Source organism: Vulpes vulpes, chromosome 10 (assembly GCF_048418805.1).
Source record: "Vulpes vulpes isolate BD-2025 chromosome 10, VulVul3, whole genome shotgun sequence".
Taxonomy (NCBI): Eukaryota; Metazoa; Chordata; class Mammalia; order Carnivora; family Canidae; genus Vulpes; species Vulpes vulpes.
This window is the reverse complement of record NC_132789.1, coordinates 27,102,777-28,000,756: the sequence shown is the minus strand read 5'-3', so window position 1 is coordinate 28,000,756 and position 897,980 is coordinate 27,102,777. Positions and strand designations below refer to the sequence as shown.

At 45.6% G+C, this 897,980-nt stretch overlaps 5 protein-coding genes, 1 non-coding gene, 3 pseudogenes and 13 gene segments (V, D, J or C); 4 read left to right on the top strand and 18 right to left on the bottom strand.

The window, feature by feature from the left end:
- Positions 1–3,355: 3,355 nt before the first annotated feature.
- On the bottom strand, positions 3,356–65,337 carry LOC112907491 (sodium/glucose cotransporter 1-like; annotated as a pseudogene).
- LOC112907574 (U6 spliceosomal RNA) lies at positions 39,009–39,115 on the top strand. The gene has a single exon (XR_003232792.1). It is a non-coding gene; the product is annotated as a U6 spliceosomal RNA (small nuclear RNA).
- A 49,607-nt stretch (positions 65,338–114,944) lies between the features above and the next one.
- Positions 114,945–298,396, bottom strand: LOC112907490 (immunoglobulin lambda-1 light chain-like). The gene is made up of 4 exons (XM_072723330.1): positions 298,317–298,396; positions 297,870–298,164; positions 116,793–116,830; positions 114,945–115,402 (listed from the first exon to the last, which is right to left on the bottom strand). The coding sequence occupies exons 1-4, from the start codon at positions 298,360–298,362 to the stop codon at positions 115,083–115,085; spliced, it is 699 nt and encodes a 232-aa protein (XP_072579431.1). The 5' UTR covers positions 298,363–298,396; the 3' UTR covers positions 114,945–115,082.
- LOC112907471 (immunoglobulin lambda constant 7-like) lies at positions 118,206–120,133 on the bottom strand. The segment is given in 2 exon segments: positions 118,206–118,665; positions 120,073–120,133. Coding segments are annotated over 2 exon segments (381 nt in total).
- LOC140594311 (immunoglobulin lambda constant 7-like) lies at positions 122,480–124,407 on the bottom strand. The segment is given in 2 exon segments: positions 122,480–122,939; positions 124,347–124,407. Coding segments are annotated over 2 exon segments (381 nt in total).
- LOC140594310 (immunoglobulin lambda constant 7-like) lies at positions 126,754–128,681 on the bottom strand. The segment is given in 2 exon segments: positions 126,754–127,213; positions 128,621–128,681. Coding segments are annotated over 2 exon segments (381 nt in total).
- LOC140594309 (immunoglobulin lambda constant 7-like) lies at positions 131,028–132,955 on the bottom strand. The segment is given in 2 exon segments: positions 131,028–131,487; positions 132,895–132,955. Coding segments are annotated over 2 exon segments (381 nt in total).
- LOC140594308 (immunoglobulin lambda constant 7-like) lies at positions 135,302–137,229 on the bottom strand. The segment is given in 2 exon segments: positions 135,302–135,761; positions 137,169–137,229. Coding segments are annotated over 2 exon segments (381 nt in total).
- Positions 139,576–141,503, bottom strand: LOC140594307 (immunoglobulin lambda constant 7-like). The segment is given in 2 exon segments: positions 139,576–140,035; positions 141,443–141,503. Coding segments are annotated over 2 exon segments (381 nt in total).
- Positions 143,850–145,777, bottom strand: LOC140594306 (immunoglobulin lambda constant 7-like). The segment is given in 2 exon segments: positions 143,850–144,309; positions 145,717–145,777. Coding segments are annotated over 2 exon segments (381 nt in total).
- LOC140594305 (immunoglobulin lambda constant 7-like) lies at positions 148,124–150,051 on the bottom strand. The segment is given in 2 exon segments: positions 148,124–148,583; positions 149,991–150,051. Coding segments are annotated over 2 exon segments (381 nt in total).
- On the bottom strand, positions 152,398–154,325 carry LOC140594304 (immunoglobulin lambda constant 7-like). The segment is given in 2 exon segments: positions 152,398–152,857; positions 154,265–154,325. Coding segments are annotated over 2 exon segments (381 nt in total).
- LOC140594303 (immunoglobulin lambda constant 7-like) lies at positions 156,672–158,599 on the bottom strand. The segment is given in 2 exon segments: positions 156,672–157,131; positions 158,539–158,599. Coding segments are annotated over 2 exon segments (381 nt in total).
- On the bottom strand, positions 160,946–162,873 carry LOC140594302 (immunoglobulin lambda constant 7-like). The segment is given in 2 exon segments: positions 160,946–161,405; positions 162,813–162,873. Coding segments are annotated over 2 exon segments (381 nt in total).
- Positions 165,220–167,403, bottom strand: LOC112907489 (immunoglobulin lambda constant 1-like). The segment is given in 3 exon segments: positions 165,220–165,679; positions 167,123–167,229; positions 167,333–167,403. Coding segments are annotated over 3 exon segments (498 nt in total).
- LOC112907540 (immunoglobulin lambda-1 light chain-like) lies at positions 169,260–718,060 on the bottom strand. Its single transcript, XM_072723329.1, has 4 exons — positions 717,980–718,060; positions 717,567–717,870; positions 171,101–171,138; positions 169,260–169,719 (listed from the first exon to the last, which is right to left on the bottom strand). The coding sequence occupies exons 1-4, from the start codon at positions 718,035–718,037 to the stop codon at positions 169,400–169,402; spliced, it is 720 nt and encodes a 239-aa protein (XP_072579430.1). The 5' UTR covers positions 718,038–718,060; the 3' UTR covers positions 169,260–169,399.
- LOC112907482 (immunoglobulin lambda-1 light chain-like) lies at positions 180,491–880,176 on the bottom strand. Of its 7 annotated transcripts, none has more exons than XM_072723326.1 (4): positions 880,073–880,176; positions 879,671–879,974; positions 182,375–182,412; positions 180,491–180,949 (listed from the first exon to the last, which is right to left on the bottom strand). In XM_072723326.1, the coding sequence occupies exons 1-4, from the start codon at positions 880,116–880,118 to the stop codon at positions 180,630–180,632; spliced, it is 708 nt and encodes a 235-aa protein (XP_072579427.1). In that variant the 5' UTR covers positions 880,119–880,176; the 3' UTR covers positions 180,491–180,629. The 7 variants fall into 7 exon arrangements, with proteins under 7 accessions (XP_072579427.1, XP_072579424.1, XP_072579422.1 ...); XM_072723323.1 differs by lacking the exons at positions 879,671–879,974; positions 880,073–880,176 and adding exons at positions 819,673–819,979; positions 820,078–820,211; XM_072723321.1 differs by lacking the exons at positions 879,671–879,974; positions 880,073–880,176 and adding exons at positions 753,428–753,734; positions 753,826–753,973 and having other exon boundaries at positions 182,375–182,409.
- Positions 192,667–450,703, bottom strand: LOC112912349 (immunoglobulin lambda-1 light chain-like). The segment is given in 4 exon segments: positions 192,667–193,149; positions 194,424–194,461; positions 450,186–450,489; positions 450,606–450,703. Coding segments are annotated over 4 exon segments (708 nt in total).
- Positions 288,181–289,029, bottom strand: LOC112907469 (pre-mRNA-splicing factor SPF27 pseudogene; annotated as a pseudogene).
- PRAME (PRAME nuclear receptor transcriptional regulator) lies at positions 479,072–491,644 on the top strand. 7 transcript variants are annotated; one of them, XM_072725259.1, is made up of 6 exons: positions 479,948–480,223; positions 480,653–480,871; positions 486,947–487,010; positions 488,310–488,629; positions 489,028–489,636; positions 490,734–491,644. In XM_072725259.1, exons 3-6 carry the CDS (start codon positions 486,978–486,980, stop codon positions 491,308–491,310), a joined length of 1,539 nt encoding a protein of 512 aa, XP_072581360.1. In that variant the 5' UTR covers positions 479,948–480,223; positions 480,653–480,871; positions 486,947–486,977; the 3' UTR covers positions 491,311–491,644. The 7 variants fall into 7 exon arrangements, with proteins under 7 accessions (XP_072581359.1, XP_072581360.1, XP_072581362.1 ...); XM_072725261.1 differs by having other exon boundaries at positions 480,084–480,223; positions 480,781–480,871; XM_072725260.1 differs by having other exon boundaries at positions 480,084–480,223; positions 480,765–480,871.
- Positions 512,852–520,949, top strand: LOC112912351 (zinc finger protein 280A-like; annotated as a pseudogene).
- On the top strand, positions 520,823–544,825 carry ZNF280B (zinc finger protein 280B). 2 transcript variants are annotated; one of them, XM_025989064.2, is made up of 3 exons: positions 520,823–520,945; positions 521,763–521,823; positions 540,073–544,825. In XM_025989064.2, exon 3 carries the CDS (start codon positions 540,142–540,144, stop codon positions 541,771–541,773), a length of 1,632 nt encoding a protein of 543 aa, XP_025844849.2. In that variant the 5' UTR covers positions 520,823–520,945; positions 521,763–521,823; positions 540,073–540,141; the 3' UTR covers positions 541,774–544,825. The 2 variants fall into 2 exon arrangements, with proteins under 2 accessions (XP_025844849.2, XP_072579420.1); XM_072723319.1 differs by lacking the exon at positions 520,823–520,945 and having other exon boundaries at positions 521,022–521,823.
- Positions 880,177–897,980: the final 17,804 nt, after the last annotated feature.

Here is an 897,980-nt window from a genome sequence, read left to right as displayed (position 1 = left end):
TAGATGCAGAAAAAGCACTTAGTGAAATCCAATATCCATTTCTTAAAAAAATAAATCCAAAAAGTCCAAACTAGGAGTCCAAACTAGAGGGGAACATCTGCAAAAAGTCACAGATAACATCATTCTCTCTCTCTCTCTTTTTTATTGTTAACTCAATTTATTCAAAATTCCTACCACAATTTCTTCAATGTTTTTTTTGTAATACTAATTTTTTTTATTGGTGTTCAATTTGCCAACATACAGAATAACACCCAGCGCTCATCCTGTCAAGTGCCCCCCTCAGTGCCCATCACCCAGTCATCCCCACCCCCTGCCCTCCTCCCCTTCCACCACCCCTAGTTCGTTTCCTAGAGTTAGGAGTCTTCCATGTTCTGTTTCCCTTTCTGATATTTTCTACCCATTTCTTCTCCCTTCCCCTCTATTCCCTTTCACTATTATTTATATTCCCCAAATGAATGAGACCATATAATGTTTGTCCTTCTCCGATTGACTTATTTCACTCAGCATAATACCCTCCAGTTCCATCCACGTTGAAGTAAATGGTGGGTATTTGTCATTTCTACTGGCTGAGTAATATTTATTGTATACATAAACCACATCGTCTTTATCCATTCATCTTTCGATGGACACCGAGGCTCCTTCCACAGTTTGGCTATTGTGGACATTGCTGCTAGAAACATCGGGGTGCAGGTGTCCCAGTGTTTCATTGCATCTGGATCTTTGGGGTCAATCCCCAGCAGTGCAATTGCTGGGTCACAGGGAAGATCTATTTTTAACTCTTTGAGGAACCTCCATACAGTTTTCCAGAGTGGCTGCACCAGTTCACATTCCCACCAACAGTGCAAGAAGGTTCCCTTTTCTCCCCATCCTCTCCAACATTTGTGGTTTCCTGCCTTGTTAATTTTCCCCATTCTCACTGGTGTGAGGTGGTATCTCATTGTGGTTTTGATTTGAATTTCCCTGATGGCAAGTGATGCAGAGCATTTTCTCATGTGCTTGTTGGCCAGCTAACATCATTCTCAATGGTGATAGACTGGATGCATTCCCCCTAAGATCAGGAATAAGACAAGAATGTCTGCTCTCACTACTTCTATTCAACATTGTCCTGATGGTTCTAGCCAAAGCAATTAGGAAAGAAAAACAAAAGGCATCCAGATTAGAAAGAAAAAAGTAAACTATCTTTTTGCAGACAGTGTGATCTTATATATGGAAAATACCAAGGAATACACTTTAAAAGTATTAGAACTAGACACAAGTTTAGCAAAGGTGACAAAACTCCATTTACAATAGCATCGAAAAGAATAAAATACCTAGGAATAAATTTAACAAAAGAAGTAAAAATCTTGAGCACTGAAAACAAAACATTGTTGAAAGAAATTAAAGAAGACCTAAATAAATGGGAAGACACCACATGTTCATGGATCAGATTGTCATGTACAACAATTATTTGTGTACGATTGTCAAAATGGCAGTAGTATCTTCATGCCACTCAAACCCAACATGCCCCAAGTGGTGCTCAACTTTTCTCCAATGTCCACTCCTTTCCCAACACGGCCTATCTTTGGAATTGGCACACCCTTTGCCCACATGCTCAACCCAGAGAGTCACTCTGGCCTCTTTCTCCACAAGTCTAATCAGTCAAATTCTGTTATTTCTAATTGCTGGCTTCTCTTGATTCCATTCCCTTCTCTTTTCCTCTCTGATACCAACTTGCCTGGATTGCTCTAAACAGTCTCTTGGTGGGTGTTCCTGCTTCCCTTTCATCTTTCCAGCAGCAGCCAGCAAATGTGATCCTGTTCTTTCCTGCCGAAGCTCCCAGGAACTTAGGATCCCAAAGTATATAAGGCAAGTCTGGCCCCTGTTCACCTTGCTCTCCCCATCTCCCACTACTCTCCTATTCACAAGCCATGTCTTGGCTTCCTTAAAGATGCTTTGCACTCTTGCCTTGTGTATTTCTGCACATCGTCACTTCTGTTGTCCAGCTAATTGACCTTCTTCTTTGGTCATAGGAGGCTTTCCCTGTTTCAGACTAGGTGGGCCTCCCTGCTGTATACACAGTACGTGGTAGGGCAGCGTGTGGCCTTGGTGTTAGGCAGGGCTGTTCTGGGCCCTTTGCCTATTTTCAGTGTACTCAGTTTCCTTGCTGGGTCTGTCCTCTCCCCTGTGAAATGTGGTTAATTCTAGTCCTTCCACAAAGGGCGGTTCTGTGGCTTGAATGTGATAATGCACTTACCCTGGGCAGCAAAACAGCAGGCCACAATAAATGCTGACTGTCATGGCTAGAGTTTCACTGTCTGCTGCCTATGCTCTGTTCGCAGCTATTTCCTTGCTGGAGCTTGCACATAGTAGGCACTCAAAAATGTCAGCTGAAGGGATAAACTAGGGAGAAGAGACCGCATTTGTAAGTGCCTTCAGAATGTGATTTTTGTGATGCTGGGTGGGCCCCTGCCAAATCACTTCAACGCACCTGGAACTTTCTCTAAAGATACAAATGATTTATTTTTGAGAAGAAGGAAGTGGAAGGAACAGCTTAGGGAGTCCCTGCAGAAACACAGCCCAGGGTGGCCTATACTTGATAGCTAAGGGAGTCTAGCTCCGGGCCCAATGCCCAAAACATGCCTATCGCAGGTAGACTGGAAGGGACTAGGAAGAGCTCAGCAAGGAGGAAGTTTTCCTCTCCACCTGTCCTTCAAGGGTGCAGTTTGACTGTAGCCAGACAGTGCTGAATTGTTGGGAGGCTTGTTCCGCTGAGCAGAGACTGCCTCAGTTCCACCACTGGTCCAGGCAGGAGCCAAAGTCCCACCCATGGGCAGCCTTGGCTCCAGCTGGCCTGTGAGGTCATCGGCAGTGGGCACAGCACTTGTGGGTGGGAACCCTGCATGGGGATGGCGCTTACACTACATAGCATCTTTGCCAGCAGGGCATACCTTTAAAAAGGAGAACAAAGCAAATGGAGGTTGGATATAGAAAGGAAATGGTTACATGGAAGTAAACACAAGCAAAAATCCCAAATATATCTAGAAATAAAAAGCCAAAATTAAATTTAAAGTGAAAGTCAGTGTTTATGCAGTAGAGCCATTTGGAGAAAATGACTCATTTCGTAGAGGAACAGATGTTCTCATTTGCATAGTCTCTGGAGTCGCAAATGGACTTCACCCTGTCCCCTCAGCACGCATGCCCTGCAGCTGGTGGCACTTGATTTGTGACACTGAAGGAGTGTTTACATTAGTATAATCTCTGGCCCCATATCCAGGGGTCTCCTTGTAGGAAAGACTTTCTCCACTGGATGAGAAGGCAGTCTGGAAGAGGCTGCAGTTTGCCTGCCCTTCCCAGATGCCCGTGGGCCCCAGATGCCTTAGTAGTAGTAGATGTGCAACAGGACTATAGTCAATATCAAGAGGAACCCGCTGGCATTGGCAATTTCTCTCCAGAAGGGTATCTCTGACATGTCATCATACTCTGTCTCTTCCAACACGTCACCGCGCTGTGTCCCTTCAGATATGTCATGGCACTTTGTGCCTTCCAACAAGTGCTCTATCCTTTCAGATATGGCAGCACTTTCCATGCTCTCCTCGGCTACCTCTTTTGGGGCCAGTTTGGGGCCTGGCTGTGGCTCCAGTCCACAGAACACATCCCACACCTTCCAGAGGCAGCCCTCGGCCTCCTCCAATACATCTGGAATAGAAGGAACAGGCAAAAGTCAGGAGGACACAAGAAGGAGGACTTTCTATGGTGTCCCATCTTAGCGGGCAGTCCCACAGGAAGACCAAAAGACTGTCTCCAATATGAGGGTCAGTCCTCAGCCCCTGCTACGGAAGCCCTACCACCATCCTCAGAGACCTGGGAGAGTGGGATATGGGATGGGGGCTCAGGGAGTGCGGTGGTGGTGGGGTGGGAACTGCCTGGGGCCATGCTTGCCTTCTACTGGCAGAGCCTTCAGCTGGGTCCCGGTCCTGGAGCACCCACCCTTTTCTGTCTTAGGCACATGGCTGAACACAGCTAGACAGGTCTAGAGCAAGTGGCTGCTCCTCTAAATCTGCCTCCCCAGTCACTACTCTCCAGAAGCTGTAAGAAACCCCTGATTTCTGGAACCAGACACTGCTCTCCATGGCAAGCTCTCAGGGAATGTATCACTCTCACGGCCTGTCCCAAAGTAAGTCACTCTGGGCACTTGAATTACAGGAACGCTTCCGTTCAAATTAGCGAAAACGCCTTGTGAGGCTGAAACGTCGCTGAGTCTGTCAGGGTAGCTCCTGCGGGCTGCTGCGGGGCCTGCGGAGGCGCAGATCAGCACCACGGCTAGCGCCCGCACGCTGAAGCGGGTCCCTTGGCCGCGGCCGCCTGGTCCCAGAGCTGGCACCCGGCAGTGTTCGCTGTGACCTGTTCTCTCATTCTGTTGGGCAGCCTCCATGCCAGCTGTGACCTGAGGCTGAGGTGGCACCAGGGATGATGGAACCCGTCGGCCAGGGATAGAGAAACCTCTGTTACAAGGGGAGGGCGGCTGCAGCCAGAGGACTCCAAAGCCAGGGACCCATCTCTTGTCAGTGCTGAGAAGTCCTGAGTGTCACACTCTCCACACTCATGTTATATAGTCATGCAGCTGCCAGACCCCAAGAGGCTTCTGTCTGTAAAAAGCAACTGATCGTCTGACGACAGCCCACGGGGTGTGTGATGGGGAGTGGGAGAGCCATTGGCCACGAGCACACATTCTGGAGTCAGACTTGCCTGTATTCAAGTCCCAGCTCCACTACTGCCTGGTTATCTGTGAAGCCTGGGGCAAGTTACTTAACTGTTCAGTGCCTCAGTTTCCCCATCTCTAAATGGGGATAATAATTGTACTTATCACACAAAGGTATAATTTAAACACTGTCTGGAACATCCCACGTGGGCAGTAAATATTAGCCACTGTCATTATCATTGTTGTCATCCTCCTCCCACGACTGTGGAGGGAGAAGAGGAACTAGGAGGTGCACCAACAATAAGCCCCCGGGACACTGTTGGCCCCCAGTGAGCCTGTTCCCCCCATGCAGAGAAGAGAAATTTGCAGGGAGCCTTGCATCCACGAGCTATGTGAGGCAGCCTTACTCTGGAGAGTCTACTCCTCTGCTCCGCACCTGCCCAGGGCCTCCTCTACAGATGTCAGGAGGCAGCCTGAGGCCTCTCTGGGCTCTGAACTTCCTTAGCAGGAGTGGGGGGGGCAGATTGCTGCCTCCTCCCCTAAACTCACAGGCTTCCCAGGCACTGTCTGCCTGAGACTCAGGACTAATCTCATTAGGCTTTTATCCCTATTTGCGTCAGGGCCCCAAGACACTCAGGTCACCCTCCCCTGTGGCCCCAACACTCCCTTTGTGACCCATCTGCTGAAAACCTTCCTCTGGGCCTTCTGGAGCCCCTTCATGGAACATTGTCTCTTTGCTTGCTGAGACTCAAAGCTAACTGTCCTCAGACTTCTTTCCCCAGAGCCCTCTCCCCCTTTTCTCCCCCAGACTGCTCTTGAGGTACAGCATCATCTCTGTGAGGCTAATCCCGTGACTAGTCCTAAGGCCTCACTTTGCTGGGCGCATCATTGTTTGCCTTCCCTCCACCGGCTCCTCATCTCCTGCAGTGCCCTTTGCTTCATGCTTGTGCCCAACCCCCAGGCCCAACCCCTTGTCTCCTCGCCCTACCCTGCCCCTCCAAGGGTGGCTCACTGCATCTGCTGCTTCTCCTCAGCCCAGAAGACTCCACACAGAAGTCCAGAGACACCTCAACCTCAACACCCAGAGGGGCAGAAGAGCCTGGAAGAGCATTTCTGGGAGGGGTGACTGTGGAGCAGGGGTGCTAGGGTGACAGTGCAGGCAACACCCACCCAGAACACTCTAAACAGGACCCCCCTGCAGGTTTTGGGTCTTCCTTCTCACCTAGCTGTGCTCTGGGTGTGGGTCTCTTTCCTTGTATTTCTGCATTCAAATCTATCCTTTCGTCTTGGCTATCTCGTAAACTCTGTTGGAGTTTACGGTGGAGCTGGGGGGAGAGCAGGGGCACGTCGCCACCCAGGGCCCTGTCACAGACCGTAGCCAGCCACGGCTGGCAGCTAGACACCAGGGTCTCCAAGGACTGAGACAAGACCTGGTGGTTCAACCTCAACATGAGACGGAAGGAACAGAGGCGAGTGGGGAAAAGCATGGCACTTGGGAACCCTGGGTTTCTGTTCTGGCTCTGGTACCATGTGCTTCCATGGCTTTGGCACAGGGTGACACAACCTGCTTGGGCCTCAGGTGTATAGTAAGGGGTGGGAGGCAATGAGCTCTGGGCCCTGTCCAGTCCTGTGGGTCTAGGAACTGTGCCCTTCAGGGTGGGAGTAGCTGCCCATCGTCTCTGGTCTGCTGCTTCTGGTGGAGAAGGAGGTCCTCCTGGCTGTCAGAGTTGAGCACTAACCCAGCCCAGAAGAGGCTTTATCAGGTTTACCTGGCCTCCCAGCTAAGCTGAGTTGTTCAAACTCAACAAGGCATTTGCAGATGTTGTAGGGATTTCCTTTCCTTTCTGCTTTGTGATTTTGTTCTCATTCTGAAAACACACATGGAAACTTTGGGAAGTAACAAAATCCAGCCAATTGTTGTTGCTTGTTTTTTAAGGGTCCACTAGGTGAACATTTCCACCAAGCCTATCCTGGAACAGATTTTGATCTATTATACTAGCTTCATTATATTTGAATCCCAGGACCCCCACCTCCAACATATGGCAGGGAGGTGAGTGGGCTGGGCTTGCCCCTCCCCAGCCAGCCCACTCCGAGACCTGCCCCAGCCCCACCTCTCAGACTAAAATGTCAAAACTAACATTCTGTTGCGTTAATGACAGAGACTGGGTTTAGCCTTTAATTGCTTCCTGTGATGCCATATGTATTCGTTTGCCTTCCCAACGACACTATCAACCTCTGAGGAAGAGGTTGCTGGGTGCGCTGGAAGAGCCTGGCTTTGTGTGCCTGCTGTCCTGCTTCCCCGGGTAGGTGGTGAGCAGAGGGCCTGGTCCACTGACATTGATCCAGAAGCTTCATTTTCCTGTTTATCTCTCCCTCCCCTACTGGCAGCTGCTTTGTGTTCTCCAGAGCACCTGGCATACTGGGAGGCAGGTGGGAAACACTCAACAGGTACTTGGCTGCCTGAGAAGTGGGCACAACCAAAAAGTTGAGAGGAAGAGAACAGCTGACAATCTAAGCGATTAAGACCCTGAGTAACAGGAAATCAAGTTCACCACCCACTGCCAGTTTCTCAAGGTACTGGGATCAGGGAAGTCTCTCTGCTGTCACTGATGTAGTGGGTATGCACATCCCAGATGATCCTGACTGTGCTCCCCAGGTGCTCCATCCCTTTTCCAACTGGGCTCTGTGCACAGGAGAGGAATGAATCAAACAGAAACTGCGGAGCAGGAAGTGTAACCATAGGGAAAGCACAAAGTTGGGGCGGGGGAGGAGAGGGGAAACTGGAGGCAGCCTTCCACATTTATGGCTTTTACCCCGACCCCAGGAAAAATTACCAGACAGGCAAATAGTCTCACAAACCCATCTCCCCTTTAAACTTTGGAGGTGACGGGGCTTTCTGGCTTGGGCCAGGTCCCCTGTGAAGCCTGCTGGTCCTGCTGATGGAAGTGATGTAGTGGAGCCAGGTTGGGGCCCAGCCCTGCCACTTACCTAGTTTTGGTACCTTAGACAAGTGACTTAATTTCTCTGAGCTTAGACTCCCTATATTCCAACTGGGGTGACTGATACCTACCTCCTGGGATGTGGGAATGAGCCTGCAGGAGAAGACTGAGAGGCACCCAGCCCTGAGCTGGCCACAGGCAGCCACCTGTATTCCTGTCCCCTCCCCCTTCCTACTGGCTTAATTCCCTGAGGGTAGGTGGCAGCTGGGACTGCCCTGATTACATTAATTCATACCGAGGTTAGGGAACTTAACACTTCTAAGGAAAATTTGCATTTTAAAAGCCAGACTTCTCATTCTAAGTGGCTACCTAAATAGTGGATTGTTGAGAAGCTTTTCAGTTGAGTTTTGTTTTTGAGGCAGGGCCCTTTCTCCATTATTTGCCTATTTCTGCCCCCCCCCCCCCCCCCCCCGACTCCCAGCCCCCAGCCTTCCCACTTTCAAAAAGAATGCAGGAATTCAATAACTCTTCAAAACTAGTGGAACCAAGTTATTGCTCCTTGGGACGCTGGGACTGAAGGTTGACCCCAGAACAATCTCATGGCCACACTTACATGTTTATCTGGAATCAGGTCTGTGAATAAGGAGTCCCCAGGATGGTGAAAAAACTGATTATGAAGGGAATTACAGCAAAGTAGAGGTGGTGCACGCCGCAGATGATCAGGGGGCACTTGCTGTTTGCCTCACAGCTCCAAGGTCCGTAGGCAAACTCAGACAACATTTGAGAGAAGCCAATCAGAAGTCCTCTGGTCAGCCCCCAGAAGGCACCCTACCAAAGGAGGAGCCACAAGGGAGTCACTTGGAGGGAGATGGGTGGTGAGACAAACCTTCAGCCTCACCTCCCCACTAGTTGAGTTCTGAAGTTAAACTCATCACAACAAAGGTTTTAAATACCTTGTGGAAGGAAGCAGAATGTAAGCACCAGTGAGGAGGCCATACCTTCTTGGGTTGAAAAAACACCTAAGACACCTGCACTCTCTCTTAGGCCAATCAAAGAACTTAAGAAACATTGGAAACACTTTTAAGTAAGATAATGAATAGGCATCTCAAATGTCAAGTGTTCAAAAAGACCCCAGTCTTCCAACATGGGCTGTGGGTGATACCTCTATCCCCCTGGTTGCTCAGGTTGAAACCTCAGGAGTCATCCCTACTCCCTTTCTTTCCATCCTGTCCTTCTACCAACCCATCAGCAAATCCTGTTGGCTCTGCCTCCAAAATGTGTCCAGAATCCTATGGCTGCCACCCTAATCCTGAACCACCATCTTCTCTCACATAGGTGACCTTCTTCCCTGGCCTCCTGCTTGCCCACTATCCTCACAGAAGCCAGAGTGAGCTCTTCAAAGCATGTATTAGAAAAAGCCATGCCTCAGGCAGCCTGGATGGCTCAGTGATTTAGGGCTCCCTTCAGCCCAGGGCATGATCCTGGAGACCCGGGATCGAGTCCCACGTCAGGCTCCCTGCATGGAGCCTACTTCTCCCTCTGTCTGTGTCTCTGCCTCTCTCTCTCTCTCTCTCTCATGAATGAATAAGTAAATCTAAAAAAAATTTTTTTAAAAAAAGAAAATGCCATGCCTCTGCTTAAACTATCCAATGGCTTCTCGTGGCCTGCCATCAGAGTAAAATCTCAACCCTGCCCACGAATTGCCCTCACCTGGCTCTGCCAGTCTCCCCTTGGGTCATTCCACTTAAGCCCCTGTGCGCAACCTTCCTCCTGCATGTTGAACCTGCCTATTTGCTCTTGGCTCAGGCCTTTGCACTTGCCCTTCTCTCTGCTTGGGTGTCTCCCTAGATCTTGGTATTTCTGGCTCACCCTTCAGGGTTCAGATTCAAGGTCATTTTCTTAGAAGTCTATCCCTACCATCTTGGCTAAGGTCCTTGTATACCCCCTGCCCCCAGAGCCTGCCTTGATACCCTTCACAATCCTTTTTTTTTTTTTTTTCACAATCCTTTTTTTATCTTTTAAGTAATACTGCATCACTATCAGAAATCTTTATCTGCTTATTGGGTATCATCTGTCTCCTACCAGACTGTCTACTCTTTAGAGTAAGAACATCACCTTGTCTCTGGAGCTGTACTTGGAGCCTGACTTAGATGAGGATGGATGTCAGAGGAGACAGAAGATACAGTATGTGGGCAAATATCTTGGAGAAAGACCTGAAACCAAAAGACAGGTGGACAATCCACAGGAAGGAGATGTGCTGAATGGGAAGATCTAGAAACAGATGGGCAGCAGAAGCCACATGAGAATGCCATCTGAAACAGAGTGGGGGAGAGAGGGCCTAGAGAAACTCTCTAGGTCAAAGAGGGTACCTTCAATGTCCTTGTAACCTTGGACCAGGGGCAGAGAACCACTGACCAGATCCCCAGTTTTCCTTGGCAATAGGCCCTAATACCTCAATGTTGGTGTCATCAGTGGGAGGCAGATTCTTATCACAAGCCTGTTCCTCTTGCCCCTGCCACTTCTCAGCAGAGAGAAGCAGTTCTGGCATCTGCAGAAGCCAGTCACCTTCCCCCTACATTCTTGGTGTGCAATTGAGTCTTGGTGAGCTGAACAGAGCAGGGAGCACTAGATTGGTCTAGAGGACTGGATACCTGATATGGGCCCTTAGGAAGCACCAGCCAGGTGGAAGAGGAAAAGGATATTCCTGATAAAGTGAACAGTTTATGCAAGTGAAGGGAGGCCAGAGAAGGCATGTGGCAGTTAGGCAATCAGCACTGTAAACGGTTAGGAATGGCTGGAGCCCTGGGGCTGTGCATCAAGAGGGCAAGGGCCAAGAATTAGGCAGGGGCCAGATCACACAGCATCTCATACACTGTACTCAGGAACTTATCAGGCCCAACTACTCAGTGTTGTTAGGGGAAACAAATTAAGATATGATCCAAATAACAAATAAAAACCTTCTGGCAAACTATGCTTTCAAAGTCATGGATAAGGGCACCTTGGTGGCTCATTTGGTTAAGTGTCTGACTCTTGATTTTGACTCAGGTCTTGATATTAGGGTTGTGAGACAGTCTTGTGAAGGGCTCTGTACAGAGCATGGAGCCTGCTTAAGATTCTCTCTCCCTCTGCCCCCTCCCCCTCTGTCTCTCTAAAAAAGAAAGTCTTATGTATAAAATGATTGAATCATTAATTGGGATCTTTAGGCTTTTTAAAAAAAATTATTTATTTGAGAGAGGGCAAGAGAGAGAGAGCATGAACAGGGTGAGGGGTAGAGGGAGAAGCAGACTCCCCACTGAGCAGGGAACCAGACATAGGGCTCAAACTGGGGACTCTGGGATCATGCCTTGAGCCAAAGGCAGACACTTACCCGACTGAGCCACCCAAGTGCCCCTATTTTTTTTCAAGACGTTTATTTATTTATTTATTTATTTATTTATTTATTTATTTATTTAGACAGAAACAGAGAGAGCATGAGTGGGAGGAGGGACAGAGGGAGAAAAAAAAAACTCAGACTCCCCACTGAGCAGGAAGCCCAAATCAAGGCTCCATCCCAGGACCCTGAGATCATGACCCCAGCCAAAAGGAAATGCTTAACTGACTGAGCCACCCAGGCACCTCAGAATCTTCAGTTTTAAGAATGCTTGGTAGAGATGGTCTTCACTGAAGGAAAGGCAAAAGGAGCTTGTGACTGTACATCTCCCTGTGGGTATGAAATCTCTAAATATGACACATCCATGTACAGAGGCAACAGAATAATATTTTCTTACACTCTGATATGTGTGAGGGAGGAGCATGCACACTGCATCATCTATGGCATAGTTGAAAGTTGATTACATTGCAAAAGGAGGAAAACAAATCAGAGCTTGCCTTTTTCCTGCATGCATAAGGGAGCTCAGACCAAATCTGCCCAGGAAGAAATTATCTTTTGGAAAGCAAATGATACAATGGTGTGAATTCTTGAAGCACAAGAGATTCCTCTAAGGCAGGTCTTTCTTTCTTTCTTTTTTAAAAATATTTATTTATTTATTTATTTATTTATTTATTTATTTATTTATTCATGAGAGACACATGGAGAGAAATAGAGGAAGAGAAACAGGCAGAGGGAGAAGCAGGCTCCATGCAGGGAGCCTGACGTGGGACTCCATCCTGGGTCTCCAGGATCAAGCCCTGGGCTGAAGGCAGCACTAAACCACTGAGTCACCAGGGCTGCCCAAGGCAGGTCTTTCAAAGACAACTATGATATGTAGGCAAGCCCTCACACTGTGTCATGCAGTGCACATGCCAACACCTATGTACTTGTTCAGTGATTCTCTTGCAAAATATGACAAGCAGAAAGATGGCAGCAATGGGTGGGGTCAGGTAACTCATAACTGCATGCGTGTATTCAAACAGTCGTTCACTGTACTCTGTATAACAGGGACCCACATGATGGTGACAGCAAGTAATATTATAACAAAAACCTGTAAATTAAACCAATAGTCAAAGACAATTTGATGAGCTTTCCTCCCCCTGTCAATAAAAATATCTACAAGCCATAAACTATTAGCTCATTTATTCATTAGGTTAAATTCAAATGCCCATTCATAAGTTTGGGGCAGAGAAGAAAGCCACATATATGCAAATAAAAATTCTTTAACTTCTGGACAAATAAAACTGAGTGTCCATTTGCCTGTTACTAGATCATGGATAGATTTTCACATTTAGAGTGTTAATTTCTTCAGGGTAACACATTTTAAGATAGTTCAGACAGATTAGTAAGCACATGATTTTGAGAATTTCAACAAGTTCAGAAACTCATTTAAATTTTGCTGAAAATTTTATGAAACTGAGTTGAGGCTCCAAATGTTCATTGCTTTTTCTTTTCTTTTTTTTTTCATTGCTTTTTCTAAGTAAAAGTTTTAAAATGTGTTCATATATAAAATTACACTAAATCAAATATCATCCCAAAGATGAATAAATCTTAGCTCTTAGTCAACAAGGGCTTAAACATTATTATTCAGAGTGAATGACTCTAAGTTATAAAGGACTAATTCCTTGATAGTCAAAGAAGATACAAGATGTGAATACCCACCCAAGCAATGACAGGATAGTTTGCCTGGGACTAACCCTCCCACAGATAACAATGATAAATTGTGGGTTGAGAATGTTGGGGAGAAATTCTAGAAAGGAGGGAGCCACAGAGCAAGGAGATCCAATCTGTGTATAAACTTCCCTTATACCTTTGGCTGATCCCTGGACTATTCATGTGTGGGAGAATCTCCAAATAATCTACCAACAAGCACCTGCTGGAAAGTAGAAAAAGTTGAGCAAAGACTTCAGTGGCTGCCTACAGTGGGAAAGATAGAAATTGGGAGTTTGAATCTCATTGAATTAGAGGGCCTAACTTAGGCTTTTCCCTGAAACTTCTAAAGAGCCTGACTTAGAAGTAGAGACTAAATACCAAGACTAAGAATTTGCCATAAAACTAAGTGAGACAGAAACTGACCCACTCTAATAAAGTATAAAACCAGGACTCTACGAGTTTAAGGTGATCAACTGGTAATTTACCTGCATGCTTGTATACTTTAGGAGACCATGATCAGAATCTCTACAATGTATTATTCATAATATTCAGTATACAATAAAATTTACTAGGTACAGGAATAAGAAAATATGACCTTCAGTCAAGAAAAGAAAAGTAATCAATAGGAATGGATCCCACAATGTATCAGATATTAAGATCACCAGACAAGGAGTTCAAAGCAGCTATTATAGCTATGTTCAAGGACTTAAAGGAAATGAAGGTTGTGAGTGAATAGATGGGAAATCATGACAGAAAACTGGAAACTATAAAAACTTTAAAAAAGAACCAAAATAAAAATTTTAGAACTGAAATTCTAGTTCAGTATAAGACATGACAAATTCACTGGTTGGCCTTAATGAATTGGAAATGGTATAAGGGCCAATAATCCCAAAGGCAGACTGATAGAAATCTAAACTGAAGAACACAGGGAAAAATTTAAAACAAATTTTTATTTTTATTTATTTATATTTTAAAGATTTTATTTATTTATTCACGAGACACACACACACACACACAGAGAAAGAGAGAGAGAGAGAGAGAGAGAGAGAGGCAGAGACACAGGCAGAGGGAGAAGCAGGCTCCATGCAGAGAGCCTGATGTAAAACAAATTTTTAATAGAGTTCTCTAACTTTTATTTTATTAAGATTTTATTTATTTGAGGGAGAGAGTGTGCACATGAGTTGGGGAGACAGGCAGAGAGAGAGAATGTCAAGCAAACTCCACTCTGAGCACAGAGCCTGATATGGGGCTCAAGCCCATGATCCTGAGATCATGACCTGAGCTGAAACCAAGAGTTGGACACTTAACCAATTGAGCCTCTCAGGTGTTCCCAAATTTTAAAAATGTAAAGCAAATACACCTCAGTGATCTGTGAGACAATGTAGAAAGGACTAATCTGTGTGTAAATAAAGTCAAGAAGAGGAGAGATGGAGTGGAAAAATATACAAAGAAATAATGATAAAAAATTTCCCCTGATTTGGTGAAAGCCATTGATTTACAGATTTGGAAGTGCAACAAAACCAAATCAGAATAAACATAAGTACATGCACACATACCCTTAAGCACATCATAACAAAACTGGTGAAAACCAAAAATGAAGAGAAAATCTTGAAAGCCATAGGAAAAAAGACATTACATACCAAGAACAGCACTATGAGCTATGGCTGACTTCTTTCTTATAAGAAATAAGAAGACAGAAGAGAATGAAAGAGCATCTTTAAAGTGGTGGGAAAAAACACTGTCAACCCAGAATTTTATATCCAGCAAAAAATCCTTCAAAAAATAAAAACAAAATAAAAACATCTTCCAATAACCAAAAACTGAGAGAATCTGTCACCAGCAGGCCTGCATTATAAGACATGCTGAAGAAAATTCTTCAGAGTGAAGGGAAATAACACATATTGAAAACTCCATCCTAAAGGTTGGAATGATGAGCACCAAAAATATAAAACATATGGGTAAATATAAAATGCTGTATGTATATTTTTTATTTTAATTTATTTTAAAGGCAATTGCTTATAGCAAAAATTATATTGCTATCACTGTATTATGCACCAATGTATAAAATATATGGCAACCATAACACAAAAAATGGAAGGGGAAAAATGACATATACTGTTCTAAGATATTTACATTTTACATAAAATGATACAGTATTAGCTTTAAGTAGACTAAGATAGATTAATAATGCTGATTATAATGCCTAGAGAAACCAAAAGAAATTAAAATGGAATATTAAAAACTATTTCCAATCATATTAATGATAATATTAAACGCAGATGGACTTAATTTTCAAAAGGCAGAGATTGTCAGATTAGATTAAAAAAATTAAAATCCAACTACATGGGACTCACTTTAAATATATTTAAAGGTTAAAAGTAAAAGATGTTACAAACACTAAGCATTAAAAAGCCAGGATGGGCTATATTAATAACAAAGTGAGCCTCAAGACAAAGAATATCATTAGAGACAAAAAGGTACATTTCATAATGATGAAAGCATTAATTCCTCAGTAAACCATAACAAGCATAAATGTGCAAGCACCTAATATGAGAATTTCAATATATATGAAGCAAAAATACAGAAACAATTGCAGCAAAGGAGAAATAGACAACTACACAAGCATAACTGAAGAGTTTAATACCCCTTGCTCATTATAGAATATACTGAGTGTATGTATGTGTATGTGTGTGTGTATATATATAAAGCTATATATACAATATATAACAGAAATTCCAGACAAAAATTAAGAAATGTCAACAAATTTCAAAAGATTAAAATGTCATATAGAGTGTATTCTTAGATCACAATGGAAATAACTTAGAAATCAATAACAATAAAAAAGGAAAGTACCAAAAACTTGGAAATCCAACAGCAAAATTCTAAATAATCCATGAATAGAGTAAAAACATCACAAGCAAATTAGAAAATATTTTGAACTGAATGAAAATGAAAACACAATATATCAAAATTTGTAGGATGCTGCTAAGGCAGGCCTTTGAGGGAAATTTATAACTTTAAAAGGTAATCATAAAAAATAAGGCTTTAAGGCAATGATCTGAATTTCCACTTTAAGATGGAAAAAAAGAAGAGTAGAGTAAATTCAGAAGGAAAAGAAAAGATGAGAAAGAAAAACAGAAATAAATGGAGGAAAACAGACAAAAATCAAAAGAATAACAATTCAAAAAGTTGGTTTTTTGGAAAGATTATTAAAATTGACAACCCTCTAGGCAAGTTTGATCAAATAAAGATAACCCTCCACACACTAATTACTGATATCAAGAATTAGAGATGGATCATTATTGCAGATATTGAAAGGATAATGAAAGTATGGGAGATGAACAGAGCCATCATAGTGAAGATGCTTCTGGACATCCTGCTCATTAAGTATACCAGCAAAAACAAGCTAGGCAAATAACCTGCACCAAGATCAGGACTGAAATACACTAACGGGGTGATTTAGCTTGAGAAGTCTGATTACCAGATACAATCTGGCAAGATGGCTTCTCCCAAGAGCATGCCAAAAGATGCACGGATGACGGCAAAATCCTTAACGGTATTGACATTACAGAATATACAAGTCAAAAGTCATAAATCAGATGTTGGAGTTTGTATTCTGATGTGTGACCACAATTCTAGATGATGTAAAAATTTATTTAAGCCATGTTAAAAAAGGTACAGTTTTTTTTTTTAAGATTTTGTTTATTTATTCATGAGAGACACAGAGAGAGGCAGAGACACAGGCAGAGGGAGAAGCAGGCTCCATGCAGGGAGCCCGATGTGGGACTTGATCCCAGGACTCCAGGATCATGCCCTGGGCCGAAGGCAGGTGCTAAACCGCTGAGCCAGCCAGGTGTCCCCAGGGTTTATTTTGTTTTTTGTTTTGTATATTTTTGTATTGAAGTTCGATTTGCCAACATATAGCATATCATCCAGTGCTCATCCCATCAAGTGACCCCTCAATGCCCCCCTCAGGGCCCGTCACCCAGTCACCCCAACCCCCTGCCCACCTCTCCTTCCACTACCCCTTGTTTGTTTCCCAGAGTTAGGAGTCTCTCATGTTCTATCTCCCTCTCTGATATTTACCACTCATTTTCTCTCCATTACCTTATAATCCCTTTCACTAGTGTTTATCTTGCCCGTATGAATGAAACCATATAATGTTTGTCCTTCTCTGACTGACTTACTTCATTCAGCATAATACCTGCCAGGTCCATCCACGTTGAAGCAAAGGGTGGGTATTTGTCATTTCTAATGGCTGAAGAATATTCCATTGTATACATAGACCACATCTTCTTTATCCATTCATCTTTCGATGGACACCGAGGCTCCTTCCACAGTTTGGCTATTGTGGACATTGCTGCTATAAACATTGGGGTGCAAGTGTCCCAGCGTTTCGGGGCATCTGCATCTTTGGGGTAAATACCCAGCAGTGCAATTGCTGGGTCACAGGGCAGATTTATTTTTAACTCTTTGAGGAACCTCCACACAGTTTTCCAGAGTGGCTGCACCAGTTCACATTCCCACCAACAGTGCAAGAGGGTTCCTTTTTCTCCACATCCTCTCCAACATTTGTTGTTTCCTGTCTTGTTAATTTTCCCCATTCTCACTGCTGTGAGGTGGTATCTCATTGTGGTTTTGATTTGTAAGGAAAGGTACAGTTGATACAAATGACATGTGATTGGCAATCCAGTGTCATCCTGACCACTTATTATTATTATTTTTTAATTATTTATTTGACAGAGCACACATAATCAGGGGAAGTGGTAGACAGAGGCAGAGAAAGAGGGAGAAGGAGGCTTCCCGTTGAGCAGGGAGCCCAATATGGGGCTTAATCTCAGGAATCCGGCATCATGACCTGAGCTGAAGGCAGATGCTTAACCCACTGAGCCACTCAGGTGCCCCCCATTTTTTTCTTATAAAAGCTTTATTGTTTGGGGGACCTGGGTGGCTCAGTAGGTTAAGTGGCTGACTCTTGATTTTGGCTCAGGTTATGATCTCAGGGTCATGGGATTGAGCCCTGCATCTGGCTCCCTGTTTGGCAGGGAGTCTGCCTGAGATTTTTTTTTTCCTCTACCCCTCCTCCACTCACATGTGTTCTCTCTTTCTTAAATAAATAAATAAATACATCTCTTTTTAAAAAAGCTTTATTGTGGGATCCCTGGGTGGCGCAGCGGTTTGGCGCCTGCCTTTGACCCAGGGCGCGATCCTGGAGACCCGGGATCGAATCCCACGTCGGGCTCCCGGTGCATGAAGCCTGCTTCTCCCTCTGCCTGTGTCTCTGCCTCTCTCTCTCTCTCTCTCTCTGTGACTATCGTAAATAAATAAAAATTAAAAAAAAAAGCTTTATTGTTTTATCTTTCACAATCTGATATACAGCAGAAACAGATTTTGTGAGGTAAGAATCAACATTCTTCTTTCCATAAATAGCCAAATCACCCAGGACCATTTATTGAAAATCCTTCTCACTTTTCCTACTGTATTACACTGAAATCTTTGCCATAAATAATGTGACTGTATACCTGTGGGCCTTCTGTATTCTGTATTTTGTTTCATTGATTTGCCTATATTTGTGCCAAAAAACCATGCTGTCTAATTAGTGTCACTTTACAATAGATATTGGCATCTCTTAACTTAAATTCTCCAGCTTGGCTCATCTTGAAGAATTGCTTTGGCTTTTCTTTTTTGGTGAAGAGCACCAGAAAGAGTAAATATGTGGGAAATACGAATGTAGATTAGCTTTTGAAAACATTAATAAGAAAAAAACTCTCTGGGATTTATAACATATGGAAGCAAAGCATAGCAATAAGAATAGCAGAGAAAATGAGCAGAGGCTAAATGGAGCTTAAATATTTGCAGGTTCTAGAGTTATCTGGGATATGGTAAAAGATAAAACTTGTACCAGACTATGATATATCAAGGGTGAGAGTAATCTGATCTCTGAGCAGTAAAAAAATAGCTCAAGAATGTTTAACTGACAACTTGTTTAAAGGAAAATATGGAATAACTCCAGTTTTGTTGAGATATAATTGACATATCAGTCTTGATATGAGTCTTAAATTCACTTTTAACTCTTAACAGTTTGTCTGTAAAGTATTTTATGATAATTTTATTTCTATTCTCAGGCCATTTGTCTCCTTTTCTTACCTTTTGTGTAGCATAGCACCTCCAGCACAATGCTGAATAAAAGTGGTTATAGTGGACATATGTGTCTAGTTCCTAAACTCAGAGGAAAAGATTTTCAGATGTAAACATTAGGTATGATATGCGCTATAGGTTTTTCAATATATAAGAGCCAGTGTAGGGCAGCCCTGGTGGCTCCGCGGTTTAGCGTCACCTTCAGGCCAGAGGGGGATCCTTCAGGCCACGTTGGGCTCCCTGCATGAACACTGCTCCTCCCTTTGCTTGTGTCTCTGCCTCTCTCTCTCTCTCTCTCTCTCCGTGTGTGTGTGTGTCTCATGAATAAATAAATAAAATCTTTTATTTTTGTTATTTTTATTATTTTTAAGATTTTATTTATTTATTCATGAGAGACACACACACACGGAGAGAGAGAGAGAGAGAGAGAGAGAGAGGCAGAGACACAAGCAAAGGGAGGAGCAGGGTCCATGCAGGGAGCCTGATGTGGGACTCGATCCTGGGTCTCCAGGATCACGCCCTGGCCTGAAGGCGAGCACTAAACCTCTAAGCCACCCAGGGATTCCCCAATAAATAAAATCTTAAAAAAAAAAAAAAAAAGAACCAGTGTAAAGGAATTCTTTTAAATTTTCTAAGAATTTTTTTTTAAATAAAAGAGGTATTAAACATTCTAAATTATAAATTCATCTATTGTGATGAGTATATGATTTTCTCAAGTTTTTAGTTTGTGGTCAAGGACATTGATTGATTTTTGAATAAAAAAAAACAACTATTGCATTTCTGGAATAAACCACAGATAGTCAAGGTGTATTTTTCTTTTTCTATGTTGCTGGACCTGCTAATATTTTGTTAAAAATTTCTGCATCTGTATTTCTATTGCTATGATATGCATTTCACCACATTTTCTTTAAGCTTTCCTCAGTCTTATTATTTATTTATTTATTTATTTATTTATTTATTTATTTATTTAAAGATTTTATTTATTTATTCATCAGAGACACACAGAGAGAGGTGGAGACACAGGCAGAAGGAGAAGCAGACTCCATGCAGGGATCCTGATGTGGGACTTGATCTCAGAACTCCGGGATCACACCCCGAGCCAAAGGCAGATGCTCAACCACTGAGTCACCCAGGCATCCCCCTCAGTCTTATTTTAAAGATGTTTCTCTTCAATGAAATTTCAGGACATAAAATCAACATACAGTAGCATACAAAATCACTGGTGTTTCTATACCCTAAGAATAAGTTACCTGAAAAAGAAATAAAGGAAATAATCTCAATTACAATAGCATCAAAACCAATAAAATACTCAGGAATAAATTTAAGAAAGGAGGTGTGAAAGATTTCTACGCTGAAAACTGTAAGACATTGATGAGAGAAATTGAAGAAGACACTAATAAACAGAAAGATATTTTGTGTTCATGGACTAGACAAATTAATATTGTTAAAATGTCCATACTACCCAAAGCCATCGATAGATTCAATGCACTCCTTATCAAGATCCCAATAGCAAAAAATAAAAAAAAAAATCCCAATAGTGTTTTTTATAGACATAGAGAAAATAATCCTCAAATTTGCTTGGAATGACAAAAGATCCTGAATAGCCAAAGCAATTCTGAGAAAGAGGAACAAAGCTGGAGGTATCACACTTTAAAAAAAATGTATTTATTTTTTATTGGTGTTCAATTTGCCAACATATAGAATAACTCCCAGTGCTCATCCCATCAAGTGCCCCACTCAGTGCCCATCACCCAGTCACCCCCAACCCCCGCCCTCCTCCCTTTCTAACACCCCTAGTTCGTTTCCCAGAGTTAGGAGTCTCTCATGTTCTGTCTCCCTCTCTGATATTTCCCACTTATTTTTTCTCCTTTCCCCTTCTATTCCCTTTCACAATTATTCATATTCCCCAAATGAATGAGACCATATGTTTGTCCTTCTCCGATTGACTTATTTCACTCAGCATAATACCTTCCAGTTCCATCCACGTCGAAGCAAATGGTGGTATTTGTCGTTTCTAATGGCTGAGGAATATTCCATTGTATACATAAGCCACATCTTTACCCATTCATCTTTCGATGGACACTGAGGCTCCTTCCACAGTTTGGCTATTGTAGACATTGCTGCTAAAAACATCGGGGTGCAGGTGTCCCAGCGTTTCATTGCATCTGTATCTTTGGGTTAAATCCCCAGCAGGGTATCACACTTCTTGATTTCAAACTATCGCAAAGCTATAGTAATTAAAACAGTAGGCACTGGCATAAAAGCAGGTGCATAAAATAATAGAACAGAATTGAAAGCCCAGAAAAAAAACTATGCATATATGATCAACTAATATCAGACAAAGGAGTCAGCAATTCTCAATAAAGAAAAGACAATCTCTTCAAAAAACAGTTCTGGGAAAATAGGATATTCACATGTAAAAGAATGAAACTAGACTCCTCTGTTATACCACTCACAAAACTTAAAGACTCAAAATGGATTAAAGACTTAAAACAAGTCCTGAAACTTTAAAACTCTTAGAATAAAACACAGGGAATAAGCTCCTTGACATGGGTCTTGGCAATGGTTTTTTGGATATGACTCCAAAATCTCAAGCAACAAAAGCAAAAATAAACAAGAGGGACTATGTCAAGCTAAAAAGCTCTGTGCAACAAAAGAAACAACAAAATGAAAAGGCAACCACAGAATGGGGGAAAATATTTGCAAACCACACGTCTGATAAGGGGATAATATCCAAAATATATAAGGAATTCATATACAACTTAAAAGCAAAACAAAACAAAATGCCAAATAATCCAATTAAAAACTAGGCAAAAGACCTGAATAGACATTTTTCCAAAGAAGTTACTCAAATTGCCCATAGATATACGAAACAGTGCTCAACGTCACTAATAGTCAGGAAAATGCACATTAAAACCACAGTGAGCTATCATCTGATACTTGTTAAGGATAGCTATTACCAAAAAGGCAAGAGATAACAAATATTAAGTATTATGAGGATGTAGAGGAATGGGATCCCTTGTATACTGTTGATGGGAATGTAAATTTTTGCAGCCATTATGCAAAAACAGTATGGAAGTTCCTCAAAAAATTAAAAATAGAATTAGCATAATATAGTGATACCACATATGGGTATATACGTAAAGGAAAAAAATTACCGTTAGGAAAGTATATCTGTGCACCCAGGTTCATTGCACCATTACTTACAATAGCCAAGCCATGGAAACAATCTTAAGTGTCCACTGACGGATGTTTGGATAAAGAAGCTGATACGTATATACAGTGGATTATTATTCATCCCCCAAAAAGAAATAAATTCTGCCATTTGTGACAACATACAGGGACCCTGAGGGCATTATGCTAAGTGAAATCAGACAGAGGAAGACAAATACCATATGATTTCACTTACGTGTGGAATCTAAAATCACAAACTCCTAGAAATGGACAGCAGATTGGAGGCTGCCAGAGGTGAAGCATGTATGGAAGAGCTGGACAAAGGAGGTTAAACGGTAAAGCTTCCAGTTATAAGGAAAATAACTTCTGAGGATGTCATGTACAGCATGGTGATTGTAGTTAACACTGTATTGTGTATTTGAAACTTGCTAAGACGTTTAAAAAATTTTCATCACCAGAAAAAAAATTGTAACTATGTGTGGTGATGCATATTAACTAAACGTATTGTGGTGATCAATTCACAATATATGCATATACCAAAGTATTATGTTATACACTTTAAACTTAATCCAGTATATGTCAATTATATCTCAACAGAACTGGAGTTATTCCATATTTCCTTTAAGCAAGTTGTCAGTTAAACATTATTGAACTATTCTTTTACTGCTTAGTCTAGAGATCAGATTGCACTCACCCTTGATATGTCATAGTCTGGTACAAGTTTTATCTTTTACCATATCCCAAATAACTCTAGAACCTGCAAATATTTAAGCTCCATTTAGCCTCTGCTCATTTTCTCTGCTATTCTTGTTGCTATGCTTTGCTTCCATATGTTATAAATCCCAGAGAGTTTTTTTTCTTATTAATGTTTTCAACAGCTAATCTACATTTGTATTTCCCCACATATTTACTCTTTCTGGTGCTCCTCATTCTTCTCTGAAGTTCAGTTCTTTTATCTGGGTTATTTTCCTTTAGCTGGAAGAACTTCCTCTGGTGTTTCTTATGCTGAAAATCTAATGTAACAAATTCTCTCAACTTGTGTTTACCTGAAAATATATTACTTCACTTTCATTTTGGAGAATATTTTTGATGAGTATTGGATTCTAGGTTGGCAGGGTTTTCTCCCCCTAGCACTTGAAGATGTCAATCCATTGTCTTCTAGGTTTTAAAGTTTCTGTTGGAAATTCTATCAGTTTCTCTGATGCTCTCTTGAGAGTAATGTGATTTATTTTCCTCTGGCTGCTCTACAGATTTCCTCTTTATCTTCAATTTTTATCAGTTTCGCTACAATGTAGTCCAGTAGTTTCCTTTGTATTTATCCTACTCATAATTTGTGGAACTTCTTGAATCTCTGGCCAACTATCCTTCAGTCTTGGAAAATTCTTGGCCATTATCTTTTCAAAATTGCTTCTACCCAAATTGTTCTTCTCTTTCTGTGATTCCAATGACATATATATTATTCTTCTGATTGCACACCACGTATATCTTCTTTTTGTGTGTGTTTCAGTTCTGCTATTGTCACTCGATCCAGTGCCAATCCATTAATCATGTAACCTGCTATATCCAATCAGTTGTTAGCCCATCCATTGAGTTATTAATTTCAGATATTTATTTTTCAATTCTAGAAAAGCCTTTTTAACTTATATGAATTCTAATATTCTGGTGAAATTCTCAAGGTTTTCATCTGTTTTGTACACATTTGTATTTTCTTGTATATGTTAATCATGGTTATTTTAAAGTCCTAGATAGCTAACTTCACCTGTTGGTCTTATTATATATATTATTAGTATAAACATAGTGGTTAGTGAGGACATTCTTGCCTCTTCCATTTTAGTTCCTTCACTAGGTATAATGTTGTCTTTTAGGGTAAAATAGACATGTTTTATCACATTGAAATTTACCAAATACTTTCATCATTTAGAGAACAGATACACATAATTTTACTCTTCTGATCTATTAATATGGGGCATTATAATTCTAGATTTCCTAATATTGAACCATCTTGTATTTCTGGAAAAAAGTCCCAGTTGGTAATGAGATATCATTCTTTTAACATTCTTCTAATATATTGTTGGATCTGTGTCTAATATTTTATTTACAATTTTTGCATTGGTATTTAAAAGTAAGATTAGTCTTTAGTTCTAAATTTTTTATGCTATATTTGTTAGGTTTGGGTACATAAATTTCTTGAGTTCCATAAAATGAATTTAAGCCTTCCTTTTTTTTCTATGTCATAACAATTTAAATAAAACTAGTATCCTAGTATCTATTCCTTAAAATTTCTCAGAAAACTGGTTTTAGTTTTATTTTTTTATTTTTATTTTATTTTTAAAAACTGGTTTTAAACTATGGAATGCAGGACACCTGGGTGGCTTGGCGGCTGAACATCTGCTTTCACTCAGGGCGTGGTCCTGGGGTCCTGGGATTGAGTCTCACATCGGGCTCCCTGCATGGAGCCTGCTTCTCCCTCTGCCTGTGTCTCTGCCTCTCTCTCTGTGTCTCTCATGAATAAATAAATAAAATCTTAAAAAAAAAACCCTATGGAATGCTAATCACATTTAAAAGCAAAATCAAGTGCAGGGGCTAAAGATAAAATAAATGAACAACATGCAAGCTGATGTGAGATAAAAGAAATATGTTAGACATAATGTAGGTGAAGTTAAACGTGTGTGGTTTGTGGGCAGCCAATGTAAAATCCCATGGAATAAAGATGAGAACCATGTTTTATACGTATGCATCCCCTACCCTGTGCTTATCATGGTGCCATGTGGTATCATGGTTAACAGCATGGCCCTGACATGCACACATTCTTTTACTTATATTATGTGATCTCAGGTGGATTTCCTTCTCTGAGCCACTTCCCCCACATTGGTACAAATGAGAAAAAGAACAGTAAAACTTACCTTTACACTTGTCACCAGGACTAAATGAGACAATGAAATAATTATGTAAATTTCCATGCAAGGACTATTTTGGGGGATACATTAAACTATGCTAGATTTTTTTTTAAGTCATTGTGATTATAACTTTTTTTTTCCCAAATGGAAACATGTTTCTTTGTGGTTATAAAAACAATACATCTTCATCACAAAACTGCAGCAAAAAAGGTACAACTATACTGTATTTAAACAAGATAATTCTATATACAGTATGATAACCTAAATGTTTCATATAATCACTTCTGGTGGGCATTGTTTTCTTTGACAGCAGTAACTAGAGTGGTTAGAAGAGTCTTTCACCTTCCTGTTACCATGAGCTCCTTTCAGTGGCCATAGGCCGAATCTGGTTATAGATGTCCATTGTGAACAGGGCACTGGCACAGTTGAAAATAGAAGTCAGGGAAGACATAGTACGGACAGCATCAAGCCTCGTATGCCTGGAAGAGAAGGGATATTTCCAGGACCGCCAGCTCTCTGGCCATGCCAGGAGATGCCTTAGGCCTCCCAAGGCACTTTTCTGCATACCACATTTTCTCCTACAAAACATTCAAATTTTATTTGGAGTGGCATTCTGTCTAAGACAGATTAAAGCATTACATTTGTCTTCCTTTGTGATGAGACTTACTAGTTTCTTCCTGTATCTTTATGTCATAGGAGAGCTAACATCTTTTTTTTTTTTTTTTTAAGATTTTATTTATTTATTCATGAGAGACACAGAGAGAGGCAGAGACAAAGGCAGAGGGAGAAGCAGGCTCCATGCAGGGAGCCCGACGTAGGACCTGATCCTGGGACTCCAGGATCACGCTCTGGGCCAAAGGCAGGCACCAAACCGCTGAGCCACCCAGGCGCCCCGGAGATCTAACATCTCTTGAGTTACTTTGTACCAGTCTATTTCCTTGGGCATTGTTAGCCTATAGGATCCTCCTACAGCCCTGTGAGATGGACACCACTGCTGTCCCACTTGTACAGATAAGAAGTCAGAAGCTCAGAGAAGGCTTGGAATGGAGGCGAGGGATGTGATTCCTTGTGCCTCAGTGTCCTCGTCTGTCAAGTGGGCATAAAAGTACCTACCACACAGGACTGTTATTAAGTTAAATTAAGCAGATGGGTTAACATAATGCCTAACAGAGAGCAAGCACTCCTGAAGTGTGAACTATAAACATAACAGTCTAGTATTTTCACCTGAAAGACTGTCTTACTGCAGGGACTTTGTTCCACAGAGACATTTCTATGTATTGATGGGAGACCCTGAAAGTAACCGGAGCCTGAGCTGGAGGCCCACCTCAGCAAGACTCCTACTGTATTCAGTACACTATTTGGCCAGGCAAAGGCTGGTATCCTTGCATCTACTTCCCTTCAGGTGCCCTGCAGCCTACCCTCATTTGAAGCCCTGGGTGCTCTAGGTCAGACTCGGCTGCAGAACCTGGACAACTTCCTTCCTGAACTGTGGGAATGGTCAGGATTTCCCTTGGTCAGATTCCATCTCTCTTGGATTTTATGGAATTGTCTCAACTTTGATCTCCAAAGCTCCCATTGATCTTGAGCTAGTAGAGTACCATTAAAAAATGGTACTATTTTTTTGGCCTTTTTTCGGGGATTTGGGGAAATGGCTGAGGCGAAAGCCATCTCCCTCTTGGTGAACTGCCCACCTCCCTGGCCCTGCACTGGACATGAGCTCTTTGAGAGCAGGACTGGGTTTTGCTCATTTCCGCACTCTCATGGCTTAGGGCGATGCTGGCATAGAGTGGAGCCCTCCTGTGGAATGAATGAGCAAAGGCACCAGCTAAGCCATGGAAGCGAACAATGCAAATCATGGGCACAGGCTGTGCCTCTGAGAGGGTGTGTACTTCGTATAACTGTGTGAGAAATGAAGAGGAGAAATGAAATGAAGAGTGTGTGAGAAATGAAGAGAGAGGAGGCCTGGCTCCTTCCCTCAGGGCAAGCAAGGCTCCCTCTATCTCACTAATATACCCCTCCCCCCCCACCTCAACGGCCAACATTTCTACTCAGAAAGATGGGCTGCCTGGTAGATAAGCCACCTTATCTTTGCTACTAACCATCCACTTAAAGACTGAAGGCACAGCCTCCAATGGGGTCACAGATCGTGGGGTTTCTATGTCAGGTTTACCTCTGACTTCTGGGCAGCAGCTCAACACCAGCACTGGGTGGGCGATGGAGCTGCAGCCAGTTCTGATGCCACAAGAGTTCTTACATATTGAAGGTACATCACATGCCACTTTTATCTGTAAGAGAGATAACAGTCACACCAATGTGTCTGCCTCAGAGCTCTAAAATCTGAGTTGAGGTAAAGGGGAGCAAATTAGGTAACACTGTGTGGATGTTAGATTCTTGATCTACTGGTGACTGTTCTAATTCATGATCCTACACACTCCTCAGGAGCTTGGGGCTGGGAATTAGGCACCTAGGAGACAGATGAATCAGTGTTTCTATCATTTACTGCTTGACCTCCAAGCACATCAGTGTGACCTAGACAAGCCTTCCAGGGACCGCCACTAGGTGTCAGGAAAGCAGACAGATTATTCATCCCCACATACTAATGTGTGAGCAGCTCATAACCTTACTTGCTTTAGCCCTCATGGGGGTGTTATTTCAGAGCATTTGGGAAGAAATTCTGGACAAAGGGATGTAAAGGGAATGAATGTGATATGTCCTTCAGTAGCTACCATCTGAGAAAAAAAAACACAACAAATCAACTTAGATGACAAAGAAGCAGGATATTGCCCCAGTTTATCGGCAGAGCAAGCTATTTGATTGGGGACAGCTCTCCAGCTTAAGCACTGGTTACCAAACATCTTGAGACTAAAAACTTGGGGGGCAGCTGCATCCATTTATATCTTCCCACTCTCCTTGCCTCCTGCTTTGGGTAACAGAACCTCCATGACAGTCAGGGTAGTATAGGAAGGACCCAGGAGCCAGGCCTGGCTGTTCTGGAAATTCCTTTTCCTTGGCCACAATGACTGGTCCCTATCACTCAACTGAGTTCACTAAGACACATCTGGGATTTTTACTGGAACTATTGGGGAAGGAAACATTTTGTAGGAGTTGTTGAGCTGGTGGGCTAGAGGCCTGGTGCTGCTGGCAACCACTTTGCTACCAGATGGCTTGAGGGTAACACTAACTCCAAAGGAAGAGGAGCTAAAAAGGTACACATCATGTTCCATCAAGAACCCCAAATAATACAGTGGTATACATGGAAAACCAGATTTTGAGAATCACACCTTAGTAGTTGGCAGTGTCTGGCCCCTAGCTCTGGCCAGAGGAGAGACCCAGAATCCAGGGCCAAGAGCATTTGGGTTACTGGAAAGGCATACTCTTCCAGGAACACGGAGAGGTGCCAAGCTTCTATGATAAATGGCTTCCTGGCTTTATGCGCCTGGCATGTGCAAATGGATATGTGAGTCTGGCCACTTCTGAGAGCTAGAGACAAGGGGTTCCAGGTTCTTCTCACCCCAAGGGCTCTCTACCAGTATGCTCCATCAAATCTATTTACCCCTTGGTCAGAAGGCTGGAGAAAGTCTGGGTTCTTGAAGCCACTCTAGCTGGAGGGAGAGGCCATTCTGTACTCTTTCTTCCTCTCCCTTAGCTGCTTCCTCTCTAGAGTCCAAGATATATGTGATTCTGCTGGGTCTTCTTCCTCAGTGAGCAAGGTGATCATGCTGTGGAGTGGGATGGGATGGAGAGGCAAGTCTGCAAAGCCCAGGGCACTCTGGGGTCCTAGAGAGCACAGCGGCATATTTCCTAACCTATGAGGAGGCATCGCCTATGAGACCCCCAAACGCCACCTGCAGCCAAAGACCAAATCTGGGAATGCTGAAGCAAAGCCTTTCTCTCTGTTAAAGCTGGAGGGGAATTAGGATTAAAAAAAGAGGCATGTTGGGGCAGCCTGGGTGGCTCAGCAGTTTGGTGCCACCTTCAGCCCAGGGCGTGATCCTGGAGTTCCAGGATCAAGTCCCACGTCGGGCTCCCTGCATGGAACCTGCTTCTCCCTCTGCCTGTGTCTCTGCCTCTCTCTCTCTGTCTCTCTCTCTCTCTCTGTGTTTCTTATGAATGAATAAATAAATAAAATCTTTTTTTTTTAAAGAGGCACGTCTTGGGGCAGACCGAAAGGTGAATAAGGCTTAGAGATATCTCCTACACTTGTTACTTAGCAATAAAAACTGTTTTAGATTCTGCTTGGCCTTGTCAAAGTTCAGCAGCAGCAGACTCCCGTGGAAGCCACCTGCTTTGTTCCAGTGGCTGCACCTAGGAGAAAAAGTTCTCCATTTAGGTTCTTTTTTTTTTTTCCCATGTAGGTTCTATGAATAAACAAACCTGGTACCCTGAGAGACAGCACAGCTAGTAAAACTAGGTTGAAATAGGAATGAGATATGTCCACAGAGCTATCTATGGTAGCTCATTAAGGGAAACAGAGTTTTCTTTTTTTTAATAATAAATTTATTTTTTATTGGTGTTCAATTTGCCAACATACAGAATAACACCCAGTGCTCATCCTGTCAAGTGCCCCCCTCAGTGCCCGTCACCCAGTCACCCCCAACCCTGCCCTCCTCCCCTTCCACCACCCCTAGTTCGTTTCCCAGAGTTAGGAGTCTTTATGTTCTGTCTCCCTTTCTGATATTTCCCACACATTTCTTCTCCCTTCCCTTCTATTCCCTTTCACTATTATTTATATTCCTCAAATGAATGAGACCATATAATGTTTGTCCTTCTCCGATTGACTTATTTCCCTCAGCATAATACCCTCCAGTTCCATCCACATTGAAGCAAATAGTGGGTATTTGTCGTTTCTACTGGCTGAGTAATATTCCATTGTATACATAGACCACATCTTCTTTATCCATTCATCTTTCGATGGACACCAAGGCTCCTTCCACAGTTTGGCTATTGTGGACATTGCTGCTAGAAACAGCGGGGTGCAGGTGTCCTGGCGGAAACAGAGATTTCTAATAGCATTTAATGGAAAGAGCATGGGCCTGAGTCATACCCACTTTGGGGGTTTACATCAAGCTCCCCCTCTGACAATCCTCTTCTGTTCACGAGGGCTACAGGTCTGAGTGAGCAGGGACAACAGCTGTCAGGTCTCCAGCACAGCACCTGGCACACAGGCATGTGTGCCATGATTATGTCCACAACTCAAGGGGAGCAAATAAGCCTTCCCATGGATCATGTGTCCAAGCCCTGGTGGAGGCTGGGCTCTGGGTGTATAGAACCCTGGTTGGCTCTTCCTTAGCTGAGCTTTTCTCATGGGGTTTCTCTCTTGCCACGGACATCCTGCCAGACTTTTGTTTGGCTGCACCCTTAATCTGAACCCCTTAGCTCCCTAGAAAGCAATCTGGGGCATCTCAACACCCCCCAGTACTCTCCAGGTCTCTAAGAAAAGAGAAGGCGATCCGTGTGAACACATCAGCATTAAGGGTTTACTGGGGAACAAGACTTGGCTGATCATTCCTGGCATCACTATGCTGAACATGGGCAGCAGCTTCAGGTACCCGCAGAGGACACAGCCACCTTTCACGTGAGACATGTTCTTCCCTGCCAGGCATCGCTGAACAAAAATCTGCCGAGTTAACACAGATGGGTGAGGTGGGGGTGATGGTTCTATTGGAGTCTATCCAGCCTGGGTCATCTCAGCACAGCAGACAGGACAATTGTGACCCTGTTGTGGCAGCAGGATGTGCCCTCTGGTGGGTTTTCTGCTGAGCTGCTCGCCCCAATCATCCAGGCATCTCCAGGGCATCCAGGGCCAGAGGAAGTGCATGTGACCAATGAGCATGTTTTGCTCGGCGCACAGTTGCCTGAGGGGACAGGAATGGTGTGTGTGACCTTGGCCTCATTGTTAGCACTGCACGCCAATTATGGAGGCACAGTGCTTACAAGCTGTCCCCTGGCAAGGACAAGCCTCCCTCCTGGAGGCCACAGACTGCCCCTGCCAGGCAGAAGGAAGAGGGCCCTTGTGACATCAATTAAAGCAAAGGTGGGTTCCTGGCACCAAAAGAGTTTTCAGAACAGGGGCCAATTTCATTCATCTAAATTGAAATGAAATAGTAGAGAACTTTCAAATGCAAAATCTCCTAGGAGATGTTTCACAACCCATTTCATGGTGCTCCTGCCATAAGAAGCGGTGTGCACTCAAGCCGAACAGAGCAGTACAGCTGGCAGGTGGAGAAGCATTTAAGAAAGCAAACAAAGATATGGTCCAGTGCGTCACAACAATGCAGTTTTATGTATGTACTAAAAGTATGTTTCTGAAGAACATTTAGATAATGGGGAAAATGCTCACAGTGTGATGGTAACTAAGAGGCATACAGGATACAATAGCAGCATATATACTGTGAGTCTACACCAAGAAAAAAGTGCATAGGAATAAACCAGCACGGTAATAGTGATTCATGCTGGCATGGTAAAATTAACAGGCAGGACTATCATTTTCCTCTTTAGGTTTTCTTTCTTTTCCAAATGCATCATTTTAATAATAGGAGGAGGAATTCCAAAGCTGTCCTCCTCAAGCAACAGGTCCTGCTTCTTGAGAGATTAGCAACTGTCACCCAGTTGCTAACCTCTCAGTGTACATGGGCTCCTGCAGAGCAGGTGGGTGGGCAGCCACGCTGCATTTCCTGGCTTTTGGTTAGCCCTCTGCACAGAAGAGACAGTCTCTCAAGGGAGGGGATGAACGATGATGGCAAGGGCAGAAATTGGACTCTCATTCTGAGGGAAGGGTGATCATAAAAGCCACGTAGAAATCCCATGTAGAAAGCCCTAAGCATTTTTGTATGTTGTCATATATTACAAAGTGGGGCAAGGAGAGAATTATTGTTTCAAAATGGCAGGGGGCCAAAGTCAACGATTTTCCATCAGTTTGTTTGCCTCTTTTAATTAACAATTTTTCTTTAGTCAATTTCTTTACCAGTTAGTAGTTTTATATTCTACTTCTGTGGGTTTATTTTAAAGATTTATTTATTTATTTATGTGAGAGAGGGGAAGGGGAGGGGCAGAGAGAGAGGGAGAGGGAGAAAATCTCAAGCAGACTCCACACCGAGTATGGAGCCTGACCTGAGGCTCCATCTCACCACCCTGAGATTGTGACCTGAGCTGAAATCAAGAGTCAGATGATTAACCAACTGAGCCACCCAGGAGCCCCACTACTTCTATGCTTTTAATCATGGCCCTTCAATTTTTTTTAAAGATTTATTTATTTATTCATAACAGACACAGAGACAGGTAGATACACAGGCAGAGGGAGTAGCAGACTCCTTGCAGGGTGCCTGATGTGGAACTCGATCCCGGATCCTGGGATCATGCTCTGACCCAAAGGCAGAAGCCCAACTGCTGAGCCACCCAGGTGTCCCTCTAATATGTTCTATAGAACAAGTAAAATAGATTTCAGCTTCCTTCTTACACAGAAGAGAGAAATTGGTTCTTTCTTAGCCATAGTTTAGAAAGGGATGTGTCATGTGTCATCAGTGGTGACACTATCTAAATTTTTGAGATTGTTGTCATATGTGGGACAGACTCTTTACTGAGCTTCTGTCAGCATGTGATAATATCCATAATCTGGGCATTTTGGGTTTTCTTTGTGAACTGATTAAATTTTAGTACTCTGAAGTGAGGTCAGTCATTAACTAGTTTTTCAATATAAAGAGTTTTGTAAAGAGTTTTCCATTGTCTTGATTTCATGAGAAACCAGTGAGAAACTCTTTGTATTCTTCAAGATGTTTAAGATTTGCTTCTCTTTCTTTTTTTTTGGCCCTTCAAATTTTGACAAAGACACAACTTCAAGGCTAAAGTAAATCAGCATCCCCACCCTTCTGAATAATTTTGAGTCCATGGACAGATTTAACTCCAAACAGAGGTCCAATATTTTAGTTTTGTCCTGTTTTTCACTTCTTGTATTTGTAATTGCTATTCTTCAACCAATTTGCTCATGTATCTGTTAATATCTTTGCTAACTATTCCTTCTTGCTCATGAGTATTTCCTTTTTCTTTATGTACCTCTTTCAGTCCTTCTTTAGGGAAGGTTATGTCCTGATTTTGCCCTTGGTCATGAATAATACCTTAGCTGGGCATGTACTTTATTTTTTCATTTATTATTTTTTTTTCAAATTTAATTTTCCAACAAATAGTATAACGATCAGTGCTCATCTCCTCACGTGCTCTCCTTAATAGGCATGTACTTTAGAGGTGACATTATCCTCAATGACTCAAAATTTTACTCCTCTATCTTTGGATTACATTGTTGGAACTGAGAAGTCTGTTGTTGGTATAACTGTCTTCTTTTAGCAGGAAACAACAAATGTTGGAGAGGATGTGGAGAAAGGGGAACCCTCTTACACTGTTGGTGGGAATGTGAACTGGTGCAGCCACTCTGGAAAACTGTGTGGAGGTTCCTCAAAGAGTTAAAAATAGATCTGCCCTACAACCCAGCAATTGCACTGCTGGGGATTTAACCCAAAGATACAGTTGCAGTGAAACACTGGGACACCCGCACCCCGATGTTTATAGCAGCAATGTCCACAATAGCCAAACTGTGGAAGGAGCCTCGGTGTCCTTTGAAAGATGAATAGGTAAAGAAGATGTGGTTTATGTATACAATGGAATATTCCTCAGCCATTAGAAACGACAAATACCCACCATTTGCTTCGACATGGATGGAACTGGAGGGTATTATGCTGAGTGAAATAAGTCAATTGGAGAAGGACAAACATTATATGGTCTCATTCATTTGGGGAATATAAAAAATAGTGAAAGGGAATAAAGGGGAAAGGAGAAAAAATGAGTGGGAAATATCAGAAAGGGAGACAGAACATGAAGACTCCTAACTCTGGGAAACGAACAAGGGGTGGTTGAAAGGGAGGTGGGTGGGGGGTAGGGGTGACTGGGTGATGGGCACTGAAGGGGGCACTTGGTGAGATGAGCACTGGGTGTTATTCTATATGTTGGCAAATTGAACTCCAATAAAATAAAATAAGTATAAAAATAATAAAAAATAAAAATATGTTTAAAAAACCCCCCAAAACTGTCTTCTTTTATTGGTAGTCTTTCCTCTTAGGTGCCTTTCAAAGTCTTCTCCTTGTCTTTGATATTCTGAACTTTCATTATGGTTTCATTCTTTTTCTTTGTGTGGATTTGTAAGTTATTTCTGCTTGAGATTCACCATGATTCTAGAATCTGATGCTTCCTGTCTTTCAGCAATTGTAAGAATTCTCAGCCATTTTCTCTTAAAAGAGTGCTTCTCTCTCCTTTCCTTCTGGAACTCTAATGAAATATATTTTAATCCTGATTCTCTCTTCCATGTCACTTGGTTTCTCTTTCACATTTTCCAGTTTTGTGCTTTCAATTTCTTCAGTTCTCACTTTCATATCACTATTTTTTTTTCCTTCAGCTGTATTTAATCTGCTATTTTTTAAAGTTTTTTTTTTTTTTTTTTTTTTTTAAGTAACCTCTACACATGCAACGTAAGGTTCAAACTCACAACCCTGAGATCAGGAGTTGTATGCTCCTCCAACCAAGTCAGTCAGGTGCCCCTTTAATCTGCTATTTTAAGTTACTAAGTTTCACGTTTCAATGAGCATATTTTTCACTTTCAGAAGTTTGAGTTTTCAAATCTGATTATTTTTGATAGAATGGTGTTAAGGTTTTCAGTTCCATTTTTAGTTCTTTAAACACGCTTTATTTTTTGTATTTGGCATCTAATACCTTGATTTTCTGAAGTTTAGGGGGTACTAATTCTGCTGTTTCTTGCTCAAGGTGGTTTGATGCATCTATGCTTTTTCCATTTTGGCTAAGGGGCTCATGTTGAACAGGCATTTATGGGAATCCTGCAAGATCTAAGTCAAGGGTGCAACCCTCCAGGGAGAATCTGCCATTACTCCCGCGAGGTCAGTGTGTAGCAAATTTTGGATGAATGTATGTTCATTTCTTCCCACAAGTTTTCCCTGATCATACAGGGAATTAAGTTAAATTAAAATTTTAAATTAAAAACCTCAAATGTAGACTCCTAACTCTGGGAAACGAACTAGGGGTGGTGGAAGTGGAGGTGGGTGGGGGGTGAGGGTGACTGGGTGACAGGCACTGAGGTGGGCACTTGACGGGATGAGCACTGGGTGTTATTCTATATGTTGGCAAATTGAACACCAATAAAAATAAATTTATATAAAAAATAAATAAAAACCTTAAATGTACAGGGAAGCTGGTGTGCCCTTGTGAATTTTCAGGGGAGACATTTTTCCTCCTCCTGGGACTCCACTTGAGGCATTTTGTTTTACTGCTGTTTCTCTTTGCTGGTGGCCAGCTATTTTACTGGTCTATCTTTTCACTTTTTATAGCCTTCACTCTTCACTGCTCATGAATTCAAGGCCTTCCTCCTGTTCTTGCCTGGCCAGTTAAATCTAAGCCTTGGAAATCCCAGTTTAGTAAATGCTGTCAGGGGACCATTGGTGTCCAGTGTCCTTGTCGGTTTAACTCTCTTGAGTTCAGTTCTCTTTGTTTTTTTCAATCTCCGGAGACTTTCTTCCTTTCTTATGAGCTTTCCTATGAATATAAAAAGATGCTTGTTACATTTTACCCAGTATAACTAGAAAATTTTGTTTTTGAAGGTAGTTCAGGAAATTGTTTGCCTACTATCAGATGTGGCAGGCCAGGGAGAACTTTTAAAGCTGTAGAAGAAATTGAAAAGAAAAATATAGAAAGATTTTTCTTATCTTTTAGGTTAAGTAGCATCATTAAACATATAATAAATAGGTGGGCAAGAATACAAATTTTAAAAACCCAGAGCTACATTATAGAGAATACCCATATGTTGTACTCTGGATCTCATCTTGTTTCTTATCTGCCCACTCACTACATTTTAAAGACCTCTTAGTGCTGCTACATTTCATCTAGTCCATCGCTTCTATGACTGCATAGTATTCCATAGTATCACTGCTCCCCCTGCCATTTCATTTGCCCACTCTGGAGTCACAAGCACAGTCAACACTGTGATTGATGGTATAGTCCCTCATGAACTTGCATGAGGATATTTTAGGTAGCTTCTGAGGAACACCACTGCTAGCTCAGAGTACAATATACCTACTTTTATCAAATACTGCTGGATTATCCTCCAGAATGGATTTACACCAGTCTATATGTCCACCAGAAGTACACAAGAGTTCCATATCCACAGCCACATCCTCTCCAACACTTGGCATTATCAATCTTTAATTTTTGCCAGTATCCTTGTGGTTTGAAGTTGCACTTCCCTCAAAACTCTGGGTTATATGCTTATTTTATGCTTGTTTTAATTTCCTTTTTTATAAATTGCCTGTCATTATTTTTACCCACATTTCCACTGGAACTTCTTTTTCTTGTGGATTTGCTACTAGTCTCTTGTTTATGATAAACATTTCTAATAACCTCTCTCATCTGTCATCTGTCAACTTTGCCTATGGTACTTTAAAAAAATATTTTACTTATTATTCATGAAAGACACACACACACACAAAGAGGCAGATACATAGGTGGAGGGAGAAGCAGGCTCCCTGTGGGGAGCCCAGTGCAGGACTTGATCCCAGGACCCCAGGATCATGACCTGAGCTGAAGGCAGGCGCTCAACCACTGACCCACTCAGGCGTCCTTCCACATTTAAATCTTTAACCTCCCTGACCACCTTTATACTAAGTGTTCAGTAGGTGAAGTTTTGTTACTCCAAATAGTTGGTTTTCTGACAACATCAAAGAATATGTATCTTCCCCACTGACTTCTGAAGCCTTCTTGGATACATATTAAATTCCTACAAGTACAAGAATCTGTCTTGACCTCTTTATTCTGCTCCACTAGTCTGTGTGTCTATTCTTGGCTATTTCAAACTGTTTTCATTACTGCTACTTTGCAGATGTTTAAAATCTGGTTTGGCAAGTTCCCCCTCTTTGTTCTTCAGTTTCAAACTTGGGTTAGTGATTTGTGGCATTTTCTTCTTCTTTTTTTTTTTAAATCATGATATAACACATGAAAGTACACTATAGCACATTAAAAGCATTAAAAGCATATACTGTAACAATCATCCAAATTCAGATGGAACTTTGCAGGTACCCCAGAAACCTTTTTGTGGCTCTTTTTTTTTAAATAAAAATTGAGGTGAAATTCATGTAATATATAATTAACCATTTTAAACAATTCAGTAGCCTTTAGTGTATTCCCAATCTTATGCAATCATCACTTCTAATTTCAAAACTTTTTCATCACCCTGGAAAAATACTCATATCCATTAAGCTGCCCCCTTCCACTCCTCCTCTCCTAGCCCCTGGCAAGCACTAATTAGATTTCTGTCTCTATGGATTTGCCTACTGTGGACATGTCATATAAAAGGAATCATACACTAGGTGATCATTTGTGTCTGGCTTCTTCTACTTAGTATGTTTTTGAGATCCATCCAAGTTATAGCATATGTCAGCACTCCATTCCTTTTTATGGCTGAGTAATGTTTCAATGAATGGATATACATTCTGTTTATTTATTTATTCATTCATGAGTGAACATATTGGTTGTTTCCACCCTGTGGTAATTATAAATACTGCTGCCACATTGAATTTTTTTTATCTGAACCCCTTCCCTTGCTCCAGAAATGACTGCTTTCATGATTATTTTATTTCTTTCTTGCTTTTCTTTATATTTTTTTGCCAGTTACTGTGTATTCCTAAATGACATAAGTTAGCATTGCCTGTGGTTAACTTTTAAAATGTAATCATGCAGTTCCTAGCCTTATGTGTCTAGTTTCCTTAATTTGGCATCAAGATGGAAGATCATCCATATTATTGTGTATAGCTGTACTTCCTTTTTATTTTTTATTGCCTTTTTACCATATATTTCACAATTAATTTAATGATCTACCATCAATAGTGAGGTATATAATTTTTAGAATATGTTTAAGTCCTTAAAAATCCAATTGAAATACTGGTTGGTTACATTTAAGTTATAAGCTCAGTTGGGGAGAACTGACATATTTTTCATGCCCAAAAGGATTGTGTTTTATAGATAGTGATAGTTAAAAATAATAATAAAAAAGGAAATAGCTGATGTGTTATAGATGGGGCTGTGAGTTCCTTTTAACAGGTTTAACCTGTTAATTCCTTTTAAACAGAATTTCTTATCAAATTCTTTATGCAATAAATAAAGCCTAGAAAGGACACCTGATCACTGAGCGCAGACAGGCTGACTGTTGCCTGTGGTTGGAGAGACTGGACAAATACCCACCATTTGCTTCAACGTGGATGGAACTGGAGGGTATTATGCTGAGTGAAGTAAGTCAATCGGAGAAGGACAAACATTGTATGTTCTCATTCATTTGGGGAATATAAATAATAGTGAAAGGGAATAGAAGGGAAGGGAGAAGAAATGTGTGGGAAATATCAGAAAGGGAGACAGAACATAAAGACTCCTAACTCTGGGAAACGAACTAGGGGTGGTGGAAGGGGAGGAGGGCAGGGGGTGGGGGTGAATGGGTGACGGGCACTGAGGGGGGCACTTGACAGGATGAGCACTGGGTGTTATTCTGTATGTTGGTAAATTGAACACCAATAAAAATAAATTTATTATAAAAAAAAAGAAAGAAAGAAAAAAAAAGAGACTGGGAAAGTCTGGAATGTACTGAGAACCACCAGCTTCCAATGCTGTTGCTACAACTGCACTGTCTAGTTACCTGATCAGTACACCAGTAGTACAAGGAGAAGGTAAGGACGCCAAAGACATTCCAGGCCATGGGAAGTCTCCAGTGATGGGATATGGAAAGAAGATATGGAAAAAATCCAGGTGAGACAAAAAACATTCTGGCTTGGCAGTCCAATTTCCTTCATGGATTAGGTTTGGCTTACTGCCTGGGTATTTATACAGTAGCTCCTGGTATCCTCCCACTTCCTGAAAGGCTTAAAACATCATAAAATTTATCAGTACCTTAAACTACACAGTAATACATGTTTGAAGACCCAAGATTATGAAGTGAGGCCCAGTTTCATTGTCTGTACCTAGTATAAAAAGCACAATGGACTAAACAATAGTCAAGACGATATGTGCCTAAGAAAAGACATCATCTTGTGCTTGCTTTGGCAGTACATATACTAAAATTGGAATGATACAGAGAAGATTAGCACGGCCCCTGCACAAGGATGACATGCAAATTCATGAAACATTCCATATTTTTAAATTTAAAAAAATAAAGAAAATAAAATCTTTAAAAGAATAAAATAAAGATTTGATCCTTTCTATCAAAACAAACAAAAACAAAACAAAACAAAAACAAACAATGACAACAAAAAGAAAAGACATCATGTCTTCCGAAGAGAAACAAAAGTATAGTGGACATTGGTGGTTGTGTGTCCACACCCCTTCTCTCACTTCTAGAAGCAGAGTCCCTCTTCCCACTTGAATGCCATACTGTGTGGCTTAGGTGGGCCTCGTCAAACTGTCCACCAGCCCAATCTGGTGTGTGCCCTAGGCCTGGCCAATGCTCTCTGACCCATGGGAAGCAACTGGTGTGTCAGGAATGGATACGGGCTAATTGGAATCTGTCCCATACTTACATGAGCCAGGAAGGTACTTATTTGCTTATATTGGTTTCGAACTAAAGTGCTATCACAAGCTCTCTAAATAATCTTGATTAAAATAAAAGTTAATATTCACTTTCCTGCAATGCCAATAAAATATTTATAAAACGTCATACTTGAAAATTTCCTCATAGTCTATGACATTTATCTCTCAATATCCTAAGTGTTATACAATTTTAACATTAAATAAAAAGTAGTTTTTAAAAGATTTACCTATTTAGATAGAGAAAGAGAGAACGTGAGTGGGGGAGGATCAGAGGAAGAGAAAGAATCTCAAGCAGACTCCCTGCTGACCGTGGAGCCTGGCACAGGGTTTGATCCTAGGACTCTGAGATCATGACCTGAGCTAAAATCAGGAGTCAACCAACTGAGCCACCCAGGTGTCCCTAAAGAAAAATATTTTTTAAAAGGCACAAAACACCCATAATTCCAGTTACTTAACTTAAGCCCTTTTATTTTGGCATAGTAAATCATGTTCCTTTGATATAGACTTGATTTTTGAAATGCATTCAGAATCATTTGAAGTCAAAACTAGTCAATGAAAGAATACTGTCTGATTATAAAATGAATAAGACACCTCATGGCACTTCTACAAATGAATTTCATGTGGGTTAAAAAAAGGTAAAATACAAAAGTACAAAGTTAACAGAAAAAAAACCCAGAATATTTTTATGAACTTGAGTTAGGCAGCACATTCTTAGACAAGATACAAAAAAAGAAAAGGATACTTGATAAATTTGATCTAAAATTTATATGACTGAAATCAAGTTAAAAATTTGTCAGACTAAAAGATGAGATTTGTGTCATGTATAAAGAACTCCTATACAGCAACAGGCAAAGGAAACTACTCAGAAAAAATATGGTAGAGGATATGAATGGGTCATTCACAAAAGAGGAACTACAAATGGCCACCAAGTGTATGAAATTATATTCCACCTCACCAGTCTGTAAACTTCCAATTAAAACAAGAATGAGATACTTTATTTTTTACCTATTTGGCAAATTTTTAGAAAGTCTTAAAACATCAATTTTTGGCTGCAAATTTAGGGAACACATATTCTCACATATATTTCTGAGACTATAAGTTAATACACCTACTTTGGAGAAAAATTTGGGGTATTCCTCAACAAGCTGGGTTTATTCCAGGAATGCAAGATGGAGTTAACATTCAAAACCAAGTCAATATAATTCACTGTGTTAAAAGGATGAAGGAGAAAAATAATATACCTTTCTCAGTAGAAGTGGAAAACATACTTGCTACAATTCAAAACTTGTTCATGATAAACAATTGTAGCAAACTAGGAATAGAAGCGAACTTGTTAGTCTGGCAGAGTATCTACAAAAAATTGACAGCAAATAATTTATTTAATGGTGAAATATCCAAGGTTTCCCTGCTAAATCAGGAATGAGACAAGGATGCCTGTTATCTCTACTTCTATTCAACACTGTACCAGTGGCCCTGGCCAGTGTACTAAGTCAAGAAAAAGATACAAAAGGTAAAAATTTGGAAAGTGAGGAAACAAAAAGGTAACTTCTTGACCTGGATGCTTGTTACCAGAGTGTGTTCACTTGGTGATAGTTCATCTAGCTACACACTTTGACTTGTGCACTTTTCAATAAAGTTTATTACAAGTACACAACCAAAAAGACGTAGTAGATCTCTATTCACAGACATAGAAATTTGCCCAAGGTTTAGTACCATAAGTGGAAAAACAGGCCACACATTTTGTTTTGTTTCTATCTATATACCTATTTCATAGATTAAAAAAATGATTGTATATATGAAGAATATCTCTGGAAGGATATGCACGAAACTCTTAATAATGGTTGTCTTTGGGGAGTTCAACTGAGAAACTGAGGGCAATGAGTATTTTATGGCATTCATTTTTGTTTTGTTTACCTAAAAATCAAAAATCAAAAATTGCAATTGTATATACATGGGGGGGTCTCATGGTGACTAGTTACAACAACACTCATTTGGATGTACAAGTTCTTGTATATTTTGAAAAGAAAACCATTATTCCATGACTTTAACATAGTTTACTTACTGAAGGAGCATGAATGCTCCAATTTTAAAAATATCATTACTTTTCTCAGAAAATACCAGTCTGTTTGGGCTACTATCAAATACCATACCATAGATTGGGTGACTTATAAACTACAAATACTTACTTCCCACAGTTCTGGAGGCTAGGAAGTCTGAGATCAAGTGCTGGTTGAGTGGATGTCTAGTGAGGATCTCCTTAGCTCACAGGTGGCCATCTTCTCACTGTGTCCTCAAATGGTGGGAACGTGAAGGGGTTCTCTGGAATCTCTTTTATGAGTACTAATGCCATCCATGAGCACTCTGCCCTCAAGACCTAATCACTTCCCAAAGGTCCCACCTCCGGATACCATCAGAATTGGGGGTTAGGATTTCAACATGTGAATTTTTGGTGGGGGCAGACAAACATTCAGTCTAACAGTAAAGAATATATAATCATTTAGAGGTAGAGTTGCTAACATTAAATGGAATATTCCACCTGCTGCAAAAGTTTAATTGGATGTCATTTGCAACTATTGAGGTGAACTTGACAGGTTGAAAAAATGTTGATATTTAATACTAATAAACATTAAACACACTAATGGCTTAGTGTGTTTTATAGAGTTTTGTCACTCAAATTAGTCGTTGGTTCCCAGCTTATTAAAAAATTCCTTGACTCATGTCTGACATGTATTTTGTGTTCCAGTAATATAGCACTGAGTGCACTTGATGGCACACTAATGCTTACTAAATGGTGAGACTGAGGATTATGTGACTCTGATTGATTCTATAATTTCTCATTCAGTGGGGCTCAACAACATGCTCTATGGAGCCATAGTCCTTCAACTGTATTCACATATTATTTCAATAATTTTTCAATACCCGAGCCAACAATTGTTCCTTCTAGATTTATGTAAGACTAATCTCTGACCCGTGGAACAGTGCATAACACCAACCTCACTAAGGTTATTATCACTAAGGTCATTATCCTAGTGGAAGGAATCTTCCATTTTAAGTAAGTGTACTTGCCATTACAGGTGTTGTAATATGTTAGTTCACATATTGGGCTTTGGTGTTTAGAGACTCAGCTATGAGTTCTGCTCTTGGTGTGTCTCATGAGCAAGTTACTTAGCTGAATAACTCAGTTTCCTCATCTGTAAAATGGAGATAACCATTGCAGTTATGCATCATGGTGGCTATGGTGATTAAATGAAGCAAATATGGATAAATGGCTACCTGGTAGTACATGATACTTGATTCATATTAGCTACCATTTTCATTCTTACTACTTAATAGTAGTAAGCAACTATTATGTGCCTCAGGATACAATGGTTTTGGTTTTTGAGAAGTTTTGGAGCTGGGAGGTATGAGTTATTTATGTGATACAATCAATGAACAATCAGGGTATGTATCACAAAAATATTAAGTCATATGTAGTAGTGATGTGAGTCCACAGAAAAAAAGACATGTAAATGGAATAAATATAAAACCACACTTTTGGCAGAGGGTGGAAGTGCCTTCTGTTGACCTTGATGGGTGGATTTAACTGTGTGAATGAAAAGGAAAGGGGCTTCTAACTAGAGAGGAAGAGCACTGACAGAGGCATAGAGATGGGGATGAGAGTGGCAGGCCACTTGACACTGTCCCAAAGGACTAGAGTTTATCATTGCCACTCCTATTTCTTGACTCTTCTGTCTTTCAAAGTGAGCAGAATTTCCCCCTCAGCCTGTCCTCAACTTTTCAGGTGATTTGAGACAATGTTCTTGGGTTCTGAGGGCCTCAGTCTTTTCATTGGTGAGATGAAGGTCCTGAAGTGGCCCTAGGCAACAATCAGACTCAAAGATTCCATTCATGGTGTCCAGTCTGCCAAGATTGACTTACCAAAGCCCATTACCAAGATTGATCCCAGAACCATAACAATAGCATGTAAGATATCAGTGTAAACCACAGCTGCAAAACCACCTGAATAGAGAGGAGAAAGAGAAACAAAAACCACATTTGAGACTCTGTTGAAAGTCACTTCTGTATCCTTATTCTACATGCTTGTTTCCTCCAAGATTGCTCCATTCACACCTTTTGTACCTGTAAGTCAGTAGGTCTTACAATACAATGTTTAGTCTTTGTACATACGGTTTTCTCTCTTTAATATACCTCATGATCTTTTGCTGGATTCTTATCTTGCCCTTCTGTATCCCAATTTCCCTTTACTTCCCATTTTTTTGATGAATGAAAAGCTGGTAGTTTTCCTAAACAAAAAAGTACATCTTTAATCACAAAATCTCAGTTTGGAAGCAATGGTTAGCAGCATCTCTGGCTGTTATTTGCTCCATGCCAGTAGTTAGCCCAGTTGTGACAAATAAAAATGTCTCCAGACATTACCAAATGTCCCCTGAGAAGAAACCCCCACTCCCACTCCCTGGTGCATTGACAGTCACTGACTGAGTGCATTCCACTCCCCACTCTGTTTCTCCCCATTCAGACAGTGATGAACTGCCAGGGACACTCAACAGTGTCCAAGATTTGCACTGTGACTAGAAAAAACAAGTGACGAGAGCCCCTACTCTCAAAATCTAGGCAGAGCCTCTTGGACAGGACCGCTTACATAGATGATCCCATCTGATGGCTTGCCCAGGTTACCAGGTGACCAAGATGCCTGAAGCTGCTGCCTCTTCCTCATTCCTTTTCTGTTTCTATGCTATTAGCTAGCAGTCTGCAGTGTCAGGCCTTGGCCCACCCCAAACATGATCACTGCCATCCTCGCCAGTGTCCTTAGAAAGCCTTCCACTGGCCTGACCTGATTTCTAGAGGTAGGACACCACTTAGGCACCCTGCCACAATTATTTTCACTGTTCCACCCCTTTGGGCCTAGTAATGTGATCTATAGACTTAGGGAAAATGCAAAATCTGGAGACTCCTGCCTAAATGTCTACTAGCACTCCACTATGAGAAGAACTTTTGTGCCAATATAAATATATGTGTGATTACAGTAACCTCACCTGTGATGGTATAAATGCCAGTAATTGTCAGCAAGACTATGGTGGCCAGGTAGACATCTAACCCCAAAACCAGTCTCATGAACATGGCACCAGTACAGATCTCTACCTGAAATGAGTAAAAGGTGACAGGCTGCATTTGCATTTCCAGCTCATTCAACAGCAACATCGTAAAGACCCTAGAGCCATCTGCAGGAAGTGGTCTATAGTTAGCACATCTACTCTATCACTAATAGACATGGACTGAGGTCTACCCAAGTTCTGTTGGGCAAAAAGGTTTGTGCCCCATGAGTTCAGCAAGATTAGCACCTTCAGGGTTTGGGTTAATCCAATTAATTCAGTTCATAGAAACTTGGCCTCTTACTCCCTGGAAACCTGGAGCAGGGAGTGTGCTCAGAGAGAGCCATTTCTACAGTTCTGCCATTGGGAAAAAGGTAAAGGGGATAGCACATCAGGGGCTGGCAAGCTTTTTCTTTAAAAGACCAGATGGTAAATACTGTAGGCTTTGCAGGCCACATACTGTCTCTATTTTTCACAACCATTAAAGACTGTAAAAAACCAGTCTTAGTTCATGGACAATACAAAGGAGAACACTAGGCTGACTGGCCTGCAGGCCAGATTTGTTGATCCTTGGCTTAGGTGGTACTGACTTTAAAGCATGTGCACATCATTCAGCCAGCTGGTCTCTTATTCTGTTATTGTGGTCTCCAAAGCAGGGTTATAATGGCAGAGATCCTCCCAACATTCATCTATCCATTTATTCACCAGATGTTTACTGAGCACCAATATAGTAGATACTCAACAGAGTTTAAAAGACACAAGAGTTACTAAGACTCAGCTGTTGTCCTCAGGGACCTTATATTTAGTGACAGAGACTAAATAGGCAATTTCTATGCAGTGTGGTAAGTGACACTCATTTGGTCACTAAAAACAAAAACAAAACCCAAAACCATTTATGAAGTGCCTTAAGTGCTGATCATTTTCTCAGCACAGTGGGTAATGTAGTGAATAAGCCAGGCAAGGCCTTGGGCCTTGAGAAGCCTGCTCTGAAGTGGAGGAGACAGATAATAAGCAAGGAAATGGAAAAATTCCTTTCACATGGTAACAAATATTACAAAGAAAAATTTAAAACCCAGTAATAGAAGAGAGATTGACGGGCATACTCATCAAAGGCCTCTTCAAGGAGGTGATATTTGAAAAGCAAATAATGTTCTGGAAAGAACATTCCAGACACAGCATAAGGCAAGTGTCAAGGGCTTCAAGTGGGAACGAGCTCGTTAGGTTTGAGAAACAATAAGGCAGGCAGTGTGGTCAAAGCCTGCTGAGAACAAGGGAGGAGGCCATCCTTACAGATCATAATAAGGGGCTTAGGTTTTCTTGTAAGGATAGTAGAAAGCTCCTGGACTATTTTTTTTTCCTGGACTATTTTAATCAGAGGAGTGACATCGTCTAATGGCATGACACAGGTAAGCCCACGGTTCTCTAGAAATACAAAGGAGGGACCTGTAACCTAGGCTTGGGACACAAATAAGATGCCTCCACCCTTTTTCTTTTTTTTGGAAAGTATTATTGAGTTATTTTTTCTCTACTCTCGTTCAGACAGCAGAGGCCAGAAGTAACTTATGGGGCCTCAGAGTGAACTGCTGAGACCAATCTAGCACTGTCCCGCCTACTGAATTTTTGTTGTCTTTTGTTTTGTTTTCTGGGCTGGCTTTTACACAACTCACCAAGATCTTATTGAAGATATAGAGGAATAAGTATAGAATAGCAGGGAGGAGCTGGATCCGAAAGCCACCAAACCTCTTCTTCAAATATTCTGGCATCGTCATCACCTGCACAAGCAATAAGAGAAGTCCCCACCAGACAGAGTGCCAGAAGAGGCACACCTGCAAGGATGTGCCTTGCGCACAATATGCTGGTTGTCATAGAGACATAGCCGATGGCAGGAGTGGCCCAAGTATATAAGGTGCAGCAGGGTCACCCACTCTGGCTTTGCATTCCGTGGCACTTGTTAGTATGGGGGAAATAAGAAAGGAGAAGCAATAGTGCTGCCTTCAAGAAGCCTGGAACCCAGCTTCCTGTGTAATTTCCTGAATGTAGAAGGAAATGTGGCTAATTGAATCGGTCTAATGATGATAAATCACCTTAATGAAATAATCGCAGAGCAAAATCAAATGCCTTATCACATATTATAAATATAACAAGTGCTCAGGAGAGACAGAACTTGACTCAACAGCTCTCCGATCTGGTCTTCAGTACCCATGCTCTCGTGCACGTGTTGGCTGTCCCCAACAATCCTGTTCACTTTGACTTCCATTGTCTCAGGCTGTGGGCACCCTGCCACAGGGAGTGCGCCTCTGTTGATTAGATTCCTGGATCCTGGCTCATGGTAGGTGAACAAGTAAGAGCTAAATGTATACTGTCCCATCTTCTGTCCTGAGTATCCTCATGGACTCTTGTCCAGCTGCTCACATGTGTCTATTTTAAGTTCTACTTCAGATTCCATCTGTTTTATGAAAACTTATCTACAAATTTCATAGGGACCACGTGTCTTCTCCTAAACACCTGTGGCTTTAATATTTTCACCTTCTGTTAATCATATACTGCCACATATGGCTCTTTCTCAGTGACATTCTAAGCTCTTTTACACTTGCTAATAATTGAATTTGTTTGCTAGGGCTGCTGTCCCAGAGTGCAACAGACCAAGGGGCTTAAGCAATAGAAATGTTACCGAGTCACAGTTCTGGAGGCTGGAAGTTCAAAGTGTCAGCAGGCTTGGTTCCTTCTGGGACCTGTGAAGGAAGGATCCATCTCAGGCCACTGTCCTTGGCTTGCTGAAGGCTGTCATCTCCTTGTGTCTTCCTATCCTTTTGCCTCTATACATGTCTCTGTCCAAATTTTTTCTTCTTATAAGGTCCTACTGGATGAAGGCCTACCTTAATGACCTCCTTTTAACTTAATTACTTTTTAAAAGATCTTATCCCAAAATATAATCACAATCCAAGGTAATTTTCCTGGGCTATGGCTTCACCATTGCAGATGCTAGGCTGCATGACAAGCCTTTCACATTTTAAAATAAGATTTTATTTATTTATTTGAGAGAGGGTGAGAAAGCATGTGTGAGCACAAGCAGGGGAGTGGCAGGCAGAGGACAGATTCCTTGCTGGACAGGGAGCTTGATCCCAGAACTCAGAGCATGACCTGAGCTGAAGGTAGACGCTTAACTGACTGAGCCACCCAGGCATCCCACCTTTCACCTTTTTAATGCCTCTACAAATATTTAAAATTTTTAGTTTTTAAAACTTATTTTATTTAAATTCAATTAGTTAACTTATAGTGTATCATTAGTTTCAAAGGCAGAGGTCAGTAATTCATCAGTTGCATATAACACCCATGCTCATTACATCACATGCCCTCCCTAAAGTCCATCACCCAGTTACCTGATGCCCCCCACCCATCTCCCCTCTAGCAAACCTCAGTTTGATTCCCATGGTTAAGAGTCTCTCATGGTTTCTCTCTCTCTCTCTCTCTCTCTCTCTCTCTCTGATTTCATCTTATTTTATTCTTTGGTTCTCCTATGGTTCTGTTTGCTCCTTAAATTCCACGTATGAGTGAAACCACATAATTGTCTTTCTCTGATTGACTCATTTCACTCAGCATAATATCTTCCAGTTCCATCCATGTTGATGTAAACGGTAGGATTTCATCCTTTTTGATGACTGAGTAATAGTCCACTGTGGGTTGTGTATATATCTACATCTATATATCATATATATATATATGTATACCTCACACCGTCTTCATCCATTTATCTTTTTTTTTCATCCATTTATCTTTGATGGGTGTCTGGGCTCTTGCCATAGTTTGGCTATTGTGGACACTGCTGCTATAAACTTTGGGGTACAGGTACCCCTTCAGATCACAACATTTGTATTCTTTAATACCTAGTAGTGTAATTGCTGGGTTGTGGGGTAGCTCTATTCAGTGAAATTATCCTATTTTAAGTGTAAAGTTTGATGAGCTTGGGAAAAATGTATAGTTATATGTAATCACCACCATACTCGAAATATTAAGCATAGTTATATGTAATCACCACCATACTCGAAATATTAAGCATTCCTAACACATCCCCCCACAGAGCTCCTAAGGTCAAGGCCTCCACTCCCTCCTTGGTCTCAGACAACCAGTATTAGCTGTTCCCACAGATTTGATTTTTCTAGAATTTTAAATAAACAAAATCATATGCTATGTACTTTTTTTTAATGGCCTGCTTCCTTCACTGGCCTGATTTTCTTAAGACTCAGACACATGGTTCCAGGACTCTTTTTTAGTGCTGCTTGGTACCACATCATGTACCGTTTATCTACTCTTGGAGTGCAATTGAGATGATGTATTTCTAGATTTGGCTAGTAGGAACATGGCTGCTATGAAGCTTCATGTACAAATTTCTGTGTGGATGTATGTCCTCATTTCTCTGGGGCTTAGATAAAAATCTAGATCTAGGGAAATACTGGCTGGGCGGTCAGGTTTAATTTGTGAAGAGACTGCCAACCTGTCCTCTCTGACATGGCTATGCCATTCTGCATTCCCTTGAGAAATGCATGAGTCCCAGTTGCCCCACCCCCTATCCAGCTCTCGCTAGTATCAGTGCTTCTCCTCTTAGCCATTCTTATGGCTCTCAGTGGTATTTTATCTGGTGTAGCATTTTCCCAATGATCAATTGTAGTGAACATCTTTTCACATGATTATTTGCCACTTGTCTCTTCTCTCTGGTGAAACAGCTGTTCAAACTTGTTATTGAGTTTTGGGAGTTTTTTTTTTTAAACAAAATATACATTGTGGATATGTCTTTTATTGTAAATATATTCTAAATATTCCCCCCACCCAGTCTCTAGCTTGCCTTTTCATTTTCTTAAAAATATCTTTCATAGAGTTAAAGTTAAAAGTTTTATTTTGAAGTCCTATCAATTTCTTCCTCTGTGGATAATTTATGTTTTTTGTGTCCTAGTTGAAAAATCTTTCCCTCCTTCATCACCTTTTTTTGGCAACAATCAAAAATTAAGGTAAAATTGACATATAACCTTATATTAGTTTTAGGTGCACAAATGATTTGAAATTTATATACATTTCATCTACATTTTTGAAGAGTACTTTTGCTGGATATGGAATTCTTGGTTGACAGATTTTTCTTCCTTTCAGCATTTGAATATGTCATTCAAATGTTTTCTGGCCTCCATTGTATCTGATGAAATGTCATCCATTAACTGTATCATTCCTCCCCTGCATATAATGTATTTTCTTTTACGTCTTTCAAAATTTCTTATCTTCGCTTTTAGCAGTTTGAGTATGATGTAAACTTAAGTGTAGCTGTTTGTGTGTTTGTTGGTATTTGTTAAGCTTTTTACCTTGGTACATTAACATTTTCCATGAAACTTGGGGATATTTTCAGTTATTCTTCAAAAAAAAATTTTCTGCCTCTCTCTCTTCTTTCTGGGATACTAAGTACATGCATGTTGGACTGTTCGATATTGTATCATAGGTCTCTGAGGTTTTCTTCCTTTTTCTTCAAAAATTTTCCCTTCTGTTCTCCTAGTTAACTCCTATTACACTTATGTTCACTGACTCTCTTGTTTGCCATCTTGTCTGTGCTGTTGAGTTCCTCTTGTGAATTTTTCATTTTAGCTACTGTGCTTTTCAACTCCAGAATTTCCATTTGGTTATTTTCTATAGTTTCAGTTTCTCTGTTGAGAGACCCTCTTTGCTTATTCATTAGTATTACACTTTCTTTTACTTCTTTGAATATATTCATAGTTGTAGGTTTGAAGTCTTTTGTTTGTTAAATAAACATGTGGGCCTTGACAGAGTCTGTTTCTATTTATCACTTTTCATTTTGGAGTGTGGGTCACATGTATATTTCCATTTCTTTGTAAGTTTAATAATTCTTGGTTGCAGACTGGCCATCATTGATCTCATGATGCTGCATTCTAGAATCTGTTTTGTTCTGAGGATTGCTGTTTCTTGTTTTTGTAGGCAATTGACTTGCCTGGACTCAAACTGCAACATCTTTCATGTCACCCCACCTTCTGCCCTCACCCTTCAGTATGTAGCAGCTGATGTCTCTGGTTGTTTTCTTTACACTTTTAGCTGCTGCTTAGCCCAGTCTAGAGGTTTTCCCTGCGCTTGAGTGGTCTGGCAGTCAGTTAAGGTTTTGTGCAGAATTTATACTCAGATTTGAAGGTTAATCCTCTCTTTGGTATCCTTGTTTTTGGAGCTCCCACAGAAATTTCCTGTTATTTTGTCAGCCCTCTGTTCTCTCTTCTGTTATGAGTAAGCTTTCTGCTATCTACTGCCTACATTGTGTGGGCTGTGGAAGGTACTCAGTCCTAGGCACTATAAAGTCACAGATCTAACAGGTCTAGTTCTGTCTCCACAAACTACTTCCCTGTAGTTTCTGCCTTTTTTTGGTTCTCATGCATGCACGTATACATTGGTGGTCAGCCAGGGATTTGAGCTTTTTCTATCTTACTTTAAAATCTTTCTCAATCTTAAGGACATAAAAGATATCCTATACTTTCTTATGAAGTTTAAAATATTTTACCTTTCCTATTTAAGTCTTTAATCAACCTAAAATTATTTTTGTGTAGAACAGACATCCAATTTGATTTTTTTATATGATAATCAATAGACCCTCCTTTCCTCAGTGATCTGCAGTACTACTGATGTCGTAAATCAAGTATCCATATATATGAATGTTTCTGGGTTATTTTCCTCTTCCACTTGTCAATGTTTTTATCCCTGTGTCCATATCATACTGTCTTGATGACTATAGCTTTGTAGTAAGTCTTGATATTTGGCAAGGCAAATCCTTCTTATTTTTCTTTGATAGGAGTATCTTTGTTATTCTAATGATTTTGCTTTTTTACATATATTTCATTTCTTTTTCCAGTTTTATGGATCTATAATGGTATATAACACTAATTTTAGGGTGTACAACACAATTTGATACAAATATACTTGTGAAATGATTATCACGGTTAGGTTAGTTAATATCTCCATCACCTCATGTAATTACCTTTTTTTTAATACTGAGTACTTTCAAGATTTACTCTCTTAGCAGCTTTTAAGTATATAATACAGTATTGTCAATGACAGTCACCATGCTAATTTTAAAATCCATTTAGCCATTCTATGCCTTTTGGTTGGATAATTTAATTCATTTATATTTAAAGTAATTATTGACACATAAGGGCTTACTAATGCCATCTTAATTGTTTTCTGGTAGTTTTGTAATTCCCTTGTTACTTTCCTTCCTCTCTTGCTGTCTTCCTTTCTGAATTGATGATTTTCCTTAGCAGTATGCTTTCATTTCCCATTTATCTTTTGTATATCTACTGTAACTTTTTGCTTTTTGGTTACTATGGAGTTTACATAAAACTTCTCATATATATAACAGTCTATTTTAAGGTGATAGCTTTGATCACATACAAAAACTGTATCCTTTTACTCCCTCGCCCAGCATTTTACATTTTTGATGAAATAATTTACTTCTTTTTATATTTTTATCTATTAGCAAATAATTGTAGCTATAGTTATTTTTAATACTTTTGTCTTTTAACCTTTAAGCTGGATTTAAGTGACTAACATACCACCATTTTACCGTATTAGACTACTCTGAATCTGACTATATACTTGTCTTTATCAGGCCATTGTTTATTTTCATATGTTTTCATGTTACTAGTTAGCACCCTTCAATTTCAGCTTGAAGAACTCCTTTCAGCATTTCTTGTAAGACAGCTTTAGTGGTGTTAAACTCCTTCATCTATTGTTTGGGAAAGTCTTTATCTCTCCTTCATTTCTGAAGGACAACTTTATCATATAAGGTATACTTGATTGGTAGTTTTTTTTTTCTTTCATCACTTTGAACATATCCCACTCTCTCCTGACCTACAAGGACTCTGCTAAGAAATCTGCAGATAGCATTATGGGGGTTCCCTTGTATGTAAGGATTTTTCTCTTTTTTAATTTTTAATTTTAAAATTTTCTCTTCATGTTTAGACAATTTTATTATAATGTGTCTTGGAGAATATAGTTTTGGATTGAAATTGGGGGGGGGGCCTATGATCTTCATGTCCTTGGATATTCAAATCTTCCCCCCCTTCCCACACCGATTGTGGAAGTTCTCAGTCATTATTTCTTTAAATAAGATTTCTGTTCCTTTTGCCCTCACTTTTCCTTCTAGGAGCCCAATAATGTGTGGATTTTGCATCGTAATGGTATCTTACAGTCTTGTAGGCTTTCACAACTCTTTTTCATTAAATAATTTCCAATGACCTGTCTTCTCCTTCATAGATTCTTTGCTTGCTCCAGTCTGCTATTTATGCTCTGTATTACACTTTTCATTTCAGTCATTGTATTCTCCTATCCTGGAATTGATTTTCATGATTTCTAGCTCTGTGTTAAATTTCTCATTTCTTAAAAAAAAAAAAAAATTTCTCATTTCTTCATGTATTGTTTTCCTTATTTTATTGAATCATCTTTCTGAGTTTTCTTGTAGCTCACTAAGCTTCCTTCAACCATTTTGCATTATTTATCAAATAAATCTCAGATCTCCAATTCCTTGGAGTTGGTTATGAGAAAACTGTATTCCTCTGGTGGTGCCATGTTTTCTTGATTTTTCATGTTCCTCAAATTTTGTATTACTGTCTTTGTATTTGAGAAAGCAGTCATCTCCTCATCTTTATTGACTGGCTTTTGGAGAGAAATACCTTCTGTAAGCCTTGCCAGAAATTCTGAGGTTTTCTCAGAACATTTTTGTGGATATACCTGCTCCACACTTCCTGTTCCCTTTTTGGTGGGAATTTTTAAGATTATATATCTTCTCCTGATCCTGCAAGCCAGGCCAAGTTGTGACAGCCTCTCTTTTGCTAGCTTTTCCTAGGGCATTGCTGAATGCTCAAGGTTTTATGCTTTCTCCCAATTCCACAGAGTCAGTCTGGTTTTCTGTGAATGCTCACTAACTTTCTGCAGAAAAAAAGACTTGCTCTTTACACCATCTGGGGTGCACAAAAGGAGCTAGCCACAGATGTAGGTGTATGTGGGTGAGGTGTGTGGCATGTTGAAGTGCCCTTGGGCCAACTGGGGGGATCTGTAGGTGAGGAGACCCCAGTGGCTCACTGGCAGGCTTCCTGATAAGTTTGCAAAGTAGAATCTGTGTCCTTCTGATGCCATCTGAGAGCCCTGGTCACTGTTTTCTCAGCCATTCCCTATCTTCCCCCTCCCTCACCCTCAATGTACAGCATAACTCTCTATATTCTGGATGGAGTGAGAAAGAAGTGGGTTTTCTTGGCTGACTCCAGTGCAACTGGATAGCTGGGCATTTACTCCTATGCTCTCAATTTCCCCTGTGGGAGAAATCTCAGGCTGAGAACATCTCTCTTGGCAGTAAGCTATGCCACCTTGGGGGAAGGGTAACATAGGTACACTGAAATTGTTCCTCTCACTCTCTTCAATACATCCAATTTTGGATTTTCTTTTTCTCCAAGAATGTGCTAGAACTTCTCCAGTGGACTTCCACAAAAGCCCTCTTATCTATGGGTGATTGTCTAAATTGGTGTTCTTTGAGGGAAGATGGTAGAAAGCTCTTATTCCACCATGTTGATGTCAGTCCACATATCTTCACAGATATGCAGCCTAGATGGTCTCTGTGTCTCTCAGCTGGACACTGACACATCTTTGTCCCCTTATCTCTTACATACATTTTAGAATCAGTCAAGTTCCTAAAAAATCCTGTTTGGGTTTTGTTTGGAATTTCATTCCAAGCCCAGACCAATTTGAAAAGAAATAAGATTTTTAGGATATTGTCCTCTAGTCATTAACATATTTGTTCTTTTCATTTATTTGGGTCTTATTTTTAGATAAAGTTTTAAAACATTTTCTATAAAAGCTTTAAAAAGTGGACCTTGGAATGGAGAAAAAAATAAGTGGGAAATATCAGAAAAGGAGACAGAACATGAAAGATTCCTAACTCTGGGAAATGAACTAGGGGTAGTGGAAGGGGAGGTGGGCGGGGGGTGGGGGTGACTGGGTGACGGGCACTGAGGTGGGCACTTGACGGGATGAGCACTGGGTGTTATTCTGTATGTTGACAAATTGAACACCAATAAAAAATAAATTTATTAAAAAAAATAAAATAAAAAGTGGACCCTTGAATGAGGCCTGGAGTAAAACAGTGGGCAATTATTGGCATCTGTGTACGTAACATAGAATGATGTCATTTCAGGCATTTCTCAGGATTTAGGGAAGTCAGTACAAGGATCAAAAGATTGAGAAATTTAACTTGTCCTCCAGGATGTTTTTATGTACACATGCAATATTTGTAAGAAAAAATATTATAGAGATTACCTGATAATGGACACTCACCCCAGTCTTAATGTAAATAGGAGAAAATATCCAACCAAGAACACAGAGCAGAAATGGAACCTGAATCCAAAAAGAATTACATTAGGGTCCCATCTAAGGCCATGCTCTTAAATGAGATGCAATCTCAGTGACTATCTGTTTTAAGACTAACAAATATATCAATACTGGGGAACCTTACAAACAACAGCCCAAGTGCACACCTTTCAGTGAAACAAACTACTTACAGGCATTGGATCTTTGCTTATGAAAGAGTGCATTCTCAATTTTGAGGGGTTAACTGAGCCAGTTTTCAGAGAATTTATTTTTAATTTGTTTGCCTATTTCCAAATTGGGGTAAAGGTGGGTTATATATAAAAGATAGTTTAAAAAAGTCAGAAACCACTCAGAGAAATAAGGGAAAAGCTTTACCAAAATTTCATGGAAGTTATTGAAATTAAGTAATAAATTTGGCTCTGGCTTTCCTACAAAGAAGGGATAAGGTAAGCTGAATATATAAAGCCAATGCCAGTAAATTCTGAGAGGTATATTGTGGCAAAAATCAGGGCATCTTGTAGGTTTGAAGTTGACTCTGTTAGAAGTATCCTTTATTTTTGTAGAAAGACAAGACTCAGAAAGTAGGGAGCTTTCTGATTTATCCAGAAAAGTCAGCTGATTTATATAGAGTTAAATTAATAAGCCCAACACTTATAAATTCACTTATAATGAACTTACATAGTGAACAAATTCCATGTCCTATAGTAAATATATCCCACAGATTAAATAAATAATCCATTTCATAAGTTTTATAGTTGAAACCTGGTATTCTTAGGAGGTCAATTAGGAGTTTTGTTATAATTAGTTAAATATCTTGAAGAGCTCAGTTGATCCCATTCTCAATACATACTGCAAATATATACATATATATATATATATATATATATATATATATACACACGCATACGTGTACATATAGGCACATATGTGTATATATATATCTGTGTCTACACGAACACACATATAATTATATATATCTGTATGTATACCTAAGCACAAATGTCTATGTGAACGTATATTTAAATGTTAACATGATCTTTTCTCTTTTCCCTACCTGATTAGTCTCCTAAGAGTTCTTTGTTCACTGCATTTGTATGGCCCTTAAAATGTAAACATTCTCTGTTTCTTCATTAACTTCAATAACTAAGAACAATGAAAACTGACACCATCTTTTTGAGAAATCAGACTTGCTTCCTTTCTTCCATGACTTCTCCAGAAGTCTTCAGTATTGACTGGAGGTTGGAAGCAGTTTTTATGTGTGTGAGTTTTATTGGCACAATGGGTAGAGAGGGAGGTTGGTGGCTGTATGAGGTATTACTTACGTTCTACTCAAAGGCCGCAACTGCAATCCCTGACATTGCTCCTATTCCAGCCAGGCCCATAAAGTGGCCGCTGCCAATATTTGAGGCAAAAAGAGAGGCACCTATCTGAAAACCAAAAGGTGATCACCTATCAGAACTCTCAGACCAACTCCAAGAAATCATTTTCACAAATGTAAACTCAAACTGATTTTCACATTTTCTCAAAAAGGATTATTCCCTGGGCAGAATTCCCATTTGTGTTTCTTTTTTTGTATTTTTAAAAATATTTTATTTATTTATTCACGAGAGACACACAGAAAGAGACAGAGACACAGGCAGAGGGAGAAACAGGCTCCTCTCAGGGAGCCCGATGCAGGACTCAATCCCCAGACCCGGGATCACGACCTGAACAGAAGGAAGATGCTCAACCACTGAGCCACCCAGGAGTCCCCTCATTTGTGTTTCTGCTACTCAAACCCTAACCATAAGTTACAAGCTCAGTGAGGAGGGAGAAAGTCAAAAGAGCAGGATGGCCGTTCTTATGGAGCCACCCTTCACCTGCCCCACTGACTTCTTTGCCATTCCCTACTGCAGAAATATTAGCGGATGGTGATTTCACCATTGTTCCAAATAATTTAAAAATATCAACAATTTAACTGATTAGGTATAAGACATCGGTTAAAATACTAAGGTACATGTATATGCTGAAATAATGTAGAATGCAGAAAGAATAAAGGAGCTTAAAAAAAAAGAATAAAGGAGCTTTTCATTAAACAATGCGGTAGGCAGTATGTATAATCTCATTAAAATTTTATTTGTGCACCTTACACTTGTGCAGATATATGCATGGGAGTGATCCTGGCTATACACACACACACACACACACACACACACACACATACATATATATATATATGCATATATATGTATATATATATACACATACACATATAACAAAATATTTCTGGAATGATAGTTATAGAGATGGAATGAGGAGAAAATTTCAAGTTCTATACTTAGACTGTAACTTTTGGGTTTTTTACAATCAACATCTGTTACTTTCAGAAGAAAAAATCCTAGAGGTATTTAAATGAGCAAAATCCCTCCTAAACCAATAACAGCTTTTCAGTTGAGTAGAGATATCCACTCCATTCAAAACCAAAATCCAACTATTATGCTTTTGATATGAGATATATTTAAAACCAAATTATCAAGAGAGGCCGCAAATAACAAACCTCTTTAGGTAGAAACACCAGACACCCCAGCATTAACAATACCAATGTAAGAAAAAGTAGCATTCAAGACCAAAGGCATTAAACAAAGATTTTTTTTATAACTGTAAAAGGTAAAAATGCACTAATAAGACATAATAGAAAACATACTGACACCAAATACCTTAACAGTGACAACTGTAAGGCAATAAAAGTCTTAGAAGTGGCACATAGTAAGTACTCAAGTAATACTAGTCATTTCTATTATTAAGAATGTTCACTATATTTACCATAACAGTGAAAAGTTATATACAGTCTAAATTGCCCAACAATATGATGCATAAATGGTGGAATGTCCATATGATATAACACTATGTGATTGTATATAATGTAAAATAAATCCACCTATTTATGTTTATATAGATGTTGGAAGATACTAGCACATTATTAAATTAAAAGGTCGGTTTAAAAGGCATCATTCATTAATTCAATAACTACCAATAAATGTTGATTGCCAACTATGTCCAGGCACTTTTCTAGATATTAGGGATATATTAGTGAGTAAAATAGATGAAAATCCCTGCCTTCATGAAGCTAACATTGTTTTGGGGAAAAAAGAATAAACAAAATAAATTAGGAAATTATTTTAAGGATATTTATTTATTTATTTATTTATTTATTTAAAAGAGAGAGAGAGAGAGAGAGAGAGAGAAGGTTTGTCTGAGTGCAGGGAGGAGCAGAGGGAGAAGGGAGAGAGAGAAGTGAAAAGAATCTCAAGCAGATGCCCCACTAAGCCCAATGCAGGGCTCGATTCTAGGACCCTGAGATCATGATCTAAGCCAAGAATTGGACACTTAACCAACTGAAGTACCCAGGTGCTCCAAGGATTATTTTATAGCATAATAGACAGGGATAAGTACTATAGAGTTAAAAAAAAAAAAGTGGGAAAGTAGATAGGAAGTACTGGGAAATTGGGTGGTCAGAGTAGACTCTAAGAGAAGAACTGAGGAAGACCAGAAGAAGTAGAGGGGCAAGCCAAGGACATTCTGGGGAGAATGCTCCATCTGGATAGAGCAGCAGGGGCAAAGGCCCTGAGGCAGAAGCACGGCTGGGTTGTTCAAGGACACTGGATAGAGCTGGGGACAGGCATCCTGAGAGGCAAAGTCAGAGAAGTAACAAGATGCAGATTCTCTGTGCCCTAATACACACCATCATAAGAAGTGGAGCTTTCATTCTGGGTGACATGGGAGCCCCCCGAGGGCTCTAAGCAGAAAAGTGACATGATTTGGCTTGTGTTTTAATAGGCTCCCTTTAGCTGTTCTGCTGAGATTGGATATAGAAGAGCCAGGGTAGGGATCCCTGGATGGCACAGTGGTTTAGCACCTGCCTTTGGTCCAGGGCGTGATCCTGGAGTCCCGGGATCGGGTCCCACATAGGGCTCCCTGCATGGAGCCTGCTTCTCCCTCTGCCTGTGTCTCTGCCTCTCTCTCTCTCTCTGTGTCTATCATGAATAAATAAATAAAATCTTAAAAAAAAAAGAAGAGCCAAGGTAGAAAGAGGGAGCCCAAGAGGCTGTTATAATTAATCCAGGTGAGAGATAAGAACAGCCCAAACCTAGAGGGTTGATGGGAAGTGGTCAGATTTGAAATATATTCTTTAGATTGAGTCACAGGACCTCCTGATGGATAGGATGTTGGGTATAAGAGAGACTAAAGTGTCTAACAAGACTCCATGTTTGTTCAGCCAGAACGACTAGAAGGATGGGCTTGCTATTCAGGAGATAGGGAAGATGGTGGGAGGAGTAGATTTGGGGAGGAAGGTCCAGAGCTCCCTCTGGGGCTTGTTCACATTGAGATCCCTGATAGACCTCTCAAGTGCAGGTGTTGAATAGTGCCGGTGTCACAAGTGAGTCTGGGAGTTCACGGGAGAGAACTGAAATTTGTTAGCATGTAACTGGTATTCAATGCCATGAGCTAGGTGAGTTGCCACGTGTGTGAGTCTAATTGGAGAGAGGTGGCCAGGCGCAAGCCCTAGGGACCTCCAGCGTTAAGCAAGGGAGATGGAGGAGACCCAGTTAGGGAGACTGCCCATGAGCAGCTGGGGAGGCAACTGGAAAGGAGGGGAGCAAGGTGACAAAACAGGGAGGGAGGGAGGACTGAGCATTTCAGAAATTCACTACGGCCAAGCCAGCTGGCCACAAGAATAGGCCATGTACAAATAAAGAAAAAAGAAAAAAAAAAGGAAAGAAAGAAAAGAATAACTCATGTGGAAGGCCCTTGACAAGAGCAACTGGTATCCATCAGATATCTGCTAATTGAATAAAAATATTAACAAAATCAGAGTAGCAAAAATCATTCTTTTACTACAATTTCCTTTAATAATACTGTAATATATTTTGTTCATTAGGCAACAATCCAAACAATGAAAAGAGAAGTCACAGCAAAGAAATTAATAAATCATAACATACATAAACATTGGGGGGCTGTCTCCTGAAAACCATTACAAGTGTCAGTTACACAAAATAACATGGGAAGCAGGTTGCCATTTTTCTGGGTACGTAAAACATGACTACAAGGCCTAAGAGTCTCAGGCAAAAGACTGGGTATCTCACAGCCCAGGAAGAGATTGTGTTGTTAGAATCAGCCGTAGAAAAATAAACAAGGGAGAGGCACGTTGCAAATTATTTCTTTGCAGCATTCAATCTCTTTCTAAACCAGTTAAAAAAAAAAAAGAAAAGAAAAGAGAAAGAAAGAAAGAAAGAAAGAAAGAAAGAAAGAAAGAAAGAAAGAAAGAAAGGAAGATTCAAGTATAACTCAGAGAGTTAACATCAGGAAACCACTTTTCCCCAAATCTCCCAGCTAAGAGGCAAAGCCATTTCTGCTAGGTTGTTGGATCCACCAGAGTTAATAAGTGTACTTTCCTCATCCCTTTGAATAAAGGCGCTTTCTCCTCGTGAGACAAGACTTCTCTCTTTGAAGTGTTACCCCAGTGTGAAAGACCAATGTTTGCCATAAGACTGATTAATGTTTGAGGGCAAAGAATATTGGTGAATAGGGCCTGCTTCTTACACAATGCTCCAAATGTACCTTATACTCCTATGTAGGAAATACATGCACATTTTAACATAATAAGTTATAAAGCAGCCCTGGCTCAGTCTTGACTTGGGTCCTCAGACCTTGGGCCCTGCTGGTTACCTACATCCTCCTCCTCCTTGAGGCACCCCTACCCACTCCATCATGGTATAGTATAGGGTCATGCACAGCCAGCTGGTTCTCCTGCTGCGGGAGTTTTGAGGCACTTCTCTTGGATGAAATCATTCTGAATAAGAATACATTATTTAATACATGAAAGACAAAAAATGTTTCCAGCATCATGCTGTTCCACACTGCTAAGCCTTGGCATATTCTCTTCCCTCTGCCTGGAACACCCTTATACTCTACCTGCCAAACACCCATTCCACCTCCAAATCCTGCTTGAACAACCCTGTCTCTGTAAGACCTTTCCTGTCTTGCACCACCTTCACCTAGCAAGCCTGAGTTTACCTATCATCTGTACCTGGCCCGTGTACCTCCTGCCAGACTCACTGGACTGCATCATTAATGCTATAATTTGCTGGATACACATCTAAATCCCACTCTACCTTGGGTGCTTCCAGAGGGTAAAACTGTTTATTTCCAACCTGTATCCTGGAACCCTAGAACAATGCTTTGTACATATGAAACACCTAATAAATGGTTAGTGAATTAAACAGAGTTGAATGGAAACATGTCAGTAAGAAACTACTTCAGAGCTAGGCAAACTCGAACGGAATGACTTTGCAGATTTAGCAACTTCAAATTATTCTGGGTATAAGACTTCTACATTAAAGTAACAGACAAGTTAACATGTGGCCCCCCGAGTGGATTGCCACATGCAAGGCTTACTTACCGGCCACCATGCTAGGCTGTGGCCAGCCAGGAAGAAGTCTTCTACTGTCCCACGGCCGCTTGACAGGATAGCCTTAAAAACAAACAAACAAAGGAAAACAAGAAATAAACTGTTCCAAAGATACAGATCTCTCAAACCATCACCTTCACTTATGGGTAAATCTCTTTAGCAGAGATCCCTAAATCCATTCTCCCCTGCTTTCTTTTTAGGAGTAGAAGCCCCTACCTACTGAGTTACAATGAAGGCTCATGGCTGCCTGGCTGGAGACTACAGTTTCTTTCAGCTCTGATTGCAGGGACATTTCCATTTCTCTACACTCTTGGGAAAATAATGTTGCTTTAGTTTTTCCCCAACTAGTTAATCAGTGCCAGAGTCTCCAGCAGATTCTGGGAGATAAGTGAATGTATGGATCAGTCGGGAATGGCAAACCTGAACATGCGCCTAGCATCATCTTCCAGGACAGCAGTCAGTCTGCCGTTACTAAGGTGTCCTTCCAACACATCCAACTCCTATTTCCTCAGGCTCCCAGCTCTGATTCCCCAACCCCGAGGTGAATGAAAGACAATCCTGCAGATTGCCTAGATTGCCTGGGACCAGACGGACCTAAGGATGACAGCTGGTTGACAGAACTGTTTCTGTCATTTAAGGTATCTGCATTATAATGGGGCCCCTTCCCATCATAAAGCCCTAAGCCAAAGAAACAATTCTCCAGATCAGATTTAAATTAGGCTCACTTGATCTATTCACTAAATTTATCTAGGGGCTGCTATGTGCAGAGCTGAGCTTTTCTAAGGAAGGTATCAGCAGTAAAACTTTTAAAAGGAATTTACAAAATGTCCTCAGATGAATAAAAGCATCCTCTCTTTATGGAAAGAGAGGATCAGACAGTAAGAAGAGGAGATCCTGGAAAGAAGGTGGCTTAAGCGCCTGTCCCTGCCTCTTCCTTCCTCCCTGCTGTCTTTCTGGAATAATAACACAACCACAGCAGCCAGGTTGGTGGGGAAGAAGATACATCCAACACTTTCTCAAAGATCTCTGGGCTCAGACTGATAAAAGAGAAAACAAACCAAAAAAAGTGTAAGTTTTTCCCCCTTTACCATCCTGTAAGAGCCAAGGCACCAGTTCTCTGGGGGGCTCGGCAGACAGGAATTGATGAATGTTTTCAGAAAGGAGTCCCATCTGTGCGAATTGTGGGCAATTGGTTCAGTGAGAAAAGGGTGGTTTAATAACTGGAAAAAAATAAAGCTAGACTCATCCATCACATCATATATAAAAATAAATTTCAGATGTTCTAGAGATTTAAATATGAAAGAACTATAATGTATTAGAAGAAAATTTAGGATAATATTTGTATGACCTTGGAATGGGAGAAAACTTTCCTAACCAAAGCAGGAAATCTAGAAGATACAAAGGAAAAGAGGGATAGCTGACTTCTTCAAAGTTAACAAAAACTCAAATGACAGAAAGACACCATTAACAGTTCAGACCAGTGATTCTCAACCAGAGGTGATTTTTGCCCCATCCACCCAGGGGATGGAAACACTTTGGGTTGTGAATGGGTAAGGGTTGAGGGTACTTCCAAGCATCCTATAACACACAGGACAGATGACCACAATCTGGTTCCAAATATCAGTACATACTGGTCTGGACAAATGATAGCTTGGGGAAAACATGAGCAAGTCAAATGACAAAGAAGTTGATAAAAGCAAAGTCAAATAACCCAAATACAAAATGGCAAACTGGCAACTCACAGAAGAAGAAAATCCATGGACAATAAACTCATAAATAGATGCTCAACCTCATCAGGAGTCTAGGAAGTGCAAATCAAAGCTACAATGACAACCACTATTCATCCATCAGGCTGGCCACACACACACACACACACGCACACACACACGCATACATGCACAAGCAGTAACAACCAAGTCTTGGGGAAAAAAGCATGATCATATACTGCTTGTGAGAAAAGTAAAAGTAAATCTCAATAAGCTTTGGAGGTAGGCATTGAGTAATATCTACTAAAATTTCAAGTAAACATATACTTCTGACCCAGCAGTTCTAATTTTGGGAAGCCATGCTACACAGATTAAAAGCACCAACATATCAAAAACAACACTTGGCAACAATCAGTGTCAGTAGGGAAGAGTTGAATAGTAGGCAGCTAATGAAAACATAAGCTGAATTTCTATCTACTGACCTATAAGACTCTCTCCATATATAGTAAGTGGGGAAAAAGTGAGCTGCAGAGTAATGTGTATGATATGATCACATCTTCCATAAAGACCAGAGACAAAAACTCATTATGTATCAGCATGTTTGCATAAGCAATGAGAAAGGGGAGGAAGGATACACCACCCATGGCTACCTTATTCCTTATTTATGCATCTTTTACTTCTTACAATGAGCATGTAATATTTTCCTAATTAAAAATAATGATTTTCAAAAAGAACAAATGGAAAGATAATAATATAAAAAAGGAGAAAGATTGAAGTGTTCTAGATAGCTGGGCACATCTTATGGCTCCCAGATGAACAGAAAGTATAGCAGGTTTCTTTTGGAAATGACCAGATGGCTTACTAGTCCTCTGACCTTGGCCAGACATAGGCCCCAACAAAGCCTGGAAGAAAGCTGGGTGGGGGCTTCCTAATTCAATAAAAGCCCTAGGGGAAGGATCCCAAAGCAAGTACTCATTACTCAGAGCCCCTGTATCTATCGGCCACTTGGAAGGATGTTTCTCATAATTGAGGCCAATCTTTAAAAAATCTTCAGTTTGAATTATCTGGAAAAATACCCCCAAATCTCTCCCTTATGTATGGCATAAAGGCCCTATATTTTCTCTTCTGGTATAAAATTCTCTTAACAGGATGGAGACCATGTCTTCATTGCTCTGTCTGCTTACGAGCAGCATAATGACTTACTGTAAGCCTTCAAAAAGAGTGTCCAATGATCGCACTTTGAAAGGCCAGACTCTGCACAGTAAGATCCTGTTCATGAACTGGTGAAATGTCCCAAAGTAAAGGTCACATACATAGGCATGAAAGCTTCAGCTGGGTGGGGGCCACCCAGAACGAGAACTTTCCCCCTGGTTAGTGAATGGTGGCAGTCACAGCCACTCCTGCTTGGTGGAGCGGGCCAGGCAGAGGCTTCTGACCGTTAACAGCCTACCGGAGGGGTGATACCATGACACCGGCCAAAGCTTTTGTATCCATCTGGTCTTTCACTGGAACAGAGGCAGGCTCCTCCTAGGCAGGGAGGAGGGCCTGTCTCTGGGTAGTACGGTGAAAAGACATGAGTGCTTACATGCCAAGTTCTAGTGGGCGGGTGGCAGTAAAGGAGACATGGTCTCCAACCTCTTAAGAAGAGACAAAAAATACAAACTTTTCAGTCAAATTTGAAGGGAATGCTTAGAGCCCCAAGTTACATGTGACCTTTGGGATTTTGCTAATGAGGCAAAGGGGTTAATTAACCTCATGAGTCAGATTAGGCAGCTTCAGGTTTGAAACTGAACCCAATGGGCAGTCCAGGTGGCTCAGCGGTTTAGCACCGCCTTCAGCCCAGGGCCTGATCCTGGAGACCTGGGATCAAGTCCTGCGTCGGGCTCCCTGCATGGAGCCTGCTTCTCCCTCTGCCTGTGTCTCTGCCTCTCTCTCTTTCTCTCTCTCTGTGTCTCTCATGAATAAATAAATAAAATCTTTTTTTTTTTTTAAAAAAAAAACTGAACCCAATCATTCATTCCCTGGTTGTTACTGAACCTCTTTGAACCTTAGAGTCTTCAACTGTGAAACTGGAGAGAATGACATCATGTTATCCACAGCACGGTTGGGAGGATGTGATGGACTTAAAGCACTCAGGACAGACCTGGTGCTTACGGGCCTCATCAGCACTAGTTGTCATCATCACCACCATCATCATGATGATCCTAACAACGACTGCTTACCAAACACCGCTTAGGTTCCAAGCAGGTGCAGGGGGATGGGGGCCTGCTTGTTTATTTGGGGGAGGGTGGTGAGGAAACGTGGGGTTAGTCAAGGATGGCTCCATTACTGGGGACCTGCATTTATTATTTACTTTTGTCTGGAAGGCGGGGAGTAGCTAAGCAGAGGGAGGGTGGAGATGTCTCTGCCGAGGGCTGTGCCTAGGCGGGAGGCAGGGATGAGAGGGTCCTGGGTTGGGGCGGGACCTGAGGTGGGGGCCAGGTGACTGATCTTTCACAGGTGATGTGAGCATTTTAAAATCTGGGCCAAGCATTACTCTCCTTTATTGTCTCTGCAAACGGTGTTTTTCTGCTAAACTGTCTTTTTAGGGGGCACCTGGGTGGGTCAGTGGTTGAGTGGTTGAGCCTTCTGTTCAGGGCGTGATGCCAGGGTCCTGGGATGAGTCCTGCGTTAGGATCACTGCGGGGAGCCTGCTTCTCCCTCTGCCTGTGTCTCTGCCTCTTTCTCTATGTCTCTCAGAAATAAATAAATAAAATCTTAAAAAAAAAGTGTCTTTTTAGAAATTTTGGTTAATAATACTAGTAACTCCAAAAATGATGATAACAATAATAGTAGCTAGCATAATAGTACTTGCCGGGTACTAGACCTCCTTCTATGCACTTTGCACGTGTTAATCCATTTGATTCCCACAATAAGGAAATTGAATTTATGACCACGAGGAGGGGGAGGCTTGTACCTACCAGTAACCAGCCAGAATTCTATGATTGCAGCTTCTGGAACAGAATTATATATTCCTAGTTTAAGTTCAGTGCTATCCAAAAGAAATATACTATGAATCACAGATGGTATTTTATTTTTTCCAGCTTTATTGAGGTATGATTGACACAAATTGTATAGCTAATGTTTTGCATACTTGAAATTTGCTAACAGAGATCTCAAGGGTTCTTACCATACACACACACAAGATGGTAATGATGTGAGGTGATTAATATGTTCATTAGATCATGGTAATTATTTCAAATATAGAGATTTATCAAAATCACCTACACCTTAAATATATACGATTTTTGTCAATCATACCTCAATAAAGCTGGAAAAAAATAAAATACCGTCTGTGATTCATAGTATATTTCTTTTGGATAGCTTTGAACTTTTTTTTAAAGATTTTATTTATTCATAAAAGAGAGAGAGAGAGAGAGGCAGAGAGAGAAGCAGGCTCCATGGAAGAAGCCCGATGTGGGACTCGATCCCAGAACCCTGGGATCACGCCCTGAGCCAAAGGCAAACGCTCAACCACTGAGCCACCCAGGTGTCCCGAATAGCATTAAACTTAAGCTAGGACTATACACTAGGTCTCTAGAATTTATTCATCTTATAACTGAATGTTTGTACCCTTTGGTCAATATCTCCCCTTTCCCCTCAGGCCTGCCTAGGTTCTGGTAATCTGGTAATAAGCCATTCTATTCTACTTTCTGTTACTATGAATTTGACTTCTTCTTCTTCTTCTTTTTTTTTTATTTTTTATTTATGATAGTCACAGAGAGAGAGAGAGAGAGGCAGAGACACAGGCAGAGGGAGAAGCAGGCTCCATGCACCGGGAGCCCGACGTGGGATTCGATCCCGGGTTTCCAGGATCGCGCCCTGGGCCAAAGGCAGGCGCCAAACCGCTGCGCCACCCAGGGATCCCTTCTTCTTTTTTTTTTTAGATTTCAGATATAAATGAGATCATAACATGTCTTTCTGTACCTGGTTTATTTCACTTAGCATAATGTCCTTCATTTTTTTAATTATTATTTTTTATTATTTATTCATGAGAGATACAGAGAAGCAAAGACACAGGCAGAGGGAGAAGCAGGCTCCCTGTGGGGAGCCCAATGAGGGACTCGATCCCAGGACCCTGGGATCACTCCCCGAGCTGAAGGCAGACGCTCAACTACTGAGCCACTCAGGCATCCCAATGTCCTCCAGGTTTATCCATGTTGTTGTAAATGGCAGGGTTTCTTCTTTTGTAAGGTGGAATAATATTCCATTGTATACATATATACCATATTTTCTTTACCCATGCATCTCTTCATGGACACTTAGGTTGCTTCCATATCTTGGCTACTGCATAATGCTGCAATGAACATGGGAGTGCACATATCTCTTTGAGATACTGACTTTATTTCCTTTGGATATATACCCAGAAGTGGGATTGCTGGATCATGTAATAGTTCTATTTTTAATGTTTTGAAAAACCTCTATGCTGTTTTCCACAGAGGCTGTGCCAATTTACATTCTTACCAGTAGTGTTTTCTCTTTTCTCCACATCCTAGCTAATACTTATTATCTCCTGTATTTTTGATAATACCCATCCTATCAGGTTTGAAGCGATATCTCATCATGGTTTTGATTTATATTTCCTTGGTGATTAGTGATGTTGAGCATCTTTTCATGTGCCTGTTGGCCATTTGTATGTCTTCTTTGGAAAAAATCTCTGTTCAGGGCTTTTGCCCAATATTTAATTGAGTTATTTGTTTTTGTGATATTGAGTTGGATGAGTTCCTTATATCTTTTGGATATTAACCCCTTATCAGATATAGGAATATCTTTGGCAATATTGAGGGTTTAGTTCCAGACCACTCCAATAAAGTGAAAATTGCAATGAAGCAAATCCAGTGAACTCTTTGCTTTCCTAGTGCATATGAAAGTTATGTTTGCAGCATACTGTAGTCTTTTAAGTGTGCAATAGCATTACATCTAAAAAAATGCACATAACCTAATCAAAACTACTTTATTGTTAAATAATGCTAACCATCATCTGAGTTTTTAATGAGTCTTAATTACTAATCACACATCACCATAACAAATATAATAATAATGAAAAATTTGAAATATTGTGAAAATTGCCAAAATGTGGTATAGGTACAGGAAGTGTGCAAATACTGTTGGAAAAATGATGTTGATAGAATTGTTCAACTCAGATTTGCCACAAACCTTCAATTTGCAAAAAATGCAGTATCTATGATGAAGTGCAATAAAGTGGAGCACAAAAACGTGAGGTTTTCCTGTATATGATTTGCAAATATTTCCTACCATTCTGTAAGTTGCTTTTTCATTTTATTGTTTCCTTTGCTATTTATCCCAGATATAGTTTTAAATTTTCCAGTTGCCACATTAAAAACAGTAAAGGAAACAGGGGAAATTAACTTAAATAATACATTTTGCTTAAAGCATTATGTCCAAAATATTACCTATTTTTATATTACCATATAAAAATATAATCAATGTCGAAATTGTTGAAATATTATATGTTCTTTTTCCTACATTAAGTCTTCAACATCTGATATATATTTTACACTTACAGCACATCTCAGTTCACACACTAACTTTTCACCAGAAGTACTTGATCTGTATTTAGATTTAAAATTTACAGTTGAAAAAGTAGATTCACATACCAAGTTGTTCTAAACCTACTTAAAAGTTTTGCAGTAACTGAATTAAGTACCAAAGTTCATTTTGCTTTAAATTAATGACAAAACTGGCTTATCTTTTTAGAAGAATTTGACTTGGAAGCAAAAGGATATCATTTTCAAAATTATATCTGTCCAAGTTAAGTAAGTCACTAACTCTGTTGTCAACTCACTATTATTAATGTTGCATTCAAACAGGCATTAATATAGCTTGAAAAACATTTAAACTGATGGATAGCACAAAGCATTCTTCAATTTTTTTTATAGTTTTTGCTGCCAGTTACACACCACAGCCAGTTTACAATTAAAATCTTTGATATATTGAGTCATGTTAGGAGAATGCATAGGATCATTATTATTATTATTTTTAAAAGATTTGCTTATTTATTTTAGAGGGGAGAGGCAGACAGAGAGGGAAAGAGAGAACCTCAAGCAGACTCCCTGCTGAGCACAGAGCCTGACATGGGCCTCCACCTCATGAGAGCATGACCTGAGCCAAAGCCAAGAGTTGGATGCTTAACCAACTGAGCAACCCAGGAGCCCCAAGATCATTATTATTGATTTGTATCATAAAGTTCCAATGCAACATAAATTTTTTTTAATAAATTAATTTTTATTGGTGTTCAATTTACCAACATACAGAAAAACACCCAGTGCTCATCCCGTCAAGTGTCCCCCTCAGTGCCCGTCACCCATTCCCCCCCACCCCCCGCCCTCCTCCCCTTCCACCACCCCTAGTTCATTTCCCAGAGTTAGGAGTCTTTATGCAACATAAATTTTAATATTTGGCTAGCTAGGTTACAAATAAGCTTTTCCTGTCTTTGACTATTCAAATTTAGCTAACTCATATACTGTACATACTAATGAAAAGTACAGACTGCCGTTTTTTGGTCTTTGATTACTGAATATGGAATATAAACATTCCTTTTAAGAAAATCTTGAATTACAGTTGATATTACAGTAATTCTTGTAAAATTTCCAAGACTCAACCAATGAGCATTGACAAAAGCACATCATTAAATTTATTGCTTTCTTTTTCCTTCAACAGTTGTATAAAATGATTATTTATATTATTTGCACATATAAATTGGATGATTTTAACAACTGTATCATGGAGTGGAATAAAGCAATAAAATAAACATCCATCTCTTATTTAAAAATCCCATTAAATCTGGAGTTTTGACCTAACAGAGCTGGAGCACTGTCTATTATATTAACTTTTTTTTTTTTCATATTTAGCTGAAATTCTTCTTTGATAAATATAAAAAGTTAAAAATATCTATGTCTCAAGTTTGATCTTTTGGGTCATTAATTGGCAACATTTCTTATAGGTTTGATATCTTTTGAGACAAAATGTGTTCAAAATATTAATTGAGGGGTGACTTGGTGGCTTAGTTAGTTAAGTGTCTGACTCTTGATTTAAGCTCAGATCTTGATCTTGGAGTTGTGAGTTCAAACCCTGCATTGGACTCCACACTGGGCATGGATTCTACTTAAAAAACAAAACCAAACCCTAAAAACACAAACTATCAATTGAACAATGTTTCATATCACACGGATCAACTAAACCTAAGGAAAGGTACTCGCAAATTTAAAAAAATTATTTTTTAAAATTTTTTAAATTTTGAATCCATTCATTTTTGGCATTGTTAGAAAGGCCTTCTATGGGCAATTGTTTCAGGGCTTAATAGAAAAATCTTTCACTTTTTTTGTAAAATATATTTTAAAAACTTTTCTTCATAGTTTTCTAAAAAATTACCATAACTAAAGTAATAATTTCTTTGTCATCTTTCCATCTAAAATGTTTTTCTTTCTAAGGAAAGAATCTAAGCTGTTTTAAAGTTGGCAAAAAGTGAAAACTCAAATTTTGTTAAAAACAATTACAGTTTTTTTTGATATTTATTTCTGATTTCAGGTAACTAATTTTACAACTTTTTAAAAAGCATTTTTCAATGGTTAAACTTCAAAAAAATAAAATTCACTATGTAGTGATTGAAAATCCCTCTTATAGTGTTTACTCTATTTAAACTTTTTTACATACCCAACAAATAGCTCTTCCATAGCACGATGCATAAACATTAAGTCCTTTAGGTGAATCGATCCCTTTGTTGTTATGAAATGACCCCTTTTGTTCTCTGAAATCTATTTTTATGTTACTATAATCACTTCAACTTTCCTTTAAATAGTGTTAGTATGATTTATCTTTTTCTATCATTTTTCCTTTTAGGATACTTGTGTTTATATTTAAAGTGAATTTCTTGTAGCCAGCATATATTGGGTCCTGCTTTTTTATTTAACCAGATAATCTCTATTTTTAATTAGCATGTTTAGGTCATTTACATTTAATGTGCACATTGATGTGGTTGTGTTTAAATATACCGTCATGCTATTTGTTTTCTATTTTTTTTAATAAATTAATTTTTTATTGGTGTTCAATTTACCAACATACAGAATAACACCCAGTGCTCATCCCGTCATTGTTTTCTATTTATCTCATATGTTCTTTTTTCTCTTCTTCTTTGGATTAAATGGTGTGTGTGTGTGTGTATGTTCATGTTCATGCATGTTGGTTTATTGGCTAGAACTCTTAGATGTGTTATTTCAATGGTTGCTTTTGAGCTTATGATATACATCCTTAACTTTTTTTTTTAAGATTTTATTTATTCATTCATGAAGACACAGAGAGAGAGAGGCAGAGACACAGGCAGAGGGAGAAGCAGGCTCCATGCAGGGAGCCCAATGTGGGACTCGATGCTGGGTCTCCAGGATAACACCCTGGGCCAAAGGCAGCGCTAAACTGCTGAGCCACCGGGGCTGTCCTATACATCCTTAACTTAATCCACTTTACCTTCAAGTGATATTATTTCATTTCATATATGGTATAAGAACTTTACAGTAGTATGCTTCCATTTCTCCTCCCTAGTCTTTATGATACTGTCATATATTGTATTTTAGATTTATTATAAATTTTAAAGTTTAACTTCTATATCTTACTTCTTTTTAGTATAGTTTGTTTTCCTTGAAAGAGATTTAAATAATAAATTTAAAATCTTTATATTTACTCACATAGTTACTATTTCTGGCATTCTTCATTCTTTTGTGTAGATCCAGACTTCCAGCTTGTGTCTTCTGCTTGAGTGACTTCCTGTAAGATTTCTTGTGTGCAAGTCTGCTGATGATACATCTTTCAGCTTTTATACATCAGAAAAATCTTAACTTAGCCTTCTTTTTGAAAGACATTTTTACTAGGTGAATTCCTAGTAAAAGACACTTTCTTCTTTCAATACTTTTAAGATCTTGCCCACTGTTTTCTAGATTCATTAATTCTGATGAGACATTTGCTGTCATCCTTATCTTTGTTTCTCTATACATAATGTGTACTTTTGCTCTCACCACTTTTAAGATTTTCTCTTAAGTGAGTTGGTTTAAGAAATGTGATGATTATGCTGTTTCTTGATAGGGTTTTCTTCATGCTTTTTGTGATTACGTTTGTTGAATTTTTGCATGTGTTAGTATACAGTTCTCATCAAATTAAGAAAAATTTCTGCCTTTTTTTTGAAATGCCTCTCTTCTCCTCTTTCAGAGATGCCAAATATATGCACATTAGATCACTTGAACCTATTCCCCAGGTTACTGATGTTCTGTTTATTTATTTTTCAAGCTAAATTCAATTACAAATTTCAATTATTCTGCAATTTCTAATCTGTCATTAACCTTATCTAGTGTATTTTTCATCAGAGATGTTGTAGTTCTTAAAGACTAATTAAAAAAACCTTCTTGTATTTACCCAATATATTTGATCTTTCCTCAAGCTTCTTGCACATTTTGGAATGGCGTTATGACCACTACTGTAATGTCCTTGTCTATTCATTTATTTTCAATGTCAATTCTGCATCAGTTTGATTAGTTTTCTCCTTATTATAGAGAAATAAGGAGAAATGGATCATGTTTTTCTACTTCTTCCATGACTGGTCATTTGCAGTTGAATGCCAGACATTATGAATTTTATCTTGTTGGGTGCTAGGTATTTTTGTATTCCTACAAACATTCTTTTTTTTTTTAAGATTTTATTTATTTATTCATAGAGATACACAGAGAGAGGCAGAGGGAGAAGCAGGCTCCCCATGGGGAGCCCAATTCAGGACTTGATCCCATGACCCTGGGACCATGACCTGAGCTGAATGCAGATGCTCAACCACTGAGCCACCCAGGTGTCCCACTACTACTGTTTTGAACATTCATGTACATGTTTCTATGTGTACACATGATTTCCTTTCTCTTCAGTATATGCCTATGAGTGGGATTGTTGGATCATATGGTAACTCTATGTTTTCCATTTTGAGGGAATACCAGACTGTTTTACAATGTTGTTCCCACCAGTGGTATATGAAAGTTCTGATTACTCTATATCTTCACCAACACTTTTTGTTATTTGTCTTTTTGATTATAACCATCCTAATGTGTTTGAAGTAGTATCTTATAGTTTTAATCTAACATAAAAATGACTAATCATGCTGAACATACTTTCATTTGCTTATTGGTTATTTGTGTATCTTTCACAGAGAATGTCTATTTGGGTCCTTTGTACATTTTTAAAATTTTTATTTTTTAAAGGATTTTATTTATTTATTTATTCATGAGGGACAGAGAGAGAGAGAGAGAGAGAGAGAGAGAGAGAGGCATAGGAGGAGGGAGAAGCAGCCTCCATGTAGGGACCCTGATGTGGAACTCGATCCCAGAACTCCAGGATCATGCCCTGGGCCGAAGGCAGGCACTAAACCACTGATCCACCCAGGGATCCTCCTGTACTTTTTTTTTTTAGTTGGATGTCTTTTTATTTTTGAGTTGTAAGAGTTCTCTATATATACTGGACACAAATTTCTTGTCAAATGTATGATTTGTGAATATTTTTCCCATTCTGTGAGTTGTTTTTTCATTTTCTTGATGGTATCTTTTTTTTTTTTTTGATGGTATCTTTGAAGCACAACAGTTTTTAATTTTGATGAAGACCAATTTATGTATCATTTTCATTTGTTCATACTTTTGGTGCTATATCTAAGAAATCATTGCCTAATCCAAGATCATAAAGGTTTACCCATACGTTTTCTTTTAAGAGTGTTATAGTTTTAGCTCTTACATTTAGACTTTTGACATATTTTGAATTAATTTTTGTATATGGGGTAAGTTAAAGATCCAGTGTAATTCTTTTAAATGTGGATACAGTTTTCCTACCACCATTTATTGAGAAGACTATTCTTTCCCCATTGAATGGTCTTGACACCTCATCATGTATCAACTGACAATAGAAATATGGGTGTATTTCTAGACTTCTAATTCTGTTACACTGACCTATATATCTATCCCTCATTGTCTTGATTTGTTGCTTTGTAGTAAGTTTTAAAATAGGGAATTGTGAGTTCTTCAACCTTGGTTTTTTTTTTCAAGATTGTTTGACTATTTTGGATCCTTTGAGTTTTTCATATTATTTTTAGGAGCAGCTTTCTAATTTCTACAAAGAAGCCAGATGGGGGTTCTTATAAGGATTGAGCTGAATCTATAGACTTTCGGGAGCATTGTCATCTTATCAATATTAAGTCTTCTGATTCATGCACATAGGATATATCCCCATTTATTTGGATCCTCTTTAATTTTTTTCCAGAATGGTTAGTGGTTTTCAGAGTATAAATTTTCCACCACATTTGTTAAATATGTTCTTAAGTATATACTCTCTTTGATCTTACCATAAATAGAATTATTTTCTAACTTTCATTTTTGGATTGTTCCTTGCTAGTGTGCAGAAATACAATTTTATATTTCCAGTTTTATTGTGTATAATTGACAAACAAAAATTATATGTATTTGAAATGCCTTTGTGGGTCAGTTGGTTAAGTGTTCGACTCTTGGTTTCAGATCAGGTCATGATTTCAGGGTTGCAAGATCAAGTCCCAGATCTGTGTTGTGCCCAAGATTGCAAATCCAAGAAACCACCAAGGAGCCGACACCGATGCAAGTACATGAGGGTTTATTTACAAGCTTGAGCTTGGGTCCAAGTATACTCCATACAGCAGAGCAGAGACTTGGACCCTGAGATTAAGAAGCATAGTAGTGTTATAAGGGTCCGTGGCCAATGAGATTGTAACATACGTAGAAAGTTGCACAGTCATGTCTGTCCACAAGCAGGAATTACGATTCACCCTATAGTGACCATTTGAACTAGCCTATTATTCTGGTTAGAACTGGCGCGCAGGTTTGACCGCCAAAAGAGGGGTTTTCATTCCTTGGCAGTTAAAGGTCAGAGGTCCCGCATTCCAATGTGTGCTAGTTTCTGATAAGGGTGTGCTTAATAGCTAAACCAGGGTGAGGGAGTGCCTTAAACAATAGGCAGGTCATATGGGGGGTTTTACATGAGATGGTGGGTGTAGCATAAAATGGAGTTAGTCCTGCTCTGCTTGTCCAGGGGTAGGGGATTTTTGTTAGATTTCCTGGGTCCCACAATCTGTTTGAGATTCGTTTCCTCTTCCTCCCCCTTTGTACCTCCCCCAGCTTGTGCCCCTTGTCTAAAATAAATCAACAAATCAATAAATCTATCTTTATTTGTAGTCTTTTAAAAAATCTTTAATAGAATCTTCAAAAATCTTTTTAAAAATTGTACATATTTATAGTGTATAGTGTGATGTTTTGATACATGTAAGCATTGTGAAATGGCAACCACAATCAAGCCAATTAACATATCCATCCCCTCACATAGCTGTAATTTTTTTGTGTGTGGTGAGAACATTTAAGATGTTTTCTTAGCAAATCTTAAGTATATGATATAGTATACTACAGCTATCATGCTGTATATTAGATATACAGAATTTATTCATCCTGAATAACTGAATAACATCCAGAATTTATTCATCCTGAATAACTGAAACTTTGTACCATTTTGATGAATTTTGGAATATAGGTGGGGTCCTGAGCTGACGACCAAGGAAGAATTCTTGAGACATCTTTGGTGCAAAATTGTGGTTTTATTAAAACACAGCAACAGGACCCGTGGTCAGGAAGAGCTGCTGCCCTGGGCTGATTATATACCCAGGAATTGAGGGAGGTAAGCAAAAGGGAGATTCCAAAAGGATTTTCATATGCTAAGGAGTACCTACAAGATACTGGAGGCCTTGCCATTGTCAAGGTAAAGATTGCTTTTCCCTCTAGTGAGGCATTAACATTAAGATGATTGGAAGCTTCTTGAAGAATGTCACACATATCCCACCCCTGAGTGGGGGTCATTTGTGGGATACCAGCTGTGCTTTGTCCGCAGCTAGCCCTGTTCCCTCATCACTTTGACCAACATCTCACAACTAATTCTTTGTATATTGATCTTATATCTTGCAACTTTGCTGTACTTCTTGTTAGCTTTAGTATTGTTTTTTTGTGGATTCCTTAGGATTTTCTATATACAAAGTCATGTCATCTGTGAATAGAAGTAGTTTTTACTTCTTGTTTTTTCAGTCTAGATGCCTTTCCTTGCTTTTTCTTGCCTGATTGCTTTGGCTACAACCTCTTTCCCTGACCAAGCCCATCTGATAAACTTCACTCATTACAGCTGATTATTTTTTCATTTTCAACAATGCCCAGGGGGTATGCATTGCTTTACAGACTGATCCAATTAAATTTAGGCTCATTTGCCAGGATACTTTTTGAGGTCAGTGTTTGAGATTTGTTCTGACCCTAGGAGGGCTCTTCTTAGTTGTTTCTTCCCGATTTTCCCTGGTAAATTACAGTTTAGTTTATGTCTCTAATGAAGTTAACAGTATTCTCTTAATTGCATTTCGCCACAAGCTCCATTGTTGTGAGAGTGCCTTTAGGTTTGAGCTTCCTCATACTCAGTTGCAAATAAAGCCAGTTCACTTGGGAAGGGCTTCAGACATCTTTGTTTTGTCCTGCTTTCCCCCCTGGGTAAAATCTCTAAGCCATAGCTCTGAGCCTGGGGCAGGGTGAATGATGGCTTCTCTCTGAAGCTCTTCTTCTCTAAAGCTCTGCTTTAGGAACTGGGCACTCATCCAGGGGCCTTTGAATTCCTGGCTTGCTGCTCTCAGCATGGAATCTCCACGTTATGGGTAAGCTTCAGCAAGAGTGATGTGCATCCCAGTATTTTCAGTGTGCCATCTCCAAGGAAGAGCTTCTGTGTCACAATGAATGCTGAGCAGGAGAGAGGCCCAACCCCCTGCCACACTCACCTGGAATTTTACGTCTCACTATGAGGACATTTTATGTCTCACTATGAGGACATTTAAGACATGTACTTCCCTAGTTGGGTGTGTGTGTGGTGGGAAAAATACTGATGAACTGCCCTTCTCCGGGAAATACTATCACTTTAAGTGCCCTGTGTTACTTGGCTTCACTTGCTAGGAGTGGAGTTCCCATCACATTGGGTTGGGGAGGGGAAGAAGGGAACAGGTTATGATTGAAATGCCACAGATTCTCTGCTCTTTTAAATTTTTTTTTTTAATTTTTTATTTATTTATGATAGTCATATATATATAGAGAGAGGCAGAGACACAGGCGGAGGGAGAAGCAGGCTCCATGCACCGTGAGCCTGATGTGGGATTCGATCCCGGGTCTCCAGGATCGCGCCCTGGGCCAAAGGCAGGCGCCAAACCACTGCGCCACCCAGGGATCCCAGATTCTCTGCTCTTGCCACATTTTTTTTTTCTTGCCACATTTTATTTTTTTTTTATTTTTTTTTATTTTTTTAAAGATTTTATTTATTTATTCATGATAGTCAGAGAGAGAGAGGCAGAGACACAGGCAGAGGGAGAAGCAGGCTCCATGCACCGGGAGCCCGACGTGGGATTCGATCCCGGGTCGTCCAGGATCGCGCCCTGGGCCAAAGGCAGGCGCCAAACCGCTGCGCCACCCAGGGATCCCTTCTTGCCACATTTTAGTAGATTTTCTTGAATAAATATTTCATTAGCTGTATTCTTTCAGGTCTGTTTCCAGAGAATATATATATATATACACACACACACACACACATATATATAGTCTCTGGACTATATATATGTATATATACACAAACATATATGTATATGTACTTTAAATATTTTATATATAAAATGTATTATTTCTTTTTTTTAAGATTTTATTTATTTATTCATGAGAGACAGAGAGAGGCAGAGACACAGGCAGAGGGAGAAGCAGGCTCTATACAGGGAGCCCAACATGGGACTTGATCCCAGGGCCCCAGGATCAGGCCCTGGGCCGAAGGTGGCGCTCAACCGCTGAGCTACCCGGGCTGCCCTTAAAATGTGTATTATTTCTTAGAATTTAGGTGTATTTTAAGAATTAGCATGTATAATAAATATAAATTTACATATAAGCTTAACATTTTACCAGTTTTGCTGGGGAATGGATCTGGAGCTCTTCATATTGCCATTTCAAAAACTTTGAAACTTTCCTCTCACTTAATGGTTTTTGAAACTCTGGAAATGGATGCCCAGCTGGATGCTTACACAACTTCTATTGCACAAGAGACTTGAGGATGGATGCCCCAGTGAGTCAAACATCTCACCTTTCTAATTAAAATTTTTTTGCTGGTCACACATTAATTTGTAAAATAAAACTCTTATTATCTTGAATTTTAATTTTCCTACCTCTTTGGTGTAAAAGGGCACTCATAAGCTAGCTAGCTCCTAAGGGAGTCTTCTTTTAGGATTGGATTCCTTCTCTCCACCTGGCAAGGGACTGGGGCACATGGGGAAAAGGACTGCTCAGGGTGCCAGTCCTCTTCCAGCATTCACGCCACCCAGTGAGCAAGTTTTGTATGGACTACCTTGAGCCTGGATTAGATTTAGTGGTCTCTGGCACCCTCCAGTGACAAAACATATTAGTGCAGTGATTTCTAGTCATTTGATCATATTTAATTTGTAAAGTGATTTTTGACCTAGTGAGTGTGATCACCCAAAGGATCACTGAGGAAGCAAATTTGGAGTTTGTTGGCTGAAAGGCCAAAGTAAGCAGCCTATATGCATGTCCACAAGCTGCTGGCTGGCATTTCCCTTGGGTGTGGGTCAGGTTTGGTCTCACTATGAGGACATTTAAGACATGTACTTCCCTAGGTCTGCAGTCTAGTATTCCTGCCAGATCAGTGTCCAGAGTTACTCTATGGTTTTGGATTCAGGAAGCTAGCTCAGCAGATTTTTGCAGTAACTAGGAAGGATAATAATGGCAGTGTCACAGTTTTGTTGGCCAGCAGTGAAAAGACAAAGAAGAGATGCTGATCTGGGGCTTACTGTTTTACACCTCGCCCTTCAAAGGACGCAACACATCCATATCCCTCCTTTGTTGGGGTTCCTATGATTCTAGACCTTTTCTCCCCCATCCTACAGAGCAGCAGGGGATCACTGTATTGGTTGGAAGCCAGTGATTCCCATCCATTTGATTCCAACAGAGAAAGCATCCACTGGGATTGATAATCATTTTTGAAAACATGACACTGGGGGCCATCGTGTGGGAGGCTGTCCTTGAGGTCAGAAGTTCTACACTCTGAAGGGAAATGTTTAAATTTTTTTTATTATTATTTATTTATGATAGTCACAGAGAGAGAGAGAGAGAGAGAGAGAGGCAGAGACACAGGCAGAGGGAGAAGCAGGCTCCATGCACCGGGAGCCCGATGTGGGATTCGATTCCGGGTCTCCAGGATCGCGCCCTGGGCCAAAGGCAGGCACCGAACCGCTGCGCCACCCAGGGATCCCTGAAGGGAAATGTTTAAGGAGAGAGTAGCTGAACATCTAGTCTTGGGCTCATCACATGAAGCCTCTGGAAGGAGCAAGGGTAAAAGAAAATTGGTTTGCTTTTTTTGATATGCGACACAGCCTGTGTGTGCTCTGGGAAGCATGCCCAGCCCAGCGTCCTTAACTAGAGCTAGGCCTGAGGCATTTGCAAGAGTGTTTATATTTGGTCCCAAGCTGCCACAGCATCTAGGTCCACCAGAAATTTCTGATTTCTTTTATACACTCCTGGAAGGCTGCTCTAACTTAGCTTTCCTGGAATTAAATTTCATAAATCCTAGGAGATCTTGTACTTGACTTTGCTCATTGGAGAGGGGGAAAATACCCGCATCCATTCTTTGTCCCCCTGGCCCTGCAATGACCTTTCCAAAGAAAGCTGCCTATGTTCCTACTGGCTGATCTGTCCTGTCCGGTTTATCCCCAGTTTGGATTGGGCTGATCAGCAGTTGGGTTGTTTGGTCATCACATTTGCTTTTTGCTGTTCCCTGTGGCAGCTGGCTGTTTGCATTCTGCAGGACCCAGTGCCTGGAGGCCTCACCCTTTAGAACTCAGTAGACATGGAATGGAGTGGAGAGAGTGAGCCCAGGAATTCTGGGGAAATCCAGATGCAAAATATTGGACTGTATCCTGCAGGAAGGCAGTGTTCTCAAGAAGTCTTTGATCAAGATTACCCCCAAATGATGAGCCTTATCTCTTATGAAGTGGATTTCTCTTTTTAGTGAATGGTGATTGATTTCTACCTGTACCAGACAGGGTTATGTTTGAATTAATAGTTTTCCTCCCCATTTCCCTCCAGGGATCTGGAAAAAAGTGGACTTCTGCACTTAGCAGAAGCTTTCTAAAAGAATATACTATTGAAAAAAAAAAGAGTACACTTTTGAAGGGATTCAAATATAAACCTTTAGTGGTCAGCAATCTGTTGGGGTTTGGGGTGGCCAAAGGTTAAGTGTAATGGTTTTCCTATTCCAGATGCTACCTTCATTTTCCCACCTTTCCTACCACAGGTAGGGCTATAGGGCTTTAGGATCTGGGAGCCAAGGGTTACACATGAAATCAGGGAAGTCTTGGGCCAAAGAAAAAACCTTGGAGTATGGGGCCAAATTCCAGGTCCCTGGAGGGAAGACCCGTCATGAGCAAATGCTTCCAAGTATGCTAGCTGGGTTACTCTTGTTCTAGGGATGTTGTGGTGACTGCTTCGGGGTGATATGCTGTTCTGATAATCCTCCATCAGGGGTAGGTTGCTGATCTGCTGTGGTGACCTGCTGGCAGCCCTATAAAGTCGCTTCTTACTCCGACCCCTGGAGCCACTTCCACCCAACCGGGAGGAAGATCTGCAGGGGTCCCCAGCATGGTTCCTCCCAGGCATTGAGTCTTTTCTGGAGATGGTGGGCCCCAGGGCAGAACATGGCAAAGGGGGAAACCTTTGGGAGGTGGGGTGGGGATGGGGTTTCCTATTTCTTTCCCCACACTCTAGATCCTTCTCTATGTGGTTTGGGGTTTGCTTGGCTCTACCACCAGATGTCGCTGTCAGACTCGTACAGAAGCACAGAAGCTGACTTTTGCCAGCCCAGACTTGAGAGTGAAGGACCAGGCGTCTGCAGCCTTAGTTGGTGGTGTGTCAGAGACTGCTTGCACCAGCTCACGGGAATTATTGATTGCACATATTTCCTCAGTGATGCAACTTAGTAGCTCAGAATCTACCATGATGGGGGTATTTACACCATGGAAATTGCCAAATGCTGCAAATTAGGTCTCTCCCCAGCCCCTCGTCTACAAACACCCTCTGAGTTGGTTGTTCAACATTTACCAGCACAGTACCGGGTGTAGTGACAGCTTAGAGGCACGAACCGGCAAAAATGAGGCTTGGAGAGTTTATTAGTGGCACAACTGTTAAAGCACCCTACTGTGTGTGAAGCCCTGTGTTAGGTGTGCTTGGAGAAGCCAAGAGTGAATGAGTCCTTCACCCTTGCCTAGTCTGAAGAGGAAGACTCCACACGTTCTTGTGGTGGGGTCCTTAACCTGGCATCTGGCACACCAGTGGCATTTTGCCTGCATTATTTCAGAGCTGTAAGGGAGGGTTGTTGTAAGAGCACAGGGGGTAAAATCGAAAAAGCCTGGCAGTACCCTCTGTTGCAAAGACTTAGGGAAGTAGGATTTCCCTGCTGCTGGTGGAATCAGTGCAGCCACAAGAGGGGCGGTGAAACTGAAAAGTATGCATTCTTTTTTTACTCAGTGGCTCCACCTCTGGGTATATTTGGAACAGCATTATTTGCTAACTGCTGCATTATTTGTAGCAGTAAAAAGTTGGAAACCTAAATGCCTAGTATATACATATATATATATATATATATATATATATATATATATATATATGTTATATGCCATGTATACTAGTATTGTATATATACCTATGTATATATATGTGTGATAGTGGTATACATATGTGTGTATAGTGATATATATGTATATAGCGATATATATGTATATAGTGATATATATATATATATATATATTCATTCATTCTAGGTTATGCTCATTACAGGTTTTCTAGCCTCCAGTTATGCAACCTGGAGAATTATGCTTCATGTTGCTTTAGTTTGTGTGATAATAAATAAAGATCTTATGGGATGCCTGGGTGGCTCAGGGAATGCCTGGGTGGCTCATCAGTTGAGCGTCTGCCTTTGGCTCAGGGCATGATCCTGAAGTCCCAGCATCGAGTTCCACATCGGGCTCCCTGAATGAAGTCTGCTTCTCCCTCTGCCTGTATCTCTGCTTCTCTCTCTGTGTGTCTCTCATGAATAAATAAATAAAATCTTTTTTAAAAAAGATCTTATTATTTAACACCCCCCAAAGGTATATACATTTTTAAAAAAAGATTATATATATATATAGTGGTACATTAATATGATGGACTATTCAGCAATTAGGATGTATAAACTTGATGTGTTTATATTACTATCATGGGTAGATCTCAAGAACATAACTTTGAATGAAAAAATATGGCTAGTGACATGTACAGGGGCACCTGGGTGGCTCAGTTGGTTAGGTATCTGGCTCTTGGTTTTAGCTTGGGTCATGATTTCAGGGTCATGGGGTTGAGTCCCTCTGTGGGGCTAAGTGGGGAGCCTGCATCCCTTCACCCTCTCCCTCTGCCCCTCATCCTGCTCATGCACACACTCTTTCTGTGTCTCTAAGATAAATCTTTAAAAATATATACTGCATAAATCCATTCATTTAAATTCTAAAACTTGGAAATAAATTCAGATTTCTTATCACAGCTTAACATGACCTATTGTTATTTAAGTGTATAAGTTTATGATCTCTCTCCCTCTTTTAAATGTAAGGCAAGCATTTTGTTGTGTTCATTTCTGTGTCCACTTCTGTTTCCACACTGTTCGTGGAAAAGTAGAATTGCACATTCACTTTGGAAAACAGTTGGTTCGTTGCTTAAAAAGTTAAGCAACTGGGGCTTCTGAGTGGCTCATTTGGTTAATTGTTGAACTCTTGATTTTGTCTTAGGTCTGATCTCAGTGTTGTGAGATCAAGCCCTTGTGTCGAGCTATGTGCTGGGCATGGAGCCTGCTTGGGATTCTCTCTCTCCCTCTCCCTCTGCCCCTCCCCACCCTAAACAAAAGAGTTAAGCAACTAGCTACATCTACCATATTATCCAGTCATTCCACCCTTAGTGATATACCCAAGAGAAAAGACAACACATGTTTATACAAAGACTCATACACAAGTGTTTATTAGAACACTGCCTGGCAGTAGTAAATGATCATTAAATATTTGAATGAATGAATGAATATTTCAGGAGGGAAAAGATGTAGTCTGAGAGAGGAGGCTGTGTAATATCGGCTGGTCTCAGGCAATGCAAGCTGGAATCTTGCCAGAGGGCCTGGGCCAGGGCTCTGGAAGTGGCACACCTTGGCCAGAAAATTCGAGAGGCTGGAGCTGGTCATCAGGGCTGCTGAAGCGAAAATGGGCCATCTACCCATCCACCCAGTGACATTTGTACTCCATAAAAAGGAAGGAAATCTGGTAGATGAGTGAGGTGCCCTTTTGTTGCTACAGCCTTGAAACATCCCTCCAGCACCCTCTATTGGCAAACTTTAGCATTGCACCAGCTGACAAAAGAACTTTCTACCCAATTAAGACGCAGCTATTCTATAGTCTCTCTCCCAAATGAGGAGACATACACCTCCAAGAGACATTGTATCCATAGATAATTATATTAATTTCTCCTCAAAATCAATCACAGTTCCACTGAATATTCTGCTAACCTCCAACAACTTGTATATAAAATGATCATGAGAAACAGAAAAGAGAAAATGGCTAATGCAAATACATATAACAAGCAAAAAAAAAAAAAAAAGTGCAGTTTTTTTTCCATTGGTCATGAACAGGGTTGCCAGATAAGATTCAGGATGCCCAAATAATGAATAATTTTTAGTATAAGTATGCCCCAAATATTGCGCAGGATATACTTATGCTAAAACACATATATGTTGTTTACTTGAAATTCAAATGTAACCAGGCATGGACATTAATTGCTAAGTCTGGTGACCCTAGACATGAGGCCATAGTTGATATCTTTGATTATTCCTCCGCCCAATTCGATATTTTTCTTGTCTGTAGCTAGAACTTCAGCTGGTGACGGATCTTCACCTGGTGGTTTAGGGGGGAGATCTAAACCTTCATTCTTAAAGTCTCTGAGTACTAAGATGCTTAGTGCTTTGGGTTCTAGACAAAGCCCTCCCCGCCCCCACGGTGTAGCACCAACCTGATCTCTCCTTAGAAATCCAGGCCAATCTGTCCAACTAGTAGAGTAGCTCCTTTTTCTGCCTGTTGGATTTTAATTCAATGGAAGCATTGTAGTGTGCCTTGCTGGAAGCATTATCTTCTTGGGAGCTCAGTTTTCTAAAGCAGCAGAGCTAAAAGCTTCTGGGATAGAGAAAAACATTCTTTGAGTGTATTATTAGGATTAATTGTGGGAGAAGCGACTTTTACTTCTATCCCTTGATTCCCAGATTTGTGTATTCTGGCTCCAGGGAGAGGCTGAATCATATAAAGGTTTTTGATTCAAAGCATAAGCTGCATCCTATAAGACAGAAGCCCGTAGTTCATGGTGCTCTCTCTCAACTTGTGCCATAACTGAGTCTTTTGTAAGCCACTCCACTGGGCCTGAACTCACCACCCTGAGATCAAAATCGAATTGGACACCTAACCAACCACCCAAGAGCCACCCAGGAGCCCACAAGCCACTCTTATTTATTTATTATTTTATTTATTTATTTATTTATTTATTTATTTATTTATTTATTTATTATTTTTATTGGAGTTCGATTTTCCAACATATAACACCCAGTACTCATCCCGTCAATACCACTCCCTTTTAAACAGGCCAGCTGCTTCTTCTTTTTTTTTTTTTTTAAATTTATTTATTTATGATAGTCACAGAGAGAGAGAGAGAGAGAGGCAGAGACACAGGCAGAGGGAGAAGCAGGCTCCATGCACCGGGAGCCCGATGTGGGATTTGATCCCGGGTCTCCAGGATCACGCCCTGGGTCAAAGGCAGGCGCCAAACCGCTGCGCCACCCAGGGATCCCAGGCCAGCTGCTTCTGAGTGATGGAGTATGAGGTAAGACCAGTAATTCCATGCTGCCCTTCTTTTGCAGTGGAATAATTTCCTTGATTAGACATTGTTGTAAGGGAATGCCAGGATGGTATTTAAGGCATCCCAAGAGTCCAGGCATGGTGTTACTAGAAGAAGGATTACAGGCAGGGAAGGCAAATCCATATCCGGAATTTGTGCCCATTCCATGATGGAAGAAGTGCAATAGAATCCACCTGCCACCAGGTGGCTGGCTGGTTCCCCAGGCCAAGGTGCTGTCATGGGGGCTTCATGTTGGTCTCTGGTCTCAACAAATTAACCACTAGGTGGCAGCAGTAGCCAGGTCAGCCTTGATAGACCCTGTTGTGCTCTTGCCCAGCCTCCAAGCCTGTCACCAGGGCCCATTTGTTTATAAGCCCATTGGGCAAACACTGGGATGGCTGGGAATGAAGCTGACTGACATTGTGAAGTGTGTCATTTTGTCCACATGATTATTGAGCTCTCCTTTGCAGAGAGTGTTCACATGTCACTTGGTGATATGGGATGAGACTGGCTTCACAAGGTCCACTCTAAAAGGCCTATCTCCATACTGCTTCTCACTCGTTCCTTGTCATAATTTTCAAATAGTGACACTTGATCCTTCTGAGTCCCTGACTGTCTCAGTCCGCTTGGGTTGCTGTAACATAATACCATAGACTGGGTGGCTTAAACAACATACATTTATGTCTCACTGGAGGCTGGTAAGCCAGAGGTCAAGACTATGGCAGATTCAGTTCCTAGTGAGGATCTTCTTCTGGCTTGCAGACACCTGCCTTCACATTGTGTGCTCACAAGGGCCTTTCCTTGGTATGTGCCTGTATGTGTGGAGGGAAAGAAGAGAGAGCGAGAGCATGCAAGCCCTCTCTCCCTCTTCTTATAATTGTAACACAAGGGTCCCCTCATGACTTCACCAAAACCTAACTCCCAAAGACTATCATATTGGTGGTTAGGCCCTCAACATATGAATTTGGGAGTGGACACAAACATTTAGCCCATAACACAGACCATCAGCCAAACCACTGGTAACTCCTATGAATCACCATGGACCCATATTTCTTGCCATCTCTCAATCCAGGCCAAGACCTGAAATGTATCTCTCAGTCTTCTGTTCCTGGGAAAGCTGTCCTTCACTGCTGTCTTTCGGGGTCACCCCTGAGTGGGACTGTGGTGCTGCAGCTGTCCAATTCCAGTGGTACCAGCATATGGTGCAGACCCATAAAAAAACCAGGTTCAAGACCTTTTCCTTCCTTGGATGTGTTATATGCAGGGGTGAAGTCCTGCTCTGCTGGAGCTGTTTTGCATCATGAGGGAACCCCGTCAATGTGGGGGACAAGGACATAGAAGGGAGAATTCTAGAAGAATAGGGCCAGGATCTCTGGGTTCAGGCAGCCCTGAGCGTCCCGTGTCTGGATTCCCAATTATATGGGCTGATAATTCCTTCCTTGCTTGAGGCTACTTTTTGATGTGCTCCACAGGATCACTGAACAACACCACCTATAGTAGAGGTCCCCACACATGCTCTGGAAGCTTGGAGAGCTGCCCAGTAGTTATGCCTCAGCCTCAAATATAGCAGAGAAAAGGCCAAGAGGTTCGATCATACAAAGGCAACTAAAGTGTTGGAAATGTAAGGAGCCCAGACATTTACTCTTGTACAATGTAAATGCTTGGTACACATTTCCCAAATGAATGTTGCATGAAGAAAGTAATTTATTTTTTATTTTTTAAAAAATATTTTATTTATTCATGAGAGACACACAGAGAGAGGCAGAGACACAGGCAGAGGGAGCAGACTGCCTGCAAGGAGCCTGATGCAGAAATCGACCCCGGACCCCGGGATTGTGCCCCAAGCCAAAGGCAGAGGCTTAACTGCTGAGCCACCCAGGCATCCCTGAAGAAAGTCATTTAGAGGAGAACTTCCGTTTTCAGGCATGGTGGGCTAGGTGATAACTCGAAATAACTGGAAAAACTTGAGGAAGAAGATAGCAGATTGGAAGACTTAACTGACCTGACCTAAAGGATTTATTTATGGGACATGAATCCTAAATTACAGTATGTATATTCCCTCCAAGCAGAAAAGGGACATTGACAAAAACTGAGTCAATGGGTCTGGGTCAAAAAACAAGCCTAAATAAATTTTAAATGACTTAAATCATTCAGCATATGTTCTCTAAGCAAAATGCTAGAAATCAATGACAAGGAGATACTAGATATCCTTATATGTTTGGATGCCTTTTTTTTTGTTTGTTTGTTTGTTTTTTTTGTTTGGATGCCTTTTATTTCTTTTTCTTGTCTGATTGCTTTATCTAGGACTCCCTGTACTATATGCAATGAAAGTGGTTAGAATGGACATCCTTGTCTTGTTCCTGATTTTACGGGAAAAGCTCTCAGTTTTTCACCACTGAGTATGATGTTTAGATATCCTCTTATGTTCAGAAATAAATAAATATGCCCCTCATGGTTTAGAGAAGGACCCAAATTGGAAATAAGACCACATTTTGAACTGAACAATAATGAAATCCCTACATAAAGCCTTAAGGAATACAACTAATGTGGTACACAAGAGGAAGTGAATAACCTTAAAATGTATTTTGAAATTTGATAGAAAGTTAAGAAGGCTGAAAGTGAATGAGCCAAGCAAATACTCTGCAAAGCTAGAAAAGAACAAAATAATCTCAGGGAGGAATAGAATGAAGGCAGATACAAAGAGGAGAACAAATACTGAAGAAATGGATGATAAATATCCAGTGGGTATGATGAAACAAGAGAGTAGAGAATTGTTTGCTTTATGAAATGACTGAAATTAAAAATGACTTGGTGAGGGCAGCCCAGGTGGCCCAGCGGTTTAGCGCTGCCTGCAGCCCAGGGTGTGATCCTGAAGTCCCGGGATCGAGTTTCACGCCGGGCTCCCTGCATGGAGCCTGCCTCTCCCTCTGCCTGTGTCTCTGCCTCTCTCTCTCTCTGTGTGTCTCTCATGAATAAATAAACCAAATATTAAAAAAAAAAAGACTTGGTGAATTTCTTAAGAACTGCAGAAAGAAGGCAAAAATTACCCAAATCAAGAACAAAAAAGGGGACATTTTTTTTTCTGGACATGCATACCCAAAGTGGATGATGGCAGTCGATTATTACAGCATGATGACAATCATTTGACATGAAATAAGAACATTCCTAGAAAAATCTAACCCAACATGTATTTTTGACTCAAGGAGAGATAGAAAATCTCAGTTCTTCTAAAGGCATTGAATCAGTAGCCAAAAATTTTCCCACAAAGAAAATTGGCTCAGGGAGCTTCACTGGTGAGCAATCCTAACCTTACCCAGATTCTTCCAGAGAAGAAAACAATTATTATGCAGTATAAATATTGTCCCACTTTATTAAATGAACACAGTCTTGACTGTGAAACCCAACAAGGGCAGCAAATGAAGGATGACAGCTCTCTCTTATTCAGGAATATAAACTCAAACATCTTAAACTTGCAAATATTTTTATTAGCACACTGAAGTCCAGCTACAGTGCAGGACACTACATAAAGGACAAGTCTGGTTCATGCATTTCAAGAAGGCAAGATTGGTTTGACCCTAGAAAAATCTATGTAAATTTGCAACATTAAAAAGAAGCTACTGTATAATAGCATGCAGAAAAAAAAGTATTTTTCTTTTGAATAAAATCCAACAAATGACTTTAAAAGGCCCATTACACAAGGAATATAACAGAACTTTGTTTTAAGATCTACTTATTAATTTTAGAGAGAGAGATAATCAGTGTGAGCATGAGTGGGGGGAGGGGCAGAGGGAGAGAGAATCTCAAGCAGACTCCCCCTGAGCTGAGTGCGAGTCCCATGCGGGGCTTGATCTCATGACCCTGAGATCATGACCTGAACAGAAATCAGAGTTTGATGCTCAACTGACTGAGCCACCTAGGTGTCCTCAGAACCTTCTTGATCTATGAGAGAATCTTCAAAGAAAATTATGCCAGGCATCATGTTTCATAATGAAGTGTTTAAAAACATCCCTTTGTGACAAGACAAGGATGCAGATTATTTTCCCTGCTGTTGCACTCGTAGCTACCAGCAGAGGGAGTAAGCAAGGCAGAGAAATGAAATGTCTAAGAATTGAGAAAACGGTAACAAAATTGTTGTCATTCACAGATGGTATGTTTAAGTATGTAGCAAGTCCCACAGAATGTAAAGATAAATTGGTAGAACCTATTTAAAAAAGTGTAGCAAATTTACCAGATCCAATTTCAAATACAGAAATGTATTATATATCTATATATCAGCCAATGAATAGAAAATGACATTTAAGATAGATAAAATTTACAACTGCATTAAAAATATCAGTTAACTAGGGATTAATCTAAAGAGATGTCCAAGCCATTTGTATATGGGGAAAAGTCTACATACAACTTCATTCAAAATTATTAAAACCTATTACTGGAAGAAGGAGAGGATTTTTTTTTTTTTTTTGTCAGCTAGCCTCTGTCTTATTGGATTTATTTTTTAAAATTTTATTTTGTATTGGTGTTCAATTTGCCAACATATAGCATAACACCCAGTGCTCATCCCGTCAAGTGCCTCCCTCAGTGCCTGTCACCCAGTCATCCCCACCCCCCCGCCCACCTCCCTTTCCACCATCCCTTGTTCCTTTCCCAGAGTTAGGAGTCTCTCATGTTCTGTGTCCCTTTCTGATATTTCCCACTCATTTTTTCTCCTTTCTCCTTTATTCCTTTTCACTATTTTTTTATATTCCCCAAATGAATGAGATCCCACCTCACACCAGTGAGAATGGGCAACAATAACAAGGCAGGAAACCACAAATGCTGGAGAGGATGTGGAGAAAAGGGAACCCTCCTGCACTGTTGGGAATGTGAACTGGTGCAACCGCTGTGGAAAACTGTGTGGAGGTTCCTCAAAGAGTGAAAAATAGACCTGCCCTACGACCCAGCAATTGCACTGCTGGGGATTGACCCCAAAGATACAGATGCAGGGAAACACCGGCACACCTGCACCCAATGTTTCTAGCAGCAATGTCCACAATAGCCAAACTGTGGAAGGAGCCTCGGTGTCCATAGAAAGATGATGGATAAAGAAGATGTGGTTTATGTATACAATGGAATATTCCTCAGCCATTAGAAAAGACAAATACCCACCATTTGCTTCGACGTGGATGGAACTGGAGGGTATTATGCTGAGTGAAGTAAGTCAGTCTGAGAAGGACAAACATTATATGGTCTCATTCTTTCAGGGAACATAAAAAATAGTGAAAGGGATTATAGGGGAAGGTAGAGAAAATGAGTGGGAAATATCAGAGAGGGTGACAGCACATGAGAGACTCCTAACTCTGGGAAATGAACTAGGGGTGGTGGAAGGGGAGGAGGGTGGGGGTGGGGGTGAATGGGTGACGGGCACTGAGGGGGGCACTTGACGGGATGAGCACTGGGTGTGATGCTATATGTTGGCAAATGAACACCAATAAAAAGCGCGCGGACCCCAACCAGCGGAGCAGGGACCTGGAGCGCCCGGGTCGCCCCGAGCGGGCAGCATGGGCCCCCGGGCGGCGGCCTCCGCGGCTGTGGCCCGGCGGGACAGTGCGCACGGACGCCGCGTCCCCGCCGCCGCAGCAGGACAGGCGCCCCGCGCCCCTGCGGCTCCAGGCCTGGGGCGTGCGCACCGCGCGTGTGGGTGAGGAGGAGCCGGATCTGCCCCCGGGTCCGTGCACCCACCGGGAGGGCCAGGCCCCCTGTGGATTCGCACGGAGCCAGGATTCCGCGGTGGGATCCAGCCGTTATGCGCGCGTTCCAGCACCCACACCCTCCCAGCACCCCCAGAAGCTAGAAGGAGCAAGCCCTGTCCACGCGATGTTCGCGCGCGTCTGACAACTTGGAGCAAAGGGCAAGGTGCTCAGCAGGAGCGGCGAGGCCCCAGGGACGCACTGGCCCCTGGCCCGCCTCCTTGCCCTTCCTTGGTGGGGCCGCACTGGCCGCCTCGCTGCTCCTGCGACTTGTCAGGGTCATCCCTTCCCAGGGCCTTTGCACTTCCTGTGCTTCCTGCAGCGAGCGCCCTGCCCCAAGCACCCTCCAGGGCTGGTCCTCTCCCTTCCTTCAGGGGTGGCCTCTCCTGACCATCCATCTAAACCCACAGTTGTCACCCTCTCCCCCTTAACCCCTTCCTTCCCCGGAGGAACTCATCACACCACATATCACAGCATAACGTGTCTGTTCTGGCCTTGGTGACCCACTGGAACTTTGCCTCGGACTTGGCCTTTGAGGCCACAGTCCTGTCCCCAGGTCATAAAGCAATGCCAGGCTTTGGAGCAGATCAGCTTCTACCTGGGGAATGAATGGTGCTCGTTTTCTTTCCAGGAAGTAGGGAAAACACTGGACTTGGGGTTGTGGGTGGAAACAAGTGACCAGTTGTTTTTGTTCTCTTAGTGAAAGATGTGAGCTAGTTGACCATAGGTTAGCTTGTGTTGCTTCTGTGTGGCAGGTCTATGTCAGTGTTCTTGGTATTTTTATGTTTCCAGAAAGTGCAGCCCCCTCCCCTCCCAACTCCCTCCCAACTCCCTCCCAACTAGCACAGAGCAGACCATTCTCAGGGATCCTCTGGTCTGGAAATTCCTTTCCCCCAAGGGACCTTCTTCTCTCATGGGTGGCCATGGACCCTTTGTGTGAGGGAGTGGGGGTATGAAACCCTCAACTCCTCTGCCCCAGTCCCTCCCCTGGGGGAAGACCCTGCCTCTGGGCTCTAGCAGGACTCTGGGAACTGGAATGAACTGGAATCTGAACACCTAGGCCCTGTGGGAGGGGGCAAGAACACTGGCCTGGGAGTCAGGGGCCTGGCCTCCATGTTATCTGCTGTATAGCCTTGGACAAGTGACATCCCCCTCTGTGAAAGGACAGAATGGGGGATCCCTGGGTGGCTCAGCGGTTTAGTGCCTGCCTTTGGCCCAGGGAGTGATCCTGGAGTCTCGGGATCGAGTCCTGTGTCGGGTTCCCTGCATGGAGCCTGCTTCTCCCTCTGCTTGTGTCTCTGCCTCATTCTCTCTCTCTCTTTCTCTCTCTGTGTGTGTCTCTCATGAATAAATAAATAAAATCTTAAGAAAAAAAAAAAAAAGAAAGGACAGAATGATCTCCCCAGACTTGGGCATCTGGGATTTCTGATGAACATGCCTGTGGTTGTTCCTGGTTTGACTGACCTTTTAGAGAAGTGACCACAGCAGCCATTAGAGGGCGGCCTCAGTTCGAGCTTTGGTGCATATCAAGTGACTGAATGTGGAGCATGTGTGAGTGTGAGGGTGTGTGACGTGTGTGCATGTACGTATGCATGAGTGTGAGTGTGTACCAAGAACACTGACATAGACCTGCCACACAGAAGCAACACAAGCTAACCCGTGGTCAACAGTGTATGTGTTGCACTGTACAGAGATACTCAGAATATGTTGACCAGAAATGCACCCAGGACACCCCCCTTATGGCCCATGGAGGAATGTCAGGAGAGGTGGTGACATTTCTTGTGTGGGTGACGCCTCTGCCCTGTGCATGGTGACTGCCAGGCTGGGCTCCCAACCACTCGGCCATCTTGCTTCTGAGGTCAGCTCCTGACAGGCCTGAGCTCCTCTCTGCAGTGGCACCACCCTCCTTGGGCTGGGGGAATGCTGGGCAGTGGTGGTGGTGCTGGTGAGGTGCTTGCCTGTCAGAAGGGACCTGAGATGTGAGGTGTGAGGTGGTGTGGTTCCCTGAGGCCTGGAAGAAAGGTCTGGAGGAGGGGACTGCTCTTGCTCTCAGACACTGTTCACGGCACATAAGCCCCAGACCCTGTGGTGCCCCCCGTGTGCCATCTGCTCAAGGTGGGACAGAGACCCACTTACAGAAAGATCACATGTGGCTCCCTGTGGGCATTTCCCCTGAGACTGGATCCCGGCTGGCAGTATCCTGAGTGAGCTGCAGAGACTGGGCTGTGAGGTTCATTCCTGAGTGTGCTTCAGCTCCACCGGCCCAGAGGCAGGCAGGGAGGCACCGACTCTGCATGAAGGCCAGGCTGGGGCCTGAGGCTGGGAGGCCTGGAAGGGGGAAGGCTGACTTTGTGGACTTGACTGCAGACCTTGAGGGATCTTCAGCCCAGAGTAGTTAATGCTGAGCCTCAAGTACAGGTCACAGGGTTGGAGCCCAGTAGAAAGGGGGCCCCCTGAGGGCCAAGGGCATGTGACTGCCATGTGAAGGAGAGCCCTGGCCTTGAGGCTGGTAGCCGGGCTCACAGTGACCAGAGCAAGCCCTTTGCCCCCTGCAGGCCTCAGTTTCTCCTGTGAAAGCTGAGTGGGTGGAGCCCCATCTCTAAGGTCCCTGCTCCTGCCCAGTGACCTCCACCCCCTGCTCCTCTCTGGCTCCTGGGGCAGCCAGGACCCCTCATAGGCCTGGCACCCAGGCTCTGAGACCACCCCCTCACAGGGTGGGGGCTGCAGGCCCTGTTGTAGGAAGTGCTGGGGCCGGAGGTCCCCCCTCAACCTCCACACCAAGGGCAGCCGCCCCGGGGAGCCCAGATGGGTCTCTGGCCTCAGAAACTGATTGCCATGTGGTATCCGGGGCAGAGGGGGCCAAATCCCCTCCTCGGGCCCTGACTGTGGGGACCACCGTCAGGGCCTCTTGTGCCTTCCCGCAGCTGCACACATGTGGGTCCACAGCCCCCGATTCCAGCACTCACACCCTCCCAGCACCCCCAGAGCAGCCGGAGGCCGAGCTCACAGCCCTGAGCCTTCCCCTCCCACCTGGGGCCCGGTGCTGCCAAGGGGACACAGGTCGGCGCTGGGGTGAGGGGTCTGAGACCTCCTGAGGAGGGGCCGCCCGGGGTGGGTGCCCTCGGAGCTGGGGGGAGGCCTCAGAGCAGAGCCGAGGTCTGGGTGGGGCGGGTGGGGGTGCCCTAGGGTGCCCCTCTGTCCGCCCCAGGCCGCCCTTCCTCGGGAGCCAGGTGGGACTTCGGGGCCCTGAGGGGGGTGTGCTGCCTGCCAGAGGCCGGTCTGGGCCGGGCTTCCAGGGCCTCAGGCGGCCGCAGCCCGAGGGCCCCGTGGGACCCGCACAGGCTGGAGGCGGGGGCGGCCGCGTGTCCATGGAGCAGTGGCCTGCGGGCCCGGGCCGGCCGCGAGTGCCACTAACCGCGGGCCGGCCCTGGTGGCCGCGCTGTCCGGTGACAAAGCACCGCGCCCCATCACCACCACCTGTCATCGATCTGTCGTCTGCGTGAAAAGCAGCCGAGCCCGGAAGGTCACACGTCTGCTACGACCAGAACCATCTCCAGGCTGTGCTGGCAACGTCTTCATGCTTTTCTTCTGTTTTATTTTATTTTATTTTATTTTATTTTATTTTATTTTATTTTATTTTATTATTTTATTATTTATTTATTTATTTATACTTTTTTGTTTTATTTTATTTTATTAAAGATTTTATTAATTCATCTGAGAGACAGAGAGGACGAGCAGCGGGGAGGGCGGAGGGAGAGGAACCAGCAGCCTCCCTGGTGAGCAGGGAGCCCGACGGGGCCGATCCCAGGGCCCGGTCACGGCCTGAGCCTGAGCCGGAGGCAGACACTTAACGGCCTGAGCGGCCCACGGGCCCTCTTCTGTTTTATTGTAAAAGAATCTTTGAATCTCTTTTTGTAATGGGGGAAAGACTAAGCTGAGTCCATTTTGAAAGAGAACGGATCAGAACAGCGTGTTGCATGGTGACAGCCCCGGGGAGCCTCCCTCCGGCTCTGGCGGCGGCGGTGGCCAGCTCAGGGACACACCCGCCCAGTGTCGCCCAGGGCCTGGCTCCTCCGCACCAGCCCAGCTGGGGAGCTCCTTCCCGTCGGGTCCGCGGCCCGAGAGCAAAGGCGCCGTGTTGAGAGGCGACGCGGAGACCTCGTTGGTTCAAGGGCGCAGAGGCCATAAGCTACGGGAAGGGGTGAAGGGACAGTTGGCCCCGGGGGCCCCTGAGGGCCCGGTCACGTTCAGAGCCCGCGAGGCTAATTAATGGAAGGTCCGCATCATAGTGAGTTCACCATTTAAAATGTGTGATTGGGTCACCTAGTGCATTCACAATATTGTGCAACTATGCAACAACAACTGTTGTTGTTACTGTTTAGACTTACAGATGCACTTTATTTATTTTGTGGTTGTTTCAGTTTACAATTAAAATAAGATTAAAATAGAAGGTGATTCATCAAAATATTAGCAGTGGCTCTTCTGTCTGAAGTACAAGGGGTGATTTTTTTTCCTCTCTTGTTTGTTTTTCTGTACTTCTCATGTTGTTGACAGTGAGCAATTATTATTTTAAAACTGAAGACCAAGACCAACAAACTCTATTTTCAGAGGAACTCGGAAAACAAACAAGGTGATTCTTCCTTAGGCAGAGCTGACACCTGTGCCCTGGTTACTGTGTCTACATCCTGTTGCCTCCACCTGGGCCTGGAGTTCACTGCCCCCACCGCCCTGGAGGTGCCTGAATCTGTCTGCCAGGACTGCCCTGGAGTAGGAGAGAAACTCTTCCAGGCTCAGCAATCCCCCTCCTGGATGTTCTCTTCCACGTCATCTGGCTGACTCCACGTCACGCTCGTGTTTGATAAACTTGTTTTGTTTCCAACTCTGGTTTGGTTGGTTTTTGTTAATATGAGTTCATGAACTAGAACTGCAGGTCCCCCGGGGAGTGGGTTGAGTTGTTTTTCCACAAGCCACTACCTCTTTCTCCCTCAACTTTATGGTTCAAACCCTCTTACAACAACTTGGAGAGACAAAGTTAAAGAGAAACTTGTAATTCCCCTGCAATCTCACTGCTCCATCCAAATGGTGGCCTCTGCAGTTTCTATCCCTACTCCCCTGGACCTGGAAGCCTGTGCCTGATGCACACTGCTTCCAGGTGGGGGTGATACCATCTGAGGCCTGTGCTCTAAGGCAGGGTCCTGCTCCTGGCCAGGGAAGTTCTCACGGTGGACTGAATCCCTGGGTACTTTGCTGTTCCCACAAAGTGTTCTTGGGGGAGACTCTGATCTCAGTTTCTAAATGAGGGTTGTAGGTTGGATCAATATGGCTAATCCTCAATGAGTCATGTCCTCTTTCTGCACAGAGCCCCCCACAACCCACATTTATACAGATACATTTCAGAATTTTGTGAACTCCTGAGTTAGATGTCCTAGAACACCTCAGGCCTCCAGAGCATCTTATGATGGGGAGGGGGCAGTTGAGCCTCTTTTTTGTGACTCCAGACAGCAGGCCTCAGATCCATTATTTTACCCCTATCAGGGGTACTGTGCTGAACACTTTCCAGAATTATCCCCTGAATCCTCACACAACCCTGAGGGGTGGTGGTCACTATCATCACCTGCACACCACAGAGGAGGACACAAAAGACAGTCACCTGCCCAAGGTTATGCACTTGGTAAGTGGTGGAGTCAGGATTAGAACCCAGGTCTGTCCAGGCTCCAAGCTCACCTGGATCATGGCCTACAAGCTGCGATCCAACTCTGTGGGGGAGTCAGCTCAGATGACCCACAAGGACCTTCTGCAGCAATGGCACACCAGAAAAGCCCTCTAGAGTTCCTAAAGCACCTCCATGCCTGTCTATCCCTTCAGTTGGCTTCCCAGCAGCTGGGCTGGTGAGGTGGACAGGGCAGGTGCTGACCGACATCTTTGCTTCCTGTGAGGGGACAAGGCTTAGAGACATTGAGGTAATGACAGCCCCAAGGTCACACTCAAGTCAGCTTCAGCATCAGAACCCAAGTGTTGGGTTCAGTCATTGCTTTGCACAGAGCTGGAAGGTGTAAAGCGTCTGTGTTTCTCATGGTTGGGATCTACCCACCTGCCCAACTGTCTGTCCATCCAGTCACATGTCCAATTACTAACCTATTCATTAACTTATCACTTCACTTACTCATCTGCCCCTTCATCTGCAATCTATCCATCCATCCATGCACCCACTCATCAATCATTCATCCTGTACACACATCCATGTCTTCCTTCTTTCTTCCCTCCTTCACCTTGTGCATGGAGAGCCTTGTGGTTCCCAGGCACTGAGCTGGAGATAAGATGAACTATCTGCAGAGCTGGGAAGGAGCCTCATCTCTTAGGGGTAGCGTCTTTCACTTTGTCCACCGGGGTCCTGAAAGTGGTAGCTGAGGCAAGAGGCAGGTAGACTGGAGTGGTGGCTGTTGAATTCCTACTCTTTTGGGTACTAGGTCACAGTAGACTAGAAATTATGCTAAAAACTTGTATTTTTCTGGGGAGAAAGTGAGGAGTGAACAACCAAGGCACATCTGTCCTCATTGTTACAGAACAGATAGGTGGCAGTGACCTTAGTGAAAGGTTTTTTTTTTTTAAAGATTAATTTATTTATTTTAGAGAGAGAGCATGAGTGGGAGGGGAGGGGCAGAGGGAGAGGCAGAGGGAATTTCAAGCAGATTCTAAGCTGAGGGCACAGCCAGACACAGGCCTCGATCTCAGGACCCTGAGATCACAACCTGAGCTGAAACCAAGAGTCAGACACTTGACCGGCTGAGCCATCTAGGTGCTCCTTAAATGGAGAGTTTCTTTCAAGATTTTGTGAATGTAAGAAGAGAAATGGCCTATATACAAGTTACTCTGTTGCTAATATAAACAAGATCAGAATGAACCAACTATAGGTACTGTAGAGTGAGGCTCCAGTAACAATTTCTTTCTAATCTGTTTCTTTTGTTGTTGTTTTTAATTTATTTTTTTATTGGATTTCAATTTTTCTATTTATTTTATTTATTTATTTATATTTATTTATTTATTATTTTTTAATAAATTTATTTTTTATTGGTGTTCAATTTGCCAACATATAGCATAACACCCAGTGCTCATCCCATCAAGTGCCCCCCTCAGTGCCCATCACCCAGTCACCCCAAACCCCACCCACCTCCCTTTCCACCACCCTTTTTCGTTTCCCAGAGTTAGGTGTCTCTCATGTTCTGTCTCCCTCACTGATATGGTCACTCATTTTCTCTCCTTTCCCCTTTATTCCCTTTCACTGTTTTTTATATTCCCCAAATGAATGAGACCATATAATGTATTCTGAGTGAAGTAAGCTAATCTGTTTCTATGAACTATTGAAGCAGGCCTTCTGGGAAGGGATTTATGCACATTTTCTCGTGTGTTCCTCTTAATCGACAAAGGAGGTAGCAACTACTATGATCAATACCGACTATGATCAGAATATGGGGAGAGGGAGTCATTGCCAAGGTACATTGTCATCTGTGTGGCAGAGAAGTTTGTCAACCTAGCTCTTCCCACCTATGCATACCAAGCTCTGACCTGCCATAAAATTCTTCCTGTTTAAGGAACTGATGAAAACTCTCAAAGTCTATTCTGGTCTGCTACAGAGAGTGCTTCTTTCCTTCACATTTGCCAATTCTGGACTAATCTTGTCCCACGCTAATCTGCTTTATTTGTAGGAAACTTTTTATTACCATTTGCTGAAAATTGCTTAAACTTCTGGTTTGTGATTGCTCACTCTTCTATTTTCAACTGCCTTTAAAAGGGACTGCTTTCCTCTAATCTTCCTTGCCAAATGCCTGCTGCTAGTTTTTCACCACCTGGAATACTTTCCTTTATTCATGGTCCAGCAACTTCCCTTCTGCTGCCTGCCTCTGTGTGGAGCCAGAGCTAGGACAGAGTTTCATGGATGCGAACAGGATCTGTGATTCAGGGGTAAGAATCCATATCAGTATTGAAATGACCTCTTTCCATATACAATCTCCCCATTATACCAGAGCCCAGGAGGGACAGTTCTCTATTTCTTCATTGATGTCATGCCAAACCCTGGCCCTGGCCTGTCATGGGTGTAGCAGGCAAGCAGAAAATATTTGCTGGATGCGAAGTGATTGGAATAAATTTAAACTTGTTTTTCATAATTGCACGATAAATGGATGATCTTTGTAGAAAAATCAGAAAAGTCAAATATGCAAAATGGAATCCAACCTTACCTATAATTCCAGCCACAGGTAGCTCCAGCTCAGAGATACAGATATGGGTGTAATTATGGATTTAGAGCTAGAGACATGGGCTCATGTATGTCACATCTTGTCTTGTGACCTTTGGCATAACATCATGTTCAAGACTTCAGATGACAGTGATATATTCTAAGACATCATCTTTAGAGGATCATTGATTTTAATCAATTTATTGTTTTTGTTTTCTGATTATAAAAGTAACACATGTTCTTTGAGAACTCAGAAAATACAGAAAAGAATTAAGAGGAAAACAAAGCAAACATCTGCTCTCACAACCAGAGAGGACTCCTGTTGGGCTGTTGGTGTGTGTGCTTCCAAACTTTTCTCTGCATACAGCCATGTCCTTTTCACAAGGATGGGCTCAGATGAGACCTTCTTTTGTCATCTGCCTGTGTCTCATTGTCCACTGAGGAAGTGGCCCACAGCACTTATCCAAGGCTGTTTGGAGCTGTGAACATTAGGCTATCTGAATGTATGGCCATTTAGAAACCCACCACAGGGTGCACCGTTCTGGTGATGAATTTCTACCAGTAGGATTCTGGGGTCAAAGGGAAGTACTTTATTTATTTATTTTTTAATTTATTTTTTATTGGTGTTCAATTTGCCAACATATAGAATAACACCCAGTGCTCATCCCATCAAGTGCTCCCCTCAGTGCCCGTCACCCAGTCACCTCCACCCCCCGCCTACCTCCCCTTCCACCACCCCTAGTTCGTTAGGGAAGTACTTTAATAGGCCATGGACACAGGGGATGAATTTCCTCCAGAAAGGCTAGACTGTGTCTCCATGAGTCCCCTTGGAATCATGGGGTTTTGGGAAGTCAGGACGCTTATGCTTACCCACTGGTCCACTCATCTGTTCATTCTGCTCCTGGGAGGACCTGGGGCTGGGTTCCAGAGCCCAGGCCCTCCCTCCTGTGCTGATTCCATGGGGGACCCTGGTCATCCCTTTCCTGGGTGCCCTATTGGCAATGGAAGAATACCACTGGCTGGTTCTGAGATCCCTTGAGGCCTGGCCCTCTAGGATTCCAGGACTCAGGGCTGAGCTTGAGGAGGCAGCCAGGGGGCAGCACCCCGACCGACCCACTGGGCCGGCACAGAGGGGGATGGGTTGGGGAAGGGCTCTGCTACCCCCACCTGTGAGCTGCACAAACATCCGGTTACAGCCCTGAAACTGCCCCCGTCCTAGTCCCCAGGCACACCTGGCCCTGTTTGTCACACATCCCACGCCCTGCTGGTTGCAGTCTGGGTTTCTCTTCCCTTTACTTCTCTCTTTTGGTTACCCTGAGTTCTGGTTTCAGCCAACTCGGGGTTAACTTTAGCCTGGGGGTTCCCAGGGGCGGCCAGCTGCAGGCAGGGCCACCACTCTGACTCCTTTGCCTGAATCCCCTACCCCACCCAGCTCCCACCTCAGGCCTTGCTGCCCCTGCAGATCCAGGGCCTCCTTGAGCAATGCCTTCATCCAGGAATTCTAGTTTTCTTGTAGTTTCTGGCCCTCCGGACTCCTCATCCAGCTCTCCCTGAGCAAGTAGCAGGTTGGGGCCCAGAGAGGGGAAGGGAAATGCCCAGGGTCATACAGCATGTCAGATGTGGGCAAGAGCCCAGGAGATGACAGGAACAGCTGGGGGTTGCTGAGGGTCCCCATGAGTCAGGCACGTCACAGGCATCGTCCTGAATCCCCATACCTACCCTATCCGGGAGAGACTAGTTATCTCCCCCTTGTACAGAAGAGGAGAAGAGGAGACTGAGGCCACAGAGGGGATGTGAATCAGCCAGGGTCAAGGGCAGAGAGTGGGTGCGTGGGGGTGAGGACTCCTGCCCGCCTGATCCTGGGGTCAGGGCCCCCACCGCAGAGTGTCCCCGAGGCCCTTTGCTTGCTGGCCCTCCCTCCTCCGCCGTGGGGTAGAGGAACCATCCCTGGGGTCAGCCTGGCTCAGCCTGACGTCCCCTCTGGGAGCTACTTCCTGCGCCTCTGAAAGGGAGCCAGGGCCGCAGAATGGTAGAGGGAGGTCACTGCACGTGGGCACGGCTGGAGCCCCGCCGGGTGAGCGCGGGCGGCTCCGTCCTCTGCCGGCCTCAGTCTCTCCATCCGTCGGGCGGGAATCAGGAGATGCAGGAGCTGCTCCCACTCACTCTGCACATTAACCACGTTGAGTCTCAGTTTTCCGACCCGTGAAATGGGATGATGATCCCGGCTGTCAACCTCACAGCATCCCTGAGCGGCTCAGCTGAATACCACGTGTCCCCATGTTTTGTAAGTCCTCCAGGGACAATAGGCCACTCAGTAGGGTCTCGGGGATCAGTTGCCTTCTGGAACCAAAGATCTAGTCAGTGCTGAAGCCCTCAGGGCTCGGCCCTTGCCCCTCTGCTAGGCCCCAGGGCTCCGGACACTCCAGGCTGCTGGCTGGGCTCAGCGTGTGCGCTCATGCCCTTGCCTTGCCCCTGCCTGCAGCGTTGACGACCTGTCCACCCCAGGGAACTCAGGCCCTACCCTGGCCTGCCTCCCAGCATTCTCTGCACGTCCCCTCTCCTCTGCCTGGTGGTCACTATCTATGTCCGATTCTCCTTCCTCCACAGGGCAAGACCCAGCCCTTTCTGGGTGGTGAGCAGGATGGCGGGCCAGGCGGCATGGGAGACAGGAGTCTGAGGCCTTCAAGCTGGAGGGGTCCTGGGGCTTCAGTGGGGCTGGAAAGCACCAGCTCAGGGGTGCTACTGTCCCCCTCTGTGCCTCTGCTCATGCTGCCTCCCCCCCCCGCCCGGATGTCCTCCGTACCTCTGTCCTTCCAGGCCTGGGGGTCCAGTTCCCAGGCCCTATTTTGTGGTTCTCAAAGTTGCTACTGCCTCGAGACCACCCTTGTCTACTATGTAAGACCCCTACAATCCCCTACTCCTGCCTTCTCCACTAATGTTTGTTGGGGAGGAGGGTTTCATCTGCACTGTGAGCTCCAGGTTGGGCAGGGATGAGTGTCCACTGTCCTAGCTTCACTCCCAGAACCTGACCTGGGCCAGGCATGTTTGTGTCTGTTGTGGGGCAGGTTTGGGGGTGATGTGAGTGAACAGTGGTTGATGAGCTGACTGACCATGGCTAAGGTGAGGGCCACATTCCCCTGGGCTCATCAGCAGGGTCCCTTGCCCCAGGCCTGCTCACAGGATACTTCACATCTCATGTGTCATGTAACATGGTGTTGTCGCCAAGGCCAATAGGCCTGACTCCTGGCTTCCCTGGGCTGGGGGAGTTATTGGTGGTGCCCCTGCCAAGAATGAGCTGGTGGAAGGGATTTGCCATCTTTGGGGGTAACTGTGCTGGGTACTGGGTTCTCATCCCCCCACCTAGATCTGAGAGCCTTGAAATGCCCTGGGAGCCTTTCTGATTGGAGGATAGGTGGGGAGAGGAGAGAAGCGGAGGTCAGCCTGAAGGGTGGATCAGGAAGGTCTATAACGGGGGCTGGGATGGAGCTTGGAGAGTTTGGCTACCCATTGGGCAGGTGCCATCAGGGCTCACCATGCTGGCCTGTCACACCTTCGCCCTTGGCATCTAGACCGAGCACCCAGTACAGGGTCAGACTAGGAAGTGAATGGTACTTGAAGCTCCTTTTCCAAAGGTGAAGCAAGGACATTCTAGGTCTCACTTTGACCTTGGCTAGACCAGTCCTACCTTTCCTGGGATATAGGGTGCTGAGAGCCTCTCACAGGCCAGGCCCCCAGAAAGCCTCAGGAAGCCTTTGTGAATAGATGGGTGGATAGATGGTAAATGGATGGACAGATGAACAGATGGATATATGGACAGGTAGATGAGGGACTGAGTGATCTGATGCCCTCTTATTGAAGAAGGACTCCCTGAGGCCTCCTGAGGGACTGCTGTGCTTCCAGGCTACCCAGACCCTGGACTCCCAGGGCAGCGATTGTGAGGGTCACATTTTTACCCCCCATCTCTGTATCTGACCCAATCCCCAGAGTTTGAGGGCCAGGAGCAACAGGTCAGGTGTAACCCAGTGTCCCACATCTAGCCCTGGCCAGCCATGTTCACTGAGGGCACCTCTGAGCAACAAATGTCTGGCTGTCCCCCACGGTCGGCTGTAGCTCCCTGTGTGGCACTTAGGAAGTCCATGGGGTATCCCAAGGAGGGGGCAAGATCTACACGAACACAGTGTTCTGGAACAGAATACTGCTCCTCACCATTGATTGTGATCTCAAACCCTGCCCAACTCAGGCCTGGCCACAGGGGCTTGGGCAGCCTTGATGCTGGGATGCAGGCCCTTTCGCCAGATAGGCTTGTGGAATCTTCTGGAACTGGAACTCCTGCCCCCATTTGGGGAGGTAGAGGCACCTGCTACTAGGGCTGGGGCCAATCTGGGTTTCCCCAGCTATTTTGAGCAACAGGGACTCTTGGTTTCGCCAGGCCAGCTGTATTGGGGTGAGGGTGCCAGGCCTGCGGGGAGCCCAGCCGTGGGTCCGGGTGCTGGCCTGAGGCTGGCTGGGGTTGGAACAGCTCAACGATAACGACAACAACAATCAGCCATGGACACAAGCAAACACTCATTTTCCATCTGAGTGTCACTCCCTTCCCTCCGGGGGGGTGAAGTCTCACTGTTGTCACCAAGCTGTGCAGACGGGAACTGAGGCCCCCAGAAGCCAGCTCCAGCTACAGGGGACCTGGCCCCCGGTCAGGGCTCCTCCTGACCCCCTCCTCCAGCTGCTGGGGTGGGAGACCCCGGCCACATGTGGCCTGGCCCTTCACCCCACTTTATTTTCTCCAAGGCACGAACCCTGTCTCCCGCACCGCCCGGCTCACGGATCTGTTAGGCTCACTTCTGTCCCCCCAGACGGGAGCACTCCGAGCAGGGCTGCGCCTGCCCTGCCTCCCTGGGGTCCCCCACATAGTAGGTGCCCAGGAAAGGGAGGCCGGGCGGCAACTCGGCTCTGGGTCGTGTCCACACTGAGGCCTCCTCTGTGCTGCGCCTCGGGCCACACTGGCACTGAGTCTGCCTGGGGAGCCTGAGGCCGGGGCTCCCTGGCTGGGCCGGGGTCCCTCCTCCCCCGGCCTGCTCTGGCCTGTGCCCAGGCCGGCGCCCCTTCTCTCGGAGTCGGGCAAGGTCTGGGCCCCTCTCCACCCCCAGGGTGCTCAGGAGACCCCGACATGTCCCCACGAAGGATGGCACCTGGCGGGGACATACGGGTGGTCCAGGCTCCGGAGCAGCCGAGCTCGAGCCGGCGGATGCTCGGGGGACGCTCGGTGGCCGTCAGCCCTGACGTGAGATGTCCCTGGGCTGGACACTGAAGAGCAGGGGGACCTGGGGATGCATCAAGGGTGTTGATGTGGCCACAGGAAGAGGGTGTGACCACAGGGGGTGCCCCAGTGGGTCATGCTGACTGTCAGCCGCTCTGTCCCCAGAGTGGACCTGGGGGCGTCTGATGACCCCGGCTCTGTGACACTGGCCACCAAAGTCCCCTGGCCCTAGTCCCCGTCCCGGTTTCCCCAAGACATTGTCCCTGATACCTGCTGGATTCCCGGGTACAAGGGCTGCCAGAGGACCCGTCCCTTGCTGGTCCTGTCATCGGTGGGAAATAGAGGCAGGCAGGGTCACACCCGGGTCTCTCACAGCCTGGGCTGGGGGCAGCTCACACCCGGGGGCTCTGAGTGGGGCCCACAGAGACCAGGAACCCATAGTGACCATGGGGTGTGGCCCCTGCTGAGGTCCTCCTGGCCACCGCGGGTCCCATCGTGGTGCCCCTGTCCAGGTGCCACCACTCAGTGGTGCTGTGCCACAGGGTGTCCGGCCCAGCTGACCGCAGGGCCTTGGCCCCTCCCTGACCGTAACTCGTAAGGGGCATCATTCAGTCAGCAAGCGGTCATGAGCTCGGAGCTTCAAAGTTATCATCCTGGGGATCCCTGGGTGGCTCAGTGGTTCAGTGCCTGCCTTCGGCCCAGGGCGTGATCCTGGGGTCCCGGGATTGAGTCCCACATCAGGTTCCCCACATGGAGCCTGCTTCTCCCTCTGCCTGTGTCTCTGCCTCTCTCTCTTTCTCTCTCTCTGTGTCTCTTATGAATAAATAAATAAAATATTTAAAAAAACTTATACCCAAACTGGGACATTTCTGGGAGTGGAAGGGGTGCTATTAATAAGCAGACTGGGACACAGGCCTGAACTGGGAATGTCCAGGGATATCCAGGATACAGGTCCCACCACCCTGTTACCTGCCCTGGGCACAGGTGTTCTGTTCTTGCGGTGACCATTACTTGGGTTCCTGGCCAGATAGAATTAGGTCGACTGGAGCCCCAGGTGACCAACTGGCTTTTTAGAAAAGCTGGCCCTACCCCAGCTTCATTACCTTCGGTGACATCTGAGGCCACCTGCAATTCCTCAAGGTGTCTGAATGGGAGCAGACTTTCCCCCAGATCACCCTAAAGGGAGTGAGTCCTCCCGAAGGGGTCCTGTGTGAGCTGCCTCTGGGGACTTTGCACAGCAGTGTGTTTGGGAAAGACCTGGCCAGCGCCGTGGATGCTAGTTTGAGATGCTCTTGTGTGTACAGTCACAGCCACCTGGCCACCTGGCCCCTTTCGTCCCATAAGTCCTGTTTAGGAGACACACAGGAGGTTAGAATCATGATCACACAGGAAGATGCAGAATTTGACAGGGGCCCCAGAGGCCATGGAGAAGATTACTGTGTGGGAAGAGGGGAGGGAAGGGGAGCCCTCTCTGAGATGTGGACTGTCACTGTGCTACGTCACGTGTCACTAAGCCAGTGGTCATTCCCGTGAACAGCTGACTGTTTGAAGCCTCCGGAAGCTCTATTTTCTAGGTGCCTGGAAACCCAGGTTTGGATTTTTATGTTGGGAAATGAGTGTTTTTTGGTGAGTGTCTATATCCCCATAAGACACAGGCTGGGGCTGGACCCTATTCCCTCCACTCCTTGGCTCAGTGAATACTATGGGGTGAAGGAAGAGGGTGTCCCCCTGCCGAGGCTTGGCTGGGGCACTGTCTTGGTGCTTGTGCAGGCTCACGGGGGGGCTGGGCAGATGGGAGAGTCACTCAGCTCAGCTCAGTAGGAGCCCTGGGCTTCCCCCATACTCTGAGCAGTCACCTCTCCTCCCTTCCGTTCCCTCCCCCAGAACCCAGAGCTGACACCTCTCTTCCCCTCCCTGGCCTCCCTTGGGCTCCTATCTGAAACCTCTCCTCTTCTCCTTCCCCTCCCCCAGAGCCTAGAGCTGACACTTCTCTTCCCCTCCCTGCCCTTCCCCTGGCCTCCCCTTGGGCTCTGATCTGACATCTCTCCTCCCCTTCCTCCCCTCCCCCAGAGCCCAGAGCTGACATCTCACCTTCTCCTCCCTCCCTCACCCAAGGGCCCTGAGCTGCCCCCTCTCTTCCCCTCCCCCCAGGTCCCTCTGCCCTCCCCTGCCTGAAGCTATTCTGGGCTCTGGCTTTTGGGGTGAGAAGGAAGCCACAGCCTCCCTCCCCCATCTGACTCAGTTCTGTCCTTCTGTCCAGGCCTCCAGCCTGAAGGAGCCCCCCCCCCAAGGCAGGGGGCCGCCCTGGGTCCTACAGCTAGGACACCCCAGACCGGCCACTCTCCTCCATCCTACGGGGACCTGCCTGCCTCCAGCCCTCCCCACCGCCCGCGGCCCTCATGGTCAGTGACCTTCAGTGACACGAGCTCTGACAGCCCTAACGAGGACTCCAAGGCGGGCATCTGTTGATGTTTCTGTTGGTTCAACCTAAGTGATCAGAATCTGCTGCATCAGCTGCTCCCTGCGCTGGGAGCTGATGTGGAGGGCTCAAGGATGAGGGTGGGGGTCAGTGGCAGTCTCCACAGCTGTCTCCTTGCAGCCTAGAAGCTCTTCCAGGGCACACGGTCCTTGTCCCCTGCACCCGGCCCTGGCCCACAGTGGTGCTCAGCGAGAGACTGTTGAATGAAAGAGTGTGTGAATAAATGAATGACATATCATGTTGGGCTGAGCTGCTGCGGAAAGAGCCTGGGGAACAGATCAGCAGCAACCGGCTGTGTGACCCTGACAGTACCCCTACCCATCCCACCGCCGGAGCCTCAATTCTCTCATCTGTGGGATGGGTATACAGCACCTGCTCCTGCTTTGCTTTGTGGATTCAGAGAGCCCTCCCATGACTCCCCTCTTGCCTGCCCTCCTGCCTACCCTGAGTCAACATAGAACAAAGAACTCGGATCCTACAGAGACTTCAGGATGCCTCTGATTTCTGGTGGTTACGGGGGTCATTGTGTTCGGCTTCTTCTCCTGGGCTGACATAGGCATGGTATCCTCATGAGGGACAGTGGCCTCAGGTTGGGGATCCCTGAACACCAGCAGGACCCAGGCAGGCAAACTTCCTGTCTGCATGGTGGGGAGGGCGGGGGGAGGTGTGGGGACCTCCTTACCAGCTCTGGGAACCTCCGTTTCCTCATCCATAAGGTGTGTGTGGGGTATTAACGCCTGCCTGCTGGGGTGGTCTGGGAATCACACAGATAAAGCGTGTCAGACATCAGTGCTAAGCTTCCCTGAAAGCCACACTCAGCTAGGGGGTCACTGTCCATACGGCCGGTGGGATCACACTTCAGCAGAGCAGGGGACGATCCTGCCACTGGGCAGCAGCAATGGAGGGGCCCAGTAGTGTTAGCCTGGCACCCAGTCAAGCATCTGCAGGATGAAGAGAGGTGTGGCCCCCACCTCAGGGCGCCCCGCATCAGGCTGACTCGGGTTGGTGGAGCACACCACAGCCATCCAGAGTGAGGTCAGCAGCCTGGTTGGATTGTTGAGCCCAAGGCCAGGCTGGGAGATAGAGTTGGTAAAAAAAATAAGCCTTTTTAGATCCAGCTTGTCACTTACAAAGAGCCGAAGGGGCCAGCTCCCTGTGGCTCTGTGGCTCTGAACAGAGAAGGTGGAAGAGGATAGAAGAGTGGACTCTGGAGGAGGGAATCAGGGCCTGAGGAGCTCAAGACAGGGAGAACTATGTGCTGTGCTGAAGCATGCCCAGAGGTCGGTAGAGGGGAGGACAGTGAGGAGACCTTTGGGTCAGGGCACTTGAGGACCCCTGGTGCCCTGGCAAATGCAGGGAACAGGTGGGGTGACAGGAGACCACCTGGTTTGAGACCTGGATAAAGGGGGACATGGAGCCCAGGAGTAAGGGGTGTGAAAGGTAGGTAGTAACAGGACAGAAGGTGGCATCCAAGACGAGTTCTGGGAGTGGGAGAAAGAGTAGGTTTATGGCCAGAGGGGCAGGAGAAGGTGATTGGCAGGTGGATTGGCCTGGCTATGCCATCCTGGATTGTCAGAGCATGTATAGGGGAGGGGGTGCCTGGGGCTCCAGATGGTCTACTCTGGAGTGACCAAGTGCCTTGGAAGCCACTGGGGATGCCCAATAACTGTGGGAGGTCAGAGGTCAGAGGCCTCGATGGAGTACCTAGTGACCCAATGTTAGGAGGGCTTTCCCACACAATCTATTAGAGGATCACACACAAGATGCTCCATTATTTTCTTATTGGGAAGTAGAATCCTCAAGATAGGCCATCCCTGAGTCCAGGTATTTCATTACTTTGGGGTTACTTCTTTCCCCTGGGATCACATCTGTGGTCCTGTTATGGCCATGGGAGGGACAGTGGCTCCTCACATTGAGATGTTGAGGCCTGAAAGTTGATGCTGAGCCAGAGAAACTGCTCTCCGATAGAGATGGAGGGCAGAGGTACTGACGTATCTCTGATTGCTGGCCGTTACTGCTGTAGCGAGACCAGGCAGGGCCAGGGGAAGGGGACCGGAGTGGCATGCACCTGCAGTGGCCTTAGGGAAATGGGTGTCACTGACATTTCGTTGGAAGGGGGCAGTGGGAAAAATGTTGGGAGGTGGGTTCTGAAGGCAAAACAACCCACCCCCCTGCCCCAGGTACTGTACTTCCTCACAGGGTGCCTGTTCATCCTGGGGTCTGAAGGTTCCATTCCAGAAGTCTGGTTCTCTCTGCTGGATGTCCTTTTGCATCTTCCCTTGGAGCTTTGGGGACATCTCCGGGCAGCAGACATAATCCTGGAGGAAATGGGAGCTCCAAGATCCTTAGCAGGAAGGGCAGGGGTGGAGGTGGACTGGGGTGTGAGAGCGGTCAGGAAAAGCGTGGTGGGACACCTGGGTGGCTCAGAGGTTGAGCGTCTGCCTTTGGCTTAGGGTGTGATCCCGGGGTTTCTGGGATTGAGTCCCACGTCGGGCTCCCTGCATGGCGCCTGCTTCTCCCTCTGCCTGTGTCTGCCTCTCTCTCTCTGTGTCTTTCATGAATAAATAAATAAAATATTAAAAAAAAGAGAACAGAATGGAAAAGCAGCCCAGTGTCCTCACCTGTCAGGGTATGTGCTGTCTTGCCCTCCTACCTGGAGAATTCCACTTGAGTCAGTGGTACCATTGGATAGCCAGCCTTGGAGCAGCTACTGTGCTTGGCACTGGACCCCCTTCCCCTGGATCCATACCAAGAATTTTGTGTGTTTTTCCCTCAGGAAATCATTCTTCTGATTGAAGGTGACACAGAGAATCCCTGGATCCTGAGGAGGAGCATCTGGGACATGGGAATTGGGGATTGTGCTGGAGAAGTCAACTGCCAGGGCCTAACTCTCTTGGCGCTGGGGCAACCAAGAGTGAGCCCTGCTGTGACCCTCACCTTCCAGAACTGGGACTGATGTGAGGTCTTCAGGAAGAGGAGACCCTTTCTTGGCCCTGCCCCCAAGTGCTCTGACCCTGATTTTTGAGCCAGAGGAAGGTGAAGGGACCTGAGGAATCCAGACACTCTGAACTCAGGCTCTGTACCCCTGGATCTGTCATTGGCCCCTACAACTCTGTCCCCTTAGGCTGTGGGTCCTGAGAAAGGGACCTGAGTCCCAGGAGGGGGGAAGGGGTCAGGGACAGGGCCCTGAGTCCTCAGAGCCCTCCAGGGAGGAAGCTGGACAAATCAGGAGGGCCTGGCTGAGATGGGCAGGGTGCTGACAGAGACCTGGGACCTGGGGTCAGGAGCTGAGATCTGGGGTAGGTGGTGATTGGTGTCCAATTCATTCTCTGCTATGACCTTGGGCAGGTCACTCAGGGTCTCTGGGGCTTGTTGTGTCCATCCATAGGACAAGGATCACGAATATGATTTTCCTCCAAGTGTGGAAGACAGTGATAGGTAAGGCCTGGAGAGCATTTAACTGGGGACCACCTGGAAAGAAGGCCCCAAACCCACAGCTAAAATCAAAGTCCCTTTCCTGTGACCCCAAGAGGAAAAGGGGCTGAAGGAGGCCAGGAAGAAAAGGGGAGTGAGCCTGGGCTGAGGAGGCTCCAGGAGTGGTCTTGACTAGGCAGGATGCATGGAGGGAGAGGAACATAGGAGAAGGTTCCCAGACCCCCAGGGAATTGGGCAATGGAGTCGTGGTCAGCTGAATAAGGTCCCCAAAGTTGTCCGCGTCCTCATCCCTAGAACCTGTTCCTTTACCTGGCAACAAGCATTTTGCAGATGTGATAGAATTACATGTGCAGATGTGACATGAAGTGGGGAGATGATCCTGGGTCATGTGGGTAGCCCCAGGTAGAGTCTTTTCAAGGGAAGAGGGTGGCAAGGGTCACAGAGTGAGGGGATGTGGTGGAAACAGAGGTCAAAGAGAAAGGGAGAGACTTGAAGATGACACAAGCTTTGACAACAGGGAAGGGGGGATCACAAGCCCAGGAATGTGGGCATGGATTTTCCCCTGGAGTTCTCAGAAGGTTGCCCCGTGACACCTTGATTTCTGCCTTGGGGCCTATTTCAGACTTCTAGTCTCTAGGCCCTATAATAAGTGCGCATTGCTTTTAGATACTAAGTTTGCGGTGATTTGTGACAGCAGCCACAGGGAATGAACTCAAGGAGCCAAGGGAGAGACTTACCCAGGATACTCAGTGTGGCCATTACTGAGTGGTGACATGCCTGGGCCATTCCTCTCTAGTCCCCCAGAGTGCAGGGGAGGAGTGGGAGCCCAGGGGCCCAGCACAAAGGGCTGACGGTGTTGGGACTGGGTCCTCTCTCCCCACTCGAGTCAGAAAGCAGCCAGGATCCCAGATGCCCAGAGGCCCCTGGAGGCCCACAGTGCCACAGAGAAAGTTCCCAGATGGACCTTGGTGTTCTCAGTGATGTCCAGGATTGAATGGAGCTAATTCTGAATAAATAATGCCCCCCCCCCCGAAGATGGCAGGTGACTTTCTGAGTCACACACCTGAGACAGAACCCCATCTTTCTTTGGCAGAGCTGGGGCATGAGTCGGGGAGTGGCTCATAGGCCCGGAATACCCGAGGGGCCATCAGGTAGAGTGGGCATGCGCTCTGGGTGCAAGGAGCTGTGACTTGGCGCCAGGGGTCCATTCTGGATCAGAGGGCAGGAGCTTGTCTGCCTGGGCCACACTGGGCCAAATCGGGGGACTGTGACTATGTGACCAGCCATGGTGACCTGGTGGTAATGGAGACAGGAACAAGGGGGTTCCCCAGGGAGGAGCAGCGGTAGCAATCCTCATGGTCATTGCCATATCCTGAGGTTGCCAGGTAGTCATCTGTGTGCGTGTCAGAGCCCGAGTCCCATCAGTGGGGAGGCCTCTGGTAAAACACATCCCACCTTTTATTATGGTACAAGATACCTGGCCTCAGCATTGAGACACCAGGGTCCCTCCAGCAAAGGCTTTGTTTCTTCTCAGAGAAATTGTGAGGCGCCTATTTCCCTCCTTGCGCTGGTTCCTGGGGAGCTCAGAACTTATTTTGGCAAGTATCTGAGCCTCCTGACAGGGCTTTTGTGCGAGTTTCATTCCTGGCTTCCTCCCATTCCTCTTACATTTCTGAATCTGCCATGGGGTGAGGAATTGAAGTGGTTCCCAGATTTAAGAGCCCGTGAAGCCGAGCTGCTGGAATGTCCTGGGCCCCATGGGTGGTCCAGCCTGAGGGAACGACGGGGAGGGGGTAAAGATAGGCAGAAGCTGAGCTGGGCGGTGGGGGAGGAGGGCATCCAGGGGGCGAGGGCCAGGAGCAGAGGTGTCCAGGCCCGAGCAGGGCTTCCAGGCTGAGGGTAGAGAGGACACTGGGATGTAGAGGGTCTCCACAAGGTCAGGGAGGGAGGGCTTATCTGGAGGTCACCAGCCATGGGCAGCTCCAAGCAGAGAGAGAAGGAGGTGGGCTTGGTTCTGTGCTAGAGGAAGAATGGTAGAAGGAGAGGACAGAGGGACTGAGGTCCTAGTGACCAGACTTCCCATGTCCAGGCCAGTTTCCCGGGAGGCACCACCAGGGAGACTGTGAGCCTCTCTTCTTGGGCTACTTTCCTAGTGGGTGCCAAGGATCCCATACACCTCACCCTAGAATCCTGGAGAGGTTGCAAATTAAATATGAGACCCCCCAAAATTAGAGGGCATGATTTCTGATTGACAAAAGGACAGTTTATTGAGAGCTGATTTGGCACCGGGAGCAGGGCTGGGGATGTGGGCGTGGGGCCTGGCAGGAGCCCCCCAACACTGTCAGGAGCACCCTGATGCCTGGCTCAGGGGATCCCTGCACCCTCCCTTTGGCCTCGGGCCCTCCGCAGATTCACCTGTCCTGCTAACTCGCCATCCCATCCCTGAGCTCCCCGTTCCTGGCTGGCATCAGCCTCGAGATCCTAGAGCTCTGTGAAAAATCTGTCTGTCCTACAGCATCAATCTGTCTGAGATCTTTCCCTGGCAGCTCTCCTTAGTGTCTTCATATAGGGCTTCTGTCGGTCTGTTTTCAACATGGTTTCTGTTTTTCAGGCTCTTGTCCCTTCCAAGGAGACCCAGGATTCCACGGAGGAGCCTACACATTAGCCAGGAGGCCCTGGGGAACCATGGGCAGTGGGCCCCAAGACCGTTGGGGGTGGATGTGGTCTACACAAGAGTGGTAAATATAGGGAAGGTGCTGAGGGTGGGCTGTCCTGTCCTGCTGGCCTATCTTCTATTCTGGAACATTCTCTGGGCTATTCTGACTAAGAATGCAACTACACCATAAGGAAAAATGAGGATTCCTTCTACCCCAGAGGCCAGAGGAGATGGTCAACTGGAGGAAGAGCTCTGAGCCACAGGGAGGAGGGACAGGACAGGGTCACTGGAACTGGCCCATCCTGTCCACACCAGGTGCTTCAGAGCAGGAATAGGCTACAGGGGGTGAGATGACCAGACAAAAAGGTGAAGTTTCCAGAGAAATTCAGACTCCAACCACATTGAGGACAGAAAGGAGAGAAAAATGCCCCCAAATTTCACACTGGTCCCAAAAGAGAGAAAGGGGAAAACTCACCTAGGACAGTCACCTGGGTCCTTCTGCTGAACACATAACACAGTGACACAGCTTCGAACATAAACCCTCTGTCACCCCTGGCAGCACACCCCCTCCCCGCCAAACCCAGGTCCACCTGCAGCTGCTTGGGAGGCTCAAAGTCCAGCCTCCTCTTTGTGGGGGCTGGTCTGGCCCATGAGAGCTTGAGAGGGGGGCCCCCTCCCCACCATCCCTTTACTTCTTGGAGGGGTGAGCTTCCTCCCATCCCCAGACATGGAGGGTAGGAGGGATGTCTGAGTGACATATCCCATCTTAGGTAACTTCCTGGACGGAGCTCTGTCTGTGGCTCAGCTTGCTTGGCGAATGCTACCTGGAAGATGTGACAGTCTTGTTTCCAACACAGACACAGTGAGGCCTGTGCTTCCTGCAGAGTTGAGGGCCATGGAGGGTTCTGGATGCCACCACACAGCCTAGACACACGTGCAACATGACCATGTGTGCAATAGCAGGTGCGTGAGTGTGTACTAGTGTGTGGATTTGAGTTTATTGTGCCTGTGAGTGTGCATGCACGCATGTCCAGTCTGTCTGTGGGACCATGAGCCTACATCCACCATACTGAGCCAGCTCCTTGCACAGCAGTCCACCTGGTTCTCAGGGCCCATTTCCAACTTCTAAGAAGGTGAGTCAGTCCACAACCCACAGTTGTCCAGGGCACAATCCAGAATGTAATCTTGATATTGAACCCATGGCCCCAGTGACTACACAGGGGCATTTTGGTTTAGTGCTTGTGATGGGGTCAGCGATGGATTGGATTCTAAGGGGCTCCTGCCTTCCAGGCTTTGAATACAGCTGGGACCCCCATGACAGATGTGGGAGGAGGGGCCCCCAGTGGGGGTATGCGATTGAGTGAATAGGGTGCAGGGACTGTAGGTCTTGTACTGAGTGTGACAGAGTCCTGTGTGGGAGGGGCACAGGATAGTGTCACTGGGGAGGCAAGAGCAGGAATCCTCTAAGGAAGGAGGGATGCTCTAGGCTGTGGATGGGAATGCCCCTATGGAGTAGGAGGCAAGAGAAAACACAGCATTGAGTGGGGTCATAAAAGAAAAGAGAGTGGGACATCTCAGAGGCAGTTCATCCCTGATGGAGAGGCCCCAGGTCCAGGGAAGAGCTCAGACATTATCCAGGAGTCTACAGGGAACCCAAGTCAAGTGGGCTTCAGGATTGCTGGTGACTGATGAGGTCCATTAGAAGAGCAAGTAAAGAGACATTGGGGATGATGGTCTATTGTGTTTCTCCTGTACTGGAATATTCTGGCAATTATAGGTGAGAGTAAAACTAGCCCTCAAAAAAACATGAGGTTGCCTTCTGCAGACTCCTTTCCCACAATGCCCAAGGAATGATGTTAATCCCTAAAAACTGTTGAGTTCAGGACACAAAGTGTAAAATCCAAATAAGCAGAGACTGTGATTTCTGATTGAATAAAGGACACTTTATTGAGTGCTGCCGTGTGGGGAAAAGGGCTGGGATGACCCAGATGGGAGGCAAGATCCTCCTGGAGGTCCTGAGGCTCCGGGCCCCCTTCGGTGGGTGGGGGGCATCGGGAGCCTAAGAGCACTCTGCGGGGGCCACCTTCTTCTCCACGGTGCTCCCCTCGTGCGTGACCAGGCAGCTGAAGCTGCTGTGAGATTTCCACTTGTCAGGCGTCAGGCTCAGGTAGCTGCTGGCCGCGTACTTGCTGTTGCTCTGCTTGGAGGGCTTGGTGGTCTCCACGCCCTGGGTGATGGGGCTGCCGTCTGCCTTCCAGGCCACCGTCACGCCGCTGGGGTAGAAGTCGCTGATGAGGCACACCAGGGTGGCCTTGTTGGCGCCGAGCTCCTCAGAGGAGGGCGGGAAGAGTGTGACCGAGGGGGAGGCCTTGGGCTGACCTGTGGGGACGGAAGGCCAGCGGGTCAAGGCAGATGTTTGTTGTGTCAGCACCTACCTGAGTCCTGATGTGGGGCTACAGCTGTGTCCTGTCCATGTCTTGGGCCTCAGGCGGTCCTTGCTCTTTGAGGTCACGTCAGCTATGGTATTAGGATAACTCACCTTCCGTTGGGGGAGCATCCGAATGTCCAGTTTTGGAAGAGCTGAGCCCCACTGTCGTGTCCTCCCTCTCCATCATCACATGTCCTCATCCCTCACCTTTGTCCCCCATGGGTTCCCTTGTTAGTGGATTTATCAGCAGGACACTTCGTCTTTCCCTGTGGAATCTGTCTGTCCTATGGCATGTCCTGCCAGGTCCAAGTCTGGGGTCTGGTCATGTAGACCTCATCTGTCTGTCGTGGTGCTAGGCTCTCAACCCTTTCTGGGCAGGATTTTCTTGCCCATGTTCCCCCTGAATCTATCAATGCACCCCTGGCCACTTCCTGACAGAAACCCTCTGAGGCTGCCTGAGGGGGAGAGAGAGTCTGCCGCGGGATGCATTCCAGTACAGTCGGTGGAGGGTTAGTGGAAGAGGTGTATCTGGAGCAGGGGATTTTCTTAGGGGTCACCTTGCCCAGGACCCTATACTGGGGATCTGCCTGTCCAAGCACTGCAGTGTGCCTGGCAGAGGTAGGATCCATCCCTGTCCCTGTGGGTCACTTGTCACCAGATGCCCCAGCATCTGCTCAGGGGTCTGTCCTCCAGCATTTCTATGGGACTGGGGAACCCTTGGGACCTGAGTGGCCTAAGCCCTGCCCAGTCTGAGGAGATCCTGCCTGTCCTGGAGGAAGACGAGGGACCCCATCCTCTGAGGCCACATTATCATAGGAAATCCTCCCTTGGTCCTTGTTTCTTTTGCCTGAGTCCTCTTCCATCTCGTGCCAACCATGAGTCCTCACTAGACCCCACCTAGAACCCGGCAAGCACAGGACCCAAGTGTCACACATGTTTGGACAGTTGAGCTGTGCCAGCACCTTTTCCACAACCCATGGTCTTTGTGCCCCAGCCCAAGTCCCCCAGTCCCATGCTCCTTCATCCCTCATTTCCCATGTGTGGGTTTGGGGAGAACTCAGGTTACTGAACACCCTGGACACCAGGGAGAGGCCCCCAGAGAGTGCCCAGTAAGGGTCAGAGTGAGGGCGAACAGGAAGGGGTCTCTGGGACCATCCTGTCCTGCCCTGCCAGGAGTCTGAGAAGAGAGAACAGGGTGAAGGGGGTTTGGGAGTGACCCAACAGAGAAGGTTCTGGGCCCCAGAGAGGTTCAGACCCCAGCCACAGTCAGGAAAGATAGGAGAGGAAAATGTCCCAAAATATCACTCTGGTCCCCAAAGAGAGGGAAAGGGGGAGACTCACCAAGGACGGTCAGTTGGGTTCCTGAGCCGAACACGTAACACAGTGATACAGCCTTGAACACAAACCCTCTGTCACCCTTGCAGCCCCTCCCCTGCCCCAGGCCCATGTGCAGCTGGCTGCTTTGGAGGCTCAAAGTCCAGCCTCCTCTTCTTGGGGGCTGTTCTGGTGCATGGGCGCTTGGGTGCAGCCCCCTCCCCACCTGTCCTTTCATTTCCTTCAATGTTTGAGTGACATGTCCTATCCCAGGTAGCTTCCTGGTTGGAGCTCTGTCGATGACTCAGCTTGCCATAGACACTTGGAGAAAATGAGAGTCCTGTTTCCTTTTTTTTCTTTTTTTTTGGGAGTCCTGTTTCCAAGAGAGACATGATGGGGCCTGTGCCCCCTGCAGAGCTGAGGCTCATGGAGGGCTCTGGAATCTAGGATCAGTCCTAGACACAAGCTCATCATGGTCATGTATGCTAGAACAGGCATGAATGTGTACTAGTGTGCACACATGAGTTTATCGTGGTTGTGTGTGTCTAGTCTGTCTACGGGACACAGCACCAGGACTCGACATTCTGAGCTGGCTCCTAGCAGTGCAGTCTTCCTGTCTCTCAGAGTCCATTCTCAGCTTTCCAGGAAATGAGTGAGTTCACACATAAGTCCATGGCATGAATCAGAATAGGTCTTGACCTGGATTCGTGGGAGCACAGAAAACACATGAGCATTTTAGCTTTAGTGCTATTGATGGGGTCAGTTGTGTGCTTGACTCTGAGGGGTCTCTGTCATCCAGGGGCATGAATGCAACTGGATCCTCCATGACACATGTGGAAAGAGGGGCCCCCAGAGGCCCCCAGGCGGAAGCTGGAAGACCAGCTTCCAGGGACTGAGTGTCTTGTAGTGAGTGTGGCAGGAGAAGGGGAACAGGGCAAGGTTCTTAGGGAGACAGGGGTTTCGGGGCCCTGATAGAGTGACGATTCTTTAAGATGGGATGGTGGGAATTTCCAAATTGGATAGGAACCCAGAGAAGGCCTGGCCATGGGTGAGGGCATACAGGGAGGGAGAATGGCACATCAATGGAGGTGGGCTAGTCTTTATTGGAGAGGTCCCAGGTCTGGAGGGATTTGACACTCACCAAGAAGCCAGAGACCTCAAGGGCAGTGAATTCAGATAGGGCTAGGAGGGGATATGGCCTACAGGAGACCTACAAGTATAGGGAACGTAAGGTGTGGACGTTTGGAACCTGGATCGGGCTGTTTCCCTCTTCCCGGTATGGAATTTTGCTCTGCTAATAGAGACCAGAGGGATCTACCCCACAAAGACCTGTTGGAGGGGGGGGGTAGACTCCTCCCAATTGGACCAGCAACACTGTTCACCCTGAAGATGGTTGAGTTCAGGACACAAAGGGTTAAACCCAATGAGCAGAGAGCGCGATTTCTGATTGAACAAAGAACACTTTATTGAGTGCTGCCTGGGTGCGGGGAGAAGGGCGGGATGACCCAGATGGGAGGCAAGATCCTCCTGGAGGTCCTGAGGCTCCGGGCCCCCTTCGGTGGGTGGGGGGCATCGGGAGCCTAAGAGCACTCTGCGGGGGCCACCTTCTTCTCCACGGTGCTCCCCTCGTGCGTGACCAGGCAGCTGAAGCTGCTGTGAGATTTCCACTTGTCAGGCGTCAGGCTCAGGTAGCTGCTGGCCGCGTACTTGCTGTTGCTCTGCTTGGAGGGCTTGGTGGTCTCCACGCCCTGGGTGATGGGGCTGCCGTCTGCCTTCCAGGCCACCGTCACGCCGCTGGGGTAGAAGTCGCTGATGAGGCACACCAGGGTGGCCTTGTTGGCGCCGAGCTCCTCAGAGGAGGGCGGGAAGAGTGTGACCGAGGGGGAGGCCTTGGGCTGACCTGTGGGGACGGAAGGCCAGCGGGTCAAGGCAGATGTTTGTTGTGTCAGCACCTACCTGATTCCTGGTGTGGGGCTACAGCTGTGTCCTGTCCATGTCTTGGGCTTCAGGCGGCCCTTGCTCCTAGAGGTCAGGTGAGCCATGGGCAGGCTCACCCACCTTCTGCTGGAGAGAATCTGAGTGCCAGATTCTCTAGTTTCTGGGCCTCTGCATGGCCTCAGGGTCTCTCCACATCATATATCCTTCTAATCTACTCAGTCTACCCCCAGGACTAGATGTCAATGACCCCGAGACCCTGCTTTCTTTCTCACTCTTTGTGTGCTTGGACACAGGTCTCAGGTGACATCGCCCAGGTCACTTACCCAGGATTTCCTAGAGCTGGCATCTCTGGGTTTCAGGGCTCTGTTACCCATGTGAAGAGTCTGTTTCCTGCCTCCAGGCCACCTCATACCTCCACAGCAGCCTTGCCCACCTCCCTAGATACCCGCCTTCTAGGGTTGCTGAATGGGATGGGCTGTGAACTCTGGTTCTTGAATGCAGGGAGTCCAGTAGGGGAAGTTTCTCGTGTCAAGTGAATTTCCAGTTCTGAGGATGGGGCTGTGTCTGTTCTGAGGGTCTCCCGGTTTTCTGTGAAAACCTGGGGGTCTATCTCTCCTAGGATTTCCGGGTACCTAGCAGTACTATCTCTGTCACCTGTCCCTATCAGGGGCCTCGGGTCCAATATCTTCTCAGGGGCTCTCCAGATGTAGTGGGCTTTGAGGGGATGGACCTCTGCTGCCAGAGTTTCCTAGACCGGTCCTATTCTTGGTGTCTAAGTATCCCTACATGGTGGCTGGTCCCATCACCTTGGGCTCTATTCTCTCAAGTCCTTGCTTTATCCTTTACCCCTTGTCCTGCTTCCCCCTCCTTGTCTCCGAGTCCCCATATCAAGGCTCTCCTCATTGTGCCCATGCAGCCCTCTGCCCGGGACCCCCCTCCGCCAGAGACAGAGGCCAGCACCTGAGCAGCCCCCACAATCCTTCCATCACCTTATAGCCCTGCTGGCAGTCTGAGCATCCCTCTTCCTTATCCATCTCCCCTCATTTCCCCTCACATTCATGATTCTAATAGACCCTGACTGGGGAACCGACCACCCCCTAGTCCAGAGAAGAAGGTCCTGTGGGTAGAGGGCTGGACACACAGTGAGACCTGAGTGTACGTCAGGAAGGATTTTGGGGCTGGTCCCCTGCAGCTCCAGTACAACATCTGACAAGGTGGGAGCAGTGGAGGCACGAGGGGCAGACGAAGCGGACGAAAGGCATAGACCCCACAGACCTTTAGCCTCAGCCTTCATCAAGTTGGAAAGGAGAGAAGCATCACCTGAAATTGCAGAGTGGGTGCCAAGGAGGCGAGAAAGGGGTAGACTCACCGAGGACGGTCAGGTGGGTGCCTCCGCCGAACACAGCACACTGTGACACAGCCTCGAACATAAACCCTCTGTCAGCCCCTCCACCCCTGACCCAGGCCCACCTGCAGCTGCTCGGGAGGCCCAAAGGGCAGCCTCCTTGTCACGGGTGCTGGTTGGGCAGATGCGGGTGTGTGGTGAGGAGGTTGCCCCTGGAGACCAGGAATTTCATTTCCGTGGAGGGTTCAGATTCCATCCATCCTCAGTCCTGGGGAGGGGTTGCGGAGGATGTCTGGGTATGTCATCGAAATTCCCAGCTAGGTCCATCGTTAGGGAGGAGCTGTGTGTCTCCTCAGTGTGTGTCAGTATGTCATTGTGGAAGGGGTGAGCAGGCCTGTTTCACACAGGGATATGATGGAGCTGGGACCCCTTTGCAGACTTGGGACTGGTGGGGAGTGTCCTGAGTGCCACCACATCTACAGCACAGGAGTCTGACGGAGTTTGGGGTCAGGAATGGGAACTGGATGGGAGGAGAATCCTGTTTCTCCCAAGCAGATAGATCTCTCCACAGGGCCTAAGCTCCAGCACCCTTCCTTTGGCAGGATCTTGTGGAAGGTATAGTAGATGGTGAGTGTTTAGTCTCCATACTGAGTTGGAGGAGGGCAGGTGTCACCTGGAGGAGTGTAGGAATGTGGGCTGCTTGTCAGCCGGATAGACCTGCCAGGCCCCAGGTGCGTGGAGGGGCAGTCCCTGCTTCCAGAAATTTTGCCCTGAGCCCAAGTGTGAGAGTCTGACAGACACTTTAACCACCTCAGAATCCCACATCCCTCATGTACAGGAAGCATCATTTGCACACGGTGGCCCCACCAGGCAGGACACATACTGTACTCTTACAAGTGACCTTCATGTTGTGAGGATGTTAATGACACCCAGGTCTCTGCCTGCATCATGGCCTGGGGATGTCACCTAATGAGCTCACACAAGGTACATACAGGCCTGGTATCCTTTCTGTGACACAGTGGCCCGCCAGTCAGTAGTCCTGCTGTCCTCCCTGATCTGTCTGCTACTTCCTGTCCAGACTCACTCCCAGGAGCTCATCATGTCTCCTGGACCAGAATCACTCCCAGGAGCTCATCACTCCATCCTGGACCAGAATCTCCCTGGCCTCCTTATTTGTTACTGGATGGCTCTATGGGGGCTGCAGTGACTGGGTTTTCTTTGCTCATGTCCCACGCTGGGACTCTGTGTAGACCCATCCTCCAGGTCTTCCTGAACCTTCCTGAGGGATGCCTACCTTAGCAGTGTTTGGAAATGGACCAGTGTGCTTGTGATCATCATGTGTGTGCATATTGTTTGTATTCATTTGTACCTGTGTGCGTATGGTATGTATGTGTCTTACAGCTCAGATCTCACACGAGGTTCCTAGGTAGATGAGTCAGTTGAGAGACTTGTCAGCAGCTCATTCCCTGAATCTGATCCTGGATTTCTAACACAGAGGCCCAGGCAGGTCAAGCCAGCACAGGGGGTGGATCGTGGGTTGGCCTAATCTGAGGGGTCCTAGAAAGCATAGGTGGTATCTATCTCCCAGGGAACATCAATACTAGTGGGAAGCAAGAGACACTGGGAGGAGGTGCCACCAGTGGGAATGTGAGTGTGAGTTACCAGGGTCCAGGCAGAGGGTCTTGTAGTGAGTGTGACAGGGAAAGCCTGTGGGAGGGGCCACAAACAGTGTCCCTAGGGAATCTGGCAAGGAGGGTCCCCTAAGGAAGGGAGGATGTTCTAGGCTGTGAAGATGGGGAAGGTCCACATGGAGTAGGAATCTAGGGAAAAATGTTACTGAGAGGGGACCTTAATAGACATCTTAAGAGGAGGGCCACTTCCAGCTGTTGAAAGCCCAGGTCCAGGGAGGAGATCAGCACATATTCCAGAAGCTATGGGGACCTAAGGTCAATGAAGGCAGCTATGACTGGCCGGGCACATGGTCCACACAAAGAAAAGGATGCACCGACCTATTGTGGAGGAGAGTCTTTAATCTTGTTTTGCTATTGGTATATACTGTTCGGGAAAATTCTCCTGCAATTCTTGGCCAATTAGGGATCCCTGGGTGTCGTAGCGGTTTGGCGCCTGCCTTTGGCCCAGGGCGCGATCCTGGAGACCTGGGATCGAATCCCACGTCGGGCTCCGGTGCATGGAGCCTGCTTCTCCCTCTGCCTGTGTCTCTGCCTCTCTCTCTCTCTGTATGACTATCATAAATAAATTTAAAAAAATAAAAAAAAATAAAGAAACAAAATTCTTGGCCAATTAATCCCCCACAAACACATGAGAAGGCCTTCGGCTGGCGCCTTTGTACACAGTCAAAGGAATGATGTTCACCCTTAAAGATAGTTGAGATCAGACACAAAGGGTTAAGCCCAATGAGCAGAGAGCGCGATTTCTGATTGAACAAAGAACACTTTATTGAGTGCTGCCTGGGTGCGGGGAGAAGGGCGGGATGACCCAGATGGGAGGCAAGATCCTCCTGGAGGTCCTGAGGCTCCGGGCCCCCTTCGGTGGGTGGGGGGCATCGGGAGCCTAAGAGCACTCTGCGGGGGCCACCTTCTTCTCCACGGTGCTCCCCTCGTGCGTGACCAGGCAGCTGAAGCTGCTGTGAGATTTCCACTTGTCAGGCGTCAGGCTCAGGTAGCTGCTGGCCGCGTACTTGCTGTTGCTCTGCTTGGAGGGCTTGGTGGTCTCCACGCCCTGGGTGATGGGGCTGCCGTCTGCCTTCCAGGCCACCGTCACGCCGCTGGGGTAGAAGTCGCTGATGAGGCACACCAGGGTGGCCTTGTTGGCGCCGAGCTCCTCAGAGGAGGGCGGGAAGAGTGTGACCGAGGGGGAGGCCTTGGGCTGACCTGTGGGGACGGAAGGCCAGCGGGTCAAGGCAGATGTTTGTTGTGTCAGCACCTACCTGATTCCTGGTGTGGGGCTACAGCTGTGTCCTGTCCATGTCTTGGGCTTCAGGCGGCCCTTGCTCCTAGAGGTCAGGTGAGCCATGGGCAGGCTCACCCACCTTCTGCTGGAGAGAATCTGAGTGCCAGATTCTCTAGTTTCTGGGCCTCTGCATGGCCTCAGGGTCTCTCCACATCATATATCCTTCTAATCTACTCAGTCTACCCCCAGGACTAGATGTCAATGACCCCGAGACCCTGCTTTCTTTCTCACTCTTTGTGTGCTTGGACACAGGTCTCAGGTGACATCGCCCAGGTCACTTACCCAGGATTTCCTAGAGCTGGCATCTCTGGGTTTCAGGGCTCTGTTACCCATGTGAAGAGTCTGTTTCCTGCCTCCAGGCCACCTCATACCTCCACAGCAGCCTTGCCCACCTCCCTAGATACCCGCCTTCTAGGGTTGCTGAATGGGATGGGCTGTGAACTCTGGTTCTTGAATGCAGGGAGTCCAGTAGGGGAAGTTTCTCGTGTCAAGTGAATTTCCAGTTCTGAGGATGGGGCTGTGTCTGTTCTGAGGGTCTCCTGGTTTTCTGTGAAAACCTGGGGGTCTATCTCTCCTAGGATTTCCGGGTACCTAGCAGTACTATCTCTGTCACCTGTCCCTATCAGGGGCCTCGGGTCCAATATCTTCTCAGGGGCTCTCCAGATGTAGTGGGCTTTGAGGGGATGGACCTCTGCTGCCAGAGTTTCCTAGACCGGTCCTATTCTTGGTGTCTAAGTATCCCTACATGGTGGCTGGTCCCATCACCTTGGGCTCCATTCTCTCAAGTCCTTGCTTTATCCTTTACCCCTTGTCCTGCTTCCCCCTCCTTGTCTCCGAGTCCCCATATCAAGGCTCTCCTCATTGTGCCCATGCAGCCCTCTGCCCGGGACCCCCCTCCGCCAGAGACAGAGGCCAGCACCTGAGCAGCCCCCACAATCCTTCCATCACCTTATAGCCCTGCTGGCAGTCTGAGCATCCCTCTTCCTTATCCATCTCCCCTCATTTCCCCTCACATTCATGATTCTAATAGACCCTGACTGGGGAACCGACCACCCCCTAGTCCAGAGAAGAAGGTCCTGTGGGTAGAGGGCTGGACACACAGTGAGACCTGAGTGTACGTCAGGAAGGATTTTGGGGCTGGTCCCCTGCAGCTCCAGTACAACATCTGACAAGGTGGGAGCAGTGGAGGCACGAGGGGCAGACGAAGCGGACGAAAGGCATAGACCCCACAGACCTTTAGCCTCAGCCTTCATCAAGTTGGAAAGGAGAGAAGCATCACCTGAAATTGCAGAGTGGGTGCCAAGGAGGCGAGAAAGGGGTAGACTCACCGAGGACGGTCAGGTGGGTGCCTCCGCCGAACACAGCACACTGTGACACAGCCTCGAACATAAACCCTCTGTCAGCCCCTCCACCCCTGACCCAGGCCCACCTGCAGCTGCTCGGGAGGCCCAAAGGGCAGCCTCCTTGTCACGGGTGCTGGTTGGGCAGATGCGGGTGTGTGGTGAGGAGGTTGCCCCTGGAGACCAGGAATTTCATTTCCGTGGAGGGTTCAGATTCCATCCATCCTCAGTCCTGGGGAGGGGTTGCGGAGGATGTCTGGGTATGTCATCGAAATTCCCAGCTAGGTCCATCGTTAGGGAGGAGCTGTGTGTCTCCTCAGTGTGTGTCAGTATGTCATTGTGGAAGGGGTGAGCAGGCCTGTTTCACACAGGGATATGATGGAGCTGGGACCCCTTTGCAGACTTGGGACTGGTGGGGAGTGTCCTGAGTGCCACCACATCTACAGCACAGGAGTCTGACGGAGTTTGGGGTCAGGAATGGGAACTGGATGGGAGGAGAATCCTGTTTCTCCCAAGCAGATAGATCTCTCCACAGGGCCTAAGCTCCAGCACCCTTCCTTTGGCAGGATCTTGTGGAAGGTATAGTAGATGGTGAGTGTTTAGTCTCCATACTGAGTTGGAGGAGGGCAGGTGTCACCTGGAGGAGTGTAGGAATGTGGGCTGCTTGTCAGCCGGATAGACCTGCCAGGCCCCAGGTGCGTGGAGGGGCAGTCCCTGCTTCCAGAAATTTTGCCCTGAGCCCAAGTGTGAGAGTCTGACAGACACTTTAACCACCTCAGAATCCCACATCCCTCATGTACAGGAAGCATCATTTGCACACGGTGGCCCCACCAGGCAGGACACATACTGTACTCTTACAAGTGACCTTCATGTTGTGAGGATGTTAATGACACCCAGGTCTCTGCCTGCATCATGGCCTGGGGATGTCACCTAATGAGCTCACACAAGGTACATACAGGCCTGGTATCCTTTCTGTGACACAGTGGCCCGCCAGTCAGTAGTCCTGCTGTCCTCCCTGATCTGTCTGCTACTTCCTGTCCAGACTCACTCCCAGGAGCTCATCATGTCTCCTGGACCAGAATCACTCCCAGGAGCTCATCACTCCATCCTGGACCAGAATCTCCCTGGCCTCCTTATTTGTTACTGGATGGCTCTATGGGGGCTGCAGTGACTGGGTTTTCTTTGCTCATGTCCCACGCTGGGACTCTGTGTAGACCCATCCTCCAGGTCTTCCTGAACCTTCCTGAGGGATGCCTACCTTAGCAGTGTTTGGAAATGGACCAGTGTGCTTGTGATCATCATGTGTGTGCATATTGTTTGTATTCATTTGTACCTGTGTGCGTATGGTATGTATGTGTCTTACAGCTCAGATCTCACACGAGGTTCCTAGGTAGATGAGTCAGTTGAGAGACTTGTCAGCAGCTCATTCCCTGAATCTGATCCTGGATTTCTAACACAGAGGCCCAGGCAGGTCAAGCCAGCACAGGGGGTGGATCGTGGGTTGGCCTAATCTGAGGGGTCCTAGAAAGCATAGGTGGTATCTATCTCCCAGGGAACATCAATACTAGTGGGAAGCAAGAGACACTGGGAGGAGGTGCCACCAGTGGGAATGTGAGTGTGAGTTACCAGGGTCCAGGCAGAGGGTCTTGTAGTGAGTGTGACAGGGAAAGCCTGTGGGAGGGGCCACAAACAGTGTCCCTAGGGAATCTGGCAAGGAGGGTCCCCTAAGGAAGGGAGGATGTTCTAGGCTGTGAAGATGGGGAAGGTCCACATGGAGTAGGAATCTAGGGAAAAATGTTACTGAGAGGGGACCTTAATAGACATCTTAAGAGGAGGGCCACTTCCAGCTGTTGAAAGCCCAGGTCCAGGGAGGAGATCAGCACATATTCCAGAAGCTATGGGGACCTAAGGTCAATGAAGGCAGCTATGACTGGCCGGGCACATGGTCCACACAAAGAAAAGGATGCACCGACCTATTGTGGAGGAGAGTCTTTAATCTTGTTTTGCTATTGGTATATACTGTTCGGGAAAATTCTCCTGCAATTCTTGGCCAATTAGGGATCCCTGGGTGTCGTAGCGGTTTGGCGCCTGCCTTTGGCCCAGGGCGCGATCCTGGAGACCTGGGATCGAATCCCACGTCGGGCTCCGGTGCATGGAGCCTGCTTCTCCCTCTGCCTGTGTCTCTGCCTCTCTCTCTCTCTGTATGACTATCATAAATAAATTTAAAAAAATAAAAAAAAATAAAGAAACAAAATTCTTGGCCAATTAATCCCCCACAAACACATGAGAAGGCCTTCGGCTGGCGCCTTTGTACACAGTCAAAGGAATGATGTTCACCCTTAAAGATAGTTGAGATCAGACACAAAGGGTTAAGCCCAATGAGCAGAGAGCGCGATTTCTGATTGAACAAAGAACACTTTATTGAGTGCTGCCTGGGTGCGGGGAGAAGGGCGGGATGACCCAGATGGGAGGCAAGATCCTCCTGGAGGTCCTGAGGCTCCGGGCCCCCTTCGGTGGGTGGGGGGCATCGGGAGCCTAAGAGCACTCTGCGGGGGCCACCTTCTTCTCCACGGTGCTCCCCTCGTGCGTGACCAGGCAGCTGAAGCTGCTGTGAGATTTCCACTTGTCAGGCGTCAGGCTCAGGTAGCTGCTGGCCGCGTACTTGCTGTTGCTCTGCTTGGAGGGCTTGGTGGTCTCCACGCCCTGGGTGATGGGGCTGCCGTCTGCCTTCCAGGCCACCGTCACGCCGCTGGGGTAGAAGTCGCTGATGAGGCACACCAGGGTGGCCTTGTTGGCGCCGAGCTCCTCAGAGGAGGGCGGGAAGAGTGTGACCGAGGGGGAGGCCTTGGGCTGACCTGTGGGGACGGAAGGCCAGCGGGTCAAGGCAGATGTTTGTTGTGTCAGCACCTACCTGATTCCTGGTGTGGGGCTACAGCTGTGTCCTGTCCATGTCTTGGGCTTCAGGCGGCCCTTGCTCCTAGAGGTCAGGTGAGCCATGGGCAGGCTCACCCACCTTCTGCTGGAGAGAATCTGAGTGCCAGATTCTCTAGTTTCTGGGCCTCTGCATGGCCTCAGGGTCTCTCCACATCATATATCCTTCTAATCTACTCAGTCTACCCCCAGGACTAGATGTCAATGACCCCGAGACCCTGCTTTCTTTCTCACTCTTTGTGTGCTTGGACACAGGTCTCAGGTGACATCGCCCAGGTCACTTACCCAGGATTTCCTAGAGCTGGCATCTCTGGGTTTCAGGGCTCTGTTACCCATGTGAAGAGTCTGTTTCCTGCCTCCAGGCCACCTCATACCTCCACAGCAGCCTTGCCCACCTCCCTAGATACCCGCCTTCTAGGGTTGCTGAATGGGATGGGCTGTGAACTCTGGTTCTTGAATGCAGGGAGTCCAGTAGGGGAAGTTTCTCGTGTCAAGTGAATTTCCAGTTCTGAGGATGGGGCTGTGTCTGTTCTGAGGGTCTCCCGGTTTTCTGTGAAAACCTGGGGGTCTATCTCTCCTAGGATTTCCGGGTACCTAGCAGTACTATCTCTGTCACCTGTCCCTATCAGGGGCCTCGGGTCCAATATCTTCTCAGGGGCTCTCCAGATGTAGTGGGCTTTGAGGGGATGGACCTCTGCTGCCAGAGTTTCCTAGACCGGTCCTATTCTTGGTGTCTAAGTATCCCTACATGGTGGCTGGTCCCATCACCTTGGGCTCCATTCTCTCAAGTCCTTGCTTTATCCTTTACCCCTTGTCCTGCTTCCCCCTCCTTGTCTCCGAGTCCCCATATCAAGGCTCTCCTCATTGTGCCCATGCAGCCCTCTGCCCGGGACCCCCCTCCGCCAGAGACAGAGGCCAGCACCTGAGCAGCCCCCACAATCCTTCCATCACCTTATAGCCCTGCTGGCAGTCTGAGCATCCCTCTTCCTTATCCATCTCCCCTCGTTTCCCCTCACATTCATGATTCTAATAGACCCTGACTGGGGAACCGACCACCCCCTAGTCCAGAGAAGAAGGTCCTGTGGGTAGAGGGCTGGACACACAGTGAGACCTGAGTGTACGTCAGGAAGGATTTTGGGGCTGGTCCCCTGCAGCTCCAGTACAACATCTGACAAGGTGGGAGCAGTGGAGGCACGAGGGGCAGACGAAGCGGACGAAAGGCATAGACCCCACAGACCTTTAGCCTCAGCCTTCATCAAGTTGGAAAGGAGAGAAGCATCACCTGAAATTGCAGAGTGGGTGCCAAGGAGGCGAGAAAGGGGTAGACTCACCGAGGACGGTCAGGTGGGTGCCTCCGCCGAACACAGCACACTGTGACACAGCCTCGAACATAAACCCTCTGTCAGCCCCTCCACCCCTGACCCAGGCCCACCTGCAGCTGCTCGGGAGGCCCAAAGGGCAGCCTCCTTGTCACGGGTGCTGGTTGGGCAGATGCGGGTGTGTGGTGAGGAGGTTGCCCCTGGAGACCAGGAATTTCATTTCCGTGGAGGGTTCAGATTCCATCCATCCTCAGTCCTGGGGAGGGGTTGCGGAGGATGTCTGGGTATGTCATCGAAATTCCCAGCTAGGTCCATCGTTAGGGAGGAGCTGTGTGTCTCCTCAGTGTGTGTCAGTATGTCATTGTGGAAGGGGTGAGCAGGCCTGTTTCACACAGGGATATGATGGAGCTGGGACCCCTTTGCAGACTTGGGACTGGTGGGGAGTGTCCTGAGTGCCACCACATCTACAGCACAGGAGTCTGACGGAGTTTGGGGTCAGGAATGGGAACTGGATGGGAGGAGAATCCTGTTTCTCCCAAGCAGATAGATCTCTCCACAGGGCCTAAGCTCCAGCACCCTTCCTTTGGCAGGATCTTGTGGAAGGTATAGTAGATGGTGAGTGTTTAGTCTCCATACTGAGTTGGAGGAGGGCAGGTGTCACCTGGAGGAGTGTAGGAATGTGGGCTGCTTGTCAGCCGGATAGACCTGCCAGGCCCCAGGTGCGTGGAGGGGCAGTCCCTGCTTCCAGAAATTTTGCCCTGAGCCCAAGTGTGAGAGTCTGACAGACACTTTAACCACCTCAGAATCCCACATCCCTCATGTACAGGAAGCATCATTTGCACACGGTGGCCCCACCAGGCAGGACACATACTGTACTCTTACAAGTGACCTTCATGTTGTGAGGATGTTAATGACACCCAGGTCTCTGCCTGCATCATGGCCTGGGGATGTCACCTAATGAGCTCACACAAGGTACATACAGGCCTGGTATCCTTTCTGTGACACAGTGGCCCGCCAGTCAGTAGTCCTGCTGTCCTCCCTGATCTGTCTGCTACTTCCTGTCCAGACTCACTCCCAGGAGCTCATCATGTCTCCTGGACCAGAATCACTCCCAGGAGCTCATCACTCCATCCTGGACCAGAATCTCCCTGGCCTCCTTATTTGTTACTGGATGGCTCTATGGGGGCTGCAGTGACTGGGTTTTCTTTGCTCATGTCCCACGCTGGGACTCTGTGTAGACCCATCCTCCAGGTCTTCCTGAACCTTCCTGAGGGATGCCTACCTTAGCAGTGTTTGGAAATGGACCAGTGTGCTTGTGATCATCATGTGTGTGCATATTGTTTGTATTCATTTGTACCTGTGTGCGTATGGTATGTATGTGTCTTACAGCTCAGATCTCACACGAGGTTCCTAGGTAGATGAGTCAGTTGAGAGACTTGTCAGCAGCTCATTCCCTGAATCTGATCCTGGATTTCTAACACAGAGGCCCAGGCAGGTCAAGCCAGCACAGGGGGTGGATCGTGGGTTGGCCTAATCTGAGGGGTCCTAGAAAGCATAGGTGGTATCTATCTCCCAGGGAACATCAATACTAGTGGGAAGCAAGAGACACTGGGAGGAGGTGCCACCAGTGGGAATGTGAGTGTGAGTTACCAGGGTCCAGGCAGAGGGTCTTGTAGTGAGTGTGACAGGGAAAGCCTGTGGGAGGGGCCACAAACAGTGTCCCTAGGGAATCTGGCAAGGAGGGTCCCCTAAGGAAGGGAGGATGTTCTAGGCTGTGAAGATGGGGAAGGTCCACATGGAGTAGGAATCTAGGGAAAAATGTTACTGAGAGGGGACCTTAATAGACATCTTAAGAGGAGGGCCACTTCCAGCTGTTGAAAGCCCAGGTCCAGGGAGGAGATCAGCACATATTCCAGAAGCTATGGGGACCTAAGGTCAATGAAGGCAGCTATGACTGGCCGGGCACATGGTCCACACAAAGAAAAGGATGCACCGACCTATTGTGGAGGAGAGTCTTTAATCTTGTTTTGCTATTGGTATATACTGTTCGGGAAAATTCTCCTGCAATTCTTGGCCAATTAGGGATCCCTGGGTGGCGCAGCGGTTTGGCGCCTGCCTTTGGCCCAGGGCGCGATCCTGGAGACCTGGGATCGAATCCCACGTCGGGCTCCGGTGCATGGAGCCTGCTTCTCCCTCTGCCTGTGTCTCTGCCTCTCTCTCTCTCTGTATGACTATCATAAATAAATTTAAAAAAATAAAAAAAAATAAAGAAACAAAATTCTTGGCCAATTAATCCCCCACAAACACATGAGAAGGCCTTCGGCTGGCGCCTTTGTACACAGTCAAAGGAATGATGTTCACCCTTAAAGATAGTTGAGATCAGACACAAAGGGTTAAGCCCAATGAGCAGAGAGCGCGATTTCTGATTGAACAAAGAACACTTTATTGAGTGCTGCCTGGGTGCGGGGAGAAGGGCGGGATGACCCAGATGGGAGGCAAGATCCTCCTGGAGGTCCTGAGGCTCTGGGCCCCCTTCGGTGGGTGGGGGGCATCGGGAGCCTAAGAGCACTCTGCGGGGGCCACCTTCTTCTCCACGGTGCTCCCCTCGTGCGTGACCAGGCAGCTGAAGCTGCTGTGAGATTTCCACTTGTCAGGCGTCAGGCTCAGGTAGCTGCTGGCCGCGTACTTGCTGTTGCTCTGCTTGGAGGGCTTGGTGGTCTCCACGCCCTGGGTGATGGGGCTGCCGTCTGCCTTCCAGGCCACCGTCACGCCGCTGGGGTAGAAGTCGCTGATGAGGCACACCAGGGTGGCCTTGTTGGCGCCGAGCTCCTCAGAGGAGGGCGGGAAGAGTGTGACCGAGGGGGAGGCCTTGGGCTGACCTGTGGGGACGGAAGGCCAGCGGGTCAAGGCAGATGTTTGTTGTGTCAGCACCTACCTGATTCCTGGTGTGGGGCTACAGCTGTGTCCTGTCCATGTCTTGGGCTTCAGGCGGCCCTTGCTCCTAGAGGTCAGGTGAGCCATGGGCAGGCTCACCCACCTTCTGCTGGAGAGAATCTGAGTGCCAGATTCTCTAGTTTCTGGGCCTCTGCATGGCCTCAGGGTCTCTCCACATCATATATCCTTCTAATCTACTCAGTCTACCCCCAGGACTAGATGTCAATGACCCCGAGACCCTGCTTTCTTTCTCACTCTTTGTGTGCTTGGACACAGGTCTCAGGTGACATCGCCCAGGTCACTTACCCAGGATTTCCTAGAGCTGGCATCTCTGGGTTTCAGGGCTCTGTTACCCATGTGAAGAGTCTGTTTCCTGCCTCCAGGCCACCTCATACCTCCACAGCAGCCTTGCCCACCTCCCTAGATACCCGCCTTCTAGGGTTGCTGAATGGGATGGGCTGTGAACTCTGGTTCTTGAATGCAGGGAGTCCAGTAGGGGAAGTTTCTCGTGTCAAGTGAATTTCCAGTTCTGAGGATGGGGCTGTGTCTGTTCTGAGGGTCTCCCGGTTTTCTGTGAAAACCTGGGGGTCTATCTCTCCTAGGATTTCCGGGTACCTAGCAGTACTATCTCTGTCACCTGTCCCTATCAGGGGCCTCGGGTCCAATATCTTCTCAGGGGCTCTCCAGATGTAGTGGGCTTTGAGGGGATGGACCTCTGCTGCCAGAGTTTCCTAGACCGGTCCTATTCTTGGTGTCTAAGTATCCCTACATGGTGGCTGGTCCCATCACCTTGGGCTCCATTCTCTCAAGTCCTTGCTTTATCCTTTACCCCTTGTCCTGCTTCCCCCTCCTTGTCTCCGAGTCCCCATATCAAGGCTCTCCTCATTGTGCCCATGCAGCCCTCTGCCCGGGACCCCCCTCCGCCAGAGACAGAGGCCAGCACCTGAGCAGCCCCCACAATCCTTCCATCACCTTATAGCCCTGCTGGCAGTCTGAGCATCCCTCTTCCTTATCCATCTCCCCTCATTTCCCCTCACATTCATGATTCTAATAGACCCTGACTGGGGAACCGACCACCCCCTAGTCCAGAGAAGAAGGTCCTGTGGGTAGAGGGCTGGACACACAGTGAGACCTGAGTGTACGTCAGGAAGGATTTTGGGGCTGGTCCCCTGCAGCTCCAGTACAACATCTGACAAGGTGGGAGCAGTGGAGGCACGAGGGGCAGACGAAGCGGACGAAAGGCATAGACCCCACAGACCTTTAGCCTCAGCCTTCATCAAGTTGGAAAGGAGAGAAGCATCACCTGAAATTGCAGAGTGGGTGCCAAGGAGGCGAGAAAGGGGTAGACTCACCGAGGACGGTCAGGTGGGTGCCTCCGCCGAACACAGCACACTGTGACACAGCCTCGAACATAAACCCTCTGTCAGCCCCTCCACCCCTGACCCAGGCCCACCTGCAGCTGCTCGGGAGGCCCAAAGGGCAGCCTCCTTGTCACGGGTGCTGGTTGGGCAGATGCGGGTGTGTGGTGAGGAGGTTGCCCCTGGAGACCAGGAATTTCATTTCCGTGGAGGGTTCAGATTCCATCCATCCTCAGTCCTGGGGAGGGGTTGCGGAGGATGTCTGGGTATGTCATCGAAATTCCCAGCTAGGTCCATCGTTAGGGAGGAGCTGTGTGTCTCCTCAGTGTGTGTCAGTATGTCATTGTGGAAGGGGTGAGCAGGCCTGTTTCACACAGGGATATGATGGAGCTGGGACCCCTTTGCAGACTTGGGACTGGTGGGGAGTGTCCTGAGTGCCACCACATCTACAGCACAGGAGTCTGACGGAGTTTGGGGTCAGGAATGGGAACTGGATGGGAGGAGAATCCTGTTTCTCCCAAGCAGATAGATCTCTCCACAGGGCCTAAGCTCCAGCACCCTTCCTTTGGCAGGATCTTGTGGAAGGTATAGTAGATGGTGAGTGTTTAGTCTCCATACTGAGTTGGAGGAGGGCAGGTGTCACCTGGAGGAGTGTAGGAATGTGGGCTGCTTGTCAGCCGGATAGACCTGCCAGGCCCCAGGTGCGTGGAGGGGCAGTCCCTGCTTCCAGAAATTTTGCCCTGAGCCCAAGTGTGAGAGTCTGACAGACACTTTAACCACCTCAGAATCCCACATCCCTCATGTACAGGAAGCATCATTTGCACACGGTGGCCCCACCAGGCAGGACACATACTGTACTCTTACAAGTGACCTTCATGTTGTGAGGATGTTAATGACACCCAGGTCTCTGCCTGCATCATGGCCTGGGGATGTCACCTAATGAGCTCACACAAGGTACATACAGGCCTGGTATCCTTTCTGTGACACAGTGGCCCGCCAGTCAGTAGTCCTGCTGTCCTCCCTGATCTGTCTGCTACTTCCTGTCCAGACTCACTCCCAGGAGCTCATCATGTCTCCTGGACCAGAATCACTCCCAGGAGCTCATCACTCCATCCTGGACCAGAATCTCCCTGGCCTCCTTATTTGTTACTGGATGGCTCTATGGGGGCTGCAGTGACTGGGTTTTCTTTGCTCATGTCCCACGCTGGGACTCTGTGTAGACCCATCCTCCAGGTCTTCCTGAACCTTCCTGAGGGATGCCTACCTTAGCAGTGTTTGGAAATGGACCAGTGTGCTTGTGATCATCATGTGTGTGCATATTGTTTGTATTCATTTGTACCTGTGTGCGTATGGTATGTATGTGTCTTACAGCTCAGATCTCACACGAGGTTCCTAGGTAGATGAGTCAGTTGAGAGACTTGTCAGCAGCTCATTCCCTGAATCTGATCCTGGATTTCTAACACAGAGGCCCAGGCAGGTCAAGCCAGCACAGGGGGTGGATCGTGGGTTGGCCTAATCTGAGGGGTCCTAGAAAGCATAGGTGGTATCTATCTCCCAGGGAACATCAATACTAGTGGGAAGCAAGAGACACTGGGAGGAGGTGCCACCAGTGGGAATGTGAGTGTGAGTTACCAGGGTCCAGGCAGAGGGTCTTGTAGTGAGTGTGACAGGGAAAGCCTGTGGGAGGGGCCACAAACAGTGTCCCTAGGGAATCTGGCAAGGAGGGTCCCCTAAGGAAGGGAGGATGTTCTAGGCTGTGAAGATGGGGAAGGTCCACATGGAGTAGGAATCTAGGGAAAAATGTTACTGAGAGGGGACCTTAATAGACATCTTAAGAGGAGGGCTACTTCCAGCTGTTGAAAGCCCAGGTCCAGGGAGGAGATCAGCACATATTCCAGAAGCTATGGGGACCTAAGGTCAATGAAGGCAGCTATGACTGGCCGGGCACATGGTCCACACAAAGAAAAGGATGCACCGACCTATTGTGGAGGAGAGTCTTTAATCTTGTTTTGCTATTGGTATATACTGTTCGGGAAAATTCTCCTGCAATTCTTGGCCAATTAGGGATCCCTGGGTGGCGCAGCGGTTTGGCGCCTGCCTTTGGCCCAGGGCGCGATCCTGGAGACCTGGGATCGAATCCCACGTCGGGCTCCGGTGCATGGAGCCTGCTTCTCCCTCTGCCTGTGTCTCTGCCTCTCTCTCTCTCTGTATGACTATCATAAATAAATTTAAAAAAATAAAAAAAAATAAAGAAACAAAATTCTTGGCCAATTAATCCCCCACAAACACATGAGAAGGCCTTCGGCTGGCGCCTTTGTACACAGTCAAAGGAATGATGTTCACCCTTAAAGATAGTTGAGATCAGACACAAAGGGTTAAGCCCAATGAGCAGAGAGCGCGATTTCTGATTGAACAAAGAACACTTTATTGAGTGCTGCCTGGGTGCGGGGAGAAGGGCGGGATGACCCAGATGGGAGGCAAGATCCTCCTGGAGGTCCTGAGGCTCCGGGCCCCCTTCGGTGGGCGGGGGGCATCGGGAGCCTAAGAGCACTCTGCGGGGGCCACCTTCTTCTCCACGGTGCTCCCCTCGTGCGTGACCAGGCAGCTGAAGCTGCTGTGAGATTTCCACTTGTCAGGCGTCAGGCTCAGGTAGCTGCTGGCCGCGTACTTGCTGTTGCTCTGCTTGGAGGGCTTGGTGGTCTCCACGCCCTGGGTGATGGGGCTGCCGTCTGCCTTCCAGGCCACCGTCACGCCGCTGGGGTAGAAGTCGCTGATGAGGCACACCAGGGTGGCCTTGTTGGCGCCGAGCTCCTCAGAGGAGGGCGGGAAGAGTGTGACCGAGGGGGAGGCCTTGGGCTGACCTGTGGGGACGGAAGGCCAGCGGGTCAAGGCAGATGTTTGTTGTGTCAGCACCTACCTGATTCCTGGTGTGGGGCTACAGCTGTGTCCTGTCCATGTCTTGGGCTTCAGGCGGCCCTTGCTCCTAGAGGTCAGGTGAGCCATGGGCAGGCTCACCCACCTTCTGCTGGAGAGAATCTGAGTGCCAGATTCTCTAGTTTCTGGGCCTCTGCATGGCCTCAGGGTCTCTCCACATCATATATCCTTCTAATCTACTCAGTCTACCCCCAGGACTAGATGTCAATGACCCCGAGACCCTGCTTTCTTTCTCACTCTTTGTGTGCTTGGACACAGGTCTCAGGTGACATCGCCCAGGTCACTTACCCAGGATTTCCTAGAGCTGGCATCTCTGGGTTTCAGGGCTCTGTTACCCATGTGAAGAGTCTGTTTCCTGCCTCCAGGCCACCTCATACCTCCACAGCAGCCTTGCCCACCTCCCTAGATACCCGCCTTCTAGGGTTGCTGAATGGGATGGGCTGTGAACTCTGGTTCTTGAATGCAGGGAGTCCAGTAGGGGAAGTTTCTCGTGTCAAGTGAATTTCCAGTTCTGAGGATGGGGCTGTGTCTGTTCTGAGGGTCTCCCGGTTTTCTGTGAAAACCTGGGGGTCTATCTCTCCTAGGATTTCCGGGTACCTAGCAGTACTATCTCTGTCACCTGTCCCTATCAGGGGCCTCGGGTCCAATATCTTCTCAGGGGCTCTCCAGATGTAGTGGGCTTTGAGGGGATGGACCTCTGCTGCCAGAGTTTCCTAGACCGGTCCTATTCTTGGTGTCTAAGTATCCCTACATGGTGGCTGGTCCCATCACCTTGGGCTCCATTCTCTCAAGTCCTTGCTTTATCCTTTACCCCTTGTCCTGCTTCCCCCTCCTTGTCTCCGAGTCCCCATATCAAGGCTCTCCTCATTGTGCCCATGCAGCCCTCTGCCCGGGACCCCCCTCCGCCAGAGACAGAGGCCAGCACCTGAGCAGCCCCCACAATCCTTCCATCACCTTATAGCCCTGCTGGCAGTCTGAGCATCCCTCTTCCTTATCCATCTCCCCTCATTTCCCCTCACATTCATGATTCTAATAGACCCTGACTGGGGAACCGACCACCCCCTAGTCCAGAGAAGAAGGTCCTGTGGGTAGAGGGCTGGACACACAGTGAGACCTGAGTGTACGTCAGGAAGGATTTTGGGGCTGGTCCCCTGCAGCTCCAGTACAACATCTGACAAGGTGGGAGCAGTGGAGGCACGAGGGGCAGACGAAGCGGACGAAAGGCATAGACCCCACAGACCTTTAGCCTCAGCCTTCATCAAGTTGGAAAGGAGAGAAGCATCACCTGAAATTGCAGAGTGGGTGCCAAGGAGGCGAGAAAGGGGTAGACTCACCGAGGACGGTCAGGTGGGTGCCTCCGCCGAACACAGCACACTGTGACACAGCCTCGAACATAAACCCTCTGTCAGCCCCTCCACCCCTGACCCAGGCCCACCTGCAGCTGCTCGGGAGGCCCAAAGGGCAGCCTCCTTGTCACGGGTGCTGGTTGGGCAGATGCGGGTGTGTGGTGAGGAGGTTGCCCCTGGAGACCAGGAATTTCATTTCCGTGGAGGGTTCAGATTCCATCCATCCTCAGTCCTGGGGAGGGGTTGCGGAGGATGTCTGGGTATGTCATCGAAATTCCCAGCTAGGTCCATCGTTAGGGAGGAGCTGTGTGTCTCCTCAGTGTGTGTCAGTATGTCATTGTGGAAGGGGTGAGCAGGCCTGTTTCACACAGGGATATGATGGAGCTGGGACCCCTTTGCAGACTTGGGACTGGTGGGGAGTGTCCTGAGTGCCACCACATCTACAGCACAGGAGTCTGACGGAGTTTGGGGTCAGGAATGGGAACTGGATGGGAGGAGAATCCTGTTTCTCCCAAGCAGATAGATCTCTCCACAGGGCCTAAGCTCCAGCACCCTTCCTTTGGCAGGATCTTGTGGAAGGTATAGTAGATGGTGAGTGTTTAGTCTCCATACTGAGTTGGAGGAGGGCAGGTGTCACCTGGAGGAGTGTAGGAATGTGGGCTGCTTGTCAGCCGGATAGACCTGCCAGGCCCCAGGTGCGTGGAGGGGCAGTCCCTGCTTCCAGAAATTTTGCCCTGAGCCCAAGTGTGAGAGTCTGACAGACACTTTAACCACCTCAGAATCCCACATCCCTCATGTACAGGAAGCATCATTTGCACACGGTGGCCCCACCAGGCAGGACACATACTGTACTCTTACAAGTGACCTTCATGTTGTGAGGATGTTAATGACACCCAGGTCTCTGCCTGCATCATGGCCTGGGGATGTCACCTAATGAGCTCACACAAGGTACATACAGGCCTGGTATCCTTTCTGTGACACAGTGGCCCGCCAGTCAGTAGTCCTGCTGTCCTCCCTGATCTGTCTGCTACTTCCTGTCCAGACTCACTCCCAGGAGCTCATCATGTCTCCTGGACCAGAATCACTCCCAGGAGCTCATCACTCCATCCTGGACCAGAATCTCCCTGGCCTCCTTATTTGTTACTGGATGGCTCTATGGGGGCTGCAGTGACTGGGTTTTCTTTGCTCATGTCCCACGCTGGGACTCTGTGTAGACCCATCCTCCAGGTCTTCCTGAACCTTCCTGAGGGATGCCTACCTTAGCAGTGTTTGGAAATGGACCAGTGTGCTTGTGATCATCATGTGTGTGCATATTGTTTGTATTCATTTGTACCTGTGTGCGTATGGTATGTATGTGTCTTACAGCTCAGATCTCACACGAGGTTCCTAGGTAGATGAGTCAGTTGAGAGACTTGTCAGCAGCTCATTCCCTGAATCTGATCCTGGATTTCTAACACAGAGGCCCAGGCAGGTCAAGCCAGCACAGGGGGTGGATCGTGGGTTGGCCTAATCTGAGGGGTCCTAGAAAGCATAGGTGGTATCTATCTCCCAGGGAACATCAATACTAGTGGGAAGCAAGAGACACTGGGAGGAGGTGCCACCAGTGGGAATGTGAGTGTGAGTTACCAGGGTCCAGGCAGAGGGTCTTGTAGTGAGTGTGACAGGGAAAGCCTGTGGGAGGGGCCACAAACAGTGTCCCTAGGGAATCTGGCAAGGAGGGTCCCCTAAGGAAGGGAGGATGTTCTAGGCTGTGAAGATGGGGAAGGTCCACATGGAGTAGGAATCTAGGGAAAAATGTTACTGAGAGGGGACCTTAATAGACATCTTAAGAGGAGGGCCACTTCCAGCTGTTGAAAGCCCAGGTCCAGGGAGGAGATCAGCACATATTCCAGAAGCTATGGGGACCTAAGGTCAATGAAGGCAGCTATGACTGGCCGGGCACATGGTCCACACAAAGAAAAGGATGCACCGACCTATTGTGGAGGAGAGTCTTTAATCTTGTTTTGCTATTGGTATATACTGTTCGGGAAAATTCTCCTGCAATTCTTGGCCAATTAGGGATCCCTGGGTGGCGCAGCGGTTTGGCGCCTGCCTTTGGCCCAGGGCGCGATCCTGGAGACCTGGGATCGAATCCCACGTCGGGCTCCGGTGCATGGAGCCTGCTTCTCCCTCTGCCTGTGTCTCTGCCTCTCTCTCTCTCTGTATGACTATCATAAATAAATTTAAAAAAATAAAAAAAAATAAAGAAACAAAATTCTTGGCCAATTAATCCCCCACAAACACATGAGAAGGCCTTCGGCTGGCGCCTTTGTACACAGTCAAAGGAATGATGTTCACCCTTAAAGATAGTTGAGATCAGACACAAAGGGTTAAGCCCAATGAGCAGAGAGCGCGATTTCTGATTGAACAAAGAACACTTTATTGAGTGCTGCCTGGGTGCGGGGAGAAGGGCGGGATGACCCAGATGGGAGGCAAGATCCTCCTGGAGGTCCTGAGGCTCCGGGCCCCCTTCGGTGGGCGGGGGGCATCGGGAGCCTAAGAGCACTCTGCGGGGGCCACCTTCTTCTCCACGGTGCTCCCCTCGTGCGTGACCAGGCAGCTGAAGCTGCTGTGAGATTTCCACTTGTCAGGCGTCAGGCTCAGGTAGCTGCTGGCCGCGTACTTGCTGTTGCTCTGCTTGGAGGGCTTGGTGGTCTCCACGCCCTGGGTGATGGGGCTGCCGTCTGCCTTCCAGGCCACCGTCACGCCGCTGGGGTAGAAGTCGCTGATGAGGCACACCAGGGTGGCCTTGTTGGCGCCGAGCTCCTCAGAGGAGGGCGGGAAGAGTGTGACCGAGGGGGAGGCCTTGGGCTGACCTGTGGGGACGGAAGGCCAGCGGGTCAAGGCAGATGTTTGTTGTGTCAGCACCTACCTGATTCCTGGTGTGGGGCTACAGCTGTGTCCTGTCCATGTCTTGGGCTTCAGGCGGCCCTTGCTCCTAGAGGTCAGGTGAGCCATGGGCAGGCTCACCCACCTTCTGCTGGAGAGAATCTGAGTGCCAGATTCTCTAGTTTCTGGGCCTCTGCATGGCCTCAGGGTCTCTCCACATCATATATCCTTCTAATCTACTCAGTCTACCCCCAGGACTAGATGTCAATGACCCCGAGACCCTGCTTTCTTTCTCACTCTTTGTGTGCTTGGACACAGGTCTCAGGTGACATCGCCCAGGTCACTTACCCAGGATTTCCTAGAGCTGGCATCTCTGGGTTTCAGGGCTCTGTTACCCATGTGAAGAGTCTGTTTCCTGCCTCCAGGCCACCTCATACCTCCACAGCAGCCTTGCCCACCTCCCTAGATACCCGCCTTCTAGGGTTGCTGAATGGGATGGGCTGTGAACTCTGGTTCTTGAATGCAGGGAGTCCAGTAGGGGAAGTTTCTCGTGTCAAGTGAATTTCCAGTTCTGAGGATGGGGCTGTGTCTGTTCTGAGGGTCTCCCGGTTTTCTGTGAAAACCTGGGGGTCTATCTCTCCTAGGATTTCCGGGTACCTAGCAGTACTATCTCTGTCACCTGTCCCTATCAGGGGCCTCGGGTCCAATATCTTCTCAGGGGCTCTCCAGATGTAGTGGGCTTTGAGGGGATGGACCTCTGCTGCCAGAGTTTCCTAGACCGGTCCTATTCTTGGTGTCTAAGTATCCCTACATGGTGGCTGGTCCCATCACCTTGGGCTCCATTCTCTCAAGTCCTTGCTTTATCCTTTACCCCTTGTCCTGCTTCCCCCTCCTTGTCTCCGAGTCCCCATATCAAGGCTCTCCTCATTGTGCCCATGCAGCCCTCTGCCCGGGACCCCCCTCCGCCAGAGACAGAGGCCAGCACCTGAGCAGCCCCCACAATCCTTCCATCACCTTATAGCCCTGCTGGCAGTCTGAGCATCCCTCTTCCTTATCCATCTCCCCTCATTTCCCCTCACATTCATGATTCTAATAGACCCTGACTGGGGAACCGACCACCCCCTAGTCCAGAGAAGAAGGTCCTGTGGGTAGAGGGCTGGACACACAGTGAGACCTGAGTGTACGTCAGGAAGGATTTTGGGGCTGGTCCCCTGCAGCTCCAGTACAACATCTGACAAGGTGGGAGCAGTGGAGGCACGAGGGGCAGACGAAGCGGACGAAAGGCATAGACCCCACAGACCTTTAGCCTCAGCCTTCATCAAGTTGGAAAGGAGAGAAGCATCACCTGAAATTGCAGAGTGGGTGCCAAGGAGGCGAGAAAGGGGTAGACTCACCGAGGACGGTCAGGTGGGTGCCTCCGCCGAACACAGCACACTGTGACACAGCCTCGAACATAAACCCTCTGTCAGCCCCTCCACCCCTGACCCAGGCCCACCTGCAGCTGCTCGGGAGGCCCAAAGGGCAGCCTCCTTGTCACGGGTGCTGGTTGGGCAGATGCGGGTGTGTGGTGAGGAGGTTGCCCCTGGAGACCAGGAATTTCATTTCCGTGGAGGGTTCAGATTCCATCCATCCTCAGTCCTGGGGAGGGGTTGCGGAGGATGTCTGGGTATGTCATCGAAATTCCCAGCTAGGTCCATCGTTAGGGAGGAGCTGTGTGTCTCCTCAGTGTGTGTCAGTATGTCATTGTGGAAGGGGTGAGCAGGCCTGTTTCACACAGGGATATGATGGAGCTGGGACCCCTTTGCAGACTTGGGACTGGTGGGGAGTGTCCTGAGTGCCACCACATCTACAGCACAGGAGTCTGACGGAGTTTGGGGTCAGGAATGGGAACTGGATGGGAGGAGAATCCTGTTTCTCCCAAGCAGATAGATCTCTCCACAGGGCCTAAGCTCCAGCACCCTTCCTTTGGCAGGATCTTGTGGAAGGTATAGTAGATGGTGAGTGTTTAGTCTCCATACTGAGTTGGAGGAGGGCAGGTGTCACCTGGAGGAGTGTAGGAATGTGGGCTGCTTGTCAGCCGGATAGACCTGCCAGGCCCCAGGTGCGTGGAGGGGCAGTCCCTGCTTCCAGAAATTTTGCCCTGAGCCCAAGTGTGAGAGTCTGACAGACACTTTAACCACCTCAGAATCCCACATCCCTCATGTACAGGAAGCATCATTTGCACACGGTGGCCCCACCAGGCAGGACACATACTGTACTCTTACAAGTGACCTTCATGTTGTGAGGATGTTAATGACACCCAGGTCTCTGCCTGCATCATGGCCTGGGGATGTCACCTAATGAGCTCACACAAGGTACATACAGGCCTGGTATCCTTTCTGTGACACAGTGGCCCGCCAGTCAGTAGTCCTGCTGTCCTCCCTGATCTGTCTGCTACTTCCTGTCCAGACTCACTCCCAGGAGCTCATCATGTCTCCTGGACCAGAATCACTCCCAGGAGCTCATCACTCCATCCTGGACCAGAATCTCCCTGGCCTCCTTATTTGTTACTGGATGGCTCTATGGGGGCTGCAGTGACTGGGTTTTCTTTGCTCATGTCCCACGCTGGGACTCTGTGTAGACCCATCCTCCAGGTCTTCCTGAACCTTCCTGAGGGATGCCTACCTTAGCAGTGTTTGGAAATGGACCAGTGTGCTTGTGATCATCATGTGTGTGCATATTGTTTGTATTCATTTGTACCTGTGTGCGTATGGTATGTATGTGTCTTACAGCTCAGATCTCACACGAGGTTCCTAGGTAGATGAGTCAGTTGAGAGACTTGTCAGCAGCTCATTCCCTGAATCTGATCCTGGATTTCTAACACAGAGGCCCAGGCAGGTCAAGCCAGCACAGGGGGTGGATCGTGGGTTGGCCTAATCTGAGGGGTCCTAGAAAGCATAGGTGGTATCTATCTCCCAGGGAACATCAATACTAGTGGGAAGCAAGAGACACTGGGAGGAGGTGCCACCAGTGGGAATGTGAGTGTGAGTTACCAGGGTCCAGGCAGAGGGTCTTGTAGTGAGTGTGACAGGGAAAGCCTGTGGGAGGGGCCACAAACAGTGTCCCTAGGGAATCTGGCAAGGAGGGTCCCCTAAGGAAGGGAGGATGTTCTAGGCTGTGAAGATGGGGAAGGTCCACATGGAGTAGGAATCTAGGGAAAAATGTTACTGAGAGGGGACCTTAATAGACATCTTAAGAGGAGGGCCACTTCCAGCTGTTGAAAGCCCAGGTCCAGGGAGGAGATCAGCACATATTCCAGAAGCTATGGGGACCTAAGGTCAATGAAGGCAGCTATGACTGGCCGGGCACATGGTCCACACAAAGAAAAGGATGCACCGACCTATTGTGGAGGAGAGTCTTTAATCTTGTTTTGCTATTGGTATATACTGTTCGGGAAAATTCTCCTGCAATTCTTGGCCAATTAGGGATCCCTGGGTGGCGCAGCGGTTTGGCGCCTGCCTTTGGCCCAGGGCGCGATCCTGGAGACCTGGGATCGAATCCCACGTCGGGCTCCGGTGCATGGAGCCTGCTTCTCCCTCTGCCTGTGTCTCTGCCTCTCTCTCTCTCTGTATGACTATCATAAATAAATTTAAAAAAATAAAAAAAAATAAAGAAACAAAATTCTTGGCCAATTAATCCCCCACAAACACATGAGAAGGCCTTCGGCTGGCGCCTTTGTACACAGTCAAAGGAATGATGTTCACCCTTAAAGATAGTTGAGATCAGACACAAAGGGTTAAGCCCAATGAGCAGAGAGCGCGATTTCTGATTGAACAAAGAACACTTTATTGAGTGCTGCCTGGGTGCGGGGAGAAGGGCGGGATGACCCAGATGGGAGGCAAGATCCTCCTGGAGGTCCTGAGGCTCCGGGCCCCCTTCGGTGGGCGGGGGGCATCGGGAGCCTAAGAGCACTCTGCGGGGGCCACCTTCTTCTCCACGGTGCTCCCCTCGTGCGTGACCAGGCAGCTGAAGCTGCTGTGAGATTTCCACTTGTCAGGCGTCAGGCTCAGGTAGCTGCTGGCCGCGTACTTGCTGTTGCTCTGCTTGGAGGGCTTGGTGGTCTCCACGCCCTGGGTGATGGGGCTGCCGTCTGCCTTCCAGGCCACCGTCACGCCGCTGGGGTAGAAGTCGCTGATGAGGCACACCAGGGTGGCCTTGTTGGCGCCGAGCTCCTCAGAGGAGGGCGGGAAGAGTGTGACCGAGGGGGAGGCCTTGGGCTGACCTGTGGGGACGGAAGGCCAGCGGGTCAAGGCAGATGTTTGTTGTGTCAGCACCTACCTGATTCCTGGTGTGGGGCTACAGCTGTGTCCTGTCCATGTCTTGGGCTTCAGGCGGCCCTTGCTCCTAGAGGTCAGGTGAGCCATGGGCAGGCTCACCCACCTTCTGCTGGAGAGAATCTGAGTGCCAGATTCTCTAGTTTCTGGGCCTCTGCATGGCCTCAGGGTCTCTCCACATCATATATCCTTCTAATCTACTCAGTCTACCCCCAGGACTAGATGTCAATGACCCCGAGACCCTGCTTTCTTTCTCACTCTTTGTGTGCTTGGACACAGGTCTCAGGTGACATCGCCCAGGTCACTTACCCAGGATTTCCTAGAGCTGGCATCTCTGGGTTTCAGGGCTCTGTTACCCATGTGAAGAGTCTGTTTCCTGCCTCCAGGCCACCTCATACCTCCACAGCAGCCTTGCCCACCTCCCTAGATACCCGCCTTCTAGGGTTGCTGAATGGGATGGGCTGTGAACTCTGGTTCTTGAATGCAGGGAGTCCAGTAGGGGAAGTTTCTCGTGTCAAGTGAATTTCCAGTTCTGAGGATGGGGCTGTGTCTGTTCTGAGGGTCTCCCGGTTTTCTGTGAAAACCTGGGGGTCTATCTCTCCTAGGATTTCCGGGTACCTAGCAGTACTATCTCTGTCACCTGTCCCTATCAGGGGCCTCGGGTCCAATATCTTCTCAGGGGCTCTCCAGATGTAGTGGGCTTTGAGGGGATGGACCTCTGCTGCCAGAGTTTCCTAGACCGGTCCTATTCTTGGTGTCTAAGTATCCCTACATGGTGGCTGGTCCCATCACCTTGGGCTCCATTCTCTCAAGTCCTTGCTTTATCCTTTACCCCTTGTCCTGCTTCCCCCTCCTTGTCTCCGAGTCCCCATATCAAGGCTCTCCTCATTGTGCCCATGCAGCCCTCTGCCCGGGACCCCCCTCCGCCAGAGACAGAGGCCAGCACCTGAGCAGCCCCCACAATCCTTCCATCACCTTATAGCCCTGCTGGCAGTCTGAGCATCCCTCTTCCTTATCCATCTCCCCTCATTTCCCCTCACATTCATGATTCTAATAGACCCTGACTGGGGAACCGACCACCCCCTAGTCCAGAGAAGAAGGTCCTGTGGGTAGAGGGCTGGACACACAGTGAGACCTGAGTGTACGTCAGGAAGGATTTTGGGGCTGGTCCCCTGCAGCTCCAGTACAACATCTGACAAGGTGGGAGCAGTGGAGGCACGAGGGGCAGACGAAGCGGACGAAAGGCATAGACCCCACAGACCTTTAGCCTCAGCCTTCATCAAGTTGGAAAGGAGAGAAGCATCACCTGAAATTGCAGAGTGGGTGCCAAGGAGGCGAGAAAGGGGTAGACTCACCGAGGACGGTCAGGTGGGTGCCTCCGCCGAACACAGCACACTGTGACACAGCCTCGAACATAAACCCTCTGTCAGCCCCTCCACCCCTGACCCAGGCCCACCTGCAGCTGCTCGGGAGGCCCAAAGGGCAGCCTCCTTGTCACGGGTGCTGGTTGGGCAGATGCGGGTGTGTGGTGAGGAGGTTGCCCCTGGAGACCAGGAATTTCATTTCCGTGGAGGGTTCAGATTCCATCCATCCTCAGTCCTGGGGAGGGGTTGCGGAGGATGTCTGGGTATGTCATCGAAATTCCCAGCTAGGTCCATCGTTAGGGAGGAGCTGTGTGTCTCCTCAGTGTGTGTCAGTATGTCATTGTGGAAGGGGTGAGCAGGCCTGTTTCACACAGGGATATGATGGAGCTGGGACCCCTTTGCAGACTTGGGACTGGTGGGGAGTGTCCTGAGTGCCACCACATCTACAGCACAGGAGTCTGACGGAGTTTGGGGTCAGGAATGGGAACTGGATGGGAGGAGAATCCTGTTTCTCCCAAGCAGATAGATCTCTCCACAGGGCCTAAGCTCCAGCACCCTTCCTTTGGCAGGATCTTGTGGAAGGTATAGTAGATGGTGAGTGTTTAGTCTCCATACTGAGTTGGAGGAGGGCAGGTGTCACCTGGAGGAGTGTAGGAATGTGGGCTGCTTGTCAGCCGGATAGACCTGCCAGGCCCCAGGTGCGTGGAGGGGCAGTCCCTGCTTCCAGAAATTTTGCCCTGAGCCCAAGTGTGAGAGTCTGACAGACACTTTAACCACCTCAGAATCCCACATCCCTCATGTACAGGAAGCATCATTTGCACACGGTGGCCCCACCAGGCAGGACACATACTGTACTCTTACAAGTGACCTTCATGTTGTGAGGATGTTAATGACACCCAGGTCTCTGCCTGCATCATGGCCTGGGGATGTCACCTAATGAGCTCACACAAGGTACATACAGGCCTGGTATCCTTTCTGTGACACAGTGGCCCGCCAGTCAGTAGTCCTGCTGTCCTCCCTGATCTGTCTGCTACTTCCTGTCCAGACTCACTCCCAGGAGCTCATCATGTCTCCTGGACCAGAATCACTCCCAGGAGCTCATCACTCCATCCTGGACCAGAATCTCCCTGGCCTCCTTATTTGTTACTGGATGGCTCTATGGGGGCTGCAGTGACTGGGTTTTCTTTGCTCATGTCCCACGCTGGGACTCTGTGTAGACCCATCCTCCAGGTCTTCCTGAACCTTCCTGAGGGATGCCTACCTTAGCAGTGTTTGGAAATGGACCAGTGTGCTTGTGATCATCATGTGTGTGCATATTGTTTGTATTCATTTGTACCTGTGTGCGTATGGTATGTATGTGTCTTACAGCTCAGATCTCACACGAGGTTCCTAGGTAGATGAGTCAGTTGAGAGACTTGTCAGCAGCTCATTCCCTGAATCTGATCCTGGATTTCTAACACAGAGGCCCAGGCAGGTCAAGCCAGCACAGGGGGTGGATCGTGGGTTGGCCTAATCTGAGGGGTCCTAGAAAGCATAGGTGGTATCTATCTCCCAGGGAACATCAATACTAGTGGGAAGCAAGAGACACTGGGAGGAGGTGCCACCAGTGGGAATGTGAGTGTGAGTTACCAGGGTCCAGGCAGAGGGTCTTGTAGTGAGTGTGACAGGGAAAGCCTGTGGGAGGGGCCACAAACAGTGTCCCTAGGGAATCTGGCAAGGAGGGTCCCCTAAGGAAGGGAGGATGTTCTAGGCTGTGAAGATGGGGAAGGTCCACATGGAGTAGGAATCTAGGGAAAAATGTTACTGAGAGGGGACCTTAATAGACATCTTAAGAGGAGGGCCACTTCCAGCTGTTGAAAGCCCAGGTCCAGGGAGGAGATCAGCACATATTCCAGAAGCTATGGGGACCTAAGGTCAATGAAGGCAGCTATGACTGGCCGGGCACATGGTCCACACAAAGAAAAGGATGCACCGACCTATTGTGGAGGAGAGTCTTTAATCTTGTTTTGCTATTGGTATATACTGTTCGGGAAAATTCTCCTGCAATTCTTGGCCAATTAGGGATCCCTGGGTGTCGTAGCGGTTTGGCGCCTGCCTTTGGCCCAGGGCGCGATCCTGGAGACCTGGGATCGAATCCCACGTCGGGCTCCGGTGCATGGAGCCTGCTTCTCCCTCTGCCTGTGTCTCTGCCTCTCTCTCTCTCTGTATGACTATCATAAATAAATTTAAAAAAATAAAAAAAAATAAAGAAACAAAATTCTTGGCCAATTAATCCCCCACAAACACATGAGAAGGCCTTCGGCTGGCGCCTTTGTACACAGTCAAAGGAATGATGTTCACCCTTAAAGATAGTTGAGATCAGACACAAAGGGTTAAGCCCAATGAGCAGAGAGCGCGATTTCTGATTGAACAAAGAACACTTTATTGAGTGCTGCCTGGGTGCGGGGAGAAGGGCGGGATGACCCAGATGGGAGGCAAGATCCTCCTGGAGGTCCTGAGGCTCCGGGCCCCCTTCGGTGGGTGGGGGGCATCGGGAGCCTAAGAGCACTCTGCGGGGGCCACCTTCTTCTCCACGGTGCTCCCCTCGTGCGTGACCAGGCAGCTGAAGCTGCTGTGAGATTTCCACTTGTCAGGCGTCAGGCTCAGGTAGCTGCTGGCCGCGTACTTGCTGTTGCTCTGCTTGGAGGGCTTGGTGGTCTCCACGCCCTGGGTGATGGGGCTGCCGTCTGCCTTCCAGGCCACCGTCACGCCGCTGGGGTAGAAGTCGCTGATGAGGCACACCAGGGTGGCCTTGTTGGCGCCGAGCTCCTCAGAGGAGGGCGGGAAGAGTGTGACCGAGGGGGAGGCCTTGGGCTGACCTGTGGGGACGGAAGGCCAGCGGGTCAAGGCAGATGTTTGTTGTGTCAGCACCTACCTGATTCCTGGTGTGGGGCTACAGCTGTGTCCTGTCCATGTCTTGGGCTTCAGGCGGCCCTTGCTCCTAGAGGTCAGGTGAGCCATGGGCAGGCTCACCCACCTTCTGCTGGAGAGAATCTGAGTGCCAGATTCTCTAGTTTCTGGGCCTCTGCATGGCCTCAGGGTCTCTCCACATCATATATCCTTCTAATCTACTCAGTCTACCCCCAGGACTAGATGTCAATGACCCCGAGACCCTGCTTTCTTTCTCACTCTTTGTGTGCTTGGACACAGGTCTCAGGTGACATCGCCCAGGTCACTTACCCAGGATTTCCTAGAGCTGGCATCTCTGGGTTTCAGGGCTCTGTTACCCATGTGAAGAGTCTGTTTCCTGCCTCCAGGCCACCTCATACCTCCACAGCAGCCTTGCCCACCTCCCTAGATACCCGCCTTCTAGGGTTGCTGAATGGGATGGGCTGTGAACTCTGGTTCTTGAATGCAGGGAGTCCAGTAGGGGAAGTTTCTCGTGTCAAGTGAATTTCCAGTTCTGAGGATGGGGCTGTGTCTGTTCTGAGGGTCTCCCGGTTTTCTGTGAAAACCTGGGGGTCTATCTCTCCTAGGATTTCCGGGTACCTAGCAGTACTATCTCTGTCACCTGTCCCTATCAGGGGCCTCGGGTCCAATATCTTCTCAGGGGCTCTCCAGATGTAGTGGGCTTTGAGGGGATGGACCTCTGCTGCCAGAGTTTCCTAGACCGGTCCTATTCTTGGTGTCTAAGTATCCCTACATGGTGGCTGGTCCCATCACCTTGGGCTCCATTCTCTCAAGTCCTTGCTTTATCCTTTACCCCTTGTCCTGCTTCCCCCTCCTTGTCTCCGAGTCCCCATATCAAGGCTCTCCTCATTGTGCCCATGCAGCCCTCTGCCCGGGACCCCCCTCCGCCAGAGACAGAGGCCAGCACCTGAGCAGCCCCCACAATCCTTCCATCACCTTATAGCCCTGCTGGCAGTCTGAGCATCCCTCTTCCTTATCCATCTCCCCTCATTTCCCCTCACATTCATGATTCTAATAGACCCTGACTGGGGAACCGACCACCCCCTAGTCCAGAGAAGAAGGTCCTGTGGGTAGAGGGCTGGACACACAGTGAGACCTGAGTGTACGTCAGGAAGGATTTTGGGGCTGGTCCCCTGCAGCTCCAGTACAACATCTGACAAGGTGGGAGCAGTGGAGGCACGAGGGGCAGACGAAGCGGACGAAAGGCATAGACCCCACAGACCTTTAGCCTCAGCCTTCATCAAGTTGGAAAGGAGAGAAGCATCACCTGAAATTGCAGAGTGGGTGCCAAGGAGGCGAGAAAGGGGTAGACTCACCGAGGACGGTCAGGTGGGTGCCTCCGCCGAACACAGCACACTGTGACACAGCCTCGAACATAAACCCTCTGTCAGCCCCTCCACCCCTGACCCAGGCCCACCTGCAGCTGCTCGGGAGGCCCAAAGGGCAGCCTCCTTGTCACGGGTGCTGGTTGGGCAGATGCGGGTGTGTGGTGAGGAGGTTGCCCCTGGAGACCAGGAATTTCATTTCCGTGGAGGGTTCAGATTCCATCCATCCTCAGTCCTGGGGAGGGGTTGCGGAGGATGTCTGGGTATGTCATCGAAATTCCCAGCTAGGTCCATCGTTAGGGAGGAGCTGTGTGTCTCCTCAGTGTGTGTCAGTATGTCATTGTGGAAGGGGTGAGCAGGCCTGTTTCACACAGGGATATGATGGAGCTGGGACCCCTTTGCAGACTTGGGACTGGTGGGGAGTGTCCTGAGTGCCACCACATCTACAGCACAGGAGTCTGACGGAGTTTGGGGTCAGGAATGGGAACTGGATGGGAGGAGAATCCTGTTTCTCCCAAGCAGATAGATCTCTCCACAGGGCCTAAGCTCCAGCACCCTTCCTTTGGCAGGATCTTGTGGAAGGTATAGTAGATGGTGAGTGTTTAGTCTCCATACTGAGTTGGAGGAGGGCAGGTGTCACCTGGAGGAGTGTAGGAATGTGGGCTGCTTGTCAGCCGGATAGACCTGCCAGGCCCCAGGTGCGTGGAGGGGCAGTCCCTGCTTCCAGAAATTTTGCCCTGAGCCCAAGTGTGAGAGTCTGACAGACACTTTAACCACCTCAGAATCCCACATCCCTCATGTACAGGAAGCATCATTTGCACACGGTGGCCCCACCAGGCAGGACACATACTGTACTCTTACAAGTGACCTTCATGTTGTGAGGATGTTAATGACACCCAGGTCTCTGCCTGCATCATGGCCTGGGGATGTCACCTAATGAGCTCACACAAGGTACATACAGGCCTGGTATCCTTTCTGTGACACAGTGGCCCGCCAGTCAGTAGTCCTGCTGTCCTCCCTGATCTGTCTGCTACTTCCTGTCCAGACTCACTCCCAGGAGCTCATCATGTCTCCTGGACCAGAATCACTCCCAGGAGCTCATCACTCCATCCTGGACCAGAATCTCCCTGGCCTCCTTATTTGTTACTGGATGGCTCTATGGGGGCTGCAGTGACTGGGTTTTCTTTGCTCATGTCCCACGCTGGGACTCTGTGTAGACCCATCCTCCAGGTCTTCCTGAACCTTCCTGAGGGATGCCTACCTTAGCAGTGTTTGGAAATGGACCAGTGTGCTTGTGATCATCATGTGTGTGCATATTGTTTGTATTCATTTGTACCTGTGTGCGTATGGTATGTATGTGTCTTACAGCTCAGATCTCACACGAGGTTCCTAGGTAGATGAGTCAGTTGAGAGACTTGTCAGCAGCTCATTCCCTGAATCTGATCCTGGATTTCTAACACAGAGGCCCAGGCAGGTCAAGCCAGCACAGGGGGTGGATCGTGGGTTGGCCTAATCTGAGGGGTCCTAGAAAGCATAGGTGGTATCTATCTCCCAGGGAACATCAATACTAGTGGGAAGCAAGAGACACTGGGAGGAGGTGCCACCAGTGGGAATGTGAGTGTGAGTTACCAGGGTCCAGGCAGAGGGTCTTGTAGTGAGTGTGACAGGGAAAGCCTGTGGGAGGGGCCACAAACAGTGTCCCTAGGGAATCTGGCAAGGAGGGTCCCCTAAGGAAGGGAGGATGTTCTAGGCTGTGAAGATGGGGAAGGTCCACATGGAGTAGGAATCTAGGGAAAAATGTTACTGAGAGGGGACCTTAATAGACATCTTAAGAGGAGGGCTACTTCCAGCTGTTGAAAGCCCAGGTCCAGGGAGGAGATCAGCACATATTCCAGAAGCTATGGGGACCTAAGGTCAATGAAGGCAGCTATGACTGGCCGGGCACATGGTCCACACAAAGAAAAGGATGCACCGACCTATTGTGGAGGAGAGTCTTTAATCTTGTTTTGCTATTGGTATATACTGTTCGGGAAAATTCTCCTGCAATTCTTGGCCAATTAGGGATCCCTGGGTGGCGCAGCGGTTTGGCGCCTGCCTTTGGCCCAGGGCGCGATCCTGGAGACCTGGGATCGAATCCCACGTCGGGCTCCGGTGCATGGAGCCTGCTTCTCCCTCTGCCTGTGTCTCTGCCTCTCTCTCTCTCTGTATGACTATCATAAATAAATTTAAAAAAATAAAAAAAAATAAAGAAACAAAATTCTTGGCCAATTAATCCCCCACAAACACATGAGAAGGCCTTCGGCTGGCGCCTTTGTACACAGTCAAAGGAATGATGTTCACCCTTAAAGATAGTTGAGATCAGACACAAAGGGTTAAGCCCAATGAGCAGAGAGCGCGATTTCTGATTGAACAAAGAACACTTTATTGAGTGCTGCCTGGGTGCGGGGAGAAGGGCGGGATGACCCAGATGGGAGGCAAGATCCTCCTGGAGGTCCTGAGGCTCCGGGCCCCCTTCGGTGGGCGGGGGGCATCGGGAGCCTAAGAGCACTCTGCGGGGGCCACCTTCTTCTCCACGGTGCTCCCCTCGTGCGTGACCAGGCAGCTGAAGCTGCTGTGAGATTTCCACTTGTCAGGCGTCAGGCTCAGGTAGCTGCTGGCCGCGTACTTGCTGTTGCTCTGCTTGGAGGGCTTGGTGGTCTCCACGCCCTGGGTGATGGGGCTGCCGTCTGCCTTCCAGGCCACCGTCACGCCGCTGGGGTAGAAGTCGCTGATGAGGCACACCAGGGTGGCCTTGTTGGCGCCGAGCTCCTCAGAGGAGGGCGGGAAGAGTGTGACCGAGGGGGAGGCCTTGGGCTGACCTGTGGGGACGGAAGGCCAGCGGGTCAAGGCAGATGTTTGTTGTGTCAGCACCTACCTGATTCCTGGTGTGGGGCTACAGCTGTGTCCTGTCCATGTCTTGGGCTTCAGGCGGCCCTTGCTCCTAGAGGTCAGGTGAGCCATGGGCAGGCTCACCCACCTTCTGCTGGAGAGAATCTGAGTGCCAGATTCTCTAGTTTCTGGGCCTCTGCATGGCCTCAGGGTCTCTCCACATCATATATCCTTCTAATCTACTCAGTCTACCCCCAGGACTAGATGTCAATGACCCCGAGACCCTGCTTTCTTTCTCACTCTTTGTGTGCTTGGACACAGGTCTCAGGTGACATCGCCCAGGTCACTTACCCAGGATTTCCTAGAGCTGGCATCTCTGGGTTTCAGGGCTCTGTTACCCATGTGAAGAGTCTGTTTCCTGCCTCCAGGCCACCTCATACCTCCACAGCAGCCTTGCCCACCTCCCTAGATACCCGCCTTCTAGGGTTGCTGAATGGGATGGGCTGTGAACTCTGGTTCTTGAATGCAGGGAGTCCAGTAGGGGAAGTTTCTCGTGTCAAGTGAATTTCCAGTTCTGAGGATGGGGCTGTGTCTGTTCTGAGGGTCTCCCGGTTTTCTGTGAAAACCTGGGGGTCTATCTCTCCTAGGATTTCCGGGTACCTAGCAGTACTATCTCTGTCACCTGTCCCTATCAGGGGCCTCGGGTCCAATATCTTCTCAGGGGCTCTCCAGATGTAGTGGGCTTTGAGGGGATGGACCTCTGCTGCCAGAGTTTCCTAGACCGGTCCTATTCTTGGTGTCTAAGTATCCCTACATGGTGGCTGGTCCCATCACCTTGGGCTCCATTCTCTCAAGTCCTTGCTTTATCCTTTACCCCTTGTCCTGCTTCCCCCTCCTTGTCTCCGAGTCCCCATATCAAGGCTCTCCTCATTGTGCCCATGCAGCCCTCTGCCCGGGACCCCCCTCCGCCAGAGACAGAGGCCAGCACCTGAGCAGCCCCCACAATCCTTCCATCACCTTATAGCCCTGCTGGCAGTCTGAGCATCCCTCTTCCTTATCCATCTCCCCTCATTTCCCCTCACATTCATGATTCTAATAGACCCTGACTGGGGAACCGACCACCCCCTAGTCCAGAGAAGAAGGTCCTGTGGGTAGAGGGCTGGACACACAGTGAGACCTGAGTGTACGTCAGGAAGGATTTTGGGGCTGGTCCCCTGCAGCTCCAGTACAACATCTGACAAGGTGGGAGCAGTGGAGGCACGAGGGGCAGACGAAGCGGACGAAAGGCATAGACCCCACAGACCTTTAGCCTCAGCCTTCATCAAGTTGGAAAGGAGAGAAGCATCACCTGAAATTGCAGAGTGGGTGCCAAGGAGGCGAGAAAGGGGTAGACTCACCGAGGACGGTCAGGTGGGTGCCTCCGCCGAACACAGCACACTGTGACACAGCCTCGAACATAAACCCTCTGTCAGCCCCTCCACCCCTGACCCAGGCCCACCTGCAGCTGCTCGGGAGGCCCAAAGGGCAGCCTCCTTGTCACGGGTGCTGGTTGGGCAGATGCGGGTGTGTGGTGAGGAGGTTGCCCCTGGAGACCAGGAATTTCATTTCCGTGGAGGGTTCAGATTCCATCCATCCTCAGTCCTGGGGAGGGGTTGCGGAGGATGTCTGGGTATGTCATCGAAATTCCCAGCTAGGTCCATCGTTAGGGAGGAGCTGTGTGTCTCCTCAGTGTGTGTCAGTATGTCATTGTGGAAGGGGTGAGCAGGCCTGTTTCACACAGGGATATGATGGAGCTGGGACCCCTTTGCAGACTTGGGACTGGTGGGGAGTGTCCTGAGTGCCACCACATCTACAGCACAGGAGTCTGACGGAGTTTGGGGTCAGGAATGGGAACTGGATGGGAGGAGAATCCTGTTTCTCCCAAGCAGATAGATCTCTCCACAGGGCCTAAGCTCCAGCACCCTTCCTTTGGCAGGATCTTGTGGAAGGTATAGTAGATGGTGAGTGTTTAGTCTCCATACTGAGTTGGAGGAGGGCAGGTGTCACCTGGAGGAGTGTAGGAATGTGGGCTGCTTGTCAGCCGGATAGACCTGCCAGGCCCCAGGTGCGTGGAGGGGCAGTCCCTGCTTCCAGAAATTTTGCCCTGAGCCCAAGTGTGAGAGTCTGACAGACACTTTAACCACCTCAGAATCCCACATCCCTCATGTACAGGAAGCATCATTTGCACACGGTGGCCCCACCAGGCAGGACACATACTGTACTCTTACAAGTGACCTTCATGTTGTGAGGATGTTAATGACACCCAGGTCTCTGCCTGCATCATGGCCTGGGGATGTCACCTAATGAGCTCACACAAGGTACATACAGGCCTGGTATCCTTTCTGTGACACAGTGGCCCGCCAGTCAGTAGTCCTGCTGTCCTCCCTGATCTGTCTGCTACTTCCTGTCCAGACTCACTCCCAGGAGCTCATCATGTCTCCTGGACCAGAATCACTCCCAGGAGCTCATCACTCCATCCTGGACCAGAATCTCCCTGGCCTCCTTATTTGTTACTGGATGGCTCTATGGGGGCTGCAGTGACTGGGTTTTCTTTGCTCATGTCCCACGCTGGGACTCTGTGTAGACCCATCCTCCAGGTCTTCCTGAACCTTCCTGAGGGATGCCTACCTTAGCAGTGTTTGGAAATGGACCAGTGTGCTTGTGATCATCATGTGTGTGCATATTGTTTGTATTCATTTGTACCTGTGTGCGTATGGTATGTATGTGTCTTACAGCTCAGATCTCACACGAGGTTCCTAGGTAGATGAGTCAGTTGAGAGACTTGTCAGCAGCTCATTCCCTGAATCTGATCCTGGATTTCTAACACAGAGGCCCAGGCAGGTCAAGCCAGCACAGGGGGTGGATCGTGGGTTGGCCTAATCTGAGGGGTCCTAGAAAGCATAGGTGGTATCTATCTCCCAGGGAACATCAATACTAGTGGGAAGCAAGAGACACTGGGAGGAGGTGCCACCAGTGGGAATGTGAGTGTGAGTTACCAGGGTCCAGGCAGAGGGTCTTGTAGTGAGTGTGACAGGGAAAGCCTGTGGGAGGGGCCACAAACAGTGTCCCTAGGGAATCTGGCAAGGAGGGTCCCCTAAGGAAGGGAGGATGTTCTAGGCTGTGAAGATGGGGAAGGTCCACATGGAGTAGGAATCTAGGGAAAAATGTTACTGAGAGGGGACCTTAATAGACATCTTAAGAGGAGGGCTACTTCCAGCTGTTGAAAGCCCAGGTCCAGGGAGGAGATCAGCACATATTCCAGAAGCTATGGGGACCTAAGGTCAATGAAGGCAGCTATGACTGGCCGGGCACATGGTCCACACAAAGAAAAGGATGCACCGACCTATTGTGGAGGAGAGTCTTTAATCTTGTTTTGCTATTGGTATATACTGTTCGGGAAAATTCTCCTGCAATTCTTGGCCAATTAGGGATCCCTGGGTGGCGCAGCGGTTTGGCGCCTGCCTTTGGCCCAGGGCGCGATCCTGGAGACCTGGGATCGAATCCCACGTCGGGCTCCGGTGCATGGAGCCTGCTTCTCCCTCTGCCTGTGTCTCTGCCTCTCTCTCTCTCTGTATGACTATCATAAATAAATTTAAAAAAATAAAAAAAAATAAAGAAACAAAATTCTTGGCCAATTAATCCCCCACAAACACATGAGAAGGCCTTCGGCTGGCGCCTTTGTACACAGTCAAAGGAATGATGTTCACCCTTAAAGATAGTTGAGATCAGACACAAAGGGTTAAGCCCAATGAGCAGAGAGCGCGATTTCTGATTGAACAAAGAACACTTTATTGAGTGCTGCCTGGGTGCGGGGAGAAGGGCGGGATGACCCAGATGGGAGGCAAGATCCTCCTGGAGGTCCTGAGGCTCCGGGCCCCCTTCGGTGGGCGGGGGGCATCGGGAGCCTAAGAGCACTCTGCGGGGGCCACCTTCTTCTCCACGGTGCTCCCCTCGTGCGTGACCAGGCAGCTGAAGCTGCTGTGAGATTTCCACTTGTCAGGCGTCAGGCTCAGGTAGCTGCTGGCCGCGTACTTGCTGTTGCTCTGCTTGGAGGGCTTGGTGGTCTCCACGCCCTGGGTGATGGGGCTGCCGTCTGCCTTCCAGGCCACCGTCACGCCGCTGGGGTAGAAGTCGCTGATGAGGCACACCAGGGTGGCCTTGTTGGCGCCGAGCTCCTCAGAGGAGGGCGGGAAGAGTGTGACCGAGGGGGAGGCCTTGGGCTGACCTGTGGGGACGGAAGGCCAGCGGGTCAAGGCAGATGTTTGTTGTGTCAGCACCTACCTGATTCCTGGTGTGGGGCTACAGCTGTGTCCTGTCCATGTCTTGGGCTTCAGGCGGCCCTTGCTCCTAGAGGTCAGGTGAGCCATGGGCAGGCTCACCCACCTTCTGCTGGAGAGAATCTGAGTGCCAGATTCTCTAGTTTCTGGGCCTCTGCATGGCCTCAGGGTCTCTCCACATCATATATCCTTCTAATCTACTCAGTCTACCCCCAGGACTAGATGTCAATGACCCCGAGACCCTGCTTTCTTTCTCACTCTTTGTGTGCTTGGACACAGGTCTCAGGTGACATCGCCCAGGTCACTTACCCAGGATTTCCTAGAGCTGGCATCTCTGGGTTTCAGGGCTCTGTTACCCATGTGAAGAGTCTGTTTCCTGCCTCCAGGCCACCTCATACCTCCACAGCAGCCTTGCCCACCTCCCTAGATACCCGCCTTCTAGGGTTGCTGAATGGGATGGGCTGTGAACTCTGGTTCTTGAATGCAGGGAGTCCAGTAGGGGAAGTTTCTCGTGTCAAGTGAATTTCCAGTTCTGAGGATGGGGCTGTGTCTGTTCTGAGGGTCTCCCGGTTTTCTGTGAAAACCTGGGGGTCTATCTCTCCTAGGATTTCCGGGTACCTAGCAGTACTATCTCTGTCACCTGTCCCTATCAGGGGCCTCGGGTCCAATATCTTCTCAGGGGCTCTCCAGATGTAGTGGGCTTTGAGGGGATGGACCTCTGCTGCCAGAGTTTCCTAGACCGGTCCTATTCTTGGTGTCTAAGTATCCCTACATGGTGGCTGGTCCCATCACCTTGGGCTCCATTCTCTCAAGTCCTTGCTTTATCCTTTACCCCTTGTCCTGCTTCCCCCTCCTTGTCTCCGAGTCCCCATATCAAGGCTCTCCTCATTGTGCCCATGCAGCCCTCTGCCCGGGACCCCCCTCCGCCAGAGACAGAGGCCAGCACCTGAGCAGCCCCCACAATCCTTCCATCACCTTATAGCCCTGCTGGCAGTCTGAGCATCCCTCTTCCTTATCCATCTCCCCTCATTTCCCCTCACATTCATGATTCTAATAGACCCTGACTGGGGAACCGACCACCCCCTAGTCCAGAGAAGAAGGTCCTGTGGGTAGAGGGCTGGACACACAGTGAGACCTGAGTGTACGTCAGGAAGGATTTTGGGGCTGGTCCCCTGCAGCTCCAGTACAACATCTGACAAGGTGGGAGCAGTGGAGGCACGAGGGGCAGACGAAGCGGACGAAAGGCATAGACCCCACAGACCTTTAGCCTCAGCCTTCATCAAGTTGGAAAGGAGAGAAGCATCACCTGAAATTGCAGAGTGGGTGCCAAGGAGGCGAGAAAGGGGTAGACTCACCGAGGACGGTCAGGTGGGTGCCTCCGCCGAACACAGCACACTGTGACACAGCCTCGAACATAAACCCTCTGTCAGCCCCTCCACCCCTGACCCAGGCCCACCTGCAGCTGCTCGGGAGGCCCAAAGGGCAGCCTCCTTGTCACGGGTGCTGGTTGGGCAGATGCGGGTGTGTGGTGAGGAGGTTGCCCCTGGAGACCAGGAATTTCATTTCCGTGGAGGGTTCAGATTCCATCCATCCTCAGTCCTGGGGAGGGGTTGCGGAGGATGTCTGGGTATGTCATCGAAATTCCCAGCTAGGTCCATCGTTAGGGAGGAGCTGTGTGTCTCCTCAGTGTGTGTCAGTATGTCATTGTGGAAGGGGTGAGCAGGCCTGTTTCACACAGGGATATGATGGAGCTGGGACCCCTTTGCAGACTTGGGACTGGTGGGGAGTGTCCTGAGTGCCACCACATCTACAGCACAGGAGTCTGACGGAGTTTGGGGTCAGGAATGGGAACTGGATGGGAGGAGAATCCTGTTTCTCCCAAGCAGATAGATCTCTCCACAGGGCCTAAGCTCCAGCACCCTTCCTTTGGCAGGATCTTGTGGAAGGTATAGTAGATGGTGAGTGTTTAGTCTCCATACTGAGTTGGAGGAGGGCAGGTGTCACCTGGAGGAGTGTAGGAATGTGGGCTGCTTGTCAGCCGGATAGACCTGCCAGGCCCCAGGTGCGTGGAGGGGCAGTCCCTGCTTCCAGAAATTTTGCCCTGAGCCCAAGTGTGAGAGTCTGACAGACACTTTAACCACCTCAGAATCCCACATCCCTCATGTACAGGAAGCATCATTTGCACACGGTGGCCCCACCAGGCAGGACACATACTGTACTCTTACAAGTGACCTTCATGTTGTGAGGATGTTAATGACACCCAGGTCTCTGCCTGCATCATGGCCTGGGGATGTCACCTAATGAGCTCACACAAGGTACATACAGGCCTGGTATCCTTTCTGTGACACAGTGGCCCGCCAGTCAGTAGTCCTGCTGTCCTCCCTGATCTGTCTGCTACTTCCTGTCCAGACTCACTCCCAGGAGCTCATCATGTCTCCTGGACCAGAATCACTCCCAGGAGCTCATCACTCCATCCTGGACCAGAATCTCCCTGGCCTCCTTATTTGTTACTGGATGGCTCTATGGGGGCTGCAGTGACTGGGTTTTCTTTGCTCATGTCCCACGCTGGGACTCTGTGTAGACCCATCCTCCAGGTCTTCCTGAACCTTCCTGAGGGATGCCTACCTTAGCAGTGTTTGGAAATGGACCAGTGTGCTTGTGATCATCATGTGTGTGCATATTGTTTGTATTCATTTGTACCTGTGTGCGTATGGTATGTATGTGTCTTACAGCTCAGATCTCACACGAGGTTCCTAGGTAGATGAGTCAGTTGAGAGACTTGTCAGCAGCTCATTCCCTGAATCTGATCCTGGATTTCTAACACAGAGGCCCAGGCAGGTCAAGCCAGCACAGGGGGTGGATCGTGGGTTGGCCTAATCTGAGGGGTCCTAGAAAGCATAGGTGGTATCTATCTCCCAGGGAACATCAATACTAGTGGGAAGCAAGAGACACTGGGAGGAGGTGCCACCAGTGGGAATGTGAGTGTGAGTTACCAGGGTCCAGGCAGAGGGTCTTGTAGTGAGTGTGACAGGGAAAGCCTGTGGGAGGGGCCACAAACAGTGTCCCTAGGGAATCTGGCAAGGAGGGTCCCCTAAGGAAGGGAGGATGTTCTAGGCTGTGAAGATGGGGAAGGTCCACATGGAGTAGGAATCTAGGGAAAAATGTTACTGAGAGGGGACCTTAATAGACATCTTAAGAGGAGGGCTACTTCCAGCTGTTGAAAGCCCAGGTCCAGGGAGGAGATCAGCACATATTCCAGAAGCTATGGGGACCTAAGGTCAATGAAGGCAGCTATGACTGGCCGGGCACATGGTCCACACAAAGAAAAGGATGCACCGACCTATTGTGGAGGAGAGTCTTTAATCTTGTTTTGCTATTGGTATATACTGTTCGGGAAAATTCTCCTGCAATTCTTGGCCAATTAGGGATCCCTGGGTGGCGCAGCGGTTTGGCGCCTGCCTTTGGCCCAGGGCGCGATCCTGGAGACCTGGGATCGAATCCCACGTCGGGCTCCGGTGCATGGAGCCTGCTTCTCCCTCTGCCTGTGTCTCTGCCTCTCTCTCTCTCTGTATGACTATCATAAATAAATTTAAAAAAATAAAAAAAAATAAAGAAACAAAATTCTTGGCCAATTAATCCCCCACAAACACATGAGAAGGCCTTCGGCTGGCGCCTTTGTACACAGTCAAAGGAATGATGTTCACCCTTAAAGATAGTTGAGATCAGACACAAAGGGTTAAGCCCAATGAGCAGAGAGCGCGATTTCTGATTGAACAAAGAACACTTTATTGAGTGCTGCCTGGGTGCGGGGAGAAGGGCGGGATGACCCAGATGGGAGGCAAGATCCTCCTGGAGGTCCTGAGGCTCCGGGCCCCCTTCGGTGGGTGGGGGGCATCGGGAGCCTAAGAGCACTCTGCGGGGGCCACCTTCTTCTCCACGGTGCTCCCCTCGTGCGTGACCAGGCAGCTGAAGCTGCTGTGAGATTTCCACTTGTCAGGCGTCAGGCTCAGGTAGCTGCTGGCCGCGTACTTGCTGTTGCTCTGCTTGGAGGGCTTGGTGGTCTCCACGCCCTGGGTGATGGGGCTGCCGTCTGCCTTCCAGGCCACCGTCACGCCGCTGGGGTAGAAGTCGCTGATGAGGCACACCAGGGTGGCCTTGTTGGCGCCGAGCTCCTCAGAGGAGGGCGGGAAGAGTGTGACCGAGGGGGAGGCCTTGGGCTGACCTGTGGGGACGGAAGGCCAGCGGGTCAAGGCAGATGTTTGTTGTGTCAGCACCTACCTGATTCCTGGTGTGGGGCTACAGCTGTGTCCTGTCCATGTCTTGGGCTTCAGGCGGCCCTTGCTCCTAGAGGTCAGGTGAGCCATGGGCAGGCTCACCCACCTTCTGCTGGAGAGAATCTGAGTGCCAGATTCTCTAGTTTCTGGGCCTCTGCATGGCCTCAGGGTCTCTCCACATCATATATCCTTCTAATCTACTCAGTCTACCCCCAGGACTAGATGTCAATGACCCCGAGACCCTGCTTTCTTTCTCACTCTTTGTGTGCTTGGACACAGGTCTCAGGTGACATCGCCCAGGTCACTTACCCAGGATTTCCTAGAGCTGGCATCTCTGGGTTTCAGGGCTCTGTTACCCATGTGAAGAGTCTGTTTCCTGCCTCCAGGCCACCTCATACCTCCACAGCAGCCTTGCCCACCTCCCTAGATACCCGCCTTCTAGGGTTGCTGAATGGGATGGGCTGTGAACTCTGGTTCTTGAATGCAGGGAGTCCAGTAGGGGAAGTTTCTCGTGTCAAGTGAATTTCCAGTTCTGAGGATGGGGCTGTGTCTGTTCTGAGGGTCTCCCGGTTTTCTGTGAAAACCTGGGGGTCTATCTCTCCTAGGATTTCCGGGTACCTAGCAGTACTATCTCTGTCACCTGTCCCTATCAGGGGCCTCGGGTCCAATATCTTCTCAGGGGCTCTCCAGATGTAGTGGGCTTTGAGGGGATGGACCTCTGCTGCCAGAGTTTCCTAGACCGGTCCTATTCTTGGTGTCTAAGTATCCCTACATGGTGGCTGGTCCCATCACCTTGGGCTCCATTCTCTCAAGTCCTTGCTTTATCCTTTACCCCTTGTCCTGCTTCCCCCTCCTTGTCTCCGAGTCCCCATATCAAGGCTCTCCTCATTGTGCCCATGCAGCCCTCTGCCCGGGACCCCCCTCCGCCAGAGACAGAGGCCAGCACCTGAGCAGCCCCCACAATCCTTCCATCACCTTATAGCCCTGCTGGCAGTCTGAGCATCCCTCTTCCTTATCCATCTCCCCTCATTTCCCCTCACATTCATGATTCTAATAGACCCTGACTGGGGAACCGACCACCCCCTAGTCCAGAGAAGAAGGTCCTGTGGGTAGAGGGCTGGACACACAGTGAGACCTGAGTGTACGTCAGGAAGGATTTTGGGGCTGGTCCCCTGCAGCTCCAGTACAACATCTGACAAGGTGGGAGCAGTGGAGGCACGAGGGGCAGACGAAGCGGACGAAAGGCATAGACCCCACAGACCTTTAGCCTCAGCCTTCATCAAGTTGGAAAGGAGAGAAGCATCACCTGAAATTGCAGAGTGGGTGCCAAGGAGGCGAGAAAGGGGTAGACTCACCGAGGACGGTCAGGTGGGTGCCTCCGCCGAACACAGCACACTGTGACACAGCCTCGAACATAAACCCTCTGTCAGCCCCTCCACCCCTGACCCAGGCCCACCTGCAGCTGCTCGGGAGGCCCAAAGGGCAGCCTCCTTGTCACGGGTGCTGGTTGGGCAGATGCGGGTGTGTGGTGAGGAGGTTGCCCCTGGAGACCAGGAATTTCATTTCCGTGGAGGGTTCAGATTCCATCCATCCTCAGTCCTGGGGAGGGGTTGCGGAGGATGTCTGGGTATGTCATCGAAATTCCCAGCTAGGTCCATCGTTAGGGAGGAGCTGTGTGTCTCCTCAGTGTGTGTCAGTATGTCATTGTGGAAGGGGTGAGCAGGCCTGTTTCACACAGGGATATGATGGAGCTGGGACCCCTTTGCAGACTTGGGACTGGTGGGGAGTGTCCTGAGTGCCACCACATCTACAGCACAGGAGTCTGACGGAGTTTGGGGTCAGGAATGGGAACTGGATGGGAGGAGAATCCTGTTTCTCCCAAGCAGATAGATCTCTCCACAGGGCCTAAGCTCCAGCACCCTTCCTTTGGCAGGATCTTGTGGAAGGTATAGTAGATGGTGAGTGTTTAGTCTCCATACTGAGTTGGAGGAGGGCAGGTGTCACCTGGAGGAGTGTAGGAATGTGGGCTGCTTGTCAGCCGGATAGACCTGCCAGGCCCCAGGTGCGTGGAGGGGCAGTCCCTGCTTCCAGAAATTTTGCCCTGAGCCCAAGTGTGAGAGTCTGACAGACACTTTAACCACCTCAGAATCCCACATCCCTCATGTACAGGAAGCATCATTTGCACACGGTGGCCCCACCAGGCAGGACACATACTGTACTCTTACAAGTGACCTTCATGTTGTGAGGATGTTAATGACACCCAGGTCTCTGCCTGCATCATGGCCTGGGGATGTCACCTAATGAGCTCACACAAGGTACATACAGGCCTGGTATCCTTTCTGTGACACAGTGGCCCGCCAGTCAGTAGTCCTGCTGTCCTCCCTGATCTGTCTGCTACTTCCTGTCCAGACTCACTCCCAGGAGCTCATCATGTCTCCTGGACCAGAATCACTCCCAGGAGCTCATCACTCCATCCTGGACCAGAATCTCCCTGGCCTCCTTATTTGTTACTGGATGGCTCTATGGGGGCTGCAGTGACTGGGTTTTCTTTGCTCATGTCCCACGCTGGGACTCTGTGTAGACCCATCCTCCAGGTCTTCCTGAACCTTCCTGAGGGATGCCTACCTTAGCAGTGTTTGGAAATGGACCAGTGTGCTTGTGATCATCATGTGTGTGCATATTGTTTGTATTCATTTGTACCTGTGTGCGTATGGTATGTATGTGTCTTACAGCTCAGATCTCACACGAGGTTCCTAGGTAGATGAGTCAGTTGAGAGACTTGTCAGCAGCTCATTCCCTGAATCTGATCCTGGATTTCTAACACAGAGGCCCAGGCAGGTCAAGCCAGCACAGGGGGTGGATCGTGGGTTGGCCTAATCTGAGGGGTCCTAGAAAGCATAGGTGGTATCTATCTCCCAGGGAACATCAATACTAGTGGGAAGCAAGAGACACTGGGAGGAGGTGCCACCAGTGGGAATGTGAGTGTGAGTTACCAGGGTCCAGGCAGAGGGTCTTGTAGTGAGTGTGACAGGGAAAGCCTGTGGGAGGGGCCACAAACAGTGTCCCTAGGGAATCTGGCAAGGAGGGTCCCCTAAGGAAGGGAGGATGTTCTAGGCTGTGAAGATGGGGAAGGTCCACATGGAGTAGGAATCTAGGGAAAAATGTTACTGAGAGGGGACCTTAATAGACATCTTAAGAGGAGGGCTACTTCCAGCTGTTGAAAGCCCAGGTCCAGGGAGGAGATCAGCACATATTCCAGAAGCTATGGGGACCTAAGGTCAATGAAGGCAGCTATGACTGGCCGGGCACATGGTCCACACAAAGAAAAGGATGCACCGACCTATTGTGGAGGAGAGTCTTTAATCTTGTTTTGCTATTGGTATATACTGTTCGGGAAAATTCTCCTGCAATTCTTGGCCAATTAGGGATCCCTGGGTGGCGCAGCGGTTTGGCGCCTGCCTTTGGCCCAGGGCGCGATCCTGGAGACCTGGGATCGAATCCCACGTCGGGCTCCGGTGCATGGAGCCTGCTTCTCCCTCTGCCTGTGTCTCTGCCTCTCTCTCTCTCTGTATGACTATCATAAATAAATTTAAAAAAATAAAAAAAAATAAAGAAACAAAATTCTTGGCCAATTAATCCCCCACAAACACATGAGAAGGCCTTCGGCTGGCGCCTTTGTACACAGTCAAAGGAATGATGTTCACCCTTAAAGATAGTTGAGATCAGACACAAAGGGTTAAGCCCAATGAGCAGAGAGCGCGATTTCTGATTGAACAAAGAACACTTTATTGAGTGCTGCCTGGGTGCGGGGAGAAGGGCGGGATGACCCAGATGGGAGGCAAGATCCTCCTGGAGGTCCTGAGGCTCCGGGCCCCCTTCGGTGGGTGGGGGGCATCGGGAGCCTAAGAGCACTCTGCGGGGGCCACCTTCTTCTCCACGGTGCTCCCCTCGTGCGTGACCAGGCAGCTGAAGCTGCTGTGAGATTTCCACTTGTCAGGCGTCAGGCTCAGGTAGCTGCTGGCCGCGTACTTGCTGTTGCTCTGCTTGGAGGGCTTGGTGGTCTCCACGCCCTGGGTGATGGGGCTGCCGTCTGCCTTCCAGGCCACCGTCACGCCGCTGGGGTAGAAGTCGCTGATGAGGCACACCAGGGTGGCCTTGTTGGCGCCGAGCTCCTCAGAGGAGGGCGGGAAGAGTGTGACCGAGGGGGAGGCCTTGGGCTGACCTGTGGGGACGGAAGGCCAGCGGGTCAAGGCAGATGTTTGTTGTGTCAGCACCTACCTGATTCCTGGTGTGGGGCTACAGCTGTGTCATGTCCAGTGTCTCGGCCTCCAGTAGACCTCGTTGCCCCGAGGTCAGAGCAGCCATGGTTTGTTGCCTCACTTCTGTAGGGTGAGATTCTGAGTGCCAGATTCTCTTGCTTCGTCTCCAGTCCATGCATCTGGGTTTGGGGTCACATTTGTTTCTAATCCACCAGGTCCACTCCCCATTCTCGCGGATGACTGAGGTCCCTGTAAACTTTTTCCCTTTGAGTCTGTGTGTCCCTGGTATTTGTTCTCAATGTGACATCCCCCATGTGATTTATTTGTGATACCTTAGCGCTGGCATCTTTTGGTTACAGTGCTCTGTCACATGTAAATAGTAGGTCGCCTCTTTCCAGACTGACTGACAACTTCACAGTAACCTTGCCCACCTCCCTAAAGATACCTCCCGTGACTAGGTATGCTGAGGGCGTAAGGGCTGTTGTTCCCTGTTCCTGGATTCAATGGAGTCCAGCCGATGGAGGGACTTTGTGCTGGGTGAATTTTCAATCTGTGACTGGGGCTGTTTCTCATCTAGGGCTCTCCCTGGTCTGTGCAATTCTACTGGGAGGTCTCTCTGTCTTGTAATTTCTGAGTGCCTGGCAAGATTGTCCCTGTAAGTTGACCCTATCGTGGATCCGGGAGTTAAATATCTGCTCAAGGGGCTTTCCAGCTGAGGTGGGCTGTGAAAGGATGGACCTCTACTGCCCGAGGGTCTTGAGGCCCCCTTGTGTGTGTGAGGGTCCATTCTTAGTGTCTTTCTGTTCTGTCCCTAGGCAGTGGATGGTCTCAGCAACCTGGGATCCCTTCTCTGAAGTACTCACTTGATCCTTGGCTCCTTGTCCTGCTTCACCCTCCTGGTCTCCACGTCCACAGACAAATGCTCTCCTCACTCTGCTTAATGCAACTGTCTGCCTGGGACCACACCTCCTCCAGAGACAGAGGCCAGAGGCCAGTCCCTGAGAAGCCCCCACAATCCTTCCATCACCCTATGGTTCTGCTTACAGACTGAGAATCTCCCTTCCTATCATTCAGCAGTCATTTCTTTTCACGTTCTTGAAGTAAGAGACCCAGAGTGGGGAGTCAAATATCCCTGAGTCCAGATTACAGGTTTCCCTCATTCAGAGAGGTTCGATCCTTAGGGAGGCCTAATGTAGCTCAGGAAGTGTTCCAGGGGCTGCTCCCCTGAGTCTTCAAAGGGACCTCTGACAAGGTTGAACCAGGGGAGGCACAAGGGGCAGACAAAGGGGACCAAATGCACAGACCCACAGAGCTTCAGCGTCAGCCCTCTTCAGGATTCAAAGGAGCAAAGCATCACCAGAAATTGTAGAGTGGATGCCAAGGAGGAGAGAAAGGGGTAGACTCACCGAGGACGGTCAGGTGGGTGCCTCCGCCGAACACAACACACTGTGACACAGCCTCAAACACAAACCCTCTGTCAGTCCCTCCACCCTTGACCCAGGCCCACCTGCAGCTGCTCGGGAGGCCCAAAGGGCAGCCTCCTTGTCAAGGGTGCTGATTGGGTAGAAGGGGGGGTGATTGAGGGGACAGCCCCTGGGGAGCAGGAATTTCATTACCATGGAGATTTCATGTACCATCCATCCTGTAGTCCTAGGGAGGCGTTGTAGAAGATATCTGGGTATGACATCAATATTCCCAGCTAAGTCCATCATTAAGGAGGAGCTGTGTGTCTCCTCAGTGTGTGTCGGGATGTCTTTGCGGAAGCTGTGAGCAGGCCTGTTTCACACAGGGATATGATGGAGCTGGGACCCCTTTGCAGACTTGGGACTGGTGTGTAGTGTCCTTGTTGCCACCATATTTCAGCACAGAAGGCTATGTGGTCTGGTGTAGAGAATGAAAAGTGGATAGAAAGAGAATCATGTTTCCTTCAGCCCTTTGATTTCACTCTAGGGACCTGAGCTCCAGAATCCCTGTCTTGCCTACTTGTGTGGAAAGTATAGTGGATGGTGAGTGTTTTTACTCATCCTGAGCCCAGCAAACCAGGTGTCACCTCATAGGGTCATGTAGGCTGAATGTCAGCTGGATGGATGGTCCTGAGGAGCTTCATGTGGGTGGAGGGGAGTGATTGCTTCCAGGACATTCACGCAGAGCTCAAGTGTGGCATTCTGAGGGTCCTTTGAAGTGACTGAGATTCACCCATGTTCCCCAAACTGGAAACATCACTAGGGTGGCCCCACCACGCGGGACTCTTCATCAACTCTTACACTGGATCTTCAGATTGTGAACACGCTGGACACTCAGGGCCTCAGCCCAGGTCCTGGTTTAGGGACCTCACCTGGACAGCTCACACACAGGGGACACACGGGCTTGACATCCTTTTTCTGTGACACTATGGCATGCCCTGTCAGTACTCCTGCTGTTCTCCCTGATCTACCTGCTACTTCCTGTCCAGATCCATTCTCAGGAGTTCATCACATCTCCTGTCTTACTCCATCCTGGACCGGATTCTCCCTGGCCTCCTATTGTCACTGGCTGGCTCTATGGGGACTGCAGTGGCTGGGTTTTCTTTGCTCCAGTCCCACCTTGGGACTCTGTGTGGATCCATCCTCCGGGTCTTCCTGATTCTTCTTGAGAAATGCCCACTATGGCCAGTGTTTGGAATTCTACTGGTGCCTTTATGATTGTCCTGTGTGTGCATGTCTGTTTGTATTTTTCTGTACCTGTGTGTGAGTTGGTGTTATGGCTCAGACCCCACATTAGGTTCTAAGTAGATGATTCAGTTGAGAGACATGTCAGCAGCCCTATCTCAGAATCTGACCTTTGTTGTATGAGGTAGATGCTCTGGGTATGTCACCCCAGCAGCAGGTGTGGACTTATGGCTTTGCTTGGTCTTTGTGGGTTCTCAGGGCACATAGCTGGTGTCTGTCTCACAGAGAACAGGAATAGTAGTGGAATATAAGAGACCCTGGAATGAAGTTTCACCAGTGGGATTGAGATTGTGGGAGACCAGTGTCAAGGCATAGGATCTTGTAGTGAGTGTGATAGGAAACTTCTGTGGGAAGGGGCACAGTGTCCCTATGGGGTGAGGGTAGGGGGTACTCTAAGGATGGGGTGGATGTGTTCATGTTTGATTAGGAGGAAGGACAGCAGGGGTAGGAAACCAGGGAGAGCATGTCACTGAGAGGCAATCTAAAGAAAAGAGGGTGGACATTGAAGGAGTGGGACTAGTATTAGCTGTTGGGATCCCTGATCCAGGGGGAAGCTCATAACTTAACCAAGAAATCATGGGGCTCTAGGGTCAGTGAGGGAAGCTATGAAATGAATAGAAACTGTAGAGCCTTTGTGGAAGATTGTCTTCTATCTCGGATTTCCTTATGGTATTTCCTATTCTGAAATATTCTCTGCTGGTTCTGATGAGAATAAAACCAGCATCCCATGAAGACCCCTCTAGAGTCCTTACTTCAAAGTCAGGAATGATGTTGATTCTTAAAAATGGTTGAGTTGAGGTCACAAAGTGATAAACCCAAAGAAAAGAGAGCACAATTTCTGATTGAATAAAGAACATTTTATTGAGTGCTGCCTGGGTGCGGGGAGAAGGGCGGGATGACCCAGATGGGAGGCAAGATCCTCCTGGAGGTCCTGAGGCTCCGGGCCCCCTTCGGTGGGCGGGGGGCATCGGGAGCCTAAGAGCACTCTGCGGGGGCCACCTTCTTCTCCACGGTGCTCCCCTCATGCGTGACCAGGCAGCTGAAGCTGCTGTGAGATTTCCACTTGTCAGGCGTCAGGCTCAGGTAGCTGCTGGCCGCGTACTTGCTGTTGCTCTGCTTGGAGGGCTTGGTGGTCTCCACGCCCTGGGTGATGGGGCTGCCGTCTGCCTTCCAGGCCACCGTCACGCCGCTGGGGTAGAAGTCGCTGATGAGGCACACCAGGGTGGCCTTGTTGGCGCCGAGCTCCTCAGAGGAGGGCGGGAAGAGTGTGACCGAGGGGGAGGCCTTGGGCTGACCTGTGGGGATGGAAGGCCAGCGGGTCAAGGAAGATGTTTATTCCATCAGTTTTTACCTCAGTCTTGATGTGGGGGTACAGCTGTGTCTTTTCCATGGCTTGGGCCTCAAGTGGCCCTTGCTCCTAGAGGTCATGGGTAGGGTCACTCACTTTCTTTTGGGGGAGAATCTTAGTGCCAGATTCTCTAGTTTCTGGGCTTCTCCATGGCCTGAGGCTCTCCAGGTCACATATCCTTCTAACTCTCCCAGTCTTCCCCTGAGACCTGCAGTCCATGGCCCCGAGAACCTGGACATGGCCTCAATGTGACATGCCACTTACTTGGGATATTCTTGGGCTGGTCAAACCTGGCTACAGGGCTCTGTTACACATGTGAGAAGTAGATTTATGCCCCTAGGCCACCTCACACCTTCACAGCGGCTCTCCTACCAACCTATAGATAACCCTCTAGGGATGCTGAAGGGATAGGGGCTGTGAGTTCCTCTTCCTGGGTATCATGGAGTCCAGCAGATGGAGGTTCTTTGTGCTGGATGAATTTTCAATCTGGGCCTGGCTCTGCATCTGATCTGGGCAGTCTTGCTGTTCTGTGCAGTTCTACGGGGAAGTCCGTCTATGCTATAATTTCTGAGTGTCTGGCAAGCACTATCCCGGCAACCTGACACTACCACGGATCCAGGAGCTAAATATCTGCTCAGGGGGCTTTCCAGCTGAGATGGGCTGTGAAAGGATGGATCTCTGCTGGCTGAGTGCCCTGAGGCCCACTCGGGTGGGTGAGCATCTATCTAGGTTTCTAGTGTCTTGTGGAGGTGGATGGCCCCAGCACCCTCGGCTCCCTTCTCCTCTGAAGTCCTCACATCATCTTTGACCCCTTGTCCTTCTTCCCCCTCCTTGTCTCCAAGTCCCCATGCCAAGGCTCTCCTCACTGGGCTTCACACAGCCTTCTGCCTGAGAGCTTCACCAGAGATAGAGACCAGAGCCTGAGAAGCCCCCACAATCCTTCCCTCATCCTATAGCCCTGTAGGTAGCCCAGGCCTCACTCTCTCTCATCCTTTGTTCCTCATTCTCTTCAACTTTTGGGGCCCAGACACCCTGAGTGTGGAGAGGACCATCCCCAACTCCAGAGGAGAAGTTTCCCTAGTGGAGAGAGAGCTCGACACTCAGGGAGGACTGAGTGTAGATCAGGATGGGTTCTGGGTTTGGTCCCCCAAAGGTCCAAAGAGATATCTGAAAGGTGGAACCAGTGGAAGCATGAGAAGCAGACAAAGGGGACCAAAGGCACAGACCCAGAGACATTCAGCCTCATCCCGCATCAGGATTGAAAGGAGACAAACATTGCCAGAAATTGTAGTGTGGAGGCGAAAGAGGAGAGAAAGGAGGAGACTCACCGAGGACGGTCAGGTGGGTGCCTCCGCCGAACACACCACACTGTGACACAGCCTCGAACATAAACCCTCTGTCAGCCCCTCCACCCCTGACCCAGGCCCACCTGCAGCTGCTCGGGAGGCCCAAAGGGCAGCCTCCTTGTCACGGGTGCTGGTCAGGCAGATGGGTGATGTGTCAGGGGTTAGCCTCTGGAGACCAGGAATTTCAATTCCATGGAAGGTTCAGATTCCATCCATCCTCAGTCCTGGGAAGGGGTTGCAGAGGATGTCTGGGTATGTCATCGAAATTCCCAGCTAGGTCCATCGTTAGGGAGGAGCTGTGTGTCTCCTCAGTGTGTGGTGAGATGCTTATGTGAAAGGGGTGAACAGGCCTGTTTTACCCAGAGTTATTGGAACTGGGACCGCTTTGTAGACTTGGGACTGGTGGGGAGTGTCCTGGATGTCACCCCATCCTCAACATAGAAGAAGGCTTTGAGGGTTGAGGATCAGGAATGAAATATGGCTAGGAGGAATCCCATTTCTCCCAAAAAGATAGATCCCTACAGAAGGCCCTGAGCTCCCAAATCCCTGCCTTTGGATGGATCTTCTGGAAGGAAAAGTGGATGGTGAGTGTTGACTCCCCTTTCTGAGCTGTGTGAGGGCAGGTGTCACCCTGTAGGTGTGTGGGCTGAATATCAGCCTGATAGACCTGGCAGCCTGGCAGCAAGGGGGCAGTCACTACTTCTACCTCTTTTGCCAGGAGGTCAAGTGTGGGAGTCTGAGGGCCACTGGACTGACTGTTCACACAGGTCCCACAAACTGGAATCATGTCTAGCACAGGGTGTCCCAACCATGCAGGACACATAGTGTATCCCTGGAATGGATCTTCACTTAATTTCTACTACTGGACCTTCACCATATGAAGGCTCCTGACACCCAGAGCTTCTCCTGCATCCAAGCCTGATGTCGGCACCTGCTTTGCTCACACAGGAGACACACAGGCCTGGACTCCTCCTTTCTGTAACACAGTAGTACTCTGTGTTAGAGCTTTTGCTGAGCTCTCTGATCTGCCTGTTACTTCCAGGCCAGACTCACTACCAGGAGTTTGACATGTGTCTTGTCTTACTTCATCCTGGACCGGAATCTCCCTACACCTATTAGTCACTGGATGACTAAAGGGGACTTTGTTCATGTTCCACCCTGGGATTCTGTGTAGACCAATCCTGCAGCTCTTCATGTTCACCCCTGAGAGATCCCCACCATGGCAGTATTTGGAAATATAACAGTGCCTTTGTGATCATCATGTGTATGCATGTCTGTTTGTATGCATATACCTGTGTGTGTAAGTTGGTGTTATAGCTCAGGTGTCAGACTAGTCTCCTAGGTTGATGAATCAGTTGAGAGACATGTCAGCAGCACCATCTCAGATACAGACCCTTGATTTATAATGTAGGTGCCCAGGTATGTCACCCTAGCATCAGGTGTGGGCTAAGGGTTATGCTTGGCCCTTGATGGATCCTAGGGCACATAGATGGTGTTGGTCTCCAAGAGAAATGAATACTAGTGTGAAGAAAGAGACACTGGGATGAGGTTGAATCAGAGAGAGTGGTATTGTAGAGAACAGCATCCATGCAAAAGGTTTATAGTGAATGTGATAAGGAAATTCTGTGGGAGGCGGCACAGTGTCCCTCTGGAGCAAAGATAAGGTGTCCTCAGGGAAGGGGGAGGATACTTGACTGTGTGATTATGCGGAAGGGGATAAGGGTTGGATCCCAGGGAAAATATGTCACTGAGAGAGTGACTTAAGGAAAGGAGGCTGGGCATCTTTAGAGGGGGCCTGGTTTTTGTGGTTGAAAGCTCAGGTCCAGGAGAAGCTCAGAAATATTTCCAGGAGCAGTGGGGGCCCAGGTGAGTGAGGGTAGCTGTGATTGGCAGGGTAGGTGGTCCACATTAAAAGGAAACATAGAGCCTTGTGGTGGTGAGTTTTCTATCTAGGTTGTCCTTATGATAATTCTTATTATTGAATATTGTCTGCCAGTTCTGGTGAGAGTGAAACAACCAACACCTGAAGACCCTCCTCTAGAGTCCTTCCATCAAAGTCTAGAAATGAGGTTCGATGTAAAATGGTTGAGTTGAGGACACAAAATGATAAACCAAAAGAAAAGAGAGCATTATTTCTGATTGAACAAAGAACACTTTATTGAGTGTTGCCTGGGTTCAAGGGGAAAGGCTGGGATGACCCAGATGGGAGGCAAGATCCTCCTGGAGGTCCTGAGGCTCCGGGCCCCCTTCGGTGGGCGGGGGGCATCGGGAGCCTAAGAGCACTCTGCGGGGGCCACCTTCTTCTCCACGGTGCTCCCCTCGTGCGTGACCAGGCAGCTGAAGCTGCTGTGAGATTTCCACTTGTCAGGCGTCAGGCTCAGGTAGCTGCTGGCCGCGTACTTGCTGTTGCTCTGCTTGGAGGGCTTGGTGGTCTCCACGCCCTGGGTGATGGGGCTGCCGTCTGCCTTCCAGGCCACCGTCACGCCGCTGGGGTAGAAGTCGCTGATGAGGCACACCAGGGTGGCCTTGTTGGCGCCGAGCTCCTCAGAGGAGGGCGGGAAGAGAGTGACCGAGGGGGAGGCCTTGGGCTGACCTGTGGGAATGGAAGGCCAGCGGGTCAGGGCAGATGGTTGTTGTGTCAGCACCTACCTGAGTCCTGCTTGGGGCTTCAGCTGTGTCATGTCCACGGCCCAGGCCTCCTGTGGACCTCGTTCCCTGAGGTCATGGCAGCCATGGATAGATAGTTCCCTCACCTTCTGAGGTGAGAATGTGAGTACCAGATTCTCTAGTTTCGGGTCCCTTCCATGTCCTTAGGCTGTCTGCACGTCACGTACCCTTCGTGTCCACCCAGTGTACTCCCGGTACTGGTGGGGGTACAGCGCCCTGAGATCCCGTTTCCCTTCTGAACCGGAGTGTCCTTGGCCATTGGTCTCTATGTGACTACATCCGTGTCACTTACCTGTGATTTCCCTGAGCCTGGCTCTCTCAGTGACAGTGCTCTGTTCTTACCATGTGAACAGTAGGTTTCCTGTTCCCAGACTGTCTCAAACTTTCACAGCAGCCTTCCCCGCCTCCCTACCTATCCCCCACTAGAGCCCCTGAGGTTGTAAGGGCAATGAGTGCCTGGATTCCAGGAGGTGCAGGAGACGGAATGGATTTGTATGAATGAATTTTCATTATGCAGCTGGGATTGTGTTTGATCTGAGGTTGTCCTCTGACCCATGAAGTTATCCTGGTGCATCTGTCTGTCCTTGGATTTCGGAGTGCTGTGTAGGCAATGTCCCTGTTCTGCGTTTCTATCATCCCCCCTGGCCCAAATTTCTGCTCATTGGCTTTTAAGCCTCGGAGAGCTGTATAGGGATGGACCTCTGCTACCTGAGTGTCTCGAGGTCGCCTTGGGTGCGTGACGGTCCATTCTTGGTGTGTGTTCTCTCCCCCTAGGCGGTGGATGGTCCTACCGCACTGGGCTCCCATATCTGAAGTCCCCACCTTATTCTTGACCCTGAGCTGCACTTCGCCTTCCTTTTCTCTAAGTCCCCATGCCTAGTGTCTCCTCCCTGAGCTTCACACAGCCTCTGGCTGGGATCCCCGCCGCACGCAGATAGAGAGCAAGTGCCTCGGCAGGCCCCAGAATCCTCCCATAATCCCATGGCCCTGCTTACAGCTTGAGTATCCCTCTTCCTATCCTTCACCATCATTTCCCTCAGATTCTCCCCACCCAGAGTGGGGAGTCACAGATGCCCAAGTCCAGGGGAGAAGTTTCCCTCATGGGGAGAGAGCTCGACCCCCCAGGGAAGCCTGAGTGTAGCTCAGGGGCTGCTTCCCCGAGGCACCGAATGGACCTCTGACAAGGTGGGAGCAGTGGAGGAATATGGGGCAGAGCAAGGGGACCAAACGAACAGACCCACAGACCTTCAGCCTCAGCCCACATCAGGATTGAAAGGAGATAAACATTGCCAGAAATTGTAGTGTGGAGGCAAAAGAAGAGAGAAAAGGGGAGACTCACCGAGGACGGTCAGGTGGGTGCCTCCGCCAAACACAATACACTGTGACACAGCCTCGAGCACAAACCCTCTGTCAGCCCCTCCACCCCTGACCTAGGCCACCTGCAGCTGCTCGGGAGGCCCAAAGGGCAGCCTCCTTGTCACGGGTGCTGGTTGGGTTGAATGGGGGTGGGGTGTGAGGGGGTAGCCACTGGGGACCAGGAATTTCATTTCCATGGAGGATTCATGTTCCTTCCATCCTGAGTCCCAGGGAGAGGGTGCAGGGAATGTCTGGGTATGGCATCAATTTCCTAGCAAAATACATCTTTAGGTTCGTGCTGTGTGTCTCCTTGTGTGTGTCAGGATGTCATTGTGGAAGGGGTGATCAGGCTTGTTTCACTTGGAGATGTTGGAATGGGGGCCCCTTTGTAGACTTTGGACTGGTGGGGCATGTTCTGGATGCCCCCATATCCAAGCACAGAACGATGTGTGGTGTTTTGTCGAGAATGGAAAGCGTTTGGAAAGAGAATCATGTTTCCCTCAGCCCTTTCATTTCACTCTATGGTCCCGAACTCCAGAATCCCTGTCTTGTGTTTTAGTCTGGAAAGTACAGTGGATGGTGAATGTTTATTTGTCATCCTGAGCCTGGCGAATGAGGTTCATGCTGTAGAGGAGTGTGGGCTGAATGTCAGCTGGATGGTCCTGAGTGGTTCTACACCTGACCTTAGCCACAAGGCTGAAAAGCGATCCTGAATGGTTCATGTCGGTGGAGGGGAGTCATTGCTTCCAGAACATTCACGCAGAGCTCAATTTTGGCATCTGATGGCCCCGTGCACTGACTGAGATTAACACATGTCCCCAACCTGGAAGGGCCAGTAGCAATGGGTCACGGTACCACATTGGACACATAGTCAAGTCCTGCACTGGGTCTTCACATTGTGACCACATGGACGCTCAGGTTCTCATCTGGATCCTGGTTGTGGGACATCACCTGCAGAGCTCACACACATGGGACAGACAGCCTTGGCATCCTTTTTTCTTGAGGCAGTGCCATGCCCTGTCAGCACTCCTGCAGTCCTCCCTGATCTACCTGTTTTTAGTGGTCAGTTTCACGGTCAGGAGTTCATCATGTCTCCGGTCTCACTCCATCATGGATCAGAATCTCCCTGCCACCTCTTTGAGACTGGCTGGCTCTACGGGGACTGCTGTGACTGGGTATTTGCTCATGTGCCACCATGGGATTCTGAGAGTCCCATCCTCCAGCTTTTCCCAATCATTTCTGAGAGTCGCCCACCATTGGGGTAGTTGGAATTCTAACAGTGATTTGTAGTCACCATGTGTGCCCATGTAGGCTTGTAGTCATCTGTAACTGTGTGTGAGTTGGTGTTATAGCTCAGACCCCATGCAAGGCTACTACGTGGATGAACAGTGGAGAGACATGCCAGCAGCCCTCTCCCAGATACTGACCCCTGATTTTTAATGTAGGTGCTCCAGTTATGTCACCATAGCACAAGGTGTGGGCTCATGGGTTTGCTTGGCCTTTGAGGTGGCCAAGGTGCCTAGCTGTTATCTTTCTCCCAGAGAACATGAATATTAGTGGGAAGAAAGAGAAACTGGGATGAGGTTTCACCATTGGTAGTGGGATTGTGAGAGACCCGTGTCAAGGCAGAGGTCCTGTAGTCAGTGTGACAGGGACATTCTGTGTGAGGGGCACAGTGTCCGTTGTGTGTAGGTTAAGGAGGTAGGTTGACCGGGGTAGGAAACTATGGAAACCATGTCACTGAATGGCAGTCTTAAGGAACAGAGGGTGGAATTTTTTAGTGGGGGCTATTTTCAGCCTTGAGAACTTAGGTCCAGAGAGAAGGTCATCATTTAACCAAGAAACCATGAGTCCCTAAGGTCAGTGAGGGCAAGTATGCCTGGCAGGGCATGTGGTCCACAGGAATACAAGGCACAGAGATTTTGGGGACGATGATCTATGATCCAGTTCTCCTCATGGTATTTCCTATTCTGGAGTATTCCCTGCCAGGGCTGTCGAGAGTAAACCTAGCATCCCATGAGGACCCCTCCTTTAGAGTCCTTCCCTCAAAGTCCAGGACTGACGTTCCTCCCGAAAAATGGTTGAGCTGAGGACACAAAGTGATAAGCCCAAGGGAAAGAGAGCACGATTTCTGATTGAACATAGAGTACTTTATTGAATGCTGCCTGGGTTTAAGGGGAAAGGCTGGGATGCCCCAGATGGGAGGCAAGATGCTCCTGGAGGTCCTGAGGCTCTGGGCCCCCTTAGGTGGGTAGGGGGCATCGGGAGCCTAAGAGCACTCTGCGGGGGCCACCTTCTTCTCCACAGTGCTCCCTTCGTGCGTGACCAGGCAGCTGAAGCTGCTGTGAGATTTCCACTTGTCAGGCGTCAGGCTCAGGTAGCTGCTGGCCGCGTATTTGTTGTTGCTCTGCTTGGAGGGCTTGGTGGTCTCCACGCCCTGGGTGATGGGGCTGCCGTCTGCCTTCCAGGCCACCGTCACGCCGCTGGGGTAGAAGTCGCTGATGAGGCACACCAGGGTGGCCTTGTTGGCGCCGAGCTCCTCAGAGGAGGGCGGGAAGAGAGTGACCGAGGGGGAGGCCTTGGGCTGACCTGTGGGGACGGAAGGCCAGTGGGTCAAATGCAGATGGTTGTTGTGTCATCACCTACCTGAGTCCTGATGTGGTGGTACAGCTGTGTCATGTCCATGTTTTTGGCCTCAGGCGGCCCTTGCTCCTTGTGGTCACTTCACCTATGGCATTAGGATAACTCACCTTCCGTTGGGGAGCATCCGAATATACAATTTTGGAAGATCTGGGCCTCCCTGTCATGTCCTCCCTCTCCATCGTCACATGACCTCATCAGTCACCTTTGTACCCCAAGGGTTTCCTTGTTAGTGGATTTATCAGCAAGACACTTGGTCTTTCCCTGTGGAATCTGTCTGTCCTGTGCATGTCTTGCTAAGTCTAAGTCTGGGGTCTGTTCATGTAGACCTCATCTGTCTGTTGTGGTCCTAGTCTCTCAACCCTTTCTGGGTGTGCTTTTCTTGCCCACGTTACCCCTGAATCCATCAATGTACCCCTGGCCACTTCCTCACAGAGACCCTCTGAGGCTGCCTGAGGTGGAGAGAGAGTCTGCCGAGGGATGCATTCCAGTACAGTCGGTGGAGGGTTAGTGGAAGAGGTGTATCTGGAGCAGGGGCTTTTCTTAGGGGTCCCCTTGCCCAGGACCCTATACTGGGAATCAGCCTGTACAAGCACTGCAGTTTGCCTGGCAGAGGTAGGATCAATTCCTGTCTCTGTGGGTCACCCATCACCAGATGCCCCAGCATCTGCTCAGATGTCTGTCCTCCAGCATTTATGGGGTTGAGAAATTCTTGGGGCTTGAGTGGCTTGAGCCCCATCATGTCTGAGGATATCCTGCCTGTCTTGGAAGAGAAAGAGGGACCCTGTTCTCTGAAGCCACCTTGTCATAAGATATCCTTTTTCAGTCCTTGTGTTCATTGCTGAGTCCTCCTCACGTCTTGCACAGCCTAGTGTCCCTAGTAGTCTCTCACTAGACTTCACCTAGAACCCGGAGAGCACAGGACCGAAGTGTGACACACGCTTGGGAAGTTGAGATTTGCCAGCACCTTTTCCATGTCCCATGGCCTTGCTGCCTCAGCCCAAGTCCCCCAGTCCCGTGCTTCTTCAGTCCCTCATTCCCCATATATGGGATCCAGTAGACCTGAGTGGGCTCCCTACTACAGAGTCCGGGGAGACTCCCCTAGAAACCACTCAGGATCAGAGTGAGGGAGAACAGAAGGAGTCTCTGGGACCTTCCTGTCCTGTTCTGCCCTGACCAGGAGAGTCTGAGAAGAGAGAACAGGGTGAAGGGGGTTTGAGAGTGACCCAACAGAGAAGGTGCTGGGCCCCAGAGAGGTTCAGATCCCAGCCACACTCAGGATAGAAAGGAGAGGAAAATGTCCCAAAATATCACTCTGGTCCCCAAAGAGAGAGAAAGGGGGAGACTCACCGAGGACGGTCAGTTGGGTTCCTGAGCCAAACACGTAACACAGTGATACAGCCTTGAACACAAACCCTCTATCACCCCTGCAGCCCCTCCCCTGCCCCAGGCCCATGTGCAGCTGGCTGCTTTGGAGGCTCAAAATCCAGCCTCCTCTTCTTGGGGGCTGTTCTGGCCCATGGGTGCTTGGGTGCAGCCCCCTCCCCACCTGTCCTTTCATTTCCTTCAATGTTTGAGTGACATATCCTATCCCAGGTAGATTCCTGGTTGGAGCTCTGTCGATGACTCAGCTTGCCATAGACACCTGGAGAAAATGAGAGTCCTGTTTCCAACACACACACCCCCTGCAGAGCTGAGGCCCATGGAGGGTTCTGGAATCTCGGATCGGTCCTAGACACACATTCAACATGGCCATTGTACAATAGCAGGCATGTGTTTTACTAGTGTGTATGTACCTGAGCTTATCATGTGATTGTGGGTGTCCCACAGACAAAAGTGTGTCTGTGGGATACAGCTCCTTGAATGCCTCTTGAGATGGCTCCTAGCACAGCAGTCTTCCTGTCTCTCAATGTTCATTCTCAACTTTCTGGGAAATGAGTGAGTTCACACATTGGTCCATGGTCTGATCTCGAATGGGTCTTGGATTCCTGGATGCATGTAAAACACTTGGGCATTTTAGCTTTAGTGCTATCGATGGGGTCAGTTTTGCATTTAACTCTGAAGGGTCTTGTCTCCCAAGGGCATGAATACAGCTGAATCCTCCATGACACATGTGGGAGGAGAGGCCCCCAGTGGGAGTTTCAGTGTTAGTGACCAGCTTCCAGGGATTGAGTGTCCAGTAGTGAGTTTGCCAGGTGAAGGCCAACAGGGCAATGTTCCTGGGGAGGCAGGGGATTGGAAACCCCATGGAAAGAAGGATCTCTAGGTGGGATGATAGGAATTTCCATATGGGATAGGGAACCGGAGAAGTCCTGGTCTTGGGTGGGGGCATCCAGGGAAGTGGGAATGGAACGACCTAGAAGGTGGGCTAGTCTTTATTGATGAGGTACCTGGATTTGTGGGATTAGATACTAACCAGGAAGCATGGGACCTGAGGGGCAGTGAGTCCAATAAGGATAGGAGAGGATATAGCCTACAAAAGACCTGCAAGTATAGGGAAGGTAAGGTCTGGATGTTTGGACCTTGGATCAGGCTGTTTCTCTTCCCAGTATGGATTTTTATCTCTGCTAATATGGGTCAGAGGGATCTACCCCACAAAGACACATGGGCTTATCAGCAGGCTCCTCTCCATGGACATCATAAATTGTTCACCTCGAAATGGTGGAGTTCAGGACACTGATTATTAAACCCAATGAACAGAGAGCACGATTTCTGATTGAAGAAAGGACACTTTATTGAGTGTTGCCTGGGTGCGGGGAGAAGGGTGGGATGACCCAGATGGGAGGCAAGATCCTCCTGGAGGTCCTGAGGCTCCGAGCCACCTTAGGTGGGCGGGGGCATCGGGAACCTAAGAGCACTCTGCGGGGGCCACCTTCTTCTCCACGGTGCTCCCCTCGTGCGTGACCAGGCAGCTGAAGCTGCTGTGAGATTTCCACTTGTCAGGCGTCAGGCTCAGGTAGCTGCTGGCCGCGTATTTGTTGTTGCTCTGCTTGGAGGGCTTGGTGGTCTCCACGCCCTGGGTGATGGGGCTGCCGTCTGCCTTCCAGGCCACCGTCACGCCGCTGGGGTAGAAGTCGCTGATGAGGCACACCAGGGTGGCCTTGTTGGCGCCGAGCTCCTCAGAGGAGGGCGGGAAGAGAGTGACCGAGGGGGACGCCTTGGGCTGACCTGGGGGATGGAAGGACAGCGGGTCAAGGCTGATGGTTGTAGTGTCAGCACCTACCTGAGTCCTGCTTGGGGCTTCAGCTGTGTCATGTCCATGACCCAGGCCTCCCGTGGACCTTGTTCCCCAAGGTAAGGCTAGTCATAGTTAATTAGTTCCCTCACCTTCTGAGGTGAGAATGTGACTGCCAGATTCTCTAGTTTCGGGTCCCTTCCATGTCCTTAGGCTGTCTGCACTTCACGTATCCTTCGTGTCCACCCAGTGTGCTCCCGGTACTGGTGGGGGTACAGTGCCCTGAGATCCTGTTTCCCTTCTGAACCTGAGTGTCCTTGGCCATTGGTCTCCATGTGACTACATCCGTGTCACTTACCTGTGATTTCCTAGAGCCTGGCTCTCTCGGTGACCGGGCTCTGTTCTTACCATGTGAACAATAGGTTTCTGGTCCTCAGACTGTCTCACATCTTCACAGCAGTCTTCCCCGCCACCCTACCTATTCCTGCACTAGAGCCCTTGAGGTTGTAAGCACAATGAGGTCCTGGGCCTCGGTCCAGGAGGTACAGGAGACAGAATGGATTTGTATGAATGAATTTTCATTATGCAGCTGGGATTGTGTTTGATCTGAGGTTGTCCTCTGACCCATGAAGTTATCCTGGTGCATCTGTCTGTCCTTGGATTTCGGAGTGCTGTGTAGGCAATGTCCCTGTTCTGCATTTCTATCATCCCCCCTGGCCCAAATTTCTGCTCATTGGCTTTTAAGCCTCGGAGAGTTGTGTAGGGATGGGCCCCTGCTACCTGAGTGTCTTGAGGCTGCCTTGGGTGCGTGACAGTCCATTCTTGGTGTGTGTTCTCTCCCCCTAGGCGGTGGATGGTCCTACCGCACTGGGCTCCCATATCTGAAGTCCCCACCTTATTCTTGACCCTGAGCTGCACTTCGCCTTCCTTTTCTCTAAGTCCCCATGCCTAGTGTCTCCTCCCTGAGCTTCACACAGCCTCTGGCTGGGATCCCCGCCGCACGCAGATAGAGAGCAAGTGTCTCGGCAGGCCCCAGAATCCTCCCATAATCCCATGGCCCTGCTTACAGCTTGAGTATCCCTCTTCCTATCCTTCACCATCATTTCCCTCAGATTCTTGAAGTCAAAGATCCAGAGTGGGGAGTCACAGATGCCCAAGTCCAGGGGAGAAGTTTCCCTCATGGGGAGAGAGCTCGATCCCCCAGGGAAGCCTGAGTGTAGATCAGGGGCTGCTTCCCCGAGGCACCGAATGGACCTCTGACAAGGTGGGAGCAGTGGAGGAATGAGGGGCAGAGCAAGGGGACCAAACGAACAGACCCACAGACCTTCAGCCTCAGCCCGCATCAGGATTGAAAGGAGACAAACATTGCCATAAATTGTAGTGTGGAGGCAAAAGAAGAGAGAAAGGGGGAGACTCACCGAGGACGGTAAGATGGGTGCCTCCGCCGAACACACTACACTGTGACACAGCCTCGAGCACAAACCTTCTGTCAGCCCCTCCACCCCTGACCCAGGCCACCTGCAGCTGCTCGGGAGGCCCAAAGGGCAGCCTCCTTGTCACGGGTGCTGGTCAGGCTGAAGGGGAGCAGGGTGATGAGGGGGTAGCCACTGGGGACCAGGAATTTCATTTCCATGGTGGGTTCATGTTCCTTCCATCCCAAGTCCCAGGGAGAGGTTGCAGGGGATGTCTGGGTATGGCATCAGAATTCCTAGCAAAATTCATCTTTAGGGTCAAGCTGTGTGTATCTTGGTGTGTGTGTGGATGTCACTGTGGAAGGGGTGATCATGCTCGTTTCACCCGGAGATGTTGGAACGGTGGCCCCTTTGTGGACTTGGGACTGGTGGGGTGTGTTCTGGATGCCCCCATATCCAAGCACAGAAGGATGTGTGGTGTTTTGTCGAGAATGGAAAGCGTTTGGAAAGAGAATCATGTTTCCCTCAGCCCTTTCATTTCACTCTATGGTCCCGAGCTCCAGAATCCCTGTCTTGCCTAGTTGTCTGGAAAGAATAGTGGATGGTGAGTGTTTATTTCTCAACTGAGCCTGGCGAATGAGGTGTCCCGCTGTAGGAGTGTGTGGGCTGAATGTCAGCTGGATGGTCCTGAGCGGTTCTACACCTGATCTTAGCCAAGGGCCCGAGAAGCAATCCTGAGAGGTTTATGTGGGTGGAGGGGAGAGTCATTGCCTCCAGAACATTCACGCAGAGCTCAAATATCGCATCTGATGGCCCCTTGAACTGAGTGAGATTCACACTTGTCCCCGAAAGTGGAAGGATCACTAGTATTGTGTGGCCGCACCATATTGGACACATAGTCAGCTCCTGCACTGGGTCTTCACATTGTGAACTCATAGAAGCTCAGGTCTTCACCCGCATCCTGGATTGGGGACATCATCTGCAGGGCTTACACACATGGGACAGACAGCCTTGGCAGCCTTTTTTCTTGAGGCAGTGCCATGCCCTGTCAGCACTCCTGCAGTCCTCCCTGATCTACCTGTTTTTAGTGGTCAGTTTCACGGTCAGGAGTTCATCATGTCTCCGGTCTCACTCCATGGTGGATCAGAATCTCCCTGGCCACCTCTTTGAGACTGCCTGGCTCTATGGGGACTGCCGTGACTAGGTATTTGCTCATGTGCCACCATGGGATTCTGAGAGTCCCATCCTCCAGCTTTTCCCAATCATTTCTGAGAGTCGCCCACCATTGGGGTGGTTGGAATTCTAACAGTGATTTGTAGTCACCATGTGTGCCCATGTAGGCTTGTAGTCATCTGTAACTGTGTGTGAGTTGGTGTTATAGCTCAGACCCCATGCAAGGCTACTACGTGGATGAACAGTGGAGAGACATGCCAGCAGCCCTCTCCCAGATACTGACCCCTGATTTTTAATGTAGGTGCTCCAGTTATGTCACCATAGCACAAGGTGTGGGCTCATGGGTTTGCTTGGCCTTTGAGGCAGCCAAGGCGCCTAGTTCTTGTCTTTCTCCCAGAGAACACAAATATTAGTGGGAAGAAAGAGACACTGGGATGAGGTTTCACCATTGGTAGTGGGATTGTGAGAGACCCGTGTCAAGGCAGAGGTCCTGTAATCAGTGTGACAGGGACATTCTGTGTGAGGGGCACAGTGTCCGTTGTGTGTAGGTTAAGGAGGTAGGTTGACCGGGGTAGGAAACCATGGAAACCATGTCACTGAATGGCAGTCTTAAGGAACAGAGGGTGGAATTTTTTAATGGGGGCTATTTTCAGCCTTGAGAACCCAGGTCCAGAGAGAAGGTCATCAATTAACCAAGAAACCATGAGTCCCTAAGGTCAGTGAGGGCAAGTATGCCTGGCAGGGCATGTGGTCCACAGGAATACAAGGCACAGAGATTTTGGGGATGATCTATGATCCAGTTCTCCTCATGGTATTTCCTATTCTGGAGTATTTCCTGCCAGGGCTGTCGAGAGTAAACCTAGCATCCCACGAGGACCCCTCCTCTAGAGTCCTTCCCTCAAAGTCCAGGACTGACGTTCCTCCCGAAAAATGGTTGAGCTGAGGACACAAAGTGATAAACCCAAGGAAAAGAGAGCATTATTTCTGATTGAACATAGAGTACTTTATTGAATGCTGCCTGGGCTTAAGGGGAAAGGCTGGGATGAGCCAGATGGGAGGCAAGATCCTCCTGGAGGTCCTGAGGCTCTGGGCCCCCTTAGGTGGGCGGGAGGCATCGGGAACCTAAGAGCACTCTGTGGGGGCCACCTTCTTCTCCACGGTGCTCCCTTCGTGTGTGACCAGGCAGCTGAAGCTGCTGTGAGATTTCTACTTGTCAGGCGTCAGGCTCAGGTAGCTGCTGGCCGCGTGTTTGTTGTTGCTCTGCTTGGAGGGCTTGGTGGTCTCCACGCCCTGGGTGACGGGGCTGCCGTCTGCCTTCCAGGCCACTGTCATGCCGCTGGGGTAGAAGTCACTGATGAGGCACACCAGGGTGGCCTTGTTGGCGCTGAGCTCCTCAGAGGAGAGCGGGAAGAGTGTGACCGAGGGGGAGGCCTTGGGCTGACCTGTGGGGAGGGGGAGGGGAAGCAGTCAGAGTCTTAGCATCCACATGGGGTCCCTTGACCTCAGTCTTTGTGTGGGGTGCATGTTTGTGCTCAGGTTCCTGAGCATTCAGTTGAGGCCCCAGTCCCCATCCTGTGTCCGCAGGTCTATTCAGGGAGGGTGGGTGAATCAGTTCCTCAAACAACTCCCCACTTGTGCTTGGGACACTTGAGTTGGACACATTTGAGTTGGACACCTGCCACCACTCATGGTGAGACTCTCCTGGAACCTTTCCTCCCACACAGATCTCCAAGTCTCACTCCTGTTTCTGTTTCTTCTGACACTCTGACTGTATCTGCCTGGGGCTCCATGTCTGTCTGTTTGTCCCCCAGGTAATGATGTGAGCTCTCTGACCTCCTGCTGAATAATCTTGAGGACATTTCTGGACTGACACTGCTGTGCTCAGAGAGTTAAGATCTTTGCCCCAAGGGGTCTGTTTTCACCTGGATCTGTCTCTTCTGGGCTGTCTGTGATAGAGTGGAGCTTTGCTGATCATACAGAGTCTGTCTGCCTGTCCTAATGTCTCTATTATTCCAAAGTCTTTTGGTAGCCTCTCCCTCTGTATCCTCCAAATTGGTCGCATCACTAGAGTCTTCATGTCATAGATTCTGCCTTTGTTTGTGGCAAGAAGTATATCTCATAGAGACTCAGGAGTCACCCTTGTTTTCACATCCTGTCATTTCATGATACTGTCTCCAGTATTTTCTCTTCCCTGCAACGTTCTCCCTCTTGCACGTTTCCCTGAGTCCCCAGGACAGTTCAGGGCACCGCATTGAGCCCCAGGAGGCCCAGAGAAGGCTCTCCATACCTGTAACATCCTTGGCCCTGGATTCTGAGTCCCAGAGCTCTGGGGCCATGTACTAAACCTCTGACATGTCAGTCCTCACCCTTGGACCTAAGGGTGCTGGGTCTCTCTAAGGGTGCTACATGGTCATCCTCTCAATCCTCCCTGTTCCTTCTTCTCTTTTAAATGGGGGCCCCTTAGTGACTCCCAGACACAAGGGTAGTTCATCAGAATGCCAGACAGGAGAGGACAGAATAGAGCACATCTAGGACCCAGCATGACTCTGGCAGACAGAGAGATGAGTTTTTAGGTCTACACAACCATTCCCTGCCCCTCAGTTTGGAAATGAGGAGCTGCTCATGACCAAAGAAGGAAGCAGGGAAATCTGTATAGGGAGGAAGGAGTCAGGGTCCCAGAGGCTGGGATCCCACGTCAAAGCATGAACACAGCTGAGACAAGACAGGAAAAGAAAAAAAAGGAGAAAATTGCCCAAACCTCTGGGAGAACAAGAAAGTGGGGAGAAGATGAGACTCACCGAGGATGGTCAGCTGGGTCCCTCTGCCGAATACCATACACTATGTTACAGTTTCATACAAAACCCTCCCTGGGAGGCCCTGCCCCACCCTCTAGTCCCCCACCTGCAACTGTGATGGAGGAAGTGGGGCACTGCTCCAGCCTGGTGTCAGTAAAGCTTGAGGGGGGCACATGTCCTGTACCCCTAGCAGATGACAGGATCAATAACTCCACATGTTCAGCAACAGGGTTCTTGCAAGAAATTCTTCCAAAAGAGGTTGGAGCCTGATCTGCTGTTGGTACTACTATCTCCTGGGAATTGGAATGAGTTGATGGAGGACCGTTGTGTCACTGGGAATTAGCTTGCATAGAAATGAACAGGAAATCTCTTCTCTGCATGTTTGAACATTCCCCATTCCTTGATGAGACCATGAGGTGAGGCCATAGCATGTCCCCTCCCCATCCCAAACCCTCCCTTGCAGGGAAAAGCAAGTTGATCTGGGCTTATGGGTCACTGGAAACTTCCTATGTCCCCAATTACACTCCAGAGGGCTCAGCTTCCTATCCTGGGAATGTCCTAGTTGGGTTGCAGTAAGTAAAACCTTGGCTTGTGCTATAGGACATTGCAGCCTGTGTCCAGATGACCTTGGGAGCAGTCTCAGCCAATCTCCTATCTGGTGTCATGTTGGGGAGGGTCTGGTGTGTGACTGCTGCTCTGTTTCTTTCAAAGAACCTTCAATCCCACCTCCCACCAAATGGAACTGGCATCACTGACTCATTTCAGGTCTGAGGTGATTAGGTGCATGAGGAGCTAGGGTATGTTGTCAATCAGAAAGCAGGAGCTTAGAGATCTCCTTGGGCCATGTGCATGTACCCAGGAGCCAGCTGAAGAGGCTCCCACTGGACTGATGTCCATATGTGCAGTCACATCGTCATGATGCATAGAGGACAACCCTGGTGCAATCCCCCAAGTTGATGTCTTCCATCCCAGAGTTCAGCAGGTCACCACAGTGATGACTGAGCAGGACAGGATGCAGGGAGCAGCCCATCATTGCAGAAGTAGTGGGGGAACAACAGGGAACAGTTTACATTTCTTCTTTTCCCTCGATATGACATGCACCATGGGGAGAATTAAGAGCAGATGAAGGCATTGTCCTCGCGGGCCTGTACTGCCCTCACAGGAGAAGGAGACAGAGGGGAAATCCTGCCATGATGCACCCTTCCCCTCAGATTGGTGGAGTCACTGAACCTCTGAGCAGCTGATGCTACCTAAGAAGTTGTACTTGACTTGTGTCCTTTGATGTACAGTAGCCAAGTGTCCTAGGTGGTGGTTTTGCCAAGTCCCAGCTGGACCTCCTGAAGCCTCTGAAGCCAGAAGACCTTTGTAGGAACAGGAAGGAGATTGAAGTGTGCAGGGAGGTGGAGGCTACATATCCACACGGGAGAGACCTAAGACCAGCAGCTCAGCCCCCATGGCTACTTTCTTACAGGAAAAGTAGGGTGATTTTGGAGATTCTTATAGACCCAAGGGACCTGAAGACACATCCACCAATCACAGAGTCAAATCTTATTCCATATTAAAAAAAAAAGAAAAGTAAATATCACCAAACAACAATATCATCAATAATATAACTCCATGAATTTGCTTATGACAACTATGAGGCTTTTGATGGGAAATGGACTATTATTTTGCTATTAAGAAGTACATCTGCAAATCAATCAATTTGGTACATCACATTAATAAAGGAAAGAATGAGAACCATATGATCCTCTCAATTGATGCAGAAAAATATTTGACAAAATACAGCATCCTTTCTTGAAAAAAATCCATGTAGGAATAGAGGGAATACACCTCAATTCATAAAAGCCATATATGAAAGAGCCACAGCGAATATCATCCTGAATGATGAAAAACTCTAAGGTCAGGAACACAACAGGGATGTCCACTCTCACCACTATTTTCAGCATAGTATTGGAAGTCCTAGACTCAGCAATGAGACTACAAAAAGGAGTAAAAGCCATAAATCAGCAAAGAAGAAGTCAAACTTTCACTCTTCAAAGACAATATGATACTCTATGTAGCAAATCCAAAAGACTCCACCAAAAAAGTGCTAGAACTGACACAGGAATTCAACAAAGTTGCAGGATATAAAATCAATGCTCAGACGTCAGTTGCACATCTGTACACTAACGAAGCAGATGAAAGAGAAACCAAGGCACAGTCCCATTTACAATTGCACCAAAACTCCCAAAAGGTATCTAAGAATAAACTTAACCAAACAGGTAAAGGATATGTACTCTAAAAGCTATAGAACGCTTATGAAAGAAATTGAGGAAGACACAAAGAAATGGAGAAACATTTCATGCTCAAGGATTGGAATAATAAATCTTGTTAAAATGTCTATGCTACTCAAAGCAATCTACACATTCAACGCAATCCTTATCAAAATACCGGCATTTTTCACAGACCTGGGATAAACAATTCTCAAATTTATATGGAAGCAGAAAAGACCCTGAATAGCTAAAGTAATATTGAAAAGAAAACCAAAGCTCTTGGCATCATAATTCTGGACTTCAAGCTGTATTACAAAGCTGTGATCATCCAGATGGTGTGGTACCAGCACAAAAATAGACACATAGATCAATGGAACAGAATAGAGAATCTAGAAGTGGACCTTCAACTTTATGGTCAACTAATTTTCAACAAAGCAGGAAAGACTATCCACTGGAAAAAGGACAGACTCTTCAATACATGGTGCTGGGAAAATTGGACATCCACATGCAGAAGAATGAAGCTAGACCACTTTCTTACACCATGCATAAAAACAAACTCAAAATGGATCAAAGACCTACATATGAGACAGGAATCTATTAAAATCCTAGAGGAGAACACAAGGAGGTATTTCTTTGGCCTTGGCTGCAACAACTTACTAGACACGTCTCCAAAGGCAAGGGAAACAGAAGCAAAAATGAACTATTAGGACTTCATCAGGATAAAAAGCTTCTGCATAGCAAAGGAAACAAAGCAAAACTAAAAGGCAACTTATGGAATGGGAGAAGATATCTGCAGATGATATATCAGATAAAGGGCCAGTATCCAAAATCTATAAAGAACTTATCAAACTCAACATCCAAAAAACAAATAGTCCAGTCAAGAAACAGTCAGAAAACATGAACAGACATTTCTCCAAAGAAGATATACAAATGGCCAACAGACACATGAAGAAATGCTCAACATCACTCGGTATCAGGGAAATACAAATGAAAACTACAATGACATTCCATCCTCCACAGGTCAGAATGGCTAAAATTAACAACCTATGAAACAACGGATGTTGGCGAGGATTCAGAGAAAGGGAAACATTCTTGCATTGTTGGTGGGAATGTAAGCTGGTACAGCCACTCTGGAAAACAATATAGAGGTTCCTCAAAAAGTTAAAAATAGTACCACCCTAAGAACCAGCAATTGCCCTACTAAGTATTTATCCAAAGGATATGAAAATAGAGATTCAAAGGGCAAATGCACCCTAGTGTTGATAGCAGCAATGTCCTCAATAGCCAAAATATGGAAAGAGCCCAGATGTCCATGGACAGATGAATGAATAAAGAACATGTGGTATATATACACAATGGAATATCACTCAGCCATCAAAAAGAATGAAATCTTGCCATTTGGAATGATGTGGATCTATCTAGAGGGTGTTCTGCTAAGTGAAAGAAGTCAGTCAGAGAAAGACAAGTATCATATGATTTCACTCATATGTGAAATTTAAGAAACGAAACAGATGAACATACAAGAAAGGAGGAAAAATAAAATAGATAAAAATAGAGGGGATGCCTGGGTGGCTCAGTGGCTTAATGCCTGCCTTCAGTCCAGGTTGTGATCTTGGAGTCCTGGGATCAAGTCCCACATCAGGCTCCCTGCATGGAGCCTGCTTCTCCCTCTGCCTTCTCTCTCTGTGTCTCTCATGAATAAATAAATAAAATCTTTTAAAAAAGTCATTCATTTGGGGAATATAAAAAATAGTTAAAGGGAATAAAGGGGAAAGGAGAAAAAAATGAGTGGGAAATATCATAAAGGGAGACAGAACATGAAAGACTCCTAACTCTGGGAAACGAACTAGGGGTGGTGGAAGGGGAGGTGGGTGGAGGGTGGGGGTGACTGGATAACGGGCACTGAGGGGGGCACTTGATGGGATGAGCACTGGGTGTTATTCTATATGTTGGAAAATTGAACACCAATAAAAATAAATTTATAAAAAAAATAAAAAAAGATGAAAATAGAGAGGGAGGCAAACCATAAGACTCTTAACTATAAGAAACAAACTGAGGGATGCGGGAGGGGAAATGGGTAAGGGGATGGGGTAGCTGGGTAACGAGCTTTAGGAGGGCATTTGTTGTAATGAGCACTGGGTATTATATGCAACTGATGAATCACTAAATTCTACTCCTAATAATAATACACTATATGTTAACTAAATTGAGTTTAAATGAAAAATTAAAAAAATAAGTTATGGATGCTTGGATTTTGTTTTGGCTTAGACTTGAAAATGATGTAGTTATATTTCAGGTCCTATTTTTGCAGTTACAAATGAATTATATTCAGAATAAATGATATGATCTTTAATTTGTTTCAAAATGCTGCATAAGGGAGGAGTTATTCTGCTATGAATGAGTCACTAAGACGTTGGAAACTGTCGATAAGAACATAGGGGTTCTTCTTTGTCATCTGTCTCTTTGGTTTGTGTACTCAGTCTTTTTTTTCTAATGAAAACTTAAAACAATGAATAAAAGGGTTTGTCTAGGGGTGACAATAGCTCTGGGTAGGGTGGAAGGTGTTATTCTTCCCAGCAAGACTCTTGAGATGAGGGACACTTGTGTGGTCCCCTTGTCCCTTGGGGTCTTAGTTTCTGTCTGAGAAATGGACTCAGGAAGATGCTGATCCCTATATTTCTACCATTTTCTAGACAGATTTGGGGACTGGTGGTCAGGAAGAAGCTCAAGGGGGCCTCTGTACTCTGACTAGTGTAAGCCCAGAGTACCCTGCCCTTGGATGCTCTATGCCCCGGAGGTCTTGGCCCTCAGTGGGTCTGATGCAGGCAGCTCCATGTTGCCGAGGAGCTGGAGACTCATAGAGGGCATCTGTCACATCTCGAGATGGGAGGGCTGGCAGAGTGAGCAAGGCTTGCCCCTCTGAGAGGTTGACATGTGTGTCTCAGGCCCTGGAATGAGTGTGTCTGTGACCTGAAACCGCAGGTCACTCATGACAGAGCCATAGTCCTGGGGGGGGGCGTGGAGTCCCGAGGACCTGATGTCTGGGGTCACTGAGCCCACCAGGAAGCCTGACCCTGGCATGGGCTTCAGGATGATCTCACCTGCCTTAGCTCTACTTCTGAATTCAAATCGACTCTGTCTTTGGGACAATCACTGGATGGACTTCCAGAGGCTGGAACAGTGGCATCTCTCATTGACCAGTTCTCCTTTGCCCCTACGTCATGCAGGCTGACTCACCTGCTCCCCCCTTAATCCAATCTAAACTAATGTGTCAGGTGTCCAGACTTTCATGACTGAGGTTTCAGTGACTGCTGGGGTCACCCTGAGCCCACTGATCAATCACAAATCTTTTTTTTTTTTTTTAAAGGGGAAACAGTTTCTTTTTTAATTTTTTTTATTTATTTATGATAGTCACACACACACACACACACACACACACACACACAGAGAGAGAGAGAGAGAGAGAGAGAGGCAGAGACATAGGCAGAGGGAGAAGCAGGCTCCATGCACCGGGAGCCCGACGTGGGATTCGATCCCGGGTCTCCAGGATCGCGCCCTGGGCCAAAGGCAGGCGCCAAACCGCTGCGCCACCCAGGGATCCCTCAATCACAAATCTAAACATAGACCCAGGGATCCCTGGGTGGCGCAGTGGTTTAGCGCCTGCCTTTGGCCCAGTGTGCGATCCTGGAGACCCGGGATCGAATCCCACGTCGGGCTCCCGGTGCATGGAGCCTGCTTCTCCCTCTGCCTATGTCTCTGCCTCTCTCTCTCTCTCTGTGACTATCATAAATAAATAACAATAAAAAAAAAACAGGGACCCATTGTTCCTGGGACACTCCTTGTTTCTACTTGATGCCCTTGGGACCCAGTCCTTCTCACTTAGCTCTTCCACATTCCTCTGGGGCAAAGACTGTGACCCATGAGCTGGGCCACAGGACAGTTTGTACCTCCTGGTCAAGGCCCATCAAGCACACTGGGAGAATGGGTAAATTAGAGCTCAATTCCCAAGTATTCCTCCCTAATTCCTGAGGCTTTCCCCTAGAACACGACAAACTGAGAGTGCACATCAGACATGTCAGTGATAAATGATAAAGTCTTTATTGAGCACAAGTAGAAACAGGGAGGATGAGTGACCTGCCTGGTCTGAGCTGGTCCAGGGTGGATTTTCAGGGGCACAAGGTGAACTGGGGAAGGGGTGTTTGGGTGAGGAAAGCTCCATCTCAGGAATTCTCAGAGACCTAGGAGCACTCTGCGGGGGCCACCTTCTTCTCCACGGTGCTCCCCTCGTGCGTGACCAGGCAGCTGAAGCTGCTGTGAGATTTCCACTTGTCAGCCGTCAGGCTCAGGTAGCTGCTGGCCGCGTACTTGTTGTTGCTCTGCTTGGAGGGCTTGGTGGTCTCCACGCCCTGGGTGATGGTGCTGCCATCTGCCTTCCAAGCCACTTTCAGGCCACTGGGGTAGAAGTCGCTGATGAGGCACACCAGGGTGGCCTTGTTGGCGCCGAGCTCCTCAGAGGAGGGCGGGAAGAGTGTGACCGAGGGGGAGGCCTTGGGCTGACCTGTGGGTTGTAGGGCCAGTAGGTCATTGAATCCATTTCCACTTGTGGGAGACCCTGATGTTGGTGCATCAGGTGGGTGTGAGTCTCTGAGCACAGGCCATAACTCCCCTTCAGGGACTAGCCTGAGTTTGAGAAATTATTCCAAGAAGGTAGCTTGACATCTTCCTCCAACCTCTTCCCTTTCCCCCTGGGTAGCTGTCACACTGCACCCTGCCATCTCCTGTTCTGAGTCCTCCTGGGGCCCTGGCCTCCCACAATAATGTCTGACCCTTACTTGTTTGCCCTTCTCCTGGGACATTCTGTCTGTCCCTAAGTGGATACCATGAACTCTCAATCTTCCTGGAAATTCTTTGTGGTCTTTTGTGATCTGACATTTCTACTCAGCGGGCCTCTGGGTCTTTCCTCTGTGGAGATTGTATTTACCCAAATCTGTCTCTCTTGAAGTCTCTGTAATGGGTCAAGAACCTTACAGGATCACAGTCTATCTGACTCTTTTTCTCTGTCCCCTCACCTTGTCCATTGGTATTTCATCTAGCCAATAATCCAATCTGTAGACATTTTTTGCAATGGGATCTGGCTTTCTTTTCCCAATTGGTAGTCCCATAAGAGCCAGAAGTCCACCTTTCCACCCACCCTGTCATTGCAAAACCCTCTTCTGGGCTTCCTGACTGGGTCACCTTTTCCTCCCTTGTCTCCTGACTCTTGTAGCGTTGCATGGCTCCCAAACCTGCTAGGACTATGTGGTAGCCCAGGGGGCCTGGGTAATCCACTCCAACCCCACAACCTTCCTTGGATCCTATGTCCCATAGCTCTGGGGACCTTCTCTGAACCTCTGACCTGCGTGACCCCAGCCTTGGCCCTGAGGGTGCTGGGTCCCTCTAAAGGTACCACATGGTCACCCTGTCAGTTCCCTGCTCCATCTTCTCCAAGAGATGGGGCCCCTGTTGATCCCTAGAGACAAAGTAGTTTTGACAAGAGGCCAGACAAGAGAGGACAGAACAGAGCACATCTAGGACCCAACCTGTTCCTGCTAGACAGAAAAAGATGAGTTTTTAGGTCATCCCAACCATTCTCGGAGCCTCTCAGTTCAGAGGTGAGGGGTTACTGATGACCAAAAAAATAAGTAGAAAAATCTGTACAGGGAGGAAGGAGGTCAGGGTCCCAGAGGCTGAAAGCATAACTAAGGCTGAAACAAGATAGGAAAAGCAAAAATATTGCAGAAAATTGCCCAAACTCCCAGGAGAACAAGAAAGCAGAGAGAAGATGAGACTCACCGAGGACGGTCAGCTGGGTCCCTTCGCCGAACACCCAACACTGTGATTCAGGCTAATACAAAAACCCTCCCTGGAGGATCTGCCCCACCCTCTAGATGCCCAAGTGCAGCTGTGATGGAGGAAGTGGGGGCACTCTTCCACCCTGGTGTCATTACAGCATGGTAAGGGGCACATGTCCTATTCCCCCAGCAGATAACAAGATCAATGACTCCACATGTTTAGCAAAAGAATTCTTGGAAGCAATTCTTCCATGGAAGTTGGTATCTGTTCTGCTCTTTGTACTGCTACCTCTTGGGAATTGGAATGAGTTGGTGGAGGACCTTTGTGTCACTGGGAGTTAGCTTGCATGGAAATGGACAGGACATCCCTTCTCTGCATGTTTGAACAATCCCCATTACTTGATGAGACCATGAGGTGAGGCCATAGCATGTCCCCTCCCCATCCCAAACCCTCCTTTAGAGGGAAAAGCAGGTTGATCTGGGATTATGGGTCACTGGAAACTTCCTATGTCCCCAATCACACTCCAGAGGGCTCAGCTTCCTATCCTGGGAATGTCCTAGTTGGGTTGCAGTAAGTAAAACCTTGGCTTGTGCTATAGGACATTGCAGCCTGTGTCCAGATGACCTTGGGAGCAGCCTCAGCCAATCTCCTATCTGGTGTCATGTTGGGGAGGGTCTGGTGTGTGATTGCTGTTCTGCTTCTTTCTTTCTTTCTTTCTTTCTTTCTTTCTTTCTTTCTTAATAATAAATTTATTTTTTTATTGGTGTTCAATTTGCCAACATACAGAATAACACCCAGTGCTCATCCTGTCAAGTGCCCCCCTCAGTGCCCGTCACCCAGTCACCCCCACCCCCCGCCCTCCTCCCCTTCCACCACCCCTAGTTCGTTTCCCAGAGTTAGGTGTTCTGCTTATTTCAAAGAATTTTCAATCCCACCTCCCACCAAATGGAACTGGCATCACTGACTCATTTCAGGTCTGAGGTGATTAGGTGCATGAGGAGCTAGGGTATGTTGTCAATCAGAAAGCAGAAGCTTAGAGATCTCCTTGGGCCATGTGCATGTACCCAGGAGCCAGCTGAAGAGGCTCCCACTGGACTGATGTCCATATGTGCAGTCACATTGCCATGATGCATAGAGGACAACCCTGGTGCAATCCCCCAAGCTGATGCCTTCCATCCCAGAGTTCACCAGGTCACCACAGTGATGACTGAGAGGGAGCAGCCCATCATTGTAGAAGTAGTGGGAGAACAACAGGGAACAGTTTACATTTCTTCTTTTCCCTCGATATGACATGCACCATGAGGAGAATTAAGAGCAGATGAAGGCACTGTCCTCGTGGGCCTGTATTGCCCTCACAGGTGAATGAGACAGAGAGGAAATCCTGCCATGATGCACCCTTCCCCTCAGATTGGTGGAGTCACTGAACCTCTGAGCAGCTGATGCTACCTAAGAAGTTGTACTTGATTTGTGTCCTTTGATGCACAGTAGCCAAGTATCCTGGGTGGTGGTTTTGCCAAGTCCCAGCTGGACCTCCTGAAGCCTCTGAAGCCAGAAGCCCTTTGTAGGAACAGGAAGGAGATTGAAGTGTGCAGGGAGGTGGAGGCTGCAAATCCACATGGGAGTGACCTAAGACCAGCAGCTCAGCCCCCATAGCTACTTTCTTGCAGGAAAAGTAGGGTGATTTGTTCGATTCTTTTTTTAAGTTTTTATTTATTTATTGGGGAGAGAGAGAGAGAGAGAGAGAGAGAGAGAGAGAGAGAGGCAGACACAGGCAGAAGGAGAAGCCAGTTCCATGCAGAGAGCCCAACATGAGACTTGATCCTGGGTCCCCAGGATCAGGCCCTGGGCTGAAGGCGGCGCTAAACCACTGAGCCACCTGGGCTGCCCAGATTTTGGCGATTCTTACAGACCCAAGGGACCTGAAGATGCATCCATCAATCACAGGGTCAAATTTTATTCCATATTCAAAAAAGGAAAGTGAAATACCTGAAATAATATTTACAACATATTTACTTAACCAGAGGTTAATGTCCCAGGTATATGAAGAGTTTCTTTAGATCTATAAGAGAATGTAACCAACCGACTGGAAAATATGCTGAATGGCAAAATTATGACCAGTAAATTCGCAGTAGAATAAAAATCTGTCAGTAAAAATATGAAAGGGAAAAAAAGTTCACCAATGGTCAAATAAACAACTATACAACAAACATATGCTCATTAATACTCATCAGATGGGCCAAATAAAAAAGGATCAACAATATCACATTATTTGTAAGGATGTAAAGTAAGAGTACTATCATTCACTGTAGTAAATATAAGCTGTAACTGCCTTTCAGAAGGACATTCAGGACTACATAAATACATTTCAAAAGTACATTCTCTTTGATCCAGCAATTCCACTTTTAGCCATTTTTTGAAGTAGACACTAAAGTGCACTTTATACACACACACATAACACATGAATATATATGTGAGGATTTCTGTGACAGCATCACTTGTAATTTATATTTTTAAAAGGAAACAGCCTAAGTGCCCATTAATAAGGACATGTATGATACATACAGTCTGGTTCATCCGAACTTTGAAGTCTTACAAAGCCATTATAAGAACATGGAAGAAGAACTCAATGAAATCGAGACCAGAAAAACTCTGAAACAGATCAACAAAACCAGGAGTTGGTTCTTTGAAAGAATTAATAGGATAGATAAACCATTAGCCAGCCTTATTAAAAAGAAGAGAGAGAAGACTCAAATTAATAAAATCATGAATTAGAAAGGAGAGATCACTAACAACACCAAGGAAATACAAACGATTTTAAAAACATATTATGAGCAGCTATACACCAATAAATTAGGCAATCTAGAAGAAATGGACGCATTCCTAGAAAGCCACAAACTACTAAAACTGGAACAGGAAGAAATAGAAAACCTGAACAGGCCAATAACCAGGGAGGAAATTGAAGCAGTCATCAAAAACCTCCCAAGACACAAGAGTCCAGGGCCAGATGGCTTCCTAGGGGAATTCTATCAAATGTTTAAAGAAGAAACCATACCTATTCTACTAAAGCTGTTTGGAAAGATAGAAAGAGATGGAGTACTTCCAAATTCGTTCTATGAGGCCAGCATCACCTTAATTCCAAAACGAGACAAAGACCCCACCAAAAAGGAGAATTACAGACCAATATCCCTGATGAACATGGATGCAAAAATTCTCAACAAGATACTAGCCAATAGGATCCAACAGTACTTTAAGAAAATTATTCACCATGACCAAGTAGGATTTATCCCCGGGACACAAGGCTGGTTCAACACTCATAAAACAATCAATGTGATTCATCATATCAGCAAGAGAAAAACCAAGAAACATATGATCCTCTCAGTAGATGCAGAGAAAGCATTTGACAAAATACAGCATCCATTCCTGATCCAAACTCCTCAGAGTGTAGGGATAGAGGGAATATTCCTCAACATCTTAAAAGCCATCTACGAGAAGCCCACAGTAAATATCATTCTCAATGGGGAAGCACTGGGAGCCTTTCCCCTAAGATCAGGAACAAGACAGGGATGTCCACTCTCACCACTGCTATTCAATATAGTACTGGAAGTCCTCGCCTCAGCAATCGGACAACAAAAAGACATTAAAGGCATTCAAATTGGCAAAGAAGAAGTCAAACTCTCCCTCTTTGCCGATGACATGACACTCTACATAGAAAACCCAAAAGCCTCCACCCCAAGATTGCTAGAACTCATACAGCAATTTGGTAGCGTGGCAGGATACAAAATCAATGCCCAGAAATCAATGACATTTCTATACACTAACAATGAGACTGAAGAAAGAGAAATTAAGGAGTCAATCCCATTTACAATTGCACCCAAAAGCATAAGATACCTAGGAATAAACCTAACCAAGGAGGTAAAGGATCTGTACCCTGAAAACTATAGAACACTTCTGAAAGAAATTGAGGGAGACACAAAAAGATGGAAAAATATTCCATGCTCATGGATTGGCAGAAATAATATTGTGAAAATATCAATGTTACCCAGGGCAGTTTACACGTTTAATGCAATCCCTATCAAAATACCATGGACTTTGTTCAGAGAGTTAGAACAAATTATTTTAAGATTTGTGTGGGATCAGAAAAGACCCCGAATAGCCAGGGGAATTTTAAAAAAGAAAACCATAGCTGGGGGCATCACAATGCCAGATTTCAGGTTGTACTACAAAGCTGTGGTCATCAAGACAGTGTGGTACTGACACAAAAACAGACACATAGATCAATGGACAGAATAGAGAACCCAGAAGTGGACCCTGAACTTTATGGCCAACTAATATTCGATGAAGGAGGAAAGACTATCCATTGGAAGAAAGACAGTCTCTTCAATAAACGGTGCCGGGAAAATTGGACATCCACATGCAGAAGAATGAAACTGGACCACTCTCTTTCACCATACACAAAGATAAACTCAAAATGGATGAGAGATCTAAATGTGAGACAAGATTCCATCAAAATCATCGAAGAGAACACAGGCAACACCCTTTTTGAACTCAGCCACAGTAACTTCGTGCAAGATACATCCACGAAGGCAAAAGAAACAAAAGCAAAAATGAACTATTGGGACTTCATCAAGATAAGAAGCTTCCGTACAGCAAAGGATACAGTCAACAGAACTAAAAGACAACCTACAGAATGGGAGAAGAGATTTGCAAATGACATATCAGATAAAGGGCTAGTTTCCAAGATCTATAAAGAACTTATTAAGCTCAACACCAAAGAATCAAACAATCCCATCATGAAATGGGCAAAAGACATGAAGAGAAATCTCACAGAGGAAGACATGGACATGGCCAACATGCACATGAGAAAATGCTCTGCATCACTTGCCATCAGGGAAATACAAATCAAAACCACAATGAGATACCACCTCACACCAGGGAGAATGGGGAAAATTAACAAGGCAGGAAACCACAAATGTTGGAGAGGATGCAGAGAAAGGGGAACCCTCTTACACTGTTGGTGGGAATGTGAACTGGTGCAGCCACTCTGGAAAACTGTGTGGAGGTTCCTCAAAGAGTTAAAAATAGACCTGCCCTACGACCCAGCAATTGCACTGTTGGGGATTTACCCCAAAGATTCAGATGCAGTGAAACGCCGGGACAACTGCGCCTCGATGTTTCTAGCAGCAATGTCCACAATAGCCAAACTGTGGAAGGAGCCTAGGTGTCCATCAAAAGATGAATGGATAAAGAAGATGTGGTTTATGTATACAATGGAATATTCCTCAGCCATTAGAAACGACAAATACCCACCATTTGCTTCAACGTGGATGGAACTGGAGGGTATTAAGCTGAGTGAAGTAAGTCAATCGGAGAAGGACAAACAGTGTATGTTCTCATTCATTTGGGGAATATAAATAATAATGAAAGGGAATATCAGGGATGGGAGAAGAAATGTGTGGGAAATAATCAGAAAGGGAGACAGAACATAAAGACTTCTAACTTGGGAAATGAACTAGGGGTGGTGGAAGGGGAGGAGGGCAGGGGTGGGGGTGAATGGGTGATGGGCACTGACGGGGGCACTTGACAGGATGAGCACTGGGTGTTATTCTGTATGTTGGTAAATTGAACACCAATAAAAAATAAATTTTTTAAAAAAAGGAACATGGAAGATTCACAGAGATTGAGATAGAAAATATCAGTAACAGATTGTTTAAAAAGCAAGGACAATATGCAGAATATGACTCAATTTCTTAAAAAATTAATTACCCACACCAACTTGATATATGTGTGTTTCAGGAACATACCCATATTGTGGAAGGGTTGGAGGTATATAGACCAACCTGAGACAGTGGTCATCTCTGGAGATTGAGCTTTAGGATAAGATGTGTGGGGATGGTAAGCAGAAACACTGGATATTTTTCTTTAATATATTTCTGTGCTTAATCTTTTTTTCTTTACAAGTACGTGTCACTCTTATATTAAAAATTATTTTGGAAGATAAAAACCAAATATATCTTCCTGTAAACATTTTCAAAACTCTAGAAATTAGGAAGCAAAAATTTAAATTAGGTGCAATCCCATCAGCCAGAGACACACTATTGACATTTTTCTATATTTTCAGACAGAGTTTTGAAAAATGCACACACACTTTAAAAACCCAATTTCAGAAACAGAGTTTTGGAGGTTTTGTGTAAGATTCCTTATGATAGATGTACTGTATTTGGTCACATCCTTTCTGCTGGATATTTAGGTTATTTCCTGTTTTCTCCTACCATTACTAATGTTGAAAATTTACTACACTGTTGAAACTGTGTTGAACTAGCCATTCTTATTTGTAAGTCTTTGGTTATTTCTTTGAGTATTCCCTTCTACTCTCATCACCCCATGAATTCCTAGATGTGGAATTACACAACTTAAATAAATATACTTTAAAAATATATATACTTTTAAAAAATGATTTGCTGCATGTTTTTAAGATGGTTGTACATTCCAGACTTCTTTAGACAGTCCATGAGAATGCCATTCGTCTCTGGTCAAACTCTGGTACTTGCTAATTTTATAGGAGACCTTGGTATCTGGTTCTTCCTCCCCATCCCCAAGGCAAAAGCTTTGGGCCATTGTCTGTCCTTGGTCCTCTAATCTGGCCTCACACCAGTCTCCTATTTGAAAACGGTTTTTCAAATACAAATCTGACAGTCTGCTACTTAAGTCCCTGAACAGCTCCTCTGGACCCCAAGATCAAGGACATAGCACATAACACACAGCACGGTGCACAGCATAGCGTGGTACAAACACTCTCCCAGCAGCTCCCCAGGGATCTCCCTGAAGTGCCTGGGCTGCTCCTCTCAGCCCAGGCTGCTCCCAGGGACCCACCAGTCAGATCAGTTTGATCTGTCCCAGCCCCTCGACATCACCCCCTTGGTGCAGGCCAGCCCTTTTTGGGTCCCTAGACCTGGCCCCTGTAAATATTTGTGAATGAGTGGCAGAAAGGACATCCTTGAGAGAGTCTCAGCCAAGCCCTTGCTCCCATCTCTAACTGCCTTGCAGACCACCTCTAGTATTGCACCATTTTATTCCCACACAGGACATGCTGATGAGATCACAGCATTCAGTTCTCCGACTTCTTATAGTCTTGAGACTGTGCCTCTGTGCTGCGTGACCTTGGGGAGGTCAACCTACCTCTCTGGTAGGTTGCCTTGCAGACCACCTCTAGTATTGCACCATTTTATTCCCACACAGGACATGCTGATGAGATCACAGCATTCAATTCTCCGACTTCTTATAGTCTTGAGACTGCCTCTGTGCTGCGTGACCTTGGGGAGGTCAACCTACCTCTCTGGACCTCTATCTTACTCTGCAAGATGGGGATAACACCAGGATCTGACTTGCATGGCCACGGAGAGAAATGTTCTGCCCTTAAAACGATTAGTACCAGCTGGGCACATCTTGCTCCTGCCTCCGTGTTTCTGCCTTACCCAGAGGACAAGGGTGAGGCAAAGGTGGCACTAGTGCAAAATGTAAGAGATGCCAGAAATGCAATCATCAAGATAAATAATATTTTCATACAATACTCAAAGCTAAAAATCCTTGCAAAAAAATCCACGCAGGACAAATATCAACACGTTAAACATAGCCAGTGTCTGCCCAGGCCCCTTCTCTCTGGCTGATTCTTCCTTCACCCCCTACTTCCCTTCACCACTGCTCTCTTCTTGGATGCCCATTCCTGGCTCCCCACTCAGGGAACTCCATATATTCCCACCATTCTCTTAGCTCCTTACCTGTCTCATAGGCTTCGAAAGCTGGACATGCGCCTCCTTCCTGCTAGGGCTCTGCTCAGTGGTGCTGCGTTGGGGACAGGGGGCCATGGGCACCCACAGCCAGGCTCAGCTGCAATAGGGGTTCTGCTCTAACAGGGGCCTCACAGCCTACCAGGGCCTCATATGCTCTCAGGGTGGAAGCTCGGCTTGAACTTTCTGGAGAGGGCCCGGTGCCTTTGTTGGCAGTGGCTTCCCATTGTGCCTGGCCCAGATGGCCCTGTCCTCTGCCTGGGCCTTCTCTGGTCCCTGCACCCAGTGCCCAGCCCTCTCCAGAGCCCATGGCTGTTACTTCTGGGGAGCTCCTTCAGAATGACATCTGCCAACTGCCCTGCTGTGGTCAAGTCCTGGGCCCCACCTCCTTCCCCTGAAGCCTGACCATAGTCCCCGCCCCTGGGGCCCCGGGCTGGGCATACCTGACCTGCCTTATTTCCCTATTATTCCCCAAGGGTGTCCCAGATCTGTGGAGCGTCTCCCTGGGGCCTGAAGCGGCCGTCAGGAGCAGCTGAGTGCCCAGTGGGTCAGGAATCACCAAGACCCGATTCCTTGGGGTGGAGCTCCAAGAGGGGCTAGGGCTCCTCTTCTGCCCAATACCCCCAGGCTGGGTCCTTGCGTGCTCCACTTCCTTGGTGAGTTTGGTCAAGACTGGCTGGTTTCCCTGTGGTCATCTAAGCTTCTCAGCTGGGCAAGGGCCCTGCAGGGAGTGATTCTACATCCCTCACTCAAGCAGGCTCAAGAATGTTGAAACTTTCCATATCTAGGTGACTTCTGGGCCTTAGTTCCCTCATCTGTAAAATGGACACAGTTCTTCTGCAGCAGGGCTGTCATGAAGATGAATGAGATCATGTGAATGCTAAGAACCGGATATAGCAGGTGTTGAATGATTGCCCATTCTCTTTCTACCTTCCTCAGACTTTGGACTTTAGAACAACTGCTGGTGTGTCCTGGGGCTAGTGTGCCTGTTTTACGGGTGAGAAGACTAAGGTCCAGAGAAATGAATGCAGGGGCCAACGTTATTCTGGGAGTGGGCGTCAGGGTGTGTGAGAATCTAGGAGGGATGCAGCAGCCCTCTGTCCACCTGGAAGGCTCGTGCTTTGCTTACAAGAGAGCCAAGGTTTGGGTTCTTTAAGGCAGGGATGCAGGAGAGATGGGCTGCACAGGTGCTTTGGCTTGAGGTCTGTTGGAAAGGCCAGGAATATAATAAATAGGTAATGCAGTAAGACTGATGCAGACAATGGGGCCGGCTGCTGGCTGGGCTGAGATTGTCTTGCCCATTTGAGAATGAGAAAATTGATGTTCAAGTAGGCTCTATGCAGAAACCTGACCCTGGCGCAGCTCCAGAACATGCTTTGTTGATGACAACCCCACTCTCCAGGACTGGCAAAGTCACCGCTCAGTGCAGAACAGGTGGCAGGATCCCGCCTGTCAACCAGCACCTCCCCTCTTGCTTTTCACTTGTCTTTTTTGGTGCAAAGTCTTTCATACATCTGCTCAAGTGCAGGTCTGCAGTCACATAGGGCCTCTTGTTTCTGTGTCTAAAAGAAGTGTCCAAGGGCCTGCCAAAGTAACTTTCCTGGAAGGTCCATTTAAGAGCTGTCTGGCCCATGTTTTTTTTTTTTTTTTAAAGATTTTATTTATTTATTCATGAGAGACACGGGGGGGGGGAGAGAGAGAGAGAGAGAGAGACAGGAGAGAGAGGCAGAGACATAGGCAGAGGGAGAAGCAGGCTCCATGCGGTGAGCCTTACTTATGACTCGATCCTGGGTCTCCAGGATCAGGCCCTGGGCTGAAGGTGGCGCCAAACTGCTGAGCCACCCGGGCTGCCCCTGGCCCATGTTTTGAGTCAGGCACTCCTTAACTTCCCTGCTACATTTGGCAAAGATCATCCTTTCCATGGGATGAAGCCCATGCTTGCTTCTGACCTTGGGTTCCTGGTACCTTGGGGGCTGGAGCAGGGTGAGCCCCAGGGGTGTAGGCTGAAGCTGTTCCATCCCAGCACCCCTGTGTGAGTGTGACATGCACCTGCTATCTAGGGCCTAGAAGCTGTGGTTCTCTGGGGGATAGCCTCAGCTTTGGGAAGAAGGGGCTGTCCCTAAAGGCAGCATCTCAGCTGTACCCCCTTTCCTACCGCTGCACCTGCCACAGACTCTGGGCAGCCACTGCTGCAGACCACATCCTCTTGTGGTGGCTGCGGTCAGAAATCTGGGTCTGGCTTGTTTCCTGGGGACCCCAGAGGGATGAGCTGGGTCTTCCCAGTTGGTGTAGCTGCAGCTCCGGCCCACTCAGTCCTGCCCCTCACCCCTCCCTGGATTGAGATTTGCCAAGGGCAAATCTGGCTGGGCCAGGGGAGCCCCAGTGCAGCTGTCCTGGTAGGCACCCTGCTGAGGGGCCCCGTCTCCTCTGTGCCCTGCCCCAGCTCTTCTCTCATGGAGTGGAAGGGGTGCGTCCCTATCCAATCACCTCATCCCTGCTTCCCATGTCAGAGGGTGTCCCCAGCCTCCTGTTGGTCAGTCTCCTGCCCACTCTGTACTCCACAGACCATAGAGACTGCCTGCATCAGAATCTGCCCAGTTCCTTTCTCCCTTCCACCCTAAACTCAAGCTAGCTGGGCCTTTTCATCTCACTGTTGTGCCTGATGTGTGTGTGTGTGTGTGTGGTTTTGTGTGTGTGTGTGTGTGTGTGTGTGTGTGTCTGGGGATGTGACAAAGGTTCTGGAATCTCAGAACGTTCAGAGTCAAGGTCTGGCTCTGTAGCTTCTGAGTCCCCCTCTGAGGGCTTCCCATGAACCCTGAAGACCTCTGCCTCCCTGGTGATCCTGAGGGTGCAGCCTTCCCTCCCCAGCTCTCCTCCAGCAAATGGAAAGAGAATTATACTGCTTCTGTAGATGTCACAGACTCACTGCCCTGGTGGGAACCTTCTAGTTCCCTCAACTGATGAATAAACTGAAGCACACACAGAGAGAGAGTTTCTTTCCTAAAACACACAGCAATTTGGTTAAAGACTGTGTTCTGGGACTTACCAGTACCAGTCAGAGACCTGGGAGGATCAGTCTTTTTTTTTTTTTTTTTTTTTTTGGCTAATGAGGTGTGGCCAGTCTGGAACTGATGGGTGGGACCAGGGAGTGGGGGGTGCTTCAGAACATTTCAGTGACTTAACCTCTAATGTTCCCAATCCAACCGTCTGGAGTGCACCCCAAGAGGACAGTCCAATAGGGGGCAGCAAAGACCAGCAATAGAAGGAGGCTGAACCCCAGAAAGGGCTGGAGCTCAGGAAGGGTAGGCCGAAGGCCAGGGAAAGGTTCCAGCCAAGGGAGCAGGTGGGAGGATGCTGAGTCCGAATCTGATTCTGCACCTTCCTCGGTGTCCACCTCATCCCTGGAATCACTGCCTGGGGGGAGGCGAGTGAAGCGAGTCACTCCAGAGTAGGGTGGGATCCTGACCTGACTTACATTTTTGATGTTCTCATCATCACAGAATTTTTCTGCATTCATTGCGATTTCCAAAAATATTGCATTAGATATTATTTATCTTGATTACTGAGTTTTGGGGTCCTCCCTTATATTTTACATGCAATGACAGTGTCTTACTCTGCTCACACTGGTCGTGTGCCTGGAACTCCAAGAAACTGTGGAGCAGGTGGGAGTTAAACAGGGGAACGGAGTTCTGGTGGGCTTTGCCAACACCCTGAAGTTCCGGCCTCACCTCACCAGATGGGTTGATCTTTGCATAGTGAAGCCCTGTTTTCCAGGCCCTTTCCAAAGTCAGATTGATACCTGGGAGGGGAACACTACCATGGCAAGGAACTGCGTGGCAAGTGGTGGCTTGGTAGCAGCCACAGCTCCTCAACTGTTCCACCAGGAACAATCATCCTAGCAGGTTCTCATCTGGACAGCACATGTCCTTAGAGGGCGGTGCAGTCTCCTTTATTACAGTCACAGGAAGCGCTCCCTCCTGATGGCTACCAATACTAATGTGATTTATATTTGATTCAGACCTCAATATTCCCTCAATATCCTCACATTTATTTATAACTATATTATCTGTGGCATAACATCATAGCTATTGCATTGTATGTTGCAAACTACATATTAACAAATAGCTTAATGTCCTATTTTGTTTATAAAAAGTTATTATAAAATAGATGATCATCACCATGACCAAGTAGGATTTATCCCCAGGACACAAGGCTGGTTCAACACTCATAAAACAATCAATGTGATTCATCATATCAGCAAGAGAAAAACCAAGATCCATATGATCCTCTCATTAGATGCAGATAAAGCATTTGACAAAATACAGCATCCATTCCTGATCAAAACTCTTCAGAGTGTAGGGATAGAGGGAACATTCTTCAACATCTTAAAAGCCATCTACGAAAAGCCCACAGCAAATATCATTCTCAATGGGGAAGCACTGGGAGCTTCCTCTAACATCAGGAACAAGACAGGGATGTCCACTCTCACCACTGCTATTCAATATAGTACTGGAATACTCATACTACTCAGCAATCGGACAACAAAAAGACATTAAAGGCATTCAGATTGGCAAAGAAGAAGTCAAACTCTCCCTCTTCGCCAATGACATGATACTCTACATAGAAAACCCAAAAGCCTCCACCCCAAGATTGCTAGAACTCATACAGCAATTTGGCAGCATGGCAGGATACAAAATCAGTGCCCAGAAATCAGTGGCATTTCTATACACTAACAATGAGACTGAAGAAAGAGAAATTAAGGAGTCAATCCCATTTACAATTGCACTCAAAAGCATAAGATACCTAGGAATAAGCCTAACCAAAGAGGTAAAGGGTCTATACCCTAAAAACTATAGAACAGTTCTGAAAGAAATTGAGGAAGACACAAAGAGATGGAAAAATATTCCATGCTCATGGATTGGCAGAATTAATATTGTGAAAATGTCAATGTTACCCAGGGAAATTTACACCTTTAATGCAATCCCTATCAAAATACCATGGACTTTGTTCAGAGAGTTAGAACAAATTATTTTAAGATTTGTGTGGAATCAGAAAAGACCCCGAATAGCCAGGGGAATTTTAAAAAAGAAAACCGTATCTAGGGGCATCACAATGCCAGATTTCAGGTTGTACTACAAAGCTGTGGTCATCAAGACAGTGTGGTACTGGCACAAAAACAGATACATAGATCAATGGAACAGAATAGAGAACCCAGAAGTGGACCCTGAACTTTATGTTCAACTAATATTCGATAAAGGAGGAAAGACTATCCATTGGAAGAAAGACAGTCTCTTCAATAGATGGTGCTGGGAAAATTGGACACCCACATGCAGAAGAATGAAACTAGACCACTCTCTTTCACCATACACAAAGATAAACTCAAAATGGATGAAAGAGCTAAATGTGAGACAAGATTCCATGAAAATCCTAGAGGAGAACACAGGCAACACCCTTTTTGAACTCAGCCACAGTAACTTCGTGCAAGATACATCCACGAAGGCAAAAGAAACAAAAGCAAAGATGAACTATTGGGACTTCATCAAGATAAGAAGCTTTTGCACAGCAAAGGATACAGTCAACAGAACTAAAAGACAACATACAGAATGGGAGAAGATATTTGCAAATGACATATCAGATAAAGGGCTAGTTTCCAAGATCTATAAAGAACTTCTTAAACTCAACACCAAAGAAACAAATAATCCAATCATGAAATGGGCAAAAGACATGAACAGAAATCTCACGGAGGAAGACGTAGACATGGCCAACATGCACATGAGAAAATGCTCTGCATCACTTGCCATCAGGGAAATACAAATCAAAACCACAATGAGATACCACCTCATAGCAGTGAGAATGGGGAAAATTAACAAGGCAGGAAGCCACAAATGTTGGAGAGGATGCAGAGAAAAGGGAAGCCTCTTACACTGTTGGTGGGAATGTGAACTGGTACAGCCACTCTGGAAAACTGTGTGGAGGTTCCTCAAAGAGTTAAAAATAGACCTGCCCTACGACCCAGCAATTGCACTGTTGGGGATTTAACCCAAAGATCCAGATGCAATGAAACGCCGGGACACCTGCACCCCGATGTTTTTAGCAGCAATGTCCACAATAGCCAAACTGTGGAAGGAGCCTCGGTGTCCATCAAAAGATGAATGGATAAAGAAGATGTTTTTTATGTATACAATGGAATATTACTCAGCCAGTAGAAATGACAAATACCCACCATTTGCTTCGATGTGGATGGAACTGGAGGGTATTATGCTGAGTGAAATAAGTCAATCGGAGAAAGACAAACATTATATGTTCTCATTCATTTGGGGAATATAAATAATAATGAAAGGGAATATCAGCGATGGGAGAAGAAATGTGTGGGAAATATCAGAAAGGGAGACAGAACGTAAAGAGTCCTAACTGGGAAACGAACTAGGGGTGGTGGAAGGGGAGGAGGGCAGGGAGTGGGGGTGAATGGGTGACGGGCACTGAGGGGGGTACTTGATAGGATGAGCACTGGGTGTTATTCTGTATGTTGGCAAATTGAACACCAATAAAAAGAAATTTATTATAAAAATAAAATAGATGATCACATAAAATCGACATTATTTTATTGCTTGACCATGTCTCCAGACACATCCTCTAGTTTAAGTGAATTCATAATATTCCCCCAATTACCCACCCAGAGGTTTACTCGTGCTGACAAATAGATCCAGACAGATACTACCAGAAGCACATCAAATAGTATCGTTGACAGTGAGGACTGGCTTTATCAATTAGATTATATAGTGTGGCTTCTCCCTAGATTGAATGATTCAGATTGGCGGCCCGAAATTTTGGAGAAAAAAAATATACCTAAAGCACCTGAGAAGATGAAAGCATGTTTCTCAAAAAAAAAAAAAATACTGTATTTGCAAAGATGCATGATGATTACAGGCATTTTAATTTTTTCTCAATCTTTTAAACTCTGTCACACACAAAGTGTCTTTTAGTTAGTTCTGGTCAAGTTCCTTGGTCCATGTCCCTGATATGAAATTAGGAAAGTGGATGACAAATGGCTGGGAGACAGCTCTGTGCAGATGGCCCCCTCTCCCCTGGAAGCTGATTCTGGGATGGGGTCAGACTGCAGGAGGCTTACGGGGAGAGTGACTGGGACCAACTCATGTACAAGGGATGGATGGGAAGCAGGGTGGACAGAAGAAGGAATCAGCTATAGTGGAGCTTTGCTGCTGGGATGGCCCTTCTGAGCTTCTCCAGGTGGGCTGAGAGGCAGGGCCTTCAGACTCATAATGATCAACCTTTGTAGGCCCGCTGCCCAGGGCAGGACCATGACTTGGCTCCAGGTGGCTCTCTTCATCAAGGTTGCTGACAGATGAAGTCAGGGCTGTCTGTGGGCACCTTTCCCAGCAGATGGGGCAATAAGCCCTTCATTCCAGAAAGGGTCTGGTGGTGCATCAAACGGTCTACCAGTTCAAGTCCTCTTGAAGTCAGGTGGTTTCCCATTCTCTGCTTTCAGAAAAATTAAAAGAATATGAAATAGAGCTGCCAGTTGATAGGTCATTGAAAAAAATAATTTTTCACAATCAGCCACTAATGATTTTTGGCATATAGGTAGGAAGAAGCTATTGTGAGTGAAATTGTATCACAAATCTTCTGTTTATGGGGACAAAGTTTCTTCGAGTTGCATATAAAAATGGAAGCCAGAACAGAAGAGATGCAGGGCCCTGCTTCATTTTAGCAGGACATTATATTCATCTATGGATCCACGTATCAACTCTACTTAATGATTATCTACGTGAAGTTTAATGTTTATGTTGTTTTGATCACATATTGCTATGAATAATTATGATGCAAACCCAGTGTGGCGGAAAAGAATTTAACACTCAAGATTAGAGGCTATGAAAGTAAATTTTAGGGACACCAGGGTGGCTCAGTGGTTGAGCGTCTGCCTTTGGCTTAGGTCGTAATCCCAGGGTCCTGGGATCGAGTCCCGCATCTGGTTCCCAACAGAGCACCTGCTTCTCCCTCTGCCTGTGTTTTTGCCTCTCTCTCTCTGTGTCTTTCATGAATAAGTAAGTAAAATCTTGAGAAAAAAAGAAACTAAGTTTTAGAATGTAAATTTAATGTATATTTCTAGGACTGAGATGTACAGGAGGACAATGGATAAAAGATTTTGAGGCCTAAAATGGTATAAATGGATGGAAAATTTCTAAATGTTAGAGAAGAATTTTAAAAAAGAGTGGGCATCCAATCACAATGTTACTCACTTCCGTTCTATATATGTAAAGCGTGTCGTCAATGTTTGACACACCTCTGATGAAACTTTACATATCAACTTACAAAGCAGCAGGGAGTGTGAACCCAGATTCTCTTGGGGGTGGGTGGGCTGTGGTGTCGAGCGCCCAGCTGTGGACCCCGTCCTTCTCCCCTGAGGAGGTCCTTCTCAATGAATAAATGTCCAGGCTCTCTGTGCAGAGTGATCACATAAACTAACAGGCAGAAGGGCCTCCGCGAATTAGGGGCCAGCTAGGAGCTAACTCCAGGGATCACTCCTGGGAGAAGTGAGTGAGGAGCTAAGACCAGAGGGGGGACAATGTTCAGCTAGTAGGGGGACCTCTGGACCCACAAGGTGCTGACCACAGCCTCTGTGACTCATAACAGTACCCCCACCACCTGCCATTTCTCAGCAGGGTAAATGGAGGCCCTGAGAGGGCAACCTGCTAGAGTCTCCCAGCCCTGGAGGGCCGGGACCAGGACGAGAGAGGATGGCTGACCCACTGGCCTACAGTTGCTCAGATGGCTGGTGAGAGTGAGCGTCAGGCCGGGGTAGGAGGGTTGGGTCCCATTCCTCTATCTGCCTGTGTCTCTGTGAGTCACTGCCAGGTGCTCCAACTGCCATGGCTGGTGGCACAGTAATAGCCGCGTCCTCTCTGGGGGCCCACTAATGGTCAGGGTGGCTGTGTTCCCCGAGTCAGTGCCTGAGAATTGCTCAGAGAATCCTGAGGGCTGGGAGCAATCATCATCGATAAGCATCACGGGAGCCTGGCTTGGCTTCTGCTGGTACCAGTGAGCACTTTTTCTTCCAGAGTTGTCTCCCCCACAGGTGATCCTGGCCATCTGTCCCAGGGCCACTGACATAGACAGGGGTTGAGTTAGCTTGTTGGCAGCCATGGAACCTGCAAGAGAGGACATGAGAGGTGGGTTTCCAGCTGAGGGACTCTGCCTTCCTGGCCTGGCCTGAGCTCCAGGGATTCTCTTACTTAGCCCTCAAAATTGGCCCCTCCCATCAATCTCAGCCCAAGAGGCTCATGGGCCTGGATGGAGCCTTTGAGCCAATGTGAACCCCCGGGCCCTCTTCTCTGGGTAGGTGTAGCCCCTTAGAGCTCACACTGAGCCCGTGAGCACAGTGGAGTGTTTCACCCCTCCAGCCCCTCATCCTGTGGCAAGGTGAAGAGATCCTGTCCCCCACAGCAACAGGAGCTCAGAGTCAGGGTCAGGCTTGTCCAAAATCCCAATGAGCCCAGGTGCAACACCTATGTGGTGAGCCAGGAGGCTGAGAAGGAAGGGGTCCAGGCCATTGTGGAGGTGCCCTGATTCTACTCCCAAGGCCTGAGACTGGGCAAAGTTCCTCCCAGGCCTCTCTTATCTCCTTGCAGGACAGACCTGCTGGTCATGCAAATCAACCAGGGCTCAGGGGCTGCTGCTGAGGAACTTGTGGTTTCAGAGAAGAAACGGCTTAGCCTCAAGGGGCACAGAGAGGGGAGAAGTATCCCTCGTAGCTTTCACCCTCAGCTCAGGGGATCCTCCTTCTCCTGGTGGTCACATAGTCATTGTGGTAATGCTGAGATAGTCTTGGGCACCCAGGACTTTCCTCTGTTCCATTCTGGCTCAGATGGGGGGGTGGTTAATATAATCCAGGACTTCTAAGTGTCTCACCCAATGTTGTGTTGTGATAGAAGCCACATGCTGGTCCGCCCCTAGTTTAACCTTCAGAAACCTTTGTCTCCTCTGACACTCCCAGGCCCCAGGGTAGTCACCCTCCTCGTCCCCACTCCAGGGAAATCCTGAGCACTTAGGGGCAGCATCCTACTGCAGATCGCAGTTTGTGAACTGTGAACACCTGAATCTGAATAAAGTTCCTCCCTTGCCAGGTGCACATGTTAAAGGCCCATGGAGGTGCTGCAAGTACCTGCCCTTGGCCATGAGCTCCTGGTCAGGTTGGAGGCGTCATTTCTCAGTATCTCTGATGTGTGTTGGGGGAGGGACACATCATGTGCTCAAAAGATAAGATTTGAGTAAAAGAGAATGAAATTTGGTTGTGAATTATATGAATACCTCATGTGAAATTAAAATTATATTTTTAATTTCATTGCTAGCGAAAATGCATTAAGTGATAAAAATAGTTAATGTAATTTATGAGGTTGAGTAATGGTTCCTGAATAACTGCTGTATCCTTGGAATGGGAAAAGAAAAAGGAAAAGGAAAAGGAAAAGAAAAAGAAAAAGAAAAAGGAAAAGAAAAAGAAAAAGAAAAAGAAAAAGAAAAAGAAAAAGAAAAAGAAAAAGAAAAAATGTTTGGCATCAGCCCCCTAGAGAGGGAGGAAAGGAGAAAATTTTCCTTGTGGCTGGTTGGGAGGCTCTCAGAGCAAAGAGGGGGGGGTGGGAGGTGGGGGAGCTGGGGTGGGTGGGATATGTGTTCCCAGAGGTAGTGGGTTTTACGGACTTTCAAGAGGTTTGGCACCACTGGGGTGTGTGTAGGATATTGAAGTCCCAATACTGTGCCAGAGAAATGGGTAATTACTGCAAGATCTGGATCAGAATAGGAAGGAGCCAAAAGATTTTGTACATTAGTGTCAAACATGACACTCAAGAAGGAGGATGGATACCTTTTCCTTCAGATCTCAGGTCACGGTTTGCATGTTTGAAGCCATGATGCCAGGCCCGCTCCATCACCAGATGGTCAGCCAGGTGATCTCTGCTGCTCCTCTGGGCCATGGCAATCGCTGAAGGGCTCATGCCATGCCCTCTGGGATGCTGTATATGCTCAGTAGGTTATGCATTAGACCTATGTGGTTTTGCTTCTCCCTGGTCTAGGAATTGGAGTGGAAATGGGAGTGACAGACTCACTCTTATCCCCAGTAAGCCACCAACAAAATGTTCCCTTCTCATCCCTGGCATTCTGTGCTCTGCTTGACTGTGCCCCACTGCTGGTTAAGAGTGTGCCATGGCCCTTCCTGGCTCCTCCTTGCAGTGGGGCACTGGGAAAGTAGGGGACACTGGCTGCCATGATTCATGGCGACTATCAAGAGGGAATTGGTTTTCTACTACCCATCTGGGGTAAGCAGGTGTGTGTATGGATTCAGGAGATCCCTAATATACCTGGGACCGTGATTACAGTCATAAATTCACCACAAGCCAATTCGGCAGGTCTGATAATGGACAGATCTTCCAGAATGAAGGTTTGGTGATCCCAACTGGCAGGAATGATGACAAGCTCAGGTATCTGCTGACGGAAAGGGCATATGGAGTGGCCAGTGAAGAAGGTAATTACAGACACCACAGTGACCACAAGGTAGTAGCAGAAATGAGCCTGATGCAAGGAGCAAGTGTTTTTTCCTTTATGGTGACATGAATATGTTTGGATATATATTAATAATATGCTTTTGTTCTATTCTATCTCATTCCATTATTGTCAAACATCAGATGGGTTAACACAGTTAACTTTATGTCTCAATATAGAAGTCATATGATATCAAATCAGTTGGGTCAAAAATAACTATCACTACAGACCACAGTATATTTTGTATCCTCTTGTGGGGAAAGGCTGAGCATGTTTGTAATTTTTCACTGGATAAAATACATCATTTAGGTGGAAGCAAGGTTATCAATATTCTATTTAGTTAGGTTAGCCTGGATAGGGTGGATTTCATGTAGATGAGGGGTGGACCATGGGGGCTTATGAAGTGTCAATATTGACAGGCTGGCTGTATCCACAGAATTGTCCACAGAATTGTCCACATTTCTGGGTTGGGTGGGTTTAAAGAGAGAATCTTGTGCAAGATGTGGGGGGTAGATGTAAGGCATCACTCATTGTGCATCTCCTGTGGTTGTGCATCTTCAGGCCACTTTGTAGAAGGAGGCAACTGATTCAATGTCCCTCATTTGCCGTCAGGATGGATGTGACTCTCCAGCTGTCTGTCAGAACCCAGAGCACCTAGTGTGTCTGTTTCTTTTTTTTTTTAAATAATAAATTTATTTTTTTTATTGGTGTTCAATTTGCCAACATACAGAATAACACCCAGTGCTCGCTCACCCTGTCAAGTGCCCCCCTCAGTGCCCGTCACCCATTCATTGTTTAAAAATACAAAGAATGAACTGATCTGTTGCTGATTTTGACACACGTAACGGGGTTTGGGAGGGGCCAAACCAGAGTTTGTGTGTATACAGTGGCCTCCTCAGTTCTCTGAGAACTGTGTCAGAGATGCCAGCCATCCTGAATCAGGTTCCTGGAAGCAGACTCCGAGATGGAGAAGTGCATGTGTAGGAAATCTGAGAGGAGGGAGGGAGGCCAGACTGGGTTTTAGGAGCAGGGGTCCACAAAGAGTGAGCCATTGGATGAGGCCTCCTTCCTGCAGGGGCTCTAAAGCCGGGACCTTCCTGGACTTCTGACCCTGAGGCAGGGCCTTGGGATCTTGGACTCAGGCCATCATTTAATTGAACCTCTCTGAGAAGGGGCAGAAACCTCAGGAGACATTTTCTGAAACAAGAGCACTTCCCAGTGAGGAGCAGCCCTGTGACCTGCCAGGGTCTCCAGCAGTGGTGGACAGATGTGTGAGCTCAGAAGAGGGGTAACAACACAGTGAGTAATGTACTGGTCTGCTCAACTCAGAATCCCCAGCTGCCATGGTGGCAGGGCTTCTGGAGCTCAGCTGAGCTGGAAATTATGGGCTCGTGTCCTGGTCAGTGGGGTAAAGGAGCAGCCTATGACCACAATGTGGAAATGCAGGGATAAAGACGTCTTTACATGGATGGATGTTTCTTTCTGTTTGCCCTTCCACCTGGTTCCTCCATTTCCAAACATACTCAGACACAATTTTGGGAGCCCCAGTCAACCCTGATATACCCTCTGTAGGTGCTGCCTGAAGGGTCAGTGACTAGGGAGGTCTGGGGACTGGAGGGGAGGGTGACACAGACAGGGAAGGGGTTTTTGTCTCCCTTCTCCATCTGTCTGTCACTGTGAGGAGTACCACTACTGTCATAGGACTGACAGTAATAGCCAGCCTTGTCCTTGTCCTAGGCCCCGCTGTTGGTCAGGGTGGTCGTGTACCCCGAGCTGGAGCTGGAGGCAGAAAATCGCTCAGGGTTTCCTGTGTACTATAATAGATGACCAGCATGGGGGCCTGGCCTGGCTCCTGCTGGGACCATGAAACATTTATCTTCAATGCTGTTTCTTCCACAGGTGAGGCTGGCCTTCTGTCCCAGGTTCACCGACACCAAGGGTGGCTGTGTCAGTACATTGGAGGCCGTGAAACCTTACTGACAACATAACCAGTAGATCAACACAGATTTTGCATATGTATTTTATATTGTATTGTCTCAAAACAGTAAGTCAAGGAAAAAAATGCTGTGAAGAAGAACATTAGGGATATCAGGATGGATAATGCTGGTGTGTTGGGCCGAGGCAGCCCTGCCCAGCCATCACCATGTCAGCTTCCAGCAGGACGGGTGCGGTGCTCACCCCAGGCAAGGACATCAATGGGCACATGGCTGATGTGCGTAAGTACCTGGGCATCGCCACCAACATGCCCTAACATTGTGACAAAACAGATGTGAACTCCACTCAGCTCCTGCACCTGGCATCCCCCTATGCTGAGTGTAGGTCATGGAGCCTGTCCTTGCCTTGTGACCAGTGAGAGAGGCCCAGCCAGGGAGTCATGTGCAAACGGAAGACTTTGCCTCTGGCTCTAAGGTCAAATTCCTTGAGCACAGCAAGATCTGTGTGAATAGGGAGGTCACCCACCCACTGTGGAAGGGGATGGAAGCCCAGCCAACGGATGGGGCAGGCTGGGAAATGCCATCAAATGGACCTTCCCCAAGTTCCATATTGACCAGAAGGCTGTGTAGTGACACAGTCTGTGCCATGGAAGGTCCCTGGTAGTAAAGGAAGACCTTCCCTGCTTCCCACAGCTCCACAGGCATGTGCCCCCTCTCTAAGCCCACTGCCCCTTGGAGCATTCCATGGAGGGCCCTTACTGTCTCCCTGAAACCAGGCCTCTGCTGTGGGGTAGACCTTGGAGAGGCAGGCACCCTCTACGAATGTCCCTCCAGCTGTCTGGCTGCTCAGCATCGCCCCCCTCCCACCCCATGGCTATCTAATGGGAATAAAACATACAGATTTTGGGGAAAACCATGAGGAAGAGAAAATACATTTACTGTTGTGTAAAACCTTTGGAAGTAACTGGACTCAAGCCATTCAAACCTGTGTTGATCAAGGGTCAACTGTGTGCATCTCCTGCTGGTTCTGTCTGGAGAACCCAAAGGAAGGTACCTCATTAGATACACATCTTTGTTCTTGAAAGGGTTTAGTTTAGTGGTTGCTTTAGGGTTTACAGAACCAATCTACCTTCCCAAAGTCTACTTTCCAGTGAGTTTATATCTCTTCACATAGAGCATAAAATTACTTTATGTGTTCGTCTCACCCCCCCCAGTAGTGTACTATGCTGCTCATGTGTGTTATTTTGAGAGTCATCACCAACCAGGGCATCTTGTTCTTATGTTTGGCTTCACACAGTTATTATCCAGAGACAAGAATATGAGACAGATGTTTCTATGTTTATCCATGGAGTTCTCATAGCTGATGCTTTTCATTCCTTTGTGTGGTGTCACATTGTTTTCTGATAGACTCTTCTTTTGTCCGAGGGGTGTCTGTCACTCTCTGTCGCAGGGTCTGTGGGTGACCAATTCTATAAAACTGTGTAGTCTGAAAGCTCTATCTTGCTTCACTGTTGAGAGATATTTTCCCTGGAGAACGAATTTCAGGTTGAGAGATTTTTCTCTGTTACAGATACATAATTTAATAGCTTTCTTTTAAAGGGTATTTCTCCAGTGTCTTGCTCCCTGCCGTGCACATAATAAGAAGCTCTGTTACCATATTTATTCATCTGCATGTGACATGCACCTTCTCTCTGGGTGCTTCGTAGACGACTCTTACTGCACGAGGTGCCCCACAACCAACTGGGGCTCTGTCCATTTCTTTCAGGCATTTTGAGATCTTATTTCATTTTGAATAGTTATTATTTCAACATCGTGCAGTTTGCTAATCTTCCCTTTTACACAGTTTAATCGTTCTCAGTGTCATCATCGTGAGCATTTTTACTCTCAGATGCTGATTACAGTTCTCATCTCCAAAGTGAGATGTGGCCCAGTTCAAGTGTCATCCACGTCTGCACTGAACATGATCAGTCATGGCTCCGCCTCTTTCAAACAGGTGGACTCTCCTGGCCTTGGGAATTTCTGTGTCATCCCTCACACATCCCTGCAGAGCCGACCTGCCAGGCAGGGAGGACACAGAGGCTTGTGGATATCAGACCTGGGGCTTGAGGCCCACCTGCTCATGCTCTGTGCACAGGCCTCCAAGGCTGGAGGGGAGGGTGACACAGATGGGGAAGGGGTTTGTGTCTCATTTCCCATCTGTCTGTGTCACTGTGAGCATCAGTGCTACTTTCCCACATCTGGCAGTAATAGTCAGCCTCATCGTTGGTGTGGGCCTCATTGATGGTCAGGGTGGCCGTGCTCCCTGAGTTGGTCCCAGAGAATCGCTCAGGGATCCCTGAGGGCCGGCTGTTATCATTATAGATAATCAGCAGGGGGGCTTGGCCCGGCTTCTGCTGGTACCAATGAACATCTTTCCTTCCAATGCTGTTTCCCCTACAGGTGATGCTGGCCGTCTGTCCCAGGGTCACTGACACTGAGGGTGACTGAGTCAGCACATAGGAGGCCACAGAACCTGCAAGAGAGAAAATGAGAAGTGAGCTTGCAAACGCATGTCTCATCTTAGGAAGTCTCCACCTGCCTGACCTGGATTGGGGTTTAGGGCTAATCTGGGCATAGGACACCCCCTCCCATCAGTCTTAGCCCCTGGGCCCCTGGGCTGGTGGATGAGCCTTTGAACAAATAAGAACCCTGAGGCCCTTTCCCTGGCCAGATGCTGTCCCTCAGAACCTCACGTGGAGTCAGTGAGCACAGTGGGGGGATTTCACCCTCCAGCCTTCATCCTACAGCAGGGTCATGAGCATCCTGCCCCCCACAGGCAGTGGCTGCTGAGCTCAGTGTCAGGACCAGGCTTGGGCAGTTCTGGGATCTGGGTGGTGTGAGCTTGGGATCAGCACCTGTGCAGTGAGCCAGGAATCCAAGGAGGAGAAGGGTCCAGGCCATGGTGGAGGTGCCCTGATTTGCTCCCTGAGGGCCTAGGCTGGGCGCATTCCTTCCCAGGCCTCTCTTATCCCCTTACTGGAGGCACCTGCAGGGTATGCAAATAATCTGGGGCTCAGAGGCTACTGCTGAGGAGCTTTGTGGTTTCAGAGAAGGCTCAGCCACAGGGGACAGGGAGAGGAAGGGGGAGCCCTGCAGACCTAACATCAGCCCAGGGGATTGGACTTCACCTCATCCTCTACGTGGTTCTGAAATCTCCTCTTCAGATATTGTCTGATCCTTGCTCCTGGGTGATCATAGGCTTCTTAGGTCAATGCAGTTTCCACTCTGATCCCTGTTTGTATCCAAATTTGAAGAAAATTCTTTATTTTTCTTTTCTTTTCTTTCTTTCTTTCTTTCTTTCTTTCTTTCTTTCTTTCTTTCTTTCTTTCTTTTTCTTTCTCTTTCTTTCTTCTTTCTTTCATTTTTATTGGTGTTCAATTTGCCAACATATAGAATAACTCCCAGTGCTCATTCCATCAAGTGCCCCCGTCAGTGCCTGTCACCCAGTCACCCCCACCCCCCGCCCACCTCCCCTTCCACCACCCTTGTTCGTTTCCTAGAGTCAGGAGTCTTTCATGTTCTGTCTCCCTTTCTGACATTTCCCACTCACTTTTTCTCCATTCCCCTTTATTCACTTTCACTATTTTTTATATTCCCCAAATGAATGAGACCATATAATGTTTGTCCTTCTCCGATTGACTTACTTCACTCAGCATAATACCCTCCAGTTCCATCCACGTCGAAGCAAATGGTGGGTATTTGTCATTTCTAATGGCTGAGGAATATTCCTTTGTATACATAGACGACATCTTCTTTTTTTAATTTATTTTATTTTTATTTTTTTAAATAACTAATTTATTTTTAATTGGTGTTCAATTTGCCAACATACAGAATAACACCCAGTGCTCATCCCAGACCACATCTTCTTTATCCATTCATCTGTCAACGGACACCGAGGCTCCTTCCACAGTTTGGCTATCGTGGACATTGCTGCTAGAAACATTGGGGTGCAGGTGTCCCGGCGTTTCACTGCATCTGTATCTTTGGGGTAAATCCCCAGCAGTGAAATTGCTGGGTCGTAGGGCAGATCTATTTTTAACTCTTTGAGGAACCTCCACACAGTTTTCCAGAGTGGCTGCACCAGTTCACATTCCCAACAGTGCAAGAGGGTTCCCCTTTCTCCACATCCTCTCCAACATTTGTGGTTTCCAGCTTTGTTCATTTTCCCCATTCTCAAAAATTCTTCACTGGCAAAGCATACATGGACTTTTGAAGGAGCCATGGAGATGCTGTACGTGATGTCCCAGGGAGAGCCTCTAGGGCAGGCTCTGTGCGTCAGTACAGTGCACTCAGTGTGCACTCAGTTCCTGGGAGAGATGCAGCCCTGAGCAAGGTTAGACAGTGACTGGGTTTTAGCAGGAATGTGCTGGGCGGGAGAGGCGTGACGTCCTGGACTTGTGCAGAGACACCACGTGCCTCCTGTGTCCCTGAGTGGGGTCCCTCGTGGATGACCTGTCACTTCTTTCCCCAACCCCCCACAGCCTGGCTGAGCTGAGCAGGAACAGGAGAGGGGGTGCACCTGACAGGGAAGGGAGGAAGAGAGGGAGAGCAGGTCCCAGGTCCCTGGAGAGGCAGATAGAGAAGCAGGTGCTGGCACGGGCATGGCAGCCGTGGTCCCTGCACCAGGTGATAATGACTGCCCAGGCTGAGAGGAGGTGGGATAACCTCAGCCAGAATGTTCCAGGTCCTGAGCTTCTTCTTCTCAGTCTGCCAGCGGCCTACTGGAGACACTGGCAAGTGATCAGGGGGCCACCTGGGGACCAGGGGAGCACCACCCAATAACTGTCCTGTTGTTGAGAAACTATGGAGAGAATCCCCATATGATAATTCTCTAGAGGAAACTTTCCACCATCCTTTAACCTGAAAAATCTCTGGAATGATTATTTCTGGCAAGAGATTCCAATCTAGTACCGACTTTCTTTCTTTCTTTCTTTCTTTTTTAAGATTTTATTTATTCATGAGAGACAGAGAGGCAGAGACACAGGCAGAGGGAGAAGCAAGCTCCGTGCAGGGAGCCCGATGTGGGACTCAATCCTGGGTCCCCAGGATCAGGCCCTGGGCTGAAGGCGGCGCTAAACCGCTGAGCCACCTGAGCTGCCCCTACGACTGACTTTCTAGTTCATCAGGTTAGTAAGTAATTTCTAGAGGAAGGATTCCTTTTTTTTTTTTTATAAATTAATTTTTATTGGTGTTCAATTTACCAACATACAGAAAAACACCCAGTGCTCATCCCGTCAAGTGTCCCCCTCAGTGCCCGTCACCCATTTCCCCCCACCCCCCGCCCTCCTCCCCTTCCACCACCCCTAGTTCATTTCCCAGAGTTAGGAGTCTTTATGTTCTGTCTCCCTTCCTGATATTTCCCACACATTTCTTTTCCCTTCTAGAGGAAGGATTCCAATTGTACCTGCCATTCTTTTATGAGTGAGGGGAAAATGATTTTCTGTCCTGTGTCTCTCACTCCCAGGAAGGTGTCCCTCTGAAGAGCCAGAGTGGAAATAGGGGAAGCTTCTGCTCTTCCTTTTTAATAAATTCCTCAACTGTCATTTGAACCTCAAGTAATTGTGTACACATCAACTTCAAAACAACAATTCAAAGAATCATGAAGAGAAATTCCATTTATGTAAAAGTTCCATTCAAGTCTTGGAAGGAGGTCTTTGCCCTAAGCAGGACAGAAGTGCCCCGAATGTAGGCATGGCCACCACGTAGGGTCACCTGGTCATGGGTATGAGTCCATGTGGGTCAGACCTGAGCTGGTGCAGGTGATGAGCCCTGGGCCCTGGGAGGACAGTGGTGCAGGAGGAAGCCCCCAGGTAGCCCCCAGGTGGTGTCTGCACTTCCTCCACAGATTCTGTAAAACCCCAGGGGAGAAGGGCCTGGGGCGACAGGGATGTGTATCCCTCTCAGGAAGCCCCAGGCAGCCCTCAATGATGTGGGCACCCCTCACCCAAGACCCAGAGGTGACGCAGCACCTGGGGCCCATCCAGGCCACCTGCACCCAGGAGAAGAGGATTCCCGCCAGACCGTGCTGTCTGAGACACCTACACCTGTCTCCCCTCCTGAGTGACACGTGGTGACCTCTGCGCCACATGATGTATGACGTAAAGTCTCTAGAGACAAGATAGCCAGCTTTGCACGATAAGTTTCGACCTGTCCCCTGAGAGGCCGAGGGGAGAGAAAGGAGGGGAAGGGGGAGGGCAGAGAGCCTGCAAGAGTCTCCTCCCTTCAGGGGTGGGTCCGGGACCAGGGAGGACCCCTGATCCTGAGGCCTGACCAGCAGCTGCTCAGAGGGCAGGAGAGAGGGAGAGCCAGGCCATGGAGGAGGGTGTGTGTCCCACCGCACAATCTTCTGTGTCACCTCCATCACTGCTGGGTGCTCCCATTGCCACGGTAACTGTCACATCAGGGGTCAGCTCTCTCCTGGCCCTCAGTCTGCTCGTCCTCAGTGGGGCCAGGTCCCCGTGTTACAGCTTCAGAATCGGGCTTGGTCACTCATGTCTGTATGACCGGCTGGGGGACTGGCTTGGCTTCTGCTGGGCAGAGAGGCATGTTCACAGGTGAGCTCATTCTCTAAGCAGTGGATCCTGTGCCCGCCCAGGGTGACGGACATGGAGTGAATGTCAGCCTCGGGTCAGGGGAGGCAGGGCCTGCAAGTGAGAGGGGGCGAGGAGAGAGGGCCTGAGGGAGACAGGGAGGCTCAGTCCGCAGTGACTGTCCCAGCCCTAAGGAGGGAGCCATGCAGACATAGGTGACGACAGGGCCCTGACCCCATGGAGTCTGTTGGGAAGGACAGTTTGGCCCTGGTGCCTCACACTGTGTCTCCCTGGGGTCTTGTCACCTGTGCCGGGAACGGTCGGGTACAGGTGAATCTGCTCACAGTGTGGTCCTCGGAGGACCAGTGCCACTGGCTCCACTGGGAGCTCTTCCACCCACCAATGCCCAGGCCTCACCCTCCCTCACCTGTTCCACCTGCACCTGCATCCTGGGACTCCCCCCTCCTCTGGGGACTTTGTGCTCACTGAGCTTCACAGGGTGGCGGTCCAGGCTCCATGGAAAGTCTCACTTCCTCTGCTTATCTCCCTAGGTCCTACTGGGCCCCCTGGGACAAGGGCCTTAACGTCCTGCTCTGGGCACCTGAACTTCATTCAGTTTGGAGCCTGTACTGATGTGGGAAATATGGTTCAAGATTAGTTTCTGTTGGGAGCCTCGGTGACTCAGTGACTGAGTGTCTACTTTGTCTCAGGAACTGATCCTGGGGTCTTGGGATCAAGTCCTGCATCCGGCTCCCCACAGGGAGCCTGCTTCTCACTCTGCTACGTCTCTTCATATCTCTCTGTGTCTCTCATGAATAAATAAAGAAAATCTTAAAAAAATATAGTCTGTGTCCAGCTACACGAGTGTGTTCTGGGGTTGGGTGATGCCCCCGGGAACACTACCTGCCTGGCTATGGGGGGTACCTAGTGTACCCGGTCTCCTTTCAGCTCCTCCTGGGATGAGTCAGGATAAGACAGGGCGCTGGCTGGGGCGAGTTGTGTTGTCCCAGGGGAACTGGTGTCTCTGCACAACTGGGGCAGGCAGGGGTATGTATGAATTCAGGGGATCCAGGGGGCTCCTGGGTTTGTGATAAAGTCATGACTGTACCTTATTACAGTTCAACAGGTCCGATAATGGACCAGAATTCCCAATGGAAGCTGTAGTCCTGCCCAGTTGATGGGATGATCACTAGCTCAGGGGTTTTCTGAAGGAAGGTGCTCCTGGGGTTCGTGGTGAGGAGAGTAGTTACAGACCCCCTCTGAGCACAGGGTAGTGGCAGAAATGAGCAGGACAGAAGGATTCAGTATTTTTCCTTCTGTGGCAGGAATGCACCTGGCTACATTGTCATCAGATGTTTCTGTTTCCTCCACCTGTGTCAGCCCATCAGCACCTAACATCAGGTGTGTTCACAGGAGCAAACTTTCTATCTCAGTATCGACGTTTAGGATGACAAATCAGGTGAGACAGAGATCAATATCCCTAGCAGACAAATCGTAGCTGTATCCTCCTAAGGGAGAAAGAACTTATGTGTGGTTGTGTCGGAACAGTTGCACATTATCTGGTGGAAACAAGGACCCGATATTCCCTTTATTTGCAGACTGTGGTTTGTGTGGATCTGAGTGGATCTCCTGTGGAAAAGGGGGGACTCGGTGGCTTCTTACATGTTGCACTGACAGACTGAACTCATTTCATACCATTGTTTTCTGTCCATATTTCTGGGTCAGGTGGGTGTAGAGAGATATTATTGTGCAGGATGTGGGGTAGACCTGTGGCCGCACCCATTGTGTGTCTCTTGTCCTTGCATATCTTTCAGCCATTCTGTAGGACGAGGGCACTGTCCCGATTCTCCCCCAATCACCATCAGGGTGGATGTGACTCTCCAACTGTCTGTCACAACCTAGAGCACCTGGTGTGTCTGGTCCTTTTCTCATTCTATAAAATAGATGAAATGATCTCATCTCCAAGGAGGTTGGACACGCACACTGGGGATTGAGGGAGAGAACTGGAGAGGTTGTGGGTATATCCTGGGGCCTTCTGTGCTCTCTGAAGACTGTGGCTGTGATGCCGGCCACCCTGGAATGGGATCTTGGAAGGAGGCTCTGAGATGGAGAAGTGCAGGTGTAAAAATTCTGGGAGGAGAAGGGATATGAGCTTGGGCAGAAGGAGAGTGACCCACAGGGATGAGCCATCAGATGAGGCCTCCTTCCTGCAAAGTAGCTCATCCCTGGGACCTCTCAGGACTTGGGAGCATGAGGCAGGGCCGGGATCCAGGCAAGAGGACATCATTTCATCTGAGGCTTTCTGAGAAGGGGACTGAGCCTGGGGCAGTAGGTTTCAGGGCCAACAGCACTTCCCCATGAGTTGCACCCCTGTGAGCTGTCAGGGGCTCCTGGCAGTGGGGGGCCATGTGAGCCAGAAGAGAGGTGTGCGTGACCCTCGATGTCTCCTGCTCCTGATAGGTCCACTCAGGGAGGGAAGGCTCCACCAAGGTTCCCAGGGTGTCAGGAGCTCAGCTGAGTTGAAACACTGGAGCTCTCAGCCTGGTCATTTGGAAGAGCATTAGCCCAAGATGGCGATGGAAATGCAGGCGCATGGCCCCTGGCCCAGGTCCCCCTGTGTCTTTTTCTCCCCAGGCCCTCAGGACCCTGTTCACAGCCCGGCGCAGAGAACCAGAGCAACTTAGTGCTGCGAGCTGTAAATGCTCTCCTGAACCTCCAGGTGCAGACCTGCTGGTGACTGGGTAGGAAGGAGGGTTGGGGACCTCAGATGAGGGGGCCTGGGGCAGACCCGCTCCTGCTCTGTGACCATCCTCAGGGTGGAGGGGAGGGTGACACAGATGGGAGAAAGGGTTTGTGTCTCACTTCCCCATCTGCCTGTGTCACTGTGAGCATCAGCACTGCTGTCCCACACCTGGCAGTAATAGTCAGCCTCGTCCTCGGCCAGGGCCCCGCTGATGGTCAGGGTGGCCGTGTTCCCTGAGTTGGAGCCAGAGATTCGCTCAGGAATCCCTGTCGGCCTGTTGCTATCTCTATAGATAATCAGCACGGGGGCCTGGCTCAGCTTCTGCTGGTACCAGTGAACACTTTTACTTCCAATGCTGTCTCCCCCACAGGTGATGCGGGCCGTCTGCCTCAGGGTCACATTCACGGATGGCAGCTGTGTCAGCACATAGGAGGCCACAGAACCTGCAAAAGAGAAAAGGAGAGGTGGGTTCCCACCTCTCGGTCTCAATTCAAAGAGAACCCCAGGTGCCTGACCTCAGCCCCAACAAGTCTCTGGGCGTCTGTTTCTACCTCCCCTCATCTCACCCCTGGTACCCTGGGTATAGCTGGTGGATGGAGCCTTTGAACAAACGAGACAATATTAATTTTCCCTGGGTCGGGTCAGCCCCTCAGGCTCTCACAGAGTGAGTGAGCAAGTGGTAAGACTTCACTCCTCCAGCCTTTTCATTTGGGTCCTACCCTCTCCAGGCACCCTGTTCTGGATTCAGGGTCAGTGTTGGGCTGGTCCCAGAACCTTGCTGCTGTCCTGGGAATGACCAGGGCTCAGTACCTGTGCAGAGAGCCAGGAGGCTGAGGAGGAGGGGGTTCCAGGCCATGGTGGAGGCGCCCTGATTCTGCTCCCCAGGTCCTAGCCTGGGCAGAGGTTCCCGCCAGGCCTCTCTTATCCCCTTGCTGGAGACACCTGCTGGTCATGCAAATCAGCCAGAGCTCAGGGGCTCCTCCTGAAGAGCTTGAGCTTTGAGAGCAGGGCTGAGACCCAAGGGACAAGGAAGTGGATGGGAAGCCCCTTGCAGACCCAGCCTCAGACCTGGGGACTGTGCTTTAACCTCTGTGTCTAATGGGGTTCCTCCCTTAGATTCTGTAGCCTTTGCACCTGGGAGACATGAGGAGCCTGAGGGCCGTGCAGTGTCCTACCCAGATCCCTGTTTGTGAGCATCAAGCCTCAACAAAATTCTCTCTTGCTAAGGGCACATGGAGGTCTTGTGAGCCCTGTAGGTCTTGTAGCTTTCTGACTTACGCGGGTTGTCCTAGGGCAAGACATAGATGCTGTGCCTCAGTGTCCCCAGGGTTCACTAGTGCCAGAGACAGATCCAGACCTTCAGTTAAGTCTGGCAGTGACTGATGTAGCAGGAATGGGGATGGCAGGAGAGCCGTGAAGTCCTGGAGCTGGGCTAGTGACACAGGCCAATCTATGAGACCCCTGAGTCTGAGAGACACAGGTCAGAACTCACATCAGTGTCCAAGTTTATACTGCAGAAATCCTGCACCTTTCCCCACAGGTCTCAGGGCCCAGTGACTCAGCCCCCCTCCTGTTAGAACCCCTGATACCAGGCTCACCCCCTGTGCAGGTGGCTTTGCCAGGTCATCTCTGCTGCCCCCTGGTGGCCGATCCGCACGGGCTGCTGGAGGCCCAGGGAAGTCCCTGGTCCAGGTGGAGACAGAGAGCCCACTGCTCACATCCTGGTTCCCTGCTCTTGCCCTGCTGACCCAGGGCAGAAGTTACTCTTCTCTTCATGGACCCTGCCAGCCTCTAGACCAGGGAGGTGGGGATCATATTCTCCTTGGCCATTGGTATAAGCTCAGCTGAGGAGGTGACGGCCCCTGGGGCCTCAGAGCACACACTTCTGGGTTGTTCTGTGGTCATGGGTTGGGAGCAGGATTGGGTGCCTGGGGGACATAGGACACAGAGACTGCCTCTTACTGGTGCAGACTCAGGGTGCTGGGCCCAAATAGGGTGGTGGTGGCTCCTGCTCCACATATGGGGATCTGAGAACACTCAGTGAACACTCATTCAGCCCCACTTTGGTCTGGGAGACATTCTGTCCTGGGGATCAGTGTGAAGGAGACAGAGGCCCTGCGTCATAGATTTATGCTGTGAGTGGGGGAGCAGCAGGTTGGACACCCTTGCTCTGGTGACACAGCACACAGTCTCTACCAGCTTCTCTCCTATATTCATACAATATCCAAACCATTGCCACGTTGAGATTCCTCTGGGTCAGGATCGACCCTGTGGTGCAGCACTTGCCCAAAGAAGTGTCTTTGTCTGGGGTCCTTTCTGCGGACATTGCCTCTTTTGAGGGAAGGAATGAGACTAGACAAATGGATCTGAGTGGATCTCCTGTGGACAAGGGGGACTCGGTGGCTTCTCATGTGTCGCATTGACAGACTGAACTCATTTCATATCATTGTTTTCTGTCCATATTTCTGGGTCAGGCGTGTGTAAAGAGAAATTTTTGTGCAGGATGTGGGGTAGACCTATGGCCACACCCATTGTGTGTCTCCTGTGGTGGCATATCTTCTGGCCATTCTGTAGGATGAGGACACTGTCCCCATCCACCCCAAATTACCGTCAGGGGGGATGTGACTCTCCAACTGTCTGTCAGAACCCAGAGCACCTGGTTGTCTGGTCCTTTTCTCACTGTATAAAAATAGATGAAATGATCTCATCTCCAAGGAGGTTGGACATGCACACTGGGGATTGGGGGAGAGAACCCGAGAGGTCATGGGTATATCCAGGGGGCTTCTCTGTTCCCTGAGGACTGTGGTAGTGATGCCAGCCACCCCGGAATGGGTTCCTGGAGGCAGACTCTGAGATGGAGAAGTGCCTGTGTAAAAAATCTGGAAGGAGAAGGGATATCAGCTAGGGCAGAAGTAGAGCAACCCACAGAGATTAGCCTTCAGATGAGGCCTCCTTCCTGCAGAGAGCCCTATCCTTGGGACCTCTCAGGACCTAGGAGCATGAGGCAGGACAGGGATCCAGGCATCAGGACATCATTCTTCTCAGGCTCTCTGAGAAGGGACAGATCTGGGGACAGCAGATCTCAGGGCCAACAGCACTTCCCCACCAGTTGCACTGCTGTGAGCTGTCAGGGGCTCCAGGCTGCAGTGGGGGGGCTTGTGAGTCCTGAAGAGCAGTGTGGGTGACTCCCGTGTCTACTGTCCCCATCTGTTCTATGCAGGTGGAGGGGTCTTCACTTATGGCCTAGGGCTTTAGCAGCTCAGCTGTTCTGGGAAATTTGGACATTGATCCTGGTCAGTTGTGTGAACAGTAGCTCATGGCACACAGAGAATGTAGAGATAATGCGCACTAGAGAAAAGGCTCCCCGAGTCTTTCCCCACCCAGGCCCTAGATACCCAGTTCATACCCAGGCCCAGAGACCAGGGCAACTGAGTCTGTCAGCACAAATGCCCCATTGTCCGTCCCTGTGCAGAGCCCCTGGTAAGCAGGGAGTGGGGGTGGAGGCCGGGGCACTTCACATACGAGGGCCTGAGCCAGACCTGCCCCCTGCTTGTCCATAGGCCTCCTTCACCAGAGGAGAGGATGACTCAGACGGAGAAGGGGATTTGTCTCACTTCCCCATCTGCCTGTGTCACTGTGAGCATTTTCACTGCTGTCATAGGACTGGCAGTAATAGTCAGCCTCATCCTCGGCCCGGGCCCCACTGATGGTCAGGGTGGCCGTGTTGCCCAAGTTGGAGCCAGAGAACCGGTCAGAGATCCCAGAAGCCCGCTCATTATTTTTATTGATTAGGAGCACAGGGGCTTGGCTTGGCTTCTGCTGGTACCAATATGCATATCTTTTCCCTAAGACATCTCCGGAGCAGGTGATTGTTGCCATCTGTCCCAGGGCCACCAACACGGAGGGAGGCTGATTCAGCCCAGTGGAGGCCATGGAGCCTGAAAGACAGGAGAGGAGGGCTTGGTGTGAGGCCCAGGGGCTTATCCTAGGGACCCAATAGTGAGGTTTTGCTGAGGCTGAGCTCAGGGTTCAGGTCAGACCCATCTCCATCCTGTGGGGGCCGAGGGGCTGGGCAGGCCCAGGGAGAGCACCTGTGCAGAGGGTGAGGATGCGGAGCAGGAAAGGGGTCCAGGCTATGGTGGGCGTGCCCAGAGCTCTGCTTCCTGAGACCCAGTGCAGGGCAGGCTCACCCAGGCTTCTTTTATTCCCTCCAGGCACAAGGGGCAGTGATCCTTAGTAGTTATGCAAATGTAATCCTCCCTGGGGCTCTACCTGGGATAGTCACTTGGGGGGCAGAACAGGTGACTGAGAAGGATAGCAGAGTCCCCAGCTGCCTCCACGAAGCTTTCTGGTCTGAAAGGCACCTTTGAGGGGCACTTAGGTGGCTGAGTTGGTTAAACATCTGCCTTCTGGTAGGGTCTTGTCTCAGGGTCTTGGGCTCAAGTCCTGCATTGGGCTCCCTGCTTAGCAGGGTCTTCTCCCTCTCCCTCTGCCCTTCCCCCTACTTGTTCTCTCTCTCAAATAAATAAATCTTTTTCTTTAAAAAAAAATGAAAAGCACCCGTTGGTTTCCAATTTCTGGCATCACAATCAAATTCCTGGAATCTGACTTTATGACTCTGTCGGAAACTATGTTGCTTGAGTGCTGTGCTGGGCTATCTCAGGGCCCTGCAGGAGTCTGTCCGTGGGGTTATGTGGGTCGGCTGAGAGATGCAGAAAACCCCTGATTCAGGGAAATGGGGCTCCTGTGGCCTCAATACCCACCTTCTCCTGCCTCTCACATCCTCTATGCGTCCCCCACCGTCCGTGTGGAACCAAGCTTGGCCTGTCATTTCAATGGGAAACCCTCTGCTTCTGAGGTTCCTTCATCTCATCTACTGGGGAGTTTACTTGTTCACCAACCCCCAGATGTTGGAGATTCCTCCCAAGTCTAACCTGCTTACATGTGCTGCTTTCATCCCTACAACAGCCCTCATCCCACAGGAGACCAGAAATTGGCCATCCTACTTTTTTCATCAGTGTTTCATGTAAACAAGTGAAGGGCATGAAGAGCTACTGGGAACAGTCTTTAGACTTCCTGGTCTTTGTGTGGGTCCCAAGGTCACACATCCCCACAGGTGTGAGCTCTGGGGTTGAGACAATGTCCCTGCAGGGAGCAGATCCTGTCACTGCACAAGGACAGCCCAGTGACAGGGCTGTGGCCTGAGCTAGGAGAACCCACCTCACTCTGGAGACAGTCTCACAGGGAGGCTGCTGACACCCCTTCCAGGGACCAAGGTCTCCCTGTTCCCAGTTCTACCTCCCTCGGCTGTTCCTGAGCAAGAACCTGCAGCTCAGGGTCAGCGTTGGCCTGGAGGAGGGATGAGGAGGCTGACAACGAGTCATCGGGGTGTCTGGATGTTCCCAGTACAGGAGTTAAGTGCCCGGGATCACTGGTGGTCGGTGGGAGGACCTGCATTTCCTCCTCCCGTGTCAGGACTCCCATCAATACTCTGAATGACACTGTGTCTCTCAGAATACGGTCTCTGCAGCCTGAGGAGAGAGGAAAGATCATCCCAACAATCTCTAAGGACTGATCCTGACCCCTGCTGACTTGAGGCCTGATGTTACTGGGAATCTCCCCCTAGGCAGCCCCAGCCTCTGTCCTGCTGCTCATGATGCAGCTCTGCTGTCCCCTGCTGGTGGAGGAGGACCCTGACCAGGAGCTTCCCTCCTGCTGGTCACCTCACAGCCCCTGTCCTATGAGAGGAGATGGGTGCCAGGGTTTCCAACCTCCTACAGGCAGCAGCCCCACTGCTGTGCCCAGCCCAGCACAGACAGATCGTATACATGCTGCAGAAAGCAGGACAGTTGCCATTCCTGTAGTTGTCCCCGTGATAAATGTCCTGGCTTAGGCCACTGTTTTGTTTTTTGTTTCATTTGTTTACAAAATAGAGAGTGCAGTGCAAAGTATGGCCCATTTGAAAGGGTCAATGCCAAGTAAACCTCTGTGATATCCCACAGCCACCATATCTTTTGTATTTAGGAATCAACATCAGTGCTTCCTGCTCCCTATTAATGCAGTTTGGTCATCAGAGGAAGGGATGATGCTTCTGGTGGTACGTTCAGTTGAACACCCAAATCTTTACACTTACTGTTATTTCTACTATATTTATCACATTTTCAATATTCCAGTCCATATCTCCTGGAATTTGACATGGGAGGATTTGTAAACTAGCCTTGTCTGTGGTTTGGTGAAATTGGGAATCTGTGTACAGTATCATGTCATCTGCGAAGAGGGAGAGTTTGACATCTTTCTTGCCAATTTGAATGCTATTTAATTAATTAATTAATTAATTTATTGCCCGATTGCTGAGGCTAGGACTTCTAATACTATGTTGAATAGCAGTGGTGAGAGTGGACATCCCTGTCGTGTTCCTGATCTTAGGAGAAAGACTCCCAGTGTTTCCCCATTGAGAATGATACAGGCTGTAGGGCTTTTCATAGATGGCTTTTAAGATGCGGAGGAATGTTCCCTCTATCCCTACACTCTGAAGAGTTTTGATCAGGAATGAAGGCTGTATTTTGTCAAAGACTTTCTCTGCATCTATTGAGAGGATCCTATGGTTCTTGTTTTTTCTCTTGCTGATATGATCAATCACATTGATTGCTTTATGAGTGTTGAACCAGCCTTGCATCCCAGGGATAAATCCCACTTGGTCATGGTGAACAATCTTCTTAATGTACTATTAGATCCTATTGGCTAGTATCTTGTTCAAAATTTTTGCATCCGTCTTCATCAGGGATAGTGGTCTATAATTCTCCTTTTTGGTGGGGTCTTTGTCTGGTTTTGGAATTAAGGTGATGCTGGCCTCATAGAACGAATTCTATCTTTCCGAACGGCTTTAGTAGAATAGGTACGGTTTCTTTTTTAAACGTTTGATAGAATTCCCCTGGGAAGTTATGTGGCCCTGGACTTTTGCGTCTTGGGAGGTTTTTGATGACTGCTTCCATTTCCTCCCTAGCCTGTTCAGATTTTCTATTTTTTCTGTTTCCAGTTTCGGTAATTTGTGGGTTTCCAGAAATGCATCCAGTTTTTCTTGATTGCCTAATTTATTGGCATATGGCTGCTCATAATGCATTTTAAAAATAATTTGTATTTCCTTGGTATTGCTTGTGATCTCTCTTCTTTCATTCATGATTTTATTAACTTGAGTCTTTTCTTTTTAATAAGGCTGGCTAATGGTTTATCTGATTAATTCTTTAAGAAAATCAACTCCTGGTTTTGTTGATCGGTTCTACATTTCTTCTGGTCTCTATTACATTGAGTTCTGCTCGAATCTTTATTAGCTCTCTTCTTCTGCTTGCTGTAGGTACATCTATGAAAGCAAGGGGGAAAAAAGCTAAAAAGAACTATTGGGACTTAAGATTAAAAGCTTCTGCACAGCAAAAAAAAACAGTCAACAAAACTAAAAGACAACCTACAGAATGGGAGAAGATATTTGCAAATGACATATCAGATAAAGGGCTAGTTTCCAAGATCTATAAAGAACTTATGAAACTCAACAGCAAAGAAACAAATAATCCAATCATGAAATGGGAAAAAGACATGAACAGAAATCTCACAGAGGAAGACATAGACATGGCCAACAAGCACATGAGAAAATGCTCCGCACCACTGGCCATCAGGGAAATACAAATCAAAACCACAATGAGATACCACCTCACACCAGTGAGAATGGGGAAAACTAACAAGGCAGGAAACCACAAATGTTGGAGAGGATGTGGAGAAAGGGGAACCCTCTTGCGCTGTTGGTGGGAATGTGAACTGGTGCAGCCACTCTGGAAAACTGTGTGGAGGTTCCTCAAAGAGTTAAAAATAGACCTGCTCTACGACCCAGCAATTTCACTGCTGGGGATTTACCCCAAAGATTCAGATGCAGAGAAACGCCAGGACACCTGCACCCTAATGTTTCTAGCAGCAATGTCCACGATAGCCAAACTGTGGAAGGAGCCTCGATGTCCATCAAAAGATGAGTGGACAAAGAAAATGTGGTATATATATGCAATGGAATATTACTCAGCCATTAGATATGATGAATACCCACCCTTTGCTTCGACGTGGAAGGAACTGGAGGGTATTATGCTGAGTGAAGTAAATCAATTGGAGAAGGACAAACATTATCATTATATGATCTCATTCATAGGGGACTATAAAAACTAGTGAAAGGGATTATAGGGGAAAGGAGAGAGAATGAGTGGGAAATATCAGAGAGGTTGACAGCACATGAGAGACTCCTAACTCTGGGAAATGAACAATGGGTAGTGGAAGGGGTGGGGGTAGGGGGATGGGGTGATAAGGTGATGAACACTGAGGGGGGCACTTGACAGGATGAGCCCTGGCTGTTATAGTTTATGTTGGCAAATTGAACTCCAATAAAAATATATACAAGTAAAAAAATCTACAGCTCAGGTCCTGATTTCTGCTGTATGGATGACTGTGCTAGTCTGTCTTACACTTCTATCATGGCTCTGGTGAGTTGGTAAGTGCTCCCTTTTCTCCCAATGCCAATTTCTCACAAGCAGGCGATCAGATAGCAGTCTTCTCTCCTGTCACATGCTGTGCTCTGAGGCTGGGCAGGACTGGCTTTTCCTAATGTGGATTTCCCTGAAGGTCACCATGACATGGGTCTTGTTGAGTCCCTTCCTAACTGAGGCCCAAGCAGCTGGCAAAGTGTCAGAGTTCCTTTTTGCAATGTGGGTTCCCTGAAAGGTTACTTTGCTCTTGAATCCAAGAATCTATCACTGGAAATCCAGCACTTGTGGAGTGTGTTTACTGTTTCATGCCATGGGAAATGTCTCTAGAGGGGTTGGTCACTGCACACTTCTCCACTCTCAGATCACTGATGTAGTCAGCAAGTTGTTTGTAGACCACAATGTAAATGGGCGTGTTATATATCCCCAGGGGCAAGGTAGTAGAGACTGCAAAAGCCTCACCATACTATTCACTTCTAACCCTCGCAACCCACATTTACTCCATGTTTGTTCATCTGGTGTGGCTGGGAAATGGAGATTCAGCATGTGCAAATTCTAATCTAAAATAAATTGGTGCAGCCAGTATGGAAGACTCATGGAGGTTCTTCAACAAATTAAAAACAGAACCACCATATGATTAGTTATCCTATTTCTGCATATAACTACAAAGAAAATGAATCATATATATAGGATATATATGAAAAAATATGATTTATATGAAAAAATATATTTTTATTGGAGTTCAATTTGCCAACATATAGCATAACACCTAGTGCTCATCCCATCAAGTGCCCCCCTCAGTGCCCATCACCCAGTCACCCCCACCCATTCCCACCTCCCTTTCCACCACCTTTTGTTCATTTACCAGAGTTAGAAGTCTCTCATGTTCTGTCTCCCAAAGGAAATGAATCTCATCTCAAAGAAATATTTGCACCCCTAGTTCATTGTAGCATCTTTCACAATCACCAAGAATACAACCTAAGTGTTCATCCAGGGGATCCCTGGGTGGCTCAGCGGTTTGTCGCCTGCCTTTGGCCCAGGGCTGGATCCTGGAGTCCCGGGATTGAGTCCTGCGTCTGGCTCCCTGAATGGAGCTTGCTTCTTGTGCCTATGTCTCTGCCTCTCTCTCTCTCTCTCTCTCTCTCTCTCTCTCTCTCTCTCTCATGAATAAATAGATAAAATCTTAAAAAAGTAAGTGTTCACCCATAGATGAATGGTTAAAGCAACAGACATACACACACACACAGGAATATTATTCAGCACTAAAACAAAAAGGAAATCTTGCCATTTGTGACACTTGGATAATGGAGGGCATTATGTTAAGTGAAAAACCTATAACCTATAACCTCACTTGTATGTAGAATCTAATACGGCTGAACTCATAAGAACATAGATTAGATGGATAGTTACCAGGGTCAGAGGGTGGGAGAAATGACGAGATGCTGATCAAAGAGTACAGACTTCCAGTTATAAGGTAAGTAAGCTGTTGGGATGTATGTGCAGCTTGGTGTCTATAGTTAACAATACTGTATTGTATACTTGAAAGATGCTAAGATGGTAGATCTTGGATGTTCTCACCACACACACACACACACACACACACACACACACACACACAGAATATAAAGGCAAGTGTGGGAAGTAATGGATGTAACTAACCATTTTTGGAGTCATCGTGTTACAATATATACATGTATCAAACCATCATGTTGTATACCTTCAACTCACACAATGTTGTATATCTAGATCTAAGTAATGGAAAAACAAGGCAAATTCCATTTGTATTTCTTTTCTTTCTAAGATTTTATTTATGTATTTGAGAGAGGCAGTGAGAGAGGGAGAGAGAGAGAGGGAGGGAGAGCATGAGTGAGGGGAGGGGCAAGGGAGCAAGAAGCAGGCTCCCTGATGATCAGGGAGTGAGATACTGGGCTCAATCCCAGAACCCTTTATTTCAATTGCACCTAAACCCATAAGATACCTAGGAATAAACCTATCCAAAAAGGTAAGGGATCTATACTCTCTAAAAATGACAGAAAAGTTATGAAAGACATTGAGGAAGTCACAAAGAGATGCAAAAAATTTCCATGCTCATGGATTGGAAGAAAAAATATCGTTAAAATATCTACACCACCCAGGGCAATCTACACATTCAATGCAATCCCTGTCATAATACCATGGACTTTTTTCATTGTTAGAACAAATAATCCTAAGATTTGTACGGTACCAGAAAAAACCTTAAATAACCAGAGGTATGTTGAAAAGAAAACAAGAGCTGGGGCATCACAATGCCTGATTCCAAACTATATTACAAAGCTGTGATCATCAATACAGCATTAAACTGGCACAAAAAGACAAATAGAGTAAGGTAACAGGATAGAGAACACAGAAAAGGACCATCAAGTGTATGATCAACAAACCTTGACAAAACAGGAAATAATGTTCAAAGGAAAAAGACAGTCTTTTCAACAAAAGATTTTTGGGAAATTGGACAGCCACATGCAGAGGAATGAAACTAGACCGTTATATTACACCATACATAAAGATAAACTCAACATGGATGAATATCTAAAGGTGAGACAGGAATCCATCAAAATCCTAGAGGAGAACACAGGTAAAAGTTTCTTGCAAGTCACGTTTCTAGAAGAAAGGGAAACAAAAGCAAAAATAAACTATTGGGCCTTAATCAAAATACATAGCATATGCACATTGAAGCAAACAGTCAACAAACCAAAAAACAAAGATTGGGAGAAGATATTTGCTAATGACTATAAGATAAAGGGCTCGTATTGAAGTTCTATAAAGACCTTATCAAACACAAGACCGAAAAACGTATGATGCAGTCAAGAAATGGGCAAAAGACATGAACTGACATTTCTCCAAAAAGACCTACAACTAGCCAACAGGCACGTGAAAAAAATGCCCCATGACCACCTGTAATCAGGGAAATACAAATCAGAACCACAATGAGATACCACTTTATACCAGTGAAAATTGCTAAAAGTAACAAGACAGGAAACAACAAATATTGGCATGGATGTGAAAAAAGGGGATCCCTCGAACACTTTTGGTGGGAATGCAAGTTGGCACACCCATTCTGGAAAACAATATTGTGGTTCCTCAAGAAGATTAGAGATACTCTATGACCCAGCTATAACACTACTGGGTATGTACCCCCAAAGATACAGATGTGGGAAAATGATGGGAAAGCTGCACCTTAATGTTCTTATCACAAATGTCCACAACAGTCAAACTTTGAAAGGAGCCAAGATGTCCATCGACAGATGAATGGATAAAGAACATTAATATATATATATATATATATATATATATATATATATATATATACTAATTATATATATAATACAAATACACAAATAATGGAATATTACTCAGCCACCAAAAAGGACGAATTCCCACCATTCACATCAGTGTGGTTGGAAGTGGAGGATATTAGGCTGAGTGAAGTAAGTCAATCAGAGAAAGATGATTATTACATGTTTCACTCAAATGTGGAACTATAATAAATTCAAGGGAACATAGGTATGAAGGAGAAATGAGTTGGGAAATTCAGAGAGGAAGACAAACCATAAGAGTCTCTTAAATCTGGAAAACAAACTGGGTTGCTGAAGGGGAGGTGGATGGGGGATGTGGTAAGGCATGAAGGAGGGCACATGATGTGATGCGCCCTGGGTTTTGACTGCAAAGGGGCTTGGGGAATTTATAGGTAATGATTCATCAGTCATATACATGATTGTTTTTTTTTAGTGTGTGTGTGTGTGTGTGTGTTTTCTTGATTTTTTGTTTTTTTTTTGTTTTCTTTGTTTTGTTTTGTTTTGCATATACATGATTGTTGAGGTGCTTACACTGCTATGGCTTTTTTCAAAACTCATACAACTGTTTGCTAAAAGGATAGATTTTACTGTATATGGATTATAACTCAATAAACAAAGAAAGAAAAGAAAATGAAAGGAAAACAAGAAAACAAAACAAAACAAAAAGTTATGGTAGGTGGAGATTCCAAAGAGCAAACTTTCACTTAGAGAGTACTGTGCAGGAAATCTAGATCTACGGGGAAACACACCCCTGAGAAAAGAAAAGATGAAGAAGCAGGCATGAGCAGAGAAGGACTGTGATGTGTCAGATTGTCACAGCCAGGGCTGCAGTAGAACTTAGGGGAACCCTGGTGCTGGGTGTGTTTTCCAAGTCATACAGAATAGGGTGCAGGGTCCCTGCTGTTACTCCACCCACATGCAGGGGTCACCAGACACAGGCTGCAAAGAAGAAGGGGGCATGTCCCTGCTGTGCTAGCTCTCTTCAGCAGAAGTAATTCCTGGAGCTGCAGTTTCCAACAAGCCCACCTCTGGGGAAATGAGGGCTTCAATCCTGGAGATGGGCATTAGGAATTCTGCTTGTCACCCATGACTTCTAGTACAATGACAAACTCAATGTCATTATTTTTGCTGTTGTGACCATTAGAGAATAAAGTCAGGCAGTCAGACAGATGCACAAACAAACCTACTCTAGGACAGAAAAAATGTGTGGATAGAATATATGTAAAGGGAACACACAGTATAGGACAATGAATGAAGCAGAGTTCAGTAGGAGATGACTACTGGATAATATTACAGACATCTCTAGAGAAACAGATTGAAAGTCAGAACTTTGTTTTAAAGAGTGAGAATAAAAAAAAATAAAGAGTGAGAATAGAGGGATGGGCATGAGGGGAGAAGGGAAGAAGGGAGGGAGATGCAGAATGAGGAGGGGGTGGGGGTGTTGGGAGAGTAGATGTCATGTACATACTCTCACTGTTGGCTCAGCCTGCCTGGCCTCTCATGTCACAGTGTGAGTGGCATCACCTCCATCTCTCCTCCTGGCTATTCTGGTCACTTGTTTCTGGTGCTCCCTGTGTTAAATTATAAATAGCTCACCAGGCCATAAGATCCCCAACTGACGCAATGGTACTAAAAGACTTCCATTCTGGAGCACTCGGCTAAGGCCACAATGTACATAAGAACTTTGGACATTAATTTTCATTCCTGGTCTCAGGATCACCTGGCAATCTATGAAGCTAACAGGCAGTGAAGGTACAATCCAGCAAGTGACACTCATTCTCGATGCTGTCCATTACTTCCTCTCACATATCCAGAGGTGACCAGTGGTCTCTGACTGTGACCTTGATCCTGTTATAAACTTGATGAACAGAAATGACCACCAATGAAATCTTTTGACCTCGTTTAACCAAGGCTTTTACTTGTCATTCCCTCATTGGTTGGCTATCATCTAAGGACAACAGGGAATGCTCTTTATCTTCATCCCTTTTTCATTCACTGTCATCACTTCCACAGTTTGTCCATCTGTCTGTGCATTCAAGGCTACTGGGTTACTTTCTTTCAAGTTATAAACACGAGAAGGCCCAGGTGGGCTTGGAAGAAGCATGATTCATGCTACAGGTTTGGATATTATTTCCCTACAATCCTCATGACTGCCTTCCCTAAAAAATATAGTGTTGGAGAAAAATGTCCACTAAAGGGACCTGTGCGAGGCCTTTTGGAAACACTTTGTAGAGAATAACCCTTTACTGAAGTGAGTAGGATGTTCCTGTGATCCTTTGTGACTCCAGCCAACCACTAGCTGAAAAGAGAACTGAAGTTCTGAGACCTGATGCTCCCCTATCCTCCCGCTCCTCCTGCCTCTCTGCCCACTCTCTCTCTCAGGAATGCTCCACCTTTTCTCTTCCTACCTACTTGGGAATTATCCCGTTTATGGGCAGCTCTTGGATTTTCCCATCTCCGAGATACATCACTAGGAGTACCCAACCTGACTTTCTGTGGTCCAACACCAAAATCTCTCCCAACCCTGCTCAAGTCAGTGCCCAGGGAACAGGGTTACCTTGATCTATACAGCTGCTCAATGTTAACCCACAGGTGTGGGTGTACATGAGATGCTTGTTTTTTAAATGCTTAAAAAGTATAGAGGAAATCTACATATCCAATAAACTTGCCACCCCAACACCATTAGAGGTGAATCACTCACTGGGTTGAGATTCAAGGGAGTTAATATATTTATCACTGTAATGCTCCCCTTTCCATGCCCAGTGGATCTGGTCTCGGGGAGAACTTGGAGAAGTCAAGGCAGTTTATGGACTATATCCTGGCACCAGAAGTTAAGAGTCAACTATAGATGGAGAAACCCAAGCCATGTTCCATGTTGGTCCTGCCACAGACATCCTAACATACACATTATTTTCCTAATCAGGTCTCAGCTTTGCACCCATCATGGGCTCAAGGTTCTCGGTCCTTTTGTTTTTGTTTTTAAAATAAATTTATTTTTGGGATCCCTGGTGGCGCAGCGGTTTGGCGCCTGCCTTTGGCCCAGGGCGTGATCCTGGAGACCCGGGATCGAATCCCACGTCGGGCTCCCGGTGCATGGAGCCTGCTTCTCCCTCTGCCTGTGTCTCTGCCTCTCTCTCTGTGTGTGTGTGACTATCATAAATAAATAAAAATAAAATAAAGTAAAATAAATTTATTTTTTATTGATGCTCCATTTACCAACATACAGAATAACACCCAGTGCTCACCCTGTCAAGTGCCCCCGTCAGTGCCCATCACCCATTCACCCCCACCCCCGCCCTCCTCCCCTACCACCACCCCTAGTTCATTTCCCAGAGTTAGGAGTCTTTATGTTCTGTCTCCCTTTCTGATATTTCCCACACATTTCTTCTCCATTCCCTTATATTACCTTTCACTATTATTTATATTCCCCAAATGAATGAGAACATACACTGTTTGTCCTTCTCTGATTGACTTACTTCACTCAGCATTATACCCTCCAGTTCCATCCATGTCGAAGCAAATGGTGGGTATTTGTCGTTTCTAATGGCTGAGTAATATTCCATTGTATACATAAACCACATCTTCTTTATCCATTCATCTTTCGATGGACACTGAGGCTCCTTCCACAGTTTGGCTATTGTGGGCATTGCTGCTAGAAACATCGGTGTGCAGGGGTCCCGGCGTTTCATTGCATCTGAATCTTTGGGGTAAATCCCCAACAGTGCAATTGCAGGGTCGTAGGGCAGGTCTATTTTTAACTCTTTGAGGAACCTCCACACAGTTTTCCAGAGTGGCTGCACCAGTTCACATTCCCACCAACAGTGAAAGAGGGATCCCATTTCTCCACATCCTCTGCAACATTTGTGGTTTCCTGACTTGTTCATTTTCCCCATTCTCACTGGTGTGAGGTGGTATCTCATTGTGGTTTTGATTTGTATTTTCCTGATGGCAAGTGATGCAGAGCATTTTCTCATATGCATGTTGGCCATGTCCATGTCTTCCTCTGTGAGATTTCTCTTCATGTCTTTTGCCCATTTCATGATTGGATTGTTTGTTTCTTTGCTGTTGAGTTTAATAAGTTCTTTATAGATCTTGGAAACTAGCCCTTTATCAGACACGTCATTTGCAAATATCTTCTCCCATTCTGTAGGTTGTCTTTTAGTTTTGTGGACTGTATCCTTTGCTGTGCAAAAGCTTCTTATCTTGATGAAGTCCCAATAGTTCATTTTTGCTTTTGTTTCTTTTGCCTTCGTGCATGTATCTTGCAAGAAGTTACTGTGGCCAAGTTCAAAAAGGGTGTTGCCTGTGTTCTCCTCTAGAATTTTCATGGAATCTTGTCTCACATTTAGATCTTTCATTTATTTTGAGTTTATCTTTGTGTATGGTGAAATAGAGTCGTCTAGTTTCATTCTTCTGCATGTGGATGTCCAATTTTCCCAGCACCATTTATTGAAGAGACTGTCTTTCTTCCAGTGGATAGTCTTTCCTCCTTTATCAAATATTAGTTGACCATAAAGTTCAGGATCCACTTCTGGATTCTCTATTCTGTTCCATTGATCTATGTGTCTGTTTTTGTGCCAGTACCACACTGTCTTGATGACCACAGCTTTGTAGTACAACCTGAAATCTGGCAGTGTCTGGAAACCCAGACATGGTTTTCTTTCTTAAAATTCTCCTGGCTATTCAGGGACTTTCCTGATTCCACACAAATCTTAAAATAATTTGTTCTAACTCTCTGAAGAAAGTCCATGGCCTTTTGATAAGGATTGCATTAAAAGTGTAAATTGTCTTGGGTAACATTGACATTTTCACAATATTAATTCTGCCAATCCATGAGCATGGAATATTTTTCTATCTCTGTGTCTTCCTCAATTTCTTTCAGAAGTGTTCTATAGTTTTTAGGGTATAGATCCTTTACCTCTTTGGTTAGGTTTATTCCTAGGTATCTTATGCTTTTGGGTGTAATTGTAAATGGGATTGACTCCTTAATTTCTCTTTCTTCAGTCTCATTGTTAAGGTATCGAAATGCCACTGATTTCTGGGCATTGATTTTGTATCCTGCCACGCTACCAAATTGCTGTATGAGTTCTAGCAATCTTGGGGTGGAGACTTTTGGGTTTTCTATGCAAAGTATCATGGCTTCGGAGAAGAGGGAGACTTTGACTTCTTCTTTGCCAATTTGAATGCCCTTAATGACTTTTTGTTGTCTTATTGCTAAGGCGAGGACTTCCAGTACTATCTTCAATAGCAGTGGTGAGAGTGGACATCCCTGTCTTGTTCCTGATCTTAGGGGAAAGGCTCCCAGTGCTTTCCCATTGAGAATGATATTTGCTGTGGGCTTTTCATAGATGGCTTTTAAGATGTTGAGGAATGTTCCCTCTATCCCTACACTCTGAAGAGTTTTGATCAGGAATGGTGCTGTATTTTGTCAAATGCTTTCTCTGCATCTAATGAGAGGATCATGTTTCTTGGTTTTTCTCTTGCTGATATGATGAATCACATTGATTATTTTACGAGTGTTGAACCAGGAGATCAATCCTACTTGGTCATGGTGAATTATTTTCTTAATGTACTTTTGGATTATATTGGCTAGTATCTTATTGAGAATTTTTGTATCCGTTTCATCAGGGATATTGGTCTATAATTCTCTTTTTTGGTGGGGTCTTTGGTTCTGGAATTAAGGTGATGCTGGCCTCATAGAACGAATTTGGAAGTACTCCATCTCTTTCTATCTTTCAAACAGCTTTAGTAGAATAGGTATTCTTTCTTCTTTAAACGTTGATAGAATTCCCCTGGGAAGCCATCTCACCCTGACTTTTGTGTCTTGGGAGGTTTTGATGACTGCTTCAGTTTCCTCCCTGGTTACTGGCCTGTTCAGGTTTTCTATTTCTTCCTGTTCCAGTTTTGGTAGTTTGTGGCTTTCCAGGAATGCGTTCATTTCTTCTCGATTGCCTAATTTATTGGCGTATAGCTGTTCATAATATGTTTTTAAAATCGTTTGTATTTCCTTGGTGTTGGTAGTGATCTCTCCTTTCTCATTCATGATTTTATTAATTTGAATCTTCTCTCTCTTCTTTTTAATAAGGCTGGCTAATGGTTTATCTATCTTATTAATTCTTTCAAAGAACAAACGCCTGGTTTTGTTGATATGTTCCACAGTTCTTCTGGTCTCGATTTCGTTGAGTTCTGCTTGAATCTTTATTAACTCTCTTCTTCTGCTGGATGTAGGATCTATTTGCTGTTTTTTCTCTAGCTCCTTTATGTGTAAGTTTACCTTTTGTATTTGAGTTCATTCCAGTTTTTGAATGGATGCTTGTATTGCGATGTATTTCCCCCTTAGGACTGCTTTTGCTGCATCCCAAAGATTTTGAACGGTTGTATCTTAATTCTCATTAGTTTCCATGAATCTTTTTAATTCTTCCTTAATATCCTGGTTGACCCTTTCATCTTTTAGCAGGATGGAACTTAACCTTCATGTGTTTGAGGTCTTTCCAAACTTCTTGTTGTGATTTCGTTCTAATCTCAAGGCATTATGGTCTGAAAATATGCAGGGGATGATCTCAATCTTTTGGTATCAGTTCAGACCCGATTTGTGACCCAGTATGTGGTCTTTTCTGGAGAAATTTCCATGTGCACTTGAGAAGAATGTGTATTCAGTTGCCTTTAGATGTAAAGTTCTGTAGATATCTGTGAAATCCATCTGGTCCAGTGTATCATTTAAAGCTCTCGTGTCTTTGGAGATGTTGTGCTTAGAAGACCTACCGAGTATAGAAAGAGCTAGATTGAAGTCACCAAGTATAAGTGTATTATTATCTAAGTAATTCCTACTTTGGTTATTTATTGATTGATATATTTGGCAGCTCCCACATTCTGGGCATATATATTGAGGATTGTTAAGTCCTCTTGTTGGATAGTTCCTTTAAGTATGATATAGTGTCCCTCTTCATCTCTAACTACAGTCTTCGGGGTAAAGTTTAGTTTTCTGATATAAGGATGGCAACCCCTGCTTTCTTTTGAGGACCATTTGAATGGTAAATGGTTCTCCAAACTTTTATTTTCAGGCTGTAGGTGTCCTTCTGTCTAAAATGAGTCTCTTGTAGACAGCAAATAGATGGGTCCTGCTTTTTATTCAGTCTGAAACCCTGCGCCTTTTGATGGGGTCATTAAGCCCGTTCACGTTCAGAGTTACTATTGAAAGGTATGAGTTTAGTATCATCATGATATCTATTCAGTCCTTGTTTTTGTGGATTGTTCCACTGAACTTCTTCTTAAAGGGGAATTTTAAGAGTTCCCGTTAAAATTTCTTGCAGAGCTGGTTTGGAGGTCACATATTCTTTCAGTTCCTGCTTGTCTTGGAAGCTCTTTATCTCTCCTTCCATTTTGAATGAGAGCCTTGCTGGATAAAGTATTCTTGGTTGCATGTTCTTCTCATTTAGGACCCTGAATATATCCTGCCAGCCCTTTCTGGTCTGCCAGGTCTCTGTGGGGAGGTCAGCTGTTACCCTAATACTCCTCCCCATAAAAGTCAGGGATTTCTCATCTCTTGCTGCTTTACGGATCTTCTCTTTATCTTTGGAATTTGCAAGCTTCACTATTAAATGTCGAAGAGTTGAAAAGTTTTTATGGATTTTAGGGGGGGGGGTCTCTCTATTTCCTGGATCTGAATGCCCATTTCCCTTCGCAGATTAGGACAGTTTTCAGCTATGATTTGTTCAAATACATATTCTGACCCTGTGTCCCTTTCGGCGCCCTCGGAACCCCAATTAAACGTAGGTTTTTCTTCATCAGGCTGTCTATTATTTCCCTTAATCTGTCTTCATGGTCCTTTAATTGTCTGTCTCTTTTTTCCTCAGTTTCCCTCTTTGCCATCAACTTGTCTTCTATGTCACTCACTCGTTCTTCCACCTCGTGAACCCTCGTCGTTAGGACTTCTAGTTTGGATTGCATCTCATTCAATTGATTTTTATTTCTTCCTAATTGGATCTAAATTATGCAGTAATGAAGTCTCTTGAGTCCTTTATGCTTTTTTCTAGAGCCACCAGTAGCTGTATAATAGTGTTTCTGAATTGGCTTTCTGACATTGAATTGTAATCTAGATATTGTAACTCTGTGGGAGAGAGGACTGTTTCTGATTATTTGTTTTGAGGTGACGTTTTCCTTCTAGTCATTTTGCTCAGTGCATAGTGGCCAAAAACAAGTTGTCTTGGGAAACAGGGAAAAAGAGAGGAGAGAAAGAAGGAAAGAAAAGAGAAGAAGAAAAAAGAAAAAAGGAAGAAAAGAAGAAAAAAAAGAGATGAAAAAGAGAAAGAAAAAGAAAGAAACGGGAAAAAAGGGGTGAGGGAAACAAACAAAGCAAAAAGCAAAACAAAACAAAACAAAACAAAGAAACAAAAAAACTACGGGAGAGTATCTTCTGAATCTGTATACTTTAAGTCCCTTGACTTCCCCTGAACTTGTCCGTCTAGTTGGTCTTCTGGTGGAGGGGCCTGTTGTGCTGATTTTCAGGTGTTAGCACTTGGGGGGGCTGCTCTGCCCCTGCCTGGTGCAGGGCTCAGCGGGGGTTGTTTACCCCGTGACGCCCCAGGAGGAAGAACCCCAGTGCTGGCGGCCAGCTCCGGAGCCCGGATTCAGCTCCCTCAGTAACTACAGAGCTCTCCGTCTGCAGGGCCTGGAGGCTCCGGGGGCAGGGCCGCTGATCTGCTCAGCTCTCTTGGTCCTTTTGAATATTCAACACTAGCAGGGGTCCTATTATACTTCATGATGAAGATACAGTGAAGATATTCACTGAATCCACCTCCTCGATCAACTCCAGAACCCTGAGATCTCTGTCCATTCTTTGAACAGGGACCCATCATGTATGCACTGGGTCTGATGGCTTATGGGGTCCTCAGCTCAGATGTCCCCCTTAGACTCAATATCTTGCCTGGATAGTTCTGATCTTTTCAAGCATCATGCAGAGGAAAGAGAATGTTCTGTGCCAAAATGACCTAAATTTTGACCTGAGTCTTGGAACTGAGGTACAGGATGGCAGGGTTTGCAAGAAGAATCAAAGGTCTCAGGGCCCTGGAGAGGGACAGGCAGCAGCTCCCCTGAATCCCCACAGGGAAGAAAAGAGTGAGAGTGAGAGGTTTTGTCCTCACTTCCCTATTTGTCTGTGTCACTGTGGCTTAACCGTATTGACCATTGATTTTATAGTCTGCACCACAGTAATAATACTCAGCCTCATCTTCAGACTTGATGTTGGAGATGGTTAAATAGCGGTAAGCCCCAGAGCTGGAGCCTGAGAAGCGACTAGGGATCCCATCCCCCCTGTTGTAGCTTCCATCACTCCTGACATACATCAGATACCGAGGGGCCTTCCCTGGTTGTTGTTGATACCATCGAACAATGTAATTGCTGTGCTCACTGCTCAAAGTGCAGGTGAGCTTGACCGACTCTTCCAGGGAGGCAGATGCATTTGTAGGCTGGGTCAGCACGGGCAAAGCACATAAACCTGAAAACACAAAATACAAGAATGATGTTGAATGTACCAGATACTGGACAGAGGTCCAGGGGCACCATGCTTGGAGGGAAATGTCAGGGAGGGGAAATCCTGACCTGTAGAGAAAATGAAGGGCAGGAGGTAAACAGGAACCCAGTCCATGGTGGGGAGAGGCTTCAAGAGGTTCTGCTTTGAGACTTCTCACCCGGGTATGTCCTCTCCAACTCCCATCTTATCCTCTTTTTGCAGTTCAGAGAAGGCGGAGCATGAGATGCAAATCTATTCTCCGTTCTTCAGTGTGTCTGACTAAGTAAGTTCTTGTCTGAACCCTGTGCCCAAGAGCCTCACGCTGGTAATTTCCTGAGGTCAGAATAAGGACCAGGTGTGAGTTTCAAGAGTGGAGAGTTGATTTTACACAAGTATCTTTACAGGAAGCAGAAGTCACACTCGTTGCATTTGAGCATAGCCCACGGGATTTGGACTTCTTAGGGTCCCAAAACAAGACCCACAGTTCTCTCTGGTGACCCAAGGATGTCAGCCTACATGTGTTGCTAGTGCCATAGAATAACTACTTTTGAGTCCTCAATAGATGCTAGACCCTTGGTGAGTGTTTATATGTTCCACCTCAAGGAGAAATTAAAAAAAAAAAAACAGATGCATGATTAAGGCACAAACGTTCCATTGGTTGTTTAAATGAGGACACTAACATTGACAGAATGATTTTCTCAACCTCACCAAATGGTGAGCAAGTCGTTTCCAATGCAAGACACAACCCAGAGCCTGAGTTACCATCCCTGCTCCCGTCCCTGCCCTGTCCTCTTACCAAGCTCCTTTTCCCCTTATCCCAACCATCTTGGGCCTCTCCTGTCATGACCTTCCGACCTTCTTCCAGTGTCTGTCCTCCCTGAGTCTGTTCTGAAGGGTGCTGAGATCTTCATGGTGTTGGAGTCAGTGTGTTCCTGGAAAAAACAGCTTGTTGGCTGTGAGTCTATACTGCAAGGATATTTACCCTTAGGAAACATCATGCAATAAACCTACCCTGTCCACTGTGCATCAGAAGCTGTAGATAGATGCTGAGCATGAAATGTGGGTAGTCCCAATAGAGATGAGCTATAGTTCCTAAGGACCCACCAGATTTCATAGACTTAGCATAAAAATAGCATAAAAATAATGTAAAATACATCAATCATTTAATATTTAATTCATATTGAAGTGGTCATATTTTCAAGTATTAAACATAACAGAATATATTATGAAAACAAATTCTACTCATTTTTTCCTTTTTAAAATGTAGCTATTGGCAAATGTTTACCTACGTATGTGTTTTGAATTTAATTTCTGTTGGACCAGCTGTTCTCTAAAGCCCCAGTAGCAGTCACTTGCTTTTGTAAAAGGAGAGAGAAATTTCTGGAGCATTAAAAATAGGCCATGTCTTAGTTTTGAAAGCACAATGAGAGTTCCCCTGGAACTTTCCAGCACTGTTTGGTCAATAACTTGCTTTTCCCCTGGGTAGGACCAGCCTTTCCTGGTGTGAATTTCCCTGAAGATCACCATGACCTTGGATCTTGTTGAGTCCCTTCCTCACTGAGGCCCAAGGAGCTGAGAAAGTGTCAGATTTCCTTTTGCATTATGGTTTCCCTGAAAGGTTAGTTTTCTCTAAATCCAAGAAATTGTTACTGGAAACAAAGCACTTGTGTTGTGTGTTTACTGTTTCATGCCATGGAAAATGTCTTCAGTGGAGGTGGACACTGCACACAGCTCCACTCTCAGGTCACTGATGTAGTCAGCAAGTTGTTTGTAGATCACAACGTAAATGGGCATGTTATGTAACCCCAGGGGCAAGATAGTAGAGACTGCAAAAACCTCACCATCCTATTCATTCCTAACCGTATTATCCCACATTTAACCTATGTTCATTCATCTGGTAGTGGCTGGGCAATGGAGATTCAGCATGTGCAAATCCTAATCTAACATAAATTGGTGCAGACGGTATGGAAAACTCATGGAGGTTCCTCAATAATATAAAAACAGAACCACAGTATGATCCAGTTATCCCATTTCTACATATAAATCCAAAGAAATGAAATCATATCTCAAAGATATATTTGCATCCCTATGTTCATTGTACCATCATTCATAATCACCAAGACAAGAACACAAACTAAGTGTTCATCCATAGATGAATGGATAAAGCAACTGACATACACACACACCCAAACACACACACACAGAGGAATATTATTAAGCTCTAAAAGAAAATGGGAATCTTGCCATTTGTGACAGCTTGGATGAAGTTGGAGGGCAATGTGTTAAGTAAAAGTTGTGAGACAGAAAATCAATACTCTATGATCTCACTGGTATGTAGAATCTAAAAGGGCGTAACTCATAAGAACAGAGAGTGGTTGGATAATTACCAGAGTCAGAGGGTGGGAGAAATGACCAAGATGCTGATCAAAGAGTACAGGCTTCCAGTTATGAGATGGGTAAGTTATTGGGATGTAATGTGCAGCTTGGTGGCTATAGGTAACGATACTGTATTGTGTCCGTGAAAGTTGTGAAAACAGTAGATCTTGGATGTTCTCACCACACAGACACAGAACAGAAAGTCAAGTGTATATAGTGATGGTTGGTTTAACTAAGCATATTTGGGGTCATCGTGTTACCACATATATGTGTATCACATCATGTTGTATACCTTCAACTCACACAATATTATATATGTAGATCTAAATAAAGCTGGAAAAACAAGGCAAATTCCATTTGTATTTCTTTTCTTTCTAAGATTTTATTTATTTACTTGAGAGAGGAAGTGAGAGAGGGAGACAGTGAGAGATCAAGAGAGCATGAGTTAAGGGAGGGGAAGCAAGAGAGTGAGAAGCAGTCTCTTTGCTGGGCAAGAAGTGAGATACAGGGCTCAATCCTGGGACCCTTTATTTCAATTGCACCAAAACCAATAAGATACCTAGGAATAAACCTAACCTAAGAGATAAGGGATATGTACCTTAAAACTACATAACATTTATGAAAGACATCGATGAATTCACAAGGAGATGGAAAACATTCCATGCTCATGGATTGGAAGAATGCATATTGTTAAAATGTCTATGCTACCCATAGCAATCTACACATTCATTGCAATCCTTGTCATAATACCATGGACTTTTTCCCCCACAGAGTTAGAACAAATAATCCTAAGATTTGTGTAGAACTAGAAAAAACCTTGAATAACCAGAGGTCCGTTGAAAAAGAAAATCAAAGGTGTGGCATCACAATGCCTCACTTCAAACTGTACTACAAAGCTGTGATCATCAAGACAGCATGATCATGGCCCAAAAACACACATGTAGAACAAAGTAACAGAATAGAGAACCCAAAAAAGCCCTCAACTGTATGGTCGGCTAAGCTTTGACAAAACAGGACAGAATGTTCAAAGGAAAAAGACAGTCTCAACAAATGATGTTGCAATTGTTGAAGAACCACATGCAGAAGAGTGAAACTAGACCATTCTTTTACACCATACACAAAGATAAACTCAACATGGATGAAACATCTAAATGTGAGACAGGAATCCATCAAAATCTTAGAGGAGAACACAGGCAACAATTTCTTGCAAGTCACGTTTCTTGAAGGGAGGGAAACAAGACAATAATAAACTATTGGGCCTTCATCAAGATACATAGCATCTGCACATCAAGGAAAATAGTCAACAAAGACTATTTGGTTTGTTGTCATAGCAAACCAAAACACAACTGACAGAGAAGGATAAGATATTTGCAAATCGCATACCAGATAACGGGCTTGTATGGAAGATCTAAGAAAACCTCATCAAACACAAGACCCAAAAACAAACGATGCAGTCAAGAAACGGGCAAAAGATATGAACTGACATTTCTCCAAAAAGACCTACATTTAGCCAAAACTCAGGTAATAAAAAATACTCCACCTCACCTGTCATCAGGGAAATACAAATCAGAACCACAATGTGATATCACCAGTTAGAATTGCTAAAATTAGCAAGACGGGAAACAACAAATATTGGCATGGATGTGGAGAAAGGAGATCCCTCTTCACTGTTGGTGGGAATGGAAGCTGGCACACCAACTCTGGGAATCAATATTGTGGTTCTTCAGGAAGCCTAGAGATAGCCTATGATCTAGCAATTAACACCACTGGGTATATTCCCCAAAGATACAGATGTGGAGAAATGACTGGATAGCTGCACCTTAATGTTCTTATCAAAAATGTCCACAACAGGGATCCCTGCGTGGCGCAGCGGTTTGGCGCCTGCCTTTGGCCCAGGGCGCGATCCTGGAGACCCGGGATCGAATCCCATGTCGGGCTCCCGGTGCATGGAGCCTGCTTCTCCCTCTGCCTGTGTCTCTGCCTCTCTCTCTCTCTGTATGACTATCATAAATAAATAAAAAAAATTAAAAAAAAGATTTGTAAATAAGTGTCCACAACAGTCAAACTGAAAGGAGCCAAAATGTCCAACGGCAGATGATGGGATAAAGAACATGTTATATGGTTCTTGTTTTTTCTTTTGCTGATATGATCAATCACATTGATTGTTTTACAAGTGTTGAACCAGCTTTACATCCTGGGGATAAATCCCACTTGGTCATGGTGAATAATCTGAATGTATTGTTGGATCCTATTGGCTAGTATCTTATTGAGAATTTTTGCATCCGTTTTCATCAGGGATATTGGTCTATAATTCTCCTTTTTGGTGGGGTCTTTGGTTCTGGAATTAAGGTGATGCTGGCCTCATAGAACGAATTTGGAAGTACTCCATCTCTTTCTATCTTTCCAAACAGCTTTAGTAGAAGAGGTATAGTTTCTACTTTAAATGTTTCATAGAATTCCCCTGGGAAGCCATCTGGCCCTGGACTTTTGTGTCTTGGGAGGTTTTTGATGACTGCTTCAATTTCCACCCTGGTTATTGCCTGTTCAGGTTTTCTATTTCTTCCAGGTCCAGTTTTGGTAGTTTTTGGTTTTCCAAAAATGTGTCCATTTCTTCTAGATTGCCTAATTTATTGGTGTATAGCCGATCATAATAAGTTTTTAAGATCATTTGTATCTCCTTGGTGTTGGTCGTGATCTCTCCTTTCTCATTCATGATTTTATTAATTTGAGTCTTTTCTCTCTTCTTTTTTTTTTTTTAAATAAGGCTGGCTAATGGTTTATCTATCTTATTAATTCTTTCAAAGAACAAATGCCTGGTTTTGTTGATTTGTTCCAAAGTTCTTCTGGTCTCGATTTTATTGAGTTCTGCTGGAATCTTTATTAACTCTCTTCTTCTGCTGGGTGTAGGATCTATTTGCTGATTTTTCTCCAGCTCCTTTCTCCAGGTTACCTTTTGTATTTGAGTTCATTCAATTTTGAGTGGATGCTTATATTGTGATGTATTTCCCCCTTAGCACTGCTTTTGCTGCATCCCAAAGATTTTGAATGGTTGTATCTTCATTCTCATTAGTTGCCATGAATCTTTTTAATACTTCCTTAATTTCCTGGTTGACCCTTTCATCTTTTAGCAGGATGGTACTTAACCTTCACGTGTTTGAGGTCCTTCCAAACTTCTTGTTGTGATTTCCTTCTAATCTCAAGGCATTATGGTTGGAGAATATGCAGAGGATGATCCCAATCTTTTGGTATCGGTTCAGACCCGATTTGTGACCCAGTATGTGGTCTATTCTGGAGAAATTTCCATGTGCACTTGAGAAGAATGTGTATTCAGTTGAGTTTGGATGTAAAGTTCTGTAGATATCTGTGAAATCCATCTGGTCCAGTGTATGATTTAAAGCTCTTGTTTCTTTGGAGATGTTGTCCTTAGAAGACCTATCAAGTGTAGAAAGTGCTAGATTGAAGTCACCTAGTATAAGTGTATTATTATCTAAGTATGGCTTAACTTTGATAATTAATTGATTGATATATTTGGCAGCTTCCACATTCGGGGCATAGATATTGAGGATTGTTAAGTCCTCTTGTTGTGTAGATCCTTTTTTTGATTTTTTTTATTTATAAATTAATTTTTATTGGTGTTCAATTTACCAACATACAGAAAAACACCCAGTGCTCATCCCGACAAGTGTCTGCCTCAGTGCCCCTCACCCATTTCCCCCCACCCCCCACCCTCCTCCCCTTCCACCACCCCTAGTTCATTTCCCAGAGTTAGGAGTCTTTATGTTCTGTCTCCCTTCCTGATGTTTCCTACACATTTCTTTTACCTTCCTTTATATTCCCTTTCACTATTATTTATATTCCCCAAATGAATGAGAACATACACTGTTTGTCCTTCTCCGATTGACTTACTTCACTCAGCATAATACCCTCCAGTTCCATCCATGTTGAAGCAAATGGTAGGTATTTGTCGTTTCTAATGGCTGAGTAATATTCCACTGTATACATAAACCACATCATCTTTATCCATTCATCTTTCGATGGACACCGAGGCTCCTTCCACAGTTTGGATATTGTGGACATTGCTGCTAGAAACATCGGGGTGCAGGTGTCCTGGCGTTTCATTGCATCTGAATCTTTGGGGTAAATCCCCAACAGTGCAATTGCTGGGTCATAGGGCAGGTCTATTTTTAACCCTTTGAGGAACCTCTACACAGTTTTCCAGAGTGGCTGCACCAGTTCACATTCCCACCAACAGTGTAAGAGGGTTCCCTTTTCTCTGCCTCCTCTCCATTATTTGTTGTTTCCTGCCTTGTTAATTTTCCCCATTCTCCCTGGTGTGAGGTGGTATCTCATTGTGGTTTTGATTTGTATTTCCCTGCTGGCAAGTGATGCAGAGCATTTTCTCATGTGCATGTTGGCCATGTCCATGTCTTCCTCTATGAGATTTCTCTTCATGTCTTTTGCCCATTTCATGATTGGATTGTTTGTTTCTTTGCTGTTGAGTTTAAGAAGTTCTTTATAGATTTTGGAAACTATCCTTTTATCTGATATATCATTTGCAAATATCTTCTCCCATTCTGTAGGTTGTCTTTTAGTTTTGTTTATTGTATCATTTGCTGTGCAAAAGCTTCTTATCTTGATGAAGTCCCAATAATTCATTTTTGCTTTTGTTTCTTTTGCCTTTGTGGATGTATCTTGCAAGAAGTTACTGTGGCCAAGTTCAAAAAGGGTGTTGCCTGTGTTCTCCTCTATGATTTTCATGGAATCTTGTCTCACATTTATATCTCTCATCCACTTTGAGTTTATCTTTGTGCATGGTGAAAGAGAGTGGTCCAGTTTCATTCTTCTGCATGTGGATGTCCAATTTCCCAGCACCATGTATTGAAGAGAGTGTCTTTCTTCCAATGGACAGTCTTTCCTCCTTTATCGAATATTAGTTGACCATACAATTCAGGATCCACTTATGGGTTCTCTATTCTGTTCCATTGATCTATGTGTCTGTTTTTGTGCCAGTACCACACTGTCTTGATGACCACAGCTTTGTAGTACAACCTGAAATCTGGCATTGTGATGCCCCCAGACATGGTTTTCTTTCTTCAAATTCCCCTGGCTATTCGGGGTCTTTTCTGATTCCACACAAATCTTAAAATAATTTTTTCTAACTCTCTGAAGAAAGTCCATGGTATTTTGATAGGGATTGCATTAAACGTGTAGATTTCCCTGAGTAACATTGACATTTTCACAATATTAATTCTTCCAATGCATGAGCATGTAATATTTTTCCATCTTTTTGTGTCTTCCTCAATTTCTTTCAGAAGTGTTCTATAGTTTTTAGGGTATAGATCTTTTACCTCTTTGGTTAGGTTTTTCTTAGGTATCTTATGGTTTTGGGTGCAATTGTAAATGGGTTTGACTCCTTAATTTCTCTTTCTTCAGTCTCATTGTTAGTGTATAGAGTTAAAAATAGACCTGCCCTATGACCGAGCAATTGCACTGCCTCCCTCAGTGTTCAGGTATGATTTGTTCAAATTCATATTCTGGCCCTCTGTCCCTTTCGGCGCCCTCGGGAACTCCAATTAATCATAGATTTTCTTCCTGAGTCTGTCATTTATTCCCCTTAATCTATCCTCATGACCTTTTATTGTTTTTATTTTTTTATCCTCATGATCTTTTAATTGTTTTTCTCTTTTTTTCCTCAGTTTTCCTCATTGCCATCAACTTGTCTTCTATGTCACCCGTTCTTCTACCTCCTTAACCCTCATTGTTAGGACCTCTACTTTGGATTGCATCTCATTCCATTGATTTTTAATTTCTGCCTGATTAGATCTAAATTCTGCAGTCATGATGTCTCTTGTGTCCTTTATGCTTTTTTCTAGAGCCACCAGTAGCTTTATAATAGTGCTTCTTAATTGGCTTTCTGACATTGAATTGTAATCCAAATTTTGTAACTCTGTGGGAGAGAGGACTGTTTCTGATTCTTTCTTTTGTTTTTGTTTTTTTTTTTTTTGAGTTCTTTTTTTTTTTAATTAATTTTTATTGGTGTTCAATTTACCAACATACAGAAAAACACCCAGTGCTCATCCCGTCAAGTGTCCACCTCAGTGCCCGTCACCCATTCCCCTCCAACACCCGCCCTCCTCCCCCCTTCCACCACCCCTAGTTCGTTTCCCCGAGTTTGGAGTCTTTATGTTCTGTCTCCCTGATATTTCCCAACATTTCTTCTCCCTTCCTTTATATTCCCTTTCACTATTATTTATATTCCCCAAATGAATGAGAACATACACTGCTTGTCCTTCTCCGAGCAGCCACTCTGGAAAACTGTGTGGAGGTTCCTCAAAGAGTTAAAAATAGACCTGCCCTACGACCCAGCAATTGCACTGTTGGGGATTTACCCCAAAGATTCAGATGCAACAAAACGTCGGGACACCTGCACCCCGATGTTTCTATCAGCAATGGCCACAATAGTGATTCTTTCTTTTGAAGTGAGTTTTTCCTTCTAGTCATTTTGCTCAGTGCAGAGTGGCCAAAAAAAGTTGTACTAGAAAAAGGAGAAAAAAAGAGAGAAAAAAGGAAAAAAAAGGGGGGGGGGGAAACAAACAGAAAACAAAAAACAAGGGGGAGTATCGTCTGATTCTACATACTGTAAATCCCTCGACTTCCCCTGGAACTTTCCAGTGCTGCTTGGTTAATAACTTGTTTTTTCCTTGTTGGTCTAGCTGGTCTTTTAGGGGAGGGGCCTACTGTGTTGATTCTCAGGTGTGTGCACTTGGGCGACCTGCTCAGTCTCCTGCCTGCTGCAGGGCTCAGTGAAAGATGTTTACTCTGTTTATCCGGTGAGGCCATTGTGAGGCTCAGTCGGGGCTGTTTACCCTGTGAGGCCCCAGGAGGAACAACAGCAGTGGCGGCGGCCAGCTCCCCAGCCCTGGAGTCAGCTCCCGCAGTAACTTCCGCAGCTCCCAGTCCCCAGGGGCCTGATGCTCCTGGGTGGGGCCACTGACCTGCTCAGCTCGGGGCCCCAGTGGCAGGTGTCCTCGCTGTCCTGGGCCTTCCTGCCCCCGCCTGTCCTGGGGGGAGGCCGGATCCTGGGCTGTGTCCCCGGCGCCCTGGGCTCCCGGGCATGCACTGCTGGAATCACACTCCCGGCAGCGCAGCCCCCTCCGCGAGCCTCTGTCCGAGCCCCTCTGAGCTGCAACCCTTTAGGGGGCTCGGCCGCGGGGTGTGGGTCTCATCCCGGGGCGGGGCTCTGTTCGTGCCCCCGGGGGGCTTGAAGGCATCCCCGCCCTCCAGGGTCCTGCTCCGACTCTCTGCGAGCGCCTGTCCATCCGGGAAGGTTGGTGCAGCTCCTGCTACTCCAGGATGCGGCTCTCCTGACCTGGGGGCGCTGGCTCCAGCCTCAGCCCGGCTCCTCGTGGCCCCTCTGCTTCAGATGCCTTTTGTTTCTTTATTTCTTTTTTTCTGTCTTCCTACTTTGATAGAAGCGTGAACTCTTCTCACAGTATCATTCCAGCTGTTGTCTCTTTAAATCTCAGGCCGAATTCGTAGGTTTTCAGGATGAAGCTTATCTAGTTAAGTTGGTGGAGACAAGTGACTTGGGGACCCTACTCTTCCGCCTTCTTGCCCTTCCTCTCTGTTTCCATTTTTTGAAACAGCTTTAGAAGGATAGGTATTAATTGGGCTTTAAATGTTTGGTAGAATTCCCGTGGGAGAGAAATCCAGTCCTAGGTCCTTGGAGAAAGAGGGAGGGACGGAGGGAGGGACGGAGGGAGGGAGAGAGAGAAAGAGAGAGAGAGAGAGAGGAGCAGGAAATGGTAGGTGCAAGGCAGCAGCAGTCCCTGCATCAGGTGAGAATGGCTTCCCAGGTGACAGTGGAGGTGGGACAACCTCAACCAGAATGTTCCAGGTCCTGAAACTCTTCCTCTCACTCTGTCAGCTGCCTGTGGGGGGCGTTGTGTTGTGGTCAGGGGCCCACCTCAGGACCAGGGAGGTGCCACCCAGTCACTGTTCCTTTCTGGATAAATTCTATGGGGAGTATCCACAGATTATAAATCTCTAGAGGACCCTTTTCACCATCCTTTAACCTGAAAATCCCTGGAATGATTATTTAGGCCATAGAGATTTCCAGTGAAGAGCTTTCTAGTTCATCAGGGCAATAAGAAATTTGAAGAAGAAGTATTCCAATGGAATGGAGGTTGCCATGCTTTTGTGAGTAGGGAAAATGTTTTCCTCTCCCAGATAGGAAGGTATCCCTCTGATAGAAGCCAGAGTTGAAATCGGGGAAGCTTCTGGTCTTCCTTCTTAATACATTTCTCATTTGTCCTTTGAACCTAAGAAATTGCTGTACAACTCAATTTCAAAACAACATTTCAAAGAATCATGGAGAGAAATTTCATTTCTGTAAAAGTTTCATTCAAGTCTTGGAAGAGGGCTTTCCACTCAGAAGGACAGAAGTCCGCTGAATGCAAGCGTGGCCACCAATCGGGGTCACTCGGTCATGGGTGTGAGTCCATGTAAGTCAGACCTGAGCTAAGGGTCAGAGCTGCCTGGTGCAGGTGATGGGACCTGGGCACTGGGAGGGCAGAGGTGCACAAGGAAGTCCCCAGGTGTGCCCCCATACGGTGTCTGAACTTCCTCCACAGTTTCTGTAAAGCCTGAGGAGAGAAGGGCCTGGGTAGACAAGGGTGTTTCCCCCTCAGGATGCCCCAGGCATCCCTTCATGATGTGGGGACCCCTCACCCAAGACCCAGATGTGACACAGCCCCTGGGGCCCATCCAGGCCACCTGTCCCCAGGAGAAGAATGATTACTGCCATTGTGCTGTCAGAGACCACTGTCCCCTTGCTGAGTAACATGTGACGACCTCTGGGCCCACATGATGTATGGCTTCCTAAATCTTATTACCTTGTATAAAAGTTGATACAGATTCTACATACAAAATAAGCACCAGCTTTGCCAGAAATCTTTAGTCATCCTCCCTGCTCAGAGATGTGAACATACAGGAGAGGACAGAGAACTTGCTAGTGTCTCCTCCCCTTCAGGGATGGGGTGAGGACTAGGGAGGACACTTGATCCTGATGCTTGACCTTCATCTGCTCAGAGGGCAGCCAAGAGTGAGAGCTAGAACACAGAGGAAGTTTTGTGTCCCACTGCCCATCCTTTGGTCACTTGCGTCACATTTGGGTGCTCCCACTGCCCTGCTAAGTGTCAAGGCCATAGTCCCACTACTCCAGGCCCTCAGTCTGCTCTTACTCAGTGGAGCTGTGTCCCTGTGTTATGTCTTCAGAATTGGGCTTCACGTTTACTCATATCTGTAGGATGATTTGGTGGACAGGTTTGGCTTTTGCTGCTCAAAGAGACATGTTCAAGGGCTAAGCTCATCCCCCGAGCAGGGGATCCTAGGCCCACCCAAGATGACGAACACAAGGGAAGGTCAGTGTCAGGTGAGGGGAGCAAAGGGCCTGAAAGTGAGAAGAGGAGAGAGAATCTGAGGGAGACAGGGAGGCTCAGCCAGAAGTGACTGTCCAGCCTGAGGGAGGGGACCAGGTGGACAAAGGTGATGACAGGGCCCTGACCCCATGGAGTCTGTTGGGAAGGACTGCTGGGCCCTGGTGCCTCACACTGTGTCTCCCTGGGGTCCTGTCACCTGTGCTGGGAGCAGCTGGGGAACAGGTTGAAGCTGCTCCGATTGTGCTTCTTGATGGACCAGAACACAGGCTTCCCCAGAGCTGTTCCACCTACTGATGTACGGCCCCCCTCCAGAATGCTCCACTTGCATCTGCATCTTGGGGAGCCCACCTCCTCTGAAGACTGTCCTCACTGAGATTCACAGGGTGTGGGTCCAGGCTCCATGGAAAGTCTCACTTCCTCTGCTTATCTCCATAGGCTCTACTGGGCCCCCTGTGACATGGGGCTTAACTGTCCTGCTCTGGTCACCCGAGCTTCATTCATTTCGTAGCCAGTAGTGATGTGGCAAAGAATGGTTCAGGAATAGTTTCTGTCGGAGCCTGGGTGACTCAGTGACTGAGCATCTACCTTTGTCTCAGGTCAGAATTCCGGGGGCCTGGGATCAAATTCCGTGTTGAGCTCCCTGCCAGGAGCCTGCTTCTTACCTGCCTATGTCTGTGCACCTCTCTCTGTGTCTCTCATGAATAAATAAAGAAAATCTTTTAAACAACAAAAAAAATAGAGTCTTGTCTCACTACATGAGTGTGTCCGGCGATTGGGCGATGCCTCAGGGATCACTACCTGCCTGGCTATGGGGGTACCTAGTGTACCCAGTCTCCTTTCAGCTCTTCCTAGAATGAGTCAGTAGAAGTGAGGGCGATGGCTGGGGTGAGTTTGGTGTCACAGGGGAACTGGTGTCTCTAGACATCTAGGGTAGGAAGGGGTTTGTATGGATTCAAGGGATTCCCTGGGGCTTCCTGGGTTTGTGATAAAGTCATGACTGCACCACATTCCAGTTCAGCAGGTCCGATAATGGACCAGAATTCCCAGAGGAAGCTGTAGTCCTGCCCAGTTGATGGGATGATCACTAGCTCAGGTATTTTCTGAAGGACGTTGCTCCTGGGGTTTGTGGTGAGGAGAGTAGTTACAGACCCCCTCTGAGCACAGGGTAGTGGCAGAAATGAATAGGACAGAAGGACCCAGTGTTTCTCCTTCTGTGGCAGGAATGCACCTGGCTACATTGTCATCAGATGTTTCTGTTTCCTCCACCTGTGTCATCCCATCAGCACCTAACATCAGGTGTGTTCACAGGAGCAAGCTTTCTATCTCAGTATCGACGTTTAGGATGACAAATCAGGTGAGACAGAGATCAATATCCCTAGCAAAAGAAGCGTATCTTGTATCCTCCTATGGGAGAAAGAACTTATGTGTGGTTGTGTCGGAACTGTTGCACATTATCTGGTGGAAGCAAGGACCTGATATTCCCCTTATTTGCAGACTGTAGATTGTGTGGATCTGAGTGGATCTCCTGAGCACAAGGGGGACTCGGTGGCTTTCATACCAAATCATACTCATTTCATACCATTGTTTTCTGTCCATATTTCTGGGTCAGGTGGGTGTAGAGAGATACTTTTGTGCAGGACGTGAGGTAGACTTTTGGCCGCACCCAATTTGTGTCCCCTGTCGATGCATATCTTCTGGCCATTCTGTAGGACGAAGGCACTGTCCCGATTCTCCCCCAATCACCATCAGGGTGGATTTGAGTCTCCATTTGTCTGTCACAACCTAAAGCACCTGGTGTCTGGTCCTTTTCTTACTTTGTAAAATAGATGAAATGATCTCATCTCCAGAGAGGTTGGTCATGCACACTGGGGATTGGGGGAGAGAACTGGAGAGGTTGTGGGTGTATCCCGGGGCCTTCTGTGCTCTCTGAAGACTGTGGCTGTAATGCCGGCCACCCTGGAATGGGATCCAGTAAGGAGGCTCTGAGATGGAGAAGTGTATGTGTAAGAGTCTGGAAGGAGAAAGGGTATCAGTTGGGAAGAAGCAGAGAGACCCACAGATGAGCCATTAGATGAGGTCTCCCTTCTGCAGGGATCTCATTCCCAGGACCTCTCAGGACCTGGGAGCATGAGGCAGGGTAGGATCCAGGCATGGGGACATCATTCATCTGTGGTTCTCTGTGAAGGGACAGATCTTGGGGCAGTAGGTTTCAGGGCCAACAGCACTTCCCCACCAGTTGCAACCCTGTGAGCTCTCAGGGGCTCCAGGAAGCATTAGGGTCCATGTGAGCCACAAGAGAGGTGTGGGTGACACTCGATGTCTCCTGCTCCTGATAGGTCCACTCAGGGAGGGAAGGCTCCACCTAGGTCCCCAGGGCTTCAGGAGATCAACTGAGTTGAAACACTGGAGCACTCTGCCTGGTCATTTGGAAGAGCATTAGGCCAAGATGGTGATGGAAATGCAAGCGCATGGCCCCTGGCCCAGGTCCCCCTGTGTCTTTTTCTCCCCAGGCCCTCAGGCCCCTGTTCACAGCCAGGCCCAAGGAACCAGGGCAACTTAGTGCTGCGAGCTGTAAATGCTCTCCTGAACCTCCAGGTGCAGACATGCTGGCGACTGGGTAGAAGGGAGGGTCTGGGGACCTCAGATGAGGGGGCCTGGGGCAGACCAGCTCCTGCTCTGTGACCAGCCCCCAAGGTGGAGGGGAGGGTGACAGAGATGGGAGAAAGCGTTTGTGTCTCACTTCCCCATCTGCCTGTGTCACTGTGAGCATCAGCACTGCTGTCCCACACCTGGCAGTAATAGTCAGCCTCGTCTTCGGCCAGGGCCCCGGTGATGGTCAGGGTGGCCGTGTTCCCCGAGGTGGCGCCGGAGAATCGCTCAGGGATCCCTGTCGGCCTGCGGCTATCAACATAGATAATCAGCACGGGCGCCTGGCCCGGCTTCTGCTGGTACCATTGAACACTTTTACTTCCAATGCTGTCTCCCCCACAGGTGATGCGGGCCGTCTGCCTCAGGGTCACAGTCTCTGATGGTGGCTGAGTCAGCACATAGGAGGCCACAAAACCTGCAAGAGAGAAAAAGAGAGGTGGGTTCCCAGCTCCAGGTATCAATTCAAAGAGAACCCCATGGCCTGACCTCAGCTCTAGCAAGTCTCTGGGGGTCTGTTTCTACCTCCCCTTATCTCACCCCTGGTACCGTGAGTATAGCTGGTGGATGGAGCCTTTGAACAAAGGAGACAAAATTAATTTTCCCTGGGTCCGGCAGCCCCTCAGGCTTTCACAGAGTGAGTGAGCAAGTGGTAAGACTTCACTCCTCCAGCCTTTTCATTCGGGTCCTACCCTCTCCAGGTACCCTGTTCTGGACTCAGGTCAGTTTTGGACTGGTCCTAGAACGTTTCTGCTTGCCTGGAAGTGACCAGGGCTCAGTACCTGTGCAGAGAGCCAGGAGGCTCAGGAGGAGGTGGGTCCAGGCCATGGTGGTGGCGCCCTGATTCTGCTCCCCAGGTCCCAGCCTGGGCAGAGGTTCCCCCCAGGCCTCTCTTATCCCCTTGCTGGAGACACCTGCTGGCCATGCAAATCAGCCAGGGCTCAAGGGCTCCTCCTGAAGAGCTTGTGTTTGAGAGCAGGGCTCAGACCCAAGGGACAAGGAAGTGGATCGGAAGCCCCTTGCAGACCCAACCTCAGATGGGGGGACTGTGCTTTAACCTCTGTGTCTAGTAGGGTCTGGTTTCCTCCCATAGATTCTGTAGCCTTCGCATCTGGGCGACAAGAGGAGCCTGAGGGCAGTGCAGTGTCCTACCCAGATCCGTTTGTGAGCATCAAGCCTCAACAAAATTCTCCCCTTGCTAAGGGCACACAAAAGTCTTGGGAGCCCTCTAGGTGTTGTAGCTTTCTGACTATGGGTAGTTCTGGGGCAGGATATAGATGCCGTGCCTCAGTGTCCTCAGGGTGCACTCAGTGCCAGAGACAGATCCAGACCTTGAGGAAAGTCTGACAGTGACTGATGTAGCAGGAATGGGGTTGACAGGAGAGGCGTGACGTCCTGGAGCTGGGCTAGTGACAGAGGCAAATCTATGAGACCCCTGAGTCTGAGAGACACAGGTCAGAACTCACATCAGTGTCCAAGTTTAAACTGCAGAAATCCTGCACCTTTCCCTGCAGGTTTCAGTGCCCAGTCACTACTCAGCCCCCCTCCTGTTAGAACCCCTGATACCAGGCTCACCCCCTGTGCAGGTGGCTTTGCCAGGTCATCTCTGCTGCCCCCTCATGGCTGCTCCACACGGGCTGCTGGAGGCCCAGGGAAGTCCCTGGTCCAGGTGGAGACAGAGAGCCCACTGCTCACATCCTGGTTCCCTGCTCTTGCCCTGCTGACCCAGGGCAGAAATTACTCTTCTCTTCATGGACCCTGCCAGCTCTTCGACAAGGCAGGGCGGGGGGGAGCGGATTCTCCTTGGACATTGCTATAGGCTCAGCTGATGAGGAGACAGCCCCTGGGCCCTCAGAGCACACATCTCTAGGGTTTTGGTCAGTCATTGGTGGGGTGCAGGACTGGATGCCTGGAGAACATAGAACGCCGAGACTGCCTCTTACTGATGCAGACTCCTGGTGCTGGGCCTAAATAGGGTGGTGGTGACTCCTGCTCCACATACAGGGATCTGAGAACACTCAGTGAACATTCATCCGACCCACTTTGGTCTGGGCGACATTCTGTCCTGGGGATCAGTGTGAAGGAGTCAGAGGCCCTGCCTCATAGATTTATGCTGTGAGTGGGGGAGCAGTGTGGACACACTTGCTCTGGTGACACAGCACACAGTCTCTACCAGCTTCTCTCCTATATTCATACAATATCCAGACCATTGCCACGTTGAGATCCCTCTGGGTCAGGATTGACCCTGTGTTGCAGCACTTGCCCAAAGATGTGTTCGTGTCTGGGGTCCTTTCTGCGGACATTGCCTCTTTTGAGGGAAGGAATGAGACAGACTAATGCAGTGCCTTGCTCTTAAATACAAATATGATGCCTGGAGCTTCAGCAGCCCTCCTGACATCTGTTGTCTTCAATAATGAAGAGCAAACCCTCAGTGATGGTGGAACAGAAAGGGAGAGGATTTGGGACCTCACGGATCTGGTGAAGATCTTGAGAATCACCATGTGGCTCAGACGTATTGTTAGGGGGAGAAAATAGGCTCCTGTGTGTTTCTGCCACTGATTGTCATTGGTATGTTTTGCATTAAAATATTCCTAACCAATAGGAAATATTATTACCAATAAATGACCCCAAATAAATCAATGGGAAAAATAACAATGGGGAGAAAACCATTCAGTAATTGTAAAGTACAGACTATGAAGATGGGAATCCAAGGGACAGGCTGACCCTGAGTGGGGGGATGTTGGAGGAGGCCTCTCTGGGAGGTGACACTGGGGCTGCTGTCTGGTTGGGAGGAAGAATCAGGTACTAGGACATGCGTTTGGGGACAAGTGATCAGTGTCTGCGGTGAGAGTCCTGCTTGTGTGAAGGCGAACGACTGTGACAATAGAAGGTGTCTCTGATTCAAAACTCCTTTTCTAGGAATTTTATACCTTTTTAATATTAAGATTTTTTAATTTATATATTTGAAAGAGGGCGCAAAAGTGAGCATGAGCACAGAGGGGAGATGTAGAGGGAGATGCAGACGCCCTGCTGAGATGGGGCCCAAAAAGGGGTTCAATCCCAGAACCCTGAGATTATGACCTAGCAGAGGGTAGACTGAGTCACCCATAGGCACCCAAGGTAATTTTTTCTTATAAGTCAAACTTTGGGTTCTGCCATGATGTGTTGTAAGAATTTATCCTACTGATTGTTTCTGAATTTGGGAATCACAGGAGAGAATTTTGCGTGAATGTGGAGCAAACTAACGGGGAAGCAGCAGCCTTTTTAGCTGAAAGTCACTGTGGCTTAACAGCTAGGTCACCTGGCTGATATATGACACAGGTCACATTGTCATTGCTGTGCCTCCATCCTCTGTCACCTTCTGTCCCTGACCTGGGTGTGTGAGTTCAGCGTGGCATCAAATACCTGTGATACAATCCTTCATATGATGTATGTGTGCACATGTACCAATACGAAGGGACTTCCCATACTGCGTGTGTAGAATATTTGTCTCTGCTGTCTGTAGGCTTGTGGATAGATGTGTTGGATATGCTCATGAAAAAATATATATGTGCTTTTTAATAGGTTCAGAACCTTAAAATGAGTTCTGGTGTTTGACTTGTGTGATCCCTGTTTGGGCAGAAACCACTAGGTCCACTTTATGACCCATGATAAGTGAGTGTTGTTCCCATAATGAACGTGGGACAAATGCCTAATCAGAATCATTGACAGAGATCATTGGTGTAGATGCTCCTGAGCAAAGGGGCTTCAGCTCCAGGATTGAGTCTTACTGGAAATGAGGTGGGAGACATGAGGACCTGGTTAGGACATCTCTGGATCTGCGCAGCACAGATGAGTCAGGTCCCAGGGAACACTGGTGGACAGTGAGGATGCTGGTGTTTCCCAAGGGGAGCATTTTCAGGGACTCCCGTCAGTGCTGTGGGTGCTGCTGTGTGAGTCTGACTCTCAGTACATGGCCCCTACAGCCTGAGGAGATAGGATGGATCATCTGCACTTTCTTCTGAGGATTTCACCTGGGAGCCCTGCTGACCCCCAGGCCTGGTGTCCCTGGGAGGGCCGCCCTGGGCATCCCCAGCCTCTGACCTGCTGCTCCTGAAGCACCTCTGCTGCCCCCTGCTGGTGGAGGAGGACTCAGCCCTGGAGCTTCTGTCCTGCAGGTCACCTGGAAACACCAGTCACCTGAGGAAGGGTGTGGACCAGGGATTCAAGGCACCCATTGGTAGATGCTCCCTCTGCCCTGTCCATCAAGGCACAATCAGGACAATGACAAGTGCACGGAGGCAGGGCAGGTGAGATTTCTATACCGTGTCCCAGTGTCGGAATTCCCTGGCCTGGCCCATTGTTAAAGAGGGAAAGCAGGGGAGACAAGAGTGCATTTACCCAGGGTCATGGTCTAGGACACCTGTGTGATACCCTATAGCCTCCTCTTCTCTGTGCACGTAGGAATCCAGTCTGATGATTCTGCATCCCAGTTAGTGCAGTTGGGTCATAGTGGGAGTAGGTGATGGTCCTGCACTAATGTTCACGTGGGCACCTAAACTTTATTACTGTTACTACACTCTGTGCTGCTGTTTTTACTATGACCTGCAGCTCTTAGAGTTTGGCGGGGAGGATATCTTCACTAGCATAGTTCGGTTTTCGATAAGGTTGGGAATCTGCTAATTTAGAACAGGACATACAAGTTCATATCATACACTTCCCACTTTTTTGAGCCCTTTTCCTTGGATTTCTGTGGAGCATGGACAGCCAGGCCCACTCACTGACACCTGGCTGATGTCTGTTACATTAGTAAGACTCTATCAATGTTTTTATATCATTTAATTTGAAAATTAAGTGTTTCTGACATCATTTTAATCGTCCCCATTTCATAGCAAATCAGGTTGAGGCCCAGAGAGGCTTCCCAAGAATAGAGGATATTGGGCAAGTGGAGGAGTGGGCCCCCTTGTGCTGGTTTCACCTCTGGGCTCCTTGAGACAGAGCTTGAGCAGGGCGGGAGGAGGGAAGGTGAGGGCAGGCTGGGCCCAGAGTTTGTGTCCCTGGACTCACTGCCATCCACATCCTGGCTGGTCTATAAAGGAGCCCAATGCCTTCCTGTGGGAGGGTTAGTCATGTGGTTGCCCTGGACAGAGCAGGAGATCCTGTGGGGATGGTGAAGGCTGGTTGGCTGTGTAGGGCCTGGCCTTCGTCCTGCTGGCTCTTCTCCCCAATATTGCTTGGACCTCTCTTTTCTGAGTAGGTGGACATGACTAGAGTCATATGGTGACTCTCCCGGGCCACGATTAATAAAGATTCTTAGGGTCTGTGTCTTCAAGAGACTTCAGGTCCTAATCTCAGGGATATCACTGCTGCAGCATCCCCTGGGCTGAGGTCATGGTCAGGGTGATGCACAGGGTCCTGTGGGGTCTGAGCCTGTGACAGCTCCTGGGAGCCGGAACCTGAGCAGAGAGCAGTGTGAGGGAGCAGGAGCCTCTATGCCATGATGGAGACCCCAGATTGTCTCCTGAGCCCACAGCTGATCCTGGCCACCCATCGCCTCCCTCATGCCCTCACTGGTCCTTGGGAAACTGCTCCTTCTCAGGCTGCTGGAGAGAATTCTGTTTCCGTGAGGACATCATCAATCTGGTTCACGAGGGGCTTGCCCCCTGTTGGATACATAGGGGAGCTCTTGTCATTCTGTATTTGAAACTCTAGAAGTTGGAGCGACAAGGAGCATTTCTGTAGCTTTTCTCATGAAATGTTCCTTGTGAATTTATCTTTTGTTTTTTTTTGTGCATGTAAAATACATAAAAGAATATGTTCCTACCTAATTATTTTTTCAGGATTCAATTCATTCCCCATATTTCCTATGTGCTCCATAGAAAGTTCCACGTCTCACACTGTGGAGCAGAATTGGTAGGAATTGCCCAGAAATTTGAATTGGATTTGAGTGTCCTTTCCTTTATTGGAGGTTTTTTGTTTGCAGCATCCACTTAGATGTTACAGTTAAACTAAGTTCCATAATCTCGTTATTTTATCTTTAAATTTAAACTGAATTAATGAACACAGAGTATATTATTAATTTCAGAGGTAGAGTTCAGTGATTCATCAGGTGTATATTACATCCAATGGTTTGGGTGCCCGGACAGGTCTGTCAGTTAAGTGTCTGCCGTTGGCTCAGGTGTTGTTTCTAGGGTTCCGGGATCCAGCGCCACAGTGGGTTGCCTACACATGCTGCGGGATTGGCTTCTCCTGCCTCCTCTACCCCCAACTCTTGCTTGCTCTCTCTTTCTAGTGCTCTCCTTCTCTCAAGTAAACAACAAAAATAAAAATAAAACAAAACTCGTGGGAACGTGAACAGGTGCAGCCACTCTGGAAAACTGTGTGGAGTTTCCCCAAAGAGTTAAAAATAGATCTGCCCTAAATCCAGCAATTGCACTGCTGGGGATTTCCCCCAAAGATACAGGTGCAATGAAACGTCAGGACGCCTGCACCCCGATGTTTCTAGCAGCAATGTCCACAATAGCCAAACTGTGGAAGAAGCCTCAGTGTCCGTTGAAAGATGAATGGATAAAGAAGATGTGGTTTATGTATACAATGGAATATTCCTCAGCCATTAGAAACGACAAATACCCACCATTTGCCTCAAGGTGGATAGAACTGGAGGGTATTATGCTGAGTGAAATAAGTCAATTGGAGAAGGACAAACATTATATAGTCTCATTCATTTGGGGAATATAAAAATAGTGACAGGGAAAAAAGCAGAAAGGAGAAAAAATGAGTGGAATATATCAGGGAAGGAGTCAGTACACGAGAGACTCCTAACTCTGGAAAACGAACTAGGGTTGGGGAAAGCGGAGGTGGGCAGGGGGTGGAGGTGACTGGTTGGTGCACTGGGGGGGGCACTTGATGGGATGAGCACTGGGTGTTATTCCATATGTTGGCAAATTGAACACCAATAAAAATAAATTTAAAAATGTCCATCGACAGATGAACAGATAAAGAATATCTATGGAACATATATAATATATAAATATATAATATATAAACAATATTAATATATATTTATATTAATATAATATATATATCATGGAATATTACTTGGCCATCAGCAATGATGAATTCCCACCATTCACATCAATGTGGTTAAAAATGGAGGGTATAGGCTCAGTGAAATAACTCAATCAGAGAAAGATGATTATCATTTGTTTCACTCAAATGAGAAACTATAAGAAATGCAAGAGAACATAAGGTAAGGAGGGGTATGAGTGGGGGAAAAGAATCAGAGTGGAAGACAAAGAAAAAGAGTCTCTTAAATCTAGAAAACAAACTCTGTTGCTGATGGGGAGGTGAATGGGGGATGTGGTACGGCTTGAAGGAGGGCAGGTGATGTGATGGGCCCTGGGTTTTGACTGCAAAGAGGCTTGGGAATATATGGGTAATGATTCATCAGTCATTACCATGATTGTAGAGGTGATTACACTGTTCTGTACTTTTTCTGAAACTCACACCACTGTTTGCTTAGGATAGATTTTACTGTATATACCTTATAACTCAATAAAAAAAATGGAATGAAAAGAATATGAAAGGAAAACAAGAAGAGAAAACTAAACAAAATTTATGGTAGGCAAAGATTCCCAAGAGCATACTTTCACTTAGAGAGTGCTGTGCAGGAAATCTAGATCTACAGGAAACACACGCCTGAGTAAAAGAAAATATGAAGAAGCAGGCAGGAGCAGAGAAGGACAGTGATGTGTCAGATTGTCCCAGCCAGGGCTGCAGTAGAACCTTCGGGAGCCCTGGTGTTGGGTGTGTTCTCCAGAGTCGTAGAGAATAGTGGGTAAAGGTCCTGCTTCTCTGCCACCCGCATGAAGGTGTCACCAGACACAGGCTGCAAACAAGAAGGGAGCAAGGGGACATGTCCCTGCTGTGCCAGCTCTCTTCAACACAACTAATTCCTGGAGCAGCAGTTTCCAACAAGCCTCACCTCTGGGGAAATGACGGCTTCAATCCTGTAGATAAAGGTTAGGAACTCTGGTTGTCACCCATGACTTATAGGCAATGACAGACTCAGTATCATTATTTTTCCTGTTGTGACCCTTGGAGAATCAAGTCAGGCGGGCAGACAGATGCACCAACATACGTGCTCTAGGGCAGAAAAAATGTGTGACAAGAATACATGTAAAGGGAACACACAGTCTAGGACAATGAATTAAGCAGAATTCAGTAGGAGATGACTATTGGATAATATTCCAGACATCTCTAGAGAAAGACATTTAAAGTGAGAACTTTTGTTTATGAGTGAGAGCAGAGGGATGGGGGGGAAGGGCTAGGGAAGAAGGGTGGGAGAGGCAGAATGGGGAGGGATGGGGATGTTGGGAGAGTAGATCTCATGAACATACTCTCACTGTTGGCTCAGACTGCCTGGCCTCTCATATCAGAGTGTCAGTGGCATCACCTCCATCTCTCCTCCTGACTATTCTTGTCACCTGTTTCAGGCGCTCCTTCTGTTAAATTATAAATAGCTCACAAAGCCCTTAAGATCCCTGAATGAGACAATGATGCTAAAGGACTTCCAATCTGGAGCACTCTGCTAAGGTCACAGGCTACGCAAGAACTTTTGACATAAATTTTCATTCCTGGTCTCAGGATCTCTGGGCAACCTGTGAAGCCAACAGGCACCGAATGTCCAATTGGCAAGTGACACTCATTCTTGAAGCTGTTCATTATTTAATTTCATATCACAAGAGTTGACCAGTGGTCTCTGACTGTGACATTGATCCTGTTTTAAACTTGACGAACAGAAATGACCAGTAATGAAATCCTTTGAACCCTTTCAACCAAGACTTTGTACTTGTCATTCCCTCACTGGTTGGTTATCATTTAAGGACAACAGGGAATGCTCTTGCTCTCCCTTCTTTTTCATTCACTGTCACCACTTCTACAGTTTGTCCGTCTGTCCATTAAAACTATAGGGTTACTTTTGTTCCCCACATTATAAACACCAGAAGGCCCAGGTGAGCTGGGGAGTGGCATGATTCACACTACAGTTTTGGATATTATTTCCCTACGGTCCTCTTGGTTGCCTTCCCTACCAATGGAAGTCGTGGAGAAAAATCCCACTACGTCACCTGTGGGAGGCAGTTTGCAAGCACTTGGTAGACAATAATCTTTTATTGAGTGATCAGAGTTTCCTGGGATCCTTTGTGACTCCAGCCAACCACAAGCTAGAAAGAGACACTACAATTCTGAGCCCTGGTGTTCACCTCTCCTCCCACTCCTCCTGCATCTCTGCCCACACTCTCTCTCGAGAAAAACTCTACCTTCACTCTTCCTACCTACTTGGGAGTTGTCCGTTATGGGCTGCTCCTGGATTCTCCATCTCTGAGATCCATCACTAGGAGTACCCAACATGAATTTCTGTGGTCCAACACCAAAATCTCTCCCAACCCTGCTCAAGTCAGTGCCCAGGGAACAGGGTTACCTTCCTTGATACAACTGGACAACATTAACCCACAAGTGTGGGTGCACATGAAAATGCTTGGTTTTTAAATTCTTAAATGATAGGGGAGATCTACATACCCAGTAAACTTGCCCCACCCCCGATCACATGATTGGAGGTGGATCACTCATTGGGTTGAGATTCAGGGGAGTTATTATATTTATCATTGCAGTGCTCCCCCTTCCATTCTATTTCCGTCCTGGAAAAGTCCTGTACGCATCATGTGGACGACTTCCTGGCACCAGAAGAGTCAACTATAGATGGAGAAACCCATGCTGTGCTCCATGGTGGTCTTGTCACAGACATCCTAACATACACACTATGTTCCTAATCAGATCCCAGCTTGGCATCCATGATGGACTCAAGGTTCTCGGTCTAGTCTAACTCAGGGATCTAATGTTTCCTTTTGAATGTTCAATACTAGCAGGGGGCCTATTATATTTCATGATGAAGTGACAGTGAAGATATTCACTGAATAGACTTCCAACATCAACACCACAACACTAAGATCTATGTCCATTCCTTGAATAGGGACCCATCATGGATGCACTGGGTCTGATGGCTCATGGGGTCATCTCAGCTCAGATATCCCGTAGACTCAAATTCTTGCCTGGGAAGTTCAGGTCTTTTCAAGAATTATGGAGAGGAAAGAGAATGCTCTCAGCCAAAATTACCTAAATTTTGACCTGCCTCTTGGAACAGAGGTACAGCATGACAGAGTTTGCAAGAACAGTCATAGTTCTCAGGTCCCTGGGGAAGAACAGGTGGCAGCTGCCCCTGAATCCCCACAGGGAAGAGAAGAGAGAGGGTGAAAGGTTTTTTGCTCACTTCCCCATTTGTCTGTGTCACTGTGGCTACTGCTACCACTGGGTGCAAACAGTAATAATCTGCCTCATCCTCAGAATGGATGTTGGAGATGGTTAAATAGTGGTCAGCCCCAGAGCTGGAGCCTGAGAAGCGACTGGGGATCCCGTCCCCCCTGCTGTGGCTTCCATCACTGTTAACCTTCATCAGATACCGAGGGGCCTTCCCTGGTTGTTATTGTTGATACCAGTAAATAAAGTAACTGCTGTGCTCACTGCTCAGAGCGCAGGTGAGCTTGACCGAGGCTTCCAGGGAGGCAGATGCACTTGGAGGCTGGGTCAGCACGGGCAAAGCACAGAAACCTGAAAATACAAAAGACAAGAAAGATGTTGAATGTAGCAGACACTGGCCAGGGGTCCAGGAGTTCTGTTCTTGAAGGGAAAGGTCAGGGAGGTGGAATCCCGACCTGTAGAGAAAATGAAGGACAGGAGGTAAAGGGGGACCCAGTCCATGGTGGGGAGAGCCTTCAGGAATTCTGCTCTGAGACTTCTCACCCGGGTCTGTACTCTCCAACACCCATCTCATCCTCTTTGTGCATTTCAGAGAAGGAGGAGCATCAGATGCAAATCCATTCTCTGTTCTTCCATGTGTCTGTCTAAATAAGCTCTTGTCTGAACCCTGTACCCAAGAGCCTCACGCTGGTAATTTCCTGAGGTCAGAAGAAAGACCAGGTGTGAGTTTCAAAAGTGGAGAGATGATTTTACACAACACAAGTATCTTTAATGGAAGCAGCAGTCACATTCTTTGCACTTGAGCATTGAGAAGGGAATTTGGACTAATTGGGGTCACAAATCGAGACCACAGTTCCCTCTAACTACCCTGGGAGAATGTCATCCTACATGTATTGGCAGTTCGTCATAATGAATCCTTTTGAGTACCCAAGAGATGCTAGACCCTTGATGAGTGTTTATAGGCTCCACCTCAATGAGGAATTTTAAAAAACAGCTGCATGCTTCAGGCACAAATGTTCCACCAGTTTTTTAAATGAGGACGCTGACATTGAGAGATAGAATGTTTTCTCAGCCTCACCGAGTGATGAGCAAGTGGTTTCCAATGCAGGACACAACCCAGAGCCCAAGTTACCGACCGTCCCTGCCCTGCCCTCTTACCATGCTCCTTCTCCCCTCATCCCAACGTTTTTGTGACCCTCCAATCATAACCTCTCTTCTTTCTTCCAATGTCTGTCCTCCCTGAGTCTGTTTGGAAGGGTGCTGAGATCTTCATGGTGTTGGAGTTAGTGTGTCCCTGGGAAAAACAGCTTGTTGGCTGTGAGTCTATACTGCAAGGATATTTACCCTAAAGAAACCTAATTCATTGAACCTGCACAGTCTATTGTGCAGCTACAAGGTGTAGACAGATGCTGAGAATGAAATGTGGGTAGTCGCAATAGAGATGGGTTGTAGTTACGAAGGATGCATGAGATTTCAAAGACTTCGTATAAAAATAATGTAAAATACATCAGTGTTTTTACCTTTAATTCATATTGGATTACAGTTTCAAGTAATAGAACTAAACAAACTGTACTATGGAATCAAATACTATTCATTTTTTTCTCTTTTTCACAATGTAGCTGCTAAAAATTTTTTCCCAATGTATTGTTTTGAATTTGATTTCTTTTTTTAGAAAGATTTTGTCTTTTTATTCATGAGAAACACAGAGAGGGAGAGAGAGGGAGAACACCAGCAGAGGTAGAAGCAGGCTCCATTTAGGGAGTCTGATGTGGGACTGGATCCCGGGTCTCCAGGATAATGCCCGGGGCGGGAAGTGGTGCTAAACTGCTGAACCACCCAGGCTGCCCTGAATTTTATTTCTGATGGCCCAGCTGCTCTGCACGTCCCCAGTAGCAGTCACTTGCTTTTGGAAAAAAGTGAGAGAATCTTTTGGAGCATTCAAAATAGCCCATGTCGTAGCATTGAAAGCACAATGAGAGGCCACAATTTGGTGGTGAAGACCAGGGATTCTGGGGATCAGAAGATCTTGATTTTCTGCTGGATTGGCCACTTTCTAGCTTTGACCTCAGGCAAGTTACCCATCCTATACGCCTCAGCTGCTGCACCTGCAAATTGGGGTGATGATCAGAATGCTTATTCATAGAGTATTTGCGATTAAAGAATTCAATAAACGTGAAGTTCTTGGAATTGTGCTTCATATGTGTTAAGCACATAAAGAAGCTTTTCTCCTTCTTCCCCTTTTTAAGTCCTTTATCCTTAAACATAAAGAATAGTCACTGGAGTTTAGAGGATGAGGGATAGTATGGAAACACTGTATGTCTTAGGTTTGAGATGCTGAAAATTGGCAGATTTCCTGAAAACTCTAAAATCTCTCTCACTCTCACTCTCTGGCTCTGTCTCTCTGTCTCTTCTCTACCTCTCTCTCTCTCTCTCTCTCTCTCTCTCACACACACACACACACACACAGACACACAAAGAAACACATTGATTTGGGGAATATAAATAATAGTGAAAGGGAATAAATGGGAAAGAAGAAAAATAAGTGGGAAATATCAGAAAGGGAGACAGAACATGGAAGACTCCTAACTATGGGAAACGAACTAGGGGTGGTGGAAGGGGAGAAGGGTGGGGGGTGGTGGTGACTGGGTGGCGGGCATTGAGGTGCGCACTTGACCGGATGAGCACTGGGTGTCATTCTGTATGTTTGCAAATTGAACAACAATAAAAAATAAATTTATTATAAAAAAAGAAACACATATACTACACCACAGGCCATGAGAGGCAGTTGCCTTTGTCATAGGTCACAGGAGGCACATCCTCTCAGGCTGCTGTCCTGCTTGCTGGGTCTTTGGGACAGGGACATTGTCCTGGTTCCTTATAAGAAACAAAGCCAACATGGGTGTCCCAGCAGAGTTAGAGCAGGAATATTTATGGTCCACGCTGTGCCGTATGTGTCTTCTTATCCGGATTGTCTTACCGGAGTTGGCCCTACTTGTAACCTCCTAGTTCTAGGAAGGAGAACATAATTGTGTAGAAGCTGCCACCCTATATCCCAATGGTTGACATTCAGCGTGGGTCCTCTGACTCGATCACAGAGAGCAGCATGGCTAGGTGGACAGGGGCGGACTGATGGGCCTCAGGCTGGGGTTGTTAGCACTGAGGGAAGAGACCCTGGGACAGACAGACCAGGACACCTCTCACCGACCCCCTCTGGGGGCCAGAGAAGCACAAGAGGCCTTAAACACGCTCTAGACATGCCATGTCCACAGCAGAGCTGAGGTGGGCTCAGGAGGACCTAGACCTGCAGATGGAGGAGAAGCAGATCAGCTTCGTGTTCTGTGGGGACTCCATCACAAGGCACCTGGCACAGGACCCCACCTACTATGATTAGGAGATCCTTTTCTCACTCATAATCTGACTGGGAGAATGTGGAGGCCACCCTAGACCGTTATTCATTTGCTCACTGTGGAGGTAATCAGAGAGCAGGGATGGGCCTGGATGTCAACATTGAAGCTTGGGCCATTTAGGAGATGGTAAGGGTTTCTCCGGGGCTGTCAGTTATGCCCCACCTGAGCCTGGAGAACTTTGTGGCACCCATTCACCTGCAGAATCCCCAAGAGGAGGGAGAGAGCAACCATAGCAGAGACACTTGTGTATTGAATTATGCCCCCCCCGCTCCCAGATTCAGATGTTTGAAACCCAAGCCCCAGTATCTCTCACTGGGACCTTCTTATTGAAGAGGATCATGGCATATGTAATCAGGTAAAATAAAAAGGTTGCTATGGAGGAGGCGGCCCTTATCCATTTACATGGTATGCTTATAAAAACACAAATTTGGAGACAGAGTGTGTGAAGGAAAAACACCATACGAAGATAGAGAAGGAATCTAGAAGCCAAGGAATGCCAACACTGCCAGAAAACCACCAGGAGCTAGAAGAGAGTTAATGAAACAGATTCTCCTTCACAGCCTCCAAAACAGGCAGAAATCTGTTGGCACCTAGATCTCAGAATGCTGACCTCCAATCTGTGGGAAAACGTTCTTCCAAGGTCAGTTACCCCCTACCCCCGGCTTGTGGTGCTCCGTTATCTCAGCCCTAGCAAACTACTACAGTCACTCATCAGAAGTCTACTTTCTGACAGCAGCAGCATGGCTGGGTTCCTTCCAGTGGTGTTACTCTCTGTTTCACAGCCCTGGGAGGGGCATCCTGTCACGTGCTTTCCTCCCCTAGAGTGTTGGATTTTCCTTCCCCACAGGCTGGCTTCAATCCTCCAGACAGGCTGACTAAGGCTGCTGTTGGGATCCATTCTGTCTGGGGTTGTTCTGAGATTGTTTAGGTGTCTGGGAAAAATAGAGCAGGTCCCTGCTTCCTCCAAGCAGCCAACAGGTCAGAAAATGAGCCTTGGCCTCCAAATTTTGGTATCACATGACGTTCCTGGAATTGGAACAAAAGCACTGTCCCATGATTTCTCGCTGGTTGTGGAGTTGGGCCGCCTCAGGGCCTTCCATGAGGTGGCCATGGGGATGACCTGGTTTCTCCTGGTGCTAAGTGCAGTTGAGCAGGCAAATCTTTCTCTTTATTGTTATTACTACTATCTCTATTAAGCTTATTGATATTCCAACCCATATCTCCTGGAGTCTGCCATGGGAAGAGTTGTACACTAGTCTATTCGGTTTCTGGGGAAGTTGGGAAACTGCTCATTCAGATGGGGATCCAACTGTACATGGTACAGGTCACAGTGTAGCTGAAAATTTTACCTTGGATTCCCACAGAGGAAGACAACAGACTTCAATGCCACGGTTACCTCACTGAGACTCCACTGAGCTGTTGTCATTAAAGGGACACTTCAATGTTTTGTAGTGTTTAAAGTGAACTGAAGTGTTTTCTCATTGAGAGTGAGTGTCATCATTTGACAGCAAGTAAACCAGAAGCCCAGTGAGACTAGGTACCCCGGAAAATGGCGTATGTCGAGAGATGCAATCCAGGTGTCCTAGATTCAATCCCTGAGACCCGTGGGGCTGAGGTGGACTAGGTTAGAAAGAATGAAGTGTGGCCTAGGCTGGACAATAGGGCTTATGTCGCCTGACTCACTGCCATCCCCATCCCTGCTGAACTATAAGGTCCCCTCACCTTGCATTGGAAGGGTCAATGGGGTCATGTTCCAGGTTAGAAATGGAGAATCTGTCGTGGGGGGGGGGGTGGAGGCTGTTTGGCTGTGCTGGGCCCTGGTCTGGGTCCTGCTGGCTCCACTCAGCCTTACTGCTTGGTCTTCTAGCACTGCTCTCCTGGGCCAGTGAGAAAGACAGGGATCTCATGGCCCTCTCCAGGGTGCAGTTGTGTCTTACAAGCGACCAGAGGGCCTGCATTCTCTGGAGATTCTGGGGTTCTAGCATGCCGTTCTGGACTGAGCTCAGAGTTGGGGCATGCTCAGGGTCCTGTGGCGGCTGAGCCTGTAGGCAGATCATGGGAGGCAGCACATGGGCAAAGGGAGTGGACAGTGAGGTGGAGGGTCCAGATAATAATGGGCACCACAGATTTCTGTTTCCTGATCCACAGATAAGCCTGGCCACCTCAAGCCTCCACATGTCCTCACTGGTCCCCTTGAAGATGCTTCTCAGGGGGTGGAGGATAATCTCTGTACTTGTGATTTGGCTTCATGTATGTGCTCATGTAGAGCGGTGCTCATCTTGTGACATTTTAGGCAGTATTCATCCCTCTCTTATTGAAAGTCTTAAAGGCTGGGAGAGCAGGGGCATGTGGGGACATTCTGTAGCTGTTCTTGTGAAACATTCACATTAATATTCCATTTCTTCTTTGCGTGTGTGTAAAATACATAACAGAAAAGTTTCATCCTAATATTTTTAAAAATATATTAATTTTTATTGGTGTTCAATTTACCAACATACAGAAAAACACCCAGTGCTCATCCCGTCAACTGTCCCTCTCAGTGCCCGTCACCCATTCCCCCCCATCCCCCGCCCTCCTCCCCTTCCACCACCCCTAGTTCATTTCCCAGAGTTAGGAGTCTTTATGTTCTGTCTCCCTTCCTGATATTTCCCACACATTTCTTCTCCCTTCCCTTATATTCCATTTCACTATTATTTATATTCCCCAAATGAATGAGAACATACACTGTTTGTCCTTCTCGGATTGAGTTACTTCACTCAGCACAATACCCTCCAGTTCCATCCAGGGCAATTTACACACTTAATGCTATCCCTATCAAAATACAACTCTCTTTCTTCAGAGAGTTGGAACAGATCATCTTAAGATTTGTAGGGAATCAGGAAAGAACCCGAATAGCCAGGGGAATATTAAGAAAGAAAACCATAGCTGGGGGCATGACAATGCCAGATTTCAGGTTGTACTACAAAGCTGTGGTCATCCAAACAGTGTAGTACTGGCACAAAAACAGACACATAGATCAATGGAACAGAATGGAGAACCCAGAGGTGGACCCTCAACTTTATGGTCAACTAATATTCGATAAAGGAGGAAAGACTATCCATGCAAGAAAGACAGTCTCTTCAATAAATGGTGCTGGGAAAATTGGACATCCACATGCAGAAGAATGAAACTAGACCGCTCTCTTCACCATACACAAAGATAAACTCAAAATGGATGAAAGATCTAAATGTGAGACAAGATTCCATCAAAATCCTAGAGGAGAACACAGGCAACACCCTTTTTGAACTTGGCCACAGTAACTTCTTGCAAGATATATCCACGAAGGCAAGAGAAACAAAAACAAAAATGAGTTATTGGGACTTCATCAAGATAAGAAGCCTCTGTGCAACAGAAGAAACGGTCACCAAAACTAAAAGACAACCTACAGAATAGGAGAAGATAGTTACAAATGACCTATGAGATAAAGGGCTCGTATCTAAGATCTATAAAGAACTTATTACACTCAGCAGCAAAGAACCAAACCATCCAATCATTAAGTGGGCAAAAGACATGAATAGAAATCTCACAGAGGAAGACCTAGACATGGCCATCAAGCACATGAGAAAATGCTTAGCATCACTGGCCATCAGGGAAATACAAATCACAACCACAATGAGATACCACCTCACACCAGTGAGAATGGGGAAAATTAACAAGGTAGGAAACCACAAATGTTGGAGAGGATGTGGAGAAGGGGAACCCTCTTCTGCACTGTTGGTGGGAATGGGAACTGGTGCAGCCACTCTGGAAAACTGTGTGGAGGCTCTTAAAGAGTCATAAATAGATCTGCCCAAGACCCAGCGGTTGCACTGCTGGGGATTTACCCCAAAGATACAGATGCAATGAATCGCCGGGACACCTGCACCCCAATGTTTCTAGCAGCAATGTCCACAATAGCCAAACTGTGGAAGGAGCCTCGGTGTCCATCGAAAGATGAATGGATAAAGAAGATGTGGTTTATGAATACAATGGAATATTCCTCAGCCATTAGAAACGACAAATTCCTACCATTTGCTTCGACTTGGAGGGACCTGGAGGGTATTATGCTGAGTGAAATAAGTCAATCGGAGAAAGGACAAGCATTATATGGTCTCATTCTTTTGGGGAACATAAAAATTAGTGAAAGGGAATAAAGGGAAAGGAGAGAAAATGAGTGAAAATATCAGTGAGGGTGACAAAACATGGGAGACACCTAACTCTGGGAAATGAACAAGGGATAGTGGAAGGGGAAGTGGGGGAGTTATGGTGACTAGGTGATGGGCACAGAGGGGGGTACTTGGCAGGATGAGCACTGGGTGTTATACTCTAGTATGAACTCTAGTAAAAAAATAAATAAGTAAAGCTACAGAAAAACAAAAACAAAAAACAAAAAACACCCAGGGCTCATTTAATCATTTGCCCTATAATGCCCATCACTTGGTTACTTCATCTGCCAGCCGTCTCCCTCTCTAGCAATTGTCAGTTTGTTTCCTATGATTATGTGTCTCTTACGGTTTTTCCCCCTCTCTGATTTTGTTTTGTTGTATTTTCCCCTCCCTTCCCATAGGCTGCTCTGTTTTCTCTCTTAAATTTTACTTATGAGGAAAACCTCTGATAATTGTCTTCTCTGATTGACTTATTTTGCTTGGCATAATACCCTCCTGTTCCATCCAACCATGTTGTTGGAAATGGCAAGACTTTAGTTTTTGGATGGCTGAATGATACTTTGTTATATATACATATACATATACCACATGTATTTTATATATATAACATATATACATATAAACCATATATGGGCTTCATATACATATAAACCATATATGTGTATATATATGTTTATATATATAAATATATATATACATATACCTCATCTTCTTTGTCCATTGAGCTATCGATAGACATCTGAGCTCTTTCCATATTTTGGGTTTTGTGGACATTGCTGCTATAAACATTGGGTGCATGTGCCCCTTGGGATCATTGCATTGTATATTTGGGGTAAATGCATAGGAGTGCACTTGCTGGGTCATAGGGTAGTTCTATTCTTCACTTTTTGAGGAACATCCCTACTGTTTTCCAGAGTGGCTGTACTCCTTGCATTCTCACTAACAGTGTAAGAGGGTTCCTGTTTCTCTCCTTCTTCACCACATCTATCATTTTCTGACTTGTTAATTTTAGCCATTCTGAGCAGTGTGAGGTGGTATCTCATTGTGGTTTTGATTTGTATTTCCCTGATGCTGAGGACAGTTGAACATCTTTTCAGGTGTCTGTGAGCCATTTGTATGTCTTCTTTCAAGAAATATCAGTTCATGTCTCCTGCCCATTTCTTGATTGTATTATTTTCTCTTTGGGTGTTGAGTCTGATAAGTTCTATATAGATCTTGGATACTAGCCCTTTATCTGATAAGACATTTGCCAATAAATACCGTTTCCCATTCTGTCGGTGTCTTTTGGTTTTGTCGACTACTTCCTTTGCCATGCAGGAGGTTTTTTATCTTGACAAAGCCTCAGTAGTTCATTTTTGCCTTTGTTTCCCTTCCTTTGCAGATGTGTGTAGTTAAGAGGTTTCTGTGACTGAGTTTGAAGAGGTTGCTGGCTGTGTTCTCACTTAGGATTTCGATGGATTCCTGTCTTACATCCATTTTGAGTCTATTTTTGTGTATGGTGTAAGAGAAAGATCCAATTTCATTCTTCTTCATGTGTTTGTCTAATTTTCCTAATGCCATCTGTTGAAGAGACTGTCTATTATCCTTTGGATATTCTTTGCTGGTCTTTGAAGATTAGTTGGCCCTCAAGTTGAGGATTCACTTCTGGCTTCTTTTTTCTGTTCCATTATTCTATGTGTCTTTTTTTGTGTGCCAGAACCACACTATCTTGATGATTAAAGCTTTGTAGTACACTTTCAAGTCCAGAATTCTAATGCCAAGAGCTTTGGTTTTCTTTTTCAACAACCTTTGTCTACTCAGGGTCTTTTCTGTTTCCATGCAAATTTTACGATTCTTTGTTCCAGCTCTGTGAAAGTGTTGATAGTATTTTGGTAGGTATTGCATTGAGTGTGTAGATTGCTCTGAGTACCATAGGCATTGTAACATTATTTGTTCTTTCAATCCACGAGCATGGTCTGTTTTACCATTTCTTTGTGTCTACCTCAATTTATTTCATAAGCATTCTACAGTTTTCAGAGTAGTCCTTTACCTCATTGGTTAGATTTATTCTTAGGTATGTTAGGGTTTTTTGTGCACTTGTAAGTGGGATCAATTCTTAATTTTTCTTTTTTCTGTCTCATGGATAGTGTATAGAAATTCCACTGATTTCTGTGCATTGGTTTCATATCCTGTCACTTTGCGGAACTCCTAAATGAGTTCTAGCAATTTTGGGGTGGAGTCTTCCTCTACGAAGGGTGAGAGTTTGACTTCTCCTTGCCACTTTGGAGGTCTTTTGTTTCTTTTTATTGTCTGATTGCTGGGTCAAGACTTCTAGGACTCTGCTGAACAACAGTGGTGGGAATGGACATCCCTGTCGTGTTACTGACTTTGAGGACAAGCTCTCTGTTTTTCACGGTTGAGAATGATACATGTTGTAGGCTTTTTCTATATGGCTTTCATGATATTGAGGTATGTTCCCTCTATCCCTACACTGTGGAGAGTTTTAATCAAAAAAGAATGCTGTATTTTGTCAAATGCTTTTTTTTGTAGTAATTGAGAGGATGATATAGTTCTTATCCTTTCTTTCAATAATGTGCTGTATCACGTTGATTGATTTGTGGATGTTGAACTTCCCTTACAGCCCAGGAATAAATCCCACTCTCTCATGTGATTAATCCTTTTAATGTACTTTGGATCCTATTGGCTAGTGAGAAATTTCTTGGTGAGAAATTTGGCATCCCTGGCATTCCTGTTCACCAGTGATATTGGTCTTTATTTTTATTTTTTGGTGGGGTCTTAGTCTAGTTTTCAGATTAAGGTAATACTGGCCTCAAAAAAAGTGTTTGGTAATTTTCCTTCTGTTTCCATTTTTTGAAACAGCTTCAGAAAGATAGGTATTAATTGGTCTTTAAATGTTTGGTAGAATTTACCTGGGAGAGGAATCCTGTCCTAGGTCCTTGGAGAAAGAGGGAGAGGGGAGGGAGAGAGAGAGAGAGAGAGAGAGAGAGAGAGAGAGAGCAGGAAATGGTAGGTGCAAGGCAGCAGCAGTCCCTGCACAGGGAGGGAAGACTGCCCAGACTAACAGGGGAGGTGGGACAACCTCAACCAGAATGTTCCAGGTCCTGAAACTCTTCCTCTCACTCTGTCAGCTGCCTGTGGGGGGCTTTGTGTTGTGGTCAGGGGCCCACCTCAGGACCATGGAAGTGCCACCCAGTCACTGTTCCTTTCTGGAGAAATTCTATGGGGAGAATCCCCAGATTATAATTCCCTAGAGGACCCTTTCCACCATCCTTTAACCTGAAAATCCCTAGAATAATTATTTAGGCCATGAGATTCCCAATGAAGAACTTTCTATTTCATCAGGGCAATAAGAAATTTCATGAGGAAGTATTCCATTGGAGGTTGCTATGATTTTGTGAGTAGGGAAAATGTTTTTCTCTCCCAGATAGGAAGGTATCCCTCTGATAGAAGCCAGGGTCGAAATCGGGGAAGCTTCTGGTCTTCCTTCCTTTTTTTTTTTTTTTTTTTTTAAAGATTTTTATTTATTTATTTTTTTTAATTTATTTATGATAGTCACAGAGAGAGAGAGAGAGGCAGAGACACAGGCGGAGGGAGAAGCAGGCTCCATGCACCGGGAGCCCGACGTGGGACTCGATCCCGGGTCTCCAGGATCGCGCCCTGGGCCAAAGGCAGGCGCCAAACCGCTGCGCCACCCAGGGATCCCTGGTCTTCCTTCTTTTTTTTTTTTTTTTTTTTTTTTTTTAAATTTTTTATTTATTTATGATAGTCACAGAGAGAGGGAGAGAGAGAGGCAGAGACATAGGCAGAGGGAGAAGCAGGCTCCATGCACCGGGAGCCCGACGTGGGATTCGATCCCGGGTCTCCAGGATCGCGCCCTGGGCCAAAGGCAGGCGCTAAACCGCTGCACCACCCAGGGATCCCCCCTGGTCTTCCTTCTTAATACATTTCTCATTTGTCATTTGAAGCAAAGAAATTGCTGTACAACTCAAATTCAAAACAACATTTCAAAGAATCATGGAGAGAAATTTCATTTATGCAAAAGTTTCATTCAAGTGTTGGAAGAGGGCTTTCCCCTCAGAAGGACAGAAGTCCCCTGAATGCAAGCGTGGCCACCAATCGGGGTCACTGGGTCATGGGTATGAGTCCATGTGGGTCAGACTTGAGCTAAGGGTCAGGGATGCCTGGTGCAGGTGATGGGATCTGGGCACTGGGAGGAGAGAGGTGCATGAGGAAGTCCCCAGGTGGGCCCCCAGATGGAGTCTGAACTTTCTCCACAGTTTCTATAAAGCCCATGGAGAGAAGGGCCTGGGACGACAGGGGTTTTTCCCCCTCAGGATGCCCCAGGCAGCCCTTCATGATGTGGGGACCCCTCACCCAAGGCCCAGATGTGACACAGCCCCTGGGGCCCATCCAGGCCACCTGTCTCCAGGAGAAGAAGGATTACTGCCACTGTGCTGTCTGAGACCACCGTCCCCCATCCTGAGTGACATGTGATGACCTCTGGGCCCACATGATGTATGACTTCCTAAATCTTATTGCCTTGTATAAAAGTTGATATGGATTCTACACACAAAATAAGCACCAGTTTGCAGAAAAGATTTAGTCCTCCTCCCTGTTCAGAGATGTGAACATACAGGAGAGGACAGAGAACTTGCTAGAGTCTCCTCCCTTTCAGGGGTGCGGCGAGGACTAGGGAGGAACTTGATCCTGATGCTTGACCTGCACCTGGTCAGAGGGCAGCCAAGAGTGAGAGCCAGACCACAGAGGAAGTTTTGTGTCCCACTGCCCATCCTTCAGTCACTTGCGTCACATTTGGGTGCTCCCACTGCCCTGCTAAGTGTCAAGGCCAAGTCCCACTACTCTAGGCCCTCAGTCTGCTCTACCTCAGTGGAGCTGTGTCCCTGTGTTATGTCTTCAGAATTGGGCTTCGACGTTTACTCATATCTGTAGGACGATTTGGTGGACAGGTTTGGCTTTTACTGCTCAAAGAGGCATGTTCAAGGGCGAAGCTCATCCCCAGAGCAGGGGATCCTGGGCCCACCCAGGATGACGAACACAAGGGAAGGTCAGTGTCAGGTGAGGGGATCAAAGGGCCTGAAAGTGAGAAGAGGAGAGAGAACCTGAGGGAGACAGGGAGGCTCAGCCAGAAGTGACTGTCCAGCCTGAGGGAGGGAGCCATGTCAACAAATGTGATGACAGGGCCCTGACCCCATGGAGTCTGTTGGGAAGGACTGCTGGGGCCTGGTGCCTCACACTGTGTCTCCCTGGGGTCCTGTCACCTGTGCTGGGAGCAGCTGGGGAACAGGATGAAGCTGCTCCGGTTGTGCTTCTTGATGGACCAGGACACAGGCTTCCCCAGAGCTATTCCACCTACTGATGCACGGCCCCCTCCAGAATGCTCCACTTGCATCTGCATCTTGGGGAGCCCACCTCTCCTGGAGACTGTCCTCACTGAAATTCACAGGGTGTGGGTCCATACTCCATGGAAAGTCTCACTTCCTCTGCTTATCTCCTTAGGCTCTACTGGGCCCCCTGTGACATGGGGCTTAACTGTCCTGCTCTGGTCACCTGAGCTTCACTCAGTTCGTAGCCAGTAGTGATGTGGGAAAGAATGGTTCAGGAATAGTTTCTGTCGGGAGCCTGGGTGACTCAGTGACTGAGCGTCTACCTTTGTCTCAGGTCGTGGTCCTGGGATCCTGGGATCAAGTTCCACCTTGGGCTCCCTGCTAGGAGCCTGCTTCTCCCCTGCCTATGTCTCTGCCTCTTTCTCCGCGTGTCTCATGAATAAAGAAATCTTTAAAAGAAAAAAAATAGAGTCTGTGTACCGCTACATGAGTGTGTCCTGCGGTTGGGCAATGCCTCATGAAACACTACCTGCAGGGCTATGGGGGCAGCGAGTGTACCCGGCCTCCTTCAGCTCCTCCTAGAATGAGTCAGTAGAAGTGAGGACGCTGCTGGGGTGAGTTGTGCTGTCACGGGGGAACTGAGTCTCTACACACCTGGGGCAGGCAGGGGTATGTATGGATTCAAGGGAATCCATGGGGCTCCCTGGGTTTATGATAAAGTCATGACTGCACCACAATCCAGTTCAGCAGGTCCGATAATGGACCAGAATTCCCGAAGGAACCTGTAGTCCCACCCAGTGGCTGGGAGGATCACCAGCTCAGGGGTTTCTGAAGGAAGGTGCTCCTGGGGTTCGTGGTGAGGAGAGTAGTTACAGACCCCCCTCTGAGCAGAGGGTAGTGGCTGAAATGAATAGGACAGAAGGATCCAGTGTTTCTCCTTCTGTGGCAGGAATGCACCTGGCTACATTGTCATCAGATGTTTCTGTTTCCTCCACCTGTGTCATCCCATCAGCACCTAACATCAGGTGTGTTCACAGGAGCAAATTTTCTATCTCAGTATTGACGTTTAGGATGACAAATCAGGTGAGACAGAGATCAATATCCCTAGGAGACAGAAGTGTAGCTTGTATCCTCAATGGGAGAAAGAACTTATGTGTGGATGTGTCAGACAGTTGCACATTATCAAGTGGAAGCAAGGACCCGATATTCCCCTTATTTGCAGGCTGTGGTTTGTGTGGATCTGAGTGGATCTCCTGTGGACAAGGAGGAGTCAGTAGCTTCTTATGTGTCACATTGACAGACTGAACTCATTTCATACCATTATTTTCTATCCCTATTTCTGGGTCAGGTGGGTGTAGAGAGATATTATTGTGCAGAACGTGGGGTAGACCTGTGGCCGCACCCGTTGTGTGTCTCCTGTCGTTGCATATCTTCTGGCCATTCTGTAGGACGAGGGCACTGTCCCGATTCTCCCCCAATCACCATCAGGGTGGATGTGACTCTCCAACTGTCTGTCACAATCTAGAGCATCTGGTGTGTCTGATTCTGGGAAGGGTGACACAGATGGGAGAAAGGGTTTGTGTGTCATTTCCGCATCTGCCTGTGTCACTGTGAGCATCAGCACTGCTGTCCCACACCTGGCATTAATAGCCTCGTCCTCGGCCAGCGCCCCGCTGATGGTCAGGGTGGCCGTGTTCCCCGAGTTGGAGCCAGAGAATTGCTCAGGGATCCCTGTCGGCCTGTTGCTATCTCTATAGATAATCAGCACGGGGGCCTGGCCCTGCTTCTGCTGGTACCAGTAAACATTTCTACTTCCAATGCTGTCTCTCGCACAGGTGATGCAGGCCGGCTGCCTCAGGGTCACAGTCACTGATGGCGGCTGAGTCAGCACATAGGAGGCCACAGCACCTGCAAGAGAGAAAAGGAGAGGTGGGTTCCCAGCTCTAAGTCTCAATTCAAAGAGGACCCCAGGTGCCTGACCTCAGCCCCAACAAGTCTCTGGGGGTCTGTTTCTACCTCCCCTCATCTCACCCCTGGTTCCCTGGGTATAGCTGGTGGGTGGAGCCTTTGGACAAAGGAGACAACATTAATTTTCCCTGGGTCGGGGCAACCCCTCAGGCTCTCACAGAGTGAGTGAGCAAGTGGTAAGACTTCACTCCTCAAGCCTTTTCATTTGGGTCCTACCCTCTCCAGGCACCCTGTTCTGGACTCAGGGTCAGTTTTGGGCTGGTCCCCAAAACTTGCTGATGCCCTGGGAGTGACCAGGGCTCAGTACCTGTGCAGTAAGCCAGGAGGCTGAAGAGGAGGGGGATCCAGGCCATGGTGGAAACACCCCGATTCTTCTCCCCAGGTCCTTGCCTAGGCACAGTTTCCTCCTAGACCTCTCTTATCCCCTTGCTGGAGACACCTGCTGGTCATGCAAATGAGCCAGGGCTCAGAGGCTCTTCCTTTAGAGCTTGTGTTTTGAGAGCAGGGCTCAGACCTAAAGGACAAGGACGTGGTTGGAAAGCCTCTTGCAGACCTAGCCTCAGACCCGGGGACTGTACTTTAACCTCTGTGTCTAGTGGGCTCTGGTTTCCTCCCTTAGATTCTGTAGCCTTTGCACCTGGGAAACGTGAGGAGGCTGAGGGCAGTGCAGCATCCTGCCCCAGATCCCTGTTTGTGAGCATCAAGCCTCAACAAAATTGTCCTCTTGGTAAGGGCACACGGAGGTTTTGGGAGCCTTCTAGGTGTTCTAGCTTTCTGACTATGAGGGTAGTTGTAGGGCAGGACAAGGCTGCTGTGCCTTAGTGTCCGCAGGGTGCAGTAAGTGCGAGGGAGAGATCTAGACCTTGAGCAAAGTCTGATAGTGACAGGAATGACAGCAGGAATGACAGCAGGAATGGGATGGCAGGAGAGCCGTGAATCCTGGAGCTGGGCTAGTGACAGAGGCAAATCTATGAGACCCCTGAGTCTGAGAGACGTCAGGTCAGAACTTACATCAGTGTCCAAGGTTATACTGCAGAAATCCTGCACCTTTCCCCGCAGGTCTCAGGGCCCAGTGACTCTGCCCCCCTCCTGTTAGAACCCCTGATACCAGGCTCACCCCCTGTGCAGGTGGCTTCGCCAGGTCATCTCGGCTGCCCCCTGGTGGCCGCTCTGCACTGGCTGCTGGAGGCCCAGGGAAGTCCCTAGTCCAGGTGGAGATGGAGAGCCCACTGCTCACATCCTGGTTCCCTGCTCTTGCCCTGTTTACCGAGGGCAGAAGTTACTCTTCTCTTCATGGACCCTGACAGGCTCTAGACCAGGCAGGTAGTGATCGGATTCTCCTTGGACATTGCTATAGTCTCAGCCGAGGAGGAGACGGCCCGTGGGCCCTCAGAGCACACATTTCTGGGGTGTTGGGTGAAATGGGTTGAGTGCAGGACTGGGTGCCTGGGGGACCCAGGATGCAGAGACTGCCTCCTATTGGTGCAGACACGGGGTTCTGGGCCCAAATAGGGTGGTGGTGGCTCCTGCTCCACATCCAGGGATTGAGAACACTCAGTCAACATTCAGACCCACTTTGTTCTGGAAGACATTCTGTCCTGGGGATCAGCGTGAACAAGACAGAGGCCCTGCCTCATAGATTTATGCTGTGAGTGGGGCAGCAGGGTGGACACCCTTGCTCTGGTGACACAGCACACAATCTCTACCAGCTTCTCTTCTATATTCATTCAATATCCAGACCATTGCCACGTTGAGATCCCTCTGGGTCCTGATTGACCCTGTGGTGTAGCACTTGCCCAAAGAAGTATCTGTGTCTGGGGTCCTTTCCGCGGACATTGCCTTTTTTGAGGGAAAGAATGACAGTAGACAAATGGATCTTAGTGGATCTCCTGTGGACAAGGGGGACTCGGTGGCTTCTTATGTGTCGCATTGACAGACTGAACTCATTTCTTTTTTTCCCCCCTTGGATGTGTTTGTTTTATTTTTTAATAATAAATTTATTTTTATTGGTGTTCAACTTGTCAACATACAGAATAACACCCAGTGGTCATCCCGTCAAGTGCCCCCCTCAGTGCCCGTCACCCATTCACCCGACCCCCCGCCCTCCTCCCCTTCCAGCACCCCTTGTTAGTTTCCTAGAGTTAGGAGTCTTTTTTTTTCCACACTTAAAGTTTTTATTTTGCTAAAATGCACAAATCTAACAGTCCACACTCTACAATAAACATTTAACCATAATGGTTCCCCTAAGATGCTGTTCTCCCTTACAGTTGAGATGCCTAATCTTTGAAAGCCCAGCTTGCCTTCCTTGCTTCCCACCAAAATGATCTGTCTGTTAGAAGTCTTGCCGGATGTTTTCCTTGTTTGCCTCGCCATGTTGCTGCTTCATTTGAAATATTTCATTTTCTAATTGCACAATAGTCCTTTCAATATCATAATTCTTACTGACCAGGGATACCCAAGTGGACTCCATTTCCCTTAATTTAGATCCAGCTGTGAGCTGCATGTTCTTTTGCTGCCAGTTTAAATCTTGAATATGTTTCCTTAACTTCTGGAGCTCTTTCTGTGCATGTTCAATCATGTGAACTAGATTTTCATTATATACTTTCCAGGCATTGCATCCATGCTGTGACATTAGTTCCAGATTCTCATTTCGAACTGCCTGATGCTCTAACTGGGCCATAGAATTGTTTACACATTCTTGCCATGCAGCATTGTCACTTTTCTGCCCCGAGGAAGGGGCTGGAAGTTCATGTCGTTTCATACTGAGTAATTCTATTGGTTGTTGAGCAGCCAGTCTTTCAAATTCATTTCTCTTTATGTCAGTTTCGAAAGCTGAGTAATCCAGGGCTGTCAAGTAGCTCAGGTAGTTCTTAGTGGGTCGGTATCTGTGGGTTTCCTCCTCCACCAGCACTGCAGCCGCTTCCCGCACACCCGGCGCTTCATAACCTTGGTCAAAATACAGCAGCGCATCTACCACCACCTCTCCGGCGACTAAACCTGTGCCTGCCATTCTCAGCCTCCCAGAGTTAGGAGTCTTAATGTTCTGTCTCCCTTTCTGATATTTCCCACACATTTCTTCTCCCTTCCCTTATATTCCCTTTCACTATTATTTATATTCCCCAAATGAATGAGAACATATAATGTTTGTCCTTCTCAGATTGACTTATTTCACTCAGCAGAATACCCTCTAGTTCCACTGAAGCAAATGGTGGGTATTTGTCATTTCTGGTGGCTGAGTAATACTCCATTGTATACATAAACCACATCTTCTTTTTTTAATTTTTATTTATTTATGATAGTCACACAGAAAGAGAGAGAGAGAGGCAGAGACACAGGCAGAGGGAGAAGCAGGCTCCATGCACCGGGAGCATGACGTGGGATTCAATCCCGGGTCTCCAGGATCGCGCCCTGGGCCAAAGGCAGGCGCTAAACCGCTGTGCCACCCAGGGATCCGAAAGCCACATCTTCTTTATCCATTCATCTTTCGATCGACACCGAGGCTCCTTCCACAGTTTGACTATTGTGGACATTGCTGCTAGAATTTAGAAACATCGGGGTGGAGGTGTCCTGGTGTTTCATTGCATCTGTATCTTTGGGGTAAATCCCCAACAGTGCAATTGCTGGGTCATAGGGCAGGTCTATTTTTAACTCTGTGAGGAACCTCCACAAAGTTTTACAGAGTGGCTGCACCAGTTCACATTCCCACCAACAGTGCAGAAGAGGGTTCCCTTTTCTCCACATCCTCTCCAAAATTTGTGGTTTCCTGTCTTGTTAATTTTTCCCATTCTCACTGGTGTGAGGTGGTATCTCATTGTGGTTTTGATCTGTATTTCCCTGATGGTAAGTGATGCAGAGCATTTTCTCATGTGCATGTTGGCCATGTCTACATCTTCCTCTGAGAGATTTCTCTTCATGTCTTATGCCCATTTCATGATTGGATTGTTTGTTTCTTTGGTGTTGAGTTTAAGAAGTTCTTTATAGATCTTGGAAACTAGCCTTTTATCTGATACGTCATTTGCAAATATCTTCTCGCATTCTGTAGGTTGTCATTCAGTTTTGTTGACTGTATCCTTTGCTGTGCAAAAGCTTCTTATCTTGATGAAGTCCCAATAGTTCATTTTTGCTTTTGTTTCTTTTGCCTTCGTGGATGTATCTTGCAAGAAGTTACTGTAGCTGAGCTCAAGAAGGATGTTGCCTGTGTTCTCCTCTAGGATTTTAATGGAATCTTGTCTCACATTTAGATCTTTCATCCATTTTGAGTTTATCTTTGTGTATGGTGAAGAGAGTGGTCTAGTTTCATTCTTCTGCATGTGGATGTCCAATTTTCCCAGCACCATTTATTGAAGAGACTGTCTTTCTTCCAGTGGATAGTCTTTCCTCCTTTATCGAATATTAGTTGACCATAAAGTTGAGGGTCCACCTCTGGGTTCTCCATTCTGTTCCATTGATCTATGTGTCTGTTTTTGTGCCAGTACTACACTGTTTGGATGACCACAGCTTTGTAGTACAACATGAAATCTGGCATTGTGATGCCCCCAGCTATGGTTTTCTTTTTTAAAATTCCCCTGGCTACTCGGCGTCTTTTCTGATTCCACACAAATCTTAAAATAATTTGTTCTAACTCTCTGAAGAAAGTCCATGGTATTTTGATAGGGATCGCATTAAACGTGTAAATTGCCCTGGGTAACATTGATATTTTCACAATAGTAATTCTGCCAATCCATGAGCATGGAATATTTTTCCAATTCTTTGTGTCTTCCTCAATTTATTTCAGAAATGTTCTATAGTTTTTAGGATAGAGATACTTTACCTCTTTGGTTAGGTTTATTCCTAGGTATCTTATGCTTTTGGATGCAATTGTAAATGGGATTGACTCTTTAATTTCTCTTTCTTCAGTCTCATTGTTAGTGTATAGAAATGCCACTGACTTATGGGCATTGATTTTGTATCCTGCCATGCCGCCAAATTGCTGTATGAGTTCTAGCAATCTTGGGGTGGAGGCTTTAGGGTTTCTATGTAGAATATCATGTCATCGGTGAAGAGGGAGGGCGTGACTTCTTCTTTGCCAATTTGAATGCCTTTAATGTCTTTTTGTTGTCCGATTGCTGAGGCGAGGACTTCCAGAACTATGATGAACAGCAGTGGTGAGAGTGGACATCCCTGTCTTACTCCTGATCTTAGGGGAAAGGCTCCCAGTGCTTCCCTATTGAGAATGATATTTGCAGTGGGGTTTCTGTAGATGGCTTTTAAGATGTTGAGGAATGTTCCCTTTATCCCTACACTCTGAGGAGTTTTGATCAGGAATGGATGCTGTATTTTGTCAAGTCCTTTCTCCACATCTAATGAGAGGATCATATGGTTCTTGGTTTTTCTCTTGCTGATATAATGAATCACATTGATTGTTTTACGAGTGTTGAACCAGCCTTGTGTCCCAGGGATAAATCCTACTTGGTCATGGTGAATAATTTTCTTAATGTGTTGTTGGATCCTAGTGGCTAGTATCTTGTTGAGAATTTTTGCATCCATGTTCATCAGGAATATTGGTCTATAATTCTCCTTTTTGGTGGGGTCTTTGTCTGGTTTTGGAATGAAGGTGATGCTGGCTGGCCTCATAGAATGAATTTTGCAGTACTCCATCTCTTTGTATCTTTCCAAACAGCTTTAGTAGAATAGGTATGGTTTCTTCTTGAAACGTTTGATAAAATTCCCCTGGGAAGCCATCTGGCCCTGGAATTTAGTGTCTTGGGATGTTTTTTGATGACTGCTTCAATTTCCTCCCTGGTTATTGGCCTGTTCAGGTTTTCTATTTCTTCCTGTTCCAGTTTTGGTATTTTTTCGCTTTCCAGAAATGCGTCCAATTCTTCTAGATTGCCTAATTTATTGACGTATAGCTGTTCATAATATGTTTTTAAAATCGTTTGTATTTCCTTGGTGTTGATAGTGATCTCTCCTTTCTCATTCATGATTTTATTAATTTGAGTCCTTTCTCTTTTCTTTCTAATAATGCTGGCTAATGGTTTATCTATCTTATTAATTCTTTCAAAGAACCAACTCCTGGTTTTGTTGATCTGTTCCACAGTTTTTCTGGTCTCGATTTTGTTGAGTTCCGCTCGAATCTTTATAAACTCTCTTTTTCTGCTGGGTGTAGGATCTATTTGCTGTTTTTTCTCTTGCTCCTTTAGGTGTAAGGTTAGCTTCTGTATTTGAGTTCTTTCGAGTTTTGGAAGGGATGCTTGTATTGCAATGTATTTCCCCCTCAGGACTGCATCCCAAAGATTTGGGATCCCAAATCTTGCTGCATCCCAAAGATTTTGAACGGTTGTATCTTCATTCTCATTAGTTTCCATGACTCCTTTTAATTCTTCCTTAATATCCTGGTTGACCCATTCATCTTTTATCAGGATGGTCCTTAACCTCCACGTGTTTGAAGTCCTCCCAAACTTCTTGTTGTGATTTAGTTCTAATTTCAAGACATTATGGTCTGAGAATATGCATGGGATGATCCCAATCTTTTGGTATTGGTTCAGACCCGATTTGTGACCCAATATGTGGTCTTTTCTGGAGAAAGTTCCATGTGCTCTTGAGAAGAATGTGTATTCAGTTGAGTTTGGATGTAAAGTTCTGTAGATATCTGTGAAATCCATCCTGTCCAGTGTATCATTTAAAGCTCTGGTGATGGGAAGGGTGATACAGAAAAAGAAGGCGCTTGTGCCTCATTTCCCCATCAGTCTGTGTCAATGTGAGCCTTACTACTAAGGTCTGCTGACTGGTAGTAATAGCCCTGTCCTCAGCTTAGCCACGCTGATAGTCAGGTAGGCCCCATTCCCTGAGTTGGGGCCAGGGTATTGCTCAGGGATCCCTGAGGGCCGATCACTACCTTTATAGATATCCATAATGGGAGCCTAGCCAGGCTTCTGCTGGTTCCATTGGACAATTTTCCCTCCAATGTTGTCTCCACCACAGGTGATGCTGGCCCACTGGCCAAGGTTTACACTTGCTAATGGCCGCTGAGTCAGCATATAGGATGCCACAGAACCTGCAAGAGAGAGGAGGAGGGGTTGACTGCTCACTGCATGTGTCATCTCAAGTAGATCCCCATATGCCTGGCCGCAGGACCAGGAATTCTCTGGGTCCCCTGTTTGCACCTTCCTCTCCTCCCAGTGCCTGGAACTCTTGGGCCTTGCTGGTGGATGGGGCTTGCACAGGCTGAGAGGAGCTGGGGTAACCTCAGCCAGAATGTTCTAGGTCCTGAGCTTCTTCCTCTCAGTCTGCCAGCTGCCTACTGGTGATGCAGGCATGTGGTCAGAAGGCCACCTGGGGACCAGGGAGGCACCACGCAATAAATATCCTGTTATTGAGCAACTCTATGGGGAGAATCACCATATCTAATTCTCCAGGGAAAACTTTCCACCCTCCTTTAACCTGAAAACTCCCTGGAATGATTAATTCCTGCAAGGGATTCCAAAGTAAGTCACACTTTCTAGTTCATCAGGTTAGTAAGTAATTTTTATTTTTATATATTTTTAAAGATTTATTTATTTATTCAGAGAGACTGAGAGAGAGAGAGAGAGAGAGAGAGAGAGAGAGAGGCAGAGACACAGGCAGAGGGAGAAAGATGGCCCATGCAGGGAGCCCAACGCAGGACTTGATTCCGGAACCCCAGGATCATGCCCTGAGCTGAAGGCGGCGTAAACCACTGAGTCATCTGGGCTGCCCGGTAAGTAATTTTTAGAGGAAGGATTGCAATTGTACCTGCCATTCTTTCATGAGGAAGGGGAAAATGATTTTCTGTCTCTCACTCCCAAGAAGGTGTCCACCTGAAGAGCCAGAGTGGAAATAGGGGAAGCTTCTGGTCTTCTTAGTAAATTTCTTATCTGTCCTTTGAACCTCAAGCAATTGTGTCCAAATCAATTTCAAAAGAACAATGCAAAGAATCATGAGGAGAAATTCCATTGATGTACAAGTTCTATTTAAGTCTTGGAAGAAAGTCCTTCCCCTCAGAGGACAGAAGTGCCCTGAATGCAACCGTGGCCACCACTCAGGGTCACTCAGTTGAGGGTGTGAGTCCATGTGGGTCAGACCTGAGCTAAGGGTCAGAGCTGCCTGGTGCAGGTGATGGGCCCTGGGCCCGAGGAGGACAGTGGTCCAGGAGGAAGTTACCAGGTGGCCCCAGGTGGTTTCTGCACTTCCTTTATAGATTCTGTAAAACCCTGGGAGAAAGGCCTGGGGCATCAGGGATGTGTATCCCTCGCAGGAAGCCCCAGGGAGCCCTTCATGGGGTGGGCACACCTCGCCCAAGACCCAGAGGTGACTCAGCCCTTGGGGCCCATCCAGGCTACCTGCACCCAGGAGCAGAGGATTCCCGCCAGACCGTAGTGTCTGAGACACCTACACCTGTCTCCCCTCCTGAGTGACATGTGATGTCCTCTGTGCCCACATGATGTATGATATAAAATCTCTAGAGACAAGATAACCAGCTTTGCACAAAAAATTTCAGCCTGCCCCCTGAGATGCAGAGGGGTGAGCAAGGAGGGGAGGGGGAAGGGCAGAGAGCCTGCGAGAGTCTCCTCCCCTCAGGGGTGGGTCCCGGACCAGGGAGGACACCTGATCCTGAGGCCTGACCAGCAGCTGCTCAGAGGGCAGGAGAGAGGGAGAGCCGGGCCAAGGAGAAGGGTGTGTGTCCCACCTCCCATCCTTCTGTGTCACCTCTGTCACTGCTGGGTGCTCCTATTGCCACGGTAATCAGTAGCTTTAAAATAGTGCTTCTGAATTGGTTTTCTGACATTGAATTGTAATCCAAATTTTGTAACTCTGTGGGAGAGAGGACTGGTTCTGGTTCTTTCTTTTGAGGTGAGGTTTTCCTTCTAGTCATTTTGCTCAGTGAAGAATGGCCAAAAACAAGTTTTATTGGGAAAAGGAGAAAAAGAAAGAAAGGAAGAAGGAAATAAAAAGAAAAAAGGAAGAAAAAAAGAGAAAAGAAGAAAAAAGAAGAGATGAAAAGGGGAAAAAAGAAGGGGGGAAGCAAACAGATATCAAAAAGCAAAAAATAAAAAAACAAAAAACAAAACAAAACAAACAAACAAACAAACAAACAAAAAACAAGGGGAGTATCCCCTGATTTTGTATCCAGTGCTGCTTGGTCAATAATTTGTTTTTCCTCTGTCCCTCTAGCTGTTCTGGGAGAAGGGCCTCCTGCGCTGATTTTCAGATTTTAGCACTTGGGGGAGCTGCTCAGCCAAAGATATTTAAGGTGTTTATCCAGTGAGGCCACCGTGAGGCTCAGTTGGGGTTGTTTACCCCGTGAGGCCCCTGGAGGAACAGCCACAGTGGGGCGGCAGCTTGGAGCCCTGGAGTCAGCTCCCGCAGTAGCTCCGGGGCTCTCCATCTGCAGGGCCTGGAGGCTCCGGGGCGGGGCCGCTGATCTGCTCAGCTCGGGGCAGGAGCGTCCTTGCTGTCCTGGGCCCTCCCGGCCTCTGCCTGTCCCGGGGGAGGCCGGATCCTGGGCTGTGTCCCGGCGCCCTGTGCTCCGGAGCCTGCGCTGTTGGATTCGCTCCCGCCCCGCAGCCCCCTCCGCGGAGCCGCCGCCCGAGCCCCTCCGAGCTGCTCCGGGTCCCGCCGTGCACGCTGCAGCCCTTAGGGAGCTCGGCGCACTCTCCCGGGGCGCAGGTGCCTGTTAGTGTCCCCGGGAGCCCGAGGGCATCCCCGCCCTCCTGGGTCCTGCTCTAACTCCCTGCGGGCGCCTTTCCGCCCGGGAAGGTTGGTGCAGCTCCTGCTTCTCCGGGACGGTGTTTTCCTGTCCTGGGGGCGCTTGCCCCGGCCTTAGCCTGGCTCCTCGGGGGGGGGGGGGCTCCTCCCCTCGGATGCCTTTTGTTTCTTTATTTCTTTTCCCCCCGTCTTCCTACCTTTTTTTGTCTTTAAATAAATTTGTTTTTTATTGGTGTTCAATTTGCCAACATACAGAATAAAACCCAGTGCTCATCCCGTCAAGTGCCCCCCTCAGTGCCCATCACCCATTTACCCCCACCCACCAGCATCCTCCCTTTACACCACCCCTAGTTCGTTTCCGAGAGTTAGGAGTCTTTATGTTCTGTCTCCCTTTCTGATTTTTCCTACCCATTTCTTCTCCCTTCCCTTCTATTCCCTTTCATTATTATTTATATTCCCCAAATAAATGAGAACATTTGTTTGTTCTTCTCCAATTGACTCATTTCACTCAGCATAATACCCTCCAGTACCATCCACGTTGATGCAAATGGTGGGTATTTGTCATTTCTAATGGTTGAGTAATATTCCACTGTATACCTTCTGTCCTTTGCTGCAGTTTCCAGACCTGTCACCCTATGATGGGCTGAGCCATTTGTCAAGGAGAGAGTCTCCTGATCTTTCTCTCTTTCCCTGTGTATCACATATACACACACATACAGGTAGATATGAGGTTCTTGATCTACTGGATTTTTATTCTCTGGGGAACCCTAGCTGATGGTCCTCATTAGCTGGAGCTCTTTGCTGTGAGGAGATTTTATTTTCATGTTTTCTTTAGGAGTGAGTCCTCACCTCCTAACAGATCAAAGTGCTTCCCCAGGACATAACCCTATTCCCATGCAGGATAATGGCATCCCCTGTCATCTTTGCTTTCAGTCATATATTTTATTTTTATTTCAGTCATAAATCAGAACACATTGCTGTTATTTCTGATGTAAGCAATTGACTATCTTTTCTATACATCGACAAATCCAAAGTTTTTATATTTATCCAGGTGCATATGATATCTGATTGTTTTGTAACATGTAGATTCACATTTCTCTCTACCGTCATGTCCTCCGTCTTAGAGGTTTCCTTGGAATGAGGGTCTGCTGGTGCTTAAGTGTGTGAGGTTTGCAACAGAAAATGCTTTATTTCGTTTCAATTTTCAAGGACATTTTCACTGGGTAGACATCAAGGTGGACTGGTATTTTCTTTAGTATTTTGAAGTTACTGCTTCGCATTTTTCTTGCTTCTGTGGCTTGTGGTGAGAAATATGCTTCCTCCACGGTGCTGGTTCCTCTGTAGGGAACACGCCTCTCCTCTGCATCTGTGAGAGTGTCTGCCTTGCTGACACTTGCTGCCTTGCTGAAAGTGTGTGGCACTTTCATGAAGAGGTGTGCTGTGCTGTCTCTCACGTTGCCTATTCGAGCTTCATTAAACTTCTTGGATATATTGTTCGTGGCTTTCTCCAAATTTTAAAACTTGTTAGCTATTTTTTCTTCAGACATATTTTTTACAGATTTTATTTGTTTATTCATGAGAGACACAGAGAGAAGACAGAGACATAGGCAGATGGAGAATCAGGCTCTGTGCAGGAAGCCCGATGTGGGACTGGATTCTGGGACCTCGGGTTCACGCCCTGAGCCAAAGGAAGATGCTCAACTGCTGAGGCACCCAGGCATCCCTCAGACATACTTTCAATCAGTGCCCCCACTCACCTCCTCTGCTTCAGCATGTAATCTTCTGTCAGTATCATGTCTGCATTTTTATATCTAAGAACATATGTTTGTCATTCCAAAGGTTCTAAAAGATATGGTCTTTGAAAAAAATGTTCTATATCAGGCTCTTAATATATCCTAAAATTGCTGTGCTTACTGCCAGAATGAAATATAGTTATAATAAATGTGTCCATATCATAGGCCAATACACCTTGTGCAGAACCCCCATCCAGGGTGTGATGAGGGGTGGCCTGGGGGCCTGAGATATGGGACCTGGGACACACCTGCTCAGGCTCTGTGCACAGGCTCTGGGACTGCAGGAGATGACACAGATAGGGAAGGGTTTGTGGGTTTGTTTCTCACTTCCCCATCGGCCTGTGTCACTGTGAGCAGTACCAGTACTGACTGCTGACTCACAGTAATTGTCAGCCTCGTCCTCGGCTCGAGCCCCGCTGATGGTCAGGGTGTGTGTGTTCCCTGAACTGGAGCCGGAGAATCGGTCAGGGATCCCAGAAGGCCGCTCAGTGTCCTTATATATGACCAACACAGGGGCTTGGCCTGCCTTCTGCTGGAACCATTGTGCATAATATTTACTCAGACTCTCTCCAGAGCAGGAGATGGTCGCTGTCTGTCCCAGGGACACTGATACCAAGGGAGGCTGAGTCAGCAAACTGGAGGCCATGGAACCTGAAAAGACAGGAGAGGAAAGATTGGTGTGAGGTCAAGGGCTCATCCCAGGGAGCCCAGACTGAGCCTGTGCTGGTCTGAAGTCAGGGTTCAGGTCAGACCCAATTCCATCCTGTTTTGGCTGAGCTTGTGGGCAGGCCCGGGGTCAGCACCTGTGCAGAGAGTGAGGACAGGGAGCAGGAGATAGGTCCAGGCCATGGTGGGTGTTCCCAGATCGCTGCCTCCTGAGATCCACAGCACCGCTGGGCTCCACCCTGTCCCTTCTTATTCCCTTCCAGGCCCTTGGGACTGTGTTTCTTAGTAGTTATGAAAATGTCCTCCATTTCTGGGGCTCCTACACACAAAACAGTGGTGAGGTCACAACTTGTGACTGAGGAGGAAGAGGGGACTCCTCAGATTCCCCCCACCAGCTCTCAGGTCAGATCAGTAGTGTTTGACTTCAGGTCTGGAATCACACTTACCTCTCGCGGATCAGACCACATGACAACCCTCCACCCCAGCCTGCTGGGCTTCTGTCCTGGGCTCCATCTGTGGTCTTTAGGAACCCTGGCCATGGGGCTGAGCTGGGCCCTGTGAGATTCACAGACAATGCTTGATACCGGGAAGGTCCTGTGGCCTCAGTCCCTCCTCGTCCTACATCACGTCCTCACTCTGTCCCCCAGAGGCACTGTGGTCTTCTGCTTTCCATTGCATAGAACATAGAACTTTCTTCTTAGAATGTCTGTGCATCATTTTTGTCTTCAGGAGTTCACTTGTGAAATCATCATCTGCTCTTTGAGATTCATCACAACTTCTAGTTGAGGGACACACTGTGATTTTGTATCTGTGACACTCCCAATCCTACAACAGAGGAGCAATTTTATTGTCAACAATTTTCTTTCTCTCTTTTTCTTTTCTTTTTTTTCTTTTCTTTTCTTTTCTTTTCTTTCTTTCTCTCTTTCTCTTTCTTTCTTTCTTTCCTTCTTTCTTTCTTCTTTCTTTTCTTTCTGTTTCTCTTTCTTTTTGTTTTTCCTTTCTATCTTTCATTCATTCTTTTTTTCTTTATGTATCAGTATTCGTTGCAATCATACATGTTTCATGAAAAATCATCCCTGAATTAAAAACCATCCTCAATAGACAGAATATGAGAGACTCGTAACTCTGGGAAATGAACTAAGAGTGGTGGAAGGGGAGGTGGGCAGTGGGTTGGGGAGACTGGGTGATGGGCACTGAAGGTGGCACTCGATGGGATGAGCATTGGGTGTTATTCTATATGTTGGCAAATTGAACACCAATAACAAATAAATTTAAAAAACCACCCTCAAGATGCATGTGTTGTTAGGGTCCCCAGGGTCTGTCTTAACATATGACGTGAGCTTTGCCACCACAGCCAGTGTCCCTGCAGGAATTGATCCTGTCACTGAACCAAGGACTGGCAGGATCCCGAGCTGTGGCCTCAACTAGTGAGAATCCACATGACTCTGGAGACAGTCTCACAGGAGACCTGGATGATCATCAAGCCATGAGGAGCTCCGAGTGGTCTGCCTCCCACCCCTTGAGATGCTCCTGAGCAAAGAAGTTACAGCCTTGGGGAGAGTCTGCCTGGAGATGAGAAGGAGAGGAAGAAGGAGAGTGTTCAGGGTGTTCTCAAGTGTCCAGCATGGACTAGTCAGCTCCATGTTGCACTGGGGGACAGTGGGGGGGGGGGAGCTGTATTTCCATGTGAGACATTCAGTGGGTCAGGACTTCGGGCAGTGTCCTGGGTGTCACTGTGTGTGTGTGACCCTCAGAACAAGGTCCTTTCAGCCTTGGAGTTAGGAAGGATCATCCCAACTTGCTTGTGAGGACTGACCCCTGGACTCCTCCTGACCCCTGGGCCTGGTGTCCCTGGGAAGTGCCCCCTGGGAAGCCCCAGCCTCTGTCCTGCTGCTCTTGAGGCAGGTGTGCTGTCCTGGCTGGTGGAGGAGGCCTCAGCCCGGGAGCTTCCCTCCTGCAGGTAATCCTGCAGCCCCTGTCACCTGAGAAATGTGAGGACGAGGGAGCCCAGTGTCCCTCAGGCAGCTGCCTCCCCTGCCCAGCCCTGCCCAACCGAGACAGCTCTAATACATGGTGCAAGAAGCAGGACAAGTGCAATTCCTGTGCTTGTCCCAGACTGAAATGCCCTGGCCTAGCCCACTGTCTTCTTACACAAAGCAGAGAGCAGACTACAGTGTAGTGCATTTGAAAAGGGTCAATGTGAAGACAATCCTGGATGATGTCCCAAAGCCATCAGATGCTGTGTATTTAGGACTCAGACGATCCATCTTGCATCCCCATTAGTGTAGTTGCATCATCATGGCATAGGGTGAACAATAGTCCTCCTGGCCACATGCACAGAGAGTTTTCTGGAGTCCTTGAGGGGCTGTCAGCGGCCCTCCTTGGGGAGAGTTCCTGAGGCAGGTCTTAGATGTGGTGCCTCAGTATCCCCAAGCTGCACTCAGTACCAGACACAGGCCCAGTGCTTCAGAATGGTTTGACCATTGCTGAGCATAGCAGGGATGGGGTGAGGTGGGGAAGCACGATTCCTAGACCTGTGCTAGAGACAAAATCACATTCTACAGACACAGTGAATCAGAAGTTTACATCCACGTCAGGGTGATAGTGCAGAAAACGTACACTTTTTCCCTCAGGTCTCAGTGGTGAGGGAGGGTGACCCATTTCCCTCTTCAGAATCCCTGAAGCCCAGGCCCTCCCCCTGTGCAGGTGGCTTTGTCATGTGACCTCTGCTGCAGCTCCTCGAGGGCTGCTGGAGGTTCAGGAAAGTGTTTGGTCCAAATGGGGATGCAGAACCCACTGCTCACATCCTGATTCCTGATCCACGGACATTCGGCTTCATGCGTCAAAACTTCCTGACTAATTAGGATAATAAAAGACAATGAATGGATAAAATAATGACAGATGAACACGAGTAGTGTTGGAGGATGTGCAGAGAAAGCAGTGAGATCAGACATAATGACAGGCAGATCGTGTGTGGGCAGAGGCTGCAGGCGCCTCTCTGCTGGGGTGACAGTGAGGCTGCTGTCAGGATGGGAATCAGGGACCAGACCTGGTGTGTGTTGAGCCAGTCCCTTGGAACACAGTCTGGGTGGTCTGACGAAGTAGTGACAGTGAGGAGCTCAAGTGGCTGTGATTCAAAACTCGTTGAGTTCTAAGATGATGTTTTCTCATGGGTTAAAAATTTGAGGGGCAGGCGTGATGTGTTAGAAATCTCCCGCTGTATGTTTCGGGACAGGTGAGTCTCAAGAGGACCCTGTGTGAACCTCTCTGTGCCCCCAATGGGAAGCAGCAGCCCATTTGCAGCCACAGTCAGTGTGGCGTTTCTGCGGCTCACCCGAGTGTGTCCTGCATGATCTCAAACTCCTGTCACACAAACCTTGATATTTATTTTTATGCACATACACATATATGAGTATACTTGTGTGTACACGTGCACATATATACTGTGGTGCACTTTCTAGTGATTGTGAACTCTGAATTGTGTAGCAAAGCTGTAGTGGATGAGATCTTCACGTTGTTATGAGACATGCAGTTCCATTTATCACCAATGAGAAGGGGGGTGTCATTATCACAATGAGCAGTGAGACCAAATCAGTAGCAGACTCATTTGCAGAGCAGGTTGGGATCGGTCAGTTGCTGACGGTGTTTCTAGAACTGGAATACATCGCAGCTTACTAACTTTTTCATATCTGTATCATCAGAAAGCTCCATCTGGCAAGCACTTCGGCTTGCTACTGAACATTACAGACGCTCTGTATTCCTAATGAGCCACTAAATCACCAGGTGACCTGACTGCCTACGTGGACTGGGAGCCATCTGCTCAATCCTGCCAGGAATTCGGGCATTCACCACAGCTGGCCATCATCTAACAGAAGTAAGATGAACATCAGCCTTCATGATGTCCGGAAGCCACAGGTGAGTTGCTTGAGTGAGTGGCCCAAACCCAGAACCCTAACCCCTGCTGCATTAACTATTCTCTGTCTGGCACAACTACGGCCATGTGACAGCTGTGGTAGAGGAAGATACGTGGCTGGTTTACAGAGCTTTCTGTACATGACATGCTTGTCTCTGTTGCTTCTGATCTTATGGGAAAAGGATGCAGTGTTTCACCAACATAGCGTTTTCACTACAGGACTTTGACAAGTGTCCTTTATCAGACACAGGAAAATTGCTTTATATGCCTTCCTTATTTTTTTCTAAGGAGAGATTATTGGATTGGTCAAATGCTCTTTCTGCATCTATTGAGATAATCATGTGAGTTTAGTATTTTACTCCATCAATAAGATATGTTGTACTAATTGCTTTTCCTCTGATAGAACACCTTGTATTGTTTTAAGAAATCCCAGTTGCTAGTGGTGTCGAAATCTTTCTATATGTTACTGAATTTGATTGGATAGCATTTTGTTGAGGATGTTTGTATAGGTGTAAATAAAAGGTATTGATCTGAAGTTGCCTAGTGATGTGTAATATTGGTATCATTGACACATGGTACATAAAACGAGTTGGGAAGTCTACCACAGTCATCTCGTTTTGGAACACGTCAGGAAAAACTGCCTATTACAGTTGATTTTGCACAAAGCAGGTGTTGGGATGGTGATACCCATGCCGTCAAAGGTGCATAACTCTTATTCCTGCAAACCTTGTATTCTAACAACATCCTATTGACCAGAAACCTTACTGACAACATAATCTGTGGATTCACATTGATGTTGTATATTATATGTATTATGCATTGTATTGTCTTAAAACAGTAAGTCAAGAAAAAAGTGCTGTGAAGAAGAACATTAGGGAGATCACGATGGGTAGCGCTGGTGTGTTGGGCAGAGGCAGCCCTGCCAGCCATCACCATGGGAGCCTCCAGCAGGACCAGTGCTGTGTTCACCCCAGTTCTCAGCAAAAGACATCAATGGTCACATGGCTGATGTGCACAAGTACTTGGGCATCGCCAACAACATGCCCTAAAATTGTGGTAAAACAGATGTGAACTCCACTCAGCTCCTGCACCTGTCATGCCCCTATGCTGTGCTGGTGTGGAATGACCCCTATGCATGGCTCCTGGCTGCCTTAACTTCAGGTATGAAGGGCCAAAGGTCTTAGGACTAATGCCCCAAACACAGAAACAGAAGAGCTACCTGCAAAAAGCCATTTCTTCAGACCCACATTGGTCTGGACCACCTTCTATCCTGGGAATGCTGCATGAACAGGACACAGTTCCTCTTGAACAAGGAACTCGGCTGCTGCTCCTGTGAGGGGAAGAGGAATACGCAGGGAGCTGTGTGTGGGAGAAGCCCAGTCAGTCCCCCGGGAAGCACGGTACAGGTGGTCAGAGGATTCGGAGAACAGGACCAAGCTGAGGGGCCTGGATTCCACCCCAGTTCAGGTCTAGTCTGGACCTTTCTCCTAAGGTGAGCGCTTTGGGCACAGAAGGATGTGTCAGGTGTGGGGAGAGCCCATTCCCAGGTAATCAGTCAAGTTCTGTTGGCAGGTGCTGCGAGCATGGAGGGATCCCCATTGTGAAGCTGCTGGGTGGGGACATGTTTGACACCAGGAGGGATCAGACAGGTCCTGAGTTCTCTTTAAGTCACCTGGGGGATGGGGCTATTCAGGAGAATGGTTATGCTTCCCCCCTCCCCTCTTATCTGATTCCAGTCTCAGGGACTAACAGACACCTCATACCCCCTGTCTCCTATTCTGGGGTCCTGGTGGATGACGTGTCACTGCTTTCACCAACTGCTCACAGACTAGCTGAGCTAAGCAGGAACAGGAGTAGGAGTGTACCTGACTGACAGAGAAAGGAGGAGAGGAGGGAGGTCTGGTCCAGGGTCCCTGGAGAGGAAGATAGAGGAGCAGGTGCTGGCATGGACCGGACACCAGCGGTCCCTGCACCAGGTGAGGAAGGCTGCCCAGGCTGAGAGGGGAGGTGGGGCAACCTCAGTCAGAATGTTCCAGGTCCTGAGCTTCTTCCTCTGTGTTTTGCCAGCTGCCTATGGGGGCCGCGGCTGCACCTGGCCACAGTGACATCTGCTACCTGGAAGGGAAGGTGGCAGCCCATTCATTGTGCTATTCCTGAGAAAGCCAGTGATTTGTATCTTTCTATTATAATCAACGAGGTAGACCTTTTCAGGATCTTTTAACCTGTAAAATTCCTGGAATTATAATTTTAGTCCTCGAGATTCCCCTAAAAAATTATAGGATGTGTCATAATTGATCAGGTCAATGGCTACATTGCAGATTGAATATTCAAATTGTAGTGTCCATGCTTTTTTTGAGGAGAAAATATTTTCTCTCCTGTGTTGCCCTATCCTCACTGAGATATCAAGTTGGATGTAATCCAGAAATGGAAATAACCTGAACCTCTCCTTTTCCTTTTTAACATATTTCCCTCTTTTGTTTTTACTTCATGTAGGTGTCCTAAAAATCTGTTTCAAAGTCAGAATCATGAATATAAACACAGCTTATAACAAATTTATTCAAGTCTTGGAAAAAGATATAACTCTCTTAGTGACAGATGATTCTCAAATGTAGATGTTTCCTCCCACAGGGTCAGCAACGATGTGGATGTGAGTCCATGTGGGTCACACCTCAGCTAAGCCCACATGATCTTTGCCCACGAACAAGATGGCTCTGTCCTCTCACACCTGTCGGAAGCTCACTTTGCTCCCAGGCAGGAGGCTCCTCTATCTGGGAATGCAGAGTTGGATTGTGTGCGAGCAGAGGAGGACAGCTGTGTCACATTTCTGTCATGGCTCTGGTGAGCTGGTAAATGCTCCCTTTTCTCTCAATGACAATTTCTCACAAGCAGGAGGTCAAACAGCGATCCCTTCTCTTGTCACATGCCGTGCTATGACGCCTGTCAGTACTGGCTTCTCACTCTCTCTCTTTTTAAAAGATTTTATTTATTTATTCATGAGAAACACACAAACAGAGAGAGAGAGAGAGACAGAGAGACAGAGACAGAGACAGAGACAGAGACACAGGCAGAGGGAGAAGCAGGCTCCATGCAGGGAGCCTGTTGTGGGACTTGATCACGAGTCTCCAAGATCATGCCCTGGGCTGAACGTGGTGCAAAACTGATGAGCCACCTATGCTGCCCAAGCACTGGTGTTTTCTAATGTGGATTTCCCTGAAGATCACCATGACCTGGTATTGTTGAATACCTTCCTCTGCGAGGAACAAGCAGCTGGCAAAGTGGCAAAAATGTGGTTTTCCAAATTTTGCAATGTGGTTGCCATGAAAGGGTAGTTTGCTCTTAAATCCATGAATTTGTCACTGGAAATCCAGCACTTGTGGAGTGTGTTTACTGTTTCATGCTGTAGAAAATGTCTCCAGAGGAGCTGGTCATTGCACACATCTCCACCTTCAGATCTCTAATGTTGTCAGCAAGTTGTTTGTAGACTGCCATGTAAATGGGCGTGTTATATAACCCAAAGGCATGATAATAGAGAATGCAAAAACCTCAACATCCTATTCACTTCTAACCCTATCAACCCATATTTACCTCATGTTCATTCATCTGGTGTTGGCTGGTCAATGGAGATTCAACATGTGCAAATCCGAATCTAATATTTGTTGGTGGGACTCTATGGAAGACTCATAGAGGTTCCTCAGTAAATTAAAAACAGAACCATCTATGACCCAGTTATCCCATTTATCCATATAAATCCAAAGAAATGAAATCATATCTCAAGAAATATCTACATCACTATGGTCATTGTAACATCACTCACAATCACCAAGACAAGAACACAATCAAAGTGCTCATCCATAGATTAATGGACAAAGCAAGTGACACACACACACACACACACACAAACACATGCACATGCACAGGGGAATATTATTTAGCTCTAATGGAAAAAGGGAATCTTGTCATTTGTGACAACTTGGATGAAATGGGAGGGCAATATGTTAAGTGAAATAAGTGAGCCAGAAAATCAATACTCTATGATTTCACTTGTATGTAGAATCTAAAAGGTCGTAACTCATAAGAACAGAGAGTAGATGGATAGTTACCAGGGTCAGAGGGTGGGCAAAATGACAAGATGCTGATCAAAGAGTACAGACTTCCAGTTATGAGATGAGTAAGTTATTGGGATGTATTGTGCAGCTTGGTGGCTATAGGTAACAATTCTGTATTGTATACTTGAAAGTTGTGAAGATGGTAGATCTTGGATGTTCTTACTATACACACAAAGAATGTAAAGTCAAGCGTGTGAAGTGATGGATGTTTTAACTACCCATATTTGGGGTCATCGTGTTACAATATATATGTGTATCACATCATGTTTTATACCTTCAAATCACACAGTATTATATATCTATATGTAAATAAAGGTGGAAAAACAATGCAAATTCCATTTGTATTTCTTTTCTTTCTAAGATTTTATTTATTTATTTGAGAGAGGGAGTGAAAGAGAGAGAGAGAGACAATGAGAGAGAGAGAGAGAGATCCCATGAGTGAGGGGAGAGGCAGCAAGAGAGTGAAAAGCAATCTCTTTGCTGAGCAAGACGTGAAATACAGGGCTCAATTCCAGGACCCTTTATTTCAAATGCACCAAAACCCTTAAGATACCTAGGAATAAACCTAACCAAAGAGGTACGGAATCTGTACCTTAAATCTCAAAACACTTATGAAAGACATTGATGAATTCACAAAGAGATGGAAAAACTTTCTATGCTCATTTTGGAAGAATACACTTTGCTAAGATGTCTATGCTACCCAGAGCAATGTACACATTCAGTGCAATCCCTGTCATAATACCATGGACTTTTTTTGCAGAATTAGAGCAAATAATCCAAAAATTTGTATGGAACCAGAAAAACATTGAATAACAGAGCTGGTACATCACATTACTTGACTTCATACTATATTACAAAGCTGTGATCCTCAAGACAGCATGATATTGGCACAAAAATACACATGTACAAAAATGTAACAGAATATAGAACCCAGAAAAGGACCCTCAACTGTATGGTTGACTAAGCCTTGACAAAACAGGAAAGAACGTTCAAAGGAAAAAGTCTCTTTAAGAAATGTGGTTGCAAATATTGAACAGCCACATGCAGAAGAATGAAACTAGACCATTCTCTCACACCATACACAGAGATAAACTCAAAATGGATGAAACATATAAATGTGAGACAGAAATCCATCAAAATCCTAGAGGAGAACACAGGCAACAATTTCTTGCAAGTCACATTTCGATAAGGAAGGGACACAAAAGCAATAACAAGCTATTGGGCCTTCATCAAGATAAATAGCATTGGCACAGTGAAGCAAATAGTCGACAAACCGAAAGACAAGTGACAGCGGGAGAGAATATATTTGCAAATGACATATCAGATAAAGGGCTAGTATCGAAGATCTATAAAGACCTTATCTAACACGAGACCCAAAAACAAATGATGCAGTCAAGAGACGGGCAAAAGATATGAACCGACATTTATCCAAAAAGACCTACATCTAGGCAAAAGGCATGTAAAACAATGTCCCATGTCACCTGTCATTCTCTTGGATCAGAGGTACAGCATGATAGAGTTTGCAAGAAGAGTCATAGGTCTCAGGGCCCTGGAGAAGGACAGGTGGCAGCCACCCTGAATCCCCACAAGGAAGAGAAGAGAGAGGGTGAGAGGTTTTGTGCTCACTTCCCCATTTGTCTGTGTCACTGTGGCTATTGCTACCATCGGGTAAAACAGTAATAATCTGCCTCATCCTCAGACTGGATGTTGGAGATTGTTAAATAGCGGTCAGCCCCAGAGCTGGAGCCTGAGAAGCGACTGGGGATCCCGTCCCCCCTGCTGTGGCTTCCATCACTCTTGACGTACATCAGATACCGAGGGGCCTTCCCTGGTTCTTGTTGTTGATACCAGTTAATATAGTAACTGCTGTGCTCACTGCTCAGAGTGCAGGTGAGCTTGACCGAGGCTTCCAGGGAGGCAGATGCACTTGGAGGCTGGGTCAGCACGGGCGATGCACAGAAACCTGAAAATACAAAAGACAAGAAAGATGTTGAATGTAGCAGAAACTGGCCAGGGATTTAGGGGTTCTGTGCTTGAAAGGAAAGGTCAGGGAGGTGGTATCCTGACCTGTAGAGAAAATGAAGGGCAGGAGGTAAAAGGGGACCCAGTCCATGGTGGGGAGAGGCTTCAAGGAGTTCTGCTCTGAGACTTCTCACCCGGGTCTGTAGTCTCCAACACCCATCTTATCCTCTTTTTGCAGTTCAGAGAAGGAGGAGCATCAGATGCAAATCTATTCTCTCTTCTTCAGTGTGTCTGTCTAAATAAGCTCTTGTCTGAACCCTGTACCCAAGAACCTCACGCTGGTAATTTCCTGAGGTCAGAAGAAGGACCAGGTGTGAGTTTCAAGAGTGGAGAGATGATTTTACACAACACAAGTACCTTTACAGGAAGCAGCAGTCACACTCTATGCACTTGAGCATAGACAACGGGATTTGGTCTAATTGGGGTCACAAACCAAGACCACAGTTCCCTCTAGTGTACCCTGAGAGAGTGTCACCCTACATGTATTGGCAGTTCCTCATAATGACTCCTTTGAGTCCCCCAAGAGATGCCAGACCCTTGATGAGTGTTTATATGCTCCACCTAAATTTGGAATTTTTAAAAAATAAACAGCTGTATGCTTCAGGCACAAATGTCCCACCAATTTTTAAATGAGGACGCTAACATTGAGAGATAGAATGTTTTCTCAGCCTCACCGAGTGATGAGCAAGTGGTTTCCAATGCAGGACACAACCCAGTACCCGAGTTTCCATCCGTCCCTGCTCTGCCCTCTTACTATGCTCCTTCTCCCCTCATCCCAACGTTTTTGGGACCCTCCAATCATAATCCTCTCTTCTTTCTTCCAGTGTCTGTTCTCCCTGAGTCTGTTCAAAAGGATGCTGGGATGTACATGTCGTTGGAGTTAGTGTATCCCCGGGAAAAACAGCTTGTTGGCTGTGAATCTATACTGCAAGGACATTTACCCTAAGGAAACCTCATGCACTGAACCTACTCTGTCCAATGTGCATCCTCAAGGTGTAGATAAATGCTGAGAATGAAATGTGCCTAGTCCCAATAGATATGGGCTATAGTTATGAAGGATCCATGAGATTTCAAAGACTTAGTATAAAAATAATGTAAAATACATCAATGTTTACATTTAACTCATATTGCATTATATTTTCAAGTAATAGAACTAAACAAACTATACTATGAAATCAAATGCTATTCATTTTTTTTTCTCCTTTAAAATGTAGCTACGCTCTGCATCACTTGCCATCAGGGAAATACAAATCAAAACGACAATGAGATACCACCTCACACCAGTGAGAATGGGGAAAATTAACAAGGCTCGAAACCACTAATGTTGGAGAGGATGCGGAGAAAAGGGAACCGTCTTACACTGTTGGTGGGAATGGGAACTGGTGCAGCCACTCTGGAAACCATGTGGAGGTTCCTCAAAGAGTTAAAAATAGACCTGCCCTACGACCCAGCAATTGCACTGTTGGGGATTTACCCCAAAGATACAGATGCAGTGAATTGCCGGGACGCCTGCACCCCGCTGTTTATAGCAGCAATGTCCACAATAGCCAAACTGTGGAAGGAGCCTCGGTGTCCATCGAAAGATGAATGGATAAAGAAGATGTGGTTTATGTATACAATGGAATATTACTCAGCCATTAGAAACGACAAATACCCACCATTTGCTTCGACGTGGATGGAACTGGAGGGTATTATGCTGAGTGAAGTAAGTCAATCCGAGAAGGACAAACATTATATGTTCTCATTCATTTGGGTAATATAAATAATAGTGAAAGAGAATATAAGGGAAGGGAGAAGAAATGTGTGGGAAATATCAGGAAGGGAGACAGAACTCTGGGACAGGACTCCTAACTCTGGGAAACAAACTAGGGGTGGTGGAAGGGGAGGAGGGCGGGGGTGGGGGTGAATGAGTGACGGGCCCTGAGGGGGGCACTTAAGGGGATGAGCACTGGGTGTTATTCTGTATGTGGTAAATCGAACACCAATAAAAAATAAATTTATTATAATAAAGAAATAGAAAAAACAGAATAGAGCAACTTTTATGACAGTAAAGAATGCCTGCAATGAAAATAGTCAAGAAGAGATTACTTTTTTGGTAATTATTCCCACTTAGGGCAGATTTTAAAGAGTTCCTGTCGCACAGTCTTGTTGAAGTATTCAATAAATTGTACAGTGAAGATATGAAGTATCACAGCAAAATTAACAAAGTATGAATCAGAGTGGAGTTGATATAAGGAAAGTTTGGAAATAGATGAAGTTATCTAAGGAGACTGTTGTAGAATGTCTAAGTTTTAAGAAAGGGCTCCATAATGGAGAATAAGGATTCTAGTGGAATAAGAAAGAAACTTGTACAATCTTGATTGATGTCAGCGCTGCAAGTCAGGCTATTTGTCTTTGTATGTTGTATTCAAAGGATACAAACAGGGATTTGAAGGGGCACATGCACCCCAATGCTTATAGCAGTAATGTTCACGATAGCCAAAATATGGAAAGAGCCCAACATCCACTGACAGATGAATGGATAAAGAAGATCTGGTATATACATACAATTCAATATTCCTCTGCCATCAAAAAGAAAAGAAAAGAAAAGAAAAAAAAAGAAAAGAAAAGAAAAGAAAAGAAAAAAAAGAAAAGAAAAGAAAAGCAATCTTACCATTTGCAATGACTTAGCTGGAACTGGAGGTATTATACTGAGTGAAATAAGTCAATTGGTCAAAGACAATAATCATATGATTTCACTTATATGTGGAATTTCAGAAACAGAACAGATGAACATAGGGAAAGGGAAGGGGAAAAAATAAGATGAAATCAGAGGTGAAGCAAACCACAACAGACTCTTAACTACAGAAAACAAACAGAGTTGCTGGAAGGGAGGTGAGTGGGATGGGGTAACAGGGTGATGGGCATTAAGGAGGGCTCTTAACATAATGAGCACTAGGTGTTATATGCAACTGATGAATCACTAAGCTCTACCTCTGAAAGTAATAATACACTATTAGTTAATTGATTTTAAATAAAATTTGACAAAATAAAAAAATGAAAGGATTTTTAAAATAAAAAATAAAAATAAATAAAATGTAGCTACTAGAAAATTTTTCCCTATGTATTTGTTTTGAATTTTAGTTCCTTTTTTAAGAAAGATTTTATGTATTTCTTCATGAGAAACACAGAGAGGGAGAGAGAGTAGAGACCAAGGCAGAGGTAGAAGCAGGCTCCATGCTGGGAGCCTGATGTGGGACTCAATCCCGTATCTCCAGGATCATGCCCTGGGTGGAAGGCAGCGCTAAACTGGTGAGCCACCCTGGCTGCCCTGAATTTTATATCTGGTGGACCAGCTTCTCTCTGTAAAGCCCCAGTAGCAGTTACTTGCTTTTGGAAAAAAGTGAGAGAACCTTCTGGAGCATTCAATATGGGCCATGTCCTAGCTTTGAAAGCACAATGAGAGGCCACAAGGTGGTGGTGAATACCAGGGATTCGAGCTTAGGAAGATCTTGATTTGCTGCTGGGTTGGCCACTTGCTAGCTGTGACCTCAGGCAAGTTACACATCCTACATGCCTCAGCTTCTGCACCTGCAAATTGGGTTGATGATCAGAATGCTAATTCATAGAGTATTTGCAATTAAACAATTCAAGAAATGTGAAGTTCTTGCAATTGTGCTTCATATGTGTTAAGCACATAAAAATTTTTACTCCTTCTTCCCCTTTTTAAGTCCTTTATCCTTAAACATAAAGAATAGTCACTGGAGTTTAGAGGATGAGGGATAGTATGGAAACATAGTATATCTTAGGTTTGGGACATTTAAAATTGGCAGATTTCCTGAAAACACTAAAATCCCTCTCTCTCCCTCTCACTCTCTGGCTATGTCTCTCTGTCTCTATCTCTACCTCTCTCTCTCTCTCTCTCTCTCTCTCTCTCTCTCACACACACACACACACACACACACACACACACACAGACACATAAAGAAATACATGTACAACACCACAGGCCATGAGAGGCCCTCACCTTTGGCATAGGTCACAGGGGGCACATCCTCTCAGGCTGCTGTCCTGCATGCTGGGTCTTTGGGACAGGGACATGGTCTTGGTTCTCTAACAGAGACAAAGACAGTATGGTTGTCCTAGCAGAGCTAGAGCAGGACTACTTCATGCTGGTTCACACTCTGTCATTATGTGTCATCTCATCTTGGTTGTCTCACTGGAGTTGGCCCTACTTGTAACCTCCTAGTTCTAGGAAGGAGAACATAGTTGTGTAGAAACTGCCACCCTACATCCCAGGGATTGGCAATCAGTGTGCGTCCTCTGACTCGACCACAGAGGGCAGCATGGAGGCCTGGGTGGACAGGGGCGGGCTGGGGTGCCTCAAGGCTGGGGTTGGTGGCACTGAGGGAAGAAACTGTGGGACAAACAGACCAGGACACCTCACACAGACCCTATTGGGACCTAAGAAGCACAATGTGGCATTAACAGGCTCTATCCATGCTATGTCCACAGCAGAGCTGAGGTGGGCTCAGGAAGACCTAGACCTGCAGTTGGAGGAGAAGCAGATCAGCTTCGTGTTCTGTGGGGACTCTATCACCAAGGCAGCTGGGGCTGGACCCCATCTACAGATGATTAGGAGATCCTTGTCTCACTCATGATCTGATTGTGAGAATGTGGAGTCCACCCTAGTCACGTCAGTCATTGGCTCACTATAGTGAAAATCAGAGAACAGGGATGGGCCTGGATGTCAATGTGGAAACATGGGCCATTTAGGAGATGGTCAGGTCTTCTCCTGGGCTGTCAGTTATGCCCTACCTGAGCCCTGAGAACTCTGTGGTACCCATTCTCTTGCAGAATCCCCAAGGGGAGGGAGAGCCCAACCATGGGAGAGACACTTGTGCATTCAGATGTTTAAAACCCAAGCACCAGTATCTCTCACTGGGACCTTCTTATAGTAGAGGATCATGGCAAATGTAATCAATGAAATTAAATAAGGTTGTTATGGAGTAGGCAGCCCTAATCCATTTACACTGGTGTCTTTATTAAAACACAAATTTGGAGACAGACTCTGTGAAGGAAAAACACCGTACAAAGATAGAGAAGAAATCTAGAAGCCAAGGAAGCCAAACATTGCCAGAAAACCACCAGGAGCTACAAGAGAGTCATGAAACAGATTCTCCTTCACAGCCTCCAAAACAGGCACAAATCTGTTGGCATTCCGACAGGTCAGAAAATGAGCCTTGGCCTCCAAATTTTGGTGTCACATGACATTGCTGGAATTGGAACACAAGCACTGTCCCATGATTTCTCTCTGGTTGTGCAGTTGGCCGCCTCAGGGCCTTCCATGAGGTGGCCATGGGGATAACCTGGTTTCTCCTGATGCTAAGTGCAGTTGAGCAGGCAAATCTTTCTCTTTATTGTTATTACTACTATCTCTATTAAGCTTGTTGATATTCCAACCCATGTCTCCTGGAGTCTGCTGTGGGAAGAGTTGTACACTAGTCTATTCGGTGTCTGGGGAAGTTGGGAAACTGCTCATTCAGATGGGGATCCAACTGTGCATGGTACAGGTCACAGTGCAGCTGAAAATTTACCCTTGGATTTCCACAGAGGAAGACAACAGACTCCAACACCAAGGTTACCTACTGAGACTCCACTGAGCTGTTGTCTATCTGGAAATGAGGAGGGAGACATGAGGACGAGTGGTCAGGACATCCATGGACCTGCCCAGCACAGATGAGTCAGCTCCCGGGGAACACTGGTGGACAGTGAGGATGCTGGCATTTCTCAAGGGGAGCATTAGCAGGGACTCCCGTCAGTGCTGTGGGTGGTGCTGTGTGAGTCTGACTCTCAAGACATGGTCCCTACAGCCTGAGGAGATAGGATGGATCATCTGCACTTTCTTCTGAGGACTCACCTGGGAGCCCTGCTGACCCCCAGACCTGGTGTCCCTGGGCGGCCCCCCCACTTGGCCAGCCCCAGCCTCTGACCTGCTGCTCCTGAGACACCTCTGCTGCCCCCTGCTGGTGGAGGAGGACTCAGCCCAGGAGCTTCTGTCCTGCAGGTCACCTGAAAGCACTAGTTACCTGAGGAAGGGTGTGGACCAGGGATTCAAGGCACCCATTGGTAGATGCTCCCTCTGCCCTGTCCATCAAGGCACAATCAGGACAATAACAAGGGCACAGAGGAAGGGCAGGTGAGATTTCTATACCGTGTCCCAGTGTTGGAATGCCGTGGCCTGGCCCATTGTTATAGAGGGAAAGCAGGGTAGACAAGAGTGCATTTGCCCAGGGTCATGGTCTAGGACAGCTGTGTAATACCCTATAGCCTCTTCTTTCTCTGTGCACTTAGAAATCCAGTCTGAAGATTCTGCATCCCAGTTAGTGCAGTTGGGTCACAGTGGGAGTAGGTGATGCTCCTGCACTAATGTTCACGTGGGCACCTAAACTTTATTACTGTTACTACACTCTGTGCTGCTGTTTTTACTATGACCTGCAGCTCTTGGAGTTTGGGGGGAGGATATCTTCACTAGCATCATTGGGCATTTGGATAAAGTTGGAAATCTGCTAATTTAGAACAGGACATACAAGTTCATATCATACACTTCCCACTTTTTTGAGCCCTTTTCCTTGGATTTCTGTGGAGCATGGACCAGGGCCCTCAGCCAGGCCCACTCACTGACACCCGGCTGAGGCTCTGTTTCATTAGTAAGACTCTATCAATGTTTTTATATCATTTAATTTGAAAACTAAGTGTTTCTGACATAATTTTAATCGTCCCCATTTCATAGCAAATCAAGTTGAGGCCCAGAGAGGCTGGCTTCCCAAGAATAGAGGATATTGGGCAAGTGGAGGAGTGGGCCCAAGTGTGCTGGTTTCACCTCTGGGCTCCTTGAGGCAGAGCTTGAGCAGAGCCGGAGGAGGGAGGGTGAGGGCAGGCTGGGCCCCAGGGCTTGTGTCCCTGGACTCACTGCCATCCACATCCTGGCTGGTCTATAAAGGAGCCTAATGCCTTCCTGTGGGGAGGGTTAGTCATGTGGTGGCCCAGGACAGAGCAGGAGATCCTGTGGGGATGGTGGAGGCTGGTTGGCTGTGTAGGCCCTGCCTTTGTCCTGCTGGCTCTGCTCCCCAATATTGCTTGGACCTCTCTTTTCTGAGTAGGTGCACATGACAAGAGTCGTATGGTGACTCTCCTGGGACGCAGTTCATAAGGATTCTTAGGGTCTCTGGCTTCAAGAGACTTAAGATCTTAATCTCAGGGATGTCACTGCTGCAGCATCCCCTGGGCTGAGGTCATGGTCAGGGTGATGCACAGGGTCCTGTGGGGTCTGAGTCTGTGACAGGGTCTGAGAGCCGGAACCTGGGCAGAGAGCAGTGTGAGGGAGCAGGAGCCTTTATGCCATGGTGGAGTCCCCAGATTGTCTCCTGAGCCTAGAGCTGATCCTGGCCACCCATCGCCTCCCTGATGCCCTCACTGGTCCTTGGGAAACTGCTCCTTCTCGGCTGCTGGAGAGAATTCTTTGTTTCAGTGAGGACTTCATCGATCTGTTTCATGAGGGGCTTGCCCCCTGTTGGATTCATAAGGAAGCCCTTGTCATTCTGAATTTGAAACTCTAGAAGTTGGAGCGACAAGGGGCATTTCTATAGCTGTTCTCATGAAATGTTCCTTGTGAATTTATCTTTTGTTTTTGTACATGTAAATTACATAAAAGAAAATGTTCCGGGATCCCTGGGTGGCGCAGCGGTTTGGCGCCTGCCTTTGGCCCAGGGCGCGATCCTGGAGACCCAGGATCGAATCCCACGTCGGGCTCCCGGTGCATGGAGCCTGCTTCTCCCTCTGCCTATGTCTCTGCCTCTCTCTCTCTCTCTGTGACTATCATAATTAAATTAAAAAAAAAAAAAAAGAAAATGTTCCTACCTAATTATTTTTCAGGATTCAATTCATTCCCCATATTTCCTATGTGCTCCATAGAATGTTCCATGTCTCACACTGTGGAGCAGAATTGGTAGGAATTGCCCTGAAATTTGAATTGGATTTGAGTGTCCTTTCCTTTATTGGAGGCTTTTTTGTTTTCAGCATCCACTTAGATGTTACAGTTAAACTATGTTCCGTAATTTCGTTATTTTATCTTTAAATTTAAATTGAATTAATGAGCACCAATATATTATTAATTTCAGAGGTAGAGTTCAGTGATTCATCAGTTGTATATAACATCTAGCGGTATGGGTGCCTGGTCAGCTCAGTCAGTTAAGTGTCTGCTGTTGGCTCAGGTGTTGATTCTAGGGTCCGGGGATCCAGCACTACACTGGGTTGCCTACACATGGTGGGGGTTTGCTTCTCCTGCATCCTCTATCCCAAACTCTTGCTTGCTCTCTCTTTCTTGTGCTCTCTTCTCTCAAATAAACAACAAAAATAAAAATAAAACAAAACTGGTGGGAATGTGAACTGGTGCAGCCACTCTGGAAAACTGTGTGGGAGGTAAGAGGTAAAAATAGATCTGCCCTACGACCCAGAAATTGCACTGCTGGGGATTTACCCCAAAGATACAGATGCAATGAAACTCTGGAACCCCGATGTTTCTAGCAGCAATGTCCACAATAGCCAAACTGTGGAAGGAGCCTCGGTGTCCATCGAAAGATGAATGGGTAAAGAAGATGTGGTCTATGTATACAATGGAATATTCCTTAGCCATTAGAAATGACAAATACCCACCATTTGCTTCAACGTTGGTGGAACTGGAGGGTATTATGCTGAGTGAAATAAGTCAATCTGAGAAGGACAAACATTATATGTTCTCATTCATTTGGGCAATGTAAATAATAGTGAAAAGGAATAGAAGGGAAGGGAGAAGAAATGGGTAGGAAATATCAGAAAGGGAGACAGAACATAAAGACTCCTAACTCTGGGAAATGAACTGGGGGTGGTGGAAGGGGTGGTGGGCAGGGGGTGGGAGTGACTGGGTGATGGGCACTGAGGTGGGGGGCACTTGATGGGATGAGCACTAGGTGTTATTCTATATGTTGGCAAATTGAATAAAAAAAATAAAAAAAGATGTCCATCGACAGATGAACAGATAAAGAATATCTATGGAATATATATAATATATAGAATATATAAATATATGATATATAAATAATATTAATATATATTTACATTAATATTATATATATATACATATACATATGTATATATATATATATATCATGGCCATCAGCAATGATGAATTCCCAACATTCACCTCAATGTGGTAAAAATGGAGGGTATTTGGCTTAGTGAAATAAGTCAATCAGAGAACAATGATTATCATATGTTTCACTCAAATGAGGAACTATAAGAAATGCAAGAGAACATAAGGTAAGGAGGGGTATGAGTGGGGAAAAAATCAGAGTGGAAGACAATGCAAGAGTCTCTTAAATCTGGAAAACAAATTGTGCTGCTGAAGGGGAGGTGGATGGGGGGTGTGGTATGGCTTGAAGGAGGGCACATGATGTGATGGGCCCTGGGTTTTGACTGGAAACGGGCTTGGGGAATTTATGGGTAATGGTTCATCAGTCATATACCATGATTGTAGAGGTGATTACACTGCTATGTACTTTTTCCGAAACTCACACAACAGTTTGCTAAAAGGATAGATTTTACTGTATATACCTTATAACGCAATAAAAAATGGAATGAAAAGAATATGAAAGGAAAACAGGAAGAGAAAACTAAACAAGAAGTTGTGGTAGGCGAAGACCCCCAAGAGCGTACTTTCACTTAGAGAGTACCGTGCAGGAAATCTAGATCTATAAAAAGACAAATTTGGGACAGACTGTGTTAAGCAAAAACACCATTCGAAGATAGAGAAGGAATCTAGAAGCCAAGGAATGCCAAACATTGCCAGAAAACCACCAGGAGCTAGAAGAGAGTCATGAAACAGATTCTCCTTCACAGCCTACAAACAGGCACAAATCTGTTGGCATCTACGTCTCAGAATGCTGATCTCCAAACTGTGGGAAAACGTGTTTCCATTGACACCTGCTCCCTGGAGTGTCAGGTGTCCCGGCGTTTCCCTGCATCTGTATCTTTGGGGTGAATCCCCAGCAGTGCAATTGTTGTTGGGTCTTGGGCAGATCTATTTTTAACCCTTTTAGAAACTTCCTCACAGTTTTCCAGAGCGGCTGCAGCGGTTCCAATTCCCACCAACAGGGCAGGAGGGCTCCCCTTTCTCCACATCCTCTCCAACATTTGTGGTTTCCTGCTTGTTAATTCTCTGGGAGGAAAGATGGCGGAAGAGTAGGGTCCCCAAGTCACCTGTCCCCACCAAATTACCTAGATAACTTTCATATTATCCTGAAAACCTATGAATTGAGATTAAAGCGAGAACAGCTGGAATGCTACAGTGAGAAGAGTTCGTGTTTCTATCAAGGTAGGAAGACGGGTGGGGGGGAGGGGGAAGAAATAAGCAAAAGGCATTCGAGGGGGAGGGCCCCCGAGGAGCCGGGCTAAGGCCGGGGTGAGTGTCCCCAGGACAGGAGAGCCCCGCCCAGAGGAGCAGGAGCTGCACCAACCAGTGGCTGGGATGATCACTAGCTCAGGTGTTTTCTGAAGGAAGGTGGTCCTGGGGTTCGTGGTGAGGAGAGTAGTTACAGACCCCCCTCTGAGCAGAGGGTAGTGGCTGAAATGAGCAGGACAGAAGGATCCAGTGTTTCTCCTTCTGTGGCAGGAATGCACCTGGCTCATTGTCATCAGATGTTTCTGTTTCCTCCACCTGTGTCATCCCATCAGCACCTAACATCAGGTGTGTTCACAGGAGCAAGCTTTCTATCTCAGTATCGACGTTTAGGATGACAAATCAGGTGAGACAGAGATCAATATCCCTAGCAGACAAAAGCGTAGCTGTATCCTCCTATGGGAGAAAGAATATATGTGTGGTTGCGTTGGGACAGTTGTACATTATTTGGTGGAAGCAAGGACCCAATATTCCCTTTATTTGCAGACTGTGGTTTGTGTGGATCTGAGTGGATCTCCTGTGGACAAGAGGGGACTCGGTGGCTTCTTATGTGTTGCATTGACAGACTGAACTCATTTCATACCATTGTTTTCTGTCCATATTTCTGGGTCAGGTGGGTGTAGAGAGATATTCTTGTGCAGGATGTGGGGTAGACCTGTGGCCGCACCCATTGTGTATCTCCTGTGTTGGCATATCTTCTGGCCATTCTGTAGGACGAGGACACTGTCCCCATCCACCCCAAAGTATCGTCCGAGGGGATGTGACTCTCCAACTGTCCATCAGAACCCAGAGCACCTGGTGTGTCTTGTCCTTTTCTCACTGTAAAAATAGTTGAAATGATCTCATCTCCAGAGAGGTTGGACACACACACTGAGGACTGCGGGAGAGAACTCGAGAGGTCATGGGTATATCCAGGGGCCTTCTCTGTTCCCTGAGGACTGTGGTAGTGATGCCAGCCACCCCAGAATGGGTTCGTGGAAGCAGACTCTGAGATGGAGAAGTGCCTGTGTAAAAAATCTGGAAGGAAAAGGGATATCAGCTTGGGTAGAAGGAGAGCAACCCACAGAGATGAGCCTTCAGATGAGGCCTCCTTCCTGTAGAGAGCTCTATCCCTGGGACGTCTCAGGACCTGGGAGCATGAGGCAGGACAGGGATCCAGGCATCCGGACATCATTCTTCTCAGGCTCTCTGAGAAGGGACAGATCATGGGGCAGTAGGTTTCAGGGCCAACAGCACTTCCCCACGAGTTGCACCCCTGTCAGCTGTCAGGGGCTCCAGGCAGCAGTGGGGGGCTTGTGAGTCCTGAAGAGCAGTGTGGATGACCTCCGTGTCTACTGTCCCCATCTGTTCAATGCAGGTGGAGGGGTCTTCACTTATGGCCTAGGGCTTTAGCAGCTCAGCTGTTCTGGGAAATTTGGACACTTATCCTGGTCAGTTGTGGATAGTTACCAGGGTCAGAGGGTGGGAAAAATGATGAGATGCTGATCAAAGAGTACAGACTTCCAGTTATATGGTAAGTAAACTGTTGGGATGTAATGTGCAGCTTGGTGTCTATAGTTAACAATACCGTATTGTATACTTGAAAGATGCTAAGATGGTAGATCTTGGATGTTCTCACCACACACACACACACACACACACACACACACACACACACAGAATATAAAGGCAAGTGTGGGAAGTGATGGATGTAACTAACCATTTTTGGAGTCATCGTGTTACAATATATACATGTATCAAATCATCACGTTGTACACCATCAACTCACACAATGTTGTATATCTAGATCTAAGTAATGTTGGAAAAACAAGGAAAATTCCATTTGTATTTCTTTTCTTTCTAAGATTTTATGTATTTGAGAGAGGCAGTGAGAGAGAGAGAAAGAGAGGGAGAGCATGAGTGAGGGGAGGGGCAAGGGAGTGAGAAGCAGGGCTGATCAGGGAGTGAGATACTGGGCTCAATACCCGAACCCTTTATTTCAATTGCACCTAAACCCATAAGATACCTAGGAATAAACCTATCCAAAAAGATAAGGGATCTATACTCTATAAAAATGACAGAACAGTTATGAAAGACATTGAGGAAGTCACAAAGAGATGCAAATACATTCCATGCTCATGGATTGGAAGAATAAATATTGTTAAAATATCTAAGCCACCCACAGCAATCTACACATTCAATGCAATCCCTGTCATAATACCATGGACTTTTTTCATTGTTAGAACAAATAATCCTAAGATTTGTACGGTACCAGAAAAAACCTTAAATAACCAGAGGTATGTTGAAAAGAAAACAAAAGCTGGGGCATCACAATGCCTGATTCCAAACTATATTACAAAGCTGTGATCATCAATACAGCATTAAACTGGCACAAAAAGACAAATAGAGTAAGGTAACAGGATAGAGAACCCAGAAAAGGACCCTCAACTGTATCATCAACAAACCTTGACAAAACAGGAAATAATGTTCAAAGGAAAAAGACAGTCTTTTCAACAAAAGATTTTTGGGAAATTGGACAGCTACATGCAGAGGAAGGAAACTAGACCATTCTCTTACACCATACATAAAGATAAACTTAACATGGATGAAGATCTAAAAGTGAGACAGGAATCCATCAAAATCCTAGAGGAGAACACAGGTAAAAATTTCTTGCAAGTCACGTTTCTAGAAGGAAGGGAAACAAAAGCAAAAATAACCTATTGGGCCTTCATAAAAACACATAGCATCTGCACAGCAAAGCAAACAGTCAGCAAACCAAAAGACAGAGTGGGAGAAGATATTTTCTAATGACATATCAGATAAAGGGCTCGTATCGAAGTTCTATAAAGACCTTATCAAACACAAGACCGAAAAACATATGATGCAGTCAAGAAATGGGCAAAAGACATGAACTGACATTTCTCCAAAAAGACCTACAACTAGCCAACAGGCACGTGAAAAAAAATGCCCCACGACACCTGTAATCAGGGAAATACAAATCAGAACCACAATGAGATACCACTTTATACCAGTGAAAATTGCTAAAGTAACAAGACAGGAAACAACAAATATTGGCACGAATGTGAAGAAAGGGGATCCCTCTAACACTTTTGGTGGGAATGCAAGTTGGCACACCCATTCTGGAAAACAATATTGTGGTTCCTCAAGAAGATTAGAGATACCCTATGACCCAGCTATAACACTACTGGGTATATACCCCCAAAGATACAGATGTGGAAAAATGATGGGACAGCTGCACCTTAATGTTCTTATCACAAATGTCCACAACAGTCAAACTTTGAAAGGAGCCAAGATGTCCATCGACAGATGAATGGATATATATATATATATATATATACACACAATAATGTTCTATATAATATAGTAATTTCACGTGCCTGTAGGCTAGTTGTATACTATATACTAATATATATACTAATATACTAATTATATATATATAGTAATGTTCTATAGTAATATAGTAATTTCACATGCCTATTGGCTAGTTGTATACTATTTACTAATATATATATATACTAATATACTAATTATATATATAATACAACTAATGGAATATTACTCAGCCATCAGAAAGGATGAATTCCCACCATTCACATCAATGTGGTTGGAAGTGAAGGATATTAGGCTGAGTGAAGTAAGTCAATCAGAGAAAGATGATTATCATATGTTTCACTCAAATATGGAACTATAATAAATTCAAGGGAGCATAGGTATGAAGGAGAAATGAGTTGGGAAATTCAGAGAGGAAAACAAACCATAAGAGTCTATTAAATCTGGAAGACAAACTGGGTTGCTGAAGGGGAGGTGGATGGGGGATGTGGTAAGGCATGAAGGAGGGCACCTGATGTGATGGGCCCTGGGTTTTGACTGCAAAGGGGCTTGGGGAATTTATAGGTAATGATTCATCAGTCATATATATGATTGTTTTTTTGTGTGTGTCTGTGTGTTTTCCTGATTTTGTTTTTTTTTTTGTTTGTTTTGTTTTGTTTTGTTTGCATACACATGATTGTTGAGGTGTTTATACTGCTTTTTTCAAAACTCACACAACTGTTTGCTAAAAGGATAGATTTTACTGTATATGAATTATAACTCAATAAAAAAAAGAAAGAAAAGAAAATGAAAGGAAAACAAGAAAACAAAACAAAACAAAAAGTTATGGTAGGTGGAGATTCCAAAGAGCAAACTTTCTCTTAGAGAGTACTGTGCAGGAAATCTAGATCTACAATGAAACACACCCCTGAGTAAAAGAAAAATTGAAGAAGCAGGCATGAGCAGAGAAGGACAGTGACGTGTGAGATTGTCACAGCCAGTCCTGCAGTAGAACTGAGGGGAACCCTGGTGCTGGGTGTTTTCCAGAGTCATACAGAATAGGGTGCAGGGCCTCTGCTCTTACTCCACCCACATGCAGGGGTCACCAGACACAGGCTGCAAAGAAGAAGGGGGCATGTCCCTGCTCTGCTATCTCTCTTCAGCAGAAGTAATTCCTGGAGCTGCAGTTTCCAACAAGCCCACCTCTGGGGAAATGAGGGCTTCAATCCTGGAGATGAGCATTAGGAATTCTGGTTGTCACCCATGACTTCTAGTACAATGATAGACTCGATGTCATTATTTTTGCTGTTGTGACCATTAGAGAATAAAGTCAGGCAGTCAGACAGATGAACAAACAAACCTACTCTAGGACAGAAAGAATGTGTGGATAGAATATATAAAGGGAACACACAGTATAGGACAATGAATGAAGCAGAGTTCAGTAGGAGATGACTACTGGATAATATTACAGACATCTCTAGAGAAACAGATTGAAAGTGAGAACTTTTTTTAAGAGTGAGAATAGAGGGATGGGCATGAGGGGAGAAGGGAAGAAGGGAGGGAGATGCAGAATGAGGAGGGGGTGGGGGTGTTGGGAGAGTAGATCTCATGTACGTACTCTCACTGTTGGCTCAGCCTGCCTGGCCTCTCTTGTCACACTGTCAGTCGAATCACCACCATCTCTCCTCCTGGCTATTCTGGTCACTTGTTTCTGGTGCTCCCTGTGTTAAATTATAAATAGCTCACCAGGCCATAAGATCTCCAAATGACGCAATGGTACTAAAGGACTTCCAATCTGGAGCACTCGGCTAAGGCCACAAGGTGCATGAGAACTTTGGACATTAATTTTCATTCCTGGTCTCAGGATCACCTGGCAATCTGTGAAGCTAACAGGCAGTGAAGGTACAATCCAGCAAGTGACACTCAATCTCGATGCTGTTCATTACTTCATCTCACATGTCCAGAGGTGACCAGTGGTCTCTGACTGTGACCTTGATCCTGTTATAAACTTGATGAACAGAAATGATCACTAATGAAATCTTTTGACCCCGTTTAACCAGGGCTTTTACTTGACATTCCCTCACTGGTTGGTTATCACCTAAGGACAGCAGGGAATGCTCTTTATCTCCATCCCTTTTTTATTCACTGTCATCACTTCCATAGTTTGTCCACCTGTCTGTACATTCAAGGCTACTGGATTACTTTCTTTCAAGTTATAAACACAAGAAGGCCCAGGTGGGCTTGGAAGAAGCATGATTCACACTACAGGTTTGGATATTTTTTCCCTACAATCCTCATGACTGCCTTCCCTAAAAAATATAGTTTTGGAGAAAAATCTCCACTAAAGGTACCTGTGGGAGGCCTTTTGGAAACACTTTGTAGAGAATAACCCTTTACTGAAGTGAGTAGGATGTTCCTGTGATCCTTTGTGACTCCAGCCACCACTAGCTGAAAAGAGAAACTGAAGTTCTGAGACCTTATGCTCCCCTATCCTCCCACTCCTCCTGCCTCTCTGCCCACTCTCTCTCTCAGGAATACTCCACCTTCTCTCTTCCTACCTACTTGGGAATTGTCCCGTTTATGGGCAGCTCTTGGATTTTCCCATCTCCGAGATCCATCATTAGGAGTACCCAACCTGACTTTCTGTGGTCCAACACCAAAATCTCTCCCAACCCTGCTCAAGTCAGTGCCCAGGGAACAGGGTTACCTTGATCTATACAGCTGCTCAATGTTAACTCAAAAGTGTGGGTGTACATGAGATGTTTTTTTTTTTTTTGAGATGTTTGTTTTTTAAATGATTAAAAAGTATAGAGGAAATCTACATATCCAGGAAACTCCACCCCCCCAACACCATTAGAGGTGAATCATTCACTGGGTTGAGATTCAAGGGAGTTAATATATTTATCACTGTAGTGCTCCCCTTTCCATGCCCAGTGGATCTGGTCCTGGGGAGAACCTGGAGAAGTCCTGTAGGCAGCTTCTTGACTACTTCCTGGCACCAGAAGTTAAGAGTCAACTATAGGTGGAGAAACCCAAGCCATGTTCCATTTTGGTCCTGCCACAGACATCCTAACATACACATTATTTTCCTAATCAGGTCTCAGCTTTGCACCCATCATGGACTCAAGGTTCTTGGTCCTTTTGAATATTCAACACTAGCAGGGGTCCTATTATACTTCATGATGAAGATCCAGTGAAGATATTCACTGAATCCACCTCCTCGATCAACTCCAGAACCCTGAGATCTCTGTCCATTCTTTGAACAGGGACCCATCATGTATGCACTGGGTCTGACGGCTTATGGGGTCCTCAGCTCAGATATCCCCCTTGACTCAATTTCTTGCCTGGATAGTTCTGATCTTTTCAAGCATTATGGAGAGGAAAGAGAATGTTATGTGTCAAAATGACCTAAATTTTGACCTGAGTCTTGGAAATGAGGTACAGGATGGCAGGGTTTGCAAGAAGAGTCAAAGGTCTCCGGGCCCTGGAGAGGGACAGGCAGCAGTTCTCCCTGAATCCCCACAAAGAAGAAAAGAGTGAGGGTGAGAAGTTTTGTCCTCACTTCCCTATTTGTCTGTGTCACTGTGGCTTAACCGTATTGACCATTGATTTTATAGTCTGCACCACAGTAATAACACTCAGCCTCATCTTCAGACTTGATGTTGGAGATGGTTAAATAGCGGTCAGCCCCAGAGCTGGAGCCTGAGAAGCGACTGGGGATCCCATCCCCCCTGTTGTAGCTTCCATCACTCCTGACATACATCAGATAGCGAGGGGCCTTCCCTGGTTGTTGTTGATACCATTGAACAATGTAATTGCTGTGCTCACTGCTCAAAGTGCAGGTGAGCTTGACCGACTCTTCCAGAGAGGCAGATGCATTTGTAGGCTGAGTCAGCACGGGCAAAGCACAGAAACCTGAAAATACAAAAGACAAGAATGATGTTGAACGTGCCAGACCCTGGACAGAGGTCCAGGGGCACCATGCTTGGAGGGAAATGTCAGGGAGGAGGATTCCTGACCTGTAGAGAAAATGAAGGGCAGGAGGTAGAAGGGAACCCAGTCCATGATGGGGAGAGGCTTCAAGGAGTTCTGCTCTGAGACTTCTCACCCGGGTCTGTCCTCTCCAACTCCCATCTTATCCTCTTTTTGCAGTTCAGAGAAGGTGGAGCATGAGATGCAAATCTATTCTCCGTTCTTCAGTGTGTCTGTCTAAATAAGTTCTTGTCCGGGCAGACGCAGTGGCTCAGTGGTGTGGCGCCACCTTCAGCCCGGGGTGTGATCCAGAACCCGGGATCGAGTCCCATGTCAGGCTTCCGGCATGGAGCCTGCTTCTCTCTCTCTCTCTCTCTCTCTCTCTCTCTCTAGTAAATAAATTAAAAATCTTTAAAAATAAATAAATAAATAAATAAATAAATAAATAAATAAATAAGTTCTTGTCTGAACCCTGTGCCCAAGAGCCACATGCTGGTAATTTCCTGAGGTCAGAAGAAGGACCAGGTGTGAGTTTCAAGAGTGGAGAGCTGATTTTATGCAAGTATCTTTACAGGAAGCAGAAGTCACACTCTTTGCACTTGAGCACAGCCCACGGGATTTGGACTTCTTAGGGTCCCAAAACAAGACCCACAGTTCCCTCTGGTGACCTCAGGATGTCACCCTACATGTGTTGCTAGTGCCACAGAATGACTACTTTTGAGTCCTCAATAGATGCTAGACCCTTGGTGAGTGTTTATATGCTCCACCTCAATGAGAAATTAAAAAAAAAAACACAGCTGCATGATTAAGGCACAAATGTTCCATTGGTTGTTTATTTTTTTTTAATTTATTTTTCTTTTTTTCTTTTTATTTATTTTTATTTTTTTTTCCATTTTTTTCCATTGGTTGTTTAAATGAGGACACTAACATTGACAGAATGATTTTCTCAACCTCACCAAATGATGAGCAAGTCATTTCCAATGGAAGACACAACCCAGAGCCTGAGTTACCATCCGTCCCTGCCCTGTCCTCTTACCATGCTCCTTTTCACCTTATCCCAACCATCTTGGGCTTCTCCTGTCATGACCTTCCCTTCTTTCTTCCAGTGTCTGTCCTCCCTGAGTCTGTTCTGAAGGGTGCTGAGATCTTTATGGTGTTGGAGTCAGTGTGTTCCTGGAAAAAACAGCTTGTTGGCTGTGAGTCTATACTGCAAGGATATTTACCCTTAGGAAACATCATGCAATGAACTTACCCTGTCCACTGTGCATCAGAAGCTGTAGATAGATGCTGAGCATGAAATGTGGGTAGTCCCAATAGAGATGAGCTGTAGTTCCTAAGGACCCACCAGATTTCATAGACTTAGCATAAAAATAGTGTAAAATACATCAATCATTTAATATTTAATTCATATTGAAGTGGTCATATTTTCAAGTATTAAACATAACAATATTATGAAAACAAATTCTGCTCGTTTTCCCCCTTTTTATATTGTAGCTACTGGCAAACGTTTACCTAGGTATGTGTTTTGAATTTAATTTCTGTTGGACCAGCTGTTCTGTAAAGCCCCAGTAGCAGTCACTTGCTTTTGTAAAAGGAGAGAGAAATTTCTGGAGCATTATAAATAGGCCAGGTCTTAGTTTTTAAAGCACAATGAGAGTTCCCCTGGAACTTTCCAGCACTGTTTGGTCAATAACTTGCTTTTCCCCTGGGTAGGACCAGCCTTTCCTGGTGTGAATTTCCCTGAAGATCACCATGACCTTGGATCTTGTTGAGTCCCTTCCTCACTGAGGCCCAAAGAGCTGAGAAAGTGTCAGATTTCCTTTTGCATTTTGGTTTCCCTGAAAGGTTAGTTTTCTCTAAATCCAAGAAATTGTTACTGGAAACCAAGCACTTGTGTTGTGTGTTTACTGTTTCATGCCATGGAAAATGTCTTCAGTGGAGGTAGACACTGCACACAGCTCCACTCTCAGATCACTGATGTAGTCAGCAAGTTGTTTGTAGACCACAACATAAATGGGCATGCTATGTAACCCCGGGGGAAAGATAGTAGAGACTGCAAAAACCTCACCATCCTATTCATTTCTAACCCTATCAACCCACATTTAACCTATGTTCATTCATCTGGTAGTGGTTGGGCAATGGAGATTCAGCATGTGCAAATCCTAATGTAACACAAATTGGTGCAGACGGTATGGAAAACTCATGGAGGTTCCTCGATAATATAAAAACAGAACCACTATATGATCCAGTTGTCCTATTTCTATATATAAATCCAAAGAAATGTATCATATCTCAAAGATATATCTGCATCCCTATGTTCATTGTAGCATCATTCAAAATCACCAAGACTAGAACACAACCTAAGTGTTCATCCATATATGAATGGATAAAGCAATTGACATGCACACACACCCAAACACACACACACAGAGGAGTGTCGTGTAAAATAAAATGGGAATCTTGTCATTTGTGACAGCTTGGATGAAGTTGGAGGGCAATGTGTTAAGTAAAAGAAGTGAGACAGAAAATCAATACTCTATGAACTCACTTGTATGTAGAATCTAAAAGGGCTGAACTCATAAGAACAGAATGTAGATGGATTGTTACCAGGGTCAGAGGGTGGGAGAAATGACAAGATGCTGATCAAAGAGTACAGACTTCTGGGATCCCTGGGTGGCGCAGCGGTTTGGCGCCTGCCTTTGGCCCAGGGCGCGATCCTGGATACCCGGGATCGAATCCCACATCGGGCTCCCGGTGCATGGAGCCTGCTTCTCCCTCTTCCTGTGTCTCTGCCTCTCTCTCTCTCTCTCTCTGTGACTATCATAAGTAAATAAAAATTTTTAAAAAATTTAAAAAAAGAGTACAGACTTCCAGTTATAAGATGAGTAAGTTATTGGGATGTAATGTGCAGCTTGGTGGCTATAGGTAACAATACTGTATTGTGTCCTTGAAAGTTGTGAAAATAGTAGATCTTGGATGTTCTCACCACACAGACACAGAACAGAAAGTCAAGTGTATATAGTGATGGATGGTTTAACTAAGCATATTTGGGGTCATCATGTTACCACATATATGTGTATCACATCATGTTGTATACCTTCAACTCACACAATATTATATATGTAGATCTAAATAAACCTGGAAAAACAAGGCAAATTCCATTTGTATTTCTTTTCTTTCTAAGATTTTATTTATTTACTCAAGAGAGGAAGTGAGAGAGGGAGACAGTGAGAGATCGAGAGAGCATGAGTTAGGGGAGGGGCAGCAAGAGAGTGAGAAGCAGTCTCTTTGCTGGGCAAGAAGTGAGATACCGGGCTCAATCCTGGGACCCTTTATTTCAATTGCACCAAAACCAAAAAGACACCTAGGAATAAACCTAGCCTAAGAGATAAGGGATCTGTACCTTAAAACTACAGAACACTTATGAAAGACATCGATGAATTCACAAGGAGATGGAAAACATTCCATGCTCATGGATTGGAAGAATGCATATTGTTAAAATGTCTATGTTACCCAGAGCAATCTACACATTCATTGCAATCCCTGTCATAATGCCATGGACTTTTTTCCCCACAGAGTTAGAACAAATAATCCTAAGATTTGTGTAGAACTAGAAAAAACCTTGAATAACCAGAGGTACGTTGAAAAAGAAAATCAAAGGTGTGGCATCACAATGCCTCACTTCAAACTGTACAACAAAGCTGTGATCATCAAGACAGCGTGATCATGGCCCAAAAACACACATGTAGAACAAAGTAACAGAATAGAGAACCCAAAAAAGCTCTCAACTGTATGGTCGGCTAAGCTTTGACAAAACAGGACAGAATGTTCAAAGGAAAAAGACAGTCTCAACAAATGATGTTGCAAGTGTTGAAGAACCACATGCAGAAGAATGAAACTAGACCATTCTTTTACACCATACACAAAGATAAACTCAACATGGATGAAACATCTAAATGTGAGACAGGAATCCATAAAAATCTTAAAGGAGAACACAGGCAAGAATTTCTTGCAAGTCACATTTCTTCAAGGGAGGAAAACAAAACAATAATAAACTATTGGGCCTTCATCAAGATACATAGCATCTGCACGGCAAAGCAAATAGTCAACAAAGAGTATTTGGTTTGTTGTCACAGCAAACCAAAACACAACTGACAGAGAGGGATAAGATATTTGCAAATGGCATATGAGATAAAGGGCTTGTATGGAAGACCTATAAAAACCTCATCAAACACAAGACCCAAAAACAAACGATGCAGTCAAGAAACGGGCAAAAGATATGAACTGATGTTTCTCCAAAAAGACCTACGTTTAGCCAAAACTCAGGTAATAAAAAATGCTCCACCTCACCTGTCATCAGGGAAATACAAATCAGAACCACAATGTGATACCACCAGTTAGAATTGCTAAAATTAGCAAGACAGGAAACAACAAATATTGGCATGGATGTGGAGAAAGGAGATCCCTCTTCACTGTTGGTGGGAATGGAAGCTGGCACACCAACTCTGGGAATCAATATTGTGGTTCCTAAAGAAGATTAGAGATAGCCTATGATCTAGCGATTAACACCACTGGGTATATTCCCCAAAGATACAGATGTGGAGAAATGATTGGAAAGCTGCACCTTAATGTTCTTGTCAAAATTGTCCACAACAGTCAAACTGAATGGAGCCAAAATGTCCAACGGCAGATGATGGGATAAAGAACATGTTATATGATTCTTGTTTTTCCTTTTGCTGATATGATGAATCACATTGATTGTTTTACAAGTGTTGAACCAGCCTTGCATCCCAGGGATAAATCCCACTTGGTCATGGTGAATAATCTTCTGAATGTATTGTAGGACCCTTTTGGCTAGTATCTTATTGAGAATTTTTGCATCCGTTTTCATCAGGGTTATTGGTCTATAATTCTCCTTTTTGGTGGGGTCTTTGTCTGGTTCTGGAATGAAGGTGATGCTGGCCTCATAGAACGAATTTGGAAGTACTCCATCTCTTCCTATCTTTCCAAACAGCTTTAGTAGAATAGGTATAGTTTCTTCTTTAAACGTTTGATAGAATTCCCGTGGGAAGCCATCTGGCCCTGAACTTTTGTGGCTTGGGAGGTTTTTGATGACTGCTTCAATTTCCTCCCTGATTATTGGCCTGTTCAGGTTTTCTATTTCTTCCAGTTCCAGATTTGGTAGTTTTTGGTTTTCCAAAAATGTGTCCATTTCTTCTAGATTTCCTAATTTATTGGTGTATAGCTGCTCATAATAATTTTTTAAGATCATTTGTATTTCCTTGGTGTTGGTAGTGATCTCTCCTTTCTCATTCATGAATTTATTAATTTGAGTCTTTTCTCTCTTCTTTTTAATAAGGCTGGCTAATGGTTTATCTATCTTATTAATTCTTTCAGAGAACAAACAACTGGTTTTGTTGATCTGTTCCACGGTTCTTCTGGTCTCTATTTCATTGAGTTCTGCTCAAATCTTTATTAACTCTCTTCTTCTGCTGGGTGTAGGATTTATTTGCTGTTTTTTTCTCCAGCTCCTTTAGGTGCAAGGTTTGCTTTTGTATTTGAGTTCTTTCCAGTTTTTGAATGGATGCTTGTATTGTGATGTATTTCCCCCTCAGGACTGCTTTTGCTGCATCCCAAAGATTTTGAACGGTTGTATCTTCATTCTCATTAGTTTCCATGAATCTTTTTAATTCTTCCTTAATTTCCTGGTTGACCCTTTCATCTTTTAGCAGGATGGTCCTTAACCTCCACGTGTTTGAAGTTCTTCCAAACTTCTTGTTGTGATTTAGTTCAAATTTCAAGGCATTAAGGTCTGAGAATATACAGGGAATGATCTCAATCTTTTGGTATAGGTTCAGACCTGATTTGTTACCCAGTATGTGGTCTATTCCGGAGAAAGTTCCATGTGCACTTGAGAAGAATGTGTATTCAGTTGCCTTTAGATGTAAAGTTCTCTAGATATTTGTGAAATCCATCTGGTCCAGTGTATCATTTAAAGCTCTCGTTTCTTTGGAGATGTTGTGCTTAGAAGACCTATCAAGTGGAGAAAGCACTAGATTGAAATCACCAAGTATAAGTGTCTTATTATCTAAGTATGTCTTAACATTGGTCATTATTTCATTGATATTTTTGGCAGCTCCCACATTCGGGGCATATATATTGAGGATTTTTAAGTCCTCTTGTTGGATAGATCCTTTAAGTATGATATAGTGTCCCTCTTCATCTCTCACTACAGTCTTCGGGGTAAAGTTTAGTTTATCTGATATAAGGATGGCTACCCCTGCTTTCTTTAGAGGACCATTTGAATGGTACATGGTTCTCCAAACTTTTATTTTCAGGCTGTAGGTGTCCTTATGTCTAAAAAATGAGTCTCCTGAAAAAGGGAGAATAGAGCCACCCTAGGATGCAGCAATTACACTACACGGTATTTACCCCAAAGACAGAAATTTAATGAAATGAAATGACCCCTGCACACCAATGTTCACTGCAGCAATGTCCACAATAGCCATTCTATTCGAATCAGGATTCCCTTCGACAGAAGAGTGATGAAGAATATGTGGAAGGAACTTCAGTGTCCATCGAAAGATGAATGTATAAAGAAGATGTGGTCTATGTATACAATAGAATATTACTCAGCCATTGGAAATGACAAATGCCCACCATTTGCTTCAATGTGGATGGAACTGGAGGGTATTATGCTGAGTGAAATAAGTCAATTGGAGAAGGACAAACATTATATGGTCTTATTCATTTGGCAAATATAAAAAATAGCAAAAGGGAATAAAGGTGAAAGGAGAAAAAATGAGTGGGAAATATCAGAAAGGGAGACAGAACATAAGAGACTCCTAACTCTGAGAAAAGAACTATGGGTGGTAGAAGGGGAGGTGGGCGGGGAATAGGAGTGACTGGGTGACGGGCTCTGAGAGGGGCCCTTGATGGATGAGCACTGGGTGTTATTCTATATGTTGGCAAATTGAATACCAATAAAAAATAAATTTATAAATAAGAAAGAACCTCCACAGGGTTTTCCAGAGTGGCTGCACCATTTCATATTCCCACCAAGAGTGCAAGAGGGTTCCCTTTTCTCTGCATCCTCTCCAACATTTGTGGTTTCCTGCCTTGTTAATTTTCCCCCATTCTCACCGGTGTGAGGTGGTATCTCATGGTTTTGATTTGTATTTCCCTGATGGCAAGTGATGCAGAGCATTTTCTCATGTGCATGTTGGCTATGTCTATGTCTTCCTCTGTGAGATTTCTGTTCATGTCTTTTGCCCATTTCATGACTGGATTGTTTGTTTCTTTGCTGTTGAGCTTAATAAGTCCTTTATAGGTCTTGGAAACTAGCCCTTTATCTGATACGTCATTTGCAAATATCTTCTCCCATTCTGTAAGTTGTCTTTGAGTTTTATTGACATATCCTTTGCTGTGCAAAAGCTTCTTATCTTGATGAAGTCCCAATAGTTCATCATTTTTGCTTTTCTTTCTTTTGCCTTCGTGGATGTATCTTGCAAGAAGTTACTGTGGCCAAGTTCAAAAAGGGTGTTGCCTGTGTTCTCCTCTAGGATTTTGATGGAATCTTGTCTCACATTTAGATATTTCATCCATTTTGAGTTTATCTTTGTGTATGGTGAAAGAGAATGGTCTAGTTTCATTCTTCTGCATGTGGATGTCCAATTTTCCCAGCATCATTTATTAAAGAGACTGTCTTTCTTCCAGTGGATAGTCTTTCCTCCTTTATCGAATATTAGTTGACCATAAAGTTCAGGGTCCACTTCTGGATCCTCTATTCTGTTCCATTGATCTATGTGTCTGTGTTTGTGCCAGTACCACACTGTTTGGATGACCACAGCTTTGTAGTACAACCTGAAATCTGGCATGGTGATTCCCTCAGCTACAGTTTTCTTTTTTAAAAAAATTCCCCTGGCTATTCGGGGTCTTTTCTGATTCCACACAAATCTTAAAATAATTTGTTCTAACTCTCTGAAGAAAGTCCATGGTATTTTGATAGGCATTGCATTAAACGTGTAGATTGCCCTGGGTAACATTGACATTTTCAAACTATTAATTCTTCCAATGCATGAGCTCGGAATATTTTTCCATCTCTTTGTGTCTTCCTCAATTTCTTTCAGAAGTGTTCTATATTTTTAGGGTATAGATCTTTTACCTCTTTGGTTAGGTTTATTCCTATGTATCTTATGCATTTTGGTGCAATTGTAAGTGGGTTTGACTCCTTAATTTCTCTTTCTTCAGTCTCATTGTTACTCTATTGAGTTAAAGATATACCTGCCCTATGACCCAGCAATTGCACTGTTGGGGATTTACCCCAAAGATACAGATGCAATGAAACGCCGGGACACCTGCACCACGATTTTTATAGCAGCAATGTCCACAATAGCCAAACTGTGTAAGGAGCCGTGGTGTCCATTGAAAGATGAATGGGTGAAGGAGATGTGGTCTATGTATACAATGGAATATTAGTCAGCCATTAGAAATGACAAATACCCCCCATTTGCTTCAACGTGGATGGAACTGGAGAGTATTATGCTGAGTGAAATAAGTCATTTGGCGAAGGACAAACATTATATGGTCTCATTCATTTGGGGAATATAAATAGTAGTGAAAGGGAATAGAAGGGAGGGGAGAAGAAATGGGTAGGAAATATCAGAAATAGAGACAGAGCATGAAGACTCCTAACTCTGGGAAATGAGCTACGGGTGGTGGAAGGGGAGGAGGACAGGGGGTGGGGGTGACTGGGTGATGGGCACTGAGGTGGGCACTTGACTGGATGAGCACTGGGTGTTATTCTGTATGTTGGTAAATTGAACACCAATAAAAAATAAATTTATTATTAAAAAATAAAATAAAATAAAATAAAATAAAATAAAATAAAATAAAATGTTCAGAGTATTTTACCAACAATTCCAAATTGGGGGTTCTGTTTCCTAACAATACAAACAAAAAGTAATCATCTTATATAAAAAAAAGCATCTTGCAGTATTGTTTCAAGGCAAAAATCTTAAATCAAGCATATTTCATCAATAATGAAAAGTTGACAAACATCTATTTAAGGGAATGAATTGTATGAGTATAAATCTGGGGATGTCCATGGTGTGCATTTGGGAGAAATGGGAAAGTCAAAGAATAAAAGCAAGTTGTAGAGCAAAATAATGGTAAAATGACCTTTAACGGAATACAAATTTTATGTATATGATAAACATTTAAGTAAATACAATACTTAGTTTTGTAAATTTTTACATCTAAATTTCTGATTTGAGTTACCTCCGTGGGGGAATGTACAAGTAGCATGTGAGAGGAAATATTAACATTTCAAAAAATCAATTATGTTATATTTCCCAATTTCAAAAACATATTTTACTTTTTGATTTAAAAATCTAATAAAATACCTGTCTCTACCAAAAGAAATAAATAAATAAATAAATAAATAAATAAATAAATAAATAAATAAATAAGAAAGAAAGAAAGAAAGAAAAATGAGTCTCTTGTAGACAGAAAATAGATGGGTCTTGCTTTTTTATCCAGTCTGAAACCCTGCACCTTTTGATAGGATCAGTAAACCCATTCTCATTCAGAGTTACTATTGAAAGATATCAATTTAGTGCCATCATGATACCTATTCAGTCCCTGTTTTTGTGGATTGTTCCCTTGGACTTCCTCTGTTACAGAATCCCCTGTAGTATTTCTTGCAGAGCTGGATTTGTGGTCACATATTCGTTCAGTTTCTGCCTATCTTGGAAGCTCTTTATCTCTCCTTCTATTCTCAATGAGAGCCTTGCTGGATAAAGTATTCTTGGCTTCATGTTCTTCTCTTAGGACCCTGAATATATCGTGCCAGCACTTTCTGGCCTGCCAGGTCTCTGTGGAGAGGTCTGCTGTTAATCTCATATTACTCCCCATAAAATTTGGAGATTTCTTGTCTCTTGCTGCTTTAAGGATCCTCTCTTTATCTTTGGAATTTGCAAGCTTCACTATTAAATTTCGAGGTGTTGAGCGGTTTTTATTGATTTTAGCGGGGGATCTCTCTGTTTCCTGGATCTGAATGCCTGTTGCCCTTCCCAGATTAGCAAAGTTTTCAGCTATGATTTGTTCAAATACATATTCTGGACCTCTGTCCCTTTCAGCGCCCTTGGGAACTCCAATTAATTGTAGATTTTTCTTCCTGAGGCTGTTATTTATTCCCCTTAATCTATCCTCATGATCTTTTATTTTTTTATCTTTTTATTTTATTTTTTATTTTTTATCCTCATAATTTTTTAATTGTTTATCTCTTTTTTCCTCAGTTTCCCTCTTTGCCATAAACTTGTCTTCTATGTCACTCACTCGTTCTTCTACCTCCTTTTTTTTTCATCATAAAGTAAATTTATTTTTCTTCTACCTCCTTAACCCTCATTGTTAGGACCTCTAATTTGGATTGCATCTCATTCACTTGATTTTTAATTTCTGCCTGATTAGATCTAAATTCTACAGTCATGATGTCCCTTGAGTCCTTTATGCTTTTTTCTAGAGCCACCAGTAGCTGTATAATAGTGCTTCTGAATTGGCTTTCTGACATTGAATTGTAATCCAAATTTCGTGACTCTGTGGGAGAGAGGGCTGTTTGTGATTCTTTCTTTTGAAGTTAGTTTTTCCTTCTAGTCGTTTTGCTCAGTGCAGAGTGGCGAAAAACAAGTTGTGCTAGAAAAAGGAGAAAAAAAGAGAAAATAAGGGGAAAAAAGGATGGGAAGAAACAAAACAAAAAACAAGGGGGAGTATCGTTTGATTCTACATACTGTAAATCCCTCGACTTCCCCTGGAACTTTCCAGTGCTGCTTGGTCAATAACTTGTTTTTCCCTTGTTGGTCTAGCTGGTCTTCTAGGGGAGGGGCCTGCTGTGCTGATTCTAAAGTGTGTCCACTTGGGCGAGCTGCCCAGTCTCCTGCCTGGTGCAGGGCTCAGTGAAAGATGTTTAAGCTGTTTATCCGGTGAGGCCACTGTGAGGCTCAGTCCAGACTGTTTACCCTGTGAGGCCCCAGGAGGAACAACAGCAGTGGCGGCGGCCAGCTCCCCAGCCCTGGAGTCAGCTCCCGCAGTAACTACCACATCTAGCAGTCCTCAGGGGCCTGGATGCTCCCGGGTAGAGCCGCTGACCTGCTCAGCTCGGGGCCCCCAGAGGCAGGTGTCCTTGCTGTCCTGGGCCATCCCGCTCCAGCCTGTCCCGCGGGGAAGGCCAGATCCGGCGCCCTGGGCTCCCAGGCAAGCGCTGCTGTAATCGCGCTCCCGGCCGTGCAACCCTCTCTGCGGAGCCACCGCCCGAGCCCCTCCGAGCTGCCGCCCTTTAGGGAGCTCGGCGGCAGGGTGTGGAGCTCTTCCCATGAGCAGGGGCTCTGTTCGTGCCCCTGGGAGCCCGGGGGCATCCCCAACCTCCTAGGGTCCTGCTCCGACTCCCTGCGAGCGCCTGTCTGTCCTGGAAGTTTGGTGCAGCTCCTGTTCCTCCAGGATGCAGCTTTCCTGACCTGGGGGGCGCTGGCCCCGGCCTCAGCCGGGCTCCTCGGGGCCCCTCCCCCTCGGATGCCTTTTGTTTCTTTATTTGTTTTTTTCCGTCTTCCTACCTTGATAGAAGCGTGAACTCTTCTCACCGTAGCATTCCAGCTGTTGTCTCTTTAAATCTCAGGCTGAATTCGTAGGTTTTCAGGATGAATTGAAGGTTACGTAAGTTGATGGAGACAGGTGACTTGGGGACCCTACTCTTCAGCCTTCTTGCCCTTCCTCTCTGTTTCTATTTTTTGAAACAGGTTTTTTTTTTTTTTTTTTTTTTTTTTTTTTTTTAGAAGGATAGGTATTAATTGGGCTTTAAAAGTTTGGTAGGATTCCCGTGGGAGAGAAATCCTGTCCTAGGTCCTTGAAGAAATAGGGAGGGAGGGAGGGAGGGAGGGAGGGAGGGAGAGAGAGAGAGAGAGAGAGAGAGAGAGAGAGGAGAGCAGGAAATGGTTGGTGCAAGGCAGCAGCAGTCCTTGCACCAGATGAAAATGGCTTCCCAGGTGACAGCGGAGATGGGACAACCTGAACCAGAATGTTCCAGGTGCTGAAACTCTTCCTCTCACTCTGTCAGCTGCCTGTGGGGGGGGTTGTGTTGTGGTCAGGGGCCCACCTAAGGACCACGGAGGTGCCACCCAGTCACTGTTCCTTTCTGGAGAAATTCTACGGGGAGTATCCGCAGATTATAAATCCCTAGAGGACACTTTCCACCATCCTTTAACCTGAAAATCCCTGGAATGATTACTTAGGCCATAGAGATTCCCAGTGAAGAGCTTTCTAGTTCATCAGGGCAATAAGAAATTTGAAGAGGAAGTATTCCAATGGAGGTTGCCATGCTTTTGTGAATAGGGAAAATGATTTTCTCTCCCAGATAGGAAGGTATCACTCTGATAGAGCCAGAGTTGAAATCGGGGAAGCTTCTGGTCTTCCTTCTTAATACATTTCTCATTTGTCCTTTGAACCTAAGAAATTGCTGTACAACTCAATTTCAAAACAACATTTCAAAGAATCATGGAGAGAAATTTCATTTCTGTAAAAGTTTCATTCAAGTCTTGGAAGAGGGCTTTCCCCTCAGAAGGACAGAAGTCCCCTGAATGCAAGTGTGGCCACCAATCAGGGTCACTCGGTCATGGGTTTGAGTCCATGTGGGTCAGACCTGAGCTAAAGGTCAGAGCTGCCTGGTGTAGGTGATGGGACCTGGGCATTGGGAGGACAGAGGTGCATGAGGAAGATCCCAGGTGGACCCCGAGATGGTGTCTGAACTTCCTCCACAGTTTCTGTAAAGCCTGAGGTGAGAAGGGCCTGGGGCAACAGGGGCGTTTCCCCCTCCGGATGCCCCAGGCAGCCCTTCGTGATGTGGGGACCCCTCATCCAAGACCCAGATGTGACACAGCCCCTGGGGCCCATCCAGGCCACCTGTCCCTAGGAGAAGAAGGATTACTGCCACTGTGCTGTCAGAGACCACTGTCCCCAATCCTGAGTGACATGTGATGACCTCTGGGCCCACATGATGTATGACTTCCTAAATCTTATTACCTTCCATAAAAGTTGATACAGATTCTACATACAAAATACTCACCAGCTTTGCAGGAAAGATTTAGTCTTCCTCCCTATTTAGAGATGTGAACATACAGGAGAGGACAGAGAATTTGCTAGAGTCTCCTCCCCTTCAGGGGTGGGGCGAGGACTAGGGAGGACACTTGATCCTGATGCTTGACCTGCAGCTGGTTAGAGGGCAGCCAAGAGTGAGAGCTAGACCACAGAGGAAGTTTTGTGTCCCACTACCCATCCTTTGGTCACTTGTGTCACATTTGGGTGCTCCCACTGCCGGGCTAAGTGTCAAGGCCATAGTCCCACTACTCCAGGCCCTCAGTCTGCTCTTTCTCAGTGGAGCTGTGTCCCTGTGTTGTCTTCAGAATTGGGCTTCGATGTTTACTCATATCTGTAGGATGATTTGGTGGACAGGTTTGGTTTTTGCTGCTGAAAGAGGCATGTTCAAGGGCTAAGCTCATCCCCAGAGCAGGAGATCCTGGGCCCACCCAGGATGATGAACACAAGGGAAGGTCACTCAGGTCAGGTGAGGGGAGCAAAGGGCCTGAAAGTGAGAAGAGGAGAGAGAACCTGAGGGAGACAGGGAGGCTCAGTCAGAAGTGACTGTCCAGCCTGAGGGAGGGAGCCACGTGGACAAAGGTGATGACAGGGCCCTGACTCCATGGAGTCTGTTGGGAAGGACTGCTGGGCCCTGATGCATCACACTGTGTCTCTTCCCCTTATTTGAAGGCTGTGGTTTGTGTGGATCTGAGTGGATCTCCTGTGGACAATGGGGACTCGGTGTCTTTCATACCAAATCATACGCATTGCATACCATTGTTTTCTGTCCATATTTCTGGGTCAGGTGGGTGTAAAGAGATATTTTTGTGCAGGACGTGGGGTAGACCTGTGGCTGCACCCAATTTCTGTCTCCTGTCGTTGCATATCTTCTGACCATTCTGTAGGACGAGGCCACTGTCCCGATTCCCCCCCAATCACCATCAGGGTGGATTTGACTCTCCAACTGTCTGTCACAACCTAGAGCACCTGGTGTGTCTGGTCCTTTTCTCACTCTATAAAATAGATGAAATGATCTCATCTCCAGGGAGGTTGGACATGCACCCTGGGGATTGGGGGAGAGAACTGGAGAGGTTGTGGGTATATCCTGGGGCCTTCTGTGCTCTCTGAAGACTGTGGCTGTGATGCCGGCCACCCTGGAATGGGATCTAGTAAGGAGGCTCTGAGATGGAGAAATGCATGTGTAAAAGTCTGGAAGCAGAAGGGGTATGATTTGGGAAGAAGCGGAGCGACCCACAGAGATGAGCCATCAGATGAGGCCCCCTTTCTGCAGGGAGTTCATCCTTGGGACCTCTCAGGACCTGGGAGCATGAGGCAGGGTAGGATCCAGGCATGGGGACATCATTCATCTGTGGCTCTCTGAGAAGGGACAGATCTTGGGGTAGGAGGTTTCAGAGCCAACAGCACTTCCCCACGAGTTGCACCCCTGTGAATCGTCAGGGGATTCAGGCTGCAGTGGGGGCCATGTGAGACAGAAGAGAGGTGTGGGTGACCCTCGATGTCTCCTGCTCCTGATAGGTCCACTCAGGGAGGGAAGGCTCCACCATGGTCCCCATGCCGTCAGGAGCTCAGCTGAGATGAAACACTGGAGCGCTCAGCCTGGTCATTTGGAAGAGCATTAGCCCAAGATGGCGATGGAAATGCAGGTGCATGGCCCCTGACCAAGGTCCCCCTGTATCTTTTTCTCCCCAGGCCCTCGGGCCCCTGTTCACAGCAAGGCCCAGGGAACCAGGGCAACTTAGTGGTGTGAGCTGTAAGTGCTCTCCTGAACCTCCAGGTGCAGACCTGCTGGTGACTGGGTAGGACGGAGGGTCTGGGTACCTCAGATGAGGGTACTGGGGCAGACCCGCTCCTGCTCAGTGCACAGCCCCCGGGGTGGAGGGGAGGGTGACACAGATGGGAGAAAGGGTTTCAGTCTCACTTCCCCATCTGCCTGTGTCACTGTGAGCCTTAGTACTGCTGTCCCACACCTGGCAGTAATAGCCTCGTCCTCAGCCAGGGCCCCGCTGATGGTCAGGGTGGCCATGTTCCCCGAGGTGGCGCCGGAGAATCACTCAGGGATCCCTGTTGGCCTGACGCTATCACCATAGATAATCAGCACGGGGGCCTGGCCCAATTTATGCTCCTACCATTGAATACATTTACTTCCAATGCTGTCTCCTCCACAGGTGATGTGGGCCGGCTGCCTCAGATCACAGTCACTGATGGCGGCTGAGTCAGCACATAGGTGGCCACAGAACCTGTAGAAGAGAAAAGGAGAGGTGGGTTCCCAGCTCTAGGTCTCAATTCACTGTGAACCCCACGTGCCTGACCTCAGCCGAACAAGTTTCTGGGGGTCTGTTTCTACCTCCCCTTATCTCACCCCTGGTACCGTGAGTATAGCTGGTGAATGGAGCCTTTGAACAAAGGAGACAACATTAATTTTCCCTGGGTTGGGGCAGCCCCTCAGGCTCTCACAGAGTGAGTGAGGAAGTGGTAAGAATTCACTCCTCCACCCTTTTCATTTGGGTCCTAACCTCTTCAGGCACCCTGTTCTGGACTCAGGGTCATTTTTGGGCTGGACCCTGAACCTTGTTGCTGCCCTGGGAGTGATCAGGACTCAGTACCTGTGCAGTGAGCCAGGAGGCTGAGGAGGAGGGGGCTCCAGGTCATGGTGGAGGTGCCCTAATTCTGCTCCCCAGGTCCCACCCTGGTTAGTGGTCCCTTCCAGGCCTCTCTTATCCCCTTGCTGGAGACACCTGCTGGTCATGCATATCAGCCAGGGCTCAGGGGCTGCTGCTGAGGAGCTTGTGTTTTGAGAGCAGGGCTCAGACCCAAGGGACAAGGAAGTGGATGGGAAGCCCCTTGGAGACCCAGCCTCAGACCCGGGGACTCTGCTTTAAACTCTGTCTAGTTGGGTCTAGTTTCCCCCCTCAGATACTGTAGCCTTTGCACCTGGGAGACACGAGGAGGCTGAGGGCATTGCAGTGTCCTACCCAGATCCCTGTTTGTGAGCCTCAAGCCTCAACAAAATTCTCCTCTTGCTGAGGGCACACAGAGGTCTTGCGACCCCTCTATTTGTTGTAGCTTTCTGTCTATGCGGGTAGTCCTGAGGCAGGACATAGATGCTGTGCCTCAGTGTCCCCAGGATGCACTCAGTGCCAGAGACAGATCCAGACCTTCAGTTAAGTCTGCAATTGACTGACGTAGCAGGAATGGAGTGGCAGGAGAGGTGTGAAGTCCTGGAGCTGGGCTACTGACACAGGCCAATCTATGAGACCCCTGAGTCTTAGAGACGTCAGGGCAGAACTTACATCAATGTCCAAGGTTATACTGCAGAAATCCTGCACCTTTCTCCGCACGTCTCAGGGCCCAGTTACTCAACCCCCCTCCTGTTAGAACCCCTGATACCAGGCTCACCCCCTGTGCAGGTGGCTTTGCCAGGTCATCTCTGCTGCCCCTGGTGGCCGCTCCACACTGGCTACTGGAGGCCCAGGGAAGTCCCTGGTCCAGGTGGGGATGGAGAGCCCACTGCTCACATTCTGGTTCCCTGCTCTGGCCCTGCTGACCCAGGGAAGAAGTTACTCTTCTATTCATGGACCCTGCCAGCCCCTTGACCAGGCAGTTGGTGATCGGATTCTCCTTGGACATTGCTATAGCCTCAGCTGAGGAGGAGACGGCACCTGGGGCCTCAGAGTACACATTTCTTGGTGTTGGGCAAAATGGGTTGAGTCCAGGACTGGGTGCTTGGGGGACACAGGACGCAGCGACTGACTCTTACTGGTGCAGGCTCGGGGTTCTGGGCCTAAATAGGGTAGTGGTGCCTCTTGCTGCACATACAGGGATCTGAGAACACTCAGTCACCATTCATTCTGACCCACTTTGGTCTGGGCGACATTCAGTCCTGGGGATCAGTGTGAATGAGACAGAGGCCCTGCCTCATAGATTATGCTCTGAGTGGGTGAGCAGGGTGGACATCCTTGCTCTGGTGACAAAGGACACAGTCTCTACCAGCTTCTCTCCTATATTCATACAATATCCAGACCATTGCCACGATGAGATCCCTCTGGGTCCTGAATGACCCTGTGGTGCAGCACTTGCCCAAAGGAGTGTCTGTGTCTGGGGTCCTTTCCGTGGACATTGCCTCTTTTGAGGGAAAGAATGAGACTAGACTAATGTACTGCCTTGCTCTTAAATACTAATGTGATTCCTGGAGCTTCAGCAGCCCTCCTGACGTCTGTTGTCTTCAAGAATGAAGAGCAAACCCTCAGTGATGGTGGAACAAAAAGGGAGAATATTTGGGACCTCACGGATGTGCTGAGGATCTGGAGAACCACCTTGTGACTCAGACGTATTGTTAGGGGAGAAAAGAGACTCCTGTGTGTTTCTGCCACTGATTGTCATTGGTATGTTTTGCATTACAATATTCCTAACCAATAGGAAATATTATTAACAATAAATGACCCCAAATGAATCAATGGGAAAAATGACAATGGGAAGAAAACCATTCAGTAATTTTAAAGTACAGACTATGAAGATGGGAATACGAGGGACAGGCTGACCCTGAGTGGGGGGAGTTTGGAAGAGGCCTCTCTGGGAGGTGACACTGGGGCTGCTGTCTGGTTGGGAGGAAGAATCAGGTACTAGGACATGCGTTTGGGGACAGGTGATTATGTCTGCGGGGAGATTCCTGCTTTTGGGAGGGCGAAGTACTGTGACAATATAAGGTATCTCTGATTCAAACCTCCTTTTCTAGGTATTACTTTATTTCTTTTTTAATATTAAGGTTTTATTTATTTATATATTTGAAAGAGGACGCAAAAGCGATCATGAGCACAGAGGGGAGATGGAGAGGGAGAAGCAGACGCCCTGCTGAGAGGGTGACCAACAGGGGGTTCAGTCCCAGAGCCCTGAGATTAGGTACTTAGCAGAGGGTAGACTGAGTCACCCCTGGGACCCAAGGTAATATTTTCTTATAAGTCAAACTTTGGGGGATGCCATGATGTGTTGTCAGAATTCATCCTACTGATTGTTTCTGGATTTGGTGAATCACAGGAGATAATTCTGTGTGAATGTGGAGCAAACTAATGGGGAAACAGCAGCCTTTTTAGCTGAAAGTCACTGTGGCGGATCTGCTAGGTCACCTGGCTGACACATGACACAGGTCACATTGCCATCGCTGTGCCTCCATCCTCCGTCAGTTTCTGTCCCTGACCTGGGTGTGTGAGTTCTGCATGACATCAAATACTTGTGATACAATCCTTCATATGATGTATGTGTGCACATGTACAAATACGAAGGGACTTCCCATACTGCGTATGTAGAATATTTATTTGTCTCTGCTGTCTGTATGCTTCAGCGCCAGGATTGAGTCTTACTGGAAATGAGGAGGGATACGTGAGGATGAGTGGTCAGGACATCTCTGGACCTGCCCAGCACAGTTGAGTCAGCTCCCAGGGAACACTGGTGGACAGTGAGGATGCTGGCTTTTCCCAAGAGGAGCAATTGCAGGGACTCCCGTCAGTCCTTGGGTGCTGCTGTGTGAGTCTGACTCTCAGGGCATGGTCCCTACAGCCTGAGGAGATAGGATGGAACATCTGTACTCTCTTCTGAGGATTTCACCTGAGAGCCCTGGTTAACCCAGGCCTGGTGTCCCTGGGAGGCCCCCCCTGGGCATCCCCAGCCTCTGACCTGCTGCTCCTGAAGCACCTCTGCTGCCCCCTGCTGGTGGAGGAGGACCAGCCCAGGAGCTTCTGTCCTGCAGGTCACCTGAAGGCGCCAGTCACCTGAGGAAGGGTGTGGACCAGGGATTCAAGGCACCCATTGGTAGATGCTCCCTCCTGCCCTGTCCTTCAAGGCACAATCAGGACAATGACAAGGGCACGGAGGCAGGGCAGGTGAGATTTCTATACCGTGTCCCAGTGTTGGAATGCCCTGGCTTGGCCCTTTGGTAAAGAGCAAAAGCAGGGGAGACAAGAGTGCATTTGCCGAGAGTCATGGTCTAGGCCACCTGTGTGACACCCTGTAGCCTCCTCTTCTCTGTGCAGTTAGGAATCCAGTCTGATGATTCTGCATCCCAGTTAGTGCAGTTGGGTCATGGTGGGAATAGGTGATGGTCCTGCACTAATGTTCACTTGGGCACCTAAACTTTATTACTGTTACTACACTCTGTGCTGCTGTTTTTACTATGACCTGCAGCTCTTGGAGTTTGGGGGGAGGATATCTTCACTAGCATCATTGGGCATTTGGATAAAGTTGGAAATCTGCTAATTTAGAACAGGACATACAAGTTCACATCATACACTTCCCACTTTTTTGAGCCCTTTTCCTTGGATTTCTGTGGAGCATGGACCAGGTCCCTCAGCCAGGCCCACTCACTGACACCCGGCTGAGGCTCTGTTTCATTAGTAAGACTCTATCAATGTTTTTATACCTTTAATTTGAAAACTAAGTGTTTCTGACATCATTTTAATCGTCCCCATTTCATAGCAAATGAAGTTGAGGCCCAGAGAGGCTGGTTTCCCAAGACTAGAGGATATTGGGCAAGTGGAGGAGTGGGCCCAAGTGTGCTGGTTTCACCTCTGGGCTCCTTTAGGCAGAGCTTGAGCTGGGTGGGAGGAGGGAGGGTGAGGGCAGGCTTAGCCCCAGGGCTTGTGTCCCTGGACTCACTGCCATCCACATCCTGGCTGGTCTATAAAGGAGCCCAATGCCTTCCTGTGGGGAGGGTTAATCATATGGTGGCCCAGGACAGAGCAGGAGATCCTGTGGGGTTGGTGGAGGCAGGTTGGCTGTGTAGAGCCTGGCCTTAGTCCTGCTGGCTCTGCTCCCCAATATTGCTTGGACCTCTCATTTCTGAGTAGGTGGACATGACAAGAGACGTATGGTGACTCTCCCGGGACACAGCTCATAAGGATTCTAAGGGTCTGTGGCTTCAAGAGACTTCAGGTCTTAATGTCAGTGATGTCACTGCTGCAACATCCCCTGGGCAGAGGTCATGGTCAGGATGATGCACAAGGTCCTGTGGGGTCTGAGCCTGTGACAAGGCCTGGGTGCCGGAACCTGGGCAGTGAGGTGTGTGAGGGAGCAGGAGCCTCTATGCCATGATGGAGGCTCAGATTGTCTCCTGAGCCCACAGCTGATCCTGGCCATCCATCGCCTCCCTCATGCCCTCACTGGACCCTGGGAAACTGCTCCTTCTCAGGCTGCTGTAGAGAATTCTATGTTTCAGTGAGGAATTTATTGATATGGTTCAGGATTGCCCCCCCGTTGGTGTCATAGGGGAGCCTTTGTCATTCTGTATTTGAAACTCTAGAAGTTGGAGCGACAAGGGGCATTTCTATAGCTGTTCTCATGAAATGTTCCTTGTGAATTTATCTTTTGTTTTTTGTGCATGTAAAAAAACATGAAAGAAAATGTTCCTACCTAATTACTTTTCAGGATTCAATTCATTCCCCATATTTCCTATGTGTTCCATAGAAAGTTCCACGTCTCACACTGTGGAGCAGAATTGGTAGGAATTGCCCTGAAATTTGAATTGGATTTGAATGTTCTTTCCTTTACTGGGGGTTTTTTGTTTGCAGCATCCACTTAGATATTACAGTTAAACTAAGTCCCATAATCTCGTTATTTTATCTTTAAATTTAAACTAAATTAATGAACACAGAGGATATTATTAATGTCAGAGGTAGAGTTCAGTGATTCATCAGTTGTATATAACATCCAGTCTTTTGGGTGCCCGGACAGTTCAGTCGGTTACGTGTCTGCTTTGGCTCAGGTGTCGATTATAGGGTCCGGGGATCCAGCGCCACACTGGGTTGCCTACACGTGGTGAGGGATTGGCTTCTCCTGCCTCCCCTACCCCCAACTCTTGCTTGCTCTCTCTTTCTAGTGCTCTCTTTCTCTCAAATAAACAACAAAAATAAAAATAAAACAAAACTGGTGGGAATGTGACCTGGTGCAGCCACTCTGGAAAACTGTGTGGAGGTTCCTCAAAGAGTTAAAAATAGATCTGCCCTACGACCCAGAAATTGCACTGCTGGGGATTGACCCCAAAGATACAGATGCAGTGAAATGCCGGGACGCCTGCACCCCAATGTTTCTAGCAGCAATGTCCACAATAGCCAAACTGTTGAAGGAGCCTCGGTGTCCATTGAAAGATAAATGGATAAAGAAGATGTGGTCTACGTATACAATGGCATATTACTCAGCCATTAGAAACGACAAATACCCACCATTTGCTTCGACGTGGATGGAACTGGAGGGTATTATGCTGAGTGAAATAAGTCAATTGGAGAAGGACAAACATCATATGGTCTAATTCATTTGGGAAATATAAAAAATAGTGATGGGGAAAGTAGAAAAAATGAGTAGGAAATATCAGAAAGAGAGACAGAACATGAGAGACTCCTAACTCTGGGAAATGAACTAGGGGTGGTGGAAGGGGAGGTAGGCGGGGGGTGGAGGTGACTGGGTGACAGGCACTGAGGGATCACTGAATGGGATGAGAACTGGGTGTTATTCTATATGTTGGTAATTGAACACCAATAAAAATAAATTAAAATAAGAAGTCCATTGACAGATGAACAGATAAAGAATATCTATGGAATATACATATTATATAAATAATATTAATATATATTTATATTAATATATATACTATATATATCATGGAATATTACTTGGCCATCAGCAATGATGAATTAACACTATTCACATCAATGTGGTTAAAAATGGAGGGTGTCAATCAGAGAAAGATGATTATCATATGTTTCACTCAAATGAGGAACTATAAGAAATGCAAGGGAACATAAGGTAAGAAGGGGTATGAGTGGGGAAAAAATCAGATGGAGACAAATCAAAAGACTATCTTAAAACTGGAAAACAAGCTGTGCTGCTGATGGGGAGGTGGATGGGGGATGTGGGATGGCCTGAAGGAGGGCACATGATGTGATGGACCTGGGTTTTGACTGCAAAGGGGCTTGGGGAATGTATGGGTAATGATTCATCAGTCATATACCATGATTGTAGAGGTGATTACACTGCTATGTACTTTTTTCGAAACTCACACAACTGTTTTCTTAGGATATATTTTACTGTATATACATTATAACTCAATAAAAAAGGAAGGAAAGAAAGAAAAAAAAAGGAAGGAAAGAATACAAAAGGAAAACAAGAAGAGAAAACTAAACAAAAAGTTGTGGGAGGCGAAGATTCCCAAGAGCATACTTTCACTTAGAGAGTGCTGTGCAGGAAATCTAGATCTACAGGAAACACACGCCTGAGTAAAAGAAAAGATGAAGAAGCAGGCATGAGCAGAGAAGGACAGTGACATGTCAGATTGTCCCAGCCAGGGATGCGGTAGAACCTTCGGGAGCCCTGGTGCTGGGTGTGTTCTCCAGAGTCGTAGAGAATAGTGGGTAAAGGTCCAGCTTCTCTGCCACCCGCATGAAGGGGTCACCAGATACAGGCTGTAAACAAGAAGGGGGCAAGGCGGCATGGCCCTGCTGTGCCAGCTCTCTTCAGCAGAACTAATTCCTGGAGCAGCAGTTTCCAACAAGCCTCACCCCTGGGGAAATGAGGGCTTCAATCCTGTAGATAAAGGTTAGGAATTCTGGTTGTCACCCATGACTTCTAGACAATGACAGACTCAGTATCATTATTTTTGCTGTTGTGATCCTTGGGGAATCAAGTCAGGCGGGCAGGCAGATGCACAAACATACATGCTCTAGGGCAGAAAAAATGTGTGAATAGAATACCTGTAAAGGGAACACACAGTATAGGACAATGAATTAAGCAGAATTCAGTAGGAGATGACTATTGGATAATATTCCAGACATCTCTAGAGAAAGACATTGAAAGTGAGAACTTTTGTTTATGAGTGAGAGCAGAGTGATGGGGGGAAGGATTAGGGAAGAAGGGTGGGAGATTCAGAATGAGGAGGGGTGGGGGTGTTGGGAGAGTAGATCTCATGAACATACTCTCACTGTTGGCTCAGCCTGCCTAGTCTCTCATGTCACAGTGTCAGTGGCATCACTTCCATCTCTCCTCCTGACTATTCTTGTCACCTGTTTCAGGCGCTCCTTCTGTTAAATTATAAATAGCTCAGGAAGCCCCTAAGATCCCTGAATGAGAAAATGATGCTAAAGGACTTCCAATCTGGAGCACTCTGCTAAGGTCACAGGCTGCACAAGAACTTTTGACATAAATTTTCATTTCTGGTCTTAGGGTCTCCAGGCATATGTAAAGCCAACAGGCACCGAATGTCCAATCGGCAAGTGACACTCATTCTTGAAGCTGTTCATTATTTAATTTTACATCAGAAAAGCTGACCAGTGGTCTCTGACTGTGACCTTGATCCTGTTTTAAACTTGACGAACAGAAATGACCAGTAATGAAAACCTTTGAACCCTTTCAACTAAGGCTTTGTACTTGTCATTCCCTCAGTGGTTGGTCATCATCTAAGGACAACAGGGAATGCTCTTTATCACACTCCATTTTTCATTCACTGTAATGACTTCTACAGTTTGTCCATCTGTCTGTCCATTGAAACTATTGGGTTACTTTTGTTCTCCACATTATAAACACCAGAAGGCCCAGGTGAGATGGGAAGTGGCATGATTCACACTAGAGTTTTAAATATTATTTCTCTACCTACCTCTTGATTGCCTTCCCTACCAATGGGAGTCGTGGATAAAAATTCCACTAAAGTCACCTGTGGTTGACATTTTGCAAGCACTTGTAAAATAATCTTTTATTGAGTGAGCAGGAGTTTCTTGGGATCCTTTGTGACTCCAGCCAACCACAAGCTAGAAAGAGACACTACAATTCTGAGACCTGGTGTTCACCTCTCCTCCCACTCTTCCTGCATCTCTGTCCACAGTCTCTCTCGAGAAAAACTCTGCCTTCACTCTTCCTACCTACTTGGGTGTTTTCCGTTATGGGCTGCTCCTGGATTTTCCTTCTCTGAGATCCATCACTGGGGTACCCAACGTGAATTTCTGTGGTCCAACCCCAAAATCTCTCCCAACACTACTCAAGTCAGTACCCAGGGAACAGTGTTGCCTTCCTTGATACAACTGCTCAACATTAACCCAAAAGGGTGGGTGTACATGAAAATGCTTGGTTTTTAAATGCTTAAATGATAGGGGAAATCTCCATGCCCAGTAAGGTTGCCCCAGCTCCGATCATATGATTAGAGGTGGATCAATCATTGGGTTGAGATTCAGGGGAGTTATTATATTTATCATTGCAGTGCTCCCCCTTCCATTCTATTTGATGTGGTCCCAGGGAGAACCTGGAAAAGTCCTGTAGGCAGCATGTGGACCCCTTCCTGGCACCAGAAGTTAAGAGTCAACTATAGATGGAGAAACCCATGCTATGCTCCATGGTGGTCTTGCCACAGACATCCTAGCATACACACTATGTTCCTAATCAGGTCCCAGCTTGGCGCCCATGATGGACTCAGGGTTCTCAGTCCTGACCAAGTCGGGGATCTAATGTTTCCTTCTGAATGTTCAACACTAGCAGGTGTCTTATTATACTTCATGATGAAGTGACAGTGAAGATATTCACTGAATCGACCTCCTGAATCAACACCACAACCCTGAGATCTATGTCCATTCCTTGAATAGGGACCCATCATGGATGCACTGGGTCTGACGGCTCATGGGGTCATCTTAGCTCAGATATCCCGTAGACTCAATTTCTTGCCTGAGTAGTTCTGGTCATTTCAAGAATTATGGAGAGGAAAGAGAATGCTCTCTGCCAAAATTACCTAAATTTTGACCTGCCTCTTGGAACAGAGGTACAGCATGACAGACTTTGCAAGAAGAGTCATAGGTCTCAGGGCCCTGGAGAAGGACAGGCAGCTCCCCCTGAATCGTCACAGGGAAGAGAAGAGAGAGGGTGAGACCTTTTGTGCTCACTTCCCCATCTGTCTGTGTCACTGTGGCTACTGCTACCATCGGGTGCACCACAGTAATAATCTGCCTCATCCTCCGACTGGATGTTGGAGATGGTTAAATAGCGGTCAGCCCCAGAGCTGGAGCCCGAGAAGCGACTGGGGATCCCGTCCCCCCTGCTGTGGCTTCCATCACTGTTAACCTTCATCAGATACCGAGGGGCCTTCCCTGGTTGTTGTTGTTGATACCAGTTAATATAGTAACTGCTGTGCTCACTGCTCAGAGTGCAGGTGAGCTTGACCGAGGCTTCCAGGGAGGCAGATGCACTTGGAGGCTGGGTCAGCACGGGCAAAGCACAGAAACCTGAGAATACAAAAGACAAGAAAAATGTTCAATGTAGCAGACACTGGCCAGGGTCCAGGGACACTGTGCTTTGAGGGAAAGGTCAGGGAGGGGGAATCCCAACCTGTAGAGAAAATGAAGGGCAGGAGGTAGAAGGGAACCCAGTCCATGGTGGGGAGAGCCTTCAAGGAGTTCTGCTCTGAGACTTCTCACCCGGGCCTGTACTATCCAACACCCATCTCATCCTCTTTGTGCAGTTCAGAGAAGGAGGAGCATCAGATGCAAATAAATTCTCTGTTCTTCAGTGTGTCTGTCTAAATAAGCTCTTTTCTGAACCCTGTACCTAGGATTCTCAGGCTAGTAATTTCCTGAGTTCAGAAGAAGGACCAGGTGTGAGTTTCAAGAGTGCAGAGATGATTTTACACAACACGAGTATCTTTACAGAAAGCAGCAGTCACACTCCTTGCACTTGAGCATAGACAAGGGGATTTGGACTAATTGGGGTCACAAACCAAGTCCCACAGTTCCCTCTGGTGTACCCTGGCAGAATGTCACCCTACATGTATTGGCAGTTCCTCATAATGACTCCTTTTGAGTCCCCAAGAGATGCTAGACCTTTGATGAGTGTTTATAGGCTCCACCTCAATGAGGAATTAAAAAAAACAGCTGCATGATTCAGGCACAAATATTCCACCAGTTGTTTAAATGAGGACATTAACATTGACAGAGAGAATGTTTTCTCAGCCTCACTGAGTGATGAGCAAGTCGTTTCCAATGCAGGACACAACCCAGAGCCCGAGTTACCATCCGTCCCTGCCCTGCCCTCTTACCATGCTCTTCTCCCCTTATCACAACGTTTTTGGGACCCTCCAATCATAATCCTCTCTTCTTTCTTCCAGTGTCTGTCCTCCCTGAGTCTGTTTGGAAGGGTGCTGAGATCTTCCTGGTCTTGGAGTTAATGTGTCCCGGGAAAAAGTGCTTGTTAGCTGTGAATCTATCCTGCAAGGACATTTACCCTAAGGAAACCTCATGCATTAAACCTGCTCTGTCCAATGAGCAGCTACGATGTGTAGATAGATGCTGAGAATGAAATGTGCCTATTCCCAATAGAGATGGGCTGTAGTTATGAAGGATCCATGAGATTTCAAGGACTTAGTATAAAAATAATGTAAAACACATCAATGTACAGAATAAGTGTCCCCCTCAGTGCCCATCACCCATTCACCCCAACCCCTGCTCTCCTCCCCTTCCAACACCCTTAGTTCGTTTCCCAGAGTTAGGAGTCTTTATATTCTGTCTCCCTTTCTGAAATTTCCTACCCATTTTTTCTCCCTTCACTTCTATTCCCTTTCACTAGTATTTTTATTCCCCAAAAGAATGAGAACATATAATGTTTGTTTGTCCTTCTCCAATTGACTTATTTCACTAAGCACAATAGCTCCAGTTCCATCCACGTTCAAGCACATGGTGGTTATTTGTCATTTCTAATGGCTTCTGTATGTTGGCAAATTGAACACCAATAAAAAATAAATTTATTATTAAAAAAAAGACCACTATCACTATAAAAAATACATCAACGTTTTTACATTTAATTCATATTGCATCATATTTTCAAGTAATAGAACTCATCAAACTGTATTATGATATCAAATGCTATTTTTTGTCCTTTTAAAAATGTAGCTACTAGAAAATTTTTCCCTATGTATTGTTTTGAATTTCATGTATTTATTTTAATAATAAATTTATTTTTTATTGGTGTTCAATTTGCCGACATACAGAATAACACCCAGTGCTATTCCCGTTAAGTGCCCACCTCAGTGCCTGCCACCCAGTCACCCCCAACTCCGGCCCTCCTCCCCTTCTACCCTAGTTCATTCCCAGAGTTAGGAGTCTTCCATGTTCTGTCTCCCTTTCTGATATTTCCCTCTTATTTTTTCTCCTTTTCTCTTTATTCCCTTTCACTATTATTTATAACCCTGATAATAACACCACATAATGTTTGTCCTTCTCCGATTGACTTACTTCACTCAGCATAATACCCTCCAGTTCCATCCACGTCAAAGCAAATGGTGGGTATTTGTCATTTCTAATGGCTGAGTAATATTCCATTGTATACATAAACCACATCTTCTTTATCCATTCATCTTTCGATGGACACCGAGGCTCCTTCCACAGTTTGGCTACTGTGGACATTGCTGCTAGAAACATCAGGGTGGAGGAGGAGGGGCAAGATGTCGGAAGAGTAGTGTCCCCAAATGACCTGTCCCCACCAAATTACCTAGATAACCTTCAAATCATCCTGAAAATCTACGAATTCGGCCTGAGACTTAAAGAGAGAACAGCTGGAATGCTACAGGGAGAAGAGTTCGCGCTTCTATCAAGGTAGGAAGACGGGGGAAAAGAAATAAAGAAACAAAAGGCCTCCAAGGGGGAGGGGCCCAAGAGGAGCCAGGCTGAGGCCGCGGCGAGTGTCCCCAGGACAGGAGAGCCCCGTCCCGGAGAAGCAAGAGCTGCACCAACCTTCCCGGGAGGAAAGGCGCCCGCAAGGAGGTGGAGCAGGACCCAGGAAGGCGGGGATGCCCTCGGGCTCCCGGGGACACTAACAGGCACCTGCGCCCCAGGAGAGTGCGCCGAGCTCCCTAAGGGCTGCAGCGCACGGCGGGGCCCGGAGCAGCTCGGAGGGGCTCGGGCGGCGGCTCCGCGGAGGGGGCTGCGGGGCGGGAGCGAATCCAACAGCGCAGCCCCGGAGCACAGGGCGCCGGGACACAGCCCAGGATCCGGCCTCCCCTGGGACAGGCAGAGGCCGGGAGGGCCCAGGACAGCGAGGACGCGCCTGCCCCGAGCTGAGCAGATCAGCGGCCCCGCCCCGGAGCCCCCAGGCACTGCAGACGGAGAGCCCCGGAGTTGCTGCGGGGGCTGAATCCAGGGCTCCAGAGCTGGCCCCGCCACTGGGGTTGTTCCTCCAGGGGCCTCAGGGGTCAACAACCCCCACTGAGCCCTGCACCAGGCAGGGGCAGAGCAGCTCCCCCAAGTGCTAACACCTGAGAATCAGCACAGCAGGCCCCTTCCCCAGAAGACCAGCGAGACGGACCAGTTCCAGGGGAGGTCAAGGGACTCAAAGTACACAGAATCAGAGATACTCCCCCGTGTTTTTTGTTTTTGTTTTTTTTCTTTTGTTTTGTGGTTTTCTTTCTTTCTGTCTTTTTGATTTCTGATTCAAAGATATCAAAAGATACTCCCACGTGTTTTTTGTTTTGTTTTGTTTTGTGTGTTTTTTTCTTTCTTTTTGATTTCTGATTGCTTCTTATGCTTTCTTTTCAAAGTATTTCTGATTTCTTCTTTTGATTTCTTTTCAAAGTATACAGAATCAGAAGATACTCCCACGTGTTTTTTGTTTTCTTTCTTTTGTTTTGTGTTTTTTTTCTCTTTCTTTCTTTTTGATTTCTGATTGCTTCTTTTGATTTCTCATTGAATCCCCCCCTTTTTCCACCTTTCTTTCTTTTTCTTTCTCTTTTTCTTCTCTTTTTTCCCTTTTTTTCTTCTTTCTCTTTTTTCCTCTTCTCTTTTCTTTCCTTCCCTCTCTTTCCTCCTTTTCCCAATACAACTTGTTTTTGGCCACTGTGCACTGAGCACAATGACTCGAAGGAAAACCTCACCTCAAAAAAAAAGATGCAGAAACAGTCCTCTCTCCAACAGAGCTACAAAATCTGGATTACAATTCAATGTCAGAAAGCCAATTTAGAAGCACTATTATACAGCTACTGGTGGCTCTAGAAAAAACCATAAAGGACTCAAGAGACTTCAAGACTGCAGAATTTAGATCCAATCAGGCAGAAATTAAAAATCAATTGAATGAGATGCAATCCAAGCTAGAAGTCCTAACGACGAGGCTTAATGAGTGGAAGAACGAGTGAGTGACATAGAAGACAAGTTGATGGCAAAGAGGGAAACTGAGGAAAAAAGAAACAGACAATTAAGAGACCATGAAGACAGATTAAGGGAAATAAACGACAGCCTGAGGAAGAAAAACCTACGTTTAATTGGGGTTCCCGAGGGCGCCGAAAGGGACAGAGGGGCAGAATATGTATTTGAACAAATCCTAGCTGAAAACTTTCCGAATCTGGGAAGGGAAACAGGCATTCAGATCCAGGAAATAGAGAGATCCCCCCCTAATATCAATAAAAACCGTTCAACACTTCGACATTTAATAGTGAAGCTTGCAAATTTCAAAGATAAAGAGAAGATCCTTAAAGCAGCAAGAGAAAAAAAGTCCCTGATTTTTATGGGGAGGAGTATTAGGATAACAGCAGACCTCTCCACAGAGACCTGGCAGGACAGAAAGGGCTGGCAGGATATATTCAGGGTCCTAAGTGAGAAGAACATGCAACCAAGAATACTTTATCCAGCAAGGCTCTCATTCAAAATGGAAGGAGAGATAAAGAGCTTCCAAGACAAGCAGGAACTGAAAGAATATGTGACCTCCAAACCAGCTCTGCAAGAAATTTTAAGGGGCACTCTTAAAATTCCCCTTTAAGAAGAAGTTCAGTGGAACAATCCACAAAAACAAGGACTGAATAGATATCATGGTGACACTAAACTCGTATCTCTCAATAGTAACTCTGAACGTGAATGGACTTAATTACCCCATCAAAAGGCACAGGGTTTCAGACTGGATAAAAAAGCAGGACCCATCTATTTGCTGTCTACAAGAGACTCATTTTAGACAGAAGGACACCTACAACCTGAAAATAAAAGTTGGAGACCATTTACAATTCAAATGGTCCTCAAAAGAAAGCAGGGGTAGCCATCCTCATATCAGATAAACTGAAATATACCCCGAAGACTGTAGTGAGAGATGAAGAGGGACACTATCTCATACTCAAAGGATCTATCCAACAAGAGGACTTAACAATCATCAGTATATATGCCCCGAATGTGGAAGCTGCCAAATATTTAAACCAATTAATATCCAAAGTGAAGAAATACTTAGATAATAATACCCTTATACTTGGTGACTTCAATCTAGCTCTTTCTACCCTCGATAGGTCTTCTAAGCACAACATCTCCAAAGAAACGAGAGCTTTAAATGATACACTGGACCAGATGGATTTCACAGATATCTACAGAACTTTACATCCAAACTCAACTGAATACACATTCTTTTCAAGTGCACATGGAACTTTCTCCAGAATAGACCACATACTGGGTCACAAATCGGGTCTGAACCGATACCAAAAGATCGGGATAGTCCCCTGTATATTCTCAGACCATAAAGCCTTGAAATTAGAACTATACCACAATAAGGGTTTGGACGGAAAACAAACACATGGAGGTTAAGGACCATCCTGCTAAAAGATGAAAAGGTCAACCAGGAAATTAAGGAAGAATTGAAAAGATTCATGGAAACTAATGAGAATGAAGATACAACCGTTCAAAATCTTTGGGATGCAGCAAAAGCAGTCCTGAGGGGGAAATACATCGCAATACAAGCATCCATTCAAAAACTGGAAAGAACTCAAATTCAAAAGCTCCCCTTACACATAAAGGAGCTAGAGAAAAAGCAGCAAATGGACCCCAACCCCAGCAGAAGAAGAGAGTTAATTAAAATTCGAGCAGAACTCAATGAAATCGAGATGAAAAGAACTGTGGAACAGATCAACAGAACCATTAGTTGGTTCTTTGAGGAATTAATAACATAGATAAACCATTAGCCAACCTTATCAAAAAGAAGAGAGAGAAGACTCAAATTAATAAAATAATGAATAAGAAAGGAGAGATCACTACCAACACCAAGGAAATACAAACGATCTTAAAACATATTATGAGCAGCTATAGGACAATAAATTAGGCAATCTAGAAGAAATGGACGCATTCCTGGAAAGCCACAAACTACCAAAACTAGAGCAGGAAGAAAAAGAAAACCTGAGCAGGCCAATAACCAGGGAGGAAATTGAAGCAGTCATCAAAAACCTCCCAAGACACAAGAGTCCAGGGCCAGATGGCTTCCCAGGGGAATTCTATCAAACGTTTAAAGAAGAAACCATACCTATTCTACTAAAGCTGTTTGGAAAGATAGAAAGAGATGGAGTACTTCCAAATTCGTTCTATGAGGCCAGCATCACCTTAATTCCAAAACCAGACAAAGACCCCCCCCAAAAGGAGAATTACAGACCAATATCCCTGATGAACATGGATGCAAAAATTCTCAACAAGATACTAGCCAATAGGATCCAACAACACATTTAGAAAATTATTCACCATGACCAAGTAGGATTTATCCCCGGGACACAAGGCTGGTTCAACACTCGTAAAACCATCAATGTGATTCATCATATCAGCAAGAGAAAAACAAGAACCATATGATACTCTCATTAGATGCAGAGAAAGCATTTGACAAAATACAGCATCCATTCCTGATCAAAACCCTTCAGAGTCTTGGGATAGAGGGAACTTTCCTCGACATCTTAAAAGCCATCTACGAAAAGCCCACAGCAAATATCATTCTCAATGGGGAAGCACTGGGAGCCTTTCCCCTAAGATCAGGAACAAGACAGGGATGTCCACTCTCACCACTGCTATTCAACATAGTTCTGAAAGTCCTCGCCTCAGCAATCAGACAACAAAAAGACGTTAAAGGCATTCAAATTGGCAAAGAAGAAGTCAAGCTCTCCCTCTTCGCCGATGACATGATAGTCTACATAGAAAACCCCAAAGCCTCCACCCCAAGATTGCTAGAACTCATACAGCAATTTGGTAGTGTGGCAGGATACAAAATCAATGCCCAGAAATCAAAGGCATTTCTATGCGCTAACAATGAGACTGAAGAAAGAGAAATTAAGGAGTCAATCCCATTTACAATTGCACCCAAAAGCATAAGATACCTAGGAATAAACCTAACCAAAGAGGTAAAGGATCTATACCCTAAAAACTATAGAACACTTCTGAAAGAAATTGAGGAAGACACAAAGAGATGGAAAAATATTCCATGCTCATGGATTGGCAGAATTAATATTGTGAAAATGTCAATGTTACCCAAGGCAATTTACACGTTTCATGCAATCCCTATCAAAATACCATGGACTTTCTTCAGAGAGTTAGAACAAATTACTTTAAGATTTGTGTGGAATCAGAAAAGACCCCGAATAGCCAGGGCAATTTTAAAAAAGAAAACCATAGCTGGGGGCATAAGAATGCCAGATTTCGGGTTGTGCTATAAAGCTGTGGTCATCAAGACAGTGTGGTACTGCCACAAAAACAGACACATAGATCAATGGGACAGAATAGAGAACCCAGAAGTGGACCCTGAAATGTATGGCCATCTAATATTCGATAAAGGAGGAAAGACTATCCATTGGAAGAAAGACAGTCTCTTCAATAAATGGTGTTGGGAAAATTGGACATCCACATGCAGAAGAATGGAACTAGACCACTCTCTTTCACCATACACAAAGATAAACTCAAAATGGATGAGAGATCTAAATGTGAGACAAGAGTCCATCAAAATCCTAGAGGAGAACACAGGCAACACCCTTTTTGAATTTGGCCACAGTGACTTCTTGCAGGATACATCCACGAAGGCAAGAGAAATAAAGGCAAAAATGAAGTATTGGGACTTCATCAAGATAAGAAGCTTTTGCACAGCAAAGGATACAGTCAACAAAAGTAAAAGACAACCGACAGAATGGGAGAAGATATTTGCAAATGACATATGAGATAAAGGGCTAGTTTCCAAAATCTATAAAGAACTTATTAAACTCAACACCAAAGAAACAAACAATCCAATCATGAAATGGGCAAAAGACATGAAGAGAAATCTCACAGAGGATGACATGGACATGGCCAACATGCACATGAGAAAATGCTCTGCATCACTTGCCATCAGGGAAATACAAATCAAAACCACAATGAGATACCACCTCACACCAGTGAGAATGGGGAAAATTAACAAGGCAGGAAACAACAAATGTTGGAGAGGATGCGGAGAAAAGGGAACCCTCTTACACTGTTGGTGGGAATGTGAACTGGTGCAGCCACTCTGGAAAACTGTGTGGAGGTTCCTCAAAGAGTTAAAAATAGACCTGCCCTACAACCCAGCAATTGCACTGTTGGGGATTTACCTCAACGATTCAGATGCAATGAAACGTCGGGACACCTGCACCCCGATGTTTCTAGCAGCAATGTCCACAATAGCCAAACTGTGGAAGGAGCCTCGGTGTCCATCGAAAGATGAATGGATAAAGAAGATGTGGTTTATGTATACAATGGAATATTACTCAGCAATTAGAAACGACAAATACCCACCATTTGCTTCAACGTGGATGGAACTGGAGGGTATTATGCTGAGTGAAATAAGTCAATCGGAGAAGGACAAACAGTGTATGTTCTCATTCATTTGGGGAATATAAATAATAGAGAAAGGGAATATAAAGGAAGGGAAAAGAAATGTTGGGAAATATCAGGAAGGGAGACAGAACATAAAGACTCCTAACTCTGGGAAATGAACTACGGGTGGTGGAAGGGGAAGAGGTCGGGTGTTGGAGGGGAATGGGTGACGGGCACTGAGGCGGACACTTGACGGGATGAGCACTGGGTGTTTTTCTGTATGTTGGTAAATTGAACACCAATAAAAATTAATTTAAAAAAAAGAAAATTATTCACCATGACCAAGTAGGATTTTTCCCGGGACACAAGGCTGGTTCAACACTCATAAAACAATCAATGTGATTCATCATATCAGCAAGAGAAAAACCAAGAACCATATGATACTCTCATTAGATGCAGAGAAAGCATTTGACAAAATACAGCATCCATTCATGTTCAAAACACTTCAGAGTGTTGGGATAGAGGGAACTTTCCTCGACATCTTAAAAGCCATCTACGAAAAGCCCACAGCAAATATCATTCTCAGTGGGGAAGCACTGGGAGCCTTTCCCCTAAGATCAGGAACAAGACAGGGATGTTCACTCTCACCACTGCTATTCAACATAGTACTGGAAGTCCTCGCCTCAGCAATCAGACAACAAAAAGACATTAAAGGCATTCAAATTGGCAAAGAAGAAGTCAAGCTCTCCCTCTTCGCCGATGACATGATAGTCTACATAGAAAACCCCAAAGCCTCCACTCCAAGATTGCTAGAACTCATACAGCAATTTGGTAGCGTGGCAGGATACAAAATCAATGCCCAGAAATCAATGGTATTTCTATACACTAACAATGAGACTGAAGAAAGAGAAATTAAGGAGTCAATCCCATTTACAATTGCACCCAAAAGCATAAGATACCTAGGAATAAACCTAACCAAAGAGGTAAAGGATCTATACCCTAAAAACTATAGAACACTTCTGAAAGAAATTGAGGAAGACACAAAGAGATGGAAAAATATTCCATGCTCATGGATTGGCAGAATTAATATTGTGAAAGTGTCAATGTTACCCAAGGCAATTTACACGTTTCATGCAATCCCTATCAAAATACCATGGACTTTCTTCAGAGAGTTAGAACAAATTACTTTAAGATTTGTGTGGAATCAGAAAAGACCCCGAATAGCCAGGGCAATTTTAAAAAAGAAAACCATAGCTGGGGGCATAAGAATGCCAGATTTCGGGTTGTGCTATAAAGCTGTGGTCATCAAGACAGTGTGGTACTGCCACAAAAACAGACACATAGATCAATGGAACATAATAGAGAACCCAGAAGTGGACCCTGAAATGTATGGTCAACTAATATTCGACAAGGGAGGAAAGACTATCCATTGGAAGAAAGACAGTCTCTTCAATAAATGGTGTTGGGAAAATTGGACATCCACATGCAGAAGAATGAAACTAGACCACTCTCTTTCACCATACACAAAGATATACTCAAGGTGGATGAGAGATCTAAATGTGAGACAAGATTCCATCAAAATCCTAGAGGAGAACACAGGCAACACCCTTTTTGAATTTGGCCACAGTGACTTCTTGCAGGATACATCCACGAAGGCAAGAGAAATAAAGGCAAAAATGAAGTATTGGGACTTCATCAAGATAAGAAGCTTTTGCACAGCAAAGGATACAGTCAACAAAAGTAAAAGACAACCGACAGAATGGGAGAAGATATTTGCAAATGACATATGAGATAAAGGGCTAGTTTCCAAAATCTATAAAGAACTTATTAAACTCAACACCAAAGAAACAAACAATCCAATCATGAAATGGGCAAAAGACATGAAGAGAAATTTCACAGAGGAAGACATGGACATGGCCAACATGCACATGAGAAAATGCTCTGCATCACTTGCCATCAGGGAAATACAAATCAAAACCACAATGAGATACCACCTCACACCAGTGAGAATGGGGAAAATTAACAAGGCAGGAAACAACAAATGTTGGAGAGGATGCGGAGAAAAGGGAACCCTCTTACACTGTTGGTGGGAATGTGAACTGGTGCAGCCACTCTGGAAAACTGTGTGGAGGTTCCTCAAAGAGTTAAAAATAGACCTGCCCTACGACCCAGCAGTTGCACTGTTGGGGATTTACCCCAACGATTCAGATGCAATGAAACGTCGGGACACCTGCACCCCGATGTTTCTAGCAGCAATGGCCACAATAGCCAAACTGTGGAAGGAGCCTCGGTGTCCATCGAAAGATGAATGGATAAAGAAGATGTGGCTTTTTCGCAACGGGTTTGCCGCCAGAACACAGGTGTCGTGAAAACCACCGCTAAACCTAAACCAAAATGGGAAAGGAGAAGACTCACATCAACATCGTCGTCATTGGACACGTAGATTCGGGCAAGTCTACCACTACTGGCCATCTGACCTACAAATGTGTTGGAATCGACAAAAGAACTATCGAGAAATTTGAGAAGGAGGTTGCTGAGATGGGAAAAGGTTCCTTCAAGTATGCCTGGGTCTTGGATAAACTGAAAGCTGAACGTGAATGTGGTATCACCATTGATATCTCCCTGTGGAAATTCGAGACCAGCAAGTATTATGTGACCATCATTGATGCCCCAGGACACAGAGACTTTATCAAAAACATGATTACAGGCACATCTCAGGCTGACTGTGCTGTCCTGATTGTTGCTGCTGGTGTTGGTGAATTTGAAGCAGGTATCTCCAAGAATGGGCAGACCCGTGAGCATGCCCTTCTGGCTTACACACTGGGTGTAAAACAACTAATTGTTGGTGTTAACAAAATGGATTCCACTGAACCACCTTACAGCCAGAAGAGATACGAGGAAATCGTTAAGGAAGTCAGCACCTACATTAAGAAAATTGGCTACAACCCCGACACAGTAGCATTTGTGCCAATTTCTGGTTGGAATGGTGACAACATGCTGGAGCCAAGTGCTAACATGCCTTGGTTCAAGGGATGGAAAGTCACCCGTAAAGATGGGAATGCCCATGGAACCACACTGCTTGAAGCCCTGGATTGCATTCTGCCACCAACTCGTCCAACTGATAAGCCCCTGCGTCTGCCTCTCCAAGACGTCTACAAAATTGGTGGTATTGGAACTGTCCCAGTGGGTCGAGTGGAGACTGGTGTTCTTAAGCCTGGTATGGTGGTCACCTTTGCTCCAGTCAATGTTACAACTGAAGTAAAGTCTGTTGAAATGCACCATGAAGCTTTGAGTGAGGCTCTTCCTGGGGACAATGTGGGCTTCAATGTCAAGAACGTATCTGTCAAAGATGTTCGTCGTGGCAACATGGCTGGTGACAGCAAAAATGACCCACCAATGGAAGCAGCTGGCTTCACAGCTCAAGTGATTATCCTGAACCATCCAGGCCAAATCAGTGCTGGATATGCACCTGTGCTGGATTGTCACACAGCTCACATTGCTTGCAAGTTTGCTGAGCTGAAGGAAAAGATAGATCGTCGTTCCGGAAAGAAGCTGGAAGATGGTCCCAAGTTCTTGAAATCTGGGGATGCTGCCATTGTTGATATGGTTCCTGGCAAACCTGTGTGTGTTGAGAGCCTCTCTGACTATCCTCCTCTGGGTCGTTTTGCTGTTCGTGACATGAGACAGACGGTTGCTGTGGGTGTCATCAAAGCAGTGGACAAGAAGGCAGCTGGAGCTGGCAAAGTCACCAAGTCTGCCCAGAAAGCTCAGAAGGCTAAATGAATATTATCCCCAATACCTGCCACCCCAGTCTTAATCAGTGGTGGAAGAACGGTCTCAGAACTGTTTGTGTCAATTGGCCATTTAAGTTTAATAGTAAAAGACTGGTTAATGATAACAATGCATTGTAAAACCTTCAGAAGGAAAGGAGAATGTTTTGTGGACCTTTTTTTTTTTTTTTTTTTTTTTTTTTGTGCGTGTGTGGCGGTTTTAAGTTATTAGTTTTTAAAATCAGTACTTTTTAATGGAAACAACTTGACCAAAAATCTGTCACAGAATTTTGAGACCCATTAAAACAAAAGTTTAATGAAAAAAAAAAAAAGAAGAAGATGTGGTCTATGTATACAATGGAATATTCCTCAGCCATTCGAAACGACAAATACCCACCATTTGCTTCAACGTGGATGGAACTGGAGGGTATTCTGCTGAGTGAAGTAAGTCAATCGGAGAAGGACAAACTGTATGTTCTCATTCATTTGGGGAATATAAATAATAGTGAAAGGGAATATAAAGGAAGGGAGAAGAAATGTGTGGGAAATATCAGGAAGGGAGACAGAACATAAAGACTCCTTACTCTGGGAAACGAACTAGGGGTGGTGGAAGGGGAGGAGGGCAGGGTGTGGGGGTGAATGGGTGACAGGCACTGAGGGGGACGCTTGACGGGAGGAGCACTGGGTGTTATTCTGTATTTTGGTAAATTTAACACCAGTAAAAATTATTTTTTAAAAAAGGAGGGGTCTGAACGTAATGAGCACTGGGTGTTATATGCAACTGATGAATCACTAAGCTCTATCTCTGAAACTAATAATACACTATTATTTAATTAATTGACTTTATTTTTTTTAATTTTTTTTAATTTTTTTTAATTAATTGACTTTAAATAAAATTTGACAAAGTAAAAAAATAAAAGGATTTTTAAAATAAAAAAATAAAATGTAGCTACTAGAAAATTTTTCCCTATGTATTTGTTTTGAATTTTATTTTTTTTAGAAAGATTTTATATATTTCTTCATGAGAAACAAGGGGATTTGGACTAATTGGGGTCACAAACCAAGACCCACAGTTCCCCCTGGTGACCCTCAGGAGAATGTCACCCTACATGTATTGGCAGTTCCTCATAATGACTCCTTTTGAGTCCCCAAGAGATGCTACACCTTTGATGAGTGTTTATATGCTCCACCTCAATAAGGAATTAAAAAAACCCAGGTGCATGCTTCAGGCACAAATGTTCCACTAGTTATTTAAAGGAGGAAATAACATTGAGAGCTAGAATGTTTTCTCAGCCTCACCGAGTGATGAGCAAGTTTTTTCCAATGCAGGACACAACCCAGAGCCTGAGTTACCATCCGTCCCTGCCTTGCCCTCTTACCATGCTCCTTCTGAGGGGTAATATGGAAAAATAGTATGTCTTAGGTTAGGGACATTTAAAATTGGCAGATTTCCTGAAAACACTAAAATCCCTGCCCCCACTCTCTGGCTCTGTTTCTGTCTCTATCTCTACCCCTCTGTGTCTCACACACACACAGACACAAAAAAAAAACACATATACTACACCACAGGCACTGAGAGGCACTTGCCTTTGGCATAGGTCACACAGGAGGCACATCCTCTCAGGCTGCTGTCCTACTTGCTGGGTCATTTGGCAAGGGACATGGTCCTGGTTCTCTAACAGATACAAAGCCAACATGGGTGTACCAGCAGAGCTAGAGCAGTACTACTTCATGCTGGTCCACAGTGTGTCATATGTGTCATCTCATTCGGGTTGTCTCACTGGAGTTGGCCCTATGTGTAACCTCGTAGTTATAGGAAGGAGAACATAGTTGTGTTGAAACTGCCACCCTAAATCCCAGGGGTTGATAGTCAGTGTGTATCCTCTGACTTGATCACAGACGGCAGCATGGAGGCCTGGGCGGACAGGGGAGGGCTGTTAGGCCTCAAGACTGGGGTTGGTGGCACTCAGAAAAGAGACCCTGGGACAGACAGACCAGGACACCTCTCACTGACCCGATCTGGGGGCCAGAGAAGCTCAAGGGGTCTTAAACAGGCTCTAGGCATGCCATGTCCACAGCAGAGCTGCGGTGGGCTCAGGAGGACCTAGACCTGCAAATGGAGGAGAAGCAGATCAGCTTCATGTTATTTTGGGACTCCATCACCAAGGATGCTGGCACTGGACCCTTCCTACAGATGATTAGGAGATCCTTTTCTCACTCATGATCTGATTGGGAGAATGTGGAGGCCACTCTAGTCATGCCAGTCATTTTCTCACTGTGGTGACATCCGAGAACAGGGATGGGCCTGCATGTTAACGTTGAAGCATGGGCCATTTAGGAGATGGTCAGGGTTTCTCCGGGTCTGTCAGTTATGTCCCACCTGGGCCCTGAGAACTCTGTGGTACCCATTCACCAGCAGAATCCCTAAGGGGAGGGAGAGACCAACCATGGCAGAGACACTTGTGCATTGAATTATGTCCCCCTGCTCCCAGCTTCAGATGTTTAAAACCCAAACCCCAGTGTGTCTCCACTGGGACCTTCTTATAGAAGAGGATCATGGCAGATGTAATCAGTTAAATTAAATAAGATTGCTATGGAGTAAGTGGCCCATAATCCATTTACTCTGGTGTGCTTATAAAAACACAAATTTGGAGACAGACTCTGTGAAAGAAGAACACCATATGAAGATAGAGAAGGAATCTACATCCCAAGGAATGCCAAACATTTCCAGAAAAGGAGCAGGAGATAGAAGAGAGTCATGAAACGGATTCTCCTTCACAGCCTACAAAACAGGCACAAATCCATTGCCATCTAAATCTCAGAAAGCTGACCTCCAAACTGGGAAATCGTGTTTCCATTTTCAGCTGCCCCCTGCCCCCAGCTTTTGGTGGTATGTTGCCTCAGCCCGAGGAAACTACTACAGCCACTCATCAGAAATCTGCATTCTGCATGTGGATGTCCAATTTTCCCACACCATTTATTGAAGAGACTGTCTTTCTTCCACTGGATACTCTTCTCCTTTGTCAAATATTAGTTGACCATAAAGTTGAGGGTCCAATTATGGATTCTCTATTCTGGTCCATTGATCTATATGTCTGTTTTTGTACCAGGACCACAATGTCTTGATGACCACAGCTTTGTGGTACAACCTGAAATCTGGCATTGTGATGCCCCCAGCTATGGTTTTCTTTTTTAAAATTCCCCTGGCTATTCGGGGTCTTTTCTGATTCCACACAAATCTTAAAATAATTTGTTCTAACTCTCTGAAGAAAGTCCATGGTATTTTGATAAGGATTGCATGAAACGTGTAAATTGCCTTGGGTAACATTGACACTTTCACAATATTAATTCTGCCAATCCATGAGCATGGAATATTTTTCCATCTCTTTGTGTCTTCCTCAATTTCTTTCAGAAGTGTTCTATAGTTTTTAGGGTATAGATCCTTTACCTCTTTGGTTAGGTTTATTCCTAGGTATCTTATGCTTTTGGGTGCAATTGTAAATGGGATTGATTCCTTAATTTCTCTTTCTTCAGTCTCGCTGTTAGTATATAGAAATGCCATTGATTTCTGGGCATTGATTTTTGTATCCTCCCACACTGACAAATTGCTGTATGAGTTCTACCACTGTTGGAGTAGAGACTTTGGGTTTCTATGTACAGTCTCATGTCATCTGTGAAGACGGAGAGTTTGCCTTCTTTGCCAATTTGAATGCCTTTCATTTCTTTTTGTTGCCTGATTGCTGAGGCTAGGACTTCTAGCACTATGTTGAATGGCAGTGGTGAGAGTGGACATCCCTGTCTTGTTCCTGGTCCTAGGGGAAAGGCTCCCAGTGTTTCCCCATTGAGAATGATATTGGCTCTGGGCTTTTCGTAGATGGCTTTTAAGATGCTGAGAAATGTTCCCTCTATCCCTACACTCTGAAGAGTTTTGATCAGGAATGAATGCTGTATTTGTCATATGCTTTCTCTGCATCTATAGAGAGGATCCAATGGTTCTTTTTTTTCCTCTTGCTGATATGATCAGTCACATTGATTGCTTTAAGAGTGTTGAACCAGCTTTGCATCCCGGGGATAAATCCCACTTGGTCATGGTGATTAATCTCCTTAATGTACTGTTGGATTCTATTGGCTAGTATCTTGTTGAGTTTTTTGCATCTGTGTTCATTGAGGATATTGGTCTATAATTCTCATAGATCAATGGAACAGAATAGAGATCTGGAAGTGGACCCTCAACTTTATGGTCAACTAATATCCGACAAAGGAGGAAAGACTACCCACTGGAAAGAAGATAGTCTCTTCAATAAATGGTGATGGGAAAATTGGACATCCACATGTAGAAGAATGAAACTAGACCACTCTCTAAAATCATGCACAAAGATAAACTCAAAATGGATGAAAGATCTAAATGTGAGACAAGATTCCATGAAAATCTTAGAGGAGAACACAGGAAACACCCTTTTTGAACTTGGCCACAGTAACTTCTTGCATGATATATCCATGAAGGCAAGAGAGACAAAAGCAAAAATGAATTATTGGGACTTCATCAAGAGAAGAAGCTTCTGTGGAGTAAAAGAAACGGTCACCAAAACTAAAAGATAACCTATAGAATGGGAGAAGATTGTTGCAAATGACCTATGAGATAAAGGGCTCCTATCCAAGAGCTATAAACAACTTATTAAACTCAACAGCAAAGAAACAAACAATCGAATCATGAAATGGGCAAAAGACATGAACAGAAATCTCACAGAGGAAGACCTAGACATAGCCAACAAACACATGAGAATATTCTCTGCATCATTGGCCATCAGGAAAATACAAATCAAAACCACAATGAGATACCACCCTCACACCAGTGAGAATGGGGAAAATTAACAAGGCAGGAAACCACAAACGTTGGAGAGCATGTGGAGAAAGGTGAACCCTCTTGCACTCTTGGTGGGAATGGGAACTGGTGCAGCCAATTTGGAAAACTGTGTGGAGGCTCTTCAAAGAGTTAAAAATAGATTTTCCCAGGACCCGGCAGTTGTACTGCTGGGGATTTACCCCAAATATACAGATGCAGTGAAACGCCAGTACACTGGCACTCCAATATTTATAGCAGCAATGTCCACAGTAGCCAAACTGTGGAAGGAGCCTCGGTGTCCATCGAAAGATGAATGGATAAAGAAGCTGTGGTCTATGTATACATGGAATATTACTCAGCCATTAGAAATGACAAATACCCACCATTTGCTTCGACTTGGAGGTACCTGGAGGGTATTGTGCTGGGTGAATTAAGTCAATCGGAGAAGGACAAAGGTTATAAGGTCTCACTCTATTGGGGAATATAAAAATTAGTGAAAGGGAATAAAGGAAAAGGAGAGATAATGAGTGAAAATACCATAAAGGGAGACAGAACATGAGAGACTCCTAAATCTGGGAAACAAACCAGGGGTGGTGGAAGGGGAGGTGGGGGGGTTGTGAATGGGTGATGGGCACTGAGGGGGGCACTTGTCGGAATGAGCACTGGGTTTTATTCTGTATGTTGGTAAATTGAACACCAATAAAAAAATAAATTTATTATTTAAAAAATAAAAATGAAAAAAATAAAAAGTGATAGTGCTTTTGTAATTGAGCACATCTGTAACACGAAAAAAAAAGAAAGTGAAAACTTTTGTTTAAAGTGAGAGCAGAGGGATGGGGGAAGGATTTGGGAAGAAGGGTGGGAAATGCAGAATGAGGAGGAGCGGGGGTGTTGGGAGAGTAGATCTCATGAACATACTCTCACTGTTAACTCAGCCTGCTTGGCCTCTCTCGAGACAGTGTCAGTGGCATCATCTCCATCTCTCCTCCTGACTCTTCTTGTCACCTGTTTCAGGCGCTCCTTCTGTTAAATTATAAATAGCTCACGAAGCCCTTAAGATCCCTGAATGAGACAATGATGCTAAAGGACTTCCAATCTGGAGCACTCTGCTAAGGTCACAGGCTACACAAGAACTTTTGACATAAATTTTGATTCCTGGTCTCAGGATCTCCAGGCAACCTGTGAAGCCAACAGGCACCGAATGTCCAATCGGCAAGTGACACTCATTCTTGAAGCTGTTCATTACTTAAATAAACATCAGAAGAGCTGACCAGTGGTCTCTGACTGTGACCTTGATCCTCTTTAAACTTGACGAACAGAAATGACCACTAATGAAATCCTTTGAACCCTTTCAGCCAAGGCTTTGTACTTGTCATTCCCTCACTGGTTGGTTATTATCTAAGGACAACAGGGAATGCTCTTTATCTCCCTCCCTTTTTCATTCACTGTCATCACTTCTACAGTTTGTCCATCTGTCTGTCCATTCAAACTATTGGGTTACTTTTGTTCCCCACATTATAAACACCAGAAGGCCCAGGTGAGGTGGGAAGTGGCATGATTCACACTACAGTTTTGAATATTATTTCCATACAGTCCTCTTGATTGCCTTCCCTACCAATGGAAGTCGTGGAGAAAAATCCCAGTAAAGTCACCTGTGGGAGGCATTTTGCAAGCACTTGGTAGACAATAATCTTTTATTGAGCGAGCAGGAGTTTCTTGTGATCCTTTGTGACTCCAGCCAACCACAAGCTAGAAAGAGACACTACAATTCTGAGACCTGGTGTTCACCTCTCCTCCTGCATCTCTGCCCACAATCTCTCAAGAAAAACTACCTTGACTCTTCCTACCTAATTGGGAGTTGTCCGTCATGGGCTGGTCCTGGATTTTCCATCTCTGAGATCCATCACTGGGGGTACCCACCATGAATTTCTGTGGTCCAACACCAAAAACTCTCCCAACCCTGCACAAGTCACTGCCCGGGGAACAGGGTTACCTTCCTTGATACAACTGCTCAACATTAACCCAAAAATGTGGGTGTACATGAAAATGCTTGGTTTTTAAATGCTCAAATGATAGGGGAAATCTACATGCCCAGTAAACTTGGCCCACCTCTGATCATATGATTAGAGATGGATCACTCATTGGGTTAAGATTCAAGGGAGTTATTATATTTAACATTACAATGCTCCCCCTTCCATTCTATTTGATGTGGTCCCAGGGAGAATCTGGAAAAGTCCAGTAGGCACCATGTGACCACCTCCTGGCACCAGAAGAGTCATCTATAGACGGAGAAACCCATGCTATGCTCCATGGTGGTCTTGCCACAGACATCCTAGCATACACACTATGTTCCTAATCAGGTCCCAGCTTTGCACCCATGATGGACTCAAGGTTCTCTATCCTAACTCGGGGATCTAATGTTTCCTTCTGAATGTTCAACACTAGCAGGTGTCTTATTATACTTCATGATGAAGTGACAGTGAAGATATTCACTGAATCGACCTCCTGAATCAACACCACAACCCTGAGATCTCTGTCCATTCCTTGAATAGGGACCCATCATGGATGCACTGGGTCTGATGGCTCATGGGGTCATCTTAGCTCAGATATCCCGTAGACTCAATTTCTTGCCTGAGTAGTTCAGGTCTTTTCAAGAATTATGGAGAGGAAAGAGAATGCTCTCTGCCAAAATTACCTAAATTTTGACCTGCCTCTTGGAACAGAGGTACAGCATGACAGACTTTGCAAGAAGAGTCATAGGTCTCAGGGCCCTGGAGAAGGACAGGCGGCAGCTCCCCCTGAATCCTCACAGGGAAGAGAAGAGAGAGGGTGAGACCTTTTGCGCTCACTTCCCCATTTGTCTGTGTCACTGTGGCTACTGCTACCATCGGGTGCACCACAGTAATAATCTGCCTCATCCTCCGACTGGATGTTGGAGATGGTTAAATAGTGGTCAGCCCCAGAGCTGGAGCCTGAGAAGCGACTGGGGATCCCGTCCCCCCTGCTGTGGCTTCCATCACTGTTAACCTTCATCAGATACCGAGGGGCCTTCCCTGGTTGTTGTTGTTGATACCAGTTAATATAGTAACTGCTGTGCTCACTGCTCAGAGTGCAGGTGAGCTTGACCGAGGCTTCCAGGGAGGCAGATGCACTTGGAGGCTGGGTCAGCACGGGCGATGCACAGAAACCTGAGAATACAAAAGACAAGAAAGATGTTGAATGTCGCACACCTGGGCCAGGGGTCCAGGGGTTCTGTGCTTGAAGGGAAAGGTCAGGGAGGGGGAATCCCAACCTGTAGAGAAAATGAAGGGCAGGAGGTAAAAGCGGACCCATTCCATGGTGGGGAGAGCCCTCAAGGAGTTCTGCTCTGAGACTTCTCACCCGGGTCTGTTCCATCACCCATCTTATCCTCTTTGTGCAGTTCAGTGAAGGAGGAGCATCAGATGCAAATATATTCTCTGTTTTTCCATGTGTCTGTCTAAATAAGCTCTTTTCTGAACCCTGAACCCAAGAGCCTCACACTGGTAATTTCCTGAGGTCAGCCTCCAATACAGGCACAAATCTGTTGGCATCTAGATCTCAGAATGCTGACCTCCAATCTTTGGGAAAACGTTTTTCCAATGTCCGTTGCCCCCTGCTCCAGGCTTGTGGTGCTCCGTTATCTCAGCCCTAGCAAACTACTACAGTCACTCATCAGAAGTCTGCTTTCTGGGCAGCAGCAGCATGGAGCAGCAGCTCCTTCCAGTGGTGTTACTCTCTGTTTCACAGCCCTGGGAGGGACATCCTGTCACGTGCTTTCCTCCCCTAGAGTGTTGGATTTTCCTTCCCCACAGGCTGGCTTCAGTCCCCCAGACCGGCTGACTAAGGCTCCTATTGGGATCCATTCTGTCTGGGGTTGTGCTGAGATTGTTCAGGTGTCTGGGAGAAATAGAGCAGGTCCCTGCTTCCTCCAAGCAGCCGACAGGTCAGAAAATGAGCCTTGGCCTCCAAATTTGGTATCACATGATGTTCCTGGAATTGGAACACAAGCACTGTCCCATGATTTCTCTCTGGTTGTGGAGTTGGCCCACCTCAGGGCCTTCCAGGAGCTGGCCATGGGGATGACCTGGTCGCTCCTGGTGCTAAGTGCAGTTGAGCAGGCAAATCTTTCTCTTTATTGTTATTACTACTATCTCTATTAAGCTTATTGATATTCCAACCCATATCTCCTGGAGTCTGCTGTGGGAAGATTTGTACACTAGTCTGTTCGGTGTCTGTGGAAGTTGGGAAACTGCTCATTCAGATGGGGATCCAGCTGTACATGGTACAGGTCACAGTGTAGCTGAAAATTTTCCCTTGGATTCCGACAGAGGAAGACAACAGACGCCAACGCCAAGGTTACCTCACTGAGACTCCACTGAGCTATTGTCATTAAAGAGACACTTCAATGTTTTGTAGTGTTTAATGTGAACTGAAGCATTTTCTCATTGAGTGAGTGTCATCATTTCACAGCAAGTAAACCAGAAGCCCAGAGAGACTAGGTACCCCGGAAAATGGTGTATGTCGAGAGATGCAATCCAGGTATCCTAGATTCAAACCCTGTGTCCCGTGGGGCTGAGGTGGACTAGGTTGAAAAGAAGGGAGTGTGGCCTAGGCTAGACAATAGGGCTTATGTCCCCCGATCACTGCCATCCCCATCCCAGCTGATCTCTAAGGAGTCCCCTCACCTTGCATTGGAAGGGTCAATGGCGTCATGTACCAGGTTAATAATGGAGAATCTGTGGGGCTGGTGGAGGCTGTTTGGCTGTGCTGGGCCCTGGTCTGGGTCCTGCTGGCTCTGCTCAGCTTTACTGCTTGGTCTTCTAGCACTGCTCTCCTGGGCCAGTGAGAACGACAGGGATCTCATGACCCTCTCCAGGGGGCAGTTGTGTCTTACAAGTGACCAGAGGGCCTGCAGTTTCTGGAGATTCTGGGGGTCCAGCATGCCCTTCTGGACTGAGCTCAGGGTCAGGGTCATGCTCAGGGTCCTGTGGGGGCTGAGCCTGTAGGCAGGTCCTGGGAGGCATCACATGGACAAAGAGAGTGGACGGGGAGGTGGAGGGTCCAGATAATAATGGGGACCAAGATTTCTGTTTCCTGATCCACAGCTAAGCCTGCCACCCCAAGCCTCCACATGTCCTAACTGGTGTCCTTGAAGATGCTTCTCAGGGGGTGGAGGATAATCTCTGTACTTGTGAGTTGGCTTCATGGATGTGGTTCATGTGGAGCAGTGCTTATCTCTTGACCTTTTGGGCAGTATTCATCCCTCTGTTTTTGAAAATCCTAAAGGCTGGGAGAGCAGGGGCATGTGGGGACATTCTGTAGCTGTTCTTGTGAAACATTCACATTAATATTCCATCTCTTCTTTTCGTGTGTGTAAAATATATAACAGAAAAGTTTCATCTTAATATTTTTATTTCAATGTCTTCCTTAAGGTTGGAAGTCTTCATCCTTACTTTTAAGTACCTCCTTATGGGGTCTTTCACATGACATTCACATCATCTAAATTCAGACGTGTTAACAATAGTTAACTTTCTATTTCAATATTGATATTAGAGGAACCAATCTGCTGGCAGGAACGTAAAGATCACTAGCAGAGAAAAATGTATTTGCATCCTCTCGAGGGGAAAGGGTGAGCATATTTGTCATTGTCCCTGGGATAGTTTTATCATGTTAGGTGGCAGCATGACTGCCAACACTCTCTTTATTCAGAGACTGTGGTTTGTGCTGCTCTGAACAAATTTCGTGGGGTTGAGGGTCAACTGTGGTGTCATATTGTCACTGTTGACAGGCTGACCTGTATTTCACAGAAATGTTTTCCATCCATGTGTCTGGGTAGGGTGGGTGTAAAGGGAGATCTTTGAACAAAATTTGAGGATAGAAGTGAAGCAGCACCCGTGTTGCATCTCACTACTGTGGTTGTGCTTCTTCTGGTCACTTTATAGGCAGCAGCAACTACCCCAATGTCCCCCATTCACCATCAAATGGATGTGACTCTCCTATTGCCTTTCAAAACCCAGAGCACCCAGTGTGTCTGGATCTTTTTTCATTGTATAAAAATATAAGGTACGGTCTAGAGACTGAACAGGTACATTCGTCACCTGAGGGAGAAACCCCGGTTTGTAGGTATGAAGTGGCCTCCTCCGGTCCGAGGACCTGTCAGAGATGATAGCCTTCCTGCGCTGGGTTCCTGAAGGAGACTGAGATGGAGAAGCACATGTGTAGGAAATCTGGGAGGACTTGGAGAGGTCAGTCTGGGCAGAAGGAGAGACATCCATGTTGAGCCATCAGATGAGGTCTCCTTCCTGCAGGTCTCCTTCCTTCAGAAAGGTGGGACCTTCCTGGACCTCTGACCCTGAGGCAGGGCCTTGGGTTGTGGACTCAGGTCATATTTCAACTGAATGTCTCTAGGGGCAGGACCCTGGAGATGCCCATTTGTGAACAACAGCACTTGGCTGTTAGTCGCAGCTCTGTGAGCTGTGAGGGGGCCTGCAGGAGTGAGTGGGTGAGTGATGTCAGAAAGGGGCATGGATGTGATCCACAGTGTCTGCTGCACTTGTCTGCTCCACTCAGATCCCAGCTGCTGGGGATCTGGGCTTCAGAGCTCAGCTGAACTGGGAATTTCTGGTTTTTAATCCAGGACAGTTGAGAGAAAATATAGCCCAGTGACCACAGTATGGAATTGAAAGTCTCTCTGTGTCTTCCATCCACCCAGGCCCTCTGTCTGGGATTCATTCCCAGGAGAGACACGTAGACAGCCTAGTCCTGTCAACCTTCCATTCCCCCCTGACTCACCTGTACAGAGCCTGCCTGGAGGGCTGTGGGGAGTGGGACCCTTGGGGATCACCTTGGAGGGGGCCTGGGTCACACTTGTGCCTCCTCTGTGCACAGACAGGCCTCTTGGGGCCAGAGGAGAGGGTGACAATGATGGGGGTGGGGTTTGTGTCTCACTTCCCCCTTGGCTTGTCTCTGTGAGCCTTAGCACTGCTGTCCCACACTTCACAGTAACAGTCAGCCTCGTCCTAGGCCCGGGCCCTACTGATGGTTCGGGAAGCCCTGTTCCCTGAGTTGGAGCCAGAGAATCAGGCAGGGATCCATGAGGGGCGATTGCTATCATTATAGATAATCAGCAGGGGGCGCTGGCCAGGCTTCTTTTGATACCAGTAAACAGTTCTCCCTCCAATGCCACATGTGATGCTGGTGGTCTGTCCCAGGTTCACCATCACCGATGGCGGCTGAGTCAGCACATAGGAGGCCATAGACCCTGCAAGAGAGAAGAGGAGAGGTGGTTTTCCCGCTCAAGGTCTCATCTCAAGGAAAACCCCACCTGTCTGGCCGCAATCCCAGGGATTTTCTGGGCCCTCTTTTCCACCTTCCCCTTATCTCAGTCCCTGGGTCTCATGGGCCTGGCTGGTTGATGGGGCCTTTGAGCAAAGGAGACGAATTCAATTTTCCCTGAGTCTGGGCAGCCACTCAGGCTCTCAGACTGAGTGTGTATATTGGAAATTTTCACTTCTCCAGCTTTTGTTTAGGGTCCCCCTACATGTAGACCAATTTTGAAATCTGGCTCAAAGCCAGGCTGGTTCCAGAACCTTGCTGCTGGCCTCGGAGTGACCAGGGCTCATACCTGTGCAGTGAGCCAGGAGGCTGAGGAGGAGGGGGGTCCAGGCCATGGTGGAGGTGCCCTGATTCTGCTCCCCAGGTCCCACCTTGGTTAGAGGTCCCTTCTAGGCCTCTCTTATCCCCTTGCTGGAGACACCTGCTGGTCATGCAAATCAGCCAGGGCTCAGGGGCTGCTGCTGAGGAGCTTGTAGTTTGAAAGCAGGACTCAGACCCAAGGGACAAGGACGTGGTTGGGAAGCCCCTTGAAGACCCAGACTCAGACCCAGGGACTGTGCTTTAACCTTTGTGTCTAATGGGGTCTGGTTTCCTCCCTTAGATTCTGTAGCCTTTGCACCTGGGAGACATGAGGAGGCTGAGGGCAGTGCAGTGTCCTACCCCACGTCCCTATTTGTGAGCATCAAGCCTCAACAAAATTCTCTTGCTGAGGGCACACGGAGGTCTTGCGAGCCCTCTAGGTGTTGTAGCTTTCTGACTATGGGGGTAGTCCTAGGGTAGGACATAGATCCTGTGCCTCAGTGTCCCCAGGGTGTACTCAGTTCCAGCATCATATCGAGCCCTTGAGCAAAGTCTGACAGTGACTGAGTATAGCAGGAATTGGGTGGCAGGAGAGCTGTGAAGTCCTGGAGCTGGGCTAGTGACAGAGGCAAATCTATGAGACCCCTGAGTCTGAGAGACGTCAGGTCAGAACTCACTTCAGTGTCCAAGGTTATACTGCAGAAATCCTCCACCTTCCCCTCAGTCTCAGGGCCCAGTGACTCAGCCACCCTCCTGTTAGAACCCCTGATACCAGGCTCACCCCTATGCTGGTTGGCCAGGTCATCTCTGCTGCCCTCTGGTGGCCGCTCCGCAGTGGCTACTGGAGGCCCAGGAAGTCCCTGGTCCATGTGGGGATGGAGAGCCCACTGCTCACATCCTGGTTCCCTGCTCTTGCCCTGCTGACCCAGGGCAGAAGTTACTCTTCTCTTCATGGACCCTGCCATCCTCTAGACCAGGCAGGTGAGGATTGGATTCTTCTTGTACATTGCTATAGGCTCAGCTGAGGAGGAGACGGCACCTGGGGCCCCCAGAGCACACATCTCTAGGGTGTTGGGCGGTCATGGGTGGGGTGTAGAACTGGGTGCCGGGGGGAAACAGGACTCAGAGACTGCCTCCTATTGGTGCAGGCTGTGGATGCTGGGCCCAAATAGGGTGGTGGTGGTGGCTCCTGCTCCACATCCAGGGATCTGAGAACACTCAGTCAACATTCAGACCCACTTTCATCTGGGAGACATTCTGTCCTGGGGATCAGCGTGAACAAGACAGAGGCCCTGCCTCATAGATTTATGCTGTGAGTGGGGCAGCAGGGTGGACACCCTTGCTCTGGTGACACAGCACACAGTCTCTACCAGCTGCTCCCAGTTCCCTCGCTTCTATAGTCATACAATAGGCAGACCATTGACACGATGAGATCCCTCTGGGTCAGGATTGACCCTGTGGTGCAGCACTTGCTCAAAGAAGTATCTTTGTCTGGGGCCCTTTCCGTGAGCATTGCCTCTTTTGAGGGAAAGAATGAGACTAATGTCTTGCTCTTGAATACAGATGTGATGCCTAGAGCTTCAGCAGCCTTCCTGACGTCTGTTGTCTTAAGAATGAAGAGCAAACCTTCATTGATGGTGGAACAGGAAGGGAGAGGATTTGGGACCCCATGTGGTGAAGATCTGGAGAACCCCCATGTGACCCAGATGTATTGTTAAGGGATAAAATAGGCTCCTTTGTTCCTGCCACTGATTGTCATGCGTATGTTTTGCATTAAAATATTGTTAACCAGTAGAAAATATTATCACCAATAAATGACCACAAATAAATCAATGGGTAAAATAACGATGGGAGAAGACATTTAGTAATAGTAACGTACAGACTATGAAGATGGGGATCCGAGGGACAGGCTGACCCTGAGTGGGGGGAGGTTGGAGGAGGCCTCTCTGGGAGGTGACACTGGGGCTGCTGAGTGGTTGGGAGGAAGAATTAGGTACTAGGACATGGGTTTGGGGTCAGGTGATCAGTCTCTGTGGGGAGATCCTGCTGGTGTGAAGGCGAAGGAATGTGACTATAAAAGGTGTCTCTCAGAACATGAAAGACTCCTAACTCTGGGAAACGAACTAGGAGTGGTGGAAGGGGAGGTGAGCGGGAGGTGGAGGAGACTGGGTGACAGGCACTGAGGTGGACACTTGACTAGATGAGCACTGGGTGTTATTCTATATGTTGGCAAATTGAACACCAATGAAAAATAAATTTATAAAAAAATAAGGTGTCTCTGATTCAGAACTCTTTCCCTTTGTAGGTAATATTTTTTTTTAGCTGTAAGATTTTATTATTATTTACCTCTTTGTTTTTGAGAGAGAGTGAGAGTGTGAGCAAGAGCACAGAGGGGAGGTGGAGAGGGAGAAACAGATGCCCTGCTGAGAGGGGGCCCAACAGGGAGTTCAATCCCAGAATCCTGAGATCATGACCTGAGCAGAGGGTAGACACTTAACCATCTGACCCACCCTGAGATACCCAAGGTAATATTTTCTTGTAAATTAAAACTTGAGGGCTGCAGTGATGTGTTGCCAGAATTCATTCTACTGATTGTTTACAGTTTTGGTGAATCCCAAGAAAGGATCCCGTGTGAACCTGGCACAAATAAAGGGGAATCAGCAGCCTTTTTGTAGCTGACAGTCACCGTGGCTGATCTGCTGGCTCAACTGGCTGACATAGGACAGAGGTCACATGGCATGTCTGTACCTCCATCCTCTGTCAGCTTCTGTCTCCTGGGCGTGATCTGCGAGACAGATTCCTGTGACACAGCCCTTAATATGATATATTTGTGTATGTGCTCAAATATTAACTACGCTCAATATATGTCCGTAGATAGATTTGTCTCTGCTATCTATGCTTATAGATGGATGTGTGTCTTTATACATACACAAAAACAAACATATATCAATATTTTTAGGGTTTCAGAACTTTAAACTGAGTCCCACAGTTGTTCTTCAGGTGATCTTTGGTTAGGAAGAAACCACCAGCTCCACTTTATGACCAATGATGAGCGAATGTTGTTCCTACAATGAACAGTGGGGTAAATGACTAATCAGAATCATTGACAGAGATCATCGATGTGAGATGCTCCTGAGCAAAGAAGCTTCTGATCCAGGTCTGGGTCTTTCTGGAAGTGAGGAGGTAGATATGAAGGTGAGTGGTCAGGACATCCCTGGACCTGCCCAGCACAGAGAAGTCTGCTCCCTGGGAGCACTCTTGGACAGTAAGGACACTGGCATTTCCCAAGGGGAGCATTTTCAGGGACTCCCGCCAGTGCTGTGGGTGCTGCTGTGTGAGTCTGACTCTCAGGACATGGTCCCTACAGCCTGAGGAGATAGGATGGATCATCTGCACTTTCTTCTGAGGATTTCACTGGGGACCCCTGCTGACCCCCAGGCCTGGTGTCCCTGGGAGGCACCTACTGGGCAGCCCCAGCCTCTGTCCTGCTGCTCCTGAAGCACCTCTGCTGCCCCCGGCTGGTGGAGGAGGACTCAGCCCAGGAGCTGCCTTCCTGCAGGTCACCTCACAGCACCTGTCACCTGAGGAATGTGAGGACCAGGGATTGTTACCTCAGAGGCAGCTGTACCCCCACTAACCTACCCTGCCTCCACACTCAGGACATTGACAGACACATAGAAGGAGGGTAGGTGACATTAATGTACCATGTCCCAGTGTTGGACTACCCTGGACTGGCCCATTGTTACATTTTTTTAACTTTTTTTTAAACTTTCTTTTTATTGGAGTTCAATTAGCCAACATATAGCATGACACCCAGAGTTCATCTCGCCAAGTGCCCCCCTCAGTGCCCATCACCCAGTTACCCCAATCCCTACCACTTCCCCTTCCACTATCCCTTGTTCATTTCCCAGAGTTAGGTGTCTCTCATGTTTTGTCACCCTCACTGATATTTTCACTCATTATCTCTCCTTTTCCTTTATTCCCTTTCACTAATGTTTATATTCGCAAGATGAATGAGATGATATAATGTTTGTCCTTCCCCAATTGACTTATTTCAATCAGCATAAAACCCTCCAGGTCCCTCCACATTGAAGCAAATGGTGGGTATTTGTCGTTTCTAATGGCTGAGGAATATTCCATTGTATACATAAACCACATCTTCTTTATCCATTCATCTTTCGATGGACACTGAGGCTCCTTCCACAGTTTGGCCATTGTGGACATTGCTGCTATAAACATCAGCGTGCAGGTGTCCCAGCGTTTCACTGCATCTGTATCTTTGGGGTAAATCCCCAACAGTGCAATTGCTGGGTCTTAGGGAAGATCTATTTTTAACTCTTTGAGGAACCTCCACACAGTATTCCAGAGTGGCTGCACCAGTTCACATTCCAACCAACAGTGCAAGAGGGTTTCCCTTTCTCCACATCCTCTCCCACTATTCTTGTATCCTGTCTTGTTAATTTTCCCCATTCTCACTGGTGTGAGGTGGTATAGAAATGCCACTGATTTCTGGGCATTGATTTTGTATCCTGCCACACTGCCAAATTGCTATATGAGTTCTAGCAATCTTGGGGTGGAGTCTTTTGGATTTTCTACGTAGAGTATCATGTCATTGACAAAGAAGGAGAGTTTGACTTCTTCTTTGCCAATTTGAATGCCTTTTATGTCTTTTTCTTGTCTGATTGCTGTGGCTAGGACTTCTAGTACTATGTTAAATAGCAGTGGTGAGAGTGGACCTCCCTTGTTCCTGATCTGAGGGGAAAGGCTCCCAGTGTTTCCCCATTGAGAATGATATTTGCTGTGGGCTTTTCATATATGGCTTTTAAGATGTTAAAGAATGTTCCCTCTATCCCTACACCTGAAGAGTTTTGATCATGAATGGATGCTGTTTTTTGTCAAATGCTTTCTCTGCATCTATTGAGAGGATCATATGGTTCTTGTTTTTTCTCTTGCTGATATGATCAATCACATTGATTGTTTTATGAGTGTTGAACCAGCCTTGCATCCTGGGGAGAAATCCGACTTGGTCATGGTGAATAATCTTCTTAATGTACTGTTGGATTCCTATTGGCTAGTATCTTGTTGAGAATTTTTGCATCCATGTTCATCAGGGATATTCGTCTATAATTCTGCTCTTTGTTGGGGTCTTTGTCTGGTTTTGGAATTAAGGTGATGCTGGCCTCATAGAACGAATTTGGAAGTACTCCATCTCTTTCTGTCTTTCCAAACAGCTTTTGTAGAATAGGTATGATTTCTTCTTTAAACATTTGATAGAATTACCCTGGGACGCCTCTGACCCTGGATTTTTGTGTCTTGGTAGGTTTTTGATGACTGCTTCAATTTCCCCCCTGGTTATTTGCCTGTTCAGGTTTTTTATAGCTTCCTGTTGCAGTTTTAGTATTTTCTGGTTTTCCAAAAATGTGTCCATTTCTTCTAGATTGCCAAATTTATTAGCGTATAGCTGCTAATAATATGTTTTTAAAATTATTTGTATTTCCTTGGTATTGGTGAGGATCTCTCCTTTCTCATTCACGATTGTATTAATTTGAGTCTTTTCTTTCTTTTTTGAATAAGGCTGGTTAATGGTTTGTCTATCTTGTTAATGCTTTCAAAGAACCAACTCCTGGTTTGGTTGATCTCTTCCATAGTTCTTCTGGACTCGATTTCGTTGAGTTCTGCTGGAATATTTATTAAGTCTCTTCTTCTGCTGGGTGTAGGATCTCTTTGCTGTTTTTTCTCCAGCTCCTTTAGGTGCAAGGTTCCCTTTTGTATTTGAGTTCTTTCCAGTTTTTGAATGGTTGCTTGTATTGCGATGTATTTCACCCTCAGGACTGCTTTTGCTGTATCCCAAAGATTTTGAACGGTTGTATCTTCATTCTCATTAGTTTCCATGAATCTTTTTAATTTTTCTCTAATTTCCTGGTTGACCCTGTCATCTTTTATCAGGATGGTCCTTAACCTCCACGTGTTTGAGGTCCTTCCAAACTTCTTCTTGTGATTTAGTTCTAGTTTCAAAGCATTATGGTCTGAAAATTCGCAGGGGACAATCCCAATCTTTTGGTATAGGTTAAGACCCGATTTGTGACCCAGTATGTGGTCTATTCTGGAGAAAGTTCCATGTGCACTTGAGAAGAATGTGTATTCAGTTGAGTTTGGATGTAAAGTTCTATAGATATCTGTGAAATCCATCTGGTCCAGTGTATCATTTAAAGGTCTCGTTTCTTTGGAGATGTTGTGCTTAGAAGAACTATCGAGGGTAGAAAGAGCTAGACTGAAGTACCCAAGTATAAGTGTATTATTATCTAAGTATTTCTTCACTTTAGTTATTAATTGGTTTAAATATTTGGCAGCTCCCACACTCAGGGCATATATACTGATGATTGTTAAGTCCTCTTGTTGGATAGATCCTTTAAGTATGATATAGTGTCCCTCTTCATCTCTCACTACAGTCTTCGGGGTATATTTCAGTTTATCTGATATAAGGATGGCTACCCCTGCTTTCTTTTGAGGACCATTTGAATTGTAAATGGTTCTCCAACCTTTTATTTTCAGGCTGTAGGTGTCCTTTTGTCCAAAATGAGTCTCTTGTAGACAGCAACTAGATGGGTCTTGCTTTTTTATCCAGTCTCACACCCTGCACTTTTTGATGGGGTCATTTAGCCCATTCATGTTCAGAGTTACTATTGAAAGATATGAATTTATTGCCATCATGATACCTATACAGTCCCTGTTTTGTGGATTGTTTCCTTGGACTTCCTCTTTCTATTACAGAGTCCCCCTTAGTATTTCTTGCAGAGCTGGCTTTGTGGTCACATATTCTTTCATTTTCTGCCTGTCTGGAAGCTCTTTATCTCTCCTTCTATTCTGAATGAGAGCCTTGCTGGATAAAGTATTCTTGGTTGCATGTTCTTCTCATTTAGGCCCTTGAATATATCCTGCCAGCCCTTTCTGGCCTCCCAGTTCTCTGTGGAGAGGTCTGCTGTTAAACTGATATTTCTCCCCATAAAAGTCAGGGATTTGTTTTCTCTTGCTGCTTTAAGGATCCTCTCTTTATCTTTGGAATTTTCAGTTCAGTGGAACAATCCACAAAAACAAGGACTGATGGACCCTACACCCAGCAGAAGAAGAGAGTTAATTATCTTTGGAATTTGCAAGCTTGACTATTAAATGTCAAGGTTTTGAGTGTTTTTTCTGTTTTTTTTTTTTTTTTTAAGTGGGGAATCTCTCTATTTCCTGGATCTGAATGCCTGTTTCCCTTTCCAGATTAGGAAAGTTGTCAGCTATGATTTGATACATATTCTGGACCTCTGTTCCTTTCAGCACCCTTGGGAACCCCAATTAAATGTAGATATTTCTTCCTCAGGCTGTCATGTATTTCCCTTAATCTATCCTCATGATCTTTTGATTGTTTGTCTATTTTTTCCTCAGTTTCTCTCTTTGCCATCAACTTGTCTTCTATGTCACTCACTCATTCTTCTACTTCTTTAATCCTCGTCATTAGGACCTTTAGTTTGGATTGCATCTCATTTAATTGACTTTTAATTTATGCTTGATTAGATCTAAATCTGGAATCATGAAGTCTCTTGAGTCCTTTATGCTTTTTTCTAGAGCCACCAGTAGGTTTATAATAGTGCTTCTGAATTGGCCTTCTCACATTGAATAGTAATCCAAATGTTGTAACTCTGTGGGAGAGAGGACTGTTTCTCATTCTTTCTTTTGAGGTGAGTTTTTCCTTCTACTCGTTTTGCTCAGTGCAGAGTGGCCAAAAACAAGTTGTATTGGGAAATGGAGAAAAAGAGAGAAGAGAAAGAAGAGAATAAAAAGAAGAAAAAAGAAGAAAAAAGAGAAGAGAAGAACAGAAAAAAGGGGGGGGGGGGAAGCAACAGAAAACAAAAACAAGAAGGAATATCCTTTGATTCTGTATAATGTAAATCCCTCTTCTTCCCCTGGAACTTTGCAGTGTTGCTGGGTCAATAACTTGCTTTTCCCCTGTCCATCTGGCTGGTCTTCTGTAGGAGGGGTCTGCTGTGATGATTCTCAGGTGTGTGCACCTGGGAGAGCTGCTCAGCCCCCTGTCTGGTGCAAAGCTCAGGGGGAGCTATTTAACCTGCTTATCCAGTGCGGCCACTGTGAGGCTCAGTGGGGGCTGTTTACCCTGTGAGGCCCCAGGAGAAATAACAGCATTGGCGGCGGCCAGCTCCCCAGCCTGGGAGTCAGCTCCTGCAGTAACTACCACAGCTCCCAGTCTGCAGGGGCCTGGATGCTCCTGGACGGGGCCACTGACCTGCTCACATCGGGGACACCGGGGAAGGTGTCCTCGCTGTCCTGGGGCCTCCCGGCCCCGCCTGTCCCGGGGAGAGGCCGGATCCTGGGCTGTGCCCCAGCGCCCTGGGCTCCCGGGCCTGCACTGCTGGAATCGCGCTCCTGGCAGCGCAGCCCCCTCCACGGAGACTCCGCCCGAGCCCCTTCGAGCTGCAGCCCTTTAGGGAGCTCGGCTGCGGGGTGTGGGGCTCTCCCCGGGGGCAGGTGTCTGTTAGTGCCCCCGGGAGCCTGAGGGCATCCCCGCTCTCCTGGGGTCCTGCTCCGACTCCCTGCGAGAGCCTGTCCGTCCAGGAAGGTTGGTGCAGCTCCTGCTCCTCAGGGCAGAGCTCTCCTGACCTGGGGGCGTTCACCACGGCCTCAGCCCAGCTCCTCGGGGCCCCTTCTCCTTGGATGCCTTTTGTTTCTTTTTTTTATCTTTATTCCTACCTTGATAGAAGCACGACCTCCTCTCACTGCAGCATTGCAGCTGTTCTCTCTTTAAATCTCAGGCCAAATTCGTAGGTTTTCAGGATATTTGAAAGTTATCTAGGTAAGTTGGTGGGGACAGGTGACTTGGGGACTCTTCCACCAAGTTGACTCTTCCACCATCTTGCCCTTCCTCTCTGTTTCCATTTGTTTAAACAGCTTCAGGATAGGTATTAATTGGTCTTTAAGTGTTTGGTAGAATTCCCCTGGGAGAGGAATCCTGTCCTAATTCCTTGGAGAAAGAGGGAGGGAGGGAGGGAGAGAGAGAGAGAGAGAGAGAGATTGATTGAAGAGCAGGAAATGGTAGGTGCAAGGCAGCAGCAGTCTCTGTACCAAGTGAGGATGGCTTCCCAGGTGACAGCGGAGGGGGGACAAACTCAACCAGAATGTTCCAGGTCCTGAAACTCTTCCTCTCACTCTGTCAGCTGCCTGTGGGGGGCGTTGTGTTGTGGTCAGGGGCCCACCTCAGGACCAGGGAGGTGCCACTCAGTCACTGTTCCTTTCTGGAGAAATTCTATGGGGAGTATCCCAAGAATATCAATCTCTAGAGGACCCTTTCCACCATCCTTTAACCTGAAAATCCCTGGAATGATTATTTAGGCCATAGAGATTCCCAGTGAAGAGCTTTTTAGTTCATCAGGGCAATAAGAAATTTGAAGAGGAAGTATTCCAATGGAGGTTGCCATGCTTTTGTGAGTAGGGAAAATGATTTTCTCTCCCAGATAGGAAGGTATCCCTCTGATAGAATCCAGGTTTGAAATCGGGGAAGCTTCTGGTCTTCCTTCTTAATACATTTCTCATTTGTCGTTTGAGGCTAAGAAATTGCTGACAACTCAATTTCAAAACAGCATGTCAAAGAATCATGGAGAGAAATTTCATTTATGTAAAACTTTCATTCAAGTCTTGGAAGAGAGCTTTCCCCTCAGAAGGACAGAAGTCCCCTGAATGCAAGTGTGGCCACCAATCAGGGTCACTGGGTCATGGGTATGAGTCCATGTGGGTCAGACCTGAGCTAAGGGTCAGAGCTGCCTGTGCAGGTGATGGGACCTGGGCACTGGGAGGAGAGAGGTGCATGAGGAAGTTCCCTGGTAGGCCCCTAGACAGTGTCTGAACTTCCTCCACAGTTTCTGAAAGCTGTAGGATAGAAGGGCCTGGAGTGACAGGGGCATTTCCCCCTCAGGACGCCCCAGGCAGCCCTTCATGAGGTGCGGACCCCTCACCCAAGACAGATGTGACACAGCCCCTGGGGCCCATCGAGGCCACCTGTCCCCAGGAGAAGAAGGATTACTGCCACTATGCTGTCTGAGACCACTGTCCCCATTCCTGAGTAACACGTGATGACGTCTGGGCCCACATGATGTATGACTTCCTAAATCTTATTAGCTTCTGTAAAAGTTGATACAGATTCTACACGCAAACTAACCACCACATTTGCCGGAAAGATTTAGCCCTCCTCCCTGTTCAGAGATGTGAACATACAGGAGAGGACAGAGAACTTGCTAGAGTCTCCTCACCTTCAGGGGTGGGGAGATGACTAGGGAGGACACTTGATCCTGATGCTTGACCTGCAGCTGCTCAGAGGGCAGCCAAGAGTGAGAGCTAGAACACAGAGGAAGTTTTGTGTCCCACTGCCCATCCTTCGGTCACTTGCATCACATTTGGGTGCTTCCACTACTCTGCTTACTGTCAAGGCCATAGTCCCACTACTCCAGGCCCTCAGTCTGCTCTTCCTCAGTGGATGTGTCTCTGTGTTATGTCTTCAGAATTGGGCTTTGACGTTTACTCATATCTATAGGATGATTTGGTAGACAGGTTTGGCTTTTGCTGCTCAAAGAGGCATGTTCAAGGGCTAAGCTCATCCCCAGAGGGATCCTGGGCCCACCCAGGATTATGAACACAAGGGAAGGTCAGTGGCAGGTGAGGGGAGCAAAGGGCCTGAAAGTGAGGAGAGAGTCCCTGAGGAAGACAGGGAGGCTCAGTGAGAAGTGACTTCCAGACTGAGGGAAGGAGCCATGTCAACAAAGGTGATGAAGGGCCCTGACCCCATGGAGTCTGTTGGGAAGGACCACTGGGCCCTGGTGCATCACACTGTGTCTCTCTGGGGTCCTGTCACCTGTGTTGGGAGCTGCTGGGGAACCGGATGAAGCTGCTCCGATTGTGCTTCTTGATGGACCAGTACTACAGGCTTGCCCAGAGCTGTTCCACCTACTCATGCACGGCCCCCCTCCAGAATGCTCCACTTGCATCTGCATCTTGGGGAACCCACCTCCTCTGGAGACTGTCCTCACTGAGATTCACAGGGTGGGGGTCCAGGCTCCATGGAAAGTCTGACTTCCTCTGCTTATCTCCTTAGGCTCTAGTGGGCCCCCTGTGACATGGGGCCTAACTGTCCTGCTCTGTTCACCTGTGCTTCATTCAGTTCGTAGCCAGTAGTGATGTGGGAAAGAATGGTTCAAGAATAGTTTCTGTCGGGAGCCTGGGTGACTCAGTGACTGAGCGTCTGCCTTTGTCTCAGGTTGTGATTCTGGGGGCCCGGGATCAAGTTCCGAGTTGGGCTCTAAGCCAGGAGCCTGCTTCTCCCCTGCCTATGTCTCTGCCTCTCTCTCTGTGTCTCTCATGAATAAAGAAAATCTTTTAAATGAAAAAAAATAGAGTCTTTGTCCCTCTACATGAGTGTGTCCTGCGATTGGGTGATGCCTCAGGGATCACTACCTGCCCAACACTGGGAACACCTAGAGTACCCGGTCTCCCTTCAGCTCTTCCTAGAATGAGTCAGGAGAAGTGAGGGCAATGGCTGGGGTGAGTTTTGCTGTCATGGGGGAACTGGTGTCTCTACACATCTGGGGCAGGAAAGGGTTTCTATGGATTCAAGGGATCCCCTGGGGCTTCCTGGGTTTGTGATAAAGTCATGACTGTACCACATTCCAGTTCAGCAGGTCTGATATTGGACCAGAATTCCCAAAGGAAGCTGTAGTCCTGCCCAGTTGATGGGATGATCACTAGCTCAGGTGTTTTCTGAAGGAAGGTGCTCCTGGGGTTCGTGGTGAAGAGAGTAGTTATAGACCCCCCTCTGAGCACAGGGTAGTGGCAGAAATGAGCAGGACATAAAGATCCAGTGTTTCTCCTTCTGTGGCAGGAATGCACCTGGCTACATTGTCATCAGATGTTTCTGTTTCCTCCACCTGTGCCAGCCCTTCAGCACCTAACATCAGGTGTGTTCACAGGAGCAAGATTTCTAGCTCAATATCGACGTTTAGGATGACAAACCAGGTGAGACAGAGATCAATATCCCTAGCAGACAGAAGCGTAGCTTGTATCCTCCTATGGGAGAAAGAACTTATGTGTGGTTGTGTCAGGATAGTTGCACATTATCTGGTGGAAGCAAGGACCCGATATTCCCCTTATTTGCAGGCTGTGGTTTGTCTGGATCTCCTGTGGACAAGGGGGACTCGGTGGCTTTCATACCAAATCATACTCATTTCATACCATTGTTTTCTGTCCATATTTCTGGGTCAGGTGGGTGTAGAGAGATATTTTTGTGCAGGACGTGGGGTAGACCTGTGGCCGCACCCAATTTCTGTCTCCTGTCGTTGCATATCTTCTGGCCATTCTGTAGGATGAGGCCACTGTCCCGATTCCCCCCCAATCACCATCAGGGTGGATTTGACTCTCCAACTGTCTGTCACAACCTAGAGCACATGGTGTGTCTGGTCCTTTTCTCACTCTAAAATAGATGAAATGATCTCATCTCCAAGGAGGTTGGACATGCACACTGGGGGTTGGGGGAGAGAACTCGAGAGGTTGTGGGTATATCCCGGGGCCTTCTGTGCTCTCTGAAGACTGTGGCTGTGATGCCGGCCACCCTGGAATGGGATCCAGTAAGGAGGCTCTGAGATGGAGAAGTGCATGTGTAAAAGTCTGGAAGGAGAAGGGGTATCAGTTGGGAAGAAGCAGAGCGACCCACAGAGACGAGCCATTAGATGAGGCCTCCCTTCTGCAGGGATCTCATCCTTGGGACCTCTCAGGACCTGGGAGCAGGAGGCAGGGTAGAATCCAGGCATGGGGACATCATTCATCTGCGGCTCTCTGAGAAGGGACAGATCTTGGGGCAGGAGGTTTCAGGGCCAACAGCACTTCCCCACCAGTTACACCCCTGTGAGCTGTCAGGGACTCCAGGCAGCAGTGGGGGGCCATGTGAGCCAGAAGAGAGGTGTGGGTGACCCTCGATGTCTCCTGCTCCTGATAGGTCCACTCAGGGAGGGAAGGTTCCACCAAGGTCCCCAGGGCTTCAGGAGCTCAGCTGAGTTGAAACACTGGAGCACTCAGCCTGGTCATTTGGAAGAGCATTAGCCCAAGATGGCGATGGAAATTCAGGCGCATGGCCCCTGGCCCAGGTCCCCCTGTGTCTATTTCTACCCAGGCCCTCAGGCCTCCATTCACAGCCAGGCCCAGGGAACCAGGGTAACTTAGTGCTGTGAGCTGTAAATGCTCTCCTGAACCTCCAGGTGCAGACCTGCTGGGGACTGGGTAGGAGGGAGGGTCTGGGACCTCAGATGAGGGGGCCTGGGGCAGACCCCCTCCTGCTCAGTGCACAGCCCCCAGGGTGGAGGGGAGGGTGACAGATGGGAGAAAGGGTTTCAGTCTCACTTCCCCGTTGACCTGTGTCACTGTGAGCCTTAGTACTGCTGTCCCACACCTGGCAGTAATAGCCTCGTCCTCTGCCAGAGCCCCGCTGATGGTCAGGGTGGCCATGTTCCCTAAGTGGGAGCCAGAGAATCGCTCAGGGATCCCTGTCGGCCTGCGGCTATCAACATAGATAATCAGCACGGGGGCCTGGCCCAGCGTCTGCTGGTACCATCGAAGACTTTTACTTCCAATGCTGTCTCCCCCACAGGTGATGCGGGCCAGCTGCTTCAGAGTCACAGTCACTGAAGGCGACTCAGTCAGCACATAGGAGGCCACAGAACCTGCAAGAGAGAAAAAAAGAGGTGGGTTGCCAGCTCCAGGTCTCAATTCAAAGATAATTCCATGGCCTGACCTCAGCTCCAACAAGTCTCGGGAGTCTGTTTCTACCTCCCCTCATCTCACCCCTGGTACCCTGGGTATAGCTGGTGGATGGAACCTTTGAACAAAGGAGACAACATTAATTTTCCCTGGGTCGGGGCGGCCCCTCAGGCTCTCACAGAGTGAGTGAGCAAGTGGTAAGACTTCACTCCTCCACCCTATTCATTCGGGCCCTACCCTCTCCAGGCACCCTGTTCTGGACTCATGATCATTTTTGGACTGGACCCAGAACCTTGGTGCTGCCCTAGGAGTGACCATGGCTCAGTACCTGTGCAGAGAGCCAGGAGGCTGAGGAGGAGGGGGGTCCGGGCCTGGTGGAGGCTCCCTGATTCTGCCCCCCAGGTCCCACCCTGGTTAGAGGTTCCCCCCAGGCCTCTCTTATCCCGTTGCTGGAGACACCTGCTGGTCATGCAAATCAGCCAGGGCTCACGGGCTGCTGCTGAGGAGCTTGTGTTTTGAGAGCAGGGCTCAGACCCAAGGGACAAGGACATGGATAGGAAGCCCCTTGCCGACCCAGCCTCAGACCCGGAGACTGTGCTTTAACCTCTGTATCTAGTGGGGTCTGGTTTCCTCCTTTAGATTCTGTAGCCTTTGTACCTGGGAGACGCGAGGAGCCTGAGGGCAGTGCAGGGTCCTACCCAGATTCCTGTTTGTGAGCATCAAGCCTCAACAAAATTCTCCTCTTGCTAAAGGCACATGGAGGTCTTACGACCCCTATAGGTGTTGTAGCTTTCTGACTATGAGGGTAGTTCTGGGGCAGGACATAGATGCTGTTCCCCAGTGTCCCCAGGGTGCACTCAGTGCCAGAGACAGATCCAGACCTTGAGGAAAGTCTGACAGTGACTGATGTAGCAGGAATGGTGTTGACAGGAGAGGTGTGATGTCCTGGACCTGGGCTAGTGACAGAGGCAAATCTATGAGACCCCTGAGTCTGAGAGACGTCAGGTCAGAACTCACATCAGTGTCCAAGGTTTTACTGCAGACAACCTGAACCTTTCCCCGCCGGTCTCAGGGCCCAGTGACTCAGCCCCCCTCCTGTTAGAACCCCTGATACCAGGCTCACCCCCTGTGCAGGTGGCTTCGCCAGGTCATCTCTGCTGTCCCCTGGTGGATGCTCCTCACTGGCTGCTGGAGGCCCAGGTAAGTCCCTGGTCCAGGTGGGGATGGAGAGCCCTCTGCTCACATCCTGGTTCCCTGCTCTTGCCCTGCTGACCCAGGCAGTAATTACTCTTCTATTCATGGACCCTGCCAGCCCCTCGACAAGACAGGTGGGGATCAGATTCTCCTTGGACATTGGAATAAGCTCAGCTGAGGAGGAGACGGCCCCAAGGACACACATTTCTGGGGTGTTGGGCGGTCATGGGTGGGGTGCAGGACTGGATGCCTGGGGGACATAGGACGCAGAGACTGCCTCTTACTGGTGCAGACTCCGGGTGCTGGGCCCAAATAGGGTGGTCACGGCTCCTGCTCCACATACAGGGATCTGAGAACACTCAGTGTACATTCATCCGACCCACTTTGTTCTGGGAGACTTTCTATCCTGGGGATCAGTGTGAAGGAGACAGAGGCCCTGCGTCATGGATTTATGCTGTCAGTGGGGGAGCTGGGTGGACACCCTTGCGCTGGTGACACAGCACACAGTCTCTACCAGCTTCTCTCCTATATTCATACAATATCCAGACGATTGCCACATTGAGATCCCTCTGGGTCAGGATTGACCCTGTGATGCAGCACTTGCCCAAAGAAGTGTCTGTGTCTGGGGTCCTTTCTGTGGACATTTCCTCTTTTGAGGGAAAGAATGAGACTAGAAGAATACGGTGCCTTGCTCTTAAATACAAATATGATGCCTGGAGCTTCTGCAGCCCTCCTGACATCTGTTATCTTCAAGAATGAAGAGCAAACCCTTAGTGATGGTGGAACAGAAAGGGAGAGGATTTGGGACCTCACGGATTTGGTGAAGATCTGGAGAACCACCATGTGGCTCAGACGTATTGTTAGGGGAGAAAATAGACTCCTGTGTGTTCGTGCCACTGATTGTCATTGGTATGTTTTGCATTAGAATATTCCTAACCTTTATTGAATATTAGTTGACCATACAGTTCAGGGTCCACTTCTGGGTTCTCTATTATGTTCCATTGATCTATGTGTCTGTTATTGTGCCAGTACCACACTGTCTTGATGATCACAGCTTTGTAGTACAACCAGAAATCTGGCATTGTGATGCCCCCTGATATGGTTTTCTTTTTTAAAATTGCCCTGGCTATTCGGGGTCTTTTCTGATTCCACACAAATCTTAAAATAATTTGTTCTAACTCTCTGAAGAAAGTCCATGGTATTTTGATAGGGATTGCATGAAACGTGTAAATTGCCCTGGGTAACATTGACATTTTCACAATATTAATTCTGCCAATCCATGAGCATGGAATATTTTTCCATCTCTTTGTGTCTTCCTCAATTTCTTTCAGAAGTGTTCTATAGTTTTTAGGGTATAGATCCTTTACCTCTTTGGTTAGGTTTATTCCTAGGTATCTTATGCTTTTGGGTGCAATTGTAAATGGGATTGACTCCTTAATTTCTCTTTCTTCAGTCTCATTGTTAGTGTATAGAAATACCATTGATTTCTGGGCACTGATTTTGTATCCTGCCACGCTACCAAATTGCTGTATGAGTTCTAGCAATCTTGGGTTGGAGGCTTTTGGGTTTTCTATGTAGAGTATCATGTCATCGGCGAAGAGGGAGAGTTTGACTTCTTCTTTGCCAATTTGGATGCCTTTAATGTCTTTTTGTTGTCTGATTGCTGAGGCGAGGACTTCCAGTACTATGTTGACCAGCAGTGGTGAGAGTGGACATCCCTGTCTTGTTCCTGATCTTAGGGGAAAGGGAACCCTCTTACACTGTTGGTGGGAATGTGAACTGGTGCAGCCACTCTGGAAAACTGTGTGGAGGTTCCTCAAAGAGTTAAAAATAGACCTGCCCTACGACCCAGCAATTGCACTGTTGGGGATCGACCACAAAGATACAGATGCAATGAAACGCCGGGACACCTGCACCCCGATGTTTCTAGCAGCAATGTCCACAATAGCCAAACTGTGGAAGGAGCCTTGGTGTCCATCGAAAGATGAATGGATAAAGAAGATGTGGTTTATGTATACAATGGAATATTACTCAGCCATTCGAAACGACAAATACCCACCATTTGCTTCGACGTGGATGGGACTGGAGGGTATTATGCTGAGTGCAGTAAGTCAATCGGAGAAGGACAAACAATGTATGTTCTCATTCATTTGGGGAATATAAATAATAGTGAAAGGGAATATGAGGAAAGGGAGAAGAAATGTGTGGGAAATACCAGGAAGGGAGACAGAACATAAAGACTCCTAACTCTGGGAAACGAACTAGGGGTGGTGGAAGGGGTGGAGGGCGGGGGGTGGGGGGGAATGGGGGACGGGCACTGAGGGGGACACTTGACGGGATGAGCACTGGGTGTTTCTCTGAATGTTGGTAAATTGAACACCAATAAAAATTACTTTATTAAAAAAATAAAAAATAAAATTTTTTAAAGAAAAAAAAGAATATTCCTAACCAATAGGGAATATTATTACCAATAAATGACCCCAAATAAATCAATGGGTAAAATAACAATGGGGAGAAAACCATTCAGTAATTGTAAAGTACAGACTATGAAGATGGGAATCCGAGGGACAGGCTGACCCTGAGTGGGGGGATTTGGAGGAGGCCTCTCTGGGAGGTGACACTGGGGCTGCTGTCTGGTTAGGAGGAAGAATCAGGTACTAGGACATGCGTTTGGGGACAGATGATGAGTGTCTGCGGGGAGACTCCTTACGTGAGGGTGAAGGACTGTGACAATATAAGGTGTCTCTGATTCAAAACTCCTTTTATAGGTATTATTTTATTTTTTTTTAATATGAAGATTTTATTTATTTATATATTTGAAAAAAGGCGCAAAAGTGAGCATGACCACAGAGAGGAGATGGAGAGGGAGAAGCAGACGCCCTGCTGAGCGGGGGCCCGACAGGGGGTTCAGTCCCAGAATCCTGAAATTATGACGTGAGCAGAGGGTAGACTGAGTCTCCCCTAGGGACCCAAGGTAATATTTTCTTATAGGTGAAACTTTGGGGTCTGCCATGATGTGTTGTCAGAATTCTCCTACTGATTGTTTCTGGATTTGGTGAATCACAGGAGAGAATTCTGTGTGAATGTGGAGCAAACTAATGGGGAAGCAGCAGCCTTTTTAGCTGAAAGTCACTGTGGCTGATCTGCTGGATCACCTGGCTGACACAGGACACAGGTCACATTGCCATCGCTGTGCCTCCATCCTCCGTCAGCTTCTGTCGCTGACCTGGGTGTGTGAGTTCAGCCTGACATCAAATACCTGTGACACAATCCTTTATATGATGTAGGTGTGCACATGTACAAATATGAAGGGACTTCTCAATCTGCGTGTGTAGAATATTTATTTGTCTCTGCTGTCTGTAGGCTTGTGGATAGATGTGTTGGATATACTAATGAAAAAATATATATGTGCTTTTTAATAGGTTCAGAACTTTAAAATGAATTCTGGTGTTTGACTTGTGTAATCCCTGTTTGGGCAGAAACCACTGGGTCCACTTTATGACCCATGATAAATGAGTGTTGTTCCCATAATGAACGTGGGACAAATGTCTAATCAGAATCATTGACAGAGATCATTGGTGTAGATGGTCCTGAGCAAAGGAGCTTCAGCTCCTGGTTTGAGTCTTACTGGAAATGAGGAGGGAGACGTGAGGACGAGTGGTCAGGACATCTCTGGATCTGCCCAGCACACATGAGTCAGCTCCCGGGAACACTGGTGGACAGTGAGGATGCTGGCGTTTCCCAAGGGGAGCATTTGCAGGGACTCCCGCCAGTGCTGTGGGTGCTGCTGTGTGAGTCTGACTCTCAGTACATGGCCCCTACAGCCTGAGGAGATAGGATGGATCATCTGCACTTTCTTCTGAGGATTTCACCTGGGAGCCCTGCTGACCCCCAGGCCTGGTGTCCCTGGGAGGCACCCCTGGGCATCTCCAGCCTCTGACCTGCTGCTCCTGAAGCACCTCTGCTGCCCCCTCCTGGTGGAGGAGAACTCAGCCCTGGAGCTTCTGTCCTGCAGGTCACCTGAAAGCAGCAGTTACCTGAGGAAGGGTGTGGACCAGGGATTCAAGGCACCCATTGGTAGATGCTCCCTCTGCCCTGTCCATCAAGGCACAATCAGGACAATGACAAGGGCACGGAGGAAGGGCAGGTGAGATTTCTGTACCATGTCCCAGTGTTGGAATGCCGTGGCCTGGCCCATTGTTATAGAGGGAAAGCAGGGTAGACAAGAGTGCATTTGCCCAGGGTCATGGTCTAGGACAGTTGTGTAATACCCTATAGCCTCTTCTTTCTCTGTGCACCTAGGAATCCAGTCTGATGATTCTGCATCCCAGTTAGTGCAGTTGGGTCACAGTGGGAGTAGGTGATGCTCCTGCACTAATGTTCACGTGGGCACCTAAATTTTATTACTGTTACTATACTCTGTGCTGCTGTTTTTACTATGACCTGCAGCTCTTGGAGTTTGGGGGGAGGATATCTTCACTAGCATAGTTGGGCGTTTGGATAAAGTTGGAAATCTGCTAATTTAGAACAGGACATACAAGTTCATATCATACACTTCCCACTTTTTTGAGCCCTTTTCCTTGGATTTCTGTGGAGCATGGACCAGGGCCCTCAGCCAGGCCCACTCACTGACACCCAGCTGAGGCTCTGTTTCATTAGTAAGACTCTATCAATGTTTTTATATCATTTAATTTGAAAACTAAGTGTTTCTGACATCATTTTAATTGTCCCCATTTCATAGCAAATCAAGTTGAGGCAGAGAGGCTGGCTTCCCAAGTTTAGAGGATATTGGGCAAGTGGAGGAGTGGGCCCAAGTGTGCTGGTTTCACCTCTGGGCTCCTTGAGGCAGAGCTTGAGCAGAGCCGGAGGAGGGAGGGTGAGGGCAGGCTGGGCCCCAGGGCTTGTGTCCCTGGACTCACTGCCATCCACATCCTGGCTGGTCTATAAAGGAGCCCAATGCCTTCCTGTGGGGACGGTTAGTCATGTGGTGGCCCAGGACAGAGCAGGAGATCCTGTGGGGATGGTGGAGGCTGGTTGGCTGTGTAGGGCCTGGCCTTAGTCCTGCTGGCTCTGCTCCCCAATATTGCTTGGGCCTCTCTTTTCTGAGTAGGTGGACATGACAAGAGTCATATGTTGACTCTCCTGGGACACAGTTCATAAGGATTCTTAGGGTCTCTGGCTTCAAGAGACTTCAGGTCTTAACGTCAGGTATGTCACTGCTGCAGCATCCCCTGGGCTGAGGTCATGGTCAGGATGATGCACAGGGTCCTGTGGGGTCTGAGCCTGTGACAGGGCCTGGGAGCCAGAACCTGGGCATAGAGCAGTGTAAGGGAGAAAGAGCCTCTATGCCATGATGGAGACCCCAGATTGTGTCCTGAGCCCACAGCTGATCCTGGTCACCCATCGCCTCCCTCATGCCCTCACTGGACCCTGGGAAAATGCTCCTTCTCAGGCTGCTGGAGAGAATTCTATGTTTCAGTGAGGACTTCATTGATCTGGTTCATGAGGGGCTTGCCCCTGTGTTGGCGTCATAGGGGAGCCCTTGTCATTCTGTATTTGAAACTCTAGAAGATGGAGCGACAAGGGGCATTTCTATAGCTGTTCTCATGAAATGTTCCTTGTGAATTTATCTTTTCTTTTTGTACATATGAAAAACATAAAAGAAAATGTTCCTATCTAATTATTTTTCAGGATTCAATTTATCCCCCATATTTCCTATGTGCTCCATAGAATGTTCCACGTCTCACACTGTGGAACAGAACTGGTAGGAATTGCCCTGAAATTTGAATTGGATTTGAGTGTCCTTTCCTTTGCTGGAGGTTTTTTGTTTGCAACATCCACTTAGATATTACAGTTAAACTAAGTTCCATAATCTCATTATTTTATCTTTAAATTTAAACTGAATTAATGAACACAGAGGATATTATTAATTTCAGAGGTAGATTCAGTGATTCATCAGTTGTATATAACGTCAAATGGTTTGGGTGCCCGGACATCTCAGTCGTTAAGTGTCTGCCTTTGGCTCAGGTGTCGATTCTAGGGTCCGGGGATCCAGTGCCACACTGGGTTGCCTACACATGGTGGAATATTGTCTTCTCCTGCCTCCTCTACCCTGAACTCTTGCTTGCTCTCTCATTCTAGTGCCCTCTTTCTCTCAAATAAACAACAAAAATAAAAATAAAACAAAATTGGTGGGAATGTGAACTGGTGCAGCCACTCTGGAAAACTGTGTGGAGGTTCCTCAAAGAGTTAGAAATAGACCTGCCCTACGACCCAGCAATTGCATTGCTGGGGATCGACCACAAAGATACAATGAAATGAAATGCAGGGACACCTGCACCCCGATGTTTCTAGCAGCAACGTCCACAATAGCCAAACTGTGGAAGGAGTTTCGGTGTCCATTGAAAGATTAATGGATAAAGAAGATGTGGTCTATGTATACAAAGGAATATTCCTGAGCCATTACAAACGACAAATACTCTCCATTTGCTTCGACATGGATAGACTGGAGAGTATTATGCTGAGTGAAATAACTCAATCAGGGAAGTACAACCATTATATGGTGTTCTTTATCTTGGGAATATAAAAATTAGTGACAGGGAAAAAAGGGGAAAGGAGAAAAATGAGTGGGAAATATCAGAAAGGGAGAAGGAATATGAGAGACTCCTAACTCTGGGAAACGAACTAGGGGTGGGGGAAAAGGAGGTTTGTGGGGGTGGAGGTAACTGGGTGACAGACACTGAGGGGGGGCACTTGATGGGATGAGCACTGGGTGTTATTCTATATGTTGGCAAATTGAACACCAATAAAAATAAGTTAAAGAAAGATGTCCATCGACAGATGAACAGATAAAGAATATCTATGGAATACATATAATATATAAATATATAAATATATATAATATATAAATAATATTAATATATATTAATATGAATATAACATATATATATATCATGGAATATTACTTGGCCATCAGTAATGATGAATTCCGACCATTTACATCAATGCAGGTAAAAATGGAGGGTATTAGGCTCAGTGAAATAAGTCAATCAGACAAAGATGATTATCATGTTTCACTCAAATGAGGAACTATAAGAAATGCAAGGGAACATAAGGTAATAAGCGGGGTATGAGTGGGGGAAAAAGTCAGAGGGGAAGACAAAGCAAAAGACTCTCTTAAATTTGGAAAACAAACTCTGTTGCTGATGGGGAGTTGCATGGGGGATGTGGGATGGCCTGAAGGAGGGCACATGATGTGATGGACCCGGGTTTTGACTGCAAAGGGGCTTGGGGAATGTATGGGTAATGATTCATCAGTCATATACCATGATTGTAGAGGTGATTACACTGCTATGTACTTTTTCGGAAACTCACACCTGTTTGCTTAGGATAGATTTTACTGTATATACCTTATAAGTCAATAAAAAAATGGAATGAAAAGAATATGAAAGGAAAACAAGAAGAGAAAACTAAACAAAAAGTTATGGTAGGCAAAGATTCCCAAGAGCATACTTTCACTTAGAGAGTGCTGTGCAGGAAATCTAAATCTACAGGAAACACACGCCTGAGTAAAAGAAAAGATGAAGAAGCAGGCATGAGCAGAGAAGGACAGTGAAGTGTCAGATTGTCCCAGCCAGTGCTGCAGTAGAACCTTTGGGAGCCCTGGTGCTGGGTGTGTTCTCCAGAGTCGTAGAGAATAGTAGGTAAACGTCCTGCTTCTCGGCCACCCCCATGAAGGGGTCACCAGACACAGGCTGCAAACAAGAAGGGGGCAAGGGGACATGTCCCTGCTGTGCCAGCTCTCTTAAGCAGAACTAATTCCTGGAGCAGCAGTTTCCAACAAGCCTCACCTCTGGGGAAATGAGGGCTTCAAACCTGTAGATAAAGGTTAGGAACTCTGGTTGTCACCCATGACTTCTAGACAATGACAGACTCAGTATCATTATTTTTGCTGTTGTGATCCTTGGAGAATCAAGTCAGGCGGGCAGGCAGATGCACAAACATACATGCTCTAGGGCAGAAAAAATGTGTGAATAGAATACCTGTAAAGGGAACACACAGTCTAGGATAATGAATTAAGCAGAATTCAGTAGGAGATGACTATTGGATAATATTCCAGACATCTCTAGAGAAAGACATTGAAAGTGTTTATGAGTTAGAGCAGAGGGATGGGGGGAAGGATTAGGGAAGAAGGGTGGGAGATGCAGAATGGGGAGGGATGGAGGTGTTGGGAGAGTAGATCTCATGAACATACTCTCACTGTCGGCTCAGCCTGCCTGGTCTCTCATGTCACAGTGTCAGTGGCATCACCTCCATCCCTCCTCCTGACTATTCTTGTCACCTGTTTCAGGCGCTCCTTCTGTTAAATTATAAATAGCTCACGAAGCCCTTAAGATCCCTGAATGAGACAATGATGCTAAAGGACTTCCAATCTGGAGCACTCTGCTAAGGTCACAGGCTACACAAGAACTTTTGACATAAATTTTGATTCCTGGTCTCAGGATCTCCAGGCAACCTGTGAAGCCAACAGGCACCGAATGTCCAATCGGCAAGTGACACTCATTCTTCAAGCTGTTCATTACTTAATTTCACATGACCAAAGATGACCAGTGGTCTCTGACTGTGACCTTGACAAACAGAAATGACCACTAATGAAATCCTTTGAACCCTTTCAACCAAGGCTTTGTACTTGTCATTCCGTCACTCGTTGGTTATTATCTAAGGACAACAGGAAATGCTCTTTATCTCCATCCCTTTTTCATTCACTGTCATCACTTCTACAGTTTGTCCATCTGTCTGTCCATTGTTTCTACAGTTTGTCCATCTGTCTGTCCATTGAAACTATTGGGTTACTTTTGTTCCCCACATTATAAACACCAGAAGGCCCAGGTGAGCTATGAATTGGCATGAATCACACTACAGTTTTGAATATTATTTCCGTACAGTCCTCTTGATTGCCTTCCCTACCAATGGAAGTCGTGAAGAAAAATCCCAGTAAAGTCACCTGTGGGAGGCATTTTGCAAGCACTTGGTAGACAATAATCTTTTATTGAGTGAGCAGGAGTTTCTTGTGATCCTTTGTGACTCCAGCCAACCACAAGCTAGAAAGAGACACTACAATTCTGAGACCTGGTGTTCACCTCTCGTCCCACTCCTCCTGCATCTCTGCCCACACTCTCCCCCCCTGCTGTGGCTTCCATCACTGTTAACCTTCATCAGATACTGAGGGGCCTTCCCTGGTTGTTGTTGTTGATACCAGTAAATAAAGTAACTGCTGTGCTCACTGCTCAGAGTGCAGGTGAGCTTGACCGAGGCTTCCAGGGAGGCAGATGCACTTGGAGGCTGGGTCAGCACAGGCAAAGCACAGAAACCTGAGAATACAAAAGACAAGAAAGATGTTGAATGTAGCAGACCTGGACCAGGGGAACAGGGCTTCTGTGCTTGAAGGGAAAGATCAGGAAAGGGGAATCCCGACCTGTAGAGAAAATGAAGGGCAGGAGGTAAAAGCAGACCCAGTCCATGGTGGGGAGAGCCCTCAAGGAGTTCTGCTCTGAGACTTTTCACCCGGGTCTGTACTCTCCAACACCCATCTCATCCTCTTTGTGCAGTTCAGAGAAGGAGGAGCATCAGATGCAAATCCATTCTCTGTTCTTCCATGTGTCTGTTGAAATAAGCTGTTGTCTGAACCCTATACCCAAGAGCTTCAGACTGGTAATTTCCAGAGTTCAGAAGAAGGACCAGGTGTGAGTTTCAAGAGTGGAGAGATGAATTTACACAACACAAGTATCTTTAGAGGAAGCGGCAGTCACATTCTTTGCACTTAAGCATACACAAGGGGATTTAGACTAATTGTGGTCACAAACCAAGACCCACAGTTCCCTCTGGTGTACCCTGGCAGAATGTCATCCTACATGTATTGGCAGTTCCTCATAATAACTTCTTTTGAGTCCCCAAGAGATGCTAGACCCTTGATGAGTGTTTATATGCTCCACCTCAATGAGGAATTAAGCAAAACAGCTGCATGCTTCAGGCACAAATGTTCCACCAGTTTTTTAAATGAGGACATTAACATTGACAGATAGAATGTTTTCTCAGCCTCACCGAGTGATGAGCAAGTCCTTTCTAATGCAGGACACAACCCAGAGCCCGAGTTACCATCCGTCCCTGCCATGCCCTCTTACCATACTCCTTCTCCCCTCATCCTAACGTTTTTGGGACCCTCCAATCATAATCCCCTCTTCTTTCTTCCAGTGTCTGTCCTCCATGAGTCTGTTTGGAAGGGTGCTGAGATCTTCCTGGTCTTGGAGTTAATGTGTTCCAGGAAAAACAGTTTGTTGGCTGTGAGTCTATAATGCAAGTACATTTACCCTAAAGAAACCTCATTCATTGAACCTGCACTGTCTAACGTACAGCTACAAGGTGTAGATAGATGCTGAGAATGAAATGTGCCTAGTCCCAATAGAGATTGTCTGTAGATATGAAGAATCCATGAGATTTCAAAGATTTAGTATAAAAATAATGTAAAATACATCAATGTTTTTACCTTTAATTCATATTGGATTATAGTTTCAAGTAACAGAACTAATCAAACTGTACTATGAAATCAAATGCTATTCATTTTTTTCTCTTTTTCACAATGTAGCTGCTACAAAATTTTTCCCAATGTATTGTTTTGAATTTGATTTCTTTTTTAAGAAAGATTTTATGTATTTATTCATGAGAAACACAGAGAGGGAGAGAGAGGGAGAGACACCGGCAGAGGTAGAAGCAGGCTCCATGTAGGGAGTCTGATGTGAGACTGGATCCCGGGTCTCCAGGATTATGCCCCCAGTGGGAGGCCGTGCTAAACTGCTGAGCCACCCAGGCTGCCCTGAATTTTATTTCTGATGTCCCAGCTGCTCTGCAAAGCCCCAGTAGCAGTTACTTGCTTTTGGAAAAAAGTGAGAGAATCTCACTTTTACTTGGAGCATTCAAAATAGGCCATGTCGTAGCTTTGAAAGCACAATGAGAGGCCACAATTTGGTGGTGAAGACCAGGGATTCGGAGTATCAGAAGATCTTGATTTTCTGCTGGATTGGCCACTTTCTAGCTTTGACCTCAGGCAAGTTACACATCCTACATGCCTCAGCTTCTGCACCTGCAAATTGGGGTGATGATCAGAATGCTTATTCATAGAGTATTTGCGATTAAAGAATTCAATAAACGTGAAGTTCTTGGAATTGTGCTTCATATGTGTTAAGCACATAAAAAAGTTTTACTCCTTCTTCCCCTTTTTATGTCTTTTATCCTTAAGCATAAAGAATAGTCACTGGGGTTTAGAGGATGAGGGATAGTATGGAAACACTGTATGTCTTAGGTTTGAGACATTGAAAATTGGCAGCCCACAGAGTCTGTCTCCAAATTTGTGTTTTTATAAGCACACCATGTAAATGGATTAGGGCCGCCTCCTTTTTATTTTATTTCAGATTTCCTGAAAACTCTAAAATCTCTCTCACTCTCACTCTCTGGCACTGTCTCTCTGTCTCCTTTCTCTCTCTCTCTCTCTCTCTCTCTCTCTCACACACACACACACACACACACACACACAGAAACACATTCATTTAGGGAATATAAAAAATAGTGAAAGGTAATAAAGGGGAAAGGAGAAAAAATAAGTGGGAAATATCAGAAAGGGAGACAGAACATGGAAGACTCCTAACTCTGGGAAACGAACTAGGGGTGGTGGAAGGGGAGGAGGGTGGGGGGTGGGGGTGACTGGGTGGCGGGCACTGAGGTGGGCACTTGACGGGATGAGCACTGGGTGTTATTCTGTATGTTGGCAAATTGAACAACAATAAAAAAATAAATTTATTATTAAAAAAAGAAACACATATACTACACCACAGGCCATGAGAGGCACTTGCCTTTGTCATAGGTCACAGGAGGCACATCCTCTCAGGCTGCTGTCCTTCTTGCTGGGTCTTTGGGACAGGGATATTGTCCGGGTTCTCTATAAGAAACAAAGCCAACATGGGTTTCCCAACAGAGTTGAGGAGTATTTATGCTGGTCCACACTGTGCCATATGTGTCTTCTTATCCAGGTTGTCTCACTGGAGTTGGCCCTACTTGTAGCCTCCTAGCTCTAGGAAGGAGAACATAGTTGTGTAGAAACTACCACCCTAAATTCCAGGTGTTGGCAGTCAGTGAGTGTCCTCTGACTTGACCACAGAGGGCAGCATGGCTGGGTGGACAGGGGTGGGCTGATGGGCCTCAGGCTGGGGTTGTTGGCACTGAGGGAAGAGACCCTGGGACAGACAGACCAGGACACCTATCACTGACCCCCTCTGGGGGCCAGAGAAGCACAAGAGGCCTTAAACAGGCTCTAGACATGCCATGTCCACAGCAGAGCTGAGGTGGGCTCAGGAGGACCTAGACCAGCAGATGGAGGAGAAGCAGATCAGCTTCGGGTTCTGTGGGGACTCCATCACCAAGGCAGCTGGCACTAGATCCCACCTACGATGATTAGGAGATCATTTTCTCACTCATAATCTGACTGGGAGAATGTGGAGGCCACTCTAGACACGTTAGTCATTCGCTCACTGTGGAGAAAATCAGAGAGCAGGGATGGGCCTGGATGTCAACATTGAGGCATGGGCCATTTAGGAGATGGTCAGGGTTTCTCCGGGGCTGTCGGTTATGCTCCACCTGAGCCTGGGGAACTTTGTGGCACCCATTAACCTGCAGAATCCCCAAGGGGAGGCAGAGCCCAACCATAGCAGACACATTTGTGTATTGAATTATGTCCCCCCACTCCCAGATTCAGATGTTTAAAACCCAAGCCCCAGTATCTCTCACTGGGACCTTCTTATTGAAGAGGATCATGGCAAATGTAATCAGGTAAAATAAAAAGGAGGCGGCCCTAATCCATTTACATGATGTGCTTATAAAAACACAAATTTGGAGACAGACTCTGTGAAGGAAAAACACCATACAAAGATAGAGAAGGAATCTAGAAGCCAAGGAATGCCAAACACTGCCAGAAAACCACCAGGAGCTAGAAGAGAGTCATGAAACAGATTCTCCTTCACAGCCTCCAAAACAGGCAGAAATCTGTTGGCACCTAGATCTCAGAATGCTGACCTACAATCTGTGGGAAAACGTTTTTCCAATGGCAGTTGCGCCCTGCCCCCAGCTTGTGGTGCTCCGTTATCTCAGCCCGAGCAAACTACTACAGTCACTCATCAGAAGTCTGCTTTCTGGGCAGCAGCAGCATGGCTGGGTTCGTTCCAGTGGTGTTACTCTCTGTTTCACAGCCCTGGGAGGAGCATCCTGTCACGTGCTTTCCTCCCCTAGAGTGTTGGATTTTCCTTCCCCACAGGCTGGCTTCAGTCCCCCAGACCGGCTGACTAAGGCTCCTATTGGGATCCATTCTGTCTGGGGTTGTGCTGAGATTGTTCAGGTGTCTGGGAGAAATAGAGCAGGTCCCTGCTTCCTCCAAGCAGCCGACAGGTCAGAAAATGAGCCTTGGCCTCCAAATTTGGTATCACATGGTGTTCCTGGAATTGGAACACAAGCACTGTCCCATGATTTCTCTCTGGTTGTGGAGTTGGCCCACCTCAGGGCCTTCCAGGAGCTGGCCATGGGGATGACCTGGTCGCTCCTGGTGCTAAGTGCAGTTGAGCAGGCAAATCTTTCTCTTTATTGTTATTACTACTATCTCTATTAAGCTTATTGATATTCCAACCCATACCTCCTGGAGTCTGCTGTGGGAAGATTTGTACACTAGTCTGTTCGGTGTCTGTGGAAGTTGGGAAACTGCTCATTCAGATGGGGATCCAGCTGTACATGGTACAGGTCACAGTGTAGCTGAAAATTTTCCCTTGGATTCCGACAGAGGAAGACAACAGACGCCAACGCCAAGGTTACCTCACTGAGACTCCACTGAGCTATTGTCATTAAAGAGACACTTCAATGTTTTGTAGTGTTTAATGTGAACTGAAGCGTTTTCTCATTGAGAGTGAGTGTCATCATTTCACAGCAAGTAAACCAGAAGCCCAGAGAGACTAGGTACCCCGGAAAATGGTGTATGTTGAGAGATGCAATCCAGGTGTCCCGGATTCAAACCCTGAGTCCCGTGGGGCTAAGGTGGACTAGGTTGGAAAGAAGGGAGTGTGGCCTAGGCTAGACAATAGGGCTTATGTCCCCCGATCACTGCCATCCCCATCCCAGCTGATCTCTAAGGAGTCCCCTCACCTTGCATTGGAAGGGTCAATGGCGTCATGTTCCAGGATAAAAATGGAGAATCTGTGGGGCTGGTGGAGGCTGTTTGGCTGTGCTGGGCCCTGGTCTGGGTCCTGCTGGCTCTGCTCAGCATTACTGCTTGGTCTTCTAGCACTGCTCTCCTGGGCCAGTGAGAAAGACAGGGATCTCGTGACCCTCTCCAGGGGGCAGTTGTGTCTTACAAGTGACCAGAGGGCCTGCAGTTTCTGGAGATTCTGGGGGTCCAGCATGCCCTTCTGGACTGAGCTCAGGGTCGGGGTCATGCTCAGGGTCCTGTGGCGGCTTAGCCTGTAGGCAGGTCCTGGGAGGCAGCACATGGGCAGAGAGTGTGTAAATTAAACTTGGGGACTGCAGTGATGTGTTGTCAGAATTCATTCTACTGATTGTTTACAGTTTTAGTGAATCCGAAGAATGAATCCTGTGTGAACCTGGAACAAATAAAGGGGAATCAGCAGCCTTTTTGTAGCTGACAGTCATTGTGGCTGATCTGCTGGCTCAACTGGCTGACATAGGACAGAGGTCACATGGCATGTCTGTACTTCGATCCTCTGTCAGCTTCTGTCTCCTGGGCCAGGTGTGCGTGTTCTGCGAGACAGATTCCCGTGACACATTCCTTAATATGATATATTTGTGTATGTGCTCAAATATTAATTACACTCAATATATGTCCGTAGATAGATTTGTCTCTGCTATCTATGCTTATAGATGGATGTGTGTCTTTATACATACATACAAACAAACATATATCAATATTTTTAGGGTTTCAGAACTTTAAACTGAGTCCCACAGTTGTTCTTCAGGTGATCTTTGGTTAGGAAGAAACCACCAGCTCCACTTTATGACCAATGATGAGCGAATGTTGTTCCTACAATGAACAGTGGGGTAAATGACTAATCAGAATCATTGACAGAGATCATCGATGTGAGATGCTCCTGAGCAAAGAAGCTTCTGATCCAGGTCTGGGTCTTTCTGGAAGTGAGGAGGTAGATATGAAGGTGAGTGGTCAGGACATCCCTGGACCTGCCCAGCACAGAGAAGTCTGCTCCCTGGGAGCACTCTTGGACAGTAAGGACACTGGCATTTCCCAAGGGGAGCATTTTCAGGGACTCCCGCCAGTGCTGTGGGTGCTGCTGTGTGAGTCTGACTCTCAGGACATGGTCCCTACAGCCTGAGGAGATAGGATGGATCATCTGCACTTTCTTCTGAGGATTTCACTGGGGACCCCTGCTGACCCCCAGGCCTGGTGTCCCTGGGAGGCACCTACTGGGCAGCCCCAGCCTCTGTCCTGCTGCTCCTGAAGCACTTCCGCTGCCCCCGGCTGGTGGAGGAGGACTCAGCCCAGGAGCTGCCTTCCTGCAGGTCACCTCACAGCACCTGTCACCTGAGAAATGTGAGGACCAGGGATTCCTACCTCAGAGGCAGCTGTACCCCCCTAACCTGCCCTGCCTCCACACTCAGGTCATTGACAGGCACATGGAAGGAGGGTAGGTGACATTCATGTCATGGACATGTACCATGTCCCAGTGTTGGACTGCCCTGGCCTGGCCCATTGTTACATTTATTTTTTTATTTTTATTTTTTTAACTTTTTTTTTTATTGGAGTTCAATTTGCCAACATATAGCATAACACCCAGTGATCATCCCGCCAAATGCCCCCTTCATTGCCCATCACCCAGTTACCCCAATCTCCCTCACTTCTCCTTCCACTAACATTTGTTCATTTCCCAGTTAGCTGTCTCTCATGTTTTGTCACCCTCACTGATTTTTTCACTCATTTTCTCTCCTTTCCCTTTATTCCCTTTTACTAATTTTTATTTTTATTTATTTTATTTTTTAAATTTATAACACCCAGTGCTCATCCCATCAAGTGCCCCCCTCAGTACCCGTCACCCAGTCACCCTCACCCCCCACCCACCTCCCCTTCCACCACCCCTAGTTAATATCCCAGAGTTAGGAGTCTTTCATGTTCTGTCTCCCTTTCTGATATTTCCCACTCATTTTTCTCCTTTACTCTTTATTCCCTTTCACTATTTTTTATAATAAATTTATCTTTATGGTGATCAATTTGCCAACATACAGAATAACACCCAGTGCTCATCCCATCGAGTGCCCCCCTCAGTGCCCATCACCCATTCACCCTCAATCACCACCCTTCTCCCCTTCCATCATCCCTAGTTCGTTTCCCAGAGTTAGGAGTCTTTATGTTCTGTCTCCCTTTCTATTATTTCCCACACATTTCTTCTCCCTTCCCTTATATTCCCTTTCACTATTATTTGCATTCCCCAAATGAATGAGAACATATAATGTTTGTCCTTCTCCAATTTACTTATTTCACTCAGCATAAAAGCCTCCAGTTCCATCCACGTTCAAGGAAATGGTGGGTATTTGTCGGTTCTAATGGCTGAGGAATATTCCATTGTATACATAGACCACATCTTCTTTATCCATCATCTTTCGAGGGACACCGAGGCTCCTTCCACAGTTTGGCTATTGTGGACATTGCTGCTAGAAACATCAGGGTTCAGGCGGTCTGGCATTTCACTGCATCTGGATCTTTGGGGTAAATCCCCAGCAGTGCAATTGCTGGGTCTTAGGGAAGATCTTTTTTTAACTCTGAGTAACCTCCACACAGTTTTCCACAGTGGCTGCACCAGTTCACATTCCCACCAACAGTGCAAGAGAGTTCTCCTTTCTCGACATCCTCTCCAACTTTTGTGGTCCTGCCTTGTTTGTTTTCCCCATTCTCACTAGTGTGCAGTGGTATAGAAGAACCACTGACTTCTGGGCATTGATTTTATATCCTGTCACACTGCCGAATTGCTGTATGAGTTCTACCAAACTTGGGGTGGAGGCTTTTGGGTTTTCATAGTACAGTATCATGTCATCTGCTAAGAGGAAGAGTTTGACTTCTTCTTTGCCAATTTGAATGCCTTTTATTTCTTTTTGTTGCCTGATTGCTGAGGTTAGGACCTCAGGTACTATGTCGAATAGCAGTGGTGAGAGTGGACATCCCTGTCTTGTTCCTGATAATTAGGCTCCCAGTGTTTCCCCCATTGAAAATGATACTTGCTGTGGGCTTTTCGTAGATGGCTTTTAAGATGCTAAAGAACGTTCCCTCTATCCCTACACTCTGAAGAGTTTTAATCAGGAATGGATGCTGTATTTTGTATTTCTCTGCATCTATTGAGAGGATCATATGGTTCTTGTTTTTTCTCTTCCTGATATGATCAATCACATTGATTGCTTTATGAGTGTTGAAGCAGTCTTACATCCCGGGGATAAATCCCACTTGGTCATGGTGAATCATATTCTTAATGTATTGTTGCATCTTATTGGCTAGTACCTTGTTGAGAATTTTTGCATCCGTGTTCATCAGGAATATTGTTCTATAATTTTCCTTTTTGGTGGGGTCCTTGTCTGGTTTTGGAATTAAGATGATGCTGGCCTCATAGGATGAGTTTGGAAGTATCCCATCTCTTTCTACCTTTCCGAACAGCTTTAGTAGAATAGGTATGGTTTCTTCTTTAAACATTTGATAGAATTACCCTGGGACGCCTCTGGCCCTGGATTTTTGTGTCTTGGAAGGTTTTTGATGACTGCGTCAATTTTCTCCCTGGTGACCGGCCTGTTCAGGTTTTCTATTTCTTCTTGTACCAGTTTTGGTAGTTTCTGGTTTTCCAGAAATGTTTCCCTTTCTTCTAGATTGCCTAATTTATTGATTTATAGCTGCTCATAATAAGTTTTTCAAAAGGTTTCTATTTCCTTCTATTGGTGGTGATTGCTCCTTTCTCATTCATGATTTATTAATTTGCGTCTTTTCTCTCTTCTTTTTAATAAGGCTGGTTAATGGTTTATCTATCTTATTAATTCTTTCAAAGAACCAACTCCTGGTTCTGTTGATCTGTTCCACAGTTTTTCTATTCTCGATTTCGTTGAGTTCTGCTCGAATATTAATTAACTCTCTTCTTCTGCTGGGCGTAGGGCCCATCTGCTGTTTTTTCTCTAGCTCCTTTATGTGTAAGGTTAGCTTCTGTATTTGAGTTCCTTCCAGTTTTTGAATGGATGCTTGTATTGCGATGTATTTCCCCCTTAGGACTGCTTTTGCTGCATCCCAAAGATTTTGAACAGTTGTATCTACATTCTCATTAGTTTCCATGAATCTTTTAAAATTTTCCCGAATTTCCTGGTTGACCCTTTCATCTTTTATCAGGATGGTCCTTAACCTCCACGTGTTTGAGGTCCTTCCAAACTTGTTGTTGTGATTTAGTTCTAATATCAAGGCATTATGGTCTGAGAATATGCAGGGGACGATCCCAATGTACTGGTATCGGTTCAGACCCGATCTGTGACCCAGTATGTGGTCTTTTCTGGAGAAAGTTCCATATGCACTTGAGAAGAATGTGTATTCAGTTGAGTTTGGATGTAAGTTCTGTGGATATCTGTGAAATCCATCTGGTCCAGTGTATCATTTAAAGGTCTCGTTTCTTTGGAGATGTTGTGCTTAGAAGACCTATCGAGGGTAGAAAGAGCTAGATTGAAGTCACCAAGTATAAGGGTATTATTATCTAAGTATTTCTTCAGTTTGGTTATTAATTGGTTTAAATATTTGGCAGCTCCCACATTCGGGGCATATATATTGAGGATTGTTAAGTCCTCTTGTTGGATAGATCCTTTAAGTATGAGATAGTGTCCCTCTTCATCTCTCACTACAGTCTTCGAGGTAAATTTTAATTTATCTGATATAAGGATGGCTACCCCTGCTTTCTTTTTAGGGCCATTTGAATGGTGAATGGTACTCCAACCTTTTATTTTCAGGTTGTAGGCGTCCTTCTGTCTAAAATGAGTCTCTTGTAGACAGCAACTAGATGGGTCCTGCTTTTTTATCCAGTCTGAAACCCTGCGTCTTTTGATGGGGTCATTAGTCCCGTTCACGTTCAGAGTTACTATTGACAGATATGAAGTTTAGTGTCATCATATCTATTCAGTCCTTGTTTTTGTGGGTTGTTCCACTGAACTTCTTCTTAAAGGGGAATTTTAAGAGTGCCCCTTAAAATTTCTTGCAGAGCTGGTTTGGTGGTCACATATTTTTTCAGTTCCTGTCTGTCTTGGAAGCTCTTTATCTCTCCTTCCATTTTGAATGAGAGCCTTGCTGGATAAAGTATTCTTGGTTGCATGTTCTTCTCATTTAGGACCCTGAATATATCCTGCCAGCCCTTTCTGGCCTGCCAGGTCTCTGTGGAGAGGTCTGCTGTTACCCTAATATTCCTCCCCATAAAAGTCAGGGATTTCTTGTCTCTTGCTGCTTTAAGGATCTTCTCTTTATCTTTGGAATTCGCAAGCTTCACTATTAAATGTCGAGGTGTTGAATGGTTATTATTGATTTTAGGGGGATCTCTCTATTTCCTGGATCTGAATGCCTGTTTCCCTTCCCAGATTAGGAAAGTTTTCACCTAGGATTTGTTCAAATACATATTCTGGCCCTCTGTCCCTTTTGGCACCCTCGGGAACCCCAATTAAACGCAGGTTTTTCTTCCTCAGGCTGTCGGTTCTTTCCCTTAATCTGTCTTCATGGTCTTTTAATTGTCTGTCTCTTTTTTCCTGTTTCCCTCTTTGCCATCAACTTGTCTTCTATGTCACTCACTCGTTCTTCCACCTCATTTACCCTCATCGTTAGGACTTCTCGTTTGGATTGCATCCCATTCAATTGATTTTTAATTTCTGCCTGATTGGATCTAAATTCTGCAGTCATGAAGTCTCTTGAGTCCTTCATGTTTTTTTCTAGAGCCACCAGTAGCTGTATAATAGTGCTTCTGAATTGGCTTTCTGACATTGAATTGTAATCCAGATTTTGTAACTCTGTGGGAGAGAAGAATGTTTCTGATTCTTTCTTTTGAGGTGAGTTTTTCCTTCTAGTCATTTTGCTCAGTGCAGAGTGGCCAAAAACAAGTTGTATTGGGAAAAGGAGAAAAAGAGAGAGAGAGAGAGAGAAGGTAAGAAAAGAGAAAAGGACAAAAGGAAGATAAAAAAGGAAAAAAAAAGAAGAAAAAGAGAAAGAAAAAGAAAGAAAGGTGAAAAAAAGGTGGGGGAAGCAATCAGAAATCAGAAAGAAAAAAAAACACGGGGGAGTATCTTCTGATTCTGTATACTTTAAGTCCCTTGACTTCGCCTGAACTTGTTCGTCTAGTTGGTCTTCTGGGGGAGGGGCCTGCTGTGCTGATTCTCAGGTGTTAGCACGTGGGGGAGCTGCTCTGCCCCTGCCTGGTGCAGGGCTCAGTGGGGGTTGTTGACCCCTGAGGCCCCTGGAGGAACAACCCCAGTGGCGGGGCCAGCTCTGGAGCCCTGGATTCAGGCCCCGCAGTAGCTCCGGGGCTCTCCGTCTGCAGGGCCTGGAGGCTCCGGGGCGGGGCCGCTGATCTGCTCAGCTCGGGGCAGGAGCGTCCTTGCTGTCCTGGGCCTTCCTGGCCCCTGCCTGTCCGGGGGAGGCCGGATCCTGGGCTGTGTCCCGGCGCCCTGTGCTCCGGGGCCTGCGCTGTTGGATTCGCTCCCGCCCCGCAGCCCCCTCCGCGGAGCCGCCGCCCGAGCCCCTCCGAGCTGCTCCGGGTCCCGCCGAGCGCTGCAGCCCTTAGGGAGCTCGGCGCACTCTCCCGGGGCGCAGGTGCCTGTTAGTGTCCCCGGGAGCCCGAGGGCATCCCCGCCCTCCTGGGTCCTGCTCTAACTCCCTGCGGGCCCCTTTCCGCGGGGAAGGTTGGTGCAGCTCCTGCTCCTCCGGGACGGGGCTCTCCTGTCCTGGGGACACTCGCCCCGGCCTCAGCCCGGCTCCTCGTGGGCCCCTCCCCCTTGGAGGCCTTTTGTTTCTTTATTTCTTTTTCCCCGTCTTCCTACCTTGATAGAAGCGCGAACTCTTCTCAATTTGCGTTTCAGCTGTTCTCTCTTTAAATCTCAGGCCGAATTCATAGATTTTTCAGGATGATTTGAAGGTTATCTAGGTAATTTGGTGGGGACAGGTGATTTGGGGACCCTACTCTTCCGCCATCTTGCCCCTCCTCCTGCTATCAATTTCATCTCTGTATTTTTAAATCTCAAAACATGATTATCATTCAAGGAAGTTTTAAAAGATTTGCTCATAAAAGTATCTTCTACATGTGCTCTTATATATCAAGTAAATCATGTGCTCCAGCCACAGATTAAATATAGTTATAATAAACGTGTCCATATCCTCTGCCGATCCATCTCATGCAAAGCCTGCCTGCAGGGATGTGAGGAGGGAGCAACCTGGGACCTCAGTTGCTGTAGCCTGGGTCAGACCTGCTCATGCTCTGTACACAAGGCCTGGGGGTGGAGGAGAGGGCGACCAGATGGGGACGGGGTTTGTGTCTCACTTCCCCATCTGCCTGTGTCGCTGTGAGCCTTAGCACTGCTGTCCCACACCTGACAGTAATAGTCAGCCTCATCCTCGGCCCTGGCCCCACTGATGGTCAGGGTGGCAGTGTTCCCAGAGTTGGAGCCGGAGAATCGCTCAGGGATCCCTGAGGGCCGCTTGCTATCCTCATAAATAATCAGCACGGGGCCCTGGCCAGGCTTCTGCTGGTACCAATAAGCATATTTATCTCCTATGTTATTTCCCTCACAGGTGATGCTGGCTGTCTTTCCCAGGTTCACTGACACTGAAGGCAGCTGAGTCAACACATAGGAGGCCACAGAACCTGCAAGAGAGAAAATGAGAGGTGGGCTTTCAAACTAAGGTTTCATCTTTAGGAAGCCCCACCTACCTCAGCTGGATTGGGGTTTCAGGCCACTCTGGGCACCCAAGGAGCTGGCTCCCATCAGTCTCAGCCCCTGGGACCCCTATGCCTGGCTGGCGGATGGAGTCAGTGAGCAGATTGGGGGATTTCATCCTCCAGCCCCTCATCTTGCAGCAGGATCATGAGCATCCCGACCCCAACAGACAGTGGCTGCTGCTGAGCCGTCAGGACCAGGCTTGGGACAGTTTTGGGGGTCTGGGTGGCATGAGCCTGGGCTCAGCACCTGTGCAGTGAGCCAGGAATCCGAGGAGGAGAGGAGTCCAGGCCATGGTGGAGGTGCCCTGATTTGCTCCCTGAGGCCTTAGGCTGGGCACATGCCTTCCCAGGCCTCTCTTATCCCCTTACTGGAGGCACCTGCAGGTTATGCAAATCATCTGGGGCTCAGAGGCTACTGCTGAGGAGCTTTGTGGTTTCAGAGAAGGCTCAGCCACAGGGGACAGGGAAAGGTAGGGGTATCCCTGCAGACCTAACATCAGCCCAGGGGATTAGGCTTCATCTGCTCATCCTCTATGTGGTTGTGAAATCTCCTCCTCAGATTTTTATCCAAATCTTGCTCCTGGGTAATCATAAGGCCTTAGATCAGTGCACATTTCACCTAGAACCCTGCTTTTGACCAAAGTTGAAGAAAATTCTTCATGTACTAAGCACACACTGACTTTTGAAGGACCTACTGAGATGCTGTACGTGATGTCCCAGGGAAAGCCACTAGGGCAGGTCATTGATTCTGTGGCTCAGTATCCCCAGTAGATCCCAGCACTCAGTTCCTGGGGGAGATGCAGTCCTGAGCAAGATTAGACAGTGACTGGGTTTTAGCAGGAATGGGCTGGGCTGGAGAGGCGTGACATCCCAGACCTGTGCAGAGACAGTGGCAAATTCCTGAAGATACAGATCTAAGGGACACTGACGCAGAATTTTATGCTGATGATGAAGGTGACAGTGTAGAAAGGGTGTAGCTTTTCCTTTATATCTCAGGTGGTGGTGATGAACCCTCTGTCCTGTCAGAACCCCTGGTGCCTAGACAGTCCATGTACAGGCGTCTTTGGCAGGTGATCTCTGCTGCCCTCTGGTGGCCGCTCCACATTGAAGCTGCAGGTGCAGGAAGACCTTCCTCCAGGTGAAGATTCTGAACCCGCTGCTCCCATGCTGATTCCCTGATCCATGGACTTTTGGCTCCATGGGAGGAATTGCTTTTCTCAAAGTAGTCCCTTTCAACCTCAAGATCATTCAGGTTCGGATCAGATTACTCATGAAAATATGAGCAGGCTCATTGAGAGGAGGAGAATGCAGGGCCCCTCTGCAGTTTGGGTGGTGGGTGGTCATGCAGGTTGTTTGGAGCTTGGACCTGGGGACACAAGACTCAAGGACCACCTATTACTGGTGCCAGCGGCTGGTGAAGGACCAAACTGGGGCAGAGGTGACTCTTGCTTCAAAGTCAGAGACAAGAGAACAGTCACTTAACAAACATTTATTCAGACCCACTTTGGTTTGGCAGACATTCCATCATGGAAATTAGTGTGAACAAGACACAGTCACTTTGTCAGAGTTTCCATCTTGGGCCTGGGGAAGCAGAGGGACATACCTGATTTGATTATATAGTATAGATTCTCCAACCCCATCTTTCTGCATCTTGTTTTTTATATTCTTTCAAAAGTTACACAATTGCTGTCCCAGGTGCCACTTGGTCAGCATTGACTCTATGGTCCAGAGTCATCCACATGGATGTATCATGTGTCTGAGGTTAGTCTGGGGGGACTTTGGTCTTGTGAATAGAGAAACGGATTATATTTATGCAGTGGTATTTCTCTTGTACCCGGGTGTGATAGCTGGAGCTGCAGCAGCCATTCTGAGTTATCTTGTCCACAAGGATGAAAAACAAAACCTCCAAGTAGTGATGGTGAGAGAGCAAGTTGGGACATCACAGAATTAATTAGCAACTAGAGAACCACCACTTGACATCAGACTTATTTCTGTGGGGAAAATTGTTGCCTGAATATTCATGCCTCTGATTGAGAGAGGTGTGCTTGCATTGAAAATTATTGACCACTTATGATAATGATTAACACAATGATCAATGAATAAAATAATGACATATGAACATATGCAGTGTTGGGCTATGTGCAGAGAATGAAGTGAGATCAGACATAGGGACAGGCAGGTCATGTGTGGGGAGAGACTGGAGGGGCCTCTCTGCAGCGGTAACAGTGGGGCTGCTATCAGAATGGGAATCAGGGACCAGACCTGAAGTGTGTTTGGAGTCAGTGTCTGTGGAGCAGAATCTGGTTTGTCTGACGATGCAGGGACAGTGAGGAGCTCAGGTGGCTGTGATTCAAAAGTCGTTTAGTTCCAAGGTGATATTTTCTCATGAGTGAAAATCTCAAAGGCCGGTGTGATGTGTTAGAATTCTCCTGTTGTGTGTTTCCAGGAGAGGTGAGTCAGAAGAGGAGTGCCTGTGAACCTCCCTGCAACCTGAGTAGGAAGCAGGACCTCTTTGTAGGTGACAATTGCTGTGACTTCTCTGTGGCTCACCCCTGTGTGTGTGTGTGCTGTATGACATTAAATTCTTGTCACACATCCCTTGATATCATATATTTATGCAATTAGGCAAGGAGTATACTTGCATATGTGCACATATATACTAAGTATGTCTGCTGTATGCATGCTTGTAGATATACATGTGTGTACATATATACACATATATTTACACTATACATACACACATTTTCTAGAGATTCTGAACTCTGAATTGTGTACCAAAGATGCAGTTGATGTGATCCTTGGATTTTTAGGAGGCACGTGATTCCATTATCAGCAATGATCAGATGGACGTCGTTACTGTAATGATTAGTGGGATCAAATCAATTGCAGACACATTTGACAGAGGACGTTGGGATCCATCAGTTAATGATGGTGTTCCTAGACCGAAATACAAGGGCAGATTACAAATTGTTTACATCTGTATAAGTGGAAAACTCCATTAGGCAAACTTGCTTAAACTTGTCTTGCTACTGAACCTTAGCAGAGACTGTACATTCCTTAATAGCTGCTGGTTTACTTTGTGATCTGAACTGCCTGCCTGGGCTGAGTACTGTCTGTCCAACCATTCCAGGGAACTTGGTATTCACAACAGTTGTCCATCATCAAATAGAAGAGGTAAATTTGATATCAGGCTTTGCTAGGTCCTAAAGGCACAAGTGAGTTGCATGAGGAAGAGGCCCAATGCCCATGACCCCAAACCCTGCTGAATTGCCTTCTCTCTGTCTCCCAACTACGGCCCAAAGTAAACAATCCTGTGACTAACTGATAAAGAGCAATATATACTGGTTTATAGTGTATTATAGTGGTCCCAGTATGATGTGTAGCCAATTCTGATAGTTAACAATATTAGTCCAGCAGCCCTCATTTGGGACACTCCTGCATAACATGGGTAGAGAAAAAATATTCACTAAGGTAATATTTGAGCAGATTACTTGGTTTATTTTGCCCGGATAGAGAGAAGGATAGAGGTGGGTTTCTACTAAGAAACTACATACTTACTACATAGGTTCTGACTCAGAGTTCAGTGGATGACCAGAGACTTCAGGAAACACAATAAGAAAACTGGTGAAAGATATCTGAGGAAGTTATATGTGAGTAGAACCCCCCAAATGAACACAGAGCTTGGTACTATTTGTGTTCCATGAAAATGTCTACCATAGAGTGTCCTCAAAAGGAAATGGTGTTAATAATCAGGTGGATAATGTGACATGTCTGGGGACAGTGGTCAGTTTTCTTTACTTTCCTTTCCTCTTTCTTTCTTTCTTTCTTTCTTTCTTTCTTTCTTTCTTTCTTTCTTTCTCCTTTCTTTCTTTCTTTCTTTCTTTCTTTCTTTCTTTTCTTCTTTCTTTCTTCAATTTGGCAATCTATAGCATAACACCCAGTGCTCATCCCATCAAGTGCCCCCCTCAGTGCCTGTCACCCAGAAACTCCCACCCCCCTGCCCACTTCCCTTTCCACCACCCCTTGTTCATTTCCCAGAGTTAGGAGTCTCTCATGTTCTGTCTCCCTCTCTGATATTTCCCACTCATTTTTTCTCCTTTCCCCTTTATTCCCTTTCACTATTTTTATATTCCCCAAATGAATGAGACCATGTAATGTTTGTCCTTCTCTGATTGACTTATTTCACTCAGCATAATACCCTCCAGTTCCATCCATGTCGAAGCAAATGGTGGGTATTTGTCATTTCTAATGGCTGAGGGATATTCCATTGTATACATAGACCACATCTTCTTTATCCATTCATCTTTCGATGGACAAGTGGTCAGCCTTCTTGTTCCTCCATCCTTGACCTTTGTCCACTGGGTTCCATGGCAAAGTAGCCACGTTGCAAGGTGGGAGGTTATTCATGGCATCATCACTATGGATCTCCACTCTCTAAAGCTGAACTGAATATTGTCACTTCTGAGAACCCACCTGCCAATAGCAGAGACCAACCTTGAGTTCCAAGAATGAGATCATTCCTAGGTAATCAGCCAGGATCCTCGTGGCAGATTGATCCCATTAGACCTCTTCCATCATGGAAGGGATTGCTCTGTCCTTATTAGAACGGACCTAGATAAGGACCTGCTTTCTTTGACTTTAATGCTTCCTCCCAAACTATTTCCCTGAACTTACAGAATGCCTCACCCACTGTTCTAGTATTTCAAGGAGGCTTCTGTCCAAAGTACATATTTCACATCAAATAATATGATGCAGTGTGCCCATGTCCGCAGAATTGGCCAGTTCTACCATCTTCCCCACCATTCTGAAACAGCTGGATTGAATGAGTGCACTAATGGCTGATTGAAGACTCAGTTACTGTGCCTGGCACAGGACAACACCTTGTGGGGCTTGGGCAACATTTTCCAGAAGGTGATATTTGCACTACACGTGTTTCCAACCTATGAGGCTGTGTCTCCCATAGTCATCATTCGTGGGTCCATGAATCTAATGGTGGAGATGGGAATGTCCACACTCACTGATTCAGAATCATGACTCTATCCCTATGACCCAAACTCTGATACCATAGAGGTCTTAGTTCTAAAGGAGAACTGCTTTCCTTAGAAACACAGCAATGATACTATTCAACCAAAAGGTCAGAGAGCTCCTTGTCATTTTGAGCTTCTTGTGTATCCATGTATGACTCTCTGTCTGTAATTTCAGTGGTCTTCTATCCCCAATAAATGCACTAGCCAGGGACACCTGGATGGCTCAGGGTTGAGTGCCTACTTTTGGCTTGGGTCGTGATCCCAAGGTCCTGGGATCAAGTTCCGGATCAGGCTCCCCAGAGGGAGTCTGCTTCTGCCTCTGCCTGTGTCTCTGCCTCTCTCTGTGTCTCTCATGAATAAATATTTTTTAAAAATACACTAGCCAAATAATGTGACAGCCTCATTCTGCCTCCTGCGTATACGCTCCTGATCTACAGGATGCAGAGCCTACCTGAAGGGCTGGGTTGGGAGGGAGGTCTGAGAATCTCAGATCTGGGGACCTAGCCTGGGCCTTCTTAATGCTTTGTACACAGTCTTCCTGGGGGTAAATAGATATTCAGCACAGGAGCTTGGCCCAGCTTCTGCTGCTGTCACTGGACATTTTCCCCTCCCACATTTTTCCCCGCAGGTGATCCTGGCTGTCTGTCCCAGGGTCACTGACATGGAGTGATGGAGTGGAGTTTTGTCAGTACCTAGGAGACATGTGAACCCAGGCACAGCACCTGTCAGTGAGGGAAGACACTGAGGAAGAAAGGGGTCAGACCATGGTGCAAGTGCCCTGATTCTGTTACCATAGCCTAAGGCTGAACAATGTTCCTCCCAGGCCTCTCTTATCTCCTTGATAGAGACACCTTCTGATTATGGAAGTCAGATTGGGCTCCAGGGCTGCTGCTGAGGACCCTTGAGGGTTCAGAGAATATTCAGCACCAAAGGACATAGAAAGTGGAGGGGCAGCCTGGACCCATAGCCTTGGGCTGATATCTTAATCCCAGATTGTCCTACATTCACTCCTTTGCTGGCCTGACCCCTGAGATTCAGAAGTGGATTGGGTCTTCATTTTCTAAGCCCATTCTGGCAGTGACATTATCATGCTCCCAGAGGTGCAGGATGCTACATCAGATTACAGCTCATGGCCACAGATACCAAATAAAATTTATCCTCTACCAAGAGCACATGACATTTCCATAACCATCATGGTGCTGTATGTGTCTGATCTTGGTTGTGAGCTCTTGCAATGGGTCTTAGGGACTGTGCCTCAGTACCCCCCTGTTCCAACCAGCCTCTGCAAGCAGTATTTTCCATGTCAGAGAAGGAGAAGAAGCGTCAACAATTAGTAACTCTTCAAGGAAATGTCTATTAAATTTAAGTGTCTTCAGTTGTGGAGACACATGAAATAAACATCTTAATTGATAAGTTAATTTGGAAAAAGTTTATGATATGGAACATTATTGTATCGCAGGCACAGGGAAAGGGAAGAACAGAGTCTTCCACAACCCTCTCCCTTGAGGGGGATAAGTGGATGGACAGGTGAGGGGACAGGTGGGAGGACCTTCCAGGAAGGAAGAGCAACTGTATCTTGCAGCACTGGGGACTCTCAGCACAGAGGAGGGAGGGGGAAACGTGTGATCACAGAGAGGATGAGTGTTTATGGACAGTGATCGCCCTTTAGTTCTGTTCAGGTAGGGAGGGCACGGATTGGTGGTGGGAGGGAAAGTGCTTCTACCAGTGTTAGAGAAATAAGCAATGTCTGCAAGAGCAGGACCTGACACAGGTACCCTAAGAATTTGCACTTGAGAGTGAAGGATGAGTGTGCACAAATAAAAAATAAACCTTGCCTGTTAGAAACCCTGATGCCCAGGCCCTCCCCATTGCATGTGGTTTTACCACATGATCTCTGCTGTCTCCTGGTGGCCACTCTACATGGCTGCTGGAAGACCAGAAGTTCTGCTTTGGTAAGGTATAGATTCATAGTTCATAGTTCAGGTCCAAATCCTCATCAGTTGACCTCTGCCAGAGTGAGGAATGAGCTTTGTATGCATGGCTTCTGCCTGCGTCATGTTCTGGCTGATGGGCCCAGATTGGCCATGAACACATGCACAGGCTCATTTGGAGGAGGAAAGCACTGGTTTACCCGAGGCTTCCCAGCACCTGTCTGTGGGGTGTAGTAGGTCATGCAAGTGGTACTACAGCTTAACACTAAGGGTCACAAGACTCAAGGGATGGCTCTTATTGGTGCCAACTGTGGGTGCAGGGTTCCTGTGTGTGTGTGTGTGGGGGGGTGATCAAGGACTAAAGGCTCAAAGACAGAAACAGAAGACCTTCTGGCAAGCAGACATTTCTTCAGACCCACATTGGTCTGGCCCACCTTCCATCCTGGGAATGCTGCATGAACAGGACACAGTTCCTCTTGAACAGGGAACTCGGCTGCTGCTCCTGTGATGGGAAGAGAAATACACAGGGAGCTGTGTGTGGGAGGAGCTCAGTCAGTGCCCCCGGGAAGCACGGTACAGGTGGTCAGAGGATTGGGAGAACAGGACCAGTTGAGGGACCTGGATTCCACCTCAGCTCAGGTCTAGTCTGGACCTTTCTCCTAAGGTGAGCACTCTGGGCACAGAGGGATGTACCAGGTGTGGGAAGAGGCCATTCCCAGGTAATTAGTCAGGTTCTGTTGGCAGGTGCTGGCAGCATTGAGGGGCCCCCATTGTGAAGCTGCTTGGTGGGGACATGTTTGACACCAGGAGGAATCAGACAGGTCCTGATTTCTCCCTAAGTCACCTGGGGGCTGAGATCCCTCAGGGAAGTGGTACTGTTCCCCCCATCCCTCTTATATGACTGCAGCCTCAGGGACTAAAGGGCACCATGAGCCTCCTGTGTCCCTGTCTGCGGTCCCAGTGGGTGACCTGTCACGCTTTCTCCAACCCCCCACAGCCTGGCTGAGCTGAATAGGAATAGAAGGGAGGGGTGCACCAGACAGGGAGGGGAGGGGGGATGGAGAGCAGGTCCTGGGTCCCTGGAGAGGCAGATGGAGGAGCAGGAGCTGGAGGAGCATGGCAGCAGTGGTGAGGAAGGCTGCCCAGGCTGAGAGAGGAGGTGGGTCAACCTCAGCCAGAATGTTCCAGGTCCTGAGCTTCTTCCTCTCTGTTCTGCCAGCTGCCTATGGGGGGCACCTGGCCACAGTGACACCTGCTACCTGGAAGGGAAAGTGGCAGCCCATTCATTGTCATGTTCATGAAAAAGTCAGTGATTAGTATCTTTCTATTATAATGCACTAGATAGACCTTTTCATGATCTTTTAGCCTGAAAGGTCCTTGGGAATATTATTTAAGTCCTAGAGGTTCCCCTAAAAAACTACAGGCTGCATCAGAGTCTATCAGGTCAATAGCTACATTCCAGATTGAATAATCCAATTGTAGCTGTCCATGCTTTTTTGAGGAGGAAATGATTTTGTCCTGAGTTTCCTTATCCTCACTAAGATGTCAACTTGGCTATAAGCCAGAAATGGAAATAATGTGAACCCCTCCTTTATATTTATATTTATATTTATATTGCACATTTGTTGTTTTTACTTCATGTGAGTGTCCTAAAAAGCATTGTCAAAATCACACGCCAAAGAATCATGAATAGAAATTCAGCTTATAATACAACTTTATTGGAAAATGTCTTGGAAAATGTGTCTACCCTCACAGCAACAGGTGAGGCTCAAACATAGACATTTTCATCCGCAGGGTCAGAAATGATGTGGATGTGAGTCCATGTGGGTCACACCTCAACTAAGCCCACGTGATCTTTCCCCGTGAACTACATGCTCTGTCCTGCTCACACCTGTGGGAAATTCACTTTGATCACAGGCAGGAGATTCCTCTTTCTGGGAATGAAGAGCTGGGTTGTGTGCGGGCACATGAAGACATCTGTCCCATATTTCTGTCATGGCTCTGGTGAGCTGGTAAGTGCTTCCTTTTCTCTCAATGCCAATTTCTCACAAGCAGGAGATCAGAGAGCGGTCCCCTCTCCTGTCACATGCTATGCTCTAAGGTTGGGAAGTACTAGCTTTTCCTAATGTGGGTTTTCCTGAAGATTACCATAACATGAGTCTTGTTGAGTCCCTTCCTCACTGAGGCCCAAGCAGTTGGGAAAGTGTCAGAATTGCTTTTTCCAATGTGGCTTCCCCCAAAAAGTTCATTTGCTCTTAAATCGAAGAATTTGTCACTTGAAATCCAGGCCTTGTAGAGATTTGTTTACTAGTTCATGCCATGGAAGATGTCTCCAAATGGATTGGATACTGCACACATATTCACTCTCAGAGCACTAATATAGTCAGGAAGTTGTTTGTAGACCGCAATGTGAATGAGCGTGTTATATACTTCCAATACAAAGACAGGAGAGAATGCAAAAACATCTCCATCCTATTTACTTCTAATCCCCATGGCCCACATTTAACCTGTGTGCATGCATCTGGTGTTGTCTGGGCAATGGAGATTCAGCACGTGCAAATCTAACCTAACTTAAACTGGTACAGCAGTCATAGAACACATATGGAAGCTCCTCAATAAATTAAAAGCATCTCCATATGATCCAGTTATCCCATTTCTGCATATAAATCCAAAGAAAATGAAATCAATATCTCAAAGAAATTTCTGCACCCCTATGTTCATTGTAGCATCAATCACAATCACCAAGACAAGAACACAATCTAAGTGTTCATCCATAGATGAATGGATAAAGCAATTGACATACACACACACACAGAGGATTATTATTCAGCTTTAAAATAAAAGGGAATCTTGCCATTTGTAACAATTGGATAAAGTTGGAGGGCATTATGCTAAGTGATACAAGTCAGATAGAAAAATCAATATTTGGGACACCTAGGTGGCTCAGCAGTTGAGCATCTGCCTTTGGCTCAGGTCATGATCTGGGGGTCCTGGGATCAAGTCCCACATGAGGCTCCCTGCGAGGAGCCTCCCTCTCCCTCTGCCTGTGTCTCTGCCTCTCTCTGTGTGTTTCTCATGAATAAATAAATAAAATCTTTTAAAAAAATCAATACTCTATTATCTCACTTGTATGTGGAATCTAAAAGTGCTGAATTCATAAGAATAGAGAGTAGATGGATAGTTACCAGGGTCAGAGGGTGGGAGAAATGGAATGTCGATTGAAGAGTATAGATTTCTAGTTATAAGATGAATAATTTATTGGGATATAATGTGCAGCTTGGTGGTTATAGGTTACAATATTGTATAATTGAAAATTACTAAGATGATAGATCTTGGATGTTGTCACCACACACACACTAACACATAGATGCACGAAGGCAAGTGTGTGAAGGGATGGATGGGTTAACTAACCATATTTGGGGTCATCGTGTTAAAATATATGTGTGTATCAAGTCATCATGTTTTATACCCTCAACTCACACAACGTCATATCTCTATAGCTAGATATAGCTGGAAAATCAAGGAAAATTCCATTTGTATTTTTGTTTTCTTTTTTTTCTATCAATTTTGGGGTGGATCTTCCTCTGCAAAGGGTGAGAATTTGACTTCTTCTTTGCCATTTTGGATGTATATTATTTCTTTCTGTTGTCTGATTGCTGAGGCTAGAATTTCTAGCACTCAATGAACAACAGTGGTGAGAGTGGACCTTGCTGTCATATTCCTGACCTCAGGGGAACAGCTCTAAGTTTTTCTCTGTTGAGAATAATACATCCTGTGGGCTTCTCCTATACGGCTTTCATGATATGGAGGTATGTTCTCTATACTGTGGAGAGTTTTAATCAAAAAAAGATGCTGTATTTTGTCAAATGCTTCTTTGTCATTATTGAGAGGATCATTTAGCTCTTATGTGTTCTTTTATTAATGTGGTGTATCATGTTGATTGATTTGTGGATGTTGAACACACTTGCAGCCCAGGAATAAATCCCACTTGCTCATGGTGATCAATCCTTTTAATGTATTCTTGGATCCTATCGGCTAGTGTCTTGGTGAGAAATTTAGTATCTATGTTCATCAGGGATACTGGTCTTTACTTCTACGTTTTGGTGGGGTCTTAGTCTAGTTTTCAGATTAAGGTAATGCTGGCCTCATAAAAAGAGTTTGGAAATTTTCCTTCTAAATAACAAATGTTGGAGAGGATGTAGAGAAAGGGCAACCCTCCTGCACTGTTGGTGGGAATGTGAACTGGTGCAGCCACTCTGGAAAACTGTGTGGAGGTTACTCAAAGAGTTAAAAATAGAGCTACCCTATGACCCAGCAATTGCACTGCTGGGGAATTACCCCAAAGATACAGATGCAGTAAAACCTGGGACACCTGCACCCCAATGTTCATAGCAGCAATGTCCACAATAGCCAAACTGTGGAAGGAGCCTCAGTGTCCGTCGAAAGATGAATGGATAAAGAAGATGTGGTTTATGTATACAATGGAATATTCCTCAGACATTAGAAACGACAAATACCCACCATTTGCTTCAACGTGGATGGAACTGGAGGGTATTATGCTGAGTGAAGTAAGTCAATTGGAGAAGGACATACATTATATGGTTTAATTCATTTGGAGAATATAAAAAATAGTGAAAGGGAATAAAGGGGAAAGGAGAGAAAATGAGTGGGAAATATCAGTGAGGGTGATGAAACATGAGAGACTCCTAACTCTGGGAAATGAACAAGGAGTAGTGAAAAGGGAGGTGGGCGGGGGGTTGGGGTGACTGGGTGATGGGCACTGAGGAGGGCACTTGATGGGATGAACACTGGTTGTGATGCTATATGTTGGCAAATTGAACTTCAATTAAAAATATACAAAAATAAATTTTAAAAAATTTAAAAGGAAATTTTCCTTCTGTTTCCATTTTTTTTTGAACCAGCTTTGGAAGGAGAGGTTTTAATTGTTCTTTAAATGTTTGGTAGAATTCCCCTGGGAGAGGAATGCTGGTCCCTGGTCCCTGGGGAGTAAGAGGGGGAGAGAGAGAGAGAGAGAGAGAGAGAGAGAGAGAGAGAGAGAGAGAGAGAGAAGCAGAAACTGGCAGGTACAAGGCAGCAGAGTTCCCTGCACCAGGTGAGGAAGGCTGCCCAGGTTGAAAAGGGACGTGGGACAACCTCAGACAGAATGTTCTAAGTCCTGAAGCCTCTTCCCCTTGTTCGGCCAGCTGCCTGCACTTGGCACTGTGCACTTGGTCAAGGGGGATCTGGGGACCAGGGAGGTGGGAGCCCATTAATTGTCAGGTTGTTGAGAAAGCCTCAGCTAGGAATATCCAGAATATAATGATCTAGTGTGGCCTTTAATTATGCTTTCACCTGAAATATTCATGGAAATATCTTTTTGTCACAGGGATTCACACCAAAATTTTTCTTTCCTGTTCATCAGGTCAATACGTAAATTTTAGATGAAATATTCCAATTGCTCTTGCCATTCTTTCCTGAGGAGATAATTATTTTATGTCCTGTGTCTCCTACTCCCACAAGTTATCCCTCTAACAGAACCCAGGGTGGAAATAGGGAAAGCCTGTGTTCCTCCTTCTTAATAAATTCTCCTCTGTCGTTCAGACCTCATGCAGTCGCTCTAAAAAATCAGCCTGAAAATCACCAAAGATATAGGGAGAGAAATTCAATTCATGGAAAAAATTTATCCAAATCTTAGAAAACGTCTTTACCTTCAGAGGGACAGAAGTGACCAGAATGCAGCTGTGTCCGCCACATGGGGTCACTTAGTCAAGGGTGTGAGTCCACGTGGGTCAGACCTGAGCTAAGGGTCAGAGCTGCCTGGTGCAGGTGATGGGCCCTGGGAGGACAGTGGTGCAAGAGGAAGTCCCCAGGTGGCCCCAGATGGTATCTGTACTTCTTCCAGTTTCTGTAAAACCCGAAGAGAGAAGGGCCTGGGGTGGCAGGGACATGTATCCCTCTCAGGAAGCCTCACAGCCCTTCATGATGTGGGGACCCCTACCCGAGAACCAGAAGAGACACAGCCTCTAGGGCCCACCCAGGCCACCTGCACGCAGGAGAAGAGGGTTCTCTGCAGACTGTGCTGTCTGAGACAGCTGTCTCCTCTCCTGAATGACACATGATTACATCTGGGTCCCTCTTGATACATCATGACGTCCTAAATCTTTACTCTCAACTCTAAACCCCAATTACAATCCCAATAGTCAGAACAGCCCCTCACTCTGTCACTGTTCAGGTGGATAAACTTCCCAGATGGGATGACAGAGAACCAGTTAGAGTCTCCCCCCCTTCTGGAGTGTCAGCCCAGGACTGGGAAGGACACCTGATCCTAGCAGCGCTCAGAGAGCAGGAAAGAGTGAGAGCCAGACCACGGAGGAGATTTGTGTCCCACTGCCCATCCTTCTGTGTCACTTGTATCCCTGCCAAGCATACCTCAGCCATGATAGATGATCCAGCAGTGAGCAGCCTTGTCCTGGCCATTGTGGCCCTGGTCATGCTCAGGTGGCCATGAAGTTCCATCTTCAGAATTAGCCCCAGATGGTTGCTCATGTCTGTATATATATAACCAGCTCAGGGATCTGGTATATCTTCTGCCTCTAATAAGAAATATGTTCCTGCCTGAGCTCAGACCCAGAGCAGGGGATCCTGGGCTTACCCAGGGTGATGATGACAGGGGCGTATTCTCAACCTCAGGTTAAGGGAGGCAGAGCCTATAAGAGAGGAAAGGAGAGAAGGCTGGAGGGAGACAGGGAGGCTGAATCAGAAGTGACTGTCCCAGCCCTGAGGGGAGGGAGTGTTGTGGACACACGTGAGGACAATATCCTAACCCTAGGCAGCCTGGGGGTGGGATGGACAGCAGGACCCTGGTGCCTCATATTGTGTTTCTCCAGGGAGCCTGTCTCCTGTGCTGGGAGCAGCTGGGAGCAGGACATAGACACTCAGAGTGAAGTCTCCGAGGCAGCAACAAACACTCCCCTGGGAGCTGTTCCACCTGCATCTGCATCTTGCAGAGCCTTCCCCTCCTCTGGGGACGATGTGCTTACTGAGCTTCACAGGGTGGGGCTCCAATGCTGTGGAAAGTCTCACTTCCTCTCCTTGTCTTCCTAGGTCCTACTTGGCCACCTGGCTCTTGGGGCTTAACTGTCTCCTCAGGTCACTGAACTTGATTCAGAGTCTATACCCTGTAATGGTTTCAGAAAATGGTTTAAGAATAGACTTTTTCACCCATGGGATCTGTGTTATGCAGGGGCGATGCCCCGGTGCGCTCATGGGTCCTGTGCCTGCGGAGCTGTGCTTACCTCTGGGCTCCATGGGGAAGCCCTCGTCACTCCGTGCACCTCTTAAAGGCTGGGAGTGAAGGATGTAGAGTCAATGGCATTTCTGTCTCTGTTCTCATGAATGTGTGCTGTGCACAGCCTCTGTGTGTGGATAAAATATGTACCAGATATCTCCACACTCTAAGTGTCCACATTATCTTCACGGATTCTCTGTCTGTTCTGTGAATGCTTCATGTCCCACAATGTGGAGCAGACTGGGTGTAACTTGTCCTTAACTTCTGCTTGGATTTCAGCGTCACTTCCTTTCCTGGAGGCTTCTGATCTGCAGCATCTAGGCTGGTGATGCTGTGAAACTCAATCCCACCTCCCTGTCTTTAATCATGATGTTAAGAGCATTTCCTGAATGTGATTCGTAATATCAATTCCATATAGAATCTTGCTTTTATTTTCACTTTGTCCCATGTGTTGTTTCTTATTTCCATGTATTTCTTTCTCTTTTTAAATCTAACTGAGCATTGTCAAGTGACTCCATTTCTTCTCAATATTTAGGCTCATTGGCTATAACTGCTTCTGACCTGATTACCTCCCCCCCGTCATGTCTGTTTGCAGGTGATGGTAAAGCAGGTCACCTGGAGAGGAAGAACCTGAGAGCATATCTCTGCATGCTCTGCATTCTGCCATCATTTTCCTGCATACTACTCTTAGCTCTAATGTGAATTCCAACATAGGTTCAAATTAGATTTGCTTATTTTTTTTTATTGGAGTTCAATTAGCCAACATATAGAATAACACCCAGTGCTCATCCCGACAAGTGCCATCCTCAGTGACCATCACCCAGTCACGCCCACTCCCGCCCACCTCCCCTTCCACCACCCCTAGTTCGTTTCCCAGAGTTAGGAGTCTTTATGTTCTGTCTCCCTTTCTAATATTTCCCACATATTTCTTCTCCCTTCCCTAATATTCACTTTCACTATTATTTATATTCCCCAAATGAAGGAGAACACATAATGTTTATCCTTCTCTAATTGACTTACTTCACTCAGCATAATACCCTCAGTTACACCCATGATGAAGCAAATGGTGGGTATTTGTCGTTTCTAATGGCTGAGTAATATTCCATTGTATACATAAACCACATCTTCTTTATCCATTCATCTTTCAATGGACACAGAGGCTCCTTCCACAGTTTGGCTATTGTGGACATTGCTGCTATAAACATTGGGGTGCAGGTGTCCCGGAGTTTCATTGCATCTGTATTTTTGGGGTAAATCCCCAGCAGTACAATTGCTAGGTCATAGGGCAGGTCTATTTTTAACTCTTTGAGGACCTTCCACACAGTTTTCCAGGGTGGCTGCACCAGTTCACATTCCCACCAACAGTGCAAGAGAGTTCCCGTTTCACCACATCCTCTGCAACATTTGTGGTTTCCTGCCTTGTTAATTTTCCCCATTCTAACTGGCGTGAGGTGGTATCTCATTGTGGTTTTGATTTCTATTTCCCTGATGGCAAGTGATGCAGAGCATTTTCTCATGTGCATGTTGGCCATGTCTATGTCTTCCTCTGTGAAATTTCTGTTATGTCTTTGCCCATTTCATGATTGGATTGTTTGTTTCTTTGCTGTTGAATTGAATAACTTCACATGAAGGCAAGAGAAACAAAAGCAAAAATGAACTATTGGGGCTTCATCAAGATAAGAAGCTTTTTTTTTTTTTTTTTTTTGCCCATTTCATGATTGGATTGTTTGTTTCTTTGCTGTTGAGTTTAAGAAGTTCTTTATAGATCTTGGAAACTAGCCCTTTATCTGATACGTCATTTGCAAATATCTTCTCCCATTCTGTAGGTTGTCTTTTAGTTTTGTTGACTGTATCCTTTGCTGTGCAAAAGCTTCTTATCTTGATGAAGTCCCAATAGTTCATTTGTGCTTTTGTTTCTTTTGCCTTCATGGATGTATCTTGCAAGAAGTTACTGTGGCTGATTTCAAAAAGGGTATTGCCTGTGTTCTCCTCTAGGATTTTGATGGAGTCTTGTCTCACATTTAGATCTTTCATCCATTTTGAGTTTATCTTTGTGTATGGTGCAAGAGAGTGGTCTAGTTTCATTCTTCTGCATGTGGGTGTCCAATTTTCCCAGCACCATTTATTGAAGAGACTGTCTTTCTTCCAATGGATAGTCTTTCCTCCTTTATTGAATATTAGTTGACCATAAAATTCAGGGTCCACTTCTGGGTTCTTTATTCTGTTCCATTGATCTATGTATCTGTTTTTGTGCCAGTACCACACTGTCCTGATAACCACAGCTTTGTAGTACATCCTGAAATCTGGTATTGTGATGCCCCCAGATATGGTTTTCTTTTTGAAATTCCCCTGGCTATTCGGGATCTTTTCTGATTACACATGAAACTTAAAATTCCACACAAATCTTAAAATAATTTGTTCTAACTCTCTGAAGAAAGTCCATGGTATTTTGATAGGGATTGCATTAAATGTGTAAATTGCCCTGGGTAACATTGACATTTTCACAATATTAATTCTGCCAATCCATGAGCATGGAATATTTTTCCATCTCTTTGTGTCTTCCTCAATTTCTTTCAGAAGTGTTTTGTAGTTTTTAGGGTATAGATCCTTTACCTCTTTGGTTAGGTTTATTCGTAGGTATGTTATGCTTTTCGGTGCAATTCTAAAGGGGATTGACTCCTTAATTTCTCTTTCTTCAATCTCATTGTTAGTGAATACAAATGCCACTGATTTCTGGGCATTGATTTTGTATCCTGCCATGCTACCAAATTGCTGTATGAGTTCTAGCAATCTTGGGGTGGAGGCTTTTGGGTTTTCTATGTAGAGTATCATGTCATCGGTGAAGAGGGTGAGTTTGACTTCTTCTTTGCCAATTTGAATGCCTTTAATGTCTTTTTGTTATCTGATTGCTGAGGCGAGGACTTCCAGTACTATGTTGACTAGCAGTGGTGTGAGTGGACATCCCTGTCTTGTTCCTGATCTTAGGGGAAAAGCTCCCAGTGCTTCCCCATTGACAATGATATTTGCTGTGGGCTTTTCGTAGATGGCTTTTAAGATGTTGCAGAATGTTCCCTCTATCCCTACACCTGAAGAGTTTTGATCATGAATGGATGCTGTATTTTGTCAAATGCTTTCTCTGCATCTGATGAGAGGATCATATGGTTCTTGGTTTTTCTCTTGCTGATATGATGAATCACATTGATTGTTTTATGAGTGTTGAACCAGCCTTGTGTCCCGGGGATAAATCCTACTTGGTCATGAGGAATAATTTTCAAATGTACTCTTGGATCCTATTGCCTAGCATCTTGTTGAGAATGTTTGCATCCATGTTCATCAGGGATATTGGTCTGTAACTCTCCTTTTTGGTGGGGTCTTTGTCTGGTTTTGGAATTAAGGTGATGCTGGCCTCATAGAACGTATTTGGAAGTACTCCATCTCTTTCTATCTTTCCAAACAGCTTTAGTAGAATAGGTATAGTTTCTTCTTTAAACGTTTGATAGAATTCCCCTGGGAAGCCATCTGGCCCTGGACTTTTGTGTCTTGGGAGGTTTTTGATGACTGTTTCATTTTCCTCCCTGGTTATTGGCCTGTTCAGGTTTTCTATTTCTTCCTGTTCCAGTTTTGGTAGTTTGTGGCTTTCCAGGAATGCGTCCATTTCTTCTAGGTTGCCTAATTTATTGGCGTATAGCAGTTCATAATATGTTTTTAAAATCGTTTGTATTTCCTTGGTGTTGGTAGTGATCTCTCCTTTCTCATTCATGATTGTATTAATTTAAGTCTTCTCTCTCTTCTTTTTAATAAGGTTGGCTAATGGTTTATCCATCTTATTAATTCTTTCAAAGAACCTACTCCTGGCTCTGTTGATCTGCTCCACAGTTCTTCTGGTCTCGATTTCGTTGAGTTCTGCTCGAATCTTTATTAACTCTCTCTCTCTGCTGAGTGTAGGATCTATTTGCTGTTTTTTGTCTAGTTCCTTTATGTGTAAGGTTAGCTTTTGTATTTGAGTCTTTCCAGTTTTTGAATGGATGCTTGTATTGTGATGTATTTCCCCCTTAGGACTGCTTTTGCTGCATCCCAAAGATTTTGAATGGTTGTATCTTCATTCTCATTAGTTTCCATGAATCTTTTAAAATCTTCCTTAATTTCCTGGTTGACCCTTTCGTCTTTTATCAGGATGGTCCTTAACCTCCACGTGTTTGAGGTCCTTCCGAACTTCTTGTTGTGATTTAGTTCTAATTTCAAGGCATTATGGTCTAAGAATATGCAGGGTACGAACCCAATCTTTTGGTATCGGTTCAGACCCAATTTGTGACCTAGCATGTGGTCTATTCTGGAGAAAGTTCCATGTGCACTTGAGAAGACTGTGTATTCAGTTGAGTTTGGATGTAAAGTTCTGTAGATATCTATGAAATCCATCCGGGCCAGTGTATTATTTAAAGCTCTCAGTTATTTGGAGATGTTGTGCTTAGAAGACCTATGGAGGGTAGAAAGAGCTAGATTGAAGTCACCAAGTATAAGGGTATTATTATCTAAGTATTTCTTCACTTTGGATGTTAATTGGTTTAAATATTTGGCAGCTCCCACATTTGGGGCATATATATTGAGGATTGTTAAGTCCTCTTGTTGGATAGATCCTTTAAGTATGAGATAGTGTCCCTCTTCATCTCTCACTACAGTCTTCGGGGTTAATTTTAGTTTATCTGATATGAGGATGGCTACCCCTGCTTTCTTTTGAGGACCATTCGAATGGTAAATGGTTCTCCAACCTTTTATTTTCAGGCTGTAGGTGTCCTTCTGTCTAAAATGAGTCTCTTGTAGACAGCAAATAGATGGGTCCTGCTCTTTTATCCAGTCTGAAACCCTGTGCCTTTTGATGGGGTCATTAAGCCCGTTCACATTCAGAGTTACTATTGACAGATATGAGTTTAGTGTCATCATGATATCTATTCAGTCCTTGTTTTTGTGGATTGTTCCACTGAACTTCTTCTTAAAGGGGAATTTTAAGAGTGCCCCTTAAAATTTCTTGGAGAACTGGTTTGGAGGTCACATATTCTTTCAGTTCCCTCCTGTCTTGGAAGCTCTTAATCTCTCCTTCCATTCTGAATGAGAGCCGTGCTGGATAAAGTATTCTTGGTTGCACGTTCTTCTCATTTAGGATCCTGAATTTATCCTGCCAGCCGTTTCTGGCCTGCCAGGTCTCTGTGGAGAGGTCTGCTGTTACCCTAATACTCCTCCCCATAAAAGTCAGGGATTTCTTGTCTCTTGCTGCTTTAAGGATCTTTTCTTTATCTTTGGAATTTGCAAGCTTCACTATTAAATGTGGAGGTGTTGAACGGTTTTTATTGATTTTTTGGGGGGGATCTCTCTATTTCCTGGATCTGAATGCCTGTTTCTCTTCCCAGATTAGGAAAGTTTTCAGCCATGATTTGTTCAAATACATATTCTGGCCCTCTGGCCCTTTCCGTGCCCTCAGGAACCCCAATTAAATGTAGGCTTTTCTTCCTCAGGCTGCCGTTTATTTCCCTTAATCTGTCTTCATGGTCTTTTAATTGTTTGTCTCTTTTTTCCTCAGTTTCCCTCTTTGCCATCAACTTGTCTTCTATGTCACTCACTCGTTCTTCCACCTCGTTAACCCTCATCGTTAGGACTTCTCGTTTGGATTGCATCTCATTCAATTGATTTTTAATTTCTGCCTGATTGGATCTAAATTCTGCAGTCATGAAGTCTCTTGAGTCCTTTATGGTTTTTTCTAGAGCCACCAGTAGCTGTATAATAGTGCTTCTGAATTGGCTTTCTGACATTGAATTGTAATCCAGATTTTGTAACTCTGTGGGAGAGAGGACTGTTTCTGATTCTTTCTTTTGAGGTGAGGTTTTCCTTCTAGTCATTTTGCTCAGTGCAGAGTGGCCAAAAACAAGTTGTATTGGGAAAAGGAGAAAAAGAGAGGAGAGAGAGAAGGAAAGAAAAGAGAAAAAGAAAAAACAAAAAAGGAAGATAAAAAAGGAAAAAAGAAGAAAAAGAAAAAGAGAAAGAAAGGAAGGAAAAAGGGGTGGGGGAAGCAAACAGAAATCAAAAAGCAAAAAATCATAAACAAACAAACAAAAAAAACACGTGGGAGTATCTTCCGATTCTGTATACTTTGAGTCCCTTGACTTCCCCTGGAACTGGTCCGTCTCGCTGGTCTTCTGGGGGAGGGGCCTGTTGTGCTGATTCTCAGGTGTTAGCACGTGGGGGAGCTGCTCTGCCCCTGCCTGGTGCAGGGCTCAGTGGGGGTTGTTTACCCCGTGAGGCCCCAGGAGGAACAGCAGCAGTGGCGGGGCCAGCTCTGGAGCCCTGGATTCAGCCCCCGCAATAACTAGGGAACTCTCTGTCTGCAGGGCCTGGGGGCTCCGGGGCGGGGCCGCTGATCTGCTCAGCTCGGGGCAGGAGCGTCCTCGCTGTCCTGGGCCCTCCTGGTCTCTGCCTGTCCTGGGGGGAGGCCGGATCCTGGGCTGTGTCCCGGCGCCCTGGGCTCCCAGCCCTCGCTGTTGGATTTGCGGTCAGGCCGTGCAGTCCCCTCCGCACAGCCGCCACCCGAGCCCCTCCGAGCTGCTCCTGGAACTGCGCAGCCCCCTCCGCACGGAGCCTCTTCCTCTGCCCGAGCACCTCCGAGCTGCTCCCGAGGCCGCGCAACCCCCTCCGCGGAGCCGCCGCCTGAGCCCCTCCGAGCTGCTCCGGGTCCCACCGTGGGCGCTGCAGCCCTTAGGGAGCTCGGCGCACTCTCCTGGGGTGCGCAGGTGCCTGTTAGTGTCCCAGGGAGCCTGAGGGCATCCCCGCCCTCCTGGGTCCTGCTCCACCTCCCTGTGAGCCCCTTTCCGCCCGGGAAGGTCGGTGCAGCTCCTGCTTCTCTGGGACGGGGCTCTCCTGTCCTGGGGACACTCGCCCCGGCCTCAGCCCGGCTCCTCGCGCCCCCCCCCACCCCCCTTGGATGCCTTTTGTTTCTTTATTTCTTTTCCCCCGTCTTCCTACCTTGATAGAAGCACGAACTCTTCTCACTGTAGCATTCCAGCTGGTCTCTCTTTAAATCTCAGGCCGAATTCAGGCCTGATTTTCAGGATGACTTGAAGGTTATCTAGGTAATCTAGGTATCTAGGTAATTTGGTGGGAACAGGTGATTTGGGGACCCTACTCTTCCGCCATCTTGCCCCTCCCTCCCCAAATAGACCTTTTTGATAGAACAATCTGAAATATTGAAGTCCCTAAGGTCAGTATATCCATCTATGTCTTTATTATTCTACATGGTGAGGAAATCCGCATGTAGGTGAGGTTTCCATTCATGTGTCCATTGATTTTCTGATTTGTCGCCATATGTGTTTTCTAGATATTTTCACATTTCTCTCAGTTTCTTTAACTTGTGATTCTTCAAGGAATCTCTACATTTCCTCTATCCTAAATTATAAGAACACAGGTATTGATTTTTGTGATTGTAAATATTGTACATGCTTTAGCTTTATTGTGCATTCATCCTCTTGTGCGAGTAAAACTATGCAAGTGCAATTGTGCAAGTGTTCAATTCACCTACTTTTGTGCTGGTTAAGTTATTCATTCATTCATTCATTCATTCATTCATTCATTCATTCATTTATGACACAGAAAGAGAGGCAGACATAGGCAGAGGGAGAAGCAGGCATCCTGTGGGGAGCCCAATGCAAGAGTTGATCCAAGACCCCAGAATCAGAACCTGAGGGAAAGGCAGTCACTCAACCACTGAGCCACCCAGGTGACAGAAGGGAAGGAGGATTTAATATGTTTTCCATAACAATAGTTCCATTCTCAGAAGTGACAGTAAGCACCTCCTAACCTGAAATGACTGTAGAGTAGGTCACAGAATGATGCTTGAAATCCAGGTAACACAGGGGCATCAAGAGAGGGTTGATAGAGAATGAGATCCCCAGCTCTGCCTGTCTCCAAGAAAGCAGAGTAATTGAATCCTCCCTAATCTCAGGCAGCCTAGAGCGCTCTTCTAACCCTCCTCCTACATAACAAAGGGATACTGAGATTCCTCCCTCACCCCACCAAGACCTCCCAAGTAGACGGAAAAGACATTTAAATCCTATTTTGAATTTTTAGGCTCTGTCCTGAGCCCAGTCTATCTAGATTCAGAAAAACCATGCCAAAGCATTTCAATATCTGAATGGGTAAACTCTGCTGTCCAGGGATGCAGAAGTACTTAGAATAGAGGGCCAGGTCAGAAAGCACATTTGCATGGAGGTCCCTCCCTCCTCTGAGGCAGGGGGAGAGGATAAGGGAGTTAAGGGACAGCCAGGCCCAGGATTGAGGTCTCAGAAATCAGTGTACTTGGGGTGTCCCCACCATGGCCTGGGCTCTGCTCATCCTCATCCTCCTTACTCAGCACAGGTGAGGGAGGTCTCCACAAAAGATACCATTCTGGGTTTATTTTTGTCTCCTTCTCAGGCTTACCAGGGGCCTCAGCAGAGTGTGTTCTTCCTCTTTTCAGGGATCTGGGGACAGTCTGCTCTGAGTGGATGTCTGGGACTGTGGGAAGGACAGCCAACATCTCCTATGCTGTTTGAAGCATCAAAACATTGGGCATTTTAATACTGTTTCCTTCTAACAAAACACTCACTCACGGCCTCCAAACTCCTGATTTACTCTACCACTACTCTGCCCTCAGGAATCCATAATCACTTCTCTAGCTCCTAGTCTGACAACACAGCCTCCCTGACTACCATTGGGATCTAGGGAGAGGACAAGGCTGAGGGATGCTCAGATTAGCATAGATCTTAGTCTCTCCCATCATATTCTTCTATGTATTCATTTCCAAAGCTTTCTCCATACCTTTTCTTTCCCTGATAAATGCTCGGTACCTTCAAGCTTTACCCATCTAGACTGAGAGAACTAATACACACAGTTTAACTACTGGGAGGGGGTCAAAGTACAGTTCAAAGCAGCCTGTGCTAGTAGAGAGACAGAATAACATCTTGAATCACAGCTTCATCTTTGAGTAAGAATGATCAGAGGCTGTGGTGCCTTTAGAACATGTCTCCTCATGGAGAAATCCTATAGATTATGAAGGGACCATTGTCTCATGAGTTTCTAAAGCCTCTGTTCTGAGACTTGCTTTCTGATTCTCATAGCATTAGCATGATTCCTTATAAACATCTATGAATGCAGGGACACCTGGCTGACTAAGTCAGAGGAGCACTCTTTTATTTTTTTAATAATAAATTTATTTTTTATTGGTCTTCAATTTGCCAACATACAGAATAACACCCAGAGGAGCACTCTTCTTCTACTCAAGAGTTACTCTTGATCTCAGGGTGGTGAGTTTGAGTCCTACATTGGGTGTAGTCATTACTTAAATAAATTTTAAAAATGCAAAAAAACACCCACTAAAGAATCTACTGATACAAAGAAATTCATGACTCTATTAGTGAGTCTTTTAAGGTGAGATCATAATTTCCTTTAGAGAAAGTAGTTATTATTTTTATAGTAGGAAACATTACCAAGAAATAAAGAAGCTAGACGTGGAGTGAACAGGATGACTTCCAATATGACATTTCTAGAGCTACAAAGCCCTTTGTGTTTTGTGTATATGGGTCTCAAGGTGTAGAGAAAGCCTCTTGGGTGGTTTCTTTTTTTTTATAAATTTATTTTTTATTGGTGTTCAATTTGCCAACATATAGAATATCACCCAGTGCCCGTCACCCAGTCACCCCCACCCCCCGCCCACCTCCCCTTCCACCACCCTTAGTTCATTTCCCAGAGTTAGGAGTCTCTCGTGTTCTGTCTCCCTTTCTGATATTTCCCACTCATTTTTTTCTCCTTTCCCCTTTATTCCCTTTCACTATTTTTTATATTCTATTGGCTGGTTTCAAGTAATGAAACTATATACATTTCAGTATTTTTAGAAAAGATGAGAAAATTATTACTCTTTATAGAGGTGATATGAAATAGTTCAGGTGTCCCTATGGTCAAAATATCTACCTGTGTTTTTCTGGTCAATACAATCAGGGAATCAGCATGCTGATCACAGCAGGTACATTCATCTGTCCATAGAATTTCTGAGTTAAGGCCATTCACTTTCCAATGCACCTATTCTGAATATTTTTATGTGTCCCTCTTTTTTTGTCACTTTCTCAAGTTATGGAATCATCTTGTTTCATTTCACCTGAATGATAAGGATCTAGATATGAATTTTGTTTTATTTTTCTTTATATTACCATTATCGATTATTAATTTTATTACATGCAAATGGCCATCTCGCCATCATTGAGAGCAGTCTTGCTATTTATTTAAATATCATGCCTTATTTTGTGGTAGAAAATCCAGAAGAATAAAAAAAAAATAGTGTTCCCTGCACCATGGGACCTGAACTTGCTCTTTGCACTAATAGAGCATGGATCAGAAGAAAAGGCAGCTTCCCCATGAACAATGCAGAAGGAACCTGGACATGTGGACTGTTCCCCAGAGAACACTCTCTAAAGTGATCACTCTTTACAGTGATCTCAGGAGGCAAGGATCCAATGTACAAGGCTACCACTGAACCTCAGACCTAACTGATGGATTTATGAGAAGGTAATTAACAGGTTACCATTATTATTATTATTATCAGTAGTAGACATCATTATCTAGATTAATTATGAAGTAATATATGACAAATATGTTCAAAACACACATGAACAATCATTTCATATAAAAAAGCAATCACTCAAAAAAAAAAAGCAATCACTCTCACTACAGATTTTTTTTCCCTCAATACCATGTACAACAATTATTTCCTCCCACCTTTGGCCAAGGTATCACTTCTCACTCTCTTGTGCTCTTTAAATGTCTGTCACAGGGCATGAACAATGACACTAGAGTAGTTTTATCAGAATATTCACACTCTACAGAAATAGACATACCTATTTCCATTCTGGCAAGGACTAGTCAGCCCGTTTAGAGTCTTTGCTTCAAACTCAGCTCTTTTTAGTAAACACACTAGGTCAAAATCCCTTTGTGGGTGAAGAAACTTTACTTCAGGAAGACACACAACTCTGAGGTAAGATCTTGCCAATATGCTCTAAGGGTCAGGATGAAGAATGTCTGAGTCCCTGTATTTGATGGACACACTCTCTGCTGAATTGTCTGGGGAAAGTCACAGTTTCCTCTTTGCCTGTGTGATAGGACTCCAGAAGGTAACACTTTCTAACTCCTCAACAGAAGAACAGAGGCAGAAGGACATGCCTACTCAGTGTACTATGAAAATCCTCACTTCAAATGCCTCCATATCCCACACCAGTGCAGGTCAGCCTGGATTCAAGACACCTGAACTGTCAATTGACTTATTCTTTCCACCATGCTGTATTCAGATGGACATCCTTGATGGGTTATTCTGGTGTCGAAACAAAGGCATCTGAGAAAACATCAGATGGTATGATGACCAAAAGATGTTATTTTTTTGTGTAGTGTTCCTCATCTTGACCACATATTCAAGGGATTTGATCCAGCAAAAGTCTGAATGACACAGCAGGAGCTTGGTCAGATGTCTGAATCGCATCCTAGTACCCACCCAGCACAAGATCTGTCCCCTCATTAGAAAGCAAACTTTCCAAAATGGTTCTTCTGTTGCACAAGAGATAATTTGTGAATTATTCCCCATTTTCTCTGGATTTCTCAAGGATATATGATACCCTCACTGGTCCCTCACAATTGCTACCTATATTCCCATTTACAGTGAATTGGTAAGTACACATAATATTAAATGTCTGTGCAAGAATTTGTTGGACTCCTGACTGAAATGGGGCTTGAGTGCAACAAGATTTGAGGGGGAACCACCTTCACTCTGCCAGTTTTAGCACTGGCAACTCATGTCTGGCAATCCAGAATGTTGGTTACTATGTCTAATAGCCCAGTCTTTTTGATAACATTGGTGTAATTATTTTTTTTCACAATTCTTTTTCTAGTTCTTCTTTTGTGCCCAGAGTATAGTAAGTACCTCCATGCTGTAATCTTCTAAGTCTGGAAGAGTGACACAGGTTGGCCCCTAAGCCACTGGTGAGAGCAGCAGTGTGTAGGGATGTTCTCTCCTGGATACTCAGTATAATGTCCTGAGTCGCAGCCCTGGGTCAGTGTAAGGTTAGATTAGTGGTTACTGTGCCTGTACGGTGTTTGTGAAAACGGTAAGTAGGAGGCAGAGAAACAAAGTTGTGGTCTTTCATTTTGGTCTAAGACCTACTCCCTCACTGTAGGATAACATTTTTTAAGTGAATATCCTACATGTTTATGATGGGAGGCAGCCATCAGCATCCCTTCTGTGTTTCTGGATCTGAGGTGATAAGACAAGTCCCTTTTCAGGTGGTAGTTGCAATTCTTGCGATTTGCACAGTAAATAGAAAACCAATTGCTACACGTTGAGTAAACAGGATCATTGCAAATAGGACATTTCTGGAAATATCATTGCACTGTCATCTGTTTTGTTTTTGTTTTTGTTTTGTTTTTGGTGGCTACTGTGTAGGAATACTTACATGCATTTATGGAATAATAAAACATTTCTCTTTCTTCTAATTTTTGTAAATTAAAAATATATTGGGGAAGTTTCCTTCTAATTTTGGAAAAAGGTGACAGATAAGTTTTTGTAGGATAGATTTAAATGTCTTGGTGTCATCATTATGAAACTACCTATAGCATTGATTGTCAGTGCAACCCATAATCAGCATCTCACAAGTTCTCATAGACTTTCCTACAAATTTACAGCTTAAGTGTCACACGTTGGTGACATCATTTCTTCTAGATATTTTATCTTTCTTAAAAGATTATTTGTGCAGGTAAGTTGTTCATTCAATTTGTAATGAGAGATAAGTAAGGAAGTAATTTTTGTTGTATATTTTACATTCATTTCCATTGTTTTTTTTTTACTAAAATTTTTTTTGGAATTTGTCTTTTGCCTCCCCGTTAGTCAAATATGTGTTTCTTTTAGCTGTTTCATGTCTGCATGTGTAAGCACATGTGCCCACATCCTTTATATGAAATTTGGTAACCTCTAAACTGGAATGAGAACACTGGGTTTCCTCCTGGTACTAATAGAACATGGAACAGAGATCAAGGTGGATCTTGATAAAGATCAGACATTTGCCCTTTTTAAGAAATGCCTGGACACCTGCTGTGTTCCCAGGAGAACTCTTCATTGTGATTCTAGGAGATAAGGATTCAGACTTTTGTTCCCTAACCCAGGCACACATGCCCTGTCTGACAAATTTCACAGCAAGTCATTGGCTTATTACATGCTTCTGTATCATTTCAAACTATAGATATAAAATTAGCTTAGGAAGTTTTTATAAACTGAATGGACACATAAATCATGTTCCAAAAAAGAAGGGTGTTTAAAACTAGGAACTTGTACCTGACTGGATCAAGTATCTGTAAAACAAATACTTCACTTGGGATTTACACAGGAATCACAGTTTCATAACCTAACACTGGATAGATTCAGGATAGATGACAAAATACTCAATACATGAAGAATGAGGAAAATCTCAACTGGTATGGTATAGAAATTTAGAGATACTTAACCCAGCATGACAAATAATTTGGAATTTCTCACCAAGACTTTATAATTTATTTATTTATTTTTAAGATTTTATTTATTTGTTTATTCATGAGAGACAGAGAGAGAGAGAGAGAGAGGCAGAGACACAGGCAGAGGGAGAAGCAGGCTCCATGCATGGAGCCTGATATGGGACTTGATCCCGGAACTCCAGGATCATGCCCTGAGCCAATGGTAGGCGCTAAACCGCTGAGCCACCCAGGGATCCCCTCTCACAAAGACTTTATTTATTTATTTATTTATTTATTTATTTATTTATTTTTCACAAAGACTTTAAACCAGCTACTTACAAGTTGACAGAGAAAAGGAGAATTTCTCTGAAAATTACTGGAGAGATTCACATCTCAGTAAAAAATAAAAGACATAATGAAGTACAAATAAAAAGTACAGTTTATAGAACTGAAAAAGAGACTAGTGACTCAGGGTAATAGCAAAGAAAAGTGTGCAAACTAAAATAAAGAGGGAAATAATTTTAAGATAAAAAATTACCAGTGAACTGTGCAACCTCTTCAAGTGCCCAAATATGCATATAATAGGGGATCCTAAAAGAGAGGACACAGAGTAGGAGAAGGAAACTTGTACTTCCAGATGCTGAACAAACCAAAAAGATAAGAAACATGATGAAAACCACATCAAAGCACACTTTATCTGATTCTTGGATGTGTGGACCCCTTTCCAGACAACTTTTGAATTCAGTAACTATTTAGTGGTAAAACATCAACCCAGGTACTTTGTTCCCAGATGATTCTCAACTGGTCATGAGTATGGAAGTGATGTGGGCGATGAAAGCAAAAATTAGAGTGAATAGAGGGTATAAGTAGGTAAAGTCTCCAGATCCCCTCTTCTTACTGTACTGAGACCAGAAGACCACACTCTACCAGCTCCTCTCCTGATCAGAATTATCTCAGCAGGACATAAAGCACATCTGTGGGATTGGGGAAATCCAGTAGAGTTGGCAGTGTGCTGTTAGGATGAGAACATGGGTGCTATACGGATGGTGAAATCTGAGATGATCTCCCTCAGGTGATCATCCCCCTTTCAGACTCTTCCACAAGAAATTTAAAAGCTCATCCATGAGGAAACTGACATCACTAAAAAGGCTGGCAGCACTGATACCAGCTTGAAATGCTTTTGTGTATCTGGACTGGATTCCTTTTGGTACTTTCCTGTCTGAGCTAGTATGTCTTGATATAACAAAGCACCAGTGTCATGGTCAGTCAAGAGGACTCCCTCTCTCTCCCTCCCAGGGAAGTGTTCAGGGACTCCTCCCAGAGAACATGCTGAGCCAGGAAGTAGAATACTTGTGAGTCTTAACTTCTGACTGTATTCCTGCTAGATATTTAGTAACTGGCTCACATAGTATAAGACCAGATGCTCAGTTCTAGGGGTCTCTCATCTTTTCCCAGAGCCTTGTCTGTCCTCTTCAGTAGGGGCTGTGCTGAACTCCCAGGAAACTCAACCAACACTGACCCTGAAGCTCTCTTATGCTTAATGTCCCCTGGGTTCCTACTTAATGGATATATTGTGCTTTGCTTTGTCATCTAATCCCTATTACAGTTTCTTTGGGAAGAAGGGCATTGGCCTGACATCACTGGGAGCCTGGCTCCTGGTTGGAAACCTACCTCCTGGCATGAAGATGTAAGAAATGCATTTTTCCCCATATGTTTTGGGTATTGGGCCCTTATGAGATATATATGTTATAAATATTCTCATTCCATAGGTTGTCTTCCCTTGGTAAAAATCCCTAGGCATCCTACTGTCCTACTGAAGTTTTGCTGGATCATAGGCCACAAGGGAAACCAACCATGCCTTGTATCAGAGTGAACATTAGAGGAATTTAGAGTGAGATGTTCCCCAAGAAGAGAAGGAGTGAAACAAGCTGAGGTGTCCACTTGCTCTGCTCCCATCACTGAAAATTTAAAGAAACTCATCATAGGAATACATGACACAAGGAAGAGGAAGCTGACTCAGCCCCTAGAAAATTCATCAAGGGAACGTCTTCTTTTGGGACATCATTGGGGGAAGAAGAGAGAGTGAAGAACTGAATTCTCAAGGCCATATGGCACAAAGCCCAATTTGCCTACCTAGGATTGGGAAGCATATTCAGAGCAAGGAGACAGCCTGTGAGCACAGGGCAGATTTTTTTCTCACATACCCCATGAGCTTGTACCCCTGAGGTTACTGCCACCGACTTGTATATAAGCAACAGTAATAGCCAGCCTCATCCTCAGGTTGGATCACAGAGATGGTCAGGGAAGCTGTGTTGCCAGAGTTGAAGCCAGTGAAGTGAGCATGGATACCTGAGGATCACTTATTGACATAATAAATTGCAGGTTAGAATCAATCCCAGAGAGAGAAGGGACAAGATGGCAGAAGAGTAGGGTCCCCAAATCACCTGTCCCCACCAAATCACCTAGAACACCTTCAAATCATCCTGAAAATCTACGAATTCGGGAAACAAAAGGCCTCCAAGGGGTAGGGGCCCCGCGAGGAGCCGGGTAAGGCCAGTGCGAGTGTCCCCAGGACAGGAGAGCCCCGTCCCGGAGGAGCAGGAGCTGCACCAACCTTCCCCGCGGAAAGGCCTCCCGGGGAATTGGAGCAGGATCCCCAGAAAGGCGGGGATGCCCTCGGGCTCCCTGGGACACTAACAGGAACCTGCGCCCCGGGAGAGTGCGCCGAGCTCCCTAAGGGCTGCAGCGCTCGGCGGGACCGGAGCAGCTCGGAGGGGCTCGGGCGGCGGCTCCGCGGAGGGGGCTGCGGGGCGGGAGCGAATCCAACAGCGCAGGCCCCGGAGCACAGGGCGCCGGGACACAGCCCAGGATCCGGCCTCCCCCGGGACAGGCAGAGGCCGGGAGGGCCCAGGACAGCGAGGACGCTCCTGCCCAGAGCTGAGCAGATCAGCGGCCCCGCCTGGGAGCCCCCAGGCCCTGCAGACGGAGAGCCCCGGAGCTACTGCGGGGGCTGACTCCAGGGTCCCAGACCTGCCCCCGCCACTGGGGCTGCTCCTCCTGGGGCCTCACGGGGTAAACAACCCCCACTGAGCCCTGCACCAGGCAGGGGCAGAGCAGCTCCCCCAAGTGCTAACACCTGAGAATCAGCACAACAGGCCCCTCCCCCAGAAGACCAGCGAGACGGACCAGTTCCAGGGGAAGTCAAGGGCTTAAAGTATACAGAATCGGAAGAGACTCCCACGTGTTTTTTTTGTTTGTTTGTTTATGATTTTTTGCTTTTTGATTTCTGTTTGCTTCCCCCACCCCTTTTTCCTTCCTTTCTTTCTCTTTCTTTTTCTTCTTTTTTCCTTTTTTATCTTCCTTTTTTGTTTTTCTTTTTCTCTTTTCTTTCCTTCTCTCTCTCCTCTCTTTTTCTCCTTTTCCCAATACAACTTGTTTTTGGCCACTCTGCACTGAGCAAAATGACTAGAAGGAAAACCTCACCTCAAAAGAAAGAATCAGAAACAGTCCTCTCTCCCACAGAGTTACAAAATCTGGATTACAATTCAATGTCAGAAAGCCAATTCAGAAGCACTATTATACAGCTACTGGTGGCTCTAGAAAAAAGCATAAAGGACTCAAGAGACTTCATGACGACACAATTTAGATCCAATCAGGCAGAAATTAAAAATCAATTGAATGAGATGCAATCCAAACTAGAAGTCCTAACGACGAGGGTTAACGAGGTGGAAGAACGAGTGAGTGACATAGAAGACAAGTTGATGGCAAAGAGGGAAACTGAGGAAAAAAGAGACAAACAATTAAAAGACCATGAAGACAGATTAAGGGAAATAAACGGCAGTCTGAGGAAGAAAAGCCTACATTTATTTGGGGTTCCTGAGGGCACGGAAAGGGCCAGAGGGCCAGAATATGTATTTGAACAAATCATGGCTGAAAACTTTCCTAATATGGGAAGGGAAACAAGCATTCAGATCCAGGAAATAGAGAGATCCCCCCCCCCCCCACTAAAATCAATAAAACCATTTTTTAATTTTTTTTAAATTTTTATTTATTTATGATAGTCACAGAGAAAGAGAGAGAGAGAGGCAGAGAGAGAAGCAGACTCCATGCACCGGGAGCCCGACGTGGGATTCGATCCAGGGTCTCCAGGATCGCGCCCTGGGCAAAAGGCAGGCGCTAAACTGCTGCGCCACCCAGGGATCCCAAAAAAAGCCGTTTAACACCTTGACATTTAATAGTGAAGCTTGCAAATTCCAAAGATAAAGAGAAGATCCTTAAAGGAGCAAGACAAAGAAATCCCTGACTTTTATGGGGAGGAGTATTAGGGTAACAGCATACCTCTCCACAGAGACCTCGCAGGCCAGAAAGCGCTGGCAGGATATATTTCCGGTCCTAAATGAGAAGAACATGCAACCAAGAATACTTTATCCAGCAAGGCTCTCATTCAGAATGGAAGGAGAGATACAGAGCTTCCAAGACAGGCAGGAACAGAAAAATATGTGACCTCCAAACCAGCTCTGCAAGAAATTTTAAGGGGGACTCTTAAAATTCCCTTTCAAGAAGAAGTTCAGTGGAATAATCCACAAAAACAAGGACTGAATGATATCATGATGACACTAAACTCATATCTTTCAATAGTAACTCTGAACGTGAATGAGCTTAATGACCCCATCAAAAGGCGCAGGATTTCAGACTGGATAAAAAAGCAAGACCCATTTTGCTGTCTAAAAGAGACTCATTTTTTGCTGTCTACAAGAGACTCATTTTAGACAGAAGGACACCTACAACCTGAAAAAAAAAGTTGGAGAACCATTACCATTCAAATGGTCCTCAAAAGAAAGCAGGGGTAGCCATCCTCATATCAGATAAACTAAAATTTACCCCGAAGACTGTAGTGAGAGATGAAGAGGGACACTATCTCATACTCAAAGGATCTATCCAAGAAGAGGTCTTAACAATCCTCAATATATATGCCCCAAATGTGGGAGCTGCCAAATATTTAAATCAATTAATAAACAAAGTGAAGAAATACTTAGATAATAATACACTTATACTTGGTGACTTCAATCTAGCGTTTTCTACCCTTGATAGCTCTTCTAAGCACAACATCTCCAAACAAATGAGAGCTTTAAATGATACACTGGACCAGATGGATTTCAGAGATATCTACAGAACTTTACATCCAAACTCAACTGAATACACAGTCTTCTCAAGTGCACATGGAACTTTCTCCAGAATAGACCACATGCTGGGTCACAAATCGTGTCTGAACTGATACCAAAAGATTGGGATAGCCCCCTGCATATTCTCAGACCATAATGCCTTGAAATTAGAACTAAATCACAACAAGAAGTTTGGAAAGACCTCAAACATGTGGAGGTTAAGGACCATCCTGCTAAAAGATGAAAGGGTCAACCAGGAAATTATGGAAGAATTAAAAAAGATTCATGGAAACTAATGAGAATGAAGATACAACCGTTCAAAATCGTTGGGATGCAGCAAAAGCAGTCCTAAGGAAATACATTGCAATGCAAGCATCCATTCAAAAACTGGAAAGAACTCAAATACAAAAGCTCACCTTACACATAAAGGAGCTAGAGAAAAAACAGCAAATAGATCCTACACCCAGCAGAAGAAGAGAGTTAATAAAGATTCGACCAGAACTCAATGAAATCGAGACCAAAAGAACTGTGGAACAGATCAACAGAACCAGGAGTTGGTTCTTTGAAAGAATTAATAGGATAGATAAACCATTAGCCAGCCTTATTAAAAAGAAGAGAGAGAAAACTCATATTAATAAAATCATGAATGAGAAAGGAGAGATCACTAACAACACCAAGGAAATACAAATGATTTTAAAAACATATTATGAACAGCTATACGCCAATAAATTAGGCAATCTAGAAGAAATGGATGCATTCCTGGAGGCCACAAACTACCAAAACTGGAACAGGAAGAAATAGAAAATGTGAACAGCCGATAACCAGGGAGGAAATTGAAGCAGTCATCAAGAACCTCCCAAGACACAAAAGTCCAGGGCCAGATGGCTTCCCAGGAGAATCTATCAAACGTTTAAAGAAGAAACCATACCTATTCTACTAAAACTGTTTGGAAAGATAGAAAGAGATGGAGTACTTCCAAATACGTTCTATGAGGCCAGGATCACCTTAATTCCAAAACCAGACAAAGACCCCACCAAAAAGGAGAGTTACAGACCAATATCCCTGATGAACATGGATGCAAAAATTCTCAACAAGATACTAGCCAATAGGATCCAACAACACATTAAGAAAATTATTCACCATGACCAAGTAGGATTTATCCCCGGGACACAAGGCTGGTTCAACACTCATAAAACAATCAATGTGATTCATCATATCAGCAAGAGAAAAACTAAGAACAATTTGATCCTCTAATCAGATGCAGAGAAAGCATTTGACAAAATACAGCATCCATTCATGATCAAAACCCTTCAGAGTGTAGGGATAGAGGAAACTTTCCTCGACATCTTAAAAGCCATCTACAAAACGCCCACAGCAAATATCATTCTCAATGGGGAAGCACTGGGAGCCTTTCCCCTAAGATCAGGAACAAGACAGGGATGTCCACTCTCACCACTGCTGGTCAACATAGTACTGGAAGTCCTAGCCTCAGCAATCAGACAACAAAAAGACATTAAAGGCATTCAAATTGGCAAAGGAGAAGTCAAACTCTCCCTCTTCACCGATGACATGATACTCTACATAGAAAACCCAAAGGCCTCCACCCCAAGATTACTGGAACTCATACAGCAATTTGGCAGCATGGCAGGATACAAAATCAATGCCCAGAAATCAATGGCATTTCTATACACTAACAATGAGATGAAGAAAGAGAAATTAAGGAGTCAATCCCATTTACAATTGCACCCAAAAGCATAAGATACCTAGGAATAAACCTAACCAAAGAGGTAAAGGATCTATACCCTAAAAACTATAGAACACTTCTGAAAGAAATTGAGGAAGACACAAAGAGACGGAAAAATATTCCATGCTCATGGATTGGCAGAATTAATGTTGTGAAAATGTCAATGTTACCCAGGGCAATTTACACGTTTAATGCAATCCCTATCAAAATAACATGGACTTTCTTCAGAGAGTGAGAACAAATTATTTTAAGATTTGTGTGGAATCAGAAAAGACCCCGAATAGCCAGGGGAATTTTAAAAAAGACCATATCTGGGGGCATCACAATGCCAGATTTCAGGTTGTACTACAAAGCTGTGGTTATCAGGACAGTGTGGCCCTGGCACAAAAACAGACACATAGATCAATGGAACAGAAGAGAGAACCCAGAAGTGGACCCTGAACTTTATGGTCAACTAATATTCGATAAAGGAGGAAAGACTATCCACTGGAGGATAGACAGTCTCTTCAATAGATGGTGTTGGGAAAATTGGACATCCACATGCAGAAGAATGAAACTAGACCACTCTCTTACACCATACACAAGGATACACTCAAATGGATGAAAGATCTAAATGTGAGACAAGATTCCATCCAAATCCTAGAGGAGAACACAGGCAACACCCTTTTTGAACTTGGCCACAGTAACTCCTTGCAAGATACATCCATGAAGGCAAAAGAAAGAAAAGCACAAATGAACTATTGGGACTTCATCAAGATAAGAAGCTTTTGCACAGCAAAGGATACAGTCCACCAAACTAAAAGACAACCTACAGAATGGGAGAAGATATTTGCAAATGACGTATCAGATAAAGGGCTAGTTTCCAAGATCTATAAAGAACTTCTTAAACTCAACAGCAAAGAAACAAACAATCCAATCATGAAATGGGCAAAAGACATGAAGAGAAATCTCACAGAGGAAGGCGTAGACATGGCCAACATGCACATGAGAAAATGCTCTGCATCACTTGCCATCAGGGAAATACAAATCAAAACCACCATGAGATACCACCTCACACCAGTGAGAATAGGAACATTAACAAGGCAGGAAACCACAAATGTTGGAGAGGATGCAGAGAAAAGGGAAGCCTCTTACACTGTTGGTGGGAATGTGACCTGGTGCAGCCACTCTGGAAAACTGTGTGGAGGTTCCTCAAAGAGTTAAAAATTGACCTGCCCTACGACCCAGCAATTGCTCTGTTGGGGATTTACCCAAAGATTCAGATGCAATGAAACGTCAGGACACCTGCACCCCGATGTTTCTAGCAGCAATGTCCACACTGGCCAAACTGTGGAAGGAGCCTCGGTGTCCATCAAAAGATGAATGGATAAAGAAGATGTGGTCTATGTATACAATGGAATATTTCTCAGCTATTAGAAATGACAAATACCCACCATTTGTTTCAACATGGATGGAACTGGAGGGTATTATGCTGAGTGTAGTAAGTCAATCGGAGAAGGACAAACAGTGTATGGTCTCATTCCTTTGGGGAATATAAATAATAGTGAAAGGGAATATAAGGGAAGGGAGAAGAAATGTGTTGGAAATATCAGAAAGGGAGACAGAACATAGAGACCTCTAACTCTGGGAAACGAACTAGGGGTGGTGGAAGGGGAGGAGGGCGGGGGGTGGGGGGGGAATGGGTGACGGGCACTGAGGGGGGCACTTGAGGGTATGAGCACTGGGTGTTATTCTGTATGTTGGTAAATTGAACACCAATAAAAAATAAATTTATTTTTAAAAAAAGGAGGATGAATGAACCATAAAGGTAAAGCATGTAAAATTTTTAAAATCACAAAGATCAATACCTGGGTTCTTCTATTTTAGGACAAAAGAAATATAGAGATTCCCTGAAGAATTACAAGTTAAGGGAGAGAGAGAGAAAAAATATCCAAGAAACCCGTGCGGGTTCTGACCCAGAAAATCAATGGACACATGAATGGTAAACTCACATGCTGATTCCTTCACCATGTGGAATAATAAAAAATATGGATGCATATATTGACTTTAGGGACTTCAAAATATTTCAAATTGTTCTATCAAAAATGTCTATTTTTTCCTATTAAAAAAGTTTTTAAAAAATATTTTACTTATTTATTCATGAGAGACACACAGAGAGGGGCAGAGACAGAGGCAGAGGGAGATGTAGGATCCATGCAGGAAGCCCAATAGGAGACTCAATCCTGGGACCGAAGGATCACCCCTTGAGCTAAAGGCAGATGTTCAACGGCTGAGCCAACCAGGTATCCACCATAAAGGTTTAAAACATATAGAGTTTAGTTTTTTTGAAAAGATATTTTTCCCCACAGGAAATAGACAAGTAATTATATGAAGTGTGAACATTCTGAAGAAAATACTACATCTGCCACAGAGGAGGAGGGGTGACCATAGTGGTGTGCTTCTAGATGTCCCCATGTTGAGTGAGCATCTTCAAACCAAGGAGGAAGCCTGTGAACACAGACAGATTTAGGTCTCACTTCCTCATGAGCTTGTACCACTGTGGAAAGTATTACTACCAGTATATGCGCTGCAGTAATAATCAGCCTCATCTTCAGCCTGGAGCCCAGAGATGGTCAAGGAGGCTCTGTTCCCAGACTTGGAGCCAGAGAAGCGAGCAGGGATCCCTGACGGCCGATTATTGGTATAGTAAATCAGGAGTTTGGGGGAGGTGCCTGGGAACTGTTGGTACCAGTTGATATAATTATTACTGCCAATGTTACTGCTGCTTCCATCACAGGAGATGGTGACAGTCTGGCCCAAAGTCCCAGACACCGAGGAAGGTTGAGTCAGGGCAGACTGGGCCCAGGACCCTGAAAAGAGAGAGAGCATAATACAATGAGTTTAGCGCTGGGTACCCAGGTAAGGCTGAGGAGAAGAGAGAGGATCAAACTAGATGGCCCCAAGGCCCTTTCCCTGGAGACCTCACCTGTGCCCTGAGAGAGAAAGGTGAGGAGGACCAGAGTCCAGGCCATGGTGGAGATGCCCCAAAATCACTGCCTTCTGAGACCCCAACCCTGGGCCTGGCTCCCCCATAACTCCCTTATCCCCTCCCCTGCCTCAGAGGAGGGAGGGGCCTCCATGCAAATATGTTTCCTGACCCTGCCTCTCCCCACCCACCCTGACCTGACTCTCTCTTCTAGGTACTTCTGCATCCCTGGGCAGCAGAGCTTAGCTGCGCAGAAATTAAAACACTTTCACAGGGATTTTCTGAACCATGACTGACAGGAGCCCATGACAGACCCTAGGAATTCAAGCCAGACTTGGAATATCTATACCTTCCACTGAGGAATTCTTGGTGTGGATAGGGGAGGAATCTCCGACCAATTCATTGTGTGGGAGGAGGGTAGAAGAGAACTCCAGGATTGCTGAGATTAGGGGAGATTCAAGTGCTCCTCTACCCAGGATAACAGGCAGAGCTGGGATCTCATTGCCCTCCACTGCGTCCTGGTTTCCCTCTAATACCTGCATTTCAACCTTTGGTCTGCATCCTGCTCAACAGTGGATTCAGGTTAGGACATGCTTACTGGCACTTTCCAGAAAAGGAATTATAGGAACACAACAGATATTAGACCCCTCTTCCTTCATGTTCCATCTAAAGTGTCTCCAGATTAGAGACACTGCATTAGACCTGCATAAAGGAGAAAAAAACAAATACTGCTTTTCCCACAACGGGCCGTCGCTGCCCCCTAGTGGTCCCATGGGATAAAACCAAGCACCAGGGCAGGCAGCACAGAGAGCACTCAAAACCCATGCTCTCTCTGCTCATCTTCCTCCTGCCCTCCCTCCACACCTTCCCAGCTCAGTCCCAGGCCCCCCTCTTTGATGCAACTTTAGATTCTTTCCACTTATCCTTTACTTCCTCAATATCGAAATAAGGAATCTGCAAAATGGAGTGGCCCAGATGCTCCCTCTCTGAGTCACCTTGCTTATTCCAGAAAGGCCAAGTCACAGGAATAGAATATGTGGATGGATGTGGCTCAGGGCTGAGGAAACATCACATATTATTAAATTAATTCGATCTCAGTTGGTATGAGGATGAGAAAAGAGGGACTGCGAGAAAATGGCTGAATTTTTTAAATGATTAGAAAACAAGAATATTGCAAGAAATAGAGAGAGTTGAGTCAAAGTGGAGAAATATCACACTGATATCCAGAGAAAGATTCCAATATTTGAGCCTCTGGGATATGGGGACTGGAGTCAAGATTGGCCTCAGGGGGTCCAACTCCATGATGTCTCACCAGGGCAAGTGTATGTGCCACAGGGAACACTGTATGATCTCCATCCGGCCTCTTTATGCACACCTGTGACCTAACTTTGCAGCTGTGTGCCTTCCTGGGGCAACGTCTTGTCATCCACATAGAGATTTTTAACCTTCTGTGTTTTCCTAAGAGAAAATGTTTTTGGAGAAATACTGGTCAAGACGGATGGATCCTTTCTAGGAGTTCTATGAAATAGAGATGCTCTGATGACACACTTTTTGTGTCAGTCATATCACATGACAGGTGATTCCAAGAGCTTTTGAATAGTGTGTCGCTGGCCCAGACCATGGGATGAGTGGAGTGGTGGACATTGTGATGGGGGAAAGGAAAAGTATTCTTCAGAAAATATATGTATAGATTGGGACTTGAGATTAGTGTTTGGGTGTTTTAAACATCAGCTATTGAAGTATTCAGGCATTTAATTAAGTAATGATGTCGATTTTTTTGGATAATAATAACACTAGATGATGACCTTGCCCTAAATCATCAGCGAAGCATCTGAAACTACATTTGTACCCTAGTAAATTGTATCCCTGTCTCTTGGGATCACAACAGAGAGGCCTCCTGTGAACAGTCCAAGTAGCCAGATGCTTCCTGCAAGAGACCAACCACTGATCTTCACGAGGAGCTGCTTTGCATCAGTTCCATCATCTCTGAGCTAGGAGCACCTTCTGGGTCTCCCATCATAGAAGAGAAAATGATTCATATGAAATTAATTTGTAGTACTGTGCCCAGGAAAATACACATGACATAGAAAACCTATGCTAGACTGCCACAAAAGGAGGCAAAATGAACACATGCACATAATATGATGAAAAAGCAGTAAAGCTAAAATAGGTATAATTTTTATATCACATAAGTCGGTACCCAGTTCTATCACTTAAAATACAAAAAATATAGAGATTTCTTAAGAATCACAAGTTAAAAGACACAGAAGAGAGTGTCTGTAGGAGAGTGTCTGAGGAAACCTGTATGGGGTCTAACCCAAAAAACTGATGGACACATGAAGGGTAAATTCACACACATACTGATTCCCTCTCCATGTAGATAAATAAAGCACAGATGGCTATATTGACCATAATGATTTCTAGCATTTAAAATTATTTCTATCAAAAGTGTTCATATTCCCATCTTTAAAAAAATTTTGTAAAATAGTTATTTAAAAAGCATAGTTAGGGGATCCCTGGGTGGTTCAGCGGTTTGGCGCCTGCCTTTGGCCCAGGGTATGATCCTGGAGACCCAGGATCAAGTCCCACATCAGGCTCCTGGCATGGAGCCTGCTTCTCCCTCTGCCTGTGTCTCGCCTCTCTCTCTCTCTCTCTGTCTGTCATGAATAAATACATAAAATATTTAAAAAAACAAAAATAAAAATAAAAAGCATAGTTATTTGAAAAGACACAGGAGACTGTTTCTATAGCTTGAGACACAACACACAAGATAGTAGGGCTATGGCAATTCCTGAAATCTCATTTTGGAGTGATCCTGTTGGTTAACATCTAGTTTGTGTCTTTCCTTGTTATTTTCTCTAGTATGAAAATAGAAATTAATTTCTCAGAAGGAAATTGTGTTCCCATCTAAAAGGAGACACAGTTGAATTGGCACAGTTGAATTGGTGGTTCATTGTCCTCCTATGCCCATGTGGATACTTTGTAAAGATCTCATTGATGCCATTACAGTCAGGGAGCAGGTCTTACACCAGAGGCCCTAGAACACAACCAGACAGTGGTTCTTCTGCCAACATGTTTGTCTCCTTGTAGACACACACCCTACAGCAGGTGCAGCCTCCAACCACTAGTCTGCTTTGGATAGCACAGACCCCCTCCCCACTGGGCTGGGAAAAAGATGGTGAGGGGTTCCTTGTATGACTCTGTTCTGACTTCGATGATTCAAGCACAAAGGTACTGACTGTTTATGATGGAAAGGAAGAAGGCATGTGGTGAAAAGATTTTTGCAAATATTGATGGTGAGAACATTATGGAAAGTTTGAGCTCTTAAGGAAGTGACTATATAGTCAGGGCTATCCAGCAAAACAGAAGTAATATGAGTTGTGTGTGTGTGGATATGTATATGCGTGTATATATACATTTGTGTGTTGATTTGTTTATATTTTTAAATGTATTACATACTTCTATGCATTTATATTTAAGTATATAAAATATTTTATACATAAATAATTAATATGTTTTATACATAATTATATGAAATTGTATGAAACCTAGATTACATGCAAAAATACAAAGTGGCACATATAAATTTTTAAATGTACTTTTATACATGTAAAACTATATCTAATTATATGGTTTGGATCACATTATTATTGAGGCAGGGAAATTCATGAGCTGCAATCTGCAAACTGCAGACCCAGGAAAGTCAGCAGCATAATTCACTTATGGCCCAAAGACCTGAAAACCAGGGAAGAAAAAATGTGAATTTGAGTCTATGAGCAGGAGAAGGAGATACAAGGTTCCCAGCTCAACCAGAGACCCAAGAAGAGAGGTCAGTTCCTCCATCTTTGGTTTTTATTCCACTCAGGCCTTCAAAAATTGGGTCATATACACACACACCATAGGGAGAAATCTACTGTATTAAACCCCCAAATTCCAATTCTAATCTCAACCAGGACACCCTCACAGGCACACCAAGAAATAATGTTTCATCTGGGTGCCCAGGTCCCATTCAGGTTCAGATAAAAAATTAACCATCACAGTAGCCATCTTTCCTGATTCCTTAACTGGGAATGAAGTTGTTGCAGGGACATCGCAGCTCCAGTGCTAAAATGGGAAACTTCTAGCAACATGGGAAGGGTTGGTCACAGCCCTGGTCTTCGGATGCTTGAACTTCATTCAGTTGTTCAAATAATTCATTGATTCATTTATAAATTTAATTTATAATAATTTATAAATTATTTTAATAATTAATATATTTTTATATATTAGGGAAGAATTGCAACTGGAGCTCCAGCTAGACATTGGATTGTTTATTAAAGAAAACAGTTGCTTTGGGTTTCTTGTGGAAAAGAGGACATACCCATCAGCTATCTCTTCCTTTCTAGAAGAAAGGTGTAATTTTGGAAAGAACCCTGGCTAATAGGAACAGAGTCTCCACATGTCTTAGCTGATGAGTTGAATAGTTGGGAAGAGTCCCATTCTGGGACCAGAGCACAAAGGCAAAGAGGAAGTCTTCATTGTACCAAAGCAGATGCAGGGGTGCATTAGGATGTTCTGGTGATCAAGGAGAGGAGAGGAGTGAGACCTGAGTTCTGAAACCATGCTGCTGGCCAACATGCACATGAGAAAATGCTCTGCATCACTTTCCATCAGGGAAATACAAATCAAAACCACAATGAGATACCACCTTACACCAGTGAGAATGGGGAACATTAACAAGGCAGGAAACCACAAATGTTGGAGAGGATGCGGAGAAAAGGGAACCCTCTTACACTGTTGGTGGGAATATGAACTGGTGCAGCCACTCTGGAAAACTGTGTGTAGGTTCCTCAGAGTTAAAAATAGGCCTGCCCTACGACCCAGCAATTGCACTGCTGGGGATTTACCCCAAAGATACAGATGCAATGAAACGCCGGGACACCTGCACCCCGATGTTTCTAGCAGCAATGTCCACAATAGCCAAACTGTGGAAGGAGCCTCGGTGTCCATCAAAAGATGAATGGATAAAGAAGATGTGGTTTATGTATACAATGGAATATTCCTCAGCCATTAGAAACGACAAATACCCACCATTTGCTTCAACGTGGATGGAACTGGAGGGTATTATGCTGAGTGAAGTAAGTCAATCGGAGAAGGACAAACATTATATGTTCTCATTCATTTGGGTAATATAAGGGAAGGGAGAAGAAATGTGTGGGAAATATCAGAAAGGGAGACAGAACATAAAGACTCCAACTGTGGGAAATGAACTAGGGGTGGTGGAAGGGGAGGGGGGGTGGGGGTGAATGGGTGACGGGCACTGAGGGGGGCACTTGATGGGATGAGCACTGGGTGTTATTCTGTATGTTGGTAAATTGAACAACAATAAAAAATAAATTTATTATAAAAAATATAAAAATAATAATAATAAAACCATGCTGCATGAAGTCCTTTCTGCACAGGGTTGGGAAGTATCTTTGGAGCAAAGAGGGAGTCTGTGAGCATAGGACAGATTTTGGTCTCACTTCCTTATCAACTCAGACCATCATGAAAAGGGCCACTACCAGCATATAAGTAACAATGATAATCAGCGTCATCATTAGCCTGGAGCCTGGAAATGGTCAGACAGGCCATATTTCCAGACTGGGAGCCAGGAAAGCAATCAGGGATATCTGATGCCCAAGAATTGGTATAGTAAATCAGGAATTTCTGAGTCATGCTTGGGTGCTGTTGGTACCAGGATATTTCATTATCACTCCCGATGTCACAGCTGCTTACAGCACAGGAGACAGTGACAGTCCATCCTAGAATCCTGGACAACAAGGGGGGCTCAATTAGGTTAGACTGGGCCCATGAGCCTGAAAAAAGGAAGAACACACACTGCTGAGTTAAGTCCTGGGGCCTTAAAGAAACTGAGCAAAAAGAAGACAAGACAAATGATCATCTCAGATCTTCTGTTCTGAGATGGAGCTTCACCAATGCCCTGAAAAAGGAGGAAGATGGGGACTAGAGCCCAGGTCATGTGGAGAGCTCCAAGAACACTGCCTTCTGAGACCCCAAGCCTGAGTCTGGCTTCCCAGACCTCTCTGAACACCTCTTCTCTCAGGGAAGGGAGAAAACTTCATACAAATGTGCTTCCTGCACCTGCCTCTCCTTACCCCCTCTGATCTGACCCTTCATTCTCAATACATTTGCATCCCAGGGCAACAGAACTTAGCTTAATGATGAAAACACTTTGGCATTGTATTTCTAGGACAGAGCTCAGTTTAGTGCCAAGGACATGGAGCCAGAATTCGAATGTCCCTTAGTTCTTATTGTGGGAGTAGTTGATAAATAATCTAAAGACTGACCCTTTGTGCTGTGTGGATTTAAGGTGGGAACAGGACCCTGAGGACTGGGATTAGGAGAGATTCACTCTTTCCTTTGGAAGCACCAAAGACAGAACTAAAGGTTGTTCACAACCCTTAGCCCCTTCCTCTCCTCCTAACTAGGATTGATCTTCTTGCTTTTCTGTCCCCTTCCTCACAGGGCTCTGAGCCTGAGGCATGGGGGTGTTTGTTGATCTTTCAAACAAGAGCTTCTTGAGGCACAGTAGATCTGGATCACCCCTCACACGGTCCCTTTTTGCAGAAATCCAATGGTATCAGTTAGGGACTTCATAAACTTGGAATATAGGACAGTAATGACCTTCCTCGACCCAGGTCCTTACTGCCCCCTGGTGGCCGCAGGTGCTGCTACCCAGGCCCCAGGGAAGGTATTTGGTGAGAGCTGGAATCCCTGTTCTGTTCCATCTCTTCCTTCCTTCCTCCCCTCCTAGTCAGTATCAAGTCCCCAGACCCCTCTTAAATCCACCCAAACACATTTGTCTTTGTCTCCATCTTCCTCAAGAATGGAATGGATCACCTAACACATTGAGTGTCTCAGTCCCACCCCTCAGGACCACTTCACTTGTCCCTGCCCTGCCTTATCATAGGGCAGTTCTTGACTCAGGGCCAAGAAAATGTTAGAGGTCAAATATAACCAAGCCCTGAAGGAAGCCTGGATGAGAACAATGACACAGGGAGAAAAACGATTGATTTCTCATCATGTTGATACCAAAAATATTGCACAAAGCAGAGAGCTGTCAGCATTGAGAACAAACTGTAGAAAACCAAGGTTTAGTTTTCCAGGCATTGTGGATGTGGACGAAGGGAACTGGGGTCATAAGTCCTCTACAGGGCTAAATTCCAGGGACCTCTTATCAGAGTGCATTTCTCTATTACATGGGACAGAGTATGTTCTAGTGGTAATCCTTTGTGTACAGAGACTAACTTACCTCAGAGCTCTGCACCTTCTTGAGGTAAAGTCCTTTCCATCAGAAGAGATGCCTGACCTAGTGTGCTTTCTAAACAAGATGGTTTATAGGGGAAGTTCTGTTCAAGGTTGACTGGTCCCTGTCAAAAGAGAAATATTCCCTCAGGAAACAGACTAGGAATTCTATGCAGTGTGGATGTTCTAAAGAAACTAGTTAAGTGCCTCTATCCACATGTTCGCAACACATATTTCACTGAACACAAGGGAGATGACATCCTGGCATAAGGCTGGATCGATTAGTTACCCAGGGGCCTCAGGGATTAGGGCAGAAGGAAAAGAGTCATTGCTGGAAGTGATGGTGTTGGTTTTGACAATCATAGCCATTCCTGTGTGTTTTAAAATTTGCATGTACTATAATTTTGGATTGAATTTAGATAATAATGTCTATTATTTTATACAATACCAAATGGTACCAAGTTGACTTTTTCACAAATCAATCAGCTGGACATCTAGGATGGGATTGTAGCCTAGTTGATTGGATACTTGTCTCTTGAAATCAATATGGAGAGATCTACTGACATCTTTCTGGAACTCAGGTGCTTCATGAAGGAAGTATATCCTGAACTTCACAATGAGCCGTTTGGTTCTGTTCTGTGTTCTGTTTGTACCAGGAACAAATTCAGCTCTTTCTCCTCAAAAGACAGGGCTTACTATTTCATTTAAAACTCTTCTGGATTTTTGTATCCTCCAATAAGACATGAGAATCAAACAATAAATCTGACAGTCATCCAAATGTGACAAAATGAACACATGTATACAATATCCTTATGTTCCAATAAGAAGCAAAGCAAAGAAGTTGAAAAATACACAGAAATCAATACCCAGCATCTTATTTTGTGAAACAAATTAAAGATGATGATTCTTATCCACTATCAATTTTAAAATAGGGAATAATTTAGAAATGATGCCAGGGAAAGTGATTGACACTTAATGAGAAATTCTATGAACCCATGAATGACAATTGCCTGGAGTGCTGGTTCCCTGATTGCATTGAACAGAAAAACACTAGTGGATATTTAGGTCATAAGTACACCTAAAGTGTTTCGAATCATCTCTATCAAAAGTAACCTCCCTAAGGATGCAAGACTGGCTCAATCAGTAGAATGTGTGACTCTTGGTATCAGGTTTATAAGTTTAAACACCATGTTGCATATGGAGATTACTTTTAAAAGTTTGAAAATATTTTTAAGGGGTGCCTGGGTGGTTCAGTTTGTTCAGTATCTGCCTTTGGCTCAGATCATGATCCCAAGGTCCTGAGATCAAACCTCACATCAGGCTCCCTGCTCAGCAGGGAATCTGCTTCTCCCTAGCCCTCTCCCCGCTTGTGCTTTCTCTCTCAATCTTTCTCAAATTAACTAATTAAATAATTAAAAACATTTTTTAAGATGTGATCTGTCTTGACCTAAAACATATAATCTCATATGTCAATTTTACCCAAATTTTAAAGTAGCAACCACTCTCTCATCTTTTCATGAAAATAACCAAGCATATATTGGTTCACTATTTCAGAATACTTGAGGCTCTTCCACAGCTTGAGACTCTATATACTCAAGGAACAAAGGGCTACAACAACCCCAGGCATGTCATATTGGAGCCATCCTGTTCACACAATATCTATACTCATGATTATTTGGAAGGTTCTCTATTATTAACATACTAACTACTTTCTCAGAAGGAAGTTGTGGCTCCATATTAGAAGGATACTCACTTGAATAGGCAATGGTCCCTCTTACCCAACTCTGCTCATGTTGACACAGTTCCTACCACTGCAGAGTTGGAAAGAGTGATTCTCTAGGACCATGTCCTGGAAGCAAATAGGCTCTGTCATTTTCCAGACCTTTGGCAGAGTATGTTTCATTTACTTTAATTTGAGAAGAAAGAGGAGCAGAGACACCTGAATTCTCAAGACCATATTGCACGAAGCTTCCACTGTAAAGGGTTAGGAAGTCCATGAACTTCAACCACTGTGTGTGTGCTATTGGTTATATATGAACAACAGTAATAATTAGTCTCATCTTCAGCCTGAAGCCCAGAGATGGTCAGGGAGGCTGTGTTTCCAGACTTGGAGCCAGAGAAGCGAGCAGGGATCTCTGATGGCCGATTATTGGTACCATAAATCAGGAGTGTGGGGGACGTGCTTGGGAGCTCTTGGTACCAGGAGACATAACTATACCTCCCAATGTCACTGCCGCTTCCAGTACAGGAAATGATGATGGTCTGTCCCAGTGTCCCAGACACCGAGGGAGGCTGAGTCAGGGCAGACTGGGCCCAGGACCCTGGAAAGAGAAAGAACATACTCTGGTGAGTTCAGTGCTGGGGCCCCAAGTGAGTCTGAGGGGCAGACAAATGATCAGCCCAAATGTCCCTGAGGCCCCTTCCCTGGAGACCTCACCTGTGTCCCGAGTGAGGAGTGTAAGAAGGACCAGAGTTCAGGCTATGAAGAAGATGCCCCAAGTGCACTGACTTCTGACACTTCAGTCCTGGGTCCCCTAGACCTCTTATTCCCTCCCCCTGCCTCAGAAGAGGCACCTGCCTCTCTTCACTGCTCTGACCTGGTCCTCTGTTTTATATACTTGAGCATCCCTGGGCAGCAGAGGTTAGTCAAGACTTAAAGCTCTTGAACATGGTGTCAGTCAAGGCATACTAAGCCCATGGCAGTGCCCTGGAAACAGATATAACCCACAGATATCCTTATATTTCCTGTGGTGAGAATCTGGTGGTTCCTGAGTAAGAAATCTCAGGGCTTCTCCTCTACAGTGTGTGAAGCAGAAATGAGGACAGGGTGCTTAGCTGGCTAACTGATCCAGTTGCCCCATTTCCTGGGTCTACAAGCAGAGCTGTGGGCCATGATCCCCCTCAACTCTTTTCTCTGCCCTCAGGATGGGTCATCATTCATTACTTCTTCCTCTGTCTCTGTGGTGGTTTGAGACTGGGGCCTGTGGCTGAGCCCTGGGTTGTTTTTTAACCCTCTGAGAATATGATTTGTGTGGGGGACACAACACTTTGGGGCCTCGGGGGGCTCAGTGAGAAGCAGCTCTTGACATTTCCTGTGGACAGTTTAAGCCACAGAAAATCCCTTCTCTAAATCCAGGCCTCTTGTGATATCTGGGTGGCTCAGCGGTTGAGCTTCTGCCTTAGGCTCAGGGTGTGATCCTGGAGTTCCGATGTGCTTGAGCTCCCTGTGGGGAGCCTGCTTCTCCCTCTGCCTATGTCTCTGTCTCTCATGAACAAGTAAATAAAATAAGCAATCAATCAATCCAGGCCCTTGCTGCCCTCTGGTGGCCTCAGAAGATGCATCCCAGGCACCAGAGAAGGCAGCTGAGTGGGAGCTGGAAATCCCTCCTCTGCTCCCACTCTAGTCTTCCTCCTTCCCCATCCAGCTCAGTGCCAGGCCCTCTGATCTCTTCTATCTCCAAAAACGCATTTCCTTTTGTCCAGTAACATTTCCTTTGGTCCATGGAATGTGTCAACTGCCATACCACGTGGTCCAGCATTCACCTCACAACTATTCAGCATGTCCCACCACAGCCTTGGCTTGGGGATACTGCTTGTGAGGCATCTCTGGGCACAGGGCTGAAGAAACATTAGATGTTAAAGAAACCAACCCCAGTAGGAAGGCTGGGTGAAAAAAATGAGAGTAGGTGAAGATAGACTGGCTTCTCAAAATGTAGAAAGAAGAAATATTGCCTGAGGAAGAGAAAGCTCTGTAGGATTGAGAACCACCTAGCAGAAATCAGGAAGTGAATTCTAGTGATTGAATAAGTGGGAGAAGAGGATGGAGCCAGGTTTAGCCTGAGCACCCAGCTCCAGGGATCTCTCTTCGGGGCATGTTTTGGTGTCACAGGGAACATGGAACTTTCTTCCTAACGTCTTCTTTGTGTACACTGATAAAGACTCGCTTCCAAGCTATGCGTCTTCCTGAGGTAAAGTTTCTTCCATAGAGAGTTACTTAACCTAGTTGTGCTTTCTGGGAAGGAATCAGTTTGAGGTAAAAACTTTGAGAACTAACTATCAAAACTTGTGTATAAATTATGGAAAATCCTCAAATATATTCTCTTTTCATTTAGAAAAATACTTACCCTCTACACCAAGTTTTCAGTCATCATGTGATCTATCTGCCGCCCACAGTTCCCCCATGAATCCTCTTCCTCTGAGTTCCCAGTGGGCTACTCCCCAGCCCAGTAGATTTCTTTCTATTCCTTCATTGGCCATCTTCCCTCTACTTCAGTGCCTTTGCATGGGCTATTCCTCTGCCTGAAATGCCCATATTCTCATACCTCACATGTCTGGATCTTTCTGAGGACACAGAAATGTGCCCCAAGAGCCCAGTCAGTAATCCTGTTTGTGGAATGAATCAAGGAGAGAGCTCAGGTAGGGAAGCTGAGCTAAGACATTTGCCCAAAGAGTCTCCAGGCTATAATCAAACATGTTTTTAAAATTATATATATGTGTATATATATAATTTTAATTAATTAATTAATTATGATTAATTTTATATATATATATTCCCAACCAGGTTTGAGGAGATTACACATAGAAATGCAATTTTTTCAGCCTGTCAAACACCAAGCTCCCTTGGTTTCCCTTTATAGTCACTCGTGGCTTGGAGGAGGGAAGGGGCAGAGGACCTTCTGTTTCTTACTTCACCTCTTCCAGGAAAACACAATTCTGGCTGCAGACCAGACTGAGGACTTACTCATCTTTGCTCTGAATGAAGAGAGTGAGCAGAGGCTTCCAGCTGAACCTAGGAAAACTCCAGTAGTCGCTTTTCCAGAAACCAAAGACTGGCTGGGAAAGTGGCCTTCTCTCTCCACCTCTCCCTAGGGAAAGGTGACATATCCCTTTGACCCCGTTCTCTGTAGTGGCCTGAGATTTGGTCTGGGACTGAGTCCTAGGGGTGTTTACTGCCCTATGTGGAGAAGGGACAGAGTGAGGACAAGAGTCTTGAGTTTTTCTCCTTAGGGGAGACTGGGGAGAAAGAAGGCCTTGGAACCTCCCATGGGCCAGGAGAAACCTCAGCAGGACCTTGGGCGGGGAGGTCATTGCAGTCCCCAAATCTAGGCTTTTGTTGCCCCCTGTCGGCTCAGCTGGGACAGCCCAACACCAAGGATAAGGCAGAGAGTGTCCCCACTCTCTGCTCAGCTTCCCTTTTATCATTTGTTTCTCTCCTTCCCAAATGGAATTTGCTCTCTACCCCCCAACCCTGATGTTCCATGTAATCCACCTCATGCTCCATGGATCAGTTCCTGAAGCTCCACCAGAAATGGAATCTGTCACCTGCCACACTCGCCCGCTCCGGACACCAGGGGACCCTGGTCAATGGATCACTGCCTGGGAGGCAGGCCTCAGTTCAGAGCAAGAAGAACAGTGGATAAAAATGGAAGCCAATCCTGGTATTAGATGTGCAGGAGAGAAACGGGACAAAGAGAAAACATTTTGGAGTTTTTAAATGTCTGACATAAAACTCAGGAGGGGAGAAACTGAGGAGATCCCAGGAACCCTGGAAAAGATTTTGCCTTCTCAGCAGGTGGGGAGAAGTTGGACAGCCTGAGGGTCCAACTCCAAGGACCCCTTGTCAGAAGGGAGTCCTGTCTGGACCATCTCAGACTCTGGTTCCACCCTGGAAGAGATGGATGATATTTTTTTTTAACACAAAGTTGTATGAGCAAAGATATTAGGTGCAATCATTTACAATATCCTGTAATTGTTACCACATTTGGGGATGGGTCCTATGCAGATATAATTAAATTAAATATCTTCAGATGGGAAGAGTTTCCTAGGTTATTCAGGTGGACCATAAATCACATCACAAGTGTCCCTACAAGAGAGACAAAGGGACAATACACATACACACACACAGGGGATAGCCATATGAAGGAGGAAGAAGACATAGAGTGATGGAGCCACAAGCCAAGGAATAGTGGCCAGCGACTGGAAAAGGCAAGAATGGATTCACTCTTAGAGCCTCTGGAGGGAGTGTGGCCCCCAATGAGAGCTTGATGTCAGCCCAATGTTGGTGATTTCAGACCTCTGGCCTCTAGAACTGTGAGGGAATAAATTCCCCTTGATGAATGCTATCTTATCTGTGATTTGTCACAGCTGCCACACGAAACTCATATAGGAAGTCAGTACTCTGCTTCAGAATGACGACACTGCAGATCCAGCTTTCTAGGGAACTTATTGAGGTTGGCTCTCAGGCTCCTGGCCCCTCTTCCCTACTTGTGCAGATCACAGGGTGAGCAGTGCCTTCCTTAGTGGCCCATCTGTTTTGCCCTGAGGGGCTCTGTACTCTTGACCATTTCCAATACCCTCCAAGGTCAGGCACCCTTACTGGCACCTCCCTCTTTGCCACTCACTTGATTTCTCTGGTTAAGCTTCATCAACATGCTTCTATCCCTTTCAGGTCCTGCCATCCCCTATTGCTATCTCCGAAGCTCTTCCTTTCCTGCCTTCCCCTACCTGGCCCTGACCTAGAGGACAGCCACCCACTGAACTTCTCTGGCAGCACATTCCTCACTGCTCACAATAAATTCGGTGTCTGCCAGACCCTCCTGAGGCTCACCTTCCCTGAGGAGCTGTCCAGCTTAACCAGGTAGAGCCACTCCTAGATGCTTCTGAAGCCATAGTTTTCTTAGTCTTTCTAAGGGTTGTCATCCTGGCAGGGAGCTTGCAGACTCTCTCAACATCCTTGCCAGTTGAGAGTGCTTCTTGTAGATAAACTCCCCGCATCCAATCTGAGCTTTTGTCTCTTGACCCTGCACCTTCATGATCCAGCCCTGAACGCATGTTTTTCCAGGTCCTACCATACGTGTTGGCTGGTTCTGCAGCTCCTGTCCCTGCCTAGCCAGCTCTTCACACTCCTGTCCAGGTTTTGTGGTGACATAATCCTACTTATTGTCCACAGGCCTGCAAGGCAGGAGGGGCTGGATCCCAGGGTGCTGAGGGACATGAGCATTATTTCATGGGTCACAAGCTTCCAATCCATCTTCAAGCAAAGGGAAGGTAAGGATGGGCCCTAATGATTAAGAGGGGGCTTGGATATATCAGGGGAAACAATTAATTCAAAGACTTTTGAGTATTTGGATCCATGTGTCCCCTTCTTGTGATTCAGGACCCAGTAGTTATCGGTGCAAGGCCCTGAACTGGGGCATAGCAAAGTTGCCCAGTGGAGAGGTTCTGTAGAGGTCTGCTACTCTTAGGACTAAGTTCTGGACCTCAGCTTTTCCTGACCTCTGTCTGCACAGGTAAGAGTCTTTTTCAACCAACAAGGAGGATTTCTGGCTTTCACTATCAGTTTGTCCTTGATGATTTTTACTCCCAGCCTTTTAACTTTTGCAAATTATCAGATGCACATAGCAACACTCTTCCTAGAGTGAAAGCAGTAGGGTTGTCCCCACATTCCTTAAAAGTACTCTTTTCCTTAAATTTCTCAAATGTTTGACACACTGCCTTGCTTTTGCATTTCCTCCTACAAGTAAATCATCCTTATTCACCTCCAGTAAAAATCTGAACTGCATTGTTCTGTGTGCTCCCATCCCTACTCCCCCAATTGGGGTCTTGGTTGCTCTGGAATCCCATTTCTACGTTTCCTTTTTCAGACAGTCCTGCAGCTAGAGTAGCCCAGAACTGTCTCAGTTTTAGGCCTGATCATTCCCTTTCCTGAGACATTCATCAGTCTCAGGCAAACCAGGCTAGTCGGTTACCCTCCTGATACCACCTGTTGCAGGCTGGGTTTCCTGGACATTGATGCTGAAGTGGAAGTGGGCACATAAAGGTATTGGGGAGTCTGTTGGCATCACCCCTGCCCCATGCAAGAGAGATAAAAGAGCAGGATCAGGGAATGAGAGCCCGTGGTATGATACTTTAGCCTCTCCCAGAGGCACTACCAAGTCAGAGAGGGACATGTAGGAAATGAAGGGAAGACAGCACCTGGGAAGATTAAAAGAAAGAGAGAGCAGGAGTCACTAGGGAGAGTCTATAGACAGCAGTGCAGATGTGTCCCCTGAGAAGGGAGAAGGGTCACAAGGAGAGTTAGAGCCTCCGAACTTAGAGCAGCAGAGAGAAAATCTCAGTCTTCCCCATGGAGAGCTCCAGATCAAAGATAAGCATGGAAGAAGAATCTCAGCTTTGCGGAATCGGCAAGCCCTTGCACATCGACATGCTCAGTCATTGCCGGGCAGCTGCCCAGGGAGTGCACACCCTCAACTAGAAAGCTAAGGCAGATGCTGGAGACACATGTGCCTGGAGGCTGCCAGTTGCTGGCATCCTGGAGGCAGGTTTCTTTCAGCAGGCAGATCTGAGAAGCTCATTCTTGGTTGCCCTAGTTGGGCTGTGGTGCAGTCTTTGCCAACTCGAGGGGGTGCCCTGGAACTGAGGCAGTCCTTCAGGTGCTTCCATGTTGCAGGCAGACAGCCTGGATTTTATATAGATGCATCCACTAGTCACTGCATACAGGCTTCCCAGGAAGGGGCATGACTTTGAGAGGGCAAATCCCTCCTGAGAAGTCAGTTTCATGAGAGCACTGGCAGATGAGAACTGTCTGTATCTCCGGCGACAGGGATGACATGACTTTCACGAGATCTGGGACACTCATCATTGCATCCACTTCGCTGGTCCATCAGCAAATGGTAATTTCCACTTCTCTTAGTCAATAGTCTTGTATAAAGGCTAGGAATGAGAAGTCCTATGGAGTAGGACTTTGTATGCACAAAATATTTCCACTATAACATAAAACACATTTAGAAACTCCAAGCATGGGAACCTCTGGCCAATTGTGGAAAAACCTCAGGTATTAGGGGGAAGAGCCTTCAAAAATCATATGCCTGTTGGGCAGCCCTGGTGGCTCAGAGGTTTAGCGCCACCTTGGGCCCAGGGCATGATCCTGGAGACCTGGGATCGAATCCCGTGTCCGGCTCCCTGCATGGAGCCTGCTTCTCCCTCTGCCTCTCTCTCTCATTGTGTGTGTCTCTAATTAGTAAATAAAATAAAATCTTAAAAAAAAAACAAAAATCATATGCCTGTTGTTATGGGCATGTTTTGAAATCAGCATACCCTCAGAGGCTGAATAATAACAATAAAATGCCTGTGGGTGAATAACAGGGTCAGAGGCCTACCACCAGACTGGAGGTTGTGCTGGTTGGGGGGACAATCCCCATTGTGTGAGATCTACAAGGGAGAAGACCCATGGAAATCAATAGAAGGTTCTGGGTGCTTCCTGCAAGACCTCAACAGAGGGTTCCTCTTTAGTGGTCTATTACTGCAGGATTTTCAGGCACTCCAAGATACAGGAATAACTATTCTATTTAATTTGTTCTAGAATAATTTGCCCACACCATCAATCATGATGCAAATGTAAGAAGTACAATGGTTTCAAAATAAGAAATAAAATGATTATTTGAATTAGACATAACTTGTAACCTATAAAACCAAAGGAATTTACTGGAGAATATTAAAGACTAATTCCATGTATGCCTGAAGTTTATCAGTGGGAGGGCATGAGCACAAAGAAAACTTACACAGTACAAATTAAAAGGGCATGATATTTGGAGAAGATCTCAAAATGTGTGGTACCCAGCTATATCAGATTCCTATCTTCACTGTAACAACTTCACCATAAACTTAGGGGCTTCAAAGAGCAGAAAATTATTTTCTTATAGTTCCAGGAGCCCAGATTCCAAAATGAGACTTTTCAGGGCTGAAATCAAAGAGTCTGAAGGGCTGGCTCCTTCTGGAGGTCCCAGGGAAGAATTAGATTCCTCGCTCTTCCAGCTGCTACAGGCCACCACCATTCCTTGGCTGGTAGCTACATGATGCCAATCACTCATCTGTGGTCACATTTCCTTCCCCTTTTCTGTATGCAAATCTGCCTCCACCTTCCTCTTAAAAGGACACTTGTGATTATATTTATGGAGCATCAGATGATCCAGAATAATGTCCCTTGACTTGGCATTAGTCAGGGTTCTCTGGAAAAGCAATAGGAGATATAGAGACCCACATACACAGTCACACGAATTGGCTCATGTGGTTCTTGAGGTTGGGAAGTCCCACAGTCTGCAAGCTGAAGACCCAGGAAATCTATTGATTTAATTCAGTCTGAGGCTGAAGACCCAAGAACCAGAGGAGCTGATGTTGCAAATACCAGTCTGAGAACAGAGGAGATGATAGGAGATGTCCTAGCTCAACAGTGAGACAGACACATTGGAGAGGACAACCCACTCTACTGAGTTCATGGGTTCAAATGCTAATCCCCACTATACAATTGAAAACACTCTCATGGGCACCTGGGTGGCTCAGTGGTTGAGCGTCTGCCTTTGGCTCAGGGCATGATCCTTGGTCCAGGGATCAAGTCCCCATTGGGCTCCCTATGGGGAGTGTACTTCCCCCTCTGCCTTATGTGCATGTCTCTCTCATGAATAAATAAATAAAATATTTTTAAAAAGGAAAATAAAACACTTTCACAGACATACCAGGAAATCACGTTGAATCTGGGCTCCCATTGGCCAGTGAAGTCAGCACATAAAATTAATTGACACTGTCCCCACCTCAAGATCTTTAATCACATCTGTGAAGTCCTTTTTTGCCATATAAGGTAACATTTGCAATTTCCAATGATTAGAACTGGATATTTTGGGGCACCAGTACTCAGGCTACCACACTAGCCTCCAAATCCCACTGAGGTGTACGTGCAGGAAATGCTCTGAGGGGCTGTTCATAGTCTGTTTTGCACAGTCATACCCTGATATAGCCCAGAAATAGGAGCTCTCCGCAACCAATTTTTTTTAAGATTTTATTTATTCATTCATGAGAGACACAGGGAGAGAGAGAGAGAGGCAGAGACACAGGCAGAGGGAGAAGCAGGTTCCATTCAGCGAGCCTGATGCGGGACTCGATCCCGGGTCTCCAGGATCAGACCCTGGACCGAAGACGGCGCTAAAGTGCTGAGCCACTCAGGCTGCCCCACAACCAATTTTTTAAAGTCACTCTTTAACAGCCTCTCTGCCATTTTCTTTAAATACTTTCAATTTTGAGGGAAACTTGGGAGGCTATTAATACCACTTAAGCCTTCACAAAGGGACAACTTCAAGAAAAACAAAAGTTCTAGAAATATGCAGTGGTGCAATCCTGTCCTGCTCACAACCTAGCTCCTCGGGCTCTCACTATCGCTCTCCGTTCAAGTAAGTGTCACCATAAACTCAAGAGGACATTTTCCTTCCTCACTTAAAGATATTTTAGGAAGTCACCAATGCATTCTCACACTTGTCCCCAGAGGGTTTCTTTTTTAAAGGATTCCATCCCTTCCATCACAGGCACAGAGGGGTTGCCAGTGTGAAGTCCCCAGGACATCCTGGGCAGTTGCTCTCAGCCTCCTGTTTTTTCCTCCTTTGATGTCTGCGAAGATGCCAGGCCAAGCCTCTGGCCAGAGTTACAGAAACAAAGGACAAATAATGGGGGGGATCGGGATGTGATACCAGCAGGGAGAGGAGAGGACTCTCCTGTCAGTACCTGTGAAGTATTTACTGCTCCAGGAGGAGAAAATAAGACGAGTGAAGCATCCACTGGAGGCCTAGATCTTTTCAGAAGTTCCACAGTGAACTGGGCAAATATACATGGTATACAGGAGTAGGATGACTTCTTCATTCTTTCACCTAGTGGGATAACTGGAATCCCAGCTGGGAAGAGGATGGCACAGCAGACAAATCCATCAGCTAACTTTTCACTGATGGGATCAAGGAACCAATTGGGAAAGTTATCACTGAAATGAAGAGGCACCTGTGATCTGGTGACATCCATGTATTCAACCTGGCTTTCACCACATTATGTTCAAGATGGTCCTTTACTGGGGTCATTCTTCTAAGTGCCTCCTCACCATCAATTTGTGCTGGCAGCATCCTGAAGACACTAGACAAGACTCTTTGGGTCCCATGCTCCTGCCTTTCATGCATTGGATGGCATCCATATTCTGGGACCTGGGACCCAGCAGTGATGAGTTTGCTTTCCCAGAGACCTGTGAACCAGATAGATCTGTTTCAAAGTAGATCTGAGGCAAGGTCCCCAGGGAGACAGAACTGCTGAGCAGAGGTTGTTCAAGGGAGAAGAGCTGAAACCACAGGACTCCAGAAGTAAGTCCAAGTTCACTCAAGAGTTCCACAGCAGTCTGAAACATTCATTATATATATATATATATATATATATATATATATATATATATATATATGCATATAGTAAGGCATTCCTTCATCTCTTAGGGTCTTTAGGATCTCAGTTAGGAGTGGTTGAGCATGCCAGTGAGCCTAACCCTCATCCTCCTTGAGACTGGGCAGAGTCCACCAACCTCTGCTCAGCACAGACCTTAGTGAGCCCCTGGATGGTGGCGAGGGACCCTGGTGCCCAAAAAGGGCTTCTTGCTGTGTCCCTGATTGTGGCTGCATCTGCCACACAGAGGTAAACACACTATTTACCATGGCTTCTCCTGGGTCACAATCCTACTGACACTACCACCCTCTCCCCCACCCATGGAAACAGGTTATATCTGACTCATCCCTGTCTCATCCACTGTGATGCACATAATAGATGCTCAGGGGCTCAGTGACCAAAATGGTAGCCACTAGCCATATGTGGTTATTGAGCACTTGAAATAGATCTAGTGAATCTGGGAGATTTAATTTTTAATTTAACTCAGTATAAATTTAAATTTTAAATATGATCATTCAGTTATTGTTTGGAGCAACTTGAGTATGTGAATGAATCTACTTTTTCAACCAAAGCATTACTGATTAAAATTTAGCATCTGAATTGCAATGAACTGTGAAAGATTTAGAAGACTTAGTGCTAGAAAAATGAAGGAAAAATATCTCACTAATGACCTTTAAAATATTGATTTTATGTTAAAACAATAATATTTCAGCACAGTATTATTCACCACAATCCAATATGCATTCTACATTTGACAACAAAATGTATTATTAAAATTAAAAACAAAATTCTTGCCAGAGTCTTCCTCTTTTAGAGTCCATGTTACAGACACATCATTGTGCATCCAAAAGAATGTTTGCCAGCATAAATTAGGCATAATCCATTAAGACCAAGATTTTTAATGCTCTGTTCATGATTCTCTGCCCAACACTCCCAAAGTATTATAAAGTCTGTGGAAAGCATTGGTAGCTAGTTATTGAATGAATGGAAGAAAATAAATATTATGTATATTTATGGTTTTATGTGAAGAGGATTATTTTGCACGTGGCTCATTGTTCTTGTTTTTAATACCCAGAAGTAGAGACATGGCAAATCTAACATGGCCCCAAAGACTTCTTAGGTATGTTTTCTTTTTTTTTTTTCTTAGGTATGTTTTCATATTTATTTCTTTCTCATTCTTCCCAATGTCAGGTGGTCAAGCTGAAGTTCCAGGTGATACCTTTGACCCTTCACTTACCCTTATGACTTGAATTCTCTTCAAAAGCAAGCCCTGCTGATTTTACCCCCAAGATGTCCATAGAGCCACTCATATGTAAGCCAGGATCTCCCACAAGGACCACACAGCAACCACAGGGACCTTGGAACATGCCCAAGGTTATGTCATGACCGTGCTCACAAACTCTTTGTTAGGATGGCTAGCATGAGGTTCATTAATAATACAGCTATATACAGAGAAAAGAATCATCACTAGGCATATCACCATTTGGGAAAAGCTATTCTTTTATTGTTTTGTAAAGAACTGTCCCAAGTAAACAGTTCTCAAACTTTTTGGTTCCAGCATCTTCTTATACTATTGAAAGTTACTAAGGATCCCCAAAGCTTTTGTCCATGTGGATAACATTTTGAGCATTTACCAGATTAATTAAAATTGAAAAACATTTTTAAAAGCTTTATTAGTTTAATTACACATAACAATCTAAGCCAAGTACATGTAAGTAAATATAAGTGATATATATTTTGTTATGTGCAAGCATATCTTGAATACACTGTGGATTTGGTTCTAGACCACCACAGTAAAGTGAATATCGCTAAATTAATATCACAAATATCAATAAAGTCAGTCAAATTTTTTTGGTTTCCCAGTGCATATAAATGTTATGTTACACAGTACTGTAGTCTATTAAGTGTGCAATAGCATTATGTCTAAAAAAGTCTATAATTTAATTAAAAATATTGCTAAAAACTGCTAACCATCACGTGAGCTTTCAGTGAGTCACAATTACTGATCGCAGTTCACCACAACAAATATAATAATAATGAAAAAGTTTTCAGTATGGTGGGAATTGCCAAAATGTGACACAGAGACACAAAGTGAACAAATGCTATTAGAAAAGTGGCACAGGTAGACTTGCTCATACAGGATTGCCACAACCCCTCAATCTGTAAAACAAAACAAAATGAAACAAAACAATATAATCTTAAAAGTGCAATAAAATAAGACTACAGTCAAAAATTAGGGAAAAAATTCATGATGCATTGCATTGCTTTTAACATTTCTGCAAATCTTTTCAATGTCCAGCTTAATGCAAAACGGTTGGATGTGCACAAGGTCTTCTGCATTGAGTTTGTCGCAATATGCTGCTTTGGTTGAAGTGTCTAAAAAAAAAAAACTGCCTTCACAGAGATATAAAGTTGGAAGCATACAAGAGCCCTTTGTACATGAAAGATGTGCTTGTAGGTGTGAGACCTGGTTTCAGAGAGCAGAGGGGAGGGGCTCGTAGGGGGCAGAACAGGGTCAGTCACATAAATATTCCCCTGCTTGGTAAACTAAAAGATACGACTGTAGGGACACTGAAAGTTTAAGACCAAAGCCTCCTATTTCTTGCTTTTCCCTCAACAAAACTTGCAGAGCTTTTTTAAAAAAAATTTTTTTAAAATTTATTCATGAGAGACACCGAGAGGCAGAGACATAGGCAGAGGGAGAAGCAAGCTCCCTGCAAGGAGCCTGATGCAGAACTCCATCCCAGGACCTCTGAAGACAGGCCCTCAACCACTGAGCCATCCAGTGCCCTCTTGCAGAGATTTCTCATAAGAGGCTTTCAAAATGGACTTGAACTTAAAAATGGATTGGGGGCAGCCCCGGTGGCCCAGTGGTTGAGTGCCGCCTTCGGTCCAGGGCGTGATCCTGGAGACCCCGGGATCGAGTACCATGTCAGGCTCCCTGAATAGAACCTGCTTCTCCCTCTGCCTATGTCTCTGCCTCTCTCTTCTCTCTCTCTCTCTCTCTCTCTCTCTGTATCTCTCATGAATAAATAAATAAAATTTAAAAAATAAAATAAAATAAAAATGGATTGGGAGTCTCCTTGTATGAGGACTGTGGAAGATGCACCCTGTGATGACTTTTGCATAATCTCTTCATCTAGAATTTAGGAAGAACCTGTGATTTGCTTCCAGTCGATGCATATGGCAAAAGTGATGGCATGTCTCTCCTTGATTAGGTTACATTAAATGGAAAACGTGGCCAGATGTGACTCCCATGATTATATTACGTGATATGAGATTCCCTCCTGACGAGGTCTTACAATTTACAGTATAGAGGGCATTATGCTAAGTGAAATAAGTCAGAGAAAGACGAACATTACAGGATTTCACATGTACATGGAATCTAAAAACAAAACAAAACAAAAGCCAAGAAACAAACAAAAAAACAATACAAATGAAAAAAAGAACAAAAAAGCAGAAACAGACCCATGAATACAAAGAACAAACTGGTGGTTGCCGGGAGGTGAGGTTGGGGTGGAGGCAAAATGGGCAAAGGGAAGGGGGAGGTATAGGCTTCCAGTTATGGGGATGAAAAGTATAACATAGAGAATATAATAGGTTATTATAAAAGCCTTGTAGGTGACAGATGGAAGTTACCTTTATGGTGAGCATGGCATAATTGCTAAATCACTACATTGTACAGCTGAAACCAGTATAACATTATGTATAAACTATACTTCAATTTAAAATAGTAATTTTTTTTTAAAGTCTGTTAGCAAACTGGAAAAAGAGGTCCCTCTGCTGGTCAGGAAGAAGGAAAAGCAAACAGGATGCTGTGAGTCATGTCTAGGAACTAGTAGTGAGGGACTTAAAACCCAGGGCTTCAGTCACACACTAGCAAGGCAATGAACTCTGTCAATTAACTTGGAAGCAGATTCTCAGTTGAGCTCCTGGAATAGAACACAGCCACCATACTTTGATTTTAGCTTGGGGAGACCCTGAACAGAGGACCCAGCTAAGCTGATTCAGGTAAAGTGGAGTAATAAATGGGTGTTGCTTCAAGCCACTAGGATGTGTGGTAATTTCTGGTCTTCTGGGGGAAGGGCCTGCTGTGCTGATTCTCAGGTGTTAGCACTTGGGGGAGCTGCTCTGCCCCTGCCTGGTGCAGGGCTCAGTGGGGGGTGTTGACCCCTGAGGCCCCGGGAGGAACAGCCACAGTGGCGGGGCCAGCTCTGGAGCCCTGGATTCGGCCCCGCAGTAACTCCGGGGCTCTCCGTCTGCAGGGCCTGGGGGATCCGGGGCGGGGCCGCTGATCTGCTCAGTTCCAGGCAGGAGCGTCCTTGCTGTCCTGGGCCCTCCCGGCCTCTCCCTGTCCTGGGGGAGGCCGGATCCTGGGCTGTGTCCCGGCGCCCTGTGCCCCGGGGCCTGCGCTGTTGGATTCGCTCCCGCCCCGCAGCCCCCTCCGCGGAGCCGCCGCCCGAGCCCCTCCGAGCTGCTCCGGGTCCCGCCGAGCGCGCTGCAGCCCTTAGGGAGCTGCATAATATTATTATGCACATAAATATTCCCCTGCTTGGTAAACTAAAAGATACGACTGTAGGGACACTGAAAGTTTAAGACCAAAGCCTCCTATTTCTTGCTTTTCCCTCAACAAAACTTGCAGAGCTTTCTTTAAAAAAAATTTTTTTTTAAATTTATTCATGAGAATATTTGCGCCTTCCGGGGGCGCAGGTGCCTGTTAGTGTCCCAGGGAGCCCGAGGGCATCCCCGCCCTCCTGGGTCCTGCTCCACCTCCCTGCGAGCCCCTTTCCTCCCGGGAAGGTTGGTGCAGCTCCTGCTCCTCCGGGACGGGGCTCTCCTGCCCTTCGGGGCACTCGCCCCGGCCTTAGCCCGGCTCCTCGCGCGGCTTCTCCCCCTGGATGCCTTTTGTTTCTTTATTTCTTTTTCCCCGTCTTCCTACCTTGATAGAAGCACGAATTCTTCTCACTGTAGCATTCCAGCTGGTCTCTCTTTAAATCTCAGGCCGAATTCATAGATTTTCAGGATGATTTGAAGGTTATCTAGGTAATTTGGTGGGGACAGGTGATTTGGGGACCCTACTCTTCAGCCATCTTGCCCCTCCTCCCCTGATGTGTGGTAATTTCATACACAGCAATAGAAAACTAGATAATAATACCTGGATCACGGGGCTACTTTGGTCCAAACCACGTAGAGTCAGGTAGAATGGAGATCTGTGTTGCTGAGTGCAGGAGTGCATGAACCCACGCTGAGGTGTAGAGAGATGTCTTCAGATGACATGGACCCTGAACTGTCTTAGTCCAATGAGAACCCTTGTTCTTCCTCTGGTCTTGCCACTGAAGAGGGAGAGAGTCTGCATCCCAAGGCCAGAGAGGAAGAAGGGAGTTTTATTTTCAGTTTTGCAAGGCTATATCCCCTGGGAGACTGTTTCTCTTTACCACAGCATCATAAGGAGCAACAGGAGTGGTAGGGGATCCCATTCCCTAAGCACCTATGTCCCTGGGGTGGTGAGCAGAAGGGACAGGAGAAACCACAGCCTGACTGCCTAGTTGGCGTGAAGCTCTGAAAACATGGAGTGCTTAATGCAGGTTTTAATCTTAGTTCTCAATGGGCTCTGGCTGTCCCTGGACAATAAGTAATAATCAGCCTTGTCCTCGGGGTGCAGTCCAAAAATGGACTGGAGGCTGCGTTGCCAGACTCAGAGCCTGAGGATAGAGCTGGAAGCCCTGAAGGGAGAGAACTCACAGCATCTATCTGGAGTGTGGGGGCCTTTCTGGACATTGTTGGTGCCAAAGGTAGGGTTATAAGTTCCAGTGTGGCTGCTGCTTCCATTGCAAGAGATGTGACAGTTTGTCTCAAAGTCCCAGACACAAAGGGAGGTTGGGTCAAGGCAGACTGAGCCCAGGACCCACAGAGGAAGGAGAAATGCAGAGAGGGTAATCCAGGTGAACCTGGAGAGAGGGACAGAAGGGCCAGTCTAGGCACCCACATGATCTCTTCCTTGGGAACGCTCACTTCTGCCATAAGTGAGAAGGGGAAGGGAAGTGGAGCCAAGGCCACGGTGAAGACATCCCAGAGCTCTGTCTCCTGAGACCCCAACCCTTGGACAGGACACTCAAGGCTCTCTTATCCCCTCTGCATGTTTTGAGATGCAAGAGGGGTCTCCATGTAAATTGCTCCTGAGCTCTGATAATTCTTAATTCCTCCTTTGTTCCAAACCCTGAAGCTTAGCACCCAGGTGAGCATGCAGATGCTCTGCTGCAGGCTGGAAAGGTGGTGGTGGGGATCTAATCCTTTTCCTAAGAAGTTACTTTAAGGCTGGATCTGTAGGACCTAGAACTGCAAAAGTACCACCCTCAGTTGTCAGCAAGCATTTGGCCTTCTAGTGAGCTTCCATCTGCACACAACTAGTCTCTCTCCCACCCTGGGGGAAGGTTCTCCTGCCCTGAGCAAGCCCAGTCTCTGCCAGAAGCCTGAGTCTGGGATGAAAGGATGCTGCCCATGGTCTGAAGGCTCCAGCTGTTCCCTCTGAGCTCATTCATAGCTACCCCAAAAGAGTTTTAAAAAATGGTGATCCCCCAAATCAGGACACACAGTCTAGGGAATGTACACCAGCCATCCAGAATTCTCCTGAAGACCTTCCCCATCAGCCTAATCTTGCAGCAGATTGAGGGGTCCATGAGGCTACTTCAGGGATGTGTTATTAAATCAGGAGCCTACTGTGCTCTGGGCAGCATGGGAGCACAACCTAGAGAAATCCCATGGAGGAGCCCCACACCATGGCTTCAGAGCCCCCAACTCTTAGACCAGTGGCTTGTCCATCCCAGCCTCAGTGTCTTCAACTGAAGAAAACTAAGAAAGCAGTAAAGTTCACAGCATCCTTGCATGGATCTGGCTGCAAAATCAAAAAGCCAATGTTTCCATTAATTGATAAGTGCGGGGCAGCCCTGGGGCAGGGGGTGGGGGCTCAGTGGTTTAGCATCGCCTTCAGCCCAGGGCATGATCCTGGAGACCCGGGATGGAGTCTCATGTCGGGCCTCCTGCATGGAGCCTGCTTCTCCCTCTGCCTGTGTCTCTGCCTCTCTCTCTCCCTCTCTCTGTGTCTCATGAATAAATAAAATCTTTTAAAAAAATAAATAATTGGTAAGTGCTCTATGACTTTCATCCCCAGCACAATTAGGTGGAGAGTCCAGATTCTTTCCTTTTCAGGTTTACTTTAGGTGATCATAGAAGAAAATATTTTCCTCTGTCTCATTTCCCACAAGTCAGCCTAGACTCAGCCTCCCTCGGCTCCAGACACATAGTGGAACAGGCTCCTTCAAATGCATTCCCCTCCCTGTCTTCCCACAGCAAAGGTTTTAAAAGTTTCCATTGTGATCATTATAATTCAGTGCAGGGTGAGGTTTTTCGTTTTTTTTTTTTTTTCATTTTCTAAAATGAAAACAGCTCTATTTTCATCACTGGCCAAGGAAAACAATATTATAGAAAAAGTTCAAGTAAATATAGAAATTTTAATATAACCAATGGTATTTAGTGACCATCTTCTGGACATCTTGGCCTGCCTATTATGTATATCCCAGAAGGTAGAGCTCATGTACCTCTCCCTCCCTCCCTGGAATATGGTAAACATTTGTAAGGATCATTTGAAGCAATGGGTGAATAATGGTATATATTAAATATTCACATTTAATTTTATGTGAAGGAATTGCATTATATAATCAATCGTGTGACCTGCATTTTGCTTTGAAATATGACAGATACCATCTTTTTAGTGTATCAGTCGCAGTCAGCATTAACTTGGAATGGAGCCCCAAGTCGGGCTCCCTGCTCAGAGGGGAGCCTGCCTCTTCCTCTCCAGCTCTGCCACTCTTTCTGCTTGTGTTCTCTCTCTTTCTTTCAAACAAATAAATAAAATATTAAAAAAAAAAAAAAAAAAAAAAAAAAACAGGATCCTCTCAACCTCCCAAGGCCTCAGATAGGGATCCTGAGCAACCAGGGAAGAGCCTGCTGGCCTTTGTAACTTTCCATGTCAGCCTCTTTGTTTTTCTCAAAGAGTTAGTTACAACTTGCTGCACTTTAAAACAATAGCTTCTTGTTTGGGGGATTTATTTATTTATTTACCTATTTATTTATTTGTTTTTTTGTTTTCACCCTAAACCTTATGAGCCAGAGACTGAGTATATCTGCGTGTGGGCTGCATCCGCACCACTCAAGGACAAATATTTGTTGAATGAATCCAGAAGACCAGAGGGAAGGAGAGCATGAGTGTTTCCAAGTCCAAGCTGAAATCTGTTCTGGGTGATGATCCTAGGTGGATGGGAGATCAACGCAGTGGCCTCATTAGTATGTACCTATGTATTCATACATTCATTTGTCTGGGTAGCTGGAGTGGCTCACGGCCATGGGGATATCTGGGGGATTGGCAAGGCAGACCCAGGAAACTACTTGGCCTTCACTGCCTGGTTACTCTCAGCCACCACGACCTTCCCTATGGCCTGTGGTAACTGATTTAGGACCACATGCATGACAAGGCCCGCTTCCCCTCCTGCCCCCCCCCCTCAGAAAAACAGTCTCAGATTTTGAGGAGGGGGAATATAGTCAGTCCCTCAGGCCAGCTTCACAGAGGCATGGGGACTCCTGGTTGCACTTCTTCTTTTTTTTTTTTTTTAATTGAACTTGGGCCCCGCTGGCAATGCTAGGCACTACAGCCGTACCTCGGCTTTGCCCTTATTGCCCTTACACCCCTCCCCCCCCCGCCTTCTCTTCACACCTCTTCCATCTGGGTGCTGCCATCTCTCCAGAAGCCCGACTCTTCTACCCACAAACGGACTGGCAGGAAGCGCCCAAACCGGATACAGTCCTTGCAAACATTCTGGCTTCCAGATCCCAGTGCCCCCTGGTGGCCCCAGACACAAAATTCCAAGGGTGAAGGGGCCCTGGCTCCCAGAGAAGCATAGCACCAGGCCACGGTGGGTGCCTGCTTCTCCCTCCACCTGTCCTCAGCATCCTTGACCTGCGCCCTGCTCAACCACCGCCCGCCCGGCCCACGTTTTCAGGCTTCCAATCTGGTCCTGACTTTGTCCAAAGGTATTTGTGGGTGAAGGAGGGGAAGCCCCACGCATTTCGGACTACTGAAAAGCTGCCTTTATCTGAGGATTGGGGGAAGGGGAATCGAGCAAAGGCAGGAATCTGGCTTCTGAAAAAGCTCTGGAAAACCAAATCCAAGGGGGAAACTGAGGAAAGCACGCTCTGGAAAGAGGAAAATCGAATCAAAAGCCGGCAGAGGGCAGCCCCGGTGGCTCAGCGGTTTAGCGCCGCCTGCAGCCCAGGGCCTGATCCTGGAGACCCTAGATCGAGTCCCACGTCGGGCTCCCTGCATGGAGCCTGCTTCTCCCTCTGCCTGTGTCTCTGCCTCTCTCTCTCTCTCTCTGTGTCTCTATGAATAAAAAAAACTTTAAAAAAAAGCCGGCGGAGGATCTCCTCTGCCCCAGAGGTGACATAAATCGTAAAGTCCAGGAAGTAGGGGGCACCGGACAGGGCAAGGGCAAGGACATCCCTCCTAGACAAGGGAGGTAGGATTGTCCACCACAGGGCTGGGACACCCCACACCCCACAGGGAGAAGCATGGGCCCCGAGGGTGGGGATGGGGATTTCCAGGCCTCCTCTCTGTCCTACGTCCCTCCCTCATTTCACCCCACCCACCCCCCACCTCCCTTGCCCCATCCTATCCCCTGTACCTCCAACTGACCCCACTGTACCCTCCCCATTCTCCACCTGACACCAGCTCTCCCATGACCCGCCCCCACCCTTGCCCTCCCCAGCTGCAGCCAGGGGGCGTGGCCAACAGGCGCGGCCCCGCCCCACCCCGAGTCCCCGCCCAGCCTGTTCTGTTGCTGCAACCCCCTTCTGGCCTCCCCGGGCGACCCCACTGGCAGTGCTAAGCTCTCGTGAGATTTCACCTTGCGGGAGAGAGGAGCCGGGATTGGTGCGCCGCGGCGGCTTCCGGCGGCGAGCGGGCGGCTTGCTGAGGGGGCGGCCGGGCCTTTCCTCGGGCTGTGTCCGGGGACCACGTGGCCGGGGCGCGGTCTGCAGAAATCGTAAGTCGCAGCCCGGGTCCCGCGCTTGCTCTGTCGTGGCGGTGACCTTGGACTAATCGCCATAAACCGCCCTCCTCCCTCCCGACTCCCACTTCCATTTCCCCTTCGGAAGAGGGAGCTGCCGCGGGTCGGCGTGAAGACCGCGCACCCGGCCAGGCCGCCCGCTCTGAGCAGTGGCCGCGGTGACGAGTTTCCCGACGTAATAGTGGGTGGAAGTCGGGCGTCGGCGTTGATGGTTGGGGCTCCGAGCCGCGCGGTGTGCACGTGAGGTGGGGTGGCTGCTGCAGGTGCGTGTGCGCGTGCAGGTGCGCGCGTGTGCGGGGGGCGGGGCGCTGAGGGCGCGAGGCCGGGCGCGCCACGTGTCCTCGGGTTCAGCCCCAAGTGGCGGTCAGACCCGGAGATCAGAGGAGGTTCCCGCCGACCCGGCAGGCCCGGGTCTCGGTTTCCCGTTTCCTCAGCGGCGTTCGCGGGGGCCTGCGGAATCCACGTGCGGACGCGCGGCCTCTCCTTGTTCCCGGAGCATTTGGGTTCTCGCTCTCAGACGTGGGTGCACGCAGGTGACCGGCAGGATAGCCGACCAGGGAACCGAGTGTTGGAGGCTCTGAGGCCGCTCAGAGCTGCGCCGGAGTGAGCGGAAGACGTCCTCGGGTAAGCGGGCCCCTGAGCCGCCTCCGGGGTGTGGAGACGCACACTGCTTCCCGAGGCTGCCTGAGGGCGGACGGAGATGCAGGAGCAGGCTCTGTACTTTCTGGTCGTTTCCCCGGTGGACCATTAGTCCTTTTTCCTTTCTTTTTTTCTTTTTTTTTTTTTTTTTTGAAGATTTTATTTATTTACTTGAGAATGAGAGCAGAAAGGGGAAAGGAGGGACAGAGGGAGAAGCAGACTGACTCCCCACACTGCACAGGGAGCGTGATTCAGGGCTTGATCCCAGAACCCCGAGATCATGACCAGAGCCAGAGGCAGATGCATAACTGACTGAGCCACCCAGGTGCCTCTGTCCTGTTGCTTTTTTTTTTTTTTTTTAAGATTTTATTTATTTATTCATGAGACACAGGCAGAGGGAGAAGTAGACTCCACACAGGGAGCCCGACGCAGAACTCCATCCCAGGTCTCCAGGATCAGGCCCTGGGCTGAAGGCAGGCACTAAACCCCCGAGCCACTGGGGCTCCCCCTGTCCTGTTGCTTTTATACAAGAAGCAATTCTAGTGTGTTGGGCAATGCAGCCCCAAAGCCATAGTTATGTTCAGAACCTCTGCTTGGGGTGAAGGAGCCAGGCTGGCTGCAGACCCCAGACACTTGACTCCTATTTGAGGTCAAGCAGGGACGGAGTGAGGGAGCCCTGGAAAGGTTTGGTCACTTCCCTGTGAGCTTGGTCCCTTGGAGGTAAGGGACATGCCTTGAAAGAACCCAGCTAGTCCTCTGGCTAAACCCCACGGAGTTCAGGGAGGCTGTGTGGCCCAACCTAGAACCGGAGAATGGACGGAGGCCCCAGGACAACCTTATGCTCTGCATGTGTCAGGCAGCATACCAGTGTTCTTGACACCAGGACATCTGGCTCTAACCTCCAGAATTACTTGCCTCCAGAGCAGGAAATATTCCACAGCCACAAACACTGAACGTGTCCATGTCAGGACAGTCTGGGCCCAGGACCCTCAGAGGAAAAGAACATGCAAAGAGGAAAGCCACAGCTTCAGAGGAGTTTGGGGCAGAGAGAGAAAAGGATCAATCCTTTAGAACTGCTGAGCTGAGGTGCCTCAGACAGTGAGCTCAAGCCTTTGCGATGCCTTCCTGGGGTTACTGTACCTCTCCCCAACGCATCTTTCTGGATACCTGGCAGGGCCCACTGACCTCAGCTGAGGACAGACCTGCTGACCCGTGGGCTGTGGTGGGTAATGTCTAAGTGGAGGCTCCTGTTCTCTGACTTGTCCACTGCTGCCACACATAGAAAATGTTCCCACTTTCAGGTGACTTTTCCAGGCACGTTCCCATCATGCTGGTACAAGTGACAACCACAGAAAGCCCTGGACCAGGGGCCTCATTCCTGTGCCCCCCTCCCATGGCCTACTCTGTGACATGGGTGCCAGTGACCCATCATTGTGATTCCGGATCCAGCTTCAAGCTCACATTCCCAATCTCCCAGAGAAGTGTGAAGGGAGAGTATGACTGACAAAACAATGAGGATGTCTCTGAGGAAGTGACTTCTGGCAGACATTTTCACACTAAAGGAACCCTCTCGAAAATATGTCATGGCATTGAAAACATGAAGGATAAAATGTTGGAAGCCTGTCCAAACTTAGAAAGCATGACGGGGGATCCCTGGGTGGCGCAGCGGTTTGGCGCCTGCCTTTGGCCCAGGGCGCGGTCCTGGAGACCCTGGATCGAATCCCACATCGGGCTCCCGGTGCATGGAGCCTGCTTCTTCCTCTGCCTGTGTTTCTGCCTCTCTTTCTCTCTCTCTCTATCATAAATAAATTTAAAAAAAAAAATAAAAAAAAAAAAAGAAAGCATGACGGTTTGCAGAAAAGATGCTCACTCTGTACCAACAGTTATATGAGAAGAGTGAAACTACTCTTGATACATGTTTTTTTTTTTTTTACAGAGAAATGGTTTAATTTTCAGTGGTTTAAAATCAACATACTAAATAAATAGTAGTTTTACTCTTTTATTCATTTCTTAACATGTTTATAGCCAACAGGAATAGAATTCTTCATGGTTGGCAAAACAACAACAACAACAAAAAAAAAAAAAAACGGTTTTTGAATGGCCACAGAAAAACTCTAACTTTGCATGGTTTGTTAGGATGGCTTTGTATAGTTTCATGTTGCATGGCCCAGCTCTACCGTGCAGAGTCAACCTGTGATTCATTTATTTTTCAGCTTGCTGCTCTTTTCATTTGCTTACTCAATAAGCAAGGTCTCTGGCACTCAGTAAATGTTTTTGAGTAAATTAAGGACGGAGAATAGAAGGTGTGTCTGGATATGGGGAGAAGGGGTCAGCTGGGCTAGAGACTTTCGTATGAACATGTCTACCCTGCCTCAGGACCTCCGTCAGCCCTCATCTTAGGGCAGAGGTGATTTTTGCCAACAAGTGTGAGGCCATTGTTCCTGGAATCCTGAGGATCATTGCTCCTGCTCCAATGGAACGTGCCTGATAGTCTGATGTATCTGGTTTTGCTCTGAGCCTCCATGGCCACCTTATGGCTTAGAGTTAAAGATTTGAGGGTCATTTGGATGACAGGGACACAGTACTAGACCCCATTCTCTCTTTCTTAAGCACAGTTACCAGTCTGATGAGGCTGTGAAAAGTAAGGAGGCTAAAGAGCAAAATCCTAGGAAGTATCCCTCTCCAGGGCTGAATGCCAAAACTAAGGCCCTCTCCTTCTCTCAAAATCTCTGTCACTGTTGCATCCAGGATTAATGCTTGCCACTTTCTCTCCCTTTCTCCAGATTCCGTTGGTCTGATTCAGTGCCCTTGAGCTAGAGGGACACACACACACACACACACACACACACACACACACACAGCCCCTGACACCTCACGTGCCCCCAGCTGGTCTCAGACACAGGTCTCCACCGTTTGAGGGATACAGCTACGTGGGAGCCAGAAGATCTGGCCTCCTGCTCTACTGTCATTTCCTCCTCTTCCTTCATCCTAGGCCTCACATTAGATGCTCTGGGCCATTCCCAGTTTAGTTCCCCTCCTGCCACCAGCTTGGAGTGAGTCGTCTGCTTCCCCCCAACCACCACCACCATGCCTCCAAAAGCACATCCCCAGGAATAACCAGCTGAATCTAGAGTGACCTGGACATCAGGAAGGTCCTCATTGATGAGGAAGAAAGAGGGAAAATGAAAATCTCTTGTTTAGGTATAGATGTTACTGGATCTGAAGTGAAGCCAGATCTCAGTACAAGAAGGAGCAGGGAGGGCCAAGAGAGACTACATTTTTAAAAGCACAGAGGGCAAAATATTTCAGGGCAAGAATTAATGTGACACCAGAGGGAAATTTCAGAGACATACTGGTTATGCATGGAATCTTGTGTTCAAGGGCTGCCTTGAGGGAGCCTGAGGTGAGGCTGCTGCATCAGGACTGGGCTCCTGGCTTCTCCTTAGCCTGGTGCCCTCAAGCAGAGTTAGGGTCTTTCTCTAGAACTCAGGAAGGGTCTTCCTTTGGCATTCCTGGAGCCTTTTGGATCTAGGAAAATAGATGGGCTTATTTTCTTTCTACACTTTATGGTTTGTCATATTCTTCAATATAGTGCTCAGTAGAACTGGGGGAGAATTCCTTGATTTCTGTTGATACTGATGGAAGATGGAAAGGTATTCCCCAGTATCATGGCCACACCCCAGGCTCCAAGAGAGGTGGGTTGACATTCCAGGGACATATTGGGCTGCCACGTTGGCACATGGCGGAAGCACAGAAATGTTCTAAAGGCCCCAATAAGGCAGATGCTCTGGGATCTGAGTTGGAATTCTGTGAATGGAAAAGATGAGCACAGATCACCCCACTCTGATGAGGTCAGAGGCCGCTCTGACCTATGTAGCAAATGAAGACCATGAGAACAGGTGGCCAGGATGCAACAGAAACATCCTTCAGATTCATGCCTTGGGCTCAGGGAGTTGTCCTGAGCTAGTCCTGATCCTGGGCAGGAGGGACAGCACTTCCTATAGATTCTGCCTCTAACCCCACAGCATGTCCCTTGGTCCAAAGGCTCCACATGGAAATGCACAGAGGAGTCTGCCTTTTTTCACAAGGGAAGCGTGGCTCATACTAAACATTTTTAGATCTGAAGACAGTGGTCACTTCTGCCTCCTTGGATTTCCTAGACACTGGGATCCCATAGACCCTTCGCAAGCTTGGACTTCTGCAGTTTTCCTGTTTCCCCGAGGTCCAGGTGGAGTCTTGTCAGTCTGGTGTCTCTAACATTGAGATTGTCTGACCACTTGGTGTGGGGCACATCCATCCCAACCCCTTGCCTGAGGGTGCTAACAGTTATTCCCTGCGGGGAGCAGTCTGATTCACCAGGCTAAAAATAAAATTAACAGTGAACTTTAAATTTCCTGTAAAGGTTATTGGAGGTACTGGATGAAAAGTTCCAGAGCAGGATTTCTGTGCCCACTGAGTTAGCTCAGTAATTAGGGACATTTAAGATTATCTTTGTTACTAATACCCCATCTCCTGCAGCTGATTGATGATGGTTGTTGCCTGGGGGCTAAAAGGCCCATAGAGCACATTCCAGTTCATCCCTATTTGATGCAAAGCCTACTGGTATAGGTAGTAGAAATTTAGAGAAAGCAGCCTCCGTGAAGATACTAAAGTGGAGAACATCCTTCAAAGAATTCCAGTGTCCTCGCCAGTGGTAGAGAAGAATTTGTTTGGGCATCACAATGCAATAGCGTGGAGAATTCTTTGTGAGGACAGGTTCTCTCCCTGTGTGTTCTAAAACGTCAGAACCACCAATATGTGATCCAGCCTAACACGAGAATCATCCCTAAATTTGGCAGATCTTTAAATGTCAAATATAGCTTCACATTTTGTGAGGGAAAAGTGTTGGTGTTTGTGCACTGAGCTTAATACAGAGAGAAAGATTTTTATTTCTGTTCCTAATGGCACTCTCTCAGCAGAATGGGAATAACTAAAAATCTTAGGGGCAGGGCCAGAGGGGTTTTTTTGAAGCTATATTTATATCAGTTATGTATTTCTTTATATATATTTCTCAACAATTATTCGTATATATATATATAAATATATATATAAAGCTGTTTTTATTAGTTTTTTTAGGATTGAGGAAATAACAGTTGTTAACATATACTTTGGAAGGCGCATTTGAAGATCACAGTTGGGGCTTAGGCCCCAGGGAAATGCCTAGACCTGATCTGCCTTTGAAAGGGCAGGATATGGAAGAGGATACTTGATCCTAAAGAGGACGTCCTCTGGTGGCAGCTTCTTCAAGACAAGGACATATGCATTTAGCTTTCCCTGCCTCTAAGACCCCAAAGAGCCCATGGCTCTAGAATCCCAACTAGTCATGTCCTGTATTTGGGTGCCAATGCGGTTCTGACCTCTACCTACCCCAGATTCCTATGTTGAATCTTTTCCAGTCAGTTTGCTGAGCTGATCCCAACCTTTTAGGAGGAAATGCCTTTTACCTCCTGGGAAGGAGGGTGGATCTTCTCCCTGTCCTTGTCCTTGGATTTAAAGGATCCATAGTCTTTGAACTCCTCAAACAAAATGTATTTTTTCTTGTCTTGGGTATTTCCTTACAAACACCCCGCCCCTCCCTTCTCCTGGCTAACTCCTACTTGTGATTTTGACCTGACCTCCTTCAGGGAAGCCTTGACCCTCAAAATCTGGAACACCGGGGCAGCCCGGTTGGCTCAGTGGTTTAGCGCCACCTTCAGCCCAGGGCCTGATCCTGGAGACCTGGGATGGAGTTCCACATCGGGCTCCCTGCATGGAGCCTGCTTCTCTCCCTGCCTGTGTCTCTGCCTCTCTGTCTCTCTGTCTCTGTGTGTGTCTCATGAATAAATCAATAAAATCTTAAAAAAAAAAAAACCGTTAAAAAATAAATCTGGAACACCAAGCATCTCTCATAGTCTGTCTATGAATGCACACATGGTTTGCAGTTTTAAGGTACCATAAAGTATAAGTGAATATTTGATATTCTGGAATTTATTTTGTTTATTTCTTTTTTTCTTTTGGGATAACACCACTGTCTGCATAAAGCTGTCTTAACTCGAACATTTGGGTTATTCTGATGTGGCCAAAACTCCCCCAAGTATACCTCCAGGTTGGTTTTCTTTTCTTTTTTCTGTTTCATTTATGAATGGGGCTTATGATTCAGTCAGTTGTATGGAGAAAGTAAAAAACCCAATCTGGATTAACTGGATGGAGATCCTGAGATAATAGCATTGTGCTTTCAGTTGGAAATTTCAGCTAGGATTTGAAAAGGAAGGTGTGGCTAAAAAGGCCTACCATATTGTTTCTGTGGAGCCAGAGGAGAGATCCAGAAGCTGGAGCATTAGACCCTGCCTGAGGTCTGAGCAGATTGCTCCTGGAACCATGCCCCATTCTGGTGAGGCAGAAGCTCTAAGCTTGGGACACTGCTACCATACTGCCCTCAGCCATACAGTATAAATGAGCAGCCTTTGCTTTTGCCTCCGAATGCAGTTTTGCCTTAATCTCAAACATTTTGGTCTCTACTCTGATAATACGCTGTTTTATACATCTACAGTATTTTCTTAACCAGATTTTTTGGAAATGAAAGACCTCTAATTAGTTGTAATTTTTTGATGACATTTTAAATATTTAGTTTGTGCTTGGTAATTATAGTTCATATAATTTATCATTTTGTGATTTTACTAGTTAAAGCTTTTTTAGAAAAATAATAAGCTAAAAGCTTAAAAATGTTCCATAGGAAAAGAAATATTCTATGGAGTATTTTTAAAAGTGGCGGCTGTGTTCTGAATGTGAGTTCTGGGTTCCCATAAATAAAACAGTAATTCTCATATCTGTAGGAGAGACATATAATAAAATCATCTTGGAAATAGTGTATTTATTTTTTTGTCCCCAACTTCCACATACTATTAAATACCTTATGCCACTTTTATGCTTCAATATGTTTTGAATGATGCAGTGGCAGTCATTGTCCAGGTGTCCCTTAAGCTTTCCCATCTGGATGATTTGTTAGAGCTGAGAAAGGGGGTCATGTGACATTCCCTATTTCTCTATATGTTCAACCCTCATTTGATAATCAGCAACTTTTCCCTGAAAGGGATGGGGTCAGTTTTCAGGCACTTCAGTACTAACTATGCAGTGGGGCTGGAATTAATTGCAGCAGTAGCCAGATATGGGATGGGGCTGGTGATCATCTTGCTCCCCCACTGAGGCCTGGTGAGATATGTGTTCTGATACCAGTAGGGGCAAAGCTGTGGCTTCGTGGCCACTCAGCAGAGAATGGAATGGGGTAAACAGAGGTCTCCCCAACTATTGTCAGAACAGTGACTTTGGCCTTGAGTTGGTTCCTCTCAAGGGTGGAATGCTAACGGGCTTGCTCATACTCAGCCTTGTTCCCTGAATGTTTTGCCAGGATTCCTTCCGGAGCAGATTCATCAGGATGAGCATGCCAGCCCCACCCAGACTCCTGGACCTGGCAGGTCAGAGCCTACTGAGGGATCAGGCCTCAGCCATCGCTGCTCTGGAGCTGCTGCCCATGGAGCTCTTCCCACCGCTGTTCACAGCGGCCTTCACTGGGAGGCACAGTGAAACCCTGAAGGCAATGGTGCAGGCCTGGCCCTTTGCCTGCCTCCCTCTGGGGGCCCTGATGAGGGAGCAGCAGCCTCACCAGGAGACCTTCCAAGCTGCACTTGCTGGACTTGATGTGCTGCTTGCCCAGGAGGTTCGCCCCAGGTGAGGGTGATCCCATAGACTGGGAGGGCCCTCGGGGTCCAAGCAAGTACAGCTGGGGTCAGGGAAAAGTGCAGGGCCGCAGAAAAGGCCAGAGACATCGGTGAGAAAGCTCAGAGCAGCCTTGGGGCCATGGCTGGGCTCCTCTAAGAGAACAGGCTGTGGACATGTATAGCCGATTGACCTGCAGAGGTGACCAAAGGAGTGCCTCGCAGTGGCACTTAAAGGTACTGCAAGTGGGGACCAGGAAGGATCACAGTAGCCCAAGGAGCCACTGACGTCCAGGGTATGGAGTAAAAAAGTGAAGGCCAGGTATCTGGGCCTTGCCTAGATTCTGAGACTCACAGTCTTATTCCTGTTGATCTGAAAGCATCTCAGTCTGTACCCCATCTTCCCCACAGGAGGTGGAAACTGCAGGTGCTGGATTTACGCAAGAATGCTCATCAGGACTTCTGGACTGTATGGTCTGGGACCAGGGCCAGTATGTACTCCCTGTTGGACCCAGAGGTGCCTCAGCCCATGAAGAAGAGGCGAAAAGTGGAGGGTTGCAGGCCAGGGCCCAGGCCACCCTTGGCTCCTGTGGAGGTGCTGATAGACCTTTGCCTCAAGGAAAGAACCCCTGACGAGTCCCTCGCCTACCTCATCCAGATAGCCCAGCAGAGGAAGGGTATGATGCACTTGTGCTGTAAGAAGCTGAAGATTTTCGCAATGCCCATGCAGAACATCAAGAAGATCCTGAGAATCATACAGCTGGACTCTATCCAGGATTTGGAAGTGAATTGTACCTGGAAACTGTCCACCCTGGGGAAGTTTGCTCCTCACCTGGGTCAGATGGGCAATCTGCGCAGGCTCCTCCTCTCCCACATCCACATGTCCTCCCATACCACCCTGGCCAAGGAAGAGCAGTGCATCAGCCAGTTCACCGCTCAGTTCCTCAGGCTGCACCACCTCGAGGAACTCTATTTGGACTCTATCTCCTTCCTTGAAAACCGCCTGGACCAAGTACTCAGGTGAGGGATGGTGAGGTTTCTCAGTGGATAAGCATAAGCCCTTTTTTATTTCAGTAAAAGGTGATGGGCATCTGCTGTGTACCTGCCATCAGCAGTGCCAGAGTGCATGAGTCTCCAGAAGGTCCACACACTGTCCCTGCTCTGTCCCTATGTACGCTGTCATGTAAAATCTCAGATAAAGATTGGAGATATGAACTGGGATAGATATTATTCAAAGGGGCTCCTAGCTAGGAATCTGTATAAGGGGAGCTTGGGCAAATGAGGGTAACTTTGGGAATTCTTCCTGAGAAAATAATACCTATGTCCTAATGACCAAAAATAACTAAACTTGAGAGCATTGATGAAGGGAAAGCATATCTGATGTGAGGTTTTGGGTCACAAGCTCTTCACTCGGCAGCTTTGTCAACCTGAGCCTCTCCCTCCGAACCTGCTTCTGATTCCCTGTCTGTAAAGGGTTGCTCTGGGTTCCACATAAGGCAGTAGGGAGGGAAGGAATGCCTAATTCTGAGGATGAGGGGAGCAGGAGTGAAGAATTGTGGGAAGTGACAGCTGGTATGTGGAGGATGCAGTGATCCAGGGTAGGTCCTGCTGGCTGCATGTTGCCAGACCTTACCCAGGTTAGCCCTTCATGCACAGCAAGTATCAGCCTCTTCAGAAACAAGTAACAGTGACAGGGGTCATAGAAGTGGCCAGAAGGAAGTGGAGCCGAAAGCATTTTTAGTCTTGTCTCCCAGTACTAAACGTCACCAGTTCCCTTCCCTGTTAGAGACATCATCGGGCCAGGCTTCCCTCTGAGTGCCTCACATTGTTAGATTGATTCATGCTCACGGTACCTCCAAGGGCATGCCGTGCTCGGCCTGACAGCAGGAGGGTGTTTGAGGTTCTATTTACTTGGCCAAGTCACCTAGCAAATGAGTGATGGAGAAAGGACTCCTTTGAAACTTAGGTTTGAGTGTCTTTTCTCCCCACATGGCATCCTGAGCTTGACTGTCATCGGTAATACCCTGGGTCTCTCTTTCTTCGAGGCCCAGGTCATCCCCACATCCCTCTGTCTACCATCTCCAACCTCCAGAACTAACTACTCTGTCTCTCCCCAGGTGCCTCATGACCCCCTTGGAGACCCTGTCAATAACTAATTGCCTGCTTTCGGAATCTGACTTGACACATCTGTCTCAGCACCTGAACGTCAGTCAGCTGAAGGACCTGGGTCTCAGTGGGGTCAGCCTGACCAATATGAGTCCTGAGCCTCTCCAAGTTCTGATAGAGAGAGCCTCTGCCACCCTCCAGGACCTGGACTTGGACGAGTGTGGGATCATGGACTCCCAGTTCACCGTCATCCTGCCTGCCCTGGGCCACTGCTCCCAGCTCACGACCTTCAGCTTCTGTGGAAACCCCATCTCCATGGATGTCCTGGAGAACCTGCTGCGCCACACCATCGGGCTGCGCAAGCTGAGTCATGTGCTGTATCCGGCCCCCCTGGAGAGTTATGAGGACGTCCGTGGCACCCTCCACCTGGGCAGACTGGCCCACCTGCATGCCAGGCTGAAGCAGATGCTGCAGGAATTGGGGCGGCCTGGCATGGTCTGGTTCAGTGCCAACCCCTGCCCTCGCTGTGGCGACAGGACCTTCTATGACCCAGAGCCCATTCTGTGCCCCTGTTATATGCCTGCCTAGCTGAGTACATGTATCATTGGCTTTACTCTGAGGACTTGGACACTGAAGCCTAGGCATACGTCTATGTTACAAGAGCACAGAAGCCACAGTTTGAGAAATTCTTCCTGATGTGAGCAGAAAAAGGAAAGGTGATTCGGGTGGGGGGGGGGGGGTGGAGGGGGGATGTTGACTTGGGAGTTATAGGATCTTTGGGGAGATGCATCTTATAGTGTTAGAATTATGAATCTGAATTTCTAGAGGGAGATTCAAGTTTGGGAGGTAGATGTTGGAGTTATCCCTGCATAGATGGTTGTAAAAACATGGTCAGAAATAAAGAGAACCTCAGTGTCCACTATCTGGTATCCTCTGTGCTACATGAAGTGTATTCTCCAGTTTAAACCTCAGGAACCTGCAGTTTCTGATTAAACAAGAAATTACAGCATTCGTGATGCTCAGACACTAAGCTGGGTGAGGTTCAGCCCCAGGAGTTCATGGCACTGTTTATCATTCCTCCCTTTGGCTCTTGTCTCTGGTGCACCTGTTTTGTTTTGTTTTTTTTTTTACGTTTTTTTTTTTTTTTTAAGATTTTATTTATTTATTCAGAGAGACAGAGAGAGAGAGAGAGGCAGAGACACAGGCATGGGGGAGAAGCAGGCGTCATACAGAGCCTGACGTGGGACTCAATCCAGGGTCTCCAGGATCATGCCCTGGGCTGCAGGCGGCGCTAAATCGCTGTGCCACCGGTGCTGCCCTCTGGTGCACCTGTTATCTCCTCACTTAATCTCTGGCTGTTTAAAAGACTCCTAACTCTGGGAAATGAACTAGGGGTGGTGGAAAGGGAGGAGGGCGGGGGTGGGGGTGAATGGGTGACAGGCACTGAGGGGGACACTTGACGGGATGAGCACTGGGTGTTATTCTGTATGTTGGTAAATTGAACACCAATAAAAAATTAATTTATTAAAAATAAAAATAAAAAAAAACAGCACACACAAAGTGCATCCTCAGGCCTGGAACATACTAAGGGACCAATAGCACCACTGGAGGAAAAGTACTTTGGAGGGGCCTTGGCTGCTAACTCTACCAATACTCTGGACTTGAGTGCTCCTCCCCCATGGATCCAGTCTCCATCCCTGACCTCTGGCTGTACCAAGGTAGGGCTTTCCTGTGCATAAGTCAGGTCCCGAATACTGGATGGGATGTCTGCCCTGCAGATGACCTGGAGCCTGTAGGCCTTACCAGCCTGTGCCTGTCTTCCCACCAGCTCCAGCCCTTTCTTAACTTCAACTAGTTGTGGTCAGTAAAATTATCTACATTCCTTTTAGCAAGATACTAAGATCATGTAGACCTATGACATTGGTTTAGTGTTTGTTTCCTACATTAGAAATAGTACCTCTTTTTGTGGGAGCTAGGTCATGTCAATGTGAGATTGCCTTTCTCTCCAGAAAGTCTGCCTTCCTCCCTATCAAAGATGGTAGGCTGACTCTGAGCAAGGAAGATGCTGAGGATTGGGGACCTAAGAATGAATAAACCTTTATGACGTCCTGGGGACCACTTGGGTGGAAGCAAGTAAATGTCAGACTGGGGAGCTGGGGGTGTGGAGGGGCCGCCCTATGAGACAAAGCATCCAAATGAGAAGATGTTACACTGTGGGGATCTAACCCCATGGTCAATGGGCAGTTGGCTGTCCGGTGAACAAGAGGGCTCCCTGTCCGCACACCCCTGCCTCCTGGCCCTAGGCTGCCTCACCTCTCTCATTGCATGGCCTCCCAGAGAAAAACCTAGAGAGAAGGCCACACACCGAGGCCCAGGGCAGGGTCCCATCTGCACGTTTCCTGAGTGGAAGCAAGTCAGCCCTGCTTGCTCTCCTTCCACTGGCTCTCGTTTAGTGCTAGCCATTGTGTGTGTGTGCACGCGCACATGTGCGCGCAACTGTCCTTGCTGGGTGTCACAGCAACTGGCCCTTCTCCCTTCTCTTCCCATAGGGGTGTTATCCTCTTCTGCCTTCAGCCTTCTGTCCTAAGCCCGGTGAGAAAGAACCAGAAATGGGCCCTTCAGGTTGTGGGACACACTTTACCATTCTGACAAGAGAAAATGCAGAAACCTGTGTAAGTGATGCAATGCCCCCAGAAAGGGGGTCAGGAAAATATCTCATTTTTTCTTGATGTGCACCTTGTCCCAGCATCCCCAACATAGACCCAAGTTACAGGGACTAATGTCCAAAATGGGAACCAGCAGCTCTAAGATTTGAGGAAAAGTGTACAAAATGGACAGGTTCTCTGGGAGGAAGGAGCAAAAGACAAAGCATCACATGATCTCAGCATTGGGTTCCACAATCACAAAATAAGAGACAACACTCCATAATGACATGGTGAGGTTTATCTGTGGGGCTAACATGACAAGCAGCCATCAGAGTGCCCTGCACCTGGATAACCCCATGCAGGAGAGTGACGATTATAGCTGCCTGACGCAAGGAAAGGAAAAGCAAAAGTCAATACTGCATATTGTTTTAAAGCAGAGTGTACTGCAGTCAGGACTCTATTTGACCTGGAGACCTCATTTGAGAGAGGAATCTGGCAAGATTCTTCACTCAGAATTTAGAGTTTACCATTAAAATGTTCAAAGAGGCATATAGTATCAAGGCAATGAGGTTTTCTTCTTTTTTTTTTTTTTTAAGATTTTATTTATTTGTTTGACAGAGCACGCACAAGCAGGTAGAGCAGCAGAGAAGGAGAAATAGGCTCCCCGCTGTAGGCAGAGAGCCCCTAACGCAGGGCTTGATTCCAGGACCCTGCAATCTTGACCTGAGCTAAAGGCAGATGCCTAACCACCTTAATCAACTGAGACACCCAGGTGCCCTAGCAATGAGAGTTTTAAAAGTTGGGCTTGGTTGGGGAGAGTCCTTATTGGTAACGTGGCCGTACAAGGGGTGTGGGAAGATAATGACAGCTGGTGGCAGGGGAACCACCTAAATGAAGGCCCTACTGGGGAGATGGGTGTCTCCAGGTCATTAGAAAACAGGCAGGAGGTGTATGGCACACACAGTAGATTGTTCATTAGTGATTCACCTTGGAGCCTGATCTACACGGGAGACAGAGTGGATTTAGGGCTGCTGGGGGATAAGGATGTGAGAGGTAAGAATATGGATAGAAAAGAATCAGAACAGGGATCCCTGGGTGGCGCAGCGGTTTGGCGCCTGCCTTTGGCCCAGGGCGCAATCCTGAGGACCCGGGATCGAGTCCCGCATCGGGCTCCCGGTGCATGGAGCCTGCTTCTCCCTCTGCCTCTCTCTCTCTCTCTCTCTCTCTCTCTCTGTGACTATCATAAATAAATAAAAAAAAAATATTTAAAAAAAAAAAAAAAAAAAAGAAAAGAATCAGAACACAATCTCATGGAACAAGCCTGGCCTGAAAAGGCATTGAAAGGAGACCTGAGGCCTGGACAGAATGAAGGATGTCAAATATTTCTAGGAGAGGGAGTTGGGGAGAACTGAACTATTCCTTAATGCCAGCAAGAGCTGCTGACTTGACCCAAAATCCAGATCAGTATTAGTTTTACCTTTTCTTTTTTTCAAAATAGGCTCCACCCAACGTGGAGCCCAACACAGGGCTTAAACTCAAGACCCTGGGATCAGGAGATCAGGACCTGAGCTGAGATCAAGAGCCTAATGCATAACCGAATGAACTACCCAGGGCCCACCCCTGGATCAGTATTAGGAACCCAGATAACTGCTACTGCTACTACTAAGGGCAGCAGTGTGGTGCCTGTACAACCATTAAAAGGGAGAAATATCCCAGACTCTGCCTCTGACATGAAATCATTGTGAGAAGCATATTTTCATCACCTGATCAATCTTGTATCTTACTGGTGATCTTGGGTTGTGAAACTTAAAAAGACAAAATGAGCTGAGCAATGGTGGCCCTTTGGGCTGAGCTGAATTCTGGTATGGGATTCATTTGCTGCTCCAGAGAGAGAACTTGAGCATCGACAGGAGACAAACCTGGGGTTCTCACAGGAGGCTGTTGGTCCAGACATCTAAGAGTTGTTGAGATTAATTTAGAAAGAGATGAAGAACAAGAGGGAAAGGTGACATTTGGATGAGCAGAATTTAATATAATATGGCAAAGCAGGACCTCAGAGGGCCAGAGCACAGAGCCATTGCCCACAGAATTTTTCAATGTTTTGTTCGATATATCTTCCAATCTCGAGAAAGAGCAGGGCCACAGATCCCTGAATCTGTGTCACGGGCAACTGCAGCCTGTGGAAATGCAGGCCATCAGCACTGTGCGGATTACAAACATGCCAGAGTGGGTTTCACATGGGATGCACAGGTGCTTGGTGGATCGCACATGTGTCAGACCTCTGCAGGCTCCAGTCACTCAAGGCCTGGTGAGCACCTGCACAGCTTTATTCTAGTCCATAGGCTATTTGATAATTTTGAAAATTAATAAAGAGAAATCTTACTAAAATGGAGTCTGGAGATCAGAAAGGGGAACTCTTGCGCCTACTGCTCCTTGGAACCTTTTGCAGATCCATCAGGAAGACACCTACCTTCCCTTCCCAACAGGAAAAAGAGGATGCCTTACTATGCTTTACTGCCCCAGCAGGAGAAAGGAAGATGCTCTCTACCCCTCACCCCCCAACAACCCAGCCAATGAGTGACAGTCCCAACTCAGCCAATGAAAAGCCATGATTCTTTTAACTCCTAGTTTACTCCAATGGACTTTGTGTTTATAATAACCCCTTCCCAGCCCCCACCCCAGCTCTCCTCTAGGTCCTCAGCTTTGTTCTCCAGACTCACCTATGGTTTTGCCACAACCTCTTCGTCCTGAATAGCAGTTCTGTGCTACTCCTGAACAAACCCATTTCACTGGTACAATAATTGAGGGTTTTTTCTTTCTTTCTTTTTAACATTTTTCTGCTTTTCATTTTTTTATTGAAACATGTTGATGCATGTTATATTAGTTTCAAGTGTACAACATAGTGATTCAACAATTCTGTTATGCTGTGCTCATCACAAGTGTAGTTACCATCTGTCACCATATGCTGCTATTACAATACCAGTGACTATACTCCCTATGTTATACCTTTCATCCCCATGACTTATTCCTTCTGTAACTATAGGCCTTACTTGCCATTCCCCTTTATCCATTTTCTCCATCCCTTCATCCTCCAATAACTGACATTTTTATTTCAAGGTTAACAATATCCAGTCATGCTTTGTTGAGATGGATCCATATTTTCTTCATTTTACTCCTAGGTGAAGAATCAGATGCTCCACTTGCTTCTTCCTTCCTTGTAGGTCAACCTGGCCAAAATTTTAGCTGAGGGATAGAGAAATGCTTCTAGACAATCCCTTAAAAGGGCCAAAATGGAGCAGGACAGAGATGAAATCTGATTAAGGGATAACTGGTATTGCTTAACAAACCTTCCAACTCACTGAGCAAAGAGCCCATACTCCACAGCAGGGTGCCTGTTTTAGTTGGTGGGTGTGAACCCATAGGAAGTAGAAAGTTGGGTCAGGGATGAAATGTGTGCTGGTTTGCTCATTTATGTAACAACAAATACTAGAAGGCTTATCAACCTTAGCCAAATAAACAGAAGCTTATTAACAATTTTTAATATACTAGGTTCTGTGCTAGGTACCAGGGGTACCTAGGATGTAAAGTAATATGGTTGCCTCCTCTCTGGTCCTGGAAGATCATACGTGCCTCAGGAATGAATTAATGAGGCTGAAACATGGGATGTGACTCTGAGCCACCATAGGCTGGCCCCCCACTTGAAGTTACCCCTCAAGCATTTCCATTTCCTGAGAGTGTGCTATGGCAACTCCTAGAAACACAACCTACACAGCAGGCCCAGTGGATTAAAAGAGAGTCTGAGATATTATCTCCCCTATTCCAGAACTTCTAATGTGGGGTAAGAGCTATGACTTATTGAGCATAACTTCATAAGATCATTCCTTTTGAGTATACGTGATGTGATTTATAATAAATAAATAAATATCCCAGAAATAAATATACGGGATGCCTGGTTGGCTCAGCGGTTGAATGTCTGCCTTCAGCTCAGGACATGATCCTGGGGTCTGGGATCAAGTTCTGCATCAGGCTTCTTGCAGGGAGCCTACTTCTCCTTCTGCCTATGTCTCTGCCTCTCTCTCTCTCTCTGTCATGAATAAATAAAATCTAAAAGAAAGACGAAAGAGAAAAGAGAAAAGAGAAAAAAGAAAAGAAAAAAAAAAGAAATATCCTTGTTGTTCTCTCTGGTACAGAGCTCCTGAAACTTGATATATCTCAAGTGATGAAGTGGGGGCGTGCCTTTTGTTATGTTAATGAGGTGACTGACTAAAGATGAAGCCTGGTTGCCAGTAAAGTCAAACATGTGGTTAGAAGGTTAGAACTTTCAATTTCACCCCTGACCTCTAGGGAAGAGAATGGGACTAGAGATTGATTCATTTACAAATAGCCAATGATTTAATCATTCATGCATCTGTATGAAACTTCCAAAAAAACTCAAAAAGGGAGAATTCAGAAAGCTTCCTGGTTGGTGAACATGTGGAGATTTGAGGATTGGTGTGCTCCTTGAGGGCTTGGAAGCTCTGTGTCCTTCCCCCATACCCTACCTTATACAGTTCTTCCATCTGGCTGTTCCTAAGTTATAGCCTTTTATAATAAACCAGTAAGCTAGTGAGTAAACTAACTTCCTGAGTTCTCTGGGTCTCTTGCAAATGAAGCAAACCCAAGGGGGTGGGTCTTGGGAACCTCTGATTTATAGTTAGCCAGTCAGAAGCACACGTGACAACCTGGACTTGAGATTGACATCTGAAATGGCAGCCTTGTGGGACCAGGCCTTTAACCTGTAGGATCTGATTCTATCTTCAGAGATAGCTTCAGAATTGAGTTGAATTACAGGACACCTAGCTGGCTTCACAGAAATGCTTGGTGGGAAGAAAAAAAAACCCAAAAGTACCATTGTATTTGAAGTCCAGAATCTGAGTATTTCCACTATACTGATGAAGAATGAGACTCCAAGGACAAGGCTCCATTAGATAATTTTGCTATCCAAGTTCAATATGCCCCCTCTGGATGATCATAATATTAAATGTTCTCTCAGATACCAAGTCAATGAGTGTAGTGTGTCTCAGGAGCTCAAAAACTGAGTGTCCACCTTGGATGACAATGATCTCAACTGGAAGATAAATTTCCAGTTCATTCTTCAGCTGCATTCAGCACCATAAAGTATTTTTTCCTTATTCATTGCTGCATGGAGATTAGGTATAGAATATATTCAATAATTCACCATTGATTTCATTCTCTGAGAATGAGGAAAATCAAGTATTGGAAACAGCTGAATTCTGTTAACGAAGCTGGATGCACAACACTTCAGGCTTCTTGACAGAACTTGGTTTATCATGATAAAAGAAGTGATTGGTCATGTAAGTGAAAAATTAGGCCAGTCTATAATAAAAATTACATTGCTGAGTTTTTCCAAGTCGAATATTCTACATGGAATATGTAACGTGCTGAATTGTGTCCCCTCAAAATTTGTGGTTCAGAGCCCTAACCTTCCCTCTGAATGTAACTATTTTTGGAGATAGGGCCTTTAAAGAGGAAATTAATGTAAAATGATGTCATATACGTGGGCCCTAATCCAATATAACTGGTGCTTTTATAAGAAAAGAATAGGGCAGCCCCAGTGGCGCAGCGGTTTAGCACCGCCTGCAGCCTGGGGTGTGATTCTGGAGACCAGGGATTGAGTCCCATGTCAGGCTCCCAGCATGGAGCCTGCTTCTCCCTCTGCCTGTGTCTCCGCCTCTCTCTCTGAATAAATAAATAAAATAATATTTTAAAGAAAAAGAAGAAGAGAATAGGACCCAGACACCCTCAGATGAAAGACCACATTTGGACACAACCATCTGCAAGCCGAGGAGAGCGCCCTCAGGAGAGACCAACTCTGCTGACAACTTGATCTTGGACTTCTGGAATTCAGAACTGCACAAAAAGAATTTCCTGTTGTTTAGTTCATCCAGTCTATGATACTTTGTTATAGCAGCCCTGGCAAACTAAGACATGATGCTTGCTGAAATGATTCCAATCATTTCAAAAACTCTAGTGGGCACTTTCCCCCTTGACCACCAGCTTAATTTAGCAGGGGCAAAAAACAGTTCATTGAATAGAATTTGTTTTCTATAACAAAACACTGATGAGGTGGTGAATAATAATAGTAGCAATATAGTAGTGATAATAATAATTGAGTACCAAACATAGCAAACACAGCTGTATTAGTAGTCTATTGCTACAAAATAAAGTATCCTAGAACTTAAGTAGCTTAAAACAACAATAGATATTTCCTATTTCACAGTTGCTGTGGCTTAGCTAGTTGTTTCTGTCTTAGAGTCTCTCATGAGGGTAAACTCAAAATATTGACTTATTCATCTGAAGACTTGAGGGCTGGAGAATTTTCTTCCAAGATGGCTCTTTTCCCTGGTTGTTGGCAGGAGGCTTCAATTCCTCACCTAGTAGACCTCTCCAAAGGTTCTGCTTGAGTGCCCTCATGACATGATAGCTACCACCTGGCTTCTACCAAAGCAGGTGATGCAAGAAAGCAAAACAGAATGTCTTTTATTACCTAGTCTCAGAAATCACACACCATCATTCCATGATACCCTGTTGGTGCCCAGCTCATAGTGAGAGGTCACTCTACAAGGGTGTGAATATTGGGACAGGGCTCCTTGGGGGTGGTCTTGAAAGTTGGCTCTCATAATAGCACAAAATCTTCTACTGAGGTGATGAATGTTTAACTAATTGTGATAATCATTTCTCAAAATAGACATGTATCAAATCATTATGTTGGGCACCTGAAATTTATACAATGTTATATGTCAGTTACATATTAATAAAATTGGGAAAAATTAAAATTATGAAAAAAATTACAAAAAAACAAAACCCCAACCCTCTGTGCCCCAAAACTTGACATCATGTCTGACAGATCACAGGCACTTGAGAATTTGTTTTTTGTTTTTTAATTTTTTTTTTTATTGCAGTTCAATTTGCCAACATATAGCATATCACCCAGTGCTCATCCCATCAAGTGCCCCCAAGAATTTGTTGAAAGATGTACTGGAGGAATGCCTAGCTTTAAAGCTTGGGTACTATTTCTAGTGTGATCATGAGCAAATTTATTAACATTTCCATTTTAAAAAGTCTCTATATGGGTATGATAATAATACTTTCTTGGGATTTGGATTAAATGAAATAAAACACATAGAGCTCCAATAACAATGCCTAGCTCATAGCCAGTGCTAAATAAATACTAATTGCTATTATTGATATTATCATCCCCAATGATGTGTCCTGCTCCTGGTGAGGTTTTTAGTAAGTCAGTCATTTTTGAAGGTTATATGTGGGAACTTATGGCATTAAGAGCCATCTTTGGAAGAGCCTTGGAACAGAAACTGTTCTAATAGCAACATACAAACAGCAAATACAGATATGTCCAAATAGCATCCTCTAATATTTATATGTAAGTTGCTTTGACTTTTGAGTTTGAGGCACTCAAGCCTTTGTTTTAACAAAGCACCTCATGCCTCCTTTTGTAACATCAAATAAATACCACAAACTCCTCAGAAGAGAGATGCACTCCTATTTGCTTCTGAATATTTGAAATTAAATGACAATAATCATCAAGCTCCCTGATGGATTTCTCCCTATCCAAGTTGAAATCATTTGGTAAAGTTATATTAATAAGACACAATTTCAATGCAAGGTATGCAAATTTATTGACATAGAACATCAGGGGAAGCAGGGATGTATGCTTCTAGATGCAGAGAATATGCTTTGAAACACACATGAGAAATTCTTTTTTTTTTTTTTTAAGATTTTATTTATTTATTCATGTGAGACACAGAGAGAGGCAGAGACACAGGCAGAGGTAGAAGCAGGCTCCATGCAGGGAGCCTGATGTGGAACTTGGTCGGAAACTCCAGGATCACCACCTGAGACTGAGGCAGATGCTCAACTGCTGAGTCACCCAGGTGCCCCGACACATGAGAAATTCTTAACAGCAGTTTATTTTGGACTTGTAATTGAAAAGTAGCTCTTAAGGCACAATGCATTATCCCTGAAGACATTGTTATAAACATGCTTTTATGCCACTAATATCCCCCCACATGTTTTGTTTTGTTTTTAAATTAATAAAAATATGTACAACACAAAGTTATTTGTTCAAAGGCTGACTGAAATCCACCAAAGAAAGAGTCACATCCAATTTCAGGATTTCAGCCTTTGCTTTAACTTGGAGATTTTCTCCTTGGCATGATTTATCTGTAAGTTGGAGTTTTTGCCTTAATCCACCTGGTAAAGACAGCTGCTTCTCTGTAAACCTTGCAGTGCTAAGACTTTTAACGAATTCACTTGAATTCTAATGAATTCAGAGCACCTTACTAGGACCAGTTCTCAGGCTCTCTTCCTTGGGGGTACCCATTAGAGTTGGGGGCTCCCTCTACCTCCCTCTTTCCTGTGACTGAAGGAGCGGGGGCTGACCGGGGCCACTGTGATTTATCATCTAGGAATGCCCTGGAAATTAATATCTCCCTACTGTTTTTGTAAGCAGGTGATATAAGCCATGATTTATTAAATTTTTTAGTGTGTCCCATTTCTGTGCATTTTGATCCCCTGTGCCTTATCGTTGCATATATGCTGGGAAACCATCCCTCTGTGATTTCTTCAGGGATAAGACAAAATGAACTGAGAGCAAAAGCAGCAGGAAGCCAAAAGCACTGCTATTGATTACAAAAGTCAAGTCTCTTCACATAAAACTTTCCAAGGAAAAGGGGAGAGGAAAAAGCTTATGAGAACATTGGGAGAGTCAAGTCCTCCACTGGAGATGGAGAAAGATAACAGAAGCTGACCATGCTGATTGGGCTCTTGTGAACAGTGGTGCCTCCCTGGGCCATGTCCAGGAGACCACTTTCTACATAGCTTTGGTCTGAATGTAAGGAAGCCCCTCATTCCTGTGGACTTTGCCTTCTAGGTACAAAGTCCATAGACTGTCTGGGAGGTCCAGCCCTCCCTGGTGGTGAATAATCAAAATGACTATGTATCACCCTCACTGTCATGACCTTGGGTCCCACCCACAGACAACATTGAAGTCAAAGATCTGCCTTCTGGGTTGTCTGGATGGCTCAGTGGTTGGGCGTCTGCCTTTGGCTCAGAGTATGACCCCTTTTCCCAGGATGGAGTCCCACATCGGGCTCTTTACATGGATCCTGCTTCTCCTCCCTCTGCCTATGTCTCTGCCTCTCTCTGTGTGTCTCTCATGAATAAATAAATAAAATCTTAAAAAAAAAAATCTGCTTCCTTTGATCATAAGCTGGGCTCCTTTGCCACGGAACTACTTATGGAAGGAAAGGTGGGAACAGGCAATTTCCTGAGTCCTGCATGCTTCCCAGAGGTAGCCTGATGTTGGCTGGTGATAGGCAGCCCCTATGGTCACAGGCTTTGATGAAATCAAAACCAGACATTCCTTTTCCTGACTCCAGGGAATCTTTGTGCCCAAGGCTAATTTCATGGAGGCTCCTGGAGGTAGAGAGAACTGAGGAATAGCATACTCCCTCTGTCTGGCCCTGTCTCTACTCACATTCCTTTATTGGCTACAGGCCCACATTCCTTCTGATAAGTTGGTCTTCTGTCAACCGAGTCTGCAGAAGTCATCCTGTCTTTCTCCATGGAAACTGCTTTGGATAAGTAATCACTTCCTTCAGCAGACTCTCCTAGTGTACACAGAGAAGGTTGGATTTAAGCTCTTTCCTTATTCATAACTTAACATTTTAAATTCCTTTTGTATGTCAGGTGACTAGATTTCAGATCATTCTGCTATATGGCTTATAGTTTGTTTTTCTTCCTTTTCTTTGCTACAGTAGATGGCTAGAACACAGATATATACCCTTACATCATGGAGTAGGATCAACAGAATCAACTAGGGCATCAGTACATTTTAAATGCTCCTTCATCTGAGCATCTTGGTGGCACAGTGATTGAGCATCTGTCTTTTGTTCAGGTTATGATCCCAGAGTCCTGGGATGGGGTCCTCCATTGGGATCCTTGCAGGGAGCCTGCTTCTCCCTCTGCCTATGTCTCTGCCTCTTTCTGTGTGTCTTTCATGAATAAATAAAAATAAAATCTTAGAAAAATCTTTAAAAAGAGAAATAAAACTCCCTCATCCTTGCTTTTCAGTATTTGGTCTGTTTGGTCTGCAGCTAAGAGGTATGGGCATCATCTGAAAGCTTGTTAGAAATTCATATTCTCAGGCTGCACCCAGAACTACTGTATAAGAATCTATACTTTCACAAGGCCTGTAGGTGATTCCTTAGATTCACTGTCATGTAAGAAGCACAGCCCAGGGGATTCAAAAGTTCTTCTAAAACTGAGAGGTTTGGATACAGATCTCTGGGCTTTGCTTACATATCCCAACATTCCTGAATATTGCAGGACATCCAGAAGACCCTGAAAAGGAGATGACAGTCCTTCCTGGAGACTCTGAAAGGGAGAGGAGGAGCCCCAGCTCAAGCTCCAACTTCAGATTATCTATCCGGTTCACCCAAAAACATGTTTGTCCTGAAATAGATGCTCGGTGTGTTGGATCAATAAAGAAAAAAGAAATTCCTGACCCTCAACACACTCTTTGGCTTCCCTTGAAGGAGTGGGTGTATAAATATTTTAATTATGCTGGAGAGATCAAGGCTGCCCAATGTATTCTCACTTAAGAATCAAAAGAGGCAAAAAAAAAAAAAAAAAAAGAAAAAAAAAAAAAGAATCAAAAGAGGCAAACCTTGAACATGCAGATTCTCAGACTCCTCCCCTGGCCATCTGAGTCTCCCTGGTGTGGGAGGCAGCCCTGAGATCTGTTTGACAGTGACCCAGGTAATTCTGAGGTCTGGGACATCTCTTAGAGACATGGATCTAAGCCTGTAAATAGCAATTTTTTTTTCTTTTCCTCTAAACTATTTTTGCAAATCTATATTCATCACCAAACATTTTTAAGTAGACATCTAAAATTTTTTCATCATAAGGATGAGATTTCTAGCCTAAAATAAAAATGGACATTTTAAGTAAGTAAAACTGTTAATATCACTCTTTTCAATGCATCCAAAAAGAATGTAAATAACAGGGGCACCTGGATGGCTCAGTGATTGAGCATCTGCCTTTGACTCAGGTTGTGATCCTGGGGTCCTGGGATTGAGTCCCAGTTAGGCTCCCTGCTCAGTGGGGAGCCTGCGTCTCCCTTTGCCTATGCCTCTGCCTCTCTCTCTATCTCTCATAAATAAATAAATTCTAAAAAGAATGTAAATAATATAGGGTTTCAATATGCACCATCATCCATTCTAAAAATATGAGAATGAGCTCTCAGTAATGGATAGAACATTTACACGGCTCCCCCCCCCCCCCCCGCCCCATTTGATCTTCCCTTCTAGTCTACTTCCCCCACAGGATTTTATAGAACATGATCTATTTTATGCTTGGAAGTCTTTTATTGTTTGCCCTCTCATATTCTATAGGCTCTCCTATTTCTCATATTTATAAATTGATACTGAAATTTAAAATATAATTTCCCGGGGATCCCTGGGTGGCTCAGCGGTTTAGCGCCTGCCTTTGGCCCAGGGTGCGATCCTGGAGTCCCGGGATCGAGTCCCGCGTCGGGCTCCCAGCATGGAGCCTGCTTCTCCCTCCTCCTGTGTCTCTGCCTCTCTCTCTCTATGTCTATCATAAATAAATAAATAAATATTTTTAAAAAAATAAATATAATTTCCCAAAAGCCTAAGACCCCCAAAATTTTTTAAGACCCAAATTTTTTGATTGATTTATCATCATAATGATTAATAATATAATATTGACAAAACCAGGTAAATATAAGTTTTTCCAGGTAACTTTCCGATATAATAAAATCTTACTGGAAAAAATAGCTCTTATTTCTACTGTTAAAAGAAAAGAAAATGGGAAGCCTGGGTGACTCAGTGGTTAAGTGTCTGCCTTCAGCCCAGGGCGGGATCCCGGAGGCTCGGGATCAGGTCCCACATGGAGCTCCCTGCATGGAGCCTGCTTCTCCCTCTGCCTGTGTCTCTGCGTCTTTCTCACTCTGTGTGTCATGAAAAAATAAATAAAATCTTTAAGAAAAAAAAAAGAAAAATCTCAAGATGATTTAGTTATAACCACTTAAATTTCATTACAGTTTTGCAACAGAGGGAAAGGTTTCAAGCAAGCCAAATCAAAGATTCACTCTTGTTAGGAACATTTTGTAGGAAAATAGAATAGTTAGTCATCACGATCGTTAACACCAAATCTAAAAGGAAAAAGTTAGATGTCAATAACTTCACTGGCAGTCATCTCAGGGAAAGGATGACTAATTTTCAAAAATAAATTTTGGTCCTATTAAAGTTTATCAGATAACTGTCTAAGCATTTGGTCAGGAATGCTCACTTCTTCCCAGGAGGTTGTCAAGGACATTATGCAGAGAAGAAGTGGGGCAATTTCTTTCGCTGGGGACCAGGAGTTCTCAATCTAGGCACTACTGACATTTTGAGCTAGATAATTCTTTGTGGTGGGGGTAGTGGTAGCAAGCCTCACATTCTGTGTATTGTAGGATGTTTTAACACTATCCTTGATTTCTATCCACTAGATACCAATAGTGACAATCAAAATACCATGACAGTTAGTCAAAAAACATTTCCAGGGGTGCCTGGGTGGCTCAGCCAGGCAGTCATCTGACTGTGGATTTCAGCTCAGGTCATGATTTCAGGATCATGAGGTCCAGTCCCATGTTGGGCTGTGTGAGTAGTGGAGAGTCTGCTTAAGATTCTCTCTCCTTGAAAAAATAAGTGGGAAATATCAGAAAGGGAGATAGAACATGAAAAACTCCTAACTCTGGGAAATGAACTAGGGGTGGTGGAAGGGGAGGTGGGTGGCAGGTGGGTGTGACTGGGTGATGGGCACTGAGGGGGGCACTTGAGGGGATGAGCACTGGGTGTTATTCTATATGTTGGCAAATTCTATATGTTGGCAAATTGAACACCAATAAAAAATAAATTTATATATTAAAAAAAAAAAGATTCTCTCCTTTCCCTCTGCCCTTCCCCCCAAGTGCATGCTCTTTCTTAAATAAATAAAATCTTAAAAACAAGGGGCACATGGAGAGCTGTGGTTGTGTCTGCCTTCAGCTCAAGTCATGATCCTAAAATCCTAGGATCAAGTTTCGCATTAGGCTCCCTGCTAGGAGCCTGCTTCTCCATCTGCCTGTGTCTCTGCCTTTCTCTGTATCTTATGAATAAATAAATAAAAGCTGAAAAACAAAACATCTCCAGATATTACCAAATGTCCCTTAAGAAGCAAAATTCCCCTTGCTGAGAATCACCACCCTAGAATGAGATAGGCTTCGACAGGGATTCTACTTTTAGTTTTTCTGGATGGAAATGTTGAAAAATATATAATAAATAAGTCCATGAGAACAGAAAGGGTTTTCTTTTTCTTTTTCTTTTCAGAAGGGGTTTTCTTATAGCAGCTTCACTTACTCCTTTGAATATCTTCTGGGTTTTATGCCCCAAATCAAAAGGATTATTATGTAGTCATTAGTGGTGGCATTCCTGTTGTTACCTCTATTTCAAATTATCACACTGATTTGCACCCATGGAGGTAGGTTTTTACACCCTGGCCTATGCACGCGAAAATGATTCTGAAAAAGTGAAGGGAAAGCCTTTCTCCTGTTAGAAGGAGGTGGGAAACAGAACTCCCAAAGCCACTGGTGCTTTCTCAGGTGGAGGGCACATGGCTGTTGAGAATTTGTAAAGGGACTCTCTTAAATTTTAATCTAATTAGCCAGCAGCAGGATTGGGCAAGTGTGTTTCTAAAAGTTCCCCAGGCAATTCTAAAGTGTAACAGGATGAAAATCACAGGCTTAAACCTCCAGAAATATATTAAATTAAATTCCAGAAATATATTAAAATAAATTCCAGAAAATATATTAAATATTAAATTATTTAATATTAAATAAATATATTAAATTCCAGAAATATATTAAAATATCACTTTTAGGGGTTGAGATGGGAAATGTGATTTGGGCTGATTCTGAGCCTGAACTACTGCTAAAATCACTGGAAGGATCTCTATGGAAGAGTTCAGGATCCTATTATTCCATCATTCCACCTTATATGGTACCACTGACTGTATTACAAACTAGTGAATTATAAAGTTAACATGTCATGGAGCACCAGGCTGGTTCAGTTGTGGGGGGAACATGACTCTTGATTTCAGGCTTGTAGCTTTGAGCCCCACGTTGTGTGTAGAGATTAGTAAAAAATAAAATCTTTAAAAAAATTAAATTAAATTAACGTATCTTTAAATTTGCAGTGCCTAACTGATAATTCACAGGCCAAATAACCACACAGATGTGCTTTCTTTGGCTTCATCAAATTTTACAACTTTAAAAATGACTTTCCCACATTTTAGAAATAAGGACACAACATAAAACTTTAAAATTTCAATGCTATGCTTGGAAAACAGATTGGCAACCACTAGCATTGCCACCAGGCAGAAATCATATAAAACTGAGTACCTTCTAATTCTTCAGAATGGCTGAATCTGTTTCTCAATCCATCCATTACATTTATTCAACAAATATTCTTGAATGTCTGCTGTAGTCCAGGTCTTTTTTTTTTTAATTTTTATTTATGATAATCACACAGAGAGAGAGAGAGAGAGGCAGAGACATAGGCAGAGAGAGAAGCAGGCTCCATGCACCGGGAGCCCGACGTGGGATTTGATCCCGGGTCTCCAGGATCACGCCCTGGGCCAAAGGCAGGCGCTAAACCACTGCACCACCCAGGGATCCCTGTAGTCCAGGTCTTTGATATATGTCAGTGAAGAAAACAGACCAAAGTCACTCTTTATATGGGAATGAAATTCCAGCAAGAAAAATAAAATAAAATAAAATAAAATAAAATAAAATAAAATAAAATAAAAAATAAAAAGAGAAATTACAGCAAGGGAGGCAGGCAATAAGCATTACAAATTAGTAATCACATAGTCTACTAGAAGAGGGTGAGAGCCATGGAAAAATGCATAGGATATATAGCAAGGCAAGGGAGCAGGGGATTGTAGGTGGGGGGAAGTGGGCATTTTAAATACAGTGGTCAGGGTGGGCTCCATTGATAAACAGCTCTGCCACAAACCGTTGGATATGGGACAGGAGCCAAGAGGATGTCTGTATGAAAAATATTCCAGGGACGCCTGGGTGGCTCAGTGGTTGAGCATCTGCATTCTGCTCAGGGCATGATCCCGGGGGCCTGGGATGGAGTCTTGCATCAGGCTCCTGCAGGGAGCTTGCTTCTCCCTCTGCCTATGTCTCTGCCTCTCTCTCTCTGTCTCTCATGAATAAATAAAATCTTTAAAAATAATTCCAGAAGTAAGGAATAAGTGCAGAGGTCCTAGTACAAGAAGGGCAATGTGGCTGGAACAGAGTGGCACAGCACAAAGTACTAGGAACCCACGGGGGTCCAGGAGGACTTTCTCACCATTAGGACTTTCTACTGCGGAAACCTGTTACTTCATTTAGCCCTGCTTTCCTACAGGAAGGGCCCAAAGGCAGCTATTCCATAGCTCCAGGCAAGATTAAGGATCCTTTGTTACATATCACCTGGAGTTTCATTTGTCATATTTACACAGAACGACATTTTATTTATTTACTTATTTATTTATCCAGCTTTATTGACATATAATTCTTTTTTTTTCCCCAAAGGTTTTATTTATTTATTCAGAGAGACATAGAGAGAGACAGAGACATAGACATAGGAAGAGGGCTACCCTAGGAGAGTAGAACTCAATCCCAGGACCCTGGGATCACGACCTGAGCCAAAGGCAGATGCTCAAACACTGAGCCACCCAGGTTCCCCTATTGACATATAATTCTATGTACGTTTAAGGTGTCCAACATGTTGGCTTGGTTAGAGAGGTATTTTTTTTTAAGAGAGGTATTTTTAGAGTCATGTCAGGTTATGGCACTTTATTTTTTTAAGTTTTTTTTTTTTTTAATTTATTTGAGAGAGAGAGAGAGAGGCAGAGACACAGGCAGAGGGAGAAGCAGGCTCCATGCGGGGAGCCCGACGTGGGACTCGACCCCGGAACTCCAGGATCATACTCTGAGCCGAAGGTAGACACCCAACCACTGAGCCATCCAGGTGTCCCATGGGTTATGGCACTTTAGAATATTTTAATTAGCAAACTGGATTTCTGTTCTCATACTGTGACTTGGATGCAATGGAAATAGTGGAAATACAGATATTTTTTTGCCTGTTAGGGGTACTTGAAGCCCTCCCTTCTCCCAAGAATCCATAAAGAGAGCTGTAAGGTCAGAGAGAGGGATACCCTGAGATTCAGTTTAGAAGGTGCTGAGGGATGGGAGAGTGAAGGAGGGGAAAGGGAGAGGGTTAAAGCTGACTCAGCTAACTAATATATGACTTTGACCCTTGAAAACGGATTCAGAAAGGAGTAGGCTGATGTGTAGAAAGAGCTCTTGGTATTAGAGTGTGATCCCCTGGGAATCCCCTGGGAGCAGAGTTTTCCAGTTCACACTACCTTGACAAGTGGGAAGTGAGACCAGCCCCATTGCTGTCTGTGAGAACAGGGAGAGGACAGGTTTTTGTCCTCTGCAGCGTGGGTGAGAAAGTCCTAGCACCTGAAAGAAGATCTGTGCCCTTTTAGGTCCCTTACTTTAGCTTGAGCTCTGTTGGAACATCTGTGTGGACCCCCTTCTCTTACCCCTGCTGATCTCTGACAGCTCAAGATGCAGCAGAATTGGAGATACTGTGTGTTATATTATATGTTGGCAAATCAAACTCCAATAAAAAAAAATACAAAAGAAAAAAAAAGAATTGGAGATAGGGTGGTGGGGCTCTGGAGGACAGAGAGAGGAAGTGGCACTCCCAGCATTGGTCCCAACCTGGCAGGCCACCCCAGAGCCAGGGCCTGAAGCCCCACCCACATTCTTTTCTTGGTGGGGGTGATTAGCATGGCAGGTTTCGGGCCTTCACTCTGGTCAACAGCCCAAAATCCAGTCAGGATAAACTCTTCAGGAAACCCAACCAGAGTTCCATTTGGGTATAATAGATCAGGTTACAATGGTCTTATAAAAGGGATGGGATCCCATGATGAGACCTCACTCAGAAAGGCATTTGGAGAGTAAGGTATGCACTCCATCAGAGCAGGACATGCCACAGCTGAACATGAGAGACATTTTTGTGGAAAGCAGAAACAAGGATGCTCCAGCCTTGCCCTTCCTTACAGCCAGAATGGGAAATATTGAGACCCACTGAATCATCTGGAACACTCCAGAAACTGGTAAGCTAATAAATTTGGTATCTTCCATTTTTGCTTCTCTTAAACCGTGGGTGAACAAACTTTTTCTGTAAAATAGTAAATATTTTAGGCTTTAGGAGACATGCAGCCTCTGTTTCAGGGCTCGACTCTTCCATAATAGGGTCAAAACAGCCACTGACTGTAGCCTTAAACCAGTGATCATTGATGTATCCCAATAAAACTTTATTTGTGGACACTGAAATTTGAAAGTCATAATTTTCACATGTCTCAAAATATTCTTTTGGCTCTTCCCAGCCCATTTTTTAAAAAAATATAATATATACATAATAAGTGTAAAAAAATTTTTTATGTGAAAACAAAACTTAAAAATGTAACAAGCATTTTAACTCACTAGCTGTGCAAAAATAGGAGCAGGCCAATCCCTGTCTTAAACCATTTGAGAAAATGCAGCTAGCATCTCATTAGTGAATCACAAAATAAATGTAATGGGCTGCAATCAGCTTATGGGAAAAAAACAAGAATTTTTTCATTGAATCTAAGATACCATTGACTGTAAGACACTATTTTTGCTATCACAATACAACACAAAGAATATATGCTGCCAAACAATGAAATGTTACTGATGTGATGCAGTCTTATTTCGGAAATGGAAACATGTAAACACTAACCTTTTCTTTGTTTTTAATACTGTTACTTAGCATAGATAAAATTTGTTAACAGGATAGAAGATTGCCTATTCATTGTAGGGAGGGTGTTCTTTCAGGAAACTTTTGTTTCAATTACACATACTCACCCCTACACACTGACTGGAATGTCTCCCTTGTATGATAATGTTAAATCATTTGGATTTCATTAAATGCTTGGAGAGCCTGGAATTCCTGGGTTTGGGTCTGCCATTCACATAAATGATCACACTGATGATCAATAGCCACTATTTGTGTAGCAAAGATTTAACATTGACAATATGCTAGACATTGCTCTAGGAACCTAGGATACAGCAGTAAAGGAAATACAAGTCCCTTTCCTCCCTCATTTTACAATCTCGTGGGTGGAGATAGAAAAAAGCAAGATATGTTTATATAGAGTTGACTCTCAAGCATAACAGAGGTTAGGAGCACTGACCCCCTGTGAGGTAGAAAATCTGTATAATCTTTTGACTCCCCCAAAACCTAACTACTATTAGCCTACTGTTGACTGGATGCCTTTCTGATAATATAAATGGTCAACTCACACATATTTTGTATGTTTCATGTATTGTATATAATACTCTTATAATACCATAAGCTAGAAAAAAGAAAACATTATTAAGAAAATCATAAGGAGGGGCACCTGGCTAACTTGAGTCCGTAGAGCATGCGACTCTTGATCTCGGGGTTGTGAGTTCAAGTCACATTTCAAAAGGATCACTCTGGCTTGCTATATGAAGAAATTAGACTTTAGAGGGTAATACCTGGGAGCAGGAAGGCAAGTTAAGAGAGCACTGAAATAATACAGACAGGAGATGATAGTAGTACAAGACAGGGATACTGAGAAGGGGTCAAATTCCTGATCAAACCTTTAAGGTTAAATGTTCACAAGATTTGTTGATAGATTGGATCTGGGATGTGAAGAGGATGACACCTACAAGATTACTTAAAAATAATTAAAAAAAAAAAAAAAGAAAATTGTGAAAGAAAATACATTTATAGCACTGTACCATATTTACTGAAAAAAATTCTCATCGAAGTAGACCTCAGCAGTTCAAACCCATGTTGTTCAGGGTCAACTGTATCGGGTATTAGGCAGGTGGTAAATACTAAGTTGAAAAATAGCATTGGGGGTGAGTAGGGCATGTAAGTTGGGGGAGGTGGTGATTTTTGATAGCATGGTTAGTGAAGCCTTGCTGAGAAACTGTGGGCCTGAAGCAGGCCAGGAGCCAAGATGGAAATATCTGAGGGAAAAGCATTCAAGGCAGGGGGAGCAACAAAAGTCCTAAGGAAGTGCAAGGTCTGGTGCCTTCCAGACTCACGGTATAGCTGCAGTGGAGGGAAGGAGAGGCAAAAAAGATAAGGACTGTTGAGTATGCGCCAAAGGCCTGGAGTTTTTTAAACATTTTATGTTCATTGGCCTTTTTTCTGAGTGAGTTGGGAAGCCTTTCGAGTTCCATAAGCAAAGTACTGCCTGCGAGCTCTTTTACGTATTTTAACAGGAGCACTGGGCACAACATGGATCAGAGATATGACAAAAGAGGTATGAGGTTGGAAACTTCTGTGGCGATCCAAGGAGAGAACATGGTGTCTTGGATCAGGGAGAGGGCAGCAGAAGTAGAAGAGAGTGGTCAGGTTCTGGATATCTTTAGAAAACAGCAGACAGGGTTTGCTAATTTGTTTTTAGGGGACTGAAAAAAGCTCAGTTTTGGTAAGATTGGCTAGAAATCTTAGATATCCTAGAGGGTAAACCTGAGAGTAAGAGGAGGCTAGTGAGATGCCTAGGGTGCTAAAATGCGGGAGGCAGGTGCTCTGAGATGCTGAACCTTTGCCTCTTTAACTCTTGCCCTTAAATCTTGTGCCCTAATCCCTCACTTGCCTTACCCTAGTCATGGCCCTGCAAGAGGGCATGCTGAGCTTGCAATTGCTAGAGACCTGGGAGGCTGGAGAGGTAACTCTAGGACTATCTTGTCACCTACATAGTTGGAGCCTGCTTCCTCAGGTATAAGATAAGGATGCTCATAGTTATCTCAGCATTTCAGAGGAGGATTAAGTAAGGCAATGATTTTGGTTTTTGAAATAAATACTAAAAACGTGGTTTTACTTAGACGGTAATTTACGAAAAGAAAGCACTAGAAGTTGAAGGGACCTCTTTAAGCAAAAAGCAGTTGTAAAATTGTAGGTCTTTTCTTGTCATGTGAGGAAAAATAAGTGCCAGAACCACCAGAGAAGGACAGAGGAGAATCCAAACATGGGAATAAGGATAATGAAGATGCGGAGCTCATCTTAGTAAAAGTGAAACATGTAAATGAAGATGCAAAAATTCTCTTTATCGGAGTGATTTCAAATTCAAAACCAGTCATTTTGGACATTTTGAAGAGTGACCCTGGAATGATCTTCCAGGAGAAAGAAAGGCTACTTGAGTCAAGATCCCGCTTGTTCATTGCAGCATGCAAACCATGTAATCCATGTGGCACTCACAGTGGCCACCTCAATCTGAATGGAGAGTAATAGTCCTATGATTTTTGAGCTTTTGTTTCATCCTGATTATAAAACGAGCTCACCACAAATCATGCCTCACAATCCCTCAGATTTGCTCTCTCCATATCTTTGTGTCTACTTGGAGGTCTACTTTTGTAGGAGGCAAGGGTGGAAGTCTTCACAATTCAAAGCAATTATACCGTTTCCAGTATAAACAGTGGAAATCCCAAAAGACCTAAATTCAGTGATGGAATACCAGGAGGACATTCCTCACTATGGTCCTTTCAGATTTTTCTTCTACAGTGAGCATGAGCACAACCTCAAAAGGTGTCCCATCTTCATTAAACCATGTTTAGAATGGAGCATTATTTTCTTGGGCTTATGCAACTGACAGGACACATTTCAATCTTATGGATCTAGACACAAAATAGATTGGAAAGCCTGTAAAAACCAGACTTTTTGAGTCTGGCAAGTCAAAACCAGGCTGGATCCCAAGAAAGAAAATCTGATCATGTTACTTCGTGACTTTTACTATGGGCAACATGAAGGAGACAGTCAGCCAAAACAGAAGACTCACACAACCTTTAAATGCCTCAGCTGCTTGAAAGTTCTGAAGAATGTCAAGTTTCTGAGCCATGTGAGGAGCCATTTGGTACTTGAGAAGCAGAGGGCTGACAGCTGGGAAAACCACACCACCTGTCAGCACTGTCATCGACAGTTTCCCACTCCCTTCCAGCTTCAATGTCACATTGAAAGTGTACACACTACCCAAGAGCCCTCTGCTGTCTTTAAAATTTGTGAATTGTCATTCAAAACAGACCAGGTTCTCTTACAGCACATGAAGGACAATCATAAGCCTGGTGAAATGCCCTATGTTTGCAATTACAGATCGTCAGCCTTGGCTGATGTGGAAATGCATTTCAGAACATGCCATGAAAACACTAAGAATTTGCTCTGTCCATCCTGTTTCAATATTTTCAGAGCTGTCATATTCTATGTGAATCATTGTTGGAGGCACTGGAACAAGAGTCTTTTAGGGTTCCAAATGCCAGCTACAGTTTTTGACTTCAAAGGAGAAAACAGAGCATCAAACTTTTGGAAAAGCCAGAGCAATTGGAAGGATTTCCTCCTGAAACAGAGGTTGTGATTCAAATTTCAGTTCAACCAGGATCAAGAAGTGCAGCATCCATTATTCTCAGCAACATCCACCTGTAGTTCTCACTAGTAATATCTATAAAGAGGATTGCCATGAGCTCTAGTTATTCCAGATGTTACCACAGCTAGCATTATAGTGAAAATTATGTTCTACTTACCTCCAGGAACTCTTTCAGATAGAATTGAGGCTAGGCCATCTATACATCATGGCTGTGGATAATAGTCACTGATAGGTTTTATGGTGACAATTCTTCAGGTCCGTACTATCAAGAGGTAGCATAGAAGCCTTTTTTATGCTTCTTCCCAAACTCTCTCCCCAAAGTAACCACTATTCTGACCTCTACTACGAGAGATTCAGTTTTTTTTTTTTCAGTTTTTAAGCTATAAGTAACTGAGATCACACAATAGATTTTTGTCTTTGTTTTTCTTTAAAGAAGTGGGATGCAATGAGAAAGAATGTGTTCTTTTTCATTGCTGAGTAGAATCCCACTGAATGAATATGGTAGAGTTTTATATGCCCATTTGACTCCCAATAGACCTTGAGGCTGATTCTTTTGCTATTTGGAATAAAGCTGACACAAGTCTGTGCATGTCTTTTGGTAAGACATATGTAGTCATTTCCCTAGAATATATGTGTACTTATGAGAAGTTCCGGAGCTACACTGATTTAACGTTTTAGTGCAGATTCTCCTAAACACTTTATCACAGTGATTGAAATACTTTACACTGGCACCAACAACACTGAGAATTCCAAGGCTACAGATACAATGCTTGGTACTGTCAGTCCTTTCTATTAGTGCTGTTCTCCTGAAGTTGAGGTGGTACTACATTGTTTTCATCTTCATTTCCCTGATGATTAATGATCTGGAGAATTTTTTAATATGGTTTTTGGCCACTTGAATACCATCTTTTTTTTTATTTTATTTTACCATCTTGTTTTATTAAGTGCCTATTCAAGTCTTGCAGCCTTATTTATTTATTTATTTATTTATTTATTTATTATTTTAGAGAGAGGGAGAGAGAGCAGGAGAGAGAAGGAAAGAGAATCTCAAGCAGACAGCAATGAGCATGGAGCCTGACTCAGGGCTCGATCCCAGGACCCTGAGATCATGACCTGAACCAAAACCAAGAGTCAGATGCCCAACCAGCTGTGCCACCCTAGTGTCCCAAATATATATTTAAACTAGACTGTCAATTAGGAAGGTATGAGGGAACTGCTAGGGTTCTGGAAATATCCCGTGGCTTTATCTGGATGGTGGTTTCCTAGGTGTATATATATGAATTAGGGTTGGTACTTCACAGTGCATCATATTTAAGAAATTATTATCTACCAAGGACATAAATATATTCCTCCTTTGTTTTCTTCTAGAAGCTTTATTGTTTAGTTTTTTTGCATTTAGGTCCAAGATCCATCTCAAATCTATTTATTTTTTGTTGTTTATTGTGTGACAAGTCCGAGTATCCAGGTTTGTTTTTTCATATGCATATTCAAATCAACCAGCACCATTTACTAAAAAGACCACTCTTTTCCCACTGTGTTTCAGAGGAACCTTTGTGTAAGTCTAGCAGGAGACTGTAATGTATTTCTGGACTCCATTCTCTTCCATTTTTTCAATTCTCTATCCTTATGGTAACACCACACTGTCTTAAACATTGTACTTCTGCCTAAGCTTATGTGATGATTAATTTTATGTGTCAACTTTACTGAGATAAGGGATGCCCAGGTAGCTAGTAAAACATTATTTCTGGGGGTGTCTGTGAGGGTGTTTTTGGAAGAGATTAGTATTTAAATCAACAGACTGAGTAAGCAAGATAAACCCTCAGCAACGTGGGTGAGCATTATCTAATTCAATCCATTAAGAGCCCTAAGAGAACAAGTGAAGGGAGAGAAATTTTCCCCTCTTTTGGGGAAAAAGGGGATATGAGACATCCCATCTCTCCTGCCTTTGGACATCATAACTCCTGGTTCTAAGGCCTTCAGACTCAGACTGAATTATACCACTAGCATTCCTGATTCTCTAGCTTGCAGACAGCATAATGATCAGACTTCTGGGTCTCCATAATTGCATAAACCCCTTTTCTTTCTCTCTTTATCCTACTGGTTTTGTCTTTCTGGAGAATGATGACTAATACAGATATCTGGGAGTTTAAGTTCTCCAGTGAGAGTTCTCCAGTGAGAGTTCTCCAGGGAGTTTAAGTTCTCTTGTTCAAAGCTGTCTTGGCTGTTCAAGTGCTTTGTTGAATTGAAGTGGTTATAATGGACATCCTTGTCTTGTTCTCAGACTCATGCAATAGCTCATCATTAATTATGGTGTTAGCTCTAGGGTTTTTTGTAACTGCCCACTGACTTTGGGGGAATTGAGCTAGAAATCAAAACCAGAAAGATAATTGAGAAAAAAACCCCAAAGCTTGGAAATTAAGCAATATATTTAAACAGGGCTAGGACCAGAGCAGAGGAAGCCAGGAGCCTAAAGTACAAAGTGCCATTCCTGCACTTCTACAAACCTCTTGAATGTGTGCTCTATGCTCACCCTAATTCTGGTTCTGCTTCTAAATAACTCAGAGTAAAAAAAAATAAAAAAAAATAAACAACTCAGAGTTCCTGTAAGAAGATGATGTGGAAAAGGAAAATAATTGCAACTGACTTATATTGAAACAGCAAAATTTATAAGATGGAGGTAAAGCAGTTGTTAGAAGAAATTAATATTTAAACTGCATATATTTGAAAAGAAGAAGGGGTAGGGTGGGCAATGGGTGAAGGGGATCCAGAGGTTCAAACTTCTAGTTATAAAATAAGTCATAAGGAGGTAATGTACAGTGTGGTGACTATAGTTAATAATACCATATTGTTCGAAATGTTGCTCAGAAGGAGACAGAACATGAGAGACTCCTAACTCTGGGAAACGAACTGGGGGTGGTGGAAGGGGAGGTGGGTGGGGGGTGTGGGTGACTGGGTGATGGGCACTGAGGGGGGCACTTGATGGGATGAGCACTGGGTGTTATTCTATATGTTGGCAAATTGAACACTAATAAAAAATAAATTTATAAAAAAAATGTTGCTCAGAGAGTAAATCTTAAAAGTTCTCATCACAAGAAAAGGAATTTGTATCTATGTTTGGTGATGGATGGATGTTCACTAGGCTTATTGTGATCATTTCACAATATAAACAAATATTGGATCACTATGTTGTACTCCTAAAACTAATATGATGTTGTATGTCAATTGTACCTCAACGAAGAAGAGGAGGGAAAAGAAGAAAGGTTGGAAAAATAATGATCTAAATCAGTGCTGTTGATAGAAGTTTCTGCAGTGATTGAAATGTTCTATATCTGTTTTGTCCAATATGCTACATGTGACTACTGAGCCATTGAAATGTAGCTAGTATGACTTAGGTGCTGAATTTTTAATTTTATTTAATTTTGATTAATTTAAAATTAAATTTAAAGGTAAGATAAACAAATCTTCCTTACAAATGAAGTCCAGATAATTTCAGTTCTCTCAATAATTTGTGTATTTCATAGGCATTCTCCTCTCAATGAGACTAGATGTGTTTTCCTGAGGATAGGCTGGATTTAGTGACTTGCTTCCAAAGAGTAGACTATGGAAAGGAGAGAAAAGTAACTTTACAGTGGAGAGGTTAGTGGTAAATCATAGTGATAACATGTATCCCCCCCGGAAGTGATGAGGACATATCACCTCTGTGGTATAATTTAAAACCCTACATCCCCAGTGTAACCATGAGGAAAACATCCAACCCATATTGAGAAACATTCTGCAAAATATCTGACCCTTAAGGACTCCTTAGAATCGTCAAGGTCATGATGAGTAGACTAAGGAGACACTATGACTAAGGTCCATGCAGTATCCTGCATGGGAATCTGGAATAGAAAAAGGACATTAGTAGAAAAACTAGTGAAATTTGAATAAAGTTTGGAGCATAGTTAATAGTAACTTAATGAAGGGTGATGGAGTAATTTTGAGGCCTAAAGGAGAGGATTTCCCAAATACACATTTTAGACATTGAAAATACTTTCTCTATATCAACATCCTCTTAATTTTGACTATGGTATACTTGACTGAACAGAAATCCTCAAATGCAAAGAAAGGATCAATACTATTTAGACTGTGTGATCTGACCATAATGCAACAAGACAAGAAATTCATAAAGGAACAGCTTTTTAAGATCCTATAGATTTGGAAATAAATACCATATAACTCTTGTATTAAAAAGAGAAACACTAGTGAATTTAAGACATCCTTGGAGGGGCATCTCGGTGGCTCAGTTAGTTAGGTGTCTGCCTTCTGCTCAGGTTGTGATCTTGGGGTCCTGGTATCAATCCCTGCATCAGGCACCCTGCAGCAGGGACTCCTCAGAGGGAGACAGTCCCCCTCTCCCTCTGACCCTCCCCAACTCATGCTCTCTCTCTCAAGTAAACAAATAAAAACATTTTTTAAAAGGATAAAAAAAGACATACTTGGAATTAAATGACAATGAACATGTTAATGAAGCAAAAATTGTAGGATATAGTTAAACTGGTACTTAAGTAAATGAAGGTAACTTTATAGCATTACATATAAATGAAATAACAGAGCTTACAAACAAAATACCTAGGCATTTGTCTCAAAAAATTGTAAAGAGGATATCTTTGTATGGTGACAGATGGTAAGTAGACTTATGGTGATAGCTATGTATAGAATGTCATATTGCTACAATGTACAACTGAACTAATATAACCTTGTATCCCAACTACATTACAATTTAAAAAGACTTAAAAATATTGTAAAGAGGAACAATAGAACCTACAGAGATAACAAGAAAGTAGATCTAGTGACAAAAATAGTGTTATATATTAAAAAACCCAAAATCTGTCTTTTTTTAAAAAAATTTAATTTATTTTTCATGAGAGGCACAGAGAGTGAGGCAGAGACACAGGCAGAGGGAGAAGCAGCCTCCATGCAGGGAGCCCGATGTGGGACTTGATCCCGGGTCTCCAGGATCATGCTCTGGGCCAAAGCCAGGCGCTTAACTGCTAAGCATCCTAGGGATCCCAAGTCTTTTTTTTTTTTTTTTTTTTTTTTTAAATTTCAACACATTACTAAACTAGACAGACTTCTAGCAGAAATGGCAATTAAAAAAAAATCTGTAAAAGGCCAGATAGTAAATATTTTAGGCTTTTGAATATGATTTCTGACAACGAACCAACTGCTGTTTTAACAGGAAAGCAACCATAGGTAAATATCTAAAGGAATGGGTATATCTGTGTTCCAGTAAAACTTTACGGACACTGAAATTTGAATTTTATCTATTTTTCAGGTGTTGCAAAATCATATTCCCCTTGTGTTTTGTTTTTCCAGACAGGAACAGATATAAAGTTCCTTCTTAGGTCGCTGCAAGCCATACAAAAATTGGTGCCAGGCTATTTTGGTAAAGCTTGACCAGATGCAACGTCAAGAGCATGGGCGTCAAGACCCAGTTGCATGGTCAAGTTACCTCAAACACGAGGAGCGCGTTTATGACAAACGGATGACACCTGAGGATTATGAGAGCTAAACGCTGGGTGGGCAGAAGTACCCCGACGGATGGATTGGGGGCCCTCCCTTGTCCTTGGAGCCCGGTCAGCTCTGCGTCCTTGACCTCCTAAGACTCTTCTTCCCCGGACTTGGTGCTGCCCCTGCCCTCACGCCCTCAGCCTGACCCCGCCTCCAGCGATCGCCACCAGGGGCGCCAGAGCGCGCGCAGGCGCCGCCCGGCCTCTCCGCCAATCAGATCGCGGCGCCCTGAGCCGCGCCGGCCTCGGCCCGCACCTGGCAGCCAATCACAGGTCGCAGCGGGCGCGCGTGCGGGGGCGGCGGCGTCAGCGGTGCCTGGGGCCTGAGGAGGCGTCGTCCCCTCAGGCTTCGCCTGGGGAGCGCGTCGGGGCGGTGCGCCGCCGGCAGCTCCGGGACCGCTTCGGGGACGCGGCGGACCCGGGCTGGTAAGGGGGGGCGTGGCGCGGCCCGGGGATCCCGGCGGGGAGGGGCGGGGGAGGGGGAAGGGGAGGGGGAGGGCGGCCGCGGCCGCAGCCCAGCCGGCCGCCGCGCTCCGGGTCTGGCCGCGCGGGAGCGGCCTGTGCCTGTTGCCGCGGCCTCCGAAGGGCCCCTCCACGCTCACGCCTGCGGCCGCCTCGGCGGGGGCCTTTCGGGCAGCCTCCCCTCCCCCACCGGCGGCGGGCCGCCCCCTCCCCCAGGCCCGGGCCCCGCCTGCGCCTCCCGGAGGCGAGGCCTGCCCGGGCCCCTCCGGCTCTGCCCGACCTGGCCTGCGGGGTCTCCGGTGGGATTCACGTGGTTTCATCCTGGCCGTTCTGGACGCGCTCCGGACGCCGGCGGGCCCAGACCCTTTAAGGACGTTCAAGTATCTGTAAATTCATTATTGCTCCCTCTCCTGCCTCCCGAAGGCCCCGCACCTCTTCCTTGTTCGCTGTATTTCTGCCGGGACACTGTTTGAGACCCTCCCGCCCTAAGGAGGTCCCCCGCAAATCCCCCCCCCCCCCCCCCCCCCCAGCCAGGACACCAGGGTGGTTTCCAAGGCTTTGGGTTGGGGGCCGTGGGCAGGCGTAGTGTTTTCTTTACTAAGATGTGGGGGAGGGGAGTGGGGGAGGAACAGGTGCCCCGGAGAGGATCCGGTTCTCTTCCCTGGTTCCTCGCGCGAGGTGCTTGATCAACATCCAGAAGGCGATCTCAGGTGGGCAGTGGAATAGAAAACATGCCTGCAACGTGCAAGTGACCCACATCCTCCTCTCTGCTTGCCTCAAGGATGTGACCTTCTCCCGCCTGGAGTAGCTCAAATTCTTAGAAGTTTCAGTGCACACCTGAGGTAAGATGAGAGATCTTTATTTATTTATCTTTTTTTTTTTTTTGAAGATTTTATTTATTCATGAGAGACACAGCGCACGCGAGAGAGGCAGAAGCAGGCCCCACGCAGGGAGCCTGACGTGGGACTGGATCCCGGGTCTCCAGGATCTCGACCTGAGCTGAAGGCAGACACTCAACCACTGGGCCACCCAGGTGCCCCGGAGAGATCTTTATAAGGACCAAGATTGTATCTTTTTTTCCTTCAGTTTTCCCTTATTTTCTCCTGTGTTAAAAGACTACTGGGCAGCCTGGGTGGCTCAGCAGTTTAGCGCCTGCCTTTGGCCCAGGGCATGATCCTGGAGTCTTGGGATCGAGTCCCACATCGAGCTTCCTGCGAGGAGCCTGCTTCTCCCTCTGCCTGTGTCTCTGCCTCTCTCGCTCTCTGTGTGTGTCTCTCATGAATAAATAAATAAAATCTTAGAAAAAAAAAAAAGACTACTGTTTAGACAGTGTTTCCTGAGTGTGTCTGACCTGAGTATGTCTGGTAAATGCAAGCCAATTCTGGAGCTCTGTTTATTGCTCCCTTAAAAACAAGGAGGGCAGCATTCTTTCACCTGTTCTCTCGAAAGGAAAAAGAAAGTAAGAGGGTCATACATTTTAAGCTGCATGAAACTGACTTCTTGTACAATGGTGTGAGGCCAAGATGGGCTGATACACATACCAGAGGTTTCAGCTCATGTGTTAAAGTGGTTAACTCAGGGTAAATGTGTGTTGATTAAGAGTGATTACACGAGGTTAGTTTGCACATTTGTATTACCCTTTCCTTAAGGGCTTTACTTGGTGAAGTGATTGAATATGGGTGGGCGAGGCCACATGAAATCGTTTCATGCCAGTTGGCAACCAATAAGTAAGTTGTATGCCCAGTAACTTGTGTATATAGCTCAGTGAGACCCATTATATAGTTATCTATTGCTGTGGGACACGTTGTCTCAAACTTAATGACCTAAGGAATGTTTGTCTCAACATTTGTCATGCTCTAGGATCTAGGACTGGCCCAGCTGGGTGATTCTGGCTCAGGGTGTCTTAGGAGGTCATACTGAAGCTCTTGACTGGGTTGGCAGTCTCTGAGGACTTTTTTGTTGGATGACCAGTGTCCAAGCTTGCTCACTTGACTGACGGTTCTTCACTCTGTGGGCCTCTCTATGGGGCTGTGCCTGTCATGGCAACTGGCTTCCCTTAGATAGAGTGATTCAGGAGATTCAAGAGCGAGTTTGCCCCAAGATGAAGTGCAGTCTTTTTCAGAAGTTCGATACATCCCATCTGTATTTGCTTAGTCACATAGGCTAACCTTGTGATAGTGTGGGAGAGGACTACACAAGAGTGTGAATACCAGGAGGTAGGATTTATTTGGGGCCATCTTGGAGGCTGGCTACCACACCCGTTACCCACCATTCCAACTCTTTTCCCGATTGTTCTGTTATTATGAGTGAATTATTTGGCTCCAGGCTAAGGGCAAAACCTTCCCTTATGTACTAAATCCAAGCACTTTTTGTTTATTTAGGAATACTCTTCCAGCAAGTCTCTTCTTTGTCCTGGATTAAGTTTTTGGTTTCTCTGGATGATTATCATCACCAAACAGACTGTAATGTCACCTCTCATTAAAAAAATCCATCTTTTAATTGCATATCCCCCTTCTGCTTATTTTATTTCATATTTGCTTTTCATTATAGGAAAACTCCAGAGTTGTGCTTATTCGCTTCCTCCAGTTCTCCCATGCTCCTTTAAATCCACTCTTGTCAAGATCATCAATGAATTCTACAGTGCTTAATCCAGTAATCAGTTGTTAGTTATTAATTATGTGATCTATTGGCAGCATTTATCAGAGTCATTCATTTCCTCTTCCCTGAAAATAATTTTTCATTTGGATTACAACATGTTTCTTTTTCTCAATTTCCTTTTACTGCCCCCACCCCCACCCCCCACCCCTACCTCCACCCCAGTTGGCTCTAAGTAAGTGTTCCCTTTTCATATCCTTTCCTGGTTTCTTCTTATGTCCCTGACCTCTAACTGATGGAATGCCCCAGGGCTTGGATATCAGCCCTCTTTCCCTAGATGACCTCATCTAGTCTTGTGTTTTATGTAACATTACATGCCAAAGACTCCAAAATTTGTGTACTTAGCCTAGGTCTTTCCCTGAGCTCTGGTCTCATATTTACCTGCTCAGCATTACCTCTTGTAGGTGTCATCCTCTTCACATCCCAGATCCAATCTATCAACAAATCTTGTGAACATTTAACCTTAAAGGTTTGATCAGGAATTTGACCCCTTCTCAGTATCCCTGTCTTGTACTACTATCACCTCCTTTCTGTATTATTTCAGTGCTCTCTTAACTTGCCTTCCTGCTCCCAGGTATTACCCTCTAAAGTCTAATTTCTTCACATAGCAAGCCAGAGTGATCCTTTTGAAATGAAAGATCGAATCACTCCTCCCTCAAAACCTCCCAGTGACCCATTACACTCAGAGTAAAAACCAAAGAACTTAGAATGGCCTACATTAACATACTACGATGAACTCATTCTTTGATCTCATCTCCAGTTTCTCTCCCTTTCCATTGGCTTGCCTATGTTAGCCTCTTGAGCAGTCCTTAAATTTGGTAAGCAGGCTCCTCTCAGAGCCTTGGTGTTTACCCTTCCTTCTGCTGGCGAATTCTTCCCCAGATCCCCATAACCATGCCATACAAATATCAACCTGCCTCTATGCTACCTGGCTCATTTCCTCCTTTATTTTCTCTGTAGCATTTATAACCATTTGAAATTTTATGTATATGTATACACATATATAATAATATATTTTGTATCTTTTACATTACATTAGGAATTGAAATATGTAACATGTGCTATTATAACATTGCATACAGCAACTTCATATGTGTCTATTTTTTAAAATGTATTTTCTAGTTATCTCTATTGCAGTGTCAAGTCCCTGAAGAAAGAGTCTTTGTTTCAATCACTACTGTATCACCAGTACCTAGACAAGTACCTGGCACTTGGTAGGCTCACTAGATACTTCCTGATGCTCAGATTCCTCACAAACACCATCTTGATGCTCTTCCCTCCTCTTTTCTCTGTTAGGGGTTAGGGTTAGGAGACTGTCAGAACTATGTAGTTCTTTATCATTCTGCTCCTGTGTCATTTCTTTGTTTCTCAGCCTTTTGTGGATAGGGATATGTTCTAATTCTACTGATTTAATTTGTTTTATAGTTGTACTTCATCCAAAATAGTGAATATCAGAACATTACCAACCTTATATGTATGACCACCCATAGAACTTATGATCTTTCCATGGAGTAATAATTTCTTTTAAAAAATGAGAAAGAAAGAAAGAAAGAAAGAAAGAAAAAAATTCCCCCCTCCTCCTTTTTTTTTGCACCCAGGAATTCTAACATAGCATTATTATGTTAGGGTCAATTTGATATGAAAAAAATAATAGTGACTTTCATCTTTTGGTTTTGTAACAGTTAAAAAAAATTGGATACAAGTTATTTTAAGCCATCCTTTGTAAGTTTCTTATACTTGTCAACTACAAGTATTACTTATACTTTCCTTTAAATGTATAAATTAGTCATTTGACTAACACCAAATAATAGAGTTCCGAGAGTTCTCCTTAATCGTTAGTATTGTATACATTTTAAAACAAAATATGGATGCTCTGTGGGAGTCCAATCAGGAATTTTTTCCTTGGGAGCTTTCCAGTAGCAAGGAGATATATATTATATGGAGATGCATGACAGGGCCCATCTGGCCTGTATAGAATATGCTCTCACCACTTTCCTAACTTCCAGATTCCTTATAATTAGGTAGACTAATTTATCACTGAAATCAGTTTTTTTGTTTTGTTTTTTGTTTTGTTTTCTTTTTTGGAGGGAGGTGAAGGAGAGAGAGAAAATAAGCAGACTCCCCACCAAGCACAGAGCCCAACACAGATCTTGATCTCATGACCCTGAGATCATAACCTAAGCTGAAATCCACAGTCAGATACTTAAATGATTGAGCCACTCAGGCAGCCTGAAATCAAGATATTTTTAAGACTGAAAAATGGCACTATTAAAAAATACATAGGGACAGCAGGTCAAACTGGATTGTCCTGGTCAAATCAAGATATTTAGCAATCCTAATGTTAATTAAGTTGGTGTTTCAAGTCCTTGGTATCAGAGTAGTGTCCACTCTACCAGATGATATCTATCTATCCCTGGGGATGTATGCCTCCCACTACAAATTTGTAGATTGACCATATGATATAAGTTTAACTCTCTGTTGGCTGGATTAGTTTGCATTGTTACCATAATCCTAATTACTTAATTTTTGTTACATGAATGGAGTCTGTTTAGGGACTTTGAAAATTTAGTATCAGTTGTTGGGATGTGGGGGTCACACCAGCCTATTGCTAGGCATTGTTTTCTTTAATTGAGATATAATTCACATATTATACATTCACTCTGTAGAATTGAAAATTGAATGATTTTTAGTATATTCACAAATTGTGCAGTCTTTACTACTATCTTAATTCCCAAACATTTCATCAATCCTAAAGCCCTGTATTAGTTTCCTGTGGCTACTATAACAAATTACCACACTCTTGGCGGATTAAAACAACAAAAGTTTATTCTGTCTCTGTTCTTGAGGTAAATTAGAAATCACTATCCCTGGACCTAAGTCAGTGTGTTGGCAGGGCCATGCTACCCTGGATACTCTAGGGGAGAATCCATTCCTTGCCTCTTCCAGCTGGCATTCTTTGGCTGTGTCCCTATTACTCCAATATTGTTACAATGCTTTCTCCTATTGTATGTGTGAAATCTTCTGTCTCTCTTACGGAGGATACTTGGGATATTTTGGGTCCATTTGTATGTATAATTCAGCATAAGTTTCCCATCTCAAGATTCTTAATTACATCTGCAAAGACCCTTTTCTCAAATCAGATAACACTTTTCAGGGATTAGGATCTAGTATTTTTCAAGGCCATTATTAAAACTACTATATTCCTTATTCTACCCCCTACCCCAGCCCATGGCAACCACTAGTCTATTTCTGTGTCATGGATTTGCCTAATATAGGCATTTTATATTAAAGGAATCATACAATATTTGGCCTTTTTGTGTCTGGCTTTATTTACTTAGCATGTTTCCAAGGTTCATCCATGTTATACATGTATAGTAGTACTTTGTTTTCCTGGCTGAATAACATTCCATTGTATAGCTATGCCACAATGTATCCATTCATCAGTTAATGGACATTTGGGTTGTTTGCACTTTGCAGCTATTGTGAATAATGCTGCTCTGAACATTGTTGAGCAAATTTTTGCATGGACTTATATTTTCAACTCTTTGGGATATATACCTGGGAGGGAAATTGCTGGATCATATACCTCTATATTTAATTTTTGAGATGCTACCAAATTGCTTTCCGAAGTGGCAGTTGTGCCAGCAATATGAGGATTCTGATTTTTCCACATTCTTTGTTACATTTTTACTGTTCCTATTTTTTGCTTATAGTCAACCCAGTGGATATAAAGTGGTATCTAATTGTGATTTTGATTCACATTTCCCCTAATAACTAATTGTATTGAGGAGCATTTCTTGTGCTTATTGTATTGTATTATTTGTGTACTTCCTTGGGAAATTGTTTATTCAAATTTTTTGCTCATTTTTTATTTTGGTAAAAACATAACATAAATTTTACCATCTTAACCATTTAATTGTTAAATATATTCACATTGTTTTTTTTTTTTTTTTTAAGATTTTATTTATTTGTGAGTGACACAGAGAGGCAGAGACATAGGAGAGGGAGAAGCAGGCTGCCTGCAGGGAGCCTGATGTGGGACTCAATCCCAGGACCCCAGGATCACAACTGAGCCAATGGCAGATGCTCAACCACTGAGCCACCCAGGTGCCCCTATTCAAGTTGTTTTAAAACAGATCTCTAGAACTTTTCATCTTGCAAAATTGAAACTTTGTATCCATCCCATTAAACAACAGACTCCCCTTTTCCCTCTCTCCCTAGAGTGAGGTATCCACCTTTCTACTTTTTGTTTCTTTTCTGTTTGCTTTGACTACTTTAGATACTTCATATAAGTGGAATTAACATAGTATTTGTTTCTTTGTGATTGGCTTTTTAAATTTGGCATAAGTGTCCTCAAGGTTCATAGGTGTTGCTGTATGTGGCGGGACTTCCTTCTTATGGCTGTATAATATCTGATTGTATGTATATACCACATTTTAAGAATTCATTCATCAGTTAATGAACATTTGGGCTGCTTCCACCCCTTAATTATCATGAATAGTGCTGCTGTTATCATGAATATAAGTGTGCAAATATCTCTTTGAAATCCTGCTTTCATTTCTTTTGGATGTATATCCGGAAGTGGGATTGCTGGATCATATGGTAGTTCAATTTTTAATGTTTTGAGGAACCTCTTTTGCTTTCCATAGCAATTGCACCATTTTACATTCCAACCACAGCACATGAGGATTCTAATTTCTTCACATCCCTTGCAACAGTTGTTATTTTCTAGTGTGTTTATTTATTTTTATATTTTTTGATAGTAGCTATCCTAAGGGGTATAAGGTGATACATCATTGTGGTTCTGATTCACATTCCTCTGATTAGCATGTTGAACATATTTATACTTGGCCATTTGTTTATCATTTTTGGAGAAATTTCTATTTCATTGCCTCCTTTTTTTAAAGTTTTTATTTAAGTAATCTCTCCAGCCAACATATGGCTCGAACTCATGACCCTTAGATCAAAAGTCATTTTCTTCAGACTGAGCCAGTCAGGCACCACCCTTGCCCATTTTTAAATTGAGTTGTCTTCTGATATAAGAGGTCTTTATATATTGTGGATATAAATCCCTTATCATATATATGATTTATAGATATTTTCTCCCATTCTTTGGGTTGTCTTTTTTACTTTCATGATGGTATCCTTTAGAGGACAAAAGTTTTTAATTTGATGAAATCCAGAGCACCCGATGCCTCAGCGTTTGAGCATCTGCCTTTGGCTCATCCTGGGGTCCTGGAATTGAGTTCCACATCAGTCTCCCTTCAGGGAGGCTGCTTCTACCTCTGCTTATGTCTCTGCTTCTCTCTCGGTGTTTCCCATGAATAAGTAAATAAAAATAATATAAAATAATAATTTGATGAAATCCTGTTTTTTAAAATTTATTTAAATTAAATTAATTAGCAAATAGTGTACTATTAGTTTCAGATGTAGAGTTCAGTGATTCATCAGTCTTATATAACACCCAGTGCTCATTACATCTCTCATTATAGCCCTCCTTAATGAACTAACCAGCTACTCCATCCCCCCACTTCCTCCCCTCCAGTAACCCTCAGTTTGTTTTCTGTGGTTAAGAGTCTCATGGTTTTTCTCCCTCTGATTTTGTCTTATTTTATTTTTTGTTCTCTTTGCCTATGATCCTCTGTTTTGTTATTTAAATTCCACATATGAGTGAAATCACGGTAATTTTCTTTATCTGATTGACTTATTTCACTTAGCACAATATCCTCCAGTTCCATCCATGTAATTGCAAATGGCAAGATTTCATTTTTTTGATGGCTGATTAATATTCCATTGTGTACATGTATTACTGCATCTTTTTTATCCATTCATCTATGGATGGACATCTGGGTTCTTTTTATAGTTTGGCTGTTGTGGACATTGCTGCTATAAACATTGTGGTACAGGTGCCCCTTCAGATCATTACTACTTTTGTATCTTTGGGGTAAATACTTAGTAGTGCAATTGCTGAGTTGTAGGGTAGCTCTATTTTTAGTTTCTTGAGGACTCTGTTTTCCAGAGTGACTGTACCAGCTTGCATTCCCACAACAGTATGAGAAGGTTCCCCTTGATGAAATCATGTTTATTTTTCTTTTGTTATTATTCTTTTGTTATCTTGTTGAAAAAAAACATTTACCTCTATTTTTTAAAAAAACTTACAGTTAGCTCTTATATTTAGTTCTACAGTCTATTTTGAGGGGTTTTGTTTTGTTGTTTTAGTATATGGTGTTAGCAGGGGTCCAACCTCATTCTTTTGATGTGGATGGAGGTTCAGTTGTTCGAACATTTGTTGAAAAATCTTAATCTGTTCCCCACTTAATTATTTTGGTATTCTTGCTGAAAATCAATTGGCCATTAGTGTATGGGTTTATTTCTGGACTCTGAATTGTATCCTATTGATCTATGTTTCTATCTTTATGCTAGTACCACACTTTTCATTACTGTAACTTTGTCATAAGTTTTGAAATCAATGTGAAATTTTCATTTCTTTTTTAAGATTATTTTGGCTGTTCTAAGTCTTTTGCATTTCCACATGAATTTTAATTTCTGTGAAAAAGCAAGCTGGGATTTTGATAAATCAGTATCTGGAGTCTTGTCTGAACAATATTAGATCTTATCCATTAATACGAGATGTATGCATTTACTTTGTTCTTTTTAATTGCCTCAGCAGTGTATTCAGTATAATTGAGTGTTTTCAGTATGAATTTCTTACATTTTTTGGGGGGGTAAATTTGTTCTTAAGTATTTTATTTTTTGTAATGCTTGTGTACACAGAACTGCTTACTTCATTTTCAGTGTTTATCGCTAATGTATAGAAATATAATTGATGTTTTATATTGATCTTACATTGTTTACTAGGTCTAATACTAAGTTCTCAAAATTTTCTATGTACAGAAATCATGTCTTCTGCATGTAGTTTTACTTCTTTTTTTCCAGTCTGAATACTTTTTTACTTTTTTTTCCTTGCCTGATTGTCCTGGTTAAACAACCTCCAGTATAATGTTGAATCAGAATGTTAGAAGTGGACATCTTTGTCTTGTTCCTGATCTTAGAAGAGAAGCTTTCAGTCTTTTTACCATGAAGTATAATGCTAGCTGTGGGTCTTTTACAAATGCCCTTTGTCTGATTGAAAAAGTTCCCTTCTCCCAATTGTTGAGTGGGTTTTTTTTTTCACCTCACAAAAGGGTGCTAAATTTTGTTTAATGCTTTTATTTGCTGGCAGATGTGGGTTTTTGGTCTTTTATTCTATTGAAATTGTATAATATTGATTGATTTTTATATAATGAACCAACTTTGCATTTCTTACGTAAATCTCACTTGGTCATGGTGTATAGTTCTTTTATATGTTATTAAATTTGTTAGTATTTTGTTAAGGATTTTTTACCTCCATTCATAAGAGATATTAGTATATAGGAGGCTTTTTTGTTTTTGTTTTTGATGTGTGAGGTCTTTAATTTTGGTATAAATAGTACTGGCCTCAGAATGAGCTGGAAAGTTTTCTCTCCTAATTTTTGGACGAGTTGATGGAGGATTAGTGCTAATTCTTCTTGAATTGTTTTAGTAGAATTTACAAGGATAGTCATTTGATCTTTGATTTTTTTCTTTGGGTAATTTTTTTTTATTACTAACTTTAATCTCTTATTTTGGATATATTTTTATTTTCTAGGTTTGTTTTTGGAGTCAATTTGGTAGTTTGTGTCTTTCTAGAATTTATCCATTTCATCAAGGTTATCTTATTCCTTGGAGTAAAATTGTTTATAGTATCCCCTTAATATATTTTTTAAATTTCAGAGGAGCCTAGTTGGCTCAATTGGCTCAGGTCATGACCTCAGTTGGCTCAGGTCATGATCTTGGGGTCCTGGGATCAAGCCCCATTGGGCTTCCTGCTCAGCTGGGAGCTGGCTTCTCCTTCTTCTGCCCCTCCCCCTGTCTCTCCCTTACACCTCCTGCTCCCCCGCCCCCCCGTTTGTGCTTACTCTCTCTCTCTCTCTCAGTTAAAGAAGTAAAATCTTGAAAAAAAATTTTTAAAAAAATTTCCGTATGGTTGGTAGTAATATCCCCTCTTTATTTAAAAAAATAATATATTGAGGGTGAAATTCACATAACATAAAATCAGTCATTTTAAAGTGAAAGATTCAGTGGTATTTAGAGCACTCACAATGTTGTACATCTACTGCCCTTATCTAGTTCCATAATATCTCAAACATTCCAAAGTAAAACTCTTTACCATTAAGCAGTTTCTCTCCATTTCTCCTCTCCCATCCCCTGGCAACTACCATTGTTTAGATTCTATGGCTTTATCTATTCTGGATATTTCCTATAGATAAAATCATATAATATATGAACTTTTGGGATCCCTGGGTGGCGCAGTGGTTTGGCGCCTGCCTTTGGCCCAGGGCGCGATCCTGGAGACCCGGGATCGAATCCCACGTCAGGCTCCCGGTGCATGGAGCCTGCTTCTCCCTCTGCCTGTGTCTCTGCCTCTCTCTCTCTCTCTCTCTCTCTCTGTGCGACTACCATAAATAAATAAAAATTTAAAAAAAAATATATGAACTTTTCTGTCTGACTTCTTTCACTTTGCATGTTTTTAGGTTTTATTCAGGTTGTAGTATCAATACTTCATTCCATTTTTTAAAAATTATTTTTATTGGTATAATTGACATATAACATTATATTAATTTCAGGTGTACAGCATGATTTGGTATTTGTATAAATTGTGATATGATGCCCAATAAGTATAGTTAACATTTGTCACCATATGTAATTTTTTTTATCTTGTGATGAGAACTTTTAAGATCTACTCTCCTAGCAACTTTCAAATATGCAATGCAATATTATTAAGTATAGGAACTATGTTGTACATTAATTACATCTCCATGACATACTTATAATTGGAAGTTTGTACCTTTTGATCCCCTTTATCCCCCTCCCTTGCCTCTGGCAGTCACCAGTCTATTCTCTGTTTCTATTAGTTTATTATTGTTCTTAAAGATTCCACATATTGGGATGCCTGAGTGGCTCAGTGGTTGAGCTCTGCCTTCAGCTCAGGTCGTGATCCTGGGGTCCTGGGATCGAGTCCCACATCGGGCTCCCTGCAGGGAGCCTGCTTCTCCCTCTGCCTGTGTCTCTGCCTCTCTCTCTGTGTCTTTCACAAATGGATAGATAAAATCTTAAAAAAAAAAAAAAAAAGATTCCACATATTAGTGAGATCATACAGTAATTGTCTTTTTTTGCCTTATTTCACTTAGCATAATGCCTTCAGGTCCATTGTATCACAAATGGCAATATTTCATTTTTTTATGGCTGAATATTATTTTACTATTTGTATATACCACATTTTCTTCATCTATCAGTTGATACTTCAGTTATTTCCATATCTTGGCTGTTGTAAATTATGCAGCAATGAACATGGAGGTGCCTTTATTCTCTTTATGGTTGAATAATATTTCAGTGTTTTATATACCACAATTTGTCCATTCATCCATTGATGGATATTTGTATTATTTTCACCATTAAGTTCTTGTGAATTAGACTACTATAATCATGATGTACTTTACATGTAATTTGAGTACTGGTTTTCAATTCTTGGGCATATACCTAGAAGTGAACTTGTGGGGTCATATGATAACTCAGTGTTTAACTTTTTGAGGAACTGCCAAACTGTTTTCCACAGAAATCCTGTTTTTTGCAAACCTTTGGTTAATTTCCGGGATCAAAAATCTTGATTTTTTTTTTATAAATTTATTTTTTATTGGTGTTCAATTTACCAACATATAGAATAACACCCAGTGTTTATCCCATCAAGTGCCCTTCTCAGTGCCCACCCAGTCACACCCACCCAGTCACACCCACCCCCTGCCCACCTCCCTTTCTACCACCCCTTGTTCGTTTCCCAGAGTTAGGAGTCTCTCATGTTCTGTCTCCCTTTCTGATATTTCCCACTCATTTTTTCTCCTTTCTCCTTTATTCCCTTTCACTATTTTTTATATTCCCCAAATGAATGAGACCGTATAATGTTTGTCCTTTTCTGATTGACTTATTTCACTCAGCATAATACCCCCCAGTTCCATCCATTTTGAAGCAAATGGTAGGTATTTGTCGTTTCTAATGGCTGAGGAATATTCCATTGTATACATAGACCACATCTTCTTTATCCATTCATCTTTCGATGGACACCAAGGCTCCTTCCACAGTTTGGCTATTGTGGACTTTGCTGCTATAAACATCGGGGTGCAAGTGTCTGGCAAAAAACTTGATTTTGACCATTTTGACTGTTCTCTTTGCTTTTATGAAGGAGGGAATATTTGTTTTTGTTTTTTTTTTTTTATTTCACCATTCCTTATGACCTTACCTTGTTGCTCGCATTTAACAAATTAACATGGTCTTTTTTTTTTTTTTTAGTCATCTTTTTTTGTGGTTCTTTTCAACCTCTCTTTTAAATCATTTACCATTCATCTGATACTTCCAAACCTTTCTAAACATGCAGTCTTAGAAAAAGAACTTGTTTCTGAACTAATAGGCCACTTTTAGTTTAAACTGCTCATTTTTACTTTGTAGATTCTTCTAAGATGCTGCTCTTGGGAGGAAAGGAAAGAAAAGGGAAAAATGGCTAAAAGTGGCTGACCATAGTCATCCTCCTGAGTCTGAGGATTGCAGGTTCTCACATTTGCTGTAACAGTACACTTCAGTGGCTCCCAGACTTGAAGAAAATTGATTATTCTTTAGGTTTAATTTCATACTTGTTCCCTCAATCCACCTTCCTTTTTTGAACTTATTTCTAACTCCCAGGTAATCGTTTTTCTTTAACAAATATTGAAGACTTATGTGCCGGGACTCCTCTAGGAATTTGGTAGAAATCAATGAGCAAAACAGACAAAAACAAACAAAACAAGCTAAAGAAACAGAACTTCTCCAGTGGAGAACTGATAGTCTAGTGAAGAAAGAAAGGTATATAATATAATGCAACAATACATTCTTGGTGTTACAAAAGGTGAGGTTATAAAATTAGGAAGAAAATAGTAGAGCAGGATCATAGGATCAAATGTTGGGTAGGTAAGAGTGTTGTAATATTAGATTGGGTGATCAGAGCAAGTCTTACAGTAAAGGTAAGTTTGGACAGGGACTGGATATATTAGCCATGAGATTTTTGGGAGACAGGAGTTTCAGGCGGATACTAAAGGGAGTAGCAGGGAAGCCACTGTGCTTGGATTGTAGTGAATGAGTGTTAGAATAATGGAAAAAGAGGTCAGAGAGGTAGCAAGAGTGAAAATTGGTAGTGAGGATCTATGAATTGTTGATTTCTTTTTAGTCCAATCTACAGAAATAATCATGTCTTTTTGACAAAGAACAACTTGGTTTAATAGTTTCCCTTTTTAGACTCCCAGGTCAGAGTAGACCCCATTTTTTTTCAAGCTACTGCCCTAAGCTTATTTATAAACCAATATTTATTTAAAAATACTTATGAAGGGGATCCCTGGGTGGCGCAGTGGTTTGGCACCTGCCTTTGGCCCAGGGCGCGATCCTGGAGACCCGGGATCGAATCCCACGTCGGGCTCCCGGTGCATGGAGCCTGCTTCTCCCTCTGCCTGTGTCTCTGCCTCTCTCTCTCTGTGTGACTATCATAAATAAAAAAAAATAATAATAAAAATTAAATAAAAATAAAAATACTTATGAAAACATTATTTTTGTTTTCCTTAGTTGCCCTAAAGTGGAATATAAATGTTTACTATAGTTTTAAGGATCCTGTGAGGCTCTCCTTTCCACCAAGGATGTGTTTAATGGGCATTACATTCTAAGGCAGCAGCTGGTTGGGGTTAATGGAAGAAAAGTGAAGAGTAGTGGGGAAGAGACATGAGTGCTATGGATGGGAAAAGAGTAAAAGGGTAGGGATAGGGATTTGGTGGAGTGGTAGTGGGGTGAAAAGAGGGACAAGGGAGGTTGGTGAGGATAGATATCAGAGGAGTCCTATTAGCCTAATCTTAGGAAGCTATTCAAGAAGGACTAATACCTGAAAAAAAACTGTTGTGTGGCTATAACAAAGACCCATGAAGAGGGCCATTGTTTAAATACATAGGAATAACCTGGGAGATGAGTTTTACTACTGTCCTCTCAGGTATCTTTGGCATGAAATCTTCTCATTAACTCCTTCCACAGCCCTTGGCAGCTTTGTTGATAGGGGATATAAAGTGATTTTGAGGATTAGTTCCCTAGATCTAGTAGATCTTTGGCATGTCCAACCTCCTGACTCCCGGTATCTTAAGATTCTGGTAAATTGTAGAAAATAAAGATACCAGTGGAGAAGTGACAAGGAAATTCCCATAGTCTAAGGTTATTCTTGTTCTAAATGAACTCATTCACTAACTTACTCGCTTTAGGTTTGATTTTTTTCCCTACTCTTTTCATCTTGAATGATTGGTTGGATGGAAAGTTAATCAGTATGGTCAACAGCTAAAAATCCTACCAAGATCAATTGGGTGAAAAGTCCAGCAATGTCCCTGGAACGCAGTTTATGTTTATTTATTTTTTTTAAACAACAGAATTTGATTTCTCATAGATTTGGAGGCTGGAAAATTCAAGATCAAGGTGCTGGCTGATATGCTTCCTTTCTTCTGGCTTGCAGACAGCTACCTTCTCACTGTGTCTTCACATCATAGATGGAAGACAAAGAAAGAAGCAAGCTTTCTGATATTTCTTGTTGGCACTATTCCCATCAGGAGGCCTCACCCCATGACCTTATCTACACCTAATTAGATGGGAACCCAAAGTTCCCATCTCCAAATACCATCACACTGGGAGTTAGGGCTTCAACATATGAGTTTTGGAGGTACATATTTTGGTCCATAGCATAACTGAAAGTCTATTCTCTAAAATTGCAGGAGTCATTTAAATGGAGGAATAGTGGAGTGATATAATTACAGAAGTGTTTTAAGATTCATCTAGTGGTGGTATGCAGTTGGTGATAATTGGAAGGACAGAGAGACAAGACAATTTGGAGCCTAGTATAGATGTACAAACATGAAGTAACCAGTGGACTTAAAGCTAGATATTGAGGGGAGGAGCTTTAATAGGAATGGAAATGAAAGGCATTTAGAGTGACTAATGCTCCAAAAGTTATTTAGAACTACACTTACAAGTTTCTGTGAGTATTTTGATGGAGGGTTGGGGAAGGTTTGAACAGTTTTTATAAAATATAGGGAGAGTGAAAATGAATCCAGTGAGACTCTTTGATCCTTAGAGACTAAGCAATTAATAGCATCATCACCAGAAATTTAGACATGCATTAAGTTAGAGTTCTAGTGGGAAGAATGAGGAACTAGAATTGAGGAATCATGAATTTTAGTGCTAGCTCTCTGCAGACTTTACATGTAACTTTAGGTGAATCATAACTTTTTCTGGGTTTTAAAAGTCTATCCTCAGGGCATCCCCAGTGGTTCAGTGGTTTAGCGCCGCCTTCAGTCTGGGGTGTGATCCTGGAGACCTGGAATCCAGTCCCATGTTGGGCTCCCTGCTTGGAGCCTGCTTCTCCCTCTACCTGTGTCTCTGCCTCCCTCCCTCTCTCTCTCTCTCTCTCTCTCTCTCTCTGTCTCTCATGAATAAATAAATAAAATCTTAAAAAAAAAAAGTCTATCCTCAGATAATTCTGATGGTTATTTTAATTGTCAAATTAGATTTTTATTCTATTTTTTATTTAAAATTTTTATTTTTAAGTGTAAATTTTATTCTGATTTTTATGATATCGAGAATGATAATTTCAATTTAGAATTATTTCTTGACAGAGGATATTAGAGTATCATGTAGAATTACCTAGCAGACAGTTACTAGAAGTGTGGAAGTGATTCTCAGGAGAAGGTTAGATGAGGGCATAAGTTCTCCCATAGAACATTTTTGATTGCATATGTAGGGGATTGCTACTAGCATCTAGTAAGTAGAGGTCAGGGATATTGCTAAACATCCTAAATGTACCCAACAACCCCCACAACATAGAATTTTCTGGCTCAGAAGTGTTACGGTGCTTATGTTGGGAAACAGTAGACTAGGTGGCATTAGCATGGAATTAGATGATTGAAATTGTATATAGACAGACAAAACCAATTTTTGGTGCAGTGTTTTCAGATGTGCCTTAAATGTTTTCTTGCATTACATATCACCTAATTATATACTTAATTTTAAGAAGGCTGTAAATCGCTATTCATAACACTAGATTATAAGCTTCATGCTCACCACTTTCTACTTAGTATTTGGTAGTGTCAAACCAGTGTTGGGCAAGCAAGATATAGTTGTGGAACAAGTGACGAAAAGAATAAATACGTTTTCTGCTTAATATTCTATTTATTTTTTAACTTACTTTGAAATTGGTATACAAATCTCAGGGTTAAATGTGTGTTCCAAAATTATATGCTGATGTGCTAATTAAATTAATGGGAGGTACATAGCACATATTAGATGCCAGTTTAATTTTTGTAGATGGGATTTGAAGGGTCTGTCTACATTGGGCTACAATGAACTGTGACATTAGGTTTGCAGAAACTGGTGAGTTATGAACCATAGTTGAAGGTACCTACATCATGGTCAATTTAAGAAAAATGAAATAGAAAATATTAGAATAAGCATCCGATGTAGTAAAGCAATTGTTATTTATGTGTTTGGGTAGTGAGACTCTATATACATTGTTTTTTTGTTTGTTTTACTATAGGTTGTGATAAAAAATGTTTGTAAAAAACTAGAAGCTTTCAGTCCTTCATAGGCCTACAGAATATCTGGCATGGACAAGATTCTAAGAGTAAATCATAGAAAATGTGGCATTAGGGATGCCTGGGTAGCTCAGTGGTTGAGCATCTCCCGGGATCTGGGATTGTCCTGCATGGGTTCCCTGCATGGAGCCTGCTTCCCCTTCTGCCTGTGTCTCTGCCTCTCTATCTCTCTCTCTCTCTCTGTCTCATGAATAAATAAAATCTTAAAAAAAGAAAACAGTCTATTCTACAAATAGATATTCTTATTAATGAAAGTTACTATTAATGCATTTAACAAATTCTGTATTTGTTGAGCTCCCATGTTGTGCCAAGCACTGTTCTTTGCTCTGGAGATAAAACAGTCAACAAAAAGTAATCTGTGTGCTTTGGAGTTTACATTTTACGGGATAGACAGTAGAAAAAGAATTAAGATACATAAAGTTATAATGTGTTAGGTGGTGATAAGGACTTGAAGATGAGGGGAAGGGAAGAGATTGGGAATGTGAATTAGCAGTTGATTGGAGTATTTGAGAACCTCTTTGAGGAGACTTGGAACAGAGGTCTGAAGATGGTAAGGAGTCAGCCATACAGGTAATTGGATGATGAGCATTCATATTAGAAGGACAGAAAATACAGGGCCCTAAGCAAGGTAAAGTGTTTAATGTGTTCAAGAAATAGCAAGGCGGGTACTGTGGTTACAGTGAGGTGGATAGGGAAGAAGAGTAGGACATAACTGTGGGGCAGTATGTAGGCTTGGAAGCATGGTCTTACAGGCATTGGAGATATTGGAAGCACTTGACTTTTTACTGAGTGAAGCAAAAAGCTATTGGAGGGTTTTGAGCTGAGCAGTGATGTAATGTGATGTGACAATCGCTTTTTCTGCCATGTGGAGAAGAGACTGAAGTGGGTGGAGGGAGGAAGTTCTGGGATTGAAGTTCAGTGGGAAAGTCAGGATTGGAGGGAAAAATTTAGGAGACATCAGTGAATGGACTATAATTAAGGCCTTGAATTGGGATGAGATTATCAAGAGTTTCAATCTGCTGGGCATGTGCTAAGCACTTGACGTTGAATTATGCTGTTGACTGTGGGTAGGTATTGTTATTCTGTTCTTTGAATTTGACACTTCTTTTTTTATGTTAATATTTATGAAATTAGTATGTTTGAATCAATTGAGATATGTTTATTTACTGTAAAATTTTCTTCAATTCTACTACAAAATAAGGTACCCTTGAATTGTTGGTGCTTTTTAAAAAGAGCAGTTACCTTAAGTCTAAGAAATAAGAACGTTTGCCTTTAAGATACAGAACCACATTTAAAAGTTTTGAACTTGCCAAGGGAAATGCAGCTGGTGTGTGGCTGACTTAGAATTCCAGCTTAATCTTCTCTGACTCCAAAGCCCATATTTCTAAACCATGCACAATGGTGCCTTTGTAAAATAGCATACTCTTTACGTATGATTTCACCTAGTGATTAGTTACTAGGTTTTTTCCCTTTTTTTTTTTTTTAATAGAAGAAACCACGATCAGCATAGGGCAAAGCTATGATGCTAGAGTTGCACAGACGTATAATAATAGTAGGCTTTAAACTGTCATTTATCCTGTGAGTTTTATTGTCCTTATCTTATAAAATAAGGATATTAGAGTTTTGAAGAAAAATAAGACAATGCATTTTTCTGTACTTACTGATGTGTATTGTGTTTGTACTTAGGTGGCAGTTTACATAAAGAAAGCACTGGGACTGTGGCCACACCTTCAAGAATAAAAAAAAAATTAGAAAATGGAACAACCATGTATGTTATGTGAGGAAGAACAGGTGCCAGAACCACAACAGAATGTAGAAGAAACCAAACAAGTAGATGAAGATGCTGAGCTGATCTTTGTTGGAGTGGAGCATGTAAATGATGATGCTGAGCTGATCTTTGTTGGAGTGACTTCAAATTCAAAACCAGTTGTTTCAAACATTTTGAACAGAGTTACCCCAGGTTCATGTTCAAGGAGAAAAAAGTATGGTCACCTCAGAAAAGATACTACTCACAAATTGCAGCCAGTAAGTTATGTGACCCCTGTATCAGAAGCAGTGACCGACTTGCCAGTTTCTGAATCTGAATCAAGATCAACAGATAGTCCTATTATTATTGAGCCTTTGTCTAAACCTGATTATAAAAATAATTCACCACAAGTCGTGCCTGATAGCTCTTCAGAGTTATGTTCTCCTTTGATTACATTCACAAGTTCATTACAGCATCCAGGAGGAGCAGCACTTTCTGTAGGAGGTATGAATAAAAGTACTTGCATATCAAAGCGACTTTCCACTGCTGAAGTAAATGATATAAATCCCAAAAGGCCTAAGCTCAGTGATGGAATCATAGGGGGACATGCTTCAGCTTTGTCCCCTTCAGGTAACTTTCATACAATGACTACACAGCAAAGCACACTCTCAAACAATGTTCATACCTCATTAAGCCATGTTCAGAATGGAGCACCTTTTCCAACAGCTTTTCCAAAGGACAGTGTCCATTTAAAGCCTATAAGCCCTGTTAAGGAAAACAAACTGACAGAAACAGACTTTTTGAGTCTAGCAAGTCAAAACCAGATTGTTGATTCCAAGAAAGGAAGTCTGGTCATATTACTTCATGACTTTTATTATGGGCAGTATAAAGGAGACAGTCAGCCAGAACAGAAGACTCACACAACCTTTAAATGCCTCAGCTGCTTGAAAGTTCTAAAAAACGTCAAGTTTATGAATCACATGAAGCACCATTTGGAACTTGAGAAGCAGAGGGCTGACAGCTGGGAAAACCACACCACCTGCCAGCATTGCCACCGACAGTTTCCCACTCCCTTCCAGCTTCAATGTCACATTGAAAGTGTACACACTACCCAGGAGCCCTCTGCTGTCTGTAAAATTTGTGAATTGTCATTCAAAACAGACCAGGTTCTCTTACAGCACATGAAGGACAATCATAAGCCTGGTGAAATGCCCTATGTGTGCCAGGTTTGCAATTACAGATCGTCAGCCTTTGCTGATGTGGAAATGCATTTCAGAACATGCCATGAAAACACTAAGAATTTGCTCTGTCCCTTCTGTCTTAAGATTTTCAAAACTGCAACACCATACATGTGTCATTATAGGGGACACTGGGAAAAGAGTGTTCACCAGTGTTCCAAATGCCGGCTACAGTTTTTAACTTTCAAGGAGAAAATGGAGCATAAGACCCAGTGTCATCAAATGTTTAAGAAACCTAAGCAACTAGAGGGATTGCCCCCCGAAACAAAGGTTGTTATTCAAGTGTCACTGGGACCTCTTCAACCAGGATCAGTGGAATTAGCATCTGTTACTGTGAGCACGTCTGATTCTGAACCATCACCCCCTGGGTCTAAAAGTAGAATTCCAAAAAAACCTCGTTAATTCTAGTTTCAGTAATTCTAAAGCAGGTATTTCAATCAAAGTCAAAAACTCCATAGGAAACAAAAAAATACAACCCATACTTATTCAGTATCATCAAAAATAGTGAAACCAATGAGTCATTTATGAGTTTTCTTTTTAAATTTATGAAATACAGTATTGTCTGATCTGAATTTTGAGATGTTATTTGAAAATTTGTTACCTGTTTTTCATGTAATTGTATCTGGCTTAATACATCAAAGGTGTTTTGTGTATATATGTATGTGAGAGAGAAAAAAGTGGAAACCTATTTATTATTTTGATAGTTCATGTTTCTTGTATGTTTGAAAGCTCTTAAGTTCTGTATATAGAATCTGTAGAGTTTTTTAAGTACTTAATATGCTCTTCAACTTTTTCCATGCCTTGAAGATTTCCATATTAACTACAGTCAGACTGGAATGGCTTTGTTACATCATCATCCCATTTGAGCTGAGCTGCTGAGCTCAGAAGTGTCTTGTGATGGTCTAAAGTAATCTGACTCTGAGAGCCTGAGTGTTGAGAAGTTGAGGGACAAAGTGTGGCATGAATGGGCACCAGAAACTGGGAGGTTAATCAGTAGAGAACAGTGGCTTCTTATCTTGGTTTAAGGTGCACACGCACAAATACACACACATACACACATTCACTCTAGTCTTGGAGCCAAGGTAGAGGGAACACTGTCTCAAAGTGTCTTTTCCTAGCACAAGAACATCCAAAGAAGCAAAACCATTAAAATAAAATGCCTGTATTTGGCAAGGGACCCCTGCAGACATGAAACAATCACTGTATCATTGGCTTCAGCTGGAAAGGCAGGGGTAATGACTAGAATGGGGTTTAGTGCCAGTGGACCTCCTGTTGAGTGATCCAAAGAGGAATTCAGCTTGTTCCCTTCCCTCTCCCTTCTGGCTGGCTTTTGGTCAGAATGAACTAGCCATATACCTCTCAGCCACAGTAGTAAGGCAAGTAAAATTTCTCAAGAGAAAGAAGCCTTGATATCCATACTTTGAACTGCACTGGACCCATAGTTTAAACTGAAAAGGGCCGAACAAATGGTATCTATCCAGTTCAAGGACTGGGCTAAATTTAGCTCTCTTATTGCTAAACTGGAATGGGGGTTGTCCAAAAATAGTAGGTACAGTGTATAAAAGCAGCCCATGGTGACTGAGTAAAATTAAGCCCATTATAGGGCTTTTCCTTATATTTTTCCGTGCAGTTGAACATGTGAAATTTTCAATTTCATATCTTGCTTTGGACATGAATGTATTACAGTTAACAGTTATTCTCTGTTGTGTGTATAGTTTCCCTCATCAAACTAGTTGAGTTTAGGTTTTCCTTGACACACTCTGATGTGAAAGAAACGCCCCATTTATTTTGTTAGGTATTAGGTCTTAGAGTTATCTAATTATCCAGCTGTCTAATTCTTAGCTATACTGTGGGGGCATCTTTTCCCCTTGCTGTTTCCAAGGACTCACATTACTAGAGTGCCCTCTTAGTATTGGTTCCTGAACATTACCCTTGGCTGCCTCTGTGGATTCCCAGGATTGAGTCTCCCTGGGTATTTTCTAGTGCCATCCCTTCTTTCTCCACCTTGATTCAAGTATCTAGAAGCCTCTGTACATAAGGAACCTGGGATGCTACCTATAGACCTGAGCAAGGAGAGATGTCTACTATTTTCCCTTGCTTTCTCCTCCTCTTTAAAGGCATCTTCTGTCTCCCCACTTCTTTCTTCCGTCTTCGATTTTGTTAAATTCCCTGAGCTTTCACAGAAAACTGGGAAGTCATCAGCAGCTTAGCATCCCTTCTAGAATTGGGAAGGACAGATAACAAAGTAGTTGTGAGTGTATTGTTCATACTTCAAAGAATTTCTTGAGTGTAGATTCTGTTGTATTTATTTGTTCAATGCTTGACTGATTTGCACTTTGAACATTTTACTAGGCTTTTTTATTTGCTTGGGCCAAGGCACTTTGTTAATATTTTAATATTTTAGCCTGAACCTATTTCTTTAGGTGGAGAGAGAGTGTGTGTGTGCATTTGTGTGAATCAATGTGTGTGTTTGTGTGTATGTGTATGTGCACACTTGTTTTAGTCTCAGGTGGAAACTTGTGTATAGTTAGATGTGCAGACTTTTGCATACTTATCTCCCTTACTCTGTTCCTATAACAGAAATTCTGTTTTACAAAACAGTAAAAATATGAAGTATTTTAGTTCTTTTTGTGGTTGCTTGCTATTATCAACACTGTTAACTGTTATTTGCTATTTAACTATAGTGTGACCCTAAGGAATACAAATTGTTATTTATTGCCAACTACAGATTCTGGTGATAAGGTCCCTATCTACCTCCTCTCGCTTTTCCATTCTCTGCCATGCTACTCTACCATTTTCCCAACTGGTGCACTATTTTTGACACATTGGCCTTGCTTTTCTTTAAGCAAATCACATTTCCTGTTCCAAAGACTCTGTAACTGCTCTTCTCTTAGAATGCTTTTCTCCTAGGCCTGCATGGCTTGCTACCTCGCTTAATTGTTTGACACTTCCTTTGGTTTATTGAGCTTCACCAATGTTCTTAGAAGATACTGACAATGAATCTCCCCCACCTTTTTACTCTTCCCCCTTTTAAAGGCACTTTAAGCCTCCCCACTCCTTTTTTCCTCTCCAATCCGGCTAAATTTCCTAGGTTTTCACAAAAAGCTAGGAAGAGATAATCATTAAAAGCTTTGCTTCTCTTAGAATTGGGCTAGCTTGAGTCAATTTCTGTGCCTGTAACCAAAAGAAACTGAATATAGTGAGTTGAGTTCTTTCAGGAGCTTTCTCTGTTTTTCTATTGATAACCTCTATATTTTTTTAAGGCAATGTCACTTTGTTTTGTTTACAAATATATTGAATATCTGTCAAGATTACTATTTTGTTATTGCCCTTTGTGAATTTCCATGTCTATTTTGCTTGCTTGTTTTCAGATAAAATTTATTATTTTGTTAATGTTGCCAAAAATTGTAAGTAAAATAGCAATTGTAGTAATAAAATGTTTTTTTGGAAAAAATGTTTTCGTTTTATTATCTTTTAACCAGTAAAGTTTAAGTTAATTTTTATTTGGTACCACTGTGCAGACTCCTTGCCTTCCTGCCAGTTGTGTTTATTTTTAATCATATTGCATTGGCCAGAACTTCAAAACAGTGAGATGTAAATGAGTTTTGCTGTTCTTGGTTTTAGTGGGAAATGCTTTACCGTTAAAGGTAATGCTTATATTGCTTAATGAATTTCTGCCTTTAGGATTTTTAAAGAAAATTGCTTAGTTTTATTGGATAATTTACAACATCTGTTGAGACAATCATTTATATTTTCTTTAGGTTTCTAAGGTTATGCTCAGCCTGATTCATAACTTTTCTATTAGAAACCTTCCTTTCCTGAAATAATATTTCCAGTTGGGGTTGAATATTGTCCTCTACTCAGAATCTCATTCCTTTTCTCATTTCTAATTTTGAAATGTATTTCTTTTTCCCTTCATTGGATTTGCCAGGTTTATCAATTTTCCTGATTTCCTTTTTTCAGGGAGCAACCTTTGATTTATTATCCCAACTAATTTTGTTTTCTCTATTTTTGCCTTGATTCATTTTATGCCTCTACTTTCTTTAGGATTGTTTTTTTTCATAAAGACCTTTTATTTTAAAGGCTTTACTTTTTTTCTTGATAAAGGATTTAAATGTCGCCTACCCTTGTTTACAGCTTTGAATCCAAAATGTTTTGATGCATATTTTCATTTTCATTAAAGTTTTCATTCTACATACTTTTTTGGTAAGTTAATCCCAAAGGAAGGAAAATTTGCAGGCTGAATGTTTTAGTCTGACTTTATTGTGATTAAATTTTCCTTGGAGCCTTGAGGGTATACACTGTGTGTGGGTATATCAAAATGGTGTCTTTATATACATACGTCCTTTTCAAATTACTGCATGGGTTATTAGAAAATTCTCTGATAAAAAATATAAACTTTTAATTCTAGAAATATGTCCCCCCAACATGGGAACAGTATAAAAGGTAAAAGTATGAGAATACTCATTTGAAATTCCTAATAACAACAAAATGTTAAAAATTATTCATGACATCAAAGGTAGAGAATAAGGAATTTGATCAGATATCAAGGGTGGTTAGATATCAAGGGTGGGGAGTTTTCTCTAAACTGACCCAGCAGGATTCTTGTTAAAACTGGACTAAATAGAGCCACTGTACTAAAGGCAGAGCCCAAGGTGGGAGTATGTTATCTTTTGCTGTATAACAAATTACTGCAAAATTTAACAGCTTAAAAAAAATATCTCCCACTGGGGATAATTCTCTCCTGGAATTGGGAATCCAGTTGTGTTGCACTGTTGTGTCTGAGTTCCATGTGGTACAGTCATCTGAAGGCCTGACAGGCTGGAGGATTTGCTTCCAGGAAGGCTCACTCACATGGCTATTGACAGGAAACTGGTTCCTTGCTCTCTGTTGGGAGAAAGCCTCAGTTCCTCCGTATGAGCTTCTCTACTTGGTTACCTTAGTGTTCTCAGGACATGCCTAGAGGGCTTCTAGGCAACAAGTATTCCAGGGAGTGAGCAAGGAGGCTGCACTGTCTTTTATGACCTAACCTCAGATGCTTTACTTTACTCGTTTTTTTCTACAATATTCTATTCATTAGAAGTGAGCCACAACTACAACCCAAATACCAAGGGGTGGGTAATTAGGTTCCACCTTTGAAGGGAAAAATTTATGGGCATAATTTTAAATTACCAGGTTTTATACTTGGGCCACATTATTTATTACATACCTCCTATATGCAAAATACATTCACCTCCTGAATCTTATCATCTAAATCAGGTCTAGATGTGGATTGGGTCCTAGATTGGTATTCCTTACGTGCAGTATCTCAAGTATAGTTCTTCTAGATCTTAAGACCTGTGAACAAAAGAGATGTGTTATCTGCCCACCTACATCCCCACCCAACACCGGTGGGACAGGCATAGGACAACCTTCATAGACACAGCCATGTTCAAAATGGGGTAGGGGAGAGGGGAATCACTTGTCAGTAGCAATTCTGAAATCCCACTAGGTACATGTTGGCAGTTCATTGATTAGGACTCAAGGCCTTGGTCTCGGCTTTGATCTCAGTACTCTTGATTCCCCACAGTGACATACTTCTCTTTATATGAAAGGCAGTACTTGGTTTAACTGAATCGTTTGCTCAGCCCGCTTCCTGCTCATAGCAGGTAAAAGTCCAAAGTTCTCTTTTCATTTTTCACTCTGGCCCTTCCAGTGCAAACTAGAGACATTTCTTCAAATATATTCTCTTAAAAACTTTGTGTGTCTCCTGTTCATCTTATTGGTGTTCAAGCCAAAGGAGTCCACTCTGAAGCTACAACCACACAGTGTTCAAGATAAGACCTACTCCATCTTGGTTTCATGCTGAGATAGCTGAGGGACAACACCCTAAGGTTAATAGAAGCCTTATTGTGTGATTGACATGATCTTTAGATGCCCTTGGCCTCACCGGATGCATCACCTTTTAGCTTTCTGGGCCTTAGAGAATTTTACAGTCATACTCTCATCTTTAGACCTCATTTATTCAGTGCCCTGGGTATGCTACTTGCTTGGTAGCCATTAATTTCAGTATCTTTTGCCATCTAAGAGACTGAAAATTGACAAAACCTGCAAATTCTGGCTCCTGTTTTAGTAGCCCTTCCCTTAACTTTTTAATTTCCCTTCATATTGTACTATATGCAACAAGAAGGCACCAAGCCGTACATTAAGCTCTCTGGCTGGAAATGTCCTTAGCTAGGTGACACAGTTAGGTACATTTTCTACATTTCATATAAGTGACAGTGATGGTGTTACCAACTTTTTGCCACTACATAACCCCTTTCTCAATTTTTTAATAGCATGTTCTTCACTTTTAAACCATACTAGAGTGTTCTCAAGGTTCAGTTTTGTTTTTTTTTTTACACTAAGTCTTGTACTAATACTCTCCTCAAAGTCCTTCCAGCTTCTGCGCACTGCCCAGTTTCAAAGCCATATTTCATATATTTGTTATGGCAGCATTCCCCTTCCAGGTGCCAAAATCTCTATTAATTATCTATGGTTATATTATATAAAATATCAGTGCAAACTACCAGTTTAAAATATTTTTCAAGAGTCAAGAATTTGAAATCTGCTTAGCAGAGTGCCTCTGGCTCAGCTTCTTTTCTTACGTTGCAGTTAAGATGTTGGCTGGAGCTCCAGCATCTGAAGGCTTAACTGGAGCTAGGTCTGAATATTTTGGTCCCTCCAAATTCATGTTGAAATCCTAAGCCCCCAAAGTGTTGGTATTAGTAGATGGGGCCTTTGGGAAGTAATTAGGTCATGAGGGTACAGCCTTTTGGAGTGAGATTAGTGTTTTTATAAAAGAGATCCCACAAAGCTCCCTAGCCCATTCCACCATGTGAAGATACAAGAATCTGTGACCTGGAAGAGGTCCCTCGCCTTTCTGTGTTGACACTCTGTTCTTGAACTTCCAGCCTCCAGAACTGTGAGCAGTAAATTTCTCTTTTTAAAAAAATTTCATCTGGGACGCCTGAGTGGCTCAGTGGTTGAGCATCTGCCTTTGGCTCAGGGCGTGATCCCAGAGTCCTGGGATCAAGTCCCACATCGGGCTCCCCGCAGGGAGCCCACTTCTCCCTCTGCCTATGTCTTTGCCTCTCTCTCTGTGTCGCTCATGAATAAATAAATAAAATCTTAAAAAAATTTTTTTATTTTATTTTTAATTTTTATTTAAATTCAATTAATTGAATAAATTCAATTAATTAATTCATTTAATGTATTATTGGTTTCAGAGATAGAGGTCAGTGATTCATCAGTGACCCAGTGATTAATGTTCATCACCCAGTTACCCCATCCCCCAACCCCCTTCACAAATTTCTCTTGTTTATAAGCTACCCAGTCTGTGTATTTTGTTTCATTCAGTAGACTAAGACAGTCAACCTCTAAACCTTACATGGCTGTTAGCAGGAGGCCTCAGTTCCTTGTCACATGCTCCTCCTGTTATGTCAGTTGGCTTCTGGCAGGAGAAGTGATCCAAGAAAGCAAGGAAGAAGCTGCAGCCTAGCTGGAGTCTTGTATACTATTCATCACACAGACCAATCTTGATATAATATGGAAGTTGACCACATATGGGCAGGAATACCAGGGCACAGGGAATCCTTGGGGGTAGTCTTGGAATTACCTCAGGGAGAAGGAAACGTTAGACTTTTTTGTGACATTCCACAGGGAATGTAGATAAAACCAAGTTAATGGCCCTGGTGTTACCTTCCCACTCTCCAGTTTGCTGTCATGGCTGACACTGGTCAGCCTGAGAGGAGATTCTTGTAGGAGTAAGTACATTAGTTTAAAAACTTTGAATATATAATACTTTCATATTGTTCAAACATCAAAAAGTATAACAATTCTTCTCAGATTCTTTTTTAGTCTTCTAGATAATTTCCTATTTTTCTCCTACTTTTTAAAGATAAGCGATTTATATTGTATAGTTTTCCTCACCTTGCTTTTTTGTTTTTGAAAATGTAACATTTTTACAATGTCTTATGGCATATAAATTGGCAAAATCATTGCCTAAAATTATGAAAGAACTAATTAAAAACTTTTTTCTAAAGTATTTCTTTTTTTAAAAGATTTTATTTATTAGAAAGACAGCCTGAGTAGGGGTGGAGCAGAGACAGAGGGACAAGCAGACTCTGCACTGAGGGCAGAGCCTGAAGCAGGGCTCAGTGCGGGGCTTCATGTGGAGCTCCATGTGGGGCTTGATCTCATTACCCTGCCATCATGACCTGAGCAGAAATCAAGAATCAGGCACTCAACCAGCTGAGCCACCGTGCCCCTTTTTAAAAAGTGTTTCTAAAGATTATTAAGAGAAATCTCTAGTGCACTAATATGAAATTACTATAAAGAAGAAAACATGGCTATTTCACAAAGAAAAAATATAGCTAGTTAATAAATAAATGCAAAATACTCAATAGTAAACAAGAAATGGAAATTAAACAATGGTATCTTATTGACAAATATTCTAGAAATTATAATTTCTATTGCCAATGAGAATATGATGAAAGTGTCAATTGGCATAAACCATTCTGGAAGTTATTTTAAAATGTGAATAGAAAGCAATAATGTCATATTCTTTCATAGATAGCTTTTACAAATTCAGTAAAAATTCACAGAATAATGTTTATATATAAAAAATGTAGTGTAGCAGAGGCTTCAAGATTTTAGTTTATACTTATAGAAGTAGAAATAATTGCTCAAAAATGGGATGCTTTGGTATTTCTGTTATAGCTGTGTATACACACATATACACATATTTTTTAAAAAAGTTTTTATTTATCTTTTTGAGACACAGAGCGAGAGAGAGGCAGAGACACAGGCAGAGGGAGAAGCGGGCTCTATGCAGGGAGCCCGATGGAGGACACGATCCCGGGTCTCCAGGATCACACCCTGGGCCGAAGTCAGTTGCTAAACCCCTGAGCCACCCAGGGACCCATATATACACATATTTATTAAAGAGATTGCAGTAGTATGAAGTAAAACTAGAAGATACAAAATTGTGTATACATTGTGATTTGAACTATGGAGAAAATACATGAAGGGAAAAAGACTAAAAGAGTAACTTTCATAGTAATCCATCTTCTGAACTATTTGGTCTTTACAGGGTAGGAAAAAGCACTCCTTAATGTTTCCAGATTTTATGAAGTGAACTTGCATTGTTTTGAGAATTTTACTTATATAAAACGAGGAACTTATTTTCTTTGCTAGTAGGAACTAGCTGTTGGAAGTGTATCTTACATGCTTTTTTGGAGGCAGGGTGTGTGGGGTGGGACTTGATCATAAATTCTTCAACTAATATAGCTTCTATTGTGCCCTATAGGTTGACAAAATATTTGGGCTCTGGTTTTCCTAGATCTACCATGTCCCAAAACATTGAATCATTTTGGCCCCCTTCCCTTGACTTTTTTCTCCTATAAATGGCCAACATTTAGGTTTCCTGGAGAGCTTAAATGTCTATCAATTTGATAGTCAAGTCAGGTTGATAATATGTAGATCCAGGCTCAGCCAAGTGGCAGGTTCATGCCACCATTCTTCATCTGGGTCTTTCATTGTTCCAAGCACCAAGATAGACCAGCATATGGTAGTACTCACCTTCTTTCTCAGGCTGGGACCCAAAAAAGGTGAGGGCAGTTTTGACCCTGGAGGGAGCCTGAGAACTGGGTGGGAGTCCGTGAGTGTTTGTTGTGTGTGTGGTGCGAGTTTGTCTAGGCTTCTGCTGGAACTAACGTGGATAGTTACTATTAATGACTCTCCAGTGCTGGAGTCACGGGTAAAAGTGACTGTCACTCCTGGGGATGGTCAGAAGGGCTCTGGAGTCACCACAGCCTGAGAACTAGTCTCTCAAACTGGAAACAGACACAGAATAGGAATGAGGAACAAGAGCAGAGGGATTGGCTCCAAAGACCAGTCTCTAAAATCACCATGAACTTGGACAGTGAATGAGTAGAGGGAGGGCAAGGAGAGGGGCCCAGGCCATGGTGCAGACATCCCAAGGATCTGCTGGCTTCTTAGCTGATGCTGAGCTCTCTGTTGGGTCTTTTATTCCTTCCTGAATGCCCTGGGTGAAGGATATGTGTGGTGCATGGTGCCAATCTGTTTCCTTTACTAGTTCCTCAACTGTGTCCTCAGCTCAAAAAGCAGCTCTCTTGCCAAGAGACAAATTTACCTAATGAAGCAACCTTTTATGTGGGCCGTTGAGTCCAGAACCCTTTCAATTTGGAGCTCTGAGTTTATTTCAGACTGTGCTTACTTCTGAGGGAATATATAGTGTCATGTGAGGGCTTCATCAAGAGAATGTGAACAGTGAGGTGATGGAAAATAGGGAGAATGAAAGGTCATCTGTTCATTTATTCAACTAACAAATATTGTTTTAATTTCTTTATTTTTTTCTTAAAACTTGTAGCTTGCCGTTCACTTTCTTCCTGGTATCTTTGGAGGAGCAGAAGCTTTTACTATATTTTTTAAGTAAGCTTTATGCCCAATGTGGGGCTCAAATCATGACCATGAGATCAAGAGTTACATGTTCTACTGAGTAAGCCAGCCAGGTGCCCCACAAGCTTTTTATCATTTATCATTTTATAATCTTTTTTTGTATCCTTGGTATCTGTGTGCCTTGTCTATGACAAACTTATAAAAATATTCTCTCTTTTTTCCTCTAAAGTCTTTATTGTTTTGTTTTTCACATTTGGGTCCATAATCCATACTGAATTGGGATCCCTGGGTGGCTTAGCGTCTGCCTTTGGCTCAGGGTGTGATCCTGGAGTCCCAGGATTGATCTCACATCAGGCTTCCTGCATGGAGCCTGCTTCTCCCTCTGCCTATGTCTCTGTCTCTCTTTCTGTGTCTCTCATTAATAAATAAATGAAATCTTTTTAAAAAGATCCATATTGAGTTAATTTTGTGTGTGGTGTGAGGTAGGGAGTCAAAGTTCCTTTTTTCCTTTTCTTTTCCATTTTCCTTTTCTAATACAAATATCTAGTTGTTCTAGTTTTATTTATTTATTTATTTAAAAATTTTATTTATTTATTGGGAACCCGATGCAATATTCAATCCCTATTCTCCAGGACCACACCCCAGGCCGAAGGCAGGCGCTAAACCAGAGCCACCCAGGGTGCCCTAGTATCATTTATTAAAAGCACTTTTGCTTGATTTTCTTGGGTAGCTTTGTTGAAAAATCAAGTAACCACACTTGTAACACTTGTAAATGTGTGTGTTTATTTATTTTTCCAACTTTACTAATGTATAACTGACAAATAAAATTGTATATATTTAAGGTGTATGGTATGATGATTTGATATAGGTATACACTGTGAAAAGATGTCCACAATTAAGTTCATTAATTCATCTATCATCTCACATAATTATCTTTTTGTGTGTATGTGGTGAGGACACTTAAGATATATCTTAGCAAATTTAAAGTATACAATACAGTATAAAGTGTTGGTTTATTTTTGAAACACTCATATCACACAGTTTTCATTATTATACCTTTATAGAAAGTTTCAAGATTACTAGGGCTATTCTAGTTCCTTTTGATTTCTATGTTACTTTAAAATCATTTAATAATTTCTGCCAACCCACTGGAATTTTGGAATTGGTTTGAATGTCTATTCCAACTTGGAGATATTTATTATCTTTAAAATATTGAGACAGTTTTTACTTCTTCCTTTCCAATTTTTAGGTCCTCCTCACTTTTTTTTTTTTTTTGGAAACAAAATTAAATCTCTGACTTAATTCAAGATTCACCTCGATGAGGAACATTAGGAGAAATTGGCCCTTTCCATAAAAATGTCTCACAGACTTTCATTGGTAACATTTTAATGGCTTTTTAAAAAGGAAGTTTCTAGGTATGCCTGGGTGGCTCAGCGGTTGAGCATCTGCCTTTGGCTCAGGGTGTGATCCTGGAGACCTGGGATCGAGTCTCACATCGGGCTTCTTGCATGGAGCCTGCTTCTCCCTCTGCCCGTGTCTCTGTCTCTCTCTTTCTGTGTCTTCTCATGAATAAATAAATAAATCTTAAAAAAAAGAAGGAAGTTTCCAGTAACATATATTTTACTTTTTATGTAATAATAAGCCATTTAAATATAACAGCAGAAGCTCCACTTTCTGGGAGAGGGTGTGTATATGTCTGTATGAACAACTGACCTGTTAGTGCATCAGGCTTTGGCATGTACAAGCTCTGAAAATGCATATTATTTTCTATATATCATTTAAAACTTCATGAATTGCGAAGTTCAGGGAAACAAAGGATCTTGAAAGCATGCTTGTCTTGTTTCTTGATATAGGCCCTATCCCAGTGATTTTTCATGAGGTAAACACATTTCAGTGGTAACTTCAAGTACTGTGAAAGCATACTTTTCATATTACTGAAAACATATCATATAAACAGTGAGCACATGCCTGATTTAAGTATCCCTTTAATGAAGGAGCAAACAGAATGGCAAAGTTGATTCAATTAGGACATACAGAAGTAGGATTTATATAGTCAGTGGGGAAAGTGTTGAAATAAGATAGCTAAAGTCAATGTTCTAAATTAAATACAAAGATGGTTAAAAATTCTAAGACTATAACTCTTGGGATTGTCTTTCCTATTTGTAATCTGTTTTTTATATGCTAATGTAAACTTAACCAGTTATAAAATATCTGGACCCTAATCAATTCTTAGACAAATAAAATTAAACATTTTTTTAAGGTCAGATGAGACCATTTAAAAAAAAATCTCTAGTGTGACATTCTAGGATTATACAATTACATTTTGGTTGTATTTCAAATTTTGGATTATATTTTCTTGAAAAACTAATTTAAAAAAATTATTTAAAAATAATCATATAATCGTAGGAAGTTGCAAAAGCAGTGCATGGAGTCCAAGTACCTTTTATTCAGCTTCCCACACTGGTGACATTTGATATACATGAAACATCAAAATCAGGAACTTGATATTGGTATAGTATTTACTGTTAACTAGACTACAGACCTTGTCTGCTTTTCACCATATTTTACATGCATTCATTTTTGTGTGTGTGGTATGTGTATGTGTAGTTCTACACAATTTTATCTTAAGTTTACATTTGTGTAACCACCACACAGTCAATATATAGACTTGTTCCAGCATGACAAAGGAATCACCTCATGCTACCCCTTTATATTTGCACATCTCTCCTGACTTTGTTCCATGGCAACCCTAATGTGGTCTTCATTTCTATCGTTTTGTCAAAAATTTTTTAGCATGGAAGGAATACATGTTAATTGCTGACAGTGATGGGAATACATAAAGATTAAAGGAATGAAATAAACACTTGGTCAGAGGCTCCGACCACTCTGTCACTTTTGATGAGGCCTTTTAAAGACTTCAGTGTTAAATTATTTTGAGGATGGCCCAAAATAAATGTTTTTCTCCTACGTCCAGGATTCACACCCCTGTCCTGGACTCTTTCTTCACCCTTGTAGGCAGAGTTTCCTGCTAAAACAATTGATGGGTATATCCTGAGGGTGGCCTTCCATTCAAGAATACATTCATACCTAAATTCACTCATTGGATGAAAACTCATCAGCTCCTATGCTGGAGATATCCTTTCAGGTACTAAGAAGAATAAATTGGAGAGCAGCATGCTAACAGATCCTGTCATGAAGGGGTTTACAGTCTAGGAGCACAGCCACCTCTGGACTGTCTCTGAAATTAGAGATTAGGATTATTTGGATTTTCCTGGGATACATCAGGATGATTCCAGTCATGGACATGCTGATGTGATAGAGCCTTTGGAAACTAAAGGACTTAAATATTCATTCATCCATTCATTCAACTTCATAAAATTTTTATTACAAACAGAAGAATCAAAAACAAACTGTACCTTTTCTGATTTAGAGTCTATTTGAGAAGGGACTGGGAAAAATATATAATTCAGAAAATATGTTATCATAACACATGAGTAAGTGAGGTAAGTCTGTCTGGAGAAGTCAAGGAACACTACCCAGAAGAGGGAAAAGTCCGAATGAAATTCAACCTTTGAGAAAGACGAGCGTGGAGACTGACATAATAGGGGGTTCTGGGCAGAGGAGGGCTTGGTTAGATGGTACATTCTGAATGAGAGATCATCCTATATAAAAGATTAGGGACAAGAAAGAATCAGGGTTTTTACATCTAGAAAGCAGCATCTTGGGGCATAGGACTTAGAGGACTAGGCTTCTTCGTAAGAGCAGGAGTTGGCAAAATAGGTTTTGGGTTAGGCTTTTTTCTTTCCCGCCTTGCTGTCCTGGCTGGATTGCTGTTTGTACTTCAGCAGTGACAGATAAGAAAGAAAACAAAAAAACCCAGCTCAGGCCAAACTGGATTTGCAGCCTAACAATGGCGCAGCAGGGATCAACAGCACAGCAGGCAGTGTTTAAGTATTTCTTCCTTCATTCAGCCTCCTCTAGGCCCTCAATTTATAAGGAAAAAAAAAAAAAGATAAGCAGGTTATAAAAATCAATCTCAGGGGGAGAGAAAGGGATATAGGGTTGGGATGTACAGTCACCTAGATGGGGCAAAACCTACATAAGAAGGTGCACTTTACTGCACAATAAGCCCTGGGCTCTATTCCTGAGCACATCACACCTTAAGTTGACAGTATTACTTCTGTCATTATACCCCTTCTCATTACAGCCCTCTAATCTGAATAGCTGATATCCCTGTAAAATAGTCACAAAAATAAAAAGGCCCCTGTAGAAATGTATATACTACATAGAAAGAGGCATCAACTCAACATTTTAACAACATGGGTTAGAATTAGTGAATTAGAACAAAAATATTTTTTTTCAAAAAAAATATTTTTTTTTAAGTTTTAAGTAGGTTCCATGCCCAACATGGGGCTTGACCTCAAGGTCAAGAGTTGCATGCTCTATGGGCTGAGCCAGCCAAGTACCCCTAGAACATCAAGATTTAAAGTAAGTATAATGTTCTTAAAGATAGAGGGTCGCCTGGATGGCTCAGTGGTTGAGAGTCTGCCTTGGGCTCAGGGCATGATCCCAGGGATCCCAGGGTCCTAGGATCAAGTCCCACATAGGGTTCCCCACAGGGACCCTGGTTCTGTCTCTGCCTCTCTCTCTGTGCCTCTCATGAATAAATAAATAAGATCTTTAAAAAAATGTTCTTTAAGATATGATAAGGAAAAATAGTGGAAACAAAGGGTAAAGAAGATTTGTTACACCAAAAGACTTCCAATGGTCCTCCGTGCATTGTATAGCTTGCTCCCCACCTCCTCAAATTTTTGCACAAATATCATCTTAGCATGGCCTATTGATCAGATTCTTTAAAATTATATCCCCAGGTCATTCTTTATTCCCACTCTCTGCTTTATTTTTAGCCACAGCACTTACCACCTTCTTACATACTACACAATTTATCTTTCTGCTCTCTCTGAAAACATTTTCTCCATGAGGTCATTGATCTGTATCTTCAGCGCCTAGAACGTGGCCTAACTCATAGTAGGTATTCATAAATACTTATTGAACTGTATCAATAAGTGAAGAAGTGCAAGAGATATAGGAATTAAGCATAAGGAATTAACTTATGGATTTATTATCTAATAAAGCAAGGACAAAAGGTGAAAAAGAAGGATGATACCGGGAGAGAGAGAGAGAGAGAGAGGAAGAATAAAAGAACATATTCATATCAAACTGGACCTAAAATAAAAAATGATACCTGTGATGTGAGGATGCTGTGAGTTGGACACTGGAAGTGGATCCAAACAGAATTAAGAGTTTGCTAAAGCGCTTAGCGTTTTGTTGTAGGTGAGCTGTCAGTAGGGGCTGTGGACAGCTGAAGGCTTGGCTGGAGCACTAGTATCTGCTTTCTCCTGTGGCTGTTGGCAGGCCTTGGTTCCTTCCCATGCAGTCTTCTCCATGGGGTTGTGTTGAGTAGGGTATTTTGCTTCCCACAGGACAAATGATCCAAGAGAAAGCAAGAGAGAGCAACTAAGACAGGCCGCTAGCTCTTTATAACCTAGTATCAGTGGTCACATCTCATCACTTCTGTATTCTACTTGTGAGAATCCAGTTTTATATAAATAGGTTAAAGATGGGCTCAGTGTATTGGCCCCTATGTTTTTTTCTTCTTCAAGGCATATTATGGCCATTACACTGCCTGCACCCAAATCAATTTTTTACACATCCAATTGCTTTAAATATAGACCAAATGAGTGTGTATCTCGCCATTTAGAGCCTGCCTGCTTTGCATGCCTCATGAAACTACACTCGACATCTGCTAGCCATAGATGAGAAAAGTCTTTGCCCTATAAAGGACGTCAAACTGAATTATAGCTGTGTAATCCAGAGACTCTTGGCTGTGCTGCTGAATGGCCTCTCCTAGACACATAATCCCTTTTCTGATTTGCTTCCTACCTGGGGATTTTTGCCTTCTTTTTCTGGGTAGTGGCTCTGTGCCACTCTTTCTGGAAGGTTTATTAGTCATGCTCACCTGACATTTCTAAGTGCCAACAAAACAAAGCTGTCTGTGTGTTATTGTTCTCTTGTCACAGCACTTTTTGCCCTTTTGCTCCATCAGCCTGAGCTCCTCAGGCTCAGTAACCGTATTTCTTTTTTTTTTCTTTTTCTTTTTTTTTTTACTAGCCATATTTCTGATGCTGAATAATTTGAGGTTGTCTTTGGAACATTGTGAACATTGCATTGCATTGATGTCGGATCCACTATAGTCTTCTAAGTAATATTTATTTATTTAGTAAAGATTTTATTTATTTATTCATTAGAGACACACAGAGAGAGGCAGAGACATAGGCAGAGGGAGAAGCAGGCTCCCTCAGGGAACCCACCAATGTGGAACTCGATCCCAGGACCCTGGGATCACACCCTGAGCTGAAGACAGACACTCAACCACTGAGACACCCAGGCGTTTCAGTAATTTTGATTTTTAAAAACAGGCAACAGTTTGATGGGCTCACAGTGGAGACCCTGTCTTTTGGATGGTAGGTAGCCCAGCTTCTTGGGAACTGCCTACCACATGCTTGGTTCAAAGATGAGCTAGAGATTTAGGCAGAAATTATACACAAATGTCAGTTTCCCCCTCTTGGCTCTCTTCTTTATAGAACTTCCCCCTTCCTTTCTAGTGGCTGTGGTTTCCCTGAAGTCTGTTGATTGAGTACTTCTTCAAGACAGATAGACTTTACAAGTTTTAGCCATGCCAATCCATGCCAACTCTAGTCTAAAAGCCATAAAAATTGGGAACTCTGTTTTATCATACCCATTAAAAAAATATAAGCTTCCATCCAAGACCTTCCTGCATTCTCTTTACTGTCAAGTGTTCAGATAGTTGCTTTATTTTATTTATTTATTTGAGAGAGGAGGGGGAGTGGCAGAGGAGGAGGGATCTCAAGCAGACTGTGCAAGGAGCGCAGAGCCTGATGCTGGCGTTGATCTCATGATGCCGAGATGATGACCTGAACTGAAACCGAGAGTTGGGCGCTTAACTGACTGAGCCACCCAGGTGCTCCCAAGATAGTTGCTTTTTAACATTTTTTTCCCAGAAGGCATAGTTGAAAACTGCATAAGGTTCTATCCAATAGGAGCTTATACAGACATATCAAAAGCAGAGCTCATCTGTCTTCTTCTTGTTTTAAATTTTTTTAAAATTTATTTATTAGAGACACACAGAGAGAGGCAGAGACATAGGCAGAGGCTTCCTGCAAGGAGCCTGATATGGGACTCATCCCAGGACCCCAGGATCACAACCTGTGCCAAAGACAGACACTCAACCACTGAGCCACCCAGGCACCCCTTATCTGTCTTTTCAAAGAAGATTTTGAAAAGTCCTATAGACCAGTTAGATTGTTTTTCATTTGCTAGGACTTTGTCACATGTCCACTAAGAGCTAGGGGGACTGAGACATGCAGCCACAGTTCTGTGTGACAAAGAAGGTATTCCTGAGCTCTTCCTACAAATAGCCTCTTGAGTGTTTAAGTGCATCCAAAAGGCATCCTGTGTACTCTATACAATACTCTGTCTGGGACCCTCTCAAAGCTTTCGCTCAGTGCCAAATAACCAGCTCTTTCTCACCATATGGAAATGACTTTTTTTAAAAAAAAGATTTTATTTATTTATCTGACAGAAAGAGAAAAAGAGAAAGAGAGAGAGAGAGAGAGAGAGAGAGAGAGCAAAAGCAGGGGGAGCAGCTTTTAGGAAAAAGCGAAGCAGACTCCCTGCTAGGCAGAGAGCCAGATGTGGGGCTTGATTCCAGGTCTCCAGGATCATGACCTGAGCCGAAGGCAGACACTTAACTGATTAAGCCACCCAGGTGCCCTTCAAGTGACTTTTCTAAATCTCAGTGAATAGGAGTGAAGGAAAGTCATCAGTCTCTTTCTCAGCTGTGCAAGGAAAGTGTCAGTCCCATGAGGATGGAGGACTCTATCTTGTCAATGCTGTATCCTGAGCCATATAGACCTGAGCCTGGCATATAGTAAGTGCTCAGTAAATGTTAAGGATAGATGGAAGAGTGATAGAAGGTGAATGAGGCATGTCAGAGGACCAGGAGAGTAAGGCGGAGCCCTGGGCCCTCCCAGTGCCAGCTCCTGATGCCCAGTCTTCACCCACTGGGCCAGTGAGTAAGGTGAGGAGAAAAAGAGTCCAAACCACAGTAGAGATGCCCCAGAACTCTGCTTCTCAAGCCACACAGCAGAGCAAACAGCTCCCAGTCTCTCTTATTTCCTCCCAACCTCTGCAAACATATTCTGCTACCTCTCTGGCTGTCCTCCTCACATAGGGCATGGAGCTCAGCCATACATCTTGAGGTAGAGCTGGTTGGAGGTGGGGAAGACACGGTCAATGACTGCCTAGTGACTCTGGGAGGACCCAGCTGCTGGGCCCCTAAGCATAAAACAGAGGCAGGGCCATAGGTATTTGGTTTCCCAGCTGAGAGTTCAATCATCAGATCCTCTTCCCAGGCTGCTTATAATCTCAGTTTTTCTTCCTACTTGATTCCTCATAAATCAGCACCTAGGGCAGAGTGGTGTGTATTTGGGAGGATAAATTAGCGTGTGTATGGTTCACTGCATTCACTGGGAAATGACCCTGGGGAAGTGGAAGGAGAAGGTATTGACTGAGATGAAGAAAAGAGAGTAAGTAGACTTAGGGGGTCTTCAGAACTAAGGGAATAGAGACGTTCAAGAAGGATGAAGGAATCTAAGTGTCTACTTCCAAGTAAAGACCTGGGCAAACGGCAATGGCCTTGGTGATTAACTGCAGAGGTAAAGGTGAGAAGGGGTGGCAGGAAAGGGGGAGAGAGCCCTGAACTCAGAAGAGAAGTCTGAATTGGAGATAGGGAAGCGTCTGTACTTCAAAATGTGACTAGAGGAGCTGCCAATAGGGAGATTGGGCAGGAGCTTCAAGGAATTCACGTTTGTTTGTTTATTTGCTTTGTTGTTGTTGTTGTTGTTCTTCAAGAAAGAGGAGCCTCTGTTCTCTGGGCAGGCTCCATGCATGGCAGGCCAGGGTAGGGGTGGGACAGTGCTTCTATAATGAAAACTCATTAGTTCTTCATGTCAGAGATTTCTCTTAGGTTCTTGCCTGCCAGTGATCCTCCTTATTTCTACTATTTATACAGATTTCTTCTTATTAAAACATATGTGTGGATTCGTGGGGCAGGAAGCTTTTAGAAATGTGGAATCTCTGCCCTTGGGCCCACTAAACCAGAATGCACATTTTACAAGATCCTCGGGTAACTTGCATACACACTGAAGTTTGAGAGACACTGGTCTAATGCAGGCTCAAAGACAATGGCATGGGTTTGGCTACGCATTCTCTCATGTGTCTCAGTCTATTCTGCTTTCAACAAATGTGTAGCAACGAACTTCCTGTTTTCCTATTTGGTGCATTGTATAGACGGGAGTAATGACTTGAGGCTTCCCATTGACGATGGCAATCACTCTCACAAAATCCACAGAAATGACCAAGAGTATTTTACTAATAATAAGATTAATTATATAACATCACTCCTTTATTTGGCTAGTAAACATTTGGAATTACCTAAATGCTATAATGTTACAACAGTACTCAATTCAAAATAATATTAAGCAGTCTTTCAAATACACACACACATATATATTAAAGATTTATTTATTTTAGAGAGAGAGATTGAGAGAGAGTATGTGGGATGGGGAGGGATGGAGGGAGAAGGAGAGAGAGGGAGAATCTCCAGAGGACTCCCTGCTGAGCAAGGAGCCCAACACAGGGCTCCCTCTCAGGACCCTGAGATCACAACCCTAGCCGAAATCAAGAGTCAGATGCTCAACCGACTGACTGAGCCACCCAGGTGCCGCTTGTATATATTTTTTTAATAAATGGGGAGTTACTACATTAATCTTATATGGCAGGAGCTATATATAAAATGCAGAAATATGAGTGCAAGGTCTGATGACAATTGTGGAAATATTGAGAACAAAAATTAAAGAATGCATTCAGATTCAGAATTATAGTTGATATTGATTGATTACAGTTATATTGATATTACTAAAGTTTTGGGATAAAGGACCTTTTCTGGAAGGCTTAGTATTTTAAAATACTTTTGATTTTATGTAATACACGCACGTGCTGTTTAGTGCAAGCCAATTAAATCAGTGTTAGTATATACAGAGGGTTTCTTCTCTTTGCACTTGGCCAGCAAAGTACATCATGGAGGATGTTCCTTTCAGGAGGAAATGTGTTTGATCTCAGCCTTAGCTCTGATCTAATTGTTACTATTCCTTCTGAGTTATGAAGTAATTGGATTTTGCTTTTCCAGAATCCATTCCTTCCAAATCATTCATGAATTTCTTCCACTTTAGGGCTCAGGTAGTTAGAGGAGTTGATTCAGACCCTTTCAACATATGGTCCACATTTAGGCTGCTTGAGATTTGGTGTCTGATCATGTGATCTCTTTTTTTTAAAGATTTTATTTATTTACTCATGAGATACACACACAGACAGACAGACAGACAGACACAGGCAGAGGGAGAAGCAGGCTCCATGCAGGGAGCCCGATGGGGGACTCGATTCCGGGTCTCCAGGATCATGCCCTGGGCTGAAGGCGACGCTAAACCACTGAGCCACCCAGGGATCCCCCATGTGATCTCTTTTTGCCCTGGTTTCTCATCTGAATCTGCCACTGTGCCTATTACCATATATACTAGCCAGCAGTAGTCCTCAGCCTCGTCCTTGGGCTGGGCCCCTGTGATGGTCAAGGCAGCTTTGCCCCCAAAGAGGCAGCCTGAGAACCGGGCAGGGGTCCAGGAGTATTATGTGTGTATTATAAATCAATGTCCTGGGGACTTGGTCAGGCTTCTACTGGAACCAGTATGGATAGTGTCCATTGGTGACCTCGCCAGTGCTGGAGGCACAGGTGAGAGTGACTGTCCCTCCCAGGGACACGGTCAGTGAGGGTTCCTGAGTCACCACAGCCTGAGAACTGGTCCGTGAAATGAAAATAGACCCATGTTAGGAATGAAGAATAAAGGCAGAGGGATCCCTCCAAAGGCTGCCTCTCAAATCTCTACGAACCTGGGCAGAAGGTAAGGAGAGGGAGGAGGAGGAGAGGAGTCCAGGTCATGGTGTGGACTTTCCAAAGATCCCCTGGCCTTACAGCTGGTGCTGGTCTCTGGCATGTGTCTTTTATCTCCTCCTGAGCTCCTGGAGTAAACTGGTGTGTTTGGTGGTGGTGCATTATGCAAATATAAGCCCACAATGGCATTTGATTCTGGGTCCTAGGCCGAGCTGGTAGCTTAAATCCAAAGAGGAGGCCTGGGGAGGTGAAGAGCTCTGAGTTTGTCTCCTGGAGGAAGCAGTTGCTGTCACCTCTCTCTCAGGCAGGGAGCAGGGGTGCAGGGCCCAGGCAGGTGGAACCATTTCAGTGGGTTTCAGGCCTTGCCAGCTCTGAGCAGGTGCACAGCGCCCCCTGCTGACAGCCTCAGGAGACTATTCACGGTGGTGGGAACTGTGCAGAAGGGAGGTAGCCCATTTGTGCTTTCAACAAACAAATAATAAGTCATTGTTACCTACTTTTGAATCTCTCCGGAGAGTTTTCTTTTTCAAATTCATCTGTTGTATTTCTAAGTTCTATAACTTCCATTTGGTGTATTTGGATGACTTCTATTTCAATTGCGTGTTTCTATCTTTTCCATTTGTTCTAAGAGTGTTTGAAGCTGCTCATCAGATGGATTTTCTTTTTTTTTTTTCCCCAGATGGACTTTCTGATTGTTGCCTAAAAATATCTGTCCCAAACATTATATGTTCTCATTCATTTGGGGAATATAAATAATAGTGAAAAGGAATATAAGGGAAGGGAGAAGAAATGTGTGGGAAATATCAGAAAGGGAGACAGAACATGAAGACCCCTAACTCTGGGAAACGAACCAGGGGTGGTGAAAGGGAGGAGGGCGGGTGTGGGGGTGAATGGGTGACAGATACTGAGGGGGGCACTTGACGGGATGAGCACTGGGTGTTATTCTGTATGTTGGTAAATTGAACACCAATAAAAAATAAATTTATTATAATAAATAAATAAATAAATAAATAAATAAATAAATAAATAAAATATCTGTCCCATAACTTCAGCATATGAGTGATCTCAGTGTTGGTGGCAGTGGATTCTCCTTTCTCATTCAAGGATTGATTTTCTTGGTTCTTGACAAGACATAATTTTTCCTGGATCCTAGATATTTTTGGACATTGTATCATGCAATGCTGGGTACCCAATTATCTTCCTTCAATCATCAGGTGAGCCTTCCCTTGAGGAGCAGCAGGAGGTCACGGGTGTGTGTATCAGCTTGCTAGGGGCCCCAGGGAAAGTGGAGCACTCACTCCCAGGGCTCTGCTGCTGACTCCCTGCTGGGGAAAGAGGGGCAAATGTGTCACCTCCCAGTGCCCAACAGGGAGTGGAGTGTGGGATAAGCTCCCAGCTGGGCCCTGCTGACCCCAGGGAAGGTTGCACAGGGCTGAATGGAGGCACTCTGCTGCAGGGGATGGATGCTCAGCATCTCACTGGGCTCTGTGCCCTCACTGAGAGCAGGGAAGGGAGGGGTCAACTGCAGGGCCAGCTCCACTGCCTCCCAGCCCCTTATTCAGTGTGTTAAAGCCAGGTGGGAGTCCAGAGTCTACTCTTCACTGGCCCCACAATCACCAGCAGGGGTACGGAGTGTGGACCAGCTCTGCCTTGAACCACCCCATTCAGTTTCCCTGATGAGGGATGGGATGGCATTGAGCTCTCTCAGGACCTCCAAGATCATGGGCAGGAAGAACTGGGTGCTAACTAGTCCACTGGCCCCAGCTTGCCCAGGTTTGCTGATGCTTGCATGGGATGGAGGCTCAGCTCTCCCCTGAGGCCACTGACACTACCCAAGTTGGCAATGTGACACTGCCAGTTTATGCCAGGAGGGAAGGGACATCAAGCTTCTGCTCAGCACTACTAGGAGTCCTGCATCAGGGCAAGTTTGGGGGGGGGGGGGCGGGTTCATTAGTGTGTACAGGTAGGTGATGGGCAGGTTTGTCAAAAAGTTTCCTTTGCTCAGGCCAACTTATATCCAGGTCCTCTGACCATGGAAGTTGGCGCTTTTGGAGTTTTGATAGATTTTATTTTGCTTTTCCCATTTTGGCCCTCTGTGTGGCTCTTGGTTTGGAGGTTCCTTCAGGGTCTTGTCTTACATGTGGAGGAGGTGTTAGAAGAGAAGTAACCCAGGCAACTCCCTGCTTTGTTTTCAACTGCCAAGGTTTGTACGAAGCCTCCTTTCTTCCTCTCACCTTCTGGAGTCCTCCTATACTTGTTTGTATTGTGTCCAGAAATTTGTAGTTGTAAGAGAGAGGCCCGGATGAATGGGAGTGCCTCCTATTGGTCAGAACCAGAAGTCCTCCCTGTTCTCCACACTGAATGCTTTCCTCCAGTGCTATGATGGCTGTGGTCCTGCTGAGCTGCTGCTGTGGAAGTGATTTGTCCTCATCCCACACCTGTAAAAATAAAAGGTAACTTGATTATTCTTTTTTACATTATTCATTACAGAATAATAAAAGGAAAAAAACATGATATGGCAAAGCATTGGATGTGAAAAGTTTTATAGGCAGGGCTGTGTCCCAGTACAGCATAAATGTCACGCTTTGGGCTCGTAAATCCAGTGGAGAATACAGGATATATTTTTATTCTTTTTTTTTCTCATGTGTTTGTGTGTTGAACCATTTGTTCTGTAATAATTTTACATTGCAAAGGAAATGCAAGATAGTACCAAGATCTCTCATATACCTTTCACCCAGATTATTCTAATGACAGCCTCGTGCATAATCATGGCATATTTATGAAAACAAGAGCTGAACAGTGGCCCAATGATAAAATGAAATTGCAGACTTTATCTAGATTTTACAAGTTTTTTGTTACTAATGTCACCCTTTGTTCTAACATCCAATCCAAGTAACCAGATACCAGCTGGAGGGCTTCCTGTGTCCCTGAGTTTAACTCTACCTGCGCAGTGAGAGGACCACAAGGAGGACAGGTGTCCAGGCCAGGGCGACACGGCCTCTGGTCCCAGAGTGGGCTGGGCTGCCCCAGGCCTCCTCTTCTCCTCCCCAGTCTGCCACAGGAGGGGCTGTCCATGCACATGGGCTCCACCCACTGACTGCCCAGCCCGACCCTGGGCCCTGATCCTGGAGCTCTGCTCACACCACACACTGAGGAGGATGGAGGTGGCTCCAGCCCTGGAGAGCCCTGGGGGGAGGCACCTGCTGAGACCACACACAGGTCCCCAGGGGAGACTACCAGGCCAGAGGGGACACAGATGCTGAGTCCCCATCAGGGAGCTCAGAACCCAGTTGTCAGGCCCAGGCACCCTGAGTGAAGGGGCCTCACTGAGCAGCCCTGTAGGGACCACAGGGCAGTCCCTCAGCGCCCCCTCCTGGTCACAGGGCACACACCTCGGCAAGGCCCAAAGCCCTGAGAGCCCAGCTGCTTTCTACCGCTCACCAGATCCCCTGTCTGTTTGCACATCAGTGATCTGATTCGTGGAGAGTTGGACCATAGTGCTGCCCAGGATGACTGTAGCGTCTTTCACTCTCAGAATGGGCCCTGTTTATGGGAAATGCAAACATTTATCTAAATTAAAACTTAAGTTACTTGCAACCTAGAGATTACTGCACCTGTAATATTCCTCTATTGCTATGTGGTTTAGAATATTCATATTCTGAATATTTTAAAACTCCTGTGCCTGAAAGCAGTGGATTCCAACTACTCTCTCATACGTTGAGTTTTATTTTAATCTTCTATTTTTCAGCTAATTTCATCTCCTTACTAATTTACATGTAAAGGAAAAACAATTTATCTTTGATGAAGTACAATTTATCAATTTTTTTCTTTTATAGATTGTGCTGTTGGTGTCTTGCATAAACATGTTTATACGAAATCTAGATCCTGAAGATATTCTCTTGTTTTCTTCTAAACATTAGAGCTGGGCACCCTGGGTGGCTAGGCGGTTTAGTTCCGCCTTCTGCCCCCGAGCTGTGATCCTGGAGTGGGGGGATTGAGTTCCACATCAGGCTCCCTCCATGGAGCCTGCTTCTCCCTCTGCCTGTGTCTCTGCCTCTCTCTCTCTCTCTGTTTCTCTCATGAATAAATAAATAAAATATTAAAAAAATAAACATTATAGCTTTATGTTATACAGTTATATCTATGCTCTGTTTAGAAATTTTCTCATAAGGTGAGAATTTTAGGTGAAATTCATTTCTATGTATGGGTAAGCAATAGTTCTGTGGCTGTTTCTCCAGAAGTCCATCCTTCCCCCTCTGAAAGATTTTTACAACTTTGTCAAAGTACTTACCCATAGTTTCGTGGGTCGTTTCTGGGTTTTCTGTTCTGTTGCATTGACCAGTGTGTCTACCCTCCATCCATACCACTCTGTCTTGTTGTGAATGAATTAGACTTTTACACAATTTAGGAAGACTTAACGGCTTTACTATGTTGAAACTTCTAGTCCATCAGAAGAACATATCTTTCCATTGTTTTAGATCCACTTTGATTATATGTACCAGCATTTCAGCATCCATAGCCTGTACTCATTTTGCTAAATATGCACCTAAAGATAGCATTGGTGAGTGATTTTAATGGTATTTTAATTCATTTTTCACATGTTTATTGCTAGTATGTACATCTAAATGATCTATATTGATCTTGTGTCATATGGCTTTCATATAAGTTACTTACTATTCCTTAAATTTATCTTTCTGTATGTATTTGTAGCTTTCCTTGTATTTTTCTTGTAGACCATTCTCACTCTTGAAGATAGGGATAATGTCTCTTGCTCTTCATAGTCTGTATTCTTCTCATTATTTTTCTTGCCTTAAGGTTCTTTCTGGAATATCTAGTCCTGTGCTGAGGAGCAGTGTTGAGATTGCACATGATTGCCTTGGTCCTGACCCAAGGGGGAAAGATCTCACCTATGCAGTGAAAGGGGACCACAAGAAGCAAGAGTGTCCATAGCATGGCAGACAGCCCTGTCAACACCCTCTTTAGGATCTGGGCCACCCCAGACATTTATCTTTTTCAGTAGCCTCTGGGAGAAGGGGCTATTCCTGTACAATTGTTTCCCCTACTGGTGACCTCTGCTCCACTCTGAAACCAGTTGAGGTATGAGCTCAACTTTTAGACAGAGGGTGCTACTGGGTGAGTCTTAGAGTTTGTCCTTAGGAGGGACTCGGGAAGAGGCAGCTGCTGGCACCTTCCACAGACCTGTGGGAAGGACACTTAGCCCAGCCCAGAGAGGACACATCTTCTGAGTTCACATCAGCACACACTGGCACTTAAACCCAAGCCCTGTGGATTTTAGGTAACTTGAGGGAGATTACACAGTAGAAGTCACCCCCCACCCCAGTGCAGACATTAGGTTGAGACCCACAGTGCCCCTTGCTGCCCACTGGTCAGACTTCACTCTCTCAGTGGATATAATGTTAGGGGCATAGTCTTGACAGCCTGGTCACTGTCAGTCTTCAAACACCCATGGGTCACATCCCCTGCTCTGCCCCCAGGTAACTGATATTAGCAAACTGCCCTTTCCATTGCAGGAATTCCAAGAACACCAGAGATGGGGGGAAAGTGCTGAGGACAAAGCATAGCTAATATCTCACAAGTGACCCCCATCCAGGGTGGGATATGTGTGACATTTTTCAGGAGGCTTCCAATTGTCTTAATGTTGGTGCCTTGCTAAAGGGAAAAATAATCTTTAACTTGACAATGACTAGGCCTCCAGTATCTTGTAGGTCCTCCTTAGCATATGAAAATCTTTCTGAAATATCCCTTTTCCTTACCTCCCCCAATTCCCAGGTGTATAATCAGTAACTCCTTACAAGCCCAGGGCAGCAACTCTTCCTGCCCATGGGTCTTGTCCCCATGCTTTAATAAAACCACCATTTTGCACCAAAGACATCTCAAGAATTCTTTCTTGGTCATTGGCTCTGGGACCTCACCCCACCAAACTTCACCTATATTCCAAAACTTCATCATTTGGCACCTGAATGTGGGGCTTTGAGTCTTAACATTTGGACTCTGAGCTTCGATGCAAAGTTGGTGAGTACTTTCTTTCTTCTTCCTTTTACTCTCATTCCAGAGGCCCGTCGAGGGGTATGGTCTTATTGGAACACTTTCACGCCGATTGCTTAGGCTGCAGTCCTCTCACCTGTGGCTACTCTATGGGGAGGAGAAAGTCTGCCTTTTGGCTGGAAGTTAGTACCCTGGCTGCTGGGATGGTAGTAAGACCCAGAAACTTGATGTCTTCTCTTTATTCCTGTCCTTACACAAAGTTGTCTGTCTTGGGCATGGGACAGCCATCTAGGTCATCAGGATAGCTGCCGATCTTAAGACTCCTGCGTGAGGTTTCCTCCTCATTGGTCTAATGTGATCTCCTCCACATGCCTGGTCTAGCCACTTTTGGCCGCAAGACCTCCACTGGGAGCCAGCCAAAACAAGTACCCAATGGAATTAAAACCCAACCAGGGACCATTTTGGCTCTGGTCCTCACCTATATTCCAAAACTTCATCACCAGGAGGAAGTCATGTGGAAATATGACTCTGTACAGGGTGAGTGGGAATGAAGAGAGTTGGGAATGCAGAAGGCTGGGAGCAATAGTCTGATCCCTCCTTCAGCAGGGCCCTGTGAGGGGCAACTGGTGACCTAGTCTGAATGCAGGCAGCATGTCCTCCAGCAGGACAATGAAAGCAGACATCACTCCTGGAAGAAGGGTAGGATTCCTAGAAGATACTTAGTGACACAGTAGCAGACATTGATGATAGGAAGGCAATTGCTGCACAGTGACAGCTACATGGAAATGGCTGGAAACTGAGAGGAGTAGTGGATGCAGAGCAGAAATATGTTTCTATATTGGAGAGATTGGAAGACATTTATAACAATTTTATTGAGATAGAAGCGACATTTCATTAACTGCACATATTTATAGTTTTCAACTTGATACTTTTTGAGAGGTAGAGAAATATCTGGAGCCATCAGCACCGTCAAATTGATGATATAGGACTTCATCAAGATAAGAAGCTTTTGCACAGCAAAGGATACAATCAACAAAAGTAAAAGACAACCTACAGAATGGGAGAAGATATTTGCAAATGACATATCAGATAAAGGGCTAGTTTCCAAGATCTATAAAGACTTCTTAAACTCAACAGCAAAGAAACAAATAATCCAATCATGAAATGGGCAAAAGACATGAAGAGAAATCTCACAGAGGACGACATGGACATGGCCAACATGCACATGAGAAAATGCTCTGCATCACTTGCCATCAGGGAAATACAAATCAAAACCACAATGAGATACCACCTCACACCAGTGAGAATGGGGAAAATTAACAAGGCAGGAAACAACAAATGTTGGAGAGGATGCGGAGAAAAGGGAACCCTCTTACACTGTTGGTGGGAATGTGAACTGGTGCAGCCACTCTGGAAAACTGTGTGGAGGTTCCTCAAAGAGTTAAAAATAGACCTGCCCTACGACCCAGCAATTGCACTGTTGGGGATTTACCCCAAAGATTCAGATGCAACGAAACGTCGGGACACCTGCACCCCGATGTTTCTATCAGCAATGGCCACAATAGCCAAACTGTGGAAGGAGCCTCGGTGTCCATCGAAAGATGAATGGATAAAGAAGATGTGGTTTATGTATACAATGGAATATTACTCAGCCATTAGAAATGACAAATACCCACCATTTGCTTCAACGTGGATGGAACTGGAGGGTATTATGCTGAGTGAAATAAGTCAATCGGAGAAGGACAAGCAGTGTATGTTCTCATTCATTTGGGGAATATAAATAATAGTGAAAGGGAATATAAAGGAAGGGAGAAGAAATGTTGGGAAATATCAGGGAGACAGAACATAAAGACTCCAAACTCGGGGAAACGAACTAGGGGTGGTGGAAGGGGGGAGGAGGGCGGGTGTTGGAGGGGAATGGGTGACGGGCACTGAGGTGGACACTTGACGGGATGAGCACTGGGTGTTTTTCTGTATGTTGGTAAATTGAACACCAATAAAAATTAATTAAAAAAAAAAAAATCCACAATGAGATACCACCTCACACCAGTGAGAATGGGGAAAATTAACAAGGCAGGAAACTACAAATGTTGGAGAGGATGCGGAGAAAAGGGAACCCTCTTACACTGTTGGTGACAATGTGAACTGGTGCAGCCACTCTGGAAAACTGTGTGGAGGTTCCTCAAAGAGTTAAAATTAGACCTGCCCTATGACCCAGCAATTGCACTGTTGGGGATTTACCCCAAAGATTCAGATGCAGTGAAACGCCTGCACCCCAATGTTTATAGCAGCAATGTCCACAATAGCCAAACTGTGGAAGGAGCCTCGGTGTCCATCGAAAGATGAATGGATAAAGAAGATGTGGTTTATGTATACAATGGAATATTACTCAGCCATTAGAAATGACAAATACCCACCATTTGCTTCAACGTGGATGGAACTGGAGGGTATTATGCTGAGTGAAGTAAGTCAATCGGAGGACAAACATTGTACGTTCTCATTCATTTGGGGAATATAAATAATAGTGAAAGGGAATATAAGGGAAGGGAGAAGAAATGTGTGGGAAATATGAGAAAGGGAGACAGAACATAAAGACTCCTAACTGTGGGAAACGAACTAGGGGTGGTGGAAGGGGAGGAGGGCGGGGGGTGGAGGTGACTGGGTGACGGGCACTGAGGAGGGTACTTGACGGGATGAGCACTGGGTGTTATTCTGTATGTTGGTAAATTGAACACCAATAAAAAAATAAATTTATTTAAAAAAATTGATGATATAGGGCTAGGGTCAGGTTTCCAGAGTTTGGGCATGCTTGGCATGAACACTGTTTTGTGTTAAAAGCAATCACAACTCAATCAGTCTAGGAGAAGCTCTTTACCACCACCAGCTCCCCTCAACTGCAAGCTTGTCTCATGGACATGCTATTAATAGAGATACTTCTGTACCTAAGAAACTTATCTGCATAAAAGGGCAACCTTAGTTTTCCAAACATCTCCTCTCACCTTCATGCTGAGGGTCATCCTTTCCTTTGTATACCCAGATCCCTACCTTTCTGCTTAACTCAGGTTGTTAGATAAGCCTTATGTTGCCTGACTGTCTTTGAAAGTTTGTGTGTATTTGTGTGTGTGTATTCCCCATCAGTATGAAATCCAATTTGACTTTTTCCCCCCAGTTAATCTGTCCCATGCCAATTAGATCAAATATGAGCCAGTAGGAGGTGAAAGCAGAATTTAAAGAAGATATATAGAGAGGAGATAGCCACAGAGTGTGTCTGGGAGACTCAGAAAGGAAGCCTTATCTTTGTTCAGGGCCTGGGGGGGTTTTATGGAGGCTGGTGATCTGGTGCATGTGTCCTCTCATCCAGAAGCTGGTTAGAACAAAGACAAGAACCCAGGTGTTTCCTTGGAGCCAGGGGGTCTTGGCATGAAGATGTTTAGGGCCTAGGTGGTCTGGAATGCGCATAGGATAGCTTCCTCTGGTTATTCTCAACTGGTCCCTTCTTAGATGTTACCTAATCTAGAGCAATCATTAACCCTTTGTCCCTGACGAGGAGGACATACGGTATTTGCATTACAAAGCATTGTAGAGTGGGGTGCAAGTGCAGAGCCTAGCAGGAAGAGAAGCCTGAAAAGAAGCAAAGGGAAAAAACAGCTTTTTCTCTCATGGGGTCCCTTTGATTTCTCTGTCTCAAATGGCCAGATAATGTTCCTCTGTTTTGGCTACATTTAAAAGCAAAAATTTATTTATAGAGGTCTCTCAATTTTCTTTTTAGTCAAATGCTAATCTTAGGGACTTCCTTGAGAAAAAAAAAAGAAGAAGAAAGAGAAAAAGAAAGAAAGAAAGAAAGAAAGAAAGAAAGAAAGAAAGAAAGAAAGACCAGAAATTAGATTTAAGACCCAAGTAAATGTTCATGTCCAATGTAAATTCTCATAAGATCCAGCCTTCTCTGCCTGTTTTAATTCTCTTTCCCTACAAGATTTACAGGGAGGGCTCAGTTCTAATCTCTAGGTTCAAAGTGTACAAATTGCTCATGCAAATGCTAAAAGCAAGGAAATGAATTTAATAAAAGCTCCGGAGACTGGGAATAAGGCTCTTTGCTCCAACCTTCTTGGGCTCTGAAATCAGGCTTTACCAGCTTCAGGCAATGCTATGTAATGTCCTTTGGGGATGTATCTTAGGCCCCTCAGAACGAAAGACTTTTTCCCCCTGGTAAACAGTTGATCTTTTTGATTATAAAGTCTTTTTACCTCTACTTTCAAAAGATCCTCCAAATTTAGAGAGTAATTAAAAAGGTTATTTGACTATTCACAGCCACCCCTTCACAGAGAAAACAGAAGACCCAAACTTCTCCCAAGCCTTCCTGCAAATGATCTGAGTAGCCAGTATTTAGGAGTTATTACAAGCCAAGTTTAAACTGTGTTCTCAGGAAAAAAAAAAAAAAAAAAGGCTTTTGTTTTTTTTTTCTTTTTAAATTTTTATTTATTTATTTATTTAATTTTATTTATTTATTTATTTTTAATTAATTTTTATTGGTGTTCAATTTACCAACATACAGAAAAACACCCAGTGCTCATCCCGTTAAGTGTCCACCTCAGTGCCCGTCACCCATTCCCCTCCAACACCCGCCCTCCTCCCCTTCCACCACCCCTAGTTCGTTTCCCCGAGTTAGGAGTCTTTTTGTTCTGTCTCCCTTCCTGATATTTCCCAACATTTCTTTTCCCTTCCTTTATATTTTTTGTTGATATACTTTCCGCAGACTTTTCAAAAGCATGAATCTTTTGATGCTCATTTTAGTGAATGTCTCCTTCATTTGAATAAGCAAGTTTAGTTAAAAGTGAGTGGTGCTGTCCCTTGATATTCTGGGTAAAATTCATTTATTTCGGGGAATTTGTTAACAACTGTCTTTGTCTTACAAACCTTTACAAAGCCAGAAACGCAATTCTAGAAACAAGCAAAACTCACCTATCCTAACCAATCCCCCAAACTTACCCATTCCTCATAAAAGGTTTGTGGATGTTATACAAGATCAAGGTATTGACCCTAGATGTTTCTGTAGTCAAGAAAAAGAAGATCAATTTTAAGCAGCAATTATTCTGGAACTATTTTAAAAGTTGCAATTTCTGTGTCCCTTGAAATTATAAATGTTATCATATTTCAAATATAAACACACTCCACAGTCTCATGATACTGAAGGGAAAAAAAAAAACCACACAAAAAGGAAGAATAGAGAGAAAAAGGTCTTTTGAAAATTACAAACCGGTAAAAGGATGCTTTTGCCCAGACCTCTGAAAATGGACAGCCTTGCTCCATATCTCTGCCTTGGGGAAAACTTATTTCTTCCCTATGTGCCTTTGTGACTTAAATTGTTTACCCTTCTATAGGACCTAAGAGCCATTCTTTGAAATGCAAGCTTCAGGGAAAAGTATTTCATTAAAAAAAGAATGAGGGAGGTATTTGAAAATTAGGTCCATAATGTCTCTCCCAGAAAAATTAGTAGCATTTATACTATCTTGTCGGTGTGTGTGTTTGTGTATGTCAAAAATGTGTGGAAGTTTCTTTACTTCCAGATGGCATTACTAAAATTAATTTTAAAAGAGCTCAATTTAGGTTGTTTGATTTTTTTTAATTTTTATTCATGATAGTCACAGAGAGAGAGAGAGAGAGAGGCAGAGACACAGGCAGAGGGAGAAGCAGGCTCCATGCACCGGGAGCCGGACGTGGGATTTGATCCTGGGTCTCCAGGATCGCGCCCTGGGCCAAAGGCAGGCGCCAAACCGCTGAGCCACCCAGGGATCCCAATTTAGGTTGTTTGAAGGCAAGTGCTTGTAAGGATTGGGCATTCCCAAAATCACAAAACTAACCCCAATTGTTTTCCAAGTTCAAGTGTTTTGGAAAAATACCTGGTATCAAAGCTAAGTTTAATTAAAACAGACATGTCTTTAGTGTTATCAGCATTAAACATAAAACTTTAATTCTGCTTCCGTTTGTTAAAAGTCATACCTTCATGTTATCTCTGTGGCAGAATTTGTTAGAAAAAAAAGAAATTTTGAAATAATGGTAGACTTTGTCTAATGCCTCATGATGATTTGTGGGCAGTCTAAGCATAAATTGTTAAGAAAAGACATGTTACATGGATGTAAGTAAGATTAAAATGTTCATTGGAAAACACTCATTTATTTATATTTATATTTTATTTATTTATTTATTTATTTATTTATATTTTTAGAGATTTATTTTAGAGAGAGAGAAAGAGAGAGTGCATGTGCAAATGAGCCAGGGAAAGGGCAGAGGGAGAGAGAATCCTCAAGCAGACTCCCTGCTGAGCAGGGAGCCTGATGCAGGGCTTCATCCCAGGACCCCAAGATCATGACCTAAACAGAAAACAAGAGTGGGACTCTTCAGCAACTGAGCCACCCAAGTGCCCCTATTAGTAAGCTTTTACATAGCTTCCAAAATCTTTGGTAATCTAGAACTTTAAAGTTTAACTAAGTTAAATGATGAGTAAAATAAAATCACTGATTATCTACATCATTTCCAAATAAGATAAAATAATGAAACATTATATACTGAACATAGTTTATCTACTCTTGTCTTATTACAGAGAAGCCAAAGATAAATCTGGGTCTGTAGGTAAATATGTTCAATGTTCTATGTTTTAAAATGTTGGAGAGGATGTGGAGAAAGGGGAACCCTCCTGCACTGTTGGTGGGAATGTGAACTGGTGCAGCCACTCTGGAAAACTGTGTGGAGGTTCCTCAAAGAGTTAAAAATAGATCTGCCCCATGACCCAGCAATTGCACTGCTGGGGATTTACCCCAAAGATACAGATGCAATGAAACGCCGGGACACCTGCACCCCGATGTTTCTAGCAGCAATGTCCACGATAGCCAAACTGTGGAAGGAGCCTCGGTGTCCATCGAAAGATGAATGGATAAAGAAGATGTGGTCTATGTATACAATGGAATATTCCTCAGCCATTAGAAACAACAAATACCCACCATTTGCTTCAACGTGGATGGAACTGGAGGGTATTATGCTGAGTGAAGTAAGTCAATCAGAGAAGGACAAACATTATACTGTGTCATTCATTTGGGGAATATAAAAAATAGTGAAAGGGAATAAAGGGGAAAGGAGAGAAAATGAGTGGGAAATATCAGTGAAGGTGACAGATCATGAGAGACTCCTAACTCTGGGAAACAAACAAGGGGTAGTGGAAAGGGAGGTGGGCGGTGGGTGGGGGTGACTGGGTGACAGACACTGAGGGGGCACTTGGTGGGATGAGCACTAGGTGTTATGCCATATGTTGACAAATTGAACTTCAATAAAAAAATACACAAAAAAACTATGGGGAAAATATTCTATGTTTTATTAATAGGTTGTACTATTAAAGGCACGTATTTCTAGACATTATGAAATATGTTTATAAATGTCCCAATCCAAAGAATTCTGGTATAACAGTTTACAATGGGTTACCACTAGTTTTCACTAGAAATTAGTTTCTGGGCATTAAGGGTTCTAATAAATGTGACTAAGACTACTAGAAATATCAAGGAGAACAACTCTATGTGAGGAAACTAAGACATATATTTCGGAACAAAAAGAAAAATAAGTGACATAAACAAACATTTTTGTTGAGGTGGGGGAGATGGTTTTTACCTAAGGAGAGGCTGGTTATTTAAAACGGAAAAAACAAAGGACAAGATGCTTAAGCATCTTGAGAACAAATTTAAATATTTATCTTTTCTCCCTACTTGGTCCCTCCAAAATTTAGAAACCCTCAATAAATATGCTCACATTTTTATGGAAATGTATCTATTTACATTTGTTCAATAAGAATATGTTCTAATATGACACTGTATGTTAACTAAACAGAATTTAACTACAAACCTAAAAGAAAAGTGGGGATCTAGAACCTTACAAAGTTATGTCCTTTCTAAGATGTATAGATAGCTTTTTCTTCCTCATTCTATCCCATCCACATAATTCACCTTATATAAACATTAGTGTATATATATATATATATATACACATATATATATATATATATATATATATATATATAATCTCCAACATCACAAAAATACAAACAGGTGAACTTCCCCCATTATCTTTCCAAAAGCCTCCTGAAAGCTAAGGTGTGATCCAGCTCTTTCTTGCCATAAAATCTGTTCTTTTGACAACTAAGTTCTGGCCTCAGTGCATACATCATATATAGAAAATTGTAGTCTGGACTTTTACCTCAAAGCAGTAGAGTGAAATAAGTCCATCGGAAAAGGACAAACATTATATGGTCTCATTTATTTGGGGAATATAAAAATTAGTGAAAGGGAATAAAGGGCAAGGAGAGAAAATGAGTGAAAATAGCAGTGAGGGTGACAAAACATGAGAGACACCTAACTCTGGGAAACACACAAGGGGTAGTGGAAAGTGAGATGGGTGGCGGTTGGGGTGACTGGGTGATGGGCACTGAGGGGGGCACTTGGTGGGATGAGCACTGGGTGTTATGCTAAATGTTGGCAAATTGTACTCCAATAAAAAAATAAAAAAAAAAAGAATCTGTTCTCCTTAAAAATGAGTGGGAAATATCAGAAAGGGAGACAGAACATGAGAGACTCCGAACTCTGGGAAACGAACTAGGGGTGGTGGAAGGGGATGTGGGCGGGGGGTGGGGGTGACTGGGTGACGGGCACTGAGGGGGGCACTTGATGGGATGAGCACTGGGTGTTATGCTATATGTTGTCAAATTGAACTCCAATAAAAAAATAAATAAATAGAAAAAAAAGAGAATCTGTTCTCCTTGAAACCGCTCAACAACTCAACATTGGTTATAATACCAAGGTTTGCTGGAATGTCACATTTGAGAGAAACATGCATCGACTTGGATGTGACCAGACAGCTTTAAGGAACTAAGGTTTTGACTTTATGGAGCCAATAAAGCCCTTGGAAATATCATCCTGATACCTTCTTACTAGGATCCCAGCAGCATCACCAGGTGAGTAAAGAAGGTCACTTCCTGGCAGGTGCAGGATCTTCAGGATAATTGGAGAACTTCATGAAGAGAGGAATTCACCCAAATCTATGAGTATCACAGAGAAAGTCTGATGGAAAGTATTTGGCTTGGCTTTGGCCTTAAGAGACTATGAAAGTTCAATCTGGAGATTCCTTATAAAAGTTCTAGCAAAGCAAGTTTTAAAGAACACACTGATCAACCACTATTCTTTTTTTTTTCTTTTAAGATTTTATTTATTTATTCATGAGACACACAAGAGAGAGAGGCAGAGACACTGGCAGAGGGAGAAACAGGCTCCATGTAGGGAGCCTGACGTGGGACTCAATCCCAGAACTTCGGGATCATGCCCTGAGCCAAAGGCAGATGCTCAACCACTGAGCCACCCAGGTGTCTCTGGTCAACCACTTTTCTTGCTGGAGTTTTGTAAATCATCAGGCCATCTTTTCTTTGAAACTAAACTTACTCTGGAAACACATACGTATTAATTTGTCTGTCTTTAGCAAAAACGGGGTCATATAGAGAAAATATGCTTCAATAAGTTAACCTTTGTAAATATTAGCTTTTAATATTAATCATTTTAACTGGACTAAATCCTGGATTCTCTTACTGTCCCCCAGTGCCTGGCTACAGCATTTCAAGAGAACATTTTAAAATTTTTCGACAATTGGAACCATTTGATAAATCAAAGGCCCTTTTTTTCCTGAAGCCCTGCAAAATGAATAGAAATGACTTGATGTTAATTTCAGAGAGATTTACACAAAGGCTCGCATGTAGACAATCTTCCTGCCTGGGGCTCTGTGGGCCCCTCAAAAAAGATCACCAGAGACATCTGAGCTGAGACCAGGGAAATCCATTCCGTTGCCACAGCCTGCCCTATGCCATCTGAAGATGCCTCCAGCCACACATCTAGAAATCTCAGTGGCAGCTGTCAGGGCTCAGACACTGGGTTTATGGTGAGCTCCAACCATTAACCTACATTTTTCCTTTGCTTCCATAAAAATGCCTCTTCTCACTTACCTGACTGCTTGCCCAGTATGAGCCTAACTTTGAGAGCCCACCTGCATCACAGCCTCCGGAAATGGGTTTAACTGAACTGCTCTCTTTTCAGCTGAAGAGACTGATTCCACAAGAGGAAACAATCTACGTGTTCAACTTGGAATGAGTGAGACTTCAGGGATGCTCCAGAGCAGGGAACTGGAGGGGTCGAGGGCAGGCTGCCCCAAGATGGGCCATTTCATCCTGTACCTGGGCCATTATTTAGAGCCAAAGGCAATCTGAGGCCCTTTGGGCTCACAAAAAACTTTGAGCCTTCCTTTACTTACATAGAAGAATGTAAGTTGGATGGCAATTCCAGGATAAGGGTTATTACCAGAAATAAATACATCTGAGTGACCCATCTATATGGCAGGGCAAACATTTGTTTACCAAACACTTACTCTTCTCCATCTTCCTGTGATTTGCATTTTTGCCCTTGGCAGCCCCAGACCCTTACCCCTGCCTCCTTAGTTCAGAATGGCATATACACCTAATTTTGCCTGACAGGCTTTGGAATTTCTATGTATGGATGGATTCCCTGTATGTATGCTAATATATTTGATTTTCTCCACTTTATCTATCTCCCATTGACTTGGTGCCTAGTCCAGCTAGAAGGATCTTTGAGGGTACAGGACATTCTTGCTCCCCGACAGTAGTAAAGGAGATACAATGACAGATGGGGAAAAACTCAGGTTTTCCTTTAAATATATTTATTCTTAATGTTCTCCAGACCCTGGAGCCAGTGCAGCTGGGCTCTATCCCTCCCTCAGTTGTGCTCCTGGATATTTGCGCTGTCTCAGGCAACAGCAGAATCTGTGACACTCCCCCCTCCTCAAGGACAGGTCTCCCCACAGAGGACCCTCTCCTACAGGAGCCTCCTCAGAAGCATCTCAATAAAAGAGACTCAGAGACAAGGTCTGGGGGCCCAGGGGTTATTGTCTCACTTCCTTGTTATCTGAGACACTGTGGGTAAGCATAGTTGCTCCCATCCCAATAACCTGTAGCACAGTAGTAGTCAGCCTCGTCCTCAGGCTGCAGCCCAGAGATGAACAGGAGCCCTGCATTGGCCGAGGTGTCTTTGGATCCAGAGAAACGGCTGGGGACCCCGGGGCCCAACTGTGTACTTGAGTAGTAGTACAGGAGATACCGGGGAGGGCTCCCTGGCTTCTGCTGGTACCAGTATATGTAGTAGCTGCCAACACTGAAGCCACTGCTCAGGGTGCAGGTGAGTCTGGCTATTGATCCCAGGGATGCAGAGAGGGAGGGCGGCTGGGTCAGCACAGCCTGGGACAGGGAACCTGCAAACAAAGACACTATTGAGTGATGGAGCAGGGACCAGGCTATAGTTTCCTAGGGTCTCAGCCAGAGGGGCTGACACCACTAGAGCTCTGCCCTGTGTCCCTGAGGCCTCTCTGTACCTGCACAGAGAGACAGGAACAGGAGGAGGACAAGAGTCCAGACCATGGTGACACAGCCTCTGGTCCCCACAGTGGGCTGGGCTGCCCCAGGCTTCCTTTTCTCCTCCACCCTCTGCCACAGGAGGGGCTGTCCATGCAAATATGCTCCAGCCACTGACTGCCCAGCCCCTCCCTGGGCCCTGGTGCTGGAACTCAGCTCACCCCACACACTGAGGAGGCTGGATGTGGCTTCACCCCTGGGGAGAGCGCTGGGAGGAAGAACCTGCTGAGACCACACACAGGTCCCTGCTCAGGGGACTCTTTCAGGCCTGAGAGGACACAGCTGCTGAGTTCCCATCAGGGAGGACAGGACCCAGTCTTGATACTTGAACTCCTTTGAGTCTGTGGTCCTCATGGAGCAGCTGTGTAGGGCTTCAGGGAAGTCCCACAGTGCCGCCTTTTGCTTCTATGTGGAAAAATGAAAGTACTCTAAGAGATAACTCCTACTGAATATAGAGGAAATATATAAATTCCTAAGAATACACAAAATTGACATTACTAGAATAAATTGAGTGAATAGAGAAATTTTAAAAGGAAAAATGGAAAATTTTATTACCAACCATAATGTCAGAGCATATAGCTCCAATTTATTTACTTCATATATTTTCCATAATATCTAAAAGAATGGAATATTTCTTAGTTCTTTTAAATGAGATATAACAGTGATAAATCCACCTTCCAGATATATTACATGAGAAGGGAAATTAAAAACCAGTAACATTAAATATAGATATAAATGTTGTAAATAAAATACTAAAAAGGGACCCTCATATCATAACAATAAATTGATACGCCATTATCAGTGTGATTAATTGCCATGGTATAAGTCAGATTCCATATTGAGAAATATTTTAATATTCCACACCAATTGTTACATCAAAAGATCTGATCATACTGTCCCAACTGGTCCTGAAAGAGCCTTTGACCAAATTTAATACCCAATCCTAATAAAATCCACAGAAATATACAAAGAAACACATACCTTTATAACGTGGTAATACACATCCTGTCTTGCACACTTATGATGCTGTCCTGAGCCCAACATCTCAGTTCATGGGATAGTAAAGTGCAGAAAGAGGCAATGGTGACCGTTACTTCCATTATTATTTAACATTATTCTGCAAGTATCAGAAAATGCAATGAAAGAAGTAAAATCAATGGTAATGACTCATCAGTGATGCGAAAGGATAGGTGGTCAATCTTAAGATCCAAATGGAAGTTGTGGCCTTAGATGGCATACAAGTAAGTGACCCCAGAGATCCCCCCAGTGAGTGACTAGTCATTCACTGAGACCTAGTACTGCTTACATTTAGTGAAAGAGGCGTGATAGAGGGAACAAGGGAAGCAGAGAAGAGTTCTTGGTCCATGTGCCCAGGTGGAGAAGAGCAACATGGAAGGTGTGAGGCAGCGACCCCAGATCTGAGATGATCATCTGCCCCCCCATCAGGCTGCATCCTGAGTGACATCAATCACTACATTTATGGGGCTTTTGATTCAGAGTCAGAATAACACAAACTGCTGAGATTTCCAGGGCAGAAAGTGGGGACTACTGTCCAAGTGACTACATTGAGACATGGGTTGTGAGTCTGGTGCCACTGCACCTGTTTCCTGATGCACTCAGGAGAGAGCAGATCCTGTGTGACCTCAGGGACTACTTTTCCTAAAATCTGGCAAAGCCTCTCTATATAACAGACTGAAAGAGAGACTCCAGGACGTGGTGGAGACTCCACAGGCCTCTTTCTCCTGAGGTTCCATTGTGGGGATTCTATCCACAAGCTCATATTCTCTGGATAGACATTCCTGGGAGCCCATCTTCTCCTTGAAATTCATTCTGCCCATTCCTTGTCTATCAGCCCCAACATTACCAGCCCCCTCAGAGAAAAAATGGGAGACAACCCATATTTGAAGCAATGTGGAGAGGGAGCCTGACTCTGGAGCTCACACATGATGGGACTCATGGATGGAGACAGATCCTGCATCAGTGAGGACCCAGCTCTGTGGATCCTGCTGAGGATCTCTGCTCTGAGGATCCTGCTCTGTGGCCCTGCCTGTGAACAAGAGTGGGGTGTGGAGCAGAGCTGAAGTTGCCCCACTCACCCTGGGTAAGGTCAGCCCTCATCTGCGTAGAGAGTGACAGGGGTGAGGAGAGGATTACGGTCATGGTGGACACTGCGACTCTGACCCTGAAACTCTGGTGTGGAGAGGTAGCTTTATAGCTCCCAAAACTTCCATGAGGGATTATCTGTACTCAGATAAGCCCTTGCTGTCTATCTGTCCACCACCACCTGCCTGGGGCACCCAAAGGTAGAAGGAGACAGAGGAGGAAGAGAGGAGCTGAGCCAGGGGTAGAGATGGCCTGAGTGGTGATGATCCTGGGTCCTGGAAGGTCAGGATCATCTAGTGAGCACACTGATGCCCGACCCCCTGGCATCTTTCCCGAGAGGAAGGAGAGGGTTGTCAGTGGATGGTATCATGTTAATTCTGCAGACCATCGATAGTAATATTTTTTATTTATCAATCTCTCTACTAAGAATAATTACAAAGGTAAACTAAGTATCTTACATGTATCAGAGAGTCCTAGACAATAACTATGATAAGAATACTACTTAGGGGTAAATGAGAGCCCACCAAAGTAGTCAAGGACAAAAGACATGTTGTCCCTGATGCTATGCTATTTTCATGGCAAAGACACAGAGAAGATATCCCCTGCTGCCCCAGCCCTGAGCCCCTGACAGAGGGTGGGGAACAGGAGCCCCAAGCAGCGCTCCCCCTGCCTCCACCACTGTGAGTTCTTGCCCATTCCCCAGGAAGGTTGGGCCACACCTTAATGTTCCTCAGACAGCAGCCTCATGGCCACACACAGCTCAGAATCCCCTTCTGTGACTCCTCACTGAGGACTGTCTTCAACTGTCTCCATTGCTCCAGTGCTTCTCCATTAATGGGGTGAGGTTGGTGTCAGCACCTTCCCCAGCACTGAGATCAAAAGGACAAATGCACCGGTATACCTGCCCATGTGAACACTCAATGTTGGACCCTAGAAGATTGGTTTCTCTGTCTCTTTCTGTGTCTCTGTTTGTCTCTGACCCCCACCTCCTTCCTGTCAGCTGAGCCTCTGTCCACACTCATGGTGGGGAGACATGGGCTGGGTTTTCCTCTATCCACGACCTCCCTCTGTGGCCCCAGATGTGCTGTGTAATTTTCCAGGTCTTGTAAGTAATAAATTTTTATTATTCAAAATTTCCTGATGATTGCAGCTGAAGGGTAACTTTCAGCCATAATTGGAACCGCAAGAGTGGATCTGACATGACATTGGTTAAGGAGAGGCTGAGACCCACACAAACATGAACTTCCCTTACTGAAGGGAGAATGCTGACTCCCTCCATCTCTGACCATTGACTTCATTGTTCAATTGAAGGCACAGTCCAGAAACTTCACAGTTATTGACCGGTGTGTGCAGCTTTATATCTCCATTGAATTCACCACAGTGAGTCCACAGACCCAGGGAATCACTGCCCTGACATGGAAAATATTTCTTGTGTCTTGACCACCATCTCAGTTATTAAACTTTTGCTATTCACAGAGCAAAAGTTAAAAACTTTTGCTATCCACAGAGCAAAAGTTAAAAACTTTTGCTTTTTTTTTTTGCTGAAAAAAAAAAAAAGATTATCAAGATCCATAAGAATTTGGTAATTGGATGGAATTCAAGTCTGAGTTATCAGTGCTGAGCCCCAGGTCCATGGTGCTTGCACCATGGAGATTTGCCAGGCCTGGATTGCTAGTGAGCTGAGAAAGCATTGAACTCTGGTCCGGGCTGGCCAAATGCCCTTGTTCCATGGGGTTGGCCTGGGCAGCTACCAGTCCGGGATGTGGAGAACTGGTCTGTGGGGCAACATGGTGCAGAGAGGGCTGAGGCTGCATCCTTGGGGAAGGGCTGGAGTGGGGAGGCTGGGACTGCAGCCTTGGGGAAGGGATGGGCTGGGGAGAGCGCGCTTGATTCGAAAGAGAAGAAGGGATCTGCTGGCCTTGGAGGTGTGGGGACTGAGCCTGGCTTGGGAGCATATGCTGCTGGGGGCTCATGAAGTTGGGTTGAGCAGGGGACCCCACCTGTTGCTGGAGGAGTCACTGGTGATACGCCTGCAAACTGGCTCCAGCCTCTGCTCCCGAGGCATGGGGGAGCTGGGCCATCTGTACCATGTTCCCTTGTTGCCATCTGCTGCATGTGATGCTGCATCCGCTGTTGCTGCTGCTGCTGCTACTCCTGTGGTGGTGGTGGTGGGGTAGCCAACTCCGTGGGGTTGCTGGAACTGGTTATGGTTGGCCATCCCAGGGCCGATTCCAGGCCCTGCTCCCTGCTGCTGCTGCTGCTGCTGTTGCTGCTGCATCATCTGCTGCCGCCTCAACTCGTCTGGGAACTGCGAAGACATGGTGATGTGATTCATGTTCATTTGCTGAGCTTGGGGCTCATCCCTCCCATGGGTGGCTGGAGTTGCTGCTGCAGCTGCTGCTGGGGCCCGCTGGCATGGGGTTCCTGTTCGCCATGGCTGGATTAGAGTGGACCCCGTGCTGGCCCTGGGGCATGCCAGGCTGCCCAGGGAGGGGCTGTGGATTCGAGCTGGCATACTTGGCAGCCCGCTGCTTGATGAATGCAGCCAAAAGCTGAGGGTTGGCATGAAGGATACTAAGCACCTGTTAAACTCTCACTGGGTTACAGCCTCAGTGAGCCTATTAAGGAAAACAGCAGGGTTTTTATCTGGGTTCTGAACCACTTCCTGGAGTTTATCATAGTTGACGGCCCTGTTGGAGGCTGCCCGCGTGCCAGCAGTGAGACAGTGGAAGTGGGGTGGCGGCGTCGGTGGCCCTCCTGGCCAGCTTGATAATCCCATCCAGGATCCATGGCAGGAACTGCCCGAGCACTGACTGGTCAACCTTGTGGGACACAACTGCCTCAAATGGAGTAAGGGGCTCACGTGCAATGACTTTTCTCTCTGGATCTTTAGGCTCCCCTCCTTTGCAATGTGCCTCAGGTGAGCACCTTTCTCTTTTGTTTTTTTATAAATTACTTTTTATTGGTGTTCAATTTACCAACATACAGAAAAACACCCAGTGCTCATCCTATCAAGTGTCCACCCCAGTGCCCGTCACCCATTCCGCCCCACCCCCGCCCTCCTCCCTTTCCACCACCCCTAGTTCGTTTCCCAGAGTTAGGAGTCTTTATGTTCTGTCTCCCTTTCTCATATTTCCCACACATTTCTTTCCCCTTTCTTTATATTCCCTTTCACTATTATTTATATTCCCCAAATGAATGAGAACATACACTGTTTGTCCTTCTCCGATTGACTTACTTCACTCAGCATAATACCCTCCAGTTCCATCCACATCAAAGCAAATGGTGGGTATTTGTCGTTTCTAATGGCTGAGTAATATTCCATTGTATACATAAACCACATCTTCTTTATCCATTCATCTTTCGATGGACACCGAGGCTCCTTCCACAGTTTGGCTATTGTGGACATAGCTGCTAGAAACATCGGGGTGCAGGGGTCCCGGCGTTTCATTGCATCTGAATCTTTGGGGTAAATCCCCAACAGTGCAATTGCTGGGCAGGTCTATTCTCAACTCTTTGAGGAACCTCCACACAGTTTTCCAGAGTGGCTGCACCAGTTCACATTCCCACCAACAGTGCAGGAGGGTTCCCTTTTCTCCGCATCCTCTCCAACATTTGTGGTTTCCTGCCTTGTTAATTTTCCCCATTCTCACTGGTGTGAGGTGGTATCTCATTGTGGTTTTGATTTGTATTTCCCTGATGGCAAGTGATGCAGAGCATTTTCTCATGTAGGTGAGCACCTTTCTGTGCCCGTTCTGTGAGGCAGGTTCACAACTTTGTAACAGCAGATGGGATGATATCATGCTCTGTTACTCCATCAAGGATCCCAGGCTCCCAGATGACTTTCTATTCCTGCACTAAGGAGCTGTCACTGTGCCCTAGAGTTTCCTGAGCTGTGACAACACAGCAGTGGTGTGGCCCCCATCACTGTGTCGTGTACGAGAATGACACCATCATAAATACAGTCACTGTGCATCACACATTCACCTCCTCCTCCTCCCTCACCTCCTGTCAATCACTAACCTTTGCACCACCTCTAGATTCCTGCCTCTTCCAAAATGTAGAATAATTACAAAGATAAGGAATGAGTCTTTTATATGTTTTTCCTCTCTAAAAATATCTATTTAAAATTCTTGTATATTTTTTAATTCAAGAGCCAATTTCTTTTAAATTTGAAATATATACCATTCTATGAATGTACGACCTATCAGAGGACAACTTTTACCTCAAGTCTTGGTCACTATATAAAAACCTGGCATAAAAATCAGCCGGAAGATTTTTGGTTGCTTTCATGTATAGTGATTATGTATTAGCTTCTGTAAACATTCACATGCAGGCTTTTATCTAGAAATTTTTGTTTTCTGTTTGTTTGCCTTTTAACATTTTTAGTGTGGCATCATTTGACGTATTCCTTGGAAATGTTAGTAAATGAACAAACTAGTTACCTGGTCAAAGCTTAGCCATTCCTGGTTCCAGGTGCAAACAGAGCTGATATATCCATCAAGCCAGGTAGGGACGGTGCTGAGGCCCAGTGAGAGGCTCAGAGACCATGAAATATTTCATTTATTGAAAAATCAGAAGAAAATTAATGACTTGTTATGAGTGAGAAGTAAGCTGTCCCAACTCACAAGGACAATGACTTTGTATTTCCCTTGAGACCCTTTGTCTCAAATGGGCTAGTCTGAATGAATCTAAGGTCAGAAGGGAGAGAAAGATCCTCACTCTCAGACAGTAGCTCTGGATGGACCTTGGCCCAGGAAGTCAGCAAAAGAATGAGCAGAATCATAGCCTGATCTGAGCTGGCAGCTGCTGGTAGAAGCAGTAAGTAGGAGTCAGTAAGATTTTATCTCCCTTCTGCAGAGGATAGAACGCTGCACGAGCACTGAGATCCATGTCCCACGCTGCGCAGTAACAATCAGCCTCGTCCTCAGCCTGGAGGCCAGAGTTGGTCAGGGAGCCTGAGGTGCCAGACTTGGAGCCTCTAGAGAATGGATCTGGAACCCCTGAGAGCCAATTGCTGTTACCATAGATGAGGAGTTGGGGTTCGTTCTTCATTCTGGGAGCTGTTGGTATCAGCTCAAAGGATAATCAACCCTGATGTTGGAGCTGCTTCCAGTCCAGGAGATGCTGACCCTCTGGCCCAGGGCCCCAGACACTGAGGCCAGCTGAGTCAGCACAGACTGGGTCCAGGATCCTGGAAAAAAAAACACATGTCTCACTACTTAATCTCACTGAAAATGTGCTCAAAGCCATGACTGGTATGCACAGGGGTTTTGGTCTCACTGCCTCATTATGTGAGACATGGAGAGTGAGTATAGTGCCCCCACTGCAGTGACCTACAACACAGTCATAGTCACCCTCATCCTCAGGCTGCGCCCCAGAAATGCACAGAATTGCTATATTAGTGGAGGCATCCTTGGATCCAGACACTCATCTGGGCCCCCCAGGTGTCAGCTGGAGGAAGAGAACAGCAGAGGATACAGGGAACAGAGTTGTCACCAGTCTGCAGGTCAGACACAGGGAGGTGACTGACTGTACCCCAGGCTGTGGGAGAGGGAGGGATGGTCCAGAACATCAGGCATATGGAGGGCGGTACCCACAGGGGTGGAGATGCCCTGACTGACTTGGGAGAGATCAGATGGGAGAGCAGGTGGAGGGCTGTGGAGGTGGAGGGCCATCAGTATGGGACTGTTGTCCCTGGTCACATGGCCATCATGGTGTGAAAGCGTGGAGACGTGTTAGAAAAATTCAGAGACCAGCAGGGCTGCAGGGATGGATACTCCAGGCTGTGAGGACAGCATTGTGTAACCAGAGATGCTGACTGCTACAGGGGTGCATCTCCCATAGAGCCTTCCCTCCCAGGGAATTGGCTTGGGGCAGAGGCAGTTGTCTGGGTGTCTTCAGAGAGCTGCATGGTATGAAGCATCTCAGGTTCTCAGACACCTCAGCTTCACAGAATTTGGGATCCAGGTGGAAGAGGAGGCAGAAGGAGGAAGGCACAGTCCTTGTTCTGGGGATGGCATACAGCATCAAAGGCCATTCATTGTTAGTGGCCCAGAAGGGCAGCCCTCACTGCTCTCCCATGAGACCCTGCAGGGAGAACACTAGGTGATTGACACTCTAAGGGTTCTTGACTGGCTCCAGGTAACATGAGCTCAGGGATTACTGAGTCTGGCTTGCCCTGGGGGAAGCAGGCTCCACTAATACTCCCAGGTCCTAGGACTTTCCCCAACTCTCGTGACATGTCCAGAACTGTGGTCCCCGGCTTTTCTGACCTGACCCTCCCTTCCTTGCCTCCTTCCATGGGTCAGATCCTATAGCTACAGGACCCCCCTCCAAATCCACCTCTTTCCCAGTGATCCATCACCAGCAGTCCCCTCTGACAATCACATTGTTTTCTGATCCCGTCCTGTCATCTGATTGTGGCACATGTCAAACTCAGGTCTTTGTGGCCTGTTTGTGTGAACAGTGAGTGGGGGAGCATGAGGACTACAGGAATCCAGGCCATAGGGAGCAAGCTGCCCTGAGTGCCAAGATGGGGCTGAGTAGTCAGGCCTCTTTTATCTTCCCCAGTGGTCAGAAATGGGAGAGCTGTTCACATGAAATTTGTCCTATTAGAGAATCTACTCTATCCCGAGCATGAGCTTTAGTCTGAGCTTGGTTCTTAGATTAGAGTCTAGGAGGAGTCTGAGTTTGTCCCCTGGGAGAGACCAGGGAGGAAGCATCCCCTGGGACCTTCCACAACCCATGAGCAGGACACTCTCCACTGCTAGAGGGGACACAGTTACTAAGTACCCAATAGTACACACAGATGCCAATTCCTTAGCCTGGGGAGTTCTAGGTATTAAACAACTGGGAACCCTCCACTGAGCAGATGCTGAGGGCAGGACCCTCAAGGGCCCTCCTATCCACTGACCAAACCTCAACTCTGACTGGAAATGATGTTGGAGCAGGGGTAATAGCCTGCTCACTGTCAGTCCACAACATCTGTGAGCCATGCCCTGTTGTGACCCAAGTTCCTGATAGAAATTGATTTCCTAATTTCTCAAGAGGCACATGCTTTCAAAATATGAATAAATTTACAAATATACCACATATTTGTTACTAAGCTTTAAGAAGGCTTTAATTTATACTATTAATAAGGTAAACAGTGTCTTACTTAAGTGATGACCCAAATGAGAAGAAATAAAAAATGTGAGGCATGGATATCAGAAGAGTGTTACCTATCTCAGACAACATTCACACTTGAATTTTTTTTTTTTAGATTTTTATTTATTTATTCATGAGAGACACACAGAGAGAAGCAGAAACACAGAGGCAGAGGGAGAAGTGGGTACCGTGCAAGGAGCCCAATGGGGTACTTGATCCTAGGACCCTCGGTCACGCCCTGAGTCGAAAGCAAATGCTAACTGCTGTGCCACCCAGGCATCCCCATGCTTGGGAACTTTCCAAAATGCTTCCTTTCTGTCATGATCTTCATTGGACACACACTGACTAGAAGCATCTGGCATATGGAGCAGAGTAGCAGAGGGGGAGACAATGGGTCCAGCTCATGTCTGTTCAGATGAAGAAATGTTCAATAGAATTTGGTCTTCAACGTCAAATTACTAGATGAGGACAAGTGTGTTAATGCCATTTGAATAAGAAGCTTCCCACAGGGAGCAGTGAGCTCACCGAATCTCACTGTTTGTGGATATATTTTGGACCGGAGGCCCCTCTACATCATTATAAGCAGAAAAGGAAAGAGGAAGCACAGGCTTGGTGGGTCACCCTGGAAAGATGGACATAGACTGGTGGAGTGTGGATGGGTCAAGTGACAAGGAAACACTGAGCAGGAGAATGGGGCCAGGGAGCCTCTCCTCCCATTGTTCTGTTGTTGATTCGTCCTCTCACTCTTTCTCCTGCCTTTAAGGCTGAGACATTCTGAGCCCGTGAAGAGGTTTTGGTTGCACTTCCCCATTGATTGAAATCACTGTGTAACTACTACTACTACTTAATCTCAGAGCACAGTAGTAGTCAGCCTCGTCCTCAGGCTGGGCTCCTGTGATGGTGAGGGCGGCTTTGTTCCCAGAGATGGATCCAGAGAAGCGATTAGGGACCCCAGAGGGGCGGCTGCTTGTGCTGTAGATAATCGTGCGAGGAGCCCGGCCTTGGGTCTGCTGGTACCAGCCGGGGTAATTACTTGTAGAGACTGACCCAGAGCTGAGGCCACATGTGAGTGTGACTGTCCCTCCCAGAGACTCTGAGAGTGATGGCTCCTGGGTCACCACAGTCTGAGAATCTGCTCCTAAAACCAAGAGGAGAGAAAAGTGTTAAGGGAGACAAGGGTCACATGAGTCCCTGCTTTTATGTGTCCCCTCCCCGCCAGATGCAGAGTCCATTTCCCTGACCTGAGCCATAAGCAAGAAGCCCAAGGAGAATCAGTGTCCAGACCATGGTGGGGACCCTCACAGGATGCAGGCTGCTCAGGCTCCTGGGCTAGAGTGGGGTGTCCTCAGGCCTTTTCATGCCTCTCAGACCCATTAGGGGCATAAAGTGCTTTATGCAAATCAGCTTCCTTTCTCTCCCTGCCCCAGTATCACCCTGTTGTCCTCTGCAGGAGAGTTTGAAAGAGGCATAAGCTGGAACTTTGCACAGACCAGTGGCTGCAGGTTGACTAGCACACTGAGTGACAGGGATGACATCTTTCACCAAATCAGCTCCCCCGCATACTTGGTGACCAGTCTCAAGTTTGTTCTCTGGAAAGGCTGAGAATGAATGAGGACATAGATGTATTCTCCACATTCTGGCCCTGCTTCTGGTTCATCCCAAATCTATCTCAGCTCTGGGAATATTCCCGCCCCCCCCTCCCCGCTGAGACATCCATGATTGTCTCCTGTGAATCTTAATGGTCACTCCTCCAGCAATGAGTGCACTTGGAACCACAGATCCCACATCTTGGTGGTGAAGGGAAAGGGTGTCCTCTGACTCAGTCCTAGAACCTGTTTCTGGTATCCAAGGGGGAGTAGAGTAGGGCTAGTTGAGCCCATACTGAGTGAACCTCCAGGTTGGTGAGGCCACCATTGTTCGTTCTAAGAAGATGTCTATTTTATCAAGGCTATCAATGTAACTGTAGCATTTGAGAAGAAATAGTCAGAGGGTAACCATGAAATTCAGAAGCAACTGTCCTCATGGGGTATAACAAATAGAGAGAAGTATGCCTCATGATCAAATACAAAAAGCACACTGTGTGCCTGACTGGCTTAGTCCATAGAGCTATGATGCTTGATCTCAGTGTCATGAGTTCAAGCCCCATGCTGGGCTTAAAGCTTACCTAAAATATATATATAAATGAAATTAAAAAAAAATAAAAGGACACTGTATGAACAAGGGGGTGAGTCCATTAAGATGCTTTTTCAATTCCCTTTGCCTTTGTGCCTTTGTGCACCTTTGCTAAGGTGCAGAAGGACCTAGAAGTATGGAGAAGGGGCTGGTAGTTAGGAGGACTAGCAGGAGGGTGTGGAAGGCGGATGAAGCTCAGGGCTGGTGCTCATCCCCAAATGAGTTATAAATACAACTGCCCTTCCTTTTGGAATCACTAGTAATTTTTGTGTTTGATAAATCTTGCAGGATTACTGTCTCTTTGCATGGGTTTGAGGTCTGCAACTCATATCAGAGAAAAATACTCATACCAAATGATTTTCTTATGAAACTTTTATATCTTAGTGAAGAGAACAATAGGTAATTTCATAGCTATCAAATTTTGAAGTGAGGAGCAAAATTCACACTCACGAAAAAAGGAAGAGGTACGCCTGGGTGGTTTAGTGGATGAGCGTCTGTGTGTCTGCCTTTGACTCAGGCTGTGATCCTGGAGTTCCAGGACTGAGTCCTGCATCAGTCTCTCCAAGGAGAGCCTGCTTCTGCCTCTGCCTGTGTCTCTGCCTTCTCTCTGTGTCTCTCATGAATAAATAAATAACATCCTTTTTTTAAAAAAAGAAAGAATTAGAAAAGTGAAAACAAATGGTATGTTTCCGTAAGTCACTATAAAGTATTGGAATAAATGAGAAAGACTGGTACAAAATAACAACTGAAATGATGACAGATAAGGGCTCGAGAACTTACTGCATGTGCTATCATGAGCACATTTGGAAGTCATAGTTAGCACCAAGGGTCCCTGAGGGTGGCCACCTGGACACACTCTCCCAGGCCTTCCCCAGGCACCAGGATCCTATTCACTATCCCATGGGATAGACCTGTGTGGGATCTGCAGCCACAGATAATGTGGGATTGATGGGCTGTAGATGGGAGAAGCTCCCAGCATCCCAGGAGCCCTTCACCCCCAGGAAGATAGTAGAGCAGGAGCAGCCCCCTCACCCCCATGGGTTTGAATGGTCCTGCATGAATCAGGGTGGAGCTTCCTCTGGGCTATGCTTGGATCTGAGAGGACATGGTGAGGCAGGTTGACCAGGTGCTGTGGAGATCACTGTGTCCCCTGTGCTGTGTCCTGTCACATCACTGTTGTCTTTCACAGGGTAGCAGGGAACCAAAACTGGGAGCTCGGGGGCTCTACCCGGGTTGGGGCATCTGACACATGGCTCAGGGTGGCTTCTCATCTGCTTCCTATCATTCCGTGTTCCTCATCACTGAGAGACTGCACACAACTAGTCTCAGCCCCAATCTTCCCTAGTAATTAAGGGGAATATTCTTGGAGATAAGATGACTCTAGTGACTTATTTGTTGAGTCATTTGTGCAACTATCAGCTGTCCTCATAAAAGAGATCATCCTGTAGTTCTCACAGGATGGGTGGTGCTCCTTCCACTGATTTGCTAGAGTGAGAAAATGAGTTTAGGCCATGTCCTCTATTTTAAAATATATTTTAAAGTATTTTTTAAAGCAAAGACTTAGACACAGTGGTTGGCAGAAACAGCTCCATCTGTATCACAGCCCTGGAAGGAGGGTCAGAAGGAGACAGGGATATGATGACTACCACCTGTGCCCACAATATAGGAACAAAAGAAGAGCCATTGCCCTTCCTCAATACCCTTTCCCCTATCATTTTCCCCTAAAAGAAACTCTTTATGCAGCCAGTGAGGAGGTGAATAGAGGACCCAGGACAAGGTGGAGAAGCCCTGAGCTCTGCTTGCTGAGGCCTGATTGTCGGCATGGAGACAGTCACTTCCCAGTGTGTCCTATCCTTTGCCCGGGGAACACTGCAGTTTGAGTTCAGGAAGCAAATTATTTTTGTTGTAGGATCACCTTGTCCATCTATCTTTCTATGAAAATGAGGTCTGGGCAGTTTCTTCCATGATGTAGTGGAGGACAAAATATGAGGCCTGTGGGATTCAGAGTTCAGGACTCTTGTGGCTTCTGGGGACCCAGGTGCAGGAAAGTCACCCACAGTGAGGGCCCTGCTTGCTTTAGTGCACAGGGGCCTGTGATAGATTTTCCTGGTCTACCTCACCCAGACCCTGAGCTCTCAGGAGCAGCCCACCCGCGCCCCCTGCTGGCCTCAGACACCAATTGTCTTACAAATTAGGTGATGCACTTGGTTTGTATTACAATGAAACCTAATTTTAAAAACTTTATAAATACACAAAATGATGGTGTCCTGCTGTTTTTAGCTGGAAAAAATATTGGACGTGTATTGTTTTTTTATTTTTATTTATTTATTTACTTAAATAAATTAATTTTTTATTGGTGTTCAATTTACCAACATACAGAATAACACCCAGGGCTCATCCCCTCAAGTGTCCCCCTCAGTGCCCCTCACCCCCACCCCCCACCCTCCTCCCCTTCCACCACCCCTAGTTTGTTTCCCAGAGTTAGGAGTCATTTTTTTTTAATAAATTAATTTTTTATTGCTGTTCAATTTACCAACATACAGAATAACACCCAGTGCTCATCCTGTCAAGTGTCCCCCTCAGTGCCCGTCACCCATTTACCCCCACCCCCCGCCCTCCTCCTTTTCCACCACCCCTAGTTCGTTTCCCAGAGTTAGGAGTCTTTATGTTCTGTCTCCCTTCCTGATATTTCCCACACATTTCTTCTCCCTTCCCTTATATTCCCTTTCACTATTACTTATATTCCCCAAATGAATGAGAACATACACTGTTTGTCCTTCTCCGATTGACTTATTTCACTCAGCATAATACCTTTCAGTTCCATACACGTCGAAGCAAATGGTGGGTATTTGTCGTTTCTAATGGCTGAGGGATATTCCATTGTATACATAAACCACAACTTCTTTATCCATTCATCTTTCGATGGACACCGAGGCTCCTTCCACAGTTTGGCTATTGTGGACTTTGCTGCTATAAACATCAGGGTGCAGGTGTCCCGGCATTTCATTACATCTGTTTCTTTGGGGCAAATCCCCAACAGTGCAATTGCTGGGTCGTAGGGCAGGCCTATTTTTAACTCTTTGAGGAACCTCCACACAGTTTTCCAGAGTGGCTGCACCAGTTCACATTCCCACCAACAGTGTAAGAGGGTTCCCTTTTCTCCGCATCCTCTCCAACATTTGTGGTTTCCTGCCTTGTTAATTTTCCCCATTCTCACTGGTGTGAGGTGGTATCTCATTGTGGTTGTGATTTGTATTTCCCTGATGGCAAGTGATGCAGAGCATTTTCTCATGTGCATGTTGGCCATGTCTATGTCTTCCTCTGTGAGATTTCTCTTCATGTCTTTTGCCCATTTCATGATTGGATTGTTTGTTTCTTTGGTGTTGAGTTTAAGAAGTTCTTTATATATAAAAAAAAAAAAAAAAAAAAAAGAAGTTCTTTATAGATCTTGGAAACTAGCCCTTTATCTGATATGTCATTTGCAAATATCTTCTCCCATTCTGTAGGTTGTCTTTTGGTTTTGTTGACTGTATCCTTTGCTGTGCAAAAGCTTCTTATCTTGATGAAGTCCCAATAGTTCATTTTTGCTTTTGTTTCTTTTGCCTTCGTGGATGTATCTTGCAAGAAGTTACTGTGGCCAAGTTCAAAAAGGGTGTTGCCTGTGTTCTCCTCTAGGATTTTGATGGAATCTTGTTGGACGTATATTGTTATGGTTGTTTTATATCTGAAGGAGGTGTTTCTGACTTCATCACTTCATTTTGTTGTATCTCTAATACAAAATGACTGAATCCTGCTTTTTTTGGACGCTTCATCCCAAAACATTCATATTTTACTCAACTTTAAGACTCAAATATTAAATATAATCAATTCAGGCCCATTGCAACCCATCTCTGCATGGATGGTCAACATTTAGTGTTTCCTCGAAGTCAGAAATCTGGTCATGGCCTGCCAATAAGACAGGATCGTATTTGTACACACACGTGGTGGAAAATGTTTCTGTCTTCTCCTTCATCTGGGTCTCTCACTGCATGCAGCACTACTATAAGAGTACCCACCAGTGGTACTCAGCATTGGCCTCAGGCTAGGGAACCAGAGAAGGTCAGGGGAGTTTCACATCCAAGGAGGGAAACTGAAAGCTTGGTAGGGACCCAGAAGTGTTTATTGCTTATATCCTAAGTCAATGCCCTGGGGACTTGACTAGGGTTCTGCTGAAACCAGTAAGGATACTGACATTGGTGACTGTGCCAGTGTTCGAGGCACAGGTGAGAGTGTTCCTCCTGGTGGCACTGTTAGTGAGGATTCCTGAATCACCACAGCCTGACAACTGGTCCCTGAAATGAGAATAGATGCATATTAGGAATGAAGAATAAAGGTAGAGGGATCCCTCCAATGTCTGGCCTCTGAAATCTCCATGACCATGGGCAATAGGGGAGGAGGTGAGTGAGAGGAGAGGAGTCTACATCATGGTGTGGACTTCCCAAAGGTCCCTTGGCCTTACAGCGGGTGCTGGCCTCTGGGCTGTGTTCTTTATCTCTTCCTAAGTTCAGGGGGTTAAGGGCCTGTGTGGTGGTGTATTATGCAAATTCGAACCCACAACGCCATTTGATTCTGTGTCTTTGGCCCAACCTGCAGCTTCCCTCCCAGAAGGAGGTCTGTGGTGGTCAAAGGCTCTGGGTTTGTTCCTTGGAGACTGGTTCCACACAAACCTTAAGATGATTTGTTCCAACTCTCTGAAGAAAGTCCATGGTATTTTGGTAGGGATTGCATTAAATGTGTAAATTGCCCTGGGTAGCATTGACATTTTCACAATACTAATTCTTCCAATCCATGAGAATGGAATATTTTTCCATCTCTTTGTGTCTTCCTCCATTTCTTTCAGAAGTGTTCTGTAGTTTTTAGGGTACAGATCCTTTACCTCCTTGGTTAGGTTTATTTCTAGGTATCTTATGCTTTTGGGTGCAATTGTCAATGGGATTGACTCCTTAATTTCTCTTTCTTCAGACTCATTGTTAGTGTCTAGAAATGCCACTGATTTCTGGGCATTGATGTTGTATCCTGCCACGCTGCCAAATTGCTGTATGAGTTCTAGCAATCTTGGGGTGGAGGCTTTTGGGTTGTCTATGCACAGTATCATGTCATCTGCGAAGAGAGAGAGTTTGACTTCTTCTTGGCCAATTTGAATGCATTTTTAAAAAAATAAAATTATTTATTTTTTAATAATAAATTTATTTTTTATTGGTGTTCAATTTGCTAACATACAGAATAACACCCAGTGCTCATCCCGTCAAGTGCCCCCCTCAGTGCCCATCACCCGTTCACCCCCACCCACCGACCCCCTCCCCTTCCACCACCCCTAGTTATAAATTTATTTTTTATTGGTGTTCATTTGCCAATATAGCGCATAACATACAGTGCTCATCCCATCAAGTGCCCACCTCAGTGCCTGTCACCCAGTCACCGCCACCCCCCGCCCTCCTCCCCTTCCACCACCCCTAGTTGGTTTCCCAGAGTTAGGAGTCTCATGTTCTGTCTCCCTCCCTGATATTTCCCACTCATTTTTTTCTCCTTTCCCCTCTATTCCCCTTCACTATTTTTTATATTCCCCAAATGAATGAGAACATATAATGTTTGTCGTTCTCCGATTGACTTACTCCACTCAGCATAATACCCTTCAGTTCCATCCACGTTGAAGCAAATGGTGGGTATTTGTCGTTTCTTTTTTTTTTTTACTTTTATTATTATTATTATTTTTTAATAAATTAATTTTTATTGGTGTTCAATTTACCAACATACAGAATAACACCCAGTGCTCATCCCATCAAGTGTCGCCCTCAGTGCCCGTCACCCATTGCCCCCCACCCCCCGCCCTCCTCCCCTTCCACCACCCCTAGTTCATTTCCCAGAGTTAGGAGTCTTTATGTTCTGTCTCCCTTCCTGATATTTCCCAACATTTCTTCTCCCTTCCTTTATATTCCCTTTCACTATTATTTATATTCCCCAAATGAATGAGAACATACACTGTTTGTCCTTCTCCGATTGACTTACTTTACTCAGCATAATACCCTCTAGTTCCATCCACATTGAAGCAAATGGTGGGTATTTGTCTTTTCTAATGGCTGAGTAATATTCCATTGTATACATAAACCACATCTCCTTTATCCATTCATCTTTCGATGGACACCGAGGCTCCTTCCACAGTTTGGCTATTGTGGACATTGCTGCTAGAAACATCGGGGTGCAAGTGTCCCGGCGTTTCATTGCATCTGAATCTTTGGGGTAAATCCCCCCCAGTGCAATTGCTGGGTCGTAGGGCAGGTCTATTTTGAACTCTTTGAGGAACCTCCACACATTTTTCCGGAGTGGCTGCACCAGTTCACATTCCCACCAACAGTGCAAGAGGGTTCCCCTTTCTACACATCCTCTCCAACACTTGAGGTTTCCTGCTTTGTTAATTTTCCCCATTCTCACTGGTGTGAGGTGGGATCTCATGGTGGTTGTGATTTGTATTTCCCTGATGGCAAGTGATGCAGAGCATTTTCTCATGTGCATTTTGGCCATGTCTGTGTCTTCCTCTGTGAGATTTCTGTTCATGTCTTTGGCCCATTTCATGATGGGATTCTTTGTTTCTTTGCTGTTGAGTTTAATAAGTTCTTTATAGATCTTGGAAACTAGCCCTTTATCTGATACGTCATTTGCAAATATCTTCCCCCATTCTGTAGGTTGTCTTCTAGTTTTGTTGACTGTGTCCTTTGCTGTGCAAAATGTTCTTATCTTGACGAAGTCCCAATTTTCATTTTTGCTTTTGTTTCTCCTGCCTTCATGGATGTATCTTGCAAGAAGTTACTGTGTCTGAGTTCAAAAAGGGTGTTGCCTGTGTTCTCCTCTAGGATATGATGGAATCTTGTCTCACATTTAGATCTCTCATCCATTTTAAGTCTATCTTTGTGTATGGTGCAAGAGAGTGGTCTAGTTTCATTCTTCTGCATGTGGATGTCCAATTTTCCCAGCACCATTTATTGAAGAGACTGTCTTTTTTCCAGTGGATAGTCTTTCCTCCTTTGTTGAATATTAGTTCACCATAAAGTTGAGGGTCCACTTCTGGATTCTGTATTCTGTTCCATTGATCTATGTGTCTGTTTTTGTGCCAGTACCACACTGTCTTGATGACCACAGCTTTGTAGTACAACCTGAAATCTGGCATTGTGATGCCCCCAGCTATGGTTTTCTTTTTTAAAATTCCCCTGGCTATTCGGGGTCTTTTCTGATTCCACACAAATCTTAAAATAATTTGTTGCAACTCTCTGAAGAAAGTCCATGGTATTTTGATAGGGATTGCATTAAACGTGTAAATTGCCCTGGGTAGCATTGACATTTTCACAATATTAATTCTGCCAATCCATGAGCATGGAATATTTTTCCATCTCTTTGTGTCTTCCTCAATTCTCTCATAAGTGTTCTATAGTTTTTAGGGTATAGATCCTTTACCTCTTTGGTTAGGTTTATTTCTAGGTATCTTATGCTTTTGGGTGCAATTGTAAATGGAATTGACTCCTTAATTTCTTTTTCTTCAGTCTCATTGTTAGTGTATAGAAATGCCACTGACTTCTGGGCATTGATTTTGTATCCTGCCACGCTGCCAAAGTGCTGTATGAGTTCTAGCAATCTTGGGGTGGAGGCTTTTGGGTTTTCTATATAGAGTATCATGTCATCAGTGAAGAGGGAGTGTTTGACTTCTCCTTTGCCAATTTGAATGCCTTTAATGTCTTTTTGTTGTCTGATTGCTGAGGCGAGGACTTCTAGTACTATGTTGAATAGCAGTGGTGAGAGTGGACATCCCTGTCTTGTTCCTGATCTTAGGGGAAGGGCTCCCAGTGCTTCCGCATTGAGCATTATATTTGCTGTGGGTTTTTTGTAGATGGCTTTAAGATGTTGAGGAATGTTCCCTCTATCCCTGCTCTCTGAAGAGTTTTGATCAGGAATGGATGCTGTAGTTTGTCAAATGCTTTCTCTGCAGCTAATGAGAGGATCATATGGTTCTTGTTTTTTCTCTTGCTGATATGATGAATCACATTGATTGTTTTACGAGTGTTGAACCAGCCTTGTGTCCCGGGGATAAATCCTCTTGGTCATGGTGAATAATCTTCTTAATGTGTTGTTGGATCCTATTGGCTAGTATCTTGTGGAGAATTTTTGCATCCATGTTCATCAGGGATATTGGTCTGTAATTTCCTTTTTGGTGGGGTCTTTCTCTGGTTTTGTAATTAGGGTGATGCTGGCCTCACAGAATGAATTTGGAAGTACTCCATCTCTTTCTATCTTTCAAACAGCTTTAGTAGAATAGGTATGGTTTCTTCTTTAAACGTTTGGTAGAATTCCCCAGGGAAGCCATCTGGCCCTAGACTTTTGTGTCTTGGGAGGTTTTTGATGACTACTTCAATTTCTTCCCTGGTTATTTGCCTGTTCAGGTTTTCTATTTCTTCGTGTTCCAGTTTTTGTAGTTTGTGGTTTTCCAGAAATGGGTCTATTTCTTCTAGATTGCCTAATTTATTGGTGTATTACTGTTCATAATAAGTTTTTAAAATCGTTTGTATTTCCTTGATGTTGGTGATGATCTCTCCTTTATCATTCATGATTTTATTAATTTGAGTCTTTTCCTTATTATTTTTAATAAGGCTGGCTGATGGTTTATCTATCTTATTAAATCTTTCAAAGATCCAACTCCTAGTTCCACAGTTCTTCTGGTGTCTCTTTCATTGAGTTCTGCTCGAATCTTTATTAACTCTCTTCTTCTGCTGGGTGTAGGATGTATTTGCTGTTTTTCTCCAGCTCCTTTAGGTGCAAGGTTCTCTTTAGTATTTGAGTTCTTTCCAGTTTTTGGATGATGCTTGTATTGCGATGTATTTCCTCATCAGGACTACTTTTGCTGTATCCCAAAGATTTTGAATGGTTGGTTTTATCTTCATTCTCATTAGTTTCCATGAATCTTTTCTAATTTCCTGGTTGACCCTTTCATCTTTTAGCAGGATGGTCCTTAACCTCCACGTGTTTGAAATCCTTCCAAATTCTTCTTGTGATTTAGTTCTAATTTCAAACATTATGGTCTGAAAATATGCAGGGGATGATATCAATCTTTTGGTATTGGTTAAGACCTGATTTGTGACCTAGTATTTGGTCTATTCTGGAGAAAGTTCCATGTGCACGTGAGAAGAATATGTATTCAGTTGTGTTTGGATGTAAAGTTCTTAAATAACTGTGTAATCCACCAGGTCCAGTGTATCATTTAAAGCTCTTGTTTCTTTGGTAATGTGCTTAGAATACCTGTCGATTGTAGGAAGCGCTACATTCGAGTCACCAAGTATAGTGTATCATTATCTAAGTATATCTTAGCTTTGGTTATAATTGATTGATATACTTGGCAGCTCCCACATTCGGGGCATAAATATTGATGATTGTTAGGTCCTCTTATTGGATAGATCCTTTAAGTATGATATAGTGTCCCTATATGATACTATTGAAAGATATGAATTTAGTGTCATCATGATACCTATTCAGTCCCTGTTTTTGTGGATTGTTCCCTTGGACTTCCTCTTCCCTTACAGAGTACCCCTTAATATTTATTGGAGAACTGGTTTGGTGGTCACATATTCTTTCCTTGCTGGATAAAGTATTCTTGGCTGCATGTTCTTCTCATTTAGACCCCTGAATATATCCTGCCAGCCCTTTCTGGCCTGCCAGGTCTCTGTGGAGAGGTCTGCTGTTAATCTAATATTTCTCTCCATAAAAGTTAGAGTTTTCTTGTCTCTTGCTGCTTTAGGGATCCTCTCTTTATCTTTGGAATTTGCAAGTTTCACTATTAAATGTCGAGGTGTTGAGCGGTTTTTATTGATTTTAAAGATAGATTTCTCTATTTCCTGGATCTGAATGCCTGTTTTGGTTCCCAGGTTAGGAAAGTTCTAAGCTGTGATTTGTTCAAATACAGTTTCTAGACCTCTGTCCCTTTTGTCGCTCTTGGGAACCCCAATTAAACGTAGATTTTTCTTCCTCAAGCTGTCATGTATTTCCCTTAATCTATCCTCATCATCTTTTAATTGTTTTTCTCTTTTTTCCTCAGTTTCCCTCCTTGCCATCAACTTGTCTTCTATGTCATTCACTTTTTCTTCTATCTCATTAGTCCTCGTTGTTAGGACCTCTAGTTTGGACTTTGTCTCATTTAATTAATTTTTAATTTCTGCCTGATTGGATCTAAATTCTGTAGTCATGAAGTCTCTTGAATCTTTTATGCTTTTTTCTAGAGCCACCAGTAGCTTTATAATAGTGGTTCTGAATTGGCTTTCTGACACTGAATTGTAATCCAAATTTTGTAACTCTGTGGGAGAAAGGACTGTGTCTGATTCTTTCTTTTGAGGTGAGGTTTTCCTTCTAGTCATTTTGCTCAGTGCAGAGTGGCTAAAACCAAGTTTGATTGGGAAAAGGAGAAAAAGAGAGAAGAGAAATAAGAAACGAAAAAAAAGAAGAAGAAGAAAAAAGAGAAAAGAAAAAAAAAGGGGGGGGGGAAGCAAACAGAAAGCAAAAAACAAGGGGATGTATCCTCTGATTCTATATACTGTAAATCCCTGGACTTCGGCTGGAACTTTCCAGTGCAGCTTGGTCAATAATTTGTTTTTCCCCTGTTGGTCTAGCTGGTCTTCTGGGGCAGGGGCCTGCTGTGCGGCCTTAGCCGGGCTCCTTGGGGCCCCTCCCCCTTGGATGCTTTTTGTTTCTTTCTTTTTTTCCGTCTTCCTAACTTGATAGAAGTGTGAACTCTTCTCACTGTAGCATTCCAGGTGTTCTCTCTTTAAATCTCAGGCTGAATTCGTAGGTTTTCAGGATGATTTGAAAGTTATCTAGGTAATTTGGTGGGGACAGGTGACCCTAGTCTTCTGTCTTCTTGCCCCCTCCCCTCTACTCTTGAGTTTTTTTTTAGAGTTTTCTTTTCAGTTTCATCTATTATCTTTTTCAGTTTTACAATTTCCATTTGTTCTGATAACTTCTATTTCAAATCTGCATTTCTATCTTTTCCATTTGTTCAAAGAGTGTTTGTAGTAGCTCACCAAATGCATCTTATATTTTGTTTCCTAAAATATCTCTCCTGCAAATTAAGCGACCAAGTCAGCCTAGTGTTAATGTCAGTAGATTTTTCTCACTCATGTTTCATTTTTCTGGTTCTTCACATGACAAGTGATCTTTTTTTTACTGGATCCTGGATATTTGGGATATTATACTGTGAGATGGTGGGTCCCCAGGTATCTTCCTTCAACCACTCAGTCCTCCCATTGAGCTGCAGCAGGAGTTCATGTGTTGTATGTCAGCTACCAAGTGGCCCCAGAGAAAGTAGAGTGCTTTTTCCCACTGGTCTGTCCTGCTGACTCCCCGCTTGGGAAAAGGGGGCAAGAGAGTCACTTTCCTGTTCCCAACAGGTTGGGGAAAGGGACAGGTGCTGTGCTGGGCCCTGCTCACCATAGAAAGGGACACACAAACCTGAATAGAGCTGCTTTGCTGCAAGGAATGGATGCTCAGGTCCCCACTGGGCTCCCTGGCTTCCCTGACACCAGGAAGGTCAAGGGTCAAGTGCAAGGCCAGAACGTCTGCCTCCAAACCCCTTATTCAGTGTGTTAATGTCATGTGAGAGCCCAGACTCCACTGCTGGTCATCAAGAGGGGTAAGGGAGTGCAAATCAGCTCTACCATTGCATCTCCCTGCTGAAAGATGAAGTGAAGGGAGCTCCCCCCACCTGTTAAAATCATGGGTGGAAAGAACTGAATGCTAACTAGCTCACCGGCCCTGCTTCATTCAGGCTTATTGATCCTCCCATGGGAAGGGGGCTCAGCTCTCTGCTAAAACCACTGACAGCACCCTTGGTGGGCAATGAGACTCTGCCTTATTTGCCAGGAGATAATGAAACCTCAAGTCTCTTCACAGCACTGCTGAGAGCCTGGCATGAGGGTAAATTTTGGGGATTCATTAGTGTTATACAAATAATTCAGTATTTATTTCCTATACGAAGAGCCAAATATTCATAAATTGCATATTTTGAAACACACTATAGTATTTCAAATGTGTGTTATATCTTTTTAAAAATATTTTATTTTTTTTATTCATGAGAGACAAAGAGAGAGGCAGAGACACAGGCAGGGGATAAGTAGGCTCCATGGAGGAAGCCCGATGTGGGACTCAATCCAGGTCTCCAGGATCATGCCCTGGGCTGAAGGCAGGTGCTCAACTGCTGAGCCACTCAGCTGTCCCAAATGTATGTTATATCTTAAATCCATAGGTATTAGGATATAACATATGCAGAGGCAAAAGATCAGGTTGTTCATCAGAGGATAATATTTGTTGTGTGGGAAGGGGACCATTTAAGTGATTTCTTAGGTGAGGAGGTTGCCAAATACCATCAGTCCTCCCCTCAAATGTGTGGGTCTGGCCAAACTCTGAGATCCCCTTGTAAGGAAGGACCTGAATGAAAATGTTTTGGAAAGCATATGGTCCTTTAACAGAACATTGGTTTCCTTGAGATGATGCATCTTCTCCATAAGAGTTAATTGTCTATTTACACACATCAACCCCACATATGTGTCTCAATTCTGCTTCTGGTCTTGGACAATGGTAGATATGAGAAGGAGAAGTTGCAGACAGAATTATGAACAGATTATGAGAAGGGTCATAGAAACATGTTGTCCAAGGAAAGGCTCTCTCTGGGCCCAGTTGAGGAAAGAAGAGAGTGAGTGATTCTTCATGGAATTCAGGTGAAGGTAGGGTTTTCTCCCTATCTTCTGAGAATGACAAGTGATTATAGTGAAGGGAAACAAGTCAGTTACCAGGTGTGCAGGAGCTCTAATATTTGGAGATGCCCTGGAGAGAGAAAAGGTGAACAAGAAGAGTGCAGAGTGAGGGAGGACCATCTAAGGCAAAGAAAGAGGACACTCTCAGCCTGGATCATTGCAGGTTCCCCAGACAGAGCCCCTGCCCCTCCACTGAGGAGCTCTCTGAGGAACCTGTAGAATGTGGTGGAGTGAATGGCTGAGGGCGAGAGGAAGCTGGACAGGTACAGAGAACCTGTGAGAGTTTTGATCCAATCACAGCTCAAGTCAATCTCAGGTCAGAGAAGCCTCTGTGAGCTGAACAACTTATCATCTGTCACTCACCTTGCATCTTCCAATTTCAGGGAGTTCCATTTCCTCACTCTTCTCAGGACACCCCACGGCCCTTTTTCCCATCAGAAGAGTCCTGTCCCCACTGGATCCTCCCTGACATTTGGTCACAATGACGGGAATCACAATTTTCTGACTTGATAACTCCTCTTCACATGTTCAAAGTAGGGGTAGATAACATTTCCAGAATCTCACATGGGTTGGGGAGGTAACTGGGTGGTCACTACCTCCTGCAAGTGAGAGCAGGGTCTCCTGTCTGGGCTGCACTTGTGTAGCAGATGACATTCTCATGTGCATTGTATGCTGCAAATGGACATGAATCCATGTAGGAAATATGACAGCACGGCCTCCTGAGCAACACAAGGGGGACTGGGGACAGAGTCTGGCTCCTTCTTTCCCTTTGTTCTTGTGAATGGGGTCATTCATGCAAATATGGGGCTGCCATTCCCCATGTTGAATTCCTACATCTCTCTGGGCTGAGTGAATTTTCTAGTTACAGGAAAAAAGTAGAGAAGACCTGGGTTTCTCGATGGGCTGAGGGAAGACCAGCATCCAGGTTCTTCAGGTGGCTAGAGGGTCACAGTGCAGGAGAGTCACACCCCTGAGGTGGTCCAGTCTCACTGGAGGAGACTCAGGCTCCTCCCACATGTGAAAGGAGTGGGAAATCAGTCCTGCTCTCCTGTCAGGCACACAGAGGCCCCTGGTGTTGCAGAATCATGACCTGTATTTAAGTCTAACTGGTATTCTAAATCAGGTTGTTGAATGACAGAACAAACCACTTACTAAATTTCAAATGAAAATGGATAATGCACAAATATGCAAATGAGAATGACATGGGGAACAAAAACAAACAAGGAAAAATGCATACTGTTAGCCTGTATTAATATTAAATTAAAATCATTCTTTATGAGGAAGAAAATATTTCCATTAAAAATGAAGAAGCATCAATTTTCTTACAAAAATAGATAATGTTATTAGGAACTACTCCTCAGAAAGGTACAAGGCGCATTAGCTTCACAAGAAATACTAACAAGCCTGCAGAGATCATAGTTTCACTTGTTGAAAACATGAAGAAACCATTGAACATTTAAATTCTTATAGAAAGAACTATAACATGGATATAAACACGATACATAAAAGGGAAAAAGGAAGATTGCAGAATATTATTAAATACTGTTGCAAATGCTCTAAATAAAATATAAACAGTGAGATTCATTATCACACTAATATATTCCTACACTGTGACCAGAGTGATTTATTGCAGATAGAGTGTGGGATTCCATATTGATGAATGCTCTAAGATAGGAAATCATATAATAAATCACCAGATGAAAATAACACGATCTCACTACTCCTGAAAAGATCCTCTGGCTAAATGGAAGGAAAAGTCGTAATGAAAACCACATAAAATAAGAAACAGAGACACTCATAGCATGATGACACACTCTCTCTCACACACATGGAAAGCAATCTTACAGCCAGGAAATTAGCTAATGAGGTGACTGGGGGGAGGACATTTCTACAAGTTCAGGAACAGACAAATGTGACCTAAATGTTATTATTCAACATCTTTCTGCATTAGACGATGCAAGTGAACAATGAAAACCACTAGTTAGGTCTCAGCATTGATGCCATGGACATCGAGTTATTTCAAAGGGCCACAGCTGGTACAGCAATGACAGGAAAAATCACCCCAATGAGCAGAAAGAACAGGCATTCCTACTGAAGACTAATAAGATGATTACATGGGTCCAAAAACTTCTAGAAATAGCTAAATGATAAAGGATGGAGAGTCCTCAGAAGCCTGGGGTGAGACCAGCACATTGGACCTGAAACCCCACTCCACTAACTTCAGTGCAAAGAGACTCTGCCCAAACCTGATGGGGAAGATGACATTTCTGTGTCCTTTGAGACCCTTTGTCTAAGGGGGACTGCAGTGAGTGTCCTTGAGGACAAAGAGATGGAGGATCCTTCACTCCTACATAGTTCCCCTACATGGACCTTAGACTCATATCGGTGAAGGCAGGAACAGCAGAAGCAGGAGCCACAGTCTGAGTCTGAGCAGCTCCTGGGGCTCTTCCTCCAGCAAATGAGAAAGGGGTTCTGGTCTCAGCTCTCTAGCACTTGGATGAACCCTGACACGCTGACAGAAGAGGAGCTGTGAGGAGAGGGGTACACTTCAGACCTCAGCCCAGCGATGGTCAGAGAACCAGAGTTCCAGACATGGGGCCAGAGAATGGATCAGGGTCCACAGAAGGTCTAACCATCATGATAGATGAGGATTTGGCTGCCCATTCATGGAGCTGTTGGCATCAGAAGACATACTGGACACTCCTGACATGTCCTGGCTCAGAGCTGGATTCAGTGTCCCTTTTCTGTCATGACATGATGTGGTCTCTGTGCTCAGAGCACAGAAAATCACACAATATCTTGCTCCCAGTTACAGACTTCATGGAGAAATTTAACAGAATATGGAAAGAATTGTAGACAAATTCTTTGAGGGGGGCCTCAGAATCCAGTTTATATCAAACAAAGAATCAGTTGACTTGGCCAAACTGTCAGGGCTGCACAGTCAGCCCCATCACTGTGGGTTCAGCAGGTTTGCTTCTCACTTCCCCCCAGGCCCGAAACTCTACGTGACCACCGTGGCTGAAATCCATGGACTGGCAGTAATAATCAGTCTCGTCCTCAGCCTGGAGCCCAGTGATGGTCAGGGTGCCTGAGTTGCCAGACTTGGAGCCAGAGAATCGATCGGGGATACCTGAGGGTCGCTTCTCATTATCGTATATGAGGAGTTTAGGGGCCTTCCCTGGGAGCTGCTGGTACCAGTTCACACCAATAATACCGATGTCATTTGTGCTTCCAGAGCAGGAGATGGTGACCCTCTGGCCCAAGGACCCAGACACTGAGGCCAGCTGACTCAGCACAGATTGAGCCCATGACCCTGCAAGGGGGAGAGACACAGAGAGGGTGATGCTGGGGTCTGGAGACAAGAGGAAGAAGCAGGATCCCATGTCTCGTCCCAGGCCCCTTCCCCTGTCCCCATATCCAGTCACCTGTGCAGTGAGCAAGGAGGGTGAGGAGGAGAGGGGACCAGGCCATGGTGGAGGTCATCACTGATCTTGCCTTCAGTGGCTCCACAGCTGAGCAGAGCCTCCCCTCATCTCTCCCTTCCCCTCTTCATACTCTGAGAGAGGGAGGGGCCCTCCCATGCAAATGAGACTCCGGCTCTCTGATCCTGCCCTAGCCCTGGGTAGGGTCCCTCTGCCTGAGGATATCAAGGGGTGGGCAGGGGAAGGGGGAAGTTCCCAGCTGTGAACCCTAAGCAGAGGGCACAGGCAGTGCCAGGTGGCAAGTCCCAGCATTGATCAACCTTGACTCCTTGGAAACAGATGAAAGTCACCCCTTGGTGTCCAGACCCAGACACAGCATTGTGTTACATGGTGAGTGGTGCCCATCAGAGGTTGCTCCTTCCTCCTCAATTCTCTGCTGTGCCCTTCCTTCAGACAGGCCAGGTGTCCCCATATGTGGCCTCCCATCACCTCAGGACACATTTTTACTCTACTCAGGCTCTACACATGAAGTCTGTCCACGGCCCCCTTGGCTGTTCATGGGACAAGACTGAGGGGGTGTCTCCTGTAGAACCACTTAGAAGAGGATCAAGTCCAGAGTAGTGATGAGTCCACGTTGACACATGGCCAGGTAGTGCAAGACGCTGCTTTCTTTCCTCTTATCTGTTTCCTCTGGTTTCCTGAGGTCTCCTTTCCCAGAAGTTCCATCAGCACTGAGGAGATAGGGAGCAGCTCTCTCCAGTCTATATATCCATATAGACATATAGAATACCTCGTGTGCATTCATACAAGGGTCACACACTGAAAATTTCAGTAATCTGTTACTACGTCTACCTCTGTGAAACAGCAGCTCTCCACACACTGTGGGCTGTGACCTCATCCTAGGATCTATCCTCCCAGCACCCCAGGCTCTAGCCCTGTCTCTGAGCGTGGCACTGACCTCAGAGCGCAAAGTGTGAACCTGCAGGTTGTTTAAGGAAGGAAGGAGAGACAGCTGCAGATGCTCTGACACCTGTATACCCTTCACACCGAGAGAACATGGGTTGAAGAAGTAGTTCTAAACTTGGACGAAAAAATAATGGGAAAGAAATGCCTTCTAGTTCTTGATTGAACAGGCTCTACAAACTTCTTTCTAAATCATTTGATTTATTGATTTATTATATTTTTGACTATATTCATGAGTTTTGTGTAATAGGTCTGGTCCTGAGAGTAGAAGTAGGAAAGCCCAATATGGTGTCCAGGGAAACCCTGGGGGAAGCCCATTTCTATGAAGCTCAGGGCCTCCTCAGTCATGGAATAAGCAAACCCAGAGCTTTCAGGAGGGACTGATTAGGGTGCAGATTGTCTCAGGGGCGGACACAGCTGTAGACCCTGTCTGGTGACCAGCATGTTCAGGATAGAGGAATTGTCCATTTAGCCACTCAGAAGCAGAGCAGTGAATTTCTATTACCCCAGGCCAATGTCACCCAGAAACTTTTTAGAAAGACCCCACAGGTGATTCCTGGTGGAGGAGGTGGAGATAAGGGGGACTGTGTTCCTGAGGCCCCATATCCTGTGGTCTCTATTGGGACAGACTTTTCATTAGTGTTCTGACCTGGCCTTTACTTGACTGACAGGATATTCCTTGGATTCAGAAATCTCCCTTACTCTACATTCAAACATGAGTGTTTTCTTTGTTCAAGGACAGACCTTCCTTTTTTCTTCTTTTTTTAAAGATTTTATTTATTTATTCATCACACACACACACACACACACACAGAGAGAGAGAGAGAGAGAGAGAGAGAGAGAGAGAGAGAGAGAGGCAGAGACACAGGTAGAGGGAGAAGCAGGCTCCATGCAGGGAGCCTGATGTGGGACTCGGTCTGGGGTCTCCAGGATCACACCCTGGGCTGAAGGCGGTGCTAAACCTCTGAGCTCCCCAGGCTGCCCTACCCCAGCTTCTTTTATTTGAATTGGAAATTTGGGTTAATACAGTTTTTCTCTAGTTAAAATGGAGCCAAATATTTGGAAAAGAGGATAACTTTCTTCAGTCAAAATAAGTATCTTCTTTTCCACTGCATGAATAATGTTTAAAAAAATTCCTTTCAAAAAGAAAAAGAAAAAAATTCTTTTCAATTCTATCATTTTAGTGAAACACATTCTATTTTAGTATCTTTAATTAATAAATGCTTTACATTTTATTTAACACTCTATTTTTTATTTTTATTATTTTTTTAAATTGGAGTTCAATTTGCCAACATATAGCATAACACACAGTGCTCATCCCATCAAGTGCCCCCTCACTGCCCGTCACCCAGAAGGACAGACCTTCCTGCAGGTGAATCCCCCCCTGCTAGTTTCTCCAGGTAATTTTCTCAATGTAAAAATGTTCACAGCCATTATCTATCTGTCTGCATAGGGATTGATGTCTCACTCTCCCTTTTCATGAGACATTGTAACACTAGCTGCCCCCACTGCCATGATCTTAGCACAGTGATGGTCAGCCTCCAGAGATGAGCAGAGCCCTGCACTGGCAGAGGCATTCTCAAATCCAGAGAAGTGGCTACAGATGTGAGTCCTGGTGCTTGCATGGGTGTGTTTAGTAGTTCAGGAGATACTGGGGAGGGCTCCCTGGCTTCTGCTGGGATCAGCTTATAGCACAGCTGCCAACACTGAGGTCACTGCTCAGAGTGCAGGTATTTCTGGCCGCTGTTCCCAGGGATGCAGAGAGGGAGGGCGGCTGGGTCAGCACAGGCTGGGACAGGGAACCTGCACACACAGACACTTATGGGTGATGTGAGACTGGGACCAAGGTCAATTTCCTCATGTCCCTAAGACTGTGTGGCTGACACAGGCTGGAGAGCTGTCCTGTATCCCTGAATTCTGTCCCTTACCTATACAATGAGACAAGAGCATGACATGGACAAGAGTCCAGGCCATGGTGATGCAGCCCCAGGTCCCCAAAATGAGCTGGGCTGCCCCATGCCTCTTTTTCTCCCCTACCCTCTGCCAAAAGAGGGGCTGTCCAGTTTAGCTCTTCCCACTGTCCCTGTGCTGGATGGAGCTCAACTCACACCAAACACATGGAGGATGGAGGTGGCTTCAGCCCTGGGGAATGCCCTGGGAGGAAGCAGCTGCTGAATCAATCCACAGGTCCCTGCTCAGGGGACCAGGCCAGGCCAGAGAGGACATAGCTGCTGAGTCCCCACAGGGATCACCCTACCTAGCCACAAGCCCCAGGCTCCCTTGAATAGTTCCTATTGATGAGCTGCTTTGGGAACACACGGCAGTCCTGCTGCGCCCCGTGCTGGTCACAGGACGAGCACCTCACCTTGACCAGAATGGTGTCTGGGGCTCACCAAGTCTGGTTTCTAGATGCTGTGTTCCCTTAGGCCTGCTGATGACACTCTACTGATTCACGCTCAGAAGGGACCATGGTCTACGGGAATGTAAACACCTACATATAGGATGTGAACACTAATAAAAGGAAAAACTTCTTGAATGGGGTTCAGAGAGCAGTAGGGGGAGCTCTCGTGGTCACCACCCCTCAGTTGCAGACCCAGAAGACAGATACTGCAAATCTACACTACTGTAGCCACTTCTAACCACATCCCAATGGAAAAAAATGTTTCCTCCTCCCCTGGAAACAGCCCAGCCTGTGAGAGACCCTCATAGCTCAGTGATGGAAAGTGACTCTACTGGAATCCCCAGTTTACTCCCATGAACTTGTTTATAACATCCCTCCTACCCTCAGTCTTTGCTCCATAAATGAGATTTCCTGTCCTTTGCTCTTAGAGTTGCCTATGGTTTTCCCATACTTTGGCTGTCCCAGATTATATTTTCCCACTATTCCTGAATAAACCCTCTGTCACAGGAAAAAATAACCGGCAGTTTCATTATTTATTTAAATTCCATTAACCAACATGTATTACATCATTAGTTTCAGATGTAGAGGTCAATGATTCCTCACTTGCATATAACATCCAGTGCTCATCACATCACGTGTCCTCCTTAATGCCCATCACCCAGTTACCCCAACCTCCCCTCCTCCACCTCCAGCACCCCTGATTGTTTCATGTAGTTAAGAGTCTCTCATGGTTTGTCTCCCTCTCTGATTTGTCTCATTCAGTTTTTCCTCCTTTCCCCTATGATCCTCGGCACTGTTTATTTATCATCATGGGTTTTCTGTTGACTTTGTTATTGTTGTTGTAGTTGTTTTGTTTTAATTCTTTTTACTTTACCAAGAGTTCAGAGAGGTCAGATAGAAAACTGAGAGGAAGGATACTGCAATCCAGAAGCTACTTCCACATATAGTCAGGGTGAATTCTAGTTATTTTAAATTGCAGGAGAGTCAGAGACCAGCGATGTTTGAAGAAAAACTTATTTGTCCCACTTCTCCATCTGTGTGTGTCACTGTGACCAGACCACTGTACCAGATTTTACAGTAGTAGTCAGCCTCGTCCTCAGGCTGGAGCCCAGAGATGAGCAGGATCCCTGCATTGGCCGAGGTGTCCTTGGAGCCAGAAAAGCAGCTGGGGACCCCGGAGCCCTGGTGCTTATCTGAGTCTGAGTAGAAGTTCAGCAGATACTGGGGAGGGCTCCCTGGCTTCTGCTGGTACCAGAATATATGGTAGCCCTGCATATTGAAGCCACTGCTCAGGGTGCAGGTGAGTCTGGCTGTTGTTCCCAGGGATGCAGAGAGGGAGGGTGGCTGGGTCAGCACAGGCTGGGACAGGGAACCTGCAGACACACACACTCATGGGTGACGGAGCAAGAAATGGGAAACAAAAACCAAACAAAGACGTCTCAAGACAGTGAGCACAGGAAGGGTAATTTATGGACCATCTTGTGTCCAGAAGTCTGTCCCTACCTGTGCAGTGAGACAGCAACAGGAGGATGAACAGAGTCCAGGCCATGGTGACACAAACCCGGGTCCCCACAGTGGGCTGGGCTGCCCCAGACCTCCTTTTCTCCTCCACCCTCTGCCACAGGAGGGGCTGTCCATGCAAATGAGCTCCACCCAGTGACTGCCCAGCCACCCCTGGGCCCTGGTGCTGGAGCTCAGCTCACACCACACTGCGGAGTATGGATTTGGCCTCAGCCCTGGGGAGAACCCTGGGAGGAAGCACCTGCTGAGGCCACACACAGGTCCCCTGGGGAGACCCTGCCAGGCCAGAGGAGACACAGCTGCTGAGTCCCCCTAGGTCTCCCACTTCCCTGATCATAGGCCCAGTGTCCTTTGGGTGAATGATCCTTACTGAGTAGCTATGTAGGGACCACAGCATCCCCCGCTGGTCACAGGGCACACATGTCAGTGTGGCCCAAAGCCCTGAGAGCCCTGCTGGTCTGTGGCTCAGCAGGTCCCTATCTTCACACATCCATGGTCAGTCTCACAGAGTTCCATCTCTTGTGCATTAAAGCAATGGGTTCCAAATACTCTTACATTAATTTGTTTGTGTTTTACTCTACCGTTTGTACCTGACTTATTTGATGTACCAGGGAAAAATCAAAGAAGCACAGTAAATCCTAAGATTAGTAGCATTGCAACTCAAATCAGATCACATCTATTAGAATAAATTTCCCTCTGCAGGGAAATTATTATACCTTCATATCATGGCTTCATCATTCATTTCTCTGCATTTGGAATTTTGTATTTTATGGAGAAATATATATATATATATATATTCCCTGCCCCCCACCTCCACCCCCGCCCCAGAGATCTCCTGCTAACGTCCATAGTAAGATTGGGTTATAATGTGGAGAATGTAATGTCCTTGCCCACACCCTGTGCTATGAACTCAATATGTAACCTTTGTTGACAAATGGTGATTTTCCATGTTCTTAGGGAAATTGTTATTGGAGCACATCGTGTGTATCTCCACATTCAGCAGTGATGGACCTGGGACCTGAGTCCCTGTACGGGGCCTGGATCCTGCATCCATGGGGTACACAATGAGGGAGAGGCCAACATCTGGGTCTGCAAGTACTGGCCTTGTGCTGGGATGCACGGAGTCTGGATTTGGGTGAGACTTTTGGGAGCCTAGGTCCATGGATTCCAGCCTCACAGTGAGTCAGGTCAGAAAGCCTGTTTCTATGAGAGCCAGTCTGGAGACAAAGTCCATGATGGCCAGCCTGGCACTAATGTAGGGCTCAGGTTGGGTGTACAGAAGCTCACCCTGTCATCTGGGGCTGCACGTCTTGGCCTGATGCAGGGGCAGGTGGGATCCTGGGTCCAATGGGGCCCTGCCGTCCCCTGGGTGCAAGCAGCTAGCCTGAACAACTGTAGTCAGTGGTCTAGAGTGTAGACCAAGAGTCTAGGTGCCTGGTGTCCTGGTAGCCAGTTTGGTGTGGGACCAGTGGGCAGCCTCTGTTCACAGTCGCCTAAGTCAGGCCTGGGTCTGTGGGAAATGGAGAGGAGCCCAGACCATGGAAGCTCCTTGGCTCCAAAAGATACTGGGGCACAGGTTGGGCTGCAAACTGAGGACCATGGGATACGGGGCCATGGGAGACAGCCTGGGCCAGGTGCAGGCAGGGACTGTGGTTCCAGTGAGGTCAGGTGCTCCTGTTACTCTGCTTCCCAGGGGAGGTGTTTCTCACTGAACTGGGCCCTGTGCCTGGGCAGGGCTGACACACATCTTGTGAAACTCTCTCCTTCGCCCTTCAAGACTCATTTTTGCTTTGTTATTTAGCCCAGGGGTGGATTGGCTCACCTGGAATCCTCAGCTGTCAGGCAGGGATTTATGTGTGTGGATCCCTAGTTATTAATTAATTAATTAATTTAAATTTTTTATGAATTTATTTTTTTATTTTTATAAATTTATTTTTTATTGGTGTTCAATTTGCCAACATATAGAATAACACCTAGTGCTCATCCCATCAAGTGCCCCCCTCAGTGCTCGTCACCCAGTCACCCCCACCCCCTGCCCTCCTCCCCTTCTACCACCCCTAGTTCATTTCCCAGAGTTAGGAGTCTTTATGTTCTGTCTCCCTTTCTGATATTTGTGTGGATCCTTATTTAAATGGACATTTCTGGAAGGAGAACAGTGGCACCTCCCACACTATCCTCCTGCTGACCCCAATCTGCTCCTGTTATGGGATTTCTTGCAAAGGGACAAAGGGCCCTTATAACCCTTGCTGTTCTGGGAGGTCCCGAGGCACAGGATATAGAACTTCCGATCTCCACCACCCCCTCAGGATGGTCCTCACCTCAGATCTTAGGTGCTCATTTGCTTGTGGGATCAGGCATTTCTCCCTGCAGGTCTGGGTTCTCTTGTTCTTTGCCTTCTCAAGGCATTGTGTGGGCAATTGTGCATCAGCCACCATTGGGGCTGGAGTCCCATAGACCTTCCAGTGAAACGTGTGCTCAATAAGGGGGCTGCACTGATCCTCATGCTCTCAGCCCCCCTGAATCAAATCTCCCTCCCTCAGATCCCTCCTCTGCGTGCTCCAGCCTCAGGAAGCTGCCATCAGTGACTGCTCTGATTCCCAAGCACTGTGCACACTGCCAGTGTCCTTTGGGTACAGAGGAGGAAGATCCTCACATGGGCCACTTCATCATGAGCGGAAAGGCCCAAAAGCCACCAATTGCCATCGAAGCTTCTTCCACTCTCTCATCTCTACACACTCAGATCTTCCTGTGTTCATCAGGATTAGGAGCTGTCCTTGCAGGAATGGAGGTCAGGGAGGCAGAAGGGAGACCAAGGACCAGGGTGAGCTCAGGGTCTTACCCCCTGGTCCACAAGGAGCATGTGCCTCTTCTGATTATATTTTGTGGCCACAGTGAGACAGCAGGTGATGGTGAACCACAAGGGAAGAAGAGGTTATAATCTGTCACAGAGAAGCAATCCCCATAGGGAACAGTCCTAACAACCCGCACACACTCCTGGCATGGAGGCCCTGGTCCTCACCCTCCTCCCAGGACAAGCTGGTTCAGCACAACAAATTGGAATATTTGTTAACAATGACTCAATGAACAACAGCACAGAATCTAGTTCAACTCCAGTTTACAGAGACAGATTTATGGATTGATTAAGCGCAGGGTATTTCTAGAAATCCGCCTCCCTGTTGAGGTCAGTACCCTTCCCTGGGAGGAAGGAGCTCCCTGGAGCAGGACTGAAAGCACAGGTAGGTGGCTCTCCCCCAGGAGCCCACAGAGGCTGAGAGCAACACCACCATCTCCCCCACATTTGGTGGCTGAGCAGCGTTACTTCTCCTTGTCACCCGTTCTCTCCTCCTGCAGCCATCTAGTGCCCATCACTCCTCTGCTTTTAAGTTTTCCAGGTGTCTTACCATTGTGCTCCCATCATGTCGGAATCTGTGCATGTCCCCAGAGGTTCCCATTGGCTTTTAGAGTGAGGGGTGCCAGCCCCATAGGAAATGAGGGGCAGTTGGGCACCTGCTACATTTCTGCAATTTTCTCTTAGTTGCTTCAGCCTTGACCTTTTGTGTCCCTAAAGGACATGAGGGTGAAGACCCTATCTGTGCTTGTGGCATCTCCTTTGCAGTCCTGCCTAAGGGGCTCTGGCTTCTCACCTTGGAAAATGGAGGATTTACCACATGTGTCAATGGAACCGTTGTGGACAGAGATGGATTGCGTCATTACAGGAACTGGCCATGGAGCCACTGCCATCACGGTGCCCAGCATGGTTCTTGGTTCACAGTCTACAGATTCATACCAGGAGGTGTGGAAAGGAGGACCCTAGGGAGTCATGAGTGCTGGTGGATTAGGGCCTGGGGTGTATATTAGTATTAGACCTATCCCTGATGAGACACTCAGCATATGAGGAGAGAGGAGAGTCTGCAGCTGTACCATGCCTGTCACTTGTTCAGAAAGTAGTGATAATAGGGGTGAGACATGTGCAGTGCAGCATGCAGCCACCACTGAGCTCTGAGATATACAGATCTGCTGGGATCCCCCTCAGTCTTCCTCACTGCCATGCACATGCCTGAAGCAGGAGCTCCTCATCCACATTCACACCCCATTCCTGAGGAATCCTAACTGTTCCAAGACATCAGGAGGGGGCTCTTACGTGGACCTGTCTGAGGGTCTCTACCCTGCCCTCCACTTTTGGTTAGGGGAATAGGACATAGGGAGGAGGATCAGGGAAGGTAGCACATGAACATCCTGATCTAGAACCTAATCATTAGAGCCCAGACCTGAAGCTGCAAAGGCCCTTGGATGTCCCTGAGGGAAAGCTCACTCCCAGGGGGACTCAGCTTATGGGAACCCTCCTGTCAGCGAGAACAGGGCAGGAGGGGTCACAGCTGTGATTGGGCAATCTTGAGCCCCCTGTCTCTCCACAGAAGGACCCAGACATCCCATCTGACTTCCCAGTGCAAACTGAAGGGATGCGTCTACTTCTGACTCTCTGGTAAGACAAGTAGAGATGGATGTCACGGGCACAAAAGTACACATTGTGTGGCTCCTATTTATGATCGTATATTGTCAGTCCTCAGTCAATCAATTAATTGTAGTAGAATTTAGAATTTTTAATCTATGGGCATTTTATGAAATAAGAAATGTGGATTACGCCATGAACAGAGTAATACTTGAGAACTTTTCATCTTAATTATTCTACAACAATAAATGCAGTCCACGTTAAACCATGAAATAAACTGAATGGAGTAACTCAGTGAAGAAAAAACTCAATTGCAAACCAGAGTGGGTGCTGCTTTTTGCTTCCAGGGAGGAGATGGTAAGTGAGTAGAATGTTTAAACTGCCTTGTCACCCTTCTTGCCACCATTTGATGCTTCCTGTTTTTTTTTTTTTTTAATTTTAGACGTTCACCAGTGTAAAGTGGTATCCTTTTGTGGTTTGGATTTGTATTTCCTTGATGACATTGAAGTGGAGCACCTTGCATGTGCTTGTTGGCCTTGTGCATGTCTTTTGAGAAATTTCTGTTCATGTCTTCTACCCATTTCATGATGGATTGTTTCCTGGGTGTTGAGTTTAATAGGTTCTATATAGATGTTGGATCCTAGCCCTTTATCGGATAGGTCATTTGCAAATATCTTCTCCAATTCTGTAGGTTGTCTTTTAGTTTTGTTGACTATTTCTTTTGCTATGCAGAAGCTTCTTATCTTGATAAAGTCCCAATGGTTCATTATTGTTTTTGTTTCCCTTGCCTACATTGATGTATATTGGATGAAATTGCTGTGGCCAAGTCCAAAAAGGGTGTTGCCTGTGTTCTCCTCTAGAATTTTGATGGATTCTTGTCTCATATTTACATCTTTCTTCCATTTTGAGTTTATCTTGTGTATGGTGTAAGAGAATGGTCTAGATTCATTTTTCTGACTGTCCAAATATCCCAGCACCATTTATTGAAGAGACTGTCTTTTTTCCAGGGGATAGTCTTTCCTGCTTTGTTGAATCATAGAATTGAGGGCCCGATTCTGGATTGTTTTTTTAATTAAATTTTACTGGTGTTCAATTTGCCAACATATAGAATAACACCCAGTGCTCATCCCATCAAGTGCCCTCCTCAGTGCCCGTCACCCAGTCACCCCCACCCCCCGCTCACCTATTCGTTTCCCAGAGTTAGAAGTCACTCATGTTCTATCACCCTCTGTGATATTTCCCACTCATTTTCTCTCCTTTCCCCTTTATTCCCTTTCCCTATTTTTTATATTCCCCAAATGAATGACACCGTATAATGTTTGTCCTTCACTGATTGACTTATTTCACTCAGCATAATACCCTCCAGTTCCATCCACGTCGAAGCAAATGGTGGGTATTTGTCATTTCTAATGGCTGAAGAATATTCCATTGTATACATAAACCACATCTTCTTTATCCATTCATCTTTCGATGGACACCAAGGCTCCTTCCACAGTTTGGCTATTGCGGACATTGCTGCTAGAAACATCGGGGTGCAAGTGTCCCGGCATTTCATTGAATCTGTATCTTTGGGGCAAATCCCCAGCAGTGCAATTGCTGGTTCATAGGGCAGGTCTAGTCTTAACTCTTTGAAGAACCTCCACACAGTTTTCCGGAGTGGCTGCACCAGTTCCCATTCCCACCAACAGTGTAAGAGGGTTCCCTTTTCTCCACATCCTCTCCAACATTTGTGGTTTCCTGCCTTGTTAATTTTCCCCATTCTCACTGGTGTGAGGTGGTATCTCATTGTGGTTTTGATTTGTATTTCCCTGATGGCAAGTGATGCAGAGCATTTTCTCATGTGCGTGTTGGCCATGTCTATGTCTTCCTCTGTGAGATTTCTCCTCATGTCTTTTGCCCATTTCATGATTGCATTGTTTGTTTCTTTGGTGTTGAGTTTAAGAAGTTCTTTATAGATCTTGGAAACTAGCCCTTTATCTGATACATCATTTGCAAATATCTTCTCCCATTCTGTAGGTTGTCTTTTAGTTTTGTTGACTGTATCCTTTGCTGTGCAAAAGCTTCTTTCTTAATTTATTTTTTTAATAATAAATTTATTTTTTATTGGTGTTCAATTTGCCAAGATAAAGAATAACACCCAGTGCTCATCCCATCAAGTGCCCCCCTCAGTGCCCGTCACCCATTCACCCCCACCCCCCGCCCTCCTCCCCTTCCACCACCCTTAGTCGTTTCCAAGAGTTAGGAGTTTTTATGTTCTGTCTCCCTTTCTGATATTTCCCACACAATAAATGGGAAAATTAATGAAGAGTGTGTGAGACATGCTAAGGACAGGGTCCCAAAGGACCAATGTCCTCCTGTATCTGTGAGCAGAGATGCAGAGGGAATAAAATACAAGTTTCAACTCACGTTGGGAGAAGAAGGAGGATCCCTTGAGTGAGGAGAGGACAACAGAACCAGCAGGTGGAGGAGATAGTTAATAATGTGTGTGGAGGATGGCAGGTGTCAAAATGGCAGTGGAATCCCCGTGGTCACTGCTGAGGGTCCAGCTCCTCCCAGGCAGGAAAGCTGTCATAAATGCTCATTCCCTGCATTGCCCTGGGGAGAGACGAGCTTGCACCCACAAATCCTTCAGGAGAGCCTGTGTGTGCCTGAGACCCCTGTGGTCAGATCCTGTGGATAAAGGGAGGGAAGACAAGGAGAGGTCACCCAGGGTGCTTGGGGAACCATTCAGAGAAGCTCTCTGTTACCAAGTAGGGCTTCATTCATGCTTCCCAGTCCTGTGGATTCAGGGTCTGAGACCCAGAGCCCCCACCCCTCAGCTCCTTCCCTCCCCTTCCTCTCCCCAAGCCTGAAGGCAAGTCACTGGCAGCCAAAGTCAGCCCAGGGGTCCTGGGGAACAGAAGCAGGGGCTGCGTGTGGGTCTTGGGAAAAGAGCACATGGGGTCCCTGGAGAGGGAGCTCCAGGTCAAGAAAGTGACCTTAGTTACAGGAACTAGGAGGAAGATTCAGTTTGTATCAGTCATTGATTAGGGAACTCTTCCTCCTTTCCTTCCTTCCTTCCTTCCTTCCTTCCTTCCTTCCTTCCTTCCTTCCTCTCCTGCAAGAACGGGGTATTGCTTGTCCTCTTGCATATCTCCCTATTTTGTAAAAGAATTTCCAGGCAGCCCCAGTGGCCCAGCGGTTTGGTGCGGCCTTCAGCCCGGGGCGTGATCCTGGAGTCTCAGGATCGAGTCCTGTATCATGCTCCCTGCATGGAGCCTGCTTCTCCCTCTGCCTGTGTCTCTACCTCTCTCTCTCTCTCTCTCTCTCTCTCTCTCTGTGTCTGTCATGAATAAATAAATAAAATCTTTTTAAAAAAATAATTTCCTTCTCCACTTTCATGTCTAGATCTCTACCCGTAGTGTATGGTAACTTCCTGATGATGCTTTCTTTCCTTGAGTCCAAACTTTAATGACCCTTCCATTAAAAAACATTACAACAAGGGAGCCTTTGCACCAACTTCCAGTTTTGGCAGCTTTGGTTCTTGTCTCTCATATGACCGTGAGCAGTTGGCTTTGCAGATAGAAGGACTATTCCTGTCATTATTCTGTCTTTTATTTAATCTCGAGATATGCACAGAATATATGTAACTAATTCTAGTAATTCAAAAATGAGAACATAAAATAGCCAGGGTTTTTTTTTTTAACTGAGGACAGATCAGCAAGGGAGATATACTGATTGCAAGTAACTACATGAGAAGATTTTACATTAGAGAATGAACCATTCCTACATATGTATTAGGACAGAAACAAGAATTGACCAAAAAAATATGAAGCCAGCCTGCTAAATTCCCATGACAATAAAGACATAGAATATAATGTGAATCCATTTGTCCAATGGAAATGCATGAAGATATGAATAGTTTTAAACAAAATAGGAAATAAATGTTGAAATAACAAAGGTTGAATTGGAACACGCAGGAAGCTAGTTTCTTTTGGACAATCCGCCAAAACGTGGCTGTGGATCCAGGTGTCCTGAGTTCCCTCTATTGTTATTTAAGGAGGTTTACCCAGATGAGAATTTTGGCATGACAGCAGATATAGCTCCCTGATTTAATGACAACCACACCTGCTACCATTAGTGAACTGAACTGGGAAATATCTCCCAGGTATAGTTAATATTGCCACTAAATTTAAATGAAACATTTCTCTTTCTCCCTTGCAAAGGCTCTACATTATTTTAATTCACAATTAAGAGAGTGGTTAAAGAAGATCTAATACGAGGCAGGAAACTTAATTTGTGATGCAAAGTGGAGGAAAGTATAGGAAAATATATATAAAAACTTTACTTTTATTTCATAGGACGTATGTTACGGCTGATTGGAGAGGCCCCGGGAATTCTGTGGCTCAAAGGGATGGTTGGTTTGACTAAAAATGAGAAGGAAAAAAACAAACAAAAAGAAACAACAAGAACCACAAAAAGTGTGAGGTCCTTGAGCTGAGCTCCCAGGGGAGCTTACATATTTGACCCAGAGACAGGATTTTATGTTAAAAGCAGAACTTCTAGACAGTTGGTTTCGGAACTCTGGGATCACTGCCCATTTCCAGTGGGGAACACACACTGGCTATTGGAGAAATCTGTGTTATGAAGGGAGGCTCATCATAAAATTCATCTATTTAATTAATTTTCTCCTTTGGAGGCAAGAAGCAGGCCCTTGGGCTGGGGTCAGCTGCAAGTGACACTCTGTGTTGCAAATATGCATCTAGAGGAGCCCTGGCTGACTCTGTCAGTAGAGGGTGGGACTCTGAATTTTGGGCTTGTAGGCTCGAGCCCCACCTGGGTGTAGAGATTACTGAAAAGTTAAATCTTAAAAGAAAAATTGAAAATATACATATATATGTAATATTTACTAAAACCTAGTATGATGGTGTGTGCTGTCATGGGGATGGCTTTCATCTTCTGTTCTACACGTTCAATAAGTGCATAAGTATTAGTGCATTAATATTTATTAGTATTAATACACATTTTAACATTTTAAAGGTTCCATGGGTATTGCCTGTAACAAAGGAAAGAGTTACAGGGGGGCACCATTTCGTGCCAGCATCCCCAGGGACTATGCTCTACTGCTGTCACCAGTAAAGGGATTAGTGTCCTCAGTACCTGTGTCCCAGCTTGGAACCTATGTCCCCAGGTCTGTGTCCCACCCCTTCATCTGTCTCTGTCTCTATGCTTAGCATCAGTGTCATACACTTGACTGTAAGCTCCACAGAAGCTTGTAGATGAAGACCAGAGACAAGGGCCTGGGGCTTTTTGTCTCACTTCCTCATTATCTGAGACACTGTGGGTAAGTGTAGCTGCTCCCACTGCCATGATCTGTAGCACAGTAGTAGTCAGCCTCGTCCTCAGGCTGCAGCCCAGAGATGAGCAGAAGCCCTGAATTGGCCGAGGTGTCCTTGGAGCCAGAGAAGCGGCTGGGGACACCAGAGCCCTGGTGCTTATTTGACTCTGAGTAGTAGTACAGGAGATACCGGGGAGGGCTTCCTGCCTTCTGCTGGTACCAGTATATGTAGTAACTGCCAACACTGAAGCCACTGCTCAGGGTGCAGGTGAGTCTGGCTGTTGATACCAGGGATGCAGAGAGGGAGGTCAGCTGGGTCACCACAGGCTGGGACAGGGAACCTGCAGACACACACACGTCACAATGAAGACAAGAGACAGGGTACATGTGGTTGAGGAGCTGAGCCACAGGGATCTGACTCAGGCTGGGGTCCCCCCACCTTGCACTGGGGCTTGTCCCTACCTGTGCAGTGACAGAGGAGCACGAGGAGGACAGGGGTCCAGGCCATGGTGACGCAGCCCCTTCTTGGCCACAGAGCTGGGGCTGGCCTGTCCCTGGAGTGTCTTATCCCCTGTCCCAGGGCCTCACAGAGGAGGGGCCGCTCATGCAAATGTGACCACCCCTGCCTCTCCCTCCTGTGCACTTACAGGTCTGTGTCCCTTTGACAGGGAGGATTCCTTTTTTTTTTTTTTAAGCTTTTAGTTTATTTATTTATTTATTTATTTATTTATTTATTATATGTATATATATATTTTAAAATTTTTTAATAATAAATTTAATTTTTATTGGTGTTCACTTTGCCAACATACAGAATAACACCCAGTGCTCATCCCCTCAAGTGCCCCCCTCAGTGCCCGTCACCCATTTACCCCCACCCCCTGCCCTCCTCCCCTTGACAGGGAGGATTCCTGATGCACTAGCTTCTCCCTGGTGGGCCTGGAGGAAGCATCTGCTGGGACTCACACACAGACCCAGGTCAGGGACTCCTCCAGGTCTAGAGAGGGCACAGCTGCAGAGTTCCAGCTGAAAGCCAGGGCCCAGGCCCGGGAGCTTCTGTTAGAGGAGAGCTGCACAGCTGGGAGCCCCTGTCCCGCAGAAACCCCCAGACAGCATTGCACTTCGCCCCCTGCTGGTCTCGAGCCAAATCTCTCCTCCGTTCTCACCTAACAAGCCTCTCCTTCCCCTACTTCTCTGACTCCTGTGCTGCTACCAAGTAGGACCGACCCTAGGGAAGGACAAATGTCCTGGGGTGTTGTCTCTGATCAGGCTTCCTCCATGTACTGGGGTCTAGTAGGAGAGATCTGTGCAGGTCTGACCCAGGAGAGCCTGGGAACTGCTGTGCAGCTGAAGACAGGACACAGGTAACAGAGCAGATGGGCTCTGTCATCTTCACAGGCTGGGCTCAGGGGAGATGGGCTGGTTCCAGGTGGTGAACATGAGCAGGAGTTTTTAGGAGGGACATACATATTCACAGAGGAGGACACAGAGGGTGGGAATGCTAGGCCCTTCCTGAGCAGGTCTGACAGGACACAGCAAAGTCTGGTGAGGCTGCTGTGGGTTTGGGAACAGAGCGGAGCCTGGGCTTCCAGCAGGGACCAGTGCAGGGACATCCTGTGACCTCCCTTCCAATTGCTGTGAGACTTTTCATCCTGTGCCTGTCCTCAAGGCTCTTCATTAGAGAATTAGCTTCAGGGAATGTCCTAGGACAGAATTTGGGACAGGGAAACTAGAAGGGGACATTGCGGGGTGGCTGGAAGAAGATGACAGCAGAGGAAACAGAAAAGGTGAAGTTGATTGTGTCCCCAGGTGGGTCAGGGGGAGGTGACGGACTGGCCCACAGAATGTGGAGGCGTAGGGATGGTCTAGAGTGTCAGGTGAATGGTGGTGGAGGAACACAGAGATGGGGATGTCTGCAGTGACAGAGGTGAGGTCAGATGCAAGAGACGGTTGATGGCTGATGGTTAGTCTGTTGTCCCATATCATATAGAGGTTGTGGTGTGAAATGTGGAGAGCTGTGGAGACATGCAAGACCACCAGGGCTGGTGGGTGTCTTCCCTCTTCCATAGGAAGAATGTGGGTGTTGCCTTAACCACCTGGTCAGGTCTTAGCCTGCAACACCTGTCCATCCATCCATCCATCCATCCATCCATCCATCCATCTATACATTCCATTATTCATTCTGTAAAAACACATTTAAGGAATGTCCACATGTGTCAGATCAGAGTCCATCACAGTGTAAAACAAAATACCATTTTTACTCATTTCAGAATTGGTAATACCTTGCCTGTATAAAACAGGCAATATTACTATACACTGTGCCTGGTTGCTCTTTGCCTTTCTCAATGTCTCTGTTTGAGAGCCCACCTGATATCACACAAAGCTTCCTACTCAATAACATTGTGTCTATTTATCAAAAGATACTTTGACACATTGGAGAAAAATATGCAATTTTACATGCATCAAATTTGACGATAAGGAGGACCTAAAACTTAAGAGAAAAAGGAAGAACTACAAATAATAATTGACATACCTGAGAAACACAATGTCAGCTTCTGTAAGTCATCATAACATAGGGAAATATATGACTGATAGTATAATTCTTAAAAATAGCAACTGTCGCAATCATGAGTTTGAGAGTAATGAAATATAGTTCATCCTGAATAAACTGAGGAGTCACAGTAATCGCCCAGCCTCCCTCACCTTGAAGGGAGCCCTGAGCCACCCCTAGAACCTGTCTCAGGCATCCCAAGCTAGAGAAATCCTTTCCTACTCGGAAGGTCTGGAGCCAGTGGTGAGCACAAGGATTGGAAACTGGGTGTGGGATCAGAACCCAGGCACAGGAACCCCTCCCAAAGTTGGAAGATGCAGACAGAAACCCTGTCCCCCGCTGGCTCTAGGACGATGCAGGCTGTCCCCAGGGAGAGCTGTCTTTGGGCTGCGCTGTTCATTTCTGAAGGACCATGCTGATGCACTCTGTTCATGGGGGACTACCGTACCCAGGAGTCCCATCAGTGGGACTAAGTGTGAGCAGATAAAGCTACTGGGTGCCCAGGATGAAAAAAACGCAGTGAAATATAGCTTTCCTGACACAAGAGAAGTCATTTTAGTCCCCAGCTATATACTGGGATCTCTGTCCTAGTGTCTCTCCTTTCCCAGCACACATCTTGCAGATCTTCCTAAGAATTAAAAAGAAATACAAAACAAACAATCAAACAAACAAAACAAAACCCAGTAAGTAGCTGATGTTTCTAAGGGGACAAGGAGAATGGGAAAACTGACAGTTTCTAACAGGCCAGGAGAGATCTTAACCACATCAGAGAACACAAATCAGTGGTGAACCCCCCAGTGCTGATTCAAAGGAAGCCAGGCCCTGCACTCCTTACCCCAGATGAGGAGCCCAAACCCTTTCTGGTTTACACTGACTCTGAGAGCAGGACCTCAGCGCCTTACCCCTGTGGGACAGTGACCTCTGCTTCATTCATGAACAAATGCAACTATTTAACTTTTCTCCATACCTGACAAATGAGACCATATAATATTTGTCCTTCTCTGACTGACTTCACTCAGTGTAATACCCTCCAGTTCCATCCAGGTCGAAGCAAATAGTGGGGATTTGTCGTTTCTAATGGCTGAGGAATATGCTATTGAATATTACTACACACACACACACACACACACACACACACACACACACACCACAACTTCTTACCATTCATCTCTCCAAGGACATGCTGTCTCCTCCATCATTTGGCTATTGTGGACATATCTGCTATGAACATTGAGGTGCAGGTGTCCCAGGGTTTCACTGCATCTGTGTCTCTGGGGTAATTACCCGGTAGTGCAGTTGCTGGGTCGTAGGGCAGATCTATTTTTAACTCTTTGAGGAAACTCCACACAGTTTTCCAGAGTGGCTGTACCAGTTCACATTCCCACCAACAGTGCAAGAGGCTTCCCCGATCGCCACATCCTCTCCAACATTGTTGTTTCCTGTTAATTTTGTTAATTTTCCCCATTTCCATTGTTGTTAATTTTCCCTATCCTCACTGGTGTGAGGTGGTATCTCATTGTGGTTTTGATTTGTATTTCCCTGATGGCAAGTGATGCAGAGCATTTTCTCATGTGTGTGTTGGCCATGTCTATGTCTTCTTCTGTGAGATTTCTCCCTTCATGTCTTTTGCCCATTTCATGATTGGATTGTTTGTTTCATTGATGTTGAGTTTAAGAAGTTCTTTATAGATTTTGGAAACTAGCCCTTTATCTGATACGTCATTTGCAAATATCTTCTCCCATTCTGTAGGTTGTCTTTCAGTTTTGTTGACTGTATCCTTTGCTGTGCAAAAGCTTCTTATCTTGATGAAGTCCCAATAGTTCATTTTTGCTTTTGTTTCTTTTGCCTTCATGGATGTATCTTGCAAGAAGTTACTGTGGCCAAGTTCAAAAAGGGCGTTGCCTGTGTTCTCCTCTAGGATTTTGATGGAATCTTGTCTCACATTTAGATCTTTCATCCATTTTGAGTTTATCTTTGTGTATGGTGCAAGAGAGTGGTCCAGTTTCATTCTTCTGCATGTGGATGTCCAATTTTCCCAGCACCATTTATTGAAGAGACTGTCTTTCTTCCAGTGGATAGTCTTTCCTCCTTTATCGAATATTAGTTGACCATAAAGTTGAGGGTCCACTTCTAGAACCTCTATTCTGTTCCATTGATCTATGTGTCTGTTTTTGTGCCAGTACCACACTGTCTTGATGACCACAGCTTTGTAGTACATCCTGAAATCTGGCATTGTGATGCCCCCAGCTATGGTTTTCTTTTTTAAAATTCCCCTGGCTATTCGGGGTCTTTTCTGATTCCACACAAATCTTAAAATAATTTGTACTAACTCTCTGAAGAAAGTCCATGGTATTTTGATAGGGATTGCATTAAACGTGTAAATTGCCCTGGGTAACATTGACATTTTCACAATATTAATTCTGCCAATCCATGAGTATGGAATATTTTTCCATCTCTGTGTCTTCCTCAATTTCTTTCAGAAGTGTTCTATAGTTTTTAGGGTATAGATCCTTTACCTCTTTGGTTAGGTTTATTCCTAGGTATCTTATGCTTTTGGGTGCAATTGTAAATGGGATTGACTCCTTAATTTCTCTTTCTTCAGTCTCATTGTTAGCGTATAGAAATGCCACTGATTTCTGGGCATTGATTTTGTATCCTGCCACACTGCCAAATTGCTGTATGAGTTCTAGGAATCGTGGGGTGGAGGCTTTTGGGTGTCATCGGCGAAGAGGGAGAGTTTGACTTCTTCTTTGCCAATTTGAATGCCTTTAATGTCTTTTTGTTGTCTGATTGCTGAAGCGAGGACTTCCAGTACTATGTTGAATAACAGTGGTGAGAGTGGACATCCTTGTCTTGTTGCTGATCTTAGGGGAAAGGCTCCCAGTGCTTCCCCATCGAGAATGATATTTGCTGTGGGCTTTTCGTAGATGGCTTTTAAGATGTCGAGGAAAGTTCCCTCTATCCCTACAATCTGAAGAGTTTTGATCAGGAATGGATGCTGTATTTTGTCAGATGCTTTCTCTGCATCTAATGAGAGGATCATATGGTTCTTGGTTTTTCTCTTGCTGATATGATGAATCACATTGATTGTTTTAGGAGTGTTGAACCAGCCTTGTGTCCCAGGGATAAATCCTAATTGGTAATGGTGACTAATTTTCTTAATGTGTTGTTGGATCCTATTGGCTAGTATCTTGTTGAGAATATTTGCATCCATGTTCATCAGGGATATTGGTCTGTAATTCTCCTTTTTGGTGGGGTCTTTGTCTGGTTTCGGAAATAAGGTGATGCTGGCCTCATAGAACGAATTTGGAAGTACTCCATCTCTTTCTATCTTTCCAAACAGCTTTAGGAGAAGAGGAATGATTTCTTCCTTATTTTTTTATTTTTTATTTATTTTTCATTTGATTGTATTTAAAAAATTTTTATTAATAAATTAAATTTTTATTGGTGTTCAATTTACCAACATACAGAATAACACCCAGTGCTCATCCCATCAAGTGTCCCCCTCAGTGCCCATCATCTATTCACCCCTAGCCCCCGCCCTCCTCTGCCTACACGACCCCAAGTTCATTTCCCAGAGTTAGGAGTCTTTATGTTCTGTCTCCCTTTCTGAAATTTCTCACACATTTCTTCTCCCTTCCCTTATATTCCCTTTCACTATTATTTATATTCCCCAAATGAATGAGAACATACACTGTTTGTCCTTCTCTGATTGACTTACTTTACTCAGCATAATACCCTCTAGTTCCATCCACATTGAAGCAAATGGTGGGTATTTGTCTTTTCTAATGGCTGAGTAATATTCCATTGTATACATAAACCACATCTTCTTTATCCATTCATCTTTCGATGGACACCGAGGCTCCTTCCACAGTTTCGCTATTGTGGACATTGCTGCTAGAAACATCGGGGTGCAGGGGTCCCGGAGTTTCATTGCATCTGAATCTTTGGGGTAAATCCCCCACAGTGCAATGGCTGGGTCATAGGGCAGGTCTATTTTTAACTCTCTGAGGAACCTCCACACAGTTTTCCAGAGTGGCTGCACCAGTTCACATTACCACCAATAGTGTAAGAGGCTTCCCATTTCTCTGCATCCTCTCCAACATTTGTTGTTTTCTGCTTTGTTAATTTTTCCCATTCTCACTGGTGTGAGGTGGGATCTCATGGTGGTTGTGATTTGTATTTCCCTGATGGCAAGTGATGCAGAGCATTTTCTCTTGTGCATGTTGGCCATGTCTATGTCTTCCTCTGTGAGATTTCTCTTCATGACTTTTGCTCATTTCATGATTGGATTGTTTGTTTCTTTGGTATTGAGTTTAATAAGCTCTTTATAGATTTTGGAACTAGCCCTTTATATGATATGTCTATTGCAAATATCTTCTCCCATTCTGTAGGAGTTTTTTAGATTTGATGACTGTATCCTTTGCTGTGCAAAAGCTTCTTATCTTGATGAAGTCCCAATAGTTCATTTTTGCTTTTGTTCCTTTTGCCTTCATGGATGTATCTTGCAAGAAGTTACTGTGGCCAAGTTCAAAAATGGTGTTGCCTGTGTTCTCCTCCACGATTTTGAAGGAATCTTGTCTCACATTTATTTTATTATTATTATTTCTTTAATAAATTAATTTTTATTGGAGTTCAATTAACCAACATACCGAATAACAGCCAGTGCTCATCCCGTCAAGTGTCCCCCTCAGTGACCGTCACCCATTCACACCCACCCCCGTCCACCACCCGGAGTTCATTTCCCAGTGTTAGGAGTCTTTATGTTCTGTCTCCCTTTCTGATATTACCCTCACATTTCTTCTCCCTTCCCTTATATTCCTTTTCACTATTATTTATATTCCCCAAATGAATGAGAACATACACTGTTTGTCGTTCTCCGATTGCCTTACTTCACTCAGCATAATACCCACCAGTTCCATCCACGTTGAAGCAAATGGTGGTATTTGTCATTTCTAATGGCTGAGTAATATTCCATTGTATACATAAACCACATCGTCTTTTAATTTGTTTTTTTAAATAAATCAATTTTATTGGTGTTCAATTTACCAACATACAGAATAACACCCAGTGCTCATCCCGTCAACTGTCCCACTGAGTCCCCTCACACATTCACCCCCACCCCCCGCCCTCCTCCCCTTCCACCACCCCTAGTCCATTTCCCAGAGTTAGGAGTCTTTATGTTCTGTCACCCTTCCTGATATTTCCCCAAAATTTCTTCTCCCTTCTCTTATATTCCCTTTCAATATTATTTATATTCCCCAAATGAATGAGAACATACACTGTTTGTCGTTCTCCGATTGCCTTACTTCACTCAGCATAATACCCTCCAGTTCTATCCACGTTGAAGCAAATGGTGGGTATTTGTCGTTTCTAATGGCTGAGTAATATTCCATTGTATACATAAACCACATCTTCTTTATCCATTCAACTTTCGATGGACACCAAGGCTCCTACCACAGTTTCGCTATTGTGGACATTGCTGCTAGAAACATCGGGGTGCAGGTGTCCCGGCATTTCATTGCATCTGAATCTTTGGGGTAAATCCCCAACAGTGCAATTGCTGGGTCGTAGGGCAGGCCTATTTTTAACTCTTTGAGGAACCTCCACACAGTTTTCCAGAGTGGCTGCACCAGTTCACATTCCCACCAACAGTGTAAGAGGGTTCCCTTTTCTCCGCATCCTCTCCAACATTTGTGGTTTCCTGCCTTGTTAATTTTCCCCATTCTCACTGGTGTGAGGTGGTATCTAATTGTGGTTTTCATTTGTATTTTCCTGATGGCAAGTGATGCAGAGAATTTTCTCATGTGCATGTTGGCCATGTCCATGTCGTCCTCTGTGAGATTTCTCTTCATGTCTTTTGCCCATTTCATGATTGGATTGTTTGTTTCTTTGATGTTGAGTTTAAGAAGTTCTTTATAGATCTTGGAAACTAGCCCTTTATCTGACACGTCATTTGCAAATATCTTCTCCCATTCTGTAGGTTGCCTTTTAGTTTTGTTGTCTGTATCCTTTGCTGTGCAAAAGCTTCTTATCTTGATGAAGTCCCAATAGTTCATTTTTGCTTTTGTTTCTTTTGCCTTCGTGCAGGAAGTTACTGTGGCCAAGTTCAAAAAGGGCGTTGCCTGTGTTCTCCTCTAGGAATTTGATGGAATCTTGTCTCACATTTATATCTTTCATCCATTTTGAGTGTATCTTTGTGTATGGTGAAAGAGAGTGGTCTAGTTTCATTCTTCTGCATGTGGATGTCCAATTTTCCCAGCACCATTTATTGAAGAGACTGTCTTTCTTCCAATGATAGTCTTTCCTCCTTTATCGAAAATTAGTTGACCTTAAAGTTCAGGGTCCACTTCTGGAACCTCTATTCTGTTCCATTGATCTATGTGTCTGTTTTTGTGCCAGTACCACACTGTCTTGATGACCACAGGTTTGTAGTACAACCTGAAATCTGGCATTGTGATGCCCCCAGCTATGGTTTTCTTTTTTAAAATTCCCCTGGCTATTCGGGGTCTTTTCTGATTCCACACAAATCTTAAAATAATTTGTTCTAACTCTCTGAAGAAAGTCCATGGTATTTTGATAGGGATTGCATTAAACGTGTAAATTGCCCTGGGTAACATTGACATTTTCACAATATTAATTCTGCCAATCCATGAGCATGGAATATTTTTCCATCTCTTTGTGTCTTCCTCAATTTCATTTAGAAGTGTTCTATAGTTTTTTATGGTATAGATCCTTTAACTCTTTGGTTAGGTTTATTCCTAGGTATCTTATGCTTTTGGGTGCAATTGTAAATGGGATTGACTCCTTAATTTCTCTTTCTTCAGTCTCATTGTTAGTGTATAGATGTGCCATTGATTTCTGGGCATTGATTTTGTATCCTGCTACGCTACCAAATTGCTGTATGAGTTCTAGCAAACTTGGGGTGGAGGCTTTTGGGTTTTCTTTTCTTTTTTTTTTTTTTAAATTAATTTTTATTGGTGTTCAATTTACCAACATTCAGAAAAACACCCAGTGCTCATCCCGTCAAGTGTCCACCTCAGTGCCCGTCACCCATTCCCCTCCAACACCCGCCCTCCTCCCCCCTTCCACCACCCCTAGTTCGTTTCCCCGAGTTTGGAGTCTTTATATTCTGTCTCCCTTCCTGATATTTCCCAACATTTCTTCTCCCTTCCTTTATATTCCCTTTCACTATTATTTATATTCCCCAAATGAATGAGAACATACACTGCTTGTCCTTCTCCGATTGACTTATTTCACTCAGCATAATACCCTCCAGTTCCATCCACGTTGAAGCAAAGGGTGGGTATTTGTCGTTTCTAATGGCTGAGGAATATTCCATTGTATACATAAACCACATCTTCTTTATCCATTCATCTTTCGATGGACACCGAGGCTCCTTCCACAGTTTGGCTATTGTGGCCACTGCTGATAGAAACATCGGGGTGCAGGTGTCCCGACGTTTCGTTGCATCTGAATCTTTGGGGTAAATCCCCAACAGTGCAATTGCTGGGTCGTAGGGCAGGTCTATTTTTAACTCTTTGAGGAACCTCCACACAGTTTTCCAGAGTGGCTGCACCAGTTCACATTCCCACCAACAGTGTAAGAGGGTTCCCTTTTCTCCGCATCCTCTCCAACATTTGTTGTTTCCTGCCTTGTTAATTTTCCCCATTCTCACTGGTGTGAGGTGGTATCTCATTGTGGTTTTGATTTGTATTTCCCTGATGGCAAGTGATGCAGAGCATTTTCTCATGTGCATGTTGGCCATGTCCATGTCTTCCTCTGTGAGATTTCTCTTCATGTCTTTTGCCCATTTCATGATTGGATTGTTTGTTTCTTTGGTGTTGAGTTTAATAAGTTCTTTATAGATTTTGGAAACTAGCCCTTTATCTGATATGTCGTTTGCAAATATCCTCTCCCATTCTGTAGGTTGTCTTTTAGTTTTGTTGACTGTATCCTTTGCTGTGCAAAAGCTTCTTATCTTGATGAAGTCCCAATAGTTCATTTTTGCTTTTGTTTCTTTTGCCTTTGTGGATGTATCTTGCAAGAAGTTACTGTGGCCGAGTTCAGAAAGGGTGTTGCCTGTGTTCTCCTCTAGGATTTTGATGGACTCTTGTCTCACATTTAGATCTCTCATCCATTTTGAGTTTATCTTTGTGTATGGTGAAAGAGAGTGGTCCAGTTTCATTCTTCTGCATGTGGATGACCAATTTTCCCAACACCATTTATTGAAGAGACTGTCTTTCTTCCAATGGATAGTCTTTCCTCCTTTATCGAATATTAGATGACCATACATTTCAGGGTCCACTTCTGGGTTCTCTATTCTGTTCCATTGATCTATGTGTCTATTTTTGTGCCAGTACCACACTGTCTTGATGACCACAGCTTTGTAGTACAACCAGAAATCTGGCATTGTGATGCCCCCAGCTATGGTTTTCTTTTTTAAAATTCCCCTGGCTATTCGGGGTCTTTTCTGATTCCACACAAATCTTAAAATAATTTGTTCTAAGTCTCTGAAGAAAGTCCATGGAATTTTGATAGGGATTGCATTAAACGTGTAAATTGCCCTGGGTAACATTGACATTTTCACAATATTAATTCTGCCAATCCATGAGCATGGAATATTTTTCCATCTCTTTGTGTCTTCCTCAATTTCTCTCAGAAGTGTTCTATAGTTTTTAGGGTATAGATCCTTCACCTCTTTGGTTAGGTTTATTCCTAGGTATCTTATGCTTTTGGGTGCAATTGTAAATGGGATTGACTCCTTAATTTCTCTTTCTTCAGTCTCATTGTTAGTGTATAGAAATGCCATTGATTTCTGGGCATTGATTTTGTATCCTGCCACTCTACCAAATTGCTGTATGAGTTCTAGCAATCTTGGGGTGGAGGCTTTTGGGTTTTCTATGTAGAGTATCATGTCATTGGCGAAGAGGGAGAGTGTGACTTCTTCTTTGCCAATTTGAATGCCTTTAATGTCTTTTTGTTGTCTGATTGCTGAGGCGAGGACTTCCAGAACTATGTTGAACAGCAGTGGTGAGAGTGGACATCCGTGTCTTGTCCCTGATATTAGGGGAAAGGCCCCCAGTGCTTCCCCATTGAGAATGATATTTGCTGAGCGTTTTTTGTAGATGGCTTTTAAGATGTCGAGGAAAGTTCCCTCTATCCCTACAATCTGAAGAGTTTTGATTAGGAATGGATGCTGTATTTTGTCAGATGCTTTCTCTGCATCTAATGAGAGGATCATATGGTTCTTGGTTTTTCTCTTGCTGATATGATGAATCACATTGATTGTTTTAGGAGTGTTGACCAGCCTTGTGTCCCAGGGATAAATTCTACTTGGTCATGGTGAATAATTTTCTTAACGTGTTGTTGGATCCTATTGGCTAGTATCTTGTTGAGAATATTTGCATCCATGTTCATCAGGGATATTGGTCTGTAATTCTCCTTTTTGGTAGGGTCTTTGTCTGGTTTCGGAAATAAGGTGATGCTGGCCTCATAGAACGAACTTGGAAGTACTCCATCTCTTTCTATCTTTCCAAACAGCTTCAGTAGAATAGGTATGATTTCTTCTTTAAACGTTTGATAGAATTCCCCTGGGAAGCCATCTGGCCCTGGACTCTTGTGTCTTGGGAGGTTTTTGATGACTGCTTCAATTTCCTCCCTGGTTCTTGGCCTGTTCAGGTTTTCTATTTCTTCCTGTTCCAGTTTTGTTAGTTTGTGGCTTTCCAGGAATGCGTCCATTTCTTCTAGATTGCTTAATTTATTGGCGTATGCTGTTCATAATATATTTTTACGATTGTTTGTATTTCCTTGGTGTTGGTAGTGATCTCTCCTTTCTCATTCATGATTTTATTAATTTGTGTCTTCTCTCTCTTCTTTTTAATAAGGTTGTTTAATGGTTTATCTAATTAATTCTTTCAAAGAACCAACTCCTGGTTCTGTTGATCTCTTCCACAATTCTTCTGCTCTCGTTTTTGTTGAGTTCTTCTCGAATTTTAATTAACTCTCTTTTTCTGCTGGGTGTAGGGTCCATCTTCTGTTTTTCACTAGCTTCTTTATGTGTAAGGTTAGCTTTTGTATTTTAGTTCTTTCCAGTTTTTGAATGGATGATTGTATTGCGATGTATTCCCCCCTCAGGACTGCTTTTGCTGCATCCCAAAGATTTTGAATGGTTGTATCTTCATTCTCATTAGTTTCCATGAATCTTTTTAATTCTTCTTTAATTTCCTGGTTGACCCTTTCATGTTTTAGCAGGATGGTCCTTAACTTCCACGTGTTTGAGGTCCTTCTAAACTTCTTGTTGTGATTTACTCCTAGTTTCAAGGCATTATGGTCTTAGAATATGCAGGAGACGATCCCAATCTTTTGGTATCAGTTCAGACCTGATTTGGGACCCAGTATGTGGTCTACCTGGAGAAAGTTCCATGTGCTCTTGACATGAATGTGTATTTAGTTGAGTTTGGTTGTAAAGTTCTGTAGATATCTGTGAAATCCATCTGGTCCAGTGTATCATTTAAAGCTCTCATTTATTTGGAGATGTTGTGCTTAGAAGACAGATAGAGTATAGAAAGAGCTAGATTGAAGTCACCAAGTATAAGTGTATTATTATCTAAGTATTTCTTCACCTTGGTTATTAATTGGTTTAAATATTTGCAGCTCCCACGTTCGGGCATATATATTGAGGATTGTTAAGACCTCTTGTTTGATAGATCCTTTGAGTATGAGATAGTGTCCCTCTTCATCTCTCACTACAGTCTTCGGGATAAACTTTATCTGATAAAAGGATGGCTACCTCTGCTTTCTTTTGAGGACCATTTGAATGGTAAATGGTTCTCCAACCTTTTATTTTCAGGTTGTAGGTGTCCTTCTGTCTAAAATGAGTCTCCTGTAGACAGCAAATAGATGGGTCCTGCTTTTTTATCCAGTCTGAAATCATGCGCCTTTTGATGGGGTCGTTAAGCCCATTCACGTTCAGAGTTACCATTGAAAGATTTGAGTTTAGTGTCATCCTGATATCTATTCAGTCCTTGTTTATGTGGATTGTTCCACTGAACTTCTTCTTAAAGGGGAATTTTAAGAGTCCCCCTTAAAATTTCTTGCAGAGCTGGTTTGGAGGTCACATATTCTTTCAGTTCCTGCCTGTCTTGGATGCTCTTTATCTCTCCTTCCATTTTGAATGAGAGCCCTGCTGGATAAAGTATTCTTGGTTGCATGTTCTTCTCATTTAGGACCCTGAATATATCCTGCCAGCCCTTTCTGGCCTGCCAGGTTTCTGTGGAGAGGTCCGCTGTTACCTTAATATTCCTCCCCATAAAATCAGGGACTTTCTTTCTCTTGCTGCTTTAAGGATCTTCTCTTTATCTTTGGAATTTGCAAGCTTCACTATTAAATGTCAAGGGGTTGAACGGTTTTTATTGATTTTAAGGGAGGATCTCTCTATTTCCTGGATCTGAATGCCTGTTTCCCTTCCCAGATTATTTACGTTTTCAGCTATGATTTGTTCAAATACATATTCTGGCCCTCTGGCCCTTTTGGTGCCCTCGGGAACCCCAATTAAACGTAGGTTTTTCTTCCTCAGGCTGTCGTTTATTTCCCTTTATCTATCCTCATGGTCTTTTAATTGTCTGTCTCTTTTTTCCGCAGTTTCCCTCTTTGCCATCAACTTGTCTTCTATGTCACTCACTCGTTCTTCCACCTCGTTAACCCTCATCATTAGGACTTCTAGTTTGGATTGCATCTCATTCGATTGATTTTTAATTTCTGCCTGATTGGATCTAAATTCTGCAGTCATGAAGTCTCTTGAGTCCTTTATGCTTTTTTCTAGAGCCACCAGTAGCTGTATAATAGTGCTTCTGAATTGGCTTTCTGACATTGAATTGTAATCCAGATTTTGTAACTCTGTGGGAGAGAGGACTGTTTCTGATTCTTTCTTTTGAGGTGAGGTTTTCCTTCTAGCCATTTTGCTCAGTGCAGAGTGGCCAAAACCAAGTTTGATTGGGAAAAGGAGATAAAGAGAGAGAGAGAAGGAAAGAAAAGAGAAAAAGAAAAAAGGAAGAAAAAAAGGAAAAAAGAGAAGAAAAAGAGAAAGAAAAAGAAAGAAAGGAAAAAAAACGTTGGGGGAAGCAAACAGAAATAAAAAAAAACAAAACAAAGACAAAAGAGAAAAACAAAAACAAGAAACACGGGGGTTTATCTTCTGTTTCTGTATACTTTAAGCCCTTGACTTCCCCTGGAACTGAGCCGTCCAGCTGGTCTTCTGGGGGAAAGGGCCTGTTGTGCTGATTTTCAGGTGTTAGCCCTTGGGGGAGCTGCTGTGCCCCCTGCCTGGTGCAGGGCTCATTGTGGGTCATTTACCCCGTGAAGCCCCAGGAGGAACAATCAGAGTGGCAGGGTCAGCTCTGGAGCCCTGGATTCAGCTCCCTCAGTAGCTCCGGGGCTCTCCGTCTGCAGGGCCTGGAGGCTCCGGGTCGGGGCCGCTGATGTGCTCAGCTCGGGGCAGGAGCGTCCTTGCTGTCCTGTGTCCTCCCGGCCTCTGCCTGTCCCAGGGGGAGGCTGGATCCTGGGCTGTATCCCGGCGCCCAGTGCGCTTCTGTGCCTGTGCTGTTGGATTCAAGCTCCCGGCCCCGCAGCCCCCTCTGCACGGAGCCTCTTCCTCTGCCGGAGCCGCCTCAGAGCGAGATGCAAAAATTCTCATCAAGTACATTAAGAAGATTATTCATCATGACCAAGTGGGATTTATCCCTGGTTTGCAAGGCTGGTTCAACACTCGTAAATCAATCAACCTGATACATTACATCAATAAGAGAAAACAAAAACCATATGATCCTCTCAGTAGATGCAGAGAAAGCATTTGACAAAATACAGCATCCATTCCTGATCAAAACTCCTCAGAGTGTAGGGATGGAGGGAACATTCCTCAACATCTTCAAAGCCATCTACGGGGGATCCCTGGGTGGCACAGCGGTTTGGCGCCTGCCTTTGGCCCAGGGCGCTATCCTGGTGAGTCGGGATCGAGTCCCACATCAGGCTCCCGGTGCATGGGGGCTGCTTCTCCCTCTGCCTGTCTGTCTGTCTGTCTGTCTGTCTCTCTCTCTCTCTCTCTGTGTGACTGTCATAAATTAAAAAAAAGCCATCTACGGAAAGCCCACAGCAAATATCATTCTCAATAGGGAAACACTGGGAGCCTTTCCCCTAAGATCAGGAACAAGACAGGGATGCCCACTCTCACCACTGCTATTCAACATAGTACTGGAAGTCCTAGCCTCAGCAATCAGACAACAAAAAGAAATAAATGCATTCAAACTGGCAAAGAAGTCAAACTCTCCCTCTTCGCTGATGACATGATATTCTACATAGAAAACCCAAAGGACTCCACCCCAAGATTGCTAGAACTCATACAGCAATTTGGCGGTGTGGCAGGATACACAATCAATGCCCAGAAGTCAGGTGCATTTCTAGACACTAACAATGAGACTGAAGAAAGAGAAATTAAGTATCTTATTAGATCTTGAAAAAACTTTTGGCTATTGTGAAAGCAATGTCTTAATAAATGCCACACAAATAGAAACAGGGAAACTTATACAATGATGACATGCTCTCTCACACAGACATAGAACTCAGTCTCACATCCAGGAAAATAGCTAATGGGGTGGTGGGGGGAAGACCTTTCTACAATTTCAGGAATGTGCAAATGTGATGTAAACACCATTAAACTCAACAACTTTCTTCAAGTATTAGATGATGCAAATAAACAAAAAAAATTCCTGGTTAAACCTCAGCATTGATGGAAATCGAAAGAGAGTTATGTCAGAAGATCTAAATATATGATTCAGACATAGATACTCTGAGTTTGGTGCTTCAGTGACAGAAGAAATCACTCAATGAGCAAAAAGAAGAGGTATTCCTAATGAAGACAAATAAGGGGATTACATGGGTCTGGAGTCATCTAGAAATAGGTAAATGACCAAGGATGGAGGTCCTGGATTCCTCAGAGGTCATTTGGGAGGTGAGCACTCTGGACCTGCCACCCCCAGTCCATGTACTTCAGTACAAAGAAACCCTGTGTCAGAACCTGATGGGGGAGATGACCTTTCTGTGTCCTTTGAGACCTTTTATCTAGGAAGGTGCTGCAGGAGTGTCTTTGAGGACACAAGGGAAGGAATAGCATTGAGACCCCAGGTGGTGGCTGTATGCTCTACATGGACCTGGACCTGTGTTGGCAAAAGGAACAGCAGATGGAGGAGCCACCGGCTGAGCCTGAGCAGCTGCTGGGGCCTCATGCTCCCAGCAGATGACAAAGGGGTTCTGGTCCCAGTTCTCAAAGACCTGGGATTCTGTGTGAGCCTTGAAATGCTGTCACAAGAGGGGCAGTGAAGAGCGACCTCACCATCCAGGATCAGCCCAGTGATCAGAGAGCCAGAGATGCCAGATATGGAACCAGAGTATGGATCAGGGTCCACAGAAGACCTGACATCATAATACATGAGGATTTGACTGCCCATTCATGGAGCCGTTGGTAACAGGTCACATATTGGACACATGCCTGATGTGTCCTGACTCAGAGCTGGATGCAGGGACCCTGTTTCTTCCCTGACCTGTCATGGACTCTGTCTCAGGGAAGCTGACCCTGGCACCCAGGAATATGTGCTCAATTTAAGAAAATCATACAATATCTTGCTTCCAAGGACAGGCTTCAAGGAGAAGTTTAAGAGAATGTGGAAAGAATTATAGACAAATTCCTTTAGGGGGGGGTCTCAGACGTCCATTTATATCAAAAAAACAAAGAGGAACTGACTTGGCCAAACTTTCAGGACTGCACCGGCAGCCCCATCACTCTGGGGATGACAGGTTTGTGTCTCACTTCCCCCCAGGCCCGGAGCACTGTGTGAGCATCAAGCGTGGTATCAACAGACTGACAGTAATAATCAGCCTCGTCCTCAGCCTGGAGCCCAGTGATGGTCAGGGTGGCTGAGTTGCCAGAGTTGGAGCCAGAAAATCTATCAGGGACCCCTGCGGGTCGATCCCCATCACTGTACATGAGGAGTTTAGGGGCCTTTCCTGGGAGCTGTTGGTACCAGCTTGCACCAAAAATACCGATGTTGTTTGTGCTTCCAGAGCAGGAGATGGTGACCTTCTGGCCCAGGGCCCCAGACACTGAGGCTGGCTGATTCAGCACAGACTGGGCCCAGGACCCTGCAAGGGGGAGAGACACAGAAAGGGTGATGCTCTTTTCTACAGAAAAGGGGAAAAATCAGAGCCCATGTGCCCTCCCAGGATCCCTTCCCCTTTCCCCATATCCAGTCACCTGTGCAGTGAGCGAGGAGTGTGAGGAGGAGAGGGGACCAGGCCATGTCGGAGGACATCACTGATTGATCCAACCTTCTGGAGACCCACAGCTGAGCAGACCTCCTATAACCTCTCCCTTCCCCTATTCATCCTCTGAGAGAGGGAGGGGCCGTCCATGCAAATAAGACCCTACTCCCTCTGTCTGAGGACACAAGGGGGTAGGGCTGGGACGGGCTGCATGGGACCGGGGTGCAGAGGTCCCAGCTATGAGCCCTGACACAGGCAGTATCAGGTGGCAGGTTTCCTGCTCTAATAAACTCTTATCCCTCAGAAACATGTGATGTGTGCTCCCAGGGTCCAGACCTAGACACAGCATTGTATGACATGGTGACACGAGTCCATTAGGGATAACTCCTGCCTCCTCACCATACTGTCCACTGTCAAGTTCCTTAGCGCCAGGCCTGGTCTCCCCTTATGTGGCCTCCCATCCCTACAGGACACTTTTTTACCCTATTCATGCTCCACATAGTGAGTCTGTCCACAGATCACTGGGCTGTTCATGGGACAGGACTGAGGTGATGTCTCTTGTAGAACCACATAGATGAGGATCACGTCCAGAGCAGTGATGAGTCCACATTGACACATGGGCAGTTCTGTGCAGGAAGCTGATTTCTTTCCTCTTACCTGATTCCTCTCTGTTTGGAGAGTTCTCCTCTCCCAGAAGTTCCCTCAGCACTGAGGACCAGGGAGCGCTCTTCCCGGGCTGTGGGTAGAAGCGGTCGTGTGCATTGTAGAGGATTATACACTGGACATCCCTCAGAAATCTCTGCCAGGCCCGAGTCCCCAGCAGGGAGCACAGGGCCCAGCCCCCAGGACCAGGCTCCTTAGTGTCAATGGTCCTCAGTAAGCAGTGGAGTAGGGACCACAGGGCAGTCCCACCGCGCCCCCTGCTGGCTGCAGAGCACACACTCACCCTGGCCCGAAGACCTGAGTCCAGCTGTTTTCTGCAACTTGCCAGGTCCCTGTCTATTCTCACATCTCTGATCTGATTTCTAGATATGGCGACTCCAGTATATTGTACCTGATTCTTTTGTATCTCACTCTCTAGAGGTGTTCCAATCTCAGGAGGTTCAGGAATGTACATCAATGGCAACTATTTTCACCCCAGAGAAGGCCCTACACACGTTGAACCACTTCATTGGTCTTTGGTTTTGGTTAAACGTTCGTTGTTAGTTTTCCATCAGTTTTGCTTCCAGATAAGAGTTTTTACCTACTGTGCCATATATTGTGTTGTGTTGCACTACTTCATGTTGTCATAAGAGAAAGTTTGCCTGGGACACCTGGGTAGCTCAGCAGTTGAGCGTCTGTCTTTAGTTCAGGGGGTGATCCCGGGGTCCTGGGATCAAGTCCAACATGGGCCTCCCCACAGGGAGCCTGCTTCTCTCTCTCTCTATGTCTCTGTCTCTCTCACGAATAAATAAATAAAATCTTAAGGAAAGACTGCTCTAATAGCTACCATGACAGAAGCATGATGTATGTCATTTTGCAGATTCTATGTTTACAGCACGCCACACTGTCAAAAAATAGAGAGAAGTGGAGGAACCAATTCTCAGACATTTATTTCTGGGCTTCTATCTTTGCCTCCCCCATGTGAAGAAACTTCTTTTCTGTGAACACTGAACTCCTGCACCAACATTGTTTGATAGATTTGGCACCATGGGGGCTTTCCAAGGACTTTTGGATGAGGAAGTAAATATTACAATTTCTTGATCGTATGGTGTATTTTTACCAAGTCCATGCTTATGTAGGCAAATGAAAATTTTCCTGGTACTTGGCTTGGTGAATTGTCAGCAGATTGTCAGAATTGTCAGCATACACCTGACCTGTATGTTGTAGTTCATTTGCTCAAGGACATTGTCTTCTGTGCTCAGAATATGCTCTATGATCCAGCCGCTCCCTCTGGTTTCTTCAATCAGCAGCTGGAGGCTAATCATGTCCTTTCTTCTTCCCTGCAGGAGCCCATTGAATCCAGTCCATGGGACTGTCACCTTCACCAAGATTGAAATCTGTGTTTTTCTCTTGTTCTGTCCTAATATCAGGTGCTTAGTTCTCAACTCTAATCTGATCAATTCAGCCCTCCAAATATAAAATGTTCCACAAGCAGCAATTATCGTTCTTGACTTAGATATATTCCTCTTTTTTACTGAATTTCAATTTGCCAACATATAGTATAACACCCTGCTCTCATTCCATCAAGTGATCTATTCCTGTTCATGGGAATCCTATTCAGGTGAATTCACACATTTGTTCAAGAAACTGTGTTCAATTTGTCCTTTGTGTCAGGCTAGGTTTTGAGCTTTGTGGATACAGTAATAATACATATACACAAAAGGAAAAGAATTCAAGTGTGGGACACACAGCAAAGACAGTCAGAGAAATGTCTCTATGTGGCTGGTACTACCTGACCACTGATCATTCTGGGTATCTGGAGCTCATTGACTCCTGAGAACCCCTCACCTCCTATAGAACGTTAACAATGACTTCCTCCATGCTCTCTCTGGAGCCTGCCCTTGGCCGTCACACCTCCCTGCTCCATCCAGGTGTCTGAGGGTAGGTGTCCAGCCCTGATCACCTGGTGTTGGTTTCCAACACTCTAGGGAGCTTCCCAGGTGTGAGTGTAAATGGGCACCTGTCCTCACAGGGAATGGAAACAGGAGAAAGAGGAAGGCTCCTCCAGGTCAGTAGATGACTAATAAGCAAAGGAGGACTGCATAGAAGGCTTGTGTTGGTCAGCAGCAAGACAAATAGATCCTCACACACATCCACTAAGTCTTATGTTTATGAAGAGGCCTTCACAGGGTTGAGGCATATACACACCACATCAACACCACATTGCTATCTCAAGGATACATTCTTGGAGCACACTCTGGAAGAAGCTAAGTCACGCAGAACGCATCATCCACAAAGGGCAGAGGTTAATAGCCTCAGAGTGCCTGGGTCCAGCTTCTGGATCAGTCTGTGATTACAACTTTTTATGATATTCCCCAGCAACTGGCAATGCAGAATTCCTCCTGTGTCCTGTCCACCAATTTTCTTTCTCTTTCTTTCTTTCTTTCTTTCTTTCTTTCTTTCTTTCTTTCTTTCTTTCTTTCTTTCTTTCTTTCTTTTTCTTTCTTTCTTTCTTCTTTCTTTCTTTCTTTCATTCTATTTATTTATTGATGAGAGACACACACACACAGAGGGAGGACACAGGCAGAGGGAGAAGCAGGCTCCATGCAAGGATCCTGCTGTGGGACTCAATCCCAGGACTCCAGCATTTCACTCTGAGCCAAAGGCAGGCACTAAACCACTGAGCCACCCAGGGATCCCCAATTTTCTCATTTTAAATCTGTATTTAGGAATTTATCATGGGGGGGGGTGCCTGGGTGGCTCAGTTGGTTAATCATCTACCTTAAGCTTGATGTAGTGGGATGGAGTAGACTCAGATATGAACGATAATCAATTCAGACCCATTGCATCCCCATCTCTGCATGGGTGACCAACATTTAGTGTATTCTCGAAGTCAGGAATCTGGTTATGGCCCGCCAATGAGACAGGATCATATTTGTACACATGCTTGGTGTAAAATGTTTAAGTCTTGCTTCCTGATCTGGGTCTCTTACTGCACCCAGCACCACAATAAAAGCAGCCACCAGTGCCACTCAGCTATGTTCTCACCAAGGCACTGTAGAGGGTCAGGAGAATATTGCTCCACAAAGGGAACCTGAGCACTTGGTGGGGGTCCAGGAGTGTTCATTGCTTGTATCCTAAATCAATGCCCTGGGGACTTGGCCAGGCTTCTGCTAAAACCAGTAAGGATACTGAGCATTGTTACTATACCAGTGGCTGGAGGCACGGGTGAGAGTGACTGTCCCTCCTGGGGACACTGTTAGTGAGGACTCCTGAGTCATCACAGCCTGACAACTGGTCCCTGAAATGAGAGTAGACATGTTAAGAATGAAGAATAAAGGCAGAGGGATCCCTCCAAAGTCTGGCCTCTGAAATCTCCATGAACCTGGGCAGTAGCAGAGGAGGTGAGTGAGAGGAGACAAGTGTACGTCATGCTGGGACTTTCCAAAAGTCCCCTGGCCTTACAGCTGACCTTGGTCTCTGGGATTTGTCCTTTATCTCCTCCTAACCTCAGGGGGTTAAGGGCCTGTTTGGTGATGCATTATGCAAACTTGAGCCCACAATGCCACGTGATTTTGGGTCCTCAACCCAGCGTGTAGCTTCCTTCCCAGAAGGAGGTCTGGGGTGGTCAAAAGCTCTGGGTTTGTTCCTTGGGAGGAAGCAGCAGCTGTCACCCCTCACTTGTTCAGTGAGTACAGAGATAGGTTCCAGGCCCAGTCAGGTGGAATTACTTCAGCTGGTTTCTGTTAACTTCAGTGCAAAGGGAATCTGTGCCTGAGCCTGATGGGGAGGATGACATTTATGTGTCCTTTCAGACCCTTTGTCTAAGAGGGGACTGCAGTCAGTGTCTTTGAGGACAGTGAGATGGAGGATCCTTCACTCCCACCTAGCTCCCCTACATGCACCTTGGACTCATATCGGTGAAGGCATTAACAGCAGAAGCAGAAGCCACAGTCTGACCCTGAGCAGTTCCTGGGGCTCCCCATCCAGCAGATGAGAAAGGGGTTCTGGTCTCAGTTCTTGAGCACTTGGATGAACCATGACGCACTGACAGAAGAGGAGTTGTGAGGAAATGCCTACGCCTCAGACCTCAGCCCAGCGATGGTCAGAGAGCCAGAGTTCCAGACATGGAGCCAGAGAATGGATCAGAGTCCACAGAAGGTCAAACTATTATAATAGATGAGGATTTGGCTGCCCATTCATGGAGCTGTTGGTAGCAGGACACATATTGGACACTCCTGATGTGTCCTGACTCAGACAGAGCTGGATTCAGTGTCCATTTTCTGCCATGACATGACAATCTCTGTGACCAAAGAAGCTGATTCTGGCACCCAGGAATCTGTGCTCAGTTTGAGAAAATCACACAATAAATTGCTCCCAGTTACAGGTTTCAATGGGACATTTAAGAGAATGTGGAGAGAATTGCAGATAAATTCTATGAGATGGGTCTCAGAATCCAGTTTATATCAAACAAAGAATCAGTTGGCTTGGCCAAACTGTCAGGCCTGCACAGGCAGCCCCATCATTGTGGGTTTGGTAGGTTTACCTCTCACCTCCCCCCAGGCCCAGAACGCTATGTGACCACTGAGCCTGAAATCCATGGACTGGCAGTAATAATCAGGCTCGTCCTCAGCCTGAAGCCCATTGATGGGCAGGGTGCCTAAGTTGCCAGACTTGGAGACAGAGAATCGATTGGGGACACCTGAGGGTCACTTATCATTATCATATATGAGGAGTTTAGGGGCTTTTCCTGGGATCTGCTGGTACCACTTCACACCAATAATACCGATGTTGTTTGTGCTGCTACAGCAGGAGACAGTGGCCCTCTGGCCCAGGGACCCAGACACTGAGGCTGGCTGAGTCAGCACAGACTGGGCCCAGGACCCTGCAAGGGGAGAGACATGGAGAGGGTGATTCTGGGGTCTGGAGACAAGAGGAGGAAGCAGGGAGCCATGTCTCCTCCCAAGGCCCCCTCCCCCATCCTCACATCCAGTCACCTGAGCAATGAGCGAGGAAGGTGAAGAGGAGAGAGGACCATGCCATGGTGGAGGTCATCACTGATCCTGCCTTCAGTGGCTCCACAGCTGAGCAGAGCCTCCCCTCATCTCTCCTTCCCCTCTTCAAAATCTGAGAAAGGAAGGGGCCATCCATGCAAATGAGACTCCAGCTCTCTGACCCTGCCCTAGCCCTGGGTCAGGTCTCTCTGCCTGATGATGTCAAGGCACAGGCAGGGCCAGGTGGAAGGTCCCAGCATTGATTAACCTTGACTACTTGGAAACAGATGAAAATCACCTCCTGGTGTCCAGACCCAGACATTGCATTGTGTTTCATGGTGAGTGGTGCTCATCAAAGATTGTTCCATCCTCCTAACTTCTCCATGTGCTATGCCCTTCCTTCAGACCAGGCCAGGTGTTCCATTCCATTATGTAGCCTCCCATAACCTCAGGACACATTTTTAAAATACATTGTTTTTTTATTCATGAGAGACACAGAGATATAGAGGCAGAGGCACAGGCAGAAGGAGAAGCAGGATCCACGCAGAGAGCCAAGTATGGGACTCGATCCCGGGTCTCTAGGATCACGTCCCAGGCTGAAGGCAGGCTCCAAACTGCTGAGCCACCCAGGTTTCCCATCAAGACACATTTTCACTCTACTCAGGCTCCACACATGGAGTCAGTCCACAGCCCCCTTGGCTGTTCATGGGATAGGACTGAGGGGTGATTCCTGTAGAACCACTTAGAAGAAGAGCAAGTCCAGAGTAGTGATGAGTCCACGTTGACACATGGCCAGGTAGTGGGAGAGGCTGCTTTCTTTCCTCTTATCTGTTTCCTCTGGTTTCCTGAGGTCTTCTTTCCAAGAAGTTCTGTCAGCACTGAGGAGATAGGGGGCAGCTCTCTCCAGGGTCTATATAGAATACCTCGTGTGCATTCATACAAGGGTCACACACTGAAAATTTCAGTAATCTGTTACTATGTCTACCTCTGTGAAACAACAGCTCTCCACACACTGTGAGCAGTGACCTCGTCCCAGGATCTATCCTCCCAGCACCCCAGGCTCTAGCCTGCAGAAGCCCTGCTACAGCCCTGTCTCTGAGCGTGGCACTGACCTCAGAGTGCAAAGTGTGAACCTGCAGGGTGTTTAAGGAAGGAAGGAGCGACAGCTGCAGATGCTCTGACACCTGTATACTCTTCACAGATCCACACTCATCACAGAGAGAATGTGGGTTGAAGATGTAGTTGTAAAACTGGATGAAAAAAATAATGGGAAAAAAATGTCTTCTAGTTCTTGGTTGAAGAAGCTCTATAAACTTCTTTCTAAATCATATTTATTATTATTATTATTATTAATTATTATTATTACTATTATATTTTTGAATACATTCATGACTTTTGTATAATAGGTCTGGTCCTGAGAGTACAAGTAGAAAAGCACAACGTGGTACCCAGGGAAACCCTGGGAGAAGTCCGTTTCTATGAAGCTCAGGGCCTCCTCAGTCATGGAATAACCTAACACAGAGCTTCCAGGAGGGACTGATTAGGGTGCAGTATGTCTCAGGGCGGACACAGCTCTAGACCCTGTCTGGTGCCCAGCGTATTCAGGATAGAGGAATTGTCCATTCATTTTTTAAAATATATTAATTTTTTATTGGTGTTCAATTTACCAACATACAGAATACCACCCAGTGCTCATCCCATCAAGTGTCCCCCTCAGTCCCGTCACCCATTCACCCCCACCTCCGGCACTCCTCCCCTTCCACCACCCCTAGTTCATTTCCCACACTTAGGAGTCCTTATGTTCTGTCTCCCTTTCTGATATTTCCCACACATTTCTTCTCCCTTCCCTTATATTCCCTTTCACTATTATTTATATTCCCCAAATGAATGAGAACATACACTGTTTGTCCTTCTCCGATTGACTTACTTCACTCAGCATAATACCCTCCAGTTCCATCCACGTTGAAGCAAATGGTGGTATTTGTCGTTTCTAATGGCTGAGTAATATTCCATTGTATACATAAACCACATCTTCTTTATCCATTCATCTTTCGATGGACACCGAGGCTCCTTCCACAGTTTGGCTATTGTGGACGTTGCTGCTAGAAACATTGGGGTGCAGGTGTCCCGGCGTTTCATTGCATCTGAATCTTTGGGGTAAATCCCCAACAGTGCAATTGCTGGGTCGTAGGGCAGGTCTATTTTGAACTCTTTGAGGAACCTCCACACAGTTTTCCAGAGTGGCTGCACCAGTTCCCATTCCCACCAACAGTGTAAGAAGGTTCCCTTTTCTCCGCATCCTCTCCAACATTTGTTGTTTCCTGCCTTGTTAATTTTCCCCATTCTCACTGGTGTGAGGTGGTATCTCATTGTGGTTTTGATTTGTATTTCCCTGATGGCAAGTGATGCAGAGCATTTTCTCATGTGCATGTTGGCCATGTCCATGTCGTCCTCTGTGAGATTTCTGTTCATGTCTTTTGCCCATTTCATGATTGGATTGTTTGTTTCTTTGATGTTGAGTTTAAGAAGTTCTTTATAGATCTTGGAAACTATCCCTTTATCTGACACGTCATTTGCAAATATCTTCTCCCATTCTGTAGGTTGCCTTTTAGTTTTGTTGACTGTATCCTTTGCTGTGCAAAAGCTTCTTATCTTGATGAAGTCCCAATAGTTCATTTTTGCTTTTGTTTCTTTTGCCTTTTGCCTTTGTGGATGTATCTTGCAAGAAGTTACTGTGGCCAAGTTCAAAAAGGGTGTTGCCTGTGTTCTCCTCTAGGATTTTGATGGACTCTTGTCTCACATTTAGATCTCTCATCCATTTTGAGTTTATCTTTGTGTATGGTGAAAGAGAGTGGTCTAGTTTCATTCTTCTGCATGTGGATGTCCAATTTTCCCAGCACCATTTATTGAAGAGACTGTCTTTCTTCCAATGGATAGTCTTTCCTCCTTTATCGAATATTAGTTGACCATAAAGTTCAGGGTCCACTTCTGGGTTCTCTACTCTGTTCCTTTGTTCTATGTGTCTGTTTTTGTGCCAGTACCACACTGTCTTGATGACCACAGCTTTGTAGTACAACCTGAAATCTGGCATTGTGATGCCCCCGGCTATGGTTTTCTTTTTAAAAATTCCTCTGGCTATTCAGGGTCTTTTCTGATTCCACACAAATCTTAAAATAATTTGTTCTAACTTTCTGAAGAAAGTCCATGGTATTTTGATAGGGATTGCATTAAACGTGTAAATTGCCCTGGGTAACATTGACATTTTCACAATATTAATTCTGCCAGTCCATGAACATGGAATATTTTTCCATCTCTTTGTGTCTTCCTCAATTTCTTTCAGAAGTGTTCTATAGTTTTTAGGGTATAGATCCTTTACCTCTTTGGTTAGGTTTATTTCTAGGTATCTTATGCTTTTGGGTGCAATTGTAAATGGGATTGACTCCTTAATTTCTCTTTCTTCGGTCTCATTATTAGTGTACAGAAATGCCATTGATTTCTGGGCATTGATTTTGTATCCTGCCACGCTACCAAATTGCTGTATGAGTTCCAGCAATCTTGGGGTGGAGGCTTTTGGGTTTTCTATGTAGAGTATCATGTCATCGGCGAAGAGGGAGAGTCTGACTTCTTCTTTGCCAATTTGAATGCCTTTAATGTCTTTTAGTTGTCTGATTGCTGAGGCGAGGACTTCCAGAACTATGTTGAATAGCAGTGGTGAGAGTGGGCATCCCTCTCTTGTTCCTGATCTTAGGGGAAGGGCTCCCAGTGCTTCCCCATTGAGAATGAGATTTGCTGTGGGCTTTTCGTAGATGGCTTTTAAGATGTCGAGGAAAGATCCCTCTAATTTTCTTAATGTACTGTTGGATCCTATTGGCTAGTATCTTGTTGAGAATTTTTGCATCCATGTTCATCAGGGATATTGGTCTGTAATTCTCCTTTTTGGTGGGGTCTTTGTCTGGTTTTGGAATTAATTAAGGTGATGCTGGCCTCATAGAACGAATTTGGAAGTACTCCATCTCTTTCTATCTTCCAAACAGCTTTAGTCGAATAGGTATGATTTCTTCTTTAAACTTTTGATAGAATTCCCCTTGGAAGCCATCTGGCCCTGTACTCTTTTGTCTTGGGAACTTTTTGAAAAATGCTTCAATTTCCTCCATGGTTATTGGCCTGTTCAGGTTTTCTATTTCTTCCTATTCGAGTTTTGGTAGCTTGTGGCTTTCCAGGAATGCGTCCATTTCTTCTAGATTGCCTAATTTATTGGTGTATAGCTATAGTTCATAATATGTTTTAAAAATCGTTTGTATTTCCTTGGTGTTGGTAGTGATCTCTCCTTTCTCATTCATGATTTTATTAATTTGAGTCTTCTCTCTCTTCTTTTTAATAAGGTTGGCTAATGGTTTATCTATCTTATTAATTCTTTCAAAGAACAAACTCCTGGTTCTGTTGATCTGTTCCACAGATCTTCTGGTTTCGATTTCATTGAGTTCTGCTCGAATTTTAATTAACTCTCTTCTTCTGCTGGTTGTAGGGTCCATCCACTGTTTTTTCTCTAGCTCCTTTATGTGTAAGGTTAGCTCTTGTATTTGAGTTCTTTCCCGTTTTTGAATGGATACTTGTATTGCGATGTATTCCCCCCTCAGGACTGCTTTTGCTGCATCCCAAGGATTTTGAACGGTTGTATCTTCATTCTCATTAGTTTCCATGAATCTTTTTAATTCTTCCTTAATTTCCTGGTTGACCCTTTCATCTTTTAGCAGGATGGTCCTTAACCTCCACATGTTTGAGGTCCTTCCAAACTTCTTGTTGTGATTTAGTTCTAATTTCAAGGCATTATGGTCTGAGAATATGCAGGGGACAATCTCAATCTTTTGGTATCTGTTCAGACCCAATTTGTGACCCAGTATGTGGCCTATTCTGGAGAAAGTTCCATGTGCACTTGTGAAGAATGTGTATTCAGTTGAGTTTGGATGTAAAGTTCTGTAGATATCTGTGAAATCCATCTGGTCCAGTGTATCATTTAAAGCTCTCGTTTCTTTGGAGATGTTGTGCTTAGAAGACCTATCGAGGGTAGAAAGAGCTACATTGAAGTCACCAAGCATAAGTGTATTATTATCTAAGTTGTCTTAACTTAGGTTATTAATTGATTGATATATTTGGTAGCTCCCACATTCGGGGCATATATATTGAGGATTGTTAAGTCCTCTTGTTGGATAGATCCTTTAAGTATGATATAGTGTCCCTCTTCATCTCTCACTACAGTCTTCGGGATAAACTTTATCTGATAAAAGGATGGCTACCTCTGCTTTCTTTTGAGGACTATTTGAATGGTACATGTTTCTCCAACCTTTTATTTTCAGGCTGTAGGTGTCCTTCTGTCTAAAATGACTCACTTGTAGACAGCAAATAGATGGGTCTTGCTTTTTTATCCAGTCTGACACCCTGCGCCTTTTGATGGGATCATTAAGCCCATTCAAGTTCAGAGTTACTATTGAAAGGTATGAGTTATTGTTATCATGATACCTATTCAGTCCCTGTTGCTATCAGTGACTTTAGAGAACTAATGCAGCCTCTCAGGAATATCAGCCTATTTGCTTCCACAGTTTCTACCAGTATTACCAAGGGAGTGAAGAAGGTCACTTCCTGGTAGGTTCAGGAACCTTTGGATGTTTTGGGTACCTCTAGAAGAGAGGAATCTACCCATGTCTATAGGTACTGCAGGCAAAGTCTGATGGCAAGTATTTCAGGGGACCTGCAAACAAAGACATGCATGGCCGATAACAGATTTTTGCTAGAAGATTCTCAGTCTTAACGTCTGATGGCATATTGGAAGCTCCCCCAGAAGTTATATGATGTCCTTACCTGAGCAAAGAGACAGGAACAGTCGAAGGACAGATGTCTAGGGCATGTTGCCAGAGACCCTCATCCCCACAGTGGGACTGGCCTGCACCAGGAGTGTCATATCTCACTATCTCACTACCAATGAAAGTCCTCTTTATGCAAGATTGTACCCTCTCCCCAGACTCTCAGATCCCACATTATTAGTGATTCAGGAGTAGAGGTTGGACCCGAGGACAAGACTGAAGGCAGGGTCTGCTCTGAGAAGGAAACAGGAGGGGCTGGAGGGAGCAGCTGTGGGCACCCCCATAGGACCCTGCCCAGGAGCCTGTATTTACCAGGCTCTGAGAGCACCAGGCTGCTGGGGTCTCAGCCTCTGCCCCTCCCTGAGGCCATTGGGGGTTCCCCCAGCTGGGAGGGTTCCCTTGCAGTGCCCAGGGTGGTACACAGTGCCCCTGCTTGTTACATTCCCTCTCAGGGTCCTCAGTAGCCAGAGGTGTGTCACCAGCTCTCAGCAGTGACCTGAAGGAATGTATGAAGCACCCTGCAGGGTCTGATGTGAACAACATGGATACAGGGTCTTTGATTTGAAAGCTTCCCACATGGAGGGAAGAGTCATCCAGACATAAGCACTCCTGTGAGTATGGGAATGTCTAAAAAACATAAGTCATGCAAAAGACAGCCTATCCCACCTCCTGGGACTTTTAGAAAGCTCCTCAGAGGAGGGCCTTTCAAGTTCACCTCAAAACAGGAGTGACCGTGTTCTGCACATCGAGTCATAGAAGAAAAATTCAAAGGAGGGCATGAAGATCCTCAAACCAAGACAAGAGTCAGTGATTTCACAGAAGCAAGACCACTTGGTGATGATGGGTTAGGGAGATGGGAGGGTGGACAGAACAGGGCACGACTGAAGATACCACATGGTCAAGGCAGAGCAACTGAGGCAGGAACACAGCAGGAAGGGATGTAGGTGGCTGTGCTCCCAGGAGCCACTCAGGCCTGTGCAGCAGGAGAAAGGCAGGGAGAGAAGGGAGAAGAGGATGGTGAGAACTAGGGTCTCTGCTATAATGAGCCCCTGAGAACATGCTGCTGTCAGTGCAGGGGAGCCTCAGGTAGGGAGAGGCTTCTCTGTGCATGAAGGAGTAGAAAATCTGGGAAAGGAGCACAAACACTGAATTCCTAGTTTGGAAATGGGAGACCCTAACCTTAATAGGCAGGAGCAGTGCCCATGGCCCAAGGCTGCTGTGTAGGTTGGTGCACAGGCCCCGGGGGGGGGGGGCGATTTAGCCATTTAGGGGGGAGAGGAGCCTGGTTTGGAATCCTGGTCTCCCTCCCCTGGGAAGGACAACTAACAGGGGTCCTGGAGGCAGCGTCCCTCATTCCAGGTTGTCTCCTGCAGCCATCCGTTCAGCATCCCTGTAAGATGCGTGGTAGTGAGTCCTCCAATCTGTTCCAGGTCCCCAGGGGTGAACGGGGTGTCAATGAGGTGACACTTGTCTTTCCTTGTTTCCCTCATGCAAATGTTCCAGGAGGGCTGAGGACAGTGAGCATGTGTTGAGGGGAATATTTACAGACCTTCATATTCCAGGGGGAGGAGGAGTCATGGAGGAGCATGAACTGAATGTCCAAGGTCAGGCTGCAGTGCTCGGGAAAGTGGGCGTCATGAAGAAGTGGGGATGGAGAAAAACCCCAACATCTGCACCCAGCTGCATATCCTCCAGTACCCCAGCCACAGGGAGACAGAGCTGGGGGCTCTCTCATCCTTTCAGCCCACAAGGGAGGAGCACTGTATTCTGGTCACTGTTTCCCACACCCAATTCCTCTCCCTTGGGCCTGTCTTGGAGAAGGGCCTGGGAGGACCCCCTGAGCTCTGGGGGCCTGGAGCTGACAGCACGTGGGCCCCGGGCCCAGACTCAGGCAGGGCCTCCCTTCCCAGCTGCTAGCACCCCATGGAGCCCAGGGACAGTCACCCAGTCCCCTGCTGTCCCAGCCCTGGTCCACCCTGAATGAAATGAGGAACAGGAACCCAGAGCAGAGACACCCTGTCTCCAGTGCTGTGGCCTGACCCATTGTGCATGGTATGACAGGCCATACCCAGGTCATAGCCATCCTTCTTGAGGCTGCACCTCATGGCCCCAAATGGCTCAGAATCCCCTGCTGTGGCTCCTCCCTGGGACTGTCTCCAACTGTCCCGACTGCTCCACTGCTTCTCCAGGATCAGAACGAGGCTCAGGGTCGGCACAATCTCCAGGGCAGGGAGCACATGGACAAAGACATCAGGGATGCTGCCCCCATGGATTGCAGTGTGGGTCCCCGAATCCTGGTCTCTCTCTGTCCTTCTCTGTCTCTGTCTCTCACCCCAGCTTCTTTCTCTGTCAGCTGAGCCTCTGTCCACACTCCTGGTGGGGAGGCCACAGCCTCCCTCTGTCTCCATGGTGACCTCTGTCTGTGGCCCCAGATGTGTTCTATAATTTCCAGATTGATAAATAAATAATCAGCCTATAGTTTCAAAGTTTCCTGTGTTGTAGCTGAAGGACGTCCTGCAGTCGTCATCAGGACCACAAGAGTAGGTCCGACCTTGACATTGGTTATGGAGAGGCTGAGACCCTCACAACACAGGACCTTCTGTTCCTGAAGGGACAACAGTGGCTCCCACCCTCTGTGACCATGGAGGTCGTGGTTCAATTTCAGGAAAGGCTCTGACTCATCACAAAGGCAGACACCTCCGCCCAGGGGACACACTCTGACATCTGGACTATGGGCTCACGTGCAGTTTCTTTGCTCCATTTTCAAACTGTCCATTCAATCTCTCTCAGGTCCCCACCTTCCTGCCCTCCCCCTTCAGGGAGGGAGGGAGGGTCACAGCTCCTTGGAGCAGAGGATGGGATGATGGCACCCTGTGCCCCGTCACGGGCCCCAGACTCCCAGATGACAGTCTCTGCCTGCACAAAGGTGCTGTTGCTCTGGGGTACAGTTCACCGAGCTGTGACAACACAGCAGTGTGGTGCGGCCACCGTCACAGTGCAGTGTAGGAGAGTGACATCACCAGGAATACAGTCACCTCACACACTCACCCTCCTCCTTCCTCTGCCTGCTGTCAATCCCTGGCTTCCTTACCACCTCTAGATTCCCATATCTTCCAATATATACAATGAAATTTGAATGATGTGTCATGTAGACTATGATATGTTCTTCCTGAAGAAATGTGCAGTTAATATTCATGCATGTTTGGACTTGAGAACTTATTTTCTGTAAAGATTAACTAATCTTACCCTCTATGAATATACATCATGTGGAAGACACCTTTACTTCAGGTCTGGTCATCTTATAAAAAGCTGGTAAAAAATCAGTGTGCAGATTTTTGATTTCTTTTAATTTTGGTGGTTAAGAATAAAGTTTCCATAAACACACATACGGGGATTTTTCTCTAGAAAGCTTTTTTTTACCTTTTATAATTTTGAGTGTGGTATTGATTTATGTGTTCCATGCAATCATCAAATAATAAGGAGAACTAGTTATCTGGTTGAAGCTGAGGGAATAATGATCCCGGCTGCAAAAGGAGCTGACACGTGCATCAGCAGAGCAGGGATGGGATGAAAGACCATGATAGCTTCAGGACCTACGAGTGTTTCATTTACTGAGAAGTCAGAACATGCTGTCTCTGTCTGTCATGAATAAATAAATAAAATCTTTAAAAAATAAAATATATAGAAATCAGAACACGATGAGTGAATGTTCACTAGCCTAGAAGAAACTGCACCAGCTCACAAGGATGAAACTTTCTCTTTCCTTTGAGACCCTCTGTGTACAATGGATTACTCTGAATGACTCTGAGGTCAGAGATGATGAGCAGGTGCCATTCCCAGGAGGGTCCCCAAGATGCACTTGGAACAAGAGCATCAAATGAAGAATCAGCAGAAACCCAGGGGGAGCCTAAGCAGGCAGCTGCTGGGGCGCTCACTCACTTTGCAGACAGGTAAGTGGGTTTTTGTCTCACTTCCCCACAGGCCAGGACACCGTGTGGTCATTGAGATTGCTGTCCCACGTAGAGCAGTAATAATCAACCTCATCCTCAGCCTGGAGCCCAGAGATAGTCAGGGTGGCTGTGCTGCCTGACTTGGAGCCAGAGAATTGATCGGGCACCCCCGAGGGTCGGTTACTATTACCATAGATAAGGGTTCTGGGGCCTGTTCCCGGGAGCTGTTGGTGCCAGCTCACATAATTTCTACCGATGTTGGAGCTGCTTCCAGTGCAGGAGATGGTGACCCTCTGGCCCAGGGACCCAGACACTGAGGCTGGCTGAGTCAACACAGACTGGGCCCAGGACCCTGCAAGGGGGAGAGACACAGAGAGGGTGATGCTGGGGTCTGGAGATAAGAGGAGGGAACAGAACCCCACATGTCCTCCAGGTTCACACCCCTTGTCCCACATCTAGTCACCTGTGCAGTGAGCGAGGAGGGTGAGGAGGAGAGAGGACCAGGCCATGGTGGAGGCCATCACGGATATGTGGTCCCACAGCTGAGCAGAACCTCTCCTCATCTCTCCCTTCCCCTCTTCATCCTCTGAGAGAGGGAGGAGCCCTCCCATGCAAATGAGACCCCAGCTCTCTGACCCCTTCCTGGCCCTGAGTCAGGTCCCTCTGCCTGAGGATGTCAGGGGGGTGGGCAAGGGAGGTCCTGTTTGGGGCTGGGGTGTGGTTAGGGAGGTCCCAGCTGTGAGCCCTGAGCAGAGGCCACAGTCAGTGCCAGGTGGTGTTCCCAGCTTTGATCAAGCCTGACCTCTCAGAAATATGCCTCAATCTCCTTCTGGCATCCTGACACCACCTCACCCTGCATGGCATGGGGATCAGTTGGCCATGTGACTCAGGTCCTGTCTCCAGAGCTCTATCCACTCTCCTCCTATGATCGGGAATTGTGTCCCCTCACGTGGTCTCACATCACTGCAGCATAGATTTTAGGCTTCACTCTAATTTCTTGGTGAGAGGTACTCCTGGGTGGCTCAGTAGCTAAGTGTTTGTCTTTTTCTCAGGGCATGATCCTGGAGTCCTGAGATCAAGTCCCACATCTGGGTCCCTGCAGGGAGCCTGCTTCTCCCTCTGCCTGTGTCTCTGCCTCTCTCTCTCTCTCTCTCTCTCTCTGTGTGTGTGTGTGTGTCTCTGCCATGGCTCCATCGGCTGTTCATGGGCCATTCAGGATTGAGGTTGTGTCCCTACACCAACTCCTCTGACATCACTGTTACATCAAGGGGACTGATGTGTCCCCGTGTACAAGTGGACTCTTCTGAACAGGATGCTGAGACCTCCCTCCTATATGATCCTCCTGGTTGCAGCCCTCCCCTTTTTGAGTTTCCTGAAATCCTGAAGACCCAGGGAATGAGATTCTCCAGATTGTGGGTACCAGCCCTCGCGTGCATTCCTGGAAAGATTACACACTGAACATTGTTGTCGTCTCTCACTGTTTTCACATGTTTAAAACATTAATTCTCCCCACCCTGTGGGCAGTGACTCCCTCTTAGGATCTGTCCTCCCCCACATGGACACAGGTCCGCAGGAGCCCTGCCATGTGACATTGTGTGTGTGCCACTGACCTCAGAGCACAAGGGGCAGACGTGCCAGGGTGTTTTATCAGGAAGATGTGACAGCTGGAGAATTTCTACCAATCCAGAGGAAGAGATTGCATATTGGTCACTGCCTTGACCAACCGTGCACTTAAGTTGGATGAGTGTTCTTTTTTGAAACTATTCTCATTAACACTGATTAAGACTCAATGATGATGTCACTCTAAAGATGCAGGTGGAATCACTAGTATATTGTTCACAGATCTGTGCGGACTGCATGGAGAATATCAGTGGAAGTTACAGTTAAAACCTCAGTGCAGGGCAGCCCTGGTGGCTCAGCGGTTTAGCGCCGCCTTCAGTCCAGGGCCTGATCCTGGCATACTGGGATTGAGTCCCACGTTGGGCCCCCTGCATGGAGCCTGCTTCTCCCTCCGCCTGTCTTTGCTTCTCTCTCTGTGTGTCTCTCATGAATAAATAAATAAAATATTAAAAAAAAAACTTCAGTGCATTTGCACCTGGTGGCTCAGTGATTGAGCATCTGCCTTTGGCTCAGGTCATGATTCCAGGGTCATGGGATCGAGACCTGCATCAGGCTCCCCGCAGGGACCCTGCTTCACCCTCTGCCTGTGTCTCTGCCTCTCTCTCTCTCTCTGTGTGTGTGTCTCATGAATAAATAAATAAAATGTTTTTTAATAAAGGAATGACTTTGGCTTTCATTTCAATAGACATCTATAAACATTTTATAAAATAATTTATCTTTTTTTAAACCTTATGATTATACCATGGGTCTGATCATGCAGGTAGGAAAGCCTGAAGTGGTGCCCATGAACCCCCATGAGGACCCTGTTGTATGAACTTCAGAACCATCTGACTCTTGGAATTCCCATACACAGACGAGCTTCCAGGATGAGAAATGTAGGGTCTCATTCGTATCTAAGGTGGGCACAGCTGGGGCCTAGGCACCTGTGTCCAGCATGTTCAGGACAGAACAATTGCTCATTCAGTCACCCGTGAGTAGGAGAATGAAGTTCTATTGGCAAAAGGCACGTGGACCCAGAGTTGATGTCAAGGGTCCCCTGTGAGGGGTGGAGAGTGGAGATGAGGGGCCACGTCCCTGAGGTCACAGACCCTGTGGTCCTGACTTGGATAAGATGATTTAGCAGAGGTCCAGCCTGGCTGGAGGTGTCCCTGGTGAGACTGCAGGAGTGACAGCCCAGCCTGAGAGCATAGGGAGGGTGAGTCTCACATCCCCAGGGGCTTTGACCTCCGGTGGAGCAGCCCTCAGGCTGGGGTCCCAGAATCAATGTACTGATCAGACTCAGGTGCTGATTGGAGCCCAGAAATGGTGGGGGGCTGAGCTGCCCTTGGGGACAGAGATTCCCCCTGGGAATACTGAGGATCAGCTTTGTCCCAAGGAACAGATATACAGAACACATCCTGGCTGCCCAGGTGACAAGACCACAGTCCCTTGTGTTCCCTGCGACTAGGGATTGTGCCTTCTGGAGATTGTGACATCAAAGACAGCTGGTGAGCACAGAGTAGCCTAACTTTTGGACGGATGGAGAAGCCCCAAAACTGCAGAGCCCAGGACAATATACAACCAGAGATGAGACAACTGTGAGTGTGAGTGTGTGTATATGTGTGTGCATGTTTGTGCACGTGTTACCTAAAAGTAGGCCAAGTGGTCCTCACTTCCTTCTTTTTTTAAAATAATAATAATAAAAAAACAAAGATAAACTCAAAATGGATGAAAGATCTAAATGTGAGACAAGATTCCACCTAAATCCTAGAGGAGAACACAGGCAACACCCTTTTTGAACTCGGCCACAGTAACTTCCTGCAAGATACATCCACGAAGGCAAAAGAAACAAAAGCAAAAATGAACTACTGGGACTTCATCAAGATAAGAAGCTTTTGCCCAGCAAAGGATACAGTCAACAAAACTAAAAGACAACCTACAGAATGGGAGAAGATATTTGCAAGTGACGTATCAGATAAAGGGCTAGTTTCCAAAATCTATAAAGAACTTCTTAAACTCAACACTAAGGAAGCAAACAATCCAATCATGAAATGGGCAAAAGACATGAAGAGAAATCTCACAGAGGAAGACATAGACATGGCCAACATGCACATGAGAAAATGCTCTGCATCACTTGCCATCAGGGAAATACAAATCACAACCACAATGAGATACCACCTCACACCAGTCAGAATGGGGGACATTAACAAGGCAGGAAACCACAAATGTTGGAGAGGATGCGGAGAAAAGGGAACCCTCTTACACTGTTGGTGGGAATGTGAACTGGTGCAGCCACTCTGGAAAACTGTGTGGAGGTTCCTCAAAGAGTTAAAAATCGACCTGCCCTACGATCCAGCAATTGCACTGTTGGGGATTTACCCCAAAGATTCAGATGCAATGAAACGCCAGGACACCTGATGCTGATGTTTCTATCAGCAATGTCCACAATAGCCAAACTGTGGAAGGAGCCTCAGTGTCCATCGAAAGATGAATGGATAAAGAAGATGTGGTCTATGTATACAATGGAATATGCCTCAGCCATTAGAAACGACAAATACCCACCATTTGCTTCAACGTGGATGGACCTGGAGGGTATTATGCTGAGTGCAGTAAGTCAATCAGAGAAGGACAAACAGTGTATGTTCTCATTCATTTGGGGAATATAAATAATAATGAAAGGGAATATAAGGGAAGGGAGAAGCAATGTGTGGGAAATATCAGAAAAGGAGAGAGAACATAAAGACTCCTAACTCTGGGAAACGAACTAGGGGTGGTGGAAGGGGAGGAGTGTGGGGGGTGGGGGTGAATGGGTGATGGGCACTGAGGGGGGGCACTTGACGGGATGAGCCCCCTTCCATTGGTTGGATGTTATTCTGTATGTTGGTAAATTGAACACCAATAAAAAATAAATTTATTAAAAAAAACCCAGATATGTCCTGGGTCTGTTGATAAAGTTGGGCACCCTGTGGTCACAAGACTTTTGGAATGCCCCCAAAGCTGGCAAGGAACAGTAGTCGGCCAGGACCTAGGACATATAGGACCTGGACACCATGGGACCTGGCCTGGCTTGGGTGCAGGCAGAGGTGTGCTCCCCAGTAAGGTCAGGGGCACACTTCACTTGCCTCCAGGGGAAGGGATTCCCTCTGAGCTGGGCCCCCAAACTGGGCAGAGCTCACGGGCACCATGTGACACTCTTCCCTTCCCTCTTCAAGGCACCTTGCCTTCTGTCTCATTCCACCCAGGGGCTGAAACAGTTCACTAGAATCCTCAGCTCTTGTGGAGGGATTTGCCTTGTGGATCTGGTTTAAATGGTTGTTTCTGGAAGAATAAGCAAGCTAGAAACTTCTACACTTTCCTCTTGCTTATGCCACTCTGCACCCTTCATGCAGTTTCAATGAAATGGGATGCAGGGACCTTACATTCACTGCTGCTCTGGTGGGTCCTGAGGTAGGGGGACATCAAACTTCCTGTGTGCAGCACCCATTCGGGAGTGTCCCCTCCTCAGACCTCAGTTCATCTGATCTCAGCTGCTCATCTTGTTGGGGGTCCAGACATCTCTCCCTAGGGCTTGGGTTCTCTCGCTTTTTCCGTTTTCAAGACATCGTGGCTGCAATTGTGCATGAGCCTCAAGTGGTGTTGGAGCTCTAGACCCAACCAGAGATGGGTCCACTCGGTGTGGGTGTGGCCTTGTCTTTGGATCCAGAGAAGCAGCTGGGAACCTCAGAGCCCAAATGTGTACTTGAATCTGAGTAGTAGTACAGGGGATACCGGGGAGGGCTCCCTGCCTTCTGCTGGAACCAACTTATAACATAGCTGCCAACACTGAAGCCACTGCTCAGGGTGCAGGTGAGTCTGGCTGTTGTTCCCAGGGATGCAGAGAGAGAGAGAGAGTCTGGGTCACCACAGGTTGGGATAGAGAAACTGCAGACACCCACGTATCAAAATGAAGACAAGAGACAGGGTGCATGAGGTTGAGGAGCTGAGCCACAGGGATCTGACTCAGGTTGGGGTCTCCATCTCTTGCCCTGGGGCCTGTCCCTACCTGTGCAGTGACAGTGGAGCAGAAGGAGGACAGAGGTCCAGGCCATGGTGACGCAGCTGTTTCTTAGCCCACATAGCTGAGGCCAGGGTGCCCCTGGCCTGTCTTATCCCCTGTCCCAGGGCCTCACAGAGGAGGGGCCGCTCATGCAAATGTGACCACCCCTGCCTCTCCCTCCTGTGCACTTACAGGTCTGTGGCCCTTTGACAGGGAGGATTCCTGATGCACTAGGTTCCCCCTGGTGGGTCTGGAGGAAGCAGCTGCTAGGACCCACACCGGCCCAGGTCCAAGTACCCATCCCAGTTCAGAGAGGACACGACTATTTAGTTCCCACTGAAAGCAAGGTACTCAGCCTGAGGACTGTGTCACAGGAGGGATTGCATAACTGGGAGCCCCTGTCCTGCAGAAACCCCCAGACTGCATCGTATTATCCCCTGCTGGTCTCTGGGCAACTCTCTCCTTTTCCACCCCAGGCAAGCCTCCTCTTCCCCTACTTCTCTGACTCCTGTGTTCCCACCATGTGAGAGTGACCCTCCATGGATGGGTAGGGGTCCTGGGGTGTCATCTCTGATCAGGACTCCTACATGGCCTGGGTCCTAGAGAGAGGTATCTGTGCAGTCCTCTTCCAGGAGCCAGCAACTGCTGTGGAGCTGAGGACAAGACACAGGGAACACAGAGAAGAGGGTCTCTGTCCCTGCAGGAGGGCCTCATGGGAGGTGGGTTGGCTCCGGGTGCTGAGCGTGAGCAGGAGCTTGTCGGTGTGGGGGACATATATCTTCACAGAGGAGGACACAGAGGGTGGGAATGCTGGGCACTTCTTGAGCAGGGTTGACAGGACACAGAAAAGTCTGATGAAGCTGCCAGAGTTTTGGGGACAGAGCAGGGCCTGGGCTTCCAGTGGGGACCAGTGCAGGGCCATCCTGTGACCTCCTTCCCCTCCATTTATTGTGAGATTTTTCATCCCAGCTGTGCCTGTCCTCAGTGGTGCTCATCAGAGAATTAGCTTCAGTGGACATCCTAGTACAGAATGTGGGACAGGGAGATCTAGAAGGGTCCTTAGGAGGAAGGAGGGGCTGGAGGATTGTGACAGCCAAGGCAATGGGGAAGAGTGCAGGGGATTGCGTCCCCAGGTGGGACAGTGGGAGCTGACTGACTGGACTCCAGGCTGTGGGAGAAGGGATGGTCCATAGTGTCAGGTGAATGGAGGGTGAAGTCCACAGAGTCAGGAATGCCTGGAGAGACACAGGTGTGAGGTCAATTGGGATAGCAGGTGGAGGGCTGGTGGTGGGTCTGTCATTCCCATGTCACATAAAGACCATATATGATTTGTGGAATGTCTCCACAGACATTCATGGACAACCAGAGCTGAGGGAAGCCTTCCCTTTCCCAATGGAAGGATGTGAGTGCTACATTAACCACAAGCCTGAGGGCTTAGACTGAGGGGTCCTGAAAGGAAAGCTGGAGGCCATAAGGACAGAAGGAACAGGGTGATGACCTAACTCACAACGATGATGGGAACCAAGTAGTGAAAACGCTTCCCCCACCCCCTGCATCTTTTCTGTTCATCCCTGAAGGGAACCCCTGGTCTATGAGGGAGGAGAGGAGGAGAGGAAAGGACAGAGAAGCCCAGGGCTCTGCTGGCTGAGGCCACACGGTTGGCATTCCCATCCTCCCCTCCACAGTGGTCCCTTGTCCTAGACCAGGTAGCATTGCAGGTGATTCATTTCATCATGGGAACCTTTCCAGGTGAGGGATTGTCTGTCCTGCCTGAACACCAGCCTGGGCAATGACTACACGGGGAAGAGGATGCAACATGAACAAGGGAGGGAGTCAGAGCTGAGCACCCATGCACCTCCAGGGGCACGGATGCTGCAGAGTCACACTGCAGGGAGGACACTACCTGCCAAGTGTGCAAGAATTACTAGCTTATTTCCCTGGCTGGGCTGGACCAGAAGCCTGGCCTCAAGGGACCTGTCCCATGGAGCCACCTGCTGGGCTGAGACACTGAGTCCTCCAGCCTCTCTGACCCCCCCAGCACTCCTGCAATGATGTCCAGATTTTTTCAGTTGACTGGAGATGACTGGAGATGACTGTAGATGTAGCCCAGGGCAGTGAATGGAGAGGTTCCCACCGTGGAGTTTCGGGCTAACAGGGCCTTTTTTTTTCCAACTCATTAATGACCCCCGGATGGTTAAATACATGGTGTACTGCACAGGGCTTCTGTTCCCAGGTGTTTCAGGATTCCCTGAGAGTGGAGTTTACCTCTTCCAGGTGCCTGAGGTCACATCCAGTCTACCACCATCTTGAACCAAGTAAATGTCATAAAGGCCTCACCGTACCTAAGTAGTTCACACGTACAATAATTCTACATGGACTCACCTTCCACTTTCATCCCTGTTGTTGTGGATTTAGATTCTCCTGCAAAGTCCCCTCAGATAGCCCTGCAGGGACCTTTGATTCATGTCTTTGCCATGAGAATATAATGCTGTCAGGGAAAAGTGTCTTCTGTCTTCTGCTCCTGCTGACTTTTCTGGGTTCAAAGTTTCCTTGAAATTTAGCCTGACAAAGGCTTATATATGGGACTCTCTCATATACCTAATATATTTTTAAAGCAGTTTTGTACTCAGTATGAGGATGGATATAATCAGAACATTACTATAAATGGAGGCCCCTTCTACTGAGCGTTCTTCCATCTCCTGCACTGAGAACCCTCATGATATGTGTATTGGGCCCTAACCAAGAATTACTGCTCAGAATTATTGTTTGGAATTCATGGGGAATGGATGTCTCAGATCTAGGCCCAATGAACAGACATTTGTCCAAGACCTTCCCAACCAAGGAACCAGAGGGAGTGAGCAGCAGGCATCGTGGAGTTGAACTGAGGGAGTTTGGGACAAAAGCATTAATTTTCTCCAGGTCACTAATAAGATCCACGTTGCTGCATACAGGGTTTATTTAACAGTGTTTATGTGAGGTAATATATTAGTGTAATCTAACCCTTGAGTTTTTTTACTACAGGGACCTGGAGTCCCGATCAGTCTCCAGTCAAAACCAAATTCAAGTCCAACTATTTCCCAAGGTTCACTGTTTGTTCATACCTGATAAGATCTACGTGGGTTTTCCTACCTGAGGGACCAATGTTGCTTGTGCTGCATTATGAGAGTCTCATGCGACCTGCAGTGCACAGGCCCTGGCAATGATGTCTGCATTTGTACACACTAAAATGATCTCAGCATGAAAGTGTCCACTATTCATGCTTCCCAGTCTGCGTTTTCGTTTTCCCTTTGCAGTTAGCCTGGGAATTCATTATTTCTTGTGTCTCTCTGATATACTTACGATTCATTTTCCTTTTTAATTAGTCCACTTTTCTAATTGTTATGAGTATGAGGACTGATAGAAAACCTTATATGATATGGAAAACCTTAGAGTTTCTTTTTCTACTCCTAAATCAAGGGACCCCCAGCACCTGGTATCCACCTCTATTCAGCCTTGTATTTATTTGGTAAATGAATCAGGGATTGACAGTAAAAAGGACACGAACCTCCCGATTTTTTTTCTGCTATATCAAGGCTCTCTATGACAATGAAAGCTCAGTCCATAGCTCTCTTCTCTAAAACACTGAGAACCCTTTCACCATCATTCCAACCAAAGTGTCAGAGGAAAACCAAAGGGAGAGAAAGACTCCACATGAGATTAAACCTTACTCGTCTCACCTGAGCTGATTACATCTGCAACATCCCCATTTCCTGATTTTGACATGTCCTGAAACATGAGGTGTTTGAGAACTTTTTATCACGTGAATGGGTGGAGACTGGAATCAATCCATAACAATTTATATCTCCAGTTGATTCACATTTTCTAGTTTTTTCCTAATGTCCCTTTTATGTTCTAGGATCCAAGTCAGAGTTCTTTGTAACATTCCTGATATCTCCTTAAGCTTCTCTTACTGTGACATTTTCTCAGGCTCTCTTTGTTTGCTGGTGTCTATGTCCACACTTATTGAGTGAGGATTATGCCTGACATCGTCAGGGCCAAGAATTTATACCTGCTACTCAAAATCCTCTTCACAGGAAAGTGTCTCTTCTGTTTATTCATTGGTACAAGCAGTTAACAATATGGTCCGTGGACAGCTCTTATAGCTTTGGAGTTAAAACTCAATACTATCATATTCATTTGATCCTCAAATCTTTCTGGTTTATCCCAGTGGCAGCATTTTCAGTTGGCTCATGAACTCCTTGACACACCCTGTCATTGTGTGTGTGTGTGTGTGTGTGTGTGTGTGTACCTGTGTATGCATGGTGGGAGTGCACCGGTGTGTTTGTGTTTGTTCTGATGGATTCTTCACTTTCTGACACTACAAGGTGTTCCCTGTTCATCCTGTGTAATCCCTGATCTGGGGATCAAGCATTTCTCCCAAGAAGCCTGTCTCTTCTCCTGAGAGAATGGGATTAGAGAGCAATACCTGAGAAAATGCACCATAGTGACGTTATGGGGCTTAACTGCATCTAATCCCTCACAGCGGAAACACGAAGGAATTCTATGTGGGAGTAAGTAACCCGAACATGCACATAGTGGTCACCATTTTCACGTGCAATTATCTGTCTCCACTAAATTACACATGACTGCAAACTGCCATCTCCAGCTCTAATCCGTGACCACAGACTTCACTGGGGCCTCCTCCCTTGGTGAATCTCCATTCCTGAAGTGAGCAAGCAGCTTCCAACAGCGCCCATCCATTTACTCATTGTGCAATTCCAGGACACAGCGCGGCCCCATCAAACCATGCACCTGTTCCCCCCAGGACACACCCCTGTCTCCTAGATACAGAGCTCTGTGACTTTACACTTAAAGGCTCCACTCACGTTCAAAGTCACTCAGTGGCGCAGCTTTCCCCCAAGTGCTGCACTGAGGTGGGCTCAAAGGTTTGTCCTGTGGGTCCTTGGGTTTGGTCACAGACTACATTCCTTCATGGGCCCTAAACCTCATTGATTGACTTTTTTTTTTAATTTTTATTTATTTACGATAGGCACACAGTGAGAGAGAGAGAAGCAGAGACACAGGCAGAGGGAGAAGCAGGCTCCATGCACCGGGAGCCCGACGTGGGATTCGATCCCGGGTCTCCAGGATCGCGCCCTGGGCCAAAGACAGGCGCCAAACCGCTGCGCCACCCAGGGATCCCTGATTGACTTTTATATGCAGACTTTAGGGCTCTGTCAAGTGGCTCTACACAGTTCAGTGAATTCTGACAGAGCCGTAGTGTTATTTCAGTAGTATATTGAGGAATTGCATTGCTCAAAAACACTTTTCTCTGTTCATGTGTACATTTTCTTCTTTTAGTCTCTAAAAAAACAGCAGATATTATTACACTCTCAAGACAATTGCTCTTCAAAAATGTAATAGAATAATTATAATATTATGAAAAATATCCAGTTTTACAAATGTGCCACCAATTGGATGACATGTTAGTCAGGAACAGCTGTGTGTTCATTATATGTAAACCTGCAATAAACCTCCAGGAGCAGATATCTCATTGCTTTCAGTTTTCAGAGGCTGTAAATGAAGTTGGTATAAACATTCTTGTGCAGGTTTTCCTTGAACCAAAGTTTTTAGATTTATGTTTATAACTTTATAGTTTTATGTTTGCATTTAACAAAAAATCAGAAAATAAGACAAAACAGGCAGCACTAGTTATAACCAGATAGTGAATAAAATCAGAAGCAAATAAGGCTGACTTATTGAAGCACAAAGTGGGTATTGTTGAGAACCATGGTATATTCAGAGGCAAAAGAAAATATTTCATTTATTTAGAAAATTTCATTTTCATTCAGACTGAGAAGGTAAAAATGAATATCAGCCAGCCTAGAGGTAACTGCTCACAGCCGAAGAAGACAAGACATGTCTGTTTACAGAAAGACTTTTCATCCAGGAAGGGGCTGCTCTGAGTGACAACTGAGGACAGAAGGGGCAGGAGGACCTTCAGCTCAGGCGTGGCCCCAGGATGGACTTGACCCAGGGCATCAGGAAAGAATAAGCACAGTCTCACGCCACGCAGAGGAGGAACTGCTGGTGTGTCCTCATCTTCACACAGGAGTGTGTTTTGCCTCAGTTCCCCCCAGGCCTGGAGCACCATGGGAGCATTGAGAGTATCATCCCAGGATGAGCAGTAATAATTGGCCTCGCCCTCAGCCTGGAGCAGAGATGGTCAGGGTGGCTGAGTTGCCAGACCTGGAGCCAGAGAATTGCTCCAGGACTGCTGAGGGTCTGATATCATCCAAATAGATGATGGTTTTAGGGGCTGTTCCGGGGAGATGTTTGTACCTGTTCACATAATAATCACTGATGTTGTTTGTGCTTCCAGAACAGAAGGTGAACCTTTGGCCCAGGCCCCCAGACTCTGAGGGTGGCTGGGTCAGCACAGGCTGGGACAGGGAACCTGCAAACAGAGACCCTTATGAGGGATGGGTCATTGAAGCTGGGATCTCAGTTTTGGGGGATCGTTAAGCCTGGGAACTCATCCAGAAGGCTGGGGCTGTTCCTGAGCCGAAAGAGCAGAGCATAGTGACACAACACCTGGACTCCACAGTTGGTTTGAAGTGACCCAGGCTTGTCTTATCCTCCCTACTATCTCCTGGAAATGAAGGGGCTGCTTATGCAAACGTGCACTCCCTTCCAGACTCTCTCAGACTCCATCTGATAGTGTTCAGGAGAAGAGAGGACAGAGGAGGCTGAGGGCAGGACCTGCTCTGAGTGGGACCAGGGAGAGGATAAAGGGAACAGCATTGGGAACCCCGAGAGGACCCTGCCCAATAGCCTCTGCCAGGCCCTGAGGGTACCAGGCAGCTGGGTCTCACCAGGGGCATAGGGGCAGCTCAGCCTCTACACAGCCCTGAGGCCAGGAGGGCTCCCCCACCTGGGAGGGTCCCCCTATAGGGCCTAGGTGATGCTCAGTGCCCCTGCTGGATACATGTCCCTCTCAGGGTCCTCAGTGTCCTAGGTTTTTATCCAGAGCTGTGACCCCAGCACTCACCAGTGACCTGAAGGACTGTGGATACAGTGTCTGTGATCTGAGAGCTTCCCACCTGGAGGGAAGAGTCATCCAGAAAGAAGCACTCCTGGGGATATAAGAATTTAAATAAACCATAAACCATATGAAAGGGTGAAATCATCCCACCCTCTGAGACATTTAGGAACTCCTCAAGGGAAGGCACTCATGTCTGTCTTGAGAGAGGAGTGACCGTGTTCTGCACACAGAAGAGAAAATGAGAACAGGGCGTGAAGGTGCTCAAACCATGAAGGGACATGGTGATTTCCCAGAGTGAGAAAATCATCTGGTGACAATGTCACCCAAGATGGGGGGGGGGCACACAGAACAGGGAAGAACTGAAGAAACCACGTGATTGGGGCAGGGCAACTGAGGCAAGAACACAGCAGGCAGGGATGTCATGTCGGCGACTGTGCTCCCAGGAGGAAGGTGAGGTGAGAATGGGGAAAAGGATGGTGAGTACAGAGGACTCTGCTATGACAGGCCCCTGAGAGGGTGCTGCTCTCACTGCAGGGGAGCCTCAGGTAGGGAGAGGCTTCTCTGTGCATGAAGGAGTAGAAGATCTGGGGAAGGAGCACAAACACTGAATTCCTAGCTCAGAAAGGGGGGCCCTTAGACCTTGAGCAGCAGGAGCAGTGCCCATGGCTTAAGCTGGTGTGCAGGACTCATGAGCAGACCCTGGGGTGGGAGTGGCCTTGTAGAGGGGACAGGAGCCTAGGACACACCCTGGGCCCCCTTCCTTGGTGCAGGACAGGGGACTTGAACCCTGGAGGCAGCATCCCTCAGTCCACGCTGGCTCCGGGGGCTGTCCCTGCAGGGTGCCTGCAGTTTGTGGGGTTGTTAGTCCTCCTCACTGTTCTAAGTGTCCAGGGGTAAGAGGGTGTCAGATGAGGTGACACCAGCCCCTCTTAATACCCCCATGTGAATGTTCAGGGAAGGCTGAGAACAGCGAGAATGTGTTGGGGGGACATTTGAAGACCTTTACACCCCATGGGGAGGAGGAGTCATGGAGGAGCATGAGCTGAATGTCCAAAGTCAGGCTGCAGTGCCCGGGACATCAGGAATCACGAAAAAGTGGGGATGGAGATGAACCGCAACCTGTGCTCCCACCTGCACATCTCCAGGACCCCAGCCACAGAGAGACAGAACTGGGGTCTCTCTCATCTCTTTATCCCCCTGGGGGAGGAGCACTTCATTCTGGTCACTGCTCCCCACTCCCACATCCTCTTTCTGATGTCTGTCATGGGAAGGGTCTGGGAGGAGCCCCCTAAGGTCTGGGAGTCTGGGGCTGACAGCAGGTGGGCCCTGGTCCTAGACACACGCAGGGGCTGCCTTCCCAGCTGCAAGGATCCGATGGACCCCAGGGATAGGCTCCCAGTCCACTGCTGCCCTAGCCCTGGTCTGCCCTGAATGAGATGAGTTGACAGGAGCCCAGAGCAGAGCCCCCTGCCTCCAGTGTTGTGAGTCCGGACCCATTGTGCATGGGGGACAGGCCACACCCAGATCACATCCAGCCTTCCTGAAGCTGCACCTCATGGCCCCAAATGGCTCAAAATCCCCTGTTGTGGCTCCTCCCTAGGGATGTCTCTAAGTGTCCCCACTGCCTTGCTTCTTCTCCAGGATTAGAGTGAGGTTTGGGGTCAGCACGTCCCCAGGACAGGAAGCAGATGGACCCAGACATCAGTGATGCTGCCCCCATGGATTCCAGTGTGGGTCCTCGAAGCCTGGTCTCTCTCTGTCTCTGTCTCTGACCCCAGCCCCTTCCTCTGTCAGCTGAGCCTCTGTCCACACTCCTGGTGGGGAGGCCACAGGCTCGCTCTGTCTGTATGGTGACCTCTGCCTGTGGCCCCAAGTGTGTTCTGTAATTTACAAGCTTATAATTAGTCAACCCTTACTTTTCAAAGTTTCCTGTGTTGTAGCGGAAGGACCTCCTGCAGTCGTCATCAGAACCTCAAGGGCAGGTGTGACCTTGACATTGGTTATGGAGAGGCTGAGACCCTCACAACACAGGACCTTCTGTTCCTTTTTTTTAATTTAGTAATAAATTTATTTTTTAAAGGTGTCAATTTGCCAACATACAGAATAACACCCAGTGCTCATCCCGTCAAGTGCCCCCCTCAGTGCCCATCACCCATTCACTCCCACCGCCCACCCTCCTCCCCTTCCACCACCCCTAGTTTTTTTCGCAGAGTTAGGCATCTTCATGTTATGTCTCCCTTTCTGATATTTCCTACCCATTTCTTCTCCCGTCCCTTCTATTCCCTTTCACTATTATTTATATTCCCCAAATGAATGAGACCATATAATGTTTGTCTTTCTCCGATTGACTTATTTCACTCAGCATAATACCCTCCAGTTCCATCTATGTCGAAGCAAATGGTGGGTATTTGTCATTTCTAATGGCTGAGTAATATTCCATTGTATACATGGACCACATCTTCTTTATCCATTCATCTTTCGATGGACACCGAGGCTCCTTTTCCTGAAGGGACAATGCTGGCTCCCACCCTCTGTGACCATGGAGGTCATGGTACAATTCCAGGAAAGGCTCTGATACATCACAAAGACTGACACCTCTGTCCAGGGGACACACTCTGTCATCTGGACTGAGGGGCTCATGGTCAGTATCTTTGCTCCCTTTTCAAACACCCTGTTTGATCTCCCTCAGGTCCCCTCCTTCCTGCCCTCCCCCTTCAGGGACATGGGGGTAACACCTACCTTGGGGCAGAGGATGGGATAATGTCTCCCTGTGCCCCATCACAGACCCCAGAATCCCAGATGACATTCTCTGCCTGCACGAAGGCGCTGTTGCTCTGGGGTACAGTTTACTGATTTGTGTCAACACGGCAATGCGGTGTGGCTGCTGTCACAGTGCCGTGTAGTAGAGTGACATCACCAGGTATACAGTTACCTCACACACTCACCCTCCTCCTTCCTCCACCTGCTGTCAATTGCTGGCCTTCTTACCACCTCTAGATTCCAGCCTCTTCCAAAATACAATGAAATTCCAGTGATGTGGAATGTAGCCCTGTCGTATATTCTCCTCCCTAAGAAATGTGCAGTTAATACTCATGCATATTTTTGAATTTCACAACTTATTTCCTTTAAATATTGACTAATATCACCCTCTATGAATATACATAATTTTGAAGGACATTTTTCTTACCTCAAGTCTGGTCATTTTATAAAAAGCTGGTATAATTATCAGGGTGCAGATTTTTTTTATTGCTTTCAGCTGTGATGAATATAAAGTAAGTTTCAATAAGCAAGCACATCGGGATTTTTCTCTAAAGCTATTTTTTTTACCTTTTATAATTTTGTGTGGCATTGATTTCTGTCGTCCATGTAAACATCAAATAATGAGAACTGGTCATCTGGTTGAAGTTAAGGGAATAATGATCCCAGCTGCAAAGAGCACTGCCATGTGCATCAGCAGACCGGGACGGGGACCATGACAGCTTCATGACTTATGAGTGTTTCATTTACTGAAAAAATCAGAAGATGATAATTGAATGTTCACGAGTCTAGAAAAAACTGTCCCAGCTCATGAGGACAAAACTTTCTGTATCCTTTGAGACTCTCTCTGTACAAATGGGGCTACTCTGAGTGACTCCGATGTCAGAGATGATGAAGGAGTCTCCATTCGCAGGTGGGTTCTGAGGATGGAACTGGGCCCAGGGCATCAGGCAAAGAATAAGGAGAAACCCAGGGGGAGCCCAAGCAGGTAGCTTCTGGGGTGCTCACTCACATTGCAGATGGTAAGTAGGTTTTTGTCTCACTTCCCCACAGGCCTGGAGCACCATGGGAGCTTTGAGACTGTTGTCCCACGATGAGCAGTAATAATCAGCCTCGTCCTCAGCCTGGAGCCCAGAGATGGTCAGGGTGGCTGTGCTGCCTGACTTGGAGCCAGAGAATCGATCGGGGACCCCTGAGGGTCGGCTACTATCATAATAGATGAGGGTTCTGGGGCCTGTTTCTGGGAGCTGCTGGTACCAGCCCACATAAGTGCTATAACCAACATTGGAGCTGCTTCCAGTGCAGGAGATGGTGATCCTCTGTCCCAGGGCCGCAGACACTGAGGCCGGCTGAGACAGCACAGACTGGGCCCAGGACCCTGCAAGGGGGAGAGACACAGACAGAGTGATGCTGGGGTCTGGAGACAAGAGAAGGATTCAGGACGCCACAAGTCCTCCCAGGACCCCTTCAACTCCCCAAATCCAGTCACCTGTGAAATGAACAAGGAGGGTGAGTAGGAGAGGGGACCAGGCCATGGTGGACGTCATCACTGATCCTGCCTTCTGTGGTCCCACAGCTGAGCAGAGCCTCCCCTCGTCTCTCCCTTCCCCTCTTCATTCTCTGGGAGAGGGAGGGGCCCTTCCATGCAAATGAGACCCCAGTTGTCTGGTTCCTCAGTGGTCTTGGATCAAGTCCCTCTGCCTGGGGATGTGAAGGGTGTGGACAGCGGAGGGGAGGGGCTCTGTAGACACCTGAGGTAGGGAGGTCCCAGCTCTGAGCCCTGAGCAGAGGGCACAGGCAGTGCCTGGTGGCAGGTCCCAGCTATAATCACCATGAGTCTTCAGAAATGGACCCCATTACCCCCTGGTGTCCAATCCCAGATACACTATTGTGTGACTTGGTGATCGGAGCCCATCTAAAACAAAGGGTGCCTCCCCACTGCTCTGTCCAGTGTTTTAGGGCCAGGTCAGGAGTCCCCTTATGTAACCTCCATTTCCAGAAGACAAACTTTCTGCTTTACCTAGACTCCTCAGGGGTATATATGTCCATAGCTTCTTGGGGGTTTTTCACTCAGAACTGAGGTGGTGTCTCTATACAAACTCTTCTTGGATCAGGATCAAGTCCAGAGCAGTGAAGGGTCTCTATGGACATTTGGAAACTTCAGTGTGAGATGCTGTGTTCTCTCCTGTTGTGTGACTCCTCCCTGAGTTCTAGAGGATTCCTTCCTTGGAGGTTTGTACATCAATGAAGAGACAAGGAGAAATCTGTCCACGTTTTGGGTGGAAGCCCTTGAATTCATTCCTAGTAGATAATATACTGAGAATATTTGTCACCTGTCCCTAGTTACACTTGGTTGTCACAATAGTTTCCCACACACCATGGGCAGGGACTCCCTCCTAGGGACTCTTTTCCCAGCACATGGTCATGAGACTGCAGGAGCCTAGCCAGGTGAGGTTGTGTGTGCTGCTGACATCAGAGCACAAGGGGCAAACCTGCTGGAAGTTCTTGTGGACTCTTTTACACAATGTTCCTCTCAGGGAGATTGATTTAAACTCAGTGACAAAGTCATTGTGAGGCTGCAGGTGGAATCACTATGCACCTCTCCCAGATCCGTGCTTAGTGCAGAGAGAATATGAATGGAAACTCTGGCTAAGAACTTGGATGCAACAACAACTGTAAAGGAAGGCCTTCTGTTCTTGGTTGAAAAGGAGTCTACAACATTTTTATAAAATCGTCTCTCTGATTTTCGGTCATAAGTTTAATATTGTGTGTTTTTTTCTACAAGCAGAGAAGTCCAAAGTGATGGGTAAGGAAACTCAAGGAGAGCCTATGGCTACAAAGTTCAGAGCTGTGTCAGCCATGGAGTCACCAAACACACACAGAGCTTCCAGGGCAGAGCAATCTGAGGTCAGACTTGACTCTGGCTTAGACGCAGCTGTAGTCCTTCTGGCTGGTACCCAGCATGTTCAGGACAGATCAATTGCTCCTTCAGCCACCCATGACTACAAGAAGGGATTTTTAATATCCAAGGCCAGATGCACCCCAAAGTTTCTGTCAAAGGTCCCACATGTGAGTGGTGGAGACGTGGAGATAAGGAGACCATGTGGTCCTGAGTTGAGAAAGAAGGCTTCTCCACTGAGGTCCAGCCTCTTTAGAGGTGAGGGTGACTCAGGGAGTGACAGTCCAGCTCTGAAAGTACAGGGAGGGTGTGTTCCACGATGGACTTTAGAACCATGAGAATAGTACTGATGCTGGGTTCCCAGAGTCAATGTACTGATCAGCCACAGGTGCTGACTGAGCCCAGGGATGGTCAGGGGATGATCTGCCTATAGGAACAGGAAGGCCTTTGGGAATACTGAGAATCATCCTTGTCCCAGGAGAGCAGGTGTTCAGGGCACGGCCTGGCTGCCCCACTGACAGGACCCCAGTTATACAGGATGTTGCTGGTGTTTCCTCTGATGGGATCTGCTTCCCAGATATTGTGACCCTGAGGATGGTGGGTGAGCACAGGCTCACATCCTCTGATTTCTGGAGGTACAGAGAAATCCAGAAACTGCAGAGCCAAGGATATTGTACAGAGAAGAGAGAGAAGAGGCCACTTTGACCCCTTTTCTACTTGTGACTTCTGATGGATGGTTCTCCATGGAGCTGATTCTAGAAAAAAAAGGCAGGTGTCTGAAAGATTGTTTTCTGGAGGTGGATTTGGTTCTGGCGGTGAGGAAGCACATGAGAGGAGATCTTGCAACAATCTGAAGTTCAGTTTTGTTGGGTGACGTAAATCTGTCCTTTTTACTCATCTGTCCTTGATTCAGTGAATGCCATAAGAAGGACTTAGAGCAAAATCTTAGTAGTGGAGACTGTTATTCGACCCAGGGGATCTCCAGGTGATATTATTTTGTCGCCCACAGTATCTAGAAATTACCTATGCAGTGACGGAGGGGTGAGGAAGAGGGCAGAAACAACACCGACTCTGGATCCTGAACCCCACATCCAAGCCTGAGTCACTAACCCATTTTCTGTGCTCCCCTGATACTCATGTTTTGGGGGAGGGTTCTCATGCAAACTATCCTCTTTCCTAAGGTTATACAAGCTCCTCCTGTGACTTAAGCCAGGGCTTCAGCTGAGCAAAAGAGAATATAGGAGTCGGGGGTAGGGCTTCACCCAGGAGTGACACAGGAGCACCTGCAAAAGGCCCAGAGACAGACACTCCCAGGGGATGTACAAGGGAGCAAAACTGCTCTCTGGTGGTTGCAAGAGACATGGGACCTTGGTCTGAGCTGGTACCCAGGGCTCCTGTCCCCAATTCTTCAATGCTCACTGTTCTAATCTCTTCAGATTGGCTTATTTTTTTTTTATAAATTTATTTTTTATTGGTGTTCAATTTGCCAACATACAGATTAACACAGAGTGCTCATCCCATCAAGCACCCACCCCAGTGTCTGTCACCCAGTCACCCCCACGACCCGCCCACCTCCCCTTCCACACCCCTAGTTCATTTCCCAGAGTTAGGAGTCTCTCATGTTCTGTCTCCCTATCTGAAATTTCCCACTTATTTTTTTCTACTTTCCCCTTTATTCCCTTTCACTATTTCTTATATTCCCCAAAAGAATGAGACCATCCAATGTTTGTCCTTCTCCGATTGACTTAGTTCACTCAGCATAATACCCTCCAGTTCCATCCATGTTGAAGCAAATGGTGGGTATTTGTCGTTTCTAATGGCTGAGGAATATTCCATTGTATACATAAACCACATCTTCTTTATCCATTCATCTTTCGATGGACACCGAGGCTCCTTCCACAGTTTGGCTATTGTGGACATTGCTGGTATAAACATTGGGTGTACAGGTGTCCCTGCGTTTCACTGCATCTGTATCTTTGGGGTAAATCCCCAGCAGTGTAATTGCTGGGTCATAGAGCAGATCTATTTTTAACTCTTTGAGGAACCTCCACACAGTTTTCTAGAGTGGCTGCACAAGTTCACATTCCCACCAATAGTGCAGGAGGGTTCCCCTTTCTCCACATCCTCTCCAACATTTGTGGTTTCATGCTGGAAAAATTGGACATCCCCATGCAGAAGAATGAAACTAGACCATTCTCTTTCACCATACACAAAGATAAACTCAAAACGGATGAAAGATCTTCATGTGAGACAAGAGTCCATCAAAATCTTAGAGGAAAACACAGGCAACTCCCTTTTTGAACTTGGCCACAGTAACTTCTTGCAAGATTCATCCATGAAGGCAAGAGAAACAAAAGCAAAAATGAACTATTGGGACTTTATCAGGTAAGAAGCTGTTGCACAGCAAAATAAAGTCAATAAAACTAAAAGACAACCTACAGAATGGGAGAAGATATTTGCAAATGACGTATCAGATAAAGGGCTAGTTTCCAAGATCTATAAAGAACTTATTAAACTCAACAACAAAGAAACAAACAATCCAATCATGAAATGGGCAAGAGACATGAACAGAAATCTCACATAGGAAGACATAGACATGGCCAACACGTACATGAGAAAATGCTCCGCATCACTTGCCATCAGGGAAATACAAATCAAAACCACAATGAGATACTAGATTGGCTTATTTTACTTAGAAATATACATGGAAGTTTACTCCATTTCTTCCTCTGCCCTGAAAATTTATGTCTTTGAATTGTTGAATCACATTCCATGTATGGACATACTAGAATTTCTTTACCCATTCACCATTTGCAGGACATATTTGTTGTTTTCACAGCTTTGCAATCATCAAAAAACAGGAATAAACATTTATGTGCATATTTTGGGTGGACACAAGAGATTCATTTATAGAAATACCTAGGAGCATGAATTTTGCATTGTATCATTAAGATTTTGTTTAGCTCTGCAAGAAACTACCCAGGTATGTTCCCAAGTGGCTGAGACATTTGGCCTTCCCCCCAGCAGTGAAGCAGAGTTCCTGCTGCCCCACATCCTGGGCACCATCTGACGTGACGTGGTATTGAATTTTAGCCATGCAGATGGGAGTCTGGTGCTACGTCACTGTTTCGGTGTGTAATCCCCCAGTGACTGATCATGTGGGAAATGTTTACACAGGTGCAATTGCTCTCTGTGTACATTTTTGGTAAGGGGTCTGTTCACATCTGCTCATTGGGATGACACGACTCAGTACCCAGGAATTCCGGAGCTCCCAAAGCCCCAATCTGAAAATAAAGAGAGAAAATCAGTATCACCAACATACTAGAACTCAGGGAACTCTCGCTAAATCCCTAGGATGGTACCAGGGGACAGATGGGCTGGGCGGAGGGCCTTCGGGTTCTCCTGGGTCACACATCTTGCACAACTGCCCTTCTCATTCCAACCAAGCAACAGTAAGGGTCATATCACTTCTGAAATCCATGTAATTATTTTTTCATTGGGAGATGAATATCTTCAAAAGGGGTATTTTCGCTGATCTTTTATATTTAAACAAGTCTGGAATTTAAATTTAAACAATTCTGTTTCTAGTGAGATGCAAAGCATTTAAAGCCAGATTCTGAGCCTGTGTTGCTTATAGGCAGGGATAGGGGAGTGATGCAATAAGAGGTGAAGAAGATGAATGGATAAAGAAGCTGTGGTCTATGTATACAATGGAATATTCCTCAGCCATTAGAAACGACAAATACCCACTATTTGCTTCGACGTGGATGGAACTGGAGGGTATTATGCTGAGTGAAATAAGTCAGTCAGAGAAGGACAAACATTATATGGTCTCATTCATTTGGGAAATATAAAAAATAGTGAAAGGGAATATAGGGGAAAGGAGAAAAAAATGAGTGGGAAATATCAGAAAGGGAGACAGAACATGAAAGACTCCTAACTCTGGGAAATGAACTAGGGGTAGTAGAAGGGGAGGTGGGTGGGCGGTGGGGGTGACTGGTGCTGGAACTCAGCTCACACCACACTGTGGAGGTTGGGAGTTGGCTTCCCTCCTGGGGAGAGCCCTGGAGGAAGCACCTGCTGAGACCACACACAAGTCCCTGTTCAGGGGACTCCTCCAGGCCTGAGAGGACACAGCTGTTGAGTCCCCATCAGGGAGCACAGGGCCCAAGCACACAGGCTCAGGCTCCCTTGAGTGAAGGGTCCTCACTGAGCAGCTATGTAGGGGCCACGGACCCACACCTCCCCCTGCTGGTCATAGGCACCCACCCCATCTGGGACCAAAGCCCTGGGAGCTCAGGGGCTATCAGCAGCTCACCAGTTCCATTCCTATTCACACTCCATGTCTGAGCTCTAGATACCATGATTCATATACACTGCACAGGATTACTGTGGACTCATTCTTTGAAGTGATGCTTCTCTATGGAAAGGACAAACATGTGCACAAATAACCTATTAATGTGTCACCAGAGAAGTCACCACAAAAGGTGAAAGTTAAGAGTATATCATGTCAAACATCACCGATCAGAAGACAGTGGAGCTGGCTTGAGGGGCTTGTGGGGGATCTTGAGGGATTGCTGGAGTTGGACATTGTTCAGGAAGTAAACTCCATGGCTTATTCCCAAGACATCAGCTCAGCAATGATTTCAAAAGTCAAGTGAGACTGTTACAATTTGTTCTGCATCAGATATGACCGAGTGATTTGTAAAACGCAAACAGCTTTGCCTGATGGAACATTTACTGCTGAATGTTAGACATAGCTCTTTAGGTTTGGAAGTGAGACATATCTCCTAAATTCATGGTTTTTGTGCATTTGTATTTTCCAATTCCTCTCGGGATACTTTGTTGCTTCACACACTGTTTATATTGTACCCAATTATTTTCACTTGTAGTTTCCTATCCTTTGCTTTCCTTCTGTTGGAAGATGAGTGTGATGTTTTATCGTTGTTTCCAGATGCCTGGGATAGGGGTGCAGAAATCAAGTTCTCACTGGGCCCCAAACTAACTTGATAAATGTGCAAATAGTCACCAAATCTCTAGACTCATAGAGACCCAAAGTTAAAGATCTATGACCATGATCACCCACTTTCCTCAGACAACTTTAGGATGAAGGTTTCACATGAGTCTTGGTGCATTTATTTAGATGCCCATATTTTTTATTTACTCCATTATAGAATGTATTTCATTGACTGATTTTCTTTTTTATCTTTATAAAAGATTTATTTATTTATCTGAGAAAGAGAATTGGGATAGTGAGAGAGGGAGAGGGAGAGATGAGCAGTGGGGGGTGCAGGGCAATGCAGGGTCTCTCCTGAGCAGGGAGTCTGACAAGTTGATTGATTTTGAATGTTACACAAATTAAATGTCTAAAATGACCACTCTCGATAATCTGTTAGATTGCATTTACAAACATTTCATTTTGTTTCAGTTCCTATCTTCATGAAACACATGGATTTTTATTTTCTTTTATTTGCAAATTGAATCTGGGTATAATAAAAGAGGAAAATAAGCTTTATAATGCATACTCAAAATTTGACATTCCTCCCCTCTTCTCTGTACAATTCTCATTATTTCTTCCTTACATGTTTGATGGATTTCTCTAGAGAAGCCTTTGAACCTGGAGTTATTTTTGTGGCAAGGATGTCAGCAGCAGATATGTACAAATCATTTGGTGCAAGTGCAAACATGAGTGAAACGAAGTGATTCCTCATTCCTCGAACATAATCTACAGTGCATAAATTATGTCCACGGCTCTGCTTTATTTGGCTTCTAATTTCCCGTGATGTTTAATATCACTGTTTAATTTTGTTTTTTTTTGTTTTAAATATTTCATTTGTTTGAAAAAGAAATCTCTGACCTCAGACAGTGTACACAATCAGGAGGAGAGCCAGGCAGAGACCAAGGGAGAAGCAGGCACACAGCTGAGCAGGGAGCTGGATGTGGGGCTCAATCCCAGGACACCAAGATCATAGTCTACGATGAAAACAGATGCTCAAGCAACTGAACCACCCAGGTGCCCCTTATATCATTGTTGATGTAAAAAGAACTCAAACATTAATTTTATTTACAAATGTGATTAACTTATTAATATTTAATAAATATAATGTATTTATTTATCTATTTAAATATAATTTTCTTCTTAAAGATTTATTTATTTTTTATATTAAATTTATTTTTTATTTACCAACATACAGAATAACATCCAGTGCTCATCCCGTCACATGCCCCGCTCAGTGCCCATCACCCATTCACCTCCAACCCCCGCCCTCCTCCCCTTCCATCACCCCTAGTTTGTTTCCCCCAGTTAGGAGTCTTTATGTTCTGTCTCCCCTTCTGATATTTCCCACACATTTCTTCTCCTTCCCTTATATTCCCTTTCACTATTATTTATATTACCCAAATGAACGAGAACATACAATGTTTGTCCTTCTCCAATTGACTTACTTCACTCAGCATAATACCCTCCAGTTCCATCCACGTCGAAGCAAATGGTGGGTATTTGTCCTTTCCAATGGCTGAGGAATATCCATGGTATACATACACCACATCTTCTTTATCCACTCATCTTTCGATGGACACCGAGGCTCCTTCCACAGTGTGGCTATTGTGGACATTGCTGCTAGAAACATCGACGTGCAGGTGACCAAGCGTTTCATTGCATCTGTATATTTGGGGTAAATACCCCGCAGTGCAATTGCTGGGTCATAGGGCAGATCTATTTTTAACTCTTTGGGGAACCTCCACACAGTTTTCCAGAGTGGCTGCACCAGTTCACATTCCCGCCAACAGTGCAAGAGGGTTCCCTTTTCTCCACATCCTCTCCAACATTTGTGGTTTTCTGTCTTGTTAATTTTCCCCGTTGTCACGGGTGTGAGGTGCTATCTCACCCTGGTTTTGATTTGTGTTTCCCAGATGGCCAGTGATTCGGAGCATTTTCTCATGTGCTTGTTGGCCATGTCTATGTCTTCCTCTGATCTCTGTTCATGTCTTCTGCCAATTTCATGATTGGATTGTTTGTTTCTTTGCTGATGAGTTTAAGTTCTCTTTTTTCTCTTTTCTATTTATAAATTTATTTTTATTGGTGTTCAATTTACCAATATACAGAAAAACACCCAGTGCTCATCCCGTCAAGTGTCCGCCTCAGTGCCCGTCACCCATTCCCCCCCCACCCCCCGCCCTCCTCCCCTTCCACCACCCCTAGTTCATTTCCCAGAGTTAGGAGGCTTTATATTCTGTCTCCCTGATATTTCCCACACATTTCTTTTCCCTTCCTTTATATCCCCTCTCACTATTATTTATATTCCCCAAATGAATGAGAACATACACTGTTTGTCCTTCTCTGATGACTTTACTTCACTCAGCATAATACCCTCCAGTTCCATCCACGTTGAAGCAAATGGTGGGTATTTGTCGTTTCTAATGGCTGAGTAATATTCCATTGTATACATAAACCACATCTTCTTTAACCATTCATCTTTCGATGGACACCGAGGCTCCTTCCACAGTTTGGCTATTGTGGACATTGCTGCTAGAAACATCAGGGTGCAGGTGTCCTGGCGTTTCGTTGCATCTGAATCTTTGGGGTAAATCCCCAACAGTGCAATTGCTGGGTCGTAGGGCAGGTCTATTTTTAACTCTTTGAGGAACCTCCACACAGTTTTCCAGAGTGGCTGCACCAGTTCACATTCCCACCAACAGTGTAAGAGGGTTCCGTTTTCTCCGCATCCTCTCCAACATTTGTGGTTTCCTGCCTTGTTAATTTTCCCCATTCTCACTGGTGTGAGGTGGTATCCCATTGTGGTTTTCATTTGTATTTCCCTGATGGCAAGTGATGCAGAGCATTTTCTCATGTGCATGTTGGCCATGTCCATGTCGTCCTCTGTGAGATTTTTGTTCATGTCTTTTGCCCATTTCATGATTGGATTGTTTGTTTCTTTGGTGTTGAGTTTAAGAAGTTCTTTATAGATCTTGGAAACTAGCGCTTTATCTGATACGTCATTTGCAGATATCTTCTCCCATTCTGTAGGTTGTCTTTTAGTTTTGTTGACTGTATCCTTCGCTGTGCAAAAGCTTCTTATCTTGATGAAGTCCCAATAGTTCATTTTTGCTTTTGTTTCTTTTGCCTTTGTGGATGTATCTTGCAGTAAGTCACTGTGGCCAAGTTCAAAAAGGGTGTTGCCTGTGTTCTCCTCTAGGATTTTGATGGAATCTTGTCTCACATTTAAATCTCTCATCCATTTTGAGTTTATCTTTGTGTATGGTGAAAGAGATTGGTCCAGTTTCATTCTTCTGCATGTGGATGTCCAATTTTCCCAGGACCATTTATTGAAGAGACTGTCTTTCTTCCATAGATAGTCTTTCCTCCTTTATCGAATATTAGTTGACCATACAATTCAGGGTCCACTTTTGGGTTCTCTATTCTGTTCCATTGATCTATGTGTCTGTTTTTGTGCCAGTTCCACACTGTCTTGATGACCAAGCTTTGTAGTACAACCTGAAATCTGGCATTGTGATGCCCCCAGCTATGGTTTTCTTTTTTAAAATTCCCCTGGCTATTCGGGGTCTTTTCTGATCGCACACAAATTTTAGAATAATTTGTTCTAACTCTCTGAAGAAAGTCCATGGTATTTTGATAGGGATTGCATTAAATGTGTAAATTGCCCTGGGTAACATTGACATTTTTACAGTATTAATTCTGCCAATCCATGAGCATGGAATATTTTTCCATCTCTTTGTGTCTTCCTCAATTTCTTTCAGAAGTGTTCTATAGTTTTTAGAGTATAGATCCTTTACCTCTTTGGTTAGGTTTATTCCTAGGTATCTTATGCTTTTGGGTGCAATTGTAAGTGGGATTGACTCCTTAATTTCTATTTCTTCAGTCTCATTGTTAGTGTATAGAAATGGCACTGATTTCTGGGCATTTATTTTGTATCCTGCTACGCTACCAAATTGCTGTATGAGTTCTAGCAATCTTTGGGGTGGAGGCTTTTGGGTTCTCTATATAGAGTATCATGTCATCGGCGAAGAGGGAGAGTTTGACTTCTTCTTTGACAATTTGAATGCTTTTAATGTCTTTTTGTTGTCTGATTGCTGAGGATAGGACTTCCAGTACTATGTTGAATAGCAGTGGTGAGAGTGGACATCCCTGTCTTGTTGCTGATCTTAGGGGAAAGGCTCCCAGTGCTTCCCCATTGAGAATGATATTTGCGAGAGGGAGGGGCAAGATGGCGGAGGAGTAGGGTCTCCAAGTCACCTGTCCTCAACAAATTACCTAGAAAACATTCAAATCATCCTGAAAATCTACGAATTCAGCCTGAGATTTAAAGAGAGACCAGCTGGAACGCTACAGTGAGAAGAGTGCGCGCTTCTATCAAGGTAGGAAGACGGGGAAAAAGAAATAAAGACACAAAAGACCTCCAAGGGGGAGGGGCCCCGCGAGGAGCCGGGCTGAGGCCGGGGCGAGTGTCCCCAGGGCAGGAGAGCCCCGTCCCGGAGGAGCAGGAGCTGCACCGACCTTCCCGGGGGAAAGGCCTCCCGGGGAATTGGAGCAGGATCCCCAGAAAGGCGGGGATGCCCTCGGGCTCCCTGGGACAGTAACAGAGGAACTGCGCCCCGGGAGAGTGCGCCGAGCTCCCTAAGGGCTGCAGCGCTCGGCGGCCCCGGAGCAGGTTCGCTAATGGTTTATCTATCTTATTAATTCTTTCAAAGAACCAACTCCTGGTTCTGTGGATCTGTTCCACAGTTCTTTTGGTCTCGATTTCATTTAGTTCTGCTCGAATTTTAATTAACTGTCTTCTTCTGCTGGGGGTGGGGTCCATTTGCTGCTTTTTCTCTAGGTCCTTTATGTGTAAGGTGAGCTTTTGTATTTGAGTTCTTTCCAGTTTTTGAATGGATGCTTGTATTGATATGTATTTCCCCCTCAGGACTGCTTTTGCTGCATCCCAAAGATTTTCAATGGTTGTATCTTCATTCGCATTAGTTTCCATGAATCTTTTTAATTCTTCCTTAATTTCCTGGTTGACCTTTTCATCATTTAGCAGGATGGTCCTTAACCTCCACGTGTTTGTGGTCCTTCCAAACTTCTTGTTGTTATTAAGTTCTAATTTCAAGGCATTATGGTCTGAGAATATACAGGGGACTATCCCGATCTTTTGGTATTGGTTCAGACGCGATTTGTGACCCAGTACGTGGTCTCTTCTGGAGAAAGTTCCATGTGCACTTTGGAAGAATGTGTATTCAATTGAGTTTGAATGTAAAGTTCTGTAGATATCTGTGAAATCCATCTGGTCCAGTGTATCATTTAAAGCTCTTGTTTCTGGGATCCCTGGGTGGCGCAGCGGTTTGGCGCCTGCCTTTGACCCAGGGCGCGATCCTGGAGACCCGGGATCGAATCCCACATCGGGCTCCCGGTGCATGGAGCCTGCTTCTCCCTCTGCCTGTGTCTCTGCCTCTCTCTCTCTCTCTGTGACTATCATAAAAAAAAAAAAAAGCTCTTGTTTCTTTGGAGATGTTGTGCTTAGAAGACCTATCAAGGGTAGAAAGAGCTAGATTGAAGTCACCAAGTATAAGTGTATTATTATCTAAGTATTTCTTCAGCTTGGTTATTAATTGGTTTAAATATTTGACAGCTCCCACATTCGGGGCATATATATTGAGGATTGTTAAGTCCTCTTGTTGGATAGATCCTTTGAGTATGAGATAGTGTCCCTCTTCATCTCTCACTATAGTCTTCGGGGTAAATTTTAATTTATCTGATATGAGGATGGCTACTCCTGCTTTCTTTTGAGGACCATTTGAATGGTAAATGGTTCTCCAACCTTTTATTTTCAGGTTGTAGGTGTCCTTCTGTCTAAAATGAGTCTCTTGTAGACAGCAAATAGATGGGTCCTGCTTTTTTATCCAGTCTGAAACCCTGTGACTTTTGATGGGGTCATTAAGCCCATTCACGTTCAGAGTTACTATTGACAGATAAGAGTTTAGTGTCCTCATGATATCTATTCGGTCCTTGTTTTTGTGGATTGTTCCACTGAACTTCTTCTTAAAGGGGAATTTTAAGAGTCCCCCTTAAAATTTCTTGCAGAGCTGGTTTGGAGGTCACATATTCTTTCAGTTCCTGCCTGTCTTGGACGCTCTTTATCTCTCCTTCCATTTTGAATGAGAGCCTTGCTGGTTAAAGTATTTTTGGTTGCATGTTCTTCTCATTTAGGACCCTGAATATATCCTGCCAGCCCTTTCTGTCCTGCCAGGTCTCTGTGGAGAGGTCTGCTGTTACCCTAATATTCCTAATATTCCTAATTTTAGTCCCCATAAAAGTCAGGGACTTTTTTTCTCTTGCTGCTTTAAAGATCCTCTCCTTATCTTTGGAATTTGCAAGCTTCACTATTAAATGTCAAGGTGTTGAACGGTTTTTATTGATTTTAGGGGGGGATTTCTATTTCCTGGTTCTGAATGCCCATTTCCCTTCCCAGATTCGGAAAGTTTTCAGCTAGGATTTGTTCAAATACATATTCTGGCCCTCTGGCCCTTTTGGCGCCCTTGGGAACCCCAATTAAACGTAGGGTTTTCTTCCTCAGGCTGTCATTTATTTCCCTTAATCTATCCTCATGGTCTTTTAATTGTCTGTCTCTTTTTTCCTCAGTTTCCCTGTTTGCCATCAACTTGTCTTCTATGTCACTCACTCGTTCTTCCACCTCGTTAAGCATTGTTGTTAGGACTTCTAGCTTGGATTGCATCTCGTTTAATTGATTTTTAATTTCTGCCTGATTGGATCTAAATTCTGCAGTCATGAAGTCTCTTGAGTCCTTTATGGTTATTTCTAGAGCCACCAGTAGCTGTATAATAGTGCTTCTGAATTGGCTTTCTGACATTGAATTGTAATCCAGATTTTGTAACTCTGTGGGAGAGAGGACTGTGTCTGATTCTTTTTTTTTGAGGTGAGGTTTTCCTTCCTGTCATTTTGCTCAGTGCAGAGTGGCCAAAAACAAGTTGTATTGGGAAAAGGAGAAAATGAGAGAGAAGGAAAGAAAAGAGAAAAAGAAAAAATGGGAAAAAAGAAAAGAAAAAGAGAAAGAAAAAGAAAGAAAGGAGAAAAAAAGGGGGGTGCGGTTGGGAAGCAATCAGAAATCAAAAAGAAAGAAAGAAAAAAAACACAAAACAGAACAAGAAAAAAAAAAAAACAAAAAACCTCGTGGGAGTATCTTCTGATTCTGTATACTTTAAGGCCTTGACTTCCCCTGGAACTGGTCCATCTAGCTGGTCTTCTGGGGAGGGGCCTGCTGTGCTGATTCTCAGGTGTTAGCACTTGGGGGAGCTGCTCTGCCCCTGCCTGGTGCAGGGCTCAGTGGGGGTTGTTCACCCCGTGAGGCCCCGGGAGGAAGCCACAGTGGCGGGGCCAGCTCTGGAGCCCTGGAGTCAGCTCCCGCAGTAACTCCGTGGCTCTCCGTCTCCAGGGCCTGGGGGCTCCGGGGCGGGGCCGCTGATCTGCTGAGCTCGGGGCAGGAGCGTCCTTGCTGTCCTGGGCCCTCCCAGCCTCTGCCTGTCCCTGGGGGAGGCCGGATCCTGGGCTGTGTCCCGGCGCCCTGTGCTTTGGCGCCTGTGCTGTTGGATTCGCGCTCTTGGCCGCGCAGCCGCCTCCGCGGAGCCGCGGCGGGAGCCCCACCGAGCTGCTCCAGGAACTGCGCTGCCCCCTCCGCGCAGAGCTTCTTCCTCTCTTAAGTTCTTTATAGATTTTGGATACTAGCCCTTTATCTGATAGGTTATTTGCAAATATCTTTTCCCAATCTGTGGGTTGTCTTTACTTTGTTGACTGTATCCTTTGCTGTGAAAAAGCTTCTTATCTTGATGAAATCCCAATAGTTCATTTTTGCTTTTGTTTCTTTTGCCTTCGTGGATGTATCTTGCAAGAAGTTACTGTGGCCGAGTTCAAAAAGGGAGTTGCCTGTGCCGTCCTCTAGGATTTTGATGGAATCTTGTCTCACATTTAGATCTTTCATCCATTTTGAGTTTATCTTTGTGTATGGTGTAAGAGAGTGGTCTAGTTTCATTCTTCTGCTTGTGGATGTCCAAATTTTCCCAGCACCATTTATTGAAGAGACTGTCTTTCTTCTGTTGGATAGTCTTTCCTCCTTTATCGAATATTAGATGGCCATAAAGATCAGGGTCCACTTCTGGGTTCTCTATTCTGTTCCACTGATCTATGTGTCTGTTTTTGTGCCATTACCACACTGTCTTGATGACCACAATTTGTAGTACAACCTGAAATCTCGGGAAAGCCTTGGGAGCCCCTCCACTAAGATCAGGAACAAGACAGGGATGTCCACTCTCACCACTGCTATTCAACATAGTACTGGAAGTCCTCGCCTTAGCAATCAGACAACAAAAAGACATTAAAAGCATTCAAATTGGCAAAGAAGAAGTCAAACTCTCCCTCTTCGCCGATGACATGATACTTTATATAGAAAACCTAAAAGCCTCTACCCCAATATTGCTAGAAGTCATACTGAAGAACCCCCCCTCCACCCCTCCACCCCCCGCCCCCCCGTGAGTGGGCCCAGGCCTAACCCTGAGGGAGCCCATCCAGGCGCCTCCCATGAATTCAAGCAACGAAAACATTCTGTTTTTCCGACATAAAAAAACTATCCTCCGCCTCGCCCTGACTGGAAAAGTCCCTGAACATGGTCGTGTTGACCTTCAAAGAAATCAATCACGTCATAACCCGAATGCTATGCTACTCCCGCGGTTTCTTTGCCTTTAAAAGATGCCTGTAATTGCTAATCGGGGCGCTCTGCCACCTCTGAGGCAGAGAGCCCGTTTGCGCAAACGTTCAATAAACCCTCTTGCTTGTTGCATCTGCCTGTCTGGGGTCTGAGTCTCTGGGGCATCCACCGGGACACGTTGGCACTCGTGAGCAAGGGTCCAACAATACAGCAATTTGGTAGCGTGGCAGGACACAAAATCAATGCCCAGAAATCAGTGCCATTTCTATACACTAACAATGAGACTGAAGAAAGAGAAATTAAGGAGTCAAACCCATTTAAAATTGCACTGAAAAGCATAAGATACCTAGGAATAAACCTAACCAAAGAGGGAAAGGATCTATACCCTAAAAACTATAGAACACTCCTGAAAGAAATTGAGGAAGACACAAAGAGATGGAAAAATATTCCATGCTCATGGATTGGCAGAATTAATACTGTGAAAATGTCAATGTTACCCAGCGCAATTTACACGTTTAATGAAATCCCTATCAAAATACCATGGACTTTCTTCAGAGAGTTAGAACAAATTCTTTTAGGATTTGTGTGGGATCAGAAAAGACCCTGAATAGCCAGGGGAATTTTAAAAAAGAAAACCATATCTGGGGGCATCACAATGCCAGATTTCAGGTTGTACTACAAAGATAAAGGGCTAGTTTCCAAGATCTATAAAGAACTTTTAAATTTAACACCAAAGAAACAAGCAATCCAATCATGAAATGGGCAAAAGACATGAAGAGAAATCTCACAGAGGAAGACATAGACATGGCCAACACGCACATGAGAACATGCTCTGCATCACTTGCCATCAGGGAAATACAAATCAAAACCACAATGAGATACCACCTCACACCAGTGAGAGTGGGGAAAATTAACAAGACAGAAAACCACAAATGTTGGAGAGGATGTGGAGAAAGGGGAACACTCTTGCACTGTTGGTGGGAATGTGAACTGGTGCAGGCACTCTGGAAAACTGTGGAGGTTTCTCAAAGCGTGAAATATCAACCTGCCCTAGACCCAGCAATTGCACTGTTGGGGATTTACCCCAAAGATACAGATGCAATGAAATGCCAGGACACCTGCACCCCGATGTTTCTAGCAGCAATGTCCACAATAGCCAAACTGTGGAAGGAGCCTCGATGTCCATCGAAAGATGAATGGTTAAAGAAGATGTGGTTTATGTATACAATGGAATATTACTCAGGCATTAGAAATGACAAATACCCACCATTTGCTTCAACATGGATGGAACTGGAGGGTATTATGCTGAGTGAAGTAAGTGAATTGGAGAAGGACAAACAGTGTATGTTGTCATTCATTGGGGAATATAAACAACAGTGAAAGGAAATAGAAGGGAAGGGAGAGGAAATGTGTGGGAAACATCAGAAAGGGAGACAGAACATAAAGACTCCAACTGTGGGAAATGAACTAGGGGTGGTGGAAAGGGAGGAAGGCGGGAGGTAGGGGTTGAATGGGTGATGGGCACTGAGGGGGGCACTTGACGGGATGAGCACTGGGTGTTATTTTGTATGTTGGTAAATTGAACACGTATAAAAAATAAATTTATTTAAAAAAACACGGGGGAGTATCTTCTGATTCTGTATACTTTAAGTCCCTTGAGTTCCCCTGGAACTGGTCCGTCCAGCTGGTCTTCTGGGGGAGGGGCCTGTTGTGCTGATTCTCAGGTGTTAGCACTTGGGGAGCTGCTCTGCTCCCTGCCTGGTCCAGGCCTCAGTGGGGGTTGTTTACCCTGTGAGGCCCCAGGAGGAACAGCCACAGTGGGGCGGCAGCTCTGCAGCCCTGGAGTCAGCCCCTGCAGTAACTCCAGGGCTCTCCGTCTGCAGGGCCTGGAGGCTCCGGGGCGGGGCCGCTGATCTGCTCAGGTCGGGGCAGGAGCGTCCTCGCTGTCCTGGGCCCTCCCGGCCTCTGCCTGTCCCTGGGGGAGGCCGGATCCTGGGCTGAGTCCCGGCGCCCTGTGTTCCAGGGCCTGCGCTGTTGAATTCGCGCTCCCGCCCCGCAGCCCCCTCCGTGGAGCCACTGCCCGAGCCCCTCCGAGCTGCTCCGGGTCCCACCGTGCGCGCTGCAGCCCTTAGGGAGCTCGGCGCACTCTCCAGGGGCGCAGGTGCCTGTTAGTGTCCCCGGAAGCCCGAGGGCATCCCCGCCCTCCTGGATCCTGCTCCAATTCCCCAGGAGGCCTTTCCGCTCGGGAAGGTTGGTGCAGCTCCTGCTTCTCCGGGACAGGGCTCTCCTGTCCTGGGGACACTCGCCCGGGCCTCAGCCCGGCTCCTCGCGTTGCCCCTCCCCCTTGGATGCCTTTTGTTTCTTTATTTCTTTTTCCCCGTCTTCCTACCTTGATAGAATCACGAACTCTTCTCACTGTAGCATTCCAGCTGTTGTCTCTTTAAATCTCAGGCCGAATTCGTAGATTTTCAGGATGATTTGAAGGTTATCTAGGTAATTTGGTGGGGACAGGTGATTTGGGGACCCTGCTCTTCTGCCATCTTGCCCCTCCTCCCAATATAATGTATTTAAAAGCAAAATAAATAGAAACCATCCAAGTATAATATCCTGTGTTGCACAACATTATTTTGAAGGAGCCATCAAACAGGTAATAATTACACTATCCTCTGGCTCTTGATATTTCCCTGAGAGTCTTGTGTAGTCAGGAACCATGATCCTCAAATCGTACAGTCTCCAGGCTGAATTACATATTCACATCTACTGGTCATGTATGGTCCTTCACTTCTTCATGCCACAGCATGCACTCCTCCAAAGCAAGCTGTTGTGACCACAAAAGGATTGCAATTTTGAATTTGTTTCTCAGTGTTCTTGGATCATTAGTTGGATGTGGGAATGATTAAATTAGAAGATTTTACTGTCTTTGCATTTAAGGGATATTTTCTATTTTCTTTTAGATTGTTTAACAAAAATTTGATAATGAAAGGTTAAACATTAATAAAAATCGAAAGTAGTCTCAACAAACTTCCCCAAAACTTTTTATCCAGATTGAACAATTATCAACATTTTACCACATTTATTTCATCTGAGTTTTTTCCCCTTTGCTGAAGTATTTTAAAGCAAACACAGACATCATGTTTTAGTACTCCTTCTTATTTCACTCTAAAGCTCTCGACAGTGGGTACCTCTTACATTACCTAAATGTATCACATTCAATAAAATGAATGATTCCCTGGTATTTGGAACATAGTCTAATTTCCTCAGTTGTCTCAATTTTTTTTTTTTACATCTGGTTTATTTGTTTTTTTAAATAAATTAATTTTTATTGGTGTTCAATTTACCAACATACAGAAAAACACCCAATGCTCATCCCGTCAAGTGTCCCCCTCAGTGCCCGTCACCCATTCCCCCCCACCCCCCGCCCTCCTCCCCTTCCACCACCCCTAGTTCGTTTCCCAGAGTTAGGAGTCTTTATGTTCTGTCTCCCTTCCTGATATTTCCCACACATTTCTTCACCCTTCCTTTATATTCCCTTTCACTATTTATATTCCCCAAATGAATGAGAACATACACTGTTTGTCCTTCTCCGATTGACTTACTGCACTCAGCATAATACTAAGGGATATTTTCAGAACTAATTTCATATTAACACAATCATAGATGCCTCTTAAACACTATCTTCCATACAAATCTCTGGAATGCTTGTTAAATATTCATCTATGAACACCGACGCTGGTTTCAGATTCGGAAGCACAACATGGAGGATTACAGTTTATCAAATTCCACATGATGAAAATATTAATTTGGTCCTCATCATAAAATTAGTGAACAAAATGAGATCTACCAAGGCTCTATGTTTAATAGACCATATTGAAACAATAGATTGGGTCTCAGTATTCGTTTACCTATAATGGAAGGGAAGCGCCACTTGTCAACATTTTAGACAGAGAGGGAGCAAGGAAGCACAGTCTTGGAAGGTCACATTGGAGAGATAGAGACACCCTGGGAGAGATAAATGGGGTTTATTGTCTTGAACCATGGAACAGGAAAATGGGGCCAGGGAGTTTCACTTCCTATAGTGGTGTTGACTCTTTGCCCATCTCACTTTCTCTCCTTCCTTTAAAGCTGAGCATTTCTGAGGCCATGAAGGGGTTTTGGCTACACTTCCCCATAGATTTAAATCACTGTGTAAATGTTACTACCCATATACAATAAACAGTAATAGTCAGCCTCGTCCTCAGGCTGGGCTCCTGTGATGGTGAGGGCGGCTTTGTTCCCAGAGATGGATCCAGAGAAGCGATTAGGGACCCCAGAGGGGCGGTTGTTTGTGCTGTAGATAAGCATGCGAGGAGACCGCCCTGGGGTCTGCTGGTACCAGCTAGGGTAATTACTTGTAGAGACTGACCCAGAGCTGAGGCCACATGTGAGTGTGACTGTCCCTCCTGAAGAAACTGAGAGTGATGGCTCCTGGGTTACCACAGTCTGAGAATCTGCTCCTAAAATCAAAAGAGAGAAAGGTGTTGTTATGGGAGACAAGGGTCACATGAATCCTTGTTTTATGAGCTCCCCACAGATGCAAAGACTTTTCCCTGACCTGATCCATAGGCAAGGAGCCCGAGAAGAAGCACCGTCCAAGCCATGGTGGGGACCCTCACAGATTGCAGCCTCCTTAGGGTCCTGGGATGGAATGGGGTGTCCCTGGACCTTTTCATGTCTCCTGTCCTATGAGGTTAAGAAAGCACTTCATGCAAATCAGCTTCCTCTCTCTCCCTCTCTCTCTCTCCCCCTGAGAATCACCAGCATGTCCCCTGGCAGACTTTGAAATGAGCAGACTCTGGGACCTCACACGCACAAATGACTGCAGGGTGACCTGAGACACTGGGTGTCAGGAGGACATCTTTCAGCAAATGACCACCATACTGTCTCTAGTGACCTCTGTCCCAAGGTTCTTCTCTGGAAAGCCTGAGAGCTGAATGAGGAGATGGATGTGTTCTCACCTCCTGGTTCCACATCTAATTCACCTCAAATCTAACCCATCTCTGGAACATTTTCTTCCCTCCCCAGTGACATTCCCTCTTCTGTCCTTGGAGGGTCTTCGCGGTGCCTCTTCCAGCAGTGAGGACACTGGGAATCTCAGAGCCCCTGTGACAGAGGTAGGAGCAGTGGTCTCCTCTCAGTTAATCATGGACCTTGTTGCAGTAGTCCCCGGGGAGCTGAACAGAGATGTCTCTTTATCAGAAATGAACATGACATTGTGTGAACAATTGATGCTTTTGGAGCATTTTGAACTCCATTCCCCTTTGTGTTCTGCTGATAATTGTATTGTATGATTCTCCTGTCCATCTATCATTCCATGAAAATAATTTCTGGACAGGTTACTCCATGACATAGTGGACGATGAATTACGAGGCCTGTGTGATTTAGAGCTGAGAGTTCTTGTGGCTCCAAGGCCGTAGGTGCAGGAAAGTCATCCACAGTGAGGACCCTGCTTGCTCTAGGGTGCAGGGGCCAGTGATAGATGTTCCTGGTCTTCCTGACCCAGACCCTGACTCCCAGGAGCAGCCCACTCGCGCCCCCTGCTGGCCTCAGACACCATGTCCCCCAGCCTGTATCAACCTTCCCAGTCCTGGAAGGGCCTCTGAGCTTTGCAGGTGGACCTCTGATGTCACCACCCAGGACAATAGAATGAGCAGGTCAGTTCTGTGGGGTAGCCATTAATTTTTCCAGGGCATCAATTCCCTAAGTTAGACAGCTAATTGGAATATTTATGTCAGAGTATATTTCAGGATTTCCTGACACTGGAGTTTACATCTGCCTTGTCCCTTGTTTCATTACTGGGACATAATGAACTTGAAGTAAGCTCAAGATTGAAAATCTTTAGAGAAGCCCATTGGTTCAACCTCAGTAGTATTTCCACTTGGGTAGAAATAAGGGTAACTTGGGTTACCCTTATAGGCTGACTTACTTGTTATTACTGTTTTCAGGGTCTCCTGCTAGGTTCACCAGCCCCCATGTGCATGTCTTGGCTTTTATCTCTGTCTTGGAACGAGAATATCATGCTTTCATGGATGACATGTCCTTTGTCCTTGGTGACTTCTGTGGGTTCTCATTTATTCCTGGATGGTACCCTTACAACAATTATTTTGTAATTACTTATTAATACATTCAAGACATTTTTGGTCTACTTGTGTAATTTTGCTCAGTACAAAGGTTGATATTAAATAACATTGCTCTAAATGGTCTATAAAATTGATATGAGGAGCCTGGGTGGCTCAGTTGTTTAAGTGTCTGCCTTCAGCTCAGATCATGATCCCAGAAATCCAGGATAGAGCCCTGCATTGGGCTCCTTGCTTAGTAGGGGGTCTACGTCTCCCTCTCCCTCTGATCCTCTCCCTGCTGATGCTCTCTCATACTCATTATCTCAAATAAAGAAATAAAATCCTTTACTAAAATTAATATGATACCAACGCATCCTCAGTTCCACTGCCCCTTACTTCCTGAAGGGATAACTGGTAACACTCACAAGGATGTGCTCTAGTAATTTATATACACACACTCCCACATATACACACATACACAACACACACACACACATATATATATTTCATAACCTAATCTTGTTTTTTTCTGTACTTCCATTGCTCCTTATAAAACATAATAACTGATTTTTGAGAAGAATTAGGATGTCTCTCATTTTGATTCATAGTTCATCATTAATCTACAGGATAATTTAACATAATTTCATGACTTTTCCACAGACAAATATTCATGTTGGTTTCAATTATTTGTTATTGTAACATGTTTTAACTAGATGTACCTGTATATTTATCTTGGAGTGCATTAGCTAGATAATTTTCATTATAACTGATTTCAAAAATTTGTAACGCTGTTTCAGATCATATATACATTTAATATATGATAAGAATTTAAAATTTATGTTCCAAACTTGATTTACCCATTTATACTCTCATCATCAAAGTATGAGATTTCCTATTTCAGCAGACAATTTCAGCGGTTAAAGACAAACTTAATATCTCCCAATTTTATAATTGAATAATAATTTCATTGTTCAGTTGTAATCCACTTGTTAGTGACATTTCCTAGATGTATATATTGGTTTTTAGACGTATTATTTTCCTAGGGCTGCCATAATAAAGCACCACAAAATCGGTGGCTCAAAACAATAAGCATGCATTTCTGCTGTTCATACACAACTCCACAGTTTGTAGGGAGTGGCCATGATCTGTTAAACCTGCAGAGGAATCCTTCTTGCCTCTCCATAACTGCAAGAAATTTGAGGAGAACTATTGGGGTACGCTGTCTGCACCTGCAGAACCACTGTCTCTGTCTCCACCCTCCCACGGATCCCTCCTTGTCTCCATCGGACTGTCATGTTACAAGCACAGGAATTAGGAGGCCGCCACACCCCCTTCCTCACCCCATCTTTATTTTTTTTAATAATAAATTTATTTTTTATTGGTGTTCAATTTACCAACATACAGAATAACACCCAGTGCTCATCCCGTCAAGCGTCCCCCTCAGTGCCTGTCACCCATTCACCAATACCCCCCGCCCTCCTCCCCTTCCACCACCCCTAGTTCGTTTCCCAGAGTTAGGAGTCTTTATGTTCTGTCTCCCTTCCTGATATTTCCCACACATTTCTTCTCCCTTCCTTTATATTCCCTTTCACTATTATTTATATTCCCCAAATGAATGAGGACATACACTGTTTGTCCTTCTCCGATTGACTTACTGCACTCAGCATAATACCCTCTAGTTCCATCCTCGTTGAGGCAAATGGTGGGTATTTGTCGTTTCTAATGGCTGAGTAATATTCCATTGTATACATAAACCACATCTTCTTTATCCATCATCTTTCGATGGACACTGAGGCTCCTTCAGCAGTTTGGCTATTGTGGACATTGCTGCTAGAAACATCGGGGTGCAGGTGTCCCGGCATTTCATTGCATCTGAATCTTTGGGGTAAATCCCCAACAGTGCAATTGCTGGGTCGTAGGGCAGGTCAATTTTTAACTCTTTGAGGAACCTCCACGCAGTTTTCCAGAGTGGCTGCACCAGTTCACATTCCCACCAACAGTGTAAGAGGGTTCCCTTTTCTCCGCATCCTCTCCAACATTTGTGGTTTCCTGCCTTGTTAATGTTCCCCATTCTCACTGGTGTGAGGTGGTATCTCATTGTGGTTTTGATTTGTATTTCCCTGATGGCAAGTGATGCAGAGCATTTTCTCATGTGCTTGTTGGCCATGTTCATGTCTTCCTCTGTGAGATTTCTCTTCTTGTCTTTTGCCCATTTCATGATTGGATTGTTTGTTTCTTTGCTGTTGAGTTTAATAAGTTCTTTATATATTTTGGAAACTAGCCCTTTATCTGATATGTCATTTGCAAATATCTTCTCCCATTCTGTAGGTTGTCTTTTAGTTTTATTGACTGTATCCTTTGCTGCATCACCCCATCTTTACTATTTACATCTGCAGCACCCCTTTACAAAATAAAAAATACAAAATAAGAAATTTGAGGAGAACTTTTGGGGTACCCTGTCTGCACCTGAAGAACCACCGTCTCTGTCTCCACCCTCCCACGGATCCCTCCTTGACTCCATCTGACTGTCATGTTACAAGCACAAGAATTAGGAGGCTGCCATACCCCTTCATCACCCCATCTGTAGTATTTACATCTGCAGCACCCCTTTTCCATATAAGGTGACATTCTTAAGTCCTGAGGTCTACAATTTTCTTTTATCCATCCATCCATCCATCCATCCATCCAGTCATTCATTCATTCATTCATTCATTCATCCAACAATTGTATATTGAGCAAAAAGGCACACTATGCCAGGAACTATGTCCCTGGGGATTCATTGGTAAGGAAAGAGGCGAGTTTCCACCCTCATGAAGCTCACATCTGAGTCCAGAAGACCAATGGTTAGCAAATAAACATATAAAACAGTAATTTCAAATAGTAACGAATGTCCGGGGGTAAGGCACAGCAGACAACTGTGATGGAGACAGTGAACACCGGGACAAAATCACAGAGCAGGTCAGAGAGATCCTCTCTGAGAAGGTGGAATTTGAATGAAGTGGCCATGCACAGAACTGTAAGAACAGCATACCAAGTGGAGGGAACAGAAGGGCAAAGGCTCTGAGCAAAGGCCCTGTTCCATGTGAGGGACAGCAAGGAAGCCATGTGGCTGGAGCAGAGTAAGGGACAGAGAGAAGGGTAGGAGATGGGTCTAGAGAGGGTGCAGAGGCCAGATCATGCAAAGCCTTTTATCTGGTACCTGGTACAGATTACCAGGCAATCAGTTTGGATTTACTCTTAATCCAGAGGAAGCAAGATATCCAGGGATGTTTCTCCAAGATGTGTATTTCCTGGTTTCACCCCTTTGAGACTTGTATTTATTATCGCTGGGATGGGACTGAGAAGTCTATATTTTTAACAGCTTCTTGGGAGCCTTTGCTAGTGTGCCAGGTTTTAGAAACCTGGGACTACATGGCTGAGGTCTACAATTTCAACATATGTTCTTCAGTAGGATACAATTTAAATGAGGATATTAGGAAAGAAGAATCTTTTCTGAAAAGGCTTATTATAATTGTTATTTTATTTATTTATTTAAGTGTTTATATTTATTCATTCAAGAGACACACACACACAGAGAGGCAGGGACACAGGCAGAGGGAGAAACAGGCTCCATGTCGGGAGACCAACATTGGAATGGATCCTAGGACTCCAGGATCAAGCCCAGCATTGAAGGCAGGAGTTCAATCACTGAGCCAAGCAGGTGTCCCCCGTTTTTTCCCGAAAGATTATCATTACTATTTTTAAAAAATATTTTATTGGTGTTCAATTTGCCAATATATAGAATAACACCCAGTGCTCATCCCATCAAGTCTCCCTCTCAGTGCCCTTCACCCAGTCACCCCAACCCCCCGCCTACCTCCCTTTCTACCATCCCTTGTTCGTTTCATTACTATTTTTAAATATGCAACGCAGTTGTATTGCACTGAAATGCAACGTAATAAAGTAAATATTAAGAAAATACAAAATGAGGATTTTTCCATTTTTCATCTTTCGGCTGTAAAGGAAGACTTTTTAATGTTCCTTTTTTTTTTCTTAAGGAAATGTATTTAGCCTCCATCTATAGTTCTGTTCCAACAGACATTTTGTAATATGAAACACCTAAATTTGCTTTTTTCTGAACTCTTGCCTCCTGAGTCGCTCATACACTTACTCGATGTTAGAACTCACACAGGGATGGAAATCAATCCAGATCCTTCCCATGCCCATCTCCCCATGGCTGGTCAGCATTTATAGTGCTCTGGGCTCAGGTGTTTGGCCATGAGACGTCAGTAATCACATGATATTTGTATCCACAATTGATGAAACAAAGTGTATGTCTCCCTTCCTCATCTTGGTTTCTCACTGGGCCCAGCACCACTATAGTGTAGCCCCCATGGGTACTAATCCTCATCCTCAGGCTGGGCACTAGGAGATGGTCACGTCAGATTTGCTTCCAAGAAGGGAGCATGAGAAATCAGTATTTGTTGTTTTTATTATAAATAAATGGCCCTGACTTGGCCAATCTTTTCTTGGATCCAGTATGGATAGTGTCCTGTGCTGGAGGCATAGGTGAGAGTGACTGTCCCTCCTGGGTACATGGCCATGAAGGCTCCTGAGTCACCATGACCTAAGAATTGGTCCCTGAAATGAAAATAGACCCTTATTAGGAATGAAGAAGAAAGACAGAGTAATCCCTTTTAAGGATGCCTCTGAAAGGAGAAGTGAGTGAGGAAGGGGAGAAGAAGGAGAGGAGTCAAGGTCATGGTGTGGAATTTCCACAGATTCCCTGGCCTTAAAACTGTCTCTGGACTCTGGGATGTCTCTTTTCTACTTAAATTTTTCTTTATATTCCAAATATCTAACACAATGTGTAATAGGAGTACAACTTAGTAATTCAAGACTTAAATAAATGAGCCAGTGTTAATCACAAGTGCACTCCTTCATCCCCACCACCTTTTTAACCCATCCCTCCACCCACCTTTCATTTGGTAAACATTAGTTAGTTCTTTAGAGGTAAGGGTTTGTTTCTTGTTTTCCTCACGTTTTCCTCTGTGATACTTTGTTTCAATTCTTAAATTCCCCATGAGTGAAATTATATGATATTTATCTTTTCTGATTGACTTATTTCACTTAGCATTATACTCCCTAGCTCCTTCCACATCTTTGCAAATGTTAATATTTCATTCTTTTTCTTATGGCTCAGTCATAGGCATTATATATATATATATATATATATACACACTTTATATATATAAACACTTTATATACTTTATATACTTTATAAACTTTATAAACTTTATACACTTTATATGTTTATAAAGTATAAACACTTTTTATACTTTATATATATATAAAGTATATATATACATTTATATATATAAGTGTGTATATATATAATATACACACTTATATATATATATATAATATTTTTATACATATATATATCTACTTTAACCATTCTGTTGGGCTCACTCTGGCTCTGGGTATTGTTGACAAAGCCAATATGACTTCGGGGAGTATGTATCCCTTCGAATTAGATTTTTGTATTTTATGGGTAAATACCTAGGAGGGTAATTGCTGAATCATAGAGTATTTCTATTTTAATGTTTTGAGTGGCCTCCAAAATGTTTTCCAAAGGAGCTACACAAGTTTGCACACCCATTAACAGTGCAAGATGTTTCCCCTTTCTCTACATTTTTGTCTGCACTTGCTATTTCCTATGTTGTGTCTATTAGCTGTTAAGACTGGTGTGAGGTCATATCTCAGTTTCGTTTTGATTTGTATTTGGGATGTTTCCTTTATCTCCTCTTCAGCTCCAGGGATGAAGGGCATGCTTGCTGGTGTATTGTGCAAATAGGATCCCACAGTGCCATTTGATTCTGGATCCTCAGCCCAGCTAAGAGCTTCCATCCAGGGAGGAGTTCTGGGGTGGGTGAGAGCTATGGGTTTGTCCCCTGGGAGGAGACAGCTGCTGTCATCTCTCCCTCTGGCAGTGAGCACCAGTGCAGGGCCCAGCAGGTGGAACCATTTCAGTGGGTTTCAGGCCTGGCCAGCTCTGAGCAGGTGCACAGCGCCCCCTGCTGGCAGCATCAGGAGATCGGTCAAGATGGTGGGAACTGTGCAGAAGGAATGGAGCCCATTTTTGTTTTGTTTTGCTTTTTTTAATACATTTATTTTTTATTGGTGTTCAAATTACCAACATACAGAATAACACCAGTGCTTATCCGATCAAGTGCCCCCCTCAGTGCCCGTCACGCATTCACCCCCACCCACCGCCCTCCTCCCCTTCCACCACCCCTAGGTCCTTTCCCAGATTTAGGAGATTTATTTATTTATTTATTTATTTATTTATTTATTTATTTATCTATCTATCTATCTATCTATCTATCTATTTATTTTTTTAATGAATTAATGTTTTTAAATAAATTAATTTTTATTGGTGTTCAATTTACCAACATACAGAATAACACCCAGTGCTCATCCCGTCAAGTGCCCCCCTCAGTGCCCGTCACCCATTCACCTCCACCCCCTACCCTCCTCCCCTTCCACCACCCCTAGTTCGTTAACCAGAGTTAGGAGTCTTTATGTTCTCTCTCCCTTCTTGATATTTCCCACACATTTCTTCTCCCTTCCCTTATATTCCCTTTCACTATTATTTATATTCCCCAAATGAATGAGGACATACACTGTTTGTCCTTCTCCGATTGACTTACTGCACTCAGCATAATACCCTCCAGTTCCATCCACGTCGAAGCAAATGGTGGCTATTTGTCGTTTCTAATGGCTGAGTAATATTCCATTGTATACATAAACCACATCTTCTTTATCCATTCATCATTCGATGGACACCAAGGCTCCTTCCACAGTTTGGCTATTTTGGACATTGCTGCTAGAAACATCGGGGTGCAGGGGTCCTGACGTTTCATTGCATCTGTATCTTTGGGGTAAATCCCCAGCAGTGCAATTGCTGGGTCGTAGGGCAGGCCTATTTTTAACTCTTTGAGGAACCTCCACACAGTTTTCCAGAGTGGCTGCACCAGTTCACATTCCCACCAACAGTGTAAGAGGGTCCCCCTTTCTCCGCATCCTCTCCAACATTTGTGGTTTCCTGCCTTGTTAATGTTCCCCATTCTCACTGGTGTTAGGTGGTATCTCATTGTGGTTTTGATTTGTATTTCCCTGATGGCAAGTGACGCAGAGCATTTTCTCATGTGCATGTTGGCCATGTCCATGTCTTCCTCTGTGAGATTTCTCTTCATGTCTTTTGCCCATTTCATGATTGGATTGTTTGTTTCTTTGGTGTTGAGTTTAAGAAGTTCTTTATAGATCTTGGAAACTAGCCCTTTATCTGATATGTCATTTGCAAATATCTTCTCCCATTCTGTAGGTTGCCTTTTAGTTTTGTTGACTGTATCCTTTGCTGTGCAGAAGCTTCTTATCTTGATGAAGTCCCAATAGTTCATTTTTGCTTTTGTTTCTTTTGCCTTTGTGGATGTATCTTGCAAGAAGTTACTGTGGCCAAGTTCAAAATGGGTGTTGCCTGTGTTCTCCTCTAGGATTTTGATGGAATCTTGTCTCACATTTAGATCTCTCATCCATTTTGAGTTTATCTTTGTGTATGGTGAAAGAGAGTGGTCCAGTTTCATTCTTCTGCATGTGGATGTCCAATTTTCTCAGCACCATTTATTGAAGAGACTGCTTTCTTCCAATGCATAGTCTTTCCTCCTTTATCGAATATTAGTTGACCATAAAATTTAGGGTCCACTTCTGGGTTCTCTATTCTGTTCCATTGATCTATGTGTCTGTTTTTGTGCCAGTGCCACACTGTCTTGATGATCACAGCTATGTAGTACAACCTGAAATCTGGCATCTTGATGCCCCCAGCTATGGTTTTCTTTTTTAAAATTCCCCTGGCTATTCGGGGTCTTTTCTGATTCCACACAAATCTTAAAATAATTTGTTCTAACTCTCTGAAGAAAGTCCATGGTATTTTGATAGGGATTGCATTAAATGTGTAAATTGCCCTGGGTAACATTGACATTTTCACAATATTAATTCTGCCAGTCCATGAGCATGGAATATTTTTCCATCTCTTTGTGTCTTCCTCAAATTCTTTCAAAGTGTTCTAGAGTTTTTAGGGTATAGATCCTTTCCCTCTTTGGTTAGGTTTATTCCTAGGTATCTTATGCTTTTGGGTGCAATTGTAAATGGGATTGACTCCTTAATTTCTCTTTCTTCAGTCTCATTGTTACTGTATAGAAATGGCCCTGATTTCTGGGCATTGATTTTGTGTCCTGCCATGCTACCAAATTGCTGTATGAGTTCTCGCAATCTTGGGGTGGCGGCTTTGGGTTTTCTACGTAGAGTATCATGTCATCAGCAAAGAGGGAGAGTTTGACTTCTTCTTTGACAATTTGAATGCCTTTAATGTCTTTTTGTTGTCTGATTGCTGAGGCGAGGACTTCCAGTCGTTTGTTGAAGAGCAGTGGTGAGAGTGGACATCCCTGTCTTTTTCCTGATCTTAGGGCAAAGGCTCCTAGTGATTTCCATTGAGAATGATATTTCCTGTGGGCTTTTCGTAGATGGCTTTTAAGATGTCGAGGAAAGTTCCCTCTATCCCTACACTTTGAAGAGTTTTGATCAGGAATGGATGCTGTATTTTGTCAAATGCTTTCTCTGCATCTTATGAGAGGATCATATGGTTCTTGGTATTTCTCTTGCTGATATGATGAATCACATTGATGGTTTTACGAGTGTTGAACCAGCCTTGTGTCCAGGGGATAAATCCTACTTGGTCATGGTGAATAATTTTCTTAATGTGTTGTTGGATCCTATTGGCTAGTATCTTGTTGAGAATTTTTGCATCCATGTTCATCGGGGATATTGGTCTGTAACTCTCCTTTTTGGGGGGGTCTTTGTCTGGTTTTGGAATTAAGGTGATGCTGGCCTCATAGAATGAATTTGGAAGTACTCCATCTCTTTCTATCTTTCCAAACAGCTTTAGTAGAATAGGTATAGTTTCTTCTTTAAACGTTTGATAGAATTCCCCTGGGAAGCCATCTGGCCCTGGACTCTTGTGTCTTGGGAGGTTTTTGATGACTGCTTCAATTTCCTCCATGGTTATTGGCCTGTTCAGGTTTTCTATTTCTTCCTGTTCCAGTTTTGGTAGTTTGTGGCTTTCCAGGAATGCATCCATTTCTTCTAGATTGCCTAATTTATTGGCGTATAGCTCTTCATAATATGTTTTTAAAATCGTTTGTATTTCCTTGGTGTTGGTAGTGATCTCTCCTTTCTCATTCATGATTTTATTAATTTGAGTCTTCTCTCTCTTCTTTTTAATAAGGCTGGCTAATGGTTTATCTATCTTGTTAATTCTTTCAAAGAACCAACTCCTGGTTTTTTTGACCTGTTCTACAGTTCTTCCGGTCTTGATTTCGTTGAGTTCTGCTCGAATTTTAATTAACTGTCTTCTTCTGCTGGGCGTCGTGTCCATTTGTTGTTTTTTCTCTAGCTCCTTTATTTGTAAGGTGAGCTTTTGTATTTGAGTTCTTTCCAGTTTTTGAATGGACGCTTGTATTGCGATGTATTTCCCCCTCAGGACTGCTTTTGCTGCATCCCAAAGATTTTGAATGGTTGTATCTTCATTCTCATTAGTTTCCATGAATCTTTTAAATTCTTCCTTTATTTCCTGGTTGACCCTTTCATCTTTTAGCAGGATGGTCCTTAACCTCCACGTGTTTGAGGTCCTTCCAAACTTCTTGTTGTGATTAAGTTCTAATTTCAAGGCATTATGGTCTGAGAATATGCAGTGGACGATCCCAATCTTTTGGTTTCGGTTCTGATCTGATTTGTGACCCAGTATGTGGTCTATTCTGGAGAAAGTTCCATGTGCACTTGAGAAGAATGTGTATTCAATTGAGTTTGGATGTAAAGTTCTGTCGATATCTGTGAAATCCATCTGGTCCAGTGTATCATTTAAAGCTCTCGTTTTTTGGGGATGTTGTGCTTAGAAGACCTATCGAGGGTAGAAAGAGCTAGATTGAAGTCACCAAATATACGTGTATTATTATCTAAGTATTTCTTCACTTTGGTTATTAATTGATTTAAATATTTAGGAGCTCCCACAGACCAGAGTTTAGAAGGTCTTTGAGAATGATCACCCCCTTCCCCAGACACCCTCTCCACAACATATTCAGAGTGATTCTCCTTCTGCTCAGGCAGGTCACCCCCTTGCTTTAAACCCTTCAGTGACTCCTCCCTGCTATTTGCTCCACACCCAAGCCCCTCTCCCCTGAGGATCCTCTAGGTATTGGTACCACCCACCCCCACTTCCACTTTGTAGCCCTGCCTGCCCCTTGTCCCCTACCCCAGCCTAATCCCTCTCTGTCCTTGGTCTCTCTGAGCTCATTCCCTCCCCCATTAACCACACCAGCTCCTGTCTGTTGTTGGAAGGAGATGGGCTTCGCCTTAAGATGATGGTGGAAGCCCACATGTTGACAACTTTGAGCTTCCGTTGAAAGCAGGGAGGACACACAGTGTAACACATTGTGGTATGTATTTCTCTATTTGTCTTCTGTCCTGTTTACTGTAGCTTTATAATAGGTCTCAAATCAACAAGTGTCAGTCTCCCGTTTTGTTCTTCCCCTGCTCTATAATGTGTACAGTTAGGGAACTCAGGCAGGATCTCAGGAGGTGCAGAGGATCCCTTAGGTTCCCAGGGGCACTAACAGAGGAAGTGCGCCCTGGGGGAGAGTGCACCACACTCCGCGGGCCGAGCTCCCTAAAGGGAGGAGGGACTGGCGGGGCCCCTGAGGAGTCCCCATCAGGGAGCTCAGGCATCGGCTAGGGCTACGGCTCCGCGTGGAGGGGGCTGTGTGGCCCCAGGAGCACGATTCCAGCAGCTCAGGCCCTGGAGTCCAAGGTGCCATGGGACACAGCCCAGAATCCAGCCCTCCACTTGGGACAGGAGGAGCCTGGTAGGGCACAGGATAGTGAGGATGCTCCTGCCACTGGGCGTCCCCGAGCTCTGCAGATCAGCGCCCCCCGCACCGGGAGCATCCAGTCCAGTGCGGCCTGGGAGCTGTGGTAATTACTGCTGGAGCTGACTCCAGGGCTGTGGAGCTGGCTGTCGCCGGTCTTTTTGTTCCTTCCTGTGTCACCTTGTGCCTAAGACAGAATGGGGCCACCAGGGAATGGGGGCCTCATAGAATGACCAGCTCCCACTGAGCCATGTACCTGGCAGGGGGTGGGTCAATTACCCAGGTACACAACCTGAGAAAATGTACAGAAGCCCCTCCCCCCAGAAGACCAGTTGGAAGGATAGGGGAAGAGCAAGTTCTTGACTGAGCAGCACTGAAAAGCTCCCTCCCGGGGAAGTCTAGGGACTTACAGTATTTAGAATCAGAGGATAGCCCTCCTTGTTTTCATTTTGTTTTGTTTCTGTTTTTGTTTTTTGTTCTTCATTTGATTTCTTTTTTTTTCCACTTTTTTTCCTTCCTTTTTCAAGTACAACTTTTTAGCCACTCTGCACTGAGCAAAATGACTAGAAAGAAGAAATCACAACAAAAGAAAGAATCAGAAACAGTACTCTTTCCTACAGAGTTACAGATTTTGGATTACAATTCTATGTCAGAAATCCAATTCAGAAGCACAATTATAAAGCTACAGGTGGGCCTGGGTACTGCGGCCACGGGACTATCCTGGATTTTGCATCCACGGGAGTGATCAGGTTTTGGGGACCACAGCAGGGGAGGAGTCTTGTGTCTGGGTGGGTACTTCTGGTCTCATATTAAGATGGGTTGGTGCCTGTGTCTAGAGGATTCAGTCTGGAGGCTATGTCCTTGGAGTCAGCCTGAAAAGAAGGTGGGCCAGGGGATTGGGTGTACAGGGGCCCTACTGGCACCTGGGACCACAGAGCTTGGCTGTTCCTTGAGTGGATGGATCCTGCATTTGACAGGGTGCTCCTGGCACCTGGGTGCATGCAGCTACCCTTGCATGGGGACTGGCATCAGTCATGATCAAGAATCTTGGTCCCAGGGGCCTCTCTTCTGGTACCTCAACTCATGTAGGACAAAGAGAAAGGCTGAGGTCACAAAAAACAGATGTGTCCTGGGTCTGTGGATATAGTTGTGCACTCTGTGGTCACAGGGTTTTGGCAGGTTCCCAAAGCTGGCAGAGAACAGTAGTGGGCCAGGACCGAGGACATACAGAACCTGGCAGCCATGTGAGCTGGCCTGGCTTGAGTGCAGGCAGAGGCTATGGTCCCAGTAAGGTTAGGGACACACTTCGCTCTGCCTCTAGGGGAAGGGATTCCCTTTAGCTGGGCCCCCAAACTGGGCAGAGCTCACAGGCACCATGTGAAACTCTTCCCGTCCCCTTTCAGGGCACCTTGCCTTCTGGATCATTCTATCCAGGAGCCGAAAGAGCTCACTGGAATCCAAAGCTCTCGTGGAGGAATTTGCCTTGTGAATCTGCTTTAAATTGATGCTTCTGGAAGAGTAAGCATGCAAGAAACTCCTGCACTGTCCTCCTGCTGATGCCACTCTGCTCCCTTCATGCAGACTCATTGCAATGGGATGTAGGGACCTTACATTCATGGCTGCTCTGGGTAGTCCTGAGGCAGGGGTCGTCACACTTCCTGTGTGCACCACCCATTTGGTAATGTCCCCTCCTTAGATCTCTGTTCATCTGATCTTAGTTGCTCATCTTGTTGGGGGACCAGACATCCCTCCCTGAGGGCCTGGGTTCTCTTGCTCTTTTTGATTTTAGGACATCATGGCTGCAATTGTGCATCTCCCTCTGGTGGTGCTGGAGCTCTAGACCCACCCAGAGATGGGTCTACTCGGTGTGGGCCTGGCCTTGTCTTTGGATCCAGAGGAGCAGCTGGGAACCTCAGAGACCAACTGTGTACTTGAGTCCAGTAATAGTACAGGTGATACTGGGGAGGGCTCCCTGGCTTCTGCTGGAAGCAGCTTATAACATAGCTGTCAAAACTAAATTGACTACTCAGGATGCATGTGAGTCTGGCTGTTGTTCCTAGGGATTCAGAGAGGGAGGGTGGCTGGGTCAGCACAGGCTGGGACAGAGAACCTGAAGGCAACCACAGGTCACAATGAAGACAAGAGACAGGGTGCATGTGGTTGAGGAGCTGAGCCAAAGGATCTGACTCAGGCTGGGGTACCCCCCTTCCACTGGGGCCTGTCCCTACCTATGCAGTGACAGAGGAGTACAATGAGGACAGCGGTCCAGGCCATGGTGACGTAGCCCTTTCTTAAACCACAGAGTAGGGGCTGGGCTAACCTGGCCTGTCTTATCCCCTGTCCCAGGTCCCCACAGCAGAGGGGCTACTCATGTAAATCATGCCTCTCCCTCTTGTGCACATACTGGTCTGTGGCCCTTTGATAGGGATGATTCTTCATACACTAGCTTCCCCCTGGTGAGCCTGGAGGAAACAACTGCTGGGACCCACACAGTCCCATGTCCAAGTACCCATCCCAACTCAGAGAGGGCATGACTATTTAGTTCCCACTGAAAGCAAGGTACCCAGCCCCAAGACTGTGTCAGAGGAGAGATGCATAACTGGGAGTCCCTGTCCTGCAGATACCTGCAGACTCCATCATACTGCTCCCGGCTGGTCTCTGGGCAAATTTCCTGTCTTTCCCACCTCAGGCAAGCTTCCTCTTCCCTGATTCTCTGAATCCTGTGCACCCACCATGTGAGAGTGACACTCCAAGTGTGGATAGAGGTCCTAGGGTACCATCTCTGATCAGGCTTCCTACATGGACTGGGTTCTATAGGGAGGGATCTGTGCCATCCTCTTCCAGGAGTGCCAGGAACTGCTGTGGAGCTGAGATCCAGACACAGGGAACAGAGAGCAGAGGGTCTCTGTTCCTGCAGGAGGGCCTCAGGGGAGGTGGGTTGGCTCCACATGCTAAGTGTGAGGAGGAGCTTGTGGTGCAGGGAACACACATCTTCACAGAGGAGGACACAGAGGGTGGGAATGCTGGGCACTCCCTGAGCAAGGTTGATAGGACACAGAGAAGTCTGATGAAGTTGCCAGGGTTTTGGAGACAGAACATGGCCTGGGCGTCAAGCAGGGACCAGTGTAGAGCCATCCTCTGACCTTCTTCCCCTCCATTTGCTGTGAGATTTTTCATCCCAGCTGTGCCTGTCCTCAGGGGTGCTCATCAGAGAATTATCTGCAGCAGACATCTTAGTACAGAATGTGGGAAAGGGAGACCTAGAAGGGTCATTAGGAGGAGGGAGGGGCTGGAGGATCATGACAGCCAAGGCAACAGGGAAGGGTGCAGGGGATGGTGTCCCCGGGTGGGACAGTGGGAGGTGACTGACTGGACTCCAGGCTGTGGGAGAGGAAGGGATGGTCCATAGTGTCAGGCGGATGGAGGACGATGCCCACAGAGTCAGGAGTGCCTGGAGTGACCCTGGTGAGGTCAATAAGGAAAGCAGGTGGAGGGCTGCTGGTGTATCGGTTGTTCCCATGTCACATAAAAACCATATATGATTTGTGCAAGATGTGGAGACATTCACAGACAACCAGGGCTGAGGGAAGCCTTCCGTCCCCCAAGGGAAGGTTGTGAGTGCTACATTAACCACAAGCCTGAGGGCCTAGTCTGAGGGGTCCTGAAAGGAAAACTGGAGGCCATAAGGTGACAGAAGGAACAGGGTGATGACCATACATACAACGATGATGGGAACCAAGTAGTCCAAATGCTTCCCCCACCCCTGCATCTTTTCTGTTCATACCTGAGGGGAACCCCTGGTCTATGAGGGAGGAGGGGAGGAGAGGACAGGACAGAGAAGCCCAGGGCTCTGCTGGCTGAGGCCACAGGGTTGGCATTCCCATCCTCCCCTCCACAGTGGTCCCTTGTCCTAGACCAGATAGCATTGCAGGTGATTCATTTCATCATGGGAACCTCTCCAGGCATGGATTTTCTGTCCTGCCTGAACACCAGCCTGGGCAATGACTACACGGGGAGGAGGATGCAACATGTACAAGGGAGGGAGTCAGAGCTGAGCACCCATGCACCTCCAGGGGCACGGATGCTGCAGAGTTACATGGCAGTGAGGACATTACCTGCCAAGTGTGCAAGAATTACTAGAGTATTTCCCTGGCTGGGCTGGACCAGAAGCCTGGCCTCAAGGGACCTGCCCCACGGCGCCACCTGCTGGGCTGAGACACTGAGTCCTCCAGGCTCTCTGACCCTCGCAGCACTCCTGCAATGATGTCCAGATTTTTGCAGTTGGATGTAGATGATGTCATAGCCCAGGGCAGTGAATGGAGAGGTTCCCACAGTGGAGTTTCGGGCTGACAGGGCCTTTCTTTTTTTCAACTCACTAAAGACCTCTGAGTGGTTAAATACATGGTGTTTTGCACAGGGCTTCTGTTCCCTGGTGGTTCACGATTCCCTGAGAGTGGAGTTTACCTCTTCCAGGTGTCTGAGGTCATATCTAGTGTACCATCATCTTGAACCAACTAAATGCCATAAAGGCCTCACCATACCCAGGTGGTTCATACCTTATAATAATTCTATAGGGACCCACCTTCCACTTTGACCTTTGTTGTTGTTGTGGATTTAGATTCTCCTGTGAAGTCCCCTCAGACTGCCCTGCAAAGACCTTGATGCTTCTCTTTGCCATGAGAATAAAATCCTGTCAGGGAAAAGTGTCTTCTGTCTTCTGCTGACTTTTCTGGGTTCAAAGTGTCCTTGAAATTTAGCCCGACAAAGGCTTATATATGGGACTCTCTCATATACTTAATGTATTTTTAAACCAGTTTTGTACTCGGTATGAGGATTGGTATAAACAGAATGTTATTATAAATGAAGCCCTCTTCTACTGAACAGTCTTCCACCTCCTGCACTGAGAACCCTCATGATACGTGTCCCTAACCAAGAATTATTGCTCAGAAGTATTGTTCTAAATTCATGGGGGAAGGATGTCTGAGATCTAGGCCCAATGGACAGACATTTGTCCAAGACCTTCCCTACCAAGGAAGCAGGGGGAGTGGAAGTAGGCATCATGGAGTTGAACTGAGTGACTTTGGGACCAAATCATTAATTTTCTCCAGGTCACTAATAAGATCCAGGCTCCTACATACTGGGTTTATTTTACAGTGTTTATTTTAGGTAATATATTACTGTTGCCTAACCTTTGAGTTTGCTGACTGCAGAGCCCTGGAGTCCCGATCAGATTCCAGTCAAAACCAAATTCAAGGCCTATTCCCCAAGGTACACTGTTTGTTCATATCTGATAAGGAATCTACATGGGTTATCCTACCTGAGGGATAGGATATGCCAATGTTGATGGTGCTGTTTTATGAGAGTCTCTGGTTATATCACGTGACCCCACAGGTCCTGGCAATGATGTCTGCATTGGTACACACTAAAATGATCTCAGCATGAAAGTGTCCACTATTCATGCTTCCCAGTCTGGATTTTCATTTTCCTTTTGCAGTGAGCCTGGGAATTAATTATTTCTTGTGTCTCTCTGATATACTTATGATTCATTTTCCTTTTTTATTAGTCCAGATTCTAGTTGTTTTTTTTTCTAGTTGTTAAGAGTATAAGGATTGATAAAAAATTATATGATATGGAAACCTTCTAATTTCTTTCTCTGCTCCTAAATCAAGGGACCCCATGGACCTGGTATCCACCTCCATTCAGCTTTCTATTTATTTGTTAAATGCAGCAGGGATTGACAGTAAAAAGACCACAGAACATTCTGATATTTTTTTCTGTTATATCAAGGCTTTCTATGACAATGACAGCTCTGTTCTCTAAAACACTGAGAAGCCTTTCACCATCATTCCAACCAAAGTGTTGGAGGAAAACCAAAGGGAGAGAAAGATTCCACATGAGATTAAACCTTACTGGCCTCACCTGAGCTGATTACCTCTGCAACATCCCCATTTCTTGATTCTGACACATCCTGAAACATGAGATGTTTGAGAACTTTTTATCACATGAATGAGTGGAGACTGGAATCAATCCATAACAATTTATATCCTCAGTTTATTCACATTTTCTAGTTTTTACCTAATGTCCCTTTTCTATTCTGAGACTCCAAGCAGGATTATTCGTTACATTCCTCATATCTCCTTAAGCTTCTCTTACTGTGACATTTTCTCAGGCTCTCATTGTTTGCTGGTGTCTATGTCCACATTTACTGAGTGAGGATTATGCCTGACATCGTTGAGGGCCAAGAGTTTACACCTGTTACTCAAAATTCTCTGCACAGGAAAGCATCTCTTATGTTTATGCATTTGTACCAGCAGTTAACAGTATGGTCCGTGGACATCTCCTATAGACTTGGAGTTAAAACTCAATACCAGGGATCCCTGGGTGGCTCAGTGGTTTAGCGCCTGCCTTTGGCCCAGGGCGTGATCCTGGAGACCCAGGATCGAATCCCACGTCGGGCTCCCAGTGCATGGAGCCTGCTTCTCCCTTTGCCTGTGTCTCTGCCTCTCTCTCTCTCTCTCTCTCTCTCTCTCTCTGACTATCATAAATAAATAAAAATTAAAAAAACTCAATACCATTATATTTATTTGGTCCTCAAATCTTTCCAATTTTTCTCAGTGGGAGCATTTTCAGTTGGCTCATGAACTCCTTGACACACCCTGTCATGACGTGTGTGTGTGCACCTGTGTATGCATGGTGGCTTGCATTGATTTCTTGTGTTTGTTCTGAAGGATTCTTCACTTTCTGACACTGCAAAGTGATCCCTGTTAATCCTGCCTCTCCTCCTGAGAGAATGGGATTAGAGAACATTATCTGGGGGAATGCACCATAGTGACATTATGGGGCTTCACTGCATCTAATCCCTCACAGCGGAAACACGAAGGAATTCTATGTGGGAGTAAGTAACCCGAACATGCACATAGTGGTGACCTTTTCCACGTGCAATTATCAGTCTCCACCAAACTATACATGATTTCAAACTACCATCTTCAGCTAAAATCCATGACCACAGTCTTCACTTGGGCCTCCTTCCTTGATGAATCTCCATTCCTGAAGTGAGCAAGCAGCTTGCAGCAGCATCCATCCATTTACTCAATTGTGCAATTTCAAGACACGGCGTGGCCCCAACAAAACCATGCACCTGTTCCCCCCAAGGTACACCCTTGTCTACTAGACACAGAGCTCCGTGCAGTCTCTCATGACTTTACACTTACAGGCTCCACTCACGTTCAATGTCTCAGTGGAGCAGCTTTCCCCCAAGCCCTGCACTGAGGTGGGCTCATAGGTTTGTCCTGCGGGTCCATGGGTTTGGTTACAGACTACATTCCTTCATGGGCCTCAAACCTTATAATTGACTTTTATATGCAGACTTTAGGGCTCTGTCAAGTGGCTCTACATGGTTCAGTGAATTCTGACAGCGCCATAGTATCATTTAAGTACCATCACAGTAGCATATTGAAGAATTGCTTTGCTCAAAAACAATTTTCTCTGTTCATGTGTACTTTTTCTTCTTTTAGCCTCTAAGAAACAGGAGATATTATTACACTCTCAAGATAATTGCTCTTCAAAAATGTAATACAATAATCATAATACTATGAAAAATATCCGCTTTTACAAATGTGCCAAATATTGAATGACATGTTAGTCGGGACCAGCTGTGTGTTCATTAAATATAAACCTGTAATAAACCTCCAGGGGAAGATATCTGGTTACTATCAGTTTTATTTATTTTTATCTTTTCAAAGATTATATTTATTTATTCATGAGAGACAGAGAGAGAGAGAGAGAGAGAGAGAGAGAGAGAGAGAGAGAAGCAGAGACACAGGCAGAGGGAGAAACAGGCTCCATGCAGGAAGACCGATGCAGGACTCAATTCATGTATCCCAGATCATGCCCTGGGATGAGGGCAGCGCAAACCGCTGAGCCACCCGGGCTGCCCCCAGACCCTGAGGGCAGATGGATCAGCACAGGCTGGGACAGGGAACTTGCAAACAGAGACCCTCATTGGGGATGGGTCATTGAAGCTGGGAGCATCTCAGTTCTGGGGGATGATCAAGCCTGGGAGCTCATCCAGAAAACTGGTGCTGTTCCTGAGCAGAAAGAGCAGAGCATAGTGACACAACACCTGGACTCCAAAGTTAGTTTGAGGCGACTCAGGCTTGTCTTATCCTCCCTACTGTCTCCTGGAAATGAAGGGCTGTTTATGGAAACTTGCACCTCCTTCCAGACTCTCTCAGACTCCATCTGACGGTGTTCAGGAGAGGAGAGGACAGAGAAGGCTGAGGGCAGGAACTGCTCTGAGCAGACCCAAGAAAGGTGGGGGGAGGATCGGTGGGAACCCCCACAGGACTCTGCCCAGGAGCCTTTGCCAGGCCCTGAGGGCACCAAGCTGCTGGGTCTCACCAGGGGCACCTACCTCCCTGAGGCCAGGGGGCTCCCCCAGCTGGGAGGGTACCCCTGCAGGGGCCAGGGGGGTGCACAGTGCTCCCTGCTGGTTACATGTCCCTTTCAAGGTCCTCAGTGTCCTGAGGTTAATATCCAGGGCTGTGTCACCAGCACTAGCAGTGACCTGAAGGACTGTGTGAAGCACCCTGCTGGGTCTGATGTAAAGAACATGGATACAGTATCTGTGATTTGGAAGGTTCTCACATGAAGGGAAGAGTCATCCAGAAAGAAGTACTCCTGTGGGTATAAGAATTTTTTTAAATAATAAATTTATTTTTAATTGGTGTTCAATTTGCCAACATATAGCGTAACACCCAGTGCTCGTCCCATCAAGTGCCCCCCTCAGTGCCAGTCACCCATTCACCCGCCCTCCTCCCCTTCTACCACCCTTAGTTCATTTCCCAGAGTTAGGAGTCTTCATGTTCTGTATCCCTTTCTGATATTTCCTACCCATTTCTTCTCCCTTCCCTTCTATTCCCTTTCACTCTTATTTATATTCCCCAAATGAATGAGACCATATAATGTTTGTCCTTCTCCGATTGACTTATTTCACTCAGCATAATACCCTCCAGTTCCATCCACGTCGAAGCAAATGGTGGGTATTTGTCATTTCTAATGGCTGAGGAATATTCCATTGTATACATAAACCACATCTTTATCCATTCATCTTTGATGGACACTGAGGCTCCTTCCACTGTTTGGCTATTGTGGACATTGCTGCTATAAACATTGGGGTGCAGGTGTCCCGGCGTTTCATTGCATCTGCATCTTTGGGGTAGTATAAGAATTTATATAAGCCATATGAGAGGGTGAAATCATTCCACCCTCTGAGACATTTAGGAACTCCTCAGGAGAAGGAACTCATGTCTGTCTTGAGAGAGGAGTGACCGTGTTCTGCACACAGAAGAGAAAACGAGACCAGGGCATGAAGATACTCAAACCATGAAGGGACATGGTGATTTCACAGGGTGAGAGAATCATCTGTTGACAATGTCACCCAGAGATGGGCAGGCACACCGAACAGGAAAGGACTGCACATACCAGGTGATTGAGGCAGAGCAATTGAGGCAGGAACACAGCAAACAGAGAAATAGGCAGCTGTACTCACAAGAGGAAGGGAAGGAGAGAAGGGGGAAAATGATGGTGAGTACAGAGGTCTCTGAAATGGCAGGCCCATCAGAGGGTGTTGGTGTCACTTCAGGGGAGCCTCGGGTAAGGAGAGGCTTCTCTGTGCATGAAGGAGTAGAAAATCTGGGAAAGGAGTACAAACATGAAATTCCTATCACAGAAATGGAAGACCCTGACTTTGAGCAACAGATGCAGTGCCCACAGCATGAGGCTGGTGTGCACGCCAGGTGAGCAGACCCTCGTGTGGGTGTGGCCATGTAGGTGGGACAGGAGTCTAGGAAAGAACCCTGGGGCCCCTCCCTGGGTACAAGTTGGGGGACAGGAGTCCTGGAGGCAGCATCTCTCAGTCCAGGCTGGCTCCGTGGGCCATCCCTGCAGCATTCCTGCAGCTTGTGGATGAGTGAGTCTTCCCCACTGTTCTAGACATCCAGGTGTGAGCCGGGTGTCAGATGAGGTGACACCTGTTCCTATTGGTCTCCACATGGGAATGTTTAGGGAAGGCTGAGGACAGTGAGCATGTGTTGGGAAGGATGTTTGCAGACCTTCACACCCCAGGGGGGACGAGGAGTCATGGAGTAGCATGTGCTGAATGTCCAAGGTCAGGCTACAGTGCCCAGGACAGTGAGTGTCATGAAGAAGAAGGGGTTGAGTCAAACCCCAACCTCTTTCTCCCCTGCACATTCCCAGGACTCCAGCCACAGGGAGGCAGAGCTGGGGGCTCTCTATCATCCCTTCAACCCCTGGAGGGAGGAGGACGTCATCCTGGTCACTGCACCTCACCTCATCTCCCTGGTGTCACCTTGGGCAGGGGCCTGGGAGGACCTTCCTGAAGTATGGGGGTCTGGGCCTGATCGCAGGTGGGTCTTGGTCCCAGACTTAGGCAGCAGCTGCCTTCCCAGCTGTCAGCACCCTATGGACCTCAGGGACAGGCTCCCAGTCCCCTGCTGCCCCAGCCCTGGTCTCCCCTATCTGAGATGAGGGGATGGGAGTCCACAACATAGGCCCCCTGCCTCCAGTGCTATGAATCCCCTTCCCATTGGTCTCAGAGAACAGGCCACACCCAGGTCACACCCATCCTTCTTGAGGCTGCAATCTCATGGCCCTAAATGGCTCAGAATCCCCTCTTGTGGCTCCTCCCTGGGGACTGTCTCCAATTGTACCCATTGCTTCACTGTTTCTCCAAGATTAGCAGGGTCAGCACCATCCCCAGGGCATGAAGCACATGGAAAAAGACACCAGGGATGCTGTCCTCATTGACTCCAAGGTGAGTCCTTGAAGCCTGGTCTCTATCTGTCTCTGTGTCTGTCTCTGACCCCAGTTCCTTCCTCTGTCAGCTGAGCCTCTGTCCACACTCTTGATGGGGAGGCCACAGGCTAGACCTGACTCTACGATGATTTCTGTTTCAGGCTACAGTTTTCAGGTTTATAAGTAATCAACCTTTAGTTATCAGAGTTTCCTCTGTTGTAGCTGAAGGACCTCCTGCAATTGCCATCAGAACCACAAGGGTAGGTCCGACCTTGACATTGGTTATGGAAAGGCTGAGACCCTCACAACACAGGACCTTCTGTTCCAGAAGGGACAACGCTGGCTCCCACCATCTGTGACATGAGAGGTTGTGGTTCAATTCCAGGCACGGCTCTGAAACATCACAATGACTGACCCTCCGCCCAGGGGACACACTCTGTCATCTGGACTAAGGGGCTCATGTGCAGTTTCTTTGCTCCCTTTTTAAACTGCCTGTTCAATCTCCCACAGGTCTTTACCTTCCTGTCTTCTCCCTTTGGGGACATGGGGTCACACCTCCTTGGAACATTGGATGGGATGATGTCCCCCTGTGAACTCCGTCATGGATCCCAGACTCCTAGATTACATTCTCAGCCTGCATGTAAGAGCTGTCGCTCTGGGGTACAGTTTACTGAGCTGTGACAATACAGCAGTGTGGTGTGGCCGCCATCACAGGGCCGTGTAGGAGAGTGACATCACCATGAATACAGTCACCTCACACACTCACCCTCCTCCTTCCTCCACCTGCTGTGAATCACTGGGCTCCTTACCACCTCTAGATTCCCGCCTCTTCCAAAATACGATGAAATTCCAATGACGTGAAATGTAGTCTTGATATGTTCTTCTTTCCTAAGAAATGTGTAGTTAATACTCATGTATATTTTTGGATTTGAGAGCATATTTCCTTAAATTTTGACTAATATTCCACTATGTGAATATACATCATGTTGGAGGACATCTTCTTTACCTAAAGTGTCGGTCATTTTATAAAAAGCTGGTATAAAACCCGATGTGCAGGTTTTTGATTACCTTCAGGCTGGTGATTATGAGTAAAGTTTCCAGAAACATTCACATGGGTGTTTTTCTCTAGAAAGCTATTTTTTTTACCTTTCATAATTTTGAGTGTTGCATTGATTTATTGTTCCATGCCACATCAAATAATAAACATAACTAGTCCTCTGCTTGATGCCGAGCTAATAATGAGCTCATCTGCAGAGAGCTGACATGTGCATCAGCAGAGCAGGGACGAGGCTGAAGGACCATAATAGGTTCATGATCTATGAGTATTTCATTTACTGAAAAATTAGAAGATGATAAGAAAATGTTCACTAGCCTAGAAGAAACTGTCACAGCTCATGAGGACAAAACTTTCTCTTTCATCTGAGACTCATTTTGTACAAATGGGGCTACTCTGAGGACACAGAGAACAAAGGAGCCAACATTCCCAGGTGGGTCCCAGGATGTATCTGGGTCCAGGGCATCAAGCATAAAATAAGCAGAAACCCAGGGGGAGCCTAAGCAGGCAGCTGCTGGGGCGCTCACTCACTTTGCAGACTGGTAAGTGGGTTTTTGTCTCACTTCCCCACGGGCCTGGAGCACCGTGGGAGCATTGAGACTGTTGTCCCACGTAGAGCAGTAATAATCAGCCTCGTCCTCAGCCTGGAGCCCAGATATGGTCAGGGTGGCTGTGTTGCCTGACTTGTTGCCAGAGAATCGATCGGGGACCCCCGAGGGTCGGTTACTATTATCATAGATGAGGGTTCTGGGGCCTGTTCCCGGGAGCTGTTGGTACCAGCCCACATACTCTCTACCAATGTTGGAGCTGCTTCCAGTGCAGGAGATGGTGACCCTCTGGCCCAGAGACCCAGACACTGAGGCCGGCTGAGTCAGCACAGACTGGGCCCAGGACCCTGCAAGGGGGAGAGACAGAGAGGGTGATGCTGGGGTCTGGAGATAAGAGAAGGAAGTAGGGAACCACGTGTCCTCCCAGGTTCCCTTCACTGTCCCTACATCCATCACCTGTGCAGTGAGCGAGGAGGGTGAGGAGGAGAGAGGACCAGGCCATGGTGGAGGTCATCACTGCTCCTGCCTCTGTGGTCCCACAGCTGAGCAGAGCCTTCCCTCATCTCTCCCTTCCCCTCTTCATCCTCTGAGAGAGGGAGGGGCCGTCCATGCAAATGAGACCCCAGTTCTCTGCCCCTCCCTGGTTGTTGGTCAGGTCCCTCTGCCTGATGATGTCAGGAGGTTGGACAGGGAAGGGGCTGTTTGGGGCTGTGTTGGGGAGGTCCCAGCTCAGAACCCTGATCAGAGGGCACAGGCAGGGTCAGGATGTGTTCCCAGCTCTAATCAAGCCTGATCCTTCAGAAATAAGCCTCAAGCTCCTTCTGATATCCAGAAACTACCACACCATGCATGACATGTATCCCTTTAAATGGCCACCCATCGCACAGTGTAGATTTTAGGCTTCACTCTAATTGCTCGGTGTGAAAATATCCACGGCTCTGTCTGCTGTTCATGGGCCATTCAGGACTGAGGTTGTGTGTCTACACCAACTCCTCTGACATCACTGTCTCATCCAGAGGAGTAATGGGTCCCCTTTTACACGTGGCCTTTTCTATGCATTATGCTGAGACCTTCCTCCTATATGATCCCCCTGGTTGCAGCTCTCACCATCTCTGAATTTCCTGAAATACTGAGGACACATGGAGGGAGCTTCTCCAGGTTGTGGGTGGAAGCCCTCATGTGCATTCTTGGAAAGGTTACACACTGAAAATCGTTGTCATATCTCACTGTTTTCACCTGTTTTAAATATTAGTTCTCCCCACCCTGTGGGCAGTGACTCCCTCCTAGGTTTTGTCCTCCCAGCATTGCCATGTAAGGTTGGCACTGACCTCAGAGCACAAGGGACAGACGTGTCAGGATATTTTAGCAGGGAAGATGTGACAGCTGGAGAATTTCTGACAAGAATCCAGAGGAAGAGATTGCATTTGGTCACCCCTTGACCAACCAACCATGCACGTAAATTGGATGAATATTCTTTTTTAGAAACTCTTCTCAATAACAGTGATTGACACTCAATGATGATGTCACTGTGAAGATGCAGGTGGAGTCATTAGTATATTGTTCCCAGATCTATGTCTATTGCAGGGAGAATGTGCATGGAAATTGTGGTTAAAATCATCAGCACAGACAAAGAAAATTGAAAGACTTTGGTTTTCATTTGAATAGACATCTATAAACATTTTTAAAAAGAGTTTATCTATTTATTCATGACAGAAAAGGAAAAAGAGAGAGGCAGAGTCATGGGCAGAGGGAGAAGCAGGCTCCCCTTAGGGATCTCAATATGGGCCTCAATCCCTGAACTCCAGAATCAGGCCCTGAGCCTAAAGCAGAGCTCAACCGCTGAGGCTCCTGGCATCCCTATGAACATTTTATAAAATCACTTCTTATCTATTTTTCCTAAGACTGTATCATGAGTCTGGTTTTGCAGGAAGTAAAGCCTGAAGTGGTGCCCATGAGCCACCATGAGGACCCTGTTGTATGAACTTCACAGCCATCTGCATGCTGGATTCCTAAATATAGATGAGCTTCCAGGATGAGCAATTCAGGGTCCCTCTCATATCTGGGGTGGGGCACAGCAGGGGACTGGGTCAGGCATGTTCAGGACAGAGCAATTGCTCATTCAGCCACCCATGAGTGGGACAATGAGGTTCTACTGGCAAAATCCATCTGGACCCAGAGTTTCTATCAAAAGTCCCCTTTGAGTGGTGGAGAGGTGGATATGAGGGGACCATGTCCCTGAGTTCACAGACCCTTTGGTCCTAATTTGGGACAGAAGATTTAGCAAGGCCCAGTCTGGATGGAGGTGTCCTTGGGGTGACTGAAGGAGTGAAAGCCAGCCCTGAGAGCAGAGGGAGGGGGTGTCCTACATCCCCAGGAGCCTTGAGCTTAGGTGGAGCAGCTCTGAGGCTAGGGTCCCAGAGTCACCGTACTGATCAGCCTCAGGCAGTGACTGGAGACCAGAGATGGTCGGGGCTGAGCTGCCCATGGGGACAGAGACTCCCCCCGGGAATCCCGAGTATCAGCCTCATCCCAGGACTGCAGGTGTTAGGGCACATCTGGCTGCCCTGGTGACAGGACCTCAGTCACACTTGATGTCCCGGGGGCCTCCTCTGAAGGGATTCTGATTCCTGGAGACTGTGACACTGAGGACGGCTGGGTGAACACAGATTGACCCTGACTTCTGGAGGGACAAGAAGCCCAGAAAGTGCAAAGCACAGCACAGTTTACTCTCAGAAAGTGGAGACAGCTGTGTGTGTGTGTGTGTGTGTGTGTATGTGTGTGTATGTTTGATATGAGCAAAAAACGAGGCAATGCCCTCCTGTCCCTCTTATGACTTCTCCTGAGGGATGGTTCTCCATGAAATTGATTCTGGATTTTAAAGGGCAAGTGTCCCAGAGCCCTTTTACTGGGAGAGGAGTTACTGTAGGCCTGGAGAACTCATTTGAAAACAGACCTGTTAACAGCTTACGGAGTCAGAATTCCAGGGCTTGTGGAGTGACATCATGTGCCCATTTTTTCTCCTCGGGCCTCCATCCACAGAGTAACTTAGCAGGGTTTATTTATTTTTTAAAAACTTTATTTATTTATTCATGAGAGACACAGAGAGAGGCAGAGACAGACACAGGCAGAGGGAGAAGCAGGCTCCATGCAGGGAGCCCAACCTAGGACTCAATTCCGGGTCTCCAGGTTCATGCCCTGGCCTGAAGGCGGCACTAAACCACTGAGCCACCTGGGCTGCCCTATCCATTCATCTTTTAAAGGATGTATGTGTTTTTTCTTCATATCATGGCAATCATACATAAATAAACAATAAACATATGTGTTCATATTCCTGTGCAGATATAATAACCCACTTAGAGAAATGCCTAGTTGCGTGATTTCTGTTTTCCATCATATAAGTATATTTTGCTCTGTAAGAACATGTCCAGCCAGAAAGAGCTCAGATCTGAGGAGCCAGAGGTAGAGACTGAAGCCTGAGAGACAGGAAAGCAGAGGGGAGAAGAGGAGGGAGGAGTGGGGATGTGGTCAGGGAGTCTGCAGGATCTAGTCCAAGTTCATGTGGAGATGGTTCAGAGACAGGAGACTGACTGTGACCAGGGTTGTGGTCAATATACCTGCTATGGATGTATCAGTTGTGACAAGAGGTCACACTTTATGGAATGAGATGATAGATATTATTGTGGATGAATGTTTGGAGTCCACAAGTTCAGTTGTAGACAACGTATTTCTTCCTTTTCATCTTCTCCACATTGAGTGGTGACGTGCCATTGCGCTCTGGTTCCTCATCTGTCTGTATCTTCCTGGGATCTATCATTTTCTCTTGCTTCATGTGCATTACAGGGCTGTTTCTGTTACCTGTGGAAGGATAGGTCATCATGCAGAAGAGACCACCCCGCTCTGTCTCTCCAGGTAAGTTTCTTCTGGATCTTTAGGTCCAGACATTTGTCTCACTCCCTCCTTATCTGGACACTGTGAGTATCGGGAGCTTCTCCCACTGCCGTGATCTGTAGCACAGTGACAGTCAGACTTGTCCTCTGGCTGCAGCCCAGAGATCAGCAGGAGCCCTGCATTGGCTGAGGCATCTTTGGATCCAGAGAAGTGCCTGGGACCCCAAATCCCAATCATGCACTTGAGTCTGAGTAGTAGTACAGGATGTACTGTGGAAGGCGCCCTGTATTCTCCTTGAGAAGTATGTTTAGTAGCTGGTGACACTGCTCAGGGTATAGGTACATCTGGAGTTTGTTCCCCGGGATGCAGAGAGGGAGGGCAGCTGTGTCAGCACAGGCTGGGACAGGGAACCTACAGATGCAGACACACATAAGGCAATAGCTAGGTTCAAAGTAAATTTTCTCTAGGTTCTGAACCAGAGGAGTGATTCAGGATGATCCCTGAGGGCTGTCCCTAATTGTGCAGTGAGACAGGAACACCAAGAGGACAGGAGTCCAGACATGGTGACCTGGCTCCTGATCCGCAACGTGGGCTGGGCTGCCCAGGCGCCTTTTCTCCTCCACCCTCTGCCACAGGAGAGACTGTCCATGTACATGGGCTCTACCCACTGACTGCCCAACCCTCCTTGAGTCCTGCTGCTGGAGCTTAGCTTGCACCACACACTGAGGACGATGGGCATTGCTGCAGCCCTGGGGAGAGCTCTGGGAGGAAGCACCTGCTGAGACAACACACAAGTCCCCTGGGAAATCTCTGCCAGGACAGAAGGGACACAGCTGCTGAGTCCCATCAGGGAGCACTGGGCCAGGCCTCAAGGCCCAGGCTGTTTGAATGGTTCTCACTAATGAGCTGCTTAGAGACCACGAGGCAGTCCCACAGCGCCCCGTGCTGGTCCAGGGCACACACCTCACCATGACCCAAACCCTGAGAGTGATCTGGTGTCTCCACTTCACTAAGTCTCATTTCTAGGTACCAGGATCCTTTAGTCCTGCCCATGATACTGCTGAGTCTCACTCTCGAAGGGATCCTGATGTATGCCAATATCAGTGAAATTTAATAAAAGGAAAATCTCTTTGGAAGGGAGTTCAGAGACCAATAAGGGGGACTCTCGTGCCCACAACTCCTCAATTGCAGGAGTGGTGGGCTTCCAATAAAGACATTTATTCACACCCAAGGGAGTGAGGACAGAACCAAGGTGTTTGGGTCCCAAGTCCCCACGTCTACTTGTCACCTCTGCAGATATCTCAGCAAAAGCTGGCACTGGGCTGGCCTCTGCCAACGGCCCTGGGTGATTATCCAACTAGGATTATCTAAACCAACATTAATTACAGAATTGCCCTGAGGGCTCTAAGGTCCAAAGTCATTACAGAGATTCTCTTACATGGAACTGTGTTCATTACTGCTGCTCTAGTTGTATGAGGGTCCCCCGATAGGTTCTCTCACCCACAGGGACAGGCTCTGGGCTCTCCCGTTGTCTTTGCCTTGAGAATATAATGTCGGTTGGGAAAGGGTATATCTTGCATCTCTATCTGGGTTTTAATATCTTATTGTTGTATTCTTGGCAACTCAATATTTTCCTCTGTATCAATGGTATATTTATGACTTTTTAGTCAACTTAATATTTGTCCTGCATATAAGGACAGAGATGAAAAGAATGTTAGTATATATGGACACAAACTCCCTTTGGTATAGATACTTCCTCCACTACTGGAGAAGGGCTCCTGTGGCCTATTATCTACAACATCCTGGGCCCTGATTCATTGCATTGGAAAGTGCTTCACACACTGACCCTGAAGGAAAGTGGGACTTTCTGGAAATTGTCTGAGAATATTGAGATGCTTTATGATAATAGGACTGGAGACCAAGGTTTATGTGAAAAATAAGGCTTGTCATAATCATCCCACATAATGGATTTGAGAGGGAATATAATTTGAGAAGAAAGATATCAACCCATCTCAGCTAAGTTTCCAGAGCTCAGGGAATGATGAAGAAATCCAGGGACACAGGAGAAGATATCCAAGGGGCGTGGCGGTGGCAGGAAACTAACTGGATTGCAGGTGACACAGGCTGGACTTCTGCTCTTCTTGGCATCCCCTCCTCACTGACACCACATTGCATGAGCCGCTATTTTCTCCTGAACACAGACTGACCAGGCCTGTATGAAGAGACAAGCAAGACAGGGAGAGATTGTCATAGAACCTCTACTTGGCTTTTAATAGCAGTATTGGAGGAAGGTACCACTTGAGATGGCATGGGACTTAGGTAATGACAGGGGAGGAGGGAGTCAGACAGAAGTGGAGGGGAGATATTTATCTCACTTCCCCACATAGCAGTAGCTCTCGGGACATGATGATTCAAGCCAAGTGAGTGACACTGATAATGATTCCTCCTCATCCTGGAACCCAGTGTTAAGGAGGCCAAGCTTACAGAGCCAGGGGCAGAAAATCAGGCTGTAGCCTGGAAGCTCAGTCAAGGCTGTGCTAGCTCACAACTCAGGGCTTCTCCCAGAGAGCTCTTATTATAGTTACCCCCATTTAACTTCTTTTCCCTCCGCAAAAGGGGAATTCTACATTTGAGTCTTCACAACAGATTCATGGGCACAGGGATTTGCAGAAAATACTCAGATTTTCTCTCACCCACACGTGATGAGCACATGGTGACCTGAGGAAGCGTGCGTGGGAACATATGTCATCTGCCCTCTCCACCTTCACCAAACCCTCCATCAGGTGGCCACCTTTCCCGCCGGCCTTGTACACCAAGGGCTTGTGGTCTGGACTCCCCCATGGGGCACAGAGTGCTGGACCCCCACTGGTGCCCCGGGCAATGCTGTGCGGACCCTCCATCAGCACAGCAGACTCGGCCCTTCTTTGGAGCTGCCATAATCCCATATGTTCCCCCATATGCCTGAACCTTTCTGCAATTCTTCCATCTGTTTCTGGGAAATGTGAAGGAATTTAATGATCTTTTCTGGGTTATTAAACCGACAGCTGTTGTCATTAAAAAAAAAAAAAGAAAAGAAAAAGAAAAAAACAGACTTCCAAGCCATCCCCCTCCACCCAGGACTGTTGCAAAGCTCCGCTGTGTACTGGAGGAGAGAAGGCCTCAAGCAGGCACTGGGGGATCCGAGGATGCCCAAGGTCCTGAGTGGTGTGAGCTGTAGGAAGTCACATCCAAAGGAGCTCTTACCTAGTGTCTCTGGAGCAGGTTCAGGGTTTTTACAACTTTTCAGGACCCCAAATCCCCTATGCCTAACCACATCGTTGATGTCACAGATGTGCCTCAAGTACACAGCTCTGTGCCTGGAATTCCTCCTGGGTCTGGTTCTCACACAGCGTCTCATATCCTAGTACTTCATCCTTGGGACTCAGTGAGCCATGGCCAGTCCTGAGAAAAGGGGCCTGGGAGGGATGAGGAGGTCTCTGCTCTGACGGTTGGAAAGGCAGAGACTAGCTGAGGAGAACTTTCAACCTGTTGGGATGGGCCCAGTGCTCTGACCATTAAGTAGACATGATTTGGGAAGAGAAAAGAACCACCAGGTCAACAGGCTCTAATTTTAAATCTGGCTCACTACGAATATTTTTGTATCTTTTCGTTGTCAGTTTTTATTTCTTCTGGGAGTTCGAAAAGGTGGAATAAGAAATTAGGAGGAAAGACACTCTCATCCAGAAGCTACTTCCAAGTAAAATCAGTGTGTATTCACGTTCTCTTAAATTGAAAGACAAGAGTCCAAGGCCATTGGCAGGCTGAGGTGTTGCCCTACATCGTCCTCTGTGTGTCCCTGTGACCAGAACCACTGTGTCATATTATACAGTAAGAGACAGCCTTGTCCTCAGGCTGCAGCCCAGAGATGAGCAGGAGCCCCACCTTGGGCGAGGTGTCTCTTGATCCAGAGTAGGGCTGGGGACATCGAGGCCTTATCTGAGTCTTAGTAGTAGTACTGGAGACATCAGGGAGGGCTCGCTGGCTTCTTCTGGATCCAGTATATATGGCAGCTGCCAATGCTAGCCACCGCTCAGGGTGCAGGTATGTGTGGTTGTTGCTCCCTGATATGCAGAGAGCGAGTGTGGCTGGGTCAGCCCTGGCTGGAAAAGGGACACTGCAAACACAGACACTCACAGGAGATGGGGCATTTAGGTGGGAGTTTCTTAGGAGATGATAATATCTGTGAAGCTCCCACAGAAGTCAGATGATGCCAAATATTAGCAGAGAGAGAATAGGAGAAGAGGAGTCCAGGCCATGTTGACATAGGCTCTGAACCCCACAGTGAAGCAGGGCTGTCCCAGGCTTGTCTTATCCTCCCTACTGTCTCCAGGCAAATGAGAGTGCTGTTTATACAAATTTGTGCCCCTTCCAGAATCTCTCAGACTCCCTCTGATCAGTGATTCCCGAGAACAGAGGACAGAGGAAGCTAAGGGCAGGGCCTTCTCTGAGTGGACCTAGGAGGGGGTGGAGGGAGCAGCAGTGGGAACCCCCAGAGGACCCTGCCCAGGAGCCTCTGCCAGGCCTTGAGGGCACCCAGCTCCTGGGTCTCACTAGGGGGCACAAGGGGCAGCAGAGCCTCTACCCAGCCCTCAGGCCAGGGGGGCACCCCCAGCTGGGAGGGTCCTCCTGCACGGTCCAAGGGGATGCAGGTTACCTGTCCCTCTCAGGGTCCTCAATGGCCTGAGGTCAACATCCAGAGCTGTGTCACCAGCTCTCAGCAGTGACATGAAGGACTATGTGAAGCACAGTCTGATGGGGTCTGATGTAAATAAAGAACACGGATACACTGTGATTGAGAGCTTCCCACATGGAGGGAAAAGTCATCCAGCTATAATCACTCCTGAGAGTGTGGGAATGTCTACAAAACATAAATCATGCAAAAGACTGAGCCTATGCCGCCCCTGGGACATTTAGGGAGCTCCTCAGTGAAGGGCCTTTCAGGTTCATCTGAAGAGAGAAGTGACCGCATTCTGCACAAAGAGTTATAGAAGAAAAAATTAAAACAGGGTATGAAGATCTTCAAACTAAGATGAGAGTCAGTGACTTCACAGGAGCAAGACCACCTGGTGATGATGGGTCAGGGTAATGGAAGGATGGACAGAACAGGGCAGGACTGAAGAAGCTCTGTGGTCGGGGCAGAGCAACTGAGGAAGGAACATAGCAGGGGGTGATGCAGGGGGCTGTGCTCCTAGGAGCCACTAAGGGCTGTGCAGCAGGAAGAATGTGGAAGAGGATGATGAGAACAGGGGTCTCTGCTTGGATGGGCCCTTCAGAGGGTGCTGCTGTCACTGCAGGGGAGCCTCAGGTAGGGAGAGTTTTCTCTGTGCATGAAGGAGTGGAAGATCTGGGAAAGGAGCACAAACACTGATCCCCAGCTCAGCATCAGTGGACCCTGACCTTTAGAGGCAGGAGCAGTGCCCCTGGCTCTAGGCTGGTGTGCAGGCCCGGTAAGAAGACCCTGAGGTGAGTGTGGCTGTGCAGGGGGGACAGGAGCCTGAGACTGAACCCTGGACCCCCTCCCCAGGTTCAGGATGGGGGACAGGAGTCCTGCAAGCTCCTTCCGTCATTCCAGGCTGGCTCCCGGGGCTTCCCTGAAGCGTCCCTGCAGTGTCTGGGGTAGTGGGGCTTCCCATCTGCTATGGGTCCTCAGGGGTGAGCCAAGTGTCTGATGAGGTGAGACGTGCCCCTCATTGTCTCCCCAATGGGAATGTTCCACATAGGGCTGAGGACAGTGAGCACGTGTTAGGGGAGATGTTGGCAAACCTTCACACCCCAGGGGGTAGAGGAGTCATGGAGGAACATGAGCTGAAAGTCCAGGGTCTGGCTGCAGTGCCTGGGACATCAGATGTCATGAAGAAGTGAGAATGGAGAAGAACCCTAACTTTGCACCCTCCTGCACACCCCCAGAATCACAGCCACAGGGAGGCAAAGCTGGGGATCTCTCTCATCCCTTCATCCCCCTGGGGGAGGAACACTGGATTTTGGTCACTTCTCCCCACTGTCAATCTGGCTTCCTGATGTCTGTCATGGCAAGGGCCTGGGAGGACCCCCTAAGATCTGGGAGCCTGGGGCTGACAGCAGGTGGACCCTGGACCTAGACACACACAGGGGCTGCCTTCCTAGCTGCAAGGATCCCACGGACCCCAGGAACAGGCTACAATTCCCCTGCAACCCCAGCCCTGATCCACTCTGAATGAGATGAGTTGACAGGAGCCCAGAGCAGAGCTCCATTGCCTCCAGTGCTCTGGGTCCCCTACCCATTGTGCATGGAGGATAGGCCATACCAAGGTCAAACTCAGCCTTCCTAAGGCTGCACCTCATGGCCCCAAATGGTTCAGAATCTTCTGCTGTGGCTCCTTGGACTGTTTCCAAGTGTCCCCACTCTCCCACTTCTCTAAGATTAGAGTGAGGCTTGGGGTCAGCACATCCCCAGGGAAGGAAGCAGATAGACAAAGACATCAGATATGCTGCCCCCATGGACTCCAGTGTGGGGCCCCGAAGCCTGGTCTCTCTCTGCATCTATCACTATCTCTGACCCCCACTTCTTCCTCTGTCAGCTGAGCCTCTGTCCACACTCCTGCTGGGGAGGCCACAGGCTCGCTCTGTCTCTATGATGACCTATGTTTGTGGCCCCAAGTGTGTTCTGTAATTTAAGGTTTATAATTAATCGACCCTTAATTTTCAAAGTTTCCTGTGTTGCAGCTGAAGGACCTCTGCAGTCATCACCAGAACCACAAGAGCAGGGCGGACCTTGACATTGGTTATGGAGAGGCCGAGACCCTCACAACACAGGACCTTCTGTTCCTGAAGGGACAACAGTGGCTCCCACCATCTGTGACATTAGAGGTCATGGTCCAATTCCAGTAAAGTCTCTGACACATCACAAATACTGACCCCTCTGCCCAGGGGGCACACGCTGTCGTCTGGACTAAGGGGCTCATGGGCAGTTTCCTTGCTCCCTTTTCAAACTGTTCAATCTACCTCAGGTCCCCTCCTTCCAAACATCTCCCTTCAGGGACATGGGGTCACACCTCCTTGGAGCCGTGGATGGGATGATGTCACCCTGTGACCCGTCACAGACCCCAGACTCCTAGATGACGTTCTCTGCCTGCAGGAAGGTGCTGTCGCTCTAGAGTACAGTTTACGGGGCTGTGACAACAGAGAAGTGTGGTGTCGCCACTGCCACAGTGCAGTGTATGCGAGTGATGTCACCATAAATAAAGTCACCTTACACACTCACCCTCCTCCACCTGCCGTCAACCACTGGCTTCCTTACCATCTCTAGATTCCGGCCTCTTCCAAATTAAAATGAAATTCCAGTGGAATATGTTCTTCTTCCCTAAGAAATGTGCAGGTAATACTCATGCATATTTTTGAACTTCACAACATATTTCCTTTAAATGTTGATTAACATCACCCTCTACAAAATACATAATGATGACGGACATTTTTCTTACCTCAAGTCTGGTCATTTTATAAAAAGCTGGTATAAAAATCGTTGTGCAGACTTTTTATTGCTTTTAGCTGTGGTGAATATGAAAAAGTTTCCACAGTTAACAAAACTAAAAGACAACCTACAGAATGGGAGAAGATGTTTGCAAATAACCTATCAGATAAAGGGCTAGTTTCCAAGATCTATAAAGAACTTATTAAACTCAACACCAAAGAAACAAACAATCCAATCATGAAATGGGCAAAAGACATGAAGAGAAATCTCACAGAGGAAGACATGGACATGGCCAACATGCCCATGAGAAAATGCTCTGCATCACTTACCATCAGGGAAATACAAATCCAAACCACAATGAGATACCACCTCACACCAGTGAGAATGGGGAATATTAACAAGGCAGGAAACCACAAATGTTGGAGAGGATGCGGAGAAAAGGGAACCCTCTTACACTGTTGGTGGGAATGTGAACTGGTGCAGCCACTCTGGAAAACTGTGTGGAGGTTCCTCAAAGAGTTAAAAATCGACTTGCCGTACGACCCAGTAATTGCACTGTTGGGGATTTACCCCAAATATACAGATGCAGTGAAACGCCGGGACACCTGCACCCTGATGTTTCTAGAGGCAATGTCCACAATAGCCAAACTGTGGAAGGAGCCTCAGTGTCCATCGAAAGATGAATGGATAAAGAAGATGTGGTTTAGGGATCCCTGGGTGGCGCAGCGGTTTGGCGCCTGCCTTTGGCCCAGGGCGCGATCCTGGAGACCCGGGATCGAATCCCACGTCAGGCTCCCGGTGCATGGAGCCTGCTTCTCCCTCCGCCTGTGTCTCTGCCTCTCTCTCTCTCTCTCTGTGACTATCATAAATAAATAAAAAATTAAAAAAAAAATTTTAAGAAGATGTGGTTTATGTATACAATGGAATATTACTCAGCCATTAGAAACGAAAAATACCCACCATTCACTTCGACGTGGATGGAACTGGAGGGTATTATGTTGAGTGAAATAAGTCAATCGGAAAAGGACAAACATATGTTCTCATTCATTTGGGGAATATAAATAATAGTCGAAGGGAATAAAGGGGAAAGGAGAAAAAATGAGTGGGAAATATCAGAGAGGGTTACAGAACATAGAGAATCCTAACTCTGGGAAACGAACTAGGGGTGGTGGAAGGGGAGGTGGGCGGAGGTGGTGGTGACTCGGTGATGGGAACTGAAGGGGGCACTTGATGGGATGAGCACTGAGTGTTATTCTATATGTTGGCAAATTGAACACCAAAAAAATAAATTTATTAAAAAAAGAAAAAATTTCCATAAACAAGCACATCTGGATTTTTCTCTAGAAAGCTATTTTTTTACCTTTCATAATTCCTAGTGTGTCATTAATTTATGTGTTCCCTGCAAGCATCAAATAATGAAAACTAGACATCTGGTTGAAGCTAAGGGAATAATGATCCCACGTGTAAAGAGAACTGACATGTGCATCAGCAGACCAGGGACTGGGCTGAAGGACCATGATAACTTCATGACTTATGAGTGTTTCATTTATTGAAAAATCAGAAGATGATAAGTGAATGTTAACTAGGCTCGAGGAAACTGTCGCAGCTCATGAGGACAAAATTTCCTGTATCCTTTGAGACTCGTTGTATACAAATGGGGCTAATCTGAGTGACTCTGAGGTCACAGATGATGAGCAGGTGCCATTCCCAGGACGGTCACAAAGATGCACTCGGAATCAGGGCATCGAATGAAGAATCAGCAGAAACCCAGGGGGAGCCTAAGTAGGCAGCTGCTGGGGCGGGCGCTCACTCACTTTGCAGACGGGTAAGTGGGTTTTTGTCTCACTTCCCCACAGGCCTGGAGCACCGTGTGACCTCTGAGACTATCATCCCATGATGAACAGTAATACTCAGCCTCGTCCTCAGCCTGAAGCCCAGAGATGGTCAGGGTGGCTGAGCTGCCTGACTTGGAGCCAGAGAATCGATCAGGGACCCCTGAAGGTCGGTAATTATTACTATAGATGACAGTTCTAGGGCCTATTCCTGGGAGCTGTTGGTACCAGCCCACATAATTACCACCGATGTTGGAGCTGCTTCCAGTGCAGGAGATGGTGACCTTCTGGCCCAGGGACCCAGACACTGAGGCCGGCTGAGTCAGCATAGACTGGGCCCAGGACCCTGCAAGAGGCAGAGACACAGAGGGTAATGATGGGGTCTGGAGACAAGAGGAGGGAACAAAACGCTACAAGTACACCCAGGTCCCCTCCCCCTGTCCCACATCCAGTCACCTGTGCAGTGAACAAGGAGGCTGAGGAGGAGAGGGGACCAGGCCATGATGAAGATCATCATTGATCCTGTCTTCTGTGGCGCCACAGCTGAGCAGAGCCTCCCCTCATCTCTCCCTTCCCCTCTTCATCCTCTGAGAGAGGGAGGGGCCGTCCATGCAAATGAGACCCCAGTTCTCTGACCCTCCCTGGCCCTGGGTCAGGTCCCTCTGCCTGAGAATGTCAGGGGGGTGGGCAGGGGAGGGGCTGCTTGGGGCTGGGGTGTGATTAGGGAGGTCCCACCTGTGAGCCCTGAGCAGAGGCCACAGTCAGTGCCAGGTGGTGTTCCCAGCTCTGATCCAGCCTGAGCCCTAAGAAATAAGCCTCAACTGCCTTCTGGCATCCTGACGCCACCTCACCCTGCATGACATGGGGATCAGTTGGCTTTAGGACTCAGGTCCTGTCACCAGAGCTCTGGCCACTCTCCTCCTATGATCGGGATATGTGTCCCCTCACATGGTCTCCTATCACTGCAGCATAGATTTTAGGCTTCACTCTAATTTCTTGGTGCGAGAGACTTCTGGGTTGCTCAATGGTTAAGCATCTGTCTTTGTCTCAGGGCATGATCTTGGAGTCCTGGGATCAAGCCCCCCATCCGGCTCTGTGCAGGGAGCCTGCTTCTCCCTCTGTCTATGTCTCTGCCTCTCTCTCTTTGTGTGTCTCTGCCACGGATCCCTTTTTAAATCTTATGATTATATCATGGGTCTGATTATGCAGGTAGGAAAGCCTGAAGTGGTGCCCATGAGCCCCGAGGAGGACCCTGTTGTATGAACTTCAGAACCATCTGAGTGCTTGAATTCCCATACACAGATGAGCTTCCAGGATGAGAAATTAAGGGTCATATGCCTATCTGGGGTGTGCACGGCTGGTGCCCAGGCACCTGTGTCCAGCATGTTCAGGAGAGAACAATTGCTCATTCAGCCATCCAGGAGTAGAAGAATGAAGTTCTTTTGGAAAAAGCCACCTGGACCCAGAGTTGTTGTCAAAGGTCTCCTGTGAGTGGTGGAGAGTGGAGATGAGGGGACTATGTCCCTGAGGTCACAGACCCTGTGGTCCTGACTTGGATCAGATGATTTAGCAGAGGTCCAGCCTGGCTGGAGGTGTCCCTGGTGAGACTGTGGGATTGACAGCCCAGCCCTGAGAGCACAGGGAGGGTGAGTCCCATATCCCTGGGGGCCTTGACCTCTGGTGGATCAGCACTGAGGCTGGGGTCTCAGAATCAAAGTACTGATCGGCCTCAAGTGCTGATTGAAGCCCAGAAAAATGTGGGGGGCTGAGCTGCCTAAGGGGACAGAGACTCCCCCTGGGAATCCTGAGGATCAGCTTTGTCCCAAACAACAGGTATTCAAAGCATATCCTGGCTACCAGGTGACAGCACCTCAGTCACTCGTGTTCACTCCTACTAGGGATTTTGCCTTCTGGAGACTGTGACACCAAGGACAGCTGGTGAGCACAGATTAGCTTAACTTTTGGACGGATGGAGAAGCCCCAAAACTGCAGAGCCCAGGACAATATACAACCAGAGATGATACAGCTGTGAGTGAGAGTGTGTTTTTGTGTCTGCATGTTTGTGCACGCATGAACTAAAATTAGGCCAAGTGGCCCTCAGTCCCTTTTAAGACTTCTCCACACACAGGGGATTGCCCTTTATCTCAGCCCGGATTTCAAGGCCCGTGTCTCAAAGCCCTTCTACCTGGGGGAGGATTGATCCAGGCAGTGAGGACTCATATGAGAGCAGCCCTGTAACAACATCCCTGAATCAGACGTGCAGGTGCTGCCGAGTGACAGAAACAGGAAGGACAATGTAGGGTTTCACATGCAATCCTAATTTCTGGTCATTCTCCTCCCCATAGATGGACCCTGGGGACTGGAAACTACAGCAAAATCATTTCTGGTTTTCTCTGAAATCCTGAGGTGGAGACAGACCTCAGACCTCAAGAACTAGAGGGAGAGACAAGCCTGAGGGACAGGGGAGCAAAGGGGAGAAGAGGAGGGAGGGGTGGGGGTGTTGTCGGGGAGAGTCTGCAGGATCTGGTCAAAATTCACGTATGTCTGGTTCAGAGAGAGGAGACTGTCTGTGACCAGGGTTATAGACAGTGCATCAGCTTTGGGTACATCAGTAGTGAGAAAGGTCACACTTTATGGAACGAGATGATGGAACTGACTGTGGATGAATATTTGCTGGGTGGCAGGTTCAGTTGCAGACACAATATTTATCCCTGTCCATCTTCTCCGGCCCCCAAGGGGTTGTGCAGTTGGGCTCTGGCCTCTCATCTCTTCCTGCCTTCCTCGGATGACCTATGAGGTGTCACTTTGCAGGCATATCCTTAGTATTTATCTTTCATTTTTTGAATCCAGACTTTCTGGGCACCTGCATGCCTCAGTCGTTGAACATCTATCTTCAGCTCAGGTTGTGATCCCGGGTTCATGGATGGAGTCCTGCATCAGGTTCCCTGCAGGGAGCCTGCTTCTCCCTCTGCTTGTGTCTCTGTCTCTCTCTGTATCTCTCATGAATAAATAAATAAATACAATTTTTTTAAAAAAAGAAAGAATCCAGACCTTCCTACATATATGTACCCCTTCCATGAGTCTCCAGGTAAGTTTCTCTGAAAAGTAGTTCAAGACAAGGTCTGTGGTTCCAGGCATCTTTGTCTAACATCCTCCTTATCTGAGACGCTGTGAGTATCGGGAGCTGCTCCCACTGCCATGGTCTGTAGCACAGTGACAGTCAGCTTTGTCCTCAGGCTGCAGCCTAGAGATGAGCAGGAGCCCTGCATTGGCCGAGGTGTCCTTGGAGTCAGAGAAGCGGCTGGGGCCACCGCAGCCCTGGTGAGTCTCAGTAGACCATCAGCAGGTACTCAGGAGGCCTCCTGGCTGCTGGAACCAGCATATGACCACCACTGCAGCCGCTGCTCAGGGTGCAGGTGAGTCTGGCTGTTGTTCCCAGGGATGCAGAGACGGAGGGCAGCTGGGTCAACACAGGCTGGGATGGACTGGATGGGATGGACTGCAGAAACACACACGTCACAATGAAGACAAGAAACAGGGTAATTGTGATTGAGGAGGGGAGCCACCTGGATATGACTTAGGCTGGGGTCCCCCTCTCTTGCACTGTGGCCTGTCCTACCTGTGAAGGGACAGAGGAGCATGAGGAGTACAGGGATCCAGGCCATGGTGATGCAGCCATTTCTTAGCCCACAGAGCTGGGGCTGGGCTTCCCCTGGCCTGTCTTATCCCCTGTCCCAGGGCCTCACAGAGAAGGGGCTGCTCATACAAATGTGACCACCCCTGCCTCTCCCTCCTGTTCACTTACAGGTCTGTGGCCCTGTGACAGGGAGTTATTCCTGATGGACTAGCTTCCCCCTGGTGGGCCTGGAGGAAGCACCTGCTGGGGCCCACAAACAGATCCAGGCCCACAAACAGATCCAGGTACCCATCCCAGTTCACAGAGGACACAACTATTTAGTTCATATAAAAGTAAAGTACCCAGCACCAGTAAAGTACCCAGCACCAGGGATTGCATAACTGGGAGACCCTATCCTGTAGAAAGCTCAAACTCCATCTCACTTCACCCCCAGCTGGTCTCTGGGCAAATCTCTCCTTTCCCACCTTAGGCAAGCCTCCTCTTCCTCTGCTTCTCTGAATTCTGTGCTCTCAGCATGTGACAGTGACCCTCCAGCAATGGATAGAGGTCCTGGGATGCCTTCTCTGATCAGGATTCCTACACGGACTGGGTTCTAGCAGGAGGGATCTGTGCAGTCGTCTTCCAGGAGAACCAGGAACTGCTGTGGACCTGAAGACCAGACACAGGGAACACAGAGCAGAGGGTCTCTGTCCCTGCAGGTGGGCCTCAGGGGAGGCGGGTTGGCTTCACGTGCTAAGTGTGAGCAGCAGCTTGTGGGGGGACACATATCTTCACCTAGGGGACACAGAGGTGGGAATGCCAGGCACTTCCTGAGCAGGGTTGACAGGAAAGCTGGAGATTATAAGGTGACAGAAGGAACAGGGTGATGACCAAACACACAACGATGATGGGAACCAAGTGGTGCAAATGCTTCCCCCACTCCTGCACCTTTTCTATTCATGGATCCATGTGCTGAGTGTGAGGAGGAGCTTGTGGTGGGGGGGACATATCTTCACAGAGGAGGACACAGAGTGTGGGAATGCCAGGCACTTCCAGAGCAGGGTTGACAGGAGACGGAAAAGTCTGATGAAGCTGCCAGTGTTTTGGGGACAGAGCAGGGCCTGGACATCAAGCAGGGACCAGTGCAGGGCCATCCTGTGATCTCCTTCCCCTCCATTTACTGTGAGATTTTTTATCCCAGTTGTGCCTGTCCTCAGGGGTGCTCATCAGAGAATTAGCTTCAGTGGACATCATAGTACAGAATGTGGGACAGGGAGACCTAGAAGGGTCATTAGGAGGAGGGAGGGGCTGGAAGATCGTGACAGCCAAGGCAATGGGGAAAAGTGCAGGGGCTTGTGTCCCCAGGTGGGACGGTGGGAGCAGACTTACTGGACTCCAGGCTGTGGGAGAGGGAGGGATGGTCCAGAGTGTCAGGTGGATGGAGGGCGATGCCCACAGAGTCAGGAATGCCTGGAGAGACACAGGTGAGGTCAATTGGAAAAGCAGGTGGAGGGCTGGTGGTGGGTCTGTTGTTCCCATGTCACCTAAAGACCATATATGATTTGTGCAAGGTGTGGAGTCATTCCCAGACAACCAGGGCTGAGGGAAGCCTTCCGTTCCCCCAAGGGAAGGATGTGAGTGATACATTAACCACAAGCCTGAGGGCTTAGTCTGAGGGGTCCTGAAAGGAAAGCTGGAGGCCATAAGGTGACAGAAGGAACAGGGTGATGACCACACACAAAACGATGAAGGGAACCAAGTAGTCCAAATGCTTCCCCCACCCCTGCATCTTTTCTATTCATCCCTGAAGGGAACCCCTAGTCTGTGAGGGAGGAGAGGAGGAGAGGAGGAGAGGACAGGACAGAGAAGCCCAGGGCTCTGGTGGCTGAGGCCACACGGTTGGCATTCCCATCCTCTCCTCCACAGTGGTCCCTTGTCCAGACCAGGTAGCATTGCAGGTGATTCATTTCATCCTGGGAACCTCTCCAGCATCGGATTGTCCTGCCTGAACACCAGCCTGGACAATGACTACACGGGGAGGAGGATGCAACATGAACAAGGGAGGGAGTCAGAGCTGAGCACCCATGCACCTCCAGGGGCACGGATGCTGCAGAGTTACATGGCAGTGAGGACACTACCTGCCAAGTGTGCAAGAATTACTAGAGTATTTCCCTAGTTGGGCTGGACCAGAAGCCTGGCCTCAAGGGACCTGTCCGAAGCGCCACCTGCTGGGCTGAGACACTGAGTCCTCCAGGCTCTCTGACCCTCCCAGCACTCCTCCAATGATGTCCAGATTTTTGCAGTTGGATGTAGATGATGTCATAGCCCAGGGCAGTGAATGGAGAGGTGCCCACAGTGGAGTTTCGGGCTGACAGGTCTTTTTTTTTTCCATCTCACTAATGACCCCCAGATAGTTAAATACATGGTGTACTGCACAGGGATTCTGTTCCCAGGTGGTTCAGCATCCCTGAGAGTGGAGTTTACCTCTTCCAGGTGCCTGAGGTCATATCCAGTCTATGATCATCTAGAACCAACTAATGGCCGAAGCATACCAAGTTGGTTCATACATTATAATAATTATAATAACTCTACATGGACCCACCTTCCACTTTCATCCTTGTTGTTGTTATGGGTTCAGATTCTCTTGTGAAGTCCCATCAGACTGCCCTGCAAGGACCTTTGATGCATCTCTTTGCCATGAGAATAAAATCCTGTCAGGGAAAAGTGTCTTCTGCTCCTGCTGACTTTTCTGGGTTCAAAGTTTCCACAAAATTTAGCCTGAAAAATGCTTATATATGGACCCTCTCATATACTTAATATATTTTTAAACCAGTTTTTTACTCAGTATCAAGACTGATATAAACAGAATGTTACTATAAATGAAGCCCTCTTCTAGTGGAGGTCTTCCACCTCCTGCACTGAAAACCCTCATGACACATGTATTGGGCCCCAACCAAGAATTATTGCTCAGAATTATTGTCCAGAATTCATGGGGGATGGATTCTGAGATCTAGGCCCAATGAACAGACATTTGTCTCATATCTTCCCAACCATGCAACCAGTGGGGTGAGCAGTAGACATTGTGGGGTTGAACTGAGTAGTTTGGGACAAAATCATTAATTTTCTCCAGGTCCCTAATAAGATTCAGGCTGCTGCATACAGGGTTTATTTAACAGTGTTTATGTCAGGTAATATATTAGTGTTACCTAACCTTTGAGTTTGCTGACTGCAGGGCCCTGGAGTCCTGATCAATCTCCAGCCAAAACCAAATTCAAGGCCAAAGATTTCTCAATGTTCATTGTTCGTTCATACCTGATAAGAAATCTACAGGGGTTATCCTACCTGAGGGACCAAAGTTGCTGGTGCTGTATTATTTGAGTCTCCTGTTACATCACGTGACCCCCAGGGCAAAGACCCTGGAAATGATGTCTGCGTTGGTACACACTAAAATGATCTCAGCATGAAAGTGTCCACTATTCATGCTTCCCAGTCTGGGTTTTCATTTTCCCTTTGCAGTTAGCTTGGAAATTCATTATTTCTTGTCTCTCTGAAATACGATTCATTTTGTTTTTTTATTAATCCACTTTTCTAATTGTTATGAATATGAGGATTGATAGGAAACTTTATATGATATGAAAACCTTAGAATTTCTTTTTTTTAGTCCTAAATCAAAGGATTCCCCAGCACCTGGTATCCACCTCTATTCAGCCTTGTATTTATTTGGTAAATGCTGCAGGGATTGACAGTAAAAAGGCCATGGAACCTCTGTCCGTGATATTTTTTTCTGCCATATCAAGGCTCTCTATGACAATGAAAGCTCAGTCCATAGCTCTCTTCTCTAAAACACTGAGAACCCTTTCACCATCATTCCAACCAAAGTGTCAGAGGAAAACCAAAGGGAGAGAAAGACTCCACATGAGATTAAACCTTACTTGTCTCACCTGTGCTTACATCTGCAACATCCCCATTTCCTGATTTTGACCCATCCTGAAACATGAGATGTGTGAGAACTTTTTATCACATGAATGAGTGGAGACTGGAATCAATCCATAACAATTTATATCCCCAGTTGATTCACATTTTCTAGTTTTTCCCTAATGTCCTTTTTCTGTCCTAAGATCCAAGTCAGGATTCTTTGTTACATTCCTGATATCTCCTTAAGCTTCTCTTACTATGACATTTTCTCAGGCTCTCCTTGTTTGCTGGTGTCTATGTCCACACTTACTGAGTGAGGATTATGCCTGACATCTTTCAGTTCCAAGAGTTTACACCTGTTACTCGAAGTCCTCTGCACAGGAAAGTGTCTCTTATGTTTATTCATTGGTACAAGCAGTTTCAAGTTGGTTTCAATTATTTGTTATTTTAACGTGTCTTAACTAGATGTACCTGTATATTTTATCTTGTAGTGTATTAGCTAGATAGTTTTCATTAGAGTTGATTTCAAAAATTTGTAATGGTGATGCAGGTCATATATATATTTAATATTTAAAATGTATTTAAAATTTATGTTCCAAAATTGATTTACCAATTCATACTCTCATCATCACAGTATGAGATTTCCTATTTCAGCAGACAATTTCAGTGAATAAAGTCAAACTTAATATATTTCAATTTTATAATTGAGAAATAACTTCATTGTTTAGTTGTAATCCACTTATTAGTGACATTTCCTAGATCTATAAATTGGTTTTTAGATTATATTATATTTCTAGGGCTGCCATAATAAAGCACCACAAAATCAGTGGCTTAAAAAATAAAAAAGGCATTTCTGCTGCTCATACACAAATCCACACTTTGTAGGGAGGGCCCATGATCTGTTTGGAACCTGCAGAGGAGTCCTTCTTGCCTCTCCATAACTGTAAGAAATTTGAGGACAATTTTTGGGGTTCCCTGTCTACAGCTGCAGAACCACAATCTCTGTCTCCACACTTGCACGGATCCCTCCTTGTCTCCATCTGACTGTCATGTTACAAGCACAGGAATCAATTGAATTAGGAGGTCATCCCACCCACTTCATCACCACACCTGTACTAATTACATCTGCAGCACCCTTTTCCATATAAGGTCACATTCTTAAGTCCTGAGGTCTACAATTTCAACATATATTCTTTGGTAGGATCCAATTTAAATGAGGATATTAGGAAAGATGAATCCTTTCCAAAAAGCCTTATAATAATCACTATATTTTATTTATTATTGATTGATTGATTGATTTAAAAGTTTATATTTATTCATTCAAGGGAGACACACAGAGAGAGGCAGGGGCACAGGCTCTGGGAAAAACAGGCTCCATGCAGAGAGCCTGACATGGGACTCCATCCCAGGAATCCAGGATCAAGCCCAGGGCCGAACTCAGGAGTTCAACTGCTGAGCTAAGCACGCGTCCTTTTTTTTTTTTTTTTTTAAGATTATTATTACTATTTTTAAATATGCAATGCAGTTGCATTGCACTGAAATGCAGCCCAATAAAGTGAACATTAAGAAAATACAAAATGAGGATTTTTTCATTTTTAATTTTTTATCTGTAAAGGAAGACTTTTAACGTTCCTTTTTTTTTCTAGAGGAGATGTATTTGGCCTCAATCTATAGTTCTGATCCTACACACATTTTGTAATACAAAATACCTGAATTTGTCTTTTAGTGAACTAATGCCTCCTGAGTCACTCATACATTTATTCAATGTTAGGACTCACACAGGGATGGAAATCCGTCCAGACCCTTCCCAATGCCCATCTCCCCATGGCGAGTCTGCATTTATAGTGCTCTGGGCTCAGGTGTTTGGCCATGAGATGTCAGTAATCACATGATATTTGTATCCACACTGGATAAAACAAAGTTTATGTCCCCCGTCCTCATCTTGGTTTCTCACTGGGCCCAGCACCACTATAGTACAGCCCCAGGTGTACTCAGTCTCGGCCTCAGGCTGGGCACGAGGAGATGGTCAAGTCTGTTTTGCTCCCAAGAAGGGAGGATAAGAAATCAGTATTTGTTGTTTTTATTATAAATAAATGGCTGAGACTTGGCCAATCTTTTCCTGGATCCAGTATGGATAGTGGAGGCATTGTTGAAAGTGACTGTTCCTCCTGGGAACACGGCCATGAAGGCTCCAGAGTCACCACGACCTGAGAATTGGTCCCTGAAATGAAAATAGACCCTTTTTAGGAATTAAGAAGAAAGGCAGATGGATCCCTCCTAAGGATGCCTCTCAAATCTCCATGAATTGGGGAAGTGGCTGAGGAGGGGGAGGAGGAGAGGAGTCAAGATCATGGTATGGAATTTCGAAGATTCCCTGGCCTTAAAACTGGCTCTGGTCTCAGGAATGTCTCTTTTCTATTTAAGTTTTTCTTTATATTCCAAATATCCAACACAATGTGTAATAGGAGTACAACTTAGTAATTCAAGACTTAAATAAATGAACCAGTACTCATCACAAGTGCACTCTTTCATCCCCACCACCTTTGTAACCCATCCCTCCACCCATCTTCCATTTGGTAAGTATTAGTTAGTTCTCTAGATTTAAGGGTTGGTTTCTTGTTTCCTCGCTTTTCCCCCTATGATATTTTGTTTCATTTCTTAAATTCTCCACGAGTGAAATTATATATTTGTCTTTCTCTGATTGACTTATTTCAATTAGCATTATACACTTTAGCTCCACCACATCTTTGTAAATGATAATATTTCATTCTTTTTTATGGCTGAATAATAGTCCATTATATATATACATATATATATAATGCAATATTCCATCATATCCATCTATCTATATACATATATATCTGTATATATACTATATACAACTATATATATATATATATATATATATATATATATATATATATAGTTGGAAATGCTACTATGTACCTCAGGGTGCATGTATCCCTTTAAATTAGTATTTTTGTATTCTTTGGATAAATACCTAGGAGGGTAATTGCTGATTCAGAGTATTTCTATTTTTAACGTTTTGAGTGACTTCCAAACTGTTTTCCAAGGAGCTACACAAGTTTGCAGACCCATCAACTCGGCAAGAAGTTTCCCCTTTCTCTGCATCTTTGCCCACACCTGCTGTTTCCTATGTTGTGTCTGTTAGCTGTTATGACTGGTATGAGGTCATATCTCAGTTTAACTTTGATTTGTATTTGGGACATTTCTTTTATCTCCTCCTTGGCTCCAGGGATGAAGGGCATGCTTCGTGGTATATTGTGCAAACAGGAGCCCACAGTACCATCTGATTCTGGATCCTCAGCCCAGCTAGGAGCTTCCATCAAAGGTGGATTTCTGGGGTGGGTGAGAGCTATGGGTTTGTCCCCTGGGAGGAGACAGCTGCTGTCATCTCTCCCTCTGGCAGTGAGCACCAGTGCAGGGCCCAGCAGGTGGAACCATTTCAGTGGGTTTCAGGCCTGGCCAGCTCTGAGCAGGTGCACAGCGCCCCCTGCTGACAGCATCAGGAGATCAGTCAAGATGGTGGGAACTGCACAGAGGGAATGGAGCCCATTTTTGGTTTCAACAAATAAGCCAGAAAACAAACAAATAAGAAGTGTTACCTACTCCTGAGTCCCACTGGAGAGTTTCCTTTTTTTTTTTTTTACAATGACTTCTGTTATCTTTTTCAGTTCTAAAATTTCCATTTGGTTTGTTTTGATGATTTCTCTTTAATTTCTGCATTTGTATTTTTTCCATTTGTTTGAAGAGTGTAATTTTACACCACATAGATTTTATGAGAGTTGCCTAAAGCTACCTTTCCAATAGTTACAGCATGTGAGTGATCTCCGTGTTGGTGTCAGTCGATTCTCCTTTCTCATTCAGGATTTTATTTTCCTGGTTCTTGACATGTCATATTTTTTTTTATTGGATCCTGGGTATTATGGCTATTATATAATGAGATGCTTGGTCCTCAGTTATTTTTCTTCAAACAAATGATCCTCCTGCTCAGGTGCAGCAGCAAGGGGAAGGGTGTTCATGTCAGCTTCCAGGTGGCTCAAGTGAAAATGCTTACCACTCTGCTGCTTACTCTCTGCTGGAGAAGGTGGGGCAGTGATTGCCACTTATCAGGTTGGGGTGTGGGACAAGCTCTTTGCTGGGCCCTGCCAACACCATGGTGGGATGCACAGGACTGGGATGGAGCTGCTTTCCTTCAGGGAATGGATCCTCTGCTCCCCACTGCATTCCTTGTCCTCACTGATCCCGGAGAGTGGAAGGTCAAATGCAGATCCAGCTCCCTTGCCTCCTGCCTCATACTTCAGTGTTTTCAGGCCCAGGGAGAGCCCAGGCTCAGTTCCCCAGTTTTTAGACCACCACCAGCAATGGGTATATGGCAACAAACCAGCTTTGCCATGTACCACTGCATTCATTCTCCCTGCTGAGCGAAGGAGTTCATACGATCTCCCCAGTATCTGCTACAATCATGGGTGAGAAAACCTGGAGTGCAAACCAGTCAACTAGGCCTGCCTTGCCCAGAATTGTTGATGTTCCCATGCGATGGAGGCTCAGCTATCTTCTGAGTAGCTGACACCATGGCAGGTGGGTATTGGGACACTGCCTGCTTCTGCCAGGAGGTTATGGACACACACACAGAGGCAGAGGGACAGGCAGAGGGAGAAGCAGTCTCCATGCAGGGAGCCTGATGTGGGACTCCATCCCTGGTCTCCAGGATCACGCCCTGGGCTGAAGGCGCTGCTAAACTGCTGAGCCACTGGGGCTGCCCCATTTGGTGCTATTTTAAATGATTCTTTTTCTGTTCATAATCTATCTGATGCCAGTCTACTGGATTTTGGCCATTCTGATAAGTGTGCAATGGTAGCTCATTCATATTTGCATTTGCTTTGCCAATGATATATTGTATGGAACAGAATATCACATGTTTATATGAAATCTCCCTATCTCCTTCTGTGAAATATCTGGTAATGTCTTTAACTTACTTTTTAGCCACCTTTTTTTTTTTCTTGTGCTATGTTTGAGAAATACCTTGTATAACGTCTTTCTTTCCTTCCTTCTTCTTTCTTTCTCTCTCTTTATATCCTTTCTTTCTTTCCTTCTTATATATATTTGTACCTGTATATTTATGACTGCTCAACTCTCCAGAAGTTTGGCAATTTATCTGAAATACATTCTGTCTCTGGTTTATTGATTTTCTCTATTAGGTTTTATTTTTGTCATGATTCAGGGGAAATAGGACACATCTTCTCTCAGAGACATTTCACATCACATTTTCCAGTCATCCAGATCATACTAGAAGTGGATCCATACCAGTCATGGCACCAGCAGCTCTCCCTCAGCTCCCGTGATCCTGAAACCCCAAGTGTCTGTGTTCTGCTGCTATAATCTTTGCCGATGAGGTTGGCCAAATGTGCAAGTGTTTCTTTTTTATTTTTTCATAATAAATTTATTTTTTTATTGGTGTTCAATTTGCCAACATACAGAATAACACCCAGTGCTCATCCCGTCAAGTGGCCCCCTCAGTGCCCGTCACCCATTCACGCCCAACCCCTGCCCTCGTCCCCTTCCACCACCCCTAGTTCGTTTCCCAGAGTTAGGAGTCTTTATGTTCTGTCTCCCTTCCTGATATTTCCCACACATTTCTTCTCCCTTCCCTTCTATTCCCTTTCACTATTATTTATATTCCCCAAATGAATGACAACATATAATGTTTGTCCTTCTCCGATGGACTTTTTTTTAAATAAATTAATTTTTATTGGTGTTCAATTTACCAACATACAGAAAAACACCCAGTGCTCATCCCGTCAAGTGTCCCCTCAGTGCCCGTCACCCATTTCCCCCCACCCCCTACCCTCCTCCCCTTCCACCACCCCTAGTTTGTTTCCCAGAGTTAGGAGTCTTTATGTTCTGTCTCCCTTCCTGATATTTCCCACACACTTCTTCTCCCTTCCCTTCTATTCCCTTTCACTATTATTTATATTCCCCAAATGAATGAGAACATATAATGTTTGTCTTTCTCCGATGGACTATTTCAAAACTCAGCATAATACCCTCCAGTTCCATCCACGTTGAAGCAAATGGTGGGTATTTGTCATTTCTAATGGCTGAGTAATATTCCACTGTATACATAAACCACAGCTTCTTTATCCATTCATCTTTCGATGGACACCGAGGCTCCCTCCACAGTTTGGCTATTGTGGACATTGCTGCTATAAACATCGGTGTGCAGGTGTCCCAGCATTTCATTGCATTTGTATCTTTGGGGTAAGTCCCCAACAGTGCAATTACTAGGTCGTAGGGCAGGTCTAGTTTTAACTCTTTGAGGAACCTCCACACAGTTTTCGAGAGTGGCTGCACCAGTTCACATTCCCCCCAACAGTGTAAGAGGGTTCCCTTTTCTCCACATCCTCTCCAACATTTGTGGTTTCCAGCCTTGTTAATTTTCCCCATTCTCACTGGTGTGCAGTGGTATCTCATTGTGGTTTTGATTTGTATTTCTGATGGCAAGTGATGCGGAGCATTTTCTCATGTGCGTGTTGGCCATGTCTTGACTAGAATGTCATACTGGTTTTATATATATATATATATATATATATATATATATATATATATATATATAAATTTTCTTTTATTTGTAATATATTTATAAATATATATATTTTATTGGAGTCGAATTGCCAACATATACTCTACCATCCAGTGCTCATCCCGTCAAGTGCTCCCCCTCAGTGCCCACCACCCAGTCACCCCATCTCCCCTTCCACCACCCCCTAGGGGAAAAGGAGAGAAAATGAGTGGGATAAATTAGAGACGGTGACAAAATATGAGAGACTCCTAACTCTAGGAAATGAACAAGGGGTAGAATGTCATATTTGAATGAGATATATGCATTTGTATACACCTATACACACATAATCGGATATGACCAGTCCGATTTAGGGAAGTAGCATTGACTTTATGGATCCAGTAAAACCTCTTGGAAGTATCATCCTACCACCTTCTTACAGAGTTTCCAACAGCTTTACCAGGCTAGTCAGGAGGTCATGTCCTGGCAGGGCGGGAACCTTGGGATATTTGGGTACCTCAATAACAGAGAGTGCACCAAGTGTATACGTGTTGCAGGATAAGTCTGATAACAAGGTTTGGCACAAGTTTTGGCTTGGCTTCTATACAGGGGGAGCTATTAAACACTTCATCCAGAGGTTTTTCACAAAAGTTGCAGCAAATCACATTTTAACAAGAGCCTATATGTTCAAGTGCCATTTGCTGCAACTATATTTAGTAGAAACAAGGCTGGTTGTTGAGAAAACATATATTTCAATGACACATCTGAGTAAATACTTGAGTCGATTCCTGTTCATTATAACCTGAACTTGATCCTGATTTTCTCTAGCTTCCTAAAATCTCTGGCTACAAGTCTGAAAACTAGCATGTTGATTTTCCCCCCACCTTTGGAAGTGCATTCAAACTGCCCTATATCCTGAAGTCCTGAAAGGTAACTGTTAATCCAATGACAGAACCTTCAGGAAAGGGAACCCTGGGTGGCACAGCGGTTTGGCGCCTGCCTTTGGCCCAGGGCGCGATCCTGTGGACCCGGGATCGAGTCCCACGTCAGGCTCCCGGTGCATGGAGCCTGCTTCTCCCTCTGCCTGTGTCTCTGCCTCTCTCTCTCTGTGTGACTATCATAAAAAAAAAGAACCTTCAGGAAAGTCACCACGGTGGCTCATGTAGAGGTGGTCTTCATGCCAGTGGCTCTCTGGGATAGTCAGAGATCACCAGACACATTTGAAGTACAAGCCAGGAAAGTCTGTCAGATTGTCACAGCCTTATGTGACGACATGAAGCTTGACATCAAGAAATCTTCTCCACTGGTTACCCTCAGAACTCAGCAACTACCTACAATTTCATTCGATCATTTACCATCCTTTTTTCCCCATACAACTGCCTCATGTTTAATACCTGATTTCTTGAACCACAAACCTTACTTTGAGAATGCACCTCCATCAACCCCTCCTGAAATGGGTTTAAATAAACTGGCCTATCATCAGGAGAGTGTCAAAAAAAACTGAAAAATATGCTAGCACAAGTATTAACACATGTATCTTTCAGAGAAGGGAGGGAACTGCCTAAACATAGGCTGCCCCAGATTGGACCCCATTGGCATGAATGTTAGTTTCACTTTAAGCAAATGAAAATCTGCAGATTTATGAAGAGCTCTTTAATCCCCCCAAATTGCCAGCTTGTACCAGGAAGAGAGCTATTACCAGGCTCTCTCTTTACCTAAGACATATGTCTACATAGCAGGACAACCTCTCTTTTGCAAACAACTCCTCTCACCTTCCCTCTAATGTACTTTCTCCTCTTTGGTCATCGGACCCCTGCCCCTCTCCTTCACTCACATATGTGTCATGGTGCCTGACTGTCTTTGGAATTCTCCACGTCTGTGTGGATACCCACTATGTAGGCTATGAAACGTGATTTTCTCCTGTTAATCTGCCAAATTAGATTTATTAATTCTTTATTAATTCTTTAATAAGAATTAGATTCTTATGAAAACAAGGGACCTGAAGAGCTCAGTAAATACTTGACTCCACAGCAACAGGCACTGGTGAAGTTTCATCAAGGTCAGTCAAGAGTAAGCAGAGATGTGCATCGCTAGGACTCCTGATCAACAGTCCCCTGGATCAGGGGCTGATCGTATATCCTGGAAACACGAGGTAGACGTCATCCTGCCTCAGAAATGGATCCTCACACTGTCCTAGCTGGTGGAGGCCCCTCCCCACACTGCTCCAAGAACCCCACCTCCTTCCCCTCCGTCCAACTCTCATCCCAGTCTTGGCTTCCTCTATGTCATGAGGACTCTGACTTTCCTCATCATCATCCCCTTGTCCAGAACTTCTAGTCTGACTGGGACAGAGTCCACACCCTTGCCACGTCCCCCCTACATGCTCATGCCATGCTCCATCACTCTTTTTGCAGGACTGAGATGTCATTGTGGGACATCACATTCTGGGGTTCCCTGGGTACACCTCCAATGTTCCAACTCCACCCTACCAAGCTCACCCCTCCTCAGTATCCAGGGACAAGCTTTCCTCATTATACGTATTCTGTGTCCTCTCTCTTCACCCAGACACTGTCAACTCCTAGATCATGGGGACTCTCCCATGCCCACTTGTGTCTCACATCCCAAGGCTCACATGGGGGCATATACTAGGTGTTCAGTAGGTTGTGTGAATGCACACTGTAAGGACAGTGCTACATTCTCAGTCAGACGCAGGTGGACTCTGCGTCTCCTGTTCTGTTGTGACTTGTCACAGTGATACAGGATTACCGATCCCAATGGTCAAGAACGAATTCTCGAGATATATAATGTTGGTAACAAGTGGTTTTATTATAAGGGTAACAGGTCCTGTGGGCAGAAATCTGCACTGGGATTGTGAGGAGGGACCGGTGATATGCTTTTTAATAAGTGGAGGTCGGGGATAGTGTAAAACTCTAAGGAATTTGAAAGCAAGGCTTTCAGGTCCTTTATGATCTAGCTGCTGTTAAGGTGAGGGTATTTTCAATCTTTAATAAAGATAAACATTAAGGCACTAAGGCATCCATGAGTTTCTTGAGCAACTCATTCTCTGTATATTTCAGGTCTCTAACAGGGGGCTGCAGGCTGTAAGGACATTTAATTTAATCTATATTTTCTTGTCTTTCTTTCTTCATTGACAGACTGTGAACAGAGCATCATGCTCCTGACAACAAGGAATTTTTCCTCAATACGAGAAAACCATAGAATGTGTATGATAGAAAATGTTTCTGTGGTGGGTCTACAGTCTGCAGAATTCTTCAGAATGAAAATCTGGAGCACAAGAAAAATAATGACTTATCTTAAAATATGCAGGCAAACTTTTGTCTATGGATTCCTCCAGGATTCCCCATGAGTGAGGCCATTGGATACTTCTGAAGTAGGTAAAAATCATTACATCACACGTGCAAATACTTAAAAGTAGATAAACACATACTTTTCAGGAAATGTAATAATTTTACTTTTATATTAATTAGAATGGAGTAGGGGGTGCATCTAGGAGGTGCAGGTCGTTGAGCATTAACTCTTCTTTTTGCTGATGTCCTAATCCCAAGATAGTGAGCTCGAGCCCTGCACAGAGCTCTGCACTGAGCCCAGAGTCTGCTTGAGCCTCCTTCCCTCCTCCTTTGCCCGCCCGCAGCTTCCCACAGCATGCTCTCTCTATATATAAAAATAAAGAAACCTCTAAAAATATTAAGACTGACTAAGAGTGCTGGGTAAAAAAAAAATGGAGCCTAGCTCTTAGAGCAGGAAGAAGAATGTGAGGGGTTTCTTGCAACTCCGTTTTCTTATCATTCTCCTCCAAGAGTTGGACCCCTAAGACTAGAAACTACAGCAAGATCATTTCTGTTTTTTTCTGGAATCCTGATGTGGAGACATAGCTCAGACCTGAAGAACCAGAGGGAGAGACCAAAGCCAAAGGACAGAGGAACAGCGGGGAGAAGAGAAGAGAGGGGGTGTTGTCGGGGAGAGCCTGCAGGATCCCGTCCAAGTTCCCGTGGAGATGGTTCAGAGAGGAGACTGTGTCTGTGACCAGCGTTATGGTCAGTGTATCCCCTGTGGATATAACAGTAGTGACACAAGGTCACACTCTATGGAATGAGATGATAGAACTGAGTGTGGAAGAATGTTTGGAGTCTGCACGTTCGGCTGGATCACGGTGTTTCTTCCTTTTCATCTTCTCCACATTGAGTGGTGAGGTGCCTTGGGCTCTGTTATGTTATATGTCTGTGTCTCCTGGAATGTTCCATTTTCTCTTAGTCTGTGTGCATTACTGGAATGTTTCTGTTTCCTGTGGAAGGATAGATCATCGTGTGGCAGAGACCACCCTGCTCAGTCTCTCCAGATAAGTTTCTTCCTTAATGGGGGTTCAGAGACAAGATCCTTGGATCCAGAAATTTGTCTCACAACCTCCTTATCTGAGACCCTGTGAGTATCTTGTCAAGGAGGACAAGCTGACAAAGTCCATGGAGGAAAGTCAGGCTATAGCCTGGAATATCAGTCAAGGCTGTGCTAGCTCACAACTCAGGGCTTCTCCCAGAGAGCTCCTCCTATATTAACTCCCATTTTGTTGCTCTTCCCTCCACAAAAGGTGAATTCTACATTTGAGGCTTCACAACAGCTTCATAGGCAAAGGGATTTGCAACAAATACTCCAATTCCTCCTCCCTAGACATCCAAGCCATCCTCCTCCACCCAGGACTATTGCAAAGCTCCACTGTGTACAGGAGGAGAGGATGCTGCAAGCGGGCACTGGCAGATCAGGAACAGGCCCTCCGAGGATGCCCATGGTCCTGAGTGGTGTCAGCTGTAGGAAGTCACATCCACAGGACTACTTCACCCAGTGTCCCTGGAGAAGGGTCAGGGTTTTTACAACATTTCAGGATCCCAAATCCCCCATTCCTAACCACAACCCTGATGTCACAACTGAGGGTCAAGTCCACAGGTATGGGCCAGGAATTCCTCTTGGGCCTGGTTCTCACCCAGCATCCCCACAGCTTTGTGCCTCATACCTGGGACGCAGTGAACCTTGCCCTGTCCTGAGAGCAGAGGCCTGGGCGAGAAGAGGAGGTTTCTGCTCTGACAGCGGGAAGGGCAGAGTCCACCCTGAGTTGGACTTTCAAACTGCTGGGACCGTCCCTTTGTTCTGAACGTTAAATTTATAAAAGTAGACGTTCTATGGGAAGAGAAAAGGACCACCGTGACAACAGGATCTAATTTTTCTTTTATTTGTATATTTTTATTGAAGTTCGATTTGCCAACATATTCCATAACACACAGTGCTCATCCCGTCAACTGCCCCCCTCAGTGCCCGTCACCCCGTCACCTCCACCACCCACCCACCTCCCTTTCCACCATACCTTGTTCATTTCCCAGACTTAGGTGTCTCTCATGCTCTGTCTCCCTCTCTGATATTTCCCACTCATTTTCTCTCCTGTCCCCTATAACCCCTTTAGTATTTTATATTCCCCAAATGAATGAGATCATATGATGTTTCTCCTCCAGTTGACATGCTTCACTCACCATAATACCCTCCAGTTCCATCCACATCGAAGCAAATGGTGGATATTTGTCATTTCTAATGGCTGAGGAATATTCCATTGTACATAGACCACAGCTTCTTTATCCATTCATCTTTCAATGGACACTGAGGCTAAGTTTTCAATTTGGATCACTAACATCTTTCTGTATCTCTTTCTTCTCAGTTTTTATTTCTTCTGTGTCTTCAGAAAGATGTAAATAGAAAAATAGGAGGAAGGATATTGTGATCCAGAATCTACTTCTGAATTAGTGTGTATTCAAGCTCTCTTAAATTGGGAGACAGTCCAAGGCCATTGGCAGGCTGAGGTGTTATCCCACATCTTCCTCTGTGTGTGTCACTGTGACCAGGACCACTGACACAGTTGTCACTGTACAGTAAGTGTCAGCCTTGTCCTCACACTGCAGCCCAGAGACAGTACCCTGAACCCATACCCTGGGTGTGGGACAGGGGACAGGAATACAGGAGGCAGTGTCCCTCAGTCCAGGCTGGCTCCGGGGGCCTTCCCTGCAGCGTCCCTGCAGTGTGTGGCAATGTTAGTCCTCCCTTCTGCTCCAGGTCCCCAGGGGTGAGCTGGGTGTCAAAGTCGTGACACATGACCCTCTTCGTCTCTTGCATAAAAGTGTTCCAGGAGGGCTGAGGCCAGTGACCATGTGTTGGGGGCTTTGCAGACCTTTACAACCCAGCGGGATGAGGAGTTATGGAGGAGCATGAGCTGAATGTCCAAGGTCAGGCTGCAATGCCCGAGATATGGGCATCATGGAGAAGTGGGGGTGGAGAACCCCAATCTCTGCCTTGACCTGCACATCCCCAGGATCCCAGCCACAGGGAGGCAGAGCTGGGGGCTGTTTCTTAACCTTTAGTCCCCCAGAGGGAGGAGAATATCATCTTGGTCACTGCTACCCACTCCCAGTTCCTCTCCTGGTGCCTGTAATGGGAAGGGCCTGGGAGGACCTCTCTGAGCTCAGGGTTTCTGGGGCTGACAGCAGGTGTGACCTGGGCCCAGACTCAGGCAAGGGATGCACAGAATCCCATGGACCTGAGGGACAGGCTCCCAGTCTCCTGCTGCCCCAGTCCTGGTCCACACTGGCTGAGATGAGGTAATAGGATTCCAGAGCAGAGCCCTCTGCCTCCAGTGCTGTGGGTCCTCACCCCTTGTGCATGGAGGACAGGCCACACCCAGGTCACATCCAGCCTTCCTGAGGCTGCATCTCATGACTCCAAATGGCTCATAACCCCCTGCTGTGGCTCCTGCCTGGAGACTGTCTCCAACTGTCCCCACTGCTCCACTGCTTCTCCAGGATCAGAGTGAGGCTCAGGGTCAGGACCATCCCCAGGGCAGGGAGCACATGGACAAAGACATCAGGGATGCTGCCCCCTTGGACTCCAGTGTGGGTCCCTGAAGCCTGGTCTCTCCCTGTCTCTCTCTGTCTCTGTCTCTCACCCCAACTCCTTCTCTGTCAGCTGAGCCTCTGTCCACACTCCTGGTGGGGAGGCCACAGGCTCGCTCTGCCTCTATGATGACCTCTGTGGCCCCAGGTGTGTGCTGTAATTTACATGTTTATAAATAATCAACCTTTAGTTTTCAAACTATCCTGTGTTGTAACTGAGGGACCTAGGGCAGTCGTCTCCAGAAGCATAAGGGCGTGTCCGACCTTGACATTGGTTATGGAGAGGTCGAGACCCTCACAACATAGGACCTTCTGTTCCTCAAGGGAAAACGATGTCTTGCATCATCTGTGACCATGGATGTCATGGTTCAATTCCAGGCCCGGCCCCGACACATGACAAGGACTGAGCCCTCAGCCCATGGGGCAAGATCTGTCATCCTAAGGGGCTCATGTGCTCAGTTTCTTTGCTCCCTTTTCAAACTTCCTGTTCACACTCTCTCAGGTCCCCACCTTCATGTCCTCCCCCTTTGGGGACAAGGGGTCACACCTCCTTGGGGAAGTGGATGGGATGATATTCCCCTGTGAGCTCCATCATGGACCCCAGACTCCTAGATGACATTCTCTGCCTGCATGAAGGAGCTGTGGCTCTGGGGTACAGTTTACTGAGCTGTGACAACACAGCAGTGTGGTGCGACCAATGTCACCATGCCCTGTAGGGGAGTGACATCACCATGAATACAGTCGCCTCACACATTCCCCCTCCTCCTTCCTCCACCTGCTGTCAATCCCTGGCCTCCTTACCACCTCTAGATTCCCGCCTCTTCCAAAATACAATGAGATTCCCGTGATGTGGAATTTATTCTTTTATGTTATTCATCCTGAAGAAATGTGCAGTTAATATTCATGCATGTTTTTGAACTTAAGAACTTATTTCATTAAATGTTGACTAATATCACCCTCTACGACTATACATCAGGTTGGAGTAAATCTTCGTTACTTCAAGTCTGGTCATTTTATAAAAAGCTGGTATAAAAAAGGTGTGCATATTTATGATTGCTTTGAATTGTGTTGATTATAAATAAAGTTTCCATAAACATTCACGTGGGGATTTTTCTCTAGAAAGCTTTTTTTTTTTAACCATTTATATTTCTGAGTGTGGCATTGATTTATGTGTACCATGCAATCATCAAAGAATAAGAACTAGTCCTCTGGTTGATGCTAAGGCAACAATGTTCCCAGCTGCAAAAAGAGCTGACATGTGCACCAGCAGAGCAGGGATGGGGCTGAAGGACCATGACAGCTTCACGACCTAAGAGTATTTCTTTTACTGAAAAATCAGACGATGACAAGTGAATGTACACTAGCCTAAAAGAACCTGTCCCTGATCACGAGGACACAACTGTCTCTTTCCTTTGACACCCTCTGTGCACAATGGGCTACTCTGAGTGACTCTGAGGTCACAGATGATGAAGTAAATGCCATTCCCGGGAGGTCGCCAAGATGCACCTGGGCTCAGGGCATCAACTGAAGAATGAGCAGAAACCCAGGGGGAGCCTAAGCAGGCAGTGGCTGCAGCACTCACTCACTTTGCAGATGGGTAAGTGGGTTTTTGTCTCACTTCCCCACAGGCCTGGAGCACTGTGGGAGCACTGAGACTGCTGTCGTATGTTGAGCAGTAATAATCAGCCTCATCCTCAGCCTGGAGCCCAGATATGGTCAGGGTGGCTGTGCTGCCTGACTTGGAGCCAGAGAATCTATCGGGGACCCCCGAGGGTCGGTTACTACTACTATAGATGAGGGTTCTGGGGCCTGTTCCCGGGAGCTGCTGGAGCCAGCCTACACTATATCTACCGATGTTGGAGCTGCTTCCAGTGCAGGAGATGGTGACCCTCTGGCCCAGGGACCCAGACACTGAGGCCGGCTGAGTCAGCACAGACTGGGCCCAGGACCCTGCAAGAAGGAGAGAAATAGACAGGGTGATCTGGAGTCTGGACGCCACATGTCCTCCCAAGACCCCTCCCCCTGTCCCACATCCAGTCACCTGTGCAGTGAGCGAGGAGGATGAGGAGGAGAGGGGACCAGCCCATGGTGGAGGTCATCACTGATCCTGTCTTCCGTGGCCCCTCAGCTGAGCAGAGCCTCCCCTCATCTCTCCCTTCCCCTTTCATCCTCTGAGAGAGGGAGGGGCCCTTTCATGCAAATGAGACCTCAGCTCTCTGACCTCTCCCTGGCACTGGGTCAGGTCCCTCTGCCTGAGGATGTCAGGGGGGTGGGCAGAGGAGGGGCTTTTTGGGACTGGGGTGTGGTTAGGGAGGTCCCAGCTGTGAGCCCTGAGCAGCGGCCACAGTCAATGCCAGGTGGTGTTCCCAGCTCTGATCAAGCCTGACCTCTCAGAAAAAAGCCTCAACTGCCTTCTGAAATCCTGACACCACCTCACCCTGCATGACATGGGGATCAGTTGGCCATAGGACACAGGTCCTATCTCCAGAGCTCTGGCCACTCTCCTCCTATGATCGGACAAGTCTCCGTGCATGTGGTCTCCCATAACTGTGGCATAGATTTTAGGCTACACTCTAATGTCTTGGTGTGAGGGACTCCTGGGAGGCTCAGTGGTTAAGCATCTGTTTTTGGCTCAGGGAATGATCCTGGAGACCTGGGATCAAGCCCCCCATCCGGCTCTGTGCAGGGAGCCTGCTTCTCCCTCTATGTCTGTGTCTGTGTCTGTGTCTGTGTCTGTGTCTGTGTCTCTGTCTCTGTCTCTGTCTCTGTCTCTCTCTCTCTCTCTCTCTCTGTGTCTCTGCCACGGATCCCTTGGCTTTTCATGGGCCACTCAGGACTGAGGTGGTGTCTCTACACCAATTCGTCTGACATCATTGTCACATCCAGAGGAGTGAAGGGTCCCCGTGCCTCTTCTGCTCAGGATGCTGAGATCTTCCTCCTATATTATGACCCTGGTGGAACCCTCTCCTTCTCTGAGTTTCCTGAAAGACTGAAGACCCAGGGAGCGAGGTTTTTCAGGTTGTGGGTGGAAGCCCTTGTGTGCTTTCCTGGAAAGGTTACACACTCAACATCGTTGTCATCTCTCACTGTTTTCACCTGTTTTAAACTTTAGTTCTCCCCACCCTGTGGGCAGTGACTCCCTCCTAGGATCTGTCCTCCCCCACATGGACACAAGTCCGCAGGAGCCCTGCCACGTTTGGTTGTGTGTGTGCCACTGACCTCAGAGCACAAGGGGCAGACATGCCAGGATGTTTTAGCAGGAAGATGTGACACCTGGAGAATTTCTGCCAAGAATCCAGAGGAAGAGATTGCGTATTCGTCACCCCCTAGACCAACCGTGCATATAAATTGGATGAATGTTCTTTTTAAGAAAATCTTCTCACTGTGCATTGACTAAGACTCAATGATGATGTCACTGTGAAGGCGCAGGTGGAATTATGAGTATATTGTTCACAGATCTGTGCGGACTGCATGGATAATAAAGATGGAAGTGGCGTTTAAAAACCTCAGTGCAGTTGCACCTGGTGGCTCAGTGATTGGGTATCTACCTTTGGCTCAGGTCAGGATTCCAGGGTCCTGGGATAAAGACCTGCATCAGGCTCCCAGTGGGGACCCTGCTTCACCCTCTGACTGTGTCTCTGCCTCTCTCTCTATGTATCTAATGAATGAATAAATAAAACGTTTTAAAAAAGGAATTATTTTGGCTTTCATTTAAACAGACATTTATAAACATTTTATAAAATGATTTGTCTCTTTTTTAACCTTATGATTATATCATGGATCTGATCATGCAGGCAGGAAAACCTGAAGTGGTGCCCATGAGACCCCATGAGGACCCTGTTGTATGAACTTCACAGCCATCTGAGAGCTGGAATTCCCATACACAGACGAGCTTCCCGGATGAGAAATTCCGGGTCCCGCTCATATCTGGGGTGGGCACAGCTGGGGCCTGGGTCCAGCATGTTCAGGACAGAGCAATTGCTAATTCAGCCCCCCATGAGTAGGAGAATGAATTTCTATTGGCAAAAAGCACCTGGACCCAGGGTTGTTGTCAAGGTCCCCTGTGAGTGGTGGAGAGTGGAGATGAGGGGCCACATCCCTGAGGTCACAGACCCTGTGGTCCTGACTTGGTACAGATGATTTAGCAGAGGTCCAGCATGGCTGGACGTGTCACTGGTGAGACTCTGGGAGTGACAGCCCAGCCCTGAGAGCATAGGGAGGGTGAGACCCACATCCCCAGGGGCTTTGACCTCTGGTGGATCAGCCCTGAGGCTGGGGTCCTAGCCTCAGGTGCTGATTGGAGCCCAGAAATGGTGGGGGGCTGAGCTGCACACAGGGACAGAGAGTCTCCCTAGGAATCCTGAGGGTCAGCTTTGTCCCAAACAACAGGTATTCAGAGAATATCCTGGCTGCCCAGGTGACACGACCACAGTCCTTTGTGTTCCCTGCTAATAGGGATTGTGCCTTCTGGAGATTGTGACATCAAAGACAACTGGTGAGCACAGAGGAGCCTAATTTTTGGACTGATGGAGAAGCCCAAAAACTGCAGAGCGCAGGACAATATAAAACCAGAGATGAGACAACTGTGAGTGTGAATGTGTGTGTAGGTACTTGTTTGTGCACATGTGACCTAAAATTAGGCCAAGTGCCCTCATTCCCTTCTAAGTCTTCTCCACACACTGGGGGATTGCCCTTTATTTCAGGTCCTGGAGCTGGGATTTCAAGGCCCATGTCTCAAAGCCCTTCTACCTGGGGGAGGATTGATCCAGGCAGTGAGGACTCATATGAGAGCAGCCCTGTAACAACACCCCTGAATCAGAAGTGCAGGTGCTGCTGAGTGACAGAAACAGGAAGGAGAATGTAAGGTTTCACATGCAATCCTAATTTCTGGTCATTCTCCCCATCGATGGACCCTGGGGACTGGAAACTTCAGCAAGATCATTTGTGGTTTTCACTGAAATCCTGAGGTGGAGACAGAGCTCAGACCTGAAGAACCAGAGGGAGAAACAAGCCTGAGGGACAGGGGAGCAGAGGGGAGAAGAGGAGGGAGGGGGTGGGGGTGTTGTCAGGGAGAGTGCAGGATCTTGTCCAAATTCAAGGGTTTCTGGTTCAGAGAGAGGAGACTGTCTGTGACCAGGGTTATAGACAGTGTATCAGCTGTGGGTACATCAGGAGTGACCAAGGTCACACTTTATGGAATGAGATGATAGAACTGACTGTGGATGAATATTTGCTGGGTGGCAGGTTCAGTTGCAGACACAGTATTTATCCTTGTCCATATTCTCCAGCCCCCAAGGGGTTGTGCAGTTGAGCTCTGATTCCTCATCACTTCCATTCTTCCTCATATGTCCTACGAGGTGTCACTTTGCAGACATCCCCTTAGTATTTCTCTTTTGTCTTTTGAATCCAGACCTTCTGGGGCTCCGGGGTGGCTCAGCGGTTGAGCATCTATCTTCAGCTCAGGTGGTCTTTTCAGGTCCAGGGATGGAGTCCTGCATCACGTTCCCCGCAGGGAGCCTGCTTCTCCCTCTGCCTATGTCTCTGTCTATCTCCGTGTCACTCATAAATAAATAAATAAATAAATAAATAAATAAATAAATAAATAAAATATTGAAAAAAAGGAAAGAATGAAAACCTTCCTACGTATATGTGCCCCTGCAGGTACCTCCAGGTAAGCTTCTCTGAAAAGTAGCTCCAGACTATGACTGTGGGTCCAGGGGTCTTTGTCTCACGTCCTCCTTATCTGAGACCCTGTGAGTATCGGGAGCTGCTCCCACTGCCATGGTCTGTAGCACAGTGACAGTCAGCCTCATCCTCAGGCTGTAGCCCAGAGATGAGCAGGAGTCCTGCATTGGCCGAGGTGTCCTTGGAGCCAGAGAAGAGGCTGGGGACTCCGGGGCCCTGGTGAGTCTCAGAAGACCATCAGCAGGTACTCGGGAGGCTTCCTGGCTGCTGGAACCAGCGTGTGGCCACCGCTGCAGCCGCTGCTTAGGGCGAAGGTGGGCGGCTGGGTCAGCATAGCCTGGGACGGGGAACCTGCAGACACATTCACGGGTGATGGATCAGGGGCCAGACTGAATTTCCTCAAACCTCTAAGCTAGACCAGCTGACGTAGGCTGACAGAGGCTCTGTGTCCCTGAGGTCAGTCCTGACCTGTGCACTGACTGAGTAGAATGAACATTAAACATCCCCGGCCAGGGTGACACAGTCCCTGGTCCCCTCCGTGGCCTGGGCTGCCCCGGGCCTCCTCTTCCCTCCCCCCTCTGCCACAGGAGGGGCTGTCCATGCACATGGGCTCCACCCACTGACTGCGCAGCCCCTCCCTGGGCCCTGATCCTGGAGCTCTGCTCACACCACACACTGAGGAAGATGGAGGTGGCTCCAGCTCTGGGGAGAGCCCTGGGGGGAAGCACCTGCTGAGACCACACACTGGTCCCCAGGCAGACTGCCAGGCCAGAGGGGACACTGATGCTGAGTCCCCATCAGGGAGCTCAGAACCCAGTTCTCAGGCCCAGGCACCCTGAGTGAAGGGTCCTCACTGAGCAGCCCTGTAGGACCACAGGGCAGTCCCTCGGCGCCCCCTCCTGGTCACAGGGCACACACCTCGGCAAGGCCCAAAGCCCTGAGAGCCCAGCTGGTTTCCAGGGCTCACCAGTTCCCTCCCCATTGGCATGGCCAGGTCTTACTTTCAGAATGGGTTCTATCTCTTGGGCCTTAAAAGCATGAGTTCCACATGTTCTCACAGAAACGTATTTGCGTTTCAACCTCCCATTTTTGTTTATTTTTGTGTATTTTTTATTGGAGTTTGATTTGCCAACATATTGTATGACACCCAGTGCTCATCCATCAAGTTCCTCCCTCACTGCCCGTCACCCAGTCTCCCCATCCCCTCGCTCACCTCCGCGTCTACTACCTGTTGTTCATTTTGTACCAACATATTTGTTGTATCAGTGACAAATCCGAGAAACACAGTGTGTTCACAGATGCACAGTACAGTGGCTCCCATCAGGCCACATTGTATTAGAATATAGTCTACACTGTGGGGACATATTGAGACTCTCATTCATTGATTCCATCATTAATTTTTCCCAGTACAGATTATTTTCTTTTTTGGACAAACCCCATTTGGTTTCACATATTTTACAGTGGAGTCTTTAGTAGGATTGTGTTGAAACGTGGAGATTATAAATTATTGCTCATATTCTGGGCTATCAACTCAATAGGTAACATTTTCTTACAAATGGTGAACCTATATATTCTTGAGGGTAACATTATGAACAATCACCCAGATTACTCATTCTCTGCACTTTATTTGCTCAAAGAACTTGTCTCATGCTCAGAATTTGCCCTCTGCCACCTTCTCCCGGCGGTTTCCTTACTTGGTACCTGGAAGCCCATCATGTCCATCTCCACCTTCTGCAGGGATGGGCTTGGGTACTGGCACCATGGGAGTGGGCTGAGATTCTGCATCTACAGGGGTGACCAGGTTTGAGGATCACACTGGGAGAGTGGTTTTGTGTCTAGGTTGGTAAGTTCTGGCCTGGTATTGAGTTCAGTTGGTGTCTGTGTCTAGAGGAGTCAGTCTGCAGGCTAAGTCCTTGGAGTCAGCCTGAAACAAAGGTGGGCCAGGAGATTGGACATACAGGAGCCCTCCTGGCACCTGGGACCACAGGGCTTGGGCTGTTCCTGGGGTGGTGGGATCCTGCATCTGATGGGGAGCTTCTGGCCCTGGGTACACGCAGCTACCCTTGCATGGAGGCTGATGACAATCATAGTCGAGATTCTCGGTCCAAGGGGCCTCCTTTCTCTTAGGTTTTTTTTTTGATATGGGACAAACAGAAAGGCTGAGGTCACAAAGGAACAGATGTGTTCTGGAGCTGTGGATAAAGTTGAGCACCCTGGTGTCACAAGGGTTTTGGAGGCCCCCAAAGCTAGCAAGGAACAGTCGTGGGCCAGGACCTAGGACATATAGGACCTGGCAGCCATGGGAGCTGATCTGGCTTGGGTGCAGGCAGAGGCTCTGGTCTCCAGTAAGGTCAGGGGCACACTTCACTTGCCTCAGAGGGAAGGGATTCCCTCTGAGCGGGGCCCCCTGATCTGGGCAGAGCTCATGGCACCGTGTGAAACTCTTCCCTTCCCTCTTCAAGGCACCTTGCCTTCTGTCTCATTCCACCCAGGGGCTGAAACAACTCACTGGAATCCTCAGCTCTCTTGGAGGAATTTGCCTTGTGTATCTACTTTAAATTGATGTTTCTGGAAGAATAAGCATGCTAGAAACTCCTGCACTGTCCTCCTGTTGATGCCACTCTGCTCCCTTCATGCAGCCTCAATGCAATGGGATGCAGGGACGTTACATTCACTGCTGTTCTGGCTGGTCCTGAGGCAGGGGGACATCAAACTTCCTGTGTGCAATACCTATTCGATAATGTCCCGTTATTAGACCTCAGTTCATCTGATCTCAGCTGCTCAAATTGTTGGGAGACCAGACATCCCTCCCTGAGGGACTGGGTTCTCTTGCTCTTTCCATTTTCAGGACATCGTGGCTGCAATTGTGCATCAGCCTCAGGTGGAGCTGGAGCTATAGACCCACCCAGAGAGGGGTCTACTCAGTGTGGGTGTGGCCTTGTCTTGGATCCAGAGAAGCAGCTGGGAACCTCAGAGCCCAAATGTGTACTTGAGTCCGAGTAATAGTACAGGAAACACCAGGACGGGCTCCCTGATTTCTGCTGGAACCAACTTATTACATACCTGTCATTTCTGATGCCACTGCTCAGGGTGCAGGTGAGTCTGGCTGTTGTTCCCAGGGATGCAGAGAGGGAGGACGGCTGGGTCAGCACAGGCTGGGACAGTGAACTTGCAGACAAACACACATCACAATGAAGACAAGAGACAGGGTGCTTGTGATTGAGGAGCTGAGCCACAGGGATCCGATTCAGGCTGGGGTTCCCCCATCTACCACTGGTGCCTGTTCCTTCTTATGCAGTGACAGAGGAGCACAAGGAGGACAGGGGTCCATACCATGGGGGCACAGCACCTTCTTAGGCCACAAACATGGGTCTGGGCTGCCATGGCTTGTCTTATTCCCTGTTCCAGGGCCTCACAGAGGAGGGGCTGCTCATGCAAATGTGATCACGCCTGTCTCTCCCTCTTGTGCATGTACAGGTCTGTGGCCCTTTGACAGGGAGGATTCCTGATGCACTAGCTTCCCCCTGGTGAGCCTGGAAGAAATAGCTGCCAGGACCCACACTGACCCAGGTCCAAGTACCCATCCCAGCTCAGAGAGGGCATGACTATTTAGTTCCCACTGAAAGCAAGATACCCAGCCCCAGGACTGTGTCAGAGGAGGGATTGCGTAACTGGGAGCCCCTGTCCTACAGAAACCCCCAGACTCCATCCTACTTCCCCCTGCTGGTCTCTAGGCAAATCTCCTTCTTTCCCGCTCAGGCAAGCCTCCCCTTTCCCTGCTTCTCTGACTCCTGTGCTCGCACCATGTGAGAGTAACACTCTAGGGATGGGTTGAGGTCCTGGGGTGTCGTCTCTGATCAGGATTCCTACATGGACTGGGTTCTAGAGGGAGGGATCTGTGCAGTCCTCTTCCAGGAGTGCCAGGAACTTCTGTGGAGCTGAGGACAAGACAAGGGAACACAGAGCAGAGAGTCTCTGTCCTTGCGGGCAGAGTCCAGGAGAGGTGGGTTGGCTCCATGAGCTGAGTGTGAGGAGGAGCTGCTGGGGGAGGGGCACATATCTTCGCAGAGGAGGACACAGAGGGCGGGAATGCTGGGCAATTCTTGAGGAGGGTTGACAGGACACAGAACAATCTGATGAAACTGCCAGGGTTTTGGAGACAGAGCAGGGCCTGGGCATCAAGCAGGGACCAGTGCAGGGCCATCCTGTGATCTCCTTCCCCTCCATTTACTGTGAGATTTCATCCCAGCTGTGCCTGTCCTCAGGGGTGCTCATCAGAGAATTAGCTTCACTGGATATCGTAGTACAAAATGTGGGACAGGGAGACCTAGAGAGGTCATTAGGAGGAGGGAGGGGCTGGAGGATCATGACAGCCAAGGCAATGGGGCTTGTGTCACCAGGTGGGACAGTGGGAGCTGACTGACCGGACTCCAGGCTGTGGGAGAGGAAGGGATGGTCCAGAGTGTCATGTGGATGGAGGGCGATGCCCACAGAGTCAGGAATGGCTGGAAAGACACAGGTGAGGTCAATTGGGAAAGCAGGTGGAGGGCTGGTGGTGGGTCTGTTGTTCCCATGTCACCTAAAGACCATATATGATTTGTACAAGGTGTGGAGACATTCACAGACAACCAGGGCTGAGGGAAGCTTTCCCTCCCCCAAGGGAAGGATGTGAGTGTTACATTAACCACAAGTCTGAGGGCTTAGTCTGAGGGGTCCTGAAAGGAAAGCTGGAGGCCATAAGGTGACAGAAGGAACAGGGTGATGACCACACACACAACGATGATGGGAATCAAGTAGTCCAAATGCTTCCCCCACCCCTGCATCTTTTCTATTCATCCCTGAAGGGAACCCCTAGTCTGTGAGGGAGGAGGGGAGGGGAGGACAGGACAGAGAAGCCCAGGGCTCTGGTGGCTGAGGCCACACGGTTGGCATTCCCATCCTCCCCTCCACAGTGGTCCCTTGTCCTAGACCAGGTAGCATTGCAGGTGATTCATTTCATCATGGGAACCTTTCCAGGTGAGGGATTGTCTGTCCTGCCTGAACACCAGCCTGGGCAATGACTACATGGGGAGGAGGATGCAACATGTACAAGGGAGGGAGTCAGAGCTGAGCACCCATGCACCTCCAGGGGCACGGATGCTGCAGAGTTACATGGCAGTGAGGACACTACCTGCCAAGTTTGCAAGAATTACTAGAGTATTTCCCTAGTTGGGCTGGACCAGAGGCCTGGCTTCAAGGGACCTGTCCCAAGCGCCACCTGCTGGGCTGAGACACTGAGTCCTCCAGGCTCTCTGACCCTCCCAGCACTCCTGCAATGATGTCCAGATATTTGGATTTGGATGTAGATGATGTCATAGCCCAGAGCAGTGAATGGAGAGGTGCCCATCGTGGAGTTTTGGGCTGACAGGGTTTTTTTTCCCCAACTCATTAATGACCCCAGGGTGGCTAAATACATGGTGTACTGCACAGGGATTGTGTTCCCAGGTGGTTCAGCATCCCTGAGAGTGGAGTTTACCTCTTCCAGGTGCCTGAGGTTATATTCAGTCTACAATCATCTTGAACAAACTAAATGCCATAAAGGCCTCACCGTACCCTAGTGGTTGATACCTTATAATAATTCTACATGGTCCACCTTCCACTTTCATCCTTGTTGTTGTTGTGGGTTTAGATTCTCCTATGATGTCCCCTCAGCCTGCCCTGCAAGGACCTTAGATGCTTCTCTTTGCCATGAGAATAGAATGCTGTCAGGAAAACATGTCTTCTGCTTCTACTTACTTTTCTGGTTTCAAAGATTCCTTGATATTTAGCCTGACAAATGCTTATATATGTGACTCTCTCATATACCTAATATATTTTTAAACTAGTTTTGTCCTCAGTGTCAGGATTGGTATAAACATAATGTTACTATAAATGGAGGCCTCTTCCACTGAGCGGTCTTCCACCTCCTGCACTGAGAACCCTCATGATATGTGTATTGGGCCCTAACCAAGAATTATTGCTCAGAAATGTTGTTCGAATTCATGGGGGATGGATGTCTGAGATCTAGGCCCAATGAACAGACAGTTGTCCAAGACCTTCCCAACCAAAGAGCCAGAGGGAGTGAGCAGCAGGCATCGTGCGGTTGAACTAGAGAGAGTCGGAGACAAAAGCATTAATTTTCTCCAGGTCACTAATAAGAACCAGGCTGCTGGATACAGGGATTATTTATCAGTGTTTATGTGAGGTAATATATTAGTGTTACCTAGCCTTTCACCTTGCTGTCTGCATGGCCCTGGAGTCCCGATCAGTCTCCGGTCAAAACCAAATTCAAGGCCAACTCTTTCCCAAGGTTCACTGTTCATTCATACCTGATAAGATCTACGTGGGTAATCCTACCTGAGGGACCAATGTTGCTGGTGCTGTATTATGAGAGTCTGCTGTTACATCACATGACCCCTGGTGCATAAGACCTGGCAATGATGTCTGCATTGGTACACACTAAAATGATCTCAGCATGAAAGTGTCCACTATTCATGCTTCCTAGTCTAGGTTTTAATTTTCCGTTTGCCGTTAGCCTGGGAATTCATTATTTCTTGTGTCTCTCCCATATACTTATGATTCATTTTCCTTTTTTATTAGACCACTTTTCTAATTGTTGAGTATAAGGATTGATTAAAAAATTTATATGGTATGAACATCTTAGAATTTCTCTACTCCTGAATCAAGGGACCCCCAGTACCTAGTATCCCACCTCTATTCAGCCTTGTATTTATTTGGTAAATGCAGCAGGGATTGACAGTGAAAAGGCCACAGAAACTTGTGATTTTTTTTATCTGTTATATCAAGGCTCTCTATGACAATGAAAGCTCAGTCCATAGCTCTCTTCTCTAAAACACGGAGAACCCCTTCACCATCATTTCAACCAAAGTGTCAGAGGAAAACCAAAGGGAGAGAAAGACTCCACATGAGATTAAATTTTACTGGTCTCACCTTAGCTTATTATGTCTACAACATCCCCATTTTCTAATTCTGACACATCCTGAAACATGAAATGTTTGAGAACTTTTTACCACATGAATGAGTGGAGACTGGAATCAATCCATAACAATTTATATCCCCAGTTTGTTCACATTTTTTAGTTTTCACCTGATGTCCCTTTTCTCTTCTGGGACCCAGGTCAGGATTTTTCGTTACATTCCTGATATCTCCTTAAACTTCTAACACTATGATATTTTCTCAGGCTGTCCTTGTTTTCTGGTGTCTATGTCCACACTTACTGAGTGAGGATTATGTCTGACATCGTTGAGGGCCAAGAATTTATTCCTGTTACTTGAAATCCTCTGCACAGGAAAGCGTCTCTTCTGTTTATTCATTTGTACAATCAATTAAGATTTTGATCCGTGGACAGCTCTTATAGACTTAGAGCTAAAAGCCAATACTGTTATATTCATTTGATCCTCAAATCTTTCCATTTTTTCCCAGTGGCAACATTTTCAGTTGGCTCATGAACTCCTTGACACACCCTGTCGTTTTGTGTATGTGTGTGTGTGTATGCATGTTGGGAGTACATTGGTGTGCTTGTGTTTGTTCTGAAGGATTCTTCACTTTCTGACACTACAAGGTGCTCCCTCTTCATCCTGTGTAATCCCTGATCTGGGGATCAAGCATTTCTCCCAAGAAGCCTCCCTCTCTTCCGAAGAGAAAGGGATTAGATAGAGAGCAATACCTGGCGAAATGCACTATAGTGACATTATGGGGCTTCACTGCATCTAATCCCTCATAGCTGAAACATGAAAGATTTCTATGTGGGAGTAAGTAACACGAACATGCACAGAGTGGTGACCACTTCCACGTGCATTATCTGTCTCCACCAAATTACACATGATTGCAAACTGCCATCTCCAGCTCTAATCCATGACCACAGTCTTCACTTGGGCCTCCTCTCTTGGTGAATCTCCATTCCTGAAGTGAGCAATCAGCTTCCAACAGCGCCCATCCATTTACTCAATTGCGCAGTTCCAGGACATAGGGGGGGGGGCATCAAACCATGCTCCTGTCCCCCCCCCCACACCCTTATCTCCTAGATACAGAGCTCCATGCAGTCTCTCGTGACCTTACACTTACAGGCTCCACTCACGTTCAAAGTCACTCAGTGGAGCAGCTTTCCCCTGAGCACTGCACTGAGGTGTACTCACAGGTTTGTCCTGCAGGTCCATGGGTTTGGAAAGAGACTGCAGACATCCTGGGCTCCAAACCTCATAATTGACTTTTTTTACACAGACTTTACAGCTCTGTCAAGTGACTCTACATGGTTCAGTGAATTCTGACAGCACGCAGTGTCATATCAGCACATTGAAGAATTGCATTGCTCAAAAACACTTTTCTCTATTCACGTGTACTTTTTCTTTTTTTACCTTCTAATAAACAGGAGATATTATTACACTCTAAAGACAATTGCTCTAAAAATGTAATACAATAATCATAATACTATGAAAAATACCCAGTTTTAAAAATGTGCAACCTATTGGATGACATGTTAGTCAGGACCAAGTATATGTTCATTAAATATAAACCTATAATAACCTCGAGGGGCAGACATCTGGTTGCCTTCAGTTTTTAGAGGCTGTGAGTGGAGCTGGTATAAATATTCTTTTGCATGTTTTCCCTGAACAATTTTTTTTCTTTTTTTTAAAATTTTTATTTGTTTATTATAGTCACAGAGAGAGAGAGAGGCAGAGACATAGGCAGAGGGAGAGAAGCAGGCTCCATGCACCGGGAGCCTGACGTGGGATTCGATCCCGGGTCTCCAGGATCGCGCCCTGGGCCAAAGGCAGGCGCCAAACCGCTGCGCCACCCAGGGATCCCTGAACAATTTTTTTTCAATTTATGTTTATAATTTTATAATTTTATGTTTGCATCTCTTTAACGAAAAATCAGGAAATAATACAAATAACCAGCACTAGTTATAACTGGATAGTGAATAAAATCAGAAGCAAATAAGGCTGACTTATTTAAGCACAAAGTGGGTATTGTTGAGAACCATGGTATATACAGAGGCAAAAGAAAGTATTTCATTTATTTTGGACTCAGAAGGTAAAAATGAATATCAACCAGCCTAGAGGTAACTGCTCACAGCTGAAGAAGACAAGACATGTCTGTTTACAGGAAGACTCTTCATCCAGGAAGGGGCTGCTCTGAGTGACACTGAGGACAGAAAGGGAAAGAGGAGCCTCACCACAGGCAGTGCCACAGGATGGACCTGGGCCCAGGGAATCAGCAAAAAATAAACAGTCATAGGCTCCGATGAGGAGGGTCTGCTCGCGTGTCCCCCTCTTCACACAGGAGTGTGTTTTTGTCTCACTACCCCCCAGACCTGGAGCACCGCGGGAGCATTGAGTCTATCATCCCAGGATGAGCAGTAAAAATTGGCCTCGTCCTCATCCTAGAGCCCTGAGATGGTCAGGGTGGCTGAGCTGCCAGACTTGGAGACAGAGAATTGATCCAGGACCGCCGAGGGTCTGATATCATCCAAATAGATGATGGTTTTAGGGGCTGTCCCTGGGAGCTGTTCCTACCAGTTCACATAATAATCACCGGTGTTTTTGTCCTTCCAGAACAGGAGAAGGTGAACCTCTGGCCCAGGCCCCCAGACCCTGAGGGTGGCTGGGTCAGCACAGGCTGGGACAGGGAACCTGTGAACAGAGACCCTCATGGGGGATGGGTCATTGAAGCTGGGAGTATCTCAGTTTTGGGGGAAGATCAAGCCTGGGAGCTCATCCAGAAGACTGGCACTGTTCCCAAGCAGAAAGAGGAGAGCATAGTGACACAACACCTGGACTCCACAGTTGTTGTGAGGTGACCCAGGCTTGTCTTATCCTCCCTACTGTCTCCTGGAAATGAAGAGGCTGTTTATGCAAACTTGCACCCTCTTCCATTCTCTCAGACTCCATCTGATAGTGTTCAGGAGAAGAGAGGACAGAGGAGGCTGAGGGCAAGACCTACTCTGAGTGGGACCCATGAGGGGGTGGTGTGTGCAGCAGTGGGAACTCCCAGAGGACCCTGCCCAGGAGCCCCTGCCAGGGCCTGAGGTCACCAGGCTGCAGAGTCTCACCAGGGGCACAGGGGGGAGCTCAGCCTCTTCCCACTCCTCAAGCCAGGGGGGCTCCCCCACCTGGGAGGGCCCCCTGAAGGGCCCAGGGTTGTACAGTGCCCCCTGTGGGTTACATGTCTCTCTCAGGGTCCTCAGTGTCCTGAGGTTAACATCTAGAGCTCTGTCACCAGCACTCAGAAGTGACCTGAAGGACTGGGTGGAGCACCCTGCGGGGCTTGATGTAAAGAACATGGACACAGTGTCTGTGATCTGAGAGCTTCCCACATGGAGGGAAGAGCCATCCAGAAAGAAGCACTCCTGTGGGTATAAGAATTTATATAAACCATAAACCATAATAAAGGCTGAAATCATCCCACCCTCTGAGACATTTACAAACTCCACAGGGGAAGACTCCCAAGTTTGTCTTGAGAGATGAGTGACCGTGTTCTGCACACAGATAAAATGAGAACAGGGCATAAAGATACTCAAACCAAGAAGGGACGTGGTGATTTCACAGGGTGAGAAAATCATCTGGTGACAATGTCACCCCGAGATGGGTGGGGACACAGAACAGGGAAGGACTGAAGAAACCACGTGATTGGGGAAGAACAACTGAGGCAGGAACACAGCAGGCAGGGAGGTAGGTGGCTGTGCTCACAGGAGGAAGGTGAGGAGAGAAGGTGGAAGAGGATGGTGAGTACCGAGGTCTCTGCTATGACGGGCCCCTGAGAAGGTGCTGGTGTCACTGCAGGGGAGCCTCAGGTAGGGAGAGGCTTCTCTGTGCATGAAGGAGTAGAGTCTGGGGAAGGAGCACAAACACTGAATTCCTAGATCAGAAATGGGAGACCCTGACCTTGAGCAGCAGGAGCAGTGCCCATTGCATGAGGCTGGTATACAGGCCTGGTGAGCAGGCCCTGGGATGGGTGTGGCTTTTAAGGGGAACAGGAGCCTAGGACAGAACCCTGGGCCCCCTCCCTGGGTACAGGAAGGGGACAGGAGTTCTGGAGGCAGTATCCCTCAGTCCAGGCTAGCTCTGGAGGCCATCTCTACAGGGTTCCTGCAGCTTGTGGGTTTGTGATTCCTCCTCACTGTTCTAGGTCTCCAGGGGTCAGAGGGTGCCAGATGAGGTGACACCTGCCCCTCTTGGACTCCAAGTGGGAATGTCCCAGGAGGGCTGAGGACAGTGAGCATGTGTTGGGGGCATGTTTTCAGACCTTCACGCCCCAGGGGGAAGAGGAGTCATGGAGGAGCATGAGCTGAATGTCTCAGGTCAGGCTGCAGTGTCCGGGACATCAGGCATCATGAAGAAATGGTGATGGAGAAGAATGTCAGCATTTGCTCCCACCTGAACTCCCCCAGGACCTCAGCCACAGGGAGTTAGAGCTGGGGGCTCTCCTTCATCACTTCAGCCCCTGGGGGGAGAAGGACATCATTCTGTTCATTGCTCCACACACCATCCTCTACCTGGTATCCTCTTGGACAGAGGCTTGGGTGACCCCACTGAGCTCTGAGGGCCTGGTGCTGACAACAGGTAGGCCCAGGGCCCAGACTCAGGCAGGGACTGACTTCCCAGCTGCCAGCACCCCATCGACCCAAGGGCCCCATCCCCATCCCCATATCCAATCACCTGTGTAGTGAGCAAGAAGGGTCAGGAGGAGCGGCGACCAGGCCATGGTGGAGGTCTTTCTTGATACTGCCTTCTGTGGTCCCACAGCTGATCAGACCTCCCACCATCTCTCTCTTCCCTCTTCATCCTCTCTGGTAAGGAGGGGCCATCCATGCAAATGAGACCCCCAGCTCTCTGACCCTCCGTGGCCAAAGGTCAGGTCTCTCTGTCAGAGGACGTCAGTGAGGTGGGCTGGGGAGGGACTGTGTAGGACCAGGGTTGGTAAGATCCCAGCTCTATGCCCTGAACTGAGCACACAGGCAGTGTCGGGTGGTGTTCCCAGCTCTGATGAAGTCTGACCCCTCAGAATAAGCCTTAAGCTTCGTTTGGCATCCAGAAACACAAAACCATATATGATGTGATTCCCATCACGAGGCCTCCCATCACACAGTGTAGATTTTAGGCTTCACTCTAATTGCTCGGTGTGAAACTGTCCATGGCTCCCTTGGCTATTCATGAGCCATTAGGGCCTGAGGTCGTGTCTCTACACCAACTCCTCTGACATCACTGTCACATCCAGAGGAGTGATGGCTCTCCATGTACACGTGGCCTCTTCTGCGCAGGATGTTGATATTTCCCTCCTATATGATCCCCCTGCTTTCAGCCCTCCCCATCTCTGAGTTTCCTGAAATACTGAAGACCCATGGAGCAAGACTCTCCAGGTTGTGGGTGGAAGCCCTCGTGTGCATTCCTGGAAAGGTTACACACTGAACATCATTGTCATCTCTCACTCTTTTCACCTGTTTTAAACATTAGTTCTCCCCACCCTGTGGGCAGTGACTCCCTCCTAGGATCTGTCCTCCCCGACATGGACACAGGTCTGCAGGAGCCCTGCCATGTTTGGTTGTGTGTGTGCCACTGACCTCAGAGCACAAGGGGCAGATGTGCCAGGATGTTTTAGCAGGAAGATGTGACAGCTGGAGAATTTCTGCCAAGCATCCAGAGGAAGAGATTGTGTATTGGTCACCCCCTAGACCAACCGTGCACATAAATTGGATGAATGTTCTTTTCTAGAAACTCTTCTCAATAACACTGATTAACCTTCAATGATGATGTCACTGCAAAGATGCAGGTGGAATCACTACTATATTGTTTCCAGATCTGTGCCTATTACAGGGAGACTGTGCATGGAAATTGTGTTTAAAATCTTCAGCACAGAGCAAAGAAAAATGAAAGACTTTGGTTTTCATTTGGATACACGTCTATAAACATTTTAAAAAGAGTTTAGTTTTTTTTAAAAGATTTTATTTATTTATTCATGATAGTCACAGAGAGAGAGACAGAGAGGCAGAGACACAGACAGAGGGAGAAGCAGGCTCCATGCAGAGAGCCCGACGTGGGATTCGATCCCAGGTCTCCAGGATCACGCCCGGGGCCAAAGGCAGGCGCCAAACCGCTGCGCCACCTAGGGATCCCAAAAAAGAGTTTAGTTATTTCTTCATGAGAGAAACAGAGAGAGAGGCAGAGACATGGGCAGAGGGAGAAGCAGGGTCCCCTCAGGGAGCTCCATATGGGCCTCATTCCCTGAACTCCAGGGTCAGGCTCTGAGTCAAAAGCAGAGCTCACCTGCTGAGCCATCCAGGCATCCCCATAAACATTTTATAAAATCATTTTTCTTACCTTTTTTTCCCTAAGATTGTATCATGGGTCTGATTGTGCAGGTAGGAAAGCCTGAAGTGGGGGCCCATGAGCCCCCATGAGGACCCTGTTGTATGAACTTCACAGCCATCTGCATGCTGGATTCCCAAAGACAGGCAACATTCCAGGATGAGCAATTTAGGATCCCACCTGTATCTGGGGTGGGCACAGTCGGAGCCTGTGTCCAGCATGTACAAGACAGAGCATTTGCTCATTCAGCCACCCACGAGTAAGACAATGAGGTTCTATTGGCAAAAGCCACCTGGACCCAGAGTTTCTGTCACAAGTCCCCTGGGATCCCTGGGTGGCGCAGCGGTTTGGCGCCTGCCTTTGGCCCAGGGCGCGATCCTGGAGACCCGGGATCGAATCCCATTCGGGCTCCCGGTGCATGGAGCCTGCTTCTCCCTCTGCCTGTGTCTCTGCCTCTCTCTCTCTCTCTCTGTGACTATCATAAATAAATAAAAAAAATTTTAAAAAAACGTCCCCTGTGAGTGGTGGAGAATGGAAATGAGGGGATCTGTCCCTGAGGTCACAGACCGTGTGGCTCCAAGTTGGGACAGATGATTTAGCAGATGTCCAGGCTGGCTGGAGGCATCACTGAGGTGACTGAAGGAGTGACTGTCCAGCCCTGAGAGCACAGGGAGGGTGTGTCGCACATCCCCAGGGCTCTTGAACTCCAGTGGAGCAGCTCTGAGGCTGGGGTCCCACAGTCAATGTACTGACCAGTGTCAGGCACTGACTAGAGCCCAGAGATGATCGGTTGCTGAGCTGCCCATGGGGACAGAGACTTCCCCTGGGAATCCGGAGCATCAGCCTTGTCCCAAGTCAGCAGGTGTTAGGGCCCATCTGGATGCCCTGATGACAGAACCCCAGTCACACTCGATGTCTGGGGGGGGGGTCTCCTTTGATAGGGATTCTGATTCCTGGACACTGTGACCGAGGACAGCTAGGTGAGCACAGGTGCACCCTCACTTCTGGAGGGACAAGAAGCTCAGAAAGTGCAAAAATGCAGCACAGTTTACCCTCAGAGAAGAGAGAGCTGTGTGTGTGTGTGTGTGTGTGTGTGTGTGTGAGCAAAATTCAAGCAATTCATTCCAGTCCCTCTCATGACTTCTCCTGAGGGATGGTTCTCCATGAAGCTGTTTCTGGATTTAAACAGCAAGTGTCCCAAAGCCCTTTTCCTGGGAGAGGATTTATTGTAGGCCTTGAGAACTCATTTGAAGAAAGACCTGTTAACAGCTTACGGAGTCAGAATTCCAGGGCTTGTGGAGTGACATCAATGGGTCCATTTTTTCTCCTCGGGCCTCCATCCACTGAGTGACTTAGCAAGGATCATTTATTTTTTAAAAAGATTTTATTTATAAAAAAAAATTTTATTTATTTATTCATGAGCAACTTCAGAGAGAGAGAGGCTGAGACACAGGCAGAGGGAGAAGCAGACTCCCTGCAAGGAGCCCCATGCGGGACTCAATCTCAGGTCCGGAGATCATGCACTGAGCCAAAGGCAGACGCTCAACCACTGAGCCACGCAGCAGTCCCTTGTAAGCAGGATTTAAAGTAAAAGCCTCCGCATACTGTAGACTGAGTTATTTGACCCAGTGGAGATACCCCTCGGGGTGATTGGCCCCCCTGGAATACTTGGAAATCCCCTGTGCAGAGTGAGGAGGGTGAGGAGCAGAGGAGCACAGGCTGTGGTAGAGACACCCTAGTCTCCTGTTGAGCCCTATAGAGAGGCCTGAGCCCAAAGCCCCTTCCCCTGTGTCTCCCTCATCCTCAGAGTGAGGGTTTCCCTGCAATCCTGCCCCCTCTGAGGCCATGCAGCCCCTCATGGAGTTCAGCCTGGGCTCCAGCTGAGCAAACGAGAATGTACAAGTGGGGAGGGCTTTACCCCAGGCAGACAGCAGAGCCCCTGCTGGAGACAGGAGACAGGAGCTCCCAGGGGAAGACTCGAGGAGCACCCGGCCCTCTGGGGGAGGCCAGAGACACCTGCACCAAGGGCTGGAGCTGGTGCCCAGGGCTCCTGTCCCCCAGCCCCACCTGATCACTGTTCCTGCCTCTTCAGATTGGTTTCTTCCACCCAGAAATTTGCAGGGGGGCTCCTGGCTGGCTCAGGGAAGTGTCCACCTCTTGATTTCCACTCAAGTCATGATCTCAGGGTCCTGAAATCCAGTCACACCCAGAGTTGGCCAGCGGATCTCCCTGTGTGTATGTGTGTGTGTGTGTGTGTGTGTGTGTGTGTGTGTGTGTGTCTCCCTGTACCCCTCCTGGTGCTCACACTGCTTAAATAGAAAAATAAAGGAAGAAGAAATATTTTTTTTAAAAAAACAATATAACCATGAAGGTTTCCTCCATGGTTTTCTGTGATCTAATAACTTCTGTCTCTTTACTGCTGAATTATACTTGATGTAATAACCCACCAGATTTTCATTTTCCATTCATCTTTTATTTATTTTTTTTTAAGATTTTATTTATTTATCCATGAGAGACACAGAGAGAGGCAGAGAGAGATGCAGGCAGAGGGAGAGGCAGGCTCCATGCTGGGAGACTGATGTGGGACTCGATCCCAGGTCTCCAGGATCACGCCCTGGGCTGAAGGCAGCACTGGAGACCCGGGATCATATCCCAGGTTGGGCTCCCTGCATGGAGCCTGCCTCTCCCTCTGCCTGTGTCTTTGCCTCTCTCTCTCTCTTTCTCTCTCTCTCTGTCTCTCATGAATAAATAAAATCTTTTAAAATAAATAAATAAACAAAAAATAAATAAACCGCTGAACAACACAGACTGCTCTATCCATTTTAAAGCATGTAAGTGTTTTAAAGCATCTCTTTTAAAGCATGTAAGTGTTTTATCTTCATATCCTGGTAGTCATAAATAAATAAACAATAAATGTGTTCATACTCCTGTGTGGATATAAAAACCCATTTAGAGAAATACCTACTGACGTGATTTCTCTTTTTTATCGTATAAAAGTTTATTTAGCTCTCTAAGAACCTGTCCAGGCACCTTACAAACTGCCTGGGGCATTTGGCATTCCCCCCAGGAATGAATGAGGGTTCCTGCTGCCCCACATCCTGGGCACCCTCTGATGTTGTCACTCTCTTGAATTGTAGCCACTCTACTGAGAGTCCAGTGGTACCTCACTGTTTCTGTTTGTAATCCCCCAAGGACATAATTCTTATGTAATAGTCATTTGTGTGTCTTCCTAATGCAGGGTCTATTTAGATCTGCTCAGAGAAGTCACTGCCCAGTACCCAGGATATCAGTAGCTGAGCAAAACTTTTACCTCACAAGAAAGGCAGAAAATGAGTATCTTTATGATTTCTGAGCCCAGGGTAGTAAAAGTGAGGCCCACACTATACCAGGGGACATGCAGGTGGGCAGAGAGCCACACAGATCTCCTGGGTCGCACATCCTGTACTACTGGTTTCTGGTCATTTCAATCCAGCAAATGAGGAGACCATCCTACTTCCCAAAAGAGATTTTCTGCACTGGGAGACCAATATCTCCAAAGGGAGATATTTTCATTCACAGAAACTTGTATGAGTCCAGATATTGAAACCTTAAACCTGGTTTTCATAGGATGTGCAGGGGGGACCTCGGGTTGCACAGTGGTTTAGTGCTTGCCTTTGGAACAGAGCGTGGTCCCGGGGTCCTGGATCAAGTCCCACATCTGACTCCCTGCATGGAGCCTGCTTCTCCCTCTGCCCTGCTCTCTGCCTCGGTGTGTGTGTATGTCTAATAAATAAATAAATAAATAAATAAATAAATAAATAAGTAAATAATATCTTAAAAAAATAGGATATGCAAAGTTAGAAATTATATAATCTGAGCGGTCGTTGGTCCCAAGAAGGGACAGGGGAGTGATGAAGAGAACTGTGGTGGATCTTTTATTCAGAGTATTCTTTGCAATGAGAATCTGGAACACAAGAAAAAATATGCAGGAGAACATTAGTCTATGGATTCCTCCAAGATTCCCCATCAGTGAGGGCATAATGGTGAAGTAGGTAAAAATAAGCAGATCCCATGTGCAAATACATACAATAGAGGAATACATTCTTTTAAGGAAAATATAACTTTATTTTCATATTAAAGAGACTGGGGGTGGGCATCTGTGGGGTGCAGGTTGCTGAGGATGAACTCCTGCTTTGGCTCAGGTCCTATTCTGAGGATAGTAAGTAGGAGGCCCACATAGAGTTAGCACTGAGCTCAGAGTCTCCTAGAATCTCTCTCCCTCTCCATCTACCTTCCCATCCCTAAGTGCTCTCTCTCTAAAATTAAGAAACTTCAAAAAAAAAAATGAATACGGAGTAGAGGTGTTGGGTACAAAAAATTGAGCTAGGGTCTGAGAGTAGAGAGGAGAATGTGAGAGGTTGCATGCAATTCTATTTTCCAGTCACTCCTCTACCTAGAGATGGACTCTGGAGATAAGAAATACAGCAAGATCATTTCCAGTTTTCTCTGGAAACCTGAGATGAAGACAGCTCAGACCTGAAGAGCCAGAGGTAGAGACTGAAGCCTGAGGGACATGGCAGCAGAGGGGAGAAGAGGAGGGAGGGGGTGGGGATGTGGTCAGGGAGAGTCTGCAGGATCTAGTCCAAGTTCATGTGGAGATGAGTCACAGGAGACTGTGACTATGACCAGGGTTGTGGTCAATATACCTACTATGGATGTATCACTTGTTACACAAGGCCACACTTTAAGGAACAAGACAATAGGAAGCGGCTGAAGAGTAGGATCCCCAAGTCACCTGTCTCTACCAACTTACCTAGATAACCTTCCTGAAAACCTACAAATTTGGCCTGAGATATAAAGAGAAAAGAGCTGAAATACTACAGTGAGAAGAGTTGCCACTTCTATCAGGGTAGGAACACGCAGGGGTGGGGGGAACAAAAGGCATCTGATGGGGAGGAGCCCTGAGGAGCCAGGCTGAGACCGGGGCGAGCGCCCCCAGGTCAGGAGAGCCCCGCCCGGAGGATCAGGAGCTGCATCAACCTTCCTGGGTGGGCAGGCGCTCGCAGGGAGTTGGAGCAGGATCCCAGGAGGGCGGGGATGCCCTCAGGCTCCCGGGTGCACTGACAGAGCCCCTAACCCGGGGAGAGCCCCACACCCCACAGCCGAGCTCCTTAGAGGGCTGCAGCGAGCCCCGCGGCCCGGGACCAGCTCGGAGGGGCTTGGGCAGAGGCTCCACGGAGGGGGCTGCAAGACTGGGAGCACGATTCCAGCAGCGCAGGCCCGGGAGCCTAGGGCACTGGGGACACAGCCAAGGATCCGGCCTCCCCCCGGGACAGGCAGAGGCCAGAAGGGCCCAGGACAGCGAGGACACCTGCCACCAGGGGCCCTGAGCTGAGCAGGTCAGCGTCCCACCCCCGGAGCAACCAGGCCCCTGTGCACTGGGAGCTGTGGTAGTTACTGCGGGAGCTGACTCCAGGGCTGGGGAGCAGGCCACCGCCACTACTGTTGTTCCTCCTGGGGCCTCACAGGGTAAACAGCCCCCTCTAAGCCTCATAGTGGCCTCACTGGATAAATAGCTTAAACATCTTTCACTGAGCCCTGCACCAGGCAGGGGGATGAGCAGCTTGCCCAAGGGCACACACCTAAGAATCAGCACAGCAGGACCCTCCCGAAGAAGACCAGCTAGATTGACAGGGAGAAGCAAGTTATTGACCAAGCAGCACTGGAAAGTTCCAGGGGAAATCGAGGGATTTATAGTATACAGAATCGGAGGATACTCCCCCTTGTTTTTTGTTTTCTGTTTGCTTCCCTCCCCTCTTTTTTTCTTTTCTTCTTTTCTTCTTCTTCTTCTTCTTCTTCTTCTTCTTCTTCTTCTTCTTCTTCTTCATCTTCTTCTTCTTTTTCTTTTCTTTCTTTTTTCTTTTTCTTTTCTTTTTTCTCTTCTCTCTTTTTCTCCTTTTCCCAATACAACTTGTTTTTGGCCACTCTGCACTGAGCAGAATAACTAGAAGGAAAAGCTCACCTCAAAAGAAAGAATCAGAAACAGTCCTCTCTCCCACAGAGTTACAAAATTTGGATTATAATTCAATGTCAGAAATCCAATTTAGAAGCACAACTATAAAGCTACTGGTGGCTCTAGAAAAAAGCATAAAGGACTCAAGAGACTTCATGATGGCAGAATTTTGATCTAATCAGGCTGAAATTAAAAATCAATTAAATGAGATGCAATCCAAACTAGAGGTCTTAATGATGAAGGATAACCAGGTAGAAGAACAAGTGAGTGACATAGAAGACAAGTTGATGGCAAAGAGGGAAGCTGAGGAAAAAAGAGAAAAACAATTAAAAGATCATGAAGACAGGTTAAAGGAAAAAAATCACAGCATCAGAAGGAAACATCTACGTTTAATTGGGGTTCCTGAGGGCGCCAAATGGAACAGAGGGCCAGAATATGTATTTGAACAAATCATAGCTGAGAAGTTTCCTAATCTGAGAAGGGAAACAGGCATTTAGATCCAGGAAATAGACCCCCCTGTAAAATCAATAAAAAACACTCAACACCTTGACATTTTATAGTGAAGCTTGCAAATTCCAAAGATAAAGAGAAGATCCTTAAAGCAGCAAGAGACAAGAAACCTCTAACTTTTATGGGGAGAAATATTAGATTAACATCAGGCCTCCCCACAGAGACCTGGCAGGCTAGAAAGGGCTGGCAGGATATATTCAGGGTCCTAAATGAGAAGAACATGCAGCCAATAATTCTTTATCCAGCAAGGCTCTCATTCAGAATAGGAGAGATAAAGACCTTCCAAGATAGGCAGAAACTGAAAGAATATGAGACCACGAAGCCAGCTCTGCAAGAAATTTTAAGGGGGACTCTGTTAAAGAAAGAGGAAGTCCAATGGAACAATCAACAAAAACAGGGACTGAATAGGTATCATGACACTAAACTCATATCTTTCAATAGTAACTCTGAACGTGAATGGGCTTAATGACCCCTTAAAAGGTGCAGGGTGTCAGACTGGATAAAAAAGCAGGACCCATCTATTTGCTGTCTACAAGACACCCATTTTAGACCTGAAGACACCTACAGACTGAAAATAAAAGGTTGGAGAACCATGTACCATTCTAATGGTCCTCAATAAAAGGCAGGGGTAGCCATCCTTATATCAGATAAACTAAAGTTTATCCCAAAGACTGTAGTGAGAGATGGAGAGGGACACTATATCATACTTAAAGGATCTATCCAACAAGAGGACTTAACAATCCTCAATATATATGCCCCGAATGTGGGAGCTGCCAAGTATATCAATCAATTAATAACCAAAGTTAAGACATACTTAGATAATAATACACTTATACTTGGTGATTGAATGTAGTGCTTTCTACAATTGACAGGTCTTCTAAGCACAACATCTCCAAAGAAACAAGAGCTTTAATAAGTTCTTTATAGATCTTGGATACTATCCCTTTACCTGATACGTTATTTGCAAATATCTTTTCCCATTCTGTAGGTTTTCTTTTAGTCTTGTTGACTGTATCCTTTGCTATGAAAAAGCTTCTTATCTTGATGAAGTCCCAATAGTTCATTTTTGCTTTAGTTTCTCTTGCCTTCATGAGAACTTATTCAACTCAACAGCAAAGAAACAAACAATCCAATCATGAAATGGGCAAAAGACATGAACAGAAATCTCACAGAGGAAGACTTAGATATGGCCAACAAGCACATGAGAAAATGCTCTGCATCACCTGCCATCAGGGAAATACAAATCACAACCACCATGAGATACCACCTCACACCAGTGAGAATGGGGAAATTAACAAGGCAGGAGACCAAAAATGTTGGGGAGGATGGGGAGAAAGGGGAGCCCTCCTGCACTGTTGGTGGGAATGAGAACTGGTACAGCCACTCTGGGAAACTGTCTGGAGGTTCCTCAATGAGGTAAAAATAGATATGACCTATGACCCAGCAATTGCACTGCTGAGGATTTACCCGAAAGATACAGATGCAGTGAAATGGCAGGATACCTGTACCCCCATATTTATAGCAGCAATTTCCACAATAGCCAAACTGTGGAAGGAGCCTCGGTGTCCATAGAAAAATGAATGGATAAAGAAGATGTGGTCTGTGTATATGATGGAATATTCCTCAGCCATTAGAAACGACAAATACACCCCATTTGCTTCGACGTGGATGGAACTGGAGGGTATCATGCTGAGTGAAATAAGTCAATCACAGAAGGACAAACATTATATGGTGTCATTCAATTGGGGAATATAAAAAATGGTGAAAGGGAATCAAAGAGAAAGGTGAGAAAATTGTGGGAATTATTAGAGAGGGAGACAGAACGTGAGAGACTCCTAACTCTGGAAAATGAACAAGGGGTGGTGGAACGGGATGTGGGCGGGGTTTGGCATGACTGGGCGATGGGCACTGAGGGGGGTACTTGATTGGATGAACACTGAGTGTTATGCTATATATTGGCAAATTGAACTCTAATAAAAAGAAATTTTAAAAAAGGAGGTGTTTTCATTTACCTTTTTCATTTAAACAAGTCTGGAAAATCAATCATTCTCTTTCTAGTAAAATACAAATCATTTGCAGCCTGATTCTGAGCCTGTGTTGGTTAGAGGCAGGAACAGGGGAGTGCTGGATCAAGACATGGAGTGTAGACGTTATCACATGTCCCCAGGAAATAGAAGTTCTCTGTGTGATATTTGGTTGTATGCTGCTCTACAGCAAGGATGACCAATCTCTTCTCAGGCAGCAGCCCAAGGTGGTCGAGGACATTTTTATCAACACACCTGGATCTGGAAAATCAGGCTTGAACCCCTAGCTGGTATCTTCATGCTGTTCTAGGTCACAATGTAGGATCTCTGCCTGAGCGCTGCTGTAGCATTGCCATGTTAGCGCCTGTGTTTCTACTGCTCTTGTGCAAGAGAAGTTGACCTTGGATCTGGGGTCATCAAGAGGCTCCCTAGGGCAGGGACACATGTATACATGGGAGAATTCTTACTCTTGATGTCCACAGCCCCTACAGCCCTGGACTATGGAAAAGCACCAATGGGGACTAAGGGAAGAGGGAGACAGAGTCAGTACCTGTGGGCTCAGGACACCCATTCATAGGGGTCCACATTAACCTGGTGGCCGCTGTAGCAGAGAATCATTCATGCACCCACATCACCTAACTTCACTAATGCATGCTGAGCATTTTCCCAGTAACAGTGCAACATCCCCCAAATCTCATAGCCTATAAAAGGGTTCATAGCCAAAGACCCCAAATTCCCACTTTGACTGAACCCTTCTCCTCAACTGCACAGCGGAAGCCTAAGTTGCTGAGGACAGGATTCCATCCAGTTCTGATAATAGAATTGTCCAGGGCCTGTGTCCTCACACAAAATGCCACACCCTAGTGCACAGGCCTAAGACACAGTGAACATTGGCCACTCCTGAGCACTGGAGCCTGGGAGGGAAGCAGAGACTCTGCTTTTATGACATTTGGAAACCCAGGTAACATGACTGTTACCTCAGTGAAGTGTTTTGTTTTGTTTTTGCTTTGTTATTTCTGTGGACATAGAGTCACTGAAGAGATAATTGAGAATAAACCCATTCTGAACCAGGTGGCACTAGGAAGTACATGATATATATATATATATATATATATATATATATATATAACTTTTTTTTTTTTTACAAATTTTAAATTTTCATGGAAGAAGAATCTGAACAGATGAAGGATTTTGTCCCATGTCTCGATCTGCCTGTGTCACTGTAAGATGCATTATTGTTTCTGATTAGACAGTGAAGGTCAGTCCAGTCATCAAGCTGCAGCCCAGAGATGAGGGTGCCCTCCAATGACTGGGGCATCCTTGGATCAGGAGAAGTGTCTGGGGACCCCGGAGCCCTAGTGAGTATCTGAGTGTGAGTAGTAGTAGAGGAGATACCAAGGAGGGTTCCATGGCTTCTGCTGGAACCAGTGTATGTAGTAGCTGCCAACACTGGAGCCACTGCTCTGGGTCAGGTGAGTCTGACTGTTGTTCCAGGAGATGCAGAGAGGGAGGGTGCTGGTTCAGCACAGGCTGGGACAGGGACCTGCAAACACAGACACTGATGGGTAATGAAACAGCAACCAGAGAAAGCTTCCCAGTAGCTGAGCCAGAGGGGCTGATGGAGCCTCGGAACTGGGACCTGGTATGTGAGGACTGTCTGTACCTGTGCACTGAGAGAAGTACATCAGGAGACAGATTCCAGGCAGTGGTGACTGTCCCCACATCAGGTGGGTTTCTGCAGAAGCCTCCTTTTATCCCCCATTATTTTCTACCAGAAGATGTCCATGCAAATGATGTCCATCGAGTTATTTCCCAGCCCCTCCCTGAGCCCTGGTGCTGGAGCTCAGCTCACACCACACTGTGGAGTTTGAGAGTTGGCTTCACACCTGGGGAGAGCCCTGAAGGAAGCACCTGCTGAGACCACACACAAGTCCCTGCCAGGGGACTCCTCCAGGTTTGAGAGGACACAGCTGTTGAGCCCCCATCCAGGAGCACAGGGCCCAGCACACAAACTCAGGCTCCCTTGAGTGAAGGGTCCTCACTGAGCAGCTACGTAGGGCACAGGAGCCCACACCTCCCCCTGCTGGTCTCAGGCACCCACCCCATCTGGGACCAAAGCTCTGGGAGCTTAGGGGCTTTCAGCAGCTCCCCAGGCCCCTGTCTATTCACACTACCATGTTGGATCTGTAGATACCATCATTCTTATACACTGTACATGATTACTCTGGTCTCCTTATCTGAAGTGATGCTTCTCTATGGAAAGGACAAAGTTGAAAAAATACCCAATTAATGTATCACCAGAGAAGTTACCACAAAAGGTGAAAGTTAAATTGTGTATCATGTGAAGCATCACTGATCATCAGAGGACGGTGGAGCTGTTTTGAGGGGCTTGTAGATGATCTTGAGGGATTGCTGGATTTGGACATTGGCCAGGAAGTAAGCTCCATTGCTTATTCCCAAGATATCTGACCAGCAGCCATTTGAAATGTCAAGTGATGCTGTTACTGTTTGTTTGCGATCAGATATAGCTGAGTCATTTGTGAAAAATAAACAGCTTTGCCTGGTGGAATATTTACTGGTGAATATTACACATAGCTCTTTAGGTTTGGAAGTGAGACATATCTCCTAAATTCATGGTTTCTGTGCATTTGTGTTTTCCAATTCCTCTTGGGATACTTCTTGCTTCACACACTGTTTATATTGTACCCAATTATTTTCACTTTTAGTTTCTTACCCTTTGCTTTCCTTCAATTGGAAGATGAGTTTGATGTTTTTCTCATTGTTTCCACATGCCTGGGATGGTGGTGCAAAAATCTTGTTCTCGCTCGGCCCCAAACCAACTTGTTATATGTGCATATAGTCACCAAATCTTTAGACTCATAGGGACCTGAAGTAAAAGATCTGTGACCATGATCACGCAATTCCCTCAATGAATGTTTCAGGTGGGTCTTGGTGCATTTATTTAGATGGCCATATTTTTATTTATTCTCTTATAGAATGTATTACATTGACTGATTTCCTTTTTTCTTTAAAAAAAGATTTATTTATTAATTTGAGAGGGAGAATTGGGATATTGAGAGAGAGAGAGATGAGCAGGGAGAAGCAGGCTTTCTGATGAGCAGGGAGGCTGACAAGTTTATTGATTTTAAATGTTACACAAATTAAAAGTTCTCAGCTATGATATGTTCAAATACATACCTGGACCTCTGTCCCTTTCAGCGCCCTTGGGAATCCCAATTAAATATTGATTTTTCATTTGGAGGCTGTCATTTATTTCCCTTAATGTATCCTCATGGTCTTTAATTGTTTTTCTCTTTTTTCCTCAGCTTTCTTCCTTGCTATCAATTTGTCTTCGACGTCACTCACTCGTTTTTCTACCTCGTAAATCCTCGAGGTTAGGGCCTCTAATTTGGATTGCATCTCACTTAATTGATTTTTAATTTCTGCCTGATTAGATCTAAATTCTGAAGTCATGAAATCTCTTGAATCCATTATGCTTTTTTCAAGAGCCACCAGTAGCATTATAATTGTGCTTCTGAATTGGCTTTCGATTTCTTTTTGTTTCTCTTTTACTTTTTCTTTTCTTTTTTTTTTTTTCGGTGCAAAAAGGTGGTTTTATTTATTTATTTTTTATAAAAAAATTATTTTTCATTGGTGTTCAATTTGCCAACATACAGAATAACACCCAGTTCTCATCCTGTCAAGTGCCCCTCTCATTGCCCATCACCCATTCACCCCCACCCCCACACTCCTCCCCTTCCACCACCCCTAGTTCGCTTCCCAGAGTTAGGAGTCTTTATGTTCTGTCTCCCTTTCTGATATTTCCCACACATTTCTTCTCCCTTCCCTTATATTCCCTTTCACTATTATTTATATTCCCCAAATGAATGAGAACATACAATGTTTGTTCTTCTCTGATTGAATTACTTCACTCAGCATAATACCCTCCAGTTACATCCACGTGAAAGCAAATGGTGGGTATTTGTCGTTTCTAATAGCTGAGGAATATTCCATAATATACATAAAACACATCGTCTTTATCCATTCATCTTTCAATGGACACCGAGGCTCCTTCCAGAGTTTGGCTATTGTGGATATTGCTGCTATAAACATCGGGGTGCAGGTGTCCCGGCGTTTCATTGCCTCTGAATCTTTGGGGGAAATCCCCAACAGTGCAATTGCTGGGTTGTAGGGCAGGTCTATTTTTAACTTTTTGAGGAACCTCCACACAGTTTTCCAGAGTGGCTGCACCAGTTCACATTCCCACCCACAGTGTAAGAGGGTTCCCTTTTCTCCACATCCTCTCCAACATTTGTGGTTTCCTGCCTTGTTAATTTTCCCCATTCTCACTGGTGTGAGGTGGTATCTCATTGTGGTTTTGATTTGTATTTCCCTGATGGCAAGTGATGCAGAGCATTTTCTCATGTGCATGTTGGCCATGTCCATGTCTTTCTCTGTGAGATTTCTGTTCATGTCTTTTGCCCATTTCATGATTGGATTGTTTGTTTCTTTGCTGTTGAGGTTAACAAGTTCTTTATAGATTTTGGAAACTAGCCCTTATCTGATACATCATTTGCAAATATATTCTCCCATTCTGTAGGTTGTCTTTTAGTTTTGTTGACTGTATCCTTTGCTGTGCAATAGCTTATTACCTTGATGAAGTCCCAATAGTTCATTTTTGCTTTTGTTTCTTTTGCCTTCGTGGATGTATCTTGCAAGAAGTTACTGTGGCTGAGTTCAAAAAGGGTGTTGCCTGTGCTCTCCTCTAGGATTTTGATGGAATCTTGTCTCACATTTACATCTTTCATCCGTTTGAGTTTATCTTTGTGTATGGTGAAAGAGAGTGGTCTAGTTTCATTCTTCTGCATGTGGATGTCCAATTTTCACAGCACTATGTATTGAAGAGACTGTCTTTCTTCCAATGGATAGTCTTCCCTCCTTTGTCGAATATTAGTTGACCATAAAGTTCAAGGTCTACTTCTGGCTTCTCTATTCTGTTCCATTGATCTATGTGTCTGTTTTTGTGCCAGTACCACACTGTCTTGATGACCACAGCTTTGTAGTACAACCTGAAATCTGGCATCTTGATGTCCCCAGCTATGGTTTTCTTTTTTAAAATTCCCCTGGCTATTCGGGGTCTTTTCTGATTCCACACAGATCTTAAAAGAATTTGTTCTAACTCTCTGAAGAAAGTCCATGGTATTTTGATAGGGATTGCATTAAACGTGTAAATTGCCCTGGGTAACATTGACATTTTCATAATATTAATTCTGCCAATCCATGAGCATGGAATATTTTTCCATCTCTTTGTGTCTTCCTCAATTTTTTTCAGAAGAGTTCTATAGTTTTTAAGGTATAGATCCTTTACCTCTTTGGTTAGGTTTATCACTAGGTATCTTATGCTTTTGGGTGCAATTGTAAATGGGATTGACTCCTTAATTTCTCTTTCTTCAGTCTCATTGTTAGTGTATAGAAATGCCACTGATTTCTGGGCATTGATTTTGTATCCTGCCACACTGCCAAATTGGTGTATGAGTTCTAGCAATCTTGCGGTGGAGGCTTTTGGGTTTTCTATGTAGAGTATCATGTCATTGGCGAAGAGGGAGAGTTTGACTTCTTCTTTGAAAATGTGAATGCCTTTAATGTCTTTTTGTTGCCTGATTGCTGAGGCGAGGACTTCCAGTACTATCTTGAATAGCAGTGGTGATAGTGAACATCCCTGTCTTGTTCCTGATCCTAGGGGAAAAGCTCCCAGTGTTTCCCCATTGAGAATGATATTTGCTGTGGGCTTTTTGTAGATGGCGTTTAAGATGCTGAGAAATGTTCCCGCTATCCCTAATGGTTTATCTATGTTATTAATTCTTTCAAAGAACCAGCTCCTGGTTCTGTTGATCTGTCCACAGTTCTTCTGGACTATATTTTATTGAGTTCTGCTCGAATCTTAATTTACTCTCCTCTTCTGCTGGGTGTAGGATCCATTTTCTGTTTTTTCTCTGGCTCCTTTATGTGGAAGGTTAGCTTTTGTATTTGAGTTCTTTCCAGTTTTTGAATGGATGCTTGTATTGCGATGTATATCCTCCTTAGGACTGCTTTTGCTGCCTCTCAAAGATTTTGAATGGTTGTATCTTCATTCTCATTAGTTTCCATGAATCTTTTTAATTCTTCCTTAATTTCCTGGTTGACCCTTTCATCTTTTAGCAGGATGGTCCTTAACCTCCACGTGTTTGAGGTCCTTCCAAACTTCTTGTTGTGATTTAGTTCTAATTTCAAGGCATTATGGTCTGAGAATATGCAGCGGATGATCCCAATATTTTGGTATTGGTTCAGACCCGATTTGTGACCCAGTATGTGGTCTATTCTGGAGAAAGTTCCATGTGCACTTGAGAAGAATGTGTATTCAGTTGAGTTTGGATGTAAAGTTCTGTAGATACCTGTGAAATCCATCTGGTCCAGTGTATCATTTAAAGCTCTCGTTTCTTTGGAGATGTTGTGCTTAGAAGACCTATCCAGGGTAGAAAGAGCTAGATTGGGGAGGGGCAAAATGGCAGAAGAGTAGGGTCCCCAAATGACTTTGCCCACCAAATTACCTAGATAGCCTTCAAATCATCCTGAAAATCTAGGAATTCGGCCTGAGATTTAAATTGAGAACAGCTGGAATGCTACAGTGAGAAGAGTTCGTGCTTCTATCAAGGTAAGAAGACGGGGAAAAAGAAATAAAGAAACAAAAGGCCTCCAAGGGGGAGGGGCGCCGCAAGGAGCCGGGCTGAGGCTGGGCGAGTGTCCCCAGGACAGGAGAGCTCCGTCCCTGAGAAGCAGGAGCTGCACCAACCTTCCCGGGGGAAAGGCGCCTGCAGGGAGTTAGAGCAGGACCCAGGAGGGCGGGGATGCCCTTGGGCTCCCTGGGACACTAACAGGCACCTGCGCGCCCAGGAGAGTGCGCCGAGCTCCCTAAGGGCTGCAGCGCTTGGCGGGACCCAGAGCAGCTTGGAGGGGCTCGGGCCGTGGCTCCGCGGAGGGGGCTGGGGGGCGGGAGTGCGAATCCAACAGGACAGGCCCCCAGAGTACAGGGCGCCGGGATACAGCCCAGGATCTGGCTTCCCCCCCGGGACAGGCAGAGGCCGGGAGGGCCCAGGACAGCAAGGACGCTCCTGCCCCGAGCTGAGCAGATCAGCGGCCCCGCCCCAGAGCCTCCAGGCCCTGCAGACCGAGAGCCCCGGAGTTACTGTGGGGACTGAATCCAGGTTTCCAGAGCTGCCGCCCCATTGTGGCTGTTCCTCCTGGGGCCACACGGGGTAAACAACCCCCACCAAGGCCTGCACCAGGCAGGGGGCAGAGCAGCTCCCCCAAATGCTAACACCTGAAAATCAGCACAGCAGGCCCCTCTCCCAGAAGACCAGCTAGACGGACCAGTTCCAGGGGAAGTCAAGGGACTTAAAGTATACAGAATCAGAAGATACTCCCCCATGTTTTTAGCTTTTGTTTTGTTTTGTTTTGTTTTGTTTTCTTTCTTTTTGATTTCTGATTGCTTCCCCCACCCCTTTTGTTTTCACCTTTCTTTCTTTTTCTTTCTCTTTTTCTTCTCTTTTTTCCATTTTTTTCTTTCTCTTTTTTCTTTTTCTCTTTTCTTTCCTTCTCTCTCTCTCTTTTTCTCCTTTTCCCAGTACAACTTGTTTCTGGCCACTCTGCACTGAGCAAAATGACTAGAAGGAAAACCTCACCTCAAAAGAAAGAATCAGAAACAGTCCTCTCTCCCACAGAGTTACAAAATCTGGATTACAATTCAATGTCAGAAAGCCAATTCAGAAGCACTATTATTCAGCTACTGGTGGCTCTTGAAAAAAGCATAAAGGACTCAAGAGACTTCATGACTGCAGAATTTAGATCTAATCAGGCAGAAATTAAAAATCAATTGAATGAGATGCAATCCAAACTAGAAGTCCTAACGACGAGGGTTAATGAGGTGGAAGAACGAGTGAGTGACATAGAAGACAAGTTGATGGCAAAGAGGGAAACTGCGGAAAAAAGAGACAGACAATTAAGAGACCATGAAGACAGATTAAGGGAAATAAACGACAGCCTGAGGAAGAAAAACCTACGTTTAATTGGGGTTCCCGAGGGTGCCGAAAGGGGCAGAGGTCCAGAATATGTATTTGAACAAATCCTTGCTGAAAACTTTCCTAATCTGGGAAGGGAAACAGGCATTCAGATCCAGGAAATTGAGAGACCCCCTCCTTAAATCAATAAAAACCGTCCAACACCTCGACATTTAATAGTGAAGCTTGCAAATTCCAAAGATAAGGAGAAGATCCTTAAAGCAGCAAGAGAAAAAAAGTCTCTGACTTTTATGGGGAGGAATATTAGGGCAACAGCAGACCTCTCCACAGAGACCTGGCAGGCCAGAAAGGGCTGGCAGGATATATTCAGGATCCTAAATGAGAAGAACATGCAACCAAGAAAACTTTATCCAGCAAGGCTCTCATTCAAAATGGAAGGAGAGATAAAGAGCTTCCAAGAAAGGCAGGAACTGAAAAATATGTGACCTCCAAACCAGCTCTGCAACAAATTTTAAGGGGCACTCTTAAAATTCCCCTTTAAGAAGAAGTGCAGTGGAACAATGCACAAAAACAAGGACTGAATAGATATCATGATGACACTAAATTCATAACTGTCAATAGTAACTCTGAACGTAAACGGGCTTAATGACCCCATCAAAAGGCACAGGGTTTCAGACGGGATAAAAAAGCAGGACCCATCTATTTGCTGTCTACAAGAGACTCATCTTAGACAGAAGGACACCTACAACCTGAAAATAAAAGGTTGGAGAACCATTTACCATTCAACTGGTCCACAAAAGAAAGCAGGCGTAGCCATCCGTATATCAGATAAACTAAAATTTACCCCGAAGACTACAGTGAGTGATGAAGAGGGACACTATATCATACTCAGAGGATCTATCCAACAAGAGGACTTAACAATCCTCAATATATATGCCTCGAATTTGGGAGCTGCCAAATATTTAAACCAATTAATAACCAAACTGAAGAAATATTTAATAATAATACACTTATACTTGGTGACTTCAGTCTAGCTCTTTCTACACTCGATAGGTCTTCTAAGCACAACATCTCCAAGGAAACGAGAGCTTTAAATGATACACTAGACCAGATGGATTTCACAGATATCTACAGAACTTTACATCCAAACTCAACTGAATACACATTCTTCTCATGTGCACATGGAACTTTCTCCAGAATAGACCACATCCTGGGTCACAAATAAGGTCTGAACCGATACCAAAAGACCGGGATAGTCCCCTGTATATTCTCAGACCATAATGTCTTGAAATTAGAACTAAACCACAACAAGAAGTATGGAAGGACCTCAAACACGTGGAGGTTAAGGACCATCCTGCTAAAGATGAAAGGGTCAACCAGGAAATTAAGGAAGAATTAAAAAGATTCATGGAAACTAATGAGAATGAAGATACAACCATTCAACATCTTTGGGATGCAGCAAAAGCAGTCCTGAGGGGGAAATACATCGCAATGTAAGCATCCATTCAAAAACTGGAAAGAACTCAAATACAAAAGCTCACCTTAAAAAAAAAAAAACAAAAAAACAAAAAACAAAAGCTCACCTTACAAATAAAGGAGCTAGAGAAAAAACAGCAAATGTACCCCATGCCCAGCAGAAGAAGAGACTTAATAAAAATTCGAGCAGAACTGAATGAAATCGAGACCCAAAGAACTGTGGAACAGACCAACAGAACCAGGAGTTTGTTCTTTGAAAGCATTAATAAGATAGATAAACCATTAGCCAACCTTATTAAAAAGAAGAGAGAGAAGACTCAAATTAATAAAATCATGAATGAGAAAGGAGAGATCACTACCAACACCAAGGAAATACAAACGATTTTAAAATCATATTATGAACAGCTATCCGCCAATAAATTAGGCAATCTAGAAGAAATGTACGCATTCTTGGAAAGCCACAGACTACCAAAACTGGAACAGGAAGAAATAGAAAACCTGAACAGGCAAATAACCAGGGAGGAAATTGAAGCAGTCATCAAAAACCTCCCAAGACACAAGAGTCCAGGGCCATATGGCTTCCCAAGGGAATTCTATCAAAGTTTTAAAGAAGAAATCATACCTATTCTACTAAAGCTGTTTGGAAAGATAGAAAGAGATGGAGTAGTTCCAAATTCGTTCTATGAGGCCAGCATCACCTTATTTCCGAAACCAGACAACGACCCCACCAAAAAGGAGAATTACAGACCAATATCCCTGATGAACATGGATGCAAAAATTCTCAACAAGATACTAGACAATAGGATCCAACAACACATTAAGAAAATTATTCACCATGACCAAGTAGGATTTATCCCCGGGACACAAGGCTGGTTCAACACTCGTAAAACAATCAATGTGATTCATCATATCAGCAAGAGAAAAACCAAGAAACACATGATCCTCTCATTAGATGCAGAGAAAGTATTTGACAAAATACAGCATCCATTCCTGATGAAAACCCTTCAGAGTGTTGGATAGAGGGAAGTTTCCTTGACATCTTAAAAGCCATCTATGAAAAGCCCACAGCAAATATCATTCTCAATGGGGAAGCACTGTGAGCTTTTCCCCTAAGATCAGGAACAAGACAGGGATGTCCACTCTCACTACTGCTATTCAACCAAGTATTGGAAGTTCTAGCCTCAGCAATCAGACGACAAAAAGACATTAAAGGCATTCAAATTGGCAAAGAAGAAGTCAAACTCTCCCTCTTCGCCAATGACATGATACTCTACTTAGAAAACCCAAAAGCCTCCACTCCAAGGTTGCTAGAACTCATACAGCAATTTGGTAACGTGGCAGGATACAAAATCAATGACCAGAAATCAATGGAATTTCTATACACTAACAATGAGACTGAAGAAAGAGAAATTAAGGAGTCAATCCCATTTACAATTGCACCCAAAAGCATAAGATACCTAGGAATAAACCTAACTAAAGAGGTAAGGGATCTCTACCCTAAAAACTATAGAACGCTTCTGAAAGAAACTGAGGTAGACACAAAGAGATGGAAAAATATTCCATGCTCATGGATTGGCAGAATTAATATTGTGAAAATGTCAATGTTCCCCAGGGCAATTTACACGTTTAATGCAATCCCTATCAAAATACCATGGACTTTCTTCAGAGAGTTAGAACAAATTATTTTAAGATTTGTGTGGATTCAGAAAAGACCCCGAATAGCCAGGGGAATTTTAAAAATGAAAACCATAGCTGTAGGCATCACAATGCTAGATCAGGTTGTACTACAAAGTTGTGGTCATCAAGACAGTGCGGTACTGGCACAAAAACAGACACATAGATCAATGGAACAGAATAGAGAACCCAGTAGTGGACCCTGAAATGTATGGTCATCTAGTATTCGATAAAGGAGGAAAGACTATCCATTGGAAGAAAGAGTCTATTCAATAAATGGTGTAGGGAAAATTGGACATCCACACGCAGAAGAATGAAACTAGACCACTCTCTTGCACCATACACAAAGATAAACTCAAGGTGGATGAGAGATGTAAATGTGAGACAAGATTCCATCAAAATCCTAGAGGAGAACACAGGCAACACCCTTTTTGAACTCAGCCACAGTACCTTCTTGCAGGATACATTCACGAAGGCAAGAGAAATAAAGGCAAAAATGAACTATTGGGACTTCATCAAGATAATAAGCTTTTGCACAGCAAAGGATACAGTCAACAAAACTCAAAGACAACCTACAGAATGGGAGAAGATATTTGCAAATGATGTATCAGATAAAGGGCTAGTTTCCAAAATCTATAAAGAACTCCTTAAACTCAACACCAAAGATACAAACAATCCAGTCATGAAATGGGCAAATATATGAAGAGAAATCTCACAGAGGAAGACATAGACATGGCCAACATGCACATGAGAAAATGCTCTGCATCACTTGCCATCAGGGAAATACAAATCAAAAGCACAATGAGATACCACCTCACACCAGTGAGAATTGGGAAAATTAACAAGGCAAGAAGCAACAATTTCAGAGAGGATGCGGAGAAAAGGGAATCCTCTTACACTGTTGGTGGGAATGTGAACTGGTGCAGCCACTCTGGAAAACTGTGTGGAGGTTCCTCAAAGAGTTAAAAATAGACCTGCCCTACGACCCAGCAGTTGCACTGTTGGGGATTTACCCCAAAGATTCAGATGCAGTGAAACGCCGGGACACCTGCACCCTGATGTTTCTAGCAGCAATGTCCACAATAGCTAAAATGTGGAAGGAGCCTCAGTGTCCATCGAAAGATGAATGGATAAAGAAGATGTGGTTTATGTATACAATGGAATATTACTCAGCCATTAGAAACGACACATACCCACCATTTGCTTCAATGTGGATGGAACTGGAGGGTATTATGCTGAGTGAAGTAAGTCAATCGGAGAAGGACAAACAGTGTATGTTCTCATTCCTTTGGGGAATATAAATAATAGTGAAAGGGAATATAAGGGAAGGGAGAAGAAATGTGTGGGAAATATCAGAGAGGGAGACAGAACATAAAGACTCCTAACTCTGGGAAGCGAACTAGGGGTGGTGGAAGGGGAGGAGGGTGGGGGGTGGGGTGAATGGGTGACGGGCACTGAGGGGGGCACTTGACGGGCTGAGCCCCTTTCCATTGGTTGGATGTTATTTTGTATGTTGGTAAATTGAACACCAATAAAAAATAAATCTATTAAAAAAAAAACAGATATGTCCTGGGTCTGTTGATAAAGTTGGGCACCCTGTGGTCACAAGACTTTTGGGATGCCCCCAAAGCTGGCAAGGAACAGTAGTCGGCCAGGACCTAGGACATATAGGACCTGGAGACCATGGGACCTGGCCTGGCTTGGGTGCAGGCAGAGGCTGTAGTCCCCAGTAAGGTCAGGGGCACACTTCACTCTGCCTCCAGGGGAAGAGATTCCCTCTGAGCTGGGCCCCCGAACTGGGCAGAGCTCACGGGCACCATGTGACACTCTTCCCTTCCCTCTTCAAGGCACCTTGCTTTCTCTCTCATTCCACACAGGGGCTGAAACAGTTCACTGGAATCCTCAGCTCTTATGGAGGGATTTGCCTTGTCGATCTGGTTTAAATGGTTGTTTCTGGAAGAATAAGCAAGCTGGAAACTTCTACACTTTCCTCTGGCTGATGCCACTCTGCACCCTTCATGCAGTTTCAATGAAATGGGATGCAGGGACCTTACATTCACTGCTGCTCTGGTGGGTCCTGAGGTAGGGGGACATCAAACTTCCTGTGTGCAGCACCCATTCGGGAGTGTCCCCTCCTCAGACCTCAGTTCATCTGATCTCAGCTGCTCATCTTGTTGGGGGTCCAGACGTCTCTCCCTAGGGCTTGGGTTCTCTCGCTTTTTCCGTTTTCAAGACATCGTGGCTGCAATTGTGCATGAGCCTCAAGTGGTGTTGGAGCTCTAGACCCAACCAGAGATGGGTCCACTCAGTGTGGGTGTGGCCTTGTCTTTGGATCCAGAAAAGCAGCTGGGAACCTCAGAGCCCAAATGTGTACTTGAATCTGAGTAGTAGTACAGGAGATACGGGGGAGGGCTCCCTGCCTTCTGCTGGAACCAGCTTATAACATAGCTGCCAACACTGAAGCCACTGCTCAGGGTGCAGGTGAGTCTGGCTGTTGTTCCCAGGGATGCAGAGAGAGAGAGAGAGTCTGGGTCACCACAGGTTGGGATAGAGAAACTGCAGACACCCACGTATCAAAATGAAGACAAGAGACAGGGTGCATGAGGTTGAGGAGCTGAGCCACAGGGATCTGACTCAGGCTGGGGTCTCCATCTCTTGGCCTGGGGCCTGTCCCTACCTATGCAGTGACAGTGGAGCAGAAGGAGGACAGAGATCCAGGCCATGGTGACGCAGCTGTTTCTTAGCCCACATAGCTGAGGCCAGGGTGCCCCTGGCCTGTCTTATCCCCTGTCCCAGGGCCTCACAGAGGAGGGGCCGCTCATGCAAATGTGACCACCCCTGCCTCTCCCTCCTGTGCACTTACAGGTCTGTGGCCCTTTGACAGGGAGGATTCCTGATGCACTAGCTTCCCCCTGGTGGGTCTGGAGGAAGCAGCTGCTAGGACCCACACAGGCCCAGGTCCAAGTACCCATCCCAGTTCAGAGAGGACACGACTATTTAGTTCCCACTGAAAGCAAGGTACTCAGCCCGAGGACTGTGTCTCAGGAGGGATTGCATAACTGGGAGCCCCTGTCCTGCAGAAACCCCCAGACTGCATCGTATTATCCCCTGCTGGTCTCTGGGCAACTCTCTCCTTTTCCACCCCAGGCAAGCCTCCTCTTCCCCTACTTCTCTGACTCCTGTGTTCCCACCATGTGAGAGTGACCCTCCATGGATGGGTAGGGGTCCTGGGGTGTCATCTCTGATCAGGACTCCTACATGGCCTGGGTCCTAGAGAGAGGTATCTGTGCAGTCCTCTTCCAGGAGCCAGCAACTGCTGTGGAGCTGAGGACAAGACACAGGGAACACAGAGAAGAGGGTCTCTGTCCCTGCAGGAGGGCCTCATGGGAGGTGGGTTGGCTCCGGGTGCTGAGCGTGAGCAGGAGCTTGTCGGTGTGGGGGACATATATCTTCACAGAGGAGGACACAGAGGGTGGGAATGCTGGGCACTTCTTGAGCAGGGTTGACAGGACACAGAAAAGTCTGATGAAGCTGCCAGAGTTTTGGGGACAGAGCAGGGCCTGGGCTTCCAGTGGGGACCAGTGCAGGGCCATCCTGTGACCTCCTTCCCCTCCATTTATTGTGAGGATTTTCATCCCAGCTGTGCCTGTCCTCAGGGGTGCTCATCAGAGAATTAGCTTCAGTGGACATCCTAGTACAGAATGTGGGACAGGGAGATCTAGAAGGGTCCTTAGGAGGAAGGAGGGGCTGGAGGATTGTGACAGCCAAGGCAATGGGGAAGGGTGCAGGGGATTGCGTCCCCAGGTGGGACAGTGGGAGCTGACTGACTGGACTCCAGGCTGTGGTAGAAGAAGGGATGGTCCATAGTGTCAGGTGGATGGAGGGTGAAGTCCACAGAGTCAGGAATGCCTGGAGAGACACAGGTGTGAGGTCAATTGGGATAGCAGGTAGAGGGCTGGTGGTGGGTCTGTCATTCCCATGTCACCTAAAGACCATATATGATTTGTGGAATGTCTCCACAGACATTCATGGACCACCAGAGCTGAGGGAAGCCTTCCCTTTCCCAATGGAAGGATGTGAGTGCTACATTAACCACAAGCCTGAGGGCTTAGTCTGAGGGGTCCTGAAAGGAAAACTGGAGGCCATAAGGTGACAGAAGGAACAGGGTGATGACCTAACTCACAACGATGATGGGAACCAAGTAGTGCAAACGCTTCCCCCACCCCCTGCATCTTTTCTGTTCATCCCTGAAGGGAACCCCTGGTCTATGAGGGAGGAGAGGAGGAGAGGAAAGGACAGAGAAGCCCAGGGCTCTGCTGGCTGAGGCCACACGGTTGGCATTCCCATCCTCCCCTCCACAGTGGTCCCTTGTCCTAGACCAGATAGCATTGCAGGTGATTCATTTCATCATGGGAACCTTTCCAGGTGAGGGATTGTCTGTCCTGCCTGAACACCAGCCTGGCAATGACTACACGGGGAGGAGGATGCAACATGAACAAGGGAGGGAGTCAGAGCTGAGCACCCATGCACCTCCAGGGGCACGGATGCTGCAGAGTCACACTGCAGGGAGGACACTACCTGCCAAGTGTGCAAGAATTACTAGAGTATTTCCCTCGCTGGGCTGGACCAGAAGCCTGGCCTCAAAGGACCTGTCCCATGGAGCCACCTGCTGGGCTGAGACACTGAGTCCTCCAGCCTCTCTGACCCCCCCCCCAGCACTCCTGCAATGATGTCCAGATTTTTGCAGTTGACTGGAGATGACTGTAGATGACTGTAGATGTAGCCCAGGGCAGTGAATGGAGAGGTGCCCACCGTGGAGTTTCGGGCTAACAGGGCCTTTTTCTTTCCAACTCACTAACGACCCCCGGATGGTTAAATACATGGTGTACTGCACAGGGCTTCTGTTCCCATGTGTTTCAGGATTCCCTGAGAGTGGAGTTTACCTCTTCCAGGTGCCTGAGGTCACATCCAGTCTACCACCATCCTGAACCAAGTAAATGTCATAAAGGCCTCACCGTACCTAAGTAGTTCACACGTACAATAATTCTACATGGACTCACCTTCCACTTTCATCCCTGTTGTTGTTGTGGATTTAGATTCTCCTGCAAAGTCCCCTCAGATAGCCCTGCCGGAACCTTTGATTCATGTCTTTGCCATGAGAATATAATGCTGTCAGGGAAAAGTGTCTTCTGTCTTCTGCTCCTGCTGACTTTTCTGGGTTCAAAGTTTCCTTGAAATTTAGCCTGACAAAGGCTTATATATGGGACTCTCTCATATACCTAATATATTTTTAAAGCAGTTTTGTGCTCAGTATGAGGATGGATATAATCAGAACATTACTATAAATGGAGGCCCCTTCTACTGAGCGTTCTTCCATCTCCTGCACTGAGAACCCTCATGATATGTGTATTGGGCCCTAACCAAGAATTACTGCTCAGAATTATTGTTCGGAATTCATGGGGAATGGATGTCTCAGATCTAGGCCCAATGAACAGACATTTGTCCAAGACCTTCCCAACCAAGGAACCAGAGGGAGTGAGCAACAGGCATCGTGGAGTTGAACTGAGGGAGTTTGGGACAAAAGCATTAATTTTCTCCAGGTCACTAATAAGATCCACGTTGCTGCATACAGGGTTTATTTAACAGTGTTTATGTTAGGTAATATATTAGTGTTACCTTACCCTTGAGTTTTTTGACTGCAGGGACCTGGAGTCCCGATCAGTCTCCAGTCAAAACCAAATTCAAGTCCAACTATTTCCCAAGGTTCACTGTTTGTTCATACCTGATAAGATCTACGTGGGTTTTCCTACCTGAGGGACCAATGTTGATTGTGCTGCATTATGGGAGTCTCATGTGACCTGCAGTGCACAGGCCCTGGCAATGACGTCTGCATTTGTACACGCTAAAATGATCTCAGCATGAAAGTGTCCACTATTCATGCTTCCCAGTCTGCGTTTTCGTTTTCCCTTTGCAGTTAGCCTGGGAATTCATTATTTCTTGTGTCTCTCTGATACACTTACGATTCATTTTCCTTTTTAATTAGTCCACTTTTCTAATTGTTATGAGTATGAGGACTGATAGAAAACCTTATATGATATGGAAAACCTTAGAGTTTCTTTTTCTACTCCTAAATCAAGGGACCCCCAGCACCTGGTATCCACCTCTATTCAGCCTTGTATTTATTTGGTAAATGAATCAGGGATTGACAGTAAAAAGGACACGAACCTCCCGATTTTTTTTCTGCTATATCAAGGCTCTCTATGACAATGAAAGCTCAGTCCATAGCTCTCTTCTCTAAAACACTGAGAACCCTTTCACCATCATTCCAACCAAAGTGTCAGAGGAAAACCAAAGGGAGAGAAAGACTCCACATGAGATTAAACCTTACTCGTCTCACCTGAGCTGATTACATCTGCAACATCCCCATTTCCTGATTTTGACATGTCCTGAAACATGAGGTGTTTGAGAACTTTTTATCACGTGAATGGGTGGAGACTGGAATCAATCCATAACAATTTATATCTCCAGTTGATTCACATTTTCTAGTTTTTTCCTAATGTCCCTTTTATGTTCTAGGATCCAAGTCAGAGTTCTTTGTAACATTCCTGATATCTCCTTAAGCTTCTCTTACTGTGACATTTTCTCAGGCTCTCTTTGTTTGCTGGTGTCTATGTCCACACTTATTGAGTGAGGATTATGCCTGACATCGTCAGGGCCAAGAATTTATACCTGCTACTCAAAATCCTCTTCACAGGAAAGTGTCTCTTCTGTTTATTCATTGGTACAAGCAGTTAACAATATGGTCCGTGGACAGCTCTTATAGCTTTGGAGTTAAAACTCAATACTATCATATTCATTTGATCCTCAAATCTTTCTGGTTTATCCCAGTGGCAGCATTTTCAGTTGGCTCATGAACTCCTTGACACACCCTGTCATTGTGTGTGTGTGTGTGTGTGTGTGTGTACCTGTGTATGCATGGTGGGAGTGCACCGGTGTGTTTGTGTTTGTTCTGATGGATTCTTCACTTTCTGACACTACAAGGTGTTCCCTGTTCATCCTGTGTAATCCCTGATCTGGGGATCAAGCATTTCTCCCAAGAAGCCTGTCTCTTCTCCTGAGAGAATGGGATTAGAGAGCAATACCTGAGAAAATGCACCATAGTGACGTTATGGGGCTTAACTGCATCTAATCCCTCACAGCGGAAACACGAAGGAATTCTATGTGGGAGTAAGTAACCCGAACATGCACATAGTGGTCACCATTTTCACGTGCAATTATCTGTCTCCACTAAATTACACATGACTGCAAACTGCCATCTCCAGCTCTAATCCGTGACCACAGACTTCACTGGGGCCTCCTCCCTTGGTGAATCTCCATTCCTGAAGTGAGCAAGCAGCTTCCAACAGCGCCCATCCATTTACTCATTGTGCAATTCCAGGACACAGCGCGGCCCCATCAAACCATGCACCTGTTCCCCCCAGGACACACCCCTGTCTCCTAGATACAGAGCTCTGTGACTTTACACTTAAAGGCTCCACTCACGTTCAAAGTCACTCAGTGGAGCAGCTTTCCCCCAAGTGCTGCACTGAGGTGGGCTCAAAGGTTTGTCCTGTGGGTCCTTGGGTTTGGTCACAGACTACATTCCTTCATGGGCCCTAAACCTCATTGATTGACTTTTATATGCAGACTTTAGGGCTCTGTCAAGTGGCTCCACACAGTTCAGTGAATTCTGACAGAGCCGTAGTGTTATTTCAGTAGTATATTGAGGAATTGCATTGCTCAAAAACACTTTTCTCTGTTCATGTGTACTTTTTCTTCTTTTAGTCTCTAAAAAAACAGCAGATATTATTACACTCTCAAGACAATTGCTCTTCAAAAATGTAATAGAATAATTATAATACTATGAAAAATATCCAGTTTTACAAATGTGCCACCAATTGGATGACATGTTAGTCAGGAACAGCTGTGTGTTCATTATATGTAAACCTGCAATAAACCTCCAGGAGCAGATATCTCATTGCTTTCAGTTTTCAGAGGCTGTAAATGAAGTTGGTATAAACATTCTTGTGCAGGTTTTCCTTGAACCAAAGTTTTTAGATTTATGTTTATAACTTTATAGTTTTATGTTTGCATTTAACAAAAAATCAGAAAATAAGACAAAACAGGCAGCACTAGTTATAACCAGATAGTGAATAAAATCAGAAGCAAATAAGGCTGACTTATTGAAGCACAAAGTGGGTATTGTTGAGAACCATGGTATATTCAGAGGCAAAAGAAAATATTTCATTTATTTAGAAAATTTCATTTTCATTTAGACTGAGAAGGTAAAAATGAACATCAGCCAGCCTAGAGGTAACTGCTCACAGCCGAAGAAGACAAGACATGTCTGTTTACAGAAAGACTCTTCATCCAGGAAGGGGCTGCTCTGAGTGACACTGAGGACAGAAGGGGCAGGAGGACCTTCAGCTCAGGCATGGCCCCAGGATGGACTTGACCCAGGGCATCAGGAAAGAATAAGCACAGTCTCACGCCACGCAGAGGAGGAACTGCTGGTGTGTCCTCATCTTCACACAGGAGTGTGTTTTGCCTCAGTTCCCCCCAGGCCTGGAGCACCATGGGAGCATTGAGACTATCATCCCAGGATGAGCAGTAATAATTGGCCTCGCCCTCAGCCTGGAGCAGAGATGGTCAGGGTGGCTGAGTTGCCAGACCTGGAGCCAGAGAATTGCTCCAGGACTGCTGAGGGTCTGATATCATCCAAATAGATGATGGTTTTAGGGGCTGTTCCGGGGAGATGTTCGTACCTGTTCACATAATAATCACTGATGTTGTTTGTGCTTCCAGAACAGAAGGTGAACCTCTGGCCCAGGCCCCCAGACTCTGAGGGTGGCTGGGTCAGCACAGGCTGGGACAGGGAACCTGCAAACAGAGACCCTTATGAGGGATGGGTCATTGAAGCTGGGATCTCAGTTTTGGGGGATCGTTAAGCCTGGGAACTCATCCAGAAGGCTGGGGCTGTTCCTGAGCCGAAAGAGCAGAGCATAGTGACACAACACCTGGACTCCACAGTTGGTTTGAAGTGACCCAGGCTTGTCTTATCCTCCCTACTATCTCCTGGAAATGAAGGGGCTGCTTATGCAAACGTGCACTCCCTTCCAGACTCTCTCAGACTCCATCTGATAGTGTTCAGGAGAAGAGAGGACAGAGGAGGCTGAGGGCAGGACCTGCTCTGAGTGGGACCAGGGAGAGGATAAAGGGAACAGCATTGGGAACCCCGAGAGGACCCTGCCCAATAGCCTCTGCCAGGCCCTGAGGGTACCAGGCAGCTGGGTCTCACCAGGGGCATAGGGGCAGCTCAGCCTCTACACAGCCCTGAGGCCAGGAGGGCTCCCCCACCTGGGAGGGTCCCCCTATAGGGCCTAGGTGATGCTCAGTGCCCCTGCTGGATACATGTCCCTCTCAGGGTCCTCAGTGTCCTAGGTTTTTATCCAGAGCTGTGACCCCAGCACTCACCAGTGACCTGAAGGACTGTGGATACAGTGTCTGTGATCTGAGAGCTTCCCACCTGGAGGGAAGAGTCATCCAGAAAGAAGCACTCCTGGGGATATAAGAATTTAAATAAACCATAAACCATATGAAAGGGTGAAATCATCCCACCCTCTGAGACATTTAGGAACTCCTCAGGGGAAGGCACTCATGTCTGTCTTGAGAGAGGAGTGACCGTGTTCTGCACACAGAAGAGAAAATGAGAACAGGGCGTGAAGGTGCTCAAAACATGAAGGGACATGGTGATTTCCCAGAGTGAGAAAATCATCTGGTGACAATGTCACCCAAGATGGGGGGGGGGGCACACAGAACAGGGAAGAACTGAAGAAACCACGTGATTGGGGCAGGGCAACTGAGGCAGGAACACAGCAGGCAGGGATGTCATGTTGGCGACTGTGCTCCCAGGAGGAAGGTGAGGTGAGAATGGGGAAAAGGATGGTGAGTACAGAGGTCTCTGCTATGACAGGCCCCTGAGAGGGTGCTGCTGTCAGTGCAGGGGAGCCTCAGGTAGGGAGAGGCTTCTCTGTGCATGAAGGAGTAGAAGATCTGGGGAAGGAGCACAAACACTGAATTCCTAGCTCAGAAAGGGGGGCCCTTAGACCTTGAGCAGCAGGAGCAGTGCCCATGGCTTAAGCTGGTGTGCAGGACTCATGAGCAGACCCTGGGGTGGGAGTGGCCTTGTAGAGGGGACAGGAGCCTAGGACACACCCAGGGCCCCCTTCCTTGGTGCAGGACAGGGGACAGGAACCCTGGAGGCAGCATCCCTCAGTCCACGCTGGCTCCGGGGGCTGTCCCTGCAGGGTGCCTGCAGCTTGTGGGGTTGTTAGTCCTCCTCACTGTTCTAAGTGTCCAGGGGTAAGAGGGTGTCAGATGAGGTGACACCAGCCCCTCTTAATACCCCCATGTGAATGTTCAGGGAAGGCTGAGAACAGCGAGAATGTGTTGGGGGGACATTTGAAGACCTTCACACCCCATGGGGAGGAGGAGTCATGGAGGAGCATGTGCTGAATGTCCAAAGTCAGGCTGCAGTGCCCGGGACATCAGGAATCATGAAAAAGTGGGGATGGAGATGAACCGCAACCTCTGCTCCCACCTGCACATCTCCAGGACCCCAGCCACAGAGAGACAGAACTGGGGTCTCTCTCATCTCTTTATCCCCCCGGGGGAAGAGCACTGCATTCTGGTCACTGCTCCCCACTCCCACATCCTCTTTCTGATGTCTGTCATGGGAAGGGTCTGGGAGGAGCCCCCTAAGGTCTGGGAGTCTGGGGCTGACAGCAGGTGGGCCCTGGTCCTAGACACACGCAGGGGCTGCCTTCCCAGCTGCAAGGATCCGATGGACCCCAGGGATAGGCTCCCAGTCCACTGCTGCCCTAGCCCTGGTCTGCCCTGAATGAGATGAGTTGACAGGAGCCCAGAGCAGAGCCCCCTGCCTCCAGTGTTGTGAGTCCGGACCCATTGTGCATGGGGGACAGGCCACACCCAGATCACACCCAGCCTTCCTGAAGCTGCACCTCATGGCCCCAAATGGCTCAAAATCCCCTGTTGTGGCTCCTTCCTAGGGATGTCTCTAAGTGTCCCCACTGCCTTGCTTCTTCTCCAGGATTAGAGTGAGGTTTGGGGTCAGCACGTCCCCAGGACAGGAAGCAGATGGACCCAGACATCAGTGATGCTGCCCCCATGGATTCCAGTGTGGGTCCTCGAAGCCTGGTCTCTCTCTGTCTCTGTCTCTGACCCCAGCCCCTTCCTCTGTCAGCTGAGCCTCTGTCCACACTCCTGGTGGGGAGGCCACAGGCTCACTCTGTCTGTATGGTGACCTCTGCCTGTGGCCCCAAGTGTGTTCTGTAATTTACAAGCTTATAATTAGTCAACCCTTACTTTTCAAAGTTTCCTGTGTTGTAGCTGAAGGACCTCCTGCAGTCGTCATCAGAACCACAAGGGCAGGTGTGACCTTGACATTGGTTATGGAGAGGCTGAGACCCTCACAACACAGGACCTTCTGTTCCTTTTTTTTTTTAATTTAGTAATAAATTTATTTTTTAAAGGTGTTCAGTTTGCCAACATACAGAATAATACCCAGTGCTCATCCCGTCAAGTGCCCCCCTCAGTGCCCATCACCCATTCACCCCCACCGCCCACCCTCCTCCCCTTCCACCACCCCTAGTTTTTTTCGCAGAGTTAGGCATCTTCATGTTATGTCTCCCTTTCTGATATTTCCTACCCATTTCTTCTCCCGTCCCTTCTATTCCCTTTCACTATTATTTATATTCCCCAAATGAATGAGACCATATAATGTTTGTCTTTCTCCGATTGACTTATTTCACTCAGCATAATACCCTCCAGTTCCATCTATGTCGAAGCAAATGGTGGGTATTTGTCATTTCTAATGGCTGAGTAATATTCCATTGTATACATGGACCACATCTTCTTTATCCATTCATCTTTCGATGGACACCGAGGCTCCTTTTCCTGAAGGGACAATGCTGGCTCCCACCCTCTGTGACCATGGAGGTCATGGTACAATTCCAGGAAAGGCTCTGATACATCACAAAGACTGACACCTCTGTCCAGGGGACACACTCTGTCATCTGGACTGAGGGGCTCATGGTCAGTATATTTGCTCCCTTTTCAAACACCCTGTTTGATCTCCCTCAGGTCCCCTCCTTCCTGCCCTCCCCCTTCAGGGACATGGGGGTAACACCTACCTTGGGGCAGAGGATGGGATAATGTCTCCCTGTGCCCCATCACAGACCCCAGAATCCCAGATGACATTCTCTGCCTGCACGAAGGTGCTGTTGCTCTGGGGTACAGTTTACTGATTTGTGTCAACACGGCAATGCGGTGTGGCTGCTGTCACAGTGCCGTGTAGTAGAGTGACATCACCAGGTATACAGTTACCTCACACACTCACCCTCCTCCTTCCTCCACCTGCTGTCAATTGCTGGCCTCCTTACCACCTCTAGATTCCAGCCTCTTCCAAAATACAATGAAATTCCAGTGATGTGGAATGTAGCCCTGTCGTATATTCTCCTCCCTAAGAAATGTGCAGTTAATACTCATGCATATTTTTGAATTTCACAACTTATTTCCTTTAAATATTGACTAATATCACCCTCTATGAATATACATAATTTTGAAGGACATTTTTCTTACCTCAAGTCTGGTCATTTTATAAAAAGCTGGTATAATTATCAGGGTGCAGATTTTTTTTATTGCTTTCAGCTGTGATGAATATAAAGTAAGTTTCAATAAGCAAGCACATCGGGATTTTTCTCTAAAGCTATTTTTTTTACCTTTTATAATTTTGTGTGGCATTGATTTCTGTGGTCCATGTAAACATCAAATAATGAGAACTGGTCATCTGGTTGAAGTTAAGGGAATAATGATCCCAGCTGCAAAGAGCACTGCCATGTGCATCAGCAGACCGGGACGGGGACCATGACAGCTTCATGACTTATGAGTGTTTCATTTACTGAAAAATCAGAAGATGATAACTGAATGTTCACTAGTCTAGAAAAAACTGTCCCAGCTCATGAGGACAAAACTTTCTGTATCCTTTGAGACTCTCTCTGTACAAATGGGGCTACTCTGAGTGACTCCAATGTCAGAGATGATGAAGGAGTCTCCATTCTCAGGTGGGTTCTGAGGATGGAACTGGGCCCAGGGCATCAGGCAAAGAATAAGGAGAAACCCAGGGGGAGCCCAAGCAGGTAGCTTCTGGGGTGCTCACTCACATTGCAGATGGTAAGTAGGTTTTTGTCTCACTTCCCCACAGGCCTGGAGCACCGTGGGAGCTTTGAGACTGCTGTCATAGGATGAGCAGTAATAATCAGCCTCGTCCTCAGCCTGGAGCCCAGAGATGGTCAGGGTGGCTGTGCTGCCTGACTTGGAGCCAGAGAATCGATCGGGGACCCCCGAGGGTCGGCTACTATCATAATAGATGAGGGTTCTGGGGCCTGTTTCTGGGAGCTGCTGGTACCAGCCCACATAAGTGCTATAACCAACATTGGAGCTGCTTCCAGTGCACGAGATGGTGATCCTCTGTCCCAGGGCCGCAGACACTGAGGCCGGCTGAGACAGCACAGACTGGGCCCAGGACCCTGCAAGGGGGAGAGACACAGACAGAGTGATGCTGGGGTCTGGAGACAAGAGAAGGATTCAGGATGCCACAAGTCCTCCCAGGACCCCTTCAACTCCCCAAATCCAGTCACCTGTGAAATGAACAAGGAGGGTGAGTAGGAGAGGGGACCAGGCCATGGTGGACGTCATCACTGATCCTGCCTTCTGTGGTCCCACAGCTGAGCAGAGCCTCCCCTCGTCTCTCCCTTCCCCTCTTCATTCTCTGGGAGAGGGAGGGGCCCTTCCATGCAAATGAGACCCCAGTTGTCTGGTCCCTCAGTGGCCCTGGGTCAAGTCCCACTGCCTGGGGATTTGAAGGGTGTGGACAGGGGAGGGGTGGGGCTGTGTAGACACCTGAGGTAGGGAGGTCCCAGCTGTGAGCCCTGAGCAGAGGGCACAGGCAGTGCCTGGTGGCAGGTCCCAGCTATAATCACCATGAGTCTTCAGAAATGGACCTCATCACCCCCTGGTGTCCAATCCCAGATACACTATTGTGTGACTTGGTGATCGGAGCCCATCTAAAACAAAGGGTGCCTCCCCACTGCTCTGTCCAGTGTTTTAGGGCCAGGTCAGGAGTCCCCTTATGTAACCTCCATTTCCAGAGGACAAACTTTCTGCTTTACCTAGACTCCTCAGGGGTATATGTGTCCATAGTTTCTGGGGTGTTTTTCACTCAGAACTGAGGTGGTGTCTCTATACAAACTCTTTTTGGATCAGGATCAAGTCCAGAGCAGTGAAGGGTTTCTACGGACATTTGGAAACTTCAGTGTGAGATGCTGTGTTCTCTCCTGTTATGTGACTCCTCCCTGAGTTCTAGAGGTTTCCTTCTTTGGAGGTTTGTACATCAATGAAGAGACAAGGAGAAATCTGTCCACGTTTTGGGTGGAAGCCCTTGAATTCATTCCTAGTAGATAATATACTGAGAATATTTGTCACCTGTCCCTAGTTACACTTGGTTGTCACAATAGTTTCCCACACACCATGGGCAGGGACTCCCTCCTAGGGACTCTTTTCCCAGCACATGGTCACAAGACTGCAGGAGCCCAGCCAGGTGAGGTTGTGTGTGCCACTGACATCAGAGCACAAGGTGCAAACCTGCTGGAAGTTCTTGTGAACTCTTTTACACAATATTCCTCTCAGGGAGATTGATTTAAACTCAGTGACAAAGTCATTGTGAGGCTGCAGGTGGAACCACTATACACCTGTCCCAGATCCGTGCTTAGTGCAGAGAGAATATGATTGGAAACTCTGGCTAAGAACTTGGATGCAACAATGACTGTAAAGGAAGGCCTTCTGTTCTTGGTTGAAAAGGAGTCTACAACATTTTTATAAAATCGTCTTTCTGATTTTCGGTCATAAGTTTAATATTGTGTGTTTTTTCTACAAGCAGAGAAGTCCAAAGTGATGGCTAAGGAAACTCAAGGAGAGCCTATGCCTACAAAGTTCTGAGCTGTGTCAGCCATGGAGTCACCAAACACACACAGAGCTTCCAGGGCAGAGCAATCTGAGGTCAGACTTGACTCTGGCTTAGACGCAGCTGTAGTCCTTCTGGCTGGTACCCAGCATGTTCAGGACAGATCTATTGCTCCGTCAGCCACCCATGACTACAAGAAGGGATTTTTAATATCCAAGGCCAGATGCACCCCAAAGTTTCTGTCAAAGGTCCCACATGTGAGTGGTGGAGACGTGGAGATAAGGAGACCATGTGGTCCTGAGTTGGGAAAGAATGCTTCTCCATTGAGGTCCAGCCTCTTTGGAGGTGAGGGTGACTCAGGGAGTGACAGTCCAGCCCTGAAAGTACAGGGAGGGTGTGTTCCACGATGGACTTTAGAACCATGAGAATAGTACTGATGCTGGGTTCCCAGAGTCAATGTACTGATCAGCCACAGGTGCTGACTGAGCCCAGGGATGGTCAGGGGATGATCTGCCTATAGGAACAGGGAGGCCTTTGGGAATCCTGAGAATCATCCTTGTCCCAGGAGAGCAGGTGTTCAGGGCACGGCCTGGCTGCCCCGCTGACAGGACCCCAGTTATACAGGATGTTGCTGGTGTTTCCTCTGATGGGATCTGCTTCCCAGATATTGTGACCCTGAGGATGGTGGGTGAGAACAGGCTCACATCCTCTGATTTCTGGAGGTACAGAGAAATCCAGAAACTGCAGAGCCAAGGATATTGTACAGAGAAGAGAGAGAAGAGGCCACTTTGACCCCTTTTCTACTTGTGACTTCTGATGGATGGTTCTCATGGAGCTGATTCTAGAAAAAAAAAGGCAGGTGTCTGAAAGATTGTTTTCTGGAGGTGGATTTGGTTCTGGCGGTGAGGAAGCACATGAGAGGAGATCTTGCAACAATCTGAAGTTCAGGTTTTGTTGGGTGACGTAAATCTGTCCTTTTTACTCATCTGTCCTTGATTCAGTGAATGCCATAAGAAGGACTTAGAGCAAAATCTTAGTAGTGGAGACTGTTATTCGACCCAGGGGATCTCCAGGTGATATTATTTTGTCGCCCACAGTATCTAGAAATTACCTATGCAGTGACGGAGGGGTGAGGAAGAGGGCAGAAACAACACCGACTCTGGATCCTGAACCCCACATCCAAGCCTGAGTCACTAACCCATTTTCTGTGCTCCCCTGATACTCATGTTTTGGGGGAGGGTTCTCATGCAAACTATCCTCTTTCCTAAGGTTATACAAGCTCCTCCTGTGACTTAAGCCAGGGCTCCAGCTGAGCAAAAGAGAATATAGGAGTCGGGGTTAGGGCTTCACCCAGGAGTGACACAGGAGCACCTGCAAAAGGCCCAGAGACAGACACTCCCAGGGGATGTACAAGGGAGCACCACTGCTCTCTGGTGGTTGCAAGAGACATGGGACCTTGGTCTGAGCTGGTACCCAGGGCTCCTGTCCCCAATTCTTCAATGCTCACTGTTCTAATCTCTTCAGATTGGCTTATTTTTTTTATAAATTTATTTTTTATTGGTGTTCAATTTGCCAACATACAGATTAACACCGAGTGCTCATCCCATCAAGCACCCACCCCAGTGTCTGTCACCCAGTCACCCCCAGCCCTGCCCACCTCCCCTTCCACACCCCTAGTTCATTTCCCAGAGTTAGGAGTCTCTCATGTTCTGTATCCCTATCTGAAATTTCCCACTTATTTTTTTCTACTTTCCCCTTTATTCCCTTTCACTATTTCTTATATTCCCCAAAAGAATGAGACCATCCAATGTTTGTCCTTCTCTGATTGACTTAGTTCACTCAGCATAATACCCTCCAGTTCCATCCATGTTGAAGCAAATGGTGGGTATTTGTCGTTTCTAATGGCTGAGTAATATTCCATTGTATACATAAACCACATCTTCTTTATCCATTCATCTTTTGATGGACACCAAGGCTTCTTCCATAGTTTGGCTCTCGTGGACATTGCTGGTATAAACATTGGGTGTACAGGTGTCCCTGCGTTTCACTGCATCTGTATCTTTGGGGTAAATCCCCAACAGTGTAATTGCTGGGTCATAGAGCAGATCTATTTTTAACTCTTTGAGGAACCTCCACACAGTTTTCTAGAGTGGCTGCACAAGTTCACATTCCCACCAATAGTGCAGGAGGGTTCCCCTTTCTCCACATCCTCTCCAACATTTGTGGTTTCATGCTGGAAAAATTGGACATCCCCATGCAGAAGAATGAAACTAGACCATTCTCTTTCACCATACACAAAGATAAACTCAAAACGGATGAAAGATCTTCATGTGAGACAAGAGTCCATCAAAATCTTAGAGGAAAACACAGGCAACTCCCTTTTTGAACTTGGCCACAGTAACTTCTTGCAAGATTCATCCATGAAGGCAAGAGAAACAAAAGCAAAAATGAACTATTGGGACTTTATCAGGTAAGAAGCTGTTGCACAGCAAAATAAAGTCAATAAAACTAAAAGACAACCTACAGAATGGGAGAAGATATTTGCAAATGACGTATCAGATAAAGGGCTAGTTTCCAAGATCTATAAAGAACTTATTAAACTCAACAACAAAGAAACAAACAATCCAATCATGAAATGGGCAAAAGACATAACAGAAATCTCACATAGGAAGACATAGACATGGCCAACACGTACATGAGAAAATGCTCCGCATCACTTGCCATCAGGGAAATACAAATCAAAACCACAATGAGATACTAGATTGGCTTATTTTACTTAGAAATATACATGGAAGTTTACTCCATTTCTTCCTCTGCCCTGAAAATTTATGTCTTTGAATTGTTGAATCACATTCCACGTTTGGACATATAGAATTTCTTTACCCATTCACCATTTGCAGGACATATTTGTTGTTTTCACAGCTTTGCAATCATCAAAAAACAGGAATAAACATTTATGTGCATATTTTGGGTGGACACAAGAGATTCATTTATAGAAATACCTAGGAGCATGAATTTTGCATTGTATCATTAAGATTTTGTTTAGCTCTGCAAGAAACTACCCAGGTATGTTCCCAAGTGGCTGAGACATTTGGCCTTCCCCCCAGCAGTGAAGCAGAGTTCCTGCTGCCCCACATCCTGGGCACCATCTGATGTTGACGTGGTATTGAATTTTAGCCATGCTGATGGGAGTCTGGTGCTACCTCACTGTTTCGGTGTGTAATCCCCCAGTGACTTATCATGTGGGAAATGTTTACACAGGTGCAATTGGTCTCTGTGTACATTTTTGGTTAAGGGGTCTGTTCACATCTGCTCACTGGGATGACACGACTCAGTACCCAGGAATTCAGGAGCTCCCAAAGCCCCAATCTGAAAATAAAGAGAGAAAATCAGTATCACCAAGATACCAGAACTCAGGGAAATCTCGCTAAATCCCTAGGATGGTACCAGGGGACAGACGGGCTGGGTGGAGGGCCACCGGGTTCTCCTGGGTCACACATCTTGCACAACTGCCCTTCTCATTCCAACCAAGCAACAGCAACAGTAAGGGTCATATCATTTCTGAAATCCATGTAACTATTTTTTCATTGGGAGATGAATATCTTCAAAAGGGGTATTTTCACTGATCTTTTATATTTAAACAAGTCTGGAATTTAAATTTAAACAATTCTGTTTCTAGTGAGATACAAAGCATTTAAAGCCAGATTCTGAGCCTGTGTTGCTTATAGGCAGGGATAGGGGAGTGATGCAATAAGAGGTGAAGAAGATGAATGGATAAAGAAGCTGTTGTCTATGTATACAATGGAATATTCCTCAGCCATTAGAAAGGACAATTACCCACCATTTGCTTCGAGGTGGACGGAACTGGAGGGTATTATGCGGAGTGAAGTAAGTCAGTCAGAGAAGGACAAACATTATATGGTCTCATTCATTTGGGAAATACAAAAAATAGTGAAAGGGAATATAGGGGAAAGGAGAAAAAAATGAGTGGGAAATATCAGAAAGGGAGACAGAACATGAAAGACTCCTAACTCTGGGAAACGAACTAGGGGTGGTAGAAGGGGAGGTGGGTGGGTTGTGGGGGTGACTGGTGCTGGAACTCAGCTCACACCACACCGTGGAGGTCGGCAGTTGGCTTCCCTCCTGGGGAGAGCCCTGGAGGAAGCACCTGCTGAGACCACACACAAGTCCCTGCTCAGGGGACTCCTCCAGGCCGGAGAGGACACAGCTGTTGAGTCCCCATCAGGGAGCACAGGGCCCAAGCACACAGGCTCAGGCTCCTTTGAGTGAAGGGTCCTCACTGAGCAGCTATGTAGGGGCCACGGACCCACACCTCCCCCTGCTGGTCATAGGCACCCACCCCATCTGGGACCAAAGCCCTGGGAGCTCAGGGGCTATCAGCAGCTCACCAGTTCCATTTCTATTCACACTCCATGTCTGAGCTCTAGATACCATGATTCGTATACACTGCACAGGATTACTGTGGTCTCATTCTTTGAAGCGATGCTTCTCTATGGAAAGGACAAACATGTGCACAAATAACCTATTAATGTGTCACCAGAGAAGTTACCACAAAAAGGTGAAAGTTAAGAGTATATCATGTCAAACATCACCGATAAGAAGACAGTGGAGCTGGCTTGAGGGGCTTGTGGGGGATCTTGAGGGATTGCTGGAGTTGGACATTGTTCAGGAAGTAAGCTCCATGGCTTATTTCCAAGACATCAGCTCAGCAATGATTTCAAAAGTCAAGTGAGACTGTTACAATTTGTTCTGCATCAGATATGACCGAGTGATTTGTAAAACGCAAACAGCTTTGCCTGATGGAACATTTACTGCTGAATGTTAGACATAGCTCTTTAGGTTTGGAAGTGAGACATATCTCCTAAATTCATGGTTTTTGTGCATTTGTATTTTCCAATTCCTCTCGGGATACTTTGTTGCTTCACACACTGTTTATATTGTACCCAATTATTTTCACTTGTAGTTTCCTATCCTTTGCTTTCCTTCTGTTGGAAGATGAGTGTGATGTTTTATCATTGTTTCCACATGCCTGGGATAGGGGTGCAGAAATCAAGTTCTCACTGGGCCCCAAACTAACTTGATAAATGTGCAAATAGTCACCAAATCTCTAGACTCATAGGGACCCAAAGTTAAAGATCTATGACCATGATCACCCACTTTCCTCAGACAACTTTAGGATGAATGTTTCACATGAGTCTTGGTGCATTTATTTAGATGCCCATATTTTTTATTTACTCCATTATAGAATGTATTTCATTCACTGATTTTCTTTTTTATCTTTATAAAAGATTTATTTATTTATCTGAGAAAGAGAATTGGGATAGTGAGAGAGGGAGAGGGAGAGATGAGCAGTGGGGGGTGCAGGACAATGCAGGGTCCCTCCTGAGCAGGGAGTCTGACAAGTTGATTGATTTTGAATGTTACACAAATTAAATGTCTAAAATGACCACTCTTGATAATCTGTTATATTGCATTTACAAACATTTCATTTTGTTTCAGTTCCTATCTTCATGAAACACATGGATTTTTAATTTCTTTTATTTGCAAATTGAATCTGGGTATAATAAAAAAGGAAAATAAGCTTTATAATGCATACTCAAAATTTGACATTCCTCCCCTCTTCTCTGTACAATTCTCATTATTTCTTCCTTACATGTTTGATGGATTTCTCTAGAGAAGCCTTTGAACCTGTAGTTATCTTTGTGGTAAGGATGTCAGCAGCAGATATGTACAAATCATTTGGTGCAAGTGCTGGCAAACATGAGTGAAACGAAGTGATTCCTCATTCCTCGAACATAATCTACAGTGCATAAATTATGTCCATGGCTCTGCTTTATTTGGCTTCTAATTTCCCATGATGTTTAATATCACTGTTTAATTTTGTGTTTTTTTTTGTTTTAAATATTTCATTTGTTTGACAAAGAAATCTCTGACCTCAGACAGTGTACACAATCAGGAGGAGAGCCAGGCAGAGACCAAGGGAGAAGCAGGCACACAGCTGAGCAGGGAGCTGGATGTGGGGCTCAATCCCAGGACACCAAGATCATAGTCTATGAAAAAAAACAGATCCTCAAGCAACTGAACCACCCAGGTGCCCCTTATATCATTGTTGATGTAAAAAGAACTCAAACATTAATTTTCTTAACAAATGTGATTAATTTATTAATATTTAATAAATATAATGTATTTATTTATCTATTTAAATATAATTTTCTTTTTAAAGATTTATTTATTTATTTTTTATATTAAATTTATTTTTTTATTTACAAAAATACAGAATAACACCCAGTGCTCATCCCGTCACGTGCCCCCCTCAGTGCCCGTCACCCATTCACCTCCAATCCCCGCCCTCCTCCCCTTCCATCACCCCTAGTTTGTTTCCCATAGTTAGGAGTCTTTATGTTCTGTCTTCCTTTCTGATATTTCCCACACATTTCTTCTCCTTCCCTTATATTCCCTTTCACTATTATTTATAATCCCCAAATGAATGAGGACATACAATGTTTGTCCTTCTCCGATTGACTTACTTCACTCAGCATAATACCTTCCAGTTCCATCCACCTCGAAGCAAATGGTGGGTATTTGTCCTTTCTAATGGCTGAGGAATATCCATGGTATACATACACCACATCTTCTTTATCCCTTCATCTTTCGATGGACACCGAGGCTCCTTCCACAATTTGGCTATTGTGGACATTGCTGCTAGAAACATCGGGGTGCAGGTGACTCAGCGTTTCATTCCATCTGTATATTTGGGGTAAATCCCCAGCAGTGCAATTGGTGGGTCGTAGGGCAGGTCTATTTTGAACTCTTTGAGGAACCTCCACACAGTTTTCCAGAGTGGCCGAACCAGTTCACATTCCCACCAACAGTGCAAGAGGGTTCCCCTTTCTCCACATCCTCTCCAACATTTGTGGTTTCCTGTCTTGTTAATTTTCCCCGTTGTCACGGGTGTGAGGTGCTATCTCACCGTGGTTTTGATTTGTGTTTCCCAGATGGCCAGTGATGAGGAGAATTTTCTCATGTGCTTGTTGGCCATGTCTATGTCTTCCTCTGAGATCTCTGTTCATGTCTTCTGCCAATTTCATGATTGGATTGTTTGTTTCTTTGCTGATGAGTTTAAGTTCTTTATAGATCTTGGATACTAGCCCTTTATCTGATACGTCATTTGCAAACATCTTTTCCCAATCTGTGGGTTGTCTTTACTTTGTTGACTGTTTCTATTGCTGTGCAGAAGCTTCTTATCATGATGAAGTCCCAATAGCTCATTTTTGCTTTTTTTTCTCGTGCCTTCATGGATGTATCTTGCAAGAAGTTGCTGTGGTCAAGTTCAAAAAGGGTGTTGCCTGTGTTCTCCTCTAGGATTTTCATGGAATCTTGTCTCACATTAAGATTTTTCATCCATTTTTAGTTTATCTTTGTGTATGGTGTAAGAGAATGGCCTAGTTTCGTTATTCTGCATGTGGATGTCCATTTTTTCCAGCCACATTTATTGTACATACTGTTCTTTTTCCAGTGGATAGTCTTTCCTGCTTTGTCGAATATTAGTAGGCCATAAAGTTCAGGGTCCACTTCTGGATTCTCTATTCTGTTCCATTGATCTATGTGTCTGTTTTTCTGCCAGGACCACACTGTCTTGATGACCACAGCTTTGTAGTACAACCTGAAATCTGGCATTGAGATGCCCCTAGATCTGGTTTTCTTTTTGAATATTCCCCTGGCTATTCAGGGTCTTTTCTGATTACACACAAATCTTAAGATGATTTGTTCCAACTCTCTGAAGAAAGTCCATTTTATTTTGATAGGGATTACATTAAATGTGTACATTTCCCTGGGTAGCATTGACATTTTCACAATATTATTTCTTCCAATCCATGATCATGGAATATTTTCCCATCGCTTTGTGTCTTCATCCATTTCTTTTAGAAGTGTTCTGTGCTTCTTAGTGTATACATCCTTGACCTCTTTGGTTAGGTTTATTCCAGGGTACCTCATGCATTTGAGTGCCATGTAGATGGAATTGACTCCTTAATTTCTCTTACTTCAGTCTCATTGTTAATGTATAGAAGTGCCACTGATTTCTGGGCCCTGATTTTGTATCCTGCCAAACTGCAGAATTGCTATATGAGTTCCAGTAATCTTGGGGTGGAGTCTTTTGGGCTTTCTATGTACTGTATCATGTCATCAGCGAAGAGGGAGAGTTTGACCTCTTCCTTGCCAATTTGAATGCCTTATATTTTTTATCATTGCCTCATTGCTGAGGCAAGGACTTCTAGTATTATGTTGAATAGCAGTAATGAGAGTGGACATCCCTGTCGTGTTCCTGATCTTAGGGGAAAGGCTCCCAGTGCTTCCCCATTGAGAATGGTATTTGCTCTGGGGTTTTCATAGATGGCTTTTGAGAATCTGAGGAATGTTCCCTCTATCCCTAAACTCTGAAGAGTTTTGATCAGGAATGGATGCTATATTTTGTCAAATATTTCTCTGCATCTATTGAGAGGATCATATGGTTCTTGTTTTTCTTTTTCTCTTTTTATAATAAATTTATTTTTGATAGGTGTTCAATTTACCAACATACAGAATAACACCCAGTGCTCATCCCGTCAAGTGCCCCCCTCAGTGCCCGTCACCCATTCACCCCCACGCCCCTTCCTCCTCCCCTTCCACCACCCCTTGTTCTTTTCCCACAGTTAGGAGTCTTTATGTTCTGTCTCCCTTTCTGATATTTCCCACACATTTCTTCTCCTTCCCTTATATTCCCTTTCACTATTATTTATATTCCCCAATTGAATGAGACTATATAATGTTTGTCCTTCTCCGATTGACTTACTTCACTCAGCATAATACCCTCCAGTTCCATCCACCTCGAAGCAAATGGTGGGTATTTGTCCTTTCTAATGGCTGAAGAATATTCCAGGGTATACATAAACCACATCTTCTTTAACCATTCATCTTTCGATGGACACCGAAGCTCTTTCCACAGTCTGGCTATACTGGACATTGCTGCTATAAACATCGGGGTGCAGGTGTCCCGGAATTTCATTGCATCTGTATCTTTGGGGTAAATCCCTAACAGTGCAATTGCTGGGCCGTAGGACAGGTCTATTTTTAATTCTTTGAGGAACCTCCACAAAGTTTTCCAGAGTGGATGCACCAGTTCACATTCCCATCAACAGTGCAAGAGTGTTCCCCTTTCTCCACATCCTCTCCAACATTTGTGGTTTCCTGCCTTGTTAATTTTCCCCATTCTCACTGGTGTGAGGTGGTATCTCATTGTGGTTTTGATTTGTATTTCCCTGATGGCAAGTGATGCAGAGTATTTTCCCTTGTTCGTGTTGGCCATGCCTATGTCTTCCTCTGACAGATTTCTCTTCATGTCTTTTGCCAATTACATGATTGGATTGTTTGTTTCTTTGGTGTTGAGTTTAATAGGTTCTTTATAGATCTTGGAAACTAGCCCTTTATCTGATACGTCATTTGCAAATATCTTCTCCCATTCTGTACGTTGTCTTTTGGTTTTGTTGACTGTATCCTTTGCTGTGCAAAAGTTTCTTATCTTGATGAAGTCCCAATAGTTCATTTTTGCTTTTGTTTCTTTTGCCTTCACGGATGTATCTTGCAAGAAGTTACTGTGGCCGAGTCAAAAAGGGAGTTGCCTGTGTTCTCCTCTAGGATTTGGATGGAATCTTGTCTCACATTTAGATCTTTCATCCATTTTGAGTTTATCTTTGTGTATGGTGTAAGAGAGTGGTCTAGTTTCATTCTTCTGCATGTTGATGTCCAATTTTCCCAGCACCATTTATTGAAGAGACTGTCTTTCTTCCAATGGATGGTCTTTCTTCCTTTATCGAATATTAGATGGTCATAAAGATCAGGATCCACTTCTGGGTTCTCTATTCTGTTCCATTGATCTATGTGTCTGTTTTTGTGCCATTACCACACTGTCTTGATGACCACAATTTGTAGTACAACCTGAAATCTGGGGAAAGCCTTGGTAGCCCCTCCCCTAAGATCAGGAACAAGACAGGGATGTCCACTCTCACCACTGGTACTCAACATAGTACTGGAAGTCGTAGCTTCAGCAATCAGACAACAAAAAGACATTAAAGGCACTCAAATTGGCAAAGAAGAAGTCAAACTCTCCCTCTTTCCGATGACATAATACTCTACGTAGAAAACCCAAAAGCCTCCACCCCAAGATTGCTAGAACTCATACAGCAATTTGGTAGCGTGGCAGGACACAAAAATCAATGCCCAGAAATCAGTGCCATTTCTATACACTAACAATGAGACTGAAGAAAGAGAAATTAAGGAGTCATTCCCATTTACAATTGCTCCCAAAAGCATAAGATACCTCGGAATAAACCTAACCAAAGAGGTAAAGGATCTATACCCTAAAAACTATAGAACACTTCTGAAAGAAATTGAGGAAGACACAAAGGGATGGAAAAATATTCCATCCTTATGGATTGGCAGAATTAATACTGTGAAAATGTCAATGTTACCCAGGGCAATTTACACGTTTAATGCAATCCTTATCAAAATACCATGGACTTTCTTCAGAGAGTTAGAACAAATTCTTTTAAGATTTGTGTGGATTCAGAAAAGACCCCGAATAGCCAGGGGAATTTTAAAAAAGAAAACCATAGCTGCGGGCATCAGAATGCCCGATTTCAGGTTGTACTACAAAGCTGTGGTCATCAAGACAGTGTGGTAATGGCACAAAAACAGACACATAGATCAATGGAACAGAATAGAGAACCTAGAAGTAAACCCTGAACTTTGTGGTCAACTAATATTCGATAAGGGAGGAAAGACTATCCACTGGAAGAAAGACAGTCTCTTCAATAAATGGTGCTGGGAAATTTGGACATCCACATGTAGAAGAATGAAACTAGACCACTCTCTTACACCACACACAAAGATAAACTCAAAATGGATGAAAGATCTAAATGTGAGAGAAGATTCCATCCAAATCCTAGAGGAGAACACAGGCAACACCCTTTTTGAACTCGGCCACAGTAACTTCTTGCAAGATACATCCATGAAGGCAAAAGAAACAAAAGCAAAAATGACGTATTGGGACTTCATCAAGATAAGAAGCTTTTGCACAGCAAAGGATACAGTCCACAAAACTAAAAGACAACCTACAGAATGGGAGAAGATATTTGAAAATGACGTATCAGATAAAGGGCTAGTTTCCAAGATCTATAAAGAACTTTTAAATTGAACACCAAAAAACAAACAATCCAATCATGAAACGGGCAAAATACATGAAGAGAAATCTCACAGAGGTAGACATAGACATGGCCAACACGCACATGAGAACATGCTCTGCATCACTTGCCATCAGGGAAATACAAATCAAAACCACAATGAGATACCACCTCACACCAGTGAGAATGGGGAAAATTAACAAGGCAGGAAACCACAAATGTTGGAGAGTATGCGGAGAAAAGGGAACCCTCTTGCACTGTTGGCAGGAATGTGAACTGGTGCAGCCACTCTGGAAAACTCTGTGGAGGTTCCTCAAAGCATGAAAAATCAACCTGCCCTACGACCCAGCAATTGCACTGTTAGGGATTTACCCCAAAGATACAGATGCAATGAAACGCCCGGACACCTGCACCCTGATGTTTCTAGCAGCTATGTCCACAATAGCCAAACTGTGGAAGGAGCCTCGGTGCCCATCGAAAGATGAATGGTTAAAGAAGATGTGGTTTATGTATACAATGGAATATTCCTCAGCCATTAGAAATGACAAATACCCACCATTTGCTTCAACGTGGTTGGAACTGGAGGGTATTATGCTGAGTGAAGTAAGTCAATCGCAGAAGGACGAACATTGTATGTTCTCATTCATTGGGGAATGTAAACAATAGTGAAAGGAAATATAAGGGAAGGGAGAGGAAATGTGTGGGAAATATCAGAAAGGGAGACAGAACATAAAGACTCCAAACTCGGGGAAACGAACTAGGGGTGGTGGAAGGGGAGGAGGGCGGGGGGTGGGGGTGAATGGGTGACAGGCACTGGGGGGGGGTCACTTGACGGGATTAGCACTGGGTGTTATTCTGTATGTTGGTAAATTGAACTCGTATAAAAAATAAATTTAGTTAAAAAACCACGGGGGAGTATCTTCTCTTTCTGTATACTTTAAGTCCCTTGACTTCCCCTGGAACTTGTCTGTCTAGCTGATCTTCTGGGGAAGGGGCCTGCTGTGCTGATTTTCAGGTGTTAGCACTTGGGGGACCTGCTCTGCCCCCTGCCTGGTGCAGGGCTCAGTGGGGGTTGTTTACCCCGTGAGGCCCCAGGAGGAACAACCCCAGTGGCTATGGCAGCTCTGGAAACGTGGATTCAGCCCCCACAGTAACTCTGGGGCTCTCCGTCTGCAGGGCCTGGAGGCTCCGGGGCGGGGCCGCTGATCTGCTCAGCTCTGGGCATGACCGTCCTTGCTGTCCTGGGCCCTCCCGGCCTCTGCCTGTCCTGGGGAAGGCCGGATCCTGGGCTGTGTCCCGGCGCCCTGTGCTCCGGGGCCTGCGCTGTTGGATTCGCTCCCGCCCCGCAGCCCCCTCCGCGGAGCCGCCGCCCGAGCCCCTCCGAGCTGCTCCGGGTCCCGCCGTGCGCGCTGCAGCCCTTAGGGAGCTCGGCGCACTCTCCTGGGGCGCAGGTGCCTGTTAGTGTCCCAGGGAGCTCGAGGGCATCCCCGCCCTCCTGGGTCCTGCTCCACCTCCCTGCGGGCCCCTTTCCTCCCGGGAAGGTTGGTGCAGCTCCTGCTCCTCCGGGACGGGGCTCTCCTGTCCTGGGGACACTCGCCCGGGCCTCAGCCCGGCTCCTCGCGGGGCCCCTCCCCCTTGGATGCCTTTTGTTTCTCTATTCCCCCCCCAACCCCCCCCGCCCCCCCCCCTCCCCGTCTTCCTACCTTGATAGAAGCACGAACTCTTCTCACTGTAGCATTCCAGCTGGTCTCTCTTTAAATCTCAGGCCGAATTCGTAGATTTTCAGGATGATTTGAAGGTTATCTAGGTAATTTGGTGGGGACAGGTGATTTGGGGACACTACTCTTTCGCCATCTTGCCCCTCCTCCCAATATAATGTATTTAAAAGCAAAATAAATAGAAACCATCCAAGTATAATGTCCTGTGTTGCACAACATTATTTTGAAGGAGCCATCAAACAGGTAATAATTACACTATCCTAGGTCTCTTGATATTTTCCTGAGAGCCCTGGGTAGTCAGGAACCATGATCCTCAAATCGTACAGTCTCCAGGCCGAATTACACATTCACATCTACTGGTCATGTATGGTCCTTCACTTCTTCATGCCACAGCATGCACTCCTCCAAAGCAAGCTGTTGTGACCACAAAAGGATTGCAATTTTGAATCTGTTTCTCAGTGTTCTTGGATCATTAGTGGGATGTGGGAATGATTAAATTAGAAGATTTTACTGTCTTTGCATTTAAGGGATATTTTCAGAACTAATTTCATTTTAATACAATCATAGATGCCTCTTAAACACTATCTTCCATACAAATCTCTGGATTGCTTTTTAAATATTCATCTATGAACACCGATGCTGGTTTCAGATTTGGTAGCACAACATGGAGGATTACAGTTTATCAAACTCCACATGATGGAAATATTAATTTGGTACTCATCATAAAATTAGTGAACAAAATGAGATCTACCAAGCCTCTATGTTTAATAGACCATATTGAAACAGTAGATTGTGCCTCAGTATTCGTTTACCTATAATGGAAGGGAAGCCCCACTTGTCAACATTTTAGACAGAGAGGGAGCAAGGAAGCACAGTCTTGGAAGGTCACATTGGAGAGATAGAGACACCCTGGGAGAGATAAATGGGGTTTATTGTCATGAACCATGGAACAGGAAAATGGGGCCAGGGAGTTTCACTTCCTATAGTGGTGATGACTCTTTGCCCATCTCACTTTCTCTCCTTCCTTTAAAGCTGAGCATTTCTGAGGCCATGAAGGGGTTTTGGCTACACTTCCCCATAGTTTTAAATCACTGTGTCAGTGTAACTACCCATATACAATAAACAGTAATAGTCAGCCTCGTCCTCAGGCTGGGCTCCTGTGATGGTGAGGGCGGCTTTGTTCCCAGAGATGGATCCAGAGAAGCGATTAGGGACCCCAGAGGGGCGGTTGTTTGTGTTGTAGATAAGCATGCGAGGAGCCCGGCCTTGGGTCTGCTGGTACCAGTTGGGGTAGTTACTTGTAGAGACTGACCCAGAGCTGAGGCCACATGTGAGTGTGACTGTCCCTCCTGGAGAAACTGAGAGTGATGGCTCCTGGGTGACCACAGTCTGAGAATCTGCTCCTAAAATCAAAAGAGAGAAAGGTGTTGTTATGGGAGACAAGTGTCACATGAATCCCTGTTTTATGAGCTCCCCACAGACGCAAAGGCTTTTCCCTGACCTGATCCATAGGCAAGGAGCCCGAGAAGAAGCACCGTCCAAGCCATGGTGGGGACCCTCACAGATTGCAGCCTCCTTAGGGTCCTGGGATGGAATGGGGTGTCCCTGGACCTTTTCATGTCTCCTGTCCTATGAGGTTAAGAAAGCACTTCATGCAAATCAGCTTCCTCTCTCTCCCTCTCTCTCTCTCCCCCTGAGAATCACCAGCATGTCCCCTGGCAGACTTTGAAATGAGTAGACTCTGGGACCTCACACGCACAAATGACTGCAGGGTGACCTGAGACACTGGGTGTCAGGAGGACATCTTTCAGCAAATGACCACCATACTGTCTCTAGTGACCTCTGTCCCAAGGTTCTTCTCTGGAAAGCCTGAGAGCTGAATGAGGAGATGGATGTGTTCTCACCTCCTGGTTCCACATCTAATTCACCTCAAATCTAACCCATCTCTGGAACATTTTCTTCCCTCCCCAGTGACATTCCCTCTTCTGTCCTTGGAGGGTCTTCGCGGTGCCTCTTCCAGCCGTGAGGACACTGGGAATCTCAGAGCCCCTGTGACAGAGGTAGGAGCAGTGGTCTCCTCTCAGTTAATCATGGACCTTGTTGCAGTAGTCCCCGGGGAGGTGAGCAGGGATGTCTCTTTATCAGAAATGAACATGACATTGTGTGAACAATTGATGCTTTTGGAGCATTTTGAACTCCATTCCCCTTTGTGTTCTGCTGATGATTGTATTGTATGATTCTCCTGTCCATCTATCATTCCATGAAAATCATTTCTGGACCGGTTACTCCATGACATAGTGGAGGATGAATTACGAGGCCTGTGTGATTTAGAGCTGAGAGTTCTTGTGGCTCCAAGGCCGTAGGTGCAGGAAAGTCATCCACAGTGAGGACCCTGCTTGCTCTAGGGTGCAGGGGCCAGTGATAGATGTTCCTGGTCTTCCTGACCCAGACCCTGACTCCCAGGAGCAGCCCACTCGCGCCCCCTGCTGGCCTCAGACACCATGTCCCCCAGCCTGTATCAACCTTCCCAGTCCTGGAAGGGCCTCTGAGCTTTGCAGGTGGACCTCTGATGTCACCACCCAGGACAGTAGAATGAGCAGGTCAGTTCTGTGGGGTTGAGCCATTCATTTTTCCAGGGCATCAATTCCCTAAGTTAGACAGCTAATTGGAATATTTATGTCAGAGTATATTTCAGGATTTCCTGACACTGGAGTTTACATCTGCCTTGTCCCTTGTTTCATTACTGGGACATAATGAACTTGAAGTAAGCTCAAGATTGAAAATCTTTAGAGAAGCCCATTGGTTCAACCTCAGTAGTATTTCCACTTGGGTAGAAATAAGGGTAACTTGGGTTACCCTTATAGGCTGACTTACTTGTTATTACTGTTTTCAGGGTCTCCTGCTAGGTTCACCAGCCCCCATGTGCATGTCTTGGCTTTTATCTCTGTCTTGGAACGAGAATATCATGCTTTCATGGATGACATGTCCTTTGTCCTTGGTTACTTCTGTGGGTTCTCATTTATTCCTGGATAGTACCCTTACAACAATTATTTTGTAATTACTTATTAATACATTCAAGATATTCTTGGTCTACTTGTGTAATTTTGCTCAGTACAAAGGTTGATATTAAATAACATTGCTCTAAATGGTCTATAAAATTGATATGAGGAGCCTGGGTGGCTCAGTGTCTGCCTTCAGCTCAGATCATGATCCCAGAAATCCAGGATAGAGCCCTGCATTGGGCTCCTTGCTCAGTAGGGGGTCTACGTCTCCCTCTCCCTCTGATCCTCTCCCTGCTGATGCTCTCTCATACTCATTATCTCAAATAAAGAAATAAAATCCTTTACTAAAATTAATATGATACCAATGCATCCTCAGTTCCACTGCCCCTTACTTCCTGAAGGGATAACTGGTAACACTCACAAGGATGGGCTCTAGTAATTTATATACACACACTCCCACATATACACACATACACAACACACACACACATATATATATATTTCATAACCTAATCTTGTTATTTCTGTACTTCCATTGCTCCTTATAAAACATAATAACTGATTTTTGAGAAGCATTAGGATGTCTCTCATTTTGATTCATAGTTCATCATTAATCTACAGGATAATTTAACATAATTTCATGACTTTTCCACAGACAAATATTCATGTTGGTTTCAATTATTTGTTATTGTAACATGTTTTAACTAGATGTACCTGTATATTTATCTTGGAGTGCATTAGCTAGATAATTTTCATTATAACTGATTTCAAAAATTTGTAACGCTGTTTCAGATCATATATACATTTAATATATGATAAGAATTTAAAATTTATGTTCCAAACTTGATTTACCAATTTATACTCTCATCATCAAAGTATGAGATTTCCTATTTCAGCAGACAATTTCAGACAAACTTAATATCTTCCAATTTTATAATTGAATAATAATTTCATTGTTCAGTTGTAATCCACTTGTTAGTGACATTTCCTAGATGTATATATTGGTTTTTAGACCTATTATTTTCCTAGGGCTGCCATAATAAAGCACCACAAAATCGGTGGCTCAAAACAATAAGCATGCATTTCTGCTGTTCATACACAACTCCACAGTTTGTAGGGAGTGGCCATGATCTGTTAAACCTGCAGAGGAATCCTTCTTGCCTCTCCATAACTGCAAGAAATTTGAGGAGAACTTTTGGGGTGCTGTCTGCACCTGCAGAACCACTGTCTCTGTCTCCACCCTCCCACGGATCCCTCCTTGTCTCCATCGGACTGTCATGTTACAAGCACAGGAATTAGGAGGCCGCCACACCCCCTTCATCACCCCATCTTTATTTTTTTTAATAATAAATTTATTTTTTATTGGTGTTCAATTTACCAACATACAGAATAACACCCAGTGCTCATCCCGTCAAGCGTCCCCCTCAGTGCCTGTCACCCATTCACCCCCACCCCCTGCCCTCCTCCTCTTCCACCACCCCTAGTTCGTTTCCCAGAGTTAGGAGTCTTTATGTTCTGTCTCCCTTCCTGATATTTCCCACACATTTCTTCTCCCTTCTTTTATATTCCCTTTCACTATTATTTATATTCCCCAAATGAATGAGGACATACACTGTTTGTCCTTCTCCGATTGACTTACTGCACTCAGCATAATACCCTCCAGTTCCATCCACGTTGAGGCAAATGGTGGGTATTTGTCGTTTCTAATGGCTGAGTAATATTCCATTGTATACATAAACCACATCTTCTTTATCCATTCATCTTTCGATGGACACCGAGGCTCCTTCCACAGTTTGGCTATTGTGGACATTGCTGCTAGAAACATCGGGGTGCAGGTGTCCCGGCGTTTCATTACATCTGAATCTTTGGGGTAAATCCCCAACAGTGCAATTGCTGGGTCATGGGGCAAGTCGATTTTTAACTCTTTGAAGAACCTCCACACAGTTTTCCAGAGTGGCTGCACCAGTTCACATTCCCACCAACAGTGTAAGAGGGTTCCCTTTTCTCCGCATCCTCTCCAACATTTGTGGTTTCCTGCCTTGTTAATTTTCCCCATTCTCACTGGTGTGAGGTGGTATCTCATTGTGGTTTTGATTTGTATTTTCCTGATGGCAAGTGATGCAGAGCATTTTCTCATGTGCTTGTTGGCCATGTCCATGTCATCCTCTGTGAGATTTCTCTTCATGTCTTTTGCCCATTTCATGATTGGATTGTTTGTTTCTTTGCTGTTGAGTTTAATAAGTTCTTTATATATTTTGGAAACTAGCCCTTTATCTGATATGTCATTTTCAAATATCTTCTCCCATTCTATAGGTTGTCTTTTAGTTTTATTGACTGTATCCTTTGCTGCATCACCCCATCTTTACTATTTACATCTGCAGCACCCCTTTACAAAATAAAAAATACAAAATAAGAAATTTGAGGAGAACTTTTGGGGTACCCTGTCTGCACCTGAAGAACCACCGTCTCTGTCTCCACCCTCCCACGGATCCCTCCTTGACTCCATCTGACTGTCATGTTACAAGCACAAGAATTAGGAGGCTGCCATACCCCCTTCATCACCCCATCTGTACTATTTACATCTGCAGCACCCCTTTTCCATATAAGGTGACATTCTTAAGTCCTGAGGTCTACAATTTTCTTTTATCCATCCATCCATCCATCCATCCATCCATCCATCCAGTCATTCATTGATTCATTCATCCAACAATTGTATATTGAGCAAAAAGGCACACTATGCCAGGCACTATGTCCCTGGGGATTCATTGGCAAGGAAAGAGGCGAGTGTCCACCCTCATGAAGCTCACATCTGAGTCCAGAAGACCAAGAGGCGAGTTTCCACCCTCATGAAGCTCACATCTGAGTCCAGAAGACCAATGGTCTTATAAACATATAAAACAGTAATTTCAAATAGTAACGAATGTCCGGGGGTAAGGCACAGCAGACAACTGTGATGGAGACAGTGAACACCGGGGCAAAATCACAGAGCAGGTCAGAGAGATCCTCTCTGAGAAGGTGGAATTTGAATGAAGTGGCCATGCACAGAACTGTAAGAACAGCATACCAAGTGGAGGGAACAGAACGGCAAAGGCTCTGAACAAAGGCCCTGTTCCATGTGAGGGACAGCAAGGAAGCCATGTGGCTGGAGCAGAGTAAGGGACAGAGAGAAGGGTAGGAGATGGGTCTAGAGAGGGTGCAGAGGCCAGATCATGCAAAGCCTTTTATCTGGTACCTGGTACAGATTACCAGGCAATCAGTTTGGATTTACTCTTAATCCAGAGGAAGCAAGATATCCAGGGATGTTTCTCCAAGATGTATATTTCCTGGTTTCACCCCTTTGAGACTTGTATTTATTATCGCTGGGATGGGACTGAGAAGTCTATATTTTTAACAGCTTCTTGGGAGCCTTTGCTAGTGTGCCAGGTTTTAGAAACCTGGGACTACATGGCTGAGGTCTACAATTTCAACATATGTTCTTCAGTAGGATACAATTTAAATGAGGATATTAGGAAAGAAGAATCCTTTCCGAAAAGGCTTATTATAATTGTTATTTTATTTATTTATTTAAGTGTTTATATTTATTCATTCAAGAGACACACACACACACAGAGAGGCAGGGGCACAGGCAGAGGGAGAAACAGGCTCCATGTCGGGAGCCCAACATTGGAATGGATCCCAGGACTCCAGGATCAAGCCCAGCGTTGAAGGCAGGAGTTCAATCACTGAGCCAAGCAGGTGTCCCCCGTTTTTTCCCGAAAGATTATCATTACTATTTTTAAAAAATATTTTATTGGTGTTCAATTTGCCAATATATAGAATAACACCCAGTGCTCATCCCATCAAGTCCCCCTCTCAGTGCCCTTCACCCAGTCACCCCAACTCCCCGCCTACCTCCCTTTCTACCATCCCTTGTTCATTTCATTACTATTTTTAAATATGCAACGCAGTTGTATTGCACTGAAATGCAACGTAATAAAGTAAATATTAAGAAAATACAAAATGAGGATTTTTCCATTTTTCATCTTTCGGCTGTAAAGGAAGATTTTTTAATGTTCCTTTTTTTTATTTCTTAAGGAAATGTATTTATCCTCCATCTATAGTTCTGTTCCAACAGACATTTTGTAATATGAAACACCTAAATTTGCGTTTTTCTGAACTCTTGCCTCCTGAGTCACTCATACACTTACTCGATGTTAGAACTCACACAGGGATGGAAATCAATCCAGATCCTTCCCATGCCCATCTCCCCATGGCTGGTCAGCATTTATAGTGCTCTGGGCTCAGGTGTTTGGCCATGAGACGTCAGTAATCACATGATATTTGTATCCACAATTGATGAAACAAAGTGTATGTCTCCCTTCCTCATCTTGGTTTCTCACTGGGCCCAGCACCACTATAGTGTAGCCCCCATGGGTACTCATCCTCATCCTCAGGCTGGGCACTAGGAGATGGTCACGTCAGATTTGCTTCCAAGAAGGGAGCATGAGAAATCAGTATTTGTTGTTTTTATTATAAATAAATGGCCCTGACTTGGCCAATCTTTTCTTGGATCCAGTATGGATAGTGTCCTGTGCTGAGGCATAGTTGAGAGTGACTGTCCCTCCTGGGTACATGGTCATGAAGGCTCCTGAGTCACCATGACCTAAGAATTGGTCCCTGAAATGAAAATAGACCCTTATTAGGAATGAAGAAGAAAGACAGAGTAATCCCTTTTAAGGATGCCTCTGAAAGGAGAAGTGAGTGAGGAAGGGGAGAAGAAGGAGAGGAGTCAAGGTCATGGTGTGGAATTTCCACAGATTCCCTGGCCTTAAAACTGTCTCTGGACTCTGGGATGTCTCTTTTCTACTTAAGTTTTTCTTTATATTCCAAATATCTAACACAATGTGTAATAGGAGTACAATTTAGTAATTCAAGACTTAAATAAATGAGCCAGTGTTCATCACAAGTGCACTCCTTCATCCCCACCACCTTTTTAACCCATCCCTCCACCCACCTTTCATTTGATAAACATTAGTTAGTTCTTTAGAGGTAAGGGTTTGTTTCTTGTTTTCCTCACTTTTTCCTCTGTGATACTTTGTTTCAATTCTTAAATTCCCCATGAGTGAAATTATATGATATTTATCTTTCTCTGATTGACTTATTTCACTTAGCATTATACTCCCTAGCTCCTTCCACATCTTTGCAAATGTTAATATTTCATTCTTTTTCTTATGGCTCAGTCATAGGCATTATATATATATATATATATATATATATATATATATATATATATATGTCATAGGCATTATATATATATATCTACTTTATATATATATATCTACTTTATATATATAAAGTATATATATATTTATATATAAGTGTATATATATTTATATATATAAGTATATATATACTTTAACCATTCTGTTGGGCTCACTCTGGGTATTGTTGATAAAGCCAATATGAACTTCGGGGAGTATGTATCCCTTCGAATTAGATTTTTGTATTTTATGGGTAAATACCTAGGAGGGTAATTGCTGAATCATAGAGTATTTCTATTTTAATGTTTTGAGTGGCCTCCAAAATGTTTTCCAAAGGAGCTACACAAGTTTGCACACCCATTAACAGTGCAAGATGTTTCCCCTTTCTCTACATTTTTGTCTGCACCTGCTATTTCCTATGTTGTGTCTGTTATCTGTTATGACTGGTGTGAGGTCATATCTCCGTTTTGTTTTTATTTGTATTTCGGATGTTTCCTTTATCTCCTCCTCAGCTCCAGGGATGAAGGGCATGCTTGCTGGTATATTGTGCAAATAGGAGACCACCATGTCATCTGATTCTGGATCATCAGCCCAGCTAGGAGCTTCCATCCAGGGAGGAGTTCTGGGGTGGGTGAGAGCTATGGGTTTGTCCCCTGGGAGGAGACAGCTGCTGTCATCTCTCCCTCTGGCAGTGAGCACCAGTGCAGGGCCCAGGCAGGTGGAACCATTTCAGTGGGTTTCAGGCCTGGCCAGCTCTGAGCAGGTGCACAGCGCCCCCTGCTGACAGCTTCAGATCTGTCAAGATGGTGGGAACTGCGCAGAGGGAATGGAGCCCATTTTTGGTTTCAACAAATAAGCAAGAAAACAACCAAATAAGAAGTGTCACCTACTCTTGAGTCCCTCTGGAAAGTTTCCTGTTTTGAATGTCTTCTGTTATCTTTTTTGGTCCTAAAAAATCCAGTCAGTTTGTTGATGACTTTTCTTTAATTTCTGCTTTCTATTTGTTTGAAGAGTGTTTGTAATTGCTCATCAGATGGACGTTATGATAGTTGCCTAAAAATATCTGTTCAAAAATTTTAGGATATACGTGATCTCAGTGTTGGTGGCAGTCGATTCTGCTTTCTCATTCAAGATTTTATTTTCCTGTTTCTTGACATGTCATATTTTTTATTGGATCCTGTATATTATGGTTATTGTATAATGAGATGCTTGGTTCTCAGTTATTTTTCTTCAAACAAGTGATCCTCCCGCTGAGGTGCAACAGCAGGTACAGGGTGTGTGTGGGAGATTCCTGGTGGCTCAAGTGAAAATGCTTACCACTCTGCGGCTTACTCTCTGCTGGAGAAGGTGGGGCAGTGATTGCCACTTCCCAGCTCTTATCAAGTGGGGGTGTGGGAAAAGCTCTTTGCTGGGCCCTGCCAACACCATGGTGGGATGCACAGGACTGAATGGAGCTGCTTTCCTTCAGGGAGTGGATCCTCTGCTCCTCACTGCATTCCTTGTCCTCACTGACACCTGGGAGCGGAGGGTCGAATGCAGGTCCAGCTCCCTTGCCTCCTGCATCAAAATTCAGTGTTTTTATGCCCAGGGAGAGCCCAGTCTCAGTTCCCCAGTGTTTAGACTGTCACTAGCAATGGGTATATGACAACAAACCAGCTTTGCCTTGTACCACTGCATTCATTCTCTCTGCTGAGTGATGGGGTTCAGATGAACTCCCCAGGACCTACCAAAATCATGGGTGGGAAAAACTGGAGTGCAAACTTGCCAACTAGGCCTGCCTTGCCCAGAATTGTTGATGTTACCATGGGATGGAGGCTCAGCTATCTCCTGAGTAGCTGACACCATGGCTGGTGGGTGTTGGGACACTGCCTGCTTCTGCCAGGAGGATATGGACACCAGGTCTCTGCTGAGCAATAATGTGAACCCTGCATGAGGGCACAGTTTGGGGATTCATTAGTATGTGCAAGTGGTTGGCAAGTTTGTCCAAATATTTCCTCCACTCAGGCCAACTTACCTCCATATCCTCTGAATAGACTTGGTGCTTTTGGAGTTTTAGTGTTTTCTGGTTTGATTTTCTGGATCTCACATTCTCAATGTTTTTTGGTTGAAGGAACCTACAGGATCTTGTCTTACATGTGGAGGACATAATACAAGAGAAGGAACCGGGGTATGCACTGTTGTGTTTTCCTCAATTTGTTTGACATCTTCATTTTCTTTCTACCTTCAAGAGACTTCCTATGCTTGTTTGTTGTCGTGTGTCAGGACATTTCAGTTGTAAGAGAGAGGACCTGGATGGATGGGAGCACTTCCTACTGTCCAGAACTGGGGATCCTCAAGGTGCCTGCTCTGAATGCTTTCTTCCAGTGCTAGGATGGTGGAGATTCTGCTGAGCTGCTGTGATGGAGGTGATTTATCTTGACTCTCAAGTTGTGTAAATAAAAGACAAGGGCCATGATTATTATTTTTATATTACTCTTTACAGGGTTATAAAAAGTCAATACATTCCATAACCAAGAACTCAATGTGAGAAGTTTTACAGGCCAGCTGGAAACCAGTATAGCAGAAATGTCTGGCTTTCTGTTCTTAAATGCAGAGAAGTGGAAAGAAGAAATGTTTATTCCTTTTTTCCCTTATGTATTGCGTGTAGAAATTTTGTTTTGTAATAATTTTGTATTTACATAAATAGACGCAAATTTGTAATAGAGATCTCTATGGTTCACCCAGCTTTTCCAAATGGTAACATTTTGTGTTGTTATGAATCTTTTATAAAAAAAATTCCCTCCAGTGTTCTGATCATCTTGCAAAATTGCAGACTTTATCTGGATTTCAAAGTTTGTTTATTTACTTACTTACTTATTACTTATTTTAACACTGTTTAGCCTGTAATCAATCCAACTAACAACATTGCATCTATTCATCAGGACATACTAAAATCCTTCAATGTATGAGTTTCAAGTATTACTCTGTTCTTGATTTGGGGGATTTGGGGACAGATGGTGTCATATTTTGTAAAATGTCCCATAATATGTTTTTATCTGATGTTTTCTCACGATTACACTGATGTTATGAATTTGGGGAATGACTAGCACAGAGGTGACTTGATGTTCTTTGTGCATCATTGGGATGACATATCAGTGAGCTTATGGGTGGGGGATGGTGCCCCTTGGTGCTATTTTAAATAATTCATTTTCTGTACATAATCTATCTGGTGCCAGTCTACTGGATTTTGTCCATTTTGATAGGTGTGCAATGGTACCTCATTCATGTTTGCACTTGCTTTTCCTTAATGATATATAATATGAAACAAAATATCACATGTTTAAATCCCATCTGCCTATCTCCTTCTGTGAAATATCTGGTAACGTCTTTAACTTACTTTTTATTCAGGTTTTTTTTTTCTTGTGCTTTGTTTGAGAAGTTCATTGTATAACATCTTTCTTCCCTCCTTTCCTTTTTTCTTTCTTCCTTCCTTTTTCTTTCATTTTTCTCTCTTTCCTTTCTTTATTTCCTTATTATATATATTTGTATTTGTGTATTTATGACTGCTCCACTCTCCAGAAGTTTGGCAATTTATCTGAAATACATTCTGTTTCTGGTTTATTTATTTTCTCTGTTAGGTTTTATTTTTGTTATTATTCAGGGGAAATGGGACACATCTTCTCTTACAGACATTTAACCTCACATTTTCCAGTCAGCCAGGTCATACTAGATGTGTTACCATACTAGTCATAGCACCAGCTACTCCCCATTGGCTCCCGTGTTCCTGAAACCCCAAGTATCTGTTTCTGCTGTTATAATCTTTGCCTATGACGTTGGCCAAATATGCCAGTGCTTCTAATGACTTGGTGAAGAGGAAATAACTCTGCTCTGGGGTGACACCAGGGATGGTAGTAAAAGTCCTTATGACTATCTCATCTGGAGGCCTAGAGAACACACAGCCTGAATCCATACATGTTGCAAACTAGCTTCCAAACAACGAGCCATTTTGTTCAAGCCCAGTGGATTGAGGACAGAACTCAGGAGGTTCGGTCTCAATTCCCCACATCTACTAGTCACCTCTACAATGGAATCTGCTAAAATTTCTCTCTCCTCTCCCTCTGCCCTTCCCCACACATTCTCTCTCTCTTGCTTGAGTAATAGTCTTAAAAATAATATATATTTAATATATATGTTTAATGCTTACATATTTTATGAAATATAATTTAAATATATAATATGTATATATATTGATTACAAATTATAGGCAAGTATGAATTTTTTTTTCTCTAAGAGAAGATCAGTTACCACAGATGACAGCATAGCATGCCCCAGTTTAGCCCCCTGAAGAAGAGCTTGAACCATACGACAAGAGGAAGACTGGGGTGATGGCCATCCTGTGCAAATAATGGGAGCAAGGGAATACAAATGAACCCCTCTGCATCTTTTCCCTCATCACTGAAAGGAACTCCTGGTTGATGAGGGAGGAGATAATCCTCCCCTCCTCAAGGGTCTCTCACCCTAGACACAGGTAGCAATACTGGTGAGTTTTTTAACATGCAAATTTGACCAGGTATGGGATTTTCTCTCCCTGCCTCAACATCAGCTCTGAAAATGACTCCATGAGGATTGAGGATGAAATGTGCCTGGAGAAAGTGAGTCAGAACTGAGAAATCATGAGGCTCCAGGGACTCCTGTGCAGCACAATCACACTTCACCGAGGACACTGCCTGCCCAGTTTGCAAAAATTTGTGTATTTTCTTAGATATCTGGCCCAGAAGTCTGTTCTCACAGGACCCATGCGACAGCGCCCCCTGCTGTGCTAACATGCTTAGCCCACCATCCCCTCTGACACCACCCAACACTCCTGGAATGGTGTTCGGACTGTGCAACTGGACCATTTTTAACGTCACTGCCCAGGAAAGGAGAATGAGGAGTTGCACCCTGTCACCTTTGGCCCTGACACTTATTTTTAAATAACTAATGCTCTCCAGATACTTCAATACATGATTAATTGCATGGTGCTCATATTACCAGATATTTCAGAATTATCTGACATTGAGTTTGCTTCTTCCAGGTGCCTGAGGTCATTACTAGTCTATCATCATCTTGAAACAAGTAAGGGTCATAAGGTTCTCAGAGTACCAAGGTGGTTCACACCTTCTAATAATTCTACGTGAATTCTTCTTTCATTTGAACGTTGTTGTTGTTTTCTTGTAGGCTATATATATTTCCTGCCAGGTCTTCATCCCTCACTGCTAAGGCTTTTCAGCCTATATTTGCTATGAAAATATAATGCCATTGGGGTAAATGTATCTTCCACTCCTGCTGACTTGTCTGAGATCAAATTTTCCCTTGAATGTTAGCCAGAAATTCTAATTTGTTTGTCCCTCTGATATACTTAGTATTTTTAAAGGATCATTCTGTTATTTACTCAGCATGATGATTCCTATCAAGAGAACATTACTATAAATGGACCTCTCCTTACTTTGGATGGGTTCTTCAACCTCCCCTGCACTGAAACCCTCATGGTCCTGCACTCTAATTACATTAGATCCTAACCTAGAAGTTTTGTGCAGGCTTCCATGGAATTCACTGGAGCTGTGTGTCTGAGATCTGAGTCCAATGAACAGCGATTGTCTAACATCTTGCCTTACAGGGAAACAAGGGGGATGAGCAGTAGACATTGAGGGATTAAACCAGGGCAGTGCCCAAATGGCAGGATGGCATCAAGTGTGGAGATGTAATTGGATGGGGGTGGTTGTAGGTTCACTATATTAAGACATCCACTCCATTGCCATCATGTCCTCTGACTTATTTAAATCTGTTTAATTGTTGGCAATCTTTTGTAGTTTTCGGTTTACAATGTTTTCCCAACTCGTTATATTCCCTCCGAAGTGTTTTATTCTTTTTGATGCTATCCTAAATGGAATTGTTTATTAGTATCTTTTTGGGGCTTCTTCATTTTTGATATAGACAAAACTACCTGATTGTTATAGGGCATTACCACTTTAACTCCTGTAGGAGACACTAGATAGATCCCATTGAGGGTTGGAAGAGCAGGGACAAGTAACGGAACAGGAAAGCATATGAGAAGGAAGCTCTGTATCCGTGACCTTAAAATAAGCAATCTCACATGATTGACGGTATGCACAGGAGAAAGTAGATGACTAAATAAAATGGCTGTTGCCTCCATCTCTTATTGGGAAAATAGAAAACCCTAAAGCTTTTCTTCTTTTCCAGTTTGTCATACACCTGATTTATGTTTTCTAGAACCCATGTAATCATTTATGAAACATGTATTTCACAAAGACCAAGAATTCCCTGGTTGATGTAGATGAAAGAGTAGTAAGTAGGGTGAGGAAGGAGCTTCCCTCTTTGTTCCTGACCCAGTGATTTTGGCAGGACGGAGAGGAGAAATTGCCTGCAGCTCTTTGCTTCCTCAGAATATGGCCCTGGAGAGGACACCGACCTCCCTACAACCAGCCTTTCTCTGCTGGTTCCCCAGCTCCCACTCCCTCCTCTAGGCTCTAGCATCTCCCCCATCTCCTCATTGGACCATGATTTCCCCTACTCTGAGATAAATGATATCTAGGGAATACCCCTCAATATTTGACACACACCTAAGACAGCTGGATTATTTGAAGGCAGAGGGAAAAAAAGTATATTTCACTCCAATTAGGTATCTTTTTTTTCTATTTATGTTGGAATCATGCAGTTCGTAACCTATAATTTTCTGATTATAAATTATTTCCCAGATAATTATACTTTATCTTATTGATTCATATGTTTCACTACTGAGCCTTTTTCTGTTACAAGTTAAGAAGTTATAGAAATTATTCAGTATTGAGTCTCTAGTGTAAGAGCCAGATATTCATAAAGTACATAATTTTCAAATACGTGGTAGTATCTGAAATGTATATAAATATCCAAAATACATAGATATAGGTGGGATATGACATACGAATACCAAAAGGTCAGATTATGATAATAAGGGTAATTCATGTTGAGGAGGTTGGGGATGATCTAAGTGAGTCCTTAGGGGAGGAGGTTGTCAAAGACCAGCAGTTCTCCCCTGAGATGTGTGGGTCTGCCCCAACTCTGAACTCTCCAAGTGAGGAAGGATCTGAATGAGGATACTTGGGAAGATTCATGGACCTTCAACAAAATATTGATTCCTTTGCAAAGATGTATCTTATCCATAGGAGATAGTGGACTATTCCCATACATCTACTCCACATGTTTGCTCGTCCCTTCTTCTGATCTTAGACAAAGGCAAGTGTAAGAAGAAGAAGTTGGAGACAGAATTATGAAATTCTGCCATAGAAAAACATGGTGCAGGGAAAGGCTCTCTCTGAGCCTGTTGAGGAATGAGAGAGGCTTTCGTCATGGAATCCCAGATGAAGAGGAGATTTCTACCCTGTCCTCTGAGAATGGAGGTGATTAGTGTTTGGGGAACCAAGTCAATATCAGAGGGACAGGAGCTCAAAAGTTTGAAGATGCCCAGGAGAGAAGAAAAGGTTAAGCAAAAAGTGCAGGGTGAGGGAGGACCATTGAAGGCAAAGGGAATGGACCTCCTCTGCCTGGATCATTGCAGGCTACCCAGCACAGGGCCCCTGCCCCTCCACAGGAGAGCTGTCTGAGGAACCTGCAGAATGTGCTGGAGTGAATGGCTGAGGGCATGAGGAATCTGGATGGATACAAAGAACCTGGGAGAAGATTGATCCTTTCAAAGCTCAGGCTACTGTCAGGTCAGAGAGGCCCCTGTGAACAGAACAACTTGTCATCTGCCACTCACCTTAGTCTTCCAGTTTGAAGGAACTCCTCCTCACTCCTCTCAGGACACCCCCAGTTCTTCTTCCCATCACAAGGGTCCTATCCTCAGTTGCTCTCTCTCACATTTGAACAGGAATCTTAATCATGTTGTCTTTGTAGTTCTTGGTGCTCATGTATGCAGAATATAAACAGATGGGTGTTCTGGAATCCCACATGGTGGGGGGGAGGGTGGCGTAGTGGGCACCATGTCCTGTAAGTGAGGGCAGGATCTGCTCTCTTAGCTACACTTGGGTAGCAGGCGTTGTTCTCACATGCATTTTAGGTCGCAATTGGGCATTGAACCATGAAGGAAATATGACAGCGAAGCCTCCTGGGCACCACGATGAGATCTGGGAAGAGAGTCTTGCTCCGTCTTTCCTTTTGCTTTTGGGAATGGAGTCACTCATGACTTATGGGGTTTCATTCCCCATGACTGTTCCCTACATCGTTCTGGACTGGTGATGGCTCTAGTCACAGGAAGAAGGAAGAAATGACATAGGTTTCCATGTCGGTTGACAGAAAGCCACCGTCCAGTTTCACCAGAGGGTTATAGAGTCACAGCAGAGGAGAGCCTCAAATGGGTGGAGTCATTTCCCCAACTCCCACTGGAGCAGGTTCAGGCCATTCTCATGTGTGAAGAAGGCTGTCATCAGACCTTCTTCCTTGTCAAACACAATGGCCCAGATCTCACTGGTGTCCGCACAATCATGACCTGTATTATACCAAAATAGTTCACAATCAGGTTTTTCAATGACAGAATAAGAGAAATCTCTTGAAAACTTTTTTTATTTTTTATTTTCATTTTTTATTACATATTTTTTAAAAATTTATTTTGTATTGGTGTTCAATTTGCCAACATATAGAATAACACGCAGTGCTCATCCCATCAAGTGTTCCCCTCAGTGCCCAAAACCCAGACACCACTACCCCCTGCCCATCTCCCTTTCCACCATCCCTTGTTCGTTTTCCAGAGTTAGGAGTCTCTCGTGTTCTGTCTCCCTTTCTGATATTTCCCACTCATTTTTCTCCTTTCCCCTTTATTCCCTTTCACTATTTTTTATATTCCCCAAATGAATGAGACCATATAATGTTTGTCTTTCTCCGATTGACTTATTTCATTCAGCATAATACCCTCCAGTTCCATCCACGTCGAAGCAAATGGTGGGTATTTGTCGCTTCTAATGGCTGAGTAATATTCCATTGTATACATAGACCACATCTTCTTTATCCATTCATCTTTCAATGGACACAGAGGCTCCTTCCACAGTTTGGCTATCGTGGATACTGCGGCTATAAACATCGGGGTGCAGGTGTCCCGGCTTTTCACCGCATCTGTATCTTCGGGGTAAATCCCCAGCAGTGCTGGGTGTATGTCAGATCTATTTTTAACTCTTTGAGGTACCACCCCACAGTTTTCCAGAGTGGCTGCACAAGTTCACATTCCCACCAACAGTGCAGGAGGGTTCCCCTTTCTCCACATCCTCTCCAACATTTGTGGTTTCCTGTCTTGTTAATTTTCCAGATTGTCACTTGTGTGAGGTGGTATCTCATTGTGGTTTTGATTTGTATTTCCCTGATGGCAAGTGATGCGGAGCTTTTTCTCTTTTTTTTAAATAATAATTTTTTAATAAATTAATTTTTATTAGTGTTCAATTTACCAACATACAGAAAAACACCCAGTGCTCATCCCGTCAACTGTCCCACTCAGTGCCCGTCACCCATTCCCCCCCACACCCCGCCCTCCTCCCCTTCCACCACCCCTAGTTCGTTTCCCAGAGTTAGGAGTCTTTATGTTCTGTCTCCCTTCCTGATATTTCCCACACATTTCTTCTCCCTCCCTTAAATTCCCTTTCACTATTATTTATATTCCCCAAATGAATGAGAACATACACTGTTTGTCCTTCTCCGACTGACTTACTGCCCTCAGCATAATACCCTCCAGTTCCATCCACGTTTAAGCAAATGGTGGGTATTTGTCGTTTCTAATGGCTGAGTAATATTCCATTGTATACATAAACCACATCTTCTTTATCCATTCATCTTTCAATGGACACCGAGGCTCCTTCCACTGTTTGGCTATTGTGTACATTGCTGCTAGAAACATTCGGGTGCAGGTGTCCCGGCATTTCATTATATCTGAATCTTTGGGTTAAATCCCCAACAGTGCAATTGGTGGGTCGTAGGGCAGGTCTATTTTGAACTCTTTGAGGAACCTCCACACAGTTTCCCAGAGTGGCTGCACCAGTTCACATTCCCACCAACAGTGTAAGAGGGTTCCCTTTTCTCCGCATCCTCTCCAACATTTGTGGTTTCCTGCCTTGTTAATTTTCCCCATTCTCACTGGTGTGAGGTGGTATCTCATTGTGGTTTCCATTTGTCTTTCCCTGATGGCAAGTGATGCAGAGCATTTTCTCATGTGCATGTTGGCCATGTCCATGTCTTCCTCTGTGAGTTTTCTGTTCATGTCTTTTGCCCATTTCATGATTGGATTGTTTGTATCTTTGGTGTTGAGTATAATAAGTTCTTTATAGATTTTGGAAACTAGCCCTTTATCTGATATGTCATTTGCAAATATCTTCTCCCATTCTGTAGGTTGTCTTTTAGTTTTGTTGACTGTATCCTTTGCTGTGCAAAAGCTTCTTATCTTGATGAAGTCCCAATAGTTCATTTTTGCTTTTATTTTTTTGTCTTCATGGATGTATCTTGCAAGAAGTTACTGTGGTTGAGTTCAAAAAGGGTGTTGCCTGTGCTCTCCTCTAGGATTTTGATGGAATCTTGTCTCACATTTAGATCTTTCATCCATTTTGAGTTTATCTTTGTGTATGTTGTAAGAGAGTGGTTTAGTTTCATTCTTCTGTATGTGGATGTCCAATTTTCCCAGCACCGTTTATTGAAGAGACAGTCTTTTTTCTCCAGTGGATAGTCTTTCCTCCTTTGTTGAATATTAGTTGACCATAAAGATAAGGGTCCACTTCTGGGTTCTCTATTCTGTTCCATTAATCCATGTGTCTGTTTTTGTGCCATTACCACACTGTCTTGAACCATAGCTTTGTAGTACAACCTGAAATCTGGCATTGTGATGCCCCCAGCTCTGGTTTCTTTTTAATATTCCCCTGGCTATTCAGGGTCTTTTAGATTCCACACAAATCTTTAGATGATTTGTTACTCTCTGAACTCTGTTACTCTCTTTGAACTCTCTGAAGAAAGTCCATGGTATTTTGATAGGGATTCCATTAAATGTGTTAATTGCCCTGGGTAGCATTGAGATTTTCACAATATTAATTCTTCCAATCCGTGAGCATGGAATATTTTGCCATCCCTTTGCCTCTTCCTCAATTTCTTTCAGAAGTGTTCTGTAGTTTTTAGGGTATAGATCCTTGACCTCTTTGGTTAGGTTTATTCCCAGGTATCTTATGCTTCTGGGTGCAATTTTAAATGGCATTGACTCCTTTATTTCTCTTTCTTCACTCTCATTGTTAGTGTCTAGAAATGCCACTGACTTCTGGGCATTGATTTCGTATCCTGCCACACGGACGAATTGCTGTATGAGTTCTAGCAATCTTGGGGTGGAGTCTTTTGGGTTTTCTATGTAGAGTATCATGTCATCTGCGAAGAGGGAGAGTTTGACTTCTTCTTTGCCAATTTGAATGCCTTTTATTTCTTTTTCTTGTCTGATTGCTGAGGCTAGGACTTCTAGTACTATGTTGAATAGCAGTGGTGAGAGTAGACATCCCTGTCTTGTTCCTGTTCCTAGGGGAAAGGCTCTCAGTGTTTCCCCATTGAGAATTATATTTGCTGTGGGCTTTCTGTAGATGGCTTTTAATATGTTGAGGAAGGTTCCCTCTGTTCCTACACTCTGAAGAATTTTGATCAGGAATGGATGCTGTATTTTATCAAATGCTTTCTCTGCATCTAATGAGAGGATCCTGGGGTTCTTGTTTTTTCTGTTGCTGGTATGATCAATCACTTTCATTGCTTTATGAGTGTTGAACCAGCCTTGCATCCTGGGGGTAAATCCCAATTGGTCATGGTGAATAATCTTCTCAATGTATAGTGGTATCCTATTGTCTAGTATCTTGTTGAGAATTTTTGCATCCATGTTCATCAGGGATATTGGTCTATAATCTCCTTTTTGGTGGGGTCTTTGTCTTGTTTTGGAATTAAGGTGATGCTGGCCTCATAGAACGAGTTTGAAAGTATTCCATCTCTTTCTATCTTTCTGAACAGCTTTAGTGGAATAGGTATGCTTTCTTGATTAAACGTTTGATAGAATTCTCCTGGGAAGCCATCTGGCCCTGGACTTTTGTGTCTTGGGAGGCTTTTCATGGCTGCTTTAATTTGCTCCCTGGTTATTGGCCTGTCCAGGTTTTCTTGAAAATCTTTAAATGAAAATGTATGATGCGCAAATATGGAAAGAAGTAACGAAATGTGGATAAAAATAAATAATGAAAAATCGGGGTTAATAATAAATCATAGGGACACTTTATTAAGAAGAAAAAAAAGTCCAAAAATACGTAAATAGACCAATATCCTTAGGAAAAAATACATAATATTATTATAAATTATTCCTCAAAAATGCATAAGATACAGGGAACTTCAAAAGAGATACTAATGAGAATGAAGATACAACCATTCAAAATCTTTGGGATACAGCAAAAGCAGTCGTAAGGGGGAAATGTATCGCAATACCAGCATCCCTCAAAATGTAGAAAAAACCCAAATACACAAGATAACCTCTCACCTAAAGGAACTGGAGAGGAACAGCAAATAAAAACCACACCAAGCAGAATAAGAAAGCCGAACTCAATGATATAGAGGCCAGAAGAACTGTAGAATGGATCAACAAACCAGGAGTTGGTTATTTGAAAGAAATAATAAGATAGTTAAACCATTAGCCATCCATATTTAAAAGAAGAGGAATGACTCAAATTAACAAAAGCACGAATGGAAAAGGAGAGATCACAACCAATCTCAGGGAAATAGAAACGATTTTAAAAATGTATTATGAGCAGCTATACGCCAATAAATTAGGCAATCTAGAAGAAATGGACGCCTTTCTAGAAAACCACTAAGTGCCAAAACGGTAACAGGAAGAAATATAAAACCTGAACAGGCCAATAACTAGGGAGGAAATTGAAGCAGTCATCAAAAACCTCCCAAGACACAATAGTCCAGGGGCAGATGGTTTCCCTGGGGAATTCTATCAAACGTTTAAAGAATAAATAATGCTTTTTTTTTTTTTTTTTTACTAAAACTGTTCCAAAGGATAGAAAGGGACAGGATACTTCCAAACTCGTTTTATGTGGCCAGCATCACCTTTATTCCAAAACCAGACAAAGACCCCACCAAAAAGGAGAATTATAGACCAATATCCCTGATGAACATGGATGCAAAAATTCTCAACAAGATACTAGCCAATATGATTCAACAGTACATTAAGAACATTATTCACTATGACCAAGTGGGATTTAACCTGGGGATTCAAGGTTGATTCAACACTTGTAAACCAATCAACTTGATATATCACGTGATATAAAAGAAAAGACAAGCATTATATGATCCCCTCTATAGAAGCAGAGAAAGCATTTGACAAAATAAGGCATCCATTCCTGATCAAAACTCTTCAGAGTGTAGGAATAGAGGGAACCTTCCTCAGCATCTTAAAAGCCATCTACAGAAAGCCCACAGCAAGTATCATTGTCATGGGGAAAAACTGAGAGCCTTTCCCCTAAGATCAGGAACACGACAGGAATATCCACTCTCACCACTGCTATTCAACATAGTACTAGAAGTCCTAGCCTAAGCAATCAGGCAACAAAAAGAAATAAAAAGCACTCAAATTGGCAAAGAAAAAGTCACTCTCCCTCTTCCCAGGTGACATGATACAGTACATAGAAAACCCAAATGACTCCACCGCAAGATTGGCAAAACTCATACAGCGATTTGGCAGTGTGGCAGGATACAAAATCAATTTTCAAGAATCAGTGGAATTTCTATACACTAACAATGAGACAGAAGAAAGAAATTAAGGAGTCAATCCCATTTACAACTGCACCCAAAAGCATAAGATACCTAGGAATAAACCTAACCAAAGAGTTAAAAGATCTATACCCTAAAAACTACAGAACACTTCTGAAAGAAATTGAGGCAGACACAAAGGGATGGAAACATAAACCATGCTCATGAATTGGAAGAATTAATATTGTGAAAATTTCAATGCTACACAGGGTATTTTATACATTCACTACAATCCCTATCAAAATACCATGGACTTTTTCAGGCAGTTGGAATAAATCATCTTAAGATTTGTGTGGAATCAGAAAAGACCCTGCATAGCCAAGGGAATATTGAAAAAGAAAACCAGAGCCAGGGCATCACAATGCAAATTTCAGGTTGTACTACAAAGCTGTGGTCATCAAGACAATGTGGTACTGGAACAAAAATAGACACATAGATCAATAGAACAGTATAGAGGTCCTAAAAAATGGGCCCTCAACTCTATGTTCAACTAATTTTCGACAAAGCAGGAAAGACTATGCACTGGACAAGACAGTCTCTTCAGTAAATGGTGCTGGGAAAATTGGACATCCACATGCAGAAGAATGAAACTAGACCACTCTCTTGCACCATACACAAAGATAAACTCAAAATGGATGAAAGATCTTAATGCGAGACAAGATTCCATCAAAATCCTAGAGGAGAACATAGGCAACACCCTTTCTGAACTTGGCCACAGCAACTTCTTCCAAGATACCTCTAAGGAGACAAGGGAAACAAAAGCAAAAATGAACTATTGGCACTTAATCAGCATGAAACTCTTCTGTGCAGTAAAAGAAACAGTTAGCAGAACTAAAAGACAACCTACAAAATGGGAGAATATATTTCCAAATGACATGTCAGATAAAGGGCTAGTATCCAAGATCTATAAAAAACTTATTAAACTCAACAGCAAAGAAACAAACAATCCAGTTAAATATCAGAAAGGGAGACAGAACATGAGAGACTCCTAACTCTGGGAAACGAACAAGGGGTGGTGGAAGGTGAGGTGGGAGGGGGTGGGGGTCACTGCGTGATGGGCACTGAGGTGGGCACTTGTTGGGATGAGCACTGGGTGTTATTCTATATGCTGGCAAATTGAACACCAATAAAAAATAAATTTATATATATACAAATTTATATATATATAAAAAGAAAGGAATGCATTACAGGGAGGCACCATTTCATGCCAGCATCCCCGGGGACTATGCTCTACTGATGTCACCAGTAAAGGGATTCATTACCTTAGTACATGTATCCTTGCTTGGGAGCTATGGCCCCAGGAGTGGCCCACCCCCTCATCTGTCTCTGTCATTGTGCTTAGTATCACTGTCATGCACCTGACTGTAAGCTCCACAGAAGCTTCTCAATGACGAGGACCAGAGACAAGGCCCAGGGTTTTTTGTGTCACTTCCTCCTTATCTGAGATGCTGTGGGTAAGTGTAGCTGCTCCCACTGCTTTGATATGCAGCACAGTAGTAGTCAGCCTCGTCCTCAGGCTGGGCTCCTGTGATGGTGAGGGTGGCTTTGTTCCCAGAGATGGATCCAGTGAAGCGATTAGGGACCCCAGAGGGGCGGCTGTTTGTGTTGTAGATAACTGTGCTAGGAGCCCGGCCTGGGGTCTGCTGAAACCAGCTGGGGTAGTTACTTGTAGCGACTGACCCAGAGCTGAGGCCACATGTGAGTGTGACTGTCCCTCCTGGAGACACTGAGAGTGATGGCTCCTGGGTCACCACAATCTGAGAATCAGCTCCTAAAACCAAGAAGAGAGAAAGGTGTTGTTATGGGAGACAAGGGCCACATAAATCCCCGCTTCTCCTTGCCCCCAACTAATGCAGAGTCCATTTCCCTGACCTGAGCCATAAGCAAGGAGCCCAAGAAGAAGCACCGTCCAGGCCATGGTGGGGACCCTCACTGGAGGTGGGCTCCACAGGCTCTATTCAGTCAGTGAGGAGTTGAAGAGAGGATCCAGGTCATGGTAGAGAAGACCCTGAGCTCTGCCTGCTGTGCTCTGATTGTTGGCATGGACATGCTCCCTTCCCAGGGGAGTCCTATTCTTTCCCCCAAGGAACACTGAAGTTTGAATTCATGAAGCAAATGTACTTTTATTGAATGATTGTCCTGTCCGTCTATCCTTCCATGAAAATCGTGCCTGGACCTGTTACTCCATGATGCAGTGGAGTTCAATGAAATATGAGAGCTGTTTGATTCAGAGCTGAGCACTCTTGTGGCTCCAGGGCTGCAGCTGCAGGATAGTGTCACTCACAGTGAGGACCCTGCTTGCTCTAGTGTGCAGGGGCCAGTGATAGATGTTCCTGGTCCTCCTCCCCCAGACCCTGAGCTCTCAGGAACAGTCCAGCACCGTCCCCTGCTGGGTGTGATATCAGAAAGGTCAGAGGACCTTCTAGGAGAGCTAGGGAGTGTGACATGGGCTGAGGGGCCTGGTGTCTGAAGCCAGCACTTGTGTATTTTTCTTGGAGTGTATTAGCTAATTTTCAGTAGAACTGATTTCAAAAATTTGTAATGCTGATGCAAATCATATATGTATATATTTGATAGAATTTAAAATTGATGTTCCAAAATGGTTTAACAATTTATATTCTCACCAGCAATGTAGGAGATTTCCTCTTTCAGGAGACATAGTACAGTGGGTAAAATCAAACTTCATATCTGCCAATTTTATAATTGAAAAATAATTTCATTGTTCAGCCACATTCCTCTTATTAGTGACTTTTCCCGAATCTATTGATATTTGGATATGTTATTTTTCTAGGGCTGCCATACAAAGCAACACAAATTAGGTGGCTTAAAACAATAGAAATGAATTTCTCCTGTTCATACACATTTCCAACATTTCTAGGGCCTTGCCACGTTCTGTCTGGAACCTGCAGAGGAATCCTTGCTTCTCCGTAACTGTGAGAAATTTGAGGACAAAATTTGAGGTTCCCTGGTTGCAGCTGCAGAACCATCATCTCTGCCTCCACCCTCTCACGAAGCCTTCCATGTCTCCATCTGACTGTCTTATTACAAACACACTAGTCAATTGAATTAGGAGGCCACCCCACACCGTCATCATCTCATCTTTACTAATTACATCTTAGCACCCCATTCCCAAATAAGGTCACTTTCTTAAGTTCTGAGTTTTACAACTATAAGGTATTTTCTTTTGGAAGATACAAATTAATCTAGGATATAGGGGAAGAAGAGTCCTTTCCAAGATGTTTGTAATTGTTAATATTTTTTAGTATTCAACATAGTTGCTTTGCACTAAAATGAAACCTAACAAAGTAAACATTAAGACAATAAAGACTCCTAACTCTGGGAAATGAACTAGGGGTGGTGTAAGGGGAGGAGGGTGGGCAGTGGGGGTGAATGGGTGACGGGCACTGAGGGGGGCACTTGACAGGATGAGCACTGGGTGTTGTTCTGTATGTTGGAAAATTGAACACCAATAAAAAATAAATTTATTATTTTTTAAAAAACAATTATTTAATACTAAAAAAAAAGACAAAACAAAATGAGGATTTCTTCCATTTATTTTTAGCTGTCTTTGAAGATTGGTAATTTTCTTTTTTCTAGAGGAAATGTATTTATCCTCAATCTATAATTCGGAAGCAACAGAAATTTTGTAATACAAAATACCTGAATTTGTCTTTTTGTGAACTAATGCCTCCTAAGTCATTCATACACTTACTCCACATTAGGACTCATATAGGGATGGAAATCAATGCAGACCCTTCCCATGCCCATCTCTCCATGGCCGGTCAGCATTTATAGTGCTCTGAGCTCAGGTGTCTGGCCGTGAGAGGACAATATCACATGATATTGGTATCCACACTTGATGAAAAAAGGTTTGTCTCTGTTCCTCATCTGGGTCTCTCACTGGGCTCAGCACCACTATAGTGTAGCCCCAGGAGTACTCAGCCTCTTTCTCAGTCTGGGTCCAAGGAGATGGTCAAGTCATAAGGGAGCTGAGAATTGGGTGGAGGCTTATAAGTATTATTTTTTTTAAAATGCCCTGGACTTGGCCAGCCTCTACTGGAATCACTAAGGACAGTGTCCATTCGTGACCACATCAGGTGAGGGGAGAAAGGAGGAGAGGAGTTTGGATCATGATGTGGTCTTTCCAAAATTCCCCTGGCCTTACATCTGGGTCTGCTCTCTCGGATGTTTCTTTCTTCTTTAAGTTTCTATTTATATTTCACTTAGCTAACACACAGTGTAATAGAGTAAAACTTAGTAATGCAAGCGTAAATAAAATACCTGGTGCTCATTACAAGTGTACTTCTTAATCTCTGTCACCTTTTTAAACCATCCTTCTACCCACCTCACCTTTGGTAAGGATTAGTTAGTTCTTTATAGTTAAGGGTCTCTTTCTAGGGTTTTCTCTCTTTTTTCCCTATAATACTTTGTTTTGTTTCCTAAATTCCACATGACTAAAATCATATGATATTTGACATTCTATAATTGGCTTATTTCACTTAGTATTATACTCTCCAGCTCCATCCACATTGTTGCAAATGACGATATTTCATTCTTTTTCATGGCTGAGTAATATTGCATGTATATCTATACCTATATCTCTATGTATCTTTATATACAAACACCTGGCCTTTTCTGTAATTTGGGTATTGTTGAAAATGCTACTATGAAGCTAGGGGGGCTTTTATCTCTTTGAATTAGTATTATTTTATTTGAGTGAATACCTAGGAGGGAAACTGCTGTATAACATGATAGTTCAATTTTAACTTGTTGAATATTATCCATATTGTTTTCCTGAGTCGCCACACAAGTTTGCACATCCATCAATAGTTCAAGAGGGTTCCCCGTTATCTGCATCTTTGCCCACACCTGTTGTTTCCTATGTTATGTCTGTTAGCTGTTATGACTGGTGTGATGTCATATCTCGGTTTTGTTTTTATTTGTATTTCGGATGTTTCCTTTATCTCCTCCTCAGCTCCAGGGATGAAGGGCATGCTTGCTGGTATATTGTGCAAATAGGAGCCCACCATGTCATCTGATTCTGGATCATCAGTCCAGCTAGGAGCTTTCATCCAGGGAGGAGTTCTGGGGTGGGTGAGAGCTATGGGTTTGTCCCCTGGGAGGAGACAGCTGCTGTCATCTCTCCCTCTGGCAGTGAGCACCAGTGCAGGGCCCAGGCAGGTGGATCCATTTCAGTGGGTTTCAGGCCTGGCCAGCTCTGAGCAGGTGCACAGCGCCCCCTGCTGACAGCCTCAGGAGATCATTCATGAGGATGGGACTTGAATAAAAAGAATGTAGCCCATTTTTGGTTTCCGCAAACAAGCAAGCAAAGAAACAGTAAGTGTCATCTACTCTTGAGACCTTCTACAGTTTCCTTTTTTCATTTTCTTCTGCTTTTTACGTTCCATAAAATCCTTTTGGTATATTTTGATGACTTCTATTTCAAATGTGCATTTCTATCTTTTCCATTTGAGTGGGATGAGGAGACCAGGTGCCCAGACCTTGGTACAGATGCCCCAAACTCTGCTTCTTGAGCCCCACCGCCAGGCCTGAGGAATTTAACCCTTCTACGTGTCCCCCTGATCCTCAGGGTGGGGGCTTCTATGCAAATCATTCCCTGGCCTGAGACCATGCAAGCTTCTATTTGGAGCTATGACTGAGCTGCAGCTGAGCAAAGAAGAGTGCAGGAGTGGAGAGTGCATCATCCAGCATTGAGGCAGGAGCACCTGCAAGAGGCAGGGAGACAAGAAGAGCTCCCATCTGAGGAACAGGGGAGAACCAGCGCTCTCTGGTGGAATGAGAGACATGTCAACCTTGGGCTCCATATGGTGTGTCCCCCATCCTCCACTCCTCACTGTTCAGTCTCTTCAGGTTGGCTTCTTTCACTTAGAAATACGCATGGAAGTTTCCTACCTATGTTATTTCACTTGATAACTCAAATCTTTTCGTTTTTTAAGATTTTATTTATTTATTCCTGAGAGACACAGAGAGAGAAAGGCAGACACACAGGCGGAGGGAGAAGCAGGCTCCATGCAGAGAGCACTATGCAGGACATGATCCCAAGACTCCGGGATCATGGCCTGAGCCAAAGGCAGACCCTCACCCTCTGAGCCATCCAGGCATCCCGATAACACAAATCTTTTTTTTTTCTGATAACACAAGTCTTTTCATCACTGAATCATATTCAGAGTATGGATGTACTAAAGCTTGTTGATCCATTCCCCTATGGAAGGACCTGATGGTTGCTTTCAAGTCTTGACCATCAAATAAATGAGCAATAAACATATATGTGTATATTCTTGGGTGGATGAAAGTAACTCATTTCAGGAAATACATGGGAATGTGTTTTCTCTATTGTATCATGCATAATTTTACCTTTGTAAGAAACTGCCAAGGCATCTTCCAAATTGGCAGAGACATTTGGAGTTACCACCAGTAATGGAGTATCCTGCTGACCCACATCCATAGCTGCATCTCATACTGTCATCATATCAAATTTTATCCATGTTAATAGAAATCTGGTGGTACCTATTTTTATTTCTATCACAATGACCTATTATGCCATTTTTGTACCGTCTGTGGTAAGCGATTGTTCATATCTGTTCCCCACCCAGACTCTGCATATTCAGGAGTTGAGCAAAGCTCTAATCTCAGGAGAAGAAGAGAAGGTACATATTGCTAAGATTTCAGAGGTCAGGGAATTCTCAATAAAGCCCAGAATGGCACCTGGAGACATGTAGAGGGCTGGGCAGAGGGCCACCTGGTCTGCCTTGTGATGCATCCCGCACTATTGCCCTTCTTGTCATTCCAACCCAGTACATGTGAGGGTAATTTTGTTTCTGGAAACAAAGTGACTATTTTTGCCTTGGGAGACCAGTACTCCAAAGGCAGATGTTTCCATTGGCCTTGAAAACTTAAACAGGTTGGAGACAGGAGCCCTTTGATTTTAGTGGATGTCTAACATTAGAAACCATATTCTGAGCAGGTGCTGAGCCCAGGCAATGGCAGGAGAGAGGTGAATAAGACCAGAACAGAGGTGGAGGCTGTAAATTGTCCTATGTCCTTGTGGAACAGGAGCCATGTGTGACATTTGGTTGTATAATGCTCTACAGCAATGATGATCATACTCTCATCAGAGTCTCTCTCATCACACCTGGATCTGGAGAATTGAGCTTGAACACCTGAATGTTTCCCTACTACTGTCCTATGTCATTATATGGGGACTCTGTGTGGAAGCTGTGGAAGCTGTGGTACCACTGCCATAATGCCCCTGTGTTTCTACTGCTCCTGTGAAGGAGGAGGTGACCTGGGACCTGGGCTCACCAGGAGCTTCCTCCTTGGGGAGTGAGACATGCACCTGTGGAGGATTTCTCCCTGGACCTTCCACAGCCCTAACTCCTGGGATTGTGTAAAAGACTCAATGGATTCTGAGGGGACAGAGGACAGAGTCAATAACTGTGGGCTCAGGAAACTACTTACAGGAGTCCCCATGGACCTGGTTTCAGCTGTAGCAGAAGCTCATCCATGGGCCTATAACCCAAATTTGGTGGTTCAGGCTCAACATTTCATGAGCATCCCCGGGGCTTTCCATTCTCTTAAGTCCCCTAGAGTCCCTGGCCTTGAGCCTCAAAGTTTCCTTTGAAATTGGCCCATCTCACTGACGTGTGTCAGTGACCCAGGGGTGAGCTGGGTGCAGAAGGCTGTGGGGTAGACCCATGTGCAAATCATCCTCCTTGGGGATGTGGAGACCTGGCACAGGAGGTGACAGCAGCAGACTGGGTCCCTTGAGCCAGATATCCTGTTGCTACACTAGAATCACATCAGACAAGTGGAGTGTGTGCAGGCAGAACATAAAGACTCCTAACTCTGGGAAACGAACTAGGGGAGGTGGAAGGGGAGGAAGGCGGGGGGTGGGGGTGAATGGGTGATGGGCACTGAGGGGGGCACCTGATGGGATGAGCACTGGGTGTTATTCTGTATGTTGGCAAATTGAATACCAATAAAAAATAAATTTATTATTAAAAAATAACATATAAAAAAGGAATCCATGGCAGTAAAATAAATGGGAAAATAAATGAAGAATGTGTCAGACATGCTGAGGACAAGGTTCCATAGGAACAATGTCCTCCTGTATCTGTGAGCAGAGGGACAGAGGGAATAAAATACAAATTTCAGCTCACATTGGGAGATGAAGGAGGCTACACTGAGTGAGGAGAGGACAACAGAACCAGCAGGTGGAGGTGATAGTTAATGCCATGTGTGTCGAGGACATTGGGCAGGTGTCGTCATGGCAGTGGAATCCCTTTGGTCACTGGTAAGGGTCCAGCTCCTCCCAAACAGGAAGGTTGTCATACATGCTCATCCCCTGTATTGCCCTAAGGAGGGAAGAGCTTGCACTTCCACAAATCCCTCACACACAAATTGCCCGTGTGTGCCTGAGACCCCTGCAGTCAGATCTTGTGGATAAAGGGAGGGAAGACAAGGAGAGGTCACCCAGGGCACTTGGGGAACCATTCAGAGAAGCAGTTACCGAGTAGGGCTCCATTCATGCTTCCCAGTCCTGTGGATCCAGGAGCTGAGACTCAGAGCCTCCAACCCTCAGCTTCTTCCCTTCCCTTCCTCTCCCCAAGCTTGAAGGCAAGTCACTGGCAGCCAAAGTCAGCGCAGGGGTCCTGGGGAACAGAAGCAGGGACTTCATGGGGGTCTTGGGAAAAGAGCACGTGGGGTCCCTGGAGAGGGAGCTCCAGGTCAGGAAAGTGACCTCAGAATGGATCCGGGAGGAAGATTCAGTTTGTATCAGTCATTGATTAGGGAACTCTTCCTCCTTTCCTTCCTTCTTTCCTTCCTTTCTCTTTCCTTCCTTCTTTCCTTCTTTTTCCCTTCTTTCCTTCTTTCCTTCCTTCCTCCCTTCCTTCCTTCCTTCCTTCCTTCCTTCCTTCCTTCCTTCCTTCCTCCCTCCCTTCCTCCCTTCCTTCCTTCCTTCCTTCCTTCCTTCCTTCCTTCCTTCCTTCCTTCTCCTGCAAGAACTGGATATTGCTTGTCCTCTTGCATATCTCCCTATTTTTAAAAAGAATTTCCTTCTCCACTTTCATGTCTAGATATCTACCCATAGTGTATGGTAACTTCCTGATGATCCTTTCTTTCCTTGAGTCCAAGTTTTAATGACCCTTCCATTAAAAAACATCACGACAAGGGAGCCTTTGCATCGACTTCCAGTTTGTCAGGTTTGGTTCTTGTCTCTCATATTACCATGAGCAGTTGGCCTTGCAGATAGAAGGACTATTCCTGTCATTATTCTGTCTTTTCATTTAATCTCAAGATGTGCACAGAATATATATAACAAATTCTAGAAATTCAAAAATGAGAACATAAAATATAGACTTTTTTTTAAACTGAGGTCATATCAGCAAGGGAGATATACTGATTGCAAGTAAGTACATGACAAGGTTTTACATTAGAAAATGAACCATTGAGGGGGAGGGGGCAAGATGGCGTATTTGCAGCTGAGCTCTATTCCTTCACCTGGGTGTGCACCTGGGACACCTGTAGTGTCTTAGTCAATAGCAGAATCTGTGTATCACTCCTCCCAACACAGTGCTCTTCCTGAAAGGACACTCACAGAGGCTTATCAATAAAAGAGGCTCACACAAAGGCCTGTGGGCCCAGGAGTAGTTGTCTCACATCCTCACTACCTGAGAAAATATAAGTAATGATGCCATGAGCTATATCCACAGCATTTGAAAAAGACAGTTGCTTCCTCCTTAAAAAGATGTTCTCCATTTGGCATCCAAAGCAGAGCATCCCAGTAATAGTCCTAGTCCTCCACCCCCACTGATAGACTAGTCCTCAGGCGGCAGCACAGTGATGAGCAGGAGCCCTGCGTTGGCCGAGGTATCTTTGGATCCAGAGGTGTGGTGTCTATTAGAGTGGAATCTCAGCAGATACCAGCCTTTGCAGGAGCCGTTATAAGGAAGAGCTGCCAACACTGATGCCACTGCTCAGGGTGCAGGCGGGTCTGGCTGTAGTACCTGGAGACGCAGAGAAGGGGGTGGCTGGGTAGCAGAGGCTGGGACAGGGTACCTACAAACACGGACATGCACAAATGATAGGGCATTTTTGCCAGACGGTTCTCAGTTGTAGGGGCTGATAACATCTTGGAACCTCCCTCAGAAGTCAGATTTTGTCCCTATCTGAGCAAAGAGACAGGAACAGGAGGAGGATGGGTATCCAGGCCATGTTGCCAGAGAACCCCCCACCACGGTGGGACTGGCCTGTCTCAGGAGTGTCATATTTCACTGCTGACTCAGAGAAATGAAAGTGCTTTTTATGCAACTTTGCACCTTCCGCCCGACTCTCAGACTCCACTTGATTAGTGATTCAGGAGCAGAAGTAGGACCTGAGGACAAGAAGGCTGAGAACAGGCTCTGCGCAGAGTGGGAAATAGGGATGGGTGGAGGGAGCAGTTGTGGAAACCCCCACAGGACCCTGCCTAGGAGCCTCTGTCAGGCCCTGAGGACACCAGACTGTTGGGGTCTCAGCCTCTGCCCAGCCCTGGGGTCCAGGGCCTCCCCCAACTGGGAGGGTCCCCCTGCAGGGCCCAGGAGATGCATAGTGCCGCCTGCTGGTTACATGTCCCTCTCCGGGTCCTCAGTGTCCCGAAGTTAACATCCAGAGCTGTGTCACCAGCTCTCAGCAATGACCTGAAAGACTGTGTGAAGCAGCCTGTGGGGTCTGATGCAAGGAACATGGATACACTGTCTGTGGTTGAGAGCTTCCCACATGGAGGGAACAGTTATCCAGCTATAATCACTCCTGTGAGTGTGTGAATGTCTACAAAATATAAGTCATGCAAATGATTGAGCCCCCACCCCCTGGGACATTTAGGGAGCTGCTCAGAGGAGCGCCTTTCAAGTTCATCTCAAGAGAGGAGTAACCATGTCCTGCACAAAGAGATATAGAAGAGAAAATCAAAACAGGGCATAAAGATCCTCAAACCAGGATGGGGAGCAGTGATTTCACAGAAGCACAAGCACCTGGTGACAATGTGGCCACGGGATGGGAGGGCAGAGAGAACAGGGCAGGACTGAAGATACCAAGTTGTCAGGTTAGAGCAACTGAGGCAGGAACACAGCAGGTGGGGATGCAAGCAGCTGTGCTCCCAGGAGCCACTCAGGCCTGTGCAGCAGGAGGAAGGCGGGGAGAGAAGGGGGAAGAGGACTGTGTGAACCAGGGTCTCTGCTATGACAGGCCCTTCAGAGGGTGCTGCTGTCACTGCAGGGGAGCCTCAGCTAGGGAGAGGCTTCTCTGTGTGCATGAAGGAGTAGAAGATCTGGGGAAGGAGCACAAACACTGAATTCCTAGCTCAGAAATGGGGGCCCCAGACCTTGAGCAGCAGGAGCAGTGCCCATGGCCCGAGGCTGGTGTGCAGGCCTGGTGAGCAGGCCCTTGGGTGGTTGTGGCCAGGCAGGGGGGACAGGAGCCTAGGACAGACCCAGAGCCCTCTCCGTGGGTGAGGCAGGGGGACAGGAGTCCTGGAGGCAGTGTCCCTTGGTCCCCACGGGAATGTTCAGGCAAGGCTGAGGAGAGTGAGCATGTGTTAGGGGGATGTTTGCAGACCTTCACACCCCAAGGGGAGGAGTAGTCAGGGAGGAGCATGAGCTGAATGTCCAAGGTCAGGCCGCAGTGCCCTGGACCGTGGGTGTCATGAAGTGGAGATGGAGATGAACCCCAACCTCTGCACCCACCTGCACATCCCCAGGACCCCAGCAACAGGAAGGCAGAGCTGGGGGCTCTCTCTCATCCCTTCAGCCCCTGGGAGGAGGAGAAAATATCCTGGTCAACACTCTGATCCCAAATTCTTCTCCCGGATTTCGGTCATGGGAAGGGCCTGTAAGGATTCCCCCTGAGCTGTGCGGGCCTGGAGCTGACAGCAGGTGGACCCTGGACATAAACACATTCAGGGGCTGCCTTCCCAACTGCAAGGATCCCATGGACCCAGGGGCAGGCCCCAGTCCCCTGCTGCCCCAGCCCTGGGCCCCCTGACTGATGAGGGGACAGGAGCCCCAAGCAGAGACATCTTGACTCCAGTGCTGTGGGTCCTGACCCATTGTGCATGGAGGACAGGCCACATCCAGGTCACACCCAGCCTTCCTGAGGCTGCATCTCATGACTCCAAATGGCTCAGAGTCCCCTGCTGTGGGTCCTTCCTGGGGACTGTCTCCAACTGTCCCCACTATACCACTGCTTCTCCAGGATCAGAGTGAGGCTCAGGGGCAGGACCATCCCCAGGGCAGGGAGCACATGGACAAAGACATCAGTGATGCTGCCCCCATGGACTCCAGTGTGGGTCCCCAAGGCCTGGTCTCTCTCTGTCTCTGTCTCTCACCCCAGCCCCTTCCTCTGTCAGATGTGCCTCTGTCCACACTCCTGGTAGGGAGGCCACAGGCTGACTCTGTCTCTACAATCTCCTTGTCCGTGGCCCCAGGTGTGTGCTATAATTACAGGTTTATAGATGATCAAGCCTTACTTTTCAAAGTTTCCAGAGTTGTAGCTGAAGGACCTCCTGCAGTGGTCACCAGAACCACAAGGGCAGGTGCGACCTTGACGTTGGTTATGGAGAGGCTGAGACCCTCACAACACAGGACCTTCTGTTCCTGAAGGGACAATGCTGGCTCCCACCATCTGCACCCTTGGACGTCGTGGTTCAATTCCAGGAAAGGCTCCAACACATCACAATGACTGATCCCTCAGCCCTGGGGACACACTCTGTCATCTGGACTAAGGGGCTCATGTGCAGTTTCTTTGCTCCCTTTTCAAATTGTCTGTTAAAACTCCCTCAGGTCCCTTCCTTCCTGTCCTAGCCCTTTCAAGGACACAGAGTCACACCTCCTTGGAGCAGTGGATGGGAAGATGTCACCTGTACCCCATAATGGATCCCAGACTCCTGGATGACATTCTCTACCTGCATGAAGGTGCTGTGGCTCTGGGGTACAGTTTACTCATTCGTGACAACACAGTAGTGTGGTGTGGCCTCCGTCACAGGGCTGTGTAGGAGAGTGACATCACCATGAATAGTCACCTCACACACTCACCCTCCTCCTTCCTCCACCTGCTGTCAATCCCTGGCCTCCTTACCACCTCTAGATTCCCGCCTCTTCCAAAATACAATGAAATTCCAGTGATGTGGAATGTAGCCCTGTCGTATATTCTCCTCCCTAAGAAATGTGCAGTTAGTACTCATGCATATTTTTGAATTTCACAACTTATTTCCTTTAAATATTGACTAATATCACCCTCTATGAATATACATAATTTTGACGGACATTTTTGTTACCTCAAGTCTGGTCATTTTATAAAAAACTGGTATGAAAATCAGGGTGCAGATTTTTTATTGCTTTCAGCTGTGGTGAATATGAAGTAAGTTTCAGTAAGCAAGCACATCGGGGTTTTCTCTAAAGCATTTTTTTTACCTTTTATAATTTTGTGTGGCATTGATTTCTGTGGTCCATGTAAACACCAAATAATGAGAACTGGTCATCTGGTTGAAGTTGGGGGAATAATGATCCCAGCTGCAAAGAGCACTGCCATGTCCATCAGCAGAGCGGGATGGGGACCATGACAGCTTCATGACTTATGAGTGTTTCATTTACTGAAAAATCAGAAGATGATAAGTGAATGTTCACTAGTCTAGAAAAAACTGTCCCAGCTCATGAGGACAAAACTTTCTGTATCCTTTGAGACTCTTTCTGTACAAATGGGGCTACTCTGAGTGACTCTGATGTCAGAGATGATGAAGGAGTCTCCATTCTCAGGTGGGTTCTGAGGACAGAACTGGGCCCATGGCATCCGGCAAAGAATAAGGAGAAACCCAGGGGGAGCCCAAGCAGGTAGCTTCTGGGGTGCTCACAACATTGCAGATGGTAAGTAGGTTTTTGTCTCACTTCCCCACAGGCCTGGAGCAACGTGGGAGCTTTGAGACTGTTGTCCCATATGAGCAGTAATAATCAGCCTTGTCCTCAGCCTAGAGCCCAGAGGTGGTCAGGGTGGCTGTGCTGCCAGACTTGGAGACAGAGAATCAATCGGGGACCCCCGAGGGTCGACTACTATCATAATAGATGACGGTTCTGGGGCCTGTCCCTGGGAGCTACCAGCCCACATAAGTGCTATAACCAACGTTGGAGCTGTTTCTGGTGCACGAGATGGTGACCCTCTGGCCCAGGGATCCAGACACTGAGGCCGGCTGAGTCAGCACAGACTGGGCCCAAGACCCTGCAAGGGGGAGAGACACAGACAGAGTAATGCTGGGGTCTGGAGACAAGAGAAGGATTCAGGACCCCGCAAGTCCTCCCAGGGCCCCTTCAACTCCCTAAATCCAGTCACCTGTGAGATGAGCAAGGAGGGTGAGTAGGAGAGGGGACCAGACCATGGTGGATGTCATCACTGATCCTGCCTTCTGCGGTCCCAGGGTTGAGCAGAGCCTCCCCTCGTCTCTCCCTTCCTCTCTTCATTCTCTGGGAGAGAGAGAGAGGGGCCCTTCCATGCAAATGAGACCCCAGTTGTCTGGTTCCTCAGTGGTCTTGGATCAAGTCCCTCTGCCTGGGGATGTGAAGGGTGTGGGCAAGGGAGGGGAGGGGCTGTGTAGACACCTGAGGTAGGGAGGTCCCAGCTGTGATCCCTGAGCAGAGGGCACAGGCAGTGCCTGGTGGCAGGTCCCAGCTATAATCACCCCTGACTCTTCAGAAATGGACCCCATCACCCCCTGGTGTCCAATCCCAGATACACTATTGTGTGACTTGGTGATCGGAGCCCATCTAAAACAAAGGGTGCCTCCCCACTGCTCTGTCCAGTGTTTTAGGGCCAGTTCAGGGGTCCCCTTATGTAACCTCCATTTCCAGAAGACAAACTTTCTGCTTTACCTAGACTCCTCAGGGGTATATGTGTCCATAGCTTCTTGGGTGTTTTTCACTCAGAACTGAGGTGGTGTCTCTATACAAACTCTTTTTGGATCAGGATCAAGTCCAGAGCAGTGAAGGGTCTCTATGGACATCTGGAACCTTCTGTGAAAGATGCTGTGTTTTCTTCTGTTATGTGATTCCTCCCTGAGTTCTAGAGGATTCCTTCAACTGAGGTTTGTATATCAATGAGGAGACAGGGAGAATTCTTTCCAGGTTGTGGGTAGAAGCCCTTGAGTTAATTCCTAGTAGATAATACACTGAGAATTTTGTCACCTGTCCCTACTTATACTTGGTTGTCACAATATTTTCCCACACACCGTGGGCAGGGATTCCCTCCTAGGGACTCTCTTCCCAGCACATGGTCACAAGACTGCAGGAGCCCAGGCAGGTGAGGTTGTGTGTGCCGCTGACATCAGAGCACAAGGGGCAACCTGCTGGAAGTTCTTGTGGACTCTTTAACACAATGTTACTCTCAGGGAGATTGGTTTAAACTCAGTGACAAAGTCATTGTGAGGCTGCAGGTGGAATCACTATGCACCTGTCCCAGATCCATGCTTAGTGCAGAGAGAATATGGATGGAAACTCTGGCTAAGAACTTGGATGCAGCAACAACTCTAAAGGAAGGCCTTCTGTTCTTGGTTGAAAAGGAGTCTGAAACATTTTTATAAAATCATCTTTCTGATTTTCGGTCATAAGTTTAATATTGTGTGTTTTTTTCTACAAGCAGAAAAGTCCAAAGTGATGGCTAAGGAAACTCAAGGAAAGCCTATGGCTACAAAGTTCAGAGATGTGTCAGCCATGGGGTCACCAAACACACACAGAGCTTCCAGGGCAGAGCAATCTGAGGTCAGACTTGACTCTGGCTTAAACGCAGCTGTAGTTCCTCTGCCTGGTACCCAGCATGTTCAGGACAGATCTATTGCTCCTTCAGCCACCCATGACTACAAGAAGAGATTTCTAATACCCAAGGCCAGATGCACCCCAAAGTTTCTGTCAAAGGTCCCACATGTGAGTGGTGGAGACGTGGAGATAAGGGAGACCATGTGTTCCTGAGTTGGGAAAGAAGGCTTCTCCACTGAGGTCCAGCCTCTTTGGAGGTGAGGGTGACTCAGGGAGTGACAGTCCAGCCCTGAGAGTACAGGGAGGGTGTGTTCCACGATGGACTTTATAACCATGAGAATAGTATTGATGCTGGGTTCCCAGAGTCAATGTACTGATCAGCCACAGGTGCTGACTGAGCCCAGGGATGGTCAGGGGATGATCTGTCCATAGGAACAGGGATGCCTTTGGGAATCCTGAGAATCATCCTTGTCCCAGGAGAGCAGGTGTTCAGGGCACGGCCTGGCTGCCCCGCTGACAGGACCCCAGTTATACAGGATGTTGCTGGTGTTTCCTCTGATGGGATCTGCTCCCAGATATTGTGACCCTGAGGATGGTGGGTGAGAACAGGCTCACATCCTCTGATTTCTGGAGGTACAGAGAAATCCAGAAACTGCAGAGCCAAGGATAATGTACAGAGAAGAGAGAGAAGAGGCCACTTTGCCCCCTTTTCTACTTGTGACTTCTGATGGATGGTTCTCCATGGAGCTGATTCTAGAAATAAAAGGCAGGTGTCTGAAAGATTGTTTCCTGGAGGTTGATTTGGTTCTGGCGGTGAGGAAGCACATGAGAGGAGATCTTGCAACAATCTGAAGTTCAGGTTTTGTTGGGTGCCATAAATCTGTCCGTTTATCTCATCTGTCCTTGATTCAGTGAATGCCATAAGAAGGACTTAGAGCAAAATCCTAGTAATGGAGACTTTGTTATTCGACCCAGGGGATCTCCAGGTGATATTATTTTGTCGCCCACAGTATCTAGAAATTACCTATGCAGTGACGGAGGGGTGAGGAAGAGGGCAGAAACAACACAGACTCTGGATCCTGAACCCCACATCCAAGCCTGAGTCACTAACCCATTTTCTGTGCTCCCCTGATACTCATGTTTTGGGGGAGGGTTCTCATGCAGACTATCCTCTTTCCTAAGGTTATACAAGCTCCTCCTGTGACATAACCCAGGACTCCAGCTGAGCAAAAGAAAATATAGGAGTCGGGGGTAGGGCTTCACCCAGGAGTGACACAGGAGTACCTGCAAAAGGCCCAGAGACAGACACTCCCAGGGGATGTACAAGGGAGCACCACTGCTCTCTGGTGGTTGCAAGAGACATGGGACCTTGGTCTGAGCTGGTACCCAGGGCTCCTGTCCCCAATTCTTCAATGCTCACTGTTCTACTCTCTTCAGATTGGCTTATTTTTTTTATAAATTTATTTTTTATTGGTGTTCAATTTGCCAACATACAGAATAACACCGAGTGCTCATCCCATCAAGCACCCACCCAAGTGTCTGTTACCCAGTCACCCTCACCTCCGCCCACCTCCCCTTCCATACCCCTAGTTCGTTTCCCAGAGTTAGGAGTCTCTCATGTTCTGTCTCCCTATCTGAAATTTCCCACTTATTTTTTTCTCCTTTCCCTTTTAACCCTTTCACTATTTTTTATATTCCCCAAAAGAATGAGACCATCCAATGTTTGTCCTTCTCCGATGACTTTACTTCAGTCAGCATAAAACCCTCCAGTTCCATCCATGTTGAAGCAAATGGTGGGTATTTGTCGTTTCTAATGGCTGAGTAATATTCCATTGTATACATAAACCACATCTTCTTTATCCATTCATCTTTCGATGGACACCGAGGCTCCTTCCATAGTTTGGCTCTCGTGGACATTGCTGCTATAAACATTGGGTGTACAGGTGTCCCTGCATTTCCCTGCATCTGTATCTTTGGGGTAAATACCCCGCAGTGCAATTGCTGGGTCATAGAACAGATCTATTTTTAACTCTTTGAGGAACCTCCACACAGTTTTCTAGAGTGGCTGCACCAGTTCCCATTCCCACCAACAGTGCAAGAGGGTTCCCCTTTCTCCACATCGTCTCCAACATTTGTGGTTTCATGCTGGAAAAATTGGACATCCCCATGCAGAAGAATGAAACTAGACCACTCTCTTGCACCACACACAAAGATAAACTCAAAATGGATGAAAGATCTTCATGTGAGACAAGAGTCCATCAAAATCCTAGAGGAGAACACAGGCAACACCCTTTTTGAACTTGGCCACAGTAACTTCTTGCAAGATTCATCCATGAAGGCAAGAGAAACAAAAGCAAAAATGAACTATTGGGACTTCATCAAGATAAGAAGCTGTTGCACAGCAAAATAAACAGTCAATAAAACTAAAAGACAACCTACAGAATGGGAGAAGACATTTGCAAATGACGTATCAGATAAAGGGCTAGTTTCCAAGATCTATAAAGAACTTATTAAACTCAACAGCAAAGAAACAATCCAATCATGAAATGGGCAAAAGACATGAAAAGAAATCTCACAGAGGAAGACATAGACATGGCCAACACGTACATGAGAAAATGCTCCGCATCACTTGCCATCAGGGAAATACAAATGAAAATCACAATGAGATACCACATTGGCTTATTTTACTTAGAAATATACATGGAAGTTTACTCCATTTCTTTTTTGGCCCTGAAAATTTATGTCTTTGAATTGTTGAATCACATTCCATGTATGGACATACTAGAATTTCTTTACCCATTCACCATTTGCAGGACATATTTGTTGTTTTCACAGCTTTGCAATCATCAAAAAACAGGAATAAACATTTATGTGCATATTTTGGGTGGACACAAGAAATTCATTTATAGAAATACCTAGGAGCATGAATTTTGTATTGTATCATTAAGATTTTGTTTAGCTCTTCAGGAAACTACCCAGGTATGTTCCCAAGTGGCTGAGACATTTGGCCTTCCCCCCAGCAGTGAAGCAGAGTTCCTGCTGCCCCACATCCTGGGCACCATCTGACGTGACGTGGTATTGAATTTTAGCCATGCTGATGGGAGTCTGGTGCTACGTCACTGTTTCGGTGTGTAATCCCCCAGTGACTGATCATGTGGGAAATGTTTACACAGGTGCAATTGCTCTCTGTGTACATTTTTGGTAAGGGGTCTGTTCACATCTGCTCACTGGGATGACACGACTCAGTACCCAGGAATTCCGGAGCTCCCAAAGCCCCAATCTGAAAATAAAGAGAGAAAATCAGTATCACCAACATACTAGAACTCAGGGAACTCTCGCTAAATCCCTAGGATGGTACCAGGGGACAGACGGGCTGGGCGGAGGGCCTTCGGGTTCTCCTGGGTCACACATCTTGCACAACTGCCCTTCTCATTCCAACCAAGCAATAGCAACAGTAAGGGTCATATCATTTCTGAAATCCATGTAATTATTTTTTCATTGGGAGATGAATATCTTCAAAAGGGGTATTTTCGCTGATCTTTTATATTTAAACAAGTCTGGAATTTAAATTTAAACAATTCTGTTTCTAGTGAGATACAAAGCATTTAAAGCCAGATTCTGAGCCTGTGTTGCTTATAGGCAGGGATAGGGGAGTGATGCAATAAGAGGTGAAGAAAATGAATGGATAAAGAAGCTGTGGTCTATGTATACAATGGAATATTCCTCAGCCATTAGAAACGACAAATACCCACTATTTGCTTCGATGTGGATGGAACTGGAGGGTATTATGCTGAGTGAAATAAGTCGGTCAGAGAAGGACAAACATTATATGGTCTCATTCATTTGGGAAATATAAAAAAATAGTGAAAGGGAATAAAGGGGAAAGGAGAAAAAAATGAGTGGGAAATATCAGAAAGGGAGACAGAACATGAAAGACTCCTAACTCTGGGAAACGAACTAGGGGTAGTAGAAGGGGAGGTGGGTGGGCGGTGCGGGTGACTGGTGCTGGAACTCAGCTCACACCACACTGTGGAGGTTGGGAGTTGGCTTCCCTCCTGGGGAGAGCCCTGGAGGAAGCACCTGCTGAGACCACACACAAGTCCCTGCTCAGGGGACTCCTCCAGGCCTGAGAGGACACAGCTGTTGAGTCCCCATCAGGGAGCACAGGGCCCAAGCACACAGGCTCAGGCTCCCTTGAGTGAAGGGTCCTCACTGAGCAGCTATGTAGGGGCCACGGACCCACACCTCCCCCTGCTGGTCATAGGCACCCACCCCATCTGGGACCAAAGCCCTGGGAGCTCAGGGGCTATCAGCAGCTCACCAGTTCCATTTCTATTCACACTCCATGTCTGAGCTCTAGATACCATGATTCATATACACTGCACAGGATTACTGTGGACTCATTCTTTGAAGTGATGCTTCTCTATGGAAAGGACAAACATGTGCACAAATAACCTATTAAGGTGTCACCAGGGAAGTCACCACAAAAGGTGAAAGTTAAGAGTATATCATGTCAAACATCACCGATCAGAAGACAGTGGAGCTGGCTTGAGGGGCTTGTGGGGGATCTTGAGGGATTGCTGGAGTTGGACATTGTTCAGGAAGTAAGCTCCATGGCTTATTCCCAAGACATCAGCTCAGCAATGATTTCAAAAGTCAAGTGAGACTGTTACAATTTGTTCTGCATCAGATATGACCGAGTGATTTGTAAAACGCAAACAGCTTTGCCTGATGGAACATTTACTGCTGAATGTTAGACATAGCTCTTTAGGTTTGGAAGTGAGACATATCTCCTAAATTCATGGTTTTTGTGCATTTGTATTTTCCAATTCCTCTCGGGATACTTTGTTGCTTCACACACTGTTTATATTGTACCCAATTATTTTCACTTGTAGTTTCCTATCCTTTGCTTTCCTTCTGTTGGAAGATGAGTGTGATGTTTTATCGTTGTTTCCAGATGCCTGGGATAGGGGTGCAGAAATCAAGTTCTCACTGGGCCCCAAACTAACTTGATAAATGTGCAAATAGTCACCAAATCTCTAGACTCATAGAGACCCAAAGTTAAAGATCTATGACCATGATCACCCACTTTCCTCAGACAACTTTAGGATGAATGTTTCACATGAGTCTTGGTGCATTTATTTAGATGCCCATATTTTTTATTTACTCCATTATAGAATGTATTTCATTGACTGATTTTCTTTTTTATCTTTATAAAAGATTTATTTATTTATCTGAGAAAGAGAATTGGGATAGTGAGAGAGGGAGAGGGAGAGATGAGCAGTGGGGGGTGCAGGGCAATGCAGGGTCTCTCCTGAGCAGGGAGTCTGACAAGTTGATTGATTTTGAATGTTACACAAATTAAATGTCTAAAATGACCACTCTCGATAATCTGTTAGATTGCATTTACAAACATTTCATTTTGTTTCAGTTCCTATCTTCATGAAACACATGGATTTTTATTTTATTTTATTTGCAAATTGAATCTGGGTATAATAAAAGAGGAAAATAAGCTTTATAATGCATACTCAAAATTTGACATTCCTCCCCTCTTCTCTGTACAATTCTCATTATTTCTTCCTTACATGTTTGATGGATTTCTCTAGAGAAGCCTTTGAACCTGGAGTTATTTTTGTGGCAAGGATGTCAGCAGCAGATATGTACAAATCATTTGGTGCAAGTGCAAACATGAGTGAAACGAAGCGATTCCTCATTCCTCGAACATAATCTACAGTGCATAAATTATGTCCACGGCTCTGCTTTATTTGGCTTCTAATTTCCCGTGATGTTTAATATCACTGTTTAATTTTGTTTTTTTTTTTTTTGGTTTAAATATTTCATTTGTTTGACAAAGAAATCTCTGACCTCAGACAGTGTACACAATCAGGAGGAGAGCCAGGCAGAGACCAAGGGAGAAGCAGGCACACAGCTGAGCAGGGAGCTGGATGTGGGGCTCAATCCCAGGACACCAAGATCATAGTCTACGATGAAAACAGATGCTCAAGCAACTGAACCACCCAGGTGCCCCTTATATCATTGTTGATGTAAAAAGAACTCAAACATTAATTTTATTAACAAATGTGATTAACTTATTAATATTTAATAAATATAATGTATTTATTTATAAATATAAATATAATGTAATTATTTATTTAATATAAATAATTATAATGTATTTATAATTTTCTTCTTAAAGATTTATTTATTTTTTATATTAAATTTATTTTTTATTTACCAACATACAGAATAACATCCAGTGCTCATCCCGTCACATGCCCCGCTCAGTGCCCATCACCCATTCACCTCCAACCCCCGCCCTCCTCCCCTTCCATCACCCCTAGTTTGTTTCCCACAGTTAGGAGTCTTTATGTTCTGTCTCCCCTTCTGATATTTCCCACACATTTCTTCTCCTTCCCTTATATTCCCTTTCACTATTATTTATATTACCCAAATGAACGAGAACATACAATGTTTGTCCTTCTCCAATTGACTTACTTCACTCAGCATAATACCCTCCAGTTCCATCCACGTCGAAGCAAATGGTGGGTATTTGTCCTTTCCAATGGCTGAGGAATATCCATGGTATACATACACCACATCTTCTTTATCCACTCATCTTTCGATGGACACCGAGGCTCCTTCCACAGTGTGGCTATTGTGGACATTGCTGCTAGAAACATCGACGTGCAGGTGACCCAGCGTTTCATTGCATCTGTATATTTGGGGTAAATACCCAGCAGTGCAATTGCTGGGTCATAGGGCAGATCTATTTTTAACTCTTTGGGGAACCTCCACACAGTTTTCCAGAGTGGCTGCACCAGTTCACATTCCCGCCAACAGTGCAAGAGGGTTCCCTTTTCTCCACATCCTCTCCAACATTTGTGGTTTCCTGTCTTGTTAATTTTCCCCACTGTCACGGGTGTGAGGTGCTATCTCACCCTGGTTTTGATTTGTGTTTCCCAGATGGCCAGTGATTCGGAGCATTTTCTCATGTGCTTGTTGGCCATGTCTATGTCTTCCTCTGATCTCTGTTCATGTCTTCTGCCAATTTCATGATTGGATTGTTTGTTTCTTTGCTGATGAGTTTAAGTTCTCTTTTTTCTCTTTTTTACTTATAAATTTATTTTTATTGGTGTTCAATTTACCAACATACAGAAAAACACCCAGTGCTCATCCCGTCAAGTGTCCGCCTCAGTGCCCGTCACCCATTCCCCCCCCACCCCCCGCCCTCCTCCCCTTCCACCACCCCTAGTTCGTTTCCCAGAGTTAGGAGGCTTTATGTTCTGTCTCCCTGATATTTCCCACACATTTCTTCTCCCTTCCCTTATATTCCCTTTCACTATTTTTTATATTCCCCAAATGAATCAGAACAAATAATATTTCTCCATCTCCGATTGACTTACTTCACTCAGCATAATACCCTCCAGTTCCATCCACATTGAAGCAAATGGTGGGTATTTGTCGTTTCTAATGGCTGAGCAATATTCCATTGTATACATAAACCACATCTTCTTTAACCATTCATCTTTCGATGGACACCGAGGCTCCTTCCACAGTTTGGCTATTGTGGACATTGCTGCTAGAAACATCGGGGTGCAGGTGTCCTGGCGTTTCGTTGCATCTGAATCTTTGGGGTAAATCCCCAAGAGTGCAATTGCTGGGTCGTAGGGCAGGTCTATTTTGAACTCTTTGAGGAACCTCCACAAAGTTTTCCAGAGTGGCTGCACCAGTTCACATTCCCACCAACAGTGTAAGACGGTTCCCTTTTCTCCGCATCCTCTCCAACATTTGTGGTTTCCTGCCTTGTTAATTTTCCCCATTCTCACTGGTGTGAGGTGGTATCTCATTGTGGTTTTCATTTGTATTTCCCTGATGGCAAGTGATGCAGAGCATTTTCTCATGAGCATGTTGGCCATATCCATGTCGTCCTCTGTGAGATTTCTCTTCATGTCTTTTGCCCATTTCATGATTGGATTGTTTGTTTCTTTGGTGTTGAGTGTAAGAAGTTCTTTATAGATCTTGGAAACTAGCCCTTTATCTGATACGTCATTTGCAGATATCTTCTCCCATTCTGTAGGTTGTCTTTTAGTTTTGTTGACTGTATCCTTCGCTGTGCAAAAGCTTCTTATCTTGATGAAGTCCCAATAGTTCATTTTTGCTTTTGTTTCTTTTGCCTTTGTGGATGTATCTTGCAGTAAGTCACTGTGGCCAAGTTCAAAAAGGGTGTTGCCTGTGTTCTCCTCTAGGATTTTGATGGAATCTTGTCTCACATTTAAATCTCTCATCCATTTTGAGTTTATCTTTGTGTCTGGTGAAAGAGATTGGTCCAGTTTCATTCTTCTGCATGTGGATGTCCAATTTTCCCAGGACCATTTATTGAAGAGACTGTCTTTCTTCCATGGATAGTCTTTCCTCCTTTATCGAATATTAGTTGACCATACAATTCAGGGTCCACTTTTGGGTTCTCTATTCTGTTCCATTGATCTATGTGTCTGTTTTTGTGCCAGTTCCACACTGTCTTGATGACCAAGCTTTGTAGTACAACCTGAAATCTGGCATTGTGATGCCCCCAGCTATGGTTTTCTTTTTTAAAATTCCCCTGGCTATTCGGGGTCTTTTCTGATCGCACACAAATTTTAGAATAATTTGTTCTAACTCTCTGAAGAAAGTCCATGGTATTTTGATAGGGATTGCATTAAATGTGTAAATTGCCCTGGGTAACATTGACATTTTTACAGTATTAATTCTGCCAATCCATGAGCATGGAATATTTTTCCATCTCTTTGTGTCTTCCTCAATTTCTTTCAGAAGTGTTGTATAGTTTTTAGAGTATAGATCCTTTACCTCTTTGGTTAGGTTTATTCCTAGGTATCTTATGATTTTGGGTGCAATTGTAAGTGGGATTGACTCCTTAATTTCTATTTCTTCAGTCTCATTGTTAGTGTATGGAAATGGCACTGATTTCTGGGCATTGATTTTGTATCCTGCTACGCTACCAAATTGCTGTATGAGTTCTAGCAATCTTGGGGTGGAGGCTTTTGGGTTCTCTATATAGAGTATCATGTCATCGGCGAAGAGGGAGAGTTTGACTTCTTCTTTGACAATTTGAATGCTTTTAATGTCTTTTTGTTGTCTGATTGCTGAGGATAGGACTTCCAGTACTATGTTGAATAGCAGTGGTGAGAGTGGACATCCCTGTCTTGTTGCTGATCTTAGGGGAAAGGCTCCCAGTGCTTCCCCATTGAGAATGATATTTGCTGTGGGCTTTTCGTAGATGGCTTTTAAGATGTCAAGGAACGTTCCCTCTATCCCAACACTCTGAAGTGTTTTGAATAGGAATGGATGCTGTATTTTGTCAAATGCTTTCTCTGCATCTAATGAGAGGATCATATGGTTCTTGGTTTTTCTCCCACTGATATGATGAATCACATTGATTGTTTAACGAGTGTTGAACAGGCCTTGTGTTGCGGGGATCAATCCTACGTGGTCATGGTGAATAATTTTCTTAATGTGTTGTTGGATCCTATTGGCTAGTATCTTGTTGAGAATTTTTGCATCCATGTTCATCAGGGATATTGGTCTGTAATTCTCCTTTTTGGTGGGGTCTTTGTCTGGTTTCGGAATTAAGGTGATGCTGGCCTCATAGAACGAATTTGGAAGTACTCCATCTCTTTCTATGTTTCCAAACAGCTTTAGTAGAATAGGTATGATTTCTTCTTTAAAAGTTTGATAGAATTCCCCTGGGAAGCCATCTGGCCCTGGACTCTTGTGTCTTGGGAGGTTTTTGATGACTGCTTCAATTTCCTCCCTGGTTCTTGGCCTGTTCAGGTTTTCTATTTCTTCCTGTTCCAGTTTTGAATGAGAGCCTTGCTGAATAGTTTGTGGCTTTCTAGGAATGCGTCCATTTCTTCTAGATTGCCTAATTTATTGGCGTAGAGCTGTTCATAATATGTTTTTAATATCGTTTGTATTTCCTTGGTGTTGGTAGTGATCTCTCCTTTCTCATTCATGATTTTATTAATTTGAGTCTTCTCTCTCTTCTTTTTAATAAGGTTGGCTAATGGTTTATCTATCTTATTAATTCTTTCAAAGAACCAACTCCTGGTTCTGTGGATCTGTTCCACAGTTCTTTTGGTCTCGATTTCATTTAGTTCTGCTCAAATTTTAATTAACTGTCTTCTTCTGCTGGGGGTGGGGTCCATTTGCTGCTTTTTCTCTAGGTCCTTTATGTGTAAGGTGAGCTTTTGTATTTGAGTTCTTTCCAGTTTTTGAATGGATGCTTGTATTGATATGTATTTCCCCCTCAGGACTGCTTTTGCTGCATCCCAAAGATTTTCAATGGTTGTATCTTCATTCGCATTAGTTTCCATGAATCTTTTTAATTCTTCCTTAATTTCCTGGTTGACCTTTTCATCATTTAGCAGGATGGTCCTTAACCTCCACGTGTTTGTGGTCCTTCCAAACTTCTTGTTGTTATTAAGTTCTAATTTCAAGGCATTATGGTCTGAGAATATACAGGGGACTATCCCGATCTTTTGGTATTGGTTCAGACGCGATTTGTGACCCAGTACGTGGTCTCTTCTGGAGAAAGTTCCATGTGCACTTTGGAAGAATGTGTATTCAATTGAGTTTGAATGTAAAGTTCTGTAGATATCTGTGAAATCCATCTGGTCCAGTGTATCATTTAAAGCTCTTGTTTCTGGGATCCCTGGGTGGCGCAGCGGTTTGGCGCCTGCCTTTGACCCAGGGCGCGATCCTGGAGACCCGGGATCGAATCCCACATCGGGCTCCCGGTGCATGGAGCCTGCTTCTCCCTCTGCCTGTGTCTCTGCCTCTCTCTCTCTCTGTGTGACTATCATAAAAAAAAAAAAGCTCTTGTTTCTTTGGAGATGTTGTGCTTAGAAGACCTATCGAGGGTAGAAAGAGCTAGATTGAAGTCACCAAGTGTAAATGTATTATTATCTAAGTATTTCTTCAGCTTGGTTATTAATTGGTTTAAATATTTGACAGCTCCCACATTCGGGGCATATATATTGAGGATTGTTAAGTCCTCTTGTTGGATAGATCCTTTGAGTATGAGATAGTGTCCCTCTTCATCTCTCACTATAGTCTTCGGGGTAAATTTTAATTTATCTGATATGAGGATGGCTACTCCTGCTTTCTTTTGAGGACCATTTGAATGGTAAATGGTTCTCCAACCTTTTATTTTCAGGTTGTAGGTGTCCTTCTGTCTAAAATGAGTCTCTTGTAGACAGCAAATAGATGGGTCCTGCTTTTTTATCCAGTCTGAAACCCTGTGCCTTTTGATGGCGTCATTAAGCCCATTCACGTTCAGAGTTACTATTGACAGATAAGAGTTTAGTGTCCTCATGATATCTATTCAGTCCTTGTTTTTGTGGATTGTTCCACTGAACTTCTTCTTAAAGGGGAATTTTAAAAGTCCCCCTTAAAATTTCTTGCAGAGCTGGTTTGGAGGTCACATATTCTTTCAGTTCCTGCCTGTCTTGGACGCTCTTTATCTCTCCTTCCATTTTGAATGAGAGCCTTGCTGGATAAAGTATTTTTGGTTGCATGTTCTTCTCATTTAGGACCCTGAATATATCCTGCCAGCCCTTTCTGTCCTGCCAGGTCTCTGTGGAGAGGTCTGCTGTTACCCTAATATTCCTAATATTCCTAATTTTAGTCCCCATAAAAGTCAGGGACTTTTTTTCTCTTGCTGCTTTAAGGATCCTCTCCTTATCTTTGGAATTTGCAAGCTTCACTATTAAATGTCAAGGTGTTGAACGGTTTTTATTGATTTTAGGGGGGGATTTCTATTTCCTGGTTCTGAATGCCTGTTTCCCTTCCCAGATTCGGAAAGTTTTCAGCTAGGATTTGTTCAAATACATATTCTGGCCCTCTGGCCCTTTTGGCGCCCTCGCGAACCCCAATTAAACGTAGGGTTTTCTTCCTCAGGCTGTCATTTATTTCCCTTAATCTATCCTCATGGTCTTTTAATTGTCTGTCTCTTTTTTCCTCAGTTTCCCTCTTTGCCATCAACTTGTCTTCTATGTCACTCACTCGTTCTTCCACCTCGTTAAGCCTCGTCGTTAGGACTTCTAGCTTGGATTGCATCTCGTTTAATTGATTTTTAATTTCTGCCTGATTGGATCTAAATTCTGCAGTCATGAAGTCTCTTGAGTCCTTTATGGTTATTTCTAGAGCCACCAGTAGCTGTATAATAGTCCTTCTGAATTGGCTTTCTGACATTGAATTGTAATCCAGATTTTGTAACTCTGTGGGAGAGAGGACTGTGTCTGATTCTTTTTTTTGAGGTGAGGTTTTCCTTCTAGTCATTTTGCTCAGTGCAGAGTGGCCAAAAACAAGTTGTATTGGGAAAAGGAGAAAATGAGAGAGAAGGAAAGAAAAGAGAAAAAGAAAAAAAGGGAAAAAAGAAAAGAAAAAGAGAAAGAAAAAGAAAGAAAGGAGAAAAAAAGGGGGGTGCGGTTGGGAAGCAATCAGAAATCAAAAAGAAAGAAAGAAAAAAAAACACAAAACAGAACAAGAAAAAAAAAAAAAACAAAAAACCTCGTGGGAGTATCTTCTGATTCTGTATACTTTAAGCCCTTGACTTCCCCTCGAACTGGTCCATCTAGCTGGTCTTCTGGGGAGGGGCCTGCTGTGCTGATTCTCAGGTGTTAGCACTTGGGGGAGCTGCTCTGCCCATGCCTGGTGCAGGGCTCAGTGGGGGTTGTTCACCCCGTGAGGCCCCGGGAGGAAGCCACCGTGGCGGGGTCAGCTCTGGAGCCCTGGAGTCAGCTCCCGCAGTAACTCCGTGGCTCTCCGTCTCCAGGGTTTGGGGGCTCCGGGGCGGGGCCGCTGATCTGCTGAGCTCGGGGCAGGAGCGTCCTTGCTGTCCTGGGCCCTCTCGGCCTCTGCCTGTCCCTGGGGGAGGCCGGATCCTGAGCTGTGTCCCGGCGCCCTGTGCTTTGGCGCCTGCGCTGTTGGATTCGCGCTCTTGGCCGCGCAGCCGCCTCCGCGGAGCCGCCGCGGGAGCCCCACCGAGCTGCTCCAGGAACTGCGCTGCCCCCTCCGCGCGGAGCTTCTTCCTCTCTTAAGTTCTTTATAGATTTTGGATACTAGCCCTTTATCTGATAGGTTATTTGCAAATATCTTTTCCCAATCTGTGGGTTGTCTTTACTTTGTTGACTGTATCCTTTGCTGTGCAAAAGCTTCTTATCTTGATGAAATCCCAATAGTTCATTTTTGCTTTTGTTTCTTTTGCCTTCGTGGATGTATCTTGCAAGAAGTTACTGTGGCCGAGTTCAAAAAGGGAGTTGCCTGTGCCCTCCTCTAGGATTTTGATGGAATCTTGTCTCACATTTAGATCTTTCATCCATTTTGAGTTTATCTTTGTGTATGGTGTAAGAGAGTGGTCTAGTTTCATTCTTCTGCTTGTGGATGTCCAATTTTCCCAGCACCATTTATTGAAGAGACTGTCTTTCTTCTGTTGGATAGTCTTTCCTCCTTTATCGAATATTAGATGGCCATAAAGATCAGGGTCCACTTCTGGGTTCTCTATTCTGTTCCACTGATCTATGTGTCTGTTTTTGTGCCATTACCACACTGTCTTGATGACCACAATTTGTAGTACAACCTGAAATCTCGGGAAAGCCTTGGGAGCCCCTCCACTAAGATCAGGAACAAGACAGGAATGTCCACTCTCACCACTGGTACTCAACATAGTACTGGAAGTCCTCACCTCAGCAATCAGACAACAAAAAGACATTAAAAGCATTCAAATTGGCAAAGAAGTCAAACTCTCCCTCTTCGCCGATGACATGATACTCTATATAGAAAACCTAAAAGCCTCTACCCCAATATTGCTAGAAGTCATACTGAAGAACCCCCCCCTCCACCCCCCCCCCCATGAGTGGGCCCAGGCCTAACCCTGAGGCAGCCCATCCAGGCGCCTCCCATGAATTCAAGCAACGAAAACATTCTGTTTTTCCGACATAAAAAAACTATCCTCCGCCTCGCCCTGGCTGGAAAAGTCCCTGAACATGGTCGTGTTGACCTTCAAAGAAATCAATCACGTCAAAACCCGAATGCTATGCTACTCCTGCGGTTTCTTTGCCTTTAAAAGATGCCTGTAATTGCTAATCGGGGCTCTGCCACCTCTGAGGCGGAGAGCCCGTTTGCGCAAACGTTCAATAAACCCTCTTGCTTGTTGCATCTGCCTGTCTGGGGTCTGAGTCTCTGGGGCGTCCACCGGGACACGTTGGCACCCGTGAGCAAGGGTCCAACATTTGGGGGCTCGTCCAGGATCCGAGACGCCCCCAGGCTCAATCCTAAAACAGGTAGGAGGTAAGATCGAGCTCGCTAAATGTCATATCTGTCTCGTCCGTCTGTCTGACTGGCCGGGTCTGTATTGTGCCAGTCTGTATTGTGCCTGCAGGACTCTGTATTCTGTATTTGGACAAGTGGGGGAGGCAGACGTGCCCTGAGACCCCTGGTCCCCCTCCGGAGTCGGACTCCGGAGTGGTCTGGAAGAGGAACAGAGCCCTGGCACTCCCTCCTCTTCGGGGAGGGTCGTTGTTCGCGACCGCTCCCATCCGTATCTGCAGTGCCAGTCCTGTCATTCGTGTGCGTCTGTTTGTTCTGTGTCTTTCTCTCTGTCCTCTTCCTCACTGCTCACCTCTTTTCTACACCCATGGGACAGACTGTAACCACCCCTCTAAGCCTCACTCTAGATCACTGGAAAGAAGTCACTGGCCGGGCACACAACCTTTTGGTCGAAGTCAGAAGACGAAAATGGGTCACCTTCTGCTCTTCAGAGTGGCCGGCTTTCAACGTCGGGTGGCCCAGGAATGAAACTTTTAACATTGGTGTTATCTTGCAGGTGAAGGCCCTGGTCTTTCAGCCAGGACCCAATGGACACCTTGATCAGGTGCCGTACATCATAGTTTGGGAGGATCTCGCTAAAAACCCACCCCCCTGGATAAAATGCTTCACCCCTTCTCAGGGGGGACCGGGCCGAGACCCCCACCCCCTCCCTGCGCCACTCCCCTTATTCCCCGCCCTACCTCTCCCTCCGCTCCCTCAGCTCCCTCCCCCGACTCTACTGGGGTAGAGAGGCGACCCCTCGCTTCACCCCCGCTCTCCAGCCGCCTCCGCTTTCGACGAGAGAGCTACGGGGAGTTGGAAGACGTCCGGACCTCCCGGGCACTTCCCCTCCAATCAGTAGGCGGCCAGATGCAATACTGGCCGTTCTCTGCCTCTGACCTTTACAACTGGAAAACTCATAACCCCACTTTCTCCCAAGACCCCCAGGCGCTAACCGGGTTAATTGAGTCAATTCTGTTGACCCACCAGCCAACCTGGGATGACTGCCAACAGCTCCTGCAGACTCTCCTCACCACGGAGGAGACAGCACTTCTACCTCAAAGCACGGAAAAGCGTCCCGGGGGCGGATGGGAGGCCGACCCAGCTGCCTAATAAAATTGAGGATGTTTTCCCCTTGGTTTGCCCGACCTGGGACTGTGACACTGCTGCCGGTAGGGAGCGGCTCCGTCTCTATCGCCAGGTACTCCTAGCGGGTCTCAGAGGGGCAGGGAGATGCCCCACCAATTTGGCAAAGGTACGTGCTATAGTGCAGGGAAAAGATGAGACGCCGACAGGTTTTCTGAAAAGATTAATAGAGGGCTGCCGTATGTATACTTAAAGAGAGAGAGAGAAAGTGAAAAAGAAAGAGAAGGAGAAAGTAAAAGAAAAAGAAAGAGAGAGAGGAAAGAGAAAGAGAGAGAGAGAGAGAGAAAGAGAAAGAAAAAGAGAAAGAAAAAAAAGAGAGAGATAGAGACACCCCAGAGGAAAGGGAGGAAAGGATCCGTAAAGAGCAAGAGGAACGAGGGAATAAAAGAGATAAAAGAAACGCAATAAAGACTGACTGGGATACTGGCCACCATAGTACAGGGCTCAGGGCAGAGTAAGTCCGGACAGAGTAAGGACCTGGGAGATAAAAGAAAATCACGGGTTGAACGAGACCAGTGTGCCTACTGCAAGGAAAAAGAACATTGGGTTAAAGATTGTCCAAAGAAGGGCCAAACGCAGGGACCCAAGAAGAAGCCCATTGCCGTTCTGTCCCTAAAAAATAAAAATTAGGGGTATCAGGGCCAGGAGCCCCCCAAGCCTTGGATAATCCTTAAAGTGGGGGGCCAGCCAGTGACCTTCTTGGTTGATACGGGAGCTCAACATTCAGTTTTAACTGAGGCAAAAGGACCCTTGAGCTCCAAAACATCTTGGGTTCAGGGAGCAACTGGAGGCAAGTTATATTGATGGACAACTGAACGGAAGGTCCACCTGAGCACTGGGCAAGTAACACATTCCTTCCTACTGGTCCCCTACCCCCTCCTAGGCAGAGACCTTCTTTCAAAAGTAGGGGCTCAGATCTATTTTCATCAAAAAGGGGCCACCATTACTGGCGCAGAAGGGCAGCCCCTCCAGGTATTGACCTTGCGCCTAGAGGATGAACACCGGCTACACGAGGACTCTCCACCGTCCGTGCAGCCCCTAAATTCTGAATGGCTCACTAACTACCCTCAGGCCTGGGTAAAAACAGCCAGGATGGGACTAGCTGTTAACCAGCCACCCATAATTATAAACCTAAAATCCTCGGCCACCCCTATATCGATCTGGCAATATTCAATGAGCAAAGAGGCCAAAGAGGGCCTTCGGCCACATATACAGAGACTATTACAATTGGGCATCTTAATACCTTGTCAGTCGCCCTGGAACACTCCTCTGTTGCCCGTAAAAAAAAAAAAAAAAAAAAACCCGGCACAGGAGATTACCAGCCAGTACAAGACTTACGGGAAGTTAATCGAAGGGCGGAGGACATACACCGCAGGGTGCCGAATCCCTACAACTTACTCAGCACCTTGCCCCCGAGCCACGTCTGGTATACGGTTTTAGATCTAAAAGATGCATTCTTTTGCATAAGGTTAAGCTCTCAAAGCCAGCCTATTTTTGCCTTTAAATAAAAAGATCCTGAGACGGGATTCTCAGGACAACTCACTTGGACAAGGCTGCCACAGGGATTCAAAAACTCCCCCACCTTGTCCACGAAGCCTTGCATCAGGACTTGGCAGACTTCCGAGTTGGCCATCCGGACCTCATCCTCCTGCAGTACGTGAATAATTTGCTCCTAGCGGCTAAGACAGAACAGGATTATGTAAAAGGTACGGGGGCCCTGTTCCAGAGACTGGGAGGACTGGGGTATAGGGCCTCCGCCAAAAAGGCCCAAATAGGCCAGAGACGAGTGACCTATCTGGGATATCTCCTGAAAGGAGGCCAGAGATGGCTGACGGAGGGCCGCAAAAAGGCTGTAGCCCTGATCCCAGCACCAACTAATGCCAGAGGGCTACGAGAGTTCCTCAGCAGTGCCGGGTTTTGCCACCTCTGGGTACCCAGGTTTGCAGAGCTGGCGGCTCCCCTATATCCTCTCACGAAATCCAACACCCCCTACCACTGGGAAAAGGAGCAACAATTGGCTTTTGACAAAATAAAAAGGGCCTTATTGACCGCCCCCCCGAGCCTCCCAGATGTAACCAAGCCATTTGCGCTATATGCTGATGAACGCCGAGGAATAGCCAAAGGGGTCCTAACTCAGAAACTGGGACCCTGAAAAAGGCCTGTGGCATACTTTTCAAAAAATTAGACAGCGTGGCTGCAGGATGGCCCCCATGTCTCCGAATAATAGCGGCTGTGGCAGTCCTGGTAAAAGACTCAGATAAGTTGGCCTTCAGCCAACTCCTCACTGTTGTGGCCGCCCCCCCCCACGCCATAGAGACAGTCATCTGCCAGCCCCCTGATCAATGGCTCTCAAACGCTTGGGTCACCCATTATTAGGCCATGTTACTGAATTCCGAGTGGATACAGTTTGGAACAGCTACATCCCTAAACCCGGCCACCTTGCTTCCAGAAACCGAGTCCCCCTCCCTGATAATGCATGATTGCCATCAGATCCTAGCCGAGGTCCATGGCACCAGAGGGGACTTGACGGACCAGCCTATGCCAAATGCTGAAGCAACCTGGTACACAGATGGGAGTAGCTTTCTACGAAATGGTGAACGTAAAGCCGGGGCTGCTGTGGTAAATAAAAAAAACTGTCATCTGGGCCAGTGCCCTAGAGCCTGGAACTTCAGCTCAAAGGGCGGAGCTTATAGCCCTAACTCAGGCCTTAAAAAAGGCTAAGGACAAAAAGGTCAACATTTATATTGACAGCAAAAAATTGAATATAATTCACTGTCCTGGGCATCAGCACGGCAACGACCCAGTAGCAGAGGGGAACAGGATGGCCGATGAAACAGCACGAGCCACTGCACTAGGCCCACAGGAAGATGGACAGAAGCATCCCCCACCAGACGAGAAACTGCCCAGGTGGTTATCAAGAAAATCCTAGAAAAAATTTTCCCCCGGTTTGGACTGCCCAAGGTAATAGGGTCGAACAACGGCCCTGCCTTCGTCTCCCAGGTAAGTCAGTTGGTGGCCAGATTACTAGGGATAAATTAAAAATTACATTGTGCATACAGACCCCAGAGCTCAGGGCAGGTAAAAAAAAAAAATAGAACAATTAAAGAGACCCTAACCAAATTGACATTGGAGACTGGCACTAGAGACTGGGTCCAACTCCTCCCCTTGGTCCTGTTCCGAGTCCGGAACACTCCCACGCGCCATGGACTAACTCCTTACGAGATTCTCTATGGAGGTCCCCCACCAGTGACGGACTTACTAGATTCTGCTATTGACCCTCTTGCTAAAAAGTTCCCTAAGATTTTAAGGTTAAAATCAGTCCAAACAAAGAGGAGGGAATGAAGAACCCCCCCCCACCTCCCACCCCCGTGAGTGGGCCCAGGCCTAACCCTGAGGCAGCCCATCCAGGCGCCTCCCATGAATTCAAGCAACGAAAACATTCTGTTTTTCCGACATAAAAAAACTATCCCCCGCCTCGCCCTGACTGGAAAAGTCCCTGAACATGGTCGTGTTGACCTTCAAAGAAATCAATCACGTCATAACCCGAATGCTATGCTACTCCCGCGGTTTCTTTGCCTTTAAAAGATGCCTGTAATTGCTAATCGGGGCGCTCTGCCACCTCTGAGGCAGAGAGCCCGTTTGCGCAAACGTTCAATAAACCCTCTTGCTTGTTGCATCTGCCTGTCTGGGGTCGGAGTCTCTGGGGCGTCCACCGGGACACGTTGGCACTCGTGAGCAAGGGTCCAACAATACAGCAATTTGGTAGCGTGGCAGGACACAAAATCAATGCCCAGAAATCAGTGCCATTTCTATACACTAACAATGAGACTGAAGAAAGAGAAATTAAGGAGTCAATCCCATTTAAAATTGCACTGAAAAGCATAAGATACCTAGGAATAAACCTAACCAAAGAGGGAAAGGATCTATACCCTAAAAACTATAGAACACTCCTGAAAGAAATTGAGGAAGACACAAAGAGATGGAAAAATATTCCATGCTCATGGATTGGCAGAATTAATACTGTGAAAATGTCAATGTTACCCAGCGCAATTTACACGTTTAATGAAATCCCTATCAAAATACCATGGACTTTCTTCAGAGAGTTAGAACAAATTCTTTTAGGATTTGTGTGGGATCAGAAAAGACCCTGAATAGCCAGGGGAATTTTAAAAAAGAAAACCATATCTGGGGGCATCACAATGCCAGATTTCAGGTTGTACTACAAAGATAAAGGGCTAGTTTCCAAGATCTATAAAGAACTTTTAAATTCAACACCAAAGAAACAAGCAATCCAATCATGAAATGGGCAAAAGACATGAAGAGAAATCTCACAGAGGAAGACATAGACATGGCCAACACGCACATGAGAACATGCTCTGCATCACTTGCCATCAGGGAAATACAAATCAAAACCACAATGAAATACCACCTCACACCAGTGAGAGTGGGGAAAATTAACAAGACAGAAAACCACAAATGTTGGAGAGGATGTGGAGAAAGGGGAACACTCTTGCACTGTTGGTGGGAATGTGAACTGGTGCAGGCACTCTGGAAAACTGTGGAGGTTCCTCAAAGCGTGAAATATCAACCTGCCCTAGACCCAGCAATTGCACTGTTGGGGATTTACCCCAAAGATACAGATGCAATGAAATGCCAGGACACCTGCACCCCGATGTTTCTAGCAGCAATGTCCACAATAGCCAAACTGTGGAAGGAGCCTCGATGTCCATCGAAAGATGAATGGATAAAGAAGATGTGGTTTATGTATACAATGGAATATTACTCAGGCATTAGAAACGACAAATACCCACCATTTGCTTCAACGTGGATGGAACTGGAGCGTATTATGCTGAGTGAAGTAAGTGAATTGGTGGACAAACAGTGTATGTTGTCATTCATTGGGGAATATAAACAACAGTGAAAGGAAATAGAAGGGAAGGGAGAGGAAATGTGTGGGAAACATCAGAAAGGGAGACAGAACATAAAGACTCCAACTGTGGGAAATGAACTAGGGGTGGTGGAAGGGGAGGAAGGCGGGAGGTGGGGGTGAATGGGTGATGGGCACTGAGGGGGGCACTTGACGGGATGAGCACTGGGTGTTATTCTGTATGTTGGTAAATTGAACACGTATAAAAAATAAATTTATTTAAAAAAACACGGGGGAGTATCTTCTGATTCTGTATACTTTAAGTCCCTTGAGTTCCCCTGGAACTGGTCCGTCCAGCTGGTCTTCTGGGGGAGGGTCCTGTTGTGCTCATTCTCAGGTGTTAGTACTTGGGGAGCTGCTCTGCCCCCTGCCTGGTCCAGGCCTCAGTGGGGGTTGTTTACCCTGTGAGGCCCCGGGAGGAACAGCCACAGGGGGGCGGCAGCTCTGCAGCCCTGGAGTCAGCCCCTGCAGTAACTCTGGGGCTCTCTGTCTGCAGGGCCTGGGGGCTCCGGGGCGGGGCCGCTGATCTGCTCAGCTCGGGGCAGGAGCGTCCTCGCTGTCCTGGGCCCTCCCGGCCTCTGCCTGTCCCGGGGGTAGGCCGGATCCTGGGCTGTGTCCCGGCGCCCTGTGCTCTGGGGCCTGCGCTGTTGGATTCGCGCTCCCGCCCCGCAGCCCCCTCCGTGGAGCCTCTGCCCGAGCCCCTCCGAGCTGCTCCGGGTCCCACCGTGCGCGCTGCAGCCCTTAGGGAGCTCGGCGCACTCTCCCTGGGGCGCAGGTGCCTGTTAGTGTCCCCGGGAGCCCGAGGGCATCCCCGCCCTCCTGGATCCTGCTCCAATTCCCCGGGAGGCCTTTCCGCTCAGGAAGGTTGGTGCAGCTCCTGCTTCTCCGGGACGGGGCTCTCCTGTCTTGGGGACACTCGCCCTGGCCTCAGCCCGGCTCCTCGCGGGGCCCCTCCCCCTTGGAGGCCTTTTGTTTCTTTATTTCTTTTTCCCCGTCTTCCTACCTTGATAGAAGCAGGAACTCTTCTCACTGTAGCATTCCAGCTGTTGTCTCTTTAAATCTCAGGCCGAATTCGTAGATTTTCAGGATGATTTGAAGGTTATCTAAGTAATTTGGTGGGGACAGGTGATTTGGGGACCCTGCTCTTCTGCCATCTTGCCCCTCCTCCCAATATAATGTATTTAAAAGCAAAATAAATAGAAACCATCCAAGTATAATGTCCTGTGTTGCACAACATTATTTTGAAGGAGCCATCAAACAGGTAATAATTACACTATCCTCTGTCTCTTGATATTTCCCTGAGAGTCTTGTGTAGTCAGGAACCATGATCCTCAAATCGTACAGTCTCCAGGCCGAATTACACATTCACATCTACTGGTCATGTATGGTCCTTCACTTCTTCATGCCACAGCATGCACTCCTCCAAAGCAAGCTGTTGTGACCACAAAAGGATTGCAATTTTGAATCTGTTTCTCAGTGTTCTTGGATCATTAGTGGGATGTGGGAATGATTAAATTAGAAGATTTTACTGTCTTTGCATTTAAGGGATATTTTCTTTTTTCTTTTTTTCTTTTAGATTGTTTAACAAAAATTTTATAATGAAATGTTAAACATTAATAAAAATAGAACGTAGTCTCAACAAACTTCCCCAAAACTTTTTATCCAGATTGAACAATTATCAACATTTTACCACATTTATTTCATCTGAGTTTCTTCCCCTTTGCTGAAGTATTTTAAAGCAAACCCAGACATCATGTTTTAGTACTCCTTCTTATTTCACTCTAAAGCTCTAGACAGTGGGTACCTCTTACATTACCTAAATGTATCACATTCAATAAAATGAATGATTCCCTGGTATTTGGAACATAGTCTAATTTCTTCAGTTGTCTCAAATTTTTTTTTTTTACATCTGGTTTATTTGTTTTTTTAAATAAATTAATTTTTATTGGTGTTCAATTTACCAACATACAGAAAAACACCCAATGCTCATCCCATCAAGTGTCCCCCTCAGTGCCCATCACCCATTCCCCCCCACCCCCTGCCCTCCTCCCCTTCCACCACCCCTAGTTCGTTTCCCAGAGTTAGGAGTCTTTATGTTCTGTCTCCCTTCCTGATATTTCCCACACATTTCTTCTCCCTTCCTTTATATTCCCTTTCACTATTTATATTCCCCAAATGAATGAGAACATACACTGTTTGTCCTTCTCCGATTGACTTACTGCACTCAGCATAATACTAAGGGATATTTTCAGAACTAATTTCATATTAATACAATCATAGATGCCTCTTAAACACTATCTTCCATACAAATCTCTGGAATGCTTGTTAAATATTCATCTATGAACACCGACACTGGTTTTAGATTCGGAAGCACAACATGGAGGATTACAGTTTATCAAATTCCACATGATGAAAATATTAATTTGGTCCTCATCATAAAATTAGTGAACAAAATGAGATCTACCAAGGCTCTATGGTTAATAGACCATATTGAAACAGTAGATTGGGTCTCAGTATTCGTTTACCTATAATGGAAGGGAAGCCCCACTTGTCAACATTTTAGACAGAGAGGGAGCAAGGAAGCACAGTCTTGGAAGGTCACATTGGAGAGATAGAGACACCCTGGGGGAGATAAATGGGGTTTATTGTCATGAATCATGGAACAGGAAAATGGGGCCAGGGAGTTTCACTTCCTATAGTGGTGTTGACTCTTTGCCCATCTCACTTTCTCTCCTGCCTTTAAAGCTGAGCATTTCTGAGGCCATGAAGGGGTTTTGGCTACACTTCCCCATAGTTTTAAATCACTGTGTCAGTGTAACTACCCATATCCAATAAACAGTAATAGTCAGCCTCGTCCTCAGGCTGGGCTCCTGTGATGGTGAGGGCGGCTTTGTTCCCAGAGATGGATCCAGAGAAGCGATTAGGGACCCCAGAGGGGCGGTTGTTTGTGTTGTAGATAAGCATGCGAGGAGCCCGCCCTGGGGTCTGCTGGTACCAGCTAGGGTAATTACTTGTAGAGACTGACCCAGAGCTGAGGCCACATGTGAGTGTGACTGTCCCTCCTGAAGAAACTGAGAGTGATGGCTCCTGGGTTACCACAGTCTGAGAATCTCCTCCTAAAATCAAAAGAGAGAAAGGTGTTGTTATGGGAGACAAGGGTCACATGAATCCTTGTTTTATGAGCTCCCCACAGATGCAAAGGCTTTTCCCTGACCTGATCCATAGGCAAGGAGCCCGAGAAGAAGCACCGTCCAAGCCATGGTGGGGACCCTCACAGATTGCAGCCTCCTTAGGGTCCTGGGATGGAATGGGGTGTCCCTGGACCTTTTCATGTCTCCTGTCCTATGAGGTTAAGAAAGCACTTCATGCAAATCAGCTTCCTCTCTCTCCCTCTCTCTCTCTCCCCGAGAATCACCAGCATGTCCCCTGGCAGACTTTGAAATGAGTAGACTCTGGGACCTCACACGCACAAATGACTGCAGGGTGACCTGAGACACTGGGTGTCAGGAGGACATCTTTCAGCAAATGACCACCATACTGTCTCTAGTGACCTCTGTCCCAAGGTTCTTCTCTGGAAAGCCTGAGAGCTGAATGAGGAGATGGATGTGTTCTCACCTCCTGGTTCCACATCTAATTCACCTCAAATCTAACCCATCTCTGGAACATTTTCTTCCCTCCCCAGTGACATTCCCTCTTCTGTCCTTGGAGGGTCTTCGCGGTGCCTCTTCCAGCCGTGAGGACACTGGGAATCTCAGAGCCCCTGTGACAGAGGTAGGAGCAGTGGTCTCCTCTCAGTTAATCATGGACCTTGTTGCAGTAGTCCCCGGGGAGCTGAACAGAGATGTCTCTTTATCAGAAATGAACATGACATTGTGTGAACAATTGATGCTTTTGGAGCATTTTGAACTCCATTCCCCTTTGTGTTCTGCTGATGATTGTATTGTATGATTCTCCTGTCCATCTATCATTCCATGAAAATCATTTCTGGACCAGTTACTCCATGACATAGTGGAGGATGAATTACGAGGCCTGTGTGATTTAGAGCTGAGAGTTCTTGTGGCTCCAAGGCCGTAGGTGCAGGAAAGTCATCCACAGTGAGGACCCTGCTTGCTCTAGGGTGCAGGGGCCAGTGATAGATGTTCCTGGTCTTCCTGACCCAGACCCTGACTCCCAGGAGCAGCCCACTCGCGCCCCCTGCTGGCCTCAGACACCATGTCCCCAACCTGTATCAACCTTCCCAGCCCTCTGGGAAGGGCCTCTGAGCTTTGCAGGTGGACCTCTGATGTCACCACCCAGAACAGTAGAATGAGCGGGTCAGTTCTGTGGGGTTGAGCCAGTCATTTTTCCAGGGCATCAATTCCCTAAGTTAGACAGCTAATTGGAATATTTATGTCAGAGTATATTTCAGGATTTCCTGACACTGGAGTTTACATCTGCCTTGTCCCTTGTTTCATTACTGGGACATAATGAACTTGAAGTAAGCTCAAGATTGAAAATCTTTAGAGAAGCCCATTGGTTCAACCTCAGTAGTATTTCCACTTGGGTAGAAATAAGGGTAACTTGGGTTACCCTTATAGGCTGACTTACTTGTTATTACTGTTTTCAGGGTCTCCTGCTAGGTTCACCAGCCCCCATGTGCATGTCTTGGCTTTTATCTCTGTCTTGGAATGAGAATATCATGCTTTCATGGATGACATGTCCTTTGTCGTTGGTTACTTCTGTGGGTTCTCATTTATTCCTGGATAGTACCCTTACAACAATTATTTTGTAATTACTTATTAATACATTCAAGATATTTTTGGTCTACTTGTGTAATTTTGCTCAGTACAAGGGTTGATATTAAATAACATTGCTCTAAATGGTCTATAAAATTGATATGAGGAGCCTGGGTGGCTCAGTTGTTTAAGTGTCTGCCTTCAGCTCAGATCATGATCCCAGAAATCCAGGATAGAGCCCTGCATTGGGCTCCTTGCTCAGTAGGGGGTCTACGTCTCCCTCTCCCTCTGATCCTCTCCCTGCTGATGCTCTCTCATACTCATTATCTCAAATAAAGAAATAAAATCCTTTACTAAAATTAATATGATACCAACGCATCCTCAGTTCCACTGCCCCTTACTTCCTGAAGGGATAACTGGTAACACTCACAAGGATGGGCTCTAGTAATTTATATACACACACTCCCACATATACACACATACACAACACACACACACACATATATATATTTCATAACCTAATCTTGTTTTTTTCTGTACTTCCATTGCTCCTTATAAAACATAATAACTGATTTTTGAGAAGCATTAGGATGTCTCTCATTTTGATTCATAGTTCATCATTAATCTACAGGATAATTTAACATAATTTCATGACTTTTCCACAGACAAATATTCATGTTGGTTTCAATTATTTGTTATTGTAACATGTTTTAACTAGATGTACCTGTATATTTATCTTGGAGTGCATTAGCTAGATAATTTTCATTAAACTGATTTCAAAAATTTGTAACGCTGTTTCAGATCATATATACATTTAATATATGATAAGAATTTAAAATTTATGTTCCAAACTTGATTTACCAATTTATACTCTCATCATCAAAGTATGAGATTTCCTATTTCAGCAGACAATTTCAGCGGTTAAAGACAAACTTAATATCTTCCAATTTTATAATTGAATAATAATTTCATTGTTCAGTTGTAATCCACTTGTTAGTGACATTTCCTAGATGTATATCGTGGTTTTTAGACGTATTATTTTCCTAAGGCTGCCATAATAAAGCACCACAAAATCGGTGGCACAAAACAATAAGCATGCATTTCTGCTGTTCATACACAACTCCACAGTTTGTAGGGAGTGGCCATGATCTGTTAAACCTGCAGAGGAATCCTTCTTGCCTCTCCATAACTGCAAGAAATTTGAGGAGAACTATTGGGGTACGCTGTCTGCACCTGCAGAACCACTGTCTCTGTCTCCACCCTCCCACGGATCCCTCCTTGTCTCCATCGGACTGTCATGTTACAAGCACAGGAATTAGGAGGCCGCCACACCCCCTTCATCACCCCATCTTTATTTTTTTTAATAATAAATTTATTTTTATTGGTGTTCAATTTACCAACATACAGAATAACACCCAGTGCTCATCCCGTCAAGCGTCCCCCTCAGTGCCTGTCACCCATATACCAATACCCCCCGCCCTCCTCCCCTTCCACCACCCCTAGTTCGTTTCCCAGAGTTAGGAGTCTTTATGTTCTGTCTCCCTTCCTGATATTTCCCACACATTTCTTCTCCCTTCCTTTATATTCCCTTTCACTATTATTTATATTCCCCAAATGAATGAGGACATACACTGTTTGTCCTTCTCCGATTGACTTACTGCACTCAGCATAATACCCTCCAGTTCCATCCACGTTGAGGCAAATGGTGGGTATTTGTCGTTTCTAATGGCTGAGGAATATTCCATTGTATACATAAACCACATCTTCTTTATCCATTCATCTTTCGATGGACACTGAGGCTCCTTCAACAGTTTGGCTATTGTGGACATTGCTGCTAGAAACATCGGGGTGCAGGTGTCCCGGCGTTTCATTGCATCTGTATCTTTGGGTTAAATCCCCAGCAGTGCAATTGCTGGATCGTAGGGCAGGTCAATTTTTAACTCTTTGAGGAACCTCCACGCAGTTTTCCAGAGTGGCTGCACCAGTTCACATTCCCACCAACAGTGTAAGAGGGTTGCCTTTTCTCCGCATCCTCTCCAACATTTGTGGTTTCCTGCCTTGTTAATGTTCCCCATTCTCACTGGTGTGAGGTGGTATCTCATTGTGGTTTTGATTTGTATTTCCCTGATGGCAAGTGATGCAGAGCATTTTCTCATGTGCTTGTTGGCCATGTTCATGTCTTCCTATGTGAGATTTCTCTTCATGTCTTTTGCCCATTTCATGATTGGATTGTTTGTTTCTTTGCTGTTGAGTTTAATAAGTTCTTTATATATTTTGGAAACTAGCCCTTTATCTGATATGTCATTTTCAAATATCTTCTCCCATTCTATAGGTTGTCTTTTAGTTTTATTGACTGTATCCTTTGCTGCATCACCCCATCTTTACTATTTACATCTGCAGCACCCCTTTACAAAATAAAAAATACAAAATAAGAAATTTGAGGAGAACTTTTGGGGTACCCTGTCTGCACCTGAAGAACCACCGTCTCTGTCTCCACCCTCCCACGGATCCCTCCTTGACTCCATCTGACTGTCATGTTACAAGCACAAGAATTAGGAGGCTGCCATACCCCCTTCATCACCCCATCTGTACTATTTACATCTGCAGCACCCCTTTTCCATATAAGGTGACATTCTTAAGTCCTGAGGTCTACAATTTTCTTTTATCCATCCATCCATCCATCCATCCAGTCATTCATTCATTCATTCATTCATTCATCCAACAATTGTATATTGAGCAAAAAGGCACACTATGCGAGGAACTATGTCCCTGGGGATTCATTGGCAAGGAAAGAGGCGAGGTTCCACCCTCATGAAGCTCACATCTGAGTCCAGAAGACCAATGGTTAGCAAATAAACATATAAAACAGTAATTTCAAATAGTAACGAATGTCCGGGGGTAAGGCACAGCAGACAACTGTGATGGAGACAGTGAACACCGGGGCAAAATCACAGAGCAGGTCAGAGAGATCCTCTCTGAGAAGGTGGAATTTGAATGAAGTGGCCATGCACAGAACTGTAAGAACAGCATACCAAGTGGAGGGAACAGAACGGCAAAGGCTCTGAACAAAGGCCCTGTTCCATGTGAGGGACAGCAAGGAAGCCATGTGGCTGGAGCAGAGTAAGGGACAGAGAGAAGGGTAGGAGATGGGTCTAGAGAGGGTGCAGAGGCCAGATCATGCAAAGCCTTTTATCTGGTACCTGGTACAGATTACCAGGCAATCAGTTTGGATTTACTCTTAATCCAGAGGAAGCAAGATATCCAGGGATGTTTCTCCAAGATGTGTATTTCCTGGTTTCACCCCTTTGAGACTTGTATTTATTATCGCTGGGATGGGACTAAGAAGTCTATATTTTTAACAGCTTCTTGGGAGCCTTTGCTAGTGTGCCAGGTTTTAGAAACCTGGGACTACATGGCTGAGGTCTACAATTTCAACATATGTTCTTCAGTAGGATACAATTTAAATGAGGATATTAGGAAAGAAGAATCTTTTCCGAAAAGGCTTATTATAATTGTTATTTTATTTATTTATTTAAGTGTTTATATTTATTCATTCAAGAGACACACACACACACAGAGGCAGGGACACAGGCAGAGGGAGAAACAGGCTCCATGTCGGGAGCCCAACATTGGAATGGATCCTAGGACTCCAGGATCCAGCCCAGCATTGAAGGCAGGAGTTCAATCACTGAGCCAAGCAGGTGTCCCCCGTTTTTTCCCGAAAGATTATCATTACTATTTTTTAAAAATATTGTATTGGTGTTCAATTTGCCAATATATAGAATAACACCCAGTGCTCATCCCATCAAGTCCCCCTCTCAGTGCCCTTCACCCAGTCACCCCAACCTCCCGCCTACCTCCCTTTCTACCATCCCTTGTTCGTTTCATTACTATTTTTAAATATGCAACGCAGTTGTATTGCACTGAAATGCAACGTAATAAAGTAAATATTAAGAAAATACAAAATGAGGATTTTTCCATTTTTCATCTTTCGGCTGTAAAGGAAGACTTTTTAATGTTCCTTTTTTTTTTCTTAAGGAAAAGTATTTAGCCTCCATCTACAGTTCTGTTCCAACAGACATTTTGTAATATGAAACACCTAAATTTGCGTTTTTCTGAACTCTTGCCTCCTGAGTCACTCATACACTTACTCGATGTTAGAACTCACACAGGGATGGAAATCAATCCAGATCCTTCCCATGCCCATCTCCCCATGGCTGGTCAGCATTTATAGTGCTCTGGGCTCAGGTGTTTGGCCATGAGACGTCAGTAATCACATGATATTTGTATCCACAATTGATGAAACAAAGTGTATGTCTCCCTTCCTCATCTTGGTTTCTCACTGGGCCCAGCACCACTATAGTGTAGCCCCCATGGGTACTAATCCTCATCCTCAGGCTGGGCACTAGGAGACGGTCACGTCAGATTTGCTTCCAAGAAGGGAGCATGAGAAATCAGTATTTGTTGTTTTTATTATAAATAAATGGCCCTGACTTGGCCAATCTTTTCTTGGATCCAGTATGGATAGTGTCCTGTGCTGGAGGCATAGGTGAGAGTGATTGTCCCTCCTGGGTACATGGCCATGAAGGCTCCTGAGTCACCATGACCTAAGAATTGGTCCTTGAAATGAAAATAGACCCTTATTAGGAATGAAGAAGAAAGACAGAGTAATCCCTTTTAAGGATGCCTCTGAAAGGAGAAGTGAGTGAGGAAGGGGAGAAGGAGAGGAGTCAAGGTCATGGTGTGGAATTTCCACAGATTCCCTGGCCTTAAAACTGTCTCTGGACTCTGGGATGTCTCTTTTCTACTTAAGTTTTTCTTTATATTCCAAATATCTAACACAATGTGTAATAGGAGTACAATTTAGTAATTCAAGACTTAAATAAATGAGCCAGTGTTCATCACAAGTGCACTCCTTCATCCCCACCACCTTTTTAACCCATCCCTCCACCCACCTTTCATTTGATAAACATTAGTTAGTTCTTTAGAGGTAAGGGTTTGTTTCTTGTTTTCCTCACTTTTTCCTCTGTGATACTTTGTTTCAATTCTTAAATTCCCCATGAGTGAAATTATATGATATTTATCTTTCTCTGATTGACTTATTTCACTTAGCATTATACTCCCTAGCTCCTTCCACATCTTTGCAAATGTTAATATTTCATTCTTTTTCTTATGGCTCAGTCATAGGCATTATATATATATATATAAAGTATATATATACATTTATATATATAAGTGTGTATATATATAATATACACACTTATATATATATATAATATTTTTATATATATATATGTCTACTTTAACCATTCTGTTGGGCTCACTCTGGGTATTGTTGATAAAGCCAATATGAACTTCGGGGAGTATGTATCCCTTCGAATTAGATTTTTGTATTTTATGGGTAAATACCTAGGAGGGTAATTGCTGAATCATAGAGTATTTCTATTTTAATGTTTTGAGTGGCCTCCAAAATGTTTTCCAAAGGAGCTACACAAGTTTGCACACCCATTAACAGTGCAAGATGTTTCCCCTTTCTCTACATTTTTGTCCGCACTTACTATTTCCTATGTTGTGTCTATTAGCTGTTATGACTGGTGTGAGGTCGTATCTCAGTTTCGTTTTGATTTGTATTTGGGATGTTTCCTTTATCTCCTCTTCAGCTCCAGGGATGAAGGTCATGCTTGCTGGTATATTGTGCAAATAGGAGCCCATAGTGCCATCTGATTCTGGATCCTCAGCCCAGCTAAGAGCGTCCATCCAGGGAGGAGTTCTGGGGTGGGTGAGAGCTATGGGTTTGTCCCCTGGGAGGAGACAGCTGCTGTCATCTCTCCCTCTGGCAGTGAGCACCAGTGCAGGGCCCAGGCAGGGGAACCATTTCAGTTGGTTTCAGGCCTGGCCAGCTCTGAGCAGGTGCACAGCGCCCCCAGCTGACAGCCTCAGGAGATCGGTCAAGATGGTGGGAACTGTGCAGAAGGAATGGGGCCCATTTTTGTTTTGTTTTGTTTTTTTTAATAAATTTATTTTTTATTGCTGTTCAAATTGCCAACATAGAGAATAACACCCAGTGTTTATCCCATCAAGTGCCCCCCTCAGTGCCCGTCATGCATTCACCCCCACCCACCGCCCTCCTCCCCTTCCACCATCCCTAGTTCCTTCCCAGATTTAGGAGATTTATTCATTTATTTATTTATTTATTTATTTATTTATTTATCTATTTATCTATCTATCTATCTATTTATTTATTTTTTAATGAATTGATTTTTTTAAATAAATTAATTTTTATTGGTGTTCAATTTACCAACATACAGAAAAACACCCAGTGCTCATCCCGTCAAGTGCCCCCCTCAGTGCCCGTCACCCATTCCCCCCCAACCTCCCCCTCCTCCCCTTCCACCACCCCTAGTTCGTTAACCAGAGTTAGGAGTCTTTATGTTCTGTCTCCCTTCCTGATATTTCCCACACATTTCTTCTCCCTTCCCTTATATTCCCTTTCACTATTATTTATATCCCCCAAATGAATGAGAACATACAGTGTTTGTCCTTCTCCGATTGACGTACTTCACTCAGCATAATACCCTCCAGTTCCATCCACTTTGAAGCAAATGGTGGGTATTTGTCGTTTCTAATGGCTGAGGAATATTCCATTTTATACATAAACCACATCTTCTTTATCCATTCATCTTTCGATGGACACCGAGGCTCCTTCCACAGTTTGGCTATTGTGGACATTGCTGCTAGAAACATCGGGGTGCAGGGGTCCCGACGTTTCATTGCATCTGTATCTTTGGGGTAAATCCCCAACAGTGCAATTGCTGGGTCGTAGGGCAAGTCTATTTTTAACTCTTTGAGGAACCTCCACGCAGTTTTCCAGAGTGGCTGCACCAGTTCACATTCCCACCAACAGTGTAAGAGGGTTCCCCTTTCTCCACATCCTCTCCAACATTTGTGGTTTCCTGCCTTGTTAATTTTCCCCATTCTCACTGGTGTGAGGTGGTATCTCATTGTGGTTTTGATTTGTATTTCCCTGATGGCAAGTGATGCAGAGCATTTTCTCATGTGCATGTTGGCCATGTCTATGTCTTCTTCTGTGAGATTTCTCTTCATGTCTTTTGCCCATTTCATGATTAGATTGTTTGTTTCTTTGATGTTGAGTTTAATAAGTTCTTTATAGATTTTGGAAACTAGCCCTTTATCTGATATGTCATTTGCAAATATCTTCTCCCATTCTGTAGGTTGTCTTTGAGTTTTGTTGACTGTATCCTTTGCTGTGCAGAATCTTCTTATCTTGATGAAGTCCTAATAGTTCATTTTTGCTTGTGTTTCTTTTGCCTTTGTGGATGTATCTTGCAAGAAGTTACTGTGGCCAAGTTCAAAAAGGGTGTTGCCTGTGTTCTCCTCTAGGATTTTGATGGAATCTTGTCTCACATTTAGATCCTTCATCCCTTTTGAGTTTATCTTTGTGAATGGTGAAAGATAGTGGTCTAGTTTCATTCTTCTGCATGTGGATGTCCAATTTTCCCAGCACCATTTATTGAAGAGACTGTCTTTCTTCCAATGGATCGTCTTTCCTCCTTTATCGAATATTAGTTGACCATAAAATTCAGGGTCCACTTATGGGTTCTCTATTCTGTTCCATTGATCTATGTGTCTGTTTTTGTGCCAGTACCACACTGTCTTGATGATCACAGCTTTGTAGTACAACCTGAAATCTGGCATCTTGATGCCCCCAGCTATGGTTGTTTTTTTTCAAATTCCCCTGGCTATTCAGGGTCTTTTCTGATTCCACACAAATCTTAAAATAATTTGTTCTAACTCTCTGAAGAAAGTCCATGGTATTTTGATAGGGATTGCATTAAATGTGTAAATTGCCCTGGGTAACATTGACATTTTCACAATATTAATTCTGCCAGTCCATGAGCATGGAATATTTTTCCATCTCTTTGTGTCTTCCTCAAATTCTTTCAAAGTGTTCTAGAGTTTTTAGGGTATAGATCCTTTCCCTCTTTGGTTAGGTTTATTCCTAGGTATCCTATGCTTTTGGGTGCAATTGTAAATGGGATTGACTCCTTATTTTCTCTTTCTTTAGTCTCATTGTTAGTGTATAGAAATGGCACTGATTTCTGGGCATTGATTTTGTGTCCTGCCATGCTACCAAATTGCTGTATGAGTTCTGGGAATCTTGGGGTGGAGGCTTTGGGTTTTCTATGTAGAGTATCATGTCATCAGCAAAGAGGGAGAGTTTGACTTCTTCTTTGACAATTTGAATGCCTTTAATGTCTGTTTGTAGTCTGATTGCTGAGGCTAGGACTTCCAGTAGTTTGTTGAATAGCAGTGGTGAGAGTGGACATCCCTGTCTTTTTCCTGATCTTAGGGGAAAGGCTCCCAGTGAATCCCCATTGAGAATGATATTTCCTGTGGGCTTTTCGTAGATGGCTTTTAAGATGTCGAGGAACGTTCCCTCTATCCCTACATTTTGAAGAGTTTTGATCAGGAATGGATGCTGTATTTTGTCAAATGCTTTCTCTGCAGCTAATGAGAGGATCATATGGTTCTTGGTTTTTCTGTTGCTGATATGATGAATAACATTGATTGTTTTACGAGTGTTGAACCAGCCTTGTGTCCAGGGGATAAATCCTACTTGGGCATGGTGAATAATTTTCTTAATGTGTTGTTGGATCCTATTGGCTAGTATCTTGTTGAGAATTTTTGCATCCATGTTCATCAGGGATATTGGTCTGTAACTCTCCTTTTTGGGGGGGTCTTTGTCTGGTTTTGGAATTAAGGTGATGCTGGCCTCATAGAATGAATTTGGAAGTACTCCATCTCTTTCTATCTTTCCAAACAGCTTTAGTAGAATAGGTATGGTTTCTTCTTTAAACGTTTGATAGAATTCCCCTGGGAAGCCATCTGGCCCTGGACTCTTGTGTCTTGGGAGGTTTTTGATGACTGCTTCAATTTCCTCCATGATTATTGGCCTGTTCAGGTTTTCTATTTCTTCCTGTTCCAGTTTTGGTAGTTTGTGGCTTTCCAGGAATGAATCCATTTCTTCTAGATTGCCTAATTTATTGGCGTATAGCTCTTCATAATATGTTTTTAAAATAGTTTGTATTTCTTGGGGTCGGTAGTGATCTCACCTTTCTCATTCATGATTTTATTAATTTGAGTCTTCTCTCTCTTCTTTTTAATAAGGCTGGCTAATGGTTTATCTATCTTGTTAATTCTTTCAAAGAACCAACTCCTGGTTTTGTTGACCTGTTCCACAGTTCTTCCGGTCTTGATTTCGTTGAGTTTTGCTCGAATTTTAATTAACTCTCTTCTTCTGCTGGGCGTCGGGTCCATTTGTTGTTTTTTCTCTAGCTCCTTTATTTGTATGGTGAGCTTTTGTATATGAGTTCTTTCCAGTTTTTGAATGACGCTTGTATTGCGATGTATTTCCCCCTCAGGACTGCTTTTGCTGCATCCCAAAGATTTTGAATGGTTGTATCTTCATTCTCATTAGTTTCCATGAATCTTTTAAATTCTTCCTTTATTTCCTGGTTGACCCTTTCATCTTTTAGTAGGATGGTCCTTAACCTCCACTTGTTTGTGGTCCTTCCAAACTTCTTGTTGTGATTTTGTTCTAATTTCAAGGCATTATGGTCTGAGAATATGCAGTGGACGATCCCAATCTTTTGGTATCGGTTCTGACCTGATTTGTGACCCAGTATGTGGTCTATTCTGGAGAAAGTTCCATGTGCACTTGAGAAGAATGTGTATTCAGTTGAGTTTGGATGTAAAGTTCTGTAGATATCTGTGAAATCCATCTGGTGCAGTGTATCATTTAAAGCTCTCGTTTTTTGGGGATGTTGTGCTTAGAAGACGTATCGAGGGTAGAAAGAGCTAGATTGAAGGCACCAAATATACGTGTATTATTATCTAAGTATTTCTTCACTTTGGTTATTAATTGATTTAAATATTTAGGAGCTCCCACAGACCAGAGTTTAGAAGGTCTTTGAGAATGATCACCCCCTTCCCCAGACACCCTCTCCACAACATATTCAGAGTGATTCTCCTTCAGCTCAGGCAGGTCACCCCCTTGCTTTAAACCCTTCAGTGACTCCTCCCTGCTATTTGCTCCACACCCAAGCCCCTCTCCCCTGAGGATCCTCTAGGTATTGGTACCACCCACCCCCACTTCCACTTTGTAGCCCTGCCTGCCCCTTGTCCCCTACCCCAGCCTAATTCCTCTCTGTCCTTGGTCTCTCTGAGCTCATTCCCTCCCCCATTAACCACAACAGCTCCTGTCTGTTGTTGGAAGGAGATGGGCTTCGCCTTAAGATGATGGTGGAAGCCCACATGTTGACAACTTTGAGCTTCCATTGAAAGCAGGGAGGACACACAGTGTAACACATTGTGGTATGTATTTCTCTATTTGTCTTCTGTCCTGTTTACTGTAGCTTTATAATAGGTCTCAAATCAACAAGTGTCAGTCTCCCGTTTTGTTCTTCCCCTGCTATATAATGTGTACAGTTAGGGAACTCAGGCAGGATCTCAGGAGGTGCAGAGGATCCCTTAGGTTCCCAGGGGCACTAACAGAGGAAGTGCGCCCTGGGGGAGAGTGCACCACACTCCGCGGGCGGAGCTCCCTAAAGGGAGGAGGGATTGGCGGGGCCCCTGAGGAGTCCCCATCAGGGAGCTCAGGCATTGGCTAGGGCTACGGCTCCGCATGGAGGGGACTGTGCGGCCCCAGGAGCACGATTCCAGCAGCTCAGGCCCTGGAGTCCAAGGTGCCAAGGGACACAGCCCAGAATCCAGCCCTCCACTTGGGAAAGGAGGAGCCTGGTAGGGCACAGGATAGTGAGGATGCTCCTGCCACTGGGCGTCCCCGAGCTCTGCAGATCAGCGCCCCCCGCACCGGGAGCATCCAGTCCAGTGCGGCCTGGGAGCTGTGGTAGTTACTGCTGGAGCTGACTCCAGGGCTGGGGAGCTGGCTGTCGCCGGTCTTTTTGTTCCTTCCTGTGTCACCTTGTGCCTAAGACAGAATGGGGCCACCAGGGAATGGGGGCCTCATAGAATAGCCAGCTCCCACTGAGCCATGTACCTGGCAGGGGGTGGGTCAATTACCCAGGTACACAACCTGAGAAAATGTACAGAAGCCCCTCCCCCAGAAGACCAGTTGGAAGGATAGGGGAAGAGCAAGTTCTTGACTGAGCAGCACTGAAAAGCTCCCTCCCGGGGAAGTCTAGGGACTTACAGTATATAGAATCAGAGGATAGCCCTCCTTGTTTTCATTTTGTTTTGTTTCTGTTTTTGTTTTTTGTTCTTCATTTGATTTCTTTTTTTTTTTCCTCATTTTTTCCTTCCTTTTTCAAGTACAACTTTTTAGCCACTCTGCACTGAGCAAAATGACTAGAAAGAAGAAATCACAACAAAAGGAAGAATCAGAAACAGTACTCTCTCCTACAGAGTTACAGATTTTGGATTACAATTCTATGTCAGAAAGTCAATTCAGAAGAACAATTATAAAGCTACAGGTGGGTCTGGGTACTGTGGCCACGGGACTATCCTGGATTTTGCATCCACGGGAGTGATCAGGTTTTGGGGACCACAGCAGGGGAGGAGTCTTGTGTCTGGGTGGGTACTTCTGGTCTCATATTAAGATGGGTTGGTGCCTGTGTCTAGAGGATTCAGTCTGGAGGCTAGGTCCTTGGAGTCAGCCTGAAAAGAAGGTGGGCCAGGGGATTGGGTGTACAGGGGCCCTACTGGCACCTAGGACCACAGAGCTTGGCTGTTCCTTGAGTGGATGGATCCTGCATTTGACGGGGTGCTCCTGGCACCTGGGTGCATGCAGCTACCCTTGCATGGGGACTGGCATCAGTCATTATCAAGAATCTTGGTCCCAGGGGCCTCTCTTCTAGTACCTCAACTCATGTGGGACAAAGAGAAAGGCTGAGGTCACAAAAAACAGATGTGTCCTGGGTCTGTGGATATAGTTGTGCACTCTGTGGTCACAGGGTTTTGGCAGGTCCCCAAAGCTGGCAAGGAACAGTAGTGGGCCAGGACCGAGGACATACAGGACCTGGCAGCCATGTGAGTGGGCCTGGCTTGAGTGCAGGCAGAGGCTATGGTCCCAGTAAGGTTAGGGACACACTTCACTCTGCCTCTAGGGGAAGGGATTCCCTTTGAGCTGGGCCCCCAAACTGGGCAGAGCTCACAGGCACCATGTGAAACTCTTCCCGTCCCCTTTCAGGGCACCTTGCCTTCTGGATCATTCTATCCAGGAGCCGAAAGAGCTCACTGGAATCCAAAGCTCTCGTGGAGGAATTTGCCTTGTGAATCTGCTTTAAATTGATGCTTCTGGAAGAGTAAGCATGCAAGAAACTCCTGCACTGTCCTCCTGCTGATGCCACTCTGCTCCCTTCATGCAGACTCATTGCAATTGGATGTAGGGACCTTACATTCATGGCTGCTCTGGGTAGTCCTTAGGCAGGGGTCGTCACACTTCCTGTGTGCACCACCCATTTGGGAATGTCCCCTCCTTAGATCTCTGTTCATCTGATCTTAGTTGCTCATCTTGTTGGGGGACCAGACATCCCTCCCTGAGGGCCTGGGTTCTCTCGCTCTTTTTGATTTTAGGACATCATGGCTGCAATTGTGCATCTCCCTCTGGTGGTGCTGGAGCTCTAGACCCACCCAGAGATGGGTCTACTCGGTGTGGGCCTGGCCTTGTCTTTGGATCCAGAGGAGCAGCTGGGAACCTCAGAGACCAACTGTGTACTTGAGTCCAAGTAATAGTACAGGTGATACTGGGGAGGGTTCCCTGGCTTCTGCTGGAAGCAGCTTATAACATAGCTGTCAAAACTAAATTGACTACTCAGGATGCATGTGAGTTTGGCTGTTGTTCCCAGGGATTCAGAGAGGGAGGGTGGCTGGGTCAGCACAGGCTGGGACAGGGAACCTGAAGGCAACCACGGTCACAATGAAGACAAGAGACAGGGTGCATGTGGTTGAGGAGCTGAGCCAAAGGATCTGACTCAGGCTGGGGTACCCCCCTTCCACTGGGGCCTGTCCCTGCCTATGCAGTGACAGAGGAGTACAATGAGGACAGCGGTCCAGGCCATGGTGACGTAGCCTTTTCTTAAACCACAGAGATGGGGCTGGGCTAACCTGGCCTGTCTTATCCCCTGTCCCAGGTCCCCACAGCAGAGGGGCTACTCATGTAAATCATGCCTCTCCCTCTTGTGCACATACTGGTCTGTGGCCCTTTGATAGGGATGATTCTTGATACACTAGCTTCCCCCTGGTGAGCCTGGAGGAAACAACTGCTGGGACCCACACAGTACCATGTCCAAGTACCCATCCCAACTCAGAGAGGGCATGACTATTTAGTTCCCACTGAAAGCAAGGTACCCAGCCCCAAGGCTGTGTCAGATGAGGGATGCATAACTGGGAGTCCTTGTCCTGCAGATACCTGCAGACTCCATCATACTGCTCCCTGCTGGTCTCTGGGCAAATTTCCTGTCTTTCCCACCTCAGGCAAGCTTCCTCTTCCCTGATTCTCTGAATCCTGTGCACCCACCATGGGAGTGTGACACTCCAAGTGTGGATAGAGGTCCTAGGGTACCATCTCTGATCAGGCTTCCTACATGGACTGGGTTCTATAAGGAGGGATCTGTGCAGTCCTCTTCCAGGAGTGCCAGCTGTGGAGCTGAGATCCAGACACAGGGAACAGAGAGCAGAGGGTCTCTGTTCCTGCAGGAGGGCCTCAGGGGAGGTGGGTTGGCTCCACATGCTAAGTGTGAGGAGGAGCTTGTGGTGCAGGGAACACACATCTTCACAGAGGAGGACACAGAGGGTGGGAATGCTGGGCACTCCCTGAGCAAGGTTGATAGGACACAGAGAAGTCTGATGAAGTTGCCAGGGTTTTGGAGACAGAACATGGCCTGGGCGTCAAGCAGGGACCAGTGTAGAGCCATCCTCTGACCTTCTTCCCCTCCATTTGCTATGAGATTTTTCATCCCAGCTGTGCCTGTCCTCACGGGTGCTCATCAGAGAATTATCTGCAGCAGACATCTTAGTACAGAATGTGGGAAAGGGAGACCTAGAAGGGTCATTAGGAGGAGGGAGGGGCTGGAGGATCATGACAGCCAAGGTAACAGGGAAGGGTGCAGGGGATGGTGTCCCCGGGTGGGACAGTGGGAGGTGACTGACTGGACTCCAGGCTGTGGGAGAGGAAGGGATGGTCCATAGTGTCAGGCGGATGGAGGACGATGCCCACAGAGTCAGGAGTGCCTGGAGTGACCCTGGTGAGGTCAATAAGGAAAGCAGGTGGAGGGCTGCTGGTGGATCTGTTGTTCCCATGTCACATAAAAACCATATATGATTTGTGCAAGATGTGGAGACATTCGCAGACAACCAGGGCTGAGGGAAGCCTTCCGTCCCCCAAGGGAAGGTTGTGAGTGCTACATTAACCACAAGCCTGAGGGCTTAGTCTGAGGGGTCCTGAAAGGAAAACTGGCGGCCATAAGGTGACAGAAGGAACAGGGTGATGACCAAACACACAACGAGATGGGAACCAAGTAGTGCAAACGCTTCCCCCACCCCTGCATCTTTTCTGTTCATCCCTGAAGGGAACCCCTGGTCTATGAGGGAGGGAGGAGAGGAGGAGAGGACAGGACAGAGAAGCCCAGGGCTCTGCTGGCTGAGGCCACACGGTTGGCATTCCCATCCTCCCCTCCACAGTGGTCCCTTGTCCTAGACCAGGTAGCATTGCAGGTGATTCATTTCATCATGGGAACCTCTCCAGGAGTGGATTGTCTGTCCTGCCTGAACACCAGCCTGGACAATGACTACACGGGGAGGAGGATGCAACATGAACAAGGGAGGGAGTCAGAGCTGAGCACCCATGCACCTCCAGGGGCACGGATGCTGCAGAGTTACATGGCAGTGAGGACATTACCTGCCAAGTGTGCAAGAATTACTAGAGTATTTCCGTAGTTGGGCTGGACCAGAAGCCTGGCCTCAAGGGACCTGCCCCACGGCGCCACCTGCTGGGCTGAGACACTGAGTCCTCCAGGCTCTCTGACCCTCGCAGCACTCCTGCAATGATGTCCAGATTTTTGCAGTTGGATGTAGATGATGTCATAGCCCAGGGCAGTGAATGGAGAGGTTCCCACAGTGGAGTTTCGGGCTGACAGGGCCTTTCTTTTTTTCAACTCACTAAAGACCTCTGAGTGGTTAAATACATGGTGTTTTGCACAGGGCTTCTGTTCCCTGGTGGTTCACGATTCCCTGAGAGTGGAGTTTACCTCTTCCAGGTGCCTGAGGTCATATCTAGTGTACCATCATCTTGAACCAACGGAATGCCATAAAGGCCTCACCATACCCAGGTGGTTCATACCTTATAATAATTCTATAGGGACCCACCTTCCACTTTGACCTTTGTTGTTGTTGTGGGTTTAGATTCTCCTGTGAAGTCCCCTCAGACTGCCCTGCAAAGACCTTGATGCTTCTCTTTGCCATGAGAACAAAATCCTGTCAGGGAAAAGTGTCTTCTGCTCCTGCTGACTTTTCTGGGTTCAAAGTGTCCTTGAAATTTAGCCCGACAAATGCTTATATATGGGACTCTCTCATATACTTAATGTATTTTTAAACCAGTTTTGTACTCGGTATGAGGATTGGTATAAACAGAATGTTATTATAAATGAAGCCCTCTTCTACTGAACGGTCTTCCACCTCCTGCACTGAGAACCCTCATGATACGTGTCCCTAACCAAGAATTATTGCTCAGAAGTATTGTTCTAAATTCATGGGGGAAGGATGTCTGAGATCTAGGCCCAATGGACAGACATTTGTCCAAGACCTTCCCAACCAAGGAACCAGGGGGAGTGGAAGTAGGCATCATGGAGTTGAACTGAGTGACTTTGGGACCAAATCATTAATTTTCTCCAGGTCACTAATAAGATCCAGGCTCCTACATACAGGGTTTATTTTACAGTGTTTATGTTAGGTAATATATTACTGTTGCCTAACCTTTGAGTTTGCTGACTGCAGAGCCCTGGAGTCCCGATCAGATTCCAGTCAAAACCAAATTCAAGGCCTATTCCCCAAGGTACACTGTTTGTTCATATCTGATAAGGAATCTACATGGGTTATCCTACCTGAGGGATAGGATATGCCAATGTTGATGGTGCTGTTTTATGAGAGTCTCCGGTTATATCACGTGACCCCACAGGTCGTGGCAATGATGTCTGCATTGGTACACACTAAAATGATCTCAGCACGAAAGTGTCCACTATTCATGCTTCCCAGTCTGGATTTTCATTTTCCTTTTGCAGTGAGCCTGGGAATTAATTATTTCTTGTGTCTCTCTGATATACTTATGATTCATTTTCCTTTTTTATTAGTCCAGATTCTAGTTGTTAAGAG

Excerpts from the sequence above, each read along its gene's own strand:
- PRAME (XM_072725258.1), top strand. The coding sequence starts at position 486,978 with ATGTGGCCAAAACTCCCCCAAGTATACCTCCAG. Across the intron at positions 488,630-489,027 it reads GCCCAGGAGGTTCGCCCCAG|GAGGTGGAAACTGCAGGTGC; the intron begins GTGAGGGTGATC and ends TCTTCCCCACAG. Across the intron at positions 489,637-490,733 it reads CGCCTGGACCAAGTACTCAG|GTGCCTCATGACCCCCTTGG; the intron begins GTGAGGGATGGT and ends GTCTCTCCCCAG.
- LOC112907482 (XM_072723321.1), bottom strand. The coding sequence starts at position 753,952 with ATGAAAGGGGAAGGGAGAGATGAGGGGAGGCTCTGCTCAGCTGAGGGG. Across the intron at positions 753,735-753,825 it reads CCTCCTCGCTCACTGCACAG|GGTCCTGGGCCCAGTCTGTG; the intron begins GTGACTGGATGT and ends TCCTTCTTGCAG. Across the intron at positions 180,950-182,374 it reads CACCCATCTTACCGTCCTCG|GTCAGCCCAAGGCGTCCCCC; the intron begins GTGAGTCTCCCC and ends TCCATCCCCCAG.
- ZNF280B (XM_025989064.2), top strand. The coding sequence starts at position 540,142 with ATGGAACAACCATGTATGTTATGTGAGGAAGAACAGGTGCCAGAACCA.
- LOC112907490 (XM_072723330.1), bottom strand. The coding sequence starts at position 298,362 with ATGGCCTGGACCTATCTCCTGCTCCCTGTCCTCACTCTCTGCACAG. Across the intron at positions 298,165-298,316 it reads TGTCCTCACTCTCTGCACAG|GTTCCATGGCCTCCAGTTTG; the intron begins GTGCTGACCCCG and ends CTGTCTTTTCAG. Across the intron at positions 116,831-297,869 it reads TCAGCAGTCAGTACTGGTAC|TTACGTGTTCGGCTCAGGAA; the intron begins TGCTCACAGTGA and ends TGTATCACTGTG.
- LOC112907540 (XM_072723329.1), bottom strand. The coding sequence starts at position 718,037 with ATGACCTCCACCATGGCCTGGTCCTCTCTCCTCCTCACCCTCCTCGCT. Across the intron at positions 717,871-717,979 it reads CCTCCTCGCTCACTGCACAG|GGTCCTGGGCCCAGTCTGTG; the intron begins GTGATGGATGTA and ends TCCCCCTTGCAG. Across the intron at positions 171,139-717,566 it reads TGGGACAACAGTCTCAATGC|TGGTGTGTTCGGCGGAGGCA; the intron begins TCCCACGGTGCT and ends TGTGTCACAGTG.